The sequence below is a fragment of the Schistocerca serialis genome, chromosome 8 (genome assembly GCF_023864345.2).
Source record: "Schistocerca serialis cubense isolate TAMUIC-IGC-003099 chromosome 8, iqSchSeri2.2, whole genome shotgun sequence".
Lineage (NCBI taxonomy): Eukaryota > Metazoa > Arthropoda > Insecta > Orthoptera > Acrididae > Schistocerca > Schistocerca serialis.
The window spans coordinates 399,531,528-400,684,960 of NC_064645.1; the positions used below are offsets into that span (position 1 = coordinate 399,531,528).

General features: G+C 43.0%; 1 protein-coding gene, 2 non-coding genes and 3 pseudogenes across 3 annotated transcripts; 3 read left to right on the top strand and 3 right to left on the bottom strand.

The window, feature by feature from the left end:
• Positions 1-73,919: 73,919 nt before the first annotated feature.
• LOC126417034 (uncharacterized) lies at positions 73,920-771,058 on the top strand. Its single transcript, XM_050084926.1, has 5 exons — positions 73,920-74,344; positions 444,139-444,344; positions 583,642-583,777; positions 744,077-744,210; positions 770,696-771,058. Exons 1-5 carry the CDS (start codon positions 74,284-74,286, stop codon positions 771,056-771,058), a joined length of 900 nt encoding a protein of 299 aa, XP_049940883.1. The 5' UTR covers positions 73,920-74,283.
• Trnat-ugu (transfer RNA threonine (anticodon UGU)) lies at positions 114,938-115,012 on the top strand. Its single transcript has one exon. It is a non-coding gene; the product is annotated as a tRNA-Thr (tRNA).
• Trnas-cga (transfer RNA serine (anticodon CGA)) lies at positions 238,030-238,104 on the bottom strand. The gene has a single exon. It is a non-coding gene; the product is annotated as a tRNA-Ser (tRNA).
• A 48,966-nt stretch (positions 771,059-820,024) lies between the features above and the next one.
• On the top strand, positions 820,025-820,142 carry LOC126417896 (5S ribosomal RNA; annotated as a pseudogene).
• A 32,589-nt stretch (positions 820,143-852,731) lies between these two features.
• On the bottom strand, positions 852,732-852,849 carry LOC126417291 (5S ribosomal RNA; annotated as a pseudogene).
• Positions 852,850-970,741: 117,892 nt separating this feature from the next.
• Positions 970,742-970,859, bottom strand: LOC126417714 (5S ribosomal RNA; annotated as a pseudogene).
• Between the last annotated feature and the right edge of the window lie 182,574 nt (positions 970,860-1,153,433).

Below are 1,153,433 nucleotides of genomic sequence, written 5' to 3' on the forward strand. Positions count from 1 at the left end.
TGTCTGAATAATTTCTTTTGTCGCATGATACATTTTTGTTTTCAATTTCTTCATCATCTGCGGAGCTAGTTGGCATATTAACTTATACTACTGTAGTAGGCGTGGGCTTCGTGTCTATCTTGGCTACAATAATGCATTCAATATACTGTTCGTAGTAGCTTATCCGCGTTCCTATATTTTATTCATTATTAAACCTACTCCTACATTAGCGTTATTTGGTTATGTATTTATAATCCTCTATTCACCTGACCGAAAATCTTGTTCCTTCTGCCACCGAACTTCACTAATTCCCACTGTAACTAACTTTAACCTACCTACCTCCCTTTACAAATTTTCTAACCTACCTGCCCGATTAAGGGATCTGACATTCCACCCTCCGATTCGAAGAATGCCAGTTTCGTTTCTCGTGATCCTCCTGAGTAGTTCGCGCTCGGAGATGAGAATGAGGGACTATTTTACCTCCGGAATGTTGTACCCAAGAGGACACTATTATCATTTAACCATACAGTGAAGCTGCATGCGCTCGGAGTTAATTAAGTTTGTTGTTCCCCTTGCTTTCAGTCGTTCGCAGTACCAGCACAGAAAGCCGTTTTGTTTGGTGTTCCAAGGGCAGATCAGTCAACCATCCAGAGCCCCTGCAACTACTAGAAAGACTGCTGCCCCTCTTCAGCAACCACAGGTTTGTCTGACCCCTCAACAGATACCCCTCTGATGTGGTTGCACCCACGGTGCGGCTATCTGTATCGGTGAGGCACGCAAGCCTCCCCACCAGCGGCAAGGTCCATGGTTCACATATTGCAGAAACATAAAAGTCTGCACTGACCACCAGGATAAGTTTGTTCTGTCAAGCAAACTTGTACGATGCGGTTTATCACATTGGATGCTACTTGTACAAGAATGCTCTTTTGAAATAATCCATATCTTAGATAAACTGAGAGTTATAGCTGACGCACTATCCCAATTACCGGAAGGACTACCCGAGAACACTGAAACAATAGAGCAGATATCCGACTGCGGAATCTTAGTTACGCAAGTTCGATATTACAGGCAGTATTTCATTGTCATGAAGAGCTTACAAGGAAGTGATCCCAAGTGGTACAAGTAAGAGGACAGTAACGACACTGTGACGCTACCCCACTAAAACAATACTACACTTTGTATAGCGATGTATTATTCTCCTATAGACATTGACGTTCGGTGAGTGTGCGTACCTGTAGACAGTACTGACGCGATCGTTTGCTACACACATCATGCTTGGGGGGGCATTTTGGGACAAAGAGGTGTTTACAAAAACAAATGTGTTCTTTTATTTCCCGAACATGCGACGCAAGATTAATCGACTTACGCATACATGTATAAAAGCTATTAAACGAAAGCAATCATTGCTACTACCAAAAATGAATTGCATGCCATTTTACCAAGTAAGGCACAAGAAGCAGTTGCCATTGACGTTACCGGTCCACATCAGACGCCACTTGTATGTGTGTGGTATGTTACCCACTTTACGATGTATTTTAAAACCTTGTTAAATTGTACTCATCTAAGGCAACCATAAAAACAACAATCATCAAAAAAATCTCTGACCATTACATACGTAAAATGGGAAAACCTAAAGCGTTACTGTCAGACTGTCTTACAGGATACAATATCTACCACAGAAGGATATAAAAATAATCCTGATATTACGTTTCAGTCTGCAAGCCAACCCTGCGAATGAGTATTTCCCGAACTTAACCGCCTCATGCGGACCTGCCAACAGCAAACACACTCATTGGGTACAATATTTAACACCATTTAAACAAGTACTAAATCATCTTCCAATACATGATGTATGGAAAGTCATTCTGAAGTTCCATGGGAAATCTGCAACCTACGATAAAAAAAAGATCTATTTTAATTTGGACTAACACAGGAAGCACATTTCCGAAAGCAACAATATCACGAGAATCTAAGAAATGTACAGAATTATGAAATCGGAAATATCATCCTGCTTAAAAATATCCTGTGTGCTCCCTGCCGCCGTTGGATAAGCAGCTGCCAGCAGAAAGTCGTATACTCCTAGCTCACTCATTTGTTACATAGTTTAATTCCTAATTTCTTTGCGTGTTTTTGGTACTTGCATTGTTTAAATTCATAAATTTCGGGAATATTATAGTATCTGAGTTTTTTAGCATCGCGTTTTAGTACCTGAATAGTGTAAATTCGCGTAGTCGTCTGTCTTCTGTTTCTGTTTTGAACGGCCAGTGTCGGTTGGTCACAGCCAGTGTGCTCCCTGCTGCCGATGGATAAGCAGCTGCCAGCAGAAAGTCGTATACTCCTAGCTCACTCATTTGTTACATAGTTTAATTCTTAATTTCTTTGCGTGTTTTTGGTACTTGCATTGTTCAAATTCATAAATTTCGGGCGTATTATAGTATTTGAGAGTTGTAGCATCGCGTTTTAGTACCTGAATAGTGTAAAATCGCGTAGTCTCCTTCCGCCGCCAAGCAGTGTGTCAGCAGTGCGCAAGTAGCAGCATTACTGCATTTACTAGGCAATCTTGTATTTTAATAACCGTTTAAATTTTGTGTCGATTTGTTTGTGCTCTCTGTAGATTAGTTCAGACGTTATTTGCACAACAGTTTTTAGCATGGATAGGGACTGCAACTGCTGTGTTCGCATGCAGGCTGAGTTGGCATCCCTTCGCTTCCAGCTTCAGGCAGTTTTGGCTTCGGTCACACAGCTTGAGGCTGTTGCCAATGGGCATCACTGTGGGGGTTCCGATGGGGGTTCGTCGGTGACGGCCAGCTCGTCCCACGCATCCCCCGATCGGACTACGACTGTGGCTGCCCAGGATACTGCCCACATTGAGGCTGATCCCTCACCTGTGGTAGAGTGGGAGGTCATCTCAAGGTGTGGCAGGGGGCGAAAGACATTCCGGAGGGCTGAACGGAAGGCCTCTACAGTTTGTCTGACGAACCGGTTTCAGGCTCTGTCTCTGGCTGATACTGATGTTCGGTCGGAGACGGCTGCTTGTCCTGTTCCAGAGGTTGCCGCTCAGTCTGCAAGATCCAGGCAGTCGCAGAGGGTGGCCTTACTGATAGTTGGGAGCTCCAACGTCAGGCGCGTGATGGGGCCCCTTGGGATATGGCAGCAAGAAAGGGGAAGAAAACCAATGTGCACTCCGTGTGCATACCGGGGGAAGTCATTCCAGATGTGGAAAGGGTCCTTCCAGATACCATGAAGGGTACAGGGTGCACCCATCTGCAGGTGGTCGCTCATGTCGGCACCAATGGCCTGTGTCGTTATGGATCGGAGGAAATCCTCTCTGGCTTCCGGCGGCTATCTGATTTGATGAAGACTGCCAGTCTCGCTAGCGGGATGAAAGCAGAGCTCACCATCTGCAGCATCGTCGACAGGACTGACTGCGGACCTTTGGTAAAGAGCCGAGTGGAGGATCTCAATCAGAGGCTGAGACGGTTCTGCGACCGTGTGGGCTGCAGATTCCTCGACTTGCGCCATAGGGTGGTGGGGTTTCGGGTTCCGCTGGATAGGTCAGGAGTCCACTACACGCAACAAGCGGCTACACGGGTAGCAGGGGTTGTGTGGCGTGGGCTGGGCGGTTTTTTAGGTTAGATGGCCTTGGGCAAGTACAGAAAGGGCAACAGCCTCAAAGGGTGCGGAGCAAAGTCAGGACATGCGGGGACCAAGCAGCAATCGGTATTGTAATTGTAAACTGTCGAAGCTGCATTGGTGAAGTACCGGAACTTCAAGCGCTGATAGAAAGCACCGAAGCTGAAATCGTTATAGGTACAGAAAGCTGGCTGAAGACAGTGATAATTTCAGCCGAAATTTTTACAAAGGCACAAACGGTGTTTAGAAAGGATAGATTGCATGCAACCGGTGGTGGCTTGTTTGTCGCTGTTAGTAGTAGTTTATCCTGTAGTGTAGTAGAAGTGGATAGTTCCTGTGAAATATTATGTGTGGAGGTTACACTCAACAATCGAGATAGGTTAATAATTGGATCCTTTTACCGACCTCCCGACTCAGCAGCATTAGTTGCAGAACAACTGACAGAAAATTTGGAATACATTTCACATAAATTTTCTCAGCGTATTATAGTCTTAGGTGGAGATTTCAATTTACCAGATATAGACTGGGACACTCAGATGTTTAGGACGGGTGGTAGGGACAGAGCATCAAGTGACATTATACTGAGTGCACTATCCGAAAATTACCTCGAGCAATTAAACAGAGATCCGACTCGTGGAGATAACATCTTGGACCTACTGATAACAAACAGACCCGAACTTTTCGACTCTGTAAGTGCAGAACTGGGAATCAGTGATCATAAGGCCGTTGCAACATCCCTGAATATGGAAGTTAATAGGAATATAAAAAAAGGGAGGAACGTTTATCTGTTTAGCAAGAGTAATAGAAGGCAGATTTCAGACTACCTAACAGATCAAAACGAAAATTTCTGTTCCGACACTGACAATGTTGAGTGTCTATGGAAAAAGTTTAAGGCAATTGTAAAATGCCTTTTAGACAGGTACGTGTCGAGTAAAACTGTGAGGGACGGGAAAAACCCACCGTGGTTCAACAACAAAGTTAGGAAGCTACTGCGAAAGCAAAGAGAGCTTCACTCCAAGTTTAAACGCAGCCAAAACCTCTCAGACAAACAGAACCTAAAAGATGTCAATGTTAGCGTAAGGAGGGCTATGCGTAAAGCGTTCAGTGAATTCGAAAGTAAAATTCTATATACCGACTTAACAGAACATCCTAGGAAGTTCTGGTCTTACGTTAAATCAGTAAGTGGCTCGAAACAGCATATCCAGACACTCCGGGATGATGATGGCATTGAAACAGAGGATGACACGCGTAAAGGTGAAAAACTAAACGCCTTTTTCCAAAGCTGTTTCAATGAGGAAGACCGCACTGCAGTTCCTTCTCTGAATCCTCGCACAAACGAAAAAATGGCTGACATTGAATAAGTGTCCAAGGAATAGAAAAGCTACTGGAATCACTCAACAGTGGAAAGTCCGACGGGATACCAATTCGTTTCTACACAGAGTATGCGAGAGAACTTGCCCCCCTTCTGACAGCCGTGTACCGCAAGTCTCTAGAGGAACGGAAGGTTCGAAATGATTGGAAAAGAGCACAGATAGTCCCAGTCTTCAAGAAGGGTCGTCGAGCAGATGCGCAAAACTATAGACCTATATTTCTGACGTCGATCTGTTGCAGAATTTTAGAACATGTTTTTTGCTCGAGTATCATGTCGTTTTTGGAAACCCAGAATCTACTCTGTAGGAATCAACATGGGTTCCGGAAACAGCGATCGTGTGAGACCGAACTCGCTTTATTTGTTCATGAGACCCAGAAAATATTAGATACAGGCTCCCAAGTAGATGCTATTTTCCTTGACTTCCGGAAGGCGTTCGATACAGTTCCGCACTGTCGCCTGATAAACAAAGTAAGAGCCTACGGAATATCAGACAAGCTGTGTGGCTGGATTGAAGAGTTTTTAGCAAACAGAACACAGCATGTTGTTATCAATGGAGAGACGTCTACAGACGTTAAAGTAACATCTGGTGGGCCACATGGGAGTGTTATGGGACCATTGCTTTTCACAATATATATAAATGACCTAGTAGATAGTGTCGGAAGTTCCATGTGGCTTTTCGCGGATGATGCTGTAGTATACAGAGAAGTTGCAGCATTAGAAAAATGCACCGAAATGCAGGAAGATCTGCAGGGGATAGACATTTTGTGCAGGGAGCGGCAGCTGACCCTTAACATAGACAAATGTAATGTATTGCGAATACATAGAAAGAAGGATCCTTTAATGTATGATTATATGATAGCGGAACAAACACTGGTAGCAGTTACTTCTGTAAAATATCTGGGAGTATGCGTGCGGAACGATTTGAAGTGGAATGATCATATAAAATTAATTGTTGGTAAGGCGGGTACCAGGTTGAGATTCATTGGGAGAGTCCTTAGAAAATGTAGTCCATCAACAAAGGAGGTGGCTTACCAAACACTCGTTCGACCTATACTTGAGTATTGCTCAACAGTGTGGGATCCGTACCAGATCGGGTTGACGGAGGAGATAGAGAAGATCCAAAGAAGAGCGGCTCTTTTCGTCACAGGGTTATTTGGTAATCGTGATAGCGTTACGGAGATGTTTAGCAAACTCAAGTGGCAGACTCTGTAAGAGAGGCGCTCTGCATCGCGGTGTAGCTTGCTCGCCAGGTTTCGAGAGGGTGCGATTCTGGATGAGGTATCGAATATATTGCTTCCCCCTACTTATACCTCCCGAGGAGATCACGAATGTAAAATTAGAGAGATTCGAGCGCGCACGGAGGCTTTCAGACAGTCGTTCTTCCCGCGAACCATACGCGACTGGAACAGAAAAGGGAGGTAATGACAGTGGCACTTAAAGTGCCCTCCACCACACACCGTTGGGTGGCTTGCGGAGTATAAATGTAGATGTAGATGTAAAAATCACCGAAAATCATCACAGATTAAGCGAGGAAACACCACATGGGCGTTACTATACGGAAGACCATACGTTGTTTGCCGCATACATCCAGGTTGCTGCTTATTGTCAGATCCTAGAAACAACTAAATTCGAGGCTTGTATCCAAACGAGGATCTCAAGAAATTTCACCCTATACAGAATCAGTGAACAGAATATCCGAAGGTAAGGGAAGCTACAGAAACATGCTTCATGGGAATCATCAAACAAAACAAATGAACTGAATATTCTTAGTATTTATGTCATCAAGAACAAGTACTTCTTTTACATAACAGACACGTATCTGCAATACTACAGCTTATCCAAAGTAAATTTTATTTATTCTTCTGTCTACACATAAATATTTTCTCTTAACACGTATGTGATGTGGCACAATCATAATTTATTTACGTTTCCTTTGTTATGTCTATTTGATTGCTTGAATAATTTTTTTAGCTATAAAGGATTAATGTTTGTTTAACTGAATGCAGAGGTGGATTTCACAATGAAACATACTGCGTATGCTATATGTAACACGTATTTTAGCAATGAACAATAACTAACTGAGAAAATCATCTGTCATGTTAGAGAAGCAAACAAAATAACAAAACAGAATAGCGCAACACACTGTTGTTTCGTGAGTGGAACTACTATGCCGACATGCTACACTCTGAACTGTACACATCACTACTACAATAGAAAAACACGTGTGCACAAGTGATACAATGATATAATATTAAGCAATAAAACTATGGAGTACTGCTGATACGCCACGATTTTCTTTTATTCTTTTATTTAAGCTACTTTAGTATTCTGCCTTTGTCGCTTTGATACATCATCATGTTTGTTCAAATACTTAGAGGCCTTAAGTAGATTTGTGTCAAAGTGTTTTTGTCTGACGTATCTGTAAAAATGAGCGCGTGATACGAAATCTCATTTTAAAGAATAAGAACAATATTTCCAGATAATTCAATGTGTAGGAAACTGACCCACATTTTGTCAATGTAAAATGTAAATCAGATGGCTGGAAAAATTAGTTAACAGTGTGGTAAAATGAACTGAATCAGAAAATTATGTTTTTAAAAGCCATAACCTATACAGGACAACATGTAAATATATAGTGAATACATGTATTAAGTAAAAAGAAAGAGTGACCAGCAAACAGGTAAGGAAGAGTAACTCACAGTGTGTTGTCAGGAAGGAAGTACAGAATTATAGTCCCAGTTCTTGGCAGAAAGTTATAAGGACTTCCTACAAGCAAAAGACATATCCACTTAGTGTAGTAGTGTTTACTGTCCTCGAAATTCTTGAACTTTTAGAATCAATAGGGCATGACACCGAAGGAATCGATGAATTGGCCTCCACGAACTTTTCAAAGAAGACACCAACACAATCCCAAAGAGAAACTTCGTGTGAACGATTTAGTTTGTTTCCAACTGTCACGCGCCAGCCAAAGTGCCGATGCTGTAAGAACAAACTCAGCACTGTCGATCGCCAGTGAAGCTACAGAATTTACTGTACTTTTAAATGACTACACTAATATGTCATTTTGGAAGATAAGTTATGATCCAAAGACAGTTATATTGTTTACTCACATTGAACTGTTCTTCATAGAGAAAAGATTATTACATCACAATAGTGAGAATCAAATTCCATCGGCTCAAGTAATAGTTCTACAATGGGAATGGTTCAAATTTTGAAAATTGACTGCATAAGGTAAAAGAAATATATTTTATTGTAAATAATATAAAAAATTAAACTCGCAGCCACTGTAATAGAAAAGAAAAATTGGTGTGGTTTACCTGTACGTATGTAAATAACGTATTTCAATTTATTATGTGCTCTGAATCGTGCAACTCCTTCAGAAAGATGGATACAGTGGTACAATTTTTTCACATACTCCTGGAATCTCGAACCGTTACAAGTGAGGACGTGGGACACCTGGTAAATAAATGTATGGGGCGTCACTTCCCTCGTGGACGCGGAATCACCAACGAGGCACGCACACCAGACTGCTGCCCGCTCTCTGGTTGTTGACGCGAGACTGACGTCACGCGCCACCACCCTTTCCGCTCTGCTGCATCATGTGACAAAAGCCGAAAAGTGTTGTCTCCAGTACGAACCATAAGAAATCTGTCACTTGTGAGGTAACTAGCGAGTTGAGGCTCCCCGAAAATATTCGGAGTTAGCGAGGCCGCATGGGCCGTTCGGCAAGTCGGGGCTCGTCAGTAATCGCGTGGTGCCATCATTAGCTGCAGCAAGTGGGGTAGCCCCAGCACAGACCGACTGTGTGGCTGGGAATCCCATGTTGACGCTGCGTCGAGGACTGTGCCTTGTTTTGATGAAGGAGATTTGCATGCCGGGAGTGCCAAAGGTGGCGGACTTTGCGAAACCATAATGGCAGACATTTCACAGTTCATGTAGAAATTAATAATAGACAGAGGAATCATGATACCTCAAAAATAAACATGTATATTACCTTTATTTCCAAGACGATTGTGATGGTGTAATCAGATTTTCAATATCTTTTTAGTTTAAAGATTAGTATCTGACTGAAATTATACAAGGAACACCCAGCAACTAATTTCCAAAATCTAAAGGGTTCATCCCATTTTGTCGATCGACGCGTCTTTAGAAATATATTAGTGTAAACCCACGTTGGTATGAATTACAGGCATGTAACTTGAAATAGTATATGATTTATTGGAGGTTAAAGTGGCTGATTACTATTGATCGCATCAGGCCATAAGTACTCCACAGTTACTCGACAAAACGGTAGCAACATGCTTACAAATATATCTACTCGTGTATGTCTTTGTTTATATCCAGTATATACTATTAATTAAGAAATTGGTCAAATATTTACTGTGTTTTAGAAAGCACAGAGACATTAGGCCACTGGCCTACAGTTGTTTCTATTCCTTTGATATATGTTTATTTGATTTGATTCTGTATTCGATAATGTGTGTTAGAGCGGGTTTATGGTCCAGCCATAGGAATATTTATTTAATTTCAAGTTATTCAAATGTAAATCGAGTATTTCATATGTGTTTCAATATGTTTGTGAGTGTATGCTGGCTTGGAGATATGGCGGGAGTGCTCTAGCCAATCACAGTGCTCGTTACTACGGTAGGCGACTACTGAAGTCAATGGAGAGACTGTATGGAAGTGGGGGAGGAGCATCGGGTGGCACAGGACACAGGGGAGTGCTGGACAGGAAGGCGCGACGGACTGTCGTAGGAAATACTTGGAGAGTGTTGAGCAGTTTACGCGTGATCACGGGAGATAGAAATATTTCGTAGTGCCGACTTGTGCACTTGTGAGATTTCCGTGGCTTCTGCAGTGAAGACGTAGTATGCGTTTAGAAGCGAATATCTAGCGAGCTATGTTGTTGCTCATAACCGTTTACGTGAGGTAGGAAACTATTGTTTCCCTGTTATTCAACTTATATTTTATTTAATTGCTGGACCATCGACACCAATAAGTATTTTGCAGAAATAAACGGCATACTCAAAAGTACTTCTGCTTTCGTACTCATAATTTAAAGTCGTTAAAATAGTACCTGCAGATATTATTTAATTGCTATCTTTTATTTATAAATTTCTGTGTTACATTCAAAATTCGCAATTTCCGAGTGATAGGAACCTTCGAGTCATGTATATATTCATATTGTATACTGTAGACTCAGCAGTGTTTGGCTTGTAATGAGGCAACTACGTATCCCAGCCCTAGACAACGAAACCAGCTAAAACTTACAGTACTTCATCTCTGAGTCTGAGGGTACATAGTTGCAAACACCAAAATATTTTTTATTGAAAACCAGGCACACTCATCACTTGAACCACAATATAGACGCATACAACGGAATGTATACAGGGTGGTTCACTGATCGTGACCGGGCCAAATATCTCACGAAATAAGCGTCAAACGAAAAACCTACAAAGAACGAAACTAGTCTAGCTTGAAGGAGGAAACCAGATGGCGCCGTGGTTGGCCCGCTAGATGGCGCTGCCATAGGTCAAACGGATACCAACTGAGTTTTTATTAAATAGGAACCCCCATTTTTATTACATACTCATGTAGTACGTAAAGAAATATGAATGTTTTAGTTGGACCACTTTTTTCGCTTTGTGATAGATGGCGCTGTAATAGTCACAACCATATAGCTCATAATTTTAGACGAACAGTTGCTAACAGGTTGGTTTCTTAAATTAAAATACAGAACGTAGGTACGTTTGAACATTTTATTTCGGTTGTTCCAGTGAGATACGTGTACCTTTATGAACTTATCATTTCTGAGAACGCATGCTGTGACAGCGTGATTACCTGTAAATACCACATTAATGCAATAAATGCTCTAAATGATGTCCGTCAACCTCAGTGCATTTGGTAATACGTGTAACGACATTCCTCTCAACAGCGAGTGGATCGCCTTCCCTAATTTTCGCACATGCACTGACAATGTGCTGACGCATGTTGTCAGGCGTTGTCGGTGGATCACGATAGCTAATATCCTTCAACTTTCCCCACAGAAAGAAATCCGGGGACGTCAGATCCGGTGAACGTGCGGGCCACGGTACGGTGCTTCGACTACCAATCCACCTGTCATGAAATATGCTATTCAACACCGCTCCAATCGAACGCCAGCTATGTGCCGGACAACCATCATGTTGGAAGTATATCGCCATTCTGTCATGCAGTGAAACATTTTGTAGTAACATCGGTAGAACATTACGTAGGAAATCAGCACACATTGCACCATCTAGAGTGCCATCGATAAAATGGGGGCCAATTATCCTTCCTCCCGTAACGCCGCACCATACATTAGCCCGCCAAAGTCGCTGATGTTCCACTTGTCGCAGCCATTGTGGATTTTCCGTTGCCCAATAGTGCATAATACGCCGGTTTGCGTTAGCGCTGTGGGTGAATGACGCTTCGTCGCTAAATAGAACGCGTGCAAAAAATCTGTCATCGTCCCGCAATTTCTCTTGTGCCCAGTGGAAGAACTGTACACGGCGTTCAAAGCCGTCGCCATGCAATTCCTGGTGCATAGAAATAGGGTACGGGTGCAATCGATGTTGATGTAGCATTCCCAACACCGACGTTTTTGAGATTCCCGATTCTCGCGCAATTTGTCTGCTGCTGATGTGCGGACTGGCCGCGACAGCAGCTAAAACATCTACTTGGGCATCATCGTTTGTTGCAGGTCGTGGTTGACGTTTCACATGTGGCTGAACTCTTCCTGTTTCCTTAAATAACGTAACTATCCTTCGAACGGTCCGAACACTTGGATGATGTCGTCCAGGATACATAGCACATGCCCGTTGGGCATTTTGATCACAATAGCTATACATCAACACGATATCGACCTTTCCCGCAATTGGTAAACGGTCCATTTTAACACGGGTAATGTATCATGAAGCAAATGCCGTCCGCACTGGCGTAATGTTAAGTGATACCACATGCTTATACTTTTGTGACTATTACAACGCCATTTATCACAAAGCTAAAAAAGTGGTCCAACTAAAACATTCATATTTCTTTACGTACTTCACGAATACGTAATACAAAATGGGGGTTCCAATTTAAAAAAACGCAGTTGATATCCGTTTGACCTATGGCAGCGCCATCTAGCGGGTCAACCACAAAAAATGGAGGTTCCTATTGTAAAAAAACGCAGTTGATATCCGTTGGACCTATGGCCGCGCCATCTAGCGGGCCAGTCATAGCGGCATCTGGTTTTCCCCTTCAAGCTAGACGAGTTTCGTTCTTTGTAGTTTTTTCGTTTGATGCTTATTTCGTGAGATAATTGGCCCGGAATCTATCAATGGATCGCCGTGTGAATTAAAATCAGACACTGAAACTATGATCTACAAGGTGAAATTAGTTCTTTGAAATCCTCGTCATCGTAAGGTTGGCATCATCGTGGCAATTCAAGGGGAATCGTGAGACCGCTGCTGAAAAAACTCTTATGTATAATTTAAAACGTTTGTAAAATAAATGTCAAAGATGTAATTTGTACCTCAGTAAACAGACTAGACTCAGCCTTTCAAACCTTTTGGGCATGTTTCCTAACATCCTTCCTCTTTTGCATTTTGACTAATCATGTGTAAATATCTCTTTCTTCTATTGATATGACTTCGCATTAATAATAATATCTGACGACAATTATTACTGTAATCATTATGTTAACTATCCAAGTATTCTCTCCTAAATTTTGGTGAGTTAACTTATCAGTTTCAAAACATTTTTCATCACTTCTCGGAAATACGCAGAGGTTTGATATTACTCCCGATCCGCCATTGACGAGATTTGTTAACTTGCTTAAAATACTTTTTTCTTTGCACAGCTGAGCGTGAATCTTCTGTGACGAAGTTCGATGACGTGTCGCGTTTATTTCAGCAATGAACGACTATCATGTTGGGATTTGTTACTTCAATTAACCGCATTCTAAATTACGATTGACCAAATCAGGAGCTTGCGTGTTTTGGAACAGCTATCTGGAACAAACGCTAGCGACAAGGTAAGACTCTCATATGCAGCTCGATCAGAAAACGACAATTATTCTGTTTTCTTGAAAGGTAGCGTACAAACCACATCGGAAACGCAGTAGCTAAAATCTTAACGATGTTTACCCTACACCAAAATTACGAATCCTGGTTAATTTTTTGGAAATATCGTGGCCAGCCTTTCTGGGATTAAAATGGAGCTCATCTTACTGATTGCTTTTAAAAGAGTAATGGCACTGTTAACAAAAGATGACTGCGTGGATCTTACGAATAAAATGGTAGATCTGTAGAGGAAAAACATCTATGTGTGTACTTTAGAAATGGGAAAACCTAAGGATCTGAAATACGAACTGTCTGAACATTTGCTCTTTCGACGAAATTAGGTACCAGCTGTCTTCCAACAGTTCTTACATTTGACTGAAAAAGGTTTTTAGTTACGGCAACAGTAAATTTGTCCTTTTAGTATGGTTCCGGTCGTTCTTAACTGTAGAATAGTAATCGATTTACTGAAAACGCGTTGAATGCAGTACATTCACACCAAACAGGTTACATCAAAATATGAATTGATTTAGTGTTTCAGAAACCGTTATTTTGCAAGACTGGAATTTCACACTTTCCCCTAAGGCTGTTATCATTGTCCTAATAAATTCTAGAATCATTGCTACAGCAATACATAACTGTACATTTTGCTACGTACATTGAAGGGTTGTAGCATTTCTCGTTCCAATATGTCTATCGTTGTGAATGGTGTCATTTAGGTATAATATTGCAAAGAAAATTAGATGGAGACTCTAAACTGAAATAAATCTCCTTACATAAGCCGGACGTACCAGAAATTTTCGCATCAAACGAAAGGAGAATTTGCTATGATAAGTTGCAAGAGACGAAAGGAAGAAAGGTGGTGAAGAAGCAAGAGAATGATGGGGACGTGGAGTCAGTTTTCGAGAATGTATGTATTATATTTAGTCATGCAGCAGCGTGTCTGTGGTGTCGCCCACATATAGCAGTGCCACACCAAAGTCGACAACGCGAATAGATATGACAGACGATAGCGGGAGCTCGCTGTAATCCGCTCTAACCAATGGAAGGCACTCCAGGAGACCATTCTTCCCTCTCAGTATAGCAGCGGCCTCACACTGAGGTCCACACAGTGTCGAGCTCAGACCAGTTGGTGACCTCGGCAACAATGATGAACATCATCCTGCAGGACAGTGACAATTGTTACAGTTTCTGATCAACCTGTACTTTAGTAAATGCTGAGAGAGTACCTCAAGAGAACCGTTTGGTAATTAGTGTAGCAAGTGATGCTTTGCTACTCAATGACAGTTGTAAATAATCCGGTACTCTGGTGACAAAGAAGTGTGTCAAAGTTCAATAAATCTTTTCTTCATGAACCAGTATTTCATTAGCTACCGTTCCTATGTGCAACATCACCGAGCAGTCAAAGCACTCTCAGTTGTGTTTGGACGGCAGTAGTTTCGTCTGCTCGCAACAGTGTCATCTTGACTTTATTTCCAGAAAATGACAAAACGTAACTCAAAGTGAAGAGATCAAAAATTAAATAAAGGAATGAAACTGTAGAATAATTAGGAAAAATCTCGTTAACCTCTTGTAAAACGAATATTGCAATTCCTGTTGTTTCAGGATTGGTATATTTTAGTTGAGTAAAATGTTTTTGCTCGCTGTAATGAAATTCAGTAGCAAGCTTCAACAATTTCTTGAAAGCTTCTCAATCAGTTCCACTTGTATACTATTTACTCGATAATAACTGACGTAACATATTTAAAGATTGGTACAAGCTGTTGAAAGTTAAGGTAGCAGAACAGAGTTCCTCAAGCTGTAGATGACAAAATACGGCGCAGTATTTATAGCGTACAGCACAAATTCACTTTCAGAAAACCAAATCAATGATTTCATTTGACAAATCACAGAGAATTAATGTCAAAATGACAGGCAGTACGTTAGGCCTAATGTTAAACAAGAATCACACAACGTGTTCCACTTACCTGGAGATTACAAGTCGTCGTAACGGTCGACTACTTGAGTCTGTATTCTGATTGTTACGACTTTAAGTGCACCTTGCCCCTCCCATCCCTGAAGCATCCTAAATTTCATTCGCACTCTGGCTTATGTTTCAGCTTAATGGCAAGCAGTTCCGAACAGCCATGTCTGGAGTTATGCGTGTACCTTTTCTGTTTATGGGTTTGCACTCCTCAGTGATATTAAACCGGTTAAGATCTTGTATTTTATGTCTGTCTGTCGTTTACGATGGAGGAATATATAACCTAGCAGCAGCCATAAAAGAGTCACTTTGTAGTTGTTATTTTTTCCGCACATTGTTATTTCAGTCGAACTTGTTTCTATGACTCACCAATGTTGTATGATATACACCAGTTCTGAATGTACAATATTCAGTGCAGTGAAGTTGTTAAATCCAACGCTGATTGTGTTTTTACGTATTATAGTAGTTTACTCAATGCCATACAGCCATGTAAGATATGAAAATTCGTCATGTCGTTAAATAATCACAGTAAGTTACTAATTGTATCAGATGTACATTCATGTGCTTTAACGGCGAATGCTGGTCATTTACGTAATTCTCCTTGCGCCGAAATTTCCTGTGATTTCGAAAAATGGAATAAAGGTGCAATATAAGATCGCATAAAAATCGTATATATAATATATTGTATCACCACTTGAATTTGCCATCAATTCTTGGCATAAAAAAATAACAAATACTAAAATTGTTTCTTATGTCCTACAACAATGTTTTTCTGGCGTTGTGTTTTAGTAATTCCTGTTCAGAAACTGTTTTTGCAGTAAAAGAATAATCTGGTTGTAACGACTTGATTCGTAAACACCCATTCGACTTGCCGTGGTACTCGATGATAATGTATTGTGTGGTTTCAATCCAGCCTGAAGGTCCTGATTTTGGCACGTGATTCCAACCTTTAAGACACGAATAACAACCATTATTAGGAACAGCGATTCGTAGCATTTTAACACCGGTTTCATAAGTTCAAAGTATAAACAGTTTTGTACATATGAACATACACCCTCATTACTTCTAACTAGCGCCTACAAATTCATACTTACCAGTTTTATTTTAGTTTTAATCGTGTGATGTCTAGTAAAGAAACACTCGCTACTAGTGTTGGAAATATAGTTACAGGCGGATTTCGAGCAGTTAAAAGTATCAGACATTTTTTTCTACGTTCGTGAGCTTGTTTTTTATAGTTGTATTTCAAAATAATTTTAATTTTGTCTGTGTATCAGTTAAGATCAGTATCCTATTTTTAAACAAAACCCTTTGCGGGGGATGATGTTGAGTTGTTTTCGTGAAACATATAAAGTGTTCACCAACTTCTAAAAATAAGTAACAGAGCTATTAACGAGTCCACAATCGCACAAAACCACAAACATCATGTCAGCAGGAAGAAAACGATAGACTATGAAGTTATCAAACCGACTTTGAACATAGTTGAGAAAGTAACGGAATTCAAACAGCAAACATATTGGTTAATAGGAGGTCTGAAACATGAGGCTACGATCATAATTGGTAACACGTGGGTAAAACTTAAAAAACTCGAAAATCTCAGAGACCATTGTCATTTTAATTGTACTATGTGCTGTCGGGTTGTACACCGCTACGCATTATTGTTACACATTATCCGTATGTCTGTATGGAACTGAAGCCTGAACACTCAACACCACGTACATGAACTGGTTATAGGTCGCTTGGAGTGTGTGTATTACATGTCTCACGACTAGAAATCGCAGCCAGTTATAATATGCTTCATCATGTTACTAAAAATTCTGAAGCCCTATCCATCGCTGTATAGAGAAGCACATAATATTTTTACCATCTCTTTCGAAGTAATTACAGATTTACGCAAAGCGTCATTCGAGGAATTACAGAAGGCATCTGTGGACTTGGCACGCGAAGAGATTCATGTTCACAGACACTCTGACGGTGTCACGACGTCGAAGACATTAATAGGAACTGCTGTTCCCATTAAGGCATACTCCTTTATGTTCAGTAAGGCATGACTCCGAAGGATGAAAGTAATTCTACTCTAAAACTTTGTAACTGTGTTAAATGGTATGAATCATTATAATATTCCCTTACGCCCAAATATAAGAAAGACTTAGAAGATTTATTGATACGGGTGGAGAATACACTCAGCACATCATACGATTTAACAATAAAGAATGCAAACACAACAGTAATGAAGAGTTTCAGAAAGGAGAATAGCTACTAGCTGAATATCTGACTTCGGAAGTACTCGATGGTGGATGAACTGAAATAACAATAATCCTACTTTGCAAGTGAGGTTACAAAATATTGTGAAGGGAAGGTAAGTTTTAGAAGCAGGTTGTCACAGGCGAAGAAAAATTTCTTCGATAAGCAGGTCTACTAGTATTGGATACTGACACGGAAATAAGGCGTAAGTATACACACGTATATTGTGCACAGCATTGTACAGAAGGGAAACGTAGACCTTTGAAAATGCGGGAAAAAATTTACTGGAAGTATTTGAAATGTGATTCTCTCGAATAATGTTAAAAATTATGTGGGCTGATAATGAGCGGAATATAAAGGTACTAGGTGAGGAAAGAAGCCAATGAAACACCCACGCCAGAGGAACGGACAGAAGCACCGGCTTAGGCGTCCAACAACAAGGTATAGTGACGCTGGAATAGGAGAAAAAGGTTGGAGGAGGCAGACATTGGGATGTGTAGAACAGACTGTAGAGAATGTTGTGGTCTGACTTACCCTCTCACCTAACGGTAAATATACGGTTGTAACAGGGCCATTAAATAGGGCAGATTATTTTCGTATGTAAGGTTGTGCCGGGAGGGACTGGTAGAATTTATTAAGTACTTAACTGTTGGTGATAGGACCTTGTCTTGAGTCAGCGAGATGTTCGTGGCGTTATACAAATTCTGGAGTGAAAAACATATTTTTGTGTCCCATGTGTATCTGTGTCAAAACATGGGTGCCAAATAGATAGAATATTAGGAACAAAAATTGTCTCATGATTGATTCATAACTGCGGCTGGAAACGTGGTATGGCGCTGGCCCTTATATAAAAGAAAAGCAATCAGATATTAGTACATTATTGGTACCAGTAAATTTTCGTATTTACAATGAAGGATCTAATATTAATAAAGTTTTAAATGTGTCAGCAAGTTCCGTATCGAGAAAGTGAAGAAATGATTCATAGTGTTGGTTATCGATCTTCAATACACAAAAATAATGAAATGTCATATCTAAACAGTTTCCTTTGAGATATGTAAATTATAAGTGAAAATATTTAAATATTACAATTGCCTCCATTTACAAACGTTCCTGTGTTGAAGTTTTGAAGGTAGTGACATTTCAAATGTTTACATTTTAGATGATTGATTGTGTTGCTTTGCACTGCTTTTTATAAATTTCTGTAGCAAAAATTTGCATATTTTGCACAAAAATTGTGTAACAGTAACTAATATTTTTTTTTATTTGAAATCATTAAATTGACTAAACTAAAATATTCATACATTATGTTTCCGTTTGTATAACTTAGTAATGTTTCATATGATTTGGGATGTTAAACTTTGCCTTATGCATGTCACTAAATTACTGTGATGGTATCAAATAACAATTAATGTATGTTAAATTTAGGTAAACACCAAAAAATTACGATGTAACGTATAGCTCACTTGAAAATTGTATTGCGTACTCCAATACGAATCAGATACTGGGCATTTCATGATATTGCTCTCCGAACAAGGCAGTTACATCTCAGGGTGTAATATCTCTATACAGAGAAAAGATTAACAGATGGCAGAAAAGATTAACCGAAAGCAATAAAAGATGGAAGACAACACCAATCCACAGGAGAAAATCTTCATTCTTATAGGAGTACGCTATACAATTGAGAGTTGGCAATACTATCTTAGGATTTAAAGGTTGGCTACAGTGCACATACACAAGCTCTGGAACCTAAGATATTGTTGTCGCGCTTCCCAGCGCACGGATTAACTAGTGGCAGTTTTGAAGCCAGTGTAGGAGCCCGCCTGCTATGGTGCGCATGTGTGTTGGGGAAGGAGTCGTCGCCGAGCTGCCGTACTGCCGTGTCCACCAGCAGCGACAAAGGATTTGGTATTGAGTTGATATTTTATTATAATTTGCAGCGCGCTCAGTAATTGATAGAAAAGGGTTTGTGTATGTGCGTAGCAGCAGACGGTAATTTTGATAAAGATAGGAGTTGAATTCTTAAGGGAAACCATTGGTAGGCGAATAGATTAAATACTGATTTTTGTCATTGATTTCCTTTTTAATTGCCGTGGAATTGTTTTACTGTGTATTTAATTGAGAAGTATTTCAGTCTGTCTCAAAGGTTTGATTAATTTGTAATACTGCTTTAATGCCACAGATTTACATACGAAGCCATTATTCAAAGAGCTTCTAGCGTTTTGCTATTTGAAGGAGAAAGAATCGCTTTCAGAATATAGTTTTTGAAAAAAAGGAATAACTTGTTTGGGTTATCATTTATCGAGTTTAGATTTGACCAAACCCTTTCTCTTGAATTATATGTAGTTGTAGTAAGCAGCCGCAGCAATAGCAGGAGCCGCCATACCGAACATGCGTTCCACTCAGCATGAACAATAGGTTTTTTATGTTTTTGTTAAATAATGGAATGCAACAGATCAAGCAGTGGCAGCAGGAAGACCAAGTAAGTTATTTGTTGCGCACAGGAGCAATTTAAAAAAAAATAAATAAATAAAGTTTAGGCGATCTCTGTAATAGTAAAGTTAACGAGAGTACAAGCACGAGATTTTCAGTGGAAAACACGAGACAAGAAAATAGATCTCACTACTTTCACAATTTTCAAGTGAACTATACGATATATCGTACTTTTATAATGTTGACCTACATTTCACGTACATTAATCATTGATTGATCCATTTACAGTAATTTAGTGACGTGTAAAATGCAAAGTTGAACATCTCCCTAATATTTATGTTATTGTAAAATTGTACACACCCGAAATGGAAGCAACTTATTCAGCGTATAATTTCAATCATAATGTGCAAAACGTACAAACAAACCACTTCCGACATAGCTCCAGATTTTAGATTTCATTCCATACGTCTGCTTCAACGCCTTCCTTGCCTGGTACCGAAATTAGCAGGGGAAGGCTGGAAGCAGAATTCTGCTGTCGGTTAACGAAGCTCCTCTGTCGTCGAAGAGAGGAGAACATCCTGCAAGATGCAAAGTAAACGGAGTGCGTCCTTGAGCGGGAATATCATTTAGCGACGCGGAGAGCCCTCCGGGCGATGTTAATGAATAGCACGGCAGGAAGTAAAGCGTAACGCCGTATCTGGGTTGCCCGTCCGCCCATTCCATGTTCTCAGTCAGCGCGGAGATGGAAGTCGACGCTTAAGCAGCCTGCGTGCAGAGATCTTCCGTCACGCACCGGCAATCGTGGCAGTCATGCCCCTGGTAGCATTTGTTACGTTGCTCCCCATTTCTGGACGTTAGGCTTCTGAAAATCCCGCCGTATATCATCAATAATTACGAAAATATTTTATAGAGTGCAGATGTGTTTTCTACTACAATATGCTTGAAGGGTTACATTGTTGTATAATTTGTAGCTTGTGCTTCTTGGGATGGCGTAAGATGATGAGATTATTTGAAGGTGTGATAGCACTCTTTAAATTGGCTGTCAGTCTGCCTTATTGCCCTAACGGGCAAGCAATTTTGGATCTAATCTCCCGTTTTGCTGTTGTCTCGATCGCGGACAGCGTCAGGCTCCATCATCTCTAGCTGGGGTTTCAGTATTCGAATTTACAGTAAAAACAGAAAATATGGGGAAGCCACAGACTAAGGAAAAACAGAGAGATCTGGTAAAATGTAGCAAATATTGTCTCAGAAGAACATATTAAATGAAAGGTACCCTGTAGCAAGTGAATAACCGCTAGTGAACACAATTTCTGCTAAGAAACTGGCGGGAACTCGTCTTGATGCAGGTCAAGACGCAAGAGCAATTCAACAGGAAACAAATAACGGACATAGCGATGAATGGTCTAACCCCTGAATGAAGACAGAGTGCACCGAGAAGTTCCTGAAATACACTACTGGCCATTAAAATTGCTACACCACGAAGATGACGTGCTACAGACGCGAAATTTAACCAACAGAAAGAAGATGCTGTGATATGCCAATGATTAGCTTTTCGGAGCTTTAACACAAGGTTTGCGCCGGTGGCGACACCTACAACGTGCTGACATGAGGAAAGTTTCCAACCGATTTCTCATACACACACAGCAGTTGACCGGCGTTTCCAGGTGAAACGTTGTTGTGATGCCTCGTGTAAGGAGGAGAAATGCGTACCATCACCTTTCTGACATTGATAAAGGTCGGATTGTAGACTATCGCGATTGCGGTTTATCGTATCGCGACGTTGCTGCTCGCGTTGGTCGAGATGCAATGACTATTAGCAGAATATGAAATCGGTGGGTTCAGGAGGATAATACGGAACGCCGCGCTGGATCCCAACGGCCTCGTATCACTAGCAGTCGAGATGACAGGCATCTTATCCGCATGGGTGTAACGGATCGTGCAGCCACGTCTCGATCCCTGAGTCAACAGATGGGGACGTTTGCAAGACAACAACAATCTGCATGAACAGTTCGACGACGTTTGCAGCAACATGGACTATCAGCTCGGAGACCACGGCTGCGGTTACCCTTGACGCTGCGTCATAGACGGGAGCGCCTGCGATTGTGTATTCAACGACGAAACTGGGTACACGAATGGAAAAACGTAATTTTTTCGGATGAATCCAGGTTCTGTTTACGGCATCATGATGGTCACATCTGTGACGACATTCCGGTGAACGCACATTCGAAGTGTGCATTCGTCATCGTCGTACTGGCGTATCACCCGGCGTGATGGTATGGGGTGCAATTGGTTACACGTCTTGGTCACCTCGTATTAACGGCACTTCGAACAGTGGACGTTACATTTCAGATGTGTTATGACGTGTAGCTCTATCCGTCATTCGATCCCTGGGAAACCCTACATATCAGCAGGATAATGCACGATCGCATGTTGCAGGTCCTGTACGGGCCTTTGTGGATACAGAAAATGTTCGACCGCTGCCCTGGCCAGCACATTCTCCAGATCTCTCACCAATTGAAAACGGGTGGTCTAAGGTGACCGAGCAACTGTCTCGTCACAATACGCCAGTCACTACTCTTGATGAACTGTGGTATGGTGTTGAAGCTGCATGGGCAGCTGTACCTGTACACGCCATTCAAGTTCTGTTTGACTCAATGCCCAGTCGTACCAAGGCCGTTATTACGGCCAGAGGTGGTTGTTCTGGGTACTGATTTCACTGGATCTATGCACCCAAATTGTGTGAAAATGTAATCACATGTCAGTTCTAGTATAATATATTTGTCCAATGAATACTCGTTTATTATCTGCATTTCTTTTTCATTAAGCAATTTTAATGGCCAGTAGTGTAGAATTGAGGAGACTGGTAAAGGTAGGAGTGATTTAGATTGCTATTCCGGAAACATGATGCGTTTTCGCGCCTACGTTATTATAGACGCTCTATTGCTTCCCGCCGAAATTATGGCCGATCAGCACAAAGAAGAGAAACTGATTACTGACCGTACTGCTGTGAGTCGCGTGATCAGTGGCAACTAACGATACAAGAAGCATGCCACCCTGTGCATGATGGCGACAACTAACTAGCCAACGATAGCCATAAGCCTGCTCCAAAAAAGAACTGGATTCAACTAAGCCCGTCCGCAACTCTCGTCCTTTAAAGTGCAGGAAGACCCAACCCGTCAGGTGTGCCTCTTACGAAATTTTCTCGGTCCTTGAAGGCAGTGCTTGCGGCCCACAGGTTGGGAGACTTTTAATATCGGCTCTTATACGAAAATGACAGGTGAAGTGTATCCCGCTGACGCTACTGAAGAAGGAACTAAGGCCGATTGGGTTTAACGTCCCGTCGACATCGAGGTCATTAGAGACACAGAACAAGCTCGGATTGTGTCAAGGATGGAAAAGGATATCGGCTGTCCTTTCGAAGGAACCATCTCGTCATTTGCCAGCAGCGATTTAGGGAAATCGTGGAAAACCTAAATCAGGATGGCCGGACCCGAATTTGAACCGTCATCCTTCTGAATGCGAATCCAGTACGCTAACCACTGAGACACTTCGCTCGATGTGGGGAAGAAGGACTGAATTTACCTAATAGTTATCTTGGCCTTCCATGATTACGCCACATCATGCGAATTGTATGTTAATTAAACTGAGCGTCAGAGAATTACTATCTCATCACGAGCGTCCAATGCGCACATAATATTGTAAATTTCCGGATGCAACGACATAACGGAAATCTTGTTTCAGCTTAGGAAAATGTAAGCTTCAATTCAGTCTAGTACATCTTGGAGTCACGTGGTTAGGCAAGCCTACGGAGGTCCCTAATTGCCAGGGAAAATTCATTTGGTTTGATTTAATCAACATTTAATTAACATGTCTTGTAAGTTACTGGGCCGTTTCGCTCATGACCTATTGTATCAGTCCACTCTTAGTCTGAGGACACAGTGAATTTGTAATCAGAATATTTAATTAAATTTTATTTGGACACTCTCGCTTTGTCTGAAGGCTAGACTAGCTGCTACTGTGCTTCCACGTGCTTTGGGGCTAGGTAGTAGAGTAAGTCAGTGTTACAAACTGGCTGAATATATATAGCGTTCCTTTATTACTAGTTTCTGTTGTTTCAACCATCAAATAAGTTTGAAAATACATTTCAGAAAAGTAAAATGCAGTTTGCCAGAGTCAGAAGCGCATTTACATGGGACTGGAGGATAACGTACCTGATTTGGACCAGCAAGTGGCATCGAAATGTACCATCGCCAAAAATATACTGTGTGCTATGTAAGAGCCTGAAATGAATAATTCAGAGTATTACCTTCATTTACTGAGGCTGGTAGTCGTAATAGTGGTTGAAAAATTGTTTACCCCTTCAAAACATTCAGAGGGTTCATAACCCTCCTATCTCTGCGGCTAATTAGGCTTTTCTATATGACCGTATACATAAAGTCCCTAATCTGTGGGGAAAAGCCATCTACTCTGAAGAATAATGTGAAACCGTGAGAAGTAGATGAACTTATAACCGAATCGCCACTGTTCAGTACTTTAGCAGTGATGATCAGAAACGAAATTCGGTTAACTTTATATATTTTATTATGCAGAATAATGATTAATTAACAGTAGTTAGTGGAAAATTTAGAAAAAAGTTTTTTAAGTAAGTCATTAATGAAAATATCAAAATAACCAATGGTCGACTGTTCCTCACTGGAACAAGAACAATTAAACTGAAACTGAACTTTATACTCGTAAGCAATCTGATGTAAGAATAGCTATTGGCGTCATCAAGCAGGAGCAGTACCTAATGCGCACTTTCATGTACTTTACACCACATATGTCATAGTAATCAAACAATAATCAAATAGCAAACACATACAACAATTGTATAATTTTTCTAAGATCGATTAAAGTAAGATTGAATAATAGTTTTTGGCAGAAACTTTTTTGTTATGTTACTCACCGTATTACTGACTGTCGTAATTGTAGCAAGCAGAAAGATTGAGTTTGCTTATTGCTACTGTCACCTACCTAGCTGTTACTCTGATACTTTTTTGTAATACAATTTACAAATTATGCCAGATGCTATAAATTAGAACTGTGCTCTGACAGTGAAATTCAGTGTCCAAGTTATGTAAAGTTATACTAACAACTTTTTATTATGACAGTTACTCAATTTTTAGCAAATGAATTAATACTGATTTTGCATCACTCTGTTTCTGACATTATTGATACTACAACTAAAGATTTCATTATTACGTAATTGTCCAAAACTTGGAAAAATTATGTTTAGATAATCTAATAAATTAATGTTCGCTTCATTTTCAGTACTTTCCTGATTATCTACATTTATACAAAGGGATAGGATGGATACTACTTTGATGATGAATATGGAAAATTAAATACGTGACAATATACATGACAACAATGTTATTTAAGGAATAAAATTTTAACTACGCTGGTCAGTCTATTACACTTACAATTATAAAATGTCACAAGAACAATTTTTGCCTGACTTTGTCAATGTTTTCCTCAGTATTGACAAACCCCAGACAAAAATTTTGTCAGAACGAGGGAGGTATGTAAGACGTCGTGGTCTCCTGACCTTCACACAGTGAGAACACATAACGACATTGTGTGTGCTCATATGTGTACTCAAAGAGTGAAGAACAAGTCCCTTCTCAGTACTTCACTGGGAGAGCACCTCTGTCGAGAGTGAATCGGAGTGCAACTCTATATTGAGTCCTTGAGATTAAGAGTTGTTCACTGTGTTGGCCGTCACACTTATTGAGCGGTGTGAAACAACAGAGTTATAGTTAAAGGCATGCGAGCGGCTTTTTGAGTGGCATCGCGGTGGACTGGTTGTCTGACCGGTGTACCACGCAAATAGTTAGACTAGGGGCGAATAGAAGTCCTGAACTTAATCAAGGCATAGAGAGAGTTTGATTGGTGTGGTTCAATCCAGACAGAACGAGAGTTTTCCTATTTGTCAGCAGCGAGCGGCGCAGACAGCAGTCATCGCAGCTTATGGTACTATACACTACAGCCCATGCGAGCCCCATATTTCCTTCACAACAGTACACTTCACTGCATTTCACATGTGACAGCCTTGACCGTACCTAGCAACATTCTAACAGATAATTATTCAATTTGAGTAGGTGCAGCTGTCAGTCATTCTGCCAAATCAATAACAATCTTAAACTTTGTATAGAAATTTCAGTAGCGAATCCTGTCCTTAAGAGGTAACTTCACATTCTGAAAAGAACCCGGAAATAACTGGTTCAGTTCGTAACTAAAAGTGCCATTGTGATTTCTCAGAAATATTGCAAAAAAATAATAATTTTCGCTAGTTTCATGTTTTTCTTACACTAATTAGCACTACTTCAGTACCCAAGTATCCCACTAGTTACGTAAGAAATTTTGTGAATCTTTGTCTCATTTCCTTACAGTGGACGACTCCAGAAGATACTTATTTTTGAAAGTTTTTCAGGCATTTCTCTGTAGAACGTTAGAAGCGTCCGTCTGACTTCTGTAGTGGTGTGAGGGTGGAAATTGCATTTTGCAGGAGCCACAGGGTAAAGGGTACATCTCAGATTAATCCGACGTGCAGAATGACAGGATAGCACCCACATGTTCACTCACAGAAAATGGCGACCCTGCCAGGATAGGCAAAACAGGTAAGCTACCAGGATAGGAAAGTGTCAGGATAGTTAGGTACGGCAGGTCGCAGCAGTAGCACTTTGAAGAACTTTCTTTCATGTATTATATAGCTATTTGCAAAGATTGGGATCTGAATAGATACAGGTAGTGAAGAAAGCAGAATTGTAGGGAAAAGGGCGTGTGTTATTGTGTTGGAAAATTTTGTATTTTTTTACGATTTTTGTGTAGCTGTTTGGGCGTAGGAGTTTCAGGTGATAGGCACAGACGCAGACTGATGCAGAGACGCAGTGTAATGAAGCATCATATAAGTTATAATTAGGAAATAACATTTTTCTCTGTTTGCAAGCGCACTGGTGGAGATTGGAGACTGTAGCAGAGCAGACAGAACATTAGCCGAGAAGCCACAACGTTGTTGTTGTTGTTGTTGGTTGAACCAGTTGGTAAGTGGTCGTACAGTTTTGTAGATAGGGTTGTGGTGTGTTGAAAGAATTTCCATGTTAACGACAGCACAAGCCAAAACGTTACGTGAGAGACAGCAAGTAGACAAGATGGGGAGAATCAACCAGATAGACAGTAAGTAAACGAGCTTATTGAGAATAGGACAGAAGGTGAGCCTGAGAATAGGACAGACGGTGAATCAGAGAATAGGACAGTCGGGGAGCTGCAGAATCAGCAGGCTCAGTTAGATTGGGATAAAATTGAGACAGATCAGTCAGATGGGAATCGAAGGGACAAGAACATCGAATTTCCAGAATATGAAATTCCAGGTAAGGCACATTCTGAGCCAGAAATAGACAGCCCACGTAGGAAATGGCAAAGATCAGAAGCGAAACGAGCACAGGAAACGCGTTTGTTTACCGCATATGAAGGGACAGAATACGCGTCAATACAGTCAATGAACCGGCAGTTAACTAACGTTCAAAGAGAAGTAGACAGTGAGGAAGAGGGGAAACATTTAGAATTCGTCGAACCTATCCTACACATTCTAAATATGCCCCAACAGACACAGAACTTTGCGGAGTTACGAGCGCCACGATATGGTTGCATAATAGACACAACTGTACCTGCAAATACAAGACATACACAACAGAGAGGGCAGAATGCGGAGATTTTTGTGCCACGTAATGGTTCAATGACAAACGCAACTAGTCCTCAACACAGACAGCACGGGTTATTGCAGTTATCAAACTTAGAAACGCCACAGCGTAGCCCAGTAAACGACGTAGCTGAGCGAGTAGAAAACGATAGATCGAGAATACATAGTTCAGCAGAAGGTAATGTTACAGGACAGGGCGCGATCATGGAGATGTCACAAAAAATCGAACGCTAGTATGACGAAACAGAATCAGGGCATTAATACACAGATAACGAAACACAATACACAGATGACAAGACAGTATCAGGAATTGAAACAGGATAATCAGGCTATTAAGACACATATCCAACAGGTTAAAATCCAGGGATGGAAGAAGGGATCGCCAGAATTGATAGATCACTCAGATAAACAAAGACGCGAAAGAATCTAGAGAAAGAATTCAGGTACTAACACAAGGTCAGCAGAAATTACACACTGATGTGGACAAGATCCATTTGCACATCGTAAACGTTGACAAAAAGGTGGAACGTTTTACGAAAAAAGCCACTCGAACAGCAATACAAATTTCGGAAGAACAAGTAATTCAAAGCAAGGTCGCAAAGGTTGCACTGAAAAATTATGATCAGCGGATCAATGAAATAGAACTTAAAACCAAAGATCAGTTTAAAAGCTTCGAACAGAGTTGATACAAACTATCGAAGAAAAGATCGAGACCGATTACACCTGTAGCGAAGCAACTGACACGTCAAGCATTAATTCAGTACACGAACACGCGCCGTCTAAGAAAGTTCAAGTAGAACCAAGGCTAGACGTAACACTCGCGCAGAAATCGAAACAGAAAACCCCGATTAATGTAATACATGACATGCCACAGGACCAGGCACAGCATCTAGAACAACGGAACACATACGTTCAGCCGATACCAATCGAAAGACAGGCAACTGAACCTGTAAATCCAGTGACACAACATAATAGCAATACAGGTACTATACCTCGAACGAGGAGAGTAGAAACACAGGAACAACACTTTTGTTCACCAGTGATACGATATGACGCGGATGTGAGTCAGGAAATTGAGAATAGGCAGACAGGCAGTAGACTACCAGAGAATAAACACGACGACACAAGCAGTGGCAGATTATTTTAGTCCATGAATCAGCTACAAACCGGTATTATGAGTAGATATGATACAGACCACTTCCTTACAGTTAGAAAATACAACATTTCAAGGAAGAAGGCGGTAGCTTGCATGCACGCACATTCATCGACAAGTTTCAAGTGGGCTTACCAAACCACTGGAGCGTAGCTCACTAACTTGACTTCATTTGTGCACACATGTCAGGGACAGTAGCAGAGGTGATGCAAAGGATCGCGGCTACCTGTACGTCTTACCTACAGTTCAGAACAGCATTTCTCGAACGATATTGGTATAAGGAGGCGCAAAACAAAATTAAATACGAGTTACTTCAGATGACACCATATGAAAACTCAGGAGAGAAAAGCGTGGTAAAATTCTTTGATACAATGGACAAAAAGAATCAATGTCTAGACAAACCATACAGTAACGGAGAGCTCATACGTCTATGTAGAATGAAATTACCGGTAATGTATCAACAAGCGACAGTAGGAAAAAATGAAAATACCGAAGAATTCAAAGAGATTTAAGTGACCTGAATTTATGTTTAAAGAAGACGAGGTGAAAGCAAAAAGAAAGGAAAGGGAACAGCGATAGGAGAGCACCAGGAACGAATATTCCAATAATAATAATCATAATCCTAACACCAATAATTTCAGGCAATTTAACAGACAAGGACAGTAGCACAATGGAGACAATTGGCATAGAAACGATAACGAGAATAATTGGTACCGAAATACGAACGGTAATGGACACTCATACAGTGGCGGATATGGGTTTAGGAATCAAAATGCCAAAGGTCAAGGGTACTTTGAAAGAGGTCACGATGTTAGAAAGAGCAACTGGCGAGAACAGGGCGCGAATAATCACCGAGGTAATTATGGTCCACAGAGGCAAGAACAACACAGCAAAGGGAAGCCAGAAGTAGAAATTAGGGCAACAAATCCTGAAAAACGTAAAGATTGATGGGAAAATCCTGAAGAGGTTACGCAAACTGACGTCCATTCATTAAAACAATCATAAAAGGAAATTCATGTTTTCGAAGTAGCAAGATCAAAATTGGAAAAAACTGAAAATAGCCATAATTCAGACAATCAGGGACTTACAAAAATTTCCGATAAAGAGTCAGCACCAGATACACTTGAATTACGCTACATAGCCTGGGAAAACAGCATAGAATGGGAAAATTCTGAAAGCGAGGATGAACTGCCACCACTTCTGTGCATTAAAGAAGTAAGCGATGAAGAATTGTCAACCGGACATAGCAATATATTTGACGAGAAGCAAGTAAACGAACGCGATAAAACAGAGCAGAGTATCCTAGATAAAAACAAAACACAGACGCCACGAATACAAAAGACGTATAATGTATACAACATGCGTGATTATGAGGAGATAGAGAGAGAGTACATTCGGGAATGTTTGGAAATGAAGGAAAAGGAGAGACAGGAGCTCGAAAACAGACGAAAAGAGGTCGATAGGTCGCAAAGGTGTTTCTCACTGAGTTAACACCAAAGCAAACAAAATGGAAGGTACAATTATCCACAGGTTAAGCTATGAATCTATAGCAGAGGATTTGATGCAAGAAAAGGAAATCGTTACATCTACAATTATACAACCCATATTAAAGATAAACATTTGTGAAATCACGACACAAGCAATGATAGATAGTGGGAGTCAAGTGATGTCTATATCACAAAACCTATTTGAAAGGTGCAATAGAGAGGAAGAACTACCGATTATAAGGACAAAAAGGAAAAGAGTTTTTGGAGCCTTAGGAAAAAATGCAACAGAGGTGAAATACGAAACACGTCTTTCATTCAACTGCCAAGGTTACGAGTTAAAAAACAATTTTATAATCGTACCAAAACTTACGGCTGAAATGGTAATGGATGTAGATTTCATTAATGAGCGTAAGGTTCACTTTTGCATACCGCAAGGCTTCGTAACAATGGATGCTGTAATACTACATTTTATTCAAACTTTGAACGATGAAAAAGAACAGGTAGAAGTATTGGCATCTATCACGTGAGCCACCTAAAACAATGTGAGTGAGAGAAATGGTAAAAGAGAAGAAAGGGAAAGAGACAGAGGGGCAATCGCAAATCGTGTACTAACCACTAAATCAAAAAATATATTTGGAATCAACAAAATAACACAATAATTAAAAGAAAAAGAGACACAATAAACACTAACAATCTCTTGTAGTATCAAGTACACTACAACAAGCACACAAACAATAAATGGTACACAACTATTAAAAGAATGATGAAGTGGTAGGCTACTAGAATGATAGATATATGCTTTAATTAAACTATCATATGAGAAATAAATAATAATTTTCTTCATTTTTATAAACATTGCATTGTATAGAGTTAAAATCTCTTGTTGTTTGTATAAGAAAAATATTGTCAAAAATTCTCTACACGAAAAAAGGGACATCGCCACCAACACCAATCACCAACTCCCTTAAAACCAGATACTTCGAGATAGCGACGGAGAGGGTACAGACATGTTGAGAAAGCACTTAGGGCAATAACAACAACATGAAGACCAACGCGACACTGGAAATGCAGGTTGCAACCAGGTTGGACTTCAGGAGGACAATGTGCAACACAGACATTTCATATGTCACAACATTGCTACACAACAGAAGAGCGTGGGAAGAATCATAATACGACGAGACAACAATGAAGGTACAAAAAATTACTAAGATCTACAAACTCATCAAGTAACATTTGGAAAGGCAGTCAGATCCTTCAAATCCTATATCATTCCTACACCAAAATTCACATATTCCTAGCCCAAGAAGAACAGAAGAATGAACGAAAGAAGAGAAGAAAAGAAGATGCAAGATGAAGAAGGGCAGAAGACAGCAAGATACCTTTCTCTCCTATCCTACAAAGCAAATTGCTACAAACGTCTTTCCATGAACTTTGAGGCATGGCAACTACTACAACCACCACTCCAAAAATAAACCTTGAATCGTCAAATAAATACAAGCGAACGGTAAACGGAATATTAAGTAGTACCAACCAACATTATTTAGAAATAGATACAGCAAAGTGAACAGTATTCTCCCTATCACATCATCAAATTGCCATACCAAACCAGGTGTGAAGTACCAAGACGTCACAGCACAATATTGAGTGGCGATCGTTGGTACTCAACTACAATCATCGAACTGCCATACCGTCCAAGGTGTGACAGCAAAGGAGTACCAAGACATCACCGTTTATGCAGTAAACCAGTCATCACTATCGGTTAAAAGTACCACTCCATGATGACAATGTCCACAAGTAAGACCCAACATCGGATGCTAGAGTGCTTCTCTCATGATCTGTGACACCCATGCAAATGAGTCGACGCCTTCCAGTATTACAGTGGGGATCGTCGAGCACAGAAACTGACGCAGCACAAAACGAAAACACTGATAAAATACAAATGTAGAGTTAAGAAAATGATATATTTGTAAAAATATTTTTTTTCCTTTTTTGTAAAAGTAATTATTTTATCATATATGTAAGTTCCATAATGTGATAGAGACCTTAAAATGTTATGAAAAGAAAATTAATTAGTATAAGTAGATAATCTCAAAAATCCCTGTAAAACCAAGATAGTTTTTTTACATAAAAAAGGTTTTGGTTAATCATAGGTTGAAAGAGGATAGAATAAAGAAAAAACACTGCTTCACTTTTAAAACAGTAATACAAAAAAGGGAAAATAATGCCTAAATAAATAAAACTAAGTCACACAAGAAAGCTTTTGCGAACATTCACGTGAAGTTTAACTAAAGAAAAGATATAACCACACTAAATCTTGATACTATGTACACTAAAAGGTTTTGAAAAATTAATATTGTAAAAACAATATTTGGAAATGAAAAAGAAAAACAGAGACACGTACTGGCAACGACAAAGAATAACAACCTTTGTAAAGTCTATATTTGCTAACAACAAAACATAAATTGTAGAATTAAAAAATAGAAAGAATAGCTATAAAGATATCATTAGAAACAAATGTTAAGAATGGCTGAGAATAGTTTATTTGAAAAGCTAAAAGAACAATTTTTGCCTGACTTTGTCAATGTTTCCCTCGGCACTGACAAACCCCAGACAAAAATTTTGTCAGAACGAGGGAGGTATGTAAGACATTGTGGTCTCCTGACCTTCATAGCTTACATATTCCGCCCTCACAATCATATTCCACACATCAAGATGCATCATTCGAACCCAAACTTGATAAGATAAAGTCTATGTTGTATGAATTCATGTAAACAATATGCAAATAACAGGTAAAACGCAAGTGCGCACCGAGGTTGAAATACTCGAGGGTGGCATACACACACATTCAAGACACAACGGTCACAAAAGCTTTTACTTCGGGAGAGGCAAACCGCATGCCAGGAGCCTGGTCCCTTCAGAGGACGAGTCAACCTATCTACGTCGGCCGGCGACTACCCGTAGAGCAGACAGCATTTCCCCGAGTGTAAGGGAGAACAACCCCATGTTCGGCTTAAAAGCAAATTCTTCTACATTGTGTGGAAGCGCCCAGCCTAAGCTTTCTTTACAAATGTAGCATGCAGTTTCAGAGGTTTTCACAGGGAGACAGCAAATGCCAAACGTCAAGGTTACAGATTTCCGGATTGGTCGCCTAAAACGAAACGTCATTCTCCCGTTTTAGAAGAGCAATGCTGATTGGAAGACGATATTCCTGACGCCTTGATCTGAAGGAGTAATGGAAGAGACCGAAAGATATACCCCTTCACAGCTGGCGTCGAAAGGGGCCATTCCATTGGTGCTCTTGAAGCGAGAACACGTAACGAGACCGTGTGTGCTCGTACGTGTACTCAAAGAGCGAGGAACAAGTCTCTCCTCAGTACTTCACTGAGAGAGCACCTCTGTCGAGAGCGAATCGGAGTGTGACTCTATATTGAGTCCTTGCGATTAAGCGTTGTTCATTGTGTTGGCCGTCACACTTATTGTGTGGTGTGAACCGACAGACGCCAATAGTTAGACTAGGGGGGAAAAGGAGTCCTTAACTTCATCAAGATGTAGGGAGAGTTTGATTGGCGAAGATCAATCCAGACAGAACGAGAGTTATCTTACCTGTCAGCACCAAGCGGTGCAGACAGCAGTCATCGCAGCTTACGATATTGTGTGCTACAGCTCTTGCAAGCCCCATATTTCCTCCACAACAGTACATATCACTGCATTTTCCACGCGACAGCCTCGACGGTACTTAGCAACATTCTAACACATAATTATTCAAGTTGAGTAGGCGCGGCTCTGAGCCATCCTGCCAAGTTAATAACAATCTTAAACTTTATATAGAAATTTCATTAGCGAATCCTATTCTTAAGAGATAACTTCACATTCTGGAAAGAACCAAGAAATAACTTGTTCAGTTCATAACTAAAGGTGCCATTGTGATTTCTCAGAAATTTTGCTAAAAAAATAATAATAGTTTCATGTTTTTCTTACACAAATTAGCGCTACCCTAGTACCCAAGTATCCCACTAGTTACGTAAGAAAGTTTGTGAATCTTTGTGTCATTTCCTTACAGTGGACGACTCCAGAAGATATTTATTGCCGAAAGTTTTTAAGGCATTTCTCTTTAGAACGTTAGGAGCGTCTGTCTGACTTCTGTAGTGGTGTGAGGGTGGAAATTGTATCTTGCAGGAGCCACAGGGTAAAGGGCACATCTCATATTAATCTGTTAGGCAGAATGACAGTATAGCACTCACACGATCGCTCACAAGGGCACAGCTTGATCTTCTTGCGTCTACATATAAAATGTAAACACTGCATGCGTATTCTCTTCCTTCAATAACAAACAGCATTTGTAACTTGACTGGTTCTAGGCGCTTCAGTCGGGAACCGCGCGACCGCTACGGTCGCAGGTTCGAATCCTGCCTCGAGCATGGATGTGTGTGATGTCCTTAGGTTAGTTAGGTTTAAGTAGTTCTAAGTTCTAAGGGACTGATGACCTCAGATGTAAGTCCCATAGTGATCAGAGCCATTTTTTTGTAACTTGACAACATATTTACAAGAGTAATATTCAGCACAGATTATGAATAAAACTTAGCAAAGCATGTAGAAAATGTACGATCATCCACAGAATGATGGCGTTAGAGGTTCACCAACAGTACCCGCAAATACAATCGCATCAGAAACAAAGGAGCAACAGACCTGTCGTAGTGACCTAACAGCACTACGAATATTGAAAGAATAAAAACCAAAAATGTTTCTAAAAAAATGCCCCGTGATTCTACGTAAACAGCCGACTGAACAAAATTTCGAACACTAATGCAAATGATTTTCACTTCCGACTGTTTAACTGTGTTGCATTTTGTTGGTTAGCTGCTACTTTGTGGTCGTAGCACCAACCAGCAAGATAAATTTCCGACCTATTGCTGCCAGAAAAATTTTAATCCATTCGATGTGCTCTTCTATGGTATTATCTAATTATCAGATGGCTTTCTGCTCACTTTATAAGGGAATATATTTATTATTTAGCAACAGAGACACAATTAATCATCTCAACCAAGAAACAAAACACAAACTTATAGTTTGTTGTGCTTTTTGTGTCCTTCATATCCTAAAACATGTGTTCTGCCATCTGTATAATTCATAAATTACCCGGAAAGAAAAAGAATTAAATGTCAAAAGGAGAACCGAACGAGGCAAAATAGCGATTACGATTCCAGACACAGTGCCTAGAGCACCAGAGTTCAGTCACCGGCAAAACCCCAGGTTCATATCTTTAAATTTTATTCACATCGACTAAGGACCGAGGCAGGAAACGGAAATAAGTTCATTCAGATATGTGTAATTCATATTTGTTTCCCGGCTTTTTTCTCAAACATCTGTGTCGTCAAATTGTCTCGTCGCGACTCACACGCCTCCTTTTAGCGGTATACTTTGGAGATTATTTACTATAAATAGCTTCGATTTGCACCCTTCCGTTGTGAACAGCCTTACCTATATTTTACAGAGTCCCGCGTGTTCCAGAAATAATCTTTGTTTCCATGATTTTACCTAGCGCAAAACCTCAGTGTTTGTGTTTTCCTTATATAATAGTGACATAATCAAGAGGAATCATTAAGAAGACGTAACGGCAGAGAACAGTTTCAAAAGTGAAGGTGGTGTTTTTGTGCTGTGGTTGCCGGGACACTGCAAGTACAATGCGAATGCCTCCCAGGCAGATAAAGAATGTCTACTGTGGTGATTACGAACACACCTTTTGAAGTTTCTAGAAACTCCTCCTCACCGAACTGAGATCAATATCAATGCCGGAGGTATTCCTGCATTTACATGACGTTGCTTGGAGAGATCTCTACTGTCTTTGAGACTGTAAGTCACCGATATCGGAAATGTGTGTGGGAAATGTATACACTCGATCCTTCTTTTGAATAAGCCACTTACAATTTTATTCATTGTAATTATCAACTCGGATCTTTTACTTCGTTACTATCGTCCTCTTCTGCAGGAAATTAAGCCCTAAACTTCATTTATTAATTCAGCGAGGGTTAAAGAGTAGTTAAGCAACATTGGTATCAGATCTTAGTCTGACAGAACAAATTACGTTGCATTTTTCCAGAAAAAATGAAGAAACAGATTGAATAAAATATGAGAATGGTATGTCAAAGAAGAGATGAAGAATGTCATATCTCGTATACGTTCGCATCGCAGCTGTTCTTCGGACGTCTATTGATCGATATTCCAGCTATTGATTGCGGCTGACCGTCTGATTGTTAAGTCTGATATGACAAACCGATGGACATCGCCTGGTAAACACAGGAAAATACAGCTGCTACGAAAGTAAATATGCTGTGAAGGATAAGTAGTTCTCAGTGGTTTCCTTAAGAGTCCGTGGTAATAACTTGCTTTGTAAAGTGTTGTAAAATGTCATTAAAAGAGATGTAATCATTTTAATAAATTAGCCCAACATTTCCAGCAATTTTAACTCACAGCAGACACCATTTCTGGTTATTGTGTTCCATTAATGCGAAAGAACGACCGCAGCACTAAGCAGACGTATTTCGGCGTAAAGTTTCATTTTTCTAGCGACGATAATCGAAGCATTCCTTCTGATGTCCACTAGCCTCCCGTCGGCGTCATCTTTGAAGACGTTTGCAGTGATTCAGTATGTGCTCCAGGCACTAACGACACTCACATTCTTCCGTGCCATAAGGTACAAAGAAACAGCAAACCCGACTCCAGTGTAACTTGAGGGCAGCCGTAACATGTGTTTAGCAGTGATTAATCGGAATGTAAAAGATTTTGTGGGAAGTATGCTTGTCAGAATATTGTCCAGCAAGCGAAAATTAACGGAGTGAATTTAAGTTTTGTTGCTGCAGAAAATAAGATAAGGGCTAGAGTCTACGAGAACTGCAAAATCGTGATGCTTCTCATCAAAAAACGTTTAGGGTAATGAAGGCTGCCCATATCACCGTGATGGAGCGTATCATTAATACAGAGAAACGTTCACTGCGACAAGTTCTCACCAACATGTTTATTGTTGACTGACACGACTAGTCAAAACTCCTCATCCCAAATTTACTGAAAAGTAGAGGAATGCTCTTCGGACTATATCATCATAACAGGGATCACACACACACAGACAACTACAGTCCCTCTGTGAAATTGTTTTCCTCTCAAGAAAGTAACCACCGATGAATAGGACGGAGGAAATATTGTGTGCGATGACATTAAATTTTTGAGTGACACCATTACTCACTAGAAGTCGTAACAGCAGTGCCGTTTAGGGTGTTGGGTTCTTATGCACTGAAGTGGCAAAAGTCATGATATAACGATATGCATACGAGGGTAAGTCAATTATTATCCGCAATTTAGTTATATTTTAGTTTATTTTGGTAGTACTGTCGTTTTATATTGATGAGGTATGCTTTGTTTATTTGTTGTTATATCTTTGCAATTTTAAAGCTGCTAGGTTAGTTTCGTTATCGCTGCCGTGCTGTTAATCATGGCTGTTCCGCTGTCTATTTGCACCAAAGATAAGCAACGTTCAGTGATCCGTTTTTTGTAGTCGGAAGGCTTATCAGGGGCCGAAATTCATCGAAGACTTTCGGTACAGTTTGGGAACAGTGTTTTGCCACAACGGAGTGTCTTAGAATGGATTGAAATATTCAGAAATGGCCGCACAAGTGCTACGCACGAAGTAGGAGCCGGACGACCGTTTACCGCCACAAATAAATAAATCATTGAGCGTTCATATGAAATTATTCTCTTAGACAGACGATTAACTATTGACGAAGTGGCACATGGTCTGCAAATCAGTCGCGGTTCTGCCTACGAAATCATCCACAACAGACTTGGGTTTCATAAAGTTTGTACGAGATCGGTCCCAAAACAACTCACATAGTTGCATAAACAAATACGCTTGGACATCTGCAAAAAAATTTTGAATCGCTATGGTAACGAAGAAGACAACTTTTTAGACAGGACCATTACTGGTGACACAACATGGATCCATGAATACGAGCCGGAGAGTAAACGACAGAGTATGGAATGGAAACATCCAAATTCGCCGTGCAAGGAAAAGTTGAAGACGCAACCATCCACAGGAAAACTGATGCTTAAGGCTTTTTGGGACGCACAGCGTCCACTACTGGAACATTATCGTCAAAGGGGCACCACAATAAACAGTGTACGTTACAGTGAGATGCTTACTGCCAGGCTAAAGCCTGCAATTCGAAGCAAACGCCGATGATTTCTGTCAAAAGGTGTTGTGTTGTTGCACGACAATGCCCGTCCACACTCCTACTGCTGCCCATACTGCTGAAACGTTCCATAACTAAAATTTGAAATACTGGATCATCCTCCATATAGACCCGATCTTGCCCCTTCTGACTATCACTTGTTTGGTCCACTCAAACCGGCATTAAGGGACCGTCGATTTGCTTCGGACGAAGCAGTGAAAGAAGCGGTGCATTCCTGTCTCGCAGCTCGACCGAGAACCTTCTTTTATGAAGGCACCTGGAAGCTTGTACAACGATGGACCATGTGCGTTGAAAAGCAAGGAGACTATTTCGGAAGATGATGTTCTTGCAAGTTTCCTATTCGATAACAATAAAATTTTATAGCTACTTTGTGGATAGTAATTGACTTACCCTCGTATATACAGGTGGCAGTAGTATCGCGTACACGAGCTATAAAAGTGCAGTACATTAGCGGAGCTGTCATTTGTACTCAGGAGATTCACGTAAAAGGTGTCGAATGTGATTATGGCCGCACAACGAAAATTAACAGACTTCGAACGCGGAACTGTTGTTGGAGCTAGACGCATGGGACATTCCGTTTCGGAAATAGTTACGGAATTCAGTATTCCTATATCCACATTGTCAAGAGTGTCCTGGGAACATCAGTTGTCACGCATTACCTGTCACCGCGGACAACGCAGTGGCCGACGGCCTTCACTTAACGACCGAGAGGTGCGGCGTTTGCGTACAGTTGTCAGTGCTAGCAGACAAGCAACACTGCGTGAAATAACCTCAGAAATCAGTGCGGCAGGTATGACGAACGGATCCGTTAGGACTGTGAGGCGAAATTTCGCGTTAATGGGATATGGCAGCAGACAACAGACGAGAGTGCCTTTGTTGACAGCACGACATCGCCTGCAGCTCCTCTCCTGCGCTCCTGAACATATCGTTTGTCTCTAGACAACTGAAAAACCGTTACCTGGTCAGATGAGTACCTATGTCAGTTGATAAGATCTGACGGTAGGGATCGAGTGTGACGCAGATCCCACGAAGCCATGGATCCAAGTTGTCAACAGGGCACAGTGCAAGCTGGGGGTGACTCCAGAATGACATGGAACGGACTGCGTCTTCTTGTCCAACTGAACCGATCACTGATTGGAAAAAGCTACATTCGGCTACTTAAACACCATCCGCAGCCATTCATGTTCGCAAACAAAGGTGGAATTTTTATGGACGACAATTCACCATGTCGTCGGCCTACATTTTATCGCGATCGCTTAGAGGAACATTCTGGACAATTCGAACGGCAGATTTGGCCACGGATATTGGCCGATATGAATCCCATCTAACACTTATGGCACATAAAGTTTGGCACACGTATTATGTTCGAGTATAATGACTTTTCTGGAGACTATAAATCTACTCTGTAGGAATCAGCATGGGTTTCGAAAAACACGATCGTGTGAAACCCAGCTCGCGCTATTCGCCCACGAGACTCAGGGGGCCGTAGACACGGGTTCTCAGGTAGATGTCGTGTTTCTCGACTTCCGCAAGGCGTTTGATACAGCTCCCAACAGTCGTTTAATGAACAAAGTGAGAGCATATGGACTATCAGACCAATTGTGTGATTGGATTGAAGAGTTCCTAGATAACAGAAAGCAGCAAGAGAAGTCTTCCGAAGTAAGAGTGATTTCAGGTGTGACGCAGGGAAGTGTCGTAGAACCGTTGCTATTCACAATATATATAAATGACCTTGTGGATAACTCGGAAGTTCACTGAGGCTTTTTGCGGATGATGCTGTAGTATATCGCGAGGCTGTAACAATGGAAAATTGAACTGAAATGCAGGAGGATCTGCAACGAATTGACGCATGGTACAGGGAATGACAACTGAATCTCAATGTAGACAAGTGTAATGTGCTGCGAATACATAAAAAGAAAGATCCTTTATCATTTAGCTACAATATAGCAGGTCAGCAAGTGGAAGCAGTTAATTCCATAAATTATTTAGGAGTAGGTATTAGGAGTGATTTAAAATGGAATGACCAAATAAAATTAATCTTCGGTAAAGCAGATGCCAGACTGAGATTCATTGGAACAATCCGAAGGAAATTCAGTCCGAAAACAAAGGAAGTACGTTACAGTACACTTGTTTGCCCACTGCTTGAATACTGCTCACCGGTTTCGGATCCGTACCAGATAGGGTTGATAGAAGAGAGAGAGAAGATCCAACGGAGAGCAGCGTGCTTCGTTACAGGATCATTTAGTAGTCGCGAAAGCGTTACGGAGATGATAGATAAACTCCAGTGGAAGACTCTGCAAGAGAGACGCTCAGTAGCCCGGTACGGACTTTTGTTGAAGTTTCGAGAACATACTTTCACCGAGGAGTCAGGCAGTATATTGTTCCCTCCTACGTATATCTCTCTATGAGACCATTAGGATAATGTCAGAGAGATTAGAGCCCACACAGAGGCATACCGACGATCTTTCTTTCCACGAACAATACGAGACTGGAATAGAAGGGATAATCGACAGAGGTACTCAAGGTACCTTCCACCACCCACCGTCAAGTGGCTTGCGGAGTATGGATGTAGATGTAGATGTAAACGAGAGAGAAGGGCAGCTTGGCTCAGCATGTCTGCAGGGAATTTGTTGAGTCAACGGCACATCCAGTTGCTGCACTACCGCCGGCAACAGGAGGCGCGACACGATATTACGAGGTATCCCATGCCTTTTGTCACCTCAATGTATTTGTTGCATGTGTCCGTGTCATCATCATCATCAACATCATTATTGTTATTATCCATCTACATCTACGTCTACATGGATACTCTACAAATCACACTTAAGTGCCTGGCAGAGGGCTCATCAAACCACCTTCACAATGATTCTTTATTATTCCATTCTCGAACAGCGCGCGGAAAAAAAAACGATCACCTGTACATTTCCGTGCGAGCTCTGTTTCCCTCATATTGTTATAATGATCGTTTTTCCCTATGTAGATCCACGTTAACAAAATTTTTTGCATTCGGAGGAGAAAGTTGGTGACTGGAACTTGATGTGAAGATCCCGCTGCAACGAGACACACTTTTATATTAATGACGCCCACCCCAAATTCTGTATCATGTCCGTGACTCTCTCTCCCCTATTCCTCGGTAATACGAAACATAATGCCGTGCTTTGAACTCTCTCGATTGTTAACCCTGTCTCGTAAGGATCTCACACTGCAGAGCAGTGAGGAGAATGAAGAGAACGGAGAAACGTAGTGTAGGCAGTCTCTTTAGTAGATCTGTTGCATCTTCTAAGTTTTCTCCCAATAAAACACAGACTTTGTTTCGCCTTCCACACAAAATTTTCGATGTGTTCTTTCCAATTTAAGTTGTTCGTAATTGTAGGTCCTAGGTATTTATCAGAATTGACGGCCTTTATATTTCATTGATTTCTCGTGTAACCGAAGTTTAACGTATTGCTTTTAGCACTCACGCTGATAAACTCACACTTTTCGTTATGTAGGGTCCATTACCAATTTTGGCACCACACAGTTATCTTAACTAAAGCATTTTGCAGTCTGTTTTGATCTTCCGGTGACTTTACTAGATGGCAAAAGAGAGCATCATCTACAAACAGTCAAGGACGGCTACTCAGATTGTCTCCTAAACCGCTTATGTAGATAAGGAAAGCAGGGGCCTATAACACAACATTGGGGAATACCAGAAATCATTCTAGTTGTACTCGACAACTTTCCGTCCGAAACTTCGAACTTTGACCTTTCTGACAGGGAATTACGAATCTAGTCACATAACTGAGACGGTATTGCTTAAGCAAGCAATTTGATTACATACCGCTTGTGAGGTACGGTGTCAAAAGCCTTGTGAAGATCTAGAAATACGGAATCAATATGAAATCCCTTTCCGGTAGCACTCAACACTTCGTGTGAGTAAGGAGCTTGTTTTGTTTCACAATATACGTTCCAAAATTCTGTTGCATATCGTGATATGAACCTGTCTTGCTTTTATTAAGTGATTTAAGTTGCTTCACTACTCCTGCAAACGTACTTCTAAGTTACTCATGTTGGCAGCTGTTCTTGATTTGCATTCTGCAATATTTACTTCGTCTTCTTTGGTGAATTAATTTCGGAGGGCTGTTGTAAAGAAAAGGCACTGACTGTGTCTTGGAGCTAGTATACTTTACATACGACTAACATTTCTTTGGAGTTTCTGCCAAGTTTCGATACAAAGTTTCGTTGTGGAATCTATCACAAGCATTTCGCAATGAAATCGTGGCTAAATTTCGAGATTCTGTGAAAGATGGCCACTCTTGGGGATTTTGCTTTTACGTCTGGCGTACTTTTTTCATTGTTTCTGCAACAGTGTCCTGACTGTTTTTTGTACCATGAGATATCAGCTCTATCGTTTGTTAATTTATTTGGTATAAATCTCTCAATTATTGTCGAAACTATTTCTTTTAATTCAAGCCACATCTGATCTACACTGAGATTGTTATTTTTAAACAAGTGGAAGTTGTCTCTCAGGAAAACGTCAGGAAAATTTTTACCTGCTTTTTTGAATAGATACATGTTTCGTTTCTTTTTGGGAATTTGAGAGTTACGATATCAATTTGTTTACGAGAACCCTTGTGCAGTAATCCCTGTATCTCGTTATTAGCTAAGGATAATTTGTTGCTAAGAGGTCAATCGTGTTTTCGTAACTGTTTACTATTCGAGTGAGTTCATAAACAAATTGTTCGAAATAATTTTCAGATAATGCATTTATCACAGTATCGGATGATGTTTCATGTTTACCTCCGGATTTAAAGCTGTATTTTCGCCAATATATAGAGGGTAAATTAAGATCACCACCAGCTATAATTGTATGAGTTGGGTACGTGTTCGAAATTAGACTCGAGTTTTCTTTGAACCCTTTAGAAATTGTATCGTCGGAGTTTCGAGGTCGAAAAAGGATCCAGCACTATTTTACTCCGGTTGCCAAAAATGACCTTTGCCCATATCAACTCGCAGGAACTATCTGCTTCAATTTCGCTGCAGGATGTACAACTTCTGACAGCAACAAACACGCCACCGCCTATTGTATTTAGCCTATCCTTTCTGAACACCATTACGCATTTATCTCTAGTTTTAGCCACCTTAAAATGCCTACAAAGATTTGGGCATCACGGCTTTCTATTAGCGCTTGAGTTCTGGTACTTTTCAAACAATGGGACGACAATTTACAGCCTTATAGTGATGGTTCCTGAATCTTCGCTCTTTCTGTGTTAGATCTGTACCCTTTGAGACTGAAACCCTTTCTCTGTTTCTCCAAGGTTCGCTAAGGAATCGCCCAGACCACGTCAAACAGCCCCTGATACCGGTGTAGCAGTCTCCTGCGTGTAATGAACTCCTGACTTATTTATCAGTAACCAAAACCCCACCACCCCATGTCGCAAGTCGAGGAATTTGCAGCCTACATGGCAGCAGAACCGTCTGAGCCATTGATTCAGACCCTCCACTCGGATCTGTACCAGAGGTTTGCAATCGGTCTCGTCGTCTGTGCTGAGTATGTTGAGCTCTACTTTCACCTCGAAGACTCGCAGTCCTTGCCTTTTCTGACAGCTGCTCGAAACAGGAAAAAATCTCTTCCGGTCCAAAACGACACAGTCCCACTCGAACTCTCGCACGACCACGGGTGAGGGGTCAACCTCACTCCGACCAGTAACTGGGCTGGCCACCGTTGCGGACCGATCGGAGGAATCGTGGATTCTGCTGGACGTCCGTTGGGTCCCTACAGCCGATCCACAGCAGTGATGGCCATCCTCTGCAGCCTAAGGCTGTGTAACCGAAACCAACAAAGCCTGAATCTGAGAGCTATGTGTCACCAACTTGGCTCGCATCCGTACACAGCAACCCGCAGTCACTAGCCGTACTAAAGACCGTCGAAAACTACACTGCACAAACAAACGACTATCGATACGTTCTATGAAACTATATTATAGACAGTGACGAAAGCGCAAGAACTGTGTCTAATAAATTAGATTAACAGGCAGAGATTCAAAAACTGAACTACCAAAGCACGCAAATGAAACTATACAATTCGCTCCTGATTAGGAACTTGTAAAATGTCACAAAAGCAGTTTAGTTTCCGACACAAACATAAACGCTAGGACTGTGTCTACTAAATATTAAATAAACGCGAAGAAATGGAAAAATTAAACTATCGAAGTACATAGATGAAACTATATAATTCTCTCCTGGTTAGAAACTCGTAAATTGACACAAAATCGGTTATTTCCCTGTCGTCGCTGCTTAACGGTGGGCTGCTGCTGCCTGACTCCATCCAACGGTGGATAAAAGCAGTTTCTAGATTTTTCCATGCATTCATTCTTCAACAACATGCAGCCCTGTTCTTCATATTTTTTGATATCATCTATCCACATGCCATTATGTCGCCCACCACCTCCCTCGGAATCCATAGAACCACCTTCTTTCATCTGTTAGGCACTTTAATGGTTGTATGTCTGCCCAACTCCCTTACATTTTCGTTAATGATATAATTACAACCTCCCATATTTCTTTAGCTTCCTGTTACTCTCAGAAATTCCAAAGATGCATCCTTCTTCATTTTTTTAATAATATTGTTATTTGAAGTCCATTTCTAAATGCAGTCAGTCTCCGATTTAAATGCACGTGGATAGACAATTTTTCAAAAAAAAATTGAAAATTTGGTTTTCGAAAATTACCAAGAGAGCGCCACACAATCCTTACTCTTCAGTTTACGAGGGTGAGTCAAATGAAAACCTTAAATACTTTTTAAAATATTAATTATTGTGTAGAAGTGGTACAAAGCTGTATCACTTTTCAACATAATCTCCCCCACGCTCAATTCAAGTCCTCCAACACTTACAAAGTGCATAAATTCCTTTAGAAACAAATTCTTTTGGTAGTTCGCGTAACCGCTCATGCACCGCGTGGCGTACATCTTCATGAGAACGGAAGATCTTTCCTCCCATTGCGTCTTTGAGTGGTGCAAACATATGGGAATCACTCTGGGCAAGATGTGGTGAGTATGGTGGATGAGGAAGACACTAAAAATGCAGGTCTGTGATTGTTGCAACTGTTGTATGGGCAGTGTGGGGCCTTGCATTGTCATGTTGCAAAAGGACACCTGCTGACAGCAATCCACGTCGCTTTGATTTGATTGCAGGCCGCAGATGATTTTTTAGTAGATCTGTGTCTGATGCACTGGTGACAGTGGTTCCTCTAGGCATGTACTGCTCCAAAATGACGCCTTTTTCGTCCCAAAAGAGAGTCAGCATAACCTTCCCTGCTGATGGTTCTGTTCGAAACTTCTTTGGTTTTGGTGATGAGGAATGGCATCATTCCTTGCTCGCTCTCTGCATTTCCGGTTCGTGGAAGTGAACCCAGGTTTCATCCCCAGTAACGATTCTCGCAAAGAAGCCATCACCTCGTTCAAAGCGCCGAAGAAGTTCTTCACAAGTATCAACACGTCGTTCTCTCATTCCAGGGGTCAGCTGCCGTGGCACCCATCTTGCAGACACTTCGTGAAACTGGAGCACATCATGCACAATGTGGTGTGCTGACCCATAACCAATCTGTAAACATATTGCAATGTCATTCAGTGTCACTTGGCGATTTTCCTTTACTATGGCTTCAATTGCAGCAATGTTCTGTGGAGTCACAACTCGTTGTGCCTGATCTGGCCGAGGAGCATCTTCCACTGAAGTCACACCATTTGCGAACTTCCTACTCCATTCGTAGACTTCCTGCTGTGACAACATGCATCACCGTACTGAACCTTCATTCGTCGATGAATTTCAATAGGTTTCACACCTTCACTACGCAAAAACCGAATAACAGAACGCTGTTCTTCCCTGGTGCAAGTCGCAATTGGGGCAGCCATCCTTATACTGACACTGCGACGGTATGTGTACATCTGCACTATGCTGCCATCTACAGGCCATTCTGTACGCTGTTTGTAGCACGTTTACCAACTCACAGGATAACGGCGCGAAATTTCGATTTATTATTACAAATTTAAGGTTTTCATTTGACTCTTCATCGTACTTATTTTAGCGTGTATTTCACTTGACAAGATTATGACCTTCAGACCATATCCTACTTGTAACCACAAACCCATATGAAGTTAGCATCATCATAAATATAGTACGTCAGCAGTACACAGTAACAATAGTAATAATGACTATAAAAGAAACTACAATCATTTAAATGTGTATCGTAAATCATCAGTACATAAGAATGATAATAAATTCAGTCACTTTTTGAAATTCCAGAAATATAAAATGCTCATCAACAGGTACTAAAACTTTATTGTTAATTTCTCTCCGATATATTGGTTATACGTGGATTCAGTCATATTTCCGTTTCTTCTTTTGTTGCGTTTAAAAAGGCTGATTGCTCTAGAGAGCGTAGAGCGATATCCAAAGAAACGAGAGTGGTTCAGATACGACACATCAATACGCTTAAAGTCTTCGTTACTCAATTAAAGATTATGAAAACTTCCTCTCTCACTGCTATAAGTACATTTTGTGTTACAATATATCGTTGTCTGACTGCTGTTTCAATTCTACATTTATCACTACCCTGGCGAAATGAAGCGGACGCTGCAATAGTGGCGTATACGTTCTTCAGAGTATTTGTATGGGTTGAATTAACGCAGTGTTCCTTAAAGACAGATGATATAGATTTCCCTGAAACAGAGTCAACAGTTTTCTGAAAGTGAACCAATTCCTGATAAAATTTAAACACTAGCGATACTTGACAGCCGCGCGGGATTAGCCGAGCGGTCTTGGCGCTGCAGTCATGGACTGTGCGGCTGGTACCGGCGGAGGTTCGACTCCTCCCTCGGGCATGGGTGTGTGTGTGTTTGTCCTTAGGATAATTTAGGTTAAGTAGTGTGTAAGCTTAGGGACTGATGACCTTAGCAGTTAAGTCCCATAAGATTTCACACACATTTGAACATTTTTTTGATACTTGACAGAGAGAATGTAACAAAACGTTACAATGTGGCTTCGAAGGGTTGTAGAAAGTGTTTTAGAAAACAAATTGAGGATAGGAAAACATGTCGGCAGCTTCATGCAACGATGTGACGAGACCTCGAAGTTGTAGGGGACAATGTCTGCATATAGGCTAAACGTTCGACGACAAACGTGTGTTGTGACGCTGCGCTTTGTGTTGTGACATTGAGAATGCGTTCGACGCCATCTAACGTTCCATATACTGTCAGGTACATTGCAAGAACTTCCGCCTGCGGCTCAGCAGCGAAGGAGCTCGCAGTAATTGTGGAAGGGGTTGCCTCCAATCAGAATGATCTGTATCGTCATTGGATGACATTTGTGGCTAAGGGTACCAATCCCAAATCTGTTGTTCAAGACCTCCTCTGCAACCCCTCGTAGTTTGTCTGTACTGTTTAGTTGTACCCTAGTCGGTATAAGCAATGGTCATCCTGATTTCAAAGCGACAGCACTGTTTTCCAAAATGACATTTGATTCATTTTTCCAGCGTTTTCAATGAAGAATGCAATGTGACAATGGTTTTCATGGACGCTGTAGTAACAGACTGGTAACATTGTAGTTCTGCCTGCAACTCTACTTCCGGAAGCCGTGGACTATCATGGGCTCAAAATGGACAAACTTTTCTCTTCCTGCTGTTGGTTATAAACTGCTGAAGCTGGTGGGAACGGCGTCAAGGTAGCTAAGCACAGGCACGAATTTAGACGGCATGAGTTTTTTCCACCAGTCATCCGACTGGTTTGCTACGGCATACCAGCAGTTCCTCTCGCGTGCACTCATCTTCATCTCAGAGTAGCCCTCGCATCAAGTGTCAGTAATTATTTGTTGGATGTACTCCAATACCTGTCTTCCCCTGCACTTTTCACCATCTACTGCTCCCTCAGATACCAAGGAAATTCTATCCTGATGGCGTAGTGATTGATATATATTTCAGTTTCTTCTTGAGAATGTTTTCAACATATTCTCTTCCCTGCGATTCTGCGCTCAACCCCTTCAGTTCTCATTCCCGAAAATATCTTTTTGAAACTCAGTCCTATTCCTAAAACTAGTGGATTTCATTTGGAAACTAATGCCTGTTTTTAATTTCCTCCTTATTTCGTCTGAAATGTGTTACTTTGCTTTTAAGATAGCACAATTCCGTCATTTCATCTGACACGTGAACCGGCATTTTTGTGTTAAAATCGTGAATAGCTCACATCATCCATTCCCGTATTACGTTCATATTTTTTTTTGTGTACTCTCAACACAAGGTGCTTGTTCATTAGATGGTTGCTTTCATTCTAACGAGTTCCTTAATTCTTGCCTACTTTTGGCGTAGATAGCAACGTCATCACTGAGCCTTACCACTGATATCTTTCTTCCTGAATTTCAACCCCATTCCTGAATCTTTCTTTAATTTCCTTTATTGCATCTTCGATGTATAAACTGAAAAGCGGGGATGGGTGACTGCACCCCTGTCTTACATCCTCTTTAATGCGAAGTCTTCGTTCTTGATCGCCAATTCTTATTCTTTCCTCTTAGAAACTTTATCAGTTGTGTTCATTGTTCAATACGTAGAAATGTTCACGTGCTCATGTCTTGTATTTGAGAGCAAATTCCACATTATGTCTGGAAAATGACTTTTAATTATTTGTGGAAGTTCGCTCGGTGAACTGGTTGATCTGTTGAGTTAAAATAGTTTGGTTCTTTAGCAGTTCAAAATTAATTTTGATTCTAGTCTAGTGGGAGAGTTTAGGAAGCTGGTGGAAGTGTATACCGAATGTCCTCATTTACAGTAAAGCTGCTTTTGTTTACTTTTATATACTGATTTAACCTGATCTGATAAGGGCCATCAGGCATTCTCTCACATCAGATCAGCGTTTCACGCATACAGTGCCTTTTATACGTCATAGTTACCAAGGAAATAACAATTTTAGTAAGACAATTACTGCTAAAATATTTTGAGTGTCTGAAGTGGCATTGTGAGTAAATTATAGTGAACATGATATAATATAGATAATACTGGGAGTAGTTGTTCTACTGTAACTTCTGTCACTAGTAGTGACAACAGTAATGACAGAAATAATGAAAATAATAAAACTAATGATAGTGGCAGATAAAAGAAGAATTTATAAGTGTACAAAACAGATGTTTTCTGATATATTGAGTTCAGGGGAAAGGAAACTTAAGGAGATAAAGTTGGCTAAAGATACGGGGAAATGAGGAAGATTAGGATGAAAAGTTGGATGAAAAAGGGTAACGACTGCGTACAAGAGAAATGGTAACCCTTATTGTTGATTTAGTACATACGTCATTAACTGTCTTCTGAAGCTGGAGAGGTTATTCACTTCTCTAATACAAATGCAGGAGGGTCTTCCAGATTCGGGTTCCTGCTACTGAGGAGGACATCGAGTAAGTGGCTGAACGACGGGGTGGGACAGAAAAGTTTTTGTCCAGATGAGAACTGTTGTTTCTGCCTTGTTGTTCAGACACGAACGTTAAGGTCGATGAGAGATAGAAGAAACATTGTTAACTGGTAACACAGTAGAGAAGATGGTTATGCGACTCTCTGCACTTGTGTGCACACAGCCTGCATATCTGTGCATATGATGGCGAAATCTGAACAAATGAGGGGGGGGGGGGGGGTTGGACGGGGTAGGGGGACGCCTGATGTTACCTGCCTACAATGTGACTTAAGGTGGCGGACATGACGCACTGCTGGAAGTATGAGCGAAACTATTGCACTGCAATTGGTGAGAAACTTAGAGCCGGCCGAAGTGGCCGAGCGGTTCTAAGCGCTACAGTCTGGAACCGCGCGACCGCTACGGTTGCAGGTTCGAATCCTGCCTAGGGCATGGATGTGTGTGATGTCTTTAGGTTAGTTAGGTTTAAGTAGTTCTAAGTTCTAGGGGGCTGATGACCTCAGAAGTTAAGTCCCATGGTGCTCAGAGCCATTTGAACCATTTTGAGAAACTTAGGTAGGTAAGTTTGGCAAGTAAACTGCTGTAGTCGACAGTTTCAAAGGCATTACTGCAGTCTAAAAAACATGTGATGGTTGCCTGTTGTGCATGCATGTCAAGACTCATTTCATCTGTTTCCTTTAGACCATTAAGGCTTCGAATGAAAGTTATTTCTTAAAATGTAATATACTTGAGTAAATTCATTTGTAGGAAACTTTTAAACTCATTTTCTAACTTAAATCAGCTAAATACCGTTACTATTCCTGGCAAAGAAAGGGGAGTAAATTCGGTGGTAATGCGAGGAGCTGATGTTCCACGGTCACCATCATTACCAATACCACAAAAGTCTGCCAACCCGTCACAGGGGCCAATGCCTTCAGATGCTGTCTCTCCCGCCATCGCTGTAGTCGTCACTTTTTACCTCTTATTGTCGTCAACGACGACATTGGCTGTCGCTTTTGATGCTACCGCCTCTGTCAGCGCATTTTGCCTTTGATGGCAGTGCCGCGGTCATCGCTTGGCGGCAGGGCGTCTGTGATGTCGCTGTCAGGGTCATGTCACCTGTGCCACAGGCAGCTAACCTTAACACCCGTAGCCTCTCTACCTCAGCACCTGTTGTCTCCGCAAAATGTCTGCGGTGGGCTTCACCATTGGAGTTCTTACCTGTTATCTTTGGCGCAGCATCAACGTCATCATTGCTTGTCATCCGTGAGGGTGGCACAGCTACCAATTCGACCGCAACTTCGGCTTTCGTGTGACACGATCACTGTCATTGCCTATGGTCTCTGAGACCACTGTCACCGCCTTCACTTGTCGTCTCTTATACCACTGCTATGGTCATCGCTTGTTTACTGTGGCGCCACCAACGCTTTCACTGAAACATATCCGTTGCGCTCCCCCTGCCATCATCACCTGTCTTCTGTAGTATCAATTCCTCTGCAACGCCCTTTATCCCTCCTGCCCGCGTCTATGTAAAGGCCTTTAACGTTTGTGACCATAAAGGCCAACGGTTTTCCTATAGCTATCAGTCGATTAATTATCGTTAGAGTAATGCACAGATTTTTTTCCGCATCTGCTCGTCTACTCTTCTTCTAGCTCTGTATACATCTGAGAGACATGGATTTTCCTGCTACCATCTTGTCACCAGGTTATACACACTAAATAATTTCATCTCATCTCCTCCCTCTCTCCATACTCCCATAACCACATACGCATCTGGGCCATATATATATTATTCCCACTTTTAATTTCCATCTTTCTCGTCTAGCCCATCACAAAGGCAAGTCTTATATTTTCCAAAACATCATTACAGTCGTCAATACTACCTAACGCACTGTAGCTCTGTTGCTATAACCAGTATCATATACAGCTGTCAGAACATGAGCAATATCATACGCATAAGCTTACCTACACTATTATCCTTCAGAGCAATCACAGTTGTACCAAGATGATCACAATCAACCTTACTGACATCAGCTGAAACTCCATGACTTTCGACGTTTCATCTGAATGAAAATCGTCCTTGGTGGAGGTCTGACAAAGAGACCCGTTCGTTGAGATCACCCAGCCTCAGATACGTTGCACGGGAAGACTCGCTATAAATGACTCAGCTCACTCCTTAACAAACAAGAGAAAAAGAACAGCCCACATAGATGGCATGATGACTGGTGTACTATATTCCTAAAATTTCTCTAACTCTTTCCATATCTCCTTTCCTTGCTGTAGCTTTGTTTCATGTGAAACTTTCTTAACCCACTAACACTGCCTGCAAACAAGTAGCCTAACCCACTCTACCTATCGCCATAAGTGTGAGGCAATACTGCACCACACGAAACCTCATACGCCTTTTACCTTCACGTCTACCGACGTGCCACTCCACACCACTCCCTTCAAACTTTTTACGTCCTGCCATACCCACTCAAGATAATTTTCTTTCGTTATACACCTGTGACTTATTAGTTAGTCCAGTGGGACTGCGAATTTTTTTCTGTCTCTTAAGGTTATTTTTTTATCATCGCACCCGTGGTCTAGGGTAACGTCTTTGATTAATAATCAAAGCGTCCTCAGTCCCACGTTCCAAACTCGCCACCGCTTAAATTTTGATTAATAATCAGCATTGGCAGCGTAAGACTTCTGGTACAAGTAGCCACCATTATACTGCCAACGGTCTAGTCAAAGAGGGCGGAGGAGCGTACAGAGGTTTAGGGTAGTCTCTTGCTCTTGGGGTGGGAAATTGCCCCCAAAGGTGGAAGAATCAGTAGTGATCAACAGCAGAAACCACTGCATTATGGGCACATGACGAGTATCGAAAGGACATGTGGCCTGTAATTGAAAAAGTGTCATGATAATATCTCCATTGGCAAAAGATTTCAGAACAGTCCCCCATTCGGATCTCTGAGAAGGGACAGCCAAGGAGCAGGTGCCCATGAGAAAAAGATTGCATAAGCAACAAGAGGATAACGTTCTGCGAGTTGGCGTGCGGAATGTCAGAAGTTTCAACATGACAGGGAAGTTAGAAAATCTGAAAAGAAAAATGCAAAGGCTCAGTCGAGATATAGTGGGGGTTAGTAAAGTGAAATAGAACGAAGACAAGCACATCCGGTCAGATGAGTATAGAGTAATAGCAACAGCCGCAGAAAATTGTATAATGGGAGTACCATTCGGTAGGAACAGGAAGGTAGGGCAGACAGTGTGTTACTGTGAACAATTCAGTTATAGGGTTGTTCTGATCAGAGTCGACAACAAACCGTCACCGACAACGATAGCCCAGATATACATGCCAACGTTGCAAGCTGAAGATGAAGAGATGGAGAAAGTATGCCAGAATACTGAAAGGGTAATACAGTATGTAAATGGATATGAAAGTCTAACAATCACGGGGGACTGGAATGCAGTCATAGGGGGGATGAGTAGAACAAAAGGTTATAAGAGAATACGGGCTTGGGACAAGGAATGAGAGGGAGAGGAAAGGTTAAATGAGTTCTGTAATAAATTTCATTTAGTAATAGTGAACACTCTGTTCAAGAATCACAAGAGGATGGGATATACTTGGAAAAGGTAGGGCGATATGGTAAGATTTCAGTTAGATTACATCACAGTCGGGCGGAGATTTCGAAATCAGATACTGGATTCTAAGGCGTACCCATGAGGAGATATAGATTCACACCATAATGTAGTAGTGATGAACAGTAAGTTGAAGATTAAGAGATTAGACAGGAAGAATAAATATGCAAAGAAGTGGTATACGGAAGTACTAAGGAATGAAGAGATACTCTTGAAGTTCTCCAAGCCTATAGAAACAGCAATAAGCAATAGCTTAGAAGGCAGTACAGTTGAAGAAGAATTGACATCTCTATAAAAGTCAGTCACAGACGTTGGAAAGAAAAAACACACGTACCAAGAAGGTAAAAGCGAAGAAACCGTATGTAACAGAAAAAATACTTTAGTTCATCGATGAAAGAATGAAGTACAAAAATGTTCACAGAAATTCAGGAATACAGAAATACAAGTAGCTGAGGAATGAAATGAATAGCAAATGCAGGGATACAGACGAAATGGCTACATGAAAAATATGAAGAAATCGTAAAAGAGATGATTGTCGGAAGGATTAACTCAGCATATAGGTAAGTCAAAACAAACTTTGGTGGTGTTAAAATCAGGGGTGGTAACGTTAAGAATACAACAGGAATGTCACTGTTAAATGCAGATAGGTGGAGTGGGTACTTTGAAGTCCTCTATGAGGACGGAGATTTGTTCCACGTGAAAGAAGAAGAAACAGCAGCCGATTTAGAAGTGATAGGATATCCAGTATTACAATCAGAATTCAAATAATCTTTAAAGGACCTAGGATCGAGTAAGGCAGAAGGGATAGATAACATTCCACGAGAATTTCTAAAATCAGTGGGGGAGAGGCAACGAAACAACTATTCCCGTAGGTTTTTAGAATGTATGAGTTTGGCGACATACCACCTAACTTTCGGAAAAGTATCATCTACACTCTTCCGAAGACCGTAAGAGCTGACAAGTGCGAGAATTGACGTACAATCAGCTTAACAGCTCTTTCATCCAAGTTGCTGACAAGAATAATATACAGAAGAAAGGTAAAGAAAACTGAGAATGTGTTAGATGAAGATCGGTTTGGCTTTGGGAAAGCTAGAGGCACTAGAGAGGCAAAACTAAAGAAAAATCATGACACGTTCATAGGATTTGTCGACCTGCAAAAAGCTTTAGGAAACTTAAAATGGTTCAAGATGATCAAAATACTGTGAAAAGTAGGGGTAAGTTATATGGAGAGATGGGTAATATACAATATGTACTAGAGACAAGAATTAATAATAAGAGTGGACGACGAAGAACGAAGTGCTTGGATTAAAAAGGGTGTATGACTGGGTTGTAGTCTTTCACTCCTACTTTTCAATCTGTACTATGAAGAAGCAATGATAGAATTAAAGAACGGTTCATGAGTGGAACTAAGGTGAAAGAATATCAATGATACGAATAGTTGATGACATTGTTATCCTGAGTGAAAGTGAAGACGAATTACAGGACCACTTGAATGGAATGGTCTAATGCGTACAGAATGTGGATTGAGAGTAAATCAAAGAAAAGCAAAAGTAATGACTATTAGTAGAAATGAGAACAGCGTGAAACTTAATATCAGGGTTGATGGTCACAAAGTAGGTGAAGATAAGGAATTCTACTACCTATGCCGCAAAATAACTAATGATGAGTTGGGTTGAGGGGAAACTCGGCATCACAGTCATCAGCGCTCTGACGAAAAGTCAACATGAAATCTCATGGGTGGCGACGAAGGCTGTCCCCACACGCAGAGCAGTTTACTACGTACTAAAGTCTGCCCCCCCCCCCAATTTAGGGATGAGATCTGATAGTTCACTGGGATCGGTATTTTCGAGGACGGTGGGCAGATCTCCAGCGAGACCAAGGGCTGCCCTAATATCAGTATACAAGACACACGCAGCCACAATATGCTGAACTGAAAGCTGCACGCCACAAACTTCACAGAAAGGTTGATCCTCCCACAGGAGGAGGAAGCCATGTGTGGAAGGACTATGCCCAGTGCGCAGTCTGGTAAGCAAAACCCCCTTCCAGCGGCGAGGCTGACACGAGGTCCGCCAAGCTTTTGTGGTCGGTTTGAGCGACCGAAGTTTGTTGTCCGACACCTGCAAGCATTCAGTCTCCCACTGATGCATGATGCATCTGTCAGAAAATGAGATAATGTGTGATGGACAGCACCATCCCAACACGTTTCCTTGGCAGCTTTATCAGCCATGTCGTTACCCTGTATCCCAACGTGGCCAGGTACCCACCAAAAGATTACCTCCTTGCCACGGCGTTGGAGCCGCTGTAAGCAGTCATGGATGAGCTGAATCAGCGGGTCTACCGGATACATTTCTTGAAGCGCTTTCAGTGCACTAAGAGAGTCGGAACAGGCAAGAAAACTCGTACGGTGATGTCTGTGAACCCTCTCCAGTGCAATTAGAATGTCATATAACTCCGCATCATAATTTGTAAATTGTTCTGAAAGACGTACTTTAAAACCCCTATCAGGGAAAACCGCAGAACAACCGAGAGCATTCCCCTGCTGGGATCCATCTGTAAAATAACGATAAAACTATGGTACATACTTAAAATAGACGAAACAAAGTTGTAAAAACCGTATCTGGAGTACAAGTTTTCGGGTACTGCGTCAATCTTAAAATCACTTTGGGCCTCCGAAGACACCAAAGCGGCAGTGCGTTCCATCCCTGGGTGTGTATTTTCATGCCCGAGTGATCCATATCCTTGAGGCAGTCCGTAACACGTATACCAAATGGCTGGGTCGCTTGGGGCCGATTGCTGAACAATCGTTCGAAGGTGGGTTGAATCACCAGACATCTACATGTACATGGATATTGTACAAATCACATTTTAGTGCCTGGCAGATGGTTCATCGAACCACCTTCAGAATTCTCTGTTCTACAATCTCGTATAGCGCACGGGAAGAATGAACACCTATATCTTTCCGTACGAGCTCTGATTTCACATATTTTATCTAGGTGATCGTTCCTCCCTATGTAGGTCGGTGTCAACAAAATATTTTCGCATTCGGAGAAGAAAATTGGTGATTGGAATTTGGTGACAATATTTCATCGCAACTAAAAACGCCTTTCTTTTAATGATGTCCAGCCCAAATCCTGTATCATTTCAGTGACACTCTCTACCATATTTCGCGATGGTACAAAACGTGCTGCCTTTCTTTGGACTTTTTCGATGTACTCCGTCAGTTCTATCTGGTAAGGATCCCACACCGCGCAGCAGTATTCTAAAAGAAGACGAACAAGCGTAGTATCGGCAGTCTTCTTAGTAGACATGTTACATTTTCTAAGTGTCCTGCCAATACAACGCATTCTTTGGTTAGCCTTCCTCACAACATTTTCTACGTGTTACTTCCAATTTAAGTTGATCGTAATTGTAATACCTAGGTATTTAGTTGAATTTACGGCTTTTAAATTAGACTGATTTATCGTGTAACCGAAGTTTGACGAGTTCCTTTTAGCGCTCATGTGGATGACCTGACACTTTTCGTTATTTAGGGTCAACTGCCACTTTTCGCACCATTCAGATATCTTTTATAAATCGTTTTGCATTTGTTTTGATCATCTGATGACTTTATTAGTCGATAAACGACAGCGTCATCTGCAAACAACATAAGGCGGCTGCTCAGATTGTCTCCAAAATCGTTAATATAGATAAGGAACAGCAAAGGGCTTATAACACTACCTTGAGGAACGCCAGAAATCTGTTTTACTCGATGACTTTCCGTCAATTACTACGAACTGTGACTTCTCTGACAGGATATCACAAATCCAGTCACATAACTGACGATATTCCATACGCCCGCAATCTCACTACGAGCTGCTTGTGTGGTACAGTGTCAAAAGCCTTCCGGAAATCCAGAAATACGGAGTCGATCTGAAATCCCTTGTCAATAGCACTCACCACTTCATGTGAATAAAGAGCTAGTTGTGTTTCACAGGAACGATGTTTTCTAAACCTATGTTGACTGTGTATCAATAGACCGTTTTCTTCGAGGTAATTCATAATGTTTGAGCACAATATATGTTCTAAAACCCTACTGCATATCGACGTTAACGATATGGGCCTGTGATTTAATGGATTACTCCAGGCATCTCGCATTGAAGTCCGCGCTGAATTTCGAGCTTCTGTAAAAGATCGCCAATCACTGAACTAAATGCCAATGACTAGGGTGACGATGAGATTTTCAGCGCCTGTCGAGCGAAAAGGATACGTCGCCGAATCCGGAGTGGTGGTTCACCAGCCTCTGCACACAGTCTCTGTACTGCGCTGGCCCGAAACGCTCCAGTCAATATCCGGATGCCCGCATGGTGGACAGCATCTAACATCACGAGGTAGGAAGGACGGGCCGATCTATAGACCACGCTGCCATAGTCTAAGCGTGATCGAACAAATGCCCTATAAAACTGTAGGACGCGAGACCTGTCATCTCCTCATGTTTTTCCACCAAGACAATTCAAAATGTTCAACAACCGAAAGCCCTTTGTTCGTAGGTCTTTCAGGTGTGGGATCCATGTTAATTTCGAGCCAAAAATAAACCCAAAAAGCGCACTCTGTCCTGAAAAAGTAAAATACGGTCCCCCATTGTAAGCTCTGGTTGGTTAAAGCTCAGACGAGCACGATTAAAATTGACACACACAGTCTTCTCAGGTGAGGACCGAAAAACAGTTGTGTGGGCCCAGGCTTCCAGCCTCCTAATGGTCAGTTGTAGCTGCCTCGTCGTCGTCGTAAGACCAGAGGAATAGTAGAAGATTGTAAAGTCATCTACAAACGAAGAGCATTTGACTGCAGAGGAAATGCCATTGATAGTGATGGCAAACAAATCTGATTGAAACAAGAGAGTAGCTGACCTTTCGCTTCAGGGCACAGATGACGAAGCACGGTATAATGGGTCTCATCAGGTCCAGGAGCAGTGTCTCTGGCTGCAGATAAAGCTGATTCCAGTTCCCACTTGGAGAATGGAAGGTTGTAGACCTTCATTACGCGAGAAAAAATTGAGCTTGCTCATCTCTGCAGTCCGATGGAATACCTGAACAGCAGGAGCTTGTCTGGATGACTTATTAACAGTAAAGAAGTGTTCAGCTAAAACGTGAGCCATCTCTTCTGGCGTGTCCACTAAGACCACATTATTTGACAAGGCTGTAAGGTGATGTGGACTACCCTTGCCTGAAATCCGTCTTATTGAGTCCCAAACGTGCGCAGCGGAAGTGTACCGATTAATGGAAGTCGTGAATTCCCTCCAGGAAGCCCTCTTCCGTTCTTTGATCACTCGCCTTACATGTGCTCTCGCAGACCTGAAGACATGAAGATTGTCTGTAGTTGGACACCGTTTGAAGTTCCGAAGAGCTGTCTGTCTGGCCCTGATTGTCATTCGACAGTCGTCATTCCACCAAGGTACAGGCCGTCGTCCGAGATGGTTACTAGACATAGGTATGGACTCTGTGGCAGACCTTTGTATCTCATGAGTGATATGGGCCACCGCCTCTTGTGCACAATCCTTTCGTTCAAAAATAGCCTGTCGCCTGTACTGTAACCAATTTGGCCTTTGTATCATCCACCTGCGTGGTCTCCTGCTGGTCAGTGTCCTAGGCGGTAGATGAATCCACACTGGGGAGTGGTCACTAGAATGTAAATCTGGAGCCACTTCCCACTGAACTGAATCTCCAATAGCTGAGGAACAAAAGCAAAGATCAATAGCTCAAAAATACCCTGCAGCTGTGGAAAAGTGAGTCACCTGACCCGCATTCAGAAGGCAGATATCCTCAGAATGGGCAAGTCGCTCGATCAGCCGACCCCTGGAGTAAGTAGTAGCCTAGCCCCACAGCGCATTGTGGGCACTGAAGTCCCCTGCAAGAAGGAATGGACGCGGGAGGGCCTGGAAGAGGTCTGCGAGTGCGTCCGCATCCAAAGCGTCGTGGGGGGGGGGGGGGGGGCTGATACAAAGAACACACTGTGATAGTAAACGGTGAGAGAAGTTTCACGCAATTGCTTGGATGGTCGTGGTAAGAGGGACAGGAGAGGAGTGGTATCTGTCATCAAGAAAAATAGCCACTCCACCTTTAGCCCTGCCTACAGTAGTATCGAATTTCCTGTATATGTGGTAGCTCTATAATGTAGGTGTGTCTGTGACTTTAAGATGCGTTTCTTGTACGCAGATGCAGAAAGGTTTATCCTGGACCAGCAGCTGCAATTCTTCCAAATGTGAGCGGTATCCATTCAAATTCCACGGCAACACAGAAGTCCGTATGGAAGCCATTGGTTAGCGATGGTGGTTCTTTCGTTTCTCCCTCGGAGGCGGTGATTTACCAGGGAGGTCAGGGGGAACGTTAGCCGGTTCCGCGTTCTCCAGTTGCTCCTATTGGAATTCCATATCTTGAAGAGCAAAGTCGCCATCAGAAAAGGTGAGCACTCGTCGATCCGAAGGCTCACCTACCGCTTTATTGGGCAGAACTACTTTTGGAAGAACGTTTTTCTTTACTGGCAGAAGGAGGAGGCTGCCTGGGTTGCTGGGATGGCTTAGGTGGCTTCTAAAGTTGGGGAGTGGTATGTAGCTTAGGTGGTAAGTCTACTGCTGACGGCTTCCGAGCGACATCAGTTGCAAGTGGAGCGTTTCCCCCAAGGTACAGCGACAAGTGCACGTTCTCGTACTTGAATCTGTAGTCGGAGTTTGTGTGAAGGCATCACACTTAGCTGTTGGTGTTCTAAGGGCTGATGCAAAAGAAGTTGCAAAACCGGTGGTTACATGGCTTTGTAAGCCTTTTTAGCTTCACCGTAGGGTATGCGTCTCTGTACTTTCAACTCTTGAATTTCCTTTTCCTCGTTGTAAACCCCGCACTTTTTGCTCCACACTGGGTGATCCCCAGAGCAGTTAAAATATTTCGGAGGAAGTGTACAACAAGTCCCTGACTCGTGAGCGGAGCCTCCACAATTGCTACACGTAGCCTTCCCGTTACATCCCATAGTGGTATGGCCAAATCTTTGACATTTATAACATCGCATGGGATTAGGAACAAACGGGCGAGCCTTAAGGTGGATATAGCCGGCAAGGATATGTTCCGGCAACTCGGGAGTACTAAACGTTAGAATAAACGTTGCCGATTTTTCCAATTTGCCATTAACTCTACTCATATAATTCTGCACCTCCGTGACGCCCACATTCTTCCAATCTTCACGCAACTCCGCGGGGTCCATCTCCATTATATCGGAGCAGGTAACCACGCCCTTACTATATTTAAGAGTGTTATGCTATTCAGCCTCGATTGGGTAGTCACCTAAGGCCTTACATCCCAGAAGCTTAGATATTTGGATGGTATTAGCAGTTTCAACCAAAAGCGTTCCATTACGTAGTCGTTTGACACTTTTCAGAGACCCAGCAATACCTTCCAATGCCTTGTTAATATAGAAAGGGGATATCATCTCAAAGTTTCCCCCGTTTCGCTTGATTACAATGAAAGTGTTATGGCACACAAATGCCCTGTTACTATTACTCGGAGACTTCTTTTCGGGAGGACTGACCAACCGAGCTCTCTTTGAGGAGTGGGTGTAAGTGTTGCCTGACGGTACAACCATCCCGTCAGGAGTAGTAGTTTCATGAGACAGTTCCATAAGGATCCCACGAGACATTAGGTAAACAACCGTCGACCCAGACAGAGTCCTGCATACTTGAGCAAGCCTGATTCAACTGGGGTGCGGCAGGTGCCCCAGAGGTTGCTCGCTGAAGATTGTTTCACCTCAGCAGCCATTCACCTCCTCAGCAAATAGTTCACCTTGAGGTTGAGGGATTTTTTTTTGGAGGTGTGTACCTTCCTCGCAGTCCAGGCGGTGAGGCCAAGACCTCCGTTCTCCGAAACTCACAACTTTCCACCGTTGCGCCGCACGGTGGTCGTTGAAGTATGACCAGAGCTTACGGTGACAGAGGACTGGTGGCGCTTACCAGTCCCCAGCTCAGGAACCCCGGGGTCGCCAAGCCCTTACTCAGTAAACAAATGCTGAGCCCCTGAGGGGAAAATAACTAATGACAGACGGAGCAACGAGGACATCAATAGCAGACTAGCCCTGGCAAAAAGGGCATTTCTGGCAAAGAGAAGTCTACCAACATCAAACATAGACCTTGATTTGAGGAAGAAATTCCTGAGAATGTACGTCTGGAGCACAGCATTTAGTGAAACAAAGACTCTGGGAAAACTGGAACAGAAAAGAATCGAGATATTTGAGATGCGGTGCTACAGCCGCATTTTGAAAATTATGTGGACTGGTGAAGTAAGGAATGAAGAGGTTCTGTGCAGAACCGGAGAGGAAACACTGACAAGGAGAGGAGGACCGGAAGATAGGTGATCTGTTGATACATGAGGGAATGACTTCCATGATACTTGAGGGATCTGTATAGGGCAAAATCTGTAGAGGAAGACAGGATTGGTATAAATCCGGCTAATACCTGAGGACTTAGGTTGCAAGTGCTACTCTGAGATGAAGAGTTTGGCACAAGATAGGAAATCGTGGCTTGCCGAATCATACCAGTCACATGACTAATGACTCAAAAAGAGGGTTTGCTTTAGCTCTGGTAACGATCTGTTAACGTGTAAAACGCGAAGTTGCACCGTGATTTGGTATCCATGTAGATCGTCCTATAGTTAAGTGGGTAATTGAATTGCAATGTTCAAACGAAGGCCAGAGCACAAAACCTTAATACACCTCTGTGACGTTGGAATGAAGACATATTTATCTCTTTAGGCCACACGTTTGAGAAACCCCGTCTGCTTTCAGGGTACATCACTAGCTCTCCATTCCGCATTTCAAGAAGGGATACTCCAGACGTACCTACACAACACTGTCTCCCACCAAGATACTGCTTTAAACTCTCTACTGCTTTATCATTTGTAGCGTGCCCATTTCCGTTGTACCCAAACTTCACCAGGGAAACTGATACAGAGAGCCCCGAAATGCTACCCAGGGAAACTTTATTATGCACCTTCCCTCCCAACATATGTTATAATCGAGTTTCACTTTACTTCTTGATCCAATTACATCCATCAGTCACCTGGACCAGCTTGTAAAACCTGTGAACCTGGTCTTGCAGATAACGTTCCGAAGCATCAAGTAAAACAATGCTCTAATGTTCAACGTTTCAGCGATCTTTACCAAACGAATACCTCCTTTCTCGGTAAACGTATTATTTTTTTAACATTTAACGTTTGTGTTAGCTACGTTGGGTAAAGAAATATAGTGAAGCGGAAGAGGTGAAGCACTGTAAGGCCAGGAGTTTCCCTCGTTCTGAAGGATGAAATAACAATAATAAATACACACAGAGCAGATTTGCGGCACTGATACTCTGCACTACACGCAGAGTAAGCATTCAACTTCGCTCTATCAGATTACGTCTTCACGACTGCGGGTGGAACATATTGTCCGACAAACAAGCATTTTGCAAGGCGTAAATGAACTCACAAGTAAATAGCCCACTTTTCAGGAGGACACCATCTGTCAGGATCTGTCGGCATTCAGTTAGCTATCACTTTTTATATAATGTCTCTGTCCGTCGATCTAAAGTATTTCCACTCGTTTATGATGCTGCCTGTATGTTTGGCAAAATACTAATATATCTACTGAGTAGCGGTAAAGTCTTCTTATACAATGTAATATTCTGTTAATTAAGATATGACTGGAAACTGCAAGATCCTTGGAGGCAGAACCAAAGATGCACTAGATGGTTGACAAAAGAAGAAAAAAAATTATATGTTACGAATGAAGTAGAAAAAGAACAGTTTTGGCAGCTTAGGAACGAAGATAAAAGAAAGTGTAAACTTAACAAGTCAGCATGGATGAGCCAATTATTTGTTTATATTGAGGAAGATATTACTAGAGGAAAAATGGATAGTATTGTATAATTAAATTACCTTTGGCAAAAAAATTAAAGTTGCAAGGGGCGTTCAATAAGTAATACAACATTTTTTTTTCAGCGAATTTCGGTTGACAAAATTACGGAATTCGCTGGGAGAAATCGTTTAGTTTCAGGTAGAACCGACAGGTGGTGGCGCTATACGTAGCGTTCAAAATGCACTCCGTCATCAGGCCACAAGTGGCCCATCGGGACCATTCGACCGCCGTGTCATCCTCAGCTGATAATGCGGATAGGAGGGGCGTGTGGTCAGCACACCGCTCTCCCGGTCGTTACGATGGTTTTCTTTGACCAGAGCCGCTACTATTCGGTTGAGTAGCTCCTCAATTGGCATAACGAGGCTGAGTGCACACCTAAAAATCGCAACAGCGCATGGCGGCCGCGCCGGACAGCGCTTAACTTCGGTGATCTGACGGGAACCGGTGTATCCACTGCGGCAAGGCCGTTGCCAGCCTTCAAAATGGTGTCCGAAAAGTAGGTGCGTTCCAAGCAGGCAGCTGTCACTGAGCTTCTTTTGGCGAAAAACCAGAGCATCGCAGCCGGCCGCGGTGGTCTAGCGGTTCTAGGCGCGCAGTCCGGAACCGCGCGACTGCTACGGTCGCAGGTTCGAATCCTGCCCCGGGCATGGATGTGTGTGATGTCCTTAGGTTAGTTAGGTTTAAGTAGTCCTAAGGTCTAGGGAACTGATGACCACAGTAGTTAAGTCCCATAGTGCTCAGAGCCATTTGAACCAGAGCCTCGCAGATATTCAGAGGCGCTTGTAGAATGTCTACGGAGACCTGGCGGTGAACAAAAGTACGGTGAGTTGTTGGGCGAGGCGTCTGTCATCAGCGCAAGAAAGTGGCCGCGGTCAGACTCCCGCGTGCCGACCAGCTGTTACTCCTGCAATGTTAGAACGTGCGTACACTGTTTTTCGCGGTGATCGAAGATCACAATCAAACACCTCGCTGCTCAGCTGGACGTCTCTATTGTAAGTGCTGACACACTTGTCCACTGATTGGGGTACTTAAAGGTGAGTGTCCACTGGGTCGCTCGACGTGTAACCGAAGACTATCAAGAGCAAATACTTGTGCGGTACGAGAATGATGGTAACAATATTTGTCGAACATCGCCACAGGCGATGAAACATGGGTTCACCACTCCGAACCTGAAACAAAACAGCAATCCATGAAGTGGCTCCACACCACCCCTTCTCCGAAAAAATTTGAAAGCCGCACCCTCTGAAGGTAAAGTCATGGAGGTGGTCCTCTGAGGCTCTGAAGAGGTTATCCCGTTTCAGTATTCCCTCACGGTGCTTCAGGAAACTGAAGAAACGACTTCAGCGTGTTCGTCGCCACAAAATGTGAACCAGCGTCCTCACAATGACAGCGCTAAACCTCACACAATCTTTGCACCCAAGTGGAACTAACAAACCTGTATTGGACTGTGCTTGCTACAACCCAGGTCTCGCAACTTCCACTCCCATCTGTTTGGCCCAAGTAAGAATGCTTTCTGCTGGAGGCAGTACGTGGATGAGAAGGAGGTTACTGATACAGCAAGACGTCGCCTCGGACGTCCACCAGTAAAGTGATACCAGGCAGGCGAACGGCACATTCCAGTACTGTGGCGTAACGCCGTCGCATTGAACGGAGATTATGTAAAAAAATAGGGTTTTTTAGTCACAAGAGCGTGTAATAAATGGTGTTTTGTAATGCTGAATAAAAGAAACCTACTTTCATAAAAAACGTCGATTGACGTAAAGGACGCCCGTCGTATAAACCTGCGAGACGAACATGCACAACCTGTTTTAAATTCAGGAAAAAGGGCTGACAAATGGTGAGATTACACCGCAAACTTCTACACAGGCGATAAACACTCATTCTTTATGAGAAAACAGGACGTGCTAGAAGATGTGGAAAGAAGTACACGGATGTCTGAGTAATACCATCAGAGGGTGATTAACCTTTTAAGTGCAATCAGTAGGATTTGTAGGAGCTATTATGACATTTAAACTGATGTCAGACATCTATGAAATGAATGACTTACCACTTTATATTGTAAAAATCCTAACCATCTTTTGCAGCGCGAACCGATGCGAGGCGTGCAGGAATGACGTCACTGAGGTTCTGGATAGTATCGACAGGGATCTGGAGCCATGGTGATTCCAGCACCGTCGCCTCCTGCGCTGCGTTTCTGGGCTCAGCATCAATGACGCGTACAGTAGTCACACAGATTATGGAATGAGTTTAAATCCGAGGAATCTAGTGGCTAGTGGAGAAAAGTAAACTCATTCTGGAGGTCTTCCAACCACACTCATACACTGCGATCTGTGTGACACATTGCATTGTCCTGTTGGTAGATGCCATCTGGCTGAGGAGATAAATTGCAGTATGTTTGCCTTCAGACATATCACGTCGTACACGGCAATTGCCATCAGTCCAATGGAATGATCCTTCTGAAGAGGCCATCGGTCGCCTCTCAGGTAAGGTATTGGTGTGCAAATTCCAAGCCTTCACAGATTTAAGCTGTTGATGGGCTGGCTAAAATTACGTAAAAATAAGAAATTAACCACTCTTTAAATCTTCATTCTCAAATTCAATTACGATCAGAGGTTTTCTGAAGTCTTCAGTCTTCTGACTTATTTCATGCTGCCCTCCACGAATTTCCCTACTGCACCTACCTCTGCGTCTCAGAGTATCACTTGCAACTTACGTCCTCTTTTTCACCCTCTGCGGCTCCCTCTAGTGCCAAGGAAGGTATTCCCTGAAGTCTTAACAGATGTCCTATCATCCTTTCCCCTTTCTTTGTAAGTATTTCATTCGGTGATTCTGCGGAGAAGCTCCTCAGTTCTTATCAGTTCACATAATTTTCAACATTCTTCTGTTGCACCAAATCTCAAATACTTTGATTACTTGAGGGAGAAACACCCATGCTAGAGGCAGGCAACCTTGAAATATGGAAATGTCTTGATCGCACAGTTGTTTGTGAAGCGTTACGCGTTTCAAAATATAATCGTCAAGCAGAGGCTGTGGGGTAAATGTACGGATCGAAGCTGGACTCGTGGAATTGCTACAGCCTCGTCTGAAATGTTCTGCTGCAGTTCATAGACCTGAGAACTCACCACACAAAGTAATCGCACACTGACAGACCAGGTCACCTGAGTTGCCAGCTAGGGCAGCGAGCAGACTGACCTCTGCTAACAGGTCTGTCAGGACTGAAGATTGTATAAATGTGCTGTATGGTCCGGTCGACTGTATGGGCAGTCGCTCCATCCTTTTGAAAGTAACTGTAGGGGTGTGGCTATTTGTATATATTGAAGTCCAGTCATATCCACTCGTCCGGGTCTTTTCTTTGCGTGGTCCATACACATAATTATCAGTTAATATAATGTTGTTGTTGTTGTGGCCTTCAGTCCTGAGACTGGTTCGATGCAGCCCTCCATGCTACCCTATCCTGTGCAAGCTTCTTCATCTCCCAGTACTTACTGCAACACACATCCTTCTGACTCTGCTTAGTGTATTCATCTCTTGGTCTCCCAAAACGAATTTTACCCTCCACGCTGCCCTCCAATGCTGAATTTGTGATCCTTTGATGCCTCAGATCATGTCCTACTAACCGGTCCCTTCTTTTTGTCAAGTTGTGCCACATACTCCCCTTCTCCCCAATTCTATTCAATACTTCATCATTACTTATGTGTTCTACCCATGTAATCTTCAGCATTCTTCTGTAGCACCACATTTAGAAAGCTTCTATTCTCTTCTTGTCCAAACTATTTATCGTCCATGTTTCACTTCCATTCATGGCTACACTCCATACAAATACTTTCAGAAACGACTTCCTGACACTTAAATCTATAATCGATGTTAACAAATTTCACTTCTTCAGAAACGCTTTCCTTGCCATTGCCAGTCTACATTTTATATCTTCTCTATTTCGATCATCATCAGTTATTTTGCTCCCCAAATAGCAAAACTCCTTTACTACTTTAAGTGTCTCATTTCCTAATCTAATTCCCTCAGCATCACCCGACTTAATTCGACTACATTCCATTATCCTCGTTTTGCTTTTGTTGATGCTCATCTTATATCCTCCTTTCAAGACACTGTCCATTCCGTTCAACTGCTCTTCCAAGTCCTTTGCTGTCTCTGATAGAATTACAATGTCATCGGCGAACCTCAAAGTTTTTATTTCTTCTCCATGGGTTTTAATACCTACTCCGAATTTTTCTTGTGTTTTCTTTACTGCTTGCTCAATATACAGATTGAATAACATCGGGGAGAGGCTACAACCCTGTCTCACTCCCTTCCCAACCACTGCTTCCCTTTCATGCCCCTCGACTCTTATAACTGCCATCTGGTTTCTGTACAAATTGTAAATAGTCTTTCGCTCCCTGTACTTTACCCCTGCCACCTTTAGAATTTGAAAGAGAGTAGTCCAGTCAAAATTGTCAAAAGCTTTCTCTAAGTCTACAAATGCTAGAAACGTAGGTTTGCCTTTCCTTAATGTTTCTTCTAAGATAAGTCGTAGAGTCAGTATTGCCTCACGTGTTCCAATATTTCTACGGAATCCAAACCGATCTTCCCCGAGGTCAGCTTCTACCAGTTTTCCCATTAGTCTGTAAAGAATTCGCTTAGTATTTTGCAGCTGTGACTTATTAAACTGATAGTTCGGTAATTTTCAAATCTGTCAACACCTGCTTCCTTTGGGATTGGAATTATTATGTTCATCTTGAAGCTTGAGGTTCGCCTGTCTCATACATCTCGCTCACCAGATGGTAGACTTTAGTTAGGATCGGTTTTCCCAAGGCCATCAGTAGTTGTAATGGAATGTTGTCTACTCCCGGGGCCTTGTTCCGACTCAGTCTTTCAGTGCTCTGTCAAACTCTTCACGCAGTGTCGTATCTCCCATTTCATCTTCATCTACATCCTCTTCCATTTCCATAATATTGTCTTCAAGTACATCGCCCTTGTATAGGTCCTCTATATACTCCTTCCACCTTTCTGCTTTCCCTTCTTTGCTTAGAACTGGGTTTCCATCTGAGCTCTTGATATTCATACAAGTGGTTCTCTTTTCTCGAAACCTCTCTTTAATTTTCCTGTAGGCAGTATCCAACTTACCGCTAGTGAGATAAGCCTCTACATCCTTACATTTGTCCTCAAGCCATCCCTGCTTAGCCATTTTGCACTTCCTGTCGATCTCAGTTTTGAGACGTCTGTATTCCTTTTTTCCTGCTTCATTTACTGCATTTTTATATTTTCTCCTTTCGTCAATTAAATTAAATATCTCTTCCGTTACCCAAGTATTTCTATTAGGCCCCGTCTTTTTACCTACTTTATCCTCTGCTGCCTTCACTACTTCATCCCTTATGCTCTCCCTGAAACACTGTACAACCTCTGGTTTAATCAGTTTATCCAGGTCCCATCTCCTTAAATTCCCATCTTTTTGCAGTTTCTTCAGTTTTAATCTATAGTTCATAACCAATAGATTGTGGTCAGAGTCCACATCTGCCCCTGGAAATGTCTTACAGTTTAAAACCAGGTTCCTAAATCTCTGTCTTACCTTCATATAATCTATCTGATACCTTCTAGTATCTCCAGGATTCTTCCATGTATACAATCTTCTTTCATTATTCTTGAACCACGTGTTAGCTATGATTAAGTTATGATCTGTGCAAAACTCTAGCAGGCAGCTTCCTCTTTCATTTATTAGCCCCAATCCATATTCACCTACTATGTTTCCTTCTCTCCCTTTTCCTACTCTCGAATTCCAGTCACCCATGACTATTAAATTTTCGTCTCCCTTCACTATCTGAATAATTTCTTTTATCTCGTCATACATTTCTTCAATTTCTTCATCATCTGCAGAGCTAGTTGGCACATAAACTTGAACTACTGTAGTAGGCGTGGGCTTCGTGTCTGTCTTGGCCACAATAACGCGTTCACTATGCTGTTTGTTGTTAATATAATATAGTTAATATAATACATATAGTTAATATAATACTTACATTTAATTCAAACTTTACTAAAAGGCTCCCAAAAGTGAGCACGTACACTGACTACAATACAGACCCTATAGAGGCATATTTGCGATTAACCTCTGTTGTTGTGGTCTTCAGTCCAGAGACCATACAGTAGAGCTGCATGCCCTCGGGAAAAATTACGGCTGTAGTTTCCCACTGGCTTCAGCCGTTCGCAGTCCCAGCACAGCACGGTCATTTTGGTTAGTGTTACAAGGCCAGATCAGTCAATCATCCAGACTGTTGCCCCCTCAACTACTGAAAAGGCTGCTGCCCCTCTTCAGGAACCACACGTTTGTCTGGCCTCTCAACAGATACCCCACCGTTGTGGTTGCACCTACGGTACGGCTATCTGTATCGCTGAGTCACGGAATCCTCCCCACCTACGGCAAGGTCTATGGTTCATGGAATGCGAAATATATCCTTGAAGTAAACAAAGGCCGGTGGGTGGGTTAGCAATGACCATAGAAAAAGTAAGTATACAAAGAAACCCTACATAGCTTCTAACTACATATCAGAATATCGTGGACAACTTGACAAAGATGCATTTATACTACTTACACAGAGATGAAACTCAAATTATATTACATAAAAGTACGTATCACGGAAAGTGAGCCGTAAGGTAATATCATGAAAGTCGCAACAGAGATACTTGTTAGTCAACAATCAAAACAGAAAACGCATTTGCAACCATTAACTAATGCATTACGTCACCCTATTTTCAATTCGAACATTTCCTTCTTGCTCCTTGAATGTTATTCTTTCCTCTTGGTTCTGGTACATATTCTATATTACCCGTCTTTCCCTACAGCTTAAGCCTATTGTCCTCAGAATTTAGAGCATCTTTTAGCATTTCTCGTTGCTGAACGCTTTTTCCAGGTCTATAAACACTATGAGCGATTCTTGATTGTTACTTCAGGCTTGCTTCCATTATCAAATGTAACGTCAGAATTGTCTCTCTTGTACCATCACCTTTTCTAAACATCGACTGTTTTCTTTTCTATTCTTCTGTGCATTATTCTTGTCAGCAACTTGGATGAATGAACCGTTATGCTGATGCTGTGCGACAGTTCCAGTACTTATCTGCCATGGCATCTTCGGAATTGTGTGAGTAAAATTCTTCCGAAAGTCCGATGGTAGGCTGCCTCCTTCACAGATTCTAGACACCAACTTGATTAGTAGTTTGGTTGCCACTTCCACAGTGATTTTAGAAATTCGGGTGGAATGTTACCTGTTTCTTCTGTCTTATTTGATCTCATCTGATCTGTAGTCTTTCGGAGCGCCGACTCTAATACTGGATCCCCAATGTCTTCTACAATGACTCCAGTTTAATCTTCCGTCAATTTATCAGACCAATACTCCCACTCATAGACGCCTCCAATATACTCTCTCTCTCCTCTGCATTTAACAGTGAAATTTCATTGCACTCTTAATATTACCACCCTTACCTATAATTTTCGACTTTTCTGGGTGCTGAGTCAGTCCTCCCGACGGTCATTACTTTTTCGGTTTCTTCTCTACTTTCTTGCAGCCATTCGCCTTGGGTGCCCTGGAATTCCTATTTTTCTTTTTTAATTCATAACTGTCTTATGTTGCTGTAATCCTGTCTTTCGTAAGTTATCTTCTGTTACCCATTGTTTCTTCGAAGTCGGCCGGTCGCGGTGGCCGAGCGGTTCTAGGCGCTTCAGTCCGGAACCGCGCGACTGCTACGGTTGCAGGTTCGAATCCTGCCTCGAGCATGGATGTGTCTGATGTCCTTAGGTTAGTTAGGTTTAAGTAGTTCTAAGTTCTAGGGCACTGATGACCTCAGATGTTGAGTCTCATAGTGATCGGAGCCATTTGAACCATTTTTTGTTTCTTCGCAGTATCCGTACTTGGGCCTATGTATGTTTGTCCAACATCTCCAATTGCTCTTCTTAAATATGTTAACCTCTCTTAGCTAACTTGAAACGCTCCTCATCATTCTACAGTTCTTCAGCATCCCATTTTCATCCACAATGATTCTTTTGGGTGAGTCTCTTAAACTTCAGGATGCTCTTCATCAGTGTTAAATTGTAATATTGGTCTATATCTGTACCTCGGTGTGCCTTACAATCCAGTTTGTGATTTTGAAATTTGTCTGATCAATATTATAATCCAGCTTGAATCTTCATGTGTCTTCGGACGTTTTTCACGTGTATCCCCTCCTCTTATCATTGTTAAACAGATTATTCGCTATTTCCATTTGCAATTTATTGCAAGACTCAGGTTAGCCTTTCTCGTCTCTCATTCTTACTGCCAAGTGCATATTCTCCTGCAACACTTACTCCTATTCTTTCCCATACAACTGCGTTCCAATCCGTAATGGCCATTAGACAGTCATTTGCCCTTACATACTGAAGTCCCCGATAACTTTCCTCATAAACTTTCCCTACTTCGTCATCTTCTGCTTGCGACGCATGCATGTGTACCGGGACTGTTATGTTTGCTGTCGAATCTAACAAAAACAGCCCTACCACTAAATTGTTCACTGTAGCTCACTATCTGTTCTAATTCCCTATTCATAACGAATCCTAATCACATTACATTATTTTGTGCTGCGGTTCATACTACCCTAAGTTCGTATCACCAGATATCCTTATCTTCTTTCCATTTCACTTCGTTGACCCCAACTACACTTCTGGCCATCAAAATTGCTACACCACCAAGATGACGTGCTACAGACGCGAAATTTAACCGACAGGAAGAAGATGCTGTGATATGCAAATAATTAGCTTTTCAGAGCATTCACACAAGGTTGGCGCCGGTGGCAACACCTACAACGTGCTGACATGAGGAAAGTTTCCAACCGATTTCTCATACACACACAGCAGTTGACCGGAGTTGCCTGGCGAAACGTTGTTGTGATACCTCGTGTAAGGAGGAGAAATGCGTACCTTCACGTTTCCGACTTTGATAAAGGTCGGATTGTAGCCTATCACGATTGCGGTTTATCGTATCACGACACTGCTGCTCGTGTTGGTCAATATCCAATGACTGTTAGCAGAGTATGGAATCGATGGGTTCAGGAGGATAATACAGAACGCCGTGCTGGATCCCAACGGTTTCGTATCTCTAGCAGTCGAGATGACAGGCGTCTTATCCGCATGGCTGTAACGGATCGTGCAGCCACGTCTCGATCCCTGAGTCAACAGATGGGGACGTTTGCAAGACAACAACCACCTGCACGAACAGTTCGACGACGTTTGCTGCAGCATGGACTATCAGCTCGGAGAATATGGCTGCGGTTACCGTTGACGCTGCATCACAGACCGGAGCGCCTGCGCTGGTGTATTCAACGACGAACATGGGTGCACGAATGGCAAAAAGTCATTTTTTCGGATGAATCCAGGTTGTGTTTACAGCATCATGATGGTCGCATCCGTGTTCGGTGACATCGCGGTGAACGCACATTGGAAGCGTGTATTTGTCATCGCCATACTGGCGTATCACCCGGCGAGAAGGTATGGGGTGCCATTGGTTACACGTCTCGATCACCTCTTGTTCACATTGACGGCACTTTGAAAGGTGGCTCTACCCTTCATTCGATCCCTGCGAAACCCTACGTTTCAGCAGGATAGTGCACGACAGCATTTTGCAAGTCCTGTGCGGGCCTTTCTGACACAGAAAATGTTCGACTGCTGCACTGACCAGCACATTCTCCAGATCTCTCACAACTTGAAAACGTCTGGCCAATGGTGGCCGAGCAACTGGCTCGTCACAAAACGCCAGTCACTACTGTTGATGAACTGTAGTATTGTGTTGAAGCTGCATTGGCAGCTGTACCTGTACACGCCATCCAAGCTCTGTTTGGCTCAATGCCCAGGCGTATCAAGGCCGTTATTACGGCCAGAGGTGGTTGCCCTGGGTACTGATTTCTCAGGATCTATGCACCCAAATCGCGTGAAATTGTAATCACATGTCAGTTCTAGTATAATAAATTTGTCCAATGAATACCCGTTTATCATCTGCATTTCTTCTTGGTGTAGCGATTTTAATAACCAGTAGTGTACTTTTAAGTGTTAATTTTAATTAAAAACGGAAGTTTCTCGAAACATATGCTTTGCGAAAGCAATGTGACATGCATCTTTGGGTGTAGTTTGGTAATTGAAGACAATAAAGTTAGAAGTTCTTTCCCGAATGACAAAACTTAATACATTAATAAAGTTACTTAGCCCCTAATTCTATTTAACAACTGATTTTAGACGTGTTTAAAGACATCATACATGTCTATAGACTTGCTGAATTTCAGATTTTTTACGTGATACTTGTAGGAAATTGTGACTGTAAAGCGATAATTATCTATAGTGGCTACCTCCCGACAGTGTCGCAGCTTTGTACATTAAACATCTGATGTCAGCTACTTTAAATCAGATCGTACTTTAAATCTGACTGTAGTATTGCGTAACTCGCCGTCCCCTCCCCCTTCAGACTGTCTGTGGTTTTTCGCTCCTCCTCTGGAAACGAGAGGCCAGCATCAGAAGCTCCCTCCGGAGCTATGACAGCCGGCAGCGGATGTCACCCCCTCGCTATTAAAACCGGCCAGTCAGCCGCGGGGCGCATGCGCGACGCGGTGCATGCCGGGAGCCGGAGGCGCGCGGGCCCAAGCGTGGCTGCGACGCCTCCTGCCCCAGTGTGTCTTCGCGCCCCGCTCTGCACAGACGCTCGCAGCTGCGACGCTGCTGCGGCCTACCTGCTAGGCGCGAACGCGTGACATGCCGACTGGAGCCCACCCGCGCAACTCAACTCCCTCGCTCTGCCGGTACGACGAGTCGTAACCCAAGTTCCCTAACAGGTCAAGCTCTTAGTGGGACTGTTCCTCAGGTGGACGCACGAGAATTTTCCCTGCCTGGGCATCCACACGCGGACAAATACAGTTTACTTGTAATACTTGTATGGGCTTGCGAAAGTGTCTTCTTCGTGAGTCGGGGAATGTCAGACAACTAATACTTTCTCAAATGTGATTAACATTAGAAGCACTCCCTACGCTACGAGATAGCCGTTCAGTTGCTTTGACAGACATGGAATACAGTGGTCTCCGATTTGTTACGCTGATAATTGCGACAATCTTTAGCTGTCAAGGTAAGCTCTCCGTCCAGTACATCAGCCAACTTATACACTGGCATACATTATTACGTCTGGCTTCTTGAGAAACTGTGATAAAAATGTTTCTTACATCGTCTTTATTTATGTTGAAAATACAAACAAAGGAGGTCACCCCTCTTCTCCGTTAGACCAATTTTCGAGACTGGCTCACTAAATTTGAACGTAAACCGTCCTATGGAAACATAGCACCGCCAATTTCTCCATTACGCAGAAATTTAACCAATATCAAAATGTTTAAACTGGTACCTACGTGTAACACGGTAATAGTGTCACTTACATACCCATTGAACAATTAATGGTTTGCAAGCCATTCTCATATATTACACAACACCCTTACCATGTTCCATATCTTCAACGGAACATAGTGGTGGCAACGTAATTACACAATAAAAATCGATGTTTTTCATTACTGCATTGGTAATCCTTACATTGGTTTACGTTAAATGGTAAAGAACACTACTTCAAACGAAGAGATTATTTTTTCTTATTTGTTGAATTAGTTTTATCTAATTATCCATTAATACATATTAAAAATGAATATCGTTAAGTGCGCTAGCGCATATTTCCGATGCAAATGTTTGTTTTATTTATTTACAGCTTCTAGCCTAACTTAATGTTTCATTTGCTCATAAATAATGTGTGATACCTAATTATAGTTTTTAACACGGACTCAGTAGATGTATCTCATTTTCAGAGTATTTACGATAAGAATACCCAGATGTATCTGAAGAAGATTCATATTTCGCCAACTAAGCACTCACGAAATTTCCTAATATGCATAGTTGATGGCTTTTCGAAGTTGGATATATGAGTTCACATGAACTTCAATATTTTACAAACATTTTGTTTAAAATTATTCTCTCATGTCTATTTAGAGTTCATCAGCTATAAGGACGCTCTATAATTGGCGAGAAAGTGTTGTATAAAATTATTTTTTCTCTTATACTAGATGTGCTCATCTGTTACATGAGGTTACCCGTGTATCATAAAGATTGCCATAGTTGTTAGCACTACAAATTTCGTTCTTGGGAACCAAACACCTGTGAGGTGCTGGACAGACACCAGCTTTCGAACTACCAGTGGTATCTTACGGACTGCGCAAAAGTTTAAAAAGTTCCGAACGTTTTCCTGTTTGTGCCGCAGTTCTTACTTTTCAGTGTCGAATTTCATATGTTTCTGAAAAAAGTTGAGGAATATATTTCAAACTTCCCGGATATCTGAAATAAGTCAAATGCATAAACATTTTAATTTATGTGATGTGATGCAGACTTTTTATCCAGAATAATACTGGTATATGTACAGTTACCGGTGACATCACATACACGTCACGCAGACAGGCCCCGCTACAGAATGGTGACGGCACTGGATTCATACTCGTTAGTGGTTCAAATCCTCGTCTGATCATGACGATTTCAGTTTTCACAGGTTTGGTTGTTGTTCCGTTCACAGTGACACGGCGGATTAGTTTTCCTTACTTGTCGAGTATGAGCCTGAGCTGTAATGTCCCCGACATTGACAGTATGTTAGGATACTGTATCTCGACTTTCATCTTCATACAAAGCTCCGTTTTCGGAAACTTGAGTCGATTCCCAAACGTGTGTTTCATGTGCCCCTATGTGGCACAGCACTGTATTCTCGTCAAATGCAGATTTTCTGCGGCTTTCCTAAGGTGAAATTCGGGATGATCCTTTTGAGAAGGATACGGTAGTTTTACATCCCAATCTTTTATATAAACTACCGTTAACTCTATACATAATGACCTCGAGATCTATCCTACGTTAAATTCTACATCCCTTCCCAATTCCATGCCAGATTCGGAAAAAAAGTGTAACCATGAGATATTGGCAGCATCGTCTTACATCAATACGAACACTGTAGAAGATTGAGGAAATTAACCACTTCTGCCTTTGTACTTCTGACACTCAAGCAGAGAATGCGATTAGCGGAAAACGACAGTCCTAGCAATTACAGCTGCAGCGTTCGTCTATGAAAAACTAATTAATTACTGCAGTTCGAATTATAAATCATGTTGGGAATTACTTGTGTTAGTTGCAGGTCGGTATTTGGTACCAAAATCTGCTTCAGAAACTTTTGAGCTATAATTTTAAATGAGAATTATTATTATTTTTGTTTACATTTTATCTAACCACTGGAATTGATGATAGCGTAGTTTAGAGGTTACTGACGCAGATCGCTTATCTATTTTTGACATCCGCAACTGGGTTGGACCATTGGCTTCATTCCTGCGGAACGATACTGTGGAAACGTGGTAACTTAAATGAAAATGTTTTTGAGTCAATGGTTTAGACAGCTGGTATCAATAAGAAGTCAACTGTTCAAATGTGTTATTTCGTTCCGTAAATTAAAGACGTAATCAGCTATCATCGGTTGTGAGCAGATGTTGAAAATCCTGCACGAAATAACAATTATATTCAAGGAGTACTGCTATTAATATCACGTAGGATGACGTCATGGAAATGTATGCAGGTGTATTATTCTGAGTTCTATTGTCTGAAATACTGTTACTTTGTAACTTCAATGGGATAAACCGTATGTAGTCTTACATGTAGTTTGTGTTTTCCTATGTAACTAGCTGCCTGAGTTAGGATCAAATCAAATTCAAATTTAAATCTGAAGTATTTCTGTTCACGAAGCCAGAATTCTCTAAATACAGTGAGAGTTATGGATGTATAATTTTGCAATATTTCTCTCAGTCATATCAGAAGATGCTAATTTTGATTTCTGAACACTGTCTCTAACAAAGGCGAATTTGGTTTTCATTTATTTAATTTATCTGGTCATTCGGAAAACGTGACCATGGAGAGTCACCAGAGAAACCTGACACGAAAAATTTAAAAATCATAAATTAAGAATATAAAAATTACGAAAAGAAATAAAAATACAACAGCAAATACAACAAAAATGAGTTACACTGCAAGCCACTAATTTGCCACGAGAAACATCAAAGCATAACAATGGGAGGGCGGCAACTTCAGTTTTAAAAGACGAGAGTTCATCATTAAAATTTTGCAGTTCTGCTGGAAGTCTATTGTAATGTGTAGAATAGCACGCACCTACCTGTCCGTAGGTTACGAAAGTGTTGTCCAGACGGGGACTGCTTTTCCTCTAGTGTTCACTGAGTGAATTGTGAAGTTCCTTTCAAGTGACCCCACATTATTAACCACAAATTACGCAAGGGAGTATCGGTGCAGGGATGGCTACGTTAGAATTCCAAGACCCGGAACAAGGGTCTGAATGACATTCGCGAAGTGCCACGGCATATCGTTCCGACTGTCCCTTTATGAGATTAGATTATATTCTGCGACACCACAGATTTGCTCTCGGTAGCCGTAAGTGTTTTGCCATTTTTAATATTAGTGTTGTAACCTTTCTTTCAAGACATTGTCCATATCATTCAACGGACCTACCAACTCATTCGGGTCTGTGATGGTAGTGCAGCAAACTTCCAAAGTTGTTATTTCTTCCCCCAGCTCCTAAATTGATTTTAGAAATTTCTCCTTGGTACCTTCACCGAAATTCTAGATATAAAATTGAGTATATGTGACATAGGCTACAATTTTATGTCAGATTGTTCTCGAAGACTGCCTCGTATTCAAGATCTTCCACTATTAGAAGTGCAGCATGACATATGAGATCTAGACAGCTTTCTGCTCCGTGTATTCTGCTCCTGGTAACTCACCATGTAGTGCTGTTTTATATCCTTCCTGTTCATTAGACTCCTCAGACTTCGCCTCTCACGCAACTACCTTATATATCTACGAGTGAGAGTCAAAAAGATTTTTTTTCTACTGTTCTCTTCAAACCGTGCAGCCTTTTATTATGTTGAAAGCTGTTTACCCATATTTCTAAATGTTACAGTTATTTTGTTCTGAATTAGTTCATTGTGAGAGATATGAAGGACAAGTGAACGCAACGCCTTATCTACCACAGACACTTACGACAACTACGAAGTCCCACATCTGTTACGCAACTTCTTAATCTCTCCTTCGCCTCTCCACCCATGCGTCGTGTGAAGCTGTACTGCTTTAAAGTACATCGTTCCCAGTACGAGCAGTGCTTCTTCTGTAATGGCCTAAACTTCTCCGTGAAATTGAACTAGAAATTTAATTGGCAGGCCACTGTGGCCGAGCTGTTCTAGGCGCTTCAGTCCGGAACCGCATTGCTGTTACGGTCACAGGTTCGAATCCTGCCTCGGTCATGGATGTGTGTGATGTTCTTAGGTTAGTTAGGTTTAAGTAGTTCTAAGTCTAGGGGACTGATGATCTCAGATGTCCCATAGTGCTTAGAGCTATTTTTTAGAAATGTAATTTGTTGCTTGTGTCTATCTGTTGATGCATTTGATTCTTCTTCTTGTAGTTATGGTAAGGAATCACTTCCTTTCAGAGGCGATTTAGTTCGGCGAAACGGCTCGTGTTTTGTCGTCCTCTGTAAATAGGCCCTTCCGTTCTGAAACATTCTATTAACATAATTAATTTTTTTTTTTATTTTAGGACTTTGCATTCAAGGAAGTTACAGAATTCCATTTTCTGACAGCAATCGACGATTTTTCGTTCGTCATCACACTGTCAATAGGATATTCCGTCTCGTACACGAATATGCTTACACACCTTGTGTATCGCTATCAGTTTAGTAAAGACCTGACATATGATTGGAAGTATCCTAATTATGGAAAATGTTCGAAATACCACATCAAAACATCTGTGTTATTAAATATCAAAATATCCACATGTGCAGTACCGTGTTTTACTAGGCTGTTATATGATATTTTGTACACACAGCTAAATGGCGATAGTAACTGACATTTATCTTGTTACGGGGCTATACCGCACTAAAAACCAGGGGAAAGCATTTAGTGTTGAATCAAGAGGACGTGTATTTTGGGTGATGGTATAATGTAATTCTGAATGCTACGACATTGGTCGCAGGTACTTACCTGACTCACCATACCTTGAACACTTTCATAAACATCTCGATACAGTTCCCTTTCTACCAAAGAGTAGACAGTACCACACTTACTAAAATGTCTCACATTTGGCAAGTTTTTCTGTAATTTCCATCGCAGCCACTATGCATGATAAAGTCATAAATAATTTCTATCGAGATATACAGCAATAACGGGAATATATACTAGATTTCTTATTAAAATCTCGGTTGTGATATGAGACAGATGAATACAGATTTCGGCCGTTGGGGCTTGTCTTCAACATAATCAGGTTGTTTACAGTATCATGTCATTTTCTTCGCGGTGTAGGTTATTAATGTTGAGGCGATGTAGTTGATGCGTCTGTAACCAAGCCGAAAATATGTGAAGTTCACTAAAAGCCAAACCCGTAACCACTTTATGACACTGCATTAGTCATATACCATCGATCTTACAGAGAGCGGTTTGTGGGGTGCGGAAAAAAGTCAAAGATGAACATTTAACGCACGTTGCGTGCAGCTCGTAGGATTGAAACATTAATAAATGCTTTTGTGTTACTGTATTAATTCTAATTATAAAATAACCTAACAGCTACCTTCCAGTAGCCTGAAAGGAAGAGCCCAACAAAATGTTCTTTAATTCCGTTTTAAACTTGACCATTTTATCTACATGACGTTTGACGTGATCTGGCAGACTGATACGTAATTGACTCCTTTCTGTTAATCCCTTTAAGTCTATGTAGAGGTTGGGTTTGGCCCTAGTGCCACGTTTCTAGCGTGCGACATGAAATGAAATGGAATGTCGGTTGTACGGAAGGAGAGTGGCATAGCCGAAGGAATGTTGCATCGTACTTCTGAACAACGCAGGCACTGTAGTACCGATTTACCTACCGACACCAGCCAAGCGACTTTCAATTGACATGTCTCCCCTCTGCGGAAATATGCGTAATGGATGCTCTCCCCAGGTTCACGCCAGGCGTGCATTTTCATTGTGATTCCATTATACAGCTGATGGTGGTCCATGTTCGCAACTGCGAATGCATTTCGTGGATCTATAAAGAAGACTGATTACAGAACCCTTCTACGAGTCATTCAAGGGTACTGCTTGGGTGTTTGGATCCTCACCAGCTCCGATTAAAGGAAGGCGTGAAAGCAATGTAGAGGTGTGGTAGTAGATATTTTAGAGGTGAGTTCGATCAACTCGTGAGTGAAATACACAAGACTCAAATAAGAGTCCCTGGAGTTCTTTTCGCGAAACAGTATTGAGAAACTTTTTAAATGAGATCGCAGTCGCCGCTGACTGTAAGAATTATTTACTTTCATTTTCATCATTTATTTTCACTATTGCAACATAGGCCTTGAGACGTTTATCAAGTGGTACATTGTAAAATACTGAGCTGTAACAACTGTCAAACTTTAAAAATCTTCTGACTTGTACACACTTTGTCATCCAATCTGAGCCTTTTATCATCCATGACGTTAATTTCAACAAACCACTATTCTTTTAAAATGCTTAAAGACACGCCGATGACATGTCTACATGTCAGAAGATGTTTAAAGATTGATATATGCTAAAATACAGTCTTTTGCAGTACACCACTTGATATACGGCCTTAGGCCGAACATACAATAGTAAAAATAAGTTATTTATACAATCAGTGGCAACTGTGATATCTTTTAAAAATTTTGACTTGACTGTGAACCTAATCAAAGAGATGTTTATGAATGTTGAGAATGTTCAGACTGACGACTACTGCGACGGACTGCAGAGAGATCGTACAGTCGTTACCAACACGTCGTACAAAAGCAAGAAAGATAAGAGAAATCGCGGCCCAAACGAAAATATAGAGGCAGTCGTTTTTTCCTCGTTGCATCTGCGAGTTCAAGAGAATGTTTACGATCCACAGCTGTACGAAATAATTTCGAAATTAATTCTCTCACTGCAACTTTCTTCGTGTGAGCTGCATGAAGTATAGGATTAGTACCCAATAGGAACATATGAAGATTTTTGCCGGTCAGGACTCGAGGCCGAATATGCCGCTTATCACGAACGGTCTCCTCAACGACTTCGGCTATCTGTGCACACTGCGTAGACCGGCAGAGACATCCATATACACACTGTCTATATCCGTATTTCGTAGTCCTGTAAATTCATCATCTAATGTTCGCAGCGGGGACAATGAGGCAACGAGGAATCGAGACCATTGTAAGGGAAAGCGTAGACCTTTCGTTGTGCCCCGTATAGTGCCTTGTGGAATATAAGTGGTGCTATATTCGTAGCAACAAAGACTGTAGTAAATAGCCTGTCATACAGCCAAAATGTCTCCAATAACAGCTGATGTTTACGAACTTCTGGTTAGGATATTCTCGCAGAAAAGTGTTTTATTAAGCTCATATTACGCAGTTTACTTAGTGGAATGAAGAGCCCCGCTTATGTCGCAGTATTATTTTCTGTTTCACACTGTGCCAGAGTTGCTTCACTACAAAGTATCTCTTCGGACTGTGTAGCATTTCATGCTATTTTGTAATCCAATACATAATGTGTGTCTACGTATCAGAAGATGTTGAACGGTTGACATGTGCTAAAATACAGTCTTTTGCAGTACACGACCTTCTCGAGCTTAGTTCAATGAGCCGTGACGTAACTATTTAAAAATGATTGTTTCAAAAATTACTACGGGTTAAATATTTATGGCAGAAGCTGCTGGTAACATTTATCTCACTGACTGGTGCGATGTCCAAAACGTAGATGACGTATGCTTGTATTTGACAGAGTTTGTGGATATAATCAACAGTGATACAGATTCAGATACCAAATTCTGCCATCTAGGATGAAATTATATGCGGTTGCGGAACAGAGTTAAACAGGAGGGTCAACAGCCTCCTGTTTTTTTTTCACATTTGCTTCGATTCAGCTATTTTCGAAAGCAATTATGCTAAGAAAAGATAATAGTCTGCATCACACGTCACACAATACACATTTCATTTGATGACATTTTCTTACCTCAAAATAACCTCAAATAATAGCTGAATGAACAGTTTAAAAATATTATCTAACTAAACAAAAATATATTGTCATCAAAGTTAGATCAAAGATGGTAATCAACAAGAAGATGGTATAGTAGATACTTATTTTGTTAGAGAGAAAGGAGTTCACAGTCTTACAAAACTTAGTCGAAGACATCCGTGTTGTCTCCGACTGTTAAAATGATTTTCTTATGTGTAAGATCGCAATTACGTAATTTGGCTATTTTTATGTAGGACACTGCGACGAACGAAATTTTGACAGTGTTATGCTTCAGAATGCCCAGAGGGTAACACTGCTCTCTTGTATACCTTATTTGGAACATGAATAGAAAGATATGGATTACAAACTTAGTTCTAGCAGGTATGTGGAAAGAATAACGTTACGAAGAAGGCTATATTGGAAACATGCATTACATGCTGTGGAAGTATGGTTGTGAAAATTGAGTACTCAGCAAAGAAGAAAAATACACAAACGCACATAAAATAGCAGAAATGAGGTTCCTAAGTTGTACGAGTAGGTAAACCTTGCGAGAACATGACTAAATATACATAGGAGTTCTGAAGGAAGTGTGTGATTAGCAACACAAGATCGACGTTATAGGGACTGATGACCTTCGCTGTTTAGTCCCCCTTAAACATCCACCACCATCCATCCATCGACGTTATAAAGTCAGTTCGTAGTAAAAATATTTCTGTTACTGATAAATCAGATACATGTTCAGCATTTAACAATCATTTCCAGAGCATTGCTTGTGAATTAAATAAAAATTTAGCTTCTACAGGGAATCATACAACTAGCTTGGCAAATGCCTTTCCGAGATGATGTCTGAAATACTCATCTGTGGTACAGGCAAGGGGGAGATTCAGTCAATAATAAAATCACTGAAGACTAAGGACTCTCATGGTTATGATGGAATGCCTAGAAAATATTAAAGTACTGTGCTACACATGTTAGCCCTGTATTTAGCCATATTTGTAATTTTTCCTGAACGATTAAAGTACTCATTAGTGAAGCCGCTTTATAAAAACGGAAAAGGGATAATGTAGACAATTTTAGAAGTATTTCTATGCCATCAGTGTTTGCTAAAGTTATTCAAAAGGCTGTGTACGTAAGGACAACTGATAATTTTATATCACACTATTTCCTGACAAATGTACAGTTCGGCTTTAGAAGTCGCTTAACAGCTGTAAATGCTATATTCTCTTTTCTCTGTGGGGTCCTGGATGGATTAAACAATAGGTTTCGAATGCTAGTCATATTATTTGATTTACTTAAGGCGTTTGAGTGTGTTAATCACAAAATATTGATTCAGAAGTTGGACCATTACATAATGTGGATAGTAGCTCACAATTGGTTCACCTCTTACTTTAGCAACAGACAGCAAAATATCATTATTCACAATGTTGAGAATGACTGTGATGTGGGGTCTGAGTGGGGTACAGTCAAGTGGGGGGAGCCCCAGGGATCAGTGTAGGGGCCACTCCTGTTTCTTATTTCTATAAATGATATGCCCTGTAATATTACAGGTAACTCAAAAATATTTCTGTTTGCTGATGACACTAGCTTGGTAGTAAAGGATATCATGTGCAACATTGCCTCGGTTTCGAATAGTGCAGCCATGACCTAAGCTCTTGGCTTGAGGGATATAAACTAATGTCAGATCGTAGTAAGACTCAGTTTATACAGTTTCTAACACATAATTAAGTAAAACCTAACATTTTAATTTCACAAAATGGGCCTATGATTAGTGAAACTGAAATGTTCAAATTTCTAGGTGTTCAGATAGATAGTAAACTGTCGTGGAAAGCCATCGTTCAGGATCTTGTTCAAAGACTTAATGCTGCCATTTTTACTATTGAACGGTATCTGAAGTGAGTCATCGTTCGACACGAAAATTAGTCGACTTTGCTTATTTTCATTCGTTTATGTCGTTTGGTATTATATTTTGGGGTAACTCTTCCCATTATAAAAGGATATTTTTGGCTCAGTAACGGGCGGTTCGGGCAATAAGTGATTTAAGTTCATGGTGTAAGTTCACGAACCTCTTTTCGACCCCTGTTTAGGAGTCTGGGTAGTTTGACATTGGCCTCTCGCTATATATATTCCTTAGTGTCATTTCTTATTAACAATATTAGCTTATTCCCAAGAATAAGCAGCTTTCACTAAGTTAATACTGGGGAGAAATCACACCTGCATTTGGATCAGACTTGTGCAGAAGGGTGTGCAGTACACTGCTGCATCCATTTTCAATAAGCTACCACTAGAATTAAAAAATCTTATCAGGAATCCACGAGCTTTCAAATCGATACTGAAGAGTTTCCTAATGGCTCAACCCTCCTATTCTGTCGAAGAGTTCCTTGAAAAAGTAAGCTGATTCTTGTTGTATTGTTCATTACGTTTACTTAAACTTACAGATTGACTTTCTTCGGGTTCATAAAACTTTTATTTTTATCTGTTATTACTTTTATGTTGTAATTTGAAGTAGTGACACATTGCATAACCTTTGAGATTTGCTCCTCAATTTGGTCCTACAGAACGTGACACGTAAATAAAAATAACATACAAAAAATAAAATGGAAAGTTTGAAGTCCGGAATGGAAGAATGCAAACGTCAGTGAGTTAAACGCACGAATTGGCGCTTCCGTTTTAGTCATCGAAGAGACATTAGGCTAGAATGTTCTCAACTATGTACGACTAAGTATACTCTTTCGCTACACTGCAAAATTTGCCAATTATAAGAAGGTATCATAAGAGTTTAGAATTTTTTGCAGATTTAATTGTGGTTATATTTTAAATCAATGCACTTAGCCAAACGATTTTTCACAATTTTAACTGGTTCAATAATATGTTTGTCCCATTATGTGAAATAAGATTTCATCATAGCTACACCCTCACGTTCTACGAGTACTTCGTCCACCAGCCCGTTTGCTCACGTTTGGTAACAAACATTTTATCGTTGAGAGAGAGAAAAAAACCTAGGAATTGCTGCGATTGTAGAAGTACACAGCCTGACAAGAAAAGTGTAGCATCCAGAAGGGGAGGAGAAAAAGAGACGAAGCGTTACGGCCTGAGAGAGTGAGTGACGTTGTTTCAGTGATTACAATAACGAGTCGAATTAATAAAATACTTGCCAGCGTGAGGTGCCTTGACAGTATGACGTCGCACACCCTCTCGTCAGGATGCATGCACTGATTCTGGTGGGAAGGGTGGCATAAATCTAGTTTATCCCTCCTCGTAGAAATCTAAACCACAACTGTGGTAACCGGGATTGATACCCTGAATATCGGCACTATGGCGGAATTGACGTCTGCGGTGGTCTTATACATGTACTGTAGAATAAAGATCTGCCACGGGATGTAATGGATCTGGGAGATGTGTTATTTTCTACCGGATTTGTCGATACGAAATTGTAAATGTTTTCTTACATTTTTGTCAGAATTTTTTAAATAGTAATTTGCCTTATTTTATGCTAAGTTACTTATATTTTTGAGAGTTACAGCATATTGATTACTATTAGTAGATGTGACAAAGAATATCAAAGAGACTGATTACTAGTGGAAGCTTGTGCGTTGTGTAAAATGTCTATGACGCTGGAGTCGTCTTTGACTGTAGTCAGTCGGCAGTGAACCCTTGGTGTGTGTTGACGGTAGAACAACGTGCAGGTCGCCGTTATAAAGAATTTGCTAGTGAACAGATATAAACTTTAAGAAAAAACCACATTCGAAGAAATGGTATTTGAAGCACCAAAAATGAGTCAAATGCATTGAACCAGGTCATTTCTGCAGCTGATGAAACTGCATAGTGGAATCATACTTCCACTAGACGACTGAAGCCAAGACAAATATCATCTTGTAAACATTTCACGGGAAAGGTACTGTCACGAAATATGCCAAATTTAAGTAAATAAAAATAGTGAGCATATTGCAACTGGGGGCTCAGCCAGGATATTGTGTTCACGTGATCTTCAACAGTGATATGAAGAAGAAAATTTTTGTGTGTTAATACCAGTTTTTTGAGAATGTGTGTTACAGTATTTGTGTTCATCGGGAAGTAAAAGTTTTGGAGAAGAAATGTTTCTGTAAAAAACTATAATTTTCGACAGAAGAAGTTATTTCGAGAATTTTGGTCAACAATCACATAGATGGGAAACGTCGATTTGCAACAGTAGAAGAGTGTTCCAGATAAGTCACTAAACCCTCGTATTTGGTTAAAACAATATTTTTATCTTGTTTTGTATTGTTGTGTATAATTTTTTTTTCTTCACAATCACTTATGAGATTTTCGAGAGTATTGTGCCTAAAGTAGAAAATATTAATTTAATAGACTTCGAAAATCAGGACAGGTCAAATGAAACAGAAAGAACCGATCAATTTGATTTAAAAAGTTTTCTTGTAAATTTCACAAAAGAAATGAAACAATCAGTTGACGACTATAAGACTTACTGGGATGAAAAAATTGATAACATTTTGTTGCAAGTCCAACCAGTCAATGCTCAAGTGGGTGATCTTTCGAACAGAGTTGGCAGTGTTGAGGAAAAAATTGAATCTGTGGAAGCAAAAGTAAATGAAATAGATGCTAAATTGAGCGATGAAATTAATACTGTAAAAAATGAGTTACTGGCAGATAGGGAAAGAAATTTAATTGATTTTAATGAGATAAAAGGGGAAATAAAAAATTTGGATGAGAACACAAAAGTTTTAGTAAAAAATGTAGAACAAAAAACTGACAATCGTTTGGTTACTCTAGAAAAAAAAGTAGAATACAATGATTTAGAAAACAAAAAATCTGTCAAAGAACTTAGCGATAAAGTTGAAAGTATTGACATTGAATTTCAAAGGAAAAATCACAATGTCAACACATGCAATCTTGTATCTAATATTCTAGTGAAGCACTTTTCGGTAGATTGACCCTTAGACCCTGTTGATTTGATACAGTATTGTAAGGATTGTTTTTTACCTCACTCACCAGATGATATGAAAATTAAATTTCTGAAAAAATTCTTGGAAGTGGAAGCTTTGACTTGGGCACACCAGATTGTAACTGTGGGGATGACCTTTTCAGAATTTGAATCAAAATTTCTGGACAATTTTTGGGATGATCTTAAACAAATTAGAATCAAAAGTGAATTTTTGAATGGGAGAAACTATAGAGATTCAGATGGGAGCATGAATCAATTTTGCAAAAGTGAACTTCAAAAACTTATTCATTTAACAAAACCTTTGGATGACTTGATCAAAATTGATACCTTAAAGAGAAGATTGCCATCAGTATTGCAGTTGAGTTTAGTTCATTGTCCTGATAGTAATGTTGAGCAGTTTCTCAATTATATTTAAAAGTTGGATAGGGTAACAACAAGAACACACAGTGGGTTTACTCAGAAAGGTAGTGGTCAAAATTGGGGAAATGATAACTTTCAAAAAAGGGAACAAAACAATTACCATGGTGTCAGTCAAAATTCAGGGGGATATAACAATTTAAAAAAAAAAGGGCAAAATTTTCATCCAAAACAAGAACAACATTTTCGCAGAAATATTCAACAAAATAGAAAACACTATAGGGATCAAAATCACAGAAATTTTGCAAGAGATCAGTACAATAGAAACTACCAACAAGCAGGTAATGTTTGGCATAGGAATGGGAACAGAAATGTTGATCAGAGACATTGGCAGAACCACAATCAGCAGTTCAAACAGGAACCAGCTGTAATTCAGGAAATAAAAAACGAGTAGACGCCCCCTTGAAGGTCCGCAAGGTTGAGGCAGATGGTGAGCAAGATGAAAGGACCAATGTATGTGACTATCATAAACCCAAACGCGGCAGTTCCAAACCTAAACTATCCCATGAGGTTATTAGTTGTTACTAATTGAAGAGATTTCAAGAGGAAAATAATGATGATATTGATAAAGATAAAATTTTCAGTACACAAGAACATACAGTAGATAAAAGTAATTGTGATTCATTTAATTTGACAGAGTTTTACACTTGGGTAGAAAAGAACAACACTTTGTCAGATGATGAAATTTGTAGTAGTTCGGAGATGTGTGTGAATGAAAGAGAGAATGCATGCTGTGAGAATGAAAATATTGGTGAAAGCGATCTGGTAACTTTAGAAAGGGGAAATAATATTTTGGGGGATAATTTGAATGTGTATGACCTGAATATGTATAATGATAATGATGTTGATGATAAAGTTGATAATGATGGTAATGGTATTGATGATGATGTTAAGGAAAGGTGTTTCATTAGTTTCAATAGGGAGTTGGGTATACTCATGGCGGAAAATGGATTACATAGTGAGAATATTATAGAAATTCCCAGGGATGTTACCAGGATGAATAAGGCTCGCAAGCAGGGTGTATGTAAAAGTGTCAATTTTGATGTTGTTGGTAAAGAATCTGACTACACAAATAATGATGACACATGTATAACTTCTAGCCTAAGTGAAACATTTACAGATACTAACGACACACACACACATTTCTTATAAATCTATGGCTGAACAGTGAAACAATTTCTTTTGACAAAACCTTTAGAAAGATGCTTATTAATGTATGTGAAACTATATGTCCTGAGTGGTGGAAAAAGATGAGATATTTTATTTTTGAAAAGCTGAAGGATAAGTACTTTAATAGTATACAATGTGATTTGGATGAAAATTCTTGGCTATTTGAGATAATAGAGAGTACTAATGACAATTTTGTATCTTGTGCAAAATTTATAACTGTGACAAATAATACAAACGATTCTGATAAGTATACGATTGGGGAAATTGAAAGTGATTTATTACATGAGGATACAGGTTCTGAGAAAAGCGATCAATTTTGCAGTCCTTATATAAAAGTTCAAATTGGGTCATGGATTGATAAAATGTTTAATTGATACAGGAAGTGAGATCTTGGAAATATCAGAAAGGTAAAGCAAGAAATTGAAAGTGGGGAAAGATTATGTTGAAATGCCAGTTGTTGGGGTACAGATAAAAGGTGCTACTGGGAAGAGCAGTAAATTGGTAAAAAGCCAGGCTTTAGTGACATTTTTAATTGAAGGCAAGTTGTTGATACATGGATGATTTGTAATTCAGGAATTTAATGAGGATTTTCTTTTGGGTATGAATTGCATAGTAAAAGTAAATACAGCATTTGATTGGGTTGGAAGAAAACTTTTGATAGAAACTAGTGAAAGGGAATACTTTCAGACAAATTTTGTGAACACACTTGGTGATGAGAGTAATGGAAATTTTAACAGTATCAATTTACTAAAAGAAAATAGATTGGAGAATATTGAAATTCATATACTCCTGGAAATGGAAAAAAGAACACATTAACACCGGTGTGTCAGACCCACCATACTTGCTCCGGACACTGTGAGAGGGCTGTACAAGCAATGATCACACGCACGGCACAGCGGACACACCAGGAACTGCGGTGTTGGCCGTCGAATGGCGCTAGCTGCGCAGCATTTGTGCACCGCCGCCGTCAGTGTCAGCCAGTTTGCCGTGGCATACGGAGCTCCATCGCAGTCTTTAACACTGGTAGCATGCCGCGACAGCGTGGACGTGAACCGTATGTGCAGTTGACGGACTTTGAGCGAGGGCGTATAGTGGGCATGCGGGAGGCCGGGTGGACGTACCGCCGAATTGCTCAACACGTGGGGCGTGCGGTCTCCACAGTACATCGATGTTGTCGCCAGTGGTCGGCGGAAGGTGCACCTGCCCGTCGACCTGGGACCGGACCGCAACGACGCACGGATGCACGCCAAGACCGTAGGATCCTACGCAGTGCCGTAGGGGACCGCACCGCCACTTCGCAGCAAATTAGGGACACTGTTGCTCCTGGGGTATTGGCGAGGACCATTCGCAACCGTCTCCATGAAGCTGGGCTACGGTCCCGCACACCGTTAGGCCGTCTTCCGCTCACGCCCCAACATCGTGCAGCCCGCCTCCAGTGGTGTCGCGACAGGCGTGAATGGAGGGACGAATGGAGACGTGTCGTCTTCAGCGATGAGAGTCGCTTCTGCCTTGGTGCCAATGATGGTCGTATGCGTGTTTGGCGCCGTGCAGGTGAGCGCCACAATCAGGACTGCATACGACCGAGGCACACAGGGCCAACACCCGGCATCATGGTGTGGGGAACGATCACCTACAATGGCCGTACACCACTGGTGATCGTCGAGGGGACACTGAATAGTGCACGGTACATCCAAACCGTCATCGAACCCATCGTTCTACCATTCCTAGACCGGCAAGGGAACTTGCTGTTCCAACAGGACAATGCACGTCCGCATGTATCCCGTGCCACCCAACGTGCTCTAGAAGGTGTAAGTCAACTACCCTGGCCAGCAAGATCTCCGGATCTGTCCCCCATTGAGCATGTTTGGGACTGGATGAAGCGTCGTCTCACGCGGTCTGCACGTCCAGCACGAACGCTGGTCCAACTGAGGCGCCAGGTGGAAATGGCATGGCAAGCCGTTCCACAGGACTACATCCAGCATCTCTACGATCGTCTCCATGGGAGAATAGCAGCCTGCATTGCTGCGAAAGGTGGATATACACTGTACTAGTGCCGACTTTGTGCATGCTCTATTGCCTGTGTCTATGTGCCTGTGGTTCTGTCAGTGTGATCATGTGATGTATCTGACCCCAGGAATGTGTCAATAAAGTTTCCCCTTCCTGGGACAATGAATTCACGGTGTTCTTATTTCAATTTCCAGGAGTGTAGATTTGATACTGATGAAGTTGAATTTGCGAATTTAGTAAACTTCAAAACTTCAGAAACACAAAATTTATCTGGGGAGCAAAAACAACAGTTAGAAAATGTGCTGTGGGAATACAGTGAAGTTTTCAGTGACATACCTGGTAGGGTAAAGTGTTATCAGTGTGAGCTTCAGGTAAAACCACATGAACCATTTTCCATAAAACGATACAGTATGGCAATATCAAAAAGACCTGCTGTCGAGAAAGAGCTGAAAAAGATGGAAGAATGTAATATAATAGAAAGGAGTATCAGTGCATATAATAATCCTTTAGTAGTTGTTTCCAAAAAAGATGGTGGAGTAAGATTTGTTTTGGACTCTAGACACTTAAACAAAATTTTGTTCAGAAAGACAGGCCATCCCGAAAATATTGATGAGTTACTCTATAAATTTACAGATATAAAATATATGAAAATATATGTCAAGTTTGGACCTAACTTCAGGTTTTCATCAGGTACCACTTTCGGTTAATTCTAGAAAATATACTGCTTTCTTGTACAATGGTAAGAGTTACCAATATTGTGTTGTGCCATTTGGGTTACATTCTTCTGTTTCCGAATTTATAAGAGCTTTGGATCATGTACTGGGGCAAGAACTTGCATTTAAACTGATAATTTATGTAGATGACATGTTGGTTACAGGACAAAATTGGAAGGAACATTTTTCAATTTTGAAGTCAGTTTGTGGAAAACTTAGAAAAAGGGGGGATGACATTGAAATCAGGGAAATATAAGTTTGCAGTTTCTGAATTAAAATTTTTAGGTCATGTTGTCACAGACAAGGGAATTTTTGCAGATCCAGAAGAAATTAAAGCAATTTCAGAAATTCCTATTCCTAAGACTAAAAAACAATTAAAGTCGTTCTTTGGGTTATGCGGTAATTACCGAAAACATATAAGTGATCAGAGTCTGAATGCACCATGTTTAAGTCAGATACTTAAGAAGAACGCTGTTTGGGTTTGGGATAAAAGTTGTCAGGAAGAGTTTGATAAAATTAAGCAAGAGTTGAGGAAGCAACACTTATTACACAGACCTGATTTTAATTTACCATTTTGTTTACTGATAGCAGTAATTATGGGCTTGGAGCAGAGCTATTTCAGGAAAGAGTAGAGAATGGAGTTAAGATACATTGTACCATAGCATTTGCAAGCAGAATGTTGCTCAAGCATGAAAAAAACCATACAGTCACAGAGCATGAACTTTTTGCAATTCATTGGGGTTTTACATAATTTAGAATTTACCTTATTGGGCATAAAACCATAGTATTTTCGGATCACAAAGCTTTGAGTTACTTACAAGAGCGCAAATTATACCACAGTAGATTGACCAGATGGGCAATATTTCTGCAACAGTTTGACTTTGAAATCAAGCACATAAAAGCTTCTGAGAATGTAACAGCTGATTCACTTTCAACGTTACCAATTGGAGGAGAAAAGGTGATTTTTGAACAAGAGGAGGCAAAGCAATTTAAAAGTAGATACTTGAAAGGGGTGGAAAATGAGAAAACAATGAGAGCTATGTGTAACAAAATTAGGAAAAATCAAAATTTAGATCAAAGTTGGAAATTAATCAAAGAATGTTTAGGCAAGAAGGGGTATGAGAAACTTGTAAAATTTTACAAATTATATAAGGGGATTTTATTTCGGAGAACAGATGTAGATTCTGATAATTGGAAACTGTGTTGGCCAGAGGCAGATGCTGAAAAGCTGATATTTACATACATGAAAGTTTTGGTCATTGTGAGATACAGAAATGCATTCAAAAGATACAAGAAAACGTTCATTTTTACAATATTGGAAAGAAGGTAAGAAAAGAATTGGCAACCTGTGACAAATGTCAGAGAGTTAAAGTGAGCAATCAAAGATGTGGTGGAGAGATGCAAAACATTATTCCGGAAAAACCTTTAGATCTTATTGCTGTGGACTTATATGGAATGTTACCAAAGAGTAAAGGTGGTCATTGTTACATATTTGTTATAGTAGATGTATTTTCAAAATTAATTAAACTATATCCAGTGAAGAAAGCTACTAGCCATGAAATTATAATAAAAATTGAAAGAAGTTATTTCGCACAGGTGGGTAAACGAAAAGATATAGTATCAGCTAACGGTTCACAGTTCACCTCTAAAATTTGGAAAAAGTTTATTGGAAGATCAAAATTGAAGCATATACTTATATCTGTTTATTCTCCATCCACCAATCCTGCAAACGATATATGAGGGAAATTGGGAGACTTTGCAGAACCTATTGTCGCCATAAACATCCAACCTGGTTTGAGCACATTCGAAATTTTGAAGATATTATGAATAGCCTACAACATAGTTCCACAGGATTTTCACCATATGAGATAATGTTTAATATCAGAGTTTCAAATCTGATATCAGAACTTATTGAATTTCCTAAATGTACACCTTTAACTATGCAAGAGAGAGAAGATATTGTCAGGGAAACTATAAGGAAACAAGGGGAAAAGAGGAATAAAAGACATAACAATAGTGTAAAATTAACCACTTTCAAAATTGGGGATCTTGTTTTGGTCAATTCTCATGAAAAATCAAAAACGTTAACTTCAGAAATTAAAAAATTCTTTGATATCTATATTGGGCCTTTTGAAGTCATAGAAAATCCACACCCTAATTCTTATGATTTGGTATACCCTAAGTTAAAGAAATTATTTGGTCTCAGGAATGTTGTCTCTTTGAAACTATATAAACAGATATCATAATTTCAAAATTTAAATAACCTATACTCATCTAAAACAAAAGTCCTCCACTGGAATATGCTTGCTAGAACAAAACTACCTGTACAACCAAGTATGTATATTTACATGTATAAAGTAATATTTTGAAGTCACAAGGTAATTGAAACTGATAAAAAAAACACTGTTGTAACAAAGAATGAGAGAAAAATTTATTTTCCTTTTTTACAAAAAAAAGGTCTCCATGGTGAGTATTTCTGATTTTTCTAATTTTTAGAAGCCAAGTCTTCCCTGTGGATGAAGGCATGCATGTGAGGACATGCATGCAAAGCTATAAGTTTGAAAACCAACTTTAGATAAAGCCTCATGATATATGAGCAATTTATTGTTCTTGATACTGATGTGGGGAGCGAAAGTACTGTTCACAAGAATGTGACTTGTGGTAATATTGTACTAGAGAGGCAAGTGTACATAAATAATTGTAAAAAAAAGTTAGATAATACTGATGTATCTTTAGCTGTACTAAAAGAAGGAAAGGCATTCAAAAAATTCAAAAAGAAAATCATAAGCAAAAAAATATATATACAAAATAAAAAAACCATGAGTAAAAAAATACAAAAAAAATTCAAAAAGAAAAATCAGAAGTAAAAATATATAAAAGGCAAAGATATAGAAAAAAAGCACTACACTATATACGTCCAGCATCATTTTTTATTGTACAATATGTAAGCAAAATGAAATTAACATTAATATGGGGAACAAAAAAATTAATTATGAGAACCAGTTGGCACAGTGTGACCAAAGAAGTGGTTGTAGATATCTTATTCTAGCAAATGAGTTTTTATCTTATTTTTATTTTCAACCTGTATGCTGTATTTAGGAATATTTTGCACGTATGTTTTATGCCATGTATATTTGTCATGTTAAATAATTTCTCTACTTGAATTTTTTGTGCAAGAGATTGATGGGGAAGGATCATTGCAACAACAGCCAGTAACATGTCCACAGATTCAAAGAGTCCAAATTTGGAAGAGGTTGTCAGACTGCATTATTAATGTACTAATTGTGTAATACAGATCCATTACTGAGTGTGGTTGGGATTTTGTTGTATATGTTCATAACAACAAAAGCCTTGGGGAGCAGTTGTAATGGATCTGGGAGATGTGTTATTTTCTACCGGATTTGTCGATACCAAATTGTAAACGTTTTCTTATATATTTGTCAGAATTTTTTAAATTATAATTTGCCTTATTTTATGCTAATTTACTTATATTTTTGAGAGTGACAGCATATTGATTACTATTGGTAGATGTGACGAAGAATATCAAAGAGACTGATTACTAGTGGAAGCTTGTGTGTTGTGTAAAATGTCTTTGACGCTGGAATCGTCTTTGACTGTAGTCAGTCGGCAGTGAACTCTTGGTGTGTGTTGACGGTAGAACAATGAGCAGGTCGCCGTTATAAATAATTTGCTAGTGAACAGGAAAAAATTAATTATGTTACTACTTTTTTATATAAACTTTAAGAAGAAACCTCATTCTAAGAAATGGTATTTGAAGCACCAAAAATGAGGCAAACGCATTGAACCAGGTCATTTCTGCAGCCGAAGAAGCTACGTAGTGGAATCATACTTCCACTAGACGACTGAAGCCAAGACAAATATCATCTTGTAAACATTTCACGAAAAGGTACTGTCACGAAATATGCCAAATTTAAGTAAATAAAAATAGTGAGCATATTTCAGGGAGAACCTCGTTATCAAGCACTTGTTCACAGAGACACGTGTCATGTGCGGACGAGCACTGACCTGTCGGAATATGACACCGTGGTACTATAGCATGACAAGTAACATATGAGGACACAGAATGTCACTGACATACCTTTATGCCACCAGAGTTGCCTTCCCATAGCATCCGTATTCTGAAGTCATAGGCGACGGCTCACCACACCATGATGCTAGGGGGTAACACCGCTGTGGCTCTTCAGATTTCTGGAAGAATGGGACCTCCCAGGTCGCCGACATGCTGGCAGACGATGGTCACTCAGGGTACTACAGAACCGCGATTCACCGTGAACACACTGTCACGCAAGTCTTCAGTCACGGCAAGACTCCAAAAACAGTATGCAGCATGTGTATGGGGCGGCAGTTCCCAATCCCGGCTGCTGCTAGTCTACAAACAATGGTGCAGGATAGCACAGAATATTGTAAGGAGTGCATGACTTGTTCTCGACTGGCAGGCGCAGTTATGAAGGGAGTACAGTGAGCTTGTTGCATCCCCCTTGTGCTGGTCGAAACCTTGACGACGGGTTTGCTTGCCACTACGTTCTCATCGGGTCTAACATGGAGCCACAGTAACATCAGTGTGACCCACATATCTGGTCTCGAAAACAGACTGCCAGATGGAGCCACCCACAATAAGGCCTCTTCCAAACTCTGTCAGGTGCTGATAACGCGTCTCACACAAGTGTAACTCTGTGTCCTTACCCCTCCCCCCCCCCCCTAATCCGTAATCTTTTACCACGCCTGGTAACAATACTATACACTAACAGCACTAACGCACTCTGGTGGTCATTCTAGCCGTCATAGGGGACAGGAGCTGTAATCAGTTACATACCCTCAGATGGTGCGTACTTGTACGAAGATATATTGACAGCGAACCATATCTTCCGTGTACTTTGTGTTTTTTTTTTTTTTTTTTTTTTCAGGCAGTGTCGTTCGGAGAGACCGTGCCGCAGTTGCGCTATAACGATCTGTGGTATCACAGGGCGCGTGGTCTTGATAGAAACTTGAGAGAAATGATCTACGTAAGATTTTTTTTAAAATAGTAAACCGCCATTTGATTGTGAATTACGGTTCTTTTCTTCTGTGGCACCTAGATTTCGGCTCTTATGACGTTATCAAAAACAATGCTAACTTCTTAGACCATTAAAATGTCATACCTCACTATATAACACATGGATGTCTGACACAAATATCGTATTTATGTTTATCAGTTGGCCGGCAGGTGTGGCCGTGCGGTTCTAGGCGATTCAGTCTGGGACCGCGTGACCGCTACGGTCGCTGGTTCAAATCCTGCCTCGGGTGCAAATGGGTCAAATGGCTCTGAGCACTATGGGACTCAACTGCTGTGGTTATCAGTCCCCTAGAACTTAGAACTACTTAAACCTAACTAACCTAAGGACATCACACACATCCATGCCCGAGGCAGGATTCGAACCTGCGACCGTAGCAGTCGCACGGTTCCGGACTGCGCGCTTAGAACCACGAGACCACCGCGGCCGGCCTTGCCTCGGGCATGAATGTGTGTGATGTCCTTAGGTTAGTTAGGTTTAAGTAGTTCTAAGTTATAGGGGACTGATGATCACAGATGTTAAGTCCCATAGTGCTCACTGCCATTTGAACTATTTGTTTATCAGTTGCTAGACCAGAACATTTCCACTAGTGGTTCCGTAATACCCTCCGTAGTGTGCGAATACCGCACCATAAAAATCCAGGAAACAGGAATTTTAGTTTGTTAACAGTTAGAAATGCTTTAAGTTTCTTTGGTGTAGCCTAACGCTATCTAACCGACGTTTTTGACTTCGACTACTGTACTGCTCAGTCCATATTCCATCTTGTACATCCTCATATGTACCCGCAAGTCATTGTATGATACAGTCAGAAGTTCTGTCGGCTTTTTCTCCTGTTATATTCGCGTACTGAGCGAGAGAAAAAGAACTGTACGACTAGCAGGCGCACTAGTTTCTCTTATAATTATGTACCCCTTTCGCGTTGTATGATGGGGGCACCGGAAGTGTCTTCCTCGAATACGGTTTCTCTTTGACCCTGTCAGCGTGTCTTCAATTCGACCAGTCTCTGCTGTAAAGATATGAAAATGGCCGTAAACATTCGAGCGGTACTCTAGAATACGTCACACAAGTGTTTCGTCTGTAGTCTCCGTGATGTACCGCATTTTTACGGAAGCTCGCAACAAATTATCCATTCGCCTTTGCTAAAACTAATTTCGAACATTCTTTCAATTTCATACCTCTTATTTGTATTACCTCTGATAATTTAGTGGCAGTTGGACACAACACACGTTGGTTACCTTAGGCAAGAAATCAGTTTGCGATGATTTTCAAGGTACAAATACATTGTCATCAGCCTGCAGCGAGAATCATTACGGAACGTTCTGGTTTTGCCATTAAGCATTGCAGAGCCGAAGAGAAAGGATCAATCTGTACGAAATCAACGAATTTCAAAAGTAAGGAGAGCCCTAAAAAACTGGATCGATTCCGAAGGGCAGTTCATGAATTTGAATGGGAGTTACGTAAAGAATTAAGCGAAACCTGAGACAGTGTGAATTCAGACCCGTATCTTCAACGGAAGATTATGCTTGATCAACCTTCTGAATCAAAGCAATAAAAATTCATGTCATTTCAGCTTAAGCAGAACTTTTGGGTGACGTACGTGACGTCCTAGGGCGTAGAATTCCGTTAAAAAGTTAAAACTAATCACTTGCTAATTAATAATTTTTGCTCTGCTGGAAGAGACTGGGCATGCGTTCTGTATACCGTACATCCTTCAACGTAGCAAAATAGAGGTAAAATGCCAGATTACCATGCAAAGGCGTCAAAATTTTGCGGATAACTTCAAACGATCAAGTGGCCAGTATGTAATAGGAAAAGCGGGATCTGCCGCAAACAAAGGGAACGTCATGGCTTAAAGACCTGTTGATAACAACGTTATAATAGATAGAGCATTAGATCACGTGAACGAGGATAGAGAAGTGTAAGTAGGCTGTTTAGGTTTTTATATTGGTAACGCCACGTAGAGCTCTGTATGAAAATCACTGGCTGTGCTGTGTGCAGTCTGTGGCTGATTGGCATTGTTGGAATATTCGTTATTTTAGCGTTGGGCAGTTGGATGTGAACAGCGCGTAGCGTTGTGCAGTTGGAGGTGAGCCGCCAGCAGTTGTGGATGTGAGGAGAGAGATGGCAGACTTTTGAGAGCGGATGATCTGGACGTGCGTCCATCAGAAAGAGTAAATTTATAAGACTGGATGTCATGAGCTGGTTATATATATATATATATATATATATATATATATATATATATATATATATATATATATATATATATATAATGGCTTTTCAACACTATTAACGTAAATACACTCCTGGAAATTGAAATAAGAACACTGTGAATTCATTGTCCCAGGAAGGGGAAACTTTATTGACACATTCCTGGGGTCAGATACATCACATGATCACACTGACAGAACCACAGGCACATAGACACAGGCAACAGAGCATGCACAATGTCGGCACTAGTACAGTGTATATCCACCTTTCGCAGCAATGCAGGCTGCTATTCTCCCATAGAGACGATCGTAGAGATGCTGGATGTAGTACTGTGGAACGGCTTGCCACGCCATTTCCACCTGGCGCCTCAGTTGGACCAGCGTTCGTGCTGGACGTGCAGACCGCGTGAGACGACGGTTCATCCAGTCCCAAACATGCTCAATGGGGGACAAATCCGGAGATCTTGCTGGACAGGGTAGTTGACTTACACCTTCTAGAGCGCGTTGGGTTGCACGGGATACATGCGAACGTGCATTGTCCTGTTGGAACAGCAAGTTCCCTTGCCGGTCTAGGAATGGTAGAACGATGGGTTCGATGACGGTTTGGATGTACCGTGCACTATTCAGTGTCCCCTCGACGATCACCAGTGGTGTACGGCCAGTGTAGGAGATCGCTCCCCACACCATGATGCCGGGTGTTGGCCCTGTGTGCCTCGGTCGTATGCAGTCCTGATTGTGGCGCTCACCTGCACGGCGCCAAACACGCATACGACCACCATTGGCACCAAGGCAGAAGCGACTCTCATCGCTGAAGACGACACGTCTCCATTCGTCCCTCCATTCACGCCTGTCGCGACACCACTGGAGGCGGGCTGCACGATGTTGGGGCGTGAGCGGAAGACGGCCTAACGGTGTGCGGGACCGTAGCCCAGCTTCATGGAGACGGTTGCGAATGGTCCTCGCCGATACCGCAGGAGCAACAGTGTCCCTAATTTGCTGGGAAGTGGCGGTGCGGTCCCCTACGGCACTGCGTAGGATCCTACGGTCTTGGCGTGCATCCGTGCGTCGCTGCGGTCCGGTCCCAGGTCGACGGGCACGTGCACCTTCCGCCGACCACTGGCGACAACATCGATGTACTGTGGAGACCTCACACCCCACGTGTTGAGCAATTCGGCGGTACGTCCACCCGGCCTCCCGCATGCCCACTATACGCCCTCGCTCAAAGTCCGTCAACTGCACATACGGTTCACGTCCACGCTGTCGCGGCATGCTACCAGTGTTAAAGACTGCGATGGAGCTCCGTATACCACGGCAAACTGGCTGACACTGACGGCGGCGGTGCAGAAATGCTGCGCAGCTAGCGCCATTCGACGGCCAACACCGCGGTTCCTGGTGTGTCCGCTGTGCCGTGCGTGTGATCATTGCTTGTACAGCCCTCTCGCAGTGTCCGGAGCAAGTATGGTGGGTCTGACACACCGGTGTCAATGTGTTCTTTTTTCCATTTCCAGGAGTGTACATTGTTTGTTCTCCATCAAAATCTTTCATTTGCTAATTATGCCTAGCAGTAGTTAGTGCCTTCAGTAGTTAGAATCTTTTATTTAGCTGGCATTATTGCCGCTCGCTGTATTACAGTAGTTCGAATAACGAAGATTTTTGTGAGGTAAGTGAATCATGACATTTATAGGTTATCGTTAGTCAGGGCCATTCTTTTGTAGGGATTATTGAAAGTCAGATTGCGTTGCGCTAAAAATATTGTGTGTCAGTTTAGTGTTGGTCAGAATAAGTAAAGAGAGAAATGTCTGAGTACGTTCAGTTTTGCTCAGCTGTTTGAAAATCAAATGACGTAGAGGTTTTCCAGCACAGTAAAATATAAATTTTCCTAAGGGGATGTTTCAGAAGGAAACGGTCGTAGCCGTTTAGAATAATTGCCTAATATTTGCCAGAGATAAGTAAAGGAAACTAATGAATTCCAAAATCAGGACAGTCTACATTCACAAAAAATCAGAATGTTCCTACGGTGATTTGAACACCCAGGGTGTATACGACCGTGGACAACCGGGAAATCAGGGAAAAATCCGTGAATTTTTTCATCCGGGAGCAAACCGGGAAAAACCCGGGAATTTTTCGGAATTCCGGGAATTTTTCATTGTTTTAGCTTTCAGTTAATTTTTTGCAATTTTGACTGCAGAATTGATTCTCCAGCAAAGAATTTTATTGTATCCTGCTACTGGAGAATGATACAGCAGCAATAAAATATAAACGAGAGGGAAAAAGATAAAACTTTAGTGGCAAAGGAAATGAGCAATTTACAACAACAAAACACCGTGCACGCACAAGCGTCTGCAAATAGCAAAAATATTTCAACGGCCGTAGGGCGCAGACTGTAATTCTTCGTAACAATAAACTGCTTGCTATGAGCATGACGTCACAACTGTTCACGTTAGGTTTGTTTGACCAATTTCCAGCGGTCTGTTGCGCAAGCGCATTTCACTCGCGTATAAGCAGTACCTTCTCCCGCTACTTGAAGTTTGGCTGTTAGCTGTATCGGTAAGCAGCCAGATGCAAACGAGAAAAATTTTTCTCCCGCGCCCTACCTGCCAGATTCACGCTTGCACGGAGTTGTCTGGGTTGTAGTGCGGAGGGGGTTTATCTCCAAGTGACCCGTGTTTACGTTAAGTGATTTCGCTGCTTCTCTTCGTGTACAGCTCCCACGTCATGTGAAAACAAACGGATTTTTGTGGCCGGGAGCTATCAAGTGAATTAAAATACATTCACATAATTACGGAGGGCAAAGATATATTATTAATTTGTTTTCTGATTTTATTTTATTTTCAAGTTAGTAGCAGTCAAGCATTAATCGCCTTGCAGAACAGTGAAGTCATTTTTGCGAGTTTGCTAAAGAAATTTGGCTTTATTAATCTTTCGGCTGAGGCAATCATTTTATTTGAAACGAAGTGTTTCATTCTACAGTATTGCCTAGTTCCAACTGTTCGCTGAATTTCAAGTGCACGTTATCATCTTCTGCCATATGTGGCATTATGCCATAATAAAGAAGCTAAAATGAGATCACACTGTACTGGTACTCCAAGAAAATTTACATCCCAAAAACCACACAGGAAAGCTTAATATCAGATGGGACCTACTTCATTGTGAATTGGAGAAAGCCAATTTGCACTTCAAGCCGAATTATGCATTTTAGTGTGGTTTACGAAATTCCGATGCTCTTTGGAGTATCCTCTGATGCTCTGTTTCTTTTATGGTGTAATGTAAGCTCTGTTAGTGCTTTATACACACGAACATGCGGTCTTCCTACACCACTACAGTTGCACACGCACAATAATGCCTGTTTCCTGGCGTTCTCTGGCAACTGGTAAATCGAACCTATCTCTAACAGTCTCCGGATAGTATTGCGAACGGTGGTTAGAAAAGTGTTACTTTCAAAGAAAATTTCTTTTTACGCAACATGAATTTTGTTACGCGTGAGAAAGTGGGATGGATATCTAAATCACAGAGCGTTCGAAACTGAGCAGTTTGAGGACCAGCCACTTGCAAGAATTTCGAGCCGAGATATTTACGTCAGAATTTTAAATTTACTGGCACATTTGTGTGATGCATCTTGAAGTATAACACGCGCAAGAAAAATCAATATTACATGTGAAAGCTTAGCTTCTGTTGTGGCGTGTTAATCTTAGAGACCAAAATTATATGTGAAAGCTTAGCTTTTCTTGTAGATATACGGTACTGTGTACATTAATGTAAACCGTTAACTTCTCCTCTTGCGTGTTCGCGCTATGTAACCAGTGATCTTGCTATTGGCTGACTATAACAGGTGTCCTATGCTTTGAATAGCTGCTGTCATCGGCTGGCGAGATCTCGTGGCTTGAGATATGACTCGCTTACAAAAGGACATCGCAACCTCGGTTTCAACGCTCCGGAAAGAAACGCGCTGTGTTTGGTGCAATTCGAATTTATACTTTCGTAATACAAAAATATGCAGCGTATATGTGGCTGCAAATCAAAGGTCCTTTTTTTAATCAAAAGTCTCTCCAAAACTTCTCTGCCCCGTCTCTTCTTTTTTTTCCGGGAAGTTCTACGTGATTGTATAAAACGTTAACCATTCAAAGGATTGATAAGTTTTACAGTTCTGATGGAAAATCTACGGAAAACCTACTGTCACTTAGCACAGAAAAAGTGTATTATCGCCCGGGAAAAAGCATATTTTTTAAACGGGATATCCGGGAGAAATCCGGGAATAATCCGGGAATTTTTTTTCCTTGACCCCGTATACACCCTGACAACGTAGCTGTCAGTCAACAGACCAATTTCTTATGCACTGCACCATCTTCCTTGATGAAGCGCTATATCGCTTTGCAATGTCGTAAAAAGAAGCCTTTATCACTTTCAGTGTAGCAACAGTACATTGGGTCTTTTTGTCGGTTTAGATGAACCTGTAATTAACATAAGTGCGTTTTTGTGGAGTACAAATGACGTACAAAAAGGATGACACAATCGCTGATAGATTTTACAACAGATTATTGGTGTCTACACCAGAAAAAAACTGAGTTAGCGTTCAACGTTCATAAAGAGACTTGACTGAGCTGAGTTTTTAACTTGGAGATTTTGAGGGTGCTTTGTGCAGACAACAAATAGAGGATGCAATTTGTATACAGTATATATTATATCTTTTTAATAGTAACAAGTTTCATGCTTTTACCATATGATAACTATTAATTGACACTGTGAGCTGATGTCTAGTAAATAAAATGCAGCTATAGTTTCCTTTTAACATTGTAAGTAGAAATTTCCATATTAATGCATATTGTAGCTACTGTGGTCTTCAGTTCAAAGACTAGTTTAACGTAGCTCTCCCCGACAGTGTTGCTCGAGTAGGCCTTTTCATCTCTGTAGAACTGCAAAAACCTGCATCCATTTGAATATGCTTAGTGTGTTAAACAATTCGTGTCCCTCAACAATTTTCAGCCTCCGCACTTACTTCCATTAGTGGCATCTTGATTCCTCAAGGGGCGTCCTGTCAACCGATTATTGATTCAATCTGTCGTACTAATCTTCAGAATTCTTCTGAAGCACCATATTTCAAACGCTTCTGTATTCTTCTTGCCTGAACTCCACACTGAAGAGCCAAAACAGTATGACCACCTGCTTAGTATTTCTTTGTCTGTATTTGGAACGAAGTACATCCCTGATTCTGTGTATCACTGACACGACAATTTTTTGGTAGGATGGTGGAGGTACATGGCATTAGATGTCTACGCATAGGTCACGTAATTCGCGTACAAAGTGACGATAGCGACCCATATGAGTTCCATAGAATGCACATAAGACGAATCTGGTTACCAAGACACCAACAAGAGTTCCCTGTAACGCTCCTCAAACCACTGTAACACTGTTTTGGCTCAGAGCCATGGGCAATTATGTTGCTGAAAGATGACATCTGCGTGGGGGTAGACATCATGAATGAAGGTATGCGGTGGTTCGCAGCTGTTAGAGTGGCTCCGATTCCTACAACATGTCACATGCCAGTGCAGGAGAATGTCTCCCACAGCATAATGTTGCTCCCGCTAACTTTGTCTGTGGCACGCTACACGTTTCGAGCCGCCGTCACCTCTATGACGGTGTTTATGCTGACGACCATAAACATATTGTAGGAAAAATGTGATTCACCCGAAAAGCCGACACCTTTCAATTGATCGATGGTTGAATTTCGACGGTCCGCTGCCCACTGTAATGGTGATTGTGGATGTCGTCGTTGGATCAACATGTGAACACGTAGGTGCGATCTGCTGCGGGGTTTCGTGTTTAACAATGTACGTCAAACGGTGTGCTCAAAAACAGTTGCTCGTGTACCGGTATTGTCCTCTTTCGGCAGAGATGACACGGATCATCATGTACGCTACCTTCCAGAGCAGACAAGCCTCCGAACCCTACGTTCTGTGAACGGTCGTGGACGTCTATTTAGCTCCTTCTAGCTCTTTCCGTATGTGCTCACGACAGTAGCACGTGAACATTCGACAGGCTTCGTCGTTTCCGAGATACTCGTTCACATGCTCTGCGTAATAATAATCTGCCCTTTGTCAAAATCGCTTATATCAATGGATTTCCCCATTTGCAGCCCAGACGTTCCCTTATGTGATCCCTCCTCCGTGTCTGCTCCGCTTACATCATTTTATTACAACGGCACGTAGACGCTACGCCATCAGGTGAAATCCAACCTTGCAGTGGGCAGTACTCATAATGTTTTACACCGTTTGCGTTTCACTTTCGTACAGGGCTGCACTTCAGACAAATACCTTTAGGAAAGATTTATTGCCGGTCGCGGTGGTCTTTCGGTTCTAGGCGCTGCAGTCCGGAACCGCGGGACTGCTACGGTCGCAGGTTCGAATCCTGCCTCGGGCATGGATGTGTGTGATGTCCTTAGGTTAGTTAGGTTTACGTAGTTCTACGTTCTAGGGGACTGATGATCTAAGATGTTAAGCCCCATAGTGCTCAGCGCCATTTGAACAATTTTTTTTGAAAGATTTATTATTACTTAAATTTATACTTGATGTTCACATATTTCTCAGTTTCACGAGCTCTTATCTTGGAATTGCCTGCGTGCATGTTATATCCTCTTTACTTCCGCCCTCGTCACTTATTTTGCAGCCCAACTAGTGAAACTAGTCTACTATTGTGACTGTTTCGCATCCTAATATAATTCTCTCAGCATCTTCTGATTGAATTCAATTATTCCCATTCCCTCTTCAGAACCGCTTCTGAAGATCTCTTACTATCCACTAACCTTAGGTAATATCAGTGAAGATATAAATCATTCATTTAATATTTGAATACGGCTACAGTTTTTTCTTCAGTGGTGTTTGCGAAAAGAATGTACTGAAACCGTAGTGGATAAAATAATGATCGTCCAGTTACTTTGCCGTCTGTGACAGAATTACAGCGTCATTGACAAACGCCAAAGTTTTTCATCTTGATGTGGAAGGTCTTTTGTCTGTGTTTGCTTTAACAATAACACAAAATTGTGTTTTTCTAAAGGCGGACCCCACTCAAAAACATATGTTATTGTTGAAGCAAACACAGACAAAAACGCTTCAACATCAAGATGACTATTTCGACGCCCTGCCCGGCATTTCCAAGCAAGCTCTACAGCAAATTCCGGAACAGCACGGCAAAGTTACATCAAACTATTTTAAACATAAAACTCAACAAAATCTGCCTTTCACGTAATGTAATACTTAACTATACATATGTAAAAGTTAACAGTATGTCACCTGCAGCCCAAATGGAACAAAAAGAAAATTGTGTTTGATAAAGGCGGGCGCCAATCAGAAACATTTGCCAAAGTTTTTATTTCAGCTACTTGATATTCATTTTCCTCCAGGTTTCAGCTTGGCTATCATTACTGTCTGGTTAATTTACGGATTCAAATCAGTGACAGGCTCTTGACCCTGTCTCACTTCCTTCTAAACAACTGTCTCCCTCTCATGTCCTTCGATACAGATGTATGGTTCTTATTAAGTAATAGATGTTTTTAGTCGTGACAGTTATGTTAGCACCTAAATTTTCAGCTAATGGATTTGTGTGTTAAAACAGGTTTTACTGTAAAAAGAGAGTTTTATATAAAAACGAATATCTAAAATAACGAAGTTCCATTATCGACGCGTAAAAACAAAGGCGAAATGCGAGCGCTGAACAAATGAATAAAAGTCGATGCCAAAAAACAAGTATTATTACAAGCTATATGCTCAATTGTTAAAACAACTGCCAAACATTTACCGAATAAGAGTAACGACGTTATGCCTCGTTCCTTGGCCTTTCGAATCAACTTATTAGCCCCGACGTAATGGAACGAAATTTTATGCTTAGTCTCTGTAGTTTTGTTATTCTTGGTATCCGAGTAGTTGTCTCACAGTCCCTGATTTTAACACTTCTACTAAAAAATCAAACAAGCAGTTTAAAGATATTGGGCAAACTCGCAGTTATGTCATTAACTAACTAGTTTCGTATTAAAAATTTCCTAGCTTGTCAAAAAATGTTCAATGGCTCATAGCACTATGGGACTTAACAGCTGAGGTCCGCTGTAACTTAGAACTACTTAAACCTAACTAACCTAAATACATCACACACTTCCATGCCCGAGGCAGGATTCGAACCTGCGACCGCATAAGTCGCGCGGCACCGGACTGAAGCGCTTAGAAAAGCTCGGCCACAGAAGCTGGCTTCCTAGCTTGTCCTTCACAAAACACCAATGCATCCTACATATATTTGTAAAAGTGTTCACACATTTCTTCAATTGTAGCAACCATGATATAATCTTAACAGATCCCAGAAATTTACAAATCGAATTTGTAAAGTAGGAAGCATGATAGATTAGGGTCTAACGGCCAATCGGCGTCGATTTTATTGGAGAGTGAGAAAAACTCTTACTAGAAAAGGTTGGAGAGGAAACTGGCCATTCTCTAACCAAGAAACCATCCCGGCATTCGCTTACGTAATTTAGACAGATCACCGCAACCCTTAATCTAAATTCTCAGCCAGAGATTTGAATTGTCGTCCTCCAGAGTACAGATCCAGAGCCGTAACAGTGCGCCACTTTGCTAGCTACAAGTACCTTTAGACTTGGAAACAGCTGCAAATTAGAGTGCCAAATCTGTAACGAGACAAACGCTCAAGAACTCGCACGTTTTCAGTTTCCTATTGCCGAAAAATCTTTGTGGAAAGTGTGGGTGTGTTTGTGTGAACCCGTGCTGACTCCTCAGTGGTGAAACTCGCGTCGGGAGAGGAGACTTACAGCATTACTTCTTTTTTTTTTTTTAATAGTGGTGGCCGTTGAGTTAGAGAATACAACGATAATATTTGTGTCGTGTTTACCGTACCTCCATATAATCAGAAATATTGAAATTGCTAAAAAAAAGTATTACATCTACTATTGAAGAGTTACTACATTTGCACATCGTACATCAGCAAACCCTAACTTTTTTAGTTAACGCAGACGACACGCGTGTGCCCTGCTTGGTGGTCACCAGTGTACTGTTCGTTGCACTCGCTGACTGTAAACAGCGGTTAACTGTTCACATTGCTTAACACAGCGCTGACAACCTAGCCGTTGAGCGCCCGGGATCACCAAACACATTGTTTAACAGAGCTCCGGTATGCTTATTGTTAGGTTCAACCCTCTCAAGTCTAGACTGGAACAGCCACTTTAGTAGGAACGCAAGTGGCTACTGTACAGTACACTCACAAGGTATACTGTCTTCCCCTTAAGAAATACAAATTTTTCAGTTGCACTGTTGAGGCGACATCAAGCGTAATTTTTGGTAAAGTTTGGCCGGAGGTTTCCCATTATACGTGCCAGGTATTCAGCCCCGCTTTGCTAGATAATGAATCAGAAGAAGGTTCCGTTTGCGTGACAGGAAATATCGGTCATATTACTTCCGACGGATGAAGTCAATATCTCCGCTTTTTATAGAAGATGGCTGATTCCCACTCAGTGCTTTCAATACTGTTTCGGTTTTCATGTCACTTTGTTGACCCACGTTCTGTCAACATATCAATTTGATTTCAATCGCACGGTCTAGTCAGCAACGGAAAGAAAAATACGTCGTAGATATACTGTATACACATACGTTGACAATAATGAGACAAAAACGAGCACAGAAACGAGGGCTACTTACTTCACACTGCAGATAAAGGTAATATAAAACCAAATTTATAAGAACTGGAATTTACTTGTGTAAATGCAAACGACGTTCTTACCGAAAGGTCAGATTTTAGCGTTATCTTTAATTCTTCACCTTTATAGATTCATTGTCAAAAATCTTACATATCGTCATACAGGAGGAACATCAATGGAGTGCGCATTCAGATGTGAAGAACGTCATTTCTGTAGCCAATATACTAATGAGCCAAAACATTGTGACCACCTGATTAACAGCTTGTTTATCCACGTTTGGAACGAAAGACATCCCTGATTCTGTGTATGATGGATCCGACAATATTTCATGTAATTCGTGTAAATAATGAGCCGCTGATTTGCGTACTTGAAGTGATGGAGCCCGACAGCGACCTACAAGGGAAACATAGAATTTATATTTGGCGAATTTGGTCGCCGAGACTTCAACGCGAGTCCACTATATTGCTCCTCAAACCAATGTAACACGGTTCTGGCTCAGAGACTTGGACAATTATACTGCTGAAACAAGACATCACCTTCAGGGAAGACATGCAGGTGGTTCGCAGTTCTCAGAGTGTCTTGGGCACCTGCCACAGATCGCATGCCAGCGCAAGAGAATGTCTCCCATAGCATACTACTGCTCCCACCACCTTGCGTCCGTGGCGCGCTGCTCGTTTCGAGCCGCCGTTCACGTCGATGACGGCGGTTGTAGACACGACAATAGACCTACCGTAGCAAAAATATGATTCAGCCGAACAGCCGTCACGTATCGATTGATCGACCGTCGAATCTCGATGGTCCCGTGTCCACTGCAATCGTAATAGAGAATGTCGTTGGATCAACATGTGAACACGTAGGAGCGGTCTGCTGCGGTGCTCCATGTTCAACAATGTTCGACAAACAGCGTGCTCCAAAACACTTGTGCGTGCTCCAGCATTGTGCTCTTTGGACCGAGATGCCAGAGATCACCATCTATCCTAATTTACAGACCAGACAAGCCTCCGAATCCAATGTTCTGCGAAGAGGTTGAACGTGCAACTAATTAGCGCCTAATTGTAGTTTCACTGTCCTTCTACGTCTTTCAGTACATACTCACGATTGTAACACGTGAACATTCAACCAGTGTCGCTCATCTCAATGGATTTCCCTGTTTTATGCCCATATCTTCGCCGGGTTGATCCCCCATGCGTGTCTGATCCGCTTATATCCTTTCTTACCGCGTCATGTGCCCGCAACGTCACCAAGTAGCACGCATCGTCCCGGTGAGCAGTGGGCATAATGCTCCGCCTGATTGTTGTACATTGTCACATGTCACGTGGCTATGGTACAGTGCAAATTTTCCCCATAAGCGCTCTGTAGCTTTTTAATGTAATTACATACTGCAGTTTGTACAGAGATACTGTTCAAAAGTATCTTGGATTCTGCACACATACTGCATAGGTACTTTGGCATGTTGCTTTCGATATCTGAAATGCACTTGGCTTACAGCATTTCGCTTGCTTTGTGACAACTGTCACAAATGAGATGTTTCTCTTTTGTGGTAGGAAAAGAATGAAAAGTCATCGCTATTTTTCAGATTTCGACATGCAGTTTAGCTTATTGCTGAGTCCCGGAGTAAGTTATGCTGTGGTGGTATGTGAAATATCTTCATAGTAGCCCAGTATGAATGCGTTCAGAAATTCTATCATGATACACTTTTTTAAAAAAATTTGTGTCCATGTTTAGGGAACCTAAAAATTAATCGCACATAATCGTTCTGAACGTTATAGTTACTAATAGAACAGTTTCCTCTCATATTTTAAAATAAGCATAGTGGTTTGGAGATCTGTACAATACTGTGAAAGAAATGACTCTGGGTGTCAGATATAAATTTTATCTGGAGTGGCACGTGGCACACTACTCTAAACACGCCTGCATTAGAGAGATTGAGTAGCAACGAACTCATGCATTAACTGATCTAGTATTTGTTCACATATGCTTTGCGGCCACACAGATTATCACTACGGCATAAACTCTTTACAATAATGTGCCTGGATATTTTTCAGCAGATAAAGCACTTATTTCTAGTATGATAACCGTAATTAGTGATCTGTGGTTCTTACCTACGAAATCCAAATTTTCATCATTTTGACGTATTGTGATTTGCAACTGAACAGTAACAATTATATACTATTTCCGTTACTAATAAATAAATTTATAAACCAAGGAAAATGTGTAATATTGAAATATCAGCTTCGGCACAATCCGTAAAAAATCTGCGTTAGTAATATACTACACTCGCGTAACAATTCCGATGTGATGTAAGCGACATACGCTATGTCCAATCCACAGATATTCCTGCTCTTCATGAAATGCACGATCGTTTACAAGGCATTTTTGTAGACTCCATGGCCAAAGCCGTAGAGTAGAACATCTATGGAGTGACCCCTGCTTCCTGCACATGTCGTCAACATTACGCTGGAATTGTTACGTGATCCTGGGGCATTTCACATTCGCTGTCTCGTCACGTCACGTTGCGTCACGTCGCGTCAAAGTATTCCACAATGCATTTCAAATGGCGGCATTCAAGCATATCATCGGACCGTCGCATCACTTCGCGGCACGGCACATCACGGTTTCTCGGCATGAAAGTTTTGACGGCATCGTCTACTAACATGGTAAGTTGACCTATTATCATCGCTTTCACACGTGTTATAATGGTGGATTTTGTTATTTTACCTCTTCTTAATCTTTATTTTGTTATTATGCTTTGTTTTCGTGTCAAATTTCAAATGTTCTATGAGGACTTGGATATTTCTCCATTGACTGTTCTTACGCAAGGGAGGACAGATATGTGGGAGTGGAAAATTATTTAGGTTTTACAATAACAAAGCAGCTAATGCCCACAGTGGATATAAATACGAGCGTAAGTTGACGAAGCAATTTCCATGACATACCATCTGAAGTGGAAAGGTAATCTTTAATTAAGTAGAAAAACACAGGAAGCCGATGCACCCCAGCCTTTCGTAAGAGAAAATCTTCGCAAACAACTATCACTCTGGCCTGACAGTCAGACGACACCCCCCCCCCCCCGTTCCACCACCAGTTTCTTGATATGCTTTTGTGCACGATATCACCCTTTGTCTTTGTATTGAATTTTCTACATGAATTTTCTTAATGAATAAATTTTATTCTTTGATAGCCTTTTCACTACTGAACCAGATCCATTTATTAATTACCCATCACTAACTTTTAATGAATTACAGAAGTTGAACGGTTTTTATTCGTTCTGCGCTGCCTCCCTGATTTCATTTACAGCTTCTTCTTTCCTTTGAGACTGACTCGGAAACAACTCACTAATTCTCTCAGGATGGTTTTCCGTCACAATGGAAGTAGTTCAGCATGAGAAGTAAGGTAGAATCGTAAATAGTTGCATTCGATTTCTCGTGTTCTGACTGAATGTAATTTAATGGTAAACAAGCTACGAACTTTAAGGCCATTAACCTCAAGACTCATAATGCCCAATAATTATACCGAATTGACTTCAATTTATGATGCTGCACTGGGCTTTTCAAAAGGTGGGACATGGTGCTGTGTGATAACCATGGATGGCAGTTCTCCTATGCTGGTCTTAATTTGCTAATTCTTGAGGAAAAGTTTCTATTTCTACACCAGCGCGGTCGACAACTGTTATATGGGCGTTGGTGCATGGGGACATGCTTCATTACTCTCCCCAGCGTATCCTTCATTTTCTCGATGGGATTTAAATCGGTGAAACGAACAGGACAGTCCATTCGCCGAATACCCTTCCGTTCCGTGACCACCTCGACCTGCGCTGTTCGATGCAGTGGAGCATTGTCATCCTCAAAAACGAAGTCAGGGCCGAATACGCCTCTGATAAGACACTCACCGAAAAGGAATACAGTGACCTGAGAGTCTACCGTGTTCAAAGAACTGGGTGTCAGTATGTTCATACAACATTATGTCTATGCCCACTGTTACACCTGGTCTACTAAAACGATCATGTTCGACGATGTTTCTCTATGTATTGAGTGCTAATACCTCTTGGAATGTGGGGGTACGTGATGAGCCTAGGAACATTGTCGAACATGATCGTTTTGGTTGTCCATGTTTTACGGCGTGTGAAGGTATGATGCATGGATGTTCTGACGTCCACGTACGTGATCACGGTACACTCACGGGTCGACTTTATTGTGTCACTGTATTCCTTCCCCAGGTGCGTCATTTCAGGGGTGTATTCGGCACTGGCTTCATTTTTATGAATTACAGTGCCCAACTGCATCGAACAACGCAGGTGGTGGGAATCTTGGAACACGAGAGTATTCGGTGAATGGACTAGATTGCCCGTACCCCTGACCTAAATCTCATCGAGCGAATGTGGTATGCGCTGGAAAGACGTAATGCGGCATGTCTACGTGCACAAATGACAGCCAGCCGTTGTTAACTGCATTGGTGCAGAAATCGAACCCCCTACCACAAGAACTCCTTAGTTGACAACATAGGAGCACGTTACAAGGCATGCACTGCGGTTCATAATGATCCCACGTCCTATTAAGAACCATGTCCCACCTTTTTTAATGTCCAGAAGACCACCATAGAGCATGTTGCCATCAGTGCGATTATTGATTTTGAACCGAAGTGTCATTTCTTTTCGTGTTATTCCATATTGTTATCATTTACCTTATGTTCTACACCATAGCAGTACTGCAACAGAACATGGTCCAAGTTCCCTCGAACTATGTTGTTTGGCAGTGCCAGATAGTGTGAAAGGTACTTTCACAGTGTATTTGCCGCAACATGTCAAGAAATGAAAGTAAATTTTGAAAAAAGTAAAATACTTTATTGTACTCATCGCTCAGCTGGTTATATACATTATACGAAACACCGACTAATAATAAATTTAAATTTTATTTATATCAATAACGTATACGCTCGACTGGCGTTTCGACGCTGTATTGAGTGAAGAATATCAAGTTAACTGTGGTCTCATTCTAAATCACCTATTACTAACAGAAACTTGTATCTGACTTAAAGCGTTCCATCTTGTCTCTTCTGAATTATGCTACCATTAATTCTAAATGTAGCTCGGTGCTAACTGTAACTTTCAAATACGACTGAGACATTCATTGTTCTAATTTCAGTCAACTAAATACGTTTACTTGTGACTAGATGGTGTAGGAGAAGTATGTTAACATCTAGTATAAATCAAAGTTTCAGGAAATCCTTTCTGGAGGTATTTGGAATTCAGCCTAGGGTTGGTTAAACTTTATTGTTGGGCCGAATAGTAGTAAAGTCCTGAGCACAGCGCAGTTTGAGAATATTTCAAGCGTTTCAGGCTTTATATGTGGAGTGAGGTATCTAATACAATCCATCCAAAGCACATTTAGAACGAGCGATTTCCACTTGTTTATAGCAGAAGATGTGGCTAATTTATAACGTCTATAGCTCCCAAAATATCACAACTGCGTTTTATTTTTCGAATGGAACTACATACATTTCTGACTCTTTGCACTGCCTGCTGGAGACCATACCTTCCAGTTTATTATCTATCTCCCAGAAAGTCTGTGTCTCTCTACCCCTCCCCTGTGTCTCTACGCCATTTCTGTTCTTTCGATTCGTTTTCGTCCACTCATGAGGAAATATCAGCTTTCTGGTTTGTCCTTTTCTAAAATATGAGTATTTACCAGTTGTAACCAAGCGAATGCCGTACTATTATTTGCGCTTTGTCTCAAAGTGAACGTATTAGACAGCAATGAAATGATAATTAAATGGACACCCTAGCTGCAAACAGGCGTTGATGTACTTCATTGGGGACATGCTGAAAACGTGTGCCCCGACCGGGACTCGAACCCGGGATCTCCTGCTTACATGGCAGATGCTCTATCCATCTCAGCCACCGTGAACACAGAGGATAGTGCGACTGCAGGGACTTATCCCTTGCACGCTCCCCGTGAGATACACATTCCCATGTCCACACCACTACATTCGTAGTACGCCTAATAGATGTTTGCCCATCATACTCATTACTCGTGGCAGATTAATCTACCAAGTCCCGTACGAGTTCGGGCATAGCGTGTGCGATCGCACAAGAAGGTCAATGGCCGGGAAGCCATATTTAACTATATATGACGGTAGTATCTGTTCCCGAAAGAACAGTTACCGTGGATGACCATGCAGCTTTGCTAGAAATGAAATGATAATTAAATGGACACCCTAGCTGCAAACAGGCGTTGATGTACTTCATTGGGGAGATGCTGAAAATGTGTGCCCCGACCGGTACTCGAACCCGGGATCTCCTGCTTACATGGCAGACGCTCTACCCATCTGAGCCACCGTGGGCACAGAGGATAGTGCGACTGCAGGGACTTATCCCTTGCACGCTCCCCGTGAGATACACATTCCCAACATGCCCACGGTGGCTCAGATGGATAGAGCTTCTGCCGTGTAAGCAGGAGATCCCGGGTTCGAGTCCCGGTCGGGGCACACATTTTCAGCATGTCCCCAATGAAGTACATCAACGTCTGTTTGCAGCTAGGGTGTCCATTTAATTATCATTTCATTTCTAGCAAAGCTGCATGGTCATCCACGGTAACTGTTCTTTCGGGAACAGATACTACCGTCATATATAGTATTAGACAGCCTTAGGAATAATATTTAATGGTCTTCTTATTTAAATGACCATTTTTGCTGACTTATTCGTGTGTCAAGGTAAATTTTATTTTATTTGTGATCTATTGGCAGCTTCCTAAACTAAATGATGTCCAATATTCTGTAGGTCCAGATGAGACTGGTGGTCGAGAAGGCGAAGCGCACACTCCCCTTCATTATCAAACAGGACTGCTACTTGATGCCGCAGGATACAAGCAGTCAACCTTCTTGTAGTCAGGTTGTGCCATAAATTTCTTGATTTCCTGATTCGATTAGCTACCTTCCCATTAGTTATTATACTTATTCATCCAATCTTCAGAATACTTCTGTAACACCCTACTTGAAAAGCTTGTATTATTCTCTTTTCTGAACAGCGTATCATCTACGTTTCACTTCCGTTCGAGATTACACTCCAGTCAAATGTCCTCAGAAAATACTTCCTAACACTTGAATTTATGTTATATTTTAATAGATCCCTCTTTTCAGGAACACTTGTCACGATATTTGCAAGTCTGAAGTTTCTATACTATCTACTTCTGCTCCCATCAATTATCTTTTGTTTCCTTCACTACTCGCTCAAAGCACAGATTGCATAAAATTGGGGTAGCGTACAATCCTGCCTCATACCCTTCTCAACTACCACTTTCGTTTTCCGGTACTTCGACTCTGACAGCTGTACAAGTTGTAAATAACCTTTCTCTCCGTGCTTTTATTCTTGCTACTTGAAAATTTCAAAGAGTGTCGTCCTCTCATCATTGTCGACGCTTTTTGTAAATCTACAGATATCAAAAACGAAGGTCTGCCTTTCTTTAACCGGTCTTCTAAGGTAAGACATAAGTCCAGTATATTTCTTCAATTCTATATAACCCAAACTGATTTCCCAAAGGTCGGCTTCTACCAGTTTTTTCCACTCTTCCGCAAATAATTCGTGCCAGTGAAGAAATAGCTAACTGGCGAAGTATTTGGTTATGAATTACTCCGGAAGAATTTGAAGAATCACTATTCGTGTCAATGTTTTGCAACCATGACTTATTAAACTGATCGTTCGATAGTATTCAGACATGCCAGCTCCTGCCTTCCGTGGAACTGGAATTATTACAGTCCTCCTGAAGTCCTAAGGTACTTCCTCTGGTCGTATATCTCGCACACCAAGCGCAACAGTTTCGTCATACTATACGATCCGATATTGAAGCGACTGTGTTGTTCGAAAGTACGATGGGATGTTCCTTCAGACTTGTATTCATGGTGGTGGTAAGTTCCTATGGGACCAAACTGCTGAGGTCAACGGTACATAGGCTTACACACTTCTCAATCTAACTTAAACTAACTTACGCTAAGGACAACAGACACACCCATGCCCGAGGGAGGAGTCGAACCCCTGACGGGGCGCCCAAGACCACGCTCCTAACACGCGCGGCTTGCATTCACGTCCGAAGGATCAGTGCATCGTACTTCTGAACAACACAGGTACTGAAATATCGCATTTCGCCGACACCGGGCAAGCAACTGTCAATAAAATGTCTCCCCTGTACGGAAATATACATAATGAATGTACGAGTGCAGGTTTTAGACACTTGGTTGACGACATATGGAAACTTGGATATGTTCGTTGAGCGTGCTCGGATGCCTTAATATTAAGGCGACCACTCAACATAAGCGGAAATCCAGATTCGATGCCCTGTTCATTGTCGCCATTCCGTTATGCAGTTGTTGGTTGTCCATATTCGCAACTGTGAACACATTTCATGAATTTATGAATTTTTTATAAATTATAGAGCGGTGCAATCAGTCGTCCTTTTTGTAGGTTTTATTTGGCAAATCCAGATTTCGGCTTGTGCCTAGCCATTACCAATGCACTATTTTATAGTCTCAGTACTCGTCAGTTCCCTGTTGTTCGGGCGTCAGTCACAGTTCTTTGAATACTACTGTATACAGTAGTTTTGCAGTTGTTTGGCAGTGACAGATAATGTGCAGGTTACTTTCACAGTGTATTTGCGGCAACAATATCAAGAAATGACAGTAAACTTTGAAAATAATAAAATACGTTACTGCACTCATCGCTACACGTGGTTATAATACTGTAAACAGTAGTATTGAAAGAACTGTGACTGACGCCGAACGACAAGGAACTGACATGTATCGAGACTAGAAAATAGTGCATTGATAATGGCTAGGCACTAGTCGAAATCTGGATTTGCCAAATAAAACCTCCAAAAAAATGGGCGACTGACTGCTGCCCTCTATAATTTATAAATAGTATCACAGTCGCTGAGTGCACCAACTTCCCTCAAGGAAGATGACCTGATCTTTTCATCAAATTTTGTCATCGCTGACTTTTCCAGGTTCTCAATAATTCTGATGAAATGTCAACTCGTAGGGCCATGCTTCCTCTTAGACCTTTCAGTGCTCTGTCAGATTCTTCTCGCAGTGTCGTGTCTTCTCTCTCGTCTTCAAGTATTTTCTCTTCTCTTTCTATAGTATAATCCTCCAGTTTCTTTCCCCCGTAGACAGCCTTTCAACTATCTGTCTTGTTCCTGATACTGGTTTACCATCTCAGTTCTGATAGTCATTCAACTGCTTTTCTGATATAAAGAGGCCTCTTTCATTTTACTGTAGACGACATGTGTGTTTCGGCTAGTGATGCATGTTTCTGCTGCCTTTCATTTGTCCTGTAGCATTTTTGCTTAGCAGTTCTGCATTTCAGGACAACTTCATTTATTAGACGTGTGTGTAACATAAGTAGTAGAATAGAAACGTTTTATTTTATTTTTTCGACACAATCACATGAGCGTTTTATAATGCCGTTACTGGTTTCGGACAGCCAATTGTCGTCTTTAGACTAAAGGCACATGGTGCAAACGCTTTCCGTCACGTTCTCAACTCTAACAACATTAACAAACATGCATGATCGTGTCGAAGAAAAATTAAGATGAAAAAAGGAAAAACGGTTACTTGCCAGCACCCTTTTTTACTGTTTGTTTTCGTCACGGGACCTAACCTATGCCAATCTTGCTATCTGCAGTGACTCCAGCCCTTTTAATTAACAAGTCATTAAACAGCTGTCATACCTCCAAGCGGTAAGAATGTATTTGTTATTATGACTGCGAAATAATAAGTGATCAATTGTTATAAACATTTGCAGTTTACAAGGATACCCACAAGCCAAATTTGTCTGCATCAGACGCAATGCGCTAATAATAACGCAGCGTTTCGGTCGATTTCCGATTAATGCGTACGTGTTTATGTTTACCTAATTAACAGAGGCTAACAGTTGGTTCCATTCGCATATTGGGCTTCGCTGTGTACTAACTAACGCGAAATTGTTTTTTTTTCCGAGCTCAGTGTTTGAACGCGTTTTAAAATATCGGAAATATCTTTCTCAGATTGCTGACAACGATCTAAATAATTACCCATGTGCGTGTAGAGTATTTTGTGAAATATAATGCAGGATAATTCAGAACGAAGTTTTATAGCTTTCCTACTGTTACAGCATTGTAGCGCTGCATGGGGAACAGTTAAACAATTATTAGAGTCTAAAACTAGTACCAGTTTCCGTCGACGACGATTATAGAATTATATCTACATCTAGGCTCTGCAAATCACCTCACAGTGTATGGAGGAGGGTACTTCGTATGCCTATGTCACTTCCCCTTTTGCCTGCTCCGGTCACCATTGGTTCGCGGAAAGACTGTTTCATATAAACCTCCACGAAAGCTGGAATCTCTTTCATTTTAGATTCATTATCGTTTCTCGTGATATACAGAGGACGAAGTAATATATTAGGTGACTCTTCTAGGAATGTGCGCTCTCGGAATTTTAACAGTAAACCACATCGTGCAGCGCTTGCCAATGGAGCTGGCCGAACATCTCCGTGACGCTTTCGCGCGTATTAATTCAACCTGCAAGGAAACGTTCTACTCTTTTTCGCATCTTCTCTATTTATTCTATCAATCCATTCCGGTACAGATCTCAGACTGACGAACCACAATCAATTACTGGTCGAAAGAGGGTTTTGTAAACTACTTCCTTTGTGAGCGATCTACGCTTCCTGAGTATTCTTCCAAAGAATCTCAGTTTAGAACATATGTCTTACCTGCTCTTGGCTTTATGTGGTCGTTCCAAAGTCGATAAGTTTCCAGACTCCTGGATATTCCACACTGCAGTCATGTAATCTTGCAGTCATGGATCCTTCTGCCTGTTTGTGCTCAATAAGTGGTCGACTGCGAATATTTCTACCAAGCGTCAATCGTCTATAGGTCTCCCTGAATTTCCATTAAATTATCTAGCTTTGTTACTTCTATGTGTACGGAATCATCCTCCACCACAAGTCTTCTCTAATTATCAATAATAACCACTAGGGCATTTATATGTATTGTACACTGAAGAGAAACTGGTACAGGCTTGCGTGTGCAAATACAGACGTATGAAACAGGCGGAGTACGGCGCTGCGGATGGCAACGACTATTAAGACAAGTGCCTAGCGCAGTTGCTAGATCGGTTACTGCCGCTACAATGGCAGGTTATCAAGATTTAAGTGAGTTTGAACTTGGTGTTATAGTTGGCTCACGTGCGATGGAACGCATTTCGCAGCTTGAGGCTGTTGCCAATGGGCATCACTGTCGGGGTTCGGACGAAGATTTGTCGCTGACGGCCAGCTCGTCCCACGCATCCCCCGATCGGACTACGGCTGTGGCTTCCCGGGATACTGCCCACATTGAGGCTGACCACTCACCCGTGGTAGAGTGGGAAGACGCCTCGAGATGTGGAATGGGTCGAAAGACATTCCGGAGGGCTAAACGGAACGCCTCTCCAGTTTGTCCGACGAACCGGTTTCAGGCTCTGTCTTTGGCTGACACTGATCTTCGGATAGACATGGCTGCTTGTCCTGTTCCAGAAGTTACCCCTCAGTCTGCAAGATCCGGGCGGTCGCAGAGGGTGGGCTTACTAGTAGTTGGGAGCTTCAACGTCAGGCGCGTGATGGTGCCCTTTAGGGATATGACTGCAAGGGAGGGGAAGAAAACCAATGTGCACTCTGTGTGCATACAGGGGGGGGGAGTCATTCCAGATGTGGAAAGGGTCCTTTCGGATCCCATGAAGGATACAGGGTGCACCCATCTGCAGGTGGTCGCTCATGTCGGCACCAATGATGTGTGTCGCTATGGATCGGAGGAAATCCTCTCTGGCTTCCGGCGCCTATCTGATTTGGTGAAGACTGCCAGTCTCGCTAACTTGATGAAAACAGAGCTCACCATCTGCAGCATCATCGACAGGACTGACTGCGGACCTTTGGTACAGAGCAGAGTAGAGGGTCTGAATCAGAGGCTTAGACAGTTCTGCGACCGTGTGGGCTGCATAATTCCTTGACTTCTACATCTACATCTACATTGATACTCCGCAAGCCACCCAACGGTGTGTGGCGGAGGGCACTTTACGTGCCACTGTCATTACTTCCCTTTCCTGTTCCAGTCCACGCCACACAACCCATGCTACCCGTGTAGCCGCCTGCTGCGTGTAGTGGACTCCTGACCTACCCAGCGGAACCCGAAACCCCACCACCCTATGGCGCAATGTAAATGTAATGTATTGCGAATACATAGAAAGAAGGATCCTTTATTGTATGATTATATGATAGCGGAACAAACACTGGTAGCAGTTACTTCTGTAAAATATCTGGGAGTATGCGTACGGAACGATTTGAAGTGGAATGATCATATAAAATTAATTGTTGGTAAGGCGGGTACCAGGTTGAGATTCATTGGGAGAGTGCTTAGAAATTGTAGTCCATAAACAAAGGAAGTGGCTTACAAAACACTCGTTCGACCTATACTTGAGTATTGCTCATCAGTGCGGGAACCGTACCAGGTCGGGTTGACGGAGGAGATAGAAAAGATCCAAAGAAGAGCGGCGCGTTTCGTCACCGGGTTATTTGGTAACCGTGATAGCGTTACGGAGATGTTTAGCAAACTCAAGTGGCAGACTCTGCAAGAGAGGCGCTCTGCATCGCGGTGTAGCTTGCTGTCCAGGTTTCGAGAGGGTGCGTTTCTGGATGAGGTATCGAATATATTGCTTCCCCCTACTTATACCTCCCGAGGAGATCACGAATGTAAAATTAGAGAGATTAGAGCGCGCACGGAGGCTTTCAGACAGTCGTTCTTCCCGCGAACCATACGCGACTGGAACAGGAAAGGGAGGTAATGACAGTGGCATGTAAAGTGCCCTCCGCCACACTCCGTTGTGTGGCTTGCGGAGTATAAATGTAGATGTAGATGTAGATCATCTCCGAGGTAGCGATGAAGTGGGGATTTTCCCGCGCAACTGTTAACGATTGTACCGTGATTATCAGTAACCCGGTAAAACATCTAATCTCCGACCTCGCTGCAGCCGGAAAAATATACTGCAAGAACGGGACCAACGACGACTGAACAGAATCGTTCAACGTGACAGAAGTGCAACCCTTCCGCAAATTGCTACAGATTTCAATGCTGGCCCATCACCAAGTGTCAGCGTGCGAATCATTCAACGAAACATCATCGATATGGGCTTTCGGAGCCGAAGGCCCTCTCGTGTACACTTGATGATTGCATGACACAAAGCTTTACGCCTCGCCGGGTACGTCAACACCGACATGGCCGGAAACAAGTTACCTGGTTGGCCGAGTCTCTTTTCAAATTGTACCAAGCGGATGGACGTGTACGGGTATGGAGACAGCCTCGTGAATCCATGGACCCTGCATCTCAGCACGGGAATGTTAAACCCGGTGGAGGCTCTGTAATGGTGTGGGGGTGTGCGTTGAGAGTGATATGAGATCCCTGATACGTCTAGACACGACTCTTGCAGGTGACACATACGTAAGCACCGTGTCTGATCACCTGCATCCATTCATGTCCATTATGCATTCCGATTGACTTTGGCAATTACAACAGGACAATGGGACCTCTCACAAGCACAGAATTGCTACAGAGTGGCTCTAGGAACAGTCTTCTATGTTTGAACACTTCCGCTGGCCACCAAACTCTTCAGACATGAACATTATTGAGCACATCTCTGATGCCTTGCAACGTGCTGTTCAGGAGAGATATCCACTTACTCGTAATCTTACGGATTTGTAGACAGCCCTACACGATTCATGATATCAGTTTCCTCCAGTACTACTTCGGACATTAGTCGAGCCCATGTCACTCGTGTTGGGACACTTCTACGACCTACACGGTATTAGGCAGGAGTACCGGTTTCTTTGGCTCTTCAGTGTAGAAAGTGAGGGCCCAGTACCATTCCTTTGGAGTGTACCCGAAGTTAGTTTTGTGTCTGAAGATTTCCCTCCATTGAGAATGACATGCTGTATTCTTTCTGCTATGCAGTCACAACGCTTGTCGTATATTACGCAAGTTCTTACGTTAGGCGGCAGTGCGGAGCTGTATCTGACGCCATCCAGAAGTCAAGGCACAGAGGATCAACCAGGGCGATGGTACCTACTGCTTTAAGAGATAAAGAAGAACTTGAGTACGTTAAATAATCTGTAGTGACTGTACGAAGTTAGGAGTGTTATCACAAGATATCGAAACAAGAATTTCCAGTCGAACTTTTACAAAAGAAACAAGCACAACCGCGAAGAAAGGAAGACGAGTGTTTAATGTCGCGTCGACGAGTTCGTTAGAGAAAGAGCGTAAGCCCGTATTGGACACAGATACGGAGGGAAATCGGACACGTCTTGCGAAGGAAGCTTCCCAGCACGAAGGAACGATGGGAAGTAAAGGTACTGATTGTTGTTAGTAACAATAAGAAACCACCACAGGTTTGTTGAAAAACGATTTGTTACGACACGACCGGTTTCGTTCAAAGGAACATCATCAAACTGCACTGCCAAGAATCATCATTTGAAGTCGCCACAGACTTTTGCCAACATTATGACTTAAGAATTATTTCTTACGTGACGACACAGGCAAATTCTGGGACATGACGATCGTATGAACACTCCGTCGACCGGCTGGAAACAGCACGGCGAGCAGTGAATGCAGGCACCTTGGGATTCTGTGTACGCAGCGTCTAGGCGACGCTGAGATTTAAACTAAACCTTGTATCCGGCAGAGATTAAAAGCGTTCTTATTTCTTTTGAAAGTCTGCAGAAAACTGAAATATTCAATTTAAATTAAGTAAAAGTATTGAGATTCGATAAATCGATAGACCAATACGTGGAAAAGCAATACTTCAGCGGTTGTACAACTGCCCATGTAAATGGAGAGGATGGAAGTATTTATGTTCTAATTGCCTAATGCTATGTGAGAGGTAAGCTATTGCTTTTGCTTGAGGGTTGTCTTTTTTGCTGTAGGGAACCTATAATTCTTACAGCTTCAAATTAATGACCTATTTAGTTACACGATTCATAGCACATATGACCAACTGTTATTGCGAAATGTGGAACGAGTCAGTCTACAGGAAATGTATACACGAATAGTGCTAACGATAAGGAAAATATTAGTTATTTTTCAGTCCAACTTATTCAGCTACACTTAAAACAATTTTTGTGCATGATATTTTTAAATAAAAATTAGTCTGTGATGGTTGAAGTTGCCCAGAAGAAATGATTTCATATTAGATTCAAAATTTGCTACGCTACACGTGATACAGTTGATGATTTTCGGCAAATGCTCTCAGACTTTTGTAGGTGCACATTGAACTCCTTTCTGAGTCATAAACAAATAAAATGGATAATAAATGTCATTTTTCTTTTCATAATGTGGACACAACTGTTCTTCTCATGTTCTAATAGACTACTTATGACGAATTTTGCTACAGAATATATTGTGAAGGTGCAGTTAAAATTCTTAACTATTGTAAGAGGTGACTACCAAATGATTGCAGGTGAACAGCACATATTATTTTTACTGTTCATGTTTGTGCAGTCATTACTTTCTTTCTAAGTGATGAGTTACGACAGGGAATTAGCACATAAGACGTTATTGAGTAGACATGTGGGAAACGAGCTAAGAGGTAAATTCGTTTATTTTCAAGACTAGCAATTGTACCAGGATAAAAATTAGCTGAATTTAGTTGTTTGAGCAGCTCAGTAATGTGCTTCTGGCAGTTCAAGATTTCGACAGATTGTGTACCAAAATCCGGAACCGCGCGACCGCTACGGTCGCAGGTTCGAATCCTGCCTCGGGCATGGATGTGTGTGATGTCCTTAGGTTAGTTAGGTTTAAGTAGTTCTAAGTTCTAGGGGACTGATGACCTCAGATGTTAAGTCCCATAGTGCTCAGAGCCATTTGAACCATTTTTTTTGTGTACCAAAATATTGGGAGCCAACAACCTATTCTCTGACTCCCGTTTATGTACTCCACCTATTGCTGCTATGCCTCTCTTGTACAGAACTGAATACAGTGCGTTTTCTCCAAATTTAGGGAGCATCCGTTTTAGATAACCACATGATCATTATTTGAGAAACATCGTTTACAGTTTCTCGTGCTGATTTCTCTGTAATGCAGAAGTATCTTCGGATGTGCTCCAAGGAAGTGTGTTAGAACCTTGCTGCTCATCTTCTACATTAATGGTCTTTCGGACAGTATAAATAGTAATCGCAGACTTCTTGCAGATAATGCAGTTATCGATAGTGAAATACTCTCTCAAAGAAGCTGCATAAATATTCAGTCAGGTCTTGATACGTTTTCAAGGTGTTACAAAGGCCGGCAACTTGCTTTAAATGTTCTGAAATGTAAAATTGTGCTCTCCACCAAATGAAAAAGTATCTTATGACTATAATATTAACGATCCATAGCTGGAGTTTGTCAACACAAACGAATACCTGAGCGTAATACTTTGTAGGGGTATGAAATGTAATGATCACGCAGACTCAGTTATGGATACTGCAGGTGGAAGACTTCGAGTTTTTGGTACAATAGGGCGAAGATGCAATAGCCTACAAAGAAGATAGCTTACAAATCACACGTGCGACCCATCCTAGAAAATTGTTCAACGTTGTGGGACTCACATCCAGTAGGACAAACATGGAGTATTGAATGTATACTCAGGTAGGCAGCACGAATATTCACGGGTTTTTCTGAGCCATGAGAGTCTCACAGAGATGCTTAAGAAGCTAAACTGACAGGCTCTTGAAGACAGACGTTAACTATCCCGAGAAAGCTTACTTATAAGGCTTCAAGAGGTAGCTTTAGATGATTCTCAGAATGTACTACAACCCCCTACGTATCTCTCACAGGAAGCGTGAGAACAACAATAGATTGATTACAGCACGCGCGGAGGCCATTAAACAATCGTTTTTCCTGCGTTCATATGTGAAAGGAAGGGTAATATCCCATAATATCGTGTAAAATGGAACATACCCCTTGTCAAGCATGTCATAGTGGTTTGGAGAGCATCAATGTAAATGTATTGTGTATTATTCTAACACTAATACATCGTCTGCAAAAATATCAGTTCTGCTGATGAATGTTAAGGGGAAGGACAGTCAAATACGTAAGGAGCAGAAATTCACCCAAAATTGAATCCTGTTGGACGCCCTTCGTGATTTCACTCGAGTCACTAAAGTTTTCTCTCCTACCATCATTGTTTGAATTACTGAGTTCAACGCTTCGCATTCTGTTACTTAAGTACGAACAATTACATTTACAGCTATTGAGATTTCAATCAGTTTTAAAAAACTGAAAACATACAACACTTCTGTTCAATACAAAGTTTAGGTTGCGTGAAAGTGGAGATAAGTCGAAATTCCACACACATTACATAAATAGCCACAGCCATTTATGGCAATGCCAATGTTTGAGAATTACTTGAGGCTGTGAACAGTCCCTCACTAAACGAGTGAAAAAAGTAAGTCTGAAGAATGTCACTGATTGTAATACGTAATTGTGTACACACATATCCAGATTTAGATGAACCATTATTAAAGACGTATCATAGCGGTAAATTTTCGGTCACTTAATAAAGGATTTCCAATTGATGTGCAGGTCTATAAAGGTGGGGTTTCAGAGAAATGTCGAGGGGTTTAAAGAGAGAGAATTATGTGTTTGAAATGTTATCATCTATATAAATCTCTGATCCATATTATTTAGATTTTACCTTGGCGTAACAAGTTTATTAATTTATTAGTTTAGCAGAATAGATACAACGCCCTTCGCTTAAATAACGAGACAGTTAAGACATTGACTTGTAAGTTACACACCACACTAATACCTAACAGATTTGCATAATATCATGGGATAAAGTATTTGATCTAAATACTAGAGATATAGGTGCCGTATGGATCCAGCATGAGTCAGTTGTCGTTGAGGTTTCAGATCATACACAAAAATGGCAATTATGAGAAATGTAACTCGCCACAGTTGTTTGGAGATGCTTTGTTATTGTTGCTGCTCATTTCTTCATCTTTATTTTGGTCATGCAGTTTGACGTGAAAACAGCTGAGAAAAGAGTTAATGTTATTACACATAGAAAAACAGCAAAAATATGTAACATGTAGGATGCAGTATGTACGCAGAGATGAAGAGGGTTGTACCTGATAGACTAGCATTGAAAGTTGCAAGAAATCAGTCTTTGGCCATTACCACAACAACATGAACACGATCAAGAGTCCCACTGAAGATAAAACATAGGTTTCGAAACATGTTTGGGTAAAGAATAGAAAAAAGAAATACATAGTGTTTGCAGAAGGGGTTAAAAAAATTATCCACAAAGACGGAGAAAACCAACAAAAGCTTACACCCCCAAAAAAACGATCATCTATATATGACTGCTGCAGCTTTAACAGATAATTACATAAGCTATTAAAATGGATATGAGCTTTATTTAGAATAGCCAGTATCTACAGTGGAAAGTGCTATTTGAATTTCTCATCCCGTCCTACGCTTTCTCTATAAACAACGAGTAGTAATATATAAGAAGCTGAAGGCCCAGATAGGTATAGATTTTAATACTGACACTGAAATTCATTTTGTACGTACAGAGGTTTTGATATCTGATGATATCAGATTCAGAAACATCACAATAAATAAAGACTTATACTGAGCACTGTAGACGGTTTTATGGAGAAAATCTTATGTAAAGGTTCCATGACATAATGACACTCATTTACTAAAAGAAATGCCACATTTTGCCTCATGTATTCCAAATATATTGATTCATATCAAATACAAAACTATTGTAAACCAACAGAGAAAGATGGTCGTCAATATGCAGAAGATTGTTTAAATTAAAGAAATCTTTTTTCTGCTGAGTGTACGGATAAGTGAGATTGTCTTCAAAACTGACGCCGTAGCGGCCCCGAACAAGCTGCCCATTGTTACTTACCACGTTCAGGCCCGGGTGTAGCACCGATGCCTCACGCTCGACTGCATCAATTATAAATAACAATGTTTGGTAGACAAAGTCGCTCATTATAATATATTTATTTTATTTGTTCAATGACATGTTTCGGTAAGAGTCTAGCTGTTATCTCGGGATATACAGTGCACCAGCAAGTAAACATTGCTATTACAATTACAGAAACATCCACATGCAGGGACTATGTACGTAGTGCCACCTGTAACAAGTTAATATATCTGCATTTGTGAACAAGCTATAACATTGGTTAAGTGCGATCTAAGTATTCCGATGATTCAGCGTGAAACCGACAGATGTTGCCTTATGTTATGCTTGTGATTTTTTTCGTTTAGAACGAAGATACGTTTTCCCATTATATAATAACCATTCCTCTATTAACATATCTATCGAGTACAATTTTGTGTTTCTAAGAATATTTAATAATAGATACAATGGATCACTGCCACCGCCTATAGACCAAGCGTGTCAACGCCCATCAACGCTTCCGAAGCTATAATGGCTCCATTGACGAACTCGCCCCCGCTCCGGGGCACACTGTTGCTGCTTTGCTTTGTAAGTGCTGCGTTCTCTCGTTATGCTCATGCCATTCGTGCACAGTAATATTGTTTCCTGAAGGTATGCTAAAATGTTGTGATATCTGTTTGTTAACGTTGTTTTCGCACATGTGTACTGTTGAGTCAGTTGTGCGGACTGGCATAGTAATGTTTTTCTACTGTTAAACAGTAGATCCGAAGGGGACAGGTAGACTCTGTCGAAACCGGTCATTGAGGAAATAAAATAAAACCACAAAATTTGCAACTCTCGATGCTGCCTACCAAATACTCTTGTTGACCAAATTTTCAGATCGCTACCAACAATACGTGCTTCTGATCTGCCAATTATGCTAACAGCTACCTATCATCCAGGTGTAATGAACAAATCGGAATATCGGAATACACTTTCCTTTGATCCTTCAACGTGACTGATTTCTGAGCAATGAGACATCACATAATTTGTGATTAGGTATATGCAAATTCATTTTATGTGATCCCTCGTTGTTTTAAAAATAATAGGCAAACGTATTAAAATATTAGCCTCGGGCGTTTGAATATGACCAACCGCCCATGGTGAGAAATAGGAAAAGCAACACCACCAGATGCCGGAGAGCATGAATAAGAGCCCCCCCAACGAGCAACGCAAGTCAGAACTCCGGCGAGAACGTGTTCATTGCTCTCTTAACTGAGGCGAACCAAAATAGGGACTGTCGGTTGCAAGACACAGCTAACTGTACTGTGCCACTACTTAAACTCGACTCGTGTTCAGAAAAATTGAAACACCTTGAGTGAGTGGAGGTACGACGTTCGTATTCACAGACATGTATATTAGCATGTTCTGCAGAAATGGTTCAAATGTCTCTGAGCACTATGGAACTTAGCATCTGAGGTCAACAGTCCCCTAGAACTTAGAACTACTTAAACCTAACTAACCTAAGGACAGCACACACATCCATGCCCGAGGCAGGATTCGAACCTGCGACCGTAGCAGCAGCGCGGTTCCGGACTGGAGCGCCTAGAACCGCTCGGCCACAACGGCCGGATCTGCAGAAATCATTAGCATTTTAACCATGTCGTCCCGCGGCTTCAAGGTCAACATCAGTGAGTTCGAAACGGGGTGCTTTATTGGCATGAAATAATGTGATGCATCCATCCGGAAATTATCTGCTCGCGTGGGACCAAGTGTTTCGGTAGTGCAACGGGTCTATGCAGAACGGTTCCCTGAAGGCCGTAGAACACGACGAGAACGGTCAGGTCGCACCACCCACAGCACTCCCGAGATGATCGACACCTCATCCGGATGGCATTGCAGGATAGATCTTCGGTTTTCTGGGCTCCAGCGATACAATGTAACGCATCGTACACTATCGGGGGTGACAGTCCGTCGTCGTTAATTACGGCATGGGTTAAGTTCGCGTCGTACACTTCTCCGCCAACCATTGACAAATGTACAGAAATATGCTAGACGACAGTGGTGTATAGAACGACGTCACTGGGGACAAGAATGGCATGAGATCGTGTTTTCGGATGAATCCAGGTCCTGTTTGTTTGAAAATGATAGCCGTATTTTGGTTCGCCGCAAACTCGGAGGGCGGCATCAGAATTACTGCATTCACACTACACACACAGCGCCAGCTCAGTGCCTTACGGTGGGGGGTGCCATTGGATACAGCCACAAATCTGAATTGATGCTTGCCTCGGGAGCTGTTACCTGTGTGACCTACGTGAATGAGGTGTTGCGACCAGTGGGCATACCCATTCCGCACATCACACGAGTAGCCATTTTTCATCAAGACACTGTACGACCACATGTTACTGCACGAATACATGCCTTCTTGATGACATGCTGTAGCTCACACTACCGTATTTTGTCAGCAGTGCATCGTTAAACACCACATATCCCTGCGCTAGTTCCGTGCATAACAAACAGTTACACGCTGACCGGCTCTTTTGTTTGACAATTCTTATTGCACACTACCACTGCTACCACTGTGATAATATTTATTCATCTCTTACTTTCTTCCGTTCTCCAAGGCTAGCCAGGTACCTTCGAAAAAAAATTCTATTGCCTTACAGATACGGTTTTAGAAGAAGCGAGAGAAAATTAGTAATCGTGTAAGAAGGAAACAACATATTTTCAGAAAAGGCTCATTACATCGGATTAAAAAAGTGGTTCATACACTATTTCGTACAGCGATTGTAGCCGGCCGTTGTGGCCGAGCGGTTCTAGGCGCTTCAGTCTGGGACCGCGCGACCGCTACCATTTTTTGAACAGCGATTGTAGTACTAGTAACGCCCAGCCAGATTTCGGTTTCCTGCGGTTTCATTAACTCGACTTAAGGTGAATACCATTACATTTCTTTTGAAAAGAAAGATAACCGATCCCCTTCCTTATGTAACCAAGATCTGTGGTGTACTTATAATATTTAGCTTTTTTGAAAGCTTTGTGTTCTTTTATGTCTGTACAGTTCTCTAAATCTAGTGACACTCATGTGCGCATAGCAGTCAATGACAGCTGGTCTTACAGTTGAAACCAAAGCAGTTGCAGATTACATTACGTTCAGGCTGTGAACTAACAGGACATGAAAACTACGGCTTACTCTTTTGCCATGCAGTGATGTATTACGACAATCAGAGAAATACACTACTGGCCATTAAAAATGCTACACCATCAAGAAGACGTGCTACAGACGAGAAATTTAACCGACAGGAAGAAGATGCTGTGATATGCAAATGATTAGCTCTTCAGAGCATTCACATAAGGTTGGCGCCAGTGACGACACCTATAACGTGCTGACATGAGGATTGTTTCCAACCGATCTCTCACACACAAACAGCATTTGACCGTCGTTGCTTGGTGAACCGTTGTTGTGATGCCTCGTGTAAGGAGGAGAAATACGTACCATCACGTTTCCGACTTTGATAAATGTAATCGGATTGTAGCCTATCGCGATTGCGGTTTGTCGTATCGCTGCGTTGCTGCTCGCGTTGGTCGAGATCCAATGACTGTTAGCAGAATATGGAATCGGTGGGTTCAGGAAGGTAATACGGAACGCCGTGCTGGATCCCAACGGCCTCGTATCACTAGCAGTCGAGATGACAGGCATCTTATCCGCATGGCTGTAACGGATCGTGCAGCCACGTCTCGATCCCTGAGCCAACAGAAGGGGGCGTTTGCAAGACAACAACCATCTGCACGAACAGTTCGACAACGCATTGACTATCAGCTCGGAGACCATGGCTGCGGTTACACTTGACGCCGCATCACAGGCAGGAGCGTCTGCGATGGTGTACTCAACGACGAACCTGGGTGCACGAATGGCAAAACGTCATTTTTTCGGATGAATCCAGGTTCTGTTTACGGCATCGTGATGGTCACATCCGTGTTTGGCGACATCGCAGTGAACGCATATTGGAAGCGTGTATTCGTCATCACCATACTGGCGTACCACCCGGCGTGATGGTATGGTGTGCCATTGGTTACACGTCTCGGTCACCTCTTGTTCGCATGGACGGCACTTTGAACAGTGGACGTTACAATTCAGATGTGTTGCGACCCGTGGCTCCATCCTTCATTCGATCACTGGTAAACCCTACATTTCAGCAGCATAATGCGCGACCGCATGTTGCAGGTCCTGTACGGCCGTTCTGGATATAGAAAATGTTCGACTGTTGCCCTGGCCAGCACATTCTCCAGGTCTCTCATCAATTGAAAACGTCTGGTTAATGGTGGCCGAGCAACTGGCTCGTCACAATACACCAGTCACTACTCTTGATAAGCTGTGGTATCGTGTTGAAGCTGCATGGGCAGCTGTATCTGTACACGCCATCCAAGCTCTGTTTGACTCAATGCCCATTCGTGTCAAGGCCGTTATTATGGCCATAGGTGGTTTTTCTGGGTACTGATTTCTCAGGCTCTATGCACCCAAAATGTGTGAAAATGTAATCCCATGTCAGTTCTAGTATAACATACTTGTCCAATGAATACCCGTTTATCATCTGCATTTCAATGGCTAGTAGTGTAATAAGGGATAATTTATGACTGATGGTGATTTTAACCAATACTATCGTTTCATTTTTGGTCGACAAAGATTAATAAACGTCACGTTAACCAGAATCTTTAAATGCCAACATTTGAGGATAGGCCTGTCCGTGATTTTCTCTATAAATGACAAAATGAATATGCAAATCAAGGATCATTGTCATTAGTCCTTATCACCGTCCGACTTGATCTATATTTTTCGTTTAAAAAAACGTTATTGATCAGAAAAGTTTCGATTACATTCTCCAAAATGTCTCAGGTAAACAGAAGAAATGAGAAAGAGTATATCTAAGATTATTAGCATAATGCCTATATAGATAAAACGAAGGCATATTACATTTTAAATCTAGTCACTGTGCTGGTTTCGAGGAACATACGTTTATAAATGCAGAAAACTGGAGGAAAAAGCAGAATAGAAAACAAAAGCATATAACGAGCAACATATTGTAATTATACGACTCGCAAAGTATGGTAGCTACACAGATTTGTTATTTTGCACAGTCGATAAAGTGATAACTGAAGATTTAAATACGTATTACCCAAATTAAGATGGTGGAAAGCCCTAAACGCATAATGATATAAATAACTTACGAAAGTGGTTCATACACTATTTCTTACAGCGATTGTAGTCAGTTACCACTGAAAGATGTTTATATTGCTACAAACACAGGCATTCACAGAGTACACGTAACTAAAATGGACTACCTCAGTTTCTGTTTAGTCTCATGCTGCCAGAGGGAGCCACAGATTGCCCAGAAACGCGGCACATAAAATCTTTAATATGTTGTTCATTTGAAATTAACTCACCTGATGATGGATATAAGATAATCTGAAACGCGAAGTGGAAAGTTCAGTAAGCATTACTGGTTGTAGTGTTTCTATATTTGAGTTAAGTGCAAAGAGAAGTTACTCAATTGAGACTCGTGGGTGACGAGAATAATTGCCGACATATCCTCTAAATTATCTCGCACTGTTAAGTTTCAACGGTAGGAGCGTGCAAATCGAAGTGAGTGTAGTTTATGGGCTTATGGAAGTTGCAACACGCGGGAACTCGTCCGGTGGCCTGGATCGGATCTCGCCCGCCGAGGGATTTTCCGGCGATCCCGGCTGCGCTGTCGCAGACGCTCTCCCGAGTTCTTATATCTCCCAAAGCTGCCGCAACTGGCAAGACTGCTCGTGAAAGAAACTCAGAACTTATCCCCGGAAATCTGCATGATTCCGATTCCGTGCTGAAATCCCTTAGGGCGACCCTGTCTTTGGAGTCTGTGTTTCTGAACCACATTTGCGGAAGCTGTTGCTCAAGTGTTCGGGTTTTGGCACAGCTTAGAAGAAGTACTACGTGGGAATGTTCAGCTGTCTGCTGATACCGTTGTAGTTGTTGTGGTTAAGCCAATACCTGACGCATTGATTACTGCTGCAGTGAATTTCAAATCAGTAAAAAATTCTGCTGTCAGAACTGAGCTGATCTGTTATATAATTAAATGTTTAATTGGGGGCATATGCAGGGCGGTGCAGCTAAAGAGGACTATACAATATATATCAGGAATGGGTGTATATATGGAGATGCAGGTTTTGTGTAAATTACAGCCGACGGTGTCGTGAGTAGTCTCACATACACAAGTAATGTTTAATGTTTGTAACGGTCGAATTAGGACACCATCATTCTTAATTGGAATTTTGTATATATATAACTGTTTAACATTGCAAAGAGCCTTGGTACAGAACTTCAGCGACATAAGATGTGTGTAACGTGATCAAATAGTAACAGGTGAACAGCACTTTATTATTGTGACTGTCATATCAAGTTCTCAAAATGCTGACATCGAGCACTAATACGGGCGATAAGGCAATTACGAACACACGACACTGTACCGTGAACTTCATCTAGACTCACCACAGCACAGGCCCCTCCTAAACGGCATTTTATACCTTCGGGAGTCCTCAGTGTTTCCTTGTATGCTTCTCTTTTCAATTTTCGAAACCCGACTAGCGTTTGTGATGGTTTGTGTTTCTCAAGTGATCGATCCAACGATCTCAGGAAGCTCTGTCGAGAAAGTCTATAATTATCTGTCAAAAGTGGGAGTGAGATCCGTCATTTTAGTACCAAATGGACTACCTTAAGTCTGGTGGTATTTCTTCCAGGAACTTTAGCAGCATTTTTTAAAGAAGTCAAGACCTTTGTGGTGGTATTATACGGTACGAGGATCATGTCTCCTGGGGTGAAGAAACTCATTGTGTAGTGTGCTTGCGACGTTAAGTGGCCTATCTAGCTTCTTTAAATCGTGTTTTGCACAATTCGCCTTATCACGTTGCTTGAACTCCCTTCAAACGGTTCAAACGGCTCTGAGCACTATGGGACTTAACATCTGTGGTCATCAGTCCCGTAGAACTTAGAACTACTTAAACCTAACTAACCTAAGGACATCACACACATCCATGCCAGAGGCAGGATTCGAACGTGCGACCGTAGCGGTCAGGCGATTCCAGACTGAAGCGCCTAGAACCGCACCGCCAAACCGGCCGGCGAACTCCCTTCAAGTTCAGTCTTATGAACTGATGAATAATTGCATTGTAGAATACTATCTTTGATGCATGATGCCGGCCGCGGTGGCCGTGCGGTTCTGGCACTGCAGTCTGGAACCGCGAGGCTGCTACGGTCGCAGGTTCGAATCCTGCCTCGGGCATGGGTGTGTGATGTCCTTAGGTTAGTTAGGTTTAAGTAGTTCTAAGTTCTAGGGGACTGATGACCTCAGAAGTTGAGTCCCATAGTGCTCAGAGCCATTTGAACCATTTGGGGTTGCAAACACCCTCAGAAATCAGGTTGCGCCAAGTATTGTACCATGGCTAAAAATGCACGAATACTCTGCAATTTACAGTTCAGCATTCGGCAAAGGCTGCATAGAACCACTTGCAGCCCAATTACTGTTACCTTCAAAGCCACTCGTGAATAGGACGTGGGAAAAATGAACGCTTGAATCTTTCAGTGCAAGCTCTGATTATTACGATGCTCATTTCTCTCTACGTAGCTGGGAGTCAGTACAGTATTTGGGAATGCTGAGGAGAAAGTTGGGGGTTGAAATTTCGAGAAGAGATCTTGCTGCAAGGGAAATAGCCTTTGTTTAAGTAATTCCTGCCCCAACTCGCGTATCATATTCGTGATAGTCTCTACACTTTCTCCCCATTTGGAGACAACGTGAAACGAGTTGCACTTCCTGTAACTTTTCCGGTGTACTCATCACTCCTGCCTGCCTCCCATAACGCTCAGGAATACTCCAGATTAGGGCAGGCTAGCATAGTGTGGGTAGGCTCTTTAGTGGACCTGATGCAGCTTCTGTTCTTCTAATAAAATATAGACTTAGTTTCCGTTTTCCTGTAACATTTCCCATGTGACAATTCCTTTTCAAATAGTTAATAACTTTAATCTTTAGTTTTTTTAGTTGAATTAACAAATATCAGACTTGTACTATTCATCGTGTAACCAAAATTTAACGGATGTACGTTGTAGGTCTACTTATGCAGACAGTCTCACTTATGTATTCTGCGTGGTTAGTTGCTGCTCTTGGCACTAAGCAGATTTTTGTGTAAATCACTCTGCAGTTTTGATCTTCTGATGACTTCACTAGTTGGTAATAAACAGCATCGTTTGTAAGAAATCTAATAGAAGTTCTCAAATTTTCATCCACGTCGTTTACAGAATTTGGGAACAACAGAGGGCCCATAACGCTTCCTTGGAGGACCTGTCTTACTAGGTGACACACCCTCAGTTATTACAAACAGTGGTCAGTCTGACGGGAAATCACGATCGCAGTCGCAAGGCTGAGACGGTACTCGACAGACCCGCAATAAAGGAGATTAGATAACGCTTGCATTGCCCCTCTTCATTTTTTCATGTGTGTGTGTGTGTGTGTGTGTGTGTGTGTGTGTGTGTGTGTGTGGTTGCATGGGGCCACACGAACTAGAGCCGTTTTCTCATGGAACGAGTCATTACATTTTACTGAATGCTGACTACTAAATTTTAAAACCTAAAAAATAAAGAACTAATACAACAGAAAAAATATGCAGAGAGCATACAAATAAATAACACATTACAGAAAAAAGTTATCAACTATTGGGAGGAAGTCCTGTACTAAGTGGAAGTATCCCACAGAAAAATCTCTCAACTTGGATTTGAATCATTGGCGTTCACCACTCAGTGTGTACGGTTGTGCATGTAGTCTATTGAAAATGGTACGTCGGAGGTGTCATCCGAGTGCTAAGCTTTTTCCCGTCTTACGCTCAATGAGTGAATGTTGCTGTGTCTTCTGAATGAGAGTACTGTGAACTGGAGATCAGGTTGCTCGGCCTTTTGTGGAGAGATTGTGAGAAGATTGTAGACGACTGCACGGAGTTGCTTTGAAGTATAACACCACATAACACAGTGCAAATAATCAGCGAAAACGAGCCTTCGCGTTTTAGTGCCAGAGACAGGGGAAGTCATTCTCAGATGAGTATGGCCACGTTAAGTTTCTGCACAAGGTAGAGAATACAGTACTCCAACGAAAGCCTCCCATGTACCCTCAGTCGTAAATCTTTAAAATGGTCGACTTCATTTACTGTCTGATCGCAGTAAAAATTCGCGTTTACGAGAGCTCCGTGTCACAAACTGTATGCGTGGCATTTCCTTGATTTGACCAAATCAAAGTTGGCGCACTCTGGCGCCACAGTGCAACAACGCAAAAGTACAGCAGTACCCGTAACAAAATTTCGTTTCGTGCCTGTTTCCAGCAGAAAATGGACGTCACAGAAAGGCAGTTTGGCAACACTATAATAACACGTAAGACTATCAACCTCACTAAATTCTGCATAGGTAGCTCTGCTACTCAGTTACTGCACTAGGTCGAATTTTGCGTTACAAACCTCGCGTTCGAAAGTTCTGTTTGGGGTGTAGGTGTAATTTTAACTTTATAAAGTACAGCATGTCTTATACGAAATGCGTGCAACTGTTTAACACAAAAAAGAGACTGCAATCCTTTTTTTTATTACATCTTCAAAAAGTTATCGAAACATTTAATCTGTGGTCTTCCTCACACTACCTCCTTCCATTCTTTTCGGAGCATTGTCAATATTGCTTCCTTTTCTCCCCTTATACTCCTTCTCCCAAAGTAAAAAAGCCAACAACGTCGACTCCACTCTTCTGTTTATTGTCCATCCCTGTTCCTTTTATCCTAGGTGGATCCCCCTTCAACCACGCATACCACATGGAGCAAGCACATTGTTTTGCACTACTTCGTCAAATTCATTGGAGCCCAGTTTTCACTGTACCTCCCTGATATTAGTTCAGTCGACTAGTAACAACTATCACGCTTGCCACTTTCATGTCCCTTACACTTTTATGAAGTTCTGACGTTCTTATGGGGGATAGGACCAGCAACTTGGATATTAATCACGCAGTCATACAGTTCCCACTAATATACAGCACATGTGAGTAACCACAAACGCTTATTACCGTCACATGAACGCCTGATTACGTCTTTCAGGTATCAGTCAATTGGCCATTCTTACCGAAAGTAGTATGTATGTTCAATATCGACACTGATATGTTTTGTTGATGTTTCTGTCCTGTGACAGGTAATTAATTTCAACTAATTTTTACTTGTCACGAGTATTTCTGACACTTCTTAGCAATAATTATTACGTTCAACGTAAAAAAAACAGCTGTAATTGTAGGATTCGTATCTTTTAAGTAGCAGTGGATTCTACATCATTATTGTATAGGTGAAAATTGGGAAATTAAAAAATCGAACTCTAGTGTTGTAATGCAAAACATACCCGCTGCACTAACTGTTTTTAATTTTTTATTTTTGCCTTATTTATTTACTTTTAGCTTTTTTATCGTTTTTAATGTTTTTTCCCACTGTGATCGCTATGCGTACACTTTAATCAGCGGTAAGGTTTTCCTTGCGCAATTTGTTCAGCGCGATCGTCTGTGTTGCCTACGCTGCAGTTATTCATGACATGCGTCCTCTTAGGAAAGGTCGATAACAACAATACTGAACTAATTACTAATGATCTTGGGCAAATGAATCTTCTTTCTAAATAACTATTACGTCATGGTAAAAGAGTAAAGGTCCTCCATTAAATACCATAGCATAGCAAACTTCCTTGAAGAAAAATTAAGGCATTCACAGAATTCAGTTTTTCCAAAAAATGGTTCAAATGGCTCTGAGCACTATGGGACTTAACATCTGAGGTCATCAGGTCCCTAGACTTAGAACTACTTAAACGTAACTAACCTAAGGACATCACACACATTCATGCCCGAGGCAGGATTCGAACCTGCTACCGCAGCAGCAGCGCGGTTCCGGACTAAAGCGCCTAGAACCGCTCGGCCACAAAGGCCTTCTCAGTTTTTCACCAATATCACAAACTGACTAGGTGATACAGCTAAACAGTACAGAATGAAGGTACTTGTCTTACAAGCTACCTCAGTGTGGTGAAATTCTCTTTCTTTGGTGTGTGATCTGTACTGATAATATGCACGGTACAAAATTTTGTTAGATATTTTTAGTACTGTTGGTACGCAGGCAATCGAGATTTGGCAATCGAGTGAGCTAATTTTAATTCACCCTGCATTTATATAGCCACACAGAGATCTCTGTATAGCCGGCCACTGTGGCCGAGCGGTTCTAGGCGCTTCAGTCCGGGACCGCGCGACTGCTACGGTCGCAGGTTCGAATCCTGCCTCGGGCATGGATATGTATGATGTCTTTAGGTTAGTTAGGTTTAAGCAGTTCTAAGTCTAGTGGACTGATGACCTCAGATGTTAAGTCCCATAGTGCTCAGAGCCATTTGAAGCATTTCGATCTCTGTGTACCTCTGACTCTTCGCACTGAAGCCGTAAACACACGTTAGTGTTATGGGATGCGCGTTTCCGTGTACGAGTATATATATGCAGGCGTGGGGCTACCGATCGCCCCAACCGTACGGGGATCTCGATCTCGTTTCGTTCCGTTTGAGATGAGTAGACTATTAGGCGCGACCCATACAGGCCTTTACCTATCATTGAGGAGCAAGGTTATACATAAAAATGCAAAACACAAATCTTTACTGTCCAGGCGCTCATAGCAACGGTCTTCATAAGAATTACGAAGTTGAACGACTCAGTTACAGTGCATGCTACTGATAGCTACGGTACCTCAATACAGGCTGCTTCACTTACGAAGCCAGAGCCTTCTTTCTCACTGCGAGGGAACCAACAGCCTGATAACCACGTTGCGATCGCTGGATGACGCTTCTCTTTACTGGAATAGTATAGCAGTGTAAGCAGGCTGTTTAGGTTTTTATGTGGGCAACACCACGTAGCTTTCTGTATGAAAATCACTGACTGTGCTGTGTGCAGTCTGTGTCTGGTTTGCATTGTTGGAATATTTGCTATTGTAGTGCTGGCCAGTTGGATTTAAACAGCGCGTAGCTTTGCGCAGTTGGAGGTGAGCCGCCAGCAGTGGTGGATGTGCGGAGAGAGATGGCAGAGTTTCCAGAGTATACTATCTGGACGTGTGTCCGCCAGAAAAAGGAAATTTGTAAGACTGGATGTCATGAGCAGATTTTATATATATATATATATATAATCACTTTTGAACACTATTAAGGTAAATACATTGTTTGTTCTCCATTAAAATCTTTCATTTGCTCACTATGCCTATCAGTAGTTAGTGCCTTCAGTAGTTAGAAACATTTATTTAGCTGACAGTATTGGCACTCGCTGTATTGCAGTTGTTCGAGTCACGAAGATTTTGTGAGGTAGGTGATTCATGAAAGGTAAAGGTTATTGTTAGTCAGGGCCATTCTTTTGTAGGGATTATTGGAAGTCAGACTGCGTTGGGCTGAAAAAAAAAATGTTTGTCAGTTTAGTGTTGATCAGAATAAGTAAAGAAAGAAATGTCTCAGTACGTTCAGTTTTGCTCAGCTGTTTGAAAATCAAATAACGTTAGAGGTTTATCAGCACAGTAATATATAAATTTCCAAAGGGGACGTTACAGCAGGTAGTGCGTTGGGTTTAAATGACAAGGAGAGATTAACTTTTCATTAAATTCCCATGGTTGGTGTTCACAGACATGTAGAATTTTTCAAGGGACTACAGTCGTAATATTCCCCTTAGACAACAGAAATTATTTATGCACACCTGCAATTTAGGACCTAAGTCACGTGATTCCCATGTGTGAGATCGACTCACTGAAACCCACTATTCAGTGCTGTACGTTAGGTTCTCATGTACCACACCCTATTGCTACTTACCGTGGTGGACCTTCGTATACGAATAATCAATACTCAGTGAGCGTGCTGTCCGTGTGTAGAATGAGGAAGGCGTGGCATCTGTCTGAGTTTCATTGAGGGCAGATTGTGATGGCCTGGAAGCTTGGCGCGAGCGTTTTGCAAACTGCAAGGCCTGTCAGGCGTTCTAGAAGTGTTGTGGTGAGTATCTTCAACACGTGGTGAAACCAACGTGAAGCCACGTCCAGAGCTTGTGCGGTTGGGCGGGCACCCCTCATTATAGATCTCAAATATCTTGGGCTGGACAGATTGGTGAAACAGGGCAGACGACAAACTGGCGGAACTAACATCAGCCTTTAATGTTCGGCACAGTGCACGAGTACAAGTGTGTCTGAACACTCAATCCACCGAACACTACTAACGATGGGTCTTCGCAACCGATGGTCCATGCATGTGCCAATGTTAACACCACGACTTCGGCAACTACGACTGAAATGGGCACGTGACCATCGGCACTGGACGTTGGCGCTGTGGCAGTGGGTTGCAGGGTTTGATGAATCCCAATGCCTTCATCATGCCGATGTCAGGGCTTGAATCCGTAGTCTGCTTGAGCAACAGCTCCTTGTTACCTGTACCGCGGGAGGGGAACAAGCTGGCGACGGCTCCATTATGCTCCGGGGAATCCAGGGTCCAGTGGAAGATGTGCAAGGCGCCATGACGGCCAAGTACTATCGTACTCTGGTTGCATAATACGTATACCCCTTCATGACAAGCCGGCCACGGTGGCCGAGCGGTTCTAGGCGCTTCAGTCCGGAACCGCGCGACTGCTACGGTCGCAGGTTCGAATCCTGCCTCGGGCATGGATATGTATGATGTCTTTCGCTTAGTTAGGTTTAACTAGTTCTAAGTTCTAGGGGACTGATGACCTCCGATGTTAAGTCCCATAGTGCTCAGAGCCATTTGAATCTTCATGACGATGATGTTTACTGATGGCAATGGCATTTTTCGACAGGAAAACGTGCGGTGGCACAAGGTCATGAGGGTGATGGAATGGTTTGGGGAACGCAATGGCCCGTTACAATCTGTCCAGAAAAGGGCGAGCAGACTGATCTCCGGTTCACAGTACTCTCATTCAGAAAACACAGCAACATTCACTCATTGAGCGTAAGACGGGAAAAAGCTTTGCACTGGGATGACACCTCCCACGTACCATTTTCAATAGAGTACAAGCAGAGCCGTACACACTGAGTGGTGAACCACAAGGATTCAAATCCAAGCTGAGAGGTTTTTCTGTGGGATATTTCCATTTAGACATGTACTTCCTCCCAATAGTTGATAACTTTGTTCTGTAATGTGTTATTTATTTGTATGCTCTCTGACATATTTTTTCTGATCTATTAGTTCTTTATTTATTTGGTTTTAAAATTTTGTAATCAGCATTCAGTAAAAATGTAATGACTCATTCGATGAGCAAACGGCTCTAGTTCGCGTGGCCCCATGCAGCCACATACACACATGAAAAACGAAGAGGGCAATGCAAGCGGTATCTAACTCTCCAGATCTGTACCAGATGGGTCACATCTGGATGGGATTGAACGTGGCGTCAGTGCTAATTGCCCTCCTCCCCGGAATTAACGGGGATTAGATGACTTGCGTGTGTAGCTGTGTTACCAACTCCCTCCAGCGACCTACGAAGGTCTTACTGCTTCCATGCCACGACGCGTCGCCGCTGTTATCCGTGCCGAAGGTGGACATACTGACTATTAGGTATGTGGTCATAATGTTCTGGCTGTTAAATGCGTGATAGGGAAGGTCTATATAGCAATCATAATCGATAATTGTATTTATTATGATCTGTGTCGGAACATTTAAGGCAAATGTCGTTTGGAAGTGGATATACGGTATTATGGAGTTACGCCAAGGCAAACTGTACACAATCTGAGAATTTTCCTTGACTATCCTGTGTAATGTAAACTCTCTGGTTTCAAAAGTGCTATTGCATACTGTGTCATCCAATACCACGTACAAAGGGACAAACCAGAGGTTGGTTGAACTCAGTTTAGCAGTAACACCATAACCAAACTGAACTGACTGAAAATGTTGGGAAAGGATTACCTTTAGTTCGAACTGTAACGACATGTATTCTTAAACTTCAATAGATTTGTTCTACTATCCTTACATTTAAGGATTTATTGCCGATTATGCTATTTACTTCTAAACACTAGGCCGTCATTTCTGTCGCTTTCATTTCTGGCCAAACCCAGCACGTACTATAAATCTGGACGGAATCTGTAATTACGAGTAGGCGCGGTATCTTTGTAAGACGAAACTGAACGTTTTCGACAATGTTGGACGTACACTATCGGCCATTAAAATTGCTACACCACGAAGATAACGTGCTACAGACGCGAAATTTAACCAACAGGAATAAGATGCTGTGATATGCAAATGATTAGCTTTTCAGAGCATTCACACAAGGTTGGCGCCGGTGGCGACATCTACAACGTGCTGACATGAGGAAAGTTTCCAACCAATTTCTCATACACAAACAGCAGTTGACCGGCGTTGCCTGGTGAAACGTTCTTGTGATGACTCGTGTAAGGAGGAGAAATGCCTACCATCACGTTTCCGACTTCGATAAAGGTCGGATTGTAGCCTATCGAGATTGCGGTTTATCGTTTCGCAACATTGCTGCTCGCGTTGGTCGAGATCCAATGACTGTTAGTAGAATATTGAATCTGTGGGTTCAGGAGGGTAATACGGAACGCCCTGCTGGATCCCAACGGCCTCGTATAGTAGCAGTCGAGATGACAGGCATCTTATCGGCATGGCTGTAACGGATCGTGCAGACACGTCTCGATCCCTGAGTCATCAGATGGGGACGTTTGTAAGACAACAACCACCTGCACGAACAGTTCGACAACGCATGGACTATCAGCTCGGAAACCATGGCTGCGGTTACCCTTGACGCTGCATCACGGACAGGAGCGCCTGCGATGGTGTACTCAACGATGAACCTGGGTGCACGAATGGCAAAACGTCATTTTTTAGGATGAATCCAGGTTCTGTTTACAGCATTATCATGGTCGCATCCGTGTTTGGCGATATCGCGGTGAACGCACATTGGAAGCGTCTATTCGTCATCGCCATACTGGTGTATCACCCAGCGTGATGGTATGGGGTGCCATTGGTTACACGTCTCGGTCACCTCTTGTTCGCATTGACGGCAGTTTGAACAGTGGACGTTACATTTCAGATGTGTTACGACCCGTGGCTCTACCCTTCATAAGATCCCTGCGAAACCCTACATTTCAGCAGGGTAATACTCGACCGCATGTTGCAGGTCGTGTACAGGCCCTCTGGATACTGAAAATGTTCGATTGCTGGCCTGGACAGCACATTCTCCAGATCTCTCAGCAATTGAAAACGTCTGGTCAATGGTGGCCGAGCAACTGGTTCGTCACAATACGCCAGTCACTACTCTTGATGAACTGTGGTATCGTGTTGAAGCTGCGTGGGCAGCTGTACCTGTACACCCCATCCAAGCTCTGTTTGACCCAATGCCCAGGCGTATCAAGGCCGTTATTACGATCAGAGGTGGTTGTTCTGGGTACTGATTTCTCAGGATCTATGCACCCAAATTGCGTGTAAATGTAATCACATGTCAGTTCTAGTATAATGTATTTGTCCAATGAATATCCGTTTATCATCTGCATTTCTTCTTGGTGTAGCAGTTTTAATGGCCAGTAGTGTAACTTCCTATGGCAAGAGGCGGGAACACGTAATACAGCAGGAAACACAATCGAATATGATCCTTTTGGTGATCCATTAGTTATGGTGTAGGGAGGCATAGTGTTGTGGAGAGGGGAGGGGAGGGGGAAGGGGGAGGAGGCTACTGACCTCCAAATCTTCGAATGGTGCACCCACCGATCAACATCGTTGTGACCTTGTATTCCTTCTCCAAGTGCGCCTTTCAAGCTGTACATTCCGCTCTGACAACACGCGATCGCATCAAACAGCGCAGGTGGAGGAGCTGTTGGAACGAGAAGATACTCGGCGAATGGACTGGCCTATCGGTTTACGCCACTGACAGCTCATCGAACATGTGTGGAATGCACCTGCGGGTCCGTACTGCAGCATGTATACATGCGATCATCCATCATCTCAATCTGGATCATCCACCAGCTGTCAACCGAGCTGGTGGAGAAGTGAGAGCGCCTATTGTAAGAACTATTTAGCAACCTTGTGGCCATCATGGGAGCACGGCAAAGGGCAAGCATTGCCGTCCGTGGTGAATACACACCCTAGTAAGAACCATTTCCCGCCTTTTGTGATTTCCAGGGGGCCATCATAAATCCCGTTGACTTCAGTGTACTTTGATTTTATCTTGGAACTCTTCCATTTGACCCGTGCTTGCATATGAAAACAGTAATATCAAAAATTGAGTCCGCCTTGATGCAAAACACCTTGTTATTCGTTTATTTCTTTATTCTTCCACACTAGTTTCGGCGACAAATATCAGCATCATCAGTGGGGTTTTTAAATCTTATTTATTGTATGTTACAGCATGTTTTAGCAATTATTGGCGCTATTTGCGACATATTTTCTGTGCTCTTTTTTTTCTTAGCGAACGTCATGTCGTGTTCGTTGGAAGGCATGTGGCTGCTTTTATACACAAAAAAACTAAACTTTCGTGCTTTTTTTTCTGAACCAGAATGTGGCGTAATATAACATCCAACGAACATGATGGTCGCTAAGTAAAAAACGGCAACAGAAAAAAATAACACAGAAAATATGTCGCAAACAGCGCCAATAATTGCTTAAAACATGCTGTAACATACAATAAATAAGATTTAAAAACCCCACTGATGATGCTGATAGTTGTCGCCGAAATTAGTTTCGGAGAATAAAGAAATAAACGAATAACAAGGTGTTTTGCATCAAGGCGGACTCAATTTCTGATATTACTGTGTTTCAGTGTACTAATTGTACTTGATTAAAAATTCGTATCGCCTCTGTTCGTCTCATTGCGTTTTTCTTTGTTACCCTCCGCAATGTAGTGTGGCACTTCTTTATGTACACGATCCAAGTTCCATCGAGCCATGTTACTTGCCAGTGACACATTATGTAAAAGTTAGTTTCAGCCTTAAGTTTTGCAACACCAGCGTAGCTGACTTCCGTGAAATCCAGGAGTGCTACTCGCGCAACATACGCAGAACTTCTGTGAACTTTGGAAGGTATGAGATGAGGTACTGGATTATGGAACATGTTTTATTCTCATGCAGTATTAAGGTTTTGGGGAAAGAACTCCTCTATCACAATTAATATGTGCTTAGTAAGCAAAGATCTAGCAGAGCACAGGTTGTTCTGTTCGCCGATGAAATATGGAGCATGTAGGTGCCGTCTTCCTTGTCTTCCAGGAGGCATTCGATACTGTCGTTTAGTAAACAAAGGACGATATTGTCGGATGCTGGATCGGATAGAGATTTAGGTAAAGACCTTCCTAGCAAATACAACTCAGCACATTGTTACTGAAGAGACAAGTTCGGCATATTTAAAGATAATTTCGGGGTTATAGTAAAGGAATTATGTACGCCCATCACAGTGTACAACCTATATAAATTATTTAGTGGATAAAATCTGAGACGATGCTTTTTTTGTACAGAAAGATAACAACGCCAGAACGTTGCGCGAGATCAAGCACACCAATCGGCCTACGTATATAACTACGCGACTACTCTGAATTTCACACTTTAGCGCTTAGCAGAGCGCTCATCGAACCACCTTCAGACTGTTGCTCTGTGGTTCCCTTCTAGAAAACGACGCGGGAAAAATGAACATTTGAATCTTACCGTGCGGGCTCTGATTCCTCTTATTTTATTACGATGACCTTTCTCCCTATGTGGGCGTCAGAAAATATTTTCGCATTCGGAGGAGAAAGCTGGAGACTGACATGTTATGAAAAGATCTCCCGGCAACGAAAAGCTCCTTTCTTTTAATGATTACTACCCCAACTCGCGATTCATCTCCGTGACTCTCTCCCCCGTTTCGCGACAGTACAAAACCAGCTGCGCTACTTTTAACTTTTGCGGCGACCTCCGTCAAACCTATCTGGAAAAGATCCAGTACCGCACAGCAGTACTCTAGCAGAGGATGGACAAGTGTAATGTAAGCAGTTTATTTAGCGTATTTGTTATCTCTTGTAAGTGTTTATTCAATAGAACGCAATCCTTGGTTTAATATTCCCACAACACGATCAGCCTGATCGTTCAAAATGAAGTTGTTCGTAGTTCTTATCCCAAGGTATTGAACTGACAGCCTTTAGATTTGTGAGATTTATCGTGTAACTGAAATTTAACAGATTCCTTTTAATCCTTATGTAGATGACCTCAAACTTTTCGTTATTTATGGTCAACGGTCACTTCTCGCAGTATACAGGTCTCTTGTCCAAATCATTTTGCAGTTGGTTTTGATCTCCTGAAGATTGTACTAGGCGGTAAATAATAGCACCATTCGCAATCTAAGATGACTGTTGAGATTGTCTCCTAAATCTTTTATGTAGATTAGAAACAGCAGGTGGTCTGTAACACTTCTGTATTACTCGACGACTTTCCGTCAGTTGCTACGAACTGTGAACTTTCTGACAGGAAATTACGAATACAGTAGCGCAACTGAGACGATATTCCACAGGCATGCACTTTGGTTAGCTTGTGAGAAACGGTGTCAAAAGCTTTACGGATAGATAGAAACACAGGAGCAGTTTGAAATCCGCTGTCGATTGCACTCGTTATTTCGCGTGAATAAAGAACTATTTCAGTCTAGCAAGAACGATATTTTCTGAATCAGTCCTATGTGTCACAAATGGTTTTCTTGGACGTAATTCATAATGTTCGTACACCGTATACGTTCGAAAACCACGATACTAATCGAAGTTGGTGATGTGGCTCTGTAATTCAGCGTACTTCCTTTCTTATGTATCGGTGCAACTTGTCAATTTTCCAATCTTCATTTTCTTACATTTTTACTTATTTATTTTACCTGATGGAATTAGGGCTTTCAGGTCCTCCCTTACATCGGACCAGCGTTTCACACATACAGTTTTTTGTACCTCACAGTTACCTCAGGAATAAGAATAATTTTAATACGACAAATACTAACAAAACGTTCTGAGATATCATTTTCTTCACCAGATGTTGTATACAGGGTGAATCACTTAAAACTTGCACCGCAAATATTACAGAAACTGAAAGTGCTATTGATGCGCGGTTTTCACAGAATGGATTGGTCATCAGGGACTCGTATTATTAGCCAATACACAGACTGTAAGAATACTTAGAAAGCGTAGTTTTTATTAAAAACATGCAATTGTAATTGCAAAAAAGCGTATTGCCATCAAAAAACTAAAAACAGAGCAAATTAGAATGCCAGTGGTGTTCGTTGCAGGATTCTAGTTCGAGTCGTTTACGAGACATCGTTCTGCGCAAAGTTTCCGCACCAACACTTCTCTGTGCCATACAAACTGAGTAGTTGCTAGATACGATAGTGTTACGTTTGCTTGTACGAGGGTCACACAAAAAGAAATGCAAACTGTTTTTTTTTAATCCATCTTTTATTCTACATGTTTCAAAGTTTTATAGTGCGTAGTCCGACGACGTTTGCAGCAGCATGGACTATCAGCTCGGAGACCATGGCTGCGGTTACTCTTGACGCTGCATCACAGACAGGAGTGCCTGCGATGGTGTACTCAACGACGAACCTGGGTGCACGAATGGCAAAAGGTCATTTTTTCGGATGAATCCAGGCATCATGATGTCGCATCCCTGTTTGGCGACATCGTGGTGAGCGCACATTGGAAGCGTGTATTCGTCATCGCCATCCTGGCGTATCACCCTGCGTGATGCTATGGGGTGCCATTGGTTACACGTCTCGGTCACCTCTTGTTCACACTGACAACACTTTGAACAGTGGACTTTACAGTTCAGATGTATTACGACCCGTGGCTCTACCCTTCATTCGACCCCTGAGAAACCCTACATTTCAGCAGGATAATGCACGAGCGCATGTTGCAGGTCCTGTACGAGCGTTTCTGGATACAGAAAATTTTCGACTGCTGGCCTGGCCAGCACATTCTCCAGATCTCTCAGCAATTGAAAACGTCTGGTCAACGGTGGCCGAGCAACTGGTTCGTCACAATACGCCAGTCACTACTCTTGATGAACTGTGGTATCGTGATGAAGCTGTATGGGGAGCTGTACCTGTACACGCCATCCAAATTCTGTTTGACTCAATGCCCAGTCGTACCAAGGCCGTTATTACGGCCAGAGGTGGTTGTTCTCGGTACTGATTTCTCACGATCTGTGCACCCAAATTGCGTGAAAATGTAATCACATGCCAGCTCTAGTGAAATAAATTTGTCCAATGAATACCAGTTTATGATCTGCATTTCTTCTTGGTTTAGGAATTTTAATGACCAGAAGTGTAAATGTAACCGACTGAACAATAGTAGTCGAAAAGTCCCGTTAATTCTAGGTTACGCTATCGGTAATGAACCACTGAAAAACCTAGTAGCAACGTCCTCGATGCAGATACCAGGTGAAGATTCGTTGGAAGACTATTAAGGAAATAGAATTGATTAACGAAGGAAGTGTCTTACAAAACAATTGTTAAGACCATTCTTGAGTATTGCTCAATACTGTGGGACCTTTGCCACGTTGGATTAATAGAAGTGACGGAGGAGGTCCAATAATGAGCGCCGGATTCCACCACGGCAATGTTTGGTAAGCGCGAGAGCGTTTCACAGCAGCGAAGATGAACATTTGCTCATAGCCGTTAAGGTATGCATTTCAGAAGTCCATGTTTTTCTCATTTTGGTCTATACTACCTCTTCATAAAATCAAAGATGAAGAGGTGTTCATAACTCTTATGATATGCCTTTTAGATCCCCTGTTTGCTAGACGTTTTTGCATCGAGTGATCTTTCCTGTCACATACTTGAATATTGGTCACTGCTCCTGGGACACCTACTACATCGTCGTTGCCGTAATACTGTTTTAAATCCCGCGAGCTAGTACTTGCTGTTGCTTATGTTTAAACTCCATTTGAAGACACAGCTAAAGAAATTATTCGGCAACAATTACTTTCAGTGGTCTATTCATATAATCCCAGTCACCTGAATAAAGCGTTTAGTGTTATTTCTGTGACAGTCTTCCTCAGATTATTATACTTTTCTCATGGATTCGTCACATTATGACTCAATCATGTAATGTCTTATCTATCTAAAAGCACTGCACATAAATATGTATCCAGTGATTACAGGTCCTGCAGGCCACAGCGCTGCCTCAACAAATCTCCTCCATTCCTATCTGTTTAGTGCTCGGTTCTTCCAGGTGCCTTCAATCCCCAGGGCTGCCAGGTCGTCCATCCAATGCTGCCATGGTCGTCCTATGGGGAGTCGGATGTTTGGTTTCTCCTCAAGTGACTTCTTCGCCTTCTTTCTTCTGTCATACGAAGGACTGTTGTTTCATCAAGAGGTATATTTCCTCGGTCTTCTTACTGCTGAATTCTTCTTTACCCAATATCGGTCACCATATCTGCCTCATTACACCTCTTTCAAATATTAATAGATTTTTCCTTTTCTCGTTTAGTCATGCTCCAGGTTTCTGAACTGTACGTGACTGCTGAGCATATCCCTACGTTTGTCATCATAATGTTCCCTGATATTGAATGTGAGCTCAGCGTCTCCCTGAGGAAGTGCATGTATTTCATTCCCACTGCTGGTCTTTCGTAGATATTCATTCCTGTACTGTTGTAACTGGTAAACCAAGATCTAAGTATTTGAACTGGACCTCATGCCGTCTCTCCAAAGAAACTCTTGCTGCTCTCGTCGTCTTGGCAATTGTACGAAATCCATTTTATCTTGATTCACCATGAGTGCTACTTTGTGTGCGTGGTTGTCCATTTTCTGGTACATTTTTTCCAGATCATCGTTTGAATGGTACTGTATCGTCTGCATATACGAGACAATTGAAATTACCACCCATCTGTACTCCAGGTCACTCCTATTGAATACGTTCCCTTATTTTCCCTCACTTTTCCTAAGATGTCAATGAATGGAACACCTGAGAGAGCATCCTGTTGTCAGAGATTTCTCTCAATCTCGAACTCTTCTGACATCACTCCTCTGAAAAACACTACTACCTTTGATCCATCCATTCAAGTTTTCACCATTCTATCCAGCTTCTCAGGGATTCTGAAGATACGCACAGCACTGTATAGGCTGTTCCTGTGGCTGCTGACTTATGCACGTTGGAAATCGACGGAAAGATATCTTTTTCATATTCTCATTGGTCACAAGAATTGCATTTTTATTTAGATTGCAACACGTTTTCGGCTATTGGACTTTGGACTTCGTTCTTTGTTTCAGTTATGGTCTTGAACCACTGTCAGTATTATGACATGTGCATTGTCAAACCGAAAGAGACTGAAAAATGAAAAGCAGACTCTATGTAGCCAGCAGGCACTTTCTCTTCCCACTCGCAGGGGTCATAAAAGCCACTCACGACACAGATTGGGCTGCAAGTGCCTAAATTTTCAGTGTTTTCAGCCTCTGCTGCTGTTCTTCACACATGGTCATAGTGAATGAAGCATCAAAAATTAAACTTTTTACATTCATACACTACTCCACATTAACCTAAGCTCTGAAAACAGTGCTGTGGCCAACAATAAAAGTTTCTCATTAATTTCAATAATGTGATATTTGTGAAAGAAGTTTGTAATTAATGCTCCAGCATTAAGATACAGCAGGGAGTGAGAGCTAATCAAGTAAAGGAAAACTGAAGCAGTTATTTTATTGAAATTATACTGGTCACAGTATCATGTTGTGGGAAAGTGTACTTACTTGTAATGCTTTCATAACACTGATTTTGGTGAGATGTTGCCTGCAACTTTCTACATATAGTGATCTGTGGCTACTACCTTTGTCCCATATCATGCACAGGGTAGGCAGGGTTAAGTACAGATTTGGCGTGGTTAATTTGAAGGGATGGCCGGATGCCCTTCCTGCTGCCACCCTATATCCCACGGGATGGAATTAGTGTACCCCATCTGTCAGTGTCTACTGTAAATCAAGAAATATAGCGAAAGTGTTGCAATATCTGTGAGTCTTGAAAACTGAGGCGGAACGTGGAGACCAGCCCTGTATTCAACCAGCGGGATGTGGAAAACCGCCTAAAAATCACATCTAGGCTGACTGGCACGCCGGCCCTCGTCTTTAATCCGCCGAGCGCATTCGATCCGGGGCCGGCGAGCCTACCCGTGTCCAGGAAGCAGCGCATTAACACTCTCAGATAACCTGGCAGGTCACATGTAGTGATATTATTCCCTGATAAATTATTCGGTAAAAGGTTTGCGCTGACTTACGAAGATAATACACTCCTGGAAATGGAAAAAAGAACACATTGACACCGGTGTGTCAGACCCACCATACCTGCTCCGGACACTGCGAGAGGGCTGTACAAGCAATGATCACACGCACGGCACAGCGGACACACCAGGAACCGCGGTGTTGGCCGTCGAATGGCGCTAGCTGCGCAGCATTTGTGCACCGCCGCCGTCAGTGTCAGCCAGTTTGCCGTGGCATACGGAGCTCCATCGCAGTCTTTAACACTGGTAGCATGCCGCGACAGCGTAGACGTGAACCGTATGTGCAGTTGACGGACTTTGAGCGAGGGCGTATAGTGGGCATGCGGGAGGCCGGGTGGACGTACCGCCGAACTGCTCAACACGTGGGGCGTGAGGTCTCCACAGTACATCGATGTTGTCGCCAGTGGTCGGCGGAAGGTGCACGTGCCCGTCGACCTGGGACCGGACCGCAGCGACGCACGGATGCACGCCAAGACCGTAGGATCCTACGCAGTGCCGTAGGGGACCGCACCGCCACTTCCCAGCAAATTAGGGACACTGTTGCTCCTGGGGTATCGGCGAGGACCATTGGCAACCGTCTCCATGAAGCTGGGCTACGGTCTCGCACACCGTTAGGCCGTCTTCCGCTCACGCCCCAACATCGTGCAGCCCGCCTCCACTGGTGTCGCGACAGGCGTGAATGGAGGGACGAATGGAGACGTGTCGTCTTCAGCGATGAGAGTCGGTTCTGCCTTGGTGCCAATGATGGTCGTATGCGTGTTTGGCGCCGTGCAGGTGAGCACCACAATCAGGACTGCATACGACCGAGGCACACAGGGCCAACACCCGGCATCATGGTGTGGGGAGCGATCTCCTACACTGGCCGTATACCACTGGTGATCGTCGAGGGGACACTGAATAGTGCACGGTACATCCAAACCGTCATCGAACCCATCGTTCTACCATTCCTAGACCGGCAAGGGAACTTGCTGTTCCAACAGGACAATGCACGTCCGCATGTATCCCGTGCCACCCAACGTGCTCTAGAAGGTGTAAGTCAACTACCCTGGCCAGCAAGATCTCCGGATCTGTCCCCCATTGAGCATGTTTGGGACTGGATGAAGTGTCGTCTCACGCGGTCTGCACGTCCAGCACGAACGCTGGTCCAACTGAGGCGCCAGGTGGAAATGGCATGGCAAGCCGTTCCACAGGACTACATCCAGCATCTCTACGATCGTCTCCATGGGAGAATAGCAGCCTGCATTGCTGCGAAAGGTGGATATACACTGTACTAGTGCCGACATTGTGCATGCTCTGTTGCCTGTGTCTATGTGCCTGTGGTTCTGTCAGTGTGATCATGTGATGTATCTGACCCCAGGAATGTGTCAATAAAGTTTCCACTTCCTGGGACAATGAATTCACGGTGTTCTTATTTCAATTTCCAGGAGTGTATATCACTGGTTCAAATACCTTTATGAATGATGCATTCCCAGCTAACTTTTAACTTATGTAAATGAAATTCTGAACCATCGCCTAAGATCAGTTAATAAAATATCCTTCCAGCAAGTCTTTCATACTACAGGGATCGTTACACCCAAGATGGTATCAATCCTTTCCATATTTAACAAATGGCAGCCATCTTTAGTTTCGAGATTAGTGCCCGCTGAATCCTTGCATCCTAAGAGCTATGAGCTGATTTAGCCCGTAATTCAGACTGGAGTCTCCAAACCGCAGTGGAGCCAGGTGCCACGTCCTCCTCCGCTGGACAGCATCGAAGAATACCTGCTGGCTGTTACTGCCATCCAGTTGTTGTTGTTGTGGTCTTCAGTCCTGAGACTGGTTTGATGCAGCTCTCCGTGCTACTCTATCCTGTGCAAGCTTCTTCGTCTCCCAGTACCTACTGCAGCCTACATCCTTCTGAATCTGCTTAGTGTATTCATCTCTTGGTCTCCCTCTACGATTTTTACCCTCCACGCTGCCCTCCAATACTAAATTGGTGATCGCTTGACGCCTCAGAACATGTCCTACCAACCGATCCCTTCTTCTGGTCAAGTTGTGCCACAAACTTCTCTTCTCCCCAAATCTATTCAATACCTCATCATCAGTTATGTGATCTACCCATCTAATCTTCAGCATTCTTCTGTAGCATCACATTTCGAAAGCTTCTATTCTCTTCTTGTCCATACTATTTATCGTCCATGTTTCACTTCCATGCATGGCTACACTCCATACAAATACTTTCAGAAACGACTTCCTGACGCTTAAATCAATACTCGATGTTAGCAATTTTTTCTTCTTCAGATACGCTTTCCTTGCCATTGCCAGTCTACATTTTATATCCTCTCTACTTCGACCATTATCAGTTATTTTGCTTCCCAAATGGAAAAATTCATTTACTACTTTAAGTGCCTCATTTCCTAATCTAATTCCCTCAGCATCAGACGACTTAATTCGACTACATTCCATTATCCTCGTTTTGCTTCTGTTGATGTTCATCTTATATCCTCCTTTCAAGACACTGTCCATTCCGTTCAACTGCTCTTCCAAGTCCTTTGCTGTCTCTGACAGAATTACAATGCCATCCCGTATCTCGCACAATGTCAGTGGCGAGCATCCACGTCTGGCACACCTTCTGTCTGCTTCTGTCTCACAAACGACCAACTCTCGTGTCTTTTCCAGTAGTCGCTGGGCCCACCAACAGTCTACCTCCATGGGCGTGCTTCACTCTACGTATTTACTTAAAACAATTCCAGGACACCGATTACTTTTCAGTCTCAGTTTCACATTTTTTCATACATGACTAGCTTCGATAAACATAAATCGTCTTCAGAGAGCTCTGTAGTTGCGTCAGCAATCTGTTGTGTCTGTGCCAGAGCCACTTATTTACGTCAACACATTAGCTCCTTGCGCGGCTGAGACGAGTGTAAGAGTTCATTATTTTTTTCCTTGACTAGAATCACTCATTGCATTGAGTAACAAACATACAGGGTGAACATTAATAAAACCGACACACTGGAGGGACGGACTCCTGGCTGGAAATAGAGGAAAAAAGGTCCTATGAACATATGTTCGGAAATAGACGGTGTGCGTGCAACGAGAACAAATCGTCCCGGCAGATAGTACAGTGCTACATCACATCCACGTCTCGATCGATTTTCTAAGTTGCCTCCATGGAATTGCAGATGATAGAGATAGTAGCGGTTGTCATGCACGATACACATAATCGTACTTTGGCCTTTACGATGTTGGTGGGCCACTTGCCTGGAGCTTGTACTAGGGTTCGTCTCAATATCCAGTAGAACTCGGTCCTCCAAAACTAGTGTACGCACGGTCGATCTCCTTCCTGCACGTTCGTGTCTGAAAGGACCCGTATCCCCCTAAGGCCCAAAAGGACTTGAAATGATACGTGATGTGCTTGGCGTCCGTGAGGGTACTTGTGTCGGTATAGCCGTGCTGCCTCTCGACTGTTTGCATCTGCTTGGCCTTACACGAACACAATCTCGCCTTGTTTTCAACATGAATATCGGACCTTCCTTCTGCTCACAATACGCTGCGCCAATCTCACAGTCTCCAACACCAAAGGTGCAGAGGGAACGTCGTCAGGGGAACTATCATTCGTCAGCGTCATCTACCGTGGGAACGATGCCTTTCCGGGGCACATGATTACAGGACCGTTCCTGTATTGCCAGTCAGGAATACGTCCCTGCAGTTTGACGGTTTAATTAATGTTCACACTGTGTAGTATAAAATGTATGAAATGACATGAAAGGTTTCTCATTGAATTTGCCTCTCTAGTTTTCCACCAATGACAGTTATTTTTGTCTGATTTCAGGGACTCGTTTCACCATGTCTTTGCTTTGGTATCAACATAGCAACATAGTTGTTAGGTTTAAGGAAAAAATTATGTAAAAATATGGCAGAACTGTTTCACTACTGAAGAATTAAACTATGTTTGCAATATGAGTAGCGTGCCCCCCCCCCCCCCCCCGCCCCCTTCTTCTCCCCATCCCAACACACACACACACACACACACACACATACACATACACACACAAACACTTACTTACCGACTTCTCGCCGGTACTAACGGTCTGCCGTTCGCTCGTACTGCGATCCAAGTAGTTGTTACGTTACCTTCCGATTTGGCCGATTTGAGTTATATATTAGGCAGATTGTAATGAGGGAAATTTGTTAATATTTCCTGTGTTCCCTACTCTCTAGTGTCAGCGATCGACCTTTCCTAGTTTTTCTGATTTATATAATACACTTTGTTTCATTACTTTACGTATACTGAACAGAATGGCTTTCATTACTTGTTTTATCGCAATAAAAACCACTGCTAACGGTTCACTTTGTTTCATTACTTTACGTATACTGAACAGAATGGCTTTCATTACATGTTTTATCGCAATAAAAACCACTGCTAACGGTTCTGATACTTTTTTCGTTCTCCACAAAGTGTTTTCGCATTCACTCTACCTTTGCTATTAACAAATGTGCGTTATATTTTTATGCGAACGTATTTTACCTTCATTCACTTCTGATACCGTAGGCGCGAAGAATGAGTTTAACCTTGAAAACGACAGGCGTGTATAAAATTTCCTATTAAGTTTTATATTCACAGTAGTAGCTCATAACATTACACTCTTTGCTACATGACGCAAATGACGATTCACTGAAACGTTTGCAAAGGCTTACAGCGGTTTTGATGTACTTCGGGCCTCGCATTCGTCAGGACGACTTATACATCCACGTCCGAGCATTTTGATATCCCTCAATTGCTCCAGCAAATGCCGGGATGGTTACTTTGAACGAGAATCGTCGATTTCCTACTGCATCCTTGAAACAATCCGATCAACATCACACTCATTAAAGACAGAGTCCTACAAGTTGGATGTCGACGGACCTTATTATCTCTATTAATATAATAGGCCGAATTTTTAGCTTTTTACAAGTTTTTATAGGTTGTAATGGCTTACAAAGTTCTGTGTCAGCAGTATAATATTACTATACGAGTAATAAAATAAAATATGTATGTGGGATCTGTTAGTATCGATATTAATTGAGTGAATACGTGCATATTTATTGGTTAAAAATAGACACAATGACAGTTTCAAGCAATGTGTGCGTGGAAAGCATGGCGACTGTTTATCGCACTATATTACATCTGATTTTTAAGCACCTCCGCGGTTCTAGGCGCTACAGTCTGGAACCGCGCGGCCGCTACGGCCGCAGGTTCGAATCCTGCCTCGGGCATGGATGTGTGTCATGTCCTTAGGTTGGTTAGGTTTAAGTAGTTCTAAGTTCTAGGGAACTGATGACCTCGGAAGTTAAGTCCCAAAGTGCTCAGAGCCATTTTTACGCACCTCCTTCGACGCGTAACTCTTCGCCACCGTTGCCAACGTGAAACTGCGTGCGGTGCTCGTGTAGGGCACACGTATTCTCTCACACATGTATGCAAGTGACGTATTAAACGTTGTGTATCTGCACCAGCAGAAACCGCAGTACATTATCAGCTTCACACTAGCACAGTATCCAGTTCCAGGTGCATAAGAAATTACGTGTGGTATAGTGCCGTAAACAGCCTTGATGCATTTCCGAGACTAATGTAGTAGAGATAGAATGTTAACGTGCTCTGACGTTATTTCATATCAGATACATATATATCCAAACACATTCAAATTTTCTAAGGTAATTGTATTCTCCGTAACTGCTTCTCTCTGCTATTAACCCCCTATTTAGAACTAAGTGTAAAATATCTCTTTATTACTGAAACTTGCCTGTCTGTTATTCGTCGCTACCTCTCAGAGAACTTGTCACAACAGAAACAGAATAGACGCAACTCGTGAAATTCATGTATAAGTATGTAAATGTGCAGTAGCCGCAATTGGCAGTTACCGTGACGCATTACGAATTCGCACAGTAGAGCTATACCGTCGAGGCAGCGACATGCAACCTTTCCAACTGGCATTCGTTGGACTCACCGTAATTTTGGCACGTAATTGCTTTAGTGGCCTCCCAGTTACGTACATTTCCCTGATATCATTCAACAAAGTGGCTAATAATAATGACCATACAACTGTATATGTACACAGTACAATCACGTAATGTCAAATCTCCACCTTGCTGACGTTGTAAAATTTAATCGCTCAAAGAGACGAACGACGCAGAGGCAAAAAGCGCGACAGAATGAGAGAGAGACAGAGAGAGACAGAGACAGAGAGAGAGAGAGAGAGAAGGAATGGCTGCGCCCTCGCATGTCATTCAGCGTAATACGCAGGGTAGCGGTAAACCGGGGGTCTGTTTATGCGGCCGCGCGGGTTAACATAAAATAAATATTGGCCTCGTTTCCGGCAAACATGTAAACGCTTGCATAAAACGCTCATTTCACCCGCGGTGTATTCGCCTGTCCTAACAATCCAGCGCCCCATTCAATACACGAGAACAGGTCTCATTCCCATGCGGCAGAATTAGTCAAAATGCCTGAATAACGGCTGGGAATCTGAAGCAGCTTTTCGCACAATATTGTTTTCATGAAAAGCTGGACTTTGATTAGAATGATATTCGTTGTCAGCTTTACGTTAATTAATAATTGTTCCGCAGTAGCGGCGGCAGATGTGTTGGCGACGTTAGCACGTTATGATGCATATTTCCAACGTAAGTACATCTGTTTCATATTTCTTTGTTGTCACGAATATATTACAATATCTCTATCTCTTGTGCAGCTGAGCGATATATGTCGGTGACGAACAGCTCATAATCAGTGAATCTGATTTACGTGTATAATTCTCAAAGCACGCTAAGGCACAGAGCCCTGGGGACTTTGCATTACAAAATGCAGGGCATCAGAAAAGTTATCTTTCACATACGAAAAAATATTAAAAAGTCTAAATTTGTATGTGATTGTAGAAACACAGACTGGTTTTTAATGTACTGAAACGATAGAGATACACCGATATGATGTAAATGGGGGATTACCACAGTTGTAATTGCAATACAAATTAACACTGTGTGTAATTCTCTATGCTCTATCGAATATCGGCAAGTAACCGATACGACGTGGCGAAAACCAAGGAGGTAACTAGGGTGTAGGCAAAAGAGTTTTTTGTGGAACTAACAATGCAGGTCTGTTTCTGAGACTGATTCGCTCAAAGGAAACATTTTTAGGGGCATAGCTTTCAAAAAGTTGGTGCGAGACCATTTACTTTTTTTCAGTCACCAGCCATGTATTACGTTTTGGTTGTAGTTTTCTATTACTCCCATTTTACAGCTGTTCTCTTCGTATGAGTGAAACTTCTGCATCCTACATCACCACCTTCCTTCCTTGTACACTTGTAATTACATCTATGTGCAAGTTTTTTCCTTCCACCAGTTTTTCAGCTGCAGTTTGTAGTAATACGGAAGCTGTGGTACGCCAACGACCAATCTATAATTTCGTTTTGTTGTGTTCTTTGTTAGCCTCTTTTCAGTTGTTACCTCATTGCAGAAACTCTTCATTCCTTACTCGACGAAAACAGATTATCTACAGGTGTTTACAGTAACACTAAGTTTCAAGGGCTTGTGATCCTCCCAGTTCTGTTTCCCCACTTTCCACACCCTGACACACACACACACACACACACACACACACACACACACACACACACACACACACACACACACACACACACGACTGGGTAAAAGTGATAAGTACAGATATTTTTGCCAGTCTTCCCAAAACAAGTCACAAACTTTACAGCCTGATCTTTCCGGCATGGCCGTAACTGTAGCACTAAGTGGACTATGCCTGTCAGCTTGTGTCAGCTGACCATTTTGCGTCCACGCATCCATACTTCACCACCTCAGCTGTTGCCCATGGGCAAGTATGCACTAATTTCTTCTCCTTGCCACATGTACTTATAGGTACTACCCAACCCAAAAATATGCGACTTGTAATAACTATAATTATTAGTCTTCAAATGACGGAAATACTGATGTAATCTTGATCTATATACGGGGCCGATTTAACAATAGAAATACCAGCATGTATTACCACCACTCCCTTTATATCCAGGTGGGAGGGTATCCACACTGGGTGGCTACCTAATAAGCTTCTGTGCACAGACAGGTTGCTACTGCAAATGGTGCTCCAGATACGAACAATGTCTGGTTATAATTTCCCAGTGGAGACATTGGACCAATAAGATCACAAGCAAACACTGCTGTTGTGGGACATAGGTACAATACCCCAGGTAGCAACCAGTCCATCCCTCAACGAACGGCAACCAGGAACTCGGATTCTGGAGTAACTGAACTTACACTATCATAGAGAAGGTCGGAGTTCTTTGGCAAAGTAACACAAATCTACTCTTTTGCATACAGTACATCAGGCATCCCTTTACTGCGTTGTAGTGTCTCATTTTTCTGTGGATGAACTTTAATTTCTTATTATATATGATGTCCTGTGGCTTCGCATACGCTCTCTTCGTTTTTTGTAGTCCAGTCTTCTGTGAGATCCTCTCTTCACCAGTTTCGAGGATTTCACCTAGATATTAGAAATGTGCAACTCAATTTATTTTGCCGTATCACAAAATCACGAGAGAAATTCTCGACCCTAAGCTGAACGAGCACAGAGAACCACAAAGATGAAGTCAAACCTACCACCAGACGTCAGACAAAGAAAGTTTAAATTCTACAGCCACATCAGCAGGGTACCACCAAAAAGACTCACCAAGAGAATTGTGACATTCATACAAAGGGTCCAGTCAACAACATCATGGATCACACAAGACAGACTTAGCCTACAAAAATCACAGACGTAGCCAATAGGAATTGGAGACAGAAATATATACAGAGACAAGATATGTGAGCAAGCAGAACGTGAGGACAGAAAAAGAGGTCACAGAGAAATCATGGACAAAGTGGACAGAAAGAAACTCCATGAAGAAAATAGTGAGAATATCGTGGATGATGAGAAAGAATGCTCTAATGAAGCAGAATGCTTTGGGTGATCCTACAGGGACTGGACAGCATTAATAATATACAGGGTGCGGCAAATAACAGTGGCACGGATGAGTGGGTATCACAGGATGTGAATGTATGCATTAACCACACGATGAGATGCTCACACCACGTGTACGCCCAGCACGCGATCCACACCAGTTCAGTGTGTGGAGTAGGCTGTGTCAGAGTGCGCTGAGGTATGGAAGGGGACGATGTTACCGCACTACAGAAAATACAGCTGCAGTTCGTCAGAAAATGCTTCAGAGTCCTATCGAATCAACTCTTGCCTGTCGCAACACACCTCCATAGAACGTCGATCATGCGGACGATTACTCCACCTGGATCTGCACATACATCCCTACCGAGTGTCTGTTGTTCATGCATTAAGACCGGCAGATGCTCGTCAACGCGTCTAGTTTCGCGAGTGGCGGTTCCCTGAGATCACAATGAATAGCTTGGGCATGGATCTGTTCTTTACGTCTGATGACGCCCGATTTCACCGGAATGGTAATGTCAACTCATAAAATCACATGGGCAGAGGAGAATCTGCGTAACTTCCACGAAACACCGTTGCATGATCAGAAGGTTGGGGTTTGGTGTGCTGTGTCTGGGTGCTGCATTATTGGTCCAATCTTCTTTCATCAGATGCTGACTTTGGCGTGCTACATTTCCTACATTTTGTAACCATTTGTGGCAGAACTAACGGAGTAGGAAAAGAACTATAGTTACTTGCAACAGGATGGAGCAACTGCCCATACAGCCGGCCTACCATGGAGCACATTTACACAATCTTCACGCCTGACAACTGTTAGCAGAGATCAGTCTGGTTGCGGCCCTAACTGGCCAGTCAGGTTGTCTGACCTCTCAGTGTGTGATTACTTTGTGAAGGGATCCCATAAGTCTAAGACGTATCCCAACAACCCTCATAGTCTTCAAGAACTGCAGCAGAACATTTCGGATCAGACTGGAGCAATTCCAGCAGTCCAGCTTCGATCCACCTTTAGCAGTTTCCTGATGTCAAAAGTCCAGGAGATGAATCGTCTGCTGTAGTCGGGTTAGTACTGTATTTCCTTTCCCCTGCTGTGTTTCTATGTACCCTGGAACTCTTTCATCTGGGCCACTTTCATTTGCACCGCTCTGTACTAGCAATCTGCCCCATTTTGCACGGGTGGCGCTTAGTATCTGTGGCTAGATGACCTGTCTAATACAGGGGTCATTTTGTCTACAGGGCACTATACACAGTTGTGATTAAAATTCAGAGAACAACATTAAGTACCTCACTGTCATCGCTTTCATATAACTTCAACGATCTAAGCAGCGCAGTGTAGGAAAGTTCTCACGAGACACGAGTGTTATCGACTCCATACGTCACTGGCGTTTGGAGAGACATCTAGTGGCAGTGAAGGACGCTGTGAGTTACTCCGCCACCCGACTGCAACATCAGCTCAGCGCGAGATATCAACTGCTGAGTGCCCAACTCGAGCGTAAGTCTGGCGTGAGCTACCTATTCTGTGTGAGTTTTTCCCTGCTTTTTCCTTTATAGATCTTGAACATTAGCTCTGTACAAAATAATCTGTTATCAGTTTAATATCTGATCATCGTTTTCACAGCCACAGGAGAACTTAATTCATCATAGTTCAGCCAATGTGCACCAAAAAGCATTTTAAGTTATGTACAGAAACCTTCCTCTATTGTTATTGCTGAAATTATCCCTAACATGCAGACGCAAACTGCCTTTAATTTATATACACCATCTAGTCACAATAATATGACCACTTCTCAAAAGGCTGAATAACCACATCTTGCAGGAAGACTGTGAGTTGTTTAGGAAGGGAGTCAGAGATGTTCTGGAAGGTACCGACAGGTGTCTGCAGCCATCCCGATTCCAGTGCCGTGGTTACCTGCTCCAGGTCTCTCAGTTGAGGATCCATGGCGCGGGAAGACTGATAGAGGCATTCCCACAAATCCTCGACTGGGTTTAAACCGGGGGAGTTTGGTGGCCAGGGAAGTATAATAAACTTATAATGAAACTCTTCGAACCATCCACTTACACATCTCTTCAGCCATTGTTCACCCCTGTCCTCTGTCGACCACGGTGCACCACAGTTTCGTGGCACCCGTTTTGGTTAACGCCGTTTTGCCATGTACGGTATAATTTAACTACAGCCAGGCGCGAACACTTTAGAAACTTAGCCGTTTCGGAAATGTTTCCACTCTTGGCCCGAAAGCCAATAATCTTGCCTTTCTGGACTTCAGATAAAATTAGCCCGTTCCGCGCTATGACAACGAGTGCACTGTTTTCACGTCCCCCCCCCCCCCCCGACACCCTTTATATATTGCCACCGGCCGTCTATGATCGCTTATTACTCTTGATGTCGATCATAGTCGGTGGTTACATTAATGTGACTGGACTATGAATGTATAGAAGAAAGATGTGAAGCAATATTATGCAAAAGAGAGTTAAAGCGCCAGACTAAGGATCCACAGATCTTAGGATCGATCTCGAGTTAGTCCCTGATGTTTTTATCTGTTGTTTATCACTTTTTCACTTGTAGTAATTTCCATTAATGTGAAACATGCGGAGTTCCACGCAGTTTCGGAATCCACGTCAAACTGTCGATCCTCCTATATTGAATTTGTAAGTCAGTTCAAAGGTTAGAGGAGGGCTTCCAACTTCCCATAGGACCATGCTTATTAACGCACTGTGGTGTTCAAAGCAACCTTCCCGTTCATGACCGATTTACCTTTTACAGATAGTCTAATTGCCATGGCTACTTCTAGCGACAAGCAGCTATTCAAACTTCGAATCCCACTCTGTCTCAAATTTTCATTGTTACAAAACGCTTATCGCATTGCAGGTGACCTAAAAAGATTGGATCAGTTTCATGTCATTGCACACTCGTAATTTTAAATGTTTTCAACTCCACCAATCCATTCATTTCATTTATGTGCATTTAGTTTATCACCACCATCATCATTATCATTTAAGACTGATTATGCCTTTAAGAGTTCAGTCTGGAGCATAGTCCCCCTTATAAAATTCCTCCAAGATTCCCTATTCAGTGCTAACACTGGTGCCTCTTCTGAATCATTCTTAACCGAACCCAGGTACCTTCTCCTTGGTCTACTCCGACTCCTCCTACCATCTACTGCTGAACCCATGAGTCTCTTGGGTATCCCTGCCTCTCCCATGCGTGTAACATGAACCCACCAACTAAGCCTGTTCGTCTTGACTGCTACATCTATAGAGTTCATTCCCAGTTTTTCTTTGATTTCCTCGTTGTGGACACCCTCCTGCCATTGTTCCCATCTACTAGTACCTGCAATCATCGTAGCTACTTTCATATCCGTAACCTCAACTTTATTGATAAGGTAACCTGAATCCACCCAGCTTTCGCTCCCATACAACAAAGTTCGTCGGAAGGTTGAACGGTGCACAGATAACTTAGTCTTGGTACTGACTTCCTTCTTGCAGAAGAGAGTAGATCGTAGCTGAGCGCTCACTGCATTTGCTTTGCTACACCTCGCTTCCAGTTCTTTCACTATGTTGCCATCCTGTGAGAATATGCATCCTAAGTACTTGAAACCGTCCACCTGTTCTAACTTCGTTCCTTCTATTTGGCACTCAAGCCGTTTATATCTCTTTCCCACTGACATTACTTTCGTTTTGGAGATGCTGATCTTCATACCATAGTCCTTACATTTCTGATCTAGCCCTGAAATATTACATTGCAAACTTTCAATCGAATCTGCCATCACAACTAAGTCATCCGCATATGCGAGACTGCCTGTATTGTGTTCACATATCTTAACCTCGCACAGCCATTCAAAAGAAATGCAAAGACTCGAAGTTCACTCCTCAGAGGGTCCTGACAATTTCGTCCCTCGCGTTTCTTCTTTCACTTCTGCAAGTGCTTCGTAAACATGATAAAGTTTCGTCTTGGTATCCACGTCAAACAGTAGATTCCGCTGAAACTGACTGGGTGTCAGTTCAAAAGTGGAAGCAAGAATGCAAAACCAGCAAGCCATTACAGCACCATAACGCTGTAATCGTATTTGTAGGGGATGCACTGTAATCATTTTATTAGAATTTACTTCAGTGCAGACTTTCTTAACTCCAGCCGGTCGTTGAGTACCCACACTGATCTCTGTGATTCCGTACGACTGACTGTTTCCTTCTCGATGAGACCTGTGCCATTTCCGTTCACGAGATTATCAACAGCACCTCCGGACTGTCATCACAAGATCAACAACACGTTGAAACTGCCACCTGACAGTCTGTGTAATGTTATTCACTCGTGTCCATGAAGCCCGATATAATTGACTGCAATGTGCTCTTCTGCAATAACGAGGTAAGAGCAGTCCACTAACTACCGTGTGTAATCTGACGCCAACGTTAAAAATAAATAAGAGTAGAATTAAAATTTTTCCTCTTGAAAATGATGGCAATTTCTGGTATTAATGAATTCGTGCAATATTTTTAAACCGCTGAGTACTGTTGACGTGTAGGATATGGAATTACATTATGTCATTACAAAAAAGCTTACCGTAGTATTAGTAATATAGAAAATCCCCCAGTAAATAAAGATACAATTGTTGTGCAAAAATTAGCTACAAAATACAATACGTCCTTTATACTAAAGGATTATGTTTCATAACTTACATCAATCACTACTTCAGCGCATTACCCTCTAAATGTCAAAATATTTCTCCGGTTCTACTCGTTCTCCATTAATTTAACGATCTCTTTCACTGAGTTAGTGGGTGAGATCTTCACGTAGTGTTGCGCTACACCTCAACCGAGTGGAAATACGATTTTCTGCTAACAGAATTGTCAAGCTTGAAAGCATCTTTGATTTGGAGCAGTCATTTGAAATGTCTAACCATTTCTTGGGCTGTGAGCTCATGTGGACGTTTTCTCCGCGTTTGCGATTTAAATTTGCGTTATTTAATGTCCAGCTACTGGAAAACACAGTTTCTCTCCTTTTGTTAATGCAATATATCATCATCTTTGCTTCAAATTTATTACTGTAAAATATTTATCTATAATACTATACAGGGTGTCCCAGCTATCTTGTCCACTCAAAATATCTCTGGAACAATAACAGCTATTGGAAAACGACTTTCACCGGCATCAATGTAGGGCTGGGGCCCATGAATGTACATATTTGGATACATTCTAAAACGAAAACATATGTGTCTTTTAACACAAAGTTATGTTTTTTTAAATGGACCTCCTATATTTTTTCTTCAGTAATCCATAGCATGACAAAGCACATACACAATGGCGTTGATTGCATCGCAATATTCCCATTACATCCCGAGATATTAAGACGCGAAGTTGACGCTTGAAACACCCGACATGCGCTGCTAGCGCACGTCCTGAGGCTCAGGCGTGAACTCCATACTGCCCGTAATCGCGATGTGATTGTCATGCGCAGTCACACTTCCATACTTATCATGAGGTCCGAAACGAATAATACGGTCAGCTGCCATCCTGCATTAACGTCGTACATTCCAGCAGGTATTTATCCCATAGGCTAGGGGTGATGCGGTTCTGTAACATATCTGTGTACCGCAACGTTAGTCACAAAGTTAACTTCGCTAATCGTTAATCCGTTACTAAAAAGGTAATGCCGTTCAACATTAAAACTTTACTTTACTGTAGATCTAGCGCAAGTGACAGTTAATCATTCATTCGTAATAGTAAAACTAATGTTGATGGTTTTAGTGAAACGAGCAAGTGGACTAAAAGTTTTACCGTTGTTTAGGTAAAAATGTTTTGATTTGGGAAGTTCAGGTAGGACATAGAAGATGAATGTAAACATGTTTAACCAATTAGTTTTATCATCACATAATTATCAATGTTATGTTTATCTAATGCATTAAATGACAAATTGTTGCAAACAAATGTTTCTTAACATCACTGGGTAAAATGGCCCTTTGTAGAAACTTCTACTGTGATACCAGCACTACATACTAAACACAGCGTTCACATCTCATGCTCAAAGTGATGCCCATTGGCTTGCATACATAGGGTCACTCTGCGGATGAAGGATGCCCTACTTCGTGCTACTGTTTCCTCTTTGATGGCTCTACAAGCATCAATAATGCGTTGCTTCATGTCCTCTGGTGTTGTTCGTTCATGTTGGTAAACAGCATCCTTTACTGCTCCCCAAAGAAAATAATCCAGCGGTGTAAGGTCCGGAGATCGGGCAGGCCACGTAACTGGGCCACCTCGTCCAATCCACCTACCAGGGAACTTACGGTTCAGAAGTCGTCGTGCCCGTAAGGCGTTATGTGCAGGGCATCCGTCATGCTGATACCACATGACCATTCTCCGGTTCAGAGGTACGGTGTCCAAGAGAACAGGAAGATTGTGTCGTATAAATCTGGAGTATTGTCTGCCATTTTGGATGCCATTTATAAAGAAAGGTCCGATAATGGTATCTCCAGTAATCCCACACCAAACATTAACTTTCCACGGACGTTGATGCTCTACCTGACGGAGCCATTTTGGATTGTCTGCGGACCAATAATGCATATTCTTCATATTGACAATTCCTTTGTTGAAGAATGATGCCGCGTCGGTAAAGAGAACATCTGCAAAAAAAATTGGATTAGTCAGAAGATTTTGCTGATCCCACCGACAAAATGTTACCCTATTGCGGAAGTCATTTCCATGAAGATCCTGGTGTAAATGAACATGGTAAGGATGAAATTTATGACGTTTAAGAATACGCTGTGCACTTGATTTCGACATACCAACTTCATGTTCAATTTGACGCGTGCTGATTTGAGGATTCACAGCTATGGTAGCGAGCACAGAAACTTCAGCACGATCATCTGTGCGTGTTCTAGGACGATGTCGAGGTCTTGGATTTAAGCTTCCCGTTTCACGTAGACGAGATGTGAGACGACCAAACATCCGGCACAAAGGCGATGGCTTGTCAGGGAACCGTCTTCTGTACAGTCGTTCTGCCTGAACAGCATTTCGTCCACCTACAACAGGGTACAGTACAGGTATGTAGAGTAGGGTTGAAAACAGACATATTAACTTAATAATCATAGCCGGCCGAAGTGGCCGTGCGGTTAAAGGCGCTGAAGTCTGGAACCGCACGACCGCTACGGTCGCAGGTTCGAATCCTGCCTCGGGCGTGGATGTTTGTGATGTCCTTAGGTCAGTTAGGTTTAACTAGTTCTAAGTTCTAGGGGACTAATGACCTCAGCAGTTGAGTCCCATAGTGCTCAGAGCCATTTGAACCATTTTTTTTAATAATCATAATGTTCGCTAACAGTACTATCAACAAACAAGCAATCTCATAACGTATTTCCCGTCAACGTACATTCTCCATAGATCAGCAGCATTTCTACTATATCTTCATGTGTGTACATTATACTGTACAGTATAAGTTCCACAACACAACGTTTATTCACAATGTGTACTACCTCCGTGCCGTCACTAGATTACTCTGATGCACGACTACACTGGCAAGCGGTGTACTGCACGCCAAAGCAACAACAAATGGGATGCTCGGAGGGTGGTGGAGTACAGGAGTTTGCATGGGTCGCAAATCATAAACAAGGCGAAGTGGTAACTGTGGCAGTAGTGGGAACTACGTTGGACACTTGACTAGGTAGAGCCAGGCCCTGCGCGACAGGCACAATGGGTCATATAACGCATTAGATAAACCTTATTTTGGATGTGCAGGATAAATAAGACCACCTGACGGGTGTACACCGATCGGTACTGGTTCATATTGTGTACGTAGATACGCAAAACGTGCAAGAGGGAAACCATTATGTGCTTATGAGAGTTGATGGCCGTATTATTCATTTCGGACCTCTTGATAAGTATGGAGGTGTGATTACACATGTCAATCACATCGCGATTACGGGCTGCATGGGGTTCACGCCTGAGCTTCAGGACGTGCGCTAGCAGCGCATGTCGGGTGTTTCAAGCGTCAACTTCGCGTCTCAATATCTCGGGATGTAATGGGAATACTGCGATGCAATCAACGCCGTTGTGTATGTGCTTTGTCATGCTATGGATTGCTGAAGAAAAAATATAGGAGGTCCATTTAAAAAAACATAAGTTTGTGTTAAAAAACACATATGCTTTCGTTTTAGAATGTTTCCAAATATGGACATTCATGGCCCGAGCCCTACATTGATACCGGTGAAAGTCGTTTTCCAATAGCTGTTATTGTTCCAGAGATATTTTGGGTGGACAAGATAGCTGGGACAGCCTGTATAAAGACAAGACGCCCTTTAACGTTGTTACAAAAAATCTCGAAAAGTAATTGTCAAATTGGCTTCCAATATTTATATGGCACTCTGATAAACCTTATGACATGGCTTACGTTTTTGAATATATATTGTGTATAAATACACGCTTAAAATCTATACTACTATGAAAAGACAGGTCGATGTTTCAAGTTGTTACCTAAAATATCGAAAAGCTCTTGACCGATTTACTTCACATTTTTACATGATACCCTAATAAATGTTCGGACGCACATGGAGTACACTTTTGTTTAAGTGGTGAGTGAAAAAAAATACTCCCAAGACCGCATGCCACTACGCGCAACAAACGACGGACCGTAGATAATTTTGTTCTTCTAGATATGTTGTCAAAAGAAACAGTTGGCCACTTAATGAGAAATCGACAAACCCAACGATCTTGACATGTTATTCACCCACAGAAGGATCAAATAACACACAAATGAACTAATTCGCATCTGCGAGCGTTCGAAAGATACGAGAAAGCACAAACTGCACTGTAGTGTATGTGGAATTGTGTTTGAACGTATGAGCCACACGTTGCCCGCAGTGGCAGAGTGTACATACAGTCTCATGCCCTTGAATGTCTGTCCCGCCAACGGGAAGAGCGGTCATTGGCGGAGGAAACCGGCTGCGTGCATGACGTGTTTGCAACAGCACTGCACTGGCTGTTTGCTCCAAACCAGGCGTGTCGACCTGCTCGCGTGCAGTGTGTGAGGGCAACGGAGGGGCTAAGGCCTGACCTACCACCCGGCTTGGCTCGGTGATTCTCGGAAGTAATGGGCATGTCGCGGCATTTCATTTAGCCTTCCGGTGTGGCAGTTTCTGGTTCATCTACATCTACATCTACATCCATACTCCGCAAGCCACCTGACGGTGTGTGGCAGAGGGTACCTTGAGTACCTCTATCGGTTCTCCCTTCTATTCCAGTCTCGTATTGTTCCTGGAAAGAAGGATTGTCGGTATGCTTCTGTGTGGGCTCTAATCTCTCTGATTTTATCCTCATGGTCTCTTCGCGAGATATACGTAGGAGAGAGCAATATACTACTTGACTCTTCGGTGAAGGCATGTTCTCGAAACTTTATCAAAAGCCCGTACCGAGCTACTGGGCGTCTCTCCTGCAGAGTCTTCCACTAGAGTTTATCTATCATCTCCGTAACGATTTCGCGATTACTAAATGATCCTGTAACGAAGCGCGCTGCTCTCCGTTGGATCTTCTCTATCTCTTCTATCAACCCTATCTGGTACGGATCCCACACTGCTGAGCATTATCCAAGCAAAGGGCGAACAAGCGTACTGTAACCTACTTCATTTGTTTTCGCATTGCGTTTCCTTAGGATTCTTCCATGGTTGGCATAACTCTCTGAGTTCAATATAATCGTGCAGTCAAAAGTTGTTTAAGCTATGCTATTTGTTCGTGATACGAACGACGTTCACAGGTCCAGCGGCTGTTTAGACAAAAAGAGGTAGTGCTAGCAACCTGTAGTTGCAGTCCTCTAAAATGGAAAGACAGAAGAGAGGGATAAGGATTCTCAGTTCACATGGAAATGGAAATGCCGTGTGGCTAGGGCCTACCGTCGGATAGAGCGTTCGCATGGTACAAGTCCTTCGAGTTGACGCCACTTCGGCCACTGGCGAGTCGATGGGGATGAAATGATGATGATAAGGACAACACGACACTCAGTCCCTGAGCGGAGAAAATCTCCGACCCAGCCGGGAATCGAACCCCAGCTGTTAGCTATGACATTTCGTCGGGCTGTCCTCTCAGCTAGCAGGGGCGGACTCAATTCACATAAGCGGCAGGTACTGCATATTTGCAATGAAACCAAATTGCAATACCATGCAGAAAGAATTTAACGATTTAGCTGAAAATGAAAGAGCAAAAAATAGCAACGATTAATAGAAACTAGTTAGAATAATGTGTGGGGTTCATAGTCGCACATCTTGAAGGCATCTGTTTAAAAGGTTAGGAATTCTTACAACTGCTTAACAGTACATTTACTCAGTAATGAAATTTTTTCTCAACAACATGGACCAGTTTAAAATCAACAGCGACATTCATGATTACAATACCAGAAAAAAGAAAGACCCACACTATACTTTACTTAACCTATCTTTGGCACAGAAAGGGGTAAAATATGCTGCTATAAAACTTTTTGATAAATTACCAGGTGAAATAAAATGTCTGACAGACAGCAGTAGTAGTTTCAAAAACGAATTGAAATCATACCTTCTGGACAACTCCTTCTACTCCATAGATGAATTCTTGAATATGAGTAAATAAATATGGAGATAAGACATATGCATTTTGTGCCATTTAAGGGAATGGGATAGATAATAGAAATATTTAGGTATAACACTATAATTTTTTTTAAAAAACTTGTTTCCTGTGCGCATTTCTTGTGCATTTGACGCGTTCCATATCATAACGGTTTTTCCGTGCTATTGATCAATGGAACACGTAACTAACTAACTAACAAACTAATAGACAGAACTGTTTGTTCTGTACATCAGATCTAATGCACGTGAAGGCATTGATGGTACGAGTGTAAAATTTCTGTAGTCACACGCATTATTTCATTCTCAGTTGCAACAGTTTTTAGTGGAACTGAATCAACAGTATGAAGACTCCATATGTTACTGCAAAGTACGTTGGTAGAGTCAGCAGGCACGGCTGGAACGATTTTTTCGATTTAAAACTCGCTATTGTAGAATTTACGAAAGAAAGGAAGCAGAGCAGGAAGTAAAAATAAAACATCCAGAATGGAGTGCAGAATTCGCATTTTAAGTCGACTTGACTGCCAACTGTCTACAGTGCAACGCAACTTCTTTCTAATTTGATGGGGATGCATTTAAAAACAATATCGGTACAGAAAGCGCAAGGTTTGAAGAATTCAATGTGACCTTGAATAAATTACAGGTGTAGTTTTACAAATATTTTGAGAATATTTACGAGCAGTTTCAGTTGAAAGCGCGCGTGTACATGTGCAGCTGTAACTGATTAACCTGTTTGGTAATTCCAGTTTTAATGACAAAACTTTTTACGTTGCAACTGTCGAGAACGCCTTCGTTGCTGTCCTCAGGTAGAATTTCCAAGTCTCCACAATGAGGTTGCTAAAATGCTTCAATATTTCGATAGACATACTTGTGTGAAAGACCTTTTTCCGAACGTGAAACTAGATGTCACTATTAAGTGGCAACCAGAGGGCGAAACCCTGTCAAACGGTCTGCGTCTGTCCGTTCGCTGACAGCATGTACCAGATAAAAATTATATCACGCCTTCAGCGCACCAAAAAGAAATAATACAGAAAATTTTGTTTCTGATCTGTGTTGTTCGAAAATGTGGAATATAAAACCAAAACCAAGTACTATACAGTGCGACGACACTGCCAGTTACATCTGATGCAGTTTCCCTCTTTTGCCCGTAGGCTGAATGAGCGCCCACGGCCATCGAGCCAAAATCCTGGCGTTCTTGTTCCGGCCGATACTCGCCGCGCCGACGACTGCTAACAGACGCGTCATGGTGTTACTTCGATAGCAATCGAGGAAAATGCCGACGTGCATTTCACGTATGGGCTTGCCGATGCAAGAGCTTACGTTGCGGGAGAGATTTACTTCCTTCCGCAACAACATTTTACTCTTGCGGAGGACCGAAGAATCATCACCAGGTCTCTCTCCAATGCTGTTGGAATGTTGCGACGTTCCTTTATCCATATACTGCACAAAAGCAATTGCGTTCGTATGCAGTCAATACTAACAGAAGCCAAACCAAAGCAAATACATTCTAAAGCGGCAGACGCATCTGATTAGGAGAGCATATAAGTAGTCCTTCCAGACATTTTCGACTACGAATTGGAATATCAGTCCTGTTACGTTATTGACTGTGGAGGGTTCTTCCTTTTTTGTTTTACTTAACTTTTTGTGGGTTGCCGGTTCGGCCGGTGTAGGGCCTTTTGTTGGCATCAGATATGGTCGGTATTTGAATGGCTGGAATATATATTTTTTTGAAATAGAGATTGAAAATACTTCTTCTGTTATAAGGTTCTTTTCATTCCACAGTGCTTAAACCGCGACCGATTTAGAGCTGTTACATTCCCATAACCAGGTGTGATACTGAAAATGAACCACAGACCTAAGCTAATAACAATTTTTACAAGCATAAGTGCATATAACAAAACAAAAAAAAAGTTCTGTATAACATTTCAGGAAACAGCGGTCGGACTCGGTGCAGTGAAACTCAAGTCAATGCCAAAGCGACACCAGACAATACAATGGACGACTGCCTTGATAAGTCAATATGCAATGAACACCAGGCCGCTTAAGACTGTTCGCTGTGATCTCGAGCGCCGCGATGGACTAGCATAGGACGCGTTGTCCCATCGCCGAGCACAGAGCGCGTAGTAGCGTACACTAAGGAGGGAGCAAACTGGTAAACTAGATTGGCAGAAATACTACCGTCTGTTGACGAGAAGAGCACCGCGGGACCAACTAGCCCGACCGTCCAATATTTGTATTTGTGATTTACTTGCAAAATTACAAGGAAGTTGCATGAAAAGCGTTAAAAGTACATTATGAGTGCTAAAGAAACATATTGAACAGAAGCAGTACAGAACAGTAGCAAATCTCGTAACTAGAATCCGGTGACTTAAACCTTATGAACAAACCGTAAAATATATTAAAAATTTTTCTCTCATTTCCATGAGTGACACGCAAATCTTTAAGTTAGTGGGGACGCATATTGCGACGTGAAATAACGTGGCAGAGCTAAAACAAAATACACATGTGCCAATAATATTAAGAAACCAATCGTTACTGAACAAAATGGAAGGTAGCTAAACTTTGTTGTTTGGTGTGCAGTTTCTAGCCAGTTTTGATTTGAACGCTCTATACACTCTACAGTCACCATTAGAAATATGGCGTTTATCTGGCATGTATTTTCGTTGCCAATCCTTATTCGTTACACGTCTGACCAGTTATCACTGATATTTCACGTAATTGGAGCTTTGTTGATGACATTCCTATTCGTATTATTTAATTCATTTCCATCAATTTCCTCCATTTGGCCTTAATATCGAAGTACCAGTTTCTGCAAGCTTTCCAGATAGTGTCGTCACAAACCATTTCGCACGTTGTGGGATGTAATTGAGTCACAAACTGTAAATGGGCCAAAGAGCCATATTTCTTTCCTGCTGGTGCTTTGAGGTGTCAGATACATCATTCACTGCTAATCGATTTAAATGGCAATAAAGCTGCCATGGAGAACAATAGCTGCCTGTTTCTGACTATTTTTATTCAGAAAGCTGTCAAGCAGACACGATGTGCAAAATTTCATAGTGGGCAGAGTCTGGCTAACCACTGTCTCCAACGGGCGTATGTGCAGCAATGGCGTTTCGAAATGTCTTAAGTTGAATATGCTCTTATTTGTAAGCTTGACAATCACACTTGATCTAAAACTCTGCCCAAGCAACTTGAGAGTCTGTATGTAAATTTTACCCAAGCACTTGAATGTGCTAGCCGCTTGTGCCTTGATCGATTACCATTTATGCAAGCTTGTACAGAACTCGCAGCGTGCAAATGTTTGAGCCTGTGTACCATCAATGCGCACAATTGTACATGTAAACGCCAATTGTCGAACCGCCTTAGCAGCGACCATGCAGAGTGTTTAGAATCATTTGTATTAGTCACGAATCTGCCGAATAAGCTGTCGTTATCATTCCCTACCTTGTACTAATATTTTTATCTTTACGTGACTATTGCACAACGTAATATATAATCTCTTTCACATGTTCTAGTCTTAATCTACCAATGTTATTTGCTCCTTAGTGTTCCTTTCTGGTTCTCGTAAAGGCGCGCACAAAATAGGCCAACGAAGGCCAGCGAGCGACAGACACTGGATTCGCTCGAACACTGGTTGTCAATACATTGGCGTTCAGCTTTTCATCGCCACCAACCAAGGGACGTAGGGCCAAGGGATTCGGCCATATGGGATCGCAGTTGGCTCTGATAATTTGCCAGTGTTGCTCCTGTTTCGTTGCTGTTGTTGTTGTTGTTGTGGTCTTCAGTCCTGAGACTGGTTTGATGCAGCTCTCCATGCTACTCTATCCGGTGCAAGCTTCTTCATCTCCCAGTACCTACTGCAACCTACATCCTTCTGAATCTGCTTAGTGTATTCATCACTTGGTCTCCCTCTACGTTTTTTACCCTCCACGCTGCCCCCCAATACTAAATGGGTGATCGCTTGATGCCTCAAAACATGTCCTACCAACCGATCCCTTCTTCTGGTCAAGTTGTGCCACAAATTCTCTTCTCCCCAATCCTATTCAATACTCCCTCACTAGTTATGTGATCCACCAACCTAATCTTCAGCATTCTTCTGTAGCACCACATTTCCAAAGCTTCTATTTTCTTCTTGTCCAAACTATTTATTGTCCATGTTTCACTTCCATACATGGCTACACTCCATACAAATACTTTCAGAACTGACTTCCTGACACTTAAATCTATACTCGATGTTAACAAATTTCTCTTCTTCAGAAACGCTTTCCTTGCCATTGCCAGTCTACATTTTATATCCTCTCTACTTCGACCATCATCAGTCATTTTGCTCCCCAAATAGCAAAGCTCCTTTACTACTTTAAGTGTCTCATTCCCTAATCTAATTCCCTCAGCATCGCCCACTTAATTCGACTACATTCCATTATCCTCGTTTTGCTTTTGTTGATGTTCATCTTATATCCTCCTTTCAAGACACTGTCCATTCCGTTCAACTGCTCTTCCAAGTCCTTTGCTGTCTCTGACAGAATTGCAATGTCATCGGCTGACCTCAAAGTTTTTATTTCTTCTGCATGGATTTTAATACCTACTCCGAATTTTTCTTTTGTTTCCTTTACTGCTTGCTCAATATACAGATTGAATAACATCCGGGAGAGGCTACAACCCTGTCTTACTCCCTTCCCAACAACTGCTTCCCCTTTATGTCTCTCGACTCTTATAACTGCCATCTGGTTTCTGTACAAATTGTAAATAGCCTTTCGCTCCCCGTATTTTACCCCTGCCACCTTTAGAATTTGAAAGAGAGTATTCCAGTCAGCATTGTCAAAAGCATTTCTCAAAGTCTACAAATGGTAGAAACGTAGGTTTGCCTTTCCTTAACCTTTCTTCTAAGATAAGTCGTAAGGTCAGTATTGCCTCACGTGTTCCAGTATTTCTACGGAATCCAAACTGATCTTCCCCGAGGTCGTCTTCTACTAGTTTTTCCATTCGTCTGTAAAGAATTCGTGTTAGTGTTTTGCAGCCGTGGCTTATTAAACTGATTGTTCGGAAATTTTCACATCTGTCAACACCTGCTTTCTTTGGGATTGGAATTATTATCTTCTTCTTGAAGTTTGAGGGTATTTTGCATGTTTCATACATCTTGCTCACCAGATGGTAGAGTTTTGTCATGACTGGCTCTCCCAAGGCCGTCAGAAGTTCCAGTGGAATGTTGTCTACTCCGGGGGCCTTGTTTCGATTCAGGTCTTTCAGTACTCTGTCAAACTCTTCACGCAGTATCGTATCTCCCATTTCATCTTCATCTACATCCTCTTCCATTTCCATAATATTGCCCTCAAGTACATCGCCCTTGTATAGACACACTATATACTCCTTCCACCTTTCTGCTTTAGGGATGGTTCCTCTGAAAGGGCACGGCCGACTTCCTTCCCCAACCTTCCCTAATCCGATGAGACCAATGACCACGCTGTCTGGTCTCCTTCCCCAAACCAACCAACGAACCTTTCTGCTTTCCCTTCTTTGCTTAGAACTGGGTTTCCATCTGAGCTCCTGATGTTCATACAAGTAGTGCTCTTATCTCCAAAGGTCTCTTTAATTTTCCTGTAGGCAGTATCTATCTTACCCCTAGTGAGATAAGCCTCTACATCCTTACATTTGTCCTCCAGCCATCCCTGCTTACCCATTTTGCACTTCCTGTCGATCTCATTTTTGAGACGTTTGTATTCCTTTTCGCCTGCTTCATTTACTGCATTTTTATATTTTCTCCTTTCATCAATTATATTCAATATTTCTTCTGTTACCCAAGGATTTCTACTAGCCCTCGTCTTTCTACCTACTTGATCCTCTGCTACCTTCACTACTTCATCCCTCAAAGCTACATATTCTTCTTCTACTGTATTTCTTTCCCCCATTCCTGTCAATTGTTTCCTTATGCTTTCCATGAAACTCTGTACAACCTCTGGTTCTTTCAGTTTATCCTGGTCCCATCTCCCTAAGCTCACACCTTTTTGCAGTTTCTTTAGTTTTAATCTACAGGTCATAACCAATAGATTGTGGTCAGTCCACATCTGCCCCTGGAAATGTCTTACAATTTAAAACCTGGCTCCTAAATCTGTCTTATCATTATATAATCTACACTCCTGGAAATGGAAAAAAGAACACATTGACACCGGTGTGTCAGACCCACCATACTTGCTCCGGACACTGCGAGAGGGTTGTACAAGCAATGATCACACGCACGGCACAGCGGACACACCAGGAACCGCGGTGTTGGCCGTCGAATGGCGCTAGCTGCGCAGCATTTGTGCACCGCCGCCGTCAGTGTCAGCCAGTTTGCCGTGGCATACGGAGCTCCATCGCAGTCTTTAACACTGGTAGCATGTCGCGACAGCGTGGACGTGAACCGTATGTGCAGTTGACGGACTTTGAGCGAGGGCGTATAGTGGGCATGCGGGAGGCCGGGTGGACGTACCGCCGAATTGCTCAACACGTGGGGCGTGAGGTCTCCACAGTACATCGATGTTGTCGCCAGTGGTCGGCGGAAGGTGCACGTGCCCGTCGACCTGGGACCGGACCGCAGCGACGCACTGATGCACGCCAAGACCGTAGGATCCTACGCAGTGCCGTAGGGGACCGCACCGCCACTTCCCAGCAAATTAGGGACACTGTTGCTCCTGGAGTATCGGCGAGGACCATTCGCAACCGTCTCCATGAAGCTGGGCTACGGTCCCGCACACCGTTAGGCCGTCTTCCGCTCACGCCCCAACATCGTGCAGCCCGCCTCCAGTGGTGTCGCGACAGGCGTGAATGGAGGGACGAATGGAGACGTGTCGTCTTCAGCGATGAGAGTCGCTTCTGCCTTGGTGCCAATGACGGTCGTATGCGTGTTTGGCGCCGTGCAGGTGAGCGCCACAATCAGGACTGCATACGACCGAGGCACACAGGGCCAACACCCGGCATCATGGTGTGGGGAGCGATCTCCTACACTGGCCGTACACCACTGGTGATCGTCGAGGGGACACTGAATAGTGCACGGTACATCCAAACCGTCATCGAACCCATCGTTCTACCATTCCTAGACCGGCAAGGGAACTTGCTGTTCCAACAGGACAATGCACGTCCGCATGTATCCCGTGATACCCAACGTGCTCTAGAAGGTGTAAGTCAACTACCCTGGCCAGCAAGATCTCCGGATCTGTCCCCCATTGAGCATGTTTGGGACTGGATGAAGCGTCGTCTCACGCGGTCTGCACGTCCAGCACGAACGCTGGTCCAACTGAGGCGCCAGGTGGAAATGGCATGGCAAGCCGTTCCACAGGACTACATCAAGCATCTCTACGATCGTCTCCATGGGAGAATAGCAGCCTGCATTGCTGCGAAAGGTGGATATACACTGTACTAGTGCCGACATTGTGCATGCTCTGTTGCCTGTGTCTATGTGCCTGTGGTTCTGTCAGTGTGATCATGTGATGTATCTGACCCCAGGAATGTGTCAATAAAGTTTCCCCTTCCTGGGACAATGAATTCACGGTGTTCTTATTTCAATTTCCAGGAGTGTATCTGATGTCTTTTAGTATCTCCAGGGTTCTTCCATGTATACAACCTTCTTTCATGATTCTTAAACCAAGTGTCAGCTATGATTAAGTTGTGCTCTTGTGCAAAATTCTACCAGGCGGCTTCCTCTTTCATATCTTAGCCCCAATCCATATTCACCTACTATGTTTCCTTCTCTCCCTTCTCCTACTACCGAATTCCAGTCACCCATGACTATTAAATTTTCGTCACCCTTGACTATCTGAATAATTTCTTTTATTTCATCATACATCTCTTCAATTTCTTCGTCATCTGCAGAGCTAGTGGGCATATAAACTTGTACTACTGTAGTAGGTGTGGGCTTCGTATCTATCTTGGCCACAATAATGCGTTCACTATGCTGTTTGTAGTAGCTTACCCGCATTCCTATTTTCCTATTCATTATTAAACCTACTCCTGCATTACCCCTATTTGATTTTGTGTTTATAAACCTGTAGGCACCTGACCAGAAGTCTTGTTCCTCCTGCCACCGAACTTCACTAATTCCTACTATATCTAACTTTAACCTATCCATTTCCCTTTTTAAATTTTCTAACCTACCTGCCGGATTAAGTGATCTGACATTCGACGCTCCGATCCGTAGAACGCCAGTTTTCTTTCTCCTGATAACGACATCCTCCTAAGTAGTCCCCGCCCGAAGATCCGAATGGGGGACTATTTTACCTCCAGAATATTTTACCCAAGAGGACGCCATCATCATTTAAGCATACAGTAAAGCTGCATGCCCTCGGGAAAAATTACGGCCGTAGTTTCCCCTTGCTTTCAGCCGTTCGCAGTACCAGCACAGCAACGCCGTTTTCGTTATTGTTACAAGGCCAAATCAGTCAATCATCCAGACTGTTGCCCTTGCAACTACTGGAAAGGCTGCTGCCCCTCTTCAGGAACCACACGTTTGTCTGGCCTCTCAACAGATATCCCTCCGTTGTGGTTGCACCAACGGTACAGCTATCTGTATCGCTGAGGCACACAAGCCTCCCCACCAACGGCAAGGTCCATGGTTCATGGGGGAGGCCTATTTTGTTATTGTTATAAAATACCATTCATATTTAAATTTCATCCGCCGATATTATGAGCGAAGATGAGCATTCAGCAGTCGTCGCATGTGAAGCGTTTATTTGACTGAAAGAAGCCCATCGTCGATAAAAGAAGAAGAAGAAGAAGAAGAAACGACACTGGTGAATGACCTCTCTTTTAAAAAGTACGGAACAGTGTAATGGGACAGAATTAATGCCTACCTTTAATCTGAATTGGAATATTATTTCATAATTTAATAAATGAAAAGCACCAGTTTGCTTTTGTTCTACAATATTACTTTTGTTGCTAACCGGTTTTCGGCTTACAAGGCCATCGTCAGACATATACTGAGTATTATCACCAAAGATGTTACAATGTTTGCAAACAACATTGGAAGAGAAGTAACACGTCTAGACTGAAAAGGAACATCCAGTAAGTTACACCTTTGGCAGTGTGGTGATAATGCAATGAAAAAGTAAAAATTGAACAGTACATAAATAAAAATGGAGGAGGCAGGAAAACCTTCAACACGAAATAGGAATAGCATGTGTACATAACAGTTTCTATTAATAAACAAAACTAAAAAAATAAAATAAAATTAGTACTAGACAAAGCTACATAAGGAGGTATGAAACATGGAAAGTGATTCACAAAACAATTAAAACAAGAGACAATTATCAATGTAACTACAGAATACATAAGGAACTTAAGCAATATCAATAACATAAACATAAATAAATAAATGCAGGAAAATGGAGGCGTTTGAGGGAACCTACAGTAAATGTTATCCTTGAGAGTGTGGTGGTACTGCATTTTAAAATTAACATTATAATCAAAACAGTAGCTGTGTAACAGTTTGCATATAGACTGTAGTTTCAGTAGTTAAGGCTTTTATCTAACTGGTACTTGTATTACAGTCAATGTTTAACACCCCTTGTAATTGTCCCATCAAATATTGTTCATATTTTGCTTTGTTCGTTTATTTAATGCAAACTGTTACATAGCCACTGTTTTGATTATAATGTTAATGCTAAAATACAGTTCCCCCACACTCGCTAATATTATATTTACTGTAGGTTCCCTCAAACGCCTCCATTTTCCTGCATTTATTTATTTACGTTTATGTTATGGATGTTGCTTAAGCTCCTTATGTATTCTGTAGCTAACATTGATAACTGTCTCTTCTTCTAATTGATTTGTTGTTGTGTCTAGACAAGACAGCCTAGACACAATGAGAGGAAGCCGAAAGGCACGCGCTAAGTTAAAGCAGGATGGCGTGAGGTCTGAAACAGGATACGTAATGAATGCTATAAAGAAAAGTACGTAGCTTCTGGAATACTTAACTTTAATCCATCCTTTTGGTACATCTGGAGATTGTGGCGATGCAAGTGAGACTCTTTAGATACATGCAATGTTACTAATGGCGCCTTGCTAGGTCGTAGCCATTGACTTAGCTGAAGGCTATTCTAACTATCTGCTCGGCAAAGGAGCGAGGCTTCGTCAGTGTAGTCGCTAGATACGTCGTCCGTACAACTGGGGCGAGTGCTATTCCGTATCTCGAGACCTGCCTTGTGGTGGCGCTCGGTCTGCGATCACACAGTGGCGACACGCGGGTCCGACATGTACTATTGGACCGCGGCCGATTTAAAACTACCACCTAGCAAGTGTGGTGTCTGGCGGTGACACCACATTTGTGTATCACTTTCAATGTTTCATACCTCCTGATTAGCTTTGTCTAGTACTAATTTTATTTTATTGGTTTTGTTTATTAATAGAAACTGTTATGTAGACATGCTATTCCTATTTTGTGTTAAAGGTTTTCCTGTCTGCTCCATTGTTATTTATGTACAGTTCAATTTTTACTTTTTCATTGCATTATCACTACACTGTCGAAGATGTTACTTACTGTATGTTCCTACTTCAGTCTAGACGTGTTACTTCTCTTCCAACGTTGTTTGCAAACATTGTAACTTCTTTAGTGATAATACTCAGTAAATGTCTGACCATGGCCTTGTAAGCTGAAAACCGGTTAACAATAAAAGTAATATTGTGGAGCAAAAGCAAACTGGTGATTTTCATTTATTATAATGTTGTTCTACCAAGAACCGACGGAAGATTCTGTTAACATGATTTCATAACTTTTTCCGAATGAAAGGTGCAGATTTCAGATTGTTATTAAACTGTGCAAGCCCTAAAATTTCTAAAGATGACGACGCTGTTAGGGGAGCTATACATGCGACAGATAGATTAATGGCTGCTCCCAGTTTTGTTCGTTTCTGTTTGTCGTTCACGGCGAAAAGGTGTTAGTAAAGACTCCATTTTCTTTTTCACATCGTGCACGTTCCTTTCTCACAGTTCACTTATTTCTCTCCAAGCGTCTAATCCTTTCGTCTTTTTATAATCACAGTTCGTAGGGGCCCAGAAACATCCCTATTCACGATAAAACACCATCAGCCTAAAGTTCCCTCCATATTCCGCTCCATAGTCCAGTATTCTTAAACACAATAAATACACACCATTAGCGAGAGCGGGCATTGCGTGCAGGGGGAACCGTGACTCTTAAATGAGTTTTTTCATGGCAGCCACAAGTCCCACTGAGTATGTTCGACTGAGCGGTTTCGGTCTTTAATTTAACAGCCAACTGTTGTACTTTAATCTCCAAATTCCAGAATTTGTGATGATGCTCTTTTAAATTAAAGAACGAAATCGGTCGATGAAACACGGTAAGCTCAACTTAGGGCTGTCCCGAAAAAGTTAAATACACATCCGTCCCAGACACGCGCCAAATCTCTACTGAACCAACGAACACTAGATCTGGCGCCCAGGGTAGTAGAGGGGCCCAGGGCCAACCAACTGCCATCGCTTTAATGTTAGCCCGAATAAGAGATAAGGCAAACCTCTTCCTTGGCTCCGATTTGCAGCCCGCACTCACCAACAAGGAGAGGTCGCCAGCGGTGTGACTGATATTTTGAAACCATTCATACAGTGATGTAGGTTAAGATTTAGGTGTCACACGCTATAGCCATTTTGCTGGCGGTCCGTCGTTTGCGGGTAACTGGTGAAAAAGAATTCAGAATTTTGAATGATGCTTAATAGTATTAAAAAAGTAGTTTCGTACCAATTGGCGGTGTAATGAATGGGGCAAAGCCTTTATGTGCAGAAATTTCTGGATTCGAATCTAATCAGGTAATATAATTTGTTAGTATTTTTAAAATCTTCTTCTTTGATAGCTATTTTTATTGAAGTAATTAGTTTAAACCTATTTTTTAATTTATATTCCTTTGTCACATCGTTTCAATCATCATATATAATTGTTCATTTGCTCTCCTTTTTCTTCCTATCATTCTTTTTCATCTTGAAATCTTTGTGTTTTTAATTAATTTTACGTATTAATTTCGATTAAATGTTATTCTTTTTATCATCCTAACTTTTCGTCCATGTTACTGCATCCATTATTTTTATTCCTCATTTTGCATTAATTTCGTGGTAGTTATAACGCTTTCTTTCGTTAAAATCTTGATCTGCGTTATGCAGTCCAAACTGCAATAGTGACTTAGGCTATGCTTTAAATGTATGTACGACGATTATGATCCACAAGGAAAGGCTCATATTACAAAGAAAAATACATTTTTGAGCCCAGTGCACAGTCAATATAAATAGATTATTTAGTCTTTCGCTTCTAAGTAATAGAACGACATTTTAAATATTTAAATGTTGCAATAGTTAAATATAGCTGAATTGACAATCACGAAAATTTCGAATTGATAAATAATGATATAAAGAAAAACTGAGGATGTCTTGAAAACTTCACACAAAGAGTAAATGAGGTGACAAAGGAATAGAAAGAAAACTACATTTGTACGAATTAACTGAATGAAATTAATGATCAAAGTAATTTTGATAAAGATTTCAAAATAAGAAAATGTAAAGCACCCACCAAGATACGAACCCACAACGTTCTACACGTGAAGGCCGAGTCCTGTCCATTACACCACGCAACCCTCCCACTCCCCCCCCCCCCCCCCTGAATGTTACGTAAAATTCAGAATCTTTTCTCGTCGATTAGTAGCAAACAAGGGCGCAACAGGGTGAATGGCTGCAGCTTGATTTCTGGGATGTTGAACCTTTCTGTCTCCGCTATATCTCTTTTGTTACTCAACCTTCCCTTCTACAATAACCTATGAAAGCTTCCCTTAGGATTTCTATCTCTAATGATAACAAATGAAATTTTCCCTTTGAAATTAATTCTCTTTCTCAATAATAGTAAGTGCCAGCTTCGCATACAAATTTAAATGCTGCTTATTAAAAGTGATTTGTTGATTATTTCGACGAAACATAGAATGGGTCGTCGTGGTGGCCCGCAGTTGTTACCTGCAATAACCCAAAACTATTCTAATGGCTCTGAGCACTATGCGACTTAACTTCTGAGGTCATCAGTCGCCTAGAACTTAGAACTAATTAAACCTAACCAACCTAAGGACATCACACACATCCATGCCCGAGGCAGGATTCGAACCTGCGACCGTAGCAATCGCCCGGTTCCAGACTGTATCGCCTAGAATTGCACGGCCACTCCGGCCGGCCCCAAAACTGTTCCTTACCTTTTTTACTGTTACTGGATCGCCATCTGACTGCTACATCGAACTGCGACATAAATATACTTACTCAGTTTTACTATACTCTGTTAGCTGCCGGTGGGCTGTCATAATAAGTGGCTGTATTTGTTACCAAAACTGACGTTATTCTTTAATAGCAAAGCTGACGTTTTTTAATTAATTTGCCTGAAGTTACATAATTCATAGTTAATCTTTTTCTTGACAACAATAAAATTTTGCAAAGTTTTACGTTGATGGTTTTTGGGATGGATTATAATCAGTAACGCTATATTGCTGCAAAAATTAATTATATTCTGAATGAAATGATTTTACAAACGTTCAAATGGGACTTACTTTTTACAACAATCTTACAACTAGCATTGCGCAAACATACCTTCAGTAGTCTTGAGTTTCTCAAAAAAATAATTCAATAATATTAGTTGCTCTTATGATAATAGTTAGCTGATGTCCCGGTACATCTGTTTATAATCACTTGTAAATCATAGCAGGTGGCTGGCAGGCACACCGCTCCCCAAAACCTCTCGCTTCAGACCTGCTACCGACTCGAATCACTTCTCGCTTACTACTGACTTCCTACGAACGCTAAAGTGCGGTCTCTCCCGCCAACAATGCTTTCTGGTGCAGAAAGTCCCTGCTACCATTACAAAATATATGAATGCGCTGTCTTTCCCGCTCTTTTCTTAAAATGTATCCTTACGCTGTCTCTCCCGCCCTTTTTAAAATTATATCAATTTGCGGTCTCTCCCGCCAGCAATACTTTGGTGCAAACATTCACTGCTACCACAATTATTTCCAAAATGATAAATATTAATTATTCCTACTTAATCCTATCAATAAAATATGATCTTCTTTCTTAAATTATGGTTTGACAATAGAGAATAGAAATATACACTTCTTACAACAGTAACGGAGGAAAATATTGCTACAAGAAAATTTCCCGTACTAAAAGAACTGTGTAAAGACTTGTTATAGCTTTCTTTGTCAAATTAACTTTCAGTGGCAATGCACATTATGGAAATTATCGTCGACTGAAGCTCTTCGTCTTAAGGAAATTTTTTACACTACGGGCCATTAAAATTGCTACACCACGAAGATGACGTGCTACAGACGCGAAATTCAACCGACAGGAAGAAGATTCTGTGATATGACACGAGGAAAGTTTCCAACCGATTTCTGATACACACACAGCAGTTGACCGGCGTTCCCTGGTGAAACGTTGTTGTGATGCCTCGTGTAAGGAGGAGAAATGCGTACCATCACGTTTCCGACTTTGATAAAGGTCGGATTGTAGCCCATCGCGATTGCGGTTTATCGTATCGCGACATTGCTGCTCGCGTATGTCGAGATCCAATGACTGTTAGCAGAATATGGAGTCGGTGGGTTCAGGATGGTAATACGGAACGCCGTGCTAGTTCCCAAACGCCTCGTTTCACTAGCAGTCGAGATGACAGGCATCTTATGCGCATGGCTGTAACGGAACGTGCAGCCACGTCTCGATCCATGAGTCGACAGATGGGGACGTTTGCAAGACGACAACCATCTGCACGAACAGTTCGACGATGTTTGCAGCAGCATGGATCATCAGCTCGGAAACCATGGCTGCGGTTACCCTTGACGCTGCATCACAGACAGGAGCGCCTGCGATGGTGTACTCGACGACGAACGTGGGTGCACAAATAACAAAACGTCATTTTTTCGGATGAATCCAGGTTCTGTTTACAGCATCATGATGGTCGCATCCGTGTTTGGCGACATCACGGTGAACGCACATTGGAAGCGTGTATTCGTCATCGCCATAATGGCGTATCACCCGGCGTGGTGGTGTGGGGTGCCATTGGTTACACGTCTCGGTCACCTCTTGTTCGCATTGACGGCACTGTGAACAGTGGACGTTACATTTCAGTTGTGTTACGACCCGTGGCTCTACCCTTCATTCGATCCCTACGAAACCCTACTTTTTAGCAGGATAATGCACGACCGCATATTGCAGGTCCTGTACGGGCCTTTCTGGATACAGAAAAAGTTAGGCTGCTGCCCTGGCCAGCACATTCTCCAGACCTCTCACCAACTGAAAACGTCTGGTCAATGGTGGCCGAACAACTGGCTCTTCACAATACGCCAGTCACTACTCTTGATGAACTGTGGTATCACGTTGAAGCTGTATCTGTACACGCCATCCAAGCTCTGTTTGACTCAATGCCCAGGCGTCTCAAGGCTGTTATTACGGCCAGCGTTGGTTGTTCTGGGTACTGATTTCTCAGGATCTATGCACCCAAATTACGTGACAATGTAATCACATGACAGTTCTAGTATAATATAATGAATACCCGTTTATCATCTGCATTTCTTCTTGGTGTAGCAATTTTAATCGCTAATAGTGTACATCACCGTACAGGTGGTTTCAAAAAGTGGATCCAGCCGTCGGGGACGTCTCTTCGTAAGCAAATCTCGGCTAACGAAGCGGTTGGCTGTCGATCGTCGGCGTTGTGTGTCCACGCTTTGAGACACGTGAAATGTGTGGGGCTCCCTGTCCTGGACGGTATGGGACACCGGAGAAGTGCGTGCAATTACCCGCCCCGGGAGCGCCCCTCGCAGCTGGCAGGTGTGACGACAGCGTGTAAGGCTGCCGGTCGTAATGCTAATTAGCCGCTCCTTGGGGGGGCGACTTGTAGGTCATCCGGCCGGCGCCGGGGCACGACCTCTCGCGACCCGTGAGAAGCGACACGACGCGACACTCCTCACCCTCCACCCGCTCCCACCCCACCCCACACCAGCCCAGCTGCGCAGCGGATCAGCGCCGCTCAATAGCTAATCACTTTAGGCGAGTCGCCTTGTAGGCCTTCCCTGCCGGCCGATGATCCGTAGCGGCTTCTGGCGACCAGCGAGTTCCCGTTTCGCGACCCGGTGCCTAACGCGCTGACCTCTCGAAACATTTGTGTTCTCATATACACACAGTCCCCATTCATTTACGTTCACAGACCAAAATGGCGGGCGCATTGGAGGAATTTTAACTGCGCTTTGCATATACGAGGACATTTCGAAAAGTAAAGATACAATGGCTCGCAGTCCTTAAATAGAACATTTATTTAGACAACGTCCGTTACATCTTATTAACTGGATTATTGGTTCTTTTTTGACATAATTACCCCCGTTATCCAAACATTTGTTAAGTTGGTGCACAAGGTTTTGTATCCCACAGTCATAGAAGGTTGCCGCCTGTTGTCGGAAACACATTTCAACCTCACCTTTGATCTCTTTATCGTCGTGGAATGATTTTCCACCAAGGTATGACTTCAGGTAATGAAAGACGTGGAAGTCGGTGGGCGCCAGATCTTGGCTGTATGGCGGATGGTCCAATACGTCTCATTTGAATTATTTGAGTAGTGCTTTGGTTACGAGCGCTGTGTGAGGCCGAGCGTTGTCATGAAGCAAGTGGACTCCACTTCGCAGCATTCCCCTGCGTTTGTTTTGAATTGCCCTTCGAAGACGTTTCAAAGTCTGGCAATATGCAGCAGCATTAATTGTCGTTCTAGGAGGCATAAATTCCAACAGAAGAATGCCTTGTCTGTCCCAAAAAACAGAAGCCATGATTTTCTTCGCTGAAATCGACGTTTCGCATTTCTTGGCTTTTGGTGAATTCGAATGGCGCCATTGTATTGATTGTTGCTTGGATTCAGGTGTATGGTGATAAACACACGTCTCGTCACCTGTCACAATGTGATCAAGGAACTCATCACCTGCTTCAGCATTGCGTGTGAGGAAGTCGAGTGCAAAACCTGTCCTTTCCTTTTTTTGTTCTTCCGTTAACAGTTTTGGAACCCAGCGCGCACACAATTTCCTGTACCCTAATTTTACAGTCACATATCATAAAGAGTTGTCATTGACACGTGCGGTATGATCTGATGCAATTCTTTCAATATGAGACGTCTATTCGCCCAAATTGCTTCCTCCGTTCTCCGAAGAAGGGCATCAGAGATCACAGATGGCTGACCTGTTCTTTGTTCCTCATGAACATCGGTCCTACCTTCAGCGAAATGACGACACCACTTCGTTACATTTCGTCGATTCATAATGTTCCCATAAACAGAAACCATTTCTTTGTGAATATCCGCTGGTCGCTGAACTTTTGCATGAAGAAAACGTATGACGGGGCGCACTTTTGCATTTGGCGGGATTCGGAATCGGTGCAGCCATTTTAAACACGACCTACTCCAACCAGAAGCAACGTTCAACTGCCGAACGACCGCGAAGGAGAAAGCTAACGGTTAAAGGTTAACACCAGCGTTGCCAACTTGCTCGCCAAAACTCTTCTGTTCCTCTGGCGTACGGTGTATCTTTACTTTCCGAAGTACCCTCGTACCTTGTTTTCATGTGCGTACCCACTGTAATGGGTGTAGGTGCAGATATTTTATATGAGGTATCGTAATAAGTACACACCAGTTTCTCGGTTGTTTTTTATCTCTGCATTGAATAGTCTTCACACAAACACGTCACAGACTTGATATTTTTTGCACGGTCGTCAAACCAACACTAAGTGGACTAGGCCTATCGGTATAGACTAACCATTGTGTGTCCATGCGTCCACACTTCGAAACCGGACCTGCTACTTAACCGAAAATAAGCATTTACTGATTGCTCTTGCCACACTTATTTAGATGTACAACCCAACCTAAAAACATATTATTTGTAATAACTATATTTATCGGTCTACAAATGACGTAAATACTGATGTAACGTTGTTCAGTATACCGTCCTCAGACACCGATAGAAATATCTGCATCAATACCACATACGCACACACGCACACATAAACGCACACATACACAAATACGCTCATATAGAAAAAGAAAGTAATTGCCAGCAAAAACCTCATCAAAACCAATGACAGAAATAGTAGGCCAAAACTGAACTTCCGCGGCGTTTTCTTGGCTTTGGCGCAAGTGGGTTTCCCTTGCATAGCTCTGATCCTATAACCCGTAATGTCACACATAATAACCTTTTTTCTACAGAGAGCGTTCTTCAGTATTGGCCTCTTGCTTCCGATGTTTCATTCATTGTGGATCTGTCACCTAGTGCAGGATTCCAGCCTACTGGAAAATAACAAAGGTGGTTTTTGTCTATAAGAACAGTAAAAGAACGGACCCGTAATATTAATATACTTAACGTAGATTCGCTTCCGAATTGTTCAGCACATTCTCAGTTCCAAATTTCGTTGCTACAGAAAACCAACTGTAAACAAATCAACACGGATTTAAAAAGTAGCCTGTTGCACGTAGCACGTTATAAATTCGAATCTAATACATTTACTTGAGGGAAAAATATCTATCAACAAATCAACATTAATTCAGGAAGTATCGCTCATTTGAAATTGATCTGTCCCTTTTCTCACACTGCCTGACACAGTCACGCCGATTGAATATTTTGTCCTGACGTTGCGAAATGGTATGAAATTAAACGAGTACGTAAAAGGCGAATAGTTAGCTTCAAGTTATTAGGAGAATTCTAGGAAAACGTAGCTCATTTGTAATGAAGTGTGCATATACAACACCTGTGCGACTCATCCTACAGCACTGTTAAACGAAGATATCGAACCTAGCAAGTCTTTTGAGGAAATGCTCCATGAACTCAAATGGAAATACCTTGCGGGAAGAAGACGTTGTTTTCAGAAATCACTGTTGAGAATGTTTAGAGAAAAGGCATTCGCGACGGACTACAGAACGATGCTCCTGCCACCAACATACGTCTCGCGCATGGCCTACGAAGACAAGATAAATCAGAGAGCGTACGCATACACGCAGGCAGTTGCTTTGCCCTCGCTCCATTTGCGAGTGGAACAGCAAAGGGAATGTGCAGCATTGGCGCAAGGTACCCTTCCACCTTTCGGAGTATGTACGACGAAGATTGTGTAGATGTAGGTAACTAGGCTTGCTAAGTATAAATGTAAATATAGGTTAGACATGATAGGAGGACCATAAAAAAATAGAACGAGAGTCATGCAGGGTACACAAATTAGATTAAGTAGCGGAATTAGAATAGGAAAGGAGGCACAAAGTAGCGTAACAGTTTCAGTGTATGAGCAGTTAACAACTGACAATTGTAGAAGAAAAAGACGTACAAAATACCTGGTCATAGTTACAAATAGCTTTTGAAAGAAAAGAAATGTAACATCGAATGTAAATTTATGTGTCAGAATGTCCTTACAGAAAGTATTTATCTGCAGTGTAAACAACAAAAACAACAACAAGAACAGTGAAAATGGTACGTGACGTATAGCATCTTCTACTGACTCACTTCGTGAAGAATGTTTACTATGTACTTTGAATGGGTGCATACGAATACACTCTCCTACAAAAGAACCTGAGTTAAAAGGCAATTATTTACATTCCACATATCCACCTCAGAGTTGATTGATATCTTAGCCGGCCGGAGTGGCCGTGTGGTTCTAGGCGCTGCAGTCTGGAAACGAGCGACCGCTACGGTCACAGGTTCGAATCCTGCCTCGGGCATGGGTGTGTGTGATGTCCTTAGGTTAGTTAGGTTTAATTAGTTCTAAGTTCTAGGTGACTGATGACCTTAGAAGTTAAGTCGCATAGTGCTCAGAGCCACTTGAGATGATATCATACGTTCAAACATTTATTGCCTGTTTTTACTATTCTTGTATAGTTAGTAACTTCACAACTTCCATCAGTTGTTAAAGGAATCACTTTCAGCGAAACGTAATACTATAAATAATTGGAATAAATTAAAATTGATGCAGGTACTCTGAGATTAAAAGTAGCGACTTTTTGAAAGGTGGAGGGCAGAAAAGCAACTGAACAGCTGAAAACAGCAACAGTAATGCGAGAATAACATGCAAGCTGTCAGCAACAAGAAACACCGAACAGGGTGGTGCAGTGGTTAGCATACTGGACTTGCCTTCCGGAAGACGACGTATAACACTAGCGTGCTATATACGTCACTCTTCCCTAACAACCGAACATGCTATTCCAGTCTTGGGAAAGCCACGTGTAAGGCTAACTTGCCGTGAAACAAGCTAATGTTACGCTGTGAGAGGATTTTGAATTTTGACCGCGTGTGTGTCTAATGGGTAAAGGTTTTGAGCTACAATTTAGAATATGGTTAAATTAACAGAAAAACTAAACAGACTTCTTGGGAGTTAATGAAAGTGATAAAATTCATATCAGAATGGGAAAAAATGAACGGTCGCCAGTACAAGTGCGCACATTAATTTGGAAATATATGTTTCAGAAAATTGGCTAATGGTTATTAAAGTTACTTTCGTTAATATTTCCGTTTTGAATAGCACACATGATACAAACTGACACAGGATACTCTGAGCTGTGTGTAGCAGCAGTTACTAATAATGCAAACACCAGTAACCATAGAAAGAATTTTCACCAAGCTTATACACTCAAGGTCACTACTTAAACCAAGACTGTAATGTTAGTGCATGAAGTACAGAACTAAACTTGGACATGAGGGGCTTCTATCTACCGTAACTGACATGTAAAAACACAAATCAAGACAAATAATATCATAATTACACTGTTTATACTCATCTCTTTCGTTAATATTTCCGTTTTGAATATATATATATATATATATATATATATATATATATATATATATATATATATATATAAAGATTTCCTTAGCAGCAGTAATAGTCCAATTATCTTCCTAATAAGTGAAGAATATGATGGGTATCCAAAACTAGTATAATGTCACTAGTCAAGCTCTATGATTATTTCGGTAAAAAGACTAATTCAAAGAAAGAGCAATTGATAGCAATCGGTCGAATATGTGGTTTGTAAGTCACTTCTTTCGGTACGACGCTACAGATTGCGGGTCGATACCACACATTCGCAGTTACGTAGCAAATGGCTCGACTGCAGACATACGTTTACTGGAAACATTTTACTTTATTTATCGTGCATTTTAGCGTGTCAGTTTCCGCTACTAATGACACTCCGATTAACGGCGCTACTGTGATGAATCTTTCCTATAGGATATGGCCGACACGAAATTGCATGTCGTACCTTCCTCAGCTTTTTGAGCAGGCAAATTGAGTTTCTCCATAAATCATTTCAACTCCGGGTCTCACGACAGAAGCGCTCAGCGAGGCGTGCCGCTAGTCCTAGGTAGCAGGTAGCGAGCGGAGGTCGCCTTCAACACTGGAGAGCGGCAGGCGAGGCGCCGCCTACTCTTGGAATCGCGAATAGCGGCGTGTCGACCGCGCGTTAAACACTAATTAGTGGCGCGGTATGCGCACACTCGAGCCGCGTAATTAACCCCCTGGGCCTTGGCAAGGCGGCCACCAATATCCGCCAATCACGTGCCGCCGCCCGCGAGTAAACACGGCGGTGAGGCGCCGCGCCGTCCAGTGGCGTGCTGTGAGTCCCGTCACCGCGCGGCCTCCTACCTTGACCTCGCTCTGGCTTCACGGGTAATTACGGGGCAGACGTAGAGGACGAAAACATCCGGAGTTCTGCATCTACACGACTACTCCGCATTTCACACTTACGCTTTTAGCATAAGGTTCACTGAACGACTTTCAGACTACTCTATCCTTCGACACTCGGACAACACGGGGAAAAACGAACTAATGAATCTTTGCGTCAGAACTCTAATTTTTGTCATTTTATTACGATTGCCATTTCTCCATTTGGAGATCGGAGTGAAGTACGTACTTTCGGCATTCGAGGGAAAAAGCTGATGATTGAAATTTCGCTTAAATGTCTCGCCACAACGAAGCAAGACTTTCTTTTAATGATTGCCACCTCAATTGGCTTATCGCATCCCTGACACTCTCTCCCCCATATCTCGTTATAACAGTAAACGAAGTGTCCTTCTTTGAACTTTTTCGATGTTCTCCGTCAGACCTACCTGATAAGGATCTCATGCCACCCAACAGTAGTCCAGAAGAGGACGGACAATCGTAGTGCAGGCTCTCTCTTTAGGGGGGTAGGACGTCAAACGGGCCGACTTGGTGGAGGAGAGGCACCACAGGACATTTTAATTTCCACTGTCTATACTTTTACAAATAAATTCATACAACCTTAACAGCATGACCAGGAAGGATTCAGGATTCATACTCATAGCAGCGAAAGCTCAAAAACGTAACAAAACACTTTTTTTTACACGTGAAATATCATTTTTTCTCACTTACTACTGGCTGCTTTTTTTTCTATAGGTACACTTTTCTTCCTAAGTAAGAGAGATTCTACGATGACTTTTGCACTGCATACAAACCATAGTTACAGGTGTACGAAACTCGAGAAGTTATTTAATTTATGAAAAAATGAATGAACTGTTACATTGTAAACTTCATGTTCAGAAAAAATTCAAGTTTTATAGTTAATTATCTCAATTTTTTCCACAGTGTTTTAATAGATTTGGAAAATTCTAGAGTTTCATACACCTGTAACTACTGTTTGTATGATATGAAAAATTCATCGAAGAATCTCTCTTACTTTGGAAGACAAGTATACCTATAGCAACAAATGCAGCCAGTAATAAATGAAAATATGATGAAATTTCACATGTAAAAAAAACGTATTTTGCTACGTTTTTGAACTTCCACTGCGATGAGTGTGAGTCCTCAATCCTTCCTGGTCATGGTGACAAAGTTTTTTGAATCTATTTGTAAAAGTATAGAGAGTAGAAATTAAAATGTCCTGTGGTGACTCTCCTGCTCCAGGTCGGCCCGTTTGACGTCCTACCCCCCTTAAATAGATCCGTTCATTTCAGTTTTAAATGTTCATAATTAGATTTCAATCGCAAAATATTTAGTAGAAACGCCAAACTTGAAATTATCGACATTCTGGCTTTAGCAGATGAGTGGAGCAGACGTGCGGGATGTTTCTGCTTGGAGCGCTAGCACGCACGTGTTCTTTACTTCTTCTGCCCGACACTAACGCGAAACTGTAGTGCAACAAGATCGTGGTGAATCAATACAGAAAATCGACTTTGAAAGTCGCTTTTCGAAACGACTTTGTTAGACCAATAGCAATCGATGTCGTGCGCATTTTATAGCTCCACATCCCCCGTGCCGACATCTTCGACATCCACTTTCCGCTAGTAAACGATACGGCCTATGTGAAAATTACAAATGACCCTACATCCGACAAGGTTGTGGAGAGACGAAGCAAAAACTTTGCTTCTCCCACGCAGACGGAGATGTTGGAAACGTCGCTGTCGACCATGCAAGACTGGGACTGCAGATTATACACACATTCGAATTATATCCCTTGTATACCTAGTGGCAAATGGTGTATTGGCGCTCCACCCCTACGGCACGGTCAAGAACACGTGGTAGAAAAGTGGACCCAACTTAAGACTTGTCCGATCCTCAGTGGAGTAAGACAGGTATGCATTGAACTCGGTCGACACATACCATCATAACTCCAGATTAGAGGCTACCGGGCCGTAGCTATACGTGATGACCGGTCTAAAATGCAGCAGAGAAGGTCACCTGCGTTCCGAGTGCCAGTGATCACACAACTTTAATCACAGAACATGATACATTCACCGACTCCGGAGGGCCCCCTCCAGTAAGTTACACAGCGGCGCTCGCGACATCGCAGACACTACAGACCGACGTGGTTGCACTGGAACAGCCCTTCGTGGATCAGCGCACAGAGGATCAGTCAGCCTGGCCAGTGGCAGAACTGTGTACATTATCGATACCATCGAACAGTACAAGTACCGACAACAGCAAGACAGCAGTCGATTCACTTATCATACCAACCAACGCCTTTGTGCTGGCGAGGCATGAGTCAAAGCCATTGTCCGATACGGAAGACCATGTACGAAAAGAGCACCGAAACTGCGAAACCGTAGCCACAGGACCGTGTTAGAATACAGAAGCTCCCACTCGCTGGAGGAAGAACTGGTCCTGCAGGATGCTAAACATGAGGCTGACACAATTACCCGTGCAGAATGGATATCAGGGTGGGTTGCATCCATCTGCAAGTCCTGCGGACAGCAGGAAGGTTCCAGTGCAGGCTGCGAAGCCACTTGGCACTTCCTATGAACCACTACGACCATATGAAACATGGGCAGACTTTCGTGCCCAGGTCGTGGTTAATGGACATCGATACTAGGCAGGGCCCAGATCTGAGGCTCCCCTTGCGTGCCACCAAACCATCCGGTTTGACCAACGCCAGTAGCGCAGCGGTTGGCAGAGAGCAACATCACTTGGGAAGTCCACTTCTTTCCACCATCACTATGGATAACCTTATTCAACCGTAGCAACACAAGACTTACCACTTGCCCACGATGGATGTCAACATGATTAGCTCCCCTGCCAAGCTCCAACTTCAGAGAAACAATACGAGTCACAGGAGTCGACCACTCATTCCTGCAAAAAGTGCGAACGAATGCCTTCTGGTACTTTTACGTTACGCAGTGTACGTGATGCCTGGTGGTCCTGCATATACAAGCGTGACGATTTTAGCGCACGATGGTATGAAAGCCACCAACATCATGTATCTCCCCTCCACATGAGGATAAGCAGTCACCCGATTCATTAATTCTTATGCACTGCCAGTCACCACCAAACACAGTGACTGGGCCAGGTTCTACTCCACGGACAATGCCCCCCTTTTCTGGGCTGGTATGAACGCAGCATCTTTGCTGCAGATTTTGAATGCGTCCTTCTTCCAGAAGAATAAATTCTGCACTGCTTGCCCTGCCTGGAAGTGTGCGTTGTGATTTACGATCTTCACTTGAGCGACATGTGGGAAAATGTACACGGCAGCAGCTCTGAACACATGCATCTTACCAGTTATTCAGCGAGCTAACTGGATTGTATGCAAGGTGTTTCCGTAAAAGCGTTAAAAAATTTAACAGGACGTAGAGGTTGCTCCACTGAAAAAATTGAGATAGGGAACCTGTGGCCGGAAAACCTAGCTTAATAATATAATAATAATAAAATCACATTACTGTGTACTTTTTTATTTACATTAGTTACAGTTAACTGCAAATATCATTGACACATTGAACGTATCATTTGTAATTTATCTTACACAGAATATGCTGAAACCGACTGCCATCAACCTCAATGCAAGCATGACATCGGCGGCCACCCTGACAAATATCCCTGGTGTGTTTCGAATCACATGTTAGGCAGCTACAGTTCTGACAATTACTTCCAATTTCGCATCCGCTGGGGGTCTTCAACGCAAGTCACTTTGAATATCCCCGTAGGAAATAATCAAGGGAATTCAGGTCAGGTTACCACTCAGGTATAGGACCACCCCTTCCAATTCAATGGCCAGGAAATACAGCATTGAGAGAGTGGCGGACATCCATACTGAGGTGAGGCGGTGCACTGTCATTTTGTTTCCACATCCTCTCAAGAACAGTCAAGGCTATGTTCTCCAACAACCTATTGAATCATGACTTTCTAGTAATCAGGCTCGTCCTCCATGTTTCCGTGCATTCAATAAAGAATGTACATGTAAATAAACAACACATTACGTGCAAACGTGTATGAATGTTAGTTGTAAATAAGCTGGAAAACAGTAATGTTAGACAAAGAGGTAGACAAATTTACTTTCATATCTCCTTAAGGTGGCTTCTTGGCTTCTCCGACCTCTGGTTCCCTATCTCAAGTTGTTCAGTGGAGGATTGTCTACGTCCTGTTAAATTTTTGCACGCTGTTATGGAAACAACCTATATATGGTGCGACAGCTGGCAGCTTTCCCTAAACGTAGATAAATGTAATATAATGCGCATACATAGGGGCAGAAATCCATTCCAGTACGATTATGCCATAGGTGGTAAATCATTGGAAGCGGTAACGACCGTAAAATACTTAGGAGTTGCTATCCGGAGCGATCTGAAGTGGAATGATCACATAAAACAAATAGTGGGAAAAGCAGGCGCCAGGTTGAGATTCATAGGAAGAATTCTAAGAAAATGTGACTCATCGACGAAAGAAGTAGCTTACAAAACGCTTGTTCGTCCGATTCTTGAGTATTGCTCATCAGTATGGGACCCTTACCAGGTTGGATTAATAGAAGAGATAGACATGATCCAGCGAAAAGCAGCGCGATTCGTCATGGGGACATTTAGTCAGCGCGAGAGCGTTACGGAGATGCTGAACAAGCTCCAGTGGCGGACACTTCAAGAAAGGCGTTACGCAATACGGAGAGGTTTATTATCGAAATTACGAGAGAGCACATTCCGGGAAGAGATGGGCAACATATTACTACCGCCCACATATATCTCGCGTAATGATCACAACGAAAAGATCCGGGAAATTAGAGCAAATACGGAGACTTACAAGCAGTCGTTCTTCATACGCACAATTCGTGAATGGAACAGGGAAGGGGGGATCAGATAGTGGTACAATAAGTACCCTCCGCCACACACCGTAAGGTGGCTCGCGGAGTATAGATGTAGATGTAGATGTATATGCGTCATGAGGTATTACACAGGGAATTGTGGCCGCCAAACGTTGGTCTCTGTTTTTTTCTGATCACACTTGCTGTACCGTCACGATGCATCTCCACCCCCTCCCCCCTCCACCCCTCCCCCCCTCCACCCCTCCCCCCCCCCTGCCAGTCTGGTACAGTAACAGCTTTCAGCTCACCTCCAGGACCCAGACTGTCGTCAGCAAGGAGCCAGAACGTGGGCTGGCTGTGAGTGAAGTCACCCCCAATACTCGTCAACTTGGCATGGTGGCTCCTCTCCGCCAGTTCAGCAATCTGCAAGACATTTCTGCACTCATGCACTGGCAGACAGGGTACTTTTAATGTGCACTTCTCAGGGACCTCGACACTCTACCCCTATTGGCAGGCAGGTAACGAGAACGACAGCAAATCAAGGCTTACGTACTACTGTTAACAAGGCGACAATTAGGCGTAGTCCACTAGCGACGACATGTCCGAACAGCTGCAGAGCTACATTCCATGCACCCATTGTGGCGGATATGCATTGACATCGCCTACAGTTAATCACACATCTGATGATGCGAAATTGTAGCTTCTATACGATCCAAGCAACCATAGTGAAAGCTGTGGAGGATCGTTTTCGACATTTTTGACAGGAAAGAACCATAGGTGACGAGGAGACTATGGAAGCGTTCCTGCAGGTGACACTCACTATCGACACAGCAGCAGCGATGGCATTAATGGAGAAAGTCTCAACTGATGGGGTGGGGGAGACTTTGGACAAGGTTGTGGTTACAAAGTCTCCAGGCACCGATGGATTACCAGTCAAGTTTTACGGGACCTTCTGTGACTTGCCCTGCTTGGTTGCAACGTTGTGAGAATTCATGTCCCTGGACTGCGCCATGCCTTATACTTCAGTTGAAGGTCTTTTTATACCAGTACACATACCCTTGGGAGAGCAATTCGTCCATAACTATTGGCCACTTACAGTGTTGAATGCTTACTAGGAGGTATTCGTCAGGCTTCTAGCAGTCCATATCAAGACAACATTGCCAATGATCCTCGCCCCAGAATAGATGTAGCGGGAAGAGGTAGAAGGCACCATATTAAGACTCGTCCAAGCTTTCCAAGTGATTTATTGCTTCCAACTACAGTGCTGTGTTCCCCTTGGTCTGCGTCGACCGGTCCCACAATGCTGAGGACACCACTCTGCCGTCTGCGAAATGGCTTGGCGTGGAATGGCTGCCTCTGTGACCTGTGCAACACGCCGCTGCGTGTTGGCCTTCTAAGGACGCTGAGTTACATCGACGTCAGGATGTGCCAGCAGTCGACTCACCGGCCCTCGCCTCTGTCGCCTCAGCGCCGCCTGCTGCAGGGCGACCCACGGCGTGCTTCCTCACTGGCGTGGCTAAGAATGTGGCGACAACAAGCGCCCACAATCCAGCATCAGAATCTGCGGCCCTCGCCTCGGGATGCCTCCAGCGTGTGTTGGAAGCCAACAAGACTGCCCACAGTAGCGAGCTGTGGCGTGGCCCACCACTGGCTGGCTGCGGACCCCGCATTGGCCTCAGGCAGTCGAACCATGGTCTCGCCATAGACTGGAACGCTGGTGTCCCATCTGCTGCTGCATGTAGCTGGTGGTGTGACACGCCCAGCCATCTAAAACAGTTGTCACTCTTGAATGCTTTGTTAGTGAACTGGCACCTATTTATACGTGGCTTTGCACATCTGTTTTGATAAAAGTGCTGCTCCGTGTCAAGTACTCATAACACTTTGGTTGGCCAGTGAGCCCCTTCTGCCTGTGACTTGTGCCACACAAACTACTGTGTGTACTTTATATGGTGGTTCTACGCCCTTGTGGCCCCTACTTTACTTTGCAAGTGCTGGTGAACATAACTCACTGTAAACAGGCCTGCGTCTGGCTGTAACTTGTGAACTCAGAAATATTGCACCAAATCTGACTTTGCCTATCCCAAATGGTAGTGCCACTACAATGCCCGACTGCAGGGACTTTACCAGCGATGACTTCGGCGTGCCGCCTGAGAGGGGCGATTGTGTCCATCAACTTTGATCAGGATTTCGCTAGCGTGCATCATAACTTCCTCCAATAGACGACAGACCATATGGCATTATCCCTGGGCCTCACTGACACACTGTGGTGTCACTTGGCAGCAGCCATCTGTCAGGTCCTGGTCAATGGATGGGCAGTGGTTTCAATACCCATTAAGAGTTGCCTCATTTTACTTTTCCTTTATCCAATTTCTCCTAAACCACTCCTCATGAGTCTCAAGCTCAAGCTAGAAATAACCCTCAGATCATCAAATGGGCAAATGGGCAAATGGCGATGACTTGCTACTGCTGGTTTGATCCACGATAGAAACTGGATCAAGTGATACAGACAGACCACAGGCAGTCTTATGGGTAACAGCCTTGTGAACATCAAGAAGTTAGTGGCTTCGTATATTGGGCGTGGTCTCTGGCTGGCCACTTTTGCCCACCTCCCATCAGTTACTGAACTGATATACAGTACATGGAAGTCATGTTTACGAAGGATGTGCTTGGAATGACAGTGGCAGACTATCAACGATTACTACGACTGTATGAATGATGATGCATCAGTACCTGCCCCAGGGCTTGAACCAGCAAAAAAGTGTGGAATACGTGAACCTCTACAGAGTGTCAAAACTCAATCACGTAGCACAAGCCTTCACCCTACCGGCGGTGATAGGTCACAGGCGGTCTTTGATTGTTTCCTAACCACAGAACACGTTTTTAACTATGTTACGACACTGCTCACACTGCTCACTCCCCTTTGCGAAGGAGGGTTTGGACTGGTTAACATCTGGGCATGGGAAGCTGCCCTGTATGTGAGCAGCACGTTGAAATAGTGGACCAGTAAATAAGCCTCCCTCATGGGTCGCCTGCTGGAGTCTCTCACGCCAGTCTCTCACTTGCTGCTGGTGTCGGTGCTGCACATCGTGACACAGCTCTCACATGTATTGACATTCATTCTTGAAACTGCTGTGTGATCTCGGAACTTCTACAAAGTGCCCACCGAAGGCAAAATATTTTTACACCACCCTTCTGCAGTCGGTTCCATGTAACTTTGTAGAAACCAAGTACTGAAGCGACTGTTGGGCATGAGAAGGCCGACATGGGCGGCCGAGCAGTTCTAGGCGCTTCAGTCTAGAACCGCGCGACCGCTACAGTCGCAGGTTCGAATCCTGCCTCGGGCATGGATGTGTGTGATGTTCTTACGTTAGTTAGGTTTAAGTAGTTCTAAGTTCTAGGGGACTGATGACCTCAGATGTTAAGTCCCATAGTGTTCAGAGCCATTTGAACCATTTTTGACATGAGCACGGAAAAAGATACACCCCACTTTCTGACTACCACCGTGCGCTCAACGTGGTATCAAGTCACCAACATACAACATACAATGTGCCACAAGACAACATCCCCTTCCTATCGGATTAACTGACTGTCCCCTCTGCCCAATAAACATCGCTTCACGTGCTTGTCGTCCTCTGGTGCTGGCTGTTGACACAGAAGAGCTTAGTTTGTTACCTCCGCGTCACGCCTAACATGACTGAACCTCAGATCCTCCGCTGTCTGGATGACTGTTTCTTTCGTCCCTCAAATTTTTTGATTCCCGTAGGAGTTCGACGTTGTTTGTGCATTCGCACTGAAACTTCATCAAATAGCCGTAGCGCTCATGGAATTATAGATATGAATAGTCTGTTCTGTCGGACATGTCATTCATCTGCTTCTATAAAATCTGTGCCAATGGGTCATATGTAATCAATGTGGTAAGGTTGGATCGACTTGAGAGGATGGCAGCTAGCAGCTATCGTGTTGGAACATACCAATGACATCAACGTGAACGAAGCTGCACGATTTGTTGTTTTATGAACCTGGGTTTCCAATGTGTCTCAATCAACTAATACGGCCTTAACGCAGTGGTCGCAGAAAGGTTCTCACCCATAGGGAGCGGAGATGAGTGTCACGCCTTGTCCGTGACACTGTGCTCTGTGAAGAAATTGGGCGGAATGGATATTTTGAGTGGGGTACGGCGCAGAAGGCTATAGCTCACAGTGGCACGTAACACTGTCTTCATTGGTTCATTGGGCCAGTGCAGTACAGAAACAGGACGTAGCTACTTGAATGCGTGCAGTCTGATCCGACGAGTAGCTGTTATGCCTGTCATCAAATGATGTGAGGTGTCGAATGACTGACGGCCCAGTGAAGTGTCACTGGGCCGTCAGTCATTCGACACCTCACATCATTGCGTTCAATGTGTGAATGGTGTAGTTCAGGCCGGATGTGGTTCCATGATGTTTTGGTGGTGTCTTTCGTACCATGCCTTGGGCATACTCATTCAGATAACCGTTAAAATGAGCAAGGATGTTTATTTCAAGGTTATGGGTGACTAGGTGTTGCCTTTTTTTCTACGTCTTTATGATGAGAGTGTTCAGGACACTCCAGTGTTCCAAGATGACAACTGGATTGCAAGCACTGCGCGCATAGCTTCTTGCTTTAACAAAAATAATCCTAATTTCATTCAAGATGGTGGGGTCGTTGTGCAAACCACTGACGATGCCCTCGGTATTCGTGTAATGAAGCATGCGAACGCAATCAGCTTTGGTTTGCAATGATACCTTCACTAAATGTTCTATACATTCGAATGCTGGAATCTGGAAAGTCATTCAGCAGGACAGTTACAATAGACCCGTTCGCTCCCACATATGTGTGTCAGATATTTGTATTTTTATAATTATTATTGGTGAGACTGGTTAAACACTGTCCCTTATCTCTCTATACTAATCATACTCAGTGCCTTTCACAGTATTAATTTCTTAACTTCTTATGTTCCACTACATTTAAATATACACCTTAGACGATTTATTTCTCGTATTCTTTTTTTAAATTATGGTGTACTCAGCTGAATATGTATAGTTTAACATACGTTTACGGCAATAACATCCAAAAAAACTGTAGTTTAAATATATATACTCATTTCTAATGAATGATTTCTTGTTTTTCTTCGCTCCTGTGTTCTTCTGAACGTCGCCTTCGTTTCCGCTAACCTGGTGAAGACGAGAAGAAGTAGTACCCATCCTTGTCAGACACCTGCAAAATCCCTGTTTTCAGCATAATATTTTTTCTTCATTTTAAACTATAATTAGGGCATTAATGCATATATTGTCAATATTCCGGACAATTTGCTGGGCTACGTGACTTGCTGTTATTGTGTGGAGCTTGGTGCGCTTTAATCTGTCAAAATTCTGTCGTGTGTTTAAATTTTAATAGCACACTCTATTTAAATGTTTATATTGTCACTGAAGCTTTTTATGAAGTAATATGCCGTTAACGACATCTTCCAATGACACATTTGCTGGGGTTCAAAACATAGTTATAGATTTTTCAAGAGTAATGTCAGCATATTACAAACTTTCTTCTTGTATGAAGTTCAAATAAATGCTCAAGGTTCACAGTGGACGTAAGTAACATTTCCGCCACACGAAAAACGCTTGGGAAAGCGTCTCTTTCTATCATAACATTAGCACGATAGCAAACTACATCGTAATTTTGTGAATTTAATATCGTCTATGGGCACAGAACTCCATTTTTGCAACTGTGGTATCAAAAACACGGGCGATCCCTTAACGCCATAAACTTGCTGGTAGAAGTGTAGACCCAACCGAGTTCTGCTTATGAAATAGCTCCCGCTCTTTAAGGACTGCCAACGTATGTCGGACTTTATTAACTGGCGGGGCGATACGCTTCTGCGCCCGAGGGCCAAACTCCATTTAAAACTACGATAACTTAAATTCAAGTTTGAAATGCATTCCGTTAGAGTTGTTTCGCTTTCAACCGTTATTACTTCCCAAGTTTTCTCATTTATTACACATACAGATGCGCGATATAGCCCAGCGCTGCAGACTCTGTGTATTTCTGATGTAAATTTTCTTCAGCGCTGATTCAGTACTGTGGTCTGCTTGATGGAATGGTGCTAGTCAGCTCTCCTGTTTCAGAGGAAGGTTCAGTTCGCTGTTTGCAGAATATTACCCTCGCGTAAACTGCAAAATGGAATAGTTTCTTCATCCATGTGTAACAACACTGCCTTCCTCTTCATCAGCTTTGGTCACGTGCCACAACTTTTACTTCTTATCAGCGTCGCTGGTCTACACATTTTTTCCGTAGTGGTACCCACGGCCCTCTTCTGGATAAATATGGAATGTTATCAATTCCTTGTGATGTATTTATCTATTTTATTCGGATGTCTTGAACACTTCAGACAGACTCTGTGCTTCTCGTTCTGTGTTTACACTGTATTGTGATATTTTACTCTTCTGCTCCTATTCACACCATTTCCTTCTAAATTCCAATTTAATGGCTTCCTTACTCCCCCGCGATCTCTCTCTATTTCTCACTGTTTATAGGCTACACTGAAGAGCCAAAGAAACTGGTACACCTGCCTAATATCGTGTATAGCCCCCGCGAGCGCGCAGAAGTGCCGCAACACGACGTGGCATGGACTCCACTAATGTCTGAAGTTGTTCTGGAGGGAACTGACACCATGAACCCTGCTTGGCTTTCCATAATCCGTAAGGATACGACAGGGTGCAAATCTCTTCTAAACAGCGCATTCCAAGGCATTCCAGATATGCTCAATAATGTACATGTCTGGGGAGTTTTGCGACCAGCGTAAGTATTTAAACTCAAAAGAGTGTTCCTGGAGCCACTCTGTAGCAATTGTGGACATGTGGGATGTCGCATAGTCCTGCTGGAATTGGCCAAGTCCGTAGAAATGGACAATGGAGATGAATGGATGCAGGTGATCACAAAGGATGCTTACTTGCCTGTTACCTGTCAGAGTCGTATCCAGACGTGTCACCGGTCCCATATCATTCCAACTGCACACCCCGCACACTACCACAGAGCCTTCACCAGCTTGAACAATCCCCTGCTGACATGCAGGGTCCATGGATTCATAAGGTGGTCTTCGTACCCCAACACGTCTATCCGCTCGATACAATTTGAAACGAGACCCCTCCGACCAGTCATCAACAGTCCAATGTCTGTGTCGACGGGCCCAGGCGTAAACGTCTATGTCGTGCAGTCATAAAGGGTACACTAGTGGGCCTTCGACTCCGAAAACCCATAAAAATGATTTTCATTGAATGGTTCTCACGCTGACACATGTAACGGCCCAGCACTGAAACGTGCAGTAATTTGCGGAAGTGTTGCGCTTCTGTCACGTTGAACGATTATCTTCAGTTGTCGTTGGTCCCGGTCTTGGAGGATCTTTTCCGGACACAGCGATGGTGCAGATTTGACGTTTTACAGGATTCCTGATATTAACGGTACACTCCTGAAACGGTCGTACGAGAAGATCCCCCACTACCTCGGAGATGCTGTGTCCCATCGCTCGTGCGCCGACTATAACACCACGTATAGGTCTCCCTTACCTGCCATTGTAGCAGCAGTAGCCAATGTAAGAACTGCTCGAGCCACTTGCGTTACAGAGGCGTTGCCGACCGCAGCGCCATATCCTGCCTGTTTACATATCTCTGTATTTGAATACGCATGCCTACACCAGTTTCTTTCTCTCTTCGCCGGCCGCGGTGGCTGTGCGGTTCTAGGCGCTTCAGTCCGGAACCCCGCGACTGTTACGGTCGCAGGTTCGAATCCTGCCTCGGGCATGGATGTGTGTGATGTCCTTAGGTTAGCTAAGTTTAAGTAATTCTAAGTTCTAGGGGACTGATGTTAAGCCCCATAGTGCTCAGAGCCATTTGAACCATTTTTTTCTCTCTTCAGTATGTATACCTTAATTCTGCCTACCAAGGATAGCAATGGATTTACACAGTTTCCTAACAGAATCGAATCTTAATGTTTCTTTTAAATCTCTTTGAAATGCAATGTAACTGAAGCTTCGTATTAAATTTCCAGTTTTGGAACGGTGGGTAAGACGTATTCCAAAAAGTCAGATTAATTTACACTTCACCTTTTTATCTTTCCAATCTTCGGGTTAAAGTTAATAGATTCTTTCCAGTAAGTATCATGGTTTTCATCTGTTTGTTCGAAATACTAAACAGAAATCGGTATTAACTACATGAAGTTCATGATTAGACTCTTGCAGTGATTTCCCACTGTCAGTTGGTAGCACATAGTTGTCTGTAAATAACTGAACGTGAAACATTACAGTACTTCATCACTTGTACATACAGATCATAATCGTTAATCTATATTTTCTGAAGACGCTACTCGTATTTAAAAATAAAACGCATGGAAACTGTAATGGGAAAGCGACGTCCATTTCGCAATTTATAGGCTTATTTAAAACTACCGTGAAACACTGCATTGTCGTCTACACTTACATGTATTTTCCGCACGAAACCTTCGTCTCTAGAAAAGCTAATATGTGAACATATATCCATGATTTTTATTAATTTTATCAGTTGTGAAGGTCCGACATCAACTGAAATATCTTCGATTTTTTGCATTATACGTTATCAAATATTTTCATGTGGTCTGTAAATGGAAGTTGTTCTCTTTCGTGAATTGATATATTTGAAGTATGAAAGTCGCACTGTATTCAGTGTTACGGCATCACTAAATGAGCAGATGAGCAAATACTGTAGCGGTTAACATGCAACTTTCGAGGTGAGATCACTCAAAAAACTTCCAGTCTCGCCGTTATAAAAGCGCACTGATCGCTTGGGAGTGTTGTATATGGCATAGAACTGGTTCAAATGGCTCTGAGCACTATGAGACTTAACATCTGAAGTCATCAGTCCCCTAGACTTAGAACTACTTAATCCTAACTAACCTAAGGACGTCACACACATCCATGTCAGAGGCAGCATTCGAACCTGCGATCGTAGCAGCAGCGGGGTTCCGGACTGAAGCGCCTAGAACCGCTCGACCACAGCGGCCAGCCAGAACTGGTCCCAGGTGGTCATGTGAGCCTGCAACGCCGACATACTTCCTGGCAGTAAAGTGGTGTGTATGTTTAGTCCGTTTTGTGGAATTATCGCAAGAAACTGGGTCGATATACAGAATGGTAGAAAGATATTACCATGTTTGAACTAGCTGACTTGTTGGTGAATCAACACGGACTAAAATGGATCAAATGGCTCTGAGCACTATGGGACTCAACTGCTGTGGTCATCAGTCCCCTAGAACTTAGAACTACTTAAACCTAACTAACCTAAGGACATCACACACATCCATGCCCGAGGCAGGATTCGAACCTGCGACCGTAGCAGTCGCACGGTTCCTGACTGCGCGCCTAGAACCGCGAGACCACCGCGGCCGGCCTCAACACGGACTGTTCAAACTATCTACAAGGAAAGGTGTACCACTTGAAAAATTCTTCGCTACGCTCTCTCATATTTTACCTTAGCGGAACTTGGGACATCTTAGTTCCCATCGAAACAAAGAGAGAAAATACTTGATGTGCACACCCTGACCAACAATGTACCACAAACAAGCTACCTGTATCAGGAAGCGGAAATCTATTAGGGGTGCTTGACTATAGTGAATATCAGACCTACCTGTTTATACTGTATCTCAGAAGTCTAACTGCACATCCTCCACCTAATAAACTCACCTGATCTTACAAGCAGTGCAGCCGCAGGTACGTTGGGCTCCACTTTATAATTCTGATACCATAACAAACCTCCGCGGGATGTTTGTACGCTCGTAAATGAATAAGAGACAAATCTGGTAGAATCATAATACCGTGCTTCGTCAAAGTCTATCCGCAGCGGTGAGCCTCACGTGTCTCACCTTGCGGGGCGCGTAATGTTGGCAACACGTTCAAGTCTCGCCCGTACGTGTTCTGCGGACCTGCAGTGTTAGCCATATTATAGTCTAGTTCTTGTGTGAGCCGAGTAAAGTGAGAATGCCTATCATTGCAGAGAGAGCGTTTTTAGTGGAAGAGTTTTTCTGTGCAGGAGGTAGCTTTATGGAGAATGTGAGGTGGCTATTTAGATTGCGTTTTCCTGGTTCGATGTGTCCACATCGTGACACTGTACTTGAGTTTATTCGCAAATTCCGGACAACATGTTCAGTTCACGATGCACGACAAACTGGTAGGCCCTCAGTTTTAACAGAACGGAAGCTTGACGACATTTCGGACATCAATTTGCGGAGACCATCAAAATCAATGAGGAGATTATTGCAAGAGGCTAAAGTCCCTCTCAATGAGGAGATTATCGCAAGAGGCTAAAGTCTCTCTTACGATAGCACATAAGGCCGCAACCAAAGAACGGGGGATGTATTCGTGTAAAATTATTCCAATGCAACAATTACACTGCATGGACCATCCAAAACGATTTGTTAACCGTCATGATGTTTATGTTTCAGATCGAACCTTTTTCACTGATGAGATTTTATTTCACCTATCTGGCTATATTAATTCCCAAAATTCGCAAATTTGTTAATAAGAAAATTCACACTCCTTAAGAGAAACGCCATTGCGCGCAGAGCAAATGGGTGTGAGGGTTGCGAATTATAGGGCCGATCATTTTCGATACCACCCTCGCTTCCGATGTCTATTGTCCCCAGATAATTTATCTATTTATTGCCCTGCTGAATGAAAACAAGATCAATCATACATTTTTTTCCGATCGGACAACGCTATTGCTCATGCGGCACACCAGTCCCTACGACTTATAGAGGAAATCTTTGGAGACAGAATAACTACGATAGATCTCTGGCCACCTCACCGGATCCGTCTCCGCCCGACTATTTCCTTCGGGGTTTGGCTAAAACATTTGTGTATCAAAATAACCCAAAGACGATAGAGGAACTGAAGACGGTGGTAACTGATCACCTGCATTCGGTTACAAGTGGAACATTGGTAAAGCTGTTCGCAAATAAACGTAAACGAGTTGCGCTATGCATTCAAGAAAGAGGAAAACATTTCCAACAGCGACTGTGATACTGTTGAGTACAGTACATCTAATTGTATTCAGTATAATTAATGTCTGCCCGTGGTAGCTGAGTGGTCAGCGCGACGGAATGTTATACCTAACGGCCCGGGTTCGATTCCTGGCTGGGTCGGAGATTTTCTCAGCTCAGGGACTGGCTGTTCTGTTGTCCTTATCATCATCATTTTATCCCCATCGACACGAAAGTAGCCGAAGTGGCGACAACTCGAAAGACTGGCACCAGGCGAACGGTCTACCCGACGGGAGGTCCTAGCCACACGGCATTTCCAATATAATTAATTAATTTCTTTATTTTAGTTTTAATAGTGCTGGATCCTATTAGCCAACATAACTGCAGCAAGTATGAGTGAACCCCGGCCCTTAACTTATACAGCGACGTGACCTTACGGGCCCGCAAGGCGAGACACGCAAAGCTCGTCGCTGCGGAGAGACTTTGTGGACTCGTGGTATATCGCCACGGCTTAATGTTCTCCAGTTTATGAGACGTGCATTTGTTAAAGCAGTTGCACGAAGTTACGAAAGCTTTGATCAGAATTCACGGAGCTCACCGGGTGGTAACTTATCATTCGTGACACGACAATACTGATACTCAAGAGAAAGTTCCTTCCACACGATCTTGAACGGCTGACCTATCACAGCTCTACTATGCTTTGAGGCACATTGTTGCTACCTGTCATGCTGGACTTTCTGCCACAATGCCAGCATACTTTGCCGGCCGGAGTGGCCGAGCGGTTAAAGGCGCTACAGTCTGGAACCACACGACCGCTACGGTCGCAGGTTTGAATCCTGCCTCGGGCATGGATGTGTGTGATGTCCTTAGGTTAGTTAGGTTTAAGTAGTTCTAAGTTCTAGGGGACTTATGACCACAGCAGTTGAGTCCCATAGTGCTCAGAGCCATTTGAACCTTTTTTGAACCAGCATACTTTAGGAACTTCTGTCACTTAACAACCCAATATCATCTCAAAACCTCAACTGTAAAATAATCTCCGTGGCGCAACCAATGGTCATCAGCGACGCTAAAACCACAACAGTGATTTGATGAACACTGGAACAGTCAAAGAATCCAACTTTTCGACACGAATAGCAGTGCTGGCGATGCGCTTGTCATAAGCTTTCCTTACTGTCTGGCATCGTCTGATTCCGCGCAAGTTTTGACAAATGAAAATATACTTTGGCTAACGAAAAAAGTTCATATCTTGCTGAGAAATTGTTGACTTAATACAGGCTTCAACTCTCCCCTCCCCCCCCCCCCCCCCACTCGTTCTCCATAGCAGTGGCGCCTCACCCCTACCATTACCCAGCCCGGGTGTCATGTCGTCAGACCATCCACTTCAATGCTTTTAGTATCAGATAACTTACATCGATTGCTCCATGTGAGACACGCTCTAAATTATGACATAGCATTTCACCTACACGTTAACGATGACTGTGCGTAACTATCTACATCTACATACATACTCCGCAAGCCACCTGACGGTGTGTGGCGGAGGGTACCCTGAGTACCTCTGTCGGTTCTCCCTTCTATTCCAGTCTCGTATTGTTCGTGGAAAGAAGGATTGTCGGTATGGTTCTGTGTGGGCTCTAATCTCTCTGATTTTATCCTCATGGCCTCTTCGCGAGATATACGTAGGAGGGAGCAATATATTGCTTGACTCTTCGGTGAAGGTATGTTCTCAAAACTTTAACAAAAGCCCGTACCGAGCTACTGAGAGTCTCTTCTGCAGAGTCTTCCACTGGAGTTTATCTATCATCTCCGTAACGCTTTCGCGATTACTAAATGATCCTGTAACGAAGCGTGCTGCTCTCCGTTGGATCTTCTCTATCTCTTCTATCAACACTATCTGGTACGGATCCCACACTGCTGACCAGTATTCAAGCAGTGGACGAACAAGCGTACTGTAACCTACTTCCTTTGTTTTCGGATTGCATTTCCTTAGGATTCTTCCAATGAATCTCAGTCTGGCACTTGCTTTACCGACGATCTACTTTATATGATCATTCCATTTTAAATCACTCCTAATGCGTACTCCCAGATAATTTACGGAATTAACTGCTTCCAGTTGCTGACCTGCTATTTTGTAGCTAAATGATAAGGGATCTATCTTTCTATGTATTCGCAGCACATTACACTTGTCTACATTAAGATTCAATTGCCATTCCCTGCACCATGCGTCAATTCGCTGCAGATACTCCTGCATTTCAGTACAATTTTCCATTGTTACAACCTCTCGATGTCATCCACAAGGTCATTTATGTATATTGTGAATAGCAACGGTCCTATGACACTCCCCTTCGGCACACCTGAAATCGCTCTTATTTCGGAAGACTTCTTCTCTCCATTGAGAATGACATGCTACGTTCTGTTATCTAGGAACTCTTCAATCCAATCACACAATTGGTCTGATAGTCCATATGCTCTTACTTTGTTCATTAAACGACTGTGGGGAACTGTATCGAACGTCTTGCGGAAGTCAAGATACACGGCATCTACCTGGGAACCCGTGTCTGTGGCCCTCTGAGTCTCGTGGACTAATAGCGCGAGCTGGGTTTCACACGACCGTCTTCCGTCTTTTTCGAAACCCATGCTGATTTCTACAGAGTAGATTTCTAGTCTCCAGAAAAGTCATTATACTCGAACATCATACGTGCTCCAAAATTCTACATCTTTATCACGCTCTCGTTTTGTTCTGTCCTTCTACACTCCCTTGGACTCTTCTAACAGTACGTACCGAAAGGATGTCTGATTCTGCAAACTACGCAGTATTTTTTCTTAGGACACAGTTAGTATAGCTACGCCACCATTCGAACATTAGCGACGGCGTTGGTTGAATCCACATCAATGGTGACCTCCATTCTTGTTGTTAATATCACCCTGCTACTTGGTAATGGTGGTTCGCGCTCATCTCTGGCTCGTGTGAATTCATATAGGCAGTTTGAATTAAACCACAAATATCTCGTGATTTTCCATTCGCGTAACGATCCTGTTTTCAACAAACACTGCAGTTGATTGGTTGATTCGGGGGAGGGGACCAAACAGCGAGGTCCTCGGTCTCATCGGGTTAGGGAAGGGTGGGGAAGAAAGTCTTCAAAGAACCATCCCGGCATTTGCCTGATGTGATTTATGGAAATCACGGAAAACCTAAATCAGGATGGCAGGACGTGGGTTTGAACCGTCTCTTCCCGAATGCGAGCCAGTGTGTTATCCACTGCGCCACCTCACTCGGTGCTTACCGTAGTAAAATTTTCCATGTATCTAGATATTATTACACATCATTATTTCTTTCCTTCAGTGTCTTATTTTACTGATGAGAAAGGAGATGAGCGCCCACAGTGGACAGACAATTGCTGCCACATCTCACACTTACAGTGAGTTAATATGGCATAAGAACATTGATCGTAAAAAAATATCCTAACTGAAAGTGATCAGAGAAGAATGTCATTCCTTGTTCATGTTTAAACCCGTCCGGAAACGCTGCTGTCAGTCCATGCAGGTCCACCGCAACCAGTTTCCAAGATATCACAGTGAAAGGTATTGCATGTGTTGGACATACGGGTTCTGGTATCCCACAAGAGGCCACATTCACAACTGCATGTGCAGCTGGACGTCGTCTGTGGGCCAGACTATCCAAATACTGGGACGTAACTGACTGGAATCGTGTAGTGTGGTACGGTGAACTGTAGTTTACTACTGTACAAAGTATGCAAGGCGACTAGGGCACCAATGGCCCAAAAACTCGTTGAGTTCTAAGTGGGTAGGGAATGTAGTACAATCAGCGGAGTGTTATTGTTACGGTGAGTTGAGCCCCTCATTCAGGTCAATGACAGCATGAACCAGGACGGCTTTTTAATCATTCTCGGAAATCAAATATTGCCAGTTGCTCTACATCTCCATCAAGAGAGTGCTATGGATACTTCGAGCGCGAAAACAACCGCGTCCAAGAAGCTGCTCGCCTTCGTTTATCTTTTGATGGACAGTCAGGAACCCCAACTGCTCTTCGACAGGTCCGCTAAATCACCTGATCTTACTCTCAGAGAAAATGCCTGAGAGTAATTTATAGGAAGAGTGGTTTACACGTAGTATTCGACTAGCGTCTTGTATGTGATTTTCTTTACGGGTGCTTTGCACTTTGGCAGAAGCCTTCCAACATATACAATTCTTTCTATATTCTTCTCTAGTTAGGATTTTACATGGTTCCATATAGCTTCTTAGTTTTACCTCTAAATATCTGATCCGAATTTCTCAAGGTGTTTAGCTTATTTCGTGTAGTAGTATACTCTCTGGTACTTTCTATTTTCTACAGGCATAATACTGATCTACATTTAAAAAGAGCTGCTCTGCGTTTACTAACGATCGTCTAACGATGATTTTTTTCCTGTGAACAACAGCACCATCACCAAATATTCTTATGGTGCTGCTTATCCTATCTGACAAATGGATTATGTATAGGATCAGAGGATGGGGCATACACTATGCTGCCTTAATTTCTATACGACATTCGCCATTCAATGCAGCGTAATGGATGTTATTAGTCATCTGTTCCTCGAGCAAATCTCGTATTTGCGCAGTACCTGTCTACGGTCGTCTCTTGCTCAGTAGAAGACGGCGATGTAGGGTGTCGGACGCCTTTCAGAAGTCTAAGAAGACGGAATTAACACATTCAGCTGCATATGTTGATTACAAGATTTTTGTGTGAATAAAGCGAATGGTGTCACAGCAGTAACCGGAATGGTTCCTTTCAAAAAAATCGGCCAGTTTCCTTTCACCCATTACAAGGGTGTGATAATGTGGTCGTTGCGCAATGTTCCTTGATTTAAGTTGCTCGTCATGGCTTCCTATAGCAGTGTACATACCTGGCGCGAACGTAAACGCAGCCGAGATCGATGAGAGAATAAAGTGGAATTCAAGATTTTGGAGCATTCATGTGCGGTAAACACAGGATAACTCATGCTGAATCTTCGCAACGTGCGAAATGTGAACCAATGTGGTGCAAGATTGTTCTCTGTGTAACTGACGGAACCGAACGCATACGATACTGTAATACAGCTTTATCGCTAGATTTTGTAATAGAACATGGTGGTCAATGAAAATACACTATTTCACGGCTATGACTCAGTGCTGATACATCATAAACACGTCCTTTGGATACAATTCCTTACAGTAAAATGGCAGGAAACGTCACGTCGACGGTTCGTATTACAGAAACCAGTACGGCTTCTGCCACACTGTCTCAGTTACGAACAACTACATTTTTCTCCGACGTCAGTTTCATTTCAGTACCATTTTGAGTCACACAATTGAATGTACCTGCAAAACTATATCGTTATAAGGTGCTCAGTTATGGATATATGACGTCATAAACAATCTGATGTGTGAAAAACTAGCTTTTCTTAAAACAGAGCGGAAAGTAGCTAAATATAATCATCGTGTGTTTGATACTGAGAGCACTTGGCGGCTTGCAACAAACTTCAAACATACTTTCAAACCTTTTTCTAAATTTTTTCATTAAGCCATGGGTGAATAAAGCGAACTAATAAAAGTAACACAATTAGGGCTTTGTTTCTTCAAGCATAAAGATTTTACACGCTCAACATAAAAAACTTAACACATGATCAATGTAAAGTAATGTGAAGTTTGAAGCTGTTTTATACGAGGGAGTTCAGTTATTTAAATATTTATGAGTGGAGAGGCGTTTGGCACACTATTAAAAACGCCATCCATTTCTTTAACAAGCCTTACAATTTCCCTTGAATCTGGCTTGAACGATTACGTAGTTTACGAAGTTATAGGATGGTATCAGGTTGACTTGCCCTTTGATTCGTGTCCCAACATATCCGTTCACAACCTTCATTGCTTCACGACGCAAATACAAATCAAGAGTGGTGATACGCTGTAAGAACGCCTTATATCTCTTACCAGTTACTTGCTTTCCTCGACATTGAACTATTCTCTCTCCGACCTGAGTTTTGTAGATACTCCTATTATAAACTCGTCTACCTCCTTGCGTTAGCCATAATTTTCCAAGGATTAGGAACATCTTATTCCACGTCCAACTGTACAGGGTTTCTTAATTTCTCTTCATTCTGGCTTCTGTTAGCAACATCAATGTCCGATTTGTCCCTCTAACACCTTTCCTGAAACGAAAATGATCTTCATCCACTACGTCTTCAGTTTTTCTTTCTATTCTACAGCATACAGTTTTACTGACAAATTTAGCTCTATTATTTCGGAGGTGCGCGAAATTTTAAACTGTAAGTGCTCTCTCTCTCTCTGTCTCTCTCTCTCTCTCTCTCTCTCTCTCTCTCTCTCTCTCTCTCTCTCTCTCTCTCTGTCTCTCTCGTGTGTGTGCGTGTGTGAGTGTGTGTGTGTGTGTGTGTGTGAGTGTGTGTGAGCGCGTGGACTAAGATTCCATAGCGCGGACGTACTGGGTGCCGCTGTCGCACGGCCGAAACAAAATGGTCCCTTTGCCTGCGGCATTACTTCGTTATGCAAATTTCGAACGCTAAATTCGTTTCATTTCTATTTAGATGGTCGGCGCCCGCCGACTTGGTCCTCGCAATTAGGACGAACGTGGCGCCACTGGCAAAGAGCTCGATGAATAAACAATGAACCGTGACCGAAGCGAAGGCGTCGACGGCACGGGACGGGCCAGACTCGACTGCTGTTCGAACTTTTGTCGAAACAGGCACAAGGCGCGGGGCCACGCCACGGAACCGCCAGCACAGCTGCCCAGGGAGCGACGGGTTTCGTTCATCCCTCACAGAGTAAAGGAAATACTTGTATTTAAAGGTGCTAATTGTACTTCGTGTCTGTGAAATTTTTTCGCTTCTTAGAAATTAACTGAGGGATTACAAAGTGAGACAGTTGTTTGGTTAAAACCACAACTACACTACTGGCCATTAAAATTGGTACACCAAGATGAAATGCAGATGATAAACGGGTATTCATTGGACAAATATATTATACTAGAAGTGACATTTGATTACATTTTCACGCAATTTGGGTGCACAGATCCTGAGAAATCAGTACCCAGAACAACCACCTCTGGCCGTAATAACGGCCTTGATACGCCTGGGCATTGAGTCAAACAGAGCTTGGATGGCGTGTACAGGTACAGCTGCCCATGCAGCTTCAACACGATAAAACAGTTAATCAAGAGTAGTGACTGGCGTATTGTAACGAGACAGTTACTGGAGAATGTGCTGGCCAGGGCAGCAATCAAACATTTTCTGTATCCAGAAAGGCCCGTACAGGACCTGCAAGATGCGGTCGTGCATTATCCTGCTGAAATGTAGGGTTTCGCAGGGGTCGAATGAAGGATACAGCCACGGGTCGTAACACATCTGAAACGTAACGTAAACTGTTCAAAGTGCCGTCAATGCGAACAAGAGGTGACCAAGACGTGTAACCAATGGCACCCTACACCATCACGCCGGGTGATACGCCATTATGGCGATGACGAATACACGCTTCCAATGTGCGTTGACCACGATGTCGCCAAACATGAATACGACCATCACGATGCTGTAAACAGAACCTGGATTCATACGAAAAAAATGACGCTTTGCCATTCGTGCACCCAGGTTCGTCGTTGAGTACACCATCGCAGGCGCTCCTGTCTGTGATACAACGTCAAGGGTAACAGCAGCCATGGTCTCCGAGCTGATAGTCCACGCTGCTGCAAACGTCGTCGAACTGTTCGTGCAGATGGTTGTTGTCTTGCAAACGTCCCCATCTGTTGACTCAGAGATCGAGACGTGGCTGCACGATCCGTTACAGCTATGCGGATAACATGCCTGTCATCTCGACTGATAGCGATACGAGGCCGTTGGGATCCAGCACGGCGTTCCCTATTACCCTCCTGAACCCACCGATTCCATATTCTGTTAACAGTCATTGGATCTCGAACAACGCGAGCTACAATGTCGCTATACGATAAACCGTAATCGCCATAGGCTACAATCCAACCTTTATCAATGTCGGAAACGTGATGATACGCATTTCTCCTCCTTACACGAGGCATCACAAGAACCTTTCACAAGGCAACATCGGTCAACTGCTGTTTGTGTATGAGAAATCGGTTGGAAACTTTCCTCATGCCACCTCATGTCGCCGCCTGCGCCAAACTTGTGTGAAGCTTGTCAAAAGCTAATCATTTGCATGTCACAGCATCTCCTTCCCGTCGGTTACATTTCGCGTCTGTAGCACGTCATCTTCGTGCTGTAGCAATTTTCATGGCCAGTAGTGCAGTAGTAGGTCTGGAGTCAATCAATAATTTTGATTGTATGGTGTGTCAGAACAAAGACAGAGAAAGAAGGAAGAATCAAACGAAGGAGCAGGAAAATAGAAAGGAAGGAATGAATGAAGAGTGAAAGGCACGAAGATAGATGGTAATGCTTTAAAAAAAGGGAAGGGGGAGAGCGAAAGGAAGGGGGGAGAGAGGCAGGGACAGGAAGTATGCGTGGCAGAGGAAAGAAGGGTGAGATGCAGAGAAAGAAAAGTGGAAGGAAAAGTAAGAATGGAGGGCAAAGAAATTTTTAGAACAACATGAATACAGTGAGACGATATGTCAGTGTACCAATTTACCAGTCTAACATAATCAAAAATATGCAAGAGAAGTGGTGTGAAGTAGATCATCGATCTGCTTGAGTCAGAATTTAGATCTACTTAGGGAATTCGTTTCTAAATGTCAGGTTCTGCACCCTGAAAATAGTTCCAATTGCTAATGGGATGTATAGGAGTGACTATTTGTAGGTTTGCCAAAACTGCGATACTCATCTAGAATGTGGAACTCTCATTCTGACCATGGCAACACATCATTAAACATGATAAGGTCGCCCATGAATGTGTAGAAAGTAAGGATTCCGATGTTGGTCCTCTTTACTTCAGGTTAATAAGTCGTATGGTAATATTAATAATAATCCAAGAATTTGGTGTCAAATCTAAATTAGCAAACGTACCACGTACATCTACATCTACATGGATACTCTCCAAATCACATTTAAGTGCGTGGCAGAGGGTTCATCTAACCACATTCACAATTCTCTAATATTCCAATCTCGTATAGCACGCGGAAAGAATGAACACCTGTGTCTTTCCGTACGAGCTCTGATTTCCCTTATTTTACCTTGGTGATCGTTCCTCCCTAAGTAGGTCAGTGTCATCAAAATACTTTCGCATTCGGAGGAGAAAGTTGGTGATTGGAATTTCGTGAGAAGATTCCGTCGCATCGAAAAACGCCTTTCTGTTAATGATGTCCAGCCCAAATCCTGTATCATTTCTGTGACACTCTCTTCATATATCGCGATAATACAAAGAGTGCTGCCTTTCTTTGAAATTTTTCGATGTACTCCGTCAGTCCTATCTGGTAAGGATCCCACACCGTGCAGCAGAATTCTAAAAGAGGACGGACAAGCGTAGTGTAGGCAGTCTCCTTAGTAGGTCTGTTACATTTTCTAAGCGTCCTGCCAATAAAACGCAGTCATTGGTTAGCCTTCTCCACAGCATTTTTTGTGTTCCTTCCAATTTTAGTTATTCGTTATTGTAATACCTAGGTATTTAGTTGAATTTACAGCTTTTAGATTATACATATTTATCGTGTAACCGAAGTTTAACGAGTTCCTTTTGCACTCATGTGGATGACCTTACACTTTCGTTATTTAGGGTGAACTGCCACTTTTCGCACCATTCAGATATCCTTTCTAAATCTTTTTGCGGTTTGATTTGGTCTTCTGATGAGTTTATTAGTCCTAGAAATGTATCTAAGATCAAATTTATGGGAGAAATATCTCCGCCCTTCGAAGCAAAGACAGGTCTACGGCAAGATGATGACCTTTACCGAATTATTTTTAACTGTGATCTAGAAAACAGTGAGAATATGCAACGAAAAAATAGAGTGTATATCTGATTTCATCAATATGTTTGGGAAGAGGAAACAAAAATACTGAAATAAATTCGCTCGTATTTGCTGATGACTTTGCATAAAATATGTCATCTGCTGTAACACAATTTATTCTTTTAGAAGAAATAGCCTGTATTACTGGCTTAAGAATTTCTACAGAAGAAACTAAATTTTTTTACGAACATTAAAGTTAAACTGAAATTTCTAAAACAGCTATAGGGCAGAATGAAAAGGTTAAAAAATTTAAATATCTTGGAATTATAAGACACGAAAATAGCTTGGAGTAAGCTGCTAGAAATAATAGGATACACAAAATTGGAAAGGTAAATGTTATAACAAAGAAACTACACTCCTTGAAATGGAAAAAAGAACACATTGACACCGGTGTGTCAGACCCACCATACTTGCTCCGGACACTGCGAGAGGGCTGTACAAGCAATGATCACACGCACGGCACAGCGGACACACCAGGAACCGCGGTGTTGGCCGTCGAATGGCGCTAGCTGCGCAGCATTTGTGCACCGCCGCCGTCAGTGTCAGCCAGTTTGCCGTGGCATACGGAGCTCCATCGCAGTCTTTAACACTGGTAGCATGCCGCGACAGCGTGGACGTGAACCGTATGTGCAGTTGACGGACTTTGAGCGAGGGTGTATAGTGGGCATGCGGGAGGCCGGGTGGACGTACCGCCGAATTGCTCAACACGTGGGGCGTGAGGTCTCCACAGTACATCGATGTTGTCGCCAGTGGTCGGCGGAAGGTGCACGTGCCCGTCGACCTGGGACCGGACCGCAGCGACGCACGGATGCACGCCAAGACCGTAGGATCCTACGCAGTGCCGTAGGGGACCGCACCGCCACTTCCCAGCAAATTAGGGACACTGTTGCTCCTGGGGTATCGGCGAGGACCATTCGCAACCGTCTCCATGAAGCTGGGCTACGGTCCCGCACACCGTTAGGCCGTCTTCCGCTCACGCCCCAACATCGTGCAGCCCGCCTCCAGTGGTGTCGCGACAGGCGTGAATGGAGGGACGAATGGAGACGTGTCGTCTTCAGCGATGAGAGTCGCTTCTGCCTTGGTGCCAATGATGGTCGTATGCGTGTTTGGCGCCGTGCAGGTGAGCGCCACAATCAGGACTGCATACGACCGAGGCACACAGGGCCAACACCCGGCATCATGGTGTGGGGAGCAATCTCCTACACTGGCCGTACACCACTGGTGATCGTCGAGGGGACACTGAATAGTGCACGGTACATCCAAACCGTCATCGAATCCATCGTTCTACCATTCCTAGACCGGCAAGGGAACTTGCTGTTCCAACAGGACAATGCACGTCCGCATGTGTCCCGTGCCACCCAACGTGCTCTAGAAGGTGTAAGTCAACTACCCTGGCCAGCAAGATCTCCGGATCTGTCCCCCATTGAGCATGTTTGAGACTGGATGAAGCGTCGTCTCACGCGGTTTGCACGTCCAGCACGAACGCTGGCCCAACTGGGGCGCCAGGTGGAAATGGCATGGCAAGCCGTTCCACAGGACTACATCCAGCATCTCTACGATCGTCTCCATGGGAGAATAGCAGCCTGCATTGCTGCGAAAGGTGGATATACACGGTACTAGTGCCGACATTGTGGATGCTCTGTTGCCTGTGTCTATGTGCCTGTGGTTCTGTCAGTGTGATCATGTGATGTATCTGACCCCAGGAATGTGTCAATAAAGTTTCCCCTTCCTGGGACAATGAATTCACGGTGTTCTTATTTCAATTTCCAGGAGTGTATTACAACGAAAATTGCCCATATAAATACGCAAAAATAAGGCGTTGCAGTATCGTTGTGAAGGCAGAATGTCTTTGCGCAAGATAATTCTAGCATTCAACTGTACCTTACACAAATTAGACATACTAGGAAGGCGAATCACTAGGAAAATATAAGGCCTACGAAAGATAAGAAAGTTTGGATATTTCATACTAATCATGAAATTTATCTAAACATAGAAAACATATCAGAAGTAATGAGGAAAATAATACTGTTGTTTTGTGATTAGTTATATCGTCGCAAGACAATAGCTTAATCGAAAACATTGCCAAATATGTGGATATAAAAAGACGAGTTGGAGTTAAAAAGTAACAAAAGATTTGCAAAAAAATATATAAAAAGCATTACAAACAAAAATCAGAGAAGTGTTTGGGGAAAGAGTATTGAATGTGGAAGGAGTCCTAAGCAGGAGAGTGAAAAATAGTGATCTGAAGTGATTAGAAGACAGGAAGAAAAACATAGTAAATAGATGAAAGAGTACTGAAAGAAAAGCAGAGAATACGTAATAAGAATTGAAATTGGCCCTTAGTCCATAGTTGGCGTATCCGAGAAGAAAGAAAACAAATAATCATCATCCAGTGCTGAGCTTATCCACATTTTTCCATCCAATACAGTGTTTCCTCTTCGCCTTAATGTGGTTATTGCATACCTCGTAGTATGATATATTCCCTTTCAATTAGCCATCGCCTCTGTCGCGTTTTTTATTTCACGAAATACCGTAAGGAACTGCCTTAGATCAGGTACCATCGACTAGTCAGGCTACACGACCTGCAGATCTACATTTCATTTCCATGCTTTCCGGCCGGTTCACGGATTCATTTATTTTCTTGTCTTCCCCAGTACTTTCCAACATACGTATCTTAATCGCCTAAAGAACAACCCCATAATTTTGCATGGCCATCGAACTAAAAGTCATTGTCCATTTCAGTGTGTCAAAACAAATAATACGTTCTGATTGTAATTTTAATTTAGCGGCAACAGGGAAACTTAGTTTTGTATCTTCTGTTCGCGTTACAGATAGGTTTCCCGTTCACTTACCTGCTTCATTTGCTGCACCTTCCTGAATAACTAACCACGATCCACGATGTGTAGTTATATTTCAAAATTTCAACATGCAAGGAAGTCTTGGGGGGGGGGGGGGGGGCTGTGTTGTTGTGTAGAATCTACAATGGGAGCTGGAAACACTGATCTATTCGATTCCCTTAAAGTAGATTCTGACAATGTAAATGTGCACCGCATTACCACACGTCGATTGAGGTCACCTAGTAATAAATCTGCCCCTGGCGTATCGTGCAGGTAAGTTTCGTGGATACACGACACACAGTTAGGTACAACAATACTTTATATAATTATAATTCACTTTCCGCATGGTGCACATCCACATACAGCCCTATGGAGAAAAGTTAACGAATAAAATGGAAAATATATGTTGTCTGTGTGAATATAGATTTTAATTATATTCACACTCATCGCATGAGTAACTTACATAGCTAACGAAGTGTCTCAGGGAATGGGATATCAACGTCGTTCATTAATCACATAAAAAACGCAGTACTTATCCTCGCATACGATTAAAGATACGATATCCCTGCTGTTATCATTATAGATTCTTTCAACACATTTTAGCCTTCAGTATTTAACTCCTTTCAACTAAAGATGAAGTTTTAATCATTGACTCTTAATTCTATGCTTCCCTTTCCCTCTCTCTCTCTCTCTCTCTCTCTCTCTTACTATCAATTACCAGTTACCTTCGACAAACTTACACACCACTGTCCATCGATTAGCTCAGGAATAAAATGTTAACGGATTTCCGTTGCGGCCAGATACTGACAATGAAGTTGTTAGTGTTTTTGTTTGCCAACTATTTCTCCGGCCAGCAAACCTATTAGAAGAGGACAGATTGTTTACATATTTACAGAAGTACCTGTCACCTGTACCTGTGTCACCTGTTCCTTTAAATTGTTGTGTGGAAGAAGGCGAATTCTTGTCTTGTATGTTTGGCAACACCTGCTTGCTTCTCCTTGTTGAAAAATACGCTGGCACGAAAACAAACATATATTGCGTTTTCTTTTATTTCCCCCAGTATTTACTCCACTCCTGTGTGTCCCTGAGAAAAACACAAGGACTCGGTTGCTCAATATCGGCAAAATATTTATTACACGTTTGTATGTATTAGTATTGCCGTCAGCATCAGTTGTTCTACTAGAGTGCTATTCAGATTTCATTCTGTTGCCTGTCTCTTTTAATAAATGCAGAAAAAAAAGACGATCCGAAGGAAGTGATGGTGTAACACGTGCTATTCTCGCCGTGTGTTGCTTGTTAGGAAGCAGTATGACGTCATACCTATTAATCTCGGTGTTTTCCAAGTTACAGCAACTGAATGGAAACTGAAGTAACGTAATCCGATAGTATCTCTTCCAGTCTCCCTATGTTAATGAGCGCCCATCACTTTCTAACTTGTTGACGACGTTTAAAAACCGTCAGCTGAAATTTATCACGATGACGCATAATTTTCGCTATCTTTTTGTTTGTTTTCTTTCTCTCTATAGACAGCGCTTTAGGATAGTGATTAATACCTCTTTCTTCGGCCATTACTCTTTAGGAGATCTCATGCTACCGTCATTATTTTTTTAAAGTGTTCCAATCTCTTAATCTTTACCAGTAGCTACCAGCCTATACAAATCTGACTCTGCAATGCTTCTTTCGAAGCAAGTTCCTTATTCCATGATGGTGTACTATATGTCTCAGAGTCGGCCGCGGTGGTCTCGCGGTTAAGGCGCTCAGTCCGGAACCGCGCGACTGCTACGGTCGCAGGTTCGAATCCTGCCTCGGGCATGGATGTGTGTGATGTCCTTAGGTTAGTTAGGTTTAAGTAGTTCTAGTTCTAGGGGACTGATGACCACAGAAGTTAAGTCCCATAGTGCTCAGAGCCATTTGAACCATATGTCTCAGAAATTGGTTCCTTGATCTGCTAACGATTTCCTTTGATTGTTTACTTGGCTTCTTCTTTCTATTACATTTGCATTTCTTGCTCATTCTGTCCACACAGTTACTAATATCAGATATTTGTACACAGTTAAGTTCAAATGGTTCAAATGGCTCTGAGCACTATGCTACTTAACTTCTGAGGTCATCAGTCGTCTAGAACTTATAAGTAATTAAACCTAACTAACCTAAGGACATCACACACATCCATGCCCGAGGCAGGATTCGAACCTGCGACCATGCGACCGTGGAGGTCGCTCGGTTCCAGACTGTAGCGCCTAGAATCGCACGGCCACTCCGGCCGGCAACAGTTAAGTACTCCCACTAACATGTTGTCCTGGTTTCACAAGGTCCACCCTTCTGTAATACCTAATTCTTTACTACACGTCATTATTTGAGCAACGCAGGGGTGTTTTGTTGGATAACGCTTTATGCAGTCTTGCCGGGCTTAGAAACTCCTATTATCACCTTTCCGTGTTGGTGAATTGAATTTGGTCTTTTAAGAGTCTGTCTTTCTGCAAAATCAAATTTTTTGTTCTGTTTCAACATCCATGGGAAATCTTTGTGGATCTCGTTTTCTTTCTGTAACAGTAAATTTTTGAGTTTGGGCTACTTTCATTAGTTTTATGATTTCTAACATGTGTTTTTCATTTTATTGTACATTCTTGATGGGGTTGCATGTTCGTTACACTTTTATAGTGACAACAAAATAACAGTAGCGCAACGGTAGCGTAACATCTCCTACTTTTGTGTATGGAAACTTGAGATACCAGATGAGTAGCACATATCCCATACCCCTGTCCAGCAGTGTGAATGCTTTCCACATGTTGTACTTCTCCCCGATTCTGCAGGAATGTCCGCATTGTTTTTCTAGTAAGTCAACCTAATTTTCAGCATCCTCTTACACTAAATCTCAGAGATATCGATTCTCTTCTTTTCCGGTTTCTCCACAGTCCATGATTCATTGCCATACAGTTCTTAGAAATATCTTCTTCCGATTACGGCCGATGTTCGATATTACTAGACATTTTGTCAGGAATTCCCTCTTTGACTGTGCTAACCTCCGATTTGTCTTCCTTGCGTTGTCCGCTTTGCATTACGTTCTTTCCACGGTAGCAAAATTATTTCATTTCGTCTATTTCGTGGCCCCACTTTTGATATCAGGTTTATCTGTAAACGCGTTTACGTTAATCATATTTGTCTTTTGTGCCTCGTTCAGCTTGGGAAGAGGATATAATAGAGCGGTTCTGTTTTATTTCATCTGACATCAGCAACCCATTTTGCTGTCCCATACCACGAACGAAATATCTGTACCATTTGGGTGGCTGGATCGGTGGTTTGCAAATGAAGTTGGGTTGATCAAACAAGTGTCTTGCTTCAGAGAGTAGCAGTACCCATCTACCTATTTCCTTTACTTAGATGTCTTCTGACCCATCATACTGCAAATTCAGAGTTTTCCCGTTATTTTCGATTCACTCTGTTGCCTATCCGAACACTGCTCTTCCCATTCCATTAAAAAAAAAAAAAAAAAAAAAAAAACAAAGCTCCGCTTCCAACAAGTGACTGGAAGCTAGCTTTTTGAGGCACTCTTGCGGCAGTTCTCCATGTGTGCGAATGTAAGATGATTCAGTCATGTTAGGTTACTTTGTGTGGGCCAGGAAGTCGGTGGAGATGAAACAATCAACGATTTCATGTCGAACCACTGCATTTTAATGTTCTTAGTGGGCATTGCGTTTTCCACTTAATTATAATTGCCACATAACGTGTGATCTTGCATCTGTGTTTTGTCTTTAGTCCCTCTATCTGTTATTGGGCACGTGGCGTTAGCATGCTAGTTGTTGCTCAATTTAGTATCTCAAGTTTCGATATGATTGCTCAGTACTAGTGTCTGCGTGGAGTGTTAATTTTCCGTGTTACGCATCGTGAATGAATATTCGGTGTAGCGGAATTTCGTGCATCAGGAGCAATTGACCACCGCCTTAATGTTTTCTTGCAGTCTAAATTATATTAATTCTTCTCTTATTTAATCGCCTTCAGGGATTTTCCCTTATTGCTCGTATGCTTGATTGTGGTCTGTTGGTTTCTTATACCGTGTCATTCGTTCGGTAATTTGAACCTATCCGCTGTTCTGGACTGGCCGTCACGTGGTCCCGAATGTGAGTTTTACGTTTAGGGATCCCTTCGTTCAGAGAGTGCACACCTTGCTGAGTGTAAAGAATCTCTACACCCACCATTACGGTTCTGTACAGATTTTATTAGAACTGTCGTCCTTTGTTTCGGGGAGTAGCTTTTTCTAACGCTTACGTGTTCGATGGCCTCTTCTATAATTCAATCGTACTGATTATCCTGAAGGTAACGAATCCCTTTGTGTGTGATAATAGTCACCTAGGTCAGATTTCTATTGAAATAATTGGGTTTTGTCAGGTCTGGTGCACTCAGGCTTCCTCTTCTCCCTTCATGTGATTGATTGTATGTAATGATCCAGTCTTATTACATTTTGTCAACTTCCATAGCATCAAATCCTCGATTCTCCGTGATCAGTTAGTTAATTACATATGCGCTTCATTATGAAAGGAAACTTATTGAACTTCTGTTTAAACATATTGTAATGATTTCCTTCGATGAAAAGAAGAAGATCGATGTAATAAACATTCATTTGTTGCAACCGATCCCTAGTTGAATTACCCTTCTCACCGTTTCCACTCTTACTGCTATTACTAAATGTGTTAAATAATTTTGAGAGTACATTTCCCGAGAGACCTCTACGATAGCAAGAGAACCTGTGTGACGTGTTGCCTCTTAGTATGAGAAACTATTCCGTAGAGCGATGGTTGCTACTGCATGCTCGTACAGAAACCGAAATTTTCTGTCCGTTGCGCGTCTTAATGTATTTATTAACAATTTAACTAGGGCTTCATCTATTCTTTTAGTGTTGGTGCAGTGCGAGTGTTAGACGTACGGTGAGCGGCGGTATAAGAGTAACGGATGTAAAACATTTCATTATGAATGCCTGAGCAAGGTCAGTAATCAGTATAAACCCTTAGCAGTGTGCAGTGTGGTAGAAGGCTACAAAGAGTAGAGCTACCCGTTAAGATACCCTGGATGGTTATAAGAAGATGCTAGTAGCTAGAAATCGCTTTCTACTCCACTGTCATTAGTCTTATTGGGCTCGAAATGTAACGGACCCCTTTCACCAAGATAGAAAACGATGACAGGAAGTGGCCTTGTGTTTTTGAGATTCTCAGTACGTTTAGGAATGCCTACGGAAATCGGCCGGATTATAATTCTCTTTTATAAGCTGTGTGCTGCTTGGGACGTTGCTAGAGACAACTCTCTTTGTTAGATGCTCAAGTATATCCTGATAAACAGGTGTAATGAGCGAGTACTGCTGATTAACTGGGAGTGATTTAGATAGTTGAACGTCCGATAACAGCGCCCGCCATTCAAATAACAGAATGAACAAACGAAGGTGTCTCTTGAGGTACAAAAGAGGAGAGACTACGCAATGAAACAGGGATCTATACCGAAGAAAGTAGATTGTCTGGCCGATGTTGCACACCACTAATTTCCGAAGTATTCCTTCGCGTAGATGTGTTCATGCATCTTCACCCACTGGCTGTCTACATTGGCTGGTTATCTCTGTTCATTCGCTGGTTGACGTGGGTTGTTTGCCGACGGTGAGTGGCTGGCATCCCAGTGCAAGCCACTTTTATGAGTGAGTGAGAGTATATCCGCTGCCCAGCGGCCGACCTCTGTGAGATGAAAAATGCTACCTGCCCAAGAGCAAAAGGAAGTTCTCTCTCTTTTTCATACTCAAGGTGACACGATTCTTCACTCAGTCTTTTCATCTCACACTGCGGGAAGACCGCGAGAAGAATTTTATTAAAAGAAATTAATGTAGTCAAACGAAGCCAGAAGTTAATAGGGCAATTACATTAGGAAATTAAACACTGAAAGTAGTGGACGAGTCCTACGAATGCAGTAGGAAATTAACTGATGACGACCAAATTGAAGAGAGTCCAAATTATGGAATAGCAGAGCAAGGAAAGATTTTCCTGATATGAGGAATCGACCTCCATTCACGAGTCTGGATATTTTGACGTTGGCCTCTCAATATGTATATTCCTTATTGTCGTTTCTTATTACCAATTTTAGTTAATTCCCAAGAATGAGCAGCTTTCACTCGGTTAATACTCGGCAGAAATCAAACCTGCATTTGGATCGGACTTCCTTCACTCTTGTGCAGAAAGGTGAGCAATATACTGCTGCATCCATTTTCAATGAGCTACCACTCGAATTCAAAAATCTTAGTAGTAATCCATGCGCTTTCAAATCGAAACTGAACAGTTTCCTCATGGGTCACTCCTTCTATTCCGTCGAGAAGTTCCTTGAAAAATTAAGCTGATTCTTATTGTATTGCTGATAGCGTTTGCTTAAACTTATGGACTGACTTTTTCAGGTTCATGTACATTTATTTTTATCTGTTATTACTTCTTTGTTGTAATTTCATGTGCTGACACGTTCCATGATCTTGGAGATTTGCTCCTCAACTTGGTCCTATGGAACTTGACGTGTAAATAAAAAAATTAACACTGGGTATAATTTTAAGTGTGAAGAAGTCTGTCCTGAAATGGATTCAAAGCTTGTCCACAATAAGTGGGCTGAAGATATGGCATGGGGTGATTACGCACAGCTGAAAATGGTTCAAATGGCTCTGAGCACTATGGGACTCAACTGCTGTGGTCATAAGTCCCCTAGAACTTAGAACTACTTAAACCTAACTAACCTAAGGACATCACACACATCCATGCCCGAGGCAGGATTCGAACCTGCGACCGTAACGGTCGTGCGGTTCCAGACTGTAGCGCCTTTAACCGCTCGGCCACTCCGGCCGGCACAGCTGAAAAGTTACTGTCGAGATCCATATGACAAAAGTCTCAGACTGAAGATTTTAACATCATCATCAACAACTGGCACTGCTGTATTTGCGATCAGTAAATATAACAAACTTAACTCGGCTCCCCCAGCTGGGTAGCAAAACGAATAGCTATACAGGTTGACATTCCGATTTATACTAAACACCACATGATGTATAGATAATCCCGAAAAAAATTCAATGCATACGATTTTCGATGCAAACAAATCCTAACAGAGCTATCATAATTTTCTGAAACTAGGAAACAACTACTTAGAGGAACACAAAATTTATGAATGTGTAATGGTGAAAAATTGTCGTAGTATAAAGAATTTATGGAGGTGCTTTGTCTAAACGAAGCACATCGATCAGAAAACTACCCTTAAGTTCCAGTAGTGAACCAAACGAAAGGGGATCGAAACTTCCTATTTGCTTTACTGCCGAAACGACTTGGCAAATGTCATCGAGAGAAAATTACCAACTTCTCCTTCCCGCACGGTTGTCAGCTCCTTTATTTGCGTCGAATGCCTGTAGTGATCACATGCTGTTTCCGAAAGGTCGCTTATATAAACAAAAAGCTTGGTTGTTAATTACTTACAAAACAGTTTTTCGACCAATAACGTGAGGACGAACTTTGATCTCAAATGTAAACTTGTCGGATAAAAAAATTGTCGCCCCTAGAGAAATTATTACAAGCATCACTTGATAGCCTGTAATTTCGTCCCTGGATTTGATAACCACCTGGGTTCGTTTAGAAAGTGAGTTGACAAGTGTTTTCGGGTACGTCGCATTCAGGTTAAGCCATTCGCTGAGGATTTGCTCGCACAATTCGACCAAATACCAGGGATTCTGCGCGCCGCTATACCCGCTGTTTTAACGCGTCCCATAGATTTTCTGTGGGGTTGAAGTCCGGTGATTTTTCATGGCAGTGGAGTGTGGACAGTGCTTAGAAAACCTGTCAACATACTCTTCGAGCCCCATAAACTTTCTGCTATCGTATTTATATGCCAGTGTGAGAAATTGCCTCTTCCAAGGTGACCGACCCAAAATGTTAGCTCTATGCAGTTCCCGTCGCATAGCTGTGTCGCTGATAGGTTGGGACGGACCTTCATTCAATGCCCGCAGCAATTCTTGTCGGTTTGGAAGTAGTTTTGTTTCACAAATCCTGAAACCCATCTCCGGTCCCTCTCAGTTAGGATCTTTCTCCAGTAACAATTCTGACGTCGTGTTTCGTAGCCAGTGTGTTATACCACTGCTTGAAGAGACGGATAGTCCATCGAGATAAACCCAAAAGATGCAACAACTACATGCACCGGCACGCTCAAACACGAGTGCACCTTTTTGCCACTCTGTCACGCCCCTACATTTAACCATCTTTAGCTACAATGACCGCTTGAAACGTAGACTTCTCTTTGATCACAACTGCCTTATGCTTACTTAGAAATAGTGCGCGCATGGTTCAGAAAGGCTCGATAATTGCGCCACCGGTAAAGTCTTAATGATTCAGCTGCGTGTGCGCACTGGGGTGACCAATTCTTTGCCCTGTGAGCTTGTGCATACTCTCTGCAGGCGGATCTTCTGTAGGCACGCACCAGGAACATAACGTCGAAACCCATCCCAGCAAAAGTACGGATGTGTCAGGCATACCTTGTCAACGAAGGACACTCGTAAACAAGCTCACCGAATAAAAAGTTTTCCACCACCAGGAGTCATCGCACTAATAGAGGTAAAGGTGGATAAATGGGCCCCCATTTTTTTAAATATATAACACCTTTTATTTTTAGTATAATCACCTGAAATTAACGTAAAACATTTCTCTAGTATGTCCTGCAAATAGTTACGACATATTTTGGTTCAACTTTTTAATATTTAAAACAAAATTTTTTTTTTCCTGATAGTCTTCATTTTGTTGCGTCAAGAATTTGTGCTGGTAATATGGGCCCCAAGTTAATTTGAAATAAAAAGAAACAAAAACTTGAAAAAATAGTTTTATTTAATTTTTGAGTATAAGGAAAGAAAAATTCACTCTGAACATTGTTAATTAGTCTACTGGTGGGATGATTTTCACAGCCTATGCCTAGTCTATTCACAATAGTCACACACATAAGCATCTTTTTACACGTTACAAGTGATCCTCTTTCAGCTGCAGATAATGTACCAACTTGCCTCTTTCCCCTCAGGCCGATGACACGAGAAATTTTTCTTTGAACGACACAAAGACCTGACTCGTCTGCCGGCCGGGGTGGTCGAGCGGTTCTAGGCGCTACAGTCTGGAACCGCGCGACCGCTACGGTCGCAGGTTCGAATCCTGCCTCGGGCATGGATGTGTGTGATGTCCTTAGGTTAGTTAGGTTTAAGTAGCTCTAAGTTCTAGGAGACTGATGACGTCAGCAGTTAAGTCCCAAAGTGCTCAGAGCTATTTTTTGACAGGATATTTCTAGTTAGTGAACGCAGCTTCAAGTAAACTGAAGAAATTGTCGACAGCTTGTTTATTAAACCCATTAGCACGTGAAATCGAAGTTGCGGATGGCTTCAAAATAGACAGAATATTTTTGTGCCGTGACATAAAATGGTCAAACCAAGTTCGACCAGAAACTTCGCCCTTTACAAATGGATGAGGGATTTTATTTCTTGTGCAAAGTTGGTAGGCCATGCGCCTGCCGTCATTTCTGGTAAGGCTGTAGAATTTGGATTCCATAATGAGAAGATATTTAACCAGTTCGTCCTGAAGTCCCTGTGGTAAAACCGGTGGACGGCCCAGTTTTATATTAACTATTTCTTCGACCGTTGTATCGATTCGTGAAAGCCTTTGGAGTGTAGAACGAGGGACATAGTACACTTTAACCGCTTTTTTCAACCCCATTTTTTTCTCTTTAATAGCTACAATAGCATTTCACATATTTGCTTTGTCCCACGATTGCCGTTTCGGTTTTTTTGGTGGTACAAGATGTCTTCGAGGTATCTGAAACATAAAGAGTAGCAATATTTGTAAATGGTCCCATAAAATCTGATTGATTTTACGGGGCCCACAATACCAGCAGAAAAAGGGGCCCATGTATCCACCCTCGACATCTTGGGAAAAACGATTTTGCCTACGGTTAGTTTGGTTCGCAACCGACGTTAATTAATGTAAAACGGCATCCCAACAATAAGCCAATTCCGTACCTTACCTTGGTTTTACTAATAACATGTTATAAATTTGAGTTTTATTCAAGTAAACACTAACCTTTCAAAATTTTGATGACAGCGAAAAAATTCACAGCACAACTACTCACAAACCATGACAGCTACTACGTCAGCACACTCTACAGTGAAGTTTGGCAACTAGTTCTAGTAGTTCATGTGCTTTCCGCTAGAATTCGTGGCCTGTACTTCCAAATATGTAGGGGGCTCATAATACCAGCAGGGGCCCATTTATCCACCTTTGCCTCTACCGGTATCCCCTTTAGGCCTGATAATGGCGTCAACTAGGGGAGGAGCAGCGTAGACAAGTTTCATCAGGTCTGCCATATCCAAATGAGCCCGTGACTGACAACTAGTTCGCCTAGAGCTGCCAAGTTTGGGATATGTTATTTGCTACGTTCCATCCACTGTTCCAGTTAATCTCAGATATTTCCCAAGGAATACAGATCGGCCACTCGAGATGTGGCAGGTTGTCACAGTGCTCCTCGAACTAGAATCGTACACAGTAGATGTCGCCAAGGAAGACTGTAGTGTCCACAGCGTACCCTCCATGAAGATGTAGGAGACGAAACGACACTGAGGTCACCGAGAACGTTGCGATAAACGTCACGGTTTATGTTCATGATAACCTGAGTCAGTGGACCGAAGTCATTGTACGAAAAATACTATGAAACATCACATACATCTCCAGCCGGAAGTACATGCTACATCGTCAGTGGAAAATGGATTAATAAAACCTAAAGAAAAGTTAAGATGATGGTTTTAATGCTTCGGCTGTTCTAACATCCTCCACTGCAGTTCAACACTCGGAACGTTCATGTAGCCTTATGAAACTGTCGGGAAAGTGACTCTTCAAGCTTTCCCGCCAGATATGTTGTAAATAGTCTTCAGGGGTTTGTCAGAAGTCCTTCGAGACGTTGTCCAACTCGTGCGTCACATTCTCACCTTCTTCGGCCTTGGCGAACCACCAGACATGCATCCTGCACTTTGCTTTTTGTGGTAGGTTTGATTAACGACACCAAGTCTCGTCACCCGTGATGACTTTTTTCCCGGAAAAAAAACCGTCTTCGTTTTTCATTCTAATCAAGTCGCAGCATGCGTCCATGCGTTGTATTTGTTGTGCTTGCACCAAGGTGTGCGAGACGAACTTCACGCACACTTTTCTCTCTTTCGTTCTGAAGTACACCTTGGAAACTTGATTTAGATTTGTTAAGTTCATCGCAACATTGCGATTTTCGGCTCAGTAACGTTGACAGACACTATGACCGCACATTTACTGCCTAACACTGTTGACTGTTCGAATGCATGTCTATTGTTTACAGATGTTAGTTCGAGCGGTAAACGTGCGTACTACGCTGACGTCGCTTTTACACCAGGAATAATATCAATAGCAGAACTCTCTAGACGGACGGTGCACACTCGCATCGTGCGTTAAACAACTAAGTGCGACATCAGTGCCCTCAGCTCCTTGCGTCATTTGAAAAGGAGAAAAATCGCGACTCGTCGGAGCACGAAATATGAAGCCAGCCAAGTTGGTGGTTCTGTGTTGTCTGGGCCAGCGAAGACATGCTGCTATATCTTCTGCGGAAAGCAATGGCCTTTGCAAGGTATCACACTTTAAATGTCCGTTGCATGGTGCTCCCTTTGCAGTTATCACGCTTTAAGTGGTCGAAGTGAAACTGTATTAAACCAGCATTGCTGGTGTGGTTTGAAACCTATTCTCACTGACAAGGCGCAACATCCGTCTCCCGTCTCTGTTTGTTAGTATCTATTTAACAATCCACGTTCTTACGCCGCGTTACGTGGCTGCGTGTGGTATATCATTACTTGACACGTAGGATAGTCGCGGAATGGTCGAGGTCATTCGCAAACACGACTGCTCCTTCCTGCCTCGTTACTGTATAACAGACTAGCATACACTGTGCGCGTAAACCAGGGACGGTCAAGATTTCGACTCTCCAGCCGTGCATTTCCACGAGTGCTACTGCGTTGACCCTCGCTGCACATTTCCCCAAACGTAACGCCACACTGTCAGAGCCCTTGGAGAGGGGAGAGGGAGAAACTCCGACATCGCCCCATTTAAATGGCGGTGCAGTCGCGCTGCACATGATTTAGTGTTATATTTCTCATTCCTCAGTAACATAAATCACAAAAAAACTAATTTCATGTATGTTTGACATTTTCAATCGTTAGGGGCGATCTGAAAGCTATATTATTTTTCAAGAATCATGTACGCCAAGATCGTTGATCTGAAAGTTACAAAAACTAACTTCTCGAGGTAAGGTCCCTCAAACATATACGATTTCACATAGCGACTGCATACACTATTTCAATGTTGGAACTTACCTTGTAACATTATCAAAAGTATTTGCTTGTTACAACAGTGAAAGCCGCATAGTGATGCTGTGTCAAACTGTAATAAAAAGGGACAAGGAACATTAGCATGTCACAGATAAAACAATACACAGATAAAACATTCTTTGTTTGTCAGAATATATCCCTCCGTAACGCTATTTTCTTTTTAAATTCATCCCTACCAAATCAGAAAGAAGTTGTTTCTCACCTTGCAATGTCTTAGCAACAATCCTGAGGTAATAACGAACATTAAAACGGATACTTGGATTAGTGAACGCAGGGTTGTCGTAGGAAGACTGGATGTTGTGACCCCTAAATCCTCCCAAAATAATCGAAAAATATACCTACTCAAAAAGGCAGATAAACGTTCACTTGACGCCTTCCTGAGAGACAACCTCCACTCATTCCAAATTAACAAGTAAGTGTAGGCCATATGTGGCTTCAATTCAAAGAAATAGTACCGACAGCAGCTGAGAGATTTATACTAAATAAATTAACAAACGATGTAGCTGACACCCCATGGTACACAAAACGAGTCGGAACACGGTTGCAGAATCAACGAAAAAACCACGCTAAATTTAAAAGTACGCAAGATCTCCAAGATGTGGAGACTTTTACAGAAGCTCGTAATTTAGCGCAAGCCTTAATGCGAGATGCTTATAATAGTTACCACAACGAAACTATATCTCTAAACCTGGCAGAAAATCCATAGAGATTCTGGTCGTATTTAAAGTATGCTAGCGGCAAGGCACCATCAATGTCTTCGCTGCGCGATAGCAATGGGGATACTGTCGATGACAGCGCTGCTAAAGCAGACTTACTAAAAGAAGCCTTCCGAAATTTCTTCGTCAAAGAAGACGTAAGTATTCCAGAATTCTATTCAAGAACTTTCGCCAACATGAGTAACTTCGAAGTACATAACCTCGGGCTAGTGAAGCAACTTAAATCACTTAATAAAAGCAAGTCTTCCGTTCCAGATGGTACACCTATTAGGTTCCTTTCAGTCTATGCTGATGCTCTAGCTCCGTACCTAACAATCATATACAACCGCTCCCTCGAAGCAAGATCCGTTACCCAAAGACCGGAAAGTTGCCCAGGTCACACAAGTATTCAAGAAAGGTAGTAGAAGTAGTTCACTAAATTACAGGCCCATATCATTAACGTCGATATGCAGCAGGGTTTTGGGACATATATTGTGTTCGAACACTATCAATTACCTCGAAGAGAACGGTCTGTTGACAGAAGGTCAACACACAACGTCAACACGGATTTAGAAAACATCTTTCTTGTGAATCACAACTAACTCTTTACTCACACGAAGTGCTGAGTGTTATTGACAAGGGGTTTCAAATTTATTCCGTATCTCTATATTTCCAGAAGGCTTTTGACACCGTACTTAACAAGCAGCTCAAAACTAAATTTCGTGCATTTGGAATATCGTCCCAGTTACGAGACTGGTTTCGTGATTTCCTGTCAGACAAGTCACAGTTCGTAGTAATGGACGGAAAGTCTTCGAGTCAAACGAAAGTTCATTCTGTTGTTCTTCAAAGTAGTGAGATAGGCCCTATGCTGTTCCTTATCCATATAATTGATTTAGGAGGCAATCTGAGCAGCCATTTACATTGCTTGCAGATTGTGGTGTCGTCCGGGAAAGTCAACAGAAGATCAAAATCAATTCTAAAATGACTTAGATAAGATGTCTGTATGGTGTGAATATTCGCGATTGACCCTAAATAATGAAAAGCGTGAGATGATCGATATGGATGCTACAAGAAATCCGTTAAACTTCAGTTACACTACAAAATCAGTCAAATCTGCAGGCCATAACTTGAACTAAATATCTAAGAATTACAATTACAAACAACTTAAATTGGAAACAACACATAGAAAATATTGTGGGGAAGGCAAACGAAAGGCTGCATTTTATTGTAAAGGGATTACCTACACTACGAATGTCTGTTCTCCTTTTGGAGTATTGCTGCGTGGTCTCAGGTCCTTACCAGATAGGATTCACGCAGTACATCGAGAAAGTTCAAATAAAAGCAGCACGTTTTGTATCATCCCGAACAGAGGAGGGAGTGTCACTGACATTGGGGTGGACATCATTACAACACGACTGCTCCAGGCGGAGGATCGATTCCTCCCTCGGGCATGGGTGTGTGTGTTTGTCATTAGGATAATCTAGGTTAAGTAGTGTGTAAGCTTAGGGAAAGATGACCTTAGCATTTAATTCCCATAAGATTTTACACACATTTGAACATTTTCATTACAATAAAGGCGTCTTTCGATGAGACGGAAGCTTCTCACGAAATTTCAAACATCAGCTTTCTCCTTCAAATGCGAAAATATTTTGTTGACGCCGACCTACATAGGTCGAAACAATCATCATACTAAAATAAGGGAAATCAAAGCTTGCAAGGAAATATATAGGTGTTCGCTTTTTCCGCAAGCTGTTCGAAATTGGAGTAACAGAGAATTATGGTGACGGTGGTGCGATGAACCCTCTGCCAGGCACTTATGTATGATTTGCAGAGAATCCATGTAGATGTGGATGTATATATGGGAGGTGTGCAGCCAAGTCTACCGAAAATGTGAGGTCTATAATCCATTCCAAATGTTCTAATTTTTGTTCCTGCACCTATTTTTCCTTAAGAAATTGAACAACAGCGAGTTGTAAATCGGAATATAGTTCCAGGCATGGCCCTTGACTTAACCATTGTAGTTTACAGTAATATATACTCCATACTCTTTTCACATTTCCAATTAAAACTGTGGCAACTGAAAGTGAAATAATGCGTGTGATTTCAGAAATTGTACAATTCCCATCACCAATTTCTTCACGTACTTCATGCCTGCAAATTTAACGCAAATTGCTTCTTGATATACTGTTCAATGAACCCAGTCTGTCGATCACTGTAATTTTCTGCTCTTTCTTTACCAACTTCATCCTTAAATGTTTTCTGCATGGTACTGTAATGTCGTTTCATAAGAAATTTGCAGTATCTGTCGTTTATGCGACTGTATAATCGATATTGAGAATTCTCATCTCTCTAGTCTGTAATTTCCATTCATTTGTAAAGGCTTGTGACGACAGATGACTAGACTGCCTCTTTTTGTGCAAACATCCACTGGACCTGTGAACATCCTCCATACCGAGAACAAGTAGCGGAGGATAAACAACGTTGACATCACGATTCTGCAGAACGATAGACAGTTGTACCGAGCGAAAAATGACATACTGCAATACTAAATGAAGTCTGTATCAGTGATATCCGAAAGTACAGACACCACTCATATGGATACATATGCATCATGAAGGCTTTTATGATGATTCAATGCAGAGCACTCTTCGCCCGACCTCGTGCGGTATTTCCCGTTGTGCGACGAGCAAAAAGGAGGGAAAATGGTCTGCAGGACATTGATATGGTAGTATGCGGTTAATAGCAATTTGGGTTGAGGGGCAGGGGATGTGGGGTGGTGGGGGGGGAGGGCGAATGCGTGCTTGGGTGGCCCATACAGTAGTGTCTAATGACTACACCACTACTCCAAGGTGCGTCCATGCACCGCTTCAATCAATTAACTTGTCTGGACTCTGGTACGTCGTCGTCGACGGTAAATTCTTGACCAATCGTCGACTTTGTCATATGGGATTGACTACGTCGTCACTTTGCTCCGTCTGCCATCTTGACGACACAGACGAGCATCGTCCTACATGCCTTCTAAGCGGGACGTTTGGCTCCTCATCCAACACATCTCCGCGCCCTGCCAACGACGGTTACCCCAGATTTCCTGCTGTTGCCCCAACCTTCATTCCATGCTCACATCTGGTTTCGAGAACAGGGTCCACACACTTTCCTTGACTTTGGGAGTCTTATTGTCATTGAGCACAGTACACTCATCCAATTACCCCATTACCGACGAACAGATATAATAAGAACACAAAACATAAAAATGAAAATAAGATGAAAAATAAAAATTACAAAAAGTTAAAAAATAAAAATCCTTATGAAACTTCCTGGCAGATTAAAACTGTTTGCCGGACCGAGACTCGAACTCGGGACCTTTGCCTTTCGCGGGCAAGTGCTCTACCAACTGAGCCACCCAAGCACGACTCACGCCCAGTCCTCACAGCTTCAGTTCCGCCAGTACCTCACAGCTTCAATTCCTACCTTCCAAACGGGGCGTGAGTCGTGCTTGGGTACCTCTGTTGGCAGAGCACTTGCCCGCGAAAGGCAAAGGTCCCGAGTTCGAGTCTCGGTTCGGCACACAGTTTTAATCTGCCAGGAAGTTTCATATCAGCGCACATTCCGCTGTAGAGTGAAATTTTCATTCTATAAAATCCTTGTTTCATGGTTATTGAGATTCCTTATCATTCATTCCCATCGCCCTTCAGGATTGTGTCTCGAAAGATTGCCCAATTTTAGCTGTCTTAGTTTCCTTAGGTGACGGTGGGGGAAGGAGCTTTAAGGTGTACTTACGATGGTATTGCCTGAAGAGGGATCAGTTTACCTTTGTTGATAGAGTCACGAGTGGCGTGCCTGATTCTTGTTTTTATCTCTAGGTACCATTAACTCGCCAGTAGAGATAAAAGAGAAAAAAGGAAAAGAAAAAGAAAAAAAAGCGAGTCAACACGAAGCACTTTGACCGTGAGGTACTTGCGTAGCGACGGAAAAAATTGAGTTGTGGATGGTTAACGCATCTGCATAGTCAGCAATGGGCCAAATGTTGATTTATCACCAGAGAATTCTTTCATTGCCCTAATTCGGCAGTACACCAAATGAAATGTCGCACAGTGCAGAGTACTTCCAGAAAGGAACGAGCAAAGCCGAGACAGACTGTGCCATGGGCCACACATTGCAAGATCCCCTCGCTTCTAAACTGATACTATTATTCCTCAGCTTAGCCGCGAGTCCGTAGAGGGTGGTATATGTGACGTACAGTATAACTGGTAAGCATTTCCACCCGGAATTTGCGAGTGTAAGTCAGACCTTCCTTGATCCGACTTTGTGGATCATGTCGTCGGTGTTCTTCTTACCTGTGCGCGGTGCAGCTCTCGTAAATGTCGTCCCGTGCAGATTCTTCATTGGCGCATTGGATGTCTCTGTCGGTGGAAACTACTATCTGAAATTGCTGTCGATTAACCTTGGGGTATCTATTTAATCGAAATTAACATTCAGAATGCCGTAATATCACTTTTATTCCTATTAGATCAATAATGAAACACTCATGTCACAAACTACTCGTAACCGAGGGAATGCCTACCATCGAACAAGACAGGAATAGCTCTTAACGCCGACTGTCGAATTTGGCGCGCAGTCTGTATCTCTTACTAGTTTCGTCACAGTTCGTGGATTTCCGATCAAGTTCGTACTTACTACGATATGCATTTGTTAATGAGTGGATGTGAATTTTAACGAGGCAAAATTATGATAAATAGTTTTAAACATCCAGAGGCTCCTCCTAGTATTCATATGGTCATAAATGACTTTAATTATTAAATATAAATAAACAAAATCGGTGACTTTGGCGCCAAGATAGCGGTACTTCCCGTCATGTATATTTCCAAGGCTGACGCTTGTTGCAAAGGTCCAGTGTCGAGCCCCACCAACACCGACTCAAAGGAAGACCTCGGAGCTTGTTGGTGACGCCACGTCAACTAGGCACGGCGAACGCCAGGTCTGTTCCAGGCAGAAACGCCTAGGCGTGCTTATCACTATAAGTCTCTTATTTTTGGACAAAATGTTTGGTATTGTTTTGGATTCCGCAGTTTTATTTAGATGAAAGATTTTCTTACTATCGTAAAGCTACAAATAAAGATCATAGTTCTGTATTACTGAATCCTGTCGAAACAAACGTAGATCAATATGAGATGATGCTTTGCCCCATTGCAAGCTTCGGAAATTTTAGATTCAAGTAACTATATTTACTTGATTACTTGATCTATTTTGTTATCGAAATTTACCCCAACCCCCTTAAAATTAACTCGTTTCTTTTATTTATTTATTTATTTATTTATTTGACGTCGTCACTGGAAATATGAACTAATTTACATGTGTAAATGTCCAACTGTTGCCAGTCATTAGATTGCAGTCGTTTTCAACGAAAGGAATTCTAAACAGGAAACAAAATAACTTCATACATCGAAAATACTGCTGAGTTTAAACTTTTTTAAACATGCACATTAGAAAAAAATAAATATTCCCCTCTTCGAACTGAAAGGAGAAACTTTATAAGATAAAAAAAATTTTATTTGATAAAACAAGTATCTCTCTTTTGCCTCTTCTTCTGTCCCCCAACCCTCCCCCAACGTGTACAATTGCAAGGTATTTCATTAGCATTCGGTGCTCCTCACCCCATAGTCAACCAAGATACCTAAAGAAGAGCACTAATATGTTCACAGTTTCTTGCAAAAGCAACCCAGTACATACGCAACTTCCTCAGATTTACAAATAAGGTAAAGAAGCACGAATTCTGTTGCTGCTGGACCATGAAGTTGTATTTGTATGTCAGTCCTTAAAACAGGTGGAAATTTAAGTTAAGGAGTACACTATTTGTTAAGAAGTGTAATGAATTGCACAGTTAATTGATTGCAGAAATCTCTCAGAACAATGTGTGTTGGTCACCTACCGCCAATAGTTTCACATTTTCCTGTGCCAGAGAGGGAGACACCACCATAAAGAGTATACCTGCAACAGACCTGGCGTTCTCCGTGCCTAGCTGACGTGACGTCACGAACAAGCGCTGAGGCCTTCCTTTGAGTCGGTGTTGGCCCACCCCACTATACGCGACATATGATCGCTTCGTCACCTAGCGTGGGAAATGCTCTCCGACTCGTGGCCGGCTACGGACTACAGCACTTCCTAACTATCGTGAATACATCAATAAGAGACAATCATTTATTAAAACTGGTAAAAATATCTTCCTCGCGTAAGAAGCACCTTACAACATTCGGCTAGTGTGAAGTGTGGCACGCCGTGGCGGGCCATGCCTTAAACCAGGGGAAACTTTTTAGTCCGCAGGCCACATTGACTCCTCCACGAAGCCATAAGGGCCAATATCTACCTAGTGGGATTAAAGCACCCTAGTAGTCATTGATCACCGTAATGTAAGGCTAAAGGAAAGATTAAATCACAAAAATCTAAGGTTGTGGGAATATCTAGCACTGAAACGAACTACGATTTCTATTTAATTACGTATTTTGATTGGTGAACGTACCTGACCGAAATTCTGGCATATTTTATTCTGGCGAATTTGGTGAACGTACCTGACCGAAATTCTGGCGTATTGTATTCTGGCGAATTTCACGAAAGCGTCCTGCAAAGTTAACGATATCTCAAAATCGTTGTTAGCAACACTGTTACTGCAATACGTAACAGAGGTAGAGTATGTCAACGCATTGTTATTTCAAGCGGCGCAACAATAAGTTTAGTTATGTAGTCTTGCAGCGAGTAGCAGAGCCAATGTCGCGGTGTATTGGTCGCGATAGGTCTCGAAACTCAGTTGTTGGCAGTATAGGCACCACCTCAAATATTTGGCGGGCCGGATACCGGGGATGTCCGGCCAGCTAACGCGGCCGGTTTAGGCCCGCGGGTGGTAGGTTGGAGACCCCTGCCTTAAACGAAGCTGCCACTGGGAGCGGTGGCTGATGGGAGCGACTTAGACTGGCCGCAAGATGAGACGCAAGTCCGTGAGGTGACGCAGGGTGACTCACGGTGAGTTTTTTGCGAACCACACAGCTGAATGGTCCTGCGCACGTTAGAGCGCAGCGTGACGTGACGCAGTTCCTGCGCTTGGTGACCCTGCGGACCGCAGTCTCCTGTACGCAGTTTACTGCGAGGCTCGCGGAGGTTCTGGCTGTTGGTAGTTCGAAATGGAGGAAAAGCTAATTGAAGCCATACGTGTTCGCAAAGTTCTGTATGATACAAGCCATGAAGATTACTTGAAAACGAAGCTGAAGGCTGAGAAGTGGGAGGAAGTGGCCAAGGAAATTGACATTCGAAATGGTAAGTTGCATTGTAATTCGTTGTTAACATTCTACATTGACGATGTTAAAACTCTGTAGCTAATTTTCGTGATGTGCTCTGTCCTGGTTAAATGTTTATCAAAAAAGATGCCTAGGTTCCTTACAATATCATTCCTTACTAGCGTGTAGCCCTCCATATCTACCAGTGAAAACGGAGTAGCTGGATTTAACCACGTCTTTGACATCAATATAGAATCGAAACTGTCGTCCGAGTACATTTCTGATACATTAGGAGGATGACACAAAGTTCTATAAGCACTGTTTAAATTGATTTGTTGTTGGACAGTCCTGATGACTAATAGGATTCTGTTTCTGCTAATGTCTGTATGCGAAAATACTGTTTCTGTTAATTGATAATAATGAAATTTGCCCACTTCTAGCTATATACAGGGTGTTACAAAAAGGTACGGCCAAACTTTCAGGAAACACTCCTCACACACAAAGAAAGAAAATATGTTATGAGGACATGTGTCCGGAAACGCTTACTTTCCATGTTAGAGCTCATTTTATTACTTCTCTTCAAATCACATTAATCATGGAATGGAAACACACAGCCACAGAACGTACCAGCGTGACTTCAAACACTTTGTTACAGGAAATGTTCAAAATGTCCTCCGTTAGCGAGGATACATGCATCCACCCTCCGTCGCATGGAATCCCTGATGCGCTGATGCACCCTGGAGAATGGCGTATTGTATCACAGCCGTCCACAATACGAGCACGAAGAGTCTCTACATTTGGTACCGGAGTTGCGTAGACAAGAGCTTTCAAATGCCCCCATAAATGAAAGTCAAGAGCGTTGAGGTCAGGAGAGTGTGGAGACCATGGAATTGGTCCGCCTCTACCAATCCATCGGTCACCGAATCTGTTGTTGAGAAGCGTACGACCACTTCGACTGAAATGTGCAGGAGCTCCATCGTGCATGAACCACATGTTGTGTCGTACTTGTAAAGGCACATGTTCTAGCAGGACAGGTAGAGTATCCCGTATGAAATCATGATAACATGCTCCATTGAGCGTAGGTGGAAGAACGTGGGGCTCAGTCAAGACATCACCAACAATGCCTCTCCAAACGTTTACAGAAAATCTGTGTTGATGACGTGATTGCACAATTGCAACATTACCTTCCTTCAATTAGGCCAACTGGCGGTGAATCGAGGAAGTACAGTACATACTGACGAAACTAAAATGAGCTCCAACATGGAAATTAGGCTTTTCCGGACACATGTCCACATAACATCTTTTCTTTATTTGTGTGTGAGGAACGTTTCCTGAAAGTTTGGCCGTACCTTTTTGTAACACCCTGTATACAGTAGCCCTGGCGACAGCAAGGGCTTTTCTCACCAGCTACTCTGCCCCTTCTGACTCACGCCATTTGGTCCTCCTCGTGCCTTCTTCGGCGTGAGAACCTGCTTTTTGTTTCATCAAAGCGATGTAACACACCGTTTCGAACTCAAACTCAGAATTGGAATCCGATTCTGAACTTATATCTGTTAACATAGCAGAAGTAGTCGCCATTTCTGCCAGAGCCGAAGTTCCTCAGCAAATTGCGTATTGAAACTGCGATCCAACTTGCGATGATTGTCGCCGTGACTCACACTGCCGTGAGGAATTTGGCGTGAGCCCCCCTGCGTCACCTCACGGGCCTGCGTCTCATCTTGAGGCCCGCCTTAAAGGTGTTTCCCATCTACGATCGGACGGTTTGCACGGACAGTACACCTCGCTGAGGTGCCATTACTTACATCAGCGACGGCGAAACATATGACTGTCTGCTACCAGTTGTTCACCACCTACTTTGCTTCTAAGAGACCTGTGCGTTCTTTTAACGGCGTGCTATTGAATTGCGCTAAGAGCTTAGGTTCCCATAATGGGAAGCCCGAACAAATACGGCAGATTTCGTGCCTTCCCTTAACACGTAGGCTGTGACGAGTATCGACAGGGCAGCCACTGCGCATCTCCACCAGCCATGTGCTGTGCAACCCCAGGGCGGGAAGAGAGAGAGAGAGAGAGAGAGAGAGAGAGAGAGAGAGCGAGTGGGAGGGAGAGATTGTGTAACCCGACACGGCGGCCGTCGACTCGACTCGCGGCGCCACACAATGGCGAAGCGACGCTGGTGCGCGGCGCGGCTCAAGGGCCTATTGTGGTGGTGTGCGGTGTGCCATGCCGTGCAGCTCTGTGATATGCCACGGCCGGAGAAGGGCTGACGTCCGACTTTCCACCCGCACGTGTCCCACCGCGCTGCCTCTTCACTGGCCACAACCCCTCCTTCCCCTTTACCCCGCTACGGGCGTAAATCGGGTTTCAACAAAATCTTGTCGACATCGTTTCAGTGTGGAACGAGCTTCAAACTGAAGTCTTTCTGATTTTAGAGAGCATTCTTTCGTGAAGAGCGAACAGCGATCAGTGTAAAATATCAAAATTCAGTAAAACAGTCTCCATCGCAACAGATGTTTATTCTCGTTTGCTACCTGTTTCGGTCTATAATTTAGACCATCTTCAGGCCGTAAACATCACACATCCAGAGGGACTTCTATACAAACATATGATTGTTGTTGTTGTTGTTGTGGTCTTCAGTCGTGAGACTGGTTTGATGCAGCTCTCCATGCTACTCTATCCTGTGCAAGCTTTTTCATCTCCCAGTACCTACTGTAGCCTACACCCTTCTGAATCTGCTTAGTGTACTCATCTCTTGGTCTCCCTCTACGATTTTTACCCTCCACCCTGCCCTCCAATACTAAATTGATGAACCCTTGATGCCTCAGAACATGTCCTACCAACCGGTCCCTTCTTCTAGTCAAGTTGTGCCACAAACTCCTCTTCTCCCCAATTCTATTCAATACCTCCTCATCAGTTACGTGATCTACCCATCCAATCTTCAGCCTTCTTCTTTAGCACCACATTTCGAAAGCTTCTATTCCCTTCTTGTCCAAACTATTTATCGTCCATGTTTCACTTCCATACATGGCTACACTCCATACAAATACTTTCGGAAATGACTTCCTAACACTTAATCTATACTCGATGTTAACAAATTTCTCTTCTTCAGAAACGCTTTCCTTGCCGTTGTCAGTCTACATTTTATATCTTCTCTACTTCGACCATCATCAGTTATTTTGCTCCCCAAATAGCAAAACTCCTTTACTACTTTAAGTGTCTCACTTCCTAATCTAATTCCCTCAGCATCACCCGACTTAATTCGACTACATTCCATTATCCTTGTTTTGCTTTTATTGATGTTCATCTTATATCCTCCTTTCAAGACACTGTCCATTCCGTTCAACTGCTCTTCCAAGTCCTTTGCTGTCTCTGACAGAATTACAACGTCATCGGCCAACCTGAAAGTTTTTATTTCTTCTCCATGGATTTTAATTCCTACTTCGAACTTTTCTTTTGTTTCCTTTACTGCTGGCTCAATATACAGTTTGAATAGCATCGGGGAAAGGCTACAACCCTGTCTCACTCCCTTCCCAACCACTGCTTCCCATTGATGTCCCTCGACTCTTATAACTGCCATCTGGTTTCTATACAAATTGTAAATAGCCTTTCGCTCACTGTATTTTACGCCTGCCACCTTCAGAACTTCAAAGAGAGTATTCCAGTCAACATTGTCAAAAGTTTTCTCTAACACTACAAATGCTAGAAACGTAGGTTTGCCTTTCCTTAATCTTTTTTCTAAGGTAAGTTGTAGGGTCAGTATTGCTTCACGTGTTCTAACATTTCTACGGAATCCAGACAGATGACAACGTGGTTAAATACGAGGGTGAGTCAAATGAAAATCTTAAATATTTTTTAGATATTATTTACTGTGCAGGAGTAGTATAAATCTGTATCGCTTTTCAAGATAATCTCCTCCACGCTCAATGCAAGTCCTCCGGCGCTTAAAAAGTGCGCAAATTCCTTTAGGAAAAAATTCTTTTGGTAGTCCGTGCAACCACTCATGCACTGTATGGCATACCTCTTCATCAGAACGGAACTTCTTTCCTCCCACTGTGTCTTTGAGTGGTTCAGACATATGGAAATCACTTGGGGCAAGCTGTGGTGAGTATGGTGGATGAGGAAGACATTCAAAATGCAGGTCTGTGATTGTTGCAACTGTTGTACGGGCAGTGTGGGGCCTTGCATTGTCATGTTGCAAAAGGACACCTGCTGACAGCAATCCACGTCGCTTTGATTTGATTGCAGGCCACAGTTGATTTCTTAGGAGATCTCTGTAGCACTGGTGACAGTGGTCCCTCTAGGCTATGTAATGCTCCAGAACGACGCTTTTTCGTCCCAAAAGAGAGTCAGCATAACCTTCCCTGCTGATGGTTCAGTTCGAAACTTATTTGGTTTTGGTGATGAGGAATGGCGCAATTCCTTGCTCGCTCTCTTCGTTTCCGGTTGGTGGAAGTGAAACCAGGTTTCGCCCCAGTAACGATTCTTGCCAGGAAGCCATCGCCTCCTTGTTCAAAGCGCCGAAGAAGTTCTTCACAAGTATCAACACATCGTTCTCTCATTTCAGGAATCAGCTGTGGTGGTACCCATCTTGCAGACAGTTTGTGAAACTGGAGCACATAGTGCTCAATGTGGTGTGCTGACCCATGACTAATCTGTAAACATGCTGCAATGTCATTCAGTGTCACTCGGTTTTCCTCCACTATGGCTTCAACTACTGCAGTGTTCTGTGGAGTCACAACTGGTTATGCTTGACCTGGATGAGGAGCATTTTCTACTGAAGTCACACCATTTGCGAACTTCCTACTCCATTTGTAGACTTTCTGCTGTGACAAACATGCATCACCGTACTGAACCCTCATTCGTCGATGAATTTCAATAGTTTTCACACCTTCACTACGCAAAAACCGAATAACATAACGCTGTTCTTCCCTGGTGCAAGTCGCAAGGGGGCGGCCATCTTTATACTGATACTGCGACGGTATGTGTTCATCTGCACTATGCTGCCACCTACAGGCCATTCTGCACGCTGTTTGTAGCACTCTTACCACCTTACAGTATAACGGCGCGAAATTTCGATTTCTTGTTTCAAATTAAAGGTTTTCATTTGACTCACCCTCGTACGTAGGGATAAAAGTCACAATAACAGAATAAAATGTATATCGAAATAATCAGCAACCAGTTGCATAAAAGAAGTTTAATTTCTTTAGCGGTTTCGATCATATAGTGTCTTTCTTCCTATGGTTGTATCTACCGCATTATTTGCGAGTGTCAACAGTTATGAGATTGGTACGATCTCACGAAGAGCTAGCTCAATGTACCGGATATCAGTTAAGAAATTAAATTTGTGTTATAGAATTGGTTGATGATAACTTCGGTATATACAGGGTGGAGCAATTAAAAAGTGACCCAGAGAACAAAGTTCCAGGGTACAAAGAAACACAGCCGAGGAAAGGAAATACAGTAGTAACCTCACAACAGCAGATGTTGAAAGTGACCACCATTCATCTTTTGGCAATTCTCGTCCCTGGTCAGCAAGTTGCTGAAGTCGGATCCAATCTGGACGGCTGGAATTGTTGAAGTCTCATCCGAAATGTTCAACTGCAATTGTTTACGACTGTAAGGTGTGGCGACCACTACGGTCGCAGGTTCGAATCCTGCCTCGGGCATGGATGTGTGTGATGTCCTTAGGTTAGTTAGGGGACTGATGACCTCCGATGTTAAGTCCCATAGTGCTCAGAGCCATTTGAACCATTTGTGAGGTGTGCTGCGATACACCTTGGACTTGAGGGCTCCCCACACAAAGTAATAGCACACTGACAGATCAGGTGACGTGGGTGGCCAGCTAGGGCCGCGACCAGACTGAAGGTCCGAGTGAAGTATTCGTCCGCATGAACGACGTGATGTGCCGGTCTCTCGCGGCAGGCGTCGAGTTGATTTGGTAGACTATAAGGCATTTTATTGTGAACTGCAGCCACGCATACTGGTATGCGGCCACGTTTCGGAATGTTTTTCGACCTTTTCAAAACAGATCCTGTATGACACCATTTTCGGACTTGGCGTTGCATGGCACTCTCTGCTGGCACTTTAGCGCCACTAAACGTCTCAGCAAATAAGTGACCACATCGTTTCCACGACTTTGTTGCCACGTAACTTTCCGCAACACACACCCACTGCTACGCTATTAGTACCATCGTCCCCTTTGCACTACTTCACGCTTACTGTCACACCTCGTACTACACTCTAAACCGGTGTGGATCACGTGGCGGGAGTAAACGTGATGTGCGCTTCACGGTATGTGGTTATATGCATTCATACACGTCGAGTCACTCGTCCAGGACACTATTATTCAGTTGCTGAAGATAGATAAAATACTTAAAATAAAGTGTTACACCCTGGCGGCTGGTGGTGTTAAACGGAGCAATATTTGTAAGAACACGGACGTCAACTGAAGAATAACGGAGCATTACTCGAGAATACAGGGTTATTATGATAAAAATTAAACTTTCAAAATGCTGTAGAAATGATACCGCCGGTCAGAATGACATCAAATTGCAGAGGAATATTATCGGAGACGGGGGAAGACGTATGGCTGAAGAAAAAAATAGTGTGAAAATTGATCAATAGATGGCGCTGTATGTGTTAGACTTTGTAAATGAAAACACTTGTCATGCGCACGACTCACTGAAGTTGGTATAAATACGCCGGGTACACGGCTTTTCCTCCTTTCGCGTCTGAAATGTTCGCCAAACTGTCTCAATGCAAGATCGCGCTCTGATTGAAAGGTGTACTACAAGAATGTTCTAACGTCGCTCTGCAGAAGTTCCGAACACTGAAGGGTTTGAAAAGAGGCGTTGGTCCGAAGACTGCCGTGGTTCTGGAGAAAATACTTCGGAAATTCGAAATGATGGGTTCTTTTGGTGGGCAACCTAGTAGAGGGAGGATATGAATTGATTCGACGTCAGTGGAAGCAGTGGCCACAGCAATGCAGGAGGAGATGAATGGTGGTGCGTAAATGTGTAGTGCACGGAGAATTGCTCGAACGTTGGACATACCCTTGAGCATGGTGCGTAAAATCCTACGAAACATCCTCTTTTGCTGTCCGTTCAAAATTACCCATGTGCACGAGTTCCTTCCTGTTCACCCGCCAGAAAGAGAGACATTTGCTTTAGAATTTCTTGCTTGCATGGAAGTGGACAGTAATTGACCGTGGAAGATTCTGTGAACAGACGAAGCCCACTTCCATCCGACAGGATATGTGCCGCGCAGAGTTGCCGCGTAGTTTGAGGCACCATGTCACGGATTGCGCTGCCCCTCCCGCCGGAGGTTCGAGTCCTCCCACGGGCGTGGCTGTGTGTGTTGTTCATAGCATAAGTTAGTTTAAGTTACTTTAAGTAGTGTTTAAGTCTAGGGACCGATGACCTCAGGATTCTGGTCCTTTAGGAATTCACACACATTTTGATCATTTGACAGGATATGTCAATACACAGAATTCTCGAATATGGGAAACGGAAAATCCGCATGTAAATCAACCAGTGCCACTTCGTCCTGAAAAGGTCACTGTGTGGTGCGGGTTTACAGCATCATTTATCATAGGTTCGTATTTTTTCGAAGAGACAGGTGCTTCCGGTTCTGTTACCTGTACCATCTCTGGAAAGCGCTATGAGTGTCTTTTGCGCAACCACGTCATTCCAGCTCTCCAACAGCGTGAATTTGTGGGTGGTATCATTCTTATGCAAGATGGTGCACTTCCGCACATTGCAAATCCAGGTAAGCAGTTGCTGAAGCGCCATTTCGGAAATGCTAGAATTATCAGCCGACATTTCCCTACAGCCTGACCGTCCCGATCACCTGATCTTAATCCGTGTGACTTGTGGCTGTGGGGCTATCTGCAGGATGTTGTGTTCTGTGTTCCAATTACAAACTTAGCTGCATTGAAGGCACGCATTGGGCAACACATTCTGAAAGTGACCGCGGAAACACTTCGATCAGGTGTGATACATGCTGTTTCTCGATTTCATGTTGTTGCAGGAAACGGTGGACACCGTATTGAACGTGTTTTACGCCAGTCACACGCAAATTAATAATCCGATTTAATTTTGACTGATGTTTTTTATGTGGTTTTTGGCCTCAGGACAAATTGAGTGATGCTTTTTATGCGAATATTGGTCTCAGGACAATTAAAAACCGATTTTTCTCATCCGCTGTGATATGACCTTGTCGTGGTGGATGGGCTTACGTAACTAACAGTATGACACCTGTACGCCCATGCACACTGAGTAATACAGTTTGTTTAACGTCAAACATACACCTTAGGCATTGTTGTGTGGTTCATTTGTCATTTGTAGTCGACCACTATTAAATTATGACGCTTACGTTGCCACCTATTGCTACATTTCGCAACTATTTATTTTTCTTCTGCCGTATGCTTTCCCCATTCTTCGATAATATTCCGTTGCAATTTGACGTCATTCTGACCAATGGTGTTATCTCTACAGTGGTGTGAAAGTTGAACTTTAATTATAATCACACTGAATATATGGTCACGTCCATCGCTTTACATTATCGACAACCAATGCTGTACTCATTATGTGAGAAATGTTACATTAAATGGTGTAGTTAAAATTTACAACAAAATTAGGTACAAAGATGTTACATGTACATTATATACATACTGATTCACTGTAAATGCATCCATAATCTTTTTAAAATAAAGAAATGCTATCACAGACTGATCGGTTTTCTGGGTGGAGTAACCTTATGGGCATTTGTACTGATTTATTTATATGTCATGGCTATACTGGTTACCACAGCAATGACTTGCCATTACCGATAGTTACACTTTAGCGAGTCCCATCGCAAACACTGCGATAGGTGACGGAATACTGAGGAGGTGGCGGCTTTGATAGACGACAATAGTGAAGAAACTAATTGCCGCAATTCGGCCACCAGTAGTCAGAAGAAATAACGACGAGCCGGCATCATGAGTATAACATTTTATGTTGTTATTATTGTAGCGTTTACTCTCAATGTTTTTAGTCCGCCTACCATCTTTTTGTATTCAAATTGATCTAAATATGTGTTGCTAGTGTACTGCAATGTTTAAGGCCTGAAGATGATCTAAATTATAGATCGAAACGGGTTGCCAATGAAAATTAACATCTGTTGCGATCGAGACTACTTTATTGAAATTTAATAAAGTCCATCACTTAGAACTTGAGAAAGCTTCTAGACATATGTTTCCACAATACATCAGCACTTATGTAAATCTATGACTAATTATAAAGTGAGTACCCCTATGAGAGTTATCTAGTCTAACATCCCACAACTATAAAACGTCTCAGTTTTGTCGTTAGAAAAGAATGAGCTAAAAATGATGCTACCAAGATCCACGTGCATACTACGTTACGGATTGGAATTATTGTCTTCAATTTTGGTCAGTGTCAAAGAAAAGAAGAAAATGTTAGTATTCACGTAGCGGTTACTTCAAAAATTAATAAATCTCTCTTATACTCGTACTTTGACGACATTTTTCACTGTGGGTTTCTTCATAATTGTTGTAAATTCTTACTATGAATGACTTATAGAATGACATTAATAATTTCAAATGTGGTTATAATTTTGAATGAAACTGCAAATCGGAAAATAATTATTATATTTCCTGAAAATAATTCTTATCTTATTCTAATGTGTTATTTCTGTTTATGAAAAGAAACTGTAGGATCATTTTAATTATACCATCACAATTTACAGTAAATGCCAAATTAGAATTATCATAACCCCCTGGCCCGTGTTCTGAATATGTATCGTATTTGCCAATGTGTGACGAAAAAGAGAGATACAATGAAGAATTGTATTACACTGGCTGGAAGACTGCATCTGGATGTTCTGTTTGATTTTTCCGTAACGATATAGCAACTCCTATTGGAGCACACAGTCGTCGTTAAATACAACACTATGAGGACGGAAAACAACAGACTTCATTTTGGCATGAGGTGCTCTACCTGATTTGATGTGCAGATGATTGGTATTTCAGGGTAGTCAGACATATTAGGGAGGAATAAAGCCATCTAATTCTCTTTAAAGTCAGTACCGCCCATAGACTGTTGTTTATTTACAGTGTTACATTTACACTTACACAATCATGATTTCGGCTTCAAAGTGCCATTATCACGTGTTTTAAGTGTTATAAATTGCCTGGGATCGTATACTGTCGTATTAAAATACACTATTAGACACATTGTCTAAGAGTCGATATTTATGGCAGAGCCTACTGCTTTGTTTCATTACTGTGTACACCATCTTGACTTGACGACAGTATGCCATCCCAGGCAATTTATAACACTTAAAACACTTGATACTGGCACTATGAAGCCGAAATCATGATTGAGTAAGCGTAAATGTGACACTGTAGATAAACAACAGTCTAATGGCGGTATTGACTTTAAAGAAATAGACTATATTATGACTGCTGCCCCACATTATGAAAAAAAAAAAAAAATCTAATTTTGCACGCGGCGGTTTCTCAGTCAGAGATCGCATTCGAATGTTGTTCGTTTCTTTGTGGAAACATTGTTTTTACACCTCGTGTAAGGGGGCGTCCATTAGGCCGAATCTACCTAATCTCACGTAGAGGAGAGAGCGGTCTCGCCAAATATCACGCAATTTTTTTCCCAAAAAACAGTGTAAAATTGCGATAAAACGGGATTAAATTAAGACGTGTTTCTCCACTGCAATATGGCTAAATCCTATACAATACGATGTATCGCAGCTGTGCGAACGCCACAAAGTAGCGTATTATATCCTCGATTGTTTGGCCGCCACCGGCCAGACAAAACGGACAACTCGTCGGACGCTGCGGTGTAAGAGCCGGCTGGCAGCGGCACTCCGACAGGTCCCCCAACCTGCTGTGGTTACGCCCGTAAGTGTTCCGCTACTCGACGGCTCAGTCAATAGCGTTTTATTATGTTGCATATGTGAAATGACACGTCTACAACACGATAAAGTGCTTCCAGGAAGAAATGACGAAGTTATGGAACGCAGCGAAGCAGAGGTCTAATATTAACTAGTACTAATTAAAAATAATTAAGGAAATTATGTTTTTTAAAGTAAATACAATGCAGTCAAGCCCCTATTAACGTGCTAACACTAAAAAAAGGCGTTTTGAAAAATCTCCCTTGAGTTAGGGAGGGGGTCAAGCCAAATCTCACGACATCTCACCAAGGGAGAGGGGGTCGAGAAAACGCCAAAATCGCTCACGTAATCAATAGACGGCCCCCAAGAAGGAAGAAGGTGGCGGAATTCGACAGTGGCAGAATCTAAGCCAGTCAACAGTGACGTTTACCGTTCCGCGACAAAGCTTCTCGCATTGGTCACGCGCATATGGAATCGACAGGTTCTGGAGGACCTTACTTAACACGATTCTGGACCTCAACGACCGCCGCAAGTGGCTAGCGCCTGAGAAGACGGAAGAAATTGTTAATTCGGCCACGGAGGATCATTCAGCCAAATCACGTACCTTGAACACGGAAATGTGAATGTTTGCATCCCATCCAAGAGCAGTATCCACACCTGCAGTGTGACGACATCCAGAACACCACATACTGTCAATAAGGTAATCATTGTTCCATTTTCCCGTGACGTGACATGAGACACAGCCGCACCGTTAGTGGTGTGCCCAATAACGCTGAAGGGTGACACCATGTCTTCTTTACAGATGAGTCTTGGTTCGGTATTCAGCATCACGATGGAAAATATCCGTATCTGAAGCCTCCGAGCAGAACGAACGTTCCAAAACTGCGTTATTGTTATTCGGACACAACTGGCGTAATGGGATGCTACTGGCTGCACATTGTGATCACCTCTTGTTCGCCTTAGTTGATAATTTGGACATCAGTTGGTCCGCAGCTCGTGGTCCTGCGGTAGCGTTCTCGCTTCCCACGCCCGGGTTCCCGGGTTCGATTCCCGGCGGGGTCAGTGATTTTCTCTGCCTCGTGATGACTGGGTGTTGTGTGATGTCCTTAGGTTAGTTAGGTTTAAGTAGTTCTTTATAGGGGACTGATGACCATAGATGTTTAGTCCCATAGTGCTCAAAGCCATCTGAACCATTTGGACATCAGTTCAAGCAGTTGAAGTATATGTCTTCTAAACTTAATTGGATTAAGTGCCCAACCGGATTAGACTGTTTCTGACAGAGGTGGGTGCTCTGTGTATTAAATTTTGCGCACTGTATATCCTCGCTCACCGGCAAATGTAATAATCTATTCTTACTAATATTTCATACACGCACAATTAAGTAAAATTTCGTTATTAACTATCCTTCCTGGAGGACGCAATTTTTTGGTCTGGCCTCACAGTCTATATTTCTTAACTGCTTTTGTAGGACTCTGTTTCGTTGTAGCTAGATATCTATCATAAATGTTATGTATTGTAGGAAGTAAATTGATGATTTCATTTTTCAACAAGTCGAAAGCAGTGGCAAGCTGCCGATAAAACAATTACTTCTCGAACACTACATACTCACTATATTCCCTATTTAACGTTTCTTAGTATATGAAAGTGGCCGGTTGCATGGTAGAAACACTACCCTCTATCACTGCAGTATGTCAATGACAAAATTGTAGAGGGGAACTACTGCGTGAGCTAGCGGAATATGAGTCTACATTTTTAACGTAGTACCTTAATGAAATAACCAGTTACTGAGCCCGCCAGGTTGACCGTGCGGTCTAACGCACGGTTTTCCGGGCGGTAAGGAGTGCCTGGTCCCCGGCACGATTCCGCCCGGCGGATTTGTGTCGAGGTCCGGTGAATCGGCCAGTCTGTGGATGGTTTTTAGGCGGTTTTCCATCTGCCTCGACGAATGCGGGCTGGTTCCCCTTATTCCGCCTCAGTTACACCATGTCGGCGATTGCTGTGCAAACGAGTTCTCCACGTACGCGTACACCACCATTATTCTACCACGCAAACGTATGGGTTGCACATGTCTGGTGTGAACATTCCCTGGGGGGTCCACCGAGGACCGAACCGCACAGTAACCCTGGGTTCGGTGGGGGACGGTTGGGGGGCGAAGTGGACTGCGCTAGTAATCGTGGGGTTGTGGACCACTGAGGCTGTGCCGGGAACGGAGCCTCTCCGTGGTTTCTAGGTCCCCAATTAACATACAATACAATACAATACAACCAGTTACTGAAAGAATGGCTGGATACGACAGGATCCTTGATTATTAAATTACCGTTAGGAATGTTTATACAATTACCTTTCATCGTCCTTCTCAGTAACATTTTCGAATTAGGGAATACTATTTTCTAGATTTGGAAGAGCATTACCCATTACTGTCAAGTTCTTTGTTGCACCACCTTCTTCTGAGTTCATCAAGTTATTCCTCCATGATTTCTGTGTGTTTTCTGTGACTGTACCTCAAGCTTCTGCTCTCAAGTAGCCCTATATATCTTTCTTGATGTCGAACGCATGTAAACATACTTGCAAGAAGCGTCGCCACAATGGTTAGCAGCAAGTTGTTGAAGCAGCAGTTCAAGATGACGTCACTCCACTACCTCACTGGTCTACATGCTGCATTGTGATGTTGGGTGGCAAAACCTTTGCTGTTATTTTTCCACTTTTCATCTGAGTTGCCGATAAGTCCGTTGGACCGTTCCTCAACAAGAGAAAAACTTCACAGATGAAATGTATTTTCACGTTCCAGGAAAAACTCATTGTGAAGCCTGTCACGGAAGAGACCTGCAGACATCTATGTGCTCCAATGATTGTTTTACTACAGATGAAGACATGAGGAGACAGATTTCCAGGTTTTTTAGGTTGATAGTTTTACTTATTACTGTAAGTGGTTTGCACTCGTTGTTACAGTCAATCTGTCTTTATGCTGTTGGTTACTCTAAAGTTTTGGTGTGTCAGCACTTTAAAAACTATACTCGTATCATCAAAACTAAGTCAACGGTAAACTATGTAACCCATTATCTCTGCAAAGTTTTTAAATTTTTCCCAAAACAGAGCAGCTGCTACGGCGTCTGCTGATAACTTTTCGTCTGACAATTGCAATGACGTACACGGCAACGTGTTTTTACCTACTCCCAAGTGAATGTTGACTAAGTTATAAATGTGTTTATTACGAGCATTTCTGTTAAGCGAAATTTACGCTCACCATACATATTGTGATAAATTAAAGAAGAAACAACTAATACTTTTTATTTTAATTTTGAATATTTTGAGATTTACAGTTTCCCGGCTGCTGTTTGCTGACCACCAGTGATTGATTTTAGTATCACTATAAAGAAAACTCGATTCGGAATCGTAGACAGTGAGTCACACTCTTCAAGCAACTTATGCAACTTATTTATAATGCTAGTATTATGGTTATAAATTTTAAAATTCATCCTAAATGCACCTATATTGTTAGCAACAGTTACAACTAGCGAATAAATATATTGCCCCGTAAGTGTAAGAACCATTACTTACCTTACTGGTGCCTGCTCTGTATGTTATCTATGGGCCTGCAAGGAAATTTCAGCCAATAAGTGTCATGTAGTGTGTGTGTGTGTGTGTGTGTGTGTGTGTGTGTGTGTGTCCATTGACCTCTATTTCTGTGACGTTTAAGTAGTTTTTACCTGCTTGGAATAGCATAAAATTAATTTTTGAAAGATTGGTATTCGAACTGTTTACTATTGACCAGGTGTATGCCTGTTTAACTATTGACCTGGCTGTGTCCGGTGCGAGGGTGCTTATTCTTTCTGCCACCAAACTTGTATCATAAGCAAACACCACAGTTTTTGAAGAGCCCTGCTGTATCTTTGTAAATCATTTATATTGTTCAATACAGTGTGCATTACTACGTCTTGTGGAATACCGTATTTAATATTTCGCCACTCCAAATTTTGTTTTATTCCTGTGGTAACTTTCATTAGCTTCATCCTTCGTCTTCTGTTGTTGACGTGAGTATGACTTCACCCACGTGAGGTGGATGCATTTACCGCTGGAAAATTCCAGTTTCCATAATGATCCACTTAATATAGGGCAAAGTCGAGGAAAATGCGAACAGCATTATGCTTCTTTACTTCTACACGAACAGAAGCCTCTTTGTAACTAAGACGGTACCGGTACCTAAATTTTTCTGCAAATTTATCAAATGCTGTTATGTTTCTTCTCCAAGAGTGTGAACTACCACATCATACTCAGTGAGAACGGTATAGCTCCTCGCCATACATAATCAGTGTATTTTATTATTTCTGCTTTCCACTGATGCGAAACCACTTTGTGTCTGAGTTTCTACGGATTAATTTTTGGAAAGGTATTGGCTGAACGTTGGCCAGAAAATAAGGCAAGAAGTAGAAAATGAAAATTATGCTGGTATTTTATAAATACTGACATCGATTATTGCCATACTAGAATAAAACCAAGTTGTACTGAGTACCTTTATGTACAACTGAATCGGAATAATAACGATGTAGTATCCCTAAATGTCAATAAAAAGGGTCGACAGACTCTGTAGATTGTATTTTGCCAGTCTTCTGTAGGCCTCTGATAATCAACAGGGAGTGGCTGAATGTCAAAAAAAGTTCCAGTAATCGGAAACCAAAAACCGCACATTCAAACCTCGTGTAATCGACAGCTCGGCTAATTTGAGCTCCGATAATCGGTGTTCCACTGTAATTAATTATTATTAAATTTTTGTTGCATGAAACTGCACGATTCATTTAATACATGTTGGGAAATTTTCCTCCTACTTTTTGTTTGAGGCAACTCGGTGTCGGGGTTGCTTTGAAACAGTGCTATGGAAGTAGCTAGCTGCCCGCATGTACTCTACGTGTCCTCTGCGCGAGACAGTGGCTGTTTCAGAAAGCAGCGGGAGCATTGTGGACTAAATTAGAGTCAGGAGCATTATTAAATCTTATCGTTAAAATACGCTGCAGAATGAAGGTTAGTTAAACTTCTGAATGATTTAGTAATATTTGTGGATAATGACGTCTTCAAGATGAATGTTGCGATGAATATGAACGTAAAATTAGAATGAATGAATAAAAATTAGCAAGGATTTGTTTATGATTACACATTAATTTTGTATGTTTTTATTGGAAGTTTCGACGGTGAGCCAGTAAGTAATGTTTAACATAGTCCTTCACGCCCAATTTTGGCCAAGATTACAGAACATATCTTTCGCTATCGGGCAGAACTAACCATAGTTTCAGGAAGAGGCTAGTAGCTTTAACAAGCTAATTGGCGACAGAAGATTCCTACATGATTTGGCCCTGGGTTTGTTTTGTAATTGTGCCAGTGTAGCAGAAATTGTGAGCAACTTCAATTGAGTTACGCGAAACGAAAGCAGCAATAAGTCGCAGACCGTTTATTATTAAAAATCTGACGCTGGTCTCTTCTTCACAAATCGAAATATATATCAGTTACACTACAGACATCACGTTAAATAACTGTATCTCGATAGGTAGAGAAAATACCACCTTCCTTAGAACTGATGGTCCCTCTCCCGCATTACCCATCAACTCAACAGAAATGATAAAGAAACTATATACTCGGACTTTATGTGCACTCCATATGCATCGCACTGTCTCGTGTGAAATATAGAAGTTGATGTTAATCATGGAAATGAATTTCATCTCTCAGTGCATCCTTACGTCTGACGTTAAAGTGTAACGTTTTCCAGTTATCAGCGGCCACAGTAATTGATTGATGACTGGCAGCGACTTTTATCAAAACAATACTTTAAACAAATTTAAAGCTCACTTCAGTCCGAAGGTTAGTTTGAAAATCGCACTAATGGTGCTTTGAATTGACTCATCCAGCCCTTTGTGGAGTGCTTGTGATTTAACATGGACCCCGAACCAAAATACAATTTCGCTTTTCTCACAATCCGTCTTAAAAGCTCTGAGACTGGTTTCATTTCTGGCGTCCAAGCGGCGTCAGCGCAAGTAGTTGCTTTGGCAGCTTGGACTAACAAATATGAACGTTTATATGAACCTTCGGTCCGTCTGATGTGGGCACACACTGTTGAGTAGAAGACGTGTGTGTCAACGTTGTTGTATCACAAATCACAATGGAGCTACAAACTGGATATCTCTCTAAATCACGTCTTCAGGACATTCTCCAGAATGTTTTCTGAAGAGAAAAAGTTCTTGCCGCATGTCTTAATTCCTTAAGAAAAAAAATACGCTGGGACACCTGCCGCATATTGAGTGAAATGAAAGACAGGGACAGTTCGTTTCTGGAAAAGAAAGTCATCACGGTTCACGATTTTTGGTGCTATTAATGCGAGCGTGCCGCAGAACGACAAAGTACAGAATGGGTCTCTGATGGTTCGCGAAGACGCAAGAAGGTGTCAGTATGACACGTGGGTTGAAAAACATTCCAGAGAACGGACTTTTCTGGCAGTTTCACAAGCTTGTATGAACTTCCTATGAGTGGTACACAAGTGGGAAGAGACCACGTAGAACAAGCATTACAACCACCATCTCAACTTATCGCTGTTTTTCTGTTAATCCAGTCTCGATACTTTTTGGATTGACAAGGTCCGAGACAGAAGCTATAAGCGGACAAGGGAACAGAAAACCGAAGAGCAGTCTGGGGATCGGACCAAAACAAATTCTTTCACTTCCGCTCTATCCTACTACTTGAAGAAATCATCATACACTGATATTCAAGTGGTAACTGGCAATTTAATACTTCAAGCGTCCAACGCTATAGAAGCACTTGAATTATAGAAAATCACGTACCATTTATCTGAGTCATAATATGGCGATACCAGATAAATTAGCCTCGGCGGATATGTAATGCAGAGAGGTTGCTGACGCTTTGTAGTCTATTATAGTAGACTAGTCGGCATGTATTTGAGACTGGTGTGCTACAGTTTCAGTATCCTCACTTTGCAAACTTCTGTGCTTGGTTGAGGCCATTGCTTTTCATGCAATTTGTTACACAGAACTTAATCTCATTTTTTTAAATTATTTTGTAAGCTGTGATACACACGACAGAATACTCAGCCTACGGTTTAAAAACGATGTCACTTCTATTCTAAAAACGTTTTGTAATTCAGAGAGAACACTTTCATCCTCAAAACACTTTAATAATTCTTACACAGTTAAATTGCTACCGTAATCGATCGGGGTGTTGTCTTATTCTTCCTTTTATGGTAAGCAGCTTCTTTATTATGGAGCGTGTTAATGAAACAAGTTAAAATTTCTGGGAACGAACTAATCTTAAAGATGGTTGGGAATGCAACGGTAGAAATTTTTATTTATGTGTACACTTTTCCTGGTCAGATTAATGAAACAAGGTCATCTGTTGCATGTAATCGGTATTATTCAAAAGTTAATTTTAGGTATCCTCTGATGTGGCACACCACGAATTCCCCTCTTCTGCCAATCTGTACATATCAGAGTACCACTTGCACAATCCATATTCGGTTATTTGTTGGATGGAATCAGTTATACCGACGCCAAGGTAGCCCCTGAGGGCAGGCAACCCATATTACACCACAGAGGACGAGGTTTTGTGTGTGTGTGTGTGTGTGTGTGTGTGTGTTTTACCATGAGCCTTTGTGAAAAATTAGAAGTGAACTTTTGTTTGCCTCAGTTAGGAGACTTGTACTGGCATCGTTACGATTACCTTTCGTTTGTTGTTCTGTCATCAACCTCGTGAACTTACATCGATAAAAGTTGTGTTTGTGAAAAACTACGAATTGTAAGTCACAGCACAATCCAATCTGTGTCTTGTGCTACAATTTTTGCTCTCTACAGCTCCCTTTAGTACTTTTGACGTTATTCTCTGATGTCGTAACACATTCTCTACCAATCCTGTCCCATCTCGTTAATGTTTTCCGCATGTTCCTGTCATCACGATTCTGCGGGAAATTATCAGTCCGCCAATCAAGAATTGCCAAGTATATCACATCTCAAACGCTTCGATTCTCCTCTTTTTCGGTTTTCCCACAGTCCGTGATTCACTACTCTACATTGTTGTGGTCCAAATGTAGATGCACAAAAATTTCTTCCTCATATTAAGGTCTATGTTAGATACCTGCAGACTTCTTTGATCAGTGTACCCTCTTTGCCTGTGCTGGTCTGCTTTCTATGTTCGTCTTACATCGTCCACCATGTCTTATTTTGCTTCGAACGTAGCAGAATTCCTTAACTTTGTCTACTTCATGGTCTCCAGTTTCGATGTTACAGTCATCGCTAATCGCATTTCTATTGTTCTTCAGTGCTTTAGCCTTTCCTCGGTTTACTCTCAGACGGTATTCTGTGCTTAAAGACTGTATATTCCTTTCAACATCTCCTGCAATTCTTCTTGATTTTCACTGAGGACAGCAATGTCAATCATTGATGTCCTCTCACCCCGAATTTTGTACCATCCTTTTATTTCCGTCATTGTTTCTTCGGTGTACAGATTGAACAGCAGATGCGAAAGTCTGCATCACTGCCTTTCACTGTAATCAGAGCACTGTGTTCTTGCTCTTCCAGTCATATTGTCCCCTCTTGGTTCTTGTAAATATTACATATTATCCACCTTTCCTTATAGCTTACTGCTACTTTTCGGACACATTCGCTTATCCTTTACCACTACATTTCGTCAAATCTCACCCGTGGTTTTGGGATAGCATCTTTGATTTATAATCAAAAGATTCTGAGGCCCGGGTTCGAATCCCGCCGTTGTTTAATTTTGATTAATAATCAGCATTGGCGGAAGAAGACTGCCTGCGTAAGAAGTCACCCTCAATCTGCCAACGGCCTTGTGAAAGAGGGCGGAGGAGCGGACAGAGGTTCACGGCACTCTCTTGTCCTAGGGGTGGGAAATTCCCCCTGAAGGCGGAAGAATCAACGAAGATCAATAGCATGAGGATGCAGAAGCCAATGGAAACCACTGCATTAAAGACACGTAACGTGTTTCCACAGGACATGTGGCCTGTAAATTAAGAAGTGTCATGGTGATCTCACCATTGGCGAAAGATTCCGGAATAGTCCCGCTTTCGGATCTCCAGGAGGGGACTGCAAAGGGGGAGGTTACCATTAGGGAAATATTGAATAGTCAACGAAATAGTAACATTCTACGAGTCAGAGCGTAGAATGTCAGAAGCTGGAACGAGGTAGGGAAACGAGAAAATCTGAAAAGGTAAATGCAAAGGCTCAATCTAGATAAAGTAGGGTTCAGTGAAGGGAAGTGGAAAGACGACAAGAATTTCTGGTCAGATGAGTATAGGGTAACGTCAACAGCAGCAGAAAATGGTATAAAGGGAGTCGGATTCGTTATGAATAGGAACGTAGGGCAGAGAGTGTGTTGCTGTGAACATTTCATTGATAGGATTATTCTTATCAGAATCGACAGCAAACCAACACCAACAGCGATAGTTCAGGTATATATGCCGACGTCTCAAGCTGAAGACGAAGAGATTGAGAAAGTGTATGAGGATATTGCCAGGGTAATACAGTATGCAAAGGAAGATGAAAATGTAATTGTCATGCGGGACTGGAATGCAGTTGTAGGGGAAGAAGTAGAACAAAAGGTTACAGGAGAATAAGGGCTTGGGACAAGGCAAAAGAGGGGAGAAAGATTGATTGAGTTCTGTAATAAACTTCAGCTAGTAATAGCGAATACTCTATTCATGAATCATAAGAAGAGGATGTATACTTGGAAAAGGCCGGGTGATACGAGAGGATTTCAGTTAGATTACATCATGGTCAGACAGATTCCGAAATTGGATACTGGACTGTAAGGCGTACCCAGGAGCAGATACAGACTCAGATCACAATATAGTGGTGATGAAAAGTAGGCTGAAGTTTAAGACATCAGTCAGGAAGAATCGATACGCAAAGAAATGGGACACGGAAATACTAATGAATGTCGAGATACGCTTGAAGTTTTCTAAGGCTATAGATACAGCAATAAGGAATTGCTTAGTAGGCAATACAGTTGAGGAGGAATGGACATCCCTTAAAAGGGCGATAACAGAAACTGGGAAGGAAAACATAGGTACAAAGAAGGTAACTGCGAAGAAACCATGGGTAACGGAAGAAATACTTCAGTTGATCGATGAAAGGAGGAAGTACAAAATTGTTCTGGGAGACTCAGCAATACAGGAATACAAATCGCTGAGGAATGAAATAAATAGGAAGTTCAGGGCAGCTAAGACGAAACGGCTGCATGAAAAATGTGAAGTCCTCGAAAAAGAAATGATTGTCGGAAGGACAGACTCAGCATACAGGAAAGTCAAAACAACCTTTTATGACATTAAAAGCAAGGGTGATAACATTAAGATTGAAACAGGAATTCCACTGGTACATGCAGAAAAGAGAGCAGATAGGTGGAGAAAATACATTGAAAGCCTCTATGGGAGGGAAGACTAGTCTGATGTGAGAGAAGAAGAAACAGGAGTCGATTTAGATGAGATAGGGGACCCGGTATTAGAATGAGAATTTAAAAGAACTTAAGATCAAGTAAGAGCTTAAGATCAAATAATGCACAAGGGATAGATAACATTCCATCAGAATTTCTAAAATCGTTGGGGGAAGTGGCAACAAAACGACTATTCACGTTGGTGTGCAGGATGTATGAGTCTGGCGCGATACCATCTGACTTTCGGGAAAATATCATCCACACAATTCCGAATACGTCAAGAGCTGCCAAGTGTGAGAATTATCGCACAATCAGCTTAACAGCTCATGCATCCAAGTTACTGACAAGAATAATATACAGAAGAAAGGAAAAGAAAATTGAGAATGCGCTAGATGACGATCAGTTTGGCTTTAGGAAATGTAAAGGCATAAGAGAGGCAATTCTGACGTTGCGATTAATAATGGAAGCAAGACTAAAGAAAAATCAAGATACGTTCGTAGGATATGTCGACCTGGAAAAAGCATTGGACAATGTAAAGTGGTGCAAGATGTTCCATGTACAATATGTAAAAGAGCCAAGAGGGAATAATAAGAGTGGACGACCAAGAACGAAGTGCTCGAACTAAAAAGGGTGTAATACAAGGATGTAGTCTTTCGCCCCTACTGTTCACTCTGTACATCGAGGAAGCAATGATGGAAATAAAAGAAAGGTTCAGGAGTGGAATTAAAATTCAAGGTGAATGGATATCAATGACATGATTCGCTGATGACATTACTATCCTGAGTGAAAGTGAAGAAGAATTAAATGATCTGCTGAGCGGAATGAACAGTCTAATGAGTACACAGTATGGTTTGAGAGTATATCGGAGAAAGACGAAGGTAATGAGAAGTAGTAGAAATGAGAACAGCGAGAAACGTAATAGCAAAATCAATGGTCGCAAAGCAGAGAACGTTAAGAATTCTGCTACATAGGCAGGAAAATAATGAGTGATGGACAGAGAAAGGAGGACATCAAAAGCAGACTAGCAACGGCAAAAAGGGCATTCGTGGCCAAGAGGAGTCTACTAATATCAAATATCGGCCTTAATTTGAGGAAGACATTTCTGAGAATGTTCGTCTGGAATACAGCATTGTATGGTAGTGAAACATGGACTGTGGGAAAACCGGCTTAGAAGAGAATCGAAGCATTTGAGATGTGGTGCTACAGACGAATGTAGAAAATTACGTGGACTGATAAGATAAAGAATGAGGAGGTTCTGTGCAGAATCGGAGAGGAAATGGATATGTGGAAAACACTGATAAGAAGAAGCGACAGGATGATAGGTCATCTGTGAAGACATGAGGGAATGACTTCCATGATACTAGAGGAACCTGTAACAGGCTAAAATTTTAGAGGAAGTCAGAGATTGGAATACATCCAGTAAATAATAGAGGTCGTAAGTCGCAAGTGCTACTCTGAGATGAAAAGGTTGGCACAAGAGAGGAATTCGTAGCGTGCTGCGTCAAAGCAGATAGAAGACTGGTGACCCAAAAAAAAAAAAAAAAAGAACTTTTCCCAGGTCAACAGATCATGTGAACGTGTCTTGATTTTTATCAATATTGCCTCCATTATCGAGTAAAGCGTTACAGCTGTGTCTCTGGTAACATTAGCTTCCTGAAAGCCGAAATGATTATTAGCTAACGGATCGTGGATTTTATTTTTCATTCATCTCCATACAATTCTTGGACGCCTCAGATGTTACGCTGATTGTGCAATAGTTCCCGCAGTTATTTACTCTTCGGTATTGCAAGGACGATATTATTCGAAATTTTGATGGCATGTCTGCAGCCTCATACATTCTAAATTTCTAACTGAATCATCTTAGGGTTGCCACTTGCCTGTATGATCTTAGACATTCCGAAATAATTTTATTCATACGGTCTTTCAAAACTCTGTGAAACCCTGTTTCGAATGCTGTATCCCTTAAGTCTTCCATACCTTTTTAAATGACGCCTTCAGACAATAAATCCCCCCACCCGTCGAGGCCTTCGATGTACTCCTTCCACCTGTCCTCTCTCACGTTTGCGTTTAACAGAGAAGTGCCGGCCGGTGTGGCCGAGCGATTCTAGGCGCTTCAGTCTGGAACCGCGCGACCGCTACGGTCGCAAGTTCGAATCCTGCCTCGGGCATGGATGTGTGTGATGTCCTTAGGTTAGTTAGGTTCAAGTAGTTCTAAATTCTAGGGGACTGATGACCTCAGATGTTAAGTCCCATAGTGCTCAGAGCCATTTTTGAACAGAGAAGTACCTACTGCACCGTTAATGTGGTTGCCGAAGGCTATTTTGACTTTCTTGAATGCTGAATGCCCTTCCGATGGCCATTTCTTTTTTTGTTTGTTCACACTTTTCCTGCAGCCATTTCGCCTTATATTCCCGCAGTTTCTAATTGTTTCGCGCCTAAGTGAAATTTTACTACATCATGTCTTTCCATGAACGTTTCTGTACTTTATTATTTCATCAATCAATTGAAGTACTTCTTCTTTTAGCCACGGTACCCTTGTACCTCTGTTAATCTGTTCAGCGTCTGTTATCGCTATTTCTATCAACGCCCGTTTCTCTTCAACCGAGCTGCCTGTTGTGTTATTCATTATCGTGGTATCTGCAGCCATAGTGGACTTCAAATGCATCTCGCCATTTCTCAGTACTTCAGTATTCCACTTCTTTCCACATTAACTCTTTCATGTGATCCTCTTAAACTGCAGTCTACACTTCATCACTACTAAATTGTGATCTGAGCCTATATCTGCTCCAGGATATACTTTCCTACGCAACACGTGATTTCGGTATCTCTGTCTGACCATGATGCAATGTAACTGAAATCTCCCCGTATCTCCAGTCCTTTTGAGTTTTGAATAATGTATCCGATATTACTAGCTGAAACTGAATGCAGGCTTCTATTAGTTTTTCTGCTTTCTGCTACCAAGCCCTTGTTCTACCGTAACCATTCCTTCTAGTCCTTCCCCTACAACTGTCTTCCAGTTCCCCATGATTACTGCATTTCCATCTCCTTTTACAGCCTGAATTATTTTTTCAATATCCTTACATACATTCCTATACCTTCATTTTCTTCTTGTGACGTCGGCATGCATACCTGAACGTCTGTTGCTGACGTTGTTTTACTGTCAGTTCTGATGAGAGCAACAATATCAGTGAACTGTTCGCATTAACTAACTTTCTGTTCTACTTTGCTATCCATAAGGAATCGTACACCTGTTTTACAGTTTAAGGAATCGTACACCTCTTTTACAGTTTATAAGTTCATTAATTTTGACACCTGAGAAACAATAAGACAACAAGAGAGAATCAAGGTTAGGTTATAACGTTTCATCGACGGCGAGTTAATTTGAAACAGAGCTTGCGTTCCGATTGGGGGAGGATGGGGAAGAAATAGACCGTGACCTCTCAGAAGGACCATCCCGACATTGAGCTCATGCCATTTAGGGAAATCACAGGAAACCTAAATGTAGATGACTGGACGGCGACTTGAACCGTCATCCTCCCGAACACGATCCAACAGTGTTACTAACACGCCACCTCACTTGCTCTGTGGAAAATCAGGTGCTGTGTTACATGTGGAATCTAACGTTTGGAAAGAATGTGGCACTCTAACGTTGTGGAATCATCCTCAGGCCAGCCGTGGCATCCAGGCATGGGATATGTGGACCAACCACAGACGAATTTCCACAGCACTGCGCTGCAGTAGTTCTGACGCAGCCATCGACCTCCTGTCAGAAAGTACGGAATAACAAAGAGTGCTGTTGCTGGGTAAGCATTCTTGACTCTGCCTTCTAGGCCGTACTGTAAATCCCAATCCATAGCTTCGCGCACACGCCAATTTCGAGTCAGTAGCCGACATCCTGGAACACTGTCACTCTGTGCAGTTGCAACGGTAATTACAGCAGAAATAGATACAGTATGCATTTGATTCTAGAGCAGACAATCAGACAGATGATTGCACGCATGGATGGACTGTAGTGAAGAACTGTGACACTATGTAACGTGAGAGAACTGACAGGGCAAAAGTGGGAAGCAAACACGCTTGATGAAGAGACGAGAAGAAGTTAGAGCCGATGCGTAGAAATGGAAATATGAGTACTACCGATACAGCGATTGACAGTTAGCATCACTGTTTCATAGAGAAATCCCCACTACGTCACTTTCTGAAAGAGAAATCACTAGAATGACAAAAGAATGTACTTCAGCTTTTCATAAATACAGGAAAGTGCTGTTTTCAGTTGAGCCTTTCAAAGTTCTCTCTGAAGCATAGCGTTGCTCTAGGCCTCTTGCCCAACACTGCCACGAACCGCAAATTTACACTCACCGTATGGAGACCGACTACCTTACACGTTGTCTCATACCTTGTTAATAGCGTGTTTATGTGTTTGTATGTTGGCAGCGCTATAGACTGCATTAATATCACTGACAGCGCTGGGTACCTTCTGTAAGAGACTCTGTGGCTGGTCGGACTCGCAGTTTGAAATTAATGCGAGTAGTTAGCAGTGATGGAAGTTAGAAGCAGTGTTAGCGCGAGCGGACGGTCTGGACGTGTGTCCGTCATGGAAATTTAATATTGGTTGGACATGGATTGTAAAATGTGGGTAATGGAATTACTGACGATTATATAATTTTTGGAACTGGATGTCACGGACGACCATAAGTCACATTATTAAAGTAAAAAATACATTATTTGCTTTCCAACAAAATCTTTCCTTTGTTAATCTTATGCCTATTAATAGTTTCAACCTACAGTAGTTAGAATCTTTTATTTATCTGGCTGTATTGGCGCTTGCTGAATCGCAGTAGTTCGGGTAATGAAGATTTTTGTGAGGTAAGTGACTTATGTAATGTATAGGTTGTTGTCAGGATTTCTTCTTATTCAGGGCCCTTCTTTTGTATTCATTATTTGAAGTCAGGTAATCATTTTTGAGCACTCAGTTTGCGTTGCGCTAGAATATTGTGGGTCAGTGTTGAGATGATAAAGACAAGCAAAGAGACAGTATAGTCAATTTCACTCAGCAGTTTAAGCAAAACATTAAATAAAGAAGTTTCAACCTCTTTTCTCCGCAGTGTGCAACACCTACAATCAGCTCCAGTCCACATATTGCCGCGATTGCAACAAGAGCTCACAGTCTTAGTACATCCAATTGAGAATAATGTCAATCGAAGCAAAGTCCATCTACCACCCTTAGTAGAAGATCCAGTCAGGTTTTTCCCCAAAACCCAGCAAAATACTTCTACCCAATCCATCACTGCTAAGTCCTAAGCTTCATTTCATTTCTTGCCAGCTACCTTTTTACCATAATTTTTACGCTACGCATCAGCAGCAGATAAATTTAAAAAATCAAATTTCCTGTGAGGCCAGCTTAAAGCCGTGTTCACGTCACATGCTGGGCTCGATTACTGACTCATTTGGAACTACCGAACAACAAAAACGAAAATCTTATAAACTAATGTAAGATAATTTGCAATTTCTAACGAACTGTGGTATCGTGGCTGCATACCGTTCACGTAAATAAGCAAAACTCTGAGAACATATTGATCGCATTTATATCACACTGGAGAAAACAGAAATAGGCTCTCTACTCCATAAGAAAAAAATTTAAGTTGTCTACAATTCGATCCATGCCCCGGAAGAAAAACATACATCTAGTATCATGAAAGCTATTCCCCGAGGTCGTAACAGACGTCCCATCATCATGTCCTTTTTTCTTGTCAGTGTTCTCCATATGTTCCATTTCTCACCGATTCTGCGGAGAACCTCGTCATTCCTTACCTTATCAGCCCTACTAATTATCAACGTTCTCCTGTAGCACCACATCTCAAATATCTCGATTCCCTTCTGTTCCCATTTTCCCACAGTCCATGTTTCACTATCATACAAGGCTGTGCTTCAAACGCGTATTCTCAGAAATTTTGTCCTCAGATGTTTGATACCAGTCGACTTCTCTTACACAGGAACGCCATTTTTGACACTACTAGTCTGCTTTTTATGTCCTCCTTGTTCCCTCTGCCATGAGCTATTTTGCTGCCTAGATAGCAGAATTTCTTAACTTCATCTCCTTCGTGGTTACCAGTCATGTTAAATTTCTCAGTATTCTCATTTATGGTACTTCGTCTTTCTTTCATTTGGCATAACAAATAGTCACGTCAGAAGTAGAATTCAATTTCTCTTGAATTTGAAGTTAAATCTATGGCGGTTATCTAAGAAAGTACTCACTTGCATGTGTGATTTGAGGCCATCAGTGCTAGGTACGTAAAATCTGCACGTATCTGTGACCAGTGAGAGGACAAAACTTTTAACAGAATCTTCGAAATTACAAAATTGCTACACAATTCCCTTCTGTTCCGGAAGCCTCCCAACTTCAGTTCTTCATCTAAATGTCAGATCTGCCGTCTCCCGAGTAATCCCCCTTGGCGATCCTCAAACTTGGGAGATGTTCGTTCTTGAATATGCAAACGGCCTAGTCCGACGAGAACGAGCCACGGACCAAACTGTGTGAAGGGACGTGCGAGAACAACTGAGATTCATGCTCCGCTCAAGTTTAGATGAACTCAGTAGTTCGCGTGCGTAGGTGCCATGTCCCGGGAATATTAAGAGGGTACTGAGTCGTAGCGTACTCTGCGAAAGTGAGGATATTTCTGTCTTGCCTTATGTGCCGTGAATATTCAGCTTCATGCAACAAACAAGCAAAAGCCTATGGAAGATCTGGGTCTAACGTCCAGTCTCAGACAAGTAGTATTTCAGAGTCACAGCTCTAATAGGGATTCTACATCTATATCCATACATTTAACGTAACTGTTCAGTGTATAGCAAAGGGTACATCGTATCAATTTAGTTATTTTCCGTCCTGTTCCATCGCTTATTGAAATAGGAAAACTGCTGTAAGTCTCTATACTTGCTCTAGTCACTCTTACCTTATTCTTATTACTCCTACGGGATGTATGTGACATGGCAGCACAACGAAAGCACTGTCTTCCTGCAATATAGCAAGTTTTCGCAACATAGTTTCACGGAAACTAAAGAGTTTTTCTTTCAAATCTAATTTCCTCGAGTGTCTCTGTTACACTTACATAAGGGTTGTACCGTCCAGATACGAACCTATCAGCATGACAATGAATTACTTCGATGTCTACTTTAAGGTCTTGCTGACAAGAGTTCCAAATGAACAATAGTTTAAACTTGTTTACACTAACATCCTGCATGCGTTTTCCAATACCGACACACAGTACTTTTCCAGAACTGTTCCAATAATGATTTTACATGTCGACTCATTTGTGCCTATTGTTTGTATCCTACACACTTCTATGATGCGTCGTCCTCAAAATGTTCACCACTATATTGTGATTGGATATTGACTCTTTCATTTAGAGGAGACATTAACTGACATTCAAAAACATGTAAAGAGAGCAATTGACTTGAATACATTCTGTGAAATTTTAAGATGGCAGGGGTAAAATATAGAGAGTGAAAAAAAGAAGGAGTAGGGCATGTAAGGAAATCAGTGTCGGGAAGGAAATGAAACAGAGCTGTAGCCTATTAGCGGTGTTATTCACTATCTACATTGAGCACACATTAAAGTATATCAAAGAAAAATTGTAAAGGGAATTAAAGATCACGAAAATGAAATAAATAAAAACATTAGAGATTTTCCGATAACATTATAAATCCCTTAGAGACAGCAACGGACATGGAAGAGCAACTGAAAGGATTGGATAGTGTCTTGAAAGGAGGATATATTATCAGCATCAGCAAAAGCAAAACAAGTATAATGGAATATAGTCGAATAAAATTAGGCGATGCTGAGAGAATTGTGTTAGGGAATGAGACATTAAAAGTAATAGATGAGTTTTGCTATTTGAGCTGTAAAATAACTGAAGAAGGCCAGAGCAGAGAGGATGCGAAATACAGACTGACAATGGCACGGAAAGCGTTCCTGAAAAACCGAAACTCATTAACATCGAATAAAAATTTAGATAAATTGTTGTAATAAATTTGTTTGTTCTCGACAAGCTGCTGCCTTCTAGGCTATTCTGAACGGATTTCTCGGTTCTGTACATAATAGACAACATTATATCACGTCCACGGATATAAATGTTAATGTAAACATATTTAAAAAGCATGGACCATCAATAGAAAAGCACGCCTTACGCAGTGAGATGTTAGTGTCTTTAAATTTATAATAAGATACCTACATTTTTTATATTTACTTATATTTTATTTCATTTTGACGGAACAGGACAGTCAAGTTCCGCGTCCTAGCCCACATGGAGCATTCTAGACCGCCCGACCGCCATGTCATCCTCTGTTAGAGTCGTAATTTGGATGCGACCACCACACCGATTTCGAGACCGTTTTACCGAGTTGCTGGATCTTTGAGTCGCTACTTCTCAGTGAAACAGCTACTCAGTTGGCATCATGAGATTGAGAACACCCCATTCCTGTCCTTCCGCCAGGGACAAATTCCTGACAGCACTGGGTACAGTACAAACCGGGTACTCCGCATAGTAGCCAGACATGCAGACCACTGAACTACGAAGGCGGACTAGGTAGTGAATAGCATACCGGGGAAAAAGAAATTTGTGGCACAACTTGGCTAAAAGAAGGGACATCAAGGGGCCATCAATTTAGTATTGGAAGGAAGTGTAGGTGGTAATGATTGTAAAGGAAGAGGAAGAGATGAATGCAGTAAGCAGGTTCAAATGGATGTAGGTTTCAATACTTACTCGGAGATGAAGAGGCGTGAACAGGAGAGAGCAGCATGGAGAGCCGCATCAAACGAGACCACAACAATACCAATCACAATACCTGGAATAAATATGTCCAAATGTTATGTATTTGCTTATGATCATCCAACGATGATACTTTTCTCCAAAGAACAGCATTGTCAGCGATCAGCCTGATAGTTCAAACTACGTGCCCGGCCGAAACTCTTAGCACGGTATCTCGTTCTTCGTGTGGCCCAATACCAGGAAGAAATATGTCCAAATGTTTCTGTATTTCCTTATGGTCATCCAACGATGGTACTTTCCTGCAGAGAACAGCTTGTCAGCGATCAGTCTGATAGTTTAAACTTCGTGCCAGGCCGAAACTCTAGCACGGTATCTCGTCCTTCTTGTGCAATGCTCTTACCGGTGAGTTCCTCAGGCATAGCTCATGGCCTGCTCTCACAGCTTCAGTTTCTCAAGTACCTCTCTCCTATCTTCGAAACATCACAGAAGTTCTCCTGCATAGAAGCAAGTAGTGTACATTTTGTGGACGTAAGAAAGATGCCTCAACAATCGAAGGGATTTCTTGGCTCAGGAATTCGTATTTAGTAGGGCAGCAAACACAGCTCATCCTCTTCTCCATAAACTAACGTGCTTCATTGAGGACGAGTTCACAGTTGGAATTCGAGGGGGCCTGGGGGACACGCACCTCCACTAAAGTGCGACCAAAGTTACTTGATACTTCATAAGCTGCAACTTGTTTCCTCCAACCAGAGCTTTCAACGTCACGTCGGAATCATTCACCACTGCCAGGCTGCTACAGCAATTGGCCAGTTCACTTTTAATTCCTTATCCGGCGTCCGCCTGCTTAAGTGCGTGGTAACGTGTCTGCCTACCAAGCAGCTGGCCCGGGTTCGATTCCCGGACGTGCTGGAGATTACTGGGTCTGGCGCTTTTACTTTGTACTAGCTGACCCGGCGAACTCTGTTCCGCCTTAAAGCCAATAAATAATCAGATTTTGGATGTTAAGTTCAATTTTTTATTAGGAAATTCAAATAAAAAATTAAGTATTTTAATGATTGTTTATTCTTTATGTTTTTGGGTGCATAGCTTCCACTCTTCAATTAATTGTGATACACGACATTTTTTGTTTAGTTGTCAGGTGCAAGAACATACAACGCAGATGGTCTTCACGCCCGTGAACATGCCATATATAATTGACCATGTGAAAAACATGGATATTCCAGATTTAAACCACAAACTTTCAAGGATTGGCCTTGTGATTTGTTAATGGTCATAGCGAATGCAAGACGGATCGGAAATTGAAGTCTTTTAAACTCAAACGGCACATCGGTTGGGATCATCGGGATCCTCGGAATGAGAGCTTCCTCACCTTCGAATTTTCCTTTGAGTATCGTCGCGTAAATAACATTATTCATCAATTTATTTACCACCAAACGCGTACCGTGGCACAGTTTTGGTTGGTTTATGTTTCGAAGCATGATTATTACGGAGCCAACTTTTAGACGTAAATTGTGCAGTGGTAAGCTAGGCTCATCCAAGGAGTTTAAAAATTCGATTGAATAGTTGGTGGCTTCTTCTTTATTTGTTACACCATCAAGAGACTTGAATGAATGCATTTTACCAATGATCTCATTCTGAATCATGTAGTTTAGGTCATATACATCTTTATTCTTAGCTGCTAAAATTGATCGGTCACTCAACCATTCATTACTTTTGTAGTTGGTAATGGTGATTGGGAATACTTCTTTGATAAGTTGGTTTTTCGATGAGACAAAGTGTAAGAACAATATCGCGTGTTTCCAGGTGTTCACCAACAATCAGGATGACAACTTCATATATTGTTGGATCGTTAAATGTGCGTTCGTGTGTTCCAGATGGTCGTTTATCTGCTCTAATCACGACTTTATAGTCACCATTTGGCATGCGCTCTAAATCACTCTTGAAGAGCCTGGCTAACTCATGATGTTCATGAAGTAGTTGCTGCAAATCTTGAACAGTTGCTCTTTTCATTGCTGCGTTGATCTCTTGACGTCGATCAAGTTATTCTTCCATGTTGGCCACGAAGTATATTTGTAAAAACTTATGCTGTGCATCTTCGAGAGGTAGGAAAGATCCAATTCGATGGTGAATCTGCCCTTGTATCTTCCAAATAAAATATTACTGATTTATAAAGACTTTTTTAGAATTAGCAAACATAATACGTACGAATAAAATAGTAAGTTATTCTTCTACTATATTGTGTGTGAGTAGAAATATAAATAAATAAATACCTTGAATGTCGGATTAAATCCTCGTTCTTCGATACTGTCTGCCCCAAATGAGGTCATTTGAAAACTATTTATTTTTGGGTGCTTGCAAGAAAATGACGTGATTCGGGTGTTTCGCCACAAAGCAATGAATGTAATGGCTCAGGTGGCTGAGTCAATGATGGCAATTTTACTTTCCCACTAAGGCAGCACAATCCGTGCGTTTGTCCGTAAATCTTCAATGCTCCACAATACTTGCAATCAACGTCCATCGGCCCAATGCAAACGCAAGGATACAAGCAGTAATCAGTGCTGCAATCGCATATAAACGCTGCTCGATTCAAATCATCACGTGATAAACCTCTTCTTGTGCGTCAAAAATTATCTACATGTTGATCTCTGTTGTTCGCTCGACGATTTCGCATTGACAATCGAGCCGTTTCACGGGCTGCCTCACTTTGCTCTTGAGATTGAGAAGCACGAAGTCGAGCCATACTAACGCGGTGCTCTTCACGGGCAATTTGTTGTTCTTCAGTCCTTTCATTCGCAATGTTTTGTATCCTTCTTGCACTACGGCTTTGTCGAGAAATATTCGAGCGTCTTGATCGCGGCCTTGTTAATGATGATTCAAAGAAAATACAAATTATTTCTTTAAATTTTTAATTAATGATATATACTGATAATTAACCATAGATGTTTAGCCGTCATTTGAGTTTTGTTATTCCATGTCAGATGCGTTTTTGTTATACCACGTTTTATAGTGACGTTTAGCTGACATTTGCGTTTTGTTATTCCATGCCAGATGCGTTTTTGTTATACAACGTTTTATAGCGGTTGAACGGCATCAAAAGTATCCTATGTCCGTCTCCTGGTTCTAAGCTGCCTCTCCACCAATTTTCAGCCAAATCGGTCCAGCCGTTCTTGAGTTATAAATAGTGTAAATAACACGACTCTCTTTTATATATATAGATTTCATCACACATGATAATCACACCACAAAACAACACACACACACAAACAAACAAACACACACACACACACACACACACACACACACACACACACACACACACACATACACACACACACACACATACACACACACACACACATACACACACACACACACACACACACACATAAAACACACACACACACAACTATTCTAAGGAAATACACACTTTTCATAAGTTATTTTTAGCACATAGGTTGGCTTATATTAGAAAGTTTCGCACGACATTATGTGCAACGGAATTTTAAATGGTGCTCTTCATCGTTGCAAATCAGTGACTAGTGTCATAAGCAAACGAAAATTCACACTGTACGTTGGCATAGCGCAGTGGTTAACATATAAACTCTACCTGTAGGAGGACGTGTGTTAGAATGTCGCCCTATTTTTTCTTCAGCATCTAATTGAAAGACATTGATTTTTATTTTCGTTCAATTAATTGGTTTCAGTGCATTTTTTATTTAATTCTAATAATTTTCTGCATAATTTCGATCAGTGTATTGAACTTTTTATTCGCTCTAATTGTCCTTCTAATTCGTTTGGAATGTGCAGCCAAATGCCAACCAGCGCTGCTCATCGATTGGTAGCCGGGCAGCTCGTGTAGCTACTGTGGGTATAGTTTCAGGTAATCAATGATTGCGATAAAATACAGTTTGCTTTTAGCACTGAAACTGAAATTTTCTGAGTTTTCTCGCGGGAGGCATCTTTAATCGGCGTGAAAAAAGCAATCGTGGTTTTACGGATGACACTCGTCATCCACATGACTTTCCCGCTGACGGCGCTGGATTGAGTTCGCGCCATTTTCAGTAACTTTCTGTTAACTCTCCGCCTTTTAGCTCCCATCATTGTTGGCTTTCAGTTACGAAAGATACATTGTTTATGAAACATTATTGTAGTCTGAAGGACATTGGTCATCCGCGCGAGCTCTGCTGCCACAATATGAAACAAAGTAAGTCTGTATTACTTTATTGCTTTCCTAGAATCAATCGATCTTTCATGTGCGTAAATTTAGACGCATTGAAACTGATTGCAGTTACCTACCATGTTACCTAGTATTCTCTTCATTTTTAAATTGTGGAAGAAATGTCAAAGGCAGAAAACCTCGGACAAAGTTTAGTAGAGAACCTAATGTATGGATGGAATGGTTCAATGAGCTAAGTGATGAAGATGCTCACAGTGATAACGCTGACTCAGAGACTGAGGATTCTGTTCATGTAAGCGGTCATGATTCAGTAACAGAACAAGAAGTGTCAGAAAATGATGAATATGAATCACAGGAAGAAATAACTCAAGAGGATGCATTTTTTTTAGGGAAAGATGGAATAACGAAAAGGAGGAAAAATAAATATCCTACCAGTGTTAGATCTTATAATTTTATTATGCATTTGCCTGGACCAAAAAATCAAGCTCGTTCTTGGATGAAAACATAATAAGCATTATCGCAACATGCACTAATATATATATATATATATATATATATATATATATATATATATATATATATATATCAATTAAGTTCGTGGTAACTTCTCTAGGGAAAGGGACGTTAAAGAAACAGATGCGATAGAGATCAGAGCTTTCATTGATTTGTTGTATCTATGTGATGTTCTGGCAAGAGTGTATCGAAATTGTGGGATAATTCAAAGGGAAACGGACTTGAATCATGTTATTTATGCATAAGTGAAAACAGATTAAGGTTCCTGTTGAGATGTCTGAGGTCTGATAATATCCGTGACAGATGCGTTCGCAGAGAGCCTGACAAGTTGGCTGCCATCAGAGCTATCAGAGACGTACTTGAACTGTTCACGAACAATTGCCAAAAATATTTTTCACCTAGTGAATATCTCACTGTTGACGAACAGCTTTTGGCATTTAGAGGAAACTGTCCGTTCAGGCAATATATTCCTAGAAAACCAGCAAAGTATGGGTTATCACCGTTTGCTTTGTTTGTTGTAAAAACAGCTTACACTTTGAGTTTAGAACCGTACGTCGCTAAGCAACAAGAGGGACCATGGAATGCCAGTAATTAAGCTGAAGATATTGTTGTTCGAATGGTCAAACTGATTCAAACGTTAGATTATATTATACTGTGTAAAAATACTAAATGTATTATATTTAGATTTTTAAAAACATCTAGATTTAATAAAAAAAGTCATTCTTTACAGACGAATGGAAAAACTGGTAGACGCCGACCTCAGGGAAGATCAGTTTGGATTCCGTAGAAATGTTAGAACACGTGAGGCAATACTCACCCGACTTAGAGAGAAAGCTTTTGACAATGTTGACTGGAATACTCTCTTTCAAATTATAAAGGTGACAGGAGTAAAATACAGGGAGCGAAAGGCTATTTACAATTTTTACAGAAACCAGATGGCCGTTATAAGAGTCGAGGGACATAAAAGGGAAGCGGTGGTTGGAAAGGGAGTGAGACAGGGGTGTAGCCTCTCCCCAATGTTATTCAATCTGTGTATTGAGCAGGCAGTGAAGGAAACAAAAGAAAAATTCGGAGTAGGTGTTAAAATCCATGGAGAAGAAATAAAAACTTTGAGGTTCGCCGATGACATAGTAATTCTGTCAGAGACAGCAACGGACATGGAAGAGCAGCTGAACAGAATTGACAGTGTCTTGAAAGGAGGGTATATGATGAACGTCAACAAAGGTAGTCGAATTAAATCGGGCGATGCTGAGGTTATTAGATTAGGAAATGAGACGCTTAAAGTATTAAATGAGTTGTGCTATTTCGGGAGCAAAATAAATGATGATGGTCGAAATAGACAGGATATAAAATGTAGACTGTCAATGGCAAGGAAAGCGTTTCTGAAGAAGAGACATTTGTTTACATCAGTACAGATTTAAGCGTCAGAAAGGCATTTCTGAAAGTATTTGTATGGAGTGTAGCCATGTATGGAAGTGAAACGTGGACGATAAACAGTTTGGACAAGAACAGAATAGAAGCTTTCGAAATGTGGTGCTACAGAAGAATGCTGAAGATTAGATGGTTAGATCACATAACTAATGAGGAGGTATTGTTATCCGCATGAGTGATGATGTCACGAATTTTCGCGCTAGTAACAGGAGGTTAAATGAAACAAATGGTGAACGTCTGTTTGGGTTACAAATTAAAAGAAAGAGAAGATAACAGGCTGTGTCCTTCCTACAGAGAAACCTTCATTCAGGTCGCAAAATTTCATTTGACACTCCATACGACCATACTTAACGTTAGTAAATATTGGCGCATTATGGATACAAATGCTGGGACCACAGAGTAATAAAGTGAAATGTTGATTAAGGTGAGACGTGCCGTGTACACCAAATCCGCGTCTCGCCAGCTGTGCCCCAGCCGGTGGCATTGCAGCCCAGAAGGATCTCGTCGCCTGGCGGGGTCGCCTGTGAGAAGCCGCGCTCTCGTTGCGTAGGGGAGCGCCGGAGTGGATGGGGGTAGCTGCCCTTCCCTCTCCATGTAAGACGAATCGAGGTCCCGCCCTGAAGAACCGCGTCTGTACGTGGCCGCCTCCGCAAACACGCCGCCAAGGGCTACGGGCTAACCGAGCCATTTCCACGAGGCCGACTCGTACGGTTTTCAATCACGGCGCAGCTTCTGTTTCCACAGCCCAACTGACTGGTTGTCTCTGCCGAGAGATGGGGCCGCAGTTCGATACAGAGGTCCGTGTCCTTGTCGAAGGTAGAGAAACAATTCCTGTAAGAGAAGTGTTGGGAAAACAATTTCGCGATTAGTCACGAACATACGTATCTTAAAGGATCAAACCATTCATTTAGCTCCCTCTTATTTTGTCTAGGGAGATAATTTGCTTGTTACATATACAGGACTTTTCGACAAGATTCAGATGGCTTCACATGATACCATCTTCCGCGTAAACGACGTAAAATCTCAGCGCGTAGTAATCAAACGTTTGCATTCGTGTTAATTGTAAGTTCTCTGTCTCAATCGTTCGCTCATTGGCCAATATGCATGGACGCGAGATGGCTATAACACAGAAATTGTTATAATAATTTTTTAAAAATAGTTATTTTAACACTCTCAACAGCATCTAGTAACACATTAAAACAAATTTCAATCACGTACAGATCGTCTTCTTTTCGAAAACTGAAATAAAGTAAAATGTTAATAGTTAATAATAGTAGTAGTAGTAGTAGTAGCTTTATTCATCCGTATATCACTTTTTACAGGGATATAGGACATGTCAAAGTATTTACAAACTTAGATCAACTTCTAGTTAGAGACAATCATTAGATTTAGTACTGGTATACAACACTTTATTTACAAATAACTTATTAAATAATGTAATGCCACAGTGTTCACTCATATCTCACTATCAGTCATTGTACACACTATACACACATTGTTTCGTATCACTTAACATACTACACACACACACACACACACACACACACACACACACACACACACAGTGGTGATCTCTGGGCCATTTTCTGTACCGCAACTTCCCATTCGCTATCCTGAGAAACTGAGTCAGCATCCCTCCATAATGAGTGAGACGTTGAGCTCAGAAAAAGGAAAAAGTGTTAGTACTATGCTATGCATAGCTTGGGGGTAAGATTTCTAGAAAGGAAAAAAGGGAAAAAAACATAAAGTGAAGGTGTTATGTGGAGTGTTGGATATTTTATAATCATTATTATTATTATTTATTTGTATAACATTTTTAATCAAACCCCTACTCTGTTTTAGCTTAGTAATCCTTCCATGTATAAAATGTATTGCACAAGAGGCACTTTTTAAACTGCCTTTTAAAATAAGTGTATTTTGGAAATTTCTTTAATCTCTTTTGGTAATTTATTGTGCAGTTTTATTCCTTGGTAGAAAATGCTGTTTCGAGTTTTATGTTTATTTTTTCTTTGTAAATGTAAGTTGAGCCTATTTATTGCTGCATGGTCATGGACAGAGCTGTTTGTGCAGTAAGTACCAATGTTATTTTTAATGTGAGCAACTGACTGGTAAATGTATGCACACGGAGCAGTTAAAATCCCCAGTGTTCTGAACAGATCTTTAGAATGAGCTCGACTAGTATTTTTGGTTATTATTCTTATGGCTCTTTTCTGGAGTTTGAAAATTGTTCATATTTTGTGCATTTGTTCCCCAAAAAAAAAAAGAATTCCGTAGCTAAGAATTGAGTCTACATATGAATAAAATGTAACTAACAGACACTGCTTGTTACACACTGATGATAGGATTCTAAGGGCATAACATGCTGATGACATTCTGTTTACAAGTACCTTTGTGTGTTCACACCACTTCAACTGAGAATCGATATTCATTCCTAGAAATTTTGCATTCATTACATATTCTATAGAGGTGCCATCTACATTTAATTTAACATTGTCATTTTTCCTCTTCAAACTGAAATTCATGGCATTAGTTTTCTTTATGTTCAATGCCACTTTATTACTTATTGACCAATCATAAACTTCCTTGAGAGTTTCATTTGCTTTCTAGGCAAGGAGTTCTCTTGTTTTTTCAGCGACTATAATATTGCTGACATCAGCGAAGAGGATTTTTTTCATCATGAGTAACACTATTGGGAAAAGTCATTGATGTATATCAGGAACAGTATTGGTCCTCATATGCTACCTTCCGGAACCGATATGTTAATGTATTTTGGTTCTGATAGGTGTTTTTCTAAATGTTTAGATCTATTTGAAGTATGTGTTATCTCTATTCTTTGTACCCTACCTTCATTTTAGTTTTGAATCTCAAGATAACCATGGAATGAACGAGACTAGTTACCATCTGCAACTAACTGCAAGTGAAGCTGTTGCAAAGAAAATTTTAAAGATTTGACACCGTTGCAGCATTCCTCATGAGAATACATTCTTCCCTATCAAAGGTGTACTTCAGATATTAGTGGGGGGGGGGGCGTGATTTTCTTCTACAGCACACGGCATTCGGCGATGGTACCTGCATGTTTCAAGACACACAGGTTGTTTATGTTACCCGCAGTCGGCCACTGTGTGTTCGTTCGAGACGCACAGCACTTTCAGCTGAGTTTGGCACATGGTCTTCAGAAACCTACTCGTCTTACCGGCCCAGTGTAATCCAGTGCTCACGTGTGTGTCTGGAGTGTTTAGCGGCGACGTTTGTGTTTCACAGTATTCATGTTTCAATTGCTACACGCGTTTTGTGATGATAGTGAACAACACGATTTGCGAATTTCATTATGGGCTTGGAGATGGAAGATTACAGTTTGAATGCACGTTTAATGTTCGCTGTTGGGGCTACGTTCCTTTAAATGTAAAACTGAATCATCACACAGTCAGAATATGGGGAATACAGCAGCCACAGACCGTAATCGAATATGAGAGAGACTCCGCAAATCTTCTTGTATTTTACGCCCATTGGCGAGAGGAGATTCTTTTTTGCTGAAAATAGTTGTACAGGAATAACGTAATTGGATATGTTTAAGATCTGGCTTTTCCCACAATTACAACAAGATACAGAAAATTTTGTTTTACAACTGAACGGAACAAAGCCGCACTGGAACATGCCTGTAAGAGCGTTTATTAACAATGAGCCGTCTCAAGGGGCATTCCCTCACTTATTGTAAAATGTGACCTATCATGCCGGAAATGCTACAGTTACTAAAATATTCCGTGCGATTATGCTGTTGTTGACTGAATTTCACATTAAAATCCAAAGTTCCCTCCTCAACTGCGGAAAACATTTTTTAGACGGATGAGATCATCTTAAAGTATAAGATTCACACGCCCACTCACTTAATAGCTTCTCTGAGTGTCCGATTCACACCTTGGCTCGCTTAGCGAGACGGGATATGAGTTGTATACTCAAAGAAGCTATGATCTCCTTCTCAGATGGGGACAAAACGCCGTGTTACAGTGTGAAATCCAATCGACCATGGCATAATATCCCGGGCTATTTTATTAACTGTGGATTCCTCAATCCGCCATCGTCCTCTGAGGTACCATCTCGTGCTATGTAAGTTTTTAGTTCTGGCGGCTTTCGAAAGCTTCCGTCTGTGTGCCGCCCTTCCCAGCAAATTTGTATGAACTGCGAAGCCATATAATGACGTCGTTAAACGTAATAGCTCTAGGTAAGCTCTCAAAAGAGTGGCACAGGTTTGACTACCGTCTAGATTTTTGTGGTGCGTCCGATGGATCGCACATTGATCATTTTTGAAACATAAATTACAATGTTGATTCTCAAATTAACTATAAAATGTAACTCAAGGTTTATGTGAATGCGTTTAAAAGATATATGCTTTTAAAATCTGAATTTTAATTTAAAAATATATTGGTGTTATTTGGCGTTTACCTTGAGACAGCGCTTCTCAACGTGCAACATTAGCCCACTAGATAATACTGCATGGGGGACCCGAGCTTACCGAAAAGAAAAGAGACAACCATAAATTCAGAAACTGATTTATTTACTGAAAGAAAGAAAGCAAAATACCCTCTCACATGTTGTTGTTGTTGTCTTCAGTCCTGAGACTGGTCTGATGCAGCTCTCCATGCTACTCTATCCTGTGCAAGTTTCTTCATCTACCAGTACCTATTGCAACCTACATCCTTCTGAATCTGCTTAGTGTATTCATCTCTTCTTCTCCCTCTGCGATTTTTACCCTCCAATGCTAAATTTGTGGTTCCTTGATGCCTCAGAACATGTCCTACCAAACGGTCCCTTCTTCTTGTCAAGTTGTGCCACAAACTCCTCTTCTCCCCAATTCTATTCAATACCTCCCCATTAGTTATGTGATCCGCCCATCTAATTTTCAGCATTCTTCTGTAGTACCACATTTCGAAAGCTGCTATTCTCTTCTTGTCCAAACTATTAACGTCCATGTTTCACTTCCATACATGGCTACACCCTATACAAATACTTTCAGAAAAGACTTCCTGAGACTTAAATCTATACCCGATGTTAACAAATTTCTCTTCTTCAGAAACACTTTCCTTGCCATTGCCAGTCTACATTTTATATCCTCTCTACTTCGACCATCATCAGTTATTTTGCTCCCCAAATAGCAAAACTCCTTTACTACTTTAAGTGTCTCATTTTCTAATCTAATTCCCTCAGCATTACCCGACTTAATTCGACTACATTCCATTATCCTCGTTTTGCTTTTGTTGGTGTTCATATTATATCCTCCTTTCAAGACACTGTCTCTGCCGTTCACCTGCTCTTCCAAGTCCTTTTGCTGTCTCTGACAGAATTACAATGTCATCGGCGAACCTTAAAGTTTTTATTTCTTCTCCATGGATTTCAACACCTACTCCGAATTTTCTTGCTCAATATACAGATCGAATATCATCGGGGACAGGCTACAACCCTGTCTCACTCCCTTCCCAACCGCTGTTTCCCTTTCATGCCCCTCGACTCTTATAACTGCCATCTGGTTCCTGTACAAATTGTAAATAGCTTTTCGCTCCCTGTATTTTACTCCTGTCACCTTTATAATTTGAAAGAGAGTATTCCAGTCAACATTGTCAAAAGCTTTCTCTAAGTCTACAAATGCCAGAAATGTAGGTTTGCCTTTCCTTAATCTAGCATCTAAGATAAGTCGGAGGGTGAGTATTGCCTCACGTGTTTCAACATTTCTGCGGAATCGAAACTGATCTCCGCCGAGGTCGGCTTCTACCAGTTTTTCCACTCGTCTGTAAAGAATTCGCGTTAGTATTTTGCAGCCGTGACTTATTAAACTGATAGTTCGGTAATTTTCACATCTGTCAACACCTGCTTTCTTTGGGATTGGAATTATTATATTCGTCTTGACGTCTGAGGGAATTTTGCCTGTCTCATACATCTTGCTTACCAGATGGTAGAGTTTTGTCAAGACTGGCTCTCCCAAGGCCGTCAGTAGTTCTAATGGAATGTTGTCTACTCCCGCGGACTTGTTTCGTCTCAGGTCTGTCAGTGCTCTGTCAAACTCTTCACGCAGTATCGTATCTCCCATTTCATCTTCATCTACATCCTCTTCCATTTCCATAATATTGTCCTCAAGTACATCGCCCTTGTATAGACCCTCTATATACTCCTTCCACCTTTCTGCTTTCCCTTCTTTGCTTAGAACTGGGTTTCCATCTGAGCTCTTGATATTCATACATGTGGCTCTCTTTTCTCCAAAGGTCTCTTTAATTTTCCTGTAGGCTGTATCTATCTTACCCCTAGTGAGATAAGCCTCTGCATCCTTATATTTGTCCTCTAGCCATCCCTGCTCAGCCATTTTACACTTCCTGACGATCTCGTTTTTGAGACGTTTGTATTCCTTTTTGCCTGCTTCATTTACTGCATTTTTACATTTTCTCGTCTCATCAATTAAATTCAGTATTTCTTCTGGGTACCCAAGGATTTCTACTAGCCCTCGTCCTTTTACCTACTTGATCCTCTGCTGCCTTCACTACTTCATACCTCAGAGCTACCTATCCTTCTTCTACTGTATTTCTTTCCCCCATTCCTGTCAGTTGTTCCCTTACGCTATCCCTGAAACTCTGTACAACCTCTGGTTTAGTCAGTTTATCCAGGTCCCATCTCCTTAAATTCCCACCTTTTTGCAGTTTCTTCAGTTTTAATCTACAGTTCATAAACAATAGCTTGTGGTCAGAGTCCACATCTGCCCCTGGAAATGTCTTACAATTTAAAACCTGGTTCCTAAATCTCTGTCTTACCACTATATAATCTATCTGATACCTTCTAGTATCTCCAGGATTCTTACAGGTATACACCCTTCTTTTATGATTCTTGAACCAAGTGTTAGCTGTGATTAAGTTATGCTCTGTGCAAAATTCTACCAGACGGCTTCCTCTTTCATTGCATACCCCCAATCCATATTCACCTACTACGTTTCCTTCTCTGCCTTTTCCTACTCTCGGGATTCCAGTCACCCATGTTTATTAAATTTTCGTCTCCCTTCACTACCTGAATAATTTCTTTTATCTCATCATGCATTTCATCAATTTCTTCATCATCTGCAGAGCTAGTTGGCATATAAACTTGTACTACTGTAGTAGACGTGGGCTTCGTGTCTATCTTGGCCACAATAATGCGTTCACTATGCTGTTGGTAGTAGTTTACTCGCACTCCTATTTTTCATTCGTTATTAAACTTACTCCTGCATTACCCCAATTTGATTTTGTATTTATAACCCTGTATTCACCTGACCAAAAGTCTTGTCCCTCTTGCCACCGAACTTCACTAATTCCCACTATATCTAACTTTAACCTATCCATTTCCCTTTTTTAAATTTTCTAGCCTACCTGCTCCGATTAAGGGATCTGACATTCCACGCTCCGTTCCGTAGAACGCCAGTTTTCTTTCTCCTGATAACGACGGCCTCCTGAGTAGTCCCCGCCCGGAGATCCGAATGGGGGACTATTTTACCTCCGGAATATTTTACCCAAGAGGACGCCATCATCATTTAACCATACGGTAAAGCTGCATGCCCTCGGGAAAAATTACGGCTGTAGTTTCCCCTTGCTTTCAGCCGTTCGCCGTACCAGTACAGCAAGGCCGTTTTGGTTAGTGTTGCAATGCCAGATCAGTCAATCATCCAGACTGTTACCCCTGCAACTACTGAAAAGGCTGCTGCCCCTCTTCAGGAACCACACGTTTGTCTGGCCTCTCAACAGATACCCCTCCGTTGTGGTTGCATCTACGGTACTGCCATCTGTATCGCTGAGGCACGCAAGCCTCCCCACGAACGGCAAAGGTCCATGGTTCATGGGGGTTGGCCCTCTCACATAATAAAAAAATAATACAGATAGAATGCGCTTGTAAATAGCACCCTGTCGGTATTGCACAATACATTTAGCAACTAACTTTTCCGTGCTAATTTAAACACAAGTTTAGTGATTACTAATATTTATTTGTGGAACATCTGTAGCTGTTCTTCAATATGATCATGGTAAACAAATCAGGCACAGTTGTAGAGTACTTTCATTGATCGAAATCTTCCGCGACTGAAGCCGATGTACATAACAAGGTTTCGGGATCTAAGCAACATTATCAGGCGTATCTAAAATATGAAGTAAAGAACAGTCGTAACATACTACACTAAAAAGGTAAAGAAATTTAAAAAAAATAAAGATTAACATTTAGAAACTAAAAGATCTGATGAACTGATTAAAAAATAGTAGTATGGCGTCATATCCATGCCTAAACAATTAGTAGGCAAATCCGTAGGTAGACCGTAAAATAACATCTCAAATTGTAGCTGCAAGGAACTTCACCTCTGAATCGTGGTCTGGAAAAATGCTTCTTGTCCCAAAATTGCCACGCGCTTGATCAGAGAAAAGAAAATTACATGGTCTAGCCTCTAGTGGAGTCGCGATCCCCCTCTTGTCAGTACAGCAGTTACATCTAATTCAAATGCTCTATGCTATAGAAAAGTCAGCATTCAATTATTACCGGGCGAGGTGGCGCAGTGGTTACCACACTGGACTCGCATTCGGGAGGACGACGGTTCAATCCCGCATCCGGCCATCCTGATTTAGGTTTTCCGTGATTTCCCTAAATCGCTCCAGGCAAATGCCGGGATGGTTCCTCTGAAAGGGCACGGCCGACTTCCTTCCCTGTCCTTCCCTAATCCGATGAGACCGATGACCTCGCTGTTTGGTCTCTTTCCCCAAAACCAACCAACCAACCAACCATTCACTTATCTACGTCTAAAAATGTACTCGGAGAATCCCAGTAAAGTGTTTAGAAAAGGGCACTTGTGATACGATATAAATTCACCATTACAGTGGCAAAAATTGTCTTATAATGCGAATGATGAATTAACTGTTTCTTCTCGCTTCCATTTTACGCGCAGTAACTGCGTCATTGCCAGCGAAGAAAGAATGCGACAAGAAAAGAGACGGAGGGAGTTGAGCGAAACCGGTTAGCGGGTGCAAAAAGCCACTGCCTATTGGCTCTGCAGGGCGACGTGCAGTCGGCTTTTATTTTTAGATTTAGCGCGACCTCTGGCGCACCTTTCCTTCCAGTCGACGCAATCGGGAGATCGTTCCCCGTGGGCGTGGTCGGCCGCGCCTGACGATTTCCTGAGATAAATTTCACATTACCTAATTATTTGCCGCCCAGGTGGAATTCGTCGTCCATCTCGATGAGAAGTGGAGGACAGGCGTCTTTCAAGAGAGAAGATCTCAGCAGTAAGGTTTTGCCATATTCAGCTAGGCAGTTGGCTTAACAGCAATTGATTTCCTTTCGTGGCATTTACACAGAAGGATTTTAAAAGTGTCGGTGAAATATCTTTTTATGAACCCTAGATATGGTAAGTTACTTACTTCCTTACTCTTTTAGCTAAATGTTCCATTAATCATTTGAACTATTCTTTTATCGAAACTGTGTGGAACTACTCAGTTTTCTGTACATGTATACATGATTAGTGTTAACATTAATGCACGCATTGTTAGTATTACTCCTACTCGCACAACTACGCTTCATTTTTTTTTCTACTGGCTGTCAGTCTTTAAGTAGAAACTGGTCAGTAAAATAGGAGTTGTCCAGGAGAAATGATTTTAAGTTAGATTTACAACTTGCTTCGCCGTCTGAGAGACATTTTATGTTACTGGGCAAACGATCAAAAATTTTTGTTGCTACGTATTGAACTATGAGCCACTGAAAGCTTTAGCAATGACTAGTGAAGTTCATTCTTCCCTCTAGTGCTGTAAGTATGATATCACTATTATTCACATATTGTATTGCATCATTTATGACGAATTACATTACATGTTACAAATATTGTGACGGCGCAGTTAAAATGGCTAGCTCTTTTAAGAGGTACCTATATGACACATGGGTGAACACCAATTATTATTACCGCTCGCTTTCATGTAAACAATACTATTCTTCTACGTGATGAGACAACCCAGAAAATTATTCTGTAAGACATTATTGAGTGCAAATATGAAAAAATATGTCAGATCGTTTATACGTTCGTTTCCAAGATTATCAATTATACAAAGAACAAAAGTAGCCGAACTTAATTGTATGGGAAGCTCAGTAAATGTACACCTAAAAATTTGAAGATTTGGAGCCTTCTACCTTATTTACTAACTATTGTCTGACATCTGTTGTTGGTCTGACTTTATTTGCTGTGCAGAACTGAATTTTGTGAGTTTCTTCCCAAAATATAGGGAGAGTCCGTTTTCAGAAGACCACATAGAACATTTGGAAAATATCATTTACCTACCCTTCTGATGCTTTTCTCTAATGGCATTTATTGTAACACTAGCATCTTCAGCAAAAACTACTAATTTTGCTTTTTAATGTTAAGTGAAAGGCTGTTCGAATACATAAGAAATAGCAGATATCCCAAAATGGAACCCCATGGGACTCCCTTTGTAGTTTTTTTTTTCCAGTCACTAAAATTTTCTACCTTTCCGCCATGATCTGAATTAATAAGCACAACCTTTAGTGTTCTGTTTGTCAAGTATGATTCAGACCAGCTGCGCATAAAGCTGTCAGGATCATAAAACTAGACTTTTTCTAAGAGAGTAGTATGATCCGCATGGTCAAACGCCTTAGAAAGATCACAAAAGATAACAGCTGCCGCTGTATGGTTATTTGAGACTTTTACTATTTGGTGAATGAATGTATAAATAGCAATCTCGCTCGAGCAGCCTTTCTGGAATCCAAACTGTGATATGCTAAGTAAGTTGTTTCCACTTATGTTTGGGACTGTTCTTGAATGTGCTATATTTTCGAATATTTTTTAAAAATAAGAAGGCTAGACAGTAAACTTTTAAGCCTGTCTTGTCACGGTTTTTATGAAATGGTTTTGGTAATTGCATATTTTAACCCATCTGGAAAAATCCCTTCTGCCATATATCATTAAGGACATTACTTATTAAGTTGGAACAAACTTTCCTGAAATCTGTTTGTGATTCCATCAAAACAGGAGCTTCTGTTTTCTGAATTCTTGTAACTGTATTAATTTCAGTAAGGAATTCTGCTTCAAATTTCGTAGAATGACATTTTAATTTTATTTTGTTGCTTCGCCAACTGAACCACTAAATACTGTATTTGCTGATACGCTTAGAAAGTGACTGTTGGAAACACAACTTGTGAATTGTCAGTCGCAGGATTTCATTTAGTTTAATTGTTGTGGAATCGTGTACATGGATTGGCGGTCCTACCTCCCATTTGATAATTTCATTGTTGATGATATTGATGACGGGGATGGTGATGGTGATGGTGATGGTGATGATGATGTGATGATACGGCCTGTAATGGAGATGATGTTTAGATGTGATGGTTTTGATAGTGCCATAACTGGATAATGATGACGATGAGGGTAATGTGTTTGGGGTGATTATGATACTGGTAATTATCTTTGGGTTGATGCTATTTAAGTGTACCAGAAAATCATTCAAGTCTTCTTCCTCATGATTCCATATTACAAAGGTATCATCCACATACCGATACCACTTCGAGGGGCTTTTTTTGGCCGACTGCAATGCTTGATGTTCAAAATATTCCATGAATAAATTCGCAATTGCGGGACTTAGGGGGCTTCCCATGGCTACCCCATCGATCTGTTCATAAAATTCACCATTATACTGAAAATAGGTTGAGGATAGACAGTGTTGGAACAAGGCTACTATATCAGTAGGGAACATATTGGCTATATGGGAGAGAGCTTCATCAACTGGAACCATCGTGAACAAAGACACTATATCAAAACTGACAAGTATGTCATTAGGACCGACAGTAATTTCCCTCAATTTCTCAATGAAGTGTAGAGAGTTTTTAATATGACTCTCAGTTTTGCCTATGTGAGGTTGTAACAAAGAGGCAAGGTGTCTAGCTAGTTCTTGGGTAGGAGCTCCAATTGCGCTGACTATTGGTCTCAAAGGAACATCAGGTTTATGTATCTTTGGTAATCCATATAATCTCGGAGGATAAGCCTCCGTTTCGCAATGATACTTTTTAACTTCTGTAGGAATTGAAGACTGTTTTATCAGACGCTTGGTGGCATTCAGCACATTCGTTGTGGGATCCTTTTTCAACTTCTTGTATGTGCTGGGTTCCAGGAGACCACTGATCTTCTTGTGATAATCCTCAGTATTCATTAAAACAGTAACATTTCCCTTGTCAGCGGCAACTATAATAACATTCTTGTCTGCATTGATCTCCCGCAATGCCTTCCTTTCCCCTTGAGACAGATTGCTGCTGGGTGGCTTAGCTTTGCGTAATATCCTGGAGGTTTCCATTCTAATTTCATCAGCAGAATATGATGGTAACTGACGAATTCCTGCCTCTATATTAGCAATAATGTCCTCCACAGGAATCTTGGATGGAGTTATTGCAAAATTCCCTCCTTTAGACAGAACAGAAAGTTCTTCCTTAGACAATTCTTTTTCCGATAAATTAATAACCGTTTGGGAATTGTTTGGAATCGCTGTTTCCTGTCGACCCTCTTGTAGACGATCAAACTTGTCCTTCTGCCTATTGGAAGATACTTCTGCACTAATCTCCATAGATCTAAATGTTAAACTGTCCACTTTGTTCCAATGACAAAACTGCATAGTATTGCTAATAAGTAAATGAAGATTTAGCAGTTGGCCATCACATACCGCCAGTCCTCGTCGTGTCTGATGTATCCGCTCACGTAGTAATGCCAGTTCCATACGAGAATAAATACGGTTAGTTTGTGGCGAATGAAACATTCTTCTCACTTTTAAAAACTTGGGAACTATACCGGTATCACGACAGCGTAGCAGAAAAGTGAGTGAGCAAAGTTGTTGACCTTTCTTCTTGCGTAGGTTCTCCAGTCGTCGTACCCTAGTTGACATTTCCTCCCCGTAGAGGCGTCGAATCATTCCATGTAGGCTTTCACGGCCGGCGTCTTTATCAGTAAACTCTTCCGGGCTAAGTTGCCGTGGCCGATCTGTAGAACTTCTTCTCCCTGCCGTTTCGTTCTCAACTGCGGAGAACATCTTCCGAGGTGAGTCGACGACTGGCTGCTAGGAGCTGGGGCCGCCGCTTATATAGAGATCGTAGGGGGCGCCACCACACGTCACATGGCGTCGATGTGCAGCTATCTCTGGCTATCGTCTGTTCTCACGATTGCAGGTAATCGATTGTCACGTGATTGATGCAACGTCGACCGCCATATCTTATCCAATTTTAATCCTTCTTCTTTACGATTAAAATTGTATTGATGTTTGTGGATTTCAATTGCCTCTCTATACATACGTGTATAATAGTGCGACGTCCTCGCTAGCACGCTTGTTTCACCAAATTTTATGTCGTGATCTCCATCCTTAAAAACATGTTCCGCTACTGCCGATTTGTCGATATGTCCCAAGCGACAGTTTCTTTTGTGCTCCGTCAACCGTGTATTGATGCTTCTTTTGGTAGTTCCTACGTAAACCCTGCCGCAACTACACGGAATTTTATATACCCCTGTGGTGGCTAGGGGGTGACGAGCATCTTTTGTTGATCTTAGGCATTCACTAATTTTCTTAGTAGGCCTAAAAATGGTCTCTACCTGAAACTTGGCTAGTACTTTTCCAATGCGATCCGTGATATTATGGATGAACGGAAGAAATACTTTTCCAGCTGATGGTTGTTGCTGTCTCCCATTTTTAGGCATTTTTCTATTTGGGTGAAGTGCTCGATTAATCTCGTTTTTTGTATAACCATTTTTCGCAAAGGCCATTCGTAAATGATTTAGTTCTTCTTGTAAGTAGCCTGGTTCACAAATATTATTGGCCCTATCCACTAGTGTTTTTATGACCCCCCTCTTTTGCCTAGGGTGGTGGTTTGAGTTCTTATGGAGGTAGCGATCGGTATGTGTACCTTTCCTGTAGACCTTATGGCCTAAGGTCCCATCCGCCCGTTTGATAACTGATACATCCAAGAAGTTAAGTTGTCCATTCTTCTCCTTCTCCATAGTAAATTTAATCTTTGGGTTAATGCTATTTAAGTGTACCAGAAAATCATTCAAGTCTTCTTCCTCATGATTCCATATTACAAAGGTATCATCCACATACCGATACCACTTCGAGGGGCTTTTTTTGGCCGACTGCAATGCTTGATGTTCAAAATATTCCATGAATAAATTCGCAATTGCGGGACTTAGGGGGCTTCCCATGGCTACCCCATCGATCTGTTCATAAAATTCACCATTATACTGAAAATAGGTTGAGGATAGACAGTGTTGGAACAAGGCTACTATATCAGTAGGGAACATATTGGCTATATGGGAGAGAGCTTCATCAACTGGAACCATCGTGAACAAAGACACTATATCAAAACTGACAAGTATGTCATTAGGACCGACAGTAATTTCCCTCAATTTCTCAATGAAGTGTAGAGAGTTTTTAATATGACTCTCAGTTTTGCCTATGTGAGGTTGTAACAAAGAGGCAAGGTGTCTAGCTAGTTCTTGGGTAGGAGCTCCAATTGCGCTGACTATTGGTCTCAAAGGAACATCAGGTTTATGTATCTTTGGTAATCCATATAATCTCGGAGGATAAGCCTCCGTTTCACAAAGATACTTTTTAACTTCTGTAGGAATTGAAGACTGTTTTATCAGACGCTTGGTGGCATTCAGCACATTCGTTGTGGGATCCTTTTTCAACTTCTTGTATGTGCTGGGTTCCAGGAGACCACTGATCTTCTTGTGATAATCCTCAGTATTCATTAAAACAGTAACATTTCCCTTGTCAGCGGCAACTATAATAACATTCTTGTCTGCATTGATCTCCCGCAATGCCTTCCTTTCCCCTTGAGACAGATTGCTGCTGGGTGGCTTAGCTTTGCGTAATATCCTGGAGGTTTCCATTCTAATTTCATCAGCAGAATATGATGGTAACTGACGAATTCCTGCCTCTATATTAGCAATAATGTCCTCCACAGGAATCTTGGATGGAGTTATTGCAAAATTCCCTCCTTTAGACAGAACAGAAAGTTCTTCCTTAGACAATTCTTTTTAAGGATGGAGATCACGACATAAAATTTGGTGAAACAAGCGTGCTAGCGAGGACGTCGCACTATTATACACGTATGTATAGAGAGGCAATTGAAATCCACAAACATCAATACAATTTTAATCGTAAAGAAGAAGGATTAAAATTGGATAAGATATGGCGGTCGACGTTGCATCAATCACGTGACAATCGATTGCCTGCAATCGAGAGAACAGACGATAGCCAGAGATAGCTGCACATCGACGCCATGTGACGTGTGGTGGCGCCCCCTACGATCTCTATATAAGCGGCGGCCCCAGCTCCTAGCAGCCAGTCGTCGACTCACCTCGGAAGATGTTCTCCGCAGTTGAGAACGAAACGGCAGGGAGAAGAAGTTCTACAGATCGACCACGGCAACTTAGCCCGGAAGAGTTTACTGATAAAGACGCCGGCCGTGAAAGCCTACATGGAATGATTCGACGCCTCTACGGGGAGGAAATGTCAACTAGGGTACGACGACTGGAGAACCTACGCAAGAAGAAAGGTCAACAACTTTGCTCACTCACTTTTCTGCTACGCTGTCGTGATACCGGTATAGTTCCCAAGTTTTTAAAAGTGAGAAGAATGTTTCATTCGCCACAAACTAACCGTATTTATTCTCGTATGGAACTGGCATTACTACGTGAGCGGATACATCAGACACGACGAGGACTGGCGGTATGTGATGGCCAACTGCTAAATCTTCATTTACTTATTAGCAATACTATGCAGTTTTGTCATTGGAACAAAGTGGGCAGTTTAACATTTAGATCTATGGAGATTAGTGCAGAAGTATCTTCCAATAGGCAGAAGGACAAGTTTGATCGTCTACAAGAGGGTCGACAGGAAACAGCGATTCCAAACAATTCCCAAACGGTTATTAATTTATCGGAAAAAGAATTGTCTAAGGAAGAACTTTCTGTTCTGTCTACAGGAGGGAATTTTGCAATAACTCCATCCAAGATTCCTGTGGAGGACATTATTGCTAATATAGAGGCAGGAATTCGTCAGTTACCATCATATTCTGCTGATGAAATTAGAATGGAAACCTCCAGGATATTACGCAAAGCTAAGCCACCCAGCAGCTATCTGTCTCAAGGGGAAAGGAAGGCATTGCGGGAGATCAATGCAGACAAGAATGTTATTATAGTTGCCGCTGACAAGGGAAATGTTACTGTTTTAATGAATACTGAGGATTATCACAAGAAGATCAGTGGTCTCCTGGAACCCAGCACATACAAGAAGTTGAAAAAGGATCCCACAACGAATGTGCTGAATGCCACCAAGCGTCTGATAAAACAGTCTTCAATTCCTACAGAAGTTAAAAAGTATCTTTGTAAAACGGAGGCTTATCCTCCGGGATTATATGGATTACCAAAGATACATAAACCTGATGTTCCTTTGAGACCAATAGTCAGCGCAATTGGAGCTCCTACCCAAGAACTAGCTAGACACCTTGCCTCTTTGTTACAACCTCACATAGGCAAAACTGAGAGTCATATTAAAAACTCTCTACACTTCATTGAGAAATTGAGGGAAATTACTGTCGGTCCTAATGACATACTTGTCAGTTTTGATATAGTGTCTTTGTTCACGATGGTTCCAGTTGATGAAGCTCTCTCCCATATAGCCAATATGTTCCCTACTGATATAGTAGCCTTGTTCCAACACTGTCTATCCTCAACCTATTTTCAGTATAATGGTGAATTTTATGAACAGATCGATGGGGTAGCCATGGGAAGCCCCCTAAGTCCCGCAATTGCGAATTTATTCATGGAATATTTTGAACATCAAGCATTGCAGTCGGCCAAAAAAAGCCCCTCGAAGTGGTATCGGTATGTGGATGATACCTTTGTAATATGGAATCATGAGGAAGAAGACTTGAATGATTTTCTGGTACACTTAAATAGCATCAACCCAAAGATTAAATTTACTATGGAGAAGGAGAAGAATGGACAACTTAACTTCTTGGATGTATCAGTTATCAAACGGGCGGATGGGACCTTAGGCCATAAGGTCTACAGGAAAGGTACACATACCGATCGCTACCTCCATAAGAACTCAAACCACCACCCTAGGCAAAAGAGGGGGGTCATAAAAACACTAGTGGATAGGGCCAATAATATTTGTGAACCAGGCTACTTACAAGAAGAACTAAATCATTTACGAATGGCCTTTGCGAAAAATGGTTATACAAAAAACGAGATTAATCGAGCACTTCACCCAAATAGAAAAATGCCTAAAAATGGGAGACAGCAACAACCATCAGCTGGAAAAGTATTTCTTCCGTTCATCCATAATATCACGGATCGCATTGGAAAAGTACTAGCCAAGTTTCAGGTAGAGACCATTTTTAGGCCTACTAAGAAAATTAGTGAATGCCTAAGATCAACAAAAGATGCTCGTCACCCCCTAGCCACCACAGGGGTATATAAAATTCCGTGTAGTTGCGGCAGGGTTTACATAGGAACTACCAAAAGAAGCATCAATACACGGTTGACGGAGCACAAAAGAAACTGTCGCTTGGGACATATCGACAAATCGGCAGTAGCGGAACATGTTTTTAAGGATGGAGATCACGACATAAAATTTGGTGAAACAAGCGTGCTAGCGAGGACGTCGCACTATTATACACGTATGTATAGAGAGGCAATTGAAATCCACAAACATCAATACAATTTTAATCGTAAAGAAGAAGGATTAAAATTGGATAAGATATGGCGGTCGACGTTGCATCAATCACGTGACAATCGATTGCCTGCAATCGAGAGAACAGACGATAGCCAGAGATAGCTGCACATCGACGCCATGTGACGTGTGGTGGCGCCCCCTACGATCTCTATATAAGCGGCGGCCCCAGCTCCTAGCAGCCAGTCGTCGACTCACCTCGGAAGATGTTCTCCGCAGTTGAGAACGAAACGTCAGGGAGAAGAAGTTCTACAGATCGACCACGGCAACTTAGCCCGGAAGAGTTTACTGATATATGGGCATAATTTTTTTCTCAGTATGGCGAAATGCTGGTGATTTCCAGCATACTAAAAAGCACATATTCTTCTTTTCTTGTGGCTTTAGCCATCATTCCAGCAGGGTTGGGATAGTTATTAACGTATATGGCGTTGTTAGTTTAATGGTGGCCCAATGCCTTTATTGTAGCCATCCCTTAACCTCCCATAAAGGAATACGTAAACATAAACTGTGAGCAAGTAATATTGTGTATGTGGTGAGCGGATGTGTTCTAATGTTTGCGAATCGTGTAACTGAGGCGGGGCTTGGATACCAGTCCGGTATTTACGGAGTGGGATGTGGGGAAACTGCCCAAAAACCACACCTGGCTACCGAGCCTCGTTCGACGGATTCGATACAGAGGGACGCACCTCCCGTGCCGGAAGCGACGATTCAGAACGCACACTTACCCTGAAGGGTAGCTTACTAAGTATCACATTGGCTTCAATTTGATAGGAATGAACATATCAGTCACTAGATTTAAGCTTAAATCTAATTTTCAGTTACAAATTCTACCAGTATATAATTTGAAATTCACCCAAGGAATGAGAGTTATCAAAAACATATTACTTTTGACAATATCTACTATTTATTTTGATACATGACAGACATTTTCTGATGTTCATCGAATGATCAGTGTACACTGTCTGACAAAGAAAGGTGAAGCACCCAGAAGGCGAGAGAAAAACGAAACTTAGAGGTAGAGAGTCAGATTTACAAAGACGTATGACCTCACTTATCAGTATGACGTTGTACTGGATGCACGCACTGATTGGATTCTGACGGTGTCACAAAAACATTGTCTCCCCTCCAGAGACAAGCTGGCACACAGCTGTTCTGCCTGCTCATTGGCATCCTGGATACTGCCACTGCAACGATGTTGGCATCTGAGCTGGTACCACGCATTATCTATCTGGGGATCTGGTTGGTCACGCGAGTACCTTAACATCACGCTGAAATCTCGTCCAGACGTTCCATGTGTGGACGAGAATTGCCCTGTTGAACAATGGTACCACGATAGTGACGCATGATATGTAACACACAAGGACGCAGGCTGTCCTTGATAAACCGTTGTGACGTTAGAGCTACCTCAGCCGCTTGTAGCCGTGATCTGAAGCCATAATGGATGGCTCCCCATAACATGGCTCCAGAAATAGCAGTTTTGTGGCTGTCCAAAACATTAAAAGAATGGGACCTCTCCCAACACCGCCACGCCGACGTTGGTCTCGTGGGTCAGCGCAGAACGCTGTTCGTCACCATTAAACAGCAGTCCACGCTTCTGGTCACGGCTCAGTTTTAAATAAAGTCGTTTCTGTTGTGGTGTTATCGGTAACCTACGCTAGGAACGTAAATTCCCTAGTACAGATGCTGGTAGTCTCCGATTAATGGTGCTGGATGGCACCAGTGTTACAGGGAGACCATTACTTATTCTCGGATCGCCGTCGACGTGCTTGGTGACCAATACAGCGATCGTCCATTGTGGTTGTCAGACATGGTAGACCGGAATCTTGACGACTAGTAAGGCTGCTTACACATCTTCATGCAGTGCAGTATCGGATCAGTGTAACAATCAAATGCGCCACAAAACTGGATATTACACTATATGTCCAGCCGCGTAATTGGAGATAAGCTCTGACGTCCCTCTCTAACCCTGTAAGTTGCTGACAACGCCATGTCACATCGGTACGCGACATTTCTGTGTCCTCCAGTTTTTATCCGACATGTGACATTGTTCACACCTCTTGCATGTCAGGTTGGCTTCCAACCGCTGTCCAGGGCATCTGAAGTCACGTTTTCGCTGGCCATTGGAGCTTAGTTCGAAGAGGTACTTATCGCTGAAGGCGGGGCTACTTCAGTTAATGATATTCCAGGCCGCAGACGCGTGTAGAGAGGCGCTGGAGAGCGATGGGATAGCAACCTGACTGTCGCCTGCCATACTGCCCGATGACGAGGAGTGATGCTCTGGAAGCAGTTTCATATCATAGCCTGACCGCTTTGGTTGTCCTTCCCGGCACCCTCACAGCACATCGGTGCGTCGATGATATTGTCCGCCTCGTTTTGTTTCCCCTTCATGGCAAGCCATTCGGGGCTTACATTTCAGCAAGATAATGCCCGCGCGACACACTGCAAAGTTTCTATTGCTTGTCTTCATTCTTGCGAAACTATTCTTGGGCCATCAAGGACGTTGGATCTCTCCCCAGTTGAAAACATCTGGAGAATTATGGGTAGGGCCCTACAAGCAGCTCGGGATGTAACGCCCCAATTGGACAGAATTTAGCACGATATCCCTCAGGAGGACACCCAACTACTATATCAATGAATGCCAGACCAAATAATTGCTTGCCTAAGGACGTTATTGACTTGTGAAGCTGTTTCTCTTGAATAAATCATCTAATTTTTCCAAAATTGTAATGATTTCTTTGTCTGTACATCTATGTCACATTTAATTATTTCCGTTCCATTCGGATAATTCCTTCGTGGTGAGTTGGTTCTGTCTTTTTTTTCTCAGAGTGTATATGACAAAGTCATACCTTGACGAAAAGATTGGAAGTGTTGAAGCACCAGAATTATCAAACCTCGATTATCCCGTGGAAGCCTACCTACAAAGTTTACAAACGGAGTCTGCAGTATATTGATAATTTTTAATTTTTGGACGGTCTGACTCCAACTGAATGAAACACAATTTTCGTGCCAAAACTGTGTTTCCTTCAGTTGTAGTCAGACGTACCAAAAAGTAAAAATTATCAATATACCGTAATATTACAGGCAACTGAGGGAGACAGAACTTCAAAAGTTGAAGATAGAAACCGAGTGTTCGGAGAAGAATCTAGTAACATTATTCAACCTCACATCGCTTCCATCGGCAACATTAGACTAATGACGTTGTGCACAGAGGTGTTGGAGCGTCATTCTTCCATCCAACTATACGCGACTGGAATACGGAGACCGCACCATGTGTAGTATGATGAATGCTAAGCGCCACGCATTTCACATTGGTATGCAAAATACGGATGTAGATGTAGGCTGGCTCTGGATGAGAAAAGAAATCGGCTGTGTCCTTTTTAAGGAAACCATCAGCGAATTTGCTTTATTCGATTAAAGGGAAACCGAATGGTCCGTAAATCTGAATCGCCGAATCCGGAGAAGAGCCGTTATGGGCCAGAGTGCGAGTTATTTGTCTTAATCAATGAACCGCTTTCCTAAGTAGGAGACTCTGCCTGTAACGTAATTTAAGTGTATAGAAGTTAATGGCAAGCAGTGCAGCAAGCCGAGGGTGACACTGAATTGAACGTGGAAGATTTATACCGGAATCAAAATATTGGCTACTGTGAGAACAACCCGCTATGATACCTATGCCTTTGCAATGAGAGACGATTTGCATGTCATGGCTATCCACCTAATAGCTACGTGAATATTGGTACTTAGAAACTTAAAGCAAAAAACACTGCAATTTTCTGAAGTAGAATGAAACGTGTGGCTCTATAATAATTTTCACATTTCCACAGTCATTAATTCTGGGGAGTTGTTAAAAGTCATTGCATTGGAGCATGTGTTTGACTACACTCCACAATGTGAATTAAATCTAATAATCACTGCAATCATTGAAGTCCCAAAGGAAACATAAACATTCTACCCTTTTAGCAAGTCCTTGGTATAAGAAATGTGTTGTACCGAACAACTTTACAGTGTATATACACTGAAGAGCCAAAGAAACAGGTACGCCTGCCTAATTTGTGTAGGGCCCCCGCGAGAAGGCAGAAGTGCCGCAATATGACGTGTCATGGAGTCGACTGAAGTAGTTCTGGAGGGAACTGACACCATGAATCCTACAGGGCTGACCATAGATGCATAAGAGGACGAGGGGTTGGAGATCACTTCTGATCACTACGTTGCAAGACATCCCAGATATGCTCAATAACATTCATGTCTTGGGAGTCTGGTGGACAGCGGAAGTGTTTAAACTCAGAAGAGTGTTCATGGAGCCACTCTGTAGCAATTCTGGTCGTGTGGGGCGTCGTATTGTCATGCTGTAATCGTCCACGTCCATCGGAATGCACAATGGACGTGAATGGATACAGATGATCAGACAGGATGCTTACGTACGTGTCACCTGTCAGAGTCGTATCTACATGTATCAGGGGTCCCATATCACTCCAACTGCACATGCCCCACACCATTACACAGCCTCCACCGTCTTGAATAGTCCCCTGTTGACATGCAGGGTCAATGCGTTCATGAGGCTTTCACCACACCCGTACACGGCCATCCGCTCGATACAATTTGAAACGAGACTCGTCCGACAAGGCAACATGTTTCCAGTCATCAACAGTCCAATGTTGATGCTGACAGGCCCAGGCGAGGCGTAAAGCTTTATGACGTGCAGTCATCAAGATACACGAGTGGGCCTTTGTCTCAGAAAGCCCATATCGATGATATTTCGTTGAATGATTCGCACATTGACACTTGTTGATTGTCCAGCACTGAAATCTGCAGCAATTTTCGGAAGGGCTGCATTTCTGTCACGAATGATCCTCTTTAGCCGTCGTGGTACCGATCTTGCAGGATCAGTTTCCTGCCGCAGCGATGTCGGAGATTTCACGTTTTACCGGGTTCCTGATATTCACGATACACTCGTGAAATGGTCGTACGGGAGAATCATCACTTCATTGGTACCTCGGAGATGTTGTGCCCCATCGTTCGTGCGCCGACTATGACACCACGTTAAAACTCACTTAAATCTTGATAATCTGTCATTGTAGCAGCAGTAACCAAGCCAACAACTGCTCCAGACGCTTGTTGTTTTAAAAAGGCGTTGCAGACCGCAAGCGTCGTATCCTGCCTGTTTACGTATTTCTGTATTTGAATGTACATGCCTATACCAGATTTTTTCGTGCTTCAAATGGTTCAAATGGCTCTGAGCACTGTAGGACCTAACATCTGAGGTCATCAGTCCCCCACAACTTAGAAATACTTAAACCTAACTAATCTAAGGACATCACACACGCCGATGCCCGAGGCAGGATTCGAACCTGCCACCGTAGCGGTCGCGCGGTTTCAGACTGAAGCGCCTAGAACCGCTCGGCCATACGGCCGGCCATTGGCGCTTCATTGTAGTTTTAATTATGCAGCCCTACGGTAGAGTTCATCAATAACATATACCAAAGTATTGCTCGGGCTTCACGAATAAGATACTGAATATTCCTGTGATTATACGGTCCGAGTGTTCTTGTACGCCATGCATTGTCTTTCCACTGACGTAATAAATTCGTGTGATGAAATTTCTTTAGCTACCACAGTTCATCAAAGTAATCTCAGAGCCGAACGATACCTGGCTACAATTACTTATTGACTTTACCTACGGAAGATTGAGCAAATAATATTATTTCTTATGCAAACAACGTTAATATGAAGGTTTCGGTCTTGAATTACAGAGCGTGTTTCATCATGACATGCTGACTTGCCACGACCAGGTTACATTTAAATAGGAAAACATGCATTGCATTTAAGTTTTAAAGTGGTTTTCAAAGATCGTTATCAACGATAAATTAGAAAGAGTTTGCGATAAAATAACGAAAATTGGCAAACAGTCAAAATTTCCTTAACATGCATTACTAGATAGCGCGATGCCAGTGATTACATACTTCATGGCTTCAATTAGAGAGAAATAATTTGTTGCGTTAATAAATTTCGTAGTACATAGAGACAGACAAAAGTGTCTCTAATTCAAAGCTTTGGAAAAAAAGTTTTTCCATAGACATTTTCTCTTTTCCGGAGCTGTTGCTAAGGGCAGGAACATTGTTAAGGATATCTATCCACACAACAACATGGTAGGTTGCCTCCCAGAAAGCCACCAATATCTTGTTAATGCATTTAAAGTATACACGTTTTCCGTTTCTCAACTTTTATTGCTGGGCGTAAATCATACTTATGTTTTTCCATCTATATGTCCAAAGATATCTGCTGACAGTGAGTTAGCATATGGTTATAAAACACCATGAGTCACAGCAATCAACATTAATCTGGACGTGGAATAACAAACTTGGGTAAATGGTCTACTACGTTTATACGTGTTCAAAAAGGGGAAATAGAAATGTGCGGTTGATGATTCAGTGTTTAACAAAGTATCATATTCACTATTATTTGGTTTGTGTAATGACATGTTGTTTACACTGGTAGGCCAAAACAGCCGAGAGGAGTGGCCGCGCGGTTTGAGGCGCCATGGAACAGATTGCGCGGCCTTCTCGTCGGAGGTTTCAGTCCTCCCTCGGGCATGAATGTGTGTGTTCTTCTTAGCATAAGTTAGTTTAAGTGGTGTGTAAGTCACTTAGCAGTTTGGTCCCTCAGGAATCCAAAAACATATTTGAACACACACACACTTTGATAAGCCAAAACATTATAACCACTGTCCACAGAGTCGTTGTACGCGGTCTGATAGCGTTTCAGGCACTTGACATGGTAACAACAGTATGTAAGCAGAGAAATACGGAAGGGGGGCCACTCTACCGAAGATATGGGCTGTAGATGGGGAAGTGGATTGAGATAAGCGACTTTGACAAAGGGCAGATTACTATTACGCAGAGCCTGAAAATGAGTATCTCAAAAACGGTAGCCTGAGAATCTCAAAATCGGCGAAGTTAGTCGCATGTTTCACGTGCTACTGTCGTGACCATCTACAGAAGGGTAGGAGGACAGTGAAACTACCACTAGGCGCTAAATGGTTGGACGTCCACGATTCTCCACAGAACGTGATATTCGGAGGGTTGTCTCTTCTATAAAGTATAGGTGGTGATCTGTGGCATCTTTGCCTACAGCGTACAATTTTGGTGCACACACAAGTGTTTCGGAACACAGCGCTCATCGTACATTGTTTATCATGGATCTCCGCAGCAGACCACCTGTACGTCTTCACGCGTTGATTCAACGACATCATCAATTACAATGCAGTGGGCACGGGACCATCTGGAATCGACCGTCGAGTAATGAAAATGCGTCAGCTCTTTGGGTGAACCACGTTTTCATTACACTAGCCCGATGGTCATCTCCACAAACCGTCATCGAGGTGAATGCCGTGCAGCGCGCCACGGACGCAGGCTTCTGGGAGCAGTATTATGCTGTGGAAGACGTTCTGCTGCGATAGCATACGAACTGTGGTAGTAACAGAAGACACGATGACAGCTGCGAAACACCTGCATCCCTTCATGCTTGACGATTTCCCCGGCGGCGATGTCATGTTGCCGGCCTCTAGTGGCCGAGTGGTTCTAGGCGCTTCAGTCTGGAACCGCGCGACCGCTACGGTCGCAGATTTGATGGGCATGGATGTTTGTGATGTCCTTAGGTTAGTTAGGTTTAAGTAGTTCTAAGTTCTAGGGGACTGATGACTTGAGATGTTAAGTCCCATAGTGCTCAGGGCCATTTGAACCAATTTGATGTCATGTTTCAGCAGTATAATTGTCAGTTTATCGGAGCCAGAATCGCGCAACAGTGGTTTGAGGAGCGTTACAGCGAACTCACGTTGATGTCTCGGCGACCAAATTCGCCTGATTTAAATCCTATGGATCCATCAGGTTCGCTATCGGGTGCCATCACCGCGGACGCAAATCAGCGGCATGTCATGCAAGCGAATTACTTCACCTGTGCGTATACATCTAACGCCACAGACCTCCACAAAACTACCAACAAACCGTCGGATCCCTGATACACAGGAACAGCGATATATTTCGTTCCGAAGGCCGGCAAACAAGTTGTGAAGTAGGTGGTCATAATGCTTTCGCTCATCACTGTACATTTTCATTTTCTTTCTATTTTCACCCTCTTACAAGTTATTACAAAAGAAGGCGACTACTGAGAATAAAAATGTTTCAGTACGTTGAAGACAAGTAGCAGATTTATAGAAATCTTTCTTTTCGGAGTCAGGTACTCACAGGGGTGAAGCTGTTGGGGTGGGTGTGAGGGACGCCCAGATAGGAAGAAGAAATTGGTAAGTGAAGAGACAGTTGTCATCAGTGGGATTCAATAAAATTTTGTGTGTTTCTCAGCCGCGTCAAATTGTTAAAATGACGCGAGCTTTGAGAATGCACTTTTTGAGCATTGTCAAGTGGAATATATGCTGATGGGCTGCTGATTCACTCTTATACGAGGCTCATTCCGTAAGTCATGGCAACCATAGTACATCTTGCCATAATGCCATAGCTTGTGAGTTCCACGATGTAAATTGAACCGATAAATCAATGTGCGCCTGAATGCCCCATAAAACAGGGTTCCAATACAGGAGGTCGTGACAAATCTTCAAATGATGCACTGTGTATCTTCACTGTGTACGTGTAAAAATGGAACATAATGAATCAAAATAAACTATTGTCATTCAATACAGTTCGACAGTGAATCCACACAGCGATGTCAACGTTGGGGAAGGCTTTGAATGCTGTTGGCATTGTCAGAAATGTGTGCACCTGTCGCCGAAATGCAGTGAGGATATATGCCCTGTTTGCAAAGCGCCTTCCACACAGTAGTTTCTTCAGTTGTGGAATGAGGTAGAAGTCGTATGGACTGAAGTCTGGTAAGTAGGGTGGGTGGGGGAAGATTTCCCGCCTCCACCGCTATACACAATTCTTGATGAAGCCTGCAGTGTGGGCTGTAGCATTATCGCGGGGTATGACTGTATTATCCACCAGGGCCGGACGTTTGCGCTGAAATGTGCGTCGCAGATGGTACAGCAGAAAGTTGTGGTAGTATTGGGCACTGACTGTGTTGCGGTCCCAAACACTTTGACACTTTAGTGTGGAACGTCGGAATGAGTATGGCGTTTGCGGGTGATGCATTCCTTCGCACTTTATGTCGTCGTGGTGAACTTGGATAACACCGTTCTCCTGAGAGGGTTTTCAGTGCTGTTTTCTATGCTCGCGCTCAGGTTTCATAAAATGCGACTGAGAATGTCATTTCCTTCCCACTCAAATCACTCCAGGTTGATGTCCTGTGAAGTCCAGCGTCGGTCCCCTGTTAAACACTGTTTAATAACATCCACGGATAGGTCAACATGAGCAGACGTGGACTATCCACTTCGCGGCGAGTCTGTCGTTGCTGCGCCTCAACATCGGACGGCCTCCGCCGAAAGTGCAACTGTTCACGAGGACAATGCCCTATCAGACACAGCTGCTCGTAAATCCACATGACAGTGAATAGCATTTCTGCGAACAGGAAAGGTAATTTTCATGTATGCCCGCCGTTCCATTCTGTTTGTGTCCATCCTGTCGCATGGCCAAGGTCACACAGAAAGTTTCATGCGCTAGTACCTATCCATCTTTGTCTGTCGGTTATTTACTACGATTACCGTGATGTCACATGTTCGCAAGATATGCTATAGTTGCCATGACTTATGCAATGACCCTTGTATAATCTATCTGCCGCCTTAACGTCACATGTATGGACTCCGCTTTCGAAGATCCCGCTTCAACCTTGCGCTCCTTGAAACTAACACCGAGCTTTCTGAAGGTCGTCGTGACTGTTTTTATTTCTATGGCTTCGTTAGTTATACAGTCTCCGAAGTCGTTAGCATGAGCCATTACAGAGGTTTTATCAGATCGTGAGAACACGGCTCGATTCGCACATTACTCGCATTTCGTCCGCAAGGTCTCCAGGAGGAAGGATTACAACGATCACCAAGTAAGTGGAGTGACCTCAAGCGAGTCGCAGTAAAACTACCATGTAGGAAAAAGAAAGAAACTTGATATTTTTCTGTTCTGTGACTCCGTTTTAGACCAGATAAGCCGGTTTCTGGGAAAGACACAAAATGAAAACGATAGGCAGGACTCCGTCAAAACTTCGGTAATTACTGAGACCAAGTAAAGAAGCGGAGGTTTTTAGAACACTTGGAAACTTCAAGATACCTTGCGGATAGGCCATTCTTACGTCGGACAAATAAGGTACACTGTAGAACAAAGCAGGAAGGTGCACGAGTGGCTTTATCTTCATATAAAAATAAGTAAACTCCGTCGGAACACGCATCGGTAGGACCAATGGTATTGACGTACCGCTATGTAATCCTCAGGCTATGTGCGTCATTGGATGCTGGTATGGACCGTTTTGAGTTTTCGTGACGCGACCCGCGACTTCTGTCAAGTTGGTCCTCAGTTTGCCTCACAAGGGCTGAGTGCTCCCCGCTTTCCAGCAGCGCTCGGCAGACCAGACGGTCACCAGTCCAAATACTAGCTAAGCCCAACAGCGGGTAACTTCTGTGATCTGACGGGAACCGGTGTTACCACTGCGCCATAGCCGTTGGCCTTTATAGCCTAAGCTACTCCGAAAACTGTCATCGTATCAAGTTGGACGAAACTTCTGTCACGGCTCCCACTAACTATTTCTTGCACCATGTAATTAAAGAAACCACCGAAACGAAAATTATTGACAACATCTTTAATAGAGACTGTGACCCTTAGCTCAGCATGGCTTGGGATCCAGCTGAAGCGGGCGCATCGAACGTATACCCACGTATGGTAATGCCGAGGGCACGAGTGAAGTCACAACCGGCGACTTGTGTGCATAAGCGCTTATCAGCAGCTGTTAATATACAATCCACTCGACAGTGGCCAAGGAGTGCATGTTCGAAAGCTAGCGGCATTTTAACAATTTGCCGTTGTTGGAAGTAGATATCTAAGTGAGAGTTCTGCGTTCTAACAGGAGACAGATTCATTATTATACGAAAGACAATAAAAGACTATATGAGGTGGTGCCACATGAGTGAAACACGAGAAATGCAGTAAAATTCAGTTATAAGGACTACAGGGTGTACAGTCTAGAACGTTGTCCTCTCGAATTTCTGAAAGAGGAACGATAAGAAAGAAAGGAACTGTAGTTACGATTGAAAGTGGCGATTGATAATTAGAAGCTCAATTTTCATTCATGTACCTCATTCCAGTTTCACTGAAAGTTTACAGAATGCACATCTGAAGTACATCTATCAGCTCGTACTTCTGCGTGGTAGAGATGTAAATACTATGGATGACAATGCTGTCAAAGCAGAGTTACTAAACAAAGCCTTCGGTAATCCCTTCACCAAAGAAGACGAAGTTAATATTCCAGAATTCTAATCAAGAACAAATACCAACAAGAGTAACTTAGGAGTACGTTTCCACGAGGTAGTCGATCAACTGAAATCACTTAATCAAAGCAAGTCTCCCTGTTCAGATTGTATCCCCGTTATGTTCCCTTCATAGTATGCTGATGCAATAGCTCCATATGTAACTACCGTGTACAACCGCTCGCTCGACGAAAAGATCGGTACCCAAAGAGTAGAAATTTGCACAAGTCACGCTAATATTCAAGGAAGCAATAGGAGTAATCTCCTAAATTACAGATTCATTTCATTAGCGTCGGTACGCAGCAGGATTCTGGAACGTACAATACGTTCGAACATTATGAATTACCTCGAAGTAAATGATCTAATGAGACGTAGTCAATACGGACCTAGAAGACATCGTCCTTGTGAAACACAACTAGCTCTTTACTCACACGAAGTGTTGAGTGCTACTGACAGTGGATTTCAACCTGATTCCTTCTTTCTAGATTTCCAGAGGGCTTTTGACACCGTACCTCAAAAGTGGCTCGAAATCAAATTGCGTGCTTATGGAATATAGCCCCAGTTACGCAACTGGTCTCGTAATTTCAAATCATATAGGTCACAGTTCGTAATAACAAAGGAAAAGTCATCATGTGCAACATAAGTGGTTTCTGGTGTTCCGCAAGGTAGTGTGATACGCCCTCTGCTACTCCTTATCTGTATAAACGATTTAGGAGGCAATCTGAGCAGCGGTTTTAGGTTGAAAAAAGATGATGCTGTCGCTTACCGCCTGGTAATGTCATCAGAAGATCAAAATCAATTGCGAAATGATTTTGATAAAATGCCGCCTGCCGGAGTGGCCGAGCGGTTCTAGGCGCTACAGACTGGAACCGCGCGACCGCTACGGTCGCAGGTTCGAATCCTGCCACGGGCATGGATGTGTGTGATGTCCTTAGGTTAGTTAGGTTTAAGTACTTCTAAGTTCTAGGGGACTGATGACCTCAGCAGTAAGTCCCATAGTGCTCAGAGCCATTTGAACCATTGATAAAATGCCTGTATGGTGCGAAAATTGACAATTGACTATACATAATGGAAAGTGTGAGCTAATCCACGTGAGTGATGAAGATCCGTTAAACTTCAGTTACACAATAAAACAATCAAATGTAAAGGATTGTAAATTCAACAACTACAGTTACGAACAACTTAAATTGGAAAGAATACACAGAAAATGTTCTGGGGATGGTGAACCAACGACTGTGTTTTATAGGCTGCAAAAGAGCTACTAAAGAGACAGCCTACTATACTCTTGTCCTTCCTCTTTTAGGGCACTGCTGCGCGATGTGCGATCCTCACCGTATAGGATTAACGGAATTAAGTTCAGAGAAGGGGCAGCAGGTGTTGTATTATCGAGAAATGGGATAGGGGTAGCGTGGTCTAGGGGTCAGTCTGCTTTCGCCCGGTGAGCGGCGAGGACGTCTTGTTTACGTCCCGTCCGCAGTGTCGCGGTCCCGTCGGCAGAATCGCGGGCGCGCGTAGTTTGTTTACTTCCTCGCCGCAGCTAACACTCGCGTCCGTTAACACTGAGTCGCCATGGCTCATTCGTACAGAAAAGCTACCATCAAGATCAGCTTCCAGCCCGACTACGCACGACCACGAGCCTTTGAAGTCGAACGATTTATCCGTGACGAAGTTCAAATACCAACACAGCACATCATCGGTATCCACCTATCCATCACAAGCAGCGTCGTTTATGTCAAGATGGTCTTTGACGAGTTATGTCACGCAGTTGTGAACAGATGCGCGAACACTCTCAAGTTCAAACACTCCGATGGTCACATCGGAGAGGTTACTGTTGACCATGCTGGACTAGGATTACGCACACTAAGAGTCTTCGAACTCCCTTTCGAAGTACCACCGGACGTCGTTACCTCAGCTTTCCGCCCTTATGGGTCGGTAATTAGCCACGTGGCCGAAAAATGGAACACCTTCGAGACGTACCAAGTCCTCAACGGCGTCCGACAAGTGAAAATTGAATTAAAGAAACATGTGCCGTCCTACTTAGTCATAGGTGGCTGTCGAGCAATAATAATGTACGACGGCCAACCTCGTACTTGTTCTGGTTGCGGCCAGGAGGGTCATGTCCGCTCGGCGTGTATTCAACGTCGGATGACACAACTTCCATTGCATGACACGACACCACCTCCTACGCTCACGGCCCTCCCCCTCAATTACGCAGAGGTGACACGATCGACCGTCATGACAGACGACAACCCCCCGGAAGACAGGAAGCGTTAGAATGCGCACCTGTCGCCGGTCCTGGATTGACCAACACCATTACGGTGTCTGCAGGGGTTGAAGAACGCCGCCCATCGACTCCACAAGAAGATTCGGACGAGAGAATGGAACTCGACGCTAGGGTTGTACCGACCTCTGCCTTTCTCCCTGAGGGGGATGCTATACGGGAACCACAAACTCTTTCGGACTCAGAAACACACGTCCGCAAACAAAGGTCACCGAGAAAACATAAAAAGCGACGTCGCACACCCTCAGACGATTGCCTCCAGCGGACGTCTTCTCCAGTTGACGACCGGACGGCCGACGAAACGACGAGGAGAATGGATGACACGAGATCGCCCTCACCTGTCACTTTGTCTGATTTTGACAAATCCGTTTCCGCTCCCTCGGACAAACGGATGGCCAGCACAGCGCCCGCCGTTGGTACACAACCGGAAACAACTGCGGATTCACCCTTAGTCACTCAGCCCACAAGTGTTCTGCCGCAGCCACCGTTAACTTGCGGACCTGGGGCGGATGACATTGAAGACGATTCTACGGCCGCTGTGGTGGATGAGGAGAGGGGTCTCTCCTCCCACACCTCGGCCCCTCCCGAGTAGCAACAGATGACGGCGCGGACGCGGCCAGCAGTTCACAGGCCCCACCTTTTACGGCGACACTGACGGCAGCCCCCACCGCAGGAGACGATCTACAAACCTATCGCTTAACGACCATCAACATTAACACCATTCGGACACGTACGAAGTTGTCGCTGCTCCAAGACATGCTCAATGCAGCAGACGTTGACATTGTCTTTCTCCAAGAAGTCTTCGTCGAAGATTTCCCGGGTATGTATGGTTATACGGCTCATGTGTCCCACGCCTCGCCAACTAACAGTGGAGTCGCCATTCTCCTCAGAGAGGGCCTCGAGGCGGACGAAGTCCGATATCTCCCCGACGCTAGAGGAATGGCCGTAACGGTGCAAGGCGTCCGGTTTATCAACGTGTACGCCCCTTCCGGAACGAATCGCCGTCGTGACCGATCGCTCTTCTTCGCAGAAGGAATAGCACCGCTTTTTCAGGGCAGGCACGATGACTTGATATTAGGGGGCGATTTCAATTGCACCCAAGCACCTAAAGATCAGCTGCCACGCCATTCACCGTGCCCCGAACTTGGGACACTCATCGGCGATCTCCAGCTAGTAGATACATGGGAACATGTCCGAGGAAATAGACCGGGATACACCCATTTCACGAGTCACTCGTCTAGTCGCATCGATAGGATTTACGTCTCCCGTTCTCTCGCGGCAACGGTGAGTGACGCGGAGGTGTGGCCAGTAGCCTTCTCTGATCACGAGGCCTATATATGTGCCGTCACCCTTCGTCGCCAACGGGTGTGGCGCAGCCGACATCCCTGGAAATTAAACCTTGCTCATCTCGCTTCTCCAGATTGTCGACGCGCCATCGAAGACACGTGGAGTTTGTGCGTCCGCCGCCTCCCAACGTATCCTACGTCGATTAGTTGGTGGTTAACCTGCGCCAAGCCGACCCTACGGCGAACCTTTATTACGTATGGTCGTGAGACTGCTGCTTGAAGGCGGCAGACCCTTGATTTTTATTTCACCGTCCTTCGCGAATGCGCCTCCTTGCCACCCACACCGGAACGACAGCTGACAGTTCAGCGTGCGAAAGCACAGATCGTAGCCCATATGCGCCGACACCTCGAAGGGACGATCGTCCGAGCGCGGACACAAGACAGACTCGCAACGGAACGACCCACCATGTACCACGTCATCCGAGAACGTACACTGCGAAGACGGGCGCTGATACATGCCATCACCACTGAGGACGGCCTTCATCACACCACACAACGCGATATTGCTGCAGCCTTCTTCGACCATTACGCACGACTTTATTCTGCTCAATGTTCCGACCCGATGACGGTGACAGCAGTCTCACAACTGGTTTACGGCATTGTCCCATAGGATTTACAAACTGAATTATTGAACGACATTACGGAAGACGAAGTTATCGACGCCATCGGTAAAGGAGCGGCGAATAAGTCTCCTGGCCCCGACGGGCTCCCTATGGAGTTTTATAGAACTTTTCAGTATTTACTGGCTCCCAAGTTAACAGACATCTGCCGGGAGCTTATGTCCCCCGCGGTGCCGCTCCCTGCGACCTTCGTAGAAGGAATAATTATACCGGTTCACAAGCCTAAAGATGGGGCTCGAATACAAGATTACCGCCCGCTAACACTCGTCAACTGCGACATGAAGATATTCACCAGACTATTAGCAAACCGTCTACGACCGACCCTACCTTACGTCATCTCGCCAGATCAGACTTCCCTAGGGGGTATCAACAACATCCACACAGCACTGTGTCGATACCGTGACTTAATAGCCCTAGCCAGGGCACGCCGCGTCCCGGGAGCGCTGGCATCACTAAATTTTAGCCAAGCGTTTGATCGAGTGGATCACGCATACCTAACGTCCGTTCTCCAGCACATGCAGTACCCACAGCAATTCACAGCCGTCGTGATGCGCCTACTCCGAGGAGCGACTTCCAAAGTGCTCGTTAATGGGCGTCTCTCGCAGTCCCTCCCGATTTTCCGCTCCGTCCGTCAAGGCTGCCCCTTGTCGACGTTACTATATCCTCTGGCACTGGAACCGCTCCTCTGTGGTCTCCGTCAACGCCTCACCGGTCTTACCCTACGTGACGTCACATTTCGCTGTACAGCATATGCAGACGACCTGGTCCTCGTGTTCCGCAATCGCGATGATGTCAACAGAGCACTAGAATGGATTACCACGTACGGTGTGGCTTCCGGCAGCTGTCTCAACGTCGCCAAATCGGTCGCCATGGCCATAGGAGACGGGTTGACCCCAGCGTGTGTCGAACCCCTACAGCTTCGTGGCACTATCAAATGTCTCGGAATAGAGTTTCACGACGACATACGGCGCACCGCGGCTCTTAACTACCGCCGCTTATTACAACAAATTCGGGTACAGATCTTTAACCTTCGTCTGCGGACCCTCGACATTCTCCAAAGGACACACTTCGTTAATGTTTACCTCGCATCGCGCCTTCCACACATAGCGCGTGTTCTCCCAATGCCGTTACTGATGGCTCGACGTCTCTTAGCGGCATTCGGAGCCTACGTCAGTACAGGCATGCTCTTCAAAGTCAGTTATGAGTCACTGACCCTTCCCCCAGAAAGGGGAGGTCTTGGCCTAGTCCATGTCCACGACAGAGCTGTGTCCCTGTATGTCAGCTCACACATCAAGCTGTGGCGCCACTACCCGGAAAGTTTGACAGGTTTGCTGTTGGAGTCCTTAGCTCCGCCGTCCATTATGCCCCCACTCACGACGCAAGACATACCCCCACCCTTCTACTACTTCGGGAAATTTTACATTGAACACAGCTATTTCCGTATCGCAGTACCACCGACGAAACAGGCGTCGGCGCGGGATATATATCATGTCCTACAGCAGAGGCGCCCACCAAACATCGTGGAGACGAAAAGCCCTCAGGTTAATTGGAAGGTGGTGTGGAAGACGATTCACGCGATTCCACTGGACACAGCCGTCCGATCCACATCACAGTCAATGGTAAACAGATCACCCGATCACGCCTCCACAAGATAAACATGGCGGAATCGCCTCTCTGCGTAGACTGCGGGATACCAGACACGGACGAACACCGTCTCACATGTGGCGCGGCAGAAGACGTATGGCGCTTGGTGCGACAAATTTTGTGGTATTTTCTACGAGTGACTCCGGAACACATTACACCTCGGTTTCTATTATTTCCGGATCAACAGTATTTCCCGCGCGCCAAGACCAACGCTGTCACGTGGATCCGTGCGCATGCGGTACACTACTTATTTCACGATGGACCTAAAGATGTATTAGACTTTTGGAACTACCTACAAGAACGTCATTGCAAGATCGTATGGAACCCAAAATACAGACAGTATTTTTCTAATTACTTAGGGTGTGCCCTACGCGACCCTCCGCGCAGCTGGATCATCAACAGGTAGGAGAAGATACCCATTGAGTGAGCTGACATGACTAAGTTCGATTCTCGGTGGAACAACATGATATACGTGAAGACGTACCTGGATGAAGAAGTGTAAGGAGAGTAGCGACGCACCCTTCTGCATCCTGTATGAAGCACTTTCTTTTTCGTTTTCCCCATATACATTACCTCGGTGTAGGAACGTGCCGAGATATTGTTTTCTTTTTCTCAGAGCACGATGCGGTGCTAGATACATTTATTTTTGTTGTGGTAAAAAAAAAGGGGTAGCGTCTTTGATTCGTATCCAAAACGGCTTCGATCCCGGGTTCGATCCCCGCCACTGCCTAAGTTTTGATAAATAATCAGCAATGGCGGCCGAAGACTTCCGGCATGAGAAGTCAGCCTCATTCTGCCAACGGCCTTGTCAAAGAGGGCGGAGGAGCGGATAGAGGTTCATGGCACTCTCTTGTCCTAGTGGTGGGAAATTGCCCCTAAAGGTGGAAGAATCAGCAATGATCAACGTCATGAGGATGCAGAAGGCAATGGAAACCACTGCATTAAAGACACGTAACGTGGCCTGTAATTGAAGAAGTGTCATGATGATCTCTCCATTGACAAAAGATTCCGGAATAGTCCCCCTTTCGGATCTCCGGGAGAGGACTCCCAGGGGGGAGGTTACCATGAGAAAAAGATTGAATAATCAACGAAAGGATAACGTCCTACGAGTCGGGGCGTGGAATGTCAGAAGTTTGAACGTGGTAGGGAAACTAGAAAGTCTGAAAAGGGAAATGCAAAGGCTCAATATAGATATAGTAGGGGTCAGTGAAGTGAAGTGGAAGGAAGACAAGGATTTCTGGTCCGATGAGTATCGGGTAATATCAACAGCAGCAGAAAATTGTATAACAGGTGTAGGATTCGTTATGAATAGGAAGGTAGGGCAGAGGGTGTGTTACTGTGAACAGTTCAGTGACCGGGTTGTCCTAATCAGAATAGACAGCAGACCAACACCGACAACGATAGTTCAGGTATACATGCCGACGTTGCAAGCTGAAGATGAACAGATGGAGAAAGTGAATGAGGATATTGAAATGGTAATGCAGTATGTAAAGGGGGACGAAAATCTAATAGTCATGGGCGACTGGAATGCAGTTGTAGGGGAAGGAGTAGAAGAAAAGGTTACAGGAGAATATGGGCTTGGGACAAGGAATGAAAGAGGAGAAAGACTAATTGAGTTCTGTAACAAGTTTCAGCTAGTAATAGCGAATACCCTGTTCAAGAATCACAAGAGGAGGACGTTTAGTTGGATAAGGCCGGGAGATACGGGAAGATTTCAATTAGATTACATCATGGTCAGACAGAGATTCCGAAATCAGATACTAGATTGTAAGGCGTACCCAGGAGCAGATATAGACTCAGATCACAATATAGTAGTGATGAAGAGTAGGCTGAAGTTAAAGACATTAGTCAGGAAGAGTCAATAAGCAAAGAAGTGGGATACGGAAGTACTAAGGAATGTCGAGATACGTTTGAAGTTCTCTAACGCTGTAGATACAGCAATAAGGAATAGCGCAGTAGGCAGTACAGTTGAGGAGGAATGGACATCTCTAAAAAGGGCCATCACAGAAGTTGGGAAGGAAAACATAGGTACAAAGAAGGTAGCTGCGAAGAAACCATGGGTAACAGAAGAAATACTTCAGTTGATTGATGAAAGGAGGAAGTACAAACATGTTCCGGGAAAATCAGGAATACAGAAATACAAGTCGCTGAGGAATGAAATAAATAGGAAGTGCAGGGAAGCTAAGACGAAATGGCTGCAGGAAAAATGTGAAGACATTGAAAAAGATATGATTGTCGGAAGGACAGACTCAGCATATAGGAAAGTCAAAACAACCTTTGGTGACATTAAAAGGAACGGTGGTAACATTAAGAGTGCAACGGGAATTCCACTGTTAAATGCAGAGGAGAGAGCAGATAGGTGGAAAGAATACATTGAAAACCTCTATGAGGGTGAAGATTTGTCTGATGTGATAGAAGAAGAAACAGGAGTCGATTTAGAAGAGATAGGGGATCCAGTATTAGAATCGGAATTTAAAAGAGCTTTGGAGGACTTACGATCAAATAAGGCAGAAGGGATAGATAACATTCCATCAGAATTTCTAAAATTATTGGGGGAAGTGGCAACAAAACGACTATTCACGTTGGTGTGTAGAATATATGAGTCTGGTGACATACCATCTGACTTTCGGAAAAGCATCATCCACGCAATTCCGAAGACGGCAAGAGCTGACAAGTTCGAGAATTATCGCACAATCAGATTAGCAGCTCATGCATCGAAGCTGGTTACAAGAATAATATACAGAAGAATGGAAAAGAAAATAGAGAATGCGCTAGGTGACGATCAGTTTGGCTTTAGGAAAAGTAAAGGGACGAGAGAGGCAATTCTGACATTACGGCTAACAATGGAAGCAAGGCTAAAGAAAAAACAAGACACTTTCATAGGATTTGTCGATCTGGAAAAAGCGTTCGACAATATAAAATGGTGCAAGCTGTTCGAGATTCTGAAAAAGAGTAGGGGTAAGCTATAGGGAGAGACGGGTCATATACAATATGTACTACAACCAAGAGGGAATAATAAGAGTGGACGATCAAGAACGAAGTGCTCGTATTAACAAGGGTGTAAGACAAGGCTGTAGCCTTTCGCCCCTACTCTTCAATCTGTACATCGAGGAAGCAATGATGGAAATAAAAAAAAGGTTCAGGAGTGGAATTAAAATACAAGGTGAAAGGATATCAATGGCACGATTCGCTGATGACATTGCTATCCTGAGTGAAAGTGAAGAAGAATTAAATGATCTGCTGAACGGAATGAACAGTCTAATGAGTACACAGTATGGTTAGAGAGTAAATCGGAGAAAGACGAAGGTAATGAGAAGAAGTAGAAATGAGAACAGCGAGGAACTTAACATCAGGATTGATGGTTACAAATTCAATGAAGTTAAGGAATTCTGCTACCTAGGCAGTAAAATAACCAATGACGGACGGAGCAAGGAGGACTTCAAAAGCAGACTCGCTATGGCAAATAAGGCATTTCTGGCCAAGAGAAGTCTACTAATATCAAATACCGGCCTTAATTTGAGGAAGAAATTTCTGAGGATGTACGTCTGGAGTACAGCATTGTATAGTAGTGAAACATGGACTGTGGGAAACCCGGATCAGAAGAGAATCGAAGCATTTGAGATGTGGTGCTATAGACGAATGTTGAAAATTAGGTGGACTGATAAGGTAAGGAATGAGGAGGTTCTACGCAGAATCGGAGAGGAAAGGAATATGTGGAAAACACTGATAAGGAGAAGGGACAGGATGATAGGACATCTGCTAAGACATGAGGGAATGACTTCCATGGTACTAGAGGGAGCTGTAGAGGGCAAAAACTGTAGAGGAAGGCAGAGATTGGAATACGTCAAGCAAATAATTGAGGACGTAGGTTGCAAGTGCTACTCTGAGATGAAGAGGTTAGCACAGGAAAGGAATTCGTGGCGGGCCGCATCAAACCAGTCAGTAGACTGATGACCAAAAGAAATAAAAAAAAAGGATAGGGAGTGTGACGGGCGTGATACAAGATTTGGGGTGGAAATTATTAGAACAAAGGCGGTTTTCGTCACACGAAATTTCAATCACCAACTGTCTGCTTCCAATGCGAAAATAATTTGTTGACTCCGACCTACATAGGGAGAAAAGACCATCCTAATAAAATAAGGAAAATCAGCGCTCTCGCGGAACGATATAGGTGTTCTTATGTTCCGCGCGCTGTTCGAGAGTAGAATAATAAAGAACTAGTAGAAAGATGCTTCGATAAACCCTCTGCCACGCCACGTAGACGTGGATGTAAATATAGATGGGTATGGTGTCGGTACATTCTTATTGCAGCGGATGGTGTGTGTTATTTACGGAGTTTAATCAGTTCCCTGTATCTGCGCTACGCTGCGTGGTGCCCTTTGGGGTAGACTGGATTCGGAATAGTGTGCTCGGAAATAGATTAGTGAAAAGGGCGTTGTGTTGAGCGGAGAGGGGTGGGGGTTGGGGAGAGGTTCGGTCTGACGCTTCGCAGAAGTGGTCTCAGCGCAGTGTGGTGTCGTGTCAGGCCTTTTCGGGCACCGCTCGCCGCATGCTGGTGGCTTACTGCATTATTTGTCGCTGCTGGTTCACCAGGCGCTGACAAGCAGCGGCGTACTGTGTGCCACAGGAAAGGCCGGAGAGAGTGAGCTGCAAATAGAGCAAAGATTTCCTTTAATTTACTCACTCTTTATTACATGTCCGTTAATCACGTCCTTCCAGAAAAACATTCGTACGGTTCGCGCTGCCATAAAAACATAATACTTCGTGTTTCAGAAAGATCCATACAGTTTTACAAAACTGTACCTTCTACATCAATAAAATTAGAATCTTAAGGTAATGTCATATGACCATATGTCAAAAACCTGAAAAAGTACCTTTTGCAGTGCCGACCGCTGCGAGATGTACAGAAAGAGACTGAAGGAGGCTCCAGAACGTGCTGCCATGTGGAGGCATGACGACTCCATAACTGTGTCCAGCGACGCTAGGTCTCTTGATTTAGGATACGTTGCGCGGACAGCCCGATCAAGGTGGTCACACAGATCCTCGACTGGATTTAAATACGCTGAGTTTGTTGGCCAGGGGAGTACGGTAAACTCATCGTCATATTGTTCGAACCATGCACGTGCCAGGCAAGCTGTGAGAAACTTTGCACTGTCCTGCTGGTAGGTGCCTTTGCGCCGAGGAAAACAAGCTATTTCTAGGAGTGCATGTGGTCCTAAAGCATAGATGCATACTTGTGTTGATCCATTGTGACTTTCATAATGACGAGGTTACGTGGCCAATTCCATGAAAACATTCCCGAGGCCATAAAGCTCCCTCCTCCGCCCTGGACTCTTCCGACGATTGCTTCAGGGTGCTTAGTTTCAGAAGTTTCAGGCCCAATGGGTCATATAATGTGATCATGTGAGAAGGCCGCCTGTCACCGCTCAGTACATGACTACACTACTGGCCATTAAAAGTCCTACACCAAGAAGAAATGCAGATAATAAACGGGTATTCGTTGGACAAATATACTAGAACTGACATGTGATTGCACTTTCACGCAATTTGGTTGCATACATCCTGAGAAATCAGTACCCAGAACAACCACCTCTGGCCGTAATAACGGCCTTGATACGTCTGGGAATTGAGGCAACCAGAGCTTGGACGGCGTGTACAGGTACAGCTGCCCGTGCAGCTTCAACACGATACCACAGTTCATCAAGAGTAGTGACTGGCGTATTGTGACGAGCCAAATGCTCCGCCACCATTGACCAGACGTTTTCAGATGATGAGAGATCTGGAGAATGTGCTGACCAGGGCAGCAGTCGAACGTTTTCTGTATCCAGAGAGGCTCTTACAGGACCTGCAACATGCGGTTGTGCATTATCCTGCTGAAATGTAGGGTTTCGCAGGGATCGAATGAAGGGTAGAGCCACGGGTCGTGACACATCTGAAATATAACGTCCACTGTTCAAAGTGCCGTCAATGTGAACAAGAGGTGACCGAGACGTGTAACCAATGGCGTCTCATACCATCACGCCAGGTGATACGCCAGTATGGCGATGACGAATACACGTTTCCGATGAGCGTTCACCGCGATGTCGCCAAACACGCATGCGACCATCACGATGCTGTAAACAGAACCTGGATTCATCCGAAAAAATGACGTTTTGCCATTCGTGCACCCAGGTTCGTCGTTGAGTACACCATCGCAGGCACTCCTGTCCGTGACGCAGCGTCAAGGGTAACCGCAGCCATGGTCTCCGAGCTGATAGTCCGTGCTGCTGCAAACGTCGTCGAAGTGTTCGTGCAGATGGCTGTTGTCTTGCAGACGTACCCAACTGTTGACTCAGGGATCGAGACGTTGCTGCACGATCCGTTACACCCATGCGGATAAGATGCCTGTCATCTCAACTGCTACTGATACGAGGCTGTTTGGATCCAGCACGGCGTTCTGTGTTATCCTCCTGAACCCACCGATTCCATATTCCGCTAACAGTCATTGGATCTCGACCACGAGCAGCAATGTCGCGATACGATAAACCACAATCGCGATAGGCTACAATCCGACCTTTCTCAAAGTCGGAAACGTGATGGTACGCGTTTCTCCTCCTTATACGAGGCATAACAACAACGTTTCACCAGGCGACACCGGTCAACTGCTGTTTCTATACGACAAATCGGTTGGAAACTTTCCTCATGTCAGCACGTTGTAGGTGTCGCCACCGGCGCCAACCTTGTGTGAATGCTCTGAAAAGGTAATCATTTGGATATCACAGTATCTTCTTCCTGTTGGTTAAATTTCGCGTCTGTAGCACGTCATCTTCGTGGTGTAGCAATTTTAATGGGCAGTAGTGTATTTAACCAGAGTACGTTTGCTACGAGCCATGGATTCTTTCTGACAGTTCCGTTTAGGATTAAAATTTTCATTTGGCTTCCCTAAATGTTCAATGTAATTTCCATCGGAAGCATGAACAACATCCAGGTGTTGATGACATTCGCCGATACTTTAGCGAGCATGTATGTAAATACACTCCTGGAAATGGAAAAAAGAACACATTGACACCGGTGTGTCAGACCCACCATACTTGCTCCGGACACTGCGAGAGGGCTGTACAAGCAATGATCACACGCACGGCACAGCGGACACACCAGGAACCGCGGTGTTGGCCGTCGAATGGCGCTAGCTGCGCAGCATTTGTGCACCGCCGCCGTCAGTGTCAGCCAGTTTGCCGTGGCATACGGAGCTCCATCGCAGTCTTTAACACTGGTAGCATGCCGCGACAGCGTGGACGTGAACCGTATGTGCAGTTGACGGACTTTGAGCGAGGGCGTATAGTGGGCATGCGGGAGGCCGGGTGGACGTACCGCCGAATTGCTCAACACGTGGGGCGTGAGGTCTCCACAGTACATCGATGTTGTCGCCAGTGGTCGGCGGAAGGTGCACGTGCCCGTCAACCTGGGACCGGACCGCAGCGACGCACGGATGCACGCCAAGACCGTAGGATCCTACGCAGTGCCGTAGGGGACCGCACCGCCACTTCCCAGCAAATTAGGGACACTGTTGCTCCTGGGGTATCGGCGAGGACCATTCGCAACCGTCTCCATGAAGCTGGGCTACGGTCCCGCACACCGTTAGGCCGTCTTCCGCTCACGCCCCAACATCGTGCAGCCCGCCTCCAGTGGTGTCGCGACAGGCGTGAATGGAGGGACGAATGGAGACGTGTCGTCTTCAGCGATGAGAGTCGCTTCTGCCTTGGTGCCAATGATGGTCGTATGCGTGTTTGGCGCCGTGCAGGTGAGCGCCACAATCAGGACTGCATACGACCGAGGCACACAGGGCCAACACCCGGCATCATGGTGTGGGGAGCGATCTCCTACACTGGCCGTACACCACTGGTGATCGTCGAGGGGACACTGAATAGTGCACGGTACATCCAAACCGTCATCGAACCCATCGTTCTACCATTCCTAGACCGGCAAGGGAACTTGCTGTTCCAACAGGACAATGCACGTCCGCATGTATCCCGTGCCACCCAACGTGCTCTAGAAGGTGTACGTCAACTACCCTGGCCAGCAAGATCTCCGGATCTGTCCCCCATTGAGCATGTTTGGGACTGGATGAAGCGTCGTCTCACGCGGTCTGCACGTCCAGCACGAACGCTGGTCCAGCTGAGGCGCCAGGTGGAAATGGCATGGCAAGCCGTTCCACAGGACTACATGCAGCATCTCTACGATCGTCTCCATGGGAGAATAGCAGCCTGCATTGCTGCGAAAGGTGGATATACACTGTACTAGTGCCGATATTGTGCATGCTCTGTTGCCTGTGTCTATGTGCCTGTGGTTCTGTCAGTGTGATCATGTGATGTATCTGACCCCAGGAATGTGTCAATAAAGTTTCCCCTTCCTGGGACAATGAATTCACGGTGTTCTTATTTCAATTTCCAGGAGTGTACTGCATTCACTGGTGTTGTTAGGCAACGTCGTTGTTCTGACAAAGTTGTTGGGAAGGGAAAATTCCCACAAATTAGGTGAGATGAGGGAGGAGTCCGGTAGCTAAATATCAATTCATCGTTGAGGCAGCTCTTTGTTTGTAATGGGTCTTACATGCCAGTGGCAGGGCAGTGACGCACAGTCGTGTTCAAAGAAGAAATTTTCGGTTGAAACGGCACTAAACCCATGAAGCTCTGGAGAGCCCTTATCGAGCTGGATCATAGTATATGATTGCATATCCCCGAAATTATGTTCTTGTTGTGGTTGACTTGCCCACTTAAAAATGATTCAAATGGCTCTGAGCACTATGGGACTCAACTGCTGAGGTCATTAGTCCCCTAGAACTTAGAACTAGTTAAACCTAACTAACCTAAGGACATCACAAACACCTATGACCGAGGCAGGATTCGAACCTGCGACCGTAGCGGTCTTGCGGTTCCAGACTGCAGCGCCTTTAACCGCACGGCCACTTTGGCCGGGTTGCCCACTTAAATAATACGTAGACTGACCACTGATCACTGGACACTAAACGTGAATGGAATTCGTTATCTTTCATCCCCATGCACTGAATGAAATCTCAGAATTCTACACGTCCTTATCACTATGATGAAGACTTGCAGCAATTAAATTTGTTTGTCTTCATAGACAAACGTCAACATAGAACAGCCATACGAGCACAGACGCTTGAGCAATGACCAACATGCGGCTGGTACGACGGATAGACTTTCGTGAGCAACGCGTGACACTCTATTGAATGCAGTCTATGTCTTGGACGACCACTCGTTGGCTGATGTGTGGGCTTATGTTTACATAAACAACCACTGTCATGAAACTGCTGCTGCCATTAATGCACGTTTATTGATTTAAGGGATTCAGTGCCTTACTCTCGAAGAACAGCACGTTGCCCAGCTTTAATTGAGTTGCACCTGTTGAAACGAAGAACGTAAAAAGGCCTTTCGTTGTCGTGATAACGCCACCCGGACGCAACGCACAGTGGGTAAAAGACTAGCGAGCTAACAGCGCCGGGGATTCTCTCGACGGCAAATATATGAACCGGTGTGTGGCTGGGGTGAGGTGTTAATGAACCAATGAGGCAGTCTGTTATGCTGGCAATTACATCAAACGGCAAATCAATACTGGCATCAAAGTAAGCTTTCAGTTTCGACGCCTAAGTTACAACTCATCTCAAGTTTCCAACTTCATTCATATAGAAGATATAGTCTTGCGAAATAGGTCGAATAGTTTGTAACACCCTGTGTTTTGGAGCTCTGCTGTTCCTGATCTATATAAATGACCTGGGTGACAATCTGAGCAGTTCTCTTAGGTTGTTCGCAGATGATGCTGTAATTTACCGTCTAGTAAGGTCATCCGAAGACCAGTATCAGTTACAAAGCGGTTTAGAAAAGATTGCTGTATGGTGTGGCAGGTGGCAGTTGACGCTAAATAACAAAAAGCGTGAGGTGATCCACATGAGTTCCAAAAGAAATCCGTTGGAATTCGATTACTCGATAAATAGTACAATTCTCAAGGCTGTCAATTCAACTAAGTACCTGGGTGTTAAAATTACGAACAACTTCAGTTGGAAAGATCACATAGATAGTATTGTGGGGAAGGCGAGCCAAAGGTTGCGTTTCATTGGCCGGACACTTAGAAGATGCAACAAGTCCACTAAAGAGACAGCTTACACTACACTCGTTCGTCCTCTGTTAGAATATTGCTGCGCGGTGTGGGATCCTCACCAGGTGGGATTGACGGAGGACATCAGAAGGGTGCAAAAAAGTGCAGCTCGTTTTGTCTTATCAAGTGAAAGGGAGAGAGTGTGGCAGATATGATACTCGAGTTGGGATAGAAGTCATTAAAGCAAAGACGTTTTTCGTAGCGCCGAGATCTATTTACGAAATTTCAGTCACCAACATTCTCTTCCGAATGCGAAAATATTTTGTTGTGCCCAGCCTACATAGATAGGAACGATCAACAAAATAAAATAGGAGAAATCAGAGCTCGAACAGAAAGGTTTAGGTGTTCGTTTTTCTCGCACGCTGTTCGGGAGTGGAATGGTAGAGAGATAGTATGATTGTGGTTCAATGAACCCTTTGCCAAGCACTTAAATGTGAATTGCGGAATAGTCATGTAGATGTAGACGAATAATAATCGTCATTAGCATCGTCCCCTCCAGTATGAAGCACGGTGCCGCATCATTCCACAAGGAGAGTATTTAAGTGTCGTAAAATGAAGTACATGAAGCTGAAAATAATGTCTCAAGTGGTGTATCGCTGAACTACGTGAAAGTAAGCATTCATCCGGCAAGAGACGGTAAATGTGATAAATGTGGTGTGTAAAAAAGATTATATATATCTTGACCATCTTCTTCTGTGCGGATGCATAAACAGTGCCCGAACTCTTACGCCTATCGACAACAAGCCACGAGTAATGAGTATAATGGGCAGGGGCACTATGAATATAGTGCGGGGCAATAATTTGGGATTGTGGGTCTCACGGGAGACGTGTCAGAGAAGTCCCTGCAGTCGCACTCTCATCGGTGTCCTCGGTGGCTCAGATGGATAGGGCGTCTGCCATCTAAGCAGGAGAACACGGGTTCGAGTTCCGGTCGCGGCACATATTTTCAGCTGACCCCGTTGACTTATATCAACGACTGTATGCAGCTAGGGCTATTCATTTCATTGTTAAAAAAGATTCACAAAGGTGAGAGTGGATCGGGTGATCAATGATGAGGTACTGAATCGCAGAGGAGAAAAGAATTTCCGGTACAGCTTGACCATAGGCAGAGAAACGGTTGACGTGACACAATTCGCGGTCTGAAAAAATAGTATGTTTCGTAACGGGCGGAGGTCGGAAACAGGGTAAAAATTTCAATGCTTGCCGACGGCAGGCAGGTACAAATGGATGTAGGATGTAAAAGTCACGCAGAGATGAGGAGCCTTGCTCGGGACACTCTAGCGTGGAGAGCTAAATCACAACATCCTTCGGACTGAAGACGATAGAACTGGAATCAATGACTGACCTGCGCTGGACCACTTTCTGACATACATTGAAACTGATTTTAAAACTGGTGCTGCAGGGGTCTCGCACGATTAAAGTTTGTGCTAACAATTGCCTACACGTATGTCTTCAGATCATACATCTTTAATCTAAATGTTTATTACTATACACGGCTGATGGAAGAGAGTAAATGTACCAAATGGCTCTGAGCACTAAGGGACTTAACAGCTGTGGTCATCAGTCCCCTAGAACTTAGAACTACTTAAACCTAACTAACCTAAGGACATCACACACATCCATGCCCGAGGCAGGATTCGAACCTGCGATCGTAGCAGTCGCACGGTTCCGGACTGCGCGCCTAGAACCGCGAGACCACCGCTGCCGGCTGTAAATGTAAAAATCTGAGTTATGGAATCCCTGTGCGGAAATGACACCGAGGCAAAAGTTAAAGGCGAAAACCGGTCTGTAACCTCTGGAATCCGTCTATGAGTAGTGCTGTTCTTAAGACTGTAGGCTAGGCGACTTTCACAGGCGATAGCATGGACCAAAACAAGAACAAAATTATGATATCGCAGTGCCTGTGTTACTACGATTACGATGGAAATTTCCTTTGGACATGCATGCATAAAAGCGGGAAGTCTGGGTCCGTGTCCCAGTGAGGCATAAATTTTCATTGTCGTAATTCCATTCTATAGCTGAAGGTTGTCCTTACTCACAATTGCGAATACACTTTAAAAACTTGTCCAGTAAACATGGAAATTTGTTCAGTAGAAGATACGTGTTTCACAGTATATGACGAACAAGTGATCATAGCTCTTTTTGGTAAGTTTTCTAGAGGCCATGTTCACTGGACTTTCTTTTCTTGTGATGGCCCGTACTATCACCTCTGAAAGCTGCCTGCCCTACAGTCCTACCAACGACAGTACCGGCACATGTATTTCATTCTCTGAATTGTCAGAACGATTTTCGCTTACAACTTTCGACTCGGTCGTTCCCGGACCACGGTCCCTTACCTGCAATTAATGGAGCCCTCTGCATCGTCTCTGAAAGTTTGTAACATCATCACGGAATCACCCACTATTATTATCTCTTACCTAAAAATACTGTCGGAAGATATCCGTTGGAAGCAAAAGAAATAATCAGCAGCAGCAATGTTGAAAACCTTTTAAACTACTCACGTTCATTCCTAAAGTCATGACAATAATACTTCTCCTTCAAGAATATTTTCTCTTTTCCTGTTTTCCACGTTCAGAATGAGAGACACAGCAAATACAAATTTTATCATTCATCACGTCAAAAACAGATAAATTATGCTTATCACAAATAGTATAACGGGTTGTGATCTAAAATTGCATGTCAGCCATTCGTGGTAGTTTATAACTTACATCTAACCCTGCATTTCCTACAGCAATCGCTTAATACAATTTACACTAATATGACACCAATACAGGCTGCTGGTTTCTAAAAGATCAGTACTGCGTTATTAACACGGCAAACACTAGCGAGTGATTACCTGAACTCGCACTACAGTTTGTTTATTATTGCTTTACTGCGGAAAATTTCATTCACTTTGTCCGCAACGAAAACCATGCAATGCCTGACCTATAAATAGAGGTCATTTATATGCTTCGATGGAGCTAATTACTAGCTAATCCGGCCGTGATATTGGTTTCCACTCTTTAGATCAATGACCGCATGTAATGCAATCGACGGCAGCGATTCGAAAAGAAAGGAAAATTTTGTTTCTGAAACGAGGAAAATGCGACTGCGATAAACGAGAGTACGTGTGATACGGGGAACTGATCACACGTGTCACTGTCTACTGGAGGTGTCTAAGTGTCAGATTTATCTCTAAAGACAACTTGTAGTCATTTTGTAATCGACGGAAATCAGTTACCTTTATTGGAGTGCGAGGATACAGATGCTCCATCAATATTTATTTTCTCTTTTCGCTTTAAGAAGATCAGTGTAGGCTGTGCAACAGTCCTCTTTTAATGATAATCATTTGTACATCGAAATCGAGTGTTAAATTGTAAACTGGTTCTCAAATGATAATTACTTCAGATTTAGGATTCTACTTCTTTAACTTATTTTTCGTCTACCTTGTTTGGTGTTGTGGCAACGGCCTTGCCACAGTGGATAAACCGGTTCCCGTGAGATCACCGAAGCTACGCGCTGTCAGGCGTAGCCGGCACTTGGATGGGTGACCATCCAGTCGCCATGCGCTGTTGCCATTTTTCGGGGTGCACTCAGCCTCGTGATGGCAATTGAGGAGTTACTCGACCGAATAGTAGCGGCTCCGGTCAAAGAATACAATCATAACGACCAGGAGAGCGGTGTGCTGACCCCACGCCCCTCCTATCCGCATCCCCAACAGAGAATGACACGGCGGTCGGATGGTCCCGATGGGCCACTTGTGGCCTGAAGATGGAGTGCTTTGTTTGGTGTTGTCCTTTCTTCGTATTTATTTTTTCTTGACTCGTTATCTATGCGTATCTACCGTCTGCTGCATCCTCTATAACCTGTATCTATCTCAGCCTGCAGAGTCCGTTCCACCTGAAGTTAGCAATGCTTCATAACGAACATTTTATGCTTGCTAACTAGAAAAATGCAACGTACAGCTTTTTTTAAGATATTCATGTGCAAATGAGTCTGAACGAGGTGTCAGAAGTTCTCACTGCTTCAAACCTTGCAAATTTTCTACACATTTGATCACTGCTTTTACTCTGCTGAACACACAAGAGATGTTATGTGTCATAGACCAAGAAGTCCCCAGTTTACATTTTTTGAGGGTGGATATGTTGGTATGTTGGTCATTGGAAGCTAGAGAATTAGTCACTGAGCCTCCCAGGGAAACAGCTGTCAGGTCACAAAGGGAAGCTCACTCGAACTCAGTTGGCTTTCTAGGGGTTTCGTCGAGATGAGGAGAGGATTCCGCGATGGCTGATAAGCAACTTAGCTGATGAGATTTTCACTCTGCAGCGGAGTATGGGCTGATATGAAACTTTCTGGCAGATTAGAACTGTGTGCCGGACCGAGACTCGAACTCGGGAGCTTTGCCTTTCGCGGGCAAGTGCTCTACTGTTTGAGCTACCCAAGCACGACTCGCGCCACGTCCTCACAGCTTCACTTCCGCCAGTACCTCGTCTCCTACTTTCCAAACTTCACAGAAGCTGTCCTGCGAACCTTACAGAACCAGCACTCCTGGAAGAAAGGATATTGTGGAGACATTGCTTAGCCACTGCCTGGGGGACGTTTCCAGAATGAGATTTTCACTCTGCAGCGGAGTGTGCGCTGATATGAAGCTTCCTGGCAGATTGAAACTGTGTGCCAGACCGAGACTCGAACTCGGGACCTTTCCCTATCGTGGGCAAGTGCTTATAATGGTTCTTTATTTACATGACCATTACTGCACTCCAACCCAAGTTCTCGATACCAGTAATATCGTACTACTTTTCTGCGAAGCAACAGACATATTTTTGTGACAATATTCACATTTGGTTTTATTAATGTTTAGGTACTCCGATGTATTGATATATTATAGTGATATAGTTCTAGTGTGTATTCATTTCTGTGAGACTGTCATAATCTTTGACTTACTTGTATCCATTTTGGCGCGAATGCGCACAGAGCAGTCTTTGTTTCACTTTTCAGAAGTCCGTAAAAGAACAGTCAAGTCTTGTGTTTGATTAAAGTGGAAATTAAATATATGAAGATCGATAGAAAACTTTTTTCTTGATGATGTGACAGTTAAAAAGAAGTATACGTGAATTTACAAGAAGTTTAATAAAAATGTGGATTGTGAATACCAAGTCAAAAATTATTTCAACCATACCATTGTTCTGATCTGGGATTGTTTGATCATTAAGAATTTCCTGAAAAACGCATTTGTTAGGTTTTCAAATATTGCTAAAATATAGATCTGGACCTTCTAGCAGTCAAAGTGGAATCACCCTAGAATCAACAAGATGTGCCATAACAACATCGACGAAATCTACGCTGGAATCCATACAAGATAAGTGCCAAAATTAATGACTTTTCTACAGCGACTTCATTATTTCCATTCTGACGGTACTATCCACAGTCAATTACTTTGTTGTTGCCCGTCAAAGCGAACATACGCTGCGTGAGCAACATTATTAATTTGATTTCTAACCTACTTTGCAAGTGGTGGTATTTTTAGATGCTCTACCATCTTAGCTCCCCAAGCACGACTCACGCCGTGTCTTCACATCTTTAATTTCGCCAGTAAGTCGTCTCCTACTTTCCAAACTTCATAGAAGCTCTCCTGCGAACCTTGCAGTACTAGCACTTCTGGAAGAAAGGATACTGCGGAGACATGGCTTAGCCACAGCCTGGGGATGTTTCCTTTCTTCCAGGAGTGCTAGTTCTGCAAGGTTCGCAGGAGAACTTCTGTGAAGTTTGGAAAGTAGGAGACGAGGTACTGGCGGAAATACAGCCGTGAGGACGGGGCGTGAGTCGTGCTTGGGTAGCTCAGATGGTAGAGTACTTGCCCGCGAAAGGCAAAGGTCCCGAGTTCGAGTCTCGTTCCGGTACACAGTTTTAATCTTCCAGGAAGTTTCAACTTAGCTGCTGTTAGCAATAGTGACGCCAGCCACTCGCGTTCCGATAACATTAAATAAGTTTCACTGCTTCTTCCACTGACCTTGAAACGTCCCCTTAGAAAAATTATTGAGTTACTGCGCTGGTATATCCCTTACGTTATTTGATTTTCAAACAGCTGAGCAAAACTGAACGAACCCAGACATTTCGCTCTTTACCTATTCTGATCAACACTAAACTGACACACAATATTTTTTAGCGCAACGCAATCTGACTTTCAATAATCCCTACAAAAGAATGGCCCTGGCTAACATTAACCTATACCTTTCACAAATCACTTACCTCACAAAAATCTTCGTTACTCTACCTACTGCAATACAGCGAGTGCCACTTCTGCCAGCTAAATGAAAGATTCATACTACTGAAGGCACTAACTGCTGATAGGCATAGTTAGCAAATGAAAGATTATGATAGAGAACAACAATGTATTTACCTTAATAGTGTTCAAAAGTCATATATAGCAGTTCATGACATCCATTCTTACAAATGTACTGTTTCTGATGGACATACGTCCATATCATCCGCTCTCAAAAATCCGCCATCTCACTTCCCCATATCCACCACTGCTGGCGACTCACCTCCAACTGCGCAACGCTACACGCTGTTAACATCCAGCTGCCCAACACTACAATAGCCAACAACAATGCAAACCAGCCACAGACTGCACACAGCACAGCCAGTAATTTTCATACAGAGCGCTACGTGGCGTTACCAATAAAAAAAACCTAAACAGCCTACTTACAACCTATAGCGGGAATATCAATATGCAATATATTATGTGAAAATAAATACATAATCATACGTACGATATACCTAGAAGCTAACATTCGTTCCACAGACTCTAAGTGAGCTGGCTTTCTGATTATAAAAATAGAAAGATAAAAAATAAATTATCAGGAGCATATTACGTACAGTGCATACAAGAATTATCTACGTGCATGCATTCTATTGTGCTTACTTGTAAACCAATTACAGAATTATTCAGTTTTTTTCTCTTACTAACTAGTAACCTCCCATGCCCGATTCTTTAAGGAATATAACTTCCCTGTATATATCTTTAAACGTTTGATTACTTTACAAATGAGTTAATGTGTTAAATATTTGACATTAATAAAGTTGACTCTTTAAGACTGAATCTGCGAAATAGTAATTATCTTGGTATTATTAGTTTCTTATTATTCACCCAGAGACTAATGAAAGAGTCAAAATTAAAATGTGGGGTTGTCTGCAACGAAAAGTCAAGAAGGCGTTTGGATTATGCTTAAAGTTCGTTGTCAGATGCTAGGTGTTGTCTTTATGAAACACTGGATGAGGTCAGCCTGTGTAGTTCGCTCACAGTTTTATGAAAACCGACTGTTTCTCGCTTCAAAATGTTGCGTCGCTATACACTCAGGTAACAAAAGTCGCGAGACACCTCCGTATATCTTTCGGACCTCCTTTTACCGGCTAGGTGCAGCAACTCGACGCGGCATCGATTCAAAAATGGTTCAAACGGCTCTGAACGCTATGGGACTTAATTGCTGAGTTCATCAGTTCCCCAGACTTAGAACTACTTAAACGTAACTAACCTAAGGACATCACACACATCCATGCCCGAGGCAGGATTCGAACCTGCGACCCTACCGGTCGCGCGGTTCCAGACTATGTCATCTAGCACCGCTCGGTCACAACGGCCGGTGACATCGATTGAAGTCGTAGGAAGTCCTCTCCAGCAATGCTGACCTATGCTGACTCTGTAGCCGTCCATAATTGCGGAAGTGTCGCCGGTGCAGGATTTTGAGCACGAACTGACCTTTCAACATTTCCCGTAAACACTGGATGGAATTCATGTTGGGCGATCTGGGTCGCTAAATGATTAGCTCGAACTGTCCAGAATGTTCTTCAAACCAATCGCGAGCGATTGTAGCTCGCTGACATGACATCGTTGCTTGGGATCATGAAGTCCATGAGTGGCTGCAAATGGTCCCCAAGTAGACAACATAATCATTTACCTTCAATGACCGGTTCAGTCTGTCCAGAGGACACCGTCCATTCCATGTAAACAAACCACACACCATTACGGAGCAACTACCAGCTCGACAGTGTCTTCTTGACAAATTTGGTCCATGGTTTCCACTGGTGTGCTTCATACTCGAAACCTACCATCAGCTATTACCAAGTAAAATCGGGACTCATTTAAACAATCCAATATTTTCCAACAGTCTAGGGTCCAAGCGCTATGGTCACGAGCCCCGCAGAGGCGCTGAAGGCAATGTCGTGCTGTTAGCAAAGGCACTCGCGTCAGTCGTCTGCTGCCTTACTAACGCCATATTTCGCTGCACTGTCCTAACGGATACGTACGTCGTAAGTCCCACTTTTCTGCTGTGATTTCGCGAAATGCTGCTTGTCTATTAGTACTAACAACTCTACGCAAACACCGCTGCTTTTAGTCATTACGTGAAGGCTGTCGGCAACTGTGTTGTCTGTGGTGAAGCGTAATGTCTGAAAGATGATGTTCCCGGCACAGTCTGTACACTGTAGATTCCAGAGATTCAATTCCATACCCATTTCCGAAATGCAATGTCCCATGCATCTAGCTTCAGCTGCCATTTTGCGTTTAAAGTCTCTTAACTCCCGTCGTAAGATCATAATCACACCGGAAACCTTTCGTAATAATCACCTGAATACAAAAGACAACGTCACCAACGCACTGCCCTTTTATACCTTGTGTACGTCATACTACCACCGTCTGTAGTCCACATGTGCATGTCGGTATATCAAGTTTTCTTACCTCAGTGGGCCTCCTCAACAGTGTGTCGTACGATGATACTATTGTAAAGGTAAGTTCAGTGGAATAAGTGGATATTGGCTGAAAAATGAGTCACAAAAAGTTTGAGTAAAGGAGAGAGAATCGAATAAAACGTCATACCTAACGCTGAAGTTTTACTTCGTGTTCTGGGAAAATCTATTAAGCAATACATTCTTCATCTTTTATTATTTTTTGGAGAACACCAGCAAGAAAATATTTCGAAAATGTTTGAAACTGTGTGTAAAGTTTATTGGAAGTCGCACTACACAGGCTGAGCTCATGTAGTGTTTCATAGTGACACCACTTAGCATCTGACAACGAACTTGAAGCATAATCCAAATGCTTTCTTAACGTACGTTGCGAACAACCCCACATTTTTATTTTGACTATTTCATTAGTCTCTGGGTGAATAATCTGAAACTAGTAAAACCAAGATGATTAGTGTTTCGCGGATTCAGTCTCAAAGAGTCAACATTATTAACGCCAAATACGTAACACATTAACTCATTTGTATAGTAATAAAACGTTTGAAGGTTGCATAGAGCCTGGATAATTTGCAGGCCCTGCAGTTATGCTGCCTGAGTACATACAGACAGTTACTAGCATTAATACTTGAATTACTATGTTAAACTTTTACAGTAACACCGTACCTGTTACTAAGCAGATTATGACAGCATTTTATACTGCCACGCTAGCACAGCTAGCTAGACAGTCCAGTCAAGTACAGAGGAGGTACCGGCGCGTATGTAGCAGACCTCAAAGGCCATAACATTAACTCATTTAACACTAACGAAGGAACACATGCAAAAATGAAGTTTATTGCAATGAATCTACAGAGCCGGAAGTGGTTAACTGGGGTCGTTTATAAAACCCCAAACATAAGCTCAATAAAATCTTTTCATTGAGGACCACATTAGCTTCAATGAAGACAACCCTTCTGCAATAAACCTAAGAAGATTCTTTAGCAGCGGAAACACGAGCACTCTCTCGTTATAAAACATACACACCATGGTGTGCATTCAAACTCTTATACATGTTTGAACTACTTAAACCTAACCAACCTAAGGAGATCACACACATCCATGCCCGAGGCAGGATTCGAACCTGTGACCGTAGCGGTCACGCGGTTCCAGACTGTAGTGCCTAGAACCGCTGGGCCACCCCGGCCGGCTCTTATACATGTAATGGCAACGAAAGAGGTTGAAAATAAATAAATAAATAAATAAATAAATATATATATATATATATATATATATATATATATATATATATATGTACGTGTGTGTGTGTGTGTGTGTGTGTGTGTGTGTGTGTGTGTGTGTGTGTCTGTGTGTGTGTGTGTGTGTGTATGTATATGAAGACAGTAACTGTTCTCGAAAGAACAGGTACCACTAATAACCGTGCAGCTTCTCTAGAATAAATGATAATTAATTTTAACCCTGAGCTGCCAACAGGTGTTGTTGATACACCTCGATGGGGGCAGATGGAAATGTGTGCCCCGACCGTGACTCGAACCCGGGATCTCCTGCTTACATGGCAGACGCTCTATCCATCTTTTTTATTTTTTTATTCCACAAATACAGTAACAAAATGGCTAGCTTACAACGAAATGTCATAAATAAGGTGACAGATAAATGCAGTCATAAATTACAGCATTCAAAGAATGAGGAATGATATGCGGTCTTTAGCAGTAGCACACATTTAGCACCTCCACTCTCACGTTCAACTGGTGGCGGCTCAGCATGCACATTTTCTTCTTCTGCAGCCTGAGGTTCCTCATCATCATTTCCCAGACCCAAATTAGTCAGTAAATCCGTGACGTGTGTTCCTTCCAGGGTAAATTACGTGGACAGAAGAGCAGTCCTGAACAGCGACATCGCAAAATCCTTCACTGCCGAGCCACCGAGGATACAGATGAATAGCGCGACTGCAGGGACTTATCCCTTGGACGCTTCCCGTCATCTATGGTACCTGTTCTTTCGAGAACAGTTACTATCTTCATGTACATAGCTAAAGGCCACCCAGCCATTGACCTTCGTCTGTGCGAATGCGCACAGGTTGCCCGAACTCTTACAGAAATCGACACCTTAGTGTGCGCGAGTAATGAGTAGACGGGCAAAGTATCTATTAAGAACATTATGTATGTAGATTGTGGACAGTTGGGAATGTGGGTCTCACAGGAAGCGTGCAAGGGAAAAGTCCGTGCAGTCGCGCTTTTCGTCTGTGCCCTCGGTGCCTCAGATCGCCGGCGCGGTAGCTCAGCGTGTTCGGTCAGAGCGTTTAGCTACCCTCTGTAACAAAACACTGAGTGAACGGATCAACGAACAACCTGAACTGGTGTCATCGGACGTCCGGACGAACAAATTCAACGAACGGTATAGAACAAAATGAGATTTTTTTAAAAAAAAGAAAAAGATGGATAGGGCGTCTATCATGTAAGCAGGAGATCCCGGGTTCGAGTCCCGGTCGGGGCTCACATTTTCAGGTGAACCCATCGAGGTATATCAACAACACCCGTCGGCAGCTGAGGGTTTCAATTATCATTTCAAAAAATAAAATATACAGAGTGTGTCAAAAAGGATAACGCAAAACTTACACGGTTGAAAGAACATGATAACAGAAGCATGAATGTCAAGTAAACATGAGCTGTAAAACGCATAGTTTAAGAGCTATTAGGTATTCTTGATTTTCAATACTGTGAAACAAATCGCTTTTACTGGAAGCTCTTTCCTTTCCATATTTTGGGAAGTGGTTGTATGGACCAAAACAAAAAGAAAATGTTAAGTAAACATGTGCTCTAAAATGCATATCTTAACAGCTATGAACACCTGTTCAGCTGCGGTACTTTGGATCACAACTCTTCGAATGAACAAGTGCTCTTAACGTTTAAGGTATGCATTTTAGAGCATATGTTTAATGGACATTTTTTTCTCGTTTTGGTCCACACTACCACTTCCCAAAACATGGAAAGCAAAGAGCTTTCAGTAGGAGAGATTTGTTTCACAATACTGAAAATCAAAAATTTGTCATAGCTCTTAAAGTATGCATTTTAGAGCCCATGTTTAATTGACATTTGTGCTTCTATTATTGTGTACTTTCAGCCGTGTAAGTGTGCGTCATCATTTTTGATACACCCTGTATAGATTATTCCTTAGGCCTCTCAAAAGATGATCTAATACTTCTTGTCTACCCCTAATCATCACCAAAGCTCAAATCCTGTCATGTAATTTGTAGGAACATTAAACATGTAGATCGTGCGTCTTTAATAGAAACCCAATGGCATAAAATAGTCAGAGTGCCCACAATTTACGGCAAAATTAGTGAAGTTCGTGGTGAATTCACAGCTCTCTACGGCAGACTCCACCATCTACAATCAGCGTAATATTTCCCGTACATGTAAGGCGGCAGGAGTCTGTCACCATACAGTTAGTATCCTTGCGGATTTATACTTGTGTTAGATCATGTGCATTTTCAACTTCTCGCGGCGTAAGGAATAGTCCATTAAATTTCGGGAATGCAGCCGCGCAAATACACTCCTGGAAATGGAAAAAAGAACACATTGACACCGGTGTGTCAGACCCACCATACTTGCTCCGGACACTGCGAGAGGGCTGTACAAGCAATGATCACACGCACGGCACAGCGGACACACCAGGAACCGCGGTGTTGGCCGTCGAATGGCGCTAGCTGCGCAGCATTTGTGCACCGCCGCCGTCAGTGTCAGCCAGTTTGCCGTGGCATACGGAGCTCCATCGCAGTCTTTAACACTGGTAGCATGCCGCGACAGCGTGGACGTGAACCGTATGTGCAGTTGACGGACTTTGAGCGAGGGTGTATAGTGGGCATGCGGGAGGCCGGGTGGACGTACCGCCGAATTGCTCAACACGTGGGGCGTGAGGTCTCCACAGTACATCGATGTTGTCGCCAGTGGTCGGCGGAAGGTGCACGTGCCCGTCGACCTGGAACCGGACCGCAGCGACGCACGGATGCACGCCAAGACCGTAGGATCCTACGCAGTGCCGTAGGGGACCGCACCGCCACTTCCCAGCAAATTAGGGACACTGTTGCTCCTGGGGTATCGGCGAGGACCATTCGCAACCGTCTCCATGAAGCTGGGCTACGGTCCCGCACACCGTTAGGCCGTCTTCCGCTCACGCCCCAACATCGTGCAGCCCGCCTCCAGTGGTGTCGCGACAGGCGTGAATGGAGGGACGAATGGAGACGTGTCGTCTTCAGCGATGAGAGTCGCTTCTGCCTTGGTGCCAATGATGGTCGTATGCGTGTTTGGCGCCGTGCAGGTGAGCGCCACAATCAGGACTGCATACGACCGAGGCACACAGGGCCAACACCCGGCATCATGGTGTGGGGAGCGATCTCCTACACTGGCCGTACACCACTGGTGATCGTCGAGGGGACACTGAATAGTGCACGGTACATCCAAACCGTCATCGAACCCATCGTTCTACCATTCCTAGACCGGCAAGGGAACTTGCTGTTCCAACAGGACAATGCACGTCCGCATGTATCCCGTGCCACCCAACGTGCTCTAGAAGGTGTAAGTCAACTACCCTGGCCAGCAAGATCTCCGGATCTGTCCCCCATTGAGCATGTTTGGCACTGGATGAAGCGTCGTCTCACGCGGTCTGCACGTCCAGCACAAACGCTGGTCCAACTGAGGCGCCAGGTGGAAATGGCATGGCAAGCCGTTCCACAGGACTACATCCAGCATCTCTACGATCGTCTCCATGGGAGAATAGCAGCCTGCATTGCTGCGAAAGGTGGATATACACTGTACTAGTGCCGACATTGTGCATGCTCTGTTGCCTGTGTCTATGTGCCTGTGGTTCTGTCAGTGTGATCATGTGATGTATCTGACCCCAGGAATGTGTCAATAAAGTTTCCCCTTCCTGGGACAATGAATTCACGGTGTTCTTATTTCAATTTCCAGGAGTGTAAAAGTTCCCCCACTGATATTTCGGCCGCGTATCGTGCGGCCATCCACAGAGCGAGTCACAAGACTGACGACACGATGCCAAGCGTGGCCTTATATGCTCCACCAAGGCGGTACTGCGCATTCGGGTCACAGACGCTGGTCAGCGGCAAAGGAATACTCTTACACATGCTCCGCCTGTGGCGAAGGCGTACAGACATTCGATTCACTTATCGATCTATGGTCGGCGGCGGTGACACCATGACGACTGCTCTGCAGTTTAATTACCCCAAGAGCCGGATTCCATGCTTTGTCCAAATTAAAACCATTATCTCTATTTATTAAATTAGTAGCTAATCTAATCTCTATAGCTTCCTTGAAGACAGAATCCCAAAAGGAAGAGGTGGATGTTAAAATCTTCACATCACTGTAATTCATGGAATGTCCTGTATCAGTACAATGATCGGACACAGCTGACTTGTCTGGCTGTGATAAGCGTGTGTGTCTTTAATGCTCCACACAGCTCTCAAGATCGGTGCGAGGTGTTTGACCTGTGTATGACTTCTCACAATTACCGCAAAGAGTCTGGTACACACGCGCTTTACGAAGCAGTAAATCATCCTTTACAGAGTCGAGTAAAGCCGCAATCTTCGTGGTTGACCGGAAGAGCACCTTAACACAGTGTTTCCCAAGAATACAGCCTATCTTCGAGAAAAGAGCACCTACACAGGGCAAGAACTCATTTGATCTGAAGGAATTACTATCTTCTTCCCCATCACATGTCTGCGTTCTAAGTTTTACATTGAATGCTCTACGGATGTGTTGCGGAGAAAACCTATTTACTTTAAAAAGCGTGGTATATGAGCTGTTCTTGCAAATTATCTCTATCGAATATACATTGCGCCCTATGCACTAAGGTCTTAAGGACAACTATGGTCTGTGAAGGGTGATGGCGGCTAGTGGCATGTAGATATAGATTTGAGTGTGTTGGTTTTCGATACACGGTGTGTCCTAATGTGCCATCATCTTTACTGCGAACGACAACATACAAAAATGGGAGACAGCCGTCTTCTTCTATTTCAATAGTTAATTTCATACTAGCATGGATAGAATTCAAATGCTCAAGAAATCGATGTAATTCATCCACTCCGCGCGGCCATAACTTAAATGTGTCGTCCATGTAACTTCAGAAGACCGTTGGTTTAAAACTTGCTGAGTCAAGCGCCTTGTCCTCGAAGTCCTCCATGAATAAATTAGCTACCAGTGGGGTGAGGGAGCTTCCAATAGCAACGTCATCAATCTGCTCATAAAATTCACCATTAAACTGAATATAAGATGATAAAAGTACATGTTCAAATAATTCCGTAATGTTCTTATGAAAATGTTGACCGATAAGATATAAAGAGCCCTTTAAAGGTACCTTGGTGTATAATAATACCACGTCAAAACTAACAAGCACAGCCGTACTATTTAGCCTGACATTGCTAAGTCTCTGAATAAAGTCCATAGAATTAGGAATGGGATGACTATATTTTTCTACCAATGGTCTTAAGTAAGCTAACTTTGATACGGCACTAATAGTTTACCACCCCAAGTGATTCTAGCATTACGGCAAGTTTGACAGGAACTGATACTGAATTTTCTTTACAAGCTCTAATTTACTGTGAGTAAAGCTTTTAGATCTTTTTAAAAGTTTTCAATTATTATTGGGGTCGAGCGCGGTAAATGGCTGATTTGGAAATGAAATAAAAAGTAATGAACACTAAGAAACCATCAGTTTTATTTTTCTCATATTGTAAATAATTGCATGGTTTAAACAGTGTATCTGGAAAATGTCTACCTTCGCAATCCACACACTGCTGCCGTCGTTTTCTGAAATCCTCATGCACTCTTTCAAGCATGTCTTCTGGTATTCTTGCAATTTCAGTCTCAATATTGTTCTGTAAGTCTTCCAGGGTGTTGGGACGGTTGCAATACGCCATTGACTTCAGGTAACCCCAAAGAAAAAAATCTCATAGGGCTAAGTCCAGTAATAATGCGGTCTAGTTGAGATTCCCCATTCGAGAGTTCAGCCGTCCAAGAAGCATTTCCCTCGAAAAATTCGTGGTAATGTCCGCTGTGTGTACATCTACATCAACATCTACACCTACATGGTTACTCTACAAATCACATTTAAGTGCCTGGCAGAGGGTTCATCGAACCACCTTCACAACTCTCTATCATTCCAATCTCGTATAGCGAGCGGAAAGAACGAACACTTATGCCTTTCCGTACGAGCTCTGATTTCCCTTAGTTTATCGTGGTGATCGTTTCTCTCTATGTAGGTCGGAATCAACAAAATATTTTCGCATTCGGAGGAGAAAGTTGGTGATTGGAATTTCGTGAGAAGATTCCGTCGCAACGAAAAACGCCTTTCTTTTAATGATGTCCATCCCAAATCCTGTATCATTTCAGTGGCACTGTCTGAGATATTACTCGATGATCTTCCGTCTTACTACGAACTGTTAACTCTCTGATAGGAAGTCACAAATTCAGTCACAGAAATGAAACGATATTCCATAAGCATGCTGTTTTATTACAAGCCGCTTGTAAGGTACGGTGTCAAAAGCCTTCTGGAGATATAGAAATACGGATCACACTACTTTGGAGAACAACAGAAAGCACTTCCATTTGATTCAATGACTTTCCGTCCTTTACTACGAACTGTGACCTGTCTGATAGGAAATCAAGAAACCAGTAGCATAATTGGGAAGATATTCCAAATGGTTCAAATGGCTCTGAGCACTATGGGACTAAACTTCTGAGGTCATCAGTCCCCTAGAACTTAGAACTACTTAAACCTAACTAACTTAAGGGCATCAGACATGTCCACGAGCCAGGATTCGAACTTGCAACCGTAGCGGTCGCACGGTTCCAGACTGTAGCGCCTAGAACTGCTCGGCCACCACGGCCGGCAACGATATTCCAAATGCACGCAATTTGTTTCTGAGCTGCTTGTGAAGTACGATGTCAAAAGTCTTCTGGAAATGTAGAGATACGGAATCAATATGAAATCCCTTGCCGGTAGCAATCAACACTTCATGCGAGTAAAGAGCTAGTTGTGTTTCACAAGAATGATGATTTCTAAACCCATGTTGTCTGTGTGTCAATAGACTGTTTTCTTAGAGGTAATTCATAATGTTCGAACACACTATATGTTCCAGAATCCTATTGCATATCGACGTTAATTTTTTGAATATTGGTGTGACCTGTACAACTTTCCAGTCTTTGGGTACGGATCTTTCGTCGAGCGAACGGCTCTATGTGATTGTCAAGTATGGAGATAAGGCATCGGCATTCTCTGAAAGGAACCTAAATGGTATAAAGTCTGAACCAGAAGACTTGCTTTTATTAAGTGATTTAAGATGCTTCACTACTCCGAGGATACTTACTTCTACGTTACTCATGTCGGCAGCTGTACTTGATTGGAATTCTGGAATATTTACTTCGTCTTCTTTTGTGAAGGCATTTCGGACGGCTGCGTTTGGTAACTCTGCTTTTGCAGCAATGTCTTCAATAGCATCTCCATTGCTGTTGCGCAGAGAAGGCATTAATTGTTTCTTGCCACTAACGTACTTCACACACGACCGGAATGTCTTTGGATTTTCCGCCAGGTTTCGAGACAAAGTTTCGTCGTGGAAACTGTTATAAGCATCTCGCATTGAAGTCCACGATAAATTTCGAGCTTCTGTAAAAGATTGCTAATCTTGGGGAATTTGCGTCTGTTTAAATTTGGCATGTTTGTTTCGTTGTTTCTGCAACAGTGTTCTAACCCGTTTTGTGTACCAATGAGAATCAGCTCCGTCGTTTGTTAATTTATTTGGCATAAATCTCTCAATTGCTGCCGATACTATTTCTCTGAATTCGTCACATTTTGTCTACACTTATATAATTAATTAGGAAGGAGTGGAGATTGTCTCTCAGGAAGGTGTCAAATGAATTTTTGTCTACTTTTTTTGGAATAGTAAAGTTTTCGTTTATTTTTGGAGGATTTGGGGGTTACAATATTCAGTCTCGCTACGACAAACCTGTGTTCACCAATCCCTGTATCCGTTTTGATGCTCGTTGTTAATTCAGGATTATTTGCTGCTAAGAGGTCAAGTATGCTTTCACAGCCGTTTACTATTCGCGTGGGCTCATTAACTAACTGCTCGAAATAATTTTCAGAGAATGCGTTTAGCACAATTTCGGATGATGTTTTATGCGTCCTTCCGGAATTAAACATGTATTTTTGCCAATATATCGAGGGTAAATTAAAGCCACCACCAACTATAATCGTATGAGTCGGGTATGTGTTTGAAATCAAGCTCAAGTTTTCTTTGAATATTTTCAGCAACTGTATCATCTGTACAGTGGCACCTTCTTGTTGAAAGGAGGTATCCTGTAACTGCAATTTCTCAGAGGCAGCCTCGAAGTCTCTTGCAGCATATTTAAGTAAAGGTCCAAATTCACAGTAACAGGAAAAAGTGTGGGTCAATGATGCCTGCTCGTGATATGGCGCAACACACAGTGACGCGGTCTGAGTGCAGGAGTCTCTGGTGAATTTTTCTGGGGTTCGTGTCACTGCAGTACCGCATATTCTGTTTGCTTACACACCAACTGTGGTGAAAGTGTGCCTCATCAGAAAAGAACACATTTGCTTCACAGGATATGGTTACAAGCATGTTTGCACGAGATGTCCTTCGTGATACATAATTTCGTACTGACAATTGCTGGACCACGCGTACTGTATACGGGTGAAAATTCATTTCATTATGAATAATCCGGCGCAGAGACTATCTTTAAATCCTAAGAGCAGGTCCTCTTCATACAGAAGACACACTCCCCGTTGTTCTGAATGCATTTACCCAATTTAAAATTGATTGGCGTCCAGAAACACGTCCTAATGGTGGTCTGCAAATCGAAAACAAGAAGCACGCTTGACTGCAATGATCGAGTGGAGATTCAAAAGATACGCTTCAGTAGAAAATTAGCGCTCCTCACGTGTGCACTGCCCTATCGCAAGTGAACGACAATTGAATATAAACCTCACATCTTTCACCATAAACCAAGCCCGCTGTACCATCTATTCGACCAACACCTGATATGGGATTGTAAATAAATACATTCAGCTATCTACACTACTGGCCATTAAAATTGCTACACCACGATGATGACGTGATACAGACGCGAAATTTAACCGACAGGGAGAAGATGCTACGATATGCAATGATTAGCTATTCAGAGCACTCTCACAAGGGTGACGCCGGTGACGACACCTACAACGTGCTGACATGAGGAAAGTTTCCAACCGATTTCTCAAACACAAACAACAGTTGACCGGCGTCGCCTGGTGAAACGTTGTTGTGAAGCATCGAGTAAGGAGGAAAAAATGCGTACCATCACGTTCCGACTTTGATAGAGGTCGGATTGTACCCTATCGCGATTGCGGTTTATCGTATCGCGACATTGCTGCTCGCGTTGGTCGAGATCCTATGACTGTTAGCATAATATGGAATCGGTGGGTTCAGGAGAGAAATACGGAACGCTGTGCTGGATCCCAACGGCCTCGTATCACTAGCAGTCGAGATGAGAGGCATCTTATCCGCATTGCTGAAACGGATCGTGCAGCCACGTCTAGATCCCTGAGTCAACAGATGGGGACGTTTGCAAGACAACCATCTGCACGAACAGTTCGACGACGTTTGCAGCAGCGTGGACTATCAGCTCAGAGAACATGGCTGCGGTTACCATTGACGCTACATCACAGACAAGAGCGCCTGCGATGGTGTACTCAACGACGAACCTGGGTGCACGAATGGCAAAACGTCATTTTCTCGCATGAATCCAGGTTCTGTTTAGAGTATCATGATGGTCGCATCCGTGTTTGGCGACATCGCGGTGAACGAACTTTGGAAGCGTATATTCGTCATCGCCATACTGACGTATCACCCGGCGTGATGTTATGGGGTGCCATTGGTTACACGTCTAGGTCACTTCTTGTTCGCATTGTCGGCACTTTGAACAGTGTACGTTATATTTCAGATGTGTCACGACCCGTGGCTCTACCCTTCATTCGATCACTGCGAAACCCTACATTTCAGCAGAATAATGCGCAACCGCATGTTGCAGGTCCTGTAAGAGCCTTTCTGGATACAGATAACGTTCGACTGCTGCCCTGGTCAGCACATTCTCCAGATCTCTCATCAACTGAAAACGTCTGGTCAATGGTGGCCGAGCAACTGTCTCATCACAATACGCCAGTCACTACTCTTGATGAACTGTGGTATCGTGTTGAAGCTGCATGGGCAGCTCTACCTGTACACGCCATCCAAGCTCTGGTTGCCTCAATTCCCAGACGTATCAAGGCCGTTATTACGGTCAGAGGTGGTTGTTCTGGGTACTGATTCCTCAGGATCTATGCACCCAAATTGCGTGAGAATGTAATCACATGTTAGTTCTAGCGTAATATAAATGGTTCAAATGGCTCTGAGCATTATGGGACTTAACATCTATGGTCATCAGTCCCCTAGAACTTAGAACTACTTAAACCTAACTAACCTAAGGACACCACACAACACCCAGCCATCACGAGGCAGATAAAATCCCTGACCCCGCCGGGAATCGAACCCGGGAACCCGGGCGTGGGAAGCGAGAACGCTACCGCACGAGCACGAGATGCGGGCTCTAGTATAATATATTTGTCCAGTGAATACCCGTTTATCATCTGCATTTCTTCTTCGGTAGTGTACTTAAAGTTAACTAACCTAAGGACATCATACAGGCCGGCCGAAGTGGCCGTGCGGTTAAAGGCGCTGCAGTCTGGAACCGCAGGACCGCTACGGTCGCAGGTTCGAATCCTGCCTCGGGCATGGATGTTTGTGATGTCCTTAGGTTAGTTAGGTTTAACTAGTTCTAAGTTCTAGGGGACTAATGACCTCAGCAGTTGAGTCCCATAGTGCTCAGAGCCATTAGAACCATTAGACATCATACAAATTCATGCCCGAGGCAGGGTTCGAACCTGCGACCGTAACAGTCGTGCAGTTCCGGACTGAAGCGCCTAGAACCGCTTGGCCACAGCGACCGGCACTGCGATATCGTAACTCAACCACAATTGAATATAAACCTCACTTCTTTCACTATAAACCAAGCCTGCTCTTCCATCTATTCGACCAACAGCTGGTATGGGATTGTAAATAAATTCATTCAGCTATCTAGCTGTCTTTATTCACAAAATATACACCATAATCCAAATTCATTCAGGAACTTAATTTGCTTTATTGATGGTATGAGAAATGTACCGGGTGATCAAAAAGTCAGTATAAATTTGTAAACTGAATAAATAACGAAATATTGTAGATTGACAGGTACAAATTGACACACATGCTTGGAATGACATAGGGTTTTATTAGAATCGAAAAAATACAAAAGTTCAGAAAAGGTCCGACAGATGGCGCTTCATCTGATCAGAATAGCAATAATTAGCATAACAAAGTAAGACTAAGCAAAGATGATGTCCTTTACAGGTAATACTCAATGTGTCCACCATCAACCTCAACAATAGGTGTTGTCGAGTTATAATGTTGTGAATAGCACTATAAAACATGTCCGGAGTTACGGTGAGGCATTGGCGTCGGATGTTGCCTTTCAGCATCCCTAGAGATGTCGGTCGATCACGATACACTTGCGACTTCAGGTAACCCCAAAGCCAATAATCGCACCGACTGAGGTCTGGGGACCCGGCAGGCCAAGCGTGACGAAAGTGGCGGCTGAGCACACGATCATCACCAAACGAAGCGCGCAAGAGATCTTTCACGCGTCTAGCAATATGGGGTGGTTCTAATGGAACCCCATGTCATTCCAAGCGTGTGTGTCAATTTGTACCTCTCTATCTACATTATTCCGTGGTTTATTCAGTTTTCAAATTTATACTGACTTTTTGATCACCCGGCACATATCCCACACCATCAATAAAGCAAATAAAGTTCCTGAACGAATTTGGATTGTGGTGTATATTTTGTGAATAAAGACAGCTAGACAGCTGAATGAATTTATTTACAATCCCATATCAGCTGTTAGTCGAATAGATGGAACAGTGGGCTTGGTTTATAGTGAAAGATGTGAAGTGTATATTCAATTGTTGTTCAGTTGCGATAGCGCAGTGCCGACCGCTGTGGCCGAGCGGTTCTAAGCGCTTCAGTCCTGAACCACGCGCTGTTACGGTAGCAGGTTCGAATCCTGCCTCAGGCATGGATGTCTGTGATATCCTTAGGTTAGTGAGGTTTAAGTATTTTTAAGTCCTGGAGGACTGATGACCTCAGATGTTAGGTCCCATAGTGCTCAGAGCCATTTGAACCATTTTATAGTGCAGTGGACACGTGAGGAGCGCTCATTTTCTGCTGAAGCATACAGACTTTTTGATCACCCGGTATTTGTTAGCTTACGGTGCTGAGTGCTCCGTGCAATGTTCTCTCCCTACCTGCGGTGTCGCATTCGTCCCCCGAGCCATGTCAACAGTGGAGAGCGGCAATGTGCTGTGGAAGCACACGCCTGCGGGAGCGGCTGCCAGCATTAAACGAGAGAACACGCTCAGCCGGCGCTGCGGCGCGTATTGTGTCGAGCAGAGCCAGAAAGCCGCGCCGAGCCACGCCCCCCTAAACCCAGACTGCGGCGGCGCTGACATCGACTGGTGCACCTCTGTCCTGGGCCGGATCAGCGCTGATTACGGCGTCCGCGCGCGATTCGCAATGCCCATTCCGGCCGGACTACAATTCAATTAAGTCCGCTGCCTCTGCGGCTACCGCAGTCGGTCAGCCGGAGCCATTAGGCGCGCCGGTTCTCTCCGGTGAACGCGACGTTGACGTCGGGTAAGGGGTGGGTCTCGATGGGCGGGGTTGCGTAAGGCCGTACACACCGGCCCCGTCCGGGCCGGGCATTCCTGCTGTCCGCGTGTCCGCGCTGCGCAGCTGTGTGCACTGTGGGAAAGGCGCGCCACATGCCGCCGATAATCAGAGCACAAAACACACACACACACAAGTACGCTTGAAAATCTGCTCTACTTCAAGCGCAGCTGTTCCGCCGCTGTACAAGCCTGAAATTGAACGAAGCGAGTCCAGTTTAATTAACTACGGGAACGTTATTCTAAACCTACAGCTACATCACCCACCTCTATGGCCTAGGTCGCCAATGCAAATCTTTGTGGTGGAGCTCTATTCGGAGTTAAGCCAGTTCAAATCCTGCTGGTGGATGAAATTTTTGCTGCCTGTGTTTGATCAACAAAAGGCCGTGGTGTAATGTCCCTGATCACCAGTCTTTGCAGCGATGTCCAGGACTGAATTCGAGACCCGTGTAAATGATGCTGATCCGTCCATCAGATGGGGACGTTAAACTCTGCAGTCTCGCTGGTGCTTTTCGAGAAGAATAGCCTATGTGCCACCACAGGTTTTCTCTCTCTCCTATCCTTCATCATCATCATTATCATCATCTAACACAAACATCCATTACACTCTTCAAATACACTTATTACCAATTCTCATATCTGAAAGGAATGGCTCTGAGCACTATGGGACTTGACATCTATGGTCATCAGTCCCCTAGAACTTAAAACTACTTAAACCTAACTAACCTAAGGACATCACACAACACCCAGCCATCACGAGGCAGAGAAAATCCCTGACCCCGCCGGGAATCGAACCCGGGAACCCGGGCGTGGGAAGCGAGAACGCTACCGCACGACCACGAGATGCGGGCTGAAAGGAAGGGGACCAATGTGTGCAGAGGAAGAACACCCTCTCTGACAGGCAGCTGAATCAATCCTGGGGAATATCTTAGCCGTCACTGTTACATGACATTTACATTTCTACATCTACACATAAACGGTGAGGCAGCTAAGAAAGGCCAATCCAAATGTATCCAGAACGTGTGAATACTTAGAGGTGCCGTTTACGCTAAGTTACTTATAGTGGACAATGTGTCAAATTTTCTTATGTACAGAAGTATTTTGCCGGCCGTTGTGGCCGAGCGGTTCTAGGCGCTTCAGTCCGGAACCGTGCTGCTGCTACGGTCGCAGGTACGAATCCTGCCTCGGGCATGGGTGTGTGTGATGTCCTTATGTTAGTTAGGTTTAAGTAGTTCTAAGTCTAGGGGACTGATGACCTCAGATGTTAAGTCCCATAGTGCTTAGAGCCATTTACAGAAGTATTTTAACTTTTTGTATTAGGTCGCTTGCTCGTCCGTGTGTCTGTTCGGTTAAAAATATTGCAACTGCATACGAACTACCTTCCCTATGAGCTGGAGTCTAGAAATTTTAAACATACATCAGAGCTGAATGACAACGTAATATTAACTCTCTTTCTTCGCTGTCTGTTTGGTACAGGTGGAGGTAGGAGTGATAGTGTTTGGTAACGCATGACATCTCGGCTCTCCTGAAAGACTTGTGTGTTTTGCACGTAGTATAGGAATGTGTTCCCGGTGATATACAATTCGACAGACATGGCTGTCCAGAAAGAGGACGCAAGAGGAGCTCAATAGCAGTTTACTATCTGCTTGCCTGTTCGGTACAGCTGGCCAGTGTGGCCGTGCGGTTCTAAGCGCTTCAGTTTGGAACCGCGTGACCGCTACGGTCGCAGGTTCGAATCCTGCCTCGGGCATGGATGTGTGTGATGTCCTTAGGTTCGTTAGGTTTAAGTAGTTCTAAGTTCTAGGGGACTGATGACCTGAGAAGTTAAGTCCCATAGTGCTCAGAGCCATTTGAACCATTTGTTCGGTACAAATTTTCCAATTTGTTTTAAACTAACTTTCCAATGAACCAGGGATCAGAAATTTTAAGCATAGCTCAGAACTAGATGATAATACCGTGTTAACTTACTTCCTCGTCTGTTGTGTGGCAGAGGGTACTTTGTTTACAACTGTCGTTCCCAAATTGCTGGAGACTTTGTAACACCATGGATCTAATGCTGTATGGATTTATTTTGCCTTTTGCTTTGGTTTAATGTTACATCGTTGAGCTTCTGTAAATGTGTTTGATTGAATAGATAACACAAAACTGTATACTCTTTTCTTCCTTTAAAACTTTGATGTCGTGGCTTGATTCTATGCAATGTGGTATAATGTAGTATATCTGTCATTTAAATTCTTTGTCCCACTTCGAGGGAACAAAACTTACTGTATACAATTGTAATTTCTGTGTGAATAATTTTTTGTAGAAATGTCAGTATGTGCAAATGTTCTGTTTTATTTAAAATGTTTGTTTGCTGTTATGTAAATTCCTGATCCTCACTTACGTTTCTTAGTTATTTAGTATGCAAAAGGTGTTGTAGTTCCCCTCGGGAACGGAACTGTGTAGCGCGCGCAAATTGTGGTTGGCATAGGTAGAAAAGGTGGAACAAGTGTCAGTCGGGGACGAGCTACCAAACTGTGCACTGCCATGTTAATGTTGTATATTGTGCTGGTTCCGAGAGAGGCTTTTTCTGTCACTTTCCAATGCCTCGGATGGATGGATAAATAGCTGGAACGATTCTGGAATTGGTATCCATCATCGCCACCAAGAAGCGACAGAGTCCAGCAATTCTGCCCGCAAATCCACCTACCAACATGCAGTTGCCACCACATTGTGCAATCAGTGTATCGGAATGCTATAATAATGTACAGTGAAGGATCACCTTATTGGATGTTCTAGTGTGCACAAGTATAAGATAACTTATAATTGAATTCATGTAACTACCTTGATTTTTTCCCTATTACAACACCTCTCAGGTTCCTCTCCATTTGAACTATGATTACGGAGTGTCCTAGTTTGTTGAAAAAATGAAAGCCTCAAAACATTATATGATGTGGTTTGATCTTTGGTAATAAGAGAGTATTCAGGTTTACTGTGGATTTTCATGAAATTGTGGGAGGTAGTAAATGTAGTTTTGTGAAAGCCTCCCAGTGATGGAAATAGTCTAATTTATAGTTTTTTGGAGTTTCAAAGTCACCTATTTAATCATTTACTTGAAAGTAGAAGACTTTGGTAATAAAGACAATTTGCTGTTTATTTTATAAATTAAAGTTCTTAAAATTGAGGCTTATAAAATTTTGCATAGTTAGTGATCATAGTGCTACCTGTAGTAAATTTTAAAAGGTGAGTCAGTTCTTGCAAACTTGACAACATTGTGTTTCGCTGTAGTAAAAGTGGAAAACTGCAATAGTAGAAAATTATATGTTCATGATTGGTAAGTGTTTTATCTTTCTTGAGTATTAGAAGTGCATATTAATAGTAGAACAGGATCCACAGTATGTCTATTGTGCTAATGCTAGGTAACAAGTAACGGGAAGACCACTAATTATGAAAACCACAATTTCTTTATTCAAACGATAGTGAGAAGCAACCTGTTAGTGGATTCCAATTAACTTTCATTTTCAATAGTAAAGTATTTAACTGAGAGAGACTTAACCTATGTCCAATTTATGATCCTGCAGTGAATGTTAATAGTAATATTATAAAGACCGTTCAGTTTGAACAAGCTCTGAAAGTAATAGTGTGTTTCGGTATCTGTTATAATTTTGCAAATACACTCCTGGAAATGGAAAAAAGAACACATTGACACCGGTGTGTCGGACCCACCATACATGCTCCGGACACTGCGAGAGGGCTGTACAAGCAATGATCACACGCACGGCACAGCGGACACACCAGGAACCGCGGTGTTGGCCGTCGAATGGCGCTAGCTGCGCAGCATTTGTGCACCGCCGCCGTCAGTGTCAGCCAGTTTGCCGTGGCATACGGAGCTCCATCGCAGTCTTTAACACTGGTAGCATGCCGCGACAGCGTGGACGTGAACCGTATGTGCAGTTGACGGACTTTGAGCGAGGGCGTATAGTGGGCATGCGGGAGGCCGGGTGGACGTACCGCCGAATTGCTCAACACGTTGGGCGTGAGGTCTCCACAGTACATCGATGTTGTCGCCAGTGGTCGGCGGAAGGTGCACGTGCCCGTCGACCTGGGACCGGACCGCAGCGACGCACGGATGCACGCCAAGACCGTAGGATCCTACGCAGTGCCGTAGGGGACCGCACCGCCACTTCCCAGCAAATTAGGGACACTGTTGCTCCTGGGGTATCGGCGAGGACCATTCGCAACCGTCTCCATGAAGCTGGGCTACGGTCCCGCACACCGTTAGGCCGTCTTCCGCTCACGCCCCAACATCGTGCAGCCCGCCTCCAGTGGAGTCGCGACAGGCGCGAATGGAGGGACGAATGGAGACGTGTCGTCTTCAGCGATGAGAGTCGCTTCTGCCTTGGTGCCAATGATGGTCGTATGCGTGTTTGGCGCCGTGCAGGTGAGCGCCACAATCAGGACTGCATACGACCGAGGCACACAGGGCCAACACCCGGCATCATGGTGTGGGGAGCGATCTCCTACACTGGCCGTACACCACTGGTGATCGTCGAGGGGACACTGAATAGTGCACGGTACATCCAAACCGTCATCGAACCCATCGTTCTACCATTCCTAGACCGGCAAGGGAACTTGCTGTTCCAACAGGACAATGCACGTCCACATGTATCCCGTGCCACCCAACGTGCTCTAGAAGGTGTAAGTCAACTACCCTGGCCAGCAAGATCTCCGGATCTGTCCCCCATTGAGCATGTTTGGGACTGGATGAAGCGTCGTCTCACGCGGTCTGCACGTCCAGCACGAACGCTGGTCCAACTGAGGCGCCAGGTGGAAATGGCATGGCAAGCCGTTCCACAGGACTACATCCAGCATCTCTACGATCGTCTCCATGGGAGAATAGCAGCCTGCATTGCTGCGAAAGGTGGATATACACTGTACTAGTGCCGACATTGTGCATGCTCTGTTGCCTGTGTCTATGTGCCTGTGGTTCTGTCAGTGTGATCATGTGATGTATCTGACCCCAGGAATGTGTCAATAAAGTTTCCCCTTCCTGGGACAATGAATTCACGGTGTTCTTATTTCAATTTCCAGGAGTGTAGTTTGTGCTGCTCTAGTTGTTAGCTTCAATCTTACGGTAAACATATGTATGTGTCAGAGTTCATTGCACTCGCGTGTGACAAAGTATAGGTTGTGTTTATCCGTTAAAGTTACTAATAACTATTTTCTTGAACAAGAATGTTAATCATTCTCTTGCCTAATTAGGCTAGCGACCGTTTTCTTTATCCGTTGAACAGTATAAATATGTAAATTATAGTTTGTTACTGTTTAAAAATTTACGCAATTCTGACTTTCACTTTCGATAAGCCACCTCCGTTAGGTACAACACGGTCAACGTAACAAAATTCCTCTCAGAGGGTAACACTGCTCTGTCGCGTTATACCATAACTGCTTTAACAAGACAGTTTTATTTCAGAACCTGCCTCCAACTTTAAGGTTATGGTACAGCAGTAGCAGACGGTAGTGTTATAACTTGAAATTTTAAACATACGACTTAAGTGGACGACAGTTCAGTATTAACCCACTTTCTTCTCCAGTGTGTGGCAGAGGATAATCTGCGTTCCACTTCCATTTCTCCCCTTTGCCGGTTCCAGTCATGAATGGTTCACAAAAGGAACAATTGCTGGTAAACCTCCGTGTAAGTTCGAATGTTTAGTTTTTACACTGTCTGTCTCTTCGCAATATACTGGTTGACTGAGGTGAAGTGAAAATGAAACAAACCTAAGATTAACCATATGTCTATGTTGCAATCTTATCAGAATGTTTGAAATCGGTGTAAAACTTTCATACCACAAAACTAAAAGGTATAGAATAATTATTGAAATAAAAATGTATTTTTAGCATACCATGATTTTAAATCTAACTGAAAAGTATAAAATCATTTTTTCTAGCCCCATACAGATTCTTAATAGAATAATTACTCGCGAGAAAAGCGGTAGCACATCATAATAATTAATTTCAATTTTCTTGATTTCATATTAAAGTACTTTATTTTTTACAGCTGGTAATCTGCCATACGTGTATCAAACTTTCATAGAGACAAGAATACCACGCATAAGCGGAATTTGAGGCTTTTCTTTGAGGAAGATCTGAAATAATTAGTTCTTCTCATATAACGTTGCGCTTCGAACGATAGTCTAAGTACATCAGTCGGACTTGAGTATTATACCTACATTCTGTTAGGTGAACAACTTCTTATAGAAACAATATATGAACAGTGGAAACGCTAAACAGAAATTTCCCGAACGTAGTGTTTGCACTAGATTCTTCCGCAACAATGATTCAATTTAGAGCGTAACTTGACGGTGATTCTTCTTTGTTTGGTTTTCAGGGGTATGATATTGATATCAGGAGATGTGTAATTCAATGCTACAATGTCGATTTTTCACAGGGAACGTATGCTTGCAAGAGAGAGTATTGGTCACCTCTGGAAGGACCACGCTATTGTCATGAAAGGAGACTCTCAAACGCTCAGTATTTATTGTACAATACTGAGTGATGTGCAATAATATGGACCACTACGAGCAGGATTGGCGGATTGCGCAGTATACTGAAGGAGATCTTCAAAATATTGACGCTCTCTCACTATGCCGGGCAATATCTTCATCATGCAAGGATGGTATTCCACAATAAACGGCAGTTCCTGACGAGACCAGGAGGAATTCAATTCACTCCGAACACATTTCAACAAAGAACTGAAGAAAGTAAATGACAAAAGATCTGTGAGTTTGCTGGCGGATTCATATTAAAGCACCATGAGGTATTTTGCGAAATTAAATTCCTGACTGTTTAGGAAACGCCTGATGCCCTGTTGTACACAGTACCACAGGAAACGAAGATTATGGAGTCACGACAGAAAGCAGAAATGTTTATTTTACTTGTTGTATTGTACGGAGTTGACAAACAAAGAAGGGGTAAGCTGTACAGTGGTCATACATGTAATTCTTTTCTTGGAACATACGTCGCACTGCAGACATTCGATCACGTTGACTTCCAATCAGTCGTCAGTAAATAATGTTTTCATTTCGTTTGCAACAATGCTACAGTAGGGAGATACAGGGAAAACAAGAAGATGTACACGATGAGCTACACATTTGACTCCTTGAATTTGTAATTAGTTGTTGTTGTGGTTTAGGAATCTATGCTCCAATGAATGAGCTCCTGGTAAACTGGAAATTCTTCAGACCTATTTTGTCTGTTCTGCATGATTCATGGTTGAGTTTTGCAAGGCGAGCAACTCAGTCGCATTACATCGGGGTTCCATATACTCGAACGCTGGCATATTCACTGCGGGGGCAGCGACGCGTCCTGAGTAAAAATATTGCGCACTAATGTTGTGCCATTTTTGACCTCGCACTTTCTCTCGATATATTGACACAATATTATTACAAAATAAGTACTGAGCATGTGAGAGCCCCTTAACACTGCCCATCGTCTTTATAAAGCCTTCGCCGGCCGGGGTGGCCGAGTGGTTCTAGGCGCGACAGTCTGGAACCGCGCGACTGCAACGGTCGTAGGTTCGAATTCTGCCTCGGGCATTGATGTGTGTGATGTCCTTAGGTTAGTTAGGTTTAAGTAGTTCTACGTTCTAGGGGACTGATGAACTCGGAAGTTAAGTCCCGTAGTGCTCAGAGCCATTTGAACCATTTTTATAAAGCCTTCATTTCCTTGTAAGGAGACGGACAGTACATATTGCCACGTATGCGGTATCCAGTGAAAGCAAATCATTGTTGATTAGATCCCGTAGGACTGTCAAGCAGCACAGATGGTGTTCGCTACGAATCACATGTCTGATGAACTTGAGTGTTTGTCACACCAGGAATGTACGAGGGCAGCCATGAGAACACAGAGGTTGTCATCTTGGAAAATGACAGTACCACAGCAAATTCGTCATAAAGATGAAGATCTAGAAGAAAGATTAACACATAACCACAGGTATCCTGTTATCTATATAAAGTGTGTGTCTTGGTACCAGTTCTACACCAAGTACAGCGCTCCGACGGGACTAATGAACTCTTTGAGGCAGTGACTAGTATTTTGTGTGGTAAGATTCTTATAAAATCATTATCTAAAAACTAGCGTTGTTACAGAAAGTATGTGATCACATTAATGTCCTCAATAATTGTGTGTAATCTTCCACCTCCCTAAACGACTACGCAAATGATCACGATATCGTGAGCATTATCGGATTAATAAAATGAAGGCAGTTGTTTCCGAAATAACAACTGTTTATGTGGCAAAATCTACAAGGAGTTACTTTTACGGATAACTTAGTTAATCATTTTCCTACGTAAATTAAAATTATCATTGTATTGTATTGCAAATCACACAAGACAAATATCAGTCCAGCTCTTCAGATTTGCAGATGCGTAGATGGTTTTCCTTAGGAAAAAGACATGTTCCTGATTATCAAATCCAAGCTCGAACTACGTTTCTAAGGGCACCATCATCGGCGGTGCGTTAAACCCTACCCTTTTTCGACAAAAGGACTTATGTTTACAAATAATATTTTTTATGTAGCTCCATTGGCGTTCCTGGGAGGCGTCACTACAGAAGAATTTGAAATACAAACAAGAAGAATATGACGACTTACAACCGGACATCGTAGCGATGGTAATGGGATTCTACCACATAAATGTAATACGTTTCACCAACTGCGACATGTCTATTTCAAAATGGTGAGTGTCAGTACTGTACATGTCACTTATGCTTGTTGCTTACTACTTTGTAATCTCTAATAAAATATGTTAACAACGTATTTCATTAATAACGATCGAAAAATTTTTGTTTTCTTTTGAATAAAGCTTTGTCATTATAAGAACATAGGAATTTTTGTAACAGTGTAACAGACTAGTCGTGAAGGTATCCTGTTCCAGTGCACCATTTTCGAACCATATTTCGAACCCGACGACAGCAAGAAAGACTGTAACGCATATAAACTAGGCAAAATGAAACTGGTGCACAAAATTAATTCACAAACCTCAGATAAATGCACAGATAGGCAACCAGAATTGCATAATACATCCCAAGTAAGGATGATGTAAGCTGGGCTCCCTTATCTAAGCATGAAATGTTTTCTGAACCAACTTTACTTTGGCCAACGAGTATACGTCATATCGTCAACGTACAACTCTCTTATTACTAAGGGTAGTCATAGTGAACTCAGTTTCACCGCTTATTCCCAAGTCGTAAGCAGTTCAACAATTGAATGTGGTGTTTACAGAACCACTGAATAGGTCTGCAAGGGTTAAGGACGTGGAACCAATTCCGATAGCATGAGAGAAGACGAATTAGGTTGTTTGAGCATCTACTGAGCATGGACGAAAGTACCTTCACAAAACGAATAGAATCATATTTGCAAGAGTAAAAAAAAAAAAAAAAAGGGAAGCGTATAGAAAAGAAATAAAGAAGCGCATGATAGAAATTATTTAAGAACAGATATAATAAATAACTGAAGTACTTTTGAAACTATCCAACAAAATTTCAAATTTTTCCGCAAGAACAAATTCAGAAAACGAGTAAGCAGAATAAATTGCAGTGAAATCATTGAAAGCTAATGTAAAACCATTATTAAAGTGGATAATGAATGTACTGTATTATTTTACATTGTCTTCAGATAGTCTTAATCAAGAAAGGGGAAGTGCAGCCAATACTTGATAACGTATGAATACTCACAAATGCCATCGTTTTAAATGCTTCATACAGTAAAAACAGAATTTTCATGTATCTACAGTTATTAAGTCTATACAAAACGCTTTTCAACTATCGGCAGTATTGCTTCGTATATTGGCATACAAGAATTTGAGATGGCTGTATATTGCGTATAGGTTAAAGCGAGTCAACAGTCTAGATTATCAAGTAGTATTTCCGCTGGCATAAAGTGAAGCTTCAGAGTGCTATTAACACGAGCATGGATTTCATTGAGCCTGGCTTGTAGGCAATTGCACGGCCGTAGCTGCAGAGCAAGACACATAATTAGGTCTTAGCAAGGGACGAAAAAGGTGGTTGTTGTTGTGGTCTTCAGTCCTGAGACTGGTTTGATGCAGCTCTCCATGCTACTCTATCCTGTGCAAGCTTCTTCATCTCCCAGTACCTACTACAACCTATATCCTTTTGAATCTGCTTAGTGTATTCATCTCTTGGTCTCCCTCCATGATTTTTACCCTCCACGCTGCCCTCCAATACTAAATTGGTGATCCCTTGATGCCTCAGAACATGTCCTACCAACCGATCCCTTCTTCTAGTCGAGTTGTGCTACAAATTCCTCTTTTCCCCAGTTCTATTCAGTACCTCCTCATTAGTTATGTGATCCACCCATATAATCTTCAGCATTCTTCTGTAGCACCACATTTCGAAAGCTTCTATTCTCTTCTTGTCCAACGTCCATGTTTCACTTCCATACATGGCTACACTCTATAAAAATTGTTTCGGAAACGAATTCCTGACACTTAAATCTATACTTCCCAAAACGTAGCGAAACTGAATCTCCAGGAGGTAACTGCACCATTAGCGATAAATGCAACTCGTTGCCACAACCGCACAAAATAACAAAGCTTCTTGAAAACCTATGACGAAACTAAGATTACGGGGAAAATCTAACAATTTAAAGCATATGCAACATTTTCCCGTCAATAAAAAGGCCTTTCCGCAAAGATTTTCTTACAGCTAACGCCATGCTTAAAGATGAAACAAAGGATTTCGATCAATCAAAATACTTTCATACGTTTTTTGACTTAGAAAAAGCGTTTGGGTAAGCTGTTCCGAACCCAAACAAAAGGGGATTAAGAGTACCAATTATCCACAGACGCCTGGTCTAGTGGCAGCGTCTTTGAATAGCAATCAGGAACGTTCTCGATACCAGGTTCGAAATCCATTGCCACTTAAATTTTAATTAACAATCAGCAGTGGTGGCCGAAGACTTCCGGCGTAAGAAGTCACACTTAATCTGCCAACGGACTGATCAAAGGGGGCGGAGGAGCTGACAGAAGTTCAGGCCACTCTATTGTCCTTCGAGTGGGAAACTGCCCCTACAGGCGGAAGAATCAGCAACAATCAACGGCATGAGGACGTAGAATGCAATGGAAACCCCTGTATTAAAGAAACATAACTTGTATCCTCAGAAGATGTGGCCTGTTATTGAAAAAGTGTCACAATCATCTGTCCATTGGCAAAAGATTCAGCAATAGCCCCCATTCAGATCTGCGTCAAGGGACTGCCAAGGGGGAGGTGGCCATGAGAAAAAGCAAGAATAACCATCGAAAGGGTAACGTCCTGGGAGTCGGGGCGTGGAATGTCAGAAACTTGCACGTGGTAGGGAAGCCGAAAATCTGAAAAGGGAAATGCAAAGGCTCAATCTAGATATAGTAGGGGTCAGCGAAGCGAAATGGAAAGAAGACGAGGAATCTCGTCAGATGAGTATAGACCAAGAACTATAGGAGCGGAAAATGGTGAGACGGGAGTAGGAATTCGTTATGAATAGGAAGGAAGGGCAGAGAGTGTGTTACTGTGACTGGAATGCAGTTGTAGTTGAAGGAACAGGAAAAAAGGTTACAGGAGAATAAGGACTTGGGGCAAGGAATGACACAGGAGAAAGAGTAATTGAGTTCTGTAATAAATTTCAGCTAGTAATAGCGAATACTCTGTTCAAGAATCACAAGAGGAGAAGCTATACTTGGAAAAGGCAGGGGGATACGGGAAGATTTCAGTTAGATTACATCATGGTCAGACAGAGATTCCGAAATCAGATACGGGATTTTAAGGCGTACCCAGGAGCAGATATTGACTCAGATCACAATGTGGCAGAGATGCAGAGTAGACTGAAGTTTCAGATACTAGTCAGGAAGAATCAATAAGCAAAGCAGTGGGATATGGAAGTCCTAAGGTATGACGAGGTACGCTTCAAGTTCTCTAGGGCTGTAGATAACCCAGCAGACAGTACTGCTGAAGAGGAATGGAGATCACTAAAAAGGGCAATCACAGCAGTTGGAAATAAAAACATAGGTACAAAGAAGTTAACTGCGAAGAAGTCATGGCTAACAGAATAAATAATTAAGTTGATCGATGAAAGAGGAAAGTACAAAAATGTTTAGGGAAATTAAGGAATACAGAAATCGATGAGGAATGATTTAAATAGGAATTGCACGGACCTAAGACGAAATGGTTGCATGAATATATGAAGAAATCGGAAATAAATGATTGTTGGTAAACTGACTCAGCATATAGGAAAGTCAAAACAGTCTTCGGTGAAATTAAAAGCAAGGGTCGTAACATCAAGAATACAACTGGAATTCCACGGTAAAATGCAGAAGAGAAAGCGGATAGACGGAAACAGTACACTGGAGGCCTGTATGAGGGCAAGATTTGTCTGATGTGATAGGAGAAGAAACAGGAGACGATGCAAATGAGACAGGGGATCCAGGATTAGAATCAAAGTTTAAGAGAGCTGTGGGGGATTTAAGATCAAATAAGGCAGAAGGGTTCGAAAAAATTCCATCAGAATTTATAAAATCATTAGGGGAAGTACTATTCACATTTGTGTGTAGAATGTATGAGTCTGGCGAGACATCATCTGACTTTCGGAAAAATATCATCCACACAATTCCGAAGACTACAAGACGCGCGAGAGTTATCGCACAATTAGCTTAACAGCTAATGCATCCAAGTTTCTGACAAGAATAACATATAGAAGAAGGGAAAAGAAAATTGAGGGGGTGTCAGATGATGATCAGTTTGGCACTAGGAAAGGAAAAGTCACCAGAGAGGCACTTTTGACGTTGCGGCTGGTAATGGAAGCAAGACTAAAGAAAAAGCAAGACACGTTCAGAGGATATGTCACCTGGGAAAAGCGTTCGACAGCGTAAAATGGTGCAAGATATTCGAAATTCTAAAAAAGATAAGGGAAAGTTATAGGGTAATGTATAATATGTACAAGAGCCAAGAGGGAATAATAATGACGGACGATCAAGAACTAAGTACTCGGAATAAAAGGCTGTAAGGCGGAGATGTAGTCATTCACCGCTGTACGTCAAAGAAGGTCCATGAGTAGAATTAAAAGTCAAGGTGAAAGGATAGCAATGATATGATTCGCTAATGATATTGTTATCCTGAGTGAGAGAGAAGTAGAATTACATGATGTGCTGAATGAACAGTCTAATGAGTAGAGAATATGAATGGAGAGAAAATCGAAGAAAGCCGAATGTAATGCAAAATAGCATAAATGAGAAGAGAGAGACACTTAACAAAAGGACCGTTGGTCACGAAGTAGATGACGTTAAGGAATTCTGCTACCTAGGAAGCAAAATAAGCAATCACGGACGGAGCAAGGAGGACACCAAAGTGAGCCCAACACTGGCAAAAATGGCATTCATGGCCAAGAGAAGTCTACTGGTATCAAACATAGGCTTTAATTTGAGGAAGAAATTTCTGATAATGTACGTTTGGAGCAGATTATTGTGTGGTAGTGAAAGATGGACTGTGGGAAAACTAGAACAGTAGATAATCGAAGCAGTGTAGATGTGATGCTATAGACGAATGTTGAAAATTAGATGGACGGATATGGTGAGGAATGAGGAGGTTCTGCGCAGAATCGGAGACGAAAGGAGAAGGGACAGGATTTTAGGATATGTGTTAAGACATCAGTGAATTACTTTCATGGTACCAGAGGGTGCTGTACAGAGCAAAAACTGTAGAGGAAAACAGAGAGTGGAATACATCCAGCAAATAGTCTAGGACGTAGGTTGCAAGTGCTGCAGTGGGAAGAAAATGCTGGCACAGGAGAGGAATTTGTGGCGGGCCGCATCAAACCAGTCAGCAGACTGGAGACTCAAAAAGAAAAAATAAGTAAATAAATAAAAATCAAAGCTATGGGGAAACGTCTTTCCATTACCGTAAAAAGGGGAAACTTCGTGACTTTGGTATTACTTTGTGATATCAGCGCAGTATAGCTTTTTATTCTTAAATACTGTAAACCAAGCCAACATTCAATATACAGTTCTACTGCTGTTCGTTCTTGCATAGCGCTGCCATTACTGATGGAAACTACATGGTCATGCATTATATTTGTAGGCACAAAGCCATTTTCTCTGTAAGTGGAAAAAGTACCTGCAGTTTTCTTGAAATCCTTCTGCTTCTGCCCATACATTTTAATAACTGAATTACCTGAACGTAAGTTGATATAAAAAGCTACATTTGCAGATAATATTGTATAAGATTAAACATTTACAAAAATGTTTCTCAGCCACTGGAAAACAAGAAAAGCCTTTTCCGTCGATTATAGCGCTAAGGTTTTGACAGCTCTAAACACCTGCAGAAACAAGTGTTGCAATTGAAACTGTATGATACAGTATGAATAAGGTTAGACCATGTGTGAATGGTTTAGTAAAAAGGACAAAGTTTTATTTTGCGTTATTTTCATTTCTAAATATACTGCAGTCAGTAAGATTTAAGGTTGACGCCTGGACGTTACGCAACCAGAAAAATATGGATGTCTCAAAAGACGCATTGTACACGGGCGTACACCAAACTGTGTAACACGCGACTGGTTTAGATCATCTGTCACAATTCTGAAGCACTTACGATGACTGACCCTTGGTGCTATTGCGAGATCTCCTACGGTCTGGATGCGCGTGGCACTCCTTAATCTCGCGTTCCGTTAGAACCGTCTATGGCCGACCAGTATGCACATCATCCTCCAAATTGTCTCTCCCATGCGAAAACATTCGGTGCTAGCAAAACACTACACCTTGACTCAATGAGACCTCATCGTACATTTTGTGCATCAATTGATGCGTTTCCGTAGAGGTTTTGCCTGATTTCCGGCAGGATCGTTGTTCCAGCAGCGATATACTTCAGTTCCGACCCATTCGGTAGAATCAACATCATAGCAACAATCGTAGTTATGCTTTCAAAGAATGCACTCAGTTATCTCTAGCTAGGACGAGAGACTAACTGAAAAGATACCACATCATGATGGCATTTATGTAATCTGGTGCACCACACCACGGCTTTGCGCACAGTCTCAGAATTTAATGACTGTACTTTATATGAAGGGCTTATTTCAATAGTGGTACACGTCCATTACCTCCACTTTTCTTTCTATAATGCATCTGACATTAATAGTCCAAACGAACAGAAGGAATGGTTCATCTCTAGCAAGAAGCTACGTGCTTGAATATTTCTGGTGTCTCAACTGCAGATTTTTCAGCGCTCATTTAACTTTAGGACTCTGCCTCTCAGGATGAACAAAAGTGGACTTGTACCACTATTGAAATATACCCTTCATATAACATACAGTTGTTAGATTATTGCATTAAATGTGCCATGACTTAGTTTTGTTCTCATGTCACCGCACATATAAGCAACTGTCTAACTGTTTGAGCTAATTACCCTGCTTAGATGATATTGCGTTAAACGCAAGTGTTGTGACCTATTTTTTATCTAGCTTAATTCAGTTTAGCTCGTTTCCATTCTTATTCTGTTTCAGTGATGATATGCCAATAATCATGAGCTTTTCAAGTAAGGTAGAAAAATAAATGTCAACAAATTGGCAAATTTTGTGAGAATTGATTGTCTGCATATTGATGATACAAAGCTCATAACGTCGAGCAGATTTGTAACAAAGTTACAGCTGTGTGTCGTAAAGAGAGGCTAGGTGAGCCCATCTTTTCGAAAGATGAATTTAACTTTACCTTCCGTGTCTTAGACGTCATATGACAACAGTGTCCAGAGCTAGGCGGCTACATTTTGGCAGTTAATATTTCATATTGTGAATACTTCATAGCACATCAAGGTTGAATAATGAACGTTATAAAATTCCATACACGTAGATATTGAATATCAATGTGCATGTTTTTATAAGGTAATGTTACAAAAAGTTCTAAAACAGTCATACGTTGCCCACATTTGCGAGAGAGGAATACTCATAATTAAAAAGTGCGTAATGTAGGGACGCAGTTTTTCTCCTGTACTGGTCATCCTTCATATCACAGAAGCAAAGAAGGAAGTAAAATAAAGGTTTTGAAGTGGAATTAAATTCTGAACGTCTGGATATCAGCTGTATAAGCCGCTGACCGCATCGCTATCCTTTGAAAAAGTGAGATAGAATTACCGGATCTGTTGGACCGAACGAACAGTCTGCTGAGCTCAGAATATGTACTGACTGTAAATCAAGGAAAGATGAAAGCACTAGGGAGCTACGGAAATAAGATTATCGCCACACTCCACATCCAAATATGGGACGACGTGGCAGACATGTGAGGGAATTCCGCTACCATGTAAGCAAAATAACGCATAATGGATAAAGTAAGGTGGACATTCGGAAAAACTAGCAGAGGCAAAGATACAATCCACGTCAAAAAGAGTCCACTGTTTCCAAACGTTATAATCCTGAATTAGAGAAAGAAGTATCTTATAATTTATGTCACAACATAAATTTCATGGAAGTAAATCATGGAGTGCGTAAAAACTAAAAAGAGTTGAAGCGTTTAAGATGTGGAGTTAAGAAATGATGGTTAAATTTAAGTTGACTCTTAAGAAATTAGAAGATTCACCACAAAATCGGCGAGTAAAGGAACATTTGCCAACTATTGAGCAGAAGAAGGTTCAAAAATGGCTCTGAGCACTATGGGACTCAACATCTGAGGTCATCAGTCCCCTAGAACTTAGAACTACTTAAACCTAACTAACCTAAGGATATCAAAAACATCCATGACCGAGGCAGGATTCGAACCTGCGACCGTAGCGGTCGCGCAGTTTCAGACTGAAGCGCCTAGAACCGCTCGGCCACCCCGGCCGGCGCAGAAGAAGGGATAGGGCGACTGGACATGTGTTACTTTTCAAATGATTGCACCACGATTAGAAGCCCACACTGTAGGTCCCGCTAACAGACTGAGTAAGTCCATTCAAAAGTCGGACAAAAGCAACAGCATGTCTCCTTGAATAGAATCAAAGCTGGTAAACTAATTCAATTTTCTAATCAACATTTGCCTTGACAACAGCTTTGTATTACGTCGGAATTCAAAGCAAACTTTAGTTACAGCACTGATCGTAGTATTGAAGTATTCTTGTTTGGTGAAGCAGGTAGTTTAAGACTGCTAGGTGAGGGATATCTGGGAGATATGTTCGACAAGGTCGTTTCCAGAATTACTGAGTAGTATTTCGCAGAGTGGGTAGAGGTGAAATACAGTTTACAACAGGCAGTCAAACAAGGTCAACGGTAGTTCGGTACCTTGTCATAGGTACATGAATTATTTTTCTTTTTTGGTAGGGGGACGGGCGTCCGATGTGTATTTATGTAATAATGAGTTGTAATAGGGTTGATCTTCGATGCACACGTGCTGCGTGGGAGTGAGGTCAAGGAGTTAGTGTCACTATCGCAATGGATGAGCGATTAGTCAGAGAGGACCCAATTATACAGATTTAACTCATTTGAAGTGCAGTATTTTTGCATTGGTATACGTAATGACTTCTGCTGTATATGAAAATGTATATGAAACGATATTCATACAATGCTAAAGGGAATCTAAAAGGTGACCAGTCTGAGTAAGACAAACCCAAATGCGTACCTAAAATGATCACGTTATACGGGCTTCATGGAGCTGATCTGAGTAAATGAATCATACTGTTCGCAATGTAATGAAATGTTTCCGTACTCAAACAAGAGCGAGAGGGTCGTAAATTTGGAAACACCACACTTTCTCAATGCTTCGCTGGGAGAGCGACTTGGAGAACGATGTAGAACGTGTGAAGCATATGTTTCCTCGTATCTGTCTCTCGTGTATTGCCAAAATAAAGCAGCTATTTGCTTTCACAGTTGCAGGCAGCTGGTGGCTTGTTGTTCTGCCACAGGCGATCTCCTAATGTTTTTCCTATAAAAAAGAAAATTTGACGTTGAATATCGATTGAATCGTCCTCTTAATTGTTTCCAGAATTTGTTTATAAATTATCTGCAAACGACGTACAGGCATGCGTCGATGACGGTATGTTATTCCCATTAGGAAGATGTATAAGTGCTACTTCTTCATTCATCAGCCCTCCCCGTTTCCCGCCACACTTCCACTAGCTGTGTATGACTTATCCTTACGTCCTCAGTTACCCAGAATCTTTTTCTTCCTCTGGCCGTTTTCAGAAACACCATTCCTTCGAAGTCATTCTTTATTGTGCTTCGGCACTATGTAGGACCAGTCTTTATAACACACTTCATCTAACCCCTAGTGAATTTTTCGATTAATGTAACACAGACATTATTCCTCTTCATGCATCTCATTCGAGATCATAGGGATCTAGAGATATCTACTTTTTTCACAAATTTTTCAGAAAATGTCACATTTATCCTGCTTGTGTTGTAAAAATAATTGCCTTAGGCCTCTTCGCGTTTGTAGTGATTCCATTTTCCTCACAACTGGTGTTCAGTTCTTTCAACAAACCGTTAATTACCTGGTGATTTTCACTTAGCAATACCATGGCATCACCTATCTTATACATTTGATCATAATTCCCCGTGTTGTCTCGCCACTCTTTTGTTGGAAGTAGTTTGTAACTAAAGCATCTATTTAGAGATTAAACAGGGTAACAGACAACAGACTTGTCTAAACCCTTTCCAAATTTTAATTCCGCTTGCCATCTCATCTCCTGCTCTTACTTTTATGTTATGTATAAATTGCTTATTTGTCTCCCTCCTTTCCTAGCATTGCGAGCTTCTTCCGAACATGTAAGAGACTAGCGGTCTGCCTCCGTTTTGCATGGGTAGCACAAAGTATCTGTGGCCGGTCGACTTGTTTATAATATACAGTGGGGGCTGAGATAATGCATGACGATCGCGGTCGAGTTATGTCATGCTTCGCATTTAGAAGTAGTTTCCAAACAGTGATTTAAAGCTTGATGAGCAAGTCTCATCTCAAGGCCTTCATTGGGGTCTTGAGGCCGCGTAGTCCGCAGACTTTTTGCCATTGTCGAGCACTAAGAAAGAATCGACTTTATTCTAGGCATTTTATTCGTAAACAAAACGAAATCAAAATGTGATAAATAGGCGCCCAACTCACCAAGTAAACTCAATGAACTCGTGTTTCTCTAGCAAAGAAGTCAAACAGAAATAAAACCTACGAAGCAATCAAAGCAATTTCCACGTTTTTAAAGCACAAAGCCAATGGGTAAATCTGTATATCCTAGCCAATTAAGTTTAAAGTTAGTTTGTAATCGTAAATATAAGACTGAGGCGCTTAGTGCTGTCATTGACGTAAACTTCCGAAAATACTTCTGTCACTGAAGGAAAAAATCTAACAGCTCTATCCGATCGTTCTTTGGTGTACTGCTAAAATAATAGCGCCATTTACATGTATTGGTTCTTAAGTACACCACGCCGTGGCGATCGTGTAACTGAGGTAGTCCACCAAACCACAGAGCTGACCAGACCCCTAAAACTTTTTAATTACGATTCTTTACAGTACGATTTTATATTTTAATGTATGACTTGAGCAACTATGCTCATAAAAGCTGTGTGTTGCACCAAGCTACGTTTAAATTATCTGTGAAAAACCCATGAAAATTAGTCTATCAGTTTTGGAGATTAGCGTGTTCAAACAGACGTATAGGCAAACATACAAAGTTTCTAAAAATAGCCATATTTTATTGTGTTACAACCCCTACACCACCCACAATCAGGTTTTGACAACTGTTGTCAATGTACAAAAAAGCTGGTTTTACATATTTATTATTTTTATAGTTTAATGCACGAAACTCATTAAAAAGGGTTTTTCCAACTCTAGATGTCTTTTCTCGCTTCTTCGTAACACTCTGATGCATCGCTTGTAACTTTGTCACTTCTGAAGCCGAACTGTTCTTCAGACAATTATTTTTCAGTTTTAGTTTCAACTACACTACTGGCTATTAAAATAGCTACACCACGAAGGTGACGTGCTACAGAAGCGAAATTTAACAGAAAGGAAGAAGGTGCTGTGATATGGAAATGATTAGCTTTTCAGAGCATTCACACAAGGTTGGCGCCGGTGGCGACACCTACAACGTGCTGACATGAGGAAGATTTCCAACCGATTTCTCATACACAAACAGCAGTTGACCGGCGTTGCCTGGTGAAACGTTGTTGTGATGCCTCATGTAAAGAGGAGAAATGCGTACCATCACGTTTCCGACTTTGATAAAGGTCGGATTGTAGCCTATCGCGAGTGCGGTTTATCGTATCGCGACACTGCTGCTCGCGTTGGTCGAGATCCAATGACTGTTAGCAGAATATGGAATCGGTGGGTTCAGGAGGGTAGTACGGAACGCTGTGCTGGATCCCAACGGCCTCGTATCACTAGCAGTCGAGATGACAAGCATCTTATCCGCATGGCTGTAACGGATCGTGAAGCCACGGCTCGATCCTTAGGGTCAACAGATGGGGACGTTTGCAAGACAACAACCATTTGCACGAACAGTTCGACGACGTTTGCAGAAGCATGGAACATCAGCTCGGAGACCATGGCTGCGGTTGCCCTTGACGCTGCATCATGGACAGAACCGCCTGCGATGGTGTACTCAGCGACGAACCTGGGTGCACGAATGGCAAAACGTCATTTTTTCGGATGAATCCAGGTTCTATTTACAGCATCATGATGGTCGCATCCGTGTTTGTCGACATCGCGATGAACGCACATAGGAAGCGTGTATCCGTCATCGCCATACCGGCGTATCACCCGGGGTGATGCTATGGGGTGCTATTGGTTACACGTCTCAGTCACCTCTTGATCGAATTGACGGCACTTTGAACAGTGGACGTTACATTTGAGATGTGTTGCGACCCGTGACTCTACCCTTCTTTCGATACCTCCGAAGCCCTACATTTCAGCAGGATAATGGACGACCGCATGTTGCAGGTCCTGTACGGGCCTTCCTGGATACATAAAATGTTCGACTGCTGCCCTGGCCATCGCATTCTTCAGATCTCTCACCAATTGAAAACGTCTTGTGAATGGTGGCCGAGCAACTGGCTCGTCACAATACGTCAGTCACTACTGTCGATGAACTGCGGTATCGTGTTGAAGCTGCATGGGCAGCTGTACCCGTACACGCCATCGAAGCTCTTTCTGACTCAATGCCCAGGCGTATCAAGGCCGTTATTACGGCCGGAGGTGGTGGTTCTGGGTAGTGATTTCTCTGGATCTATGCACCCTAATTGCGTGAAAATGTAATCACATGTCAGTTCTAGTATAATATATTAGTCCAATGAATACCCGTTTATCATCTGCATTTGATCTTGGTGTAGCAGTTTTAATGGCCAGTAGTGTATTTGTTCATTACTTGTGGTAGTATTATTGCCGAATGACATATTAACCGTACATTTCGTGGCATTCTACAAGTAAATAAAGATAAAAGAAATTAAGAGGGCTCTGAAGAAAACGCAAACACAAAAACGTTACGACTTCGCGGTGCGCTGCACACCGCTGAGCGGCCGGTATTTAAGCACGAGGCCGCTCACAGCCCCGAGCGGCTTGGCCCTGCCTCGCCGCGGAGCTGCTGTGCGCTAATTTACAGAGTGTGTGACAGCCGCTGGGCCCACTGCGGCTGCGGCTGCGTTATGCCTCGGGACGTCCTGTCACCGCCAGCGCCTCCCCCTTCCTTTGCCAGCCCATCCCCTTTCCTTTACCTGCCCCTTCGCTCTCCTTTGGCCGCCATTCCTCTCGCTCTGCCGGGGCAGGCCCACCGCCTCTCTGGCCAGAAGCCAGCCGTCAGTCTGTCCCTTAACAGGTGAGCGCTTTCCAGCAAGATAACGTACAACCGAGGTCTGCCTGCGGCGCTGTGCATTTCCACAGCAGCGCCTGTTACTGCTGCACCCGTCTGTTGTTCAGTACAGTAGCAACGTACACGGTGTTGACACACAGCCAAGTAAAAGGTGGCGGAATACAAGATGTGACGTCGAAACAAAGGCTCCGTGCTCCCTCTGTGGTTCCACTAAACGGTATAGAGTAATGAACCGTGGTTTATTTTCAAAGTATATTCTTAAGAATTTACTTTATTTACTAGCTATTCATCAAGAACATTAACACATTTAATCACACTATGTAAGCATGGAAGTAGTTGCCAGGGAGTAACTGGTGAAATCATAACCAAATTCCTTTTATCAAATGGGAATTTTATTTATTTTAATAGTGCCTAAAAGCATTTTTTTTTAAAAAAGAAACAGATTTAAAATTATAATCAGAAAGCACCCTATAAATATGAAAGTTACAATTTATTCAGAGGCAGAAAGAAACAAGTTTTGACTGTATGAGCTTTCAGGCAGAGAACCTTGCCGCTCCCTTTTGACACAGCCGCAGTTACGACCACTCACAACAGCCTTTGAAAGACTACACTGGTGCAAATCTGCGACGCACCAGATAACTTTAAACTAAGAGTTTTAATAATTTACACAAGCACACAAACTATGCACCCCCCGTAGGAGGGATGGAAATGGTACAAAACACTAACAATTAAAATATTAACCTTGCCACCGAAGGTGAAACTTTATTTTAACTTCTAAGAAAAGTCTTACGGTGAAAGGGTGGCAACTTTATATACTAAAACGATCATTTAAATAAAAGCCCATGAAATGCAATCTTATATAAAATTCTGCAAGATTGGCCAAACAAGAGTTAAGATGCTCTACATTACACAGATACCGCCTCTCAAGATCATAGGCAATAATATCAAAGTTTCCAAAGATCAAAACATATTTCGGGTACTAGGCCGTTACACTCCAAGCAATAAATTCGTTAACACACCAAATCCGACAAACTTGACAGAGGCAGCTATTAACATACGGTAGACTGATAGGGAGATTACCGAGCAACCCGAACCGCAGGTTGCTTGAACCCGCCCCTACTCCACAAAGGAAAAACGGGCCATCCAATTTATAAACAACCACATTCCCGAGGGTGCGCAAACGGAGAATGATGGTGGGACGACCCCAAAGCGAAACGGCTGGTGACCTCACCAAGAAAACATGTAGAATTTAACAAGAGTAAATCAAACAACATATCACCAATCACTTAACTTCTAATAAAGTGCGATTTCTCGAGAAGACCTGGCGCAGCACACCCAAATCGCTCCCCCGAACCGTCCGCTGCCAACCGCTTCAGCTACGGTCGCATGTTCGAATCCTGCCTCGGGCATGGATGTGTGTGATGTCCTTAGGTTAGTTAGGTTTAAGTAGCTCTAAGTTCTAGGGGACTGATGACCACAGCAGTTAAGTCCCATAGTGCTCAGAGCCATTTGAACCAACCGCTTCAACGGACCCAGGAAAGCGCGACGATCTCCCATCTCACGGCGTCGCAGCTCGCACCGGCCAGACTGATGTCGTGGGTTGACTCCTGTTGCTCTCGTGTCGACCGTGAAGTCACTACCCCTCGCTATACGCCGCGGCCCACTGTACTAACGTGGCAACCTCACATGCGCCGACGCTCAGGACGGACAAGTCATCTTGTGTCTCAGTGCGCGACTGACCAACCGATCGATCCAAGCGCCAATGACCATTGCCTCAGCAAACTCGCGCAGGTTGGGGGCCTAACGCGCAGACTCAGATGCAGGAACTAAGCCCCAACCGCGCGACACTCGCTGAGTTCTCTTACTGGTGGAGTGGAAAGACTCTCATTTTGCCGGCTTTAAAGGTTGATCCGAACGACAGACATACTAGCACTCCGAACGACAGACAGACACTAACTGCTTAACAAATGCGGACGAGAGACAGACTAGCAAGCAAGGGACGAGAGACTGACCCAGACTGGTCGACTGGCGAGCTCATAGCGCCCTTTAAATGCACGTGAACAGGCAACCTTTCCTCTTTCTCACCAGGGAGAGACACCAAAGTTGCGATCACCACAGCGGCGCCACCGCCAGAAACGGAGGGGGACTGCTTCACACTACGCGCTACGGCGCGCTCTTCAAAACAGCAATTTTTACCACGGCTCAAGTACCACAATTTCTTACAACAGGCTCCAGCGTCCCTGGCCACACTTGTAAGTTGCACTCAGTGTTCTTGTCTGGATATCGTATGTACCGTCATTAGGCATGGAAGTTACACGACAAAGTCCTGACATCGCAGCAGCGCTACGTGGTTGCATAGAGAAAAGTAAAGTTAGTACTTAGCTTTTATAGTGTTGTCTCCTTCACGCTTCTCCCAGGTTCATTAATTCCGTGCAGTCCCTTCGTGGTAATTGTTTCTGTTATCTAATTTAAATACCAAATTTCTTCTCTTTCTAGTAGGTATGAGGTAGCTTTATTACTTCGTAGGTTGATAATTACCCAACTCATACATTGCTGAACTTCAGTTAGTATTGTGCAATGTTGTTTTACATAGCCAATCACACATACGTCTGATCTGAAGTACATTCACCTTTCAAGCGCCCCTCGCTTCAGAAATGCTTGAGGTCGTTACAACACGTCCAGAGTCTACTGGTTGTTTACGGTATTAGTTTCGGCTACAAGTGTTACGTAAAGCATGAGACATGCATAAGATTTAGTATATACATGTTGATGTGGTCTGTTCGTAAACCACATGTTATAGTACCGGTGCATTACTTTTATAAGTAATATATCTACACCAGGTGATCAAAAGCATCCGTACACCTGGCTGAAAATGACTTAGAAGTTAGTAGCGACCTCCATCGGCAATGCTCGAATTCAGTATGGTGTTGGCCCACCCTTTCCTTGATGACACCTTCCACTCTCGCAGGTGTACGTTGAATTAGATGCTGGAAGGTTTCTTGGGGAATGGCAGCCGATTCTGCACGGAGTGCTGCGCTCAGGAGAGGTACCTATGTCGGTCGGTGAGGCCTGGCACAATGTCGGCTTTCCAAAACATCCCAGAGGTACTCTATAGGATTCAGGTCAGGACTCTGTGCAGGCCAGTCCACAGGCCGTGGATCGCCACATTGTGTACCGTGATTCGTGACTCCACACAACGTTTTTCCACTGTTCAGCGGTCCAATGTTTACGCTCCATACACCAAGCGAGGAGTCGTTTGGCATTTACCGGCGTGATATGTGGTTTATGAGCAGCAAGACCATGAAATCCAAGTTATCTCGCCTCCCGCCTAACTGTCCTAGTACTTGCAGTGGATCGTGATGCAGTTTGGAATTCCTGTATGATGGTCTGGATATATGTCCGACTATTACAAATTACGATCCTCTTCTTCCTCTGTCGGCGGTCTCTGTCAGTCAACAGACGATGTTGGCCAGTACGCTTTTGTGCTGTACGTGTCATTTCACGTTTCCACTTCACTATCACATCGGAAACAGTGGGCCTAGGGATGTTTGGTACTGTGGAAATCTCGCGTACAGACGTATGAGACAAGTGACATCCAATCACCTGACCGCGTTCGAAATCTGTGATTTCCGCGGAGCGCCCCATTCTGCTCTCTCACGACGTCTAATGACTACTGAGGTCGCTGATATGGAGTACCTGGCAGTAGGTGGCAGGACAATGCACCTAATGTGGAAAACGTATATTTTTGGAGGTTTACGGATACTTTTGATCACATAGTGTAATTATATAGGTCCATATTACTTAAAAGAAGATTAGCGGATAAGATAAGTTTCAAGAAGCGTCGATTATGTGGTACATACTACCTAAAAGAAGAATGGAGGATAGGATAATTTTCAAGGAGCGTCGCTTGTCGAATGGGTGGGCTCCGAACGACATATATCGAACAACGAAATTTATCGAAAGCACGGCTGTCATGGCGGGAGATACGCAAAGTGTTTACCGCGTTCCCAAGTGTAGTCGTGTAATGCTTAGCGTTGTGAATAGGAGTGAATGAAGCAGTAGTAGTCTCGAGTGCCAATACTCGTACCTACCGAAACTTAATTCGTGGACTGTGTAGTACGCAATCTTGTTTGCATTTCTCTTGGAAATATAGATTGCTAACAGATGACGATTTCGGATATGGCATGAAATGTCACGGAGAATGAAACGAACTATACCTCTTGTGGTATCCACGATTCGCGACTGGGAAAGCGTGGGATAATTCAGCCTTCAGAGTCTCCGTGAGTTCCGCCAATCTGTCTCACGGTTTCTAATGATTACTGGGGTCACTGATATGGAGTACCTGGTAAAATTGTTCAATTGGCTCTAAGCACTAATTTATCTAACATCTGAGGTCATCAGTCCCCTAGACTTAGAACTACTTAAACCTAACTAACCTAAGGACATCACACACATTCATGCCCGAGGTAGGATTCGAACGTGCGATCGTAGCAGCAGTGCGGTTCCGGACTGAAGCGCCTAGAACCGCTCAGCCACAGCGTCCGGCTGGAGTACCTGGCAGTAGGTGGTAGCACAATGCACCTAATATGAAAAACGTATGTTCTTGGAGGGTGTCCGGATACTTTTGATCACATGGTGTAATTTGACTAACGTATTATGCATTACGTGATCTTGTTAACAACGATATTCTATTACATTTTCCTCAAAGCTGAGGTGCTTTTCGTCTTATTACTTAATTTCACAATTGAACATTATATGTGGAGTTCTGAATACGACAAATGTGTTAATCAGTTGTGTGTTGAATAACTTACTTTCGACGTCATATAATTCGTACTTATGTGGAATAATTCTCAATGTACCATGTTTGGGTGAAAGTGGAAGATTTACCGGATTTTCCGTCGTCAAAACTTTCTAATGAGGTATGAACTTAAGAAAAGGCAGTTGGTTTTTGACTTTGAACTTGTGTAATTTTTTTGTTACTTAAAATGAAATGTTACTTCCCGATTTTGGTGGCTTTAAAGGTTGTTTACGAGTCTTGGTATATCAGAGACTAGACTGAGTATGATTACGCTTTTCTGTCAGTTGGTATTGTGTTATTACATAGTTTTAGACATGTTAGGAATTTTGGTTCATCGTTAAATGTCACAAAATGAAAAAGCTTTCTTCGTCTTTTACATCGGTAAGCACGTGGCGTCGCTTCAGATAGTATTGCGCTCGTTATTATTGAGGTTAAGAATGTTAATATTTATTCTATTGTGCAAAATTGTCAACCAGATTTACTAATGCCATGACTGACGAGATTGGCTGTGTAGAAACGCAGCGTTGAGAAAGCTAAAAACCGTCCCGAAGATCGTGTTCCATAAGTATTTCGGGGACTGTAAAACCGTCTAGCGTAAGTCTGTAATGTCTAATGGGGACTGTTCTGAATGGAATAACATTCGTGTAGGCGAATAAATAAATTTCTTTTAAAAGAATACAGAAAGTTTCCGATATTTTTGTAAAACAGCACTTTTACTTACTAGCTTGGCAGTCGTGAGTGTTCTGAATGACGCTCGGCAGCAGTGCGAATAGTTTGACCTATGTAAATGCTACCACTTTCACAGTGAACACCGCACATGCCAAGAACTCAAAGGCCCTTGTTGTCTTTATTGGGGCGTAAAATATCTCTTATCTTAGAGGCCGACCGGAACACTGGTCTCAGTCCATGTTTCATCATCAAGCGTCCTATCTTGCTAGTAGTTGCCCTATAGTATAGGATTGCAACTGCTTTGGCCCCTTCCGCCGATTCACAAAGCGTCGCGTCTTTCGTGTGCGGCATTGAAAGCTTTAGCAATTTCTCCCTGCCGCCGTTGGATAAGCAGCTGCCAGCAGCAAGTCGTATACTCTTAGCTCACTTATTTGTTACATAGTTTAATTATTAATTTCTTTGCGTGTTGTTGGGTACTTACATTGTTTAATTCATAAATTTCGGGCGTATTATAGTATTTGAGAGTTGCAGCATCGCGCTTTAGTATCTGATTGTAGCGCAGATTGTAGCGCAGTCGTTAGGCATTTGTACAGGTTAGTTCATACATTCTTTGCGTGTTTCCCTTGCGTTATCTAGGCACGGACTCGTGTTTCAGTAAATGTTATTCAACATCGATTAGAATGGACAGGGACTGTGATTGCTGAGTTCGGATGAGGGTTGAGTTATCAACCCTTTGCTCACAGCTGCAGGTGGCGCTGACTTCGGTCGCGCAGCTTGAGGCTGTTGCCAATGGGCGCCACTATGGGGAGCCGGACATGGGTATCACGGGGATGTCAACCTCGTCCCGTCTGTCCCCAGATCGGTCTGCCGCAGTGGGGCTGAGCCCTCGGCTGTGGTTGATTGGGAGGTCATTCCAGGGTGTGGCAGGCAGCGAAAGACGTCCCCGGAGGCTGGTCAGAAAGCCTCCCCGGTGCGTCCGACAAACAGGTTTCAGGTACTGTCTCTGGCTGAGCCAGATGCACCTGCCTGCTCTGTTTCAGAGGATGATTCTCTGCCTTCAAGGTCCGGGCAATCGCAGAGGGTGGGCTTATTGGTAGTTGGGAGCTCCAATGTTAGGCGCGTAAAGGGGCCCCTTAGGGATATGGCGGCTAACGAGGGAAAGAAATCCAGTGTGCACTCCGTATGCATTCCGGGTGGAGTTATTCCTGATGTGGAAAGGGTCCTTCCGAATGCCATGAAGAGCACAGGGTGCAGCCAGCTGCAGGTGGTGGCACATGTCGGCACTAATGACATGTGTCGCTTTGGGTCTGAGGAAATTCTCTCTGGATTCCAGCGGCTATCTGATTTGGTGAAGGCTGCCGGTCTTGCTTACGAGATGAAGGCAGAGCTCACTATCTGCAGAATAGTTGACAGAACCGACTGCGGTCCTCTGGTGCAAAGCTGGGTGGAGGGTCTGAATCAGAGGTTCAGACGGTTTTGCGACCGTGTTGGTTGCAGATTACTTGACTTGCGCCATAGGGTGGTGGGGTTTCGGGTTCTGCTGAATAGGTCAGGAGTTCACTACACTCAGCTGGCGGCTACGCGGGTAGCGGAGGCTGTGTGGCGTGGCCTGGGTGGATTTTTAGGTTACAAGGCCTAGGGAAAGTACGGGGTGGGCTGCAATCTCAAAGGGTGCGTTGCAAATACAGGACGTGTTTGGATCAAGGAACAGTCGGAATTGTAGTTGTAAATTGCTGTAGTTGTGCTGGGAAAGTCCCTGAGCTTCAAGCGCTAATAGAAAGCACAGAAGCTGAACTCGTTATAGGTACAGAAAGCTGGCTAAAGCCTGAAATAAGTTCTGCAGAAATTTTTACGGAGTCTCAGACGGTGTTCAGGTAAGATAGATTAGGCAGAATTGGTGGTGAAGTGTTTGTGTCTGTCAGTAGTGGTTTATCTTGTAGTGAAGTCGAAGTAGATACTCGGTGCGAATTGGTATGGGTGGACGTTATACTTAACAGCCGAACTAAGTTAATAATTGGCTCCTTCTACCGACCCCCAGACTCCGATGATATAGTTGCTGAACAGTTCAGAGAAAATTTGAGTCTCGTAACAAATAAATACCCCACTCATACGGTTATAGTTGGTGGGGACTTCAACCTTCCCTCGATATGTTAGCAAAAATACTTGTTCAAAACCGGTGGTAGGCAGAAAACATCTTCAGAGATTGTCCTAAATGCTTTCTCCGAAAATTATTTCGAGCAGTTAGTCCACGAACCTACGCGAATTGTAAATGGTTGCGAAAACACACTTGACCTCTTAGCCACAAACAATCCAGAGCTAATAGAGAGCATTATGACTGATACAGGGATTAGTGACCACAAGGTCGTTGTAGGTAAGCTCAATACCGTTTCTTCCAAATCCACCAGAAACAAACGCAAAATAATTTTATTTAAAAATCGGATAAAGTGTCACTAGAAGCCTTCCTAAGAGACAATCTCCATTCATCCCGAACTGACTATGCAAATGTAGACGAGATATGGCTCAAATTCAAAGGTATAGTAGCAACAGCAATTGAGAGATTCATACCTCATAAATTGGTAAGAGATGGAACTGATCCCCCATGGTACACAAAACAGGTCCGAACGCTGATGCAGAGGCTACGGAAAAAGCATGCGAAGGTCAGGAGAACGCTAAATCCCGAAGATTGGCTAAAATTTACAGACGCGCGAAATTTGGCACAGGCTTCAATGTGAGATGCCTTTAATAGGTTCCACAACGAAACATTGTCTCGAAATTTGGTAGAAAATCCGAAGAAATTCTGGTCGTATGTAAAGTACACAAGCGGCATGACGCAGCCAATACCTTCGCTGCGCAGTGCCGATGGTACTGTTACCGACGACTGTGCCGCTAAAGCGGAGTTATTGAACGCAGTTTTCCGAAATTCCTTCACCAGGAAAGACGAATGGAATATTCCAGAATTTGAAACACGAACAGCTGCTAGCATGAGTTTCTTAGAAGTAGATACCTTATGGGTTGCGATGCAACTCAAATCGCTTGATACGGGCAAGTCTTCTGGTCCAGATTGTATACCAATTAGGTTCCTTTCAGATTACGCTGATACAATAGCTCCCTATTTAGCAATCATGTACAACGGCTCGCTCACCGATAGATCTGTACCTACAGATTGGAAAATTGCGCAGGACGCACCAGTGTTTAAGAAGGGGAGTAGGAGTAATCCATCGAACTACAGACCTATATCACTGACGTCGGTTTGCAGTAGGGTTTTGGAGCATATACTGTATTCAAACATTATGAATCACCTCGAAGGGAACGATCTATTGATACGTAATCAGCGTGGTTTCAGAAAACATCGTTCTTGTGCAACGCAGCTAGCTCTTTATTCGCACGAATTAATGGCCGCTATCGACAGGGGGTCTCAAGTTGATTTCGTATTTCTAGATTTCCGGAAAGCTTTTGACACCGTTCCTCACAAGCGACTTCTAACCAAGCTGCGGGCCTATGGGGTATCGTCTCAGTTGTGCGACTGGATTCGTGATTTCCTGTCAGGAAGGTCGCGGTTCGTAGTAATAGACGGCAAATCATCGAGTAAAACTGAAGTGATATCAGGTGTTCCCCAGGGAAGCGTCCTGGAACCTCTGCTGTTTCTGATCTATATAAATGACCTGGGTGACTATCTGAGCAGTTCTCTTAGGCTGGTCGCAGATGATGCTGTAATTTACCGTCTAGTAAGGTCATCCGAAGACCAGTATCATTTGCAAAGCGATCTAGAAAAGATTGCTGTATGGTGTGGCAGGTGACAGTTGACGCTAAATAACGAAAAGTGTGAAGTGATCCACATGAGTGCCAAAAGAAATCTGTTGGAATTAGATTACTCGATAAATAGTACAATTCTGAAGGCTCTCAATTCAACTGAGTACCTTTGCGTTAAAATTACGAACAACTTCAGTTGGAAAGACCACATTGATAATACTGTGGGGAAGGCGGGCTAAAGGTTGCGTTTCATTGGCAGGACACTTAGAAGATGCAACAAGTCCACTAAAGAGACAGCTTACACTACACTTGTCAGTCTTCTGTTAGAATATTGCTGCGCGGTGTGGGATCCTTACTAGGTGGGATTGACGGAGGACATCGAAAAAAAAGGGCAGCTCGTTTTGTATTATCACGTAATAGGGGAGAGAGTGTGGCAGATATGATACGCGAGTTGGGATGGAAGTCATTAAAGCAAAGACGTTTTTCGTCGCGGCGAGATCTATTTACGAAATTTCAGTCACCAACTTTCTCTTCCGAATGCGAAAATATTTTTTTGAGCCCAACCTGCATAGGTAGGAATGATTATCAAAATAAAATAAGAGAAATCAGAGTTCGAACAGAAAGGTTTAGGTGTTCGTTTTTGTGAATTGCAGAGTAATCATGTAGATGTAGATGTAGATTTACTGTCACCATTTTCTCTGAACACGCTCTTCAGTTGCAGAAATTCAGGCTCCAGTGGTTATCGGTTATCGTCAGAAATAATTTTTCCCCTACGTACTAACTTATCCTATCTTACCGCACCGTACAGTATCGCATTCGTGTGTACAGGGTGGTGAAAACATTTGGCATTTAAGTAGCTGTCAGTATGCGCAGATTTCCTGCACATTGAATGACCAAGCTGGCCTCCTGCCTTCCGTTCAGCTAAAACAGCCAAGAACGGAATCTTACCACCCCACTCCAATTCAGCAATCTATGCACATCTACCGGTACTTAAAAGCCAACAGTTTTCACCACCCTGTACACATTAAAGATGTACTGAACAAGTTACCACACAGGGGAAAGATTATGTCTAATGACGACTATCTGGAGTGTGCATTTGAAGCGCGCGTTCAGAGGAAACTATTATAGCGAGGGAGAAACTGCTAAAGCTTTCAAGTGCTACCAACGAAACACGCCTTGTGAAACGGAGCAAGCGGCCAAGCTAGCTGCATTTATACCATATTGTGCAGAGCGCATTCTAAAGATACATGGCCTCAAAACAGTTTTCCGGCCCCCATTTCTAAGATAAGAGATACGTTACGTCCCATTAAAGACGACAAAGGTATTCGAGTTCCTGGCGTCTATGGTGCCTTATGTGAATGTTGTAGCATTTACATCGGTCTGTTTGCACTGTTGCCGTAAATTGTGCAGAGCATTTACGACACATCTAACAAAGGAACCATGAGATATCGGTCGTGGCTGAGCATTTCCTAGATAAAAGGCATAAAATACGATTTGGAAAAAAAAAAAAAAAACAATGAGAGTTTTGGCTCAGACACCATCAAGCAGGGATTCTCTTATCAAAGAAGCAGTTTTACAGCGACGAGGGATACTCACTTGTTGGGGCATGGGAGGGGGGGGGGGGGGGGCATTGGACATTGAACGAAACCAAATACGTACGCTTGACGCTTGTAGGGACGCGGGTGCGGTGCTTCCAAACGTGGCACCGGCCGCTCGTTCCGAGGCGTACGAGAAAGACAGGCCGCGGCGCGTACGTCACGAAGGTAGTCCTGCGCTCGCTCGCTCGCTCAAATCAGTAGACAAACTACGTTTCGACACCTGTTAACTCGTACCTAGCCGTGTCCGTACAGACGAAAACTGAATCTTCTACTGGAATCCGCTATTATGGAATCTTACTGTTATTTGTCCCATAATGAAGTGAAGTCCATTAATTTGTTACGACTGTACTAACGTACAATAAAATAAAATCATGCTAAAATGATAACCAGTTGCATAATGCACCACTTCCCGCATGTAATGAGTACTGTTAAGCAGAAGAGACTAATTGCTATAAACAAGCCGTTATACCATTTATATCGAGTATTGATCTTAAATAAAATTTTGCTGTAGTACTGTTAATCAGTAAGACTTCATAATAGCAGATTCCAATGGAAGATGCAATTCTGGTTAGTACTTACACACTCAGCTGCGAGTTAACAGGTTTAGAAACGCATTCTGTCTGCTGAGCTGAGTGAGCGAGCGAGTTCAGGACTACCTTCATGGCGTACGCGTCGCGGCCTGTCTTTCTCGTGGGCCTCGTCTCGCTCCATGTGACGTCACTCGGTCTCAGGGCGGTACGATGCCGCTAGGAGCTACCCAACTTGCCCTCCAAGCACTCGCCACTCAGATCCTCTCTGGAAGGTTCCAGAAGGTGCCATTACATCTATATAAGCAGAACACCGTACTATCCCAGAAAGCTCGACTATCTTATTGGTAATGACGCTGCTTGTGAAGCGAATACATTTTATTAATACGAGGGTTATTCCAAAAGTAAGGTCCGATTGATTGCCAAATTGAAACCACAGTGAACATCAGAAATGTTTTACTTGTAACAATTAGCTACACCTTTCAGCTACTTCTCTACGTAGTCGCCGTTCTGACTTAGACTTTTGTCATAGCGTTGTACCAACTTTTCAATAGCCTCATCATAGAAGGCAGCCGCCAGTGCTTTCCGCCAATTCTCCACGCTGGCCTACACCTCGTTGTCTGTGTCAAAATGTTGTCTTCAAAGACAGCGGTTCATGTGACCAGAGATGAAACTCAGGGGGAGACAATTGCGGACTGTATTGTGGGTAATCTCACATTTCCATTTGAAAACGATGCAGGAGCATCTTCATTGCCCCTGCAGAATGCGGCTGAGAATTGTCGTGAAGACGAAACAGCACGACAGTTATGTAATGTTGGCTGCATAGCTTCAGGCGAAATTTCTCACCAGGCCCTCGTACTTGGCGGCAGACACTATTTTCTAGACATCTTTACGCACTCACTGCGAGCTCAGAAATGAGAAGAGCGACGTGATGCTAACTGGCGTTATACTAGAGACACTACCCAACACATCTGTGCAAAGCTTTATCGGATTTTCATAGTCGTTTCCATTTCGCGACCGATCGGACCTTACTTTTGGAATAACCCTCGTATATTGTGGATGTTGCCATTATAAAACGGATATTTTTCTAATTCTTTAAATATAGTTCAAACTTGCCCTGACATATACCAGGAGAACTCAATGTACTTCACTTAACGTCCTTCGAACAGCCATTGTGACACATTGGGTTATTAACATCTGCGCAATGAAGAGTTGCAGAACTCTACAGTAAACGAGAGACTTCAAAGGAAGAGATAATCACTGACAAAGCCTACATACCCAAAGAAGTGTTACATACACGTAAGTACAACGTTATCAATCTGAATACCCTTCATTTTCTGTCCTTTTCATCCTGCATATTACGTCTGCCCTTACCTCAGCATGGCAGCGATGTAATGGTGGCAACATTGCAATATCTAAAATAACACTTTGCAGACTGCTACGCTGTGGCTGTTGAGACTGACCTTCGTGGCGGAGTTTAGCTGTAGCTGTGATAACGATCCTAGATCAGAATCTTGGCCTTGCGTCGTGCTTCGTGCATCACGCGACGCCTTTCTCAACATCTGTCACCACGGTGCAGTGTGGACTGGTGGGTAAACCGCCAGTAGTGTTGGCTCTCTAAATCTGTTCATCAGAAATCCATCAGTTGTCCCCATGAGGCTCGGCACAACCCATTCCAGTTTCTCAAAGAAGACCTTTTCTTTCCCTACTGACTCCCCGACGCTACAGATCCTATTTCCACCCGCCCATCGTGCCCTTATGTTTGATAGTGGATTGCGTTTGTCCTGTTGAATATTGACATCTTTATTTTTAAAATCTCAGACAACGTTCTGAATTTTTTTCTATGCTGAATCTATCTTTCCGGCGATTATTAGGTTTCGGTTGCATCTCATGTTTTTTTTTTTTTTTCGGAATTCGGTCCCATGCATTTCCGACTGATACGATTTGTAAATGAAATATACTGCCTTAGTGCTTCCCTTTCTTTTTTGCATTTTGTCTCTTTCATCGATTGAGAGAAGTATTTATTTGCTACCAACAATTTCTTACATTTTCCCCCATTTTATGACTACCCTTTTCTCCGTGCAATCATAACTAACATTTTTCAGTACGTTGAATAGCGTGCTTCAGAAATACAAGAACATTCTTCGAAATATTTTCCTCAAATTAAGTTCTACGTCTAATATCACTAAAGGTTTTGTTACAAACATATTCAACATTTATCTGTTTTCCACTGTTCATCATATCCTCCTTGCTTTCCCTGCCATGATTTGGTTTGCTTTAGACATAGCATAATTCCTTATTATCGTCTACAGTGTGGTCCCCAAATTTAATTTAAAATTTTCAGTAATTTCGTTTCTGCTACTCTTCGTTGCTTTAATAATTCTTCGGTTTATTCTCAGCTCATAATCTGTGTTCAACAGACTGTTCATTCCACGGAACAAGGCCTTTAACTATCGCTCACTTTCACTGAGCATAGCAGTACCATCAACGAATCTTACCTTTGATACCCTACACCATGAATTTTAATCCCAATATCGAACATCCCTATTATTTTCGTCGTGCATCTTCGATTTAAGATTGAACAGTAAGGGCGAAAGACCTCATCCCGGCTTCATTCCTCTTTCAGTTTGTGTTCTTCTTACACGGTTTTCCATTCAGAATACAATTTATTGGTTTTTCTACGTCCTTTATATTTCCTGTTTTTCTCTAAAAGTTTGACCAATATTTTTGAGAATTTCAAGCATCCTGCTCCCATTTTATATTCTCCAACGATTTTTGTGAATCAGAAAACAATGTCAAGATGTCTTGTCTTTTTTTAAGTCTTGCCACCGTATAGAGAGCCTCAGAACTGCCTGTCTGATGGCTTTACGTTTCCGAATGCCAAACCTATCGTCATCTAAAACGTTTTCAGTTTTCTTATCCATTGGTCTGTATAATAGACTTGTCAACAACTTACATGCATGAGTTGTTAAACTGTTCGTGCGATTGTTCTTGTACACTTCTTACCCTACGATCTACACAGTTGTGTAGATAATATTCGTTCGGAGCTCCGACGGAAGATAGATAGTCGACATTGAGGTCATTCGAGGTCATTGAAGCTCGGATTGTGTCAAGAATGGGGAAGGAAATCGGCCGTCTCCTTTCAAAGGATACATCCCGGCATTTGCCTGAAGGAAATTAGGGAATGCACGGAAAACCTAAATGTGGGTGGCCGGAAACCGGGTTTGAACCGCCACCCTCCCGAATGCGAGTCCAGTGTGCTAACCACTGCGGTACCTCGTTTGGTTCCGTAACTCCAACGGTATCTCTCTAGTCCCTCAGGGTATACCTATATAACTGATAAATCGTTTGGTTAACTCTTGGTGCAACAGTGGTTCGTTCATTAATTTTCCGCTGATCACTCATACTCTCACTTCATAATTTTGCATCCCCTTTGTGTTTCTTTCGGCATTCATTTCGTCTTGTAGTCCACTCGTAGAAGTCCTCAGTCAACTCTTTCAAATAAATTGCTCTCAGCACTATGGGACTTAACATCTGAGGTCATCAGTCCCCTAGAACTTAGAACTACTTAAACATAACTAACCTAAGGACATCACACACAGCCATGCCCGAGGCAGGAATCGAACCTGCGACCGTAGCGGTCGCGCGGTTCCAGACTGAAGCGCCTAGAACTGCTCGGCCACACCGGCCAGCCAACTCTTTCCATATAACCGCTCTGTTCAAAAAATGTTCAAATGTGTGTGAAATCTTGTGGGACTTAACTGCTTAGGTCATCAGTACCAAAGCTTACACACTACTTTAGCTAAACTATCCTAAGTACAAACACACACACCCATGCCCGAGGCAGGACTCGAACCTCCACCGGGATCAGCGGCGCAGTCCATGAATGCAGCGCCATAGATAACCGCACTGTCCTCTTTCTTTAGCCGTATAATACTTCTGACATAATGTAAACCCCTATCCTTTTAATTTCACTGAAAATTGTTTTGACTTTTCTATTCTCTGAACGATCATTTTGCTTTCGATTTTTCAAAATTTCTTTTGGAATATTGTTTTGGCTTGCATACACTCCCTATTGATTTGATTTCTGCAGCACATTTTATTTTTTGTCTGCCAGTTTCGCTAGAAAAATTTGGACTTAGTTACTGGACATTGTAAAATATTCTCGCTTCAGCATCTAACTTTTCATGAAGCTCCGATTGGTTGCGGCTCTATACAGGGGCTTCAAAATGGTGTCTGTAACGGAGGTATGTTCCTAGCACAGAGCTGTAACTTAAGTTTATTTTGACGGAAGGCCATAGTGTCATAGATATACGCTTGCAGAATGTCTACGGAAGGCTGGCAGTGCACAAAAGCACGGTGAGTCGTCAGGCGGGGCGTCTGCCATGATCGCAACAAGGTCACTCAGACCTGCCCGATATCGGGCATGTCGGCCGGCCGCATACAGTTGTGACTCCTGCGATGTTGTGCGAACACTCACATTCGAGGTGATCGGATCACAGTGAAACGCCCCGCAGCACAAGTGGATGTCTCTGTTGGTAGTACTCACACACTCGTCCGCCATCTGCGGCACTGAAAGTTGTGTGTGCGCTGGATTCCTCGCCGCCTAACGGAAGACCATAAATAGCAATGAAGGACCATGTGTGCAGAACTGCTTGCATGTTACGAAGCTGAACATAACTTCTTTTCGAAAATCGTTATAGGCGATGAATCATGGGTCGATAATTTCTGACCGGAAACAGAACGGCCATCCCCGGAGCGGCGCCACGCTACCTCTACACCGATGAAAAAGCTCAAAGGCGAACCCTCAGCCAGTAAAGTCGTGGCGACGGTCTTCTGGGACCCTGAAGAGGTTATTCTGTTTGACGTTTTCCCTCATGGCGCAACTATCAACTCTGAAGTGTACTGTTCCGCCCACAGGGAATTGACATCGTGTTCGCAGCAACAAAAATACATGAGAACGCGACGCCTCACACAAGTCTGCGCATCTGGAGGAGATCACTAAAGTTCTTGGACAATTCTTCCTCATCCACCCTACAGCCACGCTCTCGAATCTTTGGACTGTAATTTATTTGTTCCAGTGATGGACGCTCTGTGCGCGAAGATGGGGAGCTTATTGATGAAGCAAGATGTTGGCTCTGACGTCGATCGGTAGAGTGGTACCATGCCGACATGGATGCACTTCCAATGAGGTAAGGCCGTCGCATTGGAGGGAGGTTATGTTGAAAAATAAGATTATGTAGGCAAAAGAGTGGGGAATAATGTGGTGTATTGGAATAATAAAAAAAAACAAGCTGCTTTCAAAAATGGTTCAAATGGCTCTGAGCACTATGGGACTTAACTTCTGAGGTCATCAGTCACCTAGAACTTAGAACTACTTAAACCTAACTAACCTAAGGACATCACACACACCCGTGCGGAAGCCAGGATCCGAACTTGCGACCGTAGCGGTAGTGCGGTTCCAGACTGTAGCGCCTAGAACCGCTCGGCCAATCCGGCCAGCTCCTGCTTTCAGAAAAAAATTTTGTACGCTACTGGACATTAAAATTACTACACCAAGGAGAAATTCAGATGCTAAATGAGTATTCATTGGACAAATATATTAAACTAGAACTTTCACGCAATTTGGGTGCATAGATCCTGATAAATCAGTACGCAGAACAACCACCTCTGGCCGTAATAACGGCCTTGATACGCCTGGGCATTGAGTCAAACAGAGCTTGGATGGCGTGTACAGGTACAGCTGCCCATGCAGCTTCAACACGATACCACAGTTCATCAAGAGTAGTGACTGGCCACCATTGTATAGACGGTTTCAGTTGGTGAGAGATCCGGAGAATATGCTGGCCGGTCCAGCAGTCGAACATTTTCTGTATCCAGAAAGGCCCGTACAGGACCTGCAATGTGCGCTCGTGCATTATCCTGCTGAACTGTAGGGTTTTGCAGGGATCGAATGAAGGGTAGAGCCACGGGTCGTAACGCATCTGAAATGTAACTTCCACTGTTCAAAGTGCCGTCAATTCGATCAAGAGGTGACCGAGACGTGTAACCAATGGCACCCCATACCATCACGCCGGGTGATACGCCAGTATAGCGATGACGAATACATGCTTCCAATGTGCGTTCTCCGTGATGTCACCAAATACGGATGTGACCATCATGATGCTGTGAACAGAACCTGGATTCACCCGAGAAAATGACGTTTTGGCATTCGTTCACACAGGTTCGTCATTGAGTACACCATCTCAGGCGCTCCTGTCTGTGATGCAGCGTCAAGGGTAACCGCAGCCATGGTCTCCGAGCTGATAGTCCATAATGCTGGATACGTCGTCGAACTGTTCGTGCGGATGGTTGTTGTCTTGCAAACGTCCTCATCTGTTGACTCAGGGAACGAGACGTGGCTGCACGATCCGTTACAGCCATTCAGATAAGATGCCTGTCGTCTCGACGGCTAGTGGTACGAGGCCGTTGGGATCCAGCTCGGCGTTCCGTATTACCCTCCTGAACCCACCGATTCCATATTCCGCTAACAGTCATTGGATCTCGACCAACGCGAGCAGCAATGTCGCGATACGATAAACCGCACTCGCGATAGGCTACAATCCGACCTTTATCAAAGTCGGAAGCGTGATGGTACGCATTTCTCCACCTTACACGAGGCATCACAACAACGTTTCGCCAGGCAACGCCGGTCAACTGCTGTTTGTGTATGGGAAATCGGTTGATATTGTTCCTCATGTCAGCACGTTGTAGGTGTCGCAACCGGCGCCAACCTTGTGTGAATGCTCTGAAAAGCTAATTATTTGCATATCACAGCATCTTCTTCCTGCCGGTTAAATTTCGCGTCTGTAGCACATCTTCGTGGTGCAGCAATTTTAATGCCCAGTAGTATACCAGCAGTTGAATGTCCCTGGTATATTTTAGTATTCTTCTCTTTTATAGAACAATTTTGTATTTCCTTCTTCCGCAGATTAAGACAAGGATATTTTGTTTGTCACTATTTCTTACACAATTTTCTTTCAACACACACACACACACTTGCCCGAACGCACACACAGACACACACACAGGTAGAGAGAGAGCGAGGGAGAGATACAGAGAGAGAGAGAGAAAGAGAGAGAGAGAGGGAGAGAAATGGAGAGAAGCTACTCTGTCGGTGAAGAAACTATACGAGAATCACGTGAATATTGTCACAAATAATGGACGGTTGATTCTTCTTTCATTGCGATGATAATTGTATTTCCAGTCCCTGATTTATTTATTTCTTTTCCCGCGTTCGGCTAGCAATTCCCAATATGCATCTCCCTGATATTTCCCGGTAAACCTCTTTATTTCTCATTTCAAGTGTACGTCTCACTGCCAGAACCTGGTATAGGTAATCATACCGCTCCGTCAATAGGCCGCAAGTGGACCATCGGGAGCGTCCGACCGCCGTGTCATCCTCAAGGAGGATGCGGGTAGGAGGGGTGTGGTTCAGCACACCGCTCTCCCGGTCGTTATGATGGAATTGTTGACCGAAGCCGCCACTATTCGGTCGAGTAGCTCCTCACTTGGCATCACGAGGCTGAGTGCACCCCGAAAAATGGCAACAGCGCATGGCGGCCCGGATGGTCACCCATCCAAGTACCGACCACGAGCGACAGCGCTTAACTTTGGTGATCTCACGGGAACCGGTGTAGCCACTGCGGCAAAGCAGTAGCCGGAATAGGTAATACATATTCTAAGCTTTCCGTTTCAACCATAAATTCTTGAACTGGCACTTACAGGTATTCATTTTATTCACTATATTTTCGGAATTCATGTCACTGCCATGTTAAAGGTGCTCAGACCAATATTATATTGAAACAGAACCGTGTTACACCATATTTTCCTATGAGCTTTTCTTCTACTCTTAATCCCTGAAGCAATCGCCCATAATTTGTGCCAATATCCGCGTAATACTCTGTATAGATTCTTCGACAATAGAATACCTTCTCTCTCTCTCCCTGTGTCTCTCTCCCTCTCTCTCTGCTCTATCTGTGTGTGTGTGTGTGTGTGTGTGTGTGTGTGTGTGTGTGTGTGTGTGTGTGTGCGTGTGTGTGTCTGTGTTCGATTTTACATAAACGCGTACCTGTCCAAACTGAAGCTTCATTTTAGATATCGATAATAGGATTGCCGAAATTATCCAACGCTCTTCATCCACCGGCTGCCGCACACGAAACTTGATAAATCACTCTCGCAGGTCATGAAGTCAGTGAGGTCGTGTAGATACGCAGTAATAGCCACAGTTTGCACGCGGATTTCACGGGTATTCGAAAAGGAAACAATTGCGGCTGATGTGAAACCGACCGCCAAATTCCAGAAATTAATTTCGGGGCCGACGTGCTCCGCTCCGGACTGCCTCCAGCGCCAACGTAAATTCGGCGGCGTGGGTTTCCGGCAAAAACGCGCCGGCCGAATCAATACGGCTGGCCATCGGCCACCTGATTGGATTGTGCGCCTGAGTTATTCGCGTGTAACCATTACCGCAGAGTCTGTGCGCGCATAAAATCGAACCGTAAAGGCGGCCGAGGAGGCGAAAACCGGCCCTCCGCGGTTTATCCAATTTGTCCGGCCGGGCCGCCCGATGGCCACTTTGCATAATTCGTCGCCACCTGGGTCAGATAAGGCCGCCATCTGAGGCGGTGGCTCGCCGCATTATCGGCGAGGGGCCCCCCGCCCTCGCTAGAGTGTGACGTCGCGCGCCACTTGGCGACGCCGTTGGCCGCCGGCCGTTACCGTCTTCGCCGGCAGCTGCGCGCCACCCCGCCACTCGCCTGCACTTGGCGCGGCGCAGAGCCGATACTCCGCCCCCCCCCCCCCCCCCCCCAATGGCTTTTGTTGCCAAAGTGAGGACTACTTTCTATCGATGGAAGCTGAAGCCTGCTTTATTTCGATGGAATCTTTCCGGGTGTATGGCGGAAGAATGATATCAAATAGTCCAACGGAGCTACAACTACTCGTGTTGTTCGATAGCTACTGTTGGAGGGAAAGATGGTATTAATATCAATGAAATGTGGTTTTCCTTATGTTGATACATGCTACCTAGTAGCTTCAGTGAAGTCAAGTGACAGTGCTAGGAATAGCATTGTTTGTACACATTTTAAGGAATTAATCACGTACGTGATTCGTTAAAAAATAAATAATTGAGTGTCATTATACAATAAATTCTTTAGTTGCAATTTGATGTCAAGATAGTGATACCTAAAGTAAACTTTACCCTTCCAAAACACATGTGAACCGTGGTTTATTTTCAAAGAGCATTCTTAGAAATTTAGTTTACTTACTAGCGATTTATCAAGAACATTTACACTGTTAATCACACTATGTAAGCATGGAAGTAGCTGCCAGGGAGTAACTGATGAAATCATAATCAAATTCATGTTAACAAATGGGAATTTTATTCACATTAATAGTACCTAAAAGCCTTTTTTTAAGAAACAGATTTAAAATTATAATCAGAAAGCACTCTCTAAATATCAAGTTACAATTTATTCAGAGACAGAAAGAAACAAATTTTGACTGTATGGGCTTTTGAGCAGAGAACCTTACCGCTCCCCTTTGACATGGCTGTAGTTACGACCGCTCACAACAGCGGCTGAAAGACTACACTGGTGCAAATCTGCAACACACCAGATTAATTTGAACTAAGAGTTTTAACAATTTACACAAGCACACAAACTATGCAGGAGGGATGCAAATGGAACAAAACAGTAACAATTAAAATATTAAATTTGCCACCGAAGGTGCAACTTGATTTTAACTTCTAAGAAAAGTCTTACGGTGAAAGGGTGGCAACTTTATATACTTAAATGGTTATTTAAATAAAAGCCCATGAAATGGAATCTTATATAAAATTCTAAAAGGTTGGCCAATCAAGTTAAGATGCTCTACAGTACACAGATACCGCCTCTCAAGATGATCAAAACATATTTCAGTCATTAGGCACAAAAATGGCTCTGAGCACTATGGGACTTAACATTTGAGGTCATTAGTCCCCTAGAACTTAGAACTACTTAAACCTAACTAACCTAAGGACATCACGCACATACATGCCCGAGACAGGATTCGAACCTGCGACCAAGCTGTCGCGCAGTTACGGACTGAAGCGCCTAGAACCGCTTGGCTTCTCCGGCCGGCGGGTATTAGGCCGTTACACGCCAAGCCATAAATTCATTAACGCACCAAATCCGACAAACATGACAGAGGCAGCTCCGAACGACAGACAGACATTAAGTGCCTAATAAATGCGGACGAGAGACAGACGAGCAAGCTGGGGACGAGAGATTGACCAAGAAAATAACTAGAATTTAATAAGAGTAAATTACACAACGTATCACCATTCACTTCACTTCTAATAAACTGCGATTTCTCGAGAAGACCTGGCGCAGGACCGCCAAATCGCTCACCCGAACCGTCCGCAGCCAGCCGCTTCAACGGACGCAGGAAGGCGCGCCGATCTCCTGTCTCACGGTGTCTGAGCTCTCCCGGCCACACCGATGTCTTGGTTTGATTCCTATTGCTCTCGTGTCGACCGCGAAGCCACTACCGCTCGCTATATGGCAGGGCCCACTGGACTCTCGCGGCGACCTCACATGAGCCGATGCCCAAGACGGACAAGTCATCTTGTGTCTCAGTGCACGACCGACCAACCGATCGATCCAACCGCCAGTGACCATTGTCTGATCAAACTCGAGCAGACTGGTGGCCTAACGCGCAGTCTCAGATGCAGGAACTAAGCCCCGACCGGGTGACCACTCGCTGAGTTCTCTGACTTGCGGAGTGGAAAGACTCTCATTTTGCCGGCTTTAAAGGTTGATCCGGACGACATACATACTAGCACACCGAATGACAGACAGACACTAACTGCCTAACAAATGCAGACGAGAGACAGACTAGCAAGCTGGGGAAGAGAGACTGACCCACAGATTGATCCCGACTCACTGGCTGGTGAGCTCATAGCGCCCCTTAAATACATGTGAACACGCAACCTTTCCCATTTCCCAGCAGAGGGAGACACCAGAGCTGCGATTGCCACAGCGGCGGCACCACCAGAAACGGAGGGCGACTGCTTCACACTACGCACTGCAGTGCGTTCTTCAAAACAGCAATTTTTTCCATGGCTCAACATGCAATGGCTGTATGACAAATTACCCATAGTTTTGTTCTCCTTGATTTATGCCGAATCATTCAAGACTTACCGCTAACCAACACATTAAAATACCTTGGACTAAAACTTGACCAGCCACCAACATGAAAACTGTACCTATCTAAGATTCTGCTGGGTGTCCCAGAAATGTTGCGACGGACTGCTGGAGCTGTAGAGTGTGTCTTGAGGAACAAAACGAGTATAAGAACTCGTGTCCAGCAACGTCATCCAGTGACGCTACAGGTCGTCGAAGTTGTAGGCACAGGCGCCTGCCAGTAGGCCACCCCTGTGACAGAAAATCTGGCTCTGTTGCCTGACGGAGCGTAGGCGGAAAGCCTCGAAATGTTTATTATTCAGTGATCGCGACTGATTTCCACGATCGCCAGTGGATAAGATGGAGCTAACTGCTACGTATAAAAGTCTTGTATCCGATCTGTTGCCTCTGTGGACGACAGCTTTGGACACGGATTGTCATTCACAGTTTATGTTCAACTGGAACCCACTGATATCTCCTATGTTTTTCAGTGTACAAGAGAAAAAAAAATAAACTGCAGGTGGAAACCTGTGTCCAGAACTGTCATCCACCAAGACAACAGAGCGTCGCAAATCATAGGGGACAAGGCCATTCTACGCAACAGCTAGCTCCATCTTCTCCTCTGTCGATCATGGCAATCAGTAGCGATAATTAAATAACGAACAACATTGCGAGTCGTTCCGCCTACATTCCGTCGACGTACAAAGTCACGTTACCTGTCGAAGGGGCGCCAGCGAATATAACTTTGGCTCTCTGACCTCAAAAATGTTCAAATGTGTGTGAAATCTTATGGGACTTAACTGTTAAGGTCATAAGTCCCTAAGCTTACACACTACTTAACCTAAATTATCCTAAGGACAAACACACACACCCAATCCCGAGTGAGGACTCGAACCTCCGCCGGGACCAGTCCATGACTACAGCACCTTAGACCGCTTGGTTAATCCCGCGCCGCTCTCTGTCGTCACATGACGTTTCCAGAAAAGGGTTCCTGCCCACGGTTTGTTCCTCAGGACACCCTCTACAATCCCTAGAAGCTGGTCACAAATATTCTGGCCCACAATGCACTAAAAGTACTAACTGGCCAAGTATTGGGATCCACCCTTTCACAACTCTCCATACACACAAAACACCGATCCGACCGATTCTCTGTTATGCCAATGTTGCATGGAGATCACTCCCTCTGAATCGTTGAATACCAAACACTCTACCTAGCTTTCCATATCCGTTTACTTTCACACAGTTATCCCCATTTGATCAAATTCCTGCCTCTGCCCACTCACATTCAACACCTCCGTACATACTGCAACATCATCAAACTCGTCTCCAACAATTGCATTATTTCCCTTGTAATTTCCAATTCCGGAACGCTGCGGCATCATATTCCAACTGTGTACCGGTGCAAATTCCATATTTTCTCCCTGCGAAACTTCAACCGCCTCTCTCCTCCCAGAAAAAAATCCGCTCCCACTTTTATCGATCGTATCAGTTCAAACTCTTTTTCTTTCTGTTCTTCCCGCATCTTGACTCCATCTTCCCTCTGAGACTCTCCCTATCCGTTTCCTCTTCTTACCCCATCACCTTCGCTCATCAGACCCCTTTATCTATACGTACATCACCACAAAAGGAATAGCGTTCAGTCTGGTAGCTATACTTTTCCAGTGCAGGTCCTTCAGTTTTTGTGAATGTGGAGTGGTTCGTTTTCTTATCTTCGGCTTTCTCCTTTTTGCACAACTTAGAATATACACTGTCCAGTCATATTAATGTGACCACCTGTCACAAGCCTCAGTGATCACATTCTGAAGTTCAGACTGCTATAATATGTGCAGGTGGAGAGCCAGTGAAGTTCTGTAAAGTACCGACAGGGCTGTGAACCCATGCTGACTACAGTGCCGTGGCCAGCTGCGCTAAGTTTCTCAGAAGATGATCCGTGAAGCGAAATGACCGATCGAGGCGGTCCTGCAGATTCTCGATTGGGTTTAAAGCCGGGGAGTATGGCGGCCAGGAGATTACGGTAAAATCCTTCTGGTGCCCCGCGAAGAACGCACATCCACTGTGAACCTGTGTGACACGGTGTATTATCCTGCTGGCAAATGACATCATGCCAAGGAAAACCAAACTGCATGTAGTTCTGGACATGGTCTCCAAGGACAGATGCATATTTGTGTTGGTCCATTATGCTTTCCATAATTCCGAGATCAATCAGGGAATGCCCTCTATGAACCAAGCGCTGCCGCTGAGTCTCATACGCAGCAACCTTCGCTGAACGTGCGGCGCGGCGGGGTCGGTTCGTCCCTCCTACGGCTCATATTATGACGTCCACCTACATCAGTACTGCTTCTGCTCGACTTCCCTTCACTCTGCAATCGTAGGCACTTACTAGGCAGCGAAAAAACAACGTTGAAGAAAAATACCTCCTAATATCTACCCTGCTGATTCCGCGTAACTCTAGTAGTGAAAAACAGTTCCTGCAAGTTCATATATATCAAGATTTCGGGCGGTAATATGGTGTATTTTTGACTGAAATAAGCGTCCGAAATTCAAAGACCAGTATGTTCATTGCTTAGGAAACAGAGGGAAATGGCTACCAAGTCCTTATTTAGTGATATACAACTCTATCAGTCACAATTCACAGTCACAACTACAGGTTTCACACGCAAAAGCAACCAGATTCTGTATCAGTCTAACCCAATTGAATACGCCATCTCCCAGTCACTGATCCACTATTATAAGTGAGTTTCACAATCTGTCTTATCAGTGGGCTTTTATAGAAGAAATGCTAGCCAAATATTCCATAATGAAATTCGGAATATGCCATGCGGAATTTTCGATAAAGGCCGAAATCTCACACGCTCATAACTCTTAACCAATAGACTCAAACACATCATAAAGATATTTCTGGGTCATTCTCGCGGCAAAACTTGCCTAGGCCAATCACTCTTCAGAAAGTTATTTACGTCATTCCAAAATGCAAATGTTAATATAATGTTTAATAAAAAATTTCGAAATGAAAAATAATCTGGAAATTAACTTAGAAACCTGTTACAATTCCAACCGATATTCTGGCTGCTCTTTTACAAAAACAAGCACACCTCAACATACGTCATCAGCAACGTGGGTACATTACATCTTCCCCACGGTCCGATTTCGACAAGTTTTACAGAAAACAACATTGAATTTTAACGTATGTCCCACATACACACTCATTTATTCCCATTTATTCACACAATAACATAATAACTAAATATTAATTTTTCATGAATTTTATACTACGAAATGCAAAGTCATTAAAGTTTTTGAAAGGAAAAAAAATCCCATTAAATAATTTTTTATCCTGAAAATTTTGGTAATAACTTCAAATGATAAAAGACAAATTTTTACTATTCCTAACAAAGTTTTTTCAATCTCCGAAACTATAACAAGTAAAAAGATGAAATTTTCATGAGATCTTCTACTGAGTAACATGAACCACGGACCTTGGCGTTGGTGGGGAGGCTTGCGTGCCTCAACGATACAGATAGGCGTACCGTAGGTGCAACCACAACGGAGGGGTATCTATTGAGAGGCCAGACAAACGTGTGGTTCCTGAAGAGGGGCAGCAGCCTTTTCAGTAGCTGCAGGGGCAACAGTCTGGATGATTGACTCACCTGGCCTTGTAACACTAACCAAAACGGCCTTGCTGTGCTGGTACTGCAAACGGCTGAAAGCAAGGGGAAACTGCAGCTGTAATTTTTCCCGAGGGCATGCAGCTTTACTGTATGATTAAATGATGATGGCGTCCTCTTGGGTAAAATATTCCGGAGGTAAAATAGTCCCCCATTCGTATCTCCGGGCGGGGACTACTCAGGAGGACGTTGTTATCAGGAGAAAGAAAACTGGCATTCTACGGATCGGAGCGTGGAATGTCAGATCCCTTAATCGGGCAGGTAGGTTAGAAAATTTAAAAAGGGAAATGGATAGGCTAAAGTTAGATATAGTGGGAATTTGTGAAGTTCGGTGGCTGGAGGAACAAGACTTTTGGTCAGGTGAATACAGGATTATAAATAAAAAATGAAATAGGGGTAATGCGGGAGTAGGTTTAATAATGAATAAAAAAAATAGGAGTACGGGTAAGCTACTACAAACAGCGTAGTGAACGCATTATTGTGGCCAAGATAGACACGAAGCCCACGCTTACTACAGTAGTACAAGTTTATTTGCCTACTAGCTCTGCAGATGACGAAGAAATTGATGAAATGTATGAGGAGATAAAGGAAATTATTCAAATAGTGAAGGGAGATGAAAATTTGATAGTCATGGTTGGTTGGTTGGTTTGGGGAAGACCAGACAGCGTGGCCATCGGTCTCATCGGATTAGGGAAGGATAGGGAAGGAAGTCGGCCGTGCCCTTTCAGAGGCACCATCCCGGCATTTGCCTGGAGTGATTTAGGGAAATCACGGAAAACCTAAATCAGGATGGCCGGACGCGGGATTGAACCGTCGTCCTTCCGAATGCGAGTCCGATAGTCATGGGTGACTGGAATTCAAGCATAGGAAAAGGAGAGAAGGAAACATAGTACATGAACATGGATTGGGGCTAAGAAATGAAAGAGGAAGCCGTCTGGTAGAATTTTGCGCAGAGCATAACTTAATCATAGCTAACACTTGGTTTAAGAATCATGAAAGAAGGTTGTATACATGGAAGAACCCTGGAGATACTAAAAGGTATCAGATAGACTATATAATGGTAAGACAGAGATTTAGGAACCAGGTTTTAAATTGTAAGACATTTCCAGGGGCAAATGTGGACTCTGACCACAATCAATTGGTTATGAACTTCATATGGTTTTAAACCCATTGCCTCGAGAGGGAAATTTTTGAACCGTTGACATTAACATCCGCGCGTGTTGGGCGAGCCGCATGAAACCACAACAAAAAAATAATAGTTCAAACTTGCTGCGGCATTATATCGAATCTGCTGCTTCATTATAAGAAATTAAGGAATGCTTAATGAAAAATGTTAAACACTTATATGTAGGAATTAATATTTTCCGAAGCAAAGAAGATGTGATAAGGAGAATGTCACAGGCAAATAAAGCTTTCTTCATTAGAAGAGTCCTGCTGGTATCAGGTTGTGCTACCAGTAAGAACACAGGAGAGAGAAGGGATGGCGCAAGTGAAGCTGTGAGGATGGATCGTGAGTCGTGCTCAGTTTGTAACAGCACTGGCCACGAAAGACAACATCCGGAGTTCGTGGCCGTGTTCAGCAAACCGTTTAAACCACCCAGGTAAATTATAATTCCGTAGTCCCTATGTCTGAAGCACGTCTGTTGAGAAATCAAATGGGAGGCATCGGATATCTGGACAAGAATATTCAGCAAATATTCAAAATGTGGTACCGAGAGAGGTAGCCCTCTAGTTAGCACGCTGGACACGCTTGTAGCAGGTTCAAATCCGCTGGCGGGCATCCAGATGTAGCTTTTCTGTGATTCCCCTCAGTCGGTCCCGGTAAACGTGGAGGTGATTTCTTTAAAAGGACACAGCCGATTGATTTCCTTTTCCATCCTAGAAATATTCCCAGCTAATGTGCCATTGTTAATGACCTCCATGTCGACAGTACGTCAAATCCTATTTTCTTTCATTCCTTTTTTTCGAAATGCGGTGCCATAGAAGGTCAAAAATTTAAGTGTATAGGTGAAGTAAAAAACGTGTAAGCACTGAAAATATAGATAATGAAAAAAGTCAATAGAAGACGCTTGACGAAGGAAGTAACAGATTAGAGGGGATTATTCCATCACATCCAGAAGTACTTAGCGCTGAAAGAAAATACTACAGTCAAACGACTAGAATATGTGGAGCCGATTACATAGGGTGTTAGAAGTCGTAATTGTGTAGAAATGAAAAGATTAGTTCAAGATAACGAAAGATGAAACACCTTATCACCTGACGACGTTAAGAAACGGAGATATCATTCAGATGTGGCCGAACGTGTCTTGCCATGTATCCACGTGATGACTATACCAAATGAAGGACAGATGCGTCAATAAATTGTACCGTATGGTCCTATATGGTTGTCGACTTAAGGTTGCTGACTGGAAACAAAGAAAAAATAAGCATGCTTCACTGGATCACAGCCGACGGTTTCTTTCCCCTCTGTTTGACACCCACCGTAGCATCAGTCAAATTTTCTTCGAGAGGATTATCTACTTCAGTAGATACGTACATACCCGCCAACACCACACACACACACACACGCACACACACACACACACACGCACAACACAGCATTTCCTTCCTCAATTCTTTTATACACACACCAAAAAAGTTTTGCATCACCTCGGTTCCGAGAGTTCTGGAACCTGTATAGAAAATTGGTACCTCTAATACCCAGTAGCACGTCCCCTTGCATTGATGATGCCTGTATTCGTCGTGGCATTTATACACAACTTCGTCAAGGCACTGTTGATCCATATTGTCCCACTCCTGAACGGCGATTCAATGTAGATCCTCTAGAGTGGTTGGTGGGTCGCGTCGTCCATAAACAACCCTTTTCATATATCCCAGGCATGTTCGATAGGGTTCATGTCTGCAGAACATGCTGGCCACTCTAGTTGAGCGATGTCGTTATCCTGAAGGAAGTCCTTCACAAGATGTGCACAATGGGGGCGCGAATTGTAGTCCATGAAGACGAATTCCTCCTCGCCAATATGCTGCCGAAATGGTTGCACTATCGGTCGGAGGATGGCATTCACGAATCGTACTGCCTTTACGGCGCCTTCCACGAGCACAAGCGGCGTAAGTCAGCCCCATATAATGCCACCCCAAAAGAGCAGGGAACCTCCACCTTCCTGCACTCGCTGGACAGTGCGTCTAAGGCGTTCAGCCCGACCGGGTTACCTCTAAACACGACTCCGACGATTGTCTGGTTGAAGGCATATGCGACACTCATCGGTGAAGAGAACGTGATGGCAATCCTGAGCCGTCCATTCGGGATGTTGTTGGGACCATCTGCACCTAGCTGCATGGTGTGGTAGTTGCAAAGGTGGACCTCGCCATGGACGTCGGGAATGAAGTTTCGCATTATGCAAACTACTGCGCATAGTTTGAGTCGTAACACGACGTCCTGTGGCTGCACGAAAAGCATTAGTCAACATGTTGGCGTTGCCGTCAGGGTTTCTGCGAGCAATTGTCCGTAGGTATTGGTCATCCACCGCTGTAGTAGAATGAGATTTTCACTCAGCGGCGGAGTGTGCGCTGATATGAAACTTCCTGGCAGATTAAAACTGTGTGCCGAACCGAGACTCGAACTCGGGACCTTTGCCTTCCGCTGGCAGTTCCTGGCTCTCTGTACCCCATCCCAGTTCGGACAACATTGCTTTGGTTCACTCCGAGATGCCTGAGCACTTCCCTTGTTGGGAGCCCTTTCTGGCACATAGTAACAATGCTGAAGCGATCAAACCGCGGTACTGACCACTAGGCATGGTTGAACTACAGACAACACGAGTTGTGTACCTCATTCCTGGTGGAATGATTGGCACTGATCGGCTGCTTCATTTAAAGGCGCTGCTCAGGCATGGTTGTTTACATCTTTGGGAGGGTTTAGGGGCATCTCTGAACAGGCAGAGGGACGGTATCTGTTATACAATATCCACGGGACTTCTGGGAACCGGGGTGATGCAGAACATTTTTTGATGTGTATATGTGACATAATCCAGGTGTAACACCTATTACACCTCTGAAGCGTAACTAAGAAACTTCAGTAACTGAAAAATAGTTACAATACTTTTAAATATATTAAGAGATTGACTGTAAGTGGAGCCAACGAATGACAACTCACTTCTACGAATAATGAATGCGAAAAAGTCAGTATTTGAAACAGAATGTTCTCAATCATCGAATAATTTTATTTGTATTGGCTTGAACCGAAAGTAACTCTTTAGCGCCTACCTCGACAACTTTATTAGGGATACCAGTCTTTGTAGTAAAGAACCCACCAGGTTAGCCGAGAGCGCTGTTGCGCTGCTTCATGAACTCGAGTATTGTCTCCTTGCGCGTCGAGCGAGCAGGTCGTAGTTAACTTCCGCCCGTGCCGCAGCACGGCTTGTGTCGAAGCTACTCAGTCTTGTTGGTGTATCGGCCGGAGTCACATCGTAGTTCCGTAGCGGAGTTTGTTGTCGTTTTTCTCTAGACGGCGCTGTTTGCTGCCCGCGCCGTGGTGTCTGTCGAGTTTCCTATTCCTCGTCGAGCTACTGTTCGTTTTAATTTTGACAAGAGTACGCGTCGTGTTCAGCCCGGTTCTTTAGAAATTCACGATTGGTTGGCTGATGTTATTCGTGTTACACTTGATCAGTTAGATACTGCTTACTTTGGTTCTGATTTGTCTGCGTTCTTCGTAATGTTTTATGATCCCGTTCAAGTAGAACGGCTTCTCTCTCGGGTTGGTCCTAAAGTGTTATTTACACATCGAGATGGTTCCGTTAGTCGAATTCTCCTTAAAAATACGGAACTCGAGTGTACTCCGGTTAGAATTTATAACCTTCCTCTGGAAGTGGTCGATTCATTTCTTAAAACAGCGTTACTTCCGTTTGGAGCAATACGACATATCCGATGAGAACGCTGGTCAGCACAACGTCGCTTCCAGTGTTGTAATGGTATCCGCACTGTGGACATGTGTGTTAAAAAGAATATTCCTTCCCACTTAACTGTCTGTGGTTACCGGATCCATGTTACGTATGCAGCGCAAGAAGGAATCTGTTTTCTCTGTAACGAAATCGGTCATCTCAGATCCGATTGTCTGCTCCGTACTACTGACGTCGTCTTATCAAAAACGTCTTCCTTTAATATAGGAACACATAACGTCTTCGCAGTCTACTGAGAGTCAATCTCCAGCTTTAAGCGATGATGGGGCAACATTACTCCCTACTCTTCGCAAATTTCCACCGTTACCGGCGCGCTCCGGTGCGGCTTCTGTCCATGACGAGACGACGGCGCAAGTCAAACGCTGGCGGACTGAGGACGGTACAGATTTCGAGAACGCCCCTCTCCAGTCTCGTTCTTCTGATACGGCGTTGACAGAGGATGCGCCTTCTGGCGCCAGTGAGTTGTCTTCTGACGTTAATTGTGATTTCAGTTTTACCAGAGATGATGTAGCTGCTTCTGTTGATGTTGAAATTTGTGTTGCATCTGCGTCCCCGACTTCACCTGTAGACGCGACGGCTCCCATGAGTTCAGATGTTCCCGCAGAGACGTTGCCTGCTGACCAGTCTTTATAAAATGGTTCAAATAGCTCTGAGCACTATGGGACTCAACTGCTGTGGTCATAAGTCCCCTAGAACTTAGAACTACTGAAACCTAACTAACCTAAGAACATCACACACATCCATACCCGAGACAGGATTCGAACCTGCGACCGTAGCGGTCGTGCGGTTCCAGACTGTAGCGCCTATAACTGCTCGGCCACTCCGGCCGGCACCAGTCTTTATAGTGTTCCAGTGAAATACCACCACTCCTCCACGCTGAGACGGTGGGGCAACGTTATTCCACTCGTTCTCATCCTCATGATCAGGTCATGCAATCCTTCACCGGCACTGCATTACCTGTCTCTTCTGTACCTGATGTTGTTGTAAGTCGTTCTGAGTTGTGCTCCCCGATTTCCGGTGAGTGCAGTGGAGATGGCGCCTCTATCAAATCGGAGCCTGACGTGCCCCCAACCTTTCCACATGAAGAGGGTATGTGTTCATGGAGTGGTGTGAAACAGCAATTTCAACCTCCACGGGCAGCGGCGCGTCGAAAAAATAAAAACGGGTATTCCTCGGCTTCCGGTGGGGAGGATTAGAATAATACCTTCTCTCCACCGCCTCCGGACGTTCAGGAGAAAAGGGCGTGATGAGTGCATTTTCCTTAGTGTCGTTTCATTGACCTTACATGTGCTAACGGATTCAGGCATATACATTTCTCACCCTCAATGTTAATAGGATATGTTCCCAATTACGTCTTGCTGCGTTACGCCAGTCTATTTACGATTCCCAAGCTGATACCATGTGTTTACAAGAGGTATTATTTGATGTGTTTTGTTTCCTGGGTACTCTATGTTTTTCAATGCCGCGCCTGAAAATTCAACCGGTATGGCTTTGCTTTATCGAGATGGAATCCCGCTGACGGACGTCGAAACACTAGATGATGGTCGCAGTATAGACTGTCGTTTTTATGACCTCACCTTACTTTTTCTTTACGCTCTGTCTGGATCCGGTCGTTCATGCGACCGCGCGCGCTTTTATAAGGAACAAGTTGTTTATGTACTCCGACGGAACCCGCGTAAGGTTTTGTTGGAGGGCGATTTTAACTGCGTCTTACGTCGGGTAAATCAGACCCCCACTCATATATATTGTCGTGAACTTAATGATACGGTGACATCTTTGCATCAAGTAGCCGATTGGACCGCTTTTATTTATCTGCCCCCATCTGTAGTCAGCTTCTATTGATTGATGTATATCCTGCCAGTTTCACTGATCACTGTGCTGTTTCAATGACTTTTAACCACATCCCACAGCGGGTCCATCTTCCGCGCCCTTTATGGAAGCTAAACACTCTACAACCCACAGACTCGGTCTCTGGAAGGCATCATCGCAGACGTATGGCGGCGGACAATCCAGTCTCAGGCACGTTATCCCTGAATTCTAGAAAAGTGGGTTACCTTTGTTAATCCTCGGATTCGAAATACACTCAAGCATTTTAGCGCTGAGAAAGCGGCTTAAATAAGACGAACTATGGAGTTTTGTTATGTTGTCCTTCGCGATCTTTACGATAATGCTCGTGATGCCCCCTTGAGAGTCGTAGACGTCCACCGTGTGAAGGCAAAACTTCTACAACTCAAACGTAGGCAAATGGATGGCGTCCGCTTGCGTTCCCGGCCGCGTTCAATCGTCCAGTATGTCTTGGCCTCTCTCCGTCATCGGCCGGCCGCTGTGGCCGAGCGGTTATAGGCGCTTCAGTCTGGAAGCGCGCGGCCGCTATGGTCGCAGGTTCGAATCCTGCCTCGGGTATGGATGTATGTGATGTCCTTAGGTTAGTTAGATTTAAGTAGTTCTAAGTTCTAGGCGACTGATGACCTCAGATGTTAAGTCTCATAGTGCTCAGAGCAATTGGAACCATTTTTTTTAAGGTTGCTAAAATTATCAAATGGTTCAAATGGCTCTGAGCACTATGGGACTCAACTGCTGTGGTCATCAGTCCCCTAGAACTTAGATCTACTTAAACCTAACTAACCTAAGGACATCACAAACACCCATGCCCGAGGCAGGATTCGAACCTGCGACCGTAGCAGCAGCGCGGCTCCGGACTGGAGCGCCTAGAACCGCACGGCCACCACGGCCGGCGCTAAATTTATCCTGATCCCCAAAAAGCAGGGACGTATGCGTGTGGATCAGGTCCGTCCGATAGCCCTCTTCAACTATGACTATAAAATAGTGGCGAGAGCCGTAAATAGCAGACTATCGGTGTTGTTGGCTATCATCGTCGCGAGCCATCAAAGTTGTCTTCCGGGTCGTACTCTCCTGACTCCCGTTGCTGAATGTCATAATCTAATTTCGATTGCTTCCACCATTACCGTGACAAGCGCTTTGCTTTTCATTGATTTTCACCAAGCGTTCGACCGCGTTAACCATGGATTTCTTATGCGAGTATTCACGACTGTTGGTTTTAACGATGCTGCGCGACTGTTGTTTACTTCTCTAGTTACTGGTATTCGGGCGTCCATTGATGTAAATGGCCGTCTTACTTCCCCCATCGCGGTGTGTCAGGGCGTCCTTCAGGGGAGTTCATTATCTATGTCGCTCTGCGTTCTGTTTCTGGAACACTTACTGCGATCTGTAGCTGCTCGTTTGCCCCCGCCTGTCACTTGTAGCTCGCCTTCATGACTGTATCCGACCGGCGAGTTTAACACCTCCAGTAGATATTGGTAGGATTAGTTATAATCTAAGGCACCTTATGGAATTTTTTCTTGAATTCAGTTATTTAGGAGTAAATATCCTTTCCCAAGAGAATCTCTCCCTAAAAATTCTGTTAAGCAGCTGGCCAGTTCCTTATAGTTTCCCTCTGTGGAAGCCCTGTCACCAGAAACGCATTGGAGGATTGTTTGGTCTAACCTAAGCCTCCCGATTTTCCCGATGGAAGTGGCGTCCTCGTGATACCAAGTTGTTCATGGTACTGTGCCTAACGACGTGCGATTTTTTCGTATTGGCCTCAGTGTGACGGATCGCTGCAATCCTTGCCATGAAACTGATACTGCCGGTTGATCTCCTGCGGTCAAGGCCATTGGAAATGGCTTCGCCGACAACTGACTTTTCTTCTCAGGACGTTGGAAGCGGCCATCTCGGGGGAGATTCTAGTGCGTCCTGATTCATCCTTATTTCCCCGATCGAAGAACAATTCCATCATGTGGCTTGTTGAACATTATATCCACTACGTGATGGTGAGTGGATATGACTGTGCCTTTTCCCAGTATATGGCTACAGCCCATTGGACGTGGCTCAGGATGCCACGTTATAGACAGCTTTTTTCTGATATGCTTTATCTTGTTTTTCATCGACAAGGAGTTGGATGACTTGAAATCCCCCCTTTTTTGTTGACACTCTTGTTTGGATTTAAATGTTATACGGTGTAGGAATAGATGGGTGAGCACGTAAAAATTAACGCCATATTCTATTATATACGTTTCCTGATTTAACGCTTTTGTTTTTGTCGAAATGACTCTTTTTATTTTTAATTGATTGCCTTAAATAAGTGCTTTGGAGTCCGAACACAAAAAAATGGGAAGACGACCGCTCGCGATAAGCGGATAAGCAAAAAGATAGGGTTCCTGTTCCGGTTCAGCACAAACTAAAAAAAAAAGAAAGAAAGAAAGAAAACCTCCTCGGAAATCGGTGGATCTCTGGGTAGAATCTCGCTCACTTTTTGTATTTATATTTTTTCAACATTCGTCGCATTATTTCGCACACATTCCAATTGAAGGGTAATTTGATGAAAAGGCACGTGTATTTGCATGAGATTTTATGTAAAAAAAAGAAAAAAAAGTTGACTCGCTGGCCCCGGATCGAATCCGCCCGGCAGATTAACGACAAGGACTGGTGTGTCGACCACCCTGGATGTGGTTTTTAGGCGTTTCTCCACATACCACTAGGTGATTTTCACGTGCGTATTTTTTTTTGGTCATCAGTCTACTGACTGGTTTGATGCGGCCCGCCACGAATTCCTTCCCTGTGCTAACATCTTCATCTCAGAGTAGAACTTGCAACCTACGTCCTCAATTATTTGCGTGACGTATTCCAATCTCTGTCTTCCTCTACAATTTTTGCCCTCTACAGCTCCCTCTAGTACCATGGAAGTCATTCCCTCATGTCTTAGCAGATGTCCTATCATCCTGTCTCTTCTCCTTATCAGCGTTTTCCACATATTCCTTTCCTCTCCGATTCTGCATAGAACCTCCTCATTCCTTACCTTATCAGTCCACCTAATTTTCAACATTCGTCTATAGCACCACATCTCAAATGCTTCGATTCTCTTCTGATCCGGTTTTCCCACAGTCCATGTTTCACTACTATACAATGCTGTACTCCGGACGTACATCCTCAGAAATTTCTTCCTCAAATTAAGGCCGGTATTTGATATTAGTAGACTTCTCTTGGCCAGAAATGCCTTTTTTGCCATAGCGAGTCTGCTTTTGATGTCCTCCTTGCTCCGTCCGTCATTGGTTATTTTACTGCCTAGGTAGCAGAATTCCTTAACTTCATTGACTTCGTGACCATCAATCCTGATGTTAAGTTTCTCGCTGTTCTCATTTCTACTACTTCTCATTACCTTCGTCTTTCTCCGATTTACTCTCAAACCATACTGTGTACTCATCAGACTGTTCATTCCGTTCAGCAGATCATTTAATTCTTCTTCACTTTCACTCAGGATAGCAATGTCATCAGCGAATCGTATCATTGATATCCTTTCACCTTATATTTTAATTTCACTCCTGAACCTTTCTTTTATTTCCATCATTGCTTCCTCGATGTACAGATTGAAGAGTAGGGGCGAAAGGTTACAGCCTTGTCTTACACCCTTCTTAATACGAGCACTTCGTTCTTGATCGTCCACTCTTATTATTCCCTCTTGGTTGTTGTACATATTGTATACGACCCGTCTCTCCCTATAGCTTACCCCTACTTTTTTCAGAATCTCGAACAGCTTGCACCATTTTATATTATCGAACGCTTATTTCAGGTCGACAAATCCAATGAAAGTGTATTGATTTTTCTTTAGCCTTGCTTCCATTGTTAGCCGTAACGTCAGAATTGCCTCTCTCGTCCCTTTACTTTTCCTAAAGCCAAACTGATCGTCACCTAGTGCATTCTCAATTTTCTTTTCCATTCTTCTATATGAGCTGTTCAGGGGAACAAAATGGTAAGCGCCAAAATCACAGTTTCGAGATACAGCGCATCTAAAGTTTCAATTCATCTGCAAATCTGAATAATTTTTTTTTTAACAGTCATTTTATTCTGTAGTGATTCTAACATCTATCCTCTACTATACAGACATATATGAAACTCAGAACTGACTAAAACAAATGAAATATACAAAAATTATTACATTACCATATACCATTAACAACACATAGTGATAGAACATTACATATTAAATTTAACAGTAAGTCTTAAACACTTTACTGAAACTGCAAAGTCATTCATCACTCTCATTACTAATGTATTTTTCATCTAAAACTGTTGGCTTTAGTGACAGGAAAAATCCATTGTGGACAGGAGGTATGTAATTTAGGAGCGACAGGACGTCAGCAACTTTCTTTTTTTCAATAAGCCTTGGCCCATTGTTTTTAAGTCGAAGCATAGGAACTGGTCCATGCCTTCCACGTTTCCCGAAGTTTATTTCATGCCAAATGTCATGACAAATTGTCTCGCTGATGAATAAAGATGATGGATATTCGGAGGTCTCCTTCACTCTACATACTTTCCTTAGGTTGGCATCTCGACCATTAACTGTCTTCTTTCTGAAGACAAACGCGTCTTTAGAGTGTCGTATTTGATAGAAATCCTCTCTTTTCATATTATATACAAGCAATGGAGTCTTCTTAGCCGACTTCTTGATGATCTCACGACACTGATCTGGCCTGTTCACATCTTGTACTTGTTGGCGAACGTAATTTTCAATTGTACTTCAGGAACATAATGGTATGTACATGCACTTACCATTATGTTCGTGAAACGTACTAAAGACAATATATTTACAAAATAACATACCTCTGAGTCATCTGAATCGTTAGGAATGTATTCTGGATCCCTCTCGAAGATATTAGTATCATTGGAAGTATATTCCACGTCTTCTGCCATGTTCACTGTTGCCATAATCTCGGAGATGTTTTTACTTGCCGCCATTCTCTCTGTCACTTACCATTATGTTTCCGCAACGGACGGACAGTGCCGCTTACCATTAAGCTCCTCCCTGTCATCTGTTGAGTGAACTTGGAACTACTAGTAAGTTTACTGCATTGTGCATCTCACGGGTGATGTCATTAGCCATCTACCGCAAAATACACGGCGACGGCGCTTACCATTGTGTTCCCCCGAGCTACTCATATATTATTCTTGTAAGCAGCTTCGATGCATGAGCTGTTAAGCTGATTGTGCGATAATTCTCGCACTTGTCAGATCTTGCTGTCTTCGGAATTGTGTGGATGGTATGTCGCCAGATGTGGATGGTATGTCGCCAGACTCATATATTCTACACACCAACGTGAATAGTCGTTTTGTTGCCACTTCCCCCAATGATTTTAGAAATTCTGATGGAATGTTATCTATCCCTTCTGCCTTATTTGATCGTAAGTCCTCCAAAGCTCTTTTAAATTCCGATTCTAATACTGGATCCCCTATCTCTTCTAAATCGACTCCTGTTTCTTCTTCTATCACATCAGACAAATCTTCACCCTCATAGAGGCTTTCAATGTATTCTTTCCACCTATCTGTTCTCTCCTCTGCATTTAACAGTGGAATTCCCGTTGCACTCTTAATGTTACCACCGTTCCTTTTAATGCCACCAAAGGTTGTATTGACTTTCCTGTATGCTGAGTCTGTCCTTCCGACAATCATATCTTTTTCGATGCCTTCACATTTTTCCTGCAGCCATTTCGCCTTAGCTTCCCTGCACTTCCTATTTATTTCATTCCTCAGCGACTTGTATTTCTGTATTCCTGATTTTCCCGGAACATGTTTGTACTTCCTCCTTTCATCAATCAACTGAAGTATTTCATCTGTTACCCATGGTTTCTTCGCAGCTACCTTCTTTGTACCTATGTTTTCTTTCCCAACTTCTGTGATGGCCCTTTTAGAGATGTCCATTCCTCTTCAACTGTACTGCCTACTGCGCTATTCCTTATTGCTGTATCTATAGCGTTAGAGAACTTCAAACGTGTCTCGTCATTCCTTAGTACTTCCGTATCCCCCTTTTTTCGTATTGATTCTTCCTGACTAATGTCTTGAACTTCAGCCTACTCTTCATCACTACTATATTGTGATCTGAGTCTATATCTGCTCCTGGGTACGCCTTACAATCCAGTATCTGATTTCGGAATCTCTGTCTGACCATGATGTAATCTAATTGAAATCTTCCCGTATCTCCCGGCCTTATCCAAGTAAACGTCCTCCTCTTGTGATTCTTGAACAGGGTATTCGCTATTACTAGCTGAAATTTGTTACGGAACTTAATTAGTCTTTCTCCTCTTTCATTCCTTGTCCCAAGCCCATATTCTCCTGTAACCTTTTCTTCTACTCCTTCCCCTGCATCTGCTTTCCAGTCGCCCATGACTATTAGATTTACATACTGCATTTACATACTGCATTACCCTTTCAATATCCTCATACACTTTCTCTATCTGTTCATCTTCAGCTTGCGACGTGGGCATGTATACCTGAACTATCGTTGTCGGTGTTGGTCTGCTGTCGATTCTGATTAGAACAACCCAGTCACTGAACTGTTCACAGTAACACACCCTCTGCCCTACCTTCCTATTCATAACGAATCCTACACCTGTTAGGTGTATACACTATTTAAAAGGAACGTAACATAAAACGTTAAGTAACGGAAATAAAAGACTATCGATGTCAGAGTACTGCGTTCTGAATCTGATATCAACAGCACAAGAATGTATAGAGATTTGCAGGGCTACCAGTTTTTGAAGTACACTGGAATCGTTTTTAAATTCTTGCGATTTTCGTAAGCAGAAGTCTGTAAAAGTAAAGAACACAAATATAGAAAGCATAAAGTGTAGTTAAAAAGTCACGTAAATGGTCAGCATGGTACTAAATTTTTCACCAAAGAAGGGCATTACAGCTGTAAACTGAATGACATCTTCCACATCATAGCGAGATTTCGATTATGATGCGTGGAGCAAATGCATAACGAACTGGAAAACATTTGGTGATTCAGGAGCGGGATAATCTGGACCAACAGTGCCTTGATGAAGGTATTCAATGTGTAGAGTGTACTACACGATCTGTTTTAGGTTGCGAAGAGGATATGTTTTTAGAAAACCATAAATTGCTGAATAATGTGAACTGCATGTTGCAAAACTCGCCGAGAAAGTGATCCTTTACATTGAAAACAATACAATTGTGCGTACGTAACTGAGGGGACATTAGATTATAAGTTGAAACCGTATCACAAGAAAAGACAATATCAATAGAATGACATTACCTGCATGTCATATTGACGCACAAATTGTTGTGTGGAAGGGATCCGTGGGTGAATCAAATAAATTACCTAAACAAAATACAATCGTTTGAAGTGCGGATCTTCAGACCAGTTAAAGGATAAGCCCTAAAAGACATAAAATGCAATGAAGCTAGAGACGGCAATCAAATGTATTCTCTTTGAAAGACATGCTTTCCTAAAACAAGAGAAATGGGGAAATACACAGTTTCAGAATGGAGAACAATTCCGAAGCTTACCCTTAGATATAATCCTCTAGGAGACAAGATGTTTGTCGACCTATGAAGATATGGCAGAGAAACTGAGATCGGAAGCGGCTAATGGTCTAATACTGATAGGATTAGTACGATCATAATGTAAAAAACTAGTACTACACTGTTAATTCATTTCTCTACATCAGTAATTTCCTACACTACACACAATCCCACACATACAGATACATACACATACACACACACACAGACACAGATAGACACACACACACACACACACACACACACAAACACACACACACACACACACACGCACACACAGAGCACAGGTGCCCGCTCGCGCTAAGCCTATCAGTATGACAGTGACAATTATGTTTGGCATCCATTTTGTGAACTGCAACTTCCCACTTGCTTTCTTGAAAAATTAGTTAATATCCCTTCACAATCAGTAAGATACTGAGGCGGGAACGAGAATGACAGTTTACTCGTTTCATAGCTTTTGTGTACGGTTTTCGAGAGAAGAGGCAGGGACGGTGTTCTGTGCAAGCCAGTTGTGAAGTCACAAGTAATTTTGTCATTAATTACTGGTGTCACATGGTTTACGAAACTCCTAATGTGTATTACCTAAGTAACAGTTCACTATATAAGACATATTTTTAAACAGACACTTTGTAAAACCTTATTAAATGCGTTTGTTTTGTTAATACCTCTACTACTTAATGAAAATAAAAGCTCCAAATCTACCTGCAATAAGGTAATACATGTAACGCTATACAGGACAGACCTGTCTCGGCGTAATTGTCATTATCAAGTGACCTGAGAAAATGACATTGGTTAAATTATCAGTAAATAAATCATGCCTATTTTATGTTTACATCTGCATTGGTACTTACTTCTCGTTTTAAGTGGCGACCATATTGCAGGTGTAGTAACTTTTTTCGTCACGCTGTGGTCATTATAAAATTTTTAGTCGTTAAAAATTGTAAAAAATAAGTTTTTGACAGATATTTTGTCAGTTCAGTATTTTGGCATTTCTTTAGTATGATAGTATGTATCTACAAACCTTACTAGAGAAAATGTTACATTTTGTTGCTTTTATTTTCCTTTGAATTTTGTCTGAGGTCTGGACATGTTTTGTTTTAACTACAAATATACCTTTTCGTAATTTTTATTTAAAGAAGAAGAATACGAAAAGAGATAGTCTTATGGAAAACGAAACGTACATAGACCATAGATAAAATTCAAAGGAAAATAAGAACAACATCTTTTCTGGTAAGATGTACATATTTTGTTAGCAAATAGCCATCGTAGTAAAGAACTTTCAAAATATTGAAGTAACAAAATGTCTGTCGAAAAGGTGTTTTTCCCTTTTGTAACAACAAAAAGTATTGTATCTGGCACGGTTGTTGAAAAAAATTACTACAGATGTAGTAAATTCCAACTACAAGTAAATACCAATGCAAACGTAAACATAAAACAGCCATGATTTACGTACAGATTGTCCTACCAATGTTATTTTCGGAGGGAATTTGATAATGTGAATTAAGCCGAAACAATCCTATCCTGTAAAATGTTAAATATAGCAACTTATTGCAGTTAATTTTGGAGCTTTCATTTTCATTATGCCTTAAAACGATGTGTACTATACTAATGCCCAACGGAACGTTTATTCATTTTATTGTAAAACTTTATTCCCTGGTGGAAACGCCTTAATACGTAAGATGCATTGCGTTGATCACTTGGTTGTTCGGGCTGTCGATCAGCTTGTCGACTGCAGAAAGAGGAAGTAATGCATCTCTGCTAAAATGAGTGATCTCTTCTGAGACGTTAATCTTTGAGCATTTGTCAGGCAGTCGGGACGCGAAGCGGTAGTTTTCGCCTGTTCCTGCTACGCCTCTCGGCACTTTCAAAATCAGCTCTTATGTTCGAACGAACGAGGTGGAGCAGTGGTTAACACACTGGACTGGCAATTGGGATTTCGACAGTTCAAACCCGCGTCCGGCCATCCTGATTTAGATTTTTCCGTGATTTCCCTAAATCGCTTCAGGCAATTGCCGGGATGGGTCCTTTGGAAGAGCACGGCCGATTTCCTTCCCTAATCCAATCGGACCGATGAACTCGCTGTTCCGTTTCCCAAATTGACCATCCAAGCAATCTTATGTTTGGCTGGTCTTGGTTCAGAGGGTCTCACGCTAATCCAGATCGTCGTTTGCAGCACGCCATATCGTTGCAACTGCACGTATCATGTAATTATTCAGATCTCTGTCTATTGCATAAAATGGAACCTTTCGAGCAGCACACGTCTATGCAATATAGTGAGATGCACTTGCTGCACGCATGGTGTCCAGCTTCATTTGGGAAAGAGCCGTACAGGATTATCAACTTTGGGATTTCTGGTGTTAAACCTCGGTATTTGTACGACCTAGCACTTGGTATATAGCACTTGTGGTTCGGAATACAATTCAGTGACAGATATCCTAAACATCAAGTGACGTACATGTACCTTCTTTAGTTGTAAATGATGTGTTTACTCCTAGCGGAATATTCTTTTTGTCGTGTGATTTTTGAGGCACTGTGAAAAGAACATTTAAAGTTGGTTGATTTCAACGAATGAACGCGGAAACCTAGCCTGAAATGTGCACTGGATTCCCTTTTTCAGTTGTAGCTTCGGTCAGTTTATTTTATTATAAATCCAATCAAGGACTGCAATTGTTTCACATTTTGGTTATCAATTTCAGTGAACATTGACCATTCTCAGACCTGAGTGGATGCAATATGCTACGTATGACGTCTCTTAGTTTAATGTGTCTATGCACGTGTGAAGATGGTCAGCGTTGACTGAAACTAATTACCTGAATGTGAAACATTTGTGATCTGTGGCTGGGTTTATAATAAAATAGATATTTCCTGGATCGCTAGAAAATGTTACTGTTCCTTTCATTAGTCATGAATCAGTTAGTTTCATTGGTCTGCAATCATTCATTAATTTTTTCGATGGTGCTGAGCCACAGTGACACATTATTTTTTGAAACAAAACATCGCTGTTTGATTGTATATTTCTGTAGATTTCCTCTGTGCAATCCAGATTTTGACTTTGATGCCATTATCGAGAACAATGATCTTAGACCAGTCTTAGACTCGTCTTGGTTCACCTGCTTTGGGCTCACACTGCCAGATGCGGTGTGCTTGTACGTTAAAGTGTTGCATTCTTACAAGACGTTAATTTTTTACCATTTACGTCATCAAAAGCAAAGTGGTTGCGCTGTGTATTTGCCAACCTATACAGTACACAGATAAATTATGTTAATAGCGTAAGAACATTGTATTCGAAAATGCCGTGTAATAGTATGTCATCCTGCACAGTACACAGCAAAATACGTTAATGGTCTGAGATCATTTTACTCGATAATGGCGTGAAAGCCGAGGTCTGGATCGTACGCGGGAAATACAAGAAAATACAGTCAAATGGCCTTTTATTTTTTAAAAAAATTCGTTGATGTGTTCCGCCTTATCCTGAGACACAAAACTGCCTTGTGGCACGGCTTCCTCATTGGAATTCTTTATGAAACCCATACAATCCGTAGAATCGCGGATATAAGGAACACCTTCCATTAGCATATTTCCTCTAAACTTTTCTTTCGTAGGTCGTAAGATAATTTAGACGCTGACGCAGTTTTTCTCCGAGATCTTCATGCAACGGAAAAACTTTTACTCTTTAATACTGCTCAGATAACAAAGTTTTGCTGATTGTCAAACAATTATAAGCAGCCGGCTGGTGTGGCCGAGCGGTTCTAGGCGCTTCAGTCTGGAACCGCGTGACCGCTACGGTCGCAGGTTCGAATCCTCCCTCGGGCATGGATGTGTGTGATGTCCTTAGGTTAGTTAGGTTTAAATAGTTTTAATTTCTGGGGGACTGACAACCACAGACGTTAAGTCCCATAGTGCGAAGAGCCATTTAAACATTTTTTAATTATAAGCAGCCGAGAGTAATGGGCGTATTCGGAGGATGCAGAATCTATTTATGAGCTCGCGGCTCACAAATCATCTTTAACGTTCAGTAAGGCATCACATATTAAATGAATAGCCCTTGCTGTATCTTCAGTTCAGGTGTATATTTCAGGGCATAAATAATGATCTTCTCCTGTCATAAATATCCAAATTCCAGTTCACAAAGTAGGGTGGCAGCTTAGAGAGTTTTATGATCAATAAAATCAAGATTTTAGCCATTCCTGGAGGCATTGAATTTTCCCTTTGGCTCAGAATCTTCTTTTGGCATTAGAACAGGTGTGAGACGAAGTAAGATCATATGGAATATTGAATTTTCGTCTTCAATTGAACCTTAAGGTATACCTGTGTGTCTTAATTTCTGCTATGGTGTTTCAAGTCGCAAACTAGTTCACAAAAATCAAACTGCAGCAGCCATTGCGTTTTCATTGATCCAATTTTCGGGCTTTCAGTTCTCGTTCGTTTAAGGAAGCAGTCTAGGCAGCATGCACTCCATGGATTCCAGAACACACTCAAAGCGCTAGCGCTTCCTACTAATCCCGGATTCTTTATCTTACAAAAAATCTAACTGAAGGCAGGCGGAGTGTCCGGGTTCCTTTTGCAGGAAGACGTACCCATGTTCCTCAGAAGACGCAGCTGAACAGGGAGGAGAGACGAAATCTCAAGAAACGTCCGCCGCCTTTATCGCTAGGCTAAAGAATGGCTACACCGTTTTAATAACCGCTTCATTAGTAAGGTCCGCCTGGCGCTTCTTTTCAGCGCCAACGCTGAAATCCCCCTCGCACACCAAGAGTCCTGCCAACAGTGCAAATGGCGGCACTAATCCCCTGCTAATGACTTGTGTAACAGTCTTCGAAATTAGCTCTCCTAATTAAGTATCGAAAAACGCCCGATCGAAGAGGAAAGAGAGGAACTTGTGGAAAAGAAGTTCTCGCGAATTCTACGTAGCCTTCGGAAATACGGCGTTTCATTACGTGAGACATCTACTGGCGAGGACGCAGGTTGAATATTCGTCACTTTATCCGACCGTAGTCAGAGAAGGATATAAGCAACACTAATAGAAAAGGTGACAAAGCTAAGGAGAGCGTCAGTAAACTCTCAAATGCAGTTATCCGCTGTAATTTCAGCAATACACGCAGCAACAGCGCTATTTTTGTGGCCTATGTTACGTTATTCCTTGGGAAGTCATTTATGACGTAAAGCAGGCGAAGGCGAAGGTAAAACTGAGAATAACATTTTCCTTAAGTTAAAAATTGGGGAAAACGGCGCGGTGGAAGAAGAGGCAATTCTCCTATCTACGAACAAGATTACAAAGTTCGCAAATAAGACATCAGAAGTAGACTGGCACAGGTGAAAAGCGTTTCTTCATTGCACAAGTTCTACTACAGTCTCGCTGATAAATTAAGGGTAATGCTGATACATGGTGAAACAACGCTCTGGTTGGCGTTTGCGGGTTTAAATCACCTCAGGGTATGACCATGCGGTGCATTTGACCTGCGGTCGTCGCACGGTGGCGCTGGCAGCAGTCCACATACGCAGAGGTGTGTTGGTGTATGTCAGAGTACGGTGCAGCCAGTAAGTGTGCAGACATTTTCAGACGTGCTAATGGTGACTTTGTGCTGAAAATGGCTCAAGGAACACATATTGATGACGTTATGAGGGGTAGAATACTAGGGTGACTAGAGGCTGGTCAAACGCAGCATGTCGTAGCTCGGGCCCTCTGTGTGTCACAAAGTGTGATCTCAAGAATATGGCAACGATTAAAGCAGACAGGAAACGTTTCCAGGCGCTACAGTACGGGACGTCCACAGTGTAAAGCACCACAAGAAGTCCGATATGTCACCATCTCTGCCCGCAGACGGCCACGGAGTACTGAAGGTAGCCTTGTTCGGGACCTTACCACAGCCAGTGGAACTGTTGTCTCCAGACTCACAGTCTACAGATGACTGAACTGACATGGTTTGTTCGCCCGGAGACCTGCAAGGTGCATTCCACTGACCCCTGGTCACAGGAGAGCCCATAAAGCCTGGTGTCAAGAACACAGTACATGGTCATTGGAAAAGTGGTCCCTGTTATGTTCACGGACGAGTCCACGTATAGCCTGAACAGTGAGTCTCGCCGGGTTTTCATCTGGCGTGAAGAAGGAACCAGATACCAACCCCTTAATGTCCTTGAAAGGGACCTGTATGGACGTCGTGGTTTGATGGTGTAGGGTGGGATTATGAGTGGTGCACGTACACCCCTGCATGTCTTTGACAGAGGAACTGTAACAGGTCAGGTGTATCGGGACGTCAGTTTTCACCAGTATGTACGCCTTTTCAGGGGTGCATTGGGTCCCACCTTCATCCTGATGGATGAAAACCCACTGCCCCACCGAGTTGTCATCGTGGAGGAGTACCTTGAAACAGAAGATATCAGGCGAATGGAGTGGCCTGCCTGTTCTCCAGACCTAACCCCAACGAGTACGTCTAGGATGCTCTCAGTTGACGTATTGCTGCACGTCTTCAAACCCAGGACAATTCAGCAGCTGCTCGACCACCTGATCCAGAGTATGCCAACCCGTTGTGCGGCCTGTGTACGTGTGCATGGTGATCGTATCCCATACTGATGGCGGGGTACATGCCCAGGAAACAGTGGCATTTTGTAGCACAAGTGTTTTGGGATGGTTTTTTCGGCTTACCACCAATATCGTGGACTTACAGATCCGTGTCGTTTGTGTTCCCTATGTACCTATGCTATTAGCGCCAGTTTTGTGTAGTGCCACGTTGTGTGGCACCATATTCTGCAATTATCCTTAATTTACGAGCATGAGTATAGTACTCAATGTTAATCATGAATTCAGAATGAAATTTTTGATAGTGTGCCCCGTCGGTCTCAAAAGGATTTGCTTCTGGATCAACAAAAAGTACGGAAAAATTAAGAAGGTGGTGTTAATGTTTCAGAGGTTCTGCATAGTCTTTCCCTACTAGAGCACAAAGTTCATGCAGCTTTATGAAACTGTCACAAAATCCTTCTTTGGGGTTTTACTGAACTCGCGCGTCACATTGGCATTAATGCCGTCTGATTGTTAATGCATTGAGCCTTCATGTTAATTTCCTCACATGTCGTTTTACGGCAGGATTGTAATTGAGAACAGTAAGTCCTGTCACCGCCAATGATATTTTGCAGAAAAAAAGTCCACATTTTGCATTTCTAGCAAGCCACAACAGGCGTCCACGCGACGTTGCGTTTGTCCGGGAGTCAAAGTGTTGCGACTTATTTTGCGCACGAATTTCTCTTCTCCAAAATATCCTGTAGAATGTATTGAGCACTTGGTTTAGAGACGTAGCTTCACTGCGATTTGTGACACAACGTTGATACGTCCGCTGCTAGCACTGTCTGCTCACAGCTGATTGGTCGAATCCACTTATGTTGTTTACTGTTCTGCCACCATAGTTACTGCGCTGACGTGGCGTGTACGCCAGGTATAAAGAGAATCTTGGAACATTTCGGACGAACGATGAACACCTGGAGCACCGAACTGTTTGAAAATTAAACGTATACTTTCGGAATCCCAGAGAAAAAAACGAAAATAATTTCAAACGTTAAAAAGTATGTGGCCAAATATACACTCCTGGAAATTGAAATAAGAACACCGTGAATTCATTGTCCCAGGAAGGGGAAACTTTATTGACACATTCCTGGGGTCAGATACATCACATGATCACACTCACAGAACCACAGGCACATAGACACAGGCAACAGAGCATGCACAATGTCGGCACTAGTACAGTGTATATCCACCTTTCGCAGCAATGCAGGCTGCTATTCTCCCATGGAGGCGATCGTAGAGATGCTGGATGTAGTCCTGTGGAACGGCTTGCCATGCCATTTCCACCTGGCGCCTCAGTTGGACCAGCGTTCGTGCTGGACGTGCAGACCGCGTGAGACGACGCTTCATCCAGTCCCAAACATGCTCAATGGGGGACAGATCCGGAGATCTTGCTGGCCAGGGTAGTTGACTTACACCTTCTAGAGCACGTTGGGTGGCACGGGATACATGCGGACGTGCATTGTCCTGTTGGAACAGCAAGTTCCCTTGCCGGTCTAGGAATGGTAGAACGATGGGTTCGATGACGGTTTGGATGTACCGTGCACTATTCAGTGTCCCCTCGACGATCACCAGTGGTGTACGGCCAGTGTAGGAGATCGCTCCCCACACCATGATGCCGGGTGTTGGCCCTGTGTGCCTCGGTCGTATGCAGTCCTGATTGTGGCGCTCACCTGCACGGCGCCAAACACGCATACGACCATCATTGGCACCAAGGCAGAAGCGTCTGTCATCGCTGAAGACGACACGTCTCCATTCGTCCCTCCATTCACGCCTGTCGCGACACCACTGGAGGCGGGCTGCACGATGTTGGGGCGTGAGCGGAAGACGGCCTAACGGTAGGCGGGACCGTAGCCCAGCTTCATGGAGACGGTTGCGAATGGTCCTCGCCGATACCCCAGGAGCAACAGTGTCCCTAATTTGCTGGGAAGTGGCGGTGCGGTCCCCTACGGCACTGCGTAGGATCCTACGGTCTTGGCGTGCATCCGTGCGTCGCTGCGGTCCGGTCCCAGGTCGACGGGCACGTGCACCTTCCGCCGACCACTGGCGACAACATCGATGTACTGTGGAGACCTCACGCCCCACGTGTTGAGCAATTCGGCGGTACGTCCACCCGGCCTCCCGCATGCCCACTATACGCCCTCGCTCAAAGTCCGTCAACTGCACATACGGTTCACGTCCACGCTGTCGCGGCATGCTACCAGTGTTAAAGACTGCGATGGAGCTCCGTATGCCACGGCAAACTGGCTGACACTGACGGCGGCGGTGCACAAATGCTGAGCAGCTAGCGCCATTCGACGGCCAACACCGCGGTTCCTGGTGTGTCCGCTGTGCCGTGCGTGTGATCAGTGCTTGTACAGCCCTCTCGCAGTGTCCGGAGCAAGTATGGTGGGTCTGACACACCGGTGTCAATGTGTTCCTTTTTCCATTTCCAGGAGTGTATAAGGAAATGAGTAATAACTGAGGAGGAGGAGATTAGTGTTTAACGTCCCGTCGACAGCGAGGTCATTAGAGACGGAGCGCAAGCTCGGGTGAGGGAAGGATGGGGAAGGAAATCGGCCGTGCCCTTTCAAGGTAACCATCCCGGCATTTGCCTGAAGCGATTTAGGGAAATCACGGAAAACCTAAATCAGGATGGCCGGAGACGGAATTGAACCGCCGTCCTCCCGAATACAGTAATAACTGAGAAGAATACGTGAAGAAAGATATCTCCCGAACAATCTCATCAGTCGGAAGACTAACCACTTTAATAAAATGGATATTTGCCTTAAACCACTTAAAATCATCCACTTTGCCATAAACGACGCCATGCTTTTATACTGAGGCGATAAAAATCACTGCATACCTCCTAATAACGCGTCGGACCTCTTGCCCGTCGCAGTACGGCAATTCGACGTGGCGTGGACTCAATAAGTCATTGAAAGTCTCCTGCAGAAGCAATGAGCCACGCTGCCTCTATAGCCGTCTATAATTGTGTATCTACATCTACATCTACATCTATACTCCGCGAGCCACCTTACGGTGTGTGGCGGAGGGCACTTATTGTACCACTATCTGATCCCCCCTTCCCTGTTCCATTCACGAATTGTGCGTGGGAAGAACGACTGCTTGTAAGTCTCCGTATTTGCTCTAATTTCTAGGATCTTTTCGTTGTGATCATTACGCGAGATATATGTGGGCGGTAGTAATATGTTGCCCATCTCTTCCCGGAATGTGCTCTCTCGTAATTTCGATAATAAACCTCTCCGTATTGCGTAACGCCTTTCTTGAAGTGTCCGCCACTGGAGCTTGTTCAGCATCTCCGTAACGCTCTCGCGCTGACTAAATGTCCCCATGACGAATCGCGCTGCTTTTCGCTCGATCATGTCTATCTCTTCTATTAATCCAACCTGGTAAGGGTCCCATACTGATGAGCAATACTCAAGAATCGGACGAACAAGCGTTTTGTAAGCTACTTCTTTCGTCGATGAGTCACATTTTCTTAGAACTCTTCCTATGAATCTCAACCTGGCGCCTGCTTTTCCCACTATTTGTTTTATGTGATCATTCCACTTCAGATCGCTCCGGATAGTAACTCCTAAGTATTTTACGGTCGTTACCGCTTCCAATGATTTACCACCTATGGCATAATCGTACTGGAATGGATTTCTGCCCCTATGTATGCGCATTCTATTACATTTATCTACGTTTAGGGAAAGCTGCCAGCTGTCGCACCATGCATTAATCCTCTGCAGGTCCTCCTGGAGTACGTACGAGTCTTCTGATGTTGCTACTTTCTTGTAGACAACCGTGTCATCTGCAAATAGCCTCACGGAGCTACCGATGTTGTCAACTAAGTCATTTATGTATATTGTAAACAATAAAGGTCCTATCACGCTTCCCTGCGGTACTCCCGAAATTACCTCTACATCTGCAGATTTTGAACCGTTAAGAATGACATGTTGTGTTCTTTCTTCTAGGAAATCCTGAATCCAATCACAAACCTGGTCCGATATTCCGTAAGCTCGTATTTTTTTCACTAAACGTAAGTGCGGAACCGTATCAAATGCCTTCCTGAAGTCCAGGAATACGGCATCAATCTGCTCGCCAGTGTCTACGGCACTGTGAATTTCTTGGGCAAACAGGGCGAGCTGAGTTTCACATGATCTCTGTTTGCGGAGTGTATGTGTTACCAGTGCAGGTTTTTGTGCACCAACTGGTCTCTCTGTTATGTCCCATACATGTTCCGTGGGACTCACGTCGGGAAATCTAGGTGACAAACTTATTCGTTAGAATTTTCCAGAATGTTCTTCAAACCAATCGCGAACGATTCTAGTCCGGTGACATGGCGCATTGCTATCTATAAAAATTCCGTCGCTATTTGGGAAGTCCATGAATGGCTGCAAATGATCTCCAAGTAGCCAAACATAACCATTTGCAGTCAATGATTGGGTCAGTGGAACCTGAGGACCCAGCCAATTCAGTGTAAATACAGTCTACACGATTATCGACCCATCACTACCTTGCACAGTGCCTTGTTGACAGCTTGAGTCCATGGCTTCGTGGGCCACGCTTGAGCCCAGCCATCAGCTCTTACCAACTGAAAGTAGCCAAACATAACCATTTGCAGTCAATGATTGGGTCAGTTGGACCAGAGGACCCAGCCCATTCGATGTAAACAGAGTCTACACGATTATCGAGCCATGACTACCTAGCACAGTGCCTTGTTGACCACTTGGGTCCATGGATTTGTGGGCCACACACGAACCCTGCTATCAGCTCTTACAAACTGAAAGTAACCAAACATAACCATTTCCAGTCAATGATTGGGTCAGTTGGACCAGAGGACCCATTCCATTCAATTTAAATACAGTCTATACGATTATCGAGCCATCACTACCTTGCACAGTGCCTTGTTGACCACTTGGGTCCATGGCTTCGTGGGTCACACTCGAACCCTGCCATCAGCTCATACCAACTGAAATCGGGAGTCATCTGATCTGGCCACAGTTTCCCAGCCGAGTTCAACCGATAAGGTCCCGAGCCCAGGAGAGCTGCTCAGATATTGTCGTCTGTTGCCATAGCTCATTAACGCCAAATTTCGCTGCTCTCTCCTATCGGATGCTTTAGTCGTACGTCCCATATTTATTTCCATGGTTATTTCACGCAGTGCTGCTTGTCTGCTAGCACTGAAAAGCCGCTTTCTCGGTCCTTAAGTGAAAGCCGTCTGCCCACTGCACTGTCCGTAATGAGAGATAATGCCTGATATTTGTTATTCTCGGCACACGTTGACTCTGTGGATTTCAGAGTACTGAATTCCCTAACTATATCCGAAACGATATGTCCCATGCGTCTAGCTCCAACTACCATTTCGCTTTCAAAATCTGCTAATACGCGTTGTATGGCCATAAACAGGATGGACACCATTTTATATGAATCGCCTGAGTACAAATGATAGCTTTGTCAATGCACGGCCTTTTTATACCTTGTGTACGCGATATTATTGCCATGTGTGTATGTGCATTCGCTATCCCATGACATCAGTCACGTTAATTTATAACTACAGCTACTCATATTTCGCCATCTTCTTCTCTAGGGGAAGGTTTCACCCTTAATTTAAATTATACATGGCCATCTGCAAGTCGCGTTTTGGGTGTAACAATCCTGCGTTTGAGATCTAGTGAAATACGTCAACATACCGCGCAAGGAATAAGGAATTGCATTAACATAAACCAAAAAAAGATAATTAACCTTCGGCCTTTATTGGAGTTACAACCATACATCGCTGGTATATGCTATGCGTATCCTTACACAAGTGAAGAAATTAACCCATAGGGATACAGAAACGTCGAGTAGATAGACATATTGTGAAACGTTGGAAGGTCAAAACTGAGTATTATGTGGAGTTTCGGAGCAGAAAACGTCTGTGAAGTTTGAAAAGTAGGAGAAAGGTTTCGCTTGAAGTAAAACTGCAGGAGCGCTTTCTGAGTCGGTCTTAAAACTTTAGTTGGTAAGAGCGTAGTCGTGAAAGACAGGGTTCACCGATCGAATGACAAACGAGCATACAGTTTCATTCTGCCAGGAAGTTTAATATGTACGTCCTCCGATGATGTATATGGCTCATAGCAGAAGTGCTGAATGCTTTCGCTTGATAGCTGGGTGGGGTGGGGATATCCGTATCCGCCTCCCGACCATGAACGTCGTAGCATAGCGTTAAGCGCTGCAGATGGTTTATGTTGATTATTGCTGTGTACCAGGATTAGTAGTTATGAACATTTAATGATGGTTCGATAATATGGCGGGTGATTCGACTGGTATTGCGATTGTACTTTAAGTATAATATAATAGGCGTGTGACGAGGGCCTCCCGTCGGGTAGACCGCTCCCCTGGTGAAAGTATTTCAATTTGACGCCACTTTGGCGACTTGCGAGTCGATGGGGATGAAATGATGATGATTAGGACAACACAACACCCAGTCCCTGAGCGGGATTGACAGTCTGTCTCGCTGACCACTTTTTTTTTTCCTTAGTTTAAGACCAGGGCCGAAATGTGGTAAAAAAAATAATTATTATACAGTTGGACGCGAAGAGGCGACTGTAAGTTTATAATGCACGACGATTACCACTTTGTTTTCTCTGGGTTCAAAGGAAAACAAATACTCCAATTATACTGGTTTCTCCTTCCAGTAAACAAAAATTAGTCTGCTTTGTCTTGATGGCGAAGAAGCAATCTTTTGGAACAAAAAACGTTTCTCAAAGCCAAAATCAAATTTCTTTTTCCTTTAAGAACAAATTATGAGGAATAATATATATATATATTAAGTCGTCGTGCGACTTGTAGCTAAAGACCAGTTGTTACAGGAGCGCCTGAAGTGTCTGCGCCTACAGAAGGCCGGCTCGTCCAAACGTGCCTTCTCATTGCGTAGGCGTGGGTTCTGGGTAGCAGATCTTTTCAGTTCGGTTCGGTTAATTGAGTTTTCAGCTTCTCACGGCTTGGACGTTCCAGCTACGAGGTGGGTCATCGAAGGTGCTCCGTAAGAAATTGGAAAAATATTGCTTATAGCGTGGTTTGCGTATCAGGACGCAGTTGCGTTCGCTGAGATAAGTCCAATATCCTAGCGTAGACTTGTTGCCAGAAGTAAAATGATAGCGGATCGTGTGGCCACAGATCCAATTCACAGAGTGAGTTTTGGCGGAGGGGTAGAAAGTCTTATCGGGGTACAAAAGCATGTGGACGTCGATCTGAGCTGGTGTCTGTCGAGAAAGAAACGCCAAAATTCGCCGCGCAAGTGTCCAGATGTCGAACGCTGTGCTACAGTGGAACCGGTGGACATCCGTGTCATCCACTCCACAGTGGGGGCAGAGTGATGAATCGGCGAGATGGATGCGGTGCAGACGATCTCGGTTAACTTGTTTGCCATTCACGGTGTTGTACCACGCTGATTGATCGTCTGATTCGAGAAAACGCGCATGGATCACCTTCCATTTGTGTCGCCACTCTTACTGTGGATACTTACGTTCGATGGGGTTGGGCGGGCGGCACTGTTGTAACAATTCGGAGACTGTTTTCGTGAGGTACAAACGTGCAAGCGGTAAGGACCGGTAGACATAACTGAACTGCAGGAAAAATCGTTGGATGTAATAAAAGGGGGTTGGAATGGTCGATTTCAGTACTGGGGCGGACAAGGAGTACCACTCAGCTACCGGGGGCGGACGTGCTTTCAGTGGTTCGCATTCATTACAGGGCTGCAATCAAATCGAAAGCTATTCATCATGGTTTTAGAACTAGCTTTGACCCGAAAAGATGGTTCCACAGTAACATACTTCCCATACTGAATCAACAATCAGACCTTGTAAATCATCTTTCACAGTAGCGTTGTAGGAAACACGTAGACAGAAATAAATAGCCAGGTCTCGATCAGAGACGTAGCAAATGGTTCTCAAGAGATCGACTACTAATTAACGGCATTTTACACACACCGCAATACAACCGTCACAATCGTATCTCGCTGCATTTTGCCCGTGTTAATATTTCGCGCCGCGATATAAATGTCTCGTTAAGGTCCGGAGCTCCCAAGCTGTTATCTCCGCGGCGCAGCAGATTTTTACGCGGAAAAAAATAAAAGCTCGTCTCTCTAATTTAGCCTTTTTAACTCGACAAACGACCGGCGTTTCTAATTACATTCCTCGGCTCTACACGGCGGGCGCATCAGTTACGTCCGTTCTCTGCGCTTTAATGACCGCCGGTCTTTGAAATCGAGCCGCTACATACGCGGCCACTCCGCTCCCTGCACCAGGTACAAGGGATGCGAAGGGTCTGCAAAGACGCACAGACAGGGCGACCTGGAGTGTTGTAACGAAGGGAGAGAAGGGCCTGCAGTTGCCGTCCGCGAGGAAGAAGTGCTACTGTCGTGGGCGAGACGTTTCAAAAATACACTGTTTAAGACAAGCACTGTTACAAGTAGGTCGAGTAGCCATCAACTCTGGGACGGCAGTAAAGCTAGTTAAAGTAATTGGTGGGTAGTATAGTTAGGAGCTAAAAATTTGTGTCATCAAATCAAACGAAAGTATTTCTACCTTTTTTTCCTTTTTCCATTCCGGTCAGTCGTAGAAAAAATACTTCTACCATACTTTTCCTTAGTTTAAACTTTGGTACAGAATTTTTGCATTCGTTTCTATGAACCACTACATTCTTTCGTAATCCGTAAATCTTCTTACCAAAAAAAAAAAAAAAAAAAAAATAGAAAACCGCTCTTTATTTGGTAGTTATTCTTAGGTTTACCACTATATTCGTTACACTTTTGGTATTGTCGAAATGTGAATCACGTGACTGTCTTATGTGTTGCTTCAGCTCTTTATGTGATAGTTACGTAATTGGTAAGGACATAACTGTTTACTAATGTTAATCATTGGCTGAGCTGAAAGTTCAGTGGAACTGTACACAAATTCGGGTGAGGCGAATACCTATTTCACTCATGGATAAGTGTAAAGTAATGGTCAAACCACCAAGAATTTTTGTCATTAATGAGCCGAAATGGAAATGAGCTTTTGGCATCATTGGCCGGGAGGCCCCTTGCGGAGCAGGTCCAGCCGCCTTGGTGCAGGGTTTATTACATTCGACGCCGCATTGGGCGACCTGCGCGCCGAATAGGGATGAAATGATTATGAAGACAACACAACACGCAGTTCCTGAGCGGAGAAAATCTCCGACCCAGCCTGGAATCGAACATGGCCCGTAGGAGGGCAATCCATCACGCTGACCACTCAGCTATCGGGGCGGACAATGAGCCGAAGAAGACGTTTAATACAGCTTAACATCACCTAGAAGTTGAAGCCTAGAAGGACGAGGATACTTACAAGGAGCAAATCTTCAGGCAGTCAATGACGACCTTATTGTCAGCGTAGGGCAATTAGCTGCAACATGTCATGTTTACCGAATGACAGTCTAGTGGGTGTTACATGATAACCTGCTGTCTACATCCATACCATTAACAGCGCATGAGGCACTACCACAAGTCTGTTGTCCTGCATGATTCAAGCACGCTGCTGGAAAAAAATTTGTATGCCTGGAATGACACATCGATTTTGATCTGATAATGGCATATGCCACGTAGAGGGCAGTAGATGGTTTCAGCGTCGTCCACCAACAGTAGTGTAACGGCGTAGCTACAAGAGTGCCACTCGTGTCTGCACTTTAATAGGGACTGCTCAGTCAGAAGGTCTGCCCCGATAGCCGAGTGGTGAGCGTGACGGTTTGCCATCGTACGGGACCGGGTTCGATTCCCGGCTGGGTCGGGGATTTTCTCCGCTCAGGGACTAGGTGTTGTGTCGTCTTCATCATCATTTCATCCCCATCCGGCGCGCAGGTCGCCCAATTTGTCGTCGAATGTAATAAGACCTGCATCAAGGCGGCTGAACCTGCCCCACAAGGGGCCTCCCGGCCAATGACGCCAAACACTCATATCCATTTCACCTTCATAAGGCTTGGTGTGGTGCAAACGTACGAAACGAGCAGGAAACGGTGTCACGAAGACGCAGCCGTGTTTTCTACATAAAATTGAGTTAGTCTGAAAGGCGGCCTTCCGAGTGGCGGGATGATTCTTTCGGAAAATATCCGCACAAGTTGGACGTGCTACGTCAGTTGTGCAACGATGATCAATGATCCCGTGAACATTCCCACAGCCGCAGACCAGGTTCTACACGTCCACGCAGCACAAGATCGTCGTACTGTAAGAGCGGCAGTGGCAGATCGTACAGCTACCACAGCACAGTTAGGAGTGTGTGTGAGCGCAGACGTGTCATCATGAACTGTTGCGCATCGGTTATTAGCAGTGGGATTACAGACGCACACATCTCCAGCACATCTGCCACTCACACCACAGCATCGACCTTCACGGTTCGACTGATGCCGTCAGAGGATCATTTGGAAGATGGAATGGCGCGCCGAGGTCTTCAACGACGAAAGCAGGTTCTTCCATCACGAATGCTATGGTCGTTTGCGAGTACGACATGGACCTGATGAGCGCTGTCTCGTAGAGTGCATTCATCCAAGCTACACCGGCCAAACCCCAAGCCTGATGGTCCGGGCTACAATAAGCTACATCTCTTCCAGAATGAGATTTTCACTCTGCAGTGGAGTGTGCGCTGATATGAAACTTACTGGCAGATTAAAACTGTGTGTCGGACCGAGAGTCGAACTCGGGACCTTTGCCTTTCGCGGGCAAGTGCTCTACCAACTGAGCTACCCATGCACGACTCACGCCCCGTTCTCACAGCTTTACTTCTGCCAGTACCTCGTCTCCTACCTTCCAAACTTTACAGAAGCTCTCCTGCGAACCTTGAAGAACTGGCACACCTGAAAGAAAGGATATTGCAGAGACATGGCTTAGCCACAGCCTGGGGGATGTTTCCAGAATGAGATTATCACTCTGTAGCGGAGTGTGCGCTGATATGATACTTCCTGGCAGATTAAAACTGTGTGCTGGACCGAGACTCGAGTTTGAGTCTCGGTCCGGCACACAGTTTTAATCTGCCAGGAAGTTTCAGCTACAACTCTTGTTCACCTTTGGTGTTTCTGGTACGTGCAGAATGTTGTTACACCCGTTCTTTTCCGTTATTGCATCAGGAAGGTGATGTTTTGTACCAACAGGACAATGCTCGTCCACACACTGCCCGTGAAACTCAACGTGGTCTGCAAGACGTGCAGCAACTCCCCTGTCCAGGGTCATCTGCGGACTTGTCTACAATCGAGCACGTGTATGATATGAGGGGACGAGAAGTGACTTGTGCCAATTGTCAGCCAATAAACTCTGACAGAACTACGCGAACAGGTCAAGCAGACGTCGAGTAACGTATCCTAGGGCAGTATTCACCATCTGTACGATCGACTGGAAGCCGGAGTCAGTACCTGCATTGCCGCCCGTGGAGGCTACACCACTTATTAATAAGAGTGCATCAGCAGTGGTCGACACCTGGTACCTCAGAACCGCTTGCGTTATTGATCTGCAAATGTAATAATTTCATGTACTCCATATGCACTGTTGCACCAATAAATCTTTAATGAATTGGAAACTTCTGAAAGGATTTACTAATTTTTTTTTCCAGCAATATATATTCTACCCTTTTTCAAGGCAAATGTGCTCTTCAAGGATTAGGCGTCGTTTCAATGTGACCAAATATGAGCTAACGTGAAGCCACACGGCACAGTTGAAGCTAGTTGTCGATGGGTATTTTCTCCTAGGGTTTTGCCGCCACCGTTGTCAATGTCTATTAAAGCCTGCTGTTGTCCCGATTAGGCTCAATAGAAAATCGTTCTTAAACAGTATTGTAGCCGCACTCTCGAAGCTGTGCCTGTTTCGGTACGACAAAGCACAATGAAGCACCTCTTCATTTCAGAGTTAATTCCAGTCAGCTTCCGAATGACATGATCATAGGATGTACGGGGTGGTGGAGATGTGTGTTCTGACTTCCACGTTCTATGGCCTTAAACCCAGTAGATTTTTACTTGTCGGGGTATTTCAAAGCTCTTGTCAGTCGAACCTCTGTACAATGTGCAAACGATCTTCGTACGTTCCAAACAATACCTTGTGCTGCAGAGTTACATCAGCGCGAGGGAGGGTTGAGGCCAGTATCAATTCGTTTCTGAATGTTTTCCATAACTAACGAACTATGAAAAGCTGTAGGGAATGAGTTTTTACAGGGAAACAGAGAGTTTTCTTCTATCTTGAAACTGCTTTATTTAAAATTGTTTTTTACTTAAATTGCAATAACTGAGAAGGTGAAACTTCTTAATTAAATTTTCTGCTTATATTGCTGAATGAAATTGACTGTACTGTCTCTTTACTACTCTTTATCGTTTCATATCTGACCTACAGAATCTGCCCTGTCAAACAGAACTGTAACTTCTACTATTCATTAATTACCCACACTATTCAAGGATAGCGCGATCTGACTGCTTTAAAATTGATAACCTGACTTCAAATAATTAATATAAAAGAATGGCCCTGAAGAGAAGAGAAGAAATCCTAACAATAACCTATACATTACATAAGTCACTTACCTCACAAAAATCCTCATTACCCGAACTACAGCAATGCCCTAAGCACCAATACTGCCAGCTAAATAAAAGAAGGCTCTAACTACTGATAGGCAAAAGATTAGCAAAGGAAAGATTTTGTTGCAAAGCAAACAATGTACTTTTATCTTAATAATGTGACATCCAGTTCAAAAAATATATAATCGTCCGTGACATCCAGTTCAAAAAATTATATAATCATGAATAATATTCAATCTCCAAGTCGGACACGTCCAGATCGTCCACTTTCGCTAACACTTTAAACCTCTAATCTCCATCAATGCTGACTACTCAGTCCCAACTTCCATCACTGCTGGCTGTTCACTCCCAACTTCCATCACTGCTAGCTGTTCACCTCCAACTGCTAGTCCAACCAGCCACAGAGTCTCATACAGAGTACGCACAACGCTGTCGGAGATATTAATGCAGAGCGGTACATAGCGGTGCAAACATACAAACACTTAAGAAGCCTACTTGCAATCTGCAAGGAACATAGCCTGTAAGTTTGCTCGTAGCATTTTGCAACAACATACACGGCATTTAAAAACACGGTCTCGGGCTGGTGATTTTGGTTCCATTTCACGAATATCTAGTTGAATGATGGAGCAAAGTGATTCAGGATTTCGTGTCGATCAACTGCATCTGACATTCAACTGAATGTACTATAAATTTTGTAACTATAGCAGTTCTCATGTACAAATTTTAACCCTTTCCACATCAGTATTAAGGGTGAGTTCTTATTTTTCGATACAGCTAATAGTATGATTGATAATTAAAAATAAACTGGGGTATTAATCATTACTAACCACTCTATTGTTTCATTGCATTATTTATACTGTGCTAAAGCAATCTTTGTTACAATAGTCACATTGGTAACGCTTTCAAAAAATTAATAAATGAACAACTGTTTTGAATTTAAATGCATTTTTTGGTTGTCTAAATCTACCATTCGCTACCGATTCTCCTTCACTGGCGACTGTGTTATTTCTGTATTTCTTATTCACACTCTGAGCAATTATCGAAACGTAATTTTTCATTGGTTTTTTCTGGTATGAAGGTATATGTTTTAGGAAAATAGCGGCTGTTTCTTTTCGTAGAAAGCACTTAGGCTTGTTTCAAATTCTCTTGCTCGTGGGTTTTTTCTTCTTTTTTTATCCACTGTTTTTCCGATATGGCAAAATTAATGTATCATATCAAGGGTGCCGTGTCCAAAGTAAGCACGTAGTCAACTGGTGTACCTGCTGCGTCATCACTTGGTTTGTTGTTTCTTTTTTGTAAGCGTAGCATATCGACCACCTAGCACATGTTCCACTTTATAGAGCACGTAACTCATTTCCACTTCCTTACAGGCTGTCACTGCTATCTCATTAGCGAACTGTATGATGAAGATTCTGTGCCCATGACATACTCTATCTGATCAAAAGTATACGGGCACACATTAGTGGATACTGATACGGTGCGCGCCCACCCTTCTCGGGCTACTTCAACTCTGCTGGGTACATTTTCAGTGAGGTGTCTCAATGCCTGTGGTGGAATGACAGCCGACTCTTACTCAAAAGCCGAAACCAGATAAGGTGGTGACGTTGGACGCTGGGGCTGGAGCGTAGTCGATGCAGCAATTGATGTAGGTCAGGACATTCGGCCGACTGTTCCATTTTTCTTTTCCACAAACCTTTGTCTCGCAGATACTGTTTCACGTCAGGGTGCAATGACATTCTGCTACAGTCAACTTCTCCGAACTGATCCTCTACACAGAACACAATGCTGTAAAATGTATTCATTTCCTTTCACATTTAGCGTTTTCTTAGGCACACTAAGGGGACCACACCCTGACTACGGAAAACATCACCCTACCACATCCCCCCTCCGCGCACTTCACTGTTCCCACTACATATGATGGCAGGTAATCTTCTGCAGGCATTCACCAAATCGAAACCCTTCCACCGGATTGCCACGTGGTATGGCGTGATTCATCACTCCAGATCACTCGTTTCCAGTCATCGATTGTCCAGTGGCGTCTTTCTTTGGAACACCTCAACAGTCACCTACCGTCGACTGGTGATGTTTTGGATTCTGGGTAACTTTATCCGTTTCTTTTTAACGCCAGGTCCTCATTCAAATGAGAAAAAATGGGCAAATGTGGAATTTTTTTGAGGCGATGAGAAGACGTACAATTGATTTTTGGGGATTTTCATTCATCATACTATGGAATTTACTCTAGATATTCAGTACAATACAAAAAGCAAAATGGAAACCGTAATTACGATTTTGTCGAAGGTCTGCGAGTTTGAAGTACGGAGACTGCGTGCCGTGTAGCCTCTCAATAGTTAACTGAAATCAAAAATGGATAACATCAGTCGATACTACATTAAATTTATGGGAGATTATAGCTAACTCAAATGAAATAACCTTACATTTAGCGATATGGTGGTAAGTCGAATTTTGAGTTCGATTTTTGGGGCTTTGTTTCTGTCTTTACGGCTTTACAAAAACTAGTTAATACTAACAATTTTCATATATTATAGATCTAAGCTCCAGAGAAAAGTGTTTACTTTTTGTGATGAAAGGTAGAAGGTAATAGTTTGGTTTGTTCTTATTCTATGCTGCACGCAGTTTTGAAAAATCGTTTCTTGTGAAAAACCTATTTAATGTTAAGGGGAAACTTATATATATATATATATATATATATGTGTGTGTGTGTGTGTGTGTGTGTGTGTGTAAATTTTATTATATATAGATATATTTGAATTTACGTAAACTGCCTGTTATTATGTATATTTCTGATATTGCTGAACACGAATCTGAAGTTAGATTTAGAAAATTCAAACTGGATAATTCAATATGTTTCACCAAAACTTATGTTTTGACCAACTTCGACCAAGATTTGACCAAAGAAATGAGGGTTTTCGTTACTTACGTTTTGTCGGCAACACCAGGACCTTATATCAACCCTTCCTCTACTACAGATTATCCGTGGTGAGAAACTGTCTTGTTCTTCTTGGTCAGAAAATCCGATCTGGCTGACCAGGATATGCTGCGTTCGGTAGCATGCATAGGTTCTTCGGCAATTTTTCGGCTAATATGTTTGCATGCATGCTGCAATACAAATCATTTTCTGAACGTGCGCCATGGCGCAACAAGTTTTCTACCCGACCCGAGCGTCTCCGTCGGAGAGTGTGCCACGGCGACCGTGACACTGCTTCGAACAATGGGCTGTAGAAGCTTTTGTAGCATACGGATTAAAAAAGCTTTTCGCCCCAACATTCCAGATAGATACACTTTCAAAAAAAAAAAAAATCTATAAAAATTCGAATTTTCGACTATTTTGAATGAGAACCTGGCCTTAACTCCCCACGCACAGTCGTTGTGCTGGTAGCACAATTGAACTGACGAGTTATTTCTTCCGTTGGTTTCAAGCGACTTTTTACATACGTATGCTGCAGTGTTCGACTGTACCCGTCCGTCAGTACATAAGGTTTGGCTGGTCTTCGTTTAGATTTCATTGTTTACCTTCTATTGCTCCTTCTCGACTCCACTTCTCAATCAAGTCACCAACAGTCGACTTAAGAAGCTGTAGAAGAGTTGAAATTTTATTGATAGAGTGTTCCTCAGATGACATTCAATGACTAGTCCACGTCAGAGTTCACAGTTCTCTCCTGACGACCCACTGTCCTGTTACTCCCTCTGTACTGACAGCGCTGATGGTCCCTGCCTCCTTTATACCGGTGGATTCACCTGTCGTGGCACTTACTGGCAATTCCACATTACAAATGGGGTTCGGATACCAACGATCAGACAGTGCAAAACTGTCACATAGAAGTACATATTTTCTAGTTTATATATATATATATATATATATATATATATATGTGTGTGTGTGTGTGTGTGTGTGTGTGTGTGTGTGTGTGTGTGTGTGTGGTCTATTCTTTCGGACATGTCCGGAAGAACAGGCACCACGTACATATAGTTAAGGCGGAGACGGCCAATGACCTCTTTAGTACAGATTCACGACAGGCTAGAAGTCTTCCGATAATCGGCGAAATTCCGCTAGAAATGAGGATAATGAGCAAGCTGCGCAACATTCGTAGTCTGTGGATGAGTTGAGAATTTGGGTCTGACGAGAGGCGTAGTAGGGTACTCCGTGCAGTTACTATTACATTGTGTCCGACTGGCTTAATAGTCAAAGGAACGGCCTAGTAAGCAGGGACCTGGGTTCGAATCATAGTCCGCCACAAATTTTGAACTCTCCCCTTTGACTTCCATCAATACTCACGTGCAGCCAATGTCTGTAATTCATTTGTGCCTTAATGAGCTAACCTGCTTTACACTTTTTCCTGATTATGGCCTCTTGTATCAATACCGCCTACTCGAGTCTGGTTTGAATAAAGACTATTGTAGCTGGCGCCTTACCGGACCCCTGCAACCGCCAACATTACCAACATGTCGTGTGGGTTGTGTAGCGGCTCGACCGCAGGCGTTTCCTCGTTAAAGGCTCCAAGTTCCAGCTTGCTGCGCCCCCACCGCCGTTAACGGTGCGGAGGTATTTTCTTCACCCGGGGTCACGTGTGTGCACACATGTGCCCATACACCACCCATAATAGCAGCGTTGCGGCCAAAGTCACGTGATTACGTTCATATCAGTACTACTTCCTTTAAAAGCCGTGCCGAGGCCAGCAACAGTTTCAGACAACTCCCAGCCCCCAACAACGAAATCCGTTCTGATATATACCCCTATTCCTAAGCCTAATCACATGCTCCATCTCACGCGATACCTCCATTTTATCTTTCACCCTTGCTCCACCTTGATTGCCAATTGTCGCTACCTGCTTTTCTACAGGACCGCACTGTCATATTCATCATTACACCTCCATCACCTCCATTATTATTTTCGTGTATCACCAGCATCAGCATTACAACATGGCATCATCCTTGCTCGTTGGACAACAGTCAGCAACTGTTGGACTGTTGTCCAGCAAACACGTATGCCTGTAAAAGCTATTTACGAGACCAGTTAAAGGCATTGCTACATTTGTAACACGGAGGGTACTGGATTGGAGCAGTTTAGGACTGAAGATGACGTAGTGTAACGTCGACACTGGCAGCCTAGAAATAAACCTATACAACGGCGACTGGTATTGTTTTTATTGAACTTAGTTTATTGTTATTTGTTTTAATGTAAAATCGTAACTATCATTCCCTTATGTGTGTTTTAAAAACTAATCTGTTATTTTCAAATTTTTTATATAATTTACCCATCTTTTAAATACATGTAGTCTCTGGCCGAAGAGTCTTTTCATCCGCTGTCAAACTGACCACTTTGTGGGGACTTACGTAAGAATAAATGAAAGAAAAGCCACCAATATAGATATGGTTCTCCCGATCTGGGGAATTGCTCCGGTTGCTCGAAGTCTACAAGTCAAAGCATTATCGTCCGCCTCGCCGTCCCTTCGGTATCGCTGCTTCCTCGGGCAGCCACCATCGACCAATGAGTTGCTCCTCTCGGTCCCCGACACCTACCGACGGCGTCGCCGGTTCATTGGGTCTACGCCAGCGCACTCCGTGGCTGTCACTGTACTCTGGGCGGCCCCAATGATCGAGCGGTGCCTCCCAGCTGCAGCCGACACCGCCATCGCCCAGAGCAAACATCGCTGTCGCCTTCCAATGGGCCTCACTACATCGCATGTAGTCACCGCTGATCGAGCGCTATTTCGCCAGAGGCCGCCGGTGGCTGCCGACACCGCCGCCGGCTCATCGCACTACCGACTGTGCCATTCTCTCCGGGAGCCAGGCGCGTTCCACTCGCCACAGCGTCGATCACCGCGCCACCTGCGCATTACTCAGCACCACCAGACACAAGTCGTGCCCGAAGGACAGAACCACTCCGGGTCGACACCAAATCCAGAAAAGACTTCAATACCGTTGCATCAGCCTTCATATGTTGTTACCTTGAGCAGTAAACCATCCCATATGTCACTCGGAAACTGCTGCTTACTTCCTGAGCCCTTCCCACCGTGCAAAGACACAAAAAAGACTACTGTTAGACTTTTATCCCTGTAGTCGATAAAATATTAGTTAATAAAGAAAGACGTTTTATTCCATACAGAATTACTAAAAACCTTCTACAAATCGCAATAAAGTCATGAGATGTTCAATTGACTCTTATTAGAACATGTTACACGTTTCGGGATTACACCCATCTTCAGACATCACAAACTTCAAGTCCTTCCTAACCAACCAGATGCACAGCCTTGACAACTCGATGAAAGTGTCGACCTGGTTGCCAATTATGAACATAAAAATGATCGCAGGCCTCATACGGGATTTTATGTTCTGTATATCCTTCTACAAATCAGCCTATGGAATGCATATTTCATTGTCTTTCGTTTTATATTGTTGACCGCAGTGCTAAAATTGCTCCATGTCCTCTTCAGTGCCTGAGTGGTCAACGAAGCTGACTGCCGTGTGGGAGACAGAGTTTCGATTCCCAGGATTGTGAAGGATTTTTCCTGGTGGGAGAACTCGTACGGGTGTATTCAGCCCTGTGATGTCAACTGAAGAGTTACTCAAGCGACTATTAGCGGTACCAAGGTCAGAAAACCGGACAACGATCGGGAGAACGGCCTGCTGACCACAAGGCCCACCTGTACCTCTTCCCATGACAACACTGGCAGAGGATGACACGGCGGTCGGACGGACACGGTTGGCTCATCTACGGCCAGTAAGCGGGACTCAATTTTTTTTCTACTTGCCCCTCGAGTCCCTTTTCTCTCCTAACCGCAATACTTCTCTCGTAAGCACGCTTTAGACAGATCAAAATCGACTACTGTCGGTGTGTGCGGAGCACTTGCCTGGATTTAAAACAGCCGCCAAGTACGTCGCCAGTGAGTCAGTGACGCCGATGATCGCTAGACTGTCCCGAGTTTATAGTTCTGGAAACCTCATTACGCTACGTGTACAGACTGAAAGTACGTTGACACCTAAGACTATGCCGTCGTCTGCTATTGCTAGACGTTATGAATAAACCTTGCCGCACTCACTCGTGTTATAGTAATGGATTTTGTGCTGTTGTACCTTCTCAGTTGTTAATGTATAGCTTTCTGTGGCTTCAAAGCACATTACAAAGGTAGCTTATGGACCTGATAGTATTCCCACTGCTCACAAGAGAGCCTAAATCTGTCAAAGCAAAATAGTATTTAGGTTCTGCAATACCTGGACGGAGAAACAGCCTACACAGCGCATAAATAAGAATGCGCATAAATAAACGTTTTAGTGAAAATTCTTTCAACAGTGAAGAAATCAAATTTATTGAACGAGGGAAGTCATTTTCGATTTTATTTGGCACGTAGGAAGAAAAGAACATACAGAGAAGAAGTAGAGCCGCACTCTTTAGTCTCACGTAAACATTTTTTTACGTGCAAAGTTTGAAATGTTTAGCCAACACTTTTCTTTCGGTTTTCAGCTTTGTTGGGCAATTTCCATACGATCTTCGTCACGAAAATCAACTAAGAATTGTCCTGGTCTTTATTAAACTGAATTCGCAGTGCTAAATCAGTAATTTCATTACTATATTTCTATTTTTTTAAGAAGGACGGCCCATCACAAATATCATATTCGACGCTCATACTAGGACCCGTGCTGCACAAGGTGTCGCAGCAGCACCGACGTGTGAACAAAAACGACCAGTCGGACCGGAGGACTCAGTACTGATATAGGAGAACAGTGGCGCTGCTGTTTACTGAGTAAGACCAAGTGGTCACTCAGTAGAAGAGGTTTTCATCTGCTTTCACCTTTCCCTTCCATTACCGTCTAGATTATTTATAATAGTTATTTTAATGTATATGGCACTAGACTGATTATGTGATAATTTTCGGGTCTATATCCTGACTCAGTAGACCGTTGCCTGTAAGTTACTCACACAGCATTGGTTTCGGCAGTGAGCATGTGAGGCTGACGACGGTGTAAGTTCTTGGACGCCTGAGTCACCTTTTACACCTAATGAAACAAGACCGAGAAAGATTGGTGCAAAAATATCGTGGTGAGTTAGAACATTCCTAAATTAAATACGCTGAATGTATAGTATTTAAAACAACAAAAGCTTTCCAGTCAAAGTCGCCCTGCAAAGAGCCGTTTAAGAGACAGTTGCGAATGTGTGGTTTCAGTCCATCACTGAGGTTAGAATAAGATAATGACCTAGAGCAGTGCTCATCAAATGCCGACCCGCGGGTCGCGTTCGACTTGAACCAAGTATTCGTGCGGCCAGCGGTACTTAACAGCGCCACCTACACAGGTGGTGATCTTCGCAACCGTGTTTCATTATAGACAAATCAAAAAAAGTTTTGTATCACCTCGGTTCCGAGAGTTCCGATAACTGTACAGGAATTTGGAATAAAAATCAGCATAAACATCATTGCCGCTCTTTGTATTGCTCATGAAAACCACACATTGCATGTTGTACCACCATACAGCGACACCTTCGGAGGTGGCGACCCACACTGCTGTAGACACCGGTACCTCTAACACCCAGTAGCACGTCCTATTTCATTGATGCATGCCTATATTCGTCGTGGCATACTATCCACAAGTTCATCAAGGCACTGTTCGTCCAGATTATCCCAGTTCTCAATGGCGATTAGGCGTAGATTCATCAGAGTGGTTGATGGGTCACATCATCCATTAACAGCCCTATTAAATCTATGCCAGGCATGTCCGATTGGATTCATGTCTGGAGAACATGCTGGGCACTCTAGTCGAGCGATGTCGTTATCCTGCAGGAAGTCATTCACAAGATGTGCACGATTGGGGTGCGAATTGTTGTCCATGAAGACGAATGCCTCCTCGCCAATATGCTGCCGAAATGGTTGCACTATCGGTCAGAGGATGGCATTCTCGTATCGTACAGCCGTTACGGCGCCGTCCATGACCACCAGCGGCGTACGTCGGCCCCACATAATGCCACCCCAAAACAGCAGGGAAACTCCACCTTTCTGCACTCGCTGGACAGTGTGTCTAAGGCGTTCAGCCTGACCGGGTTGCCTCCAAACACGGCTCCGACGATTATCTGGTTGAAGGCATATACGACACTCATCGGAGAAGAGAAAGTGATGCCAATCCTTAGCGGTCCATTCGGCATGTTGTTGAGCTCATCTATACCGCGCTTCATGGTGTCGTGGTTGCAAAGATGGACCTCGCCATGGACGTCATCCACTGCGTTAGTAGCCCTTGGGCGACCTGAGCGAGTCGTGTTATCGATAGTACCTGTTTCCCTGTATTCCTCCATGTCCGAATAACGTCGCTTTGATTCATCCGAGACGCCTGGACACTTCCCTTGTTGAGAGTCCTTCCTAGCACAAAGTAACAATGCGGACGCTATCAAACCACGGTATTGACCGTCTAGGAGTGGTTGAACTATAGACAACATGAGCCGTGTTCTTCCTTCCTGGAACTGATCGGCTGTCGGACCCCTCCGTCTGACAGGCGCTGCCCATGCGTGGGTGCTTACATCTTAGGGCGTGTTTAATGACATCTCTGAACAGTCAATGGGACTGTTTCTGTGATACAATATCCACAGTCAACGTCTGTCTTCTGGCACTCTTCGATCCGGGGTGATGAAAAACTTATTTTGATGTGCGTAGGATGCATCTAGCAGCTAACAGCCGAATCCAAAAATATCATCTGACTTTAAGAGCTTCCTAACAGTGTAGTTTTCCCGTTCCATTCCCGTAATAATATTTCAAGAGAGAGTAATATTTTGAGATGTGCTTAGTTTTAATTGAGGCTGGAGGATTCGGTCGCGAGCTAAGTAAAATTAACCGCCTACTTCTGTGGCAGAGAGGTAACTAACGCGGACACTGCGGGGATAGAGGATGAGAGAGGGGGAAGGTTTTATTGTTTGTCTTGCAGTCCTGACAACTGAATGGCGTACCCGATCGTACCGATCCGCTTCTGTCGTGTAGATTGTGACTTATCGATTCGTGGACGCAATGCCGTACTTATGTGTAACAAGAGATATGAAATTAGGTTGAGGCTGTTGACTACAGCGCAATGAGCAGAAGAAGAATGACATCATAGCATTTAATAAATATCTCTGATCATGCTCCTTACGGCATAACGAATTTAAATGTAAGTACAAATACTGTTTCAATTAAATAATCATCCACTCACACAAACACAAGAACAGTTCGTCGGGGAATCACCCTGTTTCAACTTTAGGGTCGCTGTGGGTGACAACCATCAAACAGAACACTAGACAGGAAGCATTCCGAATGGTGCGAATTTTAACGATCAGTAGTGGAGGCCGGCGAACAATATATCATTCCCTTATTGTAGCTAGTCTTTTGTGGGTAATCAGGTGCTAACTTATGTAGGTTACAAATATCAACAATAAGCTACCTATATATGCGGCCCGAGGTGGCTCCCCACGATGTCGTCATTGGCTCTTGAGCACGCAAGTTTGACGACCACTATCCTAGACAGTATAAATCTATTTGAAATGTAAGCTTCTCAATTAATTCCCCATCCACTTAGGCTCTAAAATCTCTCACTGTCCATGGTTGAGAATTGTAGTAGATACGCGATAGTGCACCGACACATTTTGCTCATGATGAGAGATATGCAGCGCGCCAATATAGTCTAAAACCGATGAGTTGAGAAGGGCATGTACCCTGGCCACCTAGATCAACTGACTTTAAAAATATGGTTTTTTATGTCTGGTGTCAACTCAAAAATGAAGTGTAGAACAGTGATGTTCATGAGGTTGAAGAACTGGAGCAGCAGATTTTACATTTTTATCAACATTTACACTGTGCGATCAAAAGTATTCGGACAACCACAAAAACATATTTTTTTCATATTAGATTCAAAATTGCTCTAAACACTATGCAACTCAACATCTGAGGTCATCAGTCACCTAGACTTAGAACTTCTTAAACCTAACTAACCTAAGGACATCACACACAGCCGTATCCGAGGCAGGATTCGAACTTGCGGCCGTAGCAGCAGTGCGGTTCCGGGCTGAAGCGCCTAGAACCGCTCGGCCACAGCGGCCGGCTCATATTAGGTAAATTGTGCTGCCATCTGCTGCCAGGCACTCCATATCAGGGGCCTCAGTAGTCATTAGACACAGTGAGAGAGCACAATGGGGTGCTCCGCGGAACTCACGGCCTTTGAACGTGGTCAGGTGATTGGGTGTCACTTGTGCCATACGTCTGTACGCGAGATTTCTACACTCCTAAACATCCCTATGTCCACGGTTTCTGATGTGATAGTCAAGTGGAAACCTGAAGGGACACGTACAGCACAGAAGCATACAGGCCGACCTCGTCTGTTGACTGACAGGGACCACCGACAGTTAAAAAGGGTCATAATGTGTAATAGGCAGACATCTATCCAGACCATCACACAGGAATTCCAATCTGCATCACGATCCACTGCAAGTACTGGGACAGTTAGGCGGGAGGTGGGAAAACTTAGATTTCATGATCGAGCGGCTGCTCATAAGCCACACCACGCCGCTAAATGCCAAACGACGCTTCGCTTGGTGTAAGGAGCGTAAACCTTGGATGACAGAACAGTGGGAAAACGTTGCTTGGAGTGACAACTCATGGTACACAATGTGGCGATCAGCTAGCAGAGAGTGTTGGTATAGCGAATGCCCGGTGAACGTCATCTGTCAGCGTGTGTAGTGCCAATAGTAAAATTCGGAGGTGGTAGTGTTATGGTGTGGTCGTGTTCTTCATGGAGGGGCTTGCAGCCCTCGTTGTTTTGCGTGGCACTATCACTGCACAGGCCTACATTGATGTTTGAAGCACCTTCTTCCTTCCCAATGTTGAAGAGCAATACCGGGATAGCGACTGTATCTTTCAACGCGATCGAGCACCTGTTCATAATGCACAGCCTGTGGCGGAGTGGTTACCAGACTATCACATCCGTGTAATGGACCGGCCTGCACCGAGTCCTGACCTGAATCCTATAGAACACCTTTGGAATGTTTTCGATACCCGACTTCATTTCAGGCCTCCCCGACCACCGTCGGTACCTCCCCTCAGTGAAGTACTCGATGAATAATGGACTGCAATTCCGCAAGAAACCTTCTAGCACCAGATTGAACATATGCCTGCGAGAGTAGAAGTTGTCATCAAGGCTAAGAGTGGGCCAACACCATATTGAATTCCAGCATTACCGATGGAGGGTGCCACGAACTTGTAAGTCATTTTCAGTCAGATGTCCTGATACTTTTGATCACATAATGTATATGATGATCCAGCAATGTTTGAAATAATTCATAACTGTCTGCAGAGGCTAGTGTAGTATGTTTACACGAGGGTGGCTAATGGACGACCTACTCCTATAATATAAACAAGCGTACAGTAAAAGTGTAATATTCAACGTGCTAAAGAAGTATTGAACTGCACAGACCCTGTGTGATATTTGTGCTCAATTAGATAAATACTTAATCGAAAATTTCACATTTACTTACATTCGCAGGAGATCTGCTATGAAGTTTGGAAGGTAGGAGACGTAGTACAGGTAAAAGCAAAGCTGTAAGGACGGGTTATGAGTCGTGCTTGGATAGCTCAGTTGGCAGATCACTCTCCGGCGAAAGGAAAGGGTCCAGACTTATAGTCTTTGTCTGGCACACAATTTTAGTATACCAATAAGTTTCATATTAGTGCACACTCCGTTACAGAACGAAAACTTCATTCACGTTATGAGCTCCTTAGTAGTGTGTTGGTCCAGCTTTGGAATGCAATACAGCAGCGATTGTGAATGGTAAGGTTTCGACAGTTAGTTGATATTTTTCCACAGATATGCAGCACCAAATATCTACCCACAGTTATCGCAAATAACGGTACCTGGTTTGTATTTGCGCAGTTGGCGGCCTATATTGACTTAGAAATTTTCCATCGGATTTGTGTGAAGCAAATTCTGTGTGCAAGACATAAATGTGCTTTCTCTTTCATACTTACAGCATGACCTGAGCTGCTGATACGAACAGTTACCCTGCTGGATCATTCTGTCGACGAGATCTGGTGGTCCACAGTTGTGTTTATACAGTCCACAGCTCTCTTGGTGACCTCGATTGCTTCCACTCATCCCGTGGAAGTCCAACTAAATCTCCCCCATAGCACAATACTGCATCCACTGGCCTTCATCCATGGCGTTGTGCATTTTTCGAGCTGTTGTTCGCTTGGATGACAGCCTATCTGAATACTGCTAACGATATACTGGTACAAAAAACATGATTCATTCCACCTGGTGACACGTTTGCATTCATTCACCGACCAATATCGATGAACCCTTGGCAATTTTAATCATAATTGATGTTATCGCTCTCAATGTGGAAACCAATTGCACCTGCTCCAGCACGGTGCCCCCCCTGCCACAGAGCGGAGAATTCTCTAACATCTACGTTCCTATGACGTCCAACACCCTGTCGCCTACTCGTGGTTTCACCGTTCTTCATCCACTTTCCATAGATGTTTACCACAACAGAATGTGAACAGCAACCGGCTTCGCGATTTCTGAGATTCTCGTTCCCAAGCACGAGGCACTAATAATTTACTCTTTCTCAAGTCTCTTGTGTCAGTGTATTTCCCCATTCGCGACCCATTTTGTCGCTAGAAGATTCCCTATTCGCCCTTGCATATTTTCCCTTTCGCGTCACGTGTCTGCAACGGCACCACATATCATTCATTGTCGTTTTGGACAGTGGTCATAATGTTTCGGTCAGCGGGCTCGCTTTCACTCTTTCGCAGTTGCTAACATCTGCTTTATCGACCCTTGTTTACTGAGACATTTTTACGAGGTTCATTGAATAAGTAATACTAATATTTTTTCTAAGAGTAAGTTAGTTTCATTCAGAATTCCCACATGCTAGATTATTCCCTACTCTTCTGGCGACGAAATCCTACTTTTTCACATAATCTCCGTTGAATGCGACAGCTTGATGGCACCTTAGTGGGAGAGACTACATGCCCATATGGTAGCACGCTAGTAGTCGACGTGGAAGCCAACGACTTGCTGCGTCAATAACCCTACCCCCAATCATCCACGAACTTCTTCCCACTGGGCTCATCCTTCATTTTGCCCAACAGATGGAAGTCGGAAGATGAGGGTTCCGCGCTTTAGAGTAGATGGGGAAGCAGAGTCCAGGGAACTTTTGTGACCACTCCCAACAGAGACTTTCAGTTTTGCAGCGAGATGTTTGGTTTTTATCCGTCGATCAGCTCCAATGAAAGCGTCCGCACCTTCCAATATTTCAGGAGCCACAGCTGTTTGTGGCCGGCTGCCATACGGGAGACCGAACAGGTTTCGGCTACCTTGCTGCGCTGATGACATACGCCACGCCCAACGGCTCACCCTGCTTTTGTTCACTGACAGGTCTATGAATACATTCTGAAAGTGCCTCGGAATGTTTGCGATGCACTGCTTTTCCGCCAAAAGGAACTCTACGACACCTCTCTGCTGAGATGTCAGGTAGAACGCTACATACAGCGCCGCCACCTATCGAAACTTCATACAACTATAGGGGCTGAAGTAGAAATATTCTACGATGTCCACAACAAACTCAGCATTTTCTAAAGCGATATTAGCCGGGGTAAACATGTTGCGTTTACTGCAGAACGGACCTCGTACTTCCGTTAACCTATACCTTCTACATCTATCTACATCTACATTTATACTCCGCAAGCCACCCAACGGTGTGTGGCAGAGGGCACTTTACGTGCCACTGTCATTACCTCCCTTTCCTGTTCCAGTCGCGTATGGTTCGCGGGAAGAACGACTGTCTGAAAGCCTCCGTGCGCGCTCTAATCTTTTTAATTTTACATCCGTGATCTCCTCGGGAGGTATAAGTAGGGGAAAGCAATATATTCGATACCTCATCCAGAAACGCACCCTCTCGAAACCTGGCGAGCAAGCTACACCGCGATGCAGAGCGCCCCTCTTGCAGAGTCTGCCACTTGAGTTTATTAAACATCTCCGTAACGCTATCACGGTTACCAAATAACCCTGTGACGAAACGCGCCGCTCTTCTTTGGATCTTCTCTATCTCCTCCGTCAAAACGATTTGGTACGGATCCCACTCTGATGAGCAATACTCAAGTTTAGGTCGAACGAGTGTTTTGTAAGCCACTACATTTTCTAAGCACTCTCCCAATGAATCTCAACCTGGTACCCGCCTTACCAACAATTAATTTTATATGATCATTCCACTTCAAATCGTTCCGCACGCATACTCCCAGATATTTTACAGAAGTAACTGCTACCAGTGTTTGTTCCGCTATCATATAATCATACAATAAAGGATCCTTCTTTCTATGTATTCGCAATACATTACATTTGTAATTCTTCCGTATGACTTTCCGGTATTAATACACTACTGGCCATTAAAATTGCTACACCACGAAGATGACGTGCTACAGACGCGAAATTTAACCAACAGTAAGAAGATGCTGTGATATGCAACTGATTAGCTTTTCAGAGCATTCACACAAGGTTGGTGCCGGTGGCGACACCTACAACGTGCTGACATGAGGAAAGTTTCCAACCGATTTCTCATACACAAACCGCAGTTGACCAGCGTTGCATGGTGAAACGTTGTTGTGATGCATCGTGTAAGGAGGAGAAACGCGACTTTGATAAAGGTCGGATTGTAGCCTATCGCGATTGCGGTTTATCGTATCTTGACATTGCTGCTCGCGTTGGTCTAGATCCAATGACTGTTAGCAGAATATGAAATCGATGTGTTCAGGAGGGTAATACGGAACGCCGTGCTGCATCCCAACGGCCTCGTATCACTAGCAGTCGAGATGACAGGCATTCTATCCGCATGGCTGTAACGGATCGTGCCGCCACGTCTCGATCCCTGAGTCAACAGATGGGGATCTTTGCAAGACAACAACAATCTGCACGAACAGTTCGACGACGTTTGCAGTAGCATGGACTATCAGCTCGGAGACCATGGCTGCGGTTACCTTGACGCTGCTTCATACACATGAGCGCCTGCGATGGTGTACTCAACGACGAACCTGGGTGCACGAATGGCAAAACGTAATTTCTTCGAATGAATCTAGGTTCTGTTCAGAGCATCATGATGGTCGCTTTCGAGTTTGCCGACATCGGGGTGAACGCACATTGGAAGCATTTATTAGTCATCGCCATACTGGCGTATCACTCGGCGTGATGGTATGGTGTGCCATCGGTTACACGTTTCGGTCACCTCTTGTTTCATTGACGGCACTTTGAACAGTGGACGTTACACTTCAGATGTATTACGACCCGTGGCTCTACCCTTCAATCGATCCTTGCGAAACCCTACATTTCAGCAGGATAATGCACGACCGCATGTTGCAGGTCCTGTACGGGCCTTCCTGGATGCAGAAAATGTTCGACTGCTGCTGTGGCCAGCACGTTCTCGAGATCTCTCACCAACTAAAACGTCTGTGGGCAGCTGTATCTGTACACGCCATCCAAGCTGTGTTTGACTCAATGCCCAGGCGTATCAAGGTCGTTATTTCGGCCAGAGGTGGTTGTTCTGGGAACTGATTTCTCAGGATCTGTGCACCCAAATTGCGTGAAAATGTAATCACATGTCAGTTCTAGTATAATATATTTGTCCAATGAATACCTGTTTATCATCTGCATTTCTTCTGGGTGTAGCAATTTTAATGGCCAGTAGTTTAGTTATACACCGTGTATGTGTTTGTCTGTCAGTAACTGTGAAGCCTGATCGTCAGTGAGTGAGTGGTTTTTGTTGCAGGGGGCTGGAGCCTGCGGCTGGTGGAGGTGAGGATCCCGATGCACACGGTGCTGCACCAGAACGCGCGCCTCGAGTGCCACTACGACCTGGAGGGCGAGTCGCTCTACTCGGTCAAGTGGTACAAGGACGGCCGCGAGTTCTACCGCTTCGTGCCCAGGGACACGCCGCCGGCCCAGATCTTCCAGTTGCCGGGAGTCGTCGTCGATGTGAGTACTGAATCTACTCAGAGTTCCTACTCCTTTGAACCCATTTGCGGCACCGAGGCTAGAACTGGGGATAATGTTCTTATCGACTGTCTTTGCCAAAGACAGCTCGTGATCCATTCGGGTTCTACATCTATTTCTGTACTCTGATGGATACAATGTGTGGCGGAGGGTACACGGTGCACAGGTATCATTCTCCCACTGCCTACTCCAGCCGCTGGTTGTTAACGTGGACGTATAGTGTCGGTAACCCTCTATGTGGGCTCGAATTTTTAGAATTTTATAGTTGTGATGATTGCGTGAAGTGTATGTTGGAGGAAGCAGTGGGTTTTGGTAGGTATGCAGCGGCGTCGGAACTGTAGATTGGAAAGATTCGGAATTGTTAGAACATAATTTCATTATAGTTTAACTCTTGCTAATACTATACCTGTAAACAACAACTCAAATGACCCTTTAACCCGGCAGCGGTGTGGCCTGGAATTCTTACCCAACGTGTGATATAAATGACCCAGTAGATACCGTCGGAAGTTCCATGCGGCTTTTCGCGGATGATGCTGTAGTATACAGAGAAGTTGCAGCATTAGATAATTGCAGGGAAATACAGGAAGATCTGCAGCGGATAGGCACTTGGTGCAGGGAGCGGCAACTGACCATTAACATAGACAAATATAGTCTATTGCGAATACATAGAAAGAAGGATCCTTTATTGTGTGATTATATGATAGCGGTACAAACACTGGTAGCATTTACTTCTGTAAAATATTTGGGAATGTGCGAACGGAACGATTTGAAGTGCTATGATCATATAAAATTAATTGTTGGTAAGGCGGGTGCCAGGTTGAGATTCATTGGGAGAGTCATTAGAAAATGTAGTCCACCAACAAAGGAGGTGGCTTACATAACACTCGTTCGACCTATACTTGAGTATTGCTCATCAGTGTGGGATCCGTACCAGATCGCGTTGACGGAGGAGATAGAGAAGATCCAAAGAAGAGCGGCGTGTTTCGTCACAGTGTTATTTGGTAACCGTGATAGCGTTACGGAGATGTTTAGCAAACTCCAGTGGCAGACTCTGCAAGAGGGACGCTCTGCATCGCGGTGTAGCTTGCTGTCCAGGTTTTGAGAGAGTGCGTTTCTGGATGAGGTATCGAATATATTGCTCCCTCCTACTTGTACCTCCCGAGGAGATCACGAATGTAAAATTAGAGAGATTCGAGCGCGCACGGAGGCTTTCCGGCAGTCGTTCTTCCCGCGAACCAGTCGCGAGTGGAACAGGAAACGGAGACAATGACAGTGGCACGTAAAGTGCCCTCTGCCACACACCGTTGGGTGGATTGCGGAGTATAAATGTAGATATAGATGTAGATGTACTACATCCTATGTAGTTTCTTACATGTATTGAATATTTTAACTTCGAATTTAATGATTTAATCAGCTGTAAATTATTACTATGGACTAATGTTATTAATACGTAGTGACAACAATAAAACGGAATTTTATTCATTAATTAGTAGTCACAAGCCAATTACAGATATTGAATCATACAATATTGAAATTAATGTTTGCTGTCCGAAGCTATTGTATTGAAATAACAGAGGTTACAATTACCAAAAATGTTCAAATGTGTGTGAAATCTTATGGGACTTAACTGCTAAGGTCAACAGTCCCTAAGCATACACACTACTTAACCTAAATTATCCTACGCACGAACACACACACCCATGCCCGAGGGAGGACTCGAACCTCTGCCGGGACCAGCCGCAAAAGCGATGACTGCAGCGCCCTAGACCGCTCGGCTAATCCTGCGCGGCTTACAATTACCAAAATACCTTATATACATAGACAGTACTACAAGGCATTCATTATGCTAAAAGCATTTTCATGATTGACCATCTAATTTCTTTTTACTGGCACAATTCATTTCTCCACTTAGTGGTTTTTTTCCCAGATCATAACTACCACTGACCTCGTCTTTATAATTTTCATCTCCTTCTTACTTTGGCGTTTTGTGATCACTGACAATAACAGCAGCTTACTTATCTCCACCATTAGAATCAATTGGTCCTCATCAAGTAAGTTATCAATGAATACTCGCACTTGGTCCCATTCACGCCTATAATGATCCAACTGTAATAATATTTGCTCTTAATTATACAATCAAATACAAATCGTACGCAAAATACTCACAAATATGCACTCAAATGGGTGCCTTGAGTGTTTCGTCTTACAGTTCGATAGTGGTGTGTTCGGATTTAACAAACCCCAGCAATCTCATACTTGTTTCAACAGCAACTCACGACGTCCTATGCACAACTAAAGTTACAAATCTGTTTATACGCAAACTGAAGCGGCAAATGAGAACAGGTTGATATGTTATCTAGCAATTAATTGCAGGAATTTGCCATATTCAGTTCGTTTGCATGCGTAGTTCACAGCCTCCCAACCACTTCGGGTTAAATAATCTTACACACAGAATGACAATGAAAAATAACAAATTTACAAAATTCAAAGAAGCAATACTGTTGGAAGCACTTATAATTTACAACTTCGAAAGTGTCACTATGGAATTTAATTTGCCCACAGACCCTACTAGTAAAAGATACCATTGGTGTAGCATGGGTTTTCTCAGCTAATGTGATCAAGTAATTGTACTGATGATGGAAGCTCCTGTTGATGTTCCTTCTGAGTTTGCGAATCAAATTTCAGTTTTTTAACTCCACGCCCTTCAGAATACAATATACTTCTTTCTATATTTACCCAAACATGTTTCGACACCTACGTGTCATCTTCTGCGGCTTCAATTTATTTCTCTAAAAACATTATACGTAGTTCGTGGTTGCTCTTCCCGGTGAAGCCTAAGAACTTTTACATGTGCCTTTTTAATTTTGTTTTGTTTGCTCATCTGAAACTACATTAATAGTGAGAGAGGATTTTGCCGGTTCTAGGTGCTTCAGTTTGGAACCACGCGACCGCTACGGTCGCAGGTTCGAATCCTGCCTCGGGCATGGATGTGTGTGATGTCCTTAGATTAGTTAGGTTTAAGTAGTTCTAAGTTCTAGGGGACTGATGACCTCAGAAGATAAGTCCCATAGTGCTCAGAGCCATTTGAACCAAGAGGGGATTTGTACACGCACAAAAACATGACGACCTGTACAAATCCACTTTCACAATTAATGTAATTTCTACATCTACATTGATACTCCGCAAGCCACCCAACGGTGTGTGGCGGAGTGAATAATCGAAGCAAGATTTAAAAAATGCGTATTTTATAGTTTTTAGGTCGAAAATAGAAAAAAATCATGAAATTCGAATAATATGCTCAATGAACTAAATCGAGACTCACAGAAAAATATCTGGGTACATAGGGAAAGAAAAACATAGTGTTTTGCATAAGGCGGAGTTCAAAAACCGAAATGATCATCTCATCAACGCGGAATAAAAATACCAATATGTAAAATCATCAGACCACATAGTTGTCAACTTAAATAGCGGTATCAGCAGAAGGACAAGTTAGGCTACGTCTTAAGCACCGCTCAACAAAGTACAATGGCATACGTGACTGCTGCAGATAACAGGAAATAAAATAACAGCATCCATGCGTCCAGCTGGTTCCGCGTTCGTTGTGTTCGCCCGCCACCGGGCTGCCCCTTTCGTCATTCCCCCGCACGACCCACCACTGGCAGCGAATCGTCCTCCCCAGCGCTGACTCGGCCTTCTCACATCGCTGCCCCAGGCGCCTTGTTCGTCTCGCTTTCCCAGTGCACTTCCACCAGCCGCTCATCGGCGCCCAAGGCGCTAGCTGCGGCCCACACTCTATGTTATGGGTGCCCTCTCGCACGGAACAACTGAAGTGCTTGTGACTTTAGCAGCACTTGACGAGCAAGCGGGGACCTCCAGTTGTGCCATCTGTATCACGGCACAGTTGCTTCACTCTTTATGAAATGGGGACTCTAGGAGTTCTGTAATACTATCCTTTATTGCAACGCCTCCCACTCCAGTTCTTTGAACACCTCTGTGACACCCTCATGCTGGCTAAACGAACGCTTGACAAATTACGAAGGTTTGTACTGAATCTCTACTTTCTCAGCCCTACTCCATAGGTGTCCAAGACTGGCGAACAGTTATCAAGAATCGGTTGAACTGCTGTTTTACGTAAGGTTTTGCCCTTGTATTGTAATTTTCAAAATTCAGAGCAATACTCTTAATCCGCACTCGTGTCAAGAAATGTCATTTAGCCACGGCCTGAGGTATGCAGGCATGATAAAGCATCAGCTCTACGACGGAGTGAGCTCAGATTTGAAACTAGCTATCAGACTAATAACATGTGCCGAAGCGCGCACTCGATTATTTACCGTAACGTTCATTGCCGAAGTCACATATAATCTGCGCGAAATTGTAAAAATAGCACACGGTCCAGTTTAGCGTCTTTTCTGATGAGCCCTTTTAAATAACAAGATAGGGCGTGACAAAAAAGTGAAGTACGCAGGAGAAGGAAACAAAATGACACTTCACAGGTTGTTATGTTATTTTCAGCAAATCAACATCAAATCAAATTTTCGGTGAACTTTGCAGTTTCGGCCGACTTATCAGTATTACTTAGCACCCTCTCTGGCTTGGAAGTATGCAATTATTCGGTTGGGAAGGGTGTTGAAATCCGTTTTATCCTGCCCTGAATCAAGCTGCCCCACATCTGATGTAAATGGTCCTCGATATTGTGGGTATTGGCACTGGCACGGTGTTGACGCCCAATCTGATCCCAGGGATCAGGGATCGAGCTGGGGATGATGCTGACCAATGGTGTGTCTCGATACGACACAGACAATTCGCAGAAATACCTACCACTTGTGGACGTTCATTGATCTGTTGAAAAAGGGCACCATTACACTGTCGCATGAGAGGTATCACGTGGACGAAGGATGTCCATGACGTACCGTTGCACCGCCGGACTGGACTCACCCACTGTCAGCCGTGACCTGGAGTCATACCCGATGGCTCCTCGCACCTCGATGACAGAAGCAACACATCCGTGCCCCTCAAAATAACTGGAAGACCCGGGATTCTCCTCGGGTCCGCGCTGTGCTCGTCGACTATGAACATACGGGGTAGTGCAGAACCGCTATCCATTGTTGAACACAATGTGACGCCATTTATCAGAAGTCCATACTTCCCAGTAACGACACTACGGCAAATGCAGCCGCTTCTATGACATTTTGTATAAGGAACAGTTCAAATTAGATGCTGAAATGTTGATTGATTCTATATCTTAGGCTTATTTCGGCGTCAGTGTTATTTTGTACCACAACGTCCAATTAATATGAACAGTATAGATATCATCTATTTGGTAGTAGTTTAAGTAAGAGATGTTTGACTATTTTATTACATCTAGGATTTCTTGACGTTCGTACGTACTGCACCTTTGTGTTGTCGTTCTCTGCTGTCTTTATCTGATTTGAAACGTTATTTACTTAACTTAATTTTGATAGCGGACATGAAGTTTGGCAGCTATTGGATATGTGCTGTGTGTCTGAAGTTTGTTTGTATTCGTACTTATCATAAGTCATGATTATATTGTCGTCTGTAGTCGTTAAATATGTAATCCTGAGGTTTTGATGCTATATGATTTACCGTTTTAGAAGGACAATAATTTCTTAGAGGTAGTGTTCGTGTGTTAGATCTGTCTATTCGTTTACAATATTTTACGGTGTGCATGTACATTTCAAATTCTTCTAAAAAATCATAGTGATCCTTTTCGGAAGCTTGTGTAATATTTGGAGCGGAGTTTCTATGTTTTCTGCTGTATGATTCTGCCTTTTTATGTGTAGGAAGAAGTGAGATTGGTTGCTGTTAATATGTCTTGTCTGTTCTCTATATCTAATGGTGAAATTTCTCCCTGTTTGTGCTACGTAAAATTTTTCACGGATATCGTAGGTGATTTTATACACTCCTGGATATGGGTAATTTCGTAAGGTGGTTTTTCCTGAAAGGATTTTTCTGTTTAAATTGTTTGTTCAAATGGTTCAAATGGCTCTGCGCAATATGGGACTCAACATCTGAGGTCATCAGTCCTCTAGAACGTAGAACTACTTAAATCTAACTAACCTAAGGACATCACACACATCCATGCCCGAGGCAGGATTCAAACCTGTGACTGTAGCGGTCGCGCGGTTCCAGACTGAAGCGCCTAGAACCGCTCGGCCACACCAGCAAGCAAATTGTTTGTTGTTCTTAATGTTAATTTAACCGCCGTATATTTTAATGTGTCATTTATTTTATTCGAAATTTCATGCAGATGATAAGTACGTATCTGGCCATCTCTTTTGGTTGATTTTCTCGATTGAGTCTTATTTTCGGGTTTGTTGATTGTTGTTTGGGGTGTGTATTCTCTTTGTACAGAATCAATAATCCTTTTACCAGATAACAGAATTATTCGTTATGCAAAGTATCATGCTGTGATATATATTGCGCTGCGAGCCCTGCAATGCATTAATTGCTGCCGTTTTTGTTGTGGTGTTAAGTGTAGCCTACGCATCGGACACCAATTCCCTAGTCCGGCTACCATTAGTCTCCGACCAATGACGCGGATGACACAGAATATGACGGGAAGCTATTATTTGTTCTGGGACGGCAGGCGCAGATGTGGAGAGGTTTCGATGTGCTTTGGCCAGGATAAGAAGACGCTCCCTCCTGTTGGTCAGACGCGGTGGACCGGAACCATAAAGACGAGCATTCCTGCCCTTATGATTGCACGCAGTCCAGTACCGAGCGTCGGCCGTTGTGGCCGAGCGGTTCTAGACGCTTCAGTCTGGAACCACGCGACCGCTACGATCGCAGGTTCGAATCCTGCCTCTGGCATGGATGTGTGTGATGTCCTTAGGTTAGTCAGGCTTAAGTAGTTCTAAGGTCCACAGGACTGATGACCTCAGATGTTAAGTCCCATAGTGCTCAGATCCATGTGAACCATTTGAACCAATATCAAGCACTGGCACATCCGAATGCCCCGCACACCAAGCAATTATATCAATGCGTAGCGTCTGTTCTTTGGTACATGTCCGAAGGAAGAAACATCACGTATTCATATAACTGATACGCCCAACTGGGCCATGAATCCAACTTCTTCAGTGAGGATGCACAAATACACTACTGGCCATTAAAATTGCTACACCAAGAAGAAATGCAGATGATAAACAGGTATTCATTGGACAAATATATTATGCTAGAACTGACATGTGATTACATTTTCACGCAGATTGGGTAAATAGATCCTGAGAAATCAGTACCCAGAACAACCACCTCTGGCAGTAATAACGGCCTTGATACGCCTGGGCATTGAGTCAAACAGAGCTTGCATGGCGTGTACATGTACAGCTGCCCATGCAGCTTCAACACGATACCACAGTTCATCAAGAGTAGTGACTGGCGTATTGTGACGAGCCAGTTGATCGGCCACCATTGACCAGACGTTTTCAATTGGGGAGAGATCTGGAGAATGTGCTGGCCAGGGCAGCAGTCGAACATTTTCTGTATCCAGGAAGGCCCGTACAGGACCTGCAACATGCGGTCGTGCATTATCCTGCTGAAATGTAGGGTTTCGCAGGGATCGAATGTAGGGTAGAGCCACGGGTCGTAACACATCTGAAATGTAACTTCCACTGTTCAAAGTGCCGTCAATGCAAACAATAGGTGACCGAGACGTGTAACCATTGGCACCCCATACCATCACGCCGGGTGATACGCCAGTATGGCGATGACGAATACACGCTTCCAATGTGCGTTCACCGCGATGTCGCCAAACATGGATGCGACCATCATGGTGCTGTAAACAGAACCTGGATTCAATGACGTTCTGCCATTCGTGCACCCAGGTTCGTCGTTGAGTACACCATCGCAGGCGCTCCTGTATGTGATGTAGCGTCAAGGCTAACCGGATCCATGGTCTGCGAGCTGATAGTCCATGCTGCTGCAAACGTCGTCAAACTGTTCTTGCAGATGGTTGTTGTCTTGCAAAGGTCCCCATGTGTTGACGCAGGGATCGAGACGTCGCTGCACGATCCGTTACAGCCATGCGGATAAGATGCCTGTCATCTCGACTGGTAGTGATACGAGGCCGTTGGGATCCAGCACGGCGTTCCGTATTACCCTCCTGAACCCCCTATTCCATATTCTGCAAACAGTAATTGGATCTCGACCAACGCGAGCAGCAATGTCGCGATACGATAAACCGAAATCGCGATAGCCTACAATCCGAACTTTATCAAAGTCGGAAACTTCATGGTACTCAAACCAAAGGCCTTGGAAGTGGAACGCTTCCTACGCGACGTTGCTAAGATCCCTACTTCCGACATCTTGGGCATCCATTTGTCCTTATTAAGCAGTACGTTGTAAGCCAAATTCGTCAAAGACGCGTTGTGCGAAAGAACACTTCGTGACTTCAAACACGGACTACGCTTTTGCCACGGGGACGGAAATGTCGGTGCGGCAGTCTTGGGAATGCGCACCATACGAGTCTTCGAACTCCCGTTCGAGCTCTTGGCGGAAGAAGTTATCGCGACTTTCCGCCTCTATGGTACTGAACATGACCACACTGTCGAACGCTGGCCGCAATTCCAAACGTACCCCCCGCAAATCAGCGGTTGCCGCGCGGTCGTCACATACGACGGCCAACCCAAGACCTGTTCCAGGTGCTTGAAAGAAAACCACCTCAAATCTGAGTGTCTTTAGCGACGAATGACCCAACTGCCAGACGACTCTGACGACTGTTTTGCCGATCACCTACGCATCGGCGCTCTCTTCTCCTCCCACTGGCCGCCGTCCGTTGGACCATGTACCGGTGACCCTCCTTCTGCTACGAATACCACCGTGGTCGACGAGTCGCGCTCACAATCTGACGCCACTCCGCCACCTCTACACATCCGACCGATGGTATGGACGCCAGTTCACTTATCGTTCCCACGATGGCCTTCCTCCCAGACCGCCACCACTGCTTCCTGTCTTCCGACACAGAGGGACGGACACGGGCACAACTGTCACCTAAAAGGCGCAAGGGAGGCGCCGTACCGTCTCTTAATGAGACAGATCACATCCTCCTGGGGCTCCAGAGGCTGTTCGGCTCGACGAAGCCGCAGAGAAATTGCACGAATACACGAATGACGACAACATGACGCCGGCTGTGGCTGTGCCGGTGCCTACTCTGCTGGCTCGCCCAGGAGCTCCTCAACCACTGGACTCCATCGTTGCAACTGCCGCCGAGACGTCCTCCGCTCCTCCGAACGAAGTGGAACGTTAGAATATCACAACGACAGCGCCTTGAACGTTGTGGAGTGACGACGTCAACGAAGGCCGGAACCACACGCCGGGAACTGAGTTACCCCAGACGGAAGTCTAGTTACGTCGCCGACAACGTCGTCAGGTGGCATACGGCACGACTCGCCGTTGGCTCGCCCCACTTCCCTCTCCACGGCGGGGTACGACTACAAACCTACTGGGTAGCGACGATCAACATCAACACCATTAGCTGCTCCGTTAACTGCTGCGAGAGATGATATGGGCATCGGACGTCGACATCGCAGTACTACAGGAAGTACACTTGGCCACAGTTACAGACGTCGCGGGATATACGAGGCGTGTTTTTTAAGTAAGTACCGGTTTGAAATTAAAAAAAGACTCTCAATAATTTCATTTTTACATGAAAGCCTGTACCTTAATCTACGCACTGACGTCATTACAGTCTGATTCTTCCTTGTTTACATTGTGTACTGAGTGTTTAAGATGCCTCCGATACTCGTGAGTCCCGCCGACTGTGAAGTACGGGCTGTTATAAGATTTCTTAGTGCTAAAAGCCTGAAAACGATCGATATTCATCGTCAGATCTGTGCAGTTTATGGAGAAAACATTATGAGTGATGGAATGATAAGAAAGTGGATGAGAGCATTTAAAGATGGCCGCACAAATGTGCATGATGGACAACGGAGTGGGCTTCCTTCGGTCGTTAATGAAAGTTTGGTGCAGCAAGTGGACAATAAGGTGAGAGAAAATAGACGCTTTACGATTTACTCCTTGCGGGATGACTTTCCTAATGTTTCTCGTAGTGTTTTGTATGGCATTGAGACCGAGCACTTGAATTACCGAAAATTGTGCGCACGTTTGGTACCGAAGATGTTAACGGATGTGCACAAAACCAAACGTTTAGACAGTGCAGTGAGTTTCCTTGAGCGGTACCATCACGGCGGTGATGATTCTTTAAGCTAAATTCTTACGGGCGATCAAACATGGGTGGCCTAGTCACACCAGAATCAAAACAACAGTCCATGGAAGTTGAGCAAGGGCATCGTTTTGCTGCAGGACAATGCCCGTCACGAATCAGACCTAAGATCTCATCACGTCTTTTCGATGCGAAACTCTAGATTATCCTCAGTACAGCCCCGAACTTGCGCCCAGTGACTACCATCTGCTCCTGCACATGAAGGAACACCTGGGCGGTCAGCGTCTTCAAGACGATGACGAAGCCAAAACAGTGGTGATGCAGTGGTTAACAAGTCAGGCGAGTATTCAAAAACTGGTACAACGTTATGACAAGTATCTCAATATTGACGGAAATTATGTAGAAAAGTGAATTAAGGTGCAGTCCTTCATGTAAAAATAAAATTATTGAGATATCTTAGCACGTCTTTCTTTAATTTCAAAACGCTACTTACTTAAAAAAACTCGCCTCATAACACTTATCCTTCTCCTGGTGACCACCTGGGATGTGACGTAGCCATCTGTCAAGAACTGCACCTCGTCGTCCGGGATCTGTTGCTCCACGTCACTTGGGAAGATCGGCACGGCGACGCACCTGGACATACTTACCAGCCGAGTCACTCTGTGAGCCGCCTTGTTAGGATAAACGTCTCTCGTGAACTCACACCTGTAGCCCAAGGTGCAGAACTTTGACCCTTGGCTTTTTCCGGACCACTGTGCCCACATATGAAATATTCTCCTCCGGCAACAAGTGGTCTGGTGCAGTCGTGCACCGTGGAAGCTAAATACCTCCCTTCCTCATGATCCCGAATGTCTTCAACTTGTTACGGCTACACAGGGGCCACCTGTGAGCGTCACTTACCTAAATGCTGCACAACCTTGACTTGGTGGCTGGAATGTGCCAAACCTGCCATTCGACGTACCTTGATTCGGTATGGCAAGGAAGTAGCTGCGTGGCGCCGGCACACTACCGGCTATTTCTACACCATCCTCCGCGGCCTGGACACTAGCCGCCCACCCCCGAAACACAGAGTCAACACAGCTGGATTAAGGCACAAATTGTAATGTTGACACGCCGTAGACTGCAGGGGGCGATGGTGCGGACCCGACGTCAAGATTCGGCGGAACAAGAACATCCCACCATGCATCTTATCACCTCCGATAGGAAACACCGACGACAACGACTCATCACCGAGATCTGCACCCGTTGCCAGGCCGAAATCGTCAATGCCTCTATAAGCCCCTATCGCACAAGATACCAGGAGGAGACTACCATCAACCACGCTGAGGAGTTTGTGTTACCACACGTAACTCGCACCCTCGCCATCGAGGAAGCGGACGAGGTGATGGAGCCAGTTATTCGCGACGAAGTCCACGGTGCGATCAACAAAAGTGCTCTGAGTAAGTCACCTGGTGTCGACGGACTGCCGATAGAATTTTATCGCGCTTTCCTCGCGCTAAGGGCATCACGGTGGACGGCGATGTTTCATGAACTGATGACGATGGGGAACGCCGTACCGCCGTCCCTTGTCACGGAAATTATTATACCGATCCACAAACCGACACCGGGAGTGACGACAGCACTTTACCGTCCCCTGACTCTGCTTAGCGCAGACTATAAAATATTTACACGACTCCTGGCGACGCGATGCCGCAAATCCCGCCTGGAACTCTATCCCCGGAACGGACATCTCCAGGAGGTTCAATTAACATACAAACGGGCACAGGAGAACGTCGTGATTTAATTGCACTGCGAGCGGAGTGCAGACTCCGCGCCGCGGTGGTTGCCATTGACTTTGACAGCGCATTCAACAAGGAGCGGCATCGTTTTCTGTTCTCCGTAATGAGCCGAATGGGTTTTCCACCCGCCTTTATCGATGTGATCCGGCGCCTTTACGGCACCGCCGAATCGCTGATTCAGGTCCATGGCCGTGTGGAGGGACCAGTGACATCCGGCGTTCTATAAGGCAAGGTTGCCCACTTTCGACGATACTCTATGCCATAAATCTGGAGCCACTCATCGGGAGTGTGACGAGCCACCTTTCTGATCTAACTTTGCGACAGCACAGGTTTCGGTGTCGTGCGTATGCGGGCGACGTCCTCCTCTTGGTCCGCTCACGGAATAAAACACGAAGGGACAAAGGGTGCTTGTTTTGATATCAGCTGCAGCGGGCAGTAACATGAATGTGGCTAAATCCACGGCTATGTCCATTGGTCCATTGGACGCGGCCTCTCACAAAACGACTTAGCACCTCTCCTATGGGAACAGAAACTACGATACCTTGATATCATTTTCATCTTCACCGTGAGCCGCTCCGCTGCCATCAATTTTCGGAGTGTACTCCAAATTATCACGGCGGTGCGACAAAATCTCCTCCGCCGACTCCATTCTTTACAGAGTGTCCAATACCTCAATCAACATGTGGCGTCCAGAATGGTCCACATCGAACAGGTTCTCCCGCTGTCAATGTGCGACTCCGACCGGCGTCCTTATTCATGTCCACCACGCAGAAGCAGTGGAACGGGGGCCCTTCCGTTACGCGCAGCTTGCTGGAAATTCTTATGCCCGCTACCATAACGCCACCAGTATGAGTCGGACACTTCAAGCACCATCTGATGCACATTTTTGATTTCATCGTCGATTTCAGTTATGCTCACACACACTTACCAGACACGTGTTCTCCTCGACTTAAAGATTTTTACACCCCACTGCTTCGTTACACATCCAGCAACAACATCGAACTCAGACACCTATCGACTCGGTGGCCCACGGTTTGACGTCATATCCACCAGCTTTTCGTTCCCTCCAACGTCCGGGCAACTTTGTACCACGTCGCATGTGGAAAATTCACCACGAATCAATGTCTTCACGCCATCGCACTAACGGATTCCCCACTTTGTTCCATTTGCCATCTCATGGATGACGATGTCCACCAACTGACTTGTGCTGCCAACACTGACGTCTGGAAACTTGGTCGACAGTTCGTTGCCTGTTACCCCTGTGTTCCGCCGGATTCAACTGACCCATGAACTTTTATCCATCCTGACAATACTTATTTCCCCGCCACCAAAATTCATGCTATTGTATTGGTCAAGGGGTGGACGATCACCTACATGTATAATGATGGCGACAAATCACGCCTGGACTTCTGGAAGTTCTTACAAACCGTCCACAGTGAAGCACAGTGAAGTCGAGCACCGATCGCGCTACCACGCCTTTTCGTCAATTACTTACGCGTGATATTTACGTCAACCCCTCTTAGGTGGATGGTGCCACACGCGGACGACACTCTCCCCCCCCCCCCCCTCCGCCCCCCTCCCCTGCTGACATCTGAGACTCTCCGCGAACCTTTCCATATCGTAACACACAGTGGAGTAGGCGCATGGACACGCGCCTCCATTCTTTTATGCGCTGTACCAGAGAACGCTCATCATTCCCCCAACTCTACTGTCCCTCTCTTTGGCTTCTACCATCACTTCTGGCGCTTTTTCCCGGTAGTGGTGTCGGGGACACAGCGTCCAGGCCTCGCATGTTGACCCCTGTCCACTGTGCCTTCACGCTCCACGTGCCGGGCCGCACCTTCTTCCCTTTTTGTCTATTGCCTCACACCTCTTAACCTACTTCAGTACTACTGTAATTATTTTTACCGACAAATTGTTAATAATGACTTCTGCTCTCGTTGTTCGAGTGTAATGTCTCGTGTTGATTCCGCCGGAAGGATGGCATTTCTGTTGTATTTATGCTTGTACAAATAAAGATATTTTATTTGCTTATCCTGTTGCCGGTAAAAAAAGTACAGGGGAGTGATTCAGGGATGGGAACGGGAAGGCATCGTGACTTGGCCTCGGGTTTCGACCTCTGCCCACCCTATCTCCACCAGCTCAGAACTGACCACCCTACTCTCCACATTTTTTTATAATTAAAATAAAAAGGGTAGCATCAACAAAAATAAGAAAAATAAAAGTATAAAAAAAGAAAATCAGCTAGAGATCCCGGTTTCGAAACCCAGTCCGGTGCACATTTTTGCTCGTCGTCGATGTTACAATAATATCCGACCATGTCTTCTGTGTGCTTCACTTTGTTTTTCAGGCATTGTAATAATACTTATTTATCTTTAGAGCGTTTTGATCAATGACATTTACAAGACACTTCTAGAAAGGTGGACAATACAGTGTACTTAGCTAATATTACTTGGAATAATAATTCATCTTAATCATATGTAATAACAGTGAAAATCTGGAATTTCGGTGAAGTGATTAAAACGCAGTTTATATAGAAGAGTACGTTTACTTGACGGGAGTAATATTTGGACATGCTGCACCATTTTTGGTCTGTCTTCACTTTTGTAGTGCAGTCTTTAGAACCACAGCAACTGCTATCTCCAGCTTTACCATAATGCTGTGTTTTATCACTTAATTGAAACTGCACATTTGCCCTTCGGTGAGGAATGGGAGAAGAAAATACGAGAACCCAGCAACATAGTGGGAAATATAATCTGTAAGTTCTGCATAAGTTATGTAAATGTTCACCTTTTAACAAAATAAGACCTCATTTGTGAACTATAATCTGCTGGTCCAATTGTCTGTTACATGCACCGTTTCTTCAGTGGCTTTTACTCTTCTAGTATTTAGAACCGTCAATTTCAAAACACAGATTATATACAATTGCAGGGTTTTACATATACATGAACTACAGAAGTGGAAAAAAAGGTGTAGCTCTTGGTTTTAAAATAATTTTTTATTGATTCTTGGCTATTCTTGCTTGGGCACAGCCCTTATTAGTGTCTTCGTATTACATTCCACAGCCAGAAATGTTTTTGAAAGACAAAGTACTTTTCCAGCGACACTTTCGTTTATATACTCAGCGTATAATTTTCCTTTTATCTCAATGTCATATATCTCCACAGAATTTTGTTCCGGTAAGTTTCACACGAGGTACTCTAACATGAAACTGGAGTTATTCTCGAGAATTGGAGAACGATTTGATGTCGAAGATGACCAATAGTGGTTCCACTAACGCAAGATTTATTGACACATGCATGCTTCGTAATATATAATATTCCTCTGATCTGCATTTTGTAAGTTCTTCTATATTCCACTTGGCAAATATTGAAACTCTATGGCTCTCAATGTATATCTGCTGCCCATCATTACAAGGCTGCTTTTTACAATCACGATCACTATTGACAACTTCTAATCATACACTGTTGGATACAGATGGCTTCCAAACTTCTCCATACATTACTGTCCTCAGCTTCTCGCATCCAAGTCTGCCCTGCTTATTTCCTTATGTTCTCCATCCAACTTCCGTGACATCGTCGTCGGGTCTTTTCTTTTTATTGCGAACCAAATAGAATCTCCTAAATTCTTATGCCATTACTTCCTGGAGTCAGCCCATCTCAATTCAAGTTCGAATATTTACTGTCACACACTCAACAGGTTTCTTTTATTCACTTATTTGAAATTTTGTCCCTATTTGTTATTCACAACGTGCAGCTTTCCTTTGCTCGTTGGGAGCTCTTCTGTTTTTGGAGTGTTCGCACACACAACCTCGTGTATCCCCTTTGCTGGTTAGTACTGAAAGTATACACTAGGTACAGACTTTCAGTTTGAGGTGCATTGACAGTTTACTTCTGAATACCTCACTCAGAAATCTAAACCACGATTCATGTACGAAGATTGCTGCTGTACACTGATCCAGAGATCATTGTACATATTTGCTTTCCCACAGTAAACACTCCTTCATGTGCTGAGCGGTGCTTGGCACACCTGTGTCCCTTGCATTCGCCTACGATATAATGACAGCCACTCTCCATAACTTACGTGGTAAATGGCGCCTCTGCCCTTCAAGACTGAGCTGCCTCTCCCATCAGCCTCCTACGACTCTGGTGCGTACAGGTCACACCGGCAGAGCGCACCGCCACCGATTTGCAGTGGAGGTTCTGTGCAATACCGTTGTACTGACCGTATACATGACTTTTCAGCTCTCTTATGTTTATTCGCAGCATCGAAAGTATATCGTAATTTATAGAAATCAGTGCTTAGGAGATGGACGGAATCTTGTTAATTGCGATTATTATGGAACAGAGACTATTTTTTCTCTAGAAAAATCGTGAATTCTACAAGATACAATTAATAAAAAGTTTTATCGCTGATCACTCGTATTTGAAACAGTTTTTCACCCTTCCTGCACCTCCTCCTCCTCCTTCTCATGTTGTCCTTTCCTTTCTTCTGGCCATGTTGTTCCTGATCCCGTATTTATTCTCCGTTAAAGGCCTTCTAAATTTAGTATTTTATAGTCAGAAACCTTTTTGTTTTATTAGTGTTTCTTTCGTTTCTTTTGCTAGTTCTTTTGTTGTTACTGGGATCACTTCTCTTTCGAAAAATATACAAACACTTTCTTATGTTAGGCTATTCTCATTCATTCGGTAGAGGCACCCAAAGAAGATTAACCTTCGCTTTGACGCTACTTCTGATGTTTCCAGAATACTTTTGTTGATCTTGTTATTATTATCATTTTCACAGGCGCTGTAATATTTTCGCGCCCTCTATTATTCAAAAATCGGCCTTTCATGTATCTCTGTTCTGTGCAGCTTTTAGTTCATCGTCAAGCATTTCCACGCATGTAAACATTCGCCTCGAACCACTGTAGTACAGTGTTCCACTTTCGTCTGTCTGGATGCGCATTTATTGTCGTAGATATTTTTAGCTAAACAAAATGCTCATTTCATTTTCTTAACTCTTACGTCCATCCCAAGTTTTTCTAGTTCGTTCTGCTATATGGTTTCTCTAAGGATTTCGGATTTATTAACGAGCTCTGTTTCACCTACCTATGTTTCTGTGTATTTCGGCACGCACTTTATTTGTCATTAACTTTTTTCAGCTGCCATTCTGACACTCGTTCTGTTGTGTATTCTTTCCCTAAGATTTATTTCAGCATTTGCTTCTGTCAGATTTTCTCCAAGTATTGCAAACTTTTTGCAGGTGCTAGGCAGTTTAGCTTCATTCCATTTGGTAATCTCCTCAACATTTTTGGTTCAGTCTTGTGATTTTTATCTTCAAATTCCAGATCACTACAATATTTTCTGAAATACAATTATACTCAAAGGTGATAGGTAGGCCTTTTCTTCCTCTAACACCACTTTTATTTCAAATGGTGATGTTTCTCCCTTACATTTCCGTTCATATATAAACTCTAATGTTATCACCAGACTGGGTAACTAAAGAAATTCTCGTCCTGCGTGATATGGTGTAAAATTTTCTTGGACCAGTGAGTTGCTAGGTCATAGAACACCTGGAACACATGCAACATCAACCTTACTACCGCTATCAACTTAACCTTTCTCGTCTTACGAAGCACCAGAGGAAAATCATTACGATAGTCACGTCTCTTTGTGCTTACAGCTGGCATAGTGACCAAGTAGAGGAGAGAAAAGTTGCTGACATTGGTTTTACATGCAAAAGGCCCTTTTTTGACACCACCACACAGATATTCCCCGTTTGTTTTAGATTACCCTAAGTGCTCTTCCTGCTTTGTCCTATTGCATAGTGGAATATGGTCAATAAGCGAACACCAAAATGAACCTCTTTAAAGGGATAACGAATAAAATTTATTACTGACCTCGTACTTCAATAATTTTGCTGTTCCATATTTTAAAAGTTTGACAAGAAATGTAGCTGTCAGATTAAAGAGTTGTGAGGTAAATATACGTACGGTCGGCACAACTTTTATTGTGCATTTGGGACCCAGAGAAACCCAAACAAATTGACAGAACCGTATAGGACGTACGAAATATGACAGCATAGATACTGTGGGCATTGGAATCTTCAGTAATACAGAGGAAATACTCATTAGTTCGAAAATGACACTCTTGATTTTACATTTTTGTCGTGTTCTTTACCCACAGGAAACGATTGCTACCACAATGAGGAATACAAAAGCAGGAAGGGTTGTCTCTTTCTGTTGACCTTCCTTTTATCGTCTGATTTCACAATATCAGTTTTATCACGCTCATTCTTTCATCGTTCCTCACTTCAAGTGACGAGGACACATATTTATCCGTACCTCTATATCAGTTAATTGGAAAGTACGATAAAACCTAATGAGCTCGTGTGTGTGGTTCACTATTTCTCTCAATTCATGTAACATTTTCGTAAAAAGAAATTATACGCATTGAGTAATTAACGATCTTATTTTTTTATCGACAGAAACGTCGTTTGTAAAGTACTTTCCTATTGTATTTCCACATGTTATCTCCTGTAGGCGTTACTTAGGCAATAACACAACACATGCAACTTATGCTGCGAAATTTGTAATCAAACGCATCATCCTTTCCTTTTATTCTATAATTGTTCTTTTGTCAGTTCCGATCAGATGTACTTTCCTCATTTATAGATCTGTATACGACTGTAGATTACGGTAGAAACCGATCGTTGCAAGACTAAAAACTATGAGTCTCCTCTAGGTATATATAAGCAAAGAAATCAATAGCAGTAACCGGATTACCCACACTATTGATTCGATTAAGCGTCCTCTGACGACTGTATATTCACATATCTCAAGAAATTTGAGGCCAGAAAATTCTTTGAAATTAAAGAAGAAACTGTGGAAACCGTAAATGGGTGTTTCACTATACTATTAGTCTTCCCCTGAGGCGTATCTCACAAAAGGCAGATAATATGCGATATGCAAAAATGCAAGAGGAAACAATGAGACTGGACGACCAAGAAGAAAGTGCTCAGATGAAGACAGGTGTAAGGCACGATTGCAGGCTTTCTCGTCTATTGATTGACCTGCATATCGAGGAAGCAATGAAGGAAATAAAAGGAAAATCCAGAAACGAAATTAAAATTTTCAGTGAAAGATTATCAGCGATAAGGGGAAGATTTTGTTATATAGTGCGGAACTGCGGAAGACCTTAGACGGGACGTGCTGCATGGGATGAACTATCTGTTTAGCGCAGAATGTTGATTGATAATGGACCGAAGAAAGACGGAATGCTTCGTCCTGTGCGTTAGGCCGGGTAAGAGAGACATTTAACCATCCCGTTTTGGTGGTAGCCAGGTAGCATGCTAACGGACCTCCACTGAAATGCGCTTACCTTCGTACTTTTGACTGAAGGGCTGGAAAAAATTGTTGCTTTAATTATTGAACGCCCTACGTAACCTTTGACAGGAAACCATTTACTTCGGTGTGTGATGGCTTCCTAAAAGAATACGAAAAAGAAGTACTTCCCCAGTTACAGCTGTACACGGCACCGAAGCAGAAACAGCCAGATGTCAGCTCTGTCACTAAGGGTCTTATAAGCTACTTTGCAACTTGCAATGTCCCATAAAATAGTAGAACACTTAACGTTGTTTATCGCAAACCTGCCGCCGTCAGAATTTTAGCTACTGTCAGGAAAACGCAAACAGTACCTGTTAGTGCATTGGAAACTTACGAGAGACGTGAAGTAACCTGCGGAGCTACGTCGCCATCCGCGACACCAAGGGATTACGTTACAGCTGTCTGCGGCGAGGCGGCTTAAAATTGTGGCGTAGCGTAAATGTGTGTTCACTGTCTCTCGTACTGTGCACTACAAAAGTTCCACCTACCTCAGGACGGTGTCTGATCACCAGTCCGTTTCTCTGCATCCTTAGACACTGTCCAGTCGATGTTAAAAGCAGCGTTGGAGAAAAACACCGTTAATAGTTACGTTTGCAAAGTCCGCGTAAACTCCGCCGAAAATACGTTGTTAAGGCGGCCTTGTTAGCTGTTAATGATTTCGAGCACACTCTCTCCTCTGATGCGAACTCAGAGCATTATAATTATGTCACGAAATTAATTGCATGGAACGGAAATACGTGTTTCCTACCAGATTCTCTTTTTTTATCTTGAATACAACTACATGCTGGTAAGTAATGCCCCCATATTTATTACTAGAAATAAGATAAACGTTATTAACACTCCACATACTGTATTTATTTTCATGCCTACAAATTTGCAGTCCTCTGCCTCCAAACGGCTCCAAATTGCATCGTGTAACAAAGCGGAGTGTAATGTAACTATCCAGGTGAGTTAGAAACTGCTGTAATCCAGTTTCTAACGCCACAAACCTTCGTCCACGCGTGGAGCACCCTCCCTTTCAGCATGAGAATGCCAAAACATACACGAGCGCTGCAACACCTGCCACAATCCAGCGCTTTGGGTTCACTGTCATGGGTCGTCGTTCATTCAGTACCGACTTGGCCCTATCCGATCTTCATCCGTTTCCAAAACACATTCGGGTACTTCACTTTCATAGTGATGAAGCGGTACGAACAGAGATAAGGCTGTGACTACGTAGACGAAGCCAAATTTTCTGCATTGACGACACCAACAAACCCCTTCACCCATCTGGAGAAATGTCTTCGAAACCAGGGTAACACGTTGTGAAATAAACACGTAGAAATGAAGAATAAAGATGTAGAATGTTCATAATGTTTGTTCTACTTCGAAAGATCTAAGAGCTCTCGCAGAAAAATTCGGAGACACCCTCGTAAATCGATATCAAATGCTTCAAATGGCTCTGAGCACTATGCTACTTAACTTCTGAGGTCACTAGTCGCCTAGAACTTAGAACTAATGAAACCTAACTAACCTAAGAACATCACACACATCCATGCCCAATGCAGGATTCGAACGTGCGACCGTAGCGGTCGCTCGGCTCTAGACTGTAGCGCCTAGAACCGCACGGCCACTCCGGCAGGCAAATCGATATCAAATTAGCTCATAAAATCAGTTATTCATTGATTAAGAAAGAAAAGGACGGAAAAGAGCGTAGACGCATTTCCATGCTACGCTACAGGGCGTACGGAGAAGAAACAGAGCTGAGATTAGCTCCAAGCATAACATCAAAATCGGTGAGTAATTAGCAAACGAGGATAAGTGATACTGCTTTCTTCAAAGAAAAACCGTTGTGACGGAAAAATGAAGGACATCATCAGAACCAAACGAGCACAGCCAAGTAGAGCATTAGTCGCAAATACAAACTGTTATTGTGAAAAGTAGTCCTCATTTTCAGAAATTAATTCCTTTGAACATTGGAGTGAGATTTTGTATGTGAATTAGGTTTTCATCAAAAAACAAGAGAATCTAAACATTTGAAATGTGAATTTCACGTTCAAGAAATAGTTCACAAAGGAGAATTGTGCAAACATGCCGTCATTTGTCCATCGGACTCAGTCCCGTATGAACTGTATAGTCATAAGCATGCCTGACGTAGACAAACAACTGAAATATTTGAAAATAAATACATCACCATTGCTGAATGGAATACCACTTCTATTTTACAGAGTACTCTACGGCATTAACCCCTTACCTTGCCTGCATTTATTGTGAATCTCTCGTCCAACACAGTCGCAAAAAGCGCAGGTGATTCCGGTATAGGAGAGGGGAAGAAGTACGGACCCTCAAAATTGCAGACCAGTACCCCTAACTTAGGTTTGCTGCAGAATGCTTGAACATATTCGCAGTCGAATATAACAATGTTTCTTAAGACTGAGAAATTTATGTCCACGGTTTTAGAAAGCATCACTCGTGCGAAACCGACCTTGCCGTTTTCTCACAAGATGTACGGCGAACAATGGCTGATGGGCAACAGGCGGATTCCATATTTGATTTTCAGAAATCATTTGACATGGTGCCCCATTGCAGGCTGTTAACGAAGTTACGAGCATATTGAATAAGCTCTTAGATATGTGAGTGGCTCGAAGACTTCTTAAGTAATGGAACCCAATATGTTGTCCTCAACGGCATGTGTTCATCAGAGTGGGGCCATTGTGAGGAATGCCACTGGGAATAGTAATAGGACCATTGTTGCTTTCCATATACACTACTGGCCATTACAATTGCTACACCAAGAAGAAATGCAGACGGTAATATGGTATTCATTGGACAAATATATTATACTACAGCTGACATATGATTACATTTTCACGCAATTTGGGTGCATAGATCCTGAGAAATCAGTACCCAGAACAACCACCTCTGGCAGTAATACGACTGGGCATTGAGTCAAACATAGCTTGGATGGCGTGTACAGGTACAGCTGCCCATGGAGCTTCAACACGATACCACAGTCCATCAAGAGTAGTGACTGGCGTATTGTGACGAGCCAGTTGCTCGGCCACCGTTGACCACACGTTTTTAGTTGGTGAGAGATCTGGAGAATGTGGTGGCCAGGGCAGCAGTCGAACATTTTCTGTATCCAGAAAGGCCCGTACAGGACCTGCAACATGCGGTCGTGCATTATCCTGCTGAAATGTAGTGTTTCGCAGGGATTGAATGAAGGGTAGAAAAAATGGTTCAAATGGCTCTGATCACTATGGGACTTAACTGCTGAGGTCATCAGTCCCCTAGAACTTAGAATTACGTAAACCTAACTAACCTAAGGACATCACACACATCCATGCCCGAGGCAGGATTCGAACCTGCGACGGTAGCGGTCGCATGGTTCCAGACAATGAAGGGTAGAGCCACGGGCCGTAACACATCTGAAATGTAAAACGTCCAGTGTCAGCAGTGCCGTCAATGCGAAGAAGAGGTGACCGAGACGTGTAACGAATAGCATCCCATACCATCATGCCGCGTGATACGCCAGTACGGCGATGACGAATACACGCTTCCTATGTGCGTGCACCGCGATGTCGCCAAACACGGATGCGATCATCATGATGCGCTAAACAGAACCTGGATTCATCCGTAAAAATGACGCTTTGCCATTCGTGCACCCAGGTTCGTCGTTGACTACACCATTGCAGGCGCTCCTGTCTGTGATGCAGTGTCAAGGGTAACCACAGCCGTGGTCTCCGAGCTGATAGTCCATGCTGCTGCAAACGTCGTCGAACTCTTCGTGCAGATGGTTGTTGTCTTGCAAACGTTCGCATCTGTTGACTCAGGGATCGAGACGTGGCTGGACGATCTGTTACAACCATGCGGATAAGATGCCTGTCGTCTCGACTGCTATTGATACGAGGCAGTTGGGATACATCACGGCGTTCCGTTTTACCCTCCTGAACCCACCGATTCCATATTCCGCTAACAGTCATTGGATCTCGACCAACGCGAGCAGCAATGTCGTGATACGATAAACCGCAATCGCGATGGGCTACAATCAGACCTTCATCAAAGTCGGAAACGTGGTGGTACGCATTTCTCCTCCTTACACGAGGCATCAGAACAACGTTCCACCAGGCAACGCCGGTCAACTGCTGTTTGTGTATGAGAAATCGGTTGGAAACTTTCATCATGTCAGCACGTTGTAGGTGTCGCCACCGGCGCCAACCTTGTGTGAATGCTCTGAAAAGCATTTGCGTATCACAGCATCTTCTTCCTGTCGGGTACATTTCGCGTCTGTAGCACGCCATCTTCGTGGTGTAGCAATTTTAATGGCCAGTTGTGTACATAAATGACTGGGCGGACGGTATGGACAGCAATCTGCCGTTGCCTGCTGATGATTCTCTGGTGTACAGTAAAGTGTTGAAATTGAGGGACTGTAGGAAGATGCAAGATGACTTAGACAAAATTCCCATTTGGTGTTACGAATGGCAGTCATCCATAAATGTGGAAAAATGTGAGTTATTGCATATGAGTATCAAAGAAATTGTGTAATGTTCGGGTACAGTATTACGAGAGTCCTGCTTGACAAAGTCAAGTCGCTTAAGTATCTGGGTGTAAGGTTGCAGAGCGATATGAAATTGAACGAGCATGTGAGAACTGTGGTAGGACAGGCAAATGGCCGACTCCGGTTTATTGGGAGAATTTTGGGACAGAGTGGTTCACTTGTAAAGGAGACCACGTATAGGACGCTGGTACGATCTATTCTTGAATACTGCTCTAGTGTTTGGATCCTGCCAGGTCGGATTGAAGGAAGATCTCGAAGCAGTTCAGAGGCGGGATGTTAAATTTGTTACGGTAGGTTCGAGCAACACGTAAGTGTTACGGAAATGCTTCGGAAACTCAAATGGGAAACCCTGGAGAGAAGGCGATCTTCTTTCTGAGAAATGCTATTGAGGAAGTTTAGAGAACAGGCATCTAAATCTGAATGCCGAACGATTCTACTGTCGCCAAAATACATTTCACTTAAAGACCACGAAGCTAAGATACGAGAAATTAGGGCTCATACGGAGGCATGCAAAGAGTCGTTTTTCCGTCGCTCTATCTGCGAGTGGAACAGGAAAGGAAATGACTAGTAGTGGTACACAGTGCCCTCCGCCACGCACTGTACGGTAGCTTGCTGAGTGTCTTTGTTGATTTAGATATAGATGGGCAGAAGGAAACTGAAAATTAATTGGGACGACAAGGTAATAATAGGAAAGTTCTCTGCAATAACGGAGAAGGAAACAATATAACGAAAACTGTAAACAGAAGAAGGGAGTAGATAGTAGGGCATGTGTTTTGTCAACGTTGAATGACTGATACTAGATCTCGCCATTGATGGCTAAAATTTAGGGGAAGACATAATTTTGACTAAGCATAACTAATGGGTTGGGTGTAAGTGTTACACCAAGGTGAAGATATTGGCACAGAAGAGAATATCGAGACAATCTGTACCCAAACAGTCAGAAGAATGATGACGAAAATAATAATAAATATCGGATAATCTGAAAAATATCCGATATTTCTTATTATTTCCGTCCTTAGAATCGGTCTCTTGGGTGGGATCTGCTGAGTGTAAGACAGTTGGTCAAAATATGTTGATTTAAAATCTGACTACCTCGAAAAGTAATTGCTTTTTCGGTCTAAGGTATGAATCAGGCGCTGAAGTTTCCTTCTATGCCTAGTGAATATACTAGGGTCATTCCAAAAGAAATGCACAGTATTTTTTTAAAAATCCATCTTTTATTCTACATGTTTGAAAGTTTTACAGTGTGTGGATACATACTTTAGGAACAATGTTTTCATTTCTCCATTTAATTTCAATCCCTCTCAACTGCCTTACGGCATCTTGGAACCTGTATACCCGCACGGAAAAATTCTGGACCAACCTGCTGGAGCCACTGTTTGGCAGCGTGCACAAGAGAGTCATCATCTTCAAACATTGCTCCACGAAGAGAGTCTTTCAGTTTCCGAAAGAGATGATAGTCACATGGAGCCGTATCAGGACTGTAAGGCGGGTGTTTCAGTGTTGTCCATCCGAGTTTTGTGATCGCTTCATGGTTTTTTGACTGACATGTGGCCGTGCATTGTCGTACAACAGCAAAACTTCCTGCTTTTGCCAATGTGTTCCAACACGACTCAGTCGAGGTTAAGGTTTCTTCAGTGTCGTCACATATGCATCAGAATTTATGGTGGTTCCACTTAGCATGATGTCCACAAGTAAGAGTCCTTCGGAATCGAAAAACACCGTAGCCATAACTTTCCCAGCAGAAGGTGTGGTTTTGGATTTTTCTTTTCTTGGGTGTATTTCCATGATGCCACTCCACTGATTGCCACTTCGTCTCTGGTAAAAAATTATGGAGCCATGTTTCATCACCTGTCACAATTCTTACAAGAAATTCATGTCCACCATTCTCATACTGTTCCAAAATTTCGCTGCATACCGTTTTTCATGTTTCTTTGTGAGCCACTCTCAACATCGTGGGAACCCACCTGGCAAAAACCTTTTTAACGCCAACACTTTGTATTCTGCAAACACTTCCTTCCCCTATCCCAACGTAGCGTGACAATTCGTTCACTGTGATCCGTCTGTCAGAAGTCACCAATTCGTTAACTCTCTGCACATTATCTGGAGTGTGTGCAGTACGAGGCTTGCCGCTGCAGGGACAATCCTCAATACTGCCGTGCCCGCTTTCATCATGTAACCTGCTTGCCCACCGACTACCTGTACTGCGATCGACAGCAGCATCTCCATACACCTTTTTCAACCTCTTGTGGATGTTTCCCACTGCCTCGTTTTCTCAGCACAGGAATTCTATGACAGCACGTTCCTTCTGACGATCGTCAAGTGTAGCAGCCATCTTGAAGACATGCTGTGACGGCGCCAGTCACGGCAACAGGTTGACTTAAGTTTGAAAACAAGCGAGAAGGATGGATCTACACACTGTAAAACTTTCACACATGCAGAATGAAAACTGTATTTTTGCAAAAATAGTGTGCATTTCTTTTGGAGTGGCCCTCGTAGCTACACGTGTATTCAAACAGCCTGCCTGTAAATTTTCGGAAATCTGTCACCACTTTTCTGTGGGCTCACACGAGGGAGAAGACACCAGGCAACAGTGTAGGGGCAGCGATCGGAAAGTTCTCGTCGTCCGCCGAGCGACACCAGTGCCCGGTGTGGAAGGCGAACAGTTGGGCTTCCTGCTGGAGAGGAGGTGCCTTCTGGTGGAACGGCTCTGGAGGGCGCTGATAGGATTCCAGGGACTCGGCGGGCCATCTGGGTTGGGGTGGAGGGCTGCGATCTCGTTGGGCGGAGAAAGTGGAGCCAGGTAATTCGCGCCGCGCGTCGCGTACGCTCGGGGGCCGAAGCCGTAAAGGCGTGCTCGGCGGACGGCGCTGCCGGGGGCGGAAACGAACGTGGCGAGCCGTGCCGGAGAGGACAGCCAGCGGCCGACCCGGGATCCGGAAATTGAAAACTGGGCTCCCGTAAGGATGGCAGCAGGCCTGGCCTGCCGGAGGGGACGAGGTGGCTGTCGTCCGGTGGCCGGACACCCTCTCAGCCCGTGCCGCGATGCTATGGCGGGCAAGCAGAAGCTGCAGGGGCTTCACTAAGCTTACTTTGCCACGTGGAACCTCGAGGATATGTCTTAAAGGCTGAAAGAGGGTATTTCGCAACACTGTCATCATCTGCTAACTCCAAAATGCTTCTAATCGCTCCTCATTGTTACTTGGAAACCGTATTCAGCCATTTTTTATTTTTTTTAACTTTTTTTTTACTTTACACCATCAGGCCCAACGGACTGCACGAGACTACAAGTTTCCTCCTCTATCGTCTTCTGTCCATCGATCGCTGCCATCCGCTGTCCAGCCACATCTAGGTGTTGCAGGTCTTCATGGACACCACCACTTCCTTAGTCTTCCTTGACACCCCCTACCAGCAGGAGCTTTGGTGGCCACCTGTCGCCTTGTTGCAGGTTCGAATCCTGCGTCAGGCATGAATGTGTGTGATGTCCTTAGGTTTGGAAGGTTTAAGTAGTTCTAAGTTCTAGGGGACTGGTGACCTCAGATGTTAAGTCCCATAGTGCTCAGAGCCATTTGAACCATTTTGAACGTGTTTTCTTTCACACAGCGCAAGTGTCCCACCACTCCAGTCCCTGGCTTCTGATGAGACCTGCTATATTGGTAACTTGTTACAGTTCATTTATGGTTCAAAATGGCTCTGAGCACTATGGGACTTAACATCTGAGGTCATCAGTCCCCTAGCATGTAGAACTACTTAAACCTAACTAACCTAAGGACATCACACACATCCATGCCCGAGGCAGGATTCGAAACAGCGACCATAGCGGTCGCGTGGTTCCAGACTGTAGCGCCTAGAAACATTCGGCCACACCAGGGGGCACAGTTCATTTAGCTCATGGTTGTGTCTGACACTTCATTCAACCTTGTTTGCATCTAACACCGACCAAAGATCTTCCACAAGTAACGTTCTTTTATTAATGATAACGTTTACATTGAATGAACGTCTGATCTGTGGAATGGAAACAGAACTCGATTGGTCGTGTTGCATATTGTAAGTGCAAGTGATGTGCTTACTCTGTCTTATTGTTAGCAAAACTTTACACGAATCGATTGGGCAATGCAACTCCCGATACAAATATAGAACTTCGGTTAATGCAAAATATATTCAGCCCCTTAGGCACTGAAGAATTTATAAATTTGAGGTTTGCCGATGACATTGTAATTCTGTCAGAGACAACAAAGGACTTGAAAGAGCAGCTGAACGGAATGGACAGTGTCTTGAAAGGAGGATATAAGATGAACATCAACAAAATCAAAACGAGGATAATGGAATGTAGTCGAATTAAGTCGGGTGATGCTGAGGGAATTAGATTAGAAAATGAGACACTTAAAGCAGTAAAGGAGTTTTGCTATTTGGGGAGCAAAATAACTGTTGATGGTCGAAGTAGAGAGGATATAAAATGTAGGCTGGTAAGCGTTTCTGAAGAAGAGAAATTTGTTAACATCGTGTATAGATTTAAGTGTCAGGAAGTTATTTCTGTAAGTATTTGTATGGAGTGTAGCCACCTGTGGAAGTGAAACGTGGACGATAAATCGTTTAGACAAAAAGAGAAGCTATCGAAATGTTGTGCTACAGAAGAATGCTGAAGATTAGATGGGTAGATCACATAACTAATGAGGAGGTATTGAATAGAATTGGGGAGAAGAGAAATTTGTGGCACAAATTGACTAGAAGAAGGGATCGGTTGGTAGGACATGTTCTGAGACATCAAGGGATCACCAATTTAGTATTATAGGGCAGTGCGGATGGTAAAAACCGTAGAGGGATACCAAGAGATGAATACACTAATCAGATTCGGAAGGATGTAGGTTGCAGTAGGTACTGGGAGATGAAGAAGCTTGCACAGGTTAGAATAGCATGGAGAGGTGCATCAAACCAGTCTCTGCACTGAAGACCAAATCAACAACAACAGGCACTGAATCATCTGGTCCCGTTCAAACCTGATATCTTGGCTACCTGTGCAGATGGCTCTGTGCACTATGGGACTTAACATCTGAGGTCATCAGTCCCTTAGGCCTAGAACTACTTAAACCTAACTAACTTAAGGACATAACAGACATCCATGCCCGAGGCAGGAATCGAACCTGGACCGTAGCAGCAGCGCGGTTCCGGACTGAAGCGCCTAGACGTACTCGGCCACTGCGGCCGGCGGTCCCTGTGCAGATAACAAATAAATTAAACTGTCTTACCTCTTAAGCAGCAACGGAGTTACGCGATATATTCTGATCTGTCATACAAAAATATAATTATTCTATCTACAAGCTCAAAAGTGTGCAACGCTGGCCATAATACTTGAAATGCACATGAAATTTATTTGGCTGATAAACGAGAACATTTACGAACATCGAACTTCTCTAAAAAATATGACCTGGACAGGGAGGAGGTACTGATTATGATCAATTACTAACACTCACTTTCTTAGCAAAATTATAATGCAAGTTAAGTTTCACTTTTCAAAAACATCTGACAACTGAAGATACATTACTCACAACTGATTCACAAACAATGAGATTTAAACAGCAAGTATTTCCTAACTTCATTACTCCAACATAAATGAATATCATCAAATTACACATAGCTCTGTTAACAAATCTTAAAAGCACTTCAAAGGTGACATATTTACCTAGCCTCTTTCTCAAAATCGTTTACGCACATTCTGTGGTTACTCTGCAATTATAAATTATGAGCCAACTTATCTGTACTAACGCGCTGGTAAAAACAGAAATCATAATTATTTAACATCGTTACCTTATTTGCACGAAGGCTTCTGCTTCCATGTTCAACAATATTTACGTACCTACATTAATCTAAATCTTTGTGGCTCCACACAGCACACCACGAAAATTGACTACTCCATCGTCTTCTTGTTCAAATGTGTGTGAAATCTTATGGGACTTAACTGCTAAGGTCATCAGTCCCTAAGCTTACACACTACTTAACCTAAATTATCCTAAGGACACACACACCCATGGCCGAGGGAGGACTCGAACCTCCGCCGGGACCAGCCGTACTGCAGCGCCTTAAGCCGCTAGGCTAATCCCGCTCGGCAAGCGCTCTTTTACTCCAACAATAGCAATACAGTATCTTTGGTTCTGCGTTCGCGCACTGTCAGGGATCCACATCATCGAGCCTGTCAGAGACATTCATCGTTTATACTACATTAGTTTCATTTTAATTTATTAATATTCTTATCTTATTCTGGTGCCACATACAAGTGTGCCCCAGTATACTCCTTTCACACAGTACTTCTCTCTCGACTACGAGAAATGTATGGAAGTCCTACATCATGGTACTCCACGTCTCACAGCCATATAGCACCACGGGCTGCATCAATGTTTTGCATAGCCGCATATGGAACCGTCTCGAGAACCATTTGGACTGAAATAGTTGTTTTAGGCTGTAGGACGATTACAGCCTGAATCCTGGCGTTGATCGTGACTTCTCCGTCAAAAGCGCTCCCAGGTATTTAAATTACCGGAGTCTCTTGTAGGACCAGCCTCCCAACCACAGTGACTGTAATTATACAGTATCTTGGCCTTGTCGACAAGTCGTAGCGAGTTAATCATCTCAGTTTCGTGTATAAGTATCGCAAATTTGCTGCCAGCCATCGCCAAACTACTTGTAACTCCTTTCAGTTACTCTTCAGAAATTGGTGAGTAAGCAGGTATCATCAATCACATCATAATGTGAATCCACAGGACATGTGTCTTGTAAGTGAAAAAAAAAATCATGATGATCTCTCTATTGACAAAAGATTCCGGGCTAGTCCTCCATTCGGATCTCCAGGAGGGGACTGCAAGGGGGAGGTGACGATGAGCAAAAAGATTGAATAACCAACGAAAGCATAATATTCTAAGAGTCTGGGAATGGAATGCCACAGCTTTGAACTTGACAGGGAACTTGAAAATCTGTAGAGAGCGTCAGTGAAAGGAGACAAAGATTTCTGGTTGGATGAGTGTAGGGTAACATCAACAACAGCAGAAAAAGAGGAGTAGAATTCGCACGCAAATGGGGATGAAAATGTAATCATCATTGGGGACTGGAATGCAGTTGTAGGTGAAGGAGTACAAGAAAGAATTACGGGAGACTATGGGCTGGTATTAGGAATGAGAGAGGAGAAAGACTAACTGAGTTCTGCAGTAAATTTCAGCTAATAATAGCGAACGCTCTAATCATGAATCACAAGAGGAAGAGGTATTCCTGAAAAAGCCCGTGGGATACGAAAGGGTTCAGTTAAATTTCATCATGGTCAGGCACAGATTCCGAAATGAAATTCTTTACTGTAAGCTACCTAGCAGCAGATACAGATTAAGATCACAATTTAGCAATGATAAAGAGTATGATGAATTTTAAAGGATTAGTTAGGAAGAGTCAGAGCACAAAGAAGTGGGATAAGGAAGTACCAAGGAAAGAGAGACGCTGTAGACACTGCGATAAGGAATAGCTCAGCAGGCAGTTCTCTTCAAGAGGAAACGACATTTTAAAAAAAGTGGGATCACATAATCTGGAGAGAAGAACATAGTTACAAAAAAGATAACACAAGAAATACTTCAGTTGATCGGTGAAGGAGCGAAGTACAAAAATGTTCAGGGAAATTCAGGAATACAGAAACGCAAGTCACTTAGGAATGAAATAAATAGCAAAGGCAAAATGCCTGAACGAAAAATGTGAAGAAATAAACTTCGCTGAAATTAAAAGCAAGGGCGGTAACATTAAGAGTGCAATCGAAATTCCACTTTTAATGCAAAGGAGAGAATTGGACAGGTTGGAAGAGTACACTGCAGGCCTCTGTGTGTGAGAAGACCTGTCTGATAACGTCATAGGAAAAGAAACAGAAGTTGATATAGAAGAGATAGGTGATCCAGTATTAGAATCGGAATTTAAAGTAGCTTTCCAAGACTTATGATCGAATAAGGTAAAAAGGTGGGTAACACTCCATCGTAATTTGTAAAACTATTCCGGAAAGTGGCAATGAAACGACTATTTACATTGGTGTACAGAGCATATGAGTCTGGCGACATGCTATCCGACCTTCGGAAAAACATTACCCACACATTTCCGAAGATTTCAAAAGCCGACAACAGCGGGAATTATCATACATTCAGCATAAGTGCTCATGGATCACACATGCTGTCGAAAATAATGTACAGAAGAATGGAATATAAAATTGAGTATTTGTTAGATGACATTGTGGTTGGCTTGTAGGAAAGGTAAAGACATCGCAAGACTGAGGAAAAATCAAGACACGTTCATAGTATTTGTTGACCTGAAAAGAGCGTTCGAGAATGTAAATTGACGCATTGAGGAAAAATAGGGATAAGTTATTGCGAAAGACGGCTAATGTAAAATATGTACAAAACCTAACAGCGAGCTGTGGGGTGGTAGATGTAGAACGAATTTCTCGGATTAAAAAGGGTGTAAGACATGGATGTAGTCTTTCACCCCTACAGTGCAATCGATACGTCGAGGAAGCAATCACGGAAATAAAAGAAGGGTTCAAGAGCGTAATTAAAATTCAGGATGAAAGGATATAAGTGATAGGATTCGCTGATGACGTTACAATCCTCAATGAAAATGAAGAGGAATCACAAAATCTGTTGAATGAATGAACGTTCTAATGATTACAGAATATGGAATGAGAGTAAATCGAAGGAAGACGAAAGTAAGGAGATGCAGCATAAATGAGAACAGCGAGAAATTGAACATAAGAATTGATAATCACGAAGCAGATGAAATTACGAAATTCTGCTACCTAGGCAACAAAATAACCTATGACGGTTTACCCAAGAGACCATCAAAGGCAGACTAGCACTGGCAACAATGGCATTCCTTGCCGAGAGAAGGCTTTAGCCTGAGGAAGAAATTTCTGAGAATGTCCCTTTGGAGCACACCATTGTCCGATAGTGACACATGAATGTGGGAAAACCGCAACAGCATAGAATCGAAGCATTTGAAATGAGGTGCTACAGACGAATGTTGAAAATTAGGTGGACTGATAAAGTAAAGAATAAGGAGGTTCTTTGAAAATCGACAAGGAATGGAATATGTGGAAAACACCGACAAGAAAAAGGGACAGGATGGTAAGATTTCAGTTCAGATATTACGGAATGACTTCCATGGTACTAGGGGGAGTCGTGGAGGGTAAAAACTATAGAGGAAGACAAAGACTGGAATACATCCAGAAAGTAATTGACGGTACCGTTTGAGGGAACTCTGAAAGCGTATCGGTACGTCATGGACATCAAGTTCTTGAGCGATTTAATTCCAGTTTTTTCACAAAACTGTAATGAACGTTTGGACTGACAAAGGCTATATGTATACAAATATATATGTAATATATAAAGGGGAAACGTAGTTACCATAAATCTCAAAAAGATCTTCACAGATTTACTTCCAACTTTTATACGATACTCTATTGAACATTCATATGCCATTCCCATACGTATTTAGCGAAGCATTGCCGTGTTCACTAGTACGTAATTTCAATAAATTTACAAAATTACGTGTTTCTCAACCAAATAGTTTAGAAGGAATAACTGTTGAAGTAGTCACTCGAAAAGCTGCATTCTTGATTGACTGCACATGAAATAAAATTAGGTTTCTGCGAACCAAATTATCTAATATTCTTAAGTTAAAATCAGTTTAATCCCTGTCTCTTTCTGGGCTTTTGTCTGCCCTGTGAAACGTATTCTTTCCTTACCCGTTCCCATCTTTTTTCAAAACTTTGCATATTACAGTGATTGGTTCAAATGGCTCTGAGCACTATGGGACTTAACATCTGTGGTCATCAGTCCCCTAGAACTTAGAACTACTTAAACCTAACTAACCTAAGGACATCACACACATCCATGCCCGAGGCAGGATTCGAACCTGCGACAGTAGCAGTCGCGCGATTCCTGACTGAGCGCCTAGAACCGCTAGACCACCGCGGCCGGCATATTACAGTGAAACAAGTGTTAAAGGTAAGTGCAGCCCGCTGAGAGGTTCTGGCTTCACGCGTCCATAAGGTTCAACTCCGTTAATTTTCATCACTTTCTTCTGAAATCGCTGTTTGAGATGTAGCGCGAAGCGGAGACTAGGCGATTCGTTGGAGCCTCTGCAGAAATAAACAGAGGAGATCTCGTGACGACATGAAAATGGGATGACGTTCTCCTCGTTTTTCATATCTTTTTGCTTTATAGTTCTGGAATTATGTACTTATAATAAATCTTCAAAAAGATCAAAGAAATTTTTTTATTAAATTCGTTGGAAGAAATAGAAATCGATAAACATTAAAAAAACAAGCCTCTAGCCTCACTCAACGAGCAGCTCGACTTCAGAGAAGAATTTTTTTTGATCTTTTTAAAGACTTACTTATAAGTAATATTGTTCTCTCGTTTTCAAATACGTTATGTCCTTGATCTTTTTATAAATCAAGTTGACTCTTGATTTTATCATTAGCGCTTTTATGTTCAAGGACATAATTTTGTTTTTATACTTTTCACATATTTCATATTTTATATTTTGATATAATCGTTGCTGTAGCCTCATTACATTCATGATAATACTTGGATTTACGGTATGTCAATTCTAGCAAATAATACCCCATTTTCCTATATTGCTAATGGTTTCCTGGTTATAGAGGTTCTATCCTCTAAATGCTATACGTAATGTAAGTTTATATCACATATTTGTGTCAACTGTCTATCATTACGGGATTATTTCCCTTGGTGTACTTGAATATTGCCACTATTCTACTTAATAGCATCATGATTCTACTTTTTAACTTTTTACTAATCAATACTAGATAGAGTAGAACCTGCATATAGTAAGTTCATACTACTCTATACTCTCTATGTTTTTGACTATGCGCTAATGTGAAGACTGCCTCCTCACGCACTCATTGTAATGACTGTTAAAACCACCATTACATAAAGTTATTTCTAACATGTTATATCGACAGAGAACGTTGGTCTTCATCTATAGCGATCTTTGACAGCTCTGTGGACTGACGCGTCGGAATAGGACGCCGTCTCTACGGCAACTCTCGATGTAGCTCCGCTAGCACCGTCTCGCTATCGATAAAGCAACCTTGTTGCATCTTTTACAGAATTAACATTAGAGGGTAGCGTACTTTTAGCTGATCTTAAGTCTTTAACCTTTACAGTTTATATCTCATGACAAATAATGGGACTTATGTGATGTTACGTTAAATTAGAGCTATATTCACTTCTAGTTATCTCAAACATGTTATATCGACAGAGGCCGTTGGTCCTCGCCGATTGTAATGTCTAACAGCACTGTAGACTGCCACATTGGACTAGGACGCCGTTTAGCATAATTTTAGCTGATCTTAAACCAAGTAACCGTTATAGTTTATATTTTATGACTAACAATCATTTATAATGATGTTACGATGTAATTTAACTATAATGCACTTTTTAATCTACTTCTTGTGCTTACCTAATCATAGACGTCTTTCTGATTGGCTAGCAGTCATGTCACACTCAGGACGTTGGGTGTGATCAAGCCTATTTAATAACCGTTCTCCCCGTGTCCGATTAGCAGTTATTCCAGCGTCGAGGATCGGCGCAACTTGCACCACGGAGTCCACTCACCGTTCTGGGTATATTTATTTATTAGTTCTACATTTTGTCATATATACTTAGTATTATAACGATCCCTGTATGTAGTAATATGATTTTTTCAGAGTCTGAAGATAGTTCTTAAAAAGAATCGAAACCGGTCACTCCAATAAAAATAAAAGTTGCGATGAAGACTGTTTTTAATCTTTAAATTTCAAGTAACAGATCATAAGAAAACAAATTTCCCTTTCAGCAACACTGAAAAAGAGAAAGTGTAACTTATGAACAACGTGCAGGCACAGTACTAACTGCACTGTACGTGAAAAAGGATTATCTATTACCTCATTGTAAATCATATAATTCCAAGTTAAAGTTGTGATGAACATCTTTTTCCGCGGTTAGGGAAAGCAATAAAAGTTGGTTTCATCAGTCTTGAATTCCTCGGCCAATTGTCACAACGAATGATTCATTTCCCAATCTTAGAGAACGCAACATCAACTGCTATCGTTATTCCAAAAATAAAGACGACAAGTAACAAAAACAGCGCCGGCCGCTAGTGTCCGTGCGGTTCTAGGCGCTTCAGTCTGGAACCGCGCGAACGCTGCGGTCGCAGGTTGGAATCCTGCCTCGGGCATGGATGTGTGTGATGTCCTTGGGTTAGTTAGGTTTAAGTAGTTCTAAGTTCTAGGGGACTGATGATCTGAGATGTTAAGTCCCATAGTGCTCAGAGCCATTTGAACCATTTTGAACAAAAATAGCTTTCACAGACGGCGGCCACATAAATACAACTGTTACCGCTCTCGAAACAACACAAGGAAGAAATGTGTTCTCCAAAAGTGCCCTCCCCTTCTGTGTTCTCCTTGTCCAACAGGCGCCGGCCTTAACCCTGGCCCTCAGCATTGAAAACGGCTGCTGGTTGTGCTGCACCCGATGCGACAGTGTTTCGGTCCTCACTCACGTCCGAGCCCTCTTCCGACAGCGGCGGCAGTGCTGCTGTTTCAGTTAGTAGTGCCGAAAAATACTGGCGACACTACAGTAGATAGGAGGTATGCCATCTACATTCTGCCACAAGGGAAAGACTTCGCAGCGGATTTATCATTCGAAAACCTCATTTTGACTTGTTTGTTTCTGAAGAGATCGTGTTCTGCCTCTTGCTCGCGTATCAAGTCATTCCTGGAAACCCAGAATCTACTCTGTAGGAATCAACATGGATTTTGGAAACAGCGATCGTGTGAGACCCAACTCGCTTTATTTGTTCATGAGACCCAGAAAATATTAGATACAGGCTCCCAGATAGATGCCTTTTTCCTTGACTTCCGGAAGGCGTTCGATACATTTCCGCACTGTCGCTTGATAAACAAAGTAAGAGTCTACGGAGTATCAGACCAGCTGTGTGGCTGGATTGAAGAGTTTTTAGCAAACAGAACACAGCATGTTGTTCTCAATGGAGAGACGTCTACAGACGTTAAAGTAACCTCTGGCGTGCCACAGGCGAGTGTTATGGGACCACTGCTTTTCACAATATATATAAATGACCTAGTAGATAGTGTCGGAAGTTCCATGCGGCTTTTCGCGGATGACGCTGTAGTATACAGGGAAGTTGCAGCATTAGAAAATTGCAGCGAAATGCAGGAAGATCTGCAGCGGATAGGCACTTGGTGCAGGGAGTAGCAACGGACCCTTAACATAGACAAATGGAATGTATTGCGAATACATAGAAAGAAGGATCCTTTATTGTATGGTTATATGATAGCGAAACAAACACTGGTAGCAGTTACTTCTGTAAAATATCTGGGAGTATGCGTACGGAACGACTTCAAGTGGAATGATCATATAAAATTAATTGTTGGTAAGGCGGGTGCCAGGTTGAGATTCATTGGGAGAGTGCTTAGAAAATGTAGTCCTTCAACACAGGAGGTGGCTTACAAAACTCGTTCGACCTAGAGTATTGCTCATCAGTGTGGGATCCGTACCAGGCCGGGTTGACAGAGGAGATAGAGAAGATCCAAAGAAGAGCGGCGCGTTTCGTCACAGGGTTATTTGGTAAGCGTGATAGCGTTACGGAGATGTTTAGCAAACTCAAGTGGCAGACTCTGCAAGAGAGGCGCTCTGCATCGCGGTGTAGCTTGCTGTCCGAGTTTCGAGAGGGTGGGTTTCTGGATGAGGTATCGAATATATTGCTACCCCCTACTTATACCTCCCGAGAAGATCACGAATGTAAAATTAGAGACATTCGAGCGCGCACGGAGGCTTTCCGGCAACCGTTCTTCCCCCGAATCATACGCGACTGGAACAGGAAAGGGAGGTAATGACAGTGGCACGTAAAGTGCCCTCCGCCACACACCGTTGGGTGGCTTGCGGAGTATAAATGTAGATGTAGATGTAGAGAATCACCTACCAGAAATCGAGAGGGGCAGGATCGTGGTGGACTAACACGTTAAGACTATTGTTGCTTGCGTTGGTCGATATCCGACTGTCATACTAATATGAAATTGATCAATTCAGGAGGGCCATACTCAACCCAGTTAGGGCTTCAGTTAAGGATTCTACCAGCCCAGTGCGACTATCCCACTAGACAAAAAGCACATTATTCTCTCGGTCGTGCAAGATCGTGCAATCACGTCAGATATGTCAGGAGACAGGATTACCTGCTGCAAGACATGTATCCAGAAAGATAACGTGATGACGTCAGCAGGACCACGGACTTTGTGTGCAATGACCATTGTTGTGGCAGCAGCTACGCTCGCCGGTACTGGTTCGTCCAACGACGCCACTGGAGACAGAAGTGGCAGCTTTTCGTCTTTTCAGACGGGTCCCATTTCTACACATAGCATCAGTATCTGGAGGTTTCGAGGTGGACAAACGTTGCCTGGTTGTACTTGTCATCGTCATTCAGACAAAACTCCCGACGTGTTATTATGAGGTGCCATGATGTACGGAACAAGATTACTTCGGGTTCGCATATCCTGTATGCTGGACAGCTGGCGTTACGTTTGTTACGAGCTGAGGCCAGCGGCTGCACACTATCTTCGAGGTCTCGGTGACGTCGTGTAACAGAGCAACGTATACACGTTTTTTTCCCATGCCATTTTGGTTTACGTCGATACAGAGGACGTTCGACTGTAGTCCTGCCCAGATCGTTCGGTAGCTCCCTCACTCACTGAAAAAATCTGATCTTGAGTTGCTGGGAGACTGGAACGCCGCTATAAATATAATCACCATTATCTACGTTTGATGAACTATAGTACATAGTTTAAGCAGCATGGAATGACATACCAGTAAGTGTGATCCAAACTCTGTTCGACTCGATCCCATGTCGGGTTATAATCGTTGTTGCTGCCAAACGCCCCGACACTGTTTACCTATACTGACACCATGTAATGCCCTTTAATTGCCAAGGAAGCTGATAATGTAATCTGCTTCCTACATTCGATACAGTAAGTAAAATTTTGTTATGTGCTGCGCCTCCCGACATTACAGTTTTAGTGGTAAACAGTGTGATGTGATTAATATCACTTTAAAGCATAGTGTAGCTGATCAGCTACAGACTTCATTTCTTCGATGTATCCTATACTGAGCAACAGTCTGTAACAATTTCGTTATGTAGTTAAGTGTATACACTCTATTGCAGCTGCTAAGCTGCTAGTAGTTCTTCATAGCGATCGTAAATGGCAGGATGAACTGAACCAGTTCGACACTTAGCTATGTGGATGTACTGCCACGCGTGTGTTTTGGCGGAAAGTAGTGATGTTTGTTTGGGGTTTCTGCACTGATTTGTGGGTTTTTCATTTTGAAAACGTATGTAGATTTGGTGTAGACAGTTAATTCCAGTGTCTTTACGATAGATTTGAAATTACGTCTGTTTTTGTGTTTGTAGCGATGGACAATAATAATGCTTTGTTAATTTAATTAAAAATTTTTTTCAGCATTTTTTCTTGTAATGTAGGCACTATCAAATAAACGTGGTAAATTTTCCGGGTTGAAATAAAATAACATGCATTTAAGGGATATTTTTCATACAGTAATTTCTTCGTTGATAAGACTCAGAACCCATCCCCCCTTTGGTAGGTACTCGTATATTTCAGCATATTTCTATAACACTACTTTTGAAACAATTTGATTCTGTTTCTTTCTGGTTTTTTCGAAGTCCCTAACTCATGTCATACAAAACTACGCAGACCATACGATTTTCTTAAAAATGTCACTAATCTCATTTCCAATACTTCTCAATGTGTTCATCTTTCTATAGTTTACTCTCAACTCGTATTCGACCCCATTTCGTAGCTCTCTACTCTACTTTCAAGGAGAATAGCAGAGTGATCAGTGAATCTTGGCGTTGATGCTCTTTCACACCATTATTTTTAATCCTATTTCTGAAAATTTATTTCTTTTCCTCAATTGCCTCTTCGACTATACAGCTTGAAAAGTAAAGAGAAAATACTAAGACCTTGGGTTAGGCTGTTGTAAATCCTAGTAACTCTCCGTTAGTTTGACATTCTTATTCTTCAAGCTTACATGTTGCATGTTATTCGACATTCTCAGTTGCATGTATCTATTTTTCCGAAAATTTAAAACATTTTTCTCTACTTTACACTGTTAAAGTCATTCAAGAAATTCTGTAAAATGTATTGATCTTTTAAATTTATTGTTTACATTAGCAAACATAACGTCAAAACTGCCTCTCTAGTGGCCCTGTCTATTCCAAAGCTAAACTCAGTGACAAAGATGTTCTCAGTTCACTTTCTTAATGATTTTTGTATTCTTGTCGTCAGCAACTTGGACTAGTGATCTGAGAAACTGACTGTAAGAAACTTCTCGTATTTATTAGCTCTTACTGTCATCTTCCAAAGTATGATTTTTTCGAAATTTCTATGGTATTACGTAAGTCTCTTTGATTCTACACACTGACTTGAATAACAATTTAGCTGTCACTTCACCAAATGATCGTAATGTAATTTTACACTGTTCTGCATAATACAGCTTCTTTTAACACCTGCTGCTAAAAATCACACGCTATATTGCAAAAGCCAGAGCACCTAAGGATTCATGCATCGGACCCGAAATATAATGTATCATTTGACATATAGCTACTTTTTGCATTTAAAAGTAGCACACAATGATAAGAAGACCTTAGCAAACATAACGTCAGAACTGCCTCTCTAGTGGCAGGATGATTAAGAATTGTTGCAACAGTTCTACGAAAAAGCTTTGCATTTGTAAAGGAAATAGCGTATACGACACTGGTGGCACCAATTATGCTGATTATTCCAGTGTTTGGATTCCTTATCAAGTATTCATGACAATACACATGGGACGAATTCTCAGACGATATGCTAGACCTGTGTAACAAAAGTAATCAAAGGAAATTTGCTGTGTACTTACATCCCCTGGTACTGTAGTGTGCTACGTAGCCAGCAGTTTTGTACATGCATCATATTTTTAGCAGCAGTGATAAGGACTGGGCGCTCTCAATGTTATATGGATCAGCACCACTGTAATTCGCTGACGGTACTCTTCTCCAAATGAAAACAACTTCGTTGGGGGATCGTGAGGAAATACAGAACGTCTTGAGCAAAACTGTCACTTTGCTGCAATAAAATGCAGATCTCTATAGTTTCTGTAATTAGAAAACTGCTGCCGAACTTCTTAAGCAAGTCGCGTCTTATAAGTACTTAGTTGTAGTAGTAGGGAACGGTATGAAATGGGACGTTCAGGTAAAAGAAGCATTAGGCGAATGGATGATTAAGAATTGTTGCAACAGTTCTACGAAAATGCTTTGCATTTGTAAAGGAAATAGCGTATACGACACTGGTGGCACCAATTATGCTGATTATTCCAGTGTTTGGATTCCTTATCAAGTATTCATGACAATACACATGGGACGAATTCTCAGACGATATGCTAGGATCGTAACAGATTGCTTTAGCCCTACGGAAGACTAAAAGAAATGCTTGGGGAACATAAATGGAAGTCATTGGTGGAAAGAAGACGTAACTCTCGCGAGAAACTGTTGAATAAGTTTAGGTAACCACTATTTGAAGAAGAAGCGTTCGACAGTTCTGCTTTGGCCGTCGCATATGTTGCATAGAGAACAGGAAAACAAAATGAGAGAGAATGGAGAGCGCAAAAAAGACACATGGACAATCATCTTTCGCTATTTCAGTACGGGAGTGAAAAGGTCAGGAGATCCATAGTATTTCACTACTGCTTGCGGAGTATATACGAAGGTTGTCCAGAAAGTAAGTTTCAATTGGTCGCGAAATGAACACCACAGTGACAACCTGATGAAGCTTTGCACAGACGTATTGGGTAGTGGCTCTAGTATGACCGTCGATCGCATCAAGACGCTCTTTTCAGTTGTGAACGCACTGTGAGCGAGTAAAGGTGCCCAGAACAACGAGGTCTCCCACCAAGTAGGGGGGCCCGCTGAGAGGCTTCGCCTTAATGTATGCAGCCCACCTAACACAACTGCCACGCACTTCCTTCTCCATGGCAATTCTCAACCGCACTCTGCAGAGGCAGTGAAGACGCTCCTGCAGCCTTTTCGATGGGAAGTGTTCCATCACCCACAACACAGCCCTAATTGGCTCGTCCTGAGTATCATCTCTGTTGATATGAAACGCTGGATACGAAGACAACACTTGGGCGCAGGCTACGCGCTATAGACCAGCGTAGAGAATTATCGGAAAGCACACGCGGCTGTATCTGACAATGGTGTTGCAAATTTGGTATAACGCTCCGACAAATGTCTGAATCGGAGCGGCGACTATGTAAAGTGTCTCGAAAGTGTAGCTAACTCTTTCAAATAAAATGCTTCTGATTTTCGCTGTGGTTTCCATTTAGCGACTGATCGGAACTTACTATCTGGACAACCGTCGTATATAGAAGTAGATTAGAAATCTACTGCATTTAAAACTTCGTTACGACTGCGCACTCATTCATAAAGGTGATAATTCCTGAGTGATGGAGATAATAATCCTGATTAGTTGTTGGTAGAAATACCTTTAGATTGAAATAACAGCATGCAACAAACACATAGAAATATCTTGTGCACAGACATAACAGAGGCCGGAAGGTGCAGGTGACGGGTAGAGATGAAAGATGTTGGAATTGGAAGCAGGATGTGGCAAGAAAGTGCAAGAAAATATCATTCCTAGTAATATCTGAGATGAACATACATCTTTAGGCAGCTGCATCGTCAAAAAGTACATCGTATGTAGTGCATGCGGCAAACATTCATATTTGATTACCATTCACTACACTAAGCAAAGACATTAAATCTTGAAACTGATGTCGCAGGAGTGTGAGTAGGACCCATCAGCGTAGGGGAATGTCATTTAGTCGTTTTGGTCATACGAACTATCACGTCTTTATTCTTGTCAGTGGGGATGCTTACATCCGATGAACGCATGGAGGTGCCTACCATGTTGATTACCTGCGTCTGTCTGTGAAGCACGGCGAAGCTTTGGCGACATTGTCGCGTTCTGCGTCGCACACCGTCTTGGTCCACTTTTGTCCTATACGGACAGCTCACAGGGAGGCTTTATATCAGTATTCTGACCGGCCACAGTACTCAGTGCTTCTACAACGACCTGACAATTCTCCCATTGATACATCTTCCATTCTCAAAGAGTGATTCCATGAACGCTGTGCTGAACTTCACTACCCGTGTGGCCCCGTTAGACCCTAGCATCTCCCAGAACATTTCTCGATTAGCGCTAATTTTCAGGAGGAGTTTCTATGTTTCTCTCTTACCGTTGTTTGTTGATTCTAAATCAGATACAGGCTATAGTTTACAAAAATGGAGGCAAACGGCTTGTAATTTCAAAGAAGTGTTGCCTATCAAGCGCGCTGGCTCCGAACGATGTACAAGGTGAGTAACGTAAGACGTAACACTCCTTTCATTTCGTGAACGGTTGCACGTATGAAAACGTGGTTTTCGGCAGATGTTAGAGCGTCAAACGGCACGTATGTCTTTGTTTCCTTAATCTTCGTAGCGCTGGTATGAACCGAGATATTGAAGTCAGTATGTTTTTTCCAAGTGGAGACGTATACTTGTTATCACTGCTTTCGATATCTTTTGGAAAGACCATTAAAGTGATGTAGCATTGGTTTTATTTATTTAATCGAATGGCTAGGGCCCCCCGTCGGGCAGACCGTTCGCCGGGTGCCGGTATTTCAATTTGACGCCACTTCGGCGACCTGCAGTCGATGATGACGATAGGATGATGACAGCACAACACCAAGTCCCTGGGCGGAGAAAATTCCCCGACCCAGCCGGGTATCGAAACCAGGCCCAGAGGACTGACAATCCGACATGCTGACCATCCGGCTACCTGGGGCGGACGTAGCGTTTGTTAATGTTGACGCTCAAAATCTGACATAATAATTCAAGAAATATCCCAGAATGTGAGAGCACGGTGGGCGGTAACGGTGTTTGCGGTGCAAACACTGACAAATAGGCGTTTAGGACCAAGTTTCGTAGCAGTATACCGTAAGGTAGGCCTGCGCTAGCAAAATAACGCTTTATTTCTCCTTGAATCAGCTTACGACTTATATGCAAGTTCACCTACTAGGTTGTATATGGAAATAAGACTTAAGGTATTACATGGGGCCTAGGAGAACTATTTCGAATTTGTGTATCCTACCAGACTTACATGAGCTAAAACTGAGAAATCAACTGTTCATTTTTCAAACATAAAGAGGTCTTATACGCTGCAAAGCAACTGCTGTATTAAAATCTAAATGTTTCCCTGTGCGTGGTTGTGTGCTTTTTATAGGTAAAATACATGCTGTCGGACAACTGTTTCCATTTATACTGCTCTAAGTTATATCATATGTGATACATTCGTTTAAATAAACATTTTATTAAAATACTTTGGTGACCACCTGTATCAATATTCTTCTTAACGCAACGTCGTTTGATGCTGAACGTAAGCGCGTAATGACAGTGTTACCAGATATGTGCAATACACGCTATTGACTTATTTGACATAACAATGCAATTTTGTACACAATTATAAGGACTAAAATTTATTAACAATGATTTGGTAACCTCCCAAATCACATAACATAAATATTGTCTTCCAAATCAGTAACTGTATCCTTTGTTTAAGCATGTGTTCAGACTGTTGACCATGGACTGAAAGGCACGTTTACAACCGCCGTTCAAAAGAACGATGAGCAGGTGTAATTACAGTGGATAATATAGTAAAGCATGTATTGGCAATTGGACGACATATCGTCTGACGCAGTTGGATCTTTGTCATAGACTGCATTTTTGTGTGGTCCCCAAGAAAAGAAATGAAGAATAATCAAACTGGGGGACCTCGCAGGACATTTGATAACAAAATTTCGTCCTGTCCAATGTCCAGCGAAGTTCTCATTCAGTATTTGCGTTGCAACACGGGACGACTGAGGTGGATAGCGGTCGTGTTGCAGCCAAATACACTGTCGAAAATCCACTATTAGCTCTTCTTGAAGAATCAGCAGAATGTTCGTCAGAAAGTGTGCGTACGAAGGTCCATGTGGAACGCCTGAGATGAAGTAAGGTCCCACAATGTAATTTCCTATGACGCCGCGCCGCACTATACGTTTACGTTCCACGACCGTTGATGTTGCACAGGACGTAGCCAGTGTGGATTTTCGGCTGCCCCGTAGCGCATGTTATGCAAATTTACATTAGCGTGGTTAGTAAACGTTGCTGCGCCGGTAAAGAGCACACGCTGGTAAAACGTAGGGTCAGTCCTCAGTTGCTGAAGGGCAAACCGACAAATTTCTGTGCTACGTTCGAAATCACGGTCGTCGAATGCCCAATGTAGTGACAGGTGATACAGAGAGAGATTCTGTTGACGCGGGATGAAAATGACGCTCGTCTGGCTGATTCCAAATTCCTTGGCCATATGTCTCGTACCACTGTGTGGATTCATTAACGTCGTAGCCAAAACAGCTTCTACGTGTTCTCTGTCTTTTTTCTTGTTCTCTTTTTGACGTTCAAGCAGCCTGTCCGCACTAGCGTCTTTATAATTCGTGCAACTGCCTGGCGCGGCCCTATACTGCTGCAATATTTTTACGGCATTTCTTTTACATCTACCGTATAAAAGAAGGCCTAGTATTCCCAACTTCTCCCCCGTGGTATACATGTCTGACCGCAACGGATGCTGAAGCAGAAATGAGCGACCTGCAATGCAGCCAAGTAAACAGGCAAATGTGTTGACATTCTGACACAGCGTAGCACGACAGCTCTGCTTGGCGTGTTTGCACCGCTAATTCCGATTCCGGCCGCCGTGTTCTCGAATTCTAGGCCATTTCTCCAATCTTCTTACGACAGGTTTCAGTGACAACATTAATAAACGTATTATCAAAAAAATGGTTCAAATGGCTCTAAGCACTATGGGACTCAACTGCTGAGGTCATTAGTCCCCTAGAACTTAGAACTAGTTAAACCTAACTAACCTAAGGCCATCACACACATCCATGCCCGAGGCAGGATTCGAACCTGCGACCGTAGCGGTCTCGCGGTTCCAGACTGCAGCGCCAGAACCGCGCGGCCACTTCGGCCGGCCTATTATCACTGTAATTGTCTACTCAAGAGCTATCGAATGCAATTATTAAAAGTACACGGATCCATTAAAAAAACCTACTTTCTTCAATATGTCCTTCGATACTAGTGCTAAAAAAATTAACCAAACAAAAACATACGTATAGTTAAAATCTTCTGGGGTGTTATACCGCGACATATTTCCTCTAAAATAATCGACGTTTCGATCCCTCTGCTGGAATCTTCTTCAGGATCTTCCGGTGCCCACTATTGCTAGAACACTGTCAGCGACCAGTGTTGCAGTCTCATATAAATGGAAGTTTTCCCGCGTTAGTGCTGGATAAATGGGAGTATTGGTTAAAATTCTTTTGGCTGCCTTTGGTGGGCCATCGTAATAGGCTGGTATTACCGCGCTGATACAGAAGAAGAGACGTTATTGGCTAAACTCTTGGCTAATAACGTCCATCCTTCTGCATCAGCTAAACTCTTAGCCAATAATGTCCCTTCTTCTGCATCAGGGCGGGAATATTAGCCTATGCCGATGGCTCACCATTGGTAGCCACAAGAATTTTCACCAATACTCCCACATTTGCCGAATACCGCTTATCGGTATTGTAACTGTTCACGAAATAATAAGGGTGTTATCTCTTTCGTGACTCACCCTATGTATCGACCGCGCAAATATGGATACTGTTTATTGTGTAGGCTGGAGCGACGAAGAAAGTCGAACGTTTTCTAAATTAACATTCATTAAAAGAAAAGTAGTAACGTCACTTAATTTACTCGTCAGCCACATCTTATACGTGGGCTAATCCACGCTTGTATAGACCGCCAGAAACAATCCTTGTTTCCTGTAACCCAGGTACATTCTAGATGTCTCTCTGAGGAATATTGGTGGAGTCTCTGAAGGCTGACTTATACCACGTTTTCCCAATAGTAAATTGTGAAGTTACAGGTACTAGAAGAGGTATAGTTCGTTCCTTTCTCCGTGACATTTCAGACAATCCCTGAAATCGTCATCTGTTAGCAATCCATATTTCCAAGAGAAATGCAAACAATATTGCGTACTACACAGTCCACAAATTAAGTTTCGCTAGGTAAGAGTACTGGTACTCGAGACTACTACTCCTTCACTCATTCCTATTCACAACGCTAAGTATTACACGATTACACTTGGCAACGCACTAAACACTTTGCATATCTCCCGCAACGACAGCTGGTGCGTTCGATGAATTTCATTGTTCGACACATGTCGTTCGGAACTCACCCTTTCGATAGGCGAAGCTTCTTGAAAATTATCCAATCCGCTATTCTTATTTTAAGTAGTATGGACCTATATAGTTACACTATGTGATCAAAAGTATCCGGACAGCCCCAGAAACACGTTTTCCATATTAGGTGAATCGTGCTGCCACCTACTGCAAGGTACTCCAAATCAACGGCCTCAGCCGGCCGGGGTGGCCGACTGGTTCTAGGCGCTATGGTCTGGAGCCGCACGACCGCTACGGTCGCAGGTTCGAATCCTCCCTCGGGCATGGATGTTTGTCATGTCCTTAGGTTAGTAAGGTTGAAGTAGTTCTAAATTCTAGGAGATTGATGACCTTAGAAGTCCCATAGTGCTCAGAGACAGCCAACGGCCTCAGTAGTCAACAGACGTCGTGAGAGAGCGGAATGGGGGCTCCGCGGAACTCACAGACTTCGAACTTGGTCAGGTGATTGGGTGTCACTTGTGTCATACGTCTGTAAACGAAATTTCCACGCTCCTAAACATCTTTAGGTCCACTGTTTCCGATGTGATAGTGAAGTGGAAACGTGAAGGGACACGTACAGCACAAAAGCGTACAGGCCGACCTCGTGTGTTGGCTGACAGAGACCACCGACTGTTGAAGATTGTCGTGATGTGTAATAGGCAGACATCTATCCAGACCATAACACAGGAATTCCAATCCGCATCAGTATCGACTGCAAGTACTATGAGATTTATGCGGGAGGTGAGAAAACTTGTATTTCATAGTTGAGCGGCTGCACATAAAACCACACCACGCCACTAAATGTCAAACGACGCTTCGCTTGGTGTAAGGAACGTAAACATTGGACGACAGAACAGTGGAAAAACGTTGTGTGGAGTGACGAAATACGGTACACATTATGGCGATCCGATAGCAGAGTGTGCGTATGGCGAATGCCCGATGAACGTGATTTGCCAGTGTGTGTAGTGGCAACAGTAAAATTTGGAGGCGGTGGTGTTAGGGCGTGGTCGTGTTCTTCATGGAGGGGACTTTACCCCTTGTTGTTTTGCGCGGCACTATTACAGCAGAGGCCTACATTGATGTCTTAAGCACCTTTTTATTTCCCATTGTTGAAGAGCAATTCGGGGATGGCGATTGTATCTTTCAATACGGTCGAGCACCTGTTCAGAATGCACGGCGTGTAGCGGAGTGGTTACCCGACAAAAACATCCCTGTAATGGACTGGCCTGCACAGAGTCCTGACCTGAACCCTGTAGAACACCTTTAGGATCTTTTGGAACGCCGACTTCGTGCCAGGTCTCAACGACCGTCGTCGATCCCTCTGCTCAGTGCAGCACTCTGTGGAGAATGAGCTTCCATTCCCCAAGAAATCTACCAGCACCTGATTGAACGTATGCCTGCGAGAGTGAAAGCTGTCATCAAGGCTAAGGGTGGGCCAATTGAATTCCAGCATTACCGACGGAGGGTGCCACGAACTTGTAAGTCATTTTCAGCAAGTGTCCGGATACTTTTTATCACATAGTGTAGCAGTATAGTGGTTCTTCACTTTCATGTACGACTATTTTAAAACGCTGTAAGTGACAGTTAGGTTTAGAAGATAGAACACATTTCAACCTTTCAGCCGGTCGGAGTGGCCGTGCGGTTCTAGGCGCTTCAGTCTGGAACCGCGCGACCGCTATGGTTGCAGGTTCGAATCCTGCCTGGGGCATGGATGTGTGTGATGTCCTTAGGTTAGTTAGGTTTAAGTAGTTCTAAGTTCTAGGGGACTAATGACCTCAGAAGTTCAGTCCCATAGTGCTCAGAGCCATTTGAACCATTCACCCTTTTACGCACGAGATATTTGTTTAAAACATGTACTATCATCCCGTACAGCTGCTACCTTTTCCGATAGCATCATCGAAATGTTTTACCCTAAGGATGATTACTAGTAAACCGTGAAACATTTTCTTAAAACATTTAATGACTTTCTTTAACGTTACACTATAAACAGTTCACGCTCTTCTTCACGCTCTTGGAGCACGTACAAAATTGTCAGTCTTGTTCGTAATGTTTGTTAGTTAGCACCAGTAACATCGACGTAGCACCTTTGACCTACCGGCGATGTCAGTTGTTAACAAAAGGCAGATTTGTACTGCGAGTTGACGTACTGGTAGTGTGAGCAGACAAATAATTTATTAGCCACATTTTCCGAAAGACGTGGTCTGAAAACCGTCGAAGTCAACGGTTATTCTGAACGTTGTAGGTACAGCAGTCGGAGTTTCACTGTTCAAGTAAACTTCCTATTCACAGGGCGGTTTTATGTCAGTGTTCTGACCGACCACTCTTACCCAGTGCTGCAAATGTTTCTTATTGAACGAGCTGATAATGCTCCTGTTCACACATCTGTAAATATCTGAGAATGATTTAATGAACACGATGTTGAAATTCACTACCTTTGTGGCTCCCGTTGTCCTTAGCATCTCCAAAAACACTTTCTTGATTAGCGATAATTTCCCAGAAGGAGCTGCTATGTTTCTCTTTGACCGTTTTTTGCCAGTTCTACTTCAGATTCAAGCTGTAATTCAGGAAAAACGACCTAGCATTAACAATTTTATTTGTTTTCACACGGTGGTGACAGAAATTATAGGATAATGACATGGAAATATACAGATGGCTGTAGTATAACGTATACCTAGGTATTGTTATCAGGTGATTTATGTAAAAAGATTTCCAAAGTGATTATGGTCGCACGACGGGAATTAACAGACCTTGGACGGGGGAATAGTAGTCGGACCTAGAGGCATGGGCATTTCTTTTCGCAAATGAAAGGGAGTTCAGTGTTTCCGAGATCCACAGGTTCGAGATTGTGCCGAGGCATTACCTCTCACCACAGACAAGACAAAGGCCGACGCCTGCTTGGACCCCTATCCCGCCCCCCCCCCCAAAAAAAAAACCCGCCCCCTCACCGCCTACCCCGCAAGTTCCAGTCTACTTCCATAAAGTATGCCAACAATATATTATGACTAATACTAACGTATGCTTTGTGATAATTGTAGGAAGTGATTCCAGATTATATATGTATATGAATATTAAAAGAAAAATATCTGCTTCGAAAAACTAAGAAGCCACTGCTCCATCTCTCACATTACTCAGCTGGTAGTTTTATGTCTTGCTGCATACAATCCATTTATATAAATGTATGCAGACTACTACCAGCTTTCAGTATACTCGATAAGTTATGATATACTTAATATAAACATTAGATTTACATGAAATTTACATCCACGTGTCATAAAACTTTGACAAGTTGTAGAAGGAGTGCCAAATTAGGTACTATTTTCCATGTTGATAAATCGTTTTTGAATCGTTTCTGAACATGGCTATTTTTCAATGTCATGTGTATTATCTGGCGGCAGCGTACTATAGACTTTTACACTAGAGTACAAAACTCCATTATAAACTAGCCCCTCATTAGTACTACCGAATCTGAGCAGCAGCGATGTACAGTAGTTCATCCTTGTCCGGGTGCAAGTCTTTCCATTTGATGCCACTTCGGCGACTTGCGCGTCTATGGGGATTAAATGATGATGATTACGACAACACAACACCCAGTCCCTGAGCGGAGAAAATCTACTACTCAGCCGGGAATCGAACCCGGGCCCTTAGGATTGACATTCTGTTTCGCTGATGACTCAGCTACCGGGAGCGGACCCTGTATAGGTAGTAATACTCTTGACGACTCTATCGACGCACGCATGAATGCTGGCTTAAACTACGCGCAGAACATTCGTTTATTTGTTCACTTCAGTCTTTGTTATACTCAGCTAGGTTGGATACGACCAAATAGACGTCGTGATTTTTACACACTCTGTTTTTCTCGGTGGTTTCTTAGTCACCAGTGTCATAAATACCTCTTCCCGCCCATCAAACAACTACACTCATTCAGTAACTACAATTCAAAGCTGATACTTCCAGCACCATTGGCTGCACTTATGCACACCACTAAATCTCTATCTGTCTCCTTCTCCAGTTCAGCCACTTCCCTATAACCCGAGTCTTGTTTAACTACTCTGCATTACAAGAAGAGGATAAACCTATACCTCTTGTCTCTGGCGAAGTCACCGACTCGGGAGATCCCAGCTGCGTTTCTTCTGTCCAACAATGAACCAGTATCTTTGTCATGTTGTCAGCAGTATATACGCTGTCCCCACCACTATTTCCGTTTTCTTTCTCCTGTCTCTTCTGCTATGCTTACCACGCTGTTTCTTACTGTTCCCTACAGCAGCGAATTTCTTGTCCAGATTTTACTACTTTTACTGCTGCCTTATATTTTTGTTAGAATCAGTTACTTATAATCGGAGAAACATAACGAAAAAATTTCTAAATACGCTATTATCTATTTTTAATGTTATAATTATTATTTTCACTGCTCATATTCTACATATATGTCAGTGTTAGTAAGGATGTGAGAGCATGTCTGAAAGCAAAAATCTTTTCAGATGAGGCAAATACATAAATAAATACCCTCATGCTCATAAATCAAGGATAATAGCAGAATGTGGTGCCACACAACATACCACTACACAAAACTGGCGCTAATAGTATAGACACATAGGGTACACACACGACACATATCTGTAAGTCCACGGTACTGGTAATAAGTTGAGAAAACCGTCCCGAAACACATGTGCTACGAAACGCCACTGTTTCCTGCGCATGCACCCCGACATCACTATAGGATATGATCACCATGCACACGTACACAGGCTGCACAACGGGTTGGCATACTCTGGATCAGGTGGTCGAGCAGCTGCTCGGGTATAGCCTCCCATTCTTGTACCAGTGCCTGTCGGAGCTCCTGAAATGTCGTAGGAGTTTGAAGACGTGCAGAGATACGTCGACCGAGAGCATCCCAGACGTCCGCGATAGGGTTTAGATCTGGATAACAGGCAGGCCACTCCATTCCCCTGATATCTTCTGTTTCAAGGTACTCCTCCACGAAGACAGCTCGGTGGGGCCGTGCGTTATCATCCATCAGGAGGAAAGTGAGACCCATTGCACCCCTGAAATGACGTCCCGATACACCTGACCTGTTACAGTTCCTCTGTCAAAGTCATGCAGGGGTGTACCTGCACCAATCATAATCCCACCCCACACCATGAAACCACGACCTCCATACAGGCCCCTTTCAAGGACAACCCTTAAATGCATGATTTTTTATTTCAAGCTGTAAAAATTACCATGTTTAGTTTATAGTGCCTACATTTCGAAAAAAATATTGAAAAATTTTTTAAATTAAATTAACAAAGCACTATTGTTGAAAATCGCTTTGTAGCTGATCAGCTACATTTTGAGTTAACACCTTACGAGCCACAATAAATGTGCTTATTTTGCTCCCTCAATTTTGACCAAATCTCTCGTAATTAATTGTTGATTATGATTAAATACTTTGTATAGGAAGGGAAAAATCCTAAAATAATAAATAGGACATTAATGTTGTAAATATTGAGCATTTATTGTATATTTTATACACTTTTATATATGAACAATAAGGTATCTAGTTCCAACAGGCATGTACCCAAGCATGTGATAATCATTTTACATGAAAAGTTTGAAAACAGTTCTTTTGTTTGTGCAAACACAATGCAACTGCACATTTATTACACTGAACCCAGGAAAATCCCTTGCATCCTGGCATTTTGCACCTCTGTCTCACTGAAGTACGAAGGCAGGTGACCTACTTGATCCAGCCTTACATCTTGTGGAGGTACATGTGCTGTAGGCCCCTTTGTCTTCTTAGCTTGTATTTGGTTTTCGAGTTCATTACTTGGCCTTCCACGTTTTGCTGAAGTTTGACCTGAGCGACACAAACAGTGAGCAATTTCCATTCGAAATTCGGAGAGTTTCATAGTTCTCCTAATCCCTTTGGTTTCTGCTACTCTCCTATACAACAGCCAGGAATTGACTACTCCCATGTCCAGGAGATGGTAAAACAATCTTATATACCATTTTCGACTTTTCACAAGAATTTTATGTCGACCCATTATGATGTCAAGAAGGTCAACACCTCCCATATGTTTATTGTAGAGCTTAATTATTTGTGGACAAGGTATTGTTATTCTTGACTTTGTTTTTTTGTCATACCTCCCTGCTTCATGAATAGGCTGCTGTCCAGCAAGTGTAGAAAGCAACATCACACTCTTGTTATCTTTCCACACTACATTTGATATGTCGACACCATCCACTGTTGCGACGCGCTCTACTGATGCACCTCGTGCCATTTTCTTCAGCTCAGCTTCTGAAGGGAGCTTGCAGTCTGGCACTCTGTTTCTTCTGACTGTCCCAAGTGAGTAAATTCCTTGTTGATGTAACCATACAAGCAGTGGCAGACTTGTGTAATAATTGTCACAGTACAGTTTGTGGTTCATATTTCTTGGTAGTATCCTACTGAGTCGAACTACAACATTTGCACTTGCTCCCAAGTCTTCCTCCCCAGTCACTCTTTTTTCTGGTTCATTTTCATCTCCAGTGAAAATCTCAAAATCGTAGGCATAACCAGATATGCCACTAATAACAAATAATTTGTATCCATATTTATGAGGCTTGTTTGGCATGTATTGTTTCAAATAACTTCTAGCCTTTGTTGAACATATCTGTTCATCAACAGAAACACACTCCTCAGCAGGTATTGTTTGAAACCGAGATCTCATCAATTCTATTATGGGTCTTATCTTAAAGAGTCTATCATGACCTTTTTCACCCCTGGGTATCATTGCACTGTTGTCATTGAAGTGAAGAAACTTACGTATTTGCTCATACTGATTCACTGTCATTGTTGTCTTGATCAGATGAGTACCAGTAACTTCTCCCCAGTAATCCCTCGTATTAGGTACATGAACTATTGACATTACGAGACAGATGCCTATAAATTTTTTTATGTCATCACAGGATAAATCTATTGGTCTATCAGGATTACACTGCACACTGTATCTATGAGACTCTTCGACAATTAGATCAAACAATTTAGATGGAAATATATGTTTGAAGATTGGTATGGAGTATTTAAGTTTATTACTTCTTCTGGTAACGAAGTATTGCCATGAAATTTTGACTGCAGTTCGGGAATAATCAACTGTTTATCTTTCCAAACCACACTCCTGCTGTTTTTGGTAACATTTTTGCTGCTGCATGGCAGTTTCAGAGGATTATCAGACAACTGTGACGTCGATTCCTTCATTATAACATCAGATTGTCTTGTTCCAGAAACATCTTCAGTCCTAATTACTGGTACTTGACTTTCTTCGTCACTACTGTCACTATCACAATCAACAGATTCTGGAGCAACATATGTCTCATCTTGAATGGAATCGTCAGAGAAACACTCAAGATCGTCATCACTGCTTAGTGGAATCTCTAACCATTCCATAAGCATTTCTTCGTGACTCTTTCGAGACATTTTTACGTCAGCGCCTGAAATGCAGTAAATGAAAAATGTAGCTGATAAGCTACATACACAAAAACAGACCTCATTTCAAATCTATCGCAAAGACACTCGAATTAACTGTTTACACCATATCTACTTACGTTTTCAAAATGAAAAAGTAATTTTCAAACCCAGAAATCAGTGCACAAACACCAAAAACACACCTCAACTTTCCGCCAAAACACACACTTGGCAGTATGTCCACACAGCTCACTGTCGAACTGCTTCAGCTCGTCCTGCCATCTATGATCGCTATGAAGAACTACTAGAAACTGCAGCGGAGTGTATACACTTAGCTACATAACGAATTTGATCGAAAATGTTTCTCCATATGGAATAAATCGAAGAAATGAGGTCTGTAGCTTATCAGCTACAGTATGCATTAAAGGGTTAAGGGGTTGGTATCTGGTTCGTGGTTCACGCCAGATGAAAACCCGGCGAGAATCACTGTTCAGACTATACGTGGACTCGTCCGTGAACATAACCTGGGATCACTGTTCCAATGACAATGTACTTTGTTCTTGACACCAGGCTACAAGGGCTCTCCTATGACCAGGGGCAGTAGAATGCACCTTGCAGGTCTCCGGGCGAATAAACCATGTCTGTTCAGTCGTCTGTAGACTGTGTGTCTGGAGACAACTGTTCCAGTCGCTGCGATTATGTCCCGAGCAAGGCTACCTGCAGTGCTCCTTGGCCGTCTGCGGGCACTGATGGTGAGATATCGGTTTCTTGTGGTGTTGTACACTGTGGGTGTCCCGTACTGTAGCGCCTGCACACGTTTACTGTCTGCTGGAATCGTTGCCATAATCGTGAGATCACACTTTGTGGCACACGGAGTGCCTGTGCTACGACCTGCTGTGTTTGACGAGCCTCCAGTCACCCTAGTATTCTACCCCTCATAACGGCATCAATTTGTGTTCTTTGAGCCATTTTCAACACACAGTCACAATTAGCACGTCTGAAAACGTCTGCACACTTACTCTCTGCACCGTACTCTGACATGCACCAACACACCTCTCCGTATGTGGACTGCTGCCAGCGCCACCGGGCGACGACCGTAGGTCAAATGCACCGCATGGTCATACCCCGAGGTGATTTAAATCCGCAAACCGCCCACCAGAGCGTTGTTTCACAACGTATCAGCATTATCCTTAATTTATGAGCATGAGTGTAAATAAACAGACATTGGCGCATAATCTGCATGGGTTTTAACTTCGACTTTTAGTACTGCGGTCCTGAACTGCAAAGTTCATCCTGAATTCAATCTCCTTATAAAGCACAAATACCATTACGGTATTTTTGGTTTACACTTTGTGGTGAAAAATAGCCTGATAGTAAGGTCACGTCGAATGGACGAGAATTTTTCAGAAAACCGCATATTAGAAATACACTGTTGCGGAGCTACGGCCGATCACCGACGCTCGGTTGGAAGTATGTGCATCCAAGATAATACATATAGTAATAAACAGGGAGGTTGCTAATCAAATTTTTCTCATGAGTTTGTCTTGATTCGACGCAGGGTCGGCAAGGTTATGAACGGATATGGCATGGTTAGTTTAAGGGCTGATCGGATACCCTTCTAAGTTACCGCCCCGTTAACACAGGGGCAGAATATGTGTACTCCAACTACCAGCATGTAGTGTTATTCGTTTTAAAATCACATGAAGATTTCTAAGTGTTTGCGAATCGTGTAACCGAGGCAGGACGTGGGAACCTGTCAGGTACTCACCTACTGGGGTGTGGGAAACCGCCTGAAAACCAAATGTTGTGTGTCCGGCACACAAATCCTCGCTGTCAATCTACCAGGTGGATTTAAATCGGAGCTAGTACAACTGCGTCCTGGTAGGAGCACTTTAACCTGCACAGCTCTTCGTCGAGTTGCAAGTAATAATTCAAGTAGCTACGGTGCCGAAGATTGACAAATTACCAATTTCTATCCAAAGGCATTTACGTCAGATAGAATTTCCTGTGATGTCTACTGGATTAACCACGACTGTTAAATCAACTACGTTAAAAATACTGCAGTGATATTAATTTCTTTAATAATCTGCACTTTAGAAACAGCATTCAGTAAAAGTGTCAAGATGTTGTGCTGTAAGGTGCAAAAATGAAAATGATTGTATGGCATTGTTGACGCCACTTCGGCGACTTGCGAGTCAGTGATGATGAAGGGCACTCAACATCCAGACATCTCGAGGCAGTGTAAAACCCTAAATCGCCCGGGTATCGAACCTGGGAACATGTGCGCCAGAAACGAGAACGCTACCGCAAGACCACGAGCTGCGGACTTCTGAGGTGTAATGTTATAGATAACGAAATATAAAGGCCTCATGTTTTAATTTTTGCTAACGTAAAGAGAGCGTTAATGGACTTTTGTTTTAAGAAGTCTAGCTGATCAGTCAGTGGAAAATGAGAAAATGGTGAAGAAGAAAATAGAGCTTTGATTTTAAACACTCTTTTCTTCTCCAATCACATTTTTACAGAAAGTGTTGGAAATACTAGCCTCCAACATAGCTACAGAGTTAACGTGGTTTAATTCGAACCGCAGTTCTTCACACAGCCATCCGATCGGCCGCACTTTAAAAATACGCGCGCCGCCTGTCACGTTGCAGCGTCTCCTACAGCCACCATCGCGGCATGAGCGTGCTGCCACGAACGCTTACTCGCTGCCCATGATAAGCAAGCATCATCTCTCCGGAGCTCCAGCGGCTGGCCTACTTAAGTTTAAACTTCAATGAACAGACCCCATTTTGTGTGTTGTCAGTTCATAAAACTTGAGACTTTCTTAGCGCTCAGGGCTCGTCATCTACGGAATAGTCACTGTACCGAACACAGACTGAATTGTAAGCCTTTGTATCTGCACATATTTCAACATTCAAATCTACTGTTAGTAACTGACGCTGCAAATACAACAAACAAAGTTAAGTATTACCTTTACTATTTTATATAACACACTCACTGGTCATACCGGACTCGAGAGTCCATTACCGCAGCAACGTATTTTCGCCATCTGTCCCTGACATGCGCTATTTCCTTCCATTCACCTTCAATACCTAGGCTCCTCAAATCAGCCTTCACATTGTCCTCCCATCTACGCCTCGGTCTCCCCACAGGACGTTGTCCCTCTATGTGCCATACCAGTACTCTGCGCGTTGGCCTGCCCTCATCCATTCGAGCTACGTGACCCGCCCATCGCAGCCTACTTGATTTAATAATACAGATTATGTCAGGGCTTGAATAGAGTTTGTGAACATCTTCGTTATGCCGTTTTTCGCCAGTCTCCGCTAATGTCATCCCTTTTTGCTCCGAAAATTTTCCTCAAAATTTTGTTTTCTAATACTCGAAACGACTTTTCATTTTGCACAGTGAGAGACCAAGTCTCACACCCATACAGCATAACTGGTGGAATAATATTTTTGTATATTGTAATCTTTAAATTCCTAGACAATATCCGTGATGAAAGTAATCTCTTCAGTGAGAAGTAGCACGCATTTCCCGCCCGTAATCTCTTCTTCAGTTCGTATTCAATCTCATTTCTCGAAGTGATGTCCACGCCTAGATATTTAAATGTGTTCACTTTTTCAAACTGCATGTCTGCAAATCTTAACATTTCCAGATCTACTGCTGTTGGCATTCTAGTAGTAACCAGGTATTTAGTTTTGTCTTCACTTATCCTTAGACCTACATCTTCACTAGCCTTGATTAACGCATTAGCATTTGCTTTTACAGATTCTTTCCTATCGCTAATGATGTTTAGATCATCTGCATACCCTAGTATCTTAATATTTCCATTTAACTCCACACCCTCTGAATTACCTGCTGCCATTCGTACAATATATTCTAGGACTAAATTAAGTCCGTTCTTTATCACAAATTCTTCTGTCTCTAATTTCCCCACGCATACTCTACCTTTTGTGATTTTCAAACTCGCTTCTATAAGCCTAACATACGCGTTTGGTATTCCAAGTTCCAAAAGAATTCCGTACAATTCTGATTGCAATACGGAATCATATGTCTTTGTAAAATCTATGAAAATATTATGAACTGGTTATTGTATTCCCATTTCTTTTCCAAAATTTGACGCAGGGTGAATATTTGGTCTATAGTTGATATGTTCCTCCGAAAGCCAGCTTGGTAATCCCCAAAATTTCATCTGCATATGGTGTAAGCCTGTTTAGCAGGATGTTCGAGAAAACTTTGGAACCTACTGGTAATAGCGATATCCCTCTATAATTACTACAACCCATTTTGTCGCCCTTCTTAAAATTGGGATCAGAATCAACTCCTGCCACTCTTCAGGCATCATCTCTGAGTTCCATACTTCAGTTATCACTTTGTGGACTACGTCCACCAATTTCTGTGCCCCATTTTTAACTAATTCTGCAGTTATGCAATCTGATCCTGGTGCTTTATGGTTTTTCGATTTGTTGATTGCATCTCTTACTTCCTTTAACGTTGGTTCAGGTATCTGGGGTTCTGCTGTACGTTTTTCGTGCGCCTGCTGAGTTCTTGCTTCCTGAAGTACATTTAATAGATGCTCAAAATACGCCCTCCATTTACTTAATATAGCATTGGGGTCTGTCAGTATTTCCCCGGCACCCCTCGAAGTGCATTTGTCCTAGCCTTGAACACCTACCCATACCCATTTATGTCTAGGTAAAGTTCCATAACGTTTTTTGTTTTACTGTTTGTTTCCATTTTTTTTAATTTGAATGTTCAAATAATCTCTCTTCTTTGCCCGTAGCCTATGACCAACTTCCCTTCTCATGTTCAAGAACTCCTCTCGTTATCTGTCTCCCATTCTATCCCAATCTAATCGGAGGAATCCTTTCCTCTACCAATTTCTTGCATTCATCATCAAACCACGGTTTCTTCCTGTTCTTCTTAATTAATTCGTACCTTGCTCATAATGAATGTTTGCATGGTGAGAGACTTTATATCAAGTGAATATGTTCTTTTTTAGCGCTTACAATACCTAAGACCATAGTGCCTAGTCAGATAAAGCCCAGCATACAGGTTTTAATCGCTCGTCACATTGTACCTAAGTAGTGTTATAAATAGCTTTCTGTGTGCATATTCCTGACGTCCTTATACGAATAAAGGTAAATTATGTTATGTAGTTTTGTAAGGCGCTAATGGTTCAAAAAATGGCTCTGAGCACTGTGGGACTTAACATCTATGGTCATCAGTCCCCTAGAACTTAGAACTACTTAAACCTAACTAACCTAAGGACAGCACACAACACCCAGCCATCACGAGGCAGAGAAAATCCCTGACCCCGCCGGGAATCGAACCCGGGAACCCGGGCATGGGAAGCGAGAACGCTACCGCACGACCACGAGATGCGGGCAAGGCGCTAATGGATAATGTCTGTGCCTCAGATACTTTTACTTTGTAATTGACGTACTTTATAGTGATTATAGTATGTACAAGAAATGTATGTGCAAATGTGGGTTTTGCATGGGTATGTGACAAGCAGTTAGAGTAAAGTTGTGTTTTAGGAGTAGTGAGTGGTTATACTGTGGGACTGCGTGTGTGCTGCTTGGACAGCGCTATCTGGTGGCCGGTTGTGAACCGCTAGAATCACAGCAGGTAAGCCTGCGCGGAATAGGGCAGTGATGATGCCGAGCGGTGTTGGGCGAGCAGTGGTAGTTTCATCTGGTGACTTCAGTTTCATATTTTATGCAAAGAACGACCATGAGAGCAGTTTTTAATATTTTTCATTGGTTGTGACAACGATTTTATCAGATGGTCTGCCTCATATGCCATGATGTCCATATGATTTTATAAATGTTAATCCACGTTTCAGGTACGTGGCTCTGTAATAATTGTAATGTATATGTTTAACTCATGTAAGCCCTCCATTAAACCTGTTATGTTATACCTTCACAGATCTGATGATGGCAGCTTCAGAGTGCTGAAACCGGTCATCTAATAAACGAATGAAGCGATCGTGGCTTTTCAATTATTTTAAAAAACAGAGGGTTCGTCCACGACACACCATGTGTTCACTGCTTCTTAATTATACCTTTTGTGACCTTCACTGCCTCTTTGATACTATTCCTCACAGTGATCCACTGTTTATTTACATCATCGTCTTGATCTTCGTGTGTCCTGAGAGCATCAAAACTATTTCTATCATGTAGCTTCTTCTAAAGTTTTCATCATTTAGCTTGTCAGTGTCGAACCTAACAAGTTCTGCACGGTGACACCTTGATGTTGCTGTAGACAGCCGTTGGTGAACTTCGGCAACTACAAGAAAATTATCAGAATCGCAGTCTGCTCCCCTGAGAGTCCTAACATTTTCTATACTAGCGTGCCATCTCCGATCTACAAGAACATGATCAATTTGATTTCGGGTGTGTCCATCCGGACAGACCCAAGTTGTTTTATGGATGTCCTCCCTTTTGAAATATGTGCTTCCAACAATCATGTCTTTCGAAACAGCAAAATTAACCACCCTTGTGCCACTATCATTCGAAATGTTATGCAAACTTTATATAACTTGGAGAATAAATAAATATCTGAATTCTATGTCCCCGAATGGCGTCTTTTCCTTGCTCCCGTATCCACTAAAGAACCACAAAGCGTGGAAATGAAATTACAACACACTTAATGGATAGACATCATTCTACCATTATTTTAAACATTTTCTCGATTCCACGTCCGCTACCATGATACGACCTTATTATCAGGTTGCAGTCTGTATAGGTATTACTCGACCGCAATATTATAGCGCCTGGAAGTGAGGGCGCTTCGATCAGCTTACAAAGAATTTTTATCGTGGTCTTTCACGAGGACACGCTGGAACACTTGATAGTATCTGCACAACTCTCTTCAAATCATTCGAAGTGCGATGCATTTTCCATTGTACTTGCTTACTGGGCCGTCACCAAGTATTTCCGACAAGGGCTTTGGTAAGACAGATACAACAATAATGTGGTCAGGTAGTAACTAACTGTTTGTTTGTTATTGAAGTCATTAGACTGGTTTGATGCAGCTTTCCTAGTTACGCAAAACTGTGAAAGCCCCTTCATCTATGCAGACCTAGCTCAGCCTACGTCTATTTGAACCTGCCTACCGTATCGAGGCTTGGTCTCCCTCTACAGTTTTCACTGCACATACAGTCAGGTGGTCATGTGCTCAGCATTTCTGAATCTCGACCAAGGGGTCACGGGATCGATTGCCGGCCACGTGGGAGACTTCTTCCGTTCGGGGCTGGGTGTCGGTGTGTGTGCTGCCTTCAGCAAGATTTTATCATCATCGGTGCGCAGTCATCGAAATTGTGGCAAATGAAAAGGCTTGCACCAGGCGGCTGAACTCTCCAAACCCAGATTCTGAGCCAAAGTCATATTCACACGTATGTTCACACTTCACAAATTTTCATTACCGAATTAAAAATTCCTTGATGTCTCTGGATGTGTCTTACCAACTGAGCCCTTCATTTAGCTAAGATTTGCCACAAATTTCTATTTCCCGACTTCTATTCGGTACGTCCGCAAGCTCGTGGTCTCGCGATAGCGTTCTAGCTTCCCAAGCACAGGGTCCCGGGTTCGATTCCCGCCGGGGTTAGGGATTTTCACCTGCCCTGAGATGACTGGGTGTTGTTGTGTCGTCTTCATCATCATCATTCATCCCCGTTATGGCCGGAGGACGGCAACGGCAAACCACCTCCACTAGGACCTTGCATAGTACGGCGGTGCGGGTCTCCCGCATCGTTTCCCTACGCTCTGTCAAGAATCGTGGGACTTTACTTACTATTCAGTACATTTTAATTAGTTATTCAATACCACATCTAATTTTCAGCATTCCTTACTGCAGCGTTACATTTTAAAATCTTCTACTCCCTTCTCATCCGAACTGTTTGTCGTCCACATTGTCTTCTGCACAAGGCTACAGAGTAACGGCTACAGAAAACCAACATTAACATTTAAACAGCCGAAAGAAGAGACACCACACATTCATATAATTCATTACATTCGATGGGCAATAAATCCACAGCCTTCAGTGCGGGTACACATTTACGTTCGACCTCCTAGCGAGCGTGGAGAGCATGAATGGGTTCTGCAGATAGGTGCCGCTAGATGGGAGTGTGGGTCGAGGAACGCCGCACATTTGCGATGAACACCGCGCCCGGGTGGTGCAATGGTTAACGCAACTCCCTAGCAAGGAGGAGATCTCAGGTTCGAGTTCCAGGCGATCACGTATTTTCATTCGTCGCCACTGCTTCTATATAAAGTCCCTATGCAGCTTGGACCATTAGTTCCTTCTCTTTCTCTTCCTTGCTCCCTCTCCTCCTTCAGTTTACATATAAAATTATGTTCTTAACAAACGAATTTTTTGGCATTGCCTGTAGACATTTTATATCCTCTCTGTTTCGGTTATGATCATTCACTTTTCTGCCCAAATAAGAGAATTGATGCAATACTTTTGGTGCCTCGTTTCCCAATCTAATTCCCTCGGTGTCACCTAATTTAATTCAACTACGTTACTTCACTCTTGTTTTACTTTTGTTGATGGTTGTATTATAGTTTTCTCGTTAAATCTAACAGCTGTGTCGTTCTATTGCTGTTAGCTAGAAAACTGAGGCACATTTAATGTCCATTTCATCTATATAGCATTTATAAATGGAACTGTAGTTCCGAAAAGTATTCGACAATAACTAGATAATACTCGTAAAATATTGTGACTGCAGACGGAACATAATTAATTAAATATATGCCTATCCTAGAACCTACAGTCACGGACAACCCACGACTTAATGTCTGTTAATAACATATTACAATCTCCGTTAAGGGACTGTTTATTCCATCCAGCTGATCATTCAAGAGATAGAATTACACTGCCGTCAGCAAATCTCAAATTTTCCATTTCTTCTCCAGTAGCTTTAAGTAACATTCCAACTTTTTCTTTCGTTTCCTTTACTGATGGCTTCACGTCCTTTGGTATAATCGCAGTATGGTTTCCGTAAACGGTACGGAGAACATCTAGTTCCTAGGAAGCAAGCGTATTATTCGTTATATACTTGAACAGGCAAAAGACATATGTTTCAGTGCGTCTTTCATTAGTGTATATCGTTTCGATTAGAAACGGTATTTTTTCATTTTATATGCCATCTATATCATATTCTACTAGGACCAATGCCTATAGGGGTAAGTATTTTACTTACCAGGGGCGTTTGAAAAGTCCGTGCAAAGTCCGAAAGATGGGACCACCGGCACGTATCGAGGTCATGTTTAGTTAGTAGCATCTTTGGAAAGGACGCAAACCAAGTTTCAGTCATATTGGTATATTTATTTGTGTTTGCATTCGTGTGAATCAAGGACGTCGAGTGATTGTCAAAAAATTGACGAAAAAGAACTTCGTGTAGTGATTAAACATTACTTTATGGCAGGCAAAACGCCTCAGGAGACTAAAGAGAAGCTTGATAAACATTACAGTGACTCTTCGATTACAACACTTTATTAGTGGTTTCAAAATTTTCGGAGTGGCCATATGGGCACAAGTGATGCTGAACGTTCTGAACGCCCTATGGAGGTTACGAATCCAGAAATCATTGATAAAATCCATGATATGGTGATGGATGACAGATAAGTTAAGGTGCATGAGATTGCTAGTGCTGTGGGCATCTCGAATGAACGGGTAGATAATATTTTGTATAAACATTTGGACGTGCGAAAGCTATCCGCAAGATGGGTTCCGTGATTGCTCACGCTTGACCAAAAACGGAATCGTGCGAAGTGTTGCAAGGATGTTTTGCAGCTGTTCAGGAAGAATCCGCAATAATTTAAGCGTCGTTTCGTCACTGTGGATGAAACATGGATACATTAATACACTCGTGAGACCAAACAACAATCTAAACAATGGGATACCAAGGGAGAATCTGCACCAGAAAGGTGAAGATGATTCCTTCGGCCGGAATGGATATGGCGGCTGTCTTTTGGGATTCGCAAGGGATAACCCTCATCTACTATCTGGAAAAGGTTAAAACTATTACAGGTGCGTGTTATACATCGTTTTTGGACCGTATGAAAACCGAGCTGCTAGAAAAACGCCGGCGATTGGACCGCAAAAAAGTCCTTTACCATCACGACAATGCACCAACAAACACCTCAGAAGTTGTGGTCACAAAATTAATGGAAATAGTATTCCAACTCGTTTCACATCCCCCCTACGTTCCAGGCTTGGCTCCCTTGGACTACTATTTGTTCCCCAATTTGAAGAAATAGCTGGCGGGGCGAAGATTTTATTCAAACGAGATGATTGCAGCAACTAATAGCTATTCTGCAAAAATGGACCACATGGCTCTGAGCACTACGGGACTTAACATCTGAGATGATCAGTCCCCTAGAACTTAGAACTACTTAAACCTAACTAACCAAAGGACATCACACACATCCATGCCCGAGGCAGAATTCGAACCTGCGACGTAGCGGTCGCGCGCTTCCAGACTGTAGCGCCTCGAACCGCTCGGCCACACCGGCCGGCAGATATTTTGCAGACGTGGACAATTCCTATTATTCGGAAGGGATCAACAAATTAGAACAGAACTGGACGGAACGTATAAGTCTAAATGGAGACTGTGTCGAAAAATAAAAATGGTTTACCCCAAAAATGGTTTACCCCAAACACATGAGTAGCCGTTATTTTTCCAGAGACTTTTCAAATGCCCCTCGTAATCCTAACTGATCCTTTACGATCTGCATTTCATGACACTCCCTGTCTTCCATGAAATCCACTCTATTAGTTTGGCTATGGGCTAAGCCGAAATTTTTGCTCTCTCCTAGCTTCGATACGGAGGGCTGAACCGTTGGAATTCACAGAACAATAGCAAGGAAGGGGGACGGGACTGGGGCTCGAAGAACAGATAGAGAAATGTAGGCAGAAGACCCCAGCCCTCTCTGCGCTGGCGTGCATGACGTGGAGCGCGTGGGTGGAACGATCTTTCCCATTGGATTAGTGGGCGACTGTTCCCATTTGTTGCTGGAGGTTCACCGTAGAACCTTCGAGGTCTTGTCAGAAAACCTGTCAGTTAAAACAGGCGAACAAGGGATCGACAGGTGCGCTTTCGACGTGAGCCGATTCGATTGATATGTGGCACCCAGAAGCTAGATCTGCGCCTGGCCGGAATATGCGCCAAAGAACGCGTCCTCTCGGGGGTGTAGAGGAGTGAACGGTAAGCTGTTGGAGGAGGTATGAGCTGCTGCCTGGTCGCGTTGGAAATGCTACCGGCAGATAGGGACACTCTGAGCAGCCGTACCACGAGACAATGGTAGTGAGATGCAATGGAACTGCCTGATGGCATGCTGGTAGTTAAATCACCATCAGAACTTGTTAGTCATCTCAGTTCTGTGCACCAAACTCTTTCCGAATTGCTGAAATCTTTGTCACATGTATCGTAAACTAAATTCTTTATACCGCCCAGTTTTAGGATGACCAGCTTGTTTAGTCTCTTGCTTGAATAATTGTCACTAACATTAATTTCTCTTTCGCTCTGCTCATGTCCCGTGCAAATCGGTTAACGTAATTATATGTTTATGAACACAGTGAATCTCTTTGAATGAGTAACAGCGACTTTCTCTCTTGTTCTTTGGTCCCAGAAACGCTTATCTCTGTTGAAACACGTTTGATTCATGCACAGACTTATAATATCATAGAGACACCCCCCGTGCAGATTACTTTGTCTGCCAAGTTACTGTCAAGTCTTCATTTTGTCAGGACAGTGTGTAAGCGTACTGTCATATCGCTGGCTTGTTTGAGGAGTATCTTTGCGGGCAGCCGCGTCTATATAGTCGAGCGCGGGACACGGATTTTTTATGTTGTGATGTGGGTAGCTCTGCATGTGAGAGGCATTGTTAGTATGGAAGTTGAAGTGTTGCTACAGGTGCTATTACAGTAAAGTGATGAAATATGGAAATGACTCAGAGGAAATTTGCTCAAGAAGAAATTAAAAATGAGCACTGCTGCCGATAACGTATTTCTGTATCCTCTCGTTGCGTGTATCCGTATCAATCATCCGCGCCGTGTTCGGTGTCCCAGAATGAACTAATGTGAATCAGTAATACTATTTACCACACAAGAGAGCATTTAAGTGCCAGTGTCTTGTAGCGACCGTGAGAACGTGCGTTCGATCATCGCGTTCCGCATTACCAACAATCAGCCGCGCCGCGACGGTTACGCGCATGCTCGTACAACTGAGAACTGTGAACTGTAAATTTAACTTTATGAACAGTGTTTAAATTCATTACTGTTGTAAAGGACTGGTACCAAATATCTGTGTATGCGTGACGAGCGTAAGAACTTTCGTGCGATCGTTCGGCTTCCGCATCATCAACAATCACCCTCGTCGTGTCAGTTACGCGTAGGCTCCTTCGAATGATATTGTGGACTGGTAATCATACATTAATTGGGATAACCCTTATGAATTAGAATGTAAACAGTAAAACCTGCGATTCTCTTTAATTGTCTCAGAATATAGTTGTTCATACCAGACGTCGAACAGTGTTGTTTCAACGTTGAGTGGCTCCCCTAAACCCGCTTGCATATTTCGATAGATAATTTCAGGCAGGACAACAGCAGTGTGGAGCAGGACAATACGACCGCCGTGGGATTATCAGGTACGTGGTGTGGACAAGGCGCACGGTTTCTAGAAAGCAGAAGCGACAACAAGTTTAACAGTACCCCACCCATTTGTACCCCCGGGCGTGGTACAAGTAACATTTAACAAAGTTATTTGATACACAGTTCAAATTTCTTCTATGTAAACGTAATTTTTAATAAATCTGAATGTCTTAATTCAGTCTCTTACTTCAAGAAAAGAATCCAAGGTCATTTCCAGAGGCATCAGGCATTAGGACAAGAAACATATACAGAGTTTGTCTTCCTAGGGCCATATTGTGCTGCTTGCGTCCGTGGCGTCAGGTCAAAGACATTTTTTAATTGTTTTCATGGCAGAAACTTGATTAACCACAGTGTAGCTATAGCACTTACGGTGTATGACACTATGATCATGTAGTATCATTGTCACAGATACTGCTACAACGCCGCGCCAACATAAGGTTGGCAGCCCGTCGTCTGCCGAGCACAGCGCACTCTAGCGGGATGTGCACGACGGAACTGGAGTGAGCCTCGTTCACTTCTTAGCTAGATTTCAACCTAGGCAGACGCACTTTCATAATCGGCCGTCAGCCAGTTCTGTTTGCATTGATTCTCTGAGGAGGGCCCATCAGGCTTAGTCCCTGAGAATATGTTGTATTAGTTACAGCCGTAGCTGCAGCCCTACGAACTACTCAAGACAAGTAATTTTCATTGTACTGTATATTTCTTGAATAATAATCCTTCTCTCTAACAGTGTGCCGTACCGCATATTATTGCAACCTGGACTCCTTCAGCTCCTATCAACTCGACCTCCTACTTATTTGCATTTAGTAACGAGCTGAAAACACCCAAGCGTTTTGTGCCTCTAAACAGTGAGACACAATACATCAGTGTATTCGTTAAAAGAACAATATCAATTAATAATTAAGTGTATTATTGTCACATTCTTGCCTATTTTCGGCCCAAAACAGAGATTAAGTTCACTTATTTACTATCCGATCACTCCATGCTATCTAACATACAATCACAGGCAGCATCTTGTACAGGCTTCTGCTCGAGGTTTTTACGGCACGAATCTGTTGCATAAACACATTTATAACCTCTACATCTACATCAACATACATACTCCGCAATCCACCATACGGTGCGTGGCGGAGGGTACCTCGTACCACAACTAGTATCTTCTCTCCCTGTTCCACTCCCAAACAGAACGAGGGAATAATGATTGCCTATATGCCTCTGTACGAGCCCTAATCTCTCTTATCTTATCTTTGTGGTCTTTCCGCGATATGTAAGTTGGCGGCAGTAAAATTGTTCAGCAGTCAGCCTCAAATGCTGGTTCCCTAAATTTCCTCAGTAGCGATTCACGAAAAGAACGCCTTCTTTCCTCTAGAGACTCCCAGCCGAGCTCCTGAAGCATTTGCGTAACACTCGCGTGATGATCAAACCTACCAGTAACAAATCTAGCAGCCCGCCTCTGAATTGCTTCTATGTCCTCCCTCAATCTGACCTGGTAGGAGTCCGCAGCTCCTGGTCGTGCGGTAGCGTTCTCGCTTCCCACGCCAGGGTTCTCGGGTTCGATTCCCAGCAGGGTCAGGGATTTTCTCTGCCTCGTGATGACTGGATGTTGTGTGATGTCCTTAGGTTAGTTAGGTTTAAGTAGCTCTAAGTTCTAGGGGACTGATGACCATAGATGTTAAGTCCCATAGTGCTCAGAGCCATTTGAACCATTTTTGAACCTGATAGGGATCCCAAACGCTCGAGAAGTACTCAACAATAGGTCGTATTAGTGTTTTATAAGCGGTCTCCTTTACAGATGAATCACATCTTCCCAAAATTCTACCAATGAACCAAAGTCGACTATCCGCTTTCCCCACAACTGTCATTACATGCTTGTCCCACTTCATATCGCTCTGCAATGTTACGCCCAAATATTTAATCGACGTGACTGTGTCAAGCGCTGGAGTGTTCAAACATTACAGGATTCTTTTTCCTATTCATCTGCATTAATTTACATTTATCTATATTTAGAGTTAACTGCCATTTTTACACCAATCACAAATCCTGTCCAAGTCATCTTGTATCCTCCTACAGTCACTCAACGATGACACCTTGAAACGTCCCCTTTGAACAATTCTACATGACTGTCCTTAAACTGATACACAATATTTTTTTTTAGCGCAACGCAATCTGACTTTCAAAAATCCTACAAAAGAATGGCCCTGACTAACATTAAACTATACCTTTCACAAATCACTTACCTCACAAAAATCTTCGCTACTCAAGCTACTGCAATACAGCGAGCGCCACTACTGCCAGCTAAATAAAAGATTCAAACTACTGAAGGCACTAACTACTGATAGGGATAGTTAGCAAATGAAAGATATTAATAGAGAACAAACAATGTATTTACCCTGATATCATCATGTATAAATATAGCAGTTCATGACAAATTACAAATCTCCGCCATCTCTCTCCCCACATCCACCACTGCTGGCGGCTCACCTCCAACTGCGCAACGCTACGCGTTGTTCACAGCCAGCTGCCTAACACTACAATGGCGAGTATTACAACAATGCAAAGCAGCCACAGACTGCACACAGCACAGCCAGTGATTTTCATACAGAGGTGGCGTTACCAATAAAAAAACCTAAACAGCCTACTTACATAGCCTACTTACATAAATTTTTTGTGGGGAGCATGGGGGCTATGTAAGTAGGCTATGTAAGTAGGCTGTTTAGGTTTTTTTTATTGGTAACGCCACCTCTGTATGAAAATCACTGGCTGTGCTGTGTGCAGTCTGTGGCTGCTTTGCATTGTTGCAATACTCGCCATTGTAGTGTTAGGCAGCTGGCTGTGAACAACGCGTAGCGTTGCGCAGTTGGAGGTGAGCCGCCAGCAGTGGTGGATGTGGGGAGAGAGATGGCGGAGATTTGTAATTTCTCATGAACTGCTATATTTATACATGATGATATCAAGGTAAATACATTGTTTGTTCTCTATTAATATCTTTCATTTGCTAACTATCCCTATCAGTAGTTAGTGCCTTCAGTAGTTTGAATCTTTTATTTAGCTGGCAGTAGTGGCGCTCGCTGTATTGCAGTAGCTTGAGTAGCGAAGATTTTTGTGAGGTAAGTGATTTGTGAAAGGTATAGTTTAATGTTAGTCAGGGCCATTCTTTTGTAGGATTTTTGAAAGTCAGATTGCGTTGCGCTAAAAAAAAATATTGTGTATCAGTTTAAGGACAGTCATGTAGAATTGTTCAAAGGGGACGTTTCAACCTTCCCGTACACCACAGCATCATCAGCAAACAGCCGCACACTGCTATCCACCCTATCCAAAAGATCATTTATGTAGATAGAAAACAACAGCGGACCTACCACACTTCCCTGGGGCACTCCAGATAATACCTTCACCTCGGCTGAACACTCACCATTGACAACGTACTGGGTTCTATTACTTAAGAAGTCTTCGAGCCACTCACATACTTGGGAACCAACCCCATATGCCTTAGTTAGGAGTCTGCAGTGGGGCACCGAGTCAAACGCTTTCCGGAAGTCAAGGAATATGGCATCCGTCTGATACCCTTCATCCACGGTTCGCAAGATATCACCCGCCGTACCGCAGAAGGCTTGCGTTCACGGTGCATAGCACACTCGATGTGTGTAGCTGTCGGTGTGTTCAGACATTTCGTGTGGCATCCTTATTTCGCCGACGTAATGAAGACGGGTGAGGTACGCTTCCGGCCCTCCAGAAAGCTGCAGCAGCAGCGGGGCTTAGCCTCCAGTGCCTGCTTCCAGGGCGTCTGTCTGTCTGTCTTCCGCGGCTGCTTCCCCGGGCCCCCGCCGGCGCAGCCACGTCCTGCTGTCCGCCGCGTCAGCTTCTCTGCCTTCCCGGAGACAAAGCTTCTTGTTATGCGGACTGCGGCTGCCACGGCGGGTCTCATTGATTCGCCCGGACCTCCGTCGCGCTTCTTTCCGCCGCCTCCCTTCCTCCGTTCTCTCCGAGAGGCGGATTTACCGCGGAGAGGAGTCCGCCGCCTCGCCGTGAGGCATTATACTATCAGATGGCCTCGCCGTCATGAGCACCGGAGTACGCCGGCCGGAAAACAACAACACTCCGCCTCGAGACTCTAGTGGAGAGGCTCGGGACAACGCTTCGTCCGAACCTAAGTAACGTTTCAGGTCTACTGCCCTGGTCGCCGGTTTTCGCCCACCTCGTTTACATCTGTAGCCGGCATCTAGATAATCCGTGTCACGACCACCACTTTCAATCACAAGTGCTTTTTCCGTGACAGCCTACGCACATACCGAAAACACTGAGTGGGAGAATTCTAACTCTCGCTCTCTGCCCACATCTAGTGCATTCCAACGGAAGGTGCGGTACATTTCGTGTGGATATCAGAACATAAAATTAAATCGATACCTAGATAATATGTCAACAGAAAAATGTACACACCGACTGCACATTATATTGTTTTAAGAACAGTACTGGCCATTAAAATTGCTACACCAAGAAGAAATGCAGATGATAAACGGGTATTCATTGGACAAATATATTATACTAGAACTCACATGTGATTACATTTTCACGCAATTTGGTGCATAGATCCTGAGAAATCAGTACCCAGAACAACCACCTCTGGCCGTAATAACAGCCTTGATTCGAGCCACGGGTCGTAACACATCTGAAATGTAACGTCCACTGTTCAAAGTGCCGTCAATGTGAACAAGAGGTGACCGAGACGTGTAACCAATAGCACCCCATACCATCACGCCGGCTGATATGCCAGTATGGCGATGACGAATACACGCTTCCAATGTGCCTTCACTGCGATGTCGCCAAACACGGATGCGACCATCATGATGCTGTAAACGGAACCTGGATTCATCCGAGAAAATGACGTTTTGCCATTCGTGCACCCAGGTTAGTCGTTGAGTACACCACCTCAGGCGCTACTGTCTGTGATGCAGCGTCAACGATAACCGCAGCCGTGGTTTCCGAGCTGATAGTCCATGCTGCTGCCAACGTCGTCGAACTGTGCGTGCAGATGGTTGTTGTCTTGCAAACGTCCCCATTTGTTGACTCAGGGATCGAGACGTGCCTGCACGATCCGTTACAGCCGTGAGGATAAGATGCCTGTCATCTCGACTGCTAGTGATACGAGGCCGGTGGGATCCAGAACGGCGTTCCGTATTACCCTCCTGAACCCACCGATTCCATATTCTGCTAACAGTCATTGGATCTCGACCAACGCGAGCAGCAATGTCGCGATACGATAAACCGCAATCGCGATAGGCTACAATCCGACCTTTATCAAAGTCGGAAACGTGATGGTACGCATTTCTCCTCCTTACACGAGGCATCACAACAACATTTCACCAGGCAACGCCGTCAACTGCCGTTTGTGTATGAGAAATCGGCTGGAAACTTTCCTCATGTCAGCAATTTGTAGGTGTCACCACCGGCGCCTACCTTGTGTGAATGCTCTGAAAAGCTAATCACTTGCATATCACAGCATCGTCTTCCTGTAGGATAAATTTCGTGTCTGTAGCACGTCATCTTCGTGGTGTAGCAATTTTAATGGCCAGTAGTGTAAAACAAAGAGTGGGAGAATTCTAGCTCTCTGTCGGTGCCCATATCTAGTGCATTCCAACGGAAGGTGCAGTACATTTCGTATGGATATCAGAACATAAAATTAAATCGATACCTACATCTCAACAGAAGTATGTACAAACCGACAGCACATTACATTGTCTTAAGTATATCTTTAAGCTTTTATTTAACAAAAAAAGGGCCTATCACTTCATATTATAAATTTATGTCCTCCGCCACCTTCTCCTGTCTCTGTTAGAAGGCTGATCTCTTCAGCAACTCTAGGGATTTTGATACGGTTTTCAGTAATAGATACAACGATTGACGAGGAAACTTTGCATATAGTGTGTTCGGAATTTCCCGTTCTAGTCTTCTACGACTTGTAGATGGGACTAAGTAAATAGAATTTTGAATACAAAACCACGTCCGGAAACGTACGATTTCCGTTCCAAGACGGTTTCAATGCACATGTTTATATCATCCACTTCAACTTGAGAAATTGAATTAGGGGAGACTCAGCACAGTTAATAGATAAAAATTCGAAAACAGCCATAACGAAATTTCCATTTATCACTCAAACACATTCGTTTGTATTAACACTTCAACATCACGTGTTTACACTATTCCAAAACAAAAAGAACCCATCATACTGTACTTAGAGAACAGTACTGAGGCTTGATGTTGCGACGACCAACGCTGTTCCAGACAATGTACCTAAGAAATATGTCTTGTTACACACTCTCCATTCCATCTGTTGGTTCTCCAATTTCCAGTGCAGTAGCCAGAATGCATGCCAGCAAATCTTCCTCTGTGTCTACAGGAGTCTCGTATATTGTAATTTGAATACGCCTCCACAGGTAGCAGTCCGTAGGATTACACGTCATTCTGTCTATCCTGTTGCATACCAGGACAAACTACCCTGAGACCTTTGTCTTTCCCTGAGCAGACGTCCAAGCGTTACACATGTGAACTGAAACCGTCGTAGAACGGAAATCGTACGTTTCCGGAAGTGGGTTCCTATTCAGAATATTATGTACTCACTTCCTTCTACAAGTCCTAAAAGTTTGTAATTGGAATTTCCGAACACCTTACATACAGGGTGAATCATCTAACATTACCAATGGAAACTCCTCCCAAACCACAACAAACACGGAATAACCAATTCCGCAGACCGAAAGTGAGGAGAAGGGCTGGTGTAATTCGTTAATACAAACCACTGAGAAATGCACGTAAGTATGATTTTCAAAACATACTTATGTTTTTCCTGAATAGAAACCTGTAATTATTTTTGCACAAATTAAAAAAGAAAAAATACTTAATCAATGCCTTTTCTTACACTGTAAAATATTAATTACATCTAGAATAAATTTTAACGTAAAGTTGACGCTTGAGTAACTCCTCAGCAGTTCAGTCGTGTGTATCGGAGAGAACCGAATTAATTAGGGATACAAAAAGATCAGCGATGTAACGTAGGTACAGAAGAAACTTGAACAGCATGTTACGTCCACATGCTAACATTTTTATTATTTTTTTTTCTCTGGAGAATACTGCACGGCACTGATTTGCTAGAAGAAAATGTACATTAACATGAGAATTTAGTTAAACTTACTAATTTGTTTTTTTGTTTTCAACTACAGAATGTAAAGGAGTAAGTGCTGACATTTCAGGCCAATAAATGTTGAAAGTTTTGCCCATCATTTTCTGTACACATTTGCAATCTACCATGTAATGCATGTCTTACGCGACGCAGTATATCTGGTGTAATGTAGCCATACGCTGCCTCAATACGATGTTTCAAATCCTCTGGGATTGTAGGCACATCACGGTACAGGTTCTCCTTTAACGTGCCCCACGGAAAGAAGTCTAAAAGTGCAAGATCAGGAGAACAGAATGGCCAGTTTATGCGTCCGCCACGTCCTATGAAACACCAGTCGAACATTCTGTCAAGGGTCAGCCTAGGGTTCATTGCTGAATGTGCATGTTGATACCACATACGTCTACGCATTTCCATCGGGACATTTTCTAGCAATTTTGGCAGATCATTTAGTAGAAACTCGATGTATTTTGCAGCTGTTTGGGTGCCTTCAATGAAGTGAGGACCAATGAGATGGTCGCCAGTTACTGCGCACCATACATTTACATTCCACGTCGCTACCACTTTACTTGTCGAAACCAGCGAAGATTGTCCAGGGTTTGTGAAACCTGCTTCATCGGTAAACAGGTAGAACTGCAATACATTCTCCGTTAACGCCCATTGACAGATATTCACTCGATTATTGAACTCATCTCTATGTAATTGCCGGTGCAGCGAAAGATGATACGGGTGAAATTTGTGACGATGAAGTTTGTGCATTACACTACTTTTACTCATTGCACTGCCTCTAGCGGTGTTACGTGAACTCATGTGTGGGTTCACGGCAACAGCAGCTAACACACCAACTGCCCCTTCTTCTCCTGTGATGGGTTTGTTCCGGACCGGTTTGCGTGTTAGGACCATACCTGTTGCATACAATTGTTTGTAAAGGTTTTCAAACGTACGGCGCTTTGGATGATCTCTGTCCGGGTACCTTTCTGCATACAACCTGCAGGCTGCAGCTGCGTTTTGTCTACACTCGCCATAGATGAATATCATCTCTGTCTTTTCAGAGTTAGAATAAATCATTTTCACAGTTCTTACAACACTGTACACACTGTTGTACTTGCGACCTTCTCACGTTCCTACTGTGCGTACTTCTGTTCTTACTTGTGTACAGTACGCTACTGCAGACGTCCGGTAACACAGTGTACTACAGTTATTCTGAGTACCACAGTAATTCAGCATGCGCTACATGCAGACACGAAGACAGCCAAACTCGTAAACACTATAGTAGTTTTCTACATCAATACTCCGCAAGCCACCTGACGGTATATGGCGGAGTCTTCGTGAACATACCCATAGATCTTGTTTGTTACAACACGCGACTGAACGTCAGAGGTTTCAAGCGTCAACCTTACGTTAGAAATTACTCTGGATCTACTTAACATTTTACAATGTAACAACGGCATTGATTAAGTATTTGTTTCTATTTTCAGTTGTACCAAAAATAATAACAAGTTTCCATTTTAAAAAAACGTAAGTATGTATTGAAAATCAGACTTCCGTGCGTTTCTCAGTGGTTTGTATTAACCAATTACAACAGCCACTCTGTGTTTCAGTGTTTGTTGTGGCTTGGGAAGTGTTTCCATTGGTAATGTTAGGTGACTCACCCTGTATTAATACATGTTACTAAAACGGATGTATGAATGTTTGTGTGTGTGTACCACGTTTCCTAAACCACTGGACTGATTTCAACGACACTTGGTACACATAGCACTTACTATATGAAAAAAATCGTTGTGGAGTAAGAACTACCTACCTATGAAAGTGGTCTGTATCAAGCATCAGTGTGCCCCACGACGCGAAAATACAAATACTTCCTTCATCAATGAGAATGAGACCGCTTACTGATTTACAATAAATTTTACATGTAATTTCAAACCGTTACGAAATTTTTTATCGCTGACAACCTCCGCAAAACGATGAAACGAAGAATGTTCATCGCTACTACATACCCAAATATGTGCGTGGCTGGAAGAATTCGTAAGTAACAGAATCCAGTATGTTGTCCTCGGCGGCCTGCTTTTTCCAGATGGAATTTAGGGGATTTCGTGTGGTTGTGGGGACGTGTACTTGGATTCTACAAAAACAGTCGGAAAACGACTCGAAGAGCAAAAGGGCAATTACAGAAGAGGGTAGCCTGCCAGATGAGCTGTTGCGGAAAATGCTTTACAACCAGGAGACTACCACATTCATTTTGATAGGACGCAAGTACTGACAGCCACGATCGGATACTATGAAGTGCTATGCAGAGGCCATAGGGTTGTAAAACATCACAGGAATTCCAGTAGGAAGAAGGAAGGCGTGAAATTGAATAGCATTTGGATTCCGGTGCTGACGAAGATGTGTACCAGTCTGCCACCACGGGATGATAACAACAGCGGAAGACGGCAGTTGACAACGCCCAATGGCGCTGGCGTATTCAAAACATGTGACGTCACGCCACTGCGTGGAAGCTCGCGGAAGTGGAATTTTGCTGTAGTGAGCAGCGAGCCAGGTTGTGAAACGGACATTCAACAAAGCTACGGTCCCCTTGAAAATGTCATCCGCAGATGGGGACGAAATGTCAGGTTGTAAGGTGAGCCGGCCGGAGTGGCCGTGCGGCTCTAGGCGCTGCAATCTGGAGCTGAGCGATCGCTACTGTCGCAGGTTCGAATCCTGCCTCGGGCATGGATGTGTGTGATGTCCTTACGTTAGTTAAGTTTAATGAATTCTAAGTTCTAGGCGACTGATGACCTCAGAAGTTAAGTCGCACAGTGCTCAGAGCCATTTGAACCAACCATTTTTTTAAAGGTGAAATCCATTCGATCACGGTATAATAGCCCGGAACATTTTACTGACTGTGACATTTCCGGCGGTGAAAGTTTACATATTAAGATGAAATTGTTTACCCAATGGGTAAATTCATGGATTGGATAAAAAGTAATGGCAACACTTATTCATAGAAGATTTTATTGCCAGACGCTGACCGTATCACATGCTCATATATAATCGCTCCACTTCTCAGCCACATTCCCCCATGTAGATGGAAGGTACCGTAAACCGTCAGGGCGTTAATCTTCGGCGATGCCTCGCAAGGACCGCCCTATGGCAGGGATGATGTCGTCTCCTGTCAGTTTCCCTCATTTGGCGAATAAGTCGTAACTGCACGGACTCATATTAGGTGAGTACGATGGATTTTACAGTATCTCCCACCCCAACATACACAGGAACTCCTGCACGGGGTTCACCGTGTGGCATCGTTCATTGTCATGAAGTATGTTGAGATGCAGTCCATCGGCGATCCACATACAGCAAGGAGGCAAGGAGCCCAATTGTCATGTTGTCCATGGAAGGGGGGGGGGGGGGCTGGAGGGCCGGTCTTCCTGCCTTCCCGAAACACTTTCACCAATCTCGCTACCGTGCGATATGGCAGTGCCGCATCTCCACACTGGTCACGCCGTCCCTGAAAACACTGTTGTGCGATCCGACCACGTGCCGATTCAGTCTTGATCGATGCACGTTGATTCTGTTTCCTAAACCTACTGTTAGGGTGCTTGAACTAAACTCTCGGACTTTCAGACAGAACACACCGCGGGTGACTCAAACACAGCTATCGCCGCTCACTGCAATGCCTCAAATGAGCTTCTGATATTAGCTTCAGACAGTGTGCATGTCATTGGATGCACTTCGTTTATATTATGGCAGTGTTGCCACTAATTTTTATCCAACCCTAGTACTTGCCTTGGGAAAGTAAGCCAAGGAAAGGCGAAAGTAATGAGGAGTTGTTGTTGTTGTTGTTGTTGTGTTCTTCAGTCCTGAGACTGGTTTGATGCAGCTCTCCATGCTACTCTATCCTGTGCAAGCTGCTTCATCTCCCAGTACCTAATGCAACCTACATCCTTCTGAATCTGCTTGGTGTATTCATCTCTTGGTCTTCCTCTACGATTTTTACCCTCCACGCTGCCCTCCAATACTAAATTGGTGATCCCTTGATGCCTCAGAACATGTCCTACCAACCGATCCCTTCTTCTAGTCAAGTTGTGCCACAAACTCCTCTTCTCCTCATTCCTATTCAACACCTTCTCATTAGTTATGTGATATACCCATCTAATCATCAGCATTCTTCTGTAGCACCACTTTTCGAAAGCTTCTATTCCCTTCTTGTCTAAACTATTTATCGTCCACATTTCACTTCCATACATGGCTACACTCCATACAAATACTTTCAGAAACGACTTCCTAACACTTAAATCAGTACTCGATGTTAACAAATTTCTCTTCTTCAGAAACGCCTTGCTTGCCATTGCCAGTCTACATTTTATATCCTCTCTACGTCGACCATATTCAGTTATTTTGCTCCCCAAATAGCAAAACTCCTCTGCTACTTTAAGTGTCTCATATCCTAATCTAATACCCTCAACATCACTCGACTTAATTCGACTACATTCCATTATCCTCGTTTTGCTTTTGTTGATGTTTATCTTATATCCTCCTTTCAAGACACCATCCATTCCGTTCAACTGCTCTTCCAAGTCCTTTGCTGTCTCTGACAGTATTACAATGTCATCGGCGAACCTCAAAGTTTTTATTTCTTCTCCAAGGACTTTAATACCTACTCCGAATTTTTCTTTTGTTTCCTTCACTGCTTGCTCAATATACAGATTGAATAACATCGGGGACAGGCTACAACCCTGTCTCACTCCCTTCGCAACCACTGCTTCCCTTTCATACCCCTCAACTCTTATAACTGCCATTTGGTTTCTATACAAATTGTAAATTGCCTTTCGCTCCATATATTTTACCGCTGCCACCTTCAGAACTTGAAAGAGAGTATTCCAGTCAACATTGCCAAAAGCTTTCTCTAAGTCTACAAATGCTAGAAACGTAGGTTTGCCTTTCCTTAATCTAGCTTCTAAGATAAGCCGAGGAGTAGCAGAAGTGAATTTAATACTAGACGAAGTGAAGGGGTTCACTTACCTTGGAAGTAAGTTAACACATGACGGACGAAGCGAGGTGGATATAAGAAACATACTTTATTTTCCTACTCCTGCTGCATATTATCTGGTAATCTGCATTCAAGAAATAAGTTAGAGAGTGATTGGCAGAATATAATATACAGGCGATATCTGGACTTACATTAGGAGTGCTTGTGAGACTCGTATTTGTGAAAACTTGTATTTTGTAACAGGCCACTTTCAGACTCGTCGATGCTGGAGGCACTGCCTTGCAAAGCAACATTCAGTTGCCCATGTGTACCACACACGTATGATTATCCGCGATGGAGCACTACTAGTAGTGAGAACATGCAAACACGCATTTAGTACACGATAAATCAGGGTAAAGTCGCAACAATGTTGAATGAACGTGCAGAGATAAATTTAGCAAAAGGGATCATCCTAATTAGAACAAACTTTTAGAAACAGAGTAGTTGACGCCTAGAAACAGGTGGCCAAGGTTCTCGACAACGAATGCTTCACAGTGGGGAAAATGAGGGAATTGTGCTGAATCGAGTAGGAAAGGACTCAGTGAAAGCACCCGTCAACTTAATGGTTGTCACATTTAATGGTCGTCACATGAGCTTAATTTTTCGCTATGAAGTGTTAGATATTTACGTGAATAAGAAACTCTCTCTTAGTTTCCGTTCATTAGTTTCTTACCTCAAGATAATGGGTTTAGCATCCACTTTCACTTGTATAGCTTTGACTCAAAACAAAGTCCGTACTGGGTGAATCCTTGGCGAAGGCACCATACTTTGTGGATAAGGGTATAGGTATCAGTTTGAGATTGGAAATTCTGGTCCGTAAATCGCTGAGCTGAAAGTTAAATGGAAAAACGAGGATTTGTTCAAAAGGTTCAAATGGCTCTGAGCACTATGTGACTTAACTGCTGAGGTCATCAGTCCCCTAGAACTTAGAACTAATTAAACCTAACTAACCTAAGGACATCACACACATCCATGCCCGAGGCATGATTCGAACCTGCGACCGTAGCGGTCGGGCGGTTCCAGACTGTAGCGCCTAGAACCTCTCGGCCAATCCGGCCGGCCGAGAATTTGTGAAATATGTAGTTGATCAGACGTTGTTCTGGCTTTGAATGTTGGGCACTTTGCTAAGTGACCGGTGAAACAGATAAAAAGCGCAGAGCTGATATCTCTGACAGTAGTAACTGGCTGCTTCATCGTAAGAGAGATAAATGTATCGGGAGAGAATCAGTCGTATTTAATATGAAAGGAGAGACACTGAGGTATGGGAGCGAGTATAACGAAAATGTAACAAAAATACAGAACGCAGATCAGCAGAATTACTGCATGAGTATAAGCCACAACCAGGAAGGAGTGAGATCAGTAGGCCAAGAAGCATGTACACAAAGCAAAACACGTTCACCAGAAAGGAGGTAGCCACATGCCTGAAACAGTAGACCTGTCGCTCTGTACAACTCACGTGAGTCGTGGCAGTTAAGTAGCGTGTACAGGCCAGCCGGCTGTGTGATGGTTCTTCAAAAAGTATCCGGCCTTATATATACATATAAACATATATACATATATATATATATATATATATATATATATATATATATATATATATATATATATATATATATATATATATATATATATATATATCAGCTTCATTCGTATACAATGAACACGTTTCTCCACTCAATTTTGGCCAGGCCAGGTGCGACAACAGTGGTTCAATGTTCTAAAAAACAGAAAACCGTCTCTTTCCCAAGGGTCTTATTAACAACGAACCGTTTCACGCAATTAGTGCATCTTACCTTGAACAGCGACTGATTTAATTGTGACTAATGCGGTCTCCACTGTTCAAGATAATCTGAAGATGCACTGACAGTGCAAAATGCATCATTATGAATAAGACACTTGCAACAGACACACTTTCCCATTTTTAGATCATATACGATTGTTTGACACCATCAAAGTAGTCCACTTAAACTCCTAGACGCCTCTCCCTACGTTGCTTCCACTGTTGCGCGCATCGCTGGAGAGCCTGTTTTGGCACGGTGCTGAGCTGCTCCGTCGAGTTCTGAGTAATGTCTTCCCTGTTCTGAAATTTGGTATCTTTCAGAGTTTTTTTTCAGTTTAGGGAAAAGACAGAAGTCACTCGGTTCTAAGTCTGGGGAACAAGGAGGAGGGCAATCCACAGCTGTGTTACGTTTAGCCAAAAAGCTCTGTCTAGATGGGGGCGGTGAGCAGGTCCATTGTCGTGGTGAAGGCGCCAACCGCCTGCTGCCCATAGGTCCGGCCGTCTGCGCGTGAATCCTTCACGAAGGCGACGCAGAACATCTTGGTAGTACTCCTTATTGACATTAACGTCTTTTGGCGCGTACTGGTGCCGGACCACACCAATGGACTAAGAAAAGACGTTCAGTATAATTTTCAAATTGCTTCGGACCTGTCTCGCTTTTTCGGGTCTCTGGGACTGTGATGACTGTAACTTTTTTTCTGACAGTACCCATAAATCCAGGACTCATCACCTGTGATCGCTGAGTTAAGAAAATCGGAGTCACTGTTCGCAGTATCCAGCATAGCCTGTGCGATCTCTGAACGAAGTTGCTTTGATTGTTCAAATGGCTCTGAGCACTATGAACTCAACATCTGAGGTCATCAGTCCCCTAGAACTTAGAACTACTTAAACCTAACTAACCTAAGGACATCACACACATCCATGCTGAAGGCAGGATTCGAACCTGCGACAGTAGCGGTCGCGCTGTTCCAGATTGTAGCGCCTAGAACCGCTCGGCCACCCCGACAGCAACCTCATTCGCGGATGTTGAGGGCCTACCCGAACGTGCTTCAACTCGTCACTGAAGAGCGGCCATCTTTGAAGCAGCTGTATCACCCCTTCACCTGCACAGTACGCTTTGCTTTATCCTCAAAAACCTGTCGAATCTTGCGGATCGTTTCAGTTTGAGAATCGCCAGACTTTAAACAAAATAAAGTTGTTCTACTTTTTCTGTCATTTTGGCTACAGCACAAAATCTGAAGACTACCATTTACATTGGTTCACTTGTTAACGGCTACCCAGCTTCTGGTAGTTTCCGCAGTTGCGTAAATCTCAGGCATGCACACTAAGTACGCCTACAAACACAAAGGGTGCGCGCCTCCCTAAACTATTGTTGGTTTCAACAATAAAGGCTAACGTCGGATTCCTTATCAACAGCCCTCGCACGTAACCAGTGCAGTAAGGTACTTCGAGGTGGAGAATTGGTATAACGGCAGAAGTAAGCTATCATGTTTCGGTCCAATAATGCCCACGATGTGAGTGGAATTGACTGTTTTGTTAGTGTGTCCAACGTGTCCACAAGAAGACGAGAGTCCAGCAGGTTCCATGAGTTTCAAACTTTACAATATTTCTGTTAATTAATGCGCGTTCATCTCAGTGTATTTCCGAGCGAACACTGCGAAAAGATCTATTCACAGCGGATATTTGGAGACAGGTAGGTCGCGAAAGGGCACTGGTAACTGTGGCACATACAGTTCCACGGCTTCACTGGGTAAATTAACACAGAATACGGACAGTAGGAGGACGCTTCTGTTGTGGTCCGAGGAATCGCGATTTTGTTTCTTTTTCAAATGGTTTGGTGTTGAGAGTATCGACAGCACACTGACGCGTTTCGTGTTTTCGTACCACGGCAGGAACCACTCCTCCAGTCCACACTGAACATGAAACAAGATTTCAAAATTCTCGATGACCGCCGGTCGCGGTGGTCTAGCGGTTCTAGGCGCTCAGTCCGGAACCGCGCGACTGCTACGGTCGCAGGTTCGAATCCTACCTCGGGCATGGATGTGTGTGATGTCCTTAGGTTAGTTAGGTTTAAGTAGTTCTAAGTTCTAGGGGACTGATGACCACAGATCTTAAGTCCCATAGTGCTGAGAGCCATTCTCGATGACCGAGTGTCGCCTGTTTTCGTCTATATCTTCTTGGTAACGGGTGGCTTTAATTAAAGTGCAGCAGCCCTCAAAGCTCGAGCGTGGGCTGTTATTATCGTATGACTGTGAAATTTGATAGATATTGTAAAGTATTACTGCGGAAATTAGTTCAATTTTGGCCTCCAGATACAGATCCGGTGCTATAAATGCAAGAAAGTCATATGGAATTGTTTCCAGATTTAATACATTAGGAATGCAACGTGGGCAGAACGGTCAATCAAGTGAGAAAGGCATGGTTTGATTTTATTATTAACCGACGCTTACACAATTTGATCTTCGTGGTCAAAACATGAAGTATTTTTTTCCAGTGCAAATCGGTTTGGCATTAACGCATTAGCTTATCTACAAAGTTTCGCTGCCATATGATTATTACTGCCCACAACAGTACTCTGTAAGTACCGGACGATCAAGAAGTCAGTACAAATTTGAAAACTTAATAAACCACGGAATATTGTAGATAGAGAGGTAAAAATTGACACACATATTTGGAATGACATGGGGTTTTATTAGAACAAAAAAAACCATATTGCTAGACGCGTGTAAGATCTCTTACGCGCGTCGTTTGGTGATGATCGTGTGCTCAGCCGCCACTTTCATCATGCTTGGCCTCCCAGGTCCGCAGACCTCTGTCCGTGCGATTACTGGCTTTAGGGTTACCTGAAGTCGCAAGTGTATCGTGATCGACCGACATCTCTAGGGATCCTGAAAGGCAACATCCGACGCCAATGCCTCACCGTAACTCCGGACATGCTTTACAGTGCTGTTCACAACATTATTCCTCGACTACAGTTATTGTTGAGGAACGATTATTGCTATTCTGATCAGATGAAGCGCCATCTGTCGGACATTTTTTGAACGTTTGTATTGCAAGGTGTCAGGTAAACCAAACACCTTCCATGAAAATCCTGACATGATAGCAACTCCGGCAGTCGGTCACATAGCTCCGAATGAATCCTGACATTAAATTAACCAAAGTAATACGATCAACGAGTGAGCAAATGGAATACCACAGACTAACAGAAGAATGCCTAAATGCATGTCATACTTTCCCACCGTGAAACAGACGCAGTTCCGAGGGGAGAAACGTGAACAGAAGCCGAGAGCAGAGTCGTGTAGGCTAGGAGGCCCTACGATAAGGGACGGACACCCACGTCGCCAGCCGACCGCCAAGACCACCCCCAGCCCATGTTAAAAGAAGAACAGTATAGATCTTAAGATAACACTAAAAGAGACACACCAGCTGCAAGTTTTAGCGTGAGAATATACGCGTCTCTGTTACGTTGCAAACATTAAAAACATTTCCGAAAGAAAAGTATGACATTTCTCACTGGATAGACAGAATTTTTGTAGGCAGTTCTTAAGGTTAACATTGAGACCCTGATTGGTCAGTTGAAAACACAGCCAGATAGCTTTTCTTGAACCAACTTCGGTAAATTGTAGTATGGAGAAGTTAGAGTTGCTTCCGAGATGGCGAGCTGTATGGAGCTGCCTAAACACCGACAAGGTAATGAACGCACGCGATGCCGCATAACAGCGCATAAAGCTTCACTTAGAACTGCAGAAGTCTCATCTGTTACATCCCCTTTTTACGTAATACCAGTGTCGATCGTCAATTGAAGCTCATGGTATTCACATTTGCTACGTAAGTTAAAATCTGAAACGCGATGATTTTTCTGTTATATAATTATTGAGAAGCCACATCAGCCACTGTAATTTACGACAAGTTAAATAAGTAATTAAATATGATTGAGGGCCACTGCAGACCATTTTTGATAGTTTTCTCTTTTATGAAACTTAATTTAAACCTAGATTATAGATGTGATATGGCATAGGTCATCCTTCGATCCATTGTAGAACTTGGAAACCAATTCAGGGAATATTCTTTCACATTTTTCTTGAACGCAGTTGGTTTTTATCATCCTGTAATAAAATATTTCCTTTTATCAATAGTGCAATTTATAAACAATGTTTTGTGAATAGAATAAAATTTCCAATGGTAAACGTAACTCCTTTTTCGACGTTATTTCACCAGCTAACTAAAAATAGGAAAGCCTTGAACCCCTTCCACTAAATTTAGTTAGTATTAAGATTCTTTTACAGGGAGTGCAGTGGAGCTGACGCTGAAATCATTAAGCATTTGATTATATCATCGCTAGTCTCACTGAACTCTTCTGAACTCTACATGTCATGTGTGGTCTGGCGTCTCCTTACCAGCAAGAGGTCCCAGGTTCAAACTAGTCAATTCCCTAAGAAACACGCTCAGAGCGTCGTTGCGCGAAAGTGATAGGGAGACACGACTTATAACAAACAGACACCACGCAGAATGTTAGAGTATTTTGTTGGTTCTAATAAATCCCCATGTCATTCCAAGCATGCGTGTCAATTTGTACCTCTCTGTCTACATTATTGCGTGATTTATTCAGTTTTCAAATTTATACTGACTTTTTGATCACCCGGTAGTTGCACTTTAATTATGCCCTCCCGGTACCTACTCTGAGGATATTCTCGTTTTTCGAGATGCAAGAAGCTTGCACACTCAGCTATGACCAATACCAAGGCGACGTATTGCACCTAGACTGCCGCTCTAGTTCACACAGTCTTAATCCCATAAATAGTATGCGGGGCTATTTGCAACAGTCGGTAAAATTTAGCATTCAACATCTCCAGAACTTCCCAGTTCTACAAAATACAGTTATCAAGGAATGGTTTCAGGTCGATAAGAGGCACCTCTTCCTCGCTGAACTGAAGGCATTACAAGGCTAAACGCGTCATTACACGTTTTGGGTGATGTCCTCTGGAGGTGACTACACTTTGTTCAGGTGCTTATTTGAGGGCATAAGAAGGCAGAGATTGTTTAATTCTTGATGTTGACGATGATGATCGTATGAAGGCTGACGATGAGAAAATGCCAACTAGAGTAGACAGACGTTTAATTTTTTTATCAGCATGACATGATCAGGATATACATTCACAACACTTGTTTCAAAATGTTGTTCAAACCACGTCACAAGTACCGAGAAGCAGCTTCAGACAGGCGCCTCGAAAACACAGGCCTACAAAATAAGTGCTATCACGTGAAACAGTTTGACAACACAAGATCTCATTCTGCAACTTGACAACACAAGATCACATTCTTTTATCTACTCTTCGGGGAACGTCTTTTGCAGCCGCTCACGAGGAAGTTGTGATAGGTGAGCTGGAGTTCCAGCATGTTGGAGCCTCTTGCATGCACGAAGATGAAGTGAGATATTATAAGGAAACATAGAATTATTTCTCTAAGAAATCTAGTGCATTATATTGCTGTTAAGTGGGAAACAGGTAGATAAATAGTGTGTCCTCTATTCGCAAGTTGGTCTGAACAGCACAACGCTTTACTAGGCATTGTCCTACTGCAGATCGTACGCCGTGAGCGTATAAAACAGATACTGGAGAAAGCAGACACCAGACTCGGATTCATCTGAAGAAGCCGGCCGTAGTGGACAAGCGGTTCTAGGCGCTTCAGTCTGGAACCGCACGTCCGCTACGGTCGCAGGTTCAATGTTGCCTCGGGCAGCCGGCCGGAGTGGCCGTGCGGTTCTAGGTGCTACTGTCTGGAACCAAGCAACCGCTATGGTCGCAGGTTCAAATCCTGCCTCGTGCATGGATGTGTGTGATGTCCTTAGGTTAGTTAGGGATAAGCAGTTTTAAGTTCTAGGGGACTGATGACCTCAGATGTTAAGTCCCATAGTGCTCAGAGCTATTTGAACCGTCATCAGAATAATCTTAAGTAAATGTAACTCATCCACGAAAGAAGTGGCTTATAAGGTGCTCGTTCGCCCGATTCTTGAGTATTGTTCATCTATTTGGGATCCCTATTAGGTAGGAATGATACAGGAGATAGAGAAGATCAAACTAAGAGCGTCCCGTTTCGTCACGGGGTCGTTTAGTTGGCGAGAGAGCGTTATGAAGCTGCTAAGCAAACTCCACTGGTAGACGTTACAAAAGAGGCATTGTGCATCACGGAGAGATTTACTATTCAAATTTCGGGACAGCACTTTTCAGGAGTCGGAAATTCCCCCCCGTACATCTCGCGTATTGACCACGAGGAGGAAATCCGAGAAATAAGAGCCAATACAGAGGATTACCGACAATCATTCTTCCCAGGCACCATTCGCGAGTGGAACAGGATTAGAGAGATCATGTAGTGGTACCGAAATTACCCTCCGCCACCCACTATTAGGTAGCTTGCGGAGTATGATGTAGACGTAGATTTCTTTTCTCCTACCACTGAACTAACTTACCCTTGAGTAACAAGTGCTCCCAACCAATTTCCCACTCTGCACTGTTCTCATTAACAAATCATCTTTAGTGGTAGAGGAGGAGACTGGGGTTCGACAGTTTTGTAGTCTGGCATGTATTGTGCCTCTGATCCGACAAGTTAACTAGCATCTCCTGACCAGTCAATGGTAATGCCCGCCCACAAGTTCACTACAGATCGGTGTTCGTGGCTGGGTAGCGGGTTAATTCTCAACGGCCCATAACGACTATTGCGAATACTGAGTATAAAGTCTCTAATGAAACGGCTTCCTCAGAATAATCTATATAAAGCACTGCAGTACTGCAGCTCTAACACCCACTAGATCTGAAGTCAACAGGAGGGAAATATATACACTACCTGTGAAACAGTCTATTGCCAAAGACAGGTTCGTTATTGGTGTGAGCAAGAACTGCTCAGTCGGGAGACCATACAGTTTGACCGCTGAAATGTGGTACTACTTGCCCTTCCTCGCTTAATCATTGAAACAGTTCCGGAAAAATTATGACTGTCGGTTGTCCCCTCCGTCGTTTGAGGATCGATGAAACCTGTCTACTGCCCGAAAGTTTTCATTTGATTGTCAATGCAGCTAAATCGCATCTGCTTCTTTCATAACTGAGTACAACGCCAACTCACCAGATCAGATCGACAGTACGCAACAACTTGTCATCGTTCACTATTCCCTTCATAATCGTTTCATTTCCATCTCAGTCTCGTTGCTCGCTCCAATTTCCATCGGTCTCGGTCTGACATTCCTCGTTGTAGTTCCTCAGGTTCTTGCTTCCGCTTTGCTCCGTTTGTATGGGCTCGTTCGTTTCTGGGTGGTTACTCACTCGTCGTTCCAACTCCAGCGTTCTTCGTTCTGTTGGAGTTCCACTCGTTCATTGCGTTCGCCAGTTTTTGTTTAAGGTGAAACCCTTCTCAAAATCTCCATGTCCATCGAGGTGTAGTCATGAGTACTTCCAATACGATTGCTCTGCCATCCTGTCAAATCTCCACGTCGAACCATCTTATTGTGCCGATTCCACATATAGTTTGTGATGCATTCCTGTCAATTTTATGTCACTAAAGGTCATGGTTATGAGAGACCTGAAGATATCCGGTGGAGAAATAAGAAGTTACCTGTCGTGTCAGTGTATCTGCGTGGATTGTCCAAAAGACCTACAAGAAATTATGTACCACGTGCACCAATGAAACACTTCGTGCTAGGTGTTGTCTTGAATAGATCCTAACCGAGGGAGACCCTGGAATCTCAACGACAGTCGGTTTAAATGCGACAGCCACTTCTGCATCCATGACTGGGTGCCGTATTATAAACTGATGTGATAAAGACATTTGTATCTATGACTGATTATGACAACTGTGAACACTTTTTTTTTTCATACGATCTGAGATTTGTAAATGTAGAGTTATGTTAGACAGCAAACCGCTGCCTACTATTGCCAGTCATGACAAAATTTTAAAAATTACTGCCGACACCATGAGGGTGTAGGGAAATTTCCGCGATTCCGGCTGTGATACAGAGACTTTTGAGCGCAGTTTACGCAGTGATTTATCACACCAGGCAACAAAATTTTCCGACGAAGACAGCAAGCAAGTGGATTATCAAGTCATACACTTCACACTACCATTTGTAAACCCAGTTCATTTCATACTTGTGGTCTTACTGATGTTGTGGTCGGGGCGTAGGGTCTATGATTAGTAATCAAAACGTCCTAGGACCCGAGTTCGAAGCCCATCACAGTATACATTTTGAAGAAAAATCGACAGTAATGGCGGCCGAAGACATCGGCCTTGTCAAAGAGGGCTGAAGTGCAGACAGAGGTTCAGGGCACTGTCTTGCCGTGGGGTGGCAAACCATTCCCTAAAGACGGAAGACTCAGTAATGATCAACAGGTTGGGGGGGGGGAGGCGGCACTCGAAAACCACTGAATTAAAGACACATTATGTGTGAAGAAGACTGACTGACCAACAAAAGGATAACGTTCTATGAGTCGGGGAGTGGTACGTCAGAAGTGTGAAAATGACAAGGAAGTTGAAAGATCTGAAGAGAGAAATGCTATGGCACAATCAAAATATTGTGGTGGTCAGTGAAGTGAAATGGATGGAAGACAAGGATTTTAGGTCATATGAGTAAAGGGTAATATAAAAAGCCGCAGAAAATGGTAGAACGGGAGTCGGATCCGTTATGAATAGGAGTGTAGGACAGAGAGTGAGTTACTGTGAACAGTTCAGTGATGCGGTTGTTCCCATCAGAATCGACAGAAAACCAACACCGACAACGATAGTTCATGTATACATGCCGACGTCTCTAACGAAAGGAGAAGAGATAAATAAAGTGTATGAGAATATTGAACGGGTAATTCAGCACCTAAAGAGAGATGGGGGACTAGAATGCAGTTGTAAGGGAAGAAATAGAAGAAATGATTACAGGAGAATATGGGATTGGTACTAGAAATGAGAGAGGAGAAAGACTGAGTGTGTTCTGCAATAATTTTCAGCTACTCATAGAGAATACTTTGGTCAAGAATCAAAAGAAAAGGAGGTACACTTGGAAGATGCCGGGAGATGCGGGATGAATTCAGTTAGATTACATCATGGTCAGGCATAGATTCCGAAATAAGGTAGCCGATTATAAGGCGCAACCAGGAGCGGATATAGACTTAGGTAAAACAATTTATTAGCAACGAAGAGTAGACTGAAGTTTATAACACTAGTCAGGAAGAATCAATACTCAAAGAAGTGGGATACGAAAGTACTGAAGAGTGAAGGGATACGCTTGAAGCTCTCTAAGGCCGCGATAAGGAATAGCTCAGTAGGCAGTTCAGTTAAAGAGGAATGGACATCTCTAAAAAGGGCAATCACAGAAACAGGGAAGAAAAACATAGATACAATGAAGGTATCGACGAAAAAAGTTGGGTAAGAAAATAAATACTTCAGTTAATCGGTGGAAGAAGGAAGTACAAAAGTGTTCAGGGAAATTTACGAATGCTGAAATACAAGTCACTTAGGAAGGAAATAAACAGGAAGTCCAAGGACGATAAGGTGAGATGGCTACAACAAAAGTGCGAAGAAATCGAAAAACAGTGATTGTGAGCAGGGCTGACTCGACATTTAGAAAGGTCAAAACAACCTTTGGTGGCGATAAGAATGGAACGGAAATTCCACTGTTAAATGCAGAGAAGTGAGCGGACAGGTGTAAAAAGTACGTTGAATGCCTCTATGAGGGGGAAGAAAAACGTGGTAGGAAAAGAAACAGGAATCGATATAGAAAAGATAGGGCACTCAGTATTAGAATCAGGAATTAAATTAGTTTCAGGAGACTTACCGTCAAATGAGGCACATGGGATAAATAAATATCCACCAAAATATCTAAAATCATTGGAGGAAGTGGGAACTACACGACCATTCACGTTGGTGTGTAGACTATGAGTCTGGCGATATACTATCTGACTTTCGGAAAACATCATCCACACTATTTCGAAGGTTGCAAGAGCTAACAATTGCGAGAATTATCACACAATCAGGTTAACAACTGATGCACCCAAGTTTCTGAACAGAAAGACTGAACAGAATAGAAAACTTTCGATCTCTCAAATGACGTTCAGTTTAGCTTCAAGAGAGGTAAAGGTACCAGAGAGGCAGGTCTGACGTTGTTTGTGACTGTGGGAGGAAGACTAGAGAAAATCAAGACACCTTCGCAGGATATGTCGACCTGAAGAGAGCGTTCTGTAATGACAAATGGAGCAGAATGTTTGAAATTTTGAGAGGTATGTGGGCAACCCAAAGGGAAAGACAGATACTGCACAATATGTGCAAGACCCAAGCTAGAGCAATAACAGTGGAATATTATGAACGAAGTTCTTCGTTAAAAAGGGTGTGAGACAGTTATGTAGTCTTTCGCAACTACTGTTTTATCTGTACATTGGAGGGCCAATGACAAAAAAAGGAAGTTTCAAGAGTGGAACGAAAATTCAAGGTGAAGGGATATCACTGATACGGTTTGCTGATGACATCACTATCCTCAGTGAAGGAGAAGAAGAATTACTGGATCTGCTCAGTGAAATGAACAGTCCTAAGGACTACAGTAAGTTGAAGAAAGACTAAAGTAATTAGGAGTAGCGGAAATGACAACAGTGAGAATATTAGCATCAGGATTGGTGACTACGAAGTACATGAAATTAAGGAATTCTGCTACCTAGGCAGTAAAATAAACAGTGTGGTATGGATCAAGGAGGACATCAAAAGGAGACTAGCACTGGCAACTGCACATTCCTGAGCAAGAGAATTCTACTAGTATTATAGGCCTTAAACTGTGGAAGAAATTTCCGAGAATCTACGTTTGGAACACAGCATTGTATGGAGTGGAAAATAGTGTGTGGAAAAACCGAACAAAACAGAATCGAAGCGTTTGAGATGTGGTGCTACAGAAGAATGTTGAAAATTAGGTGGACTGATAAAGTAAGGAATGAGGAGGATCTCTGCAGGATCGGCGAGGAAGAATATATGTAGAACACTGACAAAAAGAAGGGACAGGAAGATAGAACACGTGTTAGAAATCAGGGAATAACTTCAGCGGTATAAGAGGGAGCTGTAGAGGGTAAAAACTGAAGAGGAATTATGTTCTGTGGTACGTCATCAAGCCAAGCCAAAGTTTTCCTAGTCCAAAAACATGCAATACGAGTTATTTGTAGTGTAATCTCAAGAATGTCCTGCAGAAGGCTGGTTAAGGAACTGTGATTACTAGCTACTGCTTCCCTATATATTTATTCCTTAATGAAATTTGTCATTAAAAATATATCTTGTTTTCGAACATGAAATCAATAATAGATATAAGAATAAGTTTCACAAGGATTTAATTTCACTCAATTTAGTCCAGAATGTGTCCACTGTTCATCAATTCAGATTTTCAGTAACATGCCAGCAGCCATAAAATTTTAATCAATATTAAAGGTCTCATAAAATCATAGTACAAATATAAAAAATCCGGTAACGTCACTCAAGACAGAACAACACAAGGAACATTATAAATCATTCAAAAATAGCTTAAGGCGGTAAACGCCACCAAGTGTAAAATTTATAGGTCCAAAAACTAAAACGATTGCATTTAATAACACAGAAATATGCAGAATTATTGTGGACTACTTCAAAGAATTGCGAAACAGCGATCCATCGAAAAAAGAATTTCATTTTCATAACGCAATCCAAATACAACGAGACTCTAAGTCATCAACAACAGAGGTAACCAAAGAAATCATAAAACAATCTAAAAATAACAAAGCAGCAGGAGAAGAAAATATAGTTACTGAACTGTGGAAAAGCACTAGTGATAACATTATTCTATGTCTAATAGCAGTCATTAATGAAATTTGGACAACAAACAGCTTGCCATTAGAATGTCATCGGAATTAATATATCCACTACATAAAATAGGAAAGAAAACGTATCCCAACAATTACAGAGGGATGTCCCTCTTACCAGTGACTTATAAAATCTTGTCCATGGCACTTTTAAAGGGAGCTGAAGGAATACTCGACCCACAACTGGGAGAGTATCAAACCGGATTTAGGAACGGAAGATCTCGTGTGGAGTAAATACTAAATCTAAAGAACATAATAAAAACGAATAAAATCAGAAACCTTAAATACCTGATAACTTTCGTAGATTTTGCATGTGTTCCAACTGACAGAAACGCACTCATCAACATTTTAAAGGAATTCGGTCTCTACAATAAAACAACAGAAATAATTAAAGTAAATTTAACAAACACAACATCAAAAGTTAAATTTGTGGGTGAACTTTCAAAACCTTTGAAATAAAATCACCCCTATTTCTTAACTGTGCATTGGTGAAGATAGTGGCAGAATAGGAAAAAACACTATAGATTGTCAAGATTTGTAGATAATGTGACTTTAGTTACTGACTCACTGGATGGTGCCAAGAAAGAAACTACAGAACTACAGAAACACGCAAACGAAATTGACCTAAAAATTTCATTTGAGAAAAGACGTTTCATGACAAATATCAGTGACGCCCCTCCAAATCTTAAAATTCAAAACAGCACAAAAGGTAACCAATGTATTTTAAATACTTAGGAGAATGAATAGCAAGCAACACAAAAGAAAATAGAGTGCATAAAATAGAAAGAGCATTCCAAATGACAAAAACCATATCTAAGAAAATAAAACTTAGTCCTGGAGTACAAAACTAAGACACTATCAAATAGTAACAAGGCCTGAAACACTGTGTGTACCATAAATACTTAAACTAACAACATTTGGAAAGAAAGAAGAATTTTAAGGAAACTATTGGGACCTAGAAGTAATACTAATGTTGAATACAAATTAAGGGGCTCTGGAAAGGCTCAAAATCATGAAAAGTTCTATTTTTACTTTTTTGCGTTTTCTGAATCTGCAGACTATTACCTTTTAATAGATACATAATTTATTCAATTTCGAAGACTAGAACTATTTTTAAATTTTTTTTGAAATGTGTTCTACATGGGCGTGACCCACTGTGGCGCTGTTAAACTGCTGTCAAATGGTGTTATTATTAACGTCCGTGTTCATCAGGTACATTTTAGTGATGTGAGATAAAGTATGTGTTGTGGCTAACCTGTGATGGTTCAATATATATCGCTGGTGTGATTGTCGATTGTTTCATGTATATTTACTCTGTCGTTATCTCGAAAACATTCGTAATTAATTCTGTTTCTTGAGTCTCTGTTTTGTTGAAGTATAATAATGAGTAAAAGTAAAGTTATTAGAAATCCTCTGAAGGCTTTTAAGAAAAGGAGAAATGTTGGAAAGCCAAAGGTATGTGTTATTACTGTAAACAATAAAGACGATAACCAAGTGAGTGAACCTAACCTCTCAAGTACACCTGCCCATAGCAGTCAAAGTGGGAAGAAAATACTTCACAGAAGAAGCTTGGTTCAATGAGTGAAAACTGTGAATGTTTTATGGGCGAATCTGATGTGAGTGAAAGATTTGATATGTCGGTTCTCAAAGGAATTTTTTCAAACTGTGTAAGATGTATTCATTGTAGTGAAGTTGGTCTGGAAGTCTCCATAATAAAACACGTAGGACTTGCTAGTGAAATACAACTGAAATGTGATAAGTGTTCATACATGACCACCTTTTGGAACAGTGTTGCAGTAACTGCAACTGAAGAAAATGGTAGCAAAATCTACGAACACAACATTAGATTTGTTTATTCCTTGCGTTCAGTTGGTAAGGGTGCTACTGCAGGTGCAATTTTCTGTGACATCATGAATCTTCCAAATCCCCCAACCAAGTTTACGACGTATAATAAATTAATAGGGTCTAAAGTAGAAGCTGTCTGTATAGAATCTATGAAGAACGCTGTGGAAGAGGCAGTAATGGAAAATAATGGTAACAGAAATTTGACTGCAGCGTTCGATGGTACCTGGCATAAACGGGGACACACATCTCTTCATGGTGTAGTATCTGCCATCAGTATGTGTACAGGGAAAGTTTTAGATGTAGCAGTAATATCAAAGTATTATAGATGTCCACAAGAATATAAAGGTACACATGAAAATAATTGCAAAGCTAACTATAGTGGCAGTAGTGGAGGAATGGAAGTGGCTGGTGTTGCCAGTATATTCCAGCGTTCTGAGGCGTGTGATAAAGTGCGATACGTTAATTACCTTGGTGACGGTGATTCTAAAAGTTTCAAACATGTTCAAGGACTGAAGCCCTACGGTGATGATGTTGTAGTGCAGAAGTTTGAGTGTATTGGACACGTACAGAAGCGAATGGGAATAAGACTTCGGCGACTGAAAGCTTCGTACTAAAAACAAAAACTAAGTGATGGTAAAGGGTTGGACGGGAAGGGAAGGTTAACTGACAGTGTAATTGACAAAATACAGAACTATTATGGAATGGCTATTAGGCAAAATACACAAAGTGTCGACGAAATGAAGAAGGCTGTTTGGGCTCTTTTTTTCCATACTTCTTCAACCGATGAAAATCCCCAACATAGCTTGTGTCCCAAAGAAGAAGACAGTTGGTGTAAATATAACAAAGGATTGCTAACTGGTGAAGTGTACACTCATAAGCATAGTCTGCCTCATGCAGTAATGGAGGTGATAAAACCTATTTTCAGAGACTTAGCAGCACCTGAACTGTTGAAAAAGTGTATGCACGTAAAAACTCAAAACCCCAATGAAAGTGTAAATAGTGTTATATGTTCGAGAATCCCCAAGACTGTATTTGTTGCAATAGAAACACTTCACTTTGGTGTGTGTGATGCTGTTGCGACTTTCAATGATGGCAACATTGTAAGGTGCAAGGTATTTAGAAATATGGGAATGAAGATAGGTTCTAACATGGTACGAGCGATGCTTGCTTTAGACAAGGAACGCCTTCGGGCTGCAGAGAGGGCTGTAAAGAGTCTAGAAATACAAGCAAGAGTAAACAGGAGGAGGAACAAGAGGAAGCTGGAGGAGGAGCTTGCAGAGGATGAAGATAATCCATCCTATGGACCTGGAATGCACTAAAAAGTTAATCCAATCTTTGTCGCTCGATTCCCAAAACTTTTATTTTCTCATACTAATTACATGTTTTCTAAGCATCTTCCAAACATATTTGCTTCAAACTTTCAGTAAATGTTACACAGTACCTTCTGCATAATTTAACACAGCCTTTTTCCAAAAAACTGTATATTTTTGAATATATAAATAAAAAATTGCAAAAAAATGTTGTGAATTTTCATTACAATTGAAAAAAACATCTTTAATAACTGAACTAAAATTTTGTAAAATCCCTGTGTTAAGTTGTAGCCCATATTCCAATAAATAATCTGTAAAATGTTCAACTTCCTACCTCAAATACTTTGTGAGGAAGGATGTAATTTATAAGCGTTATTTTAACATTGCAAGTATAGGGCGTTCCGGAGCCCCTTAAGATCAGACAGAGAGCGCTACTTGGAAATGGAAAAAATAATTGATGTAATGAGCGAAAGAAGACTAGTTCATGGCCACATATAAGAAATGGCCTCCCCCCATGAACCATGGACCTTGCCGATGGTCGGGAGGCTTGCGTGCCTCAGCGATACAGATAGCCGTGCAACCACAACAGAGGGGTATCTGCTGAGAGGTCAGACAAACGTGTGGTTCCTGAAGAGGGGAAGCAGCCTTTTCAGTAGTTCCAGGGGCAACAGTCTGGATGACTGACTGATCTGGCCTTGGTATACTGACCAAAACGGCCTTGCTGTGCTGGTACTGCGAACAGCTGAAAGCAATGGGAAACTACAGCCGTAATTTTTCCCGAGGGCGTGCAGCTTTACAGTATGGTTAAATGATGATGGCGTCCTCTCGGGTAAAAAATTCTGGAGGTAAAATAGTCCCCCATTCGGATCTCCGGGCGGACTCAGGAGGACGTCGTTATCAGGGAAAAGAAAACTGGCGTTCTACAGATCGGAGCGTCGAATGTCAGATCCCTTAATCGGACAGGCAGGTTAGAAAATTTAAAAAGGGAAATGGATAGATTAAAGTTAGATACAGTGGGAATTCGCGAAGTTGGTGGCAGGAGGAACAAGACTTTTGGTCATGTGAATACAGGGTTATAAATACAAAATCAAATAGGGGTAATCCAGGAGTAGGATTAATAATGAATAAAAAAATAGGAGTGCGGGTAAGCTATTACAAACAGCATAGTGAACGCCTTATTGTGGCCGAGATAGACACGAAGTCCACGCCTACTACAGTAGTACAAGTTTATAGGCCAACTAGCTCTGCAGAAGACGAAGAAATTGAAGAAATGTATGATGAGATAAAAGAAATTATTCAGATAGTGAAGGGAGACGAAAATATAATATTCATGGATGACTAGAATTCGGTAGTAGGAAAAGGGAGAGAAGGAAACTAGTAGGTGAATACGGATTGTGGGGAAGAAATGAAAGAGGAAGCCGCCTGGTAGAATTTTGCACAGAGCATAAATTAATCATAACTAACACTTGGTTCAAGAGTCATAAAAGAAGGTTGTATACATGGAAGAAGCCTGGAGATACTGACAGGTTTCAGACAGATTATATACTGGTAAGACAGAGATTTAGAAACCAGGTTTTAAATTGTAAGACATTCCCAGCGGCAGATGTGGACTCTGCCCACAATCTATTGGTTATGAACTGTAACTTAAAATCGAAGAAACTGAAAAAAAGGTGGGAATTTAAGGAGATGGGACCTGGATAAACTGACTAAACCAGAGGTTGTACAGAGATTCAGGGAGAGAATAAGGGAACAATTGACAGGAATGGGGGAAACAAATACAGTAGAAGAAGAATGGGTAGCTTTGAGGGATGAAGTAGTGAAGGCAGTAGAGGATCATGTAGGTAGAAAGACGAGGACTAGTAGGAATCCTTGGGTAACAGAAGAAATATTTAATTTTGCTGATGAAAGGAGACAATGTAAAAATTCAGTAAAAGAAGCAGGTAAAAAGGAATACAAACGTCTCAAAAATGAGATCGACAGGAAGTGCAAACTGGCTCAGCAGGGATGGTTAGAAGACAAATGTAAGGATGTACAGTCTTATCTCACTAGGGGTAAGATAGATATTACCTACAGAAAAATTAAAGAGACCTTTGGAGAAAAGAGAACCACTTGTATGAATATCAAGAGCTCAGATGGAAACCCAGTTCTAAGCAAAGAAGGGAAAGCAGAAAGGTGGAAGGAGTATACAGAGGGCCTATACGTGGGCGATGTACTTGAAGACAGTATTATGGAAATGGAAGAGTATGTAGATGAAGATGAAATGGGAGATATGATACTGCGTGAAGAGTTCGACAGAGCACTGAAATGTCTGAATCGAAACAAGGCCCCTGGAGTAGACAACAATCCATTAGAAATACAGACAACCTTGGGAGAGCCAGTCCTGACAAAACTCTACTATCTGGTGAGCAAAATGTATGAGACAGGCGAAATTCTCTCAGACTTCAAGAAGAATATAATAATTCCAGTCCCAAAGAAAGCAGGTGTTGACAGATGTGAAAATTACCGAACTACCAGATTAATAAGTCACAGCTGCAAAATACTGACGCGAATTCTTTACAGACGAATGGAAAAAGTAGTAGAAGCCGGCCTCGGGAAAGATCAGTTGGGATTCCGTAGAAATACTGGAACGCGTGAGGCAATACTGACCCTACGACTTATCTTAGAAACTAGATTAAGGAAAGGCAAACCTACGTTTCTAGCAATTGTCGACTTAGAGAAAGCTTTTGACATAGTTGACTGGAATACTCTCTTTCAAATTCTGAAGATGGTAGGGGTAAAATACAGGGAGCGAAAGGCTATTTACAATTTGTACAGAAACCAGAAGACTTTTATAAGAGTCGAGGGGCATGAAAGGGAAGCAGTGGTTGGGAATGGAGTGAGACAGGTTTGTAGCCTCTCCCCGATGTTATTCAATTTGTATATTGAGCAAGCAGTGAAGGAAACAAAAGAAATTTCGGAGTAGGTATTAAAATTCATGGAGAAGAAATAAAAACTTTGAGGTTCGCCCATGACATCGTAATTCTGTCAGAGACAGCTCAGGACTTGGAAGAGCAGTTGAACGGAATGGATAATGTCTTGAAAGGAGGATATAAGATGAATATCAACAAAAGCAAAACGAGGATAATGGAATGTAGTCGAAATAAGTCGGGTGATGCTGAGGGAATTAGATTAGGAAATGAGACACTTAAAGTAGTAAAGGAATTTTGCTATTTGGGGAGCAAAATAACTGAATATGGTCGAAGTAGAGAGGATATAAAATGTAGACTGGCAATGGCATCGAGTATAGATTTAAGCGCCAGGAAGTCGTTTCTGAAAGTATTTGTTTGGAGTGTAGCCATGTATGGATGTGAAACATGCACAATAAATAGTTTGCACAAGAAGAGAATAGAAGCTTTCGAAATGTGATGCTACAGAAGAATGCTGATGATTATATGGGTGGATCACATAACTAATGAGGTGCTATTGAATAGGATTGAGGAGAAGAGGAGTTTGTGGGACAACGTGAATAGAAGAACGGATCGGTTGGTAGGACACATTCTGAGGCATCAAGGGATTACCAATTTAGTATTGGAGGGCAGCCTGAAGATTAAATCGTAGAGGGAGACTAAGAGGTGACTACACTATTCAGATTCAGAAGGATGTAGGTTGCAGTAGGTACTGTGAGATGAAGAAGCTTGCACAGGATAGAACAGCATGGAGAGCTGCAGCAAACCAGTCTCAGGATGAAGACCACAACAACAACAACATATGAAATGGATAATAACAGACTAACTAAGCAGATGTTCAATTTACTCAACATCTACAAATCCAAAATCACACGGTTTATCAAAATTGATCAAGATATGAAAAACACAGGAATTAGAATGGACATAGTAGATAACAGGTAACTTTTTAGAGAAGCAACACAAAAAGCGGGATTTCAGGAAAGAAAGGGGTCTGCAAAGGAGGAAAGTGGACCCAGGAATAAAAAGGACACTCTCAGAGATTGAAGGAAGTCAGGGAGCAACGAAAATTAAGTAAAAAGAAGCAAAACAAAAGGTGTTTTATTGTAACCTCCAGAAGAGTTATTCGGATAAATAAAAAATAAAATAAAGTTCAATTTGAAAAGAATCTAAAGGATTTATTTGTGGCCACCTCCTTCTACTCGGTTCTATTTCTTAACTGAATCGACTGATTCATGTATATTATTAGTAATGTCACATAATGTGAATATTGCGTACAATCTGATTTCTGTACAAATTTTGTGTAGTCAATCGATCATTTTATATGAATGCTGTACAATATTCTTTTTTATTTTTGTTAACTTATGATGAGTGGCTAAGAATTATGATATGCACTTTAGTGTAATGAACATTTAATGATTGGTGATAAGTTTTATACCCTTCTAAATGTCAACATGCTTCAACTTTTGTTTTCATTTCATTTTTTTTTTTTACCGATTCCACATCTACAAGGGCAGTTGCATTTAGGATCTGTGTTATTATTTTATAAACATCCATTGTGTATTCTTGTTTTCTGACATTTTCCACATCCCAGAGGATCTCCTCATCATGGATGAATTAGAACGAAAAGTATATGTGATCTAATGCACATTCAGCAAATAATCGAGGACATAGGTTCCAAATGCTACTCTGCGATGAAGAGGTTGGCACAGGTGAGGAATTCGTGGAAGGCCGAATCAGTTCAGTCCGGAGACTGATAACTAAAACAAAAAAAAAGAAGTCCTACTATAGCAGTTGGTTCGCGCTTTAACGGATTGTCAGATGTTACTCGCAGCCTGTAAATTGTTTATGAGTTGTGCTGCCATCTGTTTGTTGTTTATCAAAGTATACACTTCCGTAATACCTTCACACCTCTCAATTTCCTACACGAGAGTAGAACGTGCAATAGCTGGCCGGGGTGACCGAGCGGTTTTAGACGCTACAATCTGGAACCGCGCGACTGTTACGGTCGCTGGTTCGAATCGTGTCTCGGGCATGGATGTGTGTGATGTCCTTAGGTTACTTAGGGTTAAGTAGTTCTAAGTTGTAGGGGACTGATGACCTCAGATGTTAAGTCCCATAGCGCTCAGAGACATTTTTTTGAAGAACGTGCAACACGTTGGTCGAAGGCGGACAGTTTATGATCTTCAATTAATGATTTTGTCTTCCGTTGTCTACTAAACATTGAGTAAGTTTATTTAGTCCTGTTGGTCCTACGATACGCACCTGTGCTGTGTACAAGTATGTGACGCTTGTCGTAGCTCCGCCTATTTCACCGACAGAAGCTACGTTTTGTGCTGCTGAGATCTACATGTCGTACCTTCGACGCCTGTCGTCTTTTGATGCGGTTTTTTTTACAGTTAGCACGAAGTTTCCTACACTTTTTTCCGCAATTTGAGATTTTATGTACTCTGATTAGCCACAAAAAACATATTTCGTTCGCTAACATTCTTGGGCACAGTGGCAACGTTCTTGCAAAGGACGCAAATGGATATTAATTTTTATTGTTTGGTAATTTTCGTTTCCGATTTGAGTGGACATGAAGGGCTGCAGCCGTGAGAGCGTAAATTAACGTTTCATTTTCAGAGCTGATCTTTTGCGAAGCAAACACAGCGTCTATTTTCGTTCCTATAAATTATATTAAGTGTGTTATGTCCCATTCAGAAAGACCATTTTGCTTGACATGAATAAGGCAGCGTCGGTAGATATCATCAAGAAAAGTACTGAAAATTTTGGGTCCTAGTACACGAATAAAGCATTTACGTTAGCACTGTAGTACCTTCTCTACATTGTCGCACAGATGACAAAATGGTAAATATCGAAATAGATGACAGAGGGATAGAAAAACAATTAAAATCGTTCAAAAGAGGAAAGGCAGCTGAACCTGATGGGATACCAGTTCGATTTTACACAGAGTACTCGAAGGAACTTGCCCCCCTTCTTGCAGCGGTGTACCCTATGTCTCTAGAAGAGCGTAGGGTTCCAAAAGATTGGAAAAGGCCACAGGTTATCCCCGTTTTCAAGAAGGGACGTCGAACTGATGTGCGAAACTATAGACCCATATCTCTAACGTTGATCAGTTGTAGAATTTTGGAACACGTATTATGTTCGAGTATAATGACTTTTCTGGATACTAGAAATCGACTCTGTAGAAATCAGCATGGGTTTCGAAAAAGACGATCGTGTGAAACCCAGCTCGGTCTACTCGTCCACCAGACTCAGAGGGCCATAGTCACGGGTTCCCAGGTTAATGCCGTGTTTCTTGACTTCCGCAAGGCCCCACAGTCGTTTAATGAACAAAGTATTAGCATATGAACTGTCAGACCAACTGTGTGATTAGATTGACGAGTTCCTAGATAACAGAACGCAGCATGTCATTCCCAATGGAGAGAAGTCTTCCGAAGTAAGAGTGATGTCGGGTGTGCCGCAGCTGAGTGTCGTAGGTCCGTTGCTATTCACAATATATATAAATGACCTTGTGGATAACATCGAAAGTTCACTGAGGCTTTTTGCGGATGATGCTGTAGTATATCGAGAGGTTGTAACAATGGAAAATTGTACTGAAATGCAGGATGATCTGCAACGAATTGACGCATGGTGCAGAGACTGGAAATTGAATCTCAATGTAGACCAGTGTAATGTGCTGCGAATACATAGAAAGATCATTTATCATTTAGCTACAATACAGCAGGTCAGCAATTGGAAGCAGTTAATTCCATAAATTATCTGTGAGTAGGCATTAGGAGTGATTTGAAATGGAATGACCATATGAAATTAATCGTCGGTAAAGCAGATGCCAGTCTGAGATTCATTGGAAGAATCCTAAGGAAATGCAGTCCGAAAACAAATGAAGTAGGTTACAGTACACTTGTTCGCCCACTGCTTGAATACTGCTCACCGGTGCCAGATAGGGTTGATAGAAGAGATAGAGAGCAGCGCGCTTCGTTACAGAATCATTTAGTAATCGCGAAAGCGTTACGGAGATGATAGATAAACTCCAGTGGAAGACTCTGCAAGAGAGACACGCTCAGTAGCTCGGCACGGGCTTTTGTTGAAGTTTCGAGAACATACCTTCACCAAGGAGTCAAGCAGTATATTGCTGCCTCCTACGTATATCTAACGAAGAGACCATGAGGTAAAATCAGAGAGATTAGAGCCCACACAAAGGCATACCGACAATCTTTCTTTCCTCGAACAATACGAGACTCGAATAGAAGGGAGAACCGATAGAGGTACTCAAGGTACCCTCCGCCACACACCATCAGATGGCTTGCGGAGTATGGATGTAGAGGTAGATGTAAATGTACGTGTTCGCCGAGTGCGCTCACAGTTTGGATGCTATGGGTGCGGTCGATAAGTATAGAATGCAGTGTTGCAGGATGCTGAACGTGTTTAGATTTAATAAATTTCAAATAATCCATGTGAGATATTACAATTCTATTTTCATTGCCACATTAGGTAGTGAGGTTTCTCCTGGTTTCTTCACGTACGTCAGAGATCGCAGCGACACCCACAGCCTAATATTTGGGCTCCCATTCTAAGGAGCCACACAAAAATATGTTTATGAATAGTGCATATCGTGTGATTTTTATCAGCCAATTGCTGGAACTGCTCCCAAAAATTCGTCCAAGATCCGACAAGTCCAAAAAATATATCAAGTCTCATAGTGCGCAGTTACACATTAGTGGTAGACCAACTGAAGTAGCCTTGTCAACTTCGTTATTAGAGGAGTTATGTTTCTCAACATATTCAGATGGATTCTCAGTGGAAGCAAGTATGCCATCTGTACGAATTTAGCTGTTGTTAGCTTTGCACTTCAGGGTCACATGTACAACGATCACCAACTGTAACCATTTTGGGATCCAGAGACAGATGGCATAACTGCGCTTCTGTAAAGACCAATAAGGATTATGTTCTACTTCAAGAATTTCAGGCAACTTATCTTGTGCGTGATCATCGAAGAGTCGTTCGTCTGCCTGAGAAACAAAATATTATTATATATTCTACTAACAGTGAGAACGGAGATAGCTGATTTCGTAGTTAGGGGAACGTTCTTTTTTAACAGCGAGTCCTTAAAGGAATCTTCTGCGAGGAATACTTGCAGTTCTGTTACGGTTACCGTTACATCCCATGACTGTTCGTATTGATATCAGCAAGCATTCCTGCAACTTGTCTTGCAGGAGTGTGGGCTATTTCTACAATCTGAAACAGAACAATGGATTCAGAAATGCGGATTGTTAGACTGGGTGACAAACAGTAACTATCGGTGATATTTTTCCAGTATCGCTAACTGCCAATTAAAAGCTCGACTGGAATTCCCTCTTTTGTATCTGTCGGTGGACAGCTAACTGCAGAGTGCAGACAAGTGCCATGTTCTTAATATCTTGTAGAACTCTCGCCTGAAGCGTGAAACAGTGATCGGTTTCATAGGCTACACACGATAACCCAGTGGATCACCTAACATGAAGCTTCTTGGCAATCAAGTCCAATCATCTCCTAGCCTCGTAGACATTTGGAGACAGGTACGTAACCGAAGACAATAGAAGAACAGGGAGTGAATGTATTGACAGAATGAAGGCTGCAGACTACCTTACAAAGTCAGAAATTATACACTGGTAGGCTAAATGACGACGTAGGAAAATTTGACGATTTATTTCATGTGCAGTAAGATTTGGTACTGGTGTCTTACTTTTACCCTCTCTAAAGTCAAAGCGTGGTTCCATGAAATTTTGCAGTATGCTGAATTTCAATAACTCCTCACGAGAAGTAATCGGTTTGACGGATTAAGCACAAATGCCTAGGGCCATAATCAAATATTTCTGATGGTATCCATTTGTTTTCTCCTAATACGTTCGTCTACGTCTACATCATACTCCGAAAGCTACTTAATCTTATGTGGTTGAGGGTACTTTTTGCATCATTAATTGAGCCTTCAGTCCTGTTCCACTCGCGATAGCGCGTGGGAAGAATGACTGTCGGTATGCCTCTGTATTGGCTCTAATTTCTCGAATTCTGTCTTCATGGTCGTTACACGATACCTACATGAGACGAAGTAATATGCTGTCCGACTCTTCCCAGAAAGTAAATTTGGAAATTTATGGTAAGTTCAAGGTCCTAGTGGAGATGGTTTGCCATTGTCTTCCTCCGACCGTAATTGGGATGAATGATGATGATGAAAACGACACAACAACACCCATTCATCTCGAGGGAGGTGAAAATCTCTTTCGGGACTCGAACCCGGGACTCCGTGCTCGGGAAGCGAGAACAGTACTGCGAGACCACGAGCTGTGGACTAGGCTTACACACTACTTAATCTAACTTACGCTAAGGACAGACGGGCGAAGTGGCCGTGCGGTTGTAGGCGCTGCAGTCTGGAACCGCGAGACCGCTACGGTCGCAGGTTCGAATCCTGCCTCGGGCATGGATGTGTGTGATGGCCTTAGGTTAGTTAGGTTTAACTAGTTCTAAGTTCTAGGTGACTAATGACCTCAGAAGTTGAGTCCCATAGTGCTCAGAGCCATTTGAACGCTAAGGACAACACACTCACCCATGCCCGAGGGATCCCGGAAAGTGCTCTCTCGATATTTCAATAGTAAATTTCTCCCTGATGCGCAACGCCTCTCTTGTAACGTCTGTCAATGGAGTTTGTTGAGCATCTCCGTAATGCTCAGGTGCCGACTAAACGATCCCATGACGAACCGTGCCGCTCTTCTTTGGATCTTCTCTGTCTATCAGTTCTATTTGATATGGATCCTAGACAGATGAACAATACTCAAGAATCGGGCGAACAAGCGCCTTATAAACCACTTCCTTCGTGAATGAGTTACATTTTCCTCAGATTCTACATATTAATCTGAGCCTGGCATCCACTTTTCCCCTTTCAGGAGGCTCTGAATAGTTACTTCTAGATTTTCTATGCTAGGTACTGTTTCCATCGGTTTGCAGTCAGTACTGTGCCTATACAATAATGGATTTCATTTCCTATGTACGCGCAATGTGTTACATTTATTTACGTTCAGGGTCATCTGCTGGAGCCTGCACCATTCATCATTTCTCTGGAGGTCATTCTGCAAATCGTTACTAGTTTCTGGCGTTGCTAGTTTGTTATAGACAACCGCAATATTTGCAAATACCTTTAGAGAGCAACCGACGCTTTCTTCTAGATCATTTAGATACACTGTAAATGGTAACGGTCCTTTCACACTTGCTTGGGGCACTCCGGAAATTATCTTTACATCTGTTGATTTTGTTCCGTTAAGAGCGACGGGCTGAATTCTGTCTACAAGGAAGTCTAGAATCCAGTAGCTACTCTGCTCCGATACTGGATAAGCTTGTATTTTTTTACACTATACGGCAATGTGGGACGGTGTCAGATGCCTCCCTCAAGTCAAAGAACACGACATCAGTCTGAGCGCCATTCTCTACGGCGCTGTGGATCTCATGGAGGAACAGATCGAGCTGAGTTTCGCATGATCTCTGTAGGCGGAATCCATGTTGATATTTATAGACGGGAATTTCCTTCTCCAAGAAGGTCATAATTCTTCTGTACAAAACACGTTCCATAATTCTGTAACTGAATGACATCAACGATACAGGACTATACTTTTCTGCATCTGTCCTACAGCCCTTCTTAAAAACGGGAACGACCTGCGCATTCTTCCAGTCGCTAGGTACCCTGCCTTACTCTAGCGACCTACGATAAATTACTGATAGACGAAGTTCTTTCGCACAATCTTTGTGAAATCGTACGGGTATCTCATCTTGTCCTGACGCCTTTCCACTTCCAAGTGATTGTAGTTGGTTTTCTATTCCGCCATCAGTTGTCTCAATGTCTGCCACTTCGACGTTCGTACGACGCTGTTACAATCTTCCGCGGTGAAACAATTTCGGAAGACTATTCAGTATTTTGGCCTTACTCGGAACGTATTTGTCTAGGACATAATACAAAATTCCTTTGAATCTTTTTCCATTCGTTTTCCACATCTTCGTCCCCATCACCGACTATTTGATGCTGACTGCTCAGATACCTTCCAACCTTTCTTAAAATTCTTTGTTAGACCCGTTGTCATAGATGGTATCACAGCCTTACGATCACTGATACCTTTCTCTGCGTTAGCTGATTCGATGAGTTCAGGTCTGTCTGTTGCCCTGACATCTAAATCGTCACCATCACCAGTTTGTTCTCTAGCTATCTACCCTAAGTAATTTTCGGACAAGACATTCAGAACAATGTCACACGAATCCCTGTCTCTGGCACTACTTTTGACAACATGACACTCCCAAACTACACCTGGCAAGTTGAGATCACTTCCTATTATAATAGCATGATCATGAAAATTATTAACAATACAGGGCTATTACAAATGATTGAAGCGATTTCACAAATTCACTGTAGCTCCATTCATTGACATATGGTCACGACACACTACAGATACGTAGAAAAACTCATAAAGTTTTGTTCGGCTGAAGCCGCACTTCAGGTTTCTGCCGCCAGAGCACTCGAGAGCACAGTAGGACAAAATGGTGACAGGAGCCGAGAAAGCGTATGTCGTGCTTGAAATGCACTCACATCAGTCAGTCATAACAGTGCAACGACATTTCAGGACGAAGTTCAACAAAGATCGACCAACTGCTAACTCCTTTCGGCGATGGTATGCGCAGTTAAAAGCTTCTGGATGCCTCTGTAAGGGGAAATCAACGGGTCGGCCTACAGTGACTGAAGAAACGGTTGAACGCGTGCGGGCAAGTTTCACGCGTAGCCCGCGGAAGTCGACGAATAAAACAAGCAGGGAGCTAAACGTACCACAGCCGACGGTTTGGAAAATCTTACGGAAAAGGCTAAAGCAGAAGCCTTACCGTTTACAATTGCTACAAGCCCTGACACCCGGTGACAAAGTCAAACGCTTTGAATTTTCGGCGCGGTTGCAACAGCTCATGGAAGAGGATGCGTTCAGTGCGAAACTTGTTTTCAGTGATGAAGCAGCATTTTTTCTTAATGGTGAAGAGAACAGACACAATGTGCGAATCTGGGCGGTAGAGAGTCCTCACGCATTCGTGCAGCAAATTCGCAGTTCACCAAAACTTAACGTATTTTGTGCAATCTCACGGTTTAAAGTTTACGGCCCCTTTTTCTTCTGCGAAAAAAACGTTACAGGACACTTGTATCTGGACATGCTCGAAAATTGGCTCATGCCACAACTGGAGACCGACAGCGCCGACTTCATCTTTCAGCAGGATGGTGCTCCACCGCACTTCCATCATGATGTTCGGCATTTCTTAAACAGGAGATTGGAAAACCGATGGATCGGTCGTGGTGGAGATCATGATCAGCAATTCATGTCATGGCCTCCACGCTCTCCCGACTTAACCCCATGCGATTTCTTTCTGTGGGGTTATGTGAAATATTCACTATTTAAACCTCCTCTACCAAGAAACGTGCCAGAACTGCGAGCTCGCATCAACGATGCTTTCGAACTCATTGATGGGGACATGCTGCGCCGAGTGTGGGAGGAACTTGATTATCGGCTTGATGTCTGCCGAATCACTAAAGGGGCACATATCGAACATTTGTGAATGCCTAAAAAAACTTTTTGAGTTTTTGTATGTGTGTGAAAAGCATTGTGAAAATATCTCAAATAATTAAGTTATTGTAGAGTTGTGAAATCGCTTCAATCATTTGTAATAACCCCGTATTCTGCAAGTTCTGTCTGAAGTGCTCTACCACTAGGGCTCCTGATCCAGGCGGTCTATAAATGCATCCGATTACCACTTCTGACCGGTATTTGGTACTTAACTTCGCCGAGACTAATTCACAATCGGAATCCATGATAACCTCACTAGGTTTTTATCGAATTCCTTACTCCAATAAACACTCTGCCACCATTCGCGACTAACCTATCCTTACATTCCCATCGTAAATTACGATTTCGTTCTCGCGAACGTCTCGTTTTAACCATCGTCCGGCACCTAATATTATCTGTGCATTTTAGACCTCAGTAAGCGATACTAATTCTGAGACCTTTCCTTGCATGCTCCTGCAGTGCGACTAAAATGTGCGACGACTATCTCCGATGATATTATGGCTAATTTATGCAGCAAATCACCTTTGATCCTAAGGGAGGTGTACCATCCCAAGTTGAAATATTACAAAAACTTGAACGTGGCATTTGAAACAAACATTTAATATTGGAACATTAACCGCTCAGGCGATATGTAATTTTCTCTCATCTGTATTATTAGTATTATCATATAAAATTATTATCACATAAAATTGACCCCCTCCCACCCCCCCACCCCCCCCCCCCCCCCCAAAGATCAATGTACCTTGCCGTTGGTGGGGAGGCTTGCGTGCCTCAGCGATACAGATAGCCGTACCGTAGGTGCAACACAAACGGAGGGGTATCTGTTGAGAGGCCAGACAAACGTGTGGTTCCTGAAGGGGGGCAGCAGCCTTTTCAGTAGTTGCAGGGGCAATAGTCTGGATGATTAACTGATCTGGCCTTGTAACACTAACCAAAACGGCCTTGCTCTGCTGGAACTGCAAACGGCTGAAAGCAAGGGGAAACTACAGCTGTATTTTTTCCCGAGGGCATGCAGATTTACTGTATGGTTAAATGATGATGGCGTCCTCTTGGGTAAAATATTCCGGAGGTAAAATAGTCCCCCATTGGGGTCTCCGGGCGGGGACCACTCAGGAGGACGTCGTATTAGGAGAAAGAAAACTGGCGTTCTACGAATCGGAGCGTGGAATGTCAGATCCCTTAATCGGGCAGTTAGATTAGAAAATTTAAAAAGGGAAATGGATAGGTTACAATTAGATATAGTGGGAATTAGTGAAGATCGCTGGCAGGAGGAACAAGACTCTTGGTCAGGCGAATACAGGGTTATAAATACAAAATAAAATAGGGGTAACGCAGGAGTCGGTTTAATAATGAATAAATGAAATAGGAGTAAGGGTAAGCTACTACAAACAGCATAATGAACGGATTATTGTGGTCAAGACAGACACGAACCCCACGCCTACTACAGTAGTACGAGTTTATATGCCAACTAGCTCTGCAGATGACGAAGGAATTGAAGGAACGTATGATGAAATAAAAGAAATTATTCAAATAGTGAAGGGAGACGAAAATTTAATAGTCATGGGTGACTGGAATTCGGTAGAAGGAAAAGGGAGAGAAAGAAACGTAGTAGGTGAATATGAATTTGGACTAAGAAATAAAAGAGGAAGCCGCCTGATAGAATTTTGCACGGAGCACAACTTAATCATGGCTAACACTGGGTTCAAGAATCATAAAAGAAGGTTGTATACATGGAAGAACCCTGGAGATACTAAAAGGTATCAGACAGATTATATAATGGTAAGACAGAGATTTAGGAACCAGGTTTTAAATTGTAAGACATTTCCAGGGGCAGATGCGGACTCTGACCACAATCTACTGGTTATGAACTGCAGATTAAAACTGAAGAAACTAGCAAAAAGGTGGGAATTTAAGGAGATGGGACTTGGATAACTGACTAAACCAGAGGTTGTACAGAGTATCAGGGAGAGCATAAGTGAACAATTGACAGGAATGTCGGAAAGAAATACAGTAGAAGAAGAATGGGGTAGCTCTGAGGGATGAAGTAGTGAAGGCAGCAGACGATCAAGTAGGTAAAAAGACGAAGGCTAGTAGAAATCCTTGGGTAACAGAAGAAATATTGAATTTAACTGATGAAAGGAGAAAATATAAAAATGAAGCAGGGAAAAAGGAATACAAACGTCTCAAACATGAGATCGACAGGAAGTGCAAAATGGCTAAGCAGGGATGGCTAGAGGACAAATGTATTTCATTAGGGGTAAGATAGATACTGCCTACAGGAAAATTAAAAGAGACCTTTGGTGAAAGGAGAACCACTTGTATGAACATCAAGAGCTCAGATGGAAACCTAGTTCTAAGCAAAGGAGGGAATGCAGAAAGGTGGAGGGAGTATATAGAGGGTCTATACAAGGGCAATGTACTTGCGGGCAATATTATGGAAATGGAAGAGAATGTAGATGAAGATGAAATGGGAGATACGATACTGCGTGAAGAGTCTGACAGAGCACTGAAAGAGCTGAGTCGAAACAAGGCTGGGAGTAGACAACATTCCATTAGAACTACTGACGGCCTTGGGAGAGCCAGTCATGACTAAACTCTACGCTCTGGTGAGCGAGATGTATGAGACCACCGCAATTCCCTCAGACTTCAAGAAGAATATAATAATTCCAATCCCAAACAAAGCAGGTGCTGACAGATGTGAAAATTACCGAACAATCTGTTTAATAAGTCACGGATGCAAGATACTAACGCGAATTCTATACAGACGAATGGAAAAACTAGTAGAAGCCGATCTCGGGGTAGATCAGTTTGGATTCCGTAGAAATATTGGAACACTTGAGGTAATACTGACCCTACGACTTATCTTAGAAACTAGATTGAGGGAAGGCAAACTTACGTTTCTAGCATTTGTAGACTTAGAGAAAGCTTTTGACAATGTTGACTGGAATACTCTTTTTCAAATTCTGAAGGTGGCAGGGGTAAAATATAGGGAGCGAAAGGCTATTTACAATTTGTACACATAGCAGATGGCAGCTATAAGAGTCGAGGGGCATGAAAGGGAAGCAGTGGTTGGGAAGAGAGTGAGACAGGGTTGTAGCCTATCCCCGATGTTATTCAATCTGTATATTGAGCAAGCAGTGAAGGAAACAAAAGAAAAATTCGGAGTAGGTATTAAAATCCATGGAGAAGAGATAAAAACTTTGAGATTCGCCGATGACATTGTAATTCTGTCAGAGACAGCAAAGCACTTGGAAGAGTAGTTTAACGGAATGTATAGTGTCTTGAAAGGAGGCTATAAGATAAACATCAACAAAAGCAAAACGAGGATAATGGAAAGTAGTCGAATTAAGTCGGGTAATGCTGAGAAAATTAGATTAGGAAATGAAACACTTAAAGTAGTAAAGGAGTTTTGCTATTTGGAGAGCAAAATAACTGATGATGGTCGAAGTAGAGAAGATACGAAATGTAGACTGGCAATGGGAAGGAAAGCGTTTCTGAAGAAGAGAAATTTGTTACCATCGAGTATAGATTTAAGTGTCAGCAAGTCGTTTCTGAAAGTATTGAATGGAGTGTAGTCATGTATGGAAGTGAAACGTGGACGATAAACAGTTTAGACAAGAAGAGAATAAAGCTTTCGAAATGTGGTGCTACAGAAGAATGCTGAAGATTAGATGGGTAGATCACATAACAAATGAGGAGGTACTGAATAGAATTGGGGAGAAGAGGAGTTTGTGGCACAACTTGACGAGAAGAAGGGACCGGTTGGTAGGACATATTCTGAGGCATCAAGGGATCATAAATTTAGCATTGGAGGGCAGCGTGGAGTGTAAAAATCGTAGAGGGAGACTAAGAGATAAATACACTAAGGAGATTAAGAGGGATGTAGGTTGCAGTAAGTACTGGGAGATGAAGAAACGTGCACAGGATAGGGTAGCATGGAGAGTTGCATCAAACCAGTCTCAGGTCTGAAGACCACAGAAACAACAGCAACAACAGTATTTTGGTGGCTTACATAGATTAGTACGTAATGAGCCGTTAATAGACTAGCTACAGAGAGCTTGTGGTAAGTTGGCATCTGACCCCCCAAGTACTGATCATTAAAAGTCGACCTCATTAGAAATACTGCACGTCGTCTGTTTTCTGAGTGCTGTTGTCGCTACGGCGCTTGCGTTCGCCGACCCCATAACTGTGACACTGTAGTTGCCTGACGAAGTGTTGTATTTTCTGAGTGGACGAATGGTTGATTGATTATTAACACTAAGCTAATTTACATCTAAATGTAGTATGAACATGACACACGATCGCAGTTATAATAGAATGAAGTTTCCGCGACAGCACAGTTATGTAAATTATTGTCGTTCTTCTTGCTGCGTCGATTCAGGTTAAAACGTCGAGCTTTCGACGATTTCCACCATCATCTTCATAAGGAGCAACTGACTGTCAAAAGTGTTGCAGTGGTGTTCTTATATAGCCCAAAAACGGCTTCTGATTAGTCGGTAGTTACGTCATGCTGTCACAGACGGAATCAACGTTTGCCGTGGTGGCGCAACCGCTCACGCCGTAGCGTAAACATTACGACGAATATCGTTGGCTCTTCTCTGTATCGGGAGCTCGCTTACTCGCCCCACAAAGATTATATCCACCATCACGGTTGAAGGTTTTCTCACACATTCTTATTTCTACAGCCTCTTTAATTATAAGAATCCCAGTATGTGGAAGTGCTGGGACAAAACTTCTCTTTCTTCAAACAGTAATTTATGTCTGTTTGTGAGCCTGTGCCCAGCAACCGCAAATTTCCCCAGTTCTGCATTTTTAATATGCCATAGATGTTGTGCACAGCGGTCGGAAACGATGCGGATGGACTGACCGATGTAACTGCTTCCGCACCCACATGGGATGCTGTAAATCGCCGTAATTCTGAGGCCAAGACTGTCCTTAACAGGGCGTAGTACCTGCTTTATCTTCTTAGGAGGTCGTAAAATACATCTGATACTCCATCTTCCCATGACTCTCCCTATTTTTCTGCACGTAGAGCTGCAAAAGGCGCAATCAGTTCAGCGTTCTCCAAGAAAAGGAAACATGAAAATGTTGAATATTCACATGATGAGCCACCGATTGCATTCCTTCTCTTTTGCGGGGCTGCATCCAGCGAAATAGTCCTGGTAAGACGAGGTATCGGCTGTTAGTTGCATTAGTTGGAGCCACGAACAATGGCCGTCGAGTTTCGCCTTGTTTTCAGCACATATGTCAAGCATTCTCCGACAGCCAATGGACTTCCATTAGTGTTCTGAGCTCTCTCCTGCGAATGGCGTATCCAATGCGAGCATTCAGCTTTGTCGTACAGAGTTATTTAGTGAATTTTTATTTCACGCGAAGCGGGTGCCATCGCTGATGGAGGTGCGAATCGACGAATTCTAGATGATCACGCGAGGGACATAATTTACAATATACACACTTTCTTCAAGCCCAAAGCACATATGTTTGCGTGAAGCATCTCTCTACTGGAAACCGCAATAGTTCAGTGTCCGTGGTACCTCTACCCGCACGAAGCGCCATCGCTCGCGAACTTACTATACGTGCATTTTACTGCTATAAGATACGTTTAAGAACTGCAGGTGGCACGAATACTTGATTCGGGCGGCATGCAGCCCGCAGGACGCTGTTTCACGACCATCGTTGTAGATAGTTACAAAATATCCGATCCAGTTTCTTGAACTTCGCCATAGGGCTCAGAACTGTAGGGTTCTCCTTAACACATCAGGTGTACCCTACACGCAGAAAGCAGCTACTAGGATAGCGGAGTACGTGTAGTGTGCACATGGGACTTTTTTAGTTCAGAGAAACCTTCTCTCGCGTGATTTGTGATAATAAAAATATTTTTCTCTTTATTTTTATATGAATGTCGTTATTACGTAGTGGACTTTTCTCAAAATGAATATCTAATTTGGTTATTAGTTTAATTTCGATTTTTTCTTTGATTCGAATTAAATTGTTTTTCGTAAGACGGGTTGTTCAATGAAAATTAATCCTTAGCAAAATCATTAATCACGTTAATAATTATAAGACACTCTGATTTTGTAACACGTTACATATAAGCTGAAAATGAAATAAACTTTAATAGGTTATTGCCTCGGCTAAACGTTTCTGCTCAAACAAGAGATCTCCGATTATTATTTGCGTTTGCCCACACACGTGCGAGAGAATAATTGCTTACCATTTTCTTTCGTAATGCATTGTAGTCTGAGTCGTGGGTCTGCATCTCGGCTGTTAAATCGAAAATAAAGATTTTAAAGCTATGTCTTCCGTTGCAGCGGCTGGCGGCTGTGGAAAAATGTATATTATAATAGAAGCGAGCGAATAATTTGCTTCCGCTAATTTCATAAATTAAAATGGCCGAGTAATGGCGGCTGTGGCTGCAATTGCTGCGCTGAAAATAACTTGAATTACTGGTATTCAAAGAAAGCGGACATGAGATAGGGCTCACCTCTTATAATTAAATGTGAATAATAGCATGAAACTAATATATTATCTGATTACAAGTACAATAATGTTTACACATAACTGTACTCGCCAAGATGTCCGACTACTCGCATCGAAGACAAGAGAGACAGTGATAACGGATAAAAGATGACAAAAGATGATTTATTTTCATCTGTTGTTGTTGTTCTTGAGGTCTTCAGTCCTAAGAGTGGTTTGATGCAGCCTTCCATGCAACTCTATCCTGTGCAAGCTTCTTCATTTCCCAGTACCTACTGCAGCCTAAATCATTTTGAATCTGCTCAGTGTATTCATCTCTTGGCCTCCCTCTACGATTTTCACTTCCATGCGTGGATACGCTCCATACAAATACTTTCAGAAACGACTTCCTGACACTTAAATCTATACTCGATGTTAACAAATTTCTCTTCTTCAGAAACGCTTTCCTGGCCATTGCTAGACTACACTTGATATCCTCTCCTTCGACCATCATCAGTTATTTTGCTCCTCAAATAGCAAAACTCCTTTACTACTTTAAGTGTCCCATTTCCTAATCTAATTCCCTCAGCATCACCCGACTTCATTCGACTACATTCCATTATCCTCGTTTTGTTTTGTTTTCTAAGTCTACAAATGCAAGAAACTTAAGTTTGCCTTTCCTTAATCTATCTTCTAAGATAAGTCGTAAGATCAGTACGGCCTCACGTGTTCCAGCATTTCTACGGAATCCAAACTGATCTTCCCCGAGGTCGGCTTCTACCAGTTTTTCCATTCGTCTGTACAGAATTCGTGTTAGTATATTGCAGCTGTGACTTATTAAACTGATAGTTCGGTAATTTTCACATCAGTCAACACCTGCTGTCTTTGGGATTGGAATTATTATATTCTTCTTGAAGTCTGATAGTATTTCGCCTGTCTCATACATCTTGCTCACCAGATGGTAGAGTTTTGTCAGGACTGGCTCTCCCAAGGCCGTCAATAGTTCTAATGGAATGTTTTCTACTCCCGGGGCCTTGTTTCAGCTCAAGTCTTTCAGTGCTCTGTCAAACTCTTCACGCAGTATCGTATCTCCCATTTCATCTTCATCTACATTCTCTTCCATTTCCATAATATTGTTCTCAAGTACATTGCCCTTGTATAGACCCTCTATATACTCCTTCCACCTTTCCGCTTTACCTTCTTTGCTTAGAACTGGGTTTCTATCTGAGCTCTTGATATTCATACAAGTAGTTCTATTTTCTCAAAAGCTCTCTAATTTTCTTGTAGGCAGTACCTATCATACCCCTAAGGAAATAAGCCTCTACATCCTTACATTTCTCCTCTAGCCATCTCTGATTAGCCATTTTGCACTTCCTGTCGATCTCATTTTTGAGACGTTTGTATTCCTTTTTCCCTGCTTCATTTTTATATTTTCTCCTTTCATCAGTTAAATTCAATATTTCTTCTGTTACCCAAGGATTTCTGCTAGCCCTCGTCTTTTTACCTACTTGATCGTCTGCTGCCTTCACTACTTCATCCCTCAGAGCTACCCATTCTTCTTCTACTGTATTTCTTTCCGACATTCCTCTCAATTGTTCGCTTATGCTCTCCCTGATACTCTGTACAACCTCTGGTTTAGTCAGTTTATCCAAGTCCCATCTCCTTAAATTCCCACCTTTTTGCTAGTTCCTTCAGTTTTAAACTACATTTCATAACAAGTAGATTGTGATCAGAGTCAGCATCTGCCCCTGGAAATGTCTTACAATTTAAAACCTCGTTCCTAAATCTCTGTCTTACCATTATATAACCTATCTGAAACGTGTCAGTATCTCCAGGCTTCTTCCATGTATACACCCTTCTTTTATAATTCTTGAACCAAGTGTTAGCTATGATTAAGTTATGCTCTGTGCAAAATTCAACCAGACGGCTTCCTCTTTAATTGCTTACCCACAATCCATATTCACCTACTATGTTTCCTTCTCTCCCTTCTCCTACTCTCAGGATTCCAGTCATCCATGTTTATTAAATTTTCGCCTCCCTTCACTACCTGAATAATTTCTTTTATCTCATCATACATTTCATCAATTTCTTCATCATCTGCAGAGCTAGTTGGCATGTAAATGTGTACTACTGTAGTAGGCGTGGGGTTCGTGTCCATCTTGGCCATAATAATTCGTTCACTATGCTGTTTGTAGTAGCTTACCTGCACTCCCTTTTTTATTCATTATTAAACCTACTCCTGCATTACCCTTATTTGATTTTATATTTATAGCCCTGTATTCACCTGACCAAAAGTCTTGTTCATCGTGCAACCGAACTTCACTAATTCCCACTATATCTAACTTTAACCTATACATTTCCCTTTTTAAATTTTCTACCCTACATGCCCGATCAGGGAATCTGACATTCCACTTTCCGATCCGTAGAACGCCAGTTTTTTTTGCTCCTGATTGTAAGTAGACTGTTTATGTTTTCTTTATGTAAGTAGGCTGTTTAGGTTCTTATGTAAGTAGGCTGTTTAGGTTCTTATATTGGTAACGCCGCCGCCACGTAGCGCTCTCTGTATGAAAATGAAATCACTGGCTGTGCTGTGTGCAGTCTGTGGCTAGTTTGCATTGTTGTCTGCCATTGTAGAGGGGCAGCTGGATGTTAACAGCACGTAGCGTTGCGCAGTTGGAGGTGAGCCGCCAGCAGTGGTGGATGTGGGGAGAGAGATGGCGGAGTTTTGAAATTTGTCATGAACTGCTATATTTATATATGATGATATCAAGGTAAATACATTGTTTGCTCTCTATTAATATCTTTCATTTGCTAACTATCCCTATCAGTAGTTAGTGCCTTCCATAGTTTGAATCTTTTATTTAGCTGGCAGTAGTGGCGCTAGCTGTATTGCAGTAGCGTGAGCAGCGAAGATTTTTGTGAGGTAAGTGATTTGTGAAAGGTATAGTTTAATGTTAGTCAGGGCCATTCTTTTGTAGGGATTACTGAAAGTCAGATTGCGTTGCGCTAAAAATATTTTATGTCGGTTTAAGCACAGTCATGTATAAATTGTTCAAAGGGGACGTTTCATATGTCGACCCTTAGCCTAGGATACCTCACTGGAATCTTCTGATTTTTCTTGTAGTTTGTGTAATTAGTGTAGATTTTGTTTATTGCTAGCGCGTAACTGTAGAGAGAATCTCCTTTGTAGTTGCAGTCTTTCATTGTTGTACAGTAAAACAGGTGTGGCATGCATGTAGATTTGCACCAAGTATTTCGCAGCTGCAATTAAGTAGATATTATTTTCAGTGCTATGTTAATGTGTTCCCCTATTTTTGCTCTTCAAATTGTGTTCTTCTGTGTTGTCGTGTGAAATACTGTGACAATAATGGCGTGTGAAAAACGTAACACTAGGCTCCAAAGTAAACTGAGAAATAATAGTGACGACGAGCGTGGCTTATCAGCACCACTGTGTAGTGAATTAACAGACGTTCCAAGTAGTAATTTGGTAACTGTGCATAGGGAAATGGAGCGGGCGGTAAATAATGGTGTAGACAGTGAAACAGGTAGTGAACAGGGAAGCATTATCGATCGATCGGTCGGCAACAGCTCGCCTCAGGAATCCGAAATGACAGGACACAATTTTACAAATACTGTAGATTCAGGTTTTGCGTCCTCACCGTTCTCTCAAATAAGTCAAGACACATTTTCAGCTTGTCAAAATGTGAATGTTGCCGGTGCAAATGCACTGCCGAAAAGAGTAGAGGAACAGATTCCAGACACTAATGCATTGTTATTACAACTAATGCAACAAATGGAACAAAATCAGAGACAAACACAGCAAAAGCTGCAAAAGTTAGACACAATGGAACAAAATCTTAAAAAGTTAGACACAATGGAACAAAATCTTCAAAAGTTAGACTCAATGGAGCAAACTATTGAACAAACAAGTGAGGATTTAACTACTGAGTTACATCACATTGAATCGAAATGTCAAAAAGTCTGTAATGACGTAAAAACACAAATTTGTGAGCATTTCCAACCTATTTTTTCGCGTCATGAAAATGCACTACAGAATCACGAAGCAGCCATAAAAGAACTGCAAACTATTGTTCATGAAAATCATGAGACCTTGCAAGAAAAATTTGACTCAGTTGCATCTACCGATACGGTTATGCAACTTGCAAAAACTCAGGAAAACTTAAAGGACACAGTAGATTCGATTTCAACACAAATGGACACTCTGAAACTTGGTTCAGAAAAACACACTGAGGAAATGTGTTCACTATCGGAGAAAGTAGCCGAACTTTCGGATCAGGTCACTAACTTATCTACAAAGGTAGATGATGATCTGAATGACACAAGACCTGTAGCCTTCACTGACACAGAAGAGTATGAACAAATTAGAAAATTCAAACAGAATCAAAATCAAATCAATACACAGTACAAAAGAGAAATCCGGGAAGTACAAGATCAGCTGACACAGGTAATACAAGAATTACGTATTTCAGAGGATACTCGCGCCCCAATACGGGAAGAGGGACACAGAAATACGGAACAGCCACAAAATAATAACACAGGGCATTTCGGAAGTTATGAAAGAAATTGGCAATGTGCACCGAATTTTGATATGGAACGGCCGACACGACCTAACAATGACCGATATGCGACTGGCCGACATGATGATTTTGACTATAAGCTGTTCATTACTACACGTAAATTCAAAACATTTCAGAATTCTGGCAATGACATTCATCCACAAGCATGGCTCCATCAATTCTCGCATTGTTTTCCTCCCAACTGGTCGTTAGAACACAGATTAGAATTTATGTGTGGCTACTTAGAGAATGAACCAGCTGTAAGAATGCGATCGGTCATTCACGATTGCCAAAGTGAAGGAGAATTTTACCATGCCTTCCTCTCAGCATAATGGTCTCAAGCCACACAAGACCGAGTAAAACATGGCATCATAATGATGAAACATTTCGAACAATCTGAATTCTCCAGTCTTATCAAATATTTTGAAGACATGTTGCATAAGAATCAGTATCTTTCAAACCCATACAGCCCCTCAGAACTCATCCGCATTTGCTTAATGAAATTGCCTGAACATTTACGACATATTATTTTAGCAGGACGTTGCAAAGACGACATTGAAGCATTTCAGGGACTCTTACAAGAATTAGAAATTGACACTGACAATCGCGGAACGCGAAACCAGGAACACAACAATTACAGGTCACATCCGTCGCAATTCCGCGATGAAAGAAGTAATAACTTGACACGACAAGGCTATTCTCACAACACAAATCGTGACCAAAACAGACACCACCCGTATGACAACCGTTGGCAGAGTAGTAATAATTACAGAGAAAGATCGCATTTCTGTAGTAAAGAATATGACAGAGATTACCTTAGAAACAGACAATATGGGAACCAAAATAAATACTATCAAGGGAGACAGAATAACTTTAGACGCAACGGACCAGCGCGCAGTTACGATTCAGGGAGAAATTCTCCACCATGTGACCGACAAGAAAGAAACTACGGAATCTACCGACATGACGACAGACGATATAATCATAACGACAGACGTCAATTTCATCAAAAATTGGCGGGGTTCTAACAGAGCTGGCCCTCTTGGCAAGGCGAATTTGTAGAAGTTAGGTCTCCAAATCCCAATAACGACGCGCGCCAACAAAGAGACAATAGGCAATGACTCATACCGCAGGCAGCCACAAAACGCACGTATGAAACTAACGACGCAGCTGCCGTAGCTAGTAATTACGTAAAAATGGAAGACATTAGGGACATCTTACTCCAAGAACACGACGTAAAACATAACAACATTGCATATCCTGTGATTCACATTACAGTAAATGACGTAAAATTTACGGCAGTACTTGACTCTGGCAGTCCCATTTCAGTAATCAGTGAAACAGCCTTTAGCAAATGCAACAAATCGAACGATTGCCCCACACTTCCGTTACATAAGATTAAATTACAAGGTGCAATCTTTGGAAAAAGTGTAGATGTACGCCAACAAACCAACTTAGAATTCTTTTGTCAAAGCCACAGCTTCTCTATGAACTTTCTTATTGTTCCATTATTGTCGACGGAAATTATACTGGGAGTAGACTTTTTGAATGAATACAAAGCAATCTTAAACTTTCACGATGCTGAAATAACTTTAGAAAAAGAAGGTAAGTCAGTAGCTTTGAAATTTGAAGATCGGCTCTCAAACCATGACGAAGAAATTAATCGGCTTTACCTCCTGTTAGACAACAGTTCGGAATTTTCGACGGAACTTGACACTAACAATCACTCTGCAAGTACTGACAGGGGTGATATCGACGGCGCATTTGATACTAATGAGTTAATTCAGAATAAAATTCAAACAATTGAGAAGTGTAATGACAATGATAGGCAAGACCTTTTTGAAATTTTACAAGCACATTCCACAGTTTTTACTCACAAAACAGGAACAATCAAGGGATTTTAATACCAATTTCGTGTTCGTGAGCATACTAAATTTTGTGTTAGACCATACGTATTTCCGGCGCATTATAGGGACCGTGTTAGAACAGAAATACAATCTATGCTTGACGAGGGCATTATTGAGCCTGCAGTAAGCTCATACAACAATCCGTTACATGTTGTTGAGAAGAAAAATGGATCGATCAGACTTGTCTTAGATTCGAGACAAATCAATACTATCATTATTCCTGAAACAGACAGGCCGCAGACTATGGAAGAACTTCTTCAAAATTTTAATGGTGTAAAAGTGTTGTCTTCCATTGATCTCAGATCCAGCTTTTATCAGATCGAACTTCATCCAGAATGTAGAAAATACACAGCTTTCCTTTGTTTCGGCGTTTGTTATCAGTTTCGGAAACTTCCTTTTGGTTTGAACATTTCTTCAGCAGCATTCATTCGCGGGCTAAATTCCATATTACCTGAATTCTTAAAACGTCACATCACCTTATATGTAGACGATATTCTGATAGCAGAAGCCTCATGGGAACAGCACAATCGCATCCTCAACAGCGTGTTACATATTTTTGCAGAATCTGGAATTACAGTTAACTTGGAAAAGTCTGAATTCGGTACGTCAAAGGTGAGGTTTTTGGGACATATTATTTCTTCTGAAGGCATTCAGCCGGATCCTGAAAAGTTAGAAGCAATCAGAGCCATTCCAGTTCCATCTACAAAAAGACAAGTCCGCAGTTTTCTAGGTCTCGTAAATTTTTACCGTCGTGTTCTGAATATGCAAATTCTTATTACACCAAAACTTTGTTCTCTCACTGGAAAAAATACTATTTGGATCTGGGACGAACAAGCACAGTTGGAATTCAATTCTTTGAAAGAATCGCTACTTAACGCGCCAATACTAGCTCATCCAGATCTGTCACAAGATTTCTGCCTTAGCACGGATTCTTCTAAAGTCTGTCTTGGTGCCCATTTATTTCAAGAAGCCATAGAAAATGACACCACCGTTCAGAAAACCATTGCTTTTGCTAGCCGAGTGCTAACAAAATCTGAAAAAAATTATTCCGTTACTGAATTAGAAGCTTTAGCTATCGTTTGGGCATTTAACAAATTCCGTTTCTTTCTTTCTGGTAAGCACGTAAAAGTATACAGTGATCATCGTGCATTACAATTTCTTATGTCTTCAAAATTAAATCATGACAGGTTAAAACGTTGGGCATTGTTTCTGCAAGAATTCCGCTTCACAATAGTCTACATTCCCGGCAAGGAGAACATTGTTGCGGACGCACTGTCACGCGCACCGGCTGGGCTTGAGAAAAGTAACAAAGAAGGCAACCTCGAGAAAAATTTCAGTATTCTTTACATTCAGAAAGTCGCCTTTGAAAACTTCATCACCACATCTTTAAAAGACATTGCTCATGAACAAGATAAAGATCCGATTTGGAAAGACATCAAAAGTAAATGGCATGAAAAGACACACACTCAGATTCGGCATTATTACCTGGTTAGAAACAACATACTCTTCAAACGCTGCACTGTTGATGACAAGCTATGGGTACTTTGCATTCCAGACGATTTTGTTAATAAGCTCATTTGGTACATTCATTTCAGCTACGCACATTTTGGCCCACGAAAATGTTATCATATTCTTCGAACGACTTGTTATTTTAACAATATGGAAAAGAGAATTCGAAGATTCTTGTCTATTTGTAAACTTTGTCAAAAGGCGAAACCATCTACTATCTCCCATAGTGCTCCGCTGTTTCCTATCATTCCTTCTAAATTAAAAGAATTTGCTGCTGTTGATCTCTTGGGACCACTTGTCAGAACATCTAATGGATTTTCGTACGTTCTAGTCGCTGTTGAACTTACTTCAAAATTTGTTTCTTTCACACCGTTACGTAAAGCCACTGGACGGTCTGTATCCAACGCCTTTGTTAAAAATTTCTTACATGAAGTTGGACACGTTAGTAAAGTCATTTCAGATAACGGACCGCAATTCAGATCTGCTGTTTGGTCACGCATGCTTCACAACCATAAAATCAAACCTGTTTTTATTTCATTGTACTCACCACATTGTAACCCCTCCGAACGGATTATGAAAGAAATCAATAAGCTTTGCAGGCTTTATTGTCACAGAAAGCATCAGCATTGGGACAGATATTTACATTTATTTCAAAACGTGCTGAATGAAATGCCTCATGATTCCACTGCTTTACCACCTACTCTTGTACTAAAGAATGAAGAACCACCGAACAGAATCAGAGAGCTTGTACCTTTCCCAAACACACGTAAACTTCGACACAAAGACATAATTGATTTGGCTCTTAAAAATATAAAATCTGCAGCAGACAAAAGGAGAAAACTACACGGTAAAGCAAATGCAAAGAAATTGTATATTGGTCAGAAAGTTCTCATTAAAGCTCATTCATTGTCACATGAGAAGAAACACTTGAGTCACAAATTCTTTCTAGTTTACAATGGACCATACAGAATCCGACGTATACCACATGATAATTGCGTTGAAGTTGAAACTCTGCGTACTAGGAAGAGTAAAGGTTGACAGCACATTTCACATGTAAAACCATTTATTGAAAGATAATCTGCTTTTTAACTTTGTCTTTGCCATAAAACTTTTCACTTCACATTTCTAGTATGCTTTGTCAGATTTAGAATCTGTTAACATGTAACAATGTTTGAAGTAAAATATCCAGTCTAGAACCTAGGGAACATTTTTAAACAGAAATTACGAATGCATTGTTATAGTGAACAGACGCCACAGTGTCGTATGTGTACATTCTTGCTTCTTTGTTGCACGATTACGTAACGACTATAAGACTCACATACTTAGAACATTTACCAGTACTGCTAATGAGATTTTAATGCAACATTTTGGTTACCTGAAAATACATTCTGTATTTAAAGTACTTTCTGTGAGATACCAGATGACACGGTTAGTTTATGGGACAGCTACACGATTTATATCACGACGTTACTAATGAGTGACAATTCACAATGTTGCTTTTGCAGTGTATCTGTTTTATATCTGCACAGTTTTCTGAATTCTTCCAGGAAGAAAAACATGTTTTAGTAGTAACTGTTGTGGTATAGCAACAATGAGACAGCCTTTTTCGTGGCATAACAATACGTTACTGTACAGTACTTTCTTCATCACGCCAATAAGCATAATAACTACGATATCTATACGCAAAGCATTTCACTTTTGTTTATCATGTGGTAAGTACATTGACTTCTGCAGAACTTAGCTTTCGGAGGACGATAACTACGACACTTCCACAGAGATTATGTTGCGGCAAGATGCACAGTTTAGCGCTACAGTACACGCATTTGAGTGATTAATCTTATACTTGAAACACTTATTTTTAAAGATTTTTTTTTAATTACAAAGAAAGTTTTCCGTGATACATTTCATTCCATTGCTGTAATTTGTAACACCTGGGAGTATAATTACATTTATCCTCAGGGGGGTACACGCTTCCTTTGTGTACCATGTGTGTGGCAACCACAAGGAACCCTAGCTAATATGGTTTTTTCTTATACAACTTTACACATCGGTACCATATTTCTCTAACACAGAATTACACAGCTATCTGATTATTTGACAGAGAAACAAACATTTATTTTACTACGTCAGTGACAGATGTTTACGCAATTACACAGTTGGATAACTTAACACTTATGAAACTGTATTTTGTCTGTACTTTGTAAACTGTTCATATTTTTTCGGAACCATTGTGATATTATGAGAGCTTTGAATGATATATTTGGTATGGATTCATGATTTTTAAAGTACGTTTGAGGTAGATAACACTATTGAAATGAGCAGAGAATTTTTTTAGGTTTTGAAATTATTGCAGAAAGCTACGACGTTTTAGAGATTTGACTGAGGTGTTATGATGTTATTATTACGACGACGATGTGTACTATGCTGTTGAGATATGTTTATGATCAATAAGATGATGCTACTGTATATGAGGAATAAGAAGTATGTTGGAAACCAAGAATCGTGCGTAAATGCGTGACTGTATCACAATGCTGACGAATATTTTATTTGGACACTTATATTTATAGGGTTTTGTTTCTACACATTTGCAACGCAAATTCTCGACCTGTGAAATTTTTATACGAGACTGTCACTGTAGCGGAAACTGGTGTCGTAAATATTTCCGTAAGAAAGTTAAGTGACCACCTGCACGTAATGCGTTGTGGGCACGCAGCTGTGTCAAACACCTGGAGAACAAGCCATTAGGGTGTGCCTTTCCGGAAGCACAGGTAAAAAAAAAAAGAAAAAAGGCAGGCCTTTATCCTCGCCAATGACATTCCTTTAGAGAAAATATTGCAAATGCGACACCCTCATTACTTCCATTAACCTTGCTATTGACATTCCTTTGTAGAAAGCATCGCAAATATTACATGCTCATTATCTGAAAACATATGATTACTCGTACTTTGTGCTAATTACTGCAATGCTTATGAATTGATGGGAAATATTCGTACATCTGCACACCTGATTATGACAAGTGTCTTTCTATGAGAGTTGAGAGTACTGACTTACGAAATGTCACATGACTATTGAATGATGTTTTTATGCTTTGGTTTGCGTAATTGCTTATTTCATTTGATATCTGGTTTCCAGCTGTGTTGCAGCATTGCTTTTATAAAATAAAATGCATTTGCTAATGTGAACACTTTCTGTCAACAGATCTATTAAATAATTATTTTATGATCCACATTCTTTAAGAAAGGAGGACTTGGAAAGGAAAGAACAATAAGAAGGAACTAGTAACAGTAACACATAATTTTCTTTTCAAGTACATGGTAATATTTCTTTTACAATAAGTTGTTGTGGTGCACCACTTTAATTACTTAGACATTAAGATGTGATTATACAATTCTCTTATCTGCATTGTTATCTTTAGTGTACTATTTTTTTTGCTTGAGCTATGTCATGTTTAGATATAAGCTGCTGTTTGCCAGGCATAGTGCTACTGAACTTTAATTTGTGTTACTCTGTTAAGCTAGTTTTACTATTGATTTATTTTTATTGTTGCTGCGCATTGCCTCATATTAGTTGTAATGTTGAATTGCTTGGTAATTTAGATTTACTGTAGCTTGCTTTGCGATTTTCCATTTTTTTCATTGCTGTTTATATTAATTGTTTTATGTGCTGCTGCATTGCCTCGTCCCTTAGTTTAGCATCTGAGCTCAGTAGATTTAAGTTAGCTTAAGAGGGGGTAGACTATATAAGAAACTGACTATGGAGAATAGGTAAAGAATGCATTGAGAAGTTATACAAAAAAAAGTACAGAAAACAGGTTTAGGTAGGATTTTCTTGGAAATACATGTTGAGGTGAGAAATGTGTGAACATATAAATACAGAAAGAATGCTTAGATAGAATTTTTTTGGTGGAAACAAAGGATGAAATAAGAGGAAAGATATATGAAGTTTTGGGTTGGACTGCAGTACCAAATGTTACACTGAAAACGAACCCTATCCTTTCCTATTGGTGTTATCCCACTATGTGTTTGTGTACCCTTGTGTAGTTGTTTTCTTCCTGTCTCTGTGTAGTTTCATAGAATTTTTTTCTCTTTTAATATTAAGCTACATTCACTATGCTGAGGAATACTGTTATCCTCAAATACAATTGGCATTAATAATGTGTTATTTACTTTGTAAAGATGTTAGACATTATTCATTCTGTTTAAATGCTCATGTGTGAAGTTGATGTTTCGCAAGTTATTCTGATCTTCTATGTATGTACTCATGTCATAATTCCTGTAACACTGACGTATATGTCTATTTCTATTCTTTTGTAAAGCCTGTACTACAAATGTTATCTATATTGTTATGTTTTTAATTATGTATTTTGTACCTTTATTGTATTCTTATGTTATAAAATTGTAATTGTCACCAGTTCATGATATTATTAACTTGTTAGTTACATTTCACTGCACACGTTTCTGTTGGTCATAGTATATGGACAATATGTGAGAAGTTGGGACTGTTAGTGTTTGCACGTGTGTTAATAATTCAGCAAGGGACTGGATAACAGCATTGCTGGTTCTAAGGACATTGTCTAAGGACAATTCCAAAAACTTTGTGAGTGCACAAGTGGTGGTTATGGACTTGCTATATTATCCGCAAGACTCTTCAATGGTGATTGTGCACCTGCACAGTCACAACAGATGGCTGCTGGCTATCTCTACAAGGACTACAGTGGGTCTGCATCTTTGATGACTCACCAGTACCATTATCTCTACAAGGACTACAGTGGGTCTACATCTTTGATGATCCATCAATACCATTATTTCTACAAGGACTGCAGTGGGTCTGCACCTCTGGTGGCCCACCAGTACCACAATCTCTACCAGGACTCCAGTGGGTCTGCTCTGTGATGACCTACCTACCAATATTCTTCAAAACTTCGAATGACTCTGCTGTGGGTTTGCTCCATTGTGGCCCATTACCTGTCAGCATGTCAAGAGTCAGCACTGTCTTTCCGTTGGAAGGACAACACTACTTCTTCAAGACTGTATGGAAATCCACTACTTCTATGTGCAATTTCTTTTACTAATGAGAAACTGTAATTACTATTATGATGAATGATCAGGACCATCTTTATGGACTGTGAGAAAATTTTAGCTTTTGACCAACATTGTATCAATAAGTGTGTGCATTATATATCTTTGTTACTGTAATTGTGAAAAATTTTTGTCAAATCTGTATTGGCCAGTGCCCAACACCATTTGTAAAAATTTTTTGTGGGGAGCATGGGGGCTATGTAAGTAGGCTGTTTATGTTTTCTTTATGTAAGTAGGCTGTTTAGGTTCTTATGTAAGTAGGCTGTTTAGGTTCTTATATTGGTAACGCCGCCGCCACGTAGCGCTCTCTGTATGAAAATGAAATCACTGGCTGTGCTGTGTGCAGTCTGTGGCTAGTTTGCATTGTTGTCTGCCATTGTAGAGGGGCAGCTGGATGTTAACAGCACGTAGCGTTGCGCAGTTGGAGGTGAGCCGCCAGCAGTGGTGGATGTGGGGAGAGAGATGGCGGAGTTTTGAAATTTGTCATGAACTGCTATATTTATATATGATGATATCAAGGTAAATACATTGTTTGTTCTCTGTTAATATCTTTCATTTGCTAACTATCCCTATCAGTAGTTAGTGCCTTCCATAGTTTGAATCTTTTATTTAGCTGGCAGTAGTGGCGCTAGCTGTATTGCAGTAGCGTGAGCAGCGAAGATTTTTGTGACGTAAGTGATTTGTGAAAGGTATAGTTTAAAGTTAGTCAGGGCCATTCTTTTGTAGGGATTTCTGAAAGTCAGATTGCGTTGCGCTAAAAATATTTTATGTCAGTTTAAGCACAGTCATGTATAAATTGTTCAAAGGGGACGTTTCATGATAACGACGTCCACTTGAGTAGTCTCCTCTCGGAGATCCGAATGGGGGTAACTTCGGAATATTTTACCCAAGAGGATGTCGTCATCATTTAACCATATAGATAAGTTGCATGCCCTCGGGAAAAATTACTTCTGTTGTTTCCTTTTGCTTTCAGCCGTTCTCAGAACCAGCACTGCAAGGCCATTTTGGTAAATGTTACAAGGCCAGATGAGTCAATGATCCAGACTGTTGCCCCTGCAACTACTGAAAAGGCTGCTGCCCCTCTTCAGGAACCACACGTTTGTCTGGCCTCTCAACACATACCCCCCCGTTTGTGTTGCACCTACGGTACTATCTGTATCGCTGAGGCACGCAAGCCTCCCCACCAACGGCAAGGTCCATGGTTCATGGGGGGGAGGACCAAAATACTACTAGTACTACTACTACTACTACTACTAATAATAATAATAATAATAATAATAATAATAAAGTTCCTAAATGATATGTAACATATACCGTACAGTTAAAAGGAAGTGACGCTTTATCAAGGTCCGCCTCACTTTCCATTTTTAACCAGACATAACGTCTGAGAAAGGAAAGAAATAACGTAATAATAATAATAATAATAATAATAATAATAATACAGATGCGGCCGGAGGTGCCCCGCCCCACAGTCGTATTGGTTCTTGAGCGAAAAAGTTTGACGCCCACTGTTCTAGAATCAGACAGAATTCCATGCATAAGATCGATAAAAAGAAAATAGGGTCCAATATCTAGATAGACGGATGCAGTATTTCCGAAAATTAAAAATATTTCCATACGTCTTTCTGTAAGGGAAAGGAAAATACTATCTTGATACTGTTGTACGTTCTTATGTATTTAGATGCGTAAATTACAACGTTAGTAATAACGTTGCCTTTGTTTTCTTTAAGCTGATTTCTTTTCTTACAATATTCCTTTATCTCGTCACGATTTGTATTTATCCAGCCTCATAATAGCGTTTCACGCATATCTTCTTACCTGTTCTATTTTGCAATTATTCCTTCTGAAGTCACTTAGTTGAGTCACTTTTTCACCATCAATGTTACGTCCTTCTGAATAATTTTTAACTTCTAGCAACCAGGTTGTTAATTCCATTTGCCAAAGACAGTTTAAGCCCTGATTTGTTAGCAGTTCCCTCTAATTTGTGTTATTATCCGTCTTCTTTACTTACTGCTGCTGTCAGTTTTTCAAAGATTTGATAAATTTTGTCATTAAGCCTTAATAAACTAGCTAGCACACTTTTTGCTGGACCAAAGACTTTCTCGTAATGGTTTTATCTACTGCCTCTATTTAGGCTAATTCACAACTTACAATTCCGTACTAGATATTTGGATGAAGGATTTTGATTTTACTACTTTGTTGCAATTCGTTATTTGTGCATTTCGTGATCCATGCTTCTACGTGAAAATATTCATAGCTATTTCATATGCTCTTTTCATTTTGATTAATCTTTAATCAAAGGTAATTTTCTCTGATACACTTTCTTTACTTACTCCTCTTAGATAACTGTCGGTACATTTGATGTCATAAAAAATTTAGGGCTTTCGACAGTGATTGTTAATCATACTGTATACATTTTCCAAAAGACTTACTTCCACTATGTGAGGGCTACATTTTGAAATAGTACAGCAAACTGATCCGCAAGTATCTTACATGAATATATTGCTTCCTGGTTCCTAGTATTATTAATTGTTCTTAGTATTACTTTTTTATCGTATAAAGTACTTATATTTTGTGCTACATAGCTGATAATGCGCTTTTAATACATAAACTATAAGAAATAAGCTACGCCCTGAAGAAGCATATATAAAAATTACATTCCCTTTGTGTATAGCCCATGTTATTGAACAGAAATATCCAAGTACAGAACAGTAACACAAACTTCTAATAGGTGTATAGTTCTATATCAGTACATGTCGCAACATCGGCCGTATTTCGCTTCCGAGTGTCTGCGACGAATATTATCCCAAAAGTCCTCAACGAGAGTGCAACGTTAACGTGTATTGGATATCGGCCGAGCGCCACAAACGACCTGCCGACCTTCGCAGGCACAGAAATGTTCAATAATTGACGTGCCATGTGAATGTGCAGACCACAATGTGGTGGTATCAGTCCAGGAGAAACGTATTTGTGAATAATTGATGAATAGCATGAAGGCCATCGCTGTGTTTCGATTCAGCATCAATACACTTCTTCGGTACCTAAAATTTTAATGATGTAGCTGTCACTTTGGTGAGTACACATAATTTGGTAGCGAACGTCCAGTGATGTGCTGTGGTACATAATGTGTAAGTCGATATTTCTGAAACTTTCTGTTGGTGACTAATTGAACTACTGCCTATCTCATGCTAGTAGCATCATAATTCCTTAGTAGGCGAATACCACTTTATCACAGTTGTTTCCCTTTAATTTGTTATATTAGCAAGTCATCTAATACTGATATCTGACGAACTGATTCTTCCACATTAATTATTTCATCTCAGTTCTACTGAAATAAAAAAGTTATACATGTTTAGATATAAATGAAGAACTGGCAGCATCTTGAATTTGTGAATGGACAGCTGAGTTACATGCAGTTACCGCAATATCCTGGGAGGCCACTCTGAATTATGTTCTATACACAGACGATGTTACAGTTTTAAAGGAGAAAGAGAATGAGCTGCAAAAAGGAATTAACATTCTGTGCAAAATAGCCAAAACTGTAATATGATTGTATCCTCAAAGGAAACTAAAACAATGGCATTTGTAGGAAGGAATCCACAAGAACAGAAATAGTAATGAACAATGCTATACTAGGGCATATCAATCGTTTTAATTACGTGGAATGTAATACCTCATACAAATATGACTAATGCGTTGACAAACAAAACGAAAAATTTAAATACACATGTGGAACATTAAAAAAGTTACTTAAGAAAATAGGCACAAAAAGTAAAATTCATAGTCGTCCTCACACTACTCGACGGAAATGAGGTGTGGATCATTTGCAAACAACAACATAGTAAGACCAAGGGAACTGAAATTAGATTACTTACAACTGTGAAAGAGTCGATGGATTAAGAAACAGTGACATTAGGAAGGAACTTAACATGTTTAACGTAAGAAACAAAACTCTATACAACAGAAAAAAATAGTGTGAACGTCTCGATAGAATGAACCACGCAAGACGGCGTTACAGAGTCAGAAGTTATAACTCTATAGGCTGTAAAAGTCTGAAGAGGTCAAGAAACAGACAGATTGTGGAAAAGCCAATGGAGCAATACACGCAGAAGAAGAATAAAATTGTAGTAGCTTTTGAGATGCATACTGTCTCATATTTTATATGTTGTCCACTATGTATTTTTACTTGCAAGCCGTACGGCGTTCCAAGTTATATAGCCTTTCCAGACTTATTTCTCAATTATTAGCAGATGTGTGGCACTTCTCATCTTTGCTGTGTTCAGAAAAGTATTAACTGCTCGCGACAATGTGATTTTCTTGCCATGTAAGCCATTCATCTTGTTTTCTCTACGTAATCTCTATTTTTTTATTTATTGCACTGTATCACCCAGGTTTGTATATTAAAATGTCGATAATTCGAATTTAGTGACCTTTATTTTTCACTCTTTTCTTTCATTTATTTTTAAATAATGCTAAGTATTATGTAGTGTGTCTCTTTCTACGGAATTGTGTTGAGGTGCAACTACTTTTCACTGTACTGAAGCAGCAGGTGGAAGCGGCGGTATGATGGTTTGAGGATTTCGTTATAAACTAGGTTACCAGTGTAACATAAATACTGTACAATACAATACAATTACCCAATGCCAAGAAAAAACCTGATACCGTTTTGTTATGTAAGGTGTGTAAATTTCCAAGAGATTTCGCCCGAGCACGCAACAGCCATTCTCTTACCGTGAAAACTGCCTTGTCCTCAGCGGCGCCGTGCTTACTTACGCATGTTATCTGCTGTGACGTCGCTGGTGCTTAATTCATCGCCTAATGAAGCAATACAATATTTACGTCCCGCATTCGCTGCGCTTTCTTCAGTCTCGCTATGGTCGGATTCCGCGTTCTACCGAGTTACAGTACGTTGTCCTTACTGAGAATTTTTTTCGAGTTTTTAATTTCAACTGGTTATCTTATGACGCTACGCTAGAAACGTACGTCCTCTTAACAGCTGTGATTCCACGTAATTAAGTACATTGTCGTTATCTTCTATGACGGTTTGCTTCTCGAGATAATGCTAGCGTGAGCATGACTCGTACTATCCCCGTCGTTGCCCGACTGTGTGTTCTTACATCGACTCCCACACGCCTTGTGAGCTGTAGTATTTACGTCAGGGGCCCGAAGACAACTCTCATCACTAAACCACAAAAAGGTATAACAGCAGCATGATTGAGTAATTCATCGAGGTTGATATTCGCTCCTAACTAGAAATAGAAAAAGAAGTGTTGAAGTGCTTGTGGCTATTTTTGCAGAAGTCTTTTCGTAGGTGGTTCAATTCTTTTCCCAGATTTTGACTTCTGAGACGGCTTTGGCACAATGCACTACGGTCGCATTAATATTCCTCTTCTGTACTGTAAAGTGGTTGCTGCGCAGATACTGACCTTTAAGTGTACGTAACAGCTGCAGCACCCAGTGGATGTGATCACTCGGCAGAAAGCGCTTAACCACTCATTAAATTGTATCGCCGCGAGACCATGTTTTAAGAGTCATGTTTCATATCTTCGAATGTTTCCTCACAAAACTGTAGTTAGAAAAGAAGACAAAACAGATACTTTCTTAACTTACTCCTACATATAAAGTCTTGCTGCTGAAATATCACCACTACTGCACAAAGAAATGAAACTGTCAAGGCAAATATTGTCAGAGCATTTATAAAGAACTCTCTGTTTGAGTATTGAATTACTGCTTGTTTTGGATTGCATATTTTGGTGATTGCATTTATATTCTTTTTCATTGTTGTCGAGGCGTTTCCTCAGATACGAAAGTAGCTGAGTTAACAGACTAAATTAATCATATCTACAGAATATACCGCTAACTAAATTAGGAAGTTTTGTCGATGTAGTTCGGGATCACCATGTGGATGATGGAAGGACCTCGTCGAATGAAGAAAGAAGGTAAACAGATTCCCATAAATGTGAGTCCTTCAGCTGCTAAATCTGCGATAATGTAGAAGTTTTTCGAAGAATTCTAGTGTCCGATTCCACTCGTCGGCTTGTAGCAATGACGTCATACCTAAGGCAAAGACGCTACGTTTAGGCAATCTATGAAAGCAACGGATCATACTCGTAAACAAACGAATGTAGCATACGATAAACTTGCATTCACGCAGTTATTTGCTTATTCATGAATTATATCGAAACGAACTGAAGACAACGAAAATAATTAAGAACAAGATTTATAAACAAATTTTCATGTCTGGTAAGACAGAGAGAACTTTTAAACTCCATTACAGTAAAGCGCATGGTGAAATCATACTGTTATAAAATAGCGTTAATTTTATATTAATTTTTGAATTGTCCGCAGCTCGTGGTCGTGCGGTAGCGTTCTCGTTTCCCGCGTGATTTTCTATATAAGTCAATTCTAGTTACCGATTCCAATATCAGTACCTTTCTTGCAGTAGTTCAGAGAGCAATTACAAATGCAGGAGTCATATTAGTCTACATTTTAGAGCACAACGTGCTAAAAAACGATCTAGTTTTGGACATTTTGGAGCATACACGTGCTGAAAAATCGATCTAATTAATGAACTATCGAAAAGTTGGAATCGGTAACTAGAATTGACCTATATAGGTCTAGTTAGAATTGACCTATATAAAACTTCCTTGCAGATTAAAACTATGTGCAGCGCACACTCCGCTGCAAAGTGAAAATCTCATTCTTGTCCTATATAGGTCTATTCTAGTTACCGATTCCAATTTGTCGATGGTTCATGATTTAGGAGATTTTCACAGTAAATCTGTGGACTATGTTACTGTAGCGTTACTAAATTTGATATTGATTTCAGAACTACTACGAAAAAGTAATAAATTTAGTAGGTACAGCTTCCAAATTTTTCTCTTTTTCATGGTAATGAAAATAGTAATACCATACGTAGAAATCCTGTAACACTTTAGTGCACACACTTGTTAAAACGATCTAAATAAGGAACTGTGAAATGGTTGTAATCGGTAAGTAGAATTAACCTATATAGGTCAGTTCCAGGTACCAGTTCCAGTATTTGTTAGATCCTACTTTTTACAAGTTTCCGTTGGGTACTAGTACCGTTAAATTTAACAATTATTATTAAAAGTTGACGCTGATTCATAATATTATGACTTCACCATTCGCCATTCTGTATGGAATTTAAAGGTTCTCTGTGCTTTTCTTACTGGCATAAATCTCGATAGCAATTTATGTCAGACATGTATACTTCTCTTTTTCTGTTCTTATTTATTTTCGTTACCTGCAATTCTTGTCGGTATAATCTGTGGCTGAGTAATTAATCACGTGAACTGTGTTTTAAATTTTATCATATGATACATTCTTTTGTTTGCGAATATGATTAGTTGTTTTTAAAGATTGCCTCTATGTAGCATCTCTGCCTTAGGTATGACGTCATTGGTCGACCCTTCTGCAGTGAAGTCATATAGAGATTGCTCAGAAACGCTGTGGAACATTTGTAAGGGTGTCGCGGGGTTGTTTGTGCTGAGAAATAATTGTTAACAAGAAATTTGATACATTAGGCCCTCTCTGAGTAAATCAGCATTTAGGTTAGCCAGTCAGGCCGTTCCGCTCGCAAATTAAAGTTGCCCACCAGTACAGTGTAGGTGATAGCACACGGGACTGCTGAACCTTTGACTCGGATTCGAGCCTCGTTACAGACCCTTGTCCAGTTACTGTATCGCTCTCTTGATCGGTTTTAAGAAACCAAACGAACACGTTTGGCGACACGGTCTCTGTCGGGGTGGTTGAACTAGCACGGGCAAAAGCCTGGATTGGCTACCTTCAACGCTAATTAACTGAGAAGCAGCGCAACGTATTTTGCTCTTAACAATTATTTCACTGCACAACCTAACCTGCAACTCCCTTACAGGTTTCCACACGGTTTATGACCACCTAGTGTTTCTCCGTCATTTTGAAATGGTGAAAGACTTTAGAAGCGCAACGTGCCTGTATTTGACAGAGACTTGTTACGTATGTCCGTGCAAAACACCACCTCAGTCCGTTTGATTGTTTCCGCGTCTTTGAGTATGAAGTGGAGAAAGGCACAGACACAGCCTCCTTGTACGAGAACACTCGACAAGTAATGCAACACATTTATTTCCTCGGCCAATTTCTGTTGCAAAAATGTGGAATTCGTTGTGCGACATGGTGTAATATTCACTCATCAGCCCCTATAAATTAAACTAAACTCCTCCCGAACAGGACATGTAGGCCCAAAGGTACCGACCGGCCGCCATATCATCGTCAGCCTATAGGCGTCACTGGATGCGGATATGGAGGGGTATGTGGTCAACACACCGCTCTCCCGGCCATATGTTAGCATCCAAGACCGCAGTCGCTACTTCTCAATCAAATGGCTCCTGAGTTTGCCTCACAAGGGCTGAGTGCACCCCGCTTGCCAACAGCGCTCGGCTAGCCCAGCCCGACAGCGCTTAACTTCGGTGATCTGACGGGAACCGCTGTTACCATTGCGGCAAGGCCGTTGTTCAGCCCCTATAGTTTCAAAACATTCCTATAGGTGGCTGCGCTAAAAGTACCCTTCAAAATAGCGCCCGTAACGGAGGTGGGTTTGCAACAGTGAGCTGTCACTGACATTCTTTTGGCGGAAGAAGCTGAGCATCTCAGATGTTCATAGGCACTTGCAGAAGTCTGCCGAATCCTAACACTGAAAAAAAAGAACACGGCGAATATTTGGGCGAAGCGTGTGTTATCATGGCAACAAGGACTCGCAGAACTGTCCGATTTCTAGCGTGTCGACCGACCGCACACAGCTGTGACTCCTGCAATGTTGGAACGTGCGGACACTCTCATTCTAGGTGATGTGAAAGAACTTCTCCTTCTCCATGACAAAGCAAGGCCTCACACGAGTCTGCTTGCCCGAGAGGAGTTCACAAAACCTCACTGTCGTACTGCCCGAAACACTCACCTTCAAACTTCCATCTCTTTGACACAATGAGGTATGAACTCCGTGGGAAGCAGTACGTGGATAATGGGAAAGCTGTTCATTGGCTCCGACATCGATCAGTAGAATGGTATCATGAAGATGTACACGCGTCTCAGTAAAGAGGCGTAAGGCAATAACATTGAACGTGTATCATGCTGCAAAATAGGATGTGGTGGCCAAAAGAGCGGGGAATAATATGGTATAGCAGAATCCTAAATAAAACCTATCCGCTTTCAGAAAAAAATGTTGTGTTAATTACCGAACGCCCCTTCTAAACAGTAATACATAGTGGTGCACAGTACGCACGTAGCATACGCTCGGGATTACGTAAAGGATTACCGGCTGTACGTCTTCCTGTGGACCACCTGCGCAGGGAAAAGGGGCAAAATGTTGTTGCCGAAATACGTGCCCTCCTGCACACGATATCGGACAGCATGTGTAGATGTCGGATAGGTACACTACTGCCCATTAAAACTGCTACACCAAAAAGAAATGCAGATGATAAACGGGTATTCATTGGACAAATATATTATACTAGAACTGATATGTGATTACATTTTCCCGCAATTTGGGTGCATAGATTCTGAGAAATCAGTATCCACAACCACCACTTGGGCATTGAGTCAAACAGAGCTTGGTGGCGTGCACAGGTACAGCTGCCCATGCAGCATCCACACTATACCACAGTTCATCAACAGTAGTGACTGGCGTATTGTGACGAACCGGTTGCTCGGCCACCATTGACCAGACGTTTTCAGTTGGTGAGAGATGTGGATAATGTGCTGGCCAGGGCAGCAGTTGAACATTTTCTGTATCCAGAAAGCCCCGTACAGGACCTGCAACATGCGGTCGTGCATTATCCTGCTGAAATGTAGGGTTTCGCAGGGATCGAATGAAGGGTAGAGCCACGGGTCGTCACACATCTGAAATGTAACGTCCACTGTTCAGAGTGCCGTCATTGCGAACAAGAGGTGACCGAGACGTGTAACCAATGGCACCCCTTAACATCACGCCGGGTGATACGCCAGTATGGCGATGACGAATACACGCTTCCAATGTGCGTTCACCGCGATGTCGCCAAACACGGATGCGACCATCATGATGCTGTAAACAGAGCCTGGATTCATCCGAAAAAATGATTTTTTCGCCATTCGTGCACCCAGGTGCAACGTTGAGTACACCATCGCAGGCGATCCTGTCTGTGATGCAGCGTCAAGGGTAACCGCAGCCATGGCCTCCGAGCTGATAGTCCAAGCTGCTGCAAACGTCGTCGAACTGTTCGTGAAGATGGTTGTTGTCTTACAAACGTTCCCATCTGTTGACTCACGGATCGAGTCGTGGCTGCACGATCCGCTACAGCCATGCGGATAAGATGCCTGTTATCTCGACTGCTAGTGATACGAGGGCGTTGGGATCCAGCACGGCGTTCCGTATAACCCTCCTGAATCCACCGATTCCATATTCTGCTAACCGTCATTGTATCTCGACCATCGCGAGCAGCAATGTCGCAATACGCTAAACCGCAATCGCGGTAGGCTACAATCTGACCTTTATCAAAGTCGGAAACGTGATGGTACGCATTTCTCCTCCTTGCACGAGGCATCACAACAACAGTTCAGCAAGCAACGCCGGTCAACTCCTGTTTGTGTATGGGAAATCGGTTGGAAACTTTCCTGACGTCAGCACGTTGTAGGTGCCGCCACCGGAACCAACTTTGTGTGAATGATCTGAAAAGCTAATCATTTGCATATCTCAGCATCTACTTCCTGTCGGTTAAATTTCCCGTCTGTAGCACGTCATATTCGTGGTTTAGCAATTCTAATGGCCAGTAGTCTAAGTTATAGACTAGAGAGCAGAGCCGCAGCTGCCACAGAGTTTGGACTCTGGCTACAGCGTGCTCGGCTGCTTCCTGTTCGCAGATGAACAACTCGACGGCGAGCCAGGTGGAGCTGAAGGACGTGACGCTGAGCAGCTCCGGCCGCTACCGCTGCGAGGTCTCCGGGGAGGCGCCCTCCTTCCAGACTGTCTCCGAGCACGGCGACATGATCGTAGTTGGTGAGTTGGCAGCGGCGTGACAGCGCACTGCCTCGCTGTAAGGACTGGCTACTCTAGTAAGGTGGCTCTAGGATTTCCTACGAAAAAGAACATACACTATTCCTCCGTGTCACAGATAATGCAATGTGGAAAAAAAAAAAAACGTAAACTAAGTTATGTTGGCCACTATCGACAGGGGATCTCAAGTTGATTCCGTATTTCTAGATTTCCGGAAAGCTTTTGACACCGTTCCTCACAAGCGACTTCTAATCAAGCTGCGGCCCTACGGGGTATCGTCTCAGTTGTGCGACTGGATTCGTGATTTCCTGTCAGGAAGGTCGCCGTTCGTAGTAATAGACGGCAAATCATCGAGTAAAACTGAAGTGATATCAGGTGTTGCCCAGGGAAGCGTCCTGGGACCTCTGCTGTTCCTGATCTATATAAATGACCTGGGTGACAATCTGAGCAGTTCTCTTAGGTTGTTCGCAGATGATGCTGTAATTTACCGTCTAGTAAGGTCATCCGAAGACCAGTATCAGTTGCAAAGCGATTTAGAAAAGATTGCTGTATGGTGTGGTAGGTGGCAGTTGACGCTAAATAACGAAAAGTGTGAGGTGATCCACATGAGTTCCAAAAGAAATCTGTTGGAATTCGATTACTCGATAAATAGTACAATTCTCAAGGCTGTCTCTTCAACTGAGTACCTGGGTGTTAAAATTACGAACAACTTCAGTTGGAAAGATCACATAGATAATATTGCCAAAGGTAGCGTTTCATTGGCAGGACACTTAGAAGATGCAACATGTCCACTAAAGAGACAGCTTACACTAGACTCGTTCGTCCTCTGTTAGAATATTGTTGCGCGATGTGGCATCCTTACCAGGTGGGATTGACTAGGGACATCGAAAGGGTGCAAAGAAGGGCAGCTCGTTTTGTATTATCACGTAATAGGGGAGAGAGTGTGGCAGATATGATACGCGAGTTGCGATGGAAATCATTAAAGCAAAGACGTTTTTCGTCGCGGCGAGATCTAGTTACGAAATTTCAGTCACCAACTTTCTCTTCCGAATGCGAAAATATTTTGTTGAGCCTAACCTACATAGGTAGGAATGATCATCAAAATAAAATAAGAGAAATCAGAGCTCGAACAGAAAGGTTTAAGTGTTCGTTTTTCCCGCGCGCTGTTCGGGAGTGGAATGGCAGAGAGATAGTATGATTGTGGTTCTATGAACCCTCTGCCAAGCACTTAAATGTGAATTGCAGAGTAATCACGTAGATGTAGATGTAGATACATCTCACAATATAATTTTAAAAATTATGTTCTTTTTAAAGAGCTATCACTGTCTCAGAGCGCCTCTAGCGTAATGAGAAGTGACATCTGAATACGTTGTTACAGTGTAATGAATCGCCTACGTACGACGTAACACGCTCTTTCGGACATCGACGGCGGTTCTGCTACATAAATTGTCCACCTATCTCCATACTGCTGCAGATCTACACACGTAACTCCTGACTGCAGCTATTAAGCGATCACAGAAAAGCAGTATTGAAGAAACTGAGATTTCACAACTACACGTCGGTCGCTATAAGTACAAAAAGTTGAAAATAGTCTTGTGAACTCTAAAGAGCAAATAGGAAATGGGTTGTTGTTCAAATTTCTAAGTTTAAAGGTCCTTTTAAACTTGCATTAGGATTTTTTTAATTGCTATTAAGCAAGATCATCAGCCCACATGTGTTCAAATCATTAATGTTCCTATTCACAGTCCTCGTCACACTCAAACAGTCAGAACTTTTCCTATCCAATTTTGAAATCATTTACGAGAGTAACACAGTCAATAAACGGCTATTTACTTTTGCACTCGGCATTCAGTGGTTGTCTTTAAATACAGTTTTTGCTCGCCATAAATACTCAGTAAAGAAATGTACTAAGCACCGCCAAGCTTTTAGTTCAAAGTTTACACACGCGATTTTCTCTAGAACAAAATACACTCCTGGAAATTGAAATAAGAACACCGTGAATTCATTGTCCCAGGAAGGGGAAACTTTATTGACACATTCCTGGGGTCAGATACATCACATGATCACACTGACAGAACCACAGGCACATAGACACAGACAACAGAGCATGCACAATGTCGGCACTAGTACAGTGTATATCCACCTTTCGCAGCAATGCAGGCTGCTGTTCTCCCATGGAGACGATCGTAGAGATGCTGGATGTAGTCCTGTGGAACGGCTTGCCATGCCATTTCCACCTGGCACCTCAGTTGGACCAGCGTTCGTGCTGGACGTGCAGACCGCGTGAGACGACGCTTCATCCAGTCCCAAACATGCTCAATGGGGGACAGATCCGGAGATCTTGCTGGCCAGGGTAGTTGACTTACACCTTCTAGAGCACGTTGGGTGGCACGGGATACATGCGGACGTGCATTGTCCTGTTGGAACAGCAAGTTCCCTTGCCGGTTTAGGAATGGTAGAACGATGGGTTCGATGACGGTTTGGATGTACCGTGCACTATTCAGTGTCCCCTCGACGATGACCAGTGGTGTACGGCCAGTGTAGGAGATCGCTCCCCACACCATGATGCCGGGTGTTGGCCCTGTGTGCCTCGGTCGTATGCAGTCCTGATTGTGGCGCTCACCTGCACGGCGCCAAACACGCATACGACCATCATTGGCACCAAGGCAGAAGCGACTCTCATCGCTGAAGACGACACGTCTCCATTCGTCCCTCCATTCACGCCTGTCGCGACACCACTGGAGGCGGGCTGCACGATGTTGGGGCGTGAGTGGAAGACGGCCTAACGGTGTGCGGGACCGTAGCCCAGCTTCATGGAGACGGTTGCGAATGGTCCTCGCCGATACCCCAGGAGCAACAGTGTCCCTAATTTGTTGGGAAGTGGCGGTGCGGTCCCCTACGGCACTGCGTAGGATCCTACGGTCTTGGCGTGCATCCGTGCGTCGCTGCGGTCCGGTCCCAGGTCGACGGGCACGTGCACCTTCCGCCGACCACTGGCGACAACATCGATGTACTGTGGAGACCTCACGCCCCACGTGTTGAGCAATTCGGCAGTACGTCCACCCGGCCTCCCGCATGCCCACTATACGCCCTCGCTCAAAGTCCGTCAACTGCACATACGGTTCACGTCCACGCTGTCGCGGCATGCTACCAGTGTTAAAGACTGCGATGGAGCTCCGTATGCCACGGCAAACTGGCTGACACTGACGGCGGCGGTGCACAAATGCTGCGCAGCTAGCGCCATTCGACGGCCAACACCGCGGTTCCTGGTGTGTCCGCTGTGCCGTGCGTGTGATCATTGCTTGTACAGCCCTCTCGCAGTGTCCGGAGCAAGTATGGTGGGTCTGACACACCGGTGTCAATGTGTTCTTTTTTCCATTTCCAGGAGTGTATCTCTCGACTCTTAAAATTTCACAAATAGTTATTGGTAAACACCAGCTACCTTTATCACTGTACCGAAATGCAGAAGTCACAATATCACTACATTTTACACATAATTCGTTCGGACACTTTCAGCATAACCGGCTCCTTCGAAAGCTAGTCCACTAGACTTGGCCCCTGTTTCAATGTTTCGATACAGTGTATCGATACGTGGAACTGTTTCAGTGTTTCGGAACGGCTGTGGTTCACTGTTTCGAAACAGTGGTGTTTCATTCCGCCCCTGTCTCGGATAACCGGACCAGATTCGATCTCGAGCCAGACACAGAAACTGTATCGTTGTTTCAAAATAAGGATGTTTCAGTCCACCTGTGCTTGGAAGGGACTAATTGTATCGAAACAGTGATGTTCATTCCGCTCGGTGTCTGACGAGATTCGGGTTCTGCACAGGTACTGAAACACAACATACGACTCCTTGAACCACTTTCAAGAGTGTCGAAATCTTTGTGACAAGCAATAGCATGAAACTTGAGATATCCGAAAATAAAGCTTCGTTTCTAGATGACTGTCCTATTCCGAAATGGCGTAACATCTGTTTTATAAACACTAAACAAACAATAAAACAACGCATACTATTCACATTCAAAGTAATAAATATGTGAAAATCATTCAGTTAAATTACACTTTTTTGTAACATACGCTTCTCTGTTCATGTACAGTAATCATATTAAGAAACGCAAGTAAGCCGACAACATTTTGAATAAAAAAGGGCGTAGAGTGACTGTTATTAGACATATTCATAAATTTGATATAGGTACAATTGCAAGCAATCTGTTTGACATATCACTTATAGTGTAATGGTGAACGGGAAGGGCTGGGAAGCATGGTGAATTTATAGTAACGGTTATTTATTCGAATTATTGGCGCGTTATTTGTGAGTCCATAATCACTGTGCCTATTCTCCACAATGATTCCCTTTGTGTGTATGGAAATTAGCAGGGTGGGTATATTACCCATACTAGCGGAATGTGGGAATCCCAGTAGCATATCCGTTGTTTCTGCAGTTTGCTGCCACCTCCAGTTCCGTTCGTGGTGGTTCTTTTGTCTTCAGCTATGGCTGTCCTCAGTCAGTTGTAAAGTATGAAAGTCACACGACACGAGAGCAGCGCATTTGCTGCAGGAAATACGAAACTGCCAAGACGCCGAAGTGATAGTTTCATACTTTCTGCGACATGATTAGCGCTCTCGCACCTCATTTGTGTTTATATGGACATACTTATATAGTAGACATTCAAGATGATAAAATGTGTAGGTTTATTAGATTACAAAACACAAACTGTTTGACTGTTTCGAAACTGCGTGTCGAAACATTACATTGTACTGTTTCATTTGTTTCAAAACAGTTACGTGTTTCAGTTTTCCCATCTCTATAGTCCACCACCTCCTTCTTCTCTCTCTGCCTCTACAAGCACCTCTATCTTATGCGTTAGGTGGCAAACCGTCTCACTTCCTATTGGCTGTACAGAATTACGGCCAATCAGAACTGACTTTCAGGGCGCGGCTCGCGCCAAAATCTAGCAAGAACCAATCATTGCTCTCAGCTCACTGACGTAATTAAAAGCCATCTCTATAGTCCACCACCTCCTTCTTCTCTCTCTGCCTCTACAAGCACCTCTATCTTATGCGTTAGGTGGCAAACCGTCTCACTTCCTGTTGGCTGTACAGAATTACGGCCAATCAGAACTGACTTTCAGGGCGCGGCTCGCGCCAAAATCTAGCAAGAACCAATCATTGCTCTCAGCTCACTGACGTAATTAAAATAAGCAACTCAAAACTCTCTTGTTAAATAAATAAAATGAAATAAACTTTAAACTGTACTTTACGTCTGGAATTTAACTAAATAGTCGCGAACGTTCTGGCTGTCTCTTACATATTCAAACGTGCTTGGACATCCGTCACCCGCTAGTAGGGGAGCCACTGATGGATTCGTTCCCACGATACAAAACTGGAACACTTACAAGTTCCTAATTTGCTTCAGATTTTGACAGATTGTTCCTTTACACAACAGAATACCTAATATGAAGTTCCTCCGGCTGTTTCTAGATCAGTTATTAATTTTTATAGTTCCAGAGAATGTAACTACTCTGTAAGCGCCTCTCCGCTACTTTCACACGCTGCAGTCACGCCATATGGTCATGACTCACGTCTGCAGGACGCAGCTCGCCCGTTGCAGATCGTATAAGATTCCGACTGCTCGCGCTGGAACCCACATACATTCATACAAGAAAGCTTTAATAAACAAATTGGCGATCGCGCCCTAGCCGCGACGCCTCATACAGTCATAGGAAGTCCTTGTGATACCATTACTTCCTCAGCTGCAGAAGCCCATGTGGCGTATTTGTATACGTAAATGAATGAGATTTTCACTCTGCAGAGGAATGTGCGCTCACGTGAAACTTCCTGGAAGATCAAAACTGAGTGCCAGGCCGAAACTCGAAATCAGGACCTTTGCGTTTCGTGGACAAATGCTCTTCCAACTGTGCTAACCAAACACGAGTCACGACCCTTCCTAACTTACAAACTTCACTGAAGTTTTTCTACGAAACTTGCTGGACTAGCACTCCTGGAAGAACGGATACTGCGGAGACATGTCTTAGCCACAGCATGAGGGGTGTTTGAAAAATGTAATTTTCACTTTGCGGTGGAATTTGCGCTGATATGAAACTTCCTGTCGGATTAAAACTGTGTGCCGAAGCGATATTCGGACTCGGGGCTTTTGTCTTTCGCAACCAAGGGCGCCACGGCCTGAGCTTCCCAAACACGACAGACGACCCGTCCTCACAGCTTTACTTCCTCCACTACATCTGCATCTACATCTACATTTATACGCCGCAAGCCACACAAAGGTGTGTGGCGGAGGGCACTTTACGTGCCACTGTCATTACCTCCCTTTCCTGTTCCAGTCGCGTATGGTTGCCGGAAGAACGACTGCCGAAAAGCCTCCGGCGCTATCGAATCTCTCTAATTTTACATTCGTGATCTCCTCGGAAGATATAAGTAGCGGGAAGCAATATATTCGATACCTCATCCAGAATCGCACCCTCTCGAAACCTGGACAGCAAGCTACACCGCGATGCAGAGCGCCTCTCTTGCAGAGACTACCACTTGAGCTTGCTAAACATCTCCGTAACGCTATCACGCTTACCAAATAACCCTGTGACGAAACGCGCCGCTCTTCTTTGGATCTTCTCTATCTCCTCCGTCAACCCGACCTGGTACGGATCCCACACTGATGAGCCATACTCAAGTATAGGTCGAACGAGTGTATTGTAAGCCACCTCCTTTTTTGATGGACTACATTTTCTAAGGACTCTCCCAATGAATCTCAAACTAACAACCGCCTTACCAACAATTAATTTTATATGATCATTCCACTTCAAATCGTTCCGTACGCATTCTCCCAGATATTTTACAGAAGTAACTGCTACCAGTTTTTGTTCCACTATCGTATAATCATACAGTAAAGGATCCTTCTTTCTATGTGTTGTCAATACATTAGACTTGTCTACGTTAAGGGTCAGTTGCCACTCCCTGCACCAAGTGCCTATCCGCTGCAGATCTTCCTGCATTTCGCTGCAATTTTCTAATGCTGCAACTTCTCTGTATACTACAGCATCATCCGCGAAAAGCCGCATGGAACTTCCGACCCTATCTACTAGGTCATTTACATATATTGTGAAAAGCAATTTTCCCACAACACTCTCCTGTGGAACGCCAGAGGTTACTTTAACGTCTGTAGACGTCTCTCCATTGAGAACAACATGCTGTGTACTGTTTGCTAAAAGCTCTTCAATCCAGCCACACAGCTGGTCTGATGTTCCGTAGACTCTTACTTGCCGGCCGACGTAGCCGTGCCATTAAAGGCGCTGCAGTCTGGAACCGCAAGACCGCTACGGTCGCAGGCTCGAATCCTGCCTCGGGCATGGATGTTTGTGATGTCCTTAGGTTAGTTACGTTTAACTAGTTCTAAGTTCTAGGGGACTAATGACCTCAGCAGTTGAGTCCCATAGTGCTCAGAGCCATTTGAACCATTACACTCTTACTTAGTTTAGCAGGTGACAGTGCGGAACTGTATCGAACGCCTTCCGGAAGTCAAGGAAAATGGCATCTACCTGGGAGCCTGTATTCAATATTTTCTGGGTCTCATGAACAAATAAAGCGAGTTGGGTCTCACACGATCGCTGTTTCCGGAATCCATGTTGATTCCTACAGAGTAGATTCTGTGTTTCCTGAAATGACATGATACGCGATCAAAAAATCATGTTCTAAAATCCTACAACAGATCGATGTCAGAGAAATAGGCCTATAGTTTTGCGTATCTGCTCGACGACCTTTCTTGAAGACTGGGACTACCTGTGCTCTTTTCCAATCATTTGGAACCTTCCGTTCCTCTAGAGACTTGCGGTACAAGCCTGTTAGAAGGGGGGCAAGTTCTTTCGCGTACTCTGTGTAGAATCGAATTGGTATCCCGTCAGGTCCAGTGGACTTTCCTCTGTTGAGTGATCTCAGTTGCTTTTCTATTCGTTGGACACTTATTTCGATGTCAGCCATGTTTTCGTTTGTGCGAGGATTTAGAGGAGGAACTGAAGGGCGGTCATCCTCTGTGAAATAGCTTTGGAAAAAGGTGTTTAGTATTTCAGCTTTACGCTTGTCGTCCTCTGTTTCAGTGCCATGATCATCATCCCAGAGTGTCTGGATATGCTGTTTCGATCCACTTACTGATTTAACGTAACACCAGAACTTCCTAGGATTTTCTGTCAACTCGGTACATAGAATCTTACTTTCGAATTCACTGAACGCCTCACGCATAGCCGTCCTTACGCTAACTTTGACATCGTTTCTCTTCTGTTTGTCTGAGAGGTTTTGGCTGTTGCAGTGAAGCTCTCTTTGCTTTCGCAGTAGTTTCCTAACTTTGTTGTTGAACCACGGTGGGTTTTTCCCGTCCCTCACAGTTTTACTCGGCATGTACCTGTCTAAAACGCATTTTACGACTGCCTTTAACTTTTTCCATAAACACTCAACATTGCCAGTGTCGGAACATAAATTTTCCTTTAGATCTGTTAGGTAGTCTGAAATCTGCCTTCTATTACTCTTGCTTAACAGATAAACGTTCCTCCCTTTTTTTATATTCCTATTTACTTCCATATTCAGGGATGCTGCAACGGCCTTATGATCACTGATTCCCTGTTCTGTGCTCACAGAGTGGGAAAGTTCGGGTCTGTTTGTTATCAGTAGGTCCAAGATGTTATCTCCACTAGTTCGTTCTCTGTTTAATTGCTCTAGGTAATTTTCGGATAGTGAACTCAGTATAATGTCACTCGATGCACTGTCCTACCACTCGTCCTAAACATCTGAGTGTCCCAGTCTATATCTGGTAAATATAAATCTCCACCTAAGACTATAACATGCTGAGAAAATTTATGTGAAATGTATTCCAGGTTTTCTCTCAGTTGTTCTGCCACTAATGCTGCTGAGTCGGGAGGTCGGTAAAAGGAGCCAATTATTAACCTAGCTCGGTTGTTGAGTGTAATCTCCACCCATAATAATTCACAGCAAGTATCCACTTCTACTGCACTACAGGATAAACTACTACTAACAGCAACAAACACGCCACACCGGTTGTATGCAATCTATCCTTTCTAAACACCATCTGTGACTTTGTAAAAATTTCGGCAGAATTTATCTGTGGCTTCAGCCAGCTTTCCATACCTATAACGATTTCAGCTTCGGTGCTTTCTATCAGCGTTTGAAGTTCAAGTACTTTACCAACGCAGCTTCGACAGTTTAGAATTACAATACCGATTGCTGCTTGGTCCCCACATGTCCTGACTTTGCCCCGCCCCCTTTGAGGCTGTTGCCCTTTCTGTACTTGCCCGAGGCCATCTAACCTAAAGAACCGCCCAGTCCACGGCACACAACCCCTGCTACCCGTGTAGCCGCCTGCTGTGTGTAGTTGACTCGCGACTTATCCAACGGAACCCGAAACACCACCACCCTATGGCGCAAGTTGAGGAATCTGCAGCCCACACGGTCGCAGAACCGTCTCAGCCTCTGATTCAGACACTCCACTCGGCTCTGTACCACAGGTCCGCAGTCAGTCCTGTCGACGATGCTGCAGATGGTGAACTCTGCTTTCATCCCGCTAGCGAGACTGGCAGTCTTCACCAAATCAGATAGCCGCCGTAAGCCAGAGAGGATTTCCTACGATCCATAGCGACACACATCATTGGTGCCGACATGGGCGACCACCTGCAGATGGGTGCACCCATGATGTCCGGAAGGACCCTTTCCACATCTGGAATGACTCCCCCGGTATGCACAAGGAGCGCACATTGCTTTTCTTCCCCTCTCTTGCTGCCATATCCCTAAGGGGTCCCATTACGCGCCTGACGTTGCAGTTCCCAACTACCAGTAAGCCCATCCTCTGCGACCGCTCGGATCTTGCAGACTGAGGGGCAACCTCTGGAACAGGACAAGCAGCCATGTCCGGCCGAAGATCAGTATCAGCCGGAGATGGAGCCTGAAACCGGTTCATCAGACAAACTGGAGAGGCCTTCCGTTCAACCCTCCGGAATGTCTTTCGCCCCCTGCCACACCGCGAGACGACCTCCCACTCTACCACAGGTGAGGGGTCAGCCTCAATGTGGGCAGTATCCCGGGCAGCCACAGCCGTAGTCCGATCGGGGGATGCGTGGGTCGAGCTGGCCGTCCCCGAAAAACCCCCATTCGGACTCCCACAGTGATGCCCATTGGCAACAGCCTCAAGCTGTGTGATCGAATCCAACACTGCCTGAAGCTGGGAGCGAATGGATGCCAACTCAGTTTGCATCCAAACATAGCAGTCGCAGTCCCTATCCATGCTAAATACTGTTGTGCAAAGAACGTAGGAACTAATCTACAGAGAGCACAAACAATTCGACACAAAATTTAAAAATGGTTCAAATGGCTCTGAGCATGCTAAATACTGTTGTGCAAAGAACGTATGAACTAATCTACAGAGAGCACAAACAATTCGACACAAAATTTAAAAATGGTTCAAATGGCTCTGAGCACTATGGGACTCAACTGCTGAGGTCATTAGTCCCCTAGAACTTAGAACTAGTTAAACCTAACTAACCTAAGGACATCACACACATCCATGCCCGAGGCATGATTCGAACCTGGGACCGTAGCGGTCTTGCGGTTCCAGACTGCAGCGCCTTTAACCGCACGGCCACTTCGGCCGGCCAAAATTTAAACGGTTACTAAAATACAAGAATGCCTAGTAAATGCAGTAATGCTGCTACTTGCGCATTGCTGTCACACTGCTCGGCGGCAGAATGAGACTACGTGAATTTACACTATTCAGGTACTAAAGCGCGATGCTACAACTCTCAAATACTACAATACGCCCGAAATTTATGAATTAAACAATGCAAGTACTCAAAACACGCAAAGAAATTAAGAATTAAACTATGTAACAAATAAGTGAGCTAAGAGTATATGACTTGCTGCTGCAGCTGCTTATCCAACGGCGGCAGGGAGCACACCCGGTTTTCTAATTTGTTACCTTTCTATACACACCTTTTCTTTGCCAGAAAGTTTCACATCAGCGCACACTCCGCTGTAGAGCGATGATTCCATTGTGGAACTGCACCAGGCTATGGCTAAGCTGTGCCTCTGCAGTATCCTTTCTTGCAGGAGTGCTAGCCTTGCAAGTTTTGTAGAAGAACTTCTGTAAGTTTCGGTTGGAGCAAACGAGAAACTGGCGGAAGTAAAACTGTTGAGGACGGATCATGAGTCACACTTCGGTAGCTCGGCTGATAGTGCACTTGCACACGGAAGGCAGAGGTTCCGATTTCGAGTCTCGATCCAGGACACAGTCGTAATCCGACAGGAAGTTTCGTTGTAGAACGGTTTTTGACTCTCCATACTTAAACTGACGGCTGTCTGACTCATGGTAGACCATCCAGGCATGCATATGGTTTTGCAGACGCAGCCATACGTCAAACGCTAGTGGCCATCCCATGCGGTCCGGAAAAATCGTCTCAGCGATAGTGAAGATTTCCCAAGCCACTGTTGACCTCTGATATCCGAACTGTGATGTAATCTTTGATATCTTGTGACTCAAGCGTCTAGCATTGACTACCATTCCACGTTCAAAGTCGACCAATTTGCCAAATGTTGCCAAGTTCATGACACAGCAGTCTGTACTAGACAGCTCAAATATAATTCGTAAGCATTTGCACTATACGCCGCATTCAACCACAATATTCAGGCATCGTACGCGGGGGATAACGCTTTCTGTGACTTTCGGCCGCTTAGTCCATATCGAAGTAGAACTACTTTTTAGTTATATGCATCTGCTACGAAACCCTTGACGTCACCTTATGCAGTTTTTGTATACCGGTTTTGTAGCGGGAAACGAAGGTTTCACTATAACAAACATATTAAAACGGCTGTAAATTGCAATTATTGTGCAGTGATGAAGAAGCTTGCACAGAGTAGATCAGTTTGAAGCTCTGTATCGAACTATTCTTAGTACTGAATGCCATAATAGCAACATTTTATTGCATTTTCCAAACTGTTTCATTTCTTCTACTTAGCGGCTTTATTCCAGCCCCAAAGCAGACATTTATTACGATATTAGATACCTGTGCGAGTTCCTATCCCAATAAACCTAGTGTATTATCACATTTCTTGTCATCATGCATTTATAATTTCCCAAGAGATAATGTTAACGTTTGATAAGTTCGTATAGAGATGTAATTGAGTGCCAGGACCCCTCCCACTCCACCCCTTCGTATTGCGTCCCATGTCGCATGTTCGAATCCGAGTGACAACAGTTTCAAGTATTGGGCTCCCTCCAATTAGAATTTATAGTTTTCTATTCCTTTAATCTGCAAGTCAATAATGAAGTACATAAGTTAACGATCAGTCTCTAGATACACACAAATATTGAATTTATTACTCACAGAGACGGTATTTATGCACTTTCAAACGTGTATCTTTACTGTCAACCAAATTTTTATCGAAATTGAACCTAACGTTTAATGAAATGCCTTCATATTACATTCGCGATCCGGCGCACTTTGGAGTCTTGGCAGTATTGTTCAGCATCCCACTAGTATCAAAGGATTTCACATGTCACGCGACATCTGCTCAGAGTGGTGGTATCTTTTAGGTATTCCTATACAGACATGATTCTGCTTCGGTGATGGTGGGTTTATATCGGAATATTCATATCATACTGACACGGCCTATTCCTGGTTGCTATTCTTCAGGAAGAGCGAGAGAATTCGTGAGGGACAGGGCAGATCCACGCCGGTGAGTGCAGTTAAATAGTGGTAGTATTGACAAGTGTTTATTCAAGCAGCCTTACACAGCATTCCGACCAGTCCCTGGGCCGTACTATTTGCGTGCAAATGCAGCCGACTGCAGAATTCGCTGATGAATCTATCACGCTGGTGATGTCCGATATCCTGGGTCGCTGGCGACTGCTGCTGCGGCGCTGCGTGGTTCGCCACTTAGTGAAGGACGAGCACATCCCGTCCACGCCCTCTGGCTAGGCACCCCCGCGCATACCTGTTGTCCCAATGTTGTGCACGTGGGTGTGATAGCCAACACTATAAGTCCCGATTCCGAGCATCTGCGCCCTGCTCACTTCCCATTAATAAATCAGGACGGTGGCTAATGATGGCTATCTGGCTAGCAGGCAGGCATGATCGCCTCCTCCCCCCACTCCCTCCCTTCCGCCCCAGCTAAATCACAGACATATAGCAGTCCGCCAGCCAAAGTCCCTCAGATGGCAGTGGATGACCTGACACCAGCTCCACGCAATGGTGAAGTTTCTCAGGACCCGCAGCTGCCACAACGCGAGTGTGGCGAGCCTCCGGCCAGAAAATGGCGAGTTAATCAGCGGGCAAGCAGCCAGCCGACCAACATCACCAACACTTGTGTACCTCACGCAAGACGCAGACAGAATGGCGGCACAACTAAATGCTTTGAGCCTGTAACCTCGATTATTTATACCCTATGAGATACACTTCTGACGTAGTCCTACAGGGGGTAACGAGTAGATTTGTCACATACTTGTCCTGTCAGCTTATCCTGTCTCGCTCTGCCCAAGCACAGTTTGCTAGGCCTGGTTAAACTTGCGGCATGTGAGTTTCTCGCTAGCATGAGAGTGCTGTGAGCTAGAAAACGTTACTTCACTCCAAGTCACACGGTGCTGCGACGTTAGTTGTTCTATGCACTCAGCCTAGACTGACAAACCCCGTCTGTCTGGAGGATTTTGATATGTCAACAACAGTGCCCAGTGGCTACCTTGATTAGCACATCAGCCGATCAGGACTCTACTGCCCCCCCCCCCCCCCCCCACCGCCCACTAGAGCCCAGAGGCTGAGGGTCCAAAGAAAGAACTTTAGAAAAGTTACAGTTTGTGCTGCGAACTAAAATCTGTATATTTAGTGCTCCGAAAATTTTCAAGCAACAAAGCGCCACAGATACCTAAAAGTCCTGTTAGAACTAATGGTTGATTACACCAGTAGGAATCCGCCATTCACGTGTATGCAAAAGATGCTGCTTCCTGGTACCGACATGAGTTGTAAGATGTGATGGCGACTGCAGCCATTTGTCTAGTCACCATTAACAAAACATACCTGTTTGCCGGCTGGGGTGGCCGAGCGGTTCTAGGCACTTCATTCTGGAACCGCGCGACCGCTACGGTCGCAGGTTCGAATCCTGCCTCGGGCATGAATGTGTGTGATGTCCTTAGGTTAGTTAGGTTTAAGCAGTAATACGTTCTAGGGGACTGATGACCTCAGAAGTTAAGTCCCATAGTGCTCAGAGCCATTTGAACCATACCTGTTTACAAAATTAATTTATACGAATTTATACAGAGACATGACTGCAACAGGATGAAAACTATAGCCATTCTATGATGCAGATGGCTGTCTGCATGCCAGGTGGCAACGTCAGCCACTGCTGGCTGACACAGCACGTGTTAACAGCGATGGGCGTTGGAGTGAGTGAAATTGTTGCCAATGTGTGTCAGGCTCAGCTTTTCGCAGCCTGACTACGCCTGGGTCACTGTGAACCACACCAGCGAGGATGCTGTTGATGCTGTAGTAACCAGCATAGCCAAAGTCGAAGGTGTATGCCTGACAGGGTAGTAACAACGAAAGCCTGCAGGATCTGGTGTATACCAACAGAGTGGCCAGGTAGCCCCCATCCTAGGATTGAACTTGCAGCCCACAAGGCAGATGGTCACCAGCAGAACACAGTAACTTGGCCGGTCACTCTGTGGTGTGAAGGTGCCAACTTGTCTGTGTACAGCCACCAGCTCAGGCGGCTGTGCATCTTCTGGACAGATATGTGATTGGATATGTCTTCTTGCTTTGTAGTAGTCTTCGCTTCAAAGTTAACAGCTGATGAAGACGATGGTGTTTGGCGTCACGTACAGACAACAAAATGGTCTTGTACAGAGGACGGCAGTGAGCATCTGAGAACACCTAAGGAAGGAATATTTATGAGAGAGTTTTGGCCAGTACTTCTTCATCAGCACCATCCCAACCTGGGAGAGACTACTGGCTACAGCAGGCGTAATGCAGCGGGCGGGTGTCGCCGTCGAGTGCCGATGGCTAGTTTGGTCGTCTTCCACAGGAGCCCAGCTGGAGCTTTAATATTTCCCAGCATTACACTTCAGATGCTTCTTGTGCTTCGACAGCTTGCAGGTAAGGGTTCTTTGTTCCAAATACACTTTCTTGTAAAACGGTGTCTGGACTTAAGGCTGACTCTTGCTTCTCTCTGCATGAAGACTTTTTGCTGAGCGTCGCAGGAGTAGCTCATTGCAACAGAAAGAGCGTTGGTGCAGCAGTTCTGTAGCTGTATATGTAAAATGTACATTTTCCAGTTTCCAGAGAGCTTCAACGGCTTGGAGTTCGATGCAAGATATCAATATCATTGCGTCGAGAATACTCCCAACACTATACAGGGTGAAAAGTATTGAAATCGACAAACTCTGGGATGCTGTAGGGGACATCAAAACAAATATTTTTCCCTAATGTCATTTTTTCCTATGAGGAGTATTTAAACCGGTAGAGGAAGATTTCTCTGGCGGCACATTAATTAAACCAACAAACACTTTTCCATTTTTTATGATCAAGAGACAACACATTAACACAACCGAATTTCAATTAAAGTAGATTTTCAAAAATGTCTCCATTGACACGTAAACAAAGGTTACACTGTCGGATCATGTTCTGTCTGACACGGGCAAAAACCCCAGGAGTATCCTGAATTGTTCCTGTTGCTGCTACTGTCCGGGCAACCAGATCCTCTTCTGATGCAACAGGAGTTGCGTAAACAAGTTTGCGCATCTCTCCCCACACAAAAAAAGTCCAGAGGGGACATATCTGGGGATCGAGCAGGCCATGGTACAGGACCACCTCTGTCAATCCACGTTTCTGGGAACCGTCGGTCAAGGAATCGACGCACACGACGACTGAAATGGGCCGGCGCCCCGTCATGTTGGAACCACATGCGTTGTCTTGTAGGGAGCGGGACGTCTTCCAGGAATTCTGGCAATGCTCTGGCGAGCCATTTAATGGCCTAGGTAGCAGATACGGCCCAATTAGACAGTCCCCAACAACACCGACGCACACATTAACGAAGAACCACACTTGAGCGCTAGTAACTGTGGCATGTGGATTATCCTCACTCCAGACATGTAAATTGTGTATGTTGAAGACTCCATCACGCCCGAACGTTGCTTCATCGGTAAACAACACAGAGGATGGAAATGTAGGATGCATTTCACACTGTTCCAGGTACCACTGCGAAAACTGTGCTCTGGGTGGATAATCAACTGGTTCAAGGTTGTGGACACGCTGTAAGTGAAATAGACGTAACAACTGCTCTCGAAGGACTGTTCTTACATTCGTTTGATTCATCCCCATGTGACGTGCAATTGCACGAGTGCTGATTGAAGGATCCCGCTCCACATGCTGCAAGACAGCTTCCTCAAATTGCAGCGTTCTTACCGTGCGACGGCTTCTCTGTCCAGGTAATCTGCTAAATGACCCGGTCTCACGAAGACATTGGAACACAGCAGCAAAGGTCGTATGACGCGGGATACGACGATTAGGATATTGTTGCTGATAAACCCGCTGTGCAGCTCGCCCGTTGTAGTGCGCTAGGTAGTACGCACCAACCATATCAGTGTATCGCTGCATTAGTAAACAGAGACAATGTACTACCACACTGGTGGACAGCAGTTGCCTTCAACTGAGGAGCGTAATACGGCCTTTAACAACTGAAGAGCGTAATAGGGCCTCGACCGGTTTAAATAATCCTCATAGGGAAAAATGACATTAGGGAAAAATATTTGTTTTGAAGTCCCCACTAACTCCCAGAGTTTGTCGGTTTAGATACCTTTCACCCTGTACCCAACTATACGTCCTAACGTTCTTTATGCTTGTTCCCACAAGTTGGTCCTACTATTGCATTTGACATACATCACATTCGCTCAGATTCATTTCATCTACTTTTGACAGTGTGTGGCGAACTATGATTCACAACTACGAAAGACAATACACCTTTACTTTTAGGTGTAATCGAATTTACTTGTCTTAGAGGTAACACAGTCTAATGAAAGGCTACTACACCAACAAGTGAAATAGTGTCATCACACGTAAGCACGAAAATATATCACAGGAAATATTTAAATTGGTGTATACAAAGTATCAACATAATACTGCCTTAGCTCCCCAAAACACAAACCACCAAGTAACAGTATAGGTTTGGGGGCTCTGGAACAGTTTGTTTATTGGATAACATCTCCTCGGTTTTCAGGCCGCTTCAATCCCAGTAAAATGCTCAAGCTATCGATGACTAGCTCCGCCATTATCAAATGTAGAACTACTGACTGCAGTAAATAGTGCCAGTCCCGGCTGTCAGTGATTTCACTCCTAACGACGAAGGTGGAGCTAGCTGTCGAAAACTCGAGAATTCTACTGGAACTGAGGCGGCTTGAAAATCGAGAATACACTCCTGGAAATTGAAATAAGAACACCGTGAATTCATTGTCCCAGGAAGGGGAAACTTTATTGACACATTCCTGGGGTCAGATACATCACATGATCACACTTACAGAACCACAGGCACATAGACACAGGCAACAGAGCATGCACAATTTCGGCACTAGTACAGGGTATATCCACCTTTCGCAGCAATGCCGGCTGCTATTCTCCCATGGAGACGATCGTAGAGATGCTGGATGTAGTCCTGTGGAACGGCTTGCCATGCCATTTCCACCTGGCGCCTCAGTTGGCCCAGCATTCGTGCTGGACGTGCAGACCGCGTGTGACGACGCTTCATCCAGTCCCAAACATGCTCAATGGGGGACAGATCCGGAGATCTTGCTGGCCAGGGTAGTTGACGTACACCTTCTAGAGCACGTTGGGTGGCACGGGATACATGCGGACGTGCATTGTCCTGTTGGAACAGCAAGTTCCCTTGCCGGTCTAGGAATGGTAGAACGATGGGTTCGATGACGGTTTGGATGTACCGTGCACTATTCAGTGTCCCCTCGACGATCACCAGTGTTGTACGGCCAGTGTAGGAGATCGCTCCCCACACCATGATGCCGGGTGTTGGCCCTGTGTGCCTCGGTCGTATGCAGTCCTGATTGTGGCGCTCACCTGCACGGCGCCAAACACGCATACGACCATCATTGGCACCAAGGCAGAAGCGACTCTCATCGCTGAAGACGACACGTCTCCATTCGTCCCTCCATTCACGCCTGTCGCGACACCACTGGAGGCGGGCTGCACGATGTTGGGGCGTGGGCGGAAGACGGCCTAACGGTGTGCGGGACCGTAGTCCAGCTTCATGGAGACGGTTGCGAATGGTCCTCGCCGATACCCCAGCAGCAACAGTGTCCCTAATTTGCTGGGAAGTGGCGGTGCGGTTCCCTACGGCACTGCGTAGGATCCTACGGTCTTGGCGTGCATCCGTGCGTCGCTGCGGTCCGGTCCCAGGTCGACGGGCACGTGCACCTTCCGCCGACCACTGGCGACAACATCGATGTACTGTGGAGACCTCACGCCCCACGTGTTGAGCAATTCGGCGGTACGTCCACCCGGCCTCCCGCATGCCCACTATACGCCCTCGCTCAAAGTCCGTCAACTGCACATACGGTTCACGTCCACGCTGTCGCGGCATGCTACCAGTGTTACAGACTGCGATGGAGCTCCGTATGCCACAGCAAACTGGCTGACACTGACGGCGGCGGTGCACAAATGCTGCGCAGCTAGCGCCATTCGACGGCCAACACCGCGGTTCCTGGTGTGTCCGCTGTGCCGTGCGTGTGATCATTGCTTGTACAGCCCTCTCGCAGTGTCCGGAGCAACTATGGTGGGTCTGACACACCGGTGTCAATGTGTTCTTTTTTCCATTTCCAGGAGTGTATGTTATCCAGTCATGCCGCCGCAAAAGACTCCGAGGAGACACAGTTTATTTACATTTGTAATGTCATGTCGCATAGGTCACTGACATACTACAAACATCGTCGTCATCCACACCAGTGACGTCATCACTGTTATCAGTGACATCATCCTTATCAGTGTGATTCCACGACCCTTTCCCTCAACTGCAACTCCTTGTCTGTAGCCAATCATAATACAGTGTTAAAGAATCCAAGATGCCGGACATAGCCAACAGAATTTGTGGAAAATTAAAAACGGTGTCTTTCTCCCACTACCTCCAATCAATCATACAATGCAGTACTTCACATTCCCAGCCATTCGTAATGTGTTATTAAAAAATCTAAGATGGCGGAAGCAATGTTGTCTATTAACGGAAAAGTAATAAAAGACAGAAAACGCCCCTTTCTCCATCTCCAGCCAGTCATACAGTGCTGCACATCTCGTCTCCAGTTAATCATAGTGTGGTATTAAAAACACAAAATGGCAGAAATAGCGCAGTTGTGTTAATAGAAAATTCTCCCTTCCTTACATGAAAACAGGGACCAAATGTGACCTTTATAACGCGTGCTCTCTCTCCCTTTCAGAGCGTATTACTTAAAAATGGTCTCAAATTACATTTCTGACGTACACACCAAGTCACGCTCCTTCTACCTCTTTCTTATCTCCAGCAGTCATAATGCAGTATAAAAAAATATGCACGAAATGACGGAGACAGACAAATTGTGCGGTTCTCCCTCCTCTTTTCCCAACCCATCAGAGCATAGTATTTCAATGATGTTCTTTAAAAGAGGGACTAGACATGCAGTAAAAAGTTACGTAATGGCAACTTGAAAGTCAAAGATACTCATTATTTCCTTATATGTCAAAGATATTCCACATGACGAGCACATACTACGTCAATTACATACATGAAATGATGTCTGTGTGTGTCATGTTCTGTGTTCCTTACAAACATGAAAACTATCTGCATTTCAATATCAGATATTATACTCCTTAAACATCTCTCTCAACCAAAGTAATCATTTCTCTCTGTATGTTATGTATCAGAATTCTGTGCACACTTCTGATCCCCCTCATGCAAGGCAATAATCTCTCTCTCTTTCTAATTCACACCCACACACATACAAACACACACACACCCATATTTGATGTATGGATTGCATATATATATATATATATATATATATATATATATATATATATATATGCAATCCATACATCAAATATACTATATACAACTTAAGCATATATGTGATCAGTAGAACATTCTTCCCAGATTTCCAAGGACGTGTAACAAATTTTCAATAAAATCACCCAAATTACGGTCTTTACTGTCTCGTCATTTAATTTTTGTCATAAAATCTCACCACGCGCGTGTGTTTGTGCACATCTGTGTCGTTATTACGTGTCATTTCTCATAAATTTTTACGTCAAAGTATAAGTATTCCAATCTCTCAAGCTCTTTCGTTACAAGCATGCATACAGTAACGTATTACCGAGCGGCAGTGCCCATCTTTTGCAACAGAGATAAAGAGCAATGCAGATAGAAGTATCTTCACTCATCTCACCTAACCTTATAAAATGCATCGCTGCTGAAAATTACTCTGTAGCATTATGTGAAAACAGACCATGGAGGAGTAAGAAAGAGAACTCAATGCAGAAAGAATACCCCACATACGAAATTTATCACGAATAAATTGTTATTTCATAGAATGTTAATTACAAATTATAGTTTTAACGCATTTTAATGTATTTACGTTCTTGTAATATTCACATTATATTTTTAGGAATTTATATCTTCGCAATTAAATCAGATTACGATGGACCACCAAATTTTCGCGTTAGTAAAAAGTGATACTCAACTCAAGTTTCAATCTATAATTTATATTGTTTACAATGAAATAAAATAACGGCAGATGGCTACATTTCTCCATCAGAAAAAGGTAGTATCCACCTTAAGTTACGATATTTGCAGTAAATTCAAATTATGATAGATTGCTAAAATTTTCCATCACAAAATGGTGGTACTCACCCATTATCTTAAATATTGATTCGAGGAAAACTGATTATTGCTTCAAATAGTCAATTATAGCAGGCTTGTACCCAGAAAATAATAATGTGAACCATGTTCTAGTTATCGTCAATATTCGCATGTACTAAACTTTTCATTTCCTACAGAATTCAGTCACATGGAAATATTTTAAAGAATGAAGTAAATCCCTTCGTTAATGTGTTTAGGATTCGGTACTCAGAGTATGAGTGGATGGCTATAGGTGAGAGTAGAAAAAGAAGACGAAGGAACTAAATTTTCAAGTCATGGTTCATATTGAAACATTATAAATGTGAGAAGCAAGCTAGCCGTTGCAAACACGGAAATCTACCGTTTCTGCTACATACAAAACCTTTTGAGTACATTGTGGAGTAGCATCATTGCTCATTCAATAAATCCATTGCGTCACTGTGTATGCCCTGGTCATTCAAGAAATCCTTTTGTTTGCGAGTGATGTTTACGCTACTTCCATTCTTAAGTGAAGTTGGTTGCTTATTTACTTGACTGAAATAAGGAGTTCGATTTTATGTAGAAATAAGGTCATTTATTACTATATATCACTTAAACTGCAGATCGACATGGTCTGTTAATGAACTCACTCTCACGTTGAGACGATCAAAGACAGTGGGAGATTTGACGCGTCCAATGAAATTATTAGAGACGATATGTGGAAAATAAATAATATTATTCATCACTTATTGTGAGATTTCTTACACTTTGCGAGCGCAATTAAGCTCAAAAAATTAAATATTTCAGCATGTAACTTGTCTGTATTACTTATTAACCCTTTCAGACCTGCCTTTTCTTCTGGAGAAAGGAAAATTTTTATTTATGTGGTGATGCTATTAGATGATCTTTTAAAATAATTTTAGATGCGAGATTTATACAAAAATATATACCCATTTTCAAAATATGCTTCGCAAACTTAGCTTCTTTTTATGGAGCAACATAACTAATTACGAAATATTCTCTATTGTAATAAATAGTAGAATCATCATTCAATAATTACTGCGCAAAATAACAATAATAATATTCGATTTTTCAGTGGAATGTAGCCCACCACCTACACCCAGGTTCTGTGGAAGTCACGAACTACAGCGCACTGCTACATTGACTTGCTGATATTTTCTTAGTGATGCTGAATAGTAGGCAGTACTTCAGCATGCTGAAAAGGTTGAACATTTACAAATGCGTACCTCAGGATGCCATTGGGGAAACATAGTTCTGTTGCAGCTAAGACACAGTAAAAGTTAACGTAATAATTGTAGCCAGAGGATCTGAAGGGGTTCAAATGAACTCAGCTTGCATAATATACTCAAGATCTTTATGAACATTCGAGCAAAATTAAAATACATTGTATGTAAGATTTCTCACACACTGGAAGTACAATGGGGCTTCAAATTAAATACTGCTACATCTAAATCTTCTGTATCACTGGTTAAAATATTCTCAGCTTTCATATTGGAACTACTGATAGGAACTTGTACGTTAGGCAACACTCGTTTATGACGAATGTTAGACATGTATACCACACTTGCAAGCTCTATGGGCCTTTAAACTAAATATTTTTCCACTTATAAAGTGTCTGTATAACTCACTGAAACACACACAGCTTATATGATTATTATTATTATATGCAAGATCGCTATGAAGCTTCGAGCAACAGTAAGGTGGAATTATCTATAATTTTACACACATCACGAGCACAATGAGGCATCAAATATGTCTAATCCCTAGATGTTAATAACTTACACATTATGGCTAATGGCTAATGCCTAATACCTAATGCTTAATTGCTAGTAATTATTGCCTAAGATCGATGCCACATGCCTCACGCCTAATGTCTAAAACCTAATGGAAAATACCTAATAGTCGAAGCCTATTGCCTAATCACTAATGCATAATGACTAGCACCTAATGGCTGACATCTACTGCCTAATGAATAATGTAGAAAGGCTAACGCCTAATGCCTAACACCTAATGCATAACACTTAATAATTAATGCCTGATGCATAATGCCAATTGATCACTGATCATTGGCCATTATTGACCACTCATCATCATTGATCAATGATCATCAATTACCTCAAATTATGGCTAAAACTTTATCAAGTCTAGTTAATTAATCAGGACTGAAATAAACTGCAAACATCTGTACATCTAATTGCCAACTAATCTGAAGCAATCGGCCTACTTAAACATTTCATCAGATGGAAACCAAACCTCTTCTTTTTTCTTTTCCGTTTTTTTTCGGTATTGTCCGTTGCGTTTGGTCTGGCGGACGTCACAAGACATCCGATCAAGTTCATCGCTGATTCCTTTACTCAGTTTTTTTTATTACAGATGACGAGCAGCCCTCTGATCGAACACGCCGAGCTACCATGCCGGCACCATTATGAAACTTCTGAATCACTTCTATACCACATTCATAAGAAGATCATAAGGAATTTCACTATGAAGAAAGAGATGTCCAGTTGACGAATCAGATGCGTAATGGGCACATTTCAATTCACTTATAGTTTGAAGTTTTATGCCATAGGTATGAATAATAAATTTCGACAATAGAAGAAAACTAAGCAATTAAGAAACATTTATGTTAAAATCTTCTCAATTATGTTTATAAGTGCAAGTGTGGGAGAAGAAGACGCTCATGCCGTCTCTGAAAAGATACATTTTGGGAAGTAAGCACTTCACTGCCATTGAGCTCGAAAGCATTGACGAATTCATTCTTAACATTAGCTCAAAGAGGCATAATGACTGTTATTAAACATTGTTCACGAAATACTTTATAATCGCCAGGATAGTCAGGCAGATCGAATTTAATGATTTTACCAACATAATGAGGACATGACGTGCATTAGTGAGAGAAACATCAAAGTACACTACGTTTGTTGCAGCACCCTCTTTTCGTACAATATCTCAGTGAAAAGCCTGGAGCTTTAATAATATAAGGTGAAAACTTGTAAACCATAAACATTCATCAAACACAGGGCTACAGAACGCACCAGTGTGAACTATAAAACCATCGTTAGACATGCATTAATAGAGGTTGGTGAAGGATTCCACGTATGAGACAGGCTCAGATATGCAGATCGTAAATACGGTTCCACCACAAACGAGTTGGTAAAATGTTCATAAAATTTCGGGCGTGCGGCTATTTAGCATAAATTTACTTTCTTCTTCTAATATTTCGGCTGAATACCGCCCAGGCATCTTCAGAGTGAGCTGAGGTGAATGACGCTCCAGCACTTGCTCCGTCCTTTTAAACTCGAGGACCGAACCACTGCGGATGCGGCCAAAGATACACAGGACGCTCGGCCGCATCCGCAGTGGTTCGGTCCTCTAGTTTAAAAGGACGGAGCAAGTGCTGGAGCGTCATTCAGCTCGGCTCACTCTGAAGATTCCTGGACGGTATTCAGCTGAGATATTAGAAGAAGAAACTGAATTTGTGCTGTGCGGTTGCACGCCCGAAATTTTGTGGGACAGTCTTTACGCTGCGAAAACATAGAGTTGGTAGAATGTTTAATACCTCTTTCCTCTTCAAGCAGTTGACTGACAATGATATGCGAATGAGAGCATTTCACCTATTTCTGAAGTACGTAGTCGCAACGTAATTGAATAACGGTCTACATCTACTTCTACATACACGCTCCGCGTTCCACCGTTTGGTGCATGACGAAGGGTAATTTGTACCACTACTGATCACTTCTTTTCTTGTTACACTCGCAAAAAGAGAGAGGGTGAAATGACTGTCCATATTTCTCCATACGAAACCTTATTTCTCTTATCTTATCTTAGTGGTCATCGTGCTAATTGTACGATGGCTGCAGTAGAATCGTTCCGCAGTCACCCTGAGATTCTGTTACTCCAAATAGTGCTTCGCGAAATGAACGTCGTCTCGCTTCCAGGGTGTTCATAAACTATCGCTGTATCACTCGCACGTTGAGCGAACCTACTGACAACAAATATATCAGAACGCTTCTGAATTGCATCGATATTTTCCTATAATCCCACCTGGTAGGGATCCCAAAACCCCGATCAGTACTCAAGAATGTGTCGCAAAAGTGTTCCATATATGGTCTCCTTTGTAGATGAGCTACGCATCTCTAAAACCGAAGTCGAACATTCACTTTCACTACTCTATCTTTATGTGCTTGTTCCATTTCGCGCCGCTTTGCAATGTTGTGTCTAGATATTTAACGATATAACTGTGTCCTGCAGCACAACCTACTAATACTGTATTCGAGGAGGATTCTATTTCATTCGGATCTATTTATTTAAATTTTTCTACATTTAGGGCAAGCTTTCCATTCGTCAAACCAACTAGAAATTTGAGAAATGATCTTATATCCTCCTATAGTCACTTCCAGGACGACACCTTCCTGTACGACACAGCGTCATCAGCTAACAGCCGCAGATTGCTGCACCCCCTGCACGTCAGTTCATTTACGATAACAGGATACCACAGGAGGTATGTTCAATATTCAGTGATACGACAGGCGCAATCATTAGATCCAGAAATCGAGTAAACATGGGCTCTAGGATGCATACCTTAAGAACAATGAACACTTGTTCATATTCACTGCTTTGAAACAAATTTCCTCTACTGAACAAGGTATCCATTTCAGAGCCCATTGTTTACTAGAAAATGTTTCCGCTCATACCTTCTCCGTCCAAAATAAGGAATGCAAGGATGTTGCAGAAGAAGAGGTTTGTTTCGCAGTATAGATGATAAAGAAGTGCTCATAGCTCTTAAGGCATGCATTTTGGACCCCGTGTTTGCTAGAAATTTTTGATTCAAAGGCAGTTTCTCTAATACCCCTGAAAATTTACCATTGCTCCTTGGACATCCAGTATGGAGGATAAGAACGGTCCAATCACTCTTCCATGGGGCAGTCCTGGTGCTACCCTTGTCTCTAATGAGGACAACGCACTGGGTTTTATTACATAAGAAGTTTTCGACACTCACGTATCAGGGGACCTAACCTGTGTGCTCGAACCTTCGTTAGCCCATCTGCAGCAGGACGCCGTGCCAAGCACTTTTCGGGAATGTAGAAGTGTAGAATCTGCCTGTTTCTCGTCATCCATGTGCGCAGAATATCATGTGAGAAAAGGGAAAACTGAGTTTCGCATGGATGATCCTTTTTAAATCTGTGCTGATCTGTAAACGTAAGCTTTTCGGTCTCAAGGATATTTATTATATTCTAAAGGAAAATATGTTCAATAATTCTGTTGTTCTTGTGGTCTTTAGTCCAGAGACTGGTTTGATGCAGCTCTCCATGCTAGGCTATCCTTGCAAGCTTCTTCATCTCCCAGTACGTACCGCAACCTACATCCTTCTGAACCTGCTTAATGTATTCATCTCTTGGTGTCCCTCTACCATTTTTACCCTCCACGCTGCCTCTAATACTAAATTGGTGAACCCTTGATGCCTCAGAACATGTCCTACCAACCGATCCCTTCTTCTAGTCAAGTTGTGCCACAAACTCCTCTTCTCTCCTATTCTATTCAATACCTCCTCGTTAGTTATGTGATCTACCCGTCTAATCTACAGCATTCTTCTGCAGCACCACATTTCGACAGCATCTGTTCAGTTCTTGTCTCAATTCCTAATCTAATTCCCTCAGCATCACCAGACTTCATTCGACTACATTCCATTATCCTCGTTTTGCTTTTGTTGATTTTCATCTTATATCCTCCTTTCAAGACACTGTCCATTCCTTTCAGCTGCTCTTCCAAGTCCTGTCTCTGACAGAATTACAATGTCATCGGTGAACCTCAAAGTTTATATTTCTTCTCCATGGATTTTAATACCTACTCCGAATTTTTCTTTTGTTGCCTTTACTGCTTGCTCAATATACAGATTGAATAACGTCGGGGAGAGGCTACAACCCTGTCTCACTTCCTTCTGTAGCAAACCGATTTTAAGGGAGTTTGTTATTTTCGGGCCCGTTCTTTTACCCTGCCTACATACGGAAGCCATTCCTGCGCTGAGGACTTGGCGCTGGGCACTAGATTTACGCTAAAATCATGCTAAACAGTGGACCAATGCCGTAGGGTATTCTCTTTATAACCTAAGTAGGAATCCATCGAGATATGAACACTGATTTGCTTTCAGGTCTTTTAGTCGCTTCTCTACTATGTTCTAAGGTGTCAGGCAAATCCAACACCTTCCATGAAAACCCTGACATGATAAGCAAATCCAATAGTATGTCACATAGTTCCGAATAAATCGTGACATCAAATTAACCAAAGTAATACGAGTAACGAGTGAGCAAATGGAATACCAGAGACTAACACAAGAATGTCTAAATGCATGTCATACCTTCCCAGCATGAGACAGATGCAGTTCCGAGGAGAGAAACGAGAACAGAAGCCGAGAGCAGAACCATGTTAAGCTGAAGGCCCTACGATAAGGGACGGACACCCACGTCGGCAGCTGATCGCTAGGACCACCCCAGCCGCAAGTTTTAGCGTGAGACTTTTCCGCGTCTCTCTTACGTGAGGACCACACCCCAGCTCATGTTAAAAGATAAAGCCCTCCAGAAGAACAGTATAGATCTTACGATAACACAAAAAGGGCCACCCCACGCGCAAGATTTAGCGTGAGACTTTTTCGCGTCTCTGTTACGTCAGGACCACCCCCCAGCCCATATTAAAAGATAGAGCCCTCCAGAAAAACAGTATAGATCTTACGATAACACTAAAAGGACCACACCAGCTGCAAGTTTTAGCGTGAGACTTTTTCGCGTCTCTCTTACGTTGCAAACTTTAAAAACATTGCCCCACCACGAAAAGTATAACGTTTCTAATTGGATAGGCAGAATTTTTGTAGGCAGAGCATAAGGTTAACATTGAGACTGTGATTGGTCAGATGAAAACACAGCCAGATAGTTTTTTTAAACCAACTTTGGTAAATTGTAGTAAGGAGAAGTGAGGAGAGAGTTGCTTCCGAGACGGCGAGGTGAGCGGAGCTGTGCTGCTCGCCGCCCCCTGACGAACACCGACAAGGTAATGAAGGCACGCGATGCCGCATAACAGCGCATAAAGCTTCACTCAGAACTGCAGAAGTCTCATCTGTTACACCCCCTTTTTGCGTAATACTAGTGTCGATCGTCAATTAAAACTCATGGTGTTCACATTTGCCACTTGAAGTAAAAATCTGAAATGCGATGATTTTTCTGTTATATAGTTATTGAGAAGCCACATCAGCCACTGTAATTTACGACAAGTTAGATAAGTAATTAAAGATAATTGAGGGTCACTATAGACCATTTTGATAGTTTTCTCTTTTGTGAAAATTAATTTAAACCTAGATTATAGATGTGATATGGCATAGGTCATCCTTCGATCCATTGTAGAACTTGGAAACCCACTCAGGGAATATTCGTTCACATTTTTGTTGAAAGCAGTTGGTTTTTATCACCCTGTATTAAAATATTTCCTTTTATCAATAGTGCAATTTATAAACAATGTTTTGTGAGTAGAATAAAATTTCCAATGGTAAACTTAATTGCTTTTTCGACGTTATTTTACCAGCTAACTAAAAATAGGAAAGCCTTGAACCCCTTCCACTAAATTTAGTTAGTATTAAGATTCTTTTACAGGGAGTGCAGTGGAGCTGACGCTGAAATCATTAAGTATTTGGTTATATCATCACTAGCCTCACTGAACTCTTCTGAACTCTACATGTCATGTGTGGTCTGGCGTCTCCTTACCAGCAAGAGGTCCCGGGTTCAAACTAGTCAATTCCCTAAGAAACACGCTAAGAGCGTCGTTGCGCGAAAGTGGTAGGGAGACACGATGTAGAACAAACAGACACCACGCAGAATGTTAGAATGTCACTAGCCCCAAGCGGAGTCTGTGCGCCCGTCAAACGATCCTCTTGCGTTAATGGTTCCATAAATGCTTAATTTGAAGCTTCTGCTTTCGTTTTGCTGTCTTTTGTTACCACGCCTTACTGCTCAGCCAGTGACTTGATAGAAACCTTCGACCAGCTTAGCGATTTTACGTAGGACCATGGTACTCGGCAAAACGTTTTTGCTTAAGTACGACGATGGAAGTTGCAACCTCGCACATCGACTTTTTACAGGCGCCTTAATTTCTATTAACTTTCGCTTGACGTCATCTTTGCTTTGCATTTTGAACTGAGAGCTGAAGAGTCTTTGCTTCCTCAGAATTTTCCGAATTTTGTTACAAAATCACGATGGGTGTTTTCCGTCACTAATCCACTTACTCGGTACATACTTCTGCAGAGCGTGATGTGCAGTATCAACTGATTCCTCTACATTCGTCATTCTGGAACTAAGTGATGTACATTGGGATGCTGAAAACTGCTTATCTGCTCTTTATAGAAAAACAATTATGGATTTACTAACTCAAATAATCATTGTGGCTATGATGATATCGAGATCACTAATCTCTGTCTCCATTCTGCCACTGTCGATAAGGTCAGACCTGTTTATAGCCACAAGGTCTAAAATATTTCCATTGCGTGTGGGCTGTCCGACTAGCTCAATACAGTTTCGGTAAACGTGTTCAAATTACGTGAGAAGCGTGTCTGTCCTTACCACCTGTAATGGATCCGTAGATGTCCCAGACTATACCCAGTAGGTTAAAGTCACCTCCAACCAATATTGCATGATCTGGATATTTCTGCCCTTCTGAGTGTAGACTTTATTTGAATGATTCTACAACTATCACAGCGGAATCGGGTGGTCGCTAAAATGTCCGATAATTAACATGACTTCACCTACGCGTATTACTTGCATCCCGATAACTTTACAATAAGGTTCAGTTTCGCCCGTAATAGACACCATACTTTTGTCGACTGTACTGAACATTCCCCCTACTGTGGCGTCGCTAAAGGTTATTATGAGCGTTGAATTGTCTTTACTTTGTAAGCGGTCTGATTTCGCTCTCTGTGTATCGACTGGAGAGCGTTCGTCGGAGGACGTCAAATTACCGCCTAGCGTAAAAAAAAAAAAAAAAAAAAAAGAAAAAAAGTGAATTCCACACGTACTCTGCTATCTCAGTAGCTGCTTTCTTTGTGTAGTGCGCCCCTGACCTGTAAAGTGCAAACCAACAATTCTCCACACCCTAACGCAGGTCCATAGATATGCAGTCAAGACCGATACAGAATGATGGAAAACCGTCCACTGGGTTACAAACCAAAAATCCAGTATAATCATGACATTTCACAGGAAAATAGATTTCACAGTACAAGTAAAGGGAAAATTGCGATACTGTTAATTTTTAACTCTATCACACGAAAATGTATTTCGTTTCTTATTTGTTACCCGATTTCAAACCTGTATGTCGCCAGTATCAGTGTCGCCAACAGGCAAAAAATGTCTGTATCCTCGGTTCCCCGAGTGGATATACTATCTGTATAGACAGCCAACGTGTAGGTGCCCATTTTTGAGGTGTGCTACGTAATACAGTAGTGTGATAGTTCGATATCAAGGAGACGCTGGAATTTTTTGTCTCACTTGTCACTTCTTTCATCTCGGGCAATGACTTGCTAATGTTAAAAATGCCGGATTGCATCAGGGTACAGAATTCACGTCAGATGGTAGGTTACCCTATAGCCAGCTGGGTAAATTTACCTTTAGGAGCTGTACAAGCGAACAATTTAGTAAGACACAACGAATGAAACATCTGGAGGTTTACATTAGAGTACTCTTAGCCCACTGTGCAATACCATACTGTGTCCGAAGTAAAGGCTGATGTAGTGATGTAAGAAAAGAACCTTTAAACACTATCGCTTAGAATCGAAGCAACTTCATTGATACCTGCAGCACCTCCGTTGACGTAGACTGAGTTCGTCCACTAAGTGTAACAGGGTTCACTGGAGACGCAGGACGAACAACAAGTAGCCGGTCAACCATAACCAAGACATATCCAACTAGCTGCTGGTCAAGGAATGTGGACGGAAGAGAGGAAAAAGTAAGATTAGGGTTCAGGTTTCGCTCATCGTAGGGGTCGTTAGTGGAGGATTGAAAAGGAAATCGGTCATGTCCTTTCCTAAGGAATCATCCCGGCATACGCTTTACGCGACTTAGAGAAACTGCAGAAGCCAAGATGTGGGTTGTTGGACAGGGACTAGAAGCCCACTCCTTCGGAACTTGACTCCAGTTGTAAAGGTGCGATATTCGACAAGACCAAGTTACTCGTACGTTTTCGCCTGTCAGCCAGTCGTTGGGAACTGTAATGCAGACAATGTGAGGTTCATGTTTTAGGCGCGCATATGTTCTCAGACAGTGAATGAGCCGGAGGAGTTGGATGGAGTACCCAGAGTTTAGAGCATTGGTGGAAATGAAAGTGAGAAAGAAGGTTAATGGTAGACGTGACAAGAATATGCATATTAATTAGCAATATGGATGAAAATATTGTGATGGGAGTTATTAAAGAGGTAGGTCTCTGATCGTGAGCGGCTCACGTGGTTTAAGTTAACAATCACGTGTGAATAACAACAAACTGTAACTGTCATATTCGATTTTACAAATACATTTTCGTGGTGTTATTGGGGATTATACCAGAGTGACGCTCAACTGTGTGAAAATTGTCGCGAAAATGACGATTTCGAATACCAACTGAGCCTTGTAGGGCTGAAAAACTTGTCAAATAATGACTGTGCCCCAGTGGGCAGCCGGCCGCTGTGGCCGAGCGGTTCTACGATCTTCAGTCCGGGACCGCGCTATTGCCTCGGGCATGGATGTGTGTGATGTCCTTTGGTTAGTTAGGTTTAAGTAGTTCTAAGTTCTAGGGGACTGATGACCTCAGATGTTAAGTCCCATAGTGCTCAGAGTCATATTTGAACCCATTGGGCAAAAACATCAAGACCACATGCAGAAGTTTGGAATGTAGGAGATAAGCTACTGGCGGCAGTAAACCTGTGAGGACAGGTCGTGAAACGTTCTTGGATAGTTCAGTCTGTAGAGCATATTTCCACAATAGGGAAAGGTCCCAGGTTGGAACCTCGCTGAGGCAAACAGTTTCAATCTGCTAGCAAGTTTCACCATGATAACCGCCGCCGTGAGGTTGAATCCAGTCTGGTGGTTTCGGGAGCACGTGACGCGGTAAGAAAGTACGAGTATAAAAGTGAATCAAACAATGGAAAATCCAGGATGGAATGTAACAATACGAGAGAAGGATAGTTGCTACTCACCATATAGCGGAGATGCTGAGTCGCAATAGGTACAATAAAAAGATTCACACAATCATAGCTTTCGGCCATTAAGGCCTTTGTCAGCAGTAGACACACATACACATACGCACACTCACACACTTACGCAAGCGCAACTTGTACACACGTCTGCAGTCTCAGAGATCTGAAACTACACCTGTGTATGTGTGGCTGCTGCTGACTAAGGCCTTAATGCCCGAAAGCTATGATTGTGTGAATCTTTTTATTGTGCCCATCGCGACTCAGCATCTCCGAGTATATAAGTGGAGATGAATGGTGGATCACTATGGCAACAATACGGGCCTCAAATGGGGAAGTCCACTGACGTGACTTAAACAAAGGGCAGATTCTTATGACCAAATGCCTATCCTCTCTCATACCTGCGGATCTCAAACTAATGTCCTTTTCTATATTATAGAGGGAAGATTAATTATAAGATACGTGTGTGCAAAATAGGACTGTTTTCTGCAATTTCTGTGAGAATAACGAGTGAATAATGTAAAGTGTTTTGCGTAATGCAACCAACTTTCAGCCAGAGACGGTGAATAAACCTGGAGATTTGCTCGTTCCCTGGGGTGAGAAAGAAATCAGAACGAACACTACAAAGGACAGGCGAGCCAGAACGAGATTAGAGGGCGGTAATATTGGACGCTGAATGCCCTCTTCACCCGGCCACGTGCAAGGCTGGGAATTTCCCGATATCCATTTTTCTTCGCCCTGCACATGCGCTACAATGGCCCAGCTCCGTCTACCGGCGCTTTCTCTCTGTCTCCGAATCGTGTGTGCTTGTGTGCTGCGCCCGTGTCAGAGGGATTGGGGGCAGGGGGCGGGGAAGTAAGGGGGGGGGGGGAGGGCGATTCTGCGGAAAAATGAAAGGGATCGGACCGAGCCCGAACGGGGAACAGATCTTTATTTCTTGCCCTCGAGCTCCTGGATTCCGTCTACAGAAACGGCGCAATAACGAGCCAGAGATCCGTATAGTGGGTCTCCAAGTGCGTCCCTCGGGGCTTCTCTTTGGGGCCGCCTAATCGTAGAGTCCTGCGGCGCACCGCCTCTGAAATGGTGGACAATTGCATGCGATATGGCCGCGAAAGGGGGAACCGGTAATGCGATAACACGCAAGGCAGGCGGACCAGTTACCAGCGTTGCCTCTATGAAGGAAAAAGATGACAGAACCCACTTTGTGCATTTACGACATTCTGAGCACTACGTGGCCATTGCTTGCAGCTGGACCAGCTTCTCTGGCAGGGCACTTGCTGATGACAATATCATAAATGTCCAGTGTGTAGGTGGTAATAATTTTCTGGGCAACCTCTTCCCTGCAAATACACAATCTTCACTGGCGCTTAGGCCGGCCGAAGTGGCCGTGCGGTTAAAGGCGCTGCAGTCTGGAACCGCGAGACCGCTACGGTCGCAGGTTCGAATCCTGCCTCGGGCATGGATGTTTGTGATGTCCTTAGGTTAGTTAGGTTTAACTAGTTCTAAGTTCTAGGGGACTAATAACCTCAGCAGTTGAGTCCCATAGTGCTCAGAGCCATTTTCACTGGCGCTTAGGTATTTATTTTCTGATGTCCGGGAAGCATAATCTACAACAACTGCAAGAAGTTAATACAAATGGCTCTGAGCACTATGGGACTTAACTGCTGAGGTCATGAGTCCCCTAGAACTTAGAACTACTTAAACGTAACTAACCTAAGGACAACACACACATCCATGCCCGACGCAGGATTCGAACCTGCGACCGTACCGGTCGCGCCGCTCCAGACTGTAGCGCCTAGAACCGCTCGTCCACTCCGGCCGGGGTAGTTAATACAGCATGTTTTAATATACACCTGATACTCAACTAGAATAACATTAAAATAATAATAAAGCAATGTACAAAAATGCACCTTAACAGTAGAATCACGGAACAGTTGTTGCGTTTCTATATTTAGGGCAACTGGATATAACACCTGAACCGACAGAGGAATAGTGAAACAATAGAGTTAAAATAGGGTTAAGTGGTTTTGCTGAACTAAATAGGGTCTTCAACACTAAGTCGATGTGCTTGAAAAGCAAAATTTAGGACCATTTCGTATTACCAGTCCTGGCTTTCACGATGAGATGCATACAGCTCAAGACTAATGCATGGACAAGTCCGAACGTCGAGCATATGAAGTGTGTTGTAAGTAATTATATGTTCGACAGATGATTAGAACGATTCTTTCATCGAAATGGTATGGAACGCGTCAGTTTACAGGATATGTACACGTGATTAATTTTAACATTGATGATCATATTATCCTTTTAGTTACACTCGTGTAACTACAATGAAAAATATTTTTTTTTTATACCTGTGCTTAAATAGAAATTCTTCCACGGAATAGGAGGAGTTGTCCAGGAGAAATGATTTTACGTTAGAATTGCTCGTCAGCGCGCGTGTTTTGTGTGTGTGTGTGTGTGTGTGTGTGTGTGTGTGTGTGTGTGAGTGAGTGTTTTTGTGTTTGTATGTGTGTATATGCTCGTAGTGTAATTTTCTTTCCACTCAGATAAATTCAAAGATAAAACCCGTAAACTAAGCCACATACCCTGTCTTTCAAGGGTAATAGTAATTACAAACGTACAGGCATCGACTTTGTTGTATCAAATGGAACAACAGTAATATCACTTGCCAGTATCGTCGATGCGGAAGAAACAGATTGGGCGGCGTTCACTGTCCGAAATCCGGTAAATTGTTTCTGATAAATCACAGGATTTCTGTGAACAGGAGACTTAAGTAGTTCTATGTATTCTGCTGAGCCTCTAATTTGATGTAATTAAGTGAGGCTAATTACAAATTCTAAAACACGTTTCTTGTAGTTGTCATTTTCGCAGCAGCTGCATATAAATTGCAGTTGTTTCAAAGAAAATGCCTTTTTTGCATGCTGCACATCGAAATGTTTATTTTCATATATACACCCACCTGCGTTTCGCCTTTACAAGGCATCTTCAGTGGGTGTCAGGTAACTTCTAATTCACTGCATCTGAGCAAACTACTTTTTCTCATCTGGCAACCAGATAGACATCTTACAGTTCACTTCCAGTTCACTGTTTACGTTACACATCACTGTACAAAATGGCAGTTACAGTGATGTGTAAAGTAAACAGTGAACTGGAAGTGAACTGTAAGATGTCCACCTGGTTGCCAGATGAGAAAAAGCAATTTGCTTAGATGCAGTGTATGAGAAGTTACCTGACACCCACTGAAGATGCCTTGTAGAAAAGGAGAAACGTATCTGGGTGCATTCATGAAAATAAAAATTTCGATGTGGAAAATTCAAAAAAGGCATTTTCTTTGAAACAACTGCAATTTATTTACAAATTCTAAATTGTGGTTCGAGAAAAATGGTTCAAATGGCTCTGAGCACTATGGGACTTAACATCTTAGGTCATCAGTCCCCTATAACTTAGAACTACTTAAACCTAATTAATCTATGGACATCACACTCATCCATGCCCGAGGCAGGATTCGAACCTGCGACCGTAGCGGTTCCGTGGTTCGACAGAATATACATGAATTTCCTAACTGCTCCTTTTACATCGGTATCGTAGCAGTGAAAAAAAGCGTTTCTTCCTTTTCAGAACCAGCGTATTTCCTTATTTGTACATGAAACAACGAAGTTAAGCAGAAGACAGCAGCATGATGGTCAGTGCTAGTCCAGTACCAAAATTTATCCGAAAGTATTCATCCAGTTTCCCTGAGTGTGCCATTCCTTTTGAAACCTATGATCACATGACTATCTTGAGTGATCGCCACACAAATAAAAATGTTATTTCGTATGACGGTCTTCTATTGAAACTGTAGTAAAGGACTGACATCAGTATTACTGATCGACTAAAGAGGGGCTCGCATACATTAGCAGGTTGCCTATCCAATTGATTTCAGGGGCAACAAGACTGATTTCCAGCATTTCATATATTTATTAAGTGAATTTAAAAATTTAAAATGCTTTCTTAACTTACTCATCAAGATGTATAATCTTATGTTAAAGTGTTAACTCAGTAGTACAAGAATTACAATTAGAAATTGTGTTTGTCTCATTACGCAGTGTAGATAACAACGTGCAAATTACTCGGACTATATTCATCCAGTAACTGGGAACGAGAGCACTTCGTGACTTAAAACAAACTTTACACGTAATTGCAACCCGTTTCGGCCTTTTCTTCGTCGAATCCGCTCACAAAATAACAAAAGGAAGAAAAAACTGCATCACTTCTTGTCTTTTCGTTGATCATGCAGTGAAACTTTCGCTTCACGAATGACGATCTCACCTATTACTTCTGTACTGCCAACTCTGTTCGCAACAAATTTTGCAGACAGCGTCCACATATATCACTGAATGCACCTACAAAATTATGTAATTGTATGACACATAAGAACCCGCCTGGCAGATTAAAACTGCGTTCCGGACAGAGACTCGAACTCGGGTCCTTCGCCTTCCGCGGGCAGCTGTTTTACAGATTCAGCTATCTAAGTATGACCCACGGCTGTCCTCACAGCTGTAAATCCGACAGTACGTCGTCTCCTACCTTCCAAACTTCACAGAAGCTTCTGTGAAGTTTGGAAGGTAGCAGACGAGGTACTGGCGGAATTAAAGCTGTGAGGACGAGTCGTTAGTCATGCTTGGGTAGCTCAGTTGGTAGAGCGCTTGCCCGCGCAAGGCGGTGGTCCCGAGTTGGAGTCTCGATCCGGCACAAAGTTTTAACCTGGCAGGAAGTTTCAAATCAGCGTACACGCCGCTGCAGAGTGAATATTTCATTCTGGTACATAGAGACGCGTCAAGAACTACCACTGCTTAAAGCAGAGCGTAAGTTACCTGCCCTGTACTCATCCAGGGTATGATAATGAGAGCACTTAGTGATTTCCAAAAGCTTTAGATATAATTTCGAGTCTTTCCTAAACCTATTCTCGCTTACTTGCTTTAAGGAAAACATTTAACATATTAACTCATCTGTTGCTGTTTCATGTCTGTAGGGTCGATTCCTTAAAGAATCTGGGATGGAGGGGTTTACTATGAGGTAAGTAGTAGTAAATGAGGTATAAGAGGAAATTTTCTTCAATCTTGACGATGGAAAACAACCTTACTGTACATGATACTACAGCAAGTGCTATGTCCTTGTCTTCAACCGACTTTAGAATTGACTTCGCCTGCCAGTCATAGATGGATCCATAGTTTAAGGCGGACTCCAAACGACTATTCAATATGCTAAGGAAGAGAGTTTGTAGCTAATTCTGTATTAGGCCCCGGACTTTCACGTTTGTACTTTGACAGTCATGCTCTTAGTCACCGAGCCACACCGTGCAAATATTATCGTAACGTGTGATACAGAAACAATGTAACAATATAAACTCACAGTACCAAATATTCGGCTTTTCTGTCGAATAATTATTTTTGCCGGTTTGTTTTTGAGATTCCTTATATCACATACCTGGTAGCAGCTGTAGGAATGAATTATTTTTATCAAAGAATTTGTAATGGAATATATGTCTGTTGTGGTTCCACAATAAAGGTGAACACTAAAATAATTGTGATAATCCCACGAAATTCCACAAAACTAGGAGAAACCTATAAAATTGTATTCTGAAAAATTAAACCGCTGCGTCATTCCTTTCAAAACACTCTAGCCCAATCTCATGTATGAAAATTCCGTCCCGCTGACGGATTTCTCCTCGACATATGCCGTTTTCGAATCTACAGTCGACGTTCTCCATTGTCTTCTTTAACATCGGTGCTAGGGTATGAGAATTGCGTCACTTCATCGTGTCTCCACTGCGATCACTGCATACCGCGTCCACGCGCATTGCTCTAGATTTCTATGACATTACTTTTACTACTAATTACAGTGTAACGTAAAGTTGAATGTATTGATGGCGCGGTTAGTGACATATAAGGTTAACCACATATCTATATATAACTACTTGAATTTGTTGCTAAAATACTGAAACCAGCCCTTTATTGACATGGTTAAATTAATGCCTCCATAGAGCGTCGACATGAACCATAACACTGATGGTTTCTGTTAAACAAGTAACCGATGTTTGAGGACCAAGATACATTTAATTTTTCGTACTGAAAACGGACTCTATGCAACCACATACGTGATTTACAGCTCTTACTATTAATATACTAAAACGTTACAGATACTACTGCACATGTTTTTATGGTACCAAAGGTTAATTTCACTCTCTAAAGGGTGACAGAAAATTTTCTGGGGGCTTCATTGTCGATTTCCACTTTTATCATGCGATCTCTCGATGACTGTACACATAAGGCCACACAAATCGATGCTATGTGGTTCATGAAACTTCTATGCTCGATTCCAAGCGTTAAGGAAATTTCTCCATGTCACCTTTTATCTTTCTAGTCACTTAAGTTCGACAGCTTATTGTACACCACGACGTAATCAGCAAACATTGGAAGATTGCTGCCCACGCAGTGACCCAAATCATTAATGTATATGGAGAACAACAGCGGTCCTATCACAGTTCTCTGGGGCACTCCTGACAATACCCTTGTCTCTGATGAACACTCGCCGTCGAAGACAACATACGGGGTTCTAATACTTAAGAAGTCTTCGAGCCACTCACCCATTTGTGACCGTATTCCGTATGCTCGTACCATCGTTAGCAACCTGCAATGGAGCACGGTGTTAAATGCTTTCCGGAAGTATAGAAATATGGAGTCTGCCTGTTGCCCTTTTCATCCATAGTTCGCAGAGTATCATGTGAGAAAAGGGCAAGCTGAGTTTCGTGGACATAAAATTCTCAGTCTCAAGAACGTTTATTATCTTAGAACTGAGAATATGTTCAAACAATCTCCAGCAAACCGAAGTTAGAGATATTTACACTACTGGCCATTAAAATTGCTACACCAAGAAGAAATGCAGATGATATACAGGTATTCACTGGACAAATATATTATACTAGAACTGATATGTGATTACATTTTCACGCAATTTGGGTGCATAGATCCTGAGAAATCAGTACCCAGAACAACCACCTCTGGCCGTAATAACGGCCTTTATACGCCTAGGCATTGAGTCAAACAGAACTTGGATGGCGTGTACAGGTACAGCTGTCCATGCAGCTTCAACACGATACCACAGTTCACCAAGAGTAGTGACTGGCGTATTATGACGAGCCAGTTACTCGACCACCATTGACCAGACGTTTTCAATTGGTGAGAGATCTGGAGCATGTGCTTGCCAGGGCAGCAGTCGAACATTTTCTGTATCCAGAAAGGCCCGTACAGGACCTGCAACATGCGGTCGTACATTATCCTGCTGAAATGTTGGGTTTCGTAGGGATCGAACGAAGGGTAGAGCCACCGATCGTAGCACATCTGAAATGTAACGACCACTGTTCAAAGTGCCGTCAATGCGAACAAGAGGTGACCGAGACGTGTAACCAATAGCACCCCATACCATCACGCCAGGTGACACGCCAGCATGGCGATGAAGAATACACGTTTATAATGTGCGTTCACCGCGATGTCGCCAAACACGGATGCGACCATTGTGATGTTGTAAACAGAACCTGGATTCATGCGAAAAAATGATGTTTTGCCATTCGTGCACTCAGGTTCGACGTTGAGTACACCATCGCGGGCGCTCCTGTCTGTGATGCCGGGTCATGGGAAACCGCAGCCATGGTCTCCGAGCTGATAGTTCATGCTGCTGCAAACGTCGTCGAACTGTTCGTGCAGATCGTTGTCGTCTTGCAAAAGTCCCCATCTGTTGACTCAGGGATCGAGACGTGGCTGCACGATCCGTTACAGCCATGCGGATAAGATGCCTGTCATCTCGACTGCTAGAGGTACGAGGTCGTTGGGATCCAGCACGGCGTTCCGTATTAACCTCTTGAACCCACCGATTTCATATTCTGCTAACAGTCATTGGATCTCGACCAACGCGAGCAATTATGTCGTGATACGATAAACCGCAATCGTGATAGTCTACAGTCTGACCTTTATCAAAATCGGAAACGTGATGGTACGCATTTCTCGTCCTTACACGAGGCATCACAACAACGTTTTACCGGGCAACGCCTGTCAACTGCTGCTTGTGTTCGAGAAATCGGTTGGAAACTTTCCTTCATGTCAGCACGTAGTAGGTGTCGCCACTGGCGCCAACCTTGTGTGAATGCTCTGAAAAGCTTATCATTTGCTTATCACAGCATCTTCTTCCTGTCCGTTAAATTTCGCGTCTGTAGCACGTCATCTTCGTGGTGTAGCAATTTTAAAGGTCAGTAGTGTGTATCTTAGCGCTTTCCACTCATGTTTTAGCCTGCTCTCAGTCGCAATTTGAGCCCGAGAACTTTCTTGGAGGACAGTAAATTCTGGAACATTTGTGCGAATACTTCGACAGTTTACTGATGGAATTGCAACAGTGGAATTGTCTTTATTCTGAACGCCATTTGCTTGCCTTGCTATCTTTGCAGCCTGAACGCTATCTGCCTAAGGGCCTCCATAACGCGCGTAACATTGGAGCTCCCATAAACTAGTGAACCCATACCCCCGTGTGCCTGCTCGGACCCTGCTGAAGGAGCGGCCACCTGTCCATCATTTGATTTCCGCCTTGAGCGACGCGAACGCGTTACCACCGCCATGTACCCTGCTGTGAGGGCGGATCGGCAGTGTCGTGTGCACTACGATGTGTCCCGGAAGCAGGGTCCGTGGGCAAAACAAGCCACACCTTGGCGTCCCACGAGACGTGCCAGGCTCTCCGCCACCGCTAGACCGTTGGGCAGCAGCCTGAAGTTAACTGTCCGTAGCCGAAAGCGCATTCAGCTGTTCGCGAACTGCGGTCAGCTCCTCCTCCAACCGCACACAGCATAGACTCATTCTAACCATCCTAGCAAGACAAACTTAAGAAGTAAACTATAGAAGCAGACAGAATCCTAGATATGCAACTTGCTACAGTCCTGATGTGTCACCTATGGACGCTAATGCGTTAGTGAGTTATGTAGCTGGCTTTTCAGTGAGCATCTACTGCGCTACAGACTGAATGAATTTACACTCACAAAAATACGAGATTAACCAACTCAAATATAATAACAAACACGAAATTTAAGAAATATATTACGAGGAAAACACAGAGAAAGATAAACACTTAACTTGCGTCTCTGTTGTTGTATATCAGCCTGTGAGGATCCACTCATGTTTTAGCCAGCTCTCAGTCCCAAGAGTAATTAGAGCCCGAGAACTTTCCTGGAGGGCAGTAAATGTGTAGTATCTGTAAGTGGTTGTTCTTTGGAGGGCGACAATGCCCAGTGGCGCAGAGAGTCGCAAGCAGAGGCAGTTGTTGAGAGGCTGTGGAAGGTGTAGGCTGCTTGAGCCAAAGTCGGTTACGTAGCGAAGGATTTATCTCTGCCGGCCGGTGTGGCCGAGTAAGTGATCTACACCTTAAGGATGTGTGGGAACTTCAGCACCCGACGTCAGTCGGGTTCACGTATATAACCAGCGACTCCCACAGCAGACTAGATAGAACTTACGTGTCACCAATTTGCAAAATTATTTATTAAACGTTGAAACTATTCCCGTGTATTTTAGCGATCACAGTACACTTTTAACTTGCTTTAATTTAAGTGTACAGCCAACCCGTCGATTCAGAGGCCAATGGAATTTAAATATCTCTATTTTTACTGACGAAGAACTGGAACAGGAAATAAGAGTAGCGTGGACTATGTGCCTCCGCACAGTAGACAAGCACCCAACAGTCATTGACTGGTGGACTAGGAGGGCTAAACCAAGGCTGCGGAAAGTTATCATGCAGTATAGTGCAGCGAGGCACAGGAAGTTGAGGAATACAATGGAGTTTTATTATAAAGTTTTAAGAGACTTATATCAACAGGCCCATGATGACGTAATTCGTCTGAATGATATCAAGAAATTAAAAGCCAAGTTATTAAGCATTAAACGGCAACAGATGGAGGGACTCAAAATTAAATAGAAAGCCACATCAGTCGTAGCAGATGAAACAGCTTCTCTGTATCACTTGGTGAGGCATGCTAAAAACAGACGTCTAACTTTACTTGATGAAGTCCAGACGCATACTGGTACGAGGCTCACATGCCAGAAACAAATACTGGACGAAGTCCACAGGCACTATGAAAACTTATATGCCCCTACCACAGTGGAAGATGCAGCTCTAGAGGACTTTCTCACTATTTTAGGTCCACAATTGTCGGGAACAGACAACGCTGACATCCTGTCACTTATTACTAAACATGAAGTGCATGAGGCAGTGTGTAACTCACCTCTCAAAAAATCTCCGGGACTTGATGGCCTCCCTATGGAGTTTTATGCCCGCTACTGGTCTATAATTGGGGACAAGATCACTTCCATGGCAAATGAGGTCCTGAACGGAAAACCGGTCCCTGCAGAGTTTAAGGAAATTAAAATAGTACTGATTTCTAAGAGTAAAGGCAAAACCAACTTAAACAATTTTCGGCCTCTCTCGCTACTAAATTCTGATTACAAAATAATTTCGCGTATTATCAACAAAAGACTCTCTGCCTTTTCCAACAAAATATTGAGTCATCATAAATCTTGTTCTCCGATCAGAACGATATTCGAAAGTCTATCTGCATACAGAGACGTCATTGCAATTACCTCAGTGACAAGTATAAAATGTGCGTTAATCTTTATAGATTTCAACAAAGCTTTTGACCGCGTTAGTCATAGATACCTCTTTGCGACGCTGTCAAGAATGGCTTTCCACCCCCAGATTGTGAATATGCTAAGGAATATTGCAACAGGTATAAATGCGAAAATAGCAATCAATGGCCAAACATCTAAACCCATACAGATAAGGCGAGGGGTTCCACAGGGCAGTCCCTTATCTATGTTTTTATTTTCCGTATCTTTAGAGCCCGTCCTCACTGTGCACACAATATTAACAGGCATAACATTGAGTGGTGAGAAAACTGTGGTGGTGGTGGTTAGTGTTTAACGTCCCGTCGACAACGAGGTCATTAGAGACGGAGCGCAAGCTCGGGTTAGGGAAGGATTGGGAAGGAAATCGGCCGTGCCCTTTCAAAGGAACCATCCCGGCATTTGCCTGAAACGATTTAGGGAAATCACGGAAAACCTAAATCAGGATGGCCGGAGATGGGATTGAACCATCGTCCTCCCGAATGCGAGTCCAGTGTGCTAACCACTGCGCCACCTCGCTCGGTGAGAAAACTGTCATACGAGCTTATGCAGATGACATGGGCGTTGTAATAAGGAATAAGGAGGAGACAGTTACACTGGAAAGAGAAATCCGAAGGTATTGTCTAGCGTCGGGAGCGACAGCAAATGAAAACAAAAGTCAAATATTGAATCTACGGGACCTAGATCACCTTCGACTGGCATGGGCAAAACAAGACAACAAACTTAAATCTTTGGGAATAACCTTAATGACATGTCCGATGAGGATGGCTGCTTTTAACTGGACGGAAACTAGGAGGAAAGTTCATGGTGCTGTAATGGAGAACATCCATCGAACTATAGACCTGGTGCAAAAAGTCGGATTCATCAACTCGTGCGTTTTGTCTAAAGCGTATTTCACTGCGCAGGTATTTCCAATCCCTAAACTAGTAGCGAAAGGGATCATGTCCACTGTTACCAATTATTTATGGCGAGGAGACATATTCAGGGTTGGTGCGACTACAGTTATACTGGATGTCAGAAACGGGGGCCTCGGTTTGGTGGATATTCGCAATAAAGCGTCTGCTCTGGTCCTCAAACGGACTTGCCATATACTCAGAGAACTTCAACAATGTATAATCGCAAAGCTCTTTGAGGCTGTGACACCCCATAGCCTGCAAGCACCGATTGATGTGCGAAGGATTAATGCCCGTCTGCAGTATGTGAGGAACTTTTTCCTCGAAGCAAGTTATCTTAGTGACGAAATCAGAAGCAACACACGTATCACAGCGCGCGACATCATACTTGAAAGGAAGTTAAATGAGGGTAGAAACAAAATTGAAACGAAATTCCCAAATTGTGGGAAAGCTGTATGGCGGAACATCAACTATGCCGGGCTATCTACAGACGCTATTTCCGCATGGTACAAAACAGTTAATAATGTCATCAGCACCATCGAGAGACTATATGGGATCGGTTTAAACCAGCCACACCTTTGTGGAAAATGTAATCTGGTGGATACACTCAGCCACAGATTCTCCTGTGGTGGCAATGTGCATAACTGGAATTGGATCAGGCAACAAATCGCCTTTCTCACCAGATCCTCTACGGAATATATAACGCCATCGCTCCTCCTGAGACCAGACATGACATACTTTCCGAAATTAAAAACCAACCCCATTAGCCGGTTACTGGGAAAATATGTTAGTTATGTCATCCACACACTTGGGTCGGACAACGAGATAGAATTCCGCGTTTACATGAAGTGTGAATATGTAAAAGTCAGCACATATCGCAACCACAAGAACCACTACGGCAACATGCTGAAGATCATTTTTGAAACAATGGGTGTTGGTTAAATATGTGGAACCACTACAACACCTTGAACGAGAACGAACAGAAGAAAATTAAAAGTCACTTGGTTTCTTATTATTATTTACTATTACCTTGCTTCCGGAACATTTTTTTTTTCAAAACGTTTTGTTCAAAATTACTCGTGTTCGACTTCCAAAGTATTTGTGTGATTCGAGAAGAATTGTTAAGTTTTTTTTTATCAGTGTTCAGTTTCTACTCAGAGAAGAGGTTTCTTTGTCTTTCTTACATCGGAGAATGGGAATATTGTGTTAAGATTTCTGCACACTTACTGCTATGACCCAACAGGGAACATGAAAAAGGGGTGGGAGTGGTTTGGGCCTCGACGCACTGGCAGTGCCGTGAACAGACCCCACTGCTAGTGCGGCGTGTACCACGCCCTGACCATCCTAAAAATAGAAATAAATAAATAAATAAATAAATAAAATAAAAAGAAAATAAAAGTGGTTAATAAAAATTGGATTGCTGGAAAAAAGGACGGATAAAAAAGTGGATAGAGAAAAAAACAAAAAAAATTGTAAAAAAGTGAAAAAAAGCGCGCCCTGCTCTGGCTACAACGGCTGAGGAAAGAGGTGTCCGTCTGCTGGGTACCAGCGCACACGGTTCCTGCGGGGAGCGAAAAGGCGGATGTAGCAGCCACGGAGGCGATTAGCGATCATCACTTAGTTCATTGTGCCATACTCCTGCTCGCTATCACCTGCCCTCTGTAATAAAAAAAACTGAAAAAAGCTGTTCTAGGCGCTATAGACTGGAACCGTGCGACCGCTACGGTCGCAGGTTCGAATCCTGCCTCGGGCATGGATGTGTGTGAAGTCCTTAGGTTAGTTAGGTTTAAGTAGTTCTAAGTTCTAGGGGACTGATTACCTTAGAAGTTAAGTCCCATTGTGTTCAGAGCCATTTGAACCATTTTTTGATTTATCTCTATGTTTAATAGTAGTGGCACACAGTTTGAATAATAGTGTGTTTATGTTTCGGCAGTGTGATAAGGGAAATAAATTAAATTTTACCAGTTCTTAATGCGTCTCCATCAGTTAGTAGCACACCATTGCATTTATCAATGAACGAAGTCTCGATATACACGGTCAACTAAAACAAGAGGAATGTAACATAATAATCATTAAATAACCCATAAAATCTCCAAGGAGACGAGAGCTTATATTTGGCGACGCTTGTCGGAGAAGACGGCACAACAAACGGTGAGTGAAGCAGCTAATTGCGACCACGGCGTTTCGTTTCAAATTGTTTTCCACGTTGCACGGAGAAATTAGGAAAGGACCTCTGAACTGTGTTAGAGACTGCGATATTTATAATGTGATCTTTTAAATTAAGTGTTGGAACTAATTATTAACGAACAGTGATCTTTGTGAACATTGTTAACATGGCGGACACAACGCAAAACAACAGTGAAGTTATTAATGAGGAGGGACAAGTTAATGCTGTAGTCAATGTAGAACGCGAGTTTGGACTTGAGAATACCACACTTGACGTAATGGAAGATAGTGTTGTAGTTAGTTTCGATTCAACGACGCCTAGTTCAACACCAGTGAGTAGTCAACAACCGGGAACGAGTGGTAGCACTAACGATTTGATAGTGCACATATTGAGAGAAATCAAACAGGAAAGTAGGAACGCCAATGAAGAAATAAGGAATTTTTCAAATGCAATGGTTAACTGGGGACTGAGCTCACTAATTCACTTAGTCAGAAACATAAGGAGCTCCAAAAGGAATGTGATACTAAACATGAAGATCTTGAAAATAAAATGCAAGATCTTAACACAAAAGTTAATGAACAAGGTAAACAATCGAGCACGTTAGTTAACAAAATTCAAGAAACAGTTAAGGCTCAAAACGATGAAATTTTTAAAATTAAGAGTACATGTAAAGGCAACAAAGAAACAATTGTTAAGTTAGTTCAAGGCGTACAGACGCAATGTACTGAACTGTGTACCGAAGTAGGCGAAATTCGCCAAAGGGTAACCTAGCTCTAGTTTTATTTTGGTCGCCAAATATAAGCTCCCGTCTCCTTGGAGATTATATGGGTTATTTAATGATTATTATGTTACGTTCCTTTTGTTTTAGTTGACCGTGTATATCGAGACATTGTTAAATGCAGTGGTGTGGTACTAACTGATGGAGACGCATTAAGAACTGGTAAAATTTAATTTATTTCCTTTACCACACTGCACAAACATAAACACACTATTATTCAAACTGTGTGCCACTACTATTAAACATAGAGATAAATCCTTCGCTACGCGACCGCCTTTGGCTCATTCTGCCTACACCTTCCACAGCCTGTCAACAACTGCTTCTACTTGCGACTGTCTGCACCACTGGGCATTCTCGCCCTCCAAAGAACAACCTCTTACAGATAATACTCACCAGTACTCTCACAAGCCTCATAGAAAAATGGAGAGGAAGTGTAGGACATGATGCCACAAGATACAAATAAAGAAGCAGAGTGGAAGAGTACAGTTGAAGAACTTGATGTATGGAAAAGTCTATAGGAGGCCGGTGTCCTGAGGTGGATGTCTAATGACTGATGATGATTATTTCAGTTTACGTCTTTTGTGGCAGGAAAAAAGTTTTTCGGGCGTTCAACATTATCAACATCATTACTTGATGGTTTTTCTGTTTATTTTAAGGCACATAAGTCTGCCACCTTTTGTACTGTTTCTATTATGGCTTATAATGGAATCTTGTATAGTCAAAAGTGACATTTTGTTGCAACTGTATAAGCCTTCTCCAGCGGCTTTGGCAAATTTTGTGCCGTCAGTATGTAATACTTTCTTTGTTGTTTGCCTGTCTGCAAGCTCATATATAATGCGCAGCAAATACCGCCGTTGTAGGGGATCACCGTATATTTCAAGCTGACACGTATTGTCCATAAATTGAGCCTTGTATTACCACACATTAATTACGGTGACGGAGCTATACATGCGTTTTTAATTTCAATATATCCTTGTAATACTGTTAAAACTTACTTATTCACACATGAGCGCCTCGTTGATCATTGTATGAGTTCTTTCAATTGTATCTAATACCGCCAAAAAAGCTTAATAATATTTCGCCTCAATCATTATCGACCTGCGCAGCAAATCGGCTTCATAAACTTCCCTGGTAATGAGATAATATACATCAGGTAAGCCCGTTGAATGATTTTAAACGTGCTTCATGTATATGACTTGCTGCATTTGTACAGAAAAAGCTAAGAGGAAATGTGATTATCATTTATTGAATAAAGAGAAACTGTTTATTGCCAGAATGTATTTACTACCATGAGAGTAAACAATACTCTGTAATTACTTTTCTTTTAAAGTGACTTAGTAAGGGAAATGATAGTCAACTCAGTACAATTGATAAGAAGCTTTCCTAACAGGAACCTGAACTTAAATAGACAATGGCGATTCCAAACGTTATGCTAGAAGCACGTTGATAGGCTTCGACTTCGTTGTTATGATTCGTATTTTTAGCGTACAACTTGAAATTTATTGGTTTCTGGGAATAGGGTTTTTGACACAAATCCGCAGCATGCTCTTAAAATATGGTCGGATGGGTGTTATGTACATCATGATCAATGTTCCACAGTACATTCTTCGTCTCAATATGGGCACCTTCCGAAGACTATTGAGCTCCTTTTCATTCTTTTTGGAATTTCTTTTATATTCTGGCTCCAACTTTCGACTGATATTATGGAGTGAGTATTTTAGTCACTTTTCTCCTAATTGTCGTCATTAGACTTCGGCAACGTAATTGTTTGTTGATTTTTTAAGACTATTTAGATACATAAATCTGCTTAGTGCATTGACTGCTACTTTTATATTTTTGATGCAATTCTCCAATGGTTTACTTTCATTAAACATACGTAGCTTTTGTATTGTATGAATGCCCCTGTCATAAGCACTATGAAGTCCGGTGTGCATACGTCGAGTGTCAACGGAGCCAATACTTTCCCTGATTTCAGTATTTGTTAGAACTTTAAAGTTTTAATAAGGTCACCATTTCAAACTGTAATTAATTCTTCACGATCTTGATTCGGTCAGGTGATAACATGATTAAGTTCACTCATATTTTATGGTGTCTTCCAGCTTCATCAGATTTCTGATATTCACCACCTTTAACCTAAGGTAGGTTCATGCGTGTTAAAACCCACCTATGTGGGCAAGATATAACGTCTCATATTTTCCTGAAGCACCATTCCGGTGCTGGTTGATATCATATTTCTTTTACTCCTGAAAATTATCCTGCCTCATATGAGCTACCCTACTAATATTTAAAACAATAAAGTACTATTTTCCACGACTTCTAAAAATACATTGCCAGTTTTTCGTTAAATTTATAGCATCATACATGGTGTTATGCTATTACGTCACCTAACAATGTATAAGGATTTCTATTATGAAAAGGAATTCTTTCTAATTCCGATTTTGTCACACACCTTGCAGTGTGGCGGGTTTGCGTTTCTTCATCGTCGTACTGCTCAGATTTAAAGTCCACCTACCTCAGAACAGCGTCTGCTCAGTGTCCCTTTGCTCGACAAGAGTAGATACTTACAAGATGATGTGAAAGCAGCGTTGATGAAAACCACCACCTAATATCTACAATTACTGAGGCCGCGCAGCTCTACTTATGAAAGAAATTTCTGTAGAAATACACTACTAAAAATATTATCAGGTGGTAAGAAAATGGATTAGCTTCTGGAAAGCAATCTCAGAAATGTCCACACCAAAAATGTTCATTTTGTCCTTGGTAGCCAAAAAAAAGGTATTATTCAGTCCACATTTAAACTATCGGCTATTTCTTCCAGTTCACGACTCATACACACATTTCACACCCACAGCAGCCAGAAATCTGTCCAAACCCCACCGGAGTTGAACATCGTTTTCACAGTCATTAATTTCATCACCAATTTCAGTTATTACATTTGGTTCTTCTTGTGGATTTCTAAAAAATAAACTGCTGGCCAAAAATGCTCAATGATTGAGTACTGAAACATGCCATTCGGATACTATGAAGGTCAAATTTTCACACGAGAATAACTGTCCAACAGATTTAGTCAAAACCTCTAAAATTTTGCCAAGGAGTCCTCAATAACAACTGCTATCGACTTAACTCACCAATAACTCCAACACTAAGTAATTCTTTATCTTACACATTATTTTGACTGGCACTAGTAACATGACCGTCCGCATTCAAAGCTAGAGAACGAATCCATTCTTCCAGCCTCTCTCCCAGTATAACTATCAGGTAACGAGCGGGAACTGGCTCAATTCTGATTGGCTGACCATACTCGCTACCAATCAGAATGCTCGCTCAAGATCATACTCGCGCCAAAACTGGCCTGCACCAATCCCTATAGACAGATGCATTTTCGTCATTCCAACATGCAAATACAAAAGTAGTGTTTAATAAACGAAAACGAAAAGACAATAATTTTGGAAATATTCTTAGATACAGATTTTACTCCAGCTGACTTTCTGGCTGCTCTGTTACAATAGCAGTCACACCTAGACATATGTCATCAGCAAAGTGGGTAAATCCCAATGGATCATTTTCCCACGACAGGCTTGTGTAACACTTGCAGGTTACTTAAGACAGTATATAATGAAACACTGAAATTAAACGAATTTCCCACATACACACTCTCATTTACTCACATTCACTCCCACAACCGTATTAGACACAAATAATAACTTAGATTTTTTTATATTACGAAAACGAAAAATAGAGTTTTAATATGAAAATTTTTCTGTACACTGAGAGTTCGATTTATGTTTTACAATTACAACAAAAGATAACTATCATATTTCCTAACTGAATTTAGTTCCCTAAGTGTCGGTTTTTTACTTTTTAGCAATTTTCTTACCTCCGAAACTATGATAGCTACAATGTTGAAATTTTTATACAATCTTTTCCTGAATAACAAAAGGTAGTGTACCTATTTTGAAAATGATTGAATAATACTTAATATCATTTATTTAGGTTATTATAGGTGGTGAATGTACGCGTCCAGTAAGAGACCTTGAATACCTATCCGACGGCAGGGAGTGACAGATTCTCGGGTGTCTCTCGGTTAGGCCTATAGATGTCAGCCCCCGAAGTTACATGTAGGAAGCCATCCTGAAACAAACGTTCACTCGGAACAACTTGCGACGCTACAACCTGTAGGTCGGAGTTTGTGTAACGTGACCGGTCTCTCTTGGAAGTCTGGTCTGAAAAACATAATTTTGTAATTTTTGGTTATTCATTGCTAATGCAACCGGCCTGTAAACATGTTATTCTTCGTTAGTGAGTCCGTCATAGAGATGACAAATCAAGGGAATTGTTCAACTGGCTTAAGCCATGTTTCACACACGGCGTATTCGGATACCACAGTGTACATGTATCGTGGTTAGCCTGTTGACTGACAGTGGTCCCGTGTGTGCCCCTCGCCGCAATAACCACATAGCGGCTCGCTCCGGTGCTGTTTGCTGACGTGTCCCTAGCTAAGACATGTACAGCAGTGCAGGACTGGTCGAATATACGCCTCTCCTGCACATCGCACAAATTGCGTGAAGACGTATTCTGGTTTCCTGCGTTTGACATGTTAGTAGATATATGGCAGTCTATTTCTTCAGAACATTATCTCCATCCCTCACTATCCTGTGGAAAGAAAGTGAATTTACTGTTGTCTGCAAAAATATACAGGGTGATTCAAAAAGAATACCACAACTTTAAAAATGTGTATTTAATGAAAGAAACATAATATAACCTTCTGTTATACATCATTACAAAGAGTATTTAAAAAGTTTTTTTTTCACTCAATAACAAGTTCAGAGATGTTCAATATGGCCCCCTCCAGACACACGAGCAATATCAACCCGATACTCCAACTCGTTCCACACTCTCTGTAGCATATCAGGCGTAACAGTTTGGATAGCTGCTGTTATTTCTCGTTTCAAATCATCAATGGTGGCTGGGAGAGGTAGCCGAAACACCATATCCTTAACATACCCCCATAAGAAAAAATCGCAGGGGGTAAGATCAGGGCTTCTTGGAGGCCAGTGATGACGTGCTCTGTCACGTGCTGCCTGGCGGCCAATCCATCGCCTCGGGTAGTTGACGTTCCGATAGTTACGGACAGATAAGTGCCAACGTGGTGGCGCTCCATCCTGCTGAAATATGAATTGTTGTGCTTCTTGTTCGAGCTGAGGGAACAGCCAATTCTCTAACATCTCCAGATACTGTAGTCCAGTTACAGTAGCACCTTCGAAGAAAAAGGGACCAAAAACTTTATTGGCTGAAATGGCGAACAAATGTACAACAAAATGAAACTTTATAGCTCCCTTAATTCGCCGACAGATAGTACTTAGCTCTGCCTTTTGTCATTGCAGAGTTTTAAATTCCTAAAGTTGTGGTGTTCTTTTTGAATCACCCTGTATTTTCATCTGAATCACTACGAGCTCAGTACTTTCAAACAAACAAATTATTATTCCCTTCTTTACTTCTTTAGAATTAGTTGTGGTATTTTTACACAAAATTAAAGCTCAGATCCTTGCCTAGGCATGTGGTCATGATTTACATAAAGCTTCAAAGAAACTACATATTAAGATACGAGACAGCTGTCATCTGTGTCACAAGTCTGTTACTTGCATTACAACAATTTAGGACGAACGCACAGTGCCCCTTTACGAGGCGTCGAGAAAGGAGGGCAGTTATTTTATTTGTTGTAGTCTTCAGTTCTAGAAATGGTTCGCTGCAGCTCTACATGCTATTTTAACCCGTTCTGGTTCCGTGCTCTCTGCACAACTACTAAAGCCGACATTCACTTCACCCTGGTCACAGTATTCAAGGACCAGTATCCCTCTGTAATTCTCACATCATACGCTTCGCTTCATTAGCCAACTTACTCTACCTTGATGCCTCAGGATGTGTCCTGTCAAATTATCCTTTACTTTGGTGATGTGCCGTAAATCGCTTCTCTCTATAGTTAGACGTATTTAGAATGTTTATTTCATGATCTCTCTTTACTAAGCGTAGCAAAGGTTTAGACGTTGAAAACTACTGACATATTAAATCAGAATGTCACGATGGACAATTCAAGGTTATTTTCTCACCATTTTAGCTATCCACAAAAAGTTCATTGGCGGGCTTAAAGCTTCAGTTTGGACGTATATATACGGAATGTATCTGCCAGAAAAGTTTCGCTGAAGCTTCCACTTTATTGCTGTGAGAAATATTCTTTCTTGACTTTTTAATGTCATTGGTGAAACTGTGTACAAGGTAGAACTTAAGCTTATTAACGCTGTAGCGATATTTACTCTAGTTTTGACAGTCTTTCTACAATGTCTTGTAGTTCATGCTAATTTCTATAAGTACGACAAATATAATTCCTTATTGTTTGCTACCATTTGCTTCAGCCCACGGTCGCCAAGCTATGGTTGGCCTTGATGTCTTGTTTACGTGGTTTTAAATTTACACTACTGATCTAAGCTACATTGAATCTTATTCTCCGGAAATGGTTTAATAATTAATTTACCTAAATTACATACGTATTTGAAGGTCTTTGTCACTATAGATTGGAAATATACTCGTTCAACAATACAGGTTACTATTTTTTGATGGGAACTAAAAGCAATAGTTCACTGATCGCAGATAAAGTGTAGTCGCAGGGAAGAGCTTAGTTATTGTATCTTAGCCCATTGGGGAGATGCTACCTCGGGATTAAATGGAATATTGCAGACAGTCGTCTCATTCGTATTCTAGTACTTCATAGTATTATATTAATGACACACGTTACAATAGCATCCTTACAACTGACTCATAGGTGTGGCCTGTCCTCAGAAATCCTTAAGTGTACGTTTTCCTAGTCTATCGGTGTGATATAATTAAGAAGTGCCGGTCGGTGTGGTCGAACGGTTCTAGGCGCTTCAGTCTGGAACCACGCGACCGCCAAGGTCGCAGGTTCGAATCATTTCCCGGGCATGGATGTGTGTGATGTCCTTAGGTTACTTGTGTTTAAGTAGTTCTAAGTTCTAGGGGACTGATGACCTCAGATGTTAAGTCCCATAGTACTCAGAGCCATTTGAACCATTTTGAAGACGATCTATGTTGAGCAGCCATCGGACTGTTCAGGCGTGGCCGGCAACTCTAGTGTTATGAGATGGGATGTGTCCGGTGATGGTAGCCGGAGTATGCAACAAGAAGGAGATGACTTCATTGAAAAAGATAATCATTGCACGAGACTACATTTCGGTCCACAACCGCCAACCCGAAACCAAGAGAACAAGCTAGAAATAGTGTCAGTATTCATCAACAAAGCACAGTATGAACCATGTGCAGGTTATGCTGACTCTTTTATCTGATGGACGTAGCTTTTGTCTAGGAACACTACATGTTTACCATCACCAGTGCTTCATATTCCGATCGAGTAGACGCGGGCTTCTGACTGCAGATGTTATTTTCCACCATGACAATGGTCGACCTAATACAGTCCACGCAACAGCTTCACCAGTCACTGACCTTAACTTTCACACTTTTTCACATCTGCCATTCTCACCACGCCTCGACAACAGTGATGACCCAACGTTTGACCTAATAGTACGAGAGAGCCCATGACGAAAATTCTTGGCTTACAGAAATACGGCCAAAACCATATAAAAACGATGGATGCGATTATCCTAAGCCAAGAAATACTAGTCCCAGAAATTTTGCGGCCACGTGCGATGCGACCGCATTTTCAAAAATGTCGACAAATATTACCGAACTCTATCATAGCAATGTGTCCTTTTTTTAATGAGAGAAAAAAGAATCAGAGCAAACAGTCTAAAAATATGATTTGCTATTAGATTTGTGTCAATTAATGCGAAAAAATTATTTTTCACGCCGGGTGATACGCCACTATGGCGATGACGAATAGACGCTTCCAATGTGCGTTCACCGCGATGTCGTCAAACACGGATGCGACCATCATGATGCTGTAAAAGGAACATGAATTCATCCGAAAAAATTACGTTTTGCCATTCGTGCACCCAGGTTCGTCGTTGAGTTCGAATGTAATGACTATTCTCGAGACTAGAAATCTACTCTGTAGGAATCAGCATGGGTTTCGAAAAAGACGATCGTGTAAACCCCAGCTTGCGCTATTTGTCCACGAGACTCAGAGGGCCATAGACACGGGTTCCCAGGTAGATGCTGTGTTCTTGACTTCCGCAAGGCGTTTGATACAGTGTCCCACAGTCGTTTAATGAGCAAAGTAAGAGCATATGGACTATCAGACCAATTGAAGAGTTCCTAGATAACAGAACGCAGCATGTCATTCTCAGTGGGGAGAAGTCTTCCGAAGTAAGAGTGATTTCAGGTGTACCGCAGGGGAGTGTCGTAGTACCGTTGCTATTCACAATATACATAAATGACCTTGTGGATAATATCGGAAGTTCACTGAGGCTTTTTGCGGATGATGCTGTGGCATATCGAGAGGCTGTAACAATGGAAAATTGTACTGAAATTCAGGAGGATCTGCAACGAATTGACGCATGGTGCAGCGAATGGCAATTGAATCGCAATGTAGACAAATTTAATGTGCTGCGAGTATATAGAAACAAAGATCCTTTATCATTTAGCTACAATATAGCAGGTCAGCAACTGGAAGCAGATAATTCCATAAATTATCTGGGAGTAGGCATTAAGGGTGATTTAGAATGGAATGATCATATAAAGTTGATCTTCGGTAAAGCAGATGCCAGACTGAGATTAATTGGAAGAATCCTAAGGAAATGCAATCCGAAAACAAATGAAGTAGGGCACAGTACACTTGTTCGCCAACTGCTTGAATATTGCTCACCAGTGTGTGATCCGTACCAAATAGGGTTGATAGAAGAGATACAGAAGATCCAGCGGAGAGCAGCGCGCTTCGTTACCGGATCATTTAGCAATTGCGAAAGCGTTACGGTGACGGTAGATAAACTCCAGTGGAAGACATTGCAGGAGAGGCGCTCAGTAACTCGGTACGGGCATTAGTTGAAGTTTCGAGAGTATACCTTCACCGACGAGTCAAGCAGTATATTGCTCCCTCCTACGTATATCTCGCAAAGAGACCATGAGGATAAAATCAGAGAGATTAGAGCTCACACAGGGGCATACCGACAATCTTTCTTTCCACAAACAATACACGACTGGAATAGAAGGGGAACCGATAGAGGTACTCAAAGTACCCTCCGCCACACACCGTCACGTGGCTTGCGGAGTATGGATGTAGAAGTAGATGTAGATGAGTATATCATCGTTGGCGCTCCTGTCTGTGATGCAGTGTCAAGGGTAACCGCAGCCATGGTCTCCGAGCTGATAGTCCATGCTGCTGCAAACGTCGTCGAACTGTTCGTGCAGATGGTTGCTGTCTTGCTATCGCCCCCATCTGTTGACTCAGGGATCGAGACGTGGCTGCACGATCCGTTACAGCCATGCGGATAAGATGCCTGTCATCTCGACTGCTAGTGATACAAGGCCATTGGGATGCGGCACGGCGTTTCGTATTAGCCTCATGAACCCACTGATTCCATATTCTGCTAACAGTCGGATCTCGACCAACGCGAGCAGCAATGTCGTTATGCGATAAACCGCAATCGCGATAGGCTACAAGTCGACCTTTATCAAAGTCGGAAACGTGATGGTACGCATTTCTCCTCCTTACACGAGGCATCAGAACAACGTTTCACCAGGCAACGCCGGTCAACTGCTGTTTGTGTATGAGAAATCGGTTGGAAACTTTACTCATGTCAGCACGTTGTAGGTGTCGCCACTGGCGCCAACCTTGTGTGAATGCACTGAAAAGCTAATCATTTGCATTTCACAGCATCTTCTTCCTGTCGGTTAAATTTCGCGTCTGTAGCACATCATCTTCATGTTGTAGCAGTTTTAATAGCCAGTAGTGTAGTTAGCTTACTCGAAACAGTCGTAGTGTTGTTTAAGGATTTTAAATAAATTTCACCATCGGAGAGTGGGATGAAGATTAAAAAATACTGTTTATTCGGCGTGATGAAATGTAAAACTTTTTATCCATTGTCGGACTCATCATCATTATCGCGACAATCAAATTCACTCTCAATATCACTACCTAGAATTTTAATGCCATTTTCTGGAAAACAATTACAATAAGTCAAAATCACTCATTCCCTCAGAAAAATCTTACACTAAAATTCGTTTCACATGTATTTTTTGTGAATGCTGATTTTCTTTCGAAAATAACTTCTAGCATTTCTGGTATTTTGGGTATCAGAGAACCACGAAAAATCGTAACGGCTCTCGATGTCATACCGTCCGAAATCTGTTGGGTTTAGATTTGTTAGATTTTTTTGTATGAGCATTGCGCCATATTTGCGCAGTATATTTTGTTTTCAACAGATGCTGTTCCGTTCTGCTTTACACGGTGGCGGATTGCAGTCGTCGTAATTAGATTAACCCAGATTTAGTTTCAGAAGAGTGTTCACTTTTCATTTTACACGTTTATGTAAACCTTCCCCCTATCAGAAGTATATCTGTCTGGATGTGGGAAAGCCTTGTTGTAGAGTGCAGAATTTTTAGCATTTTTTGTTTCTTTGCGCTGATTGTAATCCCAAATTGTTGCAGAATGAAAAGAGGATAAAGATTTCGCCAGACATTATCCCAATGTTTCACAAAGAAGCGAAATTTCAGTGTATCAACGGGAATTACTTTGTCAACTTCTATCCAAATTTTAACGTAACTTTTTACATCTTTCAGAATCCCTAGCATTTTAATGAAAATTTCAGTCACAACATCGAATAGATACTCGATTTAGTCGCCTGATTCAACTAGCATGGTAAAGAATGTTGGTATCTTCCTCCTTGTGTTCTTGACAGTTAGATCTTCATTAAGTATCTGATTAACAATACGATCTTCAACTCAAAATTCGTAACACATGTCGTGATTAACATGCACTGATTTGTTCGCAGTGATCTGCACCATGTCATGTTGTGACCAATTATTAACTTCACATTTGATCAAAGCCTCTTTGAATTGTATATTCTTGATTTCTTTTGCGAAATCTGAATGTCTAACTTTTTGTGGACCTTAGATGTGAAAATCTACTGATGTTATGCGTTCGCACAATTTACATTCGGTGTAGCTGATGAAAGGACGAAAACATCTTTCAGTTGTTAGATCGAAACTTGCAACATAACGGTTACATAAAATGTATAAAATTTTCTTCAGGAGATCTCCAGGTGTTCCTGGAATGTCTCTTGAGGTACGCAGTAAAAATAATTAATTGATGATTTAAACATCTACAGATTTCGGGTCCGTGTTTTCAGTTTTTTTCTTCAAGACCACCCATACGAGCCTAACTGTCGATTTTGTTTGTTGCTCCGCCCATGTGAGAGAGTGATAGCGCCATTGGAATTGTCGGATGACACAACACTTACTCAATACTCTTTTCTCTAAGGATAAAACTAATAGCCACTAAACTAAATCTCGATCTAGCCTCAGTTATCGGACTTGCCACCGAGTAGTCTGTGGACAATCTATGTGAGCATCATTACCATAGTCAAAACAACCTGCTGCCCCACGTTCTACAGTGAATCGAGGGACAAGAATGTAACATATTAATAGCAGTTATCAATGTAGAAGTTATACAAGCTCTAGGACGTTCTTTTCGATTTTGGAATTGTAAGATGTCTGTATACAATAGTTTCTCAATTCTGATCGGCATTTAAAAGGTTAGAGAAATTGAACCCAGTGCTTGTAATACAGTTCGTTTAAGTTCGTCAACACTTTCATAAAGCGTTCAAATCAAATGCTACGCACAAAGTGTGGTGTCACCGCCAGACACTACACTTGCTAGGTGGTAGTTTTAAATTGGCCGCGGTCCGTTAGTACATGTCGGACCCGCGTGTCGCCACTGTGTGATCGCAGACCGAGCGCCACCACAAAGCAGGTCTCGAGATACGGAATAGCACTCGCCCCAGTTGTACGGACGACGTAGCTAGCGATGCACACTGACGAAGCCTCGCTCATTTGCAGAGCAGATAGTTAGAATAGCCTTCAGCTAAGTCAATGGCTACGACCTAGCAAGGCGCCATTAGTAACATTGCATGTATCTATGGAGTCTCACTTATATCGTCAATAGCGATGTACCAAGGATGGATTAAAGTTAAGTATTCCAGAAGCTACGTACTTTTCTTTATAGCATTCATTACGTATCCTGTTACAGACCTATCTCTTGCCTGCGTGAACTAAACGCGTGCCTTTCGGCTACTTCCGTGGCGTGGCTGTCTTGCTACGCCACAACACAAAGTATATGAAAACAAACATTTTTTGGAATAAAATGTCAAAATTAATACACAAGTTTAATATCAGATATCTTGTGATAGTACCATCTGCCTGCATTTCTAAACATTGCAGGAGTGAAGCCCCGAGAAGGTGTGTTGCTTTAAATCTTTACTGCCCTCCCCCACTCTCGAATGTCTGTCCCTCTCTCTGTTTCTCTCTTCCTCTCTCTCCCGCTCGCCCTACTTCGCTCGCCCCCCCTCCCCGCCCCCCCCCCCCCCACACACAAACAAACACACACACGAACTATATATTGTTATTTCGAAAATATTTCACAGGTTGGCAATGCTCAGAACTTACTCGAAAAACAAATTAGGAAACGTGAACACTGCGACACTGGGCTGTGTGCGAATACACGTAACTAATGTTCCGTTTCTAAAGTGAGGTGACGTGCAAAAAACGCCAATGCAGCGTAAAAGAAAGTGCTTTCAAAAATGTCAAAGATCTGCCAAGTGTGTATGTACAATGAAGTTCGTTTCGACCTCAACCTCGGCTTATAACGAAGGAAAACGCAGTGGTTTTCAGAATACGTGAACTAGAGGTTGAAACACCGTTGGTACATTGCACCTCAACTTTGTATAGAAATATTCTTTTCGATCTATAACAACCAAAATATATTGATATATCTATCGATATTTCCAGAATGGGCAAAGAAGATCTTTTGTAAAATAAGACCGAAACGCTTCTGGTGTAAAGATTAAGGCGGCATCTCAAGTACCTACATCTAGAATAATGTGCTGTTACTGAAAGCAACCTTACAAATAAGGGTAAAATCTTGGATTAACACACAGAGATCCTAACGAATACTGCTAATTATTGGGAATATTTTACTAAGTAGGGTGTGTGTCAATTGCTTTTATGGGAACACAAGAATCGCACTCGATAGTTTGTGCAAACGAGCACATGACACCGAGAGTCTGTGTAGTTATCATACGCATGTTACCGGCATTGCGTGAAATCCCTGTGTTCTGTAGAATTCCTTGGTGACGTATAGAATGTCTGATGGTTTTAGGCAAACTATAGAACAAAAGTTTTTGTGAAAATGATATATACTTTTCCTAGGGGGTCTACACTGTTCCTAGACATTATACAGAATGATTAGTACCATTTACGCTATGTTAAAGGGCACAAGCTGAGAAGCCTTTATTGCTTAATAGACTTTTGAAATTAAAAGAACAAGACTACGAAATAAAGCACAGGTTATCCTTATAGGGAAACAATGAAAGTAGAACTGTGATTGAGGTACTTGATACAGTAAGTACTCACTTTCTTCTTCTCAAAAAAATATCTTACATTTTGGCAATTTGATCTTGCACATGTATTTCACGCCTCAAAGAAGAATGCGAACAGAATACTGTTACTGGTAAAACACGAAGCAGAACAGGCAAGACGTACTTGTTGCAGGAGGGAAGGCTTTTTAATTGCACTTAACTTACAGTGAATTCTGATCTTGCGTAGAGCTGCTTCAAGAATCCTTCTGCATATCCAAGTCGGTAAAAGGCATCTTCGGTCGCCTTCATAACAACTGCCACCAAATTGCGCGAGTCTCCCTGTTCTTTGTTGACATCGGGAATCAGAACTCTCGCAGTGGCACCAAAAGGGGCAGGAGGAATTTTTTTGTCAGAATCCCCTTTTCAATTTGTTTTGCTTTAATCTCAAGGTTGAATTTCGATTCTGTTTTACTTTGGATAGCTTTCTCAATACTGAAGCACACACTGCACATTTCCTAACCCAACAACCCCTTACCTCGTCACCGTCGTAGTCTTTTGGACAATGTCCACAGATGGCATGAACGTTTCAGCCACACATTTGGAGTGTATGAGCACCGCTAGTTTCTATTAAGCAGACGCAACGGATGTCAGAAAAGGAAGTATTTTCGGTAGACACAGAAACGGAAGGCTCGTCGATAACAATGGCTTCATCACTGTCTTGGTTCGCTCCAGCTAGGATTGCGTTCTCATCTAAGCCTTCTGCAAGGAGCTGTCATTCTTGTAACATCTTCTCCGAAATGCTCACATATACAAGATGCTGCTAAATTTTTTCACTTAGTGTTTTCTTAGGAGTGGTAAGGGTTCCACACCCTAACCACGACAAATACTCCCTTATCCTATGACAACCTCCTCTGTATTTCACCGTTGATACTACACATCACGGAAGGTAGATTTCTCCAGGTATTCACCACATCGAAACAGTCACTGTCAGAGAGTATAGCGTGATTTCTCACTCTACATCACTCGTTTCCTGTCATCCACATCCAGTGGCGTCACTCTTTAGACCACTTGGAGTATCGCTTAGCACTGAGCGTAGAAATATGTCGCTAATGAGCAGATATCCAACCACTGCACGCCACAGGTCTTACGTCCTCTGCACTGTCATTATGAGGGCTGGACTAATGGTGTCACTCTGGAACTCACGAGGATCCCTTCCGCTCTTTTCGTCCGCTTCATTACAACCTACCTCAGCAACAAGCTAAGGTCCCCGTGCGTCAGTGCTTGAGGTCTCCCTGATCTTGTCTTAGTTGTACTTTTTCTTTCTTATTTCCATTTCACAGTTAACGACCACAGCCATCTTGAGCAGCTTTAGAATGGCTCAAACGTCACCGATGTATTTGTTACTCAGGTGACGTCCATTAATTACCCCACGTCTGAAGTCACTGAGCTGTTACTGCTAATCTACCGATACGACGATCTATCGCCCCCACCCCCTTTCCCGTTCATTTTATTTTAGCGGGTTGCTTTTGGTGACAGGTAGTAGTCAACTCCGCATTAGACAGAGAAGTCCGGATACCCTTGATTAGATTATGTAGAAACGTTCGTCACTACATATTCTGTGAATAACAACAGAGATTACAGAGAAGCAAGTGACTGTCGGTTTTTCGGCACAATGGTCCCGTCTAGTAACATCGCGATGGGGCGACTACAGCCAAAGCTACAGCGAAGAAGTGCACGGAAAAGTAGGTCAGGGACTCATATGTCGAGAGGCCAGTGACCGCAGAGTGGCTGCCAGCAAACGAGAAGCCACCTCCAGCCGAGAATGTTGTCTGGCCCCTCGGCAGAACATCTCCCAACTCTGCCAGCAGAGTCCACCCTCTAGAGGGCTGCTGAGCAAGCGAGCGAGCATCTGCGACCCCCACGCCGCTCTCTGCCTGCTGGCCGAGTGAGCTGCGAAGAGGCTGCGGCGGAATGCGGAGAATGCCGGAGTGCCCCGGGGTCCCTTCCTGAGGTTCATCACGAGACGGGCGGGCGTCGCTCCCGTTGCGTCTCCCACATTCTTCCGCCAGACCGGCGTTGCGCGAATGTCTTTCATTCCGGAACAGCTTGTCCGGGATTTATTTTTACATGGCACAACTCCTATAGGGTCAGCCTTCTAACACTCTTGTGGGTGTGCCATCATACAATGGTAAAGTAGCCATAGAAAACTGTAAGATGACACACTAAAATAAAAGACTCCTAAGACAGAGAGAGAGAGAGTAAGTGCGAAGCCAAGAAGAGCCAATTTCATTATTGTTTAATATCTCTGCATTTCGCTCCAAGTGTTTAGATCTATACGAACCTTGTCCTAGCAAGCGTATCAAGGGTGTCAATTTCGATATGCATTGAAATGCAACGTTCTTTCACACAGAAACGTTTAGCTGGTCCTAACAAGCATAGACAATGATATCTATGCTGATACACGCTATCTCTTTAAAAGTATTCCCACCCTGCTATACAGTGCGAAATTGACCACTGGATGTCACCAGAGGCGGAAGCGCCAATACGAAAGAAGGCATGGAGAACTGTGCTGTCAGTAGAGATACAGTAACAGCAGAAGGGACAGCAGAAGGAATACGTCAGCAGAGCTCACTGTTTTCGAATACTCACTAGTTATTTGCCCCCCCCCATGAACCATGGACCTTGCCGTTGGTGGGGAGGCTTGCGTGCCTCAGCGATACAGATAGCCGTACCGTAGGTGCAACCACAACGGAGGGGTATCTGTTGAGAGGCCAGACAAACGTGTGGTTCCTGAAGAGGGGCAGCAGCCTTTTCAGTAGTTGCAAGGGCAACAGTCTGGATGATTGACTGATCTGGCCTTGTAACAATAACCAAAACGGCCTTGCTGTGCTGGTACTGCGAACGGCTGAAAGCAAGGGGAAACTACAGCCGTAATTTTTCCCGAGGGCATGCAGCTTTACTGTATGATTACATGATGATGGCGTCCTCTTGGGTAAAATATTCCGGAGGTAAAATAGTCCCCCATTCGGATCTCCGGGCGGGGACTACTCAAGAGGATGTCGTTATCAGGAGAAAGAAAACTGGCGTTCTACGGATCGGAGCGTGGAATGTCAGATCCCTTAATCGGGCAGGTAGGTTAGAAAATTTAAAAAGGGAAATGGATAGGTTGAAGTTAGATATAGTGGGAATTAGTGAAGTTCGGTGGCAGGAGGAACAAGACTTCTGGTCAGGTGACTACAGGGTTATAAACACAAAATCAAATAGGGGTAATGCAGGAGTAGGTTTAATAATGAATAGGAAAATAGGAATGCGGGTAAGCTACTACAAACAGCATAGTGAACGCATTATTGTGGCCAAGATAGATACGAAGCCCACACCTACTACAGTAGTACAAGTTTATATGCCAACTAGCTCTGCAGATGACGAAGAAATTGAAGAAATGTATGATGAAATAAAAGAAATTATTCAGATTGTGAAGGGAGACGAAAATTTAATAGTCATGGGTGACTGGAATTCGAGTGTAGGAAAAGGGAGAGAAGGAAACATAGTAGGTGAATATGGATTGGGGGACAGAAATGAAAGAGGAAGCCGCCTGGTAGAATTTTGCACAGAGCACAACATAATCATAGCTAACACATGGTTTAAGAATCATGAAAGAAGGTTGTATACATGGAAGAACCCTGGAGATACTAAAAGGTATCAGATAGATTACATAATGGTAAGACAGAGATTTAGGAACCAGGTTTTAAATTGTAAGACATTTCCAGGGGCAGATGTGGACTCTGACCACAATCTATTGGTTATGACCTGTAGATTAAAACTGAAGAAACTGCAAAAAGGTGGGAATTTAAGGAGATGGGACCTGGATAAACTAAAAGAACCAGAGGTTGTACAGAGATTCAGGGAGAGCATAAGGGAGCAATTGACAGGAATGGGGGAAATAAATACAGTAGAAGAAGAATGGGTAGCTTTGAGGGATGAAGTAGTGAAGGCAGCAGAGGATCAAGTAGGTAAAAAGACGAGGGCTAGTAGAAATCCTTGGGTAACAGAAGAAATATTGAATTTAATTGATGAAAGGAGAAAATATAAAAATGCAGTAAGTGAAACAGGCAAAAAGGAATACAAACGTCTCAAAAATGAGATCGACAGGAAGTGCAAAATGGCTAAGCAGGGATGGCTAGAGGACAAATGTAAGGATGTAGAGGCCTATCTCACTGGGGGTAAGCTAGATACCGCCTACAGGAAAATTAAAGAGACCTTTGGAGATAAGAGAACCACTTGTATGAATATCAAGAGCTCAGATGGAAACCCAGTTCTAAGCAAAGAAGGGAAAGCAGAAAGTTGGAAGGAGTATATAGAGGGTCTATACAAGGGCGATGTACTTGAGGACAATATTATGGAAATGGAAGAGGATGTAGATGAAGATGAAATGGGAGATATGATACTGCGTGAAGAGTTTGACAGAGCACTGAAAGACCTGAGTCGAAACAAGGCCTCCGGAGTAGACAATATTCCATTGGAACTACTGACGGCCTTGGGAGAGCCAGTCCTGACAAAACTCTACCATCTGGTGAGCAAGATGTATGAAACAGGCGAAATACCCTCAGACTTCAAGAAGAATATAATAATTCCAATCCCAAAGAAAGCAGGTGTTGACAGATGTGAAAATTACCGAACTATCAGCTTAATAAGTCACAGCTGCAAAATACTAACACGAATTCTTTACAGACGAATGGAAAAACTAGTAGAAGCCAACCTCGGGGAAGATCAGTTTGGATTCCGTAGAAACACTGGAACACGTGAGGCAATACTGACCTTACGACTTATCTTAGATGAGAGATTAAGGAAAGGCAAACCTACGTTTCTAGCATTTGTAGACTTAGAGAAAGCTTTTGACAATGTTGACTGGAATACTCTCTTTCAAATTCTAAAGGTGGCAGGGGTAAAATACAGGGAGCGAAATGCTATTTACAATTTGTACAGAAACCAGATGGCAGTTATAAGAGTCGAGGGACATGAAAGGGAAGCAGTGGTTGGGAAGGGAGTAAGACAGGGTTGTAGCCTCTCCCCGATGTTGTTCAATCTGTATATTGAGCAAGCAGTAAAGGAAACAAAAGAAAAATTCGGAGTAGGTATTAAAATTCATGGAGAAGAAATAAAAACTTTGAGGTTCGCCGATGACATTGTAATTCTGTCAGAGACAGCAAAGGACTTGGAAGAGCAGTTGAATGGAATCGACAGTGTCTTGAAAGGAGGATATAAGATGAACATCAACAAAAGCAAAACAAGGATAATGGAAAGTAGTCTAATTAAGTCGGGTGATGCTGAGGGAATTAGATTAGGAAATGAGGCACTTAAAGTAGTAAAGGAGTTTTGCTATTTGGGGAGCAAAATAACTGATGATGGTCGAAGTAGAGAGGATATAAAATGTAGGCTGGCAATGGCAAGGAAAGCATTTCTGAAGAAGAGAAATTTGTTAACATCCAGTATTGATTTAAGTGTCAGGAAGTCATTTCTGAAAGTATTCGTATGGAGTGTAGCCATGTATGGAAGTGAAACATGGACGATAAATAGTTTGGACAAGAAGAGAATAGAAGCTTTCGAAATGTGGTGCTACAGAAGAATGCTGAAGATTAGATGGGTAGATCACATAACTAATGAGGAAGTATTGAATAGGATTGGGGAGAAGAGAAGTTTGTGGCACAACTTGACCAGAAGAAGGGATCGGTTGGTAGGACATGTTCTGAGGCATCAAGGGATCACCAATTTAGTATTGGAGGGCAGCGTGGAGGGTAAAAATCGTAGAGGGAGACCAAGAGATGAATACACTAAGCAGATTCAGAAGGATGTAGGTTGCAGTAGGTACTGGGAGATGAAAAAGCTTGCACAGGATAGAGTAGCATGGAGAGCTGCATCAAACCAGTCTCAGGACTGAAGACCACAACAACAACAACTAGTTATTGGATGTCTCTTAAATACACTACTGGCCATAAAAATTGCTACACCACGGAGATGACATGCTACAGACACGAAATTTAACCGACAGGAAGAAGATTCTGTGATATTCAAATGATCAGCTTTTCAGAGCATTCACACAAGTTTGGCGACGGTGGCGGAACCTACAACGTTCTGACACGAGGAAAGTTTCCAACCGATTTCTCATACACAAACAGCAGTTGACCGGCGATGCTTGGTGAAACTTCGTTGTTATACCTCCTGTAAGGAGGAGAAATGCGTACCATCACGTTTCCGACTTTGATAAAGGTCGGCTTGTAGCCTATCGCGATTGCGGTTTATCGCATAACGACATTGCTGCTCGCGTTGGTCGAGATCCGACTGTTAGCAGAATATGGAATCAGTGGGTTCATGAGGCTAATACGAAACGCCGTGCCGGATCCCAATGGCCTTGTATCACTAGCAGTCGAGATGACAGGCATCTTATCCGCATGGCTGTAACGGATCGTGCAGCCACGTCTCGATCCCTGAGTCAACAGATGGGGGCGATAGCAAGACAGCAACCATCTGCACGAACAGTTCGACGACGTTTGCAGCAGCATGGACTATCAGCTCGGAGACAATGGCTACGGTTTCCCTGACGCTGCATCACAGACAGGGGCGCCTGCGATGGTGTACTCAACGACGAACCTGAGAGCACGAATGGCAAAACATCATTTTTTTGGATGAATCCAGGTTCTGTTTACAGCATCATGATGGTGGCATCCGTGTTGGCGACATCGCTGTGTAGGCACATTGAAAGCGTGTATTCGTCATCGCCATACTGGCGTATCACACGGCGTGATGGTATGGGGTGCCATTGGTTACACGTCTCGGTCACCTCTTGTTCGCATTGACGGCACATTGAACAGTGGACGTTACATTTCAGATGTGTTACGACTCGAGGCTCTGCTCTTCGTTCGATCCCTGCGAAACCCTACGTTTCAACAGGATAATGCACGACAACATGTTGCAGATTCTGTACGGGCCTTTCTGGATACAGACTACATTGACTACAACATTAACTTGTCCCTCCTCATTAATAACTTCACTGTTGTTTTGCGTTGTGTCCGCCATGTTAACATTGTTCAGAATAATCACTATTCGTTAATAATTAGTTCCAACACTTAATTTAAAAGATCATATTATAAATAACACAGTCTCTAACATAGTTCAGAGGTCCTTTCCTAACGTCTCCTGTGCAACGTGGAAAACAATTAGAAGCAAAGCGCCGCGGACGCAGTTAGCTGCTTCACTCACCGTTTCTTGTGCCGTCTGCTCCGACGATCCGAAAATTGCGAAGGAATCGACGTCCGACACACGCGTCGCCAAATATAAGCTCGCGTCCCCTTGGAGATTATATGGGTTATTTAATGATTATTATGTTACATTCCTCTTGTTGTAGTGACCGTGTATATCGAGACTTCGTTCATTGTTAAATGCAATGGTGTGGTACTAACTGATGGAGACGCATTAAGAACTGGTAAAATTTAATTTATTACCTTTATCACACTGCACAAACATAAACACATTATTATTCAAACTGTGTGCCACTACTATTAAACACAGAGACAAATCCTTCTCTACGCAACCGCCTTTGGCTGATACAGCCTACACCTTCCACGGCTTCTCAACAACTGCCTCTACCTGCGACTCTTTGCGCCACTGGGCATTGTCGCCCTCCAAAGAACAACCACTAATTGATGCTACACACCAGTACCTTCACAGACTTATATACAACAACAGAGACGCAAGTTAAGAGTTTATCTTTCTCTGTGTTTTCCTCATGGTATATTTCTTAAATTTCGTGTTTGTTATTCTATTTAAGTTGGTTAATCTCTCATTTTTGTGAGTGTAAATTCATTCAGTCTATTGCGCAGTAGTTGCTCACTGAAGAGCCAGCTAGATAACTCATTAACGCATTAGCGTCCATAGGTGACACATCCGGACTGTAGCAAGTTGCAAATCTAGGAATCTGTCTGCTTCTATAGTTTACTCCTTCAGTTTGTCTTGCTAGGATGGTTAGGCTGACTGAATGTTGTGTGCGGCTGGAGGAGGAGCTGACCGGAGTTCGCGAACAGCTGAATGCACTTTCTGCTACGGACAGTTACCTTCAGGCTGCTGCCCAACGGTCTAGCGGAGGCGGGGAGCTTGGCGCGGCTTGTTTTGTCCACGGGCCGTGCTTCCGGGACACCTCTTAGTGCACGGGACACTGCGGATCCGCCCTCACAGCAGGGTACGTGGCGTTGGTAACGCGTTCGCGTCGCTGAAGGCGGAAGGCCAATGTTGGACAGGTGTCCGCTCCATCAGCAGGGTACGAGGAGGCACAGGGGGGAGAGGTTCACTAGTAAATGGGAGCTCCAATGTTATGCGCGTTATGCAGCCCCTTAGGCAGATAGCGTTCAGGCTTCAAAGAAAGCAAGGCAAGTCAAAAGGCGTTCAGAATAAAGACACTTCGACTGTCACCACTTCATCAGCAAACTGTCGACGTATTCGTACTAATGTTCCAGAATTTACTGCCCTCCAGGAAGTTCTCGGGCTCAAATTACTCTTGTGACTGAGAGCATGCTAAAACATGAGTGGAAAGCGCTGAGATATACACTACTGACTCTTAAAATTGCTACACCACGAGGATGACAGGAGCGCCTGCGATGGTGTACTCAACGACGAACGTGAGTGCACGAATGGCAAAACATCACTTTTTCGCATGAATCCAGGTTCTGTTTACGACACCATAATGGTCGCATCCGTGTTTGCCGACATCGCGGTGAACACACATTATACGGGTGTATTTGTGATCGCCATGCTGGCGTGTCACTCGGCGTGATGGTATGGGGTGCCATTGGTTACACGTCTCGGTCACCTCTTGTTCACACTGACGGCACTCTGAACAGTGGACGTTACATTTCAGATGTGTTACGATCAGTGGCTCTACCCTTCATTCGATCCCTACGAAACCCTACATTTCAGCAGGATAATGCACGACCGGATGTTGCAGGTCCTGTACGGGCCTTTCTGGATACAGAAAATGTTCGAGTGCTGCCCTGGCCAGCACATACTCGAGCTCTCTCACGAATTGAAAACGTTTGATCAATGGTGGCCGAGCAACTAGCTCGTCACAATACGCCAGTCGCTACTCTTCATGAACTGTGGTGTCTTGTTGAAGCTGCGTGGGCAGCTGTACCTGTACACACCATCCAAGTTCTGTTTGACTCAATGCCCAGGCATATTAACGCCATTATTACAGTCGGATGATGAAGATGATGATGATTAGTGTTTTAGGGCGCACAACAGCGAGGTTATCAGCGCCCGTTCCCAAAAGTTCAATTCAGAGCCGAATCGTGAGAGAAGTGGTATTCTTCAAATTGCAAGATTGGACACAGCACATCAAAACAGGGAGATAAAACTAAAAATAAAATAGCAGTACAAACAGGGAAAAATAAGTAACGGTGGCTGAGTGACCACTTACAAATAATGGGTGACCAAACCACTGGACAGCACATTAAGACTTCAATCCCAATATTTTGGGAAGAAGGCCAGACAACACACAAAAACGTAAAACTCTAGTGACACTCGCCTCATTATTAGTTAAAAGAGAGGGTAGGTCTGGTGGGAAACTGAAATCTTCCCTCAAACCTGCATATAAAACACACTCAGTTAAAATATGCCGTATCGACAACTGTGCCCCACATGTCTGACACGTTGGTGGCTCCTCACGACGTAACAGAAAACCATGTGTCAAAGGACAATGTCCTATTCTAAGCCGTGTAAGGGCTACTTCCTCAGCGCGTCGTTGTCGGAAGGAGGTGAGCCACGGTCGGACAGAATCCTTCACCGCTCGCAACTTATTATCCCCCACGTCCAGCCACTGAGCCTCCCACCAACGCATGACCTTCCGAGTCACGAAAGACATAATGGCCTGCAGGGGGACGGAACAGCGAGCAGGAGGTGGGATGGAGCAAGCCTCCTTGGCAGCCGCATCTGCAAGTTCATTTCCAGGAATCCCTATGTGCCCTGGAACCCAGCAGAAAATCACATCCTTACCCTGCTGTTGCAAGAGCAGGAGTGCGTCCTGCACCACTTGCACCATCCGATCTGCTGGGTACATTTGTTGAAGAGCGTGTAGAGCACTTTGGGAATCGGAGCAGATGATGAATTTCGTACCACGATGTCGGCGCATATGCTCTAATGCTTGCAGAATGGCAAACAGTTCTGCATAGTAAACTGAGAACTGCTCTGGGAGCCCTATCCGATGGACAGTATTGGGAAACACAGCAGAGCAGCCCATAAAATCCCCCTGTTTGTAGCCCTATACTCTTTTTTGGCTTCCACATAAGGTAGCCTCTTTGTCACCTTGATCTCCTGAATTTTTCGTTCTTCCGCAAAGACGGGGCAGTCTCTGCTCCAAACGGGATGGCTCCCAGAGCAGTTTATACACAGCGCTGGAGATGTGCAGTTGGTCCCAGCTTCATGAGCTGCCTTGCCACAGATACCGCAGGTTGGTTCACCCCTACAACTCATTGTCGTATGGCCAAATCGCTGACATTTGAAACAGCGCATAGGGTTAGGTATATAAGGCCGAACCCTAAGTCGGAGGAAACCAGCCAGAACGTATTCAGGTAAGACAGGCGAATTGAAAGTCACAATGAAAGTGACAGATTTCTCAATAACTCCATTATTCCTACGTGTCCTTTGTTCCACGTCTACAATCCCCTGTGTTGCCCATTCTTGCTTCAGCTCGTCGACATCGATATCCATTAAATCACGGCAGGTGACAACGCCTTTACTGGAGTTGAGGGAATTGTGCAACTCGACAGTAATATCATACTCGCCTAACTTGGGTGACTTCCGAAGCAGATCCACTTGCGATGCCCTAGTAGTCTCAACTAACAGGGTACCATTCCTCAGGCGTTTGATAGATTGCAGTGTACCTGCGAGTCCTTCTAAACCTTTATGTATGTAGAAAGGAGACACTTTTTGAAATGAACCCTCCTTCAGTACTTTAAACATAGCTGCGCTACAGCAACGGTTCCACGTAAATCAGACTAAGAGCAGCCGACCAGTTGCAAAGGATAAAGTAATCTTTACCTAGGTTTCAATAGATATAAATCTATCTTCTTCAGAAGACGGCAGTATTATAACAACATGAAGTGATATGTCCTTATCGTTTAGGCAAACCCTCCTTCCTCTTAATCACGATGAAAACATTGTCATTTACGACTCCATGAGCCCTGTTACTCTTTTCCATCTGCATATCTGGAGGACTAGCCTCCCTCATGCGCTTGACTGATTGCGAAGTTGGTGAAGGGAAATACGTGGTTGCCATGTGCGTCCCACGAGCAGCTAGGGAACGAAACGTCAGCCCAGACAGAGCCCCGCATGCCTGGGTAAGCCTTATACAACTGAGGTGCGGCAGGTTCCTCAGAGGTCGCCCGCTAGCGGCTGTTCCACCTCAACAGCCATGCATCTTATCGGCGCGCAGCACACCTTAAGATTGAAGGGTTTTTTAGAGAGGTATGTACCGTCCTCGCGATCCAGGCAATCAAGCCAAGATCCCCGGTCCCTGCGACACACAACGTTCCACCGTTGCGCCACACGGTAGTCGCTGAAGCATGCCCAGAGCTTACGGTGTCAGAGGACTGGCGGCGCACACCAGTCCCCAGCTCGGGGACCCCGGGTTCGCCAAGCCCGTACCCAGCACATAAATGCTGAGTCCCCTGAGGGGATTACAGCCGGAGGTGGTTGTTCTGGGTACAGATTCCTCAGAATCTGTGCACCCAAATTGCGTGAAAATGTAATCAGATGTCAGTTCTAGTATAACATATTTGTCCAATGAATACCCGTTTATCATCTCCATTCCTTCTTGGTGTAGCAATTTTAATGGCCAGTAGTGTACAATGGTAAAGTAGTCACAGAATACAGTAAGATGACGCACTAAAATACCGGAGTCGAAAGAGAGAGAGAGAGAGAGAGAGAGAAAGTTCGAAGCCAAGAAGAACCAATTTCACTATCGTTTCTCTAATATCTCTGCATTTCACACCACGTGATTAGACCAATACGAACCTTGTTTTAGCAAGCATATTAAGGGTGTCAATTTCGATATGAAATTTCCTGGCAGATTGAAACTGTGTGCCCGACCGAGACTCGAACTCGGGACCTTTGCCTTTCGCGGGCAAGTGCTCTACCATCTGAGCTACCGAAGCACGAATCACGCCCGGTACTCACAGCTTTACTTCTGCCAGTATCTCGTCTCCTACCTTCCAAACTTTACAGAAGCTCTCCTGCGAACCTTGCAGAACTAGCACTCCTGAAAGAAAGGATATAGCGGAGACATGGCTGAGCCACAGCCTGGGGGATGTTTCCAGAATGAGATTTTCACTCTGCAGCGGAGTGTGCGCTAATATGAAACTTCCTGGCAGATTAAAACTGTGTGCCCGACCGAGACTCGAACTCGGGACCTTTGCCTCTCGCGGGCAAGTGCTCTACCATCTGAGCTACCGAAGCACGACTCACGCCCGGTACTCACAGCTTTACTTCTGTCAGTATCTCGCCTCCTGCAAGGTTCTCAGGAGAACTTCTGTAAAGTTTGGAAGGTAGGAGGCGAGATACTGGCAGAAGTAAAGCTGTGAGTACCGGGCGTGAGTCGTGCTTCGGTAGCTCAGATGGTAGAGCACTTGCCCGCGAGAGGCAAAGGTCCCGAGTCGAGCGTTAATAGAAAGCAGTGATTCTCAAATAGTTATAGACTTTGAAAGCTGGTTAAAGTTGGAGATTTCAGCCGAAATTTTTTAGAGGGACCTAACGGTGTTCAGAAAGAATAGGCCAAACACAGTTGGCGGTGATGTGCTTGTTGCAGTCAGAAGTAGTTTATCTCGTATCGGAACTGTAGTAGATAGTTCGCGTGACTTACTATGGGTAGAGGTCATTCTTGGAAACCGAAATAAAATAATAATTGAACCCTTTTACCGACCTCCCAACTCAGATGATGCAATTGCTGGAAGGTTCAAAGAAAATTCGAGGCTAATTTCAAACAAGTACCCGGCTCATTCAATTACAATTGGTGGTGACTTAAACCTTCGATATGTTGACGAAAGTACATGTTTCAATCCCGAGCTACACATAAAACATCTGATTAACCTCTCATGGTTGGAATTCACAGTCATATAATATTTCTTAAGACACCATAGTCGCCGTTGACTGTATGATATATTTATTATTACGAATGCATTTTCGGCGTTAGTGCCATTTTCAAGTAACACTGCAGAAGTTACATTCTGTCAGAATATAAGACTATCAAAATGCAGCCTTTTGAATGCGAGAGTCCCACAAGATCCGATAAGTACGATACGTATTAAATCGTGTATGGAGCATCAAAACAGATGCAGGGATTAGCGAACACAGGGTTGTCGTAGCGAGACTCAGTAACGTAGCTAACAAATTCCCCAAAAAGATAAGAAAAACGCACCGACTCAAAAAATGAGATAAAAATTCACTTGACACCTTACTGAGAAACAATCTTAACTTCTTCCAAATTAACAATGTACCAGTAATTGGGGACCAGATGTGGCTTGAATTCAAAGAAATACAGGGTGTCCATAAAGTCCCTTTACCACTTGAAAATTTTATTACAACCCAGTTGTTGAAATATTTTAACAGCGTTTCTTTTATTGTAATCAGTTTTTATAAAAGTTTTTTTGACAGTGTTTAGTATACCTCTATATGGGCGCCTTTAGTTGCACGAAGCACGTCAAGACGTTACTCGACTTCTTGCCTTGTTCGCTGTAGCATAGCGTCATCAATGGTGACAATGGCATTACGAACCCTTTCCTTCAAGTCATTAATGTCCGGTATCTGTGTTTGATACACGATATCTTTCACATACCCCCATAAAAATGCCGAGGGAATGACATCTGGCGAACGCGGTGGCCAAGGAATTGGCTTATCCCTACCAATCCATATGCCTGGAAATGTTTCATTGAGGAACTGCCGAACATGCAGTAGAAAGGTGGCTACACTGAGTCACAGCGCCAGAGATTGCGCCAAAGACTATTACTCCGCCGCCTCCACTGGTGCAGTAGTAGTGCAGAGGATGTCGAGGGCAGTTGTTGTTCTGTTGGGCGAGACAGTAGATGCTGTTCGGTTGGTGTAATGTATAGATGGAAGAAGTTGCAATTGTCAGAGTGTATTTGAGAAAGGAGATGGGCTTTTGATTTATGATGCTGGTGTAATGGAAAATTTTCGTCAATATATAATGAGGTAAAAAGGTACTACAGTTTTCCTTAATGACAATGACTCTTGCTCACAGGTACATTCAACAAGGCATCTGGGTCGTGTTCATTTATAAGATTTGTAATTCTTGTTTCTACGTGCAATTATAGTATTTCTGCTTTTTCAATTAGTTCATTGTAAATGGAGTTTAAAATATTTTGTCGTATTGAGAAAGAACCAAGCCAGATACATGTACGTTGAACCACACTACCACACACAGAACAGTTACACTTGTGCTTTGTTGTTCCGTTGCAGGGGACTTAATTAATCAATTGTTTTAATGGAAATTCCTTGTCAGTCCTTATTTTTATTTTATGCAGTCAGATTGCGTGCTAATAGTAGTCAGAGCCAACCGGTTACGAGAATACTAAAATTATTGCATTTATTTATTAATATTTTTTAACTGAGCCCCCATGCACAGTCCCCATTGTGATGGTGCACCATCTTGCTGTAAGATGATAGTTGGTTACAAGTCAGTCATTTTTGGTGCTACATATTCGATCAGTAGGTCGAGGTAAACATCAGCAGTAATTGTTGACTGGTTGAAGAAAAATGGACCAATTATTCGGTTGCACATGATTCCACACCACATACTCACTTTTGGACTCTCAGATGAAGCTCCGTAGTCACATTGTGTCCCAGAACCATGAAAAGTTGCCTCGTCACTGAAACAAACTCGCGTGAGGTATGCTTCGTCCTCCGAAAGGCGTTCCAGCATGTTGATTGCAAACTCTGTTCGTTTTGAACTGTCATTTGGCTCAAGTGCCTGTAACAGTTGACCTTTGTAAGCGTACAATCGTAAGTTCTTGTGGAGGACGTTATGCACAGTTGAACGTGGTAGTAGCAACTGTCTGGCAGCAGTGCGGATGGACTTCGTAGGTGAACAAGTGAAGACGTTTAAAATGCGATCGATGTTTCCTCGGATGTTCTTGATCGCCCGCTCCTCCCTTTATCTAACACTGTCCCTGCACGGACTGAAGGGCGAGAGGGTGGATCTCTTCCATACTTCGTTCTGAACATCCGATTTTATCTCAGTAAACCAGGACACACATTGCTCCTTCTCTTGAGGAGTCGCCATTTATAGAGATTCAGCTCCTTTCATCAACAGAGTATATGCAACAAAAAATTTAGTACATATAAAAACTTTAGTAAACATTGATTGCAATAAAAGAAATTTTGTTAAAATATTTCACCAACTGCCGTTGTAATAAAATTTTGAATTTGGAAAGGGACTTTAGGGACACCCTGTAGTACCGATAGCAACTGAGAGATTTATACCAGATAAATTAAGAAACGACGTATCGGTTAATCCTTGGTACACAAAACTGGTCCGAACTCTGTTGCAGAAACACGAAAAAAAGGTGCCAAATTTAAACGAACGCAAAATGTCCAAGATTGGCGTTCGTTTACAGAAGCTCTAAATTTAGCAAGAAGCTTATAATAGTTTTCAGAACGAATCTTTGTCTCGAAACCTAGCAGGAAATCCAAAGAGATTCTGGTCGTACGTAAAGTATGCTAGCGGCAAAATACAATGAAAGCCTTCTCTGCGTGATAGCAATGGTAACAGTATCGATGGCAGACCTTCTGAAGCAGAGTTATTACACACAGCCTTCCAAAATCCTTTCTTCAAAGAAGGCGAAGTAAATACTCCAGAATTCGAATTAAGAACCGCTTCCACCATGAGTAACATGAGTAGACATTCGCAGAGTAGTGAAGTAACTTAAATCACTTAGTAAAAGCAAGTCTTCTGGTCTCGGTTCTATACCAATTAATTTCCTTTCATATTATACTGAAACGATTGGTCGATACTTAACGATCATATGCAAACCCTCGTTCGACGAACGATCCGTACCCAAAGACTGAAAAGTCTAATAAATTACAGGTCTATATCATTAACATCGATTTGCAGCAGGATTGCGGAACATACATTGTAGTCGAAGATTATGAATTACCTCGAAGAGAAGTATTTAGAAAACTCATTCTTGTGAAACACAACTAGGTCTTTACTTACTCTAAGTGCTGAGTAATACTGACAAGGGATTTCAAATTGATTCCGTATTTCTGGATTTCCGAAAGGCTTTTGACATTGTACCACACAAGTGGCTTGTAGTGAAACTGCGTGCTTATGGAATATAGTCTCAGTTTTGTGACTGGATTAGTGATTTCCCGTCAGAGAGGACACAGCTCGCAGTAATTGACTGAAAGTCATCGAGTAAAACTGAAATGACTTCTGGCGTTCCCCAAAATAATGCTATAGGCCCTCTGCTTTTCCTTATCTACACTCCTGGAAATGGAAAAAAGAACACATTGACACCGGTGTGTCAGACCCACCATACTTGCTCCGGACACTGCGAGAGGGCTGTACAAGCAATGATCACACGCACGGCACAGCGGACACACCAGGAACCGCGGTGTTGGCCGTCGAATGGCGCTAGCTGCGCAGCATTTGTGCACCGCCGCCGTCAGTGTCAGCCAGTTTGCCGTGGCATACGGAGCTCCATCGCAGTCTTTAACACTGGTAGCATGCCGCGACAGCGTGGACGTGAACCGTATGTGCAGTTGACGGACTTTGAGCGAGGGCGTATCGTGGGCATGCAGGAGGCCGGGTGGACGTACCGCCGAATTGCTCAACACGTGGGGCGTGAGGTCTCCACAGTACATCGATGTTGTCGCCAGTGGTCGGCGGAAGGTGCACGTGCCCGTCGACCTGGGACCGGACCGCAGCGACGCACGGATGCACGCCAAGACCGTAGGATCCTACGCAGTGCCGTAGGGGACCGCACCGCCACTTCCCAGCAAATTAGGGACACTGTTGCTCCTGGGGTATCGGCGAGGACCATTCGCAACCGTCTCCATGAAGCTGGGCTACGGTCCCGCACACCGTTAGGCCATCTTCCGCTCACGCCCCAACATCGTGCAGCCCGCCTCCAGTGGTGTCGCGACAGGCGTGAATGGAGGGACGAATGGAGACGTGTCGTCTTCAGCGATGAGAGTCGCTTCTGCCTTGGTGCCAATGATGGTCGTATGCGTGTTTGGCGCCGTGCAGGTGAGCGCCACAATCAGGACTGCATACGACCGAGGCACACAGGGCCAACACCCGGCATCATGGTGTGGGGAGCGATCTCCTACACTGGCCGTACACCACTGGTGATCGTCGAGGGGACACTGAATAGTGCACGGTACATCCAAACCGTCATCGAACCCATCGTTCTACCATTCCTAGACCGGCAAGGGAACTTGCTGTTCCAACAGGACAATGCACGTCCGCATGTATCGCGTGCCACCCAACGTGCTCTAGAAGGTGTAAGTCAACTACCCTGGCCGGCAAGATCTCTGGATCTGTCCCCCATTGAGCATGTTTGGGACTGGATGAAGCGTCGTCTCACGCGGTCTGCACGTCCAGCACGAACGCTGGTCCAACTGAGGCGCCAGGTGGAAATGGCATGGCAAGCCGTTCCACAGGACTACATCCAGCATCTCTACGATCGTTCCCATGGGAGAATAGCAGCCTGCATTGCTGCGAAAGGTGGATATACACTGTACTAGTGCCGACATTGTGCATGCTCTGTTGCCTGTGTCTATGTGCCTGTGGTTCTGTCAGTGTGATCATGTGATGTATCTGACCCCAGGAATGTGTCAATAAAGTTTCCCCTTCCTGGGACAATGAATTCACGGTGTTCTTATGTCAATTTCCAGGAGTGTATATATACGCTTTAGAGCGTCTCAGGTTGTTTGCAGATTAATCTGTTGTTTATCGACTAGTGATCAGAAGATCAAAACAAATTGCAAAACGATTTAGAAAAGACATCTGTACGGTGCGAGAACTGGAATTTGGCCAGAAAAGTGTGTCATTCTTTTGAGTGGTAAAAGGAATCGGCTAAACTTCGGTTTCACGATGAATCAGTCAAAACTAAAGGCCGTAAATTCAACTAAATACACAGGAATTACAATTAAAAACAGCTTCAATTGGAAGGAACACAATCAAAATGTTGTGAGGAAGGCAAAACCAAGACTGCGTTTTATTGGCAGGACAAAAAAATGGCTCTGAGCACTATGGGACTTAATTTCTGAGGTCATCAGTCCCCTAGAACTTAGAACTACATAAACCTAACTGACCTAAGGACATCACGCACATCATACCCGAGGCAGGATTCGAACCTGCGACCGTAGCGGTCGCGCCGTTGGCAGGACACTTAAAACATGTAACAGATCTGCTCCAAAGACCGCCTACACTTGACTCTTTTGGTGCAGGGAGTGCGGCCCTTCGCAGATAGAATTAAGGAAGTACATGGAGAAAGTTTGAGGAAGGGCAGCATGTTTTGTAACATCGAGAAATTGGGGAGTGACTGTTACTGACGTGACACAGGATTCGTGGTGGACATGATTAAAACAAAGGCGTTTTTCGTTGCGGCCGAATCTTGTCAAGAAATTTCAGTCACCAGATTTCTCCTCTGAATGCTAAAATAGAACTCCTGAAGACAGACGTTGGCAGTGGATATTGCCTCACAGACACAGCCGATTTGACTGTTCACAGATGTCACTAAACACGCCAAAAGATAAACAACCATGCATTAGCATGCAATTTTTCCTCCTATCTATGTAGTTCTCAATTCGTTCGAGCAATCAATCGTTCATGATAGGAATCACAGTCATAGCTCAGTCTCTCAAAATGATTCTGAAATTTTACTTGTTAGAATGAAATCAGGCGATGATTCTTCTTCTCTGCAGGCTCGTGCTTTGCGGCAGTCTGCTAATCTGTACAAATAAAAGGCCTCGTAATTTTGGGAGCGTTGTATAATCAGTCGGGAAACCTCAGATCAAGCGGATATTTGGCTTTGATGAAGTTTAACCTTCCGAAGAAGTAATGGAGCTCTTGGATTATTAAATGCAGTTTCGTATCCAGTCTTTCGGAAGTTCCCTTCTGATTAACAACTACTCAAATGTCAAATACACACCTTTAGTAAGAAGGAGCAATATATATATATATATATATATATATATATATATATATATATATATATATATATATATATATATTCCTTTTAATCGTACAATTCCGTATCAGTTATCTTCCGTCATAAATCTCAATAATCAGATTACAGTTCTTCAAACAAAGCTCAGGCTAATCGGGACGAAGACAGTCTCGGAAGCATTTTTTTTTCTAACAACCACCAGAGAGAGTACTACAAAGAATAATTATGCGCTCATGGCATAGCTATTGTATAAAAACTACTTTGCGCATGGATTCTGCGGGTATGAAGACAGAAAATTAGTAAACGTCATTCAAGGGTAGAATTGTATCAGAATAATTCATAGAATATAAAGAGATATTGCAAACATTGCCTGTTAGACGGAAGGGGTCCGACAGCCAATCAGTTCCAGTCATTCCACCAATAATAAGGTACATGGGTCGTGTTGCCGTAATTCAACGATGCGTAGAAGGTCAATACCGTGTTCGATCGTGTCCGCATTGTTACTTTGTGCCAGGAAGGGCTCTCAACAAGGGAAGTGTTCAGTCGTCTCGGAGTGAACCATAGCGATGTTGTTCCGACATGGAGCAGATACAGAGAAACAGGAACTGTTTATGAGATGCCTCGCTCAACCGCCCAATTGCTGCTACTGCAGTCGATGACCGCTACCTACGGATTATGGCTCGGACGAACCCTGACAGCAACGCCACCATGTTGAATAATGCTTTTCGTGCAGCCACAGGACGTCGTGTTAGGACTCAAAATGTCTGCAATAGGCTGCATGATGCGTAACTTCATTCCCGACGCCCATGGCGAGGCCCATCATTGCAACCACGACACCATGCAGTGCGGTACAAAACATGGTTCAAATGGCTCTGAGCACTATGGGACTTAACTGTTGACGTCACCAGTCCCATAGAACTTAGAACTACTTAAACCTAACTAACCTAAGGACGTCACGCATATCCATACCCGAGGCATGATTCGAACCTGCGACCGTAGCGGTCGCGCGGTTCCAGACTGTAGCGTCGAGAACCGCTCGGCCACTTCGGCCTGCGCAGCGCGGTACGGTTGGGCCCAAAAACATGTACAATAGACCGCTCAGGATTGGCATCACATTCTCTGCACCGGTGCGTGTTGCCAATGCCTTCAACAAGACAATCGTCGCAGACGTGCTTAGAGGCAACCCAGTCAGGCTGAACGCGTTAGAAACACTGTCCACCAAATGTAGCAAGGTGGACGTTCCCTGTTGCTTTGCGGTAGCATTATGTGGGGCGACCTACGCCCCTGATGGTCATGGAAGGCGCCGTAACGGCTGTACGATAAGTGAATGCCATCCTCCGACCGATAGTGCAACCATCTCTTCAGCATATTGGCGAGGTATTCATCTTCATGGACAACAATTCGCGCCCCCATCGTGCACATCTTGTGAATGACTTCCTTCAGGATAACGACATCGGTCGATTAGAGTGGCCAGCATGTTCTTCAGACATGAACCGTATCGAACATGCCTGAGATGGACTGGAAAGGACTGTTTATGGACGAAGTGACCCACCAGCCACTCGCAGGGATCTACGCCGAATCGTCGTTGAGGAGTGGGACAATCTGGACCAACAGTGCCTTGATGAACTTGTCGATAGTATGCCACGACGGATACAGGCGTGCACCAATGGAAGAGCGCGTGCAACTGGGCTTTAGAGGTACCGTTGTGTACAGCAGTCTAGACCACCACCTCTGAAGGTCTCGTTGTACGGTGGTACAACATGCAATGTGTGGTTTTCATGAGCAAAAAAAAGGGAGGAAATCATGTTTATGTTGATCTCTATTCCAATTTTCTGTATAGGTTCTGGAACACTGCAACCGCGGTGATGCAAAACGTTTTTTGATTTGTGTATTTTTTTGTCGCTATCCTACACTTGAAGAATTGATCATCATAATAACATAAGGGAAATGAGTGCTTGCAAGGAAAGATATAAATGTTCGTTTTTTTTCTCCCACGCTGCTTTACGTTGGAGTAATAGAGAATTATTTTGAAGGTGGTTCGATAAACCCTCTGCCAGGCACTTAGGTGTGATTTGCAGAGTATCCATTTAAATGTAGATGTTTCCTTTAACTGGCATAAACACAAATAGTATTGAGCAACGTATCAGCAATTTATTATTAAAACACTGCACACAAGTGGTTTCTAGGAGTTGTTTTCCTTTTGTCAGTGTATACATTGACTCGTTCCTCTTCCCTGAAGGTTCACGTTCGTGGTGAAATCTACGAAACGCGAAGAATGAATGAGTGAATGAATAAATCATCCAGTCTTAAGGCGACTTCTAACGCTTGGAACCGTTGATGGTCCTCCGTGGTATTATGCAGTTGTGTATGGAATAAATGAACAGTTCCAAAGCATTAACATGTTCTATACCTGTCGAATGCTATATACGTGCACCTGCAGCTCACAGTCCTGACAACTCTAAATCTAGAGTCAGTAGCCATTTACAGCCGCGTGCCCCTGAGGCCGTCGCGATTCGGATCGTACATAGCAAACGCTTCGAATTTCCGCGAGAGTGCTATCCACAATACCGTTGCATAATTTACGAGGACCTACCCGTCGAACCACGATGCCATGCTCGTGCTGTTTCCAGTGCGTTCCATTTTTAAAACGCGGTTAAAGTTAGCGAATACCTCGTAAAAGAATGTCGTCCGAACATGGTTTTTAGAAACTTAATGACATAAAACACAAAATCTAAACTTTTGAACAATATAGTAATTATATGAAAGAACTGATTAATTTTTGTTGCAATTAAAACTATTAAAAATCTTTAGCAAACAACAGAGATCGCTGTATTTCCTTTCCCGACGATGTCCTTTACCCGACGATGTAATATCGATTATATTGTTAAATGAGGATTCTCAGCTGTGTCAGAAATTTTCTTTTCTCAGGAAGTAGGTGTCTCTGTTGTCCCAATCATTTTATCCCATCTTCGAAGACGCGCAAGCTGCCGAAGTGGTGTCAATTAGAAATACGTGCACCAGGCGATCCAACAGTGGCACACGGGGTCTGCCGACCAATAATGCCATACCATTATTTTATTTTACAGTAACTCACACAGTGTATTAAGAATGCTTTAGTTTTAGCAACGCTGTTGGTAGACTCACACAAGACTATGGTATTTCATAATAAAACGCCTAATTGTTTACTCATTTGCGGATCATTTTTCAATTATCTTGTTATTTTTTAGCTTAATATGACAATAGGAAACAACCAAAACTTAGTAAATTTCAAAACATATGTTTCACTATTTATTCGCAATTCATCACGCGTCACTGCACAAATTGCACTCACTGCAGACACTACACGCACGTTTCTTTCAGCAGGCATTAGTATCATGATAATAGACCTGCCTCTGTATTACATTAACTGTGCGCATCCATTTGTCAGTCTAGGCAACTGATGCAGGAACCCTCCCTAATAAAAGAGATGATGACCACAGGGAGATGAAAGGAGGTAGCATTTGCATTGCAGATAGTAATTATAAAATTTTTCAGTAACATCCAACGTACTACAGAACTACGTTGCGAAGAGTTCTTTTAATAGTGCTACTTTGTGCCCTTCACTGTACAGCTTGTACTACGTAAGCGGTAGGTCTTAGCAGCCTTTTAGAACCCGGTGATTTTTGCTTATACTTTCAATTTCTTGGTGCGTTTATTGCAATGTTTTATTACCGGGTGGATAATTCTGATTTTGAATGCTTTTCTGTGCATGTAAGTTAAAGAGGAATTTTGTTTCATGATCATGGAAAGATCTGTTAGTGATACAGTTACTAATGTTATACTGGACATGGAAAATCGATTGATAGAAATACACTCTGCACTTAGAATTTCCAGCTCTGCAAAGAAACTTTAGCAATAAACATGATTACACTACTTAACTATCATTACTATACCCCTTTTTACGTCTTGGCCCCATATGTTGTGCAATCGAGCCCCAAAAATGACACTATAGTTACCCATGGAATATACTTTGAAACTGTAAGTGACTATGAGGTACTTTTCGTGTTAAACACTGATAATGGGAATCTAAGGCATAGTATGCTGGTGACACTTTCTTTTCTAATATCATTACGTGTTAAGAGCACTTCAGTCGATAATAGAAATTCATCACTAAGACTTTTATGTTCGTTGTACACTTGTGGATTTACTGCTTACATTTTGTGTGATAGTAACTTTTCCTTCCTCAAACTGAAAAACAATCTGAGTTTTTTCTCCGTACGCTAAGATACAGTTTATTGCCTACTCTCCAGTTGTTAACCTCCTTGATGGCTACATTTCGGAATTTTGTGGTCAACAGTTTCAAACGCCTTGGATGGATGTCATTTACATTTCCTTTTTTCAGTGGACATACAACTTTTGCATTAGACTCTGTGAGAATTTAAGTGAGCTGAAGAACTCATTTAACATGTTAATTAATAAAGATTGAATGCTATCTGTTTTCTTTCATTACAGCGACTGCTACTTTGTGCCTGCTATCACTCTGCTTCTGTTTAATTTTTTTCTTAACTTTGTGGTCTGTGGAGGCTAACAACATAATTCTAATGATAATGTGTGTTTCCACTTGTCACATTTATATCTGTTTTATATTTACTACAATGTTACCCATAATGAGCAAGTTCTATTCATCTTCAGACGTGGCAACATACATACATACAGTTCTACCAAGGCTTTGGCTCTATACCATCAGCTATAATTTTATCTTTTTTTGAACATTTTCCGATATATTTTCAAGTGGGTGTGAAAGCATTCAGTAAAAAACGGCTAGTTCGTGTTAACAATTTATTGTTCTATCCTCGTTCTTTAGCTATTTAGTTGTTATGTTTAGTTTTTTCTTGTTTCCATTCTACAACATTTCAGATTACTTTCCTTCTCTTTTAAGCAGTAAAACATATTTGTCATATGTAGCACTTTTCGCAAACAATATCTCCAATAGACGTTTTCCTATAAGGAATTCTGGTTCCCTATAGCTCTTGTCAGAAATTTCAGACTTTTGAGATTCTGAGAGAGCTTTGTTATGTTTACAGTTATCCACTTTTCTTCATTTCAAATTCCTGGTGTTTGTGATGCATATCTCAAGGCGTTCAACTATATAAATTTATTTATAGTACTCCAACCACTAACTGAATCTCACACCGTGATGTATTCACTTAGTTCATCATGAAGATGATGAAGAAGAAGAAGAAAAACGTCGAAATAGAAGACATAGGAAAGGAATTCGTCCGTGACGTATCGTACTCGGAAACACTTACTGGAAGCAACAGTGGGTCACAGAATCCGAGGGTAAACGATTACACGTTGCCTTATTTCCGTACCATGGACAAATTTATCTGTCCTCTTCCATCTATATTGCAAACTTGCATCTTCTAAGCAGCTCAAGTCTTAGTAGTTGCCAAGAAATTTATATTCGGCGATAACAGTTATCTATTCATCGGCCACTCTCTCAGACGGAGAAAATGTCATGACATATGGCCAGTGTGTGTGGGTAATGCGTTTCAGAATGTTGAAGCTCAAACCAATCCCAATCAGGCAAAAGCCACAGCATTTCATCTGAGCATTAAATATGCAAACCCCGTTCCTCAGGTAACGTTCACAGATTATAATGTTGGAAGTCACTTGTGGTAGATCACTTGAGCACTGAAAAAATTTTTGTAAATCATATGGAGAAATAAAAAGCCAAAATAATCCATGCGAAGGTTAACTGAAATTTCATAGAAAGCTGTCGCAAACATTCTGAGGTCGACGGAAATGACTATTGCCTAGCTTTATTAATCCGTTGAGTACATACACCTTACCTAAGAAGATAAGCTATTGCTTAGACATGGACAAAAAATACAGAAGAACGAATCTGTTCCCCACATTATAGAATTCATCAAGACCCGACAGTGAGATATAAATGCAAATAACAAATCAGGAGAACAGTAGTGAGCCTCTTAACAAGTGCATTCATCCACAAGGTTTCCTGAAAATCGTGATGATCATCTTCATTTCTGGAAGGCTTGTTGCGATTAGGAAACTTGAGTGTCATACTTTCAGGTTTCAACGTTTCTCATGCCATAAGGGGTAAACTCAGTCCTATCGTATACTAGGAACTGCAGCTGCTCTCGACAACCAGGGATGAGGCACTCCAAGATCTGACTCAACGAGCTGTCATAGGCAGGTGCATATATCACACGGAAACTTTTCCTGCCAGCTGCCACTCGAATGTTGCAGAACTTTACCACGCTTGCTCCGAGGCAATCGAGTGGTTGGGAAACGTGTGCATGAAACTTTAATTTTTCATTTTCTTTGTTTTATTGGATCTTTATTCGTAATTTCTGCTGTATCCGAAATGTAAATGCGTTTCTGATTGCCCAACAGCTTACAATGCTAAATATCTACCCCACGTTGACTAACTTCAACCTGCAAACCAATAATAAATTCACTCCAGTAATTAATAACTACTAATTACTACATTAGCGCAAAGAGTAACACAGTCCCACAGGAAATAAATCTCGAGTGCATAGGACACAATATACCGTAATACATTATGACATCTTATGCGTGAAAATGACACAAATGCCGAATAGCAGAATAAAAAGTTACAGCCAGAATCGAACATGAAGCCATTTAAAAAACAATAATATGATTCGTAGTTCAAAGCTTCCATCCGTCTAGAAGAATGTTAAAAAATGTTCATTCAAAATGTTGAAGTAACTTTTACGCTGATTTGGGCCAATTCTCGGGCAGGTTCCCTGATAACTCAATCTGACTCTTAAATTCTAATAACAGCGGTAGTGCTTTCGCAACCGCAACAAGAATTTCACTTCTATGTTTCTCGAAGAAACGGATTGACAAGTTTTGACCAGTAATGTGTTAGCATTAGTGCATCAAAGTATAGTAAGCTTCATCTTGTAGACGAAACACGTGTCAGACAACGTGATTGGCGTCCGCCTACTATTAAATTAACTACACTTTCAACCCTAACAACTAATGACGAAATTTATGTTGAAGAGGATGATCTGACGGCGTAGCTAGTCCAGACTACATCTCGTCGACTTACCCGATAGCTGGAAATGCTACGGAAGGCAGCATAAGAGTGTTCGACAACGCAAAGCAAGTGCATTTCTTAGCGAAGCGAAACAATAAAAAGGGAATCAGGAACCGTATGGACAGTCAGCACTGGTGCAGGCATATAAAGCCACTTTGTTGCAAGATCATACAAAGGAACCTTCTATATGCAGCTAAAAGATGAAAGCAAATTGCGCTAGTAGATATTCTACTGTTCCGAAAAAAATTACACAAGACAGATGTGGTGTCAACGCCAGACACCACACTTGCTAGATGGTAGCTTTAAATCGGCCGCGGTCCATTACTACATGTCGGACCCGCGTGTCGCCACTGTCAGTGATCGCACACCGAGCGCCACCACACGGCAGGTCTCGAGAGACTTACTAGCACTCGCCCCAGTTGTACGGTCGACTTAGCTAGCGATGCAACGGACGAAGCCTCGTTTATTTGCAGAGAAAATAGTTAGAATAGCCTTCAGCTAAGTCAATGGCTACGACCTAGCAAGGCGCCATAGCAATTGATAGTTATCGTATGAAGCATGTCTCATCAAGAACGATGTATACAAATGATGGATTAAAGTTAAGTATTCCAGAAGCTACGTACTTTTCTCTATAGCATTCATTACGTATCCTGTTTCAGACCTCACGCCATCCTGCGTGAGCTTATAGCGTGCATTTCGGTCTCCTCAAACCACACTGTGTCGGCACTTCTGTCGACACATCAACAGATATCCCCACGTCAGTGACTGTGCGATTACACCTTGTTTTAAATACCACAAAATAATGAGCAGCTTTGTCTGTATGTAGCCTGAACAGGAAAGGATACAATGAAATCGTTCCTCCTGCTTTTAGTTGGGATAGAGAAAGACAAGGAGAGAGAGAGAGAATTTAATTGCCAACAGTTTTCAAAGATGGGACGCTCGCGAATGTATTTCGCCAACTAACTGGCCACATAATTCCGAACTTACCGAAAAGAAAAGCATAGTAACAGTTTAGATATCGTAATTTTTGAATAAATATTTTGCCTACATTAAGTTGTACATAGTTGCAGATGACAAACTGTAAAGAAAAGCAGACTGTAAAAACGTAATACAGTAGGAAAACCACACCATGTAGTAAGAAGGTATGAATGCATAATCTTATGTGTTCATCAAAAATCTGTAGTTACAATTTAGAAACTAATATTTATATGTATTTAAACAGTAAAGAACATTCCTTACGTTTAACAGCCATAATAATAATAAAAAAACGCCGATGATGCTGCAACTGCAGTGAAACATGTCTGGGACAAAAAAAAATTGTGTTTTGCTAAAGGCGAACCCCAACCAAAAACATATGTTATTAATAAAACCGACAAATTGCTGGGTCGTATTCCTGACTGTAAACCGAGGAGAAGAGGTCCTTTCAACAAGTGTGAGCGCAATGACAACAAATCGTTGCGAAACACAGTACACAGCAGTATCGAATCCATGTCACAACAGATGTTCAAAGTGGCCTCCATGGGAAGCAGTTCACGGGTTCACACATCACATTACGGATTGCCGCACTCTTCCGCAAATTCCGGCCCCTCTCGGAGTAGCGTCAAAGTCGTCGTGAAGACGCTGTTGAAGAGTCTGCACATCGGGAACTGGTTCAGCACATGAAACACTTTTCAGATGCCCTCAGAGGTAAAAATTCTGGAGGTTTACGTACGGTGATCTAGCAGGCCATGCTAAAGCCCTCCGCGTGCTATCCATTGTCCGGAGATGTTGAGGTGATTGCGGACTGTAATGTGGCTGTGGGGTAGTGCTCCGTCATGCAGAAACCACATAACCTCTTATATTACCAAAGCCACATTCTCAAGCAGCAGGCAGAGTATTCCGGAGGAAGTCCGGGTACGTTCCTCCGTCGAGGCCTTGCGGAATGATAACCGGGACAGATATGTCGTCACTTAGAATCCCTGCCCACTCAGTGATGCTGAACCGGCGCTGATGGAGATGTCTCAGCCATTCCCCGAGGATTGTCGGCTGCGCACAGATGCAGATTATGCAGATTGATGACGCCAGTTCTGGTAAAGATTGCTTCGTCGGTGAAGAGGATAGATAACAGAAATCCCGTAATTGTGATGGTCTGGTGCAAAAAACATCGACAGAGCCCTTCCCGTAGAGGGAAGTCCGCCGCTGATAATCCCTGCACTCGTTTCTGGTGAAAGGGATAGCAACGGGTGTCGTGCAGGATATACGTAATCATTCTTTGGCTTACATCATGTTGGCGGCCCACTTGCCTGGAGTTTGTACCAGCGTACGCCTCAGTATCCTATAGACTGTTGTACTCCACATCTGGCGTATGCACAGGCCACCGCTTTGATGGACACTCGACTGCCTGAAATGATCATGGTCACACAGACGTCCAAAGAAGGCTTCAAGTGTTGTGTGATGTGGCTGGTGTCGGTGAGGGTACATTTTACGGTATAGCTGTGGAGCTCTCGACCGTTTCCATGTGCTTGTTTGTAAATAAACACCATCACGACTTGTTCCCGACACGAATACCGGATCATTCCACGGCTGATACTACCCTGCTTCAATAACATAGCCCGCAACATACAAGCAGCACAAGGCACGTGGTCAGAGGAATTTTCGTTCGTCAGTGATATCTACCGCGTTAACGATTGACTTCCAGATATATCTTCATAGGACCTCTTTTCCTCTGTTACCAGTCTGAAATCAGTCCCTGCAGTTTGTCAGTTTTATTAATTTTATCCCTGTATTTGAAGTAGTGTGTTAAAATCCGAAATCGGAATCGTCCGTCCGAAAACTATGACCGAAACGTCCGCATCAAACAAAAACAGGTCCAAGAGCGGCATGTGTGACCACGTTTTGGCGAAACGTCATTTTCACTGGTTACCCGTGATTAGCTGCCGCTGTCCAAAGTCCTTGAACTTTGCATGACGTTCAGTGCGCGACTGTCCAAAGATGGCAGCTGCACACAGGCAGTATTGCCTGACTGCTAGGCTTCCTCTACTTGGCAAGAAAACATGAGACCGGAGCGCTTGCTCCTTCATGAAGGGAGACGGCGAACGGATAGCCGACCCCTTTCACAGCGTTGAATTCAAATTTGGGTATATTCGGTGTAGGGATTTACTGCAACTATCAGGTTGAGTAATTAGGCACAAGCAACAGATACAGGCAGATGACTACATGTGTACGTGCTCACTGGTCGTCTTAAATGCAACGCTTGTTGGATGAACTAGTTACAATCGTTATAAGGCGCAAGACCGTAAATTTTTGTCAAGTGTTGATCCTCATCGCAACAGATATAAGATACAGCTTACAAGGGAACCTCCCCATCGCACCCCCCTCAGATTTACTTATAAGTTGGCACAGTGGATAGGCCTTGAAAAACTGAACACAGATCAATCGAGAAAACAGGAAGAAGTTATGTGCAACTATGAAAAAAAGGCAAAATATACAAACTGAGTAGTTCATGTGGAAGATAGCCAACATTAAGGGACCGTGAGCTCATGAGCACCGTGGTCCCGTGGTTAGCGTGAGCAGCTGCGGAACGAGAGGTCCTTGGTTCAAGTCTCCCCTCGCATGAAAATTTTACGTTCTTTATTTTCGCAAAGTTATGATCTGTCCGTTCGTTCATTGACGTCTCTGTTCACTGTAAGAAGTTTAGTGTATGTGTTTTGCGACCGCATCGCAAAACCGTGCGATTAGTAGACGAAAGGACGTGCCTCTCCAATGGCAACCGAAAACATTTGATCGGAAGGTCATAGGTCAACCGATTCCTCCAAAGGAAAACACGTCTGATATATTATATACGACACGTGACGGCATGTGCGTCACATGACAGGAATATGTTGTCGACCCACCTAACTTGGCGAATGGGTAAAAAGATTCTTCTACCTTGCCCGATTTAGGTTTTCTTGTTTAGGTGTAGCGTCCCCATACTACGGCGCAGTTACTTCGCATCGGAGGAACGGATAGTAACCGTCTGCCAATAAAAAATTTAAATTTTTACACGAGGAAAGACTTGAACCAAGGACCTCTCGTTCCGTAGCTGTTCACGCTAACGACGGGACCACGGTGCTCCTGAGCTTAGAGTTCCTTTATATTCCTTATCTTGCACATGGACTACTCAGTTTCTATATTTTGCTTTTTTTTCATAGTTGCACATAACTTCTTCCTGTTTTCTCGATTGATTTGTGTTCAGTTTTTCAAGGCCTATCCACTGTACCAACTTATAACTAAATCTGAGGGGGGTGCGATGGGGAGGTTCCCTTGTTAGTAAACAATTGAACTAACTATTAAACACTTGATATGTATTGCTGGCTAATTAGATGTTGCCTTTGTCTTCACCAGTCCCATCATTACTTCCCTGCTACATCATTTAGTTTGACGAAATCCGTACCCAAAAGGTTGTCGACGACGCGTGCGAACCGGGTCAGTGTGATCACAATACAACCCGATACGCGGGTACCTGTCATGTAGCTACATGCTTATTTGCTTCACATGATACTGCTATTATGGACGTTAATACTAGTTTAATTCTAGTTCCTCACAACTTCAAAATAGAAATAACAATTCTTAAACAAAAATAACCCTTTAATAGAAATTATAATCTTCGTGGCATCTTCAGATGTGGCTTCTTCAAATGGAACGTAGAGGAAATGGATATGCCGTGTGGCTAGGGCCTCCCGTCGGGTAGACATTTCGCCTGGTGCAAGTCTTTCGAGTTGACGCCACTTCGGCAACTTACGTGTCGATGGGGATGAAATGATGATGATAAGGACAACACAACACCCAGTCCCTGAGCGGAGAAAAACTCCGACCCAGCCGGAAATCGAACCCGGGCCGTTAGGTATGGCATTCCGTAGCGCTGACCACTCAGATACTAGGGGCGGACATGGAACGCAATAACACGAAGCCAAAAAATAGATATTGTCAGCGAAAAATGTAATTACAAGGAGAAATGGCCCCATTGAATGAATTTATAGTGGGAAAACATATACAACTCTAAAAAAAAAAAATTTGTTGTCTTGCATGGCATGATAATATCGAAAGCACTGTGTCACAAGTCGTTCCGCTTCGTACTTTGTGTCCCATGCAAACATTGTAAATCCTTGCTCTCTCTCTCTCTCTCTCTTTCTTTCTTTCTTTCTTTCTTTTCCCCTAGGGTTAAATTTTTCCTCGCTTTACGTAGTCCGGAATTGGTAAATTTTAACATTACCTGTGCTGTATTTACTCAGTAATCAAGATATGTTTCCTGTCTCTGATCGTGTATTATTGTATGTATTAAGTAGGTATTGAATAGAGCGATATCCAAAACATAAGAAGAAAGTTTTGAGAGACTTTTTGCTCACGAGTGCGACTCGTAGTATTTACGTTCGGTCCGAATTTATTTCCACGAGTCGAACTTGCCATTGAATTAAAGATCTGAGGTGGTGATGAACACATGCGTAAGATATATCTGCGATGTTTGTCCGCATCACACTTTGCAACGCTACCGCTTGGTTCTGACAACAGCTCTACCTTACTGAACAATAAGTGTCTCATCCAGCTACTCCCACTTCGAATTTTCTTGGCGTACCAAGAGATAAAACGATACTACAAGAGATGAAATGGTCGCTGCAATATTTTGGCAATCAGACTGTGTTTTGTTTATGTTTTTGTGCCAAATTCAGTAATATAATGCTTACATGATCGTAAGCGAAATAGGTATTTACTATAGATAAGCACATTCTCCGTTATCAGCCGACACGTTCGAGTGTTTGCTACAGTCCGGGTTAGTATATACATGCACAGAAATCTCTCCTCCCCTGGCCATAGACAGGCTGCAATGCTTCATGCTCTTTCTTTCGTTAGGATGTACGACCGACTTACCCCTCACCCTTAGCTGTGGCGTTTAACACTGTCTACTCACAAAATAAAACTTGAAACAATCACATCCCCGCAGCTCCGCAGACAGCTCAAGTGGAAGGAGCAATGGCACACCCTCAGTCGCATTTCTGCGCTTAAGAAAGTCCAAACGGTCTTGAACAACCACTTGTTTTTTGTCTCTTCATGGCTACCGACAGCCATGTTCAGATGGGTCAAATGGCTCTGAGCACTATGGGACTTAACATCTCAGGTCATCAGCCCCCTAGAACTGAGAACTACTTAAACCTAACTAACCTAAGAACATCACACACATCCATGCCCGAGGCAGGAAACGAAACTGCGACCGTAGCGGTCGCGCGGTTCCAGAATGAAGCGCCTAGATCCGCTCGGCCACACCGGCCGGCGACAACATTGTTACATACACCGTTTGACTACTACTTGTTTCTTCATTTTCATGATCTTTATCCTGTGTATTCACTGGGTCAGCTGCTTAATTTATGAATCTGGCAGTGTTAGTGGCAGAGGATAGCCGGATGTCCTTCCTGTTGCTCTCCTCCCCTACCGCCCTTCTCTCCCCACCGGAACGGATATTCGCGTACCTCATCCATCTACGTTTAGTGCTATCACATATGGAAATGTGCAAAGTCGTCTGAAGGTATACTAACGGTGTAAATGAGGAGGAACATGAGTACCGGAAACTTGTCCACATAGTCAGATGTCGGAAACCGTCGAAATATCACATCCAGGCCGCCCAGCAGACCAGTCCTCGACGTAAATTCTCTGGACGCATTCAACACTCTTAACACAGAAAACACAAAAAGTTAAGAGTAGATATGAGTCCAAGTCATATCTTTGTAATCCAAACATATTGTGTATCATTAAAATGAATGTACATACAAATTTACTTATCATCAGCAGTGACATGCTGTAAGTAGGCTGTTTATGTTTTCTCTATGTAAGTAGGCTGTTTATGTTTTCTCTATGTAAGTAGGCTGTTTATGTTTTCTTTATGTAAGTAGGCTGTTTAGGTTCTTATGTAAGTAGGCTGTTTAGGATTTCTTATTGGCAATGTTACGTAGTGCTCAATATGAAAATCACTGGCTGTGCTGTGAGCAGTCTGTGTCTGCTCAATATGAAAATCACTGGCTGTGCTGTGAGCAGTCTGTGTCTGCTTTGAATTGTTGTAATACTCGCCATTGTAGTGTTAGGCAGCTGGATGTGAACAGCACGTAGCGTTGCACAGTTGGAGGTGAGCCGCCAGCAGTGGTGGATGTGGGGAGAGAGATGGCAGAGGTTTCTAATTTGTCATGAACTGATATATATATTATGACTTGTGATGATATTAAGGTAAATACATTGTTTGCTCTCTATTAATATCTTTCATTTGCTAACTATCCCTATCAGTAGTTAATGCCTTCAGTAGTTTGAATCTTCTATTTAGCTGGCAGTAGTGGCGCTCGCTGTATTGCAGTAGCTTGAGCAGCGAAGATTTTTGTGAGGTAAGTGATTTGCGAAAGGTATAGTTTAACGTTAGTCAGGGCCATTCTTTAGTAGGGAATTTTGAAAGTCAGATTGCGTTGCGCTAAAAACATTGTGTGTCAGGTTAAGGTCAGTCGTGTATAATTGTTCAAAGGGGACGTTTCATATGTCGACCCTTAGCCTAGGATACCTCACTGGAATCTTCTGATTTTTTCTTGTAGTTTGTGTAATTAGTGTAGATTTTGTTTATTGCTAGCGCGTAATTGTAGAGAAAATCTCCTTTGTAGTTGCAGTCTTTCATTGTTGTACAGTAAAACAGTTGTGGCATGCATGTAGATTTAGCTGCGCTGGCAATTAAGTAGACATTATTTCCATTGCTATGTTATTTTATTTTGCTCTTCAAATTGTGCTTTTCTGTGTTATCGTGTGAAATATTGTGACAATTATGGCGTGTGAAAAACGTAACACTAGGCTCCAAACTAAACTGAGAAATAATAGTGACAACGAGCGTAGCTTATCAGCGCCGCAGAGTAATGAATTTACTAATGTTCAAAGTAGTAATTTGGTAACTGTGCACAGGGAAATGGAGCGGGCGTCAAACAATGGCGTGGACAGTGAAACAATTAGTGAAGAGGGAAGCATTATCGATCGACCGGTCGGCAATAGCTCGCCTCAGGAAGCCGAAATGACACGACACGATCTCGCAAATACTGTAGATTCAGGTTTTGGATCCTCACCGTTTTCTCGAATAAGTCAAGACACATTTTCTGCTTGTCAAAATGTGAATGTTTCCGGTGTAAATTCACTGCCGAAAAGCACTGAGGAACATGTTTCAGACACCAATGCATTGTTATTACAATTAATACAACAAATGGGACAGACACAGCAAAAGCTTCAAAAGTTAGACACAGTGGAACAAAATCTTAAAAAGTTAGACACAATGGAACAACACCAGAGACAAACACAGCAACAGTTAGACACAGTGGAACAAAATCTCAAAAAGTTAGACACAATGGAACAAAATCTTCAAAAGTTAGACACTACACTTGAACAAACACGTGAAGATTTAACCACTGAGTTACATAACATTGAATCGAAATGTCAAAAAGTCTGTAATGACGTAAAAACACAAATTTGTGAGCATTTTCAACCTATTTTTTCGCGGCATGAAAATGCATTACAGAATCACGAAGCAGCCATAAAAGAACTGCAAGCCATTGTTCATGAAAATCATGAGACCTTGTGGGCTAAAATTGACTCAGTTGCATCTACCGATTCGGTTACGCAACTTGCAAAAACTCAGGAAAACTTAAAGGACACAGTAGATACTCTGAAACTTGGTTCAGAAAAACACACTGAGGAAATGTGTTCACTATCGGAGAAAGTAGCCGAACTTTCGGATCAGGTCACTAACTTATCTACAAAGGTAGATGATGATCTGAATGACACAAGACCTGTAGCCTTCACTGACACTGAAGAGTGCGAACAAATTAGGAAATTCAAACAAAATCAGAATCAGATTAATACGCAACACCAAAGAGAAATCCGGGAAGTACAAGATCAGCTGACACAGTTAATACAAGAATTACGTATTTCAGAGGATACTCGTGCCCCAACTTGGGAAGAGGGACTTAGAAACACGGTAAAGCAAATGCAAAGAAATTGTATATTGGTCAGAAAGTTCTCATTAAAGCTCATTCATTGTCACATAAGAAGAAACACTTGAGTCACAAATTCTTTCTAGTTTACAATGGACCTTACAGAATCCGACGTATACCACATGATAATTGCGTTGAAGTGGAAACTCTGCGTACTAGGAAGAGTAAAGGTTTACACCACATTTCTCATGTAAAACCATTTATTGACAGATAATCTGCCTTTTAACTTTGTCTATGCCATAAAACGTTTCACTTCACGTTACTAGTATGCTTTAGAAACTGTTACCATGCAACAATGTTTGAAGTTCAATATCCAGCCAAGAACCAAGAGAAATTATTTAAACAGAAATTACCAATGCATTGTTATTGCGAACAGACGACACAGTGTTGTATTTGTACATTCTTGCTTGTTAGTTGCACGATTACGTAACGACTATCAGGGTTACATACTTAGGACACATACTGGTACTGCTAATGAGATTTTAATGCAACATTTTGGTTTATTTGAAAATACATTCTGAATTTAAAGTGCTTTCTGAGAGATACCAGATGACACAGAGGTTAGTTAATGTGACAGCTACACGATTTTATCACGACGCTACTAATGAGTGACAATTTACAATGTTGCTTTTGCGGTGTTTCTGTTTTATGTCTGCACAGTTTTCTGAATTCTTCTGGAAAGAAAAACATGTTTTAGTAGTAACTTTTGTGGTATAGCAACAATGAGACAGCCTTTTCCGTAGCACAACAATACGTTACAGCACAGTACTTTCCTCATCACGGCAATAAGCGTAATAACTAAGACATTTATACGCAAAGCATTTCACTTTTGTGTATTATGAGGTAAGTACATTGACTTCTGCAGAACTTAGCTTTCGGAGGACGATAATTACGACACTTCCACAGAGAATATGTTGCAACAAGACGCACATTTAGCGCTACAGGACACGTATTTGAGTGATTAATCTTATACTTAAAACACTTATTTTTAAAGATTTTTTTAATTACAAAGAAAGTTTTCCGTGATACATTTCATTCCATTGCGGTAATTTGTAACACCTGGGAGTATAATTACATTTATCCTCAGGGGGATACACGCTTACTTTGTGTACCATGTGTGTGGCAACCACAAGGAACCCTAGCTAATATGGTATTTGCTTATACAACTTTACACATCGGTACCATATTTCTCTAACACACAAATTACACAGCTATCTGATCATTTAACTGAGAGAGACAAACATTTATTTTACTACGTCAGTGACACATGTTTACGCAATTATACAGTTGGATAACTTCACACTTATGAAACTGTATTTTGTCTGTACTTTGTAAACTGTTCATATTTTTTCGGAATCATTGTGATACTATGAGAGCTTTGAATGATGTATTTGGTATGAGATCATGATTTTTAAAGTACGTTTGAGGCAGCTGACACTTTTGACATGAGCAGAGAATTTTTTTAGGCTTAGAAATTATTGGAGGAAGTTACGACGATTTTGAGATTTGACTGAGGTGTTATGATGTTATTATTACGACGACGATGTGTATTATGTTGTTGAGGAATGTTTATTATGCTACGTATTTCTCATGATGAAATATTGAAGAAGTGTCAACGAATATGTATATGTATAATGAGGTAAGGAATAATGAGTAGTGTTTAGGGACTCTGATTTATGAAAAGGATGTTGGAAACCAAGAAACGTACTTTAAGAGTTATGAAATGTGTGACTGTATCACAATGCTGACCAATATTTTTTTTGGACACTTATATTTATAGAATTTTGTTTCTACAGATTTGTAAGGCAAATTCTTGACCTGTGAAATATTTTTATATGCGACTGTCTCTGTAGCGGAAACTGCTGTCGTAAATATTTCCGTAAGAAAGTTAACGGACCACCTACACATAATGCGTCGTGGGCACCCAGCTGTGTCAGACGCCTGGAGAAAAAGCCATTATTGCGAGCCCTTTTCAGCGGCACAGGTAGAAAAAAAAAAAGGGGACGTGGGACGTGTCAAACACCTGGAGAACAAGCCATTAGGGTGTGCCTTTCATCGCTAATGCGACACCCTCGTTACTTGAAAACATATGATTACTCGCACTTTGTGCTAATTACTGAAATGCTTATGAATTGATGGGAAATATTCATACATCTGCACACCTGATTATGACAAGTGTCTTTCTCCGAGAGTTGAGTGCTACTGACTTACGAAATGCCACATGACTATTGAATGATATTTTTATGCTTTGCTTTTCATAGTTGCTTATTTCATTTGATACCTGTTTTCCAGCTGTGTTGCAGCATTGCTTTTATAAAATAAAATGCATTTGCTAATGTGAACACTTTCTGTCAACAGATCTATTAAATAATTATTTTATGATTCACATTCTTTAAAAAAGGAGCACTTGGAAAGGAAAGAACAATAAGAAGGAACTAGTAACTGCATTCATAATTTTCTTTTCAAGTAATTGGTAACTTTTTGGTAGAATAACTTCTTGTGGTGCACCACTTTAATTACATAGACATTAAGATGATACATTTCCCTTATCTGCATTGTTGTTTAGTGTAATATTTTTTCTGCTTGCGCTATGTCATGTTTAGGTATAAGTTGCTGCTGTTTGCCAGGCATAGTGTTATTGAATTTGACTTTTGCTCATTTATGCTGCTAGCTTTGCCAATTTGCATTTTTTGCATTGCTGTTTGTGTTGATTTGTTATGTGATGCTGCATTGCCTCGTCCCTTAGTTTAGCATCTGAGCTCAGTAGATTTAAGTTAGCTTAAGAGGGGGTAGACTATATGAGAAACTGACTATGGAGAATAGGTAAAGAATGCATTGCGAAGTTATATAAAAAGGATTTGGGCCCAAATGAGTATTGTACAATCAGAAATAATTATTTTGAAAGAAATATGAACAGAATACAGAAAGCATGCTTGGATAAGATTTTTTTGGTGGAAGCAAAGGTTGAAATAAGACGAAAGATCTATAGAATGAAGTTTTGGGATGGACTGCAGTACCAAATGTTACACTGAAAACGAACCCTGTCCTTTCCTATTGGTGTTATCCCACTATGTGTTTGTGTACCCTTGAGTATTTGTTTTCTTCCTGTCTCTGTGTACTGTTTCATAGAATTTTTTTTCTCTTCTATTAATATTAAGCTACATTCACTAGGATGAGGAATACTGTTATCCTCAAATATAATTGGCATTCATAATATGTTATTTACCTTATAAATATGCTTACACATTATTTATTCTGTTTAATGCTCATGTGTGAAGTTGATGTTTCAAAAGTTATTGTGATCTTTTATGTATGTACTCATGTCATAATTCCTGTAACACTGATGTATATATTATTTCTATTCTTTTGCAAAGCCCCTATTACTACAAATGTTATCTATTTTGTTATGTTTTTAATGATGTATTTTGTACCTTTGTTATTGTATTCTTATGTTATAAAATTGTAATTGTCACCAGTTCATGATATTAACTTGTTAGTTACATTTAACTGCACACGTTTCTGTTGGTCATAGTATGTGGACAATATGTGAGAAGTAGGGACTGTTAGTGTTTGCACGTGTGTTACTAATTCAGCAAGGGACTGGATAACAGCATTGCTGGTTCTAAGGACATTTCAAACGATTTTTTTTGTGAGTGGACATGTGGTGGTTTATGGACTTGCCATATTCTCCACAAGACTCTTCGAGGGTGATTGTGCACCTGCACAGTCGCAACAGATGGCTGCTGGCCGTCTCTACAAGGACTACAGTGGGTCTGCACCTTCGATGGCCCACCAATACCGTAATCTCTACAAGGACTACAGTGGGTCTACATCTTTGATGGCCCACCAATACCATTATCTCTATACAAGGACTACAGTGGGTCTGCACCTCTGGTGGCCCACCAATACCACATTCTCTACCAGGACTACAGTGGGTCTGTTCTGTGATGACCTACCTACCAATATTCTTCCAAACTTCGAATGACTCTGCTGTGGGTTTGCTCTGTTGTGACCCAATACTTGTCTGCATGTCGAGAGTCAGCACTGTCTTTCCGTTGGAAGGACAACACTACTTCTTCAAGACTGCATGGAAATCCACTACTTCCCTGTGCATTTTCTTCTACTGCTCAGACTTTGAGAAAAGCACTATATTTCACCGTAATGAATGATCAGGACTGTCTTTATGGACTGTGACAAAATTTTAGCTTTTGACCACCGTTGTATCAATAAGTGTGTGCATTTGATATCTTTGTTATTGTAATTATGAAAAATTTTTTTCAAATCTGTATTGGGCACTGCCCAACCCAATTTGTAAAAATTTTTGTGGGGAGCATGGGGGCTATGTAAGTAGGCTGTTTATGTTTTCTCTATGTAAGTAGGCTGTTTATGTTTTCTCTATGTAAGTAGGCTGTTTATGTTTTCTTTATGTAAGTAGGCTGTTTAGGTTCTTATGTAAGTAGGCTGTTTAGGATTTCTTATTGGCAATGTTACGTAGTGCTCAATATGAAAATCACTGGCTGTGCTGTGAGCAGTCTGTGTCTGCTCAATATGAAAATCACTGGCTGTGCTGTGAGCAGTCTGTGTCTGCTTTGAATTGTTGTAATACTCGCCATTGTAGTGTTAGGCAGCTGGATGTGAACAGCACGTAGCGTTGCACAGTTGGAGGTGAGCCGCCAGAAGTGGTGGATGTGGGGAGAGAGATGGCGGAGGTTTCTAATTTGTCATGAACTGATATATATATTATGACTTGTGATGATATTAAGGTAAATACATTGTTTGCTCTCTATTAATATCTTTCATTTGCTAACTATCCCTATCAGTAGTTAATGCCTTCAGTAGTTTGAATCTTCTATTTAGCTGGCAGTAGTGGCGCTCGCTGTATTGCAGTAGCTTGAGCAGCGAAGATTTTTGTGAGGTAAGTGATTTGCGAAAGGTATAGTTTAACGTTAGTCAGGGCCATTCTTTAGTAGGGAATTTTGAAAGTCAGATTGCGTTGCGCTAAAAACATTGTGTGTCAGGTTAAGGTCAGTCGTGTATAATTGTTCAAAGGGGACGTTTCAATGCTTGAAAAACTGCCGCATCATGGATGGCATTTTACTTTATTGCTTCTTGACCACCAACACAATATATAACACATTTCGCAGACAGTAGTCACATATACCACTGGATGTATCTGCAACATTGTATGACTGTAAACACTTAGTTCAGAAAATACGACGTCGATAGCATTAAGCTGAGTGAAAATAAAACTACATGGCGTAATTCGCTAGAGATACGGGTGAAATATGCGTAGAAATACGTGGAAAATATGTTAAACATATCAGAAATACACACATCAAAAAAAGTTTTGCATCACAGCGGTTCCGAGAGTTCCAGAACCTGTACAGAAAACTGGAATAGAGATCAAGATAAACTTCATTTCCACCATTTTTATTGCTCATGAAGACCACACATAGCATATTGTGCCACCATACAACGAGACCTTCAGAGGTGATGGTCCAGATTGCTGTACACACCGGTACCTCTAATACCCAGTAGCACGGTGTCTTGATTTGATGCATGCTTGTATTCGTCCTGGCATACTATCCACAAGTTCGTCAAGGCACTGTTGGTCCAGATTGTCCCACTCCTCAACGGTGACTCGGCGTGCATCCCTCAGAGTAGTATGTCGGTCACGTTCGTCCATAAACAGCCCTTTTCAATCTATCCCAGGCATGTTCGATAGGGTTCATGTCCAGAGAACATGCTGGCTACTCTAGTCGAGCGATGTCCTTATCCTGAAGGAATTCATTCTCAAGATGAGCACGATGGGATCGCGAATTGTCATCCATGACGAATGCCTCGCCAATATGCTGCCATATCGCACAGCCGTTACGGCGCCTTCCATGACCATCAGCGGCGTACGTCGGCCCCACATCATGCCACCCCTGAACCGCAGGGAACCTCCACCTTGCTACACTCACTGGACAGCGTGTCTAACGCGTTCAGCCTGACCGGGTTGCCTCCAAACATGTCTTCTCCGATTGTCTGGTTGAAAGCATATGCGACACTCGTCGGTGATGAAAACGTGATGCCAATCCTGATCGGTCCATTCGGAATGTTGTTGGGCCCATCTGTACCGCGCTGCATGGTATCGTGATTGCAAAGATGGTTCTCGCCATGGCCATCGGGAGTGAAGTTGCTCGTCATGCAGCCTATTGAACACAGTTTGAGTCGTAACACGACGTCCTGTAGCTGCACGAAAAGCATTATTCAGCATGGTGGCGTTGCTGTCAGGGTTCCTCCGTGCCATAATCCATAGGAGCGATCATCCACTGCTTAGTAGCAATTGGGCGGCCTGAGCGAGGCATGTCATCGACAGTTCCTGTCTTTTTGTATCTCCTCCTTGTCCGAACAACATCGCTATCGTTCACTCCGAGACGACTGGACACTTCCCTTGTTGAGAGTCCTTCCTGGCACAAAGTAACAATGCGGACCAGATCGAACCGCGGTATTGACCTTCTAGGCATGCTTGAACTACAGTCAACACAAGCCATGTACCTCCCTCCTGATGGAATGATTGGAAGTGATCGGCTGTCGGATCCCCTCCGTCTAATAGGTATTGCTCATGCATGGTTGTTTACATTTTTGGGTGGGTTTAGTGACATCTGTGAACAGTCAAAATGGACTGTGTCTGTGATACAATATCCACCCTCAAAGTTTACCTTCAGGAGTTCTGGAAACCGGGGTGATGCAAAACTTTTTTGAGGTATGTATATTTGACTTGAGCGTACGTAGGCTAGTACTCAGGTAAAAATCTCATCCTAAATCCCAGTAACGGTTTCATTCATATTTGGTACACATGTAAGTAATGATCTGGAGAATTACTATGCGAGTGGGAACCACCAGCTTCCTATTGGGGTGAGCGTGATAGCATATTGAGAAATGGGAGGAAGGGGAAGAGATGTATAGACAGCGAAGGGAGAGAAGAAGACCAACGGAGATAGGGAGGAAATTGACAAAGAGAAGGTTGGGGAAAGGGACAGACGGAACATTCCGCCACACACCGTCAGACGGCTTGCGGAGTATGGATGTAGATGTAGATGTAGAACGGAAAGTGGTAGGTGGATAGTGAGAGGGGAGGAGATGTACAGGGAAAGAGAAGTGGAGACGAGCAGGGAAAGAGAGAGGAGTAGTGGACAGAGAAACGGGGGAGGAAGTGGATAGAGATACAGGGGAGGAGGAGATAGACTAATGGAAGACTGAATAAGTACATACATTGCGAACGTTGGGTACTCAGTTTTTAAAAGACATTTTTACACTGCCATTTTTATTATAAAATTGTCACAGTCGCTCATTTTCTCATATTTCGCCAAAAACCATCAGTGTTGCGACAGCAAGTTTTTCGGAAGACATTGTGACTAACTACACCAGAATCGGCGTATCGATAGTCAAATCGAAACAAAGCTTTGTTTTGACAGCCATCTCGGTTTCTGCACTGTTGATTTGTTTATGAGATTGTGTTTCAAGTAAGTACGAAACCACATTATTATTTTACTTGGCCTCCCGTCGCCATTATAGAAACACACGGTGACGTTACAGGAAGCAAGTACACTGGTGGCAGAGAACACGCATCGCACTCTGAATGATTTCAAGATGTGCATATACTGTCAAAGTGGTTCAGCATATCCTCATGATACATCACGATAAAATCTGACGATAAGCTGACCGAGGCACTTTCATTCCCAGATGCAATAATACTGTGTTCGACTAGTACATTTAGAAATTTGTGAACAGTGGCTAACTAGTTCCGAAGAGCGATAGAAACAGACACTCTTCAACACATCATAAGAAGATTGACACACAACAAGATGAAAGTGAGAGATTATTCAAAAATGTTTCGTACGGACAGCAGATCAATGTACGAGGTGACATCCATTCTTACTCGTTTATCCTTCTCTTTCTTCACAATATGACCTCAGCACATACCAATACTACGCAAAGAAAATTTAATATCTGTTTATGTTAAATGTTTGTTGTATTGCCACTATAACCTGCTATTGAGGCCTAACCTATAGACATGCTGTTAATTAAATAGTTTGAGTACTCAACAAACACTGTGATCGGCAATGGTGTTTGTATACCATTTGATATTTTTAAAACAGCCACTGTAGATTAACAGTCAATATGGGTTTAAAATCGCATGTCATATTGCATATTGCAGTACAACGTGTGATAGACCTCACAAGCTTATTTCTGCTTTAACTGTCTTGTATTCAGTTTTATGCATGAAAATAGACAAGCAAAAGAAGTCAGCAACAATTAAGTCCATGCATTCATGCTAATACCGTTTCATTTGCCTTATTTGACATATCATTACGCGAAGTGACTTTTGCCACAGTTTAAATTGTTATTTACAGTGTCTTGCTGTACACAGGCAGCTGTTTAATCTGACAACATCCACGAGTATTACTTAAAAACGTTACTACTGTTCACAGCGTAGCAATAGTAACGCATTTCTCTGCATGTTACTATGGAAGAGTGTTGAGAAAAGCAATGGATACTATCTTCATTTGGCATTTTTATCTTCCTCGAGGTTACACATCGAGTTACGGATGAGCTCTAAGTGATCGTCTTCAGAATGAGATTTTCACTCTGCAACTGAGTGAGCGCTGATATGAAACTACCTGGCAGATTAAAACTGTGTGCCCGACCGAGACTCGAACTCGGGACCTTTGCCTTTCGCGGGCAAGTGCTCTACCATCTGAGCTACCGAAGCACGACTCACGCCCGGTACTCACAGCTTTACTTCTGCCAGTATCTCGTCTCCTACCTTCCAAACTTTACAGAAGCTCTCCTGCGAACCTTACAGAACTAGCAATCCTGAAAGAAAGGATATAGCGGAGACATGGCTTAGCCACAGCCTGGGGGATGTTTCCAGAATGAGATTTTCACTCTGCAGCGGAGTGTGTGCTGATATGAAACTTCCTGGCAGATTAAAACTGTGTGCCCGACCGAGTCTCGAACTCGGGACCTTTGCCTTTCGCGGGCAAGTGCTCTACCATCTGAGCTACCGAAGCACGACTCACGCCCGGTACTCACAGCTTTACTTCTGCCAGTATCTCGTCTCCTACCTTCCAAACTTTACAGAAGCTCTCCTGCGAACCTTACAGAACTAGCAATCCTGAAAGAAAATATATAGCGGAGACATGGCTTAGCCACAGCCTGGGGGATGTTTACAGCTTTCCAGTTTCGGTAGCTCAGATGGTAGAGCACTTGCCCGCGAAAGGCAAAGGCCCCGAGTTCGAGTCTCGGTCGGGCACACAGTTTTAATCTGCCTGGAAGTTTCATATCAGCGCACACTCCGCCGCAGAGTGAAAATCTCATTCTGGAAACATCCCCCAGGCTGTGGCTAAGCCATGTCTCCGCTATATCCTTTCTTTCAGGATTGCTAGTTCTGTAAGGTTCGCAGGAGAGCTTCTGTAAAGTTTGGAAGGTAGGAGACGAGATACTGGCAGAAGTAAAGCTGTGAGTACCGGGCGTGAGTCGTGCTTCGGTAGCTCAGATGGTACAGCAGTTGCCCGCGAAAGGCAAAGGTCCCGAGTTCGAGTCTCGGTCGCGCACACAGTTTTAATCTGCCAGGAAGTTTCATATCAGCGCACACTCCGCCGCAGAGTGAAAATCTCATTCTCTAAACATCCCCCACGCTGTGGCTAAGCCATGTCTCCGCTATATCCTCTCTTTAAGGAGTGCTAGTTCTGCAAGTTTCGCAGGAGAGCTTCTGTAAAGTTTGGAAGGTAGGAGACGAGATACTGGCAGAAGTAAAGCTGTGAGTACCGGGCGTGAGTCGTGTTTCGGTAGCTCAGATGGTAGAGCACTTGCCAGCGAAAGGCAAAGGTCCCGAGTTCAAGTCTCGGTCAGGCACACAGTTTTAATCTGCCAGGAAGTTTCATCGTCTTCACTTATGACATACGACTTTAAGACTGAAGGAGGTTAAAGATTAAACGAAATGCTCCAGAAATGAAAAGCTACTCGGTTGTTAGCAGTGCTGTTCCTACAGAGCCACATCAATATGGCTTTTCTCTTTCGGTAGTCACTCACTGATTTTGTATGCTTACGACGCCCTTGCTGTATTTGAACTTTGTTTCTCTTCAGCCGTTCAAACGCCTTCAGTGACGACTAGGAAATGCAATTTGTCCCACGTTTCAAAGTGTCTCTACATGCTAAGAAATATCACAAATGTTACCATTTTGTCTACTGTGACCTCATATGTACTGAGACGACAGCCCATGTGGAAGTTAGGTCTTATCCCATTCGAGGAGAATGCTGGGTTCTGCAAGTTGTACTGACCTCGTGTTTTCATTCCAAGCTGTCTGTCCCATCGCAGCGATATGTGAGGCGTTACATCTTCCATCAGGTAATTTTGGCTGAAAAGAAGTGATACTATCGCACGGAAGCGCGAGGCCACGAACGGCACAATATTTCGCAATATTTATTTGGAGAAGCGTCAGCAAAAACGTTGGCATCATAATAGCGAATATGTTGGAGATCGACAACGTGGAAATCGCATATACTACGGCTGCGTTGCTTCCTTGAAAACAAAAGTAGAAGTTAAGCAGAGTGACTTCTGGTCGACGTTTCAATGGGCATAAGCTCATTCACGGCAGCATAGACCCATAAACCACAATAACCAATTACAAACTTAAAAAATGAACTATCTAAGTTATAGCGTTTTTCTACTGTGACAGCTGTTGCAAACTGAAATAAAACCATTATTTACTGATTAGTAATTGAAATATTACATGATCTCATATCTCTGCCCTGTCATCTGTTGTGAAAAGAATCAACGTTTATGTTCACTGGACAGCGAACTGATCTTACTGGTTAATTCAGTGAACTGCTGCACGTGAAATGTGTAAATAATTCTGCTTACTATCGTGACATCACAATCTCCAGTTTCCTCTGATTCTGTGCACGAGGTATATGGCGTCTCCTGATCAATCACGAGTTTGATTTCTCTAAGTAATGCATGGTGCTTTCATATTTACCTTCCATCCCACTTCCTGATATTGTGCCATTTACTTTTGTCATTTCTTTGTGGAAATACGTTGAAAACGAATTAAATCTGTCTCGGTAGGAACTGCCGTGAATTCCTCATTACCTTTCTTACAAGATACAATACACTGCGGAGTACATGAGATGGACAAAAATTTTGGACACACAGCGAGGAATCCATCGTTGAACTCAAATGCAGTTGGTAGTAAAGCCTGCAGATTGCGCTGTTGTATTTGGCCACGGACGACACCTGTGTGCCACGTCAACAGTACGTTTCAAGTGTCAGTCGTGGTCAGAATGGAGTTCTGTGTAGTTCTCAGGCCGTTATGTTGGAGGTAAGTAAATTCAATCGTTGGCAAATTAGTTGTGATCGTACGATGGGTGCTTCCATACCCAAGGGAGCCAAAGTTTCAAGACGCACCACATACAAAGAAAGTGAAAAAACATCATCTGATAAATCAAAATGCAGACTGTGGTGTGTGTTGAGTGATCGTAATAGATGGTTGCTGAAGAGAATTGTGGCGAAATCAATGAGCACGACAGCTCCAAAAGTCCCTGAAAAATTGAATTGTTCTTGTGATCCCTGTCAGCGCCATAAAGACTCGAAGGGAGCTTCATAAGCTTGGAATTACAGGGCGAGCTGGATTTCGAAAACCACTCACAGATGATGGAAATGCCCATAACAGAAAAACGTGTTGCCGACGCCATAAAACATGTGGTGCAATGCAAGAAAATTATTTGACCAGATGAGTCTTGTTTCACACTTACCAAATTCTGGTCCAGTTTACACTCCAAAAGTGAAACATGGAGGGATTTGCTGAGGATATGGTCAGCCATATAGTGGTATGGTCTTCGTGGTTACTGTTGAAGGCAGTATTTCTTCCAAGGACTGTGTGACGATTTTGGCTGATCAGGTCCACTCCATGATACAATGTTTGTTCCCCAAAGGTGGTGCTGTGTTATAAGACGATTGTAATCCTGTTCACAAAGCTCGCATCATGCAGCAGGACTGGTTCTGTGAGCACAAGGATGAATTGTCACGTTTCATCATACATTAGTGGTATTAAGTTCTAAGTATCTACTTCTGAGAGAACGGCGAGTGATGATTATCGACTTCCAATCATCGTTACCTGAAATTAGCACTACTTTTGAGAAAGAATAGTATGAGATCTCCTTGAAAATCTTACAGGATCGGTATTTGTTAATTTTGAGACAAGAGGAAGAAAGATTGAGCACGAAAATCAGTCGAATTCCAGCGAAGCGAACGTCCTGGACGATCGAAAATGGCGTCCAGCGTGGTGGTAGCCCTTCTTCAATAGAGATGTGAGTTGGTAGTTCAGACGTGTGTACACCGAGATGGCAGCTTGTATATTCAGGGATGTCTTCAACTATACAGCATTCCAGTGCATCAGCCATCCTGGATGGTCAGAGATGCTTCAGTGAGACAGCAGTCCTGGACAGTTGGAGATGTGACTAATGAGTTGGTAGTCCTGGGCAGTTGGAGAAGCGTCTGATGACGGCAGTCCTGGATGGCAATAGAAGCGTCCAGCAACAGCCAGGGAGGTGTCCACTGAGATGACAGTCCTGGAATTTCAGAGATGTTGTGTCCAGTGAAATGGTAGTCCTGGACAGTCAGCTGTTTCCAGCAAGGAGGCAGTCCTGTATGGTCAGAGATACATCCAGCAAGAAGGCATTCCTGGATGGTCAGTGACAAATCCAGTGAGGTGGCAGATCTGGATGATCAGAGATGCTTCCAGTGGGATGGACGTCCTGTGCAATCAGAGAAGTGTCCAGCAAGACAGCAGATATGGATAGTCAGAGATGTTCAGCATAATGAGATAGTCCTGACAGTTACAGGTGAACCCTGTGGGATCGAAGTCCAGGATGGCCAGAGATGTGTCCAGAAAGATGGCAGTGGTGTAGAGTGGGATGACAGTACTGGAATTTCAGGGATGTGTCCCGTGAGTCAGCAGTCTTGGATGATGAGTGATGTGCCAAACAGGTCAGCAATCCTGGATGGTCAGAGATGTGTCCAGGAAATAGCAGTCCTAGGTGGTAAGAGATGTGTCCAGTTTGATGGTAGTCCTAGATGCTCAGAGATATATCCAGCAAAATGGCAGTACTGGATGGTAAGAGATGCATCCAGCAAGTCGGATGTCCTAGATGGTCACAGATTCGCCCTATGTGATGGTAGTCCTGGGGAGTCACAGATGTGTCTGACAAGGTGGCAGATGACAAGGTAAATCTTTTGGGATAGCTGTCCAGGATGGTCAGAGAGTGTGCAGCGAGATGGCAGTCCTGGACCAGCTAAGATGTGTCCAAGAAGACAGCAGTCCTGGATGATGGGAGATTCATCCAGTGAGATAGCAATACTGGAACATCAGAGATGTTTCCACTGAGTCTGCAGGCCTGGACAGTAAGAAATATGTCCAGAAAAATCGCAGTACTTGATGGTCACAGATGCATCCAGCAAGTCAGAAGTCCTGTATGCTACAGATCCGTTCAGTGAGGCATAAATCCTGGGGAGCCAGAGATGTATTCAACAAGTTGGCAGTCCTGGATGATGAGAGATGCGTCGAGTGGGATGGAAGTCCTGTGCAGTGTGAAATGCGTCCAGCAATATGGCAGTTATAGATGGTAAGCGGTGAATCAAGTGGGGTGGCAGTCCTGGATGGTCAGAAAGGCATCCAGTGCGACAACAGTCTAGGACAGTCAGAAGTGAATCCAGTAAGGCAGTAGTCCAGGATGGCCTGAGATTCGAACAGCGAGATGGCAGTCCTGGATGATAAGAGAAGTGTCCACCAAGACAGCAGCCTTGGATGGTTAGAGATGTGCCAAGCAGGATGGGAGTCCTGGACAGCCAGAGCTGTGTCCAGGAAATGGAAGTCTGGGATGGCAAGAGATGTGTCCAGTGGGAGAGCAGTACTCGAATGTCAAAGATGTATCCAGTGAGATGCTAGTCTCCAGGTTGGAGATGTGTTCAGGGAGATGACAATCGTTGAAGGTTGGAGTTGAGTCCAGAGAGACAGAAGTGATAGATGGTCAGAGATACATCCAATTGGGAGGCGGCCCTGGACCTCCAGATGGTAGAGGCAAGAACCCTGAACGATTGCCGATGGTGTCTGATGAGGATGGAGCGCTGGATCATTGTAGATGACGTCCTGTGAGGACACAGACCTGTACGGTCGGTGGCGAACTGAAAGATGGTTCGAATGTGAAGTCGAGTAATGTATAATAGAGGAGGCATATTATGATGCTCTGACGACTACCACGCAGCAGTTATCGTTTCTCGACCACCTCACTGATGTACATGCTGAGTACATGATAAGTACACTGCCGAGCTGCGGTCGGTTGGAGCCAGAAATACCCGCCTGGTGGAAGAATAAAGGCGTGCATACAGCTAGTTTGTGATCTCGTGGATTGGAAGAGGTGCCCATAATCGCACCGCTGTGTTTTGTACCAGTATGACGGCAGCACCACTGCTAGGGCCACCTCATATTGTGGCGAAACCATGAAGGTTGGCTTAAAATTACCTGGGCTGTTCATATACTTTTTGGGCTCTTTGTAAGTAACTCATGTGGTAGTGTTGCCTGCGGACTGTAGATGCGGCAGTCGACAGCGGAAAACAAGTAAGGAAAGACTTTTTCGAAAACCGGTAATTGACTCATATTGCGACATAAAAATCTAATATTTAGTTCTAATGTGCAGACAACCTTCGTCCGCAAAGGTACAAAAGCATGGCACCCTGAGACCTCACACTTGATGGTGCATCGAACAGCTAGATCTTGACATATGCGAAAAAAGGTTACAGCTCACAAGATCATATGAGCTGTAAAGATGGGATAATTATGTCAATTAGCGTGTCACATAGTGAGGTCATCATACCCTCTCTAACCAGTATTTCACCTCTTTTTGTGGCGCCTCTAAGATTGAGGTTAGAACGGTGACGACCAGTGTTGAAATCACGAGATTTCCTTATTGGTACCTGAGGAAAAGATTTCAGACACCGTCGCTCAGAATCGACACGAGAAGATCTCAGGGGGTGTCATAAAGAGTATCAATGAAACCAGCCCACTTCCTTGGGGCATTGATTCCGGCGCATTTCACGGTCGAAAACGACGGAAGGTGCCAAGTGGTTAGCCTTCAGGGCTACTGCGCAGATTGTCTCTGTGAAGGCACATTTTTAAGCTTTACAGTAAATGGGGGTGTGTACCTTGGAAGGTATTGTTCAACTGGGAGGTCTTTGAAGGACCCTTTACCATGTATTCACGCATGTGCCAATGTGACGCCCATCTGTGATTACGCCACGCAGGAAGGTTGGAATGGGGTAATCACCATTTTCTGCTTCGAATCACTTTCAGATGTCGTCGAATGGTTTTGAACACTCCCTACTGGTTCCAACAACGGGATGCCAACAGTGTCAAACATCGTCATGCTCCTCATTGCACTGAGAACTGTCATTTTAGACTTCAAAATGTGTGGCAATGTACGCACTGAGGGAAGCGGTGCTTCGATTGACACCCTTCACGCCACCCCTTGAGGCCTTTTCGCGTCGTTTCTGAACCTCAGTGTGTCTGATATCGTTTCCTCGGTTACCCGTAACAAAGTCTCGTGATTTCAAGGCTAGGTGTCACCGTTCTGATCTCCATAGCAGACGCGTTACAAAAAGAGTGAAATGTGGGTAAAAGGGAATGTGACAACCTTCCCAACGTGTGACACGTTCACGGCTTCGTAGGGAGGAAGTGTGGTGATATTTGGTGCCAATGTGACGTCATTTACTAACCTTACAGCGCACATGGACTTCTTAGCTGACGCCTTTTTCTCGCATGTGTCGACAGCTAGTGGTTTAAAGCATCGTCGAGCCCAAGGGTGATGTCGTTGTCACCTACACAGTGGAGTGTTGTAGGCATCAAATTTCAAATTTATGCGTACGGGGTTTCGAAAAAGTGGTCCTTTATTTGTGTTACGTTGTGCAGTGTAACAGTTATTAACTAGACAAGATTTCGTATAATAATTACTAAAACGTATTGCAGTTATACAAATTCAAAACAGTGATGTGTAGGTTAAAGAATTTAATCTTAAATTATAGCCTGACGATATTAACAACGACATTAGGATGGACGTTTTTAGGAAAATAGCCCACAAGAACAACGTTGAACAAATATTGGTAAAATAATTGCAAAACAGGAGTCTCATTTCCAGTATGTAAAGTAAAGGATAACTTTTGATGCAAAGAAATACTTGTGTAAGAAAATTAATACCTAGGAACATACACTCACAGGAAAAAAGATTCCATCACCAAGAAGGCGCCTTGCGACATACAGGAAAGTTGGTAGACATGTATCTACATATGAAAGATGATCTCTATTGAGATTACGCGCCAGTCGCGTAAGTGTGGCGCCAGTAGTACCATTATAAGGATGAGGATCAGGTTTTATTTTAAATACACGCTGTAGCGGTTGGGAGCGTTACTTACTTTCGAAATGGTTAGTTGATGTTAGTCCAGAACACCTTTAAGGCCACAAAGACGACATTGTTAACACCTCATAGGTCGTGTAATCGGGCTACGAGAAGCTGGATGTTCCTTATGCGATACTGTATAAAGACGTGGCAGGAATTCGCGCACTGTACATGATTTGCTTGTAGCTGCAGCCGCAATCTGAGCAGCAGTTGGCACCACAGTGACACAACAAACTGCTGCAACTCGGTTCAAGGGCAGCTCCGAGCCAGATGCCTTTCAGGATGAAGTCTACTGAGCCCAGACCACCGTCATTTGTGATTTCAGTAGTGTCAAGCGAGAGTTCACTGGAGAGCGGAGTGGAGGGGTGTTGTGTTTTCTGATGAAGGCTGGTTATGACTCAGTGCCAGCTATGACCGTGTTTTGGTTACAAGGAGGCCAGTTGAAGGCCTGCAAACAATATGTCTGCAAGCTAAACACACTCAACCTTCACCTGGAGTTATGGTCAGGTGTGCGATTGTATAAGACAGCAAGAGCAACCTCGTGGTTATTGCACGCACCCTGACTGCAAATTTGTACGTCAGTCTGGTGATTCGACCTGTTGTGCTGCCATTTCTGAACAGCATTACAGGGGATGTTTGTAAAAGGGAAATACTCGCCCGCACAGTGCTTTGGTAACGCAACATGCTCCATACAGTGTCGACATGTTGCTTTGGCCTTCTCGATCACCGGATCTGCCTCCGATCGAGCACATATAGGCCACCATCAGGCGGCGTCCGACCCTGGTTGCTGAGTGGTCAGCGCGACGGGATCTACATCCATATCTACGTGGATACTCTGCAAAGCACATTCAAGTGCCCGGCAGAGTGCTCATCGAACCACGTTCACAGTTCTCTATTATTCCAATCTCGTATATCGCGCCGAACTAATTAACACCTATATCTTTCCGTACGACCTCTGATTTCCCTTATTTTATCGTGGTGATCGTTCCTCCCCATGTAGGTCGGTGTCAACAAAATATTTTCGCATTCGGAGGAGAAGGTTGCTGATAGGAATTTCGTGAGAAGATTCCGTCGCAACGAAAAACGCCTTTCTTTTAATGATTTCCATCCCAAATTTTGTATCATTTCTGTGACACTCTCTCTCATATTTCGCGATAATACAAAACGTGCTGCCTTTCCTTGAACTTTTTCAATGTACTCCGTTAGTTCTATCTGATAAGGATCCCACTCCGCGCACCAGTATTCTAAAAGAGGACGGACAAGCATAGTGTAAGGCAGTCTCCTTAGTTGTCTGTTCCATTTTCTAAGTGTCCTGCCAATAAAACGCAGCCTTTGGTTAGCCTTCCCCACAACATTTTCTGTGTATTACTTCCAATTTAAGTTGTTCGTAATTGTAATATCTAGGTATTTAGTTGAATTTACTGCTTTTATATTAGACTGATTTATCGTGTAACCGAAGTTTAACGAGTTCCTTTTAGCATTCATGTAGAAGACCTCACACTTTTCGTTATTTAGGGTCAACTGCCACTTTTCGCACCATTCAGATATTTTTTCTAAATAATTTTGCAGTTTGTTTTGATCTTCTGATGACTTAATTAGTCGTCTGCAAACAACCGAAGACGGCTGCTCAGTATGTCTCCCAAGTCGTTTATATAGATAAGGAACAGCAAAGGGCCTATAACACTACCTTGGGGAACGCCAGAAATCACTTTTGTTTTACTCGATGACTTTCCGTCAATTACTACGAACTGTGGCCTCTCTGACAGGAAATCGCAAATCCAGTCACATAACTGAGACGATATTCCATAAGCACGCAATTTCACAACGAGCCGCTTGTGTGGTACAGTGTCAGAAGCCTTCCGGAAATGTCATACCTAACGCCCCGGGTTCGATTCCCGGCTGGGTCGGAGCTTTTCTCCTCTGAGGGACTGGGTTTTGTCCTAACCATCATCATTTCATCCCCATCGACACGCAAGTCACAGAAGTGGCATCAACTCGAAACACTTGCAACAGGCGAAGTCTACCCGACGGGAGGCCCTAGCCACACGGCATTTCCATTTCCATCAGACGAAAACTCCAGCGTCACTCACAACCACAAGTGACAGTCCCTGTATTGATCGAACAAGTGGAACAGGCATGGAATTCCATTACACAAAACTAACATTGGCACCTGTACAACAACACAATGTACGCACAGTTGCATTCAACATTTAGCCGGTTACACTGGTTATTAATGTACCAGCAATTCACACTCACAATGGCTCATTTAGTTTTTATATTAACCTGTGATCTCGCAGTGCTAGTCACTTAAATACATTACATAGACGATTGTATTCCGAAATTGTATTACTCTGTTTGGTATTGCTATTTTTTTCCGTCGGCTTGCGCGTGTCACAATAAGAATATCAGAAACAATGTTCCTTGACTGTGAAAGGATAAACAAGAAACTTCAGATACTAAATAAAGATAACTAATATGAACCGGTGGGGCGGGGGGAGGGGGATGGGTCCAGCCATTAACTGAGAAGGTAGTCCAACGAAGACAAGATTGGAAAAAGGATATATTACGTATGTCACCTCTAATGGAGTACGGAATACAGTCCTACTGGATGAATGAGTGTGGGAAGGCCGAGGAAGAGGTAGAAAGGCACAAAAAGTCCAAACCTAGATTGTTGGAAGAAGAAAAATATTGTAGTTCATCTCGGAAAGCTTGATGTACACTACTGGCCATTAAAAATGCTACACCAAGAAGAAATGCAGATGATAAACGGGTGTTCATTGGACAAATATATTATACTAGAACAGACATGTGATTACATTTTCATGCAATTTGGGTGCATAGATCCTGAAAAATCAGTACCCAGAACAACCACCTCTGGCCGTAATAACGGCCTTGATACGCCTGGGCATTGAGTCAAACAGAGCTTGGATGGCGTGTACAGGTACAGCTGCCAATGCAGCTTCAACACGATACCACAGTTCATCAAGAGTAGTGACTGGCGTATTGTGACGAGACACTTGCTCGGCCACCATTGACCAGACATTTTCAGTTGGTGAGAGATCTGGAGAATGTGCTGGCCAGGGCAGCAGTCGAACATTTTCTGCATCCAGAAAGGTCCGTACAGGACCTGCAACATGCGGTCGTGCATTATCCTGCTGAAATGTAGGGTTTCGCAGGGATCGAATGAAGGGTAGAGCCACGGGTCGTAACATATCTGAAATGTAACGTCCACTGTTCAGAGTGCCGTCAATGCGAACAAGAGGTGACCGAGACGTGTAACCAATAGCACCCCATACCATCACGCCGGGTGATACGCCAGTATGGCGATGGCGAATACACGCTTCCAATGTGTGTTCACCGCGATGTCGCCAAACACGGATGCGACCATCATGATGCTGTAAACAGAACCTGGATTCATCCGAAAAAATGACGTTTTGCTATTCGTGCGGCCATGTTCGTCGTTGAGTACACCATCGCAGGCAGTCCTGTCTGTGATGCAGCGTCAAGGGTAACCGCAGCCATGGTCTCCGAGCTGATAGTCCATGGTGCTGCAAACGTCGTCGAACTGTTCGTGCAGATGGTTCTTGGCTATTAAACGTTCCCATCTGTTGACTCAGGGATCGAGACGTGGTAGCACGATCCGTTACAGCCATGCGGATAAGATGCCTGTCATCTTGACTGCTAGTGATACGAGGCCGTTGGGATCCAGCACGGCGTTCCGTATTACCCTCCTGAACCCAATGATTCCATATTCTACTAACAGTCATTGGATCTCGAGCAACGCGAGCAGCAATGTCGCGATACGATAAACCGCAATCGCGATAGGCTACAACCCGATCTTGATCAAAGTCGGAAACGGGATGGTACGCTTTTGTCTTCCCTACACGTTTCACCAGGCAACGCCGGTCAACAGCTGTTTGAGTATGAGAAATCGGTTGGAAACTTTCCTCACGTCAGCAGGCTGTAGGTGTCGCCACCGGCGTCAACATTGTGTGAATGCTCTGAAAAGCTAATCATTTGCATATCACAGCATCTTCTTCATGTCGGCTGAATTTCGAGTCTGTAGCACGTTATCTTCGTGGTGTTGCAATTTTAATAGCCAGTAATGTATATCTGCAGCCAAACGGGTTGTGACATGGTTCACAGGTTCCAAGTGACCTAAAATCCAGTCCTGTTGGAATTCCAGTGCCGCATGCAAACCTACAAATTCCTTGGTGCCTAAGAGAGACCATTATTATTTGTGACATAGCATGCTGCAATACGTAAGATGCTTTGGATTACGTGAAACTGGTCATGGCTCCAAGAGCCGGTACGCTGCAGTAGAACAGTAGAGACGTGGATGAGCGGGAAGCCCTGCTGTGGTCGCTGCCGCCGCGGCCCCACGCGTGGTCCGGCGCTGCGGCTGCGACTGTCTCGCCAGACAACAGGCGACGGAGTGACGCGGGCCTTTTGTGCGCACTGCTGCTGCTGCTGCCGGCTGGCGGCTGACGTGCGTGGCGTGGCGCGGCGCGGCGTGGCGGCTGTATTAGCGGGGATCGCCGCCGGCTGATTACGCGGCAGCACTCTTCTCGTTCCGGTCCGGCGCGCGCCAGAGAGCGTCGGGCGGCCAGGGCGCCGGCGCCGGGTCGATAGGCCGCCGCGACGCCGACGCCGACGACGCTGCACTCCGTCCCGTCCGCTGACGGAGCGAGCAGGTGCACCAGCAGGTGGCTCGGTGCCGCTGAAGGTACGATAAAGTAACGTGGCGACCGACGGACGTAGTGGCGCAGTGCGCCGATGCCAGTACACGTCCAGTCACGTTAAAGTGCTCACGTGTTGAAAGCCTGAATACCCATGTCCTCGCACGAACGAAAAATTGGCTGACATCGAAATAAGTGTCCAACGAATAGAAAAGGAACCGAAATCACTCAACAGAGGAAAGTCCACTGGACCTGAAGGGATACCAATTCGATTCTACACAGAGTACGCGAAAGAACTAGCCCCCTTTCGAACAGCCGTGTACCGCAAGTCTCCAGAGGAACGGAGGGTTCCAAATCATTGGAAAAGAGCACAGGTAGTCCCAGTTTTCAAGAAGGGTCATCGAGCAAAAAAATGGTTCAAATGGCTCTACGCACTATGGGACTTAACATCTGAGGTCATCACTCCCCTAGAACCTACAACTACTTAAACTTAACTAACCTAACGACATCACACACATCCATGCCCGAGGCAGGATTCGAACCTGCGACCGTAGCAGCAGCACGGTTCCTGACTGAAGCGCCTAGAACCGCTCGGCCACAGCGGCCGGCTTGTCGTCGAGCAGATGCGCATAACTATACTCCCATATCTCTGACAACGATATGTTCTAGAATTTTAGAACATGTTTTTTGCTCGCGTAACATGTCATTGCTGGAAACCCAGAATCTACTCTGTAGGAATCAACATGGATTCCCGAAACAGGGATGGTGTGAGACCCAACTCGCTGTATTTGTTCATGAGACCTAGAAAATATTAGATACAGGCTCCCAGGTAGATGCTATTTTCCTTGACTTCCGTAAGGCGTTCGATACAGTTCCACACTGTCGCCTGATAAACAAAGTAAGAGCCTACGGAATATCAGACCAGCTGTGTGGCTGGATTGAAGAGTTTTTAGCAAACAGAACACAGCATGTTGTTCTCAATGGAGAGACGTCTACAGACGTTAAAGTAACCTCTGGCGTGCCACAGGGGAGTGCTATGCGACTATTGCTTTTCACAATATATATAAATGACCTAGTAGTGTCGGAAGTTCCACGCGGCTTTTCGAGGATGATGCTGTAGTATACAGAGAAGCTGCAGCATTAGAAAATTGCAGCGAAATGCAGGAAGATCTGCAGCGCATAGGCACTTGGTGCAGGGAGTGGCAGCTGACTCTTAACATAGACAAATGTAATGTATTGCGAATACATGGAAAGAAGACCCTTTATTGTATGATTATACGATAGTGGAACAAAAACTGGTAGCAGTTACTTCTGTAAAATATCTGGGAGTATGCGTGCGGAACGATTTGAAGTGGAATGATCATATGAAATTAATTGTTGGTAAGGCGGGTACCAGGTTGAGATTCATTGGGAAAGTCCTTAGAAAATGTAGTCCATCAACAAAGGAGGTGGCTTACAAAACACTCGTTCGACCTATACTTGAGTATTGCCCATCACTGTGGGATCCATACCAGATCGGGTTGACAGAGGAGATAGAGAAGATCCAAAGAAGAGCGGTGCGTTTCGTCGCACGGTTATTTGGTAAGCGTGACAGCGTTACGGAGATGTTTAGCAAACTCAAGTGGCAGACTCTGCAAGAGAGGCACTTTGCATCGCGGTGTAGCTTGCTCGCTAGGTTTCGAGTGTGTGCGTTTCCGGATGATGTATCGAATATATTGCTTCCCCCTACTTATCCCTCCCGAGGAGATCACGAATGTAAAATTAGAGAGATTAGAGCCCGCACGGATGCTTTCCGGCAGTCGTTCTTCCCGCGAACCATACGCGACTGGAACAGGAAAGGGAGATAATGCCAGTGGCACGTAAAGTGCCCTCCGCCACACACCGTTGGGTGGCGTGCGGCGTATAAATGTAGATGTAGATCTCGTGCCGCGGACTGCTACGAGACGTGCAGGTAGAGACTGAATGAGGTTCTGGAAGGGACTGAAAGGGATGGTGGAGCCACGCCGACTCCAGAGCTGTGGCAAACTGCGCTAGAACTGTCGGTTGAGGATCGATGGCACCATCCCATAGATACTACATTGGGTTTAAGTCCGGGGAGTTTAGTTGCAAAGGAAGTCCTGTAAATGCATCCTGCTGCTTTTCCAACAATGCACGTACGCTGAGAGCTTTGTGACACATTGCATTATCCTGCTGATAGATGCCATCGTGCCAACGGAAACCGAACTGCATGTTGGTGTTGACATGGTACTGGAACACAGATACATACTTCCTTTGATCCATTGTGCCTTCCAGAATGACAATCAACCCAGGGAGTGTCACGAAAATACTCCCCATAACATAATGCTCCCTTATGAATGGCGGGCTCCTTGTGGTTCCCAAGTCGTGCAGCGAGCGTAAACCATTAAATTACCAAATATGTAGAAACCAGTCGCAAAATCATGTTTTATTTATTCACTTCTGCAAATAGATTTCAACTGATTAACAGCCATCATCGGTGCTACAAATTCAAGAATAAAAGTAATTAATAACTGTGAACAAATGAATACATGTTCGTGAAGCAACGGAAACCAATTAAATGCATATAGACGCATTAAACCATTTGAAATGAACATACAAATTTACCTTTCAACCAATATGTGCCCTGATTAGTAATACTGTCTTAAGCAGAGGTCAAACATAAAGTGATACATCAAGAATTGACTATGATAACGAGAAACCATAAGGGCGCGATGCAAAGCAATCCCGCCCTCTATGCGAAAAGATACAGCTAAAATAAAAATGAGAAGAAGAAGAAAGAGGTATGACATACAAAGTGAGGTAAAACATAATGATATAATACTTTTTTTTTCTTTATTGTGATTTTGATCACATTACACAAGGCGGGCTGTCAGCAGCAGAGTACACCGCTCTTCAGCCTTGAGTTTTACAATAAGTAATACATATAGGTGGCACAGAGAATACAATTAAAACGGCGGGCAAAAAATGTAGACACTAAAAAACAAAAAACATGGAGCCGTTCACGCTGGACAAGAGACATCACTAACACTAGTTGGCACGGCGCACAGAACGTGGATGACGGCGACGGTACACGTGAAAAGTGGTGGCGTGACGGCGAACAAACACTAAACACAAACGAAGGCACACACACGAGACACTGATGGCGATGATCTCTGGTGCGCGGAATGTTCACTGAAAGTGTGCAAGTCTGGGGACCTGCCAAGAGAGCAGGAGGAGGAAGGGGAATGGGAGAGGGAGAGGGGAGAGCAGAGATGCCATGGGCAGGGTAGATAGGGGCAGGGCGGAAGGGGGAGGGGAAGCCCGGAGAAGAGGGGTGGAGGGAGGGGATGGGGGAAAAGGAAAGTGAAGGTAAGGGAAGAGAAGGGAGGGAGGGTGCCTAAAGGAAAGGACACCGGAAGTGGGGAGGGAGGGCAGGATCAAAGTTGATAGGAGGGGTAGATGGAGGGGAGGAGGGCATCATCAGGGAGGGGGAGCTGGCGGAAGCCACCTCGGGAGAGGATAAGGAGGGTGGAGAGATGGAGACCGGGTGGGACGTGGAAATACAGGCGCGGCAGCAGGCGGGGGTGGGAGAGGATGGGTGAGGCAAGCGGGTGAGGAATATCGAGTTTGCGGGAGGTGTACAGGATTCGTATCCTTTCAAGCAAAAGGAGGAGGTGGGGGAAGGGGATGAGATCATACAGGATCCACGTGGGGGAGGGGAGACGGATGCGATAGGCGATGTAGGGGGGGCGGAGATCCAGGCCGGATGGGCGTAACAAAGGATATGGCGGATGAGGGATTTATAGGTGTGGAGGATGGTGGAGAGGTCCAGACCCCACGTACGGCCAGTAAGGAGCTTGAGGAGACTGAGTCGGGAGCGTGCCTTGGCTTGGATTGTCCGGAGATGGGGAGTCCAGGAGAGGCGACGGTCGAGGGTGACGCCAAGGTACTTAAGGGTGTGAGTGAGGGCGATAGGACAGCCATAGATGGTGAGGTAGAAATTAAGGAGGCGGAAGGAAGGGGGGGTTTTGCCTACAATGATCGCCTGGGTTTTGGAGGGATTGACCCTGAGCAACCACTAGTTGCACCAAGCGGTGAACTGGTCAAGATGGGATTGGAGAAAGTGTTGGGAGCGCTGCAGGGTGGGGGCAATGGCAAGGAAGGCGGTGTCATCGGCAAACTGGAGAAGGTGGCCGGGGGGTGACGGCGGTGGCATGTCCGCCGTGTACAAAAGGTACAGAAGGGGGGAGAGGACGGATCCTTGGGGCACACCGGCAGAGGGGAAAAAGGTGTAGCAATCCGTGTTATGGATGGTGACGTAGGAAGGATGGTGGGAGAGAAAGGAGCCGATCAGACGGACATACTTAATGGGAAGGGCAAAGGTTTGGAGCTTGAAGAGGAGACCAGAATGCCATACGCGGTCATAAGCACGTTCGAGGTCCAGGAAGAGGAAGATCGCCGAGCGACAGGAATTAAGCTGGTCGGAAAGGAGATGAGTGAGGTGAAGGAGAAGGTCGTCGAAAGAGAAGGACAGCTGAAAGCCACACTGGGTAACGGGAAAGAGGCGGTGCTAGTGGAGATGCTGGTGGATGCGTCGGGTGAGGATAGATTCCAGGACCATGCTGAAGATCGAGGTAAGGCTGATGGGATGTTTGGAGGAGACAGCGGACTGCAGTTTGCCAGGTTTAAGGAACATGAGGATACGGGAGGTTTTCCACAGGTCGGGGTAGTAACCGGTGGACAGGACTACATTGTAGAGCCTGGCCAGAGTGGAGAGGAAAGAGACAGGAGCTTCACGAAGGTGACGGTAGGTGACACGATCATGACCAGGAGCAGTGTTGCGTTTTGTGCGGAGTGTAGTAATGAGATCCGGTGTAGTGATAGGGGAATTGAGTTCCGTGTGTGCTGGGGATGGGGAGGAGGTCGCCTTGAAGGGAGGAGAGGAACCGATGCCACCGCCGTAACTGGGCGGCAGAAGGACTATGGATGTTGAGGTCGGCGGCGTTCACATAGGAGGAGAAGGTATGGTCAATGTGGGAGAGGAAGTCGAAGGGAATACGGGCGTTAGGGCGGACATAGATGGTGGCGCAGGTAACTGTAAGGCCGGGGAAGAAGAGACTAAGGATCAGGTGTTCGGTGGGGTTGGGAAGGAGAGGTTGGAGCCGAACGGGGATCTGGCGGTGGTGACCAATGGCAACTCCGCCACGCGCAATCGGAAGGGGATTATAGGAGCAGTGGAGGAGGTAGGGCGAAGTGTGGATGGTGTGGTGGGGTTGGAGGAACGTTTCATTGAGGAGGAAGGCATCCACGCAGTGGGTGGCAAGGGTGTGCAGGAAGAGGTTCTTGTTGGTGGGAAGGGAGCGGATATTGTTGAAAAGGATATGGTGCAGTTGCGCCATGTCAGGGTTTTGGAGGGATTGACCTTGAGCAACCACTGGTTGCACCAAGCGGTGAACTGGTCAAGATGGGATTGGAGAAGGTGTTGGGAGCGCTGTAGGGTGGGGGCAATGGCAAGGAAGGCGGTGTCATCGGCAAACTGGAGAAGGTGGACGGGGGCTGACGGCGGCGGCATGTCCGCCGTGTACAAAAGGTACAGAAGGGGGGAGAGGACGGAGCCTTGGGGCACACCGGCAGAGGGGAAAAAGGTGTAGGAATCCGTGTTATGGATGGTGACATAGGAAGGACGGCGGGAGAGAAAGGAGCCGATCAGATGGATGTAGTTAATGGGAAGGGCGAAGGTTTGGAGTTTGAAGAGGAGACCAGAATCCCATATGCAGTCATATGGACGTTCGAGGTCCAGGGAGAGGATGATTGCGGATCGACGGCAATTAAGCTCTTCGGAAAGGAGATGAGTGAGGTGAAGGAGAAGGTCGTCGGAAGAGAAGGGCGGCCGAAAGCCACACTGGGTAACTAGAAGGAGGCGGTGCTGGCGGAGATGCTGCTGGATGCGGCAGGTGAGGATAGATTCCAGGACCTTGCTGAAGACCGAGGTAAGGCTGATGGGACGGTCGGAGGAGACGGCGGACAGCGGTTTGCCAGGTTTAAGGAACATGAGGATACGGGAGGTTTTCCACAGGTCGGGGTAGTAACCGGTGGACAGGTTATTATCGGAGCGGTGGAGGAGATAGGGTGAGGTGTGCATGGAGTGGTGGGGTTGGAGGAAGGTTTCATTGAGGAGAAAGGCATCCACGTGGTGGGTGGCAAGGGTGTGCAGGAAGAGGTTCTTGTTGGCGGAAAGGGAGCGGATATTGTTGAAAAGGATACGTTGCTGTCGCGTCATGACAGGGATTTAGACGAGCATGTCAAGGCGGGAGAAGGTGAAATGGGCCTGGTTGTTGGAGTAGGTGGCGTACATCTAGAGTTGGATTATGGAACGGGCGGAGAGGGAAATCTGCTGGAGGGTGTGGGGGTGCTGAAAGGGATGAACATTTTGAAGGACAATGGTGATGAACCTGATGATGTCCTCACCGGTTGGGGGGGGGGGGGGGCGGGACGAAGGGAATTGCCAGGAGGAGTGGGGGCGTCCAGGGGACGGACAGGGATGGTGAGTTCAGGAGTGGCCGGAGTGGGTCGGGCTTTACACTTTTGGGAGTAGGTGGGATGGGGGAGATTGCAGGTATTGCAGGAGGGAGGGGATTCAAGGTTAGGGCATTGCCGGAGGAAGTGCGCTTGCCTACAATGCAGGCAGGTGGGGGCCTCGCGGCACTCAGCTGTTGGGTGTGCGTTATAGCACAGACACCTGTGGCAGCGCAGGGATTGAGGAGGCGAGCATGAGGGGTCGACCTTGTAGCGCTGGTTGAAGAGGAGGGCACCCTCCTTCAGGAGACGGTCAATGGAGGGGGCATCCTCAGAGAAAACCCGCATGAGGCGGGTGGGGCCGGCCGAGTTGAAAATGCTGCGGACTGCCCGCACTTCCAGCGTGGGATGCACCTTGGGCTCCGCCAACACCTCCTCCTCCGTGATCGTCAGGCTGAGCTGAGTCATCACGGCGGTGACGGTCGGTGGGCGACGCGGGGGTTGGGATTTGTGGGTAGGAGAAGGAGAAGGAGCAGGGGTGAGGTAGGCATTGGGGCCAAAACGGATGATGGGGAGGCGGGAGAGGATGTCAGTATGGAGGGTTGGGCTGGGGGAGGAGATGAGAACGGAATCTCTTCTGGGTGTGAGGAGAGAGATGGGGCACCAGGGAAGTGTTGGCAGAGGAGGAGGGAGAGATTTCGGGTCTCGAGAAGGGAAGGATCGGGACGGGAGAGGAGGTATTTGTATAAAGAGGGGGGAGGAGGAGAAGGAGGAGGAGGAGGAGGAGGAGGAGGCAGAGGGAGCAGGGCCAGGCGGGGAGACATCCAGGGCATCTTGGGGAGGGGGAAGTAGGACGAGGCGTGGCCTTTTTGGGAGCGGAGGAGGTGGTGGTGCCACTACGGAGTTTAATGGCGGCAGAAGGGTGGGTGGTAATATGAGGAACGGGAGCTGTACGGAGGTGGGAGGAAGGGGCAGGTCCTGGCGTGGACGCAGCAGTGGGCGCCGGAGATGGTGACGGTGAAGGCGATAGCGACGGTGACGGTGGTGGCGGTGATGGCGAAGGCGATGGGGAGAGTTGGGCATGGGCAGTGGCCCGACGGGTCACCACCCTAGCTGGAGCTGCAGTGACAGGCTGGGGGAGTGCGGGGAAAGGATCAGAGGGAGAGGAGTGGGAGGAAGACGCTGTAGAGGGGGCGACAAAGAGCGAGGGCGAAGGGAGAGTGAGAAGAGGCGACATGGAAAGAGGGGGGTGTGACTGGGCACACCATGTTATGGTGGTGGTGGTGGCAGAGGGGGAAGTATAAACTATGGCTGTGGTGGTAATGGTGGTGGGGGCTGACCTGACGACAGGGAGAAACAAAAACGGACGAAAAAGAAAGGACAAAATCTGGGGACAGACGAAGATGAAGACAAAGACGAAGACAGAGATGGAGACGGAGATGGAGGAAGACGAAGACGGACGAAGACCAGAGTCCCACGCCGCTGGCGCTGGCGCTGACGTCGACCACGGGTGGCAGGAATGCTGCAGCTGCTGCTGCCGCTGCCGCGGACAGGGCCGGGGCCGGGGCAGCTGCTGCTGCTGCTGCTGCTGGGCTGGCTGGCTGGACCGTTGCTGCTGCTGCTGCTGCTGCAGGAGGGCTGGCTGGCTGCTGCCGGCTGTACCGCTGCTGCTGGCCGGGACCGCTACTGCTGCTGCTGCTGCTGCTCGGCTGGCTGGCTGGCACCTGAAAAACCTAGCACTTAGATTAGTGCTGGAATGGCACAATCGAAGAGCGGTATCCTTGCGGAGTAGCGCCGGAGATGATATAATACTAAAATATTCACATGAAACGGATATATCGACAAAGATTTTGTCAACCACGTAGTACAGTTACATACGCCTAAAAGCGAATCTACAAGTCAGTAAAAAGGAACAAACATAGCTGAGAAGCACAACATCGAAAGAATTTTAAAAAAATTTAATTTTTGTAAATTATCTATCATACATTTATCCAAGAGGAAAAGTTAATTATAATGCCAAAACGTAAAACGGTGTTGGCATCCATCTAGCGTACAGTTGATGACATCCAGGAAGATCGGACTTTTTCTCCGGCAGATGGCGCCACATTGCTGAATGCATATGTAATGTAAACTAAGTTGAGATAAGAAAATTACGGACATGAACGAAACAAAAGTATTAACCAAACAAGGCGAAATGCAAAAATAAAATGCTAGCACACTTCATACATGCGAGAATTGACGATGACTCGATAGGATGAAATGCGAACTCGTAGGGGCTCTTACGGTGTGCCCGTATATCATGAGACATAAATCTACACCACATACGTGCAGTTACAACTCAACTGTTCACATGTGCCGTCGCCGTTCTCCGTGTTTTGTGCGCCGTGTCTCCAAGTGTTAGTGTTTTCTTCGTCCAACGTGAACGGCTTCTTGTTTGTTTTTTTGTATCTCCATTTTCTGCCCGCCGTTTTTTGTATTGTATATCTCACCTCTCTGTCATGTTTATTGTTCCTCTTACGACTGAAGAGCAGCGTACTATGCTGCTGACAGCCCGCCTGTATACACTCCTGGAAATGGAAAAAAGAACACATTGACACCGGACTGTCAGACCCACCATACTTGCTCCGGACACTGCGAGAGGGCTGTACAAGCAATGATCACACGCACGGCACAGCGGACACACCAGGAACCGCGGTGTTGGCCGTCGAATGGCGCTAGCTGCGCAGCATTTGTGCACCGCCGCCGTCAGTGTCAGCCAGTTTACCGTGGCATACGGAGCTCCATCGCAGTCTTTAACACTGGTAGCATGCCGCGACAGCGTGGACGTGAACCGTATGTGCAGTTGATGGACTTTGAGCGAGGGCGTATAGTGGGCATGCGGGAGGCCGGGTGGACGTACCGCCGAATTGCTCAACACGTGGGGCGTGAGGTCTCCACAGTACATCGATGTTGTCGCCAGTGGTCGGCGGAAGGTGCACGTGCCCGTCGACCTGGGACCGGACCGCAGCGACGCACGGATGCACGCCAAGACCGTAGGATCCTACGCAGTGCCGTAGGGGACCGCACCGCCACTTCCCAGCAAATTAGGGACACTGTTGCTCCTGGGGTATCGGCGAGGACCATTCGCAACCGTCTCCATGAAGCTGGGATACGGTCCCGCACACCATTAGGCCGTCTCCCGCTCACGCCCCAATATCGTGCAGCCCGCCTCCAGTGGTGTCGCGACAGGCGTGAATGGAGGGACGAATGGAGACGTGTCGTCTTCAGCGATGAGAGTCGCTTCTGCCTTGGTGCCAATGATGGTCGTATGCGTGTTTGGCGCCGTGCAGGTGAGCGCCACAAACAGGACTGCATACGACCGAGGCACACAGGGCCAACACCCGGCATCATGGTGTGGGGAGCGATCTCCTACACTGGCCGTACACCACTGGTGATCGTCGAGGGGACACTGAATAGTGCACGGTACATCCAAACCGTCATCGAACCCATCGTTCTACCATTCCTAGACCGGCAAGGGAACTTGCTGTTCCAACAGGACAATGCACGTCCGCATGTATCCCGTGCCACCCAACGTGCTCTAGAAGGTGTAAGTCAACTACCCTGGCCAGCAAGATCTCCGGATCTGTCCCCCATTGAGCATGTTTGGGACTGGATGAAGCGTCGTCTCACGCGGTCTGCACGTCCAGCACGAACGCTGGTCCAACTGAGGCGCCAGGTGGAAATGGCATGGCAAGCCGTTCCACAGGACTACATCCAGCATCTCTACGATCGTCTCCATGGGAGAATAGCAGCCTGCATTGCTGCGAAAGGTGGATATACACTGTACTAGTGCCGACATTGTGCATGCTCTGTTGCCTGTGTCTATGTGCCTGTGGTTCTGTCAGTGTGATCATGTGATGTATCTGACCCTAGGAATGTGTCAATAAAGTTTCCCCTTCCTGGGACAATGAATTCACGGTGTTCTTATTTCAATTTCCAGGAGTGTAGGGGTTTAAAATTACAATAAAGGAAAAATAAGCTATAAAACATGCATCATCAGAGGGTTGGATCCCCTCATTCGAAGGCGCCTGATTGCAAAGCCTGGGCTATTCTCAGGTTGGAATCTCCGCTTTCGAAGATTGTGTCCGTCTATCTGTCTGTCTTTCTGTCTGTCCGTCCGTCCGTCTGCCCGCCGCTTCCTGCTGTAGCTGTTCGTTCGTTCGTTCGTTCGTTCGTCCGTCCGCCAGCCTGCTCGCTGTCCGTCTGCGCCGCTGCTACCTGCTGTCCGTCCGTCCGTCTGTTCGCCGCCAACCGGTGCTCGCCGCCGCCGCCGCTGCCGCCGCCGCCGCCGTCGCCGTCCGCCACGGTCGTCCGACCCTGGTCTTCGTCCGTCTGCGTCTTCGTCCGTCTGCGTCTTCGTCTGTTCCCAGTTTGTGTCCTTTCCTTTTCGTGCTGTGCGTTTTTTCTCCCTGTCATCATGTCCGCCTCCACCATCACCACCACCACTACCACCACCGCCATAGTTTACACTTCCCCTTCCGCCGCCTTCACCACTATAACTTGGTGTGCCCAGTCACGCCCCCCTCCTTCCATCCCACCTCTCCTCACTCTCCCTTCGCCCTCGCTCTTTGTCGCACCCTCTCCCGCTTCTTCCTCTCGCTTCTCTCGTTCTGATCCTTTCCCCCCACTCCCCCAGCCAGTCACTGCAGCTCCGGCTCGGGTGGTGGCCCTTCGGGCCACTGTCCACGCCCAGCTCTCCCCGTCGCCATCGCCATCACCGCCACCGCCACCGCCACCACCGTCATCATCATCGCCGTCGCCTTCGCCTTTGCCGTCATCGTCACCATCTCCGGCGCCGACTGCTGCGTCCACACCGGGACCTGTCCCTTCCCACCACCTCCCCATCGCTCCCGTTCCTCCTGTCACCACCCGCCCTTCTGCCGCCGTCAAACGCCCTAGTGGCACCCCCACCTCCTCCGCTCCCAAAAAGGCCCCGCCCCGACCTCCATCCCCCCCAGGGTGCCATGGATGTCTCCCCGCCTGGCCCTGCTCCCTCCTCCTCCCCCTCCTCCTCCTCCTCCTCCTCCTCCTCCCCCCCCTGTTTATACAAACATCTCCTGTCCCATTGCGATCCTTCCTTTCTCGAGGCCCGGAATCTCTCCCTCCTCCTCCGCCAACATTTCCCTGGTGACCCCATCTCTCTCCTTACTCCCAGACGGAATTCTGTTCTCATCTCCTCCCCCAGCCCAACCCTCCATACTGACATCCTCTCCCGCCTCCCCATCGACCGTTTTGGTCCCAACGCCTCCCTTAGGCCTGCTCCTTCTCCATCTCCTGCCCGCCAACTCCAACCCCCGCGTCGCCCGCTGACCCTCACCGCCGTGATCACTCGGCTCAGTCCGTCGATCACGGAGGAGGAGGTGTTGGCTGAGCTCAAGGCCCATCCAACGCTGGAGGTGTGGGCGGGCCACTGCATTTTCAACTCGGCCGGCCCCACCCGCCTTATGCAGGTTTTCTCTGAGGACGCCCCTTCCATTGACCATCTCCTGAAGGAGGGTGCCCTCCCCTTTTACCAGCGGTACAAGGTCGACCCCTCCCGTTCCCCTCCTCAATCCCTGCGCTGCCAGAGGTGTCTGCGCTATAATGCACACCCAACAGCTGATTGTCGCGAGGCCCCCACCTGCTCGCATTGTCGGAAAGCGCACTTCTTCCGGCAGTGCCCTAACCTCCAGTCCCCTCCCTCCTGTAATACCTGCAATCTCCCCCATCCCACCTACTCCCAAAAGTGTAAAGCCCGACCCCCTCCAACCACTCCTGAACTCACCGTACCTGTCCATCCTCTGGACGCCCCCACTCCTCCTGGCAATTCCCTTCGTCCCCCCCCCCCACCGCTGAGGACATCATCAGGTTCATCACAATCGTCCTTCAAAATGTTCATCCCTTTCAGCGCCCCCACACCCTCCAGCAGTTCTCCCTCGCCGCCCGTTCCATATTCCAACTCAAGATGTACGCCACCTACTCCAACAACCAGGCCCATTTCACCTTCTCCCGCCTTGACACCCTCGTCTAAATCCCTGTCATGGTGCGACAGCACCGTATCCTTTTCAACAACATCCACTCCCTTACCGCCAACAAGAACCTCTTCCTGCACACCCTTGCCACCCACCGCGTGGATGTCTTCCTCCTTAATGAAACTTTCCTCCAACCCCACCACACCAACGACACTTCGTCCTATCTCCTCCACCGCTCCGATAATCCCCTCCCAATTGCGCGTGGCGGAGTTGCTATTGGTCACCGCTGCCAGATCCCCGTTCGGCTCCAACCTCTCCTTCCCGACCCCGCCGAACACCTGATCCTTAGTCTCTTCTTCCCCGGCCTTACTGGTACCTGCGCCACCATCTATGTCCGCCCCAATGCTCCTCTTCCCTTCGACTTCCTCTCCCACGTCGACCATACCTTCTCCTCCTACGTGATCGCCGCCGACTTCAAACTCCATAGTCGTTCCACTGCCCAGTTACGGCGGTGGCATTAGTTCCTCTCCACCCTTCAAGGCGATCTCCTCCCCATCCCCCTGCACACCCATCCCGAATCCAACTCCACTCCCGATGTTATTCTCTCCTCCCCCAACCCTACTTGGTCGCATAATGGTGGATGTCCTGGAGCCTATTGGTAGTGACCATCTCCCTGTCCTCATCACCGTTTCAGACGGACGTTGCCCCCGACCCGACCCTCGTACTGACCCTCCCCCTAAGTATGTACATGACTATTCCCGTGCCGACTGGAATGCCTACCGGGATACCCTTTCCACCCAGGTCGATAGCCACCCCTTCACCTACCGCCACCCTGACGATGTCACCCATGCCGCCTCCTTTCTCCAGCAGACCTTGTCTGAGGCCGTGGAGGCCCACGTCCCTACTGTCGCCATCCACCCCCACCATCCTACCTCACCCCCACAGGCTGTTATCCTCCTCCCTGAATCCCGTCGTCTCTACCGTGCCTTCCTCCGCACACATGACCCGGACACACTACGACGCCACCGGCAACTCCAGCGACACATTCGTAATTTGCTCGCGGATAGGAAACGCCGGGACTGGCGACACACATGCACCTGTTTAAATGCTACCCTACCAATCAACTCGTCCAAGTTCTGGTCAGCCTTCCGTAGCCTTACCGGAACTAAACCCTCCCCCTATTATCCTCTTCTCCATGATGATCACCCTTGCTCTGACACCCTTAGTAAGGCCAATCACCTTGCCTCCTACCTCTCCGATGTATTTTCCATCCCCGATGATCCCCAGTTCGATTACTCCCTCTTCCCGGATATCCGCGATCGAACTGACATCTTCGTCCCTCCCCTCGCTCCTGGTTTCCAGTACTTGGGGAACATTGCACGCACGGAACTCAATGCCCCTATCACTACACAGGATCTCATTGCTACACTCCGCACCAAACGCAACACCGCTCCTGATCACGATCGTGTCACCTACCGTCACCATCGTGAAGCTCCTGTCTCTTTCCTCTCCACCCTGGCCGGGCTCTACAATGTTGTTCTGTCCACCGGTTACTACCCCGACCTGTGGAAACTCCCCGTATCCTCATGTTGCTTAAACCTGGCAAACCGCCGTCCGCCGTCTCCTCCTACCGTCCCATCAGCCTTACCTCGGTCTTCAGCAAGGTCCTGGAATCTCTCCTCACCCACCGCATCCACCAGTATCTCCGCCAGCACCGCCTCCTTCCCGTTACCCAGTGTGGCTTTCGGCCGTCCTTCTCTTCGACGACCTTCTCCTTTATCTCACTCATCTCCTTTCCGAACAGCTTAATTCCTGTCGCTTTGCAAATCTTCCTCTCCCTGGACCTCGAACGTGCATATGACCGCGTATGGCATTCCGTCTCCTCTTCAATCTCCTAACCTTCGCCCTTCCCATTATCTACGTCCGTCTGATTGGCTCCTTTCTCTCCCGCCGTCCTTCCTGTGTCACAATCCATAACACAGATTCCTACACATTTTTCCCCCTCTGCCGGTGTGCCCCAAGGCTCCGTCCTCTCCCCCCTTCTGTACCTTTTGTACACGGCGGGACATGCCGCCGCCGTCAGCCCCCGTCCACCTTCTCCAGTTTGCGATGACACCGCCTTCCTTGCCCTTGCCCCACCCTACAGTGCTCCCAACCACCTTCACCAATCCCATCTTGACCGGTTCACAACTTGGTGAACCAGTGGTTGCTCAAGGTCAATCCCTCCAAAAACCCAGGCGATCATTGTAGGCAAAACACGTCTTCCTTCCGCCTCCTTGATTTATATCTCACCATCTATGGCCGTCCTATCACCCTTACTCCCACCCTTAAGTACCTTGGCGTCACCTCGACCGTCGCCTCTCCTGGACTCCCCATCTCCGGACAATCCAAGCCAAGGCACGCGCTCGACTCAGTCTCCTCAAGCTCCTCTCCGCCGTACGTGGGGATGGACCCCTCACTATCCTCCACACCTATAAATCCCTCATCCGCCCTATCCTTTGTTATGCCCATCTGGCTTGGATCCCCGCCCCCCTACCTTTTATCAATCCCTCCAAATCATTGAACGTCATGCTCTCCGCCTCGCCTATCGCATCCGTCTCCCCTCCCCCACGTGGATCCTGTACGATCTCATCCCCTTCCCCCACCTCCTCCTTTTCCTTGAAAGGATACGGATCCCGTTCACCTCCCGCAAACTCGATCCTCCTCACCCCGCTCGTCTCCCCGATCCTCTCCCACCCCCGCCCGCTGCCGCACCTGTATTCGCACGTCCCACCCGGTCTCCATCTCTCCACCCTCCTTACCCTCTCCCAAGGTGGCTTCCGCCAGCTCCCTCTCGATGCCCTCCTCCCCTCCATCTACCCCTCCTACCAACTTTGATCCTCCGCCCTCCTCCTGTACTTTACTCCTCTGGGCACCCTCCCTCCCTCCCTCCCCTCCCTTCTCTCCCTTTTCCTCCCTCCTCCCCCGGGCCTCCCCTCCCCTGTCGCTCTCCTCCTGCCCCCGTCTCCTAAGCCATTGGCATCCTTTTTTTCCTCCCCTCTCCCCCACCTCACACCTGTTCCCCCCCCCTTGGCAGGTCCCTGGACTCGCACACGCTCAGTGGAGATCACCGCCATCAGTGCATCGTGTGTGCCGTCATGTTTAGGGTTCAGTGTTCACCGTCACACTCCATTGTTCACCAGTGCCCATCGTATTCTTCAGTGTTTGTGCGTCGTGTCAACAGTTCGTAGTGTGATTGTCATCGAGTGTGAACGGCTTCTTGTGTTTTTATGTTCATGTGTCTACTGTTTTTTCCCGCCGTTTTCTAAGTGATGTCTCATCTCTGTTTATCTCATTGTAGTCTCTTCGGCTGAAGAGCGGCGTATTGTGCTGCTGCGAGCCTACCTGATTGTTCAGGTGTCAAAATAACAATAATGTAAAAAAAAAAAATACACCACATGCACAGGAGCGTTGGATCCCCTCATTCGAAGGCGCCAGATTGCAAAGCCTGGGCTACTCTCAGGTTGGAATCTCCGCTTTCGAAGATTGTGTCCGTCTGTCTGCCCGTCTGCCCGCCACTTACTGCTGTAGCTGTTCGTCCGTCCGTCTGTCCGTCCGTCCGCCTGCCTGCTCGCAGTCCGTCTCCGGCGCTACCGCTGCTGCCTGCTGCCTGCTGTCCGTCCGTCTGTCTGTCCGCCGCCGCCGCCGCCGCCAGCCGGTGCTCCCCGCCGCCTGGTCGCCGCCGCCGCCGTCGCCGTCCGACCCTGGTCTTCGGCCGTCCTCGTCTTCCTCCGTCTTTGTCTTCGTCTGCCCCGGTTTGTGTCCTTTCCCTTTCGTTCTGTGCGTTATTGTTTCTCCCTGTCGTCATGTCCGCCACTACCACCACCGCCATAGTTTACACTTCCCCTTCCGCCGCCTCCACCACTATAACGTGGTGTGCCCAGTCCCACCCCCCTCCTTCCATCCCACCTCTTCTCACTCTCCCTTCGCCCTCGCTCTTTGTCGCCCCCTCTCCAGCTTCTTCCTCCTCCTCCTCTCGATCTGATCCTTTCCCCCCACTCCCCCAGCCTGTCACTGCAGCTCTGGCTAGGGTGGTGGCCCGTTGGGCCACTGTCCATGCCCAGCTCCCCCCGTCGCCTTCGCTATCACCGCCGCCACCGCCACCGTCATCGCCATCGTCGCCGTCGCCTTCGCCGTCACCGTCACCACCTCCGGCGCCGACTCCAGCCCCGAGACCTGCCACTCCCTGCCACATTCCAGTTGTTCCCATCCCCCACACCTCCTACGCCGCCGTCAAACGCCCCAGTGGCACCCCTGCCTCGTCTGCTCCAACAAAGGCTCCGCCTCTGCCCCCTTCCCCCACCCCTGATGCCATGGATGTCTCCCCGCCCGTCCCTGCCACCTCCTCCTCCTCCTCCTCCTCCTCCTCCTCCTCTACCCCTTCCTCCTACCGCTACCTCCTCTCCCGTCTGGATCCCTCCCTCCTTGAAGCCCAGAACCTCACCCTCTTCCTTCGCCAGAATTGTCCTGGTGCCCCCATCTCCCTCCTCACTCCTCGCCGTGATTCGGTACTCATCTCCTCCACCAGCCCTACTCTCCACACAGACCTCCTTTCCCGCATCCCTGTCACGCGCTTTGGCCCTCATGCCTCTCTCACCCCTGATCTCTCGCCACCTCCCTCCCGCCAACCCCAACCTCCACGTCGCCCTCCGACCCTCACCGCCATGATCACTCGGCTCAGTCCAGTGATCACGGAGGAGGAGGTGTTGGCGGAGCTTCAGGCCCATTCCCATCTGGAGGTGCGTGCGGTTCGACGGATCCATAACGCTGCCGGCCCCACCTGCCTTATGCGGGTTTTTTCTGAGCACGCCCCCTCCATAGACCGTCTCCTGAAGCAGGGTGCCCTCCTTTTTAACCAGCGTTATAAGGTTGACCCCTCCCGTTCCCCTCCTCAATCCCTGCGCTGCCAGAGGTGTCTGCACTATAACGCGCACCCCACAGCTGAGTGCTGCGAGGCCCCCACCTGCCCGCATTGTAGGCAAGTGCACTTCCTCAGGCAGTGCCCTAACCTCCAATCCCCTCCTTCCTGCAATACCTGCAATCTCCCCCATCCCACCTACTGCCGAAAGTGTAAAGCCCGACCCCCTCCGACCACTCCTGAACTCACCGTCCCTGTCCGTCCCCTGGATGCCCCCACCCCTCCTGGCAATTCCCTTCGACCCCCCCCCCCCACCACTGAGGATATCATCAGGTCCATCACCATCGTCCTTCAAAATGTTCATCCCTTTCAGCGCCCCCACACCCTCCAGCAGACCTCCCTTGCCGCCCGCTCCATATTCCAACTCAAGATGTACGCCACCTACTCCAACAACCAGGCCCATTTCACCTTCTCCCATCTTGACACCCTCGTCTAAATCCCTATCATGGTGCGACAGCAACGTATCCTTTTCAACAATATCCGCTCCCTCCCCGCCAACAAGAACCTCTTCCTTCACACCCTTGCCCCCCTCCGCGTGGATGCTTTCCTCCTAAGTGAAACCTTCCTCCAACCCCATCACTCCATCCACACCTCACCCTATCTCCTCCACCGCTCCGATAACCCCCTCCCAATTGCGCGTGGCGGAGTTGCCATTGGTCACCACCGCCAGATCCCCGTTCAGCTCCAACCTCTCCTTCCCAACCTCATCGAACACCTGATCCTTAGTCTCTTCTTCCCCGGCCTTACCTCTACCTGCGCCACCATCTATGTCCGCCCTAACGCCCCTATTCCCTTCGACTTCCTCTCCCACATTGACCGTACCTTCTCCTCCTATGTGATCGCCGCCGACCTCAACATCCATAGTCGTTCTGCCGCCCAGTTACGGCGGTGGCATCGGTTCCTCTCCTCCATTCAAGGCGACCTCCTCCCCCATCCCCCAGCACACCCGTCCCGAATCCAACTCCACTCCTGATGTTATCCTCTCCTCCCACAATCTCCTTGGCCGCATAACGGTGGATGTCCTGGAGCCTATTGGTAGCGACCATCTCCCTGTCCTCCTCACCGTTTCAGACGGTTGTCGCCCTCGCCCCGACCCTGGTACTGACCCTCCCCCTAAGTATGTTCACGACTATTCTCGTGCCGACTGGAATGCCTACTGGGATACCCAATCCACCCAGGTCGATAGCCCCCCTTCACCTACCACCACCCTGACGATGTCACCCATGCCGCCTCCTTTCTCCAGCAGACCTTGTCTGAGGCCGTGGAGGCCCACATCCCTACTGTCGCCATCCACCCCCACCGACCTACCTTACCCCCACAGGCCGTCTCCTCCTCCGTGAATCCCGTCACCTCTACCGTGCCTTCCTCCGCACACGTGACCCGGACTCACTACGACGCCACCGGCAACTCCCGCGACACATTCGTAATTTGCTCGCGGCTAAGAACGCCGGGACTAGCGTCGACCATGCACCCGTTTAAATGCTACCCTACCAATCAACTCGTCCAAGTTCTGGTCGGCCTTCCGTCGCCTTACCAGAACTAAACGCTCCCTCTATTATCCTCTTCTCCATGATGATCACCCTTTCCCTGACACCCTTCGTAAGGCCAATCACTTTGCCTCCTACCTCTCCGATGTATTTTCCATCCCCGATGATCCCCAGTCGATTACTCCCTCTTCCCGGATGTCCGCGATCGAACTGACACCACCGTCCCTCCCCTCGCTGCTGATTTCCCGTACTTGGACAACATTGCACACACGGAACTCAAAGCCCCTATCACTACACAAGATCTCATTTTTACACTCCGCACAAAACGCAACACCGCTCCTGGTCACGATCGTGTCACATACCGTCACCTTCATGAAGCTCCTGTCTCTTTCCTCTCCACCCTGGCCAGGCTCTACAATGCAGTCCTGTCCACCGGTTACTACCCCGACCTGTGGAAAACCTCCCGTTTCCTCATGTTCCTTAAATCCGGCAAACCGCCGTCCGCCGTCTCCTCCTACCGTCCCATCAGCCTTACCTCAGTCTTCAGCAAGGTCCTGGAATCTATCCTCACCCGACGCATCCAACAGCATCTCCGCCAGCACCGCCTCCTTCCCGTTACCCAGTGTGGCTTTCGGCTGTCCTTCTCATCCGACGACCTTCTCCTTCACCTCACTCAAGTCCTTTCCGAACAGCTTAATTCCCGTCCCTCCGCAATCTTCCTCTCCCTGGACCTCGAACATGCATATGACCGCGTATGGCATGCCGGTCTCCTCTTCAAGCTCCGAAGCTTCGCCCTTCCCCTTAACTACGTCCGTCTGATCAGCTCCTTTCTCTCCCGCCGTCCTTCCTATGTCACCATCCATAACACAGATTCCTACACATTTTTCCCCTCTGCCGGTGTGCCCCAAGGCTCCGTCCTCTCCCCCCTTCTGTACCTTTTGTACACGGCGGACATGCCGCCGCCGTCAGCCCCCATCTACCTTCTCCAGTTTGCCGATGACACCGCCTTCCTTGCCCTTGCTCCCACCCTACAGCGCTCCCAACACCTTCTCCAATCCCATCTTGACCGGTTCACCGCTTGGTGCAACCAGTGGTTGCTCAAGGTCAATCCCTCCAAAACCCAGGCGATCGTTGTAGGCAAAACCACGTCTTCCTTCCGCCTCCTTGATTTCTATCTCACCATCTATGGCCGTCCTATCACCCTTACTCCCACCCTTAAGTACCTTGGCGTCACCCTCGACCGTCGCCTCTCCTGGACTCCCCATCTCCGGACAATCCAAGCCAAGGCATGCTGCCGCCTCAGTCTCCTCAAGCTCCTCTCCGGCCGTACGTGGGGTCTGGACCCCTCCACCATCCTGCACACCTATAAGTCCCTCATCCGCCCTATCCTTTGTTATGCCCATCCGGCTTGGATCTCCGCCCCCCTACCTTTTATAAATCCCTCCAAATCCTTGAATGTCATGCTCTCTGCCTCGCCTATCACATCCGTCTGCCCTCCTCCATGCGGATCCTGTACAATCTCATCCCCTTCCCCCACCTCCTCCTTTTCCTTGAAAGGATACGGATCCTGTACACCTCCCGCAAACTCGATCCTCCTCACCTGCTCGTCTCCCCGATCCTCTCCCACCCCCTCCTGCTGCCGCGCCTGTATTCACACGTCCCACCCGGTCTCCATCTCTCCACCCTCCTTACCCTCTCCCAAGGTAGCTTCCGCCAGCTCCCCCTCCCTGATGATGGCCTCCTCCCCTCCATCTACCCCTCCTATCAACTTTGACCCTGCCCCACCCCCCATTTCCGGTGTCCTTTCCTTTGGGCACCCTCCCTCCCTTCTCTTCCCTTCCCTTCTCTTTCCTTTTCTCCTGTCCCCTCCCTCCACCCCTCTTCCCCCGGGTGTCCCCTCCCCCTTCCTCCCTCCCCCCTTCCTCCCCTGCCCGTGTCATCTCTGCTCTCCCCTCTCGCTCTCCCACTCCCCTTCCTCCTCCTCCTCTCTTGGCAGGTCCCCGGACTCGCACACGCTTAGTGAACATTCGCGTGCCGGAGATCATCGACATCAGTATCTCGTGTGTGTGCTTCGTTTTGTGTTTCGTGCGGTTACGACTCCTCTGTTCACGTCTGCCATCGCCGTTCTCCGTGTTTTGTGCGCCGTGTCCACAAGTGTTAGAGTTTTTATCGTCCGCCGTGAACGGCTTCATGTTTATTGTTTTTTTTTTGTATCTCAATTTTTTGCCCGCCGTTTTTTGTATTGTCTGTATCACCTCTGTCATGTTATTGTTCCACTTAAGGCTGAAGAGCAGCGTAATGTGCTGCTGCCAGCCCGCCTGTATAGGTGATTAAAATTACAATAAAGAAAAAAAAATACACCACATGTGGAGTTCGCGATGCCGACGAGCGAGAACGCTACGCGCGCGGACGGGGCAGCCGCCTCGGACGCGCCGAATTCGGCCGAATTAATACACCACGTCATATGCAAACTTAGGGATGTCGGAGCATGGTCTGATTAAATGTTCGGATAAAATGCCTTTAAAAATATGTATTCCAGTAAAATCATTGCTTGTGCCCTCTTGTAGGTATCATTAGCATCTCGTTCCTTTCAGCCGTAAAGTATCTTCGTAAGTACAAGTATCTAAGGACACTGCTTTTGTAATGTTTTCTGGACCAGTAGCTTTGTCATCCTATCACATCTGAAGCTAAGTCTCTCATTTTACTCACTATCAATAACTCACCGTCTACAGAAAACCCACATCAAGCAATGTTATTCATTCTTCATCCAGACACCCGACAGATCATAAGTTTGCCACTTTTACACCCATGTTCCGCAGGAGAAATAGAACACCTCTTAAACCTCAGAAGTACACACACGAACTAAATGTAATCGAAACAATTGCTACTGACAATCAGTACTAAGCGGACACCATAAACAAGCTGAACAACAGGATAAAATTAAATATAATGACAGTCTCCACCTACTCAAGTGGACAACTGAAGCGTCTGAAATCACAGACGCAAAACAAACTGATAACACAGCATACCACACCAATCAGAAAAATGGAAAAAATGTACACACAAAAATGGCTCTAAAAACTATGGGATTTAACATCTGAGGTCATCAGTCCCCTAGACTTACAACTACTTAAACCTAACTAACCTAAGGACATCACACACATTCAAGCCCCGGCAGGATTCGAACCTGCGACCGTAGCAGCAGCCCGGTGCGTACTGAAGCGCCCAGAACAGCTCGGCCACAGCTGCCGGGGTACGCACGAACATCCAGTAGTAAAAGAGCACATATAGTAGGAAATATATTGAAGAAACAAGGTATCGTAATAACCCTCGGAATAAACAACATAGTAAAACCAAAACTGAGATCAGAATAAAGAACTTCAGAAAAATTCAGAAATGTAGGAATGTAGGAATATGCAACTTCTGTTAATCGCAGTACATGAGATAAACGTGCAGAAACTTTTCAAAGAGCTAAACAGAGCACATGAGAGCTCTGAAGAGTGACGGCACACACTCGATTTTCGCATTATGCATAATAAATCGAAATAACCACCCCACAATAATCTCGCTAAAGCTTTGAAACATTCTCGCGATACATGATACCTCTCGCGACACATGCAGCAAAGTGGCGTAACGTTCTGAATTACTGCCAAGGCGTTAAGTTACGTTTTTCTGTGTTGTAGTGGAACTGTAAGACGATCGACGATCGTGAGTATATGACAGGTTACGTTATAACCTACTGCCTACCAAAATTCTATCCAAAACACTAACGCAGTTACCAACAGTATAACGCTGACGTATGTAAGTTCATAGTTCCATATGTTCTCCTCAATAACAGCCGCTCACACCGTTGCAGATGACGTATTGTAATCCACAAGTGGCCACGAACACAGAAAATATGCCAGAAAGTGGCGAGTTTAAGAACCATGCAGTAACTCAAATGTAAAAAGGTATTACAAAACTATTCACAAAATACAATATCTGGAACCAAACATTATGCATGTAATATTGTTGTTGTAGTGTTCTGTAACTATGCTAACTTTGAACATTTCGGAATAAAAAAGAAATCACTGATGTTGGCGAAATTTTCGCTGGAACTTCTTTGGGGAAGTAATAAACAAAGCGTTTTTCGTGTCGAGGAGGACCCAAGACCCCATATTGTTCTACGCAATCATGGACCAACAAAAGAGTGTTCAAGTTACAAAGATTATTTTGTTCTTGTTGGCTGATTTAGGTCGTCAGCAAATTGTCGAAACTGACCACTTTAGAGTGTTTGCTTTGCTCTATTGAACCTGAGCTCCGTGTTTCGACGAATTTAACAGTTCTGATCAGGCAGATGGTATAATCGGATATCCAGGGGAGAGCCGAGCAATTACCTGTTTCATACCGATTGCCTAACAGCCCCACCGGTTGCTGCTGCTTCTGCTGGAAGCAGAGAGCGAGTCAAACAGGAACGGGAGTTTGCGTAATTGAAGGTAAATAGAGACCTCCGAGGAATCCGTAATGCTTCTAAATCCTCTCGTTTCGATCTCGAGGACTCATTAATCACTCCACGTGTCAGTGACACTTCCGTGACCCGCAGGAGAGTGAAATGATTTACGACTGCGGCAGTTGCTCCCCGAAACACGCAGTGGCACGTGCTGGATGGAATTCCTTTAGCCGCCACCTGCTCGACGGAAAATTGCTGATCAGTAGCTCGGTATCACACGCAAATGCTATTTACAGGATATCGTCGTCGTAAACACACCATACACACGTAAATTAATCCGTCACTGCTGGTTACACTAGCATTCTGTACCTAACAACTAAATTATAACACAGAAGTAATAATTGACGCAATGAAGGTAATTTCAGAATGATTTGTCGCGACCAGTTAAAACTATATGTAGTAAGGATTGTAACTTTGAACCATTGCTGTCAAAATCTACTCCTTGTGGTTGCGCCAAACATTACTATATTTTCCAACAATTACAGAATAAAATACACTATTGGCCATTAAAGTTGCTACACCACGAAGATGACGTGCTACAGACGCGAAATTTATCCAACAGGAAGAAGATGCTGTGATATGCAAATGATTAGCCTTTCAGAGAATGCACACAAGGTTGGCGCCTTTGGCGACACCTACAACGTGCTGACATGAGGAAAGTTTCCAACCAATTTCTCATATACAAACAGCAGTTGTCCGGCATTGCCTCGTGACACGTTGTTGTGATGCCTCGTGTAAGGAGGAGAAATGCGTACCACCACGTTTACGACTTCGATAAAGGTCGGATTGTAGACTATCGCGATTGCGGTTTATCGTATCGCGACATTGCTGCTCGCGTTGCTCGAGATCCAATGACTATTAGCACAGTATGGAATCGATGGGTTCAGGAGGGTAATACGGAAACCCGTGCTGGATCCCAACGGCCTCGTGTCACTATCAGTCGAGATAACAGCCATCTTATACGCATGGCTGTAACGGACCGTGCAGCCAAGTCTCGATCCCTGAGTCAACAGATGGACACGTTTGCAAGACAACAACCATCTGCACGAACAGTTCGACGAGGTTTGCAGCAGCATGGACTATCAGCTCCGAGACCATGGCTGCGGTTAGCCTTGAAGCTGCATCACAGACAGGAGCACTTGCAATGGTGTACTCAACGACGAACCTGGATGCACGAATGGCAAAACCTCACTTTTTGGGATGAATCCAGGTTCTGTTTACAGCATCATGATGGTCGCATCCGTGTTTGACGACATCGAAGTGAACGTACATTGGAAGCGTGTATTCGTCATCGCCATACTGGCGTATCACCCGGCGTCATGGTATGTAGTGCCATTGGTTACACGTCTCGGTCACCTCTTGTTCGTATTGATGGCACTTTGAATAGTGGACGTTACATTTCAGATGTGTTACGACCCGTGGCTCTACCCTTCATTCGATCCCTGCGAAACCCTACATTTCAGCAGGATAATGCACGACCGCATGTTGCAGGTCCTATACGGGCCTTTTTGGATACAGAAAATGTTCGACTGCTGCCCTGGCCAGCACATTCTCCAGATCTCTCACCAATTGAAAACGTCTGTTCAATGGTGGCCGAGCAACTGGCTCGTCACAATACGCCAGTCACTACTCTTGATGAACTGTGGTATCGTCTTGAAGCTGCATGCGCAGCTGTACTTGTACAAGCCATCCATGCTCTGTTTGACTCAATGCCCAGGCGTATCAAGGCCGTTATTACGGCCAGAGGTGGTTGTTCTGCGTACTGATTTCTCAGGATCTATGCACCCAAATTGCGTGAAAATGTAATCACATGTCAGTTGTAGTATAATATATTTCTCCAATGAATACCCGTTTATCATCTGCATTTCTTCTTGGTGTAGCAGTTTCAATGGCCAGTAGTTAATATTTCTGTCGGTGACATTTTTCCTACCCACAGAAAAGTTTCCGTTGCGCAGGAGCAGTCGTGACTGGTATATGAAAATAAGGGAGAATCATCATCTTCATGAGAACGGCCGTATCATACAGTTCTTTTTAATACCCTGATGGTTTTGGAATCTCATCGCGTTTTCATGTAGCAGTTTGTCATAGGATCTCAGTTAAATTAGTAAAAATCGTCAATGGTAATGTTTTGTACACGCCCACCGGACACATGTATAATAGGGTCAAGAACTTTGGTCCTCGTATGTAATGAATTTTGAATCATAATTACATAACTTTTTCAGTGTTGTAGTAATTCATTTCTTTCAGGAGTGCTAGTTCTGCAAGGTTCGCAGGAGAGCTTCTGTAAAGTTTGGAAGGTAGGAGACTAGGTACTGGCAGAAGTAAAACTGGGAGGACGACGTGAGTCTTGGTTGGGTAGCTCAGTTGGTAGAGCACTTGCCCGCGAAAGGCAAAGGTTCCGAGTTCGAGTCTCGCTCCGGCACACAGTTTTAATCTGCCAGGAAGTTTCTTATCAGCGCACACTCCGCTGCAGAGTGAAAATCTCATTCTGGAATCATACCCTAGGCTGTGGCTAAGCCATGTCTCCGCAATATCCTTTCTTTCAGGAGTGCTAGTTCTGCAAGGTTCGCTGGAGAGCTTCTGTAAAGTTTGGAAGGTAGGAGACGAGGTACTGGCAGAAGTAAAACTGTGAGGACGACGTGAGTCGTGCTTTGGTAGCTCAGTTGGTAGAGCAGTTGCGCGTGAAAGGCAAAGGTCCCGAGTTCGAATCTCGGTCCGCCACACAGTTTTAATCTGCCAGAAAGTTTCGAGGCTACATCGATTACCGATTTCGCCTGTCGGAGTGGCCGTGCGGCCTAGGCGCTTCAGTCTGGAACCGCGTGACCGCTCCGGTCGCAGGTTCGAATCCTGCCTCGGGCATGGATGTGTGTGATGTCCTTAGGTTAGTTAGGTTTAAGTAGTTCTAAGTTCTAGGGGACTAATGACCACAGATGTTAAGTCCCATAGTGCTCAGAGCCATTTTTGATTACCGATTTCGACCATTTAAGTGGCCATTTGCTAATCTGAATGTTAACAGACAGCTACAGGCCATATTCTCGGGCTTCGTAGCGCTAGCTCATACTTCATAAGAAAACTTTTCCATATGTGACAATCTTACCATCAAGACATGTCTCTATGGTGCTGTGCATTTAAACTACAAAACAGTAAATTAGAACATACTTCATATTATATAGCCTTTCTATGTTCTTTAGATAACAGGCACGTATAACCTTCCTCTTCAGTTAGATTTACGTAGATGTTGCAGTATGTACAGCCAGAGCGTTTGCTTGTGATGTATTGAATTTTAGTGATTACTTACATCTGTCACCATACTCTACGTATCTACCATGCTTTTGTATTACTGGTATCACATTCTGCAGTCAATGTGCGATTGGCTTAGGTTCAATAGGCATTATAATAATAAAGTACATCGATCTACGCACAATGTATTCCTCAGCTCTTAACTGTTTGTTTTGTAAAAATAGGTTTTAATCTTGTCGACTTATAAATTAGAAATGCTGGAACTATTAAATTTAAAAGACATTATATTTGTACTGTTTTGACTGCCATATGTGTTGCATTAGCGCATATATACCACATAGTACGTGTGAGAATGCTGCATTCTATAGACACAATTCACTTACGTTAGTTGTATGTAAGCTTGTAGATACTCATATTTCTCCTCAATTACTAACGCTACATCACTGTATGTGTTTATAGTAGTTGCGTCTTCATACGTCTCTTCTTTTACGTAACATTCACATTTGCTTTAAATATATTTATCAGGTTTCGTCATAACCTTTAGTATTTTATTATTTGCTGTTATTCAGGATGAAACATTGACATGTATTTAAATATAGCCATTAACTATATATGCTTTCAGGTACCTTGCAGATCAGACAAAATAGTTTTCTCTCATATAACTTGTATATTACTACGTTGACCGTCCGGTACTTGAGTAGCCACCGACCACAATAAATTATATTTGAAATTTGTAAAAGTACATTGTATTCCTATTTTATAATTTTAAACATACTACTGTCTCATGTGGTGTCTGGCATTTTACGTTGAAACAGGTACGTATAGTCCGATGTATCGAACTACTAGAACGTCAGTCTTTATCACCTACTCCATTGTTTGGCTCTGTCTGTGCAGCTTTCAAATTTTCAGGTGTAATATATTATAATGAACTCAACATCTACCTTTTAAATTACTGCATAATTTTTTCGTTATTTTTTATTGTTTTGCTATGTGAAAGTATTGTATGTTTACGGAACTGCCATCTGATGGCAGCTTCAGTGAATCAGAAGTCGGTATACAGAATACTGTTCCGTCTGCCTAGTACTGTCAGCAGCATGGTTTCATCAGATACCATCAACAGACAAAACTGCTCCTTATACTGTCTCAGTACCATACTATGATGTATCTGTTACACCGCACAATGAAATGGTGAGTACGGTATCTGATACGTATGTATTATAGCCACATAATTTGGGATACGTGTTACTCAAAAAATATTTTTGCACTTAATTTTTTACTGATGACTGGGGATTGTTTCTGTAAAACTTTATTTCATTACATTTTACAGTTTGGAACTGTATACATAAATATGACAAAGCGACTCACTTCAGTAGTCGCTGTAGACACTGCTTTTCGTTATGTGGTAATTACTCTGACAACTATTCTGAGACGATTAATTTCGTCTCTTCTTTCTGTTACGAGTATTACGTATGTTTTGTTTTTTAACCCAAACATGTTTCGCTGACGTTGCAGCATCTTCAGTGGCCCACTGAAGATGCTGGAAGTGCAGTGAAACATGCTTGGGTTAAAAAAACAAAACTGTGTTTTGCTAAAGGCGGCCCCTATCCAAAAACATACGTATTGTTAAAGCAAACACGGAAAAAAGAGCTTCAACCCCAAGATGACTATTACGAATATTGGTCTTTAGCCGCCGGTATAGTTAAAGATCTGAAGATGGTCATATGACTGATCGAAACTAGTAATCGCTGAAGCCTACCTTGTGATCTTGGAAAATAAAATGTTTTCCTAAAGAGGACTAGAACACTAACTTTGGATCAAATTATTTGTTAATTCTCTTGTGGGCTATCAGTATCTGCGTGGTCTGCATTTAGTTCACTTGCTAATACTTTGTTACTGAAATGTATGCTCGAGCAGAGAACGTGTGTGATGCTTTCGGTAACTCGTTGGAGCTAAACATTCAGTGTGAAACATTAGGGCGGTCAAAAAGTTTCTGTTCGAAAACTGCCGAGTTCAGAATCGGTATGCCAGTCATCGCTGTGAACAGTAAGGAAATCAACCAACCGACGGCGGCGTCGAAGATACCGCCTGCTGCCCATCACCCGACAGAAATTTCCACCCTTCAAGGCCTTTTATAGGGAACCGAATGCCTGATAGTCGTACGGGTAGTCATCAGAACTATCGGGAGAGTGCTCGAGTATCTACCACTTGAGTTGGCGTAATTTCTGCGTTACGACATTTGCAAAACGTGGACGTGCATTTTTTTGAATCAGCAGCGTTGCTTCCCGCGCACCATTTCACAACGTTGGTTTCCGACAGACGTGCTGCCCCACACACATTCTTCATTATCCGACGGGCGTCTACTGGTGTTTGTCCTTCGGCAACCGAGAACAGAATAACAGCACGTTGGTCGTGTCTGGGTGCATTTGATAATATCGTCGCAATAGTTCATGTTCCAGCGTTTGCCGAACGCACGACAGAAAAACACGAATGACACATTTATGCCTTACCTAAATGTCGATGCTTTTACAGGGTGGTCCATTGACAGTGACAGGGCCAAATATCTTACGAAGTAAGCATCAAACGAAATAACTACAAAGAACGAAACTCATTTAGTTTGAAGGGGCAAACCAGATAGCGCTAAGGTTGGCCCGCTAGATGGCTCTGCCATAGATCAAACGGATATCAACTGCGTTTTTTCAAATAGGAACCCCCATTTTTATTACATATTCGTGTAGTACGCAAAGAAATATTAATGTTTTAGTTGGACCACCTTTTTCGCTTTATGGTAGATGGCGCTGTATAGTCACAACGTATAAGTACCGCCAGTGCGGACGGTATTTGCTTCGTGATACATCACCCGTGTTAAAATGGATCGTTTACCAATTGCGGAAAAGGTCAACCACGATCTGCAACAAATGATGATGCCCAAGTAGATGTTTAGCTGCTGTCGCGGCTAGTCAGCACATCAGTAGCAGACAAATTGCGCGAGAATCGGGAATCACATAAACGTTGGTGTTGAGAATACTACAGCAACATCGATTGCACCCGAAACATATTTCTATGCACCAGGAATTGTATGGCGACGATTCTGAACGTCGTTTACAGTTCTGGCACTGGGCACAAGAGAAATTACGGGAAGACGACAGATTTTTTGCACGTGTCGTATTTAGCGACGAGCGTCATTCACCAACAGCGGTAACGTAAACCGGCATAATAAGCACTACTGCGCAACGGAAAATCCACGATGGATGCGGCAAGTGGAACATCAGCGAACTTGGCGGGTTAATGTATGGTGCAGCATTATGGAAGGAAGGATAATTTGCCCCCATTTTATCGATTGCAATATAAATGGTGCAATGTATGCTGATTTCCTAGGTAATGTTCTACCGATGTTACTACAAGATGTTTCACTGTATGACAGTTGGGCGATGTACTTCCAACATGATGGATGTCCGCCACATAGCTCGCATGCGGTTGAAGCGGTATTGAATAGCATATTTCATGACAGGTGGATTGGTCGTCGAAGCACCATACCATCGCCCGAACGTTCACCGGATCTGACGTCCTCGGATTTCTTTCTGTGGGTAAAGTTGAAGGATATTCGCTATAGTGATCCACCGACAATGCCTAACAAAAAGCATCACCGTATTGTGAATGCATGTGCGAACATTACGGAAGGTGAACTACTCGCTGTTGAGAGGAATGTCGTGACACCTATTGCCAAATGCATTGAGGTTGACGGACATCATTTTGAGCATTTATTGCATTAATGTGGTATTTACAGGTAATCACGCTGTAACAGCATGCGTTCTAAGAAATAATAAGTTCACAAAGGTACATGTATCACATTGGAACAACCGAAATAAAATCTTCAAACGTATCTACGTTCTGTATTTTAATTTAAAAACCCTACCTGTTACCAACTGTTCGTCTAAAATTGTGAGCCATATGTTTGTGACCATTACAGCGCCATCTATCACAAAGCGAAAAAAGTGGTCCAACAAAAACATTAATATTTCTTTACGTACTATACGAATATGTAATAAAAAATGGGGGTTCCTATTTAAATAAACGCAGTTGATATCCCTTTGTCCTATGGCAGCGCCATCTAGCGGTCCAACCATAGCGCTATCTGGTTTCCCCCTTCAAGCTAGACAAGTTTCGAAGTTTCGTTTTTTGTAGTTTTTTCGTTTGACGCTTATGTCGTGAGATATTTGGCCCAGTCACGATCAATGGACCACCCTGTTTACACACATTGAAGTCTTGAGACGTTGTGTATACGTTGCAGCAACGTCCTCAAACCGAAGCTTTTTGATGGTCCCTTATACTTTGAGAAAATTTTTGACTCACTGTAAATGTGTAGATACTGTTGTCATCGGTAAAGTTACCACTGAAACCTAGTCGCTAGTCATTTAGATATCTTCTTTCACAATGTCATTTTCAAGTCTTATATAAACAAATCGGTAAAAGAAGAGGAATCTTCGCAGTGCGCAACGTATAATGAGACGAAATCTGCGGTAAACTCAGATGTCACATTGCATTTCATTCACTGCAGAACAATCGAACATTGTGTAAGCTAGCTTCGAGGTGAAATAAACCGGAACTCAAAGCAAACGTTGATCGAAATAATGCATCACACGGAAAAGACAATGATTAGCAAATACATCGCCAGGTAATACGGAAAGACACATTGAATAAGTTGAAATCATTACAAATAATCCAGGACGCCAAACCCAGCAGCGTCACCCGAAACACGTACACCAGGTAGATTGGCGAGCCAGGAGCAGACAGTGGCGGAATACACACACAGAAACAGAAGCAGAAAGCCGAGTTGCAACGTCGAGAGAGACAATTAATTGTGGGAGAGATTACGTCGACTGATGTGAAGAACGAGTGTCTGAATTAATAGTGTGAAGATGGGAGGAGGAGAGCGTATGAGGAAACTGACGTGTGGATGTAAAATTACGTGAGCAAGTTTATTTTTACTTGCACATAATGGGCATAAATGGTGGAATAACGTAAAAGTGTCTGATAACAGTGATAATGAAAAAGGAATGATTATAGGTGTTTCTCATTTCAAACAAATCACTTGACAACAAATTTACATCAAGACATGATTGACACAACCCATCACAGATCCACTTTTTTTTAAGGTAGCAAAGAGCAGATATTTTTACAGGAATTGCAAATTAGTCGCTCAGACGAAGAAAACGACTTCAGAATGTCTGTGTTGATTGCATGTTGCAGAATCTGTAAATAGCTTTCATTTGTAGATAGATTTCTTTCAAAAAGGCAGTCAGATTTAATAAAAGGAAGAGGTTCATAAACATTACCACTTATCAGAAAGAGAACAATAAGCACATTATACAGGATTGATTGTGGACACTTTATACTTGGTTTAGCCTGCCAGGAAAAACAGTAAGGATACTATACTCCGTTCATCACACCACACTCAACAGTGATGTAACGAAAGGGCTCGTTCGCTCGGACTGCTAGTTTGATGAGAAACACCTCCTCTCATCACAAGCGTAGCAAAGGTGCCGTTCTGATAGGATACCTTTCTACGATGCGTCGGAGCTTCAATCCACTCAGACGTTAACTTACTGCAGTCGAACACATAGTGGCGTTAAGCCTGATTTCAACATATAACAGCATGTGTGTACGTCCAAAGGGAATTAGTGCCTGTCTGAACGGACTGTTGCACCTAATTTGCTTCACAGAGGTAACCAATTGTATTTTGACTTGCACGGTGCACAATATGATCGTTATGCGTTTGCGGGGATAGCATGGGAGACTCAATGCGTGCCCAAGTACGCATATGAGGTGCCCTATATGTTGCACAACTTTGTGAAATACGACGATATCAAGCGTCTCAATAACTCTGCACCCGTCCTTCACGTCAATGGTAGGCAGAAACTCCGACGAAATATCAGTCAAGTGACCCACTGAATTAATTCATCCACCATCGAAAAGAGAACGTTCTCCCTCCCTCCCCCCCTCCCTCCCTCCCTCCCTCCCTCTCTCTCTCTCTCTCTCTCTCTCTCTCTCTCTCTCTCTCTCTCTCTCTCTGTCTGTCTGTCTGTCTCCCCTTCTATCTCTGTCCTTCCCTCTCTGTCCCTCCAAAACAGTCTATCTCTGATTTTATTCATGCTTCTATAATAGCTTTCCATGTTACAGAAATATACAGAATCTCAAAATCCAATCCACTGTCAACTATTTAGACATTCATTGAGTGGACCGTGTTTTTGAAATCCAAGAAAAACGTTTCGTATACGATGATTACAATTTTTAAAGGGTTATATACATGATTTACCACTCCGTCAAAGTGAAAAGTCTGATGTACTTTCATTGAGCTAGGATACACTGGATGTAAGATCCGTGCGATGGTGACCACTTTACCAAGGATATTCAAACAGATCTGTTGTGATGTTCTCCATGACTGTATTGGTGTGTCTACTGAATTCTTACAACTTCGCTGAAAGTCAAGGAATCCGACCAGTACCCTGTAGAAACACATTCAGAAATCCGGTGTAAGGACTGAGTGCGCCAAAATAATTTCCTTTGATCCACTCGCGGAACTAACCCATCGTCCTGATACACGTCGATGCTAACATTTGCGGATATCATATTGAAAAATCCCAACTCCTGGTCGTTTTGTAAACCGATACACATCACATGACAGCTATTTGTACAAACGTTACCTAGAATGTAATGAGCCACTTCTTTTATCTCCAACCGACCAAAATTTTGCGGATACGAGACATTAAATATGAATTCACTGAAGCCGGAAGATCATCAACGGGTGTCACGCTTGGCATGTCTCAGCGTGCTGTTGACGTTCTCATTCGCGAGAATCGACACATTACGACTCAGCAGTTGGCACTGATGCTGTAATCGACCAAGTAAGTGTTTGTAATTTTCCACGCTCTTAGATACTCAAAAGTGCGTGCAAGGTGGGTTCTGCCCTGTCATACATTGGAATACAAATCTAAAAGACAAAGTTTATTTTGAATTGTTACAGTTGAGGAGGGGGCCTTCATGCTCTGAATTGTGGCATGTGATGAAACCCAGGTTCATCATGTTGAGCCCGAAACAAAAAGTCAGTCAATGTAATTGCGTCTTCCTCAGCCTTCACGGAATAAAAAATTCAAAGCAACTCCTTCTGCTGATAAGATCATGATGGCTGTAATTTCGGATCTGAGTGTTTGATCACCATCGATGTGACGGCCATCGCAGGCGGGCAACAGGTTGGCCGGATCTGCTGCGAGAATAATTTTCTCCGCAGCAGTCTGGGAACATTTCACTTCCACATCACCAGGTACCAGTCTTGTTGCGAGAGTATTTTTCTGCTCAGCGGCCCCAGGGAAAGCATCTCCACATCACCTGAGGCTAATACAGTAAATGAGGTAACTATAGTATCGCATCGCCGGCTTTAGCAGGAATAATATACTAAATTTGAACCTGCACACATGCCGAGTACGAAATGCTCGACAGATAAGCATCTAGATCGATGTGACGCAAGAGGGAGTACCATTAATTCAGAGGACTACATCAATACCTTAACCACACCCTGTACGTGTTTCCGGTGACTTCTGTGCAACAGCAACCCGGTGATGTTCGGTTCGGCACGATAATGCTCGGTCGCACAGGAATACGACGGCTTCTGGACACATCTCGTAACAGAGGCGTACAGTGGTACCACTTGCGCCATAGACATGGCCTAGCTCCCTTGAACCTTCACTTGCGTGCCCCTTTGAAGGACAGCATTTGTTCAACACTTTTTGAGGACGACAAAAGGATAATTCACGCTATAAAGAAATGACTTCGTGAGCTGGCAAACACTGGTACGAAAAGGACATACACATCCGTGTGTCTCTCAGGAGGAAGGCCATAAAATGGGAGGTAAGCTGCGTGGAAAAATACGGCGTGGAAAAACATCATGCTTTCATGTGTTTAAATTATATTGAGTAGAATAAATAGTTCTTGAAGGAACAAATATGGGGCCTTACATTCAGAGCGACCCTCGAAGCATTGGCCAGTGTTACAGTATGTCCAGGGAAACGAGTTCCCCGGTGAAATGAGTTCGGCTGGTATCCCACTACTGTCCAGGATGTCTCCAGACACTTCTTCGGCACGGATTCTCATTGACTGGAGTACAATTGTCTTCAGGGATTAGTCCCGCTGCGAATTGAGCCCTGGCGGTCAGTGAAGACGTGTTTGGAGACACCTACACAGCGGTGGGATATGAACACCACCATTGCCAGCCATACGGCCCAACAAACAGGAGTGATGATGTGGTGTGACATTTCTTCTCACAGCCGAATCCCTTTGGTTGTCGTCCGCTCCACACTCACAGCTTAGCGGTACGTCGGCGATATTCTACTCCCGGTTTTGTTGCCCTTCTCTAGATTGTCGCACAGATGACAAAATGGTAGATATCGAAATAGACGACAGAGGGATAGAGAAACAACTAAAATCGCTCAAAACAAGAAAGGCCGCTGGACCTGATGGGATACCAGTTCGATTTTAAACGAAGTACGCGAAGGTACTTGCCCCTCTTCTTGCAGCGGTGTACCGTAGGTTTCTAGAAGAGCGTAGCGTTCCAAAGGATTCGAAAAGGGCATAGGTGATTCCCGTTTCCAAGAAGGGACGTCGAACGGATGTGCAGAACTATAGACCTATATCTCTAACGTCGATCAGTTGTAGAATGTAGGAACTCGTATTATGTTCGAGTATAATGACTTTTCTGGAGACCATAAATCTACTCTGTAGGAATCAGCATGGGTTTCGAAAACGACGATCGTGTGAAACCTAGCTCGCGCTATTCGTCCACGAGACTCAGAGAGCCATAGACACGGGTTCCCAGGTAGATTCCGTGGTTCTTGACTTCCGCAAGGCGTTCAGTTCCCCACAGTCGCTTAATGAAGTAAGAGGATATGGGCTATCAGACCAATTGTGTGATTGGATTGAAGAGTTCCTAGATAACAGAATGCAGCATGTCATTCTCAGTGGAGAGGAGTCTTCCGAAGTAACAGTGATTTCAGGTGTACCGCAGGGGAGTGTCGTAGGACCGTTGCTATTTACAATATACATAAATGACCTTGTGGGTAACATCGGAAGTTCACTGAGGCTTTTTGCGGATGATGCTGTGGTATATAGAGAGGTTTTAACAACTGAAAATTATACTGAAATACAGGAGGATCTGCTGCGAATTGACGCATGGTGTAGGGAATGCAATGTAGACAAGTGTAATGTGCTGCGAATATATAGAATGAAAGATCCCTCATCATTTAGCTACAATATAGTAGGTCAGCAACTGGCAGCAGTTAACTTCATACATTATCTGGGAGTAGACATTAGGAGTGATTTAAAATGGAATGATCATATAAAGTTGATCGTCGGTAAAGCAGATGCCAGACTGAGATTCACTGGAAGAATCCTAAGGAAATGCACTCCGAAAACAAAGGAAGTAGGTTACAGTACGCTTGTTCGCCCACTTCTTGAATACTGCTCAGCAGTGTGGGATCCATACCAGATGGGTTTGATAGAAGAGATAGAGAAGATCCAACGGAGAGCAACGCGCTTCGTTACAGGATCATTTAGTAATCGCGAAAGCGTTACGGAGATGACAGATAAACTCCAGTGGAAGACTCTGCAGGAGAGACGCTCAGTAGCTCGGTACGGCTTTTGTTGAAGTTTTGAGAACATACCTGCATCGAGGAGACAAGCAGTATATTGCTCCCTCCTACTTATATCTCGGGAAGATACCATGAGGATCAAATCAGAGAGATTAGAAGCCCACACAGAGGCATACCGACAATCCTTCTTTCCACGAACAATACGAGACTGGAATAGAAGGGAGAACCGATAGAGGTACTCAAGGTACCCTCCGCCACACACCGTCAGGTGGCTTGCGAGGTGTGGATGTAGATGTAGATGTAGACCATCCTCGGCTTACATTTCGATAAGATAATGCCCGCATGCACACGGCGTGAATTTCTACTGCTTGTCTTTGTGCTTGCGAAACTCTACGTTGGCCGGCAGGGTCACCATACCTCTCCTCAACTGAAAACGTTGGGGGCATTACGTACAGGGGGCCCTTCACCCTGCTCTGGATTTTGGCTATTTAACGTGTCAATTGGACCGAATTTGGCACGGTATTCCTCGGGAGGACGTCCGATCAATCAGTGCAAAGCGGAGTACGTGCTTGCACAAGGTCCAGAGGTGGACCAACGCGTTAGCGACCTGCTCAGTCTATGATGCACTTCTTCTTCAATAAGTCATCCAATTTTTCTCATTTGTAATTATTTGTTTGTCTGTGCATGTAATTCACATCCACCGATTTCGTACCATTTTGATAATTCCTTTGTGGTGCTTCTCTTTTTTAAAAGTGTTTTAGCAGGCAAACATAGTATGAATACACGAGATCATTAGATGAGGCATTCAGTCGCTTTCCAAGGATTTTGTCTCCAGTAGCAGCAGGCATCCACGTGAACTGGAGACTGCATCCAAACAACCATACTAGGTTGCTTTCTCCGACATTGCTGGGGTTAAATCCTCGCTCCAACAGTGAGAAACTCTGTGAAGTTTGGAAGGTAGGAGACGTGGTACTGGCGAAATTGAAGCTGTAAGGACAGGGCGTGAATCGTGCTTGGGTAGCTCAGCTGGTAGAGCACTTGCCCGCGAAAGGCAAAGGTCCCGAGTTCGAGTCTCGGTCCGGCACACAGTTTTAATCTGCCAGGAAGTTTCATATCAGCGCACACTCCGCTGCAGAGTGAAAATATCATTCAGGAAACATCCCACAGGCTGTGGCTAAGCCATGTCTCCGCAATATCCTTTCTTTCAGGAGTGCTAGTTCTGCAAGGTTCGCAGGAGAGCTTCTGTAAAGTTTGGAAGGTAGGAGACTAGGTACTGGCAGAAGTAAAACTGTGAGGACGACGTGAGTCTTGGTTGGGTAGCTCAGTTGGTAGAGCACTTGCCCGCGAAAGGCAAAGGTTCCGAGTTCGAGTCTCGCTCCGGCACACAGTTTTAATCTGCCAGGAAGTTTCTTATCAGCGCACACTCCGCTGCAGAGTGAAAATCTCATTCTGGAATCATACCCTAGGCTGTGGCTAAGCCATGTCTCGGCAATATTCTTTCTTTCAGGAATGCTAGTTCTGCAAGGTTCGCTGGAGAGCTTCTGTAATGTTTGGAAGGTAGGGGACGAGGTACTGGCAGAAGTAAAACTGTGAGGACGACGTGAGTCGTGCTTTGGTAGCTCAGTTATTGGAGCAGTTGCGCGTGAAAGGCAAAGGTCTCGAGTTCGAATCTCGGTCCGGCACACAGTTTTAATCTGCCAGAAATTTTCGAGGCTACATCGATTACCGATTTCCACCATTTAAGTGGCCATTTGCTAATCTGAATGTTTACCGACGGCTACAGGCCATATTCTCGGACTTCGTAGCACTAGCTCATACTTCATAAGAAAACTTATCCAAATGTGGCAATCTTACCATCAAGACATGTCTCTAAAGTGCAGTGCATTTATACTACAAAACAGTAAATTAGAACATACTTCATATTATATAGCCTTTCTATGTTCTTTAGATAACAGGCACGTATAACCTTCCTCTTCAATTTTTAACATTTTGTTAGATTTACGTAAGTGCCGAGTATGCAGAGTTTCTTGCCGGCCGCTGTGGCCGAGCGGTTCTAGGCACTTCAGTCCGGAACCGCGCTGCTCTTACGGTCGCAGGTTCGAATCCTGCCTCGGGCATGGATGTGTTTGATGTCCTTAGGTTAGTTAGGTTTAAGTAGTTCTAAGTCCAGGGGACTGATGACCTCAGATGTTAAGTCCGATAGTGCTTAGAGCCAGCCATGCAGAGTTTCTTCCTGCATAGAATGAGCATCTCAGCTTAACTATGGATGTGCTTCCTATGGCTAAACGGATCAGTTCTGCTACAAAATATACCCCCACACAAATCGTACTGAATGGTTGGAGGAGGGTGGGGTTGTGACTGACGGAGCTTTCTTGATGGTCGCTTCGACTCTTCGTGTCTGATGCGTTCTCCTTCATACTAGCTGACAGCCGCGAATGTAGTGTTCCTTCACAGTAACCGGCCAACAGTACGTTCTTCCCACGTTTGTATGTTTATGCCAGACGTCTTCATGACGTGTTTTAGCTTTTGCTTAGAGCGTTCGGGAGGGGCACCATCAGATCTACTGCCAGAGCAGATTTGACCATAAAAGACTTGACGGGGAAGCCTTGTATCAGTCATGCGAGTAACAAGGCCTTACCATCTCAGTTGATGAGCGATGATGGTTACCTCAGTGCTGTTTATATCTGGTTTCTCTAGAACGCAATGCTAGTCACATCGTCCTCCCACTTACTGTTGAAGATATATCTCATTTTTTGTTAGCGCAAGCACACAAGTTTTTTGATATCACGGTGATAGGGTATCAAAGTTTCACATCCTTACTGGAGTGCAGAGATGACAACACCTCTGTACGCCATGAGTTTGGTATGCAGTTTTAGTTCTTTATTCATGAAGACTCTGTGCGTTAACCGTCCAAATACTTTATGGGCACCCCCAAGTCTTTTATCAACATACACCGTTTAGACAAGATGCTTCCAAGATATGAAAAGTGCTCAACCTGCTCCAGTGCTGTGTCTAGGGTGGAGATATTGAACTCAGGGAGAGTTAATCCTGGGGCAGGTTCTGCGAGTACCTTCGTTTCTCCCTTGGTCACACGCGGTTTTAAAGCAGTTGACTGACTCTTGTAGCTCTGCCAGTGTTAGACCAGGTGATGCAGTGTCATTTGCGCCCTGCAGCTCTGTCGCACTGGTAACCTCGGTACGTCTTTGTGAACAAAGTCTTCCCAAACGGAAAAGACCTCCGTCAAACCGAAATTTCCATGCGAATTAAGTGTTCTCAGATTGAAAGGAGCTCCACCAAAATGAAATTTAACCTCCATTACTTCGTTCTTTGCAGATGATTCATACAGCATGGCAGCCAGGTACAGTAGCAAAAGTGTTTGAGCAAACACACAGCCTTGTTTTAAACCTTGAGTGATTGGAAACGAATCTGATGCAGAGTCACTGTGAAGAACCAGCCCAGACATGCCATCATGCAGAGCTCGAACCAGTGCCATATAGAGGAAAAATGAAACGCCTCTAGCTGTCCTTATGGTTTTATTTTGTTGCAACCAGTTTCGGTGCTTCAATGCGCCATCTACAGTCTGTAGTTGATGCGGAAGGGGTTCACACGACAGCCATAAATATCGCATCAGTGGCCAGCATAACCGGTTACGCAGACTACCTGAAAACTATGGTGTCAGCACTCTAACCATCAACTGCCAACTGACGATGGTTAGAGTGCTGACACCAAAATTTTCAGATAGTCTGTGTAAGCCGTTAAGCAGGCCACTGATGTGGTGTATATAGAGATCCTGTCAACCCCCTCCTCATGAACTACAGCCTGAGGATGGTACAATGAAGCGCCGAAACTGGTTGCAACAAAATAAATAAAATCATAAGGATGGCTACAGGCGCTTGATTTTCTCATAACAGTAAACAGCCGCTGTCCCAAAGACCTCCTGTCAAAAGGATAGACAACCAAAAACTTGAGTTCCACATAGTGTTTTCGACATTCAGAATGTTTCAGTTCCTTCCATATGGCAGATTAGTGAATCAATGACTTTTTCCTGGCTGTAGCTGATTAAATATAGAGGCTTCTGTTGCCCTCTAGAGTTTTCCTGGAGTTTTCTGGCACAAAAGTTCATACCTGTTGTGCTTCTGGAGGTTCGGAAACCACACTGAGATTCAGGCAAAATGCTCTCTGGAATAAGCTTAATCCGATTTCTACATTCTACATTTATACTCCGCAAGCCACCCAACGGTGTGTGGCGGAGGGCACTTTACGTGCCACTGTCATTACCTCCCTTTCCTGTTCCAGTCGCGTATGGTTCGCGGGAAGAACGACTGTCTGAAAGCCTCCGTGCGTGCTCTAATCTCTCTAATTTTACATTCGTGATCTCCTCGGGAGGTATAAGTGGGGGGAAGCAATATATTCGATACCTCATCCAGATACGGACCCTCTCGAAAAGAGTTCTTGCAGGAATTTTATGTGCAACTGTCAGTACCGACGTACGACGGGGGTTCCGAAATACATTGAAGTCACCTTCCTTGAGGATAATGATGACATAGCTGTATTTATCATGGAAGAAGCGTTTCCACAGCATACTCATCATGATGTTGTAGTAGAAAGGATGTCGCTTGGTCTCCGTCATAACCAGGATGGTCATTTCTAAATGGTTCATGTTTAGGATAATTTGCATGAGTGCCCCAAAGTCGTGATGTGAAAGTCACTCGACCCACCTCCAGCCTGAACTACGCTCTCAACACACTATGGGTTAAACGCCGTGCATAATTTGAAAGGACAGGGAAACCCAACAAGTCAGACCAGTATATGCCTCTAGTCAGCTTCCCTTCAGTTTCTGTGTATTTTGGCCCACAGAAGTCGTGCAGTCTTATATTCCACTTCGAGCAATGCTCTCTTTCAAGGTACCTGACGCCAAGTATCACTTCCATGCTGTTCGCTTAACAATGTTATCCCGAAAACTGATTCACATGGACCTGTGTTCACTGACAGCAGCAGTCCCTAGCGGGCAGGTTTGACACTGATTGTTATTGACGGGAGAGGGACACGTCTCTGCTGCATGGCAGTTGGTATCCTTTTACGACTACTGTGGTGCATAGGTGCGTGTGGTAAGTCAGTCCTTAGAAACGTGTAGGACAGTCCGCTTTGAGATGCCAAAAAACTGGTTATCTTCATTTTACGTCTGTGTTCGTAGATGAGTAGTCAAAGACTGACTGCCGTGTGAGGGTCCCGGGTTCGTTTTTCTATACTACCAGGGATTGTTCCTCACTGGAAGGAATGTAATGGGATGCACTCAACCTCGTGACGCAGTTTGAGGTTCCACCTGAATGAGAAGGCGATGCTCTAAGGTCTACAGAACGGAAAACGACTTTGATAAGGAAGTGATAACCCAATATCCCACCATATCACGTCCAAATGACGCCATTGCCTGAGGACAACACGGCGGTCGGTCAGTCCATATTGCCCCTCTGAGGAGAGGAGCGAGTTCATTCATTTTATGGTCATGGGCATGTATTCCGGCATATACAACCTGGAGGGTCAGCTGACTATGTGGCACCATTTCTGTGGCGTATATGCGCCGAAGACCCAAAATATTATGACCACCTGTTTAATAGCTTGATATTTCTCTTTTTAAACACAGTACGACGGATATTTTGCTTGGCATGGATTCTACAAGTCCTGGGAAGGATTCTAGAATTATGTGGCACCAGATGTCAAGGCACAGCCCAAGCAATTCCGTGAAGTTACGGGATGGTGTTTGAAAGGCACGCAGCTGGCGCACGATGTGTGTTCCAGTGGGGACAGATCAGGCACTTACCTAGCAAAGACGTCTATCTGAGTTCACTGCAATGCCCCTCAATCCACTGTGAAACGATTCTGACCTTTCAACACGGGCAGTTATGATGTTGGAAGATGTCATCGCCCTAGGGGGAGACTTCAAGCATGTAGTGACGCAGGTGGTCCGCAATAATAATGTTCATTGATGTCCGATACCTTCGATTCTCACCACAGATTCCATGGAAGCCCAATTGAGTGTACCCCATAGCAATATCCTGCACTCACTGACATGCATCTATGGCGCAGTGCATGTTTCGTGCCACATTCGCCTGGATGACAGCATGTAAGAAACCAGCCATTGACGTGGTGTAAGAGGACATGTGATTAATTCGATAGGAGACACGTTTCTATTGACCCACGGTGAAAAATCAGTAATGCTGTGACCACTGCAATCGTAACTGAAGATGTAGTTGAGTCACCACAGGAACAAGCAGGAGGTCATGCGATATGGAGCTCCATCTTCAAAATGGCCTTTGGACGGTGTGCTCCGAGACACTTGTGTCTGCACCAGAATTGCACACTGTCGTCAGATCTACCACAGATCGCTGCCTATTCTGGATTACACAGCGAGCTATCCTCCGATCTCTTCGTTTTGTGATGAGACTTGGTAGTCCAATACCATACGGCCTACTCGTTATTTCACCATCCATCAGCTGCTTTCCATAGGTGTTCACGACAGCAGTACGCAAACAGACGATCAGCTTCGCCGTTTCAGAGATTCTCGTTTCCAGCTGCAGGACCATAACAATGTCCACTTTCAGAATGAGATTTTCACCCTGCAGCGGAGTGTGCACTGTTATGAAACTTCCTGGCAGATTAAAACTGTGTGCTGGACCGAGACTCGAACTCGGGACCTTGCCTTTCGCGGGCAAGTGCTCTGAGCTACCCGAGCACGATTCACGCCCCATTCTCACAGCTTTACCTCTGCCAGTACCTCGTCTCCTACCTTCCAAACTTAACAGCAGCTGTCCTTCGAACCTTGCAGAACTAGCACTCCTGAAAGAAAGGATATTGCGGAGACATGGCTTAGCCACAGCCTGTGGGATGTTTTCTGAATGATATTTTCACTCTGCAGCGGAGTGTGCGCTGATATGAAACTTCCTGGCAGATTAAAACTGTGTGCCGGACCGAGACTCGAACTCGGGACCCGAGTTCGAGTATCGGTCCGGCACAGAGTTTTAATCTGCCAGGAAGTTTCAATGTCCACTTCGTCAAAGCCACCCATAAAAGTGGTATCCGTATTTTCGGCCAGTATCTTCGCCAAAATGGATACCCATTCGTCTCTCCTCCGCTTACATTCTTTCCTTATTGCGTCATGTGCCCCAAACACCACCAGAAGTTTCGTGGTGGGCAGTAGTCGTAATGTTTCGGCTCATCAGTGTAATGCTTTCTAAGGGGGCCACCACGGTGAGCTTATGTTCCATCATGTGTGGAAACTGCAGGACAGCTTTGCCTCCTGTGTTTCAGCCCTGCCGGACGAAGGTCCTCGGATCACGGGCGGCCGACCCCGCTACCAGGTGGGCGACACCGTCAGGGTCAACTGCACCTCGGGCAGGTCCAAGCCGGCCGCGCAGCTCGCCTGGTTCATCAATGGAGAGCAGGTGAGTCATCCTCACACTCGTCTCGCATGCGATTTTCACAGTAAGCTGGGAAAACAACCGTCTATTAAATGGAGCGTCAAGTGCAGTTTGCAGGCGCGGAAGACACCGAAGAGGGATGAGGCGGTGAGCGGCAAACAGCGCGTCTCCTCCTTCCGTACCGTTTCGCGGCTGCCAACGGTCTGCTATGTTGGCCTGCTGAAAAATGTTGCCGTGTTCTTCATTGTCGTGTTTCGTTATTCACATTCAACAACACTGCCTGACAGAAGAATGAATCTCCTCAGTCTGAGAGGGTGAAACGTCATAGGTTTACGCTTCATTTAACTGACTGATTAATTTCGACATGTTTAATAATTCATTTTACGCCAGGAGCGTCCTTTCAATGATTCGTCTAGCTAATTAACCTCTGGATTCAAGAATGATTCCGTGTATATTTTTTCTTCTGTTGGTGTCACACCTCCTCTCTCATCCTTCGATCCCATGATGTATGTGGATGGATAAACGTAACTATGCATGGGATGTATAATAATCTGGGTTAGTCAAAGATGGTAGCAGTAGGGTAGATAAGCACCAACATAACAACGTGAGCAGATTCGGCAGGGATTTCGTGATTCCAAAGATAGTGTGGATGAGCAGGGCAGAGTTTGTGAGGTTGGTTCTCACTGAGGTCCTACCCCCACCACCAGTTTTTTTTTTTTTTGAACGGTTGGCGGTTGCCCTTGGAACGCGCCGTCTTAGGACACTCTGGGGCCGCCGATTGAACGAGACAGACGCAGGGGTGCGACGCTCGTCATTGATGGTGAGAAAAGTTATTCATAATGTAGGTTTTTTGAGGTAAAGTTGATTATGAAGCATGTTCGGGTGTGAATTAATACCGGGAAACGTTCAGCGATATTTTATTTGTAGAAATTTTTCAGATTAATGTGTTTCAACTAGCGGACTTAGGCGCGAGGTGATTGAGGGCATGAACCAACGGTTCTTGTTCTTAAGTCAATAGCGGATGGATTAATTAATATTTCATTTGTTGCATAGTTTCGTTCTGGAAATAAGCAATATAAATTTTTCATGATCCGACGGTTTATTTTACTCGTTTCTTTGTTGTTGAACTTGGCTACGTGTTGCCAGGGTAGTCATTGGATTTGCCTTTCGTTAATCATAGCACGAATAATGTGGAGTCAAGAAGCCTGGGCTGGTTTGCTCACGTTGCATTGCGGTTGCATAACACTCGGTTTCAACATGAACTTATGCGCATGGTACTGCATTTGTAGTAACACAAGTAATGTTTGAGAGAGTGAAAGGTAATATCCTCCCCTACTCCGCGCGCTAAATAGGTGTGACAACAAGTAAAGGGTGTTAAGAGGCCACCATTCAGTAACATTAATTTTTACCCATTTTAATCATTAGTAGATGTAACTGGCGACGAGGTGTTGTCTGTGTTTTCGGTATGACGAGATGCAAGAGATAGTGAGTGCTTCATGAAGGTTTTGTCACTGAGAGTGGTAGTTTTCTTAAATATAATAGATTTCATGTATGTTTTTTCACAAGGAGTAATAGTTTCCTTAAATGTTTTGTCACAGAGAGTAATAATTTCTTTAAATGTTTTGTCACAGAGAGTAATAATTTTCTTAAATGTTTTGTCACAGAGAGAATAGTTTTCTTAAATATTATCTAAATAAATCAGAATGATAACTGAAATTCTCTCTTAGAGTTATTTAGTATCCTACATCCATACCACCGAGATAATGACTATGTTCTATGAATTTTCAATCCAGGCATGTCCATTGTATGCATTATGCACTTCATGCGACTAACTGAATTCATAGTATCAGAAAAAGAAAGTCTTACCGTCCCTAATGTGGACGTATTGTTCCATGGCCATTCATCAATGTTGCGATATCCGTTACTTCATTTTTAAATTAGAATACTATCTTTTCTAGCGGGTTTGATTACCCATATCTCAATTTATCGGGCCTAATTGACAGAATTAGATACATATCGGTAGAAATGGGAACCATGGAGTACTGGGTCCGCTCATATAAAAGGAAGATACTTCTTACATGAAAATTAATCAGGTTAACAAACAAGGGGTAGACTTTCAAGGGTACGTGATGTTATTTCAGTGATAATAAAATCCAATAAAATTTACAAAGATCTTACTGGAACGAAACCACTTATCAGTACGGCGTTGCAAACCCTCTGGCCTGGATGTATGCACTGTTTCGGTTGAGAAAGGTTTCACAAGCTTTTGTATCCTCTCCTGGCCCACATCTGGACTCTGGCGCTGGGACTGTTCTGACGTCCGAGCAGGTCCCCCATGTGTTCTATCCGGGACACCTCTAGGAATTTTGATGGCCATGGGAGTACAGCAGCAACACGCACGAAGTTCGTAGAGACACATCCCTCCGCCACACACCGTCAGGTGGCTGGCGGAGTATGGATGTAGATGTAGATGTAGATGTAGACACGTGCCATGAGTGGTCGAGCATTGTCTTGTTGATAAATGTCACCACCTTAAAAGTTCCAGCAGTCACTATCAGTCGCGATGCGAAGTCAAATCTGATGGCTCCCCACATCATGACTCCGGGATTAACACCGCTGTCCCTCTCCAAAATACTGAACCGGACCACTCACCACGTCGGCGCCTTACTTTCCGACGATGCTAAAACACGTTTCATCGGTGAACACAATGCGACGTTCTAACCGAACCTAAGCACGTCGGTCATAGTACCACTTCAAATGGTTCAAATGGCTCTGAGCACTATCGGACTTAACTGCTAAGGTCATCAGTCCCCTAAAACTTAGAACTACTTAAACCTAACTAACCTAAGGACATCACACACATCCATGACCGAGACAGGATTCGAACCTGCGACCGTAGCGGTCGCGCGTTTCCAGACTGAAGCGCCTAGAACCGCTCGGCTACTCCGGCCGGCCAGCAGGACTTCAAACGCAGCCGTTCGTGTTTTGGTGGTAATGGCAGCCTACGCATAGGATGGTAATTCCCTACTCCAGCTGCTACTAATCACCGAATAATGGTGCAAGGTAACAGAAAATGTTGCAAAGAGTCCACTGATATTCTCGAATGGCACGTGCAGACGTGAATGGGCACGATGTGATTGGTGCAGAATATGGCGAGCCTCCCATTTGGTGATAATCGGCTGGAGTGTTGGTGACGAGGATGTCCGCCTGCTCTCATGTTACCATGCAGTCCAACATCAGGCCACTGTCATATCCGAATGCTCCATAACTGTGGATATTGCACGACTCAATAAGCTAGCCAAATTGAGACTCTTAATCAGGTCTCTTTCAAATTGTCTTGTGTCTATAAATCTGTCCCACACGAATAGGTGGCTTCTCTCTGTCCTCCACAGTGATCACTCAACCTCTGATGATTTTCGCGTCACTTATATTCGCAACTGGAAGTGGAAACAACACTAAATACCAATGACACTAATGCACTCTGGTGGCAGTTCCGCTTGTCCCGAGAATTACAACTCTAATCACTTATGCAGCCAGCGATGGTGTGTACGTGTATGAAGTTACATTGTCATCCAACCATACCTTCGTAATCCTTTACAAAAAAATTTTCAAATGTGTGTGAAATCTTATGGGACTTAACTGCTAAGGTCATCAGTCCCTAAGCTTACACACTACTTAACCTAAATTATCCTAAGGAAAAACACACACCCTCACGCCCGAGCGAGGAGTCGAACCTCCACCGGGACCAGCCACACACTCCATGACTGCAGCTTCTGATACCGCTCGGCTAATCCCGCGAGGCTAATGCTTCACGTTTTTTGTCAGACAATGTAATACATGCTTAAAAGGGCAGTGCGTAGCGTACAGTGATTGCAATAAATAAATTATTCATATTAATAACTGTGTATCGAATTACTGGTTTCGTGTTTCTATTGTTATTTTTTGACGGCATTCATATTGCACTTTACTTATTTAAAACTTGTCAATGGAAGTGTTGTATCTTATGTTCCTCGTTTAGGGTAAGTTATGCTAAATGAATCACTTTGGGTCGCAAAGGGATAGTAAATATTTTATTACACATTTTAAATTGTAAGATTGAATAGAGCCGCGCGGTGTAGCCGAGCGGTCTGAGGCTCCTTGTCACAGTCCGTGCAGCTCCCCTTGTCAGAGGTTCGAGCCCTCCATCGGGCATGGGATGTGTGTGTTGTCCATAGCGTAAGTTAAGTTAGATTAAGTAGCGTGTAAGCTTAGGGACCGATGACCTAAGTGGTTAGGTCTCATAAGACTTTACCACAATAAATGAATAAATTATAGTTGTAAGATTTTCATGATAAAGGTACATTGGTTCAAGATGTATTCTTTTTCATTACAAACAGCAAAATTTAAAACATTGAAACAACAGAAAAATTTAACATTTGTGGGACTATCTGAACGAAAATAGTGAAAAAGTAAACAGTTATACAATTCTACACAGTGTGTTCTAGTAGTTATTACATGTATTTCCCACAGCGGAATTGGTTGCGACCAGCAGCCCCCTTACATATTTTGTGAAAAAACACCTTGCGCTTATCAACATTGATCTATTCCACGTTCTTCATAGGTCTAGGGCCGTGTTATTTGATGCTGCAGAAACCACAAGGTATGTTTCATCCCTGCGACTCAGCTTCAGTTGCTGATGGACTGGAAGGTTTATCTTGAATATCCAACGTGTGGTACGGGTGGTTTTCGGTAGGACTGACAAAACAGAAGAAAATGGTGACAATGTTGCTTAGTTCTGACTTTCCGAATTTCTTGGAGGACTAGAAGCAGTTACAGGACCTGGATTTTTTTCTGTTTCTGTGGTGACAGAGCGGGTCCATGGTTCAGGAACGCGACGAAGGGAGGATTTTGTGTGATGGTACTTTGTTTGCATTGAAGGGAAAAATTCTCGTGCATTCAGGTGCCTCCACAGCTTCTCCTACATTAATTTCCCGTCTCCAGGCGACGTCGAAAATTTTGCTAGAAACAAATTCTCTAATCGAGGTTGAGTGATTAAGTTACATACATATTTTAGTAAAGAAGTAATAATGCATACTATGCTGCGATTCAGAAAGCCCCACGAAGACTGATTCGTATAGCCCCTAGATTTCTTTTATGTTAGCAGTTGCTCGAAACTATAACGGATGTCGCTAATTGTTCTGTCGACCGGCCTGGTGGATACTATACAAATAGTAGCGGACATGTCTGTATCTTTTATTTTAACAGCAGACCTTATTTTAAACAGGCTTAATATTGGATGGTGGATTGTTATTCTTTCTGGGTGATTACTGTATGGATTAAATATATTTGGAAGAAATCTTTCTGTCACTTGTGTACGACTTGCCTAATAACGTTCCTGGAACATAATGGCGCCCGAGCTGCACACATGGACGGAGCGGTAGAATTTTTTCTTATTTCTACCCACATTGCCCCATGAAACATAAAGTCGCTTCCTACGTTACCAGTATTGCGACCTGAGACTGGCATATTTCGATACTGGTTTTGGAATCAAGTTTTTAATGTCAGCATCACTATGAAAGATATGATTTCCCGTAAAATGCTCACCCATGTCTGTAACATATAAAGAAACGGGAGAATCCCTACACCATGGTTTTTTCTTGAATAACAGTAAATGTGTATTTCAGCACTGACATGCATAGTGCCAGAATTTATGTATTCGCAGTGTGTTAAGCGATGAATGGCGGATCCGAACAACCACGGATGACTATCAACGGTTAGTATAGCGGCGACACGGGGAGAGAAGCCATTGTCTCAATGTCTTGAAGAAGAACAGCGGTGTTACCTCTCACGTCATGGTATGAGGGGCCATCGGGTGTAACGTCGGGCTACAGCTGCTACTCGTTTCACGGATGGTGTTGATCGAGAGAACTCTGACAGTACATCCTGGGGCCTGTTTTGTTACCTTCCAGTGCAAAAGTATCGTGGGATGCCCAGATCTGTCCTCTACATATACATCTACATAAATACTCCGCAATCCACTATACGGTGCGTGGCGGAGGGTACCTCGTACCAAAACTAGCATCTTCTCTCCCTGTTCCACTCCCAAACAGAACGAGGGAAAAATGACTGCCTATATGCCTCTGTACGAGCCCTAATCTCTCCTATCTTATCTTTGTGGTATTTCAGCGAAATGTAAGTTGGTGGCAGTAAAATTGTACTGCAGTCAGCCTCAAATGCTGTTTCTCTAAATTTCCTCAGTAGCGATTCACGAAAAGAACGCCTCCTTTCCTCTAGAGACTCCCACCCGAGTTCCTGAAGCATTTGCGTAACACTCGCGTGATGAACAAACCTACTAGTAAACAAATCTAGCAGCCCGCCTCTGATTTGCTTCCATGTCCTCCCTCAATCCGACCAGATAGGGATCCAAAACGCTCGAGCAGTACTCAAGAATAAGTCGTATTAGTGTTTTATAAGCGGTCTCCTTTACAGATGAACCACATCTTCCCAAAATTCCACCAATGAACCGAAGGCGACTATCTGCCTTCCCCACAACTGCCATTACATGTTTGTCCCACTTCATATCGCTCTGCAATGTTACGCCCAAGTATTTAATCGACGTGACTGTGTCAAGCGCTACACTAATAATGGAGTATTCAAACATTACAGCATTCTTTTTCCTATTCATCTGCATTAATTTACATTTATCTACATTTAGAGTTAGCTGCCATTCTTTACACCAATCACAAATCCTGTCCAAGTCATCTTGTATCCTCCTACAGTCACTCAACGACGACACCTTCCCGTACACCACATCATCATCAGCAAACAGTCCCACACTGCTATCGACCCTATCCAAAAGATCATTTATGTAGATAGAAAACAACAGCGGACCTACCACACTTCCCTGGGGCACTCCGGATGATACCTTCACCTACGGTGAACACTCACCATCGAGGACAACGTACTGGGTTCTATTACCTAAGAAGTCTTCGAGCCACTCACATACTTGGGAACCAATCCCATATGCTCGTACCTTAGTTGGGATTCTGCAGTGGGGCACCGAGTCAAACGCATTCCGGAAGTCAAGGAATATGGCATCCGTCTGATACCGTTCATCCATGGTTCGCAAGATATCATGTGAAAAAAGGGCGAGTTGCGTTTCGCAGGAGCGATGCTTTCTAAAGCCGTGCTGATGCATGGACAGGAACTTCTCTGTCTCAAGGAAATTCATTATATTCGAACTGAGAATATGTTCGAGAATCCTACAACAAACCGATGTTAAGGATATTGGTCTGTAATTTTGAGGATCCGTCCTTCTACCCTTCTTATATACAGGCAGCACCTGCGCTTTTTTCCAGACGCTCAGGACTTTACGTCGGTCAAGAGATTCGCGATAAATGCAAGCTAAGTAAGGAGCCAATGCAGTAGAGTACTCTCTGTAAAACCGAATTGGAATCCCATCAGGACCTGGCGATTTATTTATTTTCAACCCACTCAGCTGCTTCACAACCCCAGGGATGTCTATCGCTATGTCCTCCAAACGGGAAACTGTACGAGACTCAAACGGCGGTATGTTCGTACGATCCTCCTGCGTGAAGGATTTATCAAATGCTAAATTTAAAATTTCAGCTTTCGTTTTGCTGTCTTCCGTTGCCAGGCCAGACAGATCAGTGAGTGACTGGATGGAAGCCTTCGACCCGCTTACCGATTTTACGTAAGATCAGAATTTCCTTGGGTTTTCAGCAAGATCTTTTGCTAAGGTATGTGTTGGACAGAGTATGACAGAGTATCAGGAGAGGATACAAAAGCTGTATGACTTCCCCCCAAACAGAGTCAGTGCATGCATGCAGGACGCAGGGGACATACCGTCATACTATAGGTGGGGCACATACTGCCACTTCTTCGTATACTTCACTTGACTTTTAAATGACTGGGATAATACCATATATCCTCTCAGCCTATGAAGTTTTATTTCATTTTCTCGTTCCCTTAGTGATGGTTTACGTTTCTTGTCAGGCTGTTTATTACGACGTACGGCTGAAGTAATAACTATAATTTCGGCGGTGGTAAATGGATATCTGGGTTTGTTCGTGTATTACCCAAGTTTCTGTTTGCTGTAACAATGTGCACCCAAGAGCTGTTATACGGCCGTATTTAGATGCATATTTTGATATCTCTTTTTGTAGTACTGTATTACATTTCTGTCGCTACTAGGTGGTAACGAGTTTTACTCGCTGGCAATTTAGGGGAAAAAGGACGCTGTTTAAGCCGACGGCTCGCTGGAAACTTGGATAAGCGGGCATAGGACGGGGATATTTTGCGTGTTGTTATCAGAGAACCAGGTCTCTCTGAAACTCAAGGAAAAGCGGAAAAAAAAGAGTAAGCGAATAGGGCGAAGCCCGATAATTAAGCTTCTCCCAGCGTTTCGGTTTTTATGTTTTCTGTGGGCGATGTTTCTGCCCTGTGTTTCAGCGCCATTTACTGTAGTTTTCAGACCATCACTAAAAACATACATGCCAGTATTTTTGTTTAAATTAACAGAGCTTATAACTGTGTAGGTATCGGTCGACTATTTCTCATTTTCCCCAAACTGGGAAAAGAAAATTATCAATCTAAACAGACGTTCAAAGGCAACGCAGCGACATTTTGTCATAAAAGTAATAATAGGAAAATATATACACCCATTGTTCTGCAAGAAAGCCTGAAATACGTTCGTGGGTTCTCGATATTTACCAATGAACAGAGAAATTCTTTCATTTCGATAGCCCTGATATAAAGTTCATTATTGGCTGAATAATCGCCTACAGTAATATGATAAAGATTGTTTAAAATAAAGGCTTGTGTAATGTTCCAGCCGACACTTGTCATAAAACAAGCGTGAATAAATACAACAGATGCGTATACACTAAAAACCTGATAATGAGGATCCTGCATCATCGTGAGTTTCAGTGCCTTCTTCATTTAACAGGCTTTTGTTCTCTTCAGGATAGCCTGCAAGCAATTAGTAAAAATATGACAAAGAGGTATTCATTTCCCTTATTTTTTCGCTCAATACATAGTTTTATCGCTACGTTTGCGGTATTCTGAAATAAATACGACTTTTTTCGAAAGCTGTGCTAGGTTTTCGGTTTCATTTGTAACTTTCGCCTCCAAAAAGCTCTGACTGTACACAACACATTTCGTTGAAAAGGCGTAAATCAGTGATTCAGCACACGGAGCTTGACTGATTCTAATTCATAGTACACCTTTCCAGCATCCTTATCTAGGTCTTTCAGTTACTTATTCATATCTTGACAATATTCTTCGTCCACCTGCTGAACACCATATAGAATTTACGTGCCATACATCGTTTCTTTGTATCTTCCTTTACGTTTAAATCATCAATCAGTTCTTAAGAGTTCATAAAAATGTCATTTGCGAAGTATGAATAGTTTTGATCGTTTAAATATTTCAACGAAAGTCCGCTCTAACTCGTAAATATAAGATGTTTCCTGAAAGTTTGGCCGTACCTTTTTGTAACACTCTGTATATCCATTAAATATGTTTGTTTTACAGATCTATTGAACATCAAAACTTTAATACATACGATTAGTGCAAAAACTTCAGCCATTTCAATATTGAACATGATGTCTGTGCTCATAGTTACGGAATACACTAACATTTGAGAGAATGGCAAATTTCCCAACGAATTTCTCGAATGGGCCCAAGATTGTGGGACTGTATCATAGTCAACAACGAATTAATAATTAATATTACTTCATCGTAACAGCGTGAATGTAAATGAAAGTTTCATGCTGATGTTAGAACAAATAGGAAACCTTCAATCGTTTTATATACAGACGATGTCGCATTCTTAACAGAGTAAGGGACTGACTTGAAAAGGAATGTACGTTATACGGATTTATTAGCAAAAGACTGCAATATGTTTCATAAATAAAATTAAACATTGGTTTATGTAGGAAGGGGCCACATAAGAATAAAGATAGCATGAATAATACTGTAGTCGAACTGGTCACTCATTTGAATTTTATGTTATGTTATATCACGTACGAGTATGACAAAGTGATAGACAAGAAAATATCAAAATTGGAAAATATGTGGGATATTACGGACGTACCTTAGAAACAAATTACAGAATGAAAAAACTGATGCAGTTTTAGAAACTACAAGAAAGTAAGATCAAGGCTGCTAAAGTGCAATTTCTTAGACTGTGAAACACACTGCCACAGAAGACAGATTAAGAAACAGTGACCTGTACATGTCTGAAATTTTTAAATTTTAACTCTATGAGTAATCCAACACTTTACGAGTGGCGTCATGCGTAACCTAGTTTCTGAAGTCCTTACGTATTATAGAATGAAGTAAGTAAGTAACATATCATTATGATAACGCAAAGAAACATTTTTCCACTACCATGTGACTCGCATATATAACACTAATTATCAGCATGGTCACCATGTCTCTGTATATAATGGTCCGAACGCTCTAACAATCTTTCGGTTCCTCGACGGTAGAACTCTGCTCCTATGCAACGGGGCATTTCGAGAACCGATGCGTGAACTTTCTCATCGTTGGAAACCTCTCCCGGCCCCCTCCTCCCTTACTCTCTCAGCTTTCCATGAAGATGGAAATCGCATTGTGTAAGATATGGAACGTATGGTGGATCTGTATCACCTACGTCGGTGCGGCGTTGGTCGAATTTTGGCACCATTTCACTATGGCTAGAAGCGACATTCCATTTGGTCCGTATATCGCCATAATTTCATGGTGCACCTGTGCAGTTCAGACGCTTTGCCCACAAGAATCATATTGTCCCGCGTACTGGAGCTTTGGAATGCGTTTCCAGTTGCCGTACCATCTCACTCGCAGTTTGCGATGCACCAGTTGTCCGTACGGCAGCAAAATGAATCTAAGTGACTAGTTTGTTTGTGTGGACATCTTCCGCAGCAAGCATAGAAATACTTGTTTGGTAAATAAAACCACCTTTTCATGCTGCACTTAAGTTGCAGCAGGAAAAGGCGGTTTTATTTACAAAACAAGTGAATCTATGTAGTTTAACAATCTCCTAAGTGTTTGGCAATGGTATCTGAAGAGTAAACTATTTTTACTTGGAGCAAATATTTTCCGGTGTGACGAGGTATTGGAAACCTCTTCTTTATAGTGGGTAACATAGTAATAAATCTATTGGATGAAAGTGAGATTTTTCCACTAAAGTTAAATAAACAGTAAGACCGATTCACAGCTGTAATAGTTTCGTCTTAAAGCCATTTTTGAGTGTTTACCTTCACAAAAATCGCTAGACATCATGATTACAAAACGGAGCACATTAGTGAAAAAGTAAACAACGGAGAAATAGTTAAGCAGCCAGAACAAAGGGTCACAGGCGTGAGCCTGGCTGCGAAGTCTCACAATGTGGCGCTGTTAACGGCATTTGCGTATTACACTGTTTGTGACTGTTTGAAGGACTTACGTCACGGAAAAGCTGTGCAAAAGAATACCGCTGGTCAAAGAATAAACATAAGAACATACCAGGAATTTCTGAGATGTATGCATTACTATGAATAAATAACTAAAAAAATTTATCTCTCTCTCTCTCTCATATATATATAATGTGTTGCGTGAATGACATCCTTGGTCGTCCCCAGCAACTCTTTCCTCAACAGCTCCTTCTGCTATTGTTATAACGATGTTGTTGTGTCTTCAAATGTGTCAGACTACAAGTCTGTCTCGTGTTGTTGGGACCTGCCTCCATAAAGACAAGTTTCCTGTACTCTTCTCAACATCTCTTCATTGGTAGCTCTGTCTCTCCTGCTGGTCATCATATTTCTGTAGCGTAAAATCTCCAGTGTTATAGCATCTTCCCTCTTGTTTTCCTACTGTCCTAGTTCCAAGCACGTGTAGGATCACGATCCAAACAAATGCTTTCATGGTCCATTTCCTTATTCACAGAGTGATGTTCCTGCAGGTGAGTAAGTTCTTTTCCATATTAAATGCAATTTCGCCTCGTCTGTTATGCCCACAGTTTTTTTTTCCAGCATCTACCATCCCTTGTGACCACGCTTCCCAAATAGCTACATTTCCGTATCACAACTAGCTCCTCTCTACCAATTAATATTCTTCAATGTTCATACTCTTTTTGAGTACTGCATATATTAGTTTTTCGATTTTTATTATCATGCAGTACTGACTCCAGAAAATCCTTTCCATTGTGCTCGCGACCACCTCTAGACCCTTTTTCATGACCATAGAAATATCATCTGCTTAACGCAGCATGTCAATCTTCTCCCCATCAATTTCAATCCTCACCTCAGTAGTTTTGCGAACTTGGTTTATAGCTCCTTGGACGTAAGCATGGAATATAAGAAGAGAGAGAGAGAGAGAGAGAGAGAGAGAGAGAGAGAGCACATCCTTGTTTCACGCCTTTTCTAATTTTTGTCTGCTGTTCATTATGAACATTTCTAAGCACAGCAATTTCTTTCTTACAAAGGCCGAGCGTCGCATGCATTTCTTTGTATTTTAGACCTGTTTTCTTCATCACTCTGTATATCTCTTGCCTGTTAACATTACCAAGTGCTTTTTCTAGGTCTACGGAAGATATATAAGTCGGTTTATTTTTTGTATTTGCTTTTCACTAAGAAGCACCAGTGCCAGAATCGCCTCTCTGATTCCTAATTGCCTCCCCAGTCCAAACGGGTCTTCACGCACCATATCCTCCACCTTTTCTTCAGTTTTCCTCAGAATTATCTTTAGGATAATTTTTGACGTATGTAATATTGTGCTTAAGATTCGGTACTGACCACATTTTGCAGCTGCCATCTTCTTCGGTATAGAAACCGTGATGATTTTTCTGGAAGTCGCTTGGAGTCTTTCCCGCATTATAAGTGGGCATAGCCAGTTATAGCAGCGTCATATTCATGCTGTTACCTAGATTCTTGGTTAGTTCTGCAGGAACGTCAACAATACTCGTGACTTTGTTATCCCTCAGCTATTTGAGAACTTTCTCAAATCCTTCTTGTACAATGTTGTTTCCTTTGTCATCTTGATCTGTTTCGACTTTTTCCTATTACATCCTCCTGTTACATCCTTCGTCATATAATTCCTCCATGTAATCTTTCTATCTCTTCACTACGTCTTCACCATACAGCATTTTTCTTCGTTTTCTGCTGTACCCGAGAGTGTTGTTTTGCGCTTGTTAAAAACTTTTTTTTTATTTGCTGTTCTGCGTGCTATAATTAGTTGTTTCATTTCACATACTGTACTCCATTTCCCCTCACACTTCCTCAAGGAAGACTTTTTTCTATCTTTGTTTCTCTATTAACTAAATCCCTTAGACTGTTGTATTCAGCTTTTCCTTGTTCATCAGTTGCGTTTTAACGTGGCGTTCTCTTTCCGATATGCTCAATGTCATCTGGTGTAATTCATTTCCTCTTTTTGTTGGGTTTCGTTTTCTCAACTGCCTTTTCTGATGCGTTACATATATAGCAAATTTAATTTCACCTCAGTCTTCTTATGCTCCGTCATGTCGGAAATTTTTAGCTAGGTTGTCTGTGCACTGTGCACAATACATTACCAGTTCTTCAGTTGTCTACTGCCCATTTCTGTTTTACTATCTCTTTCTTGAGACGTCTGCATCTGAATGAAGTTTTCATCGTGACCAGGTCGTGGGCATTATGTCTGCAGATGGATACCTCCCGCACGCTGACCTAATAAAATAAAAATAATAAATCATAGCCAGATGTGCAAAATGCGAATATTTTGAAACTGAATGAAATTAAAATTTAATTTAGATATTATAACTTAAGAGTAAACTTCTGTTAAAAGCAGATTTGAGCAATTTTGGAGATAATTTTATACTAGTAGTTGCAATTATTTTTTGCTGAGGAATTATATTTTTTCAAATGAATTTTTGATGAAGGCGTAGCCACACCGTTTTCAGTTTTCGTTAACAACCTGATAAAATTTCACTCAAGCTCCAGATTCTACCTCAGGCTTAGATATTCCGATATCACTGGTTTCTGCGAAGGGAAGACAGATGAATATCCTCCTGCCGGTCATGGGTGTGTGTGCTGTTCTTAGCATAGGCTAATTTAAGTTAATGTAGTGTGTCTAGGGACCGATGGCCTCTGCAGCTTAGTCCCTTAAGAACTCACACACATTTGAACAGATGAATAGGTGCTGACTTGTTTTCTTTTGGAAAAGAGCAGCTGAAAACACAGCTCAGTGTTTCTGTTTCATGAGTCATGTTGCAAACTGAATTTTTCAGAAGATTTCATGTTAAAACTGAAGTGAACTAAACTATCAAGACAGAAAAACATGTGAGATACTTGGCACACTATCAAAACAAAGGTTGTATTTGGAAGCAATAAGAATCTGAATGAGAATAATCTTGTAGCGTACGTAATTAGACGTGGATGCCGTAATCAGTGATTTTGTTGGGATCCGGAAGTATCGGAAAAGAAGAAAAATTTATAATTCACTAGTGAACAGACTGTAGCATGCTGCTAGTATTAAATGTCATGGTACTTTCATTAGTGATCGAATATTATGAAGGTATAGCAGCAGTATGTTTAAGCGATAGGTCTGTGGTGTACTTAATATTATAGTCGACGTCGCGAAACTACACAGGCCAGTGCGGTCACACTATCTTACGGTACTGCCAGTTAGTGAAAATTTCTAAAGTTAGTCGAAACTCAGAAAAAAAATATTAGACATTCCATTTTTGGTCTAGAATGTCATGGTGTACTTTCCAAAGAAAATTTTGGCAGTCGTTAATTAAAAAAAATAACGTTACGATAAATTTCCAACAATAATATTTTCATTTACTTCGAACTGCGAAAGAAAATAGAAACACTAACACATTTGGACTGAAAAAATGTGGACATTCTCAAATGTGATACATGTTTTATCGTGAATAAATTAAAAGTATTCCAAGATAAAAATAGAATCCCGTAAGAGGTTTGAATCTGTTTCGTTTGTGTAAAAGAAAATGTAGTCGCTGATGCCTTTGCGTTCTGTTGGACGTCGTGAAAACTCACCGCTAGAAAATTGTTAAGAAAAACATGAAATTAATTCTGGTAATACCTGAGACATCATTATTGTTTCGGATCGCCTATTAACGAAATTTATTTACGAGGGACTCTGTGCGTGACTGCGTATGAGAACTTGACTGCCACTACCAGGAGTTTTGCTGCATCGGATTGCCTTAATAGGACCGAGAATATTTCCTACCTCTCGATTTTGTTTTTAGTTGCAGCTGTTGTAGAACCTTCAGCACCGTAGCTATTGTCCAAAACGCCGATATACGTTATGCAAAAGTAACTGCAGGTACTTTAAGAACACTATTTCCGTTGAAGTCGAGCAAAATATATTTGTTCATATGGTCTTGTGAAATACAAGTTTTATAAAACTATACTACAATACTATGTATGACTTAGAGAAAGCTTTTGACAATGTTGACTGGAATACTCTGTTGCAAATTCTGAAGGTGACAGGGGTAAAACACAGGGAGCGAAAGGCTATTTACAATTTGTACAGAAACCAGATGGCAGTTATAAGAGTCGAGGGGCATGAAAGGGAAGCAGCGGTTGGGAAGGGGGTGAGACAGGATTGTAGCCTATTCCCGATGTTATTCAATCTGTATACTGAGCAAGTAGTAAAGGAAACAAAAAAAAATTTGGAGTAGGAATTAAAATCCATGGAGAATAAATTAAAATTTTCAGGTTCGCCGATGACATTGTAATTCTGTCAGTAGACAGCAAAGGACCTGGAAGAGCAGCTGAACGGAATGGACAGTGTCTTAAAAGGAGGATATAAGATGAACATCAACAAAAGCAAAACGAGGATAATGGAATGTAGTCGAATTAAGTCAGGTGATGCTGAGGGAATTAGATTAGGAAATGAGACCCTTAAAGTAGTAGATGAGTTTTGCTATTTGGGGAGCCAAATAACTGATGATGGTCGAATTAGAGAGGATATAAAATGTCGACTGGCAGTGGCAAGGAAAGCGCTTCTGAAGAAGAGAAATTTGTTAACATCGAGTATAGATTTAAGTGTCAGGCAGTCGTTTCTTAAAGTATTTGTATGGATTGTAGCCATGTATGGAAGTGAAACGTGAACGATAAATAGTTTAGATAAGAAGAGAATAGAAGCTTTCGAAATGTGGTAATATAGAAGAATGCTGAAGATTAGATGGGTAGATCACATAACTAATCAGGTGGTATTGAATAGAATTGGAGAGAAGAGAAATTTGTGGCACAACTTGACTAGAAGAAGGGATCAGTTGGTAGGACCTATTCTGAGGCATCAAGGAAACACCAATTTAGTATTGGAGGGCAGCGCGGAGGGTAAAAATCGTACAGGGAGACCAAGAGATGAATACACTAAGCAGATTCAGAAGGATGTAGGCTGCAGTAGGTACTGGGAGATGAAGAAGCTTGCACAGGATAGAGTAGCATGGAGGGCTGCATCAAACCAGTCTCGGGACTGGAGACCAAAACAATGCTACAATACTATCGTCCTCAGCACACAATAAGCACAGTGTAAAAAAAGAAATGAATAATCAAATATATAAAAATAAAAATTACAGATGCTTCGATCTTGCTGTTACAATGCCTCTGCGTTCCATTAAAGATTAAGTCCACCATACTGAATCGCAAACCAAGTAAGCGGAGTAGACGAGGAACAAAGTTGTCAATCGGACAAATCAGAGCGCATCGCGCTTGACGACGTCCCTTAGTAGATACACTATGATCACGAAGTGCCTATGTTGGAGACGAGCACTGTAGCTGACACTTAAACAGACAGTCTACTTGCAAGCTTTGCATACAATGCGCGACGTGAAAAATCGGACTAGCATGGTATGCGGAAAAGGCCGTTTGAAGCCTGGTGGATAGGGGCGAGGTCCTGTTAGTATTAAGTGAACTTCGGTTCCACGATAAATCAGTATAATCTGAAAGCCGTAAGTTCAACTAAATACCTAGGTATTACAATTACGAACAACTTAAATTGAGAGGAACACATAGAAAATGTTGTGGCGAAGGTTAACCAAAGACTGCGTTTTATTGGCAGGACACTTCTAAAATGTAACAGATCTACTAATGAGACTGCCTACACTACGATTGTCTGTCTTCTTTTAGAATAATGTTGCGCGGTGTGGGATCCTTGGCAGATAGGACTGACGGAGTACATCGAAAAAGTTCAAAGGAAGGCAGCACGTTTTGTATTATCGCGAAATATGGGAGAGAGTGTCACAGAAATGATACGTGATTTTGACTGGATATCATTAAAAGAAAGGCGTTTTTCGTTGCGACGGAATCTTCTCAAAACATTCCAATCACCAACTTTCTCCTCCAAATGCGAAAATATTTTGTTGACACCAACCTACATAGGGAGAAACGATCATCAAAATAAAATAAGGGAAATCAGAGCTCGTACGAAAAGATACAGGTGTTCGTTCTTTCCGCGTGCTATACGAGATTGGAACATTAGAGAATGGTGAGGGTGGTTCGATCAACCCTCTGCCAGGCACTTCAGTGTGATTTGCAGAGTGTCCATGTAGATGTAGATGTAAGCTGCGAGGGCGGGTAGAGACTGTTGCCTGAATAAGTGTGTCAGAAAAGGATCGCTCGTGCTCACAAGGTTTAGTCTTGTTTTAATCTGCAAGGAGTGTCACCATTGTTACCTAGATGAGATAATTACTCATGGATAAAACTGCTTCGTGAATCACCCGTCCTGTGTACAACTACGCACTCTATAAAGAAAGTCTGCTATTAAACTTTTTTATTTTAAATTACAGGAAACTGACGAGTCCAATTGTCTTTCCAAAGCAGCATCACGCTCCTGGCCGTATTTTACAGATCATTTTATTTAATTATTAGTTTTTCAAACATAGGAATTATACAGCCAATTAGTTGCAAGTATCTGTTTTGTACATAATCTAGGCTTCACCTCCTATAACGGGTGTCTTTATCAGAATGAAATTCTGAAAAATCGTAAAATTACATTGTGAGAAAGCAGTGATCAGTATTTGGAGCAGCTGTGCAGTCAAAATTCAAATAAAACATGTTCCAGCCTTGTCTACAATGTTGTGCCTAGCTAGGCATACGTGACAAGACTGGAACTTGTTTTATTTTGTTGTCGACTTGAGCATAACTACTCTAAATTCGGACCATTGCTTTCTCACAACATAATTTCACGGTTTCTCAGAATTTCATTCTGATGAATACACCCGTAGTAGGTGTCGAAACCTAGGTCATTGTACCAAACAGTTATTTGCAACCTGTTGCCTGTACAATTCCTGTGTTTCAAGATTATATACGGTTGTTCAGAACCAGGCATATTTAAAACTGTATTGATTTTTCAGTTTTAAATTAATTATTAATTAGTGATTGAGGAAACTGGCTACAGTCTCCACGAACTTTTGGTCAGGACGTGGAGTATCTTTTCAGCAAGTAATGTTGTCTTGAATGGTGATGTTCTGTAGCAAGTGCGTAAATAGGACTTTCACGCCAAAACTAGAGACACTTGGTACTCAGTGAGTATCTTAAGACTTTTGAAAGGCAGTTGCCTGGAGCATACGGTAGTGCAGAAGCTGGCCGCCCACTCGAAAGAGGGGGAGGAGCTAGTGCCGAAGGGTCAGCGAGTTCACACACACTGCCAGAGGTTAACGCCCGCTCACCGGCCGGGACGGGGCCGGCTGCCACTTAGGAAGGCCATTAAAACTTAGATTAACTCTCCCCCTAATCGTTAGCGGATTGACATGAAGCGGGCGCCTACAGCAGCGTTCTCGTTCAGAGACCTCCGTGTACACCGTTCATTACGGCCTGGGTGTTTACTCCTGCGTATTATCTGACATCTCAGCTACCTGCTGCTAATCTGCTCTGGTCGTACATCGTGAGTGCATAGTTAGTTAAACAAGTGCTAGAATTGTTGCAGCACTTGATTACCCTTGATTGTCCTGCCCGTGGCGGAATAATTACTCCAATGCTGAATGAAGTGTACAAAGTGTTACTCTTGTTAGTTTAGAACTAAGACAATACTACACTTTTATCAGAACCGTTTGCCTGGTTGTGCCATCTTTTACAAATGGTACAAAACTGTTGAGACTTTCGTGGCCACTTGTTGACAAATCGCCTCTACGCTTTTGTTTCGCGAACTTTGAGCGACTTTTATTCGACGATTTTTTCTGATGTTTCGTCACTAAGAATGTCTGACATTGTCAAAGCTTCAGTGGCGGACTGAAGTCGAACTCGTGGCCGCAGATTACATGAACCTAGATTTCCGGTAAGCTTTTGACACGGTTCCTCACAAGCGACTTCTAATCAAGCTGCGGGCCTATGGGGTATCGTCTCAGTTGTGCGACTGGATTCGTGATTTCCTGTTAGGAAGGTCGCAGTTCATAGTAATATACGGCAAATCATCGAGTAAAACTGAAGTAATATCAGGTATTCCCCAGGGAAGCGTCCTGGGACCTCTGCTGCTCCTGATCTATATAAATGACCTGGGTGACAAACTGAGCAGTTCTCTTAGGTTGTTCGCAGATGATGCTGTAATTTTCCGCCTAGAACGGTCATCCGAAGACCAGTATCAGTTGCAAAGCGATTTAGAAAAGATTGCTGTATGGTGTGGCAGGTGGCAGTTGACGCTAAATAACGAAAAGTGTGAGGTGATCCACATGAGTTCCAAGAGAAATCCGTTGGAATTCGATTACTCGATTAATAGTACAATTCTCATGGCTGTCAATTCAATTAAGCACCTGGGTGTTAAAATTGCGAACAACTTCATTTTAAAAGACTACATAGATAATACTGTGGGGAAGGCGAGCCAAAGGTTACGTTTCATTGGCAGGACACTTAGAAGATGCAACAAGTCCACTAAAGAGACAGCTTACACTACACTCGTTCGTCCTCTGTTAGAATATTGCTGCGCGGTGTGAGATCCTTACCAGGTGGGATTGACGGAGGACATCGAAAGGGTGCAAAAAGGTGCAGTTCGTTTTGTATTATCACGTAAGAGGGGAGAGAGTGTGGCAGATATGATACGCGAAAAGGGATGGAAGTCATTAAAGCAAAGATGTTTTTCGTCGCGGCGAGATCTATTTACGAAATTTCAGTCACCAACTTTCTCTTCCGAATGCGAAAATATTTTGTTGAGCCCAACCTACATAGGTAGGAATGATCATCAAAATTAAATAAGAGAAATCAGAGCTCGAACAGAAAGGTTTAGGTGTTCGTTTTCCGCACGCGCTGTTCGGGAGTGGAATGGTAGAGAGATTGTATGATTGTGGTTCGATGAACCCTCTGCTAAGCACTTAAATGTGTATTGCGGAGTAATCATGTAGATGTAGATGTAGATGCCGACGTTCGTTGTGGTTACCTGCATCGTGGGAGATAGCTGGGTGACTTCCTAAGACGCCAACATAAAAGTTAGTATGGGGTCAGGAAAGGACCAACTGCTACCTTTCCTAGACGTGCTGGTTACGAGTGATTTTGAAAACGTACGACACAGCCCATATTGAAAACCGACGCATACTGACCGACACCTTCACGTAGTGTTAATTCACCACCCAAAAAAAAAAAAAAAAAAAAAAAAAAGGCACGATTAGTACGCTCACAACGCACGCAAGAGGAATAAGTGAGCCGAAGCAACAGAGGGCAGAAGATCCAACACCTGCAAAGTGTTCTGAGGAACAATGGGTACTCCACCAATTACATAAGAACTCGGCGAAGGGTCACATCGGGAGAAGAAATGTTGGGTATGGGCTTCCTGACAGGCATTCCCAGAGTGACGGATAGAAATTGCCGTATATTCCACATGGCGCAAAGACTATAAACCGACGAAGGAAGTCGATGAGTGTCCCAGATCGACAAAGGATAAAACAGAGACACTGAGCAATGTCGGGAATATACCGCACATCAAGCAGACGTGGAGAGGCCACTGTTGGATTTACTGGACAATCAGTCAGTACCAGGATCACCGAACAAAAGCGGCACTGCATGTTTGGGCACGTGGAGATACCGGCCGTGCTGCAGCACCCGCTGTGTGGGCATCACTACAGAATGAGATTCGCCGACACGGAAGTGCTCGCTGCGAAGAAGAGCTGCCAAAATCGCTTGTTCAGAAAAGCTATAGAAATCCATTAAATGACAAAGAAAGAGCAAAGCCTCAAGGTGAACCGGTCCTGGATTCTCGTGCTGCGTCGAACGACAGTTGCAGGTAACTAGGGAACCACCGCAGAAATGGCCACGGGAAAGCGTCGAACGTTGACGCACCTGATACATATAATCTGCGAACGCGAGCTCGACTCCAGACCAATAATGGAGGGTGAAGGTTTCACAATGGCTGCCACTGGTGCTGACGAAACGTCAGAAACATCATAAAACAAACGTCGGCCGAAGAACCGAAACAGAGGCCATTGGGTCACTTGTTTTAAAAGTAGAATGTCTGGTGATTCTCTCACATCTCACACAGGTGCACTAGGAATGGGCTATGATCGCGCTCGAGAAACGCGCGACGCGAAGGCAATTTCTCGAGAATGTCTCGGGTACGTTCGAGAAGTTGACAGTGCTGCGCTCTCTGAGAAATTGCGCAAACCTTCAGTACACGAAGCACTGAGCCGCAGCGGTCGTACTCGTCGTACGTACGTGCACGGAAAACTTTGAAATTCTATGATTGATATCAACTGTGCTACCGTTATTAATGTGCACTGAAGTAGTAGTTTATGTCTCATAAAACAAAAATCATAGAATTGTTGTTTAAAGCAAAGCACAGAATTCGCATGAAACAGAAGCTTTATTCTTACAAAATAAACTACCTTGTACATTCGGCATGTATGCGTGCATGCTTAAACGTAAAAGACAAGAAACTGCGTACATGCGTTTACTTACTGAAGAAAGAAAGGAAACAAAAGTTGTTCAGCAGAAGGCATTTTTACATCCAATTGCTGCACTGTCGTCGATTTTTGTTTAGAAATATGATTTTATTAACCAATTAGCCTTTTAGTCTGCTTCTTTGTTTGTTTATAAGTAGTCCTGTTTTCGAAAGTTGTCTTTCACTAGGAACAGAAGTTGCAGGTATTGCAAGATATTTTTTTGCCACGACAGCTAGACCTGGGTAACGGTTTTCATTTTTTTTCAGTAATGTAAAAGATTATCCGATCATTGTAGGTACGGTTCTTCTAAATATCGTTGTTTCTCCAGGTCTATGCTATAGTGTCGTTAGCAGCCGAATGAGTATATCGTACGGTCTCTACCACGTTTGTGCACTCTGCAATTAGGCTTGCAACTGCATGTCTTGAATGAATGGGATTCGTAAATGGTAACGTTTTGAATCTTGGGTCGAGAACTGTGGCAACGGCATGTACTTTGTTTCTATTAATCCTAGCCGGGCTATTAGTGAGTCGTGCAGATGTTGCTGTAGCTCTTGCGCTGTCGTGGCAGCCCACTTCCCATTGCATACTGTTAGGATTAGCTGTCTGATTATTGGAATATCTTTCGAAAGAGAGGTATAGTTTTCAGTTGAGATTCCATTTTTTACCACTTCAAGGCTCCAGTACACATAAAGTTCGCTCAAAATTCGCCACTCGTCAGCTGTGAGGCTCTCTACACCTGAATACAAAAATGATAAACTGGTTGCAAGGCATTCCTTTTGCTCCATTAGACGTTGTAGCATATAAAACGTACTGTTCCATCGGGTTTTGGTTTCCCGATTCAATTTATGAACAGGTTTTTTCATTAGATCCGGGATCTCATGGAGTTTTTCATTAGCATTGCAACTTGTTTTAAAATAGCTGACAATTTTTCTGGCCTTTTTCCGTATTATGCAGAGCTCACTGTTGCTGTTCAAAGAACTTTTCACCCCTAAATTGATGGTGTGTGCTAAAAAAGGCACATGTTGCATATCTATGTTGCCACTGTGAATAAGTTGTTCGGCTGCCGTCATGTTACTGGCATTGTCAGTTGTGATGCTTACAACTTTGTTTTCAGTGTTCCATTTTGAAATCACGTTATCTTACGCCTCACTAATATTTAGCGCTGTAAGCTTTCCCGGGAAACGGAATGTCTCGAGAGCTAAAGCTTTAAGGCATCGATTAGTGTTAATGAAATGACCAGTTACAGCAATATATGCCTCACTATTGAGTGAGGTCCAGATATCGGTCGTTAAAGAAACACAAGTAGAGTCTTCCGCGGCCAAGTTTACAGCCCCTTTCTGTTTATGGTAATCATCCTCAGTCATGAGGTGCCACTTTTTTCGATTTTGTATCGAGTATTGTGCGTCCAACATTGAAACAAAACGTCGAAAACCAGTGTCCTCGACGATTGAAAGCGGTTGAAAATCGTCTGTTATTATGGCCACAAGTGCTTCATCTAGCTGTTGTTGTCGTTTACTTCCTTCTATCAAGAGAAACGGAGTACGATTAAAAAATAAAAATTTTCTTAAGCGTGGCGGAACGATTTGGACACTGTCCGAACTTTTGCACGGAATTCACCTTTTGTACCATACATACCTGGATATTTTGTCTGCCTCGCAATATTGGAAGAATGAACATCTGTATCCACGGACGTCGCTGTTTTATTCCTCGATAAATTGTGCAGTTTAAGATGTCTAATCATGTCCGTTGTATTTTTTGATACATTACGGAGATTTTTACTACAAATGTTGCAAGTAACGTTATCTCCATCCTCCGTAAAGTATTTCCAGCACCATGATGTTCGTTTTCGAGTGTCTATATTGATTTGAATAACAACTTTACTCGAATGAAACCTGAGACATACTAGTTACGAGCACAGCGAGCAGCGAGCGTGTTTGTCTAGCGGCGGCATTCAATTCCTAAAACAACAGCGGCGCGGCGTATGTTCTCGCAGCCAACTGGCGCGCAGCGGCACACGTCGCCGAGCCGTTTCTCGTGAGTTTCTCGAGAATCGCTTCAGAACTAGAGGCTCGAGGAATTCTCGGTGCACTCGAGTCGCCCGCGCCTCGCCATCCCATCACTGAGCTGCACATTGGAATGGTTTTTTGTTCAGATAATGATTTTTAGAAACAGCATTTAGAGTGAAACGACAGATACAATAAGGCAGGTATGGCAGAAACATGTATTAGGTATCTCAGATTGAAGGAATGAACTTCCATCTATGGATTGACAGTTGCTTTCAGTATGGTAATCATATTACGATATTTGTCAATTTGATGTACTACCTAACATCGTGAGGAGGAGCTGTAGTCATACCCTCTTCAGTGATACCGAATCAGAAATCACAAAACTTGTGTAATCCCTTAGGGTGCTATTCTCGTACGTCGCTATCGGTGTACGAGGCCAGGGCACCATTCAGTAGACTCGCATTCGGAAGGACGACGGTTCAATCCCGCGTCCGGCGATCCTGATTTAGGTTTTCTGTGATTTCCCTAAATCGCTCCAGGCAAATGCCGGGATGGTTCCGTTCAAAGGGCACGGCCGACTTCCTTCCCCGTCCTTCCCTAATCCGTTGAGACCGATGACCTCGCTGTCTGGTCTCCTTCCCCAAAACAACCAACCAACCAACCAACCACCATTCAGTAGACGTTTCTGTGGGAACTATGCACCAGCTAAGTTCCGTAAAGCCAAGCTGTGGAAGGGTACTGTGAAAGAATCTAGTTATATCGACCGGTAGTGGTCTACGAAAATTGTGTAAAGAAATCAGGTTGCATATATAAGTGTGGGAGTGAAGGAGTACAGGAAGGAAAGGGATGAAGAGATGTACGAATGTGAGAGACGGTGTATTAGAGGAATGAGTGATGAAGATGCAGGAAGATGGCAGAGGGCGTGGGATCGTATCCCAGTTACCCTATCCATAGTTTCACTTTCTGAATTACTACACCACCTCGCTCTTTTGAAAGTCTTGTGGGATTTCAGAAGTTCTCACACTACCTTCATTCATATTCAAATGTTTCCACTCCCTTCTAAGCGGACAGCACCGTTTGTCTCATCTTGCGCTCATTGTTACTCACACTGGGTTCGATCTTTCACTTTGAAGCAAAATGTGAACAGTTTTGAAATTTTTGGGAAAATTAACATTGCGGTTCGAACTTGGAACCCTGCCCTTGCAAGCAATGGTTCTTCCATCTGGACTGAAGAGAAACCTCACGATGCACTCAGTAGCTTCAGTCGGTAACAATCGCATGCACAGAAATGTCAGTTAAAGCAGCCCAGCAGGGGTGCGATGACATTAGTAGGCGTGACGGACACAAGCCTAATTCGGAACTGACTCAGTTTCAAAATGGAGAACATTTCGCGCAGTTATGCTGGGAGGACATTTCGAGGTTGTTTCGAAAATTGATTATTCACGCTTCAACGGAGACAAAACTCCGGTTTGAATCTCGGTCTGAACGATAATCTGTCGCGAAATTTCAGAGCAGCGCAGTGACCGCTGCTGAATGAAAGATTCATCATCACCATGACCACCACAACCAGCACCAACACCGTCATCATTGTCATCGTCTTGAAGGATTAAGCCTTTTGGCCTGTACCTGCTCAGTATTGTTCACGCCATCTCTTTAAGGCACGTACAACATTCCTCTTGCCGATTGTTCCTCTTGTCGGTTGGGTGATATTGCATTGCAGCTTTAGTTATCATTAGACATATGTCAGACATCGTCTTTCCACATCAGTCGGTTCTTGTGTGTTATATTTGTAAAGGGTACAACATTTAGTTCTAGTCTAATATCAGTTTTTCTTTAGCGGCCCAACTATGACTATTCAGCTAAAAGCGGAGGAACATTGATGATTCGATTCGTAATAATTGATCAGATGTTAGGGTCCAAAATTCGCTACCATACAATAGCGAAGACCACGATATTATTTTGTAGAGATTAATTAGTGTTTCCTTCCGTACGTTATGTTTTAGTGTATGTTTTAGTTTTACAGAAATGTATGAACGTGTCTAATTTTAGCTCTACATCAACCGATTTTAAAATTTCTCTCTTGTTATGGTTCATATGGGTTTCAATGCTTTACACGTCATCACTTTTGCTTTATTTATCGAAATTCTCGTTACTTATATGGCGGTAATTTGACTCATTTTATTTACTTCAATTTCAACCACTTCTTTGGATTCACCTAAATCTGATCATCAGCATATAGCATCTTCATAAAATTAAAATCACAATATGTTAAGGGGCCATTCAATAAAATCAACCATTTATGAAAGGCTCGGTCAATATAACCACTGAAAAGTGTGTGGAACAGGGGGCAGCCTTGTCTCTCTGGAAACAACTGTAGGCTAAGGGTAAGTCTTTCTTTCGGTGGTCACCTTCCTTGCCAGTGTGCTGATGCATGAGTGTGTGAAACAGACGACCTGTGAAATTTGGAAAGTAGGACAGAGGTTATGGTCCTGAATAATGCTTGCATAGCTCAGCCGGAAGAGCATTATCCACTAAAAACAAATATCAGCTTCGAGTCCCTGTCTGGCGCACAGTTTTATTCTGCCGCGAAGTACCATCATTAATACTGATAGATGACTGCCATCACGCATTGATAAAATTGTCTTTTCATCCACAGGCGAACTCGACGCTGCTACGAGGGCCATACATTCTGGTGTCGAGCGACAACTCTGTTCTGGACGGTGAAGACACGGGCCTGGAGACGTCGGTGCTGGGTCTGGAGTTCAAAGTGAGGCCGCGGCACTTCCGGCGCGGCGACATGAAGCTCAAGTGCCTGGCGACGGTGGCGACCGTCTACTGGCGCACCAATGAGGAGAGCGTCGAGAGCGACCGCCTGCAGAAGGCGCCCGTGCTCGAGAGCAGAGCCACGCGGCCGCCCAGCGTGTCGCGCGCGGACATGGTGCAAGGTGCGTCTCCAGCCAGAATCCCTTGTAGGGTGAGGGCGAGTGGCGCGCGTGATGTGTATGACAGAGAGAGCTAGAGAGAGAGAGAGAGAGAGAGAGAGATAGGGATAGAGAGAGAGAGAGAGAGAGAGAGAGTAGGGGGAGGAGAGGACCGAAAAGCAGGGGGAGTGTAAAATACCAAAGGGAGATAGAGGGATTAATGGGCGAGAAGCAGAGACGAAGCGTGATGAGGAGAGTGATTAGATTAGGGGACTGAAATGAATGATGAAAACGAAGGAGCGAACGAGATGAGGAAGAAGCAATAGAAATAGTGATGGGAATGCTGAGAAATTGAAGAGGTGGTAGACATGACAAGAGAAGGAGGGAGAAGGAGATTGGTGAGTAACGTCAAAAGCTCGGATTAGGGAATGATGGGGAAGGAAATCAGCCGTGCCCTTTCATAGGAACCATGCCAGCATTTGCCTAAAGCGTTTTAGGGAAATCACGACATGACAGGAAAGCAAAGAGGAGTGGAGGAAAAGAAGATAGGATGGTGTTGTGGACAGAGTAACGCAAAAGAAAGACAGATATGCATAGAAAATTATATTAAAATCAATGCGACACATCAAAGGAGGCAGTCGTTTCTAATCATAGCAGCAAAGACCCGGCATTGATGGTGTTGCTGGTTGCTGAACGGTGACGACGAGGTGGGAGGAGAGGCAGGGTGTAGGATAGTGGTTCCCAACCTCTTTGAGAAAATTACCACTGAACGAAATCGTATAGAAACCTATACCCTCAATAGAGTTTAGTGATAACTAAATTTGAGAGTGGAAAAAACAACAAGACGCAGTCACGAACGAGCAGGGGAAAAGTCACTCCAAAAACATAAAGAAATGAAAAACGGTACAAAATACAATCCAGCTACAGCTCAGGGCAATCCAAATCCGGCAAAGATGATGTAGTTTACAAATCTAGACCTCTGGACGATTTCCACTGGCAGACACAGCGCTCACACAGCGTAAACTGCAAGACAAAATGAAAGAAACAACCCACCGAGGCTGCGGCAGTTGTGGTGGAACATGTTTGTGTACTGAAACAGAATAACTGTATGCTTGCAAAAAGGGGCATTCATCCTTAATTCATTATTATTTGAAAGAAAAGTTTGATCACTACAATTTTTAAAATTACAGGAGAACACAGAACATTTTGTTAACATTCAAGAAATAAAACTCACATGTTTTTAAAGCGTTGTACTAAATCAAGAAATAATAAACGTCAATAAGATGTTTGGCAGGGCTTATTTTTAACAATATTTCTTTTATATTGGCTTCGATATTGTGTGGTGCACATCGTAAATCGTGATCCGAGTTCAGTCGATTCCTTGCTTTTGTTTCCACTGCCACAATAGTGACAAATCAATTTTCTCACCTGTAAGTTGTGCCGCATGGAATCAGCATTGTTGATGCTTTTTCTTATAATAATGCGTACTTGTCACCCAGCTTTCTCCAAAATGTTCCCAGCTCTGTTTTGGAGAAATATACTCCTATTTTCTGCGTGTGTTCTTAACGTAGTCCAAGAAGTAATGCCTTGGCTTCAATTTCACTATCTGAAAATATTCTTTCGTGCACTGAAGACGGACATAAAACCCCGGAATTTGCTTGTCGATTGCCCAGTTCAGGAAAACAGTTACTGACAGAATTAGTTAGTGATCATAAGTGGTGACTTCTCTCATTTGTGAATGAGCACTTTTCACTGTTAGCATCGAGCATTACTTTCAATTCTCGGAACATCGAAATGGCTTGAACTCCAGTCCTGCGTTGGTAACGCTTCAGGCTCCGAAGAAAACTGGCAACTGCAGCTTCTTTCACCAATCTGTGGAACCAAGAGTGGGCGCCCAACATGGAGCGTGCTTCGTCTGTACATACACCCATCAATTTCGACCACTGCAACTTATTATCTGCATCAAAATTCTTTACTGATCGGAAAACATCCTCGCCGCTTGTATTAGTGTCCAATGATTCCGAGTACAAGTATTCTTCTTTCAGGTCACCGTCTTTTATGTATCGAACATAGACAAGCACCTAGGAACAATACGCAATGTCAGTTGATTCATCTAACTGCAGTGCAAAAAAATCGCTCGATCTTATTTCCTCAAACGGCTGCAAAATCATTAAAGAAAATATTTATGTGTGTGTCTGTGTAAGATGACAAACACTGGTAGCGCATGTGAAAAAACACATCAGTCAGCAGTGTGCTGCCCCTACAGGAAAGCTGCAGTGAATGACGTGGCATTATTAGGTTCTGAGGGAGCCGAGTGTTGCCGCGCCAGCTTTTAGGGCTCTTCCATCGACGTATGGAGTATAGCTGTCTTGGTGGCAGTGTAATGATTTTCTGTTTTCTGTCATAGAATGATGGCATCTCAGTGACATCATTGTACTTCACGTTGAAGGTGTGCATTCGGACTTGATGTCACATACAATCCTCCAACGGTGTGAATTCAAGGTGTCTGTTAAAATGTGGTACAACTAAGGAAGTAGCGAGGTGGTCACACAATGATTGCATAAAATGAGTGTCCGTATTAAAAAATATTGGCCATTAAAATTGCTATCCACGAAGATGACCTGCTACAGACACAAAATTTAACCGACAGGAAAAAGATGCTGTGATATGCAAATGATTAGCTTTTCAGAGCATTCACACAAGGTTGGCGCCGGTGGCGACACCTACAACGTGCTTACATGAGGAAAGTTTCCAACCGTTTTCTTTGACACAAGCAGCAGTTGACTGGCGTTGCCTGGTGAAACGTTGTTGTGATGCTTCGTGTAAGGAGGAGAAATACGTACCATCACGTTTCCGACTTTGATAAAGGTCGGATTGCAGCCTATCGCGATTGCGTTATATCGTATCGCGACATTGCTGCTCGCGTTGGTCGAGATTCAATGACTGTTAGCAGAATATGGAATCCGTGGGATCAGGAGGGTAATACAGAACGCCTTGCAGGATCCCAACGGCCTCGTATCACTAGCAGTCGAGATGGCAGGCATCTTATCTGCATGGCTGTAACGGATCGTGCAGCCACGTCTCGATCCCTGAGTCAACAGATGGGAACGTTTGCAAGACAACGACCATCTGCACGAACAGTTCGACGACGTTTGCAGCAGCGTGGACTATCAGCTCGGAGACCATGGCTGCGGTTACTCTTGACGCTGCACCACAGACAAGAGCTTCTTCGATGGTGCACTCAACGACGAACCTGGGTGCACAAATGGCAAAACGTAATTTTTTCACATGAATCCAGTGTCAGTTATAGCATCATGATGGTAGCATCCGTCTGTGGCGGCATCGCGGTGAACGCACATTGGAAGCGTGTATTCGTCATCGCCATACTGGCGCACCACCCGGCGTGATGGTATGAGGTGTCATTGGTTACACGTCTCGGTCACCTCTTGTTCGCATTGACGGCACTTTGAACAGTGGACGTTACATTTCAGATGTTTTACGACCCGTGGCTCTACTCTTCATTCGATCCCTGCGAAACCCTACATTTCAGCAGGATCACGCACGACCGCATGTTGCAGGTCCTGCACGGGCCTTTCTGGATACTGAATATGTTGGTCTGCTGCCCTGGCCAGCACATTCTCCAGATCTCGCACCAATTGGAAACGTCTGGTCAGTGGTGGCTGAGCAACTAGCTCTTCACAATACTCCAGTCACTAATCTTGATGAACTGTGGTATCGTGATGAAGCTGCATGGGCAGCTGTACCTGTACACGCCATCCGAGCTCTGTTTGACTCAATGCCAAGGGTTATCAAGGCCGTTATTACGGTCAGAGATGGTTATTCTGGCTACTGATTTCTCAGGATCTATGCACCCAAACTGCGGATAATGTAATCACATGTCAGTTCTAGTATAATATATTTGTCCAATGAATACCCGTTTATCATCTGTATTTCTTCTTGGTGTAGCAGTTCTAATAGCCAATAGTGTACATGTGGCCATACCAGGGCTATCATTATCCATGGTCCGAATCTGAATCATCAAGGATGGTAAGAGGAAGAGGGTGGCTATGCCAGCGCTAGGGAGTCGTGGTGCCAATGTGTTTCAATCCATGGACCATGTCACGTAGGGTGTTCACTTTGGTGTGGCGGCGCCTTGCCTTCTCTCGACTGGACATCTTCAGAGGAATCATGTTGGTCTCCTCGTGTAGAGTAACAATCCTCGTGACTGGAGGGGTATGCGGACTCCACCGAAGCATCTCTTTATGCAGGCGCTGGTGGGTCTACATCTGAGACGCACTAATCGTGGACCACCCAGTCCTTGCACTCCCTTCCCATCTCTTGCCTCTTGGTGTGCTTCACCCCCCCCCCACCCCCCCCCCCCTTGTACCCTATCATCTGTCCTCTGTCATCTGCAATCTCTATCTCCTCTCTCCTTCCTCTCTGGCCTCCCTTCTCTTGGCAGGGGCTTAAAGTTTTTACTGCAGTTACTTCGTCGTGTTCTGGTGGTCGCCATATATAGAACATCAGTGTAGTGTATATTCAGTGTAATAGTCCTACACTGTAACGCCGTTTTCAATTGTGCTATTCATGACGCCTGTATCTCTGTGCTATGTCTTCATGGAGTGCCAATCGAATTATGTGGCATTTATGTAAACGTGCTACCCCTGTTTTGTATCTTTGACTCCAATTGCACCCACATTCCCATGTGTACATTTCACCTTTTATCCTCATATTTATGCATGTAATATTCCCCTGTGGTATTCTATGTAATCTCTTGGCTGATGGGCCGCGAATTGTGCCGCTGTCAGACCACCCCTTTACTCCTGACGACGATGGATGAAATGGTCATTGATCCATTGAAAACTTTATTCGAATTGATGCGGCTTGAAAACCGAGAAGATTTTGTTGCAACATGCAGAAAATGTTCAACCCAGAGCGCTCTTTGTGGACGCGCCTAAATGTATTCTGATTATTTTTATAGTAAATTTTGAAATTATACATGACTGGTGGACGAATCTCCAGTGACGAGGAATGGCCATTGGTCTATTATCAACATAAAAAATTATTTCCGTATGTGAGCTACTTTCATTTGCACAAATGTATGACCTAAAATGCAGCAACCGAAAGGTAACAGCATTGTTTATAAACCTGAGTGGATTCATGAGGCTCTAAAAGTACTTGACACATTTGGGTACAATCTTCTAAAATATAGGGGATGGGATGGGATTCACATATTACTTGCGGGCGGATACAGAAGTATTCGAAAGCCTTGTAGAGATGGTTGGGGGACGCCTGTGGATAAAAAGACATTTTCAGATTTCCAATTTCTGCCTTCCTCGGATCAGCAGTCGCACTTTGCACTCATAATACACTGCGCATTCTTCGAACAGAAAAAGAACTGAGCTACTTAACTTCGAAAAAATCGTAATAAATATGACCAATAATGGAAACATAGATACTTCATCATCAGATTACGGTATGAGAATAAGACGCTAAAGAATTAAAACGAATATTTTCACAGCATTAGCTTGTTGACTACATAGCGAAGAAACACGCGAATCCAAAATCTGTCGTTTTAATTTTTTATGCAAAAAGTAAATCATTTTCCGAAGGAAATCTGCTTCACCGAGTAATGGATCTTTTGTTCTTTTACACAAAGAATTTTTTTAGCGATGCAGAATATGACTCAATTCTCAGATTTATGCTTTCCTCAAATCCAGATTCTTTGCGTGGCAGGGCGAAAATGTCTGCCACAAACAATTGTGACAATGCGTTTGAACATTGTGTCACTGCGTACTGCGATTGCTGCCACCTTTATTATGCTTGCCTAGATCAGGCGTTTTCAGGTGGCAGCTTGGCGTACGTAACAGTTGTGAAAAATGGGGGGGGGGGGGGGGGCACAGACAGTGGTGTTTAGCGCAATGTGAGAGTTTCTTCCGAAGCATGACCAGATGATAAATCTGTTGTAGCCTTCATCACAATTGAAGCCGTTCACCACACTGTCGTGATAGTGAGTAGTTTCTCTTTTTATGTTAATGGGAATACTATAACAAAATCCGTCTCACAGACTTCTATAAGGATTTTTCTCGGCCTCCATTTTCTTGATTCGCAACCCTGTAATCACTATTATGCCAATGTCTGAAATCATGCACCTTTGTCTCCAGCGTTTATTTTACAGTGAAAAGATCAGCTTTAGGCATGTGGTGAATCCATGTTTGTCCTTACAGTGAAATAATTTTTATATTGTAGCTGTGTACGTTATTTATAGTGATCTTTTTAGGATTACTGTTCAGTGGCAACACAACTACAGATAAAAAATCTTACACACCTACTTATACCTTATTGACTCAACTATTTCTGTCCAATAGTAAACAAAAGGCAGTGCTGTTGATTAGGAATCTCTTACCCAACATTTAGCGCTTGAATAGGAAAATCTTCACTCACCTTTTTTCTCTCTTTCGTCTCATCCGAAATACGTTGAGAAGTTAGTGAAGTCGGAGGCACTCGCTTCATGTCCATCGATTTGATTGGTGAGTTAACAACCGATTGACGAAAGAAGAACAATGACCGAGCAGATAACTCGGTGGAGTAAATGATAAACTGCCGCAACACTACAGGCAAGTAGCCAACGCAGTTAGTTGTCACATACTGCACGCGTAGTTCCAATAATGTCTGTTGTTAATATATTCGCTGTGACCTCCACCACGCTCCGTCATACGTTAACGTAATGTTTTATACTTCTTGACCTGGCAAACTATCTCAAACTTATTAGTTTAATGAGGTAGTGAAATTGATATTTTTGGAGCAATTAAGTTTCGTGTCTGAACCGTAATCTAAACCTTTGTGTTTTTACACACCACCCCGCAATAAATTTCGTTGGGAACCACTGGACTGTAGAATGCTGTAACTGGCGCCTAATCTAGGTTACATTGAAGGTACTTGTAATCAACACGAGAAACTCTAAGGACGTGACATTACATGTGCTCGACACATTCTCCGATTTTGGAGTGCTTTCGACCATTCCTTCTGCGTGTTGCATGTTTCACACAGAGGAGTTAAAATTTTGTATTTTCTGGTGATTCACCGTCTCCAGAGCATTAAGCAATAAACGCGAAGATGGTTCGCAGTAGGCTGTAATGTGATGTTTATTTAATCGCTCGATTAGCTAATTTTGACTGAGCGTCATTGTCAAGCACATGCATTTCAAGTCATTTTAAAATCACTTAATTACAAGTAAAAAGCTGCCATATTCCGTCATTTTACGAAAGGATCATCACTACAGTGACACCTTCTGTAATTACGAGTGATTTGAAAAACACATGAAATACGAACTAAGGAGCTGTCTCTGTAGTGTGGCTCCTTTCGTAAAATGACGGAATATGGCTACTTTTTACTTGTAATTAAGAGTTATTTGAATATGACATCAAATAAATATGTTACGGATATGCTTGACAGTGACTTTTAGTCGAAATTAGCCAATCGCCCGATTAAATAAACATCGTGTTACAGTCTACTACGGACCATGTTTACTTCTATCAACAAACAGAAGCGTTCTAGCAGCAATTTCCTGTACGTCTGCGTATCAAGGAAGCCCCACAGTTCACATCCGTTCTCAAGAATATCTATTAACGAGTTGCACTTGATCGGATAATTTTATATATGATTTCTGCTGTAGCATTACAGAAATTTATGCTAACGACTTATGACCAATTTGAAGAATAGGTAGCTGTTCTATGGGAATCAACATACATTCCACAAACAGCGATCTTTCGAAACTCAGTTCGCTCTTTGCTTCCATGAGATAGAGACAGCCGTAGCTACAGGCGCCAGGTTGACGCCATTTTGCTTCTGGAGGGAGTAGGATTCAGTTTTAGATTGTTGTCTTGTGAGCAGAATAAGATCTTACGGAATAACGTAGTACCAACATTGTAAAAGCATTCAGGACTACACAGTAGGTGGAATCAACACGTCGTTCTTACTGGACCGAAATCGTAAAATTAAATGTAATTTCGGGATTGTCCCAAGGGAGTGCTACAGTGGCTTTGACATCCGCGATGTGGAATACCTCTATGATAGCTTCACGAGACTTCACGGATGGTGCTGTCGTATATATGAAAGCTGCAACTTCATAAAACTAACTAAATGCAAGAAGATCTTCAAAGGATCGACGCCAAGTGCTAGGACTGGAAGTTCGTCTTCGACATAAATAAATGCAGCGTGCTGCATTCTACATCTACATCTACATGGATACTCGGCAAATCACATTTAAGTGCCTGGCAGAGGGTTTATGGAACCACCTTCACAATTCTCTATTATTCCAATCTCGTATAGTGCGCGAAAAGAATGAACACCTATATATTTCCGTACGAGCTCTGATTACCCTTATTTTATCGTGGTGATCGTTCTGCCCGATGTAGGTCGGTGTCAACAAAATATTTTCGCATTCGAAGGAGAAAGTTGGTGATTGGAATTTCGTGAGAAGATTCCGTCGCAACGAAAGACGCCTTTCTTTTAATGATAATACAAAACGTGTTGCCTTTCTTTGAACTTTTTCGATGTACTGCGTCAGTCCCACATGGTAAGGATCGTACACCGCGCATCAATATTCTAAAAGAAGACGGACAGGCGTAGTGTACGCAGTCTGCTTAGTAGGTCTGTTACATTTTCTAAGTGTCCTGCCAACAAAACGCAGTCTTTCGTTAGCCTTCCTCACAACATTTTCTGTGTGTTCCTTCCAAATTGTGTTTTTCGTAATAGTAATGCCTAGGTATTTAGTTGAATTTATGGCTTTTAGATTAGACAGATTTATCGTGTAACCAAAGTTTGACGAATTCCTTTTAGCACTCATGTGGATGACACCACACTTTTCGTTATTTGAGGTCAACTGCCACTTTTCGCACGTTTTGCAGTTTGTTTTCATCTTCTGATGACTTTATTAGTCGATAAACGACAGCGTCATCCGCAAACAACCGAAGACGGCTGCTCATATAGTCTCCCAAATCGTTTATATACATAAGGAACAGCAAAGGGCCTATAACACTACCTTGGGGAACGCTTGAAATCACTTCTGTTTTACTCGATGACTTCCGTCAATTACTACGAGCTCTGACCTCTCTGACAGGAAATCACAATTCCAGTCACATACCGTACATTTTTATGCCTTACGCTGTGAGAGATAAATAATTGGAAATAGTAACAACTATACGTACAGGAAAATCAGGTGCCAACAGATTCGTAAGAAGAAATTTAATGAGAAGTAAAAGGGGCACTCAGATTACAACCAGACATATGGAAAAATGTGAACTGTTATTATTGCAAAAATATCTGCCCTAGCTGTTAATACACTTATTTTAGTGTGAGATAAGACGGTTAATGCCCTCACCGTAAAAGGTTTGCCATTGCCTGCTGAAACATGATTGTACCCAGTTTTGCATCTCTTCGTCCAAAGCAAATCCACGGTCACGAATGTCTTTCTTCAGGAATACGAAAGTAGCATGGTATACACCGAAGTATTCTCTGGTACTGCTATTAGGTTTGGAAACCTTACCTAGCATCAATACCAGAGATGAAGGGGATTGACGTATTTCATCACGGCTCCGTTTGCAAAGCGCGCCAGCGTCACACAATTCTCCTGAAATTCCCGTGGCCGATGCTACAAAGAGGGGCGTTGAATATCACTGAAACATTTTCTTTTACTTTCCAAGAAAAGGCTGGCGTTATGTTACTTTCTCACAGGCACATCGCTGGATACGACCATGACGATAAAATCACAGAAATTCGAGCTCCCGTAGAGTCTGGCAGAGTGTATTTTTCCGTGGACCATTCGCTTCCTGGAAAGGAAAAGAAGAAAAACATAATGGTGCTGAACAATTTTTCGACATTGTTTGAAATGGTTTCCAGAGTATAAATATGGTTGTTTATGTAGATTCCTCTGACCACAATCTTTTGATTATGAACTGTACATTAAAACTGAAAAACTGCAAAAGGGTGGGAATTTAAGGAGATGGGAACTGGATAAACTGACTAAACCAGAGGTTGTACAGAAAAATGGTTCAAATGGCTCTAGGCACAATGGGACTTAACAGTGGACGTCATCAGTCCCATAGACTTAGAACTACTTAAATCTAAGGATATCACACACATCCATGCCCGAGGCACGATTCCAACCTGTGACCGTAGCAGCCGCGTGGTTCCGGACTGAAGGTTGTACAGAGTTTCAGGGAGAGCATAAGGGAACAACTGACAGGCATGGGGGAAAGAAATACAGAAGAAGAAGAATGGGTAGCTTTGAGGGATGAAGAAGTGAAGGCAGCAAGTAGGTAAAAAGACAAGGGCTAGCAGAAATCCTTGGGTAACAGAAGAGATATTTAATTTCATTGATGAAAGGAGAAAATATAAAAATTCAGTAAGTAAAAAGACGAGGGCTAGTAGAAATCCTTGGGTAATAGAAGAGATATTTAATTTCATTGATGAAAGGAGAAAATATAAAAATTCAGTAAATGAAGCAGGCAAAAAGGAATACAAACGTCTCAAAAATGAGATCGATAGGAAGTGCAAAATGGCTAAGCAGGGATGGCGAGAGGACAAATGTAAGGATGTAGAGGCTTATCTTACTAGGGGTAAGATAGATACTGCCTACAGGAAAATTTAAGAGAACTTTGGAGAAAAGAGAATCACTTGTATGAATATCAAGAGCTCATATGAAAACCTAGTGCTAAGCAAAGAAGGGATAGCAGAAAGGTTGAATTAGTATATAGAGGGTCTATACAAGGGCAATGTACGTGAGGACAATATTATGGAAATGGAAGAGGATGTAGATGAAGATGAAATGGGAGATATGACACTGTGTGAAGAGTTTGACAGAGCACTGAAAGACATGAGTCGAAGCAAGGTCCCCGGAGTAGACAACATTCCATTAGAACTACTGACAACCTTGGGAGAGCCAGTTCTGACAAAACTCTACCATCTGGTGAGGAAGCTGTGTGAAACAGGCGAAATACCCACAGGCTTCAAGAAGAATATAATAATTCAAATCCCAAAGAAAGCAAGTGTTGACGGATGTGAAAATTACAGAACTATGAGTTTAATAAGTCACGGCGGCAAAACACTAATGCGAATTCTTTACGGACGAATGGAAAAACTGGTAGAAGCCGACCTCGGGGAAGATCAGTTTGGATTCCGTAGAAATGTTGGAACACGTGAGGCAATTCTGACCCTACGACCTATCTTAGAAAATATATCAAGGAAAGGCAAACCTACATTTCAAGCATTTGTAGACTTAGAGAAATCTTTTGAAAATGTTGACTGGAATACTCGCTTTCAAATTCTGAAGGTGCCAGGGGTAAAATACAGGGGAAGAAAGGCTATTTACAATGTGTACAGAAACCAGATTGCAGTCATAAATGTCGACATGAAAGGGAAGCAGTGGTTGGGAAGGGAGTGAGACAGGGTTGTAGCCTATCCCCGATGATATTCAATCTGTATATTGAGCAAGCAGCAAAGGAAACAAAAGAAAAATTTGGAGTAGGAATTATAATCCATGGAGAATAAATAAAAACTTTGAGGTTCGCCGATGACATTGTAATTCTGTCAGAGACAGCAAAGGACTTCGAAAAGCAGTTGAACGGAATGGACAGTGTCTTGAAAGGAGGATACAAGATGAACATCAACAAAAGCTAACGAGGATAATGTAATTTAGTCGAATTAATTCGGGTTATGCTGAGGGAATTAGAATAGAAAATGAGACGCCTAAAGTAGTAAAGGAGTTTTGCTATTTGGGGAGCAAAATAACTGATGATGATCGAAGTAGAGAGGATATAAAATGTAGACTGGCAATGGGAAGGAAAGCGTTTCTGAAGAAGAGATCTTTGTTAACATCGAGTATAGATTTAAGTGTCAGGAAGTCGTTTCTGAAAGTATTTGCATGGAGTACAGCCATGTATGGAAGTGAAACATAGACGATAAATAATTTGGTCAACAAGCGAATAGAGGCTTTATAAATGTGGTGTTACACAAGAATGCTGAAGATTTGATGCATATATCACATAACTAATGATGAGGTATTGATTAGAATTGGTGAGAAGAGGAATTTGTGGCACAACTTGACTAGAAGAAGGGATGGGTTGGTAGGACATGTTGTGAGGCATCGAGGTATCACCAACGAAAACAACGGAAACAACATGTAGATTCCTAATGAAATTGGTAAACAGGACTGTGTCCGTGACTTTCAGAAAAATGGCATTTAAGCCATGCGATGCTTCCGTTTTTTTTGCGTGGAGTATACTCTATTAGTGGTCTGCATTAACACCACCGTTGTACGAAATACTTTCTGTCCTTCAGCGAAGTCGATGAATCCGTTCTTTTCAACACTATTTCATTATGAGTTCTCATCACCTACAGGAGTTGCTAAGGATCGGGTTGGTGTCCTTATTGTTCACCGTATAAAGGGTAGTATCTCTGACTGCCAATCCAGAGATTCTGTGTCCCGAGTTTGATCAAAGCCCCTGCTTACATTGTGAATGAAAATCATCAGCTATGGAGGCTGAAAACTTCCAGCACGGAGAGTCACCCTCATCCTACCAACCGTGTCAAACAGAGCGGATGGGCAGACAGAGGTTCAGGGCATCCCCTCGTCCTTCAGGATGAATACAGCTCCTAGGTACGTAAGAGTCAGCGATTATCAACGACATGATCATGAATAAGTTACAAAATCATAATATATATTCACATCACATGCAGTCTTCCGAAAATAATGCCATTGTTGTTGTTATTGTTCTTGTAGTCTTCAGTCCAGAGACTGGTTTGAGGCAGCTTTCCATGGTATTCTATCCTGTGCAAGCCTCCTCATCTCCGAATAACTACTACAACCTTCTGAATCTGCTTAGCGTATTCATCTCTTGGTCTCCCTGTATGATTTTTACTCACTAAGCTTCCCTCCAATACTAAATTCGTTATCCATTGATGCCTCAGAACGTGTCCTACCAACCGATCCCTTCTTCTAGTCAAGTCGTGCCACATATTCCACTTCTCCTAAATTCTATACAGTACCTCCTCATTAGTTACGTGATATACCAATCCAAGCCTCAGCATTCTTCTGTAACACATTCGAAAGCTTCTATTCTCTTTTTGTTTACACTGTTTGTTGTTCATGTTTCAATTCCATAAATGGCTGCACTCCATACAAATACTCACAGAAAAGACTTCGTGACACTTAAATCTATACTCGATGTTAACGAATTTCTCTTCTTCAGAAATTTTTTCCTTTCCATATACTTAGTATACATTTTACCCCCTTCCCCCCTACTTCAACCATCATCAGCTACTTTGCTCCTTGAATCTTGAATAGCAAAACTCTTTTATTACTTTAAGTGTCTCATTTCCTAATCTAGTTCCCTCATCACTGATTTCATTCGACTACATTCCATTATCCTCATTTTGCTGATGTTCATCTTGTACTCTCCTTTGAAGACCATGTCCATTCCGTTCAACTGCTCTCACAGGTCATTTTCTGTCTCTGATACAATTACAAAGTCATTATCAGCATTTATGCGCATACAGTTGCAGTGTTAAACTGCAGTCCGATTAAAATTATAGGTTAGTCGATGTCTCATTGACACATTGGCTGCTGGCTACCGTTCGATTATAGACGACACCTAGACATGAGGAATAACTTCACAAGTGATGTTACTTCAGGTGTAAAGCGGAACAGTGTGGGAAACGGCCGCCGTAATGTCTCACGGAAACCCAAGATGCTCTGTCGAGAGCTTATTTTAAGTGACAAGCGAATGAACTGCGGCATATAGCGCATTTTATAGCCCTGAATTTAAACTTGTGATGTGCAATTTATCCTAAGAACGGCGGTCAGCAGTCTGCGTTAGAGCTACTAATAATCACGCTAGGCTTTTTCACGGAAATTAAAGCTAATCTCTACGAGCTAAATCAATATGGAAACGTTTTAGTTTGAGCGTTATATTATTGCAGTTTCCTTGAGAGAAAATGAAACTGGGAGTGGTCCATCAGAGTTATGCAATATATTTAGCAATGACTTCTTGTCAGCAGTCAGAAAGCTAAACGAAAAGTTTTTTGGTATCGGTAAATACGTAGCACTCTTGAAAGCTGGTGTTCTGAGGCAAATACATCACATGACGTTACATGTAAGGCTGAACTGAGCACTAGATGTCACGAGTACGGGACCCGCCGGTATAAAATGAGGACGGGTGTACTGGGGTGTGAATAGAGAAGCCCTAACAGCAGAATTAGCCGGTGACGATAGCTCAGTACTTCGAATATCGACTAGTCATTCGATTCATCTGAGTAAAGCAATATAGCCGTATATTAGACTAACTGACCTTCTCAGTACATACAATTTGCTGCCAGACTCTCAGTTTAGCTTCAGGATAAAAATATCGGCAGTAAATGTTAAATATTCTTTTGTGTGGGACGCATTGGCAGTGTTAGGTGAGGGTGAGTCAAATGAAAACCTTAAATATTTTTAAAAATATTATTTATTGTGCAGAAGTGGTACAAAGCTGCATCGCTTTTCAACATAATCTCCCTCACGCTCAATGCAAGTCCTCCAGCGCTTACTAAGTGCATAAATTCCTTTAGAAAAAAATTCTTTTGTTAGTCTGCGCAACCACTCACGCACCGCGGGGCGTACCTCTTTATCAGAACGGAACTTCTTCCTTCCCATTGCGTCTTTGAGTGGTCCAAACATACGGAAATCACTTGGGGTAAGATATGGTGAGTATGGTGGATGAGGAAGACACTCAAAATTCAGGTCTCTGATTGTTGCAACTGTTGTAGGTGCAGTGTGGGGCCTTGCATTTTCATGTTGCAAAAGGACACCTGCTGACGTGGATCGCTGTCAGCAGTTTTTTTTTTTTATCGTGTCAGAAGCAAACTAAAAACAATATTAGATACATTACTACATACATACATACATTATGGTTTATAAATTAAACTAGTCAAGAATGAAATAAATGATTAGACACAGATTGTGTTGTCAAACATAAGGTAATTTTAATCTATACAGTGGATTCCCAAAAATTTGCAACGTCCGGTGCACTTTGTGTAGCGTTTACGAGGTCCTCCATGGTGCACACAGTTGGAGGTAATGTGAATTGTAGTAGATGTGTTGATGTCTGCACGGCAGCTTCGCAGTCACACTGGAGAGAGTACACCTGGACTGCGGAGCTGCCGTGCAGACATCAACACATCTACTACAATGCACATTACCTCCAACTGTGTGCACCATGGAGGACTTCGTAAACGCTACACAAAGTGCACCGGACGTTGCAAATTTTTGGGCATCCACTGTATAGATTAAAATTACCTTATGTTTGACAACACAATCTGTGTCTAATCATTTATTTCATTCTTGACTAGTTTAATTTATAAACCATAATGTATGTATGTATGTAGTAACGTATCTAATATTGTTTTTAGTTTACTTCTGACACGACAAATAAAAAAAATACCTGCTGACAGCGATCCACGTCGCTTTGATTTGATTACAGGCCGCAGATGATTTTTTTAGGGATATGTGTAAGATCCACTGGTGACGGTGGTTCCTCTAGGCATGTAATGCTCCGAAATGACGCCTTTTTTGTCCCAAAAGAGAGTAAGCATAACCTTCCCTGCTGATGGTTCTGTTCGAAACTTCTTTGGTTTTGGTGATGAGGAATGGCTTCATTCATCGCTCGCTCTCTTCGTTTCCGGTTGGTGGAAGTGAACCCAGGTTTCGTCCCCAGTAACGATTCTTGCAAGGAAGCCGTCACCTTCTCGTTCAAAGCGCCGAAGAAGTTCTTCACAAGCATCATCACGTCGTTCTCTCATTTCACGAGTCAGCTGCCGTGACACCCATCTTGCAGACACTTTGTGAAACTGGAGCACATCAAGCACAGTGTGGTGTGCTGACCCATGACTAATTTGTAAACATGCTGCAATGTCAATCAGTGTCACTCGGCGGTTTTCCTTCACTATGGCTTCAACTGTTGCAATGTTCTGTGGAGTCACAACTCGTTGTGCCTGACCTGGCCGAGGAGTATCTTCCACTGAAGTCACATTTGCGAACTTCCTACTCCATTCGTAGACTTGCTGCTGTGACAAACATGCATCACCGTACTGAACCTTCATTTGTCAATGAATTTCAATAAGTTTCACACCTTCACGACGCAAAAACCGAATAACATAACGCTGTTCTTCCCTGGTCCAAGTAACAAGTGGGGCGGCCATCTTTATACTGATACTGCGACGGTATGTATGCATATGCACTGTGCTGCCTCCTACAGGTCATTCTGCACGCTGTTTGTAGCACGCTTACCAACTTACACGTTAATGGCGCAAAATTTCAATTTGTTATTACAAATTTAAGGTTTTCATTTGACTCGCCCTCGTATTTATCTTTCTAGAGATAACAGCCGTTACTGTGGAAGACGTGGAACGTAATAGAAATGATTTAGCTCAGGCGATAGTCACTAACATTATTACATGACTTACAGATAAGATATTAATGCATTACTGTAACAACACGCAGCGTGTATGTATCCGACACGGAACTCTTGTAAAAGCGATGTTCTGTTGTCTAAAGGTGTTCAAACAGCCAATGACGTGACCGTTGAAAATTCTCAGGACTGAAAGTAGATGGAAGACGATCTTGGCAGTATCAGCTTCAAGATCCTTTATACGAAGTGAATGCTGCCATCTGATGTAGGAATTATCTTCACTGTTAGTAATACTAAAATAACGACGCTCGTTTCCTTAATTTCACACTGTTATCTGGTGTGGCATAATCCGAGGAAGATCTGCTCACTCACCTAGCACATTCTTAATCCAAGATGTGGAGGTCAGACCTATCTGCAGTGGTAGTTCGCGGAATTCGTGCAGGCTGTTATTCCAATGCCTCTGAATTCCTGTTCTGCCATCCCTGTACATATATTCCACAATGGGGTTTGTTGTTCACAGTTCTGCCTCGTTCAAAATAAACTGCTACATTTATTCAGTGAACACTAGGAAGGAGAACGATGTATGCTTGTATAACACTTCCTTGGATATTGTGCAGAGAGGAATCCACTATTCAGCATACTTTATTTTCAATAGACCTCCAGCAGAACTGGAAATAATATCTTATAAACCCCAAATATTCAGGTCCAAACTGAAATCTTTTCTTGCAGAACGTTCTTTGTATTTTGTACAGGAGGTCCTCATAATAGTTGAGAACGTTTTTCTGTAATGTGTTATTTATTTATATAATCTGTCACAAAATTTACGTTAGTATACTTCTTGCTTGAAAACAGTCAAGAAATGATTGAATGCGTAATGCTGACAATAAATAGTTGCGATTATAAATAAAGAAGTGGGATAGCTAACTAAATTAATCCCATGAACAAATGAATTTTGTAAATGGCGTTTGTGCAAAGGGGTTTCACCACAAGTCCAAAAGTCGGACACAAATTATAAAAAAAATTCGCAGCAAGTACAGGACGATATTTAAAGTTAGATGCCTAGTGTTGTAAAGAAGATATCTGTATAGGGCGAAAAGTGGCAGCTGACTCGAAATAATGACAAGTGTGAAGTCATCCACGCGAGTACTAACAGAAATCCGCTAAATTTCGGTTATACGATAAATCATACAAATCTGAAGCCTGTAAATTCAACTAAATATTTTGGGATTAATATGACAAATACCTTCAATTGGAACGATCACATGGATTGGGAAAGCAAACGAAGGACTGCCATTTATTGGCCTAACCAAATGTGTTAAATGCGAGTCGCTCAGAAGATGGATTATGCTACCGCCTGAGCGAAATCTATAATCCACAAGTACACTGATAAGGCGCCAGCAGCACCAAATGAGAGGCGGGAAGCAGAAACTCACAGATCGCCAGTTGGAAGGAGACTGAACGCTACTGCCAATCTCACGAAAGAATATGTTCCATTTTCTATGTAAAAACCGTGATAAGTGACAAACTTGCAAAAAGCATACTACTACACTCCAGGAAATGGAAAAAAGAACACATTGACACCGGTGTGTCAGACCCACCATACTTGCTCCGGACACTGAGAGAGGGCTGTACAAGCAATGATCACACGCACGGCACAGCGGACACACCAGGAACCGCGGTGTTGGCCGTCGAATGGCGCTAGCTGCGCAGCATTTGTGCACCGCCGCCGTCAGTGTCAGCCAGTTTGCCGTGGCATACGGAGCTCCATCGCAGTCTTTAACACTGGTAGCATGCCGCGACAGCGTGCACGTGAACCGTATGTGCAGTTGACAGACTTTGAGCGAGGGCGTATAGTGGGCATGCGGGAGGCCGGGTGGACGTACCGCCGAATTGCTCAACACGTGGGGCGTGAGGTCTCCACAGTACATCGATGTTGTCGCCAGTGGTCGGCGGAAGGTGCACGTGCCCGTCGACCTGGGACCGGACCGCAGCGGCGCACGGATGCACGCCAAGACCGTAGGATCCTACGCAGTGCCGTAGGGGACCGCACCGCCACTTCCCAGCAAATTAGGGACACTGTTGCTCCTGGGGTATCGGCGAGGACCATTCGCAACCGTCTCCATGAAGCTGGGCTACGGTCCCGCACACCGTTAGGCCGTCTTCCGCTCACGCCCCAACATCGTGCAGCCCGCCTCCAGTGGTGTCGCGACAGGCGTGAATGGAGGGACGAATGGAGACGTGTCGTCTTCAGCGATGAGAGTCGCTTCTGCCTTGGTGCCAATGATGGTCGTATGCGTGTTTGGCGCCGTGCAGGTGAGCGCCACAATCAGGACTGCATACGACCGAGGCACACAGGGCCAACACCCAGCATCATGGTGTGGGGAGCGATCTCCTACACTGGCCGTACACCACTGGTGATCGTCGAGGGGACACTGAATAGTGCACGGTACATCCAAACCGTCATCGAACCCATCGTTCTACCATTCCTAGACCGGCAAGGGAACTTGCTGTTCCAACAGGACAATGCACGTCCGCATGTATCCTGTGCCACCCAACGTGCTCTAGAAGGTGTAAGTCAACTACTCTGACCAGCAAGATCCCCGGATCTGTCCCCCATTGAGCATGTTTGGGACTGGATGAAGCGTCGTCTCACGCAGTCTGCACGTCCAGCACGAACGCTGGTCCAACTGAGGCGCCAGGTGGAAATGGCATGGCAAGCCGTTCCACAGGACTACATCCAGCATCTCTACGATCGTCTCCATGGGAGAATAGCAGCCTGCATTGCTGCGAAAGGTGGATATACACTGTACTAGTGCCGACATTGTGCATGCTCTGTTGCCTGTGTCTATGTGCCTGTGGTTCTGTCAGTGTGATCATGTGATGTATCTGACCCCAGGAATGTGTTAATAAAGTTTCCCCTTCCTGGGACAATGAATTCACGGTGTTCTTATTTCAATTTCCAGGAGTGTATTCATGAAGTTGGTATTGGTGTCAAACGTTGTCTCTCCGTTTTTGACTAATGTTTGCACCGCATCTTAGTGGCGGGGGCATTACTTTGGACTGAATGGTCAGTACCTTTGGGGAGAGGGGAGGGGGAGCAAGAACTTTCTTAAGCCAGGGAAGCAACAATGGGCGGCTCCTCTTTGATGTGTGGACGGAAAGGCACTTTCACCCTCAGAGAATAGCTGCGGCCACCAGCGGCACAATGAAGGTTAGTGGCTAGGTAGTGTACACAATCATAATTTTGGAATACAGAACCATTGCCGCAAGATTTGTCTGCCAATGAAGAGGTGCTGGTTCTCTGGTTTTTAGACACCATGAAGGTCCTATCAACCTTATGGGACTTCTGGCCCTAAAGATCCACTCTCTCCTGGCGAGGAATGAAATAGTTTTGACTCCCAACACTATCAAGCTCACACAATGAAATATGGCGTGATCCAAATGGAGCTGAAACAAAATCGCTGGTGATATGTGATAGCCATGTTACAATGTTACTGGGAAGAGAGTACTAAATAGAAAAATAAAACGTTAACACAGAGAGTAATGTTTTTATACTGGGACGAGTAAACATGACATACAAACTTCTTAAGCAGAGTAAACATATCTTTCAGTTCAGTTAACTTTTAGAGATTATCTAAGACAAGCGAGAGGTGCACCTTATCCAAGGACAGGTAACGATGACGTTATTAATAATTATATTGCTGTATCTCTTCAGTAATCATTCTCATAAGTAATAGCAGTGCTTATGGAACATAGACAAATGAATTATGTTACGCAATCTATTCAGAAAAGCACAGTTGACTGTATAAAATTAGACAAGCAGAGAGTCAGTCAGAGCACGACTACTATAGTTTTGACGTTATACACCAAGCAATGACGCCTGCATCACAAACACATTATTATATCTCTACCAGACTTTTGATACGTGCACCGTAATATCATTTAATGAAGGTAGGATGATTGGGAACAAAAGGAATAGCAACTGAGTTCCTATCATCATTTCTAGAAAACGTTGTTCAGAGGGTAGTAGTACAACTGAGTTCAACGCAGCTACTTTTATTTTACTTGGAAAAACCGTATCATACCCAAAAGGCACTAATTTGCCAATCTCACAGACAGGAAACAGTCACTTTGCGGATGGAATAGATACGGTATTCAATAATAAAAACCTATAAATGTAAACATATAATTCTAACTGATCAATATGCAGTTAACTGCTTTTTCACGTAAAGAAATACTATACTACAAATTCAGCTTTAAACTGAAAATAATGTTCTGAAACTATATGAACGTTGATCTGTCGGCAGTGATGGAACCGATCACCATATCTCCTATACTACTGGCCATTAAAATTGCTTCACCACGACGATGACGTGCTACAGACACGAAATTTAACCGACAGGAAGAACATGCCGTGATATGCAAATGATTAGCTTTTCAGAGCATTCACACAAGGTTGGCGCCGGTGACGACACCTAAAATGTGCTGACATGAGGAAAGTTTCCAACCGATTTCTCATACACAAACAGCAGTTGACCGGCGTTGCCTTGTGAAACGTTGTTGTGATGCCTCGTGTAAGGAGGAGAAATGCGTACCATCACGTTTTCGATAAAGGTCGGATTGTAGCCTATCGAGATTGCGGTTTATCGTATCGCGACATTGCTGCTCGCGTTGGTCGAGATCCAATGACTGTTAGCAGAATATGGAATCGGTGGGTTCAGGACGGTAATACGGAACGCCGTGCTGGATCCCAACGTCCTCGTATCGCTAGCAGTCGAGATGACAGGCATCTTATCCACATGGCTGTAGCGGATCGTGCAGCCACGTCTCGATCCCTGGGTAAACTGATGGGGACATTTCCAAGACAACAATCTCGTACGTTTGCAGCAGCATGGACTATCAGCTCGGAGACCATGGCTGCGGTTACCCTCGACGCTGCATCAGAGACAGGAGGGCCTGCATGGTGTACTCAACGACGAACCTGGGTGCACGGATGGCAAAACCATTTTTTCGGATGAATCCAGGTTCTGCTTACAGCATCATGATGGTCGCATCCGTTTTTGGCGACATCGCGGTGAACGCACATTGGAAGCGTGTATTCGTCATCGCCATACTGGCGTATCACCCGGCGTGATGTTATGGGGTGCCATTGGTTACACGTCTCGGTCACCTCTTGTTCGCAATGACGGCACTTTGAACAGTGGACGTTATATTTCAGATTTGTTACGAGCCGTGGCTCTACCCTTCATTCGATCCCTGCGAAATCCTACATTTCAGCAGGATAGTGCACGACCGAATGTTGCAGGTCCTGTACGGGCCTTTCTGGATACAGAAAATGTTCGACTGCTGCCCTGGCCAGAACATTCTCCAGAACTCTCACCAACTGAAAACGTCTGAGCAATGGTGGCCGAGCAACTGGCTCGTCACAATACGCCTGTCACTACTCTTTATGAACTGTGGTATCATGTTAAAGCTGCATGGGCCGCTGTACCTGTACACGCCATCCAAGCTCTGTTTGACTCAATGCCCAGGCGTATCAAGGCCGTTATTACAGCCAGAGGTAGTTTTTCTGGGTACTGAATTCTCAGGATCTATACACGCAAATTGCTTCAAAATGTAATCACATGTCAGTTCTAGTATAATATATTTGTCCCATGAATTCCCGTTTATCATCTGCATTTTTTCATGATGTAGCAATTTTAATGGCCAGTAGTGTATATGCGATATTATGTACATCTCAAAAGCATACAAGCGACTTGTATTCTCAATGAAGTTTTCGTTGGTTGTAACGATAAACATGGCTCAAGCTCAGTGAGGTGCGGAAAGAGGATATTGACTGAGACCGGTGGAGGGGGGGAAGGGGTGGAAAAATTGTGCATAGACAGAGGCAAGGAGGAAATGGACAGATAGAGGAGAGAACAGGAGTTGGAGATGTGGAGAGTGATAAATTTGGAAATCTGTGGTAAGGTATTATGTCAACGGCCTTGCCGCAGTGGATACACTGGTTCCCGTGAGATCTCCGAAGTTATGGGCTGTCGGGCGTGGTCGGCACTTGGATGGGTGACCATCCAGGCCTCCATGGGCTGTTGCCATTTTTCGGGGTGCACTCAGCCTCGTGATGCCAATTGAGGAGCTACTCGACCGAATAGAAGCGGCTTCGGTCAAGAATACCACCATAACGACAGGGAGAGCGGTGTGCTGACCCCACGCCCCTCCTATTGTCAAAAAAAAAAATGGTTCAAATGGCTCTGAGCACTATGGGACTCAACTGCTGAGGTCATTAGTCCCCTAGAACTTAGAACTAGTTAAACCTAACTAACCTAAGGACATCACAAACATCCATGCCCGAGGCAGGATTCGAACCTGCGACCGTAGCGGTCTCGCGGTTCCAGACTGCAGCGCCTTTAACCGCACCGCCACTTCGGCCGGCTCCTCTTGTCATCCTCCGCTGAGGATGACACGGCGGGCGGATGGTCCCGGTAAGCCCCTCGTGGCCTGAAGACGGAGTGAGTGGTAAGGTCTTATTTGACCAAACTACTTAGGTCATCGGTCCCGTAGCCTACACACTACTTAATCTAACAAACTAACATACGCTATGGACAACACACACACCCAAGCACGAGGCAGGACTCGAACCTCCGACGGAAGAAGGAGATGGGCAGAGCGATGGAGGGTGGGAGGAGAAGATGGGCAGAGAGGTGATGATTATGATTGGTTTGTGGGGCGCTCAACTGCGTGGTCATCTGCGCCCCAATTTTACACAGTCCAAGTTTTACATACTCCAATCTGGTCATTGTCACGCATGATGATGACGAAATGATAAGGACAACACATACACCCAGTCCTCGGGCATAGAAAATCCCCAACCCGGTCGGGATTCGATCCCGGGACCCCGTGATCCAGAGGCAGCAACGATAGCCACTAGAACACGAGCTGTGGACGGCGGAGAGATGAAGTGTGGGAGGAGATAATTGACACCGAGAGAGGGGGATGGGGGTTGGAGATGACGATGTATATCCAGTTCTCATGAATATTTAGCAGTTGTCGACTGGACGTTAAAACATAATCATCCCTCAAATGTTCATCACTGTGGTAATACAAATGAAAGTATTTATAATGTCTTTGTCTAGGCACCTAATGGAAAATAACGCTGTGCACAATCTGATTTATTTGTCTGAGAGTAAACGGAACATTTTATACCTCCACATGAATTCCGTTATCACATATGAATTTTTAAATATGTAGTTATTATGATGCATTAACGTTGGTCTTACTTTACGTTTTACTTACGGTACGTCTGTAGATGACATATCGACAGAGTGTAAGTACACTATAAAGCAGGCTACAAGATGCTGCATGGCCTACTCTCCTACTGGTTACAAGTTACGAGGCTGAGAGCGAGGGCGTGTGATTGACTTCCACGCCTGCCTGCACAGAAACACTTCCAGTCTTTCCCTCTTGAGCTTCTGATGTGCTGCACAGGAGATTCCCTTTTCCGGCTATTCTAATGCGATTATGTTCCAGAAAGACTCGTTAATCTGTGCCTCTTCGCTCTCACTACTTTGTCTGCGCCATAAAGAGAGCATAGTTTCCTTCGAACGTAGTAAACTTTTTATCACTCATTTGCATCACCACTATTGCTGTTTATCTGCCTCCGTGTCTCAGTGGTCATTGTGCCTGGCTGCTATGTGGATTTTTCCTTGGTGGGAGGACCACGATGTTGTGAACTCATCCCTGAGATCGGCAGCTGATTGAGTGAGAATTGATGGCTACTAGATCAGAAAATCCGACAGTGGCCAAGACAGCGGTTTGCAGCCCAACGCCATATCGCGAAGCTTATTTGTCGCTGTTGGGACTGTTACACCTTTAGTATATTACCGCCATACACATCTCTCAATCGTTTGACGCAGTCACCGATTCTACCGTGCCCAAATGCCACTCGGCATCTTGTACTCAATACTTATTTTTTAAACGTGCTGAATATGTGTCTTACGAAACTTCCTGGCAGATTAAAACTGTGTACCGGACCGAAACTCGAACTCGGGACCTTTGCCTTTCGCGAGCAAGTGCTCTACCATATGAGCTACCCAAGCACGACTAACGCCCCGTCCTCACAGCCTTTCTTTCAGGAGTGCTGGTTCTGCAAGTTCGCAGGAGAGCTTCTGTAATGTTCGAAAGGTGGGAGACGAGGTACTGGCAGAAGTAAAGCTGTGAGGACGGGGCGTGAGTCGTGCTTGGGTACCTCAGATGGTAGTGTGGTGTCACCGCCAGACACCACACTTGCTAGGTGGTATCCTTTAAATCGGCCGCGGTCCGTTAGTATACTCGGACCCGCGTCTCGCCACTATCAGTGATTGCAGACCGAGCGCCGCCACACGGCAGGTCTAGAGAGACTTCCTAGCACTCGCCCCAGTTGTACAGCCGACTTTGTTAGCGATGTTTCACTGACAAATTACGCTCTTATTTGCCGAGACGATTGTTAGCATAGCCTTCATCTACGTCATTTGCTACGACCTAGCAAGGCGCCATTATCAATTGCTATTTATCTTGTGATGCATGTACCGTCAGACCGATGTTCACCAATTATGGATTAAAGTTAAGTATTCCAGAAGCTACGTACTTTTTTTACTAGACTCAACTACTTTAACTGTTCCAGACCTCACACCAGCCTGCGTGAGCTTAAACGCGTGCCTTTCGGCTACCTCATAGTGGCTTGGCTGTCTTGCCAAGTCACAACAGGTAGAGCACTTGCCCGCGAAAGGCAAAGGTTCCGACTTCGAGTCTCGGTCTGGCACACAGTTTTAATCTGCAAGGAAGTTTCATATGAGCGCACACTCTGCTGCAGAGTGTAAATCTCATTCTGAAGACTTATGGATCAATTTTTTTCGATAGGCAGCTATCTCCAAAACAAGAACAAACGGCAATAGAGAATGATACTATTGTAACTTGGCGAACTAAGCCAGCTCTCTACGAAAGACCCCAAATAGCACCTCGAGTAAAAACCGCGGAATTTCGCTATTTATTGCCCGCAGTGGGGCAGCGATTTAATCCCTTTGATGACAAACGATACGAACGGAGATAAATTTTCCGGCGGCGCGACGCGGCATCTAAACGCAACTGCGCACGCGCGCTGGAGGCGAGACGGTCGCGCAGCCCGCTGCTGGCTTACCGAGGGTGCGTGGGGGGTGGGGTTGGGGGGGGGGGAGGGGCAAGAGTGGCCTCTCCTGAATTTATTACAGTCACTGTTTTATGCAGACGCCCATTCGGTCTGCCGAAATTTTAAATTCAGCGCTTCCCCGAGCGCACGGCAGAAGGGAAAAGGCGCAGCGGCGCTGGCGGCGGCTGTCAGGGAAGAAACACATAAATATCGCGGGGGGTGCGTGCCCCGGGCCGACGGCGTGGCCGAGCGATAGAAGGTGGCCGACGGCGCCGGGACAGGGCCCAACCACCACGCACCGCCCGGCACCTGGGCCGGTGATAAATTTGCAATGATATTGCCAACGCCGGCACGCCCACCGGGACCGAGCAAGTTCCCTTTGTGGTCCTTCTGCTCCGATCATTGGTGTTGTTGTCCTTACCCCACAACCATAGACGCCTTATCATTGCTTTTGGGGCGGAGGGGAAGACGGTAAACGGCAACTCAGTGACTAAACATACGCTCCAGCTTAGGAAACATCAATTACACTATCTGACACACACAGTGGTTGCGGTTACTACAAGACACACCCCAAGTTGGGAATCGGGGCCAAATTTTTAGTAGTTTACTGTCGAGTTGAGATTTTCACAAATGTTTTATTCGTATCTTACAGAAACTAGCAGTACGGCAATAAACAGCCTTTTAAACACGCCGCTAACGGCAATCAAGTAATTTATAACAATACAACAATTTTAAAAAATAAAAAAAAACCACAGAAGCTAGCAATACGGCAATAAACAACCTTTTAAAACACGCCGCTAACGGCAATCAAGTAATTTATAGCAATACAACACTTTTGAACAAATTTAAAAACACAGAAACTAGCAATACGGCAATAAACTACCTTTTAAAACACGCCGCTAACGCCGATCAAAGTAATTTATAACAATACAACAATTTTTAAAAAAATTAAAGAACATCAGTAAACAGGCTACTAAAGTAAATACAGAACTTTGTTAATAAAGTACAGTGAGGTAGTGAAGCTACCAACACCACCATTAAAAAAATTGAACAGGTCTCAGCAAACACACGATTAATGGCAATAAAAGGAATTTACAAACTTGTAGGGATTTAAAAAATTTTAAACAAAAGTGTCCTGGAATATCATTAGAACATAACAGATATGACGGACCCGTGTAAGGCGGCCACAAGTCACCCACTCAGGGATGCTCAGGCTAAACACAATACTGATCAATTTAAATACGCCCGTAAACACAATTGCCACTCTCAGGGTGGTCACTGCACCGACTTTTAGCCAGCGAAAACCTGTTATAAGATGGCTTAACTTGCTGACAGAATTAGAGCTAACCTCGTACAAGGAAACATTACACCACACAGTCCTGAGTGAGCGACAACATGATCAACCAACAAGAAGCATGAATTTACTCATAACCCACGACAGAATAGCGAAACAATTAAACTGCCAAAACTACACGTCCCATCGGACAGTAACGAGAGGAGGAGGAAAGATCACTGTCTTCAATTACACCGGTGCCAGGGACAGGAAACCCGGTCGCCGGAGGCCACAAGGGAGAAGAGACGCTGGTTACACAAAATTATTACTTAATGATTAAACCTTCCACGAACTTAACTTGCAATTATGCTCGAACAGGCAGTACACGACCTCCTACAGCAAGGATCCACACATCTGACCGCGCACGCGTCGCCAACGTACCCAACACGCTACGGTCACGCGACAAAACGCTCTGGCACCGGAGTTCACGTCTTCTCTGCAACGTTGACGGGTAGTGACCGCTCCTTCATGTTAGGTGTCTCCTTTTAAACTACATACGGATGATTTAAAAAAGCTTGTTAACGTCCCACCAAGGCGAAATGAACAGCAACTACTCGTGAGGCGATTCTGAATACAACCAACACGCGGGGAGTTCTTCCGTCAACTCGACCCGCTCGTTATACACAACCGACATACATCACGTGGCGACTCGGTACAACCGACCACGCCTGCTTCGCGTTGGAGAGCCACACTGCCCTCCCGTGTCCACCACACTCTCTCTGCGCGCAACGCCCCTACTTCCGCGCCACCACACGAGGTTACAACCGGTCAAAGATCTCACTTCCGCCATAGCAGTTTCCCGGAATCAAAAACGTAGATATCGATAGCAGAGGGAAAAGACAACCAAGCAGCCACTTAATGACAGACAACGTATCAAACAAACATGTCAGGGGAAGAAAAGGAAAACCAATGCAGTCTAAACACAAAGTGTAGCACGAGTCGATACACGGCTCACTATCGTACCCAGAAGTAACCTCTACGAATCACGGACCTTGACCCGGTAGGGTAGCTAGCATGCTTCTACGATACAGACAGCCGTTCCGCAGGTGCAACCACAACGCTGTGATACTCAGAGAGTCCGGATTAACGTATGGCTCCTGCTGCAAACCACGGTTATTGTAGAATGCTACACTACTGGCCATTAAAATTGACGTGCTACAGACGCGAAATTTAACCGACAGGAAGATGATGCTGTGATATGCAATTTTCAGAGCATTCACACAAGTTGGCGCCCGTGCCGACACTTACAACGTGCTGAGATGAGGAAAGTTTCCAACCGATTTCTCATACACAAACAGCAGTTGACCGGTGTTGCCTGGTGAAACGTTGTTGTGATACCTGGTGAAAGGAGGAGAAATGCGTACCATCCATGTTTCCGAATTTGATAAAGGTCGGATTGTAGCCTATCGCGATTGCGGTTTATCGTATCGCGACATTGCTGCTCGCGTTGGTCGAGATCCAATGACAGCAGAATATTGAATCGGTGGGTTCAGGAGGGTAATACGGAACGCCGTGCTGGATCCCAACGGCCTCGTATCACTAGCAGTCGAGATGACAGGCACCTTATCCGCATGGCTGTAACGGATCGTGCAGCCACGTCTCGATCCCTGAGTCAACAGATGGGGACGTTTGCAAGACAACAACCATCTGCACGAACAGTTCGACGACGTTTGCAGCAGCATGGACTATCAGCTTGGAGACCATGGCTGCATCACAGACAGGAGCACCTGCGATGTTGTACTCAACGACGAACCTGGATGCACGAATGGCAAAACGTAATTTTTTCGGATGAATCCAGGTTCTGTTTACAGCATCATGACGGTCGCATCCGTATTTATCGACAACGCGGTGAACGCATATTGGAAGTGTGTGTTCGTCATGGCCATACTGGTGTATCACCCGGCCTGATGGTACGGGGTGCTATTGGTTACACGTCTCGGTCACCTCTTGTTCACATTAAACAGTGGACGTTACATTTCAGATGTGTTACGACCCGTGGCTCTACCCTTCATTCGATCCCAGCGAAACCCTACATTTCAGCAGGATAATGCACGACTACATGTTGCAGGTCCTGCACGGGCCTTTCTGGATATAGAAAATGTTCGACTGCTGCCGTTGCCAGCACATTCTCCAGATCTCTCACCAACTGAAAACATCTAGTCAATGGTGGCCGATCAACTGGCTTGTCACAATACGCCAGTCACTACTCTTGATGAACTGCGGTATCGTGTTGAAACTCCATGGGCTTCTGTACCTCTGCACGCCATCCAAGCTCTGTTTGACTTAATGCCTTGGCGAATCAAGGCCATTGTTACTGCCAGAGGTGGTTGTTCTGGGTACTGATTTCTCAGGATCTATGCAGCCAAATTGCGTGAAAATGTAATCACATGTCAGTTCTAGTATAATATATTTGTCCAATGAATACCTGTTTATCATCTGAATTTCTTCTTGGTGTAGCAATTTAAATTGCCAGTAGTGTACTTTAAAACATTTTGAATGTAATTATTATGAGGTACACCACCAAATACGGGGTGTTTATAAATGAATATCGGGGTTTTAACGCTTTATAATATTTATTACATTAAACTTACATTTGTAAATGATATGTCAAATGAAAGAGCAAATCAAACGGTTGTGTTTGGCACCAGCAAGATGGTGCGCCATCTCACTGGCATAGAGAAGTACGCGATTGGTTGAACTTCACTGTATCCAAGCGCTGGATAGGCCGCAAAGGTCGCAGTGACAGGGCTTGCTTTGCATGGCCTCCACGTTCACCCGACCTAACGCCATGCGATGTTTTCCTCTGGGGCTTCATCACGGATCGTGTGTACGTGCCTCCGCTACCAGCAGACCTCCCTGAATTAAGAAACCGGATTGAAGCAGCTGTTGCTACGATCACTGAAGACACACTTATCAACGTTTGAGAAGAACTCAGCTATAGACTTGATGTGTGCCGGGACAAATGGTGCTCACATTGAACATTACTTGGTAAAACTAAGTTTCTCTTTCATTTTACATACCAATTATAACTGTAAGTTTAATATAATTAATATTATAAAGCGTTAAAACCGCGAAATTCTTTTATATACACCATGTACTTTCAAGTGAAAAATAAAAGTATACATAGGAGATATGTGCATTTTCCTTAACGTTTACAGAGACAGCAATTTTGGTGTGCATTATGGGTTTCTGTGGCCTGTGGGATCTGTTTTTCTGATTTCCTGGCACGTTTTCTGTGGATTTTCACGCCCTAGGTTGTGAAAGAATACCAATCGACTGCAGCAGACCAATCTCAATCAGACATCTGTATTAGGCCAGATATAACACAATAGAGGCGGTTTTAAATAATGTCGTTTAATCAATTCAAAATCGTGACAAAGGGATAGAATGGCGGGTGATATCTTTGTACATGAAAGTGTTTATGAGTGTTTTATCTCTTGCATTACGCTTGACTTTTTGAAGTAACCATCTATTATCTGAGTGAACACTTCGGCCACTTTTCCCGACGAGTAGTGTGGCCGCTCTTCGTGGCTGGACGTCATGCCAGTGTTGGTGGTACACCGAGGAAGTTATCAAACGGAAATAAACAGAAAGGAACTACATTTGTAGACCCAAAATGTTGTTCAGAAATTTACATTTAAAAAAAAAATGTGGTAACACAAGTAACATAAATGACTTGTCTTACATCAGATGACTGAAACAAAATAATTTCATTAAAAAATAACGGACCAGGCTTCACTTCTCAGTCTTGCTGACTACAATAGCGATGCATGTGACCACTTCTCGGCAGGTAGCTACATGAATTCTTCTCAAGGCTTACAGAAAGTCCACTTCTCCGTGCATTAGAAGATACTGTTCATGGTAGAAAATACACAATGGCCACTTTTTCTGTCCTGCCCACTTTATCACATCTTCTACCGATTTTACTGATAATTGGTATCCTACATAAATAAGAGTGTTGTATTAATAATAAAAGGAATTGTAATATGAGGCACTAGCTCAAATGTTTACTTAACGTTTACAATGTCACTTTCCTTCAAAGTATTGCGTTGTGTTACAGTTTGATATCATTTTGCTTACCACATTTGAAAGTGACCACGTGTACAATATGTATTCATCAGTCCTTCCTACTCCCGTTCGACTGTGGGCAACCCTACTTAGTTCACCGTCGAATTCTCCAATATCAGGTAGTGAGCGAGAAAAATACACTCTTAAGAAGCTCTTAACGTAACCAGATTGAGATATTCGCTCTGCATCGGAGTGCGCTGATATGAAACTTATACATCTGCATCTACATGGATACTCTGCAATTCACATTTAAGTGCCTGGCAGAGGGTTCATCGAACCACCTTCACAATTCTCTATTATTCCAATCTCGTATAGCGCGCGGGGAGAATGAACACCTATATTTTTCCGCACGAGCTGTGATTTCCCTTATTTTATCTTGGTGATCGTTCCTCCCTATGTAGGTCGATGTCAACAAAATATTTTCGCATTCCGAGGAGAAAGTGGGTGATTGGAATTTCGTGAGAAGACTCTGTCGCCTTTCTTTTAATGATGTCCAGCCCAAATCCTGGATATTTCTGTACACTCTCTCCCATATTTCACGATAATACAAAACGTTCTGCCTTTCTTTGAACTTTTTCAATATACTCCGTCAGTCCCACTTGGCAAGGATCCCACAACGTGCAGCAATATTGGAAAAGGGGACGGACAAGCCTAAAGTAGGCAGTCTCCTTCTGTTAAATTTTCGAAGTGTCCTGCCAATAAAACGCAGTCTGTGGTTAGGCTTCCCCATAACATTTTCTATGTGTTCCTTCCAATTTAAGTTGTTCGTAATTGTAGTACCTAGGTATTTAGTTGAATTTACGGCTCTTAGATTAGACTGATTTATCGTGTAACCGAAGTTTAACAAGTTCCTTTTAGCACACATGTGGATGAACTCACACTTTTCGTTATTTAGGGTCAACTGCCATTTTTCGCACCATTCCGATATTTTTTCTAAATCGTTTTGCAGTTTGTTTTGGTCATCTGATGACTTTATTAGTCGATAAACGACAGCGTCATCTGCAAACAACCGAATACGGCTGCTCAGATTATGTGTTAAAATCGTTAATATAGATAAGGAACAGCACAGGGCCTGTAACACTACCTTGGGGAACGCCAGAAATCACTTCTGTTTTACTCGATGACTTTCCGTCAGTTACTACTAACTGTGACCTCTCTGACAGGAAATCACAAATCCAGCCACATAACTGAGCCGATATTCCATAAGCACGCAATTTCACTACGAGCCGCTTGTGTGGTAGTGTCAAAAGCCTTCCGGAAATCCAGAAATACGGAATCGATCTAAAATCCCTTGTCAATAGCAATCAACACTCCATGTGACTAAAGAGCTAGTTGTGTTTCACAGGAACGATGTTTTCTAAACCCATGTTGACTGTGTGTCAATAGACCGTTTTCTTCGAGGTAATTCATAATGTTCGAACGCAATATATGTTCCAAAATGCTACTGCATATCGACGTTAACGTCATGGGCTTGTAATTTAGTGGAATACTCTTACTACCATTCTTGAATATTGGTGTGACCTGTGCAGCTTTCCAGTCTTTGGGTAAAGATCTTTCGTCGAGCGAACGGTTGTATACCATTGTTAGGTATCGGGCTAATGCATCAGCATACTCCGAAAGGAACCTAATTGGTATACAGTCTGGACCAGAAGACTTGCTTTTATTAAGTGGTTTAAGTTGCTTCACTACTCCGAGGGTATTTACTTCTACGTTACTCATGTTGACAGCTGTTCTCGATTCGAATTCTCGAATATTTACTTCGTCTTCTTCTGTGAAGGCATTTCTGAAGGCTGTGTTTAGTAACTCTGCCTTGGCAGCCCTGTCTACGATAGTATCTCCATTGCTATCGCGTAGAGAAGGCATTGACTTTTTCTTGCCGCTAACGTACTTTATGGCAGATTAAAATGTGTGGCGGACAGAGACTCGAACTTTTGACCTTTGCCTTCCTCAGGCAAGTGTTCTATCAACAGCTGTTTGTTGCTGCAAGCACATTTCTGATTATTAAATAGGCTGAGAACTGCGGACCGCACGAACGCTTGATTCAGGCCGCATGTTGTCCGCGGGCTGCAGTTCGAGAACCACTGCTCTGGATGACTGACTGATGTGGCCTTATAACATCAGCCAACGTGTCCGTCCCATTGTGGCTCTGTGAACAGCTGAAAACAAGGGGAAACCACAACTTTTATATTTTGGGAGGGCATGCAGCTCTTCTGTGTGAGTTATTGCTCTTGAGTAAAAGATTCCAGAGGTAAATGGTCGTTATATTTGAATATCCGGCGAGAACTATTTCGGAGGTTCCTGTGATCAGAAAAAAACAGAACTTGCATTCTGCGGGTTGGAGCATGGAATTTCATATCAATTGAACAAGTAGGTACGTTAGAGAATTTAAAAAGACAAATGCATTGCTTGGAGTTAGACACAGTGCGAATAAGTGATGTGCAGTGGCAGGAAGAACTGGACTTCAGGTCAGGTGAGTAAGGAATTAATCAACACAAAAGGAAATAGGGGCACTGAAGGAGTAGGTCCGTCGGTGAATATGAAAATGGGAATATGGATAATTTACTATCAACGGAATACTGAAAGCAATATCGTAGCCACGACAGACATGAAACCAACACCTACCGCACATGTACAACGCTCTATTGTCACAAGTTAACATATTGAGAGACGTGGCTGTATTTAGAAGGTTTATAATTTAAGTAGCAGTCAGTCACGGATATGATTCTAAAAAGAATTGTTTACCTCAATAAGTTACCGGTTTCGAATTTTTATAAAACCATCTTCATATGGCTTATTACAGCTTTCCTTTATTCCCTCCTAGGGCGTCGTTTTGTTTTCGTTACTGGAGTGGTGGGCAGAGATGAAGAAAAGTTTCTTCGTTAGTAAGATGGTGAAGGTAGGAGAGCTGGACCACGTTTTTCAAATGTTCATCATGTGATTACCATAAAATATGATACTATGTATGCTATAACAATTTACATGGAACTAAACAGCCGTTATATGGCGGCAAACACAAACATAGCACAAATTCATCACTCAGAAATATCCAACACAGAACTTGCCACCTCATTTCCTGTTCTATTAAAAAGTATTTCATGAATAGTTCTGCGAAAGTCAGAATAAAACATCTCTCGTATATTTAAGGTATTATGAACGGAAAACTTTCTGTTTCTCTCAGCATCTCACTAGTAACGTATACAAAACGACGCCTCAACTTGAAAGAAAGGAAATCTCTAAGAATCTGTAAAAATCCGTATGCGGTATTTGTCTGAGTTAAATAATTATTTAAGCCATGCTTATGACCGATTTCTGCTAAAATTATAATCCATATACCACACGTACAAGTTTATATACCCACTAGCTACTCACAACTTTGTATTAAGGTTTGGTATGATTATTTTTTTAATACTGTTTGTAATAGCTTCTGTATATATACTCTTAATGACTTCTGTAAGTTACGCTTTTATTTATGAGTTTGTATTTTGTTTGGGAGACATTCTGAAGGTACGGAGCGACCGACACGCAACAGTATGAAATTTTTGAACAACGAGGTCAGTTCATCTCTAGAGTCGCCTTTAGCGTTGTCATAATATGTGCTTCCAATTTTGCATCATTACCGCGGGCCTCCTGCGCGACTTTATGTCGCATCTTAAGTGAACCAGAGGTTGTCGAGAAACTCAAAGGGATCGTTAGGTGGCGATTGATTGTGACAATAGAAGAAGAATGGGTAGCTTTGAGAGTTGAAATTGTGAAGGCAGCAAATACGCCACAAGACAAAATCCAATAGAAGTTCTCAAAAAACACACGAAGTATTGAATTCAGTTGAAGGAAGGGTCTATTAGAAAAATGCACGAAATGAATAAGGAATAAGGGAATACAGACGTATAAAAAATGAGATTGACAGAAAGTGCAAAATTCCAACATAGGAATCACCAGAGGAATTAGACAAATGACGTCTAAGGAAAAATTTGAGTCAACTTTGAAGAAAAGATAATATTAAGAATACAGGTAATTATGTCAGTGCGAAATGGCGATGGGATGGTTCAGAGATGGAAAAAAAATACAGAACAGTTAGCGTGGGAACGAACTTTATGACAACATTTTAGAAAGAGAAGAGGAAATGGATGGATATGATATGGGAGACATGATACTGCGACAATAATTTGACAGTCTACTGAAAGACTTACTCTGAAGTTTGGCACCTGGAGTAGACGACATTCCTTCAGAATCGTAAGTCTCAATGGGAAAGCACATCCTTGATAAGAAGGCTCCACTGTATGACAGAGGTAAAGTACCCACAGACTTTGAGAATAATGTGCTAATTCCATTTCCAAAAAATAACAGCAGCGGACACATAGTAGTATTACCAAACCCTGAGTTCAGTAAAACATTGTTAAAGGAAACTATTACAAATTATTTACTGATGAATGGAGAGTATGATGGAAGCCGACCTTGAGGAGTCACAGTTTGGGTTCTACAGAAATGTAGGAGTAGACAATGCAATACTGACCCAACTACTAATCCTAAAAGATAGGACGAAGACAGGCAAACCTACATTTATGGCAGTTGTGGATTTAGAGAAAGCTTTTGACAATGTTTACTGGATTAAGCCTGTAACAGTAGCACCGACCACGTTAAATGACAATCGATGCAAACGTTAAACCTGTGCGAGAAAGTTTTAGGAAGTTCTGCCTGTGAGATAATCTAATGGAAACAGAACAGTCAGACTGGGATTCATTTCCGAAACACTCCAGCAGAGCATAACCAACAGTAAAAAAGTGGGTCAGGAACAGACGTTCTGACAGCGCAAAGCAAATTGTAATTAATATCGGTCGCCAGCCTAATTAAGCATTCTTGTGTCAAGCAATATAACAAAGCAGAAGGCAGTGCTAAGGCTAACCTAATCTTCCTTGACACACACACACTCACATACACACACACATTCTCTCTCTCTCTATCTCTCTCTCTCTCTCTCTCTGCAGATAGATCGAACAAACAAATGGCCAATGAGATAGCAAACAGTAACATATGCCTCTCAACAACACGTGAGTTAGATGCAGCAGTTAATAGAACTAATCACCAGCACACATGAAACTAATAGCAATACTAAACAGGGAAGAGCACGAAACGATAATGGCTTAAATCAGGTGGTCTATTAATGACCATACACTCTAACGACAGGGTTTCTATGCCTTTGCATTGTCCAGCTTGCAGCAGAATAGCTAACAAAATCAATATTTCTATCTTAAGTTCCCTTTGAAACAAATAAACAGAATGAAAATCTATCCTACTGGCTGTGAAGGAGGCTTTGCTTTGCTTCATTAACGAACTAGCCTAGGAAATGGGCGCCCTTAAACTTTCATGATTTGACGAACCATGCTCATTAACAAAACTACAAAAGTGTGTATGAGAAATGGTAAGTATTCTCATCACTAATTATTAGTGAAGTAAAGCAAAACAACTACAACTTTTTAATTAACAAATGTGATTTGATAAGCTGTCTTTTAATCTCCTCAAAATACAGTTGGCTGTGAAAATGACCACACAACATTAACTTCAAGTTCAAACACTTTCTCATGAAATGATCACTGATGGAACTTTGTACTTCTGATCAAAGTGCATTGAATTCAACAGGTAATTTTTTCACTTCACATCAATACTATTGTTCTTTTAAATAGCTACTTCACTACTTCCAGACAGATTTTCAACTAAGACAAATTATTTAATAAAATGACTGCAGATAGATTTAAAAATGTACTGGAAGTGGAGTATTTCTCGAACTATAAAACTCAACTTTAAAAACTATAACTCCACACATTAGAAACTATTTTCACACCTGCCGAATAAGCTTTTCCATAATAAATTACGACACTCTGAATCAAAATCGCTAGGGTAGCGTTCAGGTCCAAGTTTGTGATTTGGGTAATCATGGGTGTGAGCTATAGTTCTTAGCAACACCACCATTATTGTTAAAATTAACCAAATTTCACAAATACCTGGTCCATTTACAGAGTACCAAATATAAACAATTACTGGAAGGATGGTGGCACTGGTGGCGTAATTTTCAGTGGCTGTTAACATTGCGTCGATGCAGTCATGGCAGTACTGTTGGCCTCGCCCTGTTACTGATTAGATTAGATTAGATTAGATTAGTACTTGTTGCTTAGACCATGAATACGACACTTCGTAATGATGTGGAACGTGTCAGGTTAATAAAAAGTGTTTATCCAAGATATTACATTACACAAAATATTGCATCACAGTTACTATTTTAAATTTTTTTGTGGGGGTGGGAAAATTACCCACTTACTATATCCAAAAATTCATCTAATAAGTAGAAGGATTTGCCATTCAGAAACTCTTTTAATTTCCTTTCAAATGCTATATGGCTATCTGTCAGAATTTTGATGCTATTAGGTAAGTGACGAAAGACTTTTGTGTGCGCATAATTTACCCCCTTCTCAGCCAAAGTTAGATTTAACCTTGAGTAGTGAAGATCATCCTTTCTCCTAGTGTTGTAGCCATGTACACTGCTATTAATTTTGAATTCGTTTGGACTGTTAATAACAAATTTCATAAGTGAATATATATATATATATATATATATATATATATATATATATATATATAGTGAGGCTACAGTGAAGATCGCTAACTCTTTAAATAAGTGTCTGCAGGATGATCTTGGGTGAGCTCCACCAATTATTCTTATTACACGCTTTTCTGCAATGAACACTCTTTTACACAATGACGAGTTATCCCAGAATATGATGTCATACGAAAGCAGAGAATGAAAATGGGCATGGTAAGCTAATTTACTGAGATGTATATCGCCAAAATTTGCAATGACCCTAATAGCTATGTAGCTGAACTCAAACGTTTCAGCAGACCTTCAGTGCGTTTTTTCCGGTTCAACTTCTCATCAATGCATACGCCTAGAAGTTTTGAATATTATACCTTAGCTACCGATTTCTGACCGAACTCTATATTTATTAATGGTGTCATTCCATTTACTGTGTGGAACTGTATACACTGTGATTAGTCAAAGTTTAATGAAAGCTCATTTGCAGAGGACCATTTAATGATTTTCTGAAAAATCGTTTACAATTTCATCAGTTAATTCTTGTCTGTTGGGTGTAATAGCTATACTAGTATCATCGGCAAAAAGTACCAGCTTTGCTTTCGTGAATATGGAATGTCAAGTCATTAATATATATTAAGAACAGCAGACGACCCAAGACCGAACCTTGCGCCCCCCTATCCTTGATTGTTCCCCAGTTTGAGAGATCACCAGTTTTTTGAATATTATGTGAACTGCCTACTTCAACTTTCTGCACTCTTCCAGTTAGGTATGATTTAAACCATTTGAGCGCTATCCCATTTATACCACAATACTTAAGCTTATCTCTAAGTATTCCATGATTTACACAATCAAAATCCTTTGAGAGATCACAAAAAATCTCAACAGGTGACTTCCGGTTACTCTGAGCATTTAATATTTCATTAGTGAAAGTATACATAGCATTTTCCGTTGATAAACTCTACTGGAAACCAAACTGACATTTTGTTAGAACTTTATTTTTACAAAGGTGTGAAGCTACTCTACAATACATTACTTTTTCAAGAATTTTGGATAAGGCAGTCAGAAGAGAGATCTGGCGGTAATTGTTGACATCAGACGTATCCCCTTTTTTATGCACTGGTTTAACAATGGCATACTTCAGTCTATCTGGGAAAATACCCTGCTTCAGAGAGCTATTACTCATGTGGCTAAGAATCCCACTTATCTCTTGGGAACAAGCTTTTATTATCCTGCTGGAAATGCCATCAATTCCATGTGCGCTTTTATTCTTGAGAGAGTTTATTATGTTCCTAATTTCAGAAGGAGAGGTGGGTTGAATTTCAGTTGTATCAAATTGTGTGGGTACGGCCTCTTCCATTAACTGCCTTGCTTCTTCTAATGAACATTTAGATCCTATTTTCTCTACAACATTTAAAAAAATGATTATTCAAAACGTTTTCGACTTCTGGCTAGTTGTTTGTCAAGTTTCCATTCGCTCTGATGGTAATGCCGTCATCCTGTACTCTTGGTTGCCCTGTCACCCTTGTGATAATATTCCAAATTGTTTTGATTTTGTTATCAGAGGTTTTAATCTGAGGCATGATGCACATGCTTCTGGACTTTTTAATAACATTTCTTAATGTAGCACAGTAGATTTTATAATATTTGCCTGTTTCTGGGTCATAACCCTTCTTCTTGTTAGATACAGTTCCCTTTTGTGGTTACAAGATATTTTTATTCCTTTAGTAAGCCAATGTTTTTTGCATGGTTTCATATAATTAGATTTAACAGCTTTCTTGGGGAAACAGTTTCCATATTCTCTTACAAGTGTATCATGAAATAAGTTATATTTTAAGTTAACGTTGGGTTCCTTGTACACCTCATCCCAGTGTCACTGCTGAAGATTTTCCCTGAAATTTCTAATTCTTGAGTCATTAATTGAATGCACAACTTTGGAGGGTAGTTTTGAATTACTGAATGGAGCTATGTTATATACTGTAACTAGCTGAGCACCATGATCAGATTGGCCATTCCCAATAGAACAAGAATTTATGTTTTTAAACTTATCTTGGTTTATGAAAGTATTATCTATGAATGTGCTGCTGTCCTCTACTACCCGAGTATGAAAATCAATGACCGATGTCAAATTGAAAGAACCGAGCAAGACTTCCAGGTCATTCTTCCGATTACACTCTTTCAGTGAATCAACATTGAAGTTCCCACAAACAATAATTTGCTTTCCCCTGTCTGACAGATAGCACAACAAGGCATCCAAGTTTTCCAGGAATAAATGAAAGTTATAGTTATAAAAGAGCCCTCCTTCAGTATAGGTTGAGAGGCACATGCTTCTATATGTAGCTCTAGACAAAACGTTTTTGTATCTAAGCTTTTTACACAGTGATAACTTTTGACATATATGGCATCTCCTCCTCTCACCTTATACTGTCTACTCATATGTGCAGATAGTTTATAACCACTGATATTATCCTTTTCCATATCAGACGCAATGTGATGCTCAGGCAGGCACAGTATATCTATTACATTATCAGATTCAATGTCATCTAAACAGACCAGAAGCTTATCTGCTTTATTCTTCAACCCTGGAATATTTTGGTGAAAAATTGTAACATTATTTTTTACTTTACTTTTGTGAGATTGTACTTTTCTCTTTAATCCACTAATTTTGTCGTTACATATGGTAACATTATTATTTACTTTACTGTTGTCAGAATCTTGTGAGTTTCGGACCTCTTTAGCACCTGCCTGCCTGAACTTCTCATTGGACACTAATATTAGTCTAAAGAAGAGGTACATACATGACTATTAGTACCCCCCTTATGGATTTCGCTAAGATCTTCTTGGCGTCGAAATTATATTTTTACAGGGCCAAAAACCATCCCATGAAAATGACACTAAGTGCAGTACCTGAGGCCCAAGTATACTACTCCTAAGCTCCTCTGGCCTTAAAACTCCAAGAATATGAGCCACAGTGATACGCTATTGCTAGCGAAATGTTAACCACACCACTGATCAACCGAGACTGTTAACCCATCAGAAACGACGAGTTGCCAGTTGCGCAGCAACCATACATTTTCCACTCCGCCAGGCTACTTCCGTAGCCGCGCGGCTTCCCCACATCTTTTATGTTCAACCCTATGTTCCCTAATTATGCACCAAATCATTTACAGTACATTATATGACGATCATTCCAGTAGTTATTTAAATCCACAATCACAGTTTAAATAACACCGTTCAAAAAGAAACTGAAGTATGTATACGCAGTCAAAGAATTTCCATGACAGATACAACACTCTACATAAGCATCACTACCAATCGACATAGAAACAATGAAACCTTCCCGTCTCCTCTATATCTCTTTTGTCACGCAACCTTCCCTCCTACAATAACCTATGAAACCTTCACTTAGGATTTCTATCTCTTTTTTAATAATAACAAATGAAATCTTCCCTTTGAAATTAATTCTCTTTCTCAATCTTCGCATACAAATTTAAATGCTGCTTATTAAAAGTTATTTTCTGATTATATCGACGAAACATAGAATGTGTCGTCGTCGTGGTCCTCAGTCGTTACCTGCAATAACCCAGAACTGTTCCTTACCTTTTTTACTGTTACTGGATCGCCATCTGACTGCTACATCGAACTGCGACATGAATATACTTACTCTGTTTTACTATACTCTATTACCTGCTGGTGGGCTGTCATAATAAGTGCCTGTATTTATTACCAAAGCTGACGTTATTCTTTAATAGCAAAGCTGAGGTTACTCTTTAATCAATTTGACTGAAGTTACGTCATTCATAGTTAAACTTTTTCTTGACAGCAATAAAATTTTGCAAAGTTTTACGTTGATGGTTTTTGGGATGGATTATAATCAGTAATGCAATATGGCTGGCAAAAATTTATTATATTCTGAATGAAATGATTTTACAAACGTTGAAATGGGACGTACTTTTTACAATAATCTTACAACTAGAATTGCGCAAACATACCTTCAGTAGTCTTGAGTTTCTCAAAAAATTAATTAAATAATATTAGTTCCTCTTATTACAATAGTTGGCTGATGTCTCTGTACATCCGTTTATAATCTCTTGTAAATCATAGCTAGTGGCTGGCAGGCACACCGCTCCTCTCAACCTCTCGCTTCAGACATGCTACCGACTCGCTTCACATCTCGCTTACTACTGACTTCCTACGAACGCTAAAGTGCGGTCCCTCCTGCCAACAATGCTTTCTGATGCAGACAATCCCTGTTATCATTTCAAAATGTATCAATGCGCGGTCTTTCCCGCTCTTTTCTTAAAATGTATCCTTACGCGGTGTCTCCCGCCCTTTTTAAAATTATATCAATTTGCGGTCTCTCTTGTCAACAATACTTTGGTGCAGACATTCCCTGCTACCACAATTATTTCCAACATGAAAAATATTAATTATTCCTACTTAATACTATTAATAAAATAAATTGTGATTTGACAATAGACAATAGAAATATATACGTCTTACAACAACTATACAACTACAAAATAGTTTGAAAATAGGTGTTACAAGCTCTTTGAAATTTAGTAGTTAACAAGCATAAAATACAGGTTCTAAGGTTATTTACAACTTGTGGAGGAACTAGACTGCAGCGGGTGAACCGCAGCAGTCAGCATACCAGCAATTTGGTAGCACTACAGGATAAAAGGTTATGGGTCAGGTTACACGGCATTAACGCATTATTACCAGGGGGTGACTAAATTTCTAAATTTTTGTACAGTGTGTTTATGAAGTATTAGAGGTATCAAAGGCTTGAATACAGTAAGTCGGCATTAATGGATGCAGATTGCTGTACTCATTAGATATGTACCTTGTAGAATAGTGTGGATTTGAGACTGCAGAAACAGCGCCGAATTGGTTCCAGAAATAACTACTGATACGCTGACCTCAGTTAGTATCCTCTAGCACAATAGAAGTGTTCCACTGCAAAGCACGAGAATGTTGCGGCCAGCAGAGTATCAAATCAACACGCAGCCGAGTTTTCGAATTAACCCTGCGGAGCGCCACCTGTGTGGCAGCGCCTGCAGCTGGGGCAGCCGCGCGGGTCCCATGTTTTCTGCCGCGTTCTCGGTGCCAGACCAGCATGCAATTACGCGGACCACAATTCGCGGCCAACAGAAGCAGCCGACAGAGCAACGAGGTCGCAGGGCGGGCCTTTATTAGGACGCGTGGTGTACAGCGAAGGGCGAGTAAGCCCTGGGAGACCACTCCACATGTCTCGGCTCCAAACAGCGGACAATCCTCGGCGGAGGCAATCAGGAAGTCAGAGGGTCGCTTACTGCTGAAATCAGCGGGGCTGGCTACGTGAACCTCTCCTAGTCTTCCTCCGGACACTGCCAGATGTCACCAGCATCTCCACTGTCGGTACCACTGTAAGGATGGGGCGAAATGCCGCGGTGTATAGTCACTATATAACGATACTGCTTATTACCACGTGAGTAAATCCTCGATAGTGTTGCTCCTGTGATAGGAACTTGGCCGTCTGCCTGTAGTAATGGGATAGAATTGTACTATACAATATGGTCCATTGATAGTGACCGGGCCAAATATCTCACGAAATAAGCATCAAACGAAAAAACTACAAAGAACGAAACTCCTCTAGCTTGAAGGGGGAAACCAGATGGCGCTATGGTTGGCCCTCTAGATGGCGCTGCCATAGGTCAAACTGATATCATCTGCGTTTTTCTTTAAATAGTAACCCCCATTTTTTATTTCATATTCGTGTAGTAAAAGAATGAGTGTTTTAGTTGGACCACTTTTTTCGCTTTGTGATAGATGGCGCTGTAATAGTCACAAACGTTTAAGTACGTGGTATCACGTAACATACCACTAGTGCGGACGGTATTTGCTTCGTGATACATTCCCCGTGTTAAAATGGACCGCTGCAGTAGAGTAATAGTTTAATGCTCATCAAACTGTTATGCTAACAAGTAGCAGTAGCAAATCTTTTCAAGTGTAGAAGATATAAGTATTTCCAATATGCAGGACATAAGTAAAACATGGGGACCCTGAATCTCTTATGGATTCACTAAGTTGTAGCCAGTTATATTTATTGCAACGTAAATGTCTCCAAGAAAGATTACTGTATTTCATAAAAACTTTCACTGTAAGAATTTAGTATTGGTTAGAAACTGTCTTGGTTGCAATTTTAGTTTTATATTTTTCAACGACGCATTTCGCCTTATTTAGGCATCTTCAGGTTATCTACATACAAAACAGAGAACAAATACATCTATTTAAGAATCGCGATCGCGTTGTGCGGACTTGGATAACCTATAAGCATGTATAAACAAATAACCTTTTTAAAGAGCAAATTCCTTAATTTGGTATTTCTTAGAAGAATCCTTTAGTCAGTGTAGCCGAAGGGCATCGTCAAATATATCAGGCCAACATCGCCTTCGTTAAACTCAGTAAAAACAAGAAATACAAAATAGTAAAATCTTTACCTTTTATAGATGGACGCAAGTGGAACCAAGATCTGCATAACGCATAAATTATGCTTACTACCTGAGCCGCCATCTTGCTCTGTTACTCGCTCCATTGTTGGTTCACAATCACCGTGACGCTCTTGTCCTAACGAAATAAAGCCAAGAAGAAAGAGTTGCTCTTCCTTAGAACTAAACGACAAGATTACTATTATAGCCACTGTTTATTTGTATCCATAATGCTTTTCATAGGCTCAAACCTGCATCATCGGGTGGGTTTATATGTATTAATCCGATATGTGCGTGTTCTGTTAGGACTTTGGGGCAACCTGTGCATTGACTCGAATGGTCACAGGCTCCATCACACATAGACTGTCACACTTTTAAACAAATATGATGTCTGGCGACTTCCATTAGTTACTTTTTATAAAGCAAATTTAATGCGATCTCTCTATTTCGGCGTTTAATACTTGCTACTGTTTCAAGTGACTAAACTTCAGTCGTGTAAATAAATAACACTCGGCATTTCAGCTCATTTATGCACGGTACTTCATATCTGTTTATGTTGTCAACGTTCTGTCTCTGCACCATCAATCCTCTAATAGGCTTCCAGCTTTTCTTTGCAGTTTGCTTTCTTCGTTGTTTTCCTAAGTAAATCAACAGGTTCAGAGAAGATCCTCGCAGACCATCTGATATAATAAACTGTAGCTCGTTAACAACAGAGATTCTCTAACATACCGTTGGGATAGTGCAGAAGCTCTTTTCCAATATTTCAGTTTTTTTTTTCAGTTCTCAACTCAAAGGTGTGAACAGGCTATTTGAAATCCTTGTCAGAACAGAATGGTGGTTCTTTAAATCCAAATATCCGTAGTGTGGGAATAGAGCGAAGAGAACACGAAACGGAAATACTTTTTACATCTCTCTAAGTAGAGCTGGCCGCGGTAGCTTCAGTCCGGAACCGCGTGACTGCTACAGTCGCAGGTTCAAATCCTGCCTCGGGCATGGATATGTGTGATGTCCTTAGGTTGGTTAGATTTAAGTCCCATAGTGCTCAGAGCCATTTTTATCTAAGTAGAGCAGGTTGTTCGAACAATTAATGATCGTAGTCAGGGAATTTTCAGCCAAATATCGACCGAGCTAGTAATAGGACAGAGGCCATCGGAATTGGGAATATTTGTGAGAGTATTTCCAACTGCAGTTTTTGAATTACACCTGAGAGAAGCCTACTGGATGATTGTCCAGTGAGATGCATTTCACAAGCCCCTGTCAACATATTTTTTTCCGAACAAACCGCTAGAGGTTCTCTTTTCATTATCAGAACCGTCGGAGGAATTGACAGAACGGAAAACGTTTTGGAACAGGAAAAACACTGAAATAGTCATAAGCACAAGTAAGAGAAACACACATTATTTATTAATGCATTTATATTATCGTTACGTGACACTGTCAGCGGGAGAGTCATCTCTGAACTGAACTATGTAATCTTCTTGCTAGAGATATTTTATTTGCCCATATCGCAGGTTGGTTCAAATGGCTCTAAGCACTATGGGACTTAACACCTGAGGTCATCAGTCCCCTAGAACTTAGAACTACTTAAACCTAACTAACCTAGAGACATCACACACATCCATGCCCGAGGCAGGATTCGAACCTGCGACCGTAGCAGTCGCGAGGTTCCAGACTGAAGCGCCTAGAACCGCTCAGTCACTCCGGCCGGCCATATCGCAGGAAATACATATATAGACAACTAGTTCCGGCAGTTTAAATTGCCATTTTCAGATTATTGACATACAGCAACGATTGTTCCACTCCGTGTAGTGTACTGTTATCTACTAATGAACATATTTGTATCTGGAAGGATCTCGTTGATGCACACTACACGAAATATTTTTTGACTAGATGACAATGCACTACATGGACTGACACAACGGCTGATACCTGTAGAATTCAATTGAAGCTGTGGAAACTAGTAGTCTATATAGGTATTTATTGCGACGTGGGCAACTACATTTTCACTAGTGAATAGATCACATTTTTCGAATTTACAGTAATTATGAGGATTATCAACACACCATCTCTTGCGCCTTATTAGGTATCTTGCACAGGTTTGGTTATCTTGGAACATGCTTATAAATGTAACATCCAAGGTTTTACCAGGTGGTGGATAAAAGATACATTCTCGAGTTTCCAAGGACTTTGAGGTTCAGGTTACCTAGTAACTACATGCGGTTAGTCATGTCGCGTTACGAAAATATTTATATACTTCGTGAAAATTATTTTTGTAAGTATGAAACATCAGCTTGGCTGGAGGCACAACAATGCACTTATACCGTAAACAATACGTCATAATTCTGAACATCTAAACACTTTATAAGTGAAAGACCCTTACCACCTTTGTCTGTATGTGGAGATTAATCTTAGCAACTACTGTAGGAATTTTGATACGGTCTTCACTGATAAATACGTTGATTCATGGCGAAGATGCGTGGATACCAATACATATTATAAATTAAAGTATTTTGTTTTTCTGTGTATGAAGGCTGATCCCAGTCAGTATTGTCGAGACGTAGATACGGTTTTGACTAAAAGTATTACGTCGCGTTTTTCTTCATGTGAAGATTAATCTGAGTCAGTACTGTATGGTCTTTGATACGGGTTTGACTAATAGATAGACTGATTCACAAGAAAGGCTGGACCGGCCGGAGTGGCCGTGCGGTTCTAGGCGCTACAGTTTGGAACCGAACGACCGCTACGGTCGCAGGTTCGAATCCTGCCTCGGGCATGGATGTGTGTGATGTCCATAGGTTAGTTAGGTTTAATTAGTTCTAAGTTCTAGGCAACTGATGACCTCAGAAGTTGAGTCGCATAGTGCTCAGAGCCAAGAAAGGATGTTTTGTATCACTATGTATTATAAACGAATCTTCCGGAGGTAGACGCTTAGTGCTACCTGTTCAAATTCAAGATCCGTCACTAGTAAATGATAAAACCGGCAATAAGACGGAAATATAATAATCAAATAGCAAACTCTTGATAGAGGAAACGTCAGTAATTAGATTGATAGTAACAACAGTATGCAGCAATAATAATAATGACATTTGGATAAGTAATGTGGATGTATAATGTTATATTTTCAGTGGATGCGATGGAATCAGAATAAAGAAGCTAGTCAGACAGCCAAAAGATCTCTGTCGACAACAGAAAAAAGACATTAAGTGAAATGCTGAGAATTACTAAGAGATAAGGGCGGAAGTAAGGGATGATAAAATTAATGGGAGAAGTCATGAAGACTCTGTTCATTACTCCTTTGAGCAAATAGTTTTTTCGCTTAATTTTGACATTTTTAGTGTTTTGGCAGGAGAAACATTTCAGCTTCTTAAATCTTTATCACCATTCGTCATATATAAACTACGAAGAGGTTGCTTCCAGTAGTGCATATGCATATGCAATTTCAGAAGGTTTTTGCAGCATGCTGCAGCCTGTGTATCTAGCAGATCAGAAGTTATATTAAAGTGATGCTTACGCCAGAGAATCTGATGTACAAGAAGAAGTATTGACAAAATCGTAGGTTATAGAAGGCGCATCATGTAGAAGTTGTGTTGGTTGTTCGATTCATTTCAAGTTCTAACAGTGTTTCATACTCATCAGCTTCAGATTGGATTTTTTTATATTAGTATGAATGTGAATCTTTCTATTACATCAGTGATAAAATTCGTCTGTCACTTAAGCATTTTGGCAGACGCATGTTGGCTCTTCCATAATGTTATTTTCTGAAGAAAATCCTGTAAATATTTAGGTGCTTGTGTAGTGCAGATGAACATTTGGAAATCTGTCGAGAGAAATATAATGTCTCTTTTAATGGTTACATTATTTTGAGGAGGGGATCATTTATACATGCATTTTCAGTAGTAACCCATCTTCAGGTATAGCGTACAGTAAATCTGTGGCAAGGCATAAATGGATGTGTAATAAATCGATTTATGTGGTTGTTTACAACCATGAGTTTTCAACAGTCTTTTAACAGTGACTGTTGATTCATAATGGTAAATTTGGCTCAGTTTGTAGTTACTGTGACTTTCTCGTATTAAGCTCGTACTTCACCCAACACACTACTGATAGCTGCGAGGAGTTTATGTATGAAGAGTCAGCTTTTAACGTGGTGCTATGTTAAGGAGCAGTAACGTTCCTGGTAGCCATCACAAGGGCTTGGGAACCCGTGTGTGATGTGTTCTGCACACTGAGGGAGCCGTGCGCCCACAGTACAAAATTGGTCGCTCGTACCTGGCCTGTAGCAAGGTAATTGGCGACCCTGCCAGGACTCCCTTCTGAAGTCGATCCTCAAAGGCGTCCGAGCAGGTGCGGGCGCTGGGCCCAGCCGCCACACCCAAAGCGCCCTGCCCCCAGGGACCAAGTGCATGCCCCTCTTCGTCTGTGCTCCCACTTTGAGGTGCAAATAAGAGGACGATGATGTGACGGAGAGGGAGATGTAGGCAGAGGCAGGCAGAAAGCTTCGCCGTGGCTGTAACGTATGAGGGGGTGTCCTACTTAACTATCACAAAGAACTACATGTCCCAGTCTTCAGTACCTGCACAATTGTAAGACCGGACTGGTACTTCATAAGAAAGGCAGCAGAGAGAACATATTTCTTGCTTTTATATATGTAACGAATAAATGTTGTCTTTAACCTATGTGTTTTTAAATTCGAAGACGACTATATGCAGTATGTGACTGTTTCTCTCTTTGATTCTCACTTTCTGAAACATTATTTTGACTGAATAATATTAATGACAGATTAAAATTCCAATAGTTAAATTAGTGTTGATAATGCCTCACAAAGAAAAACGCATTTCGTTTTACAAATTTTCTCAGTAAACTAGTTTCTAAAATTCTTTGTAGAGTCCTACGATCTATAAAAATGGTCTACACTAACAAGAAAATATCTTAATTGGTTTGGCTGCAGATAGATCACGAGCTGAACTATATAATTCACATACTAGAATTAACAAAGCTCCTTAGTTCAGTTGGCAACGGCCTTGTCGCAGTGGATACACCGGTTCTCGTCAGATCACCGAAGTTAAGCGCTGTCGGGCGAGGCCGCCACTTGGATGAGTGACCATCCTGGACGCCATGCGCTGTTGCCATTTTTCGGGGTGCACTCAGCCTCGTGGTGCCAATTGAGGAGCTATATGACCGAATAGTAGCGGCTCTGGTCAAAGAAAACCATCATAACGACCGGGAGAGCGGTGTGCTGACCACATGCCCCTCCTGTCCACATCCTCAGTGAGGATGAAACGGCGGTCGGATGGTCCCGGTGGGCCACATGTGGCCTGATGACGGAGTGTTTTTTTTTAGTTCAGTTACATCAGCAGTGTTCATGGTTGCTGCTATAAGGGATTTAAATGATGTTAATTTATACTGGTTATTTATATTCCTAATTTCAAAATAAAAACAGTCATGGTTGCAGAGGAAACACTACTTTTATTGGTGCTATTCGGTCTTCCGGTGTATCATCAGTGAATCTATAAGAAAAAGAACATTATGTTAGTCAGGGTATGGTCCTATCCAGCAGACCTATCGTGGATATTACGAGTTTTACTGCAGAACTTACTTTAATACACCTAAATCAGCGAACGTGAAATCTGTGGGGAACTTTGTGGGTACCTACGAGCAAACAATGCAACTATTCAGCTACTGAGAGCCACGATGTGGGGGAAACCTTAAGGTGGGACGTTCATGAAATTCACCGAAAATGTTAATTTTTGAATTTACTTCTATTTATTAGTTGAACTCATGGACAGTAAGTTCCCAAAGTTTCAAAGGTGAAATCGCATCCGAACTGCCTGAAAAATAATTGACGCGACTTCCCTGTCACTCCTACTTTTTGCAGCAACACTCAATACTAGCTCAGTAGACAACGATTACCTGAATTGTATTCACAAATGAGTGGCTTTCAAATTACATCCTGCATGTTGTCAAGATTACTTTAGCTTCTTAAAAAAGTGTGTTTATGGCAAAACACATAATCCAAATGTACCTCTACATTCGCTCACATGGAAACGATGCTGCCGGCCACGGTGGTCGTGCGGTTCTAGGCGCTCCAGTCCGGAGCCGCGCTGCTGCTACGGTCGCAGGTTCGAATCCTGCCTCGGGCATGGGTGTGTGTTATGTCCTTAGGTTAGTTAGGTTTAAGTAGTTCTAAGTTTAGGGGACTGGTGACCTCAGCTGTTAAGTCCCATAGTGCTTAGAGCCATTTGAACCATTTTGAAACGATGCTCTAAAACCAGAATTTCATCTGTTACAGCTGTCAGAATTGCAATTTATGACGCAGTTCTTGTATTTAATGTTGGAACATAAGGAGGATGGACATATTAGAGATTGGGTTTCAAGATAGGAAATTTCGCTCAAGACGTCTTGAGAAAAATAGATTCACATTGCGTCTCTGCAGCTGAAAAGTCAGCTGAAGTCCTAGTAGAGGAAATAAGGTAGCAAACAAGAGACTAGAATGGAAGCCATGAAGGTAAAGAGGACCCTGAGTACCAATCAGGGGCCCCCTGAAGAAGTAACATAAGAAAAATAAAGTTGGGTTGAACTCTAAACTGCGATTCCTGAAAATAGTCTTTTTTAAAGTTTATGTACATTTTTCTCTGTATCTATGAAGGCTAGAACAACGAAAATTTGTGCACTTATTTCTATAAACCCAATAAATGTTGGCGCAAGAGTAATATTGAAATTCCGAGTGTAAGCTGAGATGTCCGGAAAAGGGCTTGCACTTTTGCATTAATTTTACATTATACTTACAGGCTTACAACCAAAAGTCATTAAAATTCTTCTATTTGACATATTAAAAAAAGCTTACTGTATGCAAGCTGATTAAACAGAGAAAATTTTCTTGAAATGTCGTGAATAATTGTTGACAAAAAGATCCATATAATACTTCTTGAAAATGAAAATTTTAAACCTTATAAAGAAAGGAGGATATAAGATGAACATCAACAAAAGCAAAACGAGGATAATGGAATGTAGTCGATTTAAGTTGGGTGATGCTGAGGGAATTAGATTAGAAAATGAGACACTTAAAGTACTAAAAGAATTTTGCTATTTGGGGTGCAAAATAATTGATGATGGTCGAAGTAGAGAGGATATAAAATGTAGACGGGCAATGGCAAGGAAAGCGTTTCTGAGGAAGGGAAATTTGTTAACATTGAGTATAGATTTAAGTGTCAGGAAGTCGTTTGGTTGGTTGGTTGTTTTGGGGAAGGAGACCAGACAGCGTGGTCATCAGTCTCATCGGCTTAGGGAAGGATGGGGAGGGAAGTCGGCCGTGCCCTTTCAGAGGAACCATTCCGGCATTTGCCTGGAGTGATTTAGGGATATCACGGAAAACCGAAGTCAGGATGGCCGGATGCGGGATTGAACCGTCGTCCTCCCGAATGCGAGTCCAGTGTCTAACCACTGCGCCACCTCGCTCCGTCAGGAAGTCGTTTGTGAAAGTATTTGTATGGAGTGTGGCCATGTATGGAAGTGAAACATGGACGATAAATAGTTTTGACAAGAAGAGAATAGAAGCTTTCGAAATGTGGTGCTACAAAGGAATGCTCAAGATTAGATCGGTAGATCACATAAAGAATGAAGAGGTATTGAACAGAATTGGGGAGAAGAGGAGTTTGTGGCCCAGCTTGACTTGAAGAAGGGATCGGTTGGTAGGACATGTTCTGAGGCATCAAAGGATCACTAATTTAGTATTGGAGGGCAGCGTGGAGGGTAAAAACCGTAGAGGGAGACCAAGAGATGAATACACTAAGCAGATTCACAAGGATGTAGGTTGCGGTAAGTACTGCGGAGATGAAGAAGCTTGCACAGGATAGAGTAGCATGGAGAGCTGCATCAAACCAGTCTCAGGACTGAAGATCACAACAACAACAACAAAGAAGTTAAATATGTATAATCCGAAGAACTTAACAGTAAATGTGTTAATTTCGTGTCAAGTACGGTACAAAATTTCATTGACGTATCTCCAAAATTGTGGATTTGTTGCATCTTTTCATGTATGTTCCCACCCCTACACTCTTTCAAAAGCAGTGCTGCTATAAGGCCACACGTACATGTTACGAAACCACGTAGCACAGCCTGTAGATTACGCAATAACTCGTTCCAATCAGGCTTACAAGTTTGCTTACAAAACACACAACGTTCGCGCAGCCAGTCGACTAGGTAACTTTCCTATAGGTGGCGCGCTTGCGCGCGCCCTTAACATTACATCAGACATAAACATTCTTAGAAAGTTTACTTTTAAAAAGGAAGCCTAAATCGGCATTTAAGTTATGCAACCAATGTGAGAATAGCTTTGTAAGCAAATACCAGCTATTTGAGGTGCGCAGAGTTGCCGTGTGTTCTTATGTGCATTATACGCTGAAATACATGTATGAATAAACAAACTATGAGTGTGTACCTGTGGGAGCCTTCCAATAAGTAATTTTCATCATTTTACCAAAAAAAATGTACACACAGATTATAATTTTGAAATAATTTTATTGATATTGTACGTATATTGCTTCTGTTACTTTTCTACGCCCAATGTTTTACCAAACATTTTTCGTAACGTAACACAAGTTTTTCCAAAACCAGTATTTTACCCGGTACGAACGTGTGTTCGCAGCCAGCTGTTCGCTGTTGATGTGACTTCAGAATCGATGCTGAAGTGTTACCTCCAAGGGGACCTTTGAGTAGTAGGCACAGGTGAAAAACATTTGGGGCAAGGTCTGGTGTCGATGGAGGATTCGGGAGCGCTTCCCAGTTGAATCTTCCGAGCTCGATCTGGATGATTCGAGCTGTATGAGGCCAAACATTGTCTGCAGGAAAAAGTCCAGGACGTCTCCCTTTGATAGCAGCACACAAATTCCTCAAGACTTTACCTCTCTGTGTTCATTGTGGTGTTGCAAGGCAGGCATGAACGTGTAACAACCATCCCTCCCGCCTCCAACAGCCCAGAAAGATGGTTACCATAACTTTCCCTGCCGAATTTGTTACCCTTGCCTTTTGAGGGACTTCCACATCATGCTTTGGCATTTCATCTCGGGGATCGAATGATGGACTCAGGTTTCAACCCTGTTTGACTGCTCATACGGCCTTCCCCACAGGCAGCGGTTAATTCCCGACTGATATCGACTGCGATCAGTTGTTTTGCTGCAGAAAAATGAATGACAGAGGGCAGCTCACAAACTGTAGTGAAAACTTCATGGTAAATGGCAGCATATTAGCGAGATACTAAGGTATGCTTCGTAAGCCGGTGGGAGTGTTTGTGAGGGTACTGGTGTGTAGTATCTGTCAGTGGTTGTTCTTTGGAGGGCGACAATGCCCAGTGGCGCAGAGAGTCGCAAGTAGAGGCAGTTGTTGAGAAGCCATGGAAGGTGTAGGCTGTGTGAGCCAAAGGCGGTTGCGTAGAGAAGGATTTATCTCTATGTTTAATAGTAGTGGCACACAGTTTGAATAATAATGTGTTTATGTTTGGGCAGTGTGATAAAGGAAATAAATTAAATTTTACTGCCTCTCCAACAGTTAGTACCACACCATTGCATTTAACAATGAACGAAGTCTTGATATAAACGGTCAACCACACAAGAGGATTGTAACATAATAATCATTAATTAACCCATATAATCTCCAAGGAGAAACGAGCTTATACGTTGTTAACACATTACAGTCGCACTCGTCAGCCCTCACATAACACAGGCACAGTATATTTTCAGAGAAATAAAATAGGGAAACATGCTTATTGAGCTACCCTCTCACGATATCGTTTTCATCAATTGAGGTATATATGCAGACTGACGTTACAAACATAAACATATACGAAGGCTGGGACTCGAACGCGGCTTCCGGCTCTCTAGGGAGATGTGCGCTAAACACTACGCCACCGTGGCGCAGTGGTTTTACACAACTGCACGGACAATCCTACTGGCATACCACCCTTCTCCATCGAAATTCCGACTCACGCGTCGTCTATCTAGTAGGTGGGTAAAGCACTTACGCCTGGGTTTCAGGAAGCATCCCCAATTTTGTTCTATACTGAGGTGCTGTTCCAACAGACTTTGAAAGCCTCTGCAACGCTGTTCGAGTTTAGGGAAAATATTAGGTGGGGTGAGTGTGAATCGGAATTTGGACTGAGTAGGAAGGCATGCTCGGATAGTTCGTGCAGTTGTGCAAAGCCACTGCGCGTTCGAATCCCGGCCGTGGTACCAATTTTCATTCGTCATTTCACTCTGAATACATATATTAAAACTGTTTGAGACGTGAAAAGGTCTCTGGAACCATACAGTTTCATTTGATTATCATTAATTAGTTACAGAATCATTTTCTGAGAAACTTAACATCTAGGTACTGTAGTTCTCAATTCGCTAGAGCAATCAATCATTCATAATAAGAAACACAGTCATAACTCAGTCACTCAATATGATTCAGAAATTTTACTTGTTAGAATGAAATCAGGCGATGATTGTTCTTCTCTGCAGGCTCGTGCTTTGCGGCAGTCTGCTAATCTGTACAAATAGAATGCCTCATATTTCTGGGAGCGTTGTATAACCAGTCGGGAAACCTCAGATCAAGCGGATATTTGACTTTGATGAAGTTTAACCTTCGGAAGAAGTATTGGAGCTCTTGGATTATTAAATGCAGGTTCGTATCCAGTCTTTCGGAAGTTCCCTTGTGATTAACAACTACGCAATATATCGATGAATATTCTCAAATGCCAAATAATGTAAATTGTTACACACCTTTTGTATGAAGGAGCAATATATATATATATATATATATATATATATATATATATATATATATATTTCCCTTTTAATCGTACAATTTCGTATCAGTTATCTTTTGTCATAAATCGCAAAATTCAGATTACAATTCTTCAAACAATGCTTAGGCTAATCGGCACGAAGACCATCTCGGAAACTTTTTTTAACAACCACCAGAGAGACTACTACAAAGAATAATTATGCGCTCATGGCACAGCTATTGAATGAAACTACTTTGCGCATGGATTCAGCGAGTATGAAGATAGATAATTAATAAACGTCATTGAAGGGTAGAGTTGTATCAGAATAATTCATCGAATATAAAGAGACATTACAATTCAGTAATTTCAGAATGCACAACTCAATTATAAGAATTACATCTAGTGTAGTTCTAGAATGTCCAAGGGAGACTCCGGCCCAGCAGGTGGCGTGTTCAATCCCAAGCAGGAGCAGAGAAATTTTTCTCGTTCTGGTCTCTCCAGGACGGCGCCAGCTCCCAGTTCAGGGAAGTACCGGAGATCCCTGTGGGTAAAATGCACCCAGGACGATGGGCTCGCTACCTTCTGATTCTCTGTAAAGAACTACATATACAAAATTTTAAAAAATGAAAACACTTGTTTAATGTGCCAAAAAGAGTCAAATGAGCACCATACTCCGCTATAGAATCCTGATGGATTTGACGCTACTGATATTCAGAGACTGTGTTCAAACTATTAACTGAGAGGTTACATGAGCACCGTACTCCACTATGGAACCCTGATGGATTTGACGCTACTGATATTCAGAGACGGTGTTCAAACTAATAACTGAGAGGTATTGCTGAAAATGGAAAATGACATTAGTCAATATTGATGCGCAACTGATTTCTCCGCATTAATGATTATCTAACACGCTCAGAACAATCAGTTACTTCACGAATAACGTCTGCGGCTTCCGCTGAGCGGGCAGCCAGCTCTTGTGGAGTGTCTAGCGTTGTTCGCATACCGCAGGCTTCCCCTCCCACCACAGAAGGAAATCCATAGGAGCCTGATCGGGGCAACATTTATGTACACAGAAGCAACAAAATAGCTGTGAACGTTGTTACCTGTAGAGCCCAGCGTCAAACCGCTGAGGTAGCACTGGCGAGGTGGCAGTCGACCTGTCGTGTATATCACACAGCAAAAGCGTCTTTTCTCTCCTCTAACTCTCTGAAATAGTATTCATCAGCCGGGAGCTTGAACTCTCTCTGTGAACATAATTAGTGTCAAACCCCTTCTTGGACCCCTACCGGGGAACGGGTCCCTGTAACGTTTTTTTCACATACAAAATGTGTTTCCTTGTATCTTCCATAAACATAAAAAGAATTTTTGTGCGTGGTTCTTATCTGATCCCTTGAGCATCTTCGCTTCTATGAGACATATCTCTCCCATCAGACATGTGCTCACAGCTCTTTCGGTATGCATGTTAGAAGCCATGTTTACTAGCCTTGAAGCGATAAAAAGTCTTGGCCGCTAAACAAATCGTTGTACATGTCCTGACGGCGCAAGTAATGTACAACGTTATTTCTTACTTGTTTACATTTTTTAATGCATTTCTGTAGGTCTATTCGCGTTTTCATTGTTGTTCTATGTTCTAGCAGGGCGCTGCACCAAGTCTCTTACAACTTGGCAAGGCCAACTACATACTGAAGTCTTTCATGTACACTGAAGCGTCAAAGAAACTGGTATAGGCATACGTATTCAATTACCGTGGTATCTAAACAGGTAGAATACAGCGCTGCGATCAGTAACGCATGTATAGGACAACAAGCGTCTGGCACAGTTGTTAGATCGCTTACTGCTGCTGCAATGGCAGGTTATCAAGATTTAAGTGATTTTGAACGTGGTGTTACAGTCGGCGCAATAACGATGGGACACAACATCTCCGAGGTAGCGATGAAGTGGGGATTTTCCCGTACGACCATTTCACGATTGTACGGTGAAGATTAGGAATCCAACAAGACATGAAATCACTGACATCGCTGGTGCCGGAAAAAGTATCCTGCAAGAACGGGACGAACGACGACTGAAGAGAATCGTTCAACGTGATAGAAAAGCAATCCTTCCGTTAAGTGCTGCAGACTTCAATGCTTGACCATCAGTAAGTGTCAGATTGTGAACCATTCAACGAAACATCATCGATATGGGCTTTCAGAGCCGAAGATCCATTTGTGTACCCTTGATGGTTGCACGACAGAAAGTTTTACGCCTCGCCTGGGCCCGTCAACACCGGCATTGGACTGTTGATGACTGGAAACATGTTGCCTAGTTGGACGAGCCTCGTTTCAAATTGCATCGAGCGGATGGACGTGTATGCGTATGGAGACAACCTCATGAATCCATGGACGCTGAATGTTCAAACTGGTGGCGTCTCTATACCGGTGTGGGGCATTCGCTGTTGGAGAGAATGGAGCCCCTGACACGTCTACACACGACTCTGACAGGTGACACGTACGTAAGCATCCTCTCTGATCACCTGCTTCCATTCATGTCCATTGTGCATTCCGACGGACTTGGGAAATTCCAGTAAGACAATACGACACCCCGCACGCCCGGAATTGCTACAGAGAGGCTGCAGCAACAACACACTTCTTAGTTTAAACACTTCCGATGGCCACAAAACTCCCCAGACATGAACATTACTGAGCATATCTGGGATGCCTTGCAACATGCTATTCAGAGGAGATTTCCACCCCTTCGTACTCATACGGATTTATGGACAGCGCTGGAGGATTCGTGGCGTCATTTCCCTCCAGCACTACTTCAGACGTTAGTCGAGTCCATGGCATGTCGTGTTGCGGCACTTCTGCGTGTTCGCCGCTACACGATATTGAGCACTTTTACCTGTTGCTTTGGTTCTACAGTGTATTTTAACCGCGAATTCCTGTGTTTAGAATGATCATTCGAATCAAAGTAGTCAAGTAAACATGGGTCTAAAAGCATACCTTGAGAGCTATGAGTACTTGTTCATTATCGACACCGTTAAATATAGCTCTTCTAATGAACAAGTGATCATAACTTTTAAAGTAAGCGTTGTAGAGCACATGTTCGTGTCATACCCCTGAATATTGATCAACACTTTGTACACATTTTCGGGTTTAGCTGAAGGGCGAGGAATATGTGCTTCGTAGAATGTAATTAGTAACAAAACAAACTTTCTCTGTTCCTTTATGTTAAATGTAACATTAGACATCTGTTAGGTCGCGTCCTACGTAAGCGACAGAAGAGACCGACAGCGCGCGACAACTTCAGACGAAGGAACACCACCGCAGGTATGGTAACGGAAGTGTCCTACGTGGGCGAATTCCGTGGCGCTGCCTCTTGTCTGCTACAATTAACGACGTCTGAACTTAAACGAGTTAGAATCTTTTCGCTGCAGAGCGCACGACAGTGAGAGCGACAGCCACCTGTTTTCTCGGCAAAGCAGTGATGCGGGCGCAGCTTTGAAACATTTATCATCCAATTTTAAGAAAACTATTCCGCGAACCCCCCATAAGCCATGGGACTTGCCGTTGGTGGGAAGTCTTGCGTGCCTCAGCTATACAGATAGCCGTACAGTATGTGCAACCACAACGGAGAGGTATCTGTTGAGAGGCCAGACAAACGTGTGGTTCCCGAAGAGGGACAGCAGCTTTTTCAGTAGTTGCATAGGCAACAATCTTAATGACTGACTGATCTTGCCTTGTAACATCAACCAAAACGGCCTTGCTGTGCTGGTACTGTGAACGGCTGGAAGCAAGGGTAAACTACAGCGGTAAATTTTCCCGAGGGCATGCTGCTTTACTGTATGGTTAAATGATGATGGCGTCCTCTTGGGTAAAATATTTCGGAGGTAAAATTAGTCCCCCCGGCCGGGGACTACTCAGAAGGACGTTGTTATCGGGAGAAACAAAACTGGCATTCTATGGGTAGGAGCGTGGAATATCAGATCCCTTAATCGGGCAGTAGGGTAGATAATTTAATGACGGAAATGGATAGGTTAAAGTCAGATATAGTGGGAATTAGTGAAGTTCGGTGTCAGGAGGAACAAGACTTCTAGTCATGTGAATACAACCAAAACTAAATCAATTAACGGTAATGCAGGAATAGGTTTAAAAATGAATAAAAAAATAGGTACGCAGAGATGCTACTAAAAGACAGCATAGTAAACGCCGTATTGCTGCCAACATAGACACGAAACCCACTGCTACCTCAGTAGTACACGTTTATATGGTAACTACACTATGTGCGTTTCTCATATTAGATGCATTGTGCTGCCACCTACTGCCAGGTTCTCCATATCAGCGAGCTCAGTATTAAAAGACATAATGAGAGAGCAAAATGGGTTGCGCCGCGGAACACGCCGACTTCTAGCGTGGTCAAGTGATTGGGTGTTAACTGTCTCATACGTCTGTAGGCGAGATTTCCACACACCTAAACATCCCCAGGTCCACTGTTTCCGATGTGACAGTGAACGCGAAACGTGAAGCCACACGTACCGCACAAAAGCGTAGAGGCCGACCTCGTCTGTTGACTGACAGAGACCGCCGACAGTGGAAGAGGGTTGTAATGTGTAATAGGCAGGTGTCTATCCAGACTGTCACACAGGAATTCCAAACTGCATCAGGGTCCACTGCAAGTACTATGACAGTTAGGAGGGAGGTGAGAAGACTTGGATTTCATGATTGAGCGGCTGCTCGTAAGCCACACGTCACGCAGAAAATGCCAAACGATGCCTCGCTTGGTGTAAGGAGCTTAAACATTGGACGATTTAACAGTGGAAAAGCGTTTTGTGGAGTGACGAATCACGGTACACATTATGGCGATCCGAAGGCACGGGGTGGGTATGGTGAATGCCTGTTGAACGTCACCTGCCAACGTGTGTAGTACCAACAGTAAAATTCGTAGGTGATGGTATTATGGTGTGGTCGTATTTTTCATGGAGGGGGCTTGCACCCCTTATTGTTTTGAGTGGCGCTATCACAGCACAGGCCTACATTGATGTTTTAAGCACCTTCTTGCTTCCCACTGTTGAAGAGCAATTAGGGGATGGCGATTGCATCTTTCAACTAGCTCGAGCACCTGTTCATAGCCGGCCAGAGTGACCGAGCGGTTCTAGGCGCTTCAGACTGGAACCGCGCGACCACTACGATCGCAGGTTCGAATACTGCCTCGGGTATGGATGTGTGTGATGTCCTTAGGTTAGTCAGGTTTAAGTAGTTCTGATGACCTCAGATGTTAAGTCCCATAGTGCTCAGAGCCATTTGAACCATTTGAACCTCTTCATAATTCACGGCCTGTGGCGTAGTGGCTACACGCCAATAACATCACTGTAATGGACTGGCCTGCACAGTGTCCTGACCTGAAATCTATAGAACATCTTTGCGATGTTTTGGAACGCCGACTTCGTGCCAGTCATCACCGACCGACATCGATACCTCTCCTCAGTGGAGCACGCCGTGAAGAATGGGCTGATGGGCTGCCATTCCGCACGAAACCTTCCAGCACCTGACTGAACGTATGACTGCGACAGTGGAAGCTGTCATTAAGACGAAGGGTGGGCCAACACCATACTGAATTCCAGCATTACCGATGGAGGGCGCCACGAACTGAAACGTCTTTTTGAGCCATGTGTCCGGATACTTTTGATCACATAGTACATCTCCGAAGATGATGAAGAGATTGTAGAAATGTATGATGTGATGAAAGAAATTATTCAGGTAATTAAAGGAGACGAAGATTTAATAGTCATGGGGGACTGGAATTGTACTGGAGGAAAGGGAAGGGAAGAAAACGTATTAGGTCAATATGGACTGGGGGTAAAGAATGAAAGAGGAAGCCGCCTGGTAGAATTTGGAACAGAATATAAGTTTATCATGGCTAATACTTGGTTTAAGAATCATGAAAGAAAGTTGTATACGTGGAAGAGGTCTGGAGACTTTGGAAGATTTCAGATAGATTATATAATGGTAAGACAGAGATTTAGGAACCAGGTTTTAAATTGTAAGATTTTCAGGGGCTGATGTGAACTCGACCAAAATTGAATGGTTATGAATTATAGTTTAAAACTGAAAAAGCTGCTAAAAGATAGGAATCTAAGGAGATGGGACATGGATAAACTGAAAGAACCAGAGATTATGGAGAATTCAGACAGAGCATTAGGGAATGGTTGACAAGAACAGGGGAATGAAATAGAGTAGAAGAAGAATGGGTAGCTTTGAGAGATGAAACAGTGAAGGGAGGAGAGGACCAAGTAGGTAAAAAGACGAGGGCTAGTAGAAATTCTTGGGTAACAGAAGAGATATTGAATTTCATTGATGAACGGAGAAAATATAAAAACGCAATAAATGAAGCAGGCAAAAGGAATACAAACGTCTCAAAAATGATATCGACAGGAAGTGCAAAATGGCTAAGCAGGGATGGCTAGAGGACATATGGAAAGATGTAGAAGCATGTATCACTAAACGTAAGATACAAACTGCCAACAGAAAATTAAAGAGACCTTTGGAGAAAAGAGAACCACCTGTATGAATACCAAGAGCTCAGACGGAAAACCACCCCTAAACGAAGAAGAGAAAGCGGAAATGTGGAAAGAGTATACAGAGGGTCTTTACAAGGGCGAAGTGCTTGAGGGCAACATTATGGAAATGAAAGTCGGCGAGGAAGAAGATGAAATAAATGATTTGATACTGCCTGCCAGACTTGACACAATACTGAAAGATGTAAGTCGAAACCAGGCCCGGGAGTAAACAACATTCCATTAGAACTGCTAACAGCTTTAGGAGAGACAGCCATGAGAAAACCCTTAGATCTGGTGAGTAAGATGTATGACACAGGGGAAATACCTTCAGTCTTCAAGAAAAATATAATAACTCCAATCCCAAAGAACCAAGGTGTAGACAGGTGTGCAAGTTATTGAACCATCAGTTTAATAAGTCACGTCTGCAAAATACTAATACTAATTCTTTACAGACGAACGAAAAAACTGGCAGAAGCCGACCTTGGGGAAGATCAGCTTGGATTTCGTAGAAATGTTGGAACAAGCGAAGGAATACTGACAAGACGACTTATCTCAGAAGATAGATTAAGGAAAGGCAAACCTACATTTCTAGCATTTGTAGGCATAGAAACAGCTCATGACAGTGTTGACTGCAACACTCTCTTTCAAATTCTGAAGGTGGCAGGAGTCAAACACAGCGTGCAATAGGCTTTTCACAATTTGTACAGAAATATAGAAGTCGAGGACCATGAAAGGGAAGCGGTGGTTCTTAAGGGAACGAGACGGGGTTGTAGCCTATGCCCGATGTTATTCAATCCATATATAGAGCTAGCAGTAAAGGAAACAAAAGAAAAGTTTGGAAGAGGAATTAAAATCCATGGAGAAGAAATATAAATTTTGAGATTTACCGATGACGTTTTAATTCTGTCAGAGACAGAAAAAGGACCTGGAAGAGCAGCTGAACGGAATGGACAGTGTTTTGATAGGAGGGTGTAAGATGAACATCAAGAAAAGCAAAACGAAGATATTGGAAAGTAGCCGAACTAAATCAGACGATGCTGATGGAATTAGATTAGGAAATGAGACACTTAAAGTAGCAAATGAGTATTGCTATTTGGGAAGCAACATAACTGATGATGGTCGAAGTACAGGGGATATAAAATATAGACTGGCTCTTGCAAGGAAAGCGTTTATGAAGAAGAGAAAATTCTGCACATCGGGTATAGATTTAAATGTCAGGATATCTTTTCTGATAGTATTTTTATGGAGCCATGTATGGAGGTGAAACATAAACGATAAACAGTTTTGAAGAGAATAGAAGCTTTCGAAATGATGTGCTACAGAAGAATGCTGAAGATTAGGTGGGTAGATTACGAAACTAATGAGGAGGTACTGAATAGAACTGGGGAGAGAGGAATTTGTGGCACAACTTTATTAGAAGAAGGGATCGGTTGGTAGGACACGTTCTGAGGCATCAAGGTATCACTAACTTAATACTGGAGGGAAGCGTGGAGCTTAAAAATCGTAGAGAGAGACCAACAGATGAATACGCTAAGCAGATTCAAAAGAATGTAGGTTGTAGTAGTTATTCTGAGACAAAGAGGCTTGCACAGGACAGAGTAGCATGGAAAGCTGCAGCAGACCAATCTCTGGACTGAAGACCACAACAACAGCATTTGGTGAAAAAAGTTGGTTCTTCCACATCATACCGTTTGATATATTTGCTCGATAAAGGTCTGAATTTATTTTCATTTCGTCGTAGTAACTGTGCTGCACGAAACTGAGTACATTGCTGCATGCAATTTTTAAGGTTTTGCAGAGGTAAAATCACATTGCGTAGACATTCCGTATAGTTCATTTAAGACCATACATTATTGGGCATGAAATGCAACCAATATATATAAATTTTATTTAAAGTTGAGACCGGAATGATGTCTCTTTTCATTCTTGAAGATATTGGTTGTTATATCCGTGGACGGGTCACTCGCAGCGTGTCGGGATCCTTTCCTGCACTTCGGGAATCAAGTGCTAGCAAAAACCGTCGTATCTCATAAATGGTTCAAGGTATCGAATCGACGTATTTTTGGAAATGACAGCACGCAGAAAGGACTATTTTATCGTATGACTAGTACTCGATATGTTTCTGTAAACGTGTGAGCGGAGCGAAAACAAGACTCGCTATAAATTACAACATGAGGATTTGTCCGAATTTTCATATCCTGCAGGCCGCTGTGGCCCAGTGGTTCCGGGTGCTTCAGTCCAGAACCGCGCTGCTGCTACGGTCGCAATTTCGAATCTTGCCTCGGGCATGGATGTGTGTGCTATCCTTAGGTTAGTTACGTTTGAGTAGTTCTAAGTCAATAGGGCCTGATGACCTCAGATGTTAAGTCCCATAGTGCTTAGAGCCATTTGAATTTTTTTCATAGCCAAACAAACAGAGAAAAACAAGTAAACTGGTATCAAAGTGACCAGCGTGAGCTCTAGTTTTGCATGAAAATATTCAACTACTTCAAAGTAATCAGAGTAATTAAGGAAAACTTAATTAATTAGTTGAGGAAAAATTGAAAAATATCACGAACAGCTGTTAGTAAACTGTGTAAATGGAATGTCAAACAGTTCATCTGTTCAAGACCTAGTAATTTTGCACATAAAAAAATATATTGGGGTGATATTTAAATGTCAAAAAGGCTTCCTTCGAATCAAGTACCGGAGTTAGGATTTTCGAGAACAGAAGACATTAGGAAGGCAAACGGGGAGTCAGTAAGATCATGCTTTCTGAATAAAACTTGAAAATAAAAAATGAAAGAAGTTGGTCAAATATTTTATGAAATGATTTGTGTAAAAGAAATGAACAGACCAGAGAAACGCTCTAATTGCCTTTGAATGATGCTCAAAATCATGAACAGAAAATGAAGTGCATCAAACGTTTCCATTTCACAAAATGTTTGACTTTCCTTTCAAAAATTTTGTATGCTTTACTTTCGCAGAGTGTTTAGATTAGCTGAAACGCTTGGCCTTAATACTGACTGCTCATGATTTACGTTCGCAGAGTCAAATTTCTGTAAGATTTCATGCTTGTTCATTGTAATTTACTAGACATTTAATGTGTGTAATATATTGCGATAAGTGTGTATACACTTAAAGATCAAGTACTTTGGCAAGGCCTTAAAATGTACTTAGCGATGTAATATATATAGTGTAGATGAAACTTAGTATACAGAATTGTAGCTGAGTCAGTTAAAATGTAGCTGGGTTCGAAACTAGATCCTTTTCTTTTCTTTTTCATTTTGTTGGGTATTGTTCGTTATGTTTGGTCTGGGTGGACATCACGAGACATCCGTCCAACTTGATCGATGATTGCTTTACTCAGTTTTTCATTACAGAGGTCAAGCAGTCCTATAGCCGAACACGCTGAGCTAACGTATTCATAGGTTGTTAAGAATTCTTGATCATGTAAAAAAAAGAACATTCGTCTTTAATTTATTGACGAGATAGGCGAATACTACTCTGCTCATTCACCTATATTCGAAGAATTTCTCTGGTGATCTTCGTACTGATGACATAAATTACGAAATTCTCCTTGAAGATTCCTCACTTTGTAAACTTCATGCACAGCATTCCTTTTCACTTTATTTGCCTAAGTGAAGCTAATCTTGCAGCCTTACTCTCCAGCCACAGTATTCAACAGTTTAGGGGCGCCGCTTTATAGAAATAGCTGGCCAGCTCTTAGTAGCCATCTTTCAGCGCTAGATGGTCACTCGCATGCAGGGCATCTTTTCGCCCGATGCTGCTGTCTTGGTGCTTGTCGCTGGAGCATCGCGTATCCAGACGTCGCTCGCTGTCGATCGCTTCTGACGCTTACGTAGGACACGGCCTTAGTTGCACCATAGGTGATCTACATCTTAATTTTTTGCATGAAACTCGTGTAACTTGCGAAGCAGGTTGACTAGCTTGTTTATCCCCCCCATATCCCGAGATTCTTATGTCTGCAGATTTTCAAATGTTTCGAAGTTTCCCTAGATACGCAAGATGTATTAATTTGTTGTCACTCGCAGGTGTTCTTGCAGTTGTTAATGTTGCTTTCATGGTCTTCAGTCTGACGTCTGAATCAATGGAGCTCTCCACGCAAGTCTACCCTGTGCAAGCCTCTTCATCTTTGCAGAACTACTACAACGTAAATCCATTTGAAGCTGCTTTTTGCATTCATGCATAGATCTCCCATTACAATTTCTAATTCCCACACTTACCACTATTGCCAGTTTGATTATACCTTGATGCCTCGGGGTGTGTTCTGTCAACAAAACCCTTCTTTTACCCAAAATGGTCCTTATATTCCTTTTCTCCCTATTTCGATTCAGTATTTCCTCAACAGTTCTTTGATGTACTCATCTAATCTTCAACTTTCTTCTGTAGCAGTACCTTGCGAAAGGTTATGTTCTCTTCCTGTATGAACTGTTCATCGTCCACGTCTCACGTTCGTACGAGACTACCCTGCAAACAAATACCTGAAGAAAAGACTTCCTAACATTTGAATCCATACGAGATTTTAGCAAAATCTTGTTTTGCAGAAATGGTTTTCTTAGTGTCATTGGTCTGGATTTTATATCGTTTCTACTCGTAATTTGGCCATCATCAGTTACGTTGCTGCCCAAGAAGCTAAACTTATATACTGATTTCAGTATCTCATTTCCCAATCTAATTCCTTCAGCTTCACTTGAATTAATTCATCTGCATTCCATTACCTATGTGTTACTTCTGAATGTGATCGACTCATGATCACTTTTGAAGACACTGTCCATTCCATTGAGCTCTTCTTTCAAGTCCTTTGCTGCCTCTAAGAGAATTATGTAGTCATCGGCTAATCTCAAAGTCTATTTTTTCTGCTCCATTTCAGTCACGCCTGAGAAACAACAGAAGATCCAACGCTGAACGTAGTGAAACCGCACTAATGATTCTTTTCAGCCAGAAAAGATATCCCCTGCGACACACGAGTAATTATGAAGTACAACCTTCTTTCTTCGTTTTGTTATTACTGAGCCATACTGCTAAGTAATACGCTGCACTTTTAATTCCATCAAACCTCAGATTTTGTAACGAAGTGTTGTGATGGTGTGATATTCGCAGTTCGCTGGGTAGTAACTTCACTATTCTTTTTACGAGATTACTACCTCTGCAGATTTGCAAACGTTTAGAAAAACCCCGACGTAGTACTTGCCATTGTACTCAATAAGTGAAACAGTAGAGGTCTGAACATTGAACCTTGTGGAACACTACTTATAATTTCCCACCCCACCACCCATGTCTACAGTTGATGAATTGCGAAGTAAATCTTTGTGATGTTTTAAAATTATCTAATCAGCGTAGATTTACGTGTTCTATTACACTACTGGCCATTAAAATTGCTACACCAAGAATAAATGCAGATGATAAACGGGTATTCATTGGACAAATATATTATGTAGAACTGACATGTGATTACATTTTCACGCAATTCGGGTGCATAGAGCCTGAGAAATCAGTACCCAGAGCAACCACCTCTGGCCGTAATAACGGCCTTGATACGCCTGGGCTTTGAGTCAAAGAGAGCTTGGATGGCGTGTACACGTACAGCTGCATATGCAGCTTCAACACGATACCACAGTTCATCAAGAGTAGAGACTGGCGAATTTTAACGAGCCAGTTGCTCGGCCACCGTTGACCAGATGTTTTCAATTGGTGTTGGCCAGGACAGTAGTCGAACATTTTCTGTATCCCGAAAGGCCCGTACAGGACCTGCAACGTGCGGTCGTGCATGATCCTGCTAAAATGTAGGGTTTCGCGGGGATCGATTGAAGGGTAGAGCCACGGGTCGTAACACTTCTGAAATGTAACGTCCACTGTTCAAAGTGCCGTCAGTGCGAACAAGGGGTGACTGAGACGTGTAACCAGTGGCACCCTATACCATCAAGCCGGGTGATATGCCAGTATGGCGATGACGAATACACGCTTCCAATGTGCGTTCACCGCGATGTCGCCAAACACGGATGCGACCATCATGATGCTGTAAAGAGAACCTTGATTCATCCGAAAAAATGACGTTTTGCCAATCGTGAACCGAGGTTCGTCGTTGAGTACACCATCGCAGGCACTCGTGTTGGTGATGCAGGGTCAGGGGTAACCGCACTCATGGTCTCCGAGCTGATAGTCCATGCTGCTGCAAACCTCGTCGAACTGTTCGTGCACATGGTTGTTGCCTTGCAAACATCCCCATCTGTTGACTCAGGGATCGAGACGTGGCTGCACGATGCATTACAGCCATACGGATAAGATGCCTGTCATCTCGACTGCTGGTGATACGAGGCCGTCGGGATCCAGTACGGCGTTCCGCATTACCCTCCTGAACCCACCGTTTCCATTTTCTGCTAACAGTTGTTGGATCTCGACCAACGCGAGCAGCAATGTCGCGATACGATAAACCGTAATCGCGATAGGCTACGATCCGACCTTGATCAAAGTCGTAAACGTGGTGGTACGCATTTCTCCTCCTTACACGAGGCATCACAACAACGTTTCACCAGGCAACGCCGGTCAACTGCTGTTTGTGTATGAGAAATCGGTTGGAAACTTTCCTGATGTCAGCACGTTGTAGGTGTCGCCACCGGCGCGAACCTTGTGTGAATGATCTGAAAAGCTAATCATTTGCATATCACAGCATCTTCTTCCTGTCTGTTAAATTTCGCGTCTGTAGTACATCATTTCGTGGTGTAGCAATTTTAATGGCCAGTAGTGTAATTACACAAAACCTGACATTCTGCGAACGTGGTGGCTTTCTCAGTTTGCTGGGTATCAGGTCAGCACGACTGACAGCAGTGTCTGCCGCGCCCTGTTGCAGCCCCAGGCTCCAGCGGCGCCGCCGCCGGACCGCGATCCCTGGGTCTCGCACAGACGCTGCTGGCCGCCGCCGCCGCCGCCGCCGCCGCCTTCCTGTGGGCCGTCCGCTGCGACGCCCCCCTGCCCGCCCCCGCAGCCGTGTCGCGAGCGGCCAGTGCTGCCGCCCGCAGGTAGCACCCGCGCATGCGCGTCGCGGTCTGCCGGCGGCGCCCAGCGGCTGTAAACACTGCGTAATGTTTACCGAGCCGAGCTCGGGTTGACTGTTTGAACTCACAGGTGTGCGTGTGCGCGGTCTGCTGCGCGACGGACGGCATCCTCCGTGGAACGAAATCGAGTCTCGATCCTCCCCAATCCCGAACCGCTCCTCCCCTCCCCTCTCCCGCCATTACTGTGCACCTACAACCGACTGTTACTATCGGCTTTTTTGTAGACGACACAGTCAGTGTACTATCCTACTGCAGTCCGTGGTTTTAGATAAACAACTACGCAACAACAACCTGAGAGACAGTTGTGTCTCTGAAAGGGCAGACAACACTTTTGTGAAGATCGTATGCAATCTACAAAAACAAATGATACGTTCTACACGACGATAGTCTACCATTAATCACATTATCACGAGATAAAGGTTTCATCTGTGAGACTTTACATCAATTAATGTATTGAACTCGGAGCTAAAGACGTCATTTGTAATAAAACTTTCTTGCGGAAATAGTAATGCGGTATTGTCTTAGTTCAGTCATGGACTTGCTGTTCACTTGTGGTTTCTGGTTATTTTGGTAAACTATGAACTTCCTTATCTGTCCGAACGATGCTATATTTTTTGTTAACTTCACAGTCAGATATGATAAAACTGTGAACCAGATGAGTCCTGTAAGTAACTTGTACTTAATGTACCTTTATTGTATGTTGCTTTTTTATGGAGTCACTTCTGTATACACTTGTACATATTATATTATTTGTAAATATTACAATGCTACTGTCTAAATTAATGCGTTATCTTGTACCATAGAAATCGAGTTATGCATCCCAACCTTTCTTCTAATCGTTACATGGACGTAGACGATGTATGTTTCATATAATACCAGATAGTGCTAAAACCTTATCCAACGAAGGATACCACAGATTAATGTCCTAGTTACTTTTTTTATAGCTCCATGTGCTTACAATTATATACAATTTTATATATTTAACAGATGTAAAAATGCAATTTTCTAGTAATTAGAAGCATTCCGGTTGCGAGTTAGTGCAGGAAATCAAACATAATGTGTTTACATGAAGTCACAGTGCCCAGAGTGGTGAGTACATGTATTAGGCATAGTAAATTATGTCCGTAAGTATTTTTAGCATTTGAAATAGTGATTCAACTGTGTTTTATTAAGAAATGCATGTATTTCGTTTAAAATCTTTTAGTATCTGTTGGAAAGCAGTTGCCAGAAACATAAACCTAATTAATGATTTAGAAAGATAATCGTGAAGTGAACTCAAATTTGAGGCGCTCACTATAATCCTCGGGCAGAAATGGATGTAAAGCATCGTATGGTTGTATCTTTCTCCTCTTTTCAAACGCTAATGAATGTCGCTTAAACACATCTTTGAATTTCAATGGACCGGAAGTGCTCCAATATCCCAATAAATAAATAAAATGGGATTATTTCAGTGGTCAAAAATGTTTTTTTCTATATCTTGATGGGTAAACGAAAACAAGGTGTATGCACTGTCTAAGTCAATCTCATAATTGTATAAGTCGAAACATATGATTTATCAACACTGAAAGTTTGTATAGAAGCATTGTACTGACACAATATTGGGTAATTGCTATCGGCTTTTAAAAGTCTTGTGACTTTTAATCCTTAACAGCAGTGTGAGAAATTTGCCACGAGAGCAAAGACAAGCACGTAGGATAAACAATAATTTACCCCCATGACAAATCACGCGTATTCCTTGTAACATATACATCGAGATCTACATATATACACCACCAATCACCTATGGTGCTTGACGGAGGGTAACTTTCCCATTCTACCCGCAAATAGAACGACGGAAGAATAACTGTCTGTATGACTCCGTAGGAGCCCTAATTGCTCTTACCTTCGTAGTCCTTACACGAAAAGTACGCTGGTAGCAGTAGAATAGTTCTGTGGCCAGCTTTAAATGACGGTTCTCTAAATTTTCGCTATAGCTTTCCGCGGAAAGATCATCATCTTCCCTCCAGGGATTCATATTTGAGTTCCCCAAGCATCACCGTAATACGTGTTGATTGAACGTACCGGTAAGAAATCTAGCAGCACAGTTCCAAACTGCTTCGACGTTCTATCCGACTGGTGGGTGTCCAAAACACTCGAGCAGTAATCAAAAATGGGCCGCACTAGTGTTGTACACGCAATCTTCTCTAGAGATGAACCGCATTTTTCCTAAAATTCTCCCAACAAACCGAAGTCTACCATGCGTCATCCATACTACCAATCTCAGGTGTTCGTTCCATTTCATATCACCTTGCAACGGTCAGCCTAGATGTTTAATCGACGTGACTGTTTGTCAGACTCACAATACCAATTCTGTAGACAAACGTTACTGGTTTGCTTTTCCTACTCATCTAAATTAACTTATGTTTTTCTAAATTTAGGACAAGCTGCCAGTCATTAGATCAATTGGAAATTTTCTTTGTCACCTTCTACTGTCCTACAGTCACTCGACGACAATACTTTCCCGTATAACACAGAGTCATCTGCAAACAGCCGCTGATTGCTACTCACCTTGTCCGTCAGGTCATTTATGTACTGGGTGGTAATCATTAAAGTACGCCGACCGCGGTGGCCGAGCGGTTCTAGGCGTTTCAGTCCGGAACCGCGCGACTGATACGGTCGCAGGTTCGAATCCTGCCTCGGGCATGGATGTGGGTAATGTCCTTAGGTTAGTTAGGTTTAAGTAGTTAAGTTCTAGGGGACTGATGACCTGAGAAGTTAAGTCCCATAGTGCTCATAGCCATTTGAACCATTAAAGTGCAGTTACTCACAGACGTCCAGTGCGCTGTAATTACCGTATGGTAGCGGTACTTCGCAGATATTCTGTGCGTTACTGCGGAACCGATTTACTTCAGAAAAGAAATACATTTCAATTTTGGCCATTAGGTGTAATTCTGGCACTCTGAATGCAAGAGGGACTACAGAAATGTTTGCAGCCACGGCTGCAGTATACTACCACGAATTCTTTACAGACGAATGGAAAAACTGGTAGGACCTCGGGAAACATAGTTTGGATTCCGTAGAAATGTTGGAACACGTGAGACAATACTGACCCTACGACTTATCTTAGAAAATAGATTAAGAAAAGGCAAACCTACGTTTCTAGCATTTGTAGACTTAGAGAAAGCTTTTGACAATGTTGACTGGAATACTCTCTTTCAAATTCTGAAGGTGGCAGGGGTCAAATACATGGAGCGAAAGGCTATTTACAATTTTTACAGAAACCAGATGGCAGTCATAAGAGTCGAGAGTCATGAAAGGGAAGCAGTGGTTGGGAAGGGAGTGAGACAGATTGTATCCTATACTCGATGTTATTCATTCTGTATATTGAGCAAGGTGTAAAGGAAAGAAAATAAAAATTCGGAGTAGGTATTAAAATCCATGGAGAAGAAATAAAAACTTTGAGGTTCGCCGATGACATTGTAATTTTGTCAGAGACAGCAAAGGACCTGGAAGGGCAGCTGAACGGTATGGACAGTGTCTTGAAAAGTGGATAGAACATCAACAAAAGCAAAACGAGGATAATGGAATGTGGTCAAAGTAAATCGGGTAATGCTGAGGGTTATAGAATAGTAAATGAGGCGCTTAAAGTACTAAATGAGTTTTGCTTTTTGGGGAGCAAAATAACTGATTATGGTAGAAGTAGAGAGGATATAAAATGTAGACTGGCAATGGCAAGGACACCGTTTCTGAAGAAGATAAATTTGTTAACATCGAGTACAGATTTAAGTGTCAGGAAGTCGTTTCTGAAAGTATTTGTATCGAGTGTGGCCATGTATGGAAGTGAAACGTGGGCGATAAGTAGTCTGGGCAAGAAGAGAATAGAAGCTTTCGAAATGAGGTACTACAGAAGAATGCTGAAGATTAGATGGGTCGATCACATAACTAATGAGGAGGTACTGAATAGAATTCGAGAGAAGAGAATTTTGTGGCACACCTTGACTAGAAGAAGGGATCGGTTGCTAGGACATGTTCTGAGGCACATGGGTTCACCAATTTAGTATTGGAGGGCAGCGTAGAGGGTAAAAATCATAGAGGGAGACCAAGAGATTAATACACAAAGCAGAATCAGTAGGATGTAGGTTGCAGTAGGTACTGAGAGATGAAGAAGCTTGCAGAGGATAGAGTAGCATGGAGAGCTGCATCAAGCCAGTCTCTGGACTGAAGACCACAACAACAACATGTAATGGATTCGGAACGAACGCGGGCAGGAAAAGGCAAACAAGTGAAAAAGGGACAATGTTGACTTTATTGTTAAGTTCCGCTTACACAATTGACTCGGTGAACGCCAGAACGTCTAGATGGTGCTGCATCCCTAAACCGAAGTCATCAACAGTGGCTCGCAGCAGTTCCGGTGAAATCTGAGCGACGTGTTCCCGTATATTGTACTTCAGATCAGGTAGAGACCAAACGTGTCTCTGGTCACATGGATTCAGGTCAAGCGGTGTTGCAGGCCTTGCACCTCTGGTGGCAACAAGTTCGTAGATGGTCACATTAAGCAGAACTTCCACTGGGCGGGTGACCTGATGTGTCGCACAGTCCTGCACAGAAACAGTGGTTTCGTCAAATTGTGCCATTCCAAAGCAGGAGGTACATCGATAACATGCAGTAGTCACGGGTCACCTGACAGGTCATCTGTGTGTATTCCTTTCAAAGACGAACGGACTGCGAAAAAGGTGCCTGTGAACCCACACCACACAGTCACATATGGCGAGAGCAATGGCTCTTCGTGCACAACATGAGATTCAACAGTACCCAAATCTCGGCGGCTCTGTGTATTCGCTGCAACCTGTTATAAAGAATGCCCCTCGTCGCTCCACAGAAATTGCCCGGCCACATATCACCAACTTTTATCCGTGCCATAAAGAGAAGGAACAAATTCAGAACGTGGCTACGTATCATGAGGCTTCAGTTGCTGCACCGTCTGGATCTTGTGTGGGTACCAGTGTCAAATAGACCACAGAACTCTCCATGTTATTGACCGTTCTCGTGACAATGCACGAGCACCAGCATCACACATGCCATGTGCTGCATGGTCAGCTACAGTAACAGCAACCTTGCCAGTAGCTATCACCCGGATAGGATGTCTTACTCCTCCATGTGCCTCAAGAAGCTCACCAATGTTTTTGAATTTCATTCTCATCTCCTATAAACCATTTAATCATATCCGGCCTTTCCTCAAGCCCCTCCTAATGGAGCACTGTCGCTGCTGCTGTTTACATAAAACAGTTTCAGAAACAGCGCACGGTCTCTCTTCTCAATAGCCATACTGTTCACTGACGTTATGGCTTCTCAATGACGGCGTGGATGTCATATCGTCAAACAAACAGTTTACAGCGAGAAATTAGCACCTGACGGCAATAACAGGAACTAGTTTGTTTTCCAGCGTAAATCGGTTCCACATTAACGCATTAGCATATCTAACAAGTTTCGCTGCCATACGATGATTACAACACACAAAAATCTCCGTAACACATTAACAATAATCACCCGCTATAGAGAGAATGAGAACAGTCCTGTTACACCTTCCTGGGGCAGTCCTGACAATGGCCTTGTATCTGATGAACACTCGCAGTGAATACAACGTACTGGGTTCCTTTACATCAAGTCACCGAGCCAGTCACAGATCTGGGAACTTATTCTGTAGCTCGGTCCTTCATTGACAATCTGCAGAAGACACCACTTCCCGGAAATCTAGGAATATGGAGTCAGCCTGTTGCCCTTCATCCATGGTTCGCAGCCGCTATCCTTGACAGTGGCATCAATTTGACGAGGAAGAGAGTCCTCAAGTTTCTTAAGGTAAGGCCTATCCCTGATTATATCTCGTAGAGCTACCAGAATGCGGAGATGTAGACTGCTACGTTCCACGCTCTCTTCCATATAGTACCAGACACTTTCTATGGGAATAATATTGTTTATTGCCTTCGTGGAAGACGGAAGAGACCACACCACACTCACCATGAAGATGTGGAAGAAAGGACCAACACGTGGTCAGAGAGAGTGTTGAAATAAATTGCCAGGTTAACGTTCAAGGCAGCGCGAATGAGTGGTTCCAAGCAATGGCACGAAAAACATCCCCAAAACATCGCAGAACAACCTCTCATGTGAACACCACACTCCATACACTGCAGCTTAAACGCCTCTTTGGCGCATTTTGCGACTCTTCTGTAAAGAGGCAACTCAGCGACTCCTCGGATTACGTGACTACACGACACCACTCAATTACTGTAAGTTTTATGTATTGCTTAGCTCACTGTCTCCCCTTTATTTGGCTTTGTGAACAATCGGGTCTTGCAAGATATCCAGGTCTAAATGTCCATTGCATGCAGCTCCCTTAGCATGCATGGAACTTCATTCCACAATTCCTGCCGGGTTGGGGATTTTCTTTACCCGGGGACCTCAGCATCATCATCATTCGTGACAGTGGCTCGATTGGAGTGTGTAAAAAATTGGACTGTGAAAAAATTTGGACTTGGTATGGGTGCTGATAATCGCGCAGACGAGCTCCCCAAAAACCAAACGTCATCATTATCCCACAAACTGACTTCCAACACCTGTTCGTTTGCATGCTTTCATTCAACATTGTAGCGGTTACACTGGTTATTGACGTACCCGCATTTCACATTTGCAATGATTTTTATTTCACTTACATTAACCTGTGAAATTGCAACATCAATCACTTCAAGATGCTGCCCAGACAGACATTTCGCAAATTTCATGGTTCCACATGAATTGCTGCTTGGTGTTGGAATTCTTTTCCGTCAGTATTTTTTGGGAGAGGGAGGAAGGACATTGTCCTTATGCTATGTAGTAAGGCTCCGAGTGGTACACCATTGCTTGTAGGCACAATGGACAGTCACCGTCGACACACCAACAAATCGGGCGAGTTCATTCACGGCGCGGTCATGGGCAGTTCACGATAGCTCCTGTCTCCCATTTTGTCAGGTCCATTCAAATAACTGCACTGATTCGACACGGCCCACTCCTCATAATGACCACTTCACTGCAGTGACTCACGTCAACGATGTAGTCACGTTCTCGCCTCGTATCACTGCTACACGACGTACAGCACTCCACTTTTCAGTGGGGTGATTAACATTTTGTTCTGTGGGCTTGGAAATATCACAGACTTTAAGGGGGGGGGAGGGGGGGGGGAAGTATGAGAAAGTGCATTGGTACATATAAGCTAATGTAACTTTTACTATCTGAGAGACAATTGAACAAAATCTTGCGCTTGATGTGGTTTAGTTATTGGCGCTAAACCGTACTTTTTTATTTTATGTCAAATAATTAGATCAGCACGTTGCTCGATACTTTTAGAACACTTACTATCACTCGACGAAACTTTTCTCGAAGGTTACTTCACTTAGCAACACCAAAATGTGGTAGGTTGCTCTTAGTAATTAGATAAACAGATCTGTGCACCAATTTTTTAATATCATTTTAGAAGTCTTGTTACATTAAAAAAAAATGTGCTTGATGCACAGCAGTTTTTATTTCACATTAATTCCAATTCCTTGACAGTAATGCAAAAATTTTGTACCGCAAGAACTTTTTTTAAAACATGTACAAAATCTGTAGCAAATTTCACTTTCTTGTCTCCAATGGTTCAGCAGAAAATTTTCCTTATACACTGAAAAATCAATGTTGCAGGATATGCAGAAAAAAGGTTTTCTTAGCATTTATGCCAGGAATAAGTACCTTAATGTTGGCCGTAACCATACACTTAGTCTGTTTATCTTCGTGCACCTCATTTCTTATAGTCTGATCCTTCTGGCGTGTCCTTTTAGCAATATCCTTCACTTACATCTCAGAGCTAGGAATACGCACATCGTCAATCTTCTTCAGTGGGTTTTTAGTTAAGCAACCTGCATTAAATCCTAGTCTCATAATGGTCTTGATTCTTCCAGCGTTGCCGGCCGGAGTGGCCGAGCGGTTCTAGGCGCTACAGTCTGGAACCGCGCGACCGCTACGGTCGCAGGTTCGAATCCTGCCTCGGGCATGGATGTGTGTGATGTCCTTAGATTAGTTAGGTTTAAGTAGTTCTAAGTTCTAGGGGACTAATGACGACAGCGGTTAAGTCCCATAGTGCTCAGAGCCATTTTCTTCCAGTGTTACCATCATTGAACTGCAGACAAACATCATATGAGGAAACTTTAATAACAGTAGCTGAATTAAAGGTTGTCTTGGGGCGTCTATTTTAAATTACATTATTAAGACGGTCGTTTGAGTTTTGTGTTCCACCATGAGTGCATTTCTTTACAAAATCATCATTAAGTGCATCGTAAATGGGCTCACAGCGTTTCATACGTCTTTTCTGATGGCAAGAAATTATAAAGTATCGCAAACAAGGACATAGTCGTGTAAAAATTGGAGCGCGGCACTGTCCACTGGCTGAAACAAGGTGGCTTTTACATTACTTGTAGGACGAATTAAACTCTGAAAATTGGAGATAATATTTCTAACGTGCTACAGAGCTATCTGGTGGAAAGGAAATTCAACAATTTTAACCAGTTTTACAAACATCCTCCTTTAAACGACGTCAAATACTTGTTAACAAACAAGGCATGACAAAAGTTATGTAAAAAGCGTTCTACTCGTATTAATATGAAATTAAGATGTTTTATATCGGTTTCACCTTATTTATAAGGGGTAGTCAAATGAAAATGAGACAGATGGATAAAATAAACTGTTTATTATTTCCAAAGTAATTGGCGTAACTGTTAATGCGTTTATTCCACTGTGAGACGGTCAATATGTTCTTGGGAAAATGTTTGCGGTCGCCTGTGTGTACCTCTTCGTCCAGAGTTAATCGACTGCCACTATTGTCTCTCTTCGGGGCACCAAAAATATGAAAACCGCATGAGGAGATTTCGGGTCTGTATGGAGAATGTACTGGGCTTCTGCAGTATACTCGACACAATCTTGGCAATACGTGGGCGGGCAACATGGTTATGCAGGCAACAGCAAACGTTTCCTCAAGATGGCAGTGACCGCCTTGTCTCGCAGTGAAATACATGTATTATCGCGATTACTTTTAAAACAGTAAACGGTAATTTTCTTTTTTTCATCTGTCTCGTTTTCATTTGACTGGCCATGTAAAAGAAGTAAACAGGTCAATGTCATCTAAATAACCGTTTGGTGATCATACTGGCATCGAAACAGAGGACAACACCGATGGAGTCGACATGCCGGATTCTATTTCTCCCAGATACTTTCACTGTGGATGATCGTGTTACTATTCTTCCTTTAACTCATCCAGCTAACTCTTAAGTGCCAGATTTTCAGAAAAGTAATCGCTGAATAGGAAACAAAAATTTGTTGGAAGAGGAGAGGTGTTTTATCTGACAGGATTATTTTGTGATTCAATACAGATTCTGCGAAATAAGTTCCCTTGTAGCAGCAGTAAATCGCTTCTATAGCGAGCATTCAGACTGACTGAGAATAGGAAAGGAAAGGTCGTCGGACAGATGTAAATAACTGCAGTCGGACACTGCCGACGTTAATCCGTTACAGAATTATGAAATATGGTTTATGGTCAGGTATTATGACCTTTCTGAAGAGAACCGCCTTTGTAGGTATCTGATTGGATTGTACCAACAGAGATTCTCTGAAACTCTGTTCTTCAATGAGATCCAGGTGGCAGAATGTAGGGCCACCATTTGCGGTCGTGTTTCTTGACTTCCGAATGAAAGTAGCTTATGCTTAACGTCTCTCCGACAGCTCGATCATTTAAGGACTGAGTACGAGCTCCGGCTTTCTGAGGCCGTGTCCGTTTTACAGGAGCCATTTAGCTTAACCTGTTGCGGGGAACCACTGAAAACTTAAATCTTGATGGGTAGAGGCGTAATTGAAAGCAAGGCATGCCAGATGTTGATGTAATCTAATGTCAACAATAAAACGAAGGTAGATGAGCTATGTTTAATCAACTTGTATCCCTTGTTCTCTTTTCCGGTTTGTGTTGTGGTATTCGGCCCGAAGACAGGTTTGATGCAACTTCTCAATCTAGTCTGTCATGTACAAATATTATCATGTCTGCTCCATTATTGCAAACTACTGTATTTAGACTCCTCTCATTTTATTCAAGCCTAGGTATCTTTCTGTAGTTGTTCCCCCAAACACTTAACTAAAATCGCAAATTAAGTATTCCTTGACGCCTCAGGATGTTAAGTATCTACTGAATCACCCTTTAACTTCGTACTACTACTTTCTTTTTTCCTTGAATCAATACCTTTTTCGTTAGCATTCTATCTATCTATCTAGGGCGACACTTCCAGAGCCTCTACAAGGAGAAGTCAAATGTAAACGAGACAGATGGAAAACATAAGTAAGCTGTTCATTATTTCAAAATTAATCGCCATGACTGCTACCACATCCATTACATTGCGAGACAAGATGATGCATAGCTTCATGTTAGCGGTTGCTTACGGAACTATGGTTGTACCGAGGCATGCATCTCTTCGTCCGAAGAAAATATACAGTCACGAATGTCTTTCATGAGAGCTCCAAAAACGTGGAAATCACATTGACAGATATAGGGACTGTATGGAAAATGTGTAATGGCTTTCCTGCAACACGTCTGCACGGTAGTCGAAACAGCCTTGCTAACGACTGGGCGATCAGGTCTGAGCACACCTGTTGTGCCGTAGGCCACGGGAAACATTTTCCCCTGGAGATATTTTTCGTCTTGTCTCACAATATGATATATGTTGTTGCGGTTACGGCTATTACTTTTGAAGTAGTAAGCATTACAGAAGGAGTTAGTAGCCCAGATCACATTTAGTACTGTTTATTACATGAGACCGGGATCAAACCTTAAGACTGTCATCTTCTGAGCTTCTAAAAACTCGTTGCTATATAATACTGAATGTGATCTTTGCTATTAAAAGATTTTTCACAGGAACTGCAGATAGCTCCTTGCAGTCTCTGACAATGAGAAATTGCAAATAATAAATCGTTTACTTATATTTTGCCATCTGCTTCATATTCATTTGAGGGCCCCTTGCATTACCTTCTTGTCTGAAAATTTTATCATTCACGATTAATTTCCGTTCAAGGCTACACTCCAGAGAAATACTTTCAGAAAAGACTTCCCAATACTCAAATTTACACTCGATGTTAACAAATTCCTCTTTTTTTTAGAAATATTTACCTTGCTATTGCGTGTCTGCATTTTATATCATCTCTACTTCGATTATTCTAAATAGCAAAACTCATATATTGCGTTTAGTATCTGATTTCGTAATCTAATTCCCTCAGTATCACCTGGTTTGGTTCGACTGCATTCCGTTATCCTAGTTCTGCATTTGTTAACATTCATCTTATAACGTATTTACAAGACAATATCCACTCTGTGCATCTGATCTTCACTGTCCTTTGCTGTCTCTGACATAATTACAGTATCGTCGACAACTACCAAAGATTTTTATTGTTTCTCTCTAAACTTCAAACCAATTTCCAAAATCCTCCTTCGTTTCCCCCACTTCTTGCTAATCGTACGGATTTAGTAAACTACAACCTTGTCTCACTCGTGTTTCAACTGTTGCTTCCTTTTCGCGACCTTCGATTTTTGTAATGGCAGCCTGGTGTCTGTTCCAAGATGTAGATAACCTTCCGCTCATTGTGGTTTATTCTTTATACCTTGAGACTGCAAAGAGTATGTTCGTAATTATGCACTCGTAATGGAGATCCTTGGAAAATACTTGTTCGACGCAGTCTTCAGGATACCTCTTCGATGTGGGGCCCTTATTAGGTGTTGTTAATGGAGCAGATAGAGAAAATAGAAACAACAGCAGCGAGTTTTTCCCTCCGTACGTTTAGTAGTCCCGAGTGTCCCACTGAGAAGTTCATCTATCTCCAGTCACAGACCCTACAAGGAAGGCGATGTACGACACTGTGAGTTTGACCGGTTAATTTCCGAGAATGTTTATTTCCGAGAAGAGTTGTGCAACATATAAATCGTCTCACATACACTTCGCTAAATTATCACGACGAGAATCCTCTTAGACACAGGCCTTCCTCTAATTATATATTTTGCAGCTTACCCCGGTAATGATACCCGGAATTCGTTAACATATGGAATGAGATTATAACCAATCTACAATAGAGTAGCTTAAACAGCTTATCCTGGTTTCAGCTCATGATTTAACCAATATTATAAAACAATTCAACAGGAATAACAATTATTAAGAAACAATGTATACGTCATCTTAGGTTGTTGACTGTTCGCACGAGCCAACGACAAAGCAAGACAAAACGAGAATGAGATAATATGTTCTCAGTACCTCTTCTTAGGCGTGAGCGACTTCTAACAAAACACTCTATGATGCCTGGTAATAAAGAAATCAGTCTTCACCAACGCTAGGGTATGCGAATAAGAAATATCACTCCTGCGTGTACACTCCTCAAGAGTGAAACATAATCTGCACTTCATTTATTCGATTACATGGCATTTCATTAGCTGAGATTTTACCAGTTACTTTTTTTATAGTTGCTAATGACTAATGACCACTTATTTTTGCTCCCTCTAACACGAAGCGATATAATGCTAGATGTATTAGTTAGCAACAAAGTTTTATATTTTATAGGACTTATTTTGACCAACCACGGAGAATACAGCGATGATTCCTTAACCAAAGAGGACAAATCTGAGTACTGTTCTAAAATTCACCTAACTGAGGCTACTCCCCGACTGATAGTAACATCGAGAGAACGTTGTACCCTAATCTTACGCTGGTTTTTCAGGGTAGTTGTAGCTACATCGTACGTACTTATTTTGAATTTATCTTAATTGTGCATCACAGGCTTTCTCGGAGCTCCCGAGAGTCAACATATAGTAGTATCAGTGCCTTGTATTGTAAGAAACAATGTGAAAAAGCAACACTAGTCCTGCAACGCACGAGAAGTACATATTGCGTAATCGATTTATACCAGGCACCTTACGTAACCTTGTTTCCTCCAGAGCATTAAACTGGAGCCTCCCATTTTCCTGTCAGTCGTAACTTCTACACACGGGACCCCAAGTGTTCTACTTCCGAAATATTGAGATCAAGTAAGATGACCAGGATTCCCCCCGGGACACAAAGATAATTTATAGATATTGCACTTTACATATATTTCTCCTCCCTCCCAAAGAGGCCATGAAGGCCCAATGGTACCGACCGGTCGCCGTGTCATCCTCAGCCCACAGGCGTAACTGGATGCGGATATGGACGGGCATGTGGTCAGCACACCGCTCTCCCGGCCGCATGGCAGTTTCCGAGACCGCAGCCGCTACTTCTCAATCAAGTAGCTCCTCAGTTTGCCTCACAAGGGCTGAGTGCACCCCGCTTGCCAACAGCGCACGGCAGACCGGATGGTCACCCGTTCAACTGCTAGCCCAGCCCGACAGTGCTTAACTTCGGCGATCTGACGGGAACCGGTGTTACCACTGCGGCAAGGCCGTTGGCTTACATATATTTCGATGTATTCTATTTTGCAGTTACGGCATCGTACTTGTCTGATAGTGATTAAAAATTTGGGTTTTATGTATATAAAAATAAGAATAAAAAATGTAGTAGTGTTATATTATGACCACTAAAGGAGAAGTTGTTAACAACCTTTGAGCACAAAGTACTGATCCAACATAAGCTACTTTTCTGGAGGCTATACAGGGTGGTCAGAAACAGTCTGAAAAGCTTTCAAGACTGTAACATGGGAGATTGTGCTGATAACGAACTGTTAAAAAAGAAATTCAATACTTTGCGCCGTTTCCGAGCTATTTATCATTAAAGATAGCCAATCAGGTAGTCGCGCGCAAAATCAAGCAGCGTGCCGGAGGCTGTGTCACCAAAAGCGTTCCTCGTTTGGCTTCCATAAACCAAACAAACGTATCTTTTTCACACGTAGCTTAAATTTATCACTTCCGAAAACGACACATTTTAACTGATAATGAGCATTTCACCAAATGATAACTCACAGATTCACAGATGTCTGTGCATTACCGCATTTTCGCACGTGCAGGTGCTTCAACTTGCACGTGCAATGACCTGACTGGTTAACTACAATGCTAAATAACTCGGAAACAGCGCAACGTATCAACTATCTATCTTTAAAATCATCTCTGAGCACAACCTCCCCGCCGGCCGGAGTGGCCGTGCGGTTCTAGGCGCTGCAGTTTGGAACCGAGCGACCGTTACGGTCGCAGGTTCGAATCCTGCCTCGGGCATGGATGTGTGTGATGTCCTTAGGTTAGTTAGGTTTAATTAGTTCTAAGTTCGAGGCGACTGATGACCTCAGAAGTTAAGTCGCATAGGGCTCAGAGCCATTTGAACCATTTGAACAATCTCCCCTGCAAAAGCCTTACAGGCTTTTCAGACAGATTTATGCTTACCTACTTCACTTCAGAGTTACACTTCCCATAAACTACATCAATAAAGTGAGAAATTAGTATTCAAAGAGGAGGCAAGGAGATTGAGTGCCACCAAAATTATGTTTACCGGTCCCAGAGGAAGTTTCACTCGAAAATCCGGAAGGAATACCTGTTCACAAAATTCTATCTGATACTTCTTCTGTTTTGTGAATGACATTTCTTTGTTTGTCTTTATGGCCGAAAAATTTCAACGGTGAATAGAAGAACTTAACAGCTCAGTTTGAAAAGGAGAGTCGAAAATCAATTACAATGAGATGAAAATAACTTATGAGGAACATATCGAAAAGGAAATCGTACAACTTACCAGTTAATCCATATAATGCCTTGCTGAGTCCACAGCGTAGTCGCAAACAACGACTTCTTGTGTCGGAAAAAAGCATCAACAGAAGAGTTAAAGCTATGTGAAGGCCTGTTGCTAAACCGTGCAAAGTTTTTAAAACAAAACTTTCGATGTGTCTCTAAACGAAAATTCAGAAACATTATGTGTAAACTGTTCTTTCTTTTGCATCAGACATAGACGGTTAATAAAAAAGCAAATCAAAAACTGAGGGTTGCTCAGCTAGAAATGAAGAGATACATTCTGAAAATTAAGAAAAAGTGGGGGAAGAGTGTCTACACAAGGGAAGTTACGTTTTTGACAAATTCGTAATAAGTAGTCTAAAATCAACTGCACAGAAGATTGCCGTAGTTTCTCTAATTTTGCTGTACTAAGTCAATCTTAATGTAGGAAACAGTACAATGAAGCAGAACTGTAAATACAAGTAAGATGTGATGGCACATGATTTCCCATCCCATGGGGTAATCCTCCGCGGTGGTTGAGAAAACGTGATAAATAACGGAAGCATATGTTAAATACACAAGAGCGAAAATAATCGCCAATTAACTTACCTGATAATTTCTGTTACAAAATTAGACACTGAAATGTATCCAATCAGTGAGAAGGAATGTGTAACCACTTCTGTTTTCACGTTTCATCAATTATTACAAAGTTCATTCCTTGATTGAGCAGTCACCACAAACATGGTACCTGCAACATGATTCCAACCGGAGCATCCAGCACAGCTGTACCCCAGATATTCGTCCTCACTGACAGGTTTCAGATAGATTATACAATGGTAAGACAGAGATTTAGGAACCAGGTTTTAAATTGTAAGACATTTCCAGGGGCAGATGTGGACTCTGAACACAATCTATTGGATATGAACAGTAGATTAAAACTGAAGAAACTGCAAAAAGGTGGGAATTTAAGGAGATGGGATCTGGATAAACTGACTAAACCAGAGGTTGTACAGAGTTTCAGGGAGAGCGAAAGGGAACAAATGACAGGAATGGGGGAAAGAAATACAGTAGAAGAAGAATGGGTGGCTTTGAGGGATGAAGTAGTGAAGGCAGCAGAGGATCTAGTAGGTAAAAAGACGAGGGTTAGTAGAAATCCTAGGGTAACAGAAGAAATATTGACTTTAATTGATGAAAGGAGAAAATATAAAAATGCAGCAAATGAAGCAGGCAAAAAGGAATACAAATGTCTCAAAAATGAGATCGACAGAAATGCCAAATGGCTAAGCAGGGATGGCTAGAGGATAAATGTAAGGATGTAGAGGCTTATCTCACTAGGGGTAAGATAGATACTGCCTACAGGAAAATTAAAGAGATCTTTGGAGAAAAGAGAACCACTTCTATGAATATTAAGAGCTCAGATGGAACCCAGTTCTAAGAAAAGAAGGGAAAGCAGAGAGGTGGAAGGAGTATATAGAGGGTCTATACAAGGGCGATGTACGTGAGGACAATATTATGGAAATGGAAGAGGCTGTAGATGAAGATGAAATGGGAGATATGATACTGCGTGAAGAGTTTGACAGAGCACTGAAAGACCTAAGTCGAAACAAGATCCCGGGAGTAGACAACATTCCATTAGAACTACTGACGGCCTTTGGAGAGCCAGTCCTGACAAAACTGTACCATCTGGTGAGCAAGATGTATGAGACAGGCAAAATACCCTCAGACTTCAAGAAGAATATAATAATTCCAATCCCAAAGAAAACAGGTGTTGACAGATGTGAAAATTAGTGAACTATCAGTTTAATAAGTCACAGCTGCAAAATACTAACGCGAATTCTTTACAGACGGATGGAAAAACTAGTAGAAGCCGACCTAGGGGAAGATCAGTTTGGATTCCGTAGAAATATTGGAACACGTGGGGCAATACTTACCCTACGACTTATCTTAGAAGCTAGATTAAGGAAAGGCAAACCTACGTTTCTAGCATTTGTAGACTTAGAGAAAGCTTTTGACAATGTTGACTGGAGTACTCTCTATCAAATTCTGTAGGTGACAGGGGTAAAATATAGGGAGCGAAAGGCTATTTACAGTTTATATAGAAACCAAATGGCAGTTATAAGAGTTGAGGGGCATGAAAGGGAAGCAGTGGTTGGGAAGGGAGTGAGACAGGGTTGTAGGCTCTCCCCGATATTATTCAATCTGTATATTGAGCAAGCAGTGAAGGAACTATAGAAAAATTCGGAGTAGGTATTAAAATCCATGGAGAAGAAATAAAAACTTTGAGGGTCGCCGATGACATCGTAATTCTGTCAGAGACAGCAAAGTACTCAGAAGAGCAGTTGAATGGAGTGGATAGTGTCTTGAAAGGAGGATATAAGATGAATATCAACAAAAGCAAAACGAGGATAATGGAATGTAGTCGAATTAAGTCGGGTGATGCTGAGGGTATTAGATTAGGAAATGAGACACTTAAAGTAGTAAAGGAGTTTTGCTATTTGGGGAGCAAAATAACTGATGATGGTCGAAGTGGAGAGGATATAAAATGTAGACTGGCAATGGGAAGGAAAGCGTTTCTGAAGAAGAGAAATTTGTTAACATCGAGTATAGATTTAAGTGTCAGGAAGTCGTTTCTGAAAGTATTTGTATGGAGTGTAGCCATGTATGGAAGTGAAACGTGGACGATGAATAGTTGAGACAAGAAGAGAATAGAAGCTTTCGAAATGTGGTGCTACAGAAGAATGCTGAAGATTAGATGGGTAGATCACATAACTAATGAGAAGGTGTTGAAGAGGATTGGGGAGTAGAGAAGTTTGTGGCACAACTTGACTAGAAGAAGGGATCGGTTAGTAGGACATGTTCTGAGGCATCAAGGGATCACCAATTTAGTATTGGAGGGCAGCGTGGAGGGTAAAAATCTTAGAGGGAGACCAAGAGATGAATACACCAGGCAGATTCAGAAGGATGTAGGTTGCAGTAGGTACTGGGAGATGAAGCAGCTTGCACAGGATAGAGTAGCATGGAGAGCTGCATCAAACCAGTCTCAGGACTGAAGACCACAACAACAACAACATCGTGGTCGCAGCAGATGCAACTGCCCGTTGGTAGTCATTTAAATTCGCCAGCATACTGGTTATTTTTATCAACTTCATCGACATCGTCAACAACTGTGGACTATTCGACATCTCCAATAACTGTATCCTTGACTTCTTATTTCCTGCTGCCAATAACAAGAAACTTGTCTGTTTTATTTGCCTCACACCCACTCAGTTCACAGCTCTAATGGTGCTTTCTTGTTCCTGTTCGTTACTTACGGGAATCAGAAGAGTGCCACAGTAGTTGGAAACCGTCATATTTTCACAGAATTGCCAAGTCCTAGTGCGCTCAGTTACTAAACTCTCCCATGTTACAAGAGAGACGAGGCATAAAAATTGATCAGAGAACAGACACCACTGGAAGATGTAATTGCGAACGTAATGAAGATGAAACAGTGATAGGCAGAACATGTACGTAGCCTAGTGCTTGAGAAATGGTTAACCGAGTTCCTGGATTCCAAAAGATAGGAAAATACTGAGGCGACAACCTGGTGAAGTGTGGGTCAGAGACATTGGGCAACACATGGGAACAAAGCGGATGCGTACAACTGAAGTGTCCAGGAGAGGTCTATGTCCAGTTCTTGACATCGAATAGGTGGTTGTGACAAAGAAGTAAAAGGGAGGACTATGTTACATTCCTCCTTCGGTCCTTAAGTTCTCTCGCTGATATCTCTTTCCTGAGATTTTAATAAGTCGGCACAAACTGAGCAACCACCCAGCCACGATTTGGCTTTTGTAATAACATAGTGTGGTTTAGTACCACACCAGCCGACGCATCAGTATTAATTAAGAAGATCAGAAATGTTGCGTATTCCGTTTTGTATACTATTCTTGTGCCTCCTGCTCTGTGTGCGTTTGTTTTGTTTTAAATGTTTCTTTGTCGTGATTCTGGGGCACTTGTTTACAGGCTGTGGTAAACGACCTGCAACATTTACTTAGCTGGAAGCGATGCAAGAGCAAAGGTCATTAACCCGGTACGTGCCTTGCATCCAGATGTGGACCAGCTCCATGTCTCACAAGCCGCCTCAGAGTGCCTTAATTAATGCGAGCAACCTGTGTCTTTGTTAAATATCACAAGTAAATTATAGAATAATCTTAAGAAAATCGAAGAATTGGCGACATATGGTTGTCAGATTACGTCCTCCTTCAGTTCACAGCTACGTCAGTGAAAATAATGTTCCTTACTGCCAAAACGAAATCATCGTCAGCATACTGTTTACAGATTGTTGACTGATATGCTCGTTACTGTTTACATTACTGTCACTCTGATTTAAATGATTTTTTTCCTGTTGACTTACGGCTTAGCATCAAACTAGTCGTACACGAATGGGACGACGTTAGTGGGATATATAGCTCGTTATTACATGGAGAAATGCACTTGGACTCTGGGCTATGTTTTGCGTCATCTCTAATTTAAGAGTATTCTCTTTAACTGCATTGCTTTTATACAAGGAATTTCATATTGAAAGAGAGAGTCCAGTTCGTTGGAACGCTTCTCAGGCTCTTTACCCCTGTAATAGAAGTTTAATATACTTTCTTTTTCCACTATGAAATGAAGAGTTCCATTTTACGCGTGCTGCAGAATTTTTGTGAAATGATTGTACTGACCCTGTAAAAGGCAGATTTTTGCTATGGTGAAAACCTTTTCCAAGGTACAACATGGTCACCTCTGCGTTCTTGCGTAGTGTCAAATTTAAATTGTATTTAACAGTCTATGTGTCACACCATCAAGCTACTACACACCAATAACCAGTAAATGAAACAAAATTATTATGAAGCATTATCGAAAACGAATTACAAGTTAAATACATTTTGAAACATAAGCTGCAGGCAACTAATAGCCGACAAGGGCGAGAAGTACCGCACAATCAGCTTAACAGCTCATACATTCCGGTTGCTGACAAGGATAATATACAGAAGAACGGAAAAGAAAATTGAGGATATGTTAGATGACCATCAGTCTGGCTTTAGGAAAGGTAAAGACACCAGAAAGACAATTCTGACGTCGCGGTTGATAATGGAAGCAAGGCTAAAGAAACATCAAGACTCATTCATAGGATTTGTCGACCTGGAAAAAACGTTCGACCACGTCAAATGGAGCGAGATGTTCGAAATTCAGAGAAAAATAGTTGTAAGCTGTAGGGAAAGACGTGTAACATACAGTATGTAGAAGAGCCAAGAGGGAATAATAAGAGTGGGCTACCTAGAACTAAGTGCTTCGATTAATAAGGGTGTCAGGCCAGGACGTGGTCTTTCGCCTCTACTGCTCAATCCATAGATCGAAGAAGCAAAGACGTAAATAATAGAAAGATTAAAGAGTGTAATAGAATTCAAGGTGAAAGGATATGAATTATAATATCCGATGATGATATTGCTATCCACAGTGACAGTGAAGAAGAAGTAGAGGAATGGAATGAACAGTGTAATAACTACGGAACATGCACTGAGAAGAAATGGAAGTAAGACGAAAGTAATAAGAAGTAGCAGGAATGAGTACATTGCCAAACGTAACAAGATTGGTGATCACAAAGCAGATGACGTTAAGTACTCTGCTATATTAAAAAAACGAAAAAGAACCCTTTAGTTTTAAGGCAAGTTACAAGATAGTACACGACCGTTTGGCTTAACAGTCCACGAGTTGTGTAACTACTTTTAAAAACAATGTGACCTCTTCTCACCATAAAAGTGTAACTGAAGAAATAAGACAGCTTCAATATATATTATACAGCCCTAAAATTAAATACAAACATTGCACCAAAGACAGCCTCATATCTCACAACAACAAAAGCAGTCGAAAATGACGGAAACCGCTTGTTGTGGTTTCTAATGCGCTTTTTTTCGCGTGGTTTAACAATCAGTCACTAGCTTAAAACAGCAACAGAAAACATTATGTGTTCCTGGGTACACTATTCTTCAGGTACAACATTCTCCATTCTTTCCTGTTGTCTGAATTGCTTAATCATTGCCGACAGCGTTAAAGATGCGTAAATATACAATAAAATTTAAATGACTGCAATGAAGATCAAGGTTCCGCATCGGTATCTGCAGAAGATGGGAATTTTTCACAGTATATGTACCCTAAAAGGGTCGATGAAGGAAGTGATTTTTCTCATACATTTAAAAGAAACTGTAACCACAACAAACTTTAACTATTAGGATAGCGAAGATTAATATTAACACTACCATTCATACATGCAGCTTACTCGGCACATCTTCATTTACATGTACGTACATACTCTACAGTTAACCGTACGTTGCGTGGAGAAAGGCCCCCTGCATTACTACTAGTCGCTTCGCTTCGTGTTCCGCTCGCAGACAGAGCGAGGGAAAATAGTCTTATGCTTCCATATGAGCCCGAATTTCTCGTACCTTATTTTCTTGGTCCTTACGCGAAATGGACGTTGGTGGCAGCCGGATCGTTCTGGAGTCAGTACCAAATGTCGGTTCCCTACATTTTCTCAATAGTCACAAGTTTGCTAGCGTGACCAGTTTGTTTGATTGACGATATTTCTCAATACGGTTCCTCGAAAAAAAAAAAGCGTTTTCGGAACACTTACGTGTTATCCGAACCCACCGGTAAGAAATGTAGCAGCCCTCTTCTGAATTGCTTCGATGTTTTCCTTAAATCCGAACTGTTGAGGATCCCGAACACTCGAGGAGTACTCAAAAATACGTCGCACTGGAGTCCTCTATGAGGTCTCCTCTACAGATGAATCACACTGCTCTATACCAAAAACCTTACACCACCCGTGGCTAATAGGAACTACCTCTTTTGACAGCTATACGTTCGTGCCAGTAGATAATCATTAATATGCGACATCAGTTTCGTCCTTCACACGGCCGTTGGCTACTGTAGATATCCAAGAAAGAGCTAGTTCTGCTTTCGTCGTCGCTAGCGTACGAATTACTGCTCTCATGTCGTTCGTGCGCTCCGCATGAAACGCAGAAAGTACAAGTTCCGATTATATGAAATATCATGTTGTTGTTGTGGTCTTCAGTCCTGAGACTGGTTTGATGCAGCTCTCCATGCTACTCTATCCTGTGCAAGCTTTTTCATCTCCCAGTATCTACTGCAACCTACATCCTTCTGAATCTGCTTAGTGTATTCATCTCTTGGTCTCCCTCTACGATTTTTACCCTCCACGCTGCCCTCCAATACTAAATTGGTGATCCCTTGATGCCTCAGAACATGTCCTACCAACCGATCCCTTCTTCTGGTCAAGTTGTGCCACAAACTTCTCTTCTCCCCAATCCTATTCAATACTTCCTCATTAGTTATGTGATCTACCCATCTAATCTTCAGCATTCTTCTGTAGTACCACATTTCGAAAGCTTCTATTCTCTTCTTTTCCAAACTATTTATCGTCCATGTTTCACTTCCATACATGGCTACACTCCATACGAATACTTTCAGAAATGACTTCCTGACACTTAAATCTATACTCGATGTTAACAAATTTCTCTTTTTCAGAAACGCTTTCCTTGCCATTACCAGCCTACATTTTATATCCTCTCTACTTCGACCATCATCAGTTATTTTGCTCCCCAAATAGCAAAACTCCTTTACTACTTTAAGTGCCTCATTTCCTAATCTAATTCCCTCAGCATCACCCGACTTAATTAGACTACATTCCATTATCCTTGTTTTGCTTTCGTTGATGTTCATCTTATATCCTCCTTTCAAGACACTGTCCATTCCATTCAACTGCTCTTCCAAGTCCTTTGCTGTCTCTGACAGAATTACAATGTCATCGGCGAACCTCAAAGTTTTTATTTCTTCTCCATGAATTTTAATACCTACTCCGAATTTTTCTTTTGTTTCCTTTACTGCTTGCTCAATATACAGATTGAACAACATCGGGGAGAGGCTACAACCCTGTCTTACTCCCTTCCCAACCACTGCTTCCCTTTCATGCCCCTCGACTCTTATAACTGCCATCTGGTTTCTGTACAAATTGTAAATAGCCTTTCGCTCCCTGTATTTTACCCCTGCCACCTTTAGAATTTGAAAGAGAGTATTCCAGTCAACATTGTCAAAAGCTTTCTCTAAGTCTACAAATGCTAGAAACGTGGGTTTGCCTTTCCTTAATCTTTCTTCTAAGATAAGTCGTAAGGTCAGTATTGCCTCACGTGTTCCAGTGTTTCTACGGAATCCAAACTGATCTTCCCCGAGGTTCGCTTCTACTAGTTTTTCCATTCGTTTGTAAAGAATTCGTGTTAGTATTTTGCAGCTGTGACTTATTAAGCTGATAGTTCGGTAATTTTCACATCTGTCAACACCTGCTTTCTTTGGGATTGGAATTATTATATTCTTCTTGAAGTCTGAGAGTATTTCGCCTCTTTCATACATCTTGCTCACCAGATGGTAGAGTTTTGTCAGGACTGGCTCTCCCAAGGCCGTCAGTAGTTCCAATGGAATATTGTCTACTCCGGGGGCCTTGTTTCGACTCAGGTCTTTCAGTGCTCTGTCAAACTCTTCACGCAGTATCATATCTCCCATTTCATCTGCATCTACATCCTCTTCCATTTCCATAATATTGTCCTCAAGTACATCGCCCTTGTATAGACCCTCTATATACTCCTTCCACCTTTCTGCTTTCCCTTCTTTGCATAGAACTGGGTTTCCATCTGAGCTCTTGATATTCATACAAGTCGTTCTCTTATCTCCAAAGGTCTCTTTAATTTTCCTGTAGGCGGTATCTATCTTACCCCTAGTGAGATAGGCCTCTACATCCTTACATTTGTCCTCTAGCCATCCCTGCTTAGCCATTTTGCACTTCCTGTCGATCTCATTTTTGAGACGTTTGTATTCCTTTTTGCTTGTTTCACTTACTGCAGTTTTAAATTTTCTCCTTTCATCAATTAAATTCAATATTTCTTCTGTTACCCAAGGATTTCTACTAGCCCTCGTCTTTTTACCTACTTGATCCTCTGCTGCCTTCACTACTTCATCCTTCAAAGCTACCCATTCTTCTTCTACTGTATTTATTTCCCCCATTCCTGTCAATTGCTCCCTTATGCTCTCCCTGAATCTCTGTACAACCTCTGGTTCTTTTAGTTTATCCAGGTCCCATCTCCTTAAATTCCCACCTTTTTGCAGTTTCTTCAGTTTTAATCTACAGGTCATAACCAATAGATTGTGGTCAGAGTCCACATCTGCCCCTGGAAATGTCTTACAATTTAAAACCTGATTCCTAAATCTCTGTCTTACCATTATATAATCTATCTGATACCTTTTAGTATCTCCAGGGTTCTTCCATGTATACAACCTTCTTTCATGATTCTTAAACCAAGTGTTAGTTATGATTATGTTGTGCTCTGTGCAAAATTCGACCAGGCGGCTTCCTCTTTCATTTCTGTCCCCCAATCCATATTCACCTACTATGTTTCCTTCTCTCCCTTTTCCTACACTCGAATTCCAGTCACCCATGGCTATTAAATTTTCGTCTCCCTTCACAATCTGAATAATTTCTTTTATTTCATCATACATTTCTTCAATTTCTTCGTCATCTGCTGAGCTAGTTGGCATATAAACTTGTACTACTGTAGTAGGCGTGGGCTTCGTATCTATCTTGGCCACAATAATGCGTTCACTATGCTGTTTGTAGTAGCTTACCCGCATTCCTATTTTCCTATTCATTATTAAACCTACTCCTGCATTACCCCTATTTGATTTTGTGTTTATAACCCTGTAGTCACCTGACCAGAAGTCTTGTTCCTCCTGCCACCGAACTTCACTAATTCCCACTATATCTAACTTCAACCTATCCATATCCCTTTTTAAATTTTCTAACCTACCTGCCCGATTAAGGGATCTGACATTCCACGCTCCGATCCGTAGAACGCCAGTTTTCTTTCTCCTGATAACGACATCCTCTTGAGTAGTCCCCGCCCGGAGATCCGAATGGGGGACTATTTTACCTCCGGAATATTTTACCCAAGAGGACGCCATCATCATGTAATCATACAGTAAAGCTGCATGCCCTCGGGAAAAATTACGGCTGTAGTTTCCCCTTGCTTTCAGCCGTTCGCAGTACCAGCACAGCAAGGCCGTTTTGGTTATTGTTACAAGGCCAGATCAGTCAATCATCCAGACTGTTGCCCTTGCAACAACTGAAAAGGCTGCTGCCCCTCTTCAGGAACCACACGTTTGTCTGGCCTCTCAACAGATACCCCTCCGTTGTGGTTGCACCTACGGTACGGCTATCTGTATCGCTGAGGCACGCAAGCCTCCCCACCAACGGCAAGGTCCATGGTTCATGGGGGGGATGAAATATCATATAGTGTTAATAAACATTATTTATTACAATTTATCAATTAGAAATGGTATTTGACTGAATATTTTATGAGATACCATTACATGTTTGACGTAATCGATGAACCATTTACTTAATATTTTACCAAGAAACAGTAAAGATCCAAATGAATTACTTATTTCTTATTACGGTAGTAGTTTCGATCCACACGAAAATCTTGAGATCAGTCGCACCAGATGACGTGAGGAGACAAGTGAGCGCTTGGTGACAGGTACCAGTCGATACTCAAGGCAGTTTCGTACGTCATTCGGGGCCTTTTGTCTGAAGTTACCGGTAAGCAGTTCACAGTTCATTGTGCTCGTGACTGCTTGTTTGCTAAAGAAAACCACTCAAACGACAGCACTGCGTACAGTGGCTTGTCTAGGTGTCGTGGTATTAACTTGATGACGAAAACATCGACTTAATACGTTGATGAATTTGAAACATAATATGCCAAGAGGTTACAAGACCGATTACATGTTCACATCGAAAACACGCGGTATCACAGGACTAGGCTACAACAGATAATCTTTACTCTTTTGTGTCCTCGCGTCCTTTCGTCAATTACACATCTGACATCAAGTCGTTTTCACTGCCAGACGGTAGTTTCATTAGAAACAAACACTTTATGCCGTTGTAAGATATTTACTTTCACTCGTTTGGGTATTATCTTCGCAGCCTGCTGGTATAAGCAGTGACAACAGTAACAAAAGATAAGGCAGCATCTTAATACATCTGCTTCGAAAACATTGTCTCACAAACAAACAATTAAGAAGTACAAAATACTTGCCATAGCAGCTACAGAAAAAGGTTACAAGCTTTCATTTGTCGAATACGTGCCCTAATTCATACAATGTCCCTAAAATTATAACAGGCAGTTTGAGCACATTATACAACAATAACATCGTTGATCAATTTTGCATGTGTATCTGAAAAGTGACGTTTTTCTATTATCTTTGACAAAATGATTTTGTTTCTGAGCTCGTATACGTACGTACCTCTTCCTTTGAATACGTTATCATCTCAAGCGTCCTTTTATTTCAAGTTTAAGTTGCCCTATTTTAATGTAAGTTACTGCAGTGTGGTGGTAAGATGACTATAATACAAGCAAATATGGGCTGCATTTTTCGTTCTGTATACAGAACCCGGTACGTGGGAATGCACGACATAACACTATTTGAAGGGACTGTATTATCAAATTTCTATTTCTGTTTCTGTATTTTGAATTACATTGAATGCTGATATAAGCCGGCCGCTGGTGGCCGAGCGGTTCTGGCGCTACAATCTGGAACCGCGCGACCGCTACGGTCGCAGGTTCGAATCCTGCCTCGGGTATGGATGTGTGTGTTGTCCTTAGGTTAGTAAGGTTTAAGTAGTTCTAAGTACTAGGGGACTTATGACCTCAGCAGTTGAGTCCCATAGTGCTCAGAGCCATTTGAACTGATATAAACTGATGCATGTGGTGTCAATACCTACAATGCTTTTATTGCTTCTCGTTCGGGACGGTGTTACATCTTGATATTTTTGCAAACAGGGCAGTCTTCGGTAGGTGAATAAAGCGTCAGAGCTGTGCGGCGGGTATCCTCACCAAACCCTTCCAAATCTACTCGAACGGGTCCCATTATTTAGGGATACCTATGACCACAGTGCGAAGAATTCTACACATCACACTGCAAATGCATACATTTAAGAACCAGATACAAGACACGGTGGGCAGCTTTCGCGACTGAGGTACCGACGCGGATCGACATCAGCAATGAGTATCTTCAGCGGATTTGTTTTTAGGATGAGGCTGCCTTCCACATACCATGTGAAGTTAAGAAGCGCCATGTGTGGATATAGAGTTCTGAAAGTGTACTTGTGGCCTTAGGTCACGATAGGGATTACAATAAAATGAATGCGTGCTGCTATTCCCTGTACAGCAAAGTCACTGGCCCTTCCTTTTTCGTTGCAAAATAAGTCACAGCTTACATCTATGTGTATATGTTAGAAAAGTTTGCAGAGCCACAACTCAGAGACTTGTAGTCTGAAGTGATTTTCCAGCAGGATGGTGCATCATCGCGTCGCAGATTTCATGTCAGAAATTTTCGTAATGAAACATTCCGTTACAGGTGGAGTGGATTTGCTGGTCCCACTGCCTGACATGCAAGATCACCAAACGTAACGCCTTCAGGTATAATTTTCTGGGGCTACGTAAAGACAAGATCTTCACAGGTACCGTGTCTATATGCACTAAGAAGGATAACAGATGCTGTTGGTGGTGTTACACAAGGAATGTTGTCAAACGTTTGACGTGAAATCGATTATCGAAGACATTCTTTCACTAACAAAGGGCGCACAGGTTTAAGTTTATTGACATTGTAACAACTATTAATGGTTTATTCTTCCATTTGTCACAAACCACAAATCTGTAGGCTCTAAATGTCTTGTAAAATAAATATTGATAATTGTACAAAGACTTAACGCCAATCTTGTATTTTAAAACATATATTTAACTATGGTCTGTAATTTTTTACACTTTCATTCTCTCTTCGTAGGTTAGACTTTTTTTTTTACATTTCTAAATAACATTTCAGAGCTAGATCAGAAATGTAAGGACTATGGTAGGAAGAATACCATCACCAAAACGAAAGTAATGTCAGTGGGAAAGAGATATAAATGGATTGAGTGCAAAATAGGAGGAACAAAGTTACAACAGGTGGACGGTTTAAAATACTTAGGATACATATTCTCACAGGATGGCAACATAGTGAAAGAACTGGAAGCGAGGTGTAGCAAAGCTAATGCAGTGAGCGCTCAGCTACGATCTACTCTCTTCTGCATGTAGGAAGTCAGTACCAAGACTAAAGTAATCTGTGCACCGTTCAATCTTTAGACCAACTTTGTTGTATCGGAGCGAAAGCTGGGTGGATTCAGGTTATCTTATGAATAAGGTTGAGGTTACGGATATGAAAGTAGATAGGATAATTGCAGGTACTAGTAGATGGGAACAATGGCAGGAGGGTGTCCACAATGAGAAAATCAAAGAAAAACTGGGAATGAACTCTATAGATGTAGCAGTCAGGGCGAACAGGCTTAGATGGTGGGGTCATGTTACACGCATGGGAGAAGCAAGGTTACCCAAGAGACTCATGGGTTCAGCAGTAGAGGGTAGGAGGAGTCGTGGTAGACCAAGGAGAAGGTACCTGGAATCGGTAAAGAATGATTTTGTAGTAATAGGCTTACATCAGAAGAGGCACCAATGTTAGCACTGAATAGGGGATAATGGAGGAATTTTATAAGGGGGACTGAGCGCTGAAAGGCATAATCAGTCTTAAATGATGATGATGATGATGATGATGATACATTTCTAAGATCCTACCTTCATCTCTCTTTGTTATTACAATTGGTGTTGGAGAATCCCACGGTGTTTATGAGTAACGTGTCAGTATCAAATCAAAAAAGCATGAGACAAGAGCAATGATGCCATGGAAGATATATACCTAAACTGACAATGGATTACATTCACTGGTTATACTGTATAGACGTAATGGTAGCAATTTGTGACCTCTCAGATAACTGATCACAGAGTCTTTGACGCCTTACTGACGAAATTCTGAAAGACACAGAGTACGTCACACACGCTGCAACCACCACATGAGGTGACAGGTGCTGTAGCAGTGCAGTCGCTGTAGTAGAGCACGAGACTGCAACCATATCCTCGAGCTATGAAAATGCAGGTGAGTACCATTAGCAAGGCGTGGACAGTAGAATACTATGGACACGCTCTTAAAATATTATATGCATTTTCCAAGTTCTTTTATGTATTTTGCATTAACTGAGACATTTACTTTATCTGCAACACTCTTAATATGTTCATCATACTCGCTAACACCGCCAGGAATGAATATTGTGACTCTCAGTAGGGATAGTGGAAAGGGATTTCCTAAGCTTCAGGGTCAAAATCACAGACATGTTGGAGCATTGTAAATTGAGTTCTTTGATTGGAATACGTAATGCTGATGTTAAAATGTAACTGTTGTCTAGTATTTCCATATCTGGAATGTGCTTGAAGCGGTTTTCCTAGCAAGTCCATTTATTTAAGAAACTGACAATAATTAACATTCGCAACATGAAGTGCAATGGGACACAAACATACCCGAAAGAATGATTTTCTGCCACAGATTTTTTTTAATTTGCTACATTTATGAGCACTTCTTACGCTGGAGGTAGAAAATTTTTTCTGGACACAAATAAATGTGTAATAGTTGACTAATTAGTAAGAAAGAAGCTGTAGAGACTGTGCTGCTTCTGTCAAGACCAGTTCTCCTGTTCGACGGCTTACCTTTAATTGCTGGAAATCACATAATGTAGAAAGATACCAGCAGCCCTACAGAATGTGCAAAACATGTTTAGAGACTGACACAGTCAAACAGAGAATAGAAGCACAGAGCCTCCTGCTGCAGGCAGTGAGCACACGTAAATACGTGATTAAAGAAAAACAAAGTACTTATATGGTCTCAACTTTTGTTAGAAATTCGCTCTGTTCAAGAAAATATTTTTTACAAGACTGACAAGTCCACACTAAAGGCCAATAATCAGTACCATAATATCCCATTAAATGAAGTCCAGAACGAATACAAGAAAACTCATGTGGAGAGAAAGATTTGATATAATGGTTTTCACGAGTCAAAATGGCTTGATGGAGAGTGGGGTTTAAGGTATAATATGGCCACGAACGCCGATCGATAAGTGGATTGCCTGGCCCATGTGGGAACAGGACTCAAATCCATTCATAAAATTTAAGCTCTAGTTTAAATTAAAATGCAAAATAAACGTGAAGGGAAATAGTGTTCATAGCCAAGAAATCGGAAATTACAATAAGCTCGTCCCAAGTGAGTGCTGCATATTGTAAAATCATGTGTTCCCCAAACCTATAGTAAGTAGCGGTCTCACTGGTAGCAGATGCACCTTGAATGTTGACAGTACGCCGACGGAAAGCACGACGCCCAACGAAACATTTCTGTTCGCCCTGCAGAGAGAGGTGAATAGAAAGAGTAGTGTTAAACTTGTAATTGTTTTGCAATAAATGGGGACATTTCGTGCTCTGTTCTGGGTTTAGGAGAATAAGAAACAAAATTTATTGAGTTAAAAAAAAGTTTTATTCAAAACCAAAATTAAAATTATTGCATGAATTACGATCTTTTATTCCGTTTTCTAAATAATTATTGCTATGTATCTAATTACTGTATTGGAACATTAAACTGATGAACTTGATTTGTTTGTTAATATATTTAGTAACTGGTATTAGTCTTAATCGCTGTACTTATTATTTTTATACTGCCTTACGTGTTTCGAGCATACACCATTCACAAACACTCTACAAGAGAAAACATGAAAGGGTAACAATAAAAAACATTAGTACAATAACGTAAAACGTACATCGTAAAAACGGAAGCAGCAAGCACTCAGTGAAAAAACATTGATAAAATATATAAAATGCATGTTGTAAAGGAGACTTAGAGAGTTAGAACTCACCAAAATATCCATAACACGTTCTTAAGTAAAACGAAACTGTATTTGTCAAAAATGTATAGAAAGTATACCTGGTGAACATAGATTCATGAATTTGAGTGAAAAGTGAGTCACTGTACCCGTAGAAGTACTAGGTTAAGAAGACTGTCAAAAGGCAGTACTATAGGCCTTTTATGAAAATTAGATATTTTTGAATATGGAAGTACTGACACAATTGACTACAATGTAATTTTAAATGAAAAATAATATTCTATTATGTCTGTTACATCACGCTGTGAGCGTACTATTCAAAATCTAGCAGTTTTGTGGAATAATGTTCTACTTATGATAGAACTTTCAAAACACAAAATCAAGCTAACAGTTTGTAAAACTACGATGCGACAGATGAGGCATAGGGACAATATGCTGTGACATGTTAGTCTGGGAGGTTAAATTTTTTTCATTAATTCTTAACATCTCTAAAATTTCCAGATAATGTAACAAAAAATAAAGTCGTTGTCTTATGGCAAACTAACCCTGACAAAACGGTAAGACTGCCGTAAGACAACGAGAGAGCGACTGGATTATTTATTACGTGATATGAACAACATTTCACGGTTTTCTGTGTAGATATGAGAGTGATGTTTCTTGAGTAACATTGCTGCTAATGACCTGTGTTCCCATATCGTTCATAGGGTAATCAGCAGCAGAAATTGCGAATAGTCAGTTGAAGGTGAATCTTTCCAATTGACTGATTGGATATAGGAATCTTAGATGAAAGTAGTCAGGCAGCAAGAGAGCTTTAAGTTATTGACTATTGAACTCCGTCGCTGATCAAAGCGTGACTGTCAGTCTTTATTTAAACTGATTCCATATTGTTTCTGATTACATCCGCGTAGCAATAGGTTGTGTCATTTGTTTCGAGGGCCGCACCTCGCCCAAGATGTGTGTATTCTAACGACGGTCGAGAGGTTGATTTCCCGAGAGCCTACGGGTGCTTCGTAGAAGGCAAAAATGGACGTTCACTGCAAACGGTAGAAACTGTGAACTTATCACAGGCTATTGTATATTGTTCATAAGAACGATCGATGTGTGGCTGTGGACTCACATTTGGAAGGACGGCGGATCAACTCAATGTTACTTTTCTTGATGTTGCGTCCTTACATCATTTTGCAAGATGTAATACGTTTATAGGGTGTAGAAAAAATCATCTACCAGTCACAATAAAAGATTATCTATTCGTCATACTACCGGTTTCGGGCTTGTGCCCATCCTCAGGTGTTTGTACATTCATGTACATGTTTATATTGCTGGAGACCACTGTATAAATACAAAGAAAATTATTTGCTGCTGACTAAACAGATTGCAACATCCCCTTAGAAAAATTACAAATGACTGTGCTTAAACTGACACACAATATTTTTAGCGCAACGCAATCTGACTTTTAAAAATCCCTACAAAGGAATGGCCCTGGCTAACATTAACCTATACCTTTCACAAATCACTTACCTCACAAAAATCTTCTTTACTCGAAATACTGCAATACAGCGAGCTCCACTACTGCCAGCTAAATAAAAAATTCAAACTACCGAAGGCACTAACTACTGATAGGCATAGTTAGCAAATGAAACATTTGTATAGAGAACAAACAATGTATTTACCTGAATAGTGTTCAAAAATCATAATATATATAGCAGTTCATGACATCCAGTCTTACTAATTTACTTTCTCTGATGGACACACGTCCAGATCATCCGCTCTCAAAATTCCGCCTTCTCTCTCCCCACATCCACCATTGCTGGCGGCTCACCTCCAACTGCGCAACGCTACGCGCTGTTAACAGCCCACAGCCCAACACTACAATAGCGAATATTACAACAATGCCACCCAGCCACAGACTGCACACAGCACAGCCAGTGATTTTCATACAGAGCGCTACGTGGCGTTACCAATATAAAAACTTAAACAGCCTACTTACAAGATATAAGAGGAACAATTGTAAGTGGAAAGGCCGCATGTCTCGAAAATATTTATGCACTTACATAAAGATGAAGTATCATTACTATAATTACGCTGTGGTGACAGTCACCAGAGCATAATTATAATAATGATGCCTCATCTTTATGTAAGTAAACATATATTTTCGACAAATGCTGCCTTTCCACTTACAATTGTTTCACGTGTATCTGTTTAGTCATCAGAACATAGTTTTCTTTGTATTTATACAGTGGTCTCCAGCAAGATAAACATGTACATGAATGTATAAACATCTGAGGATGAGCACAAGCCCGAAGCCGGTCGTGTGACGAATAAATAATCTTTTACTGTGACTGGTAGCGGAAATTTTTCTACACCCTATAAAAGGACAGCAACGGAATTCAACAGCATCCACTATGGATAAAATTCACTTCACGTACTATGTTTCTCTGTACTTATACTGTACATATCTGAGCTGTGTTTTTCGTGTCCTGTGATATGACATATTTATATACCAGTCTTACACTAAGTTGGCAAAGTCTCGGGATAGCGATGTGCACATATACAGACGGCGGTAGTGTTGTATACACAAGGCATAAAATGGCAGTGCGTTGGCGAAGCTGTCGTTTGTTCTCAGGTAATTCGTGTGTCCAACATGATTATAGCCGCACGACGGGAGTTAACTGATTTTGAAGGCGAAATGGTAGTTGGAGCTATACGAATGGGACACTCCATTTCAGAAATCGTCAGACAATTTAATATTCCGAGAGCCACAGTGTCAAGAATGAGCCGATAATATCTAATTTCACACATTACCTCTCACCACGAACAACATACTGGCCGACGGTCTGAACTTAACGACCGAGAGCAGCGGCGTTTGGGTAGAGTTGTCAGTGCTGATTGACAAAGAACACTGAGTGAAATAGCTGCAAAAATCAATGTAGGGCGTGAGGCGTGAGGCGTGAGGCGTAATTTGACGTTCATGGGCTACGGCAGCACGACATCGCCTGCAGCGCCTCTACTGAGTTCCTGACCATATAGGTTGGACCTGACTACTGCAAAACAGTGGCTTAGTCAGATGAGTTCAGATTTCAGTTGGTAACAGCTGATGGTACGGTTCAAGTGTAGCGCAGACGCCACGAAACTATGATCACAAGTTGTCAACAAGACACGATGCAAGCTGGTATCGGCTCGTTAACGGTGTGGGTTGTGTTTACTTGGAATGGAAGGTGTCCTTCGGTTCAACTGAACCGATCATTAACTGAAAATGGCCATGTTCGGCTACTTGGCTTGTAGCCACTCTGGGACATCACGTCCCTAAATAACGAAGGAATTTTTATGGGTGACAATCCACCATGTCACCGGGTCACAATTGTTCGCTACTGGTTTGGAGAACATTTTGAACAGCTCAAGCGAATGATTTGGCCTCCCACATAGCCCGACATGAATACCATCGAACATTTATTGAACGTAAACGAGAGGTTAGTTCGAACTCAAAATCTCGCACCGGCAGCTCTTTTGAAGTTACGGGCTGCTACAGAGGTAGCATGTCTCAATAACTCTGCAGGAGACTACCAACGACTTATTGAACTTGTGTGGCCTCGGGTTGTTGCACGATATTAGATGCTATACCACTACTTTTGTCTCGTAAGTGCACAAGCATTATTCGTTAACAATGGCAGTTCTCTATACACTTGGAATTGGCCTAATATCAAGGCCGAAACCAGTGGTGGACTTAATAAACATTTTACCAGACACTAGAGCAGAATTTTTTGTGTTAAATAGTCGACGCTGCATTTTTTCTTTCTATTTCCTTTCTTTTTCTTTTTTGTTAAAAAAAAAGCTGCGTGTAGACAAGTAGGGCCTGGCAAGTCATACATCTTGTGCGGCGGTTGTGCTCCACTCAGTCTACTTAGTACCCACGAGCCCCGGCGAGCGACGAAATTGGACTACACAGCTGAGGCTGTAGACACCACTGCCCATATAACACCACGTGGAGGGTGTGGCTGTGTGTAGATCTTTTGTCCTCTCTGGATGAGATACAGGTATGATTATTTCTTGAATTTATAATACATTAAATTGCGAAAAGGAAAATTATAAAATTTAAATTTTTAGGAAGAGAAGAAAATGATGATAGGAAAGATTAGTGTTTCAGATAGTTTTCTCCTCACCATTGCTGGTCTGACAATGTGTCCTCAAGCCCGATGCCTCTGGGCTGGCCGTCCCACTTTTACTTTATTACATGAGTTAATTCACATCTCAGATGTCACGAGTCACTTCATATCTCGCATGACTGTTACATCTATGTTTTGGTAGTGTTTTTACACTGTTTGTGTGTTGATTATCTAGATTACTTGTGTTATAGATCTTCTATGTTGATTTATACTAATTACATTTATAGTGTGGCGCCTAGTACAATAATCGGCCATGATTTATCCTACTTAATATATTGACAGGTTACTACTCTACTCTTTCTGTGGTATACTATTTCCTCTCTTAGTATCATTTACTGTGTATGTTGAGTGTTATTTTTGGTCGCGTTTTCATACAGGCTGTAATAGGTAAAAGTGCAGATTCTTCTACTGGTGACAGTTTCCTGAAAAATATTACTTCAGTATTTACGTCATTTACACACTTACAGTTACACTTACTAGGAATAGCATGTTTATGGGTTGGTTAGTACCTCCAATTGCTTGTGAAGGAGCAAGCCATTAATGCTTATTTTCCCCTGGACTTCACATCAGATGTTGAAGGGCGTATACGAGGCCGCAAAACAGTTAGTCTATGTTGAAAGCCCACATAGTGGTGCAGTTACGACCGTGCAGTAAACATTAAGTAATAAATTATGTAAGATGTTTGTGAGAAGAATATTCGACACAAATAAAAAACAACATCCAACACACTAAAGTGTGAACACACACACATCAAAAAACGTTTTGCATCACCTCGGTTCCGAGAGTTCCGGAACCTGTACAGAAAACTGAAATAGAGACCAACAAAAGCACCATGTCCGCCCTTCTTATTGCTCATGAAAACCACACATTGGTTATTGTACCACCATACAGCTGTACCTTCAGTGGTGGTGGTCCAGATTTCTGTACACACCCGTACCTCTAATACCCAGTAGCACGTCCTCTTGCATTGATGCATGCCTGTATTCGTGGTGGCATACTATCCACAAGTTCATCAAGGCATTGTTGGTCCAGATTGTCCCGCTCCTCTAAGGCGATTCGGCGTAGATCCCTCAGAGTGGTTGGTGGGTCACGTCGTCCATAAACAGCCCTTTTCAATCCATCCCAGGCATGTTCGATAGGGTTCACGTCTGGAGAACATGCTGACCACTCTAGTCGAGCGATGTCGTTATCCTGAAGAACTCATTCACGTGATGTGCATGATGGGAGCGCGAATTCTCGTCAATGAAGGCGAGTGCCTCACCTATATGCTGCCGTTTTGGTTGCACTATATGTCGGAGGATGGCATTCACGTATCGTACAGTCGTTACGATGCCTTCCGTGACCATCAGCGGCTTAGATCGGTCCCACATAATGCCAACCCAAAACAGCAGTGAACCTGCACCTTGCTGTACTCGCTGGACAGTGTGCCGAACGCGTTCAGCCTGAACGTGTTGCCTCTAAGCACGTGTCCGACGATTGTACGGTTGAAGGCATATGCGTCACTTATCGGTGAAGAGAACGTGATGCCAATCCTGAGCGGCCCGTTCGGCATGTTGTTGGGTCCATCTGTACCGCTCTTAGTGGTGTCATGATTGCAAAGATGGACCTCGCCTTGGACGTCGGGAGTGAAGTTGCGCATCGTGCAGCCTATTGTGCACAGTTTGAGTTGTAAGACGACGTCCTGTGGCTGCACGAAAAGCATTATTCAACATGGTGGCGTTCCTGACAGGGTTCCTAGGAGCCATAATCCGTAGGCAGCGGTCATCCACTGCAGTAGTAGACCTTGGACTGTCTGAGCGACTGAGCGAGGCATGTCATCGACAGTTCCTGTCTCTCTGTATCTCCTCCATGTGCGAACAACATCGCTTTGGTTCACTCCGAGACGCCTGGACACTTCCCTTATTGAGAGCCCTTCCTGGCAGAAAGTAAGAATGCGGACGCGATCGAACCGCGGTATTGACCGCCTAGCCATGGTTGAACTAAAGACAACACGAGCCGTGTATCTCCTTCCTGGTGGAATGACTGCAACTGGTCAGCTGTCGGATCCCCCTCCGTCTAATAGGCATTGCTCATGCATCTTTGGTCGAGTTTAGTGACATCTCTGAACAGTCAAAGGTACTGTGTCTGTGACTCAATATCCACAGTCAACGTCTGCCTTCAGGAGTTCTGAAAACCGGGATAATGCAAACCTTTTGTTTACCACATTTGCTTTGATATCCGTTACATCATGTAGCTAGGTTACTAGTGTTACAGTTTTTCTATGTTAATGTAATCACTTACATGTTTTATGTGGTGCCTGGTTCAATAGCCACCCACTAACTATCCTACTTAATAGACTCTTAGGTTTGTATTCTAATTTGTCTGTGTATTGCTTTTTCATGATTCATTGTCGTTCATGTGTAATGTACATGTTGTTGTTATTTATCTCGTCGTTTGCGTTAATGTCAGAGGGATCCGGTAGTGCTAGAGTCTTCATCTGAGCTAACCCATTCGTGTTGCTGTCGCCTAACTCAGTGTCTCATTTCTTTGTAGATCGTGTGTTCAGTTCTGGAGACATTATCTGTGTGTTTGTTTAATAGTTCCCACTCGTCTGAGTGTTTCCTGCAGTGTCTCTGTGGCAACTACTAGTATACTTCTATGTAAGTGGCTCAATTACTCACAACACATAGCTAAATGTTCTGGAGAACAGTATTCCCAACAGTGGCAATAGTTGCTGTCATCAAGCGAAACGCACTGTAATTGCGCTGGATACGGGCTGTGCCCATTTAGGAAGTGACCCATGTAGCGTCTCTGCTGTTTCATTTGTAACCGCTCACTGGTATATAGCCTACGACCTTTACCACTTTGGCCCCACTCTCGTTGCCAGACGTCCATCCACCAGGAATGTTGTTGTCATTTCTGCTCGATCTTTTCTACTGTATAGTCTACGAGCGTATCGGTTCTTTCCTTCTTTAGCCACTACGATAGAGCTCGGTAATTGATGGTTCTGGCTATTGGAACGACGCATAACACTACACACATTGCCTCTACTGAGGTGTTGCTGAATGCTCCGACAGTTGCAGAAACATCACCCTACGGATACAGAGACACTATAATGTATGGAACGCCTTCTAATATCGTGTAGGATCTCCTTTGCCGGAACTCGATGTGATATGGACTCAATAAGTCGTTGGAAGACCACTGAAGAAATGTTAAGCCGCTCGGCCTTTATATCCGTCCATAACTGCGAAAGTGTTGCCGGTGCAGAATTTTGTACATGAACTGATCTCTCGGTTACGTCCCTTTGGGTAACCAAATCATTCTCTCGAATTGTTCAGAATATTCTTCAAACCAGCCGCTTACAACTGTGTTCCGGTGACACGATAACACTGTTTGGTGATACGAGGTCCATGAATGGCTGCAAATGGTCTCAAAGTAACCGAACGTAACGATTTCTAGTCATGATCCATGTAAACACAGCCCACACCATTATGAAGCCACCATCAGCTTCCACAATGCCTTCTTGACGGCATGGGTCTATGGCTTCGTGGTATCTGCGCACCACTCGAAGGCTACCATCAGGTCTTACTAACTTACATCGGGACTCATATGACCAGGCCACGTTTTTCAGTCGTCTATGGCCTAAGCGATATGATAAAGATCCCTGGAGAGTCGCTGAAGGCGATGTCGTGGTGTTAGCGTCGGTCGACTTCTGTCGTAGCTCATTAACGCCAAATCTCGCCACAATATCTTAATGTATACGTTCTTCGTACGTTTCGCATTGATTTCTGCCGTTATTTCAGTGTTACTTGCCTGTTAGCACTGGTATCTCTACCAAAACACCGCTGCTCTCAGTCCTTAAGTCCAGGCCGTCGGCCACTGGGTTGTCCGTGGTGAGAGGGAATGCGTGAAATTTGACACTCTCGGTAAAGTCTTGACACTGTGGATCTCGAAATATTGAGTTCCCTAACGATTTGTGAAATGGTATGTCCCACGTGTCTTATCCACTACCATTGCGAGTAAAAAATCAGTTAACTTCCCTCTTGCGGCCATAATCACGTCCGGAACAGTTTCACACGAACCACCTGAGCAAAAATGACAGTTCCACCAAGATACTGCACTTCTACGTCTTGTGAAAGCGATAATGCCACCATCTGTACATGTGCATATTGCTATCCTACGATTTTTAGCACATTATTGTATTAAGATACATAATTACAAGCAGCAGGTACTTTCTGCGATTTGTCAAAGGCGATCGTGTGAACCACAACATCCTTTTAAATAAATTAGAATTCTATGGTGTCACGGGCAGTGCTGCAAAATTGTTCAAGTCATACCTCGCTAACAGGAAACAAAGGATTTCAGTGCAAGGGACTAGTGAATTAAGTCATCAGTCATCTTCAGAATGGGAAGAAATTACATGTGGTGACCCACAAGGATCCATCTTAGGGCCATTGCTTTTTCTTGTGTACATTAATGATCTCTCATCAGGTACACTGCCAGAAGCAGAGTTAGTTTTGTTTGCAGATGACACAAGTATTGCAATAAATAGTATGTTGAGTGTAGTTCTAGAAAAATCTGCTAATGATGTTTTCATGGATATTAATAAATGGTTTAAAGCCAACTCACTGACATTGAACTTCGAAAAGACTCACTATATGCCATTCGGAACCTGTGAGAGGTTTCCACACAGCATATGCATAAAGTATGAAGAAGAGCAGATAGAAGAGGTTGACAGTCTTAAATTCCTGGGATTACAACTTGATATGTAAATTCAGTTGGAAGGAGCATACCACAGAACTTCAGAAGCACCATAACAAATCTGTATTTGCAATTCGAGTGTTAGCAGACATAGGCAACATGAAAATGAAAAAGCTTGCATACTTTGCCTACTTTCATTCCATAATGTCATATGGTGTAATATTTTGGGGTAACTCTTCAAGTCAGGCAAAAGTTTTCAGAGTCCAAAAGGGTGTAATACATATTATTTGTGGAGTAAATTCATGGACGTCCTGAAGAAACCGCTTCAAAGAACTGGGTATACTAACTACTGCCTCTCAGTATATTTACTCCTTAATGAAATTCGTCCCAAATAATATATCTCTTTTTCCAACAAACAGCTAAGTTCATACATACTATACCAGGAACAAAAATGATCTGCACAAGGTCTTAAAAGGACTTACTTTAGTTCAAAAGGGGGTCCACTACTCAGGAACACTCATCTTCAATAATTTGTCAGCAAACATAAAAAATTTAGTTACAAATAAAGATCAGTTTAAAAGGAGCGCGAAAGACTTACTAACGGCCAACTCCTTCTACTCCATTGACGAATTTTGTAATAGAAACAAATGATGTATTGCATATATTCATACGATTAGTATTGTTATTTCAGCTTTAAAAAAATGACATGTTCCACACCCACGAGGATCTCCTCATTACGGATCTATGGAATGAATAACTAATCTAATCTAATCTAAATCTAATCTAATCTGGTATACCACAGGCTTCGAGTCAGATCGCCACCGATTTGAATGTGGCGCCGCACGAAACTATTTCTACAAGGAGACAAATCCTCCATATTGACTTCAGCAGTCAGCGACCGTCATCACATCCAGACTTTCCAGGACTTTCGGCCAGCCAGCGTAAATAAACAAACCGGATTCTTCAACTGCTGAGCTTCGGCAGGAGTTGTAAGCAACACTTTGGGTCTGTGAACGCGACACGTGGCTACGAGGCTGAACCCAGCTGCGCAGAAGTTGGTAGCGGCTGCCGGCCTCAGGAACAAGGGCGGGGCCGTCCGGCGTGAAGCCGCAGGTGGCGAAACGGTGCCATCAGATCAGGAAGGCGAGTAATCACAGGCGGAACTTGGCGGACGCGCATCTGGCCGACAGCGGCAACGCCGGGCTGCAATTATCTGGCTGCCAGTTGGGGCCGGCGGCGACGGCTACAGCCGCTGCTGCTTCGGACCACTTGTTACTACCTAAGGTTTCAGAGAGTCTCTCATAACCATTGCGGCCTCATCTTGCGGTAGCCCTTTTGTGACCACAGAGACGGAATGAAGTTAGGCGTCTCTAGCGTCGATGCCATTGGATGAGTCCTGTCATGAAACTTTTGGAAGCCACATACTGAGCGCAAATGGTGTAGTATTGTATGTATTGTATGTTAACCGGGGACCTAGAAACGACGGAGAGGCTCCGTCCCCGCTGCAGCCGCAGTCGTCCACAACCCCACGACGACTACCGCAGTCCACTTCACCCCTCCGCCGCCCCACACCGAACCCAGGGTTATTGTGCGGTTTGGCCCCCGGTGGGCCCCCGAAGGGAACGTCTCACACCAAACGAGTGTAACCCCCATGTTTGCGTGGTAGAGTAACGGTGGTGTACGCGTACGTGGAGAACTTGTTTGCGCAGCAATCGCCGACATATTGTAACTGAGGCGGAAGACGTGGAACCAGCCCCCATTCGCCGAGGCAGGTGGGAAACCGCCTAAAAACCATCCACAGACTGGCCGGTTCACCGGACCTCGACACAAATCCACCTGCCGGGGACCATGCACTCCTTCCCGCCAGGAAAGCCATGCGTTAGACCGCAAGGCCAACCGGGCGGGCCAAATAGTGTAGTTGTTACTCCTTTATATTGACTTCTTCATAAAGAATGAACATTAAAAAACCGACAAGCTGCCGGCACGGATAGTTGACTGAAAATGGAGGAAAAAATGTCCCATGAACATGGGTCAGGAAATTAATCGTTACCACGGTTGATGGCGCTAACGAATGACATTTCCTGTGATCACGTGGCGTGTGTTTTAAGTGTGTTTCAGGCTGTGTGATTGATGCAGAATACTGTGAGCAGCTTATTAGTCAGGAATTCAAGTCGCGAACAAGTCGAGATAGTGCTTGTGTTCGGTCAAACGGATAGAAACGGTCGAGGGTCAGCACGGCTATACCAAAACAAGTATCCTTGCAGACACTAAGCACATCGCACAATATTTCAAGCACTTTCTGGACGTTTTTCTGATCATGGGTCCCTTCAGACAGATTAACGTGTAGGGAGGCAGTGGATGTAGGGAGGCAGTGGACTGTTAGTACACCAGATTTGAAGGACTGGGTTCGACAGGATATTGAGAAGAACCATGTAGAGGCTCCAGGCAGGTGGCCTACCAACATGATGTAATTACGATTGTGTCTATCCTGCATTACAATCGCTGCTATCCATATCACCTGCAATCCCATGAAAGCCGCTTTGAACATCTGTTGTGACGTAGATGAGATCCAGCTCTGTAAAGTGTTCCGTGACGATGCACAAACACCGTCCATTTCTGGATACATGTTCACAAGACCATTTCGAGTCAGCAGTCAGTCCGTGGAGTTTGTCAGTTTTATTAATGTTCACCCTGTACTTTATATTTATGCTGACTCTTCAACGCGGGTTTATTGCAGAGAATAATACCAGATGCATGGAAAGAAGCAAATATGGTTATCTCGAAAGAGGGTGAGGACAAGGATCTCTTAAAGTCCTATAGCCTGATTTTTCTTCACGATACCTTAAGGAAGGTTCTGGAGAAGCTGCTATGCGCTAGACTGGAGGAAAAGAGATTTCGTCATGGGACGAAATCGCAACAGTATGGTTTCAGGAGTCGGAAATGAGGTGATAAGACTTATGAAAAACGATCAGCATAAATATGTCGTATTCGTAATGGTGGGCATCGCTGGGTCGTTCGATCATTTATAGTGGCGAGCACTTTTTGGCCGCCCAAGGAGCTTGGACTACAGACAAGCGTTATACAACTGCTTTAAGAAGTACTGTGAAAACAGAAATGTAACCCTGTAGTGATCAGGAGAGACCATAATAAAGGAAGTTTCAAAAGGGTGGCCACAGGGATTTGTAAGTGGCCCTATTTTCTGGGATCAAGTTCTCAATGTGGTATTAGGAAAGCTATAGCATTAGGAAAGCTACAGCACAATTGAGAGGTATTAGGCGTAGTGGCACATGCTGAACACCTGATGATCCTTGTGAAGAGAGCTCCAGATGCAACTTGGAAAATGGACAGAACATAGTACTTTAACAACTACAGCAGTAGCACCAAGGAATCAACATGTCGTTATATGTGAATCTGTTAAAAGGTAGGATCATGAAATTAAGAGGTGGATCCATGAAGGGGAAGTCTGTCACCCAATTCTTAGGCATCTCCTTGGACAAACGACAAAATGATGGTGCACATGTTGAAGAAATTAACAAGAGAGGCAGGAACTCGATGAACAAAATTTTTAGTCTCGCTAGTGATGCTTATAAGCTGTCAATGCAAATAATGAGAATGTATTCTATGAGGTTTCAGAATTGCTACCGGATCATCACTTGACTTCTTGCAACAGTGTTTCGGCAGGCAACCTTTCAGCATCTTCAGGTGAGTGTCCACCACTAGAGACTGCTAGTTTTCTTTTTTTTTCCGTATTGTGATTTCATTCTCCTGCCCATAAGGACAGTGGAGGGCTGTTAGTGGCACAATCCGCCGCTCTTCAGCAGCGTGAAATTACATTGATATAAAAAGAAGAAAATATGTATAAAAAGGCGGAAAAATGGGGGACATAAAAACATAATAAATGGTGACAATGGGGGTTAAAATATATATGGACATGGGGACGTTCAATGTGGGACAGTTAAAAAAATAAGTCGACACAAAGTTTAAAGAACACAGTAAACAAGATGTGGAGCTCTTAAAAGACACTGGAGTCACACACACAAGTTAAAAGTTGGCCACAGTAAAAACGCAGAGAACGAGAGACACTTATAAAACCACTGGAAGTGTGGAGTGCACACAAAGAATAAAACCTATGGGGATGGAGTTTCTGAGGGAGAAGGGGCCTGAGAGGAGGGATAAAGAGGGGAAAGTGCAGAGTGGGAATGGGGCTGGAGGGGGCGGGAGGAAAAGGAAAAAGGGGGGTCAGGAGGAGTACCAAGAGGCAGTAGAAAGCTGGGGCCAGAGATGGAGAGGAAGGCAAATCAGAAGGGTCCAGAGAAGGGGGAATGGGAAAGAAGGGGGTGTAGGAGGGAGGAAAACTGCTCAGGGGAAGGGAGGAGGATGGAAGAGGGCGCCCTGAAGAGGGCGGGACACAATGATAAAGATGTAGCAGTGGGCTGAAGGTAGAGAGGATAGAAGATATCATGGGGTCGAGACAATGGGTGATGTATGGGGTGCAGACGTGTTTGAGGAAAAGAAGCTGTGGGAAGGGGATGAGGTCATAGGAGATTTGTGTGAGAGACTGAAGGTGGATACGGGAGGTGTTGTGGAATGCATGGTGTTCTAGGATTCTGAGGGCTTTATAGAATCTGGTGCAGAAATCCTAGTGGTGCTGGCATAGCAAAGGATGGGTGTATCAATGATTTGTAGGTGTGAAGGATGGTGGGAGGGTGCAATCCCCATGTCTGGCTGGACAGAGTGTATTGTGGGCTTTGTGTTGGATTGTAAGGAGATGGGGAGTCCAGGTAAGGTGACGGTCGAAGGCGAGGCCAAGGTATTTCAGGGTAGGAGTGATGCACATAGGACAACCATAAATGGTGAGGTAAAACCGTGGAGCTGGAAAGAGCGAATGGTATGACCCATGACGATTGCCTGGATCCTGGATCTTGGAAGGGTTGATGTGAAAGAGCTACTGGTTGCACCAGGTAGTGAACTGGTCAAGGTGGGTTTGAAGGGTAAATGGGTACCATTAAAGGGTAAGATAAAGGGCCTGAAAGGATGTGTCATCAGCAAATTGGAGGAGGTGAACAGGAGAGGGAGGTTTGGGCCTCTCTGCAGTATACAGGAGATAAAGGAGAGGAGAAAGGACAAAGCCTTGGAGCATGCTGAAGGTGGGATAGAAAGTACAGGAACTGGTATTGTGGATAGTGACATAGGAGGGACGACAGAAGATGAAAGAAGCAACAGGATGGAAGAAATTGATAGGTAGAGTATAGGTCTGGAGCTTAAAGAGGAGCCTGAGATGACAGACACGGTCGTAGGCGTTCTGGAGGTCGAGGGAAACAAAGATAGTGAAGCGACAGGAGTTAAGTTGGAGGGAAAGAAGATTGGTAAGATTAAGGAGCTGGTCGTCAGCTGAGAAGGAGGGCTCAAAGCCACACTGGTAAGAGGAAGGAGGGGGTGCTGGTTAAGGTGGTGATGAATATGATGGGAGACAATGGACTCGAAGACCTTACTGAACATGGATGTGATTCAGATGGGGCGATAGGAAGAGATGTCAGAAGTAGGTTTGTTGGGTTTAAGGAACATCAGGACGTGGGAAGTTTTCCACAGGTCATGGTGAAAGCTGGTGGAGAGGAGGACTTTGTAAAGCCTAGCAATGACAGCCAGGAAAGAAGAGAGGGGGTGGGAGATTTCTTAAGATAGTGGTAGGTCACATCGTCGTGACCAGGGGCGGTGTTGCGTTTCGAGCAGAGGACTAGTTTGATGTTGCACGCCATGATGGTAGTGTTTATATCTGAGGAGGGTAACTGATCCAAGTACTGAAAACGAGGAGTGCGTGGTGGGACAGAGGTATCAGTGTGCTTAAGGATGGTGGTGAAGAGGGAGTAATCAAAACGGGGATCGTCAGAAACTGAGAAGATCTCGGAGAGATGCGAAGCAAAATTGTTAGCCTTGCTGAGGTTATCAGGGAAGGGGCGGTTGTCGTGGAGAAGAGGGTAATGCAGGGCAGGATGGCTACCATTAAGGCAGTGGATGAGGCCGCTGGTTCATGGTGCAGGCTTTATAGCAAAAATTGGCGTGGAGATGCATGCATATTGGCGACCAACACAGGAGCGTCCTCTATCAAAAACAGCGCGCTCTGCAAATACTGTTTCACCAGTAGCGCGCAACGTCGGAACGTGTGCTTGTGGTGCTAAAACCAAACGCAAGACTTCGCCAGATGTGTCATTATGAAGAAATGTTTTTTCCTCGGAATAAATTAAAGAGATCGCTTGGTCCCAAACCTTGTCCAGTTGAAAACTGCTGTCATGATTTATAAGATCTTATTCTAGGCGCATTTCCACAGGTTCTTTAATTACTGAATCTCAAAAGGATCTCTCTGGGGGTCAAGATTTTTCTGGTAGAATAATCCATACAATATTCCATGGCAGTACGATGCTCCGCTAAGGCTGCGAAAGGTGAGCGTTCGCTCATGTTCAGCGCACCTTTCATATTCTAGCTCCTTTGTAAGGCTGTCCTCGTCATAAACGACATGTGCCCAGTGCACCAACTTTATAAGGACGCTGGTAGTTTGTGTAGAAGAACTGTCACATTTCTTGCAACATCTGAATTCAAGCCATAAGAACATGCAGTTTACGACGGAAATAGTGAAGGACGGTTGCTTCCCATACGCCATTCCAGTAATCTTCGCCTTAGTTGCTGTTCGAGCCCGTGCACCTGTCGGCGATAGGCTTGGTTTCTGGTTTGTTGCCACAGTTTCTAGCAGCGGTTCTTCTGTGTTCGCAGTTATTTTATGAGTGGTAACAGTGGTTCGTTAGTCGGAAGTTCCTCAGCATACGTCATAGAGGACAATTTATGCGCCTCACGTATTTTTGATATTATATAATCTACCGCATATTCGATTTGAGTCGGTACCTGGACCTCCAACGTGGGGTCGATGTTGTTCTTAAGGTACCTTTTAAATTGTGCCCAATTATTTTCTTCATGTAGTTTTTGGGACTGTGAGTGTGTGAGTGGTTCGTCTTCGGAAGTGTCGTCAGAACAGGGTCGTGACAAGTTGAGGGTCGATTCTGATTCCTTTGGTGATAACGGTGTGTAATTCATCTGGGTGTTGGTGTCTAGGAGGTGGAGTATGAGTTGGTTCGAGTCGGTCCCAAATCATCGGGTCTCGTTCCTGTTCTGGGTGACGAAGTTTCAAGGCCCTCGGGTTGGTTACTCTTCAGTGACAAGTGGGGTGATTGGCATTCCAGACACCTCCAATGAACGTCATTGTGACGAAATGAGGCTCTTTAAGCCCTGTTCGATTACTGGGCTGCTGGGCAAAGGTATGTTGCAACTACAGTGATTTGTCCTCTGTCAGTCCAAATGGTAACTACTGTTGCCTCTGGCTCTTGCGATTGCGGTATGTCTACTTCTTGATGTGTTACTGTGCGGCGGAGGTAAATAGCTGTGCCGCCATCTCGTCGTTGTTGTCTACGACATCCCACGATATTTTGAAGTTTTAAGCTTTCAGTCGGTCGGAGGTTGGTCTCTGACGAAGGACGATGTCAATTTTAAGTCGAACAATGAAGTCCTGCAATTCATTATTTTTGTGGTGACTTATAGCGTTCCACAAATTCGAAGGTACTGTACTCGTGTGTCCATGATGTAAGTCTGACCCTTCGAATTGCTCAAGAGTTTCTAATAGTATCTTTCGCAGCTTCTCTTTTGTTGCCATCATTCGTTTCCCAGCGAGGATCAGTTTGTGTAGAAAATGCTGACTGCTTGGAAATTTTAAAATGGTAGTAACTTCGTTAAGTGCTGCATCTCAGTCTTTATCTCAAATAATTCATGTAGTGGGGGTTAGTTGAGCTCCGGACCTTCTCTTGTCGCCTATCACCAGTTTGACGTTGGCACCTGAGGGTTAAAATTCGCTGTATGTTTATTCAATATTAGACACAGGTTTTCGGAAATCTTTCAGAGCTTTTTGCAACGTGCTACTTCCTTACCAAGAAGCAATATGTTGGCCCTTGCAGCCAGCAAATTTAGGAGTGGTGTCTGGCGGTTGGTTTCAGACGGTGCTTGCGTGCTTGTCTCCACATTTAACACATTTTGGAAGTAGTCAGCAGTAACTGGTGGTCTAGTTTTAGCGTTCACAGCGTTTACACTGTGGAGATTCATTTCGTGATCGACACTCTTCCATTCGCACTTTTGTTGAAAGTACGTAGGGTACTCAGTCAATGGTATCGGACTTTTCTCCTTGCGATAATGTCACAGCCTATACCTGTAGTGTGTGGAGTTCACCCTGCTTCTTGCGTCTGAAGTGGTACACGTCGCTAATAGTGATACCCTGTTCTTGCAAGTCTTGTTGAACTGCTTTTTCTGTGATTAATTGTGTTAAATTCTTAACTACCACCTGTAGCGGTAATTATTGTTCCGGAAGAAAGATAACGTCTGATAGTCCTCAAATGGCTCTGAGCACTATGCGACTTAACTTCTGAGGTCATCAGTCGCCTAGAACTTAGAACTACTTAAACCTAACTAACCTAAGGACATCACACACATCCATGCCCGAGGCAGAGTCCTCAAATGTATCGACGTAAAATTTCATTATTTTTCCTGTATGAGCTGCTATTAAGCTTCCAGTGATTAGTACCTTCAGCTCCCTGTACAGTTTTACGTGATTTGTGATCAGTTATAAATTACAATGGATGGCATTTTTCGCCGTCAGTAAGGGCGGTATTTCGGCAGTTGCAGGCTCCTGCGGTGGATCTTCTGTCAAAGTACCACAGCTGTTGTTAATTTCCAGTTGTTGCTGGGTGGTTTGCTTCAAGATTTGCACTGCCTCCCTTCGGATCATCTTCTTATTTCGCACAGTTTGGAAACCATCATTATCTTATAATCCCAGAAGTTGAGCTGCTGTCTTCTTGGTGCCTTGGCGATGTGTGACTACATTGGAGCCAGAGGTATCTGACGAAGTTGAAACTTCAAGAGTCTGAATTGGTGACTTCAAATATTTCTCATTGAATACTCCGTATTTCCGCCAGTACTTGCCGTAGTTGATGTCTCTGCTCTGCACGTTTCTACTCACGGTATTTCACTTTGGTGTCTGATGTGGACATCGTCTTTAGGCTTTGTCTGTTGTTGTCATTCAGTAACTATTGTATATTGCCACATTGCCACCCATGTTACATCCTTCTCAGCGTTCGGGCTCGGGCCATGTCGGCATCAGATCGGGAACCTACAAGCCTGTATTCGTCCTCACATATCTGCGAACGCGTCCTTGAAAAACATAACAATTTCGTAGGCACTTCGGCGCACAGGTCCACGAGCACAAGAAAACGCGATAACTGACTTAAGACGTATGCTTCGGTAAGAACACTTCGAAAAACAATCGAAAAACTGAGTGCGTGAGCACTGTATTAGCGCACAACACTATACGGATTGTTCTACAGCAAAAATCTTGGTCCGGCGCGATCCTTTTGGGGTGACGGCGCTTTTCAATTGTACAGGGTTTGGGACCCGGTGATCTCTTTAATTTCATTTGAGGGAAAACATGTTTTTTTTTATAAAGACACGTCTGGCGTCGAATGCGTTTGTTTTTAGAGCCGCGAGCAGGCGTTCCGACAGAGGGCGTACATGTAGTTTCACCTTTACGTATGGGCCTGCGCGCTACAGATGGTACAGGAACTCGACGGCGTGCGTATTTCGGTAGAGGACACTCTTGTGTCGGGCGACAATGCGCATGCGTCTACTCGCCAACTTTAACTATAAATCCGATACCGCGAACTAGCAGTCTTCAGTGGCGGGCACTCACCTGAAGATGAGTGAACGGTTTACAGCCGAGATATTGTGGAAAAAAGTCAACATGATATGGCTGTAATCCCAAAACCTCATAGAATATCCAGTACGCCTAGAAAACTTCAAGAATGGAATACGAACGTATCCTAACGCTATGTTAACTACGATCATTGAACAGTGTGTGAGTGCGTTGGCCACATATCAGTGTAGGTAGTTAACAGGGAGCAATGTGGAACACTTCTTCGGTTGACAGGAGCTTTCAGTGCTATATTAGTTTAGGGGATCAAGATCCTATCGGTCTTCTGATACGAAATAACCGAGAATTTATTGACTGAAGAAAGAACAATATCATGAATTGCTGAATTAATAGGAATACAGGCCACAAGCAAACAGTAAATTCAAAATCACATTCTCCACAAATGGCAGAAACTACGAGATGATGCCCGAACAGCGAAGCACACCTATTGTTTTTTGACAAATATAAAATCAGAGACTGGGAATGAAGCACTTGAATCATTCGAGACCCTTGACACACATTCTGATTTGTCATAGGCCTTACACCATCTACCTTCATGTACAAAGATGATGTGCAACAAACATCAAGTTGTCATCAAGTGTATTACACAGTTTCAGTTTTCTTGTTATAGCTACTTACATTGATGAGGATACCACAGTTGTGACTGTAAATATAGAAGCGATGGATTATAGAGTGCCATAGAGCAGGAAGGGCCAACAATCAGGTTAGCGGGCCGTGCCCTGGCACGAGTGCCATAACGCTCAGTCTTGCTGCACGTTCCTCCCACCGCCACATCACACTGTCTGAGCACCTGGAGGGGAGAGAGGGGGAAACTGCGAACGCGTCGCATTTAAATGGCAGTGCTGTCGCTCTTCACTGCGTATGACTTTTTACATCTCACATTTATCAAGACCATAGATCACAAAAAAACAATTTTTTTGGCATAATTTGCTTCGGCATACTGAAGACACAACGTAATTACAGTCTGGTATAAAGTGTCTGCGGTTCTGGGCGCTACAGTCCGGAACCGTGAGACTGCTACGTTCGCAGGTTCGAATCCTGCCTCGGGCATGGATGTGTGTGATGTCCTTAGGTTAGTTAGGTTTAAATAGTTCTAAGTTCTAGGGGACTGATGACCTCAGATCTTAAGTCCCATAGTGCTCAGAGCCATTTGAACTATTAAGTGTCAGTATACAGACAACACAAAATTTCACAGATCTTCTCAGTAAGTTTGGCATGCAATCGCGCCTTATTTACTTTCATAATCGAAGAAAGTTCTTTCAGAGAAATATATCGATCGAAATATTGCAGCAGTTATGCAACCTCAAAATGGTGACATGAAAACTCTATCTGACGAAACCACATAAGATGTTCTGACTGGTTGTAATGTAAAAGGAATTGTCATTAAAATGGAAATTACTTAGCAGGCTAGTATGTTACATCTGAACATGCAGCAGACAGTCTCGAAAACAGATGTAATAATAACAGTGTCCTCAAAGCGTTTAGGAAACTGTTCTTGGAATTATTTCAAGGCCACAATTAAGTCTTTCTGTAATAGCAGTGAGTGTATGGAACTGAACTGTATTTCTCAGAGTACTTCCACTCTATAACGCGATTTACTTTTTAAATATATCGTCGTCAATAGAGAAAGAATCTGTTTCTCACCTTGCAACGTTTTACTGTGGCAGTATGCAATAAAGTCTTCCTACAATGCCTCTCTCCAATCAATTCTGGATTTTCTAATTTTCGCTTCCGCATGCCTTTTTTCATTGTAAATTCAACAATAGTGAGTTTTAAATAGAAAAATCGTTCTAGGCAAGCCTCGTAGCTGAACCAACGTGCTTTGCAGTAATATATAAAGTTTTCATACTCTTCGTTCAGTTTCATCGAAAACTGTTGCAACTAGCAATGGAATAATCTGTGCTACTCGAGAAATTTTACTGTTCTAACCATCAATTTCTTCAGGAGATGTATGCCTGCAAATCTAGCACAAAGTGCTGGTTGCAGTACTAGACAATGAATTACCTCTGTCGTTCATTGTAAGTTTTCCTCTTTCGTTGCCAAGTAAATCTTTAAATTGTTTCTGCACGGTAGTGTGGTATCGTTTGATAGCAAATGTGCGGTATCCGTCTCTTCGTATTCCAGAAAGAACAGACACCATTTGGGTCCTGCAGCCATTATACATGAAACAGAGAAATAAAACATATTAGTGGCAAGTGAACGCTGTTTAAATCAGTGGAGAAAGTTGAAAATGTATGCCGGAAATTATTCGAACCAAAGTCTTCTCCTTCTCGCCAGACGTGCTGATCTCTGAGCCATTCAGACACAGTGGTCATCGCAACTGCAAAGACCACCCTAGCACGCCTCCCGCCAGGTTCAAATTCTCGACTTATCATCACACTACTGATACAGTGCACCTTGCCCATTATCCTCATTACTTGCCGCGTTCCTTTTAAAGTTAGAGCTTTGTGTGCATCTCCAGAGAAGGGATCTTTGGCCATCCTCTCTGTAATTATATATGCGGTACCCGTTCTTTCGAACATTCGAGGATGGCCAATGATCCCTATGGTGCATATAGACACCAAGCTCAAACTCTTGTGGGAATCAGCGAAGTAATGAGTAACGGGCAGGGAGCACTACACCAATAGTTTAGATCAGATTAGATTAGTAATTGTTCCATAGATCATGAATACGACACTTGGTAATGATGTGGAACGTGTCAGGTTAATAAAAGGTGTCTATACAGGATACCACATTAGACAAAGTATTACATGATACTCAATATTTATAATTTTTATTTTATTTTATTCTCTTTTTTTGTGGGGGTTGGGACATTACCCACTTCCTCTACCCAAAAATTCACCTAATGAGTAGAAGAAGTTGCCATTAAAAATTCTTTTAATTTCCTTTTAAATGCTATATGGCTATCTGTCAGACTTTTGATGCTATTAGGTAAGTGACCAAAGACTTTTGTGACAGCATAATTTACCCCCTTCTGAGCCAAAGTTAGATGTAACCTTGAGTAGTGAAGATCATCCTTTCTCCTAGTGTTGTAGCCATGTACACTGCTATCACTTTTGAATTCGTTCGGACTGTTAATAACAAATTTCATGAGTGTATATATATATATATATATATATATATATATATATATATATATATATATATATATATTGTGAGGCTGCAGTGAAAATCTCTATCTCTTTAATTAAGTGTCTGCAGGATGATCTTGGATGAGCTCCAGCAATTATTCTGATTACATGCTCTTGTGCAATGAACACTCTTTTACTCAATGATGAGTTACCACAGAATATGATGCCATAAGAAAGCAGAGAATGAAAATAGGCATGGTAAGCTAATTTACTTAGATGTATATCGCCAAAATTTGCAGTGACCCTAACAGCATAAGTAGCTGAACTCAAACGTTTCAGCAGATCCTCAGTGTGTTTTTTTCCAGTTCAACCCCTCATCAAATCATACATCTAGAAATTTTGAATATTCTACCTTAGCTGCCGATTTCTGATCGAAGTCTATATTTATTAATGGGGTAATTCCATTTACTGTGTGGAACTGTAAATACTGTGTTTTGTCAAAGTTTAATGAGAGCCCATTTGCAGAGAACCACTTAATGAGTTTCTGAAAAACATCATTTACAATTTCACCAGTTAATTCTTGTCTGTCAGGTGTGATAGCTATACTTGTATCATCGGCAAAAAGTACCAGCTTTGCATCTTCGTGAATATAGAACGGCAAGTCATTAATATATACTAAGAACAGCAGAGGACCCAAGACTGAACCTTGGGGCATCCCATTCTTGATTGTTCCCCAGTTTGAGAAATCACCAGTTTTTTGCATATTATGTGAAATGTTTACTTCAACTTTCTGCACTCTGCCAGTTATGTATGATTTAAACCATTTGAGCACAGTCCCATTCATACCACAGTACTTGAGCTTATCTAGAAGTATTCCATGATTTGCACAATAAAAAGCCTTTGATAGCTGAGCATCATGATCAGAAAACCCATTCTCAACATAACAAGAATTTATGTTTTTAAACCTATCTTGGTCTATAAAAGTGTTATCTATCAATGTGCAGCTGTCCTTTGCTACCCGAGTAGTAAAATTAATGACAGATGTCAAATTGAAAGAACCGAGCAAGACTTCCAGGTCATTCTTCCTATTACACTTTTTCAGTGAATCAACATTGAAGTCCCCACAAATAGTAATTTGCTTTCCCCTATCTGACAGATAGCACAACAAGGCATCAAAGTTTTCCATGAATAAATGAAAGTTTCCTGAAGGGGACCTATATACTGTTGCAATTATAAAAGAGCCCTCCTTCAGTTTAAGTTGACAGGTTCTATATGTTGCTCTAGACAAAACCTTTTCTATCTAAGCTTTCTACACAGTGATAACTTTTGACATATATGGAAACTCCTCCTACCACCTTATTCTCTCTACTAGTGTGCGGATAATATGAAAATTTGGGTCTTTACCACGGTAGTCTGTACAGTTGCAATGATCTCTGTGTCTGCGTGACACAGTGATCAGCCCTCTATGTAGTAAGCAGGAGAAAGGGATTTGAATAACGATCCGGCACTAATTTTCAACTTTCCACATTGCTTTAAATTAATGGCTACCTGCAGTGAATGTCTTTATTTTACTGTGTGTCTTGATTAAATGAAATGTCACGGTGCAGAAGGTAACTGGGAAGGAATGAGTAAACCCATGACACACCAAGCTCTGATGATCCGCATGTGGCCCACACACTCGACCCACGTGAAGTTTGACACGACATGGCCAGCTGTGCCATATAGTACTTCAACACTCACGTACATGACTGGCGCCCAAGAGGGCAGACGTGTTGTTCGCTAGGCCGTGGTGACATACAGACTTTTCACGTGGCATCAGGTAGAAAATTGTCGTAGAAGTTCAAGTAAAACAAATTATCTGTATCAGTCACTTATTACTTTCTCCCACGACGCGTTTCGATAGTTTCTATTCAAACCTTCAGGTGAAATACTGCGATACGTTGTTACATGTTAACCAGCTCGATGCAGATAGTTGTTCGTTTTGGTTTCATTTTGCTACAAAGAGTATAACAAGCACTTGGTTTCGTCGTATGTCACAAAATTCATATGTTTGAAATAGTGAGGAAGATACTTACAATCTGTTCTAGAGTACAGAACCCTACAGATCATCATAAATAAACAATTTCGACTTCCCTTTTCACACAGACACACGAACCACTAATATAAACACACCAAAGAGTGTAGCGATTTAAAGACAGATTACGATGCCTCAGAGATGATAATACTTTACATTGTGGATCAAAGACACATACGCACTTGTAAAATTAATTCTTTCCTTACAACATGTTGTTAAAAACGTTACACTCCAAAAATATTACAGTAACATAAACTAGTGTGATGCAGCCCTCTATGCTACTCCATCCTGTGCTAGCTTCTTCATCTTCCAGTACTTACTGCAACTTACATCCTTCTGCATCTGCAAAGTGTATTCATCTCTTGGTCTCCCTCTACGATTTTTACCCTCCACGTTGCCCTCCAATGCTAAATTTGTGATCCCTTGATGCCTCAGAATATGTCCTACCAATCGATCCCTACTTCTTCTCAAGTTGTGCCACAAACTCCTCTTCTCCCCAATTCTATTCAATACCTCCTCAGTAGTTATGTGATCCACCCATCTAATATTCGGCAATCTTCTGTAGCACCACATTTCGAAAGCTTCTATTCTCTTCTTCTCTAAACTAATTATCGCCCATGTTTCACTTCCATACATGGCTACACTACATACAAATACTTTCAGAAACGACTTCCTGACACTTAAATCTATACTCGGTGTTCACAAATTTCTCTTCTTCAGAAACGCTTTCCTTGCCATTGCCAGTCTGTATTCTATATCCTTTCTACTTCGATCATCATCATTTATTTTGCTCCCCAAATAGCAAAACTCCTTTACTACTTTAAGTATCTCATTTCCTAATCTAATTCCCTCTGCATCACCCGACTTAATTCGACTACATTCCATTATCCTCGCTTTGCTTTTGCTGTTACAGTGTTATCGGCAAAAATCAAATATTTTATTTCTTCTCCACTGATTTTAGTTTCTGCTAAACATTTTTCTTTTGTTTCGTTTTCTGCTTGCTCACTATATAAATGGAATAACTTTGGGGATAGGCTACAACCCTGTCTCGCTCCTTTCCCAACCATTGTTTCCCTTTCATGCCCCTCGACTCTCGTAACTGCCATCTCGTTTCTGCACAAATTATAAACAGCATTTCGCTCCCTCTATTTGACAGCTGCCACCTTCATAATTTAAAAGAGGTTATTCCAATCAACACTGACAAAAAATGTTTCTAAGTCAACCAGTGCTAGAATCGTAGGTATGCCTTTCCTTAATCTATCTTCTAAGATAAGTAATAGGGTCAGTTTTGCCTCACGTGTTCCAACATTTCTACAGAATCCAAACCAATCTTCCATAAGGTCAGCTTCCACCAGTTTTTCCATTCGTCTGTAAAGAATTCGTGTCAGTATTTTGCAGCCATGACTTATTAAACTGATAGTTTGGTAGTTTTCGCACCTATCAACACATGCTTTCTTTGGGATTGGAGTTATTATATTCTTCTTGGAGTCTGAAGGTATTTCGCGTGTCTCATACATCTTGCTCACCAGATGGTAAAATTTTGTAAGGGCCGGCTCTCCCAAGGATATCAGTACTTCTAATGGAATGTTATCTACTCCTATGGCCTTGTTTCCACTCTGGTCTTTCAGTGCTCTGTCAAATTTTTCCTGCAGTATCATATCTCCCATTTCATCTTTACCTACGTCCTCTTCCATTTCCATAACATTGCCCTCGAGTACATCACCGTTGTACAGACCCTCTGTATACACCTTCCACATTTCTGCTTTCCCTTCTTTGATCAGAACTCGTTTTCCATCTGAGCTCTTGATATTGATACAAGTCGTTGTCTTTTTTCTGAAGGTCTCTTGAATTTTCCTGTTGGCAGTATCTATTTACCTTAAGTAATATATGCCTCTACATCCTTACATATGTCCTATAGCTCTCTGCTTACATATTTAGCTTTTCCTGTCGATGCCCGCCGGTGTGGCCGTGCGGTTCTAGGCGCTTCAGTTTGGGACCGCGTGACCGCTACGGCCGCAGGTTCGAATCCTGCCACGGGCATGGATGTGTGTGATGTCCTTAGGTTAGTTAGGTTTCAGGAGTTCTAAGTTCTAGGGGACTGATGACCACAGATGTTAAGTCCCATAGTGCTCAGAGCCATTTGAACCATTTTCCTGTCGATCTCATTTTTGAATCATTGATATTTCTTTTTGCCTGCTTCATTTAATGCATGAACATACTCTTTTGTTTATGTATGAACATACTGTTTCTCTATAGTGCTTTCAGAATTTTTTATTTTCTTATAACTGACTAAGGAAGTAGAAGGTAGAAAGAGTTATAACACATCATCTAGTACACCTGCACAGCTGTTAAAGAAGCTCATTACTATTGTCTCAACTTTTCCACTTTGTGTGCTGTGTCCATGTTTTCTGTTGTGAATGAAAATTTCCAGCTTTTCATAAAAATTGAGTTTATGGTCTTTGTTCATTTTGTGAAGTATTGTTAGATTGTCCTCTACGTTATCAGAGGAACGTCCTGTGACCTGAATTACTGTAGCTATGGCAAATTTATAGGATGTGTTGTATATAAATGTATTAATGTGTTCTTTGAATCTAGTTCAAATTTTTCTTCAGGTCTGACCCACATATTGTGCAGAGCGCTCATTAAATTTTATCTTGTGTACACCTGAGTTGGAGAATTTATATTTATTGGTTTTTGTATTGTGTGGAGGTCTATTACCTAATTTACTGTTTGCAGAGAAAAGAACTCTCATATTGTATTGTCTCAATTCATTAACATTTTTTTGTGAAATGGTACGAACGTAGGGATGGCGTACTGGTGTCTATCGGTTTCTAGTTCATATTTATGTTTCTGTCGATTCCTTTCTTAATTTTTATAGATATTTTATCTATCAGGGTCGGTTTGAAACAATCTGCGACTGCTATCTGTCTGATAACGTGAATTTCACTTTGGAGAGTTTTCTTACTTAATGGCATTTTCTTTGCTGTGCAACACGGACCTGTAGGCTGCCACTCTCTGTGTGTCAAGGTGGCATGAAGAAGCATGGATATTTACATCTGTAGCTGAGGTTTCTCTGTAAATTCTAAGCCCATGTTGAATGATTTTTCTAGTGATGGTGAGGTTCAGAAAGTTTATTGAGTTCTGACTTTCATATTCACAAGTGAACTGGACGTTCTTCTGCTTTATGTTGAATGCCTCAGTTATTGCCTCAACATTTTGTACACTTTCCCTCTTTGTTATTATGAATATGTCATAAACATAATTTCTGTAAAACTTAATGTCTCAAATACAGCAGTTGTTCTTATATTGCAATTTTTGCTCAAGTTGGTTAATTAATATGTCAGCTATGTTTCCCAATATGCTGGAACCCATTACTAATCCATTCGGTTGTTTATATACTTTACTGTTAAAAGTGAAATAGTTGTAATGAAGTACAAGTTCAAGGAAATCAGTGAATTTAGCTGTTTCAAGCAGTGACAGTCTTTTGTGTTTTATGAGACTGTATTTAATAACTTCTGTTGCTTCAACTATGGGGATGTTTGTTCATAAATTGATGATTGATATCAACTGTCATTCATCAGGAACAGGAATGTTTCGTAGCTAATATGCTAAGGTATACTGTTTTCGACACAGCAGTTTGTTTCAAAAGTGTAGTTATTCTTCAGAATCTCACTTAGTTAATGTGTCAGCTTATAGCATGGGCTATTTCTAGAGTTAACAGGGCAATCCTCCTAGTGAATCTTTAACTGTGACTTCAGTTATGGTACTTCTTCGTTCATGGTTCAAATGGCTCTGAGCACTATGGGACGTAACATCTATGGTCATCAGTCCCCTAGAACTTAGAACTACTTAAACCTAACTAACCTAAGGACATCACACAACACCCAGTCATCACGAGGCAGAGAAAATCCCTGACCCCGCCGGGAATCGAACCCGGGAACCCGGGCGTTGGAAGCGAGAACGCTACCGCACGACCACGAGCTGCAGACTCTTCGTTCATGGATATGCATCTGTATTTCTCCATGTCAGTAAGTAAGAAGTCAGTTTTCTTTAAGAACGTCTTGATCTCAGCTTGAAATTTGTCTGGTAATGCCTTCTTTATGGCTTCAATATTATTTTTCTTACGTAGTCCTAATGTTTTCTCAATGTAAGTCTGTTCATGTACAATCATGAATATATTGCCCTTTTCTGCTTTCGTTGCTATTGCCCAATGTTCCGTTAATGTCTTGTTTATGGTTTTGAGTGTTTTACTGTCCTTGTTGGATTTAAATCACTGCATTTTTTGCTGTTGAGTTCTCGTCCTAATATACACTTTTCCTTGTGTGCTATTGCAATTTTTGTGTTATTGCCAACTTTGGCAGCATTTAATGTATTCTTTGAGGCTACCGTTATGTCCCTAAGATGTGTGTATGGACCTTGCCGTTGGTGGGGAGGCTTGCGTGCCTCAGCGATACAGATAGCCGTACCGTAGGTGCAACCACAACGGAGGGGTATCTGTTGAGAGGCCAGACAAACGTGTGGTTCCTGAAGAGGGGCAGCAGCCTTTTCAGTTGTTGCAAGGGCAACAGTCTGGATGATTGACTGATCTGGCCTTGTAACAATAACCAAAACGGCCTTGCTGTGCTGGTACTGCGAACGGCTGAAAGCAAGGGGAAACTACAGCCGTAATTTTTCCCGAGGGCATGCAGCTTTACTGTATGATTACATGATGATGGCGTCCTCTTGGGTAAAATATTCCGGAGGTAAAATAGTCCCCCATTCGGATCTCTGGGCGGGGACTACTCAGGAGGATGTCGTTATCAGGAGAAAGAAAACTGGCGTTCTACGGATCGGAGCGAGGAATGTCAGATCCCTTAATCGGGCAGGTAGGTTAGAAAATTTAAAAAGGGAAATGGATAGGTTGAAGTTAGATATAGTGGGAATTAGTGAAGTTCGGTGGCAGGAGGAACAAGACTTCTGGTCAGGTGACTACAGGGTTATAAACACAAAATCAAATAGGGGTAATGTAGGAGTAGGTTTAATAATGAATAGGAAAATAGGAATGCGGGTAAGCTACTACGAACAGCATAGTGAACGCATTATTGTGGCCAAGATAGATACGAAGCCCACACCTACTACAGTAGTACAAGGTTATATGCCAACTAGCTCTGCAGATGACGAAGAAATTGAAGAAATGTATGATGAAATAAAAGAAATTATTCAGATTGTGAAGGGAGACGAAAATTTAATAGTCATGGGTGACTGGAATTCGAGTGTAGGAAAAGGGAGAGAAGGAAACATAGTAGGTGAATATGGATTGGGGGACAGAAATGAAAGAGGAAGCCGCCTGGTAGAATTTTGCACAGAGCACAACATAATCATAACTGACACTTGGTTTAAGAATCATGAAAGAAGGTTGTATACATGGAAGAACCCTGGAGATACTAAAAGGTATCAGATAGATTATATAATGGTAAGACAGAGATTTAGGAACCAGATTTTAAATTGTAAGACATTTCCAGGGGCAGATGTGGACTCTGACCACAATCTATTGGTTATGACCTGTAGATTAAAACTGAAGAAACTGCAAAAAGGTGGGAATTTAAGGAGATGGGACCTGGATAAACTAAAAGAACCAGAGGTTGTACAGAGATTCAGGGAGAGCATAAGGGAGCAATTGACAGGAATGGGGGAAATAAATACAGTAGAAGAAGAATGGGTAGCTTTGAGGGATGAAGTAGTGAAGGCAGCAGAGGATCAAGTAGGTAAAAAGACGAGGGCTAGTAGAAATCCTTGGGTAACAGAAGAAATATTGAATTTAATTGATGAAAGGAGAAAATATAAAAATGCAGTAAGTGAAACAGGCAAAAAGGAATACAAACGTCTCAAAAATGAGATCGACAGGAAGTGCAAAATGGCTAAGCAGGGATGGCTAGAGGACAAATGTAAGGATGTAGAGGCCTATCTCACTAGGGGTAAGATAGATACCGCCTACAGGAAAATTAAAGTGACCTTTGGAGATAAGAGAACCACTTGTATGAATATCAAGAGGTCAGATGGAAACCCAGCTCTAAGCAAAGAAGGGAAAGCAGAAAGGTGGAAGGAGTATATAGAGGGTCTATACAAGGGCGATGTACTTGAGGACAATATTATGGAAATGGAAGAGGATGTAGATGAAGATGAAATGCGAGATACGATACTGCGTGAAGAGTTTGACAGAGCACTGAAAGACCTGAGTCGAAACAAGGCCCCCGGAGTAGACAATATTCCATTGGAACTACTGACGGCCGTGGGAGAGCCAGTCCTGACAAAACTCTACCATCTGGTGAGCAAGATGTATGAAAGAGGCGAAATACCCTCAGACTTCAAGAAGAATATAATAATTCCAATCCCAAAGAAAGCAGGTGTTGACAGATGTGAAAATTACCGAACTATCAGTTTAATAAGTCACAGCTGCAAAATACTAACGCGAATTCTTTACAGACGAATGGAAAAACTAGTAGAAGCCAACCTCGGGGAAGATCAGTTTGGATTCCGTAGAAACACTGGAACACGTGAGGCAATACTGACCTTACGACTTATCTTAGAAGAAAGATTAAGGAAAGGCAAACCTACGTTTCTAGCATTTGTAGACTTAGAGAAAGCTTTTGACAATGTTGACCGGAATACTCTCTTTCAAATTCTGAAGGTGGCAGGGGTAAAATACAGGGAGCGAAAGGCTATTTACAATTTGTACAGAAACCAGATGGCAGTTATAAGAGTCGAGGGACATGAAAGGGAAGCCGTAGTTGGGAAGGGAGTAAGACAGGGTTGTAGCCTGTCCCCGATGTTGTTCAATCTGTATATTGAGCAAGCAGTAAAGGAAACAAAAGAAAAATTCGGAGTAGGTATTAAAATTCATGGGGAAGAAATAAAAACTTTGAGGTTCGCCGATGACATTGTAATTCTGTCAGAGACAGCAAAGGACTTGGAAGAGCAGTTGAATGGAATGGACAGTGTCTTGAAAGGAGGATATAAGATAAACATCAACAAAAGCAAAACAAGGATAATGGAATGTAGTCTAATTAAGTCGGGTGATGCTGAGGGAATTAGATTAGGAAATGAGGCACTTAAAGTAGTAAAGGAGTTTTGCTATTTGGGGAGCAAAATAACTGATGATGGTCGAAGTAGAGAGGATATAAAATGTAGGCTGGCAATGGCAAGGAAAGCGTTTCTGAAAAAGAGAAATTTGTTAACATCCAGTATTGATTTAAGTGTCAGGAAGTCATTTCTGAAAGTATTTGTATGGAGTGTAGCCATGTATGGAAGTGAAACATGGACGATAAGTAGTTTGGACAAGAAGAGAATAGAAGCTTTCGAAATGTGGTGCTACAGAAGAATGCTGAAGATTAGATGGGTAGATCACATAACTAATGAGGAAGTATTGAATAGGATTGGGGAGAAGAGAAGTTTGTGGCACAACTTGACCAGAAGAAGGGATCGGTTGGTAGGACATGTTCTGAGGCATCAAGGGGTCACCAATTTAGTATTGGAGGGCAGCGTGGAGGGTAAAAGTCGTAGGGGGAGACCAAGAGATGAATACACTAAGCAGATTCAGAAGGATGTAGGTTGCAGTAGGTACTGGGAGATGAAAAAGCTTGCACAGGATAGAGTAGCATGGAGAGCTGCATCAAACCAGTCTCAGGACTGAAGACCACAACAACAACAACATATCTGATCTGGAGGATTTACCTTTATTGATAGTTGTATTTTGTGGCATTCTGTGTAATACTTGCCACAACTGAGAAGCTAATTGAATGAGAACTGGCAACAAACAGAGGAGAGGTGTGCTGACCACATGCCACGCCATATCCGCATCCATTAACGCCTATCGGCTGAGAGTGACACAGTGGCTGGTCGGTACCATTGGGCTTTGGAAGTCCTGTTCTGGTAGAGTTTAATTTACAAGTACCCTCAAATTACTTACTAATTTAATAATGTACCTTTCAAAGGTCGTACTCAAAGAGTAAGTTAAGTTCGTAATTCGTTGTCCTTCCTGCTGGGACCAGCAGTGTGTCGAAATAAGACATTAGTTTTTTTTACGCTATGGGGTGTTGAAATCAATTTGGAAGGTAAGTTGAGAAAAACTAGAACGCCTCATTTGCTCCTAGTGTGGACAGACACAACAGATGAAGCTAAGCACACTCGCAATAGTACAAGAGCTCTTCGTTTATTAAGATTCAATCGGTCAAAATCATAGTTAAAGAACCTGTGAAGCTTTGCACAGATGTGTTGGGCAGATTCTCTAGTATGGCTATCAATCGTGTCATCTCGTTCTTCGCAGGTCTGAGCGCATAGTCGGCAAGGAAAGACGCATAGAAAATAGTGTCTCCCGAAAAGCATGAGTGCCCCCTGAGACATTTCGCCTGTATTATGCATCCACAACAGTTCCCAGCCGCACACTACAGGGGCTATGGACGCGCTCTAGCAGCGTTTTCGATGGGAAGTGTGAGTTTCGTATCTGTTCACATGAATTGCTGGCTATGACGACAACATTTTGGCGCAGACAACGCACTGCAGACCAGGGCAGAAAAATTGATGCAACGCTACGACTAATATCTAAGTCGGAATGGTGACTATGTAGAGTAGTAGGCGGAAGGTGTAGGTAACTGTTGTAAGTAAAATATTTTTCATTTTCAGTGTGCTTTCCATTTCGTTCCATTAAGAAATTGTACCATTTATAAAAAGGAATTTCTAATTCCAGAATGAATTTTTACTCTGAAGGGTGTGAGCCGATTTGAAACTTCCTGACATATTAAAACTGTGTATCTTACCAGTGTAGTCGAATTAAATCGGGTGATGCTGCGGGAATTAGATTAGGAAATGAGAAGTTTAAAGTAGTAAATGAGTTTTGCTATTTGGGAACCAAAATAACTGATTATGGTCGAAGTTGAGAGGATATAAAATGTAGACTGGCAATGGCAATGGCGTTTCTGAAGAAGAAAAATTTGTTAACATCGAGTATAGATTTAAGTGTCAGGAAGTCGTTTCTGGAAGTATTTGTATGGAGTGTAGCCATGTATGGAAGTGAAATGTGGACGATAAATAGTTTAGACAAAATGAGAATAGAAGCTTTCGAAATGTGGTGCTACAGAGGAATGCTGAAAATTAGATGGGCAGATCACATAACTAATGAGGAGGTACTGAATAGAATTGGGGAGAAGAGGAGCTTGTGGCACAACTTGACTACAAGAAGGGATCGGTTGGTAGGACATGTTCTGAGGCATCAAGGGGTCACCAATTTAGTACTGGAGGGCAGCGTGGAGGGTGAAAGTTGTAGAGGGAGACGAAGAGATGAATACACTAAGCAGATTCAGAAGGATGTAGGCTGCAGCAGTTACTGGGCGATGAAGAAGCTTGCACAGGATAGAGTAGTCCAGTATCTGGACTAAAGACCACAACAACAACATCGTACCAGGACTCGAAACTGGAACCCGTCCTGTTAACGGTTTTAATCTTCAATGTAGTCTGGAATTTCTCGTTAGTCAAATAGAAACTGTTCATTTCTGACCTATGATATAGACATTAATAACTTCCTACCTTTTTATGAGCAGGCTATATTAAGCGATAACGTCTCGTTTGATTTATAAAAATTAGTTTCTATCCAAAGAATGGTATGATGTGTTTCACAAGGAAAACTTGCATTATGTATGTAATGGCTGGTATTTTAATACACCCCTGGAGCAATGGACGTACTGCACACTCGTCAAAACGAATATCATAATCCTTTTTTATCTTAGTTGTCTGCAATAAAAAGAGAGTCGTTTCAACTGTGAACACTTTTAGAGTAGCAAACTGCAAGGAGCACACAGTAATTAGGTCTTTGTGCTCAGCCAAAATTTTCCGCGTTTGAACTCGCCAGAGGCGCAGTTGTATTCGTCAGACGTATTTGAATAATTAATTCAATTACGTTGATGTAACAGAGTTTATAGAGAAATCCTCTCCAGGGCAGTAATATAATTTTGTTTATGCTGCGTCGCATGAGCAATTTGCAAAGCAAATAACTCCCGCCTGGGACAGGCCGCCCACAGTTCTAAATCCGTGTCGACACACGGGCGCAACTAGCGCGGTCACACTCGAAGGGCATCGGGAAAATATCTCCACGCGAAAATGAAACGTGGAAATTACATTTCTGTCAACACTAGATCCGTCAATAGCGACGGATTCTCAGATTCAGTAGGCTTAGCTGCGGCAATAGGATGCTGTGCACGCCGGTTCGTAATTATCTGCTGGCACGGAAATGCTTTCCAGCAGAGAACGGTTCCAATAGGACACCATACACATGGCATTTGTCGTTTTCATTACTTTCACTTACGACAGGACCTGTGATAGTAACATTTGCTGCATTGTATTTTTTTCCACTTCGCGATATCTTCTGGTCGTAACGTCTTAAAGCGGTCTGAAACAGATTTTGAGGCGGATAAAGTTACCATGGCCAAGTATTAGGGATCGATTTCCCTGCCACCACATTCCTGCACCGTCAGAGTTCATTAGAGGACCAGAAGGTACGCGGATGATGCTCATTACGCATAATCTCAGACCGACGTAGAATTGTCTCCTGACAACTGGAGAGACACTATCGCCCCTAGAGGAAAGAAAGCCATTCCTCACTTAACTTCATCGTGGGCATAAAATCAGAAATTTTCTTCAATTATTTTCCTACGTAATTTACGAAACAGTTATTATATTTTGCATCCGAAGCGTTAGAAAATTGTCAAGAGATCTGAATAATCGTAAAATAAATACAAACAGTTCCAAAATTCATGAATAAAATGACATAAGGTACAGTTTCTTGCCTGACAAAATAACTGACGTTCGAAATGGTGTCATACTCAGGTACAGACCTGGTGATCTTGTAGCCTTGGTAGCACTGTCCTGTTGAAACGTGACAAGTCGATACTGGCAAACAACAGGTAATGCATAAGGACATACGAAGATCATTACATGCCATTATATTGTCACGTTCCCTCTCTCAATACCATTCGTGACGTAAGTCATACCCGTTGGCTCCCCACACGACAGCGCCAGTAGTAACACCGTTGTGCTACTCGAAAACAGAAGAATGCAACTTCTTCGGAGGTTGCTGCCATACTTGCCGGCGATTACCGTCTTGGGTACTGCAGAACTGAGATTCATCGTTGATCACAAGTCCACGCCTTTAATCAGCCGTCCATGCTCCCCATCGCGGCACTAATCCAAAAGCCGTCGTTTGTGGTTTGGTGGCGCATGGGACGGTTATTCCGTAATACAGCTGCTGCTAGTCCAATACTAATAGTGCGGGATAACATAAAATGTTGCAACGAGTCCACCATTTCTTCTCGCATTGCAGTCGCAAACGTGGAGGGGTTAAGATGTGCTTCTTGCACAATAGGACGATTCTCCATACCTAAGACTGTTAAATGTCACGTAGCTAAAGACTTCGGCTGCTCCGCCTCGAGCTGCTGTCTGGAGCCCGAGTATATCTGACGTTTACCCCTTATTGTAGATACTCGGGCTACACGGAGTATCAGTATCACCATTGGATATTAAAAACATCCCATAATTTTTTTTCCTCCCAATTAGATTCGGTCTTCCTCATTATATCCAAACTGTTCATCGTTACTTTTCACATGCATACAAAGCTACACACCCAACCAATACCTTTATAAGAGACATCCTAAAACGTAAATTGGCAATCAATGTTAATTTTTTCAAGTAATACTTTTATTCCTGTTGCCAGTTTGTGTTATACCTTCCCCACGTCGCCTATAATAGACTATTTTCCTACGCAAACATCAAAATTCCTTTTTTGGAGAATAAGTTCTCTGTATAGAGAGGTGTCACTCCTGCAGTTCTTCATTGCGACTGCGTTTCAAATTACAGATAAGCAACAGATTTTAAACCTCGCAAGTGAATCCAGAATCAAATATTCACTCTGCAGCGGGGTGTGCGCTGCAAGTTTCGTAGGAGAGCTTCTGTGAAGTTGGGAAGGTAGGAGACGAGGTACTGGCAGAAATAAAGCTGTGAGGTCGATGCGTGAGGCGTGCTAGGGTAACATAATGGTAGAGCACTTGTTTGTGAAAGGCAAAGGTCCCGATTTCGAGTCTCGGTCCGGCACATGATTTTAATCTGCCAGGAAGTCTCACAAGTGAATGTTAGCTTGTTCTCTGTTTCAGTTTTATTTGAATGATTTCACAGCTAAAATGCACATTTATATCTCTACTACGTAATACATACACAAAAAACTGCACATCCAAAATACTTCGACATTATTTGTGCACAAAGAAAACAAATTTCCACAGAACTGCAACATACAACTCAAATATCACTCTTAAGAAGCGAGAATTGCAATATGTACATCAATAAATACCCCTCCAAAGTAACCTCACAAAATAAAAACACACTAAATACGAAATACATTTGATAATGGCACACAGAAAATCACTAGCTAAGGTAGCTTATATAGCTTGAAGATGAGTCTTCCCTATTAATATTGTTTCTAACACTGAAAGACAACTGCCAGTACAATCGATTTAGGCCTATTGATGTCGTGTTATCTACTCTGCTCAATGCACTGAGTGCTACATCTAACTATGGTTCGTTTCTATTATTGTGTAGATGTCCTGGCTGGGTCGCCATATGTTACAGTCTAATTTTAGCAGCCTTGGTTGTACTGTGCTTGCAGTTGTGCATTCTTTGACCCACAGAGGTCAGCGGAATGTGGACTGGTTTATACTGCTCGAACACATCTGAACACCACTTGCACCTTCACCTCTGTACCAGTTGCATAACAAATGCACCTGCCACACCACATATAGCATGTGAAACAGTGGCTGGAAATAATAAAACGACATATGACCATGCAGTTTAGTCCCTTTACCGTACAAACCAAACAACTAACTAATAAAATGCTGAGCTGGACACTGGACTATCAATTCAGAATGAACAAAGCTACGTCAATACAATTTTTTTATTAATGCTATTGCATTGCGGAAACACTATCCCTAACTTAATTTAGTATTATATACCCTAAAACTAAATCACTAATTGTTCCTTAATTTGGGAAAGCAAAAACAATGGATCAAGGTAATCGTTACAAAACATTTTACCAATTATGTAAAATACTGGAGTCAAACATAGCCTTCATCTGCCCACTGTGTATGCTAGAGAAGAAGTATCTTGTGATCGTGAGTTGTCTCCTGAGTAGCTCACACAACCAATGTTTGCGCCAGATGTCCACAGACCAGTACCTCTTCCATGTTACTTTTGCTTTTAATTCAATTTATAATATGTGTGGCGTTGGAAAAAATTTTTTTATGATGATTTGATTTTGACTGACTCTTTTTGCCTATTTTTCTTAAATTTGAGAAGCATCTTCTTTTATTTAAATTTGACATACAGAATTTAAATGCAGAACTGTGTTTGTTTTGGGCTTACTGTCATGTTGTTTAGACGCACATGGCCAGGTATCAGGTAAGTCAACAGTTTTGCGTGGCATCTACTCCTTTCTCTGGGCAGCAAGCCAGTGGCCTATGTACAATAGTTATTCTGGCTCTTCAAATCTTTTGTTGGCGTGCTCCTGCTTGCCTGATACTTTCCACATCTGCACTAGGGGACACACCGTACCCACAAAACCTAACAATTGTTATCTAGTCATCTGATTAGGTATGCTTCAGTTCCATTGCTGTACATATGATTCCACTGATGATGAGCATGTACCACCTAAAAGTCCAGTACTAGACAAGAAACACTATTTGGCAATTTTACAGATTGCACCAGTAACGAACGGGCTTTGGAAAATAAGGACCGCCTGATGGGGAGAATACTAACTTTTAATGGAATGAAGGATGTGTATAGTACAAAGACAGGCATTATTATTGTTTCTGTTGATAGATTATTATCTCTTTTATGAAGCTGGATATGTTAATCTGTTTTCTGACATGCTGTGGAAGACCATTTCAGAGTCGGGCTCCTGTTACTGGAAACGATTTAGAAGAAAAACAGCTGCATGATGGAGTGTGACAAAAAGAACTTTCCTCTGATGGTAACGGGTGCATTTATTATGTTGTTCAGACAAGACTGTGTACTCTAGGAGAGATACAAGAGTCTGTATAAGTCGATAAGTTGGTAGAAGAGGGAATGAGGAAATACCTGCCCTTGTGTCCACGTAGTCAGGGTAGCTAAATCTAAGATAGTGAAATGTGACCAAAACGTCGAAAGTCGCAGGTATATCGTTCATGGGCGTTCATTGACAGCTACAAGTGCTTTGAAAGTTTCCGAGAAAAGCGTTACGGGATAACATCGCTTTCGTCAACGATTGGAGGTTCAAGTGTTAGCAAAAATTTCTTTCTCGAGTCGAAAGTGGTTAACGTTTTATGTTTGTAGGTCATGAGGGATTGTGATATCTTCTTGCAAATTGTATCTATCTGCTGAGCTCACATTAATTTTTCATCTGTTATTACTCAATCTCTTTATTCACTTGTCCCTTTTAGGAATGATAGGGGCACACACAGTGTCTAGTTGATGGGCCTACAATCACAAACCAGACTCACTTGTGTTTTCGATGTATTGAACTTTAACGCTATATTCTATGCCCGTATCCCGATTTTCGCAATAGACATGGATCAATATTAACATTCTCGAAAGTTGCCCTGAATTTGGTTGCTTTTGTTGTTGATTATAACAGGAAGTCTTCAGCACAAATGTGGTACTGACAATTGGCTAGCGAAACGTCCCCTTAGAAAAATTTATGAATTACTGTGCTGGTAAACCCCTTTGGTTATTTGATTTTCAAACAGCTGAGCAAAACTGAACGTACTCAGACATTTCTCACTTTACTTATTCTGATCATCACTAAACTGACACACAATATTTTTAGCGCAACGCAATCTGACTTTCAAAAATCCCTGCAAAAGAATGGCCCTGACTAACAATAACCTTTCATGAATCACTTACCTCACAAAAATCTTCGTTACTCGAACTACTGCAATACAGCGAACGCCAATACTGCCAGCTAAATGAAAGATTGTAACTACTGAAGGCACTAACTACTGATAGGCATACTTAGCAAATTAAAGATTTTGATGGAGAACAAATAATGTATTTAGCTTAATAATGTTCAAAAGTCATATATATCAGTTCATGATATCCAGTATTACAAATTTACTCTCTCTAATGGACACACGTCCAGATCATCCGCTCTCAAAACTCCATCTCTCTCCCCACATCAACTTCTGCTGGCGTCTCACCTCCAACTGCGCAACGCTACGCGCTGTTAACAGCCAACTGCCCAACACTACAATAGCAAATTCCAACAATGCAAACCAGCCACTGACTGCACACAGCACAGTCAGTGATTTTAATTGGCTAGAGCTGTGGCGTGTCATCGACAGACTATGAGAAGACTATCGCACATTAGGTACGAGTGAAACCGTTGTACTGCACTTGGAGAGAAATGTAGGCCCTTTAAGTTTCACAAGTCAAATATCAGTCAGTAGTGTCAAAGGCTTTGTTAAAATCAAAAAAGCTTACAATAGCTTCTCGAACCCCCATGCTATACTACGTGGGGACAGTGCCTGAGGCCACCATCGCTCCAGAGGTAGATTGTCCAACGTCTGTTGGTGTAAGAAATTTCCATCGTCACATTTGATCAGAAAGATGAATGAGAATACTTTAGTGATTTCCTTGCTTCTCAATGAGAGGACGTGATAATAATTTCCCGTCACACTGCTTAACGCTGCCTGTAAGAGTACAGGCAAGATTTTCTGTTTAGTTTTCATCTTAAAATAACAGTAATGTTTTAGAATATATTCCTAGAGGAAAGACGTAACTTCAAACATCAATAGCAGAGAAAGAGAGAGAGAGAGAGAGAGAGAGAGAGAGGAATGGAGTAACGATTGTTTATATAACTGCCAATACTGACAACTTTACAACCCCTCAACCTATGTTAGTTCTTTTAATGACGAAATGAGCGTTTTCAAAGTGAAATATGAGATGTAAGTGACCCGTCCCGGCTTTTCACAGCTAGCACTATGTATCCACTACTGGACGACTTGCCTGACATGGCGATGACAAATTATGTGAGCAAACCATCCTAGTGAATGAGTTTATCTGTCAGACAAAATTGTATCAAAATTCCTGTAGTAGTTCCTGTGATTAGACTTCATATGCAGAGAGGAAAAACGAGGACGAGCTGAAAGTAATGTCTCCGAATTTTTTTGGTGCAAACTCTCAAAGATTTTTAAATAAAACAAACGTTATTAACATCCTACGTCTTTATTCTATATGTCTGGGTATTTACTTCTCAACTTAGTCACACTAGTGAAGATCGTATTCCATCCAACGAGAATGCTTTGTTGATACTGTCACTGAAGAATGTATGCCTTTGTTGACAGAGCCACAGCCTCGTCTCTGCTTAAATCTTTTCAACAACGTCAAATTCAAGTCTTCGGTGTCCTTATGTTTTGTAAACAGATGAAAATCAGATGCAACTAAGGTGCGTCTGCATGGAGGATAGTCGATGACAGTGAACCCAAGACGCCGGGTTACCGCAGAATGTTGCAGCCCTCACGTATGATTTGAAACTGCCATGCTGAAAGAGAGAGTGCTGCATAAGTGGACGAACTTTTTGAATTGGTGCTCTCAGTTTCCTGAGGGTCTCGCAGTAGCTTGCACAGTTCAGGGTGGTGCCTTTAGACATGAATTCAAGATGCTCTACACCTCAATCATGCAAGAACACTATGAGCATGATTTTGCCTACTGATGGTATGATCTTGAACGTTTTTGGTATCGGCGATCGTTTGTGGCTTAGCTCCACTATGTTGTCCTTCCTTTTCTGCGACCAGATGATGAACCCTTCTTTCATCACCTGTGATATTATTTTTAGGGATCTCATCAACCTCGCGCTCAGATCTCAAAAGTAATAGTTGACGGATCTCCACTGTCCTCTGTTCCTTGTCAGTAGGGAGCATTCGAGGCACCCACTGTGTACACAGTTTTTCGTACATCAGCCTTTGACACTAATGGCCTGTAGCATCTCTCGTGATGTGCACACTTACCTGAGAGCTGTGTCTGTGTTGTCTGAAGATTTTCTCTGATGAGTTTATGATGCCGATTCCGGTGAGTCTCGTCGGCTGCTGTACTTATTCGTCCACTCTGAGATGTGACACACATGATGAGGTTAGCACCACTGTCTCGCTTATTACGAGCACGAACATTCCAACGCCGCACATCACTGATGTCGATATAAGCATCACCATACACGTTTTCATTCATCTATAGACTTCACGTTTTCTGCCGTTATAACTTTATTACAGCACGATCTTTCCCACCTACCGACATAGTTGCATTACATACCACACCGTTACACGCTACAATTCGGAGCCCCCTAGTGGTAGAAGGGAAGTAACTTTAGTCAGTGCCGCGCGGACTGGGGCGCTCTGAAACTGTACGCGCGGCTCCCCCCGCCCCTCTTCCGACGCCCCCCCCCCCCCGCCCGATCGAACCTTCGAGACCTCCCTCGAGCACGGGTGTCTGTGTTGTCCTTAGCATAAGTCAGTTTAAGTTAGATTAAGTAGGGTATAAGCCTAGGGACCGATGACCTCAGCAGTTTGCCCTTAAACCAACTTACCACAGTGGTTTTTTTTTCTTTCGTCAGCAAAGCGGGAAATTTGAGCATGCAATATGCAGAATATGTAATACCTCAACTGATATCAAGTAAAAAATCACAAGTTTGACGCATTACTTCCCATCACGCCCTCATATACACTACTGTCCATTAAAATTGCTACACCAAGGGGAAATGCAGATAAGAAAAGGGTATTCATTGGGCAAATATACTATACTAGAACTGACATCTCATTAAATTTTCACGCAATTTGGGTGCATAGATCCTGAGATATCACTATCCAGAACAACCACCTCTGGGCGTAATAACGGCCTTGATACGCCTGAGGATTGAGTCAAACAGAGCTTGGATCGCTTGTACAGGTACAGCTGCCCAAGCAGCTTCAACACGATACCACAGTTCATCAAGAGTAGTGACTGGTGTATTGTGACGAGCCAGTTGCTCGGCCATCATTGACCAGACGTTTCCAATTGGTGAGAGATTTGGAGAATGTACTGAACAGGGCAGCAGTCGAACATTTTCTGTATCCAGAAAGGCCCGTACTGGACCTGCATTATCCTGCTGAAATGTAGGGTTTCGCAGGGATTGAATGAAGGGTAGAGCCACAGGTCGTAACACATCTGAAATGTAACGTCGACTGTTCAAAGGGACGTCAATGCGAACAAGAGGTGACCGAGACGTGTAACCAATGGCACTCCATACCATCACGCAGGGTGATACGCCAGTATGGCGATGACGAATACACGCTTCCAATGTGTGTTCACCGCGATGTCACCAAACACGGATGCGACCATCATGATGCTGTAAACAGAACCTGGATTCATCCGAAGAAATGACGTTTTGCCATCCGTGCACCCAGGTTAGTCGTTGAGTACACCATCGCAGGCGCTTCTGTATGTGATGCAGCGTCAAGGGTAAAAGTAGCCATGGTCTCCGAGCTGATAGTCCATGCTGCTGCTAACGTCGTCGAACTGTTCGTGCAGATGGTTGTTGTCTTGCAAACGTCCCCATCTGTTGACGCAGGGATCGAGACGTGGCTGCACGATCCGTTACAGCCATTCGGATAAGATGCCTGTCATCTCGATTGCTAGTGTTACGACGCCGTTGGGACCCAGCACGGCGTTTCGTATTACCCTCCTGAACTCACCGATTCCATATTCTGCTAACAGTCATTGGATCTCGACCAACGCGAGCAGCAGTGTCGCGATACGATAAACCGCAATCGCGATAGGCTACAATACGACCTTTATCAAAGACGGAAATCTGATGGTACGCATATCTCCTCATTACACGAGGCATCACACGACGTTTCATCAGGCAACGCCGGTCAACTGCTGTTTGTGTATGAGAAATCGGTTGGAAACTTTCCTCATGTCAGCACGTTGTAGGTGTCGCCACCGGCGCCAACGTTGTGTGAATGCTCTGAAGAGCTAATCATTTGCATATTACAGCATCTTCCTCCTGACGGTTAAATTTCGCGTCTGTAGCACGTCATCTTCGTGGTGTAGCAATTTTAATGACCAGTAGTGTATTTCGCTATCGTTGTGTGCTGTGTTGAGTTAGCAATAAGTTTGGGTATTTTGTGTGTGTGTGTGTGATAATATTTATTGTAAAAGAAGATAGAAAAAAGCTTGACCACAGTTAGTAGATTAAAGTGGATGTAGAGTGCAGTAGTTATACTGAGACGAAGAGGCTTGCACAGGACAGACTAGAGTTAAGAGATTCATTACGTCTGTCTTCGTACTGAAGACCACAATAAAAACATTATGTTGTGTTGTATCTGTGTCTGCAAACTGACATTATTCTGCCCCTTTGAGCAAAACCTTGTTTCAAAGGAAGTAAGTGTACCATTGCTTTCATCCTTTAGTGGATTAAAGGAAATGGGAATTACGTCTATTGCTCGGATCGTTCAGTTACCCTGCTGAGACGGCATTAAGTTCTCATCCGTTATTACTCCAAATCTCTTTACTCACGTAGATGAATTAATACTTGTTCCTTTTAGGAATAAGGATGATAGGGGCTCACACAGTGTCTAATTAATGGGCCTACAGTGACAAACCAGACTAACTTGAGTTTTCGATGAATTGAACTTTAACGCTATATTCTATGCCCATATCCCCATTTTCGTAATAGACATGGATCAGTATTGACATTCTCGAAAGTTGCCCTGAATTTGGTTGGTTTTGTAGTTGATTACAACAGGAAGTCTTCAGCACAAATGAGGTACTGACAATTGGCTAGAGCTGTGGCGTGTCATCGACAGACAATGAGAAAACTATCGCAATTTGGTACGAGTGAAACTATTGTACTGCACTTGGAGAGAAATTTTAGGCCGTTTAAGTTTCACAAGTAAAATATCAGTCAGTAGTACCAAAGGCTTTGTTAAAATCAAAAACGCTTACAGTAGCGTCTCGAAACACCCATGCTATACTACGTAGGCATAGTCCTGATGTCATCATCGCTCCAGAGGTAGATTGTCCAACCTCTGTTCGTGTGAGAAATTTCCATTGTCACATTTGATCAAAACCATGTATGAGAATACTTTATTGATTTCCTTGTTTCTGACTGAGAAGACGTGATGATAATGACCCGCCACCCTGCTTAATGCTGCCTCTAAAAGTACAGGGAAGGTTTTCTGTTTAATTTTCACCTTAAAATAACAATAATGTTTTAGAATATATTCCTAGAAAAACGACGTAACTTCAAACATCAACAGGTGGCAGAGAGGAATTTAGTAAGAATTGCTTATAAAAGTGCCTATACTGACAATTTTACAATCTCTAAAGCTATGTTAGTATTTTTAATGAGGAAATAAGCGTTTTCAAAGTAAAATATGAGATGTTAGAGACCCGTCCCAGCTTTTCACAGCTAGCACTAAGTGTCCACTGCTGGACGACTTGCCTGACATGGCGATGACAAATTATGTAAGCAAACCATCCTCGTGAATCAATTTATCTGGCAGACAAAGTTGTATGAAAGTTCCTCCAGTACTTCCTGTGATCAGACTTCATATACAGAGAGGAAAAACGAGGACGAGCTGAAAGTAATGCCTCCGAATTTTTTGGTGAAAACTCTCAAAGATTTTAAAATAAAACAAATGTTATTAACATCCTACATCTTTATTCTATATGTCTAGGTATTTACGTCTCAGCTTAGTGACACTAGTGAAGATCGTATTCCCCCCAATGAGAAACGCTTTGTTGATACTGACACGGTAGAATGTATGAGTTTGTTGCCAGAGGCACAGTCTCGTCTCTGCTTACACCACTTCAACAGTGCCAAATTGAAGTCCTCGCTGTTCCTACGTTTTGGAAACAGATGAAATCAGATGCGGCTAGGGCGGGACTGCATGGAGGATGGTCGATGACAGTGAATCCAGCCAGTCGTGATGGCCGAACAGTTCTAGGCGCTACAGTCTGAAAACGCGCGACCGCTACGGTCGCAGGTTCGAATCCTGCCTCGGGCATGGGTGTGTGTGGTATGCCTGGGCATTGAATCAAACAGAGTTTGGATGGCGTGTAGAGGTACAGCTGTCCATGCAGCTTCAACACGATACCACAGTTCATCAAGAATAGTAGCTGGCGTATTGTGACTAGCCAGTTGCTCGGCCAACACTGTCCAGACGTTTCCAATTGGTGAGAGATCCGGAGAATGTGCTGGCCAGGGCAGCAGTCGAGCATTTTCTGTATCCCGAAAGGCCCGTACAGGACCTGCAACATGCGGTCGTGCATTATACTACTGAAACGTAGGGTTTCGCAGGGATTGAATGAAGGATAGAGACACGCGTCGTAACACATCTGAAATGTAACGTCCACTGTTCAAAGTGCCGTCAATGCGACCAAGAGGTGACCGAGATGTGTAACCCCAATGGCACCCCAAACCATCACGCCGGGTGATACGCCAGTATGGCGATGACGAATACACGCTTCCAATGAGCGTCAGCGCGATCTCACCAAACACGGATGCGACCATCACGATGCTGTAAACAGAACCTGGATTCATCCGAAGAAATGACGTTTTGCCAATCGTGCACCCATGTTCGTTATTGAGTACACCATCTTAGGCGCTCCTGTCTGAGATGCAGCGTCAAGGGTAACCGCAGCCATTGCCTCCGGGCTGATAGTCCATGCTGCTGCTAACGTCGTCGAACTGTTCGTGCAGATGGTTGTTGTCTTGCAAACGTCCCCATCTGTTGACTCAGGGATCGAGACGTGGCTGCATGATCCATTACAGCCATGCGGATAAGATGCCTATCATCTCGACTGCTAGTGATACGAGGCCGTTGGAATCCAGCACGGCGTTCCGTTCCTCCTGAACCCATCGATTTCACATTCTGCTAACAGTCATTGGATCTCGACCAACGCGAGCAGCAATGTCGCGATACGATAAACCACAATCGCGATAGGCTACAATCAGACCTTTATCAAAGTCGGAAACGTGATGGTACACATTTCTCTTCCTTACATGAGGCATCACAACAACGTTCCACCAGGCAACGCCGGTCAAATGCTGTTTGTGTGTGTGAGAAATCGTTTGGAATCTTTCCTCATGTCAGCACGTTGTAGGTGTCACCACCGCCACCAACCTTGTGTGAATGCTCTGAAAAGCTAATCATTTGCATATCACAGCATCTTCTTCCTGTCGGTTAAATTTCGCGTCTGTAGCACGTCATCTTCGTGGTGTAGAAATTTTAATGGCTAGTAGTGTATGTGCAGTTTCGGCACTCCTCACGGAAAAATTCCAGTTTGGGAACAAGTCTTTAGTCGTTAGCAATTGATAACCGCTAGTCAAAGATACTTAGCGAACTCTTGCCAGTTAAAAAGAAAGCCAAGTGTCGTTAAAAACGTCAATTTGACTCGGAGTGAAAGAGTACTTTTAATTAGAACAGCCTGGATCTGCGGTCTGAGACAGGGTAATGGCTCGCGTTTGATGAATGCGCCGTTCAGGGCAGAATGGGTTAGCGGTAGCGTAGCCGGGGGGGGGGGGGGGGGGGGCTGGAATCGGTAAGGGCGCTCGGCGGAGGGTGAGTTACTGCCGCCGTGAGCGGAATACACGCCATAATGGCGCTGCTGCTCGTACCACACGCCGGGCCCGGCGCGTCAGTCATGGAGGGTCACCGCGTATTCACACCACGCCAAATGTTTCGCTCATTACACTATGTAACAGAGTATCAAGTTTAATGACTCACTCACAAGAACACCACACAGAAATTGGATTATAGGATTAGTATAAATTGTACTGTCCGATTCCACTCACCGGCTTTGAGCAACGACGACTTACGTAAGGCAAAGACGCTAGTTATAGGCAATCTATGAAAGCAACGGATCATATTCATAAACAAAGGAATGTAGTATACGATAAAGTTACAATCACATTTACGCAGTTATTTACTTAGTCATGAGTTATATCGAAACGAACTGTTTGTTGTTGTTGTGGTCTTCAGTCCTGAGACTGGTTTGATTCAGCTCTCCATAATACTCTATCCTGTGCAAACTTCTTCGTCTCCCAGAACCTACTGCAACCTATATCCTTCTGAATCTGATTAGTGTATTCATCTCTTGGTCTCCCTCTACCATTTTTACCCTCCACGCTGCCCTCCAATACTAAATTGATGATCCCTTGATGCCTCAGAACATGTCCTACCAACCGATCCCTTCTTTTAGTCAAGCTGTGCCACAAACTCCTCACCTCCCCAATTGTGTTCAATACCTCCTCATTATGTATGTGCTCTACCCATCTAATCTTCAGCATTCGTCTGTAGCACCACATTTCGAAAGCTTCTATTCTCCTCTTGTCCACACTATTTATCGTCCATGTTTCACTTCCATACTTGGCTACACTCCACACAAATACTTTCAGAAACGACTTCCTGACACTTAAATCTATACTCGATGTTAACAAATTTCTCTTCTTCAGAAACGCTTTCCTTGCCATTGGCAGTCTACATTTTATATCCTCTCTACTTCGACCATCATCAGTTATTTTGTTCCCCAAATAGCAAAACTCCTTTACTACTTTAAGTGTCTCATTTCCTAATCTAATTCCCTCTGCATCACCTGACTTAATTCGACTACATTCCATTATCCTCGTTTTGCATTTGTTGATGTTCATCTTATATCGTCCTTTCAAGACATTGTCCATTCCGTTCAGCTGCTTTTCCAAGGCCTTTGCTGTCTCCGACAGAATTACAAGGCGAACCTCAAAGTTAATATTTCTTCTCCATGGAATTTAATAACTACTCCGAATTTTTCTTTTGTTTCCTTTACTGCTTGCTCAATATAAAGATTGAATAACATTGGGGAGAGGCTACAACCCTGTCTCACTCCCTTCTCAACCACTGCTTCCTTTTCATGCCCCTTGACGCTTATAACTGCCATCTGGTTTCTGCACAAATTGTAAATAGCCTTTCTCTCCCTGTATTTTACCCATGCCACCTTCAGATTTTGAAGGAGAGTATTCCAGTCAACATTGTCAAAAGCTTTCTCTAAGTCTACAAATGCTAGAAACGTAGGTTCGCCTTTCCTTAATCTACTTTCTAAGATAAGTCGCAGGGTCAGTATTACCTCACGAAACAAACTAAAGATAACGAAAATAACTAAGAACAAGAATCTAAAAAAATCATGTTTGGTAAGAAATACACTTGTAATTTATGCGACTAAGAAAGCACGGAGAACCTTTAAATTGCATAGCAGTGAATCTCATGGTGAAGTCACACAGCTATAAAATAGCGTTAACTTTGTATTAATTATTGAATCTAACAGTAGAAGGGCAAAAACGTGGGGGTTTTGGGTGGGGGGACACTAAAATGTATCAGAGAAACGGGAAAATGAAATGAATGACAACAAATACGAAAAAGTAGCATAAATGTGCAGAAACCGACACACTAAATTCTAAAAGAAAAGCCAGTACATGACAAACGAACATCTACAGAAATTGCAGAATATAGGAATCGATAACTAGAATTAACCTATGTACGCAAATTTCAGTTACAAATTCCAACACCTCCATGATATGTAAATTATTTTTGCAATTGTGTGCATTGAAACGTAATACCATTTCTACATTTGTAATTGCTCTCTAAAACTACTGCGGCGTATAACAAAAATTGGAATCATTAGCTAGAACCTACTAATTCCAACTTAACAATTTTTTGCCGTAGTTAAGAGAGCAATCACAAATTCAGAAATCAGATTAGCATAAATGTAGTGCACACACATGCTGAAAAAACGATGTAATTAATGAATCATTGAATGGCTAGAATCGGTAACTAGAATCGACCTGTATAGGAGGTCAGTTCTAGTTACCAGTTCCAACTTCTGAATGGTTCATAATTTTGGACATACTTGCAGTAAATTTGTGGTCTATATTTTTGTAGGATTTCTAGATTTCTTATTGACCTCAGAACTACTACGTAAAACTACTAACTACAGCTTGAAAGGTCCCCTTAGAAAAATTATCCATGACTGTGCTTAAACTGACACACAATATTTTTGGCGCAACGCAATCTGATTTTCAAAAATCCCTACAAAAGAATGGCCCTGACTAAAATTAACCTATACGCTTCACAAATCACTTACCTCACAAACAATCTTCGTTACTCGAACTACTGCAATACAGCGAGCGCCACTACTGCCAGCTAAATAAAAGATTCAAACTACTGAAGGCACTAACTACTGATAGGCATTGTTAGCAAATGAAAGATTTTCATAGAGAACAAACAATATATTTACCTTCAAAGTGTTCAAAAGTCATAATATATATAGCAGTTCGTGACATCCATTCTTACAAATGTACTGTTTCTGATGGGCACACGTCCAGATCATCCGCTCTCAAAAACCCACCATCGCACTTCCCCACATCCACCACTGCCGGCGGCTCACCTCCAACTGCACAACGCTACGCGCTGTTAACATCCAGCTGCCCAACAGTACAATGGCAGACAACAATTCAAACTAGCCACAGACTGCACACAGCACAGCCAGTGATTTTCATACAGAGCGCTACGTGGTGTTACCAATAAGAAAACCTAAACAGCCTACTTACCCCCATGCTCCCCACAAAAAATTTTACAAATTGTTTTGGGCACTGGCCAATACATATTTGTTAAAATTTTTCACAATTACAATAACAAAGAAAACAAATGCAGACATTTGTTGATACAATGTTGGTCAAAAGCTAAAATTTTCTCACAGTCCATAAAGACAGTGAAATTGCCATGTCTCTTTTTTTTCTCAAAGTCTGCGCAGTAAAAGAAAATGCACACATAAGTAGTGGATTTCCATGCAGTCTCGAAGAAGTAGTGTTGTCCTCCCAAAGGAAAGACAGTGCTGACTCTTGACATGCAGACAGGTAATGGTCCACAACAGAGCAAACCCACAGCAGAGTCATTCGATGTGTTGAAGAATATTGGTAGGTAGGTCATCACAGAGCAGACACACTATAGTCTTGGTAGAGAGTATGGTATAGTGGGCCACCAGAGATGCAGACCCACTGCAGTCCTTGTAGAAATAATGTTATTGGTTGGCCATCAAAGATGCAGACCCACTGTAGTCCTCGTAGAAATAATGGTATTAGTGGGCCATCAAAGATGCAGACCCACCGTAGTACTTGTAGAAATAATGGTATTGGTGGGCCATGAAAGATGCAGACCCACTGCAGTCCTTGTAGAGATGGCCAGCAGCCATCTGTTGCCACTGTGCAGGTGCACAATCACCATCGAAGAGTTTTGCGGACAATACGGCAAATCCATGAACCACCACTTTTGCACTCACAAAAATTTTTTTTTCAAAATGTCCTTAGAACCAGCAATGCTGTTAACCAGTCTCTTGCTGTATTGTTAACACACATGCAAACACTATCAGTCGCTACTTCTCACATATTGTCCATATACTATGACCAACAAAAACCTGTGCAGTGAAATGTAACTTACAAGTTAATAATTCGATGAACTGGTGTCAATTACAATTTTGTAACATAAGAATCCAATAACAAAGGTACAAAATACATCATTAAGGAACATAATAGTACAGATAACATTTGTAGTAATACAGGCTTTACAAAACAATGGAAATACACATATACATCAGTGTTACAGGAATTATGACATAAGTAAATATATAAAATAATGAGAATAATTTTTGAAACATTAATTTCACACATGTGCATGAAACAGAACAGAATTAATAATGTCTATACACATCTTTACAAAGAAAATAACATATTATTAATGCAAATTATATTTGAGGATAACAGTATTCCTCATCATAGTGAATGTAACTGAGTACTAGAGAAATTCTACAACATAAATCTTATTAGCTAAACACGTAAAGACAGGAAAAACACAAATTTACATATCATAATAACACAGAAGTACACAACAGGGTTTGTTTTCAGGGTTTCATTCAGTAGATCTTTCCTCTTATTTCAACATTTGTTTCCACCAAAAAAATCCTATCCAAGCATGCTTTCTGTATTCTGTTTACATCCTCTTTCAAAAATAGTTTTTCTCCACCATACACTACTTTTTTGGCCAAACCATTTTCTTATAGCTTCTCAATGCATTTCTTCCAATTCATCACAACTCGTGCTCTTATATAGCTTACCCCATCTTAAGGTAACTTGAATCTACTGAGCTCAGATCCTGAACTAAGGGACGACGCAATGCAGCAGCACAAAACAATTAACACAAACAGCAATGACAAAAAAATGGAAATTGGCAAAGCAAGCTGCCGTATATATAAATTAGCAAAGCAATTGCAGTATTACAACTGATATAAGGCAATGTGCAGCAACAAGAAAAATAAATCAGTAGTAAAACTGGCTTAACAGAGTAATACAAAGTGAAATTCAGTAGCGCTATGCCTGGCAAACAGCTGCAGCAAATGCAATAACTTATATCTAAACACGACAAAGCTCAAGCAGAAAAAATAGTACACTTAAGACAACAATGCAGATAAGGGAAATGTCTATTCACATCTTAATATCTATGTCATTAAAGTGGTGCACCACAAGAAGTTATTCTACCAAAAAAATTACCAAGTAGTTGAAAAGAAAATTATGTATGCAGTAACTGTTATTAATCCCTTCTTATTGTTCTTTCCTTTCCAAGTGCTCCATTTTCGAAGAATTTGGATCATAAAATTAGATCTGTTGACAGAAAGTGTTCACATTAGCAAATGCATTTAATTTTATTTTATAAAACCAATGTTACAACATAGCTGGAAACCAGATATCAAATGAAATAAGTAACTATGTATAAAGTAACGCATAAAAGCCATTCAATAGTCATGTGGCATTTCATAAGTTAGTAGAAATTCTCTCAACTCTCGTAGAAAGATGCTTGTCATAATCAGGTGTGCAGATGTAAGTATCTTTCCAAGTAATGAGCGTGTCGTATTTGCGATGCTTTCTAGAAAGGAATGTCAATAACGAGGTTAATGGTCTCTTTTTTTCTTTTCGCCTAATGGCTTTTCCTCCAGGCAAGCGGCACAGCTCGCCATCCACGACGCATTACGTGAAGGTCACTTAACTTTCTTACCGAAATATTTACGACAGTAGTGACAGTCTCATATAAAAAAATTTCACAGGTCGAGAATCTGCGTTGCAATTCTGTAGCAACAAAATCCTATAAATATAACAGTGTCCAAAATATATTCATTGGCATTGTGATACATTCACGCATTTAGACACATTTCATAACTCATAAAGTACGATTCATGGTTTCCACCATCCTTTTTCACAAGTCAGAGTCCCTAACCACTACTCATTGTTCCTTAACTTATTACACATATACATATTCATCGACACTTCTTCAATATTTCACCATAATAAATACACAGCATTTTCAAATTCCTCATATAGCATCAGCTTATTTATCATAAACATACCTCAACAGCATAATACACATCATCATCGTAATAATATCATAACATCTCAATCAATTCTCAAAATCGTCGTAGCTTCCTCCAATAATTTCAAAACCTAAAATAAAATTCTCTGCTCATTTCAATAGTGTCATCTACCTCAAACGTACTTTAAAATCATGATCCCATACGAAATACATCATTCAGAGCTCTCATAGTATCACAATGGTTCCGAAAAAATATGAACAGTTCACAAAGTACAGACAAAATACAGTTTCATAAGTGTGAAGTTATCCAACTGTGTAATTGTGTAAACATGTGTCACTGATGTAGTAAAAAGATGTTTGTTTCTCTGTCAAATAATCAGATAGCTGTGTAATTCTGTTTTAGAGGAATATGGTACTGATGTGTAAAGTTGTATAAGCAAATACCATATTAGCTAGGGCTCCTTGTGTTTCCCACACACATGGTACACAAAGTAAGCGTGTACCCCCTGAGGATTAATGTAATTATACATTCAGGTGTTACAGTTTACAGCAATGGAATGAAATCTATCACGAAAAACTTTCTTTATAATTCAAAAATCTTGAAAAATAAATGGTTTAAGTACAAAATTAACCACTAAAATGTGTGTCCTGTAGCGCTAAATGTGCGTCTTGATGTAAGATAATTCTGTGGAAGTGTCGTAGTTATCGTCCTCTGTAAGCAAAGTTCTGCTGAAGTCAGTGTACTTACCTCATCATAAACGAAAGTGAAATGCTTTGTGTATAGATATCATAGTTATTACGTACCTTACCGTGATCAAGAAAGTACTATAATGTAATGTATTGTTGTGCTACGAAAAAGGCTGTCCCATTGTAGCTATACCACTAAAGTTACTACTAAAACATGTTTTACTTTCCAGAATAATACAGAAAAACCGTGCAGATATAAAAACAGATACGCCGCAAAAGCAACAATGTAAATTGTGCCACATATTAGTAGTGTCGTGATATAATCGTGTAGCTATCAAAGAAACCAAATGCTAAGTCATCTTTAATCTCACCGAATGTACTTCCAATAAAGAGTATCTTTTCAAGTACCAAAATGTTGCATTAAAATCTCATTAGCAGTATATGGTCTAAGTATGTAAGCCTGATAGTCGTTACGTAATCGTGCAACTAACAAGCAAGAATGTACAAATAACAACACTGTGTCATCTGTTCACTATAACAATGCATTCGTAATTTGTGTTTCAATAAGTTCTCTTGGTTCTTGACTGGATATTTAACTTCAAACATTGTTGGATGGTAACAGTTTCTTAAGTCTGACAAAGTATACTAGAAATGTGAAGTGAAAAGTTTTATGGCAAAGACAAAGTTAAAAAGGAGATTATCTTTCAATAAACGGTTTTGCATGTGAAATGTGGTGTAAACCTTTACTCTTCCTAGTACGCAGAGTTTCAACTTCAACGCAATTATCATGTGGTATACATCGGTAAGGAATACTGCAATTTTTCTCAACGTTAGCGTCTATGTTATTTTTCTCTGAGCCAGCCAGCGCACGTGGCTACCTGCGGTGCGAGTCATTGTCTGTCTCTTTGTTGGCGAGCGTCCTTATTGGGATTAGGACATCTAACTTCTACAAATTCACCTTGTCAAGAGGGCCCTGCCCTGTTTGAATCCCACCAGTTCTGATGAAATTCAGGTCTGGCATTATGATTATATCGTCTGTCGTCATGTCGGTAGATTCCATAGTTTCTTTCTTGTCGGTCACATGGTGGAAAATTTCTCCCTGAATCGTAACTGCGCACTGGACCGTTTCGTCTAAAGTTCTTCTGTCTCCCTTGATAATAATTATTTTGGTTCCCATATTGTCTGTTTCTCTGATTGTTTCTGTGATGGTCACTATCACGGAGAGGTGATCTTTCCCTGTAATTACTACTACTCTGCCAACGGTTGTCATACGGGTGGTGTCTGTTTTCGTCACAATTTGTGTTGTGAGAATAGCCTTGTCGTCTCCAGTTATTATTTCTTTCATCGCGGAATTGCGACGAATGTGACCTGTAATTGTTGTGCTCCTGTTTTCGCATTCCGCGATTGTCAGTGTCAATTTCCAATTCTTGTAACAGTCCCTGAAATGCTTCAATATCGTCTTTGCAACGTCCTGGCAAAATAATCTGTTGTCGATGTTCAGGCAATTTGATTAAGCAAATGTGGATGAGTTCTGAGGGGCTGTATGGGTTTTACAGGTACTGATTCTTGTGCAACATGTCTACAAAATATTTCACAAGACTGTAAAATTCAGATTGTTTGAAATGTTTCATCATTACGATGCTATGTTTTACTCGGTCTTGTGTAGCTTGATACCAATATGCTGAGAGGAACGCATGATAAAATTCTCCTTCACTGTGACAATCGTGAATGGCTGATCGCATTCTTACAGCTGGTTCATTCTCTAAATAGCCACACATAAATTCTAATTTGTGCTCTAATGACCAGTTGGGAGGAAATCAATGAGAGAATTGATGAAACCACGCTTGTGGATGAATGTCGTTGCCGGAATTCTTAAATGTTTTGAATTTACATGTAGTAATAAACAGCTTATAGTCAAAATCATCATGTCTGCGAGTCGCATGTCGGTCATTGTTACGTCATTTCGGCGGTTCCATCTCAAAATTCGGTGTACCTTGCCAATTTCTTTCATAATTTCCGAAGTGCCCTGTGTTATTATTTTGTGGTTGTTCCGTATTTCTATGTCCCTCTTCCCGTATTGGAGCGCGAGTGTCCTCTGAAATACGTAATTCTTGTATTACCTGTGTCAGCTGATCTTGTACTTCCCGGATTTCTCTTTGGTGTGGCGTATTAATTTGATTCTGATTTTGTTTGAATTTCCTAATTTGTTCACACTCATCTGTGTCATTAAAGACTACCAATTCTGTGTCATTCAGATTATCATCTACCTTCGTAGATAAATTATTTAGCTGATCCGAAAGTTCAACTACTTTCTCTGATAATGAACTAATTTCCTCCGTGTGTCTTTCTGAACCAATTTTCAGAGTATCTACTGTGTCCTTTAAGTTTTCCAGAGTTTTTGCAAGTTGCGTAACGGAATCGATAGATGCAACTGAGTCAATTTTAGCTTGCAAGGTCTCATGATTTTCATGAACAGTAGTTTGCGGTTCTTTTACGGCTGCTTCGTGATTCTGTAATGCATTTTCATGCCGCGAAAAAATAGGTTGAAAATGCTCACAAATTTGTGTTTTTACGTCATTAAACACTTTTTGACATTTCGATTCGATTTTATGTAACTCAGTAGTTAAATCTTCACGTGTTTGTTCAAGTGTGGTGTCTAACTTCCGAAGATTTTGTTCCATTGTGTCTAACTTTTGAAGCCTTTACTGTGTTTGTCTCTGATTTTGTTCCAGTGTCTAACTTTTGAAGCTTTTGCTGTGTTTTTCTCTGATTTTGTTCCATTTGTTGCATTAATTACAATAATAATGTATTAGTGTCTGGAATCTGTTTCTCTATGCTTTTTGGCAGTGCATTTTCACCGGCAACATTCAGTTTTTGACAAGCAGAAAATGTGTCTTGACTCATTTGAGAATACGGTGAGGACCCAAATCCTGAGTCTACAGTACTTGCAATATAGTTTTCTGTCATTTCGGATTCATGAGACGAGCTGTGGCCGACCGATCGATTGATAATGTTTCCCTGTTCACTACTTGTTTCACTGTCTTCACCATTATTTGCCGCCTGCTCCCTTTCCCTATGCACAGTTACGAAATTACTACCCCGAATGTCTGTTAATTCATTACACAGTGGTGCTGATAAGCTACGCTCGTCGTCACTATTATTTGTCAGATTACTTTGGAACCTAGTGTTACGTTTTTCACACGCCATTATTGTCACAATATTTCACACGATAACACAAAAAAGCACAATTTGAAGAGCAAAAATAAGAGAACACATTAACATAGCACTGAAAATATTATCTAGTTAATTGCAAGCGCAGCTGCGAAATACTTGGTGCATATCTACATGCATGCCACAACTGTTTTACTGTACAACAGTGAACGACTGCAACTACAAAGGAGATTCTCTCTACAATTACGCGATAGCAATAAACAAAAGCTACACTAATTACACAAATTACAAGAAAAAATCAGAAGATTTCAGTGCGGTATCCTCGGCTAAGGGTCGACATATGAAACGTCCCCTTAGAAAAATTATACATGACTGTGCTTAAACTGACACACAATATTTTTGGCGCTACGCGATCTGACTTTCAAAAATCCCTAACAGGTATAGTTAGCAAATGAAAGATTTTGATAGAGAACAAACAATGTATTTACCTTCAAAGTGTTCAAAAGTCATAACATATATAGCAGTTCATGACATCCATTCCCACAAATGTACTGTTTCTGATGGGCACACGTCCAGATCATCTGCTCTCAAAAATCCGCCATCTCACTTCCCCACTTCCACCACTGCTGGCGGCTCACCTCCAACTGCGCAACGCTACGCGCTGTTAACATCCAGCTACCCAACACTACAATGGCAGACAACAATGCAAACTAGCCACAGACTGCACACAGCACAGCCAGTGATTTTCATACAGAGCGCAACGTGGTGTTACCAATAAGAAAACCTAAACAGCCTACTTACAAGCTTCCAATTCTTTTTCTTTTTCATAACAGTGAAGGGAGTAATACCATATGCAGAAATCCGGTAACACTTTAGTGCACAAAGTTGTTTTAAAACGATCTAAATAACGAACCGTGAAATGGTTGGAATCCGTAAGTAGAATTAACCTATGTAGGTCAGTTCCAGTTACCGATTTCAGTATTTGTTAGATGCTACTTTTCGTCAGTTTCAGTTACTTGTGTACTCGTCCCATTAGATTGAACAGCATTAAAGGTTAACACTGATTCATAATATTATTACTTCACCATGCGCTATACTCTACTGTATTTAAAGGTACTCCGTGCTTTTCTTAGTCGCGTAATTTACGTTAATAATTTGTGTCAGACATGTACACTTGTTTCTTTTCTGTACTTATTTATTTTTTTACCTTTAATTGTTGCCGGTATAATTTGTCACTAAGTAACTAATCACGTGAAATGTGTTTGTAATTTTATCATGTGCTACATTAGTTTGTTTACGAATATCATCAGCTTCTTTCAAAGATTGCCTCTGTGTAGCGTCTCTGACATATGTATGATGTCATTGCTCAAAGCCGACGAGTAGAATCGAACACTAGAATTGACCCTGGTACTTTATTATGTATTCATGGTCCGTGAAGTTCAGAACTGAAATGTCAATCAGTGAAAGTAGTTCGATGCAACTCGCAAAAATTCTCTAGAAAATCGACAGCCTTTGATACCCTGACGTGAGAACAATTTTGCCTGGCATTGTGGCTTTGTGTTGAATATTTGTCTGCCTTGCCCTGATTTCTATTGCCAGTCACTATTTCATTTAGATGAAAAAAAAAAAAAACACGGCCGGCCAGAGTTGCCGAGCGGATCTAGACCCTTCAGTCTGGAACTGCGCGATCGCTACGGTCGCAGGTTCGAATCCTGCATCGGGCATGGATGTGTGTGATGTCAAAGGTTCATATGGCTCTGAGCACTACGCGACTTAACTTCTGAGGTCCTCAGTCGCCTAGAACTTAGAACTAATTAAACCTAACTAACCTAAGGGCATCACACACATCCATGCCCGAGGCAGGATTCGAACCTGCGACCGTAGCGGTCGCTCGGCTGCAGACTGCAGCGCCTAGAACCGCACGGCCACTCCGGCCGGCTGTGTGCTGTCCTTAGGTTAGTTAGCTTTAAGTTTTTCTATGTTCTAGGAGACTGATGACCTTCGATGTTAAGTCCCATAATGCTCAGAGCCATTTGAACCATTTTTGAACCAGTCACTGTTTTTAGACAAAGGTGTATGTTCCACGAGCATTTCAGTGAAACATAAAATAGGTAAAGACGAAAAAAACCAGAAGTGCTCGGGACTGGAAATAGATGATTCGAGTCTTGTTGCGTTCATTATTAAAAATGGCTCTGAGCACTATGGGACTTAACATCTGTGGTCATCAGTCCCAAAGAACTTAGAACTAGTTAAACCTAACTAACCTAAGGACATCACATACATCCATGCCCGAGGCAGGATTCGAACCTGCGACCGTAGCAGTCGCGCGGTTCCGGACTGAGCGCCTAGAACCACTCGGCCACCACGGCCGGCCGTTCATTATTACCTTTTCCTTTATTTTTCAATTATGTTTGAATATCTATGTCATTTACATATACGATTCTTCACCTATATGCTGAGTAATAAATTTTATTGTCATTGTAGTAACAAAAGCACTTCTTCTTATTTCGAATTCCGTATCACAAATAAAAATTCAGTTTTAGTTGCATATATAAATTTTTAATTACCCCTGCTTGATAAAAGATTATTAACAAAGATCGTTTAAATTAAAATAGCATTACAAATAATTTTTTTCATCTGGGCATGCACCTTAGTTTAATAATTTGTGTCAGCTATGAGTCGAACCTAGGCCTTCTGCCAGCTGGCGACCGTTTTAGATTAGATTAGATTAGATTAGTAATTGTTCCATAGGTCATGAATACGACACTTCGTAATGATGTGGAACGTGTCAAGTTAATAAAAGGTGTCTATACAAGATATTACATTAGACAAAATATTACATGGCACTCAATTTTTTTTGTGGAGGTTGGGAAATTACCCACCTACTATATCCAAAAATTCATCTAATGAGTAGAAGGAGTTGCCATTAAGAAATTCTTTTAATTTCCTTTTAAATGCTATATGTCTATCTGCCAGACTTTTGATGCCATTAGGTAAGTGACCAAAGAGTTTTGTGGCAGCATAATTTACTCCCTTCTGAGCCAAAGTTAGTTTTAACCTTGAGTAGTGAAGATCATCCTTTCTCCTAGTGTTGTAGCCATGGACACTGCTATTACTTTTGAATTCGTTCGGATTGTTAATAACAAATTTCATAAGTGAAAATATATATATTGTGAGGCTACAGGGAAGATTTATAGCTCTTAAATAAGTGTCTGCAGGATGATCTTGGATGAGGTCCAGCAATTATTCTGATTACACGCTTTTATGCAATGAACACTCTTTTACTCAATGATGAGTTACCCCAGAATATGATGCCATACGAAAGCAGAGAATGAAAATGGGCGTGGTAAGCTAATTTACTCAGATGTATATCGCCAAAATTTGCAATGACCCTAATACCACATAGCCACAGCGCCTTGTTTAAAATCGACCAACATTAAGGTATTACACACAGTCGGAAAACTTCATATCCTATTTTCTCGACAACTTTTTAGAATTTCATGGAGGGCTTTTGGAGAGTAGAGTTTTGAACACAGAATATATGGGAAAAGGTTTCTGAGCATTTTCAGATCTCAACGTTCTGTTACCTAACTTGTCCTTGTACTCTTGAAACAATCTTCTGTGGCGTTTCGCTTGTTTAACGCACAATATCTGAAATTTTGAAAGAACGAAGAGAGATGTTCAGATATGAACAGCTACTCTACTTTTGTGTCACCTGTCTTCCCACTGGTGCGCTAGCGTCCTTCATGTTTTCCTATATTTTGCTAATCTTTTCATCTCTCTGTAACAACTACATGCAAAACATAAATCTTCTTCTTCTTGCCCTTATCCCATATCTTCAAGGGGTCGGCATGTTAACTTGTATTTCGCAGTGCTTGTGACAGTTTCTGGCAGGGTGCCCTTCCTGTGCCTCACCCCTTGTTTGGAAATTGCATAATGGAAGCAGAACGAGGCTATTCACCTAGTCGGATGAGAGAAACGGCCTAGAAACCACAGTCATCCTGATCACCACATCAGTCTTCGTCGTTAACCAACTGGTGCATTCGACCCGGGACCGGCCAGAATCCCAGCATGCCTAGGCGTGTGGACAACAGGGCGGGTCTTATTCAAAAGCTGAATAATTAAGAAATTTAATAATGAAGACACTCACATGGTTAGCAGACAATAAAACAATCCCAGATAAATGATACGGCAGCCATAGACTGTCTCCCACTCGCATTTTAACTCTTTGCTTCAAAACTTTTGGCGACGAGATAACAAATACGTTCAAGGAGTGTGTTTACTAACTTCGTGGATGGAGTTTTGCCGTTAATACCCGCAGACGAAGTATCGAAGACTCTGCAAAACTTTAGATTTGAAAGTTGCCGTTTCATGGGACTCCTCAATGAAAGTTAACCAGTGGTTTCCAGAATGAGATTTTCACTCTGCAGCGGAGCGTGCGCTGATTTGAAACTTCCTGGCAGATTAAAACTGCGTGGCGGACCGAGACTCCAACTCTGGACCTTTGCCTTTCGTGGGCAAGTACTCTACAAACTGGGTTACCCACGCACCACTCACGCCCGCTCCTCACAGCTTTACTTCCGCCAGTATCTCGTCTCCTACCTTCCAAACTTTACAGAAGTTCTCCTGCGAACCTAGGAGGACTCCGCTATATCCTTTCTGTCAGGAGTGCTAGTCCTGCAAGGTTCGCAGGAAAACTTCTGTAAAGTTTGGAAGGTAGGAGACGAAATACTGGCGGAAGCAGAGCTGTGAGGATGGGGCGCGAGTCGTGTTTGGGAAGCTCAGATGGTACAGCACTTGCCCGTGAAAGGCAAAAGTCCCGAGTTCGAGTCTCGGTCTGGCACACAGTTTTAACCTGCCAGGAAGTTTCTTAATCAGTGGTGCTGACTATATAAAATGATTGAGAATGTAGTAAAATTTACTATCAACATTTATTTTTTAAGGAAAAACAGACATAAATTATAGTTATTCACTGAATATAGTAAACAACCAACAGTTGTGTTAAGAGAACAATGGACAGTGATTCTGGGTGGCAGACTTGAGTCAAATAGTCTGACCCTAAAAATGTGGATCATGCCATATGAATTGACCAGACGGTGAGCAGACTTTGATTGGTGATCTGCAGTTGTCTATATAGGTGCAGCTGAGAGCAAGTGACGATTGAGATCTGTGGGCCCTGACAAGGCCGGAGCAACAGTACGTTACCTAGTTTGCCTCGTCCAGCTACGTAACTTGCAGCTGGCGATATGTGTGCGACGGAGGCGAGGCGTAAGGCGCCACCTGTGGTTCGATCGCGGCCACGAAAGAAATGCAAAATCTCAATGTGTAGCGATCACGCAGACGGATCGCAATTTACTCTCTACCAGAGCCCTGAAATCACAGTAGATTTCAGTGTGTGACACACCCGTTCACTGGTAGTACCAAGGACCAATCTGGCTCACTCGTACGACAGTGCGCACAAGAATACCAAACGTCAAGACTGGTAAACCAAAAATCAGTAGGTGTGCCCTCGCCAAACGAGCAGCCCGAGACGTTTGAGGTCACACTGTCGGTATAGTAAGAACCGCAGGCTCTCCAGTCTAATTACTTGCAAGTGAAGTCGGTCTTAGGACAGATCCCAAGCACCAACCACACATAACAGAGCTTCGATCAAAAGATCCTTTCAGACCAAAGTCCAGAACCCGAGTGCCTCGCACCTCTCCCGATAAAAAAAATTCCGTTTTCCCACAAAATGCACTAACGACAACGCCTTCTCTCCGTCTTGAGCCAGTCACATGGCTTTAGAGGCGCTAAATCTCCCCTCCTACAGTACAGCACAAACTCATGTCGAACCAGCGCAAGAGCTAAGAAACCTGCGTCTTTGAAAAAAAAAAACGCCAATTACTAGTTTTTTCAAGTATTTGCGGAGGCAGAAGATGTTTTTTTAAAGAGTCGCGTCGCTTCCCACGGCAACAAGCGAACAGATACAATCTTGAAGATCTTTATCTAAATCGCCTGTGCCGTGGAGCATGTTAGTCCTAGTCATGAGGTGTATGGGAGAGTCAGACAAAACCGGGTACCATAACTTAAAATTGTTATAAAAACATATCTATTAGCAATAGATCAACAAACCATAGTTTTTTAGGTTTCTGACTTATTTGTTATCAACATATTATTATGTTTTTGATTTAAACTTAACAAACAATTTTTTACAATTTTTTTGTTCAGCAGGTGGAAAAACCCGGTTTTACCTCATGGGTTTGGTAAAACTGAGTACCCATTTAAATCAATACAAAACAATGTATACTACTGTAAAACTTTTATTGAAAACCTTTTAACTCAATACAGACTTCGAAATTGTCAATAAATGTAAGTTTAGACTCCCCCAAGTTCCTTTACTAAATATTTCGACCTAAAATACTTGAAAATCAGTGATATTAGGCCAATTTTACTTTATACGGTAAATTGTCAGTTTATAATATTATAAATTAAACATAATTGACATATTTAAAAAAATCTTTAAATTTAATTATTAATTTTGTAGAACTGGCTGAACACATTTTCCAAACAAAACTTAGCCCTAATCAACTAAGAACAGAAGTCACAAACAAATGTGTCGTCCTGTTCTTCGGCGTTGGAGCACGCCTCATGTGCCAAACCATGACAGGAAATGCACTGAATCCATCCTTCTTTTTGAACGAGACAGTGTATAGAACTCGTTGCAAAATATGCAAGCTTCCTTAGGGTTGCCTTTGTCTGAAGACCTAGAACTCTCATCAAATATCTTCTTTGATTTTTTCGCCAGGCTACATGTTGTTCAGATTGATTGCTTCTCCACAGATTTTATCATTTTGGAACTTTTGCCTCTCTGGTTTCGAGCGGCTAACAGAAATGGTAAAGGCTGCCAGTCTTTCTTGCAAGATGAAAGCAGAGCTGACCATTTGCAGCATAGTCGACAGGACCGTTTGCGGACCTCTGGTACAGAGCCAAGTGTAGGGTCTGAATCAGAGGCTCAGACGGTTCTGCGACCGTGTAGGCTGCAGATTCTTCTACTTGCACCAAAGGGTGGTTGAGTTTCGGGTTCCGCTGAATAGATCAGATGTCCACTATTCGTAGGAGGCGGCTACACGGGTAGCAGAGACTGTGAGGCGTGGACTAGGCGGTTTTTTAAGTTAGAGGGTCTCGGGAAAACACAAGAAGGGCTTCAGTCACAAAGAGTGCAGGCTGAACACAGGAAGAACGTAGATACGGGAACCTTTGGCATAACAGCTCCAAGCGCTAATAGAAAGCACTGATGCTCTAATCGTTATAGGCACTGAAAGCTGGCTAAAGCCGGATATAAGCTCAGCCGAAATTTTTGCGAAGAACCGAACGGTGTTCCGAATGGATAGGCTAAACACGGTAGGCGGTGGCGTGTTTGTTGCTGTTAAAAGTAGTTTAACCTGTCGCGAAATTGAAGGAGATACTTCCTGTGTGCCGGCCGAAGTGGCCGTGCGGTTAAAGGCGCTGCAGTCTGGAACCGCAAGACCGCTACAGTCGCAGGTTCGAATCCTGCCTCGGGCATGGATGTTTGTGATGTCCTTAGGTTAGTTAGGTTTAACTAGTTCTAAGTTCTAGGGGACTTATGACCTCAGCAGTTGAGTCCCATAGTGCTCAGTGCCATTTGAGCCATACTTCCTGTGAGTTAGTACGGGCAATGGTCATTGTTGACAACCGGAATAAAATAATAATAGGATCCTTTTACCGACCTCCCAATTCTGATGATGCAGTTGCTGAAAGGTTAAAAGAAAACGTAAGTTTGATTTCAAACACGTACCCGATGCATACGATAATAGTTGGTGGTGACACTAATTTACTCTCTATAGCTTGGCGACAATACATGTTTAATTCAGGAGGTACGTATAAAATATCATCCGAAATTGTGCTAAACGCATTCTCTGAAAATTATTTCGAGCAGTTAGTCCATGAGCACACTTGAATAGTAAGCGGTTGTAAAAACACACTTGACCTCTTAGCAACAAATAATCCTGAGCTAATAACGAGCATCAAAACCGACACAGGGCTTAGTGAACACAGGATTGTCGTAGCGAGATTGAATACTGTAATCCCCAAATCCTCGAAAAACAAGCGAACAGTATACCTATTCAAAAAAGCAGATAAAAATTGACTTGCCGCCTTCCTGAGAGACAATCTCCAAATTACTATTATAAGGGGAGACCATATGTGGCTTGGATTGAAAGAAATTGTATCGGCAGAAATTGACAGATTTATACCAAATAAATTAACAAACGACGGAGCTGATCCTCCTTGGTACACAAAACCCCTTTAGAACACTGTTGCAGAAACAACGAAACAAACATGCCAAATTTAAACAGACGCAAAATCCCTAAGACTGTCAATCTTTTACAGAAGCTCGAAATTTAGCGTGGGCTTCAATGCGAGATGCTTATAACCGTTTCCACAACGAAACTCTGTCTCGAAACCTGGCAGAAAATCCAAAGAGAGTCTGGTCGTATGTGAAGTATGTTAGCGGCAAGAAACAATCAATGCCTTCACTGCGCGATAGCAATGGAGATGCTATCGAAGAAAAAATGGTTCAAATGGCTCTGAGCACTATGGGACTTAACTTCTAAGGTCATCAGTCCCCTAGAACTTAGAACTACTTAAACCTAACCAACCTAAGGACATCACACACACACATCCGTGCCCGAGGCAGGATTCTAACCTGCGACCATAGCGCCCAGAACCGCTCGGCTACTCCAGCCGGCTACTATCGAAGACAGTGCTGCCAAAGCAGAGGTACTAAACACAGCCTTCCGAAATGCCTTCACAAAAGAAGACGAAGTAAATATTGCAGAATTCGAATCGAGAACAGCTGCCAACGTGAGTGACGTAGAAGTAAATATCCTCGGAGTAGTGAAGCAACTTATGTCACTTAATAAAAGTCTTCTGGTCCAGACTGTATACCAATTAGGTCCCTTTCGGAGTATGCTGATGCATTAGCTCCACACTTAAAAATCATATACAACCGTTCGCTCGACGAAAGATCCGCACCCAATGACTGGAAAGTTGCACATGTCACACCAATATTCAAGAAAGGCTGTAGTAGTAATCCACTAAATTACAGGCCCATATCGTTAACGTCGATATGCAGCAGTGTTTTGGAACATATATTGTAGTCGAACATCATGAATTACCTCGAAGAATACGGTCTAGTGACACACAGTCAAAACGGGTTTAGAAAACATCGTTCCTGTGAAACACAACTAGCTCTTTATTCACATGAAGCGTTGAGTGCTATTGACAAGGGATTTCAGATCGATTCAGTATTTGTGGATTTCCGGAAGGGTTTGACACTGTACCACACAAGCGGCTCGTAGTGAAATTGCGTGCCTATGGAATATCGTCTCAGTTATGTGAGTGGATTTGTGATTTCCTGTCAGAGAGGTCACAGTTCGTAGTAGTTGACGGAAAGTCATCGAGTAAAACAGAAGTGATTTCTGGCGTTACTCAAGGTAGTGTTATAGGCCCTTTGCTGTTTCTTACTATATAAACATATGAGTAGCAGCCTTCGGTTGTTTGTAGATGACGCTGTCGTTTATAGATTAATAAAGTCATCAGAAGATCAGAACAAACTGCAAAACGATTTAGAAAAAGTATCTGAATGGTACGAAAAGTGGAAGTTGACCCTAAACAACGAAAAGTGTGAGGTCATCCATACGAGTGATAAAATGATCTCGTTAAACTTCGGTTACACGATAAATCAGTCTAATCTAAAAGCTGTAAATTCAACTAAATACCTAGGTGTTACAATTACGAACAACTTAAATTGAAAGGAACACATAGAAAATGTTGCTGGGACGGCTAACCAAAGACTGCGTTGTATTGGCAGGACACTTAGAAAATGTAACAGACGTACTAGGGTGACTGCCTACACTACGCTTGTCCGTCCTCTTTTACAATACTGCAGCGTGGTGTGGGATCCTTACCAGATAGGACTGACGGAGTACATCATAAAAGTTCAAAGAATGGCAGCACGTTTTGTATTATCGCGAAATATGGGACAGAGTGTCACAGAAGTGATACAGGATTTGGGCTGGACATGATTAAAAGAAAGGCGTTTTTCGTTGCGACGGAATCTTCTCACGAAATTCCAATCACCAGCTTTCTCCTCCGAATGCGAAAATATTATGTTGACACCGACCTACATAGGGGGGAACGATCACCACGATAAAATAAGGGAAATCAGAGCTCGTACGGAAAGATATAGGTGTTCATTCTTCCCGTGTGCTATACGAGATTGTAGAACAGAGAATTGTGAAGGTGGTTCGATGAACCCTCTGCCAGGCACTTAAATGTGATTCGCAGAGTATCCATGTAGATGTAGATGTAGATGTTTTGGTCTACTAATATATGTAGCCCTATTAGGCTTGAAAAGTGTTCCTTTCAAATTTTTTTTTCTTCCCGCTCTTATTTCTTTTTTACTTCTTCTTGCAACTCGTTTTTGTATAGTAAAGAAGTGAGCATCGCTGTTTTACCATTTTTTTGTATCGCTTTCATTGGTCTGTTGGTTATCGCCAACAGTCTCTCGTAAGAGCAACATGGTAATATGATTAACGATACCGTACCCATAGGAGAAAAGCTACATAAAAATAAAGATTTCGGAGATTCAAGTAAAACTGTCACCTAATGTGCTTGATTCTACATGACGAGCGAGGAAGTTATCGGAAGAACAGTTCTATTCTACAATGAGCAATAATAAGTGTTCCTTGTTAAATTTTGTGCAGTTGATGAAAACTGAACTCAACAAGATCGTTTCACATGCTACATATAAAAAAAGGGATAAAGAAAGACTTTAACTAATTTGTGAAATAAAGCTACTTTAAATTTATCATCGGAAAAGTTTTCTTTTAGCAGTACATTTCCTCATCTTTTTTTTTCTATAAGAAGACTTCAAGAGCCTTATTTCGTAAACCGTGTATTATGGCAAGACCAGATCGAGACGACAACTCATGGAGCTAAACTGCATGCTTTACATTTCTAAATCAAAATCGTGGTTTAATGAATAGTAAACTGAGTCGGCTAGGAGGGTTCCTCAAAGATAAATACATTTTAAGTTACTCAGTTTAACAAACCGCTCATTTGTACAGTATAGTTGTTAGCCGAAACGTCGAAGAAAGTTTTAAGAAAGAATTGGTAGAAAAAAATGGAATGGTAGGTGAGCCGAGTCAACGAGGCCAATCGCTGAAGAGAGAACGAAAAAGCTAGTTGTGAAGTCTAGAGGCCTAAGGATCTGAAAAATAGAAGAAAATTATTAAGACGACTGCTGGCAGTAAGCAGCAGATACAGGTTCAAATCCATGGATGCAAAAATTTGATTTCTGACGACGTATTCATTCCGTGATAGGTTCAGCGCCTCTGGACAGATTTCGCTTATGTCATGTCAATGCTTCTTGTGTAAACACGATAATCAACAGTGATGTACTGCTGCAACACTTTAAATAATTGATAAACGGCACCTCAGCAGAAGCGTCAGATAAGTAGGGTTGCTTCTTTTCGCAAATGCTGTTTCACGTGTTTAGCGATTTTGACAGCAAATATTGAGCTAATAGCAACACATTTTTTCCGTTACGGAAATCACCAATGGAAACCATTGCACTGGTTCATCACCACGACCGAAGACAGCCATCAGGTGACAATCATTGTGAGAAAAATGTTAACATTTTTCTCGTTATGAAGGGAAAAGTCTTCGTGGAACCACTGATTACATGATGGCCTGCGGAAAAATAAACGTCTCTTAACTCTTGTACTCAAATTATTGCCTGCTAACAAAGTACAAGTCTCCCAGGCACACAACATTAAACTTCTTAGCTCAAGGTCTCATCACATTTCTCTGTTCTCAGCAACCAGAAGCGACCTACTATGACTTCATGTACTACATCTATATCCAATCTCAAAATCAGTTCAGTACACATATTATGATGATGATGAGGTCCCATACTCCGAGGAGCATAGGGGACGATGCGAGAGACCCGCACCGACGTACTAGTCAGTGTCCTAGTGGAGGTGGTTTGCCATCACCTTCCGCCGACCGCAGTGGGGATAAATGATGATGATGAAAACGACACAACACCCAGTCATCTAGAGGCAGGAAAAATCCCTGACCCCACCGGGAATCGAACCCCGGGCAACTTGCACGGGAAGCAAGAACGCTACTGCAAGACCACGAGCAGTACACATATCTCACCAAGTAATTAATTACAGGATAGGATTCTTCTGCACTGTTGGCACGGCTGGATAAAATTGAGACACCACCCATGGCTAACACAAGGGGCCATGGAAACAGGTAAGTTGGTGTTGGGAAGGCGAAATTACATCAGAGCCCACCTGCTGATAAGGCAAGTATCGTCTTCGAGGCATCTGTGCTGTTACAACACATTATGGCCAAACAGAGAACCATAGGTGTATTAGGTTGAAGCATGAGAAAGGCAGAGCCACTGGATATGAGTGTCCTGACTGCTTCATGTCGAAGCCATGGCTCTACTGTGACTTACGTAATAGGCACCGATGCTTTAGCGAAACAAAAATGGGTCAACCACATACAAGCACTCCTTATTTCTGTACAGAAGTATTTCAGTCTCCCAACCACCAGCTCCGAGAGCGCAGCTATGTCTGTCTGCGAGTCTACCTGTCACCACTTCCGGACTCTGCCGCTGGTAGCTGCAGCTCTGTAGTGCCGCTGGTTGCTGCAGCACCGTAGTTCTTGCTGAGTCGAATGGTGGGCCTTCCTCAGTTGCTACCCTGGTGGTATACGGTTCGAGTCCAGGATAAAGCAGTTGCTCAGCCACCATCCTCGTCTTGGGTCTGTACGCCTCAGGACGCCCTGACCCGTGCAACCAATTTCCCTCTACTCTGCATTGTGGGCTGCCATCAGCTTTCTTGCTGAGTAGCTGCGTCATTACCCCATCAGCAGCAAGACGCTTTTGACAGCGGCCTCCAGATTATGTCCTGGGAGGGAGTATCGACGGTTGTAAACAGCTGAGAAATAATTGAATGATGTTTCCATGACGATACGGTGGTCGACCATCAGTCATCCACTTAGCGCTTCACTGCCAATCCACGCACGGCGGTGAGTTGCTAACCTCCTGACCTCTGACGACTCGGTTCAATCACTCAGCACAGAGGCTTGCCACTCTGGCCTTTATGTGTCAGAAGGATGAGCCACCCCTGAATTTAGGTGGGAGAGGAACCTCGCTTGCCACCATCGCTGGAGGAGACAGCATGACTACTACATGGTTGCAGTTTCATCAATGTACAATGTGGCGAATAATTTTTTTGTTGTTGTTTCGTTTTCACTTCAGGGATAATTGCAGCTGAACGGGGCTATCGTCAAGTGTTCAATTGTTCAATTGTAATCGTGAGTGCTTGTGAGGAAAGTGAGCTCAGACTGTGTTCTGGAAATAGCAGAATATGTTAGTTAGTTTGTATCGTTTGAAGCAGGCAATCTATTGATTTGGAAAGGCTATGGCTCATTGTGTTTAAATATGTATGTCACGAGTAACATTCAGGTGGAAGATTATGTTATGATAAGGCGTTACGTTAGTGATATGCTTAAAGTCTCTCATCTTCGTTCTCGTTTTTCTCTTGATGCTTATAGTATTTGTGTGATTCTTAGAGCGTGAACTACATCGTTTTCGATACCATATAGGCCTACTTCAGACAAAACGTTGCAAATTGTAGCAGTCTAAGTGTCTATGCTGCAAGAAATCAGTGCAAAGATATCCAAGCAAATAAAAGCTGCGGAAGCAGACAAGGCAGCCATAGCACTAAAAGTACTGACTGAGAAGAGGAGGAAATGAGATTGGTGCAGTACAATTATTCCAGAAGAGGCGAGGAAGAAGGAGCAGGAATGGGACAACTGGTGGGTTCAAAATGGCCAGTGTGTTTCTCCAGTGGTGAAGAATATTAGGCTTTACTCTGGACTTGAGATGTTAAACAAAACTAGCATCTGCGTGGAAGGAGAAATAACGGGAAATACGTTAATAGTGTGAGTTTAATTGATATGTAGAGCGCTATTGTTGTAGAAGTCAAGGAAATAATGTAAAATTGTTAGCACCAGTATCTTCTAATAATACAAATTCTGAATTAGATGGTGTGCCACACGAAGTGAACGTGTGATGTACTGAATTAAATGAGTGTGAGAGTAGCAACATGGGTGATAATGTTTTAGGTGCAGTAGCACTTACTACAAATGGTTCAAATGGCTCTGAGCACTATGGGACTTAACATCTTAGGTCATCAGTCCCCTAGAACTTAGAACTACTTAAACCTAACTAACCTAAGGACATCACACACGTCCATACCCGAAGCAGGATTCGAACCTGCGACCGTAGCAGTCCGACGGTTCCGGACTGCAGCGCCTAGAACCGCACGGCCACCACGGCCGGCTGCACTTACTACACTGGGCGATAATAGTTTTATTTAGAGACAATAGAGCCTAGCCAAATGTAAGGCGAAGTAAATTTGTCAGTGATTTTTTTGACGTGCAGAGTGCCATGCATATGGTAATTTTGTTGTAGATACTGCAAAGGATACACGAGAAGCTACTGGTGATGTTAACTGCGTTACTTTGTGGTTGATGGAGTAGTACAGACGCGTTTATTTCTAAAGATGCAGATTCGTTACCATCTGTTATGGCTACACCTACTCAAAATGGGGGAGGGAGGAAGAAAAGCGAGACAAGAAATTTTTTGTAAGGCTAATGATAGTGCCAACAAGGATGAGTCCTTTGAGGAATGTATATCAGCGTGTCAAGCTGCTTATAAAGATAATGATACTTGTAGTAATACAGGTACTGAGCAGGAGAAAATGCTGTGTAATTTTTCTTTAGCACTACTCCGTCAGAATCGGGGAAATTGCTGCAGATGATGCACTGGCGCAAGTTTCTGTTATCATTAAAGTAGGATTAGGACATAGTTAAAATTCAATTCACAAGATTAAAAGAAGTAGTTTTTGCTAAAATAAAGCTACAATAAATCACGGCTTTGCAAGAAGTAGCCAATCTGTAATTAGCGTCAAAGAAAGGGTAAGAATTGGAACTGCCAATCAGTGTATTGTGAGTGGTAGTTTTTGTATGAGCATGTTTTAATATGTGTTTCCTGAGAAAATGCAAGGAAAACTTTTGTTTCACAGACAAAGGTCTTAATTAATTTTTTATTTTTTTAGCTCACACGTAAATTTTTCGAGACTATAAAATGAATTAAAGTAATTCAATTCAAGTAAATTTATAAAACTCTCGGCGCTTGTGCAGGGCATTTTCGTTAAAGGTCCGTTCATGTATTTTTAACCGTTTTCTTCTCTATGTGATTTTTCTAATATCGGACTTTGTGAAAAAACACCACAAGAAGACGAGCACAAGAAGACGACGGTGGTTCGAGCTGGACGACTTTTTGTTCAAAAGTACGGAACCTCTGGCCATGCCAAGTCACCCAACAATCTTAGAATAACTAAAGACACAAAATAAAACATACATAGGTTAGTAATAAATATATCCTGAAATAAAAAGACAGTGTAAAAGTACACTTACATTATGTGAATACGAGTGTCTTTTGGTAGCAATTCGTGAATAAAATAATGAAATAATATAGTATTAATGGTGGTAAGTCTAAATACGTCCGATCTGGACAAGATCTAGAAAACAAAAGGTGACTCTTCCTCTTTCGCCAATAATATGACGATCAAAAGCCTTGAAATGTTTCCAGCGGCTGGTTACAATACTTATACAGCCGTGGACTATATCTATGGCTCAAATTATTTATTTCATTGCTTATAATTACGTTTTCGGCTAAGGAAAGCTCAGCATGCAAATGTGCCTTTAAACTGCCCCATGAGTTGCGAGGCGAAAGGACACACCTGCAGGCGAGCAACTCACTCTAAAGCACATTACATATGTAAAGTCTACAAATACAGATGCATATCATGTACAACATACATATCATTACATTATATTTATACAAAACAGATTTTCAATGTTTTCAAGTGTAAAACCGTAAAAGTTTTATGTTGGCATTGCGCCTAGCTCGGCCGTCGCGAAGCGAGTTCATCACATGACACATATTTCATACTCGGTCCGTGTGTTCATGTGCACAGTACGTAGCAGAGACAACATTTATCATCACGGATTTCACAAATGTGGATTAACATTTAAAACAGCTACAAAATCCTAAAGCTGCAACACCCGTTAACCTGAAATTACAAATCCTTATTACTGATTGTCTCTTTCGCACAGTCTTGTGCTTTAAATGTCTTTTTGTTTCTGATATAAAGTCTTTTTTACGACGTATCGTCGTTCAAACTTGTATGGACCGAAAAAACACGGTAACTTTGTAAAGGTGAGCATTGGTTATGGAAGTTAAATGTCATAGTTCGCAGTTTTGATACAGATGCGTGTGCGCGATCACTTGTAGCACATACAATGTAAGATTTCACGGCCGGTATAGTCTTCACTTAAAACTTCCGGGCTGATAGGCCGCTTTACCTCCGAGGATGTCTCCCGCAGTCGGAGACAAAACATCAGGAGAGAGTTTTATACTTCGACCACGGCCTATCAGCCCGGAAGTTTTAAGTGAAGACTTGTAGCACAGTTTATATTTTTGCACTGGTTCCACTGTTTATTTAGATGTCACTGTTTTTGTCCTAGGTCGTACATCGCCTGATAGAAGACTGGTGGATTTCCATTCCACAGCATAAGTTTGTGAAGGCATGGAAGCAGGACCTCGGACGCCACGATGCCAGTGTCGATCCTTGTTTAGAACAGTTGAGAGTGTCCGTCATTTCCGAGAACGTACTGCTCAATGAGGACGCGTCCAAAATTCCTCCGCCCGTCAAGTGGTCTTCATCGTTTTGGAACAAAAATGATCCAGTTCTTGCTATTCAGATTTCCAGAGAAACAGTGATGCTGCGCAATAAATGTCAATTTGCGGTGCATACAAAAGTGCTGGTGCACTTAGATATGACAGTTTTTCATGTGCACAGTTTCTCAAGCGATATACAAATATTCGTACGCAAGTAGTTGTCACGTAAAACGAATGTCCATCGTCAAGTCTTCACGCAGACTATTCGTAACACGATTCTACATTAACAGTTTGTAAAAAACAAATTTCAAACATAAATACTTCATCACGCCTGCATACATAGCAAAGTACCATGAATAGTCTTTTTCAATTGTGCGGTTTTGCAGACCAGTTTCCCCGTAGTCACAAGTTCAGCGACGTATAGTAAACGTCCACAAACAGTTTCAGGTTATGGAAGTCTCATAACTTTTCCATATGGAGAAATGTAACCTTCTACGGCACGTTACTGCAGCCCTTTACTTGTTGTAAAGAAACCCAACTGGAATATCAGAGTTGTTTTGGATGCTCGTGCAATTAATGAGATTATTTTACCTGTTCGTACGAAACCTGAGAATTTAGAGGATCAGCTGCAGAAATTTTTAGATTCTAAGTATTTTTCTATGATAGATCTGACTAATTCGTTCTGGCAAGTCCCAATCACGCCATATTCTAGAAAGTATACTTCATTTATATTCGGGGGGCGAACTTATCAATTTTGTGTCCTTCCCTTCGGTCTGAAAGTCAGTTCAGGCGTGTTTATCACCACATTGGATACTGTACTTGGTTGAATCAGTTACTCACTGCACTGATAACCTGGTCATAGCTTGTAAGACCTGGTCCGAACACATTGATACTTTGCAAAAGATTCTACACAAATTCGCACAAGCTGGAGTTACAGCTAATCTCAAAAAGTCAAAATTTGCTTGCAGTGAAATTAAGTATCTTAGACATATTATTAATGCTCAAGGTATACGACCTGACCCAAGTAAGTTAGATGCAATCAGGAATTTTCCTAGTCCACCGACTAGAAAGCAATTGAAATCATTCCTTGGACTCTGTTCTTTCTTTCGACGATTTTTACCACACCAACTTTTAAACAGCAAGCATCTACGGGGACTTACTCAAAAAGAATCAGATATGGATATGGTCTGACCAGTGTCAGAAAGACTTTGATAGTATTAAGCATGCTTTGGCTAGCGCAAACATTTTGGATCACCCTGATATTAATTTAGAATTTTGTATGACATGTGACGGTCCATCATATGGTTTAGGCTGTTGTTTGTTTCAAGTTGTAAAGAATGAACAAGAACATGTGAAAATTATTATTTTTACGAGCCACACACTTAGTGAATTTGATCGCACATACTCTACCACAGAACTTGAAGCACTGTCTATAGTGTGGGCCTTTAAAAAATTCAATTATTATTTGTTTGGTAAGCACAATAAAATTTATACTGACCGCTAAGTTCTTATATTTCTGTTAACTTGTAAGCTAGTACATCCCAGATTATCACGTTGGGCTCTATCTTTGAAAAACTGTTCCTTTGAAATTGTATATACACTCCTGGAAATTGAAATAAGAACACCGTGAATTCATTGTCCCAGGAAGGGGAAACTTTATTGACACATTCCTGGGGTCAGATACATCACATGATCACACTGACAGAACCACAGGCACATAGACACAGGCAACAGAGCATGCACAATGTCGGCACTAGTACAGTGTATATCCACCTTTTGCAGCAATGCAGGCTGCTATTCTCCCATGGAGACGATCGTAGAGATGCTGGATGTAGTCCTGTGGAACGGCTTGCCATGCCATTTCCACCTGGCGCCTCAGTTGGACCAGCGTTCGTGCTGGACGTGCAGACCGCGTGAGACGACGCTTCATCCAGTCCCAAACATGCTCAATGGGGGACAGATCCGGAGATCTTGCTGGCCAGAGTAGTTGACTTACACCTTCTAGAGCACGTTGGGTGGCACGGGATACATGCGGATGTGCATTGTCCTGTTGGAACAGCAAGTTCCCTTGCCGGTCTAGGAATGGTAGAACGATGGGTTCGATGACGGTTTGGATGTACCGTGCACTATTCAGTGTCCCCTCGACGATCACCAGTGGTGTACGCCCAGTGTAGGAGATCACTCCCCACACCATGATGCCGGGTGTTGGCCCTGTGTGCCTCGGTCGTATGCAGTCCTGATTGTGGCGCTCACCTGCACGGCGCCAAACACGCATACGACCATCATTGGCACCAAGGCAGAAGCGACTCTCATCGCTGAAGACGACACGTCTCCATTCGTCCCTCCATTCACGCCTGTCGCGACACCACTGGAGGCGGGCTGCACGATGTTGGGGCGTGAGCGGAAGATGGCCTAACGGTGTGCGGGACCGTAGCCCAGCTTCATGGAGACGGTTGCGAATGGTCCTCGCCGATACCCCAGGAGCAACAGTGTCCCTAATTTGCTGGGAAGTGGCGGTGCGGTCCCCTACAGCACTGCGTAGGATCCTACGGTCTTGGCGTGCATCCGTGCGTCGCTGCGGTCCGGTCCCGGGTCGACGGGCACGTGCACCTTCCGCCGACCACTGGCGACAACATCGATGTACTGTGGAGACCTCACGCCCCACGTGTTGAGCAATTCGGCGGTTACGTCCACCCGGCCTCCGGCATGCCCACTATACGCCCTCTCTCAAAGTCCGTCAACTGCACATACGGTTCACGTCCACGCTGTCGCGGCATGCTACCAGTGTTAAAGACTGCGATGGAGCTCCGTATGCCACGGCAAACTGGCTGACACTGACGGCGGCGGTGCACAAATGCTGCGCAGCTAGCGCCATTCGACGGCCAACACCGCGGTTCCTGGTGTGTCCGCTGTGCCGTGCGTGTGATCATTGCTTGTACAGCCCTCTCGCAGTGTCCGGAGCAAGTATGGTGAGTCTGACACACCGGTGTCAATGTGTTCTTTTTTCCGTTTCCAGGAGTGTATTAAGGGTAAATACAGCATCATTGCCGACGCTTTGTCTCGTCTACCTCAAAGCTTGAATGAGTGTAACTCTGACCTGCAGAATGTGAATGATTACCGAATACTTCTTACGCAGTATAAGCTATATCACCAGTATTACACACCGAGTGAGGTGGCGCAGTGGTTAGCACACTGGACTCGCATTCTGGAGGACGACGGTTCAATCCCGTCTCCGGCCATCCTGATTTAGGTTTTCCGTGATTTCCCTAAATCGCTTCAGGCAAATGCCGGGATCGTTCCTTTGAAAGGGCACGGCCGACCTCCTTCCCCATCCTTCCCTCACCCGAGCTTGCGCTCCGTCTCTAATGACCTCGTTGTCGACGGGACGTTAAACACTAATCTCCTCCTCCTCCACCAGTATTACACCGACTTATGTAGAAGTATGTCAATGTTGCACAAATCTGACCCTCACAGCAATAAGGTAAGAGTTTGATTCACAAATCAACCGGACCATCCTCTGTCCAACCGATATTTGATACATAATGATGCGTTATTTAATCACCGTCATCCTGAAGCCATTACTTCGTGTGTTTGTGTTTCTAAGGATACTGAACGCAACCTAATTTGGCACACACATTTTGTTTGGGGTCATTATGGTACCAAGAAGTGCCTAGCAAAGCTTAGCACCTATTGTTACTTTAGCAATATGAGACGTAAGATCCACAGTATACTCAAAACATGTGCGATCTGTCAAAAATCTAGACCGCTGAACTTGTCTACAAAGACTGATTTGCATTCTATTCTACCCAGTAAACCTCTAGAAACTGTAAGTTCTGACATAAGTTGTCTACATCCCACAAGCAGTGGTGGTTTGAAATATATTCTTACATTTTACGATTTATTCTCCAAGCATGTTAAACTGTATGCTATAAGATCTGCTGCTGTCACTGGCATCATTCGCCGTTTCTTATGTGACTACATTCCTCACGTGGGAAAGCCAAAAGCTATTTCATCCGACAATGCTGCATACTATACTGGGTACAAGTGGCGTAAATTTCTCAAGGACAATAGTAATAAGAGTATTTTTATCTCAGGATATAGTCCCCAGTGTAATCCCACTGCACGTGTGTTCTGTGAGATTAACAGATATATGAGACCTTACATTTCTACCAAACATACCAATTAATTAACATATTTGTCTTTATTTGAAGAGGTACACAACATCCTCAATGTTTATGAATCTCCATACACTCCTAATGAGCTCATGTCCGATCGCAAAGAAGACAACGATTGTACAACGCCGATACCAAAACTTTCTTTTCAGCAAACAACACACGACGAAAAGGTAAGGGAAGTCTGTGCGACGCTGTCTGCGGAAGCTAAAATTAGGAACAAAACTTATGCGCGCACTGTCAAGAGGAAGCAGGAATTCAAAGTTGCGAAGTTAGTGCTTTTGTGTACTCACCATAAGTCGTCTGCTCTTCAGCGGCGCAACGCGAAGTGACGCCTGCTGTACGACTGTCCGTATGTTACTGCCAGCATTCCACATCCTGTTGCATATCTGTTGCAGCATCCTAAAACAAACAGAATTATTGGATTATATACTCACCGTGATCTTAGAGTATAACACGCTCAACAGTAACCACATCTATGGATCATACTTAAGTTACACACGACTATCAAATACACGTACGTCACAGTACTTCTACAGAGAAGCTACGTAGTATAAAAGTTTTATGTCAGCTATTCTTGTCAACAACAGAAGGAGAAAGAAGAGATTCGTCTTCGCCAAATACTTACAGCAGTCCCTTAAAATATTAAAGCTAATTCTATATTCAATTTTATACAGGTGTGAAGAAAATATATTTTCAGCCTGTGAGATCGACTATCTGCACCATCAGTCTTCGACTACTAACGACTGATTGACGTGAATACTTTATCTTGTACACCCTTATACTTTCACCTTCAAACTGATTGGATACGGATCTCACCATTGAACACACAGTTACGAGTAGCTAAGGCCATGCTTAGACTGCACACTTACACTCGTGTCGCGAGTATTTTTGTGTTTGATGTTAGTTCATCGCTTTTGTTATTTGGTTATTTGTAGTTGTGCGTTTGGTCTTATTGTTGGTGTGTGATGTGTGTAATCCTCCTCTGTTTCAGGCGACATCATTTGCAGAAGCAAAATATAGATCTAAACTTGCAATGATTGTAAATACTGTAAATATTGTAAACTTATGTAAATCTATATGAAAAATATTTCTATCTGACCAATCATACTTGTCGAAAGACAAGAGGAATATATCTATATGTTTATGTAGAGCCAATATTTAATATGTTTGTATGTATTTTTACCTATGTAAAAAACTATATGTAATATGTTTCCATGTATTTATCTGTATTTAGGGAAAGCTAAATGATATATGCTCACATGCCAAACTGTGTGTTATGGTTGCTATTACCTTCAGTGCACACTGGTTGTACGTAATTGTCAAACTGTTTCGTTTGCGCAGGGGCAGATTGTACTGCTTGACTGATTACGTGTTTGTTGTTATTTATAAATTCCGCGACAGTGTCGTGGACAACAGCAGGCAACTTTTCTTGTAAGAACTAGTCAAAATATTTGTCTTTTTGCTCTATCCAACTGTGAAATTCTCTATTGATGCATGAGAAATGGTTGTCAGCGCGTAGTCTTACTGTATCAGAAAAATGTCTGTCAATTGTGTCAACCTTGTTTTCGACATCGGCAATACGCGATTTTATACCATCGTGCACTGCCGGATGCGATTTAATCTGCGTAACTACAAACTCGCATGTTTTACTGAGATTGTTTAATTGTGCTTGGATATCTGTCACATCTTTATTTGTGTTTTCTTGTTATAATGAAAGCTCTGAAAATTTCGCGTTGAGGTCGGACACTTGTCCAGACAGTCTGTTTTTTATCTCCTCAACACGTCTACACAAAGTGTCGTTTGACTTTTCAAGTGCGGGTAAATCTCATTTAATTTTATCATGTCGTGTTTTTATCTCGTCATGAGCTGTTTTCAAAGCGGCGCTTATAGACGTCATCTGTTGGTCGGTACGTGCGCAATGTCCAGTTTATATTGTGTCATCTGATTTTTTTTTCCAGTCGTCATGTGTATTTGTTCATTCATCTGTTTATAACAACATCGAACACACTGGCAATACTAGTGATATGCAACAGTTCTGCCCCCGCCACGTCCTTAGACATGACGTAAGACACCAAAACTGGCTCGGAACTAAACTTAGGCATCTTACTGGTGGACGGTCTATTTTCTAAATTTGCGTCACCAGAATAGTCAATAATATGTCGCTCGTTAGTATTCGAGTCAACCGTAACGTAGCTTTCATTATTTAATGGCATGTCAGAGTCGGATTGCGTCTGCGTTTGCAGTCTCTGGTTTTTCATCTCTGCTAATTGTTTTTTGGTCAATACCATGCCACACGTAAAGTATGACACAATACAAATTTAAACTCGTATGTGTAATCAGAATAAATTTAAAAATGAAGCTCGCTGTGCGTCAATGTCTGAACAAGAAAATGAATTGTTGAAAGTAATGGTGGAATTTTGAATACTAATGGCTGCACGCCATATTACGTCTCACAGAACTTAAGTCGGCTGTATTGTGAACTGATAAAACTCTATTGTTGCACTGTATGAATAACGAAAATAATTTTGGGAACCGCGATGTAGCTTAAAATCACTGCTACGGTAATGGAAAATTGCGATAGATCTACCAAGCAAGTTATGATGATACAAAGCGCTTGGACAAGATTGCTGATGTAAAGATGCGGTGCCTTACCTTGAATCCGCGATTGCAGCGTTATTTCTGATGTCGACATACATTCCACTAATTATCCTTACTTCAATGTATTCCGGTCTCGTATCCCGTATGTCGTTTGCAATAAACATGTTACAAAAGGAAGACAATATAGTACATATAACAATGCGTCCTGTCACATACGCCAATTTCATTAATTTTTTTTATTTGTTTGGAACATACATTACTGGATAGAGACTATACAGCGAATTAAAGTAATTCAATGTAAGTAAATTTATACAAACTCTCGGCGCTTGTATTTTTAACCGTTTTCTTCTCTGTGTGATTTTTCTAATATCGGACATCGTGAAAAGACAACACCCGAAGACGACGGTGGTTCGAGCTGGAGGGCTTTTGCACAAAAGTACGGAACGTTTTGCCATGCCAAGTCACCGACATTCTTACAATAACTAAAGACATAAAAAAATTGTACATAGGTTAGTTATTACTATATTCTGAAATAAAAACACAATGTAAAAGTACACTTACATTATGTGAATACGAGTGCCGTTTGGTTGCAACTCGTGAAAAAAAAAATAAAGAAATAATATAGTATTAATTGCCGTGTCCGATCTGGACAAGACCTATAAAACAAAAGGTGACTCTTCAGGTTTCGCCAATAATATGACGATCAAAAATCTTGAAATGTTTCCAGCGGCTCCACACAGTAATTATACGGCCGAGACATATATCTATGACTCAAATTGTTTACTTCATTACTTATAATTACGTTTTCTGGTAAGAAAAGCTCAGAATGCAAATGTGCCTTTAAAAGTTCCAAATTACGTACCGCACCAGTGGCTTAAGAAACCAACTGATAGTTAAGGAGAAAAGCTACGTATGAGAATGAACTGCTGGTGACTATATAGTGTTCACTGAATACTGAAAAATTTATGGACAAGAAGGAATAATGTGGTATTACTGTACTAGTCTGTAAGTGATGCCTCATTGGAATTATGCTCCTATGAACAGACCAGAACAGTTCTGTAAACTAATTATTGAAAGTACCATGAGCGATGCTCTGGATCACGTTGGCGCTGTTTGTAGGTACCTGTCCTCTGTTGTAGGTCATCGTATCGTTTAGTTGACATGGTTGCGGTTGTTTGTCTTCTTCACGTCTTGACCGGCGCCACTTGGTTTCGCAAGCATTGCTTGTCCGCCAGTGGCTGCAGTGGCGGTTATCGTTACGTAGTAACTGTGGCCCTATCTTTGGGGTGCCGTCGGTTTTCTTCCAGATAGTGTCATGGAGCATTTCGCTTGGGGACTAGGTGGATCCAGGCGTGCGCAGTGCTAGAACACGCCGGGACTGCTCGCACTGAGCAAGGACTGCCGGATCAAAGGCGTGTGGTCACGCGGGTGCACGACCTCGTCGTAAACCGGACCCTGCAAGTTTTAAATTGAGTGCATTTGGATTCAAGTAGAGAAACTTCCACTATTGTGAGATCCTGCGATTCTCCAGTGACTTGGGTTCGTGATGCTGCTCGTAGTGTTGCCGAGGCGAAGAGCAGCGAGTGGAGTGCTTGGGGAAGGCGGATCTGATTAGCTTTGCTGGACTTCTAATTACTATTTATTGCGTTCAGTCTATTACTATTTGTTAAGTTCTACCAGCGGTATTTTTCCTGTCTCATGGCCGCTAACGCCCCAGTTACCTGCCCTGCGGTTTAGTGTATGTAACGGCAGTGTACATTTCCTTACCTTGCCTCTACTGGCAGGAGAGGCGTATAGTTCTGACAGCTTTCTTGGGTGTAGGTTGTTTGGCGATTCTTCTACTCTGGTGGTAGTGATTCTTTCTCGTTCCAGGTGCTCTAAGCACAGTATTCTGTGGGCAGAGTCCAGACCGCCGGTTGCGGCTTTGGCGTATTTTTACATCACTGATTTTGGTTTATTGGACGTGAGGTTGCCTCAGCAAGATTATCATTAGACATTCGTTACACTGCCACTAGTCTGAGTTACCATGATTGCAACTCCTGACTGCCTATCTCATCGCTCGCAAAAGTTTTTTTTTTTTTTTTTTTTTTTTTCAGCACCTACTCAGAGGTCGATTCCTGTTGCACCGTCTGTGACTGGCCCTTGTGTTTTATTATTGTATTTGCTGTTTTATTATATGTTTCTACATTTCTTATATAATTGCCATTCTTGGCGTTACAGCAGGTTTAAATGGTTGAGCTACCAAGTTTACCATCATTTTGTCTCACCCGTTTGGTGATCAGTTGCGTGTCTTTTTCAATTAACCTTGCTATTGCACTGCTGTTTTACAATATGTTTGTTAAATTTTTTTATAATTCTTGTTTTTAGCGTTAAAGGCCTTCAACCATGACTGTGGTTGCTTGACTTAAAATGCTAATTTTGATTACAATGGCTTGTTTTTAAATCATTATTTGCTGTGTCTGTATTTTATGTTCATTTGGTATATTGTAAAGCACTGAAAGCACGATTAATTTTACAGTTGTTTATTCCTTCTTTAATGACGTGTGATATCTTTATTTATTGCTGAGTCTGGAATTACCATTTTGAAATAAACATGTGTAATTGCAAAAGGGAACCAACAGTACCTGATTACTGCCCCGTCCTCAATCGTAACCAAATCCTGCCTTCCTTGACTACCAGGTTTCATACCATTAGGATTCGGAAACAGCCAATACACCTTTTGGTTTAAACTGAACTAGCATAAAGGAAACCGAATGTGCTGCATGTGATTGTTAATTTCTAATTGAGTCTTCCTCTGTAGCTGAGTGCTCAATGTTGCGTACTGCCATGTGGGGAGACCTTGGTTCTATTCGCGGTACTGCCAAGGATTTTTCCTTAGTAGATGGACTAAAGTGGAATGCTCTCAGCTTCGTGAAGCCAGCTCAACAGGTGCTTGACCGAGCAGTGCAGTTGCAAAAGCCAGAAAGCGGCCAACAACTGGGAGAGCGGTGTAATGACCAACATGCCCCTCTACACAGCAACCAATGACGCAAGTCGCAGAGGATCAGTGACGCCCGAATTGTCGATCTAGGGCCAAAAAACTTAACAATGCCTTTTTAATATATGTATGAAGACTTTACAGAATCGCTATGAACTGGATCCTGTGGGCCAGAGCTCCAGAATTAGTGAGGCATGCTGTTATGCAATTAATTTGTTTGACATATCTGAGTAAAATGAGACACAGCCACAGCTAATGTAAGAGTACTGGGAAGCGAGTCATTTCAGACTGGTCAGGTGAAGCTCCAACAGGGACTACCCGCTGATGTCACAAGTGCTGTCTCCGAGGCATTGATGTGTTAGCCACACCCATGGCAAAGCCGAGGGACCAGAGGAACAATCAAATTGGCGCAGCAGAAAAGCAGATCTGCTGTCGTGTAGGTGAACCAATTGCTCTACATCCAAGATGGGCTGTGTTGAAACTTAATGGAATAGGGACCAACTCTATAGAAAAGCAAGGACATGTCAAGCACATTAAATGTAGTGTTGCCGAGGCGAAGAGCAGCGAGGGGAGTGCTCTCTTGCCGTGAGAAGGGACCTAGAACAGTATACGAGTTTACAAGTCAATATGGATCAAAATGTTACCAAAAAGTCAGTAGCCATGCTGTTAGCATTGAGTCCAGTGCTGTTGACTCAGCATCCTTTAATCAATGTGCCACCTTCGAGCATACCTCACCCAATGCCAGCCCTTTGCCCTGGAGGATTACAGTTGGAAGCCTATGCAATACAGACACTCAGGCGCCATTGCTCGTGTGGACAAACTTCTTGCTACTCGCCTCTGCTTGTGCTTGCATATGCTGATGTAAGCTGTCCCATTCATTCTGTATCCATGGTCTGAGTCTATGCACCTCAGTACGCCTCATCCTGTGCAACCAAGCCACCTGTAGACAGCACTGAGGGTCACTGCCCACTGCCTGTGGTCAGCGTTCTTGTCAAGTCGCTGACATCATCACTCAACACGAGACATTGCTGATGGCCACAACTCTTTGCATGTCGCCTGCAGCTTATGTCCTGGGAGTGCAGACATCTCTGAATTTCACCCTTATGTTGTAGATTGCTGAGCAACAAATGAATATTTCAGCAATGAGGTTTTCTAACGATTTGTCAGGCAACTACAAGGCATCCATTCACCACTCCACTGTCACTCAGTCCAGGGTGGTGAACTGCTGACCCCCTGATCTCTGCCAACCCCATTCCACCATCAACCATAGAGGTATAGCACCCCAGCGTCTATACTACAAATTCTCGACTCTTACACCCCTATAGAAAACTGATTTCACTGTGATATGTGACAAAAAAAAAAGAAAAAAAAAGAAAAAAAACTGGCTCTTGAACACAAATGCAGTTACACGCAGAAATTTTTCACTATAATATGAAACTGTCTAAGTTATTACTGAATATTAATTACGCTTTGGTTATAGCTTCTTCGTTTGCGGTTTTAATCGTCTTGGAGCAAGGCAGGAGAGCTATAGTATTAAGAGATTATCCATAGCTAGTTCATGATTTCTGAGAGGTCAGGTATCTAGGAAAGGATTTTATGATTTCCTATGATACAATGTATTAACACATAACATGTTACAGACAGCGAATTTCGACCTTATCAAAACAAAAATGAACAGCTACACGGAAATATAGAAAGTAGTAGAAAATATAGAAAAAGTAGGAATAAGCGAAGCGCTTATGTTCAAATTACAAAAACAAAGTAGGAATTAGAGTATGAACAAAGTGACATGGGTAAAATACACTGAGGAGCGAAAGAAACTGGTACACCCGCTCCACGCGATCATGCAGAAGTGCTACAACACGGCCTAGCATGGACTCCCTACTGTCTGAAGTAATGCTAGAGGGAACTGACATAATGAGTCCTGTAGGAATGTTCATAAATCCGTAAGAGTACAAGAGGGTGGAGGTCTCTCCTGAAAATCACGTTTCAAAACATCCCAGATATGCTCAATAATGTTCGTGTCTGGGGAGTTTGGTGGCCAGTGGAAGTGTTTAAACTCAGAAGAGTGTTCTTAGAGCGGCTCTGTAACTGTTCTGGACGACTGTGAGGTGCCACATCGTCCTGCTGGAATTGCCCAAAACCTTCGAAATGCACAATGGACGTGAATGGATGCACGTGATCAGTTAGGATGCTTACGTACTGTCACCTGTCAGAGTCGTAAATAGATGTATCAGGAGTCCAACTGCGCTCGCCTCAAAATATTACAAAGCCTCCACCAGCTTGAAAAGTCACCTGCTGACATGCAGGGTTAATGGATTCATGAGGTTGTCTCCATACCTGTACACGTCCATTCGCTCCATACAATTTGAAACGAGATTCATCTGCTATGAAAATTCTTCCCAGTCATCAACAGCCCAATGTTGGTGTTGATGGACCCAGGCGAGGTGTAAAGTCTTGTGTCGCGCCGTCATCAAGTGGGCCCTTGGCTCTGAAAGCCGATATCGATGATGTTGCGTTTAATAGTTCGCACGCTGGCACTTGTTGGTGGACCAGCACTGAAATCTGCAGCAATATGGGGAAAGGTTGCACTTCTGTTACTCTGAACGATGCTATTCAGTCGTCGTTGGTCCCGTTCTTGTAGGAACTTTTCCCTGCCGCAGCGATGTCAGAGATTTGATGTTTTATCATTCATGAAATGGTCGTACACGAAAATACCCACTTTATAGCTACTGCAAAGATGCTGTGTCCCATAGTTCGTGCGCCGAGTACAACACCGCGTTGAAAATCACTTAAATCTTGATAACCTGCCATTGTAGCAGCAGTAACTGATCTAACTGCGCCAGACACTTGTTGTCTTGTATATGCGTTGCTGACTGCAGTGCCGTATTCTACCTGTTTACATACCACTGCATTTGAATAAGCATACCTATACTAGTTTGTTTGGTGCTTTAGTGTATTTCCTAAATTTCTAGTCAATGTATAACATGAATCACGAAATTCCAGAACTGAAGAACTTGAATTTGAGGAAAAATTAAGCACAGTACAGAGGTAATCTAAAAATTTTAAAATACCAAAATGTGTGTGAATTCCTAAGGGATGAAACTACTGAGGTCATCGGTCCCTAACCTTACACACTACTTAAACTAACTTATTCTAAGAACAACTCACACACTCATGCCCAAGGGAGAACTCGAACCTCTGATGGGAGGGGCCACACAAAATTTGACATGGCGCCTCAAACCTTGCAGCCACTCTGCTCGCCTTAAAATACCAGTTGAAGACATATTTAATATTTTTCTGTTTTTACATTCCAATTACACCTAATGATTAGAATTCTTATTAGTAGTAAATAAAATTATATAGAAGTATGCCCTTGAACATCTAGACTAAAGTTACTATTCGTCTGTGAAACAACGAGTCTTATAGATTGTGAAAATTAGAGGTGCCTGTCTCTATTGTGCAAACAAACTTTTTACTTGGGTAGCACATACTAAACTCAGAACACACAAAAATTGGTTATGTGAAGAATAAAATGGATTTCGAGAATGATCTTGGACTGACAGGTCATTGGTTCTGAGACTTTCAACTGAAAAGCAAACGGAATTTCTATTTTTATCTATTATTAGAGAATATTTGATTGTGACAAAAATAAAGAGTTAAATGAATTTTAGCAGATGCTGGAACGCCTAGTCAGTTATTTGCTATTTATAAATATAAATTATGACCTCAGCGAAAGTAGGTACAAATTTTTCGATTAAAATCCATAAACTGTGGCATTCAACAGCTTTGCCTCTTATCACGACTTTCACATATCAGTTATTTCAGTGAAATAATAAGATGATGAAGATTAATTCATAGTAATATTTATCTTCCAGATAATAAAACTTTAGATACCACACAATTTAGAAACAGTCAGGTTCTCTCTATTAAAACTGAAGTAGATCTGCAATACAATTTCAACAATGGAAAGTAAATTAATAGCCTTTGAGGCGAAAATGCCTATCAGAAGTAAAATTTTTATGAAAAAATAAGCAGTAGCGAATATAATTCCATTAAATGCTTGGTTATATGCTGTCTTGTGCAGTATGACTGATCCAGGTATATTATTAAAAATGAAAACTATAGTAGGGTACTCAGAGTTATTAATCAAATATTCTGAACAATAAAGGTCGAAAGCAGCTTAAAAACTGTCAAGGTGTCCAACTTTCTTTTAAGTTATAACTCTTAAAAACAAATTACCTCTAAGAATACATACATAATTCGTTTGTGGGTATTACAAGAATGGAGTATTTCAGATTGCTATGACAAAGATGAGATTTCAAGAAGAAGGCCTCAGAAGGGATAGAAGAAATTCGGCTCAGGCTGTAGGCTAATTACTTGAAAGGTATTGGTGTTGATGATGAGACTAAACTGTTAACCCGGCGTTGCTCGCGCGGATGACACTCGTCACCCACTTGACTTCCGCTCCATTTTGTCTGACAGGGCAGGATTGAGATCGCGCCATTTTCAGTACCTTTCTGTTAACTCTCCAGCTGTTAGCTCCAATCATTGTTTTCTTTCAGTTACGAAAGATACATTGTTTATGAAACATTATTATGGTCTGGAGGACACTGGTCATCCACGCGAGCTCTGCTGCCACAATCTGAAACAAAGTAAGTCTGTATTACTTTATTGTTTTCCTAGATTCATTCGATCTTTCGTGTGCGTAAATTTAGACATATTGAAACTGATTGCAGTTACCTTCTGTGTTACCTAGTACTTTCTTTATTTTTAAATTTTGGAAGAAGTGTCAAAGGCTATAAACCTCGGACAGAGTTTAGTAGAGATCCTAATCTATGACTGGAATGGTTCAATGAGCTGAGTGATGAAGATGCTCACAGTGATAGCTCTGACTCAGAGGCTGAGGATTCTGTTCATGTAAGCGGTCATGATTCAGGAACAGAACAAGAAGTGTCAGAAAATGATGAATATGAATCACAGGAAGAAGTATGCATTTTTTTAGAGAAAGATGGAATAACTAAATGGAGGAAAAATAAATATCCTACCAGTGTTAGAAGCAGATTTTGTTACTTTGTTATGCATCTGCCTGGACCAAAAAACAAGCTCACATAAAAAAGACAGAAATAGAAATTCTGAATTTGTTCTTGGAAGAAAACATAATAAGCATTATCGCAACGTGCACTAATATATACATCAATTAAGTTCGTGATAACTTCTCCGGGGAAAGGGATGCTAAAGAAACAGATGCGATAGAGATCAGAGCTTTCATTGGTTTGTTATATCTGCGTGGATCTTCGAGGTGTTCTAGTAAGAGTAAATAGAAATTGTGGGATACCTCAAAGGGAAACGGACTTGTATCATGTTATTTATGCATAAGTGAAAACCGAATCAGGTTTCTGTTGAGATATCGGAGGTATGATAATATCCGTGATAGAGGTGTTCGCAGAGAGATTGACAACTTGGCTGCTATCATAGCTATCAGAAAGGTACTTGAACTACTCACGAACAATTGCCAAAAATATTTTTCGTCTAGTGAATATCTTCCTGTTGAGGAACAGCTTTTGGCATTTAGAGGAAGCTGCCCGTTCAGGCAATATATTCCTAGCAAATCAGCGAAGTATGGGTTAAAAGTGTTTGCTTTGGTTGATGTAAAAACAGCTTACACTTCGAATTTAGAACCGTACGTCGGTAAGCAACAAGAGCGACCACGTAATGCCAGTAATTCAGCTGAAGATATTCTTCTTCGAATGGTCAAACTGTTTCCAACGTTAGAATGTATTACACTGTGTACAAATATTAAATGTATTGTATTTAGATTTAACAAAAATCATAAAACCAGTCATAAAGACCGTTAAAAGTGTACAAATAAACCGCTTGCTTTGTGGATGACACCAGTCATCCGCGCGAGTGACGATGTCACGAATTTTCGTGCGAGTAACGGAAGGTTAACTGGATATGTAGAAACTCAAGTTAGAAATACTTGAGCTGGTTAAGGATGCGTAGTCTGCGTGTGCGAATATCATTAGCTTCAGTGCTTACAGTTTATCTGAGTGTCCCGTGTTTCGATGCCCTGCAGTTACGCAAAGCTTAATCACACGCAAAGCGGAGAACAACGGCAGTAAAACGACGCCCGCCATTGTTCACGCACCGGGACTGCGAGGCTCAGACAAAGACGCCGCGCGAAAGAGAAACCAATTGTACGCCCGCTGCCGGAAGCGCTGCTGGCGGCAAGGTCTGTGACCAGCTTCCGATGCCGTACGCGGCATCACGGTGCCTTCGTGACGCCAATATCACTGTTTCCTCTAGCATGTAAAGAAACTTAAGAACATCGAAACGTCTACGCGAACAGCTTTTTTTTGTTAGGACGTTCGCCGCTATCTCTTATTATTTTTGTATATTTTATTGATTCCTTTTATCCATTATGAACTTGGAGATAACTCGAAATGCATTACAAATTAAGATATAGATACCGTCTCCTAGGTTGCATAATCACGTGCACTAACGAGAAGAGGCTCGGCAACAGGAACTAACACTTCACACTGAAAACACGTTCATTGATCACACACGAAAGGACATGTGGTATTAAACCGCCTAGCTCGTCAAATTCTTATTTATAACACAAATAGAATGTTCTAGAAATATTAAATACTCCATAAATAAGCAGGTCCCAAAACTATCCAGAGATTGGACATCTTAAATCTTAGTTGGTAGAGCACTTGCCCGCAAAAGGCAAAGATCCCGAGTTCGAGTCTCGGTCCGGCACACAGTTTTAATCTGCCAAGAAGTTTCATATTAGCGCACACTCCGCTGTAGAGCGAAAATTTCATTCTAGAAACATCCCCCAGGCTGTGGCTAAGCCATGTCTCCGCAATATCCTTTCTTTCAGGAGTGCTAGTTCTTCAAGGTTCGAAGGAGAGTTTCTGTAAAGTTTGGAAGGTAGGAGACGAGGTGCTGGCAGAAGTAAAGCTGTGAGGACGGGGCGTGAGTCGTGCTTGGGTAGCTCAGTTCGTAGAGCACTTGCCCACGAAAGGCAAAGGTCTCGAGTTCGAGTCTCGGTCCGGCACACAGTTTTAATCTGCCAGGAAGTTTCATATCAGCGCACACTCCACTGTAGAGTGAAAATTTCATTCTAGTATCTTAAATCTATATTACGCTGCTATATAGATACTGCATGGGGGCTTAATTATATATTTAATGCAAATATTTTTTAATTTTAGTCGCTGTATGTCCGGTTACGAAGTCTCGTAAACGGTTGGTCCTGACTAGTATTACTGCGCAATCTGACTGCATAGAATAACAACAAAGAATGAAAGAAAATTTCCGTTAACACAATTAATTAATTAAGTCCCAAGCAAATATAAAACGTACGAAACCAAAGCACAAGTGTAACTGTTCTGTGTGTGGAAGTGTGATTCAACGTACACATCTGGCACGGTTCTTCTTCAATAAGACAAGAAATTTTAAATACCATTTACACTGAAGTAATTAAAAAAATAGAAATACTATAATTGCGCAAGAAAACCAGAATTTCACTCTAATACAAGAACACGAGCCAGATGCTTTGTTGACTGAACCTGTGACGAGGAATTGTTTAAGACATAATGAAAAAAAAGGAATTTTTTTTACCTTCATATATATTGACGAAAAGCACTCTGATCATTACAATATCTCCATTGGAACAACATCTGCTGTCTAGCCCATCAAACAACTGCATACAACATGGCCACAAATAGCACAGCTATCAATACCCTCTCAGCAAGATCTGCACAAGCACTCACTACGACGACATCTCAACAACGACTTGACTCCTACTACTTGTCAACAAGCATTGACTACTGCCACATCTCGACAAGCACTGCCAGTGGAGGCGGCCGAATAAAACTTTTTGGCGCAATCTCTGGCGCTGTGGCTCAGTGTAGCCACCTTTCATGTGCCCTTCCTCCACGGGCAAGAATTTGATGGTATTTTTGCCAGCATTGGTGGTGAAAATACCACCAAATTCGTCCACAAAAATACAGACAAAAATAAAAGATAATATTAATACGTACATATCACATAATTACATAAAATTTTGGCTTTGCACTGACCTTTCAATAACCTAATATATAAAATACAGTAAGCAATACAAATTCTTTCATACATGTGACTTTACATAATAGTTTACACAATACACAAAAAATCAGTTTATACAAATGTTCACATAAAATGCTTTCAATGATTCAAAAAACAAGTAGTTGATAGTTCCAGCAGTAGCATCCAGCAATGGTCAACAGGTGCAAACAGCAAGAAGTAACATCATTTCACTAGAAACAGTTTCAACAGTGGCACCCAGCAATGTTAAGTAGTTGCAGACCCGGCAAGTGACATCATTTCAATAGAAGCAGTTCCATCAGTTGCACCCAGCAATGTTGACAGGTGCAGACAGCAACAAGTGACACCATTTCAGTAGATGCAGTTCCATCATTTGCACCCAGCAATGTTGAGCAGGTGCAGACACCAACAAGTGACATCATTTCAGTAGAAGCAGTTCCATCTGTGGCACCCAGCAATGTTGAACAGGTGCAGACACCAACAAGTGACATTATTTCAGTAGAAGCAGTTCCATTAGTGGCACCCAGCAATCTTGAACAAGTGCAGACACCAACAAGTGACATTATTTCAGTAGAAACAGTTCCATCAGTGGCACCCAGCAATGTTGAACAAGTGCAGACACCAACAAGTGACATTATTTGAGTAGAAGCAGCTCCATCTGTGGCACCCAGCAGTGTTGACAGGTGCAGACAGCAACAAGTGACATTATTTCAGTAGAATCAGTTCCATCAGTGGCACCCAGCAATGTTGAACAGGTGCAGACACCAACAAGTGACATTATCTCAGTAGAAGCAGTCCATCAGTGGCACCCAGCAATGTTGAGCAGGTGCAAGTAACAGTCCATAATATTCACTATAACTAATCAGCAGTTCAGGCATGAACAATAGTTTGAATGCACACACAATTGCTTTTACGAAATTATTATCAATGCTCTTACACTAAACATACAAATTATAGAAAACACACAAATGATATCAGATAATTGTCATATTAACTATTACAAATACACAAATATCAGTAAACCTATAATATTTATGGGTGTCAGTGCAAGCCACTACAAACAAGTAAAATAATATTTAGGAGATAAGTCGGTACCAATTATTTGGGATTAGGAAGGGAAAACACACAAAACACACTCACTCATCTTTCATCCACATTAAGTGCTACTGTGTAGTTGAATAGTGTTAACTGTGTAAATGCAATTCTGTCAAAATTTGATGTTCAACTTGTGTATCAAGTAGTAGTGGCACAGTGTATAACAGTCAATAATAGTTAAGTCAACATCATAGTCATCATGTCCAGACCAATGTTTGCCAAGCCAAATCAAATGTACTGTTGCTGAACAACTGTCAGTGTGCCAAGATACGCAAATACTTCCTCTCTCCAAAAAAAAAAGTATATACTGCTTATTGATTTAACAAAGTGTGTGTGTAGGCAATCTTCTTTCCACTTGAGTGTTCTAGTCTGCTATCTTCATCCTCCTTGTTCCATATAGACCAACAAAATAAATATGCTCCTCACTTACTTTACCTCTTATCCACCAAAACTCCAATAATCATCAGCATCACATAATCTTAATACTTCAATAATACCTCTTACGTCGATACATATTAACCTTATCATTAATATCATTTACCTTACCTCTTGTCCACCAAAACTCCAATAATCATCAGCTTTACACAATATCAATACCTCAATAATACCTCTTCAATACGTCGTTACACATAAACCTTATTACCAATATCATTTCACTTCCATAACAACTCTTTCCTCTGGTCAGTCTTCTCGAACAAGTACAGATAAAATCCTAGTGCAAACTTCAATTCATCATCCCATGCAATCCGAAGACACAGTGTCCACACACAACCTCTGTGTAATCCATCTGACCCAAATCTTCTACTCATTATGAATTATAAAATACATTTTGGTTACCTTGTCCATCATTAAATAAAAGAAATGCATACATGACCTCTAACAGACTTTAGTTCGAATAACTCTCAGTAATTAAGTACGATTACGGAGTGTGAATAATCATAATATTTCACTGTGTGTACACCACTTCAAGAATCATGGCAGAAGCAAACATGTGGAGTATTTTTTGTGTCAAGTGTCACTTGCTATTTCAATTGCTCACGAAGAATGCAGTGCAATAATTGTTAATGGTCTAAACCTAGTATTGGTATGTCATATCGTTAGCTTTCTTCCTATTAGCATAAATTTATACAGCTTCCATAAAACCTCCAGCTCATGTGACTTCTATGAAGTTTCTTGTACTAATATCGTTCGTCGAATTATAGCAGTTCATTTTCTTATCTTAAAAATATAAGGCACTGAGCGTAAGAAAAACATGCAATAGCGAGTAAATATACCAGTGGAGAACAGAATGTCAACAAGTGGATGCAGCACAATTCTTACAATGAGGCTCTGCCAAGCGAACAATCTATAATTAATACCATAGTGTGACCTAAACTCTATGTTTGTACACAGTATATCAGCATTTCTATATACGAAATTAAAGAGTAGTTATGACAACAAAAGAGCAATGTGTAAATATGCAATCCATACGCTAAGCAGCAAATACATATCTTACATAATAAACAGGTCATTAGCATCGTATCAGCATAAGCAAATAAATGTTCATACGTAATTTTAATAAGTAAACATGAAGGCGCAAGCAGAAAAATCACAAAGTATAACTTACATACATAACTGCAGTCAGCACAATTAATCAGGTGACAATTATAATTTACATAAATAAGCACAGCAGGCACATAATAGAAAAATATGACGTCAGTGAGAAAGCAGTGCAGCCAAGCGATGCATAATATACACAAGTAACAACCCTGTTCATTAATAAAACATTGTCAAAATCAGTTAATGTACGCAAGCACGTCGCTTCACAAGTAAATTCATAGAACATGAAATTTAGTACAAAGTGTGAATCACGTAATCGCGAGCAGCAAATTACGTCTAAAGTACGTACCTAAGTGGAAATATATTACCTGTAAAATAAACTCAATTAATAGTTACCCTTTTTAGTTTATTACTTTCTTCTTCGAAATTAAAGTCTTCCTGAAAATTTCTCGATAGCAAGTCCTCTTAACGTCGGACACACACAGAATTTGCCTGAAGGTCTTAAATATTTTATACAGCCGTATCCTGAAAAATACTGAACGTTAATAACATAATTTATCAAGTCACTATAGCTTTATACTGAATTTATTCGGAGAATTTAGACTGTGTATTTGTTTACGTCTGTCAGTGCATTCGCACTGAGCGCTCGATCAGCTGTAGGAACGCGTGACGTAGGAAGTAATTGCTTGCGGTCAACGACTGCCTTGTGCGGCGCGCAGACTTCACTGTTGCTTTGAGTATATGCCGCCGCCGGAACACGGCGCGATATCCTTATACTCTCCGTGTGTTTACGTATAACTGCTGATGTCTCAAAAGTATGTCATTCCACAAAAATTTTAACGTTAGATATATGATGTATTCCCTTAGAGCGCCGAGATTTAAGAGTTTCTACTTCGACAGTGTTATCATGAATAATTTTGCGAATTCTATATGGACCGTTATAAAGCAGAAAAAATTTGCGACACAAGCCCTTTCCTTTGTGAGACAAACGATGAGACTTAATTAACACCTTTTGACCAACTGACAAGGTTTTTAAACGACCAGGACGCTTAGCTGATTTCTCTCTTCTAGCAGCCGCAGATTCAATATTTCGTAGAGCCGGGTTGACAACTTCAGAATGCCGCAGTTTCCGTGAAGGCGGAAAAGGAACGATTTCAGAAATGCGATTTGTCGGTGCTTTTTTTTTAATATCAGTATAGGCGGTAAAGAAGTTGAATCATTAGGGAGTTCATTCAGAATGTTTTGAAAAATATGAAGATACTGATCCCACGTTCTGTGATTCTGATGACAATAAAGTCGACACAATTTATTGATTTCCTTCATCCATCTCTCTGAAGCGTTAGATTGAGGGCGAAAAAGTGAAATGAAAATTGGTTTAATTTTACGACGCCGTAGAGTACGAAGCCAAATTTTAGAACGAAACTGTGATCCATTATCTGATATAACCTTATCAACATGTCCCACTTCTTTAAGAAAATGTTTGATGAAAGCATTAGATACTGAACAAGCTGTTGCTTTGCGTAAATGTGTAAAACACACATATTTTGATGTCAATTCCACTGCTACTAAAATGTACGCAAAACCATTAGTAGAACGAACCACTGGACCGAACAAATCGACTGCAGCCATGTCCTTTAATTTCGCTGGAATGATAGGAAACAACGGTGCTCTGTGAGAAATAGTTGGCGGCTTAGCCTTTTGACATAATTTGCATTTGGCAAGAACAGATCGAATACGTTTTTCCATATTACTGAAGTAGCAATTTTCTCGTAATTTATGAAAGCATTTTCTGGGACCAAAGTGTGCATAACTGAAATGTGTGTACCATGTCAGTTTATTAACCTACTCATCAGGAATACAAACTAACCAAACAGAGTTGTCGACCGATTTTCGTTTAAAAAGAATATCATTGCGAACTAAATAATACTGTCTAACATAAATCTTTAGATAAATCCGGATGTGAAAGAAGTGGAGCAGCAACTGAAGCATCACGAAGTTGTTCAAATTCTGACTGAGCTTCCTCATCCCAACACCAATTAGAATTCTTTCCAGATAGTTCACACAAACGAGGTGTGGCCAAATTGTCCAATGTAACAAAGCGTCTAAGAAAATTACAGACACCAAGGAAACTACGAACATCACGTTTTGTGGTAGGAACAGCATAATTACGAATAGCGTTTAGTTTCTCTGGATCAGGAAGAATACCTTCTGTAGAAATAATGTGACCGAGAAATTTCACCTGAGAACCACCAAATTCAGATTTTTCCAAGTTCACTGTAATGCCAACTCTTGCAAAAATACGTAATAATGAATCCAAAATTTTGTTGTGCTCACTCCAAGAACGCTTAGCAATAAGAATATCGTCAACATATGAAGTAATATTGTTACGAAGATAAACAGGTAAAAGTTCGTTTAAACTATAAATGAATGCTGCTGAAGGTACAGTAAGTCCAAACGGTAATTTCCGAAATCTCTTTTAGGTAAAATCGTCATATCCGGTTAATCTTTGCCGACTCTCTAGATAGATTGATAGTCGAAGAGTTGTTTTGACAGATGCAAAGAATAGTAAAAGAGTAGGCAGCGGTGCAGAAAACTAAGAGGGAAATGGCACCACTACAGCTTGGGGCCCTATGCACGCTACGGCACATATTCACTTAGTGTAGTGAATCCCCTGAGGACTTTAATATCCGCACATAAATTCCAGTTTGTGACTTAGTAGCCAATTTGGTGGAAGTGCGTACATAAATTGATCTAACCATGAACATGGATGTATGTCATTCTTAGAATTGCGAAAGTGTTTATAGTCAAAGTTTTAGCCTCGTGGCGACAAAGACCTACCGCGTCTGTCTCAGTCCCAGTGTCGATTATTGTCAAGTTCGCGCGCCTGGCGCTCTCTTGTTGCATCCCGTAAATGAAACAAATTACTTTCTTCAAACCCATCTGCTATTTGTGATTCTAAATTTCTTTTGCTGTCTTTTCCAACAATTTCGCCTTCAATTTGTTTGACTTGCTTTAGTAATGCCTCAAATTCCCTTTTAACGCGTTCATTAAATTTTCCCTCACTTTCAACAAGCTTATTTATGTTCTGGTACTCTTCGGTTTCTGCAAATGGTAATGGAGCTGTATCATCCGAATCTCTGTCCCCATTTAAACTAAGACTTGTCAATTTATCTGAAATCTCCTCAACTCTTTCCAATGAGTCACCTATTTTTTCTTTCTGTTTATTTACGTCTTCGTAAGTGTCGCGACTCGGGTTTCAGTAATTGTCACATTTAGTAGTTAACTGTTCATATTGTTGTGTTAGATTATTTATTCTGTCATTTGGTACTGATTCCTCGATTCGCTCAAATATTTCTTCCTTATCATGTGCACGTTGTAAATTTAACTCTGAAAATTTCTGTACTATCACGCGATCTCTTTCCTCCTGTTCTCTATCCTGTTCCTTTTGTCTGATTTCTATTGAAATTAATCTATTATTGTGAGCATTCAAAATCGGTTGTACTTCTTCACTAATTTCTTCATGTTTTTGAAACATGTCCCTATTCGTGAGTCTAACCGTGTTTCCATTGTTTCCATCTCTGTTTTAATTGTTCCTATTTGTGATCCCAGTGAGTCTAACCGTGTTTCCATTGTTCCCATATCAGTTTTAATTTCAGATCTTAACTGTGATCCCACTGTTTTTAATTCAGATCTTAACTGTGATCCCAGTGAGTCTAACCGTGTTTTTAATTCAGATCCCAAATTTAATATTGCACTCATCAACTGCTCCATATCTTCTGTCGTTAACCACGTATTCTGAAAATTTTTCGATTGTGAAAAATTTTGAACTGGTTCCGGACTATTTTCCCGACTTATTAAATTGTTTTTCACTTCATTATTCATCATCCTGTTGTCCTGTGTTGGCGAGTTCGCCATATTAACAATTTCGTCATTCTCACTATTCATCATTTTTGCCTTTTTCATCGATCGCGTAATCATTTACAAAACATACAAAATTCGTCACTATACGAAAATTACACACAATGACACTTTATCACCAACAATACCATTCACACGAAATACTTCCCTCAAACACGATTAACGAACAATTGAAATCTTCATAATTGCACAAAATTGTCAAACCCGTGTACAACACAACAAAAATTAAATTCTGCAAAAAAAAAAAAAAAAAAAAAAAAAAACCATTAGAAGAATGACAATTGCCAAATCTACACATGCAATATAGACTACAATTACTAAATTACAAATTACTTCAACAATACTACTACTGTCTGCTATTTTTACTATCAGAAGATTCCAAAGGACGATCCGAAGCAGCGGTGGCCACGTGCATGGGGGCTTAATTATATATTTAATGCAAATATTTTTTAATTTTAGTCGCTGTATGTCCGGTTACGAAGTCTCGTAAACGGTTGGCCCTGACTAGTATTACTGCGCAATCTGACTACATAGAATAACAACAAAGAATGAAAGAAAATTTCCGTTAACACAATTAATTAATTAAGTCCCTAGCAACTATAAAACGTACGAAACCAAAGCACAGGTGTAACTGTTCTGTGTATGGAAGTGTGATTCAACGTACACATCTGGCACGGTTCTTCTTCAATAAGACAAGAAATTTTAAATACCGTTTATACTGAAGTAATTAAAAAAATAGAAATACTATAATTGCGCAAGAAAACCAGAAGTACACTCTAATACAAGAACACGAGCCAGATGCTTTGTTGACTGAACCTGTGACGAGGCATTGTTTAAGACATAATGAGAAAAAAAGGAATTTTTTTTACCTTCATATACACTCCTGGAAATTGAAATAAGAACACCGTGAATTCATTGTCCCAGGAAGGGGAAACTTTATTGACACATTCCTGGGGTCAGATACATCACATGATCACACTGACAGAACCACAGGCACATAGACACAGGCAACAGAGCATGCACAATGTCGGCACTAGTACAGTGTATATCCACCTTTCGCAGCAATGCAGGCTGCTATTCTCCCATGGAGACGATCGTAGAGATGCTGGATGTAGTCCTGTGGAACGGCTTGCCATGCCATTTCCACCTGGCGCCTCAGTTGGACCAGCGTTCGTGCTGGACGTGCAGACCGCGTGAGACGACGCTTCATCCAGTCCCAAACATGCTCAATGGGGGACAGATCCGGAGATCTTGCTGGCCAGGGTAGTTGACTTACACCTTCTAGAGCACGTTGGGTGGCACGGGATACATGCGAACGTGCATTGTCCTGTTGGAACAGCAAATTCCCTTTCCGGTCTAGGAATGGTAGAACGATGGGTTCGATGACGGTTTGGATGTACCGTGCACTATTCAGTATCCCCTCGACGATCACCAGTGGTGTACGGCCAGTGTAGGAGATCGTTCCCCACACCATGATGTCGGGTGTCGGCCCTGTGTGCCTCGGTCGTATGCAGTGCTGATTGTGGCGCTCACCTGCACGGCGCCAAACACGCATACGACCATCATTGGCACCAAGGCAGAAGGAACTCTCATCGCTGAAGACGACACGTCTCCATTCGTCCCTCCATTCACGCCTGTCGTGACACCACTGGAGGCGGGCTGCACGATGTTGGGGCGTGAGCGGAAGACGGCCTAACGGTGTGCGGGACCGTAGCCCAGCTTCATGGAGACGGTTGCGAATGGTCCTCGCCGATACCCCAGGAGCAACAGTGTCCCTCATTTGCTGGTAAGTGGCGGTGCGGTCCCCTACGGCACTGCGTAGGATCCTACGGTCTTGGCGTGCATCCGTGCGTCGCTGCGGTCCGGTCCCAGGTCGACGGGCACGTGCACCTTCCGCCGACCACTGGCGACAACATCGATGTACGGTGGAGACCTCACGCCCCACGTGTTGAGCAATTCGGCGGTACGTCCACCCGGCCTCCCGCATGCCGACTATACGCCCTCGCTCAAAGTCCGTCAACTGCACATACGGTTCACGTCCACGCTGTCGCGGCATGCTACCAGTGTTAAAGACTGCGATGGAGCTCCGTGTGCCACGGCAAACTGGCTGACACTGACGGCGGCGGTGCACAAATGCTGCGCAGCTAGCGCCATTCGACGGCCAACACCGCGGTTCCTGGTGTGTCCGCTGTGCCGTGCGTGTGATCATTGCTTGTACAGCCCTCTCGCAGTGTCCGGAGCAAGTATGGTGTGTCTGACACACCGGTGTCAATGTGTTCTTTTTCCCATTTCCAGGAGTGTATATTGACGAAAAGCACTCTGATCATTACAATATCTCCATTCGAACAACATCTGCTGTCTAGGCCATCGAACAACTGCATACAACATGGCCACAAATAGCACAGCTATCAATATCCTCTCAGCAAGATCTGCACAAGCACTCACTACGACGACATCTCAACAACGACTTGACTCCTACTACTTCTCAACAAGCACTGACTACTGCCACATCTCGACAATCACTGCCAGCGGAGGCGGCCGAATAAAACTCTTTGGCGCAATCTCTGGCGCTGTGCCTCAGTGTAGCCACCTTTCAATACATATCGTTTGTTAACGTTATTACAAAAAATTTCGAAAAGTTCTTGATCAATATACTTCACATTTCTACACAGTAATGTAATAAAAGTTCGGACTGACATAGGTCACATATAAAGGGAAAAGATTGTTGGAAAAGCAGCGTGCATGTTTTCTTTTACAAACGATTGCGGGGAAGAAAAAGCTGTGCTATGCCGTGATGTGAAAATGTGCGGATTCGTTTTCTTTTTCCTCTCAGTGATGGAAACGTAATCTGGATAGTTGTATTTATGGCTTTTCGGCGTATGGTTAGAACACTGCTGCGAAATCTGTAATCCGGGAAAGTTGTATTTATGGTTTTTAGGGTTATGATTAAAACACTCCTGGAGAATCTGTAATCCTGGCCATTTTCAGATGAAAACTATGCAAAATTCTGTCATTGAGGCCGCTATTCTCACAGATCCAGCAACAGGATACGTCTTCCAATGATCCCACCCAATTTATCCATTTATTTAATGGACATCAATTCCCAATCACGTTTGTTGGCATTACTTATAAACAAGGCTCGAGGTTAGAGAGGAGGCAAGAGGAGATGGATAGAGAGAAGGGGTAGGAAATAAACGTAGACTGGGAAAGAAGGAGATAGAATGGAGGACGATGAGGTGGAGAGAGATAGCGAGGAGGAAGTAGTGCGCCATCGGGACCATCCGACCGCCGTGTCATCCTCTGAGGAGGATGATGACAGGAGGGACGTGGGGTCAGCACACCGCTCTCCCGGTCGTTATGATGGTATTCTTGACCGAAGCCGCTACTGTTCTGTCGAGTAGCTTTTCAACTGGTATCACGAGGCTGAGAACACCCCGAAAAATGGCAACAGCGAATGGCGGCCGGGATGGTCACCCATCCAAGTGCCGACCTCGCCCGACAGCACTTAACTTCGGTGATCTCACGGGAACCGGTGCATCCACTGCGGTAAGGCCGTTGCCACTGCCGGTTCCGCTAGTGGTAAATAATTACAGGAGGCAGGCATCGAATGAGAGACACTTACATCGCTAGTCAGCAACTGTAGTTGACACTTTAAGGTTGGGTTGCTTGGGGAAGGAGACCAGACAGCGAGGTCATCGGTCTCATTGGATTAGGGAAGGACGGGGAAGGAAGTCGGCCGTGCCCTTACAAAGAAACCATCCCGGCATTTGGCTGGAAGGATTTTAGGGAAATCACGGAAAACCAAAATCAGGATGGCCAAACGCGGGATTGAACCGTCGTCCTCCCGAATGCGAGTCCAGTGTCTAACCACTGTGCCACCTCGCTCGGTGACAATTTAAGGCTGACAACGTAGAGCATGCCATCAATAGAACAATAAATAGCCGATTTTGTTTTTTTTTTCTTCATTTACAATGGATAATGGTGGATAAGCACTCGCCTCCAGGTGTTCGCAATATTATTTGTTGCACACTTCTATGTCTGTTTGAAATTCGTGTAAGCCTTAGTATCGTTGTTTCGTGAAATTGTGCAGATGTAAGATCGCAATAAAGTATATACTGTCCTGAAACCTCGAAAAGCAGAATACTCGCGAATGAAAGTTACACAGTGTGATTATTTCCACTGTGTACAAGCTCTAGGGATTGATCAATGAGAGGATATGGAAAAAAAGTCTAATGAACTTACGTCCGGAAAAGTATCGTTCCCACGCTGCAGACCATTTATTCAATCATACTTTGTTACAGAGACTGCGGTCTAATACGCGCTGTACCATGCAGACACAGTTACAGTATGTGCCTCAATGCAAGCGTTTACGCGTTGTAGCATGTTCTGTCTCACACGTTGACATGAGTCAGGCTGCATCCGAACAGCGTCAAAGGCAACATGAATACACTGCTCCAGTGTCTCCACATTTGGAATGGGCTCAGCATACACGATACTTTTGAGATGGCCCCATAACCAAATATCACACGGGTTGAGATCCAGTGAATGAGCAGGCCAGGCCACTGCATTCCGTCGTCCGGTCCATCGATCAGGGAAGACACGATTGAGATGCCTCCGGAGGTTAACGGCGAAGTGGGCTGGAGCACCATCATGTAGCAGCCACATAACCCTTCGAATCGTCAGCGGAACTTCTTCCAGCAGGGAAGGCAAAGTCACCCGCAAGAAACGCCTATAGTTCCGGTCTGACAGGCGACGCGAAAGAAAAACTGATCACAAAAAACGGTCGCTAATCATCCCGGCCCACATATTTCGGCTCCACCGATGCTGATGATTCGCTGTCACTATACTATGGGGGTTCTGCATACTTTCCCACAGATGACTCTTATGGAAGTTGAAAATACCACTCCGCGTGACAGTGGTCTCGTCTGTGAATAGGATGGAGACACAAATCCAGGCATCGTGTTTGCCTGGTGAAGAAGCCAGTGACAAAACTGCTCCCGATGTGGAAAGTCTGTCGCTAGTAAGCCCTGCACACGCTGTAAGTGATAAGGGCAGTAACAATTGTCATGGAGAATGTTCCACACGGTCATCTGGCTTATTCCAGATGTGGAGACGCTGGAGCAGCGTATTCAAGCTGTCTTTGACACTATTAGGATGCAGCCTGACCGATGTGAACGTGTGAGACAGAACATGTTATAACGCGTACACGCATGCTTTGAGGCACATACTGTAACTGTGTCTGCATGGTACAACGCGTATTAGTCCGCAGTCTCTGTAACAATGTATGACTGAATAAATGGTCTCTAGAATGGAAACTTTGTACACAGCACTTTTACTGACACGAAATATATTTACTTTTGTATATTATGTGTGTCCACCGTTTTCTCGGAATCTCGTGTACTTTGTTTTGGTGTTTTCGTGTTAATGAAAGAGCTGCAACAAAAAAAATTTAGCACATATATGTAGAAGAATGTTCGGAATGGATTAGGAAAGAAAAAAATCCAAGCACTGAATGTGCTCCAAAATAAAACGAAACGCGTATGTGCTAAATAAGACTTTTATTACAGTCGCAAAAGACGGTTAGCAACCTGTACTACTTGTATAGCTGTGACTACGGAAAAAGAAGCCGAGGCAACATGCATACTGACAAATGTCAGAATCGCTTTCGGTTTCTGCAGGAAAGTATCTTATAGTAGTGACAAATGGTTGACGTAAAGAGCGGCAAATAATGTGGTGACATAATGTCATATAGGACTCCTGTGCTGCAGGCGTGGGCTTTTATGTTTCCATATTGTGTCAGGCTATCAGGCAGATAAATCATGTTTCTACGCTTAGCAGCGTGTAGCACCAATTTTCGCCCTGATGGCGACAGTAATGAGACGTGACGTAACCTCTATGAGCAACGTGCAGAGCTGGAGATTCGTACTGCTCCAAGACTGTTTATATGCGGGTCAGTGCTCAGTGGGAATAGTCGGAAAGGGGAACAAGATGCCCACATACCGCTGACAAACGTGTCAGATAGTTCAGTACCCTAAGACACACCAGCATTTTCATGTGCTTGAAGAGGAAATATTGGAGAAATAGACTAGGACTGTCTGCAAGATAAGCTGACGCAATTCGAGGGTGGCGGGATGAAACATTTTCTTGTCTTTTTCATGTATCAGTGCATTCCCTTCGGGGAGTACCTATGTGTGCTGAGAAGCATTAGCTCAGAAGATCTTTTCCCGTTCTACGACCCACTCCTCGCTGTGTAGGCTACCTGAACCTAGGTTAATCCTTGTGCCCTATTACGTATGACGTTCAGAAATGTTTGGTCGGAAAGCTTCCACGCTTTCATATCTCGTGGTGAGATCTTGGTTGTGAGCTTTGTAGCTACTTACCGGCAGCTATTGACGAATGGTCTAGAAATGGCCATATTAACAAAGGACAGTACGATATTTTCGGATGGGAGGCCTTGAGTGGTGTCTTCAGCCTCTTGGTAGGAAAAGGTTTGCTCATCTGCGTACAATGGTGTCCTACCGGTGGTATTTTAGACCTGTGTATTCAGGGCCTCTGTTTGGTGTAGTTCACTGTAATGGATACGTCTCTTCTATGTTGTCACGTTTGTGTAGTATGATGATGTGACAAATCTACTACTGGCACATGGCTTACTTTTGTTAGATAGCACCATGGGTGCTGTCGAGCTTTCCATTCTTGTGGACGCTCTTGCATATCGCGCGGCCTTTTCTTTCCCGGTAACATATTCAGGCTCTTTGATTCCATGCCTAGTCTCCCATCACAGCATGTGATGTATTCACACTACACTGAATTCACACTGTGAGAGTACATCTACATCTACACTCTGCAACCAACCTTGCAGTGTGCCACGTTCCTGTTCCAGTCGCGAATATTTCGCAGGAAGAACAATTTCCGGCAAACCTTCGTGTGAGCTTGAATCTCTCTAATTTTACACGATATGATCAAAAGTATCCGGACACCCCCAAAAACATGTTGTTTTCATATTACGCTTATTGTGCTGCCACCTACTGCCAGGCACTCCGTATCAGCGACCTCAGTAGTCATTATTCATCGTGAGAGAGCAGAATGGGGAGCTCCACGAAACTCACGGACCTCGAACTCGGGCAGGTGATTGGGTGTCATTTGTGTCATACGTCTGTACACGAGATTTTCACACTCCCAAACATCCCTAGGTCCTCCGATGTGATAGTGGATTGAAACGTGAAGGGGCACTTACAGCACAAAAGGGTACAGGCCGACCTCGTCTGTTGACTGACAGAGACCGCCGCGTCAGAATCACTGTAAGTACTATGTCAATTAGGGGGGAGGTGAGAAAACTTGGATCTCATGGTCGAGCGGCAGTTCATAAGCCACACATCACGCTGGTAAACGCCAAACGACGCTTCACTGGGTGTAAGGAGCGTAAACATTGGACGATGTAACAGTGAAAAAGCGTTTTGTGCAGTGACAAATCACAGTACACAATGTGGTGATCCTATGGCTGGGTGTGGGTATGGCGAATGCCTGGTGAAACGTCATCTGGCAGTGTGTGTAGCACTAACAGTAAAATTCGGCGGTGGTGGTGTTATAGTGTGGTCGTGTTTTTCAAGGAGGGGGCTTGTACACCTTATTGTTTTGTGTGGCGCTATCACAGCACAGGCCTAAGTTCGTGTTTTAAGCACCTTCTTGCTTCCCACTTTTGAAGAGCAATTCGGAGAAGGCGATTGCATCTTTCAACACGATCAAGCACCTGTTCATAATGCACGGTGTCCGCCCCTGGTAACGAGTGGTCAGCACGACGGAATGTCATGCCTAACTGACCGGGTTCGAATCCCAGTTGGGTCGGAGATTTTCTCCGCTCAGGGACTGATTGTTGTGTTGCTCTTATCATCATCATTTCATCCCCATCGACAAGCATGTCGCCGAAGTAGCGTCAACTCGAAAGATTTGCACCAGGCGAACGGTCTAGCCGACGGGAGGCTCTAGCCACAAGGCATTTCCATTTCCATAATGCACGGTCTGTGGCGGAGTGGTTACACAACAATAACATCCGTATAATGGACTGGCCTGCACAGAGCCCTGACCTCAATCCTATAGAACACTTTTGGGATGTTTTGGAACGCCGACTTCGTGCCAGGCCTCACCGACCGACATCGATACCTCTCCTGAGTGCATCACTCCGTGAAGAATGGGCTGCCATTCCCCAAGAAACCTTCCAGCTCCCGATCGAACGAGAGTGGTAGCTCAGCAAAGCTAAGGGTGGGCCAACACCATACTGAATTTCAGCATTACCGATAGAGGGCGCCACGATCTTGTAAGTAATTTTGAGCCAGGAGTCCCAGGTGTCTGGATACTTTTGATCACATAGTGTATCTTCATAGTCTTTTCCCGAAATATTCGTTGAAGGGAATGTTGTATCCAACATAGTTGTGGAAGATAGGGTGTCTAGGAAACCTGCTGCTCAGATCACTAGGCTAAAACTCTAGAAAATCGTGCTATTGAGATTTATTACAGAAAGTAAATGACAATACTTAACTTTGAGAAATACATAGATGTGTTGGGAGTATAGGATAAGATGCAATATAATGAATGTCCTTCAGTATAACGATTCCAATACAAGTGAAGTAATACAGTGGATACTTCTATCCACGTGGCTGGTCTTGAAGAACTGAGCGCGACAAGTCAGCGTGGCCCTTATGTTCTTTCCGCGTAGAGGGCGCTGCCGTCGTGTTGTAGTCCTGGAGAGGGGTCGGTCAGCATGCAATTGGCGGACGTCTTCTTCACACCCCTCTCTGCTCTCGTGTTTCGGACTGGCTCGCTGGTGCTTGACTTTATGCCGTAACAGGGAGTGATATATTTCTTGATCTAGGAAAGTACGCTCTCGGACACCATACCATGATGCAAAACTGCTCTCTTGCAGCGTCTGCTGCAGGAGATCGTTGATCATCTCTGCGGCGCTTTCGTGCAAACTAAATAAACCTGCTCTTTTCTGGACCTCATTTCCCACTATTAGTCCTATTTGGTATGGACCCCATATTGAAGAGCAATCTTCAAGTATTGGTCGAACGAGTTTTTTTGTAAGCTACTTCTTTTGTTCATGAACTACATTACCTAAAGATGCCTCCAACGAATCTCTCTTGCATCTGCCTTACCACAGTTAATGTTAGGTGATCATGCACTTCAAATCACTCCGTTCGCGTACACCTGTATGTTCTGTGACAATATCTGCTTCCAGCGATTGGTCAGCAATCGAGTAAACTGTCTTTTTGAGGTTCAGTTGCCACTCCTTGCATCAAACGACAATTTTCTGCAGATCTTCCTGTATTTCACTACATCCGACGTAATTGTTGTTGTTGTTGTGGTCTTCAGTCCTGAGACTGGTTTGATGCAGCTCTCCATGCTACTCTATCCTGTGCAAGCTTCTTCATCTCCCAGTACCTACTGCAACCTACATCCTTCTGAATCTGCTTAGTGTATTCATCTCTTGGCCTCCCTCTACGATTTTTACCCTCCACGCTGCCCTCCAATGCTAAATTTGTGATCTCTTGATGCCTCAAAACATGTCCTACCAACCGATTCCTTGTTCTAGTCAAGTTGTGCCACAAACTTCTCTTCTCCCCAATCCTATTCAATACCTCCTCATTAGTTACGTGATCTACCCACATTATCTTCAGCATTCTTCTGTAGCACCACATTTCGAAAGCTTCTATTCTCTTCTTGTCCAAACTGGTTATCGTCCATGTTTCACTTCCATACATGGCTACACTCCATACAAATACTTTCAGAAACGCCTTCCTAACACTTAAATCTATACTCGATGTTAACAAATTTCTCTTCTTCAGAAACGATTTCCTTGCCATTGCCAGTCTACATTTTATATCCTACATTTTATATCTCTCATCAGTTATTTTACTCCCTAAATAGCAAAACTCCTTTACTGCTTTAAGTGTCTCATTTCCTAATCTAATCCCCTCAGCATCACCCGATTTAATTTGACTACATTCCATTACCTTCGTTTTGCTTTTGTTGATGTTCATCTTGTATCCTCTTTTCAAGACACTGTCCATTCCGTTCAACTGCTCTTCCAAGTCCTTTGCTGTCTCTGACAGAATTACAATGTCATCGGCGAACCTCAAGGTTTTTACCTCTTCTCCATGAATTTTAATACCTACTCCGAATTTTTCTTTTGTTTCCTTTACTGCTTGCTCAATATACAGATTGAATAACATCGGGGAGAGACTACAACCCTGTCTCACTCCTTTCCCTACCACTGCTTCCCCTTCATGCCCCTCGACTCTTATAACTGCCATCTGGTTTCTGTACAAATTGTAAATAGCCTTTCGCTCCCTGTATTTTACCCCTGTCAACTTCAGAATTTGAAAGAGAGTATTCCAGTTAACGTTGTCAAAAGCTTTCTCTAAGTCTACAAATGCTAGAAACGTAGGTTTGCCTTTTCTTAATCTTTCTTCTAAGATAAGTCGTAAGGTTAGTATTGCCTCACGCGTTCCAACATTTCTACGGAATCCAAACTGATCTTCCGCGAGGTCTGCTTCTACCAGTTTTTCCATTCGTCTGTAAAGAATTCGCGTAAGTATTTTGCAGCTGTGACTTATTAAACTGATAGTTCGGTAATTTTCACATCTGTCAACACCTGCTTTCTTTGGGATTGGAATTATTATATTCTTCTTGAAGTCTGTGGGTATTTCGCCTGTCTCATACATCTTGCTCACCAGATGGTAGAGTTTTGTCATGACTGGCTCTCCCAAGGCCATCAGTAGTTCTAATAGAATGTTGTCTACTCCCGGGGCCTTGTTTCGACTCAGGTCTTTCAGTGCTCTGTCAAACTCTTCACGCAGTATCATATCTCCCATTTCATCTTCATCTACTTCCTCTTCCATTTCCATAATGTTGTCCTCATTTACTGCATTTTTATATTTTCTCCTTTCATCAATTAAATTCAATATTACTTCTGTTACCCAAGGATTTCTATTAGTCCTCGTCTTTTTACCTACTTGATCCTCTGCTGCCTTCACTACTTCATCCCTCAGAGCTATCCATTTTTCTTCTACTGTATTTATTTCCCCCATTCTTGTCAATTGTTCCCTTATGCTGTCCCTGAAACTCTCTACAACCTCTGGTTCTTTCAGTTTATCCAGGTCCCATCTCCTTAAATTCCCACCTTTTTGCAGTTTCTTCAGTTTTAATCTACAGGTCATAACCAATAGATTGTGGTCAGAGTTCACATCTGCCCCTGGAAATGTCTTACAATTTAAAACCTGGTTCCTAAATCTCTGTCTTACCATTATATAATCAATCTGATACCTTTTAGTATCTCCAGGATTCTTCCAGGTATACAACCTTCTTTTATGATTCTTGAACCAAGTATTAGCTATGATTAAGTTATGCTCTGCGCAAAATTCTACCAGGCGGCTTCCTCTTTCATTTCTTAGCCCCAATCCATATTCACCTACTACGTTTCCTTCTCTCCCGTTTCCTACTGACGAATTCCAGTCAACCATGACTATTAAATTTTCGTCTCCCTTCACTACCTGAATAATTTCTTTTATCTCGTCATACATTTCATCTATTTCTTCATCATCTGCAGAGCTAGTTGGCATATAAACTTGTACTACTGTAGTAGGTATGGGCTTTGTGTCTATCTTGGCCACAATAATGCATTCACTATGCTGTTTGTACTTGCTTACCCGCTCTCCTATTTTTTTATTCATTATTAAACCTACTCCTGCATTATCCCTATTTGATTTTGTATTTATAACCCTGTAATCACCTGACCAAAAGTCTTGTTCCTCCTGCCACCGAACTTCACTAATTCCCACTATATCTAACTTTAACGTATCCATTTCCCTTTTTAAATTATCTAACCTACCTGCCCGATTAAGGGATCTGACATTCCACGCTCCGATCCGTAGAACGCCAGTTTTCTTTCCCCTGATAACGACGTCCTCTTGAGTAGTCCCCGCCCGGAGATCCGAATGGGGGAATATTTTACCTCCGGAATATTTTACCCAAGAGGACGTCATCATCATTTAATCATACAGTAAAGCTGCATGTCCTCGGGATAAATTACGGCTGTAGTTTCCCCTTGCTTTCAGCCGTTCGCAGTACCAGCACAGCAAGGCCGTTTTGGTTAATGTTACAAGGCCAGATCAGTCAATTATCCAGACTGTTGCCCCTGCAACTACTGAAAAGGCTGCTGCCCCTCTTCAGGAACCACATGTTTGTCTGGCCTCTCAGCAGATACCCCTCCGTTGTGGTTGCACCTACGGTACGGCCATCTGTATCGCTGAGGCACGCAAGCCTCCCCACCATTGGCAAGGTCCATGGTTCATGGGGACGTTATAATGGTCCTATAACAATCCCTGGGGCACGCCGGAAGCTAATTTTTTGCTATGTTATATTCGGTAGAAACTTTTCAATGCAAACAATCAGTTTGTCTGATATTCTAATCGCTGTTATTTTGTTCACTATGCGACAATTCGGGACCGCATAGATGAAATACCATTAGGAGGTCAAGGAACACGGTAAAAATCCGTGCGCCTCCATTTACTAATGTCTGGGCATACAGAAATGTCACAGTATGCTAGTATATTTCCCGACGTCAGAGATACAGGCTAATAGTTTTGTGCGTCTATTCGACGACCCTTGTTGAAAACGGCAACGATCTGCGCTTTTTACCAATCGTCGATAACACTTCGCTCTTGTAAAGACGCACTGTACGCTGCTGCTAGAAGAGGGCAAGTTCTTTCGCACAGTGTATGTAGAATCGTACAGCATCCTATAAAGTCCAGTGGCCTTCCCTCTGTAGTGCGACTTCCGCTGATTTTCTATCCCATGGTTACTTATTTCAACATTAGCGATTTTGTAAGTCATCCGTCGATTTAAAGTAGCCACTACAGAGCGACCTTCTTCCATGAAACCGTTTTGGAAAAATACTTTTAATAATTCGGACTTCTCTGCGTCGTCTCCCGTTTCAGTGCCACTAGGGTGACAGTGTGTGTTGACAGAGGTCTTAGATTCGTTTACTGATTTAACAAAAGATCAAACCTTCTTAGGATCTTCTGTCAGGTCGGCAGACGGAATCTTACTTCCTAATTCGTTGAACGCTTCATGCAAGGCTCCCACTACGCTAATTCGGACTTTATTTAACTGTTATTTGTCCGCAAGGCTTTGACTACGCTTAAATTTGCAGTAAGGCTCTCTTTTCATTCGTAGCAGTTTTCTAACACGTCTGTTGAGCCGCGACGGGTCTTTTCCATCTCTCACAACTTTGATCGGCATTTATCTGTCTAAAGGTTATTTTTCAATGCTCTTGAACTTTGTCCATTGATACTCAACGTCGTTAGTGTAGTTTTGTTCCTGACCGTCCAGGTAATCTTAAAACTGTCTCTTGTTGTCCTTGCCAAGCAAAAGATCTTCATGTATTTCTTTGTATCCGTATTTGCAGCTGAAATCTGGTTTCGCAGGAAAGAGCGGATCAGGTTGTGGAAAGGGGTCAAGATCAGTTACTGATACTTACACAAGAACACCAACTTTATTCCTCGAAAACACAATGCACAGTTTTCTCTTTAAAACAACAAGGATCAGTTCGCGGCTGAGGGTCGAAGTAACTTCTCAGTAATAAGGCTTAAATAATTCCTTTTAAAATAAGTAAAATTAAAATATCTTCTCGGCTAAAGGCTCGAATAATATTTCAGATCAACAAAGGATATTCTTTAAAAGGCATGCATTTACCAATTTCGGCTAAAAGTCGTATTAAGGAAAATTTGAATTAATTCCTCGGCTGAAAGCCCAATAATATTTCAACGTAATAAATGGCAACTTTTAAAGACAAACATTTACACAATACAACAGAAAACCATCTTAAGAAAACGAAATATTCAAAATAATTAAAGACAGACCTTAAGATAAGAATTTACACAGTACGGCTGAAGATCATTTTAAGAATTCAAGAGAATTAAAGAGAAACATTACAGACAGGAATTTACACATTACGCCTGAAAGCCACAGATTTTAAAACAAACGCTTCTGAAAGGCCTAAATACAGAGCAAACAAGAATTTTAAATAAAACACGGCTGAAGGCCTAATCTTAAAATACTTCACATAAGGTTCGGCTGAAGGCCACATGCTCAACATAGAAAAGACGAAATTAATACACGGCTGAAGGCCTGGCACAGTACTTGCGACAAAAGAAAATCACAACCACAAATAGCAGAACAGTGGTGCTCAGAAGTGTTCCAAGGGTCGGCTCTAACAACAGATTAGATGAGACAGGCAGCCAAGCGTAACACTAAATAATTGGGTGGCAGCACGACCTAGCGAAGTCTGAAGAACCAACCAAAACCCAATCAATTCCGTTCCACCCAACCAACGGGACAACAACCAAAAATATCAGCGAGGACGAGGATTGCAGCGGGACTATGTCTTAATAATTGGCGTCACAACACAGCCACTCAAAAATATGAACAACACCAAAGGCTGTCAAACTACACGCGGTACGGACAGCATCGACACGGCGAGGAAAAACACACTGCGGAACACTACGCTAATGCCCTCGCCGCGGAGACTTCCTCGCTGCTCTGTCCAAACCGACAAACTGCCTACTCCAGTACGCAGACAGCATTAACGTAATTGCTCAGTCGAAATTACACAAGTTGACACAGTTCCACGAAAACACTTCCACAAGATCTCGAACAATCGTAAAAGCAATCACTGTGGATGATGTGTTGGCAGAAGAGCCAACACCGTGTTGCTAGAGGAGGCCGAAATGCACGCGTTTAAGCTCACGCAAACTGGCGTGAGGTCTGGAACAGGACAATGTAATTAATATAGCCAATAAGTTACGTTGCTGTTGGAATACTTAACTTTAATCCATAATTGGTGTACATCAATAATAATCTCAATATAAACTGGTAATGGCGCCTTGCTAGGTCGTAGCAAATGACGTAGCTGACGGCTATGCTAACTATCGTCTCGGCAAATGAGAGCGTATTTGTCAGTGTAGCATCGCAAGCAAAGTCGTCTGTAGAACTGGGGCGAGTGCTAGTAAGTCTCTCTAGACCTGCCGTGTGGCGGCGCTCGGTCTGCAATCACAAGTCGACACACACAGAGAAACCGAAGCGGTCGGCGACCAAATACCCGTCGGTCGATAAGACGACCAATCGAACGACCAACCAAGGTCGTCCCCACTCAAATAATGTGTGTCGGCAACGGTCTGACGAGTCTTTGCTGACTGGACTTCACAGCAGTTCCATCCTGACTTCTAGATGTCGGAGACACGACGACCCTGGCACACTGGCTCGGACCCCACCATGCAGAGTGAACACTTGCCCATTGGCCACCGAAATCTCTGCACAAGGAAGGAACCGACCCACGTCCGACACAAGTACCAACTGAGGAGGCCCAGAAACAGTCAAAAGACCAAACACACGTCTCCCGATAAGACGACCGACCGAACGACCAACCAACGGTCGTTCCCGCCCCAGTCTCCTTCCGTCGCACAGTGCATGTGTGTCGCCAGCGGTCGGCGAGTACTGGCTGTCCGCACCTCATTGGCGCTCCGTCCCAACTGAACACCCGACACAAGACGAGCCGGAAATACTAACGGTCGCTTCAAAGATAATACGAAAGTGCTCTTATCGATACGCGCTGCTGCTGTCACTCACGGGCAGGCAAGCCAGCAACTTAGTGACGCCAATAAATCAAGTTAAAAAAAAGGAGACGGCGGCACAACAGAGACAAGCTGTCAAGCAATAAACGTCACGAACGCGAGCCCCGCACGACTCAGCAGCCATGCTCGATGTTGCTGTAACTGTCTTATGGTCACAAATTCCTTGTTCTACGCTACGTGAGTAGAAAAATTCGGATTTGTTTGTCACCAGAGGTCTAAGACGTTGTCTCTGCGAATCCTGTAATTCTGATCATCTGTGTACTGCCATGTTCCTAATCTGTTGAATAAATGTCTAAGTAATTACTTGAATCCTTATGGGGGTTGCAATTTTCACAAACAGAAGTTTAGAATGTAGTACTATCTGAAAAGAAGCTGTATAATGTAGTACTATCTGAAAAAAGCTGCAGAAATATCCAGTTACATTTTGATATGATTTCAAAGTGGTGAAAGAAGTGTCGACTTGCTTTGAATACGCAGGAATTTGAAGATGCACACTTCACAAAAGAGAGAAAAGTAGTATCCTATCAGAACACTATCAATGAAGCATAACTAGAATGAGTGAACTCACAGAAATAGCTGGGTTTAACGATTTGTTTGTGTGTGAATTGAAGTGACTACATAGGCTCCGACGAAGAAACAGCAGGTGGCAGACTTCGGTGCATTGGCAGAACCCTGGAAAAATACGGTCTACAAGGAAAGCTGAGTATAAAATACTTCGACGTCAAATCCTTGAATATTAAACAGTTCCTTGGGACCCATGCCGAATACTACCAACATCGGATAATGAAAATATTCAAAGAAAGGCATGTATGTACGAGTCACACGGAAGCGTTACGGGAACGCCAAAAAAGCTGAATTGGCGGAAATTTGGAGATAGTTGACAATCATCCCTAGAAAACCTGCTTATAAAGGAGTCATCGTTAAGTAAGGAATCCAGGAATATATTATGTAGCTGAGCGTTTAGTGGAATGAGGTTTGGCTTGGGGTTGCTCAGGTTTGGGTTTATTTTACAAAATCGCTTGTTGACAACACAAATATATCACACAAACAAAATTACACGACAGAACGTTGAAGAATAATAAATCTTTGTACATCACCCAAAGCTAATCCTCGTATAGATTGGGCACCGGATAATAATAGAATAAGAAAAACACTTTGTAACATGCCCGGGGGTACAAATGGCGGGGGGGTCTCTTTAACTAGTTGTCGCTTCTCGTTTCGTGACCTTGCGCCCTGTCCACACCACGTACCTGATAATCCCGCGGCGGTCGTACTGTTCTGCTCCACACTGCTGCTGGCTTGCCTGAAATTACGTATCTACATATGTAAGCAGGTTCAGAGGAGCCATCAACGTTACGCACAACCTGTCCTACGTCTGGTATGAATATCTATATTTCGAGACGATAAGAAATCACAGGTTGTACTGTTTACGTTCTAAGTCATGACTGCTTATCACAATTAACATTCTTGATGATTACCTGTCCACAATATCACTTGGACGAGCGTACGAGTAGCCGACGCGACGCGGGTGATTGTTGATGATGCGGAAGCAGAATTATCGCACGAAAGGTCATACGCTCGTCACGCATACACAGATATTTGGTAACAGTCCTCCTTGACATTAGTAATGATATAAAACTGTTCATAGAGTTAATTTTTCTGTTGTCAGTTCTCACTTGTACGAGCGTGCGCGTAACCGCCGCGGTGCGGATGATTGATGTACGGTGCGACACGCAATGAGAGGATACACAAATATGTTATCAGCGGCACTGCTTATTTTTAATTACATCATTACGCACTTTCCTCTGAATCACTTCCATATTTCATCACTTTACTGTAATATCACTTGTGACAACACTTGAACTTCCATATTAACAATGCCTCTCACATGCAGAGCTACCCACAACACAACTTTTCCGTGTCCCGTGCTCGACTCTGGAAACGCGCAAAGATACTCCGCAACTAAGCCAGCAGTATGACAATACGCTTACAACTTTAACAAATATCAGACATAAAACTCAATTTTGATTCTGTCCCTGTGACACATAAACAGGCACCAAGCAAAAACAACAATTATCTCGCAGAATATTCCCACACCCTGGCCGTGGGACGTTCCACGCGGGTGACGAACTCAATAAAGAACAGTGAATGAATAAAATCACAATTGAACCTAGCTCCACTGTCAAGGACCTCCGCCAGCTGCTTACTACTACTACTACTACTACTACTACTACTACTACTTCTACAGGCAAGCCGGCCGGTGTGGCCGTGCGGTTCTAGGCGCTTCAGTCTGGAACCGCGTGACCGCTACGATCGCAGGTTCGAATCCTGCCTCGGTCATGAATGTGCTTGACGTCCTTAGGTTAGTTAGGTTTAAGTAATTCTAAGTTCTAGGGGACTGATGACCACAGATGTTAAGTCCCATAGCGCTCAGAGCCATTTGAACCATTTTTTTTTTCTACAGGCAGCAAATGTACCAGGCTAATTGCGCCACAAAGAACAGCAACAACAAAAATTTCAGTAACTTAGCGCCATGTACAGAGTTAAAAACGCCCTCTGCGTAGTTAAAAAGCAATGAGGGTAATTATCTCCTTTGTACAACAGTAACAAACGTCGACAGCGTGTAGTGTAATACAACACAAAGCTCACTTTTGTGCCCTCACCGCCAAGCAGTGCAATATTGTGGCTGCCGTACACTACTCTGAATCTGCCTGAGAATGACTGCCGGCCAGCCGGCCGGAGTGGCAGAGCGGTTCTAGGCGCTACAGTCTGGAACCGCGCGACTACTACGGTCGCAGGTTCGAATCCTGCGTCGGGCATGAATGTGCTTGATGTCCTTAGGTTAGTGAGGTTTAAGTAGTTCTAAGTTCTAGGGGACTGATGACCTCAGAAGTTAAGTCCCATAGAGCGCAGAGCCATTTGAACCATTTTTGACTGCCGGCCACTAAAGCACATTCCTTGCGATCTATATTTGCAAAAATAACAAAGCCAATCTTCTCTGTATCTGGTGGGTTTAGCGTCTTCTCTGGTGGGAAAGACATCGACTGTGCTCTAGGTAGACAATATCCACAACAGCTCGACCATACTTCCCGTCGACCGTTTGCTCCTCCTACTGTCCGTCTCCACGCCACACCAGGCTCCAGCTTGGATGCTGGCCACCAACCAACTCGCTGCTATGTTCGCTCCGTGTCTCCTGATTGGTCCGAAAGGCACTGGCGTCGTAGCTCGCGCACGTAGTGATCCCCCGCGCAACGCGCGTCCCAGAAAATACGCCGAAACCTCTACCCTGTAGGCGGGTAGTCCAAAAGTGCCACTTCGCACGGCACAACTATAGAACCCCTCACCCCCCCCCCTCCCACACACACACACATACGCACATATCGCTCCTGTGGGGAGGTGGACATAGGCACTGAAACCGTCGTTCCAACCGCGCTTTATACCCGACTGGAACGGTAAAAAAATCATGTCATCTGTCGTACACTTCATAGTGTAAATGTAGACGTAAAAGGCACCAAAAGTAACAGTTTCAACGAACTTCTCGAGGTACTAGAGGACGGCCGCCGTTTTTGCGGTCGTACTTCCGTACTGGCGTTACCAGAGAGCGCACAGTGGTGAATGAAGCGGCAGTAAACAGTAGAGAGAGCTCGTTTTCCGCGGCGTGCCGATGCGCGGCCGCACGCGTCTGCCTGGTGCGCCTGTAATTGCCAACAGGCCGCTATAGACTGGTCATTAAGCCGGCGCCAAGGGCTAATTTCCTTGTTCATCAGGGCGCGAGCGGCACATATCGCGTTACGTGATGCCAATATGCAAGGAGCCCGGCGGAGCGTGCCGGAAGCCGTCGAGGGCCTCCCCGGTGTTGTGCGCCCCCCCCCCCCCCCCCCAAGCCATTCACGTGGTCCGCGCCCACACAGTGGACGTACAGTGCCGCACCTCCACACTGGCTGTACAGCACACGCCGCCGGCACATTACGGCCTGCGCTGCGCTGCGTGTCTGCCATCCCAAGCGGCCGTCGCCTTCCGCGTCCCTCTAATGGACTCTGGAGCCTCCAGCATCCGCTCCATAACCTGATTGCTCTTTACTACCCTTTCACAACATTACAACTTCTTGTTTTTTACTATTGTGTTAATGAAATATTGATGATGATGATGATGAGGTCCCATACTCCGAGGAGCGTAGGGGACGATGCGGGAGACCCGCACCGCCGTACTAGGCAAGGTCCTAGCGGAGATGGTTTGCCATTGCCTTCCTCCGAATGAAATATTAGTAAGGTCTTATGGGACCAGTCCTGACAAAACTCTACCATCTGGTGAGCAAGATGTATGAGACAGGCGAAATACCCTCAGATTTCAAGAAGAATATAATAATTCCAATGCCAAAGAAAGCAGGTGTTGACAGATGTGAAAATACCGGACTATCAGTTTAATAAGTCACGGCTGCAAAATACTAACGCGAATCCTTTAGAGACTGGTAGAAGCCGATCTCGGGGAAGATCAGTATGGAATATAAGGGAATGTAGTCGAACTAAGTCGGGTGATGCTGAGGGTATTAGATTAGGAAATGAGACACTTAAAGTAGTAAACGAGTTTTGCTATTTCGGGAATAAAATACGAGGGTCACTCCAAAAGAAATACACATTAATTTTTAAAAAATCTTTCTTTTATTCTACATGTTTGAAAGTTTTACAGTGTGCAGATACATCCTTTAGAAACAATATTTTGATTATCAAATACGCCGGGAGAAACTCAAGAATCACAATATTTTCATTTCTCCACATAATTTCCATCCCTCTCAACTGCCTTACACCATCTTGGAACCAGCGCCTGTATACCCGCACGGTAAAATTCTGGACCAACCTGTTGGAGCCACTGTTTGGCAGCGCGAACAAGAGAGTCATCATCTTCAAACCTTGTTCCACGAAGAGAGTCTTTCAGTTTCCCAAAGAGATGATAGTCACATGGAGCCAAGTCAGGACTGTAAGGCGGTAGTTTCAGTGTTATTCATCCGAGTTTTGTGATCGCTTCCATGGTTTTTTGCCTGACGTGTGGCCGTGCATTGTCGTGCAGCAGCAAAACATCCTGCTTTTGCTGATATGGCCGAACACGACTCAGTCGAGCTTGAAGTTTCTTCAGGGTCGTCACATACGCATCAGAATTTATGGCGGTTCCAATTTGTATGATGTCCACCAGCAAGAGTCCTTCGGAATCGAAAAACACCGTAATCATAACTTTTCCAAGAGAAAGTGTGTTTTTGAATTTTTTTCTTGAGTGAATTTGCATGATGCCACTTCATTGATTGCTTCTTCGTCTCTGGTGGAAAATGATGGAGCCACGTTTCATCACCTGTCACAATTCTTCCAAGAAATTCATCTCCAAAATTCTAGAGCTGTTCCAAAAGTTCGCTGCATACCGCTTTTCTTGTTTCTTTGTGAGCCACTGTCAACATCCTAGGAACCCACCTGGCACAAACCTTTTTTAACGTCAACACTTCCAGTATTCTGCAAACACTTCCTTCCCCTATCCCAACGTAGCGTGATAAATCGTTCACTGTGATGCGTATGTCATCAGTCACCAATTCGTTAACCCTCTGCACATTGTCTGGAGTGTGTGCAGTACGAGGCCTGCCGCTGCGAGCACAGTCTTTATTGCTGTGCTCGCTTTCATCACGTAACCTGTTTGTCCACCTACTAACCGTACTGCGATCGACAGCAGCATCTCCATACACCTTTTTCAACCTCTTGTGGGTGTTTCTCACTGTCTCGTTTTCACAGAACAGGAATTCTATGTCAGCACGTTGCTTCTGACGAACGTCAAGTGTAGCAGGCATCTCGAAGACATGCTGTGACGGCGCCACTCACGGGAACAGGTTGAACTAAGTCTGAAAACATGCGGGAAGGATGTATCTACACACTGTAAAACTTTCACACGTGCAGAATGAAAACTGTTTTTTTACAAAAATAGTGTGCATTTCTTTTGGAGTGACCCACGTAACTGTTGATAGTCGAAGTAGAGAGAATATAAAATGTAGACTGGCAATGGAAAGGAAAGCGTTTCTGAAGAAGAGATATTTGTTAACATCGAGTATAGATTTGTCAGGAAGTCGTTTCTAAAAGTATGTGTATTGGGTGTAGCCATGTATCGAAGTGAAACATGGACGATAAATAGTCTGCACAAGAAGAGAATAGAAGCTTTCGAAATGTGGTGCTACAGAAGAATGCTCAATATTAGATGGGTAGATCACTTAACTAATGTGGAGGTATTGAATAGAATTGGCGAGAAGAGGAGTTTGTGGCACATCTTGACTAGAAGAAGGAATCGGTTGGTAGGACATGTTCTGGGGCATCAAGGGATCACCAGTTTTGTACTGGAGGGCAGCGTGGAGGGTGAAAATCGTGGAGGGAGACCAAGAGATGAATACATTAAGCAGATTCAGACGGATGTAGGTTGCAGTAGGTACTGGGAGATGAAGAAGCTTGCACAGGATAGAGCAGCATGGAGAGCTGCATCAAACCAGTCTCAGGACTGAAGACAACAACAACAACAATGGGACAAAACTGCTGAGGTCATCGTTTCCTAAGCTTATGCACTACTTAATCTAACTTAAACTAACTTTCGCTGAAGGCAACACACACAGACACCCATGCCCGAGGGAGGACTCAGACCTCCGACGGGGGCAGCCGCGCGGCCCGTGTCAGGGCGCTCAGACCCCGCGGCTATCCCGCGCGGTCCTGCATGAGTACTGCAACCTACTTTCATTTGAAACTATTTATTGTAATCAAGCCTAGTTTCTCTACAGTTCTCCCCCCCTCCCCTGCCCGCCCCCCCCCCCCCCTTACACCATTTCCTGAATTACCAGTTGACTACTCCTTGATGCCCCAGTATACGTCCCACCAACAGATCCCTTCTTTTAGACAGATTGCGCCATCAATTTCTTTTCTCTCCACTTCGATTCAATACCTTTCCATAAGCGATCCTATCTACCGGTCTGATCTTCAGCGCGGTTCGGTAACACCACATTTCAAAAGCTTTTATTCCTTCATCTCTCAACTGTTTATCCCTCACGCTTGACTTTCGCGCGAAGCTACATTCCCGAAAGGCATCTCCAGAAAAGACTTTCTAACACTTTATTTTATATTACATCTTCACAAACGTCTGTTTAAGATGCAGCTTTATTGCTATGTACGGTATGTATTACTGATGACATATTTCGGCCACGTTGCTGACGTTTTCAGTCTGTCTCCTAAGGTAAGCCGTAGCCTACGTTTTGTCTCGTATGTTCCTACATTCTTCTGAAACCCAGTTTCTTCTTCTTCGACGTCAACTCTTTCGACTCTTCTGTAACTATTCCACTGCAGTATTTTGCAACCATGAAATACTAAACTAAGTCCACTGTAATATTCATACCTGTTGTAAGTAGGCTGTTTAAGCTTTCATGTTAGTAATGCCACGTAGTGCTGTGTATGAAAATCGCTGACTGCGCTGTGTGCAGCCTATGGCTGGTTGGATTAATTGTTAGAATATTCGCTTGTGTAGTGTTGGTCAGTTGGATGCGAACAGCGCATAGCGTTGGGCAGTTGGAGGTGAGCCGCCAGCAGTGGTGGATGTGGGGAGACAGATGCCACAGTTTTGATAGCGGACGATCTGGACGTGTGTCCGTGAGAAAAAAGAAATTTGTAAGACTGGATGTCATGAACTGATATACATATTATGACTTTTGAACACTATTAAGGCAAATACATCGTTCTCCATGAAAATCTTTCATTTGCTAACTATGCCTATCAGTTGTTAGGGTCTTCAGTAGTTAGAATTTTTTATTTAGGTGGCAGTATTGGTGCTCGCTGTATTGCAGTAGTTCAAGTAACGAAGATTTTTGTGAGGTAAGTGATTCATGAAAGGTATAGGTTATTGTTAGTCAGGGGCATTCTTTTGTAGGGATTATTGAATGTCAGATTGCGTTGCGCTAAAAATTATTGTGTGTCAGTTTATTGATGATTAGAATGAGTAAAGAGAGAAATGTCTGAGTACGTTCAGTTCTGCTCAGCTGTTTGAAAATCAGATAACGTAAGAGCTTTCTCAGCAGTGTCATACTTAATTTTCAAAGGGGAAGTTTCACTGTCAGCACCTGCCTTCCCTGCAATTCGAATAACTACATTATTCTTCAAGCCTGAAGGCATATCGCTTATATTATACAGAAGGTTGGATATTTTTGTTGTTGTTGTTGTTGTTTTGCTCTTCAGTCGTGAGACTTGTTTGATGCAGCTCTCCATGCTACTCTATCCTGTGCAAGCTTCTTCATCTCCCAGTACCTACTGCAACCTACATCCTTCTGAATCTGCTTAGTGTATTCATCTCTTGGTCTCCCTCTACGATTTTTACCCTCCACGCTGCCCTCCAATACTAAATTGGTGATACTTAATGCCTCAGACCATGTCCTACCAACCGATCCCTTCTTCTGGTCAAGTTGTACCACAAACTTCTCTTCTTCCCAATCCTATTCAATACTTCCTCATTAGTTATGTGATCTACCCATCTAATCTTCAGCATTCTTTTCTAGCACCACATTTCGAAAGCTTCTATTCTCTTCTTGTCCAAACTATTTATCGTCCATGTTTCACTTCCATACATGGCTACACTCCATACAAATACTTTCATAAATGACTTCCTGACACTTAAATCTATACTAGATGTTAACAAATTTCTCTTCTTCAGAAACGCTTTCCTTGCCATTGCCAGTCTACATTTTAAATCCTCTCTACTTCGACCATCATCAGTTATTTTGCTCCCCAAATAGCAAAACTCCTTTACCACTTTAAGTGTATCATTTCCTAATCTAATTCCCTCAGCATCACTTGACTTAATTCGACTACATTCCATTATCCTCGTCTTGCTTTTGTTGATGTTCATCTTATATCCTCCTTTCAAGACACTATCCATTCCGTTCAACTGCTCTTCCAAGTCCTTTGCTATCTCTGACACAATTACAATGTCATCAACGAACCTTAAAGTTTTTACTTCTTCTCCATGGATTTTAATACCTACTCCAAATTTTTCTTTTGTTTCCTTCACTGCTCGCTCAATATACAGATTGAATAACATCGGGGATAGACTACAACCCTGTCTCACTCCCTTCCCAACCACTGCTTCCCTTTCATGTCACTCGACTCTTATAACTGCCATCTGGTTTCTGTACAAATTGTAAATAGCCTTTCGCTCCCTGTATTTTACCCCTGCCACCTTCAGAATTTGAAAGAAAGTATAACAGTCAATATTGTCAAAATCTTTCTCTAAGTCTACAAATGCTAGAAGCGTAGGTTTGCCCTTCCTTAATTTAGCTTGTAAGATAAGTCGTAAGGTCAGTATTGCCTCACGTGTTCCAACATTTCTACGGAATCCAAACTGATCTTCCCTGAGGACGACTTCTACTAGTTTTTCCATTCGTCTGTAAAGAATTCGCATTAGTATTTTGCAGCTTTGACTTATTAAACTGAAAGTTCGGTAATTTTCACATCTGTCAACACCCACTTTCTTCGGGATTGGAATTATTATATTGTTCTTGAAGTCTGAGGGTATTTCGCGTGTCTCATACATCTTGCTCACCAGATGGTAGAGTTTTGACAGGACTGGATCTCCCAAGGCCGTCAGTAGTTCCAATGGAATGTTGTCTACACCGGGGCCCTTGTTTCGACTCAGGTCTTTCAGTGCTCTGTCAAACTCTTCACGCAGTATCGTATCTCCCATTTCATCTTCATCTACATCCTCTTCCATTTCCATAATATTGTCCTCAAGTACATCGCCCTTGTATATATACTCCTTCCACCTTTATGCTTTCCCTTCTTTGCTTAGAACTTTGTTTCCATCTGAGCTCTTGATGTTCATACAAGTGGTTCTCTTTTCTCCAAAGGTCTCCTTAATTTTCGTGTAGGCAGTATCTATCTTACCCCTACTGAGATAAGCCTCTACATCCTTACATTTGTCTTCTAGCCGTCCCTGCTTAGCCATTTTGCACTTCCTGTCGATCTCATTTTTGAGACGTTTGTATTCATTTTTGCCTGCTTCATTTACTGCATTTTTATATTTTCTCCTTTCATCAATTAAATTCAATACTTCCTCTGTTACCCGAGGATTTCTTCTAGCCGTCGTCTTTTTACCTACTTGATCCTCTGCTGCCTTCACTACTTCATCCCTCAAAGCTACCCATTCTTCTTCTACCGTATTTCTTTCCCCAATTCCTGTCAATTGTTCCCTTATACTCTCCCTGAAACTCTGTACAACCTCTGGTTCTTTCAGTTTATCCAGGTCCCATCTCCTTAAATTCCCACCTTTTTGCAGTTTCTTCAGTTTTAATCTACAGGTCATAACCAATAGATTGTGGTCAGAGTCTTCATCTGCCCCTGGAAATGTCTTACAATTTAAAACGTGGTTCCTAAATCTCTGTCTTACCATTATATAATCTATCTGATACCTTTTAGTATCTCCAGGGTTCTGCCATGTATACAACCTTCTTTTATAATTCTTGAACCAAGTGTTAGCTATGATTAAGTTCTGCTCTGTGCAAAATTCTACCAGGCGGCTGCCTCTTTCATTTCTTAGCCCCTATCCATATTCACCTACTACGTTTCCTTCTCTCCTTTTTTCTACTACCGAATTCCAGTCACCCATGACTATTACATTTTCGTCACCCTTCACTATCTGAATAATTTCTTTTATTTCATCATACATTTCTTCAATTTCTTCGTCATCGGCAGAGCTAGTTGGCATATAAACTTGTACTACTGTAGTAGGTGTGGGCTTCGTATCTATGTTGGCCACAATTATGCGTTCACTATGCTGTTTGTAGTAGCTTACCAGCATTCCTATTTTCCTATTCATTATTAAACCTATTTGATTATGTGTTTATAACCCTGTAGTCACCTGACCAAAAGTCTTGTTCCTCTTGCCACCCAACTTCGCTAATTCCCACTATATCTAATTTTAACGTATCTATTTCCCTTTTTAAATTTTCGAACCTACCTGTCCGATTAAGGGAACTGACATTCCACGCTCCGATCCGTAGAACGCCAGTTTTCTTTCTCCTGATAACGACATCCTCTTGAGTAGCCCCCGACCGGAGATCCGAATAGTGTACTATTTTACCTCCGGAATATTTTACCCAAGAGGACGCCATCATCATTTAATCATACAGTAAAGCTGCATGCCCTCAGGTAAAATTACGGCCGTAGTTTCCCCTTGCTTTCAGCAGTTCGCAGTACCAGCACAGCAAGGCCGTTTTGGTTATTGTTACGAGGCCAGATCAGTCAATCATCCAGACTGTTGCCCTTGCAACTACTGAAAAGGCTGCTGCCCCTCTTCAGGAACCACACGTTTGTCTGGCCTCTCAACAGATACCCCTCCATTGTGGTTGCACCTACGGTACGGCTATCTGTATCGCTGAGGCACGCAAGCCTCCGCACCAACGGCAAGGTCCATGGTTCATGGGGAGGAGGATAGTTTTGTGATGATATGGTTTACTAATGATCCTGATAATTGTGAACGATTGTTGTCCACCCCAGGAGCCTTTTTGCACCTCATCTCTTTCAGTGCTCTGTCAAATAATCTTCTCAATATTGTGTCTAAAACACTCCCAGTCGCGCGCACATACAAGAAACACACACAAAACCATTTTATCCGGGACAATAGACAACACTGTCCCAAAATGTATTAAGTAGTTCTAGTGTCCTAGTCTGACTAATCCTGTCGGGAGGTTTCCCTTGGTCGTGGGGCCAAACTGAAAATTCCTTCTCGAAGGTTGTCCCCTCCTAGCCTGTTGAGATGTTTGGAAAGAGCCGCATCCTCCAATAGCCCGCCCTTCTTCCACGACTTGGGGATCAGAAACATAAAAAGAAGTATTCATAATCGTTTTTTTCCAGTGATATTTTTCTGTAACTGTTTTTGAAGAATGATGTATTTCAGTAATTATTAAAATGAAATATATTGCTCGCATGCAGTTAAATCCTTCCGTACCCTTCAAACAATGGAAGCACTTTTTGTGTTATCGCAAAATAGGGGAGAGAATGTCACGCATGTAATACGCAAATTGGGGTGGAAATAATTAAAACAAAGGCGTTTTTTGTTGCAGTAGGATCTTCTCACGAATTTTCAATCATTAATTTTCTCCTCGGAGTACCTAAACATTTTTGGACGCCCACATACATAGCGAGAAATGATTATCACATAATAAAATAAGAGAAATCACAGCTCGTAGGGAAATATTTAGGTTTTCGTTTTTCCTGCTCGCTGTTATAGAGTGGAACGCAAGGGACATAGCTTGAAGGCGGTTCGATGAACTCTCTGCCAGGCACTTAATTGTGCTAATGATGGAATCTGAAGAAATTAATTAAAATTCATGCCACATTGCTGACTTCACCCGGGTTCAATGCCCGCCTGGGGTACAAATTTTAATTAATTTCTTCAGCTTCCTCGTTCTCGTAGATAAAGATGAGATTGAAACGTCTCGTGGAAAATTGAAAAAAAAACTTAATTGTGAACTTCGAAGTAATCATGTAGATGTAGTTGACCAACATAGTTCTTATTTTTTTGTAAATAAATTTATAAATACTTGCGTATGTTTATCAAAATGAATTGACTAAGCGTGCCTGGAATACTTCCTTTATTTACGACCATTGAAACTAAAAGCTAAGATAAACCTTCCTGACATTTAGCAGCTCACATTTCTCGTGAAACTTGGTGCAATCTTTTATCTGATTAACAGTATCCGGACAACAACATGTAATACAGAGTTGACCACTAGACACCAGAGACGGACTTGCTAGTAAAAAAGGAGGTGCGGCTACTGTATTGTAAGTGGAGAAGCAAAAAACAGCAGAATGAATCTGTTATGAAAGCTCAGTGACTTCCGGCGTGGACCGGTTCGTCACTGAATGTCACCTGAGTGACAAGTTCATCAGAGACATTTCAACCCTCTAAAGTCGCTGAAGTCGACTATTGGTGATGAGATAGTGAAGTTGAAACGCGAAGGAAATCATAGCTAAACCAAGACCCGGCAGATCTCACATACTGACGGATAGGAACCACCGCGCATTGTGTAAGGTGGTTGTATAAAATAACCGCCAGAAATCAGTAGAAGGAATGAGCCGTGAGTTCCGAAGTGCTGCCGGCCGCGGTGATCTCGCGGTTAAGGTGCGCAGTCCGGAACCGCGCGACTGCTACGGTCGCATGTTCGAATCCTGCCTCGGGCATGGATGTGTGTGATGTCCTTACGTTAGTTAGGTTTAAGTAGTTCTAAGTTCTAGGGGACTGATGACCATAGATGTTAAGTCCCATAGTGCTCAAAGCCATTTGAACCTTTTTTTTCCGAAGTGCTACTATAAGCCCAGATTGCACAACAGTGCGTAAGGAGTTAGAAGTGGTAGGTTAAAATGGTCGAGCAGCTCCTCATGCGTCACACAATTTGTGACTGCTCAGTGGATGAATGGGAGCAAGTGACGCGGTGATATAACACGATATACCCTGTGACAATCCAGCTGAAGGTTTCGAGCCTAACAGATCCCTGGAGAAGGTTACTTGCCATTATTTATACACTGAAGTACAGAGGAATGGTTGCTTCGGGACGGGGGTAGTTCTGGTGGTTAATATGTGGTAACCTTATTGCGCTTAAGATAATGCCAGCTGCTAAGGCATGTGAATATATTTTACAGCTTGAGCTTGGTGCACAGTGCAGGAACGACTCGAGGACGATGATTATATGAGCATGACTATTCATCCAGCCATAAAGCTTGTGAGGCAATGATTTGTGGACAATATTCCTGATATGGCCCAGCTTGACCTGAGGCCAGGCAGAACACCTTTTGCGACGAGTTAGTACGTCGACTTCGCTCCAGGTTCGATCACCACTATCTCGTTTCGGTTCTTGAGGAAGACTGGACTGACATTCTGACAGCTTGTTGAATGTGTGCCCAGCAGAGCGAAAGTCGTTACGAAGGCGGAGTGTGGACACACGTCCACTAACAGGTGTCTGGGTACTTTTGATCAGATGGTTTATGTGACATGTTATGGCAAAACACCGCTACAAGGGAGGCGCTACCAAATGCGCATGGCCATTGGGTGACCGAGATCAGCGCTGCCAAGTGAAACGCATCAGGAACTTATTGTCCCCTACAAAGCTACTGCATGGTGGATGTATGGTGATGGTCGTGGTGGTGGTGGTGAGTTCGTATGGGACCAAACTGCTGAGGTGATCTGTCCCTAGGCTTATACTACTTCATCTAACTTAAACTAACTTACGCTAAGGCAACACCCACACCCACGCCAGAGGGGGGACTCGAACCTCCGACGGGGGAGCCGCGCGAACCGCGGCAAGGTGCCGTAGACAGCTCGACCGCTCGGCCACCCCGCACGGCAATGGCTACTGCAGTTGTCTGTTACACGAGAGCATCATTGTCAGTTCAAGCGGTTTTGATACATGTTAAGGTAATCTATTATGTATATTTCGTAATATGCTCTTTACGAAGAGTTCATAATTAGTATTAAATAAAACACTATCGGCTTACTTTTTTTCGTAATCACGAATGTGCGTCGTGTCTTGTGGGAAAGAACTTTTGTAAACCAGTTACGGAAAGACAACGTCGCAGCCGCTTTTATAGGAATGAGTAACAGGACAGTGTAATTGAAGCTGTCTTAGTACATTAAGTACATTAAGCCCTTTCTGATATACATCTCTAATCTAATAATCACTGTGATGTGCGTGGCAGTGGATTTTTTATCGTGCCTAATACCATGGTTTCTTTTCACTCCGTGCATCCAAGAAGTGTAGGAATAATGTTTGCCTCTACAAAAATGTCTCAAATGGCTCTGAGCACTATGGGACTTAACATCTGTGGTCATCAGTCCCCTAGAACTTAGAACTACTTAAACCTAACTAACCTAAGGACATCATACATCCATGCCCGAGGCAGGATTCGAACCTGCGACCGTAACGGTCACGCGGTTCCAGACTGAAGCGCCTAGAACCACACGGCCACACCGGCCGGCGTGCCTCTACACCTTTGTTGTGTCTGATTCCATATGCGCAATCACTGAGGGATATACAGAGTGAACTACCTAAAACCTGCACCGCGACTATTGCGCAAATGGAAAATGCTATTATGCGAGGTTTGCACACAATGGATTGGTAGCCAGGGGCTCGTACTGTTAGCCAATAAACCGATTGTGGTAATATTTCTTAAGTATTTTTTTGTTCAAACACGCACTTTTTCAATGGATCAACGCCTGTTGACAATAATATACTAAAATATGCAAACTAAAAAGTCAGTGATGTTTGTTGCAAGATTCTAGAGCTAGTGGTGTACGAGATATAGTATTTTGAATAATTTCCACAGCGAATCTTGTTTGTGCCTGTCAACCTACGTAGTTGCTAGGTATGATGTTGTTATGTGTGCATAGTGTGTTCTTGTGTGTTCCTTGAGTGCACTGCGACTTGCTAGTCAGTTAGTATGTAATAAATGGTTCCAATGGCTCTGAGCACTATGCGACTTAACTTCTGAGGTCATCAGTCGCCTAGAACTTGGAAATAATTAAACCTAACTAACCTAAGGACATCACACACATCCATGACCGAGGCCGGATTCGAATCTGCGACCGTAGCGGTCGCTCGGCTCCAGACTGTAGCGCCTAGTGTGTAATAGTCCAAGCAGCAGGTCGTCAGTGGAGGATGGGATTTACCAATGCAGACAAAGCCGATGTGCACATGGTGTATGGAGAGCGAAGGAAGAACGTAGTTAGTTCATGTACGATATATGCAGCAAGATATCTCAACAGACGTCAGTCAGCTAGGCAATTATTTATCACCTCTTCAGCCAATTACGTAAAAGTGGTAGGGTAATACCTACACAATGTAACAGAAGGAAACGAGTCATGACAGAAGAGGTAGAAATTAATATTCTTGCTGCTGGTACAGTTGAGTCTCACGCTAGCTCCTGCGCTACAGTGCGAGGAAGTGGCATGAGTCAGGCAAATATCCAGCGCATTCTCCATCGACATAGGTTTTATCCCTGTCACATCTCTCTCTCCATCAAGAGCTGCATGGAAACGATTATGAGATTCATGTTAACTTTTGTCCATGGGCGTTAAGAAAGGATGCTTCAGATGAATCATGTATCTTCTTTAGTAATGAAGCCGTTTATCAATAACGGACAAGTAAGCCGCCGTAACATGCACTGTTGGCTTTGGCAGCTGCAGCATCAGTATCCGTGGAGTGTGAACGTGTGGGGTGGGATAGTGAACCTTTAGCCCTTAGGCCCGTGTTTCATAGACGGAACACTGATCAAGCATAAGCATCGCAGCCTCCTAACAGACCATCTTCGGATGCTAGAAGACGATCCTCTGCAGACTAGGAGGAATTGTGATACCAACATGATGGACGTCCAGGCCATACTGCAGGAAGTACTATAACATGTCCTCAAGAACTGTTTCATTGGCCGACCTGTTCCCCGGATTTGACAGCTGTAGACATATTTATCTGGGGAAAGCTGAGAAATGCTGTCTACAATACCATACCAATCACACCCGATGATATGCTATGACGTATTACTACAACCTGCTAGGACATCTCCGGTGAAATGCTAGTACGTGTGCAGCAGTCGTTCATTCCAGACTGAAAGCGTGTACTGCCGCTGCCGGTGATTTTGAACACAACCTGTGATGGTCAATTGTCTCGTTACTTTTCGGAATCCACACAGCTAGTGTATGCACTTCTGTTGTTTTTTAGTGTGTGTTATCACAGGTAGTGTACAAGTGTCGGTGTGAGAACTTCTCAAAATCCGTTATCTCGTAACAGACTCGCACTAGAATCTTGCAATAAACATCACTGACATACAAATTTACGATACGTTTTAGTCTGTTAGTGTCAAAAGGGGTTGTTCCCTTTAAAAAAGTGTGTGTTTACACAAAAAATACACTTTCTATGAAAACCGTGTATCAGTAGCACTTTCCTTTTCCGCAATATTTGCGGTGCAAGTTTCAGGTGATACACCCTGTATATGTTAGATGGTTAAGCATGTTTGCAGTTTCTGCCACGAAAAATAATTATTTCAGATCACCAGATTACAGCATATTATGAAGCTATTAAAGTCATGTCTGACTCCGTTTCTCTCTCTCTTTCCCTTCTTCTCCTTACGTCTTTCAAAAGGAAATGAGCTACTTTCTTTTTTAATGGGAATGTCCAATGATCTTTTGATATATAAGTAACCGAATATTCGACTGACGTTACATTGACACATCTTGTTGTAGGAAAGTGCCGCTCTCAAGGTTTCTGGTTTTGAGACTGTATACTAGTGATATTCAAGTGATATACTTGTAAACAGGTATTTCAGAAATATATTGTATCGATTCTCTGTCCTGATCTCCTCCACTGAAACGGTCCACGTAGGTGTACATAACCACAACAAAATATGCTAACACTGTAAGTTGTCGCTTACGTTAACATGCGTACGGAGCAGAGCAGATCTGATCAGTCTGTATTCCGTATTTCACTGATCGTTCGAGAATGGGCGTACTTGCCTCGTATCTTTTGAATCGATGTCATTTCCTCCATTGGAATATTTCTCTGTAGGACACGGCATCACATATTATTATTTTTAACAGAGAAGTTTAGTGCGGCTTCTGTAATTGCTACTACGGTAATTACAAAAATATTCCAACACTTTACTTTAAGGGAAACGAATGCCAACTTATTTACTAATTAAAATGGAATAAGGAAACATTTATGTCTGTCAACTAAAACAATCAGTTTGATGTGACAGCCATTCGAAATTCACAGATCGATATAATGATTGCGATGTCGGATAATGCTATTTAGATTAACACAGATTTTAAACAGACATTCTCTCTCTTTACGTCCGAATTGTTATACTCCAAATTAACGGTTTCCGAGTTAAGATCACGATTTATATCACATCCATTTGAATGAGAGTAACTAGTTCGTTAAATCATGAGTGATACGTATTCACATCAATACAATAACAGATAACTCGTTCAAGACTTGCACTGGACTATGACTGTTGCCATGCTGCCTGTACAGGGGGTACTTTCTTTATATCTCGGTCATCTCCTCCGATATTGTCCCAGTGACATAATTCATTTGTTGTTTTTATCAAGTTAATTTTTAATATATGACGTATACAGTATTTACAACTACTTATTCCTTCCTCCCCCCCTCCCCCACCATGAACCATAGACCCTGTCGTTGGTGGGGAGGCTTGCGTGCCTCAGCGATACAGATAGCCGTGCCGTAGATGCAACCACAACGGAGGGGTATCTCTTGAGAGCCCAGACAAACGTGTGGTTCCTGAAGAGGGGCAGCAGCCTTTTCAGTAGTTCCAGGGGCAACAGTCTGGAAGATTGATTGACCTGGCCTTATAACACTAGCCAAAACGGCCTTGCTGTGCTGGTACTGCGAACGGTTGAAAGCAAGGGGAAACTACACCCGTATTTTTTCCCGAGGGCATGCAGTTTTACTGTATGGTTAAATGATGATGGCGTCCTCTTGGGTAAAATATTCCGGAGGTAAAATAGTCCCCCATACGGATCTCCGGGCGGGGGCTACTCAAGAGGATGTCGTTATCAGGAGAAAGAAAACTGGCGTTCTACGGATCGGAGCGTGGAATGTCAGATCCCTTAATCGGACAGGTAGGTTAGAAAATTTAAAAAAGGGAAATGGATACGTTAAAGTTAGATATAGTGGGAATTAGCGAAGTTGGGTGGCAGGAGGAACAAGACTTTTGGTCAGGTGAATACAGGGTTATAAATACAAAATCAAATAAAGGTAATGCAGCAGCAGGTTTAATAATGAATAAAAAAATAGGAGAGCGAGTAAGCTACTACCAACAGCATAGTGAACGCATTATTGTGGCTGAGATAGACACGAAGCCCAAGCCTACTGCAGTAGTTCAAGTTTATATGCTAACTAACTCTGCAGATGATGTAGAAATTGATGAAATGAATGATGAGATAAAAGAAACTATTTAGGTAGTGAAGGGAGACGAAAATTTAATAGTCATGGGTGACTGGAATTCGATAGTAGGAAAAGGGAGAGAACGAAACATAGTAGGTGAATATGGATTGGGGGGAAGAAATCAAAGAGGAAGCCGTCTGGTAGAATTTTGCACAGAGCATAACTTAATCATAGCTAACACTTGGTTCAAGAATTATAAAAGAAGGTTGTATACATGGAAGAAGCCTGGAGATACTGACAGGTTTCAGATAGATTATATAATGGTAAGACAGAGATTTAGGAACCAGAATTTAAATTGTAAGACATTTTCAAGGGCAGATGTGGACTCTGACCACAATCCTTTGGTTATGAACTGTAGATTAAAACAGAAGAAACTGCAAAACAGTGGGAATTTGAGGAGATGGGATCTGGATAAAATGACTAAACCAGAGGTTGTACAGAGTTTCAGGGAGAGCATAAGGGAACTAATGACAAGAATCTCGGAAAGAAATACAGTATAAGAAGAATGGGTAGCTTTGAGGGATGAATTAGTGAAGGCAGCAGAGGATCAAGTAGGTAAAACGACGGGGTCTAGTAGAAATCCTTGGGTGACAGAAGAAATATTGAATTTAATTGATGAAAGGAGAAAATATAAAAATGCAGTAAATGAAGCAGGCAAAAATGAATACAAACGTCTCAAAAATGAGATCGACAGGAAGTGCAAAATGGCTAAGCAGGCATGGCTAGAGGACAAATGTAAGGATGTAGACGCTTATCTCACTAGGGGTGAGATAAATACTGCCTACAGGAAAATTAAAGAGTCCTTCGGCGAAAATAGAACCACTTGTACGAATATCAAGAGCTCAGATGGAAACCCAGATCTAAGCAAAGAAGGGACAGCAAAAGATGGAAGGAGTATATAGAGGGTCTATACAACGGCGAGGTACTTGAGAACAATATTATGGAAATGGAAGAGGATGTAGATGAAGATGAAATGGGAGATATGATACTGCGTGAAGAGTGTGACAGAGCACTGAAAGACCTAAGTCGAAACAAGGCCCCGGGAGTAGACAACATTCCATTAGAACTACTGGCAGCCTCGGGAGAGCCAGTCCTGGCAAAACTCTACCATCTGGTGAGCAAAATGTATGAGACAGGCGAAATACCCGCAGATTTCAAGAAGAATATAATAATTCCAATACCAAAAAAAGTGGGTGTTGACAGATGTGAAAATTACCGAACTATCAGTTTAGTAAGTCAAAGCTGCAAAATACTAATGCGAATTCTTTACAGACGAAGCCAACCTCGGGGAGGATTAGTTTGGATGCCGTAGAAATATTCGAACACGTGAGGCCATACTGACCCTACAACTTATCTTAGAATCTAGATTAAGAAAAGGCAAACCTACGTTTCTAGCATTTGTAGACCTAGAGAAAGCTTTTGACAACGTTGACTGGAATAGTCTCTTTCAAATTCTAAAGGCGGCAGGGGTAAAATACAGGGAGCGAGTGGCTGTTGACAATTTGTGCCGAAACCAGATGGCAGTTATAAGGGTCGAGGGTCATAAAAGGGAAGCAGTGGTTGGGAAGGGAGTGAGACAGGGTTGTAGCCTCTCTCCGATGCTATTCAATCTGTATATTGAGCAAGCAGTAAAGGAAACAAAAGAAAAATTCGGAGTAGGTATTAAAATCCATGGAGAAGAAATAAAAACTTTGAGGTTCGCCGATGACATCGTAATTCTGTCAGACAGCAAAGGACTTGGAAGAGCAGTCGAATGGAATGGACAGTGTCTTGAAAGGAGATTATAAGATGAACATCAATAAAAGCAAGACGAGGATAATGAAGTGTAGTCGAATTAAGTCAGGTGACGCTGAGGGAATTAGATTAGGAAATGAGGCACTTAAAGTAGTAAAGGAGTTTTGCTATTTGGGGAGCAAAATAAATGATGATGGTCGAAGTAGAGAGGATATAAAATGTAGACTGGCAATGGCAAGGAAAGCGTTTCTGAAGAAGAGAAATTTGTTAACTTCGAGTATAGATTTAAGTGTCAGGAAGTCGTTTCTGAAAGTATTTGTATGGATTGTAGCCACGTATGGAAGTGAAACATGGACGATAAATAGTTGGGACAAGAAGAGAATAGAAACTTTCTAAATGTGATGCTACAGAAGGAGGCTGAAGATTAGATGGGTAGATCACATAACTAATGAGGAGGTACTGAATAGAACTGGGGAGAAAAGGAGTTTGTAGCACAACTGACAAGAAGAAGGGACCGGTTGGTAGGACATGTTCTGAGGCATCAAGGGATCACAAATTATCATTGGAGGGCAGGGTGGAGGGTAAAAATCGTAGAGGGAGACCAAGAGATGAATACACTAAGCAGATTCAGAAGGATGTATGTTGCAGTAAGTACTGGGAGATGAAGAAGCTTGCACAGGATAGAGTAGCATGGAGAACTGCATCAAACTAGTCTCAGGACTGAAGACCACAACAACAACAACATTCCTTCCTCAGCATCTGTTGGCGTTCATCAAGTCTCAGCTCTGTTTCCGTTACCGTCTGTTACCGTAGTGCCTGCCGTAACACGCTACTTACAGAAGTGTGTACCATGGACAGTGGACATCAGAAAGGATTTGATGCTGAAGTCCAAATATTGTATGATCTCCTTCAAAGATGTGGCAGAGCAGTCGAAACGTCTCCATTTCCTGGAAGTATAGAAATTAATGGGGCTTCTCGTACCAAGGTGGATACGTGCCCATATCTGGTTTCCCGGCTGCAGAGTGACGGGTATGTGAATGAAGACGTGCGGGCGACAATCAAAGCAAACTGGATACGATCCAGAGACTTCACTGGTCTTCTTTGTGATGAGAAGATGCCTATCCAACTAAAATCAAAGATACACTGCACTGTGGGGAGGCAGATTGCTGAGCGTCCACCATATGTCAGGGAAGTACTGGTATTTAGATCATCAGACATTTGTCCGCACGACCATATGATCAACACAGCGATTTGACAACTAACTGGAGTAGCTTCAGTGAGTGAGAAGATGCAAGAATCGACATTTCGTTGGAATGGACTCATCGTATGAGTGTCAGTCATGGGCTCAGCGTATCATTTCACTGTCGAAGGCCAGAGGCAGCGTAGAAGACCTAAATTACGGAAACCACAGGAAGCGTTACACCATAAGAAACGACAGTGGGTTGATTTTCCCATCGTTTCTTGTGCAACTGATATTCCCAAAACAGGAGCCAGTAGATACACGCACTTTCCCAAAGTGTTCAGTTTGACAGACGGAATACAAAATGGAAAAAAAAGCCCTGCACAGAAACATGGCTCCAACTACCAAGATTTAATATATGAAGATGGTATCTTTTCTTTCGGACATTTCCGAAAGAACACATACCATCGGTGACCATGCAACTCTCTTAGAATGAAATGATAACTAAATCAAGACCCTTAGCTGTCGACAGCAGTCGATATACATCAACTGGGACAGTTGAAAATGTGTGTCCCGACCGGGACTCGAACCCGGGTTCTCCTGCTTACATGGCAGACGATCAATCCATCTGTCTTTTTTTTTTTGCCAAGGATCGAAGGATGAGGAAGACGATGTAGCTGGTTTGTCTATTTTGTTTTATTTATTTATTTCCTTAATTTTTATAACATTTTTAATTTTTCTATTTTTTGTATTGTAGTTATGGATTTGTCTTTGTTTCATTACAAAAAAATACTATACAATTGCCGTAGCGTCCGAGTCATCTTCTTGTCTGTTGGGAGGGCTTCCCCCGTTCCGTCCGTAGAGGAAAATATGCTCGAGAATTCTCCTTCATTTTCAGCGTCTCATACCCGGAACGCCCCAGTGAGCAGGAGGATCCGCAAATAATGAACCTAAATAATTTGCGAAACGGGTTCTGTACTTCGGGTGGCTGCTGAAAGCTTCATGTGTCGTCATCAGTAGCGACCAAAAGTCGAATGTACCTTAGTGAGCATCGCAAAATATGTAGTAAAGGGCCATGCCCTTTACCCAGATAACGGCGTTAGTCCTGGTTGATGGAAAGTATACGCCGTCAGGGCGCAATATATCATCAAGGGAGATAGACTCCGGCAATCGCCGCAAGAGTAAGGCCAGCATGCGCTGGGCCATTAGCCAGCACTCATGGTGGCACAAGTAAGGCAGTGTGGATTCGAGTCAAGGACTGAGCATGTCGGACACAAGGGGTCGTCCGTCGGGTGCATGGAATGTAGCCTCTGACGAGTAGCGAACTTCCCATTCACAACCACGTACCACAATGAACGCCCCGTCGTAGGTAGAAAAGGCGTATGTACCGCTCGCCACACCGTGTTCCAGGCAACATCATGATGTCTGTGGGCTACCGTATTTATAGGTTGCTTCTGTTGATAGAGGCCATAATAGTCTTTCGTGCTGGGCATCACTGTAGTCGGAAGGTCTTACCGTAAGTAGCTGAAGTCAACCAAGAACTCTATGATGTGGGCGAGTGCCGGTGAAATGTGTCCTACAAAAACCGGGGGGTGCAGAGTGTGTGGTGCCACTTCCGCTATCAGTGTGGCGTGGGCAGAGGTCCACGTGCGACGCATAGTGTTGAGATAAAGCGATCGCGCACGGTTATATACATGAATTAAACCGATATCGCCCGCCCGCTGCGGCAGTGTCAAGGTGGCGTATCGGACTTTGGAAACCAGACCGGTGCTTACGAAATGTCCATATTCTGCTTGAAATCGATCGGCCATCGTAATCGTCAAGGGAAGGACATGCGCAAAATTATTACAATTTGGAGACAAGATAGGTGTTGACATAGCGTGTTCTGAGGAGCATATCCAACCGACGCAGTTTGTTGTCCTGCAGCAGAGCACGTGTCTGGTATAGGAGCCGGCGGTACGTAGCCGCCGCCGTGCGACGGACATTGCTACAGAACTGCACTCCTAAACATTTGAGTACGGGCACCGCTGTTGCGTGGGAAAGCCCCCTCCGACATCCATATATTTTTTCATCACGTTGATAACGCTCCCAGCGACCGCCCCGTACTGGCGTAGCCATTGAAACGTCATATGCATTTCATTAGCCATTGAAACGTCATACGCATTTCATCCTCTGATCTGGCCAGGAACACCACGTCATCGGCGAATGCAGCACAACGAAAGGTCACGTCCCGCATGGAAATGCCTGCTAATCGCTGCCATAGGCCATGCAAGGCTGGTTCAAACGCTGCCGCAAATAACATATCCTACAAAGGGCACCCTTGTCGCACTGACCGTCCAACAACAATGTGACCAGACTGGTAACCGTTGACCATCATGTGGGAGCGCGCTCCGTGGGCAGTCGAAGAACCACCTGTGCAGACTCTGGAGAAAGGCCCATGTGTTGCAAAACTACGCTTAGGAATCCGTGGTCTGCACGGTCGAATGCGCGATCAAAATCGACGGCGACAAGGGCGCCTCGTATTTTGCAGGCCGCCGTCAAAGCAATTGCGTCGCGGTATGCTCCTAACGCTGTATGAACGTTGCTGACGTGTCTGATCGGTGTGGATGGCTTTCCCGATAGCGGTGTGGAGACGCGCGCGGAGGATCCGGATAAGATCTTGTAGTCGTTGTTGAAGAGAGTGAGTGGGCGAAAGCCCTGCCACCTACAACCACCATTCGGTTTCGGTACTGGGATCAAGATGCCGTGTGTCAATTCTGTGGGGACAGTGAAATCAGGGCGGATCTGTTCTTGAAACATTTGGAGCCACTTGTCGCCCATAAGGTCATAAAAAGTGCGGTAGAATTCCAGGGGTAAACCATCCGGCCCAAGCCATTTGTTCGGTGCTCCACGTGCTAAGTCCGATGTCAGCTCGTCGGATGTAATGGGCATCAGCAGAGTTTCATCGGGTGCCACGTCCCTACGGACGGGAAAATCGTGCAACAGCTCGTCATAATCACGTACGTTTCGCGGATCTTCCATGTACAAGGTCTCATAGTGTCGGGGGAACGTGTGTGCTATGTCCGTTTGCGTCACTGCGCGGCCGCCCTCCTCCGTGTTTACTGCCATAATAAGCTGACGTTTGCGGTGGCGCCTCCCGCGCACATGGTGATAGACAGATGCCGTCTCGTTGGGGATGCAGTCTAGCACTCGCTCACGGATGCGGACACCTTCTAGCTGCTGTGCCCTGTTGCGAAGTAAACGAGCTTTGATTTTTGTACGGACATCTCACGTTCGGGTGACGGCGGTTGCGTCGCCAGATCACGTAACGCTGTATAGTAAAATCCCGATGTTGTCTTTTGCCAGTACGATCTGTCAGACCCGTAGGTCGACAGGTCTTTCAGAGTGTGCGCAGTGGTTAGCACACTGGACTCGCATTCGGGAGGACGACGGTTCAATCCCGTCTCCGGCCATCCTGATTTAGATTTTCCGTCATTTCCCTAAATCGCTTCAGGCAAATGCCGGGATGGTTCCTTTGACAGGGCACGGCCGATTTCCTTCCCTCACCCGAGCTTGCGCTCCGTCTCTAATGACCTCGTTGTCGACGGGACGTTAAACACTAATCTCCTCCTCCTCCTCTTTCGGAGTGCAGGTTTGACACATTCCAGCGACCACAGCAACGTGGTATCCTACATGGGCTGGCGCCTGAAACAACGACGCCACGTGTCAGTAACTGCTTGCCGACACGCGAAGGAGGGAGACGTTCAGCGTCCACGGGCATCTGCTGCGTCTTGTGAGTTGTCGGGGTAAGGTGATAGTGCAGATATACGCGAGATGATCCGTGAAGGCTGTCGGCTAGAGTTCTGCATCACGAGTTGCCGTGCGGAGGGCACGCGAAACGTATATCCGGTCCAGACGACTGGCAGAGTGGCTGGTAAAGTGCGTATATTACCATGATGTAAGAGCCATGTGTCGTGCAGCACGAGGTCACGAAGCAGGGCTTGTAGAGGCGGGCATGGGACGTAATACGGTATCTGGTCCTCGGGCCGCAGAACAAATCGCCGCCCACTATGTAATTGTCCATATTTCCTTGCGAAAGTGGGGCTATCTCCCTCGAATGGAATACATGCCTGTCACCGCGCTTAGAAGTACCGGAGGGAGCGTAGACGTTCACGAACCGGACTGCACCAAGTGTGAGAGCGATGCCTCGCCCATTCGGCAAGTATGTCACGTCCGTCGCGTCTATGACATCTCGGAGAAGGATGGCCGCTCCTCCTGCGCCATCATCAGAGGGTGGGCTGTAGGTGGTGTAACCATATAGGTATAAACGCAGGTCGGGACGGACCTCCTGCAGAAGGGAAATGTCCAAATCTGCCGCTCTGATCACGTCGTGTAACATGCGGGTCTTGACAGTGGTGTGGACACCATTGACATTGACTGTTCCCACACGGTATGACTGAGACATATCAAGTGGTGGAGGCAGTGTGCTGGTGCAAGCCCACGGTGATCTCGCACACCACACAGCCATCCAGACGCATGCCGCGCATTACTGTGCCGTATGATTCCCTGACTGGCAAAGCCCTCTGGGCTGAATGTCAGCCATGGGCTCTGGTGGAGCTATCGATGTGTTATGTGCATCATCGGCCTCCATATCGTCTGCCCAATCACCGAGAGAGGATTGTAAGGTCAGTGGTGGCTGGTCGCTTTCACAGGAGCCCACATTTTGGGAGTCGACGCAATGCGCCTCGTTTTCGGGTCCACCGGATGTAGGAGAGTGTTCCTTATCTTCAGGCGCCTTCTGGAGAAGGAGGCCACTCGAATCCATTGCAACTGTAGACGCGTCAACGAAGTCGATGCCTTCCGCCGGCTTCACATCCCTGTCCCGTCCTTCAACTGACAATCGCCTAATCTTGTGTCGCTTGGGTGATTTTTGCTTGCGGGTCCGAGATTCGACATCCACTGGAGGGCGGGCCTCGACACGGTCTCGATCGACGGGAATCCTTGTGTCCGATCCCGAGAGTGACGGCGGCTGGATGCCCACAACGGCGCGGTGGGCAGAGGCTGCAGGTACCTCTGTACCATTTGGCTGCGGCGCCGTCGTCGTCGTCGTCGGCGGCGGCGGCGCTGACTCTCCAACTGAGCTAGCAGCGGCTTGAGGTGGTAGCATGTTTTCATAATCCATCACATCATGTCGTGCCGCCTCCACAAACGTTAGTGGGAGAGAGGTCATTGTGGATCGTTGGGGAAGTTCATTGCGGGGCACCTGAACGAGGCGGCGCTGCAGACACTCAGTTCTAACATGGCCCTTCTGGCCGCAGCCCGAGCACATCCTCGGTTGGCCATCATCGTATATAACAATTGCTCGGCAGCCACCAACGAAAAAATATGATGGAACATGCTTCTTAGGTTCTTTGCGCACTTGTCGTACCCCGTTAAGGACAGGGTAAGTTTTTAAGAAAATGGTTCTGAACATTATGGGACATAACTTCTGAGGTTGTCAGTCCCCTAGAACTTAGAACTACTTAAACCTAACTAAGCTAAGGACATCACACACATCCATGCCCGAGGCAGGATTCGAACCTGCGACCGTAGCAGACGCGCGGTTCCAGACTGTAGCGCCTAGAACCACTCGGCCACCCTGGCCGGCGGGTAAGTTTAGAATGTGATCCATTTCTCCTCTGTGTGGCTCAGAACTGAGCCATAAGGCCACAGCGCATCGAAGACAAGGTTGGCAGGTACTTCGAACGGTAGTTCAAAAATGCGCACGGTACTGATGGTCAACTGCTACCAGGCTCACATTACCGTCTGCATGACAGAGGCGAAAGCCGTTTGCAGATCGTTGGAGGAGTTTGTCGCAGGCCGCTTCGTCAATCTGTTTTAGGTACACTGTGCTGGATACAATAGACAAATGAATGCCTATCAGTTCTTGCGATTCTATGTGCATGATGACTGGAAGAAACCGTTCAATTTCATGAGCCTTCGGTCTCGTGTACGATGCGTTGAATGTTAGTTTGATCTTAGCTTATCGATATAAGGGCGCCGTGGCGGGTCGGTACCGGTACTATCAGGCAATACAGCGGCGCAACCGCGCGCTAGCGGGTAAACAGCAACACTAACGGAGCGCTACCCAGTGCGCCAAGCCCGTCCGCACAGTATCACGGCTGAAGGCCAACTGAATCCATCTGAGCCACCGAGGGCCCAGGGGATAGTTCGACCCTCGCACGCTCCCCGTGAGACCCACATTCCCAACTTAATGTCCACACACAATTTTATTTTATTATGTATTGGCCTGCTATCTCCCCTACAGCCCTACCTTTTACTCTCCAAAAATGCCGCCATCCTTTGGTCATGTCGGAACTCTTATGGGACGCGGTAAGATTTTCTCCTGCGAGTAATGAGTGTAATGCGGAGGGGCACTACGAATGTAGTGTGTGGACATTATGTTGGGAATGTGGGTCTCACGGGAAGCGTACAAGGGATAAATCTGTGCAGTCGCACTATCCTCTGTGCCCTCGGTGACTCAGATGGATACAGCGTCTGCCATGTAATCCGGGTTCGAGTCCCGGTCGGGGCACACATTTTCAACTGCCCCCGTTGATGTATATCAACGCCTGTCGACAGCTTAGGGGTCTTGATTTAATTACCATTTCACCAAAGTTTAAGGCGTACCATTCTGCAGATCTACAACAGAACATCACACACTGATTTACAAACGACAGTCACAGAATCATCTTCTTTGAAAGAGTTCAGGTTAGACTATCTTACCGAAAGCCTTTTATACGTCTAAATCTGCATCTATTTTCCGCGCAACACATTTCAGGATTGGCTGAAGGTCCTTCAGGTATTGTCTCTTTCTCTTCTTTTCTGTTGACGTCGCGACTGGTGGACAGGAAGGGTGACTTCTGACCAGCCTAATTATGAGAGTCTCATTGATTGTCTTCCATGTTCTTTCCGCGAAATATACAAAGAAGAAATCATATATTGCTTAGTTTTTTAAGATTTTTAGGCTATCGAAATTATAACCGCAAACCACAACGCTTTTGCCTTTACTAAACGAACCAGAGATGAAACGCACTGCTCTTACCTGTGTTCTCCAACAGTCTATAACCTCCATGAAGTTAAATTTAAATAATTTTGCATCAAATGTATTGCATGCTCTTCTGTTATTGTGAAATCTAAGGAAAACTACTAAATGATAACATCTCCTTTCTCAAATACTGGATTTTAATAATTAAAACACTCTTTGTACACTAACACTTATAAACACTCAACAGATATCAAATACTGTGTGCCATTACACCTACATTCTGCCACTTATCTCCGGCCTCGTTACCAAGCAACCGTCTCTAGTCTCTCGCACACACGACTCCCGCTCACCCGCTCGCACACTGTTGACTGCACTGCAGTCTTTACTTTAGTTTATGATCGCTGCATAAAGCGTATGATCGATAGTATGTCGATACTATGTACGGGTACAGCTTTGTAAGGGTACTGTACAATTACAAGTCTTTCCCGCTAAGGATTCCAGTCTGAGGGACAACACTTGAAATATCATTATTTATTTCTGAAACTGCTGAGAGAAATTGAATACATGTGAACGTACCGTCACTTTGCTTGCCTTTATCGTTTCAACACTGACCTACAGAATTTTCCCTGACATATTCAGTTCAAACATATTCTATTCATTAATGACCCACAATATACAAAGATAACGCAATCTGACTATTAATTAACACAAAAGGATGGTACTGAATTAGAAGAAATCTTAACAATAACCCATACATTTCATGATACTAACTAAAGCACGTACAGTGAGTATACAGCCAGCTAAATAAAAAGACTGTAGCTACTGAAGGCTCTAACTACTAATAGGCATGTGGTTAGCTAAGGAACGATTTTGTTGCAGAGCAAACAATGTATTCTGCAGATTTTACCTTATTCAAGTGACATCCAGTTAAAAAATTTTATAATCGTCCGTGACATCCATTACCCCCATTTTACAATCCACGTCCAACTAATATTAAATCTCCATGACGGACACACGTCCAGATCGTCCGCTCACGCTAATACTGCTTCTAACCTCCATCACTGCTACCTATTGACTTCAAACTGCTAGTCTGACCAGCCACAAAGTCTCTTACAGAGGGCGCACAGCACTGTCAGTGATATTAACGAAGTCTTTAACGCTGCCAACATACAAAAACATAAACAGGCTACTTACACACTCATGTATCTGTAGAACGAGGTTTTAGTACGTTAGTTTCATAGAGAAAGAAAACTGGCGTTCTACGGATCGGAGCGTGGAATGTCAGATCCCCTAATCGAGCAGCTAAGTTAGAAAATTTAAAAAGGGAGAAGGATTGGTTAAAGTTAGATATAGTAGGAATTAGAGAAGTTCGGTGGCAGGAGGAATAAGACTTTTGGTCAGGCTAATACAGGGTTATAAATACAAAATGAAATAGAGGTATTGCAGGACTCGGTTTAATAACGAACAAAAAATAGGAGTGCGGGTGAACTACTACTAACAGAATAGTGAACGCCTTATTGTGGCCAAGATAGATACGAATCCCACGCCTACTACAGTAGTACAAGTTTATATGCCAACTAGCTCTGCAGATGACGAAGAAATTGAAGAAATGTATGATGAAATAAAAGAAATTATTCAGATTGTAAAGCGAGACGAAAATTTAATAGTCATAGGTGACTGGAATTCGGTAGTAGGAAAAGGGGGTGAAGGAAACGTAGTAGGTGAACATGGATTGGGGCTAAGAAATGAAAGAGCACAACTTAATCATCAACTTGGTTCAAGAATCATAAAAGAAGGTTGTATACATGGAAGAAGCCTGGAGATACTGACAGGTTTCAGATAGATTATATAATGGTAAGACAGAGATATAAGAACCAGGTTTTAAATTGTAAGACATTTCCAGGGGCAGATGAGGACTCTGACCACAATGTATTGGTCATGAAGTGTAGATTGAAACTGAAGAAACTGCAAAAAGATGGGAATTTAAGGAGATGGGACCAGGATAAGCTAACTAAACAAGAGGTTGTACAGAGTTTCAGGGAGAGCATAAGGGAAAAATTGACACGAATGGGGGAAAGAAATACAGTGGAAGAAGAATGGGTAGCTTTGAGAGATAAAGTAGTGAAGGCAGCAGAGGATCAAGTAGGTAAAAAGATGACGGCTAGTAGAAATCCTTGGGTAAGAGAAGAAATATTGAATTTAATTAATGAAAGGAGAAAATATAAAAATTCAGTAAATGAAGCAGGAAAAAGGAGTACAAACATTTCAAAAATGAGACTGACAGCAAGTGCAAAATGGCTAAGCAGGGATGGCAAGAGGACAAATGTAAGGACGTAGAAGAGGCTTATCTCACTAGGGGTAAGATAGATACTGCCTACAGCAAAATTAAAGAGACCTTTGGAGAAAAGAGAACCACTTGTATGCGTATCAAGAGCACAGATGCAAACCCAGTTCTAAGCAAAGAAGGGAAAGCAGAAAGGTAGACTAGTATATAGAGGGTCTATACAAGGGCTATGTACTTGAGGACAGTATTATGGAAATGGAAGAGGATGTAGATGAAGAGGAAGTGGGAGATACGATACTGCGTGAAGAGTATGATAGAGCGCTGAAAGATCTGAGTCTAAACAAGGCCCCGGAAGTAGACAACATTCCATCAGAACTACTGACGGCCTTGGGAGAGCCAATTCTGACAAAATTCTACCATCTGGTGAGCAAGATGTATGAGACAGGCGAAATACCCACAGAATACAATAACTCCAATCCCAAAGAAACCAGGTGCTGATAGATGTGAAAATTGCAGAACTATCAATTTAATAAGTCACGGATGCAAAATACTAACGCGAATTCTTTACAGATGAATGGAAAAAGTGGCAAAAGCCGACCTCGGGGAAGACTTATCTTAGAAGCTATATTAAGGAAAGGCAAACCTACTTTCCTAGCATTTGTAGACTTAGAGAAAGCTTTTGACAATGTTGACTGGAATACCCTCTTTCAAATTCTGAAGGTGGCATGGGTAAAATACAGGGAGCGAAAGGCTATTTACAATTTGGTCAGAAACCAGATTTCAGTTATAAGAGTCGAGGGACAAGAAAGGGAAGCAGTGGTTGGGAAGGGACTGAGACAGGGTTGCAGCCTCTCCCCGACGTTATTCAATCTGTATATTGAGCAAGCAGTGAAGGAAACAAAAGAAAAATTGCTAGTAGGTATTAAAATCCATGGAGAAGAAACAAAAACTTTGAGGTTCGCCGATGACATTGTAATTCTGTCAGAGACAGAAAAGGACTTAGAAGATCAGTTGAACGGAATGGATAGTGCCTTGAAAGGAGGGTATAAGATGAACATCAACAAATGCAAAACGAGGATAATGGAATGTAGTCGAATTAAGTCGGGTGATGTTGAGGGAATTAGATTAGGAAATGAGACACTTAAAGTAGTAAAGGAGTTTTGCTATTTGGGGAGCAAAATAACTGATGATGGTCGAAGTAGAGAGGATATAAAATGTAGACTGGCAATGGCAAGGAAAGCGTTTCTGAAGAAGAGAAATTTGTTAACATGGCGTGTCAGGAAGTCGTTTCTGAAAGCATTTGTATGGAGTGTAGCCACGTATGGAAGTGAAACATGGACGATGAATAGTTTGGACAAGAAGAGCATAAGAGCTTTCGAAATGTGGTGCTACAGAAGAATGCTGAAGATTAGATGGGTAGATCATATAACTAATGAGGAGATATTGAGTAGGATTGGGGAGAAGAGAAGTTTGTGGCACAATTTGACTAGAAGGAGGGATCGGTTGGTAGGACTTGTTCTGAGGCGTCAAGTGATCACCAATTTGGTATTGGAGGGCAGCGTGGAGGGTAAAAATCGTAAAGGGAGACCAAGAGATGAATACAGTAAACAGATTCAGAAGGATGTAGGTTGCAGTAGGTACTTGGAGATGAAGAAGCTTGCACAGGATAGAGTAGCATGGAGAACTGCGTCAAACCAGTCTCAGGACTGAAGACCACAACAACAGCTTCAGATCCTGTTCAGACTTCCAATTTATCTCTGTCTCACCTTTATCTTTTCTACAATTAGCATTAAGTAGTGGTTCCGTTTTAAATGACGCTGTACTACCGATATAACCACAGTTTCCACTTACTATTTGCCAGTCCTGTAATCAAACAATAATGGGTCTTTCTCCATATTTAAGCACAGTACGCTACGTTTGTTGATGTTAATAACTACCCGAATTTCATTAAAAATTTGCAGCTTTACTGCTTCGCCGAAAAGAACAGCATCATCCGCAAACAGCCTCAAGGAACTTCCAACGTTATCCACTATGTCGTCTTCTTGTAGTTTTGCTAGTACTGGTCCAATAACACAGTCTTGGAGTACACTCGAAGCTATCTGTACACCTGAAGACTTTATCGTTTTAGGAGGCTAATCTGCGTCCTATTTGGTAAGAACTTTCCAGATTAAGTACTAAGCTGCTGTCATTTTTCAGTACCATTGAATTCTGCTATGAAATAATTTTGTGTTAAAAGGATTAAATACTCATTTATAAAAACTACTGGAGAAATGTTTCGAAAATAGAAAAACAAATAAGAAAAATATAAAATTACTTTGACTTTCGCTCTAGCAAGCAATCAAATTTCCTATAATAGTTACTCTATTGACATATTTAATTGTATGCTATTCATTTAATAACGTTTGTAGAGAAACGTATATACAAATTTCTGTTTGACAACTCGTCAATGTCGGAAGTTTTCAGCTGAAAAAAAAATAGTCAATGAAACAGAGAACGTCATATGGTGTTTCTCTGTTTGCTGTTTACGAGGCGTTGCCCTGTGGCTTCGCCCGTTATGCATGCAACACATGCACTGAACCCACCTCCTGCCCCTCCTCCCCACTGTGTCCACCTCTTCCTCCATCTGCCTGTCAAAGTCATGCTTCCACTTCTATATGTCTGTCTCCTCCGCCCATTCTCTCTGTTTCTTCATCTGCTCCTCCCCATTTCCTCCACTACCTCTCTCTGATCGTATCTTTCCCCTCTCCCTGTGACCATTTGTTTCTACTCTCTCTTTTCATCTCCACTTCCCTTTCTTCCTTTTCCACATATCCAGTACCCCTCTTTACCTTTCACATGTTTGATGCATCGCCCCCTCCTTCCCTCTCACTCTCCATTTGCTTCTCCCCCTCCCTCTGTCCATCCTCTCATTCAGCAGTTTCAACCTGTCTCCAGCCATATCCCCAGCCATACCCATCAGCATATGTAGTGTCTGCATGACAAATTAATAAAGCAGACTGATGCTACTCTCGTAAGATACGTGTTGTGAGGACAGGCTAAACTTCAGGGGCTTGAAAATCCTTTATTTTCCCTGGCATACAGGCTGCTGTGTAAAGCAGGTCAGTAATTCAGACCAAAACTTCTCCAGTAGAACATGCCTGTTATGCATGGTAGCCTACATGTCAGTACCTGGAAAACAATTTCATTCCCCTGACATGCAGGCTGCTCTGTAAAACAGGTTAACTTTGGAAGCCAGCACTGTTCCCAAACAACATGCCTCTTGTGCCATGCAGCCTATATGCCAGCAGCTGGGTAAAACACGTTTTTCTCCAATATCCCTGCATTGTATTCACGTTAGCAGGTTATAAACCTGACAGTACTAACACCTGTGAGGTCTGCTGTTTTTGTGCCAAGTATGGTTGAAATCGATCCAGAAGTTTGCAAGGAGAACCTGGACGTATGCCCACACACTCTGCTTTTAAAATGAGATTTATTTTCCTGGGCAAGATTGGGGCCGACAGGTCTACTTTTACAAAAAAAAAAAAAAAAAAAAAAAAAAAAAGGCTCAAATGGCCCTCAGCAATGGCTCAAATGGCCCTCAGCACTATGGGACTTAACATCTGAGGTCATCAGTCCCATAGAACTTAGAACTACTTAAACCTAACTAACCTAAGGACATTACACACATCCATGCCTGAGGCAGGATTCCCACCTACGGCCATAGCGGTTGCTCGGTTACAGACTGAAGTGCCCAGAGCCACTTGGCCACGCCGGCCAGCTCCTTTTTTCTACATTTAACCGCGTTTTATGTATATATTACATTATGTTCCTTACTACATGCATGCTATGAAATGTGGAACAACAAAGATAAATTACGCAGAGGTAACCTCACGTCCTTGGCGTGTCGCCCCAATATTCTTTCTTCCCCTAGTGCTAGTCACACAAGGAGTGCAGGAGAACTTTTGTGAAGTACCAACTGAAGTAAAGCTGTGAATTGGTCATGAATAGGACTAGGATAGCTTAGTCGGTACATTACTTGCATGTAAGTTTCAAACCAGTGCACACTCTCCTGCAGAGTGAAGAATTCATTCTGGACACATAGAGGTAGATTTAAACTGAGGGCACCTGCATCAATAGATGTGGGAAAATATGTTACAGAGGAAGAAGAAGACAGACATGATGGAACGTGAGGAGGATGGCTGACACAGGCATGTGTCCAGCCATCACTGGCGTGAGGGGTGTGTTTTAGAGGCTTGTGATGTAATTCTCCGCTCTTACTGTTAGTCTAAGGTTGACAGAAAGTGCTTAATGTATACCTAACCGACTGGTTCTATTTATACGACCTTTTTTCCTTTATAGCTTCAGTTTTCACCCAAAAAAATGTGGGTCCTAACATATGACACTTTCGGCTCTAATGTGTAACTGCTTCAAAAACGTTACGTCTGTTCCACTTACGTTTACTTTGTCAGGTCTCGTTTTGTCTTCCTAGGTTCCGCACTAAGTTTCTACTTTAAAAATAGTCACCAACATTATTGATATTTATTGAAACGCAAAGCAATCTCTTATTCCCAGTGATGTGATACGTAGTGTTGAGGATAAGTTGCTTAAATTAATCTCGTCAAAGGAGAGCACTAATATTTTTTTTTAATTTTCTTTAAAAATCATTGGGAAGCAATTAACGAATTTCAGTCTAAGCACGTGGTCAATACACTTTGATACAGGTGATTTAAACGATGATGTTTAATCACTGGTAATTAATTATAATTTCGACATTATTCGATAACGTTTACTTGGTAAAATCTCGTAATCAGTTGCAATCTCTTGATATTTAATTAAAAACGTCCTTTTCCATTTTTTATTTTGGTATTTTTGTACGTTTTACCATGTCCATCAGATTTAATCCTTATGTCACAAACATGATTTACATCTTAAGTGTACGGGCAGTGTATGAGGGTCACCGAATTCTGTTTTGATCCACTTCACCTTTGCTTAAAATTTGGCTTCTGTGTCATCTGAAATTATATCAACAGTAATTTGATATAAAATACACTTTGTAATTTTGACGTCTGGTTTCGCTGATGCCACGTGAATTTCGTAACAAGCCGCCTCTACGTTTCGGGAAATTAAAAGCAGTTACCACGAGATTGCAGAGACAAACGGCTGGTAATATGATTTGTCAGCTTAGGCTGACACTCTATGTATTCGTTTCTGATGAGTAATGGTGTCGTGAAAAAGTAATGGAAGGCGTACTGAAGTTCAGAAGGCGTATATTTTGTTTTATGCTGGAGGCTAATAAAAATAAACAAACCTAACATACGATTTTTGTTTATTACTTGACTCGTTAAGATCACTTACGCCGTGGACGTACAATCCCAGACGAAACGATGGAAAAGATAAGAAACTCGATGGGAGTTTTGGATTTGAGAAAATGCAAAAGGGGAATCGAATGATGTGTCAAGAAGAAGGTTCCTGTCGTTGCCCAGTGACCAAAGAGTGCCCGCCGAAGTAGGAATGTATCACAAAATAAGGAAGAGAGTGTCACCGATATCATAAGCGAATTTGGGTGGCAATTATTAAAACAAACGCTTTCTCGCTGTAGCTAATCGTTTCACGAAATTTCAGTCACCAATTCGCGAATAAGAAAATATTTTGCTTCTGTCCACCTACATAGAAATCAATGATCATCTTACTAAAAGAATATAAATCAGAGGTCCAACGGAAAGAGTGGAGCCGTCGAGTAATATATTGAATGTAGTTCTATGAACGCCAAATGCGAATTTCAGAGTAATCCTATAGATTTAGATGTACATGTAGATTAGTTAAGAGAGGTCTTTTGTAATTTTTCGAAACAAATGCGTTCATGCATGCATGGGTAGAAGCTCTTGAATGCATATGATGATGTTTCGTTGTGTTTCACTCGAAAACTACATCGCAGTTTACTTGCTTTGTAGTATTTTTCGTTTTTAGTTATATTTTGCTCTGTCTGAAATTAGGTATAGTTTGGCGAGTGGGACAGTTCTTTCATTGGAAGTGTCACGGAGAAACAAAAATGGAAGACACCGACTCGAACTGCGGACTAGACTGCTTTCCGTTCGAAGACTACCAACCTGCTCTTAACGCAGAGAAAGCTACAGTTGCACTTAATGAAACGTAGAATCGTACTGCCTTTTGTTTACAGGCTCAGTGGGAGTGAGTCCAGCGATGCAAATATTTGGGAGTAACGACGTTTAGTGATACAAAGAGGAATAAGCGGAAGGAGTCGGTGTTGGTAAAGCGAAATAATAGCCAGGTATGATTCATTGTTACTGTATGGATAACTGCAGTCTCTCCACAAAAGCGGTAATACACTCCTGGAAATTGAAATAAGAACACCGTGAATTCATTGTCCCAGGAAGGGGAAACTTTATTGACACATTCCTGGGGTCAGATACATCACATGATCATACTGACAGAACCACAGGCACATAGACACAGGCAACAGAGCATGCACAATGTCGGCACTAGTACAGTGTATATCCACCTTTCGCAGCAATGCAGGCTGCTATTCTCCCATGGAGACGATCGTAGAGATGCTGGATGTAGTCCTGTGGAACGGCTTGCCATGCCATTTCCACCTGGCGCCTCAGTTGGACCAGCGTTCGTGCTGGACGTGCAGACCGCGTGAGACGACGCATCATCCAGTCCCAAACATGCTCAATGGGGGACAGATGCGGAGATCTGGCTGGCCAGGGTAGTTGACTTATACCTTCTAGAGCACGTTGGGTGGCACAGGATACATGCGGACGTGCATTGTCCTGTTGGAACAGCAAGTTACCTTGCCGGTCTAGGAATGGTAGAACGATGGGTTCGATGACGGTTTGGATGTACCGTGCACTATTCAGTGTCCCCTCGACGATCACCAGTGGTGTACGGCCAGTGTAGGAAATCGCTCCCCACACCATGATGCCGGGTGTTGGCCCTGTGTGCCTCGGTCGTATGCAGTCCTGATTGTGGCGCTCACCTGCACGGCGCCAAACACGCATACGACCATCACTGGCACCAAGGCAGAAGCGACTCTCATCGCTGAAGACGACATGTCTCCATTCGTCCCTCCATTCACGCCTGTCGCGACACCACTGGAGGCGGGCTGCACGATGTTGGGGCGTGAGCGGAAGACGGCCTAACGGTGTGCGGGACCGTAGCCCAGCTTCATGGAGACGGTTGCGAATGGTCCTCGCCGATACCCCAGGAGCAACAGTGTCCCTAATTTGCTGGGAAGTGGCGGTGTGGTCCCCTACGGCACTGCGTAGGATCCTACGGTCTTGCCGTGCATCCGTGCGTCGCTGCGGTCCGGTCCCAGGTCGACGGGCACGTGCACCTTCCGCCGACCACTGGCGACAACATCGATGTACTATGGAGACCTCACGCCCCACGTGTTGAGCAAATAGGCGGTACGTCCACCCGGCCTCCCGCATGCCCACTATACGCCCTCGCTCAAAGTCCGTCAACTGCACATACGGTTCACGTCCACGCTGTCGCGGCATGCTATCAGTGTTAAAGACTGCGATGGAGCTCCGTATGCCACGGCAAACTGGCTGACACTGACGGCGGCGGTGCACAAATGCTGCGCAGCTGGCGCCATTCGACGGCCAACGCCGCGGTTCCTGGTGTGTCCGCTGTGCCGTGCGTGTGATCATTGCTTGTACAGCCCTCTCGCAGTGTCCGGAGCAAGTATGGTGGGTCTGACACACCGGTGTCAATGTGTTCTTTTTTCCATTTCCAGGAGTGTATATAAAACGTTTAGGGGGGCTATACTTAAAATCTGCTCAAATGTGAGAGACGCATATCAGTTCGGACTAACAGGGACGACGGATGCATATAAAGAAGCGGGGTTGTTCGACTGACAACAGAGCAAAACCTTTGGGGTGGCGGAGGAAGGGTGGGGGAGGATGAAAGATCTGAGGAGTACCGGCTGCAGTCGGTAGGGTGGGTGGTATGGTATGGCCGGTGCGGGCCAGTAGATACACTGATGACTGAGAAACACCGCTTTGTTATCTTCGGATATACTTCACATAGTTAGCAGTGTAAGGCAGACTCGCCACACTCCAGCTATCCATGTTGGCGAACCTCACAGGAGTCGGCTTCTGCACTAGGGAGATGGAACAGCGTCAGCATCTGCAATGCTGACATCGCTGAGAGCAACAAGTATTGTAAAAGAAAATCAAACCTCTAATTTGTAAAGAAGGACTTTCCAAGAAGACAGAAACGTAAAACTTGCAAAGAAGTGAGCGCTACCGTCTGAAGATGGGCTCAGGTCCGGAACTAGTAATGGTACAATTGTTTCAAAAAATTTGTGGCCCGTCGCAGTAGTTCCTACAGTGCAATTTATGAAGAAAGGTGCGGTGTTGTCGAAACCAGAATGGATAAAATAATGTCTTTCTTTCTCGCTTGCAGTCTGCTGTCTTTCTCTTCAACTACCGTTGTATCTTCTCCACACATGCCCTAGGAGATGGTTTGCTTGTTATTTCGACCCCTAGATTGGCAAATCTTAACATGTGGTTGTAGGCGATGGGGGAAAGTTGGAAAATTTGTTTTGAGTTAAAATTCACCGGTCTGGTGAGGTCCACAACGCTCAAGTCACTTTATGGGCTCCATTCACATTTCTAATTTCTACTGTCTCTTCTCTCTTTTGCTTCTACTGGTACTATCTCCAACCATTCTCTTTCTTTTTTGCTGTCACTGTCCCTCACTTACCATCATTGTCTCTTCTCTTTTAGGCTCCCATTGTTATTGTCTTTATACGTACCTCTTTCTCTTTCACTGCCACTTTCTCTCTCAAACCACCACTGTCTCCTCTCTCTTTCCCTCGAATCGGCACTCTCCTACCTCTTCCTCCGTCATTTTCTCTACGCTAGTCTGTTTCAGCACAAGAAGCGTAAATACATTCGTATCCGAAAATATATGGTGAGGAACGCGGAATAAGATTTAATGCAGCTGGTTCCCAGCTTTTCTGTCAGAATGTTTTAAAAACGAGGATACACTCACAGTATCATTTCTCAGCGGCTGTCCTTCTTTTCCTTGTTATAGCAGGTTGTGCTGCTTAAACAAAACTAATACTGTTCGTCAGCAAACTTTCGACAGTTTATTTACATATTTCGACACATTTACTTAGTTTGACACATGTAAACAACAAACAGGTACTCATAACATGAGGTTAACACAAAATCTCTTCCATCCTACGCAAATTCACTTTGCACTACTTCGCAGGAAAAGGCTACACCTACAGTGTCTGACTTGCAAGTACAAAGGATGTTGAGGCATCAGAACCCTTGCTATGACCTCTGAACCGTTGTCTTGTACTGATTACGTCAGTTGAAACCAAGTTTACTCCTCAGAATGGGTATTACGTGCATATGTTGCGTGCATAAGTGCGGTTTGAACCTTCCAATCTCACTACTCGATAATGATATGGGAAACAGTTTCAAGAGTCCCCGAGAACATCAAATTAAGAACATATGGCAAAAATTTCGACGATTCGCTATGAATAGAAACTATAAAAGTGGCCGTCCCCATAATTGGTGCTTTTGGAATCCAAAAATTCGTGGTTTTCTCTGGAAATGCTGTTGAGCTGTTTGTGCTTTTACCCAACCGAGACGACATGTATCGCAAAAGAACCTACCCATTTGCTCGACGTGCTTGGGAGTGTGCAACGTTTAAATTTTGATCGTGTTCTGTAGGATAGCTGCAGTATACTCGTTCTTCCAACAGGTATAAGAATGGTCCCTAGGCCAAGGGGTATCCAGGGCACTTGATCCCTTGACTTTGTGATAAACAGAACCGGAGAGATGACCCCTTGAGAAATCTCATTTTCGTGCAGCTTTTTGGAACTTACGGGCAACGTGTGCTGTGGTTCACGGATCGCCAACAATCACCAACGTTTCGGTCAAGGTTTCAGTGGCCCTCTTCTGGGTCTGCTGCTACCGTCTAACCGTGGTCGATGCCACGGTGATAGTTATTTACTGTATGATGCGGTACCATGTTTACGTACACATACATCACTATTGTGGCTGATTTCAATGTTCTATCATTGACGGCGTAGTCCAACGATTTGCTTAATACATTTAACTGAAGTACACTGAGGATCCGACTGAAATGTTACACAGTATTGGGCAATATCATGTCAGGCTCTACGTGTGAATTGTGTACATACTTCACTATTTTGTGCTGCCTATTTCCCAGTTAATTTACGATTTTAATCTCAGCTTCGTGTGGGCGCTCTTGTGTCTACTGTAATTACACTTCGCCTCCCCGCATCAAAGGGCGACGGCATTTTTTTTGTCAGCACCTAGGCTCACAGCCGCAAAGTTTTATCTTCTTTGTGAGGAGACAAGAGCACCTGAATATCCCGGCTGCCTTCCGTTCTCATCACCGCCGCCCAACACGCAGACCGTCGGGAGATCGGGGCATTACTCGGCCGTAATTACCGAATTCCTTCATTTTAATTAATTTTCACGTCGCGGCCGTCCCAGACAGCGCCGAGTAGCCCCGTTCCTCCGCTCTGCTGCCTCCATCGTTTCCTCATTACCCATTACACTTCCAACCCTGTCCTTCGTATTTACGAACACTGCGACAATGAAGACTGTTTTTTTTTCATGGATCCCAACAGTGACTGCTCCGTTCTCAGTCAGTCACATTATGACTGGGTGGTGCAAATGACGAATGACTCACTTGCCATTCTGAAGAATGTCTGTTTCTTTGTGATCGATAGTCACGAATGACATGCGAGAGGTGCTCTCATAAGGCTTCAGTTGTCAGCTCGAAGAAGTAGAACTGCGCCCATGAAACTAGCAGATTGTGTTGAGCCTGCTTTAGATATTGACTTTTACCAACGATGAACTACTTGGCAGGAGAGATTGGTTAAAGGAATCTGAATTTTAGGTATTCAGGAAAGGTTCCATCCCAACAGTCACCGACGACCGGAGTGGCCGAGCGGTTCTAGGCACTACAGTCTGGAACCGCGCGACCGCTACGGTCGCAGGTTCGAATCCTGCCTCGGGCATGGATGTGTGTGATGTTCTTAGGTTAGATAGGTTTAAGTAGTTCTAAGATCTATGGCACTGATGACCTCAGAAGTTAAGTTCAGTGGCTCAAATGGCTCTGAGCACTATGGGACTTAACATCTGAGGTCATCAGTCCCCTAGAACTTAGAACTACTGAATCCTAACTAACCTAAGGACATCACACACATTCATGCCCAAGGCAGGGTTCGAACCTGTGACCGCATCGGTCGCGCGGTACCAGACTGAAGTGCCTAGAACCGCTCGGCCAAAGTCCCATAGTGCTCAGAGCCATTTGAACCAACAGTCACCTCTTCATCTTTTCGAAAATGTCTGCCTCCTAATGATTTTTTCGTTCGAAGAACGTTGAATAAACCACGTGGTGCCACTGCAGTATGAGGTGCACCCAGAAAGTAAGTTCCGATGGCATTCAGAGATGGCAATAGTACTCGGATAGGAATTCGCAAGTGCAGGAGTGGAGAGAAGGTGCGTCGGAATAATGCAATGCAGTTTCAGTCGCATGCCACAACAGGAACAAAACAACAAACCCTGTGTTGGCGACATAATGATTCACCTTTGAACACCAAATTCAAGCAACCGTCTCTGTCTTCAACTATCGACGTGGTGTCCTCCTGTGCGAATTTTTATCGCGAGGGGAGATCGTAAATGCTGCTCGGTACATTTAGACATCGAAAAATCTCAGAAGGGCGATCCAAAACAAGAGATGTGGGTTGCTGACAAGAAGCCTTACGCTTGTGCATAAGCAAGAGCCCATACAACCAATCATTCACTCACTCACTGGTCGTACCGGACTCGAGAGTCCATTACCGCAGCAACGTATTTTCGCCATCTGTCCCTCTTTTGGGCTATTTCCTTCCATTCATTTTCAATACCTAGGCTTCTCACATCAGCTTTCACATTGTCCTCCCATCTACGCCTCGGTCTTCCCGCAGGACGTTTTCCCTCTAAGTGCCCTACCAGTACTCCGCGCTGCCCTGCTCTCATCCACTCGAGCTACGTGACTTGCCCGTCGCAGCCTACGTGATTTAATAATACTGATTATGTCAGGGCTTGAATAGAGTACGTGAACCTATTCGTTATGCAATTTTCGCCACTCTCCGCTAATGTCATTCCTTTTTGCTCCGAAAATTTTCATCAAACTTTTGTTTTCAAATACTCAAAACGGCTTTTCATTTCGCACGGTGAGAGACCAAGTCTCACACCCATACAGCGTAACTGGTAGAATAATAGTTTTGTATATTCTAATCTTTAAATTCCTAGACAATATTCATACAACCAATACCACATGAATTGTGTCAGAAAGAGAAGAGTAAAGGGTTGATGTAAAATTTGATAGCCGAAGAAGCAGCGTCTATCATTGTCTTCTAAGCAGAATGAGCTAGTGTGTTATCCTGGAGAAAATACACCCCTCTCGGCAACTTCCGGCGGTGCATCAGCTACAGAGCCTCCCTTAACCTCATCAGGAGCTTTCAAAAGTAGTTTACTGTGACTATTTGACATAATCTGTTAGGATCACATCGTGGTCGTACCAAAACAACCTCTGCCCAACTTTGCTCGTTGATGCTGGGCCACGGGTGGAAGTGTGCTCCCTGCCGCCGTTGGATAAGCAGGTGCCAGCAGCAAGTCGTATACGCTTAGCTCACTTATTTGTTACGTAGTTTAATTCTTAATTTCTTTGCATGTTTTTGGGTACTTACATTGTTTAATTCATAAATTTCGGGCGTGTTATTGTATTTGAGAGTTGTAGCATCGCATTTTAGTACCTGAATAGTGAAAAATCGCGTAGTCTCCTTCCGCTGCCGAGCAGTGTGTCAGCAGAGCGCAAGTAGCAGCATTACTGAATTTACTAGGCAATCTTGTATTTTAATAACCGTTTAAATTTTGTGTCGAATTGTTTGTGCTCTCTGTAGATTAGTTCAGACGTTCTTTGCACAACAGTTTTTAGCATGGATAGGGACTGCAACTGCTGTGTGTGGATGCGGGCTGAGCTGGTGGCCCTTCGCTACCAGCTTCAGGCAGTGTTGGCTTCGGTTACACAGCTTGAGGCTGTTGCCAATGGACATCAATGTAGGGGTCCGGATGGGGGTTTGTCGGGGACGGCCAGCTCGTCCCACGCTTTCCCCCGATCGGACTACGACTGTGGCTGCCCAGGATACTGCCAACATTGAGGCTGACCCCTCACCTGTTGTAGAGTGGGAGGTCGTTTCGGAGTGTGGCAGGGGGCGAAAGACATTCCAGAGGGCTGAACGGAAGGCCTCTCCAGTTTGTCTGACGAACCGGATTCAGGCTCTGTCTCCGGCTGATACCGTTATTTGGCCGGACACGGCTGCTTGTACTGTTCCAGAGGTTGCCCCTCAGTCTACAAGATCTGGGCGGTCGCACAGGGTGGGCTTACTGGTAGTTGGGATCTCAACGTCAGGCGCGTAATAGGGCCCCTTGGGGATATGGCAGCAAGAGAGGGGAAGAAAATCAATGTGCACCCCGTGTGCATACTGGGGGGAGTCATTCCAGATGTGGAAAGGGTCCTTCCGGATGTCATGAAGGGTACAGGGTGCGCCCATCTGCAGGTGGTCGCTCATGTCGCCACCAATGATGTGTGTTGCCATGGATCGGAGGAAATCCTCTCTGGCTTCCGGCGGCTATCTGATTTGGTGAAGACTGCCAATCTCGCTAGTGGGATGAAAGCAGAGCTCACCATCTGCAGCATCGTCGACAGGACTGACTGCAGACCTTTGGTACAGAGCCGAGTGGAGGGTCTGAATAAGAGGCTGACACGGTTCTGCAACCGTGTGGGCTGCGGATTCCTCGACTTGCGCTATGGGGTGGTGGGGTTTCGGGTTCTTCTGGATAGGTCAGGAGTCCACTACACGCAGCAGGCGGCTACACGGGTAGTAGGGGTTGTGTGGCGTGGACTGGGCTGTTTTTTTGGTTAGATGGCCTCGGGCAAGTACAGAAAGGGCAACAGCCTTAAAGGGTGCGGGGCAAAGTCGGGACATGCGGGGACCAAGCAGCAATCGGTATTGTAATTGTAAACTGTCGAAGCTGCATTGGTAAAGTACCGGGACTTCAAGCGCTGATAGAAAGCACTGAAGCTGAAATCGTTATTGGTACAGAAAGCTGGCTGAAGCCAGAGATAAATTCTGCCGAAATTTTTACAAAGGTACAGACGGTGTATAGAAAGGATAGATTGCATGCAACCGGTGGTGGAGTGTTCGTCGCTGTTAGTAGTAGTTTATCCTGTAGTGAAGTAGAAGTGGATAGTTCCTGTGAATTATCATGGGTGGAGGTTACACTCAACAACCGAGCTAGATTAATAATTGGCTCCTTTTACCGACCTCCCGACTCAGCAACATTAGTGGCAGAACAACTGAGAGAAACTCTGGAATACATTTCATATAAATTTTCTCAGCATGTTATAGCCTTAGGTGGAGATTTCAATTTACCAGGTATAGACTGGGACACTCAGATGTTTAGGACGGGTGGTAGGGACAGAGCATCGAGTGACATTATACTGAGTGCACTATCCGAAAATTACCTCGAGCGATTAAACAGAGAACCGACTCGTGGAGATAACATCTTGGACCTACTGATAACAAACAGACCGCAACTTTCCGACTCTGTAAGCGCAGAACAGAATTAGTGATCGTAAGGCCATTGCAGCATCCCTGAATATGGAAGTAAATAGGCATATAAAAAAAGGGAGGAAGGTTTATCTGTTTATCAAAAGTAATAGAAGGCAGATTTCAGACTACCTAACAGATCAAAACGAAAATTTCTGTTCCGACACTGACAATGTTGAGTGTTTATGGAAAAAGTTCAAGGCAATCGTAAAATGCGTTTTAGACAGGTACGTGCCGAGTAAAACTGTGTGGGACGGAAAAAACCAACAGTGGTTCAACAACAAAGTTAGGAAACTACTGCGAAAGCAAAGAGAGCTTCACTGCAAGTTTAAACGCAGCCAAAACCTCTCAGACAAACAGAAGCTAAACGATGTCAAAGATAGCGTAAGGAGGGCTATGCGTGAAGCGTTCACTGAATTCGAAAGTAAAATTCTATGTACCGACTTGATCGAAAATCCTAGGAAGTTCTGGTCTTACGTTAAATCAGTAAGTGGTTCGAAACAGCATATCCAGACACTCCGTGATTATGATGGCATTGAAACAGAGGATGACACGCGTAAAGCTGAAATACTAAACACCTTTTTCCAAAGCTGTTTCACAGAGGAAGACCGTACTGCAGTTCCTTCTCTAAATCCTAGCACAAACGAAAAAATTGCTGACATCTAAATAAGTGTCCAAGGAATAGAAAAGCAACTGGAATCACTCAACAGAGGAAAGTCCACTGGACCTGACGCGATACCAATTCGATTCTATACAGAGTACGCGAAAGAACTTGCCCCTCTTCTAACAACCGTGTACTGCAAGTCTCTAGAGGAACGGAAGGTTCCAAATGATTGGAAAAGAGCACTGGTAGGCCCAGTCTTCAAGAAGGGTCATCGAGCAGATGCGCAAGACTATAGACCTATATCTCCGACGTCGATCTATTGTAGAATTTTAGAACATGTTTTTTGCTCGCGTATAATGTCATTTCTGGAAACCCAGAATCTACTCTGTAGGAATCAACATGGATTCCGGAAACAGCGATCGTGTGTGACCCAACTCACTTTATTTGTTCATGAGACCCAGAAAATATTAGATACAGGCTCCCAGGTAGATGCTTTTTTCCTTGACTTCCGGAAGGCGTCCGATACAGTTCCGCACTGTCGCCTGATAAACAAAGTAAGAGCCTACGGAATATCAGACCAGCTGTGTGACTGGATTGAAGAGATTTTAGCAAACAGAACACAGCATGTTGTTCTCAATGGAGAGACGTCTACAGACGTTAAAGTAACCTCTGGCGTGCCACAGGGGAGTGTTATGGGACCATTGCTTTTCACAATATATATAAATGACCTAATAGTGTCAGAAGTTCCATGCGGCTTTTCGCGGATGATGCAGTAGTATACAGAGAAGTTGCAGCATTAGAAAATTGTAGCGAAATGCAGGAAGATCTGCAGCGGATAGGCACTTGATGCAGGGAGTGGCAACTGACCCTTAACGTAGACAAATGTAATGTATTGCGAATACATGGAAAGGAGGATCCTTTATTGTATGATTATATGATAGCGGAACAAACACTGGTAGCAGTTACTTCTGTAAAACATCTGGGAGTATGCGTGCGGAACGATTTGAAGTGGAATGATCATATAAAATTAATTGTTGGTAAGGCGGGTGCCAGGTTGATATTCATTGGGAGAGTCCTTAGAAAATGTAGTCCATCAACAAAGGAGGTGGCTTAAAAATCACTCGTTCGACCTATACTTGAGTATTGCTCATCGGTGTGGGATCCGTACCAGATCGGGTTGACGGAGGAGATAGAGAAGATCCACAGACGAGCGGCGCGTTTCGTCACAGGGTTATTTGGTAAGCGTGATAGCGTTACGGAGATGTTTAGCAAACTCAAGTGGCAGACTCTGCAAGAGAGTCGCTCTGCATCGCGGTGTAGCTTGCTGTCGAGGTTTCGAGAGGGTGCGTTTCTGGATGAGGTATCGAGTATACTGCTTCCCCCTACTTATACCTCCCGAGGAGCTCACGAATGTAAAATTAGAGAGATTCGAGCGCGCACGGAGGCTTTCCGACAGTCGTTCTTCCCGCGAACCATACGCGAGTGGAACAGGAAAGGGAGGTAATGACAGTGGCACATAAAGTACCCTCCGCCACACACCATTGGGTGGCTGGCGGAGTATAAATTTAAATGTAGATGTAGATGTAGATTTCTCTTCCGTTAATACTGAGGTTGGCACTACTCTGGATTGATAAGTCGCTAGGTGTGGATGGTATTCCTCCTCTGGTGGAAGGAGCGGTATCTGGTGGCGACGGGTGGGGAATGAGGAGTGTGCTGTGAACCGTGAAGCGAGTTCCCTGATACTGCAGGACGGCCGACTGTAGCGAAGTTTGCTGCTAGACGAGTCCCGGTGTGTTGCCTCTAGAGGACAGCCGACCGCAATGGATATATCCCTTGTTCTAGTGGAAGGAGTGCACCTTGGAGTGGGGGAACGTATCGCTTGCTGGCGTTGGGTTTCAGCTGTACTGGGAGAGAAAGATATGGCCAGTACGAAAATGTGACTAGCTTCAGCACATACAGTGAATCGATGTTTTGCTAATGGTTATAGGAGCATTGTCATTAAATACAGACTTCCATAACTGTGTTAATGTGACTGGCAAGTGTGAATGATAGATATTTGGATACAGAATTTGTAACGGGCTCCCTTAAAGTGAATGGCTGCAAGGAATGTTTAGTAATCTCTAAAATGCATACTGCCACGACTGAGTGTGTTAAAGAGACCGACTCTGGTGCATGACTGGCTATATAGATGTTACCGATGTTGGTAAAGGATTTTTCTGTTGTGTTCATAATACTTATCTTTTTCAGGAACACCGTTGCACTGTTAATTTACATGGACACTGAGAGTGTGGAGGTGAACATTCTATCTTGGACGGGAGCAAAGATATAAAAAAGTGTACAATTATTGTTCTGGTAAATCAAGCTTCTTGTTGTTGTTGAGGTCTTCATCCTGAGACTGGATTGATGCAGCTCTCCATGCTACTCTATCCTGTGCAAGCTGCTTCATCTCCCAGTACGTACTGCAGCCTACATTCTTCTGAATCTGCTTAGTGTCATCATCTTTTGGTCTCCCTCTACGATTTTTACCCTCCACGCTGCCCTCCAATACTAAATTGGTGATCCCTTGATGCCTCTGAACATGTCCTACGATCCGATCCCTTCTTCTAGTCAAGTTGTGCCACAAACTCCTCTTCTCCCCAATTCTATTCAATACCTCCTCATTAGTTATGTGATCTACCCATCTAATCTCCACCATTCTTCTGTAGCACTACATTTCGAAAGCTTCTATTCTCTTCTTGTGCAAACTATTTATCGTCCATCTTTCACTTCCATACATGGCTACACTCCATACAAATACTTTCAGAAACGGCTTTCTGACACTTAAATCTAATGAACACGATTTCTTCAGAAACGTTTTCCTTGCCATTGCCAGTCTACATTTTATATCCTCTCTACTTCGACCATCATCAGTTATTTTGATCCCCAAATAGCAAAACTCCTTTACTATTTCAAGTGTCTCATTTCCTAATCAAATCAAGCTTATTGAACTCATTTCGTTCCTTAATTCCAGTAGCCAGTACCGTCACAAAGCTTCGGTCTTCACATTCTTCAGCGGTCGTCAATCCACATGTTTCCTCTGACTGCTTTGCTACTGTATCTCAGGATCATACTGACACACTAAACACTCGTTCATAGTGGCTAGGTGGCTAAATCAGGGCATCTCGACGGGACAGATACAGCTGCAACATTATGATATTGACTCAGTTCGGCAGGTTTTCCGAATGGATTTGCCGCACGGTGTGGTCGAGCGGTTCTAGGCGCTTCAGTCTGGAACCATGCGACCACTACGGTCGCAGGTTCGAATCCTGCCTCGGGCATGGATGTGTGGGATGTCTTTAGGTTAGTTAGGTTTAAGTAGTTCTGAGTTCTAGGGGACTGATGACCTCAGATGCTGAGCCTCATAGTGCTCAGAGCCATTTGAAGAATTTGAACCGAATGGATTTCAGTAGTCACGAAACCCAACCGTGTGCAATATTTACTACGTTCAAACAATCTTACAACACATAGACAAAAGATTCGTGACTTTTCACGTTGATTTTTATACAATAGCGCCACGAATTCACTTCCGATTCCCAGTCCTTTAGAGACCGATTGTTTGCCACTTCATCTTCATCATACAGACTTATTTCACAACCTAAGAAATATCAGTGACCCTGCCCCCCCCCCCTCCCTCCTTCAATCACTGTGTCATATCACGCTGCATTATTTGTGTTCATTCTGCCAACTCAGCATGAAATGGTGCTCGTTGTTCCCTATTAGATGTAGAAAAGGAGTTACCACACAATACTCCAAGTAATCAATGAGCTTCACCATTTGGTTTCAGGCGCTGTGATACGTGGATTCAGTGTGCACCAAAGAAGTATATAGGTACTCAGAAACAGCAAATTATTAATTCAAAAATGGTTCAAATGGCTCCGAGCACTATGGGACTTAACTTCTGAGGTCATCAGTCCCCTAGAACTTAGAACAATTTAAACCTAACTAACCTAAGGACATCACACACATCCATGCTCGAGGCAGGATTCGAACCTGCGACCGTAGCGATCGCGCGGTTCCAGACTGTAGCGCCTAGAACCGCTCAGCCACTCCGGCTAGCAATTATTAATTATCTAACTTTATTCCACCGAGGAAACAAAACGTTATCACTAATCTCGAACAACCTGCTCCGAACTGCACTCGTGTTCATTAGTAAAGAGAACGTTGCACTTGAAATTTTATACATTGAGGTACAAAAACACTCCAAGACGCAAAAAAGCTACGCATAAAAAATGGCTGAAATGGCTCCGAGCACTATAGGACTTAACTGCTAAGGTCATCAGTCCGCTAGAACTCAGAACTACTTAAACCTAACTAACCTAAGGACATCACACACATCAATGCCCGAGGTAGGATTCGAACCTGCGACCGTACTGGTCGCGCGGTTCCAGACTGTAGCGCCTAGAACCGCTCGGCCACCCTGGCCGGCGCTACGCATCACGCAGCAGTTATCCAAATGGGACGGAAAATGGTAGATGTATGTAAAAGTACAGGCAAACAAATGATTACAATTTTAGAGAAACTGGATGATTTATGCAAGAGAAAGGTATTGAGCACGTGAGTAACACTTTGGGCAATCTCTGGTCCTAACGCAAGCAGTTATTCGGTTAGGCATTGATTGAGTGATTGTTTCATGTTCTCCTGAGAGATATCATGCCAAATTCTGTCCAATTGTAAAGTTAGATCGGCAAAATCCTGAGCCGGTTGGAGGGCCCTGCCAGTAATATTCCAGATGTTCTCAGTTGTGGAGAGAACCGGCCAACACGCTGGCCGAGGTATGGTTTGGCAAGCACAAACACAAGTACCAGAAACTCTAGCCGAGGGCAGCGGGCATTATCTTGCTGAAATGTAATCCCATGACAGTTTACCACGAATGGAAACCAAACCAAGCGTAGAATATCGTCGACGTGCTGCTGTGCTGTGAGAGTACCTTGGATGACAACCAAAGTGGTCCTGATGTGAAAAGAAACGGCACCCTAGACCATCACACCTGGTTGTAGGGTCGAATGCTGGGCAACAGTCAGGCTGGTATCCCACCGCTGTCTGGAACGTCCAGACAAATCTTCGGCCTGGAATTTCATTCACTGGAATAGAAATGTCTTCAGTGATGAGTCCCGCTTCGAACTGACTCTTGACGACCAGCGAAGACATGTCTGGAGACGCCCCAGGCAGCAGGTGGGTACCAACCGAACTGTCGCGTGCCATGCCGCCCAACAGCCGTGATCGACTCGCGCTGATGGCATGTTTCCTTTTGGGCATTTTGTCACCATCGAGTGGCGTCTTATTCCTCCATCAGTTACCATCTGAACGAGTTGCTCACTTGCCTCCATCAGTGACAGCAGCATTTATTGATACTAGTACTGTCGTAACTTCTTTGGTGTGGCAGTTGTATTTCCGTGTCATGGTGTATGTGTGGCAGTTGGTCGGTTGCGGCCGAGCAACAAGGAAGTCTCTGAAGCGTGTGATCAGGCTGGGGCCGCTGGCGGTGTGCATGTGCAGCGGGAGTTGTGTCGCACTAGTTGCGAGAACTGCTAAATTTGCCGCCCACCGTCCCTGCATACTGGAGATGAGTAATCAGTGAACCTGTCATGAAAGCTCAACCGTTGTGACATCTCTTCGTTGATTGCTCGTTGTTGCATCCTGGGCTGTCCCTGCAAGCAGCAAAATGAAGGTGTGATGGAGTCGGCAAAATTCTGCTGCCGTCTGCCTGTGTATGGTGTTTAACCTTTGAAATGATTATAATTTATTAGTGAAGTGCACCAGCGGTATCTTCTGCCTCGTGGCCGTTAACGTTCCGGTTACCTGCCCTGGTCGTTAGCGTAGTTTTGCGGCAGTGTGTTTTCCTCACCAGTTGATGATGTCTGGCAAGGCGTGTAGTTCGACAGCTTGGTGTTGTTCTCTTTTCCTCTTTGAGTGTTTATTATGCCTTGACTGTCCTTATACGCCAATTATTAAGACATATTCCTGCTGCGATCCTCGCCTTCGCTGATACCTTTGGTTCTCGTGCTGATGGTCGGGTGGAAGGGAAATGATTAGGCGGTTGGTTGGTTCGCCAGTCGTCCTTCGTTCGTGCTGCAACCCGATTGCTTAGTGTTACGCCTGGCTGTCTGTCTCACCTAAACTGTGGTTAGAGTTTCCTCCCTAGGCCGACACTTGGAACACTTCTGAGCACCACTGTTTGTTATTTGTGATTATCATTTTATTTGGTCTCAGGTACTGTGCCAGGCCTTCAGCCGTGTATTAATATTGTCTGTTTTCTGTTTAATGTATGGCCTTCAGCAGAACTACATAACAACTTTAAGATTAGGCCCTCAGCCGTGTTTCATTTAAAATGCTTGTTGCTCTGAATTTAGGCCTTCAGCCGCGGTTGTTTCAGAATCAGTGGCTTTAAAACGTAAATCCTTGTCTGCAAGGTTTCTCTTTAATTATCTTCAATTCTAGAAAATGTAAATGTTGATGTTAAGGTTGTATTTAATTATTCTTGAGTAACTGTTTGGGCCTTCAGCCGACAAGATACTTCAAGTTTTGTTAAGATTTTTTTCTGTTGTGCTGTGTAAAAGCTTATCTTTAAAGCATCTCCTTTATTATGTAAAGAGAATTTTTTTTTTAGTTGCCTTTCAGCCGAATAATTAACTCGAATTTTCTTTAATATATCCTTTAGTCGGAATTTGTAAATGCTTCGCTTTTAAAGAAATTCCTTAGCTGATCTTAAATATTATTTCGGCCTTTAGCCGAGAAGATATTGTAATTTTGCTTCAGTAAGGCCTTCAGCCGTTACTCTAAATCTTTGTGTTTTAAAAGCAATCATTCAAACTTATTCTGGAGAAGTTCCTTCGGCCCTCAGCCGTGAATTGATCTTTGTTGTTTTAAAGAGAAAACTGCGCATTGGTTTGAGCAATAAAGTTGTGTGTGTGTTCTTGTATAACTGACAGTAATTGACCTTGGCCCCTTTCCACAACCTGATCCGCTCTGTGCTGCGAAACCAGATTTCAGTTTGGTGGTCTTCCGCGGTACCCTTATAGCGCAGCGATACATCGACGATATTCCGCGCCCCGTTTTGTTACCGTTCATGACATGCCATCCTGTGCTTACATTTCAGTATTATAATACCCGCATCCACACGGCGAGAGTTTCTACTGCTTGCCTTCGTACTTGCCAGACATTACGTCAGACGGCAAGTTCACCGGAACTCTGGGCGTCGACCATCTAACGCGTCAATTGGACAGAATTTGGCACCATATCCCTCAGTAGGACTTCCAACAAGTCTTTGTATCAACGATAAGCAGAATAATTGCTTGCATAAGAGCAAGATGTGTTAGGGAGTTGCTCATGTTGTGCAGCTCTTTCTTTTCAATAAATCATCCAATTTTTTAAAAGAAACTTTAATCATTTATTGGTCTGCACATGAGCATCAGATGTACCGATTTCTATCTCACCGGGGTAATTCCTTCGTGGTGGGTCGTTTAATTTTTTTAATCTATTGTACCTTTTTATGGAGTGTCTATTTTTGGAGAATCTGCCGTAGGCGACTCAGACAACATCGAATATTATTACCCAAACTAAGCAACACTGTTCGTCTACCCTGACGAATAATAATACAAGACTGGTAAGTTGAAGGCCCTAGTTTAGAAATAAAGGTAAATACTAGGCCTCATTGAGACTGCCTTGAAGCAAAGTTTAGTCAAGCGTTCAGTTCTTCCATCAACGCGCGGAGTTAAAGTTGCCTTGGACCGGTCTACAATCCAATGAGGTACAGGAACAATTTAAGCAAAGTCTTACCACATCCTCAACAACGAAGACTGACCCGTCAGTGGCGTCGCGGCGATCCAGGTCGTTGTCCGTAGTGCTGGCTGCCGCTCGGTGGCGGAGACGGCGGCGTCAGTGATGACAGGATGTCCGAATTGGAATCCTGGCTCGGAGTGAAATGCTGATGGGTGGCCGAGCGTTGGCCTAAATGCTGCCCGGAGGCAGCAATCTTGGTACCTACTTTCGGTCACGTGCACTGCGGAAGCAAGTAAATTCCTGCCATTCCCGGCGGCGCTTCTATAGCCGCTTACTGTAAAACTAGGAAATATTGTTTTCGGCAAAAGTGTTTGCCTGGCATGAGTTCAACCTCAGAGTTAGGATTTATGACGTTTTATCCGCTTGAAGGCGCAATGTAACGACATACAAACTTTCGCATGCCGTTATACAGAAACTGAACAAAGCGTGCTTCTGAAGCTATACGAGGACAACCCAACAAGTAACGGCAATTATAGCTGTTCCATAATTTGACACTTTCAACTTTCTGGTTCGATAAGAAGCACCTGTGTGAGCCCAACTTTTCGTCGACTGATGAGGTTGTAGAGACGGTCCACGAGTGCATGTACACGACGAAGTGAGCCTCTTCCAAGACGGAATTAGGAAGCTTGTAAAGAGATGAATGAAGTGCGTACAGTATGCAAAGAAATGACGATACTTGAAACCCTGTTTTCACAAATAAAACTCTGTTTAAAACCACCGTCATTTTTTGACTTGTCCTCGTAATTTATTCTGCGGTGGAATCAAAAAGTTTTTATTAGCCCTAAAACAAAAGGAATAATCACCATAGCGTTCATTTTTTATGTAGAAATACTGACAGACGCGGCGTAGAGTGAATAATGGATATATAGTAATGGTTTTCTGAATTTGATTCAGCCATTGCCTCGATGTCCAGTGTCATAATTGCAAATATTTGCACTACCTGAGAGCCATTACACTTACGCGTCTGATCGCATTAGACCAAAAACATTTATGGAGTTTGTTCAGTCACAAGCATAGACATTTTCAGTAACAAATCTTGTAGTTTTAGTAACTAACTGGACAAACGCTACGTTTGTGATCGAGCAAATTTCTGGCATAGTTTTGACACAACAGTGAGAAAGAATCGTGTTAAAGGCATTTTATGCCTTATGAATTTTTTCACTCATATGTAATGTCCCAAAAAATTTCCGTTTAATATATTTAAGCTACAAGGTGCTATTGCTTTGAAGTTTTTCAGTTTCTGGTTTCTCCGTTTTAGGTACTCAGGCACATCCAGTAGCTCTGAAAATACAGGAGTTATGTACTATGACACAGATCTAAGAAATGTCATTATCGTCACTCCTTGCTACATGAAACAGGTTGATAAGAATGTCAAATTTCAAAGAAAGAAAATAAAAATATTGTTGCTGCTGCATAGCTTTGCATTTCATTATATCCGCACGGATTGTAGGAGCTACCACAACTTTATACACTACTGGCCATTAACATTGCTACACCAAGGAGAAACGTAGATCATAAACGAGTATTCACTGGTCAAATATATTATATGTAGTATTAAAAGCAGTCTTGATCTTCATACCATTCCAGGAGAAAGAGGTTCCTACTCAATGGTCTGAAGGAAATCGGTCACCTTAATAAACAAATCATGATCAAGACTGCTTTTAATAGTAACTATATGTAACATATTGATCACTGTCACTCCCATAATGTATTCAAAAGTAAATATATTATACTAGAACTGACATGTGATTACATTTTCACGCAATTTGGGTGCATAGATCCTGAGAAATCAGTACCCAGAACAACCACCTCTGGCCGTAATAACGGCCTTGATACGCATGGGCATTGTCAAAAAGAGCTTGGATGGCGTGCACAGGTACAGCTTCCCATGCAGCTTCAACACGATACCACAGTTCATCAAGAGTAGTGACAAGTGTATTGTGACGAGCCAGTTTCAAGGCCACCATTGACCAGACGTTTTCGGTTAGTGAGAGATCTGGGGAATGTGCTGGCCATGGCAGCAGTGGGCATTTTCTGTATCCAGGAAGGCCCGTACATGACCTGCAACATGCGATCGTGCATTATCCCGCTGAAATGTAGGGTTTCGCAGGGATCGAATGAAGGGTAGAGCCACGGGTCGTAACACAACTGAAATGTAACTTCCACTGTTAAAAGAGCCGTCAATGCGAACAAGAGGTGACCGAGACGTGTAACCAATGGTACCCCATACCATCACGAGGGGTGATACGCCAGTATGGCGATGACGAATACCCGCTTCCAATGTGCGTTCACCGCGATGTCGGCAAACATGGATGCGACCATCATGATGCTGTAAATAGAACCTGGATTCGTCCGAAAAAATTACGTTTTGCCATTCGTGCACTACGGTTCGTCGTTGAGAACACCATCGCAGGCGCTCCTGTCTGTAATGAGCACTATGTGGACTTAACGTCTGTGGCCATCAGTCCCCTGGAACTTAGAACTACTTAAACCTAACTAACCTAAGGACATCACACACATCCATGCCCGAGGCAGGATTCGAACCTGCGATCGTAGCGGCCGCGCGGTTCCAGACTGAAGCGCCTAGAACCGCAGGCCACATCGGCCGACGAGTTGATAGTCCATGCTGCTGCAAAGGCCGTAGAACTGTTCGTGGAGATGGTTGTTGTCTTGCAAACGTCCCCATCTGTTGACGCAGGGATCGAGACGTGGCTGCACGATCCGTTACAGCCATGCGGATAAGATGCCTGTCATTTCGACTGCTAGTGTTACGAGGCCGTTGGGATCCAGAGCGGCGTTCCGTATTACCCTCCTGAACCCACTGATTACATATTCTCCTAACAGTCATTGGATCTCGATCAACGCGTGCAGCAATGTTGTGATACGATAAACCGCAATCGCGATAGGCTACATTCCGACCTTTATCAAAGTCGGAAACGTGATGGTACGCATTTCTCCTACTTACACGAGGCATCACAACAACTTTTCACCACACAACGCCGGTCAACTGTTGTTTGTGTATGAGAAATCGGTTAGAAACTTTCCTCATGTCAGCACGTTGTAGGTGTCGCCACCGGTTCCAACCTTGTGTGAATGCTCTGAAAAGCTAATGATTTGAATATAAGAGCATCTTCTTCATGTCGGTTAAATTTCCCGTCTGTAGCACGTCATCTTCGTGGTGTAGCAATTTTAATGGCCAGTAGTGTAATATCCTAATTACTGTCTTCATCAAGACATAAAGAGTCAGTGTAATTTTTAGTTGTTGACTGACGAAAAAATCCCAACACCAAGAAGGAGTTGTGCAAGATAAACGAAATTGGTGGGCGTGTTTCTACTTTTCAAAGATGACGTCTATTCAAATTTCGCGCCAGTCGCATAAGAGTGGCGTCAATAGCGTCACTATGAAGATGTAAATGAGACTTGCTTTTAATACGCTGCGTTTTATATTGGAGGAAGTGCGTTGTTTTAGTGAAGAGTTCTACGCTGAAGAAGCCGTTATCAGCAGCTCACTGAGTTTGAACGAGGTCGTTAAGAGCTACGAGTAGATGGATGTTAGTTCATGTTATTGTAGAAACTCTTGGCAAGAATGTATCACGTCGCTGCTGTCAGCGGTGTCCACGGGAAGACGCAAGAGGACCAGGTTCCAGACGGCCACGTGGCATTACCGATAAAGAAAGTCTATCGTTTGTGGCGTATGGCTGTGGGGCATTGTTCTGAGTCTGCAGCTGCAATCCGAGCAGCGGTTGGAACAACAGTGACACAGCAAACTGTTACAAATCGGTTACTTTGACGACAGTTCCGTGCACTCCACTGACCCCAAACCATCCCCTTTTGCGCTAACAGTGGTGTCAAGTGAGAGCTCCTTGAAGAGCGAAGCAGAGGTCTGTCGTGTTTTCTGGTGGAAGCCGTGCTGCCTCGGTGCCAGTGATGGCCGTGCGTTGGTTAGAAGGAAGTCAGGTGAGCACCTGAAACCAACCTGTCTGCAGGACGGACACACTGGGTATACACTTTGAGTTATGGTCTAGAGTGTGATTTTGTATAACAGCAGGAGCTCTCACGATGTTATTCCAAGAACCCAGATTGGACATTTGCCTGGTAATTTGGAGATTGACCATTCATGAATAGCATTCCATGGTGAGTTTTCCAACAAGATAACGCTGGGCTATAGAGTGCTTAAGATGAACATCAACAAAAGCAAAACGAGGATAATGGAATGTAGTCGAATTAAGTCGGGTGATACTGAGTGCATTAGATTAGGAAATGAGACACTTAAAGTAGTAAAGGAGTTTTGCTATTTGGGGAGCCAAATAACTGATGATGGTCGAAGTAGAGAGGATATAAGATGTAGACTGGCAATGGCAAGGAAAGCGTTTCTGAAGAAGAAAAATTTGTTAACATCGAGTATAGATTTAAATGTCAGGAAGACGTTTCTGAAAGTGTTTGTGTGGAGTGTAGCCATGTATGGAAGTGAAACGTGGACGATAAATAGTTTAGACAAGAAGAGAATAGAAGCTTTCGAAATGTGGTGCTACAGAAGAATGTTGAAGATTAGATGGGTATATCACATAACTAATGAGGAAGTATTGAATAGAATTGTGGAGAAGAGGAGCTTGTGGCACACCTTGACTGGAAGGAGGGATCGGTTGGTAGGACATGTTCTGAGACATCGAGGGATCACCAATTTAGCATTGGAGGGCAGCGTGGAGGATAAAAATCGTAGAGGGAGACCAAGAGATGAATACACTAAGCAGATTCAGAAGGATGTAAGCTGCAGCAGGTACTGGGAGATGAAGAAGCTTGCACAGGATAGAGTAGCATGGAGAGCTGCATCAAACCAGTCTCAGGACTGAAGACCACAACAACAACAACAACAACATAGAGTGCTGTGGTAACCCAATATGGTCTGTAGAGTCTCAACATGTTGCCTTGTCATGATCCATCTCCATATCTGTCTCCAATCGATGGGATATCATCGGACGATAGCTACAGCGTTATCCACAGCCAGCATTAACCGTCTCTGTATTGACCGACCAGGTGTTACGGGCACCTGTGATATACAATGCATGCACGTCTACATCCCTGCATTCAACATTCTGGTGGTCATATCTGTTATTAGTGCGCCAGCTTTTAGCATTTCCAGTGGCTTTTCTCGTGCTTACATTAACTTGTGAATTTGTAACGTTAATCAACTAAGTTTGTTATCTACACAAGTGTATTCCAAAAATAACGTTATTCTAAATTAATTACTGTCTTTTGTTGGGATTTCTTTCCGCCAGTGCATTTTGTCCTCCAGGTCTATATTCAGTCTTCATTAGGAGATAGAATAGTGTGAGACTGTTTACTCAACGGCCTGCGACTCTGAAATCTTAATCAGTAAGCCACATAAAAAATTTTACCTTCTGTTTATTATTAATCAGTAAGCCGTTCATGGGGAAAAACATAATGTTAAAATACTACTTTCAATGATGTTATCGTGACGCTTTGCAAGAGAATTCGCTATGTTTTTAGCGTACAATTTTGCTAAGTGTTACACTTGTAAGGGCATGAACCAAATCAATTTTACGTCTTTTCAGTATATACCACTTGGTTCCATCTTGTGTATCGACCGTACATTTCCACCTAGTATTCCGATTTTCCACTAAGTTTTGGATCTACGCTGATCTTTTTCTATATCTTCCTGACCTTGAAATTCCCGTCAGGTGACCAAGTCCTCTGTTACTATGGAAAAGCACTCCATTCCAAAGCACTCTAGCTACACACCCAAACAACAGTAGTCTTTTCAACTTCAGTACTTGGATTTCTGTAACGCATCTGCATTTCTTCACTTTCCTGATTCTCCGTATCACTAGGTGTTCACCTAAACATTTCTGTTAGCACTCATATTTTAGGAACTTTCTTAATTGTTATTGCCCATGACGAAAGTCTCAAGACAGTGACATGGATACAGTAACGGATCGTTGAAGGCAGTTTTTGAGTTTTGAGCGGTACATACTCGGTTTGAAAAGCGAACATGTAGGGCAGGACTAAATACAACAAGAGAATGACATGGAATCTCCACACATTAATGCAGAGTTTCTTTGAATTTTTCTGTGTTACCTACGAGAGATTTTATACTACCGGATATTTCTGCAGTACACGTCTTCACGACAACTTTAAAATAAAAGAAAATCCTTTCAGACGACTCATAAATATTTGTCACATAATCTTAGATTAGAATTTTTATAATTTATAACGAGAACGAATGTTGTCTGCGTTAAAATCTCGTTTTCTTCTGATAGCTGCTACATTTGAATAAAGTGCTTACTGTGCAACTATTTCTCTTGAAATCAAATTTATAGTCTCTAACTAATTGTTGAATCATTTTCTCTGTTGGCCGGTGAAGCAATTTCCCAATTATATAGTTTGTCCCCCAGGGGTATCAATTAATTTAGTGACAGATTTTTACATAATCTAAGTAGGTAGTCATTTATATTGTAATACGAGTATATTCAACAAGCACACATATGAAAGGTATTTTTTGTTACTTATAATTATAACTTACAAAGAAATATATTTTATCAAAACTGCTTTAAAGCCACCAAATCTGTCTATTTTGGACTATGGTTAAGTTAGTCGATGTTAACCTTTGATTATTTGGAAACGATCTGCATCCTTTCACTAAACACCATGTTTAAATAGAAAATAATAATGTACCCATTATTTTAGGAATTAACTCACGGTCTGTTAGTTATTAATTTGAGACAAACAGGACGCTGCTAGGTGGAATTTTTTCGTGGGTACATAAATGCTCTTCAGTTCTAGGCAGTGAAGTGATTAGTTGACGTAGGACACAAGCGCGACAATATCGACTAGACAGTACATTTGGGCAACACGATTCTTTTTCCCGATTCGATTCCTACGATTCAATCTCACATTGGGAATCGATTCCTACGATTCGTTCACGATTCTTTCACGATTCATTCTAGTCTGCGATGGCACAATTCCTACGAAATGCAAAAAGTTCTACATCTTACTCACAGATGGCAGGACATGTCTGAAATTGTCAATGGGTTTAGAATCGAACTGAGTCATGATAAGATATGCCAGAAATATTTTATTTATGAGTAAACATGCATATGATATTACAAGTGTGATTCTCGATTTATACGTGTAATGCCTTAATTGATGAAAGGTCACGTTTGATTTGATTGCATCTATTGTTTTATTTCAGTATGCCAGGAAAGAGGAGTCGATTTGTGCGAAAGGTGGTGCAAAATTATGTGGTATGCCAGTTTGGTTGTGTGGCTTGAACGTATCTAACTACAGATGTCTGTTTTATAGTAACAAGCAGTGAGGCAGACGTGGTTTGGCTCATATCATCCTATGTTTTTCAGTGCCAAGATGTTTTTCCAAGTCCACATTACCCTTTTAATTCATAACGCACCTGACAGTCGTCCCACACAGCAAATTTAGCTTAACTTTCATTTCTTCTAAATACAAAGCATAGGTATTTTGCTTTTAATTTGTCTGAGAACTTGCTGCTGTCACTACTATTTACGTGAGAAGACGAGATACTTCTAAACAGTAGGATTCATTCCTATACTTCCTTTGCTCACACGAATCCTCCACTTGACTGCCATCTTGCGGTCGTAATCATTCGGCACGAGTTAGCAAGATTCGGAAGTTGCCTTCGAAGCATAGCGTACTAAGAATCATTCAATCGTTGGAACTTGGAATCGTCACGACTCGGAAACACGCAATCGTTCTGACGATTCTTTTGAACGACGATTCGTTCGTATCAGGATTCGATTGTTACGATTATTTATTTAGAGTCGTTCATTCACAAATCGCCACAACTTTACTAGACAGTGGTTTCAGCCTGTTCGCGGGCACCCCCTCCCCCTTCTCCTCTTTCCTCCTTCTCCCAGAGCGGATTTTCCTCCATCCCCCCCTCCCCTGAGGCCCTGCACCCCATACTTGCCTCTCTCCTTCCCACATCCTTCCCTACCTGGCCCTCTTCCGCGCGCCCCCCATTGCCCTCCCCCATCTCTTCCCCTCCCTCCCTTCTTCAGGTCTCCCTCCTCTCCTAGAACCTGGCAGATCCTCTGTATTGATCGTCATCAGTGTGCCACATCAGTGTTATGTTTAGTGCTTTTCTCGTGTGCGTCAAGAGGTGTGATTTTAATTGTGTACTGCCTTGAGCTTCGCCGTCAGTGCGACGTTATGTGCTATGCCATCCGTCAACACCTTTGTGCTCCAGTCATACTGTGCCTTGTGTTCTTTTAATCGTCGCAGTGTTGAGGCTTTTTGTGTGTGATACTTTTAAACAGTTTTTTATCTCCATTTTACAGTCACCCCGTTTTTTTTGTCTTCCATGATGTTCTCCCTTTTTTCTATCTATGTTCGCTTTTTTTTTTTGTCTTCCATGATGTTCTCCCTTTTTTCTATCTATGTTCGCCTTCTTCTCTCCTTTGCTGTTTTTAAATGTCTTCTATTGTTTTGTTCTATGTCTTTCGGCTGAAGAGCAGCGCATATGCTGCTGCCAGCCCGCCCCGATGGGGAATTGAAATACAATAAAGAAAAAAAAAAAAAATTCGCGGGCATTAGAACTCAGCAGGTCTTGTTGGCGCAGACCCTCGTAACACTTAAGGTAGCATTCCAAACGCAGCGACAGCTACAATCGACAGAGACAGGCAACAAGTGTCGCCCGGTGACACCGGCACTCCTCTGGTTTATGTTATTCTGCATGTGAGCTCGTACGAAAAGTGTCGCGCTGCACATCATGTCTGCACCTGTCGCGCACGCTATGTTCGACACTAATCCTCCCGAACCAGTAGTGTCACGTATCGCCGATGTAAATATCCGGTTGCAAAGAAGACGGAAACGTGATCAATGTGATCTGTGTCAAACTACGGCTATATGGCTTCAAATTAGATGCTTACGAAAATACTCTTGCGAAGGACAGTGAACGGAAAAATATAGGGAAGGAGCTCTATAAAAACAGTGAGTATTATTCTTTTATCCAACCACTTTATTTGCCGTTAACTCGTATTTATATAAGTGTGCAGAAGCATGGTATATAATCAATTAATTTCGTAAATACAAAAAAATGCATATTTTTGCTTATGTTTACTTGTATGTAGGTAGTAGTCAAATTAAGTACAAAAGTTAAACGAAGATCAGTTACGATTATTTACAGCGTCATCTTGCCGTGATACTCCGTCCTGTGTCCCTCAAAACAAGTGTTTAATCTTGTCTCTCGCCGTAAATCTCACACTGTTTGGTAAACCTCAGTTATGTGTTAGTTGACCATACTTGTGACTGAGTCGGTTTTTCTTATCGATAGAAGGGAACTGTCTGATTTCAAGGTACACGTCTCGAAGAATATTATGTAGCCAAACAGCTGTTATAGTCAGGTCATCCACTGATTCCGGTAAGATTGAAATTGGTGTATAAAACCCTAAAATGACAGTAAGCCGAAGGTGTTTTCTACTAATCGATGAGTATGACACAAACTGTAGTTAAAAATTTCTTTTTTCCAATCCAATCTTCGAGAGTATGCCTTCATCAGGTAAATACTAAGTGCAAATGCTTCTTCGCCACTTATGAAGTGCGGCGTTAAAATACCAGTGTTTGGAAGGCATTTGGATGCATGGAAATTATATTTGTTCATGTCAATCTTTTACACCATCTCAGATTTTTGAAAAATACGGCTGTCACCTTCTTTGCCATAACAGCCAACATCTACAACAATGAATTTGTGACTGACGTCCATTATTGTAAGGAGAATAATGCTAAAGTAATTATTGTATTTGAAGAAAAAAGTGCACTGTTATCTGGAGCTATTACGCACATGTCTTTGACATCAATACTACCCACACAGTTTGGTATATTCCCTTTCTGCCAGAAACCTTGTTCCATGTGCTTAAAAGCATTTTAATTTAGCGTAACCATTGGTAACTGATGTTTCCTCAAAACGTTCAAAATTTTCCTAACGATATGGGAGATACAGACGTCTGATATGTACTGACTGAGCTTGTGGCAAAAAGGAAAAAAAAATTTGATCATTATTTGTATAGACATTATGTGCTTAGTAAATGTACATGACATGCGTAAGAAATTGTGATTAATATTTGAATGTTAACATGTAAAACGTATGACGTAATTTTCGTACAGGTGAGGATTGTAAAAGAAGGTGGAAACACATTGAAGACTCCTACAATATATTCAAGTATACTAATAAATCTGGAACGGCATCTGCTGCACCTAAGAACTGTAAATGAACAATGTATAAACAGTTAGGTTTTCTTAAAACCGTATCTCAGCATAGGACAGGTGGCATTAACGTAGTGAAACATAGGGTAGAGCCAGCCGAGCCGAGCGGTTCTAGGCGCTTCAGTCCGGAACCGCGCGACTGCTACGGTCGTAGGTTCGAATCCTGCCCGGGCATGGATGTGTGAGATGTCCTTGGGTTAGTTAGCTTTAAGTAGTTCTAGGTTCTAGGGTACTGATGACCACAGATGTTAAGTCCCATAGTGCTCAGAGCCATTTGAACCATTTTTTTGAAAATATATGATAACACCTTCAGTGTTTAGATTCAAATTTGGAAAGTTCTCATTTTAGAAAACCTTTCATAATTTTGCTGTAGTATTAACTTTAAGAATTTCAAGTAGATATTTATGTTTTCTGTTAGGGTGAGTGTGAAAGAGAGTACTTGTGTGAGTGTAGGTGGGACACTCGCCAATATTAAATTTTCATTTTGTAATTCTCTATAGGAACTTGCAAGTGTTCCAGCTTTGTATCGTGGGAACGAGTCCACCAGTGGTTCCCCTACTAGTGGATGACGGATGTCGAAGCATGTTTGAATATGTAAGAGACAGCCAGAACGTTCGCGACTATATAGTTAAACTCCAGACGTGAAGTACAGCTTAAAGTTTATTTAATTTTATTTGTTTAACAACAGAGTTTTGAGTTGCTTATTTTAATGACGTCAATCAGCTGAGAGCAGTGGTTGGTTCTTGCTAGGTTTGGTACGAGCCGCGCCGTGAAAGTCAGTTCTGATTGGCCGTAATTCTGTACAGCCAATAAGGAGCGAGAGCGTTTACCACCTAATGCAGGAGATAGAGGGGCTTGTAGAGGCAGAGAGAGAAGAAGGAAGCGGTGGACTAGTTTTCAAAGGAGCCGGTCATGCTGAAAGTGTCTGCACGCATTATGTGTAAAATGAAGTGATATTGTGACTTAACGCGTTTCGGTACAGTGGTAAAGGTAGCTGGTGTTTTCCATTAACTATTTGTGAAATTTTAAGAGTCGAGAGATATTTTGTTCTGGAGAAAATCGCTTGTGTAAACTTTGAACTAAATGCGTGGCGGTATTAAGTAGATTTTTTTTACTGAGTATTTAAGGCGAGCAAAAGCTGTATTTAAAGACAACCACTGAATGCCGAGTGCAAAAGTAAATAGCAGTTTATTGACGGTGTTACTCTCGTAAATGATTTCAAAATTGGTCAGGAAAAGTTCTGGCTTTTTGAGTGTGACGAGGACTGTGAACAGGAACTTGAATGATTTGGGCTGATGATCTTGCTTAATAGCAATTAAAAAATGCTAATGCAATTTTAAACGGACCTTTGAACTTAGAAATTTGAACAGCAACCCATTTCTGATTTATTCTTTAGAGTTCACAAGAGTGAGCTTCTTGTACTTATAGCGGCCTCCGACGTGTAGTTATGAAATCTCAGTTTCTTCAACACTGCTTTGATGAGGTTTCTTATGTAGCTGCAGTCAGGAGTTACGTGTGCTGATCTGCAGCAGTATCGAGGTAGGTGGACAATTTATGTTGCAGAACCGCCGTCGATGTGCGTAAGAGCGCGTTACGTCGCAGTTTGAAGAGCATTTTGGACAGTTCAGGCGAATGGTTTGGCCACCCAGGCAGCCCGACAGGAATACTATCGAACATTTATGACACCTAATAGAGGTCAGTTCGTGCACAAAATCCTGCACCTACAACACTTTCGCATTATGGACAGCTATAGAGGCAGCATAGCTCTACATTTCTGCACGGGACTTCCGACGACTTGTTGAGACCATTCCACGTCAAGCTGCTCCACTACATCTATATCTACATGACTACTCTGCAATTCACATCTAAGTGCTTGGCAGAGGGTTCTTAGAACCACAATCATACTATCTCTCTACCATTCCACTCCCGAACAGCGCGTGGGAAAAACGAACACCTAAACATTTCTGTTCGAGCTCTGATTTCTCTTATTTTATTTTGATGATCATTCCTACCTATGTAGGTTGGGCTCAAAAAATATTTTTGCATTCGAATGAGAAAGTTGGTGACTGAAATTTCGTAAATAGATCTCGCCGCAACGAAAAACGTCTTTGCTTTAATGACTTCCATCCCAACTCGCGTATCATATCTGCCACACTCTCTCCCCTATTACGTGATAATACAAAACGAGCTGCCCTTTTTTGCACCCTTTCGATGTCCTCCGTCAATCCCACCTGGTAAGGATCCCACACCGCGCAGCAATATTCTAACAGAGGCTGAACGAGTGTAGTGTAAGCTGTCTCTTTAGTGGACTTGTTGCATCTTCTAAGTGTCCTGCCAATGAAACGCAACCTTTGGCTCGCCTTCCCCACAATATTATCTATGTGGCCTTTCCAACTCTAGTTGTTCGTAATTTTAACATCCAGGTACTTAGTTGAATTGACAGCCTTGAGAATTGTACTATTTATCGAGTAATCGAATTCCAGCGGATTTCTTTTGGAACTCATGTGGATCATCTCACACTTTTCGTCATTTATCGTCAACTGCCACCTACCACACCATACAGCAATCTTTTCTAAATCGCTTTACAACTGATACTGATCTTCGGATGACCTAACTAGACGGTAAATTACAGCATCATCTGCGAACAACCTAAGAGAACTGCTCAGATTGTCACCCAGATCATTTATATAGATCAGGAACAGCAGAGGTCCCAGGACCCTTTCCTGGGGAACACCTGATATCACTTCAATTTTACTCGATGATTTGCCATCTATTACTACGAACTGCGACCTTCCTGACAGGAAATCACGAATCCAGTCGCACAACTGAGACGATATCCCATAGGTCCGCAGCTTGATTAGAAGTCGCTTGTGAGGAACGGTGTCAAAAGCTTTCCGAAAATTTAGAAATACGGAATCAACTTGAGATCCCCTGTCGATAGCGGCCATTACTTCGTGCGAATAAAGAGCTACCTGCGTTGCACAAGAACGATGCTTTCTGAAACCATGCTGATTACCTATCAATAGATCGTTCCCTTCGAGGTGATTCATAATGTTTGAATACAATATATGCTCCAAAACCCTACTGCAAACCGACGTCAATGATATAGGCCTGTAGTTCGATGGATTACTCCTACTACCCTTCTTAAACACTGGTGTGACCTGCGCAATTTTCCAATCTGTAGGTACAGATCTATCGGTGAGCGAGCGGTTGTGTGTGATTGCTAAGTAGGGAGCTATTGTGTCAGCGTAATCTGAAAGGCCAAAGTTAGCTCCCACATTATATTAGGAGATATGACTTTTGTAAGCTGAGTGTATAATGTCAGCGAAATTTGGTACTAATTTTTATGAATGAAAAGCAATAAACTATGGAGTTTCCAAACGTTGAAATGCGTTGTAAAACGAAATGTCGCTTTTCCTCACACCTTGCAGGTATTTGGAGAGTACAGAAGTATTTACGACTCCGATGGCTCGACACCCGCAGTGATGGCGGGAATACCGCTATAAGCGAGAACAACTGGCGGCCCGTGGGCGGTGGGAGTGTCCCGGCAGAGCTGAGCGCTCCGGTCGGCCGGCGCGGCGGTTTAGCGCCGGCTGGGACCTCGCAGCCTCGGGGGATTACGGCGACTTTACGGCCGGACACTTCCTGACGCCCCGTCCTGCGGCGGCCGTCGACGGCAGGCGGCGGCCGCTGGGGCAGGAGCTGACCCCTCGGCACCAGTAACAGCCCCACACTGGCAAGCTCCGCTCTATAAACTGCTCATACATGTTTGGCATCCTTCCACTGAGGGACGATTCAAAACAAGATTCGATACGATATATGTGCAAGTACCAGTACCCAAAGTTGTATCGATATTTCTCCATAATGTCGGAATAAAAACAACATTAACGAGTGTATCACAAGGTATTCAGAACTTTAGTTTATGGACTTCAACGATCATGAAAACTGCAACAACAGGAAGGAGACAAGCAAATATACTTAAAACATGCTCCTACGCTACTGGCCATTAAAACTGCTACACCAAGAAGAAATGCAGATGATAAACGGGTATTCGTTGGACAAATATATTATACTAGATCTGACATGTGATTACATTCTCACGCAATTTGGGTGCATCGATCCTGAGCAATCAGTACCCAGAACAACTACCTCTGGCCATAATAACGGCCCTGATACGCCTGGGCATTGAGTCAAACAAAGCTTGGATTGCGTGTACAGGCCCATGTAGCTTCAACACCATACCACAGTTCATCAAGAGTAGTGACTGGTGTATTGTGACGAGCCAGTTGCTCGGCCACCATTGACCAGACGTTTTCAATTGGTGGGAGATCTGGAGAATGTGCTGGCCAGGGCAGCAGTCGAACATTTTCTGTATCCAGAAAGGCCCGTACAGGACCTGCAACATGCGGTCGTGCATTATCCTGCTGAAATGTAGGGTTTCGCAGGGATCGAATGAAGGGTAGAGCCACGGGTCGTAACACATCTGAAATGTAGCGTCCATGTTCAAAGTGGCGTCAATGCGAAGAAGAGGTGAGCGAGACGTGTAACCAATGGCACCCCATACCATCACGCCGGGTGATACGCCAGTATGGCGATGACGACTTCACGCTTCCAATGTGCGTTCACCGCGATGTCGTCAAACACGGATGCGACCATCATGATGCTGTAAACATAATCTGGATTCATCCGAACAAATGAAGTTTTGCCATTCGTGCACCCAGGTTCGCCGTTGAGTACACCATTGCAGGCGTTCCTGTCTGTGATGCAGCGTCAAGGGTAACCGCAACCATGGTCTCTGAGCTTTTAGTCCGTGCTGCTGCAAACGTCTTCGAACTGTTCGTGCAGATGGTTGTTGTCTTGCCAAGTCCCCATCTGTTGACTCAGGGATCGAGACGTGGCTGCACGATCCGTTACAGCCATGCGGATAAGATGCCTGTCATCTCGACTGCTAGTGATACGAGGCCGTTGAGATCCAGCACGGCGTTCCGTATTACCGTCCTGAACCCAGTGATTCCATATACTGCTAACAGTCATTAGATCTCGACGAACGCGAGCAGCAATGTCGCGATACGATAAACCGACCTTTGGTTCAAATGATTCAAATGGCTCTGAGCACTATGGGACTTAACATCTATGGTCATCAGTCCCCTAGAACTTAGAACTACTTAAACCTAACTAACCTAAGGACATCACACAACACCCAGCCATCACGAGGCAGAGAAAATCCCTGATCCCGCCGGGAATCGAACCCGGCAAACCCGGGCGTGGGAAGCGAGAACGCTACCGCACGACCAAGAGATGCGGGCAACCGACCTTTATCAAAGTCGGAAACGTGATGGTACGAATTTCTCCTCCTTACACGAGGAATCACAACAACGTTTCACCAGGCAACGCCGGTCAACTGCTGTTTGTGTATGAGAAATCGGTTGGAAACTTTCCTCATGTCAGCACATTGTAGGTGTCGCCACCGGCGCCTACCTTTTGTGAATGCTCTGAAAAGCTAATCATTTGCATATCATAGCATCTTCTTCCTGTCGGTTAAATTTCGCGTCTGAAGTACGTCATCTTCGTGATGTAGCAATTTTAATGGACAGTAGTGTATATGCCAAAGATTAGCATTTTAGGGCAACCATATTAATTAGGTAGGAGGAACGCAATATACATTCTATGCAGCATGTAAACGATAGCTGTTTACAGTGTACCGCATTAGCGTTAGGGAACCTGAGATGAGCAGTTTTACGTACGTCACTTGTCGTCTGTCAAACCAGGAAATAGGCCTTTTTTTCTTTTCTTTGCCATTCACCGGTTTAATATGAACCGCCACGAATTTCTCTCCTGTGTCAATCTTTTCCCCTTTTCGTCTCAGAATAACAGCTGGAACCTACATCCTCAGTTATTTGCCAGATGTGTTCGAATCTCTGTCTTCCTCTACAGTTGTTACCTCTATAGCTCACTGTAGCACCATCGAACTTATTCCCTGATGTCTCAATACATGTTCTACCATCAAATGGTTCAAATGGCTCTGAGCACTATGAGACTTAACATCTGAGGTCATCTGTCCTCTAGAACCTTGAACTACTTAAACCTAAATAGCCTAAGGACATCACACACATCCACGCCCGAGGCAGGATTCGAATCTGCAACCGTAGCAGTCGCGCGGTTCCTGACTGAAGCGCCTAGAACCGCTACGCCACCGAGGCCGGCTGTCCTTCCATCCAGTCCCTTCCTCTTGATAGTTTTACATGTTCCTTTCCCCGGCGATTCTCTGGAGAACCTTCTAATTTCTTATCTCACGACCGGACTTAATTTTCAAAATTCTTCTCTAGCATCACATCGCAATTGCTTCGATTGTTTTCTGGTCCGACTATTCTACGTTCTGTGTTACTCTACTATACTATGCTGTGCTCCATACGTATATTCTCTAAAAGTCATTCCTTAAATTAAGGCTCATGTTGGATATTAATAGACTGCTCTTGGTCAGGAATGTCTTTTGCCAATGCTAGTCTGCTGTTTATGTCATCCTTGCTCCGTCCTTCATAACTTATTTTGCTGTCTAGATAACAGAATCCTTAACTTCGTCTACATCGTGATCCCCAAACCTGAGGCTTTTCGCCCTTCAAATTTCTGCTACTTCTCATTGTTCCTTCTTTCTTCGATTTACTCTCAATCTATATTCCACAATCTCTACTCACTAGACTGTTCATTCTGTTCGACATATCCTCTAATTCTTCTTCACTTTCACTTAAGGGTCACAATGTAATTGGCGAACCTCATCACTGATATCCTGTGACATCGAATTTTAATTCCACATTTGAAACTTTCTCTCATTTCCCTCACTGCTTCTTCGGTGTACTGATTGAACAGTAGGGGTGAAAGGCTACAAACATATCCTACACCCTTATTAACTCGACCACCCCGTTCTTGGTCTTCCTGTCTTATTGTTCCCTCTTGTCTCTTGTACTTATTGTATATTATCGATATTTCTTTATAGCTTACCCCTATTTTCTGAGAATTTCGGACATCTTAGACAACTTTACATTGACGAGTGCTTTTTCCAGGTTGACAAATCCTACGAACGTGTCTTGATTTTTCTTTAGTCTTGCTTGCATTATCAGCGGCAACGTCAGAACTACCACTCTCGTGCCTTTACCTTTCGTAAAGCTAAATTGATCGTCGTCTGATACATCCAACGTGAATAATCATCTTTCTGCCACTTTCCCAAATGATTTTAGAAATTCCGGTGAAATTTTATCGATCCCTAATGTCTCATTTGATCTTAAGTCTTCCAAAGCTCTCTTAAATTGTGATTCTAATACTGGATCCCCTATCTCTTCTCTGTCGACTCCTGTTTCGTCTTCTATCACGTCGTCAGGCAAGTCTTTCGCCTCTTAGAGACCTTCAATGTATTCTTTCCTCCTACTTACTCCCTTCTCTGCATTTAACAGTGGTATTCCCATTTCACTCTTAATGTTACCATCCTTACTTTTAATTTCACCGAAGGTTGTTCTGGCTTTTCTATATGCTGAGTTCGTCCTTCCGACGATCATTTCCTTTCCGATTCTTTCACAAATTTCATACTGGTTCATAATGCACCTGAACTACAGTGCATAGGAGCCGTGTGAGATGTTGAACATCGTCTCGTCCCCTTACGTCACCGCCATTCGCTAGCGTTACTAATGGTTCAAATGGCTCTGAGCACTATGGGACTTAACATCTGTGGTCATCAGTCCCCTAGAACTTAGATCTACTTAAACCTAACTAACCTAAGGACATCACACACATCCATGCCCGAGGCAGGATTCGAACCTGCGACCGTAGCAGTCGCGCGGTTCCGGACTGAGCGCCTAGAACCGCTAGACCACCGCGGCCGGCTGCTAGCGTTACTAAGTTAACGTTAACTATTTAGGTGATGAATCAAAACGGACTTTTGAACAAGTTGTGGAAAATCTGATTACGTATCCGGTTTGATATACACTCAAAAATGGTTCAAATGGCTCTGAGCACTATGGGACTCAACTGCTGAGGTCATTAATCCCCTAGAACTTAGAACTAGTTAAACCTAACTAACCTAAGGACATCACAAACATCCATGCCCGAGGCAGGATTCGAACCTGCGACTGTAGCGGTCTTGTGGTGCCAGACTGCAGCGCCTTTAACCGCACGGCCACTACGGCCTGTTGATATAAACTCAACCCTTAAAAGGTAGCTAGTCATTTTGCATGCGTTTTTCGTCCTACACTAAGTCGATTAAGAAACGGGAGAAAGGTAACGCTGCAGATTACATGCGCAATGTTTACTAATGTATGATGTCCTCAGGTTAGTTAGGTTTATGTAGTTCTAAGTTCTAGGAGACTGATGACCTCAGATGTTAAGTCTCATGGTGCTCAGAGCCATTTGAACCATTATTTACTAAAGTACATCGAATGCCATAGACTGAACATACCACACTCTTCCTAGCCACACTCCTTTTCATTTTATCTTGGTACTGGAATGGCCTGTTTTGAGGATGACTTTTGTGAGTGTGGGAAGCCACAGCGTCTCGGATTTGGCACAGGTTGGTCAGATTGCTACGAAGAAAGAGCGGCTCTTTGCCGTGAACAGGGACTGCCGCCTCAGGCGCCTGTTTTCCCGGAAGTTGTGTCACCAGGGTGTCCAGTGGCTAATGTGTATGTTATGTCCCGGCCTCGTCCAGAAACAGAACTATGGCTGAGTCAGCACACCAAACAGAGAGAAAGCCTCGCCTCCCTACGTTTCAAAGAAAAGCTTTTGTAGATAACAGTCTATCCTTTTCCGAAAGAAACACGTAGTACTGTAGTAATGAGCCAAGCGTAGTGTGCACGGTTTAATTTCGGAAGATCCCTAATGCGAGGTTAGTGTTTGACGTAAAAAGTGCCATTTGTAAATTAGTCAGCGACGAAACGAGGACGGGGTGAAGCGATTGATTTCTTAGAAGTGGAAAGGCGATTTGAGATATTATTGGTTAGGTCTCGTAACTCGTTATTTGATGGGATTCTGCGTACGGGTAGGAACCCAAGCTATTTGGCCGCCATGTATATACATTTCGCTGTTGCTGGGTGTAGGAAGACGCTAGATAAGAAAAGAGACGGAGGTTAGAGTTCACGGTGGGCAGAGTTTCCAGGGCGCTGTCGGGACACGGATATCGCGGTTCAGAGAAAGCATCTTAGCGGGCGACCGTCGTTCAGAGTTGCAACCGCAGCACCGCGCCCACGCCCTGTACAGCAGAGCCCTCTGCAAGTCAGCGGCGTCCAGCACAGCTGTCCGAGAATAATTACAGGCTTGCAGCACCAGCGTAATAGGGTACTGTCTGCACGATAACCTCTCTCTCATTTATGGTGGCTGTACTGAGTGTGTGAGTTTCTTGATTAATCGACAGGTGACCGGTCACTGTGTCCGCTTCGGGTTAATAAATTTTCAGAGCAAATTACTGACTGACATTTTGCGTTAGAAGGACTTAGTTATTTTGCTGGGTAAAGTAACTCTGCAAGTCATTCAAAATGCAGTAGTATAAGGTATATGCATTGTGTTTATAAATCATTCAGAAATCTTGAAAAATTTGTTCGTTTTTCTATGTTTTATTGAATAAATTATTGTGTTTACTGAAAGACTGTTTCTGTTAGACACCTTTCATTCATATTAAGACAAAGTTCGCATAAATCTCAACTTTAGGAACTATAGTTTGGGCCTTACGTACCGCGTTACCGACTAAAGTTGCGCACATTAAAAATTGTTTACTTCGATCTTAAAGGTATTTCCTGCTTACAATAATTTTTTTTGGGACTATATAGCTTTGGGCACGCAGAGGCTTTCGCACCAGTATGGCTTAGTAGACACCTATTAAACACACCGGGTAAACAAAACTATTTAATTGCTAATTTTACGCAGTTAAAAGCCACAAAATTGATAGCTCAAATGTGTATGACGTCAGCTTTACAAGCGTACGACTAAGCCGCTAGCGTATGAGAACGAGAGCTCTTCCATATTCTCGTGAGGTACGGATGCACTACAGCTCAGGTAGTTTTTGTAAGTCAATTTGAGGTTGTTTCCCGGATTGACAGAACATATGGGTCTTGTATCAAATCGCTCGTCTCCATTCTCCTACAGTACTGTGGTACACTATAAACAGCCATCGTTCACACCTTGTAAAGGCTGATTGCTTGATGATGTTATAAATTTCCAAGGGTGATGGAGAAGGGAAATGTATCATCTTGAGGTAAGGGACCCTAGTCTGGAAAAGACCGAGTCGAAAGGTATAAGAGGTAATCTACTTAAGTTTCACCTCAGCTCGAGCAGCGACGTACAGAATTCAAGTGCTCCCCAGTATCCTTACATAACTTCCACTGTTGAAGGAGTAACGGTTCAAATAACTTGAAGCCAGTAAAACCGTAGTTAGAAACACCGTTCTGGTCACAAAATGTGACCTCCTCTCCCCATCCACTTTACAGGGAATGTCTGATCCAGGAATTGACGAACCCTCAGTCCAAAGTGAAGCGGGGCTCCATCATGTTGGAACCCTTTCCGTTCACGAATAACAAGTGGTATATGTTCCACGCACCTGGGTAGGTGTCAGAGGTATCACAATGACTTTCGCTTATACCTTTCGACTCGATTGCTCCCCCACTGGGACCCCTTGCCTCAAGGTGATACATTTACTCTTTTCCATCATCCCACAAAATTTTCAACATCTGAGCCGTGTCCACTACCGACTGCTCATCGATAGCACGTGGCTAAGTCTTCGGTGGTCGCTAACCAGCCTCCTACCTGGCTTCTCGCGATAGGGCACGCACACGACCAGTCGCGGTGACTTAACACTGAGCCACTTTGGTTCTCGGTCAGATCCGTCTTACCGCTGGCTGGAGAAGGAAGTTCCTGACCAGCCACAAATGGCCGTTACGTGAGGTTGGGCACCGACGAGCATTTCTAGGTACCGCGCTATGTTGTAGCCGGATCTTGGATTGCTAAGTTCACTTGTCTGAGAAACACGACGCTCAAATTCGAACACAGCCTTGGTTCGCCTGTGCTGCTTGGTCCACGACTATAGGGACTGAGTGCTTGTTCTCAATGATGAAGCGTACTCACTACCAAGGGAAGTGCACCAGTATCTGCGTTATTAGGTTTTTTTGCAGTTTTTCCAACGGGCAACGTCAGCACTTGCTCTTTTAGCGCGTAGTTTAACAAGTTTCTGCTACATGTGTACAGTGCAGTGCGAGCACTGAACTGGCCTCTGTGGGCCAGTTAAGCTGACTTTGTGAAGTATGAACCAGTCGAAACTCATTTGGGCTCGAAGTCATTGCACTTGTTTTTAATCTGTTGCTTATTTGTTTAAGTATTGTTTAAATTCAACAATCATTTTTAAAGTGTAGATTTATTTGCCCAATAATTGCCGCCATTAATTTTTTTGTGTAATGTGGGCATTTGGTTGAAGTTTACTGTCACTGGAAAGAATTCTTGAAGGCTTAGTTTAGCCTTGTCCGAAGTTCGATATTTTGATCGCACTTGTTTGTGCAATAGCTAGGACCACATCTTCTTAACCGTATTTAAGTTGTACTGTTCCCCCTTGTTCTTATAGGCATTGGTTATGACGGCTCACCTGTTGACGGGGGCGGTTCTCCATCTTGAATGCTGATTGTCATCAGTATGTCTCAAATAACTTTCTTTCCTCTGTTTTAGTATTGTTTGTCAGATATATATTGAACCAGGTGCAGTGAAGTCGACAACTAATTAAATTTCATCTTTACGTACCTCCCGCAATTGTGTAATTGATACACCACTGTTTTCAAATTGTTGCTCATTTTCTCAAATATTGTTTTTATAGAGAAGCACTTTTGCTAAACTATTGTTACTAATTACATCTACATCTACATACTTACTCTGCAAGCCACCGTACGGTGCGTGGCATAGGGTACCCTGTGCCACAACTAGTCATTTCCTTTCTTGTTCCTCTCCCAGACAGAATGAGGGGAAAACGACTGACTATATGCCTCCCTATGACCACTAATTTGTCACATCTTTTATTCGTGGTCCCTACACGAAATGTGTGTTGGCGGCAGTAGGATCGTTCTGCAGTCAGCTTCAAATGTCGGTTCTCTAAACTTTCTCGAAATGAATGTCTTCTTCGCTCTAGGGACTCTCATTTGTGCTCCCGAGGCATATCCGTAACACTTGCATACTGACTGAATCCACTGGTAGCAAATCTAGTAGCTAGACTCTGTATTGCTTCGATGTCTTCTTTCAATCCGAGCTGGAGCGGGTCCCAAACACTCGAACAGCACTCAAGAACAGGTCGCACTAGCGTCCTACATGCGGTCTTCTTTACAGATGAACCACACTTTCCTAAAATTCTCCTAACAAACCGAAGTCGACCATTCGCCTTTCCTACCACAATCCTCACATGCTCATTGCATTTCATACCGCGTCGCAGTGTTACGGCCACATACATATCTAAACGACGTGACTGTGTCAAGCAGACACTGCTAATGCTGTATCCAACATTACGGGTTTGTTTTTCATACTCATCTACATTAAGTTACATTATCCTACATTAACAGCCAGTTGCTATTCATCACATAAACTAGAAAGTTTGTCAATATCATCTTATATCAACCTAAAGTCACATATCTTTGAAAACTCTTTGTACACCACATCATCATCAGCGAAAAACCATATATTGCTGTCCACCCTGTTCTCCAAATCATTTATGTGCATAGAAAGTAGCAACGGTCTTATTACACTTCCCTGGGGCACTCCTGATGTTACCCCTGTCTCCGATGAACACTCATCGCCGACAAGAACGTACTACATTCTATTACTTAAGAATTCTTCGAGCGAGTCACATACCTGGGAGCCTTTGCGTGTGCACTTATCTTCGTTGAAAGTCTGCAGTAACTTACTGTGTCGAATGCTTTTTGGAAATCTAGAAATATGGAATCTGTTGTGACTTGGCAAGACAGCCAAGCCACTATGAGATAGCCGAAAGGCACGCGTTTAAGCTCACGCAGGCTGGCGTGAGGTCTGGAACAGTCAAAGGAGTTGAGTCTAGTAAAAAAAAAGTACGTAGCTTCTGGAATACTTAACATTAATCCATAATTGGTAAACATCGGTCTGACGGTACATGCATCACAAGATAAATAGCAAATGATAATGGCGCCTTGCTAGGTCGTAGCAAATGACGTAGCTGAAGGCTATGCTATCGTCTCGGCAAATGAGAGCGTAATTTGTCAGTGAACCATCGCTAGCAAAGTCGGCTGTACAACTGGGGCGAGTGCTAGGACGTCTCTCTAGACCTGCCGTGTGGCGGCGCTCGGTCTGCAATCACTGATAGTGACGACACGCGGGTCCGACGTATACAAATGGACCGCGGCCGATTTAAAGGCTACCACCTAGCAAGTGTGGTGTCTGGCGGTGACACCACAGAATCTGCCTGTTGCCCTTCATCCATAGTTCGCACTATATCATGCGAGAAAAGAGCAAGCTGGGTTTGGCACGAGCGATGCTTTCTAAAGCCGTACTGTTTCGTGGAGATGAACATTTCGTTCTCTAAGAAATTTATTGTATTCGAAGTTAGAATACGCTCTAGAGTTGTGTAGCAAACCGATGTTAAGGATGTTGGTCTGTAACATGCGGGGTTCGTTCTTTTACTGTTATCATATAAAGGAATCACTTGCGCTTTGTTTCCAGTCACTTGGCACTTTACGCTGGTCGAGAGGTTTGCGATAAATACTAAGTAAGGTGCCAATGATGTAGAGCACTCTTTGTAAATCTGAATTGGGATTCCATCGGGAACTGGGGACTTATTTGTTTTCAACTAGCATTCTGTTAGAGTCATTCATTACGCTGCCGCAAGTAAGCATCTGCAGTTTTGTGGCGATTATTTTGGCTGACGTTTTCAAATGATTGTCTTTTCTTGTGCGAATGTGAACTTCTACTTCCCCGGACCTCACCCTTCCCAGCTCCCTTCTAGTTGTCCCATTTCAGCATCATCATAGAATCATCGTGTATTTAATGAAACATTAGACAGTGAGTCTCTCAAACAGATATAGTATCTGAGCGTTATTTGTTTGTGAGTGGATCGTGCTGTCCCTCATGTACGAAGAACGCCACAACTCGGCTGCAAACTCGAGAAGATTGCATCAGTGGAAAGAGAAACGCCCACCAGTACGTGTCCAAAGTCAACAGTGAGATAATCATGGACAGTCGAGTCTGCTCTTCATCGTTCCACGATCGACGTCCGACAACTCCACACAAATACGGAATACATGGATTTAGGAAGACCATACTCAACGTTAAGAAGGATCTTAATGGTCCTACGTGACTAGCGACCACATCTGTCCAAATTCCTGCACCAGCATCGCGTATATTGAGGTCGGAGATGGGTCTGTTTACAGAAAGGCGAGCATCCAAACATGAAGTGAGACGTTACTTGGAGCAGCACGGATTTCAACATAGCAACCATTGTTGATGCTTCACTTGACGTGGCAGCAGAGTAAAGTACGTCAACAGGAGTGGCCCAATGGATATAGTGACACATGAGTAGCATCACGCTGTGTTTTCAGCCGACTCTCAGTTCAGAGCACATCATGACAAAAAATGCGTCCATGAGAAGAAGCACCGAGGAAGATGAAAATTCTTCATTCGTCATCGTCATATGGACACAGTACCTGGGTTGATGGTATGGTGTCCATCGGTTAAAGATCACTTTCACCTCTAGTTCGCATAGGCAATAATTTGAGTACCAGCCACTATAATTATGATGTGTTCCGTTTGTTGACTGTGCCGTACCTTTGAGGTCCTTGTTATTTTTCAACAAGATAACGCAAAACTGTATGTTTTCCGTGCTTTCGTGATGTAACCCGAAGCAGAAGATGTTCGACTGTGGTCTCTGCCAAACATTCTCCAAACCTCTCACCCACTGTACAGACCGGATTATGGACTGCTGAGAGGGTGGCAGAAGACCATTCCATCGACCAGCCAATATGATAGATGAACTCTGGCATAGTTTTGAAGATTCATGGAATAACGTACCCGTATCAGTCATCCGAGCTCATTTCGACTTCATGCCCAGTCATAATACTGCCATTTTTATTGTCAGTGGTTGCAGATCTTTGTATTGAATTTAGTAGCCTGTATATCCCCAAACTACCCACAAATTGAACTGTCTGTTCTCCCTTCGATTCTTTACATTAACAATAAGTAAAATTTCTGTAGTATTTATCATCCTTAGTGTTCCACTCTTAATGGCCAACAGTGTATTTTTAAAACTTCATGGGTCTGAGACTATGCTTCCAAAACATAATGAAAAATAATAATAAAAGATGATACATGGGGATAAACCAAAATTCAAATCAGTATGATATCGGAGAGAAGCAGAACCTGCGACATTATGTTAGCAATATGGAGGCCGTCATGGAAGCTGCCAACATCGATGCCACTTTTAATTTTCAAATGGAAAAGAGATCAGGTGACAGGTCAAACCGATAGAGAATTAATGAGCTTAAGCAGTGCTCCCTCTATTTCGAGCAACGATTTATTGACTCCAGAGCTGCTTTTTTCACAGAAAAACACACACACCTTGTGATAACACGAAAAGGATATGCTCGACGTGCATGGTAATTTAGGTTCCCAACCGTGGATACTGAGCTCGGTTCACAATAAGGAAAATTCCTCCACCTTCGTCGTCACTGACGTGTCTCCTTTTTCCGTTAATTTTCTTACTGAGTACTATTGGGTGGAGCCGGTCCTACCAAGTTTCTTAACAGGTTGTTACTCCTTCCATCGTCCTTTCCCAGCTGGGCTTCTGTGAGTAGTAAACTGAAGGTAAGACTAAGAGTAAGTTTGAAAGTCAAATGGCGAAGAATGTTAATAGCTTTTGATGTTTATCAGACAACATAACTAATGGTTCAAATGGCTATGAGCACTATGGGACTTAACTTCTGAGGTCATCAGTCCCCTAGAACTGAGAAGTACTTAAACCTAACTAACCTAAGGACATCACACACATCCATGCCCGAGGCAGGATTCGAACCTGCGACCGTAGCGGTCGCGCGGTTCCAGACTGTAGCGCCTAGAACCGTTCGGCCTCTCCGGAGAAATCCTAAATACAACAGACACCATATTAAGATGCAAAAACAATATTTGAAAACCTGTACCTATTGCGGAGCGTAAAATTGTGACATTACATGTAAGCAATTGGGAGTTACATGCAAGTTAGGAGATCACCTGGCCACGAATGTCTGCATCCGGTTTGAGAAGGAGGAATGAAACACCACGATGAAGTTCAGACTCATAGTTAGAAATATGAGCTGTGTGAAACCGCAGAAACAATTTCAAGCGTGGAACAGTGGAGTAAGATTTATAGGCACACTACAAGATGGACCATAATAGTTGACGATGAACTCAACTTGCTTAAGAGGCAGCAATTTACTCAAATAAATCAGGAAGGATTGTAGAGCAATTATAATAAAGGAAAAAGATCTACACTGCCCGACAGAAAGTATTCTGAGACGTTGTCCTACGCAATAACTACGGAGGCAGCTTGAACTAACAACTGTAAACAACAATTGTGCATTCCTAAAATCAGTGTTGAGCAGGCAATGTTAATTCCTGGTCGTAATGTAAGTGTGTTGACGCTGATGTGTCACAAATCGCAGTAGAGTAACATCTCTACAGCAGATGCTCAAGACATTCTCCACAATACTTCACATCTTGACCCTCGAACGAAAACGACGACCAGAATGAAATTCTCACTCTGCAGCGGAGTGTGCGGTGATGTGAAACTTCCTGGCAGATTAAAACTGTGTGCCGGACCGAGACTCGAACTCGGGACCTTTGCGTTTTGTGGGCAAGTGCTCTACCGTCTGAGGTACCCAAGCACGACTCAGGCCCCGTCCTCACAGCTTTACTTCTGCCAGTACCTCGTCTCCTACCTTCCAAACTTTGCAGAAGCTCTCCTGCGAACCTTGCAGAACCAGCACTCCTGAAAGAAAGGCTACTGCGAAGACATTGCTTAGCGACAGCCTGGAGGAGGTTTCCAGAAAGTGATTTTCACTCTGCGGCGGCGTGTGCGATGATATGAAACTTCCTGGCAGATTAAAACTGTGTGCCGGACCGAGACTCGAACTCGGGACTGCTTTTCGCGGGCAAGTGCTCTACCATCTGAGCTACCTAAGTACGATTCACGCTCGTCGTCACAGCTTTACTTCTGCCAGTACCTCGTCTCTCCAGCCAGGACGTTTCAAAATCGACGACGTTTGGACGTCTGCTAGGACTTGGCTGAAATGCAAAACGCGGGCAATTCTTTTCATAAAGAAATCGTCACAAGTGACGAGACTTTGTGTTGTCAATATGAACCTGGAACGACGAAGTGCAGAATTTAACAAGATGTGTCAACGACGTAACCGACATTCAACCTAATATGATGCGCGAATTGAGCAACAATTCAAAGGACTTTTCTGTCAGTTTCAGGTGATTATATGAGAGTTCTGTGAGTGTTATTAAAGTGTAGAAAGACCGTGAAGCACTAAAACCACTATCGTAACGTTTTCCCGTTTTTTATTGATCATGTCTCTAAACTTTTTGGACTGACAGCAGTATGTATGGGAATGTAGATTATGTCCTCGTACAGCACATGACGTAAAATGATGGGTGGTGTGACACCAGGATTAGAATCAGAGACTCATAGAAAAATTGGAGGAGTGGAAGAAGGTAGAGGTACTTGGAACAATTAATTATACATATCGTCAAGCTAATGACGGTGTGTTCCGCTCTTTCAGTCCACCTCTACCTAAGTCTTCTAAGACATCTCTTGTCCGTCGATCGGTACTTGGTTCAAATGGCTCTGAGCACTATGGTACTTAACATCTGAGATCATCAGTCCCCTAGAACTTAGAACTACTTAAACCTAACTATCCTAAGGACATCACACACATCCATGTCCCAGGCAGGATTCGAACCTGCGACTGTAGCGGTCACGCTGTTCCACACTGAAGCGCCTAGAACCGCACGGCCACACCGGCCGGCTCGGTCGGTACTCCATGGCTTGTTTAGCTAGCCGCCCATTTCTCATTCGAAGGAAATTAATGAACCATTTTTGCTTGTATTCCTCTACTTAATGTTGTGAAGGTTTGCAGTCCCTTTCTTATTGAGAACCCATTTCCCCTTCGAAGAATATGAATGAACCAATTTTTGCTTGTATTCCTCTGCTTAATTTAATATTATGAAGGGTTTCAGTCCTATTCTTGTTGAGGACATGATCCAGTCTGCTACAACGTTTAATTCCTCTGAGATCCACTGCTTCACCCCTGTTTCTAAAATAAACGTTTCCCCGTCAATACTTCACACTAACGTGACGATTAACGTTTCTCTTGTGTACATATTCTCATATCTCAAATTCTTCAGACACCTTTTGAAATGTTACTAATCGTATAGGTGAACTTACCGACTTGCTATGCGTCCTCTCCAAGTCTGATGTGTGACTGACAGGTATTTTCCTTTCGAACGCTTTCCACTGTTTTCAACTTCATTTAACTTCAACACAGATCCTGTACTAAGTAAGTAGTCTACGCTAATAAAAAGAACGTCTTTCATTCTTTAAACTGTTACTTTGCGATCAGAGGCTCATACTAACGTACTAATGTTTGAAATGAAATTAACAAACATTTTTACTTAAGCTGGTCTAACAGTCCCTGTTAAGATATTCATCTATAGAGCAGAAGAGCAGCCTATCGAAAAGTCTTTCAAACTCTGTTTAAATTGTCCATTACCTGAAACCAAATTTTTAATAGGTCCTAGAAATTTATTGAAAATGTGTGTTCTTGAACGTTGGTCTCCTTTTTGGAGCAAAGTAAGTGATTTTATGTCTTTATGTAGGTTCTCTTCATTCATAGTATTGATACCACGTACAAGAAGAATCTACATAGTCACCTAAAATCTCTTACCGAGGTCCAAAAATGGGTGCAATATTCAGGAACACAAATTTTCAGTAAACTGCCAGCAACCATTACAAAGTCGGTTTCAGATAAAGAATTGTCTAAACAGAGTTTGAAACACTTTTCGGTAGGCAGCTCTTCTACTCTATAAAGGGTGAAAAGTATTTAAACCGACAAACTCTGGGAGGTTGTAGGGGACATCACAACAACTATTTTTCGCTAATGTCAGTTTTTCCTACGAGGAACATTTCTCTGGTGGCAAATTAATTAAACCAACAAACACTTTTCCATTTTTTTATGACCAAGAGACAACAACTAGGTAGCAGATACGGCCCAGTTCAACAGTCTCCAACAACAGCGACCCACACATTAACGAAGAACCGCACTTGATGAGCGCTAGTAACTGTGGCATGGGGGTTATCCTCACTCCAAACATGCGAATTGTGCATGTTGAAGACTCCATCACGCCCGAACGTTGCTTCATCGGTAAACAACACAGAGGATGGAAATGTAGGATGCATTTCACACTGTTCCAGGTACCACTGCGAAAACTGAGTTCTGGGTGGATAATCAACTGGTTCCAGGTTGTGGACACGCTGTAAGTGAAATGGACGTAACAATTGCTCTCGAAGGACTGTCCTTACATTCGTCTGATTCGTCCCCATGTGACGTGCAATTGCACGAGTGCTGATTGAAGGATGCCGCTCCACATGCTGCAAGACAGCCTCCTCAAATTGCAGCGTTCTTACCGCGCGACGGCACCCCTGTCCAGGTAATCTGACAAATGACGTGGCCTCACGCAGGCATTGGTACACAGCATAAAAGGTCGTATGATGCGGGATACGGAGATTAGGATATTGTTGTTGATAAACCCGCTGTAAAGCTCGTGCGCTGTTGCGCTATGTAGTACGCACCAACCATATCAGTGTACTCACTCCAGGTGTATCGCTCCATTAGTAAACAGAGACAATGCACTGCTACAGTGGTGGACAGCAGTTGCCGACAACTGAAGAGCGTAATACGCCCTCTAACTACTGAAGATCGTAATACGGCCTCTATCAACTGAAGAGCGGCCTCCAACGGTATAAATAATCCTCGTAGGAAAAAATGACATTAGGGAAAAATATTTGTTTTGACGTCCCATACAACCTCCCAGAGTTTGTCGGTTTAAATACTTTTCACCCTGTAGATGAATATCTTAACGGGGACTGTTAGACCAGCTTAAGTAAAAATGTCTGTTGGATTTCAGTTTCGACAGCATTTGGTCACATCAGTCAATATTAGGCATTCTGTGTATGATAAATTTCTTCAAAGTGCATAATTATGTTTAAATCTGACAGTGTATGAATTCTGTAAAAAATAGCAGTTCCAGTTTATTGTAATGTATTCACTACCTTAACAATCTCCTGACAAACGATCAGGGAAGTGAGTATTATATTTAAATGATCTATGTTGCTAACACGTTCCACACCCTAGGGATTCGTCTCATTTTTGGGTCTACGGAACTAAAACTGAATCTAATCTAACATTCTTCTTCTCTCAAAAAGTATATTGTAACGTGTATTGTGGTTCCTACTGTTGCTACTGTCTTTGCCTTTAGGCTGGTATTTTGGGACTGACGACAACAACAATTTACCTCAAAAGTCTTTCTGACGTGGCAGTTAGTGACGTAAACTGCGTTACAGTGCCTGATTGGAGCGGGCGGGCGACTAGCGAATGTATCAGCATGGAGGGAGGCTGTGTCTGTTGGCGGATGGAGAGTCCACCGGTTTGCACAGCACCGGGGGGTATGAGTGCGATGGAAAACAGTTTGAAACGCGGCGGGACACGGCGGCGAGTGACGATGGAGTTTGAAATGCTCTTAATGGCGGCAACTTGATTACTGTCGCGAAGCGTGGCGTGGCGTGGCTGCACACTCACACACACACACACACACACACACACACACACAGAGTGCTTGTTTGCCGGCCCACGCGCGGGAAGGCAGCGAAGAGCAGGCAGCAAGCAGTACGGGGGCGGTCGATGTTCTGGCCGCGCAGCCACCGATAGCGACGGCTTCGCTACCTAAATAATGCCGCGCCACGCCTCGGCCGGCCGCGATCTATTATGAAGCACACCAGGAGCGTGGCGTGTCCTCTGGGGAGACTCTGGCGCTCAGCCCCGTTCACCCCCCTCCCCCTTCCGTCCCCCACCTTCCACCAGTCACTCGGCCCTTCTGAAATTTGACGGCGAGATTATGACAGGGCTTGACCAGAGCTGAGAGAGAAATTCGTTCGTTATTTAAGCTAAGTGCCCCCGCTATCTTGGCAGCTGCGACATTCGTGTACGCTTGCTTCTCTTATATTTCAAGAAGCAAAATGTAGGCTGGTACTCCGCCAAACTCACTGTTGTCGTTCACTATAGTCTAGATGGAACAACTGCTATCTGCCTAATGTTTACTGACAATTGTACGAGGGTAGATCGGAAAACGGGGCACAATAATTTTATTACCAAAAAATTAATAAGCAAAAAAATTCCAAACGTACTTATACTTTTTGCCTCTTTTCACACGTAGTCAGCAACGTTCCCAACACATTCCTCCCATCGTTGTAGCAGTTTCAATATGAATTACTTCTGAATATATTATGGGAGTGACAGTGATCAATGTGTTACAAATATTTACTACCAAAAACACTGTGCGGCTGGTACCGGCGGAGGTTCGAGTCCTCAAATGGTTCAAATGGCTCTGAACACTATGGGACTTAACTTCTGAGGACATCACCCCCTAGAACTTAGAACTAGTTAAACCTAACTAACCTAAGGACATCACACACATCCACGCCGAGGCAGGCTTCGAACCTGCGACGGTAGCGGTCGCGCGGTTCCAGACTGTAGCGCCTAGAACCGCTCGGCCACCCCAGCAGGCTTCGAGTCCTCCCTCGGGCATGTGTGTGTGTGTTTGTCCTTAGGATAATTTAGGTTACGTTGTGTGTAAGCTTAGGGACTGATGACCGTAGCAGTTAAGTCCCATAAGATTTCACACACATTTGAACATTTTATCAAAAGCAGTCTTGATCACAATTTATTTATTACGGTAACTCGGTTTCAACCACTACTGTGGTCATCTTCAGACCAATGAGTAAGAACCTCCTTCTGCTGGAGAATCACTTCTCCAGCAGGAGGAGGTTCTTACTCATTGGTCTGAAGATGACGAAAGTAGTGGTCGAAACCGGTCACCGTAATAAATAAATTTTATCAACACTATATTTGGTGATTAAAATTCTTGTGGGTATTATGCCGCGTCATTGCTAAAATCTGACAACAATAATAAACTAAAACCGACGTTTCGGCCGAATTGCAACGGCCTTCCTCAGGGCACGACTGGTTTTGCAAGGGGATAGGTGCTTCTATTTATTACAGACTATCGATGTCTGACGTCACTGTTGTAAAACTTTTAATTGGCCCTCTAATATGATTGGCTAGTCATGACGTAAGGGACGATGGAAGGAAAGAGGCTTTTCGTGGATGTCCATATCGTCAACGATTGGTAGCTGTCTGCCAATCAGCGTTCGGCCTCTGGTCGGCAAGTTTTCCTCCTGGTGTGAGCGGAAGTGGACTGACAATTGCTCTACAGCTGTTTGTGCAGATACGTCCGTGTCCCGTGTAGTTTCTGCCCCGCGACCGCTCGCGGCCCGTTCGACTGGGATGGCTGGCAGCCAGAACGGGAGGTGATCGAAATTATTAAGCAGCCTGACAACATCAACAGAGAAGATGGCTACCAACTCCCAGAGTCCTGGCTGCCGGCCATCCCAGTCGAACGGGCCGCGAGCGGTCGCGGGGCAGAAACTACACGGGACACGGACGTATCTGTACAAACAGCTGTAGAGCAACTGTCAGTCCACTTCCGCGCACACCAGGAGGAAAACTTGCCGACCAGAAGCCGAACGCTGATTGGCGGACAGCTACCAATCGTTGACGACATGGACATCCACGAATAGCCTCTTTCCTTCCATCTTCCTTTACGTCATGACTAGCCAATCATATTAGATGGCCAGTCAAAAGTTTTACCACAGTGACGTCAGAGATCGATAGTCTGAATTAATAGAAGCACCTATCCCCATGTAAAACCAGTCGTGCCCTGAGGAAGGTCGTTGCAATTCGGCCGAAACGTCGGATTTAGTTTATTATTGTTGTTAGTTTTTAGCAATGACACGGCATAATACCGAGAAGAATTTTAATCACTATGACATCAGCCGCGGAAGCCTACGTCCTTATATCAAGACTGTTTTGATAGTAAATAGTTTCAATATGCTCTTCTCGTCGAAACCTGTTTTGTTGAGTATAGAAATCAGCGGACTGCTGATTTCACTATCACATCTGTCGTTATGTATTGGCCGGCCAGGAATTTCTTCATGGGATCAAACAGATGAAAGTCGGATAGTGCAAGGTCCGGCGGATGCCGGAGCAACTCCCAATTAAATTTGGCTATTTTCTAACGAACGGGAGGAGCAACACAGGGCGGGCTTTGTCATAAGGAATTTTGACAGCTTCAGCATTAACGCTGTGGCGTTTGTCACGAAGGTCACGTCGCCACTTAACCAAAGTTTTAAAGTACGCTAAAGCATTCATAGTGCTCCCGTGTTCAGAAAAGTCCACACTAACACTGCATCCATAATCCACATCGCTGTCACAAGCACTTTCCTAGCAGATTGAGTCATTTTTAATTTTTTCGTACTGGGAACCAGAAAGATTCCACTCCATAGAGGCCCGCTTGTTTTCGGGCATGTAGTGGTACGCCCACGGCTCATCACTAGTGACGATTCCTTCCAGAAAATCGTGCCCTTCCAAGCTTGTCATCATTTACTGGCCCTTTTGGTTGACTGTCTGGTCCTTAGGCACCCATCGAGCACTAACTTTACGAAATTTCAACGTGTCATGAGCAATACCATACACCTCACCACAGGAAATGTTGAACTGCTGCGATAAGGTTCACAGTTGTGCACGCCAGTCATTCAAAATTGCTGCCTCAATGGCTCCGACATGTTGCATGGTTGCAGCTGTTACCGGCCGCGCGAAGCGTAGCGAATCACTAAGGTTCATACAGTCCTCCTGGAAGAAATCATAACCTGAAGACATTTTTACGGTCCGTACAGTCGTTTCCATACAAGCCACCTACGTCCCTGGCAGTTTCGACTTATGCCCTTCGGCCCACAAATATCGAACTAAAATTCGCTGCTCTTCACAAGTTGACGACAGTAACATTGGGGCCATTTTTGTTTCGTAGTTCAGGCTTATCTCGCTAGAGCTGCACATGTAAACAAAATGCCCTCTGTAGCGTAAACTTCGAATTATATCGTCATGAAATTGCAACATTCCGGCAGCAGTACCAAGGGAAAAAGAATTATTGTGTTTTCGATCATTTCTCGTAAACATCTTGACTGAGAAAACAAATCCACATCTTGGGTGTCCTACGCGGGTTGTCCAGAAAGTAAGTTCTGATCGGTCGCGAAATAGAAACCACAGCGAGAAACAGTAACGTTCTATTTGCAACAGTTACATGCACCTTCCAGCTACTTCTCTACATAGTCGCCGCTCCGACGTAGACTTCCATAGTATCGTTCTACCAAATTTCCAAATGTTCAAATGTCAATGAATTCCTATGCGACCAAATTTCTTAGGTCGTCGGTCCCTAGACTTACACACTACTTAAACTAACTTAAACTAATTCATACTAAAAACAACACACACACCCATGCACGAGTGAGGACTCCAACCTCCGGTTGTAGGGGCCCCGCAATTCGTGACATGGTGCCTCAAAACACGCGGCCACTCCACGCGGCAATTTTCCAGCAGCCGCCTGCCCTTTCCGCCAGTAACCCATGCTGGTCTGCATCTCTTGGTCTGAACCAAAATGTCGTCTTCATAACCAGTGGTTCATCTGAGCAGAAATGAAAATCAGAGGGATCCGTGTCTGCACTGTGTGGTGGGCGATCAAACACACCCCACCGAAAACGCTGCATGAGCGTCTTCATTGCCCCAGCAGTTTGCGGACGAGAATTTTCATGAAAAAGGAAATGCATGACCGTTACTTATGTGATGTTGCATAAAATAAGCGAAATCTCGCAGCAGGCACCCATACTTGGTGGAAGACAGTATTTTCTAGGCGTCTTTACCTGCTCATTGTGCGGAAACTTACTTTCTGGCTTTATGTCCATCCTCGTACTTTCCTTAGAGTTGTTGTCTTGGAAAGCAGATCCAAGGCTCCTTTCTAAATTCTGATGTTATTTTTGTCAGTGTGAGGAATGTGCAATTCTAGGATTCTTTCCTGAGGGGGATCATAGTTTACTACTGTTTCAGCCCCCATCCGCCACCCCAAAATATAGTTTGCTGTCACCTCTACATTTTATGAGCTACATATGTATAGGATTTTAATAACAGTTGCAGTAATATATATAAAATGTTTTCATTTAATAATAATAATATGTTTTCAGTAAGTGATTAATTCAGTGGTTTTGCTTTTGGGAAGGTCCAGACCAATTTTTGATCTGTGCCATGTGTGGGAATTGAGTAAAATAAAAAGAATAAGGTGTTTTTGGGCACTTTCTATGTTATTTTACCTACAACTCCGAAAGTAAGTAGATTATATCACGAACATTCTACGTAAACTTCAATGTGGTCTACTTCAGTTCAGCCAACATATAATCTGTGTCACACCAACTGTTCAGCATGTACCACATACACACATTGTAGCCCGAGTTGACACATGACGTCCGCTTTTGGCTAAGCAGTCATTTTAACAGAGCGGCTCTTGAGGGGTTGTCCGAGCGTTAGCCCAGCTGTAACCCGCAATGATCACTTCACTCTTAACTCAATGATTAGTTAATATATTGTTGGTTCAGCATGAAAACCAATTTGTTTTACCATTCAGTGATTCGTAACATAAAAGTGAGTACCTAAAACATGCGCACTATTACCATAAGGTAGTGACTGAAGCGATTTGGCATGAGCAATTTAATACTAGGAAAGTAAAAATAAAATATTAGCAAAATAAAAACTGAACAATATGTAAGCGTCATTCATATCAAGTTCTGAATTTGAGGAAAATGAACCTGGATTCAGATTTTGCCTGGAACCTTGTTCGCAAATAGAAAAATGTTTCCTCTTGTGTAAAGTAGTAAGTGAGAGGAGGTATTCAGATTTCCTGCTTCGACTCAGATAGTTCATTCACTTCAGTGGAAAAATGTGACTAAAACCAAGTGATTCTGTGCTATCCTATAAAGTTTGGTGAGATAAGCTAATGGAAGCTATTACCACAGGACCTATTATTTCGTTGTGGACCAATAGGTAAATGTTAATATTGTTAGACAAAATTTCTAGAAAGGAAAGGAAGAGCAAAACCTTGAATCATATAAAGGTAAATAATTAATAAAATGTACGCAAAATTCTTTGTAGTGAGTTAACAGATAATTTCAAGCAATTTTATATTTAGTTAGAAGTGTACCTTATTGAACATCAAAACCTAATTTCAGTATGCGAAAAATCAGGTTAGAAGTCGAAAGAACCAACAGGTAAAAGCAGTGGATCACATTTCAATCAAACTATTGCTATCGGATGTTAAGTATTGACAGCAAGGAGTCAATGAGAATTACATCGGAAACTCCTTCAGACTTTAAATAAAAAAAGGGAAAAATATGTGATGAATGTCTGTTCTTACAATTAGTGTGTAATCTTTCTTAAAGGAACTATTTGGCCGTGCAGTTAATGAAGTCTTTATTGAAGCTCTTCTATGATAAATTAAATCACTATTCTCTGCAGCAGTGCTCTGGGTTGCTGGATAAGAGGCATCCGGATTTTCAGTCCTTGCAGAAGCCACAATATTAATTTGTCAGAAATGTTCCACTTATCAATCTCAAGAAATTATCACTTCGGGAAATCTCACTACGTTAACTTGATTGGTGACATTTCCACACTGACAACGAAAGCATTATAGGTTGGAGGGTACATTCTCGTTTGCTAGTCTTAATGCTAACGTGGTATTATTTAAGTTAGTTAATTGTGAATCCGTTTGGAACTTCTGGTGCTAGAAATTTCTATCACATACCAGCTATTCTGAGAGACTGACTAATCACTGCGACTGGAGTTTTTAATTCGTGAGCCTCCAGTTTTAAACAGACACATTGGTCTGTATAGCATTAAGAAAAGTCATTTTTGTGTATGCCTCAAAGAAGCTGAGATAAAGTTTTATTTCCCTTCAACTAGTGACTACGATTTCTTGCTTGTCTGGTACACTTCAAAGCTTAAAACTGTCTAAACTGCGTGTCCATTACGAAGCTCTGTCCTGGACGATATCGTGCGCTCCCCCAGGACCACTTAATTCCACAGTATTAATTATTAAAGGTGTAACAAAACTCATATAGATTTACCCACCTTACATACATGGTTTTAGTGTCAATTTATAGCAAAAGACATGAAGTTTTTGTTTACCTTGTATCTAAACAGGTTAAATCTGACTTCCACTAGTTATGTGGAACACGTCCCACCTAAAGTCGACTTCTTACCATACTCGCAGCAGCGTGTCCGGCGTGACTTGTTCAATTTTGAAGTAGATTTTCACTCTAAGACCTGATAGGGGAGCTCTTACGGGTGGAGCAAAGACAGTATCTTTGATGAATCGCCAAAAGGAACAGTCGAGTGGCGTCAGGTCCAGTGAACGCAGGATCCATGCAACTGGCGCACCTTGGCTCACCCACTTACCTGCAGAGCGGACGTTTAGAAAATCCCTGATTTCGAACAGGTACTGTGTCGGTGCGCCAAGTTGCATGAACTGTACGCTGCGTTCTTCGTCATCAGCGTCAGACAGAGGGATTACAGAGCTTTCCAGCATGTCTAACTACTCTATTCTGTTGATAGCTTTCTCTTTGAACAGGAAAGGTCTGTAAATTCTGCTCTTTCTCCATGCACGAAACACTTTCAACTTTGAACTGAAACATTCACGTTACAGTAATTTCCGTGGATTCCCACTACCCCCTCCTACAGTTGTTTTTAAAACTTTATCACTTACGTGAAAAGACAACTCATCAATAAAAATAATCTTTCCAATCTATCGTTCAGCCAACCGATGTGACATTTTCACAAAATATCCCTACTAGGAATCCGATCAGCGTCTTTGAGTTCCTGTGCCGTTATAAACTTGTATGGTTTAAGATGCAGCCGTTTCCGTAACAGTTGCCAAACAGTCACATGTGTGACCCCGAGCTCTCGAGAAGCACGCAGTGTCGCTTATGTAGGACTGTTCACGAAATTTTGTCTCATTTACTCTACAGCGTCGTCAAATGTACGGGCGTGATCTAAGGATTTTTCATGTCTCACCGAGCACCCAGTTTCGATAAAACACTTATGTCATCCATAAATAGCAGGCCTACAGGAGCGATCTGTTCCATATTCTGCGCGGAAGTTATCTCCCACAATCGTCAAAGACTTCGACTCTCAAACCAAAACACGCAGCGAGCATGATCAGCATCGATAAAGGCACCCATCAATGCTCCAGTTGCCGCCAGCACTTGCGATGGCACGATTCTTTACTAGCATACCACGTGACTCACAACTTGATCTACACGTGTCAAAAACATTTTGCATCACCCCGGTTCCCAGAACACCTGAACATAGACGTTCACAGACACAATACCTTAAACTGTTCAGAGTTGTCACTAAACCCGTCCAAAGATGTAAACAACCATGCATGAGCAGAGCCAATTAGACGGAGGGGGTCCGACAGCCGATCAGCTGCAGTCATTCCACCAGGTACATGGCTCGTGTTGACTGTAGTTCAGCCATGCCTAGACGGTCAATACCGCGGTTCTACCGCGTGCGCTTTGCTACTTTGGGCCAGGCAAGGCTCTCAACAAGAGAAATGTCCAGGCGTCGAGGAGTGAACCAAAGCAATGTAATTCAGAGATGGAGGTGACCGAGAGAGAGAGGAACTGTCGATGACATGCCTCTCTTAGGCCGCCCAAGGGCTACTACTGCAGTGGATGACCGCTACCTACGGATAATGGCTCGGAGGAACCCTGACACGAACACCACCATGTTGAAAAATGCTTTTCGTGCAGCCACAGGATGTCGTGTTACGACTCAAACTGTGCGCAATAAGCTGCATGATGCGCAATTTCAATCTCAACGTCCATGGCGAGGTCCATCTTTGCAACCACGACACCATGCAGCGCGGTACAGATGGGCCCAATAACATGCCGAATGGACCGGTCAGGATTGACATCAAGTTCTCTTCATTGATGAGTGTGGCATATGACTTCAACAGGCAATCGTCGGAGACGTTTTTGGAGGCAACCCGGTCACGCTGAACTTCTTAGACACACTGTGCAGCGAGTGCAGTAAGGTGGAGGAGGTTCTCTTCTGTTTTGGCATGGCATTATGTGGGACCGACGTACTCCGCTGGTTGTACAAGAAGTCGCCATAACGGCTGAGCTATACGTGAATGCCATCCTTTGACCGATAGTGCAACCACATCGGCAGCATATAGGCGAGGCATTCGTCTTCATGGAGGACAAATTGCGCCGCCATCATGCACATTTTGTGAAAGATCTTCTTTAGGATAACGATATCGCTCGACTAGAGTGGAGTGGCCAGCATGTTCTCCAGACGTGAACGGTATCGAACATGCCTGGGATGGATTGAAAAGGGGTGTTTATGGATGACTTGACCCACCAACCACTCTGAGGGATCTATGCCGAATGTCCGTGGCAGAGAGGGACAATCAGGACCAACAGTGCCTTGATGAAGTTGTGGATAGTATGCCACGACGAATACAGGGGTGCATAAATGCAAGAGGATGTGCTACTGGGTATTAGAGGTACCGTTGTGTACAGCAATCTGGACCACCACCTCTGAAGGTCTCGCAGTGTGGTGGTACAACATGCGCTGTGTGGATTTCATGAGCAATAGAAAAGGCGGAAATGATGTTTATATTGATCTCTATTCAAATTTTCTGTACAGGTTCCGAAACTCTCAGAACCGAAGTGATGCAAAACATTTTTTAAAGTGTATATTTTCCTTCAAGATGACTTCAGATTAAGTCTGTATGTCGCACGAATTTCAGAGCTGTAAAGTCCTTTTTGATACACTCTAATATTTAACACATTTTACAATAATGGACACAAAAAGATTTTAGGCTCTAAAGCCTCTCAGATGAATGCGAAATATTTGAAGTTAGTTTCAACAAAAGAAATCTTGATATATCTTTTGGTGGTATGTTACAATGTCTTAAAAGGATTGTTTATAAATGTGATTAATGTGTCTAATTCGACAAAGATTTATGCTAAATAATGAAAAGTATACAAATATAGAATATTTGTGAAGATAATACAAGTATTTAAGAATTGCATCAGGAACGTTTCGATGAATAAGACACGGAGAAGGAAAATGAAGCCCTGTAGAGGCTATGAAAACTTCCACAAACAAGCCGAATAAATATTGAAATTGAAGGAAAATTTATCGTATTAGGGATTTCCGAAATTTACGCTATTCTCTATTAGTATGGCTCTGAGCACTATGGGACTTAACAGCTGAGGTCATCAGTCCCGTAGAACTTAGAACTATTTAAATCTATCTAACCTAAGTACTTCATACACATCCATTCCCGAGGCAGGATTTGAACCTGCCACCGTCGCGGTCGCGGGGTTCCAGACTGAACCACCTAGAACGGCTCGGCAACACCGGTCGGCTCTTTATTAGTAACTTTTTCCAATTCACTACGGGATGATACAACAAATACTGATAAATGTTTCGATGAGCTACACAGTCTTGCCAGGAAAAGAGATTTTATTACTTTATATTTTGCCAATAACGCATTTCTACTCGCTTAAGGCATCTACAGACTTGCTTACACAACAGATGTTAAACACCTAGGCTACCAACATGCTCTTGTCTTCGGCTACTAAATCATTTGCATGGACGGCAGCCTATGTGTTTAACACTTGTTGCGTCAGACAGTCTCAAGGTGCTTTGAACAAGGCGTAATGCGTTATCGGCTGTTTTGTAGCCAAGACTATTTATCCCTACAAAATATCCTGTATTAAATTAAATTTAAAAAACGTGTGTGCCAGCATCCTAAGTTGTGAAGGATGAAGATCGTGTAATGAGGAGTTAACTATGCAGCGATTGCTGCTGTGACGCAAGTGTACACAGCGTGGGTAACCCGCTGTCGACGTGCCCGAAGATCGTACTTGCTTCCCCTTAAGTAGTCAGCTACATCTCGTGATGATGAATAGTACCACCAATGAAAAATAAATCGACATTGTCCTGCGTAAGGCCGAATTTCCAAAGCAGTCTGTGCAATTCTGCGTTAATATTGTTAACGACAGATAAACCGCGTGAAAGATCCAATTGTACATAGTGTGCGTGGGAAATCCAGCAGCTCATTATTATGTCGTTAATAAAGTGAAGAACGATTAAGGTGCTGAACAGAGAGGTGAAACTCAGAGCCAGGTCTCAAAACAAAGCACCGCCACTTGTTATTATGTAACGAAAAAAGATTTGTAATTTTGACCCATGGAGACGGAAGTAATGTAGCAAAACGCAGCCTCAAGCTCTGCCTATATTATATTTCATTTAATCCTTAAAGCTCTAAAGGAAGAGAAATTAAAAAATCCTTCTGTGTGGCGAACGTGCCCAGAAATACGGAAGTGCGGCCGCAGTCTGTGACAAAAAGAAACATAAAAAGGGAGTCGCATAAAACCAAGTAATCGTATTCCTTTTCCATTTTAACTGTCTCTAAAATTTACATTTCTTCGAAGAGAGAGGGGTGAAGCCATAGATGACGTACAAAGTGTTTTAAATGGCCGACGAATAGTCCACAGAGCTCATAAAAAATGAGACACGTTCCGTGAAAGCGACAATGTGATGGGGAAAAATAAAAGGAAGTTGGGTGAGGTGGAGGAGCAAGTGGAAGGGGTCGGGTGAGGACACGGAGTGAAGGGTAGAGAAGAGTTGCATGAAAGGAACAGAGAGTGGTAGAAAGAGACACTGACGCGGTGGAGGATGAAACAGAGGGAACGGGTGAGGTGATGTAGGGGAGTGGGGGCAGAGCTTGAACAGGCGGGTAGACAGTAGGAGGGAGAGGTGAGGGCGACCAGCCAGATCTCTAAACTCGTTTCTTGCGGAGCGAGCGCCGTGCGGCCGGAAGACGGGCCTAATGAAACTTTAACGGGATTGCCCTCGGCCCGTGGCACGGCGACGTTTAAAGCGTCCTTTGTCGTCATCAGATGGACGAGTAATCGCGTTACGGGTTTTTCTTCCTCCGCCTGCCGAGTGGGATGCCAGTCCGGCACTACCCAGGCGTTTACTATTCACGCTGCCGCCCCAATTATTTACCCATCGCTCTCCCGTAAAAGCGCCAATAAAAAGTAATTAGCTGTAATTGGGCAAATGCGTCGCCGAGGAAGCGGCAGCCCGGCGGAGGAATTACCTTTTACTGTCGGCGGGCATCCATTTGGTAGCTTTATATTTTACTCTTATGCCTTCTGGAAAGTCGTACTTCTGGGTGGAAACGTTAATCTCTGATGTTACGGAGACTGTCACCAGAGAGATAGCTACTTAGAGTCGGCTCGTGAAAAACGTTTTATCCCTATCCGTACACCGAGCGAGGTGGCGCAGTGGTTAGACACTGGACTCGCATTCGGGAGGACGACGGTTCAATCCCGCGTCCGGCCATCCTGCTTTAGGTTTTCCGTGATTTCCCTAAATCGCTCCAGGCAAATGCCGGGATGGTTGCTTTCAAAGGGCGCGGCCGACTTACTTCCCGTCCTTCCCTAATCCGATGAGACCGATGACCTCGCTGTCAGGTCTCCTTCCCCAAACAACCCAACCCAACCCCTATCCGTACATCGAAAACACAGTCTTGTACATAATGAGATTTTCACTCTGCAGCGGAGTGTGCGCTGATATGAAACGTCCTGGCAGATCAAAACTGTGTGCCGGATGGAGACTCGAACTCGGGACCTTTGCCTTTCGCGTAAGGTAGGAGACGAGGTACTGGCAGAAGTGAAGCTGTGAGGACGGGGCGTGAATCGTGCTTGGATAGCTCAATTGGTAGAGCACTTTCCCGCGAAAGGCAAAGCTCCCGAGTTCGAGTATCAGTCCGGCACACACTTTTGATCTACCAGGAAGTTTCATATCAGCGCACACTCCGCTGCAGAGTGAAAATCTCATTCTGGAAACATCCCCCAGGCTGTGGGTAAGCCATTTCTCCGCAATGTCCTTTCTTTCAGGAGTGCTAGATATGCAAGGTGCACAGGAGAGCTTCTGCAAAGTTTGGAAGGTAGGAGACGAGGTACTGGCAGAAGTAAAGCTGTGAGGACGGGGCGTGAGTCGTGCTTGGATAGCTCAGTAGGTAGAGCACTTGCCCGCGAAAGGCAAAGGTCCCGAGTTCGATTCTCGGTCCGGCACACAGTTTTGATCTGCCAGGAAGTTTCACAGTCTTGCACAACAAGCCATAGGATATGCCTTGTATAATGTACTAGTAGAGCTGTCCTTAATCTGAGGGGTTTGCTCGAAAACCACCGTAGCACTGTAGATTACTGGTGGCAGTCCTAATGGAGGTGGTACGCTTTTGCCTTTATGGGGGTTGGGGCTGTAGTCTAATAAACATTCCGAACCCCGGTGCGGCTTAGGATTTCTTTTTTATAATTGTGTCATCCACTCTTTTGACTCATTTGATGCGGCCCGTCACGAATTCCTCTCTTGTGCCAACCTCTTGATCTCAGAGTAGTATTTGCACTATACGTCGTCAATTATGTGCTGTTTGTATTTCTGTTCGTGTCTTCGTCTGTAGTTCTCATTCTCTGCAGCTGCCTCAAGTACCGTGGGATTTATTTCCTAATATCCTTCTTCTTGTCAGTATCTTCCCCATGTTCCATTCTCTGGTGATTCTACGGAAAACCTCCTCATTCTTTGTCTTGCAGATTAACAGTTAACTGGAAGAGGCCATAGGATCACCTAGTGATGCAACTACAGACCATTCGATTTGTAATCTGGAACATACTCACTGAGTCAACTACCCTAATCACAACAAATTAAGTATTCTCTAATATTCTACAGTATTGAAGAGGTGCACTGAAACCTGTAACCAGTATTTTCTGTCGCCTCATTACATTATCCATACGGGTGGTGCATGGAAAGCAGAAACTGAGCCGTAACGCTGTCGATCTTGCTTCAGTGGGTATCAGATCGATTCCACGCGCACAATTGAAGCTCTATTACTAGAGGAACTCTGACGTGGCTAGTTATAAAAGACTGAGCATGATGCCGCTGAGGTAAGGGTGAGACCAGAGAGCGAGTACTTCCTACGCAGAGAAAAGGTGGGGCTACCGTACAGCCAGCCGTACGCCGCTTTCTGTGTTTCGTTTCCTAGGTTGACTGACGGCCATATGTACCGGTGTTGGGTTCGGCCAGGCTGTACGAACTGCACAGTCTCTGAGTGCCTGCACTCTGCGCGTGCCAGCTGGGATTAGTTCCGAGTGTGGAACGTGCTTTCGGCAAATGCTGTTACTCTTTATTTCCTATTGAAGGCAACGCTTCACATACAGCTTGTAGAATAAGTCATTGCCGATAGTGTGTGGAACGCAGTGAACTTTGGATCTACTTCGGAGTGTGGCTAATGTTTATGGGTATGAAATTATGGCAGTAGTGACTAAGTCCACAGTGTGAGTTTAGTTATTGGTACGCACGGCCCTGCTCTAAATATACGTGTTAAAGTAAAATGGTGTGAAGTTCACCTACCTGTTTGCCAGACATAGATTTACTTTGTGTTCACGTAGTAACGCGACGGAGAGACCTTTGCTTGAAGAGTGTGGTGTGCCAAGTGATTTATATATTTAAATCTGCTAGTTGATTAACCGAATCTAGCTCCTTCTCTTGTTGGGCAATAAACATTCTGGCAACTTAAATCCCGTGTTTAAAGTCTAGAAGACCAAATTATTAAATTAAACGGAAGGTCAGCGTTGGTCGTAATATTGATGTTTCATTGATGGCAGAATCGATTTTTGATCACATAGTGATCATCTTCGGTGATGTACACATTAAAATCAGACACTGGTATCAAGTTATCAATTTGATACCACTGTCTGAGTTTAATGTGTACAGCACCGAAGGTGATCACTATGTGATCGAAAATCGATTCTGCCAGCAATGAAACATCAATATTACGACCAACGCTGACATTCCTTTTAATTTAACATATATAGTGGAATGATCATATGAAGTTAATCGTCGGTAAAGCAGATGCTAGACTGAGATTCATTGGAAGAATCCTAAGGAAATGCAATCCGAAAACAAAGGAAGTAGGTTACAGTACGCTTGTTCGCCCACTGCTTGAATACTGCTCAGCAGTGTGGGATCCGTACCAGATAGGGTTGATAGAAGAGATAGAGAAGATCCAACGGAGAACAGCGCGCTTCGTTACAGGATCATTTAGTGATCGCGAAAGCGTTAGGGAGATGATAGATAAACTCCAGTGGAAGACTCTGCAGGAGAGACGCTCAGTAGCTCGGTACGAGCTTTTGTTGAAGTTTCGAGAACATACCTTTACCGAAGAGTCAAGCAGTATATTGCTCCCTCCTACGTATATCTCGCGAAGAGACCATGAGGATAAAATCAGAGAGATTAGAGCCCACACAGAAGCATACCGACAAACCTTCTTTCCATGAACAATACGAGACTGGAATAGAAGGGAGAACCCATAGAGGTACTCAAGGTACCCTCCGCCACACACCATCAGGTGGCTTGCGGAGTATGGATGTAGATGTAGATATAGTCGTTGTGCACATAGCACTCCATGGAGTCACCAATCAGGACCAAATTATGGTGCTTACAGGATTAAAAATATATTATGCACATTCCCTGGTTATTACAAGTGCTCAAAAGTTGTTGTGTTGCAGGAGCTATAGCTATGTGCTGAAGGTGTTTTACTAAAACAGACGAAACGCCCAACTGAAAGCCATAGATGTGGCATGTGTAAGTGATACAAGCCAGGCTCGAGTTCTGGGCTTAATGCCTTCGTGTAAAAGTGGTCCATTTTGGAACCAAGGTGCCTGATTTCCAATTACTGCGAAATGAATTTCCTACTTCTCATTTCGTTGCTTGTTTCCCAAATGTTTTAAATTTGTTGAGAATTTTTTTTAAATTTATGTTGCTTTCTTACTTCTTGTAAAATTTACTTGAGATCTTTGGATATTTGTTTCGTTGCAATTTAAATCAAAATGGTAATGTTTTGGTAATGAAAGTAAATTGTTGGTTAAAGTAAAAGAGATTTCAGCAAGTTGTAATTTTGTGATTACCGGTTTTACTGCAATGAATGAGTTCTTTTAAACATTTCTTGTCCAAGCACTTCTCCCACTCCACACGCTTGCAACTCTCTGTTTGGTGGAAAATAATATTTAAATTTATCCATATTTTGCAGCTGCAGACGTGACTGTATTAAACATACTGGAAGTATGATTTTATAAAAACTCCTGCAGTCAGAAATTTTCGTGTTAGATTAAATACACGATGCTTTTCGGACCCTGTGGGTTCACGATCAGCTGTATATTGTCTTAATACATGATTTATTTTTGCTCTTCAGTGAGGTGAAATGCATGTTCCTGTCGTAAAAATGTCTCATGTTAGGTTACGAATTTCTTAAGTCATGTGCGGAAATTATGTGCAAAACAATGAAAAAATTTAACAGTCTAAACTTACCACATAATCAAATAAAAGCGTTTATAACTTTTTAACACCGTCTTCCATTGGTTTCTCCATCCTGTTCATGCATATCACTACACTCAATAGACACATCAACATATATATTTTTGTAAACATTTCACAGATGTTGTACATGGTGCCATCTAAGATGTATTTATTCGTAGTGCAAGAGATATAATTGTTAAGCAATTGACATATCCAGGGAATGACTTTAGAACAGGCGCTTAAAATTACTAAAATAGCTGTGATTTGCGAAATCTGTCTGTTTATTTAAGATTGATTCTGGCTTTTTGATTTTATGGAGGTATATCTCCAGTAATTCTTACAGATTTAGGCTCATACGATTAGCTTTATTATGCTATACTACCAAAATGTTTTCTAGACTGTATATGTTTCGTTCCCAACATATGCTGTACAATAACTTATTTTTCGAAGTGGTTGAGTCTGAAAGCATTTATGTGCTCTTGAAATCGGGTTTTGAACCTTGTACCTGTTTTCCCTACATAGTAGGCAGGACAACTAGGGCATGATACTTTGTACACCCCACTGCTGTCAAATTTTTGTGTATTCATTTTATGCTATGGATGAGTAAGTTTCCTAACTTGTTATTACCTGAGAATGCGTTTGTTACATTTTTTGTAAGGTTAGCGATTTTTTGTGATATGTGACCCAGGCATCGGACACTGGCAAATATTTTTCGTTCTTTACCGTGTGGCCATTTGATGTCTTAACTTTGAGTATTTGTCTCTCTAAATGGTCAGTTGTTTCGGCTGTCTGTGTAGCATGGTCATAAATGCAGCATTTTTCTGTGTAGTGGGATGGCATGATGAGTTCTCCAGATGATGTCCGTATATTCGTGTTTCCTATGAATGCTGAACTTACGTTTTTATTAATGATGAGTGATTTTAAGCTCCAGGAAATTTATGCTTTTGTTGTCCTTATGTTCTATTGTGTATATTTTGTTTTTGGGGAAAGAACTGAATAATACTAGTAGTTCTTCAGTCTACTCTTTTATCCCTTCAAATAGCAGCAAATTGCTTCTATTTTACAGAACAAAAGAGGAGATTCATACTTCCATCATAGTGTTTGCCTGTTTAAAACTTCGTTTGAACTTACATTTTTGAAATTACGGGAGCAGAAGTACCTACTAGGATTCAAGAAAATCAACAGAGCACTGATTTTGAGATGACAATACACTAGTTAACGCCTGCGAAAACATGTTTAGCAGCAGTCCGACACCTTTGAAAGTGATTATTTGCATTGTGTCACAATTACCTCTCCTGTGTCAGTCTCTCCATTGCAGAGTATTACTTTCACCTACCAGTCCACAAAAGCACCAGCGTATTCCTGTGACGTCACATCTCAGACGCTTCGATTCTTGTCTTTTCTGATTTTCTCCCCAGTCCTTGATTCACTTCTGTCCAACGATGCGCTACGGAGGTAAATCCTCACAAATTCCTTCCTCGTTGTAATGTCTATATTGGAACAAGAAGAATTCATTTTGTATGGGAAATTCTTTGACTGTAGTTGTCTGGTTCTAATGTTCTTCTTGCTTGGTCCGTCGTGTGTTCTATTGCTTCTAGTGTATTACAGTACTCCATTTCTCCAAATATGTGATACCCAACATTGATGATCAGTTTGTAGTTTACCTCATTTCTGCTGCTGCTCAACACTTTCTTCTTTTTTGGTTTACTTCCAATGAATGTTCTGTACTCACCTGATTTTTCGTTGCATTTGGTGAGTCCTCAAGAGTCTTGCTAATTTTCGTAAATGACATATGCATCAGCGAATCTTATCATTGATCAACTTGCACCTTGAATTTCTGTCTTACTCGTAACGTTTTTGTTTCTATTCTGTGCTGTCTTTTCAGTTTGTAGTATCATAATGAGAAAGTTTGTTCCGTGCTTTATACTGTTTTTAAATTTAGCAATTTCCTATTAGCCTTCCATTATTATTGTCTCCTCCTGTTTTTTGTTCATGCCTTCAGTTCTCGCATTATCCTATAGCTTATACCTATTTTCTGAGGATTTCGAGTTTGTTAGGCCGATTTACGTCGTTTGTCTCTCTATGTCAATAAATCGTTTGTCCTGATAATGATTAACTACTTCAGTTGGTAAAAGTAACGTAACTAATCCTACGACGGTCTTACGTTAGCTAAAATTAAACTCATCTTAGGTGAACGATAAGATTTAAATATAAGATCAACAGCAGAAGCTATGATGATATGCGTAAGGTGGTAACAGAGTTGTAGTTAAAGTACCATGAGTGTAATGATTTTGAAAATAATGGGTTAAATCGAGTGTTGAGAAAATGAAAATCGCGTACCAAATTTAGCTCTAGATTTTCTCTCTCAGGAAGATGCGCTGTGATACATCCCACGAAGAGGTGGACAGTTGATCTGAAGAAGGCAAATGTTGTGCCTTATAGCTATGATGCTGATGATTGTCATATTAGGGTATCTCCCATTTCAAAGTAAATTTCACTCAATCACGTTTTCGGCTTGATAACTACTCTCAAGTTGGTGATGAAATTGTTGAAATGTTACAATATACACGATCCTGTCAAACTGATGTGACCACCTGTCAAAAGCCTGAATAATCACCTTTTGCACAGCAAATGTGCAGCAAGAGAGTCAGTGAGGTTCCGGAAGGTACCGAGAGGAATGTGGAGCTATGCCGACTCCAGGGCAGTGGTCAGCTGCGCTAGGTTTTTCAGGTGAAGATCTGAAGAGCCCTATAGAGGTGGTCCCCCAGACTCTCGATTGAGGTTAAACCTGGGGGGGGGGGGAGGGGGTTTAATGGCCAAGGGAGTACGGTAGACCCACCCTGGTGCTCTTCAAACGACGCACGTAGATTGCGAGCCTTGTGACATGTTGCTTTGTCTTGGTTCGTAGATGCCATCTTGCCCACGAAAAACAGACGGCATGTAGGGGTGGACATGATCACCAAGGATAAATGCATACTTACGTTGATCCGTTGCGCCTTTCAGAATGAAGACATCACCCAGGGAATACCCAGAAAACATTCGCGAGTCCATAGTGATCCTTCCACCAGCCTCAACCCTTCCAACGGTTGTAGGAGGGCAGTACACGCCAACAGCCAACTGTCCTATGGAGCATAAATCATGGTTCATCAGGAAAGGTCAGCTGTCGTCTCTCAGTGGATATCTAGTTGCTGTACCGAGGTGCAAATTCCAGACTTCGTTGCCTATGGCAAGACAGGAAGAATGAATTGATTGTTGGTGTTAATAACGATCAGCCTCCTTTACCTCCTCCGAAATCTGCAGATGACGTGTCACTGATCACATTTGTTCTGTGCATGCAGTACACGTGAGGCGCCTAGTTGTTTCCACTGCACTGTGTGGAATACGAAGGTTCTGTTATAGTTCACTAACCTGCTGTCTTCAAGTTGATGCCCCAGCGCAGGAAACCGCACGCAGGTCGTAGGTTCTGTATCTTGACCCTAAAACTTACTCTTAGCGAGGTTCTATTCTGAAATACTGTATCACTTCTTTGGGGGTGCCACTCGCGTACTTTAATATAGCCACACGAGAAGACTACATGAAGTTAATACAACACCTTCTGATACAGCACAGTACGTGATCAAACACAATGTTTACGAAAATTTATCTTTACACTATTCGTGGCACGTGTCTGTGCCTCATGACTACAGGAGTGAATCTTTTAATACTGAACACTGGCAAACACATCCTGCGACAGACAACATGTCTGTTCTCCTCAACTGCCTAATCCAGAGTGACGAACAGCCCGAAACACTTCGCGCGCCATACCAGATTTGTTTTTTATTTAAATTGTTTTTAATTATTCTAAAATGACTGATTGATAGTCAGCTGTTGAGAGATATTTATATTAAAAAGTGAAGTCATTCTGATGAGTAGTTTAACCAATAAAAATAACTAAACTTTAACGTTTTGGCGCCCTTGCTCCGAACACAGCAGCCAATCACAGAGCAGTAGCATTATGCAGGCGGTCTTCTTCAGGGGATTGGTACCGAATCTAACATCTGTCACAGGTACCTCACACTATATTTCGTCATCTATACACTTCTTGCATCTCCACTGCTCTGGGAACAGCTTCTTGAAGCCTAATATGATGGCTGACTAAGCCAGAAATATTGCATGCCGATTAACAGCAGTAAGCGTGGGTCCGTACGCAGCAACGTATTCTGATCGGTCGTGGAGGAGAAAGTGTTGGTGGCCCCCATGGTTCATGTGGGTGGCCAGTTGCTCGGCAGTTGCACGTCTTTTCGTCTGTACACCTCTCCGCAGCCGTCGTTCATCCCAGTAATCCACAGCCTTGGAGCACCGTAGTTGGCAAGGCGCGAGTTTTGGATAGCGTCATTCTGCTATTATGAAACGTCCCCTTTGTTGGCGCGCGTCGTTATTGGGGTTTGGAGACCTAACTTCTACAAATTCACCTCCTCGAGAGGGCCCTGCTCTGTTTGAATCCCGCCAGTTCTGATGCAATTGACGTCTGTCGTTATGATCATATCGTCTGTCGTCATTTCGGTAGAATCCGTAGTTTCTTCCTTGTCGGTCACGTGGTGGAGAATTTCTCCCTGAATCGTAACTCCGCGCTGAACTGTTGCGTCTGAAGTTATTCTGTCTCCCCTGGTAATAATTGTTTTGGTTCCCATATTGTCTCTTTCTGTGGTTATCTCTGTGATAGTCATTACCACGGAGAGGTGATCTTTCCCTGTAGTTATTACTACTCTGCCAACGGTTGTCATACGGGTGGTGTCTGTTTTGGTCACGATTTGCGTTGTAAGAATAGCCTTGTCGTGTCCAGTTATTACTTCTTTCATCGCGGAATTGCGACGGATGTGACCTGTAATTGTTGTGTTCCTGCTTTCGCGTTCCGCGATTGTCAGTGTCAATTTCTAATTCTTGTAAGAGTCCCTGAAATGCTTCAATGTCGTCTTTGCAACGTCCTGCCAAAATAATATGTCGTAAATGTTCAGGCAGTTTGATTAAGCAAATGCGGATGAGTTCTGAGGGGCTGTATGGGTTTGAAAGATACTGATTCTTATGCAACATGTCTTCAAAATATTTCATAAGACTGGAAAATTCAGATTGTTCGAAACGTTTCATCATTATGATGCTATGTTTTACACGGTCTTGTGTGGCTTGAGACCAATATGCTGAGAGGAAGGCATGGTAAAACTCTCCTTCACTGTGGCAATCGTGAATTACCGATCGCATTCTTACAGCTGGTTCATTCTCTAAGTAGCCACACATAAATTCTAATCTGTGTTCCAACGACCAGTTGGGAGGAAAGCAATGAGAGAATTGATGGAGCCATGCTTGTGGATGAATGTCATTGCCAGAATTCTTAAATGTTTTGAATTTACGTGTAGTAATGAACAGCTTATAGTCAAAATCATCGTGTCGGCGAGTAGCATCTCGGTCATAGTTACGTCGTTTCGGCGGTTCCATCTCAAAATTCGGCGTACCTTGCCAACTTCTTTCACAATTTCCGAAGTGCCCTGTGTTGTTATTTTGTGTCTGTTTCGTATTTGTATGTCCCTCTTCCCGTATTGGGGCGCGATTGTCCTCTAAAATACGTAATTCTTGTACTACTTGTGCCAACTGATCTTGCACTTCCCGGATTTCTCTTTTGTACTGTGTATTGATTTGATTTTGATTTTGTTTGAATTTTCTAATTTGTTCATACTCTTCTGTGTCAGTGAAGGCTACAGGTGTTGTGTCATTCAGATCATCATCTACCTTTGTAGATAAGTTAGTGAACTGATCTGAAAGTTCGGCTACTTTATCCGATAGTGAAATCATTTCCTCTGTATGTTTTTCTGAACCAAGTTTCAGAGTGTCCATTTGTGTTGCAATCGTGTCTACTGTGACCTTTAAGTTTTCCTGAGTTTTTGCAAGTTGCGTAACCGAATCGGTAGATGCAACTGAGTCAATTTTAGCTTGCAAGGTGTTGTGATTTTCATGAAAAATAGTTTGCAGTTCTTTTATGGCTGCTTCATGATTCTGTAATGCATTTTCATGCCGCGAAAAAATAGGTTGGAAATGCTCACAAATTTGTGATTTTACGTCATTACAGACTTTTTGACATTTCGATTCAATGTTATGTAACTCACTAGTTAAATCTTCACGTGTTTGTTCAAGTGTGGTGTCTAACTTTTGAAGATTTTGTTCCATTGTGTCTAACTTTTTGAGATTTTGTTCCACTGTGTCTAACTTTTTGAGATTTTGTTCCACTGTGTCTAACTGTTGCCGTGTTTGTCTCTGATTTTGTTCCATTTGTTGCATTAATTGCAATAATAATGTATTAGTGTCTGGAATCTGTTTCTCTACGCTTTTCGGCAGTGCATTTGCACCGACAACATTCACATTTTGACAAGCAGAAAATGTGTCTTGACTTATTTGAGAAAACGGTGATGACCCAAAACCTGAATCTACAGTATTTGCGAAATTGTGTCCTGTCATTTCGGATTCCCGAGGCGAGCTGTTGCCGACCGATCGATCGATAATGCTTCCCTCTTCACTAATTGTTTCACTGTCCACACCATTGTTTGCCGCCCGCTCCATTTCCCTATGCACAATTACCAAATTACTACTTTGAACATCAGTTAATTCATTACTCGGTGGCGCTAACACACTGCTCTCATTTTCACTGTCATTTCTCAGTTTACTTTGGAGCCTAGTATTACGTTTTTCACACGCCATTATTGTCACAGTATTTCACACGACAACACAGAAAAACACAATTTGAAGAGCAAAAATAAGAGAACACATTAACATAACACTGAAAATAATATCTAGTTAATTGCAAGCGCAGCTGCGAAATACTTACTGCAAATCTACATGCATGCCACAACTGTTTTACTGTACAACAATGAAAAACTACAACTACAAAGGAAATTCTCTCTATAATTACGCGCTAGCAATAAACAAAAGCTACACTAAATACACAAACTACAAGAAAAATCAGAAGATTCCAGTGAGGTATCCTAGGCTAAGGGTCGACATATGAAACGTCCCCTTTGAACAATTATACACGACTGTCCTTAAACTGACATACAATATTTTTAGCGCAACGCAATCTGACTTTCAAAATTCCCTACAAAACAATGGCCCTGACTAACATTTAACTATACCTTTCAGAAATCACTTACCTCACAAAAATCTTCGCTGTATTGCAGTAGCTTGAGCAGCGAAGATTTTTGTGAGGTAAGTGATTTGTGAAAGGTATAGTTAAATGTTAGTCAGGGCCATTGTTTTGTAGGGAATTTTGAAAGTCAGATTGCGTTGCGCTAAAAATATTGTATGTCAGTTTAAGGACAGTCGTGTATAATTGTTCTAAGGGGACGTTTCACTATGCACGGTGTACTGTCACCACAACGGCATGCGAACAGTTAACAAACTTAGCTGTTTCGGAAATGCTTCCATCCTTGGCGCGAAGCCAATGGTTATGCCCCTTTGGACGTCAGATAAACCGCTCGGTTTCCAACGACTTCATTGTTTTCCGCGTCCCCCAATCCCCATACGCGTTATATACCCTCCACTGCTAGTGCTGCTATCTGCTGTCTGTCAGTGGTCACTGCATGTTGACACAGCCTGTGGTCACATTAATGTGACTGTAACGTGTATATTTGTCCTGTGTGACAATGGTCGGAACATGAGCATGTAGCATTTCAATATTCATTTGAAAATGGATAAACAGCCCATATAATGATGTGTCAAATAATGGAATAGCAATTTACAGTAAAATGGCCCAAATTTCTTCCAAAAATTTCCACTTGACTGTGGTCTCCCACGAAGGAAAAGTCATTCTCCAAGAAGCTCTGTCGGTTAAGCCTTACGATGGACAATGTTCCCAAGGCTAAGATCTTATTTTCTTTGTTGAGTACTGAAGGGTTTTGTACAGGTAACGACCAACATGTTTCGTTTCGACTACGCGGCTCCATATTATATTAACTTGTTATTGTGCCATTATTATTCACAATACGTATAAATAATCCAGCAGATAACTTCGGAAGCCCTATGAGGCATTTTGAGAACGATACTGTTGTCTGTAGGAAGATTCTAATCCTAGAAGGCTGTACCGAAATAAGGAAACACCTGCAGAGGATAGATGACTGATTCGGGGACTGGCATTTTGACATTGTAGGTAAATAAACTTAACATACGGTGTGCAAATAGGTGGCGAGATCCAACAATGTTTGATTTCACTACTTGTGAAAAATCATTGGGAACATTAACAATCATAAAATGTACCGACATAAAGTGAAATGACAACATAAAGATTATAGTTTCTGCCGTTCTCAGACTGAGGTTCATTGGAAAATGTGTCCGCCCCGATAGCTGAGTGGTCAGCGTGACGGGTAGCCGTCCTACGGGCCCGGGTTCGATTTCCGGCTGGGTTGGAGATTTTCTCCAGACCTGCACCAAGCGGCCGGACCTGCCCTGTAAGTTGTCTCCCGGCCAATGACGCCAAACGCTCATGCCCATATATACTGGAAAATGTAATTTTTCCACGAACGATGTGGCTTACAAAGCAACTGGTTGTTCGATTCTTGAGTAGGGAAGATCCAAAGAAGAGAGGCACGCTTCGCCATGGCATCGGTTAGTAAGCATTGACGTTACGGATATGCTCAGCGAATTCCAATGGCAGTCGGCAAAAGAGAGACATTTTGTTTCACAGGCACTGTTAAAATTGAAGTTGTGAAAGAATACTTTTGGGGAAGTTTTGGGCAACGTATTACTTCCTACCATGTGTGTCTTGCAAAAAGACCACGACGTAAAATCCAGGGAAACTAAAGATCGTATGGTAGTTTATCAACATTTGTTCTTGTCACACTGCACTTCCAGATGGAACAGAAGGGGGAAAGGCAGATACCAGAAGTCAAGTAGGACGGCCTGCAGTAGTAATTGACGGAAAGTCATCAAGTACAACAGAAGTGATTTCAGGCGTTCCCCAAGGTAGTTATAGATACTTTACTGTTCCATATCTATATAAACGATTTTGGAGACAATCTGAGCAGCCGTCTTCGGTTGTTTGGAGATGATGCTGTCGTTTATCGACTAATAAAGTCATCAGAAGATCAAAACAAACTGCAAAAAGATTTAGAAAAAATATCGGAATAGTGCGAAAAGTGGCAGTTGACCCTAAATAACGAAAAGTGTGAGGTCATCCACATGAGTGCTAAAAGGAACTGGTTAAACTGCGATTACACGATAAATCAGTCTAATCTAAAAGCCGTAAATTCAACTAAATACCTGGGTATTACAATTACGGACAAGTTGAATTGGAAGGAACACATAGAAAATGTTGTGGGGAAGGCTAACCAAAGACTGCGTTTTATTGGCAGGACACTTAGAAAATGTTACAGACCTACTAAGGAGACTGCCTACACTACGCTTGTCCGTCCTCTTTCAGAATACTGCTGCGCGATGTGCGATCCTTACCAGACAGGACTGACGGAGTATATCGAAAAAGTTCAAAGAAAGGCAACACGTTTTGTATTATCGCGAAATATGGGAGACAGTGTCACAAAAATGATACAGGATTTGGGCTGGAAATCATTAAAGGAAAGGCGTTTTTCGTTGCGACGGAATCCTCTCATGAAATTCGAATCACCAACTTTGTCCTCCGAATGCGAAAATATATTGTTGACACCAACCTACATAGGGCGGAACGATCACCATGATAAAATAAGGGAAATCAGAACTCTTACGGAAAGATATAGATGTTCATTCTTTTCGCGCGCTATACGAGATTGGAATAATAGAGAAGTGTGAAGGTGGTTCGATGAACCCTCTGCCAGGCACTTAAATGTGATTTGCAGAGTGTCCATGTACATGTAGATGTAGATGTAGATGTAGATATAGGTAACGGGAACATTTTGAAATGAATTAGTCTTCTGTTCTTGTGACTTATTGCTTGCGAGCTAAAGAAAAGTAGCAATATAACCGTATAAATTGGTCTCTGCGAAAATATGGGCATAATTTTAGGATTCGTCCATTATCTGTTGGTTTTTCGTCAGTGTCGAAATGCTAGCCTTTATTTCGATAGAGAAACCTGCGGGAACTCGACAATATCCTCACAAAGTTAAATTCCGAAAGTAATCTTCGGCACGCCGGCGCAAACAGCAGTAGTCCACATCGTCCATACATCTCATTGCAGGCACAGAACAGCATGAACACTGCTGGCGAGCGGGGTAAGCGAAACCCGGCCCGGCGCGGTGTTTCAAGTAATCACTCCGCCGCGCCATTCCCCCCTGTCGCTCCACCCATTCTCTGCATGCTGCTATTTTCTTCGTCCGCTGTTTGTCCGATCACCAATACGCTGACGTTGGCACAGCGCGTCAGTCCCTCCTCTTTTTTTTTACTTTTTTGGGCCTCTCCTCCAGCGGTGCCCGGCCTTTTCGTAGCGGGGCTTTCGCTGCTCTGAACCAACGCAACGCGACGCGACGCGAAGCGCCACTGTTTTCCCCGGAATAGCGTTTGAAGAGCGGCCCGGCTCATAGCGCGCCCGTGTCCCCGGGCACAGCAGGTGCACAAGGACGGCACGCAGCGGCGCCCTTATAAAAGGCCGCGCCGTCCCCAACGCGGCGCACTCGCTCTGACGCGCCCGGCGGCCATTCGCTGCTCGTGGCACCCCGTAGGCCTGCGTGCGTGGATCAATCTCGCCGAGCAAATACCGACACGGACTGCCGCACTTAACACGCACATAGGCGCATACACAAACACACGCCTACGCCCGTGAGTAAGCGAGTCGTGTACACAGCACACAGCGGTTGGTGGACAGCCACTGGTTACCACAGCTGCATCCAGATTACTCTTTTTCTCTTTTTTTCGCCTACTCTAGGGATTCCAGAAAGGCACCATCACAAATGCAATATAATATAATCGATTCTCCGAGGGCGAGCTGGAAATTAATACCTCTGAATTTGTTATGTGATAACTCTTAACGTTATTTAAATTAAACAAAGGTTATTAGCATCTAAAACCCTTACTTTTTATGTGCATTTTACGGGTAAGTATCTGGACGGAGCTACGTTGTCTGTCTTAACTAAAGGGCCATTGAAGAAGCTGTCCGACCACTGTTAGAGGATTCTGCTCAAGAAATCAGACGAGAAACCTGTCAAGCAATGACGAAGCATCTTCCACAAAGAAGCAATGTTTCCAAAGAAGAAAGATGTGCGATACGAAAGCTGTGTGAGGATATTGATACAGTCGTCCTGCGTGCTGATAAAGGTAATGCTACAGTCCTTTTGCCTCAGGAAGTCTACAAGGAAAAGATATGAAAGGTATGTGGTTCAAGTGGTTTAAGTGGCTCTGAGCACTATGGGACTTAACATCTGAGGTCATCAGTCCCCTAGAACTTAGAATTACTTAAACCTAACTAACCTAAGGACATCACTCACATCCATGCCCGAGGCAGGATTCGAACCTGCGACCGTAGCAGTCGCGCGGTTCCGGACTGAAGTGCCTAGAACCGCTTCCCCTAAAGGCGGAAGAATCAGCAATGATCAACGACATGAGGATGCAGAAGGCAATGGAAACCACTGCATTAAAGGCACGTAACGTGTGTCCACAGGACATGTGGCCTGTAATTGAAGAAGTGTCATGATGATCTCTCCATTGGCAAAAGATTCCGGAATAGTCCCCCATTCGGATCTCCTGGAGGGGACTGCCAAGGTGGAGGTTACCATGAGAAAAAGATTGAATAATCAACGAAAGGATAAGGTTCTACGAGTCGGGGCGTGGAATGTCAGAAGCATGAACGTGGTAGGGAAACTAGAAAATCTGAAAAGGGAAATGCAAAGGCTCAATCTAGATATAGTAGGGGTCAGTGAAGTGAAGTGGAAGGAAGACAAGGATTTCTGGTCAGACGAGTATCGGGTAATATCAACAGCAGCAGAAAATGGTATAACAGGTGTAGGATTCGTTATGAATAGGATGGTAGGGCAGAGGGTGTGTTACTGTGAACAGTTCAGTGACTGGGTCGTTCTAATCAGAATCGACAGCAGACCAACACCGACAACGATAGTTCAGGTATACATGCCGACGTCACAAGCTGAAGATGAACAGATAGAGAAAGTGTATGAGGATATTGAAAGGGTAATGCAGCATGTAAAGGGGGACGAAAATCTAATAGCCATGGGCGACTGGAATGCAGTTGTAGGGGAAGGAGTAGAAGAAAAGGTTACAGGAGAATATGGGCTTGGGACGAGGAATGAAAGAGGAGAAAGACTAATTGAGTTCTGTAACAAGTTTCAGCTAGTAATAGCGAATACCCTGTTCAAGAATCACAAGAGGAGGAGGTATACTTGGAAAAGGCCGGGAGATACGGGAAGATTTCAATTACATTACACCATGGTCAGACAGAGATTCCGAAATCAGATACTGGATTGTAAGGCGTACCCAGGAGCAATATAGACTCAGATCACAATATAGTAGTGATGAAGAGTAGGCTGAAGTTCAAGACATTAGTCAGAAAGTATCAATACGTAAAGAAGTGGGATACGGAAGTACTAAGGAATGACGAGATACGTTTGAAGTTCTCTAAAGCTATAGATACAGCAATAAGGAATAGCCCAGTAGGCAGTACAGTTGAAGAGGAATGGACATCTCTAAAAAGGGCCATCGCAGAAATTGGGAAGGAAAACATAGGTACAAAGAAGGTAGCTGCGAAGAAACCATGGGTAACAGAAGAAATACTTCAGTTGATTGATGAAAGGAGGAAGTACAAACATGTTCCGGGAAAATCAGGAATACAGAAATACAAGCCGCTGAGGAACGATATAAATAGGAAGTGCAGGGAAGCTAAGACGAAATGGCTGCAGGAAAAATGTGAAGACATCGAAAAAGATATGATTGTCGGAAGGACAGACTCAGCATACATGAAAGTCAAAATAACCTTTGGTGACATTAAAAGCAACGGTGGTAACATTAAGAGTGCAACGGGAATTCCACTGTTAAATGCAGAGGAGTGAGCAGATAGGTGGAAAGAATACACTGAAAGCCTCTATGAGGGTGAAGATTTGTCTGATGTGATAGAAGAAGAAACAGGAGTCGATTTAGAAGAGATAGGGGATCCAGTATTAGAATCGGAATTTAAAAGAGCTTTGGTGGACTTACAGTCAAATAAGGCAGAAGGGATAGGTAACTTTCCATCAGAATTTCTAAAACCATTGGGGGAAGTGGCAACAAAATGACTATTCACGTTGGTGTGTAGAATATATGAGTCTGGTGACATACCATCTGACTTTCGGAAAAGCATCATCCACACAATTCCGAAGACGGAAAGAGCTGACAAGTGCGAGAATTATCGCACAATCAGCTTAACAGCTCATGCATCGAAGCTGCTTACAAGAATAATATACAGAAGAATGGAAAAGAAAATTGAGAATGCGCTAGGTGACGATCAATCTGGCTTTAGGAAAAGTAAAGGGACGAGAGAGGCAATTCTGACGTTACGGCTAATAATGGAAGCAAGTCTAAAGAAAAATCAAGACACTCTCATAGGATTTGTAGACCTGGAAAAAGCGTTCGACAATATAAAATGGTGCAAGCTGTTCGAGATTCTGAAAAAAGTAGGAGTAAGCTATAGGGAGAGACGGGTCATATACAATATGTACAACAACCGAGAGGGAATAATAAGAGTGGACGACCAAGAACAAAGTGCTCGTATTAAGAAGGGTGTAAGACAAGGCTGTAGCCTTTCGCCCCTACTCTTCAATCGGTACATCGAGCAAGCAATGATGGAAATAAAAGAAATGTTCAGGAGTGGAATTAAAATACAAGGTGAAAGGATATCAATGATACGATTCGCTGATGACATTGCTATCCTGAGTGAAAGTGAAGAAGAATTAAATGATCTGCTGAACGGAATGAACAGTCTAATGAATACACAGTATGGGTCGAGAGTAAATCGGAGAAAGACGAAGGTAATGAGAAGTAGTAGAAATGAGAACAGCGAGGAACTTAACATCAGGATTGATGGCCACGAAGTCAATGAAGTTAAGGAATTCTGCTACCTAGGCAGTAAAATAACCAATGACGGACGGAGCAAAGAGGACATCAAAAGCAGACTCGCTATGGCAAGAAAGGCATTTCTGGCCAAGAGAAGTCTACTAATATCAAATACCGGCCTTAATTTGAGGAAGAAATTTCTGAGGATGTACGTCTGGAGTACAGCATTGTACGGTAGTGAAACATGGACTGTGGGAAAACCGGAACAGAAGAGAATCGAAGCATTTGAGATGTGGTGCTATAGACGAATGTTGAAAATTAGGTGGACTGATAAGGTAAGGAATGAGGAGGTTCTACGCAGAATCGGAGAGGAAAGGAATATGTGGAAAACACTGATAAGGAGAAGGGACAGGATGATAGGACATCTGCTAAGACATGAGGGAATGACTTCCACGGTACTAGAGGGAGCTGTAGAGGGCAAAAACTGTAGAGGAAGACAGAGATTGCAATACGTCAAGCAAATAATTGAGGACGTAGGTTGCAAGTGCTACTCTGAGATGAAGAGGTTAGCACATTAAAGGAATTCGTGGCGGGCCGCATCAAACCAGTCAGTAGACTGATGACCAAAAAAAAAAAAAAAAAAAAGAGTTCTGGTGCATACCGGAAGATTAACAAAGATCCTACTAACAAAGTGACAATAAGGACTGCTGCCTTGCTGAACTCTTCACCAGTACCGAAGGAAGTCATAAGAAGTTTAAAAGTACGAGGTGCAGTACCATCGAGATTTTATGGTCTTCCAAAAGTTCACAAGATGGGTAATGATGAGCATCTAGAGGACTTGTCAATGAGACCTATAACGAACACTATTGGTTCACCAACGTATTTTTCTGGAAAATATTTAGCTTCCCTATTAAATCTGTTGGTAGGAAAATGTAGTCACCACATTCGTAATTCTATGGATTTTATTCAGAGACTTAGCAATGTCAGGGTAAATGGTACGGATGTGCTTGTTAGTTTTGACGTGGTATCATTGAATGCCGAACGTTTGCCGCGCCGAACATTTGCCACACTTGCTCCTTCGCCAGGTAGCTTGAGTGGCGATCCCTCAGGTAAGGGACGTTCTTCCTCGTACTACTTCTGTCCGCTTTCAAACCGCCGTCTCCACATCTTACTCGATACCTTCTTCTTCGACATCTTGGCGAAATATAGAGCTTCTTTTCCGAAATCGAAATATTTATACCTTTTGGGAGACGAAAGCAATAACGACGATTATGTCAGTATATATTAGTTCTGCCAATTATAAATATAGATCCCTCTGTCTGTACGGTAGCTTCCTTTCACGCTTACTGATCGCGATAGAAACAGTCCATCGGCAGGGGGGCAACAAGAAAGGAACGTTGTAAAGAGAATGCGAATGTACGCTAATCGTTTCTTTTTGATCACTGCATTTGTGCCTACTTTAATTACTACAAGTGCATGCCTAAAAGACAATAAAGGAAGAAGAAGTGGGAATGTGAATGTTTGAAAAGAAGAACGACATACTCCGTATTAATTTACTCTCTAAAATCGGATATACCTTGTGGCGAAACATTAGTCAGTAAAGTGTAGCGGGGCAATGTTCAAAAAATGACTGAAAATACGTTCACTAAATACAGATAAGAACATCTATGATTGACATGTTATCTAAAGTCGACATACAATTTTAAAATGTTAGAAATAAGGAAATGAAGTAATACAGAATGCTATGCTTGTAACGTACATTGTTATTCTACATTGTTTAGCTCTGGTATTTACAGGGTCACAGAGAAAGCATCCTAGGTTTTGGAGGGAAAAGCCGTAATTGTAATGACCTGCACTACAACAGAAACAAGAAGCACAAGTTAAGGAAGAATAATATAATGTGTGTTCCAGCGACATTGAAGCAGATCGTTCCTGTGACTTAGTATGGGCAGAGGTTATATTCAACAACCGGAATAAATTAATAATTCGCTCCTCTTACCGACCCCTGGTCTCAGATGAAACAGCTGCTGAACAGTTCAAAGAGAACTTGAGTCTCATCACAAATAGGTACGCTACTCATATAATTATAGTTGGCCGTGACTTCAATTTACCTTCCGTATGTTGACAAAAGTACATTTTCATACCCTATCGTACATAGAAAATAACTTCCGTATTTGTTCTAAATGCTTTTTTAAAAATTATTTTGAACAATTAGTTCACGAGGCCATTCAAATTGTAAATGGTTACCAAAACACACTTGACCTCTTAGCCACAAATAATCCTGAGCATCACGACGGATACAGGGATTAGTGAACACACAGTCGAGCGAGGCTCAATTCCGTAACAAAGAAATTCACCAAAACTATACGCAGAACATATCTATTTATAAAAGCAGCTAAAAATTCGCTTGACGTCTTTCTAAGAGACATTCTAGGCAGTCTCCAATACTTTCAGACTATGTAGGTGAAGACCATATGTGGCTTCAGTTCAAAGAAATAGTATCAACAGCACTCGAGAGCTTCATACCAAATAAATTAATAAGAGACGGAACTGATCCTCCGTGGGACACAAAACAGGACAGAAAGCTGCTGCAGGAGCAGCGGAAACGGCACGTATAATTTAGACGAACGCAAAATCTCCGAGATCGGCAATGTTTTGCTGAGGCTCGAAATTTGGTGCGGGTTTCAATGCGAGATGCATTTAATAGTTTCCACAACGAAAGTCTCTCTAGAAATGTGGCGGAATATCCAAAGAGATTCTGATCCTATGTTAAGTAAACCAGCGGAAAGGCTCAGTAAGTACCTTTACTGCGCGACAGCGATGAGGAGGAGGATGGGGAGACAAGAGACCTAACACTTCGGAACAGGTAAAACCGTGGCAAATGTCCGGCGTGGCAAATGTCCAGCGTGGCAAATGTCCGCATACCGGTATCGTTATACAACAAGGTACCTTTAAAGGACTCTTTATTTCTTATCGGCCAACATTTTAATAAGAACATTACGAACTTATTTGAAGATGTGGTTTTATCATCTTATTTTCAGTTTAATAGTGAATTTTATGAGCAAATTGATGAACTGCTGAACAGTTCAAAGAGAACTTGAGTCTCATCACAAATAGGTACGCTACTCATACGTACGTGGACAACACATTCTGGTATGGCGCCATGGGATGGATGAATTACATCGATTTCTTGAGCATTTGAATTACATCCATGCTAGCATTAAGTTTACAATGGAAATAGAAAAAGACGGCTGCCTCCCCTTTTTGGATGTTGTCCTTCGCCGTAAAGGTGACGGCACATTAGGACATGCCGTACATCGGAAACCAATACACACAATCTTCATGCCAGTAGCTGCCATCACCCTTCACAGACCATAGGTGTCCTTAAGACCTTAGTGCATCGGGCGCACTGTATATCTGATAGAGATAATTTGCAAGAAGAGCTCACATACCTCAAAAGCATTTAAATTGAATGGATTTTCTCCGCAACAAATTCGTAGACAGTCGATGCAAAACCTAAAATGCAGGTATGTGATGGGGAAGAAGATAGTAATTCCTTCAGATCTAGTGCATTTTTGCCCTATGTGGGTGCTCTTTCCTCGAAGATAGGCCGTATTCTTGAGAAACACTGTGTTAAGGTGATCTTCCGGCCCCCCACGAAGACTGCAGCTTTATTCGGCTCTGTAAAGGACGATTTACAGCTTCGTAAAGCGGGTGTGTATCAGATTCCTTGCGGAAATTGTGAGAAGTCGTTCATAAGTCAAACAACACGCATCGTTCATGAGAGGTGTGTGGAGCATCGAAGATACACACGCTTGTTACAGCCAGACAAATCAGCTGCGGCCGAACATTGTATTGATACAGGGCATTCCATGAGTTACAGTGATGCGAAGATTTTAACATCCACCTCTTCGTTTTGGGAATCTGTCTTAAAGGAAGCTATAGAGGTTAGATTAGCTGAAAATTTAATAAATAGAGATAATGGTTTTAATTTGGACAAAGCATGGAATCCGGCTCTTGGGGTAATTAAACTGCAGAGAAGTCGTCATGGTGTCACCACCACCGAACATACATCGCTAAGAGAATCGAATGTCTGTTCGCCTTCGCCACATGCAGCACATGTGTAAGCGTATTTCTCTGCCACCGACCAGCATCTGTGACCCGCATGCGCAGTACCGCCGTGGTGGAGCATATAAGGCATGTTGTCGTCTGTCTTGTGACTCACTCTGACGACGGCCGGGCGATACGCGGCCGAAATATCAGTGGAGGAAATCTTATTTGCGCTGCTGCATGCCCGAAATTTAATGGACCGTATTTTTTTATGTTTACATCTTTATTTCTCAAAGTAGTAACCCAGTCGACGAAAACATTTCAGCCACAATTGACCAGTTTGTTGATACCGTCACTGTAGAATGTCTGAGTTTGTTGAGGGAGACACAATTTCGCCTTTGTATGCATGCATCATCACTGTCAAACTGAAGATGCGCTTTTTAACTTTTCGCAACTGACGAAAGGCAGATGAGCCACGTAGAGACCACTCGATTTCAGTGAACCCAAGGCGTCGGATTGTTGCAGAAGTCGCTTTGCTCGTGCGTGGTTTAGCATTGTCAAGCTGAAGCAGTGGGTGAAGCATGTGTGGACGAGCTCCTCTCATTCGGAACTCTACTACATCCTGCCGCTTCTCATACATCGACATATAGTGATGCGACAAGTCATGGGATAGCGATACGCACATATACAAATGGCAGTAGTATCGTGAACACCAGGTGTAAAAGGGCACTGCATTGGCGGAGCTGTTATTTGTACTCAGAAGATTCATATGAAAAGGTTTCCGACGTGATTATGGCCACATGACGAGATTCAACAGACTCTGAACGCTGTGTGATAGAGATACAAGCATAGGACATTCCCCATTTTGGAAATTGTTATGAAATTTATTATCCTGAGACCCACAGTGTCAAAACTGTGCAAAGAATACCACATTTCAGGCATTACCTCTCACCACGGACAATACAGTGGTCGAAGGCCTTTACTTAGCGATCGAGAACAGCGGCGTTTGTGCAGAGTTGTCAGTGCTAACAGACAAGTACCACTGCGTAAGACAACCACAGAAATCAATGTGGGACGTATGACGAACGTATCCGCTAGGCCAGTGCGGCCAAATTTCGTGTTAATGGGTTATGGCACCAGATGACGATGCGAGTACCTTCCTAACAGCACGACATCGCCTAAAGCGCCTCACTTGGGCTCGTGATCATATCGGTTGGGCACTGGAGGAATGGAAAGTCGTGGCGTGGTCATGTGAGTCGCGATTTCATCTGGTAGGTCTCAAGTTTGGTGCAGACCCCACGAAGCCATGGACCCGAGTTGTCAACAAGGCACTGACGCTGGTGATGGCTCAAAAATGGTGTTGGCTTCGTTTACATTTAATGGACTGGGTCCTGGCAGTGTTTGACTACTAGGAGACCATTTGCATCCATTCATGGACATTATGTTCCCGAACGAAGATGGAATTTTTATGACAGTGCACCGTGACACCGAGCTACAACTGTTCGTGGATTTCAGGAACACTCTGAACAATTTGGGCGAATGATTTGGTCACCCAGATCGACCGACATGAATCCTATCGGACATTTATGAAACCTAATTGAGAGATCAGTTCAGCCACAAAAGCCTGCACCGGCAAAAGCTTCCCAATTGTGGATGGCTAGAGAGGCAGTATGCTGCAGGCGACATCCAACGATGTGTTCAGTAGATGCCACGTCACATGCTGTGCACTACGCCGGGCAAAAGGAGTCCGACGCCATGTTATGTGGTATTCCCTGACGTTTGTCCCCCCAGTGTAGTTCTGTTATACTCCACCATGGTACGTGCTAGCATTCGGATCCCTCTATGGTCATATTAATTTTCTATGTATTAGGTGCTCATCACTTAACAGCTAACGAGCATACTGGAAAGCGTGCGTGAAGTCTGAAAAACAATGTAGAGCTACTCGCAGGAGTAAATCTGTGAGTGTGGCACATTGTTTATGCCTGGGTATCTCACCTCGTTGAGAGTTTCTCACGAAAGGCGATGTGCTGGATTCGAATGTTGGTCCTACATGTAGTTGTAATCCACCAGAAAGTTTAATAACAACACACGCTCTTCTGCAGAGCTAGAGATTCATTTGGGAGTGTGGGTACCTTTCAGAAAGACAGTAAACTGTCAATAATCCTTGGCCATTGCACTATGCAGGGAATGAGAAATCGAATCTCCATCACTCTTTTAAAAACACTTAGTAGCTATTACTTACGCCACATTGCTAGAATTGTATGGGAAGTATGTGGCACCAGCAATTTAAATTGAGACCACTTTACGAGGCGCACATTGCAATACAGTAAATAACTAGGGTCCATGGCTTCGTGGGGCCTGCACATACATCATAGTACATGGTCATAAAAATTATTGTTGTTTGATTCTCCACTTGAGAGACACAGGTTGGTATATGTCATGCAGGATGTTGGTAACCTAATGGCAGCGTAATTAAATAAACGTGGTTACCTTTTATACTATGAATTGTACCAAAACTTTATAAAACCAACACTCACTATATTAACGTACACAGATTGTATGGATGTCCTGTAAGGGAAGCGTAGACACTGTATTGGAGTAAAGATTATAAGAAGCGTAAGTCACGTCACTAAGAATATTACATGAATCCCAACAGCAATACTAATGCTCATAAATTACAGTAGGTCTACACATTATGAAAAATTAGCTACATTTTAAACGGTGAGGATATCCCAATAAGAGGAAATTGTTATGGTGCTACTGATTCACTGACGTTTGACGTTACGGCGGTTGTTCAGTTTTATAGACATCAATTAAAAGCTGAGAAGAATCCCCAAATAACAGATGCTAGCAACAGTTTTATCGTTGATTTGAGATGTAAAATACATATAGCACAACAAGAAAACTGCAGGGTAGCTCTTGGACACTTAGGAGGTGCAATCAATCCACTGAACGAGCTGCTCGCCCTATGCTTGTCCGTCCTCTTCCGGAGTATTGCTGCGCAGTATGTGATCTTTACCAGATCACAGACTGGTTGACAAAAGACATCGAAAGAGTTCGAAGAAGAACAGCCCGCTTTGTGTCATCCTGAAACAGAGGGCAGACATTGAATAATGCATTATAACACGCAGTTTAGAATTTCTTACAATTTAAAGTCATGTCTGATGCCATCGCACAGCATGATTAACTCATGAGTGTCTGCTTAACTACCTCAACAGTTCTTCTTGTACACATACCAAAAAAAGTTGTGCATCACCTTTTTATTGCTCTTGAGAAATACACACTGCATGTTGTACCACCATACAGCGAGACATTCAAGAGGTGGTGGTCCAGATTGCTGTACGATCCAGTACCTCTAAAGCCAGTAGCACGACCTCTTGCATTGACGCATGCCTGTATTCGTCGTGGCATATTATCCATAAGTTCATCGAGTCACTGTTGGTCCAGATTGTCCCACTCCTCAACGGCGATTCGGGGTAGATCCCTCACTGTGGTTGGTGGGTGAACAGCCCTTTTCAGTCATGTTTCACCGAGCAAGGTGGCGCAGTGGTTAGACACTGGACTCGCATTCGGGAGGACGACGGTTCAATCCCGCGTCCGGCCATCCTGATTTAGGTTTTCCGTGATTTCCCTAAATCGCTCCAGGCAAATGCCGGGATGGTTCCTTTCAAAGGGCACGGCCGATTTCCTTCCCCGTCCTTCCCTAATCCGATGAGACCGATGACCTCGCTGTCTGGTCTCCTTCCCCAAAAACAACCAACAAACCAGTCATGTTCGATAGGGTTCATGTCTGGAGAACATGCTGGCCACTCTAGTAGAGCCTTGTCGTTATCCTGAAGGAAGTAATTCACAAGATGCGCACGATGCGGGCGCGAATTATCGTCCATGAGGACGAATGCCTCGCCTATATCCTGCCGATATGGTTGCACTATCGGTCGGAGGATGAATTCAATTAGCGTACAGTCGTTACCAGCGGCGTAAGTCGGCCCCCATAATGCCACCCCAAAACGGCAGGGAACCTCCACCTTGCTGCACTCGATGGACAGTGTGTCAAAGGCATTGAGCCTGTCCGTGTTGCCTCCAAACATGTATCAAGAAATGGTTCAAATGGCTCTGAGCACTATGGGACTTAACATCTCAGGTCATCAGTCCCCTAGAACTTAGAACTACTTAAACCCAACTAACCTAAGGACATCACACACATCCATGCCCGAGGCAGGATTCGAACCTGCGGCCATAGCGGTCGCGCAGTTCCAGACTGAAGCGCCCAGAACCGCTCGGCCACGCCAGCAGGTCCAAACATGTCTCCCACGATTGTCTGGTTGAAGGGATAAGCGACACTCATCGGTGAAGAGAGCGTGATGCCAATCCTGAGCGGTCCATTCGCCATGTTGTTGGGCCCATCTGAACAGCGCTGCATGATGTCATGGCTGCAAAGGTGGACATCGCCACGGATGTCGGGAGTAAAGTTGCGGATTGCCTATTGTGCACTGTCTGAGTCGTAACACGACATTCTGTGGCTGCACGAAAATCTTTATTCAACATGGTGGCGTTGCTGTCAGGGTTCCTCAGAGTCGTAATTCGTGGATAGCGGTCATCCACTGCAGTAGTAGCCCTTGTAAGGACTGACCGAGGCATGTCGTCGACAGTTCCTGTCTCTCTGTATCTCCTCCATGTCCTAACAACATCGGTTTCGTTCACTCCGAGACGGCTGGGCGCTTCCGTTGTTGAGTGCCCTTCCTAGCACAGAGTAACTATGCGGACACGATCTAGGCATGGTTGAACTACAGACAACATGAGGCGTGTACCTCCTTCCTGGTGGAAAGACTGGAATTGATCGGCTGTCGGATCCCCTCCGTCTAATATGGTTCAAATGGCTCTGAGCACCATGGGACTTAACTTCTACGGTCATCAGTCCCCTAGAACTTAGAACTACTTAAATATAACTAAGAACATCACACACATCCATGCTCGAGGCAGGATTCGAACCTGCGACCGTAGCGGTCGCGCGTTTCCAGACTGTAGCACCTAGAACCGCTCGTCCACCCCGGCCGGCTTTGTCTAATAGGCGCTGCTCATGTATGGTTGTTTACATCTTTGGACGGATTTAGTGACACCTCTGAAGAGTCAAAGGGACTGTGTCTGTGATACAATATCCACGTCAACGTCTGTCTTTAGTAGTTCTAGGAACCGGGATGATACAAAACGTTTTTTGATGTGTGTATATACTAGGGGAGAGAAATCAGTACACCGTTTTTGATGTTTCCAATCCACTCAAGATTTATTGTTGCAACAGTGCAAATGAAGTACATGAAACGATTACTTCCACTGACCAGTAGTACAAGTGGTTCTGATATGCCAAGTATCGGCTCATGCTGAAACACCAATGTTAATACGTGGTGTAACTTCCTGGAGTGGCAACGTAGGCCGGCTAGAGGGGCCGAGCGGTTCTGGGCGCTACAGTCTGGAACCGCGCGACCGCTACGGTCGCAGGTTCGAATCCTGCCTCGGGCATGGATGTGTGTGGTGTCTTTAGGTTAGTTAGGTTTAAGTAGTTCTAAGTTCTAGGGGACTGATGACCTCAGAAGTTAAGTCCCATAGTGCCCAGAGCCATTTGAACCGTTTTGGCAACGTAGGCGCCGACTCTGGTATGTAGGCGATCTTACACATGGCGAATACTGTCCTGGAATACGCTATATCACACCTGTCGGGCACCTGTTCACGTAGTTCTGTAAGAGCTGTTGGTTGACGAGTCGCATTAGTCACTTCACCTTCCGTTATGTCCCACACGTCCTCGAATGGAGACGAGTCTGGAGGTCTTGCTGACTAGTTGGTGCAGGCCTTGCACAGCACGTTGCATTTCACAGGCAGTGTATGAGTGAGCATTATCATGTTGGAGAAACACATCACCTTCATGTTGCATGAAAGCGAAAGGAACAGGTCTAACGACATTGTCCACGTACCGAGCGTTGGTTAGCGCCCGCTTCAGAAACGCCAAAGGTGAACGAGAGTTGTACTTACCACAACCCAGACGATAAGGCCTGCTTTGGGGCCAGTATGTTGTGGACTAACGGTCGAACGGTTCCAGACGCTTCAGTGCAAAACTGCGCTGCTGTTACGGTCGCTGGTTCGAATCCTGCCTCGGGCATGGACGTTTGTGATGTACTTAGGTTAGTTAGGTTTAAGTAGTTCTAAGTGTAGGGAACTGATGACGTCAGATGTTAAGTCCCATAGTGCTTAGAGCCATTTGAACCATCTTGGACGAATCCATTCTACAAGACAGCACTTACCAGCGGTACATCCTACGCGCAACGACCATCACATGCGTGCAGGTACAATATGGTTTCACCACTGAAGACCACGGCGCGCCATTCCAACTTCTAAGTGACCATCTGGTGGCAACAGTCGAACCGTACACGTCGATGCTGTGGCGTGAAGGGAAGACGGGCTACAGGTGTGCATTGATAAAAGGATCTCAACAGTTCTTGTTGACTTGTCTGGGTTCACAAGCCCTTTTATCTGTTATTTTGTCGAATATTGACATTCTGAGCCCGTGGCTGTGTAAAAATACAGGTTTACACTTACAGAGAAGATAACAGCAACCTGCCACTTTTTATAATGCCATTTATTTATTTAAATAGCGCCTTTACCGGTTTCAAATAGAAAGGTTCATCTTCAGACAGCTCGATCACGTTGAGATATATTTTACATTAGCTTTCACTTTTTGTTTTCCCAAATTTTGAAATTTCCTTGGGATGGTGGAGCCCTACAACCAAAACAAGATATGAGGCAAAGGCATAGTTACAGGTAAAAAGACATCGTCTCATCAATATATTTAAATGACCTAGTAGATAGTGTCGGAAGTTCCACGCGGCTTTTCGCGGATGACGCTATAGTATACAGAGAAGTTGCAGCATTAGAAAATTGCAGCGAAATGCAGGAAGATCTGCAGCGGATAGGCACTTGGTGAAGGGAGTGGCAACTGACCCTTAACATAGACAAATGTAATGTATTGCGAATACATAGAAAGAAGGATCCTTTATTGTATGATTATATGATAGCGGAACAAACATTGGTAGCAGTTACTTCTGTAAAATATCTGGGAGTAAGCGTGCGGAACGATTTTAAGTGGAATGATCATATAAAATTAATTGTTGGTAAGGCGGGTGCCAGGTTGAGATTCATTGGGAGAGTCCTTAGAAAATTTAGTCCCTCAACAAAGGCGGTGGCTTACAAAACACTCGTTCGACCTATACTTGAGTATTGCTCATCAGTGTGGGATCCGTACCAGGTCGGGTTGACAGAGGAGATAGAGAAGAGCGGCGCGTTTCGTCACAGGGTTATTCGGTAAGAGCGATAGCGTTACGGACATGTTTAGCGAACTCAAGTGGCAGACTCTGCAAGAGAGGCGCTCGGCATCGCGGTGTAGCTTGCTGTCCAGGTTTTGAGAGTGTCCGTTTCTCGATGAGGTGTCGAATATATTGCTTCCCGCGAACCATACGCGACTGGAACAGGAAAGGGAGGTAATGAGATTGGCACGTAAAGTACCTTCCGCCACTCACCGTTTGGTGGCTTGCGGAGTATAAATGTAGATGTAGATGTATATCTTGTTTGGTTGTAGGGCACCAGCAGCACACGGAAATTACATAATTTGAGGAAACAAAAAGCGAAAGCTAAAGAAAAACGTATCTTAACGTGAACGAGCGGTCTGAAGGTGAACCTGTCGTTTCTAAACGGCTAACGGCGCTATTTAAATAAATAAACAGCATTATAAAAAGTGGCTGGTTGCAGTTACCTTCTCTGTAAGAGTCAGGCTATGCCTCTTCTCTGTGCTGTAGTATCTGACGATCTCTCACTGCTGCCCTTGCAATACGACAACCTGGTGAGCACGTGATCTGCATGGACGTCCAGAATCTAGCGTACGGTTGTGAGAATGTTCACGTGACCGCTGATACAAGCATAATTGCATAACTGATGCGGCACGTAAAATTTGTGTGTCTGTTCTCCGTAAGTATGATCCCGCCACTTGGCAGATCAAAATTTGACCCATTTCAGGATCGCCCTGTTGGCTATAGGAACCACGAGTGTTTTTTCCGCGGCATGGTTGCCAGTTTGTTTCATCTGTTTGCACCACACTGAGCCTTCTGGCTGTGAGCATTCCATATTAAAGGGTAGACACAGATGGCGCTCTCGTAGCTATGTCACTATGGTGTCTGTTGGCGGATGACGTCCATATCCATCTACTATCCCCCAGGTGGCTTATACCATCATCGTCTTTCCGGGTGAACTAGTATTATTTACTGTCAGTATATTAACCGAGGACAGATACAGAATTCACTTTACGTTACCTTGTTACTAACAGGGTTTCACTGCTAGACGCTTATAAAAATCAGGAATCGGCGAACCAAGAGTGCTTCTGTTAAGTTTGGCAGGTAGGAGACGAGGCACTGGTTGAAGTAAAGCTGTGAGGACGGGGCGTGATTCGTGCTTGGGTAGCTCAATTGGTAGAGCACTCGTCCGCGAAAGGCTAAGGTCCCGAGTTCGAGTCTCGGTCTGGCACACAGTTTTAATCTGCCAGTAAGTTTCATATCAGCGCACACTCCGCTGCAGAGTGGAAATATCATTATAGATCAATTAGCTTGGCAAACATTGAACTTGTGTCATAGCTCTCCTGTCGTAGCCCTGGTGCAACTCGCGCAGCAAGCTTCACACAATTAGATGGTGGCAGCTTTAAATGCATTACTTTAATATATATCTGTTACACAGTCTCGCAACTACCAGCGCAGTAAATATTGAAAAAGAAATCAAATGGTTGCAATCTTCATAACTTAACCTCTCAATGGAACTTCACAATCCCTGGTATTGCTTAAAGGGCACACGGTTACAGGCATTTGTAAGCGACAAACGTATTTATTTCTCACGATTACGTGAGAAATAAATTTCATTAAGGGATGAGCAGGGTGAAGTTGTCGACAATTTGCAAGGCCACGCCATCGCATTCACCACGTATGAAACTGAAATAAAACTCGAGCTTCGAAAGGGATTAAGGCCTAATTAAAGATGTCATAGAAAGTGCATCATCGCCCACAGAACAGGAACTACAGTGCTAGACGAAATTAGGACGCCATTCACGTTATCACAAAATATCCACACGACCTACAATTTGACAGAGCGCATAAAAAATCATACATATGTAGAAAACTGTTCGATAATTAAAATGACTCTGTAGCCGTTTCAATTGACAACCACTGTGTTACACAGATGTTCGTGAGTTCCTGAGGGACCAAACTGCTGAGGTCATCGGTCCCTAGACTTACACACTAGTTAAACTAACTTACGCTAAGGACCACACACACACACACCCATGCCCGAGAGAGGCGGCAGGGGCTGCGCGCTTTTGACACTACGCCTCTAACCGCGCGGTTGTGTTACACAGTCATAACAGGCACATAACGAAATATTTTAACAGAAGGGAGTGAGGTTAGTGTCGACGCCCCGTCACGGAGGAGGTTATTAGAGGTAGAGCATGAATTCGGATCAGGGAAGAATAATGCGCCAAATAGGTCGTGCTCATTAAAAAGAAACCATCCATAAATTCGTCTTACACGATTTAAGGACAACACAGAAACTTACTATCTCTGATAAAAAACAATGAAACACACAAAAGACATCGACGGATGTCAAGGTAACACCGCAGACGTCTCACACGCTGATACCAGTCGCCCGAACACGGGTTAAGTTGCACAAAGAAAGCAAATCCAGAGACTACTCTCAAACACGAGAAGAAGTCCTATTGGACCTATTAACAGAGATCCGCCGACATATTAAGAACATTATACACATTTAATCAAAAATTTATTGTTAGAACTATGGCTTTGCTGACAGCGTCAAACATACTGCAGTGCCATCTGATACGTTGTTTGCGTCGCTTGACGTAAATTTTAATACAGTAGAGCCAACAAGTAAAACCTCCGATTCAATAAAAAAAAATCATTGACCGGTACATAAAAAAGGATTTGTAGAAGAAACTAAGGACGTAACGGAAATGTTGGAGCTGACGTTGACTTCCAGTTATTTCGGTTTTAACGGTAAAATTTACCACTACTCAGAAGATAGGGTGGGTAACTCTCAGGCTGGTATCATGGATGAGGTATTCATGAACTATGTAGGTCATAATTGCTTTGACGAAAGCCATCAGTTAGTCAACAAAACAATCTAGTATTACCCACATGTCGTTCGCCATTGGTAGCTGAGTAGTCGGCGTGACGGAATGTCACGACAAACGGCCCGGGTTCGATTCCCGGCTTTTTCGGAGATTTTCTCCGCTCAGGGACTGGGTGTTGTGGTGTCCTTATCATCATCATTTCATCCCCATTGACACGCAAGTCGCCGAAGTGGCATCAACTCGAAAGATTTGCACCAGGCGGACGGTCTACCCGACGGGAGGCCCTAGCCACAAGGCATTTCCATTTTTTACCCACATGTCGATGATTCCATTTCAGTATTTAAAGGGAATGTAAACGAAATCAGTGAGGTTGTTGCGAAGGTTAGCGCTTTTCACTCCAATGTAAAATATATATTTGAACGTGAACGTAAAGGTGTAGTCAATTTCCTTGACGTATATATAAAGACTGAAACGACGAAAGAAAATATGTACCAAGACCGGGAGTCGAATTTAGATAGTCTGCTCGGTAGGCAGATGCGCTACCCACTACGCCGCCATGGCACAGTGGCTTTACACAAATGCTCAGACTAAACGAGCACGCCTCCCTGCACAATCCAAATTCCAACTCAGCTTCAGCCTACTTGTTATTTCCCAAAAACTCGAACTGGATTCCAGAGACTCTACAGCTGTATTGGAACAGAACCCCAGCATCAAACGAGACATACTGCCTCAACCCAGTCATACGTGATGTAATCAAATGAAATTATGTAGTTCCAGAGACTTTTTCAAGTGTCAAATATCTATGATGTATATACGCCGTATGAAGTTACGAGTGAAAATACGTACCAAGGCATGGATTCGAACCCAGGTCTCCTGTTCACTAGGCAGATGCGCTTGGTCACTACGCCATCCTGGCACAGTAATAGCTTTACAAAACTTCGTGGACTGTCCTAGCACGCCTCCCTTCTATAGCAAAACTCTCATTCCCTCCTCAACCCATTTGGTTTTCCCCCTAAACTCGACAGCGGTGCACGGTCTCTCATATTGTTTTGGAATAGCACCTCATCATGGAACTAAATGGGGAAACTCCCATGAATCCCAGGCATAGGCGCTTTAATCAGATGAAACTATACGGTTCTAGAGACCTTCCCAAGTTTCAAACATCTGTGATGCATATATGCAGACTGAAGCGACGAATGAAAATTTATACCAAGACTGGGTATTCAACCCGTGCCTCTGCCTCAGTAGGCAGATGTGCTAAATACTGCTCACCCCTGGCGTATGGGTTTTGCGCAACTGCACGGACTACCCTAGAACGCCTCCCTCCTCAGTCCTAATTCCCATTCGCGCCTCAGCCCAATTGGTATTCTCTTTAAACTCGAACAGCACTGCACAAGCTCTCCAACTCTATTGGAGTAACACCTCAGCTCGAACGAAACGGGGAATCCAGCCTGAAACCCAGGCAGAGGTGATTTAATGAAATGAAAGTGTATGGTTCCAGAGACCGTTTCAAGTCTCAAACATCTATAATGTACACGTACAGTCTGAAGCGAGGAATGCTCTTCGAGTTTCGAGGGAATATCATGTGGATTGACATGTGAATGGCAGTTGGGATTGAAGAGTGAGAGAGACGTCTCAGAGTAGTGTGTACAGTTGTGCAAAGCCACTTTGCCAGGGTGGCGTAGTGGTCGGTGCATCTGCTTAGTGAGTAGGGGAGACCTGGGTTCAAATCCCATCCTTGATACAAATTGTCGTTCGTCACTTCAGTCTGCTTATGCACATCATAGATGTTTGAGACTAGAAAGGGTTTCTGGAACCATGCAGTTTCATTTCATTTGTTTGGTGCAACCATCGCTAAAGAAGATGGTGTAGAAAACCCACTTTCTTATGTCTTAATTAAAGATTCTACATAACTGTATCTAAAACAGCATATTTCCTTTACTTAAGTGACAGACTGCTTGAACGAACATTAAGTGAGAAAGATGGGTGTAATGAAGTAGCCATATTTAAGCAAGTTGCTGTAAAGAATGGTTACAAGACCGAAGTTGTTACTATAAAGTTGCAAAAAATTAAAAGCAGAGTAGTCAGAGAATAGATTACGTTACGTTAAAAGATGCACATCGTGAGCAAAAGTCAATCTACATGAATACAGAATACAGAGAAAATAAGCCAGTTACAATTGCACATCTGTTTCGAAACTCGCGGTTAAGAACATCTGTTGTGTCTAGACAAGACAGCCTAGACACAATGAGAGGAAGCCGAAAGGCACGCGCTTAAACTCACGCAGGCTGGCGTGAGGTCTGAAACAGGATACGTAATGAATGCTATAAAGAAAAGTACGTAGTTGCTGGAATACTTAACTTAAATCCACAATTGGTGAACATTGGTCTTGTTGATACAGTATTATCATCTCAATATAACTTGGTGATGGCGCCTTGCTAGGTCGTAGCCAATGCAGCTGAAGGCTATGCTAACTATCGTCTCGGCAATTGAGAGCGTAATTGTCAGTGATCCCCTTCTGGCAAAGTCGCCTGTACAACTGGGGCGAGTGCTAGTACGTCTCTCTAGACCTGCCGTGTGGTGGCGCTCGGTCTGCGATCACTGACAGTGGCGACACGCGGGTCCGACGTATACTACCGGACCGCGGCCGATTTAAAGGCTACCACCTAGCAAGTGTGGTGTCTGGCGGTGACACCACATTCCTCCCCCGCAAATCGGCGAACGGTTATGTTATAAGGCTTCCGCCCGCCGTGGGGAGGACCCCATGTTGACGTATGTGACGAGGTGGGGAGCCTAACAACAGGCGTGGCTGTGCCACCCGCACCCGGCCATTCGGTCCGAGGGGAGCTAGGAAACGCCTGAAAACCTAGTCCAGGGTGCACGCCAACATGCGGTGTATGCGCCCGTAAAGAGAGAGGAGGGGCCGAAGGGTCGACCGCCATCGCGTCGGGGCACCCGACGGGCGAAGACGCCATGTGGTCCGGAGCCGGCAAGAGTTCCAAGTCGGAGGACAGCTGGCCACGGGAGACGATCGGCGGCGCGTGACCCAGGGAGGCGCTTGGCGGCTGCAGCGAAGCGTCCACTGCGGGCGGCGCCGGCAGGAGAACAGGCGGCGGAGCCGACGGCGGCGCGTCGCCATGGGGTAAAATGGAAGGCAGCGTCGGTAACACCTGGGGACGGGGCGAGCCAGTAGATGGGTCCCCAGGGCGCTGACCGGACGGCACCGTCGCTGAAAGCAGACGGGGAGAGGCAGAACCCGTGCGACGACAGAGGCGCAGCTTATTGAGATGCCGACGCACCTCACCAGAGGCCCCCAAAACCAGATACATCGCGCGGCCGAGGCAGCGAAGAATGCGCCCTGCGAGCCAACGCCGTGTACCTCGATAGTTGCGATAGTATACAACGTCGCCAGGAGCAAAAGCAGGCGTCTGCCGCTGCACAGGAACCTGATGCGGCGGATGCAGCAAAGACATCAAGGTTCGATGAGGACGACCGTGGAGCAACTCAGCCGGCGAGCGACCATCTCGGGGCTGAGATCGATACGAGGACAAAAAGAGCAATAACGCGTCCTCCCGAGAAAATGCGACTCTTTCAACTTCAACATCTGCGACTTGAAAGTCCGGACCAATCGTTCAGCGGCCCTGTTGGACTGAGGCGAAAACGGTGCGGATGTCAGATGTTGAATACCATTGGCCTTGCAGAATGACTGAAATTCTGCGGACATAAATTGTGGGCCATTGTCGGAAACAATAGTCTGCGGAAGACTTTCAATGCAAAAGATAGTGGATAACGCTTGGATGGTGGCAGATGACGTCGTGGAAGACATCCGGACAACAAAAATAAAATTACTGAAAGAATCGACCACAACCAACCGTCGAGCATTCCAAAATGGACCAGCAAAATCGATGTGTAAGCGTTGCCAAGGGGAAGTGGCTTTCGGCCATGCAAAGAATTTCCGCGGTGGTGCGGAGTGTTGTTCGGCACACGCCATGCAAGAAGAGCACATATTCGTAATCGCAGCATCGATTCCGAACCAAGTACAGTGCTGACGAGCAAGTTGGTTCGTTCGCACTATACCCCAATGTCCTTGGTGGAGAAGCCGTAAGACAGAGGACTGTAACGAACGAGGGACCACGACCCGGGACTGATCATTATCAGAACGCAACAGCAAAACACCACGTCGAACAAAATGTCTCTCCTTGTGAGCAAAAAATCGGCGAACCAACGGATCCTGGATCCGTGACGTTGACAAGGGCCATTGCATAGCAACAAAACGCAAAACGGTAGCAAGGACAGGGTCAGCAGCTGTGGCTGTAGCTACACGACGAAAATCAATCGGAAACGATTCGACCACGTCATCGGTTTCCGCATCAATGAACATGCAAGCAACTTCGGAAGAATCAAATGCTCTATCCTCAGCAACAGGCAAACGAGACAACGCATCGGCGTTTCCGTGCTTAGCAGTGGACCGATACAAGATATCCTAGCGGTACTGCGAGAGGAAAATAGACCAGCGAATGAATTTCTGCGCTGTACGTGGAGGTACAGGTTTGTTCGGATGAAAAAGCGATGTCAAAGGTTTGTGGTCTGCGATGATGGTAAAGTGACGACCATACAAGAAATCATGAAACTTTGTAACACCAAATACGAGAGCCAAAGCTTCTTTCTCTATCTGGGAATAATTTCTTTGCGCAGACGAGAGCAATTTGGACGCAAAGGCAATAGGGCAATCATGCGATCCATCTTTGTGCGCAAGCACAGCACCGATCCCGAAATCCGATGCATCTACCATCAACAAAAGGGGTTTCTGGGGATCGAATGGCGAAAGGAAAGTGTTTGACAGCAACGCCGATTTCAACTGCCGAAAGGCACGTTCGCATTCCGTCGTCCAGACGAACGGAACACCTTTACGGCGTAAGCGATGATGCGGAGCTGAAATGGAAGAGGCATGGCGCATATAGCGGTGATAATAGTTAATTTTTCCCAGCACACTCTGTAGCTGCTTCAAATTCTGCGGCGAAGGCAAGTCTTGTATGGCACGGAGGTGCTCTGGACTGGGATGTATCCCCTGGGCATTGATTACATGTCCCAAATATGGTAAGTCACGAGCAAAAAACACACATTTGTCCTTCCGCAAGCGAAGACCATTTTGTCGCAAGACCTGAAATAACGTTCAGAGGTTGGCTAAATGTTCTTCTTCCGTCTTTCCGGAGATCACAATATCGTCCAGATAGTTTGCTGCAGTAGGGACCGAGGCACAAACAGTTTGTAGATATTGCTGAAACAATGCAGGGGCGGATGCACACCCGAATGGCAGTCTTTTGAACCGATACAAACCAAGATGCGTGTTAACCACCAAGACGCGCTGAGATTCGTCATCCACAGGGATTTGCAAGTACGCATCTGCCAGGTCCAACTTCGAAAAATATTTACCCGGGCACAGTTTGTCAAAAAGATCTTCCGGGTGGGGTAAAGGATAAGTTGCAATCACTAACTGTGGATTCACTGTTGCCTTGAAGTCCACACAAAGTCTCAATTTCCTGGAAGGTTTTGACAAAATGACTAAGGGTGATGCCCAGAGAGAAGCCTGCACACATTCAATCACACCTTGTGATTCCAAATCGTGTAATGTTCTTGCGACCTCATCACGCAATGCGTGGGGAACATTGCGCGCTCTGAAAAATTTCGGTTGCGCGTTTCCTTTCAGTTCCAAATGTGCTTTATAGTTCTTAGCGCAACTAAGGCCCGGTGCAAAAATGTCCACAAATTCTTCACATAGACTAGAAACACTGGCTGAAGGCACAGTCTTGTTTACTGATAGGACCTGATTGACTATAGACAAGTTAAACAACTGAAATAAATCTAAACCAAACAAGTTCACTGCAGAAGAAGATCGAAGGACGTAAAAAGACACAAGTTTTGTTTGTCCCTGTTATGTTTCAAGAAGGCTGCACTGTCCGAACACTGGGATATGCTGTCCTGCTGACGACAAGAGCGACTGTCTCGTGCAACGTGAACAGACGGAATCACTTGCTAATTGACGTGATTTCCGGCGACGTCGACGCACACTTTTTGTGGGACGAACACAGTCACTGTTAGAGAGAGTAGCACTGGGCGGAGTGGAATTAACTACATGAATGTCCATGGGCGAAGGTCCACAAGCCTGAGTATTCTTGGTTCGATTCCGGCGCAAAGCAAAGGGCCTGGAATGGTTGTGAGTGTCCGATCTGAGCTTTTTCTGGCAAACACTCTGAACATGTCCTTTTTTATTACAGAAAAAGCAAATAGCTTGGCGTGACGGGCAATTCTCACGCTTATGTCTTGTTGCACACCGCGGGCATGATTTTAGCACTGCATTTGCTTGCTGCCGTGGGACACATGGTTGAGAGCTTAGCGGCAGCTGCGCGGACGAGCGCGAGGGCTGTTTACTGTTCCGTGCAGCTCGCCCGGCGGGCCGGTTAACGTGACACACGGCTGGCGAAGTTTCAAATGATTCCTGAGCAAAGTCAAGTGTGTCTTGCTTATCCAATATGTCTATCACTTGTTGAAGGGAGGGATTGACGAGTTTCAAAATCTGTTCCCTTATACGAACATCAGAAACTTTCTGTGCAATTGCATCACGCACCATAGTATCTGAATAAGGGAGTCCACATTCACACTCAAAAGCACAATCCCTTGTAAGGCCTTGCAAAGTTGCAACCCACTCCCTATTAGTCTGACCGGCGGTACGTTTGGTACGAAAGAAAATATACCTTTCTGCAACTACATTGACTGATTCTTTGAAATATGCATCTAATGCAGACAAAACTTCTTCGTAGGACAGAGTTGCTACGTCGTCTCGGGGAAACAATTTCACTATCACTCTGTACGTCTGGACGCCGACACATGATAATAAGTGAGGCTGCCGCTCATTACCTTGAATTCTGTAGGCGGCGAGATGGAATCCAAATTGGCGTGACCACTCCATCCAGCGCTCCATTGCCGCATCAAATTGACGAAAAGGTGGTGCAACTGCGTGTTGAGGCTGCGGTAGCGGTGGAGCGGCGGCGGCCGCATCATTTTGCATTGCACGTTGACCCTGGCCGAGCTGTCCAAGGGCATCCAATAAGGCCTGCGTCTGCTGATTCTGCAAGCGATAAAATTCGGACAGTACATATGGAGATTGTGGCGAAGCCATGACACAAGTAAATTAGAGCAATACGACCGTTTGTATCCGAGTCGCCAAAAAATGTTGTGTCTAGACAAAACAGCCTAGACACAATGAGAGGAAGCCGAAAGGCACGCGCTTAAACTCACGCAGGCTGGCGTGAGGTCTGAAACAGGATACGTAATGAATGCTATAAAGAAAAGTATGTAGCTGCTGGAATACTTAACTTAAATCCACAATTGGTGAACATTGGTCTTGTTGATACAGTATTATCATCTCAATATAACTTGGTGATGGCGCCTTGCTAGGTCATAGCCAATGTAGCTGAAGGCTATGCTAACTATCGTCTCGGCAATTGAGAGCGTAATTGTCAGTGATCCCCTTCTGGCAAAATCGTCTGTACAACTGGGGCGAGTGCTAGTACGTCTCTCTAGACCTGCCGTGTGGTGGCGCTCGGTCTGCGATTACTGACAGTGGCGACACGCGGGTCCGACGTATACTACCGGACCGCAGCCGATTTAAAGGCTACCACCTAGCAAGTGTGGTGTCTGGCGGTGACACCACAACATCCTTTTGTATAACTGAAAATTAAATCAAGTTGCAAATGTTGTGCATCGGTGTGTATAAGATTCAGTGCGACGATTGTCATAAACAGTATATGAGCCATACTGGTAGAACTTTGGAGACGTGCTTTGAAGAACATACAGCACGATGAAATAATAAGGCAGTATTTCGAAATCGTCTAAATTAAACTCTAGTTATACCCCATAGAGATACAACTTGCAATTTTACATACAGACTTAAGGGATATTTTTTAAAAATTGTGGAATGTAGTCCAATGGGAATATATAAAATATTCACGCAAAATAGAGATTTAAACAAGTTTTAATTTTTGACATGGACCTAGTGTATATGTCTAAAAGTTATTATTTTTTTTAATGTGGTATCACTCACATGGCATCCTTTGTTTCACACACAACGCCAGAGTCTCAGGATCAATCAGCTCATTACGTTGCGCAGCAACTGCAATGAAATGTTTGTACATGTGGTGTCTGTTCTTTCCCACCGGGATTCGAACTCCGTATCTCCTGCATATAAGGCAAATGTACTCATCACTAAGCTATCCGGACACAGTGGTGACGCCAGCTGCTCGGACTACCCTAGTATGCCTGCCGTCAGATCCAAATTATCAACTGGTACCACACAAAACTGATGTAGTACCTCAGGTCATTAGCCTCATTAGTCGAGGCACCTCGCCGATTCCCGTAAGAGTTCGAGTTTGGTGTGCAAATGCTCTGAAGGAATGATTGGCTTTTTACACATCTCCGTCACAGTGAAAAACTATAATTACGTATCTTATTTTCGGCATATTAGAGTGGAAAAAGCTCCAGCTAATCGTACCCCTAATACAGGGTGCTCATAACGTGGTATTTTTCGTACTTGAAGCTCTGAAACTATTGTCATTTATTTCACTAGCACATACGCAATGGGGCGAAATTAACTAACAGTGAAGAATCATGAAATAAAGGATTTATTTCAAAAACAAAATTAGCCTGCGCAGGACAGTGACTTCACTCAAGAAATTTGCAGTGGCTGTGGTCCCAAACATACAGAAGACTATTAAACTATCACCCACACACGTTTGATCCAAAGACTTTGAAACATTCTGTACATCTGCACAGTCACGAAACTGGCGATAGCAACCAAATGCGTATTCGAACACTCATTATCACAGATACAAGACGAACACGTATGAATGTGCAACTCCGATTCAATAAACTACTGTAACACATCTAAGGGTTAAGTTACGAGTGAATAAGGAAGCATGCACAAAAACTTAAAAAATAAATAATACTATATGGTAAAAAGAGATACCAGTCTAAACAATGCGGAAAATTACTTAAAATCCATGCTGGAAATGCAAATTCAACGCAAAAAGTACCAAGGCTTGTTTACTAATTTTTTTCTTTCCGACGAGATATCAATTTTTATTTCTTCCTAAAGTTTCCATATTGCCTGATGGGGCCAGAAACTTTATCCGGCGATGTATACTAGGAAGCATCATGCCACTACGAACGCTAGTAAACGAAAAACTGCGATGAATTATTCCAACAGAAATAAAGGAAATTACATTCGACGTTTCTGCTCTTAAAGCATACAAATTTCCTTCACAGTGACCACGCTGCTGTGCACTCATCTCCCAGGTAAATATGGACGACTGAAGTATTAGGAAGCTACGCCGACTGTATAGCAACTGGCGCTTTTTGACTCCCTTGTGGATCGAACTGCAGGCTATGTTTTACATAACTGTTGCTCTGAATCCGAATTGGTCTCATATGTGGACCCAGCAAACAGTAACAACTGCCGACTGTAAACAGTGGCTGTTTATTATTGCAGTTTCAATCGAGGCCACTGCGTACCCAGAAACGGCAAACAGGGGAGCTGCATTGGCGGCCCGGAAAACAACAGGTGTTTGCCGCACTCACGTTGACACTGCCAGTACCCGCTGAATGGTTAACTCGGCCTGTCTGGCTTCGCAGCGGGTATCGTGCCTGGTGAGAAGTAGCCGATTCTTATGAGTTAACCTTGAGCTACGTTTCATCCCATTTCCTTACTTGCCAGCAGAGAGTAGTATGGGAATTTATTATCTACGGTGAATCTCGTAGCCCCTATTTGTGAAGTATGTATATTAGATTCCTTAATGAAGTAGTGAGGTAAACACTTCATTTATACGGCCCATTTCATTTTTTAAATTGTAGATGAGACGAAATCTGTTTACTTCTGTAGAAAAGTGACCAGCGGCAGGAAAGAGTACGCTTCGAACTGACTGCATTATTAATACACTGTTAACTGAATTACTATTGCAATTAACTCCTAACATACCTGATGTGTGAAAGCCATGCCCAATCATATACAGAATTATGAACCAAGAAAATTAATTAAAGGATGCATTTTAAGCATGAGAAATGAAACTATCTGAGTAGTACACATAGCACAACCGTAATTTGCAGACACAGTAACAGAAAACGAAACACAAATGAATACGAAAAATCATTTCTATGTTTCCAGCACGTGTTACAGCAACGCGACTTCCGGCCAGTCACTGAACAACGGGGATGTAACCCTCATTTGCGATTATAACAGTCAAATATGAACATATATGCTTCTGTAGAAGAACGTACAGCGTCTCTGCAAGTTGTTCCAGGGTCACACCAGCCTTAGTGTACGTGCTTTCATCGAATGAGACTCGTACCGTGCAGAAGAGAGGATACTATTTTTGATGCAAAACAACCATGTCTGAATCGTAGAACGAATCAATAAATATAGCTAAAGGTTATATATTGTACTGCAAAGTATCAGTCTCGTTAATGCAGCTAAGCAATGAATAAGTGACGAGGGAAAGCAAAATAAAGGCATGTAAATGAATACTTAAACAAAATAAGCACAACGTTACATGCCGTCTGAGTCCACGAACAACACGTGTTACGTAAAAGCAACAGTATACTCACCATTTGAAGAAAATTTTCATACACTGTACAGAGCGGTTAGTAAGTTTAACTTAAGGGAAGAGTGGCAGAATTGACTAAACTTGTACTATATACCAAGCCTCGTAGCTTTTGTTCTCACAAAGACACAACTGATTAGCAATGGCACGTGGAACGTAAGTCCACTCGAGGTATCTATAGCAAAAGGAATCTGTGGAAACTTAACAGTGGAATGCAAGGACCTCACGAATGATTGACGTAATACCTATTCAGGTAGGCAGTGTCCACTGATAACCGAAATAATATCAATCACCTCACCAAACAGCCCACTGACTGGAAAAGCCCACTGACCTTTAGTTCGGGAAGCGTCCCAAAGCATTCCTCTTTCAAACCTCTGAGACCGAGTTACTAGCCGATGCTGGATAGACATTCGTCTTGGCCGTAAAGATGCGATAACTATTTCGCGAAATTCTGTACGTAAATAATAAAACTGAATATTAAAAGTGGCGAATTAACAGGCAACCTTTAATTCGGCGTTGTAAAGTTGTTATATTACGCAAATTTCGTTCAAAATGCTAAACTGGAATATTACACTGTCATAAAAACATTTGTTTTATAAGTTTCATTGCCAATGGGGCTGTATCCAGAGTTATTAAAGGTTCACAAGAGATCTACTAAACTAAACTACATCTCCGAAGAGGCCTTGGAAGGCCAAATGGAACCGACCGGCCGCCGTGTCATCCTCCGCCCATAGGCGTCACTGAATGCGGGTGTGGAGGGGCATGTCGTCAGCATACCGCTCTACCGGTCGTATATCAGTTTACGAGACCGGAGCCGCTACTTCTCAGTCAATTAGCTCCTCAGTTTGCTTCACAAGGGCTGAGTGCGCTGCTTGCCAATAGCGCTCGGCAGACCGGATCGTCGTCACCCATCCAAGTGCTACCCCAGCCCCAGAGCGCTTAACTTCGGTGATCTGACGGGAACCGGTGTTACCACTGCAGCAAGGCCGTTCGTAAAGAGATATTCTTATTTGTACTCAAAAGTTAAGCAACGGGTTGCTAAACTGAAACAGCCTACATTTTTCATGTTGGTGGTTTACGAGCACTGCGTCCCAGCACTTCAGACACAGATGAGCGCATCGGAAAGTGCATTCCTATAGTTTAACTGCCAGGTTACAGCATTCAGTCCCTTCTTGGATCCAATGAAACATTCTTAGACACCTACCACTCCGCAGGAGATGTACTTTAAAGTTTCTGCAATGAATACAGGTGTTGCAGTTATGGAAGTAATGAGGTACAGCTGAACAGAAGGAATCAGATCTGGGGAAGAAGCTGACAGGTCCGTGAAAGAGCGAAAAATAATACGGCAGAGGTAATAGATGACATGGAACTAAGGGAGGCGAGATGTGGAAAGTTGCAAAAATATTATCTAGATGGTATACATACAGGTTCGTCTTTGGACAGGTGTATGTCAGTTGTGATATCCCGAGAAGGAAGCTACGCCGACGGAAGCTTCTCTCTTGAATGTAGACTGGTTTTGGTGCAACAGTGGATTACTGGGAAGTTTCTTCCAGAGTCTGCTGCGTAACGCTTCTTGAGGTCCTCTCTTGGTATAATGTATTAATTTCATCAGTCTGTCAAAATATTGATCCTGGTTCAGTATGGTAATATTTGTAGTCTCGATATTATAATTTATAAATCTTTTTTTACACTCTCTTGCCATTGCTACAGTCCTACTTTGTGTTCTCGCGTTACCCCTGTTAGAACGAACTGATGTTGATCCCATAGACTTTTAATGTGTATATAGTCTCTTCTTGTAACAAACTGCATCTACATCTACATCTACATCTACATCTACATGGTTACTCTGCAATTCACACTTAAGTGCCTGGCAGAGGGTTCATCTAACCATTTTCATATTACTTCTCTACCATTCCACTCTCGAATGGCGCGTGAGAAAAAGGAACACCTAAATCTTTCCGTTCGAGCTCTGATTTCTCTTATTTTGTTATGAAGATCATTTCTCCCTACGTAGGTAGTGTCAACAAAATATTTTCGCATTCGGAACAGAAAGTTGATGATTGAAATTTCGTAAATAGATCTCGCCTCAAAGAAAACCGCCTTTGTTTCAGTCACCGCCACCCCAACTTGCGTATCATATCAGTGATACTCTCACCCCTATTGCGCGATGACACGAAACTGGCTGTCCTTCTTTGCACTTTTTCGATGTCCTACGTCAATCCAACCTCGTAAAGATCCCACACCGCGCAGAAATATTCCAGCAGAGGAAGGACAAGTGTAATGTAGGCTGTCTCTTTAGTGGATTTGTCGCATCTTCTAAGTGTTCTGCCAAAAAAGCGCAGTCTTTGTTTCGCCTTCCCCACAATATTATCTATGTGGTCTTTCCAATTTAAGTTTCTCGTAATTGTAATTCCTAGGTATTTAGTCGAACTGACAGCCCTTATATTTGTGCGATTTATTCTATACCCAAAATTTACCGGATTTCTTCCAGTACCCATGTGGATGACCTCGCACTTTTCTTTGTTTAATGCCAATTGCCACTTCTCGCACCTTGCAGAAATTCTCTCTAGATCATTTTGTAGTTGGAATTTATCGTCTGATGATTTTACTAGACGGTAAATTACAGCATCATCTGCAAACAATCTAAGGGGTCTGCTCAGATTATGACCTAGATCTACATCTACATCTACATCTACGTGGATACTCTGGAAATCACATTTAAGTGCCTGACAGAGGGTTCATCGAACCACCTTCACAATTCTCTATTATTCCAATCTCGTATAGCGCGCGGAAAGAATGAACACGTATGCCTTCAGTGCGAGCTCCGATTTCCCTTATTTTATCATGGTGATCGTTCCGCCCTACGTAGGCCGGTGTCAACAAAATATTTTCACATTCGGAGGAGAAAGTTGGTGATTGGAATTTGGTGAGAAGATTCCGTCGCAACGAAAAACGCCTTTCTTTTGATGATTTCCCGCCCAAATCTTGTATCATTTCTGTGACACTCTCTCCGATATTTCGCGATCATACAAAACGTACTGCCTTTCTTTGAACTTTTTCGACGTACTCCGTCAGTCCTACCTGGTAAGGATCACATACCGCGCAGCAGTATTCTAAAAGAGGACGGACAAGCGTAGTGTACGCAGTCTCCTTAGTAGGTCTGTTACATTTTCTAAGTATCCTGCCAATAAAACGCAGTCTTTGGTTAGCTTTCCCCACAACCTTTTTTTATACGTTCTTTCCAATATAAGTTGTTCGTAATTGTAATACCGAGGTATTTAGTTGAATTTACGGCTTTTAGGTTAGGCTGATTTATCGTGTAACCGAAGTTTAACGAATCCTTTTAGCACTCATGTGGATGACCTCACACTTTTCGTCATTTAGGGTCAACTGCACTTTTCGCACCATTCAGGTATTACTTCACTGGTATCTCACCAGTCAGTCATAGCCTGCCATTTGCTTTACCAACTCTGATCGTTCCACTCCGTATCCCCACGCATTTCACTCGACAGGACTGGCTCCAAGTATGACTAATTAATCCTTTGGGCTTTTACGTTTCGTGAAGTATTTAAGCTTTAAGTACGCCATGTTTACGTAGTTGAACACTGCAAATATATAGTCAGACTAACTTACGAGGAAATACGTCAGCGCCCCGACATTAAGTACGAAAGGTAGTTGTACGTCGAAGCACTATTTACACAGAAACACTTTGATGTTCTGCAAGACCATCGAGAGGTGGTGTCACGGGATATAAACGACGTAAACGCTGGGTTCCTGCTTCTAGATATGTTTGGACTGAGACATATGAGCTAAATATCGCGTGAGCTCCACTGAGATTCGCGGAATTTCCGTCACCGATGTCAGCGGTGCAGGTCGCACTTACACAAGTGCAAACTAGATCCAGTATGCGTGCGTGTGTTTGTGTGTGTGTGTGTGTGTGTGTGTGTATGTGTGTGTGTGTGTCTGTGTGTTTATGGAGTAGTGCATTCACCTGTTTCGTTTTGATTGCTGGCATGAAGGTATTAATTTATCTATATGTCGGAAATAACTAAAGAAAGAGCGTTGCCGACATTATCTTTTCAGTGTGGTTCTGCCCAAATGTCGTTGTACTGGGCAGAAGCGATAGATTTTTTTCACTTTAGCTCTCAGTCATATAAGGTTATATATCGGTTTCATGAAATTGAGAAATCATGTGGATACAGAAATTTTATTTTCGCTGTCACTTGCCGGTGAACCTTGTCGATTATCGACGTTAGGCGAAGGCTGTATACATTTGGTAAATGCGGTATTGGTGTTTTGGAAAAGTCTGCCGAAGGTTGCTTCTCCATCGCGGTTGTCATTATACTCCACTGATAAAATATAACCCCTTGGGATTTGCAGTACGCCCCTCAGGCAATAAATAGTAAATTACACAATAAAATGATTATAAATATCTTGAGTATAATGCAATACATGATGATAGGTAAGCTAATTTGTCCCCGTTACGTTATGTTTCAACACTGTCATTTTAGGTAATTCTCAAGAAGAGATGCGATCCGTTGTGTGTTTGTTCTACTATCAGTTACTCGTGGCCTAAGAAAGAATTTGTGTAATTTTGCTATCTCGGGCAACGCACGAGATGCGTACTGGGGGAGGTACTGCGTTTCTTGACTGATTTTGGAACGGGGATTAGTCGAACTTTGTGAGGAGGACACTCTGGGAGGCACATCGTTTTTCTTGAAGCAGTTTCGAAAGGAAAGGTACCTCGTGACCCCCTACCACCAACATTACCAAACCAAGATATGCGTTTCGAACCTAGAAAAAACAGAGGATGTGACGAGGGAAAAGAAGAAGGTGGAGGTGATGGTGAGGAGCTCGGCATCAACATGTATGTGCCTAGTCATTTGCTGCCTTCTATACCTAAATGACTTAAGAACGAAACTTGGCTTTCACGTGATGGCGGTTTTCGTAAAACGTGTTGAATGGTACAGAAGTATTGTTCAGATTTTAGAGAAGTAATCATTCGCTATCACAATATGTGCTCAATAATTTAGGGTCACGAAAGAGAAAATTGGAAAGGAAATAAAGCTCCGGCCTTTCAGGGTTTGAATTGCTTCTGTAATTCCGGCAGAGGCGGCAAAGACTTAGAAAAGCAGTTAGATTGAATGCATGATCTCTTACGAAGATCCTGTAGGATAAACATCAATACAAGTAAAATAAGTGTAATCGTGATAAATCAGGCAATGCTGAGGGATTACGAAACGATAAAACGTAAGTAGGTGCTCTGTGTTGCTGTTGCTATGCAAACTAAGTAACGACGACAGTAGTAGAGAGGATATAAAATGCTGACAGACAACAGTAAGAAGATCATTTCAGAAAAATCCAAAAATTAGGATGCGAAGTAACCACATCAAAAAAAGTTCTGCATCACACCGGCTCTCAGAACTCCTGACGATAGACGTTGACTGTGGATATTGTATCACAGACACGGTCCATTTGACTGTTCAGAGATATCACTAAACCCACCCAAAGATGTAAACAATCATCCTTGAGCAGTGCCTATTAGACGGAGGAGGTCCGATAGCCCATCGGTTCTAGTCATTCGACCAGGAAGGAGGTACACGAAATTTCCTGGCAGATTAAAAAAATGTGCCGGACGGAGGCTCGAACTCGGGACCTCGGGGAGGTACACGGCTCGTGTTGTCTGTAGTTAAACCGTGCCTAGACGATCAATACCGTGGTTCTTTCGCCTCCGCATTATTACTTGTGCCAGGAAGAACTCTCAACAAGGGAAGTGTCCAGATTCTCGGAGTGAACCAAAGCGATGTTGTTCGGACATGGAGGAGATACAGAGAGATAGGAACTGTCGATGAGTCGATGACATGCCTCGCTCAGTCTCTCAATCCGCCCAAGGTCTACTACTGCAGTGGATGACCGCTACCTACGTATTATGGCTCGGAGGAGCCCTGACAGCAACGCCACCATGTTGAATAATGCTTCTCGTGCAGCAACAGGACGTCTTGTTACGACTCAAACTGTGCGCAATAGGCTGCATGATGCTCAACCGATGAGTGTCGCGTATGCCTTCAACCAGACAATCGTTGGAGACGAGTTTGGAGGCAACCCGTCAGGTTGATCGCCTTAGACACACTGTCCAGCGAGTGCAGCAAGGTGAAGGTTCCCTGCTGTTTTGGTTGTAATGGAAGGCACTGTAACGGCTGTACGATACGTGAATGTCATCCTCCAACCGATAGTCAGCCCCAGTACACCTCAGTTTGGATGGGCACGAGGTTACAGATCACTGCTTTGCAAGATGTTGGGTCGGAAGTTGTCCAGTACATTGGCCTGCCCACATCGAGCTCCCTCATCGGTCGATGACGCGTCCTCGCTTTGAGTAACTCACTTGAGACAGCCTCTGTACCTCTCGTAATCCACAACTACTCTGTGTTCTGTGTACGTTCATGGGCGCAACACTTCTAGATTTGATCCTGGGAATTCTCTATTCGTCAACACTTCCTTTTCACGTTACATCGCGATGATAGGCATGTGGCCATTGTCTTCATAACGGCCACCGTGATTCAGGGAGAGCCCTGGTCAGTTGTTGCTAGTCGAGACAGGAAACTAAGGAGAAAACCCAAAAAATGTCTTCTCAAAGAGCGCAGAGTAAGAGACAAGAGATTTGTGGCCTTACGTGGAAGGTGTTTTCAACAAATAATTCGAGGGACGATGCTGAAAATACAAATTGTCGAGGTGACCATTTGAAAGTAGCACGTGCCTCATATTAGCTTTGCTGAAGCTATATGAAAAAACAGAGATGTTAGGTTTCGATGGAAGACTTCTATACTAGCCCTGCAGATTATGTACATCAGAATTCAACTAGTTAATGCCAACCAATACGGAATGCTTTACTTTGGGAATGAAAATTGTCTCTCAGAGCTCGTACTTATTGTATTGTCACTATTAGAAGTCAGTTCCCAAACATATTTATTTTCGTTAATGGGCTACTATGGTGATGTATTTACTGTGTAGATAGGGGTACCACACCGCATCCAGTACAAAACATATGAGTGTTGGTACGCAAAATGTGTATGGCACCTTTGATCGTTCACGTTAACATGCAGGAAGGAAGACAGTTCCGCAAGAACACACATAACAGTTAGTGAGTTAGTTAGTTCGTGTTCCGTAGATAATCTGAACGATTCTTTTATCAGTATGATGTGGAAAAGTTTAGTTAACAGGAAATGTAGAGGATATGTATAGCATCTAGGATATGTGCTTGTGTACCTCAATTGGCAGAGCGCTTGCCGCGAAAAGCAAGTGTCCTGAGTTCGAGTCTCGGTGCGACAAACAATTTTAATATTCCAGTAAGTTTCCAATAAGAGCACACTTCGCTATAGGGTCATAATTTCATTCTGGGAACATCCCCAGGCTGTGGCTAACCCATGTGTCCGCAATATCCTTTTTTCCAGTAATGCTAGTCCTGCAAGTTTCGCAGGAGAATTTCTGTGAAGTTTGGACGGTAGATGACGAGGTACTGGCAGAAATGAAATTGTGAGGAGGGATTGTGAGACGTGCTTGTGTAGCGCAATTGGAAGAGCACTTTCCCGCGAAAGGCAAAGGTCCGGAGTTCCGAGTATCGGTCCGGCAAACAGTTTTATTCTGCCAGGAAGTTTCAAATCAGCGCCCACTTCTCTGCAGGGTGTAAAATTTAATTAAGAACATGTGTAGATGATTAGTGTTAACAGTAATGAACACATTATTTATTTAGCACTGGTTATGAAACTACACTGTTTCTTACAGACTACCATTTAATAGATATTTGTTCATGGAATAGAAGGAGCTGCACGGGAGAAATGGTTTTAGGTTACATTAAAATTTGCTTTGATTCTTGCCAGACATTTTATGTTTTTGGGCAAACGATCAAAGATTTTTCTTCCTGCTTACTAAAGTTCTCTCTCAGCTACTGCCAGCTTTAATATTTGGTGCTAAAGACCATTTTTCCCTCTAGCGTTGTAGGTGTCGACGTCACTACTAGCTCCTTAAAGAGATACCTAAGTGACGTCCATGAGTGAATGTGAGCCCATCTTAAACGCTTAAAAATAGTGAACACAAACTCTGTGTAAAAAATGGGCAAGCAACAACGTAGAGAAACGGAAAGATATGGACTTCACCAATGGCCATAAACTCCTTGACTACAGAGAAAACGGCCAACAGTTAGAGTCAGTCACGTCGCGGTAGTATTTGGGATTGACAGTGTGTGGAGACATCAAATGTAAAGACCTCAGTTTCTCAAAATTAGGTGTAGCAAAAGGCAGGCAATTATTCGTTGTAAACCTATTAGGAAACTTTATTTTGATAGGAAAGAGGTTGCATATCAACACTACGGCCCACACGTGATTAACGGAAACTAACTGGCAACAGGTCTTTGAGAATCGTCAGAGATTTGTCCGATAGGAGACAAAGTGTAACAGAAGTGCTGAAAAGCAGATTCCTGAAGACACACACTGTACGGGCCGCAAGAAACTGCTGAGATAATCTCAAACATCTTCTTTGTGGTCAGACATTTATGAATATTTTTGAATCTCCAACGTATCTATTCTATAGAAGTTCCACTACCAAAATTAGATGTGTAACAACAATCACCGAAGCGCACAGCAGCTATCCCTCCCATCCGTTAGTGGGACGGGCAGAATCCTTCACAAGTTGTGTGAGGAAAACTTTCATGTCCTTCACTCTTCATACTGATGCACAGAGCATAGATGTAGATGATCTCATGTCGGGTGCTTATATCACATCTTTTGCTTTCGTTTTCACCGAAGTACCATATCGTGATGATACTGACTGTAATGCGTTCGTGGCCACCATACATAGCAATACGGTAAAATTTCATTAACTGCCGAACAGTCGTTGAAGGTACTACGATTGGAGAAGTGAAACTGCGCATTGTTATAACTAACTCGTAGCTTGCGGGGAACAACGTTGTAAAATGTTCATCGCTAACAAATACGTCACTCTCACGTACAACGTCGCAGTACCAAATAGATGAAATCGAACATTGAAAGAACGAAAAAAAATTTTTTTCATCCAGCTATCTCTTTGTAAACTTAATGTTGTTAGTCTTATTAGCGTCCACATATGCGGCAACGTGCTCTATTAGTTTTAGTTTTAGTTATGTCATGTTCCGTTGGTCATTTTTCCCGATTGTTTTATCGATATGATGTGGAACAAGTTGTTGCATGAATAGAGCTATTATCAATATTACTGAAATTTTTAGTTCTACACATGCAACTACATTTAGAGGTACATTTTTTTTTACCATTTCTGAAACAGAAACTCGTACATGGAGTAGAAGGAGTTGTCCAAAAGAAATGATTTTAAGCTAGATTTAAAACTTGATCTGCTACCTGCCAGACACTTTGTGTTGTTGGGTAAGTGATCAAAAATTTTTGTTGCTGAATAATGTACTCCTTTTTGAGCAACTGACAGCTTCAGTAACGGACAGGAAAGGTCATTTTTCCCTCTATGAACATCACTGTTCTTTGCGAATTGAGATGGATTATTTGTAACGAATTTCATTAGCAAATATAGGTACCCTGATAGTGCAGTTAAAATACCTAACTCCTTGAAAAGGTGCCTACATGAAGTCTGTGGGTGAACACCATTAATTATTCTCACTGCTCTCTTTTGTGCAATCAATACTTTATGTCTAAGTTGTGAGTTACCCCAGAAAATTATTCCATAAGACATTATTGAATGGAAATATGCAAAGTACGTTAGGAGGCTGACCTGTTTATTACCAAGACTAGCAATTATACGAAGAGCGAAAGAAGCTGAACGTAGTTGTTTGAGTCCAGTTCAAGTTGTCATCAATTTGAACACCCAAAAATTTGGAGAAATATACCCCCATTAATTGAGCCCTGTTCATATGCTACATCAATTGTTGGTATGACTCTATTCGGTGTACAGTGAGTTTTTTTTTTTTCAAAATTAAGGGAGAGAACATTTTCTGAGAACCACTTAATAATTCTTTGAAAGACATCGTTAACAATATCTTCAGCTGCTTTTTCTGGAATGGGATTTATTGTAACTCTCGTGTCATCTGCAAAACGCACTAGTTCCGCTTGCTGAACGTTAAGTGGGAAGTCTTTCACATGAATAAGGAACCTCAGAGGACCCAAAATTGAACTCTGTGGGACTACCTTTGTGATAATTCCCCATTGACTATAACTGACGACCCTCCCAGCATTATTTGTGCTATTCAGCACAACATTTTGCTTTCTGTTCATTAAGTATCATTCTAACCAGCTGTGTGTATAGCTTTCAATTAAATAAAACCTGAGTTTTTCTAAAAGTCCGACATGATCCACACAGTCTTAGAGAGATCACAAAAGATACCAACTGTAGATAATTTGTTATTTAGGGCTTGTACTATCTGATGGGTAAATGTGTGGATAGCATTCTCAGTCGAGTAACCCTTCCCGAATCCGAACTGTGACATGCTGAGTAAATTATTTTCACTTAAATGTGAGACTACTCTTGAATACATAGCTTTTCAGAATATTTTAGAAAACGAAGTCAGCAATGAGATTGGTTTATAATTATTTAAGTCACTAATGTCCCCTTTCTTATAAAGAGGTCTGACAACTGCATATTTCAATCTGACAGGTAGCTCAAAAATGCCTCAAGATTTTTCATGAATAGCTGAAAGTTACCTTGGGGAATCTGTAGATTGTTACAATTACTATAGAAGTATATTGCGGTAGCAACTCACAAGCACATGCTTCAAGGGTCTGATCTACACAAAAACTATTTGTTTCAATATTTTTGACTTTGTGTCTAGTTTTTATATTAGTAGTAACTCCTCCTTTTTCCATGTTGACTCTACATAAATAAGATGCTAATCTGTAATCCCTTAAATTTAACTTCTCCATCCCTGCGGTTACATGGTGTTCAGAGAGACACAAAACGTCTATACCTTCAGAATTTACCACATTTTCTAGGCATACAAGAAGCTCATCTACCTTATTTTTCAGTCCTCTAATGTTCTGATGAAACACACAAATTTTATTTCTTTTGAAACTGCTACAGACGTTATGGCACTGTTCTGTTTTAATCTCCTTCAACATTCTCTTTCTGTAACCTGACTCTAACCTAGAAAATGTGTCCTTCTTATTCCAGTAATCACAATTATTTTGTCTTATGTGCTTGTGGTCCCCCTTACATTTTCTGCAAGAAGATCAACTAATCTATCCTTCCCCCTCCTATTCACGTGTAGGCTATGACTAATGTAACCCCACCTCCCAACTGTATCAACAGGCACAGCACAGATATGAGATTTGATCTCTACCAGCAGTAATCCCCCTCCACCCCTCCCTCCCCAGCTCTCTGTTAACACGTTTCACAGCCGTATTAACCCAGGGCTGGTTATGGCGCTGCAAAACATCCACAAGCCCCACACGAGTGTGAGCCGTTGCTGCACCTATTACGTCCAGGTCACACCTAATACTATAGTCCAAATTGCTAGCCAGGCGGTTTCCTGCTCCTCCTACTATAAGAACATGGTCCTCGCCATCAAAATCTTTGGACAAGGGTCCTAGGTTTTCTGTAACCTGCCTAAGCTTAGCACTAGGTTTCACAATGCTTGTGACCTGGTACTCGACTCCTAACCTATCCTGTAGCAACCTCTCCCGTGACTGCTACCTAACAGCAGGACTCTTTTCTTTCTGCTTGACTTTACTCCCGACCTAGCACTACAATTGTTACTACGAGTCTGCTGCACCCTACTTTGCTCAAAAACTGTTTGAGGCTCCTCTACTTCAGGTAACAAATCAAACTGATTGCTCATTGGAATCTGAAAAGTGATTTTTAAGCTTTTCTCCTTCTGATTACGACTTGTTACCTTTTCTCAGCTCCCACTGTCTCTTTCCCCCTTCAACCTGCCTAATTCAAAGTACACCATTTCTAGTTCAGCCTGAAGGGCACAAATCTTTTTTCCCTATTCCACGATTTTCTTGTCACAGCTACATCAATCTACAGGTCAACGGAGCGTCCGATTCCACACATCAGCTTTGACCCATGATGTAAGGGTGTCGTCGTGTGTGACGTCATTACGACGCGGAGTTTATGAGTTGGTTGTGTCTGTAGATGTCGTCTTGTTGTGTTCATGGCGCCCTGCGTGTGTGTGTGTGTGTGTGTGTGTGTGTGTGTGTGTGTGTGTGTGTGTGTGTGTATGTATGTGTGTGTGTGTGTGTGTGTGTGTGTGTGTGTGTGTGTGTGTGTGGGCCGCCCTACTTTGCAGCACCGAAATTTATTGGTGGTAAGTAATTGCTGTTTTGGGTCTACTTTCCTCGAGTTGTAATGTTTTGTGTATTTATTGTGTGTTGAATGTGTTTTAATTTATGAGGAGATGTTTGACTCTTGAATTTTTCAGGTGATGTGGTTTTGGTTTGGTTTTCATAGTTGTAGGTGCTGGTTTTTTCGTATGAATAGTTATGGTTGACCTATATAGGCCAAGGGAAATGACCGATTCCAATTTTCATGTGGGTATTGGTGTTTTGGTATCGTCAGCTGCGGTTGACCTACATCATAGGTCAAGGGGAGTGTCCGATTCCTGTAGATTTTGTATATTTTTTTTTGGTTCGTCATGTTGTGTGTTTTGGGAACGTGGTGTGTCTTTTCTACAGTTATATTTAGCGTGTCCCCTCCCTAATACCCCCAATTTCCCGCGGTTGTCGTGTTAGTTTGATAGTATTTGTGGAGGGCGATGTAACTGTCTTATTTACACGTATTTGCATTTTTTGCCGTGTGTATGTAGTTACATCATAGGCGCCATATTGGAGACCCCTAGAATAGCCATTTCCACCATATTGATGACGTCATGGATCAAAGCAGACAGGTGAAATCAAACACTACCGTAATCCCTAATCTACAACTACATCGGCTAGCCTCATCTGCCACTATAACAGCTTCCCCGCTACAATCTTCCCAGTGAAACACCTACCCACAACCATGACATTTCACTCCCGTGCTCATGAATCTACGACAACATCCACATTTGTCACACATGATGGCAGATTAAACAATACAAATTACACTACAAACAATTGCCCTACACCAGTTAATTATTAGCAGAAAGTAACTTAACTTGCGGTTAGATGAGCAGAGAACTTCTGTATGTCAGACGAATGTAGCAGCAGGCGAATGTAAACAGCGCGAAGTTAACTGCTGGCGTAGGTTATAGTGGCGGAAATCACGAAACGAATAAGAGACTGAAGAGGCTCGATATTTTCTAACGACAAATTTGAAGAGGCGCTATCGCTAATTATGTATAAATACTCTAATGGAAATAGAAACATCACTTAACGATTTTACTGCAGAATATCGAAAATTAACTGTACGGAAATACAGAAACACAGAAAACACGAACAGAATGCAAACTATACACGCACGATACTCTTCACAATAAAGCTACACAGACACTACCCGGAAATTGTTGAATAATCACATAACTTACAGCGGTCAATAACGAAAACAAACCCACACCATTGGCTTGCACTTTAGAACAGTCTTCTTTTGACGAAAACTACACAAGTAAAAGCGAAACCTTCAATATATAGATCACAATACATACTAATTTACGTATTTAAGCTAGAATATAGCCTTAATAAATCGTTTTTCCACGAGTAAACACCTTTATTTATGAGCGCACTGAGTAAACACACACATGCCTCCTCCAAAGAGCTTAAAAGCTGGCCTTTTGAGATATACGTCTGGCTCTACATGTCACATCGCAGTTAAATAGCTTTCACATGACAGAGACAAGAGAATCATTAAGTGGACTAATACAGCTCATTCATTAAATATTTCATTAATCGTCACAAGTAAAACTGAACTACTGCCTTTAGCGATGAACAGTTACGTCATCTTTTTAAGTCTGTTTGACTTTCTGCCCTCCCTTTTCCACGATGGGACCAATTTAAGTAATTACGTTGAAAATCTTGCATGAGAGAATGTAGTTTAAGGTATGTAAATGCTTATCCTCTTACAAACTGATAACTCACTTCATTAATTACGTCCCATCATATGAATTTTGGAACAAATGTTACATCTGACAAATCATAATGGATCGGCATACACATTCACAACAAAATGTTGTTGTTAAGATTTCACATCTCCTAACTTCATTTATATGCAGAAATGTGTACACTTATAGATGCTTAACAATCATCTTATCCGTTACAGGTGGCGCACCGGTTAAGACAATGGGATCGCTTTCGACAGGAATAGAGCTCAAATTCTCGTCCGCCGATCAAGCTTTATATTTTTTGTGGTTTTCAAATTTTTTTAAGGCGAATGTGTTGATGAGTTCATAGAAAAGAACAATGGCTGTCCTCACTATCTGGGCTCAGCTCTCTGCATCTTGAAATCTATGGAACGCTGCAACATGATCTGTCTGTTACAGCCAAGAAGGTAAACTGCGTACCAAGGCAACAATGAGTCAGTCGTTCTTTTCTAGTGTTCCATGCTCAGGTGAAAGTTTACTGCACGGTTTCTTTATTTGTACAACATGTATCTGTATAAGAACAATGGAACAACTCTCCTAAAACATGTACGTATACGTGTGTTACAAACACTTGAAATTATTTCCTCTGCACATTGTACTAATGCCAGTCAGTGAAGAAAGAAAGCAAAAAGGCATACACACATTTCAAACTTTTTAATAATTTTATTGTCAAATAAATTTATAATTAAAAAAAACCGTTAGAGAAGAAATGTTCTGAAGCTGCTAAACAGAGTGTCTAAGGAATAAAGAAAACTAGAACAATTAGCACATGAATTAGGAAATTACGAAATAGATCTTACAGTTACGTTAGAGACTTAATGAAATGAAAGTTGCACTACAAATTGGAAAAAAACCTTATAGATTCACTATGGATCTGGGAAAGCACAAACGGCTAAGAAAAAATTATTTTACATTAACCGACGTCTACTGGGATTTAAAAGTATATTTTATAAAGGCAAGAAGTAACCTAACGATAGTGAAATCAGAGAACTGACAACTGGAAATATGGATAGAAATAAAATGTTCAATAAACAGAAATAACAAGACACAATGGATAAAATAAACAACTTTGATTAAATAATAATCTCTGAAGAATTAAATGAAAGAACTAAAATGCAGGCAGATAATTAACAGATAATGCCGAGGGTTCTATAAACGAATAAAGAGGTTGAGTGAGGGGCTTCCTGATCTATAGCAAATTAAAAGTAATAAATTCACTTTCAAACACAGAGAGTATAAAAATTTACTTTTCTTGTGTATGAACGATAATCACAGAGTACAACTTGAAAATCAGTGTTACCAGACTTTGGTAGAGAATAATTTAAAAAGGATAAAAACTGAAGTACACATTTAGAAAAAAAATTTCATTATGCAACTGAGCATTTTACAGAGAAGATTTTACAATGGGGTATAAAATTTGGTTCTTCTATACCGGAGTCAATGTTGGACACAGCGCCAAACTATGGACGTCTTACATCCTGTAAAACGTAAGATTTCGAATGATCAAGTGAAAAGTGAATTCATAAGAAAACAGTCGTAAGCAGAAGAGATGGTATATGATGCACAAACTTACCACTCTAAATCCTCCCACCATGTTGATAAGATGCCAGTTAACGTGCTGCATTACCGACCCAACTGAAGGAGAGATTTAGCAAGATCATGTCCACTCATTTTGTGTCATTGCAGAACGATAGTGTATCAGATATTGTAAATGGATAATGATGATTTTAGACATTGTGTGCAATTAACAATATCTATAGCATTCACAAGTGCACGGTGCAGATTTCATAGACATCCGCCCTACATAGGTCTTTATAACGAATATACGCAGTTTCTGATCCAACAACATTAATATTGCTTCACAGTTTCACTGTTTCCTTACAAAATCCGCCAATAAAAGACTAAAAAGGAGACCATGAAGAAATTTGTAAGTGGAATATAGGTACCGAAAGTGCCAGGCCAATGAAATCGTGCAGGCAGCTGTCAGACAGATACACGATGGTCACATATCAGTCTCACAAGCCATTGGTTTAAACCTCTAGGCGAAGTCGGCATCTGGACAGGCTCATAAGAGTCTTCGAAGAGACTTTCCTCACTCAAAGCAAAGAGTCACACACTTATGTGAAAACCAGCTAAATATCTTCGAAATTATCGTGTCTCAATAACCAGCAAGAAACTCGCAGTCAATAGTGATTACGTGTTGAACAAACTGAACGATTTTTCATTGCGTGCGGATCCAGTATATGTTAGTGATCAAAATGGCCCTAACTATACTCCACCTTCTGACTGATTAACCACCATGACTGTTTCTAGATATGTATAGACAATTTTAAGGAAATCTGTGAGGCCTCTAGGACTTTAATGTGCTGAACAATAGCTTCGGTTGTAAGCAACAAGCACGAACAAAATCAGTATCCTCGCAACGCAGTATGCTTAAACTCTGATAACAGGAGTATAATATTACTATATTGTACAAACGTAATGACTCTGCATACAGCATGACATCAATTTCCTGACTATATGCTATTTCAGGTGTCAAGACCCATCCATCAGATTCAAGTTAATGTAGAAAGCTTCCAGTCTGAGAGGATGTACTAATGAAAATGTCTGACATTTGACTTTTCTTCTTATGCCTCATTGAAATGATCAGTTTAACACACTTGCACACACAATAACAATTAAAAATAAACAATACATTGAAAACATAAATATAAATACGTAAATATTATAGGTGCTGCTGTAATGACAGCTGCTGTCAGTCAGGTACGAAATGTATATGTGTGGATAATTAAATTCAAATACATTTATGTAAATGTCAATATTACGAAAAGGATAGATTGCTACTCACCATACAGAGGAGATGTAGAGTCGCAGGCAGGCACAACAGAAAAGACTGTTAAACATTTAAGCTTTAGGCCAAAAACATCATCGACGGAAGCACAACTCACATAGCAGGACCACCGTCTCTTGCTATTGGGATGGACATCAGTTACCAGACTCATTGGTCACGTGTGTTGTAAGTAGACTGTTTAGGTTTTCTTATTGGTAACGCCATGTAGCGCTCTGTGTGAAAATCACTGGCTTTGCTGTGTGCAGTCTGTGGCTAGTTTGCATTGTTGTCTGCCATTGTAGCGTTGGGCAGTTGGCTGTTAACAGCGCGTAGCGTTGCGCAGTTGGAGGTGAGCTGCCAGCAGTGGTGGATGTAGGGAGAGAGATGGCGGAATTTTGAGAGCGGATGATCTGGACGTGTGTCCATCAGAGACAGTACATTTGTAAGACTGGATGTCATGAACTGCTATATATATTATGGCTTTTGAACACTATTAAGGTAAATACATTGTTTGTTCTCTATTAAAATCTTTCGTTTGCTAACTATGCCTATCAGTAGTTAGTGCCTTCCGTAGTTTGAATCTTTTATTTAGCTGGCAGTAGTGGCGCTCATTGTATTGCAGTAGTTCGAGTAACGAAGATTTTTGTGAGGTAAGTGATTTGTGAAAGGTATAGGTTAATGTTAGTCAGGGCCATTCTTTTGTAGGGATTATTGAAAGTCATATTGCGTTGCACTAAAAATATTGTGTGTCAGTTTAGTGTTGATCAGAATAAGTAAAGAGAGTAATGTCCGAGAACGTTCAGTTTTGCTCAGCTGTTTGAAAATCAAATAACGTAATAGGTTTATCAGCACAGTAATTCATTAATTTTTCTAAGGGGACGTTCCATATGTCGACCCTTAGCCGAGGGTACCTCACTGGAATCTGCTGATTTTTTCTTGTAGTTTCTGTAATTAGTGTAGCTATTGTTTATTGCTAGCGCGTAATTATAGAGAGAATTTCCTTTTTTGTTGTAGTTTTTCATTGTTGTACAGTAAAACAGTTGTGGCATGCATGTAGATTTGCACCAAGTATTTCGCAGCTGCGCTTGCAATTAACGAGATATTATTTTCAGTACTATGTTAATGTGTTCTCTTAATTTTGCTCTTCAAATCGTGCTTTTGGCTGGCTCTGAGCACTATGGGACTCAACATCTTAGGTCATAAGTCCCCTAGAACTTAGAACTACTTAAACCTAACTAACCTAAGGACATCACACACACCCATGCCCGAGGCAGGATTCGAACCTGCGACCGTAGCAGTCCCGCGGTTCCGGACTGCAGCGCCAGAACCGCTAGACCACCGCGGCCGGCAAATCGTGCTTTTCTGTGTTATCGTGTGAAATATTGTGACAATAATGGCGTGTGAAAAACGTAATACTAAGCTCCAAAGTAAACTGAGAAATAATAGTGACGACGAGCGTAGCTTATCGGCACCACTGTGTAATCAATTAACTGACATTCAAAGTAATAATTTGGTAATTGTGTATAGGGAAATGGAGCGGGCGGCAAATAATGAAACAGTGAAACAAATAGTGAACAGGGAAGCATTATCGATCGATCGGTCGGCAACAGCTCGCTCAGGAATCCGAAATGACAGGACACAATCTCGCAGATACTGTAGATTCAGGTTTTGCGTCCTCACCGTTTTCTCAAATAAGTCAGGATACATTTTCTGCTTTTCAAAATGCGAATATTGCCGGTTCAAATGCACTGCCGAATACCACTGAGGAACATGTTTCAGACACCAGTGCATTGTTATTACAGTTAATGCAACAAATGGGACAAAGGCTACAAAAGTTAGACACAACACTTGAACAAAATCAGAAACAAATGGGACAAAATCTTCAAAAGTTAGACACAATGGAACAAAATCTTCACACCACGCTTGAACAAACACGTGAAGATTTAACTACTGAATTACATAAAATCGAATCGAAATGTCAAAAAGTCTGTAATGACGTAAAAACACAAATTTGTGAGCACTTCCAACCTATTTTTTTCGCGGCATGAAAATACATTACAGACTCACGAAGCAGCTGTAAAAGAACTGCAAACTATTGTTCATGAAAATCATGAGACCTTGGAAGCTAAAATTGACTCAGTTGCATCTACCGATTCGGTTACGCAACTTGCAAAAACTCAGGAAAACTTAAAGGACACAGTAGATACTCTGAAAATTGGTTCAGAAAGACACATGGAGGAAATTAGTTAATTATCAGAGAAAGTAGTCGAACTTTCGGATCAGCTAAATAATTTATCTATGAAGGTAGATGATAATCTGAATGACACAAAACTGGTAGTCTTTAATGACACAGAAGAGTGCGAACAAAGTAGGAAATTCAAACAAAATCAGAATCAAATTAATACGCAACACCAAAGAGAAATCCTGGAAGTAGAAGATCAGCTGACACAGGTAATACAAGAATTACGTATTTCAAAGGACACTCGCGCTCCAATACGGGAAGAGGGACATAGAAATACGGAACAGCCACAAAATAATAACACGGGGTACTTCGGAAATTATGCAAGAAATTTGCAAGGTGCACCGAATTTTGAGATGGAACCGCCGAAACGAAGTAACAATGACCGATATGCGACTCGCCGACATGATGATTTTGACTATAAGCTGTTTATTACTACACGTAAATTCAAAACATTTAAGAATTCCGGCAACGACATTCATCCACAAGCGTGGCTTCATCAATTCTCTCATTGATTTCCTCCCAACTGGTCATTAGAGCACAGATTAGAATTTATGTGTGGCTATTTAGAGAGTGAACCAGCTGTAAGAATGCGATCGGTCATTCACGATTGTCACAGTGAGGGAGAATTTTATCATGCCTTCCTCTCAGCATATTGGTCTCAAGCTACACAAGACCGAGTAAAACATAGCATCATAATGATGAAACATTTCGAACAAACTGAATTTTCCAGTCTTGTGAAATATTTTGAAGACATGTTGCACAAGAATCAGTACCTGTCAAACCCATACAGCCCCTCAGAACTCCTCCGCATTTGCTTAATCAAATTACCTGAACATTTACGACATATTATTTTGGAAAGACGTTGTAAAGACGACATTGAAGCTTTTCATGGACTGTTACAAGAACTGTAAATTGACACTGACAATCGTGGAACGCGAAAACAGGAGCACAACAATTACAGGTCACATCTGTCACAATTCCGCGATGACAGAAATAATACACTGCAAGGCTATTCTTACAACGTAAATCGTGACCAAAACAGACACCACCCGTATGACAACCGTTGGCAGATTAACAGTAATTACAGGGAAAGATCACCTCTCCGCGGTAATGACTATCACAATCAGAGAAAAAACAATATGGGAACCAAAATAATTATTATCAAGGGAGACAGAATAACTTCAGACGCTACGGTCCAGCGCGCAGTTACGATTCAGGGAGAAATTCTCCACCACGTGACCGACAAGAAAGAAACTATGGAATCTACCGACATGACGACAGACGATATGATCATAACGACAGACCTGAATTTCATCAGAACTGGCGGGAGTCAAACAGGGCAGGGCCCTCTCGGGAAGGTGAATTTGTAGAAGTTAGATCACCAAATCCCAATAACGACGCGCGCCAACAAAGAGACAATAGGCAATGACTCATACCACTGGCAGCCACAAAACGTACTTCTGAAACTGACGACGCAGCTGCCGTGGCTAATAATTACGTAAAAATGGAAGACATTAGGGACATCTTACTCCAGGAACACAACGTAAAACATAACAACATTGCATATCCTGTGATTCACATTACAGTAAATGACGTAAAACTTACGGCAGTACTTGACTCTGGCAGTTACATTTCAGTAATTAGTGAAAGAGCCTTTAGGAAATGCAACAAATCGAACGATTGCCCCACACTTCCGTTATGTAAGATTAAATTACAAGGTGAAATCGTTCGAAAAAATGTAGATGTACGCCAACAAACCAACTTAGAATTCTTTTGTCAAAGCCACAGCTTCTCTATGAATTTCTTATTGTTCCATTATTGTCGGCGGAAATTATACTGGGAGTAGACTTTTTGAATGAATACAAAGCAGTCTTAAACTTTCACGATGCTGAAATAAGTTTAGAGAAAGAAGGTAAGTCAACAGCTTTGAAACTTGGATTGGCTCTCAAACCATGACGAGGAAATTAATCAGCTTTACCTCCTGTTAGACAACAGTTCAGAATTTTCGACGGAACTTGACACTAACAATCACTCTGCAAGTACTGACAGGGATGATATCGACAGCGTATTTGATACTAATGAGTTAATTCAGACAACTGAGAATTGTAATGACACTGATAGGCAGGACCTTTTTGAGATTTTACAAGCACATTCCACAGTTTCTACTCACAAAACAGGAACAATCAAGGGATTTCAATACCAATTTCGTGTTCGTGAGCATACTAAATTTTGTGTTAGACCAAACGTAATTCCAGCACATTATAGGGACCGTGTTAGAACAGAAATACAATCTATGCTGGACGAGGGCGTTATTGAGCCTGCAGTAAGCTCATACAACAATCCATTACATGTTGTTGAGAAGAAAAATGGATCGATCAGGCTTGTCTTAGATTCGAGACCAATCAATACTATCATCGTTCCTGAGACAGACAGGCCGCAAACGATGGAAGAACTTCTTCAAAATTTTAATGGTGTAAAAGTGTTGTCTTCTATTGATCTCAGATCCAGCTTTTATCAGATCGAACTTCATCCAGGATGTAGAAAATACACAGGTTTTCTTTGTTTCGGCGTTTGTTATCAATTTCGGAAACTTCCTTTGGTTTGAACATTTCTTCGGCAGCGTTCATTCGCGGGCTAAAGTCCATAATACCTGATTTCTTAAAACGTCACATCACCTTATATGTGGATGATATTCCAATAGCAGAAGCCTCATGGGAACAACATAATCGCATCCTCAACAGTTTGTTACGTATTTTTGCAGAATCTGGAATTACAGTCAACTTGGAAAAGTCTGAATTCGAACAACCACATTTGGAATTCAACACTTTGAAAGAATCGCTACTTAATGCGCCAATACTAGCTTATCCAGATCTGTCACAAGACTTCTGCCTTAGCACGGATTCTTCTAAAGTCGGTCTTGGTGCCCATTTATTTCAAGAAGCCATAGAAAATGACACTACTGTTCAGAAAACCATTGCTTTTGCTAGCCGAGTGCTAACAAAATCTGAAAAAAATTATTCTGTTACTGAATTAGAAGATTTAGCTATCGTTTGGGCATTTAACAAATTCCGTTTCTTTCTTTCTGGCAAGCACGTAAAAGTATACAGTGATCATCGTGCATTACAATTTCTTATGTCTTCAAAATTAAATCATGACAGGTTAAAACGTTGGGGATTGTTATGCAAGAATTCCACTTCACAATAGTCTACATTCCCGGCAAGGAGAACATTGTTGCGGAGGCACTGTCACGCGCACTAGCTGTGCTTCAGAAAAGTAACACAGGGGGCAACCTCGAGAAAAATTTCAATATTCTTTACATTCAGAAAGTCGCTTTTGAAAACTTCATCACCACATCTTTAAGGGACATTGCTCATGAACAAGATAAAGATCCAATTTGGAAAGACATCAAAAGTAAACGGCATGAAAAGACACACACTCAGATTCGGCATTATTATGTGGTTAGAAACAACATACTGTTCAAACGCTGCACTGTTCATGACAAGCTATGGGTACTTTGCATTCCAGACGATTTTGTTAATAAGCTCATTTGGTACATTCATTTCAGCTATGCACATTTTGGTCCACGAAAATGTTATCATATTCTTCGAACGACTTGTTATTTTAACAATATGGAAAAGTGAATTCGAAGAGTCTTGTCTATTTGTGAACTTTGTCAAAAGGCGAAACCATATACTATCTCCTATCGTGCTCCGTTGTTTCCTATTATTCCTTCTAAATTAAAAGCATTTGCTGCTGTTGATCCCTTGGGACCGCTTGTCAGAACATCTAATGGATTTTCGTATGTTCTAGTCGCTGTTGAACTTACTTCAAAATTTGTTTCTTTCACACCGTTACGTAAAGCCACTGGACGGTCTGCATCCAACGCCTTTGTTAAAAATTTCTTACGTGAAGTTGGACACGTTAGTAAAGTCATTTCAGATAATGGACCGCAATTCAGATCTGCTGTTTGGTCACGCATGCCTCAGAATAATAAAATCAACCCTGTTTTTATTTCATTGTACTCACCTGTCTGAACGGATTATGAAAGAAATCAATAAGCTTTGCAGACTTTATTGTCACTGAAAGCATCAGCATTGGGACAGATATTTACACTTATTTCAAAATGTGCTGAATGAAATGCCTCATGACTCCACTGCTTTACCACCTACTCTTGTACTGAAGAATGAAGAACCACCAAACAGAATCAGAGAGCTAGTACCTTTTCCGAATACCCGCAAACTTCGACAAAAAGACATAATTGATTTGGCCATTAAAAATATAAATTCTGCTGCAGACAAAAGGAGAAAACTACACGGTAAAGCAAATGCAAAGCACCTATATATTGGTCAGAAAGTTCTCATTAAAGCTCATTCATTGTCACATAAGAAGAAACACTTGAGTTACAAATTGTTTCTAGTTTACAATGGACCTTACAGAATCCGACGTATACCACATAATAATTGCGTTGAAGTTGAAACTCTGCGTACTAAGAAGAGTAAAGGTTTACACCACAATTCACATGTAAAACCGTTTCTTGAATGATAATCTGCTTTTTAACTTAGTCTTTGCTATAAAATTTTTCACTTCACGTTACTAGTAAGCTTTGTCAGACTTAGAAACTGTTAACATGCACAATGTTTGAAGTTAAATATCCAGTCAAGAACCAAGAGAACTTATTTAAACAGAAATTACGAATGCATTGTTATAGTGAACAGACGACACACTGTTATTTTGTGTGTACATTCTTGCTTGTTAGTTGCACGATTACGTAACGACTATAAGGCTTACATACTTAGAACATATAGTGGCACTGCTAATGAGATTTTCATGCAACATTTTGGTTTACTTGAAAAGACATTCTTTATTTGAAGTACTTTCTGTGGGATTAAAGATGACTTAGCATTTGGTTTCTCTGACAGCTACACGATTATATCAAGACGCTACTAATGTGTGACACAATTTACATTGTTGCTTCTGTACTGTATCTGCTTTATATCTGCTCAGTTTTTCTAAATTCTTCTGGAAAGTAAAACATGTTTTAGTAGTAACTTTTGTGGTATAGCTACAATGTGACAGCCTTTTTCGTAGCACAATACTTTACAGTATAGTACTTTCTTGATCACGGTACTGTACGTAATAACTACGATATCTATGCGCATAGCATTTCACTTTTGTTTATTACGAGGTAAGTACATTGACTTCTACAGAACTTTGCTTACGGACGACGATAATTACTACACTTAGCACATTTTTACCGTTAAGTAGTGACAGAGATTATCTTACAACAAGACGCACAGTTTAGCGCTACAGTAAAAAAAAAAATCTTCAAATGTGTATGAAATCTTATGGGACTTAACTGCTAAGGTCATCAGTCCCTAAGCTTACACACTACTTAACCTAAATTATCCAAAGGACAAATACACACACCCATGCCCGAGGGAGGACTCGAACCTCCGCCGGGACCAGCCGCACAGTCCATGATTGCAGCGCCTAGACCGCTCGGCTAATCCGAGCGCTACAGTACACGTATTTGACTGACTGATTTTGTACTTAAAACATTTATTTTTAAAGATTTTAGAATTACACTGATACAAAGGTTTTCTGTGATACATTTCATTCCATTGCTGTAATCTGTAACACCTGAGGGTATGATTACATTAATCCTCAGGGGGGTCCACGCTTACTTTGTGTACCATGTGTTTGGCAAGCACAAGGAGCCTTAGCTAATATGGTATTTGCTTATACAACTTTACACATCGGTACCATATTTCTCTGACACATAATTACACAGTTATCTGATCATTTAACTGAGAGAGACAAACATTTTTTTTACTACGTCAGTGACAGATGTTTACGCAATTACACAGTTGGGTAACTTCACAGTTATGAAATTGTATTTTGTCTGTACTTTGTGAACTGTTCATATTTTTTTGGAACCACTGTGATACCATGAGAGCTTTTAATGATGTATTTGGTAACGGAGCATGATTTCTAAAGTACGTTTGAGGTAGATGACACTATTGAAATGAGCAGAGAATTTTTTTTACGTTTTGACATTATTGCAGCAAGCTACAACATTTTTGAGATTTGATTGAAGTGCTATGATGTTATTGTTACGATGACTATGTGTATTATGCTGTTGAGGTATGTTTATGATCAATAAGCTGATGATATATGAGTAATTTCATTATGCTACGTATTTATTACGAATAAATATTGAAGAAGTGTCGACGAATATGTATAGGTACAATAAGGTAAGGGATAATGAGTAGTGGCTAGGGTCTCTGATATGTGAAAAAGGATGCTGGAAACCAAGAATCGTACTTTAAGAGTCATGAAATGTGTGTACGTGCGTGAATGTATCACAATGCCGGTGAAAATTTTTTTGGACACTATTATATTTAAAGGATTTTGTTTGTACACATTTGTAACGCAAATTCTCGACCTGTGAAATTTTATATGAGACTGTCACTCTAGTGCAAACTGCTGTCGTAAATATTTCGCTTAGAAAGCCAGGTCACCTTGACGTAGTGCACTATAAGCACCCAGCTGCACGACAGTCACCTGGAAAAAAGCCATTAGTGTGTGCCTTTCAGAGGCACAGGTGGAGAAAAAAGGAGACCATTAACCTCCCTACTGGGATTCCTTTGTAGAAAGTATCGCAAATACGACACGCTCATTACTTGGAAATGTATCGTACTTTCTGCTATAATGCCTAATGAAATGACGAGACATAGTTTATGACTACACACCTGAGTATGACTACTGTCTTTCTAGATGAGAGATTTTTTTACTACTTACGAAATGCCACATGACTATTGAATGATACTGTTATGCTTTGCTTTACGTAGTTGGTTATTTCATTTGAGATCTGTTTTCCAGCTGTGTTACAGCATTGGTTTTGTAAAATAAAATTAAATGCATTGGTTAATGTGAAAACTTTCTGTCCACAGATCTATTAAATACTAATTTTATGTTCCACATTCTTTGAAAAAGGAGCACTTGGAAAGGAAAGAACAATAAGAAGGGACTAATAACAGTAAATGGATACATAATTTTATTTTCAAGTACTTGGTAATTTCATTTGTAGAATACGTTGTGGTGCACCACTTTAATGACATAGACATTAAGATGTGAATAGACATTTCCCTTATCTGCATTGTTATCTTCAGTGTAATATTTTTTCTGCTTGAGCTTTGTCATGTTTACGTGTAAGTTATTGCATTTGCTGCTGCTGTTTGCCAGGCATTGTGCTATTAAATTTCTGTTCGTATTACTCTGTTAAGCCAGATTTACTACTGATTTATTTTTCTTGTTGCTGCACATTGGCTCATATTTGGTTTGATAATTTAAATTTATTGCTGCTAACTTTGCCAATTTGCATTTTTTGTCATTGCTGCTTGTGTTAATTGTTTTGTGCTGCTGAATTGCCTTGTCCCTTAGTTTAACATTTGAGCTCAGTAGATTTAAGTTAGCTTAAGATGGGGTAAGCTATATGAGAGAACGAGTTGTAATGAACTGGAAGAAATGCATTGAGAAGCTATAAGAAAATGGTTTGGCCAAAAAAGTATTTTGAAAGAGGATATGAACAAAGAAGTAGGGTTTAGGGACAACAGTTTTAGGTAGGATTTTCTTGGAAATAAATGATGAGGTAAGATAATGGAAAATAAATAATGAGGTAAGAAATATGTGAACATATAAATACAGAAAGCAAGCTTGCATTGGATTTTTTTGGTGGAAACAAATGTTGAAATAAGACGAAAGATCTATGGAATGAAGTTTTGGGTTGGACTGCAGTACCAAATGTTACACTGAAAACAAACCCTGCCCTTTCCTCTTGTATTATTCTGCTATGTGTTTGTGTACCCTTGTGTATTTGTGTTTTTCCTGTCTTTATATGTTTAGCTGATGAGAGTTATGTTGTAGAATATTTCTAATACTGGTTATTTACTTTGTAAAGATGTTTAGACATTATTTATTCTGTTTTGTTTTAATGTGAAGTTGATGTTTCAAAAGTTATTCTGATATTTATGTCATAATTCTTGTAACATTGATGTATATGTTATTTCGATTCTTTTGTAAAGCCTGTACTACAAATGTTATCTGTATTGTTATGTTCTTTAATGATGTATTTTGTACCTTTGTAATTGTATTCTTACGTTGTAAATTTATAATTGTATAGACTCCAGTTTTTCAAATTAAGTTACATTCCACTGAACACGTTTCTCTTGGTCATACTGTATGCACAATATGTGAGAAGTTGGGACTCTTAGTGTTTTGCACGTGTGTTAATAATTCAGCAAGGGACTGGTTAACAGCATTGCTGGTTCTAAGAACAATTCCAAAAACTTTGTGCGTGCACAAGTGGTGGTTATGGACTTGCTATATTATCCACAAGACTCTTCTATGGTGATTGTGCACCTGCACAGTCGCAACGGATGGCTGCTAGCCATCTCTACAAGGACTACAGTGGGTCTACACCTTTGATGACTCACCAATACCATTATTTCTACAAGGACTGCAGTGGGTCTGCACCTCAGGTGGCCCACCAATACCATACTGTCTACCAGGACTACAGTGGGTCTGCTCTGTATGACCTACCTACCAATATTCTTCAAAACTTCAACCGACTCAGCTGTGGGTTTGCTCTGTTGTGGCTCATTACCTGTCTGCATGTCAAGAGTCTGCACTGTCTTTCCGTTGGAAGGACAACACTACTTCTTCAAGACTGAATGGAAATACACTACTTCTGTGTGCAATTTATTTTACTAATGAGACTTTGTGAAAAAACTGTAATTACTATTATGATGAATGATCAGGACTGTCTTTATGGACTGTGAGAAAATTTTAGCTTTTGACCAACATTGTATCAATAAGTGTGTGCATTTGATTTATTTGTTATTGTAATTATGAATTTTTTTCAAATCTGTATTGGCCACTGCCAAAAACAATTTGTAAAATTTTTTGTGGGGAGCATGGGGGCTATGTAAGTAGGCTGTTTAGGTTTTCTTATTGGTAACGCCACGTAGCGCTCTGTATGAAAATCACTGGCTGTGCTGTGTGCAGTCTGTGGCTAGTTTGCATTGTTGTCTGCCATTGTAGCTTTGGGCAGTTGGCTGTTAACAGCGCGTAGCCTTTCGCAGTTGGAGGTGAGCCGACAGCAGTGGTGGATGTGGGGAGAGAGATGGCGGAATTTTGAAAGTGGATGATTTGGACGTGTTTCCATCAGAGACAGTACATTTGTAAGACTCGATGTCATGAACTGCTATATGTATTATGACTTTTGAACACTATTAAGGTAAATGCATTGTTTGTTCTCTATTAAAATCTTTCATTTGCTAACTATGCCTATCAGTAGCTAGTGCCTTCCGTAGTTTGAATCTTTTATTTAGCTGGCAGTAGTGGCGCTCGCTGTATTGCAGTAGTTCGAGTAACGAAGATTTTTGTGAGGTAAGTGATTTGTGAAAGGTACAGGTTAATGTCAGTCAGGGCCATTCTTTTGTAGGGATTATTGAAAGTCAGATTGCGTTGCGCTAAAAATATTGTGTGTCAATTTAAGCACAGTCATGTATAATTTCTCTAAGGGGACGTTTCAGTGTGTGAGTTGTACTTACGATCATGTGTTCACAACGGTTTGCGTTAGGACGTTCAAACTGCACCGTTGGCCACGGGTCATGATGGGAATTAGTATGTACAAGCGCACGCGAATTGTTGTGAAACCCTCTTTCATTAGGATGGTTTCGTCAATAAACCAAATTGGCACATGTGGGAGAGTGAGAATCCACATTTCGTAATCGAGATGTCTCTTCATCCCCATTGGGTGACTGTGTGGTGTTCAATGTTCAGGAGGTCATCGATGAGATCTATGTTCCGACACTTCAGAGGGTCCATGGAGAATTTCACTATTCGCCTGCGCCACATAATCGCCAATGATGGTAGGCACATTTCATCGAACATGTGATAACATAAATCCGAATATGTGTAATGACGTTTACATGTTGAACAAAGTGTGTGCACGCCGTAGTTTGTAACGAATATACGTTTTTCTTTTTCATGTAGTTCAATATTTGTCACACTGTATGTAAGAGCATTGTTCTGTTGAAAAATGTCACCCTGATAATATCGCACGAGAAGAAAAACATTCTGTACCATCTTGGCTTAAGAATTTCTACAGTCATAACAAACCATGACCTAAAGTCATCCCCAATTGGTCCCTTCACCATGACGCCAGGACTGTCGTGCCCATCCAAAACACTGGAAGAATGGGGCCTCATCACAAGTGTACACTCGTCCACGAAGCTCATCCGGGGTGTTGCAGAACTGAGATTCCTTGCTCAACACAATGTGACGTTATTCACCAATAATCCATACTCCCTGGTCATAGCACAACTTCTGTCGTCTACAGGCACAGGTCCAGGTTACCAGCATAGTGTTGGTGTGTGATTACCTCATTTAACTTTTATAACGGAGACAAGAGGGAGTAGAATTTCCTTGGCTACTTGAGGTGCTGTAGGCAGTGCGGGTACGACTGTGAAGTTCTTGTAACAAGGGGGATGAGACGGGATTTAGGCAGCGCTGGTCTGCTGAAGTACTAAGGTACGACTTCTCCCTTAAATCAATTTATCTGACTATTAACATAAAAGATAAGTGACATGTAAGGCCCTTAAACCTCTCTACTGTATACAGTTTCCTAAAAGTCCGTACAGGCTCTGCCAGAAACGTCTTCTCAGGGTGATTCTCGTACTATCGACAGAGACAAGTGTCTTTGCAACAACTTGTTCTGCTAACTGCTGAAACACTGGTCCCTTTGCCTAACTATTTAATCACTGACCCTTCGCGTAGTTCGCAATAACTAGGACACAAGTACTAAACAGTGACTTAGTCCTCCTAGCAAGTGAAACTCTATACGGCAAATACTTGAAATAGAGGCCGGCTGTCTCCGTTCAAAACTTTTTTTTGTTTGAGTCATCAGTCTTCTTACTGGTTTCATGCTGCCCGCCACAAATTCCCGTCCTGGGTCAACCTTTTCATATCAGAGTATCACTTGCAACCTACATCCTCAGTTATTTGCTCGATGTATTCCAATCTCTGTCTTCCTCTACAGATTTTGCCCTCTACTGCTCCCTCTAGTACCATGGAAGTCATTCCCTGATGTCTTAACAGATGCAGTGAGATGCTACCCGTCTGTAGCACCGTATTTCATATGCTTCGATTTTCTTCTGTTCCGGTTTTCCCACAGTCTATGTTTCATTACCATACAATTTTGTGCTCGAAACGTGCATTCTCAGAAACTTCT

Coding starts and splice junctions, on each gene's coding strand:
- LOC126417034 (XM_050084926.1), top strand. CDS start 74,284: ATGGAATACAGTGGTCTCCGATTTGTTACGCTGATAATTGCGACAATC. Junction 74,345..444,138: donor GACAATCTTTAGCTGTCAAG/GTAAGCTCTCCG, acceptor TTTTTGTTGCAG/GGGGCTGGAGCCTGCGGCTG. Junction 744,211..770,695: donor GGTTCATCAATGGAGAGCAG/GTGAGTCATCCT, acceptor TTTCATCCACAG/GCGAACTCGACGCTGCTACG.